Here is a 1,153,433-nt window from a genome sequence, read left to right on the forward strand (position 1 = left end):
GAGGATAAAATAGATTTGAGGTATAAAGAAAAAAGTTTAGTGGGGCAGCAGCAGGCAGAAACAATCAGTCTATCTGAACAGTCCATCCTCTTGTCATAGCACATGCCCTTCAATTCAGGCAACATCCTGCTAACCCTCTTCTGCACCACCTCCAAATCCTCGACAGCCTTCCTATAATGAGGTGACTGTAAAAACTCAATCAAGTTAGTAAGATTAACATCCTAGGACATATCCCGAGAATCCCTTCACTCTCTCTGAAGTGGAGACCTTTGTGCGCAATAATACTCTGACCTTTCCAGCTTGTCTAGTGGCTGATCAAAGTCACAGTTTTCTCTAGAAAGATGTTTTCCTTCTTCATAACCTTCCAAAATAAATGGGATTCCTGATGTGCTGCAGCAATACAATAGTTCAAATTGCTTCATTAAAGTTATGATTTAATAAATGTGGTATAAAATACAAAGTATTGAAAGTACATATGTAATGTCCAAATTAAATGCCTTTGTAAGAATGAGTTATTGGAGAAACTGGAACAGGCTTAATGGTCAATAATAGCTTATTTTGTCCTGACTTAAATTGAAATCGGTGCACCTATTTTAGAATTTGTGATCAAATAAAGTTCAAATTTTTCCTTCACTGCATTTATTTAGTCTAAATTCCACTGGTTATTTTCTACAATAAACTTGGAATCCTTCAATACAATAAAATTACATGAAATATCACAAAATATTTAAGACTTTTTAAATAGTTTTACCTGTACTGAGCAGCTGACTCTCAAAATGTTTGCTACAAATTTTTAGCTAGTTTTTCTAAATGGATGACCCATCTTAAGCTGTCCAGTGATCCCTACTATTGTAGATCCTACTTAATCAGAATGTGGCTGACAGTATTCCGATGGTATAATAATGAATTTATATCTCTTCCTACACAGATTCTGATATATACCTTAGTGTAAGCCTATTCTTCAAATTGCTAGTGGAATTTATAATAATGCAACCAAGGAAACAGAATTTATTAAGCTAATTATCTTCCCTTATGATTCCGTGGAGTGGCCAGCTATGAAAGACAGAGCAAACTGGAATCCATGGCAATTTCATGCCTCATCCTAAGACATGTTTAGCACTCGGGTTTAGGGTGAACCTTATGCTCCCCCTTTCTCAAATAAACATAAACTTGATTTTATTGTCATTACATTGGAGTTAATACAGACAAATTCCAGTGGACATGAATCCTCAGCACAAACAAGAGAACACCCACAGATGCTGGAAATCCAAGCAACATACACAAAATGCTGCAGAAACTCAGCACACCAGGCAGCATCTATGGAAAAGAGTACCACTGACGTTTCAGGCCAAGACATTCTGCCAAACGTCGACTGTACTCTTTTCAATAGATGCTGCCTGGCCTGCTGAGTTCTTCCAGCACTTTGTGAATCCCCAGCAAGTGGGTCTGTAGCATAAAGTTTCCAGTACTTTCTCACCAACACCAATACCACTCAGAGGGTGCCAATATAAGACGTGAAATAAACATACTGGTGCAGTAGGACTCTGTGCCTAAATCTGAATAAAACTGTGTTATTAGTGTATAGAAAGATAAACTTTATTCTGCAATAAACTGCATTATTATTTCCCAAATTAAGAGTTTTAACTGGCACCTGTCCTGTTAATGCATGCAACATGTACACAAATAAGAGTAGGAATTAAGAAATAATTACTTACTTTACTTGGGCCCTTAACTTACAGTGGAGTATAGCCCACAGATGACCTTCTGAAATTGATGATACCGTTGGAGTTCAATGTTTCCGTAATCAATTATATCCACTAAACTGGGGACCGGCCTGTACAGCTTTACCAGAGCCCTGCTGGCTGGCCTTGCCCATTTCCACTTCTCACGATGGGGTTGTAGGGATGCACTTTGAGAAGCAAAGAAATTATTATTAACTTTAATTAATCAGGTCTTGATTGATGTTTATATTGGAAAATAAATGGATGTCGCTTCGCTGGACTGGTGACAGAGAAAGCAAATAACATAAACAGGTTGATAAGTGAAAATGATTAAGGAAACAGGGATTTAATCACTTCAGGACAGTTTATGGCTCTTAATACTTAATGAACGACAAGAAGATCACATGGAATATATCTAAATCTCATCAGTTTTAGCCAGTGGCGATCATCTGGTTAATAACGCTATAAATTTCTTACATCTGTAACGTACTGATTTCAATTATTGGTGGATAAGAATGTCAGATGTTCTCCAATATTTCCGGCAATATGTTAATGTAGACCACTTTTAAGTGGCTACCTGTACATTTACTGTATGTGTATATGTTAATTCTTTGCAGAGGTTGACACAGACAGTGTAATGTAAGGATAAAGATGCCCTTGTGGTTAATCAACTTGTACTTTGAACATAAGACCAATACTTCATGGGATTTACTTTCAATTACAATTTTTTAAACTTGTTTGACAAAGATTAAATTCAGTTAAATTTGACATTTGAAGTATTTACCCTTGCATGTGTAAAATGGCAGGGTATATTTAATGTCAGCAAGTAATTTAGTAACTTCATTAGCTACATAGTTAACATGCAACTGAAATCATTGCTTATTGTGCCCTATTAAATTGTTAAAACTGCTCAAAATGCTGAAAACAGAAGAGAAGGCTGGATCTGCAAACATGCAGTTTGCTACTGGAATTTTCCTCTGCTTTATTGTGGCTGAAACAGACTCATTCATGTACTGCTGAATCACTCTTCAAATGCAACAACAAGTTTGTGTTTAATTTTTTCCCCTACTAAACATCTGTTTAAATTACTGTAGATACTTCCTTAAGGTTGCCATAGCCAAGGGCAGTAGTAGGGATGATCTCCCACTACCTATTAAAAGCTCCCAATAGCGCTGCCTCAAATAGCCTCTGACAAGCAAGTTCAACTCCAGGCCTCTGGAATCTCTAGGACAGTCCTACATTGAGTTAAACTCCAACAGCGCTGCTGGGGCCAAACTGGTTTGGTTTCTGCTCTTCCTCTGGATTCGTCAGCTACATGGAGAAGGGGAGCCTGCTGCAGGGGCAACAGCTTGCTCTCCATTTTGTACTGCTTTGGTTTGCATACTGGCTTGCACAGACAGCTAGGACACAACGTTTATGGTCGACCCCAATCACCAGAGGGCCCGCAAGATACTTCCATATATGTGTTACTGGCTGCTTTCTTTTAAACTGGCATATTTGTCAATCTAGTAATTCAGTTTGGAAGCTTAGATAGATCTACAATTTTCCTGATATAATACCACTCACTCAGTTTTAATGTCTTGTACCAAACGTTCCACAAAGTAGTCCTGATAGGGATGGAGGGTTGCTGGTTTCAACCAGAAGTGTTGACAATTGTTTTCCTCCCACAGATGATGCTCGATCCACCAAATTCTTCCAACATATCGTTTGCAGCTCAGATTCCAACATCTGCAGTCATTTGTAACTTCAAGCAAGCAGGTTCACTTTTAATGCGTTCCATCAGCTGTGATGAATTCCTGTCAGTAGGGTCATTATCATTATAAGCTGCATGCTTCCTTCATTGCAATGTCTGGTCACTTACATTTTGCCACATTGCCTACCTATTACTTCTGAAATGGTCATCTGCAGTTCAGACTTGACTACTCTAAGACAGTTCTTGTTGGAATTTCTAAATAAACTTACAAAATAGCTTTCAGTAGTTCATTAAAAAAAAGACATTTATGCAATCAGTAAAGTGATATTGTCAAAGGAGCCTTTATATGAAAGAATGGAGGAGCACAATATGAGGCCATTGATATTTTGTATATAACCATAAAACAATTACAGCACGGAAACAGGCCATCTTGGCCTTCTAGTCCATGCCGAACGCTTACTCTCACCTAGTCCCACCGACCTGCACTCAGCCCATAACCGTCCATTCCTCATATTCCTGTGCCTATCTAAATGTCTATTAAAAGTTCCTGCCTCTGCCACCATCCCAGACAGTGCATTCCACTATTCTCTGTAAAGCCGTACCTCGAACATCTCCTTTAGAATTGCCCTCCTCTCCTTTCCAAGTTTTTATCCAATTCCCTTTGCATAGTTTCTATTGAATCTGCTTTTGCAATCATTTCAAGCATGCAATCTAGATATTAGCAACTCACTAGATCAAAAAATAATTCTCTTTGGCTCTTTTGCCATTTAGATTAGTAGGAAATACCGAAGGATGATTTTGTCTTAATGGGAAAATATTTGGCAAACCGTTTTCTGTGTTTATAAGTAGATTTGTATCATTATATTAAACCATTAGACCAAATAACACAAACACTGATGTAGGTGGATTGGTAATTTGGAATCAAAATTCACTGATTTCCATCAGCTAAAGTTGTTAAGAGACACAGAGAAAAGGCAGTGAGGTCACAGACCAGCCAGTGTCTCACTGAATGGTAGAATAAGCTGAAGCAGCCAGATAGCCTAGTTATGCTTCTACAAAACAATGCTGGTTATTTTCAGGGTATAATAACAGTCATTACATTCACAAAGATTAGGTAAGAGTCAATTGCCAAACTAATGCATCATGTTAATAAATGCCTTCAAATTTACATGGAAAATTCTTTGTGTTTATTGTAACACAAAATTCATATTGAAGATGTTTATTTTCTAAATTGTTCATTGCAATTGAAAGTAGTGTAATAACTTATTCACAAAATACTACATTTTAACTCATTCAAATATTTTGTCCTGTTTTACTTCTTAGGCGATCTCCTGACAGTGAGGATGGCTTACTTCGATTCCACTTTTCTGGGTAGCTAATGAGGTCAATGTGGGAACCACACTATTCCACAGTTAGGGCAGGAAGTGGTTAATAGAGCACTGGGTAGGTAGCTTGGAAATTGGTCAGCTTCTTCCCCCACTTATGTAGGCCTCTGTGTGCTTCCAATGTACGGTCTTGAGATTCTCATTTCCAACCTGAAATTCGCCCATGGGCCAGAATTCCCCAAGTCTAGTGATTTAATCACATTTAAAAACTTACTAACAGAACAGGCTTACATGGACTAGGTCCACCTGCCCAAACAATTATTTTGGGTGATTATTATTTGTTGAATATTAGGTTAGGTCTAAACTTGCTTTTCTGTTAGAAACTTCATTTACTTTTACAGAATTTTATCACAAATTCATTTAAGCATTTTAAGATTACATTGCTATGTTTAGTCCAAAAATAATGCCAGAATGTCAAATTGAATATTCAGTGGTGTGACTAGTATATCCACATGTGAACTCGCTCATGATGACTTTTGTCAAGCAAAAATCTTCCACTTATCCATTTTTAGGAAGTCATACCACACAACTATCCATGATATTTTTCGTCTATACCCCATTGATTCATATCAGTTGACATCTAATACATGACTCAGGAAGGTTATTTTTAAAGTCTTTATCATGAGACTGTTAAATCCATTATTATTAGAATTTGGTGATGACATTCTACTCTGAAGATTTCTCTTTTTAGTGAATCAAGTTAGTGAACCATCTAGCAAACGGCATTAACGCCAGGACCAAAAGGCTACGGGACAGCTACTTTCTTCAAGCCATTACACTTTTAAATTCATATGTCTGTACATTGCGACAGTCATAACGCAAAGATTTTTACTCCTTCATGTTATAGGACGGATGTAAGATTTTAAATAAATCCTATTCTAAATTCTATTCAATTTCTTTTCTTTACTGTGGTCAGCTTATTTTTCCTGAAAACATATGTATCACAAACTGCGTGGATAATGGATATTATATGTTTTTAAGACCGATGTGGATATAATTCAAGAATTAATTTGTTCTTACTTGTTCAACACCAAGAGTTAGAATTTATTTAATAACTACTATCCTTCAGTAACCTTCAAATATAATCACCAGCTAAAAAATAATTAGTAACTTCCAGTGTATTTATGAGCATAATCAAGTAATTTAAGTGTTCCCGTGTTAATATAGAATGGTAAAAAAACAGAAGAGCAATAGAAAAACTAAATAAACACATCCAATTTTAAATTAATTTCCCAAAAGCTGAACTCAGCAGTTTCAACTGGCTGACTAATCAATTGCACACCAGAGTACTTCTTTTGTTTCAATAACAACTGCCCAGAAAGCATTGTTATTTTCCTTAAATATTTCAGCATTCGTCATCAATTTTGCAGACCTGATATGAAATCAAAGGCTGGTAGGGCATGTTTTCAAACTTACTTCCTTCCACTTTAACAATTGAATTAACTTTACCTTGACATAGTTAAATTGCTGTTCTTTAATTGCAGCTTCAAATAGCAATGCAAAGTGGTGAAATCCTCTGTTCCATAAATTCCAATGGTGATATCTAAGCTTGGCAAACAAAATTTAATAGACCTTTTTACATTAAAGTATTTTGTTTATCTTGTGCAGCCGAGCAGGAACAGAACAGCACCAAATAGTAATTACTTTAATTGTATGCCTTCATATTAAATGCTGCATGTGTGTACATGTTCAACTTAAAATAAATAATTCTATGAATAATGGACAAAATGAAACTCTGTTGAAAGGGCAGATGGGATGAAGCTATCTCCAAATAATACAATTATTTAACTTATTTTTGAATTTGACTTCCCATTTAACCTACCAAAGGAAGGTATCAAAAATAGTCCACAATCAGCTACCAAAATCTTTGCTAAAGTTCAGCCCTATGAGTTATTCTCAAAGCAGACATACCTATATGAATGTGGTCCAAATCATGCAATGTCAATTCCTGCACAAGCAAGTACTGGCTTGCGTCAGTATCTGATTGTATGGGACAAAATATAAATACCAGTTGAACATAGGAAATTCCCCTCTGCATTTCCAAATTTCAACCTGCAATTAAAAAACAAAACAAAATAAAAGTTATTTAACAAGAAATCCGATGACGGGTCTTGGTTTCAATCATCGACTGTTCATTTCCCTTCATAGCTGCTGCCTGACCTGTTGAGTTCCTCCAATGTTTTAGCTGAACACCAAGAAGCTGGAAACAGATGGAGAGTATTCTGCTCTCCACTCATGCACAGAGCTTTCTAAACGTGATTTCTGTAAAAGAGACATTTGTGATACCAAGGAAGTTAAAGGTGGAGACTCGAGATGGCAAATGCTGACATCTGGAGCAAAAAACAATCTGCTGGAGGCCTTGAGCTGATTAAGCAGCATCGGTAGGGGGACAAGACAGGAATTGTCGATGTTTAGGAGACTAAAAGAGCTAAACGTATTCAGCAGCTTCCAGGTTCTTCATCTAGGTTTGCTATGATGCTTGATGAAATGGAGATACAGTATATGAGATGGCACAGAATATTGTCACCAAAAAATGCAGGGTGGGATTCCAGGAATTTCAAAAACAAGAGGATCCCCAATTTCAGAAAATGTTATACTTGAGGGAGACTATATGAGCTTGCAAATAAACAGTAAACTTCATAACATAAATCCCTAGAAGTCCAGCAGCTACAACTTGAGATAAACTGTCTTTGGGCCAGGATCATAGACCCATATAACTTTGAAACAGGTTGTCCTTACCATCAATCACCTGGTTACGCTATCCTACATCCCTTTGATAGAGTGATCAAAATAATTGTAATAAAAACAGAAAATATTGCAAATGATCAGCTGGTCAAGCAGCATCATAGAGTTAATCAGGTTGAATAGAGCATGTTCCATGTATCCCATAAAGAGATAGGCATGCTAGATCCTTCAACACACCATTAAGCACATCTACAAGGAGTGCTGCTGCAGGAAAACAGCATCAAGGACCCCTACTCTCCAGGCTTTGCTCTCTTCTCACTGCTGCCATTGGGAACAGTTATTACCCCTCAACCATCTGGCTCTTAAATCAGGAGGGATGACTTAATTCATCCCAACACTGAACTGATTCCACAGTCTGTGGACTCACTCTTAAGTACTCTACAACACTTGTTCTTGATAATTATTGCTTTTCTTTTTGTGTTGTATTTGCACATTTGTTGTATTTTCTACATTGGTTACTTTTCCTTTCTTTGTCAAGTGCAGTTTTCTATTGATTCTATTGTGTGTTTTTTGTATCTGCTGTGAACGCCCACAAGAAAGTGAATCTCAGGGTAGTATACTGTCACGTATATGTACTTTGATAATACATTTACTTTGAACTTTGTAACTTAGAGGCTTTCATGATGATGCCACCACCTTTAAGGTGATGCCATCGTATCTTCCCCTTCACTTACCCATCAGTATTGCAAATGGACAATTTCCACTATGAAACCTTGGTTCATTCTTTCAACTCCACCAATACAAACTCCCCTTATCATAGCACTTTATAATGCAACTGTAAAAAAAGCAATAGTTGTCCTTTTATCATCCTTCCCATAGTCTAGAATCCCAAACACACATTGCAGGTGATAAAATGATGCACTTGCTCCTTTTCCAATTTAGTGTCTACGGTGTTATAGAGCATAGAAGCGTACAGCACCAGGAACAGGCCCTGCGGTACACAATGTTGTGCCAAGCCAGTTAAATCAGTGTGTCTCCTCTACATTGGGGAAACAAAAAATGCAAAGTTGCTCACTGTTTTGTACAGCAATCCCAAGAAATTACAGTTGCCCATTTTATCCCACTTCTACTCTGACCTTTCCATCTTTAACTTTCAACACTACACTAATGAGTTCAAAATAAGATTGAGTCATGGCACCTTATCTTCTGACTCAGTCAGTATGTTACAGCCTTCAGAATTCAACAAGAATTTAACAATCTCAGATTATCAGCCAGTCTTTTTTCAAGATTTCATTTATTTCCCTCTTCTGTTTTTCAGATTTCATTCACCTTCTCAGATTTATATTTTCTCTTGATATCTATTTTCATGGTCTGGTCCGTGAAGTCCGCGTTCCGGCTCACGGTCTGGTCCGTGGACTCCAAACTCCGGGTCTTCCAGCGTTCCCTTGTCTCATTTGGGCTTAATCGTAGACATCTGATTCTTGTCTTGGGGCAGGGAATATAAGTGGCCCTGGGTTTGCGGCTGGCTGCTGGTTTGTCTTGTCAGTATCCTGTCCTGGCCTCTGTGTGGGTTTGTCCCATTGGTATCCTGTCCTCGCCCCTGTGGGGTAAGTCAGGCCATTCTTGCTGTTACCCTATGGCGGGATCTGTCCCTCCCAGTCCTTGCCTCTGTTGGGTAAGTCAGGTTGTCATTGCTGTTACCCTGAGGCTGGACAGTTCTCTTCCTTCCCTCTGAAGCCCTGCCTGCAACCTGCGCCCGAGGCTATGCCTGCGACAGGTGCCCGAGGCCGCCACCTGCGACTGGGGCCCGAGGCCGCCGCCTGCGACCTGCGCCTGAGGCCGTGCCTGCAACCGGCACCCGAGGCTGTCGCCTGCGACCTATGCCTGAGGTCGTGAATCGCCTTGCCCCTGCCTGGAACCTTGCCCTGTTTGGAACTGTCTGTCCATGTCCATGCCTTCGCTAGGTAGGTCTGGCTGTTTTGCTGCTACCTAGTGTTGGGAACTGTCTCCTCGTGTTCAGCATTCTGTGTAATGAGTCCCAGCCCTATGTCCTGTACCCAAGGAAGGGTCCTGGCTCGGTGTTCCATGTTCCTGTCTCTCTCTCGACTCTGTGCTGCGTTCCTGTTCTCTCTCAACCAAGACTCTGTTTTCTGCGTCCCTGTTCTCCCTCGACCAGGGCTCTATGTTCTCGTCTTGTCGATGTGCCTCGCCCAGCCCAGGAGTACCTTGCCCAGCCTGGTGCTGGGGTTCCCTTGTCCTCTCCAGGAGTCTCACGTCTAGTCCTGTGCCTCTCCTCATCCTGTAACCACGTCTTGTCCTCGCCTGATTCTGGAGTCTGAGCCCGAGTCAAGACCCAGGTTCTGGGTCCTTGTCCAGTCTCTAGCTCGGAGTCCAAGCCCAGGCTCCTAGTTCCCAGTTCCATGTCCTGGTTCTGCTATCTTTGTCAAGTCCTAGCCCAGGCCTGGAATCTTTGTCTCGTCCAGGGCCTTTGTCATGTCCAACGTCCTCTCTTCCTCACTTCCCTTGCTGCCGTCTCATGCCTAGTCCTGTGTCTTGCTTTTGGGCCCACTCACTTCATCCCCCATTATGACATCTATCCCCCTATCATTCTCTTTCAGTTGGCACTATCACAACTTCTGTCACTCAATGTCTTCTAGTTTCCCCACCTTAGACCTTCCTTTTTGTTCTTTCTGCTCCTTATCTACTTTTCCTGTAATTTAAAACATGTGTCATTACTAAATGTATGAGAATAATGTAATTAGAATCCATAGACCATTACTGTTTATTGACATCAATTAGATTCTTTAGATGAACACTGAACTGTGTGATTTGATTATTTTATTTACTTTATATCTGCTGTCTCCTTGCACATTTATTTACAAATATAACACATCTGATTTGGATGAAGGTAACTCTACTTGAATTTTTAATGTGTTTTTCACCTAGGGAGTTGCAGTGGTCTGGAAATTACTCTCTGAGAAGGTGGTAAAGGCATAATCCCACACAACTTGTAAAAAAAAAGCACTTGAACATGTATTCAAAGAGCTGTGACCTGTAGTGCAATGTATCTGATGCTGAATTAGAATAAGTAGCTCTTTTTAGACTAGCATACACACGATGGGCTAAATAGCCTCTTTCTGCATTCTTGATTCTGTGAAACCATTTCAAAAACAACTAAAAGATCAAAGGAAATGGCTGCTTTTTGCCACATAAGGGCTGTTGCTCTGATTTCAACATCTTGCAAAATGAGTAACGAAATTTGTATGCCTTGTTGGTTGTCCTGATTGGAAGGCTCAGTTTACATGTTAAATGAAAATGACAGTACTCATTTCAATAGCCATGGGCTGAAGGAATTTATAGCCCCTTTTTTTTAACTGTAATTACAACTATAGATGACTAGGCAATACAATTATTTAGGGAGACAGCTGGGTATTTCACTCACACTCTGCCAATTTTTCCATAGGGGGTGACATGTTTATTTCCAATGGGAGCATAAGAGACTGCAGGTGGTGAAATCTCGAGTAACAAGCGGCTGAAAGGATTGAGTGGGTCAAGTCTGTGGAAAGAGAAGAATTGCCAATGTTTTAGGTCAAAGCCGTGCATTAGGACTATCTGGAATATGTATCTGCAATGTAATTTCAAACGCCACACACACACACACATACAAGGAAACACACTAGTGAAATTAAGTACACTTCATATATAAACAGCTGCAATTCCAAGTGCTGCATCTGTACCCAGCAATCTGAAACAGAAGTAAACATTACTCTGACGGAGCTACATATTCCTCATCACTGCAGTAGAGGGTGCTCTTTTGAAACTACTGTTGAGGTAGATTGCTAAATCAGTATAATCGAAAGCGTCGGGAAATGTGACGCGAAGGGTAGACTAACTTCGCCATGACATCGATTGACTTGTCAATCAGATTCGGAGATATTAATACAAAAAATAGGTCATGTGACACAAGGAAAGCAGCCGACATCCAAAGCTTCTTGTGTAAACTACAGTTACGACTTGAAGTAGTTAATTACTAATTGTTTGATTGAAAGGAACATTTTGTACAAAGCTGATATTAAACCCGTTTCTTTTTCTGAAAGCTGTTGCCAAATTACGCAAAACGTTAAACTGAATTTGTTTTAGACAAATAGCTGCCACTTTTTTACTTTACCTGTCAGTATTTTTTTTCCAATGTTAATGCACCCTGCTTAACATTTGATTAAAATATTAGGTGGCCCAAAGTAACAAGTGTACATTGGAACTAGTAAGTGGTGCAGCGGTGTCAATGTGGACCTCCTTACTCGAGAAGTCTAAATCCTGTCAATGGCAAGGAGTATGCATAGACAGTGAGTCGGAAATACAGAGCGCACGAAGATGAAGTTGAATCGCCTGACGATTGTTTGCTGGAGGAACCTAAGCAGTAGAGTAGCAGGCTGTAGGTGTGAGGGGATGGGTTCCTCCCCCCGAGGTGATGGAAGACTTCGCGAACGCGCAGTATGCAGCAGCGAATCCAGCGTCGGTGTGGCTGAAGACTGCACTCACTCTGTGTGGAGATCTGAGGAGGGAAAAGTGTGGTGATTTGGGAAGGAACACTTCCGGTTAGACACACACACACACACACACACGCACACACAGTGTGAGCGCTTGGCTCTCGCACTCCAGTGAGGCAGCGTCGGCGGGAGCGGCGGCAGCCAAGTAACGGGAACCACTGCTGCACTCTGATCTCTCTCCCCCGGCTCCCCTTTGGGAAGTGGGCATCATTATCATTTGCTGTCCTTTTATTTTCGTCAAGTGTTCGGTCTGTTTCCTGATATTTTATTTTGATGAAAGTAGATCGTCAGGGAGTGGAAGTGTTTGATTTTCTTCGTTGGGGGGCACAATCCAAAAAAAAATAAAAGGATTTCACTGGTCAAGTCGGCAAGTGCAAACTTGTGGCGATGGCGAGAGTGAGGAAGAGCAGCGCGTTGGGCGGCGGGTTACTTTTGCTGGTAACCTTGGCCAACCTGCCGCACCTCAGCCGGGGCCATGATCGCCGAGCGACAGACGTCGGTAAGAAACATTGAGCTTGAAACCCAGCCCCGGCGCCCTGCTTGCAACTCCCGTCCAAAACAAAGAGCCCCACTGCATGCAGTTATTAAACTTTCCCTCTCCGTTTGCGTTGAGTTAGTGCCCAGCCGCGGACAGAGCTGCGGTGTGCAAGTTTCCTTTATGTCTTGCTTGGGTCTGTTTTAATATGAGGCTGGAGCACATTTTTTTGTTGTTTTGCTTTCCTCTCCCGTACTTCCTCAGGGAGGGATCTGTGTTGCGGAATCCGCCAAAGTTAACGCTGATGCTTGAGCTGGGGAGTGTATTGGGAGCACGGTGGCTCCAACCACAACGATATGCCTGTTATCACTGCATACATTTGCACAAAAACTCTGTCTGACAATGGAAAACCAAAAGCGTTTTCTAAACATTTAAAACGCATATTCGAGCACTAAAAGGTTCGGGTGTATGAGCCCCGGCGCTGTCACTGAGGACTGTAGTATCCTGCAGTTACCGGGGCTCGGACCAGTCTGATCCCTTCTTACTCTCATTCTAACTCGTCCTCTCCCTTTACTCAGCCGTCTCTCGCTGTCTTGTTCCCCTGCCTCTTGTCTCTCCTCATTCTCCCCCATCCTTTCTCCAATCTTTCCTCGCTCTCTTTTAATGCTGGTTGTTGCAAGAAATTATTGTTTAAACTCCCGTGCCAAGTGAATGTTATTTTATAAGAAGTGCATCGTTTTCTTTTGATGCTCTCCGAATCAACGTACGCTTTGCTGCCTGTTATTGACTGATCTCGCGTAGTGGCTGGGCCGTTCCTACGCCACATGTTTAAGCAGTTTAACTACCATGAGAAACAGAACAGCGTTGACACATCCTTCTGGCTGCTGTTTTGAATACGTTTAGCCAACTTGCTGTAAATATTGACATGTAGTATTTCGCTGCAAGTGGCAACGAATGCACTGGCGTAAAACTGGCTTGGTTAACTGTACACTTGAACGCGTACGATAGACTAAGTATTTTGGAGTCTGACGTTTAATGACATGTTTTCGTTCCGGTCTGATGATTTTAGCCGAGCATTGGTTCGAGAACGGCAGTAGTGCCGGGAGTTGAGGTGAAGTTGGGAGAAGACTGCGAGTGTGGTGTCGAACTGCGCGTTGTTTCAAAGTACAGATTGTGCAGCGGTGGTTTATCACAGTCTGACAAAGACGAAATACGGGCTGGCGATGTCCTCTCTTTCCCTCTCTCTCTATCTTTCTCCCTCTCTGTCTGTTTCTCGCTCTCGCTCTCTGTCTGTCTCTCTCTCCCTCTCTCTCTCGCTCTCTCGTACACACATAAATGTGAATCATTCTAATACCGCCTATTGTTTTTGTTTTTTGTTTTGACCAATCGTCTTGGTGGGGAACGAACCGTGACAAATACACTTATTGTCCATGTAACAGCCTCTTAGAACCCCGCGGCAGCCTGGTCACACCTCTCTCGCTGCTTGTGATGAATCCACTGTTCTCAGCTGCTGTGTTGTAAGCGCCGTATACAGTATTGCAAAACTTTTAATATGGGCTGCGTGGAAAACCATTGAATGTAGGAGAGAGCGAATCTCGTTTTAGCGTATTGTTAATTCTATTTCACTTGCATCGTTGTCCAACTGCCAATTCGGACACACCGCTAAGTTTTAACAAAACATTTCATGTTTGAGGTAACCAAACTGTTTAGGGATGGTTCGTCTGAAAGTAGCGGCGAACGGGTGGCTTTTGGCCAGGACAATCGCCTAGATATTGGATTGCACTGATTTTGGTGCGTGGTAAACAAGGCTGCACTTCCTCCTCAATGCAAAGACGAATTGTGAAATTGGCCAAAATTCAGTTTGAAACATTAGGAAGGTTTATATACAGATCCAAACCCTGTGATCTTGGTTGAATGTGGCCAACAAGAAACCTCAGCGGGACACCAGACCTTAGCAACAAAAATACACACTGCGGCAGCCTTAGAGGTTAGAGTGGCTACTGGGTTTAGGGGGAGGTGGGGGAAGCAGGAATGGAAAGGATAGGACAACAGTTGCCTGAAACTTTGCACATGACATTGCAATCCTTAGAAGTGAGATACACCCAAGGAGTGAAGTTCTCTATGCTTGGGAGAGGGAGGGTGAAGGTGAAGGGCTCATAACCCATCATCAAAGACACCACCAACTAGACCATGCCCTCTTCTCACTACTACTATCAAGCAGGGGATATAGAAGATGTACAGCTCATGACCCTGGGGTCAGGAACATTTATAATCCTACAACCATCAGGTTCAAAATATTTCAGTACTTGGAACTTTGAAGTGATGCCAAGATGATTCTCATTGTGTTATGTAAGCTAATAGCCCCTTTGATATGATTCACAGTTATCATTCTTTCTGCCTTCTGACCTGTTGCGTTCACCATGAAGTTGTTTGAGTGCAGCCTACAAGTGCAGCCATCTTCTGTTTTGAATATGCATGGTACTGGGAGAGGGCCCTATTTTCTCTTTCCCCGAGATACCATCACTGTGAGACAAAGGAGCAATTGGAGCATGAAGGAGAAGTAAAGGGAGAATAAGAACGAGGAGGATAATTCAGCACTCTACAGCAACAGTGACTGGAATTGGAAGAGGTCAGCAAATTGGGATAAAGGAATAAGTGTGGCAGAGAGATACCCTGGACACTGTTGGGCCGCAGTATGCGTGGGGAATCTAGGGTAGAAGCTTGCCTAAATGTGAGGGAGAAATCCATGGACTGTCCCTGGGGAACTGGACCAGAGTCACAAATGGAAGGGCTGATGTGATACAAAGGGCATGTTTTCAGGCTTGCATGAACCAATACAGGAGATAGCTAGTAGCATAGAAGTGACCAAGGTATCAATGGAGGCTCTGCAGAGCCTGTAGACACTGATTATTTTCTCCAACCGGGATGCTATATTCATATCTATATAAAGTCTCTGCAGCAATCCTGTCATACAAGGTGGTTTCTAATGCAGTTTACAGCTGCTATGGAGGCACTGATGGCACAAAATCATTTTGCCTCGGCAGTCACACTCCATTTCAGCTGAGCAAAAGCAGACATTACAAATAATTATTTTAGATTGGCTCTCCTGGTGAAAGACGCCTGAAGTATCCCATAAGTAATAGACTTTTGGGAAGGAAGAATTTAAAACAATTGCCTTCATTCAAAACAATGTTATCTGTGAACCATGGGGCTGAAGGCTGATGTCCCGTGGACTTACATCATAAGACTTTGAAGGGAATGGCTAGAGATAGTGGATGCATTGGTGAAATCTGCCAAATTCCCTGCATTCTGAAAAGGCCCCAGAGGACTGGAAACCACATGGACTGACAATATTCAAAGAAGAGACTAAAAGCAGGAAACTGTAACATCTGTTATTGGAAAAATACTAGAATCCATTATTAAGGAGGTGATAGCAAGACATTTGGAAAAGAAAATAACACAATCAAGCAGAATCAACCTGCTTTTATGAAAGAAAATTGATGTTTGAAAAAATTGAGTTATTTCAGTATGTGACTAACAGAATGAACAAAGGGGTAATAGTAGATGTAGTATGCATGGATTTCCAGAAGGCAATGTGTAATGTGTCACACTAAACTACACACAGGTAGAATGCATGGAGTTAGGGATAGTATATTGGCATGTACAAGGAAGGTGACCAACTAATAAAGCTCAGTTTAGATAAATGAATAAATTTTCTCATCTGATTAGTTAAAGGGGCCCAAGTGCACTGTAGCCACATTTGCTATTGATGCTGAGTTGGGAAAGGTGGATACGTAGGAAGTAAAAAGTCTGTAAATGTATATAGAAAGGTTTTAAGTATCTGAGCAAATATTGGCAGTATTATGTTGACCAATGTAGCTGATCCACTTTGGAAGGAAGAATGAAAAGGCAAATTATTTAAACAGTGTGAGGCTATATGTAGTGATCTGGAGTCTGAGAACATGAAACAAAAATACATGGCAGATTAGCAGTAATTAAAGGAATATTGGCCTTTATTACAAGGGATTTTGGGCATAAACATAAGTAGGCTCTATTGAAACCACCCTGGGGCACTGTGTACTGTTTTGCTCTTCATGTTTTTGAGGTAGTATTGCATTGGAGACAGTGCTTAAGAGGTTGACTGGGTTAGTTTCTAGGATGAAGGCTTTGATGTATGAAGAATTCTTGAACAGTTGGGCATATATTAATTGGATTTTATTGAGATATATCATGTAAATCCAAGAGGTTAGATGCTGGGAAAAGGTTTCATTCAGTAATCCAAAGAAGAAAGTCAAAGTTGAGTTTATTGTTATATATGCAAGTACATGTATGCATGTCTACCGAGAGGTTGTCTGGTTTGCTCATTAAGGACATCGATGCCCTTCCTTGTATAGACACAAGTTCATCTTCCAAGATGGCATTTCAATTCCACATTTGTCTGTGCCCCTTAGTGACTCATTCTATATTGCTTCTTCTTTTGGCATTTAGTAACGGTCTTACATCAGCCTACTTATGGTAAGATCTTTTCAAAGGTAATAAGGACTTCTGTGTGGACTGGAAGTGAAAGGGAGCAGCCTTTCAGCAGCCAGATTCCAGTTGCTGTGAAGTAGGGCTATGGCATCAAAACCCAATAACTTACTTAGAAAATATGAAAAATATTGGAGTCTCTAATTTTATTTAAGTTTTATAACTTCCATTAATATATCATTTCAATTGACCTTGTTACAGATATTCTCTAGAGGAATACTTTGGTTGAAATATGATCTCATTTAGTGAAAAAAATTCTTAATTAATTCATTGTGCAGAGATAAGTTACACAGTGTGGCAACTACTGTCATCTTAACCATGCTTCACCTTGGAAGATTGCCAAAGCCATGTACACCAGATGAATGTGCTCAAGCTTAATCATGATTGTATGATGATTGATTCTTTCCCTTAAAACAACTACAGTCTTACTCAGCAGGTCTACATGAATGTGAACCATGCAGACATGACCCAGAAACTTTGTTTGCTAACGATTGTGCATGATTTTCAATGGATTCATTACCAAAACAACATAAGTTTGATGTAGCGCCTTCAGTTTAGAACCAAATGAGTATAGCAAAGTTTAATCACTGCCTGTGCTGGCCTGTGAAAAATGATTGATTTTGGTTCACTCACTCTCCAGTGAGTTTGGAGGATTTTGTTGAGAACTTTGAGGTTATGCATTGGGAGTACGTAACTGCTTGCCCATTTGTCCCATCAAGGACGTCCTGTCCATCTTGGTAGAATCAGAGGTTCCTACATTGTTAGTATCATCAGACACCATAGAACTCACAAAAGCCAAGTGAAAGCAATTTATCTCTGATCCTGAGAGTCTATATAAGAAAAGAAGGAGCTTCATGCTCTATGATCATTGTGCAAATAATTGCATCATTTGGGGATGCCAAATATTGTGAATAGAACAGTTACCTTAACGTGGATAGTGCCCAGAAGTGTCTGATAAAATTTTAAGATATAATCACTTGCAATTGATCTCCTATGTGATCGCCACAGGTGAAAGTTCAAATTGATTACACAGTGACTAAACATTTTGCAACTTTTATCCACCAAGTGCAACAAAATGTCATTTATTTTGGCCAAGAGATTATGGGTAAAATCAATACTACAAGGAATTTTTTTTTCAGTGCTCTATGTCCTAAAATTGAATTTTAAATTATTCAGAACAGCAAATCTTTCAAATTATGTTTTGGAATGTTGGAATTGATTACAGTACAAGGAGAAGCTCTGTGTGTCCTTGAATTTTACCCATAGTTAAAAACTTTGTCTACAGAAAGTTATCAGAGTTTCTGTATAGAGGTTATTACCTAATCTGAGTGATTGAGCAGTTTGTTCTGGAAACATTTATAATCAGCAACAGACAATAAACATTTATATATATCTCAGTGGTTATGTTCAGATTGTTGAGGTAATGCATATTTAATGCACTCTCCATGTGTAAAGTACATGCAGTCCTGGAGGGAGTGACATTTTGCACCTCCTGTAAAATCAACAGACACTTGAATATGAACCAAGACCCTTGTCAATGTGGAAAGATCAAAGTTCAACTTTAACAGGGCCCTCATCAGGACAGACAGCATCTATGAAAAAGAGTACAGTCGACGTTTCAGGCCAAGACCCTTCATTGGGACTAAGGAAAAAGTAAAGATTTTGTTTTCTCCAGTACTGCTGAAGTGTCTCGGCCTGAAACGTCAAGTGTACTCTTTTCCATAGGTGCTGTCTGGCTCTCTAGTCCTGATGAAGGGTTTCAGCCTGAAATGTCGACTGTACTCTTTTCCATAGATGCTGCCTGGCCTGCTGAGTGCCTCCAGCAATTTGTGTGTGTTGCTCAGATTTCCAGCATCTGCATATTTTCTCTTGTTTTTAACAGGGTCCTTTCAGGATTGTTTTCTGATGGAATGACTACGTTTTTTCCAAATTCAGGATGTATCGTAATCTCAGTAAATCAATCTAGCTTATTAAAGGAGCTTTTATTTTTTAAAATGATGTTATTGTTGAGTAAATACATTTTCCAGATGTTTGTAAACAGAGGTACATAAATGCTAATGTCATGATGCAGGGAAAGATGTTGAGCAACATTTTGTACTGTGGAAGAAGCTGCTTTGTAAACATTGGAAGCTTTGTGTGGTAAACGCGGAAATTTTGGAACTGTTTAGAAGCTCAGGCTAAAAACTGAAAGGAAGATGGTTACAGTTTGAAACCTCTGTTCCTAGATTGCTGATGTTGACACTCTAGAATCTGGTATAATTGTAGATTATATTATCTATTCTAGATCTTCATGCTACCCTTTGGGAGCATCGTTGCAGAGGGAAGAATCAGTGTACAAATTGAAGCTAATGCTAGCCACTGGTAGCTCTTTTCACTCCTCCATTATTCCTAAGTTGCCTGACTGCCAGATGTGGGTGAATTGCAGTTTCACAGAACTAAATATTGATACCTAATATAAACTCCATTCTTTCCAAGGTAAGTGAGCCAGAGCGTGGATAACCCTGAAGTCATATTTAATCTAAACTGATTTTCAAACCCACCCCCCCAAATCTATGCCATTGCCAAGATCGCATGCTTTCCAACATTCAGTTCCTATGGAAGAATGAAGTGTAACTTTATCCTGGTCCAATTTTTACAGGTCTGATTTTCATTATAGGATAAATATTAGAGCAGGACATGGACTTAATAAACAGAGTTAACAGCATGGGTTATTCTCCAAAGAGTGGATGTGGAGAGAATGTTTCCTATGGTGAGGGAGTCTAGGACCAGAGGGCACAGCCTCTGAATAGAGGGATGCCCTTTTAGAATGGAGATGAGGAGGAATTTCTTTAGCGAGAGATTGGTGAATCTCTAGAATTTGTTTCCACAGAGAGCAATGGAGGACAAGTCATTGAGTATATTTAAAGTAGAGATAGATTCTTGACTCGTCAGGACATGAAGATACAGGGAGAAGGCAGGAGACTGGAGCTGAGAGGGAAATAGATCTGTAATGGCAGAGCAGGCTTGATGGGATAAATGGTATAATTATGCTCCTGCATCTTATGGTCTTACAAAAAGAGTCAAGGAGTCACTAAAGAAAATTCACATAATTTGTCCAGCTAATTGTAGTCACATGTAGAAAATAGTGACAAAAAGTGTTGATTGTCCTGACACTGCTGAGAGCTTGAATGGAGCGAAGTATGAGGTAAATATTGCTGAGTTTGTTCATTATCTGCATTCTCGGTCTTGCCACAGAGACAAATAACCTTACAGACTCACAGCTGCTACAGTGGCACAGTAAGTTATAATGCTTCCTTACAGTTCCACAATCTGGGTTCAGTCCTGACCTCGGGTGCTATCTGTGTGGAGTTCACACACTTTTTTGTAGCTGCGCTTTTGTTTTTTCTGGTGCCCATGGTTCTTCCAAAGGGTGTGCCGATCAGTAGGTTTGTTGGCTGCTGTGAATTGCTCCCGTGCAGGTGGATGGTAGGCAAAGCAGGATGGAGTTGTGAGTGATTCAAGAAAGAAGAGGTAGCAGAGAGACATTAATGGATTGCTTCATGAGCTGGCATAGTCTCAATGGGTTGAATGACCTCCTCTGTTGTGAGGTAATGGGAAAATGATCTTTGAAGACCAAAGCTGGGACTAAGGTGCTATAGAGAAGTCTTCTTCCAGCCTGTCCTTCCGTCTAATACCCTGCGCTGGTCATCTCCATTTATGAAACACCATTGGAAAAAATGTAATCCAGTTGAAGTATAAGGACAATAAAAGCTCCAGTGATTCATCTCTGGGTAGGAGAATTGTCAATTCATAATAAATGTACTCAAACAACAGAATGACAATATCCCTGCCAAACTGGAGATCTGTAATACACTCGTCCTTTATAGCTGTGAGATATTGACCTCTGACACAGAACTCAGTGAAGAATATGTACTGAGCAGGACAGAATGAGCAATGTTGAGATCTTGGTGGAAGCATGATCACATCAAGATTGATGTGCATATCAAAAGAATGGAAGAAAGCAATCTCACAAAACAGATCTTGTCTGGGTATTTAAGGCAGGAGTAGGAAGAGTGACTGTGGAATGTTTCAAATACCTGAAGCATAGTTATCAATGAGAATTTCAACAATCCCATGCAAGTGGCTAAGTCTTGGAATCGTTGGAAGGCTATGTCAAACTAGCAGGGCATGGTTTTGAGTAAGGTCAAAAGAGTGGTTTCCAAGCTGATCACGTAAAGGGCCTCAAGACTGTAACCTCTGACTTCCCACACACCACCCCTTGGTTCATGCCCTGGTTAAAATTGGACCTGATTATTTCAAAATGTTTTGTCTGGCCTGCCTCACTTGACTTTGTAAAATCTTAAGTCATCCAAAATGCCTTACCTTGTGCCTGACTTTGCATCGTGTTATGCTCATTTGATGACACTGTTCTTGAGAACTCCAAGCTCTGGTTAAGTAGTGTTGACATTTTTATTTTGTTTACGAATCCTTGTGGTTTCACTCCTCTCTCCTTATCTCTCCTTCTCTTGCTCTCTCTCTCTCTCTCTCTCACTCACACTCACTCATTCACTCTTTCTTCCTTTCTCTCTCTCTCCCAACAACTCCTCCTCTATTTTGTCCACTTGGGCATTGTAAGATTTAAATATTCTACTGTGGGGGCTATGTTTGCAGCTGATAAGGCTCTAACCTCTGGATTTCTGAGCATTTCAGCATCATATTTCCCCCTTTAAGATACAGTTAAGATATAAGCTTTAGCCCAAGATTTTGTTTATTTGCTAATATCCCTTTACCGTATGTTACCTGCCTTAACCTTTTGTTTGATATTTTTATTAAGCTCCTCAGTATTTTTTCCACTATGTTGAAGCTCCTAATAAATGGGGCTTGAGTTTGGGTATTTATTTCAAGGTTTTGGATCTGAAGTTTGTGGATCGCTTAGTAATAATTCAACTTTAGATTTAAATTACATTTTAAAAAGTTGAACTTAATCCAAGCCACTTAGTTGAATTAGATGAAGGGATAAGAAATGAGATTGTGTTGATCTCTTCTCACTTGCTTTGTTGACTAATTCTGCAGAGCTGGTTGTAGAAGAAGTGAGGAAGTTCAACAGGATAAAAAAAAAGCTACTTCATGACAAAGCGTCAGCAGAAAACCTGGGAAGAAGTAGCTTAGCCAACATTTAAAGATTTAATTCAGAGTACAGTTTTTCTTGATTAAGAATGACCAATTGGGCAATGATTTTTTTTTCCATGTGCTAATTGTACTTTACCTTTAAAATTCCTTCAACCAATAGAACAAGCTTTGGAAGTAGTATTCAGTGACCTCACACCACTATATGTGCTGTGATCATTGCCACTGCCGGGGCATGAATTTGTTCTCAGATTTTGTTTTTTTCTGGCGTACCTACCTTATGACTGGTTACGTATGACACGATTTATGTTGCATCTCTAATCCCAGAACTTTATTTTTGCATTGATTGGCTTTGGCTGTATTATTAACAACAAAGACTGCTTCAGTTATTTAATGGTTAGCGTAATGGTTAGCTCAAAACTTTACAGTACCAGTGACCTGGGTTCAATTCCCGCTGCTGCCTGAAAGGACTTTGCATGTTCTCCCCGTGATCATGTGGTTTTCCTCCAGGTGCTCTGGTTTCCTGCCACAGTCCAAAGACCTACCAGTTGGTAGGTTAATTAGTCACTGTAAAATTTCCCATGACTATGCTAGGGTTAAATTGAGGGTTGCAAAGCGCTGTGGCTCAAAGTGCTGGAAAATCCTACTCCGCACTGTATCTTAATGAAATTAAATTTAAAAAAACTTCAGAAATGTATTTAAAACATAAACAAAGACAATGTGAAGGGAGCTTAAAAGTGTTAGATTTTAATGCCATTGATGTTCGCAGAGGGAGAGACTGGAAATCAATAGTAACTTCTACTATCAATTCTGATCAACATATTCTGCTATTTAAGTGGTAAATATCATTGTCTCTATGAGTCCTGAGTGCATAATCATTTAAAAACTGTATCGAGCTATGGCTGTAAATTGTTGCTCCAGATTCCAGCATCTGCAGTCTTTGTGTCTCCCTCGTGTAATTAAAACTAGTATGCTCAAAGGACACTGCAAGACGTAGTCTTTTGATGTGTGCATCTGATTTCTTCATAAAATGCCTGTATATTTCCCATTAATTGTAAGATACTCCTTTTACCCACGTTTCATGCTTTATATTTGCCCAGGGAGGGAGAGTGGGATAGAAATACTTGTGCAGATTCTTCTCATGTGAACGGGGACTGTGGGTTGAGGTCAGTGCTCTCCATGATGTCACAGGAACGACACTGCATGGAGTGACTGCAGGTGGTGGGAAACTCTGCAGTAGAAGCTCCTTCCCAGACCACAACTGAACAACAGGTTTGAAGAATTATAACCTTTGGACATTTAATGTTTATTAACTCCCTTTTGTAACATTTTAGCATTATGGGATGATTGAGATGAAGGTACTTTCTTTTAGTAAGATGATTAAATGTGTTCTAATAAATGGGGTCAAGTGATTGCTTCAGTTTTGCTGAAACATCTGATGTGTGGCATCTATGGAGATGAATCTACTGTGATCTGGTTTGTTATGGAAATTTGTTTTGATATATAGTAATTAATTCTAGCTTATTTATAACATTTTGCATTGTGCCACTGACAATGTTTGTAGTACCAACATGTAATGTCCTTTCTGTCAAAGATGGCATACACTGTACTTACAATTTATAAACTTAATAATGGGACAGAATATCTTGTTAAATGGTGAGATTAAAGCATTGAGGAACAAACACAAACTAGGATGAATTAGTGAGCAAATTGAATTCCAGCAGGATTAAGATTAAAAAAAGACATTCACATTCTAAACCACTGTGAGAGTTGACACCATTGTTAACAATTATCACATTAAAATGACAATGATATTGATAACTACTTGTTGTTTATGGTGTGGATAATAGGCATCTTTTTAAGTTTAAATCACTTACTTTGAAATATTTTAAAGGGTCATTGCCAACACTAAATAGCTCCCCTATTCATTTTACTCTGTGTTCCTTTTTGTTTGATGGGATTGAGTTTGTGCAGAATACGAAGTGCTAATGCAGGAGGTCATTTGGTTCAGCAGAAACTGGCTGAATAGAAACCAGTAATTGCCCATTCACATCTTTTAAAAACTCCAGACTATTTCCCTCCATTACAGACCTTATAAATAAGGGGGAAAAAAGGCCAGAATTCTTGTGATTGTTGGATCTTCTTCATGATTGTTGGGTTTTCTTCATTCTTACAAGCATTCTTCATGCCAGCTGTCACCTGCAGGTTGTTTGACTGTGGAGGTATATAAGTTTGCCAAGATCTTGTTCTTTTATGAATATTTCACATGAGATAGTAGCATGTAGGTAGAAGCACAGTATTGGAATAGGTAACTCTTGCAACATTTTCAATCTGGAACGCTAAGTCAAAATTGAAGGTCAATTATCGATGCCACACCAGTGGTCTATAATTTTGGTATACAAGCTCTATCTACATGAACTATTTGTTCTCTGCCATCAGGTAAACGTTACAGGAGCATCAAAACTAAAACCACAAGGCTACTAAACAGCTTCCTCCCACAGGCAGTCAGACTGCTAAATAGCTGCTCTACCTGACTCTGCTTTGGACACTTTTAACTTGCACTGGACACTTATAACTTGTTTTTAACTGACATGTGGCTGTTGTGTTTTACTATTTATTGTTATGTTTATTATTTAGTGTTGCATTTGTTATGTTATGATTGCACTGCTCCTGGGAAACACTATCTCATTCTGCCCTGCAGAGCTGATGTACGGTTAGAATGACAATAAAGTTTTTGAATCTTGAATCTTGAATTATGACCTAGCGTGATTCAATTACCATTAAGTAAGCAACTTTCCACGAACTTCCAAAACACAATAAAATTATAATGATTAAAGTTTGTGTTATTTAATATTATGTGACAATATGCTGACTGCATAGAGTCAAAGAGCACTGCAGCACAGAAAAAGACCTTTCAGCCCATTTGCTCTATGCTGCCCTGGTTTCCTGTCTTGTTTCATCTACCTGTACCTAGACTGTAGCTCTCCATACCACTCTCACCCAGATACCTATCTGAACTTTTCTTCAGTGTTACAGTTGTAACCCATATCTACGATTTCTGCTGACAGCTCGATTCACACTTGCTCTACCCTCTGGCTGAAGTGGTTACCCTCTGATTCAAAGATTCAAAGTATGTATGCAGTATATAACCCTGAGATTTGTCTTCCTCTTAAATATTTCACCTTTACAATAAACCTATGACCTCTAGTCTAGTCTCACCCATCCTGAGGAGAAAAAGCCTGCATGCATTCACCCTATCTATACCCCTCATAATTTTGTATATCTCAACTTTAATATAACATCACAATTCCTGTACTCCTGTGCCAAGAGTTCTTTTTATGGCTCTATCTATCTGTGACACCATGTCTAATGCAAATATGACATGATACCAGGTTATCCTGAATGGTTTTGTTAATGAAAATAATAATTCATATACTTCAAAAAGTACACCACTGCACCTTGTGAAATAAGTCATCACATGAATCATGTTTGATTTGATAGAATGATTCACTTTTCATTATTATTCACTTAAGACATGCTTACCATCTTTCCTCAATCTCAGAAGTGCTATACAGTCCATTACTTTTGATACTGGCATGGAAGTATTTTTACACTCTGCCATCTTATTTTATAAAGTTTGCAGACAGCACTAAGCTTGGCGTGAATATACTTTACGACTTTTGGCTTAATTTCATTTTCACAATAGCAACTTCTAATATCTTGTCTACATATGAATGCAGTGAGGTGCTGGTGTGATGCCACTCGATCAGACTTACATAGAAGTTAAATTCCGAGCAGCATTCACAGCTGTGTGCCTTTCATCACTGGGAAAGGCTGAAATCAAAGATTTTGTCATGAAGCAATCAAGCAAGTGCAGTATGCATTTCTGTTTCAGATTTTAAGATGCAAAATTGATGTAGGCTGCTAGGAGAGAATACTGCCTATTTTGCCTTTGTTTATCATTGAAGAATGCTGTGCACTGAAGACGGAGACAAATCCTGTTTTTGTTTCAGGTTCTTCCTTTCCAAAGTCCAAAGAAAATTTATTATCAAAGTATATATACATCACCATATACTACCCTGAGATTCTTTTTCTTGCGGTAATACATGGGAAATCCAGGAAATGCAATAGAATCAATGAAAGGCTTCACCCAACAGGATATGGAAAAGAGAAAGAAATAATAATTAATAAATAAATAAATAGATACATCGAAAGCATGCGATGAAGAGTCCTTGAAAGTCAGTCCATAGTTTGTAGAAAAAGTTCAGTGATGGGGCAAGTGAAGTTATCCCCTTTGGTTCAAGAGCCTGATAGTTGAGGAGTAATAACTGTTCCTGAACCTGGTGATGTGTGTACTGAGGCTTCTGTACCTTCTTCACGATGACAGTAGGGAGAAGAGAGCATGGCCTGGGTCGTGGGGGTCCTGGATAATGGATGCTGATTTCCTGCAGCAGCACTCCATGTAGATGTGCTCAGTTGTGGGGAGGGCTTTACCTGTGATGGACTAGGCAGTTCATGGCTCTCGTGGGTTTGATTTGTACAGTTCACCAATAGTCAAATCTTCTTTCATGTGATTTATAAAATGAAACAGTTAAAATGTGATAGTCTTCTCATAGTATTTTCAGTCTTTATGGCAATGAGAATAATGATTGTAACATGATGATATCAATCAAATGTTACAGTTTTATTTTGATGTGTGCAAAGGAATGTCAGATATTGCTGATATCTCGGTTGGTATCTTAATTCTTCCTGTTTTATGTTAGAAGCTCATAGTGACGGGCGTCACAGTCCAATGTTATTGAATAAATCAGATTCCAATGTCATTTCATGGTGTTCTGCATTTTATTTCTATTGTACTTTGGAACTGACAATCCATAACTTTTTCATTTATTTTTAGGCACTTTGGTGACAGTTCATGTCAGTTTCACATAGCCACCTACTCAGAGAACTTCTATGAATCTTACCAGTGTCTTGGGGCTGATGAACATTCAAAAATAAAATGCAAATCTTAAAAAAAGACTAATTATGGAAACTCTTAATAAAAAAGACGATTAGGCCGTTCAAGACATCATTTAATATGATCCTGACTAACCTTTACTCCCAACTCCTTTCATTCCTTGATCTATCAAACTTTATGCACCTCCATTTTAAATACTTCTAATAATCCATCTTCCACCACCTTCTAGGCTAGAGAATTCTGAGTTTCACCAATTTCTGTGGGAAGGAATTTCTATGTACCTCAATTTTAAATGACTGGAACCTTGTAATTATGTACACTTGTGCAAGAATTTCACAATAGTAAAAGCATAAAACAGAACAGTATAGCATAGGAATAGGCCCTTTGGCTACTACATCTATGCCGACCATGATACCAACCCAAACTAATTCCATTTGCTTACACACGGTTTATATCCCTTTGTTCCCCGCCTGTTTTTGTTATTGTCTAAATCATTTGGACCATTTGTTTATTTTGTAATTTGTAGGAATTCTTAAAATGTTACTATTTTACCTGCTTCTTCCATTTACATTGGCAGCACATTCTACATAAAAACAAAAACCGTCTTGTACATCTTCTGTGAACTTTCCCCCCTCTCTACTGAAAGCTCTGCCCTCTAGTATTTGACATTTCCACTCTGGGAAAAAGATTCTGGCTCACTATCTGCAAGTCAACCCTCCGGCCCAGACGGTGGAGAGCACTCTGACGGGTCCCATCACAACCTGGTATGAAGCTGCTAATGGACGGGATCCCAAGAAGCTGCAGAGGGTAGTAGATTCAGCCAGCTGCATCAAGTGCACAACCTTCCCTGCCATCAAGAACATCTTCAAGAGGCATGCTTCAAAAAGGCAGCATCCATCATTAAAGAGCCTAACCATCTGGGATAAGCCCTCTTTGCATTACTACCATCAGGGAGGAGGTACAGGTGTCTGAAAAACCACACACAATGTTTTAAAAACAGCTTCTTTCCCACCTCCTCCACCATCAGTCCATGAACTCATGAACACTACCTCATATTCATCATTTGGACTATTTGTTTATTTGTCATTTATAGGACTTTTTAAGCCTTGCACTGTACCCCTTCCGCAAACAACAAACTTTGAAACTTATTTCAGTGATATAAACTGGATTCTAATTCTTGTGTTCCAGAGAAAACAATCCAGGCTTGTGCAACTCCCTTTATAGTCAATGCTCTCGAATCCCGGCAACATCCTGATGAACCTCTTTTGCACTCAGTCCAACATCCTTCTTGTAATGGGGCAACCAGAACTGCATGTAATGCTTAAATATGGCTTGACCACGGCTGCTACATTACTTCTCAACTTTTATATTCAATGTCCCAACCAATGAAGGGGGGCATTTCTATGCCTGCTTTAGCACTCTGTCCACGCTACTTTCATGGAGGTATGGAGCTGCATCCCTCTTACATTTCACCATTTACTCTATACTTTCCTTTTAAATCACTTCACACTTATAAAATGTAGAACAATACAAAGAGGAACAGCCCTATCGTGTCTAATCAAATAATGTCAATCAAGCTGAATCTCACCATCTGCATGTGGTCTAATACCTCTATTCCCTAGGTTCCCAAGCTTTTTTTATGCCATGGACCCCCACCATTAACCGAGTGGTCCGTGGACCACAGGCTCGGAACTCCTGCTCTAGTCCCTGCCTGTTCTAGTGCCTCTTAAGCATTGTTATTTTATTGTTGGTCTTAAACTCCATCTGCCATTTCTCTGCCTAAGTTTCCAGCTGGTCCATATTCTGCTGAATTCTTTGACATCTTTCCTCACCGACTTCAACTCTGCTGATTTTTATGTCATTTGCGAGTGTAATTTGTTGAAATCATTCTGCATCTATTATGTCAAGCAGCCTTAAGATCTAATTGGTTTGAATAAGGTCATCTCTCATTCTACTAAACTTCAAGGGAGACAGGCTTAAGTTTCTTAGTCTCACTTGGTCTGGCAACCTTCTCATTCAGAAATTAGCCCAATGTACTTTCGGCAATATTAGGGTATTTTTTTAAAGAGAACTTGAACCGTACACAGTATTCCAGGTGAGGCTTCACCAACACCCTGTATAATTGCACCAAAACATCACTTTTTTAAAACTCTAACCCCTTTGTTGTGAATCCCAAAATTTGAAAACCTTACTTACCATTCCTTTCTCCCAGTCACCGATTTAAGTAGTAAACAATTCTGGGTCAATGACTGATCCCTGAGCTACTCCATTATTTATACCCTTCTGGTATGGAAAGAAACTATTTATTCTAGCTCCGTTTTCAGGGAGACAGCCTCCTCTGTGGCACCTTATCAGAAGCCTTTTGGAAATCTAAATTCACTATACTTAAACATTCCCTTCCATTAACTTTCCCTGTTGTCTTTGCAAAAAATTCAGTCAAATTTGTCAAACTTAATTTATCTTTCATAAAATCATGTTAACTAGATTTAATTGTTTTCCGTTTTCCATAATAATTAATTATTTCCTCTTTGATTATTGACTCTAGCATCTTGCCAATAATAGCTGTTAAAATAACTGGCTTGTGAATTCCCTGTCTTCTGCTTTCCTACTTTTTTGAAGATGGGAATCACTTTGACTGTTGTCTGATCTTCTGGTACCTGCCTGGTGTTTCACAAGTTACGAAAATTATCAGCTAATGGCTCAATATCTCTGCAGCCACTTCCTTTAAAACCCAAGTCAGTCCAACTGGTCCTGGAGTCTTGTTCTGCTTTAGCCCTTTGAGTCTATCCAAGACTTCTTCCCTTGTATTTGGTATTTTTCTAAGTCCTACCATGTTATTTGAATTTGGCCCTTCTGAATCTTATTAACTTAGACTTCCATGGTGAAAACCAGTGCAAACAGTGAATACTCAACATATCTATAGCTATTACTAATTCAACACCCCACTGTTGCCACTGTCTTCCTATTTATTCATTCTGAGAAACTTTTACTGTTTGCTTTTGTACTATATTTTCACAAAATCCATTTCTCCCTTTTGAGGTTTTTAGTTTTCTGCATCTGGATATTAAAAAAACTTCATAGTACTCTGGTCTACCACTACCTCTTGGCATGTTGTATGTCCTGGTTTTCAGTTCAGCATAATTCTTTATCTCCTTTGCTAACCACAAATTTTGCTTTCACTTGGCATCCCTCTGTTTGTTTAAGATAACCTCTTGTTATATCTGAACTGGAAAAGGAGAGGGAAGAAATTTGTTTATCTTCAGAGAGGGTGAGTGGGGTTGTCTCTGTTAGGGTAAACCTAGAGTGACATTGAGATAAGCTGTAACCAAAGTTAACTGGTCAATGAATGAGAAGGTTATAGAGTGAGAAAGTAGACAAAAGAACGTAGCAGTTTTGTAATGCAGAGCAGGAAGGCATTCCCATCAATACACTCAAAATGCTGGAGGAACTCAGTAGGTCAGGCAGCATCCATGAAAAATGAAAAAAACAGCTGATGTTTCAGGCCGAGAACCGCTCTTCAGGACAGACCCATCAGGTCCGGTTGTGTGTGTTGTCCACTCCCAGAGGGTGAATAAAAGGAAAAGAAAGCAGAGTGAGCTAATAACACAGATGCATGACTGGTTCAGATAGTCAAGTTACCAAAGTCATATAATTCAATATTAATTCCAGAATGCTGGAACATGCCCAGACAGATGAAATGCTGTTTAGAAATCTGCATTGAGCAGGAGATCAAAAACTCTGAGGTCGGAGTGGGATGCAGAAGTGGCAGGAAATGGGAAGCTGATGTGTGCCCTGAACTTCCTGTTGACTGTCACTTTGACTTCTATTTTTGTTATTTTGGGATTTGTGTTCAGTGATTTTCCTAATCAGTAGGTTGATTTTGTTTTTCTGAAATTGCTAATGGCTTCAGCGACTGACTCAATAGAAGGGGGACTGCTGCATTGTGATTTTTATAAATAACTTGGATGAGGAACTGGACAGGTGGGATGGTAAGTTTTCACATGACACAAAGGTTGGTGGTGTTGCGGATTGTGTAGAAGGTTGTAGTAGGTTATAACGGGATACTGATAGGTTTCAGAGCTGGGATGAGAAGTGACAGATGGAGTTTAATCTGTAGAAGTATGAAGTGATGCATTTTGGAAGGTTGACTTTGAAGGCAGAATGTAAGGTTAATGGCAGAATTATTAGCGGTGTGGAGGAAAAGAAGGATCTTGGGGTCCAGATCCATAGCTGATGCTGCACAAGTTGATAAAATGGTTGAGGAGAGAATTGATTTGTTGATTTTCATTAGTCAGGGGAATGAGTTCAAGAGCTGCGAGGCAGTACCATGGCTTCATAAAGTAATGATTAGACCACACTTGGAATATTATGTTCAGTTCTGCTTGCCTCATTAGGGGAAGGATATAGAAGCTTTAGAAAGAGTGTAGTGGAGGTTTACCAGGATGTTACATGGTTTAGAGAGCATGTCTTATGAGGATAGGTTGAATGAACTAGGGATTTTCTCTTTGGAGTCAAGGAAAATGAGAGCTGACTTGACAAGGGTGAACAAGATGATATGAGGCATAGACCAGTGGACAACCAGACTTTTTCCTATGGTGGAAATGGCTAATACCAAAAGATATAATTTTAAAGTGATTGGAAAACAGTATGGGGGGGGGGGGGGTGTGCTGTCAGAGGAAAATTTCTGGTTGTGATGGTTGAGCTGGAAATGTACTTTTTGTGGGACCTGCCTGTAAATTCAAAGCCGTACCAGTAAATTGTGCAATGAGTTGTAGTCAAAGAGTTCAATATCAGTGCTTTACTTTTCATTCAGCTTTTACACTGAAAAACTTTCAAGAATTTCTTAAGAAATAAATATTTCTTCTTTCATTGCTACTCAGTGGCGCTAGGAGCAAGCTGTGGTGCATTTTATGATTAAGCATTGGTAATGCAGAGTTTTGTCTGAGAGCATAATGGGAATTCAAGCATAGAAGACAGCCTATGCAATTTGTGGCCTGTTGGTTTTCTCATCCATTTCAGTCCAGTCAAACTATAAGCTGCACAACAATTCATTGCTTCAAACAGCTTGAATATCAGGCGAGCTCTTCACCTACATGATGGCATTCTCTTTTGAAGTTGTTTTTTTGTGCGATTGTAATATTTTTTTTAAATGATTACAGCAATAATTTGATTAGGCAAATGTAATATACAGTTTGTATTTTATGTTACTGAAGGGAGAGCCGAATGCAGGTTGCTTTGTTTTTGGAATTGAAAGAATTCTTCCAAGGGTTTTCCTTTCTTTATTTCAGATCTAACCTTCCCGTGACATTTGATAAATTAATTTAAAAAATGGTAGCACAGTTCCAGATTCTGCTGACCTATTTGACACCATATAGATTATATTGTGCAGGTAGCATTGAAAGATGCTGTTTATTTCTAATTGGCTGCAAAATTTCTAAAGCAGGTAATGTGTCCATTAGTTTATTAAAACTGGAGAAAAACATTTGAAAGTGTATTTTTATTGTACAGTACTGTGCAAAAGTCTTTGGTATGTATATATAGCTAGGGCACTGAAGACTTTTTCATGGTACTGTGTTTGTCAGTGTGGTCCAAAGAGAGAAGATTGTAAATCTGGTGGGAGCAAAGAATATTGGGAATAGTGAGAGTGGAGTGCCATAGGAGGGGTGTGGGACAGGTGCCAGAGATGGAGTGTCAGGGGTGGGGGTTGGCACGGGTGCAGACACACCCAGCCCTGAGACAGCAGGCAAGGTCATTTGATTCCAAATAATTGTTTTATTGATTATTACAGAATGTCTCTCTGGTGCTTCGTGCTCCCTCCCCTCTCCCTTCCCTTTTACCCCAAACCATGATTCACTTCTCCCAGTCACCTTTCCACTCTCAGTCCACAATAGAGACCCATATCAGAATCATGTTTATCATCACTCACATATGTCATGAAATTTGTTTCTTTTTTGCAGCAGCAGTACAGTGCAATAAAAATTACTACAGTACTGTCCAAAAGTTTTAGGCGCCCAAGCTATATTTATGTGCCTAAGACTGTTGCATAGTATTGTAGACATTGCATTACTATTTTGGTTGTGTGCTTTATCTTATATTTGCAATGAACTCTGTGGAAATTGGCTCTTTTGTACCCATGCTTTCAGGTTTCCCGATGGATAAACAGTTACTTTCCTTCCAAATTTGCTTCCTTTTGAGGAATATATTATTTGTTCTGTTTCTCTGAGACACGCTATGCGACTGAAATTGATTTTCTGAAGATGATAAAACTTTTGGGCAACTCACCGAGAATGCTGGAAGAACTCAGCATCTAATGAGACATTTCAGGATGAGGCCTTTTATTAGGATTGGAAAGTAAGGGGCAGACTGTGTGGGGAGAGGGAGGAGTACACAGTGCAAGATGACAAGAGACACTAGATGAAGAGAAAGGTGGCTGGGGGGAATTGTGAGAATCCGGGAGGTGATAGATGGAAGAAGTAAAGGACTGAAGAACAAGGAATCTGATAGAAGTGTGTCATCTCCAACCTGATGGTATGAACATTCTGGGGGCCCTCTTACTCCTTCTCTTCATCTCACCTGCCATCATAATCTACCCAGCACCTCTGTCCAGTTCCCCACCACCTTCTCTTTATTCACTGTTCTCTTCTACCTGGTTTCCCCTATCACCCTATCCCCTATCAGCTTGTACTCCTTCCCCTCCCCCACCTTCTTGTTCTGGCTTCTGTCCTTTCCTTTACAATCATGGTGAAGGGTCTCAGCCTGAAGCATCGACTGTTTACTTTCCTCCGTAGATACTGCCCGAGCTGCTGAGTTCCTCCAGCATTTTGAATGGATTGTTACTAAAATTATGTTTTTTCAGCATTATTAATTTCAGCGCAAGGATTTGTTTGATGTTGTTTATAACAGAGTTCTAATTGTAAAACAGCAGAAGCAATGCTGAACATGTAATGTATGAATCTATTTTAGATCAATGACCCCCTCCCCTTAGCACTGTGTATTGGACTGTTGTCTGCATATGTGTGTGTGTGTGTGTGTGTCTCTCTCTCTTCTTAACCACTCTCTCTTCTCCCCCCTCTCTCTCTTCACCCCCCCTCCACTCCTCTCTCCCTCTCCCTCTCCCTCTCCCTCCCCTGGTTACACCAGCTAAAGCCATCTCCCGTGTGTGGGCTTTTATTTAATATATATGTAGTTGTGCACAGACAAAACAAATTGACAGCAAGTACAAGCCTGAATGTCAGAAAATATCATGAACTGCACCCACAGTTACGGGATGAAACAATGAGAATCAAACAGCATGAGAAAGCCGAAGGACCTGTGGGTGACAGTGAAAAAGCGCACTGAATTTAAAGTGAAAATAACCTGGTGATGGCTTCAGTTGGGAAAGTTGACCAATTTGCTAGTACTAATGAAGGCTGGGAATTGTATATCGAGAGGGTCCAACTGTATTGTAACTCGAACAATGTGGAAGAGCAAAAGAAAGCCCCTACACTTCTTAGCTTAAAGGGTGCAAAAGCATAAAGGCTGTTAATGTAACCAGTAACCCCTGCAAGGCCAGCAAGTTCGATGAAATTGTTACAATTTTACAAAATCACTTAAGCCCTAAACCGCTGGCAATAGCTGAGAGATTGAGATTTTACAAAAGGAACCTGTCAAAAGATGAAAGCCTTCCTGTATCCATTGCAGAACTGTGCAAACTTTCCCAGACCTGTGACTTTAGGGATGGACTTTCTGATGCATTATGGGACAGGCTTGTATGTGGCATGCATTGTCAAAGCTCTCAAAAGAGGCAACTATCCAAAAGAGACCCAAGCTTAGAATAGGTATTGACCATTGCAATATTGTTTCAGACTGCAACAAAGGATGCAGCAGAACTACAGAAATGGACAAATGTGAAATGCGCAGAAAGTCCCTGAATGGTGCAAAAAGCCAAAAATGTTATCAATGTGGCAAATCCTCTCATGATGCAAATGACTGTTGGTTCAAAGAAAGTGTACAGGAAGTGTCACAGACAAGGTCACACAGAGAGAATGTGCAAGGCAGACAGAAAGCACAGCCAAGTGAGAAGTCCCAAACACAAAATCATGCAAATGCATGAAGTTTCCGAATGTAAAACAGAATCAGACAACATAGAGTCTGAAAAAGATGAGCTGTCATGCCTAAAACTGCATAATATAACTGAAGCAGATTACAAAATCACAATAGATGTGTCTGGTGTAAAACTGAAAATGGAGCTGGATACAGGGTCAGCTTTGTCCATAATTCCAGAGACTGACTACAACAGACTGTTTTCAGAGGTACCATTAGAGAAGACCTTAGTGATGCCAAAGACCTACACAGGTGAAAAATTGTCTCCCAAAGGCAAACTGAAGGTCAATATGATGTATGGAGGCCAAACACAGCAGTTAGAGCTTTATGTATTGAAAAGTGGAGGGCCAGCACTTTTCAGATGTGAGTGGTGGAGAAAAATCCAACTAGACTGTTACTCAATCGAAGCTCTCAGTGTGGCATCAACTGCAGTCGAAATGGTAGCACTAACCAGAGGCTCTCATAGCTGCTTAATTCTAATCAGAAGGTTTTTGAGAAGGAAATAGATAAACAGATCAAAGACTTTGCCAAGGCTGTTTGAAATGTCAAAAAATTCAAATTGCGCTCTCCATAGGCACTGTTACACCTGTGGGAGAGACTGTCTTCACCATGGGAAATAGATACTGACTGGGCCATTCATAGACTCTATGTTTCTGATTGCTTTGGAGGCTCTATCAAAGTGGCCGGAGCTTATACCAATGAAGTCCATCACATCAACAAAGGCTGTCTCCACCCTGAGGACTATCTTTGCCAGAAATGACTTACCAGATTAAATTGTGAGTAACAACGGTCCACAATACACATCAGAATAACTCAGACTAAGAAATAAATAACTCACAAAGAAAAATGGCATCAGACATTTCAAGTCAGCTCCTTACCACCCAGCAATGAATGGGTTAGCTGAAAAGTTTATCCAAAACTTCAAGCAGTCCAATAAAACAATGGAGAAGGAGGACATATATCTACAGCACAAAGTGGACAACTTCCTTTCTGTGCATCAGACTCTTTCCATGCGACGACAAATCAAACACCTGCAATGCTGTTCATAAACAGGAGTCTGAGATCTAGCATAGTCCTCCTGAAACCAGAACTCCATAGGGAAGTGCAGAATAAATAGTTCAGCCAGTTGCCATGTGAAGCAGCAAGGAGCTTCGCGATTGGACAGAAAGTCCTAGCATGTGATTACTGAGAAGACGAGTGAACACCCGAAAAGCACACCGGGGTTGACTGCATTTAACAAGACAGACACATTACAGTCACCAAACTTACCTCTCAGTGATGATGCTGCTGACAGCAAGATGACACTGGAAATTGAGAACATTGTCAGAGAGAAGACACCTAATGAACCTGTACTTCACAGGTCCACACGCGCTATCCTAAAAGAAACAAGAGTGCCACCAAAAAGACTGTTATAGACCAGTTAGCTTGACGTCGGTGGTTGGGAAGTTGTTGGAGTCAATTGTCAAGGATGAGGTTACAGAGTACCTGGAGGCATATGAAAAGATAGGCAGAACTCGGCATGGTTCCCTTAAAGGAAAATCCTGCCTGACAAACCTATTGCAATTTTTTGAGGAAATTACAAGTAGGCTAGACAAGGAAGATGCAATGGATGTTGTGTATTTGGATTTTCAGAAGGCCTTTGACAAGGTGCTGCACATGAGGCTGCTGAACAAGGTAAGAGCCCATGGAATTACGGGAAAGTTACATACGTGGATAGAGCATTGGCTGATTGGCAGAAAACAGAGAGTGGGAATAAAGGGATCCCATTCTGGTTGGCTGCCAGTTACCAGTAGTGTTCCACAGGGGTCCGTTTTGAGGCCGCTTCTTTTACGTTGTATATCAATGACTTGGATTATGGAATAGATGGCTTTGTGGCTAAGTTTGCTGTTGATACAAAGATAGGTGGAGGGACCAGTAGTGCTGAGGAAACAGAGTCTGCAGAGAGACTTGGATAGATTGGGAGAATGGGCAAAGACGTAGCAAATGAAATACAAAGTTGGAAAGTGTATGGTCATGCACTTTGGTAGAAGAAATAAACAGGCAGACTATTATTTAAATGGGGAGAGAATTCAAAGTTCTGAGATGCAACGGGACTTGGGAGTCCTCGTGCAGGATACCCTTAAGGTTAACCTCCAGGTTGAGTTGGTAGTGAAGAAGGAGAATGCCATGTTGGCATTCATTTCTAGAGGAAAAGAGTATAGGAGCAGGGATGTAATGCTGAGGCTCTATAAGGCACTGGTAAGACCTCACTTGGAGTACTGTGTGCAGTTTTGGGCTCCTTATTTAAGAAAGGATGTGCTGATGTTGGAGAGGTTCAGAGAGGATTCACTAGAATGATTCCGGGAATGAGAGGGTTAACATATGAGGAGCGTTTGACCGCTCTTGGACTGTACTCCTTGGAGTTTAGAAGAATGAGAAGGGACCTTATAGAAACATTTTGAATGTTGAAAGGCATGGACAGAGTAGATGTGGCAAAGTTTTCCCATGGTGCGGGAGTCTAGTACGAGAGGGCATGACTTAAGGATTGAAGGACGCCCATTCAGAACAGAGATACGAAGAAATCTTTTTAGCCAGAGGGTGGTGAATCTATGGAATTTGTTGTCACGGGCGGCAGTGGAGGTCAAGTCATTGGGAGTATTTAAGGCAGAGATTGATAGGCATCTGAGTAGCCAGGGCATCAAAGGTTATGATGAGAAGGCCGGGGAGTGGGACTAAATGGGAGAATGAATCAGTTCATGATAAAATGGCAGAGCAGACTCGATGGGCCGAATGGCCGACTTCTGCTCCTTTGTCTTATGGTCTTATGGACTGAATCTTTAGAACTGTGAAGTTAGTGATAGACTGTTATTGTAAAAGCGTGTTTATTTGGAATATGGGCTGTGAAAGAGAAATTGAATGTTTTGTGCATTTACCATTTTATGTTGCATTAATCTAAAGGGGGAAGGAAGAGTAATGTATAGATCGCTTTCTTTTAGAGCAATGATCTCCCACCCCCTTAGCACTATGCATGCATGTTGTTCCCTCTCTCTCTCATTCCAATGTGAATACACCAGTTAAGGTCATCTCCCATGTGCGACCTTTTATTTAATGATAGGTAGTTGTGCACAGACACAACAGGACGCTTCCCGATAAAACACCTCTATCCCCACCACCAAATGTTGTATAATTTCTTGAATGTGTTTGTGCCTCCTGAATTAATACTTCAGTAATGTTTGAAAACAAGAAATGCTTTTACAAATTAAGGTTAGGAACCTTTAATTTGGACCTGTTCATGTATGCACAGTGACTGGCATATGCAAGCTTAAACAGTGTATGCAAACATGGACAGATGGATTGATACTTTAAATATGGGGAAAATTAACAGAAAGTCTATGTTCCTATTTCTGCATTAACCGGAGTATCTTACCTTACATAGATATGAAATTGTTAGGTGTTGTACTTGATATCTATTTAATATCTTATTATTATGCAGAAATAGTCATTGGCAAATCATTTGTTTGAGGTATGAGTTGCATATTATTTAAGTTAAGATTAACTTGAACTTATGGAAATGATAACCAGGACAAACTCAGCTGCTCAATTCTATTCCATGCACTAATGCTGCGTATGAATTTTGTGATTCCCAGTCTACTGATCAACATCCATTTTATGCACAAGAGGCATAAAATAGTTTTATTATTAAGTGAAGAAAACATACTGGAAAATGTCTTCTCTTTTTTTCTTCTCTATGCATTCTCTACCTGAGGTTGATCCAGGTGAAATGCAAGAGTAAATCAATATCACACATATAAACAGCATCTGATATAATTTTATTATGATTTTTTTTCATTGCCTTTAAGAATGCCAGAGAGAAAACATGTTCTGGAAAACTGTCCATTCTTGGTAGGAATAAAATTGAAGGTGGTGAAATCAGAAACAAAAACATAGATGGAACCTAATACTGTAACCTGTTCATTAACATTTGTGAGGAGAGTCAATATCCTGACTTTGTACCTACAGACTTGAAAAATAACAACCATTAACAGAATTGGTAAAGGAATTGAGGTAAAATGGATAAATGAGGGAAGTGCTAGAGAAAGGAAATATATTAAAGAGATGACTGAAGAAATGAAACTCCATTGGGAAAGGAAATGAGGAAGCAAAAGCACAAGACATTAGATCAGGTGTAAAATATATATAAAAAGCAATATTGAAACAGACAGACGATAAGCAAAAGGGGTTAATAAGTACTAATAAGAAAAATAATACAGATTAACATTGGTGCATTGCCTTTCCCCTATTAGCATAATATTCTGAAAGTAGAACAAATCCACAAGGGTGGGGATTAAGGTTTTAATGAATTCCCCTTACATCTTTCTACAGAGTAGCTAATAGATGATCAGAAATGTATATTTCAAGATTATTGTAATATTTTGAAATTTCTTTTCTTAAAACTTTTATGTTTGCAAGTAGGAATAATTTTTTATTGTTTTTATTATGAATTAAATGTAATCTGAACACAAAAACATGAACACTTTTCAAGTAATTTTTTGTGTCAATAAATAAGATAGTTTTCTGCCACCTGAAATGTGAGTTGAAAACGACACCTATTATTTTATTCAAGCTCCTTAAGATTCGAGGTCTCAATACAGCTGCAGAGTTGAAAACTGCGTTGGTGCCTATTTTTAGGTCATGTAAGTAGGAACAACCTATATTATAGGATGAATGAGTTGAGTTTAAAAATTGTTTATGGTAATATAGTAATATATAGTTATTTTGCATGTTCCAACAAGAGTCATCTTTCTGCTTTATTTTTAAAAGATTCAATAGGCTCTTGGGTTTAAGCTTTTGCAGGTCTTTGTTTAGTGAGCTTTTGGAAGAAAGTCGTATGAATGTGATGTTTTTCTGGGAGGTTTATCAAAGGTTAAGTTTCAAAGCTTTTTCCCCTGAGATTTGAACATAGATGGCCCAGTTCTGTTTCTAGTAACTATACATCAAAAAATATTATAATGGGCTTTGAGATATTCTGAGATTATAAAAAAGGCCTATTAAATATCTTTTTCTTATTTTTGATAAGTTCACTATGGAAGCGTTGGGCTATCTTGTCTGACCCACTGTTCACAAGGTTCTTTAATGGTTCTTTGAACCAATGGCTCTTTAACCCTGACAAGCAACCAACAAAGTTTGGCATTCCCTCCTGTTGATAATTTCTGTGTTGTGTTGATCTCATTATCTTGTGAAAGGAGTCACATGCTGATGAATCACAGAAAGATATGGAAGAAGTCTAAGGCTGACCTGATTCTAAATGAGAGCAATGCAGCTTATCTCACTTTCAGCTCTATCTCAACAGTTCTGCAAGCTCTTTATTTTTAGGTATTTCTACAGTTCCTTTTCAAATTCCACAAATTTGGCATCTCCATCATACGACTGAAATGCAGACACAGAAGCCTGAGACCTCCACTCTCGACTATCCTGCTGGTGAATGTACAGTCTTCAGAAAATAAAGCTCAAGACCTCAAAGCAAGATTGCAATACCCAAGGGACATTGGGGAATGCTATGTACTTTGCTTCAAGGAAACATGGCTCATCTCCCCCATTTCAGATGCAGTGCAGCAACCCGATGGCTTTGCCATTCACTGTAACGACACCACTCTTGAGTATTTTAAAAATACAGAAGGTGGAGTATGCTTTATGGTTAACTCATCATGGTGCACAGATGGGGCAGTTCTATCTCAATCCTGCTCACCTGACTTGGAACATCTCACATTTAAATGTAATTCATTTTATCTGCCAGTGGAGTTTTCCACCATTTTGCTGGTAGCGGTGTACATTTCTCTTCAGGCCAACTTCCGGCAGGCACTAGAGGATTAGAAGGAATGAAAGAGCATGCCCAGATGCCTTCTCTATTATTGCAGCAGATTTCAACCAGGCCAACTTAAAAAAAAAATCTCTGAACAACTATCAACAACATATTACCTGTGGAACCAGAGGAGCCAGCATATTTGACCACTGTTATACCACCCTCAAGAACATTTAGCATGGCATCCCTTGCCCACACTTCGGAAAGTCCGATCACCTGGTTGTACTTCCACTCCCTGTTTATAGGCAGAGACTAAAGATCACAGCACTAATGGTGAGGACCAAGAAGGAATGGTCAAGGGAGGTGGAGGAGTGCTTGGAGGATTGCAGGGCTCATCTTTGAATCTGAATGAATACACCACAGTTGTCAAGACCTTTGTGGATGAGGCTGTGCCTTCACAAACATATGGGACATACCAAACCAAAAGCTCTGGATGAACCAGGAGATTCATAGTCTGCTGAGGGCTAGATCTGTGGCATTCAAGATCGGTGACCTAGAATTATACAAGAAGTCCAGGTATGACGTATGGATTGCTGTTTTAAAAGCAAAAAAAGCAATTGAAGTTAGAGATGGAATCAGGTGCAAATCAGAGCTAGAACTCTTTTCAGGCCATTAATTCCTCTAAGGCAAAACCTAACATCATGAATGCTGTGATGATTCACTCCCAGATGAGCTCAATACCTTTAATGCACACTTTGAAAGGGAGAATATAACTACATTGGTGTGAATCCCTGCAGCATCTGTTGACCCTGTGATCTGTGTTTCAGGTGCCGACATCAGAACATCTTTCAAGAGGGTGAACCCTTGCAAGGCATCAGGCCCTGATAGGGTACCCAGAAGGGCATCGAAAACCTGTGTCAACCAACTGGTGGGAGTGTTCAAGAACATCCTCAATATCTCACTGCTGCAATTGGAGGTTCCTACATGCCTCAGAAGGTTGACAATAATACCACTGCTCAAGAAGAGTAGAGTGAGCTGCCTCAACAACTATAATCTAAAAGCGCTCACATCTACTGTGATTAAGTGTTTTGAGAGGTTGGTCATGACTAGAATCAACTGTGCCAAGGCAGGGACCTGGAACCACTCCAATTTGCCTAATAGATCTACAGCAGATGCAATCTCACTGGCTGTCCACTCGGGCTTGGATCACCAGGGCAATAGCAATACCTACGGCAGGCTGCTACTTATTGACTACGGCTCAGCATTCAAAGCAATCATACCTGTAGTTCTCATCAAAAATTCCTAACTTGGGCTACTGAACCTCTCTCTGCAACTGGATCTTTGACCTCCTCACCAGGAGACCACATTCAGTGCAGTTCAGAAATAACACCTCCTCACAGACAACCAACACTTGCTCACCTCAAGGATGTGTGCTTAGCCCACTGCTTTACTCTCTCTACACCCATGGCTGTGTAGCTAGACACAACTTAAACACTATCTGTAAACTTGCACAACTATTGTTGGCAGAATTTCAGATGGGGAAGAGGAGGCGTACAGGAATGAGCTAGATCTGCTGGTTGAGTGGTGTCGAAACAACAATCTTACACTCAGTATCAGTAAGACCAAGGAATTCACTGTTGACTTTAATACCAGTCTTCGTCAAGGGATTAACAGCGGAAAGGGTGAGTAGTTTGAAGTTCCTGTATGTCAACATCTCTGAAGATCTATCCTGGATCCAACATGCTGTTGCAATTACAAAGAAAACATGTCAATGGCTATATTTCATTAGGAATTTGAGGAGACTTGAAATGTCACCAAAGATACTTGCAAATTTCTACAGGTGTACCATGGAGAGCATTCTAACTGGTTGTACCACTGTCTGGTATGGAGGGGCCACTGCACAGGATGGAAAAAAACTGCAGAAAGTTGTAAACTCAGCCATCTTCATCATGGGAAGGTGTCCTCCCTAATATTGAGGGCACTTTCAAACGGCAATACCTCAAAAAGGCAGCATTCATTTTTAAGAACCATATTCACCCAGGACATGCTCTCTTCTCATTGCTACCATCAAGGAAGAGGTACAGGAGCCTGAAGATACACACTCAACATTTCAAGAACAGCTTCTTCTCCTCTGTCATCAGATTTCTGAATGGACAATGCACCCATGAACACTACCTCTCTGTTTGTTTTTGCTCTCTTTTGGCATTACTTACTTAACTTAATTTTTTGTATATTTCTTATTGTTATTCATAGTTTTTTTATTATTATGTATTGCAAAGTACTGCTGCTGCCAAAACAACAAATTTCACGACATATGGTGGTGATATTAAACCTGATTCTATTCTGATTCTGATCCAGGTAAGTTCCTCCTCATTTGAATTTTTCTATGAAATCTATAGCAACCTCCCTAGAATTTTCATGTCTTTGCTAAAATGTGACACAATAATCTAATTATAGTCAAAGGTTCATTGTGATTTCTTTGCGTTTGTACTCTGTGATTCTATTTATAGTGCCCAGGCTTCTGTTTGTTGCTCCAGATTCCAGCATCTGCAGTCTCTTGTGTCTCCAGGACTCTATATGCTTTTTAAAATGCTTTCTCAGTCTGCCCTGCCAGTTGACAAGAAACTGTGCACATATGCCCCAGATCTCTCTATTTTTGTACTCCTTGTAGAATTGTGCCTTCCAGTTTATGTTGGCTCTTTTCATTCTTCCTACACAAATGTTCCATTTCATTTTCCTCAGTGTTAAATTTTACCTGCCACCTCTACACCCTTTATTACCAGTTTACCTGAAAGCCTTTTACTGTCCTATTCACAGTTCAATACACTTACAAGTTTGGTATCAGCTGCAAATCGGGTGTATTGATGTATACTGCCTGTCTGAGAAACAATCTTTCATTGCCCCAGTGCCTTCTGCTAATTAGTCAATGTTCTATCTGTGTTAACTAGAGAAGAAATGATGTTGTATCGTGAGCATCTGAAGAAATTGGGGTTGTAAGGGTGCTGTGGTAGCATAGTAGTTAGCGCAATGCTATACAGCTCGGAGTGTCGGAGATCAGAGTACAATTCCAGTGTTGTTTGTGAGCAGTTTGTATGTTCTCCCATCACTGCACGAGTTTCCTCTGGGTTCTCTAGTTTCCTTGCACACTCTACTGATTAGTAGGTTAATTGATCATTGTAAATTGTCCTGTGATTAAGCTAGTGTTCTTTAGGTGCATTGCTGGGTATTATAGCTCATTGGGCCAAAAGACCTGTTCTGCGCTGTATCTCTAAGTAAAGATAAAACGTAAAATTATTCTGAGGAATTCATAAGAAAAATGGGTGATCTTATTGAAGCATACAAGTTCTTAGGGACATGACAGCATAGATGTTGAGATTCTTTCATGAGAATGTGTCACACAGGGAGACATAAATGTATGATAAAAAGATGGTGATTTAAGACTGATGTCCATAGGAATTTCTTATCACAGAGTGTGGTAAATTTATGGAATTCTTTATCCCTGGTGGTTGTGGATGTTAGATCATGAGGTATTTAAAGTGTGGGTAGGTAGATCTTTTTCTTGACAAATCAAGGAATTCAGATCGATAGGAACCAATGCAAAATATGAGCTGCGGTTATTATTATTCATTCATGAGATGTGAGCTTGGCAGGCTATCAGCATTTAACGACCCATCCCTGTATTGAGAAGATGGTGACAATGAGCTATCTTGAGCCGCTATAGCCCTTGAGAGTTTTAACCCAGTTATGATGAAGTTATGGCATTACATTTCTAAGTCAGGATGGTGTGCCCTTGGAGGGCAGATTCTGGGAAGTAATCTTTCCACGCTTTTGCTGCCCTTGTCATAGCTGGCAGAAGTTGTGCATTTGGAAGATGTTATCTAAGGAGTCTTGTTGCATTGCTTTAATGCCTTCTGTTGATGGTACAAGCTACTGTAACTGTACACTGGTGTGGGGTGTATGGATGGTGGTGGATGGGATGCATATAAAACAGGCTGCTATATCCTTATGATTCAATCTTCCTGAATTTTGATGAAGCTGTACTCATCCAGGCATGTGAAGAGTACTGCTTCATATTTCCAGCATGGCAGATTTAAAAAATTATAATTAATCCAATGAAAGCCACCTTCATTTAAACAAATTCAGGCAAAAAGGACAGAGAGCCTTTCCTGCCTGATTTTCAAAGATTCAAAGTACATTTATTTATTGAATGTATAAAATATACATCTTGAAATTTGTATGCTTATAGTCAGCCTCAAAGCAAGAAATCCAAAATAACGCAAAATAAAATAACACAATTAATAAAAACTAAAATTAAGACCAACACCCAGTGCGCAGAGGAAGGGTAAAGAAACAGAAATCATGCAAACAATAGAAGCAAGCAACATCATTTTCTTTTCTTAATGGCAAAATAAACTATTGCCATTGCTGCTAGCCTTCAGAAGATCTACCAGATCACTGAGCCTGGCCTTGTTGTATATTGTTAAACTGTAGTACCAGAGCTCCTGCCTTGCCTTATGAATGCATGCATGGTTCACAACAGTCTGTGGGAGGAACACTTGTTCAACCACGTGCATCTGCCTGAACCTTCTGTTCTTTCCATCTGCCAGTAGCTACAAGTGGTTTTTCCAAATGGTGGACAGGCTCTGCAGAGATTGGAAGCGAATAGCTCACTGCAGAATTCTTAGCATCTGACCTGCTCTTGTAACCACATCGTGTGTATGGTTACTCCAGTTCAGTTTCTGCTCAATAGCAAGCCTCAGGATAGAATACTACGGGGTTCAGTGAAAGTAATGCCATTAAATATCAGGAGGCGATAGCTAGATTTTCCCTTCTTGTACATTGTCCTTGTATGACAGGAAAGTGACTTGTCACCTATCAGCAAAAGCTGGATATTGAGTTGGCCTTGCTGTATCTGCATATGAGCTGCTTAATTTTCTGAGGAGTTGTGAATGGCACAAGCATTGCGCAATCATCATTGAACATTCCCTCTTCTGACCTTGTGATTGAAGCAAGGTCACTGCTGAGGTAGCTGAAGGCGGGCGTGGTCGCACGTATTTTGCGACATCTATATTTGTTTGTGTTCTCACTCTCTAACTGCCTTCATTTCATGATTTTTGTTCCTTTTCTCACTCTCTCTTGTTGCCCAATTAACCCATCTACTGGATGACCTCTGCCACTTATTCATCATTAAGGTAACCTTGAACATTTTCACTCTCAGAGATATTCCCCTGGTTCTATCAGGATCAGAATCAGGTTAACTATCACTGGCATTTGTTGTGTGGCAGCAGGACAATGGAAGACATAAAGAAGTACCAGAACTTGCTATAATAAGTAAATAGTGCAAAAGAGGAATGGTGAGGTCTCTGCCTGTTCTCCATCTCCCACTGGTGCTCCCCTCCCCCTTTCTTTCTCCCTAGGCCTTCTGCCCCATGATCCTTTCCCTTCTCCAGCTCTGTATCCCTTTTGCCAATCATCTTCCCGGCTCTCAGCTTCACCCCACCCCCTCCGGTCTTCTATCATTTTGCATTTTCCCCTCCCCCACTACTTTCAAATCTCTTACTATCATTCCTTTCAGTTAGACCTGACGAACGGTCTCAGCCCGAAACATCGACAGTGCTTCTCCTTACAGATGCTGCCTGGCCTGCTGCGTCCCACCAGCATTTTGTGTGTGTTGATAGTGAAGTAGTGTTGAGAGGTTCCTGTACCATTCAGAAATCTGATGACAGAGGGGAAGAAGCTGTTTCTTAAATATTGAGGATATATCTTCAGCCACCTTTACTTCCTCCTTAATGGTAGCAATGAGAAAAGGGCACGTCCTATGTGGAGAGAATCCTTAATGATGCCTTCTTCACCAATTTTTGAAGGTATCCTTGTTGGGGAAGAGAATTATGCCCATAATGAAGCTGGCTGAGTCGACAGCCTTCTGCAGCCTCCTTCTATCCCGTGCATTGGAGCCTCCATACCAAGTGGTGATGCAACCCGTCAGAACGCTCTCCATCATACAGTACATCTGCAGAAATTTGTTTGAGTCTTTGATGAAATACCAAATCTCCTGAAACTCCTATTGAAGTTTAGCTGCCGCTGTGCCTTCTTTGTGACTGCATCAATATATTCAGCCCAGGAGAGATCCTTTGAGAGGAACTTGTAGCTGCTCACCCTTCCCACCACTCCTCCCTTGACGAGGATTGGTGTGTGTTCTCTTGACTTCCCTTCCACAATTTCTCAGCAACTGAAACTCTTGAATATCAAAACAAAATCTCCAGATATTGGAAATCTAGAATCAGGTTTTACCTGACCTGCTGATTATTTCCAGCACCTTTTGTGCTTTCCCTTCCTCTATTTCAAGAGCACTTGTGAGCTATGTTCCGGCTGGACTTAGTCCTTAAACAGCTGGAGAACAGTACGGAAAGATCAGGTGCTGTTTTCTTCCGGTAGGGATTAGTTTTCAGTTCCAAGTGCTCCTGTCACGTTTTGTCACCCTGTAACCTTATCCTTCAATCTCTCTGAATTATGGAGGACAGCATGTGTATAAATATCTCCCTCCAGCAGACTTCATCATGATCATCCAGTATTTCTATATTTTTTAATGTTTCTAAATTGTACATGTGATTTTTTTAATGTTCTATCACTGAGCAGCAGTGAACCATCAGACTGGCCGATGAGAGTTTTCTTTGGGAACTAGCTGATTTGATCAGCATTTCTGATCTGGCTATTGTTCACGATTGCATTTAATAAAAAAAAATTCCGATTGAGCTCTTGAATCTAAAGCATGAATTCTACTTCTCTTCCTCAGAAACTGTCCAACCTACTCAGGGATATTTAATAAACTTAGATAGGCACATGCATGATAGAAAAATGAAAGGTTGTGTTGGAGGGAAGGGTTAGATTGATCTTAGAGTATGTTAAAAAGTTGGTACAACATTGTGGGCTGAAGTTCCTGTTCAGCGCTGTAATGTTCTATGTATTATACTCTAGACCTGCTAACATTGGTGGCATGGAAGTCCGATTGAACATGGTCCTATTAATCTTAACAAATTCAGTGCTCAGTGTTTAATAGGAAGTTCCACTGAGACTGTGACCAATAGCAATGTCTGAAGCTTATTTAACTCTCCGTGTGTCTATATCACTTTCTTAATGTAGACAGCAGTAATGCACTGGATCACAGCTACTGTCTGCAGTCTGAAGTCCAAGACATTTCTTGCAGTGTCTGTCCCACTGGCCCAATTTACAGGCTGCAGGAGAGACAAATGTGTAGAATCCTTTATGCAGAAGTCTGCTGAGTGTACAGGGTGTGTGTGTGTGGGGGGGGGGGGGGTGTGTGGCATTGGGGGTTTTGCAGAAAGTGTTGTGCTGACTACAAGGACACTAAGTGACTACTTACAGTGCCAGCTACCTGCTGGGAAAGCATCACAATTGTTTTGAATCCAGCATCAGTGTTATGAGCCTTCACCTTGTCAATAAGAGTGTGAGATAGGAGTAGAGTTCCCTTTCACCCACCTCCCCTCACTCCAGTCCAAGTCCTAGACTGTGCCTGAGGGTTCATTCCTGGAGCTGCACTCAGCCACGCACAGCAGAATCTGGGTGGAGTGTGGACCACTGGTACTGGAGTCTTTGACAAAGATTCACCAGTCTAAAGACTCCATTGATCCAGCCACCTTCCACCTGGAAATGGAAGCCAAACTCATTGTAAAATGCACAAGTACATATATGCATAGATGCAATGAAAAACTTACTTACAGCAGCAGCGCAGACACATAGCAATTTTAACAATACCACAATTAGAACAAAAGAATGCCCATTTCAAAGTGATCAAACTAGTCTTAGTGTCACTAAAGATAGAGGAAAATGTTCCTAGATGTGGACATCACAAATAGCCTCGTCCTTGTCCAACCATGTAGTCTCCACAGCCAAGAAAGTTCACTAGCACCTCTAGTTCATCAGGAGGCTAAAGAAACTTGGCATGTCTCTGCTGACCCCCGATCAATTTTTCTTTCTGTACCATTGCAAGCACCCTATCCAGATGCACCACAACTTTGTCATCAAGCTTTGTCCACAACTCTTCTGTAAGGGAAAGCAAACAGCATAATCAAAGATCCCATCCTCCCTCGGCTTTCTCTCTTCTCCCCTCACCCATCAGACAGAAGATACAAAAGCCTGAAAGCATGTATTACTTGGATTAAAGACAGCTTCTATTCTGCTGTTATGAGACTATTGAATGATTTACTAGTATGATGTATGGGAATCTTGTTCTCACGATCTGCCTTGTTATGGTCTTGTACTTCATTGTCAAACTGCACTGCACTTTATCTGCAACTGTAAGACTTTACTCTGCATTTTTACCTTGTCTTATCTTACTACACTGTTATAATGAATTGATGTGTATGAATAGTATGCAAAACAAGTTTTTCTCTGTTCCTTGTTACACGTGGCAATAATTTACAATGCACAATGTTCTAAGCTTCATTTTGTACTTGAAACGATTATTATTTTAGGTGCTTTTTCCTAGTTTTTTTGTGCTTTGATCTGATTGAGCACTCAGTCAGCTTGATGGCATCACAGACTTTGAATGCCAGCGATTACTGCCAGTCATTGGATGCTGAGTTGGCATTCTTAACCCTTGACTTCCTGACCAACAAACAACAATCAGTCAGATTAGGTAGCAACACATCTGCCATGATTGTTCTCGACACTGGTACCCCTCAAGGCTGTGCTCCCTAGCCCCCGTTCTACACCCTATACACTCACAATAGCATGGCCAGGTTCTGCTCTAATTCCATCTACGTTAGCGGATGATACTTGCATGGGCTGTATATTAAATACTAAAGAGTACAAGAGGAGACAGAGAGCCCCATGATGTAGTGTCATGACAAGAATCTTTCCTTCAATATCAGAAAAAAAACAAAAGAGCTGGCCATTGAGTTCAGGAAGGAGGGTGGTGCGCATGCTCTTGTTTATATCAACCGTGCTGAGACTGAGAATAGCTCAGTAGGTTAAGAATAGTCCTTGTCCAATCACGTAGATGCCATGACCAAAAAACTGAGTTCACCAGCACCTCAGGAGACAGAAAGAAATCTGTCATAACCCTTTTGACCCTCACTATCTTTTATTGATGCACACTTGAATGCAAACCTTCTGGAAGCATCAGAGTTTGGTGTGACAGCTGCTTGCCATGACTGCAAAGATCTACAGGGAGTTGTGGAATCAACCACTGGCCTCCTCTCCGTGGACTCTGTCTACACTTTTACTGCCTCGGTGAAGCAGCCAACATAAAGACCCCAGTCTCCCCAGACATTCCCTCTTCTCCCTCCTCTCATCAGGCAGAAGATACAAAACCTGAATGCACGTACATCTAGGCTCAAGGATAACTTTGATCCACTGTTATAAGACTACTAAACAGTCCCCTAGTAGAAGAAGTTGAACTCTTGTCCTCGGTCTACCTCATTATTACAAATGATTACAGATTACAAATGATTACAAATACCTGGGGATACGAATGGACAATAAACTGGACTGGTCAAAGAACACTGAGGCTGTCTACATGAAGGGTCGGAGCCGTCTCTATTTCCTGAGGAGACTGAGGTCTTTTAACATCTGCCGGATGATGCTGAGGATGTTCTACGAGTCTGTGGCGGCCAGTGCTATCATGTTTGCTGTTGTGTGCTGGGGCAGCAGGCTGAGGGTAGCAGACACCAACAGAATCAACAAACTCATTTGTAAGGCCAGTGATGTTGTGCGGGTGGAACTGGACTCTCTGACGGTGGGGTCTGAAAAGAGGATGCTGTCCAAGTTGCATGCCATCTTGGACAATGACTCACATCCACTCCATAATGTACTGGTTAGGCACAGGAGTATATTCAGCCAGAGACTCATTCCACAGAGATGTAACACTGAGCATCATAAGAAGTCATTCCTACCTGTGGCCATCAAACTTTACAACTCCTCCCTCGGAGTGTCAGACACCCTGTGCCAATAGGCTGGTCCTGGACTTATTTCCACTTGGCATGATTAACTTATTATTATTTAATTATTTATGGTTTTATATTGCTATATTTCTTCACTATTCTTGGTTGGTGCGGCTGTAACGAAACCCAATTTCCCTCGGGATCAATAAAGTATGTCTGTCTGTCTGTCTTATGTCCTCACATCCTGCTTCATCTTGGCTTTCTCATCGTCTATCTGCACTTTCTTCTGCATTCTATTATTCTTTAATCTTATACATCTGTTGTATTGAAATGATCCATATCAATGGTATACATGACCAGCTTTTCACTGTACTTTGGTACATGTGCCAGTAATAAGCTAGTTTACCCATTTTCGTCTGCAGCGATTAAGGTTGTGCCAATTGGTTAAAGAACTGAATGGTTAAAGGGAAGTGGCCTTTCATAAAACCCGGGGTATAATTTTCCTTTAACTTGTCTTCCAAAGATATTTCTTCCTCTTTCTGTCTAACGCTTGCCACCGTGAGTGTACTCAGACATCCCCTATACTCTTGAAGGGATTTGTTTGGACCATACCTGACAATTGCCTCCTTTTTCCTTGCAGATACTTGGTATCTTTTGTCCGCCAGTGTTCCCTAATCTTGCCAGCTTTTTCCTTCAGTCCGACACGACCATGTTGCATTCAGTGACTCGGGATCCAGATTACCCTTGAACAACCCTGTACTTTGTTTATTTGTGACATAAGAATCTTCCTTGCTGCATTCCTTTAAATTGGACCACTTCATTTAATTTGGCTTTCCTCAGCCTCCTGCATAAACGCCCACTTAAATAACAAATTGCCTTTGCACTTTCTGTATTTAAAGGTGGACAAATGGCCTCTTGAATATTTCATTATCTTGTCTCCTGTTTCATTTCCAAGCTTTGGGACATCAACAAACTTAGAAAATGTGCCTCGAGTTTGTATAATTAAAAGCACAGAATTGTTATGCCAAGTCTCCTCAAGGTTCACCAGGTGAACATTGAGTCTTGTTTTCTGAGTCACAGGAATTTCTTATTCCATTAGAAATATAGATGAAATAATGCATTTCATATGAAAGTTAAGGATAGTAAATTCAGTAAACTCTAGATGTGAAAGGATATTGAGGATTAGATGGAGGAAGTAAAAAAAAATCATGGCGGGTATGGATGGCAAATTGGATATTAGATTGGCTGAGAATTAGCACATGATGATGGTGGAGGGTTAAATTTTGTTACTGGAAACTGTGACCTATGGTCTACCACAAGGATCAGCAATGGGAACCTTGCTGTTTGTTTTATATATATACAGTACGTATATGTATTTTTTAATGGTTAAATAATTAAAACTGGTTTGTTTTGTAATTGATGAGTTTGTATAGTCATCAATTTAGGATACAAAGTGAGTTAATAGTCAAGGCCAATGAAACATAAAATCCAAGTAAAAGTGGGACAATATGTATTGAAATGTGTTTTTTATGTATTTGAAATATATAGTAGTTTTGGTGTTAACATAAAAATTATGACAAGTATAGGATATTCAGCTCCTTTCAATCAGATCACGACTGTTCTTCTACCTCAACACTATGTTTTTGTCCTCCACCCACCCATATCCAGTATCCAAAAATCTTTCAACCTCAGTTTTTTTTAATTGAAATTAAGCCTTCACAGCTTCTCAATTCCAAAGTTCAAAATTCCAAAGGTTCATCGCCAATTGGGTGAGAAAATTTCTCCTCATTTGAGCACTAGATGAGCTACCTTATTTCTATTGATACTGTGGCCTTTAATTCTAAGGAAATACCTTCCCTATTTCTAATATATTGAACCCTCCAAGAATTTCAGTGAGGTCATTTCTCATCCTTCTGATGATAGAAGCCCAGCAGACCTCAATCTCTCCTCACATGACGGTCTTATTTTCCCGGAAATCAGTCTGGTGAACCTTCATTGAACTCCCTCTATAGCAAAAATATTTTCAATGTGAGGAGGCCAGAATTTTGCACAATGCTCTATGTGTGGTCTAACCATGGTTCTGCACCATTACGGTAAGATACTTCCATTTTATACTCAAAATCTTTAGCAATAAGGCCAAACATATTATTTCGCTTCCAAGTTGTCTGCTACACTTGTCTGTTAACTTTCAGTGGCGTGTGTACATGATATCTAGGTGTCTTTGAACTTGAATGCATGCAGTCTGGTTTTACAATTATGCTGAATTAGAAAGCATTTCCCACAGTTGGCATGGAACTGAATAATGCAGATCAAACAGTAACAGTATGAAAATTTTATTTTCACTTTGTTTACATTTTATTAGGTGGTGTTGACTAAGTAATTTAAATTGATACCATTCTGTACATTTTGCTGTCTCTAGTTCCCTTGTTTGAGGTGCACTCCCATAAAGTTCTGTAACTAATCAATGTGCTATATAAAAGGGCAAATGGATGCACTCCAATTATATAGGCCAAGCAGATCCTCCGGGAATCTGTTCATTCTTGGCACTGCTTCTGGATTTGATACACTTTAAAATGTAAAGTATTTGTCCTGAGAATTACCATATCCCTTCAAAGAATCACTGCTTCATTTCAAGAAGCATTCAGCAAACCAGTTTTGATACACAATAAAAAAAATGCTCCATTCGAAATCCATTGTTCATATCTTCATCTATTTCTTCAATTGCCCAACAAGAGATGGACATACAAAATATGAGGACAACAGTGAACTTTTAAATGATGCTGTTATTCTTGTATGTAATGTCATGTTTAGTCTTATACAATCTAGCTTGTTTAAATCATTGGAATTCATCTGGACTTTTGTAGGAAGGTGGTGGCAGGCCACATAGAAGAGCATAAGATTAGGCAAAATCAACATTGATTTAAGAAAGGAGGCTCATATTTGACCAAATATAGTGGTTGGAATTAACAGAATATGGATTGATGAGGCACATCAGGACTTTCAGAAGTTCTCAGCAAGGTGCCACAAGAGATTTATATCACAAGCTTAGATCACACTGTATTGTGGCTGTGAAGTCCTATTGTAGATTGAAAGAAAGGAAGATTAGCTTTATTTGTCACATGTACATTGAAACATACGATGAAATGCTCCACTTGTGTCATTGTTTGTGATGTGCTGGGGCAGCCCGCAAGTTTTGCTGTGCTTCCGGTGCCACCATAGCATTACTAACTTACCAACTTAACTGTACAGCCTTGGAATGTGGGCGGAAACGGGAGCTCCTGGAGGAAACCCACGTGGTCACAGAAAGAACATACAAACTCCATTCAGACAGTGGGTGGGAATTGCACCCCTACCTTTGAATACCGGTGCTGTAAAGCTACTGTGCTAAGCACTGCGCTACCTTGGTGAGTGTTAGTGGACAGAAAATAGATTTAAAACAAAAGAATAATTTTTGGATTGCTATTCAGGTGGCATAGGTGTTGATGTTGCTACTCACTCTGTACCAGTGATGTTCATCAGTGTAACATATCCAGTTTGCCGATGATGTGAAGCTCGAGGGCAGAGTAGACTGCAAGAAGAGTACAGAGTGGCTCTTGGAATATAGATGGGTAAGAACATATCAGATGGAATATAATGTTAAAAAATGTAAGATTGTGCTCTTTGATAAAATGAATAGAAAGCAGAATATTTTCTAAACCTTAGTAATTGAAAGGTTGAAAATGACCGTGTTCTTGTACAACAATCACCGAATTAATGTGAGAAATTAAGAAGATACGTTGTCAGTATGATTGTCGAGAGGTCAAGACCACATCTGGAATACTGCATCTAGGTCTGGCCTTCTTGCCTCCCCATATACCTGCTAAAGTGAGAGTGTGCTAAGTGTTCCCCAGCTTCACTCTCGGGACAGCAGATTCGTCAAATGAAGAAAGGTTAAGAAGAAGGTATTGATCTCATCCAAACATAGAAAGGTCTTGCATGTCTTGACATGGTAGATATAGGTGTGATATTTTCCTTTAATGTCAGGAGTTAGCAGCCAACTTTGAAACAGGGTTGACCATTCCTCACAGAGTCGAGAGGGAATTCCTTCACTTGGAATTCTCTGTGCAACAGGTCTATGGAGTCTTTGTCTTCAAGTATAATCCATACAGATTTCCATGGAGTTTTTGATGTTTTAGCTGGTCAAGTGATATTGGCTGGTGCAGGAAATTGGTGTTGATGCACCATCAATAACTCTCGGAGACATGAGGCGAGATATAGGCTTTTATTGGCTGGAAGAAAGAACAAGCAGCAATTGACCACCACACTACATCCTGGAGACTGAGGCCGGGGCGGTGTCGCCAATCGCCTTTATACTGGGGTCCGTGGGAGGAGCCGCAGGAGCAGTCAGCAGTGTCCAGACAGGTATATGTAGTTCACCACAGGTGTGAGGTTGAAAGATCAACTATGATCTAACAGAATGGTTAGTCAATCTCAAGGGGCTGAATTGCCAGTGCTTATTTATAATGTTCCGATAAATCTTTTACTCCTTCTCAAGAACATGTTTTATATATAATCTAGGGTGTCTACTTCATTATACCCACACTTCAAACCTCTTGAAATTCCTTTCCAATAAGCGTTTGATCATATTCTGTCATATTTTTGACAAAAAGACATTTAATATTTCTTCACACTATCAGGTGCATCAAGAAAGCAAGTTTAAGGTAATAAAACTATATTTGTAACACCAGTATTAATCAATAAGGTGAATTCAGTCAATGTGTTTTGAAACATTTGAATAATGAAATTACCAAGGGTTCATCAAATCTTTAATAAGCATTTTGCAAGTAGGTTGTTATTCTGTGAGCTGCTGTTAGTTGGGAGTGAAATGTGCTGATGAGGATTGCTGGCTTTCAGGGAGACAGGAAGTGCCGGAATGTAGCTGCTCCTCAGGAAGTCTGTCCCCTGCTGAACTTCTGCGTGCGCTGATTGATAGCTAACAGCTTCCACTTTGTTGCTGGTGTCAGATTTATTTGAAAGGATATCTGATCTGGACTGAGGGAGAAAGTTCTTTATTAATGACGTACCTCAATGGGTTTGACTATTTTTAGTAACAATGTTTATAATTAGCTTTATTTTTCCAAAAAAATAATTTGACAATCTAAATATCAGACATTTAAAGATTGTTGTGAGGCTTTGAGAGAATTGATGAGGATGTTAGTGCATCTTGAGGAAGATGGCTCTTTCACAGGACTAGAGAGACCTGTTTGTTATTGAGACCTCACCATGCCTTGCTAGTTGCCTCCTAATGCAGTGAGTCACGACAATTGGCCCTTGGAAACAAGCATAGGTGGGTAAATATGGAAACGACTGTAAGCGTTGAATTTAAGGTATGGACCAAATCCAACTCCGTTTCTCCCATGCTGACACTGTCAGATTGCCTTTTACTTCTGTTTTCAAGACAGCCCCAGTTTGCTGAGGTTACAATGGAGAAGGAGAGGAGAGTAACAAGTCATTATCTTAATTGAACGAGAATGGTGTCAGCAATATAATAGGTATGCTGGCAATGCTACAAATTGTTCAGGGCTGATTGGTTATTAAAGTGCAAGAAAATGGACTTCCTTTGCATAAATATTTGCAGTAGACTCATTTTTATCACCATTGTTCAGAAACTAACTCTGAGCCATTTTTATAAATGTATGCTGCATTGTAAAGTTATAGATTGGAATAATTGCATTTAAACTAAATATTCTACTTTGGAATAATGTACCAGTTCTTAAATGGGGTTCCAAACACATGCTGTCTCTAGATTTTGTGTGTAAAACTCCATTCTTCAGAGACATTATTTTCTGTGATTATCTGCTGATGTCTCAATAAAACTGAAATGGTGTGGTAAGGCTGATTAGTATACGCTCCATGCTGGAGTACCTTCTGCTTAATGCTCAGTAAGCTCCGTTCACAGCACAACACTAAATGTCAACATGTTGCTCAGTCAAAAAGAGATCCTGCCTCCATTTACACCCTCATACATTTTATTTTGCTCCAATACTATTGTGAGTTAGCTCAATGAAAGGAGTTCAAAGCCAACTCATCATGCTGCTCTCACATCATTTGGGAGATAGTGCTGAATGGAAAGAACAGACATGCTTGGCATATTAAAGCAGCCTTTCCAGTCTGGGAGTATCCAGCCCCACACTCCATAGGACAAGTGCATGTTGTTGGCTTTTAATTTGATTTCAAAGTGGATTTCACAGATCACCTTCACTGTTAAATGTCCTCAGACTTGGGTTGAGTTTGTGCATTAGTACTTTTTAAATATATTTAATGAAGTGCCTGTATTTTTTACCATCTTAGTGCATGACCTGTTTATAAGTATGAATATCTGTAGAATAATCTAACAGGGTGTTTAGTATTTTTTAACTTTAACAATGGGCATTTGATCAGAACGACTGAGCAGAGAAATGCATTGACCCGACTGTGGCTTGATCCTAAATGTATGTTGATCTTCCTCCCAAATGTCACATAGATTCAGTGTACAATTGTACACATTCAGAAAGGTTTTCAGGCATGTGCCCTCATTAGTGTCCCCGTAAGCATTCTGTGCCTATAGTGAGACCATGTTGTGCTACTGTTGTTAAGCTGCTTTTGTACAACTTCTGAAAGGATTGCTTCAGAATTCTCCAATGCTGCTGGATCTTAATTAAAATATTCACACCAATTATAATTGTTCAGGTACTGGAAATAATGTTTAGCCGCTCAGAATTGTGTTGCTGCTACAATGTGCTTATTTTCAGATCCTTACAGGAAACAGGAAACCCAGTTCTAGATGCTTTTACAAGAGGCACTCATTCTGGCTTGCTGATAATAGAAAGGTTGCAATGTTCATGGCTATCTTTGGCAAAGCATGTGTTCACGAGGACTGAGTTGAATGTTGAAATCTTAAGGTTGTCACAGTCTTCACTGATTGAATCTCTGTAGAAAAAATGGCCTGAATTTACTGTAAGAAGCCCTTAGCTTAATGCTAAAGATAAATGAGAAATGCCTGTCTAAATCAGGGGTAACTAAATTTTTAATTATGTAATTAGTGATAATTGGTGAAAACAACTTCTCTGCCTTTGAAAATTTCATTTTATAAACATTGAGCACCATTATCCCTCAAAAACAAATGTACTTACAGAATTTAAAGCTCTGAAGCAGGTCTTCATGTTTTTGCCAGTCAAAGGTGTCCAGCTCAATCTCATTCTCTAACTGTTGGTCTGGGGCCTTGCAGGTTATAGCACTAAAAGTTAAAACCCAGTACTTTTAAAATCTGGTATTGGTTCTGGTAATGCTTTTTTCAATCTTTCAGGAGGCAAAGTTTCAAGTCTCACCAGTCTCTGACAGGAAGAGCATTTCCTTATCTCACCTATAATCCTGCAACAAACTATTTTAATTCAATTCCTGCTGGTTAATCACTGCCACTATTCATCCTGGGTCACGTCATAATTTTAAGAAGTTCAACAAAGCCTTCATTTGGATGTTGTTTCCAATATAAAAACATCTGGCCCATCCTACTGTTCAATAAATCTTAATAGAAAAAAAATCATCTGCCCCATCAACATTCTTCATAGCTTCCTCTGTGATATCATCTAGTGCAATCTTATTATTCTTGTACAGACCAGCTAAGTACCAAGTGGCTTAACTAGTGTTCAGCCAATTTGCCGTATGAATCAAAAGGCAGTTTACTATCTAAATGTGGAGATACTGCAAACTCAGAGGGAGTTAGGTATTCTAGTGCACAAAGTACAAAAAGTAAGTGTGTAGGTCCTTCTTAAAAAGTTCCAATTTAAAAGGTAACAGGTAGAAATTCTGTAGAACTCTCTGATATTTTACCAACCTGAGGTTTAGATTCCTGAGAAGAGCCCTGGCTTTCTATCTCCTGCAGTGTTTATGGTTGTCACTGTTGTGGCAAAACTTGTGCAAGATGTACTTTAGTTGATGAAGTTGAAGGAGCAATTCTGGCTTCAATCTAATCCCAAAATTTGTTTGAATGTGTTAAAGCTTTAGTGTATCTGGAATATCGCCAGTGTGTCTGCATTTTCAATCCAATCAGAAAGGCAGTTCAAAGTATTAATTACTGTGTGAAGTACTTCCTAAAATCAATCTTGAACCTGGCAGTTTATCCTGCAGCCTTGGCTTAACGTGAAGTAGTGCTTAATATTGACCTTTTACTTTAAGCTCGGAGCCTGATTTTTAAAAATCTGTCTTACACCAATTCTACAGCAGTAATTGGTTTAGATCTGTTTTCCAGACCAATCCGCACAATGTGCTTCAGGGGCATGATAGAGTTTGGTGACCTCTCTACAGGCAGAAAATAGTGGTTCCTGGAAATGAAGCCCGAGTGTTTCCGTCACTCAGGGCTCACAAACACAGTACTAAAGAAACATTTGTGCCCACCATCTTTCACATGGAAAATGAAAACAGTAAAGCCTTATCAATTCAGTCTGTACATTCTGCAAGTGGATCCTAAAATATAACTTGAAGGAAATTGATCAGTGGAACTGAGGTAATGAGTCTGGAATAAGAGGAATCACCTTGACTGCCTTTGATTTCCATTGTGTTGACTTGAAGACAGGTAGATGGTGCAAGAATCTGCATCGCAGGTTCAGCTATCAGGGTTCAATTCTGACTGTGTAAAGTTTACACTGTTTTCCTGACTCTGTGCTTGCTCTCTGGGTGCACCAGTGTTCTCCCTCAGCCAAAAACGGTATTCTGGTTGGCAGGCCCATTGGCCACTGAACATTAGCTCAAGTATAGGTGGGTGGTAGGAGGATAGTGTATGTAAGAAAGGAGAACTTCCAGGGAAATAAGATGGGGAAGTAAGTGGAGGGTTGTCATATATTTGAGTCTTTGGGCTTGTAAAATATGTTAGTGAAATGTATGGCATCTCAGATGGGAGTACAGAAATCTAGAAAGGGAAGTAACAGAGATGGACCAGATAAATGTGAGAGCAGAGTGGGAAGCAAAAGTGATCAAATTTTCAAGTTCTATGTGGGTGCAGGCTGTGGCATCACTAAAGTCACTATTATATTGGAGAAAATAGTAAGTCTGAAGCAAAGGCTATTCCACACATCTCACAAAAAATCAGATATAAAGCTAGGGCCCATGTGAATTCCCATAGTCATGCTTTAACTCTGGCGAAACGTGGGCAAGCAACGTTCTGACAATTGAATGAATGTGCTGGTGGTGAGGATCTGGTTCGTGGCTCAGCTTGAGAAAGAAACTGAGCACCGAGTCATCTCTGATGTAAGGTGCAGGTGTAAAGTCAAGGAAAACCCTTAGGAAATCTCCCCACCATCTTGCGTCCTAACACAAAAGGGGATGGTCAGTGTCAGGATCTGAATCTGTCGTGAAGTAGACCAAACCATCTCCAGCTGCTTCAATGACCATGATAGGATCAGAATTTGAGATGTTTGCTGAGGGTTACAGAGTTTAATTCCATTTGCAGTTCCCCAGGAAATAAAGCATTGCAGAGTTGTTCAATTTTCAGGCTGGTTTTGATAAATGGCAAGTAACATCCATAACATGAGTGCTGAAAATGACCATTTTCAATAAGTGCAGATCTTGCCTCTGCTCGTGATATTCAGTAAAATTGCCACTAATAACTCAAACATCATTGAAATCCTGAGGCTCCCCACTCCTGGAGCACAAATTAACCTGCATACATATCCTCATAGTGCCTAAATCCTGGAACGTCCTACCCCATTGCATTGTGAGACAACCTTCATCACACTAACCACATTGGCTCAAAATGGTCTTTCTCTAGGACATTTGAAGCCCAAACCCGGTAAAGTAAACTAAATACTAAAATATTCTTTTCTTGCCATTGCATGAAACTGCTGACTCAAGCACTAAATGGCCATACTAAATAAAAGTTAGTGTTTATATTTTACTGAACATCATCTATTTATTACCAAATTTTATTTAATATAAAATAATGTCTGTACACATTTTCTTTTATTGTTTTCATGCAGCTTAAAATGCTATGGTATGACAATTTGCAAAAATTCGAACTGCATTTTATAGGAGTCCTGATCCTAAGCAAAATTCTGGATGAAACAGATCATTTCCAGCACAAATTCAATTTACTTGTAATGGAAGTCCACTATTGACTGCTGCAGGAGCAAACAATTGACTTCAGGGGCAAGGAACTGCGTGGGAATACGATGTCAGAAGGCAATGCCAGAAAGCATTATTACACACAGTAGGTCATTTCAGCTATCCAGGGAGCACCTAATTGTTGGCCGCAACATGAAGTTTTCAATTCTTATTCCGACTTGTTACATCAAAATGACAAAATAAGAAATTAGGCTTTTAGGCTTTTAGTTGGAGTCAGCAGCCTACTGATTATTTTATGACAGATTCAAAGGATGGTATCACTTTTACTTTGCCTTCGAAAAGCATAGTTGTCCAGTAGTATAAAATGGCAGTGAATGTTACCTAATAACCAGTAAGTGCTGCCAACTTGCAGAGCCTTCTCTTGGTACAAGATAACAGAAGATTTCAGCTGGTCCACTTGTCTCTAGGACATTTGAAAGAAGATCTTAGGTTTTAAAAGCAGTACCCCAGAACTCTTTCAGAATGTTTGTCAAGTCGGAGTTCTTGTTCTTCTTTGAACATGTGCAGCTTCCCCACTTGAAAGAGATTGAATGCGTCTACCTGAAGGTTTCTTAACTGGATTCCACTCAATGACCAAACAACTTTTCCTTTTCCCTCTTTTTATTTTTCGCAAGTGCAGCAGTTTGATAGTTCCTTTAGTTCCATCAGTCATCAGTCATTAGTCAGTAGTCCTTAGTCCTTAGTCATTAGTCATAAGGTGAAAAAACTGGCTGCCTCTTGGACTTTGTAGACGAATTCGGACCTGCGCAGTCTCCGTTTCTCTAATGGTCCGTTATGGTCTCCAAACGTTATGTCTTCAAATCGGGTGAACCCTCCTGAAGGTTCACAAGCTCTTCTTAAGCCTCGCGCCGTTTCCGAGAAGCACCTGCACGCGATGATCCCCGTGATGTAGCTAGCGCTAACCCAAACACAGTGACAGCAGTGCTCTTTTCCATGAAACAGTCTCTCAAGTTATTTAAAGTTCAGCATCTTACCGCAGATTTCAACGCTGCTCCCGGACTGCCCTGTGATGCTGCGGGACCCCCAAATATTCATGACAGAAGCAGCACTCAGGCAGTGGGTTCCATCCGGTCCATCAGTGGATTCTTGCTATTACTTTTAAATTTTATTTTCTTTTGCCTCTAGGTCCCAATACTTTCTAGAAACTCAAGTTTGACTTTACACTGTTCGTAGCCATTCAGTTATGTTAAACATTTCAGTCTAAGCTCTGAAAATTGCTACTGACATCTTTGAGTAACTTGGACAATTTGTGAAACAGGTGACATTAATTGTGATGCATAATTGTATTATGCTAAAATGTTACCATAATTTTATAAAAGCTGGATGAAAGTGGCTAGAATTTTGATAGCTTTTAAACCCCTAGCCTAGTTATCACTTCTGATACCTTATTTGTTCGTAAGGTGAAAGTTTGGGAGATGTTTTGCATTCATTGTGCTGTTGATTTCTATTTTTCTGTGTTACTTTCAGTCTGTAGGCTAAACTGCTCTCTCCCACATTGAGCCAGCTAGTTAGAAAAGCACTAAATGTGTCATCAATGCTGACTCAGCACCAGGAATAAAATTGAGAAAGCAATATTCACTGCTGCATAACTAATTATGTAGAGACAAAATTTGCTTTTTCAGATCTAATTGACTAGTTGGCAGGATAGGCCCCCTGGGCCCAATAAGCCATGCCACCCGGCAACCCACCTACTTTTAACCCTTGCCTAATCACAGGACAGTTTACAATAGACTTTTAACCTAAAGCCAGTACGTTTTTGGACTGTGAGAGGAAACCGGAGCACCCAGAGAAAACACGTGTGGTAAAGAGGAGAATGTAAAACCTCCTTAAGGATAGTGTTGGAAATGAATTCTGAACTCTGACTCCCCAAGCTGTAATAGCGTCGAGCTAGCTGCTACACTCATGTAGTGTCCCATTTGGTAACTTGGTCACAGAAATTAATACAGAGCCTCTTGCTGGGCAACTATATCTAGTATGTAGTATATGAATTTTTTTTGCAGGAAATACTGAGTAAGGTATTTCTGATCAATCTAGACAAAGGAAATACTATAAGGCAACAATGGGTCTGATGTGTTCTTTCAATTAGTAGTACAGAGAGAGCTAATTTGAAGAATGCCTATGAGATGGCTTTTTAGAGCAGCTTGTGCTTGAGCCCACTAGGGAATCAGCTATTCTGCATTGGGTGTTGTGCAATGAACTGGAATTGATAGAGAACTTAATATAAAGGAATCCTTAGGGGTTCTGCAATTTGAGAAGGAGAAGCTAAAGTCAGATGCATCAGCTAGCAAATAAAGAGGATTCCAAAAATTTCTTCAGATACATAAAGTGTAAGAGAGAGTAGATACCAGACAACTGGAAAATGATGATGGAGAGATAGTAATGGGGGACAAGGAAATGGCAGATGAACTGAATAAGTATTTTGCATCAATCTTCACTGTGGAAGACACTAGCAGTAAGCTGGAAGTTGGAGTGTCGGGGGAGTGGGGGGAGAAAGAAAACGGGGAATTCCAGAGGGAGGTGATGGGCAAGCAAGGAGATAAGGTGAGAGAAGGAAATGGGGACAGGGAATGGTGAGGGTTGAGGGGAGGCATTACCGGAATTTCGAGAAGTTGATGTTCATGCCATCAGGTTGGAGGCTCCCCAAACGGAATATAAGGTGTTGTTCCTCTAACCTGAGTGTGGCCTCATCGCGACAGTAGAGGGGGCTGTGGGATGACATATTGGAATGGGATTGGGAAGTGAAAGTAAAATGGGTGGCCACTGGGAGATCCCACTTTTTTCTAGGTGCTCGGCGAAGCGGTCTCACCAATATACTGGAAGCCACGCTTGGAGTACCGGGCACAGTGTATGACCCCAACCGACTCACAGGTGAAGTGTCACCTCACCTGGAAGGACTGTATGGGCCCTGAATGGTAGTGAGGGAGAAGGTGTAGGGACAGGTGTAGCATTTGATCCACTTACAAGGATAAGTGCCAGGAAGGAGTTCAGCGGGGAGGGACGAATGGACAATGAAATCACATAGGAAGTGATCCATGCGGAAAGCAGGAAGTCAGGGTGAGGGAAAGCTGTGCTTGGTGGTGGGATCCCGTTGGAGATGGCGGAAGTGGCGGAGAATTATGTGCTGGACGTGGAGGCAGTTGGGGCGGTAGGTGAGGACAAGGGGAACACTATCCCTGGTAGGGTGATGGGAGGATGGGGTAAGAGCAGATGTGCGTGAAATGGAAGAAATGTGGTTGAGGGCAGCATTGATGGTGGAAGAAGGTAAGCCCCTTTCTTTGAAAAAGGAAGTCATCTCCTTCATTCTAAAATAAAAAGCCTCATCCTGAGAGCAGATGCGGTGGAGATGGAGGAATTGATAGAAGTGGATGGTGCTTTTGCAAGTAACAGGGTGGGAAGAGGTAGCTGTGAGAGTTAGTGGGTTTATAGTAGACATCAGTAGAAAAGCTGTCTCCAGAGATAGAGACAGTGAGATCGAGAAAGGGGAGGGATGTGTCGGAAATGGACCAGGTAAACATGAGGGCAGGGTGGAAGTTGGAGGCAAAGTTAACGAAATCGATGAGCTCTGCATGGGTGCAGGATGCAGCACCAATGCAGTCGTTGATGTAGTCTAGGAAAAGTGGGGGACAGACACCAATGTAAGCTTGGAACATAGACTGTTCCTCATAGCTGACAAAAAGGTAGGCATAGCTGGGACCCAAGCGAGTGCCCATGGCTACATCTTTTGTTTAAAGGAAGTGGGAGAGCCAGAGGAGAAATTATTCAGAGTGAGAACAAGTTCCACTAGATGGGATAGAGAGGTGGTAGAGGGGAACTGTTTGGGCCTGCTGTCAAGAAAAAAATGGAGAGGTCTGAGGCCGTCCTGGTGGGGGGGGGGGGGGGGGGGTGTGGTGTATATCGACCGGACATCCATAGTGAAAATAAGATGACGGGGGCCATAGTGAAAATAAGAAGTCTGCTGTGTCCGGTGCTCCCAGTGTTGCCTCCTGTATATCGGAGAGGCCTGACATAGATTGGGAGACTGCTTTGTCAGGTACCTGCGCTCTGTCTGCCAGAACAAGTGGGATCTCCCAGTGGCCACCCATTTTAATTCCACTTCCACTTCCACTTCCCATTCCACATTCCATGTCAATCCACAGCCTTCTCTACTATCACAATGAGGCCACACCCAGGTTGGAGGAACAACATTTTATATTTGGTCTGGGTAGCCTCCAACCCGATGGCATGAACATCAATTTCTCCATACTTCCGGTGGAATGCCCCCCCCCTTACCATTCCCCATCCTCTTTTCCTTCTCTCCTTGCCTGCCCAATGTCTCCCTCTGGTGCTCCTCCCCCCTTTTCTTTCTTCCATGGTCTTCTGTCCTTTCCTATCAGATTCCCCCTTCTCCAGCCCTGTATCTCTTTCACAATCAACTTCCCAGTTCTTTATTTCATGTCTCCCACTCCCCGTTTCACCTACCACCTTGTGTTTCTCTCTCCCCTCCCTTAATTTTTATATCTACTCCTCATATTTTTTTCTCTAGTGGTGCCAAAGGGCCTCTGCCTGAAACATCGACTCTACTTTTTCCCCATAGATGCTGCCTGGCCTGCTGAGTGCCTCCAGTATTACGTGTGTGTTGCTTGGATTTCCAGCATCTGCAGATCTCCTCTTGTTTGTGATTGGATTAGAAGGTGGTAGCTATAAGGAGAAGTTGGACAGACTTGTTTTATTTTGGCCAGAGTGCTGAAAAATAAGGGAAAGTTTAGGTGTGGGGTGTAAGATTAGACTAGTTTGGCATGATAAGACAAAGGTTCTGTTACTGTGTTACCAGGCACAGAAGGTTGCCTTAATGAAAACTTCCAGGGAAGCAAGTCTTAGGCTGAGTTTTTTTTTGCCATCACATGTTTTAAATCCTTTCCAATCACAAGAGACATCGTTCTAAGAAAGCCACAATGTCTACTGAGATAAATAATTTACCTTTTCAAGTATTGCATCCTAACTTCATTGATGCATCTGTAAACAACTAACTGACTTGACTTAGAAGATACCTGGATCCAGGCTGGAAAAACGCTTAATCTTAAAAACCTGACCGCTTGAGCTGCAATATTGTGATTATCTGTATGGCATGCAGTGGTCTCATAGAACATAGAACATTACAGCACAGTACAGACCCTTCAGCCCATCATGTTCTGACCTTATACCACGCTCTGAGATCAGTCTAAGCTTTCTCTCCTGCATTTCATTTGCATGTCATCCTTTGCTATAATCAGTGGTCAAAGAAGTTAGAAAAACAGAGGAAGTTTCTCTCTATTAACTCTTCTTGGAAGGATTCAAAGAGGAGCAGTTTTAAAATAAGCAATTGGCTATGTAGGAGAGAGAAGATAAGAAATTTCTCCACCTACCTTGTGGCAAAGCTTCAATACAGAAGAAGACTTCAGTTTCATTTTTTTATGTTCTTTTGTATTTTTGATAGAGGGAAACATGACCATTAATGATTACATGCAGATGCTGTTCAATTTCCACTTCGTCCATGACCTCATTTGGATGTTCCCTGTAGCAGGTCTGTGTAGTACACTTACACTGCTGTGCATCCTTGTTGAATTACCACCAGCTGGACTTCTTGAGAATTCTTTCCCCTATCCCAAAGTGGCTTGAATTCTCATATCATGGACCTGGTCATAATTTTAGTTTGAAGTCCACATTTTCTGATACTGAAATAAATACTTAAATGTTTTCACACTACGATAATACCAACTTTATTCTATAGGGAAAAACTTAAAAATTAATTATTTTTTGCTCTCTGTACATCTTAATATGTTTACGTATATACTTTATATTTTCCTTAAATACTTATTTATTTGCTTTGCATCCCTTGGTCTGCAGTGCTATAATTTATAGAATTAAAGTACCTAACTATATACTTCCTAGTTGCAATGAGCGTTTGTGTCATTTTTTTCAGGTAGTATATTCCACCTGAGGTGAAATAAATTCTTCTGCTGCATCCACTAATGAGTAGTACAGTTGTTCAGCAGTTGTACACCTCCTCCCTCCTGGGTTCAATCCTGACTTGCAGTGGGCCTGTGCAAAGTTTGTATGTTCTTCCTATGACAGAGTAGATCTCCCTTGGATACTCTGGTTTCTTCCCATGTCCCAGATTGGTTGGTCCATTGGCTGTTGGCAACTTGGAGTGGCAGGTATTTGGGGGGGGGGGGGGGTGAGGAGAGGAAGAATTGACAACTATATGAGAGAGAGTGGATTATGGGGAATCAAATGGATTTGATGGAGCTGAACTGAGAGTCGTCATAGACTTTCTGGGCCAACTGTCCTCTCTTGTCATAAGCTAATATAAGTAACACTTCTGTCGAATACTGTAAACCTATAGTAATTGAGATTTCAACTTTATGTTAGTTTAGTAATTCTGTTAGGATCTTGACTTTATTGGAAAGCTAACATTTATTCCTTGTTCTTGATAACCCTCAATAAGGTGGTAGTGAGTTGCATTCCTGAATGCTGTTGGGGATGGAGTTCCAATATCTAGACTCAGCAACGCTGAAGGAGTGATGAATTACTATTGCGCCTGTGCATATGATGATAAACTTGAGTTCAATTTTTTTCAGTGACTCTATTGGTGTATTAGTGATTCAGCCATATCAATATCTTCCAGGTGAAGCAGCACTTCACCTGCAATTATGTTGGGGTCATCTACTGTATCCGGTGCTCCCGGTGCGGCCTCCTGTATCATGGTGAGAGCTGACATAAATTGGGAGACTGCTTCGCTGAGCACCTTCACTCCATCCGCCAGAAAAAGCGGGATCTCTTGGTGGCCACCCATGTCAATTCCACTTCCCATTCCCATTCAGACATGTCTGTCCGTGGACTGCTCTCCTGCTGCAATGAGGCCACAGTCAGGTTAGAGGAGTAACACCTATATTCTGCCTGAGTAGCCACCCACCTGATGGCAGGAACATAGATTTCTTGAACTTCTGGTAATTGCTTTCGCTCCCCACCATTCCTCTTTCCCTCTCTCACTTTATCGCCTTACCTTCCCATCACCTCCCTCTGGTGCTCCACCCCTTTCTCTTTCTTCCATGGTCTTGTATCCTCTCCTTTCAGAGTCCCCTTTCTCCAGCTCTGTATCTCTTTCACCCTAATGCCTTTCCCTTGGACAACATCAGTGGCGTGGAGCGAGGAGACTTGCAGCTTGGGCAACTGCCGGTCTTCCATAATAAAAAAAACCTCACCCAGGCTTACCTTGGAAACTTTCCAAGGTGCAAATCTATGGTCTATCGAGACTAACAGAGGTCTACCTATCTCTTTCACCAATCAATCTCTCAACTCTTTACTTCACCCTCTCCTCCTCTCCTGGTTTCACCCTTCACTTATCACCTTGTGCTTCTTCCTCTTCTCCCCCTACCTCCTTAATCTGACTTCTCCTCTTTCTTTCCAGTCCTGATGAAAGGTCTTGGCCCGAGACGACGACTGTTTACTCCTTTCCATAAATGCTGCCTGGCCTGTTGAGTTCCTCCAGCATTTTCTGTGTGCTGCTCAATATGTTAGTGATTGTTTAGAGTCAGGAATGCAAGGAACTTCCATCGGGAGCTTCACCTGTCTGATCTTTGCCACGCTAATGGTGCTTTAAGGATTAAAATCTGGAAATAAAAAAATTATTTGACCAGATTTTGGTTCATAAAAAGAAACACAAACAATCTGCAGAAGTTCACTCTCTGTTGTGTATTTGCTGCTCAAAAAGTTGACACCACAGTATGGATATTTGCTTTGTGGGTTGGGGTTTGCTTTGTACTGATTGTTAAGCAAATTAAGCAAAATGATGTCGGTGGACATTCTTAGATGATGTGCCAATGAAGATTCTGCACACACCCCCTTCAAATCCTTACCCTACATTCCACAGTCCACTGCTTAAGAACATGGTAAAGTGTCATTAACACATTTTACCATGACAACAAAACCTTTCTTTTCCAATATGTTTATTAGTTTCTACACAGAAGAATACAGAGTACAAGAAAGTGTATATAAAAGGTCAAAAACCCTTTCAAAATTGTCCAATCCTGTGCACGTGATGTGGCTATCTGCAAGATGCTGAAGAGCTTTCAGTGTACAGATTTTGCTTGTGTGGTGTTTGGCGATTACTCATAGATTGATTCTGTTTTGCTAGATCCCAGCTTGTTGTTGAAATGAATTTGCAGTGCTGAATCAATAACAGATTAATTTAAAGCAATATAACTGGTGGATTCTCGATCTTACCTTGTCAAATTAGTTTGCTGTAAAATGTATTGAGTCATGAAACAGAATCCATACAATTCTTAAATATTTTGCTGTCTTGCTAGAAAACATTTATTAATTAAGGACTAGTTAGCTGAATATAGGAGATATTGAAATTTTTAATAAATTCAGTTTAGTCAGTATTATGTTGGCATATAAAATTTTGGGATTGAGATACAAAGTTATAGGCTATTTTTTACTTTTGTGACCAACATCAAAAGGAATCAGGGAAGTGATGTTCGGGTGGTGAACTGGTCAACGCATTGCTAGTGACCCTGTTCCTTTGATCATCTCCTTGGTCCTGCAGACCATTGTACTCATTTAAAGGGCATTTGATCAAAATTTGGGACCAACGTGTTGCTGTGAGGAGAAAGATGAGAATGGCAGGGTTCGGGGACTTGCGGTGAAGAGAGATGTTGCAAATTCAGTCAAAAAAAAAGAGAAGTGCATACAATGTTTAGGAAGGTGAAAAGAGTCATAAAAAGCGAACAGGAAATCAGAGGGCTAAAAAGGGCCATAAAATGTCCGTAATGAGTGGGATTAAAGAGAATCCGAGGACATTTTAAACATACATTTAAAAAACAGGGAAAAATAGTATCACCAACATGAGAAAATCTGCAGATGCTGGAAATCCAAGGCAACACATGTCAAAATGCTGGAGGAACTCAGGAGGCCAGGCAGCATTTATGGAAAAGAGTAACCAGTCGATATTTTGTGACACAAGTAGGACCATTCCAGGATGAGAAAAAGGAGCTTATGCATTTATGCCTGGAGCCAGAGGTAGAGGGAAAGGTGTTAAATTAGTACAAAGTAGCTGTGTACATCAAGAAGAACAGGGAGCCTAGTGAAATCATGGGGATGTATGCTGATATTCTAGAGCATGTTGATATGAGAGGGGAGAGTGTTGGGGCTGTTTTGAAAATTTAAGGTGAATAGGTCCCCAGGTCCTGTTGGGATCTATCTCAGGTCATTGAGGTCTTGACAGATATCTTTGTATTCTCTTTAGCCACAAGTAAGATCCCAGACTACCGGAGAATAACCAGTGTTATTCCTCTGGCAAACACGCAGAAATCTGCAGATGCTGGAAATTCAAGCAACACACACGAAATGCTGGTGGAACACAGCAGGCCAGACAGCATCTATAGGAAGAAGTACAGTTGATGTTTCAGGCTGAGACCCTTTGTCAGGACTAACTGAAGGGAAAGATAGTAAGAGATTTGAAAATAGGAGGGGGAGGGGAAAATGCAAAATGATAGGAGAAGACCGGAGGGGGTGGGGTGAAGCTGAGAGCCAGAAAGGTGATTGGCAAAAGGGATACAGAGCTAGAGAAGGGAAAGGATCATGGGACGGGAGGCCTAGGGAGAAAGAAAGGGGGAGGGGAGCATCAGAGGGAGATGGAGAACAGGCAGAGTGATGGGCAGAGAGAGAGAAAAAAAAAGGGGATGGGGAAATAAAACTAAATATATCAGGGATGGGGTAAGAAGGGGAGGAGGGGCATTGTTATTCCTCTGTTTAAGAAGGACAATAGAGAGAAATGAACTTAGTGGTAGGCAAATTACTAGAGAAAATCTTTATGCATAGGATCTACTCATATCAAAAAATCCTTAGGGATAGTCACTATTGCTTTATTCCGAAGAGGTATGTCTTGCATACTTGATTAGTGTTTTGAACTTTCTGAAAGGTAGTGAGTGAATGACCTCGAAATGCACATCTGTTTATGACTTTAATTTACACTGGTGAATTACAAGATGTTATAACTACAAACATCATAACTGTTATCCAATTTAAACTCATGAACAATGCCCAACCACCTGCTATGCGTCCCTTCTGAATGTACTCAGATGTTCATGCTGTACCAGACCAAAAGTAACTTTGTCCCTTTAAGATTTTTACTTTCTAGCATGTTAAACGGAGTATACATCAAGTCTAATCGCTGATTCATTTAAAGTGACAGATGGCCTGGGCACTTGACTTGCATGTACTTTTGCACTTATCTCTCTTTCGAGCGAAGTATTATTTCTTGTAAAGAATGATGTAAAATGAACAGTACAGAATATCAAAACCATAATATTTAAACAAACTAAAATCTGAATTTACAAATAAAAAAATCTGGAAATGCTCCACACATTGGGTGAATAACTTTTGAAATCAATAACTTCTCCATTAGAGCATATAACATAACAGCAGAATGAGGCCATTTGGCTCATCGAGTCTGCTCCACCATTCCATCATGGCTGATTTATTTTCCCTCTCAACCCCATTCTCCTGCCTTTTCCCCGTAATCTTTGAAGCACTTATGAATTACTTAACAGCCTCCACTTCAAAGACACCCAATAACCTGGCCTCCACAGTTTTCTGTAGATATGAATAAATTGCTACTCATCACCCCTTGATTAAAGAAAATGCTCCTCACTTCTGGTCTGCAGGAATATCCTTTTATTCAGAGGCTGTGCACTCTGGTCCTAAACTTTCCCACTATTTGAAGCATCCTCTGCACGTGCAGTCTATTTAGACCTTTTAATACTCAGTAGATTTCCAAGAGATTTTTCTAACACTGCTTATAAGATGATATGTATCTGTGATGCAGCTGCAAGTAAGTCTTTCTTTGTACCTGTGCAGACATGTACTTGGACAGATGACTATAAACTTGACTTGAACTTTAATGATTAGCATGGATATGAGACTGGCAAGAGGCAGAATTGGTGATAATGGCATTCCGCAGGGGTCGGTATAGGGACTGCTTTTTTGACATTATAATGATTTGGATGGCCGAATTGATGGCTTTGTGACCATGTTTGAGGACGATACAAAGATAGGTGGAGGGACAGGCAGTTTTGAGGAAGCAACACTGCAGAAAATCTTGGGCACCTTGGGAGAATGGGCAAAGAAGTGGCAGATGGAACATAGGGTGTATAGTGTAGGGAAGTGCATGGTCATACACTATGGTAGAAGGAATAAAAGTGCAGATTAATTTCTAAACAGGGAGAAAAATTCAAAAATCAGAGGTGCAAAGGGACTTGGGAGTCCTGGTGCAGGATTCCCTAAAGATTAACTTGCCGTTTGAGTGGATGGTGAGGAAGGCAACAGCAATGTTAGCATTAATTTCAAAAGTCTAGAATATAAGAGCAAGGAAGTGATGCTGAGGCTTTATAAGCCATTGGTCTGCTTACTCTAGTGTTGTAAGTAGAAACATAGAAACATAGAAAATAGGTGCAGGAGTAGGCCATTCAGTATGATCATGGCTGATCATCCAACTCAGAACCCTGTACCTGCTTTCTCTCCATACCCCCGATCCCTTTAGCCACAAGGGCCATATCTAACTTCCTCTTAAATATAGCCAATGAACCGGCCTCAGCTGTTTCCTGTGGCAGAGAATTCCACAGATTCACCACTCTCTGTGTGAAGAAGTTTTTCCTCATCTCAGTCCTAAAATGCTTCCCCTTTATCTTTAAACTGTGACCCCTCGTTCTGGACTTCCCCAACATCGGAAACAATCTTCCTGCATCTAGCCTGTCCAATCCCTTTAGAATTTTATACGTTTCAATAAGATCCCCCCTCAATCTTCTAAATTCCAGTAGTTTTGGCCTCCTTATGTAAAAAAAAGATGTTGTGTCATTGGTCCAGAGGAAGTTCACGAGAATGATTCCAGGAATGAAAGGGTTAATGTGTGAGGAGTGTTTGATGGCTCTGGGACTGCATTGACTGGAGTTTAGAAGAATGGGGGGGGGGGGGGATCTCATTAAAACCTACCAATCAAGATAGAGTGGATATGCAGAGGATGTTCCCACAGTGAGGGAGTCGAGGACCACCGGGCACAGTCTCAGAATAGAGGGACATCCATTTAGAGCAGAGATGAGGAGGAATTACTTTAGCCAGAGGGTGGGGAACCTGAGGAATTCATTGCTACAGATGGCTGTGGATGCCAAGTCATTGGGTAAATTTAAAACAGAGCTTGATTGGTTCTTGGTTAGACAGGGTGTCAAAAGTTACAGAGAGAAGACAGGCCAATGGGGTTAAGAGGGATAATAAATCAACCATGATGGAATGGCAGAGCAGACTCAATGGGCCAAATGGCCTAATTCTGCTTCTATACCTTATAGCCTTAATATGGCTGCACTTTAATTAGATGTCTGGATGGTGGGAAGTGAAGGGGTGCATTTGGGTGAAAGGGATAAAATTGGGAGCTCCAGAGGAGGAACAGGGTTTGGGGAAGGGAAGTGTGAGGAATAGAGAGAGCTGCTCGAGGGAGATCCTAATGCCTACCTGTGATATATTGGGCACTGTCCACCACTCTGAAGTCATTATTAATTGAGGTTTTTGACAAGGCCAGCACCTAATAGCTCATTAAGAGAGCAAGAAATGAACCCAACTGTCTTAGGAAGTTGACGTCGGGCAGCTATCTTAATACAGTATCCTCAAAGCAAACAAGATACAGGTGGAGATTTCAAATATGAATTGCGTGAATGTAATCCAGTGACAAAACATGTGGACTATTCTTTATTTTGTAACATTCTGCTCTATATTTATACTCTTAGCTCTTCTAAAAATGCTCACAAGAGTTTAAGATCAATTCTGGGATTATGAATTGATTATGCTTATAATCAATGCTGCATTTTGTTGGGAGGGGGGAATTTATACTGTATTGTCACTGGCATATTATGACAAACAAGCAGTACCTTCCTACTTCATGCAATATAAGGCACTTCAGTTGAGTTCTCCTCTAAGTTTGTATTTAGTTAGAGGAAAACAAAAATTTAGTCAAATTTTAATTGCTAGGAAGGACAATATTGCAGAACAGGCATGAAGACTTAAGTTGCCAAGATTATGTCATGTTTAGTGATTTCACAGCTTACTGAATCTTCAACAGCATGCTTTGTTCAAATGTTTGGTGTCAAAGCTAAAGGTCAACAAGAAAAAACACAGAAAAGAAAAGCGCAAAAGTTTCCAAACATTTAGCAGGTAAGGTCACATCAGTAAGAAATAGATTTAATATTTCAAATTATAGACCCTTAATTAGATTGGAAAGGGACAGAAGTTTAGTAGAAGTTTGAAAAGTTTAAGTGGGAGGAGGTATGTCTCTGATTGGGTGAAATAAGGTGCCAGTTAGGATTAGTGGAAAAAGAAGTCATCTGGTCAATGATCAAATGTAGAATGTGGTAAAAAACAGAGGAGGAGGATATGCTTGGCAAGTCAGTCTGGACATGTCCTCCACTCCCATTGAGGAAAAAAAAGGGAAAAAATTGAAAATGAAGAAGTAGGGCCATTATTGTAGATGGATGACTGTTACAAGGAGAGAAATCAATTGATTTGAAGTTGTACAATTCAAAGGAGTCCAGAAGTGGTCAGAAAGAAAACTATTCCTCAAGCTTGCTTGTTTTTTTTGTTTTTTTTGCTCTTGAAATGAAGGGTGTGCCCTACCTGGCCCTCCTCTCTGCATTTGGCAATTGTTATGTTCTTTTGTCAATGCTCCCATCTATAATTGCTCCCATTCACCCACTGAACAAGCAACCTTGCTTCCAACTTATCTCCAGTTTTACCTGATCCAATAGCAATGCCCAAACCCCACCCATCCTTCCAGCAGTTTAATGCACTAATTTTCTCTCCTTCCCATTTTCACCTTCCACCTTCTTCCACCTTCACATCTTCCACCTGAACTGGTGACCTATTTCTCCTCTCACTGAGTGGCCTGACCTGCTGAGTATTTTCAGAACTTACTGTTTGTATTTTGCTGAACCTAGCCGATGAAGACAATGGTGTTGTAAAATATAATGATATGTACCTTATTAAACCAATTATTTTCTCATATCAAACTTAGCACACAAACGCATGGGAATTGGTGTCTATCTGATATCATAACAGAGTGCTACAAGTGCAGAATAATATTCTGTAAGAAAATTCTATCAGAAATACGTACTTACTGACTGCTCATTATGCCTGTTGGCATTTAGGGGAGCAACGAAGGTCCTCCATCTCTGTCTGTTGATATTCAGGGCAGTAGCTTCCTCACAGTTTTCACTACTGTCAGCCATGCAGTTCTCGGGTGGAGTCTCATAAATACCTTTGTACACAGATGTAGATGGATTCTGCATTGCTGTTTCCGTAACAGTTTTGTTTGACCTGTCGGAGTTGTTAGCCTTTGAGCTGTACCCCTGAACCTGGAGGACTAGTGGATCACTCTTAATCTGGCCTCTACCCTTTGACCTGTTTGACATGGATGACCCTACCAAGAGCCAACCCATAAAGCCCTGACTTCAAACAACATAGCTCTCTGAGTCATTGAGGCACAGCAAGCCTCCAAACCATGACAAGGTTGTGGTCTTCTTGGAGGATCAGAAATACATAAAATTCATAATTTTCTATGTCTTTCTGATTTGTTATATTGTACTTTTTGCACCATAATGCAATTGAACATATCAGAAATACATAGAATCCAGATATGTTTGCCTACTTTATTTAGTGTCATCATTACCAATACAATAATGTTCTTTCAACAGGTCGCTCATCCTTGTTAAGTATGATAAACCAATGGGAAGATTATTTCTGTAAAGAAGGGCAGATTAAGTGATTCATATAACTGTAAATTGTGCCCCTGACCTCTGAATCTACATTGTCTGAATGGCTAGGAAAGGGAAGAATTTAACATGCTTATAAAAGTCATCTGAAATACTCTTATTTTTTTGTTTTAAATGTGAAAATTAAACAAAAACAGGATATAGGATACTGGATATAGTACCTTTTTCAAAATGGTCTTTACTATTCTATTAGCAAGTTTTTGTTACTGATTTGAACTTAGGAAGCTAATTTAAATATACTTCCACTGTGACGGCCATGGACGATAAATCATTCACAGGAATATAAAGCAACGTTTAAATTGGTTTCCATGTATGAGGAGGTTAATTTCAAAGATAGTTTGATGCAAAGTCCAAGAAGATTCTATCAGTGTCTGATCTTTTGGATTTATTGATGTTGAATATCACAACCCAGCTTTACCCAGAACTTTCAGAAAGAAGTCTGAATGGATGCCTTTTATATGCAAGAGGCCAACTGAAATATATTGCCCGGCTACAGTTTCCTTAAATTCTTTAGCATATGATTGTGAAGGATCGAAGACGACAGTCTGAATTTTTTTCTGATGCTGGCCTTTTCCACCTTTCAATTATAATCACTTGTCCCTCAGCCTGCTAACAAAAGGGAGAACTCAGGACTGTCAGGTAGCATTCAGAGAATATTAAAGACAATCATTCCATATAATAAGGCTATTTAACTGGAGAGCTGATAGAACTCTGGGTGTAGACACAGGAAATATGGAAGATAAATAGTAAGTTTTTAAAATTCAGTTTGTAGAAAGCTTTATACTGGGTCCTGATGCAGTGTCTCACCATGAAACAGTGACTAACCCTTTGCCCTACAACTGGGTTCCTCCAGCAATCTGCTCTTTGCTCCAGATTTCAGCACTTGTAGTCCCTTGTGTCTCTATAGAAAACTTTAATGTGGCCTCAGTTACAGTACAGTATTTTTAGGTTCTGTGCTGTAACAGAGATATTAAGGGTCATTTAGAAATTTCTCTGCATAACTCCGAACAAAATATTACAGTGTGTTGATAATTGGTTTCACTCAGTTGAATAATATTATGTCCATTTCTGGCAGTCGCTGACTTGTTGGCATTATTAATCTGTCCTCACATTTCAGGTTGGAACTCTCTGATGATAACAACAATAGACCAAAACAGAAATTCATCAGCCTTGAGATATTGAGCTCATTTTCTGCAAAATGCTATTTCCTCTTTATTCATAAAATATCCAGTCTTTACCAGCCCTGTTTCCCATGAAACTGTGTGGCTTAATAGGCCAGCCTTCACCAGCTGCATTCTCGGTGCACTGGGATCTGTGACTTTCTGTGACCTTAAACACAATCTCACATATATTCCATCTCCACAATCTTGGGTTATGTTTATTGAGATCAAGGTCACTGTCAGCTTCCTGTTGCTGTGACCGATCTCTGTTTCATTACCATGGGTGTCGCCCAAATTCCATTCTCCATTAAAGAAGTCTTCGCCTGCTTAGAATTAGTTCATATTATTGTCACATAAGACCATACAACATAGGAGCAGAATTAGATCATTTGGTGCATCGAGTCTGCTCCACCATTCAATCATGGCTGATTTATAACTTATTATTTTCTTGCCTTCTTCTTACTTCTCACCCTTACTGATCAACCTCTGTTTTAAATATACCCAATGAATTGACCTCCACACCTATCTGTGGCAAGGAACTCCACAGATTAGCCACCCTCTGTCTAAAGGAATGTCATTATATCCTGGGGCTGTGTTCTCTGGTGCTAGACGCCACTGCTGTAAGAAACATCCTCTCCACATCCACTCTGTCTAGGCTTTTCAGTATTTCTTAGGTTTCAATGAGATTTCCCCCTCATTCTTCTAAACTCCAGTGAGTACAGGCCCAGACCCATCAAATGTTGGTGCAGTGAGGTACAGTGAAAAGTATTAAGATACTTTAAGCTTACTGGAGAAGATAGAGCAGTTTTAAGAATTGCTGCCATAGGCTATTCCCATGCAGCCCAGCTTATTACAGACATCTCAAACAACATCCTATCGGTAGAACATGGCTGTAGCCCTAGAGGGTTCATGTGAGATTCTTGCACAAATAACAAGCCTCCTGTGAATGCTATTCCTCACCTATGATCCCAGGGAGCACTCTTCTTTCACTGACCTTTTGCTTCTGTCTACCCTTCACGTCTGATCGCTGCAGCAGCCAATCATTAAGTAGCAACATTCTCTCACAGCTGGAATGTGTTGCTTGCATGTAGAGTGGTTCTTTTAAGAACCGGCTGCAGAGATCATGCCATTCAGGATAAATGCTGGCAGATGTGAGAACTATGCTGAAAGTAACACAACGTGCCATTACAGGGTGGAACACGGCAATACTGCTCTGTGCTGTCATCGTTGAAGATGTTGATAGGCCTTTTGCAAAATGCATTAGAATGACCCTCATACTTCATCATGCTATTGAAGTACAGTATGTAAAGCAACTTCTAGGGTGTTTACTTGATTTAATAGACACATTCATATTAGCAGGCTTTGTATGTTAAATAGAAATTCAAACAGGAAATTTATGAATTCATTAAATATTTAATTGAGCATATGTTGCATTGGAGCAAGGCAATTAGATTAGACATATATGATTACATAGAGAATAAAACTTTGGGATGATTAGATTAATGAATTATCTCTATACTCATTGTGTAAAATTGCATTTTGATCTTGATAAGCTGATGCATTTTTGCAGTTTATACAGGGGTAGGACATATACTGTAGGATGCAAGGGATTGTTGTGAACAGAGGGACCTTGGTGCTCAAGTCCATAGTTCTCTAAAAATATTAACAAAGAAGATATATATAGTGTCCTTTGTTAGTCAGGGGACAGAATATAAAACTTGGGATGTAATATTGCACCTTTACAAAGCACTGGTTAGAGTGCACTTGGAGAATTGTGTGCATCTCTGATTGCCACACTGTGGGAAGAATGTGGTTGCTCTGGAGAAAGCGCAGATGGATGTTGCCTGGATTGGAAAATTTTAGTTATGGGATAGATTGGATAGTCTGGGTTTGTTTTCCCTGGTGTAAAACAAACTGAGGATGAATTATAAGATTATGGGGCACAAATACAGTACATAATCAGAATATTTCCCCATGGAAGTGCATCAGGCACAAGAGGGAATAGGTTTAAACTGAAAGGAAGGAGTAGTACATGTTATCTGAGGGGAAAGTCTTTTACTTTTGTTGTTGATATCTGGAACTCGCTGCCAGAGGAGGTAGTAGAATCAAATACAGTCACCACGTTTAAGAAACATTTAGATAGGCATTTAAACTGGCAAGTCATGGAAGGATACCAAATTAATACAAACAAATAAAATGACAGGAGAAGAAAAATGGAATGGATGTTTTGATGAAGGGTCTCAACTTAAAATATCAACTGTCCATTTCCCTCCCCGGATGCTACTGGCTGATCGGATTCCTCTGGCATTTTGTTTGTTGTTCCAGATTCCAGCATGTGCAGTCTCCCATGTCTCAGAATGGATGTGGTGCGGTAAAGGGCCTGTTTCTGTGCTGTTTGGCTCTAAGACTTTAAAGCAGAAGAGTTCGATCCCTGTGTACCCCTGCAGAAATATGGGAGATATGGGAGAGCAATCAAATATTATTTATTTGTCTTTGGTTTACTGCTCAGTTCCATAGCCAGCTGTGGGTGGAATTCAGTTATTTGTTGTTCACAGACTGTCCACACATGGAGTGGTTTGCATGCTATGTAGTTAGGTCATTATGCCAATCAGCTTATTAAGCAAATACTGCTTAGTTGTACAGTCTTGGAATCATTCATTAGCTTGCTGTTGTTTCAGCCTTAGATTTCTCATTTGCCAGCAAATACTTGGGTCAGCAAAGTAAGAAAGGAAGGTCTTTAATGGAAGCTTCCTGTGGTGTAAACATTTTCTTATTGCTCATAACACTGGAAAATCAGAACAAATAGTCTCTTTTAAACGAGCATCCCCATTTCACAGACGGCATTACAAAATGTTTCTGACTGACAATTCCTAGATCCTTCGCAGACACATGCTAAAACTTTTAAGCAAACTTTGCTGCAGACAAGACAGCTTGTTGGATTTCCATGTGCGTAATTGCAGTCCACTCGGAATGTTCTGCTAAGCTTCCTGGAAAATATTGTTGTTTTTAATCCCACAGTTCAAAAGGTTAAAAACAGCAATAATGCAATCAGTTTGTTTTATGTCTATGTGGAGATGCTAGCACACAATAACTGCAAATGTGGATTTATTTTTAAGAGGATCACTTTACAGTATAATAACTTTTTGGCTGCCCCCATCACTTGAGCTAAATGTGGTAAAGGACATCCGTGCTGCTCTCGAATGAGATAACTAAACCTGCCAAGAAGGAGATGGTTTCTGTATGTAGAGAAGAGCAAAATTATGGAGGAGCAAACAGATATGTTTTGTCATGATGTAGGAAAAAGAGCAGAAACTAAATTCAGAATTGCAAAGATGCTCGGTTACAGAGACTCTGGGAGGTGAAACTGGAGGTAAACGTGCAGAATTTGTATAGGGAATAGGTTACCATGTTTTCCTTCTTTTGAGAAATCTTTTGGAGAAATCTACAACATGCTCAGGATTGGCTATGAGTTTACCCCCATTAAATGGGCCAACGAGGGGGCAAAAGAGCCACTGGAGATGTAGAGATTAAGGTTATCTGTGTCCTTGTGCCAACTGACCCCCTGTTATCAAAGAGACAGGTCTGACAGCCTCACTTGTAAAGGTTTGTTTTTGACAGTATGATAGAGCTAGATTGGGAAATGATTGGCTGACTGGACAGGAAAAACTGTGGGAAATACGTTGACAATCCCAATGAAGGGTCTCAACCAGAAGTGTCAACTGTCCATTTGCCCCCATAGATGCTTGCTGAACTGCTGATTTCAATCCAAGTCTTACCTTATCCGAAGGAGGAATTATGAAATTTGATCTTTGGCCAAGTCTACATTGAGGGGTAGGGCTCTCAACATATCACTTAGGATAGAGATGGGAAATTTATTTTATTTACTGAGATAGTCCAGAACAGAAGTTACCATCTGAGAGAAGGCATTTAGGCCTGAAGTAAGGGTAGTTAGTTTTGCAGAGGATAACTCTGTGTCTGGAAGAACACATTTCTCTTCCCCTAAACCCATGGATGTCTGGTCATTTAAAATGTTTCACATTGGCGTCGACGTGATCGTTAGGCACATGAGGAAACATAAACAAGGGATAAGGCACTAAAATGCGAGAATGTGGTCATGCTACGATCTAACTGAATTAAGGAACAAGCTCAGTGGTGCATCTTTAATCCCGTGATTCTGATCATAGTGAAGGTTAAAAAGGATGTGTGGTATTTTGGAGTCGTTTTTGTGAAGTACTGTTTCCTCAGAACTTCTGCTGATTTTAATGAGATAAAGATTAGCCTTAGTGACACACACAAAATGCTGGAGGAACTCTGCAGGCCAGGCAGCATCTAGGAAAAGAGTACATTTGATGTTTCGGGCCGAAACTCTTCGGCAAGACTGGAGTAGAAAGCTGAGGCATATACTTAAAAGGTGTGGGGGGGGGGAGGTGAGAGAGAAAAACAAGGTGATAGGTGAAACCTGGAGGGGGAGGGATGAAGTAAAGAGCTGGGATGTTGATTGGTGAAAGAGACAGAAGGCCATGGAAGAAAGAAAAGGGAGAGGACCACCAGAGGGAGGTGATGGTTGGACAAGGAGATAAGGTGAGGGAGGGAAAAGGGGATGGGAAATGGGGAAGGAAGAAGGGAGTGTTGGGGGGCATGACCGGAAGTTTGAGAAATCAATGTTCATATCATCAGGTTGGAGGCTGCCCAAATGGAATATAAGGTGCTGTTACTCCCACCTAAGTGTGGCCTCATCACAACAGTGGATGAGGCCAAGGATGGACATATTGGAAAGGGAATTGGAAGTGAAATTTAAATGGGCGGCAACTAGGAGATCTCACTTTTTCTGATTGATGGAGCATTGGTGCGCGCTGAAGCGGTCTCCCAATCTATGTCACGTCTCACCAATATTCTGGAGGCCACACCAGGAGCACCGAACACTGTATATGACCCCAACAGACTCACAGAGTCCTGAATGGTAGTGAGGGAGGAGGTGTAATGACAGGTGTAGCACTTGTTCCACTTGCAAGGATAAGTGCCAGGAGGGAGATTAGTGGGGAGGGATGAATGGACAAGGGAGTCACATATAGGGAGTGATCCATAGCTGGGACCCATGTGAGTGCCCATGGCTATCCCTTTTGTTTGAAGGAAGTGGGAAGAGCCAAAGGAGAAATTATTTAGAGTGAGGATAAATTCTGCTAGATGGAGTAGAGTGGTGGTGGAGGGGAACTGATTATGTCTGGTGTTCAGAAAAAAATGGAGAGCTTTGAGACCTTCCTGGTAGGGGATAAAGATTAGCCTTATTTGTCATATGTCCATTGAAACATTGAAACTTACAGTGAAATATGTTGCTTGCCTTGAGGGTGTGTAGGGGGCAGCCCACAAGTGTTACTGTGCCTCTGCTACCAACATATGTAGCAAGACCACATCCTATAACCCTTCTGCGTGTCTTTGGAATGTAGGAGGAAACCAGAGCACCTGGAGGAAACCTACATGGTCACGGGAAGAGCATATAAACTGCTTAGAGACAATGGTGGGAACTGATCGTACTGCTGGTGCTGTAATGTGTTGTGCTAACTGCTACGCTACTGGGCTGCTCCAGTGACAGAGTGAGATAAATAGCAGTCAGGATGGTGATAGCTATCTTGTAGTTTTATGTTCCGACAATGCCCTGAACATGGTAGGTCTGTTAAATCGTGAGTGACATGATGGGTGCTTTTGTACCACTTCCAACATCTCTTGCAATATTGTGTCCTATTTTTAACCATTTAACAATTACAGCATGGAAACAGGCCATCTTGGCCCTTCTAGTCCGTGCCGAACGCCTACTCTCACCGAGTCCCACTGACCTGCACTCACCTGCAATCACTTTTAACTGATTCCAAAGCAGTGCCAAAGAATGCCGACTCTTTGAGAGGTGGCTTCATCACATTCATTCATGAGATTTATTCTAATGATTTTTCTTTTACATTTCAGTTATTTTTTACAATATCAGTGTAATTGATCAGGATGGCATGCAAAACAAAAGCTTTTCACTGCATCTCGGTACATGCGACAATAACATACTGTAGTAAGACCAAAATGGCAGCCACCTGGTGTGCAGGTATTTAAACCATACAGAGACATGCAGCCTTCTTGCACTATTTTGTGGACTGATCTGTCTGTTGACAGCGATGAGTCATTCATTCCCTTGACCAACCTCTATTAAAATTTGGAAGAGACATGTTTGAGTTGGCGATTGTCATTACAGTTTTTTTAATCTACAAATGCACCTTGCTTGGTTAAAAGTACTATGAATTTCTAAGCCAAAAAGTGAACATTATAAACCCTGTTACTTAATCCCCACAGTTGAGTCTCCCAGTGCTTTGTATAGCTTAAAATTGGCCGTGTGATTGAAGACACAATCAAAATAATGGGCAGGAACTCCAATTGGAAGTGACTGATGATGTCTGGCAAGAATTTGGGGCCTAAGTGTTCTTGATGTCTGTTAACAAGCTGAGAGTGGTGACTCAAATTTCCAGATTCAAGGACAATAAAGGCAAAGGAAGAATGCATTATTCTCATCATTATATTTGTAGTATTGTGTTACAAAGTGTTTGTAAAAAATGAAATGAATGGGAAGAACTATGGCAAATGTGAGATAATATACGAAAGCATGTTTGGATTACACTATATCAATCTCTGAGCCACCACACTTGTAGAAGTCTCTGAACAACCACCACCAACATATCACCTGTGGAAGCAGAGGAACCAGAAATGCTTTTAGGCCAGGGTTTCCCAACCGGGGTCCACGGTCCCTTGCTTAACCGTATCAGTCTATGGCAGAAAAAAAGCTTGGTCATGGTCAGAATCAACTCCCATCTAAGCAAGGGCCCGTAGCCGCTGCAATTTGCCTATTACCACAATAGGTCTCAGAATCAGGATTAATATCACTGGCATATGTACATTATATATAAATGATAAATTTGTTATATATACATTAAATAAGTAGCGCAAAAAGAGAGGAAAACAATAGTGAGGTGGTGTTCATGGGTTCGTTTTCTGTTCAGAAACATGATGGCGGAGGGAAAGAAGCTGTTCCTGAAAGGTTGAGTGTGTGTCTTTGGGCTTCTGTACCTCCTCCTGGATGGTAGCACTGAGTAGGTGGCATGTCCTGAGTGATGGGATTCCTTAATGATGGTTGCCACCTTTTTGAAGCACCTCCTTTTGATGGTGTCCTCGAAGCTGGGGAGGACACTTTCCCATGATGGAAATGGCTGAGTTTACAACTTTGTTTTGTTTTGCTTCATGTAGCACCATGGTCCTGGAGGAATGTTGTTTCGTTTTTACTGTGTACTGTACCAGCAGTTATGGTTGAAATGACAATAAAAGCGATTTGACTTGACTTCAGTGGAAGGTGGTTGAGGGAAACACGTATCAGTCCTCATCAAGGAATCTTACAGTGGAAAGGGTGAACAATTTCAAAGTTCTTGGGTGTCAACATTTCAGAAGATTTTCCTGCACACAACATGATGATGCAATTAGAACAAAAGCATGGCAACAACCATATTTCATTAGGAGTTTGAGGAGATTTGATACGTCACCAAAGACTCTTGAAAATTTTTACAGATGTGTTATGGTGTGCATTCTAACTGGTTGCATCACTGCCTGATATGGTGGCTTCACTGCACAGAATTGGAAATAGCTGCAGCAAGTTATAAATCAGCCAGCCCCATCATGGGAGGGTATCCTCCCCAGCATCGAGGACATCTTCAAAAGGCGATGCCTTAAAAGGACGCTACCATCTTTAAGAACCCCATCATCCGGAACATGGCTTCTTCTCAATGCTACTATCAAGGAGGACGTACAGGAGCCTGAAGACTCACATTCAGCATTTCAGGAACAAAGTCTTCCCCTCTGCCATTAGATTTTTGAACAGACAATGAACCCATGAACATTAACTCACTATATTTTTGCACTCTTTTTGACTATTTATTTCATTTTTTTATACATATATGTACTTGAAATGTGTAGTTTTTATTATGTACTGTAATGTACTGCTGCCACAAAACTAACTTCAGTGACACATGCGGCTGATATTAAACCTGATTCTGAATCTGATTCACAACTCAGCAAGGATATGTTTGCCGTAAAGGAAAACAGTGGATTTATCAGAATAAGACCAGCAATGCAGAAACTAAATTAAGAGGTTGTTTGCAAAAGGATGGGTCGTGCCTTGAATTTAAAGGTTTCTTTGATATCTTCAAGGGAGTTAATGGGAACAGATAGGTAGATAGAGAGTAACAATTACATTAGTTTTAAAATCTAAGATTAGGGGAGAAATGGTATAAAATGCTACAGTCAATTACACCAAAATTAGGAAACCCTTTTCCAGAGAAGAAATGGTAGAGATTTTCAACTCCTTTGAAAAAATAGTAATTGATCCCAATTCATTAATCGAGATTAGTATTTTTTTAGTTAGTCAGGAGTATTGAGGGAGATATGGTGAGAGGGTTGGGGAGGCAGCAGGAAAGGGAAAGGTAAATATACGGACTCAGAGCAGCCATGATCTCATTAAATATCTGAACGGATTGAGTAGTGAACTGGCCTCTCTATGCTTGCCTACTTGTAATGCTACTTTAAGTGTCAAGCTTATCAAACACGAGTACACTTTGGTTGTGCTAACAGAACATAAATACAATGCAGACTGCTTCTATTTTGACAAAGATAAATGGAATCCAAGATCAGATTATTTGATGTCATTGGTAACTAATTCAAAATTAAATGCCACCCAGCATTACATTAGAATCAAATTGTTCATTGACAATGAATAAGTGGATTGTCCTGTAATTCTTCCCCATGTACATAAAAGCACATTTCCTTTCTTCTCCGATTGTTGCCTGTTGTATGCACTGGACTTTCTGATTATGTGCCTTATGTGAAAAGCATTATCTTTGAACTTGACACTACAAGTTCATCAGTAGCATCATTTTGTTTTCACTTCTTTGATCGTCTGTGGGTCTTAAGTTATTATTCTATAGCACTTCTAACATTCCTTGAAATATTATGCCCTATTAACAAAGCACAAGTGTCATGTCACAGAGCAGCTGAAACTTGCATAAATAGTCATAACTGTTATCTCTTCAGTGATGATTCAGTACAGTGTGAAATTAAGGAATGTGCAAGAATTTGGGAGCATGTCAGACAAAACATTTTGTGGTGACGGAGTACTTGTATTTCATTAACCGAACACATTTAAATTGTGGCCATAAGTAAATGTTTTTCCTACTTATGCTGTTAAATCAAATGTGTTTCTTATTCATGACACCTCCAATCTCCAAAAGCATAATCCAGTGGGGTAGTGTAGTGCCAGTGAGCTGAGTTCAGTTCTGCCTGTCAGGAGTTTGTCCATTCTCAGCATGATCAAGTAGGTTTCCTCTGGGCCATTTGGTTTCCTCTCACATTCCAAAGATGTACACATTAGCAGGATAATTGATCATGTAGGTATAATTGGACGGCACAGGCTCGTTGGGCTGGACGGACCTCTTATACTGTATCTCTAAATAAAAAAAACAATAAAATCATCCCACTTGCATTTCCAGTGATTGTCAGAGAAGTACATTGACTAGTAATTTGGAAAAAGGATTCTGGTCTGTGTTGTTCCAGTTTTTGAGTGGTTACAAGTTCTTCAACAAAAGATGAACTTCTCAAGGTTGAAGTCAGTGAACAAAATTGTGCTGTACCCTTCAATTCAATTGGTCTCATTCAGATTTGCCAAATCAATAGTTAGTGGACAAATTGAAATTGCAACCTGAACAATATTGCAATCTATGGGGATCCATTTATAAGAGTTGTAATGAATCATGTATTTAATAGAGAGCAGGATGTAAACTGGAGTCTAGATCTGGTATGAACATGATGCTATTTTCATGGACTGTGATATCCATTTAGTGGCCATGATGGTGGGAAGAGAACCCCCTTTTACTGTATATTAAAGATGTGCAGATAAAGCAAGCACGTCTCTTATTTCTCTAAATTACACATATTTGGACTTCTTGCAGACTGATGGTGACATTGTTAGTTGATAAACATTACCTGGCATTTGATACCATTAGTTTATAAGTGATACAATTCAACATTAAAATTTGGTAGGGACATTCTGAGAATGATATTTAATTGGAGTATTTATTATAAAATGTAATGAAGAAGGAGTTGTGATTTGCAGAAACATAATAGGATATGCAAACTGTTAACTGGGTTTAACTTGCGTTGCCTGACACAGCACATGATGAGGGGTGAGGGAAATAATTATTGCTCATTTTCTTTGTTCTTCGCTCAGTAAAAATACAATGCAGAGAACAAGGACAGTTGAATTATCAGATTCTCTGGACTGCTTATCAATTATATATTGGGCCAATGTTTTGTGACCTACCCCCTCACTATTCCCATGGCTGTCCATACTCACAGTGGTACCTGTGGACACCACTGCTTTGGCAGCCTCCACTCAACACTTCTGGTATTCCCAAAGGCATTCACACTGTTTTAATTGTCCTTGATATACATTTTTAAAGCAATTCGAATGTATTAAAAGCTTTGCACTAAACTCATTTTCATGCTTCAGTTTTTTTATCCAACAGGGATTAAACAAGTGTGGGTGACAGTGTGGCTGTTCGTGTTGTTATCTCACAGCTGCATAGACTCGGGTTCACTCATGACCTTTCGTACTTTGTAGAGTTTGCACATTCTCTCGGTAAGCACGTAGGCTGCCTCTAGACGCCAGTGGGTTCATTGTCTATCGGAGAAATCAAAGGGGAATTTGAATCTGAGCATGAATAAGGAGAGGGCATTCCTTTCCAGTTAGGACCCAATAGCTCCAAGGGATTACTGTGTGCCATCAAAATGTGAGATAAAAAGAAGTGTTTATGTTGAAGAAACTATTTGGGCACCTTTTAGAGTAAAGAATTCTCCCTTTTATTTATTAGTGTGATGGAAGCAAATTACTCTTTTGTAAAACATTTTTATTTTCTGCTGCAAGGTGCTATAAGTCAATGTAAAATAAGGAAGAGAGGCTGAGCATTTGATTGAGAAAATGGTGTCTGAGATGCCTTTGAATGGAACGAAAAGGAGATTTAAAGATGAATTCTAGAAAATAAGATTGACTGAGCACTTAGAAATTAAGTATCAGCCATGTTCAATATCTTTCAAAGATGTTCATCAGTATGATATATCCATAAGTATAATAGCACCAAGCTATGACAAAGATGCAGAAATGTTGCAAAGGGAGCCAGACAGGTTAAGGAAATGGAAAGAAGTTACTAAAAAGAAATATAATAAGAAGAAATGTGAAATTGTTTAGTTAATTTATTTAGAGATACAGCATGGAATAGGCACTTCCGGCCCAACAAGTCTCACTGCCCAGCAACACACCTATTTAACTGCAGCCTAATCATAGGATAATTCACAGTGACCAATTAACCTACTAACCAGTATGTCTTTGGACTGTGGGATGAAACCTGGAGGAAACCAACGTGCTCATGAGAAGAACTTAACCAAGTTTCACTTAGAAACATTCCCTCAGTTATGCCCCTATTTAAGTGTCATTTCCACAGGGGGGAACATGGCAGGTGAGCTACTTCTGCACCCTCTCAAAAGCATTCACATCCTTCCTGTAATGTGGTGTGCACTATACTCCAAATGTGACGTCATCGAACACAGAATCAGGTCTAATATCGCTGGTATATGTTGTGAAATTTTGTTGTCTTTCTGGCAGCAGTACAATGCAATACATGATTATAGATAAAATTGTGAATTACAGTAAGTAAATATATTTAAAAGCTAAATAGAAATAAAAAGTAGTGAGATAGTGTTCATGGGTTTGATGTCCATTCAGAAACAAGATATCAGAAGGGAGGAAGCTGTTCCTGAATCATTGAGTGTGTGTCTTCAGCCTTCTGTACCTCCTTTCTGATGGTAGCAATGAGAACATTGCATAACCTGGTTGCTAGGAAGGAGTCCTTATTTGCTGGATGCTGCCTTTTTGAGGCTTTGCTCCTTGGATACTACAGAGGCTAGTGTATTGATGCACCATCAATAACTCTGAGACGTGAGTTAAGGTAGGCTTTTATTGGCGGGAAGAAAGCACAAGCAGCAAGTGACCATTACACAACATCCTGGAGACTGAGGAAGGGTCTGTGCCTCCAATTGCCTTTATAGCGGGGTCTGAGGGAGGAGACACAGGAGCAATCAGCAGGGGGGGCGTGTCCAGACAGGTATATGTAGTTCACCACTTGTATGGAGCTAACAAAATTTACAACTCTATGAAGCTTATTTCAATCCTGTGCAATAGCCCTCCCTCATACCAGACGGTTATGCAGCCAGTTGGAATGCTCTCCAGGTACATCTGTAGACATTTGCAAGTGTCTTTGGTGACATAACAAATCACCTCAAACTTCTAATACAATATAGCTGCTGTCATGTTTTATTTGTAAACATATCGATATGTTGTGTCCAGGTTAGATCCTCAGAGATATTGACACCCAGGAACTTGAAATTGCTCACTCTTTGTACTTACATTGCCTATAAAAAGTATTCACCCCCCCCCCTTGGAAGTTTTCATGTTTTATTGTTTCACAACATTGAATCACGGTGGCTTTAATTTGGCTTTTTTGACATTGATCAACAGAAAAAAAAACTCTTTCATATCAAAATGGAATAGAATTTTTCAACAAAATGATCCAAATTAATTACAAATATAAAACACAAAATAATTGATTACATAAGCATTCCCCCACCCCTTTAATATGACACACTAAATCATCACTGGTGCAGCCAATTGGTTTTAGAAGTCACATAATTAGGTAAATGGAACAGTCAAGTTGTTTCAACTGATTGTAGTAAAAATACACCTGTATCTGGAAGGTCCAACTGCTAGTGAGGCAGTGTCCTGGCAAAAACTACAGCATGAAGACAAAAGAACACTCCAAGCAACTCTGTGAAAAGGTTATTGAAAAGCACGTCAGGATATGGATACAAGACAATTTCCAGGTCACTGAATATCCCTTGGAGTACAGTTAAGAAATGGAAAGAGTATAGCACATCTATAAATCTACCTGGAGTAGATTGTCCTCAAAAACTGATTAACTGAGCAAGAAGGGGACTAGTGACAGAGAACACCAAGAGAGCTATGACAACTCTGGAGGAGTTACAAGCTTCAGTGGCTGAGATGGGAGAGACTGCACATACAACAACTGTTGCCAGTGTTGAAAAAACCTCACATGAAATCTTGGCTCGAATTTTCCAGAATGCATGTGGGAAACTCTGAAGTCAACTGGAAAAATGCTCTATTGTCTGATGAAACCAAAATTGAGCTTTTTGGCCATCATCAGAAAAGAACCATCTCTACTGTGAAGCACGGTAGTGGCTGCATCATGCTGTGAGGATGCTTCACTGCAGCAGGCCCTGAAAAGCTTGTGAAGGCAGAGGGTAAAATGAATGCAGCAAAATACAGGGAAATCCTCGAGGAAAACCTGATGCAGTCTGCAAGAGAACTGGGACTTGCGAGATTTGTTTTCCAGCAAGACAATGATCTCAAGCATAAAGCGAAAGCTAAACAGGAGTTGTTTAAAGACAACAAAGTTAATGTTCTGGAGTGGCCAAGTCAGAGTCCAGAGCTCAATCCAATTGAGAATTTGTGGGTGGACTTGTAAAGGGCTGTTCATTCAGTCTGTGTAAATCAGTAAAAAAAAGCTCACTAACAATCAACACTTCAGGGATGTATTCTTAGCTCTCTGCTGTACTCTGTCTACCCCCATGACTGTGTGGCTAGGTACAGTTCAAACACCATCAGTAAATTCGCTGATAACACATCTATTGTTGGCAGAATTTCAGATGGTGATATGGAGGTGTACAGCAGTGAGGAAGATCACCTAGTTGAGTGGTGTCGCAGCAACAACCTTGTACTCAACACTGAGCTATAGTCAACATTCTGACATAGATATTTATATTGTCCCTCTGATCCAAGGCCGCGTAAAGAGCCAGTGAGATCGCATCCACTGTAGACCTATTGTAGTGACAGGCAAATTGCAGTGGGTCTAGGTCCTTGCTGAGACAGGAATTAATTCCCGCCAAAGCACCCTCTCAAAGCACTTCATCACCGTAGATGTGAGTGCTACTGGACGATGGTCATGAAACATGACTTCTTGATCTTTATTCCCTAAACCCGACCAGTGAAAGCAAATATGCTGTATGCTCTCTTTACCATTCAGCCTATTCATATTACCGGTTTCAGCAGTAAGGACCTGGACTCAAAAATCTTTCTTTCTACATGAAAGCTTCTAAGCTTCCTGTTATTTACCATCTAATTTCCTCTTGCATTAGTACTTACATATGCAATACCTCACGCTTGTCTTAACTGAACTCTTTCTGCCATTTCTCTGCCCTCATTTCCAATGTTGCTCCCCTGCTGAGTTATTTGGCATTGCTGCTCACTATCTGAAACTCTAATAATTTTCATAAATTTACTATTCAGCCACCTATGTTTTCATCCACATCATTTATATATCACAAACCACAGAACACTGTTCCCTGCAGAATATCACTTGTCAGAGAATTCTAGTTAGAACTACACTACTCCGACACCATCCTCCGCCTTCCATCCCTAAGCCAAGAAATTACCTGAAAGTTTATTGAGCAGCAGGATCAGTCTGAAGGCATTACACACTCTACTCTGAGTATTTAAAGCTTTCTTTGTGGGACTATTTTCTGTGTTAGTGTAGTATTTAACTCATCTGATAACTGGACTAAGTTCACAGCACAAGTTTAAATCCCTCCAAAGTGACTGGAATTTAAAATCACCTGATTATCTTGAATTTCAATAAACACTCATCTTAGAGATGATGTCTAGATTGTTATCAAAATATATGTGGTTCACTGCCCCCCTTGGGGGACCCTTTTCTGCTTGTTGTCCAAAATGTGACTACAGTCAGCAGCAATATAAGGGTCATATAACAATTACAGCATGGAAACAGACCATCTCAGCCCTTCTAGTCCATGCCGACGCTTACACTCACCTAGTCCCACTGGCCCACACTCAGCCCATAACCCTCCATTCCTTTCCTGTCCATATATCTATCCAATTTTACTTTAAATGACAATACCGAACCTGCCTCTACCACTTCTACTGGAAGCTTATTCCACACAGCTACCACTCTCTGAGTAAAGAAATTCCCCCTCGTGTTACCCTTAAAATTTTGCCCCTTAACTCTCAAATCATGTCCTCTTGTTTGAATCTCCCCTACTCTCAATGGAAAAAGCCTATCAACGTCAACTCAATCTATGCCCCTCATTATTTTAAATACCTCTATCAAGTCCCCCCCTCAACCTTCTATGCTCCAAAGAATAAAGACCTAACTTGTTCAGCCTTTCCCTGTAGCTTAGGTGCTGAAACCCAGGTAACATTCTAGTAAATCTTCTCTGTACTCTCTCTATTTTGTTGATATCTTTCCTATAATTCAGTGATCAGAACTGTACACAATACTCCAAATTTGGCCTTACCAATGCCTTGTACAATTTTAACATTACATCCCAACCCCTATACTCAATGCTCTGATTTATAAAGGCCAGCATACCAAAAGCTTTCTTCACCACCCTATCCACATGAGACTCCACCTTCAGGGAACTATGCACCATTATTCCTAGATCACTCTGTTCTACTGCATTCTTCAATGCCCTACCATTTACCATGTGTGTCCTATTTGGATTATTCCTACCAAAATGTAGCACCTCACACTTATCAGCATTAAACTCCGTCTGCCATCATTCAGCCCACTCTTCTAACTGGCCTAAATCTCTCTGCAAGTTTTGAAAACCTACTTCATTATCCACAATGCCACCTACCTTAGTATCATCTGCATACTTACTAATCCAATTTACCACCCCATCATCCAGATCATTAATGTATATGACAAACAACATTGGACCCAGTACAGATCCCTGAGGCACACCACTAGTCACTGGCCTCCAACCTGACAAACAGTTATCCACCACTACTCTCTGGCATCTCCCATCCAGCCACTGTTGAATCCATTTTACTACTTCAATATTAATACCTAACGATTGAACCTTCCTAACTAACCCTCCATGCGGAACCTTGTCAAAGGCCTTACTGAAGTCCATATAGATAACATCCACTGCTTTATCCTCGTCAACTTTCCTCGTAACCTCTTCAAAAAATTCAATAAGATTTGTCAAACGTGATCTTCCACGCACAAATCCATGCTGACTATTCCTAATCAGACCCCGTCTATCCAGTTAATTATATATACCATAAGTCGAGTCAGGAACATTCATATCATGACTCGGTTAATCCAAAAGGAAACCGATCCTGACACCACGCGCCAGACAAAAATGGCTGACTGTCTGGTGCGACACGCTAAAAAAAGCAGCAATATAGCTGTTTTTTAACTGACCTCTGAAGTTGACTGGCAAGGCATTTAGTTGTATCAAAGCTGACATGTTAAAACAAGGTTAAGAAGAACAAACAGAGCACTCAGCATCAAACAAGGCACCAAATCCAAACACGGCAAATTCAACTTTGCATATAACTGAGTACTGTTGTCAAAAGTGGGAGAGCTGCCACTAGCCAAATAATGATCGGACAGCATGTCAGGCTCCTCCATCACAATCCTTATACACGTTCTAACCCATTGGCAGAACAGGTGAAAGTAGGCCTGCGAGATTAACGTCAGTTTAAGTTCAAGTTTATTGTCATGAGCATACATACTCAGTATATAAATGCCATTAAAAAAAACTTGCAGAAGCAGCAAGGTACAGGAGGGCGAGCTGAGAGTAGGAAAAGGAATAGACAAAAATGATGAGCCAACCTGATAGAGCTACAATACAGGACAACGTATGTGCCACACAGATAAAAGTATTCAATAAACAATCTGTTGGTTAAACGAGATGAAAACTTCATTGTTCTTGTGAAAAATTGTTGACAATAACAGGAGGATGTTGCAAGAACATCCACGGTGAGAACATGCAGTACGTGTGCTGAAAACAAAACTGAAGCACTTAGAACTACGTCCAGCCAGAAGTACTGACTAGATGAGCCCTCTCAGCTCCTTCCTGAGATCACCACCATCACAGAAGTCAGTTTTCAACTAATCAATTCCATACAAGCAATATCAAAAAATAGATGAGAGGACGGAATACTGTAAAGGCTATGGAATCAGTCAGCATTTCAGGTTTGCACTGAAGATTCACACTCATATAGAGCTAATTGTATTTCTAGCCAAGGCATTTCATTGAAATTAAAATACTGATGTCCAGTTAATTGCTGCTCAGTTATCAACAAAGTAATAAGAGGTGTTGGCACCAGATCTATCAAGTAGCACAACTCACACATAACTACTCATGGATTTTTTGTCAGGATAACTCAGCTCCAGCCTTCTTCAAAGCTTTGGTCCAGACACGTTCCAAAGAGCTGACATCTAGCAGTATGTTCACAGCACTATGTATGGCATGAGGGAGTCCTGGTAAATGGGTGTCAAGGGCAAATTCTCTGTTGTTTGGAGTTATACTGCCACAAAGCTAAGAAAGATGGTTCTGCTTCTAGGGTGCCATTCTTCCCAATTAAAGGACTTAAATCCGGGCAATGCCCAGGCCCAGCCATCATCAGCTTCAGCAGTGATCTTGATTCTCTCATGGTGTAGATGTTCACAGCTTTTCAGTAAATGAAACAATCCTTCTCTACATTCAGCAAGACCTAGGGAGCAGTCAGAATTGGATTGATTGATGAAAAAGAACTCCGCAGTGGCTGTTCCTAACAAAAGAAGGTCTATCTATGCTTCACTTACAGTTGCATTACCACTGCCTTGATCCTTTTCATCACCATCTTGGAAGCCAATGTTCACCAATAGCTCAACTGGACCAGCCACAGAAATACTACGACCACGGTACACATCAGAGGCTGTGTGATCTGAGCCAAGTGACTCAATTCCTGACACTTTAAAGACTTCTCAACATCTAAAGTCATAAGTCAGGAATCTAATGGAAAAACCTCTCTTTGCCTGGGTGAATGTAATACACAACCTCAGCAGCTTAACACCATCAAGGATAAAGTAGCCCACTTGATTGGCATCCTATTCAAACGTTATTCCTTCCAATGCTGCTGTAAAGTTGCTGTAGTGAGGACCATTTATGAAATGCATTGCAGTTACATGTCTGGGCTGTTTCAAGAATATCGGTAACCTCCATCATGAAGAAGGACATCAGGTACATAGGAACATCCACACTTTCAGGTTCCCTCTTCAGGTCACATAGCATCCTGATTTGGAAATATTTTGCTGGCTTTTCATCAATATTCAAAGTCCTGAAGTTTCCAATCTAGCTGCAAGGTGCGAGTACCACCACCCAAAAGATTGTAGTTGGTCAAGAAGACAGATATGTCAAGGGCAATAAGGGATGGACAATAAATGCTGGCCTTGCCAGTGACACCAGCATTGCAAACAAATAAACAAATCTCCATTTACAGCCCAGTTAGAAAGGCAGCTATAGAGCCACACTGCTGTGATTAAGTGATGCTTTTGATTTGAACAGAAAGTTACTGAGTTAATGACTTCTGCAGATTTGAGGAATGTATCTATTTGGCATCGTACTAGTAAAGAGGAAATGTTTTCTACAAAAGCCAGAGCAATCTTTTCTCATTGTTATTGTTACTGCCAAGTATTTCAGTGAATTTCTTTTAAACTTGCTGTAGTCTGTAAGAAGAACCCATGACCATGTACAAAATAATTTACAATTACAAATGCTCTGAGGAGCTTTGATAAGACCATTTTTATTTAAACTGAAGCTGAGTTGTGTCCTGCCACCTTCACACATACAGTAACTAATAGGAAGTATTTTTTATTGTGTCTCTGAACACTCATTGACATTTAGTTGGTACAAGGATGCAAGGAGTGGGGGAGAAAGCTAATGGGTCTTGAGATAAAGTTGCTGGATAAAGCTGACTGATTATTCCAACCTATTTGTCTACTCCATTGTTTAGTATTTTAATCAAAGCATAAACATGAGCCATAAAATTTGATAAATGTGGATTTTTTTAAATGATCTAGCACACGTGAACTAATTAATTAAAAGCTGCAGTATCCCATTGATTTGAATATTGCCCTTTAATTATCTTTTAAGCTTTTGATAGCTGATTAGGGAAATGCATTAATATAAAAATCCTTCCTGCTTCAATTAATCTTGCAAGTACATCAGACAACTTAAAAGGGATCATTCAGCACTAATGGCAAGAACTCCTTATTCTTGACTAAAGTGTTCATTTAGATAAAGTTGTTTTGTCAAAAGCACTCAAGCTCAAAGTTGGATTGCCTGATGTTACTGCCTGGTGCTACAGAATGAATTTTGGCTCTACCCAGAGTCAATCAGACAAGATCATTTCTGGATAAAATCTCTTTGACCACTTCCCCACCCCCCAAACCATCAGGCAGGAGGTGCAATGGCGTTAGGACAAGAAATGTTAAGATGGGAAACAACCTCTTCCCTCAGGCTGTGAAACTACTGAAATCCCTGTTACCAGACAGGTCTCACCGTATAGGAAGAGTCAGTAGCGTTATACTGTTTACTTTTTAACTTGCGATGAAATACCCCTTATTATTTGTTAATTTACTTGTAGTAATATTACTTCATGTATTGTGTGTGAGCTATATGTACTGAGTTGTTGCCGATAGTCTGGAGGAATGTTGTTTCATTTGGCAATATACACATAAACGGTTAAAGTAACAATTAGCTCCAACTTGATCCTGCAAAATGCAAACTTGGACAGGACACTTTCATTCACTGTTTACATGAGTTGGCCTGATGTTTTCCCTATGTCCGGCAAGCCTCAAGTAACGTTAGTAACAGTTGCAGGTATGGAGAGAATGGAGCAGGAGGTTAAGCATGCAGCCCTGAGGTGCATCTGTGTTGACGGTCATTAAGGATGAGATGAGGTTTCCGATGTGTACTAATTGCAGTCTCCCAGTAAGGAAGCTGAGGATCCAATTGCAGAGGGAGTTACAGAGTCCCAGCCCTCAGCGTTTAATGTTGGGTTCTGAAGGGGTGTGGTGCAGAACCTCGAGCTGGAAACATGCCTGCAGCGTCATATACGGACAGGTGTCACAGCAGAGGACAAGACAGTATATACAAAACATCAAAGAGGTACTAAAACAGAGGTTCCCAATCTTTTTTATGCCATGAACCAATGCCATTAAGCAAGGGGTCCATGGACACCACATTGGCAACCTCTGGACTAAAAGATTAATGAGGAAGGAAAAATCAGAAAGTGATATAAAGATAATTAGGAAGACAAACAGAAATCAGAAGTTTTTTACAGGTATTAAAAAGCATTATCAAAGTGAGCATTAACCTGAAGAAGTATCTTCCAGGGAACTAATAATAGAAAACAGGGAGAAAATAGATTAATTAAACAGTTACTTTGCATTTATCTCCACTAAAAATAATACTATAGGGACAAAAAGCTACAAGCGGAATTCAGAAGGACACTTGGGGAAAACTAGTCACCAGGTATTCAGCAACCTAGAGGTGTGGATTGAAACATCCCTGAGTCCTGATGGATTTCATCCTGGCCAGTGAGACAATTGATCCTTTCCTTTTGCTTTTCCAAATTCTCAAGATCCAAATTGAAAAATTGCTTATGTAACAATTTTATTCAAAAAAGGGGGAAGACAAAAATCAATCTCAAGACTTCAATGTTAGAAACAGTGACAGATGTGGGACTCGATTTCTTATCATTTATACTGTATGAATCACTTAGAGGAAGGGACTGAAGGTATGACTACTAAAATTGCTGATCACACAAAGAAACCAGAATCAGAATTAGGTTTAATATCACTGGGGTACAGTGCCTGTAAGAAGTATTCACCACCCCCCTTAGAAGTTTTCATGTTTTATTGTTTTACAGCATTGAATCACAGTGGATTTAATTTGGCCTTTATGACACTAATCAACAGAAAAAAGACTCTTTCATGTCAAAGTGAAAACAGATCTCAACAAAGTGATTTAAAATAATTACAAATATAAAACACAAAATAATTGATTGCATCAGTATTCACCCCCCACCCCACACACACACACTTTAAAATGACACACCAAATCACCACTAGTGCAGCCAATTAGTTTTTGAAGTCACATAATTAGTTAAATGGACACCTGTTTTTGGAGACCTGTGTGTAGTCAAGGTGTTTCAATTGATTGTAGTAAAAATACACCTGTAGCTGGAAGGTCAAACTGCTGGTGAGTCAGTATCCTGGCAAAAACAACACCATGAAGACAAAAGAACACTCCAAGCAACGCTGTGGAAAGGTTATTGAAAAGCACAAGTCAGAAGATGGATACAAGAAAATTTCCAAGTCACAGAGTATCCCTTGGAGTACAGTTAAGTCAATCATCAAGAAATGGAAAGAATGTGATATAGCTGTAAATCTGCCTAAAGCAGGCGGCTGTTCTCAAAAACCGAGAGACGGTGCATGAAGGGGACTAGTGAGGCAGGCCATCATGAGACCAATGACAACTCAGGAGCAGCTACAAGCTTATGTGCCTGAGATGGAAGAGACTGCGCATACAACAACTGTTGCCCGGGTGTATCACCAGTCGCAGCTTTATGGGAGAGTGGCAAAGAGAAAGCCAGTGTTGAAAAAACTCGGATGAAATCTCAACAACATCCACGAAATGCTGGAGGAACTCAGCTGAGCGAAAAGCCAAAGCTACACAGGAATGGCTTCAAAACATGAAAGTTAATGTCCTGGAGTGTCCAAGTCCTCAGAGGCTTTTTCCCAGGGCTGAAATGGTTGCCAGAAGAGGACACAGGTTCAAGGAGCTGGGGAGTAGGTACAGAGGAGATGTCAGGGGTAAGTTTTTTACTCAAGAGAGTGGTGAGTGTGTGGAATGGGCTGCCGGCAATGGTGGTCGAGTCAGATATGATAGGGTCTTTTAAGAGACTTCTGGATAGGTACATGGAGCTTAGCAAAATAGAGGGCTATGGGTAAGCCTAGTAACTGCTAAGTTAGAGACATGTTCAGCACAACTTTGTGGGCCGAAGGGCCTGTATTGTGCTGTAGGTTTTCTATGTTTTTATGTTTCTATATTTCTAGTCAGAGTCCAGAGCTCAATCCAATTAAGAATTTGTGGCTAGACTTGAAGAGGGCTGTTCGCTCATGATTCCCTTGCAAACTGACAGAGTTTGGGCAGTTTTGTAAAGAAGAATGGGGAAAAATTGCAGTGTCCAGATATGTAAAGCTGATAGAGACCTATCAAGGCTGTAATTCCTGCCAAAGGTGCCAAAGTACTGATTTTAGTGGGGTGAATACTTATACAATCAATTATTTTGTATTTTATATTTGCAATTAATTTAGTTCACTTTGTAGAGATCTGTTTTCACTTTCACATGAAAGTCTTTTTCTATTGCTCAGTGTCAAAAAAAAGCCAAATTAAATCCACTGTGATTCAATGTTGTACAATGTTGTAAAACAATAAAACAGGAAAACTTCTTGGAGGGTGAATACTTTTTATAGGCACTGTATGTCATGGAGTTTGTTGTTTCGTATCAGCAGTACAGTGGATACATAATTTTAAAAGTTATAATTACACACACACACACCACTGCACATGTCTTAGGCACATAACACAGTAAAGGAACTTATGATTTTTACACAGTACTGTATTTGTCAATGTGGAGCAGAGAGCAAGTTTGTAAATCTGGCAGGAGCAAAGAAAGTTAGGACCGTGAAGGTGGTGCACTGCAAGAGGGGTGTGGGACATTTGGCAGAGGAGTGCCAGGGGCAGGGGGTGGGTAGGAGGATGGGTGCAGACACACCCAGCCCTGAGCCCGAGACACCAGGCAATGTCTTCTGGATGGCCATGGAGGTCAAACCACCTGACAGATTTGACAGACAGCATTCAAGGTCCAGTGGGTGTGGGATAGCCATGACAAGGAATATGCTCCTTCAGAAGGTAAGGAGGCATGAGATTCAAGGAGAGCTTGCTTTGTGGATCCAGAACGGGCTTGCCAACAGAAGGCAAAGGGCAGTTGTAGATGGTTCATTTTCTGCTTGGAGTTTGGTGACCAGTGGTGTTCCACAGGGATCTGTTCTGGGACCCCTCCTCTTTGTGATTTTTATAAATGAGCTGGATGAAGAAGGGTGGGTGAGTAAGTTTGCTGATGACACAAATGTTAGGGGTGTTGTGGATAGTCTGGAAGGTTGTCAGGGGTTACAGCACGACATCGATAGGATGCAGAATTCGGCTGAAAAGTGGCAGATGGACTTCAACCCAGATACGTGTGAAGTGGTTCATTGTGGTAGGTCAAATTTGAAAACTGAATATAATATTAATGGTAAGGCTCTTGGCAGTGTGGAGTATCTGAGAGATCTTGGGGTCCATGTCCATAGGACACCCAAAGCTGCTGTGCAGTTTGACATGTTGTTAAGAAGGCATATGGTCTGTTTGCATTTATCAACCATGGGATTGAGTTCAAGAGCTGTGAGGTAATGTTACAGCTATATAAGACCTTGGTCAGACCCCACTTGGAGTATTGTGTTCAGTTCTGGTCACCTCAATACAGGAAGGATGTGGATACTATAGAGAGAGTGCAGTGGAGATCTACAGGGATGTTGCTTGGATTGGAGGGCGTACCTTATGAGAATAGGTTGAGTGAACTTTGTTTTTTCTCCTTGGAGCGACGGAGGATGAGAGATGACCTGATAGAGGTGTATAAGATAATGAGGGGCATTGATCATGTGGATAGCTAGAGGCTTTTTCCCAGGGCTGAAATAGCTAACATGAGGGTGTATAGTTTTAAGGTGCTTGGAAATCGGTACCGGAGGATGTCAGGGGTAAGTTTTTCACACAGCGAGTGGTGGATGCGTGGAATGCACTGCTGGCGGTGGTGGTGGAAGTGGATACAGTAGGGGCTTTTAAGAGCCTCTTATAGGTACATGGGGCTTAGAGAAATAGGGGGATATGCACTAGGTTACATGGTAGGTAACATTGTCGGCACAACATTGTGGGGCAAAGGGCCTGTAATGTGCTGTAGATTTCTATGTTCTATGTTCCAATATATTGAGGCATGACTGTTTAAAACTGAAGTGGTGACCATTTTCTTTAAAGGATGATAGAAGCATTGAATTGAATATATTTAAGATAGGAGTGGATGGGTATTTGATGAGTAAGGGTAAAAAGTTGCCATAGACAAACTTTCTTGCAGGGTTGATGTAACAGCCACATCATTGTGATCTTATTCATTGGTGGAGCAATTTGGGTTAACTAATTGGCCTACTCTTCTAATGTGTATATTCTTATGAATATTCCAAGATCACAGTGGATAAGTCCTCTGGAATATCATCGACATAGGTTGATATGTGTAACTACACTCTGTTTAGTATTTATGAACGTGCCCTTTTATGTTCTCTAAACTGTGTTGTGTGTGCATTTGGATGTGCAGCAGTCTTCTCAAAAAAACTGCACTTTCTTCCAAATGAATGAGGATAACTCTGGGTCAAAGATGTTTGAAAATAATTTTGTTTTGAAGTTTAAATAAGCAATTTTGATAAATGATCTCTGCTTAGCTCCTAGTGGATGATAACATCTATTAAATAAAAAGAACTGAGTGATCAGCAGTAATTGAGAGTATTGGAATGGAAGAAATGTGAGTCATCAGAGTGGAACTGTGGCATGGTTTGAAGGTCATTGATGGAATAAAATAAAGGAGCATTGTTTCGCATTGATAATGCTATGTTATACAAAATTAAATCAAGTACATAGAAGCAAACCATTCAGTCCGGTAAGTTCACCCTAGTGTCTGTATTCTACATGGACTTCTTCCACCTTGCCTCTATCAACATTGACCTCTGTTCCCCTGAAGCTCATTCAACATCTCTAAATGTATGTGCCCTGGTTGCTTCATTCTCAGCACTCTCTCTTGTTAAGAAGTTTCTTCTCAATTTTATTTGAATCCTTATTAACCATCTTCGACTGGCTTCTAGTTTTGCTCAACCCACGAGTGAAAATGCTTTTCCCCCTAGACATTCGGACGGGTATGCTCTGTCAGAAGCACAGCTTTTACAGAAAGCATCCTACTCAAGGTCGCAAGACATTGCAGAGGATTGTGAATGCAAATGGCACTTTCTGCTCTTCCTGCTGCCTGGAGAAAGCAGCCAGCATAATCAAGGGCCCCTCCTATTCTAGGCCTTCTTTCTTCTTCCCACTCTTGTTGGGCAGAAGATAGAAAAGCCTGGAAGTACCTACCACCAGACTCAAACAGCTAATATTAGACTGTTATCAGACTTGAATGGACCTTTCATACAGGATCGTAAGACCATAAGATGTAGGAGCAGAATTAGTCCATTTGGCCAATCAGGTCTGCACTGCCATTTTATCATGGCTGATCCATTTCCCTCTCAGCCCCAACCTCCTGCCTTCTCGCCTTATCACTTCATGCCCTGTCTAATCAAGAGTCTAGCAACCCCTGTCTTGATGTACATCAGGACTCTTGTCTTTCTTTAAGAGTTCATGTCCTTCTTCATGCTCTGCAGTGGGGCATAATGTGTGAAGGGAAATCAAAATGGCTACTTCAGTAGCTTTAACAGCTTTTTAGGTACCACAGTCAATATCAGCATGCCTTGAAATAGCCTGTGCGCCAGAGAACTTATGTGTTTCCAGAGAAAATTCTTTTGTCATTTTAATGACTGCTTGGGTCAGTTTACAGCTTCTCTCTTCAAATGAAGACTCAGTCTATTCGCCTTTTCTGATGTGCATTTCTCCATCCACCTCTGTGAATCTTTTCTGCGCCACCTCCAGTGGCTCTCTGAGGATCTAAACAGGTCAACCACTGGCAACTGGTGGAAGAAAGACCTGCAGTTATCATTTAGAAAATGGATGAAGGCAGGTGAGGTGGTGTGTGGCAAAGCAAGTTGGAAAGGGGATACCTTGTGACGTGAGTGAGTCACAGTCAAAGTCGACTATTGTCATCTGCACAAGAACGTGCTTGCACAAGTGCCCTGAAAACTATTTACAGCAGCATCGCAGCAGTATCATAGGCACATAGTAACAAATAAGCTGCATTACCAAGAAAATCATAAATTAAACATGTTATATGTAGTTTTTACAAAAAAAGAACATAATTAGAACAACAAAGCAAAAAACACAAGAGATTCTGCAGATGCTGTAAATTTTCAGCTGAGTTCCTGCAGCATTTTCTGTGTGTTGGATAAAAAAAAAGCAAAGTCCATTTTACTGCAGAGTGATTATAGTGGTTGGTTATCGTGTTGTCAAATTGTAATAATTAGGGTTTTGCTGATTGGTTCAAAGCGCAAATAGTTGAAGGGAAGTAACTGTTCTTGAACTTGGTGAAGGGAATCTGACTGGGAAACATTTACATGTTTGAGAGATGGTGTGGAAAAAGCTTTGGGGTCCACTGTGATGTAAATAAGCTACTGATAATCTATCTGAATTGTGTTCTTAATACATTGGGAAGTATGCATTAAGTCATGCAGAAATTCACAGTGGACACGTTATTGGGTACATGCTGCACTTAATAAAGTGGTCACTGAGAGTGGTTTGTGGTCTTTTGTTGGTGTAGATGATCAATTTAATGAGTTGTCCATTCGGAGATCCAGAGAAGCTGCTCTGCACACCACTGTTGTAGCACATGGTCATTTGAGTTACTGTTACCTTCCTGTCTGTTTGAACCAGACTAGTGATTTTCCTCTGACCTCTCTCATTGGAAAAGTGTTTCTGCCCATAGACCTGTGACTCACTGGAATTTTATTTTTGCTTTTTTGCACCATTCTCTGTAAACTCTTGAGCAGGGGTTCCAAAACTATCTTTACCATTAAATGAGGGGTATGTGGAGCCTGTGTTGGGAACCCCTGCTCTGGAGTCTGTTGTACCTGAATACTGCAGAAGATCAGCAGTTTAGCAATGCTCAAACCGCCCCTTCTGGCACCAACAATCATTCTACAGTCAAAGCCACTTGGATCACATTTCTTCTCCGTTCTGATGTTTAGTCTGAACACCAAATGAACCTCCTGACAATGAACACATGCTTTTATGCATTGAGCTGCTGCTATATGATTGGCTGATTAGATATTTGCATTAATGAGCTGTGGTAAACTATGTATACCTGTCTGGACACGACCCCCCCCCCCCCACCCCTCTGCTGACTGCTCCTGTGGCTCCTCCCACAGACCCCTGTATAAAGGCGATTGGGGGCACTGCTCCTCCCTCAGTCTCAACATGGTCGTGGTCCCTTTCTCGCTGTTAATGAAAGCCTATCGTTCACTTCCAGTCTCCTAGAGTTATTGATGGTGTATAGATGTATGTAATAAAGTGGCCACAGACTGTATGTCTCCAGGCACAGTGAAGTCCTGCTTTTTTAAGGGTGGCTTGCAGAGTGCCCATTCTAATCATGGAATAAGCACTGCATATGTTTGGGCATCGTGCCAGGTTCCCTGACTGCAATGTAGTAGTGCTTTGAGGTACCAGGAAGGAAATTTGCAAACTTTGTGATCCACACTTTGTGACTTTCATTGACGTTGAATTTTTCACATTAATTGGTTCCTTAATCATACAAAACTTGTTATTAACTCATTTAATTTTTGGCCGCAATATCTGCTGCAGTACCTTTGCCTATTCTGCTAGGGCTTCAAAGAATTCCATGACATTGATTTAACTATGTGACATTTTTAATTATATTTTTCAGTTTCTAGGTGTATTTGAATTTTCTAGTTCTATAAGCGTGCACACTGTTTACAAATAAGCCACATCAGACCTCAGTTACTTTGACTCTGCAATCCCACTTGAAGCAATTGCTTTTTTGGTGCAGGCAATGATACCTTACCTTAGGAAAGCTTTGTCTTTGGCATTCAATTTGGATCCAGTTACAAAAATGGTAAGTAATAATATATAAATGCATGGCTGCAAGAGCAGTCAGAGGCTAGGTATCCTCCAGCAGGTGACTCATCCCCTGACACCCCAGTGTCCATATTGTCCTAGACACAAGTCAGAAGTGTGTTTGGGATACACGTACCTTGTCAGGATGAAATCAGCTCAAGCAAAACTGGACACTGTCAAGGATAAAGTAGCCCGCTTGATTGGTTCATCTCAATATTAACTCCTTCCACTGCTGACACAGAATGATGGTCTACAAAGTGCACTTCAGCAATTTACGAAGGCTTCTTTAGCAACGCCTCCTCGTGCAGTGAATGCAGCCGACTTCGACAAGAGCAGCCATTCCTGTCTAGGTCACAGACACCTCCTTCATTTCATTTTAGTCTAAGACCTGGAGCTGGCAAATCTGGGAGCACCCACATCATACACATTCAGTTAAATAGTTCCTGTTGCGACCTGAAAGGGAGTAAACAGAGACCCTATTTGCAACACCTTCATCTTGTAGAATGGATGTTAAAAATGTATTGTGGGTTATTAGCAGTCACTAAAAGTTTTACCATACAGGCATACCAACAGGAGGGTTACATATTTAAGTATATTATTACCCATGCAGTAGTTTTAAACTGAAATTTATTGGCTGGTGATTTCAGTCAATGCCTTTAAAGGGAAATTAAATGGGCACAAACAAGAATAGAAAGGACATGAAGAACATCATGGGAATGCATCTGGTGGGATTGTTGTACACGGAGCTGACATTGACTAAAGAGGTTGAGTGCCCTCCCACAATTAAATCGTACATCTGAAACCATTATCCACTTAATATTTGGTATTACTTTCACTCTAAATGAGGAATATTGTTTATTTTTTTGAGGAATTGATGAATTCCTAGCAATAAGCTGTGCAATAGGCATGTGACCTGAGATTAGTGTGCCTGTAACAGTTATAATAGCAGCAGGTAATATTAGTTTTGTACTTCGGAAACTTCATGTGTGGCCTCTGAGAGCCTTTGGAGATATGTAAAAGATGTTGCATTCTATTATCATTATCAGTGGAATGAACCAGTCTAATGTGATAAATTAGTAATATCTGATGAGGCACAGGCACAATATTAAAATAAATTGTCCTAGTTGATTTTTGTCTCTAATATAATGGAACATCGCTTTGACTAGCATTTTCTAAGTTAACCTATCATAGATCTTGATTTGTAATATAGTTTTTATCCCAAGAATGACTTCTCAGATCAAACAACAAAAACAATGTACAAAATAAATCACACTATGCGAAGTGATCTTCTGCATATTACATGCGCTGTGTGGGGAGAGGTTCAAGCCCAGCATACTGCAGTACCAGAACATCAGAATCAGGACAGCAGTAGCAAGTTTTCTTGGGATTTAGTAAGTTGCCTCCAGATTGCGTATTGACAGAATTTTATCTCGGGTCTTTTGTGGCTCTCTGTTTTACTCAGGTCATATCTCTGGTCATATACATGGGAACATTTATCTTGTCTGGTTAGACCAGAGTTTAAATTAACACATGGAGCAATATATGCAATAGTAACAACTGGCCGTTAACCTCACTGGGATTCTTAGAAGCTGCTAGAGGGACCTATTTCACGTATATTTCATGTTTTATTACCGTGTAGAGAAAAATCATTCAGCCTTTTGTGCCTATGCCGGCTCTCAAAGTAATCCCATTCCCCACTTTAGAACATAGGCAGTACAGCACAGGAAATAGCCTTCAGCCCACAATGTTGTGCCAAACCAATTAAATAAGTTAATCAAATGGTTAGCCAGACTAATCTCTTTTGTCAACACAATGCCCATATCCTTCCAGTTTCCTCATATTCATGTGTCTATCCAAACATCTCTTCAAATTATCTCATATTTCTGCCTCTGCCACCACTGCAGGCACCCACCACTCTGTAAAAAACGTGCCCTCACATCTCCTTTGAATTAACCCCCTCACCTTAAATGCATGCCCTCTGGTATTACACACTTCAACCCTTGGGAAAAGATATTGTCTGTCTGCTTATAACCTTACAATTCTCTATCAAATCAACCCTGAGCCTCCACCGCTTCAGAGAAAACAACTCAAGTTTGCCCAACTTCTTTTATAGCAATGCTCTCCAATTCAGATAATATTCTGATAAACTTTGTCTGCACTCTCTCCAAAGCCTCAACATCATTGGGGCTGTATGCTATATTCCAGATGGGGCCTAGCTAGAGTTTTATAAGCTTGCAACATAACCACCTGCCTTTGAACTCAATGCCATATTCTATCTCCTTCACCATAGCATTGGAGAGGGATAGAAACAGACAAGTTAGGAAAGCGTAGGGGAAATATGAAGCTATCAGGAAGGCACTTAAAAGCATAAATTGGGAACAGATGTTCTCAGGGAAATGTACAAATGTCAGGGAATATTTGCATGGAGTTCTGCATAGGTACATTCCAATGAGACAGGGAAAGGATGGTAGGGTACAGGAACCGTGGTGTACGAAGGCCGTAGTAAAGCTAGTCAAGAAGAAAAGAAAAGCATACAAAAGGTTCAAAAAACTTGGTAACGATAGAGATCTAGAAGATTATAAGGCATGCAGGAAGCGGCTTAAGAAAGAATTTAGGAGAGCCAGTAGGGGCCATGAGAAGGTCTTGGCAGACAGGATTAAGGAAAACCCCAAAACATTCTACAAGTATGTGAAGAGCAAGAGGATAAGACGTGAGAGAATAGGACCAATCAAGTATGTATGGAACCGGAGGAGATAGCAGAGGTACTTAATGAGTACTTTGCTTCAGTATTCGCTATGGAAAAGGATCTTGACAATTGTAAGGATGGTTTACAGCGTACTAAAAAGTTGGAGCATGTAGATATTTAGAAAGAGGATATGCTGGAGCTTTTGGAAAGCATCAAGTGAGATAAGTCACCGGGACCAGACGAGGTGTGTCCCAGGCTACTGTGGGAGGCAAGGGAGGTGATTGTTGTGCCTCTGGCGATGATCTTTGCAACATCAATGGGGACAGGAGAGGTTCCAGAGGATTGCAGGGTTGTGGATGTTGTTCCATTATTCAAGAAAGGAAGTAGAGGTAGCCCAGGAAATTATAGACCAGGGAATCTTTCTTCAGTGGTTGGAAAGTTGATGGAGAACATCTTGAGAGGCAGGATTTATGAACATTTGGAGAGGTATAATATGATTAGGAATAGCCAGTATGACTTTGTCAAAGGCAGGTCATGCCTTTCGAGCCTGATTGAAGTTTTTGAGGATGTGGCTAAACACATTGATGAAGGTAGAGCAGTCAATGTAGGGTATATGGATTTTTCATAGGCATTTGATAAAATACCCCATGAAAGGCTTATTGAGAAAGTAAGGAGGCATAGGATCAAAGGGGACATTGCTTTATGGATCCAGAACTGGCTTGCCCACAGAAGGCAAAAAGTGGTTGTAGACGGGTCATATTCCACATGGAGTTTAGTGACCAATGGTGTGCCTCAGGGATCTGTTCTGGGACCCCTACTCTTTGTGATTTTTATAAATGACCTGGATGAAGAAGCGGAGGGATGGGTTAGTAGGTTTGCTGATGACACAAAGGTTGGGGGCGTTGTGAATAGTGTGGAGGGCTGTCAGCGGTTACAGCGGGACACTGATGGGATGCAAAACTGGGCTGAGAAGTGGCAGATGGAGTTCAACCCTGATAAATGTGAGGTGGTTTATTTTGTTAGGTTAAATATGATGCCAGAATATTGTATTAAAGGTAAGACTCGTGGCAGTGTGAAGGATCAGAGGGATCTTGGGGTCCGATTCCATAGGACACTCAAAGCTGCTGTGCAGGTTGACTCTGTGGTTAAGAAAGCATACGGTTCATTGGCCTTCATCAATCATGTGATTGAGTTTAGAGCCAAGAGGTAATGTTGCAGCTGTACAGGACCCTGGTCAGACCCCACTTGGAGTACTGTGCTCAGTTCTGGTCACCTCACTACAGGAAGGATGTGGAAACAATAGAAAGGGTGCAGAGGAGATTTACCAGGATGTTGCCTGCATTGGGGAGCATGACTTATGAGAATAGGTTAAGTGAACTCGGCCTTTTCTCCTTGGAGCGACAGAGGACGAGAGGTGTAGAGGTATATAAGATAATGAGAGGCATTGATCGTGTGGATAGTCAGAGGCTTTTCCCCAGGGCTGAAATGGCTAGCATGAGAGATCAATATTTTAAGGTGCTTGGAAGTAGGTACAGAGGAGATATCAGGGGTAAGTTTTTTTTTATGCAGAGAGTGGTGAGTGCATGGAATGGTCTGTTGGTGACGGTGGTGGAGGTGGATCCGATAGGATCTTTTAAGAAACTCCTGAACAGGTACATGGAGCTCAGAAAAATAGATGGTTATGGGTAACTCTAGGTAATTTCTCAGGTAAGGACATGTTCGGCACAGCTTTGTGGGCCGAAGGGCCTGTATTGTACTGTAGGTTTTTTATGTTTCTATGTTTTTAATATGCCTTTTTGACCACCCTATCCAACCTTGTCGCCACTTTCAGGAAATTATGAACTTGGATTCCAAGTCATTCCCTTAACAGTGTACTGTCTTTTTGCATTTGACCTACCCAAGTGCAACACTTCACGTTTGGCCAGCTTAAAATTATTTTCATCATCTGGGTAGCCAGAAATGGCTAACAGGAGGGGGTATAGTTTTAAGTTGCTTGGAAGTAGGTACAAGGGGAATAGCAGGGGCAGGTTTTTCACTCAGAGAGTGCATGGAATGCTCTGCCAGTGACGACGGTGGAGGTGGATACAATAGGGATTAAGAGACTCTTAGATAGGGACATGGAGCTTGACAAAATAGAGGGCTCTATGGTAGGGAAATTCTAGGCAGTTCCTAGAGTAGTTTATGTGGTCAGAACAACATTGTGGGCTGAAAGGCCTGTAATGTGCTGTCGATTTCTATGGTTCCAAACTGCACCGGCCACTTCTCCACCAATGTCTACAACTGATCTATATCCCGTTGTATTCTTTGCCAGTCTTCTACACTATCCACAACTCCACCAATCACCACATCATTTGCAAATTTATTAACCCACCCGTCTACATTTTCATCCAGGTCATTTATATACATCACAAACAGCAGAGGTCCCTCTTAAACACCACGAATTACAGACGTCCAGTTAGAATAAATCCCTTTGAGCACAACCCTCAAGCCAGGTCTGAATTCCAGTGACCAATTTACCATTGATCCCATGCATCTTAATCTTCTGGATGTACCTGCCATGATGAAGCTTGTTGAAACACCTTACACGCAGACAACATCCATTCATCAATCACCCTCGTCATCTTGTCAAAAAATTCAATCAAATTAGTAAGACATGAATTGTTCTGCACAAAGCCACACTGGCTTTCCCTAATTAGGCTATGCTTTCCAAATGCTCATAAATCCTATCCCTAACAACTCTCTCCAGTAACTTCCCTACCACTGATGTGAGACTCACCGGATTTAAAATTTCCAGGATTATCTCTGGTTCTCTTCTTGCTGTGTACATGCATCTACTGATGACTCTAGACTCAGCTTCAGTGATATTCCTGGAATCATTGAGTGTTTCAGGTCTTTCAACATCATACACCCTCCTCCAGGTGACCCAGCCGGGGCTGATCAGACCCCAGCTTGTGTCCGGATGGCTAGCTACACATGACTCCATAGCTCCCCTCTTTTGAGCCACAGCCATCTTGAGGCCTTCTCTGCCGCATCAGTGGTACTGCAGATGGCTCTCCTCTTCCTCTCTCCTTCGATGGCCAAATTGCTGAAGGCTCTGGCTAAAGAACGGGCTGCAAATCCCCTACATCCAGCATTAGCTGCTCTCTCATCCCCAGGATCTCACCTCTGGCCAGAGAAGACATAAAGATATTGGTCAAGGCCCCAACAATCTCTTCTTTTGCCTCTTTCATCCACTTGGCATATAATGCATTAGGCCTTGGTAACTTACTGCTCTTTAAAAGACCCAACATTCCCTCCTTCTTTACCTTGAAATGCCGTAACATATTAACAGGGTCAACACTGATGTCCCTCTGCTCCACAACCTTCTCCGTGGTAAATACTGATGTAAAGTATTTATTAAGGACCTCACCCATATACTTCGCATCCAAGCAAATGTTCAATCTTTATCCTTGAGTGGTACGTATAGAATGCCTTGGGATTCTCTTTAGTCCTACTTGCCAAGGACTATTCATGGCCCCTCCTGGCTTTCCTAATTCCCTTCATCAGTTCCTTTCTGGCTTCTTTACAATCCTCAAGGGCTCTGTGTGAATCTTTAGATTTATGTACTTCCCCTTTTCCTTCTTGGCTAAATTCATCACCTCTCTTGACATCCAAGTTTCTCTTTCATAAGACATAGCAGAATTAGGCCAACTGGCCCATCGAGTCTGTTCTGCCATTCAAACACGGCTGATCCTTTTTTATCTATCTCTCCCCCAACCCTAGTTCCCAGCCTTCTGCCCATAACCTTTGATGTCGTATCCAATCAAGGACCTATCAATCTCTGCCTTAAATGCCCCCAATGACCTGGCCTCACAGCTGCATGTGGCAATGAATTCCGCAAATTCATCACCCTTTGGCTGAAGAAATTTCTCCGCATCTCTGTTTTGGAAGGATGTCTCCCTATCCTGAGGCTGTACCCTCTTGTTTAGACTGTCCCACCATGGGAAACATCCTTTCCACATCTACTCTGTCTAGGACTTTAAACATGTGAAAGGTTTCAATAAGATCCCCCCTCATCCTTCTGAAATCCAGTGAGTACAGACACAGAACTGTCAAACTTTTCTTGTATGATAATCCTTTCATTCCTGGATCATCCTTGTGAACTTCCTCTAGGTCCTCTCCAATGCCAGCACATTTTTTCTAATATGAGGATCCCAAAACTGTTCACACACTCAAGGCGAGGCTTCACCAATGCCTTATAAAGCCTCTGCATCACATCCTTGCCCTTGTATTATAGACCTTTTGAAATGAATGCTAATATGGCATTTGGCTTCCTCACCACCGACTCAACCTGCAAGTTAACCTTCAGGATGTTCTGTACAAGAACTTCCAAGTCCCTCTGCATCTTAGATTCCTGTATTTTCTCCCCATTTAGAAAATAGTCTGCACATTTACAGTATTTCTACTACCAAAGTGCATGACCAAGCATTTTCCAATATTGTATTTCATTTGCCACTTTCTTGCCCATTCTCCTAATCTGTGTAAGTCCTTCTGCATCCTACCTATTTCCTCAAAACTACTTGCCCCTTCAACAGTCTTCGTATCATCTGCAAACTTGGCAATAAAGCTATCTACTCCATCATCTAAATCATTTATATACAGCATAAAAAGAAGCAGTCCCAACACCAACCCCTGCAGAACACCACTAATGCCTGTAGCCAACCAGAAAAGGATCCTTTTATTCCCACTCGCGCCTCCTACCAATCAGCCAATAAGCCAATCCTTGCATCCTTCTCCTTTCTTCTCCCTGGAACATACCAGCCCTGTATTCTGAGCTGTTGACTTTAAACACCCTCCATATTCTGTACATGACTTGTCCAAAACCAGCTGTTTCCAATTATATCTCCCTCTCTACTGCCTGTTATACCATTGACATTCAAAGCAGCAATGAAAGTCCTCTTTCTGTGGTGGCGTTCAAGACTTTCTTCACTGTGTCAGTAGTTTGTTTCTCAGTACGGTCAGTCCTGCAAGTTCCAGGTGGAGACTCAGGAATACCAACACACTCAGATGTAGAAGGATCCTTCATTGCAGTTTCTGTAACTGTTTTGTTTTAGCAGTCAGGGTTGTTAGTCATGAGCTGAACCCCTGAACCTGGAGGACTGGTGGACCACTCTTAGTCTGGTCTCTGCCCTTTGACCTGTTTGGAATAGGTGACTCTACCAAGAGCCAAAGCATAAAGCCCTGACTCCAGCCAGCATAGCTCCCTGGGTTATTGATGCATGCAAGACTCCAAACTATGATGAGGTTGAGGTCCTCTTGAAGGTATCTCTCCATCGTTCCTACCTAATGCTCTCATAATTTGCCCTTCTCCAATTTTATACTCTCCAGCAAGGTCCCTACTTACCCTTATCTATAGCTATTGTAAAACTTACTGAGATGTGGTCACTGTTCCCTTATTATTCACCCACTGTAAGGTCAGTCATCTGGTCTGACTCATTATCCAACACCAGGTCCACTACAGCAACTCCTCTTGTTGACCTATCTGCATACTGATTTAAGAAATCCTCCTGGATGCACCTAACAAATTATGCCTTATCTAAACCACGTACACTAAGAAAGTCCAAGTATAAATCACAGAAGTTGAAGAAACCACGACAATAACCCTATTGTTTGTACACCTTTCCCTAATTCCCCTGCATATCTTTTCCAGTGGCTACTGGGGGTGTCTGTAGTACAATCCCATCAGAGTGATTGCACCATTCCTGTATTTGAGTTCTACCCATGTAGACTTAGTGGATGAGCGCGCTATCATATCTTCTCTGAGTGCAGCTATGATATTGTCCTGATTAATATTCTGTCTCCCCCACCTCTTCTGTAACCTGAAACCTTGGCCTGTATCTTGTTCTTTTGTACTGTATATGCCTGTTGATGGCCCAGTTCTAGTCCTATATCTTATGGTTTTATGTTCTAATACCTCCCATCTACTCAGGGCAGTTCACAGTAATCGGTAAGATCATGGGACGTGAGAGGAAACCAGAGCACGTGAGGAATGTGTAATTTCTACACAGACAGGTGGAGGTAAAATCAAACATGGATTACTGGATCTGTGAGCCGCCTGCGCTCCCTGCCATATCACTGTACCACCGTGACAATCTAAGTAACCATCATGCAAAAACTGAACTCCAGCCAGATTTTAAGAACATCTGCCTGGTGGCAATAGATTGTTAGTGCCCCAGAAATGATGACCATCCTGTGTCTGCTGCAACCTGCCAAAGCTGCAGCTCACTCTGGTCTGTGTGGAGGGCTTCCTAGTATAATACGGAGGTGATCAGTGAAAATCTCACAACATGTGATACTTTGTTTTTGCAAGGGATGGTGTATGGTTCTAGTAACATTAACCTCCATGTACCAAAGCAGCTTGGATCATCTCAAGAACCAATACCTCTCAGGTGACCCCACCATAGCCTGGAGCTAATGGGCTGACCCGGGGTGCTGCTGTTGAACCTGCACCCTTTGAATGTTAGCACGGTCAAGCTTTCAAATGTATAGCCGGCACTGTTACACATGCAGCAAGGCTGTGAAGGATGCTTGATAGACACCCATTCACTCCTCTACTATTATCAGTGAAACACTTTGTGAGATTCCTTACATTAAAAATGTTGTAGGATTCCATTTTCTTTCTGTTTTGATCATTCTAAGCACTTCTATAGTTTTTCCTTAACTGACATCAGTGACGGAATTGTGATTTTGTGGCATTCTGGTGGCAATATGATTATATACATATGTTAGAGTTTATTGGGACTTAATTTTCCAAATTTTATTCTGTTCACTTCACGTTTCCATGCAAAGGTCATACTGTGCTGAGGACATGCCCACAAGTGAGAGGTCAGGCTGGAGTTTGGTCCCGGTGCTCTGTCACTGAGGTTCCCTTGCTGATCGACTGCAGTTGTGTGTAAACCTTGCCATGTCTGTGGTGAATGCCCTCCCTTGACGGAGCTCAGTGCATCTGAAGTAGCAAGTACCAGCCCATGTGCCACAGCGCCTCAATGATTCAAGTCAAAGTGCCACTATGCTGACCTCTAGTGGAGGCACATTTACTTGGTTTACAAGGATGTTTGAAAATTTGGGAGCACCCACTCTGCCATTCTCACCCATGTGGATGAAGGAAATGACAACCATAAAATTATTACACTAAAACCTGAAGTTGGAGCTAACATCAAAAAACATCAAAATCTCAATAAAGCGCAAACACGAGGAAATCTGCAGATGCTGGAAATTCAAACAACACACACAAAATACTGGTAGAACACAGCAGGCCAGGCAGCATCTATAGGGAGAAGTACGAAGCGTCTCACCCCGAAACGTCGACAGTACTTCTCCTATAGATGCTGCCTAGCCTGCTGTGTTCTACCAGCATTTTGTGTGTGTTGTTGTTTAAAATCTCAATAAATGTACTTTTTTTCCTCCCATTGATTCCAAAGCTATTTGGGCTTGAAGAAAGCTCTGACAAAAAGGCTGAAGATTCTTGGCAGATAATCTAACATGTACCTGAAGGCTTAATTACCCATCATGATGCAGCAATCTGGTTAATTAGCATTAAACACCTCACTGATTTTACAATAGTTCATCCTTGGAGGAGGGCAATATGAGAAGCATTTTCATTTCCAATATAAAATTGTAATAGAAACCACCAAATTGCTATTGAAACTCATCTGGTTCACTGATAAGCTTTAGTATAGGAATTTGACTGTCCATGCTTGTCTCACCTGTGTGTGAATTCAAACCCACAGCATGGTGCCCTCCGAAATGGTATGTGGTACTCAATTGCACCACAATACCTTATAAGAATAAAATTTATATAGTTGCACTAGTTTCAGAAATACATCTGTGACTCAACATGAAACTTTTCCACTTTCCCAAAATACATTACTATTGATGTTAGATACAGGTCTTATCAGCAAGATGCAAAATATGCATTAAATTAAAATGTTTAATGCATTGACCACACATTATCACACAGTGGTAAGCATATAGTTTGGTAGAACTGTAATATGAAGTTTAAGATTCCTGGATCTGCCAGGATACCAGTGAATTTCCAGATCCTTAAGGTGTGCAGCAGATGTGGAGGTCTGGTTGATTACAGAGTGCTCCCTACCAGTCAGTGAATACATTTACAGCACAGTATCAGCGTCAAGTCTTCATCACAGGCACTTTTAAGTGGATCACGCTGGAATGAGATCTGGTTTGTGGTGGAAGGCTTCTCGTTATTAAAACGAAGCTGGACAGGGCATAGTGGCATTCCTTTCTCCGCTTTATTTAGACTCTGCTTTGTTTTTTCTTGTTATTTTTTACCAGTTCAGAGTTTTCAAACAATGTTTCATTTCTTTCTTGGGTGTGCATGATGTTTGAAGAATGAGCAAAAATGAATGTATTGACCTTTGCCTTGTGACCACACAAGTGACTATTTCCTATCAAGTGGTTTGAAAAGAAGAAAAGCTCTGCTGCCATCTGAGCTATTTGATGCAGATTACTTTTCATAATATTGTTCAACCAGATTCATGACTGCAGAATTGCATTTATATAGAGTATGGTTCACAATCTGGAGATATCTCCAGGTACTTTATTGTCATTACAGTAATACAGAGTCATACAGTAGGAATCGGGACCCTAAGCTCAGCTTGTCCATGCTGACCCATCCATCCTAATTCCTTTTGTCAGCACTTGGTCTACAGACTTTTACACCACGGTTGAATTTGTGCTCATCATGATACTTAAATGTTAATAAAGTCTCTGTCTCCGATGGCCCCTCAGGCAGGGATTTGTAGATTCCAACCCCATTTGCAAGAAAAATATTCTTATTACCTCAGATTTCATCTAAAGCTCTTCTTAGCGTAAACCAATGTCCTCCAGTTTTGGATGCCTCTATATTGGGGAAAGGTGGGGGTGGGGGAGGGTTTCAATTATCTACCCTATCTAAGCTCATAATAATTTTGTATACATTTATCAGGTCATCACTAAGCCTCTTCTGCTAGAAGGAGAACAAACCCAACATATCCATTATTTTTGATAACAGAAAGTCTCCATCCTAGACAACCTCACAGCAAACCTTCTCTGCTTTCTTTCCAGTGCCATCACATCCTTCATCTATTGTGGCAACCAGACTACTGTGACCCAAGTGATGATTTGTACAGTTGTACTACAACTTTGCTGCTCTTGTATTAATTTCTCGGTGATTGAAGGAGAATATCCTGTATACTGTACCTTCGTCACCACTCTGTGCTACCGCCTTAAAGGATCTTTCAAGGTCCCTCTGATCCTCACATTTTGCTGTATAAATAGCAAACTGTAAGAGTTCTAGCAGTGATTTGTGAGGTAACCCTTTGATCAGAGGCTCAAAATGACAAAAACAACTCCACCACCACCTCTGCCTGCTGAGACCAAGCCAAATTTGCATCTAGTTCTCCATCATATCTTAAGTGTCGCAGGCATATATTTTTAATCATTTCTCCATGTGGGACCTTGCCAAAGTCCTTTAGAAAGTCCATGAAGACCACATCATTTGCTTCGTATAAATCATTCCATTTTGTTATGTCATTGCAAAATTAATTCAAATTGATTAGACAGAAATGCCCTCCCCTTCCCCCACCCACCAGCAAAGCCATGCTAACTATCTTTGATGAATGCCTGCTTTTCCAAGTGTAGTTTATTTCTGCCCTTCTGGTTTATTTTCTTGGCAATAATTTCCCTACCAGTGATGGTCCTCCTTTATTCTAGGAAATGTGACACAGCAAAAGAAGGCTGATGTTCACTTTTCTTTTGATAGATAGCACTTTTGTAAGTGCAGTATATCCTTGATGCTGCAGTCGAGTATTAACTTAGATCCTGTACTCTCATCGCTGGAGCAGGCCCAAATCCCATTTTGCACTGAGGTAGATGTGACACTTACCAAATAGGCTCTGTTATCACACAAAGCAAAATGGCACAGATGTTGAAAAATCATGAAAATGAAATTCAGAGGTTCAGGTATCTGTGGTGATATAAAATCAGACTAAGCAAGTGCAGATATAGGATAAGCAAGCTGGGGGGTGGAGGTCTCTGTTAGACACAGATAGGGCAAGTTAATAACCAAAATGATAATAGTGCAAGATTAAAGGCAGTAGTTACGGGACAAGTACAGAAACAAATAGTCTGCATTGGGTCTGTCTAGTACAGTGGAGATAGTGAGCATTATAAATTTAGAAACAAAGAAATTGTGATTTCACTGAGCACAGTGTGGGGGCAAAGAGAAGATAAGCAGAACAAGTAAAAGAATAGGTTTTGCATCTGACATTTATATCTAAGATAGTTCACTGTGTAAAAATGAACAAAGCTGAAAAAAGTCATATTTACTGTTCACATAATCCATACTGATGAAAGCTTAATGGAGTTATGAAGACATTTTTTCAAGCTGCCATTAACTGTCTTTACCGAGGTAATGTTTTCAACAACTTTGTGCATTATTAAATAACTATTTCTTTTAACTTCAAAGCCTAATTAACCCACCCTGTCCATTTGCTTTCTACATTGACAATTACTTAAAGCTCCAGAATCATTCCTATCTGCTGAAGTCAGATCTCTGACTCAATGCACTAATCCTCTTGCATGAATTCTACACTGGCACAGGCCATGGGATTGTCCATGAATGGCAAGACCTCTACTTGTAACTTAATCCCTCAAGTCTGTATTGTCCATTGGAGACCAGCTGCACTTGCACAAGCAGCAAGATGGGACAATGTCATCCCAGGTCATTTCTGTGCACGGTGTAGCAGCTGGTCTCAATGTAGCAGCAGTGAAAGTCCCAGTATGGAAGACCTGACACCATACTATATTCTACTGATGATTCATATTGAAAATATGTGCTTTTGAAATAGGTAGCAAAGGTAATTCAAATCTTTAAAAATTTGAATTTGATGTTTTACACAACCATTCTTTAGATTTCACTCCTTAAGCTTTAAAAGTACTCTATGGCTTTTGCATTTGGTGGATGTTAATTTGAACATAACCAGATGGTAATGCACACAAGATGAGGACAGTCAGTTTGCAGGAGAGGATATAAACGGAATTTTCATTATTTGTGTAAATAAATGACAGAATGAGTTGGAAGAGTTGTGCTTACAGACCGTGAATCCTGCAGTGGAATCAGCTCTTGAATGCCACTGAGGAGTAATCTTATAGAGCTTCCCTTATTGTGTGACCTTATACAATCACAAGGGGCAAAGATATGGTGGACTGTCACAAGTTTTATCCTGGGGTAGGGGAGGCTAAAACTAGAGTTGCATGAGTTTCAGGTGGGAGGAAAAAATTCAAGGGGTCCTGAGGGGCATGATTTTCACACAGGGTATTATGAACTGAGCCGTGAGGGAATTGCGTAGGTAACTATAAATATATCATTTAAAATAAAATATTTCTATAGGTTCATGGGTAGGGAAGGGATATGGGTGCAATACAGGAAAAGGCACCTTGTTTGGTGTGGCTATGCTAGGCCAATCGGCCTGTTGCCATGCTGTACTTAACACTTCATTCACTGGACGATGTTCTGTTGAACAGATGCACTGGATGATGACCTTTGCCAGCTGTGTGCTGAGAAAGGCCATCTACCCATGTAATGTCTTTCAGTGAACTTTTGGCTGCATGACAAGGTAGTGGAAACAACACAATCTTCTAATGGTGGTTTGGCTGAAATCATGTTGTGCTAAACTATGTTGACCATTAGGTGTGAATAATCAGCAATCATCCTAGTTGGGTTGCAGTTGTAAGGTATCTGAAAGGAGAAAGTTGTAAGCTGTGGTAAGGTTGTGAGGGGAAAGTAAGAGTCGCATGTTTATGTCACCTCCAGGTATAATTTAAAGAAAGTGCAGGATGTGAAGTGGACGATTTTTACCATTACCCTCTCTGATTTCTGCACTGCCACTGGCCACTAACTTTATAATGGCGATCACAGTCAAAATGATATAGAGTGCTGTCTTCTGATTGTGAGGAATCTTGTACTGCAACAGTAAGAATATTAACAATGGGCACCATAGTCGCACAGCAAATAGCTCAATGCTATTACAGTTTGGGACGCCATAATTTGGTGTTCAATTACAGCACCATCTGTAAGGAGTTTGTACTTTCTCCCCATGACCATGTGGGTTTCCTCCAGGTGCTCTAGTTTTCTCACACAGTCCAAAGGCGTACCAATTGGTAGGATATTTGGTCTTTGTAAATTGTCCTGTGATTAGGCTAGGGTTAAATAGGTGGGTTACTGGGCAGCTGGTGAATCCCTAAATAAAAAAAAAACACCTGGGTCAGTTTGTATCCTGCATATGTAGTTATACATCTGGGAATGGAATTTTTGCTAGTGTGTGAGATTGAAAATGAATTAGCAGCCCTTGCTCAATCTGGCAATTTTTATTTCCATTAACAGTCAGAGTGCAGCAACAGTGGATTTTCTGAGCTTACAGTTTGTTCAAACTGGACAAGTTAAATTGGGTACAAGAGCCATGTTAACCAGGAATCATCTCTTCTGGGAAACAGATTTCTATGAAAATGTCAAATTTCAGTAGCATGTCAATGTTTTATGAACCTTTTCTCAATTATATTACATACTTCTAAATTTTGTATATTATTGTTCAAGGGCAAGATGACTAAATTAAGATGAAGTCACCCAGCAACAAAACATTTTATGATACTGAAGTCATCAATAGAGCAAATTCTTATGTCTTGGTTTTTAGAGTTGCTCCCATTCATAGAACTGGGACCAAATATATTTTTTTAACATTTATTTATTTCTTGTCAGCTCTGACATTATGTATTTTTTTTATATACCATTGCTTTTTGGAAGAAATTTGACTCAGTGCCCTAACAACTATTTGGGTTAAAGAATATCTCTTCCTAACATAAACCTAAATCCAAAATTTAATAGAATAACAGAAAATGCTGTTATTCAGGTCTGTGACCCTTCTTCAGAACCAATGTTTAATGACTTGACCAGTGGAAATATTGTACCTGGTCAATCTGTTATAAATGCTTGTACTTAAAATCCCCTTTGTTTGATGATCTCTCAGTTCCACCATAGTTGGATTTTCTGAAACTGTTTATCTAAATTTGGACCTTGGGAAATTGAAGTATCTTGTTCTAAAACTCACTGAGGTGGTGAATTACCACCATTAATTTAAGCTACAGCAAAAAGCTGCCCACTCTCGTCCTTCTATTGGATGTTGAAGCTATCACAAAAATAAATACCAAGTTCAAAGCACTTTGATTTAGATACCAAGAATAAATATTAATTACTTATTAATAGTTTACAACCGTTGTTCCATTTAATTGAAAGGAAAAGACCAACATAATGAAAGCATTTCTATAGAAAAGTATTGGGCTACTCCTCCTGTTTTGGTTCTTTGCCAACAAGAGATCGTTTTCAGGGTTGTCCATTTTTAGTCATCTTCCACTACACTGTCATTTCATTGGCTCTTCACTCAGCTCTGGAACACATGGTTCTGCATTGACTGCAGCTCAGCATTCAACACTATCATCCCCTCGAAACTCATAAGCAAGCTCCGGGACCTAAGTGTCAGTGCCTCCCTGTGCACCTGAACCTCCTCTGTACTCACTGGCAGACCTCAGTTAGCATGAACTGACAACAGCATTTCCTCCACACTCACTATCAGCATGCATGCACCACATGACTGTATGCTTAGCCCCCTGCTCTACTCACTTGATACCAATGAATGTGTGCCTAGGTACAACTACAATGCCCTATTTAAGTTTGTTGAAAATATCACTGTTGTTGGATGAATCAAAGGTGGTGACGAATCAGAGGAGGGAGACTGAAAATTTGACTGAGTGGAGCCACAGCAACAACCTGTGACTCATTGTCAGTAAAATCAACAGAGCTGATTATCGACTATAGAAAGAAGAAGCCAGAGGTCCTTGAGACAGTCTTCATTAGTGAAATCGAGGTGGAGAGGGTCAGTGGTTTAAATTCTTTGGTGTTCCACCAGGGTCTGTGTTGGGACTGATCCTTTTCATGTTATATGTCAATGATTTGGGTGACAAAATTGATGGCTTTGTTGCAAAGTTTGCAGATAATATGAAGAAAGGTGGAGGGACAGGTAGTTTTGAGGAAGTAAAGAGGCTTCAGAAGGACTTAGACAGATTAGGAGAATGTTTCAAAGAAGTGGCAGATGGAATACAGTGTTGCGAAGTGTATGGTCATGCATTTTGGTAGAAGAAATGAAAGGGTAGACTATTTTCTAAATGAAGAGAGAATACAAAAAAAAACTGAGGCACAAAGGGACTTGGGAGTCTGTGCAGGATTCCCTGAAGATTAATTTGCAGATTGAGTCTGTGGTGAGGAAGGCAAATGCGATGTCAGCATTAATTTCAAGAGGACTAGAATATAAAAGCAAAGATGTAATGTTGAGAATTTATAAAACACTGGTGAGGCCTCAGTTAGTTTATTGTGAGCAGTTTTGTGCTTAAGAAAGGGTGTGCTGTAATTGGAGAGGGTTCAAAGGGGGTTTGCTTAAATGATTCCAGGACTGAATGGCTTGTCATATGAAGAGAGTTTGATGGCTCTGGGCCTGTATTCACAAGAATTCAGAAGAATGAGGGGTGATCTAATTGAAATCTGTCAAATGGTGAAAGGCCTTGATAGAGTGGATGTGACAGGATATTTCCTACTGTGAGAGAGTCTAAGACCAGAGGACACAGTTTCAGAATAGAGGGGTGTCCTTTTAGAACGGAGATGAGGAGGAATTCCTTCAGCCAGGGAGCTGTGAATCTGTGGAATCTTTGCCACAGACCAAGTCTTTATGTATGTTTAAGGCAGAGGTTGATAAACTCTTGATTGGTCAGGGCATGAAGGAATACAGCGAGAAGGCAAGACTGGGGCTGAGAGAGAAATTGGACCAGACATGATGAAGTGGCAGAGCAGATTCATTGGGCCAAATGGTCTAATTCTGTTATATCTTGTGGTCTTAACGTATCAGACATTCTGTCCTGGGACCAGCATGTAAATATCATTGGACCATAAAATGTATCAGCAAAATTAAGCCATTTGATCTATCGAGTATGCCCTGCTATTTCATCAAGGCTGATCTAATTTTCACATCTCGTGCTCACTTTGAGCTGGAACATTTCAGCACTGCTCTGATCTCACCTTTACATGATCCATCTCTGACTCTTGACTTCCTTTCCTCAACTTTATTTCCACTTCAGGAGATAAGTTGTGTGTCAACTATTGCAAGCCATGAACTTTACCTTGACTATGTTTGCTCAAACTGCTTCCTGTTAAGAATTCATTCCATTCTCCCAGTTTCTCCAAACCCATTTCGCTGGCTCCAACAGTGTTATTGTTCCCACCTGAGCTTTCAGAAAGGTTTCCTTTCTCTTCAAGATTGAATCCTTCTCAGTGTAGTTGACAGGCTCTTGACTTTGCTTTATTTCCCCCACATGTCACAATGTGGGGGCAAGCATCCTGGGGGGGGGACCCAAATGCAGGACACAAACACGTTTTGTAGGGTTAACTAAATAGAGTTTATTATTAGTTACAAGGAGAACTGTGATGCAAGGATAGAACAGAGAGAAATCAAGGAGACCAAAGTGGAAGCGGGAATAGGCGTAATGGACAAGGACTCAGGCCCTGGACTAGGCTGGGACTCAGGGTCTGGGCTAGGACTTCGAGCTCGGGGATCAGAGCCAGGACTTGATACTTGAACCTCAGAGCTTGGACTTGGTACTCAAACACAGGACATAGAACACTGAGCCGGGACTCCTCCTTAGACATTGGGCATGGAGCTGGGACTCTTCTTATTCACAGGGTCAGGACCCCTTTTAGACACGGGACATGGATACGGAGACCACACAACAATGGACGGTACTATAACTGGGCACAAGTTCACTCCAAGCAGCGGTGAGCTCTTGACTCACCCTGGCGGTTTAACTTTGACAGACCCGCTCTGGCAAGGGAAGGTGGCTTGCTGGCACTTGCTTCAGGAGGAGACTTGGCTTGCTCTGGCAAGAAACTTAGTTGGCTCCGGTTAGATGACTTTGGCTTCAGTGACTTCGTTAACGCTCTCGCGCCAAACGGCTGAAGCCAGAGACTTATAAACAGCTGGTTCAGTCGAGAGTAAATTGCCTTTAATCACCAAGCCCGAGGGACATGGGAAAACAGGGAATTAAAGGGAAACAAGGAGTCAACGGTCCAGATCGTAACACAAACAAGGTAAATTTAAAGGGAACCCAATCCAGACGATGACACCGCATCTGTTATCATCCCTTTTCCCATGCCCAGAGTCATCATATGCAACCTCCCTTCTTCTCCTCATACAGAATTCTGAAAAGATAATTCTGTAGGAAATGGTTTAGTTAACTGTTCCTTCTTGCTAACACTCATTCCCCTTCCCATTGAATGTCCTGTGCAAACAGAGGAAATTTAACACCTATAGCTGAAACACCAAATCACTTGTTCTACTCCCAAATTAGAATTAAGGATTGGAGACCAAGGGACTGCAAATGCAATCTGGAGTAGCAACATCTGGAGGAACTCGGTGGGGTGACATCTATAGGGTACAAAGAACAGTGCAGCATAGAAACTGTTCAGCCATTACTGTTGTGCAAAACTAATTAAAATATTAATTTAACACCTTACTAAACTAATTGTTTCTGCCTATATAATGCCAATATCTTTCATCTCTACATATCCATGTGCTTATCTAAGAGTCTCTTTAATGCCACTATTGTTTTTGCCTCCACCACCACCCTTGAAGTGCATTCCAAGCACCCACCACTCTCTGTGTAAAATAAACTTGCCCCACACATCTCTGAACTTAACCTCTCTCACCCAGTAATTTCTCAGCCCAGCAACACCGCAGACACAAGATGGCAACATTTCTATCCAATCTGCTGCCTGTCCTGGACAGTGTATAGAGATATTCTATCACTGATTTATAAGAACCCACTTCATTGTTCAATATGACAACATGCAGCAGCAAAATTAAAGTCACAGACTGAATCTGTTGTTCGCCCTACTCTTGGATTCTGCTAGTGTTGAATACACCTCATTACATGGGGGGGGGGGGGGGCAGGTAGGACTACTTACAAACTCAAACTACTTCACAGAGGAAGCGTTCCTCTATGATGCATAAAAACAAGGACGGTCAGGATGGAAAACAGTTAGGCTTCTGAACTTACTGCTGCATCGTATTCTAAGTGTCATTGGTTAGTTTGTTCGTTACCTTACACTATATAATTTATGCACTTTATTTTGTTATTTATGGGTGATTCATCTGTAGATTTTATCCTTGCCTTTGTAGGTTATCCCGTGGTGTGTGTACTGCTGTGTTTTGCACCCTGGTTTTGGAGAAATGTCTCATTTCTATATACATTATATGGTTATAAACATTATATACATGTATATAGTTAAATGACAATAAACTTGACTTGATTTAGAGCACTGTGCTCACTGCTGCTTTGCATTTCTATGAATTATTTAAGAAAATAAATTTCATATAATTATTCCCAAGGTAAATGCTATCACTTAACATTATATATGCTGTGACTATGCTATTCCGTGATAAATGCTGTAGTCATTTACCTGAGCTATGCATATATAGATGTGTTTTAATTTAAGTGTTTCACACAATTAAATGAATGGGCTGGTTTACTACATTAATTTTCTTTGTGTTTGGGTCTGAAAATTCAATTAATTCTCAATATTGATATTAACTAAGAGCCAGTATATATGTAAGAACAATTGTAGCTTAGCACGGAAGTCAGGTAATGCCAAATAGTGTCTATTCTCTCATGTTGTCCAAGATAATTAGTACAATGTTGATGAAGCATGACAAATCATTTAGTGCTTCTTTGTCACAGCGAGAGGTCACTAGGCAGACAGAGGAAAAGATTCAAGGATACGTACATATCCCAGAACCAAGATCATTCATAATGACAACTAGGATATTCAATAGACAATAGGTGCAGAAGTAGACCGTTCAGCCCTTCGAGCCTGCACTGCCATTCTGAGATCATGGCTGATCATCTTCTATCAATACCCAGTTCCTGCCTTGTCCCCATATCCCTTGATTCCCCTAATTATAAGATACCTATCTAGCTCCTTCTTGAAAGCATCCAGAGAATTGGCCTCCACTGTCTTCTGAGGCAGTGCATTCCACACCCCTACAACTCTCTGGGAGAAGTTTTTCCTTAACTCTGTCCTAAATGACCTACCCCTTATTCTTAAACCATGCCCTCTGGTACTGGACTCTCCCAGCATCTGGAACATATTTCCTGCCTCTATCTTGTCCAATCCCTTAATAATCTTATATGTTGCAATCAGATTCCCTCTCAATCTCCTTAATTCCAGTGTGTACAAGCCCAGTCTCTATAACCTCTCTGCGTAAGACAGTCCGGATATCCCAGGAATTAACCTTGTGAATCTACGCTGCACTTCCTCTACAGCCAGGATGTCCTTCCTTAACCCTGGAGACCAAAACTGTACACAATACTCCAGGTGTGGTCTCACCCGAGCCCTGTACAAATGCAAAAGGATTTCCTTGCTCTTGTACTCAATTCACTTTGTAATAAAGGCCAACATTCCATTAGCCTTCTTCACTGCCTGCTGCACTTGCTCATTCACCTTCAGTGACTGATGAACAAAGACTCCTAGATCTCTTTGTATTTCTCCCTTACCTAACTCTACACCATTCAGATAATAATCTGCCTTCCTGTTCTTACTCCCAAAGTGGATAACCTCACACTTATTCACATTAAACGTCATCTGCCAAGTATCTGCCCACTCACCCAGCCTATCCAAGTCACTCTGAATTCTCCTAACATCCTCATCACATGTCACACTGCCACCCAGCTTAGTATCATCAGCAAACTTGCTGATGTTATTCTCAATGCCTTCATCTAAATCGTTGATGTAAATCGTAAACAGCTGTGGTCCCAATACCGAGCCTTGTGGCACCCCACTAGTCACCACCTGCCATTCCGAGAAACACCCATTCACCGCTACCCTTTGCTTTCTATCTGCCAACCAGTTTTCTATCCATGTCAATATCTCCCCCCCCCCCCAATGCCATGAGCTTTGATTTTACCCACCAATCTCCTATGTGGGACCTTATCAAATGCCTTCTGAAAATCAAGGCACACTACATCCACTGGATCTCCCTTGTCTAACTTCCTGATTACATCCTCGAAAAACTCCAATAGATTAGTCAAGCATGATTTGCCATATTCACTCTCTCTAAAGTCATTCCCTTCAAAACCCAGGGAAGCAGATCAAAAGGAGCACCTAGAAGTCCTTTGAAAGTGGTGGAAGGAGCACACCACCTTACAAGCTACCCATTTGCCTGCCAGGCACCTCCTGCTCCATCCGTGAAGGGTCTGCATTCCCACGTTGGCTTTAGTAGCCACCTCAAAGTCTATAAAATGTGGAAGCAGGTCATCTGTAAGCTGTCATGTAAGTTATGTTAATTTAAGTTCATGTGTATCATGTTTGTTATGTACTGTGCTGCAGCTGCAGAAAGCTCAATTTCATGGCATTTACACCCCCAGGGTATAAATGCCCACGACAATAAACTTGAACTTCTTTCTTCTCACAGAACGACCTAAGAGGAATAAATGTAATTTACAGTTTTCAAAAGATATGATCGCTTCTTGCCAGTGTTGCAATTTTTTAAAAAAAATAGTTTTCCGGTTTATAATCATACCCCTCACTCCTACACAGATTCCTTGGTATACCATGTGTTAGCTGAATTTTTCCCTGATTGGCCGTAGATTGCAAAACAAAAGGTATAAACATAAATTTAGAAGATTTTTTAATCCAAGAGGATACATTACATGAGCCCAATGAGGACACCTGTTTGGCGCTCTTGAGCAAAATGCTGTGTTGAATTAAAGCAAGTTGCCAAAAGGCAGGGAAATTCATGAGAACAGTAAATGTGTCAAAGAGAGGCTGTAAATAGCTTAGATTTTTTGAGACTTGTATTCCAAACCCTCCCACATCTCATCTAAATTCTGCCCCTCAGAGACCTAGCATAATGCCTGCATGCACTGTGATGACATTTATAGTATTTGTATCTTTTCATCATCCATCTTGACCTCATCGCCATTTATTTAACAGCCAGCAAGTTGAGCTTTAAATCTCTGTTCGTGGGCTTTCTGATTGCTAGAAGGTGAAATTATGATAAGCCAGTAAATGTCATTTATTTTTATGGAAAATCTAATAATATAAAGCTGGGTGCCAGTGTTATCTGTGGGTCGAGACTAAAAGGGCCTCAAGGAGATACAGGCGGCTTAAGTAAATCGGAAAAACATTGCAGGTAGAATATCAGGTGGAAACTATTAACAGTAGAAACATAGAAATAGACTATATTTTTCAAAAACCTTGGTTAAAATAACCTGCTGTTCCGCGAGACTTGTGTTCTGGACCTTTAAAATATGACATACAAATACAGCAAGAGATTTTGAAGATAAATTTTCTTTATTGTTAAAGGATTTGATTTGAGTAAAGAAGACTTACTGAGCTAATAAATATGATCCTTGAGACTGCACCTAGAATATTCTATGCGAACTGGTCTCCTTCCCTAGTACAGTTTGGTAGTTTGGCCCTTGGGATGGTAGATATTTTCTGTGAGGGGCAATTAAGCAGAGTGGCCCTGAACTTACTTGAGTTTAATGAGAATTTAGATTAATGAAAGGTAATCATATTGAAATGTATAGAGCTCTCATGGAGCTTGATGGGATCGATGCTGGGATGATATTTCCCCTGGCTTAAGTGACCAGGACCGGGATTCCCAGGACAGAGAGAAGTAGAAATTTCTTCACCTGGAGAACAGAGGATATTTGGAATGTCTATGCAAGAGGATTATGAAAATTCAGTCACTGAGCACTACAGGAAGGGTGTGGAAACTATAGAAAGGGTGAAGAGGAGATTTACAAGGATGTTGCCTGGATTGGGAAGCATGCCTTATGAGGATAGGTTGAGTGAACTCGGCCTTTTCTCCTTGGAGCGACAGAGAATGAGAGGTGACCTAATAGAGGTGTATAAAATGATGAGAGGCATTGATCGTGAGGATAGTCAGAGGCTTTTTCCCCGGGCTGAAATGGCTAAAACAAGAGGGCACAGTTTTAAGGTGCTTGGAAGTAGGTACAGAGGGGATGTCAGGAGTAAGTTTTTTTTACGCAGAGAGTGATGAGTGCGTGGAATAGGCTGCCAGTGATTGTGATGTGGAGGCAGATACAATAGAGTCTTTTAAGAGACTCTTGGAGCTTAGAAAGATAGAGTGCTATGGGTAACCCTAGGTAATTTCTAAAGTAAGTACATGTTCGGCACAGCATTGTGTGCCAAAGGACCTGTATTGTGCTGAAGGTTTTTTATGTTTTTATGTCTGATTCTTGATATTTTCGATATTTGGATATTCAGGGAATTGACAGATATGAGACTCAGGTAGGAAAGTGGAATTGGGGCTGAGTGAGACCATGAGGAAGAGTTATGGCCTGCTCCTGCTTTGATTTATCATGGTCTTACATGGTTTCTCCTGACAACACCCCATTTCTTTAGGTCCCTGGATTTAACTGTTAACTTCTCTGGCTAAGCTGTGAAAAGATTGGAGTACGAGTAATGTACGGACTATATACAGATGGCGATTGATTCTTATCTCTCCTTCTAGCCACATAACTTCCACCCTCTAGGAATTCTGGAAGTCTACATTTTTTGTATATCATACCTTCTTTCCTTTGCTGACTCTGCAAAAGCAGTTGAATTTTGCCACACTCTGCCTTTCATTAAAATACTTTGAATTCCATAGTCTTAAAACAATTTGACATTTTGCTTAGTAGGGCTGTGTCTGGTGGTCTATTACTTTGTTGGAATCTATTGCCAAGATTACTGGCTCAATAGATCTTCGAGTGGGGAATTTCAAAATATTCTTAGCCTCTCAAACAGTGGATTCCAAGATCGCAGCCTAAACTCAACTATTTTAATGAAGATGGAAGAGAAAATTTAGGTAGATATGAACATATGGAAGACTGGCTGACTGGCAGAAGACAAGGAGTGGTAATAAAGGGGTCCTTTACCAATTGGCCACAGGTATTCAGCACGAGTCAGTGTTTGGACCATTTCTTTTCAGGGTATATGTCAGTGATTTGGATGATGGTATTGATGGCATTGTAGCCAAGTCTGCAGACTCCTACATTCTAGTGAGAACCTCTGCAATATTTCCTTATCCTACAGCTCTCCTTTCTTTCCAGCACCTTGGTGAATCACTTCTGCACTCTTTCTCACCATATCCTTCGTGCAAATGCTTCACGGGCTAGCTTGGCAACTTGGTATGGGTACAGCTTAACATATCACAGGAACCAGATGTCTCATGCAGCTTCAGTAAAGCAGGCAGCATAATCAAAGATCCCATCGCAGTCATCCTCTCCTGTCCCCTCTCCCATCAGGCAGAAGATACAAAAGCCTGAAAGCACATGCCACCAGGTTTCAGGACAGCTTCTGTGATAAGACTATTGAACGGTTTCCCAGTATGACAAGGTGGACCCTTGCCCTCAATCGATCTCATTATGACCTTGCATTTTATTGTCTACCTACCCTTCACTTTCTCTGTAAATATAACACTTAATGCCATACTCTGTAAGTGCTTTACTTTGCACTACCGGAGTACACCATTGTCATGATTGATCCGTATGAATAGAGTGCAAGATTCATGGATAAAAGGAAATGAGAGGTGAGATTGAACAGATTAGGTTAAACGGTCAGCTCAACATCACGGCCGAAGGGCCTGTACTGTGCTACACTGTTCTCTATTCTAAGACAGGTTTTAACTGTACCATGGTACATGTGACAATAATAAGAATAATAATAAATAACAACAATAATAATAATATAGTCCTCTGAGATCAGATGGGAAAGTTGACCAAGGAAGGGATTAGCCGTGATCTCAAGGAATGGCAGAGCAGACTTGAGGGACAATTTGGCTTTCTCCTATCTTATATTCTTTGGACCAAACTTTGAATCAGTGTTTCATTGAATTGCCATCAACTCTTGTCAACTTTCACTTTAGGATGTTTTTTTTTCCATATTAAAGAACAAACGTAAATATAACCTGATGTTCTTAAAATTCTTTAGCAGCTGAGGGTGAGTGGGATGGAAGGGGTTGGAAGGGTTGCAGACTTGAGGAAAGAATGCTTAAATTAGTATAAAGTGCTCATTTGAACCAATGACATCAGCTTGAAATGTTGCTCTTTCCAAAGCAAGATCAGTTGGGAGTTTTCTGTTTTTATTAAAGTTTTAAGTTCAAGTTCAAATTTAATTGTCATTCAACCTTACATAAATACCCATGAACGCAGCCAATGAAAACTTCGTTCCTGCAGGGTCGTGGTGCCAAATGCAGTACCAATAGTCATAAACAGGACAAGGTACATATAGCACGTATATGAGGGTGACTTCATTGAAACTTATTTGAGTAGTGGAAGTCCTTGATAGAGTGGATGTGGAGAGAATTGTTTCCGATGGTGGGAGAGTCTAAGACCAGAGAACACAGCTTCAGAATATATGGGCATCTTTTTAGAGGAATTTCTTTAGCCAGAGAGTAGCGAATCTGTAGAATTCTTTGCCAGAGGCAGCTGTGGAGGCCAAGTTCTTATGTATATTTAAGGCAAAGGCTGATAGATTCTTGATTGCTCAGGGCATGAAAGGATATGGGGACGAGGCAAGAGATTGGAGCTGAGAGGAAAATTGGATCACACATGATGAAATAGCCGAGCAGACTCGTTGGGCCAAATGGTTTAATTCTGATCCTATATCTTATGGCCTTATAGAATCATAGAAACATAGAAAACCTACAGCACAATACAGGCCCTTCAGCCCACAAAGCTGTGTCAAACAGGTCCTTACCTTAGAACTACCCAAGCTTACCTATAGCCTTCTATTTTTCTAAGCTCCATGTGCCTATCCAGCAGCCTCTTAAAAGACCCTATCAGCTTCACCTCCACCACCGTCACTGGCAGCCCATTCCATGCACTCACCACTCTCTGCGCAAAAAACTTACCCCTGACATCTCCTCTGTACCTACTTCCAAGCTCCTTAAAACTATGCCCTGTCATGCTAGCCTATTCAGCCCTGGGAAAAAGCCTCTGACTATCCACACGAGCAGTGTCTCTCATTATCTTGGACACATCTATCAGGTCATCTCTCATCCTCCGTCGCTCCAAGGAGAAGAGGCCAAGTTCACTCAACCTATTCTCATAAAGCATGCTCCCCAATCCAGGAAACATCCTTGTAAATCTCCTCTGCACCCTTTCTATGGTTTCCATGTCCTTCCCGTAGTGAGGCGACCAGAAATGAGCACAGTACACCAAATGGGGTCTGACCAGGGTCCTATGTAGCTGCAACGTTACCTCTTGGCTTTAAACTCAATCCCATGGTTGATGAAGGCCAATACATCATACACCTTCTTAACCACAGAGTCAACCTGTGTAGCAGCTTTGAGTGTTCTATGGACTCAGACCCCAAGATCCCTCTGATCCTCCACACTGCCAGGAGCCCTACCATTAATGCTATATTCTATATTCAGCCATCATATTTAACCTACCAAAATAACCACTTCACACTTATCTGGGTTGAACTCCATCTGCCACTTCTCAGCCCAGTTTTGCATCCTATCGATGTCCCACTGTAAACTCTGACAGCCCTCCACACTATCCACAACACCCCCAACCTTTGTGTCATCAGCAAATTTACTAACCCATCCCTCCACTTCTTCATCCACATCATTTATAAAAATCACGAAGAGAAGGGATCCCAGAACAGATCCCTGAGGCACACCACTGGTCACTGACCTCCATGTAGAGTATGACCCATCTACAACCACTCTTTGCCTTCTGTGGGCAAGCCAGTTCTAGATCCACAAAGCAATGTCCCTTGGATCCCATGCCTCTTTACTTTCTCAATAAGCCTTGCATGGAGTACCTTATCAAATGCCTTGCTGAAATCCATGATTCCAGTAAACATACAGTCACACAAAAAACATATATAATATAGTCCAAGCCTCCGAGTATTGTGTCCTGTAGATTGATGATGCATGGATGTTGTCAGCAAGAACAAGTCCTAAGCAGTCTGCAGACAAATGCCATCCAGCTTGTCTTCCACTGAGCGAACAGTGGAGAGCAGTGCTGATGGTAGGGGCTAGCCCCAAACCAGCATAGACACTGCACCAGACCACTTTCTGTATCTCCTTTCCTGGGTGGGAGACCCTACGCCATGAAGCCTAGTCCACGCTTCAACTAAAGCCACTTAGCTCCCCCGCAATCAGTTTTGACAATAAACCAGTGAACCAGACCAGCAGTATTCTACAAAACAAATATCCAACAGGATCTGCTCATCACAGAAAAAACATCCAAGAAAATTACTCGCTGTTGCACTGCACACTGCCTTTGCACACGGATTCCGATGCCTTTCTGTAGAGGCAGCAGCATGGTCCACACTACGTCCAGCTTCTTCAGCTTCTCTGCTGATTTTGTAGACCTGCAGTAATTGAAGTTCTTAATAACCAGCAGTGACTTGCAATTTTAAAAAAAAGATACTTAAATAAAGCAATAACACCTTTGGTAGGACCTGGAGAGGCTGCTGTATCTGAGCATGCTGCCATTTTATTAGAACCTGCTTCATACTAAATAACACAGTGAGCAATGGACTTTAATCTTGCAATTTACTTGGTATGTTTATCAAAGAATTATTCCTAACTTTTCTTCATATCTGAAGTTAGCCAATTAAAGTTAGCTCACTTACAGTTCAAATTTCAAAATTCAAGTAAATTTTGCTATCAAAGTAGATATATGTCACCATACATAGCCCTGAGATTCATTTTCTTGTGGGCATACACAGCAAATCTACAGAATAGTAACTACAAAGCAGAGAATACAACAAGCTGTACAAATGCAAATATAAATCAATAGCAATAAATAAATGTAGGAATATTTCAATGATGAAGCAATAGAGTGTAATTATCCCCTTTTGTTCCAGAGCCTGATGGTTGAGGGGTAGTAACTGTTCTTGAACCTGGTGGTGTGAGTCCTGAGGCTCCTGCATCTTTTTCCTGATGGCAGTATCAAGAGTAGAGTATGACCAGGGGTGGAGATCTCTGATGATTAATAATGTATTGACAAAAATTATTGACCCACTAACTCCAGCATAGAATGAGGTCTAAAATTATTCAAGTTTAACTCACGTGGAGCAACAGAATTCAGCAGTCTGCAGTGACTAAGTTTCCTCTTGTTTTTTGACCTTCTGGCACTTGAATCTCATGACTTGTGGTATCTATTGTCATTTTATTTCAACTCAGCATTCATTTCTGAAAACAAGAGATTCAGCAAATGCTGGAAATCTTGAGCAACACACACAAAATACTGGATAAGCTCAGCACGCCAGGCAAGCATTTATCGAGGGGAATAAACAGACGATGTTTGATCCATCACGATGTTGTACTAATTTCCCAACACACAGATTCCATGTGGCAATTCTTTACAATGGAAGGAAGAAAGATGCACAAAGCTGTGGCTAGCACATCAGTCTGCTTGAAGGATTTGTTGAAATTCTTTCAATAGAAGAAATAAACATACCCTCATTTGCAAGTTATATAGCTTTTGAAAAAAATTCCTTTTCACACACTACATAACAGAATTGTTGCAGCATTGAATTCTTAATATGTAGCAATATCATTGTATACCCTAAACACGAGAAATTCTGCTGATGCTAAAAATCCAAATCAACACAGAGAAAATGCTAGAGGAACTCAGTGGATCAGGCAGCAACAACGGAAATGAATAAACAGGCGTCATTTCAGGCTGGGACCCTTCTTCAGGACTGCCCTGTAAATCCTGCTCTTTAATAGCATTGAATAAAACAACCCATGCATAGCAAATGACCTAACTGAATTATCGACTGGTACTAATGTTGTCCCCAGGTATTGTTGAACCAACATTTTTGTGAGGCTGAAGACGACAGACTCAGGATCAATCCGCAAACCTCTTCACCTCTAGGCATCAGTGCAGCCTGGCTTTTGCTGGACTAGGGAGCGCTGGGGTGAATTTCAAGCCAGAATAAAGTCTGAGAGCAGAAAACAAACCAGTGTTCAGCCCCACCACTCTGTGCCAACCAAGATCCCTTTCTTCGTGCTGCTTCCATCAGGCGGGAGATGCAGTAGTCCCATGCCACTAGGTTCAGGAACAGTTGTCGCCCTCCAGTCATTGAGCTGTTGGACTGGCATGGGTGGCTTCACTGAGCTCAGCGCTGAAATGACGACACAGGCTGTAGACTCACTTTCAGGGACTTTGGCTTTGTTATGTAGGGTTTTTCATGCATTCTATTCTATTTCTTTATTCTCCTGTGGGTGCCTAAGAGAAAACAAATCTCAAGGTTGTGTCTGGTACACATACTTTGTTAATAAATTTACTTTGAAACACAGGCAAATGGTATCTTAATCAGCATGGATCAGTTGAGCTGATGGGGCTTTGCACATGATGTATTACTCTAGATAGTAAGAAACTGTTTGCTTGAGCAGAAGACATAGATTTAAAGTGAGGATTACAGGGGATCTAAAGGAGAGTGTTTGTTTTTCAGACTGGAATCTGGAATGAACTGCCTGAGGGGGTTGATCGAGTCTGAAACTCACATAACTTTTAATAAGTATTGAGTTGAGTTCTTGAATCACCAAGGTCAAGTGTTCGATATTGGGATTAATATTTATGGGTATTCAGTGGCCATCAGGAAATAATGGACTGAATCCTATTTCAAATCTCTACGATTATGTATCATCACCTGTGATTGACTGTCAGAGTGGAGCCATCACCACAATCATTTATAGTTTGGCCCTAATTGACATATAACTGAATTACTGAGAAAAGATTCAAAATAAACCAGAAAGTAAGAAAGTCTCATTAATTATTTGTCATTCAGTGATTGATGAGCCCAGGAAGAGAGTCAAACATAAAGATTTATTTCATTCATTGGTGGTACTTCTTTTTTGATTTAGCAGAATGCCACTTTCATTTTGCTGTTAAGTTAGTGGCGTCTGTCATAAATGGAATGAGAAGTATAACACCAGCAAGTTTGAAATATTGATGTTGACATTGAGGCTGACTTCCATACACAGGCTTGACTCAATCACGATCTACAGCTTTGAAAATATAACTCTGCATCAGAGTAGAATTGAATATCAAACCATTCAGACTAGGAAGAGCTTGAGTTATATTCTTTTAACAGTATTGGCATTGTTGAAAACTAGGAAAATGGGAAGGGGATAACCATAGTTTCCTCTCCTTATTACTGACTATTGACTTCTGCTGGAAGGTACATATATTGATCCTTGTATTGAGAATAAAATCCAGCCTAGTTCGGTGTTGCTGTTCTATGGTCAAATTTTCTGCCACGAAGTATTATTGAGACATAAACACCAACTTTTAGACACAAGTACTCGAGGGACAGCTGCCATCCATGAAGCCATGCTCCAAACCCATGTCAGAGCCATCAAAGGAAGCAAACTGGTGGAATACACATATGTTTTTATAAATAAGAAAGCAATGATTCCTTATGTTAAACATTGAGAAATTGCATGGCATGACCATGGCATGTGAATGGCAGAGGCTTCTCTCTGTCCTTAGCCACTTCTGATCTGATTGTATCCACAATAGGGAGCAACATCAGTTCTGCAAACATTGTGTTCTTAGATTGACATGTACGAAAGGCAAGGATATCTTTCCAATATGTTTCAAACTAAAACAGTTTTTACTGTCAAGAAGGCTAATCTATTGCTATTTTGAACAATCATTTGCCAGCCAAATTAGCTTTCAGATGCAATTCCAACTCCTAAGGTTCGTATCGATTTCCTGTTGTAATTTATTTTCATTTCTGTTGAAAATGAGCTGGCTGGGAAACATATAATCTGTCGGAGCAGTCATTACAAAAACCTGTCCTCGTAATAAATTGAAAGCTCTATTCTGCTGTCCACAGATTTGTTAGTTTATAATGGAATTAAACTCTGAATTCACATAGAGTTCAGACTTCAATATTTTTTCTGTTAATATTGCATGAAATAATGACTGAATTCTCATTGAAGACAATACCCAATCACCTATGTGGAAAATAGTTATATTTTAAAGACAAAATTTGACAAAGGAATTTCATCGCTGATTAATAGACCTCTGACAACTTCCACTTGTTTCTCAGTGACACTTTATTTATTCTGCACATGGAGAACAACCCAACAGCGTTCTTTTGGGTTGTTTCTGTCTCAACTTACAAATCAAGGCACTTTATAGTTACATACAACCAATAGCCACTGAACACGATAGCTTGTACAATACTTTTAAGCCTATATTTCATCATTGAAGATGCAGGCTGCCTAGACTATAGTACCTCCCTAGTCCATAAGACATAGGAGCAGGATTAGGCCATTCAGTCCATCAAGGTTGCTCTGTCATTCCATCATTGCTGATTTATTACAAACAAAAAAAATCTCAAGATGCTCGAAATCCAAAGTAACACACACAAAAATGCTGAAGGAACTCAGCAGGTCAGGTAGCATCTATGGAAAAGTGTAAACAGTTGACATTTTGGGCCGAGACCCTTCACCAGGACTGGAAATGAAGGGGAGAAGTTAGAATATGAATGTGGGGGAAGCGGGAGAGGGGGAAGTATAAGGTGGCAGGTGATAGGTGAAACTGGGAGAGGGGTCGGGGTGAATTAAAGAGCTGGGAAGTTGATTGGTGAAAGAGATAAAGGGCTGGAGAAGGGGTAACCTGATAGGAGAGGACAGAAGACCATGAAAGAAAGGGAAAGGGGAGGAGCACCAGAGGGAGGCGATGGGCAAGCAAGAACAGAAAATGTGAGAGAGAAATAAAAATGGGGAATGGTGAAGGAAAGGGGAGGGGGTAGCTACCAGAAGTTCAAATAAATATTTATTCATGCCATCAAGTTGAAGGCTACCCAGACGGAATATAAGGTGTTGCTGCTCCAGCCTGAGTGTGGCTTCGTCGTGGCAGCAGAGGAGGCCATGTGCTGACTTGTCAGAATGAGTGTGGGAGGTAGAGTTGAAATAGGTTGCTACCAGGAAAACATGCTTTTTGTGGCAAATGGAACAAAGGTGCTCAGCAAAGCGGTCTCCCAATCTACGTCAGGACTCGCCGATATATAGGAAGCCACACCGAGAGCATCAGACACACTAAATGACCTCAGCAGACTCACAGGATTAGTGTCGCCTCACCTGGAAGGACTTTTAAGAGCCCTGAATGGTAGTAAGGGAAGGATGTAGGGGTAGGTGTGGCACTTGTTTTCCTTGCAAGGTAAGGGTCAGGAGGGAGATCAGCAGGGCAGGATAAGTGGACAAGGGAGTCACGTAAGGAGTGATCACTGCAGAAAGCGGAAAGGGGGGTGGAAAGGAAAGTGATGGGATCCTATTGGAGAATTCTCCGTAACTTCTACCATCCATGAGTCCTGTAAAGGGTTTGCCAGCCTGCAACCACCACTTATTTTCTCAAATCATTGGTGTTTCAGCCTTCCCTCTATTAAATAAACTTCAACAGATGCACAGTCGGGAGTAGACTGACTAGTTGCATCACAGCCTGGTATGGAAACACCAATCCTTTTGAACAGAAAGGACTACAAAAGGTAGTGGATATGGCCCAGTCCATCACAGGTAAAGCTCTCCCAACCATTGAGCACATCTACAAGGAGTGCTGTTGCAGGTGTTACGTTCCCCAGTAACCGGGTGACTTACCAGCAAAGATAGAGAGGTCCGCTGAAGCCTGGTGCTACTATTTTCAAACGTTTTTATTTATAAAGGGGCACAAACGTATGGTTAATACAAAACATTCAGATCATATACATCATCACGATTCAATCTAAAGCACCGGTATAGTAATAATCAATCAGAAATAAGCTCTATTGTTGTCTAGGGGTAATGTAGATATATACTGTTTGCTGGATATCTAAAAGTCTTTTGCGGTCACTGCAGTTCCACCAGCTGCCGTCGTTGTGGTGTCGCATTGGTGCACTTTTGTTAGAAAGAGAGAGATTGAATGAAACATTTACCCGACAGGTTTTCCAACCTGTAGGAGTTCGTCGGAAGTCTCGTTGGGGAATGGACTCTCATCTGTGGCCTCCCCTGTAGCTAGGCCGTTCTTCTGTGGTGAGGTTGCCAATCCCAGGCAAGGAAAAGACGCACAAGAACCCCACCACCGGCTGTCGCTATCAAAACACTGTCGCAGGATTTCTAGCGTGCCTTCTGGTGCGTCTCAGGCCCCGCCTCGGCAGCCCACCTTTTATCTGGACTGGCAGGGTTGTAGATGTCAATCAGGGTGGGGGGTGAGGCAATCTTTCCCCCATCACCCAGCCCACGTTGCCCTAGGGCTTTACACGTGGTCTTCATGAGACAATAGTCAGAGTCACTTTATTCTGCTTCTCGGGAGAACGTGGTCTTCCGCACTTCTCCCTCTCTCTCTCCCATTTCCTGTGTCTATTCAGCACGTCTCTCCCCCTCTTGGGTCAGTTGACCCCCCCTTGACTAGGGCTCTTGCGATTCTCACAAAGGAGGGGGCTGAGGTCATAACACAGGAAAGCAGCCTCCATTATCAAGGACCCCCACCATGTTCTTTTCTTGTTGTTACCATCAGGAAGGAGGTACAGGAGCCTCAGATTCCACACCACCAAGTTCAGGAACAGGTATTATCCCTCAACCATCAGACTCTTGAACCACAGGGGATAACATAATTCACCCCAGCACTGAATGATTCCACAACCTATATACTCACTTTCAAGGACCTTAAAACTCATGTTCTTGATATTATTTATTTATTTCATTATTTCATATTTTTCTCTTTTGTATTGGCATAATTTGTTGTCTTTTGCACATTGGTTGTTTGTTGTGTGCAGTTTTGATTCTGTTGTGTTTCTTTGTATTTACTGTGAACGTCCATTAGAAAATGCATATCAGGGTTGTAGATGAAAACATATAAAAACTTTACCTTGAACTTTGAAATAATAAATAATGCAATATTGAATAATTTGGAAGTTGTGTAACAGTTTGGTTTTTAATCTAATGATGCTTGGTTTCATACTGATTATTATCTAGTTTGATGAGAATGTGATTCATTGGTTTGAGTACAACATTACAAATTAAACTGGAATTTAAAACGGAGGTTGAGGAATTAGCATGTCTTTGTTTCTCAAGTTGATTGTTGCTCTGTGCTCTATTGTGCAGGCGTTTAAATAGCAGAGACAAAAGAATGTGTTCAAAGGCTCCAGCCAAGCAATAGAACTTACAACAACATGTATTCTATTTTCCCTATGTGTTTTTCTTACAATCTTAGGTCACTTTTTCTTTTCATGCTGTCTGTTAAATATTCCTTCCAAGTCAGCTACTTGAATTAATACCACACACATTCCTTTATTTATTCATTCACTGGCTGCAGACATCCTTGGCAAAGCTGGACTTTATATACTTTCCTAATTTCTCCTGGGAATCTGGCAGTGAGCTACCTTCTAATATGACCAAATCATTAAAAAAAAGGGCTGTATGGTTAATTAGGATTAGGAAGTAGTTATATGAATTTGACTGTGATAAAGAAGAATCTGTAATATATTTCCCAGTCGGGACGGCACTTGTCTTGAAGATAGCCATTTTCATACGCACTTCTTTCCCTTGTACTTCTAGGCAGTAGAGCACACAGATATTGGAAGTACTGTCAGGGAAACTTTGACAAGTTGCCGCAATGCTTCTTGTTGAAGGTTAACTCTGCAGTCACGGTTCAGCAGTGGTGAAAGGAATGGATGTTTAAGGTGGTGGTTTGATTACTAATCAGGAAGTTCTGCTTTTTCCTGGATGTTGCTGAGCATCTTGACCACCGTGTGAGAACATTAGTGACTCTGCTTAGATGCTTGCAAAAACATAATTTGTATTTGGTGGCAACACACTATTTTTAAAACCTGGAAATGAATCTAAACGGCAATCAACTTGATTTAAAAAGCAAGATTACTAATACAGTATTTGTGCTGATAAAATTTATGAATTTGGATATAGTTTTTATTTTAACTGGGGACTGGAAATGGAATGCCCATGCATAAAGGATGTTTTCTAACTAAAGCTTATTTCTTTTTATTGCTGATATCAGTAAGCAGAATAATTATATGCAGTGGTGCCCTTTATTGAGTAAAGCTCTGCAAATGCTGGAAATCCAAAGCAAAAGCAGAAAGCAAAAATCAGTTCATATGGCAGCATCGATGGTGGAAAAAGCCTTAATTAGAACAGACAAGAAGAAAAACATGCATGTTTTAAGTTGCAGAGAGGGGATGAAGTAGAGATGGAATGTCCGTGATAGGTCACAGACTAAAATTTTTAAGAGAGTAAGTACTTTGACAACTAGCTGCTGAAATAAGTTAAACCAAACGTACAGCTAAAGCCATAACAAAAAAGGAAGAGGGTTGACCTCAAATTCAATCCCAGTACCCCATGGTTATTCTGTGACAGGGAGATGGTGAGGTGCCGTTGTTCAAGACTACTTTTGGTATTATTAGAACAATGTAGAAGCAGAAGATAAGAAGAGACAGCGTGAATCTTGTTTTACCTTCAAGGACTGTTCGGGTTTCTGGATGGTGAGAAGGAATGAAGTAAAAGAGTAGGTGTTGCAAAGAGAGTGGAAGTGTTTTTGGGGCTGTAGTCCAGGGAATTAAGGATTGGTCCTTCGGAAAAGGCTGGGAAGTAGGAGTTGGACCCAGTGGTGGAACCTCATTAGACGTATCAGAAATCATGGAGGATAATTCCTGGAATAAGAAGGTTGGTGAGGTGGGAGGTGAAGACATGCAAAATCCTATGACTGGATGGAGTATAGGAGAGAGCTGAAGAGAACAAAAAGAGTGCACCTTCCTTAGTTACTGGAAAATGAATATCCTTTCACATTGTCTATCAAAGTCATCTGTTTCTGCAGTATTGGTGCAAAGCCGGTTTCCTTGTGTTGTACCTTTAAAACAGCGGAGCATCTCATGGCACTTCCCAGGAGTATAATCAGACAATGTTCAGCAGCAACCCATACATGGATATGTTACTAAAGATGATCAAACATTTAATCTGAGGGATAGGCTTAATGTTTGTGTTAACCTGAGAAATGAAGAGTTTAAGGCCTTGGCAGGCAAAGGAACAACTGTCACTGGGAGAAAGTCAGAGACGATCAAAGGATTTTCTGACCTGTAGGAGGATCTAGAGAGAGGGGAGGATTAGAGAGTGAAAGAATGTGAATGTTATTTTGGGGAAAACATTATGAAATAAGGGGATCTCTGAGATAGAAAAAATCTCCAACAGAGTCTTGTAAATGTAAATTGTGCCATGAAAATGACATTCAAATAGGTTAAAACTAGAACCATCAATTAACTGTTTTGATACACATAATATCTATTGCAATTTAGCTGTCAAACTTCTGTTAAACCACAAACAAATAATAACAATAATAAATAACAAAGAAGGCACACAACAACAGCTGTATTTCATTAGGAGTTTGAGGGGAACTGGTATTTCACAGAAGACACTTGCAAATTTCTACAGATGTACCATGGAGAGCATTCTAACTGGTTGCATCACCATCTGATATAGAGGGGCCACTGGGGCACAGAATACCAAAAAGCTGCAGAAAGCTGTAAACTCAGCACTAGCCTCCCCAGCATTGAGGACACCTTCAAAAGGCAATGCCTCAAAAAGGTGGAATCCATCATTAAAGACCCCCATCATCCACGACATGCGCTCTTCTCATTGCTATCATCAAGAAGGTACCAGAGCCTGAAGACACACACTCAACAGTTCAGGAATAGCTTCTTCTTCAGCAACAATCGGATTTCAGAATGGACAAGAAACCCATGAAACCCACCTCTGTATTTTTCCTCTCTTTTTGCTCTACTTATTTAACTTCATTTACAGCGTATGATGAGAGGCATTGATCGTGTGGATAGTCAGAGGCTTTTTCCCAGGGCTGAAATGGTTGTCGCAAGAGGACACAGGTTTAAGGTGCTGGGGAGTAGGTACAGAGGAGATGTCGGGTAAGTTTTTTACTCAAAGTGATGAGTGCGTGGAATGGGCTGCCAGCAACAGTGGTGGAGGCGGATACGATAGGGTATTTTAAGAGGTTTTTGGATAGGTACATGGAGCTTAGTAAAATAGAGGTAAGCCTAGTAATTTCTATGGTAGAGACATGTTCAGCACAACTTTGTGGGCCGAAGGGCCTGTATTGTGCTGTAGGTTTTCTATGTTTCTATATATCTATATATATAGTGGATACTGGTTAATTGGGCCATTGGTTAATTTGGGCAGCTGTTTATTTGGGACACCATGCTGCTTACTTGAGGCAGGAGGCCATTCCATTGCCAAATAGTTTCCAACTAACATCAGTTGCATGCACTTGTCTGGCCGTTAGACTCAACACCTGCTTTGCGCAAACAGTTTTCAGATAGTGCTATTCAGGCTTGGAGATGACAGAAACAGCTGGGAGAGAAAAAGATTTCAGCAAGTTAGAAAATATGGAGAATTTGAAGATACCGACAATCACCTTGAAAGTTACAATGAAAATGAAGATTTGGAGGATGCAGTCATTGACAGCATTGTGTGAAGGCATTCCATTACATGCACCAGGTGTCTGTCCTAATTTTGTCCATTTACATCAACAGAATGCAAATTGGACGAATTCCTTAGTAGATAAGTAATAGGACTAATACAGTTTTATAGAATACAGTAGTATTGCTAGTGTTCAACTTTGTTCTGTTACTCATTTAAATTTAGTTACCCAGTTTGTTGTTTTTTTTATACCTTATAAACAATTTTCATGAAACTTCAGCTATTTGGGGCAGGCACTTAATTGGACCAAAATGTCGATGTGTCCCAATTAACTTATTATAATTTATAGTTTTTATTATTATGTATTGCAATGTGCTGCTGTCACAAAACAACAGATTTCACAACATCTGCCAATGATATTAAACCTGATTCTGATTCTAGATATTTAATTCCTTTTCAAAATTATGAAATTAAATAATAAATATATTAGGAACATAGAAACATAGAAAACCTATGGCACAATACAGGCCTTTCAGCCCACAATGCTGTGCCGAACATGTATTTACTTCGGAAATTACTTAGGGTTGCCCATAGCCCTTTATTTTCCTAAGCTCCATGTACCTATCCAGGAGCCTCTTAAAAGACCCTATCGTATCCGCCTCCACCACAATTGCCGGCAGCCCATTCCACACACTCACTGTTCTCTGCATAAAAAAACTTACCCCTGACATCTCCACTGTACCTTCTTCCAAGTACCTTAAAACTGTGCCCTCGTGCTAGCCATTTCAGCCCTGGGAAAAAGCCTCTGACTATCCACATGATCAAATCCTCTCATCATCTTATACTCCTCTATCAGGTCACCTCTCATCCTCCATTGCTCCAAGGAGAAAAGGCCGAGTTCACTCAACCTATTCTCATAAGGCATGCTCCCCAATCCAGGCAACATCCTTGTAAATCTCCTCTGCACCCTTTCTATGGTTTCCACATCCTTCCTGTAGTGAGGCGGTCAGAATTGAGCACAGTACTCCAAGTGGGTACTGACCAGGGTCCTATATAGCTGCAACATTACCTCTCTGCTCCTAAACTCAATCCCAAGGTGGATGAAGGCCAATGCACTGTATACTTTCTTGATCACAGAGTTAACCTGCATAGCAGCTTTGAGTGTCCTATGGACTCAGACTCCAAGATCCCTCTCATCCTCCACACTGCCAAGAGTCTTATCATTAGTACTATATTCTGCCATCATATTAACAATATGGGGTTTTGTTGTCTTCCTGCAGTCACCCAACCATTTCTCAAAAAAGGGCAAAAATAGTGGAAGATAGAAGATATCTGGTCTCTATCCAACCTGGACTTTAATTGTGAGTGTGGCAAGTGATTTATTCTTGGCTTATATGAGGATTCTACATCAATCAAATGGCTAAAGCCTGGCCAAAGAGCCAAAGTTTGTTCTGAAGAGGAAAGAATCGTAACCCCATAGAGGGGAATTGCCACACCACTCAGTGCTATGTATAAAATGCCTCTCACCGGTTAAGTCTCAGTGGCACTTGCAAGCAATAGTTAGTTTCATGAGGAATAATCCAAACGTGTCTTTGAAAATTCAGTTCCATGAGAATGAATGTGCTCAGAGCTCAGTAAACCAGTGGCCAGTATTCCTTTGTGTGTTAGCTCTGGCTACAATGACTAATTTATCCTCCTACATAATAAATTCAGCTTATATTCCACAGCTAGTCCGTTTAGAAAGCAAAATAGAAACCAAAGTGGTTTATAAGGCGAAAAAAAAGCTAAAGTTAAAAAAAAAACATTTAAAATAAAATGGAGTCAAATACATCAAACACTGAGATAAAATTGTGATCAGGTTTGTACCTTGGAGTGGGGGAGATGGCTGCACAATAAAACTAACTGAGGAGAGTGATGGGAACAGACTAAAGTCTGAGAAAAAAGAAGTTACTAATTAGAATTGAGGAAAGGATATTTTAGTAACTAAGGTTATGACCTGCATTGATTTTTTCACATTTACTGTGTGTGCTTGGATTGTAGTTGAATTTCCACTGAGTTTAAAAGGCAGTGATTACTGTTTCACAGAAGAGTTGCCAAAGGCAGATGCTATACATATATGTATTAGGATGTGAATGGCATGAGTTTCCGTAGTTACTTATGCATTTGATAACTGGTACACAGAAAGCATTTCTGGTGCATCAAGATCATTTTTAAGGGGGGATATCAAGTAGTTACGGGTGAAAGGAGCTACTGTGAGCTATATAAACAGCAACAGATGGCTGGATGCACTGGTGTGCTTTTCATTGGGGATGTACAAACCTGTTAAACTTGAATCAAATGAAAAACAGGTGTTCAGGCTCCATTCAGAAAAATGGCATCTGTAAGTCATCAGTTGCAATAAAGATCCCAATTAACTGCAATTTGCCTGTATTACTCATAATTGTTACATCTGAAAGTGACTCCAGTTGCAACAATTATCCTTTCAAGGCTACACTGCAAAAGTAAGTTTTAATTTTTGATCAGTATGGTTTTTCATTCAGCTCTGTTACACTGATTACCTAATCTATAAGTTGGTGTATCAGCTTTATCCTGCTCTTTACCATGCTCTCCATTGATTTAAATTTTAAGCAGTTTGTACTGTTTTTCATTTGTGGGGGTGACTAGGGTACTGTGTGGTGCAAGGAAATCAGAATTGATTTCAATAATTCTTTCATTTAAATCTAAAACTGAGATTTCAAATTATCCAGCTTGTGTAATTGACCTTGATAAAATTATGTTACTTAAGTAAATCCTGTTCAGAAGTTCTTGTTTGGTTATAAAGCACTTGGAGATGTCCTAATGAGTCTTTTGTTGGCACACATTTTATTTTTTATTTTCATTCCATTATTTGACCAATATTTCCAGTCCAATTTTACAGCAATTACTAGCACACTGAATATGTAGTAATGGCATGACTGGAGAAATAATGACTAAAGTGAAATTTATTGAGTAAATGCATAGTGTCAGATAAAAATTGTGGCAATGTTTTTTAGATATTTCAGTTACGTTCATCCAGGGTGTTCAGTCCTGTGATTTTCTTTTTGAAGGCCTGTCAGTTCTCCTTCCTAAATCTTCTGGCTGTCCTAGTGCTCTCTTGGCTATGTTGATACACTCACCTCCTTCGCAACTCCCAGGGCCTCTCAATCTCTCTGTACCGATCACTGCAAATAATTTGAAATAACTAAGTTTATTGATGAAGGCAGGGTGTTAGATGCCTATGTAGACTTTATGAAGACATTTGACAAGTTCCAGCATAGTAGGCTGGTTTAGAAAATTTCTTCCTAGTTGAATCCAATATAGGAAGCAGAAGGTGATGACAGAAGGAGGGTTTCTGACAGAAAGTGTCTGAGAAACTCATTGCATAAAAGCATGCAGACATGGTCAAGAGGTCTATTGCTGTTCAGACCAAACATCAGAATGGAGAAGAAATATGATCGAAGTGACTTTGACCATTGGATAATTGTTGGTGCCAGATGGGGTGGTTTGAATATCTCAGAAACTACTGATCTTCTAAGATTTTCATGTGCAGTTGTCTCTACAGTTTACAGAGAATGATGCAAAAAACAAAAAAAAATTCTGTGAGCAGTAGTTCTTTGAACAAAAACATTTTGGTAATGAGAGAGGCCAGAGGAGAATGGCTAAACTGGTCCAAGCTGACAGTATTGCGACAGTAACTCAGTAACTTAAATATACACATATTACAGCAGTGTTGTGCAGAAGAGCATCTCTGAACGCACAACACATACGTAATCTTTGAAGTGGATGGGCTGCAGCGGCAGAAGACCCTGAGCATTCACACAGGAACCACTATATTGGTACTGTGTGCAATTTTGGTCATGACATTATAGGGAGAATGGTGTTGTGCTAAAGAGAGTGCAGGTGAGATTCACCAGGATGTCACCTGGGCTGGAGGACTTCAGCTATGGGGAGAGATTTCATAGGCTAGGCTTGTTTTACCTGGTACAAAGGAGGCAGAAAGTTGACCTGATCAATTATAAGAAGTTATAGGAAGCATAGATAGTCAAAAACTTTGTCCTGTGGTAGAGGCATAGGTTTAAGGTGAGAGGAGGAATTATCACTGGGGTTTTCAGGGGAACATTTGTAACACCAAGAGTAGCTGGTATTCACTTCCAGCAGAGATGATGGAATCAGATATGATTACTATGCTTAAGAGATATTTAAACAGACTTAAGATTTGAATAAGCAAGACTTAGAAAACCAAATGCAGCCAAATAAGTTGGCATGAACACGGAGGACCCATTGCTTTGCTGTACACTTCATGTCTCCTTGAGTCTGTGTGGCTAGCTCAAATACGATCTATAAATTTGCTGATGATACGACCATTGTTGGTAGAATCTCAGATGGTGACGAGAGGGCTTACAGGAGTGAGATATACCAACCAGTGAAGCAATCTGGACCTCCACGTCAGTAAGATGAAAGAGCTGATTGTGGTCTTCAGGAAGGGTAAGATAAAGGAACACACATACTAATCCTCAAAGAGGAATCAGAAGTGGAGAGAGGGAGCAGATTCAAGTTTCTGGGTGTCAAGATCACTGAGGACCTAACCTGGTCCCAACATATCGATGCAGTTATAAAGAAGGCAAGATGGCGACTATACTTCATTAGGAGTTTGAAGAGATTTGGTTTGCCAATAAATACAGTCAGAAACTTCTATAGATGTACTGTGGAGCGGATTCTGACTGGCTGCATCACTGTCTGGTATGGAGGGGCTACTGCAGAGGACCAAAAGAAGCTGCAGACGGTTGTAAATTTAGTGGGCCCCATCTTGGGTGCTAGCCGACAAAGTAACCAGGATATCTTCAAGGAGTGGTATCACAGAAAGGCAGCTTCCATTATTAAGGACCTCCAGCACCCTGGGCATGCCCTTATCTCACTGTTGGCATCAGGTAGGAGGTACAGAAGCCTGAAGGCACACACTCAGTGATTCGGGACCCTTCTTCCCCTCTGCCATTTGATTCCTAAATGGACATTGAATCCTTAAATACTACCTCACTTTTTTAATATATATTTCTGTTTTTTTGCATGATTTTAATGCAATAAATGTATACTGTAATTGATTTACTTATTTATTATCATTATTATTTTTCTTCTATATTTAATACATTGATCTGCTGCTGCTAAAAGTTAACAAATTTCATGACACATGAAGGTGATAATAAACCCTATTCTGATTCTGAGAGTAAATATTATTTCCCTGCTATTTCAACTGGCAGGTGTGTTTACGGACATTTTTTATCTCTCCCTCTCCCAGCGTAGAGTGCCCTCCTGCTTCAAATTATCCACCATTGTCCCTATACCAAAAATGACTAAGGTAACATGCCTGAACGACTGGCGTCCTGTTGCACTCACCTCAATAAGAAGCAAATGCTTTGAGAGGCTGGTCAAGGATTACATCTGCAGCTTGCTACCACTCAAACTGGACCCCTACAATTCGCCTACTGACACAACCAATCGACAGATGACGCAATAGCCACTGCTCTACATACCATCCTTACACATCTGGAGAAGAAGGATGCTTATGTGAGAATGCTGTTTTCAGCATTCAACACCATAGTTCCAATCAGGCTCGACAAGAAGCTCAGAGACCTGAGCCTTGACCCTGTCTTGTGCAGCTGGATCCTTGTCTTCCTGTCAGATTTCCAGCAGATTTTAAGAGTGGGTTCCCTCACATACAACTCTCTGACTCTCAATGCAGGAGCCCCTCAGGGCTGCGTACTGAGTCCCCTCCTTTACTATCTTTCTGTCTTTCCTTTCAGTTAGTCCTGTCGAAGGGTCTCAGCCCAAAACGTCGACAGCGCTTCTCCCTATAGCTGCTGCCTGGCCTGCTGTGTTCCACCAGCATTTTGTGCGTGTCCCTCCTTTACTCCCTGTATACACATGACTGTCGCCACCCACAGCTCCAATCTGCTAATTAAATTTGCCGACAACACTACATTGATTGGCCTTATCTCAAATAATAACAAGGTAGCCTACAGGGAAGAAGTCATCTCTGTGAAACAGTGGTTTCAAGAATACAACCTCTCCCTTAATGTTGCAAAAACAAAGGAGCTGGTTATGGATTACAAGAGGAATGGAGACAGGCTAACCCCTATAGACATCAATGGATCTGGGGTTGAGAGGGTGAACAGCTTCAAGTTCCTCAGCATCCACATTACCAAGGACCTCACGTGGTCTGTACACACCAGCTGTATGGTGAAAAAGGCACAACAGAGCCTCTTTCACCTCTGACAGTTGAGAAAATTTGGTATGGGCCCCCAAATCCTAAGAACTTTCTACAGGGGCACAATTGAGAGCATCCTAACTGGCTGCATCACTGCCTGGAATGGGAACTGTACCTCGCTTAATCACAGGACTCTGCAGAGAGTGGTGCGGACAGCCAGTGCATCTGTAGTTGTGAACTTCCCATGATTCAGGATGTTTACAAGGACAGGTGTGTAAAAAGGGTCTGAAGGATCATTGGGGCCCGAGTCATCCCAACCACAATCTATTCCAGCTGCTACCAACCAGGAAGTGGTACCGCAGCATAAAACCCAGGACCAACAGACTCCAGGACAGCTTCTTCCACAGACTGATGAACTCACGTTGATTTGAGTGTACTCTATATTACATTGACTGTTCTGTATTATAAATTAGTATGATTGCACATTTAGATGGGGAAGTAACAAAGATTTTTACCTCTCATGTATGTGACGGATGTAAGATATAGTCAAGTCCATTCAATTCAATTCATCTGTCTTTTCTGTAACTCAACCTTTGAAGCTCATTCCAAATTCTAAGTCGGTCTTAACAACACTGAATGAAATAAATTGATGTGAAAGATTGTGACTTTTAGCTGACAGCTATTGACTTGTGGGGGTATCGTCTTTTCCTCTGGCCAAACTCGAAATTTGGTGCAGATTCCCAACAATGTTGGATTTCAGCAGAATGATTCCATGATGCTATTTGAAGTAGAACAGGGATTTTTTTTCCCTAACATACAGGACCATTATTGTTTCCTGACCAAAACCTTCAAGATGGTACCTGGACTTTGACTCTGCCAACTATATGTAATTTACTATCACTTTAGTACAAAGATGGTGAACAAATATAACTATCTATTAGATCCTTACAATTGATTTATGTGTTCCTTTATTGGGTGGAGCAAAATGGATGTTCCCACTTGCTCATTAGTTGATCATTAGTTAATACTGCAGTCACAAAACCAGAGGCTTATCTCCCACAACAGGGAGGAAGGGCACATCAGGGAATCTCACAGGCAATGGAATTATGACTATCCAAAAAAAGATACAAAACTTTATATGAGTGATAGATAGAGAAAGAGATTATCTCAGCTTCCAGATGAAGAACATCGAGGAAGACCAAAGTTGAAGGTGTAAAAACTGAAGAATAGTGAAAAAAAGGAAGAACAATGATCTGGAGCAGCTACGGTAATTTCTTTTGTCATTCAAAGTATTTGCCACACAGTTAGTTTCTCCTTGAAGGACTTGCTTGTTGCCAAGACTGTTCAGCACTGATGAGTGAAAGAACTTCTTGGGCAATTTATTGTTTGAGACAAAGTATTACAGATGCACAAGGGACTCTACCACACACAGCCAGTCAGACTAGATAATTACACAGCAATTGAACAATACAGCTAACAGGAAAGTGAATTAGTTGCTTGACACAATGACAATGATTGGGCTTATTTAGGAACCTAATGTTTATATTTTATACATCTTCAATTGTAGTAGGGCTTTCTATCTTCATTTAATATAATTATATCAGAATTCATGCATTAGAATTACTGTGTAGTGTCTACCAAGTATGGATATAGTACCTGAATTTTACTTGACCATGTTAGACTCAGTGTCATCACTCCTACCACAATTTTAATGTTTATTTGCCTGATGAAAATTTGAGGGTTTCCTTAAATGTTTACTACAATGAACTTTCAGTTAAGATGGTGCTACCGAACATCTGTGACAGCTTCTGGTAGTCAAAAAACTGAGAAATCTGAGTAAAAACATCACTAAAGATAGCAATTTTGTGGTAAATTGTGTAAAATTATCGCTGCAAACAGTGAAGGGGTGAACGATGGCAAGGTGATTTTGGGGAATGAGCTGAGAATGGTGTGTTGTAAAATCAATGTGGATAGACCTCTGATGCTTGTTCATCTGGCTTGGGAGCAAGGTTGGATTGCTCTGTGCACCAAAAGGAGAAGTAGGGGCAGAGGAGATTCGGTGCCAGCACAACTGACCCAGATGCCAGGTTGGATTGCTCTGGGCGCCGAGCTGATTTGAAGAGCTTGAGAGTGGCTTCGGGCTGGGCGGTGAAACTTGGGCCCTGAGTGAGTCGCAGGGCAGTGTGGTCAAAGCCTGGAGCTTTCCGTAGCACCGGTGCCTGGGTCCTAGTGCGAGGTACGATTTTCTGTTCAGATCATTTAAACGCCAGCCCATCGGAAACATGAGCTGATTTTGCTCGCTCTCTGTGATCTGCACTCCTCTCTCCAGGGCACAGAGCATTTTGCTGTCCTGTTATTTGCTCAGTTTAAACGACGGCTCGGACAGACTGAGAAGACAGTGTGTCAGTCAGGACAAGAGCCAATTTCGCTGCTTCTCCGCGTTGGTCATCTCCATGCAGTTGAGGCTATGAAGACTGCTCTAACTGCTGTGCTCCATGCCAACTAGTACGATGAACTGATAGGCGAGGCTTTGGGCCTAATCTGGGTTGCTTCGCGGTTCGGATTTGAGTACTCAGTTTTGATTTGGAATGCTGTTGTTCGCTTTAATTGTTTGCATGATGTTTTTTCTTTCTCTTGTACATTGAGTGTTGGTCTTTTACTTTTAATTCTTTTTTTTTCTTTGATTGGGTTCTTTCGGATTTCCTTGCTTTGTGGCTACCTGTGAACAAGCAAATCTCAAGGTTGTATAACTTATACACTCTTTGATAATAAATTAATCTTTAATCTTTAAATCTACCTTGTTTTTATTCTCTTGGGTCCGTTCTGTGCCCATGAAAGTCAGCCGTCCTTCAATTTAGTATTTTTTTATTGGAATTGATTCCTATGTTTATCTGAGCCACATGATACTCTAATCAAATCCCTGATTCCCTGCCCTGTTGACCCATCTGATATCAACGACTACCATCTCTCCCAACAATTACCACCTCTCCCAGAACCTATCTAAATGCCTCAGGAATCTTAAATCTTCTCACACTCAGCTTTTAACCACACGTTCTTCATTTTCTGTCATGCTGTAGATTGAATTAGAAATCAGATAAAGGAAAGAAAGAGGATTGAAGTCTCTGGTGTGTAAAGGAAAGTTGTGCCACTGTTGGTTCCAGTTATGGCAGTGAGTCCATTACCTGTTCAGCATCAGAAGTAATTCATGTAATTCAAGATAAAATAAGACTAGCTTTATTGGTCACGTGTATACTGAAAGATCAAAAAGGAGCTGAAAGTGGATTACAAGAGGAACTTGACATCAATGGGATTGTATTTGGGAAGGTGAGTAGTTTCAAATTCCTCGGTGTACTCATCATGGAAGATCTCACCTGGGTTGCACATACCAGCTGTGTTGTGAAAAAAGCACAATAGCACCTCTTTCACCTCGGACTCTGAAGAAGTTTGGCATGAATCGCCAAATCCTCAGGATTTCTACAAGGGCACCTTCGAGCGCATTCTGACTGTGTCACTGCTTGGTACGAGAACCGTACTACTCTCAATCGCAGGGCACTGCAGAGAGTGGTGCAGACAGTCCAGCACATCTGTGGATGTGAACTGTCCTCTATTCAGGATATTTACAGCAATAGATACATAAAAGGATCATCAGGGACTTCAGCCACCCCAACCACAAACTGTTTTAGCTGCTTCCGTCTGGCAAATGGACAGGACTAACAGGCTCCAGGACAGCTTCTTCCACCAGGCCATCAGATTTATCAATACACATTGATCTGATTGCATATCTGACTGTATATATGGGTATACAAAACAGTCATGTATACAATCTTTGGGCAATATGCTCCCACATTTTCCTTCCTTATTGTTTGTACATGGTGACGGAGATGCAACAGAAAGGTTTTTACTCCCTCATGTTGTGAGATGGATGTAAGAAATAATAATTCTAATTGTAACATACGGTGAAATATATTGTTTGCATTAATGATGTACTGGGGACAGTCTGCAAGTGTTGCCATGCTTCTGGCACCAACATAGTGTGCCCACAATTTATTGATCCTAACCCGTACATCTTTGAAGTGTAGAAGGAAACAGGAGTAGCAGAGGAAACCCGCACAGTCACTGGGAGAATGTGCTAACTGTACAGACAGTGGTGGAAATCGAACTGAGATCTTACGGTTGGCACTGCAGAACATTATGATAACTGTTAAGTACCATACTGCCCACATTTTTAAATCATTTACCAAGCTCCCCAATATTTACCAGCAGATCATTGCTTCCTTTTCCCTATACTGTTGATTGCTGGTAACTGTCCTCTTAGTATTCACACTACTCCCCTTAGAGTTTCTGCAACTGCTCAGTGACATGTTTGACACAGACATGAGGAAAATAACCTTTACAATCATATAATTGTCTGTATTTTCCCTTATCTCATTAGTCTCCTGTAATTATTGCCCTCTCAATCTCCTTCCTTACCTGCTGCACTGGTGACCCAGCCCTGGTGCCCTGAACTTTGGTTTGGTTGTAATTTACAGAATAATCCTTGCCCTCATCAGCATTCTGAGCTCAATACTGGAGTGATGTTACCACTGTGAACTGAATACGCTCAAGCATCTTCAGTTCCTCAAGGGATGTTACATGCAGAGTATAAGTGCTTCTTCATCCCAAACCTTTTTTTCAATCCCACTCATATTCATTTTTCCAAATCCGTGATATGGGTTCGCGTCCACTGGGAATGAGAGTACCTGACTCACTGCACAGGAAGTCTTAATAACAAGCACGGAGAGGAGATTGCATCTATTAGTCTGTCCTGGCTTGGGAAGTAAAATACCACTATTAACCTCCCTCCCCCCCCCCCCAATATTTTATTTCACATTCATCCTTCTTCTGCAGAAACCTTGTGATTATTTTTACTTCTACCAATACCTGCAGAGAAAGATAATTACATATTTCGAAATCCTTTCAAGTTTGACTTTCCCCTCGCAAGGACGTTAAATGAATTGGCAGAAGAAGACCTGGCAGCAAAAGATCACATCCCATAGGATAGTGACTGGACTATTTCGGCTACTTCCATCTATCCTTTCACCTTTGAAAAATCCAGGGCCCGGGCCAGTAAGAGAAAATAATGTTTTAATGTAATCCTCCGTACTCTGAGTATGGTTCAGGCTTTTCTCTTCCCTGGCTATGAACAAAATCAGCGGGAAGTAATTCCTGGTTGACTTTGCTCTAAGTGTGTGAGGTGCAGTGATTGGAATGCAAATTAAAATGCATTTCTCTACTCTGAGGGAATGGCCTAAATGTGTCAAAATACTTCTTGCAGGATAGCACACTTACAGCAACAATCTAATTATTTCCAGTGAATGTACCAAACCCAGTGTAGTTCTGCTGCTGAGCTATTCTATAATGCATATGGTAATACTTTTTGAATTATCAGCCATAAAGGAGATGATCAAAATGGTGGGGGGTGTGCAAAGTGATCTTATTTCAGTGGAAGTGGAAATTCCAATCTCAACACCCGGGCAGAATTGACGCCAGAGCAGATTTTTCTCAAAGCTCAGCTAAAGATGGAGGCAAAGCCTTTCTGATCTGATCTGATTTGAAACAGTTTCTACAGCATACTTGATCTTGTATGGATCCCGGCAAAAAAAAACAGTAATCTGATTTGAATTTCTAAATATAAATCTAGCTGCATAGAGTCTAAAACATACTTTAGTTGAATGTTGTTAATGTTGAAGATTCCAGATCTCCCGAGGATATAATGAAGAAGTGGTGAACAATAGAACAGTAAATAATAGAATGGTCAAGTAATTCTTGCAATCTAAGTGTTTGTAGTTGAGGTAGACAAAGAGAATTGTTTTGACATAAATATAACATTTGAATATTTGAGTCCTGATGCAGGGTCTTCACCTGAAATGCTGACCATCCTTCTATCTCTGATGCTGTCTGACCAAATGTGTTATTCCTGCAGTATATTTTTGCTCCAGGTTACAGATGCCGCAATCTCGTGTCTTGAAATACTTATATCCGATCACAAAGAAGGGAAAATCTGCAGATGCTGGAAATCCAAGCAACACACACAAATTGCGTGCGGGAGGAACTCAGCAGGCCAGGCAGCATCTGTGGAAAAGGGATAGTTGACTTTTCGGGTTGAGACCCTTTATCAGGACTGGAGAGAGAAAAACAAGATGAAGAGTCGGAGTTAGAGTCAGAGTCTTCTAGCTCTCACTCCTCTTTTTCTCTCTCCAGTCCTGATGAAGGGTCTTGGCCCAAAATGTCGACTATACACTTTTCCATAGATGCTGCCTGGCCTGCTGAGTTCCTCCAGCACTTTGTGTGTGTGTGTGTTACTTAAATCCAATGATTTGTTTGATATAATCCTACATAATCCAACAGTGCATTTCAGTATTATGTGTAATGTAAAGCAGCTGCTTCTTCAGAAAGAATCCTTTGCAGTCAACACTGACTATGTTTCACTCCAGTGTAGGGTCTGAGGAGGCTGATGTGGAAAATGTAGGTTTCCAGCCAATCACAGTTGAGTCAGTAAGTGCCTAATGGATTGGGTGTGAGAGTAAAATGGGAAATAATGCACAGCTGGATTTACCACAAAGTGATTCAAGGCTCTTAATGCAAAAAAAATCTAAAGCACTCTAAGCTGCCAGTAGCACAACAGGGTGCTTTTCCTTATTGAAGTAAAAATTAGCAGCTCCTGAGAACTGAATAAGGAGTGGCATTCCTGAATTTTAGATATGTGTCAACATTCAAAGCCATGATTCACAATAATTTACTGAGCCTTATTTAAACAGAGTCCATCTTTTGTATATGCATACATATATTCAAACATTATTTTCAGTGAGTAATCTTTCCCTTTGTAAATGGTGTCATACCTTGGATCACTTGTCAGGTGGATCTCTAAAATTCAAATTAATAAGAAAGAATGTTAGGCATTTCAGAAAAGCAGCCATAATTGTTTCTTTTGGCTAGGTTGACTAGCTATTTGCAATGCAGTAGTTTAGAAGAAAAGTTACTTCTATAACAAGAATGTGAAGATCTTGTCAAAGTTCAAAGTAAATTTGTTATCAACATAGATACCTGTAAATGTCACCCTGAGATTCATTTTATTGCAGCATTCTCAATAAATCCATAGATTAATAACCATAATGGAATCAAAGAAAGAAGTAAGCATTTGGCATGGACTAGACAGTTGCCAAGATGGCCTGTTTCTGTGCTGTGTAATATGGTTATATACACCAACTTGGTATTCAACCAGTGTGCAAAAGGCAACAAACTGTGCAAATACAAAAAGAAAGAAATAATAATGATTAATAAGCAATAAGTATCAAGAATATAAGATGAAGAGTTATTAAAAGTGAGTTCACAGGTTATGGGAATATTTTACTGATGGGACAAGAGAAGTTGAGTGAAGTTATTCTCTTTGGTTAAAGAGCCTGATGGTTGAGGGGTAATGACTGTTCTCGAACCTGTTGGTGTGATTACTGAGGCTTCTGAACTTCCTTCCTGATGGCAGTAGTGAGAAGAGCACATGTCCTGGGTGGTGGGGATCCCTAATGATGGACAGTGCTTTTCTGTGGCTCCTCCCACAGACCCCTGTATAAAGGCGACTGAGGCCTGTTGCCCAGCCTCATTCCCCAGGATGTAGTGTTGTTCATTCTTCCAGTCAATAAAAGCCGATATCTCGCTTCTTACGTCTCAGAGTGAGTTATTGATGGTGCATCACGCTCCATGTAGATGTGCTCAGAGGTGGGGAGGGCTTTACCAGTGATGGACTGTGCCAAATCCACTACTTTTTGTAGGCTTTTCTGTTCAAGGGCTTTGGTGTTTCCGTGCCAGGCTGTGATGCAGCCAGTCAATACCACACATCTGTGGAAGTTTGTCAGAGTTTTAGATGTCATGCGGAATCTTCACATTCTTCTATATCATCTACAATTTAAATATGTCAAAATGTAGATTGTTGAATTGTGATACATTTATTAGCTTTTATACAAGCTTTTGGTGATGTTTAGTAATTGTTGCAAAACTGGGAAGTGGGAGGTGCGTGGTTTACAGTGGCACAGTGAGTACTGATGTTTCTTCACTGTTCCAAAAACCCAGGTTCAGTCCTGACCTTTGGTGCTGTTTGTGTGGAGTTTGCATGTTGTTTCTGTGACTGTATGGATTTCCCTAGAGGCTTCAGTTTTCTCCCACATCCCAAAGATACTCTGGATGGTAGGATAATTGGGCACTGTAATGTGGATTCAGTTGGCTATGTGAGGAAGAGTAGGCTACAGAGAAATAAATGAGGGAATAGGATTGATGGCATTGCCCTAAGAGCTGGCATGAACTCCATAGACTGAATAATTTCCTCTGTTGTAACAAGTATGAACACAAATAAATAAATGTGAAGAATATAATTGTGAAATTTATTAGTTCAGCGCAACATGGGCCCAGCAGTCTGTTCCTGTGCCTAACTGTTCAATATTCTATGGAAGGTAGGCAGATGTGAATTGTTACATGAAGTCCTACAGATGAAGCCTGAATGTCTTCTGTTTTAATTATTTTAATATCCTAGGGTACTACAACACAATTTGTTAATGTCACAGGGAATGTGGAAGCTGCAGAGTGGTAGACAACACAGCTTTCACTTGGATCACTTTAGAAACAAAAATGAACAAATTAAAATGATCTATCAAAGCTGCCTGGTATGTTAATGATCCACTAATGATGTCGACACATCCCGTTGCACACCATCGTCTATTCTACCGATTCGTGTTCATGCCCCCATCAAACAAGGAATATTTTAGGAGAAACAGAGAAAAAAATTCCAGAAGCCAGAAAGTCTGGGACATGTCCCTCTCACTACTTTATACAATCAAAACTAGAGCTAGAGGATATTTAAATCAAACTACAGGATAATGCACTTCAGTATAAGTTGTGGGCATTAGTTTGTTAGTGGATCAGATTCCCTGTATGTGAGGTATTATTTGAAGAGTGACATAAATAAATAAAGGCTTCATTGTCCTGGAGTACTCAAGAAAATGTGAGAAAGCTGATTCGCACAGACAATAGAATAAGAGGGTGCAAAGATCATGGAAATGATCAAATAAATACATAAATCTGATTTAAGTCTGGAGTAGATTGATTTATTCTTGTTATAGACCATAAGACAAAGGAGCAGATGTTGGCCATTCGGCCCATCAAGTCTGCTCCGCCATTTCATCATGAGCTGATCCAATCTCCCCTTTAGTCCCATTCCCCCGCATTCTCACCATAACCTTTGATGCCCTGACTACTCAGATACCTATCAATCTCTGCCTTAAATACACTCAATGACTTGGCCTCCACTGCCGCCCGTGGCAACAAATTCCATAGATTCACCACCCTCTGGTTAAAATTTTTTTTTTCGCATTTCTGTTCTGAATGGGCGCCCTGCAATCCTCAAGTCATGTCCTCTCGTACTAGACTCCCCCACTATTCGATTATAGGTATCGAAGCACAGAGAAAGCCTTGTATTACAAACTGTCCATACTCATCATTTGATCACAATTCTGTATTGAGGAAGTAACAACAGAATGCAGAATGAAGTGTTACAGAGAAAGTGCAGAACAGGTAGCCAATAAGGTGCAAAGCCATAACAAGGTAGATTGTGAAGTAAAATCCCGTTTGTCGTACTAGGGGACCATTCAGTAGTTTTATAACAGCAGAACAGAAGCTGCCCTTGAGTCTGGAGGTACATGCTAACAGACTTCTTTATCTCCTGTCCAATGAGATGTAAGAGGAAAAGAGAATGTTTGGTACTGAGATCAGCTCAACAATCACATAAGATACTAAGAAAATTGAAGATCAAAACTAGCTTTAAAGTTTTGGCTGTGCAGAAAAAGAAGCTAATTTTCACAGCAATAGTAAGTTCAAACACTAATATTATTTCGAACAAAGTACATTGAATGCTTAGAAAAATAGGAGAAAGTGTAGGCTATTCAGCCCTTAAAGCCAGGGTCTCGGCCCGAAACGTCAACAGCGCTTCTCCCTATAGATGCTGCCTGGTCTGCTGTGTTCTACCAGCATTTTGTGTGTGTTGTTGCCACATTTAGTATGATCATCCCTGATTTTTTTATTTTAATACCATTTTCGCACTTTTTTCCCTTGTTTCTCTTAAAAATATTCAGCAACCTGGCCCCGGCAGTCTTCTGCAAAAAGAATTCCATAGGACACCTCCCATAGGTCTGCCAGTGATCAATTTTATGAACCTTGATTGCTACTTCCTCTTTGACAAATGCTCCATGTGGGATCTTGCATAATAAATGCTAAGGTAGGAAAATAAACACAGAATATGCCAATTTAAATTCCAGAAAAGGAAACTCATTGAAGCCCTGGTTAAGAAAAGGAGGTGCATAGCAGGGACAGACAGGAACGAGTTAATGAGATACTTGAGGAGAATAAGAAAGGCAAGAGGACACTTCGAGAAGAAAATCAGGAGAGCTAAAAGAAAGCATGAGGTTTGCTTTAGCAGACAAGGTGAAGGAGAATCCTAAAGGATATTTATTAGGAGCTAAAGGAGAACAAGGGACAAAATTGGTCCTCTGGAAGAGTGGTCATTTATGCATGGAGCTGAAAGAAATCTTAAATGGACTTTTTGCATCTGGTTTTACTCTGGAGATAGTGACTGTGTCTAAAGTGAAGCAAAGCAGCGGTGAGATTATGGACCATATACAGATTCCAGAGAAGGATGTGTAAAGTAAGAGTAAGTAAAGCAATGAGCGACAGCGCACTATGGATCTGGGAATACAAATCCATAATTCCTTAAAACACAGAAAGCTTCTGGCACATTGACCTTCGTAGATCAAAGTATTGAGTACAGGAGGTAGGATGTAACTTTGGTGAGGCCTAAATAGTGAGTATCATGTGCTGATTTGGTCACCTACCTACAAGGAAGCTGTCAATGTTACTGAAAGAGAGTAGAGGAAGTTTACATGGATGTTGCCAGGACTTGAGGGCCTGAATTTTAGGGAAAGTTTGAATAGGTTAGGACTTTATTCTCTGGAGCAAGGCAGAATGAGGTATACAAATTTATGAAGGGAACGTAAGGGGGAATCTCTTTGCTCAGAGTGTGGTTGGGTTGATTAGGTGGTGGATGTGGGTTAAATTTCAAAATTTTAGAGTAATTTAGATAGGTACATGGATGGGAGAGGTATGGAGGGCTATGGTCTAGGTGCAGGTCAATGGGTCTAGGCAGATAAATAGTTCTGCACAGACTAGGTGGGCTGAAGGACCTGTTTCTGGGCTGCAGTGCTCTATGACTAGTTGCATGATGCCATCAGGCTGAGGTTAAAGTAGCTTGGTACATTTTAATAGAATAGTTATCACACTTAGTGATTTGAGATTTCAAGCTTCTGGTTCTCTCTCTCTCTCCTCGGTTTTCTTATAGTTTTATTAAGCAGCTGAGAAGGGCAGAGGAGCAGCTCAAAAACAATCAGGAGCCTGATTGTGGCTAATCCTGTGCCTCATTCATTTACCTGTTCATTCATGATTGTTAGCAATTTCCAAGGGGTCCTAAATCTTTTGTAGGATCCTTTATTTCAAACTTGAATAGAATCAGCAATAGTTAGTGCAGAGCCCTGAAGCAGTGAATTTGAAAGATTTATAAACCGCTAGATAAAGAAATTCCTCCTAATTGATTAGTTGTCTTATGATATTGCCTCTTCTAGTAGAGGTGATGGAAGAAGCTAGCAATAGGTGAATAGAGATGGTATTCATCTTAGAAGTTTTTTCACTTTGTATCTTTTAAAGGTTTCAAAGGTACATTTAATGTCAGAGAAATGTATACAATATACATCCTGAAATGATTTCTTCTTTGCAAACATCCACAAAAACAGAGGACTCCCTCGAAAGAATGAATGACTGTTAAATGTTAGAACCCCAAAGCACCCTCCAGCTCCCCCCTCCTATGCGTAAGCGGCAGCAAGCAACAAACCCCGACTTCACCACCAGCAAAAAAAAAGCTTTGGCACCCACCGACCACTCAAGCATGCAGCAAAGCACCAGCAAAGACACAGACTTGCAGTACCCCCAAGACTACTCATTCACCCGGTATTCAACATACCACAGGCTCTCTCTCTCTCTCTCCCTGATAAGGGAGAAAGAGGAGTCTCCATTTCACAGCAAGAGGGGAGACATAACAAACAACTCGCTGGTTTACGATGTTAAAAGTCTGTGGTGTCTCTTTTTCTGAGTTCTGTGCCCAAAGAACTCGGGTCTCTGGGTACACAGCTGCTTTCGATTTTCTGTCTCTCAAGATGCACCGGATTCCTGCAGAGACACCAACCCTTGATCCACCCGTCTCCAGACCCACAGAATCTCGAACCTCCGAAGGCGAGTGAAGCTCTTGGGTGTGCCCTTGGCATGTCGAATAACAGCCAGTCGTGAAACCCCAAGAGCAGGTCCCATTCCCACAAAGAACTGAAGTCAGTGTGTAACTCTGGGTCAGGGTCTTCAAAATAACCCTGAAAGGGAAAAATAGAGATATTAAAGATAGAAATAGAGCTGTTTCTGAAGATGCAAGCAAAGAAGTCGCCATTAGGTGCCATTGTCTCCTCCTAAGCTCCTCCTTTATGCCTTTGTTTATCTTCTTGTATTAACACTATAAGGTATAGGAGCAGAATTAGGCCATTTCACCCTATCAAATTTGCTCCACCATTCCATCATGGCTGATTTATTATCCCTCTCAGCCCCATTTTCCTGCCTTCTCCCCGTAACCTTTGACACCTTTACTAATCCAGAGTATGTCAATCTCTGCTTTAAATATACCCAATGACATGGCCTCCACAACCATCTCTGGCAATGAATTCTACAGATTCACCATTCTCCAGCAAAAGAAATTCCTCCATTTCTACTCTAAAGGGATGTCCTTGTATTCTGAGGCTGTGCCCCTCTAGTCCAAGATTCCCCGGCTATAGGAAACATTCTCTCAACCTCCACTCTATCTAGGCCTTTAATATTTGATAGCCTTCAATGAGATCCCCCTTATTCTTCTGAACTCCAGTGGCCATGGGCCCTGAAAATGAAATGCTCCTCATGCTTTAACACTTTCATTCCTGGGATCGTTCTCATGAACATCCCCTATACCCTCTCATTGCCAGCACCTCCTTTCTTAAATAAAGGACCTGAAACTACTCACAATACTCCAAGTGCGGTCTGACTGATGCCTTATAAAGCATCTGCATTACATCCTTACACTCTTTCCACTGCCAGAAAATCTTCAGTACTTCAAATCCTCTCTGGGTAGCTTCAGTCTTTCAGATCTTCTCTGCACTCATTGCCTTTAGCGTGCATCTTTCCATGTTCTCCTTTTATGCTAGGTTTCACTTCAACCTTGCCATGTGGGCATTTCGTTCTGAGTACCAAATAGAATGCTGCACTATTTCAAATGTGCGTTCCCAGCAGACGGTGGGATGTTGTATCATTGAAAGGAGACTTTCAGAACATCATTGAATCAAATCCTATGTATTTGTGTATCTTGTACACCAATAGAGTGTCTGTAATTGGAGTCTGATATTGAGCTTGCAGACAGCATGGCCTGCTCATCAGAAATGGTGGAGTGTAACTAGGGTCTAATTGCTGGCGACTCAACACTGCAAAACACTGTGATGTCTATTTGCTGCTTCTTCTAGTGGATTTGAATGATCTTGCGGAGGCAACATTGGTGATATCTTTTGAGCGCGTAAGATGGTCACTGTAGGAAAGTATATAGGAGTGCAGGGGGTTTAGCGTCAGGTTTGAGCTTTGCTTTTCAATCTTCCTATTCCGCAGTCCACCAAGTGTTGCAGTGGTGCATTGAATCTACCGGTGAATTGCTATTTGCATTGGTGCATATTGAGTTCTAAATCATTCTCAACTCATTCACTGTAGCCTTCAAGAGAGGGGTCTTCTACTCAAAATCCTCCGGACAAGTGTTCTCTCCCAGCTTACCTACACCATACAACACTGCTTTCTGACAATTGAGCTTTACATTGAAACCCTTGGAAATGTGACAAGCTTCCCATATCTTGGTAGCATTCTCTCTACCAAGGTGAACATTATGTTGCATTGCCTTCTGTGCATCAGCCCAACCTTTGGCTGAGTGGGGGGAAAAGGTGCTGGGAGCTCTGGACCCATCATTCCACATGGGATTGCAGTAGGAATTCACCATCAAGGAATTGTTGCAATGAAAATAACTTATCAGCAATACATCAACCAAATTGTAAATTGATTAAAACAAATGGAACTGTCTGGAGGGAGATGAGACGTGGAGGAATTTCCTCAGAAAGATGGCTGTGGATGTCAAATCATTGGGTATATTTAAAGCAGAGGTTGATAGTTTTTTGATTAGTAAGCGCATCAGTGGTTACGAGAAGGCAGAAGAATGAGGTTCAGATGGATAATAAATCAGCTGTGAGGAAATGACGGAGCAGACTTGATGGGCCAAATAGTCTAATTCTGCTCCCTTGCCTTAAGGCCTAATAGATAATAGTGTTGAATCATGGTAATAAGAGATTCCTTAGATGTGTGAAATTGGATAGCTCTGAATACTGTCTTCTCATCATTAATTCAGTCAGAGGAGGCAAACAGTTAGGCACTTGCAAGGATCAATTTGAGCTGAACTTAAATTTTTGGAGGATAAAATAACTTTTCCTTGTTTTGTACTATGATTAACATTAAGCATTTGAGTCATAAACGCAAACAGCATAGAAACAGGTTTCTTAGACCACTATACCAACCATGAATTACTCATCTGTAATCCCATTCATGAACACTTGCTTTGTAATCTCTGCCTTTGAGGTCAGGGAACTCAATTGCACTTTCTCCTGCAGGTTTTGAATTGGAATTAGTTTATTATTGGCATGTGTACCAAGGAATAGTGAAAAGCTTGTTTTAAATACAGTTTATATGCATTAGATCATTACACAGTTCATTTAGGTTGAATAAGGTAAAGCAATAGCAATGCAGAATAAAGAGGAACAGCTACAGAGAACTTGCAGTGCAAGTAACCAGTAAGGCAATAACAACAAGATTGTCAGGCCAAGAATCCATTTGTTGTACAGGGGAATTATTTAGTAGTCGTAACAGTGGAGTACAAGCTGTCCTTGAGCCTGGTGATCCATGCTTTCAGGCTTTTAGTATCTTCAGTCCATTGGAAGAGAGGAGAAGGTAGAATGTAGGGTCTCTGATTATGCTGGCTGCTTTACTGAGGTAGTGAGAAGTAGCTGGAGTTCACAGAGGTGCCAGGTAACCTTCACTTCCCCTGATATTTAAGAGTACCATTTCAACCCTAACCACAGCACATGTATGAACCCCTGAATATAATAAATTTATTATGGAATAAGTATCCATAATAAATGCCTCAAGTTGTTTTTGAGAAGAACAGTGAGCAGCTACCAGGTATGAGGAAAGACCTAACACAGAACATGAGTGCATAGAAATTTGTTAGAATTGGACCAGGTCAGCCTTTGCTCAAAGCAGAGATTGTGATGCTTTCCTATTCAAGGGCAATATACAAACACAAGGATTTTGTTAGCTATGGGTGGTGCCTATTAAAGGTGGTTAAACGATATTAAATTCTCCAAATCTGCTGGAAGGATAAGGGATCTGGGACCATTCCCAGGCTGACTACACACCACTAAGGCCCTGATTACACTCATTCAGATCCACTGAGCCAAGTGTTCCTGCTCCATTTGTGGAACAATGTACATATCTTTCATTGGCCTCATCAGTCATCTCAGAAAGCACAGAACCAAAGTGGAAGCAAGTCATCCTTGATCTTAAGAGAATGAAAAGATAAAAAATGATATTGCAACTTGGGGAGAAAGAAAAGCCACTGAAAAAGAGAAAAGTTAAGTTAATGCATGTTGTTTGAGTCCAGTTGTGATGATCACAGACCTAACCCATCATGACCATGTCTAGGATATCAGGATGCAGATGTCTTTATATGTCTTCAAGGTAAAGGCAATATCATATGTGTATAACATCCAAGTTCTCTTTAACAAAACTGTATTTTGTGGTTAGGGGAAATCTACACATTATATTTAAAATTATGAATTAGTTTGAAGAAAATTTACTGACCAAATTCAATGATTACCTACTGCTACTTATTTAAGGAACAATAACTTGCAGTGTAATGGACTCTGCAGCCTAGCGCATTGATATAATCAGAACTCATCAATCTGTAAGACCTCATCCATGGTTGCACATTGTGATAGATGTACTGCACTTTTATTGTTTCCAGAATGGCAGGTTTTGGACGGGTTGCAAAAAAAAACTGTTTAAGATAACAAAATATGTTGAGTACTGAATATAAATGAGTCAAAGGAGTGCAAACTGTCTTTCTCATAGTTAATAAATTGCCATCAACAATGCTGAAACTTGAAAATAAAACCATTGTACTACTCAAAGATCTTTGCTGAGGGAAATATAACAACACAAATCTTTTTTTCTTTTTCATGAAAAAATCGAATGCCAGAAACACACTGCAGATGCTGGAAACCTGAAAATATAAACAGATTCTAGCAGCATTTATGAAAAGGAAAAAAAAAGGCTAATGTTGATCATTCTTCGTTTTATGTTTGGTATAAGATTGAATATTGGGAAGATCATACTGAATGATGAAATTATTAAGAAAAAATAAATAGAATGAGACAGAATCCAAATTTAACTGGGTAAATAGCTTTTATAAATGGCATCCATAATATTCTTCATAATCAATTATTTTAAATATTGTAGTTATTGTTGGTAATCCACAACTTACATGGAACATAGAAATTTACAGCACTTTACAGGCCCTTCAGGCTCACAATGTTGTGCTGACCATGTAACCTACTTTAGAGATTGCCTAGAATTTCCCTAGTGCATAGCCCTCTATTTTCCTAAACTCCGTGTACCTATCTAATCTAAGAGGCTCTTAAAAGACCCTATTGTATCCGCATCCACCACTGCCCCTGGCGGTGCATTCCACGCACCCACTACTCTCTTTGTGGAAAAGCTTACCCCTGACATCCACTCTACCTATTCCAAGCACTTTAAAACTATGCCCCCTCATGTTAGCCATTTCAGCCCTGAGAAAAAGCCTCTGGCTATCAACACAATCAATGCCCCTCATCATCTGATACATCTCTATCAGGTCATCCCTCATCCTCTGTTGCTTCAAGGAGAAAAGGCTAAGTTCACTCAACCTATTCTCATAAGGTACACCCTCCAATCCAGGTTACATCCTTGTAAGTTTCCTCTGCACCATCTGTATAGTATCCACGTCCTTCCTGTAGTGGGGTGACCAGGACTGAACACAGTACTCCAAGTGGGGTCTGACCAAGGTCTTGTATAGCTGTAACATTACCTCACAGCTCCTGAACTCAATCCCAGCGTTGATGAATGCCAACACACCATTTGCCTTCTTAACAACACGTTCATCCTGCGCAGCAGCTTTGAGTGTCCTATCGACACGGACCCCCAGGATCTCTCGGACCCCAAAATGTCTTTTTGAATCAAATTCAAATGTCCATTTTTAATTTCAAGTGAAATGAAATCAGTGGATGGGGTCACATTTTAAAGTTTTATCTGGATGCCTGCAGCAACATAGTTAAATGAACAAAGTAAAATGTAAAGTCTCCAATTTAAAACATGGAACACAGAACAGTATGGCACAGGGACAGACTCTTAAGCACATCATGTCGGTGCTGATTGTGATGCCTATCAGATAAATAACCACATGATCCACATCCCTCTCGCCCTTGAATGTTCATGTGCCTGTGTAAATGTCTCCTCAGCATCTGTATTGTGTCAGCTTCCACCACCACTCCCAGCAAGATGTTCCAGACAACTTCCATTCTCTGTGCAGAAAAACCTTACACCACACCTCTCCTTTAAACTTCCCCGTTTTCACCATAAAGCTATATCCTCCCGTATTTCACATTCCTACCCTAAGAAAAAGTTTCTGACTATATATGCCTATCACAACTTTATAAACTTTTTATCGAGTCTCTCCAACATGTCACCATCCTATCTACTCGTGTTGCCACTTTCAAGGAGCAATGGTGTTGGATCCCAAGAGCCCTCCGTACTTCAGTGTTCTTAAAGGTCCTACCATTTACTATGTAATTTCCCTTGTATTTGACCTTAAAGTGCAATGTCTCACACTTGCCTGGATTAAGCTTCATCTGCCATTCTCGGGTCGTACCTGCAAATGATCCAAGTGTTTTCTTTAACAACTTTACTCACTTTCTACAACTCCACCATTTTTAATATTGTCTGCAAACTTACCAAATAGCCATTGTCATTTTGATCCAAGTCATTTATGCATACATCACAAACTGTAGGGGTCCCAGCACTGATCCACTCAAAACACCACTGACCTCAGACCTCCTGACAGAATGATACCCCTCCACCACTACCCACGGTCTTCGATGGCCAAGTCAATTTTGAATCCAATCTACCAAGTCACTGTAAACCCCATAATCTAAATTTTTTGGGTCACCATCCCATGATTGATCTTGTCAAGTGTCTTACTCAAGTCAATATAGCATGCTCCATTGTCCTACCCTCATCGATCATCTTGATTACTTCCTCAAAATTCTCAGAAAGAAGAATTAATGAATCTGACCTGCAAAAGAACCCTGAAGTAAATTGAAATTATATATCCTCACAAGCAGATTGAGTGCCTTACAAAGAATGTTGGTGCTATCTTGGTTAAGTTCACTTTTGTTTGCCCAATTCATTTTAATCATGAGGAATAAGATTAAGGGTTGTATAGTTAATATCAACAAGATTTATTAAATAATGTGCTAAACAATGGTTCTTGAACTAATGGAAATGTTATCTCAAGAAAGTTAATTAATGACTGAGAATGAGGAATGTGAAACTTGAATATCTTGTTTGCTTTACTTCAGCTTTAAAGAGAAACATTGAGGAATTTGGCTCATGATTAATTAATAGGGTTAAGTAGAGTTCATATGCAGTAGTACTGTATGTACTGACTTGGAATTCCCCAAAGAGGTTTAAAAAAGACATGTGTCTTGTAAAGTGTAGTCTCTACTATTTATAGATGAACAGGGAAATCTTAAACATTGTACACTTAAGAATGTGATGATACAGTGAAGGATAACGTAATCAATAATACAGAGTCACTGGAGGAATCTAAAAATACTCCAGTCTTTTTGTTGCTTCCATTACAGTTTGCAAACCAAGAGAATCGATCCGAGTACAGGAATGGATTGACAGGTGAATCATGAATTTCTTCCAGAGTCACTGGGGAACAAATCATAGAGGGGTGATAGATGCTGGAAGTCTGAACTAAAGACAGAAATTGCTGGAAGTTCTTAGCTGCTCAGGTAGCAGAGTGAGAAGCAGATTTACACTTCATCTCAATGACGTTTCATCTGAACTGGAAAAAGATGCAAATTTTTTAAAAAGTGTTTTGAGTGATGGTACTGGAATAGAAAAAAAGGGAAGGTGTTGCATTTTTCTGTAACTCCAAAAACATGAAAAAATTAATTGAAAGGAAAACAAGAGAGCCCAGAATATGAGTCAAATTTTGTTTTTATTCTAAGTGACGCACACATTAACTTGAGGTTTTGGAAATGTTCCTTGTCATTCTTACAAGTAACAATGATGTCAGTCCAAGTACCTGGAAAGCCTTGTAACACCTAGTCCATAGCTTTCTGCCAGAGTGCAGGTGCAGATGCTACTCCAAACATAAGCCTATTATAATGATAAATCCCTTTGAGAGTGTTTATGGTGAGAAATACTTTGGACTCTTCTTCCATCTCCATCTCTCAGTAGGCCTCGGCTAAGTCCACTTTGCTGAAGTGTTTCCCTCCAGAAAGATTTGCAAGATATCCTCTATCCTGGGAAGAGGTTATTGATCTACTGTCAGTACTAAGTTAATGGTGACCTTAAATTCACCACAGAATCCTGGCAGACCCATTTTTCTTTGCTACTGGCATCACTAGCATTGCCTGTGGGCTCCACTTAACCTTTGAAAGAATTCTGCCAGGCTCCATGCGATCTAACTCACTGGTTACTTTATCATGGATGGAATAAGAAACCAGATCGGCTTTGTGAAACTTGAGTATGGCATTTTCATTTAACACTATCTTACCCTTGATGTGTTTGAGTTTTCCAATGCCATCCTTGAACGTTGTTTTGGCATCATCCAGTACCTTTCTTAATTTGTTTTCATTTGACTTTATTGCAAAGGATGTGACTTGCAACTTGTGGATGGATCTCCAATCAAGTTGTAATTCTCTCAGCCAATCATGCTTCCACAATGCTGGCCCTCCTGCTCTTACCACTTACAAGCCCAATGTGCTTTGTTGGTTGTTGTATCTTTCTGCTGCAGGAGTTATCTTTTCTCCAGTAGAAGCTCTTAGTTGGTTAGATGCAGGCTTCAATTCAGTATCTTTAAAATGCAGTTGAAACTCGTTTTCTGGACTGACAAGCAGCCAATCCAGTGTCCAATTCCATTTTAATTTATTTGACATTCATTTCTGATGTAAACCATATTACTTGTCTTGTGTTAGTTTACACAGTGTATTCTCAAAGCTACTCAGTCCTGTGTCTCTCTCATCATTATCAGATTTCTCATCAACAGCATGCTCTTTTAGTTCTCTTTTAGAAATTCCAGATTGACTTTTTAACTCTTTCTCTTGCTCATCGCCACTGTTTTGTAACTCTGAAAACAGAAAAACTAATTGAAAGGAAAACAAGAGAGCCAGGAATACGAGTCTAATGTTGTTTTTACGAATCACATGGTGGCACGATTATGTATGCCAGTCATATACTTTTACATATAACCTGCGAGGTGTTATGTAAACAACAAAGAATGCTTAATCAAGTAATATATTTACAATATTACTCAAATATTACCGAAATTTTTAATACACAATAGCTGTCACATGGTGAAGACCAGGAGAGGCTGAATTAAATGAATCGGGGTAGTGTGGGATGAAGGAGGGTGGTGAGGTCCAGGGAATGATAAAAACACGAGGAAGGTGAAAAAAATCTGAAATTACTTGAAGAGAGACAACTCATTGTTAAATATATGAAATTCAAATTGGAATGGATGGTTAACTGAAATTCATTATTTCACTGGAAGGATGCAGTATCCCATGCTGGAAGACAAGATGCTGTTGTTGAGGTTATGCACAAGACCAAAGCCAGAAAGACCAGCATGTGGATATTGGGAAAGGTAAGTGTAGGGAGGCGGACTCTTGGGGTCTTCTGAAAATCACTTCTGACTGAGCAATAGAATTCTGGAAATCCAAACTGTTTGCCTACTTGAAGGAAATTATATTGTGATCAATGAATGCATGCAGTGCATAAAATCTGCAGAAATGCAAGTAATCCTTAGTCACACCTTAATATAGTGTCAGGAATAGCTGTAAGATGGGAGGAGTTGATTTAGCAGGAGGGTTTGTGAAAGGACAAGGTTTGGTTTGATATGGAGGGATGTATAAAAGCAGGAGATGAATGGACAGGAAAGGATGTAATAGGTCAGGAGTTAGAATGACAGCAAGGATGCAAAATAAAATGGAATTCGAATTGGGTTGGTATTGTTACATATACCGAGGTACAATGACAAGCTTCTCCTGCATGCAGATCAAATTGTTGCACGGTTCATTGTGGTAGAGCAAGGTAAAACAAAAACAATACAGAATCAAGTGTAATAGCTACAGAGAAAATGCAATGCAGATAAACAATAAGATGCAAGATGAGAACGAGGTAGTTGGTGAGGTCAAGTGTCCATCTTATCGTAGTAGGAAACTATTCAATCATTTTATAACAGCAGGGAACAAGCTTTTCTTGGGCCTGTGGAACATGTTTCCAGGTCTTTGTATTTTCGACCCATTTGCGGACAGGAAGAAGAGAGAATATCCAAGGTGGGTTCCCCTTCTGTGAACATACCCTATTTAAGTTCTTGTAAAGTGATACTATTGTATCTGCCTCAACATTCTTCTGGCAGCTTGTTCCATATACTCACGACTGTGTGAAAAACCTAACCCTCGGGATTCTTTTAAAACTTTCCCTTTGCTGTCTAGTTTTAGATACCCCTACCACGGGGTAAGGAATTGTTACCAAATGCCTTTTCTACTCCTCTCTTATTTATGTCAGTTGACTCCTCATTCTCCTTTGTTTTGAGGAATAAAGTGCTAACCTGAACAACATCGCCCTGTAACTCGGGCCTTCTAGTCCCGACAATGTTTTTGTAAGTCTGTTCTGCAGTCTTTCCAGTTTAACCCCATCTTTCCTATAACAGGGCAACCAAAGCCGTACACAGTACTCCAAGTTCAGCCTCACCAGTGACTTATCCAACGTCTGACTCCTATACTTTATACCCTGACTGCTGAAGGCCAGCATTCTATACCCTTTATTCATCTGTGGTGCCAGGTTCAATGAACTGAATAATTAATCGTGGAAATCCTGACTTTGTTGCCATTCTCTTCTGAATGTTGCCTTGCACCACTAACTCTTTAGGAAACTTGATATTGCTGTTGTGTAAGATTTGTTAAACAGACTACTCCCAGTAAACACACAGAATAGCTTAACATTAGGGAAATTATGGAAGTCAACAGCTGGAGTTGCTGGAAATCTGAAGTATAAACAAACAATGCTGGAATTATCAGATGGTCAAGCATTTGTAGAAATAGAAACAGAAAAAGATGGAAGTTATTTAATCAGATTAGAACCATGTTTCTGACGTTTTCTATTTTTTATGGTGGAATTTGAGTAAGAGTCGTACAGCACAGAAACAGGCCCCTTGGCCCAATTGGTTCATGCTGATGAAGATGTTCAAACAAGGTTACCCCATTTGTCTACATTTGTCTCTTATCACTCAAAACCTGTCCTATGCATGTGCCTGTCCAAGTGTCTTTTAAATGTTGTAAATATCCCTGCCTCACCTACTTCTTCTGGCAGGTCATTCCAAATACAGCCAACCCTCTAGTTGAGGTGAAAAGGTTGCCCCTCAGTTTCCTATTAACCCTCTCCCCTCTCATCTTAAACCTAGTTCTTGATTCCCAATGCTGGGAGAGAGTCTGTGTTTATTCACTCCAGCTATGCTCCAATATCAGATCACCCCCCCCATTCTCCTATGCTCCAATGTCAGATCACCCCCCCATTCTCCTATGCTCCAATGTCAGATCACCCCCCCCATTCTCCTATGCTCCAATGTCAGATCACCCCCCCCATTCTCCTATGCTCCAATGTCAGATCACCCCCCATTCTCCTATGCTCCAATGTCAGATCACCCCCCCATTCTCCTATGCTCCAATGTCAAATCACCCCCCCATTCTCCTATGCTCCAATGTCAGATCACCCCCCCGTTCTCCTATGCTCCAATGTCAGATCAACCCCCCATTCTCCTATGCTCCAATGTCAGATCACCCCCCCCATTCTCCTACGCTCCAATATCAGATCACCCCCCATTCTCCTATGCTCCAATATCAGATCACCCCCCCATTCTCCTATGCTCCAATATCAGATCACCCCCCCATTCTCCTATGCTCCAATATCAGATCACCCCCCCATTCTCCTATGCTCCAATGTCAGATCACCCCCCCCATTCTCCTACGCTCCAATATCAGATCACCCCCCATTCTCCTACGCTCCAATATCAGATCACCCCCCCATTCTCCTATGCTCCAATATCAGATCACCCCCCCATTCTCCTATGCTCCAATATCAGATCACCCCCCCATTCTCCTATGCTCCAATATCAGATCACCCCCCCATTCTCCTATGCTCCAATATCAGATCACCCCCCCATTCTCCTACGCTCCAATATCAGATCACCCCCCCATTCTCCTATGCTCCAATATCAGATCACCCCCCATTCTCCTATGCTCCAATATCAGATCATCCCCCCCATTCTCCTATGCTCCAATGTCAGATCACCCCCCCATTCTCCTATGCTCCAATATCAGATCACCCCCCATTCTCCTATGCTCCAATGTCAGATCACCCCCCATTCTCCTATGCTCTAATGTCAGATCACCCCCCCATTCTCCTATGCTCCAATATCATATCGCCCTCCCATTCTCCTATGCTCCAATATCAGATCACCCCGCCATTCTCCTATGCTCCAATATCAGATCACCCCCCATTCTCCTATGCTCCAATATCAGATCACCCCCCATTCTCCTATGCTCCAATATCAGATCACCCCCCCCATTCTCCTATGCTCCAATGTATACCGTCCTAGCCTGCTTAACACCCCCCAAGATTCCTTGTAAATCTTTTCTGTACTGTTTCCTGCTTAATGGCCTCTTTTCTCCAGCAGAGTGACCAAACCTCAATGCAGTATTCCAAGTGCATGCCCACCGACATCTTGTACAACTGCAACATAAAATCCTAACTTCTGTACTCTGCGATTATGAGTGATGAAAGCCAGCTTGCCAAAACTATCAGTGATGCTGCTTTCAGAGGAGCATGTTGTTCCACTAGGTCGCTTTATTCTGTACTACTCCCCAGGGCCCTGTAGTTTACTGTGAAAGTCCTATTGACTGGTCTTCCTAAAATGTAATAATTTATAATGACATTAGTCATTGCTGCTGCCAAAAAACCTCTCTGGCTTTGAAAATATTTTACAAGTGGCAGAATTTCAATCCATCAGTATTTCATTAATGTTCATTTCTTTCCCATATGTGATTTAAATCTGTTTTATTGTTCCTGGTTTCTACATCTTTATTCTCATTCTGCATGACTACATAGATTCTGCATTCCGACTGTTGATATGCCAATGGACACATGTTACTATTTCCTTGAGAGAGTGCTGTTTCAGATCAGCTGCCTGAAGAATGCATTTACTCCCAAAAGATTGCAGATAATGTTGGGCAGCTCTCAGAACAATGAATGGCAGCATTATTCCTTTGTCTATCGATGCAAGTCCAGTTATTGTCTTTGCTTTCTGCCTTTTCAATACCTTGGCTCTGATGAGGAATTTGCACAGAATATAATCTAAGGTAGGAACATGAGACTTATTGGGCCACACCAATAGATATTATATTTACGAGAAAGAATTATTATCCTGGATCTCTGCCATTCTTTATAATGTTTTTGGAAGTCAATCAATATGGTGTTACAGCTAATGTCCTAACCTACTTTTCAGCCAACAAGGATACCTAAGTCATTATTGAGTCCAGACACCACTGAGGGAGAGGATGAATTGATAATTTGATACCTGACATAATGCTCGAGGAGTGTACTTGAACTCAAGTTGTCATGTTGCTATTTCCATAACAGTTGGAAAAACTGCCTATAGCTTAAAAACATGTGTTTGTCATATTTCCGGAATTGTTTCAACACTATTTTTTCCTGATTTAAACCCTGTAAAATCCTTTTGGGAGAAAAAGTTATTATTGCCAAGAATGTAATACTTTATATTAGAATTGATAGGATATCTAATTTCCTGAACTTTGATTTGTAAGTATACAGTGTACAAGATGATTCTAAGTCAGGGGTGTCAAACTCATTTTAGGTCATGGGCCACATTGAGCAAAATGCAGCTTCATGCGGGCCGGATCAGTCGGACGCGTGTGAACGCAGCTTTCGTTGCCTCCGTTTTTTCAGCCTGCTCTCATGTGTCTCAGTCTCTGCTATAACTACAAAGTGTTTCACTTTACAAATTCCGTTTCTTATGAAGAAGACTGCCGAATAAACACTAAAAACCCTGAAAACCTGGTACCTGAATAAACTCAGCATTAGCCATATCATACGCCATAGGCGCTTCGATTACTGGGGCCAGCTTTAATAGTAATTAGATATTATCTCGCGGGCCAAAGATAATTCCACCGCGGGCCGGATTTGGCCCGCGGGCCTTGAGTTTGACATATATGTTCTAAGTGAATGGACAAAGATAAGAGGCTTTCAACTGTTACAATCTTTTTTTTAAATAACGGATTGAGCATCTTATTGCATCTGTTGAAAATATCTGAAGTAAAACAATTACTTTGAAGTACATTGTTTTGTACATCAACATAACAAGTAACTTTGTGTAGATGCTACAAAAACCAATTATATGAATGACAATTTATTAGTAGCGATAAGAATGTCAATCAAGAAGAAAGTAGAATGGCCTTTGTAATTTTTAATGTATGTGAGAGGAGTTTTCCTTTTGCTTTATTTAATTACAGTCTTGGTTAAACTTCTCATCAGCTGCATGTTGCAGACTGATATTTAAGTCAAAATTTGTTGAGGTGGAAATTCAATGCACAATTCATGGCATGGTGTTATCTAAGTGGACCTAGTATATACATGCTGACAGATTGGGAACAGACCAATCTGTTAATAGCCCATATGAATCTCACCGGTAACTGCATCTTCCTGTTCTTGCAAATTACAGTGGGAACATGGAAATAGGTAAAAGGTGGTGTTTGGCAAAAGAATACAAGTGGACAATTTTGCATGTACAGCATTTTAAGGATCTTATCCCACCCTCCAAAATGAGATAGTGGAAATAAGTAAAGTTTGCCAGTCAAGGTGTGTTTTAAATTGAAATCAACAGTGTTGAATGAATATGATGTTGAATAGTCTCTCAAATGAGTTTTTATTTAGGTCAGAGGTTCATTAGTGAATTTGGTGAAAATGAATAGTTCTACGAATGTTTAAGCATTGAACAACAAATGGACGAGTTCTCAGCTTTGGAGTATTGCTAAAGCAAGCGCTGCTCGCTGCATTTTGTAATGAAATAGAGGGGGTACCACTTCTTCCAACATTTATCCAGTAAGATGAGTGAGACTGTATACATCATTCCAAAAATCACAGGAAAGTTGCATAAGATTAGCATGTTGTACCTGCCTCCTCCCATTCTAACCGTTCAGAGTGTCCTGACCAGATGCATCGCTGTCTGGTATGGAACCACAAGACCCAATAAAGGATTATGAGGACTGCTGAGAGGATCGTCGGGGTCTCTCTTCCTCCTATCAGAGACATTTATCAGGAGTACTGATGAGTAGGGCACAGGATCGCCAATGATCCCTTCCATCCATCCAACAGTATCTTGCAACCCTACCATCAGGCATGAGGGGCTGCAGCATTAGTACAGAGCTGTGAGAATGGGAAACAGCTTCTTCACCCAAGCCATGATGCTACTGACCTGCCTGCCCTCACCCAGGTCTCAACACGTATGCAGTGCCAGTAGCATTGTACTTCTTAACTTGTGATGTTATTAGTTAATTTATTTGAGGTAATATTCTGTGTTGTATCTTAGTTGTACATACAGTGTCATGCACCTTGGTTGGAAGGAATATTGTTTTGTTTGGTGGTGTACATGTACACCTTTGAAGTGACAGTGAGCTTGAACTCAATAAATAAAATCGAGTGAAACAAAATTCATGAAGGATGCCATATCAAAGAGCAGTATGACATTGCTTTGTTCCACTTTTGCTCACCAGGGGCATTCCAGTATAACTCTACATAGGTAGCATATAACTTGAAATCTGCAGGGGCAGACTTGAGCCTACTCTTCCAGACTATCTTTGCTTGTGTTTAGGTACAGGATTTCTTAACTATGTGAGCAGATTCCCTCCCTCATCCTGTACTTAGTGGGAAAGCAGGTAAAACTGATTGATGGAATATTAGTATTTCATCAGATCACTGCAACAAATAGTGATGGAGGGGAGAGAGGATTTCCAAACATCCCTTGCCCTTTTGCACTGGAAAACTGATCACACTAAGAGTGTATGTTTAACATGTGCATATGCATTTGATCACACAGGAAAGCTTAAGCTTTAACTTATTTCCATGCAGTTCCGGATGAAACTGCAAAACTGCACTTTTTATGTTAAAATGCAGAGATAAATTATCATCGAAAAGTTGATAACTTTTGCAAAAACAAATAATATTCTTTAAGGGATTAGTGTTTTGGTATTGACGGTGTTTTGCAATCCTTTTAAGATTTAGATTTAGGAATCACATTTCCTGTTTTCCAAAGTACAATTGCTCATCACAGAAATTCATTCTGTCTGCACAGTGTAGATCTTAATCACATTCATCCAGCTCATTCATGGTGATCATCGTGGTAACTTTTGTTCTTTTTGTTATGTCTTTGGCGCCTGACACTGCAAGAAGAAATATTCCATAGTGTTTTGTAATTTTTCCTCAAATGCCCCAAATAATAAAAAATGAAGCTTGTAGTTTTTTGTTTTCTTGGCCTTGATTGATATGCAAGAGATATGCCCCTGAAGTGACTCAATACTTGCCTACTTAGAAATGGTAAATCCACCATAGGTGGCACTGAGTATTGGACTGGAGCACACCAACTAACAGTTTTATATTAGAGCATATTACACCATACTCTGACATCATTATATTTAAAGGATGTAACCACTAATAAGCAATTAATTATGGCAGTTTTGAATTTTTGTCTATAGTTTTAATTCGCATTGTCACCTGGATGTAAGTACAAGTCGGAAACAAAAAACTGCCAACCCCTTCTCTCAGTTCCTCTGTCTTCGCCACATCTGCTCTCAGAATGAGGAACTAATGAGATGCCCTCATTTCCTTAAAGAAAGGGGCTTTCCTTCACCGTCAGCACTGCCCTCACCCGCATCACTTCCACTTCCTGCACATCTGCCCTCACCCCATCCTCCCACCACCACACCAGGGATAGGGTTCCTCTTGTCCTTACCTACCACCCCAGTAGCCTCTGCGCCAGCACATAATTCTCCGTAACTTCTGTCATCTCCAACAGGATTGCACCACCTAAGATAGCTTCCCCCTCCCCCCCCCCCCCAACTTTCCACTTTCCACAGGAACTGCTCCCTGCGTGACTCCCTTGTCCATTCATCCTTTCCCCACTGATCTCCCCGCTGGTACTTATCCTTGCAAGTGGAACAGGTGCCATACCTGCCTCTACGTTTCCTCCCTCAGGGCCCCAAACTGTCCGCCAGGTGGGGCAACACTTCACCCGCAAGTCTGTTGGGGTCATTTATTGTATCTGGTGCTCCCGGTGTGGCCTCCTATGTCAGAGAGGCCTGATGTAGATTAGAACACAGCTTCTCTGAGCACCTCAGCTCCAGCCGCCAGAAAAAGCCGGATCTCCCAGTGAGCACACACCTTATTTTTACTTCACATTCTCATTGCGACGTATCAGTCCATGGCGATGAAGCCACACTCAGGTTGGAGAAGCTTCTGGAACTTCTGGTAATTGCCTCCCACATCACCGTTCCCATGCCATTTCCCTCTCTCACCTTATCTCTTTACCTGCCATCACCTCCCTCTGGTGCCCCTCCCCTTCCCATTCTTCCATGTTCTTCTACCCTCTTCTATCAGATGTCCTTTCTCCGGCTGTTTATCACTTTCACCGTTTAACTTCCCAGCTCTTTACTTCACCCTCCCCCCTCCCTGTTTCACTCTTCACCTACTGCCTTGTACTTCTTCCTCCCCTCCCCCCACCTTCTTGCTCTAACTTCTCATCAACTTTTTTCCAGTCCTGATGAAGTGTCTCGGCCCGAAACATCGACTGTACTTTTTTTCCACAGATGCTGCCTGGCCTGCTGAGTTCCTCCAGCATTCAGTGTGTGTTGCTTGGATTTCCAGAATCTGCAGATTTTCTAGTCTTCATGCTTGATTTGCATCATTCTGGCCACACGAGTTTATGTTCAGTTTAAACTAAAGCCTATGTTTGCTATTCACCTTCCCAATAAGCAAGTACATTTGCAAAAAAAGAGAACAGAAGTATTATAAAGATGCCCAGCTTCTTGAGAAGAGCAAGAATCAAGATTTCATTTTCTGTCCGTACGAGCTGAGCTAGTAAAAGAAAGGAGTTGTCCAAGTAACCTTGTGCTGCACTTCAACAGCAGACCCTAGAACAGTAATAATTGCCATAGCATTCACTCATGATTACAATGGGAACAGAACTCAGCTACTGTATTTGTAACAAGTAAGGTACACTAATCCATTTGAAAGAAAAATGGCTTTAAGTGTCTGAGTTAATGGTGCACATGGAAATTCATCCATCATGAAAGTTCTGGTAATTATGCCAAGTATCACACTTTTCAGTTACGAAATTTCTGACCTGCTAGATCATCGTGATTAAGATCTATATTGATGCATATGAATGAATTTCTGGAATGAGTAATTTTATCTTGGTCAACAGGAAATTTGATTCCCAAGTCTTTAAACCTGAGGAAAGGATCTGCAAAACACTATCAATACCAACACACTAATTTCCTGAAGAATTTTGTTTGATTTTGCAGCCATCTATTGCAGCAGATATTGAAGCAGTTTTCCTCTCAATTGTATAGCAATATTGGATGCAGTAGGTGATATAACTCACTCAATGTTTAATGAGAGTAACCTGTGAAAATGATGGATGTACAGAAAAGTTTCAGTGGAAATTATATTATCTGTATTCTTGAGAAAGGCAGTCCCCTTTGGCAGCTTCATTTGAGCAAGTGTAGGTGTGATGAATTAACTGGAGCTTGATACAAATTTCAGCAAGTCATCCTGCAGAAGGTTGTTGGTATGCTTTGTAACTCAAAAACATAAAACTAATTGGAAGAAAACTGAGAGCCAGGAATGTGTGTTTTGTATCGTTTTCGCTTTTAGTGAGACGCACACGTTATGACGTAATGGCGTTATGATGCATGCCATTCACGTAATTTTACATACTGTATAACCCATAATGAATTATTTAAAGGAACAGGAATCCTTAATCCAACAATAAATTTACAATATTACCCAAATATTACTTAAACAATAAATACACAAGCAACACACACAAAATGCTGATGGAACACAGCAGGCCAGGCAGAATCTACAGGAAGAAGCACTGTCGACATTTCAGGCCGAGACCCTTCGTCAGGACTAACTGAAAGAAAAGATAGTAAGAGATTTGAAAGTAGGAGGGGAGGGGGGAATGCTAAATGGCAGGAGGAGACCTGAGGGGGTGGGGTGAAGCTAATAAATACACAATACTCCTCTCAACTATAAATTCCAGCTCAGTATAGAATTCATCTCAAATACATACGCTGTATTCAGTTTTAGTGTAGTGTGTTCTTTAGACTTTGGACAAACCTGTTGAATTAAGTCAAATTAGACACCGTATAATTTTTATTACAACTTCATCCGGCGAGAGATCCGAGGCAAGACTCAACCTGTTACCAACCAGACCTTCTCAGGATCTCTGATAATACTACAGATACATGCGACTTAGACAAGGTTCACTCATTGTGATTATAACATCTTTAAGCATCAAGCTGAATCAGTTCCCCTCTAAGTTACTAATAAGACAATAGTTCATTGTACTAGACAGCGATTCTACCCATAAGTTAATCACACATCATAAACAAGTGTAGACAGTTCAGACAATTTCAACTACAAGTTAATTATAAAACAGGAACAAGCTTAAAGTGCTAGGACAAAATATTTCATTGTGGTTACAAGTACGTGACAAGACGTGTTATTTTGCTAATACTTAAAAAGAAACAGCAAGACATTTATTAACTCTTTAACTTCATTAATGCACTTCTTTATCTAACCTTTCTGCAAAGCCATTTACAACTGGGTGGTACGATGCAGATGCAATATGTCTTAGTTCATTCATTTTCAGGAATGACTGAAACTGTTCCACAACAAACTGTAGTCCATTGTCACTGACTAAGTGTCCTGGAACATCAGTCCTTACAACACATCAACAGTGTAGGAGGCTGTAGAAGCATTCTGGCCATTTTGTAGCTACGTCCACTACTGCCAAGAACTTTGTGCACGTGAAAGGACCAGCAAAATCTACATGAATCCTTTGCCAGGGCAATGCTGGCCATTCCCAGGGATGGAGGGGTGCTGTTCTTGGCATCTTCTGGACATATTGGCATCCCAACAGTGCATGGTGAGCTGCTCAATCTGCTGATCTATCCCAGGCTACGAGACAAAGCTTCAAGCCAGCACTTTCATTTTGACCACACCTAGATGAGCGGCATGTAGCTCCTCCAACACTTTAGCTCTCAGCTTGGATGGTACAACAGCTTTCACAAGTTCGGTCAAGAGCAAATTCATCTCGGCACTGGTAAAAATGGGGAACTGGGTTTTCTGCTGCACATTACAGCCTTTTGGGGTTGCCGTGTAGACCTGAGAGGGTGTGGGGGTTTTTTCTGGTTTCCCTTTGGATCATCTCAGTTGTAAGAGAGAAACTTTAAATTTGCTTTAGGGAGAACACATCAAAAGGAGTTTCCTCTTTTGTACATTTTTCCAGTATTTCCTTTTCTAAGGATAAATGAAACAATCCTTCAGCATTTCCATAATTAGTCATTTTCTTGCATTCCATCTAGTAACTGTATCCTCCAAGAAACAGAGCACATCTCAGCATTTGTGCTGCTACTGTTAGTGGAACACACTTCTGTGAATTGAAAATGGACACTTGTGGTTGATGATCAGTAATGAGGGTGAACTTTCTCCCATGCAAGTACTGGTTGAAACGTTTGACCCCCAAACCAGACTCAAGGTCTTTCTGTCAATCTGTGCAGCAGTAAGGGTGTGTGATACACAGGTTATGGGGTGTTCATTTCCATCACTCATAACGTGTGATATGACTACACCCATACCATAAGGGAAGGCATCACAAGCAAGCTTCACTGGACAACATGGCTTGTAATGTTTGCATACTGTGTCTGACGTCACTATTTCCTTTACCTTTTTTGAAGCCACTTCACATTGCTTGAAACATAGAACATAGAAAACCTACTGCACATTATAGGCCCTTCGGCCCACAATGTTGTGCCAAACACATACTTACTTTAGAAATTACCTAGGCTTACCTAGAGCCCTCTATTTTTCTACGCTCCATGTACCTATGCAAAAGTCTCTTAAAAGACCCTATTGTATCTGCCTCCACCACTGCTGCCGGCAGCCCATTCCACACACTCACCATTCTCTGTGTAAAAAAAAAATACTTACCCCTGATATCTCCTTTGTACCTACTTCCAAGCACCTTAAAACTGTGCCCTCTCATGTTAGCCATTTCAGCTCTGGGGAAAAAGCCTCTGACTATCCACATGATCAATGCCACTCATCATCTCACACACCGCTATCAGGTCACCTCACATCATCCGTCGCTCCAAGGAGAAAAGGCCGAGTTCACTCAATCTGCTCTCATAAGGCATGCTCCCCAATCCAGGCTTTGTCCATTTCAATTTCTTCTGGATCTACAGTAATAAGTTCAAGGGTGGAGAGCAGTAGCTAAATTTGGCAGGAAACTGTTATAGTAATTGAAAAATCCTAAAAAGAATTGTAAGTGTGACGTGTCCTTTGGCCTTAGGGTTATCCAGAACTGCTTGAATTTTCTCAGCACACTTGTGTAAATTCTTGTGCATGAATGGTGTGACCACAGTAAGCGATGTTTGGTTTAAATTCATACTTGTTGTGTTGTACTCTGATCCCATAATCTTCTGATCTTATTAACACTGTTGAGATTTGCAGATGTTCGTTGTCATCTTCTCTGTTAACAATGATGTTGCTCAGGTAACACCGAGTGCCTGGGCAGCCTTGCAGCAATGATCTATGGCTTTCTGCCAGAGTGCAGGTGCAGATGCTACTCCAAACATAAGCCTATTATAGCACAGAAGGCCTTTGAGCATGTTTATAGTCAGAAACACTTTGGATTCTTATTCCATCTCCATCTGTAGGTAGGTCTCAGCTCAGTCCAGTTTGCTGAAGTGTTTCCCTCCAGAAAAGTTGGCAAATATATTCTCTATCCTGGGCGGAGGATATTGATCTACTGTTAGTACTGGGTTGATGGTGACCTTAAAATCACCACAAATCCTGACGACCCCATTTTTCTTGGCTACTGGGATCACTGGCATTGCCCATGGACTCCACTTATCGTTGGAAAGAATTCCTTCAGCCTCCATGCAATCTAGCTCACTGGCTACTTTATCGTGGATGGCACAAGGAACCGGATGGACTTTGTAAAATTTGGTTGTGGCATTTTGATGTAACACTATTTTACCCTTGATATGTTTGAGTCTTCAAATGCCATCCTTGTACAATGCTGTGGTATCATCCACTACATTTTTAAATTTGCTTTCAGTTGACTGTATTGCTGGGATATTGCATGCAAATGGAGGATGGACAATCACGTTATAGTTGTCTTAGCCAATCGTGTCCCCAAAATGCTGGTTCTCCTGTTTTTATCACATATAAGCTTCACAGTTACAAATATCATTTGTACAGGTACTATCTTTTCTCCAGTATAAGTTCTGAATTGGATATCTGCAGCCTTCAGTTCAGTGTCTTTTGAAATGCCATTTAAACTCAATTGCGGAATGACTGAAGGTGCCGGTGTCCAATTCCATTTTAATTAATTTGCTGTTCACTTCTGGTGTAAGACATGTTGATTGTCTATTGTTAGTTTTCACACTGTAAATCCTAAGGCTACACAGTCCTGTGTCACTCGCATCATGAACAGTGTCCAGATTAGTGCTCCTTTTTGTAGCTGCAACTTTTTATCTTATTTTTTCCTTCCCTGTGCAGTGCATTTATTTTTGACTATCTGACATGCTGTTTATATGTGTGCTTTGTTGCATTTTCTGCAAGTTTCACCTTTAACCCTGCGTTGGTCTGGTGTATGCGAGCCCCTGCCACAATGGTAACACAAGTTGTTCAGTCAGCCTGGTTTCTGGTTAGAGGCTGTGGATTTTGTTCAATCCCACTTTCATTCCTGACTGCAACTCAATTTAATATCTGTCTGCTGTTTCCATTAGTACAGCAATTTTAACTGCTGTTTTAAACGTATTTTAAACTTCAGCTAGGTGCTGTTTTCTTGTAAGATTCCACGAACTAAACAATGTCTCCATGTATCATTAAGCCTATCACGGAACTAGCAATACTTAACCAACTTCTTCAATTCAGCCATGTATGCTAAATGGACTACACTTTCTTTTAATTCCACTTATGAAACCTAATGTTCTGCAGTCAACAATGGCTTTGGTGTAAGTGTTCCTGCATTACTATCACAATATCAGCAAAACCAATTTCCGCTGGTTTGGTTGGAGCTGTTAAACTTCTAAGGAAATGATATGCCTTTAAATACAATGCACTCAGCAGACTGTATGCCTTTAAACTGATAAAGCCTGCAAATGACTATTATCAGCAGGTACTCACTGTTTATGAATCTGTGAATTCATCCATTTCCTGCCTTTTTTTAAACTTGAACATCTTCTCTCACTTTCTTCTGAAAAGGCACGTGCTATTCTGTTTCTGTTTTTTAAACTCTTAACATCTCCCTGTGCTTCGGCAGGTATATAGCCATTTCCGGTTCACTTTAAAAATATCTCATCACTATTGTTATATTTTGTAACTCCAAAACATAAAACTAATTGGAAGAAAACACAAAGTTAAGAACATACCTCTTAGTCCCATTTTTACTTTTCATGAGACATGCACATATGATGTGATGGCAGATGAATATGCCATTCATATACTTTTATAAATAACCCGTAATGAATAAACAAAAGCAGATTATATATAACCCATAATGAATAAACAAACAAGAATGTTTAATCATGCAATATATTTATAATATTTCTCAAATATTACTGAAATATTAAATACGGTTGTTACTGTTGACTATGGTTTAACTTCACTATTTGCTTTGCCTGCATTTAACTTGTCATTACCTAGTAATCAGCATACGTTTCAGAGGTATTTTGTCTTTCTGTTTTCTTCAGTTAAGGAATATTGGTCCAACTAGATGTTTTCAGATTTCTATTGACCAAAAATAAAACATGATTTATTAATTAATATACAGTATTATTCCTTGTTTAATATAGATGTTTGCTGCACAGAGATTTGAACATTTGTTTCTGTACCAATTCTCAGTCAATACGAAGTGCCGCCTTTGTTTTTCATGATACCATTTATTCTTATGCTATGTGTTATGAACCACCTCTGTCATCATGTGGGAGTTGATACTCTGAAAACATCCTGAACGTTTTGCTATGAGAAGCCTGGCATCTATCAGAAAGTAGGAAATAGCATGTGCATTTTGTAGTACATCCTAATGGATGGGTGAGATTACTCAGGCTGCCTCTCAAAATTTAGGTTGTATGTTTTTTTTTCCCCTCAAGCCATTGGGTGATGTATTGGAGTTTTGTGTATTATTGTTGGGTGGGTTGGCTGCAGCAGCAATGGGAGTGTGCAATGTCATGGCAAGGGTATTTTCAGTTGCTTTGATTTGGTGGACATGATTTTCATGAACTACGTAAGGTTCCACTCAGGCTTCAGTAGCAGGACCAATGGAATGTAAAGGGTATTCTACCAGAATAAGCTTCAGGTCGAGAGGGAAAGTAGAGGATGTTGGCCACTTCAAACAAATGTACCTTTTCTTGGCGTTTAAACAACAATTATTTAATAAATTAGTTCATTGAAATATTCCCACAACCTATGAACACACTTTCAAGGACAATTCGTTTCATGGTCTCAATATTTATTGCTTATTTATTATTATTATTATTTCTGTTTTGTATTTGCACACTTTACTGACTTTTACACATTGGTTTAATACCCAGGTTGGTGCGGTCTTTTCATTGATTCTGTTGTGGTCATTATTTTATTATGAATTTATTGAGTATGTCTGCAAGAAAATAAATCTCAGGGTTGTATATGGTATATATATTTGATAATAAATTTATTTTGAACTTTGAACTTTGATCAGAGCTCTGCATATCTAGAAGAGACTGCCACCTAGTGCATTAAATTGAAGCACGCTCAAATTAGCAGGCACCAAATTGAATTTGAAGTTGAAGGTTGTAAGTTGGTGCCTTGTCGGAAAGTGATCCGGAGAAGGTCAACAGGAGTCTTCTGATGGGATATTTTTTAAAGCTAATCTGCTATTTAATAATTTGCTGCTTCTGTAATGAATATATCTTTTCACAATGTGAATTGTGCCACATGAACACCTCTGTGTTTGCTGACCAAGCATTCTTTGTGTCCCGAAGCTATTCTGTGAAAAAGTGAGAGGTTATTCAAGAGTGATATTAGAAATCCTACAGTTGAATTTCCCCATGGGGATGAATAAAGTATCTATCTATCTATCTATCACAATACAGGCCCTTTGGCCCACAAAGCTGTGCGGAACATGTCCCTACCTTAGAAATTACCAAGAGTTACATCTATTACATCTAAGAGTTACATCCATCTATTTTTCTAAGCTCCATGTACCTATCCAGAAATATCTTAAAAGACCCTATCATATCCGCCTCCACCACTGTCACCAGCAGCCCATTCCACACACTCACCACTCTCTGCGTTTATTTAAAAAAAAACTTACCCCTGACATCTCCCCTATACCTACTTCCAAGCACCTTAGAACTCTGCTCTCTTGTGCTAGCCATTTCAGCCCTGGGGAAAAGCCTCTGACTATCCACATGATCAATGCCTCTCATCATCTTGTACACCACTATCAGGTCACCTGTCATCCTCCGTCACTCCAAGGAGAAAAGGCCGAGTTCACTCAACCTACTCTCATAAGGGATGCTCCCCAATCCAGGCAACATCCTTGTAAATCTCCTCTGCACCCTTTCTATGGCTTCCACATCCTTCCTGTAGTGAGGCAACCAGAACTGAGCACAGTACTCCAAGTGGGGTCTGACCAGGATCCTACATAGCTGTGACATTACCTCTCAGCTCCTAAATTCAATTCCATGATTGATGAAGGCCAATACACCATACGCCTTCTTAACAACAGAGTCAACCTGCGCAGTGTCTGTGGACTTGACTCCAAGATCCCTCTGATCCTCCACACTGCCAAGAGTCTTACCATTTATACTGTATTCTGACATCACATTTGACCTACCAAAATGAACCACCACACACTTATCTGGGTTGAACTCCATCTGCCACTTCTCAGCCCAGTTTTGCATCCTATCAATGTCCCACTGTAACCTCTGACAACCCTCCACACTATTCACAACACCCCCAGCCTTTGTGCCATCAGCAAATTTACTAACCCATCCCTCCACTTCCTCATCCAGGTCACTTATAAAAATCACGATGAGTAGGGGTACCAGAACAGATCCCCAAGGCACACCACTGGCCACCAACCTCCATGCAGAATATTCATTTGCTATTTTAGTAAAATCATATGCACTATCATTCAAAGTTACAAAAAAAATAATTTTATGATGAGGAAGTCATTCATCCCCTGGTGTCTGTGCCAGCCTCTTCAGTCTATCTACATAAGTAAATATTGGTAAATTGATTCATTATTGTTACATGTACTGCAGTACAATGAAAAACTTTGTTTTGAATGCTTGTCATTTCATTACAATAGAGCATTGAGGTAGTATAAGAGATGACAGTAACAATGTGCAGAATAAATACTGCAGAATGCAGAGTACAGAGCTTCATGAAGTTATGAGGGTCATTGATAGCATATAGCTAGTTATTTTTCTCCTAGAGCAAAATGTCTAGAACTAAAGGGCACAGGTTTAAGGTGAGAGAGGAGAAAATTACAGAGAAAGTGCAGGAAGGCAATAAGATGCAAGGCCTTAATAAGGTAGATTGATAGGTCAAGAGTCCATCTTATATTCGAGGACTATTCAATAGTCTTAAAACAGCAGGATGGAAGCTGTCCTTGATAAAGGTGCAATGTGCTTTCAGGCTTTTGTATCTCCTGCCCAATTGATGGAGAGAGAAATGTCCAGGGTGTGGTACAGTCTGCTATCCCTCAGATCATGTAATAAAGGTGTGCTTCTGCTTTAAGACCTTCACATCCTGATGCCGGGGATGGATCAGTCCATTATGAGTTCCTCGCTTTATGTTCTCTGCCTCCATAGAAGCACAGAAACTTGTAGGAACTCTCAACATGATCTTCAATGATTTATGTACATGTAACTCCTTTAAAGTCTCATCCTCTTTTCTACATGTGAAGCTGGTGCTTATGTTGCCAAGAAATATGCAAAATCTCTCTGTACCTGGACCAAAAAGAGTTGCTCGTATTTTCTTTGATATACAATAAATGTACCAGCAGTCAAGTCAGGACATAAACTATATTATTATGTTAATACACTGTCATAGTACAGAGGAAAAATACATAATGGCCGATATTTTGCAGTTATATTAATGGTGAGAATGTCACTTCACGATGATCATACAGTGGAACTAATGGCATTTGGAGTATGCATCTGTGCAGTTAAATGTAGAGTTCTAGTTGTTGCTGTCAGTCGTTCACTGCTCCTGCACAGAATGGAGTGTTGCAGCCTTTGTCAAAAGCTTTCAATACTTGAAAATCATTCTCACTGCTAAAACACCCATAAAAAATATTATAGCTTGATCAGCGAGGTACAGCTAAGTTCATAATGGTGTTCGAGGCCACAATTACTGCTTTTAACAATGTCACACTCTGTCAAGAAACAAATACTGCAGATGATTAGTCTGTAATTCTTTCAGAAATATTCAGTTTATAATGAAGTTAAAGTACATTCTGTTTGTAACAGAAGCTCCTGGTATTTTATTCTTACCTTCACACTGTGTATTAAGTGTTTTTCAAGGTCTGTGGCAATGGTTTTTGAAGGTCTTCATCTCAGTGCCACGCAGTTCCAGAAGCCTGGGTTCAATTATGAGCTTGGGTGCTGTCTCCTTGGAGTTCCATGTTCTCTCAGTGATCATGACCTCCCTCTAGCTGTTTCGATTTCCTCCCATGTCTAACATCAGGCTAGTTGGTACACTATCTGGCTTCTGCAACTTGCTCTGAGTCAATGGGGGTATGAGAAAAATAGGATGCATGTTGATAGGTATGGACTGGTCAGTGCAGGCATAGTAGGCCAACAGACCTGTTCCTTTGGTGTTTGACTCTATGAAAAATGTTAAAGGGTTGGGTGAAATAGTGTTTTTACATCTCAATTTGTTATCTGGGTGTATTTTAAACGTAATTGAATGTTTGGTGACATCATTATTGCTGGGTAACAGGAACCTAGTTAAAGTGACGTTAGACAGTGATCAATAGATGGGGAAGACATCTCAGTAGATCACAGAATTCTGTCAGCATCTTTGCAGATTTCTGCTTTTGCTTCACAACTGATTGTACAGCTCAGGTTTTTGCAGATGTTGGGGAGATACTAGTTCAATAATTATGGTAAAAGTGTTGTCTGAGTCCAGTGGTGAATGATGGAGCAATATGGAAATTGTTAAGAGGCAACTTCTGCAAATATCATTCTTTAAATGTTTGAACGTAACCTTGGTATTGAAATTACTAATATGAATAGTAGTGGATGCCTTTACTAGGTGGTAATATGTAATTTCTGATGGTCTGAGGAAAGTATAATGATCTCCTTTTCACTTTATCTAAACCTTGACTTTCTCATCTTATGGCCATGACGATGTTGCCCACAAACCATTTTGTAAATATGCCTGACTTGTGCTCAAAGGAAGAGCAACTGTTTTCCCAGATGGTACAGTAGATGTCAGCATGTATACAGTACTAATAACACTGCTTCTGTCATTCCAGTCAAGAAGACTGGAAGCTGAGTCCAAATCTTCTACAAATAAAGGACTGTTTTCCTCAAAAGATCTTTACAAATTGCACGTCCACATGGGTGGGATCTCTTTAAAAAGAAGCAAGGAAGTAAACTTTTCCTTGTTGCAATGCACCTGCAGTGCTGCTAGCTTCAAGCTTTTGCAAGAGTTTACCCTGAAACGCAAATGAAATGACAGCTAAATACCTAACAGTTCCAAGAATCAGAGAGAAGAGGACCTGCTGATATAATTTTTCAAACGAATATTAGAATGCCCATTTCCAGTGCCATTAAAAGCCACATGAAATCATTTGGTGGGCTAACTGTTTTGACAGTTGGGACCTGAATTCATCAGACCTTGCATATAAATATTAAATAATTCTGAGCAGGAAAGGACTTTTGTAGTGGAGATCAAATATGGTAAGGCACAAGGAATTTGGGATGTGTTGGAAAAACTGGATTCAAAATTGGCTTAATGATAGGGTAGTGATGAATGGATGTTTTTCCTACTGTAAGTCTGTTAAAAGTGATGTATCACTGGGATCAATGATGTAACCTTGTTTTTATATATAGATACAAATGATTTTGATGATAATGTTGGTGGTCTGATTAATTTGGAAGACAACTCAAAAATTGCTGGAGTCATAGATAGTGAAGGAGGTTGTCTAAGGATGCAGTTGCACATAATTTATGTGGAAAGCTGGCCAAAGTGATGGCAGATGAAATTTAATCCAGATGTGTGAGATAATGTGTTTTGGGAGGGTGTTGATATAAAGAGAAGTCTTGGGATGCAATCTCAAAGCTCACTGAAAGTAGTGACACGAACAGTATAAGGAAGAAAGCTTAGACTGAGGCACTGAGTGCAACAACTGGGACATTAGGTTGCAGCAAAATAAGGCGTTTGTTAGAATGCACTTCCAGTAATGTGTACAGTTCAGACCACTACATTGAATTGAATTGAATGATCTTTATTGTCATTATACATAGGTACTATGAAACTCTGTTTGGCTTCCTCTCAGGCAATTAAATAAAGCGGTAGATAAAAACAAGACAGTAATAGAAAAACGGTATTAAATAGATAAGTAGCAGAAAATAAGTTGCAGCAGCACCAGAATATCACAGTAATGCACAAAGTGCCGTTAGTGCAAGTATTTGAGTCCTTGTGTGTGCTCACAGTTTCAGTTGTCATTGGTCTGTGGGAGTGGTGTGATGGAGGCCACAGCTCTGGGGTAGAAGCTGTTCCTCAGTCTATTTGTTCTGGCTTTTAGTGTCCTGAACCTTTTGCTGGATGGCAGCGGGTCAAACAGGGAGTGGCCGGGGTGTGTGGTGTCTCTGGTTATGTTGATTGCTGTCCTCCTGAGTCTGCAGGAATAGATGGTGTCCAGTCCCTGGAGCTCCATCCTGACAATTCGCTGGGCCACCTTCACCACGCGATGCAGGTCTTGTAGCTCAGCAGCTGTGCAGCTGGCACACCACACGGTGGCGCTGTTGGTCAGGGTGGTTTCAATTGTGCTTCTGTAGAAGTTAAGCAACAGCTTTTGTGGGAGTTTGGCCTGTTTCAGCTTTCTGAGGAAGAGATAAGACTAGAGAAAGTGCAGAAGAGATTCACCAAGAATGTTGCCAGGAATGACAGATTGGATGGGGTGAGTTAATTGTTAATGCAACATCGGAGGCTGAGGAGATGACTTACAGAGATTCAGGATATTATGAGGGTCATAGATAGGATAGCTAGGTAATATCTTCTTAGAGCAAGGCTATCTAGAACTAAAGGACATAGGTTTAAAGTGAGAGAGGAGACATTTAAAAGAGCAATACACACAAAATGTTGGAGGATTTCAACAGGTGAGGCAACAGCTATAGAAGGAAATGAACAGTGTATGTTTTGAGTGGAGACTCAAAGGGTTTTGGCCACCTTTGAGTGCGTCGCTCAAGGTTTCCGTCTGGTAGAATCTCTTGTGTCTTCGAAATTTAAAAGGAGTAAGTTTTTCACACATAGGGTAGTGAATGTCTGGTGCAAGCTGCTAGAGGAGTTAGTAAACACAGATACAATTATAATCTTCAAAAGGCATTTGGACATTACTTGTACAGGAAAGATGCAGAATAAATTGAAGCAAATGGTATTAGTGTTAGCATTGATAAGATGGGCTGTAACAACCAGTTTTTATGCTGCAAAACCTCAGAAAATTGTTTAACATATGACATCCTTTCACCTCTACCAGTTTTGCCTGTAATAGCACAAAGTAATATTTGCATAACATGTCAGTTCCGTCCTCTGTTGCTATCCTTGTAGGAGTTAATTCTTTGAATTTGCTCCTTGTTTCAGCTTTTCGCTGTCCCCAAATGCAAAAGTAGATGTATTCACTCCAGTTATTAGAACGGGTTAAACAAAATTAACATTTCATCACACTTAGATTGAAGAACTTTTTAATGGAAGTGAGTTCAGTAAGGGAAAATGGTGATTCATTATGAGTAAATGGATAATTACCTATTTTAATAGTTGTTGCATTTGACATGATATTGAAAGCAAGTTTTTGTGTTTTACTTTACACACAAATACCAATCTGATATTATCCAATTTTATAACTAACAGGCTTTTCTTTTTTGCCTTGCATTACAAAACCAACTCTGAAGGCTTTGCACTGTAAATTATAATTAGTATTCCTGAGAATGAATGGATAGTGCTTTTGTCTGGAACTCTTTCGTCCAGTAAATTAATGGATGCCTGCTTAGGGTCAATACTTCGTTCAAATAATAGGCTGATCAATGTTAAATGATGAATTAAGCATTAATAATATCATCAACTGTATTTCCAACATATTTTTATTCTATATTTTGAAATGCAACTTCCAGCATTTCTTCTCTCTCTACTCATCACCTTACAGCCCACATTTCTACCTTGACCATCCCCTGTCCCATCCCGCCACCCACTTGGCTCCATCTACTTCTGTTTTCTCTCCCTTATTTGTCCCCTCCATCAGCCACTGTCTCCTAGTACCCTCCTCCATCTGGCTCCATTTACCCAATATACCCCTCTTCATCTGTTTCCAGCTAGTCCCTGCCTCGTCCCTCCCTTTCACCTCTTTGTACTGACCATCTCTCCATTATGCTCTCAGTCCTGATTCAGGGTCTCAATTCAAATTGTTGATCATCCCTCTGTCTCTATTGTTGATACCTGAACCACTGAGCTCCACAAACAGTGTTACTCCTTGCTCCAGGTTACTGCATCTATAGTCTCTTGTGTGTATAGTTCCTTCTAATTGACCTATGGATACTGTTAGACTCTACACTTACTGTATGTTTGACCATTTTATTCAGAGATTAATACTCCTTGAGTGTTCATTCTGTTTTGCAGATCTTACAATGTTTATTAAAATAATATAATTTCCCATATGACCTAACCATTTCCCTATGTGTTTTTCCCCCAGGAGCATTCTATGCACTTAGCCAGAAGTTATCTTCAGATACCTTTGTAGATGTCAAAACCTACCATCACCGATTGAAGCGACAGCAACCCAAATCAGTGGATACAAATAGAGCAAGCCTGGAGCAGGACTTCACTGATCCAACTAAAATCTTTGATATTCAGCCGTCTGAGGACAATACCAATGATACAAAAATTGAGGTATGTTTGTTGTGTTAGTGAGGAGTTCTATTTTTTTTGAAAAGAGCTCAGAATAGCCAGATTTTGCAATCTTTTCCCTTTCCTAGGGTTATACTGTATAATTGTATCTGGTGTATATTTGTATCTGATGGTCAGTATTAGACAATATGCCATCACTTGTTAGAGTTCATTTGTATAATTTATTTTATAGATTGCAGCTTTTTGAGATTTTAATTGAAGATGTGATTTATTAACAAATTTGATTCTTTTCCTAGGAATAATAATAAGACATTGATCAAAATTGCCTTGACTCCAGTGATGATATCACAAATCAATTATGAAATTCATAGATAGTGATACAGTGCAGAAACAGGCCTTGGATAAAGTTTTGGATAAGCATTCTTTGTTTATAGAATTAATTACAAGCTGTATGTAAAAGAACATGAAAGGTAGACATCACAACAGCACCTCACTAAAGTAAAAAAAGAACCAAACGTACACGTTATCCTGGGTTCTTGTGTTCTTTTCTGAATAATTTCTGGAATTACAGAACGTAATAGTGGCATTGAGGCTGGGATTTAAAACAAAGCCAAGATGACTACTTACCTGCTGAAGGACAGCACATTTTTTCTTTGCAAGGGGGAGAGAGAAATGGTTGAGTTAAAAAAAACACACATTGTATTGTTTCTTTGTAAAAGGAGAAAGGCGATAGAGTTTTAAAAGGCAGAAAATGGATGAAATTCATGGGTTTATAAAAGTGACTGCAGGGTGAGAATTATAACAAATACAACAAAAAAGCCAGAAATAGCTTGCTACATCAGATAGACGGATGCACAAAAGACAACTTGGGGATGTTTACAGAATGAATTGAGCAGCATTTTAAAGTAAGCGGAACAGACGGCGAGAAACTAATGCCAGTTTTGCTGAGTGTAATTGTTAGAAGAGTATACAGTTTGCCTGGACCTTTGACCAGCTGAAATGAGCTTTGCTGATATCATGAAAGTTAAGCAGGAACATTTGGAACTGAAAATATTGTTGATTGCAGAATGCTTGTAGGTTTTCATAAGCGGAATCAAAAGGAAGAGGAGTCCATTTCAGCATAAGTGGCTGAATTGAAAAAATTCTGAGCCTTGCCAGTTCAGCCAAGGGCTTAGTGATGCACAGAGGAATTGTTTGGTTTGTGGAATCTTACAAGAAAGCATTCAAAAGCGGCTCATAACTGAAGTACAACTTAGATTTAAAAGAGCAGTTGAAATAGCTGTATCAATGGAAACAGTAGATATAGACACAAATGAGTTGCAGTCAGGAATGAAAGTGAGTGTGAACAAAATTGTAACATCTAAACAGAAAGCAGCCTGGTCAAACAAATTGTGTTACCATTGTGGCAGGGGGTCACATACACCAGCTACCCATGCAGTTTTAAAGTTAAAACTTGCAGAAAATGCAACAAAGTAGGACACATACAAAGAGCATGTCAGCCAGACATATATATATGGACTGCGCAGGGAAGAGAAAAAGATAAAAAGTCAAGTTGCAGTTTCAAAGCGAACACTAATCTACATGCTGCTGTGGAAAAAGCTGATACCAAAGAGCATGACACAGGATTGTGTAGCCATGAGATGTAAAATGTGAAAGCTGTGGAGACGAGCAATATGCTTGCAGCAGAAGTGAACGGAAAATTAATTAAACTGGAAATGGACCATTGGACCATTGAACACTGGCTCAGCTGTTTCAGTCATTCCCCAAAATGAGTTTGAACAGCATTTGGAGATAGTGAACTGAAGCCTGCAGATATCCAACTAGGAACCTGTACTGAAGAAAAGATAACTCTGTGAGAATGACATCTGTAAAAGAGAAATACAACCAACAAGCTGTGATAGGCTCATATGTGGTAAAATCAGGAAGGCCAGTTTTGTGGGGACATGATTGGCTGAGAGAACACAACTTGATTGGAGATTCATCTACTATTTGCATGCAACATCCGCATCAAAAGAGTCAACTGAAAGCAAATCAAGAAGGGTCCTGGATGATGCCAAAGCATTGTACAAGGATGGCATAAGAAAACTCAAACATATCAAGGGTAAAGTAGTGTTAAACGAAAATACCACATCCACATTTTAGAAAACATGTCCAGTTCCTTATACAGTCGGCCCTCCTTATCAGCGGATTCCGCATGCGCAAATTCAACCAGCCGCGAATCGCGAAAACCCGGAAGTGCTCTTCCAGCACTTGTTGTTCAAGCATGTACAGACTTTTTTTGTTGTCATTATTCCCTAAACAATGCAGTATAACAACCATTTTACATAGCATTTACATTGTATTAGGTATTTTGAGTAATCTAGAGATGATTTAAAGTATACAGGAGGATGTACGTGGGTTATCGTGCATTGTAATTGAAAAAATTCGGAAGTTCTGTTACTAAGTAAGTCAGAACAGGTACATCCGGTATTATTTAGCATCAGTTAGTCAAACATTTGTCTTAGAAAGGTAAAATATATACTATATACTATGCATATAAAACATTTAAGAATGTATGTTTCAGAGCCGGGCTCGGGAACGGAAGTTCTTGGGACTCGAGACAGATGCTCCCTAGTGCGCTCTCCACCATGCCGGGTTGATGTGGAGGATCAAAAACTCAAAACCCCAAAACCTAATAATTAAACTACTGCGTTGCTTAGTAATAATTGTAGCTTTCATCAAGGCAGAGCCTTTCTCACTTTATCCTTTAAAATTGTTCCGATCATTGACCGACCTAGCCTAACGCTTTTCCGATGACTGATGGCGTTTCACCTCTTTCCAATCGCTTTATTATTTCCACTTTATTTTCAATTACGATTGTGATATTTTCGTGAACAGAAACACTGCGCATTCAGAGCTCTGGTGCCGGGTCCTAATGTCCAGCGCTCTGAGACAGGTTAAATAAGGTCTGGAGTTCCTCTGGGTCCTAAGGTCCACCGGATTGAGACAGGTTGAATAAGGGTCTTGAGCATCCATGAATTTTGGTATCTGCGAGGGGTCCCGGAACCAATCCCCCGCGGATAAGGAGGGTCGACTGTACCATCTGTGATAAAGTAGCAGATGAGCTATTGCATGGAGGCTGAAGGAATTCTTTCCAAGGTTGAGTGGAGCCCATGGGCAAAGATAGTGTTCCTAATAGCCAAGAAGGTTTAGTCTGTTAGGATCTGTGGTGATTTTAAGGTCACCATCAACCCAGTACTGAAAGGAGATCAATACCCTCCATCCAGGATAGAAGATACCTTTCCAAACCTTTCTGCAGAAAAACGCTTAAGCAAAGTGGACTTAACTGAGCCCTACCTATAGATGGAGATGGAAGAAGAGTTTAAAATGCTTCTCACCGTAAACACTCACAAAGGACTTTATCACTATAATAGACTTATTTTTGGATTCACATCTGCACCTACACTCAGGCAGAAAGCTGTGGATCAGGTGCTGCAAGGCTGTGTAGGCAGTCATTGTTACCCACATGACATCATTGTTGCCAGAGAAGATGACAAGGAACATCTCAAGTTCAAAAGGACAACTAATCAGCCTAACCTTGGAAAATTTTACGGAAGTGAGCTCTCCTCTTGACATATTGTCCCTAATGCAAAGTGAAAGTCTGTTATGGCAGAGATGACCCAGAGAGATCATCTGGAATGTTTCCAGTTTCCTATTTTTACCAGTGCCAGAATGAACTTGCCCTTGAAGAAGGTTGCCTTATGTGGGGGTTGGGAGTTGCTGTACCATCCAAGTTGAGAACTAATGTATTGGAGGAGGTACATGCTTGTCACCTAGTCATGATGAAACTGAATGTTTTGACTCAGAGCTTTACTTGGAGACCTGGAATAGGTCAGCACAGCGAGCAGCTCATCATGCTCTGTTTAGGATGCCAAGATAGCCAGGGGAAAGGTGCCCAGAACTCTCAGAACCACTTTCTTCAGTTCCAGAGTCCACACCTTCAACTACCAAGGAGGAGGACACAGAACCTGTGATGATTTCACAGCCAGAAGTCATCCCTGTCGACCAGAGTGACCGATCTTGTCAGGAAAAACACCAGAGCAATTACATTTTTATGCCTGAATGGGACAATTTGCCTTGGAGATGAAAACCAGAGTGATAGCACTGAAGATTGGGCCATTGTTTTTCAAGCACAGGCAGTGTGTAATGAGACTGTTAGGAAGGATAGGCAGATAATAGGGCAAAACTGGAGACAGTGCGATGTGTTGCACTGTAAAAGGTGGACATAATCAAAAACGATGATGGACACAGGACTGAAGGTGCTGTATTTGAATGCATGCAGTATATGGAATAAGGTAGATGATCTTGTAGCACAGTTAAAGATGGGCAGGTATGACTTTGTGGGCATCACTGAGTCATAGCTGTAAGAAAATTATAGGTGGAAGTTTAACATCCAAGGATACACTTTGTATTGAAAGGCAGGCAGTTAGGCAGAGGAGGTGGCATGGCTCTGTTTGTCAAGGATTAAATCAAATTCTTAGGAAAAGGTGGCATAGGTTCAGAAGGTGTAGAATCCTTGTGGGTTGAGTTAAGAAAATGCAAGGGTAAAAAGACAGTGATGGGAGTTATATACAGGCCCCCAAAGAGTGACAAGGATGTGGGCTGTAAGTTAAAATGGGAGATAGAAAATGCCTGTCAAAAGGGCAATGTTACGATAGTCATGATTTCAGTGTGCAGGTAGATTCAGAAAATTATGTTGGTGCTGGATCCCAAAAGAGAGACTTTGTAGAATGCTGACAAGATGGCTTTTTAGAACAGATTGTCGTTGTGCCCACTGGGAGGTTAGCTATTCTGGATTGGGTATTGTGTAGTGAACCAGATTTGACTAGGGACTTTCAGGGAAAGGGACCCTCGGAAGACAACGATCATAATATTATGGAATTTACCCTGCAATTTTAGATGGAAAAGCCAAAGTCAGATATATCAGAATTACAGTGAAGTAAAGGGAATTACAGAGGCATGAGAGAGGCCAAAGCTGCTTGGAAGTGAACCCTATCAGGGATTTCAGCAGAGCAGCAATGACTAGAGTTTCTTGGAGGGATTTGGTAGGTGCAGGGTAGATACATCCCAAAGAAGAAGTATTCTAGAGGTCGGATGATGTAACTGTGGCTGACACGCGAAGTCAAAGCCAACATAAAAGCAAAAGAGAGGGCATATAATAGAGCAAAAATTAGTTGGAAGTTAGAGGATTGGGAAGCTTTTAAAAACCAACAGAAGACAACTAAAGTCATAAAGATGGAAAATATGGAATAAGAAATAAAGTTAATCAAATATATCAAAGAGGATACCAAAAGTTTCTTCAGATATAAAGACTAAATGAGAGGTGAAAGTAGATATTGAACCACTGGAAAATGACACTGGAGAGGTAGTAATAGGGACAAGGAAATGGCGAGGAAACTAATTAAGTATTTTGTGTCAGTTTTCTCTGCGGAAGACAATAGCAGTATGCTAGATGTTCAAGAGTGTCAGGCGGCAGAGGTGAGTGACATTACAATTACAAGGAGCTTGGGAAACAGAAGTCTGAAGTTAGATAGGACACCTGAACCAGATTGACTGCATCCCAGCAGTCTGAAAGAGGTAGCTAAAGGAATTTGTCCTCATCTCCGTTCAAAAAGGATGCCCCTCTATTCTCAGGCTGTGTCCTCTGGTATTAGACTCTCCTGCCATAGGAAATAACCTCTCCACATCCACTTTATCAAAGCTTTTCACCACGTGATAAGTTTTAACAAAATCACCCCTCATTCTTCTGAATTCTAGTGAATATAGGCCCAGAGCCATTAAACATTCTTCATATGACAAACCATTCAATCCCGGAGTCATTTCCTGAATCTCCTTTGAACACTTTGCTGTCTCAGCACACCCATTCTAAGATAAGGACCCAAACCTGCTTACAATTCTCTAAGTGAGGTCTTGCCAGTGCTCAAAAAAGTTTCAACATTGCATCCTTGCTTTTATAATCTAGTCCTCTTGAAATGAATGCTAACATTGCATTTGCCTTCCTCACCACAGACTCAACCAGCAAATAACCTTTAGGGAATTATGCACAAGAACTCCCAAGTCCCTTTGCACCTCAGTTTTTTTTTTTTGTATTTTCTCTCCATTTAGAAAAAGTCAACTTTTCATTTCTTTTACCGAATTGCATGTCAATACACTTCCCAACACTGTATTCCATCTGCTATTCTTTGCCCATTCTCCTAATCTGTCAAAGGACTTCTGTACTTCTCTACTTCCTTAAAATTCTCTGCCCTTCCACCTATCTTCGTATTGTCTATAAATTTTGCGACAAAGTAATCAATTCCATCATCCAATTACGAACAAGAGAAAACCTGCTGATGTTTGAAATCCAAAATGCTGGACGAACTCAGCAGGCCAGGCAGCAACTATGGAAAAGAGTATACTCTCCGTTTTGGGCTAAGAGCCTTTGAGTCTTGCTGACTTCTTTCAGCATTTTGTGTGTGTTAGTTCCATCATCCAAATCTTTGACATATAACAGAAAAATAGTCCGTCCCAACACAGACCTCTGTGGAACACCACTAGTCATAGGCAGCCAGCCAAAAAAAGACTTCCTTTATTCCCATTCTTTGTATCCTGCCAATCAGACACTGCTTTATCCAAGTTGAAATCTTTCCTGTAATACCATGGGCTCATGGCTTATTCAGCAGCCTCACGTGCGGCACCTTGTCAAAGACCTTCTGAAAATCCAAGTTCGCAACATCAACCCATTCTCCTTTGACTATCCTTCAAAGTACAGTACGTATATGTTACTGCATACAACACCGAGATTCGTTTTCTTTCAGGCACACTCAGTAATTCAAAATAACATAATATAATCTATGAACGCCCACACCCAACAGGATGGACAAACAACCAGTGTGCAAAAGACAACTAACTGTGCACATGCAAAAGAAAGAGAAAGAAATATTAATTATAAATAAATTAGCAATAACTATCAAGAACATGAGATGAAGCGCCCTCAAGAGTGAGTCCAGAGTTTGAGGGAACAGTTCAGTGATGGGACGCATGGCATTGAGTCGAGTTATCCCCACTGATCCTAGAGCCTGATGTTTGAGGGGTAATTACTACTCCTGAACTGGTTGCCTGGGCCCTAAGGCTTCTTTACCTTCTTCCTGAAAGTAGCAGTGAGAAGAACACATGGCCATGGTGATGAGGGGAAGTGGTTCTTGATGAAGGATAATGCTTTCCTGCAACAGCACTCCACATAAGTGTGTTCAATAGTGCAGAGGGCTTTATTCGAGATGGACTGGCCCATAAACACTAGTAGTACTAAGGATGAGGTTTTGGAGTACTTGGAGGCACATGATAAATGGAGCTAAAGTCAGTATGGTTTCCTTAAGGTGAACTCTTGCCTAACAGATCTGTTGGAATTCTTGTGGAAATAATAGCCAGGATAGACAAAGGAGAGTCAGTGGATGTTGCTTACTTTTGTTTTCAGAAGGCCTTTGACAAGGTTCTAATAAGATAATACCCCATGATATTAAAGGAAAAGTACCAGCATGGATAGAAGATTGACTGACTGGCAGAAGGAAAAGAATAGGGAAAAAGGAAGATTTTTCTGGTTGGCTGCCAGTGGCTAGCGATGTTCCACAGGGGTTGTTGTTGGAACTGCTTCACTTTACTCATATATCAATGATTTGGATGACTTGATAGCTGAGAGTTGATAGCTTTATGGCTAAGTTTGTGGACAATATGAAGATAGGCAGAAGTGCTGGTGGTGTTGAGGAGGTAGGAGTCTGCAGAAGGATTTAGACAGATTGGGAGAATAGGCAAAGTGGCAGATGGAATATAGTGTAGGGAAGTGCACTTTGGTAGAAGCAATAAAGGTGTAGGCTATTTTATAATGGGGAAAAGATTGAAAAATTAGAGATGCAAAGGCACTTGGGAGTCCTTGTGTAGGATTCCCCTGAAGGTTAAATTGCAGTTGAGTCTGTGATAAGGAAGGCAAATGCAACGTTAGCATTCATTTCGAGAAGACTATAATCTAAAATCAAGGATGTATTGCTGAGGCTTTATAAGGAATTGGCAAGGCCTCACGGAGCATTGTGAGCAGTTTTGGGCCCTTTTTCTTAGAAAAGATGTGCTGGCATTGGAACAGGTCTAGAGGAGGTTCACAAGAATGATCCTGGGATGGAAAGGGTTAACGTTGCAGTATGAGGAGAGTTTGATGGCTCTGTGTCTTTGCTTGCTGCAGTTTAGAAGAATAAGGGGGGATTGCATTGAAACCTGTCAAATATTGAAAAGCCTAAATAGAATGGATGTGCGGAGAACGTTTTCTATAGTGAGGGAATTTAGGAACAGAGGGTACAGCCTCAGGATATGGAGACGTCCAGTTAGAACAGAGATGAGCAGGAATTTGTTTAGCCAGTGGGTACAGAATCTGTTAAATGGAGACCAAGTCATTGGGTATTTTTAAAGTGGGGGTTTATGGGTTCTTGATTAGTCAGGAAGTGAAAGTTTATGGGGAACAGGCAGGAGAACAGGCTTGTCTTATTATCTTATGGTCTTACTTGCCCTTATGGGTCTGCTCCCTGTTATCTGTATGTTCTAGCTTCAGAATTCACCTTTCATAATCGTAAGAAACCATAAGTGTTGGTTCATATTACTGACAATTCAATTCTTTCTCTGGAAATTTTAAATCTCACTTGAAAACTTATAAAAGGTTGCTAATTTATTAATGCAACACCATTGCAAACCAAAGATAATGAAAAGGACTGCAATAAACTCCTTGCTGTTGGTTAATTCTTCTGATGGACTCAGCCAATTTCATGAAATTAATAGCTCCATTATTTGTAATTCATTCTTGGAAGGCAAGTCATAAAAGCTTCCTGCTTAGATTTTGGTAAATGATGGAAAAGAACAATTCTTCTTAACAGTGATAGAAGTTTCAACTACAAGTTTAAAAGTATGAACTTATGGAGATACAAGGTTTTAGATGCTCTCTTCTGGTTTTGGTTTTGTGATGTTAAATATTCTTGAAATGGACTGAACATAACCTTCATTGGACTCAATGCTCAGTGTTCACTTGTATTTGTTTTCTCCCATTCTATCACTCTTCCATCCTTCTGTTATAAGATTAATGAGCGGTTCCCTACTTCACTAAGTTCAACTTCTGACCTCACCGTCTACCTTGTTATGGTCACGTATGTTATTGTCTACCTGCACTACTGTACTGTTCTCTGTAAGTGTAAGATTTTATTCTGTTGTTGTTTTTGCTTTGTATTACTTCAATTTGCTGTTGTAATGAGGTTATTTGTATGGATGCATACAAAACCGTGTTTTTCACTGTATCAATAAAGTGCAAGGTAACAGTCTTTCCCCAGGGTAGTGGAGTGCTAAACAAGGGGGTGGGGAATAGCTATAAGTTCAGAGTGAGAGGGGAGAGATTTCAACTGCATCTGAGGGGCACCTTTTTCAAGCAGAGGATAGTGAGTATATTGAAGTGAGCTGCCAGAGGAAATGTTTGAAGCAGATATGATAATATAATTTTAGAAGCACTTGTATAATTACAGGGAATTACAGGGGCTTAGAGATATATGGACAAGACACTGGAAATTGGGACTAGTTTGATGGGCACTGTGATCAGCATGGACTAGTTGGGCTAAAGGGCCTGTATCTGTGCTGCATGCCTTTATGACTCTACGACCTTGGTACATGTGACAATAATAAAAGGTACCAATTAATAGAATTCACTGTGGGACAATATATAATTAGTACCTGCTAGCAAGTGATTAATGAAACGATGCAATAAAGTTCAATAAAGAATGCTTCCAAATCTGGTAGTATTCCATTTGATTCTACAAAATTGTGATGAGTCACTTTTTCACTAAAAATTAGTTGCTTGCTGATTTGTTCTTTGCCTTTGCTGGATGATTTATGAAAAAATTTACAACCACCCTAGGTATAGTCCCATGTAGTGGATAGAAAATGAATCATCCCTTCTTGGAGGTGATTGGTCCTAGACTGAGAAAACTTACTAATTTTCATTTAAAGATTGCATATTTGCCCAAAAGGCAATGACTCCCCAATGAACGTGGAAGCAATTAATCCATCAAGCATTCCCTTCAGCAGATTAGCAATCATTGTACAGAGCACGCACTAAATGATTTACATTAAATGGTGCAAAATTAATTGTGTTGTTATTTTTAAAAGTTCTTCACTGTGGCATTTCTTGACTGCTTGGAATTGCTGTAAAGGCAGGCTTGACACCTTTGGTACAAACATTTGCCAGTCCTTTCCTCATTGTATTATCGTGTCATTTTGATAAACGGAGAAGCCTGGTTCTTTATCTCGAGAAATAGTGTGCTGCCTCTTCATCCATCATCCTACTTGCTGCTGTTAAGGGAATTCAGTCTGCTCATGGCTGAAATGAAGAGCCATCCCCAGAGTGTACCAAAATAGACATATTCTCTGTGCAGTTACCATAATGTGTCATAAATAAATCATGATTCAACATTTAACGTTAATTTTTACTCCAGTTTTCTAAAAAAGCTCAGAATTTGTGAAACTTTTTGACTAGTTTTATTTGCCCATATTTTGCAATCTGGGTATCACTACACAAGGCCACCACATATCGACCATCTCAAATTGATGTTCAACACTTCCTTGAACTGCTAAATCCCTCAGTGGAACTCGCTTTGCAGGGCCAGAAACATATTTCCGAGTGAGGATGACGTGTAACAGAATGGAATCCACTGCAGTCATGTCCCTCTGTAGCAACTGCCCTTATTTTTCTTGTTGATAGAAACTGAGGATTTGAGGAGTGTTGTTGTAGTAGTCAGAGTGAGTAACTGAATTGCATTTTGTAGATGTTACACACTGCACCACCTGATACCCAAGCCCTTCTCACTGCACTCAAAGCACAATACTGAATGAATGCTCCCAATCAGCCATTCATTCTTAAGTGTCCACCAAAATATTGTTTTCAACCTGACAAGCTTTTAGAATCCTTGAGAGATTCATCTCTGGAACAGGCCCTGTGGCCTATCAATTCCGCAGTGACAATAAACTACCTCCAGTATTTGTAGTAATCGCACAGTCAATCAATGCCCTGTCACTCAGCTACCCACTAGGGACCAAATAAACCAGCAACTCACCAACCATCTTTGTCAGACGGGAGAAAACCAGAACACCCAACGACATGCAGACTTCACACAGCAGTTGAGGTCTTCTGGAGTCACTGGCGCTATGAGGTAGCAGCCATACTAACTCTGTCTCTTTTATTTCTACAATGATCTTCAATGTGTCAGCCTCACTGCTTCTAGAAAATTAACTATAGTGCATACATTGGTATCCCTTTCTTCACACCACTTTACTGTTTCAAATGACTCTAAGCATATACTCTATCATGATCTCCCTTGGACAAAATTGTGTTCAATATGCCTGATTACTCTAAATTTTCAAAGTATCCAATTTGAACATCCTTAATAAGACCATAAGATGTAGGAGCAGAATTAGGCCATTTGGCCCATCAGCTCTGCTCTGTCATTCCATCATGACTGATTTATTATCACTTTCAACCCCATTCTCCTGCCTTTTCCTCGTAACCTTTGACAGCCTTACTAATCAAGAGCCGATCAACTTCCTTGTTAAATGTACCCAATGACTTGGCTTCCACAGCCATCTGTCACAGTTAATTCCACTGATTCACCACCTTCCAGCTAAAGAAATTTCTCCTTATCTCTGTTGTAAAGGGATGTCCTTATTTTCTCACACTGTGCCCTCTGGTCCTAGACACTCCCACTATTGGAAACATCCTCTCCAAATCCATTCTATCTAGGAGTTTCAAAATTCAGTAGGTTTCAATGAGATCCCCTCCTCATTTTTCTAAACTCTGGTGAGTTTAGGCCCAGAGCTATCAAACACTCGTCATATGTTAACCCTTTCATTCCCAGAATAATTCTTCTGAACCTCCTTTGGACCCTTTCCAATTCCAGCACATCTTTTCTTACATGCAGGGCCCAAATCTGCTCACAATATTCCTGCTGAAGGGCCTCAACCCAAATCGTCGACTGTACTCTTTTCCCTAGATGCTGCCGGGCCTGCTGAGTTCCTCCAGCAATTTTTGTATGTTGTTTGGATTTCCAGCATCTGCAGATTTTCTCTTGTTCACAATACTCCAAGTGTGGTTTGACCAATGCCTCATAAAGCCTCAGCATTATTTCTTTGTTTTTATATTCTAGTCCTCGAATTGAATGCTAACATTCGTAGTAGTGGCCTTCTAACATTTTCCCAATGACATATGTGAAATTAAAGAACCTGTTGTTTCCTGCTCCATGTGTTTGTTATTCCTTCATTCAAGGCATATAGGTTTTGAAGGTTGATTCAGCATTTAATGCCCAATCATAATTATTCATGGACAGGGAGCTGCCCTCTTGAACCAATGCAGCCCCCCAAGGTGTGGGCATACCCACAATGCTGTTAATTTTAATTTAATTTGGAGATAACAGCACAGTAACAGGCCCTTCCAGGCCAGAGAGTCTGTGCCTTCAAGTTATACCCCTGTAACCAATTAACTTACTAAACCGTACATCTCTGGAATGTGAGGGGAAACCGGAGCACCCGGAGGAAACCCATTTGTCGCTTCTTCGCTTCTTACAACTGTGAAGGAATGTCAATAGATTTCGTTGGAATGTCAACAGATAAATGAGTATGCGAAAGTAGTTTAAAATCACAATTCTCATTGAAAATTCATTCCTTGAGAAATAAAAACTACATGGGAAAGGAGATGCTTCTTTGATTAGAAAAAAAGCTTCTAGGGTATTAGGTTAAAAGAAGAAGTTTATCACATGGACAAGAAAACTAGTATGCTTGAGGGCTGGAAAAGTTTTATAAACTAAAACGAATGATCCGTAGTAGACAAAGTGGAAGAAAATTGAATGTACCTGCAAGGAATCTAAAATCAAATTGGTAGAAGTTATATAATCTTTTTCCTAGGACTAAAAAATGGCTTACATCCAGGATGAAATGAAAAATACAATGTTGCTACTTTATAGCATTTTTAACACTACTGACCAGCAGTAAGATTGAGAAGGCTTGGCAAGGTAGATTTTCAGAGTCCAAGGTCCCTGGGTCTCTCAAGGTCCCCTGTCACTACTTGGGTCCTTACAGCCTCCATCTTCCTCACACCTTACCTCGCCAAAACACCCCAACCCTCTCCTCTCCTCTGATGCCACCAACTCTCTTCCCCCTCTCATCCCAGTTCTACTTCCTGCCACGTCTTCCCCATTCTCTCCGACATTCCCCGCTCTGTGGTGGAACATTCTGTCCTCAGCAAGGTCCTTGCCTTTGTCTCCCTTCACCTGCATCTTAGTGAGTTCCACACTCACCTTGATGCCGAGCTCTTCTTCCATTGCCTCTGTCTCTGAGCCCGCTTCTTTGGCAAAGATTCCCCACCCCACACCAAATACCCCTTCTCTCATATCCAACCCTTTCACTCTTCTTGGACACCCTGCTCTGGTTCTCTACCTTCTCTGGATCTTTACATCTCTAATTGTTGATGAGACAGCCAGTCAACCAGCTCAACTTTAGCCCTTCTCCTCTTCGAACCTTGCCCCATCAGAACACACTACCCTCCACTATCTCTACACCAATCCCAACTTCACTATCAATTCCACAGACAAACAGTCTGGTGGACTGACCTCTACTTTGCTGAGGCCAGGAAGCAACTCTCAGACACCTCCTCATAATTACCCCTTGAAAATAACCCGAGTCCAAACCTTCAGAATATTGGCACCATCAGTGACCTCATCAACTCTGAAGAATCAACTTAATATTTCCCTTACCCCACACTGCTCATTTCTACCTCCTACCCAAGAACCACAAACCTGACTGTTCGGGTAGGCCCATTGTTTCTTCCTGCTTCTGCCCCGCATATCTTGACTCCATTCAGTCCCCTTTAGTTCAGTCCATTCCTACCTACATCTGCAACATTTCATATGGTGTTGATCTCCTCAACAACTTTCAATTCCCTGGCCCTGACTGCCTTATTTTCACCATGGATGTCCAGTCCCCATACACTTCTATCCCCCATGAAGAAGGCCTGAAAACTCACAGCTTCTTTCTTGACAACACGCCCAACCAGTTCCCCTCCACAGGTGCCCTACTCCAACTGGTGGAACTGGCCTTCGCTCTCAACACTTCTCCCACTTGCTCAAAACTCAAGTTGTATCCATGGGCCCCAGTTATGCATGTGTCCTGCCAAGAGATCTCGATCCGAAACTTCGACTGTGCTTTTTTCCGTAGATGTTGCCTGGCCTGCTGAGTTCCTCCGGCATTTTGTGTGTGTTGCTTGGATTTCCAGCAGCTGTAGATTTTCTCTTGTTTGCCCAGTTATGTCGGCCTTTTTGTTGGCTATGTGGAACAGTCAAGTTCCAAGCCTTCCCTGGTTATGCACCTCAACTCTTTCTGTGCTACTTTAAAGATGGCATTGGTGCTGTTTCATGCATCTGTGCTGAGCTCTTCAATTTCATCAACGTTGCCTGAACTTCCACCCTTCCCCCTAAATTTACATTTTCCTTTTCTGACACCTCCCTTCCCTTTCGCAATCTCTCTACCTCCTTCTCTAGAGACAAACTGTCTACTAACTTTTTTATAAACCTACTGATTCATGGCTATCTTGCCTACACCTCTTCCCACACTATCTCCTGTTTTATATTAAAAAAAATGCTATCCCTTTTCTCAGTTTCTTCATCTCTGCTGTATCCGTTCCCAGGATGAGGCTTTAGAGATGCCTTTCAGGGCATTAGAGATGCCCTTCTTCCTCAGAGAATGTGGTTTCCCTCCCTCCACCATTGATGCTGCCTTCAACCACATTTCCTCTATTTCCTGGACATCAGTGCTCACTACATTTTCCTGCCACCTTAACAGTGGCAAAGTTCCTATTGTCCTCACCAATCACCCCAATGACCCTTTGCATCCAAGGCATTGTTCTACACAGCTTTCTCCATCTTCCACAGGAGCTTACCACTAAATACATCTTTATGTCCCCCTATTCTCCGCATTCAGCAGAGATCACTCCCTCCATAATTCCCTTCCCACTGATCTCCCTCCTGGCACATACCCTGCAAGCAACAGAAATACTACACCTGCCCATTCACCTCCTCCTTCATCTTCATTCAGGGCCACAAATGGTCCTTCCAATTGAGGCAGCATCTCACCTGTGAATCTGATGAGGTTGTCTACTGTGTCTGGTGCTCCCGATGCGGCCCCCTTTAAATACTGAGACCTGATGGTAATCGGGAGACTGCTTTGTTGAACACCACGGCTCCATCCACACAAAGCGCTATATCCTGGTGGCCAACCATTTTAATTTTGATCCCTATTTCTGTTCTGACATGCCAGTCCATGGCCGCCTCTTCTGCCACAATGAGGCTACTCTCAGTTTGGTGGAGCGATAACGTCTTGGTAGCCTCCAAACTGATGGCATGAATATCGATTTCTCCTTTCAGTAATTTTACCCCTCCCCCTTCCCTCTTGTTCACTGCCCCACTCTGGGCCCCCCTTACCTCTTCTCACCTTACCTCTCCCTCATGCCCATCTGCTTTCCTTTTCTCTCATGTTCCACTCTCCTCACTTATCAGATTCCTTCTTCTCTAGCCTTGCCTTTTCCAATTATCACCTCCCAGCTTCTTACTTCATCCTCCTCCCCACCTACCTGGCTTTGCCTATCACCTTATACTTGTCCGCCTTCCCCACCCCTCATCTTTTTATTCTGGCATCTTCCCTTATTCTATCCCATCCTGATGAAGCATCTCGGCCTGAAGCATCAAGGAATCGAGCATTTAGATTTGCAACTAGGTGAAATTTCTTTCAACAGAGGGTATTATCTTCTGAAATTCTGTACTCAGAAGTATTGTCGCCACTCATTCGTTGGATATCTTCATGACTGAGATGCCTATGGGCTTCAAGGGGATGAGAAGGAGTGGGGATTGAGCAGGGAAATTGAAGTATGGTCACAAACAAGTATTATTGACTGGCAAGTCAACTTGAGGAGGTACATGGCCCTTCATTTCATTATTTCACAGGATTTTTCTCTATGAGTTGGTTAGATTGTACATTGCTGAATTCTAATACTTAGCAAACTGTATAATCATAGATTGTTAACTAAATCAGTAAGTGTTGTGACTTTACTGACATTTTCATATCAAGAGAATAAATAAAGTGCACAATCCTATTTCTAAGTTAGTATCAAAGCTATCTGTCTCCTGTATCATTGAATTTATATTAGATAGCCTAGGTGGTAATCGACAATCTGATATGCGGGTGGTTTGTGGGATGGTGTAATGCCTCTTCAGCTTTCGTAGCTCTCAGTGTCCTCCCAATGCATGGCCTTGAGTACAATTCTGAATACTTCTTACCCGTTTCGAGTAGTCATTGGCAAAATATTCTCAGGGAATGTTATATTTCTTCAAGGAGGCTTTGAGGACATTTGTGAATCTTTTCCTCTCCCTGCTGAGTAATCACCTCCCAGTAAAGTATGAGATTTGTGCCAGATCTCAAACACCCTTCTTAATGGTGATCAGATACATTTTCATTCAATTCACTAAAATCTTCAAGATGATGGTTGATTATATCATCAAAGCCTTTACTAAGAAGTGGCAAGCAAGTTATGGGAAGAGGTCTGCGATTTCATGGTCTTATAGTGTATCTGTATTGTTGGGAGGGCAGTGTTATCGTGCAAATACTCCACCCATAGAATTGGAATCAGTTTTAATATTATTAGCATATGTCATGAAATTTGTTGTTTTGTGATAGGAGTACATTGTAAAGAAAATAAGAAAAATATAAAAAGAGTTAAATTAAGAAATTAGTACAGAAAGAGAGCAGAAACATATTGAAATAGTGTTCATGGCTTCATTGTCCATTCAGAAATCTCATTCTGGAGGGAAAGGGGACTCTGATGGCAGTTATGTACAGGCCTCCAAATGGTAGCTGGGATGTGGACTGCAGATTACAATGGGAAATAGAAAAGGTGTGTCAAACCGGCAATGTTATGATAGTTATGGGAGATTTTAATATACAGATAGATTGGGAAAATCAGATTGGTAATGGATCTTAAGAGAGTGAATTTGTTGAATGTCTATGAGATGGCTTTTTAGAGCAGTTTGTCATTGAGCCTACGAGGGGAATCAGCTATACTGAATTGGGTGTTATGTAATAAACCTGATATGATTAGGAAGCTTCGGGCAAAATAACCCTTAGGAAGAACTGATCACAATATGATTGAGTTCAACTTGAAATTTGATATGGAGAAAGTAAAGCCTGACATAGCAGTATTTCAGTGGAGTAAAGAAAATTACAGTGGTATGAGAGAGGATTTGGTCAAAGTAATTTGGAAGGAGATGCTGGCAGGGATGTCAAAAGAGCAGCATTGGCTTGAGTTTCTGGGGAAAATGAGGAAGTTACAGGATATACGTATTTCAAAAATGAAGAGCTACTCAAATGGCAAAATAATACAACCATAGCTGACAAGGGAACTCAAGGCTAATGTAAAAGCAAACGAGAGGACATACACCAAAACAAAAATTAGTGGGATGATAGAGAATTGGGAAGCTTTTAAAATCCTCCAGAAAGCAGATTAAAGAATCATTAGGAGGGAAAAAATGAAATATGAAAGCAAGTTAGCAAACAATATCAAGCTAGATAGAAAAAGCTTTTTCAAGGATATATAAAAAAAAACAGAGATGAGCTGTGGACATAGGACCACTAGAAAATAAGACTGGAGAAATTATTATGGGTGCTAAGGAGATGTGAGATGAACTAAATGAGTATTTTGCATCAGTCGTCACTGTGGAAGACACTAGCAATGTGCCAGATGTTGAAGGGTGTGAGGGAACAGAAATGAGTGCAGTTATTATTACAAGGCAGAAGGTGAACAAAAAGCTTAAAGACCTAAAGGTACATAAGTCACCCGGACCAGATGCACCCTCGGGTTCTGAATGAGGTAGCAGTGGAGATAGAGGAAGCATTAGTAATGATCTTTCAAGAATCAATAGACTCTGGTATGGTTCTGGAGGACTGGAAAACTGCAAATGTCACTCCACTCTTTAAGAAAGGAGGGGGCAGCAGAAAGGAAATTATTGACCAGTTAGCCTGACCTCAGTGTTTGGGAAGATGTTGGAGTCAATTGTTGTAGATGAGGCTATGGAGTGCTTGGTGACACAGGACAAGATAGGACAAAGTTGGTGTGGTTTCTTTAAAGGAAAATCTTGCTTGTTAAAGCTGTTGGATTTCTTTGAGGAGATTGCAAGTAGGATAGATAAAGGGGATGCAGTTACTGGAAAGTTAGTAGCATGGTTAGAGCACTACCTAGTTTTAGGAGGCAGCAAGTGGGAATTAAAGGATCCTTTTCTGGTTGGCTACCAGTGACTAGTGGTATTCTGCAGGAGTTGGTGTTGGGGCCGCTTCTTTTTATGCTGTATATCAATGATTTAGATAATGGAATAGATGGCTTTGTTGCCAAGTTTTCAGATGGTACAAAGACTGGTGGAGGGGCAGATAGTGTTGAGGAAAAAGGAAGGCTGCAGAGGACTTCGATTAGTGAGAATGGGCAAGAAAGTGGCAAATGAAATACAATGCTTGAAAATGCACGGTCATGCATTTTGGTAGAAGAAATAAATGTGTAGACTATTGTCTAAACAGGAAAAATCTAAAAATCTGACATGCAAAGGATCTTGGAAGTCCTTGTAGAGAACATCCTGAAGTTTAACTTGAAGGTTGTGTCAGTGGTGAGGAAGGCAAATGCCAGGTTAGCATTCATTTTAAGAGGTCTAGAATATAAAAGCAGGATTGTGATGCTGAGGCTTTATAAGGCACTGGTGAGGCCTCACCTTGAGTACAATGAACACTTCTAGGCTCCTTATCTAAGAAAAGATATGCTGGCAGTGGAGAGGGATCAGAGGAGGTTCACAAGGATCTTGTGACTTTGTAAATAATTCTGGGAATGAAAGGGTTGTCATATGAGGAATGTTTGATGGCTCTGGACTTGTACTTGCTGGAATTTAGAAGATTGAGGGGGTTTCTCATTGAAACATTTCAAATGTTGAAAGGCCTAAACAGAGTAGATGTGGAAAGGATGTTTTCCATGCTGGGGGAGTCTAGGGCGAGAGAGCACTGCCTTAGGATAGAGGGGCTTCCATTTAAAACAGAGAAGCAGAGACATTTCTTTTAGCCAGAGGGTTGTGAATTTGTGGAATTTGTTACCACAGACAGCTGTGGAAGCCAGGTTGTTGGGTATATTTCAGGCAGAGATTGATAGGTTCTTGATTGGCCTCGGCATCAAAGGTTATGGAGAGAAGGCTGGAGAGTGGGGCTGAGGAGGGGGAGGAAAACAATCAGCCATGATTGAATGGTGGAGCAGACTCGAATAGCCAAATGGCCTAATTCTGCTCCTATGTCTTTTTGCCTTATGGTATTTGGTCTTACTACAAGTCGATCACTATCAGGACTACACATCATCTCCAAAACTTCTTTCCTGTAGCTACCCAGTTTCTCATCAAAACGCATTCTGGTGTAATACCCTAATATGTTAAATGTTCTTTGCTGCTCTCCTTGTTCTATTGATAGTTATTGAGTCTTTTAATATGCTCACATTTACTTAAGCTTGATTATTGATGTTCCAGCACGTGACCATTTCGCTAATTGTTAATTGCTCATAGCTATTTCTTGTAAACTGTTGGCTGCTATTGGGTTGTCTGTTATGATGTTGTCCTGTATTTTATGCTTGGCAAATAAAACCACAATCAATTCGGAATGTTTAGCATACTGGCAATAAAGTGATTCTGAATCCTGGACGTCCTCCTTGATGTTAATAATAAGAAAAAGGGTTGACCTGTGTGATAGGGGATCCCTAATGATGGGTGCCGCCTTTTTGAGACACTGCCTTTTGCAAGTGTCCTCGAAGTTGTGGAGGCTAGTGCCCATGATGGAGCTGGCTACATTTACAAATTTCTGCAGCTGCATCAATCCTGTGCAGTGGCCCCTCCATACCAGATTGTGTTGTAACCAGTTAGAATGCTCTCCAGGTACACCTGTAGAAACTTGTGAGTCTTTGATAACATACCAGGTCTCCTCAAAGTCCTGGTGAAATATAGTCATTGTCATGCCCTCTTTGTAATTGCTTCGATATGTTGGGCCCAGGACAAATTTTCGGCCTAGACAGAGTAGATATGGAAAGGATGTTTCCCATGGTGGGGGAGTCTAGGACAAGAGAGCACAGCCTTAAGATAGAGGGGCATCCATTTAAAACAGAGAAGCATGTTGACACCCAGGAACTTGAAGCTGTGCACTCTTTCCATTGCTGATCCCTCAAAGAGGACTGGCGTGCATTTACCCAGTGTAACTTTCCTGAAGTACACAGCCAAATCCTTGGTCTCACTGACGTTGAGTGCAAGATTGTTGTTGCAACACCACCCAACCAACTGATCTATCTCACTCCTTTACATCTCCAGATCTTCATCTGAAATTCTAACAACAATAGTTGTGTCATCGGCACATTTATAGATGGCGTTTGAGCTGAGCAGGCACTGTCTGTGAGGAGGACATGTTATTTCTGATCAGTTCTGACTGTGGTTTCCCAAAGAGGAAGTCAAAGATGCAGCTGCAGGGAGAGGTACAGGGGCCCAGGTTTTGGAACTTATTGGTTAGAACTGAGGATATGAGGTACAAATGTGTTAAATGCTGAGCTGTGATCAATAAACAGCAGCCTGACGTATGTACTGTTAGTGTCTAGGTAATTCAACGTCGAGCGGAGAGTAAGTAAGATTACATCAGATGTTGTACTATTGTGGCAATTGGCAAATTTCAGCTGTTTGCTTAAAAAGGAATTAATTCTAGCCATGACCAACCTCTCACTAGGTTGGTGAGACATTACTACATTCACTAGGTTGACAGAGTTTGCCTGCTGTGTCCTATGTACATTGCCAATGATCCAATGTAATTTCCTCAGAAAGTGTAAAATGAATGCTGTTATGGGAGTAATGTTTCATTTCAGTCAATGGCAAACCAACCACTCACCTATTGTTAGATCCTAGCCAATATACATAGTTGATCTGCATATGGGATCACACAACAAGCAATAGATCCCTTCTCACTGAGACCTCTTAAATATATATTAATAATTTGGTTATGTGTAATGAGAGTGGTATAAAGCATAAAGCTATTTCATATCAGCTTCTTTAAAGATCAATTACCTTGTTTGTATTTGTGCACACAGTAGAGATTAGAATTACAACATCACTTTGACTGAATTAGTCTGCTTTTTACTCTAAAATCCTCTGGGAAGATATGGGTATGAATTTACAATTGTATGTAATACAGTGCAAGTATTTTTGAAATTAAAAGCATAGAGCTTTTTTTGCTTTTTTTCATTAATCTATTGGTTGCATCTAAAACTGATTAATCAATTATTTGGTAGATTCGTGAGATCACACCTACTGAAGCGCTTTGGGCTATCAGTGATTTTTGTCTATTTGTTCCATTTTATTCCAGTTAATTTTATCCATAGTATTTGATATTAACAGTCATTCCATCCATTTCTGTCTAAAATTCTTTTCTCTTGATTTTTCCCCTTTTTAAGATTAGAGAGTACTTTTTAAGTTTCAAAACATGGCTCTAGTTTCTTTCAGAAATGTTATGAAAATCCAAGCATAACTGCGATCAAAGATTGGATAAATTTAATCCAGAAAAGATTGCGCATGTGATCATTTTCGAGGGCTCCTATGGTTTTCAACTCAGTTTGTGGGTAATCCTAGGATGGGGAGCTGGCACCTACTATCCATGACTTTCGTTTGCCCCACCCCCACGTTCCCAGCACCTTTTCAGTTATCTTCTACGGCATGTTGGCATTAAGGGGGAAATTCATTGAGTTCATTGTTCAATTCATGGTTTTGTTTGGTTGGCGAATGAAAGAACTGCATGAATTTCAGCTCTGTTTGGAAAGAACTCATTAAAAGATACATCTATGAACTTAACAAAGGAGAAAATTGAGGACCAGATTCAGTCATTAATGATCTTACTTTTGAGGATCTCATTAAGATGCGGACATCTGTTTATTATAGTTAACACATAAATGTTATACCACATTAATTTATCATGCATTATTCATTGCTAAAGAATATTGAACTCACTGAGATTAAAAAAAGATCAATTTTCATTGCTTCTATTCAGAACAGATTTAGTTGGTTTTACAAATCTTCAAATGTCGAAGCGAGTCATTGTGTGATGCTTTTTTCCTCACTGTAAAATATCTAGGCCAACATGCAAATTTTTTCCAATTAAATTTAGTTGTCTCCAAATACATGGTAAAATCTAAAAATAGCTAGAGCAATTACAACATGCAAACAGATTGAAAATCCATAACTTCAGCAGCAGTTTTTACCTCTTTGTTTTAAATGTCTTGCCATCTCTACTAAAATGGCGGAAAAAGAAAACTAACTCAAATGCACAAAAATTGCCATGTATTTTACATTTAAGCTCCCAATTAATCTGTATTTTTGGGCATTGATTCTAAATTCCCAGTTACTAGTTCGATGACATTTTCCTTTATTTAAATTGTTCCAACTATGTAAGCCCATTAACTAGCACCCACAGCAAAATCGATTCCAGTCTGTTTTTGCCCATTTCTCTGAAGCAAACCAAATGGAAGTAATACATGTAAAATGTTTATATGAAAAATTTAGCAAGTTGCCATGTTAAACTATTGTATTTTATGTCTTATTAATATTTATGAACAGTGGCATAAATGCAGAAAGTGTATTGTAATTTAAATCAATGCAGTTAGAGGAAGTTTAATGGAATTGCAGCTTAGCTTGTATTTTGATTTGAGAACAATTAAACAAACATTTAGCTTGTGGCTGAATTCCTAAGTAATTTGTTTCATATTAAATACAGAATAAATTATTTTGTAAAATATATTACTGCCATTTTAGAAATAACAATATACTCCTGTGAAGGTACTGCATAGAAGTAATTCACTATATATATAGCTTTCTAAATATAGGAGTTATGTGAATTTATTCTGCCTGTTATGTGAGGAGTTTTAGTTTAATTTAAGCCAAAATATTTTAATCTAATGTTCTGATTAACATATAGTTCAAGGAGCAGTGGTCACGATTTGAAAATAATGGCAAACAGGTAAGGAGAAGGAAATTAAAAGCTGATGATGGAAATCTGAAATTAAATTGAGAGTGGTAGTAATGTGAGGTCAGGCAAAGAGAGTTAATGATTCAGCGCTGTAACCTTTTATCAAAACTGAGGAAATTTAGGAATGCAACCATCTTTAACTTGTAACCATTCAGGAAGGCAGAGAGGAAAAGGGGATGTCTATCACAGTGGATAGACCAGGCAGGAATAATGTACACAGCCAATGCCAGAGAATGGAACTAGGATGAAGATGTGAAAATTAATTAGAAGCTCTGGATAAGATGAGAAACTAAACGATTTTTTTGTGTAATTATTCACCAATGAGAAGTACGTAGAGGATAGTGAGATTAGCAAATTTGCTAAATTGAGAGACATTAAAGGAAGAAGTGCTGTTGGAAGTGTTGTGGAACAGAGAGACCTAGGCCTTATTAGACCGGAAGATTAGAAGATTGTGGACCAAACACTGGAAAATGAGACTATCTTGGGTGGGGGCGACATTATAACCTTAAAGATTTTTGTCTACTTGCACTGCGTTTAATTTGCACAGTGGCACTTAATTCTGCATTCTGTTGTTGTTTTACCTTGTGCTACCTCAATGCACAGTGTAATGCATTGATCTGTATGAGCTATCAATACAATGAACATCAACAGCTAAATTCGGTACCAGATTCTGAACCTGTGTCCACTAGGATCCTGATCCTCTCTCAAAACTATAGTTTTTGTCCATTTTTCCAGAACACGAAAGAAGATTGGTTAGTGATGTATAAGAAGTGTTCGCCCAGAAGTCCATTTCCAATCAGCAGCATGGGCATTGAGTGAAAGCATCATAATGTTGTACAGCTTAGAAGCAGGCCTTCCATTCCACTCTGTCCCCATGCCAACAATAATGCCCATCAAAGTTCCCTCTAATTTTTTTTTAACAGCTGTGCAGACCAACTATTGCTCCAAACAGGAAGTTTTTGTACGACCTGAGAATTGCATGGCAGTTTACTAGAGCATTATATAAAAAAAATTGCCAGCTGTGCAGCAACAAAGGCTATGTGTGCAGAAGCATTTCAGTTGCTGTGGTTGCACACCTGTATAGTTTAGAGGGAACAGTAATGCATATCTATACTAATCCCATTTACCTGTATTAATTTCATATCGCCGTATGCCTTGCTGACTCAAGTACCTGCCTTTTAAATGTTTTTACAGTCCCTGTATTCACAGCATCCACTGGGAGCTCATTCCAAATACCAACTAACTTTTGTGTGAAGAATTTACTCTGTTTAAATTTCCTCCCTCTCACTGTAAACTATACCCTCTATTTTTCAATTCTATATGGCAGAGCAACATTAACAAGAAGATCCTGACTTCTGCCTGCTGAAAAATTGAGCTGGACAGAGATATGTGAAGGGTTTGAGAAGATGATTGACTTTAGAAAACTAAAGGGAATTTATTTACATACCATTATGAAATGGATTCAAATTCAGAATCAGGTTTAATATCTCTGGCATAGTGGCGTAGTGGCATCAGCGCTGGACTTCGGAGTGGAGGCTCCCGAGTTCGAATCCAGCCGGCTCCCTTGCACACTTTCCATCTGTGCTGGGTTGTGTCGAAATAAATAAGAAATAATAAATAAAATTGTAAAAATAAGAAAGCCTTCTAAAAAAACGCCGTCACGACAGCGTCCCAATGACTCCACTCAGAGTTAAGGGCTTTCTTCTTCTTCTTCAGCATATGTTAACCTAGTGGCAAGAGTACAATGCAATACATTTATATGGAATACAGTATATGAATGTATATGAAATACTGTAAGAATATATATGTATATAAAACAATTAAATTTAAAAATAGCAGTGCAAAGACAAATAATAAAAAAAAATGAGCTAGTGTTCATGGATTCAATGTCCATTTAGAAATTGGATAGCTGAGGGGAAGAAGCTGTTCCTGAATCATTGAGTGTGTGCCTTCAGGCTTCCCAACAGTAACAATGAGAAGAGGGCATATCCTTTTAGAGTCACTGCTCCTTGAAGATTCTTGGATAATACGGATACTCATAGAGTCATATAGCACAGAAACAAGACCCCAAATCCACAATGTACACACTGACCATAGGGTATCTACGTATACTAATTCAATGTACCAGCATTTGGTTCACAGTCTTCTATACCTTGGCAACGTCTAGACATGTGTTAAATGCTTTTGAAGGTACCACTGGCAGAATCTCCTCAAGCAGTACATTCCAGGTTCCCTTCTGGGTGAAAAAGTTCTTCCACCAATCTCTTAAACTGTTATGCCTTAGTGTCCCAAAGTTTTAGATCGCTGTTTCTTACAAGCTACTCTATTCACACTCCTCATAATTTTATATCAGGTTTTCCCATTTTCCTCAAGGGAACACAACAATAGCCTATCCAGTTTCTTATGTAGGGTGTATGGTAGGGTGAGGAACACTTTTAAAAGTGTGTGCCCAAATTCACAATAATCTTCTAAATAATTCTCTCATGTGCCTTGACATTTTGAGCCTGAATAATGAATTAGTAACAATAATTCTGAAATTGTTTAACAATAAAGGATGAGTCCTTTTTTGCTTAATAATGTGTTTGACTGTTTTACTATTAATAAAAGTGTAACAGAGACAGGTAGAAATAAATGAAACATTTTAAAAGACCTGTTCAAAATTATTAATGACAATCTTTTGAAAAGACAATTGAAAATAGCAAAATTTCTGAATAATATTGCTTTTGTACCTCATTTGCAAATTCAAGTTTATTGTTATTCAACTGTATACATGTATACTGCCAGACAATGATCTTCCAGACCAAGGGTAAACAACATTGTACATATAGCTCCTGTAAAAATGGGTTGGAATGGGAGGATGGAGGGTGTGGGTTGCCTCACTCACCACAATCTCCTCAGGAAATAGAGATGCTTCTGTGCTTTTTTGACCGATGAGGTAGTGTTACAGGTGAGATTATCTATTATTAGCACTCCCAGACACTAAGTGCTCCCAAAGGAGTTGTCTGCCTTCACTTTCCTAAAGTTCACAGTCAGCCATTTAGACTCATAATAAAAGAAGAGATTGTAGGTTTTGGTGCATATTTATAAAAGATCAAGGAAAGGAAAAGAAGCACATTTTACTCTCAGTGAGACTTTGTTGTTGCACTAACAATGGCAGATATTTTATTATGTGATCTGTATTGGGTTGTTATGAGAGCTGTGCACGTAGCATTAATTTTTTCAGTGTCTACTTCTATGATTAGACTTCAAGTTCATCACTGAAGATAATTACTCATATGAATATGTTAATGAAAATACTGTTAATGTTACCATTGTAAGATTTTTCAGACAGTTAAAGGTTTCAGGAATGGAATTCCAGAATTTCAGAACTTCATAGATTGGATTTTTATGCTTCGATCTAGTCATTAACCAATCTCGTTCAATATTTTCTCATTCAGTTCTTAAAACAACAGATTTTTGTCTCCAAATTTAGCTGCTTCATAAATCAATCAATTACATTTCAGAATTATCCAATTTAATCCACTGCAACATTTTCAAGTTCAGTTTGTTCAGTGTTACACTGTCTGCATATTTAATAAATTTTGAGTTATGAATTAGGGAGTTTGGGAAATATCTAAAACTGCTTTTTTTTTTTAGCATTACAATTGAATATTTCCAGTTCAATTTCAAAGGCTTTTATATTAACAAACATGACATCAAGTATTTTGCAGGATCCCTGTAATTTGGTCTTCTAGTCATTTAAATGTGAGGAGAAATTTGCACAAAATGAATCCACGCATTGTTGTATTAATGCTTAAGAAGAATATTTTTCATTGATCAAGAACAGATGAATTTCATCAATAAATAATTTAAGGAACCTCTATTACGCCTTATTCATTCACAAGATTCATTAGCAAGGGCAAATAAAAATATGACATGGATAAGGGGACCGAGCGGCCATTGTGTGAGTGGACCGGTGTTATTCTTTTGTTAGTACATTAGTACATAGTGCAGTAAGGATGGCTATGTAGTGTTCTTAGTGTTAGATGTGGGAATTCTGGCAGAGCTCCAACCTCCCAAATAACCACACCTGCACCAGGTTCACTGAGCTATAGTTCCTCAGGGAACATGTTAAGGAACTGGGGCTGCAACTCAATGAACTTTGGCTCATAATTGTTTGAGTAACTGAGGAGGTGATAGGTTACAGGGAGGTGATCACCCCCAAGTGGTAGGAGGCAGATACATGGCTCCAAGAGAGGGAAAGGAAATGGGCAGGCAGTACAGAGTACCCCTGTGGCCATTCCCCTAAATAGTAGATGTATCACTTTGGATACTGTTGGAGTGGGAGGAAGGGGACCTACCAGGGGGAAGCCACAGCACTCATGTCTCTGACACTGAGTCTGGTAATGTGGCTCAGAAGCGAAGGCATGAGAAGAGGACTGCAGTAGTTAGATTATAGTTGGGAGCTTAACATCCGAGGATACACATTGTATCAAAAGGGCAAGCAGGTAGGTTGAGAGGCTGGTGTGGCATGTTGGTAAAAGATTAAATCAGATCCTTAGAAAGAGGTGACATAGGATCAGAAGATGTAGAACTGTTGTGGGTAGAGTTAAAGAACTGTAATGGCAAAAAGACCCTGATGGGAGTTTATATACAAGATTCCAAACAGTAACCAGGATATGGGCTACAAATTACATTGGAAGATAGAAAATGCTTGTCAAAAGGACAATGTGATGATAGTCATTGAAGATTCAAATCCACAGATAGTTTGGGAAAATCAAGATGGTGCTGATTTTGGATCTTGAGAGAGAGAATTTGCAGAATACTATTAGATGGCTTTTTAGAGTAGCTTGCAGTTGAGCCCACTAGGGGATGAATCAGTGTTACAGTGGAATAAAGGGAATTACAGTAGCATGAGGGAGGAGCTACTCAAAGTTGATTGGAAGGAGATAGCAGAGCAGCAATGGCTAGAGTTTCTGGGAACAACTGAGAAGGTGCAGGATACATGCATCTCAAAGAAGAAGTAATCTAAAGGTAGGATGACGCAATTGCTTTTACTAGGGAACAGGTGTTTGGGAAGCTGAAACGTCTGAAGCTAGATAAGTCACATGAACCAGATGGTGTACACCCCAGGGTTCTGGAAGTGGTGGCTGAAGAGATTGTGGAGGCATTGGGAATGATCTTTTAAGGATCACTAGATTCTGGCATAGGAAAACTGCAAATGTCACTCCATTCTTCAAGAATGGAGGGAGGCAGAAGAAAGGAAATTATAGGCCTGTTAGCCTGACCTCAGTGGTTGAGAAGGTGTTGGAGGCAATTATTAAGGATGACGTCTCAGGGTAGTTGAAAGCACGTGATAAAGTGGGCCAAAATCAGCATGGTTTCCTTAAGGGAAAATCTTGCCCGACAAATCTGTTGGAATTCTTTGAGAAAATGACAAGCAGGATAGACAAAGGGGAATCAGTGGGTGTTGTGCACTTAGATTTCCAGAAGGCCTTTGACAAGCAGACATAAGACTTCTTAGCAAGATAAGAGCCCATGGTATTACAGGAAAGATACTTGCATGGATAGAACATTGGCTGATTGGCAGGATGCAAAGACTTGAATAAAGGGAGCCTTTTCTGATTGGCTGCTGATGACTAGTGTTGTTCCACAGAGGTCGGTGTTGGAACCACTTCTTTTTATGTTGTATTTCAAAGATTTAGGTGACAGATTTGCTAGCGGATGATATAAAGATAGTTGGAGGGGCAAGAAGTGTTGAGAAAGCAGGGAAGCTGAGAAGGACTTGGGCAGATTAAGAGAATGGATAAAGAACTGGCAGATGGGATACAGTGTTGGGAAGTGTATGGTCATGCACTTTGGTAGAAGGAATAAAAGTATAGATTATTTTCCAAATGGGGAGAAAATTCAAATATCTGAGGTGTAAAGGCACTTGAAAGTCCTTATGCAGGACTCCCTAAAGCTTAACTTTCAGATTTGGGTCAGTGGTGACAAAGGCAGATGCAATATTAGCATTCATTTTGTGATGACTAGAGTATAAAAACAAGGATGAGGCTTTATAAGGTATTGATGTGTCCTCACTTGGAGCATTGTGAGCAGTTTTTGGCTCCCTATTTCAAAAGGATCTGCTGACATTGGAAAGGGTTCAAAGGCAGTTCACAAAAATTATTTCAGGATTCAAAGGCTTATCATATGATGACTCTGGGCCTGCATTCACTGAAATTGAGAATAATGAGGTTGGATTTCATTGAAAACTTTTGAATGTTGAAAGGCCTAGATGTGGTGTGGATGTGGAGAGAATGTTACTTATTGCGGGGCAGTCTAGTACCAAAGGCACAGCTTCAGAATAGAGGGATGTCCAATTATAAAGGAGATGAGGGAAAATTTCTTAAACCAAATGGTGGTGAATATGTGAAGTTTGTTACCACAGGCATCTGTGGAGGCCACGTCAATGAGTGTATTCACAGTGGAGGTTGATAGTTTCTTGATAGGTCAGGGCATGTATGATTACAGGGAGAAGGCAGAGGAATGGATTGAGAGGGAAATGGATCAGCCATGATCAAATGGTAGAGCAGACTCGATGGGTCAAATGGCCTAAATCTGCTCCAAAGTCTTATATTCTTATGGTCTAAGCTAACGAATATTGCTGTGCATGTGTAGTGCTGTGCAGTACACGTTTCTACTCACTGGCTTAATATACTAAACTTTTTCCCTTTTTTCAGAAAACTATCAAAAAGAAAAGGATCATACTAACCATAATTCTTTAACATATTCTCCCATCACTGAGTGGTCTTCCATGCTGAGCAATAATCTTTGAAACCTCAAAACTAGCAGCAATTAAACTGGACCTACCTGATAGAAATAATCAAAATATTTGACTGCATTTTGTTGCTGCTGATTTCTCGATAAATGTATTCTTTTTGTTCTTGCTCACTTTTATCACAAAGCCATTTATTTATGACCAGCTTCACAATGCTGCTTAACAGAGAAAATCCTGCTGTTTTTGAAACATAAGATGAATCATGCTTTTTAATCATGACACATTTTTCACTCCACCAGTTGGGAAAATCTCAGCTACTTCTCCCATCATTTGAAAGTTTTTTTTGCTTTTTTTTTGCTAGTATATCTGACATTCTAAACAAGCTGAGAAGGATGAACCTAATTTAAGAATATCTCACTGATAAATTTAAATAACAGTTTTACAAACATAAATAAATATTCATGGAGGTGGAAAACTACATACAGGTTTCCCCCGCTTTCCGAAAGTAGACCATTCCTACTAAACCTTTCGTAAGCTAAAATGGCGTAAAGCGAAGAAACAATTACCATTAATTTATATGAGAAAAGTTTTTCAGCATTCCCAGACCCAAAAAATAACCTACCAAATCATACCAAGTAGCACATAAAACCTCAAATAACGCAAACATATAGCAAAAGCAGGAATGATATGATAAATACACTGCCTATATAAAGTATTAATAATGTATGTACAGTGTAGTTTCACTTACCAGAATCGGGAAGATTTAACCAAAACCGATTTGTTGAAAAAAAAATCAGTACGTACACGCATGCGCACACACCTGCCCACGCAAGGCTTCACGGTCATGGTAGTCTTTCTCAGGGTAAACACAAGTTTAAAGCGGGCGCCATTTTTTGTAAAAGCAAAAATTCTCTTTGGATTTCTTTCGGTTAGCAAAGTCAAGTACTAATGTAAGTGTTTTGTAAAAGTGAAGTGGCGTAAAGCAGGGGTCACCTGTATAATATTTATCAGTATTAACACAGAATATCCAGTGCTCATTTAGGGAAAAGTATATAACGCCAACTGGACCAGCCATTTATTATCCAAATACTGATCTGCACACCAGGTGTGCAAAGATTGCAAAACACATCACCCAATGCCACATGTTCTCGCAACTGTTTAGCTGGTGCCAAGTCAATGGTGAGACATCTCATACGAAAGCCAATCACCACAATTGGACTGTAAAACTTCTTTTGCTGCTTCATTTGGCAGTATCATTATGTGTCTATTTATTACGAGTGGGGTTTAAAGAATCAAGTGGTGTCGCTGCATGCCTACACAATTTTTGCGAGGGCTGGTTTGGGCACGTGTATGATAGGTGCACTCTCCCCGGGGAATCTTGGTGCTCTTATGCATGAAGCACACAGTGTTTACAGGCAGATGTTATGAGTGTTTAGGAAGACAAATGGCACATTGGCCTATATTGTAAAGAGGAGGACAATTAGAAATAAAGAAATATTATTGCAATTGTACAAGGTGTTAGTGAATCTGCAATTGAAGTACTGGGCAGAATTGTGTTCCTTTTTTTGAAGAAAGGATGCACTTGTGTTGGAGGCAGATATGGAAACAATCATCAGGCAAATTCCCATGCTGAGATGACTATACTATCAAAGGGATATATGTGTTCTTTGGAGTTTAGAAGGTTGAGTGTGATCTTACTGAAACTGTTAAAATCCTATTGGCACAAAACACTATATATTGAGAAGGTTCCAAGGGTGGGGAAAATCTTGAAGGAGAGGACATAACTGCAAAATAATTTAAAACAGAAGCGCTAAGGAATTTCTTCTCACATGAAGTGATAAATCACTGGACTTTACACTTAAAAGGATTTTGGAGACCAGATCTTTGGAGATACATAGGAAGGAAGGAGATACCTTGTTGAAAGATTGGTGAATTGAAGGCTATGTGGAATAGTCTGTGTGGAAGACTGAAGAACAACTTAAGCTTGCAGCAGGTCAACGATTCCACTGTTGGACGTTGAACTGTCTGAGAGGCAGAGAGTCTATCACTGTCCCAATTTTCTCGTGTTCTTGTGATTTCGGGAGCTGGGAAGCATATGAAGATTTTAAAATTGTTTTATAATCCACAGTTATTACTCAGCTGTTTACAATGGTGTATAGATGCCAAAACACAGTGTTTGACAGATCAGCTTGGGTCATCTTTTTACTTTTCCATTGAAATGCCTTTACATTAAAAATAAATAGCCACATTTTAAAATCAAAGCCATCATGCAGGAGAGAATGACAAAAAAATTTAAGTAAGTTTAATTTCCCATTTGTAATAAGAGCATTTCTTGAAATGAAATTCTATTTTTATAGTATAACTATTGAGGAAAAAATGAGTACTAATGTTTTTGAAATACCTCATTAAATGGCTCATTTGACTTTTTTAAATTGTGAAAGTTTGTTTAAATAAAAAATTTACGTAGTTTAGATGAATGGATAATAATCTGATAGATGATAATTTTGCATCATTTGAATGCCTTTTACAAAGGTAGTTTTCAATGTTCTTCTCCTAATTTACAGCAAAATAAATGTCAGCCAGGCAATTAGTATAAACGCATTGTGGTTGAAATTTCCAGCTAACTTCCAAAGCTGCGGTTTTCAAAAGGGCTGATATATCTTTATGTTTAAAGCTCTTAGATTTAGCATGCATTGGATTTTAACTGTCCAGGTATTACAAATATGTATGCAAAGTTGATAAACTTTGATGTTTTACCTTGAGGCCATCATGTGTTGCAATATTTAAGTACATCTTCTGCACTATAGTAATACAAAATTACTGTCAAATTTGGACTTCAATCTCCAAAACCCTACCAAATCATTATATTACCAGTGCTTAATGACATGTTAGATATGAAACAGGAAGGCTTTAATAGTCATGAGTATATAAAATGCTTCATTATTTTTCAACCAACTAGACTGCAATAACTTGCTCCATGTTAATAACTAGGAAGTTAGTATTTTATATTAAAAAATATATACATGTGCAGGGCAGTTCTGCTTAAAGGCTTGTTGGATTTATTTTCATGAGGATTAGGTATTATTTTCCTGAAGAAATGTAATAAGTTGAAATGAAATTTACCCGTCTGTTGCTCCTTATTGTTAACATTTTATCACATATCTTCTAATTAGGTGGTTAATACAGCAAAAGAACCTTCATGTCATTGAATTTGCTCATGGTTTGTTTCCTTAGGAACAACTCATTATTGAAAACTACTCTGAAACATTTCCAAATAAATGAGTTTGCTGCGATGCTGTTGAATTCACTTTGACCTTGAAGTGTGCTTGAGCTGTGAATCTTTCTCATAATCAAGCCAGAACAATATAATTTGACTGTAGTTCAATTGCTTAAGTTTCAGTTTTTATATTATTTTATTAATCAATTATTTTGATTGCGGTGCCATGGTAACATAGCAAGGCACCATTACGGTTCAGGGCGTCATATTTCAGAGTTGAATTTTGGCTCATCTATAAGGAGTTGTATGTTCTCCCCCTGAACCCATGGGTGTCCTCCGGGTCCTCTAGTTTCCTCACACAATTTAAAAACATACCAGTTAGTAGGATAATTGGTCATTGTAAATTGTCCTGTGAGTAGGCTAGGGTTAAATGGGTGGAATGCTAGCTGACACGGCTCGTTGGACTGGAAGACCTGTTCTGCACTGCATATCTAAACAAATACATTTTATGTGTTAATTTGTGGTAGATGAGAAATCAGGGAAATCATACTGCATGCACTATAACATCTCTGTTGGTCCCATTTAGAGAAGGAAGGAGTATGTAAGGTTGCACACAGATCAGATCAAAAAACCTTAAAGTCATGAAACACAACATTGTTATTGATTATTGTTCAGGCCAAATATCAGAATAGGGAATAAATATGATCTAAGTGATTTTGATGATGGAATAAATTGTTGGTACCAGATTAGGTGGTTTGAGTATCTCAGAAAGTCCATGAACATGTCTGCATGTTTTTATTCATTCACTTACTGCCACGTGATTGGATGTTTAGATATTTGCATTAACGAGCAGGTATACTGCAGTACCCAATAAAGTGACCACTGAGTATATGTTCCTACCTCCAGGTCTACTCATGTTGTTTCATTTCCTCCAATCAAATTGGCACAGGGGGATGAATGGTCTCTTGATCTCATGACAGAAAACATGGAAACATTCTGCAAGTGAGGCAGCATCTGTGACGAGAGAAACAGAATAAATGTTCCAGGTCAAACACCCTGCAATAGAACATACTTTTGAACATATTTTAAATCACTTTGCATTCGTTAGATGTATAATACATGCGGCAGACTTTAAACATGTACTTATAAAAGGAATTGCTTGAAGTGAGTTACTGTTGATTAGCACACACCAACTCGTGCACACTCAGCAACTTTTCTAAATTCAGTATTTAGATTGGCTGAACCTTCGGAATCACAATTCTCATTAAATTCGATACCCTTTATGTTTTCCTTTTGCTCCTATTATATGGCAGTCAACATCTCTTCAACATCAAATAGATGGAACAAGAAAAAATGGACCCTGCATTTTTCTTTCTTGACATGCAAAATCATTCTTTCAATATGAGTTTTATTGACTACAAATTACCAAGGTACTTTATATAAACAATATATAAATAAGGGCAATTTCAAAGCACATATTGATTGGCATGTGTGATATCCACATCTTATTCTCCATTTATATATGCTCCTTATCTAATTTACACTGGAGTAAATACTGAGCCATTCCATCTACAAATAACCAAGGCCAGTGCAGTAAAACTGCAAAAGCTCATTAATTCAGTCATGGTTGCTTTGATCCCAGCTGTTACTTGGATAACTATGTTAATTATAGAACTAATGCATAAAAATCTTTGGGGATCAGAGTTTTTATTGACTGAAAATCCAGATTTACTGAATAGCTTTGGCGACTCTAGATAATCTCAGGCAGATGTACTCGGTGCTAAAGCTTGTAATCTTCATTTTACCACTTTCATACCAATGTCGTCTCGCATAATCTATCAATATGCACATGCCAGGTGCGGTTAAATTTTAAAAATGCATTGATGAATCCTTCAATTTGCAGCAACCACTTTTGAAGCCACAGCAATTTTAGGGCTTAACAAGGCACTGTTCCATCAGAGATGTTGTCAAAAGTACAGTGCCCGGTGCAGTGGAAAGCAATAGTATTAGTTATCCAAGCTCCCCTGATTATTGTGCTGTTCTGCTCCCTTCATTATCTTGCAGTGGAAAGAGAGTGTTTTCTTGAGGATGATAAGAAAAACAACAGCTAATAAAAGTGAAAACATCTGAAGCAGTATTGTTAAATCCTTTGAGAATCCATATGACCTTGACAAGTCTTGCCTAATTATGAAATTCCAGCTTACTATTCCGTGTACATGAAACCCAAGGTGAGAGCAGATTGGATATAGATCAGCTTGGTGGTGAAAGTCAGTGGGTGGCAGTGGACCGCTACCAGTAACACCACTAACACCTCTAGCTCTTCACTAATTAGTGGTGTACTGCAGGGATTAGTGCTAAATTATTTATTGTTTGTCATGTAAATGAATCACTTGGAAGAAAATCTAGATGCTACAATTCATAAATTTGCTGTTGACATCAAAATTGGTGATAAAGATTGACAGTGAGAAAGGTTGTCTAAGCTTACAATAGGATCTACAAACGTTTGTAGATCAACTAGGAAATTGGGCAAAGGAATGATTGATCAGGCAAGCATTTTGGGAAGTTAAACTCGCCCAATACTGGGTGAGGAGAGTTATTGCAAAGGAAGACCTTGGAGTATAAGTGTGTAGTTTCCTGGAAATGACAATACAGTTAGACAGAGCAATGAAGAAGCTGCTTGCTCTACTTGCATCCATTAGCCAAGGCTTTAATGTAGGAGTTGGGGCACCATGTTATAAAAATTATTTGTTATGCTCCATGTAGAGTATTGTGTGCAATTCTGGTTGTCATACAATAGGAAGAATGTGTTTAAGCTAGAGAAGGTTCATAGTAACGTTGTCTGAATAGAGGGCTTGAATTACAATGAGAGATTTAATATGCTGGGACCATTTTCTTTGGAGCATAAGAGCTGGAGGGTAACCTTAGAGATTTGTAAAACCATGAGGGGCATAGATGGTCAGTCCTTTTCCCAGGGTCAGAGGAATCTAAAGCTAGAGTTTAAGGTGAGAGGGACTAGATTTTAAAGGAAATGTGAGTGGAAATATTTAAAGGGAATTTAAGGGGCAAGTTTTTCACACAGAGAGTGGTGGATATATAGATCAAGCTGCCAGACAGGTTTGTAAAGAAAAATACAATTACAACATTTACAAGACATCTGGACAGGTACAAGAGTTCAAAGGGATATAGGCCAAATGCAGGCAAATCGAAGTAGTGTAGATAGGAATCTTGGTCGGCAAGAAGTCAGACTGAAAGGCCAAGTTCCATGCTGTATATTTTTATGAAGCCACTGTCCCTTCAGTGACAGCAGAGCAACATTGGAGCTACATATTTTGGTCTCTCGTGTCTGCAGATAAATTCAGACAGTGACACGCACAAGTTTATTGTTTTAAGTAAAAGGGACAGAGAAAGGGCATCTCCTGCAGAACTTCTCCTTCCTAACAATTGGCATTTTGCTTCCAATTACAGTTAGAATCCCAGGAGAGGCAGCGTGTTTTTCTTTCCCAATGGTCAGGGTCATCAGAGAATATGCAATTAACTTGAAATGTTATGTGTGTGGTGATGTTGGGAAAAGCAGAATTTTTCATTAAGTTCACTCATAGGGTTTTTTTTGTGTTGTAGTTGACTGTTTATCTGCATGTTACATTCTCCCATTTATTACTTAACTTTCTCAAAATGTACTATTTCAGATTTATCTGTATTAGTTTACATACCTCACCTATCAGGATTTCCTGGTCTCACGTTCCTTACAAAACACATACTGTTTTTGTTAACTATGTCCATCTAATTTATGTTATATAACTGTAAAGAGTTTATTTTTTGCTTCAGTATAGATTCAATCAAATGTGCTGACTGAAGCATCAACAACAGTTCAAAGTAAATTTATTATCGGAGCACATATATGTCACCAAATACTAACCTAAGGTTCTTTTTCCAGCGGGCATTAACAGTATGTACAAAGAAATATGAGAGAATCAAGAAAAACCACATACAACACAATGAAAAACAACCAATGTGCAAATGACTACAGACCATACAAATACATTAATAATAATAAGCAATAAATATTGAGAACAGAAAATGAAGAGTCCTTGAAAGTGAGTCTATAGGTTGGGGTGAGTGAAGTTTTGGTACAAGAGCCTGATGGTAAGGGATAAGAACTGTCCCTGAACTTGATGGTGTGGGTTCTGAGGTTTCTGTACCTCCTTCCTGATGCAGCATCAAGAAGAGAGCATGACCTAGATGGTTGGGTCTTTGATGATGGATGCTGTTTTCCTGCATTAGTGCTCCTTGTAGATGTGCCCATTGGTGGGGAAGACTTTACCCATGATGGACTGGGCTGTATCCAGTACTTATAATAGAGTTTTCTGTCAAGGGCGTTGGTGTTTCCATACCAGGTCATGATGCAACAAATCAGTATACTTTCCACCATGCATCTATAGAAAATTGTCAAAGTTTTCAATGACATGCCGAATCTTTGCAAACTTTTAAGAAAGTTGAGGTGCTGCCATGTTTTCTTTGTAATGCCATTTATGTGTTGGACTCAGGACAGATCCTCTGAAATTATAATGCCAAGAAATTTAAAGTTGCATACCCTCTCCACCTCCAATCCCCTGATGAGGACTGGTTCATGGACCTCTGGTTTTCTCCTCCTGTAGTTAATAATAAGCTCTTTGGTTTTGCTGACATTGAGTGAGAAGTTGGTATCGTGAAACCACTCATCACTCTCAATCCTATATGTTGATTCATCACTAATTTTCATTCAACCAACAACAGTGGTGTCATCATCAAACCTACATATGCATTGCAGCTGTGCTTAGCCTCATAGTCTTAAGTATATTGCGAGTAGAGCAGGGGTAAGCGCACAGCCTTGTGGTGCAATTGTGCTGATGGAGATCGTGGAAAAGACATTGTTGCCAATCTGAACTGACTGGGATCTGCAAATGAGTTAATCGAGGATGCAGCTGCACAAGAAGGTATTTATGCCTATGTCTTGGAGCTTATTGATTAGTTTTAAGGGAACGATGCTGTTGAACGCCGGGCTGCAGTCAATGAAGAGCACATGATGTATGTATTATCATTGTTCAGATTTTCCAGGTTTAAGTGAAGAGCTAATAAAATGGCATCTGCTGTTGACCTGTTGTGAGAGTTTGCAAACTGGAGCAGTTCCAAGTTGCTTCTCAGGCAGGAGTTGCTATGTTTCATCAGCAGCTTCTCAAAGCACTTCATCACAGTGGACGATAGTCATTGAGACATTCTTGTCATGTGCCTGTATCATTGAAGCCTGCTTGAACCAAATGGATACTTCAGACTTCCGAAACACAAAAGTTTGCACTAAGATCATAGAGTCAGTTATACAATATGGAAACAGGCCCATCAACCCAACTGATCTGTGCTAACCAAGATGCCCATCAAAGCTAGTCACATTTGCCCCTGCTTGAATCATGTCATTCTCAACCTTTCCTATCCACATACCTGTCCAAATAACTTTTAAGAGTTAGTAATGGTACTTCCTATGGCAGCTAATTACACCATCTGTGTTTTATTTTTAAAAAAAGTTGCTAATAAATCTCTCCCCTCTCGCTTTAAATCTATGACTTCCAGTTCTCAATTGCTTGCACTTGGGGAAAAAAAAGATTGAGAACATTCAACCCATCTATGCTCCTCATGACAGCTCATACCTCCGTAAGATCACAGCTCAACTTCCTATCTTCCAAGGAAAAAAGTCATAGCCTGTCCAACCTGTCCTGTAGCACATGAGGAAGGACAGCTGGACAATTCTTCTCAGACCTCAGTAGGCAAGCAGACCTTCCCAGGAAGCCATATTAAGGATTTATTTTTATACTAAGAGCAAAACAGGTCCAGTGTTGGCATAAGCCTTGAAAGTTGGCTAACCAGAGTTGGTCCATAGAATGTCCCCTTCCACTCACGGGTAGAATCTTTTTACCAAAATTTAGATTTCTGTCAATTAGCTCTCTGCTGCTACACTTCATCATCCAGTACCTGAAATACTTTTATAAACCTATTAGGAGTTATCTTGAAATTAGCTTCTTTACATTTGTTGCATTTCTGATATCAAATTTCTTACTTTGTGACATATAGTAATGTAAAACTGGATGGCATTTAAATTGGACTTCCAGTTTCCAGCTGAGAGGGTTATAGTAAAACTTCCCCACTTGCAATTTCACAGCAACAAATTCAGCAATGAAGAAAATTTATGACTGGTTCAAGTGTTCAAAAACACAAAACAAAAACTGTAGATGCTGGAATACTAAATTAAAAACATTAAATGTTGTAAGTTATAGTACTCTGCTATGTTATTACTCTAAGTGTAGAGATGATCTTTCAGAATTTGGTGTAAAATGTTGAGAGGAGATGCATAAATTGTGATAGTCTCACTAATCTTGTTGAAAGGCATTTTAAATAAGATACAAAAATATTAATTAATATAATATTTTATTGAGTAGAGGGTCATTTTTCAGGTTACATGATAACAAATATTCTTTGCTCCAAATCTGATGTAAACAATGATGGAGCTACAGTGAAATTTTGATTTTCTATTAATGTCCTTTGCTTCTTGCTCTGTTGAAAAATGCCAAGTATCACAAGGATAATGTGGATAATCATGAGGTTACTCTGAATGCACATTGCCCCGTTGCTAAATTACAAATGGTAATTACAGAACTTGTTGCTTACCATGGTCTTAAATGTAAACCCACTTGCTTTTTAGTACTCACTTAAAGAGCTATCAATCCAGCTTAATAAAACAAAGGTAAAGCTTTGATGTGGCAGTGTACTTCTCCATGTAACAGTGCAATTTGACTGTTTTATTAGATAACCAAGAGAGTTTGTACATTATTAGTGTTCTGAAGGGTCCACCTTTGTATGGTTTAATTGAGTTTAATAGCTATGCAATATTAAATTTTATTTGTACCAGCTCAGTTTTTAATCTTAAGATTATGGTGTACATAATGTTAATTACTGTTTAGTGCATGCATCTATAAAAAGGATGCAGTGAAAGCTGAACAACAATATTTCTTCACTACCACCACCACTGTGTTTTTTTTAACGCCCTCTAAGGAAAATGCGCACTTTATGGTGATTCATATTTCAAAACCTCAACCATTATTCATCTCATAAAACCTCTCGAACCAATCACCCTCACAAGCTACCATTCTGCCTTTCACCTATATTTCCCATCAAAGTGCCAAAAGGCATCATAAAAATAGATGATGTTGGATAGCATTTTAGGTTGATGGCTTTTCATTAGATTTGATGAACTGTCATGACAGTACTTAAGCACATATTCATCTTCCTAGCAACAAAAAATTTGAATCTCTTCAATCAGAATCTCTCCATGATGCTGAAGTAAAACACACAAAGTGCTGGAGGAACTCAGCAGATCAGGCAGTATCTATGGAGAGGAATAAACAGTCAACATTTTGGGCTGAGACCCTTCATCAGGACTGGAAAGGAAGGAGGAAGAAGCCAGATTTAAAGTCACAAACATGAACCACAGTGCTTGTGACAATTCTATTAACTCTCATGCTCACTTAAGCACTCAGTAAAATATTGTCTGCTTCCAGTGTTCCATATTGGGGTGACTGGCAATACCATTTATAATATATGCAGTAGTAACTTAAACATTTTCACTAATAACCTCTTATTTAGCTTCCAGATCATTACCTCTCGAGTCCATGGAGCTTGGCTTAGATTGAGCATTGGACTCAAAATCAGAAGGTAGTACTTTAAAATTTCATTCCAGGACTAAGTTGCTATTGAGTGTGAATTTCCTTTAAGTGAGAATTTAAACTAATTTAATTGATTCAAAATATTCTTTGGCTGAGTTTGAACAAGAGTGAGAAATGTCCAATGTCACTAAAATCATTCATCTTATTTAATCTTCAAATGAGTGTCAGCTTGTTTGACACTCAAACGTTTACTCCCTCCATAACTGGACACTATTACTTCATTATCAACTGTGATTAAAATGCACTAAAGGCATCTTTGACAAAACTTGCCAACCCTAAAAACTCTACCTTTTGAAAGGACAAAGTGTAAGGGAACCCCAGCTTTTGAAAGTTGTCTAACAAGTGACCTCAGTTCCTTCATTGTTTAAATCTTGGAACGTCCATTCCATTAGCAACATGGGACAAATTATAAACACTGTTGTTACAAGAACCATCAATATTTTGCAAAGAATTCAAAAAGCCTGCATTATCCTGTGTAAGAACCAATTCACAGGTTGTGGAGAACATTGAGGCATTTTCAGCAAATTATGTTGTTTTACATAAATACATGTCCTCTCATCAGTAAATAACCTGCATTCAAATTAATTGTAAATGTGTTTTTCCCCTTTATTTTCAGGTCGCAACAAATCCAGAAGAGAGCTAATACTTGGTTTCATGTTATTAAAAAGAACGTCATTCTTTTTCATATATTTTCAGGAAAATACAGACCATAATTACTATACATCAAGAACTTTTGGGCCAGGAGATGCTGCAATGAGGGAACTGTGGGTAAACATGGAGCAAATGGAAAAAGATAAAGTGAAAATTCATGGAATCCTATCAAACACCCACCGACAAGCTGCAGTAAGTGTAATCTATTAAATCCAAAAAAAAACAAGTTTTCAGATTTAAAAAATCTTACCACATTGCTTTAGGTTGGTGTTGGAAATGCTTCATTTCTTCAAAAAGTACTGTAAATACAAACTAATTGGCAACTGCACAAGTTGACAGATTCTAGGTAAGTAAGGACATAAACCAATGTGAGGAAGAGGAAGGTGTGTAGAGTTGGGACAATAGGTCAGCCATTGTCTTGAATGAGAGAACAAGCACATCACACTAAAAGGCCATTTTTATTATTCTGTTCATGATTACGGAATCAAGGCTAGAGACAAGGAATTAAAGCTTAGTTTAAAAAAAACATTTGAGGATAAGAAAAGATTTAACAAGTTGGCAATTTTCAAATTTGGATTAATTTATTGATAACTAGGAAATGGAGGAGGAGAGGAAATTGGTAAATAGTTTGCAGTCAAATAGTTCATAGCCACATTTTAAAGATTATTGGTTTATATTGCATCTTATTGGGTGTACTGTGACACAACTATTAGAAATGTTGTTTCACCATGCCGGAGGCACAAATTCAATCCTGACTTCAGGAAATGTCTGTATTGAGTTGGCATGTTTTTCTGTGACCACATGTGTTTCCTCTGGGTATTCTAGTTTCCTCTCATAAAGAATAATAGAGAATTATAGAGTAATACTGCACAGATACAGACCTTTCAGTCCAATAAATCCATGCCAACTATGGTACCTACCCATCTAATCCCAATTTCCTGCATTAGGCCCATATCCCTCTAAGCTCTGCCATACCGTACCTACCCAAATGCTTCTTAAAAGAAACCATTGCAGTTGCCTCAACGAGTTCCTTTGTCCTCTGCATGAAAAAGGTGCCCCTCAGGTCCTTTTTAAATCTCCCCCTACTCACTCTAAATCTATATCTCCTATTTTTGGACTCCCATACCCTGGGATAATGACTGCTACCATCTACCTTATCTAAGGCCTCATGGTTTTATAAATCTCTACAAAGTTACCCTTAATTTTCCTGCACTCCAAGGAATAAAAATCTAGCCTGGCCAATCTTTCCCTGGAGCTAGGTCCTCTAGTCCTAGCAATATCCTCATAAATCTTTTCTGCACTTCTCAAAAATGTCTGGACTGAGTGCCATTGTAATTGTCTATGGTGTCTGGTTAATAGAGACTCTGGGTAAATTTTTAAGAATATGAGAGAAAGAAAAAAGAGGTGCCTAATGGTGGATTAGCATACATTAGTGTTTAATGGTCAACATGGACTCGATGGACCAAAGGCCCTGTGTTCATTCTACATAATTATGACTCTATAAGTATTAAAATTCTCATGTTAATCAGCAAAATATATACTTGCACCTTTCATACAATAGAAAAAAATGTGAGACTTAGTGATGCTACTCTTAGAAATTTTGCATGCCATTTATTCTATTAATATAAAGTTTTTGATTGTTTCATACAGAGAGTAAATTTGTCGTTCGATTTCCCATTTTATGGCCATTTTCTGAGAGAGATTACTGTCGCTACCGGTGGTAAGTCACTAAATTTTGACTGAATATTTTGGTGTGGTAGGAATAATGTGAATGGTACTACTTGGGTTCGAGGTTGATTTTAGACACACTTGTTTTTTGTAACAATCCTCCACTCACTATATTGCTCTGGAGAAATTGCCCTTCTTTTGTATTGAGAAATACTGTTTGCGGCACATAGCCGTGAATGCAGCCATACACTGCCTGGCTTCCAGTCCTCAGCTACAATACTATCAATAGTCATTATAAGTAATATATAATTTCACTGCTGGTCATCCAGCCTCTGTGAAGTGAGCTAAAAATCTGGGTGAGTGACCTCTACCTCACCTACCCATCCCTTGCTGGTCAGTAGCGCTAAATGCACAATGTGGTTTGCTTTGGAATTTTGGAGGCAATGCAGATTACACTGCTGCTATGATGTAATGCAGTTAGGACTACAATCAGAGAGGAAATTGTGAGCAAGTATAACTAAATTGATTTATATTTTCATCCTTTTCATCTTTAAGTTTTTTAACAGATTAATTTTCTAATGTTTCTGAGGCTTCTTGGTGTGGTACACTTTCAGGCAGTGTTCCACATACTTTGCATGAAAGGGTAGTTTTGAAGACTTAAAAAAAAGTATGCACTGTTTGTGTGAAGGAAAGGGACAACAAGGATTTTTTTTTAAAGTTTCTAACTTACATTAGAGTTCTGTTCCAGAAGATATTCTCCAAGGCAAATTTATATAAGTTTGATTTCACTGGAGGCATGTGGATGTTTACTTTATTGTTGTGCTTTGATGGTAATATGTTCCTTGCTATTGTATTCTAGGTACTGCCTGAGTGAACTGCACTTAGCAATAAAGTGAAACTATATTAACTACACTCTGCAGAAATAGAAATAAATACTTTGTGGCTAATTAGGAATTAATTTACCTTTTATCTCAAATTCAAGTTCAGTTTATCATTATTCAACCATACACATGTATACCGCCAAATGAAACAGCATTCCTTAGAAACAAAGTGCATGACACAGTACATATAATTCACACATATAACAGATAAAGTAATATAACCACAATTAAACAAATAATAAGGTGCATATACAACACGTGTTAAAAAGTGAACAGTATTACACTACTGGCACTTCAGACGTGATGAAATCTGGGTGGTGACAGGGTGTTCAGTAGTCTTACGACCTAGGGGAAGCAGCTGTTTCCTTTCCTAACAGTCCTTATCCTAATGCTATGGTACCTCCTGCCTGATGGTGGGGGGGTTAAAGAGATTGTTGGATGGATGGGAGAGATAATTTGCAATGCAAAGGGCCCTGCAAACGAAGTGGGGTTGGGGGAGTCTCACTGACCTCGATCTCCTCAGGAAGTGGAGATGCTGCTGTGCTTTCTTGACCAAAGAGGTTGTGTTGAGGGACCAGGTGTGATTTCCTGTTATGTGCAGTCCCAGAAACAGTGCTCCTAACTTTCTCCATGGAGGAACTGTGTATTTGCAGTGAGGAGTGGTCAGCCTGCAGCCTCCTAAAGTGCTCGATCATCTCACGAGGTTTAATTCCTAATGTTTGCAAGTATGAATGTAAGAGAAGGTGGCTTGACAATAGTAGAACGCTAGTGTTACGAACCCCGTAACTGGGTCACTTACCAGCAAAGATGGAGAGGTATGTTGAAGTCTGATGGTACTATTTTTAACAGTATTTATTGGTAAAAATACACAAAAATAATATCAATGCAAATATACAGATAATATACGTCGTCAATACTAAATCTAAAAGTGCGGGTATAATAATAATCAATAAGGAATAAGCTCTATTGTTGTCTAGGGGATAATGTATTGTCCGATGGAAATATAAAAGTCGCTCAGTTCATGCAGGCTGCACCCTTTGGTTGGAGAGAGAGAAAGATTTGGAGAAAACTTGCCGATTCCTTTTATGATTTCGATCCGTCGGAGTCTCGTTGGTGTGGCCGTTCACTTGTGGCCTCTCCTTTAGCTAAGCCATTCTTCCGTGGTAAGCCCGCCAACCCAGGCAAGGGAGGACGCACACAAGCCCCACCGGCTTTTGCTATAAAAACGCTGTCACTGGATTTCCAGCGTTTCTCCTGGTGCGTCTAAAGGGCTTGTTCCCCAGACCCTCTTTTATCCTTACTCACGGGGTCTCAGATGTCAATCAGGTTGGGATGATGCAATCCCTCAACCAGCCCACTCTGGTCGTCCCCTGAGGGCTTCAATGAATAGTACAGTACTCAATACACAATTCCGTCTCCAAGAGACAATAGCCGTTATCAGGGGTTTTTGTTTCACTGAGGCCAGGACACATTCCAAACCTTGTGGATTCTCTCGCATTTCCTGGGTCCCAGACCCGAATTAATAGCGATCTTGTGATTCTCAAAAAGGAGGGGGCTACTTTGTACTCAGAGTTGTGGCACATTCGTAACACTAGCTAATTAAAAGAAGGACAGGGCTGAAGTTAGTTGTGTTAATCATGCTGAAGGTGAAGGTACTTCATTATAAACTTACCAAAAGGGTAAGCTATTTGTTTAATCATTGCTAGCTTAGTAGCAACAAAAATCATCTTGGAAAATCCTACTGACATTGGCAAAGAGTCTATGACCTGGCCGAGTCTTTCATTGTGGAACTTGTGGCTTCAAATAGCTAGTGTTTATGTATACCATCCATAATTAATAATGCAACCTAGAAAATATCTGCATTATGTGATACAAACCAGGTTTATTTTTCTTGTAGTTTACAATAAGTCAAGCAATGTGTAGTTTAGATAGAAAGGTGACATTGTGGTAATAATTTAGCCAAGATCTAATTGGATCAAATTGAAAAGCAGGCAGGCAGCCTACTCTCTTGGTTCTGAAGTACCACTGATGTTTAAATGATAGTTGCATTATCATCAACCTATCAAATGACATTTTAACTACCTGATATCTCCCTAGTTTTCAATTCTGCATGTTTTTGTTTTGTAGAATATGAAACCAATATCTTACATGGATGTTCTAAATATCCTGTTACATATCGCTCAAGAGTGTTATGGATTTCCAGAATTATTTTCAGTCCTGTTGTGGAAAAGATGGATCGCTTTTGTTTATACAAATAAACCACGTGTAGTGAAGGACAATGCTAACAGAAGTTAATAATACATTGAGAGAATCAGATAGCTGGAATCATTTTCCCAGTGTAGGAACATTGAATACTGGGGCATAGCTGTAAGGTGACAGGGAGACAGTTTAAAGGGGATGTGCAAGGTATCTTTTTTAGACAGAATGTGGTGTGTGTCTGGAATGCGCTGCAAGCGGTAGCTGTGGAAGCAGATGTAGTAGTCTTGTTCAAGCAGCTTTTAGACAAACAAGTGAATAAGCAAAGAATGGAGGGATGTGGATCATGTGCAGGTAGAAGTGAATTGTTTAATTTGGCATCAGGCTTTGAACAGACATCATGGTTCGAAGTGCCTGCTCGTGTGCTGTACTGTTCTATGTTCTATATTTATCCCTTTCCAGCTGGTTTATCTGAGTGAGATTATTATGCTCATGGTAAAAGAGGAAGAGTATTTGTTGTTTTATACAACTTTAGTTTAAAAAAAAAATCAGGTAGTGGAATAGATTATTGTTATTGCTTTGGTGAGCATTAAATATTGGGGCGGCACAGTAGCATAGTGGTTAGCACAGCGCTTTACAGTACCAGTGATCCGTGTTCAATTCCCGCCACCACCTGGAAGGAGTTTGTACATTCTCCCCATGACCCTGTGGGTTTCCTCTGGGTGCTCTGGTTTCCTTCCACAGACCAAAGAAGTACTGGTTGGTAGGTTAATTGGTCATTGTAAATTGTCCCGTCATTAGGCCAGGATTAAACTGGGTGATTGCTGGGCGCGGCAGTTCAAAGGGCTGGAAGGGCCCGCTCTGTGCTGTATCTCAATAAAATAAAATTTAAAAATAATTAATTAAAATAAATTTTTGGAGTTATTTTGCCAAATATTGTGTCAGAAAGTTAATATATTTTTTGTACTCGGCTGAAATGCTGACTGAGCTATTTCATTGCAGCAGCCCATTGTATAGTTGTTATAATAAGGATCTCATTAGTGCAAAACAGTAAGCTAAGCATCTTGCAGAAAGAGGCGTTAACAGATACACAATATGAGTGGGTATTTCCGTGAGCTGTAAAACGATTGCCAGTGATAAGTCCAAGTGAAATTTTAAAACGATTAACAAAAGCTATATATAAATGCTTAAACTTACTACAAAATATAGATTCAATATTTCATGTCCAGCAAAATAGTGCCCAGTGTTTCTCTTTTGAATTATATTTAATACTAAAGAATGCATACTAAAGTGAGCGAAGGCAACATATATTTTCCCATCAAGCGTTAAAGGTAATTTATCCTAGTTCTTGCAGTTTACAATATTTTCATGAAATATGAATAACTCTTCCTCTGGTGAATGAAATATCACTGAGAATTTGATGTCTGTGAAGTTCTGTAGTGGTCAGAATTTGAAGGTGAATTTTGATTGTAGGTAGGGACCTTGGAAGCAAAATGTATTTGAACAAGTTTTTGGGCTTTAATAATAATCCAAATGAAATCAATAGCAGTGATATTGTGATGAAACTTTTGTGTAGCCATGGGGGAAATTTCAGCAGCAAAACAGAAAAGAATGATTATCAGCAGCTGGCAGACAGGCTGAGTAATTCCTTAGGCCAGTTGTTTTTATTCATATATGATTATAAAAAACCTTGAAGTGACCCTGTCTTGTCAATCTTTCACATCCTAAATACAATTTATTAAGTGGAGTTGGTTTGGTCTACAGAGAATTCTCAGCAGCTGATTTTGCGGAAGAGTGTTACGGAAATGTGAGGTTATTGAATCATGTTTAACGTTCAACTATTCTCCTCCTCCTTTAACTATCTGGAACATAAATCGCATTCCATCAGATGGTCAGGAAACTGAATTTTAGAAATCAAAAACAAATTTGTGAAATTGTATATTTTTTTAAAGCATGTACTATGGATTCCGGTTAATTGGGCCATCACTCAATCGGGGCAGCCACATATTTGAGACAATACAAGAAAATGGCCAGGATCCCCTTCATTTACATGTAACACTATGCTGCTTAATTGGGACAGGAGAAAGTTGCTGAACAGTTTCTAACTAGTGTCAGTAGCATGCACTTACATGACAGTTACACACTGTACCATGTGTCAAGTGAATAGTTTTTAAACAGCATCAGTTGCATTTGTTTATGTTTGAAACACAGCGATAGTTGGTGAGAAATAAGCAGCAAAACAATTCAGAACCGTTTTGCTCACTGTGGTTTCAAGCATTCAGCCTTGGAGATGCCAGAAACATCCATGAACAAAAATGAATCAATTTCACAACTTTAACTAATTGGGAACTACAAAGAATTTAAAGGTACCAAAAATCATCTTGAATGTTACAATGAAAATTAAGATTTAGAAGATGCAATTGTCAAAAACATTCTATGAAGTTAGTCCATTACCTACACTAGGTGTCCGCGGTGATTTTGTTAATTTACAATCAATCAAACGAACACGGCAGCATGTACTGAATGAATTCCTCCCTCAATAACTGATAAGTTTTATAGTACTGTAGTTCTATACGTAATGTTCTAATTTATAATGTATTTCATTTAAATACATACTTTGTTATTCAGTTACATGGTACTTCGTTTTTTTTATACCTTTTAAACTATTTCCATGAAATCTAGAACAAGCAGTAGTAAATCAAGGCAACTGGACTTGTTGTGTTGTCTAGAAGATGTTTTGCCACTCATCTGTGAGGCTTTTTTTGTTCTGATCCATGGTGGGGTAGTTTTCTGGTTTATAAACTCTGAGGTGTTTAAAGGTATAGCAATCACATGAGGATCGTTAAGAGCTGTAGAGTTAATGAGAGGGTCAATAGTCTTTGCATGAATGGAGGTGTGAACTGTTGTGGAGATGCTGGGGTAGAGATGTTACTTCCATAAAGCATTGACTAATTGGAGCAACTACTTAATTGGGCCAAAATATACTGGTCCTGATGTGCCCCAATTAACCAGAATCCACCATATTTAATGTTCATAATATCATTTCTGTTTTGACTAGTAAGCTTGCTATTTTAAATGTAAACATTGGTTTAATTTTCGTAGTTTTCTGTAGATATGAAAACATTGTGTCTGCATAATGTGAATTATAAATCCCTAAATCATAGTTGAAGGACTCATGTAATGTTTCAAATTAAACACAATTCCCAGTAGTGTGATGAAGCAAAGCATTTTTTTTTCCAATGAGGCCAACATCTGAAGAACAGGGTTTGAGACTCTACAATTGTTAACATATTGTGAGGGTTCTCAGCAAAAACTGAAGATAAGCATCTCTATAAATATGCTTCTGGTATTTTTTAAAATTATCACTAGCAAGAACTAAAAAGCTGATTTTGAAACACATTGAAGTTTATTAATTATACACTGAGAACAATAAACCACAAATCTACGGGAAGCAATTGTTCCCGTGTTCTAAGCTGGAGAGAAGATATTACTGTCTGGGTCAGAAAGCCATGCTTGGATAAGGAAGATTGGCTGAATATTCATTGCTTTCTTGATAAGTTTCAGCATCCTGGAACATTTCCTCTTGACAAATGCACAGCATTAAGTCCACCATAAAATAAGTCAAGCCAGTCTGTTGAAGGAGGAAATTTCATTGGCTAAATTACTTACTCACTTTTTTTAATAAGTGTTTGATCAGTGGCTCATTAAATGCAATGTGGTTTTCAGTTTCCTAAAGTAGCAACATTTTGGTATTTAGTAGATGTTCCATTAAGTAAATGGTGTTGTTAGCACCTACATTATATAATTTCTACTGAATTGAACTTTGCAGTTAAATAGGGTGTCCACTGAATATATTCAAATCAGGAGGGGGGTGGAGGAAAGGAGCAGGATCTAACATTCCATGCCAAGTTGAAGCATGAGATCAGTTTGGCTTTGAGCCTGGTTTGAATGAAAATGTCAAGTCATGGGCACAAAAAATGAAGGAACACTTTGTAATTCTATCTCTGTTTTCTACCTTCTATTATTGATTTTTTTCCATTTGATGTATATATACATTTTGTTTGTAAAGATCTGACTGAGTGACATGCAAACAATGCTTTTCACTGCATCTTGGCACATGGGACAATAATAAAACAATTACTGCCAAATTGCTTAGATCCAACTCCCTGAAGGTGAGGAAGGTTAATGCGACTGCAGAGTGCAAAGGTGGGAGCAGATCTAAACGTTGCCCTGGGTTTACGTGAGCATGAGTCTCTCTTATATTTATTGCTGTTGTAAAAATGCAGGCTAACTGAAAAATTTTACATTTGTTCAAACCTTGAGGAAATAATGTGATCCTTCAGCTTGCACTGAGGCTCACGTAAATGTTAAACTCCTTGCACTCCAGTGTGCTGGCCCATTTAGATTAACAGCTAAGTATGAATCCAGAGTGATGTGGCAGGTGACAAAAGCCCAAAAGCAGGCAATTCCTCTACAGTGTCGTCCCCCTTCTACAGCTGTGCCACTATCACTGATTAGTAGTGCCACTCCTCCATTTCATGTACCTCCCTCCATGTCCCTTTTGAAACATCTCATCCACGGAATATCATCAGCCATGCCTGCCTTAGTGACAGCCAAGTCCCTGTACGTGCCATCACGTTAGAGGCTACCCTGAACGAATATAAGGTGTTGCTCCTCCAGCCTGAGTGTGGCCTGGTCCTGGCAGTGGAAGAGGTCATGGACTGGCATGGGAAGGGGAAGTAGAATTGAAATAGGTGGCCACTGGGAGATCCCACTTTTTTGCCAGACGGAGTGAAGGTGCTTAGCAAAGCAGTATCCTGATCTATGTCGGGTCTCACCGATATACCAGAGGCCACACCAGGAGCACTGGGTACATTTGATGACTCCAATGGACTTGGAGGTGAAGTGTTAACTCATCTGGAAGGACTGTTTGGAGCCCTGAATGGTAGTGAGGGAGAGTCAGGTGTGGCACTTGTTCTGCTTGCAAAGGTAAGTACCAGGAGGGAGATCAGTGGGGAGCGACAACTGGACAAGAGAGTCGCATAGGGAGCGGTCTCTGCGTAAAGCAGGAAGTCAGGGGTGGGAAAGTTGTGCTTGGTGGTGAGATCCCATTGGAAATGACAGAAGCTATGGAGATTATGTGATGGATGCAGAGGCTAATGGAGTGGAAGGTGAAGACAAGAGGAACCCAATCCCTGATGTGGCAGTGGAAGGATGGGGTGATACACAAAATGGAAGAAACTCAGGTGAGGGCAGTGTTGATGGTGGAGGAATGCACTTCTTGTAGATGTAGTAATCAGAGAGAATGGAGATCTCCCAGATTTCCCACACCTTACATGAGCAGCACACCATTAACTTGGGATACATTCTCACTACTCTAACTAGGCACTAATAGACAATAACAAAGAAACCTCGACCAAGCCTCCCCCTCTGTTTGCTGACTCCAGCTCTGTCCCACTCAAACCATGGCCACTCCACAATGACTGCTTCACCTAAACCTAACTTTGTTCGCCAAGTGCCCGATAACGCAAATGATCTCAATCTCTGCAGTAAGTCCCAACAGACCAAGTTCGTATTTCAAATTTGACACTTAAACTCCACAAGCAACTCATCTCAATCTCCATAGATAGTCACAACAGGCCTCACTTGCTTTTAAATCTGGGGCTTAAACTCCACAAGCAACTGTTTCTGTGATCGCAAGAGCACTTTTCAAGAGAATTCCAAATACTTATCATTCTAAGTGAAATTTCTTCTTTTGATACTGACAACTTGACCTCTGATTCTACACGCCAGCCTGGGAAACATCGATCCTGTATTAGCCTCACCTAGCTTTTATATGCTTTGTCATTTTTCTTAAAATTTGAATTCTTCTCAACACCTTATGGCACATCAGGCGGTAACCTTGCTGTTTCCTTAGGATTTCTCTTTTTTTTTCACAAGGCCGAGTTGCTAGCTCGAAATTTGACCCAGCATGGCTGGATAGCGTGCAAGGAGCTGGCTGGATTCAAACCCGGGACTGCTCACCTCTAAGTCCAGTGCAGTTGCCACTACACCAGCCAGTTGACTTTGTCATTGCATTCTTATAAATGTAAGTCAGTGTAGGCTTAGCCTCATATGACTAATTCAATGTCCCATGAATCAGGCAGAGGAAATTATGCAATCTCTCCATTGCAAGTATGATCTTCCTGTATAATATTTCACGCATGATCTCACCCAAGCTTTCTAACTGAGGCAAGACATCAAGGCATCTCTGTTCTTTACTCAATTCTTACTGCAGTAAATTTTAACACATGATTTTCCTTCCTAATTGCTTGCTGAACCTGCATATTATCTTTCACTAATCCGTGTACAAGGACACCTAGATTTATCTGAACACCAGCATTTTTCAGTCTAAGACTCGGAAATATATTTCTGTTCTATTAGAACTAAAGCTTGGACCTCCATGTCAACAACACAGTGAGAATATCTTCACTTGATGGATGATTTTGATTAAAATAGTAATTCAAGATCACCCCCTCAAAAGCAATTAGTATGCTCCTATTGTATTGGTGAATAAAAAGCAAAATAGGCATAGAGATGTATTTGTTGAGGGGCTAGGGTTGACCAAGGGCATGTTTAAAGATACGGATATTAAGTCCATTAAGTTCGAGCTAATTGCCATTTTAACCACATATATGAAAACCGCCAAACGAAATAATCCTCTGGAGCAACGTGCATAACACGATACATATAGCTCACACATAACACATAAAGTAATATTACCACAAAAAATTGACAAGTAATAAGGTGCAATTACAACACAGATTAAAAAGTAAACAGAATAATACTACTGGTGTGTCATATGTGTTGAGACCTGGGTGGTAGCAGGGAGTTCAATATTCTCGTGGCCTGGTCAAGAATCTGTTTTCCATCCCAACAGTCCTTGTCCTGATACTACAATCCCTCCTGCTTAGTGGTACAGAGCCAAGAGATTGTTGGACAGATGTGAGGGATCACTGACAATCCTAAGGGACCTGCATATGGAATGCTCCTGGCAAACTTCTGGAATATGTGGAAGAGAGACCCTGATGATCCTCTCAGCCATCCTCACAATCCTTTGTAAGGTCTAACGGCCAGATGCCTTGCAATTCTCACACCAGATGATGATGTAGCTGGTCAGAACACTCAATGGTGCTCCTGCAAGAATTGGTTAGAATGCTGAGGATAGGTATTGAGACCCAATGATGACTGTTTAACCACTAGCTTCTGAGCTTTGATCATATTAAACACCAAGCTGAAGTCAATAAACCGTGCCCTGATGTTTGAGGTGTCATTTTCTAAGTGTGAGAGGACATCATGGAAGGCAGAGGCTATGACTTCATTAGTGGGCTGATTTAATCTATAAGCAAACTGGAAAAGGTCCATTGTAGCAGGAAGAAGGGATTTAATGTGACCCATAACTAACTATAACCATGGATCCATAACCATTTGATTATTATTGAGGTATTAAGGTTGGTGCCACAGGATTAAGGCATGGAGGTGTGGGGGGGTGGTTACTGTATGTATACAGTCACAATCACAGTGGCAGTGAACTCCCTCAGTAACTAGAAGGCCCTGCAGTTCACTGTTTAAAAACTCTACCAGAGAGTTGACACTACGCAGTGTTTGCACTCAAGTTGGGCTGCTTAAGGGACCAGAGTTAGAGGACTCCAGAAATTCAAAAGTTATGGATTTGGGGACAAAAACACATTGAGAGAGGTGACAACAAGAACAAATAAGATTTCCTCAGTATGTTGACATTTGCTTCAAAACCACCATCACCTCCTCAAAAAACAAGCAACCTCCCCTCCTTGAATGCTACTTGTTATGTGGTCAGCAACAATAAATATAGAATTGAATCATGTTTTATAAACAAACATAAACATTTATTAAACTCTGCTCAACAATAGTGAAAAGTAAACAAACGACTAACTTAACCGGAAGTTAACTACTGTACAGCAGTTTAACAAACAGCCAAACTCTGGAATAGTCCTTAAAGCAGTAAATTCAAATGCAGTCTTAAAGTGGTAAATTCGGAAGTCCAAGTGATTTATACAGTCAGTAACGAGAGACTTCCCTGAAAACTGATTTCTTCAAAGATGTGACATTACTGCTGATCCCAGCCGGGAGATGCCTTGTCCAAGGGATTCATGATGAAGGAAATAAAAAAGCTTAAAGGAACTGACCTTTTTCTGGAGGATAAACACTGCACAAACCTTCCTGATCTTGCAGGGGTTAGCTCAGATGCAGGCCAATATTCCTGAACGAAGATTCAACAAGGTCAATCCTTTATAAAACCGCTGAATGACACCAACTTCACTCAATCCTTTGGGTTCCCGTACTTTGGTAAGGTCTTCACTCTCCAATACTAGACTGTAGAGGTAAAACAAAGGCGCAACAAACAAAAACTGGCAATGATTGGCAAAACTGTCGGCAACAACCTTTCCACCTTAAAATAGAAAGTAAAACTGCACTTTAAAATGAAACTGCATCATGAGACGAATACACAGCAAAACTAACTAATGAACTAACCGTGTGACAACAGGGGTTTCCCCTTGTATACCTGTTGGAACATGCCATCACGTGAGCTCACACCAGCGGAAATATTACATCACCCCACCATCACAAGACAATTACATCTTGGTCATAAGATACCTGCGAGGTATGTAACACACTAGATATCCAAAGTTATTTTCCATTTCAATCAACTTAATCACACTGTTAGTTCTCAGGTCCCTGTGCACTTCTCCTGGATCTTCTTGTTCAAATAGTTCCATTGAGGCTTTTGCTCTTGTACTAGCAATAGTTTTATACAATAACTAACAATGGCAATAACTTTTCCAAAGTTAAAAATAAAAGCATTCATTCCCACAAAGAAAGTTCATCTGTCTATATTCTGCTTTGTGATCTCTCTTCAGCCTTAACATAGCTGACTACATCATCTCCACCATACAGTTGGATGGGACCGTACTTCTCTGATTCAATTTGTGTTCATCTAGCCATGGAAAGAGAGTTGCCTGTTGTAACTTCTCTCTCGGCTTGAAGCCCCTCGAGTCTATCCTATTCCTCATTAAGTACTTACTTCCTCTTAGTAACATCATCTGCAAACAGATCATCTGAAGAGCACAAGAACATAAGATATTAGGACCAAGATAAACTATTAAGCTGCTCCACCTTTCAATATGATCATTGCAGACCCTCGTGCCTCAGTACAATATTCTCAATCAGCATAATTGCTACAGAGCAATAACTTTTCAATTAAAAAACATATCTTTCAAGTATATACAAACAAAATGTCTGGAGGTCAAAGAAAATATCGCTTTTATATTTTATAGTATAAATAGCTTTCAGTGTTTATTGTCATCAGACCTGAATCCATTTGAGTTCCTAATCTTACAGTTTTTAAAACCCTCCTGAGTCATTTTGTTTAAATATGAACCAGCACGTGTTATTACTTTGCTTTATTCCTCTCATAGATGCTATTTGACCTCTGTGGCAAGCATTTAGGGAAGTGGACTGTTCATCACTTCTGAACTGCTAACACCCTATGGTTGTCAGGGGATAAATATTACGACCCTACAAAAACAGAGATTAAGTGTCCTTACAGTAAACAATTTAGCAAGATATTACAATGTATCAAACCTTAACAGGTATACCTTGACTCTGAACAACATATCTTAATAGATCACGTCTTGTAAGAGCAATGAAAAGTAAATGCTTGTGTTCCTCATTTTTTGGCCTTACCTCTAGCTTCTGTACTTCTCATCTCCCCGCTCAAATGCTCCTGCTTTCCGTCTCTTCTTTCATCCCAATGCATGTCTAAATCCCAAATCCTTTTGTCCTAAATCATGTTTGTTTCCTCCAGAATCAGAATCAGGTTTATTATTATTGTTTTATATGATGTGAAATGTGTTGTTTTGTGGTTGCAGTACAGTATAATCTACTGTAAATTACGAATAAATAAATAGTGCAAAATAAGAAAGAGGTATAATGAGGTAGTGCTCATAGGTTAATGGACTGTTCAGAAATCTGATGACTGAGGGGAAGAACCTGGGCCTGAATCACTGAGTGTGGCAATTTCTATATATTTGTCAGCTTGGCTTAGTTGACAGCTCTGAAAGGACCAGGCTGGGTTCAAGCCCTGTATATGAGCACAGACTGACATCTCGGTGTGGTATTGAAGACATTTTATCTCGTGTGAACTGAACTTCAAATAAAGCACAGCCATATCTCCGATCCCAAGGTAAAGATTGGTGCATCTGTATGACTGAGTGGCTGGAAGCACAGTGCTGTTAGAATTTGCTAAACGCTAATTCAACCTTCCAGGTCAACCCTCACCACTTTGAGTTTTTTTAAACAATGTTTGCTTCTGATGTTAGTTCACCTCCTACAGAGAAATTTAAACTCCTCCCCATTTCTGAAAATCTTAGGAATATGTTTCTAAGTTTCAAATTTGTGGGGTTCTTTGCCAATTAATTTGAAGGATACTGAGGAGGAAGGTTCTATGGAATTTACAGGGATAGTGATAATGTATAAAAGCCATGAGATAGTGAAGAGAAATAACTGAAACTACTCATACAGTATATAGACTGGAATAGCAATAACATTAGGTGATTCTGAAATGTGAGAGAAGAACTTCCTTTATCAGTATATTTCTGACCCACCAGTGAAAGCAGCAGCACTACTCTTGGTTCTGAGAAATAATTTAAGTCTGTGAGCGAGTGTCTGGGACATCCATCTTAAGGTTAAAAATGTAGAAACAAGCAGATACCAGAAATTTTAAATAAATACAGAAGATGGTGAAGACGCTCAGCAAATTGGGCAGCATCTGACAAAGACAGTTAGTATTTTCATGACCTTTCACTTTGAATGGTGATGAAAAGGATACAGAACAGATTCTGGATATGGTCTGAGTAAATGGATCAGAAGTAAGTAGGTTAAACTATAACTGAAGAATGGAGGTGGAGGTATTTCAGCTATGGTTGAAGTACATTCCCATTAGGAGCAAGACGAAGGTACTCCCTTTCCTAGACCAAAGTGATAAAGAGTAAAACAAAGCCAATAAAACAGCGTTTGATGGATATAAGGTTTCTTTCACAAATGAAGACTAGGTAAAATGCAGAAACTTCAAAGGAAAGTGTAAAAGGAAGCAAGTGAGGGAAAGCAAGAACATGAGAAAAATATGCATATTTCATTGGTCATTAATAGTTCAAGGTTTTTTAGTTAACAAGTATTACTTAATTACTTTTTCCATGCTGACTTTCTCTATTTTCAGTTTAGTAATGCTATTGTTCTTGCTGTACTATTACTATTCATCAAGTATATTTCTCTTTGAGTCATTATTTTGTACCAGTAACAGATTTCACTCCAATAATTATCAATTGATTTTTGTTCTTTGAAATACATGAATCACTCTGCACTGTCACTTCCTTTTAAATTGGATTTGTTGTGATATATAGATAAGTTATTGGCTCAGAGAGACAACTAACCTAGAGTCATAGAATCATACAGCAAAGAATCAGATCTTTCAGCCCTACTGCTCCATGCTAATCAGGGACAGGATTTTTTTGGCATGCTGTACAACTCTATGACTCTGTTAGCTGTCACGCTAACCCAGTTTGACTTTAAATTAACATGCATTTCCCTATAAAGATCTTAAAAATTACATTAAGTTATATGAAGAGAAATAAATTACAGCATAGCATGAAGAAACATTAGGAAAGTCTGATTAATTCTTTCTCTGCTCTATACTGAATAAGGTTTAACAATGAATCCCAGCAAACAAAAGATGATGTTCTTTCTTCAATGGGTTTGACAATTGCCCTCCTGTTCACGCCCCCCTCAGCACACCAGTTCAGGTGCTAAGGCACCCAATGCATGCTCCGCACCAATGCCTCCCTCCTCCACCCCCCCCCCCCCGCCCAACTCGTGGATGGATGGATGGAGTTACTATCGTCTACATCCTGTCCTTGCCCTGAGCCTACCAAATCATCCCTATCTTCAACCACCCTCCCCCCTCCACCTTCCACCAACTCCCCGGTCATCATGAACCCACCTTCTCTACTGAGCAGGTGCGAGGGGCTCTGGGGGAACTCAGACACAGCAAAGCGTTGGGACCGGATGGTGTGAACCCCAGGGTCCTGAAGGAGTGTGCTGAGCAGCTGTGTGAAGTTCTCCAGCGCATTTTCAATCTGAGTCTTAGTCTGGAAAGAGTCCTGACCATGTGGGAAAACATCATGTGTGGTCCCAGTACCCAAGAAAAGCCAACTGAAAGTTTTGAATGACAACCATTCAGTGGCCCTGACCTCACACATCATGAAGATCCTGCAGAGGCTGTTCCTGGCTCACCTCCGATTCCTGATCAGTTCAGCCCTCCATCCCTTGAGTTTGCCTACCAGAGCACATTGGAGTCGATGATGCTGTCATCTACCTGCTGAACGGAGCTCACTCCCATTTGGATAAGCAGGGCAGCACTGTGAGGATCATTTTTTTTGATTCCTCGAGTGCTTTCAATAGACAGTAGGTTCAGGGGTAGGCCATTCGGCCCTTCTAGCCAGCACCGCCATTCACTGTGATCATGGCTGATCATACACAATCAGTACCCTGTTCCTGCCCTCTCCCCATATCCCTTGACCCCGCTATCTATAAGAGCTCTATCTAATTCTCTCTTGAAAGCATCCAGAGACTTGGCCTCCACTGCTTTCTGGAGCAGAGCATTCCACATATCCACCACTCTCTGGATGAAAAGGTTTTTCCGCATCTCTGTTCTAAATGGCCTACCCCTTATTCTTAAACTGTGGCCTCTAGTTCTGGACACACCCATCAGTGGGAACATGCTTCCTGCCTCCAGCATGTCCAATCCCTTAATAATCTTATATGTTTCAATCAGATCCCCTCTCATCCTTCTAAATTCCAGTGTATACAAGCCCAGTCGCTCCAATCTTTCAACATATGACAGTCCCGCCATTCCGGGAATTAACCTTATGAACCTACGCTGCACTCCCTCAATAGCAAGAATGTCCTTCCTCAAATTTGGAGACCAAAACTGCACATAATACTCCAGGTGGGGTCTCACCAGGGCCCTGTACAGCTGCAGAAGGACCTATACTCAATTCCTCTTGCTATAAAGGCCAGCATGCCATTAGCTTTCTTCACTGCCTGCTGTACCTGCATGCTTACTTTCATTGACTGATGTACAAGAACACCTAGATCTCGTTGTACTTCCCTTTTTCCTAACTAGACTCCATTTAGATAGTAATCTGCCTTCCTGTTCTTGCCACCAAAGTGGATAACCTCACATTTATCCACATTAAACTGCATCTGCCATACATTTTCCCTCTCACCTAGTCTGTCCAAGTCACCCTGCATTCTCATAACATCCTCCTGACATTTCACACTGCCACCCAGCTTTGTGTCATCGGCAAATTTGCTAATGTTACTTTTAATCCCTTCATCTAAATCGTTAATGTATATTGTAAACAGCTGCGGTCCCAGCACCGAACGTTGCGGTACCCCACTGGTCACAGCCTGCCATTCCGAAAGGGACCCATTAATCGCTACTCTTTGTTTCCTGTCAGCCAGCTAATTTTCAATCCATGTCAGTACTCTGCCCTCAATACCATTTGTCCTAATTTTGCCCACTAATCTCCTATGTGGGACTTTATCAAAAGCTTTCTGGAAATCCAGGTACACTACATCCACTGGCTCTCCCTTGTCCATTTTCATAGATACATCCTCAAAAAACTCCAGAAGATTAGTCAAGCCAGATTTTCCCTTCATAAATCCATGCTGACTCAGACTGATCCTTCTACTGCTAGCCAAATGTGTCGTAATTTCCTTTTTTATAATTGAGTCCAGCATCTTTCCCACTACTGATGTCATGCTAACCGGTCTATAATTCCCTGTTTTCTCTCTCCCTCCTTTCTTGAAAAGTGGGACAACATTAGCCACCCTCCAATCTGCAGGAACTGATCCTGAATCTATAGAACATTGGAAAATGATTATCAATGCATCCACGATTTCTAGAGCCACCTCCTTAAGTACCTTGGGATGCAGACCATCAGGTCCCAGGGACTTATCAACCTTCAGACTCAACAGTCTATCCAACACCGTTTCTTCCCTAATATAAATTTAATTCAGTTCATCCATTACCCTAATTCCTTTGGTCACTATTACATCTGGGAGATTGTTTGTGTCTTCGCTAGTGAAGACAGATCCAAAGTACCTGTTCAACTCATCTGCCATTTCCTTGTTCCCCATAATAAATTCACCTGTTTCTGTCTTCAATGGCCCAATTTTGGTCTTAACTATTTTTTTGCTTTTCACATACCTAAAGAAGCTTTTACTATCCTCCTTTATATTCTTATTACCTTCGTACCTCATTTTTTCTTGGCATATTGCCTTTTTTGTTATATTCTGTTGCTCTTTAAAAGCTTCCCAGTCCTCCGGCTTCCCGCTCATCTTTGCTATGTTATTCTTCTCTTTTATTTTTATACTGTCCTTTACTTCCCTTGTCAGCCACAGCTGCCCCTTACTCCCCTTAGGATCTTTCTTCCTCTTTGGAATGAACCGATCCTGCACCTTCTGCATTATTTCCAGAAATACCTGCCATTTTTGTTCCACTGTCTGCCCTGCTAGGGTATTGTTCCATTCAACTTTGGCCAGCTGCTCCCTCTTAGCTCCATAGTTTCCTTTGTTCAACTGTAATACTGACACATCCGAATTTCCCTTCTCCTTCTCAAATTGTAGGTTAAAACATATCATATTCTGTTCACTACCTCCTAATGGCTCCTTTACCTCGAGGTCCCTGATCAAATCCGGTTCATTGCACAACACAATCTAGAATTGCCTTCTCCCTGGTAGGCTCCAGTACAAGCTGCTCTAAGAATCCATCTTGGAGGCACTCCACAAACTCCCTTTCTTGGGGTCCAGTACCATTCTGATCCTCCCAGTCTACCTGCATGATGAAATCCCCTATGACAACTGTATCATTACCTTTGCAACATGCCAATTTTAACTCTTCATTCAACATACACCCTACATCCAGACTGCTGTTTGGGGGCCTGTAGATAACTCCCATTAGGGTCTTTCTACCCTTACAGTTTCTCAGTTCTATCCATACTGACTCTACATCCCCAAATTCTATGTCCCCCCTCGCAAGGGGCTGAATATCATTCCTCACCAACAGAGCCACCCCATCCCCTCTGCCAGTCAATCTGTCCTTTCGATAAGATGTATATCCTTGAATATTCATTTCCCAGGCCCTGTCCGCTTGAAGCCATGTCTCAGTTATTCCCACAACATCGTACTTGCCAATTTCCAGCTGAGCCTCAAGCTCATCTACTTTATTCCTTGTACTTCATGCATTCATATATAATACTTTTAATTCATTGCTCCCCTCACCTTTCATATTAATTCCTATCTCACTTGGCCATACTGTATGATCTCTTGAGCTTTCTGTTCCATTGATTCTGTTGTCCTTTTTAACTTTTCTTATTTTCACTTTCCCTTTAATATAAATCTTTATATTTCTAGTTCATCCCTCCCCCCCCCCCACTACTTAGTTTAACCACAATACAATACAGCCCTCATTGCTGGGGGAGAAGCTCCATTCAATGCAGGTTGGTACTTTCTTTGTATCCTGAATAATGGACCACTTGATTGGCAGACCACAGTTTGTTCAGTTTCAGAGCTGTGGATCACACGTGGCTATAAGCAGCACTGGGGTTCCACAGGGAACTCTATTGGCTCCCTTCCTGTTTGCTTAGTATACATCAAACTTCAGATTCACCACTAAGTCAGGTCATCTGCAGAAATTCTCTGATGACTCAGCAATAGTTCGGTGTATAAAGGGAGGACAGGAAGATGAATACACTTTGTCGAATGGTGCAAGCTGAATCATCTGCAGCTCAACATCAGTAAGACGAAAGAGATGGTCATAGACTTTAGGAAGACTAAAGGCTGATTTATACTTGTGAGTTGCATCTACGTCATAGGTACCGTGTACCCTACTCCGTACAGTGATGTGCACCTCCCCAATAAAGTAACTCACGCATCGCAGCGATGCAGAATGTAGCAACTGTGATTGGTCTGCTTGGTAGCATCGCATTTCCTCCTATGCATTTCAGGTTGCTTTTTCTCCACCACCGATGCAAAATAGATGAACCAAATCATCAAATCTACCTGCCGACAAGCGAAAATGTTTGAACTGCATTTCCTCGTCCATGTCTCTCACGAAGAAACTCGACACAGTGGCATAGAAACCCCACCACCAACTAGCATTTTGGCACACACCAACGCATGCAAGAGCCTACGCAGAAGTGAAAATCAGGGCTACGGTGTAGCCCGTCACAAGTATAAATCAGCCTTTAGCCTGCAGCGCTCCCTGTTACTATTGATGGTGAGGATATGGATGTGGTGAGGACCTACAAGTACCTGGGGGTGCAGCTGGATGATAGATTTGAGTGGAGCACCAACACAGAGGCTGTGTACAAGAAGGGCCAGAGTTGTCTCTACTTCCTGAGGAGACTGAGGTCTTTTGGAGAATGCCTCTGCTTCACACGTTCTACCAGTCTGTTGTTGCCAGTACAATCTTCAATGTGTTGGGGCAATGGCATCAACACTGGTGATGCCAACAGGCTCAAACTGATTAGAAAAGCTGGTTCTGTTTTAGGAGTCAAAACTGTACACATTAGAGGCTGTGGTAGAACAAAGAACCTTATGTAAAATCCTAGCAATTCTGGACAAGTTTCTCACCCTCTGCATACCACTTTAGCTGTACAGAGGAGCACTTTTAGTAACAGACTAAGACAAGTACACTGCTCCAAAGAATGCTATATGAGGTAATTCTTACCCTTGGCCATTAGGCTCTATAATGAGTCAACCTATAGCCAGTGAAGTGATGATTCCCCCCCCCCCCCCCTTCTGTTGGACTGTTTGAGGTAACTTTTTTTTTATTCTTTCTTTCTTCTAATATTTGTATATCAGTGCACTTGTAATGCTACTGTGACACTGTAATTTCCTTTGGGATCAATAAGGTATCCATCTATCTATCTATCTATCTTTATTCTAACAAAAATACTGTACTGTCAGCAGAAGACCAAATTGACCTTCATCCTTGGGGAGCAATTTTTCTCTCTGAATGTCAGACAGGAACACAGTCTGTCAGAAGTTCACATTTCAGTGCAAATATCCTGCTTGAAATGTGTTTCCTTCTCCAATTAGAACTGGATCTCAGACCAGGCCAAAGGCTGCAGTGCCAGTAGCTCTCAAGGACACGGAAGCCTTCAGCTCTCATTTATCAGAATGCATCTGGGCTGAAACAGGAGATGCTAACATCATTGAACAGTCTGTTGTTACTGTTCTTAAGAGATGGCTGACATTTTGCAATAAAAAAGAGCTGACTATTTTCAGTGCTGGAGCAGCAGACAGGACAAGGTTTGGTACAATGTTCTGTTGACTGCATGAGTCAGTTAATGATCACTGCATGTCAAATCACAGAGCTTGACTGAAAGGAACTTCAGACTCCTGGCACTCTGTGATGATACACAGACGTAGAGGAAAAAGGATCAGCTCCAATTCCTGCACAAGCTGTACCAGATAGTGTTGTATTTCTCCATATTCCTTAGGGCTGCATGTGAGCTTTCTGCCAAGCCTGTTCATGCATCAAAACCTTTCGTTGTGCACACTCAGCAGCTTACACTGTAGACTACTCCATCAAACCACTCGTTTATGTTTAGATTTAGATGTATTATCATTAAACGCATGTACATCAAGGCATAGAGTGAAATCGGTCATTTGTGCTAACAACCAACATAATCTGACAAAGTGCTGGGACAGCCTGTTAGTGTTGCCACCCTTTCCAGCACCAACATAGCTCACACACCATGTCCAACAGAACAGTATACAGCCAGCAACACAAGCCCCTTTCCTACCCCCCACCCACCCACACACACTGACCGGCCTCCAACCCTAGGACAGGCCACCTTCAGTCCTCTGGCCTCCAAACCATGGCCCTGGACTTGTGTGTTTACAGCAGGACTAGTGAACAACCTTGACCTCCAAGTTCAAAGTAAAATTTATTATCAGAGGACATACATGTCACTACATATAACCCTGTGATTCTTTTTCTGCCAGATTACTTAACACATCGATAGAACAGTAACTGTAAGCTGTAAACATTATGAACTGTTAACAGGAAACAAAGTGTGCAAATGCAGATATAAATAAATAACGAGCATGAAATGGCATCATAACAGAGTCCTTAAATGAGTATAGCTATCCCCTTTTGTTCAAGATCCTGATGGTTGAGGGTTAGTAACTATTCTTGAACATGGTGGTGGGAGTCGGAAGGTTCCTGATGACAGCAGTAAGAAAAGAGCATGACCTGGGTGGTGGGGATCTCTGATGATGGAAACTGCTTTTCTATGGCAACATTTCATGCAGATGTACTCAATGGTTGGGAGGATTTTACCCGTGATGTACTGGTCCTAATCCACTACCTTTTGAAGGATTTTCTGGTCAAAGGCATGGGTGTTCCTATACCAGGCTGAAATGTAGCCAGTAAGCACACTTTCCAACACACAGCAATGGAAATTTGCCAAGCTTTTCGATGACATGCCGAACCTCCAACGACTCCTGAGGAAGTAGAGGCATTGTCAGGCTTTCTTCACAGTAATATTCATATGATGGGTCCCCTGAGATAGTGACAGCCAGGAATTTAAGTTTACTGACCTTCACCTCTGATCCTCGGATGATTACTGGCTCATGGATTCTCCTCATGGTTTTTCTTTCAGCACTTTTGTATGGTGAGCTATTGGAAACACCCCCCACCTCTGAACTTTCTCTGCACTGAAACCTAAACTGTACAGTGTCTGAGCTGCTTTTTGTGAATGTCAGGTCAGGGCATTATTGCCTTCACTCTCTTATTGAAGCTTTACCAACTGGAATATAACTGGCGGCTTTTTGAAAGGAGGAGGACATTTGTACAATTCTGGTAGCAATGGAAGAGATGGCAAAGACTGTACCAGTAGCAGCTTGCAAACTTAGAGAATGTATAGGATGAGGAGGGACCATGATTGGAGATGGAATGGCTGTGAAGATATCATCATCTTTGTAGCTCTGTTCATCCCACTGACCACAGAGGACAGCAATGTGTGTCCCCTGCTGATTATCCACCACCTTACTCCCCAGAACTTACCTGTCAATGCCCCAGCTGGCTGGTCTTAGAAACATAGAAAACCTACAGCACAATAGAGGCCCTTCGGCCCACAAAGTTGTGCCGAACATGTCCCTACCTTAGAAATTACTAGGGTTACCCATAGCTCTCTATTTTTCTACGCTCCATATACCTATCCAGAAGTCTCTTAAAAGACCTTATCGTATCTGCTTCCACCACCATTGCCGGCAGCCCATTCCACGCACTCACTATTCTCTGAGTAAAAAACTTATCTCTGACAACCCCTCGGTACCAACTCCCAAGCATCTTAAACCAGTGTCCTCTTGTGGCAGCTATTTCAGCCCTGGTAAAAAGCCTCTGACTACCCACACGATCAATGCCTCTCATTTCCTTATACACCTCTATCAGGTTACCTCTCCTCCTCCGTCACTCCGAGAAGAAAAGGCCGAGTTCACTCAACCTGTTTTCATAAGGCATGCTCCCCAAACCAGGCAACATCCTTATAAATCTCCTCAGCACCCTTTCTATAGTTTCCACGTCCTTCCTGTAGTGAGTCGACCAGAACTGAGCACAGTGCTCCAAGTGGGGTCTGACCAGGGTCCTATATAGCTGCAACATTACCTCTCGGCTCCTAAATTCAATTCCATGATTAATGATGGCCAATACACCATACGCCTTCTTAACCACAGAGTCAACCCGCGCAGCTGCTTTGTGCATCCTATTCACTCGGACCCCAAGATCTCTCAGATCCACCACACTGCCAATACTATATTCTGCCATCATATTTGACCTACCAAAATGAACTACTTCACACTTACCTGGGTTGAACTCCATCTGCCACTTCTCAGCCCAGTTTTATATCCTATCAATGTCCCGCTGTAACCTCCGACAGCCCTCCACACTATCCACAACACCCCCAACTTCTGTGTCGTCAGAAAACTTACTAGCCCATCCATCCACTTCCTCATCCAGGTCATTTATAAAAATCACAAAGAGTAAGGGTCCCAGAACAGATCCCTGAGGCACACCACTGGTCACCGAACTCCATGCAGAATATGACCCGTCTACAACCACTGTTTGCCTTCTGTGGGCAAGCCAGTTTTGAATCCACAAAGCAGCGTCCCCTTGGATCCCATGCCTCCTTACTTTCTCAATAAGCCTTGCATGGGGTACCTTGTCAAATGCCTTGCTGAAATCCATATACAGTCTTCCTTCATCAATGTGTTTAGTCACATCCTCAAAAAATTCAATCAGGCTCGTAAGGCATGACCTGCCCTTGACAAAGCCATGCTGACTATTCCTAATCATATTATACCTCTCCAAATGTTCATAAATCCTGCCTCTCTGGATATTCTCCATCAACTTACCAACCACTGAAGAAAGACGCACTGGTCTATAATTTCCTGGGCCATCTCTACTCCCTTTCTTGAATAAAGGAACAACATCCGCAAACATCCAATCCTCCGGAATCTCTCCCGTCCCCATTGATGATGCAAAGATCATCACCTCCCTCACCTCCCACTGTAGCCTGGGGTACACTTCATCCGGTCCCAGCGACTTAACCAACTTGATGCTTTCCAAAAGCTCCAGCACATCCTCTTTCTTAATATCTACATGTTCAAGCTTTTCAGTCCACTGCAAGTCATCACTACAATCACCAAGATCCTTTTCCGTAGTGAATACTGAAGCAAAGTATTCATTAAGTACCTCTGCTATCTCCTCCGGTTCCATACACACTTCCCCACTGCCACACTTGACAGGTCCTATTCCTTCATGCCCTATCCTCTTACGTCCTATCCTCTTGCTCTTCACTACTTCCTGAGGTCAAAATGAAGGAAGCTGATTTATTTTGATTGTTTGGTGTTCACAACGTGCCTCAGTTAAACTAGACATAACCACCTGGCTGCTGAATGAACTTGTTTAACAGAATGTGGACAGTTATTCAAAATAGTGTCAAGGAGATTTTCTCACAAGATGAGCTACAAGAACTATTGGGCTTAATAATAGCCTGGAACAGAATGATTATACAGTGAAAGGTCCAGAACATATCAAGTCAACCAAACCACCTTAGAAATTCAGCAGAGGCTGAAACCTTGCCTGATAAGAAAGGTTTTTGTGATTGCTAACAGCCAATTCTGGCAAGGATCTCCTCTGGAATGACGGAAAGTGATGTGGGATATGACATGGAGAACTAGGTACCCAAATCCCATAATTTTCCACAGCTTCAATTCATCCAGCCGTTGTTCATACCCTCTCTATGTCTTTCAGTAGTGGTCTTCCCTCCTTCACGATATAGAGTCATACAGCTTAGAAACAGGCCCTGTGGCTCAACTCGTCCATGCCAATCAAGATGCCTGTCCGGCTGCTTCCATTTGACTACGTTTGGACCTTTTTCCTCTAGATCTTTCCAATCTATGAATGTATCTGAATGTTATTTAAACTTTGTAACTGTATCTGCATCTACAGCTTCCTCTGGAGATCATATCATGTACCCACCACCACCTCTGCATGAAAAGTTTCCCCTCAAGTCCTCTTTAAATAATTACTCTCTCACTTTGCATCCACTATTTTATACTCCCTATCCTGAGTTAAAAAAAGACCTTGACCATCCACTTTAAATGCACCCCTCACTATTTTAAAAGTCTCTCCTTGTAATTCAATTCCCAGTTTAATGTCATCTGTCCTACAATTGTGTGATTAGAACTGCGCACAGTACTTAAGTGTGGTTTTAACAAGGTCTTGAACAGTTGTAGCATGATGTTCCAGCTTCCTTACTCAGTGCCCTGACTGACAAAGCAAGCATGCTAAAAGTGCCTTCTTCACCACCCTTTCTATCTGTGTCACTGCTTTCAGGGAGCTCTCTACCTGTCCCTTGGGTCTTTCTATTCTACAACACTCCCTAGGGTTCTGCAAAACCCTCTAGGGCCCTACCATTTACTGTGCAATTCCTGCCATGATTTAGCTTACCAAAATACAATAATTTGCACTTGAATGAGTTAAATTATTCTTTGGCCTACTTCTTTCCTAGTAACCCTTTTGCTCTTAACACACTTGTGGAATCTCTTAGGATTCTTCTTCATCTTGTGTGTCAGATCTATCTCATGTCCTCTTTCTGCTCTCCTGATTGCCCTCTTAACTGTATATTCTGATTAAAGACTTCAGTGAGGATTTCAGCATTCACCAGAACCTTGATTTGTAACCAGACTACATTTAGGTCATCTAAGCACTAGAGAATCGTCACCTCAACCAATGAAAGTTATACTACCTAGGAAAAAATACAAGAGGTTCCGCAGGTTCCATAGGTGCTGGAAGTCCAGAGCAACACAAGTACAAAATGCTGGAGGAATGCAACAAGTCAAGCAGCAACTATGGAAATGAATAAACAGTTGACTTTTCAGGCCAAGACCTTTCATCAGGACTGGAAAGGAAGGGGGGAGGGGAGATGCCAGAATAAGGTGGTGGGGGAGTGTAAGGAGTACAAGCTAGAACATTTTAGGTAAAGTCAGGTGGATGGGGAAGGGGGATGAAGTGAGAAGCTGGGAGGTGATAGATGAAAAAGTAAAGGGCTGTGAAGAAGAAGGTATCTGACAAGAGAGGAGAGTTAACCATAAGCGAAAGGGTTGGAGGAGGGAAAGCAAGGGAGGTGATATGCAGAAGAGAAGAAGTTAGAGGGGGCCAGAATGGGGAATGGAAGAAGAGGGAGGGGGCAAAAATACTGGAAGTTAGAGAAATCAATGTCCATGCTATCAGTTTGGAGACCACCTGTATGAAATATAAGATGTTGGTCCTCCACCCTGAGTGTGGCTTCATCGTGCAGAAAAGGAGGCCATGAACTGACATGGGGGAATGGGAGTGGGGATAGGAATTAAAATAGTTGTCCACCAGGAAATCCTGCTTGTTATGGTTTGATCGTGGAATTCCAGTATATTTGGCCGGAGGCCATGCCTTTGAACTTCTATCACCGAGAAAGACAAGAGCTACAAAGTTATTGGAACTCCACTTCCAAGTCTTCTTTACTGTTTGATTGATATCCTTCATTACTCTATAGTATCTTGGGAATGTTGCCCAGACATAATGAATCTAAACAATAAAACACAGAGGACATCTCATTTCTGAGACTATTTGCATAGATTGAACATAGAGCAGTAGAACCACATCTGCACCAAGCATGATGACTATATAACTCATCCCATCTGCCAACACACAGTCTGTATCTCTCTACTCTGGCGTTTAAATGCACCTTAAGCACAGACAAGGCAGTGGCTCTTCACAAACAGAAGAATACTTTAGTGAAGCTGTTCATATCACATTGGTTTTCATTACTTACTAATCTCATCACTGCCGATCAATATGAGGGATTCAGTTTAAAAAAAACAGACAGCTGCAGGACTCAGTGTGCAGTCACAGTCCTGATGAAATAACAACAATTCCATTCCCCCTCACAGATGCTCCTTGACCCATTGAGTTCTTCCAGCATTTTGGTTTTTACTCCAGGTTCCAGCATATGCAGTCTCTTGAGTCTCATAGAGTCATAGTGTTGTTGAATTATACAGCACGGAAGCAGGTGCTTTGTCCCTGAATTATGCATGCACATCAAGGTGTCATTCTGGGCTAGTCTTGTTTGCCTGCATTGGGTCCATATCCTCGTAAAACCTTTCTATCCAAGAATTTCTCTGTGTCTTTTGAACATCAGAGTTGTATGCAGCTCGAGCTCTTCCTCTGGAAGCTCATTCCATATACCCAATATCCCCTGTGTGTGGGGGAAAAAAAACCTGGCTCTCAGCTGCCCTTTAAATCATTTCCTCCCACCTTAAATTTATGCCCTCTCCTGCACTAGGAAAAGCAGTGTCACCATCCTCTTTATCCTTTCCCCTCATGAATTTATAAATCCCTATATGATCACTCTTGATCTCTTCACTGCAGGAAAAACAGTCCTAGCCCATCTTGTTTCTCCTCGTAACTCAAGCACTTCAGACCTGGCAGCATCTTTAGGAAACTGTTCTGCATCCTCTTTAGCTTGATCATGTTATTCCTATAATGTGATGACCAGAATGGCCCACAGGTGTTAGAGTAGTCAGGCTTCAGTTCAACAGGCTTTGGCGAGAACTAAGTGGAGGCTAAGGGTGATGAGTTGATTGTTATCATATATTTTTTGATTGTGGAATTTAGGTTTAAGAGCCAAAGGCATAACAAGTTTAGTGAGAAGAGGCTGAGTATGTGATCCAGGGTGAGTGTGAAGCTCAAAGATTGCAGAGAGAAGGCACAGGTAATAAGAGGTAAACTTATCTTTAAGTCCTTTGTCCTTAGTTCAGAATAGGCAGGATGATTAAGGTGGTGGAATTCTCATCCTTTAAGATATGAGATTTCCGAATACCCTGATGACAACATCTGCAGGAAGTGTACCCAACTTCAGCTCCTGACTGACAAGGTGAAGAAACTGAAGCTGGAGCTGGATGTACTCGGGATCACCCGGGAGGAGGAAAACCTCATAGATGAGACTTTTACTGAGGTGGTCACACCAGGAGTGCAGGTTTCAGATAGTAGATGGGTGACCTCCAGGAGAAGTAAGGGGAGTAAGCAGTCAGTGCAGGGTTACAATGGGCCATTCCCCTCAGCAACTAGTATACCCCTTTGGATACTGCTGGGGAGGATGACCTATTAGTACACAGCATTAGCGGCCAGTGACACTGAGGCCGGCTCTGAGGCTCAGCAGTGAAAGGTGAAGTGAGATAGTGGTAGTGATAGGAGATTTGATAGTTAGGGGGACAGACAGCAGATTCTGTGGCTGCTAAGGAGAAGCCAGGATGATTGGCTGCCCTGTAGGTGCCAGAGGTGCCAGGGTCCAGGATATCTCAGAGCAGGTACAGAATATTCTCAAAGGGCAGGGTGAGCAGCCTATGTTGTGCTGCACATTGGCACCAATGACACAGGTAGAACAAGTCCTATGCAGAGAGTATAGGGAGTTAGAAAAGAGGCTAAAGAGCAGGACCTCGAAGGTAGTAATCTCTGGATTACTCCCAGTAAAAAGTGCTAGTCAAGGGAGGATTAGGATGATAGTATAAATGAATGGCTGAGGAACTGGTGCAGGGGGCAGGGTTTCAGATTCTTGGATTATTGGAACTTCTTCTGGGGCAGGGGTGACAAGTTGCACCTAAACTGAAGGGAAACTAATATGCTGGCTGGGAATTTTTCTAGTGCTACTCAGGAGGATTTAATTTAGTTTGGCAGGAGGGTTGAAACCAGAGTACCTGGTGCTTTGAAGAGGAAGGTGGATGTCAGGGCCAGTTAAAACAAGCAGCAACAAAGAAATAGATGGGTTGAATATTTTGAAGTGTCTGTATTTTAATGCTCGGATCATTATGGGTAAAGGTGCTGAACTTAGAGCATCTCAGTTGCTGGAGATATGATGTTGTGGCTATTACAGAGGCTTGGTTGAGTGAGGGACAGAAATGTGTGCTTAATGTCCTAGGGTTTTGGTGTTTTATAAAAATAGAAAGGGAGGTAAAGAGGGGAGGGTTCCACTACTAATCAGGGAAAATATCACAGCTGCATTCAGAGGGCTTGTCCACTGAGTCCATATGGGTAGAATTCAGAAATAGGAATGGTGCAATCAGTCTGACTGGATTGTACTGCAGACTCCGCAATAGCAACCGGGACACTGAGAACAGAAATGCCGGCAGATTTAGGAAAGGTGTAATTAGTAAGAATTTGTTAGGTGCATCCAGGAGGGTTTCTCAAATCAATATGTAGGTAGTTCAATTAGAGAAGAGGCTGTACTGGATCTGGTGCCAGGTAATAAGTCTGGCCAGGTAACCGACATTTCAGTTGGTGAACAGCTCGGGAACAGTGATCACAGCTCATTAAACGTTAAGGTAGCTATAGATAGGGATTAGTTATATAATATTGTCATAGCTGGGGGAGGTAGGGAGGATAAGTTCCCACTAACTATTAAATGCTCCTAAAGGCATGCATCTCAAACAGCATTTGACAACCAAGTCCAACTCCTGGCCTTCCCATGTGGCTTAGCTACTAAGCCTGGCAGAACCACTTCTACTAACAGGAGAAAGGGCAAAGGCTGTTTACTGGTACCTTAAAGCCCAACGCTCCTGGCAGATGGGGCTCACGAGCCATGGTTGGAAGTTAATCAAGGAGGAAGAAAACTCTGATCTCAAACTTCCACTGCCGTGTGGCTATATCCTCTCATGGGGAAGGCTTTGAGAGTAAACCCGGAAGAAAAATCCAGAGCTAGAGTAGCTAAGGCAATCCTACACTGAGTTCTACGCTGACTGCCAATTCCTGAAATGCCACTGGAGCTAAATTGTCTCTGTCTTTGCCATTCCTTTGGATTAATCTGCTGCCTGGAGAGTGGGAGCCTGCTGCAAGGCGACAGCTTGCTCTCTATATCTTAATTCCCTGGCTTGCATATTATGATGACTGCAAAGACACAATATCCATGGTCAACCCCAACCAGCAGAGTGCCTCCGCCGTAGATAGGGATGAATAACAAATTGTAGCAGGGCATATTACAAGAGCATTAGACAGGAACTAGGAAGAGTTTATTGGGAACTGCTATTTTTCGACAAGTCGATATCCGACATGTGGAGAGTTTTTAAGGACCAGCTTCGCAGAGTATAGGACAGGTATGTTCCAGTCGGAAGGAAGGGCAAGGATGGCAAAGTTGGAGAACCTTGGATGTTGCCAAATCGCTGTGTTCTGTGCTCACTCAGGATATGCCGGATTCATTGGTAAGATCCAAGAACTTCTTGATACATTGGACAGACCTGACTACTGATTTGGAGAAAGTAAAAAGTGGGGATATGTGTTTCAAGCAACATAGGAGATGGCAGGGTTTTGCTCCCAGATGAGCTCAATGCCTTTTATGTTCACTTTGACCAATAAAACATGGAGACACATTCATAAACTTCCACAGCCTTAGATAACCCTGTGGTTTCAGTCTCTGAGGCCAATGTGAGTGCATCATTTGGAAGCATAAACCCATAGAAAGCATCCAGTCCAGACAGGGTACCTGGTCAGGTACAGAGACCTGTGCTGATCAACTGGCTGGAACATTCACTGATATCTCTAAATTCTCACTTTGCCAGTCTGAGGCACACACCTGCTTCAAGCAGGCTTCAGTTATACTGGTGCGGAAGCAGAACATGGCGATCTGCTTCAGTGACTATCATCTGGTAGCATTTACGTCGACTATGATGAAGTGCCTTGAGAGGTTGGCGGTGAAACATAGCAACTCCTGCCTGAGAAGCAATTTGGATCCACTCCAATTTGCCTGCCGTCACAACAGGTGGACAGCAGATGTCATTTAATCGGCTCTTCACTCAAACCTGGAACATCTGCGCAGTGAAGTTGCATTCATCAGGATGCTCTTCTTTGATCACAGCTCGGCGCTCAATACTATCAATGTCTCAAAATTAATAAGCTTCAAGACCTACTCTTCAAAACCTACTTATGCAACTGGATCCTTGATTTCCTTACTTGTAGACCCCAGTCAGTCTGGATTTGCAGCATCTCCTCCACAATCTCCACAATCACCACTAGACTGTGTGCTTAATCCCATCCCTACTTGCTTTTTCTTGTGACTGTGAAGTTAAGCACAGCTCCAATATGACGACTTCACTGTTGTTGGCCAAATCAAAGATGGTGATGAATCAGCATATAGGAGGGAGATTGAAAGCCTGACTGAATGATGCCACGATAGCAATATCTCACTAAATGTCAGAAAGACCAATGTTTATTAACTTCAGGAGGAGGAAACAAGAGGTCCATGAGCCAGTCCTTATCAGGGATCAGAGGTGGAGAGACCATAATATATAGAAGCACAATTAGTCCATTTGGCCCTTTGAGTCTGCTCCACCACTTCATCAAGCTGATCCAAATTTCTTCTCAGCCCTAATCTCCTGCCTTCTCCTTGTATCCATTCATGTCCTGACCAATTAAGAATCTATCAACCTCTGCTTTAAATGTACATAAAGACTTGGACTCCACAGCTGCCTGTGGAAACGAATTCAACAGATTCAACATGCTCTGGCTAAAGAAATTCCTCCTCATCTCCATTCTAAAAGGATGCCCCTCTATCCTGAGGCTGTCTGTCTATCCTGGTCTCACTCTCCACATCCACTCTATCAAGGCCTTTCACCATTCAGTAAGTTTCAATGTGGACACCCCTCATTCCTCTGAATCCTGGTGAAGACAAGCCCAGAGCCACCAAATGCTCTTTATATGACAAGCCATTCAATCCTGGAATCATTTGCGTGAGTCTCCTTTGAACCCTATCCAGTTTCAACAAATCCTTTCTAAGAAAAAGGGCTCAAAACTGCTCACAGTACTCCAAGTGAGGCCTTACTAGTGACTTATAAAGCCTCAACATTACTGTTATAGTCTAGTCCTCTTGAAATGAATGCTAACATTGCATTTACCTTCAACCTGTAACTTAACCTTTACAGGTCCTGCATAAGGACTCCCAAGTCCATTTGCATCTTGGGTTTTTGTATTTTCTCTCCATTTAGAAAATAGTCAATGTTTCATTTCTACTATCAAAGTACATGATCATACACTTCTGGGCACTATATTCCGTTGAGGGTCAGCAACTTAGAATTCCCCGGTGTATTCATCTTTGCACTTAAGTGCCACTGTAAAGAGAGCACTCAGCAGCTCTACTTTCGTAGAAGTTTACAAAGGTTCAAAATAACATCTAAAACTTTGACAAACTTCTGTATATGTGCAGTGGAGAGTATATTGACTGGTTCAAAGCTCAAAAGTTCAAAGTAAATTTTATTGTCAAAGTCACCGTATACAACATTGAGATTCATTTTCTTGCGGGCATACTCAACAAATCTATAGAATAGTAACTATAACAGGATCAAATGCAATTTGCCTATTACCAAAATAAGTGTACAATGGTTCACCATGCAGCCTTGGATCACTTGGACAACGCAAATACCTATGTCAGGGTGCTGTGCATTGACTATAACTCAGTTTAACACCACCATTCCTACAGTCCTGATTGAAAAGCTACAGAACCTAAGCCTCTGTACCTCCCTCTGTAACAGGATCCTTAACTTCCTAACCGAAAGACCACAATCTGTGCAGGTTGGAAATAACATCTGCACCTCACTGACAGTTAACACTAGCGCTTCACAGGGACGTGTGCTTCTCCCACTGCTCTGCTGTCTCTACTCATGACTGTATGGCTAGGTGTAGCTCAAACAGAGTCTATAAATTTGCTAATGATACAGCCATCATTGGCAGAATTTCAGATGATGACAGAAGGGTGTAAAGGAGTGAGATACAAGGGGTGATTGATAAGTTCATGGCCTGAGGTAGCAGGAGTCAATTTTAGAAAACCTAGCACATTTATTTTTCAACAGAGTTCCCCTCCTACATTTACACACTTGGTCCAGTGGTCGTAGAGCATACAGATCTTGGACCTCCAGAAAGTGTCCACAGCAGGGGTGATTGATAAGTTTGTGGTCTAAGGTAGAAGGAAATTAGTTATTAACTTCAAACTTCCTGCATTTTCACTCAGAGTTGAACTGCATGTAATGAGAGCTGTAAAATTCATCTCCTTCTATCTTAGGCCATGAACTTATTAATCACCCATCTGAAGACACTTTCTGGAGGTCCAAGATCTGTATTCTCCACGACCGCTGGACTAAGTGTGTAAATGTAGGAGGGGACTATGTTGAAAAATAAATGCACTAGGTTTTCTAAAATTGACTCTGTCTACCTTTGGCCATGAACTTATCAATCACCCCTGGTATACCAGTTAGTTGAGTTGGTGTCGCAACAACAACGTTGCACTCAATGCTGGCAAGACCAAAGAGCTGATTGTGGAGTTAAGGAAGGGTAAGTGCAACTGGGCGATAATTACTGAGGCAAGCAGGTCACCACACGTTTCTTGGATACTGGTATCGTAGAAGCCTGCTTGAAGCAGGTGGGTACAACACACTGCTAAAATGAGGGATTAAAGATATCAATAAACACACCAGCCAATTGGTCAGCACAGATCTTTAGTACACGGCCAGGTACGTATCCCATCGATTGCTTCTGACTTAGTCCATCACGGGTAAATCCCTTTGAACTATTGAACTTATCTACATGGAGCACTGTTGCAGGAAAGCAACATCTATCGTCAGGGACTCCCCACCCCCCCCAACATCCAGGCCATGCTCTCTTTGTGCTGCTGCCATCAGGAAGAAGGTACAGGAGCCTCTGGACCCACACCACCAAGTTCAGGAACAGTTATTATTCCTCAACTATCAAACTTTTGAACTAGAGGGGATAACTTCACTCAACTTCACTCGTCCCATTACTGAACTGTTCCCACAAACTATTGACTGACTTTCAAGGACTCTTCACCTTGTATGCTCAGAATTTATTGCTTTTTTTAATTTGTCTCAGCCAAAGCTGGTAAAATTTGAGGTATGGGCATAGGCAAGCACACTCATTTTCAAATTGCTAAGGACTTTTAGACTATTCCTGTGGTGCTTGGTATTGTGGCTTTATGGAGACTTACAGAAATATAGCTGTGTTGGCCTAATTGTTTAATGCTATTGTGTAGTGACCTTGATCAGTTGATATCAGTTGTAGCGATTACTATTGGGACATTGTATACCCTGTTTATGTTCCACAGTCTTTCAAATTCCTCTTTTAATGCTGCATATTTCTGGGTTTTTTTTAATTATTGAATTCTGTATGTTATAAAATGTGTGTTTGGAATGACTGTTAAGTAAGTTCTTGCTTGTTTATCTTGTAATATTATATCCAGATGGTTATATCCTATCTGTAATACTGGATCGGTGGTAATATAATTGATAAAACTCTGACTCTGAGCTTGTATTTGTAGTTAGGTATGATCTTTTTTATGAGTCTATATTATAAAGCAAGGTTTTTGTGAATAATGTTTGCCACATGATTGTACCTGTGCACATGATCAGATTGAGTTAAACTGCTGCAGGATCTTGTAATATGCTGGATTGTTTCTAGTGTCTCTTGGCATTTTCTGCATTTATTTCTTAAATTTATTGGTCTTTTATCATGCATTTTTGATTTTTTTGTGTGTGCATTAAACAGCTGGTCCTGTATTGCCACAAGGAACACCTCTGCTGCTAGGAGAAATTCTTTAAGCCAGGCATTCAATGCTTCTTCGCCAACTTCTAGTCTGCTCAGAACACGGGGATGTCTTCCATGGAGGGTCATTCTCTTCCATAGCTTGACTTTTCCTTCTTCATTTTTGCAGGCTATGTTTTCATTTAAGTTTAGTGGTATGTTACTTCTTATCAGAATTGCTTATACTCGTTGGAGTGCTGAATCCTGTTTTCCTTGATTAAAGATATATCCTTAGAAGTTTTATCTGACTGTTGTGTAATATTTTTTTTTATGTCTGTTATTCCTCTTCCTTCTCCTGTCCTAGGTTGTGTAAATCTAAGTGCATTCAAGCGTACATAATGTTTTCTAAAATCTGTTATTTCAGATTTTATCTTTCTTTGTAAATTTAACCAATCAGTTTCTGACCAAGATATGACACCCAAAGAATATGTTAATGTGGGTATAGTGAAAACATCTGTTGCCTCTGTTATATTTTTTGCTATTGAGCTCTGTTTGGCAGATTTTATTAAGCCTTGAATTAAATTTTGTTGGAAGTTTTCCTTTTATCACACTATGATCTATTTTCTTTGTTGATATCCCAGATATTTGTGTCATATTCATCCGTCGGTTGTATTGTATCTTGCTGCTCTGTTTTATATTCTACAAACTCTATTGCACCTTTCTTTATGTTCAATGTTCTGCACGTATGTAGTCCAAATTTCATGTTTATATCTTTAGAAAATAGTTCTTCTATTTGAATTATTTGCTTTAGCTTTACTGATGAATGAGCATAAAAAAAATCCAGATTATCTATGTATATAAGTTGTGTCAAGGTAAAATTCATCTGGTTGTCTTTGATTTGAAACCCCATTTTCATTTGATTCAGTAAACTAGAGAACAGATTTAAAGCCAGACAAAACCAGAATGGGCTTAGAGAATTTTGCTGGAAAATGCCTGTTTATTTTGATAATGGTGGTTGTTCATTTTTGGTTGCTAATAGGGTAATTATAGTACACAAATACTTCATCAGTTGTTACAGAAATTTCACAAGTATTGAGCGTAGTTTATATATAGTTTTTTAGCCATGAGTGTGGGAAAGAATCCAGTGTTTTTTCTAGTCAATACAACAACACGAAATATTTCTGTTTCTCTACTCAGCTGGATTTAGAATTACAGAATCTATTATCAGTTGTTCTTTAAATCCTTTCATACCCTTACAGAATCCATTCTGCTCTTCTGTAAGTATATTGTGGTTATCGAAGTGAGTGGTGATGAGTTGTGCATTATTATTATTTTTATTTTTTCTCAGCTCATCCTGGTAAAACCTGAGGTATGGACACAACAAGCGCACTCATTTCTCAATTGCTAGAAAATTTTGGACTATTCCTGTTTTGTTGGATACTATGGCTTTCAGCAGATTTACATAAATATTGCTGTGTAGACCTAATTGTTTAATGCTACTGTGCAGTGACTTAGGGGATGATACCAGTTGTAAATATTACTACTGGGACAATATACGCCCTATTCTTGTTCCATAGTTGTTATTCAATGGCTCAGTGGTTCAGTTTAATATCAGAGAACGTATACAGTATACAACCTGAAATTCTTACTCTTCCCAGACATCCATGAAACTGAAGGAAAAAACCTGAAGAATGAATGACAGAGAACATTAGAAACTGAAAGATCTCCTCCCCCTCCCATGCACAATCAGCAGCAAAAGTATCAAGCCTCCCCTCCTTTCCTTCCCACAGTCCAGCAAAAGAATCAGCCCCCACCATGCAAGCAATAGCAACCCCCCCCCCCCCCCCAGAGACCATGAGCTAGAGTCCATCCCAAACAGGCTCTTTCTCTCACTAATGAGGGAGAGGGAGGTATCAATCCTGCAACAGAGGAGAGGGAGACCAACAGCTCACTACTTCGATGTTACAATCTCCAGTGTCGCTTATTCGAGTCCCTCTGACTCGAGGACCTTCTTTCAACAGTGGAGTACACTGCTGTCTGGAGGTTACAATCTCCTGCGACACTTCAGTCAGCAATACCAGCGAGAAAACAACAGGGCTGCACCCTGAAGACACACATCGTGCAAGCTACTCCCAGAGAGGCAGCTCAGAAAGTTCCAAGAGCAAGAACCCAGCCCTGAGAAGAACCACAGTTTGAGTGCAGCTGCAGATCACGGACTCTGACCGGATCCCAGCCACCTTGAAAAGTGGCATTAAATGAAAAGAAGTTAAACTGTTTCACAGATGATCTAGAAGAAGTCTGCAAAGACCTCAGGTACCATCTTTAGTTCCTCCCGCTCCATCTAGTATTATTATTATTATTTCTTTTTTTTCCTCTGCCTTTCTTTTTGAGTTTGCAAATTTTGTTGTGTTTTGCACATTGGTTGTTTGTCCGCCCTCTTGTGTGCAGTCTTTGGTTGATTTTACTATGTTTCTTGGATTTATTGTGATTGCCCACAAGAAAATTAATCTCAGGGTTGTATATGGTGATATGATGACATATATGTACTTTGATAATAAATTTCACTTTGAAATCCAAACTTTGAACTTTGAAGTAATGAATTTAGTCAGGAAGAAAAAGGAAAAGTATGTAAGTTTTAGGAAGCTAGAATCAGATCACTGGAGGATTATTAAAAAAATAAAGCCAGAAATGAACTCAAGAAGGGAATTAGAAAAGCTAGGAGGGGCCATGAAAAGTCCTTGATAAGTAATCCCAAGGCATCCTATACATAGGGAAAGGTTAGGAGCACTCAAGGATAAAGGGGAAAATATATGCCTGGATGCAGAGGATGTGGATGAGGTCCTTCATGAGTAGTTTACATCATTATTTTCCAAGGAGAAGGACGTGGAGGACAGGGAGATCAGTGCTCAGCATATTAATATACCCTAAGGCATTTTGAAGTAAAAGGGAGAGGTTGAGTTGGGTGTCTTAAAGAACATTAAGTGCCCAGGGTTTGATGGAATATACCCCAGGTTATTGAGAGACACAAGTGAAGAGATTGCTGAGACCTTGACCAATATCTTAGTGTCTCCTCTAGCCACAAATGAGGTCCCAGTAGATTGTCGAGTAGCTAATGTTGTTTCATTATTCAAGAAGGGAATCGGGGATAATCCTGGAAAATATAGTCTAATGAGTCTCACATCAGTGGTAGGGAAGATACCGGAGAGAATTCTTAGGGATAGGATTTACGACCATTTGTAAAACTATGGCCTAATTAGGGAGAGCCAACATGGCTTTGTGCCAGGCATGTTGAGTCTTACTTGATTGAGTTTTTTGATGAAGTGACAAGGGTGATTGATGAAGGTGGAGCTGTGTATGTTGTCTACATAGATTTTGGTAAGGTGTTTGACAAGGTCCCTTATGGGAGACTCCAGAAGATTAAGATGCATGGGATCAATGATGAATTAGCTGCTTGGATTCAGGACTGGCTTGCCCAGAGATAGCAGAGAGTAGGGGTCTTATTCTAGTTGGAGGTCTGTAATAAGTGGTGGTTCTACAGGGATCTGTGCTGGAACCTCTGCTGTTTGTGATGTATATAAATGACTGGGATGAAAATGTAGATAGGTGATTTAGTAAATTTGCAAATAACATGAGGATTAATGGTGTTGTGGATAGTGTAGAAGACTGGCAAAGAATGCAGTAGGATATCGAACAGTTGCAGATATGGGCAGAGAAATGACAGACGGTGTTATTCTGGCCAAATGTGAAGTGTTGAACCTTGCTTGGTCAAATGTAAAGAGACAGTTCACTGTTAGGGCAGTACCTTCAATAGTGTTGAAGAGCAGAGGGATCTTGGGGTTCAAGTTCATAACTGCCTGAATGTGGTTCCACAAGTTGATAGGATGTTAAGAGGTATATGGCATGCTTGCCTTTATTAGTCCAGGTTTTGAGTTCAAAAATCAATAAGTTATGTTGCAGCATTATAAAACTATTTGGGCCACATCTGGTGTATTGCACACAGTTCCCATTGCCCCATTATAGGAAGAATTTCAAAGCTTTAGAGAGGGTGCAAAAGAGGTTTACCAGGATGTTACTTTTTTTTAATACAGAGAGTTTCTGCATGCATGACATGTGATGCCTGGGGTGGTGGTAAAGGCAGATACATTTTAAGAGTCATTTAGATAGGCATACGAATATGAAGAAAGTTAAAGGATAAGGACGTTGTGTAGACACCATGTATCAGTTTAGTTGGCCATTTGATTACTAGTTTATTTGGTTTGGCACTAAGTTGTGGACCAAAGGGCAAGTTCCTGTGCTGTGTTGCATGCAACTGGCTAGCCCACCATGGATACTAGAGTATCTCCTCTCACTTTCCAAGTTAGTTTACCAAGCGGGAACTTTTGAAAAGCTAGGTAAGTAATATCACCTAGCCTTCATCAATCCTCCTGCTCTCCTCTGCATAAAATTCAGTAAGTAGGTACCAGACCAGAATCATAAAGCAACAAATGCACCAAAGGGATTATTTTTCAGCCCATGATAGAAAAATAGAGTTGAAGCTATTTTTATTGATTTGTTGAAGTCTTTGCAAGCAAAAGCATATTTTCTATCAGTATAAAGGTCATGCATTTTATCAGACTTGATTGAAAAGATAACAGACTGCATGGTAAAGCAATGCATTTTCCAGTTCTAAACACTGCTATCTGATGAAGGTTTGGACATTTGAGAAATATATTTTATGCTCAGTTTAGCAAAAAAAAATATAATATCAAGGAGTTTATCTGAAACATTAGGAAGGTTGACTGAGCCAAATTGGAAATTAAAGTTTGGGATGGAAACTTTTGGTAACAATTCAGATTTGTTTGTGCGTTTGCATAGTTCTCATCATAATGTTATTAGTCCATGATATTGTGTGTAAGCAGAACATGTAGTGGAATTAATTTAGAAGACAGAATAATGGGGGTAGTGAGGATCTTTTCAGTGCTGTACCTACTATAACCACCAAAGACTGTGTGCTTTGATATAGTATTAGGCAGTAACGATAGAGCTAAAACTAGCAGTCATATTTACAGTGGGAGCTTGTTAGATAAAAAGGAAACAGTGAATGATTATATTTTTAAGTGCAAAATCTTTATGTAAAACCTTCTGGAAATTTCTTTTGAAGTTTTTTTTTCTTAAATGTGAAGTTGGTTTAAAGCATTACTCATGGATGGATTCCACAATGTCTATTTTTCTAATTAGAAGTGGAGGTACCAGTATGGTAGTTTACAACTGCATCCATTGCAAGTGTACAGTGCATTTCTGATTTTTTGATCTGACACTTGCAGAAGTTCTGAATTCATATTGCCGAGTGAGAAGCTGTGAAATTAAACACAGCAAAGAGAGAAGTTCTTTCAGGACATTAAAGAAAATCTGCGGATGTTGGAAATCCAAGCAACCCACACAAAATGCTGAAGTGTCTCAGTATGAAATGTCAACTGTACTTTTTTCCACAGATGCTGCCTGGACTGCTGAGTTACTCCAGCATTTTGTGTGTGTTGTTCAGGACATTAAAGTTGACGTGCTAATATCACATAAGTAGTGCAGGATCCTGATTTATCTTGTTTTAGAAAGGGATATTTAGCTAGATAATATAACACCAATTCCAGAACGACATAATGACACTTGTGAACCAAGTGTTAGCCTGACTTTCCAACAGAACAGCGACACTATAAAGCTATTTATAAGAAAATATTTTGTAAGTACTGACATATTAACATTTCTCCTGAAGACTTAGAGCATATTCTCTAACACTTTTATTCTTCACATAACCACAAGAAAGCTTAGAGCATTAAACTGTAGAATCAACGAGAGCAGCCAAGCTTTGTACTCATTGTGCAATTGTAACATACTAACATCGGGTCATGAGCCTCAGGGGAAGATCAGGCATCACGAAGAGTCAGGTTCTGAGAAATGTAACAAAGCACTTTGCTATGGCGGCTGAAGATAATGTCCCTGGTGGTGAATTAAGGGATGGTTGTGGGGAAGAGCAGGAGTAAAATAGAATATTGAGAAGAAAAATTACAGTGTTTTGCAGGGATGGAGCATAAAACTAGAAGCAAATAACAAGCCTGTCAAGACCTCCTAGTCAGTAATAGTGTGGCACATAAAGTGACTCAAGTCTGTTCTACCTGATCTTGATGCCTTCGCATCCAAATCAATTTAAGCCACAGATATGTTCAATGACTGAGCATTCACAGCTCTCTTGGGTAGATAATTCTGAAGATTTACTACCCTCTTTATTAATAAATGTTTCCTCTGCTCAGCCATAAATGACCAACCACTTACCCTAATACAACAACACCTGATTTGAGACTTTCCAGCCAGATAGAACACTCTCTTATTAATTGTGCCTTAACCCTATGTTGAATCTTGCATATCCAAATGAGTTCACATCTGCCTAAAAGCTCCAGTGGAACACAAATTAGTCCTTCTCAATCTCTCCTCATAGGGCCACCTTCTTTTCCCAAGAATCAAACAAATCTGCACTCCTCTAAGTCCAAGACCAAAGCAAACCGAAGTATTCCAAATCACAGTGCACTTGTACTGAACCCCATACACAGTACACTTGGGCCACTTAAGACTGTTTAGGAGAATTTTACTTTGTAGATCTCTTCGAGGTTTTCTACTCCAAAGAGCATTGCTTATTGATTAATCGAGCATATTCAAGTCTGAGGAAGATTTTGGATTACAGGAGAATCAAGGTTTTATGTGGAATAAGGAGGAACGTGAAATAGAGGCTAAAGATCCAAACAAATTTGACTTAGTGAATGGTGGAGCTATTGTGAGGTGTAGTTTGGGTTACTCTGCCACCTATTTCTTGCATTCTTGTGGTGGCTGAAAGCTAATGCCAAAGAAAACAAAAATAAGGATTTTTAAATCCGCTTGCTGTTAATTGGGAAGAATGAAAATGGGATGTTCATGAGAAGTATTTAATGTGGGATAATGTTCTTTGAAGTGGATTTTCTGCAAAGTTAGAACTTATATTAGAACCACATAAACATAGAGTATTGAAAAATGCTAAAAATGCTGAAGGAACACAGCTGGATAGTCAGCATCCATAGAGGAAAATATTGGTTCTTTTCTCTTCATAGATGCTGCCTGACCTGCAGAGATCCTCCAGCTTCTTGTGTGTGAAGCACAGAAACATGCTCACCTTGTCCACACCAGCTGTGGTGCCTGTCTGCTCTAATACCATCAGGCTTCACTCTTCACCTTTCCAATCCAAGTGTATTTTAAAACTGTAAGTGTACCTGCATCTATTCCCTCCTCTGACAACTTTTTCCAGATTTACACTACATGCCCCTCACATTTCGTTTACATTTCTCACCTTAAACCTATGGCCTCTAGTTCTAGATTCTCCAAATCTTGAAAAATGAGTCTGATGACCTATCTTCTCAATGCTTTTCATAACTTTATAAACATTTATAAGATCATTAGTCATTCTTCTGTGTTCCAGTGACAATAAACCAATCTTTCCTTATCACTGCAGTCCTCTACTCCCAATAACATCCTGGTGAATCTTATTTGCACTCTCTCTATTAAACTCTGATTTAGATGGTGCTGGTGAAGCACAGCAGTGACTTGCTGGCAGCAAGTAAAACTACTAACTACTTCATTTATCACGCTTTTTCTTGAAAACAATCATTGCAATCAATTGCCTGTAACTTCCCTTTTAGAGCTGAGCTTTTGAACCGCCTGTACAACCTGGAATTTTTGCGGTGTGAACTGATGTCTTGAAGGTGCAGGATGGTTGTGACATGGCCTGTATGGGTGGCCTGAGAGTGGAGAATGAGCCAATGTTTGGCCATTGCTGGAGCAGGCTTAGAGGCAACTCAAAGCAGCCTAACTGAGGTGAGGCAGCTGGACCCGTGACCAAGAGTGAGGAACAAACCAGCTGAAGCACCGGGCCAGATTGGAAAGGTTAGATACAGAGTGAATAGAGGTGGCAGGTCCCAAGCCCAAGGCTGTATTGAAGCAAGGTCCGAGAGCAAGGAATAGAGCTGTTTAGTCAAGTTAAGCATTGGGCCAGATTGGAAAGATCAGAGTGTTGGAGCCAGGAGAGAGGGAACAACCAGTTTTCAGCTCACTGCTCGCAAGCATTACTCATCTCTGAACTGAACTGGGGCTTTGGCCTGCAACTAATGGGCTCCTGGATCAGCTGTGACTGGCTTCGTGGCTGTGCACTTACTTCTGTGAACTTCAGTACTGAACGTTATTTGCTCACTTTTATTGTTTGTCTGGTTTTTTTTCTGCACATCGGGTGTTTGATGGTCTTTTTTAATGGTTCTTCTGGGATCCTTGTTTTCATGGCTGCTTGTAAGGAGATGAATCTCCACCTTGTGTATAGTATACATACTTTGATAATAAATGTACTTTGAACTTTGATCCTTGAATTCTATTGCTACTGCACTCTTCCACTAGTGTAGTGACCCGAACGGTATGCAATGCTCTAACTGCAGCCTAATGCAACATGATGTCCCAATTCATTAGTCAATGCTTCAGCCCATGAAGGCAAACATGCCAAGTGGCTTTTTCACTACCCTATATACTTCGTTCCATTTTCAGGGAGCTGTAGATTTGTAGGAGTCCAGGAGGCAATTGAGTGCAATATTAGAACAAGTAAGCTTGTAGTGCCAAAGGACTACCTAGGCAGTATTCTGGCAAATCTCCTCTGTGCCCTCTCAATGCTTCCACCTCCTTCCTATAATGAGGTGACCAGAACTGAACACAGTACTCCAAGAATGGTCTAATTGGAGTTTTGTAGAGCTGCAACATTACCTCATGATTCTTGAATTCAGGCCCCCACGAATGAAGGCCAACACACCATGCACCTTCTCAAACAGCCTATCAATTTGTTTTGCAAGAAATGAACATTGTGTTCCTTAACACCCTTTGTAAACAATGTAGATCTGATAGATTACTGATCCAAATAACAGTTCGTATCAAATTTTACTCTGCACTTTAGGGACATCTGTAGACAGTGAAATGTAGACATGGACCCCGAGATCCCTCTGTTCCTTCATACTGCTAAGAAAAATTTTACTCTGTACTTCAAGGACATCTACAGGTAGAGAAATGTGGGCGTGGGCCCCAAGATCCCTCTGTTCCTTCGTACTTCTAAGAATCCTTGCACACTGTCTTGATGTTTGACTTCCAAAGTATCACTTCACACTTTTCCAGATTGAACTCCATCTGCCACTTCTCAGCCCAGCTCTGCATTTCATCAATGTCCTATTGTAAACTACGATAGCCTTCTACACTATCCATGACATCACCAGCCTTCATGCCTTCTACACACGTACTGACCCACCCTTCTACTTACTCATCAATGTTATTTATAAAAATCACAAAGTGCAGGGGTCCCCAGAGAGATCCCTGCAGAACACCACTGGTCTCCGACCTCCAGGTAGAATGCACTCTATCTACTATCAGCCACTGCCTTCTATGGGAGAGCCAATTCTGTATCCATACTGCCAGGTTTCTCTGGATACTATGCCTCCTCACTTTCCGTAAGAGTCTACCATGGGGAACCTTGTCAAACACCTTGCTAAAATGTATATTCACCATGTCCACTGCTCTACCTTCATCAATTTGTTTTGTCACTTCCTTAAAAGATTCAGTCAGGCTCCTGAAGCATGACCTGTCCCTCACAAAGCCATGCTGCCGATCCCTTATCAGACTATGCTTCTCCAAATGTTCATGAATCCTGCCTCTCAGAATCCTCTCCATTAGTTTCCCTCCACTGACGGAAGGCTCACTGGTCTATAATTCCCAGGATTATCCCTACTACCTTTCTAGAATTTAATAACATTTGCCACTCTCCAATGCTCTGGTGCTACTTGTGTGGCCAGTGAGGATGCAAAGACCATTGCCAAAACTGCAGCGATCTTTTCCCTCGCTTCCTGTCTGTGCAGCTCTATGTCTCAGAGATGATGGGTGATTTAGTGATCCTGAGCTACTTCTGGGGACCAACACACTGAGAAAGCTTGGAAAACGGCAGTCATACACCTGTGGTTTGCAATACGTTGGCAGATGCTGATACACTTAAGATTAATTGAAAATGTCCTCTTCTATTAGGGAGGCTGAGCTGCTGTCCATTGAAGAAGCTGAACTATTTTCCTTGGACTTGAGTTGAGCTCAATAGGCAAGCTGCTAACACATTTGTAAATGCTTATCAAACAGATAGGGCAGGAATCAGGGAAGCAGTGGGTTAGTTATGAATGAGCCACAAAACCTAAAGAGAATACTGTATATCCGCTTGAATCTATAGTCATCATTTTATTTATGAATAAAATAATTTTATGTTTCTAAACCATATGGTGTCAGTAAATCTAAACCAGGGAATAGCAGAATTGAATCATATTATGAACATACATGTAATGAACCAGAGAGGTTAAATTCCTTTTCGGTGTGTTCTTATATTGATTTGACATTGGGTAGTCCCACTGTAATTATGATTTCTAAAATACTAAGCAAACCTTGTGCAATGAAAGGTCATTGAATATTGCTGAGTTGTAGAGAGTACATCAGTAATTTAATAATCATGAAATTAATCGAAGTAAAATCAATTATTTAAATTTGTAAATGAAGTGAAGTGAACAAATTAATGATTTATTACAGTGGTAGAAAGAAGAGCAAGTAAATTACTTGTCAGTGAATTAATGTATTCATTGTGGTCAGAAGGCTAAACAGTATGATCAGTAATTAGCTGAAACACATTGTACCTTGCAGGCTTTACTCATTGTTGCTGTTATCCTGAAGGTGTGAACTGGTCCAGAACCCAAAGCAAAATAGAAAGAATTGTCATGATGTTATCTAAGAGAAGGGAGATATAGGAGGCGTGTGCCAGACTTGAAATTGTTTAAGTGACCTACACTTTAATTCTGAGAGTAATTGACTGTGCTGCTAAATCCAAGCATGACATCACGTGCAAGTATGGTAAGTCGCCCATTCATTAGTATTTGGATGTTAAAACAGAAACTACAGAGAAATTCCATAAACTGCTGGAACTGGATGCTTGCCCTGTTTCTATGGCGATTCCACCAATCTCCTGCCAGCATTTTCAAGGACGATTAAGAGAACGAGTTAGCAATTTCAAGGCCTTTGCTCAAAGATCATGTTGGATGTTTCGTAATCTAAAGGGTTGTGTACAGCAAAGGGCAGATGTGTTGAAGCCGGCAAAGAAGAGCGTTATTGTTCATACTTTATTTTTTTCTCTTGTTATGTTGTGTTGCAGAGAATTTACTGGAAGTCCAGACACTGTTTCCAGAAAAATGCCATTAAAAATTATCTGTGAAGGAACTCATTGTCTCATGAATGTAAATATGAATCCTACACCACACAGAACATTTCAATGTGCATTGATATTTATCATAAAAGAAAGCAAATTTCAATTTGGGCTAAATTTACCCTTACAATTAGAATGAAATTTTCAAATAATTAGTTCTGGCCCACTTTGAATCCTAAATGGGTTTACATTAAGATTCTAATTTGGTTTGTATTTCTCCTTTAACTACAGTGATCTAAGTGACTCAGCCTCACATCATTTTTGTAGATGAAGGAAACTATTGCAGAAAGGATAAAATTCAATCTGATTTCTGCACAGTGTGATAGCAAGGCAGTTTTCTGTCTTTCAGCATTTCTCTTTAATAGAAACAAAGCACTGGAAATGCATCAAAAATAATATAAAGGTGTTTTTTCAGATATTAAAATAAACTGCCTATAACTGCAACAGTCCTTACTTAATTGATACCTAGAGTCTTGGAGACTGATGATAACTAAGCAAGTGTTTCAAAATATAAAGGTAATTAAACCACTGAAATGAAAATCCTTTCACATAAACCTTAAAGTTGTTTCAAACAGAAAAGAAAAGACTTTCACCCTCCCTTTCTATTTTTTCCCGTGTATTTCTCAGTTATATTTATTTCCAATTCTGTTAGTTGGATTAGGCCGGACCAGTAAACAGCTCTAGAAATTTTCAATTTCAATTAGACTGGATACAATTAAAGTGATGCCTATTATGATGGCTTAAATAAATTTAGAATCAATCAGTCATTGACATAAAGATGATGTTTCAAATCCTACTTGAGGAAAAAGGTTGAAATATTTATGAATATATCTTTATAGTAAATTATGTTGAAATAAATGTTATTAAATTTCACATTAAAAAATTCTAAAAATCAGCATAAAATATTATCATAATTAGGAATTAACCTGTTGTAGTTTTACTCAAAGGATTTATGGATGCTTTGGGAATTCAAATATCTATTTAGGTTTTTGTTAGTAACATTATGAATTGAATTTGATAAATTTGATATTGATAATAAGTTGTTGTAATTTTGCACTATATTTTTATTAAAATTAACTGTTTTAACACCAAAAAGCTACGTCAAATCTTTTTACAACTGTAGTCCATGTAGGATCCAGAGAGCTTTTGTGCTTTATTTCAAATGACCAGCATTCAGGCTTTTCATCATGTTGTTGAACACTGTTTGGTAAAGCCTTACTTAATTTAGGGAAGAACACCCCAGAGAACACAAAGTCAAGAGAAAAATTGAAATTCTCTCCCAAAAATTCTCCATCTGCCCATTTACTAGAGCTTCTTCAAGGTATTCTTCATTAATGCCAATTTAACCAAACATCTCTTTTGATTTGGCTCAGATTGAAATGAAGTATCCTTATGAATTAGTTTGAGTTCTAGCAATATGGGATTACAATCGTTCCAGTTAATGAGCAGACACAAAAATGGACAACCCACACTTATCTTTTTGCCAATAACTGAACCTCATGATTTACATACCTGCTCACATGTCTATGACAAAGAACCAGGCTCCAAATAACTCGAAGCCAACTCAAAGGGAAACACTGCCAGTGGACATTGTGTACCAAACTTTTTAGTCTCTCCCTCTTTCCAAAATCTTCAGCAGAATTGACCTGTGACTGGTCACACAGCTTTGGTCAATGTTTTTAATAACAGACAATTTAATTTAATAATTCCAAGCAATTTAACTATAGTACAGTCTCTTCAATCTCATTCCATTTTTTCCCAATAACCCAGAAATATGTCCATGGTGAGCGGTTGGACCCAGAGGATGTTGTAGAATAGAAGAACCTTGGAGTTCATGTACAAAATTCCCTGAAAGTGGAGTCGCACTTCCACGGGTGATGAAGAAGGCTTTAGGCAAGCTAGCCTTTGTCAGTCATGGGATTTGGAATACTGTATCTTGAAGAAAATGAAGCAGAAGGTTGAAAGTTATGCAAGGTACCAGTGAGGCTACACTTGTCATCCTGCTGTAAAAAGGATGTTGCTAAACTAGGAACAGTGCAGAAAAGATTTGCAAGAGTGGTTCAGAACCCAAGGGACTGAGTTATTGGGAGAGATTGGACAGGCTAGGATATTTTCCTTGGAGTGTGTGAGACTGAGAGATGGTCTTAGATGTATGTAAAATCACAAGGGAAATAGATAGGGTGAATACCTTCAGTCTTTTTTTTCCAAAGTTATGGATTGCAAAACTAGAGGACAAAGATTTAAGATGGAAGAGGAAATATTTAATAAGAACTTGAAGGGCAGCTTTGTTTTACATGGAGGGTGGACTGTATGTTGCCAGAAAAAGTGATTGAGGCAGATTCTCTTCAGATCATATAAATCTTTGGCCATTTTAAAGAGTGTTGGACATATACTTGAATAGAGAAGGTTTAGAAGGTTATGGGCCAAATACTGGCAAATAGGACTAGCTTAGATGGGGGGTAACTTGGCTGGCAAAGACCAGTTGGGCAAAAGGCCTGTTTCCAAGTGGCATGCCTCAATGACTTTGTAGATAACTTATGCTCCTGTCTATCCAATCCCCTTTCAAAGGCCTTGATTGAATCATTTCCACACACTAAGTTCCAGGTCGTGCCAATTTTTGCAATTTAATTTAGGTTTATCCTCATACTTGTTTGCAATCATTTTCCATTCACTTTTAATCACACCCCCTTAGTGATCTTTTAATGAGATCATTAAAATGCTGAAGGAGCTCATCAATTCAGGCAACAACTATGAAAGGAAATGAACTGTTGATGTTTCAAGTTGAAGCCCTTCATCAGGACTGGAAAGGAAAAGGTGGATTGGTGGATATATGTCAGGAGGGGTATGATAAGCAGGTGGGGGAGGGGAGTATGAATGATATAAGAAGCTGGGAGGTAATAGGTGGAAGTTGCAAAGAAGATGGAATCTGATAGGAGAGGACCGTGTGCCTATAAAAAGCTGGGGTGGTGAGGAGGAGAATCAGATGGAGGAATGTGTGAGTGACGGACTGATCAAGAGAACGTGGGAGGGGAAAGAGAAGTGATGACGGAGCCGGTGGGATAAGGAGAAACAGGAGGAGGTCAAAGTGGAGTGGTTACCATAAGGTACTGTACCCTGTCACTGCTTCTCCCTTTGTTTCCCCTCCTCACCTCCCTTATATACCAGCTGCCTCTTCTCTTTTTCTCCAGTCTTGATAAAGGGAATCATTTAATGACAACAGCTTCTTCTAATTTTCACAATGTAAACCCTTCATGATCTTGTATGTCATGTCTTAATTCACTTCTCAACCTTCTTTGTTCAAGGAAAGCCAGCCAGCTACTGTACATGGAGGTTAAATCCTCTATCCACAGAGAACTCCAGTTTTCCTGATGGCAGAGGTTTAAGCAACTTATTGATCCAAATGAGTAGCAGTGGTTGGATTTCAGCCCTGCCACTAGTCATAAGACTTAAGTTGTTGGCAGCAGCCAGCTGATTATCAACAAGCTATTGCAATATTTTCATTATTAATAATGGCTCATGGCTGGTCTTTATTAGTATTCCCTGATTTTCCTTTAAGACTGGCCTTTCAACCCCTACGGTCTGTATGCTGAAGGGACAGAATGCTGCTAAAGTTTCAGGATTTTTATCCACCACTGACAAAGGAATGGCAATATATTTTTTGAATGGTGCACAGTGTGAAAGGAAATTTCAATAGGTGCCATTCCCTTGAACCTGCTGTTCTCATCCCCCTTGGTAACAGAGGTCATTTGTGTGGAAGTTGATATTGGAGAAGCCTTGGTGATTTGCAACTTCTCCAGCACACATTTCCACACTGTTTCAATTACTCAGCATTTCTCGCACCTCGTCATTCTGCAATGACACAATGAACATTACTTCTTCAAGCCTCATGATCCGTAATGCTGAGTTGCTGTTTGCAAATGTTCAGGAAAGACGTTCAGGCAGTGTCGGTCCACCGCTCGTGTAAGCCTGTAATTGACAGGGAAAGATATTGACTTCAGAAGGCACCTGCAGTCAGATAAAAGTTTAATAATAAAAAAATAATAATAATAATAAAAAAGTTTAATAGATATTGCAGTAAACAACTATGCAGAATTTTAAGACTGATCTTATGTGGGGGGCTATGATTCAATCTGATTCAGTCTGTTAGTGGGTGTTTTTTTTCATACAACTGTAATGCATGCTAGAGTTAAATAATTGTAAGTACACAATTAGTTGGTGATACTGTGTCTAGCACTAGGTTAAGAGCACACATACTGGCTGCAACCAGTTAGGATTTGACTCTTCCCTACAAAAGCTAAAAGAGAATCCAGGCTCTAATACTATATGTCGGTCCTAAAGATTCAATGTTGATAACTGAACGCACATTTCTCTATAATAGATGTTGTCAGCCGTCTATTTACACAGTACTTACGACCCAAGTCCGAGCTCACTTTAGTTGATGAACCAGTTGTTATCTCCTCTGATTACTAGAAAGTCGGAGGGGAATTTAAAAAAAGGACAACTGAAAAGGAAAGAGAGCAATACGCAAAGATTTGCAGTAAATTTGAATCTAAAAGTACTCTATTGTCATGTGATCCAGGACAGGGTTGAAAGTGGAAGGGTTCCTTTATGGAGTCAGAGGTCAGAATTGAAGTAGTAAATGAGACCTCTACATCAACTTTCACCAAGGAAGATGGTACTACTGAGATCTCAGCAGATGGGCCAGTTGTTGAGATTCTGGATGGGCTGAAATTTGATAAGTGGGAGATAGATCAGTTAATGCAGGTGATGGGTATCCCAGATTGTTTTTCAACTTACTCATAGGTAAATTGAGGAGACTCCAGCCAGGATGTTTCAGGCATATTTGAGATGACACATCAGATCTGTTGTGCTGTTGCTGTGGAGTTTGCATGTTCCACGAGATCACATGCACATCCCTTGAATACTCATTTACCCTGACATCCCAAAAACAGGTTGGTACTTTAATTGCCACTGGTGTGTGGTTCAACAGTAGAATTTGGGAGAAGTTGCTGAGCATATGGGGAAAATAAAATAGGATTAGTGTAAATGTGTGCTTGATATTTTACACAGATTTGATGAGCTGAAGGGATTGTTTCCTGTTGCCTATAATTCCATGACTCTTTATTTGGTCAAAACCTGTTTCAGAGATAAACAAAAGGACACCCATTTCATGATGCACCAGAGGAAATCCTGAGGCTTGGAACATTACAAATGTGATATGCTCACTCAGAAAAGGGTTTCATAGTACAGTCGGCCCTCCTTATCCGCAAGGGATTGGTTCTGGGATACCCTCCCCCCCCACGGATACCAAAAAATGTGGATGCTCAAGTCCCTTATGGCGCAATATTTGCATGTAACCTGCGCACATCCTCTCGTACACTTTAATTCATCTCTAGATTACTTAAAATACCTAATACAATGTAAATGCTATGTAAATAATTGTTACACTGACTTGTTTGGGGAATATTGACAAGAAAAAAAACTGTACATGTTCCTCTCGCTCACAACACAAGCAGCGAACGAACAAGACGCGAGGTGAACAATGATAAATCAACAAGTAAAACTTGTAACACCTGTACAGTAGTTGTTACACTGTCTTGTTTAGGGAATAAGGACCCTTTGGAGGAGGCTCAATAATACTAAAGTCAGGAACTGTGGAGGTTGAGGGCTGAGGATCTTCAAGCGTTGAATGTCGAGACTTCAGAATTGCAGATGCTTTAGTTAGAAGCATTGTTATAGGAAGCTATCTCTTTTTCTTTGCATCATCAAACATATCCTGCAGTGGTTGTAGGCATGTTGTTATCCCTCAGGTGACACAGCGGCTTTGTTCCCTCGAAGGATCAAACAAGTGCTGGAAGATCACTTCCGCGTTTTCTCGATTCACAGTTGGTTGAATTCGCGCATGCGGAACTCGCGGATAAGGAGGGCCGACTGTACACCCAATAACTACAAAACAGTCAGTTTAAACTTGATGGTTGAAAAGGATCATAGACAATAATCACAGTCAGTGTATGTAGACCTTTTGACAAGTGGTGATCGATGAGAGGAAGTTAGCATTAACTTGTTTAAGGCAAATTGTATCTAGCCAACTTGGAAAAAAAGTAAAAAATGGATTGATGATAAAACTACTGTCAAAGAAGCATTTATAATGCTGCTACCCAATAGTCTGCCATCAAGTTTGAAGGTCATAGAATAGAAGGGAAACAATTATAGAGGTTGGAAAAAGAGATAATGGTAACAAATGATTGTTTTTCAGATGGGAGGAAATGTCCAGTAAAATTCCCCAGAGGTCAAAAGCAGGACAACTACTTTTCTTAGTATAATTAGTGACTGGATGTATGGGGCACAATTTTGAAATTCATAGATGTCATCCAACTTATAAGTGTAATGAACTGTGTGAATAATAGTAAAAGGAAATGTGTAGGTCTGATGGAATGGATCATTAGGTGGCAGATCTAATTTTAATGCAGAGGAACATAAAGCATTCCATTTTAGTGGGATGAATAAGAAGCAGCAATGTAAAGAAAGGCATGACTCTTAACAAAGGATATAAAAGCAGACAGGCTGCAGCGTTACTGGCATAGTTTGTTGAAAATAGTTTAAATAACATTCAGGATATAGAGCTTTATAAATCCATGCATAGAAAACAAAAGCAAGGCAGTCATGATGTAGTTTTATAAAATACTTGTTTGGGTACAACTGGATTATGCTGTGCAGTATGCTTGCTACATTTTAGAAATACTTCAAAAACTTTAAAGAGATTTACAACCATGATTCCAGGCTTTACTTACAGAATATAGATAGATTGGAGCCAGCAAGTTTCCTCTCCTTGGGACAGCAGAGGTTGTGAGAAGATCTCATGGAGCAGAATTTAAAATTATGAAGGATTTAAGTGGAAAGGCACGGTTCTCCTTGGCAGAGTGAAGAATATTTGGAGGAACACACACAAAATGCTGGTGGAACACAGCAGGCCAGGCAGCATCTATAGGGAGAAGCGCTGTTCGACGTCTCGGGCTGAGACCCTTTGTCAGGACTAACTGAAAGGAAAGATAGTAAGAGATTTGAAAGTAGGAGTGGGTGGGGAAAATGCAAAATGATAGGAGAAGACCAGAGGGGGTGGGGTGAAGCTGAGAGCCAGAAAGGTGATTGGCAAAAGGGATACAGAACTAGAGAAGGGAAAGGATCATGGGACGGGAGGCCTAGGGAGAAAGAAAGGGGGAGGGGAGCACCAGAGGGAGATGAAGAACAGGCAGAGTGATAGGCAGAAAGAGAGAAAAAAAGAGAGAAATCTATGGCCTCCTCTACTGTCAAGATGAAGCCACACTCAGGTTGGAGGAACAACACCTTATATACCGGCTGGGTAGCCTCCAACCTGATGGCATGAACATTGACTTCTCTAACTTCCATTAATGCCCCTCCTCCCCTTCTTACCCCATCCCTAATATATTTAGTTTTTTTCTCCCTCCTCCTTTGTTTTTCTCTCTTTCTGCTCATTACTCTGCCTGTTTGCCATCTCCCTCTGGTGCTCCCCTCCCCCTTTCTTTCTCTCTCGGCCTTCCATCTCATGATCCTTTCCCTTCTCTAGCTCTGTATCCCTTTTGCCAATCATCTTTCCGGCTCTCAGCTTCACCCCGCCCCCTCCTGTCTTCTCCTATCATTTTGCATTTTCTCCTCCACCACCTACTTTCAAATCCTATCTTTCCTTTCAGTTAGTCCTGACGAAGGGTCTCGGCCCGAAACATTGACAGCGCTTCTTCCTATAGATGCTGCCTGACCTGCTGCGTTCCACCAGCATTTTGTGTGTGTTGCTTGAATTTCCAGCATCTGCAGATTTCCTCGTGTTTGAATATTTGGAGGATGTAGGTTCAAGGTGATTGGTAAGAGAGCCAAAAGTGAAATGAGGAAAATTTTACATAGTGGTTTGAGACTGGACCACACTAGTAGCATAATGGGTGAAGATTTATTTATAATGTTCAAAAGTTAGCTGAACTATATATTGAAAGGAATAATTTTCAGAGCCATGTTGAGAAAGCGGGGAGTAGTAATAGATACATTGAACAAACATTGAATGTGTATCGATTTGACTGACCAAATGTTTCCTTTTCATACCGTTGACATTCTATGATTTTATGGTAGGATTAAACTATGGCTTTGTCTGTCTGGTGTCATAAATTTATGCTCCATGAATCTATCTCTTAAAAGCTCATTATTGTAATGCTGCATATTTTGGCTTCAAAAGATATAATGCTGGAAATGTTGTTCTAAACAGTCACTGGCAGCTCATGAGGAATGTGAAAATGTCACCTGGTGCTCTGGCGAGGCTTTCTGTTCAAGCTAATTGTAATACACAGATAGGGAAGGACTGGGAATCCTTACATAAACAAAATAATTGTTAGTCAAAGGAAAAGATCCTTCATTATATACAAATTGAAACAAAAGTCTTGGGTGTTTGTGAGTAGCCATGTATCTTTCAAATATATTAAGTTAACTTAAAATTATGACACTAGCTGCATCCTTTCAATGGTAATGTTCCATAAACCTGGTCAAATGTGAAATAAAACAGAAAATACAAGAGACAACATCTGTGAAGGGAAGATGGTGAACTGCTCCAACAAATTAGAAGCAAAGAGTAAAAGTAATTTCACATTGCCTTAAGGCTAAAATAGTTCAGCATATTTGCTAACTGAAAGCATGGCAGTCTGTTACACTGGAACTGAATGATCAATTGAGGAAAAAGCAGTAGCAAATAATGTAATCCTGATAATGTAATTCTGTGTGCTCAGGGGATTCCAGAATTATCATATTATTGTTGTAAGCCTCTGATTTTCAAATATGATATTATGGCCAGAAAAGCACACTGAAATGAAGGAATGCAGAAGAATGCAATCAGCAGATACAGGTCATACCTATTATTGATTGAAGATCATCCTTTGGTGGAATCAAACTGAACCAAGTTATTAAAGGTAGACATGCACTTGAATTTCAAAGCAATGGTTTGGACTTGTGACACCCAAAAGACAAAGAACGTTCAATTATTCAGACTGGCTTTCCACCATTTAGCATTCCGTAAGCACTCCCAGCATGGCTATTGAAATGGTGAGATGATCTCGTATTGTTACCTAAAGGAAGCCCAGTTCTGAATATTTGTATTTCTTTGCCATCCATGAGCCTTTGAGCAGTGTTCTCTGGCACCACGTTCTGAGCGACCTAATCACATCCCCCACACTTCTATAAAATCCAGCTTTCACATCCATACAGTGAAAAACATTGTTTCCATGATAATTTCAATTATTATGATAACATGTTCATTACTCATTATCTCGATCAAGCCTAATATTGTGTTATTCCATCGCTCCTAGTCTCCATGATACCAAAACTCTCTGTTCTTTTTCCCCTTCCCCCATCTTCCATTCACATGACATGGCCTGCCCACACACTATCACCATCTTCCTCTTTAACCAATTCTTTAGATTATTCAAAGCATGGGGCCTATATCTCTTTTCTAAAATGCTGTCTGACTAGCTGAGGATTTTCCATTTTTATACCTCTATATTTTCTTGCACCCTGGATCAGTGTTGGGACCTGTTCTTTTCACATTATATGTCAATAATTTGAATTATGGAATTGATGGGGTTGTGGTCAAGTTTGTGGACGATACAAAGATTGGTGGAGGGACAGGAAGTGTTGAAGAAGCAGAGAGTCTGCAGAAGGACTTGGACAGATTAGGAGAATGAGCAAATAAGTGGTATATTGAATATATATATGTATTAAAATGTAATGTCATGCACTTTGGTAGAAGGAATAAATGTTTTGACTATTTTCTAAATGAGGAGCAAGTTCAGAAATCAGAGGTGCAAAGGGACTTGGGAGTCCTCATGCAGGATTCCCTGAATGTTAACTTGCAGATTGAGTTGATGGTAAGGAAAGCAAATGCAATATTAGCATTCATTTTGAGAGGACTAGAATAGAAAAGCCAGGATGTAATGTTGAGGCTTTATAAAGCATTGGTCAGACTGCACTTGGAGAATTGTGAGCAGTAAAGAAAAGATGTCCTGGTATTCAAGAAGTTCTCGAGAATGATCAGGAATGGAAGGGTAATGTATGAGGAAAGTTGCTTGGCTTTGGGCTAGTACTCACTGGAGTTTAGAACAATGAGAGAGGATCTCATTGAAGCCTATCAGGTATTGAAAGTGGATGTGGAGAGGATATTGTCAATAGTGGGGGATGAGAGGGCACAGCCTCAGAATAGAAGGATGCCAGTGAATGTGTGGAAATCATTACCACAAATGGCTGTGGACTCTGTCATTTGGTACATTTAAAGCAGAATCTGATAGGTTCCTGATTAGTAAAGGTATCAAAAATAACTGGGAGAAGGCAGGAGAATGTGATTGAGATGGATAATAAATCAGCCATTTTAAAATGTGAGAGTAGCTTCAATGAGCAGAATTGTCTAATTCTGCTCCTATTTTCTATGATATTATATTATGGATTATAAAATTTTCTGTTTTGTCCACATATTTTCAATACACTGGATTATTATAGTGATTCAAATGACAAAGGCATGAGTCAACGAAAGTTAGCTTGCAGGTATAGGAATGCAAACAGAATGTCTTTATTGATAAAAGGCTTAGAGTAAAAGAGTAGAGACATCTAAGTCTAAGAAAACCTGGTGAGACCACATCCAAAACAGAACTGTATATATGTATTCTCCTTGGAGCGAAGGAGGATCAGAGGTAACCTGATAGAGGTGTACAGGTATTGATCATGTGGATAGTCGGGCTTTTTCCCAGGGCTGAAATGGTTGCACAAGAGGACACAGGTTTAAGGTGCTGGAGAGTAGGTACAGAGGAGATGTCAGGGGTAAGTTTTTTACTCAGAGAGTGGTGAGAGCGTGGAATGAGCTGCTGGCAATGGTGGTGGAAGCGGATATGATAGGGTCTTTTAAGAGGCTTTTAGATAGGTACATGGAGTTTAGTAAAATAGAGGGCTATAGGTAAGCCTAGTAATTTGTAAGGTAGGAACATGTTCGGCACAGCTTTGTGGGCAGAAGGGCCTGTACCGTGCTGTAAGTTTTCTAAGTTTTTATATTTGTTTGTTCTCTTCCCTTAAGGAAGGTTAAACTAGTAATGGAGGTCTGCTACTCAGGACAGAGATAAGAAGTAATATCTTCACCCAGAAAATTATGAATTTTCAGAACCCCTGACCTAAAGGAGCAATGGGGGTTTATTCGCAGAGTGATCTCCAAAGCGATAAAGTTGATTTTGGATATTAAGGGAAACGAGGGTTAGGGGTTTAATAGCAAGCACGTATACCTGAGGTGCAAGGATCAGCTTTAATTCTGTTTAATGGAAAAGGAGGTATAATGATTTCAAATGGTCATTTGCCACCTTTGTTTCCTTTGCACACTCAAGGGCCACTTTATTAGGTACACTACACCTCGTTAATGCAAATATCTAATCAGCCAATCACGTTGCAACAACTCCATATGTAAAAGCATGCAGACATGGTTAAAATGTTCAGTTGTTGTTCAGAACGGGGAAGAAATGTGACCTCTGTGGTCTTGACCATGGAATGATTCTTGTTGCCAGGTTTGAGTATCTCAGACACTGCTGATCTCCTGGGATTTTCATTTCTTTAGAATTTACACAGAATGGTGCGAGAAACAAAAATACATCTAATGAGTGGCATTTCTGTGGGCAAAAATGCCCTTTTAATGAGAGAGGTCAGAGGAGAATGGCCAGAGAGGTTCAAACTGACAGAAAAGTGACAGGAACTCAAATAATCGTGTTACAACAGTGGTGTGCAGAAGAGCTTCTTTGAACACACAACATATTGAATCTCTAAACAGGCTACAACAGCAGAAGACCATGAACATACACTCAGTTGTGGCTGCTGAGTGTCTGTCTTTCTGATGAAAACTCATTAATATAAAAGGCATTACCTTTGGCCTACCTGGGGGAAGTGACAGTGGCCGTGTCTCTGGCACAGAGTCTGGCCCGGTGGCTCAGAAGGGTAGGGAAAGGAAGAGGAAGGAAGTAGTGATAGGGGACTCTATAGTCAGGGGTTCAGACAGGTGATTCTGTGGACGCAGGAAAGAAACTCAGATGGTAGTTTGCCTCCCAGGCACCAGGTTCTGGGATGTTTCGAATCGTGTCCAAGGTATCCTGTGGTGGGAGGGAGAACAGCCAGAGTTCGTGGTACATATTGGTACCAATGACATAGGTAGGAAAAGGGAAGAGGTCCTGAAAAAAAGACTACAGGAAGTTAGGAAGGAAGTTGGGAAGCAGGACCGCAAAGGCAGTAATCTCGGGATTACTGCCCGTGCCACACGACAGTGAGAATAGGAATAGAATGAGGTGGAGGATAAATGTGTGGCTGAGGGATTGGAGCAGGGGGCAGGGATTCAGATTTCTGGATCATAGGGGCCTCTTTTGGGTTGTGTGACCTGTACAAAAAGGACAGGTTGCACTTGAATCCCAGGGGGATCAATACCCTGGTGGAGAGGTTTGCTAAGGCAACAGGGGAGAGTTTAAACTAGAATTGTTGGGGGGTGGGAACCGAACTGAAGAGACTGGGGAAGAGGAGGTTGGCTCACAAATAGAGAAAGCTTGTAGACAGTGCGAGAGGGAGGATAGGCAGGTGGTAGAGAAGGGACGTGCTCAGGCCGAAGGTTTGAGATGCATCAATTTTAACGCAAGGAGTGTTGTGAACAAAGCGGATGAGCTTAGAGCATGGATAAGTACTTGGAGCTATGATGTGATGGCCATTACACAATTTGGATGGCTCAGGGACAGGAATGGTTACTTCAAGTGTCGGGTTTTAGATTTTTCAGAAAGGACAGGGAGGGAGGCAAAAGAGGTGGCAGCGTGTCACTGTTGATTAGAGATAGTGTCACGGCTGCAGCAAAGGTGGACGCCATGGAGAGATTGTCTACGGAGTCTCTGTGGGTGGAGGTTAGAAACAGGAAGGGGTCAATAACTTTACTGGGTGTTTTTTATAGGCCGCCCAATAGTAACAGGGATATCGAGGAGCAGATAGGGAAACAGATCCTGGAAAGTTGTAATAATAACAGAGTTGTCATGTTGGGAGATTTTAATTTCCCAAATATCGATTGGCATCTTCCTAGAGCAAGGGGTTTAAATGGGGTTAGAGTCTATTAGGTGTGTTCAGGAAGGTTTCTTGACACAATATGTAGATAAGCCTACAAGAGGTGAGTCTGTACTTGATTTAGTATTGGGAAACGAACCTGGTCAGGTGTCAGATCTCTCAGTGGGAGAGCATTTTGGAGATAGTGATCATAGTTCTATCTCCTTTACAAAGGCATTGGAGAGAGATAGGAACAGACAAGTTAGAAAAGCATTTAATTGGAGTAAGGGGAATTATGAGGCTATTAGGCAGGCAATTGGAAACAGATGTTCTCAGGGAAAAGTATGGAAGAAATGTGGCAAATGTTCAGGGGATATTTCTGTGGAGTTCTGCATACGTACGTTCCAATGAGATGGCAGTTATGGTAGGGTACAGGAACCATGGTGTACAATGGCTGTAATAAATCTAGTCAAGAAGAAAAGAAAAGCTTACAAAACGTTCAGAGAGCTAAGTAATGTTAGAGATCTAGAAGGTTGTAAGGATAATAGAAAGGAGCTTAAGAAAGAAATTAGGAGAGCCAGAAGGGGCCATGAGAAGGCCTTGACAGGCAGGATTAAGGAAAACCCGAAGGCATTCTACAAGTATGTGAAGGGCAAGAGGATAAGAAGTGAAAGAACAGGACCTATCAAGTGTGACAGTAGGAAAGTATGTATGGAACCCGAGGAAAATTGCTGAGCCTCTGGCGATGATCTTTGCATCATCAATGGGGACAGGAGATGTTCCGGAGGATTGGAGGGTTGCGAATGTTGTTCCTTTATTCAAGAAAGGGAGTAGAGATAGCCCAGGAATTAATAGACGAGTGAGTCTTACCTCAGTGGTTGGTAAGTTGATGGAGAAGATCCTGAGAGGCAGGACATTTGGAGAAGAATAATTTGATTAGGAATAGTCAGTATGGCTTTGTCAAGGGCAGGTCATGCCTTACGAACCTGATTGAATTTTTTGAGGATGCAACTAAACACATTGATGAAGGAAGAGCAGTAGATGTGGTGTATATGGATTCCAGCAGGGAATTTGATAAGGTACCCCATGCAAGGCTTATTAAGAAAGTAAGGAGGCATGGGATCCAGGGAACATTGCTTTGTGGATCCAGAACTGGCTTGCCCACAGAAAGCAAAGAGTGGTTGTAGGTGGGTCATATTCTACATGGAGGTCAGTCACCACTGGAGTGCCTCAGAGATCTCTTCTGGGACCCTCAATCTTCGTGATTTTTATAAATGACCTGGATGAGGAAGTGGAGGGATGGATTAGTAAGTTTTCTGATGACAAAGGTTGGAGGTGTTGTAGATAGTGTGGAGGGCTGTCAGAGGTTACAGTGGGACATTGATAGGATGCAAAACTGGGCTGAGAAGTGGCAGATGGAGTTCAACCCAGATAAGTGTCAAGTGGTTCATTTTGGCAGATCAAATATGATGGCAGAATATAGCAATAATGGTAAGACTTTTGGCTGTGTGGAGGATCAGAGGGATCTTGGGGTCTGAGTCCATAGGACACTTAAAGCTGCTACGCAGGTTGACTCTGTGGTTGGCTTTCATCAATCATGGAACTGATTTTAAGAGACGAGAGGTAATGTTGCAGCTATTCTCAGACCCTGGTCACACCCCACTTGGAGTACTGTGCTCAGTTCTGCTCACTACAGGAAGGATGTGGAAACCATTGAAAGGGTGCAGAGGAGATTTACAAAGATGTTGCCTGGATTGGGGAGCATGCCTTATGAGAAAAGGTTGAGTAAACTCGGCCTTTTCTCTTTGGAGTGACGGAGGATGAGAGGTGACCTGATAAAGATGTACAAGATAATGAGAGGTATTGATCATGTGGATAGTCAGAGCCTTTTCCCCAGAGCTGAAATGGCTCACACAAGAGGGCATAGTTTTAAGGTGCTTGGAAGTAGGTACAGAGGAGATGTCAGGGGTAAGATTTTTACACGGAGAGTGGTGAGTGTGTGGAATGGGCTGTCGGCGGCGGTGGTGGAGGCAGAAACAAGAAAAAGGGAAGACAATTTCTCATTCATTTTCTGTTCGAATTTGAACTGAAAAAATTAGGCTGTACAACTGACTCTCATGCAAATCTATTGCAGAGCTGAATGGATGAGTTCAATTAACGCTGTTATATGTTGGTCTTGTGTATGGTACTATGTATTGGATATGGGATTATTTAATTAGATCTCAGCTAAATTCTAGTTCAGTGGTGGAAATGGTGCAGTACTTCTGATATTCAGTATAAATCTGAATTGACATTTTCTTTTCTAGATGTTTTCCATCAGTCCTTCTGTGCATCTGGCAATGTGAACTTACTTCTCCATTTTCTTGACGTAATCTGCTTTCACTTTAGCCTAAAGAAATAAACTTTCTTGAGGATGTGGTTAGTGTTAACAACATCCCATAAGGTTGTACTTGTACTTTCGATGTGCAGTTAGGTAATTGAATTGGAGATAAGTTATTGACTCAGTGCAATTAGCCCAGAGAATTGAAAAAGATATCAGAACTTGGGCTGCAGCAGGAACCTTTGTTGACCTATTGGACTTGATTGAAATAAAGGTAGCTGTTATGTTATTTCAAAAGTTCATGATTTCTGGAAGGGTTATATAATGGCTCATATTTTGTGGTCATTACTAAAGGAACCGTGCTTCATTATGCTTGTCACTCTTCACAGACTTTATCTCTGACCTTTTTGTCTAGCAAATTCAGAAACTCAAAAACAATCATAATATGGCATTTTCTAAAAGGAGCCTGGGTGAACCAAAGTGTGAATAGGGGCAAGGTAGTGGATGACTCCTGGTTAAAGATCATCTTGCCCCACAATTAAATTAAAAACTTCCAAACAAGGGAAAATGATTAAGTCTATGAATTATCATATTATGTACAGAAAGCACATCAATGAATTCAAAAGAAGGCTGGTTTTAGGAAATGCTCCAGCTGGCACTTTTGGTGTGCTGATTGACGTGCATGTGCACACAGCTGCTCCCTCCCTTGTAAACCGAAATTTAAAAATGCCTGATGGGTAAAACCAATGTGACCATGGAAACAAAGTTCAGACAAGGTTACCTGGATGATGACTGAATGTGAGCAATTGGAGGGATGAGGACACAGCTAGTTCTAAACTGCAGAGCAGAAGGACGGTCCAACAGATCACGCTGGGAATATCCTCCACTCTTTGTAAGAGGAAAAGGAAGAAAATGAAAAACAAGTTGAGCTAATCTTGCAGAAGAATGACAGATACAGATTGAAAAATTAAGATACCTGATGTTATAGTATTCAGTATGACTCCTGTAGGCTGCAATATGCCAAGACAGAAGATGCTGTTCCTCAAGTTTTCACTGGGCTTCACTGTAATTGTACAGGAGGCCATAGACCAAACGAGTTTCAGTATCAGGTCTCTCAGGTTGGCACATATTTCCCACAGCTTGTGGAGGACATATCATATATCCAATTTCTAATTTTTGATTAACTGCACGAAAGTCAAGTCAAAATGACACTTTTTATGATATATTGATATATAACTGCACGAAAATCAAGTCAAAATGACACTAGTACATAGTAAAAATGAGACAATTTTCAGGACCATGGTGTTACATGACACAGTACAAAAACTAGACTGAACTACGTAAAAAACAACACAGAGAAAAAAAATCTAGAATAGACTATGGACCTACCCAGGACTGCATGAAGTGCACAAAACAGTGCAGGCATTACAGTAAATAATAAACAAGACAATAGGGCAGTAAGTTGGTGTCAGTCCAGACTCTGGGTATTGAGGAGTCTGATAGCTTGGGGGAAGAAACTGTTACATAGTCTGGTTGTGAGAGCCTGAATGCTTCGGTGGCTTTTCCCAGATGGCAGGAGGGGGAAGAGTTTGTATGAGGGGTGCATGGGGTCCTTCATAATGCTGTTTGCTTTGCTAAATGTCCGTAATGGGGGGACGTGAGACCCACACATTCAGATTATAACAACAGGCACTTTTAACCTCCTCCTTTTGCTCAGTGCAATGTTTGAGAAACTCATGTCCAGTTTAATGGTGAGCTCTTGCAGGTCATTTTGAGATCATAGTCATTGAGCCATACAGCAGGGAAACACACCCTTCAGCCATTGAACCTGTGCTATCAAACATGAATCTACACCAATTCGACACTGAACCTACCTTATTTTTCCCATATCCTATCAACTTTCCCCATGTTCTGCCACACACCTTCAATAGTGGAACATTTTACAATGACCAGTTGCCTACCACTGGATCATCTTTGGGATGGAGGAAGTCATCCAGAGGAAAGAAATGGCGTTACAGGGTAATTGTGAAAATGTCACATAGACAGCATCAGGGTTCAGGAGTGAATCAAATTTGCTGCAGTGATATGACAGCCTCTCTCTCACTACATGACTGATTGATCTTGAACATAGATACGGTAACACAAAATGTCGCCTCAAAGTGAAAGAAATACCTTCATGATAAAACAATCTTTGCTACGAGTAAAATAAAAGTACTTAAATTTTCAGTCTCATTGATCGGTTCAGCTTAGGCTCTGTTCCACTTGATTTGCTCAGATCATGTCTGGCATTTGAAGCCGTTATGTGATCCTAAATCTAACCTCCAGGTGTGTCCAGTAAAGGTAGCCACTAAAGACATGGGCTCTTTCCACTATAAGCATTAAAAGGCATTTGTCTGCTGCGTAGTAAATTCACAGCATGGATCATTTCTAGCTTGTTGGCGACAGTCAGTTGTTGATTGAGTTACTTGCATCCTGCGCTGAAGATGCAATATAAATGGAACATGAGCTGTATTTTATATAAATGTGAATCAGCTCGTGTCATCAAGAGTTGTCTGAATTGTCAGTAGAATGTAGAATTTCAAAATAAGATCATTGAGATGCATACGTAACTACGGCATAAAAACTGGGAATTGACAACAAATGTTTGTGGCAGTGCCTTCCCTTTTGCAGATATCTTGGATGGCATTCAGAAAGAAGACCAAACTGAACTTCAATCATATGTGAACAGATATTTACATGGTTTCTTTTGTCAGAAGAAAACATTAAAATTAATTAATTACCATGGTAATATTTAGAACGCAACTTACATTGGGGAAAACTATCATCACAGTTTGCATCATGTGAAGATTTGTTGCTTTGAAAGTAAATGTGGTGACAGAATGCCTGCAAGAAAATTCATGTCAGGGTTGTATATGGTGACATATATCTGCTTTGATAGTAATGCTACTTTAAACTTTGAGAAGAGTCACATCATTATGACAACTTATTTTCTTATTTAGTTAGAAATGCAGGACTGAATGTAGATAGAGATAGATAGATAGATAGATACTTTATTCATCCCCATGGGGAAATTCAACTTTTTTCCAATGTCCCATACACTTGCTGTAGCAAAACTAATTACATACAATACTTAACTCAGTAAAAAAAAATATGATATGCATCTAAATCACCGTCTCAAAAAGCATTAATAGCTTTTAAAAAGTTCTTAAGTCCTGGAGGTAGAATTGTAAAGCCTAATGGCATTGGGGAGTATTGACCTCTTCATCCTGTCTGAGGAGCATTGCATTGATAGTAACCTGTCACTGAAACTGCTTCTCTGTCTCTGGATGGTGCTATGTAGAGGATGTTCAGAGTTATCCATAATTGACCGTAGCCTACTCAGCGCCCTTCGCTCAGCTACCGATGTTAAACTCTCCAGTCCTTTGCCCACGACAGAGCCCGCCTTCCTTACCAGCTTATTAAGACGTGAGGCGTCCCTCTTCTTAATGCTTCCTCCCCAACATGCCACCACAAAGAAGAGGGCGCTCTCCACAACTGACCTATAGAACATCTTCAGCATCTCACTGCAGACATTGAATGACGCCAACCTTCTTAGGAAGTACATTCGACTCTGTGCCTTCCTGCACAAGGCATCTGTGTTGGCAGTCCAGTCAAGCTTCTCGTCTAACTGTACTCCCAGATACTTGTAGGTCTTAACCTGCTCCACACGTTCTCCATTAATGATCACTGGCTCCATATGGGGCCTAGACCTCCTAAAGTCCACCACCATCTCCTTGGTCTTGGTGATATTGTGTCCTTTGCAGCTCATGAAGCCGCGCTGTCTACCAGTAACCCACTGATTTAACCTTCACCTAATCACAGGACAATTTACAATGACCGGTTAACCAACTGACTGGTATGTGCGAGGAGATCAGAGTATCAGCAGGAAACACACATGCACACACGAAGGATGTACAAACTTTCTTACAGAGAACGTCAGAAATGAACTTCGAACTCTGATGCCCTGAGCTTTAACAGTGTTGTGCTAACTGCTAAGCTACCATGGTATGCAAGAGTTCTCTCTGTAAATGCTCACTTCAGCTACCAGCATTGGGGATAGGTGTACAAAGCATCAAAGGTTTTTATTTCAAATATTAAGCTACATAATGGGAACTGACATAATAAGCTGCACCCAAATGTGAAGAATTGATATATGTAGATCAGTCTACGTAGGTCTTGAATCTGAATATTTAACAATATACCTCTTCACGGTATATTTAATAATCTAGAGCTACAAAACTGAAAATTGTTATGATGTATGGATCCTAAGAATTGTTTTCTTCTGAAATTAGCCATGAAAGGCCTTGCGGTTGATATTAAAGTCATGGCCCTTGTTGTGGACTGTACCACCATGTGAAATGGTGTTTCCTTATAAATTCAACAACATATTTATAATAATCATTAACACGTGTTGATTCACCACTTAATCTTCTATAGCCAAAAGGAATTCAAACTTAGTCTTAACAAATAACAGTTCAGCACAGACTGGATGGGCCGAAGGGCCTGTTCCTGTGCTGTAGTGCTCTGTGACCCATACATTTGTACATCTCTAACAGCTCCTCTGGCTGCCTCCTCCACTCCAAGAAAACCAAGTCAGCATGTGCAACAGGTCCTTATATCTGAAACACTACATCTTAATCCTAAAACTAGTACACTTCCTCTGCTGTTCTACTTTTGTCAAAAGTAAGTTTTCATGTGAATAAAGTTCCATGGAGCAGGATATATGTGGCATACCTCAACCCAACACCCTCTGGTTATAGACCCCTCTACTGTGGAGAAAATTACTTTATTCCCTACCCAATCTATGCTTCTCTTAATTTCGTATTCTTTATCATGAGTCCAATCAGCCTCCCCTAACTCCAAACAACCCAGTCCATCAAGCCTCTCCTCATAAGTGAAATGCTCCAACCCAGATAATTTCCTGGTGATTCTCTTCAGAGCAATCATACCCTTGCTGTTGTGTATTGGTCTGGGATGTAGAACTGTACACTGTGCTCAGGTTCTTTCATCAGACTTTGGTGTGTGTTTCTCTTTGCTTCCATTCAAGTCATTTTAAATACAGCAGAATGGAACTGACATGATATCAATTAGTGTGCTTAATCACATCTGCTAATGCCAATCTCCTGCCTCCAAGACAAATTTCTATCCTAAGTATTAATTGCATATTGTTATATTTTTGTTAAGCCTCTTATCTGGAATCTTCTTCATTGTCTTTGGAAATACTTATAACTGAGATCCATTGATAAAATCCATTCTTAAGGCTACTTTAGTTACAACCTAGAAACCTTCATGCATTTTCGTCAAATTTATTCTTTATATTTCTAGACTATTTCTCGCTGGTCAGCTTATATTTGTCTAAATGTTTCATCACTGGCTTGTAAGAAATTTTAATAGCTTTCTTACAATGGATATTATTATGTTCTTGATAAAAGACAAACCTGGCATGGGTAAAGTAACACATTTTATTTCAGCAATGGCTTCAGCCCAAAACGAACGCATGGGACCTGTCCCCAATGTCATTTCTGGTTCCAGGTGAACTGCTGGCATTGCATACTGGGAACTGAGGTTCTTTATTATGTACACAAATACAAAAACATCTTCTCCCTTTTAAGAAAACAAATATAATACTCTGTCCTTATAAACCTGTAAGAAAAAAATAATGCTTTCCAACATAGAAATTTGCATTAACTTCAATTGTAATGACCAAATACAGTGCCTTATTCACTCATTATATCTCAATCAGTCTCTGAGATGGTTCGATGATCCTTTTTGGTCTGCTTTTTGTCTCCACAGATGCCTTTTTTTTTCATTTTCTGTATTAACATTACTGTCTTCTTTTAGAACTTTGATCAACATATTCATTTCTTTCACATCTTTCTGCCAAGATCCCACCTGTTTGTCTCTGTTCTTCTTCTTGCTGTGTGACCATAATTTGCTCCACGTGCCTCATAATGGAGCTCGGGACTGCATCCATGTGATCAGTGAATCTTTGCACAAGTTCCAACTGATTCTGTCTCAATTCACAGAGCTCCTTCTGTTGGCAGTGACAATGACATCAGTTCCCTAACCCTTCTCACAAAAAAGCAGTGATAATAACATCAAACCCCAACCCTCTTCCTCGCACACAATAAATTAACAGATCGCCCACACAGAACACCAACAAATCCAAAACTCCTCCCTCTCACAAAAAGTAATTTATTGCCCACCTACCAATTCACAAGAAGAAAGAAGACACTGAAAACTGAAGGAGACTAATATAAATTACAGTAAAATAATCACATAAATCTCAGAATTTTGAGAACGCTGTCCTGTCAGCATTCGGGGAGAGCAGCTGCACAAATTCAGTCCTTCCATGAAGAGCGACTGCCACGCTGGGTCTAAATGCTGCCGACTCAGCTACCAACCACTGTTGCCCCTGTGGCCTCCATTGAGAGTGACTGCTGATCATTTCTGCATTCATCTCAAAGCTTCAGTCTTCCTTGGTGCTTTGAAATGGAGTCATTCATGACCTCGTACCCCATCTCTGTTCTCCATGAGGTACCTCATGTTCTTGGTCCTCTTCAGACACAGCAGCACACTAGATCATTGAATCAAATTCTGAAGAGCACATCACAGGCTCCAACAGCTTCTGTAACAATAAAGGCAAAAAGAACAAGAAGAAGACATAGAGAAAGTGAAGTAATTGAAGAGATTTGCTATCTGGAAGATGTCACCCAAGGAATCATTGTTTGCTCTTGCCTTCTTGACTGGAAATCTTCATTCAAGATCAGACTTTCCTTGCTTAAAGGCATCAGTCCTTGCCTTGACAATCTAAGTGTTTCCTCAGCAATAAAGAGCTCTTCATATCAAGACTCCTTGATACTGTTCCAGAAATAAATTATCATGTGAATAAAATTTCCTGGAGCAGGAAATACATGACATCCAATGTTTATTCAACAGTTACAATAGCAAAAGTTATTTGTTATTCAGTATTAACAAATAAAATAGCCAAAGTTGTGTCATTACCTTGCATTAAGGGAAAAAAAGCAGAGATCTAATCTAATCATTGATGTGAATGTGTTATTCCCCACTATTCTGGATTGACTGAGTTGATTTCAAAAAACTAAACAAAATCTACTGGTGTATTTCCAAACCAATCTCTGTCAGTAAATGCATGTAGATTTCTTCATTGTACATGTACCTATGACATTTAAAGGCTGCAGCTGCACATTGACAAAGCCAAGAAATGAATTATAAAGTACTTACAGGAAGCAGTAAGAAAATTTTTTTAAATCTGTACAGACAAGAGTAAGTAATCTTGATCTTTCCTTTCCAGGGCAAATAATCCATCTGTTGAGGCATTCACATGAATTAGGGGCAGAGAAGGCCATTCGTCCCTTTGGATCTATTGTACAATGTAATAAGATCATTGGTGATGTGACTACAACCCCAACTCCCCATTCCCATCCACTCACAGTAACCTTTCTCCCATTGTCTGTCAAGTGACTATCTTCATCTGTCTTAAAAATATTCAAAGAATTGACCCTTTTAGGAAGAGAGTTGCAAAGACTCACAAACTTCAAAGAGAAAAATATTTCAGCTCGTCCCTGGCTTATTATTTTTAATTAGTAGTGACTCATTATTTTTAATTAGTTGTGCCTAGTTTTAGACTGCATCACAAGAGTAAATATTCTCTCTGCAACAATCTGGTCAAGAACCCTCAAGACCCTGAATGTTTCATTTGAGATCATCTCACTCTTCAAACTTCCTGCTAATACAGGGTAGCCTTGATAATCTTTTATATTAAGAAAACCTTCCTATCATGGAGGATGTTGAGAGATGACCTTATGGATGTTTATAAACTTATGAGGGATGTAGACAGGGTATATAGGATCTTACTCCCTAGGCTCAGTGTTTAGAGGCAGAGGCCACAGGTTTTATGATGAGAGGGGAGAAACTTAAAAGAGATCTGAGGGATAAGCTTTTCACACAGGATGTGATGAATATCTGAATCAAGGTGCCAGAGGAGGCGGTGTAGGCAAATATTACAAGAACATTTAAAAGGTGTTTGGACAATCACTTGTCCTAAATGCAGGCAAATGGGATTTGTGTAGATAGGCATCATAGCCTATGTGAATAAAGTGAGGTGAAAGGGCCTACTTGTGTCTTGTGCAAATCTCTGATTCAATGATTCTAATCAACCTATTTCAGGTATTAGACCTGTAAGCCTTCCAATGCCTTAACATCCTTCCTTAGGCAAGGATGTGGTCCTGTTAACAGAACTTGAGAAGTGGTCTCACATTTTAGTTTATATAAATCAAAAATAAGCTCCTGATTATTTCCAGCCTTTTCTGTTCATATTTCAGATTTCTATCGTATACTTTATTTACCCTTTTTTTTAAAGAAAGGAAAACATGAACGGGATAACACATAGGCCCAAGATATTTATGCCTCAGAGGAATAACAGTTTGTTACAAAGCTGAATTTCTGATAATTTACTTTGAGATCTTCATTCCTTTTGGTGAAGAGAAATTCTTCATTAAATATTTAATGAGCCTTGCATTATTTATGTCCTTCAAAATCAGGAATCATGATTCTTCTTGGATATTGGATCTCATTTCATATGATCTCCTCTCTTGTAGGTTTTATCTACACAGGCGAAGTTGTACACCGCATGTTAACAGCCACTCAGTATATTGCGCCACTGATGGCCAACTTTGACCCAAGTGTATCCAGGAATTCAACTGTAAGATACTTTGACAATGGTAATTACTGATTTTATCAAGACAATTTATATGATCACAAAAAATGTATTTTTATGCTTTCCTAAAATATGTTAAGAAATGCATTTTCTATGTTCTAAGTACAAGTCATTGCCAGAGTCCGGTGATTACTGTTAACATTTTGCATCAGATGTTGGTCAGCGGGCACCTCTCGGGCTAGATTAGAACAATCACTGGCAATTCCTATAAATGACTGTGCTGAATACTTGCAATCAACGATGCTGAAAATTGGCAGATCATCTCTAATGTTAATGTATAGCAGTCTTTGCAAATGCTTGTCTTTCTAAATTGCATAGCTGAGATTTCTGGAATTCATCAGGGCACAGTGGCTAATAAATCTACATCAAAGGCTATTTGCTATCATGAGTGACCCTTGGGCTGTAAAGGTTTAATGCTACTTTTGTGTTATTGTTAGTTGTGTCAATTTACAATCCTCTGACAGTGAGGCAGCACATATCAGCCTACATCTCGTTCTGTGTCATTATGGGTTGAATAGTAGAAGGTATAGTGGCCAGCTGATAAACCTTCTTAGTAATATTTGAATTAAACTATATTTGCCCATACCTGTCATTAACATGACAAGGTGACCATTGACCAGGCACATAACGAGACCAGACAAATCAACAGCACAGCTTCAGGAACAGGACAGAAGCTGGATGTGGTGACAATTTTACATTTCTTAACAGATTAAAGTCTTTCAGCCATGTAAGAGTATGAGGCACTGTATTCCACAACCAACAATGCACACCAGTTTAAGATTCAAGAATCTCCAGGGTAAAAGAGTCTGTGATTGAAGCAAAGCTGTGTCATCACTTAAGAAAAGGTTGAATAGTTGGTTCAGATAAAGGATACGGTAATTATCATTACTGCGCATTTGGAGGATACACACAAGCGCTAATGATTTGAACTGAAAAAATTGTGTTACTGATGTAGTGTATATAAGCAAATGTTTCCACTGTCACCACACCAAATGGCACGGTGCTCTGCTATCAATCACTTCACAGGCTTTAAATTTGGTGAAAAACAATAAAAAGAATGCTTTTAATCTAACTGACAAAGAAATAGAAAAGCTAGAAGCAGTACTACCATTGTCCCCAACTGCAGCCACCAGGAAAAATGATTTTTTGTTAGTTAAAAAAATCCTATTTACAAAATGTTGGGAAAATGTATGAAATAAATAGTTAACAATCTTGTTTTTCCCTGGGTAACCTGGTCTCGCTGTACAACAAGCAGTGTTGTTGAACAGATTTGCTTGAACGTGCTGCAAAGCTAAAGGGCCTTGTTTGAACTAATGTATTGTTTTATTTGGATGTACAGGTACTGCTCTGGTAGTGCAGTGGGACAATGTCCATCTGCAGGATAACTATGATTTAGGAAGCTTTACCTTCCAGGCTACCCTACACAATGATGGACGAATTGTCTTTGGTTACAAAGAGGTAAGTGTTTCAGCTCTAGGAAATACTGAGTATTGGTATATTTGAACGACTGTTCATTTTCTGTGGATGGTATTTATTAACCTCAAGAAAAATGTTTCAAAGTCAGGTAGGAATATGTGAACAGCTCTTCTAATTGCGGCCAGACATTTTAAGTAAATGAATTTTGACAAATCGGGGTTTACTATGATTGGCCTTTATTGATTTAATGGCTTGGATGTACAAACATAATGTGACTCCTAGAACTGGGTGGTGCAGAAGGTGTGGGTGGAGGAGCTGCCAGAAATTACATGCCACATTCTAGATGTGATGAAATTACATTTAATATGTGACCATTCTATTGCTGTTACATTTACTACCTGCAAAGAACATTCTGAATCTGGCAATATCTAAAGTAAGAATGACAAAGAATTTATATTAATTTTTCTCAGTGTTTTCAAGGAGGCGGAGTAAAAAGAAGACAAGAGATCAGTACTGCCACTTCATTAAAATTTGCCATTGTCTTATGAGATTTCATAGTCTAAGACATGCCAAATGATTTGTACAAAGTAAGCTGACATGTTGTTGCATCTTTCCCATCTAATGTCTCAAGGAAAATAAAAGTATATCTCCTACCAGTTGTCAAAATTCAGAAAAAAATGAAAAATTCTCATCTCTTTGTTTTGCATAGAAAGTGGCTAATCAATTTCAGCACTAACCTTTTGTAACATTTTTATCAGCTGTATTTCAATTCATTTATTTTGCTGAAATAAAGAGTTCATTTTATGAATCAATCATTCGCTGATGAGTGTAAGCTGCACATGGGCGATTATGATATTGAAGATGATCTCTGGAGATGCTATAGATCAGAATTCTAATACTTTACATATTTGCCAGAATATTACAAATGCAGTAATGGTTTCTGGAAACAATTGCAGCAGGATGACTAAAATATTTTTATGATTTAGGGTGTCTTGCATCTTGAAAAGAAAAGATACATTGTCATTAAATGTTAACCACTTGTTACCAATAGCAGTGAACAGTGAATTACTAGCATTTATTTCATAGAATTGTAAATGTATTAATTTTTTCCTCCAGATACCTGTCTCTGTGACGCAGATAAACTCTGCAAATCATCCAGTCAAAGTGGGACTCTCAGATGCGTTTGTGGTTGTCCACAAGATCCAGCAGATTCCTAGTACGTAAAATTATACTCATTCATTCAATAAACAATGTGTAGTGCCAGCCATAAAGAGGAGCTTTCAGACCATTCCCAGATGGAAGCTTGTTTCAAATTCATTTCATAACATATAAGTTCAGTAGTTACAAAAAATATTACATCAATTTGGTTTAGAATGTTGTCGTTCACTTCAATTGCTTGCATGATTGTTTTTTTTCCTTTCCCTTGCACATTCGTTGTCAGTCTTTTTTCTCTAAATTGGTTCTTTCGGGTTTCTTTTTTTGTGGCTACCTGTCAGCAAACAAATCTCAAAGTTGTGTATTTTGTACATTCTTTGATAACAAATGTACTTTGAATCTTTGAATCTAGAAGTTGAAATATAGGCTTAATTTCAGAAATATTGAATATGTAGATATACTAGTGGGATAAAGTTTATTGTTCTACAAGTAACTTATGCAGTTTTGCAGATGTATAAAAGGTGAGGCTCAGGTTGATAATGGAAATCATATATAATCAGTAATGTTAAAGAAATAAAATTCTGGTATCAGATAGCAAAGAGCCCTTTGGCCCATTATATCTGAGCGTGCTGACAATATTTTTTTCTGCTGTGTTGATTGCTTTTGCGTTTCTAGCTGACTGGTCAGGCAAGCTGCAGCTGATATGGATGCTAGACAAATGATCAGGAGATACTGAAACAGTAGTGGTCTCAGATAGTCACAGACTACATTGAGTATACACACAGAATGGAATATTAGCCCATGCAATGATGATTAAACTCTGGCTAGTCAATGCTGTTAAATACATTTGGCCTGAACAGTTCCAGTGTCAGCTGTTCTTTAAATATGAGTCTGCCTGGTGGTTTCTTTTTAGAGATGTTAAATCAACCATAACCCTAGTCAATTACTGTCAGATTGAAATTAAAGTCTAGTCACCTCAGCATATTTGTAGATTCATTGAAGTGCTGAGAGAATATCAATTGCCTTGCTTTTGTCTGATGGTAATGCGGCTTATAATTTCTATTGTCTTATTTTTTATTGATTTGATCTTGATCTTGCTGGGTATTCTCATGTGAGAAATTTTCCCAGAGAACATATCACTCTCAATAATGTATATAAACTGCCTATTTTAAATGGATGTTTTGCCAAGGAACCTCAAATTCTTTACGCATGTGTGAAAATTGAGCATGTAGCTATGATTAGCTGATAAGAAATTCTTAAAGATGTACAATTGCATAGTAGAACAATTGTAAAATTAACTTAATTAGTAAAAGAAAATGAAAGGGGATTGATAGGAGTTCATTTACTTGACCCCACTGATATTCTTGCTTTAGTTTTAATCTATTCAGTCATTGCACAACCCTAACTGTTCCCTGAACTGAATGGCCCTTTAAACCATTTCCCGAGACAGTAATGTGTCAATCATGTTGGCACTCTAGGAGCTGCATCGAAGCCAGATTGAGTGAAGATGGCAAATCTCCTTTGTAAATGATACTGGTGAATAAATAGTTCTTTTTAATGGTCATTTACTGCTCAAAGCTTTCATTTCAGTTATATTAATTACCTAAAATTAAACTCTCCAGCTGCTATGTTTGGATTCAAATTCACATCTCTGGATCAAAATCCTGACTTTGGATACCAACTTAACTACTGATGCTATCATTATTTAAATGATAGTGGTAATTTAATACCAGGTACCAAAAATGGCAATTAGCTTTATTCCTGAAGTATGTCATCAGTGCATTCATTTTCAATCATATTTCTACATTAAATGGATACTTATACAATACTTGTTTGATAAATGTCCTTGAGTGGTAGACAGATTATATCACTCTCCTCATAGAAACTTCTTTATTATCATTCAATCTGAGAACATAAGAACTGGAAAAGAGTATTTTGTGCCTTGATCCCATCCTTCCATTAATTAGATTATGATAGACTTCATCACTCTTCCACCTCTTTTGTCTGGGACTTCTTGGTTGTAGACTCAGCTGCACTCTACTATTGGAATTTTACTAGTGATGCTCCGCAGGGGTCAGTGTTGGACCTGCTTCATTTTATGCTGTATATAAATGATTTAGATGATGAAATAGATGGCTTTGTTGCCAAGTTTGAAAATGATAAGAAGATTAGTGAAGGAGCAGGTAGTGTTGAGGAAATGGGTAGGATGCAGAAGGACTTAGACAGATTAGGAGAATGGGCAATAAAGTGGCAAATGAAATATAATGTTGGAAAATGCATGCTCATGGACTTTGGTAGCAGAAATAAATGGGCTGACTATTTTCTAAACAAGGAGAAAATCCAAAAATCTGAGATGCAAAGGGATTTGGGAGTGTTTGTGCAGAACACTCTAAAGGTTAACTTTCAGGTTGTGTTGGAAGTGAGGAAGGCAAATGCAATGTTAACATTAATTTCAAGAGGTCTAGAATACAAGAGCAAGGATGTGATGCTGAGGCTTTATAAGGCACTGGTGAGGCCTCACCTTGAGCGTGTGTACTGCTTTGGGCTCCTCATCTTAGAAGAGATGTGCTGGCATTGGAGATCATCTCGAGGAGGTTCACAAGGATGAATCCAGCAATGGAAGGTTTATCATACGAGGAATGTTTGATGGCCTGCACTTGCCGGAATTGAGAAGGATGAGGAGGTATCTCATTGAAACCTTTCAAATGTTGAAAGGACTAGACAGAGTAGATGTGGAAAGGAGAGTGGGAGAGTCTAGTACAGCCTCAAGATAGAGGGGCGTCCATTTAAAACAGAGATGCAGAGAAATATCTTTAGCCAGGGAGTGGTGAATTTGTGGAGTTTGTTGCCACATGCAGCTGTGGAGGCCAGGTTATTGGGTGTATTTAAGGTAGAGATTGATAGATTCTTGATTGGACATGGCATCAAAAGTTACAGAGGGAAGGCCGGTAAATGGGGTTGAGGAAGAGCAAAAAAAGAATCAGCCATGATTGAATAGCGGAGCAGACTCAGTGGGCAAAATGGCCTAATTCTGCTCCTATATCTTAAGGTCTTATGGAACTTAGTCCTGATTCTGAATTAATCCTTGTATTTATTCCACTTCCTGATTATCATTTTATATTGTGTGCTGCACACCCTGTAGTTTCATTTCACATTGTGCACTGTACTCTGCAATTCTTGCTTAAAATATCATGTTTATCAGAACTTTAGTGTACATAAAAGAAAAGCATCTGTTTATGTTACAGCTATTAGATTCTCAGGATGTTCCAAAGCACTTTACAGATCATTGGAAAAACAAAATAAGATGTAAAGATGAAATTACATAACTTGAGCAATCCTCCTTAATTCAGACTCTCACAGGAAATGCTAATAACATGGTTAGCAGGTTGACAACAGATCCATCAGTACTTGGATTGCATGAACTAACTGAAACCTGTAAGAAAACAGGAGTAAATCCAGTTAAGTTTGCACACTTTTTTAAGAGTAAATAGATACAATTTGGAGGATTGGCAGAGGTCTCAATGGAGAAGTCCAAGCTCCTAAGAAAGTATAGTTATCTGAGAACTGTCCATGATCTCAGTAAAAACAAAACAAGGTTTAAATTGTTATTTCCATTGTGATCCTGGCACTGAACTCAAGTGTTATTTCACAGTCAAAGGAGCTATCTGTTGCTAGATTAATCTAATGAAGTCATAATACGTACCACCAGCATACTAAACATAAACATTGTGGGAATCACACGGACAAAAAATGGAACAGTTTTCCAGCAACCTACCTGTCACACATAAATAAGAATGCTTGTGCACAATTGAGCAAGAACTAGACTTTGAAAAAAACATGGAGTATTACATTGGTGATTACCTCTATTCTTTCCATCACCATGTGTAGGCTACTGGCATCAATAGGTTCGATATTGTCATTTAAAGTAAAATTGGATAGGTATATGGACAGGAAAGGAATGGAGGATTATGGGCTGAGTGCGGGTCGGTGGGATTAGGTGAGAGGCACGAACTAGAAGGGCCGAGATGGCCTGTTTCTGTGCTGTAATTGTTATATGGTTATATCAACCTTCAAACACAAATTTTCATATTGAAAATTCACATTCCCTTTCTTCAAGCTTTACATGTTGCTCATACATAATCTCCTGAATACATCCACCAAAATCACAAGATCACCTGCTTATACATTATGCAAAAGCAATAATCCATTCCCTACAAAATCTTATGGATCGTGGCCTGGAAAGTCCTGTGTGCCATTTGGGCAGACTCTCCTATCTCTGTTGACTTTGATTCTAATGCTCCAATTTTGAGAACATATTTTCCTGCAGACTCAACTTTTTTAGTCAAAGTATGCTGGTCATTTCCTCGACTTGATTTTCTGTTCTTATTTAGTCTTCACACAGACGCACTGTTCTGTCTGCCATAGGGTATGACCACCAATATCATGGGCCACTCCCTCTGGTCAGTTTTCACAAGTGCATCCTTTTATTCCAACCTGTCCAATTCCTACTCTGCTTGACTATTAGCAGTGTACAGATCTGAATTGGGCTTACAGTAGTCCAGCTTTACATCTGCTCTGTTGCAAGCATGCATATATCTTGTTATGTTAGCATAGTCTTCTAACAGTTCATTTTGATATCACAAAATATTTTGTCAATCTAGCTTGAATTGTCTCACAAAACTCACACAATGGAATAGATAGCAATGAAGTTTCACATGATTATTTCTATATTCTCCACTGGGTGGTTCAGTTGCCATCTTGGTTGTAAAACTTCATCTGGGAAAGTTTTCAATAGGACTGTTTTCCTACAATGGTACCCGTCTCGTCTTACCTTGAGTCATTATTGTTCTATCTATGATAGTATCAATTTCAATGTCAAGCCGTAGGTTATTAACCAACAGCTTTTCTTGAAAGTCTGTCTGCTTGCTGCTGTTACTGCTTCTGAGACAGATATTGTAAATATTGAATACAGACCTTGTGCTTCCCTGGCGTATATGATGGCACAGTAGTTTTGTATCATTGAATCAATTGGGCCTTTAAAAGGGCCGACGGAAAAGCCAGGAAACCTAACAGTGAGAAGGAACCCGTCGCTGCCGCTTGTCTTTCCTATATTTCCTTGGTTTCTGCAAGGACCACTGGGGTCCAGAAGAAATGCTGGTTTAAAACCATCCACATACCCATAAGGAAGCACATATCACAGCATGTGCAGGTCAAAGTGACCTGGGACTCAGAATGGCTGACGTTTACAGAATTCCCTGTGAATGTGGAGCAGCATTTATCAGCCAGGCGGGACGCAGAGTGGAAGCCCACATCATGGAGCTCAGGTGATGTATTCCTTTGGTTACCTGGAACAATCGGCGGTTGCAGAACATTGCGTTTGCAATGGCCATACAATTGACATTGACTGCATAAAACTATAGTGCTGCACCAATGGCTTTTGGGACTGCCTGGTGAAAGAACCCATTGAAATAAACCAAGAGGAAAATAATTTTAATAATGAAATATGAACTGCAATTCAATTATAAGCAAGGTGGGACAGCAGAAAACTGATCGGATGAGTACTACCAAATCATGAGGGATAGACAACGGGGGTGTAAACGCCACCGGACGAGACAAGACCAGGCATACTCCCCTGATGAAGATGGCAGAGTTTGTCATCAAAACATTGGTTAAAATTGATACCTGTCTCAGCTGGAAACTTGAGAAGATTTTACTGTAGATGTTGTATAATTCTAGTTCGTCACAGGCGGAATGAACTTCAAACAGCAAAGTTTTTTATTGTTATTATGAATTATCACTGAAATTGCCTTTATCAGTTCCTTTCTCTTGGATCTGCAGTTTCTCGAGCTATGATCATTCTGTTAACAGCTGAAGTACTTGACTGTGCTAAAGTGATCAGTGTGTGTCAGCCATTGCAATAATAGCAGAAGATTGAACTGGTTTAATCACTGTGCTGTAAGTAGTGAGTCCCCATGCATCGGACTTCTCGATCCTAACCTTCAGCTCTTTATAATGGCTTTGAATTATAAAGTAATTTTCAGTTTTTGTTAATTAAGGTATTTTGCCCCTTCATGATGTCAGAAGGTTTGTCACCATTCCATGTTTCTTTACCAATTTCTATTAGATCAACATACCAATTCCATTTCTGCCACATTAGACACTCACTAATATGCTTACTAACAGAACCGCTTTATGACAGATGCCGTTGCATCTGAGATGCATCTGGCCCTGACACACCTAGAAAACAAGGATATTTACATCAGAATGCTGTTTCTGGATTTCATTTCGCATTCAGCACAGACATTGGTTAACAAACTCCTACTCCTCGGTTTAAATACACTACTGTGCAACCGGGTGTTGAACTTTCAAATGGACAGATCTCAGACAGTCAGGATGCACAACCGCTCCTCTCTCCCCATTATCGCTAGGGCTGTGTGCTGTACATTCTGCTCACACGTGAGTGCACGGCCATACACCCAAGCAATCATAGCATCAAGTTTGCCAATGACATGACAATGGTGGGGCTAATCACCATCAACAATGAGATGGTCTATAGAGAGGAGGTGAAAGAGCTCAATCCCTGATGGCAGGCAAATAACAATTAGTGTCAACGAGACAAAGGAGATGGTTGTTGACCTCAGGAGAACCCACACGTTTCACACTGCCCACTTGATATCGATGGCACGGCATTGCAAACTGAAAGTACTTCCAAACTCGTGTGTGTGGACATCACACACAAAATCTCAAGGCCCCAGTGCACATCCTGAACAGGCAAGAAGGTTCCTCAACACCATTAATTTCTGAAGAAGCTGAAGAGAGCTGGAATTTGCACATGCATACCTATGTCCTTCGGATGGACAGTTGAGAGTATCCTAACAAGCTACGTCACTGCTTGGTACGGTAACTGCACTGCATTGGACAGGAGGACTCTACAACAGGTTGTCAAAATTGTCCAGTGCATCACCAGCACTGGCCCAACCACCATCGAGGACACGTATACAAAAAGGTGCCTGAAAAGGGCCAGTAACATCATGGAGGATTCCACCCACCCTGCTTATGGACCAGGTTTTGTCCCACTCCCTTCAGGAAGGAGTAGCATCCACACCAGGACCACCAGACTCAAAAACAGTCACTTTCTTCAAGCACTGAGGCTGATCAACACCTCCACCCACTAACTCCAGCACTACTTGATTATTTCCCATCAGTCACCTCATGTACAGCTTTGTGTCATTTTGTGGTAATCCGATCAATCTATTTATATATACAGTCGGCCCTCCTTTTCCGCGGATTCCGTATGTGTGGATTCAACCAACCGCAGATTGGGAAAACCTGGAAGTTCTCTCTCCAGCACTCATTGCGTGAGCATATATAGACTATTTTTTCTTGTCATTATTCCCTAAACAATACAGTATAACAACTATTTACATAGCATTTACATTGTATTAGGTATTATAAGTAATCTAGAAATGACTTAGAAGTACAGACCGTCCCTGGGTTATGAATTAGTTCCATTCCTGAGTCCGTCTTTAAGTCGGATTTGAAGTCGAAACAGGTACATCCGGTATTATTTAGCGTCAGTTAGTCAAACGTTTTTCTTAGTATATAGTACATATTTTACCTTTCTATGCATATAAAACACTTAAGAAACATACGTATTTCAATAATTTAACCACTGTGTTGCTTACTAATAATTGTAGCTTTCATTAGGGGTAGGGCCTTTCACATGCTCCATTAAAATTGTTCCGATTGTTGACTGACTGTAGCCTAATGCTTTTCCAATGACTGATGGCATTTCACCTCTTTCTGATCACTTTATTACTTCCACCTTATTTTCAATCGCAATCATTATTATTTTCATGAACAGAAACACTGTGGATTCAGAGCTGCACCGCCAGGTCCTAATGTCCACCGCACAGAGACATGTTAAATAAAGTCCGGGGTTCCGCTGGGTCCTAAAGACCACCTCACTGATACATGTTAAATAAAGGACTTGAGCATCCGCGAATTTTGGTACCCGCGGGGGTCCCGGAAACAATCCCCCAATAAGGAGGGCCGACTGCACTACCTTACGTATTAATATTTATTGTGGGTTTTTTTTATCATTATGCTCTTTATCTTTTATGTTTTGTATTGTGCTACATCGGATCCAGAATAACAATTTCATTCTCCTTGACCCTTGGTGTACAGGAAATGACATTAAACAATCTGGAATGAGGAATACTGCTTTTGCACACTAGCTTATCTCATTATTCTGGGCTATCATAATATCATACACTCAGAGTCGTACAGCAGAGAAACAGGCTGTTCAGCTTGCTTTGCCCTGCCAAGCATCTCTACTACTCCTATTTGACTGCATTGGGTGCATATCCTTCTATACCTTACCAAATGAATCAATTCTCTCTTTCAATATTCGCAATATTGTTCTCATTAAACAATTAATTTCGACTGGTGGCACAGTGACAGCAGTGTCGGACTCCGGAGCAGAAGTTCCTGGGTTCGAATCCAGTCGGGCCATTCCCAAGTACACTTTCCATTCGTGCCAGGTTGAGTGTTGAGCTTGCAACTCGACCTTGTAAGATAAAGAAAAATACTGCAAAATATCTGTGTGAGGAGCAGCGCACCACACAGTCTTGTAAGGCATGAAAATGCCCGACACTGGCCTCTCAGGCCTGAGTCAACGTCATCATCAAACAATTAAGATGTCTATTCATTCAATATATACACTGAAGTCCTTGTTATCCACTCCCATATCCACACATGGAGGCTTTGGATTAATGGAATTCCATGTGATTTATCACAGGAATACACATACAATACAAAAACATTTTGAATGAAACATAGTTACCTAAAAGTTTCATCTGTATCAACCAACAATTCCAAAGAAAAGCTACCTGATCCCATTTTGTATCACCCAGTTCCAGTATGTTCTGTAATAGGTACTGTAATATGGACATAGTAAGACATTTGTTTCCAAGATAGAAGATCTAATCTATATAATCGCAGTGCCTTTGTGGTTCAGCTACTGAGTGTTCTGGTCGTTGTAACATTATTACCCAGCAGTAGAACTCCTGAACCTCTTACCCAAGAGGATCACTGTATAACCTTGCATATGGATACAGTACATTGAATAAAATAGAGCAAATCCCCAATTTACCAAAGGTCACATTACAAAGAATTCCAGCGGCAAAGGGTACAAATACCATTGCGGGTTAGATTCTGTTGGGCTCAAGTTATGCCCTGTGTTCGTTTAGGAAGAGAGACAACCAACACCGGAATATTACAAAACTTGGGTTTATTGCAGAATCCGTAACTGGCACAGCGAATCGACGGAGTCGCTGGAGAAGGCGCGTTTCGACCTCCCCTTACAATCTGCTCTTATTTATATCCCTTTTCCCCCCAGCACAACCCCCCGCTACATATTAGGTAATATCGGGCACTTGTGTCCATCTTATTGGCCCGCAGCCATATGCTCACGAGTTACCTGTTTCTTTTGTTTACTGAATCGCGTGACACTAGTAGTTTCGATGTAGCGGGGTCCCCAGTTTCGCTCACCCCCTCCCTCGCATTCCGGCCTCCTACTATTACGTGAGCCACTCCTGACCTGTAATGGCGGTCTCGAATTAACCCTAACATTAATCCTAACACTTCCCACCAGATTTCTCTGTCTCTGCTTTCTGCACACGGGGGCTTATGACAACATTTCAGCTGCTGTTCCAGCTGAGATTGATTGTCTCAATGCAGAAGGTAGACTTTTAGCATCAGTGTCTCATTTTGCTTTATATTCACCTGCACTCCATGGTCACTTTATTAGGTACCTCCTGTGCCAAATAAAGGGGCTACTGGGTGTATGTTCATTGTCTTCTGCTTCTGTAGCCCATCCACTTCAAAGTTTGACATGTTCTGCATGCAGAGATGCGCTTTGCACTCCACTGTTGTAACAACTGGTTATTTGACTTCTTGTCAGTTTAAAACAGTCTGGCCATTCTCCTCTGCCTTTCTCATAAACTAGACATTTTCTCTCAGAGATCTGCCACTCAATGAATGTTTTTTTTTAATTTTTATGCCATTCTTGGTAAACTCTAGAGTCTGATGTGCATGAAAATCCCAAAAAATTAAAGTTTCTGAGATACTCAAACCACCCCTTCTGGCACCGACTGTCAGTTTACGGGGGAAGTCACTTAGAACGCATTTTTTCTCCATTCTGATGTTTGATCTGAGCAACAAATGAACCTCTTGACCATGTCTGCATAATTTTGATGCATTGAGTTATTGCCACATGATTGGCTGATCAGATATTTGCATTAACAAGTAGGTGTATCTAATAAAGTGGTCACAATGTGTATAATATCCAGCAGTCATATGTACCTGAGAAATGCATGAGTATCACAGTAATGGGAATTTGCATTCATTTAACGCCTTGCCATCTTTGTAAAGCACTTGACATACTGTGATTTACTGTAATTCATACCAGCTCTTTCACAATCCAGTGTCTTCAATGAGAAGAATGATAATCACAATTTGTTTTTGGAATGTAATCAAACTTCCTGCATTTCTTTGATGTTACTGAGGGAAGCTCAAAATTACTACAGAATGGGAAAGCAAAACCTGCCAAGAAATAGTATTGTTGATGAACACATTTTAGCACAAGTTCAAGCTGAAGCAAAATGCAGACTAATGATTTCACTTCAAACTATATTTGAAGATAAGTTGGAAGACAAAATGAATTTCAGTATAATTTTAAAAAATTACATTTTGAAAACCCTTTCATGACCTTGTGTTCTCTCAAAGAGAATCACAGCCTACAAAGTACCTTTGAAGTGTAGGTACTATTATAATACAGGTCAATCAATTTACACACTGCAAAGTCCCACAATCACAAATAAGAAAATGCCTAATAAATTATTCTAGTAATAGCAAGTGAGGGATAAATATTGACTACAATACTCTTACTTGTATTACAATTCTGTGCTAATGGAAACCAGACGTCGAATCTTGCCTGAGACGTGGGGAATTTGTGAATGTGGTCATTTCCAGTATTCCCCATTCAGATGCTAACACACGGGCTCAATAAATAATGTTGCTGTTGTAGATTTATTAGTCAAGCTAACAGAGAATAACTGGCAGGTTCAATCAAATGTAGTTTTGTGAAAGTTGGGAATTTTGTATGCATAGGAATTAAGCAAATTGTGGGGGAATACAGCTTACTTTTGAAAGTAAGTGTAATTAAACAGCATTATATGAAGAAGGAAAATGACAATTATTAGTTAATTAAAAGATTAAAGCAGCCAAGTGTTAAGTTCTGAGCTGAGAAAGCTGTAGGTTTACATAGTTAATAAAATAAATAGACCCCAACAGGCCACTGAATTTAGATCTTGTACCATCTGATCCTCAGTATTTTCATGATGGGAGACTTGTCTTTGGAAGTAACTAGACTCCCTCTTGTTGAACTGGTAGCTGGTTCCTTTATGCTCCTTGCACCCACATATCCAGGAAAAACCTTAGAGCCAGATTTTAAAATTGGGATAAAAACTGATTTCACAACATAGCATCTAAGAGCCTATGTTGTACATGAACAGCATTTTACATGCATTGGTCAGATTCAGGTTCAGAATTCTTTATCAGATATACAATGAAACACACAGTGATATGCATTGGTTGTGTAACAACCAGGACACCTACCCAAGGATGTGCTGGGGGCAGTCTGCAAGTGTCACCTACATAGTATGCCCACAGTGTTCAGCAGACAACACAAGCAGTAGCTACAAAACCAGACAGGACAGAACAACAACAGCAAAGCAAGCCCCTATCCCATCCCATCCTTCCCACCCTCACACCTAAACAGGCCTCCAAGCCCAGGTCTGGCCTCTTCCTGATCTTACTCTCTGTCCCCAGATTCTCTGACTCATAGACATCTGGCCTCCAACTTCAGATTTCATTCCAGGACTTGGTGGATCACAGGTTTGATATTTGAACTTCGACTTCTGGCTTTGCATTGACCTCTGATCCCACTGATCTAGGCCTTCAGGATTTCTTAAGGCTTCTACTTTTGGTTATCAACCTTTGGCTTTGCCCTCTGGACATCACCAGGTTTGACCTTTGGGCCTCTACTTCTGGACTTTCAAGGACCTTTGACTCTGGTGATCTGGGGGGCAGCAGTGTCACCAGCCCTCATAACTCCCTCCCATAGCTGAGACTCTGAACCAGGACTAAGTCATCCCATAGTTAAAAGACTTTTAAAATTTATTCACTTTTGACACCTGAGAATCGCAGGCAGGAGCAGTGTTTGTTGCTGGTCTGCAATTATCCTTGAGAAAGAGATGCAAAATTTGAACCTCTGCAATTCCTCTCATACTATTTTTGGATAAAGTGTTTTAGGATAACATCTCAGCATTGCTGAAGGACTGTATGTGTGTTTCCGAATCAATAGGTCATATTTAGAACATAGACCACCACAGTATAATACAGTCTCTTAAGCCCACAATTTTTAATCTTCTCTAAGATCAATCTAACACTTCCCTCCTACATAACTCTTTAGTTTTCTAATCTATGCACCTATCTAACAGGTTGTTTTTTAAATATCCTGAATGTATCTGCCTATACCAATACCCCTGACATGGACTTATTCTCTGGGTAAAAAGTGTACCTCTGGCATCCCTCCAACCCCATACTTACCTTCAAACACCTTAAAATTATACCCCCTGGTATTGGCCATTTCCACGCTGGGAAAAAGTCTCTGGCTGTCCACTTGGTGTATGCCTCTTATCATCTTGTATACCTCCATTAAGTTACCTCTCATTCTCCTTTGCTTTAAAGAGGAAAACCCTAGCTCACTCAACCTTTTGTCATAAGTCATTCCTTATAGCCTGGACAACATTTTGGTAAATCTTCTCTGCACCATCTCAAAAAAAGCCTCTACACCCTTCCTTAAGTGAGACGACCAGAACTGAACACAATATTACAAGTGTGGTCTGACTTGGTTTTATAGAGCTGCAACATTATTTCACGGCTCTTGAACTCAATCCCATGGATTAATGAAGGCCAACACACCGTACGCCTTCTTAACCACACTATTAACTTGTGTGGCAACTTTGATGGATAGGTGGATCCCTCTATTCATCCACACTTCCAAGAATTATGCCATTAACCCTGTATTCAGCCTTCAAATTTGACCTTCCAAGATTGAACTCCATCTGCCATTTCTCGGCTCAGCTTTGCACTCTGTCAATATCCCGTTGTATCCTATGACAAGATTCTACACTATCCACAACTCCATTAACCTTCATGTCATCTGCATACTTACCAACCCAGCCTTCCACTTCCTCATCCAAGTCACTTAAAAAAACAATTACAAAAAGCAGGGTTTGTGGAACAGATCCAAGTGAAGCATCTTTGGTCACTGACCTCCAGGCAGAATACATTTCAACTACAGCCACCCTCCGCCTTCTATGGGCAAGCAATTCTGAATCCACACAGCCAAGTTTCTCTGGATTCCTCCTGACTTTTGAATGAACCTACCATGGAGAACCCTATCAAAACCCATATATGTTGCATTCACTGCCCTACCTTCATCCATGTGCTTTGTCACATTTTTAAACAATTCAATCAGATTCATGAGGCATGGCTTGCCTCTCATAAAGCCATGCTAACTATCCCTAACCATGCTATGCTTCTCCAAATCATAACCACAAGAGATTCTGCAGGTGCACAAGATCCAGAATAATACATACAAAATACCGGAGGAACTCAACAGGTCAGACAGCAACCATGGAAAGGAATAGAGTCGATGTTGTTTCTTTATTCCTTTCCATAGATGCTGCCTGAGTTGCTGATTCCTCCAGCATTTTGAGTGTGATGCTTCTTCAAATGCTTGTAAGTTCTACCTCTAAGAATCTTCTCCAATAATTTGTCCACCACTGAAGTAAGACTCACTGGTTTATCATTGCTAGCATTATCCCTATGCCTGTTCTTGAACAAAGAAATTACATTTACTACCCTCCATTCACTTGGTACCTCTCCTGTGGCCAGTGAGAATGCAAAGATAATTGCAAAAGGTACAGCAATCTCTTTCCTTGCTTCCTGAAATAACCTGGGGTGTATCCCATCAGGCCCTGGGGACTTACCTATCCTAATGTTTTCATAAGTTTCAGCAATTCCTCTTTCTTAATTTCAACATATTCTAGCATATAAACCTGTTTTACACTGTCCTTGTAAAGTTCAAGTTCACTCTCACTGGTGAATACCAAAGCAAAGTATTTATTAAGGATCTCCATTTCCTCCTTCAAATTCAGGCACACTGTATGTTTCCTCTTCTATCCCTCATTGGTCTTAACCTCAATAGTCAGCATCCTAAATTTCATGTACACATAGAACACTTTGGGGTTTTTCCTCAATCCTTCTTGTTGATGCCCTCTCATGCTCGATTTTAGCTCTCATAAGTCCTTCCTGTTCTTTTGTAACTCTCTAGAGGCCTGGCTGATCCTTGCTTCCTAAAGTTTATATAAGGTTCCTTCATCATCTTGACAAGTTGTTCCATGTCTCTTGTCAACCATGCTTCCTTCGCCCTGCCATCCTTACTCAGAGAGGAGAACCTGCTTCCCTTTGTCTTATTGGTGGTACATGTTTGGGAGTTGATAACAGAGTAGCCCTGGCACTGTATTCTACTGTATTTTGTTGATGGTATACACTACAGCCACAGTGCATCAATGATGGAGTGATTGAATGTTTAATTGTTCTTCACATAGTCTGTACTGGATGGAGTTGAGCTTCTTGAGGGTTGTTGATGCTATACTTAAGTGGAAAGTATACCACCAAACTCCTTGGAGTGGCTTATAGCTAATGAAAAAGCATTGGGGTGTTTGGAAGGATATTGTGTGCCTTCGGATAGTGAACTCTGACCTAGCAGAATGGATAGTAGTTAGAAAAGTAACCTGCACTGAGAAATTTTTGCATATCTGGGATGATTGATCTCCAACAATCACGAACTCCTTCCTCTGTACCAGATCTGACTTTGTTCATTGGGGTGTTTTTTCTTGATCCTGTTGGCATCAGTTTTATAAAATCCCTTGTTGCCATTTCAAAACAAATCCAGACTTCTTGGTTCTTGGATGGAGCAATCTGGTCTGCATGGATCATTGGGCTAAAGGGCTTGTTTCTGTGCTGTAATAAAATGAAGGGCAGTGACTCTCGTCTCAACCCTGTAATTCAGTTCTGTGAGTTTTATTTGTACAGGGGACGCTAAGGATTTGAATCTGAGTGGTTCAAATGCAAATTGGGAAGTGCAAACTGGGCAACAATGAGCAGGTAATTTTTGATGATTGAGAGCAGACCAATTAGACAGTAATTAGTTGGAGTGAATTTGTCATGCTTTGTGTAAGTAAAGCATATCAGGCAAATTTCCACATTGGCACATAGATGCCAGTGTTGTAATTGCACCGGAATAGTTTGGCAGGGATGCACATAGTTCTGAAGCACAGGTCTTAACTACTTCAGCTAGGGTAGCGCTGATCCCATAGCCTTTATGTAGCCACAGACATGATACCAGAATGGTATGTTGCCTCCCAGCCGCTAGGGTCAAGGATGTCATTGCACAATCTATGAACATTTTGGAAGAGAAAGGTGAACTAATTACTTAGAGGAAAAAATAGAATAAATTTTCTATGGGTAAGACCATAAAATACAGGAGCAGAATTAGGACAGTCAGCCCATTGAGTCTACTCCACAATTACATCATAGCTGATTTATCTCAACCTCTCAACCCTACTCTCTTGCCTTCTCCCAGTAACCTAACACACCTTAACTCATCAAAAACCTATCAACCTCTGCTTTAAGTATACTCAATGAGCTGACTTTCACAGCAATATATTCCACAGATTCAGAACCAACTGGCTAAAGAAATTCCTCCTCACCTCCGTTCCAAATGGACACTTCTCTATTCTGAGTCTATACCCTCTGGTTCTGGACATCCCCACTATTAGGAACATCTTCTCCACATCCACTCTATTTAGACGTTTAAATGTTCGATAGGTTTCAACGTGATCCTCCTACCCTATTCCAGTACAGGCCCAGAACCATCAAATGTTCCTCAAATGTTAACTCTTTCATTCCCAGAATGATTCTCACGAACCTCCTCAAACCTCACCAATGCCAGCACATTTTGCTTAGATATGGGGTCCAACACTGCATACAACACTCACACTGTGGTCTGACCAATGCCTTATAAAGCCTCTCCATCACATCCTTACTTTTATATTCTAGTGTTCTCAAAATGAATGCCAACATTCCAGCACCTGAAGAATTTTTTGTATTTCTAACATTGCAATTATCTTCATTACCACTGACTCAACCTGAAAGTTAACCTTTAGGGAATCCTGCATTAGGACTCACAACACACACAAAATGCTGGTGGAACACAGCAGGTCAGGCAGCATCTATAAGGAGAAGGGCCGAGACATCGACAGTGCTTCTCCTTATAAATGCTGCCTGACCTGCTGTGTTCCACCAGCATTTAGTGTGTGTTGTTTGAATTTCCAGCATCTGCAGATTTCTTCGTGTTTGCTGTAGGACTCACAAGTCCCTTTGCACTGCTGATTTTTGAATTTGCTCCCAATTAGAAAGTAGCCTGCACCTTTATTCCTTCCACCAAACAGCATGACCTTACACTTCCCTGTACTATAATCTACCTGTCACTTCTTTGCCCACTCACCCAATCTGTCAAATTTTTCTGCAGACTCTCTCTTTCCTCAATGCTACCTTCCCCTCCACCTGTCTTAGTATCGTCTGCAAACTTGACCCAAAAACCATCCATTCTATCATCCAAATCATTGACATATAATGTGAAAAGAAGCGGTCCCAATATTGACCCCTACAGGACATCACTAATCTCCAATAGCCAACCAGAATAGGCCTCTTTTATTCCTGCTCTTTGCCTTCTACCAGTCAGCCAATCTTCTATCTATGGTAATATCTTTCCTATAATACCATGGGCTTGTATCTTGTAAAGCAGTCACATGTGTGGCACCTTGACAAAGGCCTTCTGAAATTCAGAGCCTGTGGTGTAGTCCATCTCATCCATGTGACTTTCAGCTTCCCAAGCATCTTCTCCTTAGTAATTGCAATTGCACTCATTTCTGCCCCCGACACTCTCAAACTTCTGGCATACTGCTGCTGTCTTCTATAGGGAAGAATGATGAAAATTGCTAATCAAGTTTGCATGCCATGTCTTTGTCCCCAATAATTACCTCTCCAGTGTCATTTCCCAACAGTTGAGTACTCACTTTCATCTCTCTATATAGCTGAAAATAAATTTGCTATCCTCTTTGGTATCCTTTTTAGTATTCTATCATATGATCTTTGTCTCCTAGGGGTTCCTTTACCTTAAGTTCCCTAGGTAAATCTGATTTATTACACAACGCCCAGTCCAGAATGGCCTTTCCCCTGGTAGGCTCAACTATAAGCTACGTACTCTAAAAAGCCATTGTGTAGGTATTCTACTAATTCCCTCTCCAGGATCCTGTATAGTCACTGATAATAAAAATAAAATAAGAAAATAACTACATAACTGGGCCCAGAATACATGCACTCCTATGACTTTAGTATTCTTTTTTTCACTTGTGTACAAGGTGAACGTGGGCCCCTGTCACATACGCTGTCTGAACTGAAAACTGCTATTTTTATTCAGAATTGGCTTATCAGTAATGGATATCTACCATTTGGTAAATTGTATCTGTTTGAATGGCCATTCACAATAGAAGTCTTAAAAGTCAATTGAAACTTCAAGCAATCAGCTGATGTTATTTTGAAGTTAGGAAAAGCAATTAAGGTGCTAAAAGTCAAATTGAAATTTCAAGGGGATAGCTGATGATATTTGAAGTTAGTAAAGACTATAGAGCTTTAGTTGTTGGGCATGTTTCACATCCTTCCATTAATCTTATTTTAGCTGTTCTGGCACCCCCTATTATGTAAAGGATGCTATGTTTTAGAAAGACCTTTCTGGGAAAAGTCTCACTACAGAGGCCTCACTAGTCTGGCTTGAGTACACACTACCACAGTCATCCCAGTCTGTCTCATCTATCGTAAGCAGAGGTGTGTCCGGTGGTCTCCCTTCAAAGGTCTCACTTGATTACAACTGCACCAAGCTATCCTTGCCTTGCTACAACTTCCACATTAGCACCATCCTGATTTTCTGAGTCTAGCTGCATATTGAAGCTCCCCATGACTAACACAGCATTGCTCTTATTGCTTGCCTTTTCTATCTTCCATTGTAATTTGTATCCCACACCCTGACTACTGTTCAGAGGCCTTTATATCTCCTGTCAGAGTCTTTTTACCCTTGCAGTTTCTGCTTGCAAGGGTTCTATACCTTTCGATCCTACGTCTCCTTTTTCTAAGGATTTGATTTCATTTTTTACCGAGAGTCACCTTATCCCCTCTGCCGACCTGCCTGTCTTTTCAATATAATATGTATCCTTGGATGTTAAGCTCCCAACTATGATCTTCTTTCAGCCACGACTCAGTGATGCTCACAATATCATATCTGCCAGTCTTGAACTGCGCTATAAAATCATCTACCTGATCGAGGAAATAGCAGCCATGATATTGTTCAGTTTTAATTAGCTGTGGAAAAGGATCTTCACCATTTTAAGAGAAAAAACATTCATTTGGAGAAAGGCCAGTTTCACTGAGATGAGAACGGATATGGTTCTGGTATATTGGCATTCAATTAGGCTGACAACAGAACAATTGGAGATCACAGTTGAGCTATAGTCCAAGTCCATCCCCATAGGGAGAAGAGTAAGCATGAACTCTGTAGATCAGCAAGAAGATAGTGACACAAAAAAGGAAAGCAACAGCTGAAAGCAGATTTATAGATGGCTAATTCAAGCAAGAGCCAGACTGACTGTCGGAAGTTTGGACAGTAAAGAGGTAAAGAAAATATGCAGTTAGGGAACATTGAAAGAATTGCAGAGCATGGAAACTGGTCCCTCAGCCCAATTTTTCTCTGCCAAACAAGCTGCCTTCTTGAGCTAGTCACATTTGACTGCATTTGGCTCAGATCCCCCTTGACCTTTCCTATCCATGAACCAGTCTAAATGTCTATAAAATGTAATTGTGCCTGCATTTTCGATTTTCTTTCGTTCTTTCACCTCTCATTTTAAGCCAATATCCTCCCATTTTAGACTCCCCTAATGTAGGGAAAATGTCATAAAAGCTGGAGAGTCTGGAAAGCAGAAGAGTGAAACATATCAATGTTGCCTAAAAGGAGGTAGCTGCCATGTTCAAGCACATAAAGCCTGACCAAGTGGACCTTAGGATGTTGTGGGAAGCAAAGGAAGAAATTCCAGGAACCTGCAGAGATATTTGCATCCTCTTTAGCCAGAGGTGGGGTACCAGAAGTCTGGAGGTTGGCATTTGTTGTGTCTTTATTTTAAAAAGGGTTATGAGAGCAAGTGAGATATCTTATAGGCTGGTGAAACTTATTTCAGTAGCAGGAATGCTACTGGAAGGGATTCTGAGGAACAGGATCTACAAGCATTTGGAAAGGCAATAATCAACTTATTTTTATCTATGGGAGATTGAGTCATACGATGTTGATTGAGTTTTTTTTTTGAAGAGGCCACCAAGAGAATTGGTGAACATAGAGTGTTTTTCCATCCAGTTCTTTACACTGTGGGTGTCCCAGTCCCAGCCCCAGTCAATGTTTGGAAAATTAAAATCACCTCCTATCACAAGCTTATTTTTCATGCAAACGCCTGGTATCTCTCTACACATTTGCTCATGCAAATCCTGCTAACTATTGGGTGTTTTATAATATAATCCCATTAACATGGTCATTCCTTTCTTGTTCCACAGTCCCACCTATATTGCCCCAGTAGACAAGCCCTCCAGTCTACCCTGTCTGACCAGTGCTGTGATATTTTCCCTGATGAATAATATCACATTAATATCTCCCCCTCTGCCATGTCTAAACAACAGAATACCAGAACACTGAGCTGCCATTCCTGCCTCTCCTGCAATCAAGTCTCACTAATGGCTACAATATTAGAAGAAGGCTCAGATGAGTTGGGATTGGAGGCATCAGTGAAATGTGGAGTGTAGTGATGGATCTATGGGGTTGCTATTAAGTAAATAATTAGGAAAAATACTCAGTGCTTTTAAATCTTTCACAAGCAACAGTATGGAAATCTGGTTGGCTTGCAAGTCACCAGTGATAGTGATACATTGGATGCACCTGTCCTATTTTTTTCTGATAGTCCTTTTAATAGGTCAGATCCATGTAGAAGTTCTGGCAAGCTACGGACACCAAAGTATAGAACACACTTGAGGCAGATTATTAATGCATCTCCCCTCCAGCTACATCCTGAACTCAGTACTAAGCCTAGGCAAATATTACACCAGCCTTGGATGGTGAACCCAATATAATCCCATTCATTTGATTAGGATTATATTGGATCATTAACCTTCATTAGAAATATGAAGCAAAGTAGTTTGTTGGTTCTTCATATGTTATGTGTTTTTGGATAATGCTAAAAAAATCAGTTAGCAAATGTCCATAGTAATGTCAATTATGCAGTATAAAGTCTTTGCCACAATTGTTATCTTTTTGAAGAGATAACTAAGAGGATCAATGAGGGCAGAGTGGTAAATGTTGTCTATTTGGCGTTTGGTACGGTTCTGTATGGTCCTGTCCTGTATAGAGTTCTTAAAGATAGTGGAGTCAAGGGATATGGGGAGAAGGCAGGACCGGGGTACAGATTGTGGATGATCAGCCACGATCACATTGAATCAAAGGGCCGAATGGGCCTACCCCTGCACCTATTGTCTATTGTATGGAAGCCTGGTCTGGAAGGGATCTAGGGAGAGTTAACTAACTGGATTTAGAATTGGTTTTATGTTAGAAAGCAGAGGGAGATCATGGCAGTTTGCTTCTTGGACTGTGAATATTGTGTTTATATTGTTACTTATATAAATGATTTGGATGAAAATGTACAAGATTAACAAGTTTGCAGATGATACCGAAATAGGTGACATAGGTAGTGAAGAGAATACTTTAAAATTACAGGGGATCTTGATAGGCTGGGTAAATAGGCTGAGGATTTGCAAATTGCATTCTATCCAGAGAAGTGTAAGATGTTCCATTTTGGGAGGTTAAACAAAGACAAACTTTTCACAGTGACTGATAGGGCGCTAGGGGCATTATATAACAGAGGGCCCTCAGAATACAAGTAGACAGTTTCCTGAGAGTGGCATCACAGATAAACAGGTTGTTGATGAAGGTGATTGTCACTCCGGCCTTCAGCAGCAAGGGCAGTGGGTATAGATGTTATTTTGCATTTGTACAAGATGTTAGTGAACTGAACATCTTACTTGACACGGATGAGTTGGGCTGCAGTGTCCCTTTCTGTACTGTATTGCTCTATGCCTTGGTGATCTTAGTTCAGAGTGTGTGCACATTTCTCACAACAGTGTATTCATGCTGTGCTGGTGCCACTTGCGACCTGCCATCAACCACCACAATCCTTGTTCATTTGATTTGATGCAAACAACATATTTCACTGTAAATATGAATAAAGCTCATCTTCATATATGACAAACAAAGCTAATCTTTTAATCTTTTTAGATCTATCTAGTCTGATTTAGCGTCTTGAACTAATTTTTATGGATTATTTTATACTGATTATGAACCCATTGCCACATGCAGCTGTGGAGGCCAGGTCATTGGATGTATTTAAGGCAGAGGTTCTTGATTGGACATGGCTTCAAAGGTTACGGGGAGAAGGCCGGGAACTGGAGTTGAGGAGGAGATTTTAAAAAAAGGATCAGACATGATTGGATGGCAGAGCAGACTCGATAGGCCAAATGGCTTACCTCTGCTCCTGTGTCTTACGGAACTTCTGAATACAACAAATCAGCAGAAAACCCCAAAGCAGTGTGCTAACATTTACAGTGCCTATAAAAAGTATTCAGCCCCTTGGAAGTTTTCATGTTTTATTGTTTTACAACAATTAATCACAGTGGATTTAATTTGGATTTTTTTTTTTGACACTGATCAACAGAAAAAGACTCCTTCATGTCAAGGTGAAAACAGATCTCTACAAAGTGATCTCAATTAATTGCATATATAAAACACAAAATAATTGATTGCGTAAGTATTCACCCCCATCGAGTCAGTATTTAGTGGATGCGCCATTGGCAGCAATTACAGCCTTGAGCCTGTATGGATGGGTCTCCATCAGCTTTGCACATCTGGACACTGCAATTTTGCCCATCCTTCTTTAGAAAACTGCTCAAGCTCTGTCAGATTACGCGGGGATGGTCCTTTTAAATTCCGCCCACAATTTCTCAATTGGATTGAGGTCTGACCTCTGACTTGGCCACTCCTGGACATTAACTTTGTTTTTTTCAGCCATTCCTGTGTAACTTTAGCCTTATGCTTGGGGTCATTGTCTTGCTGGAAAACAAATTTTCTCCCAAGTTGTAGTCCTCTTGCAAACTGCATCAGGTTTTTCTCAAAGATTTCTCTGTATTTTACTGCATTCATTTTACACTCTATCTTTTGTGTTGTGTAATAACCCAGACCTTATTAGAGAGCTGAACATAAAGGAACCCTTAGGAGGCAGTGATCGTATTATGATTGAATTCATACTGCAATTTGTGAGGGAGAAGCATAAATCACATGTATCTGTATTGTAATGGAATAAAAGGAATTACAGAGGCATGAGAACAGAGCTTGCCCAGGTGGATTGGAGGAGGATACTTGAGGGATTGACAGCAGAGCAGAGGTGACTGAAGTTTCTGGGAATAGTTCACAAAATGCAGGATAGATATGTCCCACAGAAGAAGTTGTTCTCAAATGACAGGAGTAGGCAACCGTGGCTGACAAGGGAAGTTAAGGAGTACATAAAAGTCAAGGAAAAGGTATGCAAAGTAACAGAAGTGAATGGGAAGTTGGATGATTGGGAGGCTTTAAAAATCCAATAAAAGACAAATAAAAAGTCTGTAAGAAGGGAAAAGATGAAATATGAGGGAAGACTAGCCAATAATATAAAGCAGGATTGCAGAAGTTTTTTTCAGTTCTATAAAAAGTAAAAGGGAGGTGAGAGTTGATATTGGACCACTGGAAAATGTTGCTGATGAGGTAGTAATGGGGAACAAAAAAATGGCAGATGAAAATTGGTACTTTGCATTTTTCTTCACCGTGGAGGACACTATCAATGTGCTAGAGGTCCGTGTTGTCAAGGGGCAGGAGTGAGTGTCATTGCAATTACAAAGGAAAATATTCTAGGCAAACTCAAAGGTGTTAAGGTGGATAAGTTACCTGGACCAGGTGGACTACATCCTAGAGTCCTGAGAGAGGTTGCTGAAGAGATAACTGATGCATTAGTCATGATCTTTCAAGAATCACTTGATTCTGGAATGCTCTTGGAGGACTGGAAAATTGCAAATGTCATGTCACTCCACTCTTTAAGAAGGGAGGAAGGCAAAAGAAAGGAAAATATAGGCCAGTTAGCACAAACTCAGTGGTTGGGGAGGTGTTGGAGTTTATTATTAAGGATGAGGTTTTGAGGTACTTGGAGACTAATGATAAAATAAGTCAAAGTCAGCATGGTTTCTGTAAAGGAAAATCTTGCCTGACAAATCTGTTGGAGTTCTTTGAGGAAGTAACAAGCAGGATGGACAAAGGAGAGACAGTGGATGTCATTTACTTGGATTTTCAGAAGGTGTTTGATAAAGTGCTACATATGAGGCTACTTAGCAAGATTAAGTCCTGTGGCATTACAGGAAAGATACTGGCATGGATACTGGAATAGCTAGCAGGTAGAAGGCAGTGAGTGGGAATAAAAAGGGGCTTTTCTGGTTAGCTATTGGTGACAAGTGATGTTCCTCAAGGGTCAGTATTGGGACTGCTGCTTTTCATATTGTTTTTCAATGATTTAGATAATGGAATTGATGGCTTTGTGGTGAAGTGTGCAGATGATACGAAGATAGGTGGAGAGGTAGGTAGGGCTGAGGAAACAATGCTATTACAGCAGGAATTAGACACATTCGAAGAATGAGCAAAAAGGTGGCAGGTGGAATACAGTGTTGGGAAATGTATGATAATGCATTTTGGAAAAAAGAACATTAGTGTGGACTCTTATCTAAATGGGGAGAAAGGTCAAATGTCAGAGGTGCTGAGGGACTTAGAAGTCCTCGTGCAAGACTCTCAGAAGGTCAACTCACAGGTTGTGTCTGTGGTAAAGAAGGTAAATGCACTGTTGGCATTTGTTTCAAGAGGAATAGAACATAAAGAAAAGGAGATAATGCTGCAGCTTTATAAGACACTAGTCAGGCTGCACTTGGAGTATTGTCAACAGTTTTGGGTTCCTTATCTCAGAAAGGATATATTGTCATTGGACAGAATCCAGAGGAGGTCCACGAGGATGATTCCAGGATGAAGGGGTTAACATAGGAGGAGCGATTGGCATTTTGGGCCTGTACTCTCTGGAATTTAGAAGAATGTGGGTGGCGGGGGGGGGGGGGCAGGAAATCTCATTGAAACTTAGCAAATGTTGAAAGGACTAGATAGGGTGGATGTGGAGACAGTATTTCCTATGTTGGGTTATCCAGAACTAGAGGGCACAGCCCCAGAATTGTAACGGGTAAGAAGGATTTTTTTTTTTAGCCAGGGAGCAGTGAATCTGTGGAATGCTGTGCCACAGACTGCGGTGGAGGCCTGGTCTGTACATATATTTAAGGTGGAAGTTGATCATTTCCTGATCAGTGAGGGCTTCAAAGGATATGGCGAGAAGGCAGGTGTATGGAGTTGAGTGGGATCCAGGATTAGCCATGATGGAATGGCAGTGCAGATTCGATGGGCTGAATGGACTATTTCTGCTCCTTTGTCTTATGATCTCATGGTCTTAGCTTTACAAGCCTTCCAGGGCTTGCTGCAGGGAAGCATCCCCATAGCATGATGCGGCCGTCACCATGCTCATGGCAGGGAAGGTGTGTTTTTGATGATGTGTGGTGTTTGGCTTACACCAAACAAAGTGTTTCGTCCGATGGTCAAAAAGCACAATTTTGGTTTCATCAGACCTTAGAACCTTCTCCCAGCTGACCAAAGTTTCCCACATGCCTTCTGGCAAACTCTAGCCAAGAATACCTGTGAGTTTTTTTCAACACTGTCTTTCTCTTTGCCACTCTCCCATAAAGCTGCGATAGGTGATGCACCAGGGCAACAATTATTGTATGCGCAGTCTCTCCCATGTCAGCCATTGAAGCTTGTAACTCCTCCAGAGTGGTCATAGATCTTTTGGTGGCCTTCCTCACTAGTCAACTTCTTACACAGTCTCTCAGTTTTTGAGGATGGCCTGCTCTAGGCGGATTTACAGCTGTGCCATATTCTTTCCATTTCTTGATGATTGACTTAACTGTATTCCAATGGATATTCAGTGACTTGGAAATTTTCTTGTATCCATCTCCTGACTTGTGCTCTTCAATAACCTTCTCACAGAGTTGCTTGGAGTGTTGATATGTCTTCATGGTGTAGTTTTTGCCAGGATAATGACTCACCAGCAGTTGGATCTTCCAGATACAGGAGTATTTTTACTAAAATCAATTGAAACACCTTGACTACACGCAGATCTCTAAAAACAGATACCCATTTAACTAATTATGTGCCTTCTAAAACCAATTGTCACCACCAGTGATGATTTGGTGTGTCATTTAAGGGGTGGGGTGGTTGAATACTTACACAATTAATTATTTTGTGTTTTATATTTGTAATTAATTTAGATCACTTTGTAGGGATCTGTTTTCACTTTGACACAAAAGTGTCTTTTTCTGTTGATAAGTGTCAAAAAAGCCAAATTAAATCCACAGTGATTCAGTGTTGTAGAACAATAAAACACCAAAACTTCCAAGGGGTGTGACTACCCCTTCACAGACGTTCTAACGTCACTTCCCACCCTTCTACTCCTTTCAGCCTTGTGTATTCAGCAACTCACATATTATGCTCCTATTTCCAGCCTTCACACATCCAAAAGAAACAGTCAGCCATGTAGTGACAGATTGGAGTTATCTACAGTAGTGTTAATGGCAACCCTTCACTAAAAGATGAATGGATGTTGGGTTGGGGGTCGAGATTGCTTTTATTGTGTTTTTCTTTGCGGTTTTAGCTTTCTTTCTGATTACTTTTTATTTTTATATTATCACCTGTTTGTAGACGTTCAGTGACTTGTGGCATACTTGCTTTAATAATTCTGTAGCTTCTTTGCCGGCAAACATGAATCAGTCACTGCTCACAGACTACTTACATGAGGTTAGTCCAATTAGTCATGCATTATAAGAGGGAAGTGTGTGTTTAGCTTCCTTTTGTTACAGTTATAGTCAGAATTACAATTCCTTTGTTACTTCTCTCTTTGCTTGCTAGTGCAGGCTGGCCCTGTCTGATTAGTACTATGATGAACATCAAATAAAACAGCTGGAACCATAAGATATGGGTCTCATTCTTAACTTCCAAAGAACCTTCATGACAACAACATTTCCAAATAGGAACTTCACAAGAAAACAGCAAATTTGTTTGCATTTTATTGCTGATGTCAAATAAATGTAAGATTCATTGAGTTCTGTTACGGAATGCAAGATTTCAATGCAATTAGATGTGAAAGAGCAGTGGAACTTGACACAAAGGTTGGGGGTGTTGCAGGACATTGCTAGGATGCAAAACTGGGCTGAGAAGTGGCAGATGGAGTTCAACCCAGATAAGTGTGAGTGGTTCATTTTGGTAGGTCAAATATGATGGCAGAATATAGTATTAATAGTAATGCTCTTGGCTGTGTGGAGGATCAGAGGGATCTTGGGGTCTGATTCCATAGGACACTTAAAGCTGCTGTGCAGATTGTCTCTGTGATTAAGAAGGCATATGCTGTATTGGCCTTCATCAATCGTAGAATTGAATTTAGGAGCCAAGAGGTAATGTTGCAGCTGTATAGGACCCTGGTCAGATCCCACTTGGAGTACTGTGCTCAGTTCTGGTCACCTCACTACAGGAAGAATGTGGAAACTATAGAAAGGGTGCAGAGGAGACTTACAAAGATGTTGCCTGGATTGGGGAGCATGCCTTATGAAAATAGGTTGAGTGAACTCAGATTTTTCTCCTTGGAGTGACGGAGGATGAGAGGTGACCTGATAGAGGTGAATAAGATGATGAGAGGCATTGATCGTGTGGATAGTCAGAGGCTTTTTCCCAGGGCTGAACTGGCTAACATGAGAGGGCACAGTTTTAAGGTGCTTGGAATTAGATACAAAGGAGATATCGGGGTAAGTTTTTTACGCAGAGAGTGGTGAGTGTGTGGAATGGGGTGGTGGTGGAGGCAGATACAATAGGGTCTTTTAATAGACTCATGGATAGGTGCATGGAGCTTAGAAAAATAGAGGGCTATGGGTAACCCTAGGTAATTTTTAAAGTAAGTATGTGTTTGGCACAACATTGTGGGCCGAAGGGCCTGTACTGTAGGTTTTCTATGTTTCTCTGTTTCTACCATCCTGACAAATACACTTCCACCGATAATACAGAATTAGATTATCCAATCCATTATTTTAAACGTAGAGATTCTGAAGATGCTGAAAATCTTGAGCAACAGCAGACAAAGACCAGCTGCTATCTGTAAGGAATTTGTACATTCTGTCTGTAACTGCATGGTTTTCTCCAAGTGCTCCGTGTTCTTCCCCCAGTCCGAAGGCATACTGTTGGTAGGTTAACTGGACATTGCAAATTCTCCAATGGTTAGGATAGGGTTAAATCGCGGGATTGCTGGGCAGCGCAGCTGGAAGGGCCAGAAAGGCCTGTTCCACGCTGTACCTCAATAAGTAAGTAATTTGTTGGAGGAACTCAGCAAATCAGGCAGCATCTATGGAGGGGAATAATCAGTCGGTGTCTAGGGCCAAGACCCTTCATCAATCCTTTAACTTATGTTGTTAACTCTTGCTTTGGGCAAATTGGCTGCCTTGTTTCCCTATGTCACCGTAATCAGAGCAGTTAGTCAGGTGGTTGAGGAGTTGGAGGGAAAGATGGGGATCTATGCTTTAGATATCCAAATTCTTCCTTTATTATAATTTGAAACATCCTGTTCGGCAGACAAATGTTAAATGAAATAACAGTTTCAGTGATCTGGTTGTTGACAGGCCTCCAGCTTTTGCATCACTGGTGTGAATACTTAACCTTTGGATTTCACCATGCTGAAAAGGGGCTGACATCTCTTCCAGTTATTCCTATGAATGATCAACTTCTGTCATAAATTGCTTTCTTGCTCAATAAGGTGGAGAATGAAAATAAGTATTTTAAACCATAAGACATAGGGGTAGAATTAGGCCATTTGGCCTACTGAGTCTTCTCTGCCACTCAATCATGGCTGATACTTTTTTTCCCCTCCTCAGCCCCACTCCCCAGCCTTCTCCCTGTAACTTTTGAAGCCCCGTCCAATCAAGAACCTATCAAGCTCTGTCTAAAATATACCCAACATCTGGTCTCTACATCTGCCTGTGGTAACAGATTCCATAAGTTCACTACCCTCTGGCAAAAGAGATTTCTCCGCATCTCTGTTTTAAATGGATGCATCTCTATCCTGAGGCTGTGCCCTCTTGTACTAGGCTCCCCCACTACAGGAAATATCCTTTCCACATCTCCTCTGTGTAGGCCTTTCAACATTCAAAAGGTTTCAATGAGATCCCCCCTCATCCTTCCGAATTCCAGCAAGTGCAGATCGCGAGCTATCAAACGTTCCTCATATGATAACCTTTTCATTCAAAGAATCATCTTTCTGAACTTTCTCTCAATCCTTACCAATGCCAGCACATCTTTTCTAAGGTGAGAATTCCAAAACTGTTCACAATACTCAAGGTGAGTTCCCACCAGTGGCTTATAAAGCCTCAGCATCACATCTCTGCTCTTGTATTCCAGACATCTTAAAATGAATGTTAACATTGCATTTGCCTTCTGCACCACTGATTTTACTTGCAAGTTAAACTTTAGATGTTCTGAATGAAGTCTCCCAAGACCCTTTACATCTCAGATAGAAACATAGAAAACCTGCAACACAATACAGGCCCGTCAGCCCACAAAGTTGTGCCGAATATGTCCTTACCTTAGAACTACCTAGGCTTACCCATATTTTTCTAAGCTCCATGTAGCCATCCAGGAGTCTCTTAAAAGACCCTATCATTTCTGCCTGCACCACCGCCGGCAGCCTATTTCACACACTCACCACTCTCTGCATAAAAAAACTTACCCCTGACAGCTCCTCTGTACCTGCTTCCAAGCACCTTAAAACTATGCCCTCTCGTGTTAGCCATTTCAGCCCTGGGAAAAAGCCTCTGACTATCAACATGATCAATGCCTCTCATTACTTGTACACCTCTATCAGGTCACCTCTCATCTTCCGTCACTCCAAGGAGAAAAGGCCGAGTTCACTCAACCTATTCTCATAAGGCATGCTCCCCAATCCAGGCAACACCCTTGTAAATCTTCTCTGCACCCTTTCAATTCTGGATCCATAAAGCAAGGTCCCCATGGATCCCATGCCTCCTTACTTTCTCTATAAGCCTTGCATGGGGTACCTTATCAAATGCCTTGCTGGAATCCATATACACTACATCTACTGCTCTAACTTCATCAACGTGTTTAGTCACATCCTCAAAAAATTTAATCAGACTTGCAAGGCACAACCTTAACTTTGGCCAACTCCTGTCTCATCACACTGTAATTTCATTTTCTTCACTGAAATACTGCTATGTAAGACTTTACTTTCTCCCTATCAAGTTTAATGTTGAACTCAATCATATTGTGATTACTGCCTGCTAAGGTTTCTTTTACTTTAAGCTCCCTAATCACCTCTGGTTCATTACCTAGCACCCAATCCAGTAAAGCTGATCCCCTGATAGGCTCAACGACAAACTGCTTTAAAAAGCCATCTCATAGGCATTCAACAAACTCACTCTCTTGAGATCCATTAACAAACTAATTTTCCCAATCGACCTGCATGTTGAAATCTCCCAGGACTTTCATTACATTGCCCTTTTGACATGGCTTTTCCGTTTCCCATTGTTATTTGTGGTCCACATCCCAGCTACAGTTGGGAGACCTGTATATAACTGGCATCAGGGTCCTGTTACCTTTGCAGTTTCTCGACTTAACCCACAAGGATTCAACATCTTCTGATCCTATGTCATATCTTCGTACTGATTTGATGCCATTCTTTACCAGCAGAGCCACGCCACACCCTCTGCCTACCGTCCTAATCCTAATACAACATGTAACTTTGGACATTCAGCTCCCAGTTTGATGCACCATCAATAACTCTCTCTGAGACGTGAAGGCGAGATATCGGCTTTTATTGACTGGAAGAAAGAACAAGCAGTAGTTGACCACCATACTACATCCTGGAGATTGAGGGCCGGGCTCAGGCCTCAATCGCCTTTATACCGGGGTCTGTGGGAGGAGCCACAGGAGCAGTCAGCAGGGGTCTGTGGGAGGAGCCATGGTCAGTGGGAGGGGCCACAGGAGCAGTCAGCAGGGGGCGTGTCCAGACAGGTATATGTTTTTCACCACACAGTTACAACCAAACTTCAGCCACGATTTTGGAGATGGCCACAACATCATACCTGATGATTTGTAATAGTGCAACAAGATCACCCACCTTCTTATACTCCGTGCATTGAGATATAACACTTTGAATACTCCATCTGCTATCCTTTTAGATTCTGCATGCCTAATGCCCTGATAATCACTCTGCTGGCTGTAACTTTGTCCTGTTATCTGCCTGCCCTTCCTGACTGTCTGACTGCACCCTATCTTTGCTTTTTACCATCTGTCCTATCCTGAGTCCCTTCACACCAGTTCCCACTCCCTGCCAGATTAGTTTAAACCCTCCCCAAAAACGTTAACGAACCTGCCCATGAGAATATTGGTCCCCCTTGGGATCAGGTGCAATAGATCACTTTTGTACAGCTCACACTTCCCCAAGAAGAGATCCCAATGATCCAAGAACCTGAAGCCTTGCCCCTGGCACAGCTTCTCAGCCACACATTTATCTGCCAAATTATACTGTTTCTATCCTCGAGGTCGTGCTTCTCAGCTTTCTGCCAAGCTCTCTAAATTCTGTCTTCCGGACCTCTTTGCTTTCCCTTCCTATGTCATTGGTGCCAATATATACCAAGATATCTGGCAGCACTCCCTCCCCTCCAACATGAGCTGAGACAGTCCTGACCCTGGTACTTGAGAGGCAACATAGCATTCAGGTGACGTGTTCACGTCCACAGAATCTCTTGTCTGTTCCTCTGATACTGAGTCCCTTATCACCTTCCCTTTTCTCCTTCCTTCCCATCTACACCATAGACCTAGGCTCAGAACCAGTAACCCGCTCTCCGTGGCATTCCCCTGGGAGGTTATCTCCCACAACAGTATTCAGAACGGTATCGAGGGAAATCCCCACAAGGGTGCTCCGCACTAACTGCTGCGTATTGTAATTTTTAGAGAGAAGTGATCTATGCAAATATCAGGCATGGTTCTTGAGTTTATTATTACATTCCACAGAGATGTATGATATTATTGTGTAGAACTTAAGGAGTTAAATCAAAGTGTCATCTGTACTTTTAGGTGAGCACAAAAGATTCAAATGCACTATTTGGAAGAAGAGTTGGAGAGTTATCTCTAATATGCTGACAGATGTTAAGAATTCTGATAAATGAGAGATTGCCTGTTTATTATCACTGTTCTTTCTGTGGGAGCTTGCTGTGTATAAATTGACCAGCGTAACAAGAAAACACGCAGTACATTTCAGAATTACTTCATTAGCTGTAAAATGCTTTGGAACATTACAAAAGGACAATGACGTTTTTGTGAAAGCCATCTTTTATTCCTTCTCATCTGAGTGGGTTTACTTCTGTAATAATATTTAATGTTTTACTGGATACAAAGTGAAACCTTAAATATACTCAGTCTTTTTCAAATATTTCTAAATTACTAGGCACTAAAATTAAATGATATAAAGATCATAGTTAAAAACAAGCTAAACAGAGCAATACAAAAGTATAACTGTTCAATGGAATGACCTTTCTTGCAGATGTTCGCAGAAGAACAATTTATGAATACCACCGAGTTGAACTTAAGATGTCAAAGGTCACTAACATGTCTGCAATTGAAATTATTCCACTTGCCAGTAAGTATTAATTTATCAGTTATCTTTTGATTTGATGTGCTGTGGAAACTTCCATACTCCAAGCATCACGGGATCAAAAAGCACAGTAGCAAGTCAGGCTTCCTCCTGTGCTTGCGATGTGCATTATGGTGGGAACATCCGATTATTACACTTCTGTTGGTAGACTCAAAGTGTTTCAGCTATTCTTTCAATAGCTTTCACACACTTAAGGGGATGTTTCAGGATTTTGACCCAATCATGCCCAGATCGATTGGCATTTTTTGTTATTTATTCTTTCAATTTTCAGTCTGTGCATCACTGGAAAGGCCACTGTTTATTGCCATCCTTAATTGCCCATTAAGAATATGTTGACCCACTGCTTAGCGACCCACCAGCTCATGAAAGGCTGTCCACCTGTACTGGGGCTGCAATCCCAGTAAGAGCAGCAGACATTAGTGAACCAGAGGTTTTTTACAATTGTGGTTTTATGGTCAGCAGTACCAAGAGCAATTAGTGTGTTTGGTGTTGATTTTAATTCAAGATTAATCTGAATTGAAATTTGGCATCTGCCATAAGTGGAATTTGAAATCAGGTGTTCAGATTGTTAGACCAAGCCTCCAGATTACTAGTCTAGTAATTCAAATGCTGTGCCACCACAATACCCATGTTCAGACCTAGGTGATGTATAATGGAGGTTTTGCTGTGCTTTCCAAACCCCATTTTCTTGGTGATAGATTATAGAATATTGAACAATACAGTATAGGAACAAACCCTTTGGCCCACAATATTGGGCCAAACTAACTAAATTAGTGATCAAAATAAACTAATTCCTTATGCCTATATAATTCCCATATCCCTCCATTTCCTTACCTGTCTAAATGTCTCTTAAAAGTCCATAGTATATCTGCCTCTACCACTGTCCCACCACTCTCTGTGAAAACACCTTGCCTCTCACATGTCCATTGAAATTACCTCTTCTCATCTTCAGTGCATATCCTCTGGTACTAGACATTTCAATCCTGGATAAAAGATGTTGTCTACCTATCTACACCTTTCATGATCTTACAAATCTTTATCGATCTTCCTCCGCCTTTGCTGTTCCAGAGAAGGCAACCCAAGTTTGTCCAGCCTCGCATTATAGTGCATGCCCTCTAATCCAGACAGCATTCTGGTAAACCTCATCTGCACCTTCCCTAAAGCCTTGACATTTGTCCGACAACAGGGCAACCAGAATGGTATGTAGTATTCCAGATACAGCCTAGCTAGAGTTTTATAAAGCTGCGACATAGCTTCCTGACCTTGGACCTCAATGCCTCAACTAATAAAAGCAAGCATGCCAAACACCTTCTTGACCACCTTCCCAACCTGGGTACCCATTTCAGGGACCTATGAACTTGGAGCCCAAGATCTCTCTGTTCATCAACATCTGTTAAGAAGCTTGCCCTTAACAATGTACTGTCTCTTTATGCAAAACACACAAAGTACTGGTGGAACGCAGCAGGCCAGGCAGCATCGAGAGGAAGAAGCACTGTCGACGTTTCGGGCCGAGACCCTTCATCAGGACTAACTAAAAGAAAAGATAGTGAGAGATTTGAAAGTAGGAGGGGGAGGGGGAAATCTGAAATGATAGGGGAAGACCAGAGGCGGTGGGGTGAAGCTAAGAGCTGGAAAGGTGATTGACAAAAGGGATACAGAGCTGGAGAAGAGAAAGGATCATGGGATGGGAGGCCTAGGGAGAAAGAAAGGAGGAGGGGAGCACCAGAGGGAGATGGAGAACAGGCAAAGAGTGATGGGCAGAGAGAAAAAAAAGGGAGGGGGAAAATAAATAAATCAGAGATGGGGTAAGAAGGGGAGGAGGGGCATTAATGGAAGTTAGAGAAATCAATGTTCATGCCATCAGGTTGGAGGCTACCCAGATGGAATATATGGTATAGTTCCTCCAACCTGAGTGTGGCTTCATCGTGACAGTAGAGGATGCCATGAATAGACATATCAGAATGGGAATGAGACATGGAATTATAATATGTGGCCACTGGGAGATCCTACTTTCTCTGGCAGACAGAGCGTAGGTGTTCAGCGAAACGGTCTCCCAGTCTGCGTCAGGGCTCACCAATATATAAAAGGCCACACCGGGAGCACCAGACTTTGACCTACCAAGGTGCAACATTTCACATTTGACCAAGTTAAACACCATCTGCCATTTCTACGCTTATATCTGCAACTGATCTGTATCTATCTGAGTATCTATACTCTTGGCACCATGCTAGTGTAGGGATTATCGCGACACTATTACAGCTCTGTTGTTCTGGAGTTCAAAGTTCAATTCCGGCACCATTCTATAAGGAGTCTCTGTACACGCTCCCTGTGGAATCCGTGGGTTTTCTCCAGGTCCTTCGGTTTCCTCCCACAGTCCAAAGACATACCGGATGAGTTAATTGGTCATTGTAAATCATCCTGTAATTATGTTACGGTTATTGAGTTTGTTAGGGGGTTGCTGGGGTGGCATGGTTAAAAGTGCCGGAAGGGCCTACTCCGCACTCTATCGCTAAATGAATAAATATCCCGCTATCTTCTTTGCCAGGCATCTACACTACCCACAACACCACCAGTCCTTGCATCATCTGCAAACTCACTAACCCCCTCATTTACATTTTCGTCCAGGTCATTTATGTACATCACAAACAGCAGAGGTCCCAGTACAGATCCCTGCAGATCACCACTAATTGCAGACCTCCAGCTAGAGTAAGTCTCTCTTCCAACTACCCTGGGACTTCTATGGGCAAGCCATTTCTGAATCCAGACGGCAAATTCATCATGGATCCCATATATCTTATTCTACTGGATGAGACTCCCATGAGAGACCTTGTCACAAGCCTTTCTAAAATCCATGTAAACAACATCCACAACACTACCTTTATCGATCAAGCCTCATCAACCCTCATCAAAAACCTCAATCAAGCTAGTAAGACATGACTTTCCTTATGCTGATTGTCCTAATCAGGACACAGTTTAATAAATGCTCATAAGTCATACCCCTAAGTGGTAGTGTAGCAGTTAGCGCAATTCTATCACAGCTCACGGTGGCAGGATTTGGAGTTCAATTCCCATGTCAGCTGTAAGGAGTCTTGTACTTTCTCCCAGTGGAATGGGTAGATATTCACAGGGTGCTCCCATTTCCTACCACAGTCCACAGTCTTGGCAGTGCGGCTCAAAGGGCCAGAAGGGCCTATTTTGCTCTGATTCTCTAAACAAGAATTCACTGCAGTAACTTCCCTACTGCTGATGTAAGATTCATTGGTCTATAGTTGACAGGATTATTCCTAGTTCCTTCTTAAATAATGGAACAACATTAGTTATGTGCTAGTCCTCTGGGACCTCGCCTTTTGCTGAAGAGGACAAAAAGGTATTGAACAAGGACCCAACAATCTCTTCTCTTGCCTCCTTCAATAACCTGGGGTATATCCTAACAGATTCTAGAGATGTATCCACAAAAATACTCTTTATGAGACCCAGCATTACATCTTCCTTTACTTCAAAATGCCTGAGCGTATTAATATGCTTGGCACGTATCTCCCCATCCTCCATGTCCTTCTCTTTGGTAAATCCTAATGTGAAGTCCTCAGTAAGGATCTCACCCGCACCAAAGCAAATATTCCCCCCTTTATCCATAAGTGGTCCTACCACCTCCCTAGGTATCCTCTTACTCTTGATGTATGTATAGAATGCCTTGGGATTCTCTTTAATCCTACTTGCCAAGGACTGTTCATAAGCTCTCCTGGCTTTCTAATTCCCTTCTTGCATTCTTTACTGGCTTCTTTATAATCCTCAAGGGCTCTGTTTGATTCTAACATCCATAATTTACCTTTTTACACTTATCTAAGTTCACCACCTTTCTCGACATTCACAGTTGTCTTACCTTGCAATTCTTGTCCTTCCTTCATTTGCACTCATCATTTGCCCTGTACCAATTTAATACTCTCATGCAAGGTCCATACTTATCTAGAGCTAGCATAATACTTAATGAGATTTGGTCACTGTCCCCTACCCGCTCACCTACTGAAAGGTTGGTTGACTGGCCAGGCTCATTACCCAAGTATAGCCCCTCTGCTTGTGGAATTATCTACTATACATATTGAGTTAAGAAACCCTCCTGGATGCACCAAATGAATCTTGCCCCATCTAAGCCTCTTGCACAAAGAAGGTCCCAATTTATATTAGTGAAGTTGAAGTTCCCATGACAACAAAACTATTGTTTTTACACCTTTCTTTAATCTGGCTGCCTATCTGTTCCATAATATCCCAGTGGCTGTTGGAGGTCCTGTAGTACAATCCCATCATTGCACCTTTCCTATTTTTGAGTTCTACCTATATATACTCAATGGACAAGCCATCCATTATGAGTACAGCTGAGATATTGTCTCTGATTAGTACTGCACCTACCCCTCTGTCTTTTAACTCCCTCTCTATCTTTTCTAAAACATCGAAACCCTGCAAAATTTAGCACTCATTCCTGTCCCTCTCTCTACCAAGTCTCTGTAATGACCACAACATCGTAGTTCCATACACTGATATGCTCTAAATTCAGCACCTTTGCCTATATAATAAAATGCAGATACTTCAAACTAGTAGTCCCATCATATTTATTACTTTGCTCCTGCCTGTTTATACTGGGCCTGACGTCAACCTTCCCTCCACTTTCTGACCTCGTGTTCTGGTTCCCATTACCTGCCAGACCAGTTTAAACCTCCTGAGTATCACTCATGACTTTGCCAGCCTGTATATTGGCTCTCCTCCAGTTCAGGTGCAACCTGTCCCTCTTGCACAGGTCTCCCCTGCCCCAGAATAAGCTCCAATAATCAAAGAATCTGAAACTTTTCCCCCTGTACTAGTTCCCCTGCCACTCATTCATCCAATTCCTGTGCTGACTAGCAAATGGCAATGGGACTAATGCAGGGATGACTAACTTGGAAGTCCTGTTCCAAGTTAGGCCTATTACCTAACTCCCTATACTCACTGCGCAGGACCTCTTCCCTGTTTCCACTCTGAGACACCCTGGATTCTGGCACCTAGGAGGCAACACACCATCCTGTCTTTTCTGTCACAGCTGCAGAATCTCCTGTCTGTTCCTCTAACTATCAAGTCCCTTCTCACTACCAGTCTGCCTGACTTTACCCTTCCCTGCTGAGCCTCAGAGCCTGCCACGGTGCCACTGGCCTGGCTGCTGCTGCTGTGCCCCGATGGATGATCTCCCCCGCAGTATCTAAGGGGTGTGCGTGTTGCTCAGGGGAATGACCACAGGGAAACTCTGCATTGACTGCTGGTAACTCATCTACTACCTGAAGCCTACCTGTGGGGTTTTCAGCCTCTCAGATGGTCCTGAGTACATCCAGCTCCAGCTCCAGCTCCAAGTCCTCGACCTGGTCGAATCAGAAGCTGAGGTCAAGTTGTAGATCTGCGAGTGAAGTCATCAGGGAGACTTCAGATAACCTGAGATCCCACATCTTACAGGAGGAGCATTCCACCACCCTAACTACACTAAGTTAAGAGCTCATGATTTACAGCCAACAAAAAAAAAGCTTTCATAGTCTTAATCATGAGAAATCTGCAGATGCTAGGAATCCAAAGCAGCTCACACAAAATGCTGGAGGAACTCAGCAGGCCAGGCAGCACAGAAGAGTAAAAAGTTGGCATTTTTGGCCCGAGATTGTTCATTTAAATGGTGAAGGACTGCAGCGTGTTATTATAGAGATAGACTTTGGAAAGCTAGGCGTGGATTCCAAAGGGTTGGTTTGCAGGTACAACCTTGCTATCAAGAAGACAAATGAAATGTTAGCCTTAGTTGGTAGAGGAACAGAATTTAAGAGCAGGGAGATTATGCTGCAACTGTACAGGGTACTGATGAGGACACACCTGGAGTGCAGCAAGCACTTCTGGTCTGCTTACTCGAGTAAAAGGTACACTGGTTTTGGAGGCAGTGCAAATGAAGTTCACCAGGTTGATTTCAGAGAGGGTGGGGTTGGCCTATAAGGAAAGAGACAATTAGTTGCCTGGGACTATACCCACTGGAATTCAGAAGAATATGAAGAGATCTTATAGAAACTTATAAAAGGGACAGAAAAGATAGAGGCGGGGAAGTTGTTTCTACTGGAATAGGAGATGAGAACTAGGGCACTTAGCCTCAACATTGGGAGAAGTAGATTCTGGATAGAGATGAGGAGGAACTGCTTTTCCCAGAGAGTACTGAATCTGTGAACATCTCTCCCTCAGCCAAGCAATAGAGTTAGCCTCGTTAGGACAGAGTTAGACAGATGTGTGCATTGTAGGGGAATCAAAGGCTGTGGGGAAAATAGCAGGTAGGTGGAGATGTGACCTTTTTCTAATGTTCTTATACTGAAGTTAAAGTAATGAACTGTAAGACTGCTCTGAACTTATCTAGTTAAAATGATTTAAGTTACCTTCACTGACTCAGTGGTGAAACCAGCATTCTCTCTGGTTGCATCAACGCCTGGTATAAAGACCTTAATCCACAGGATTGAAAGAGACTCCAGAGGACTATAGACTCTGTCATCTCCATCCCAGGCTAAGCTAAGCTTCCCCACCATTGAAGACATCTTCAAAAGGATGTTCCTCAAGAAGATGGCATCTCTCCTTAAGGACCCTCACCATCCAGGATATGCCATCTCTCATTATTGCCAGTGGGGAAGAGGTAGAGGAACTTGAAGATGCATATTTAACGTTTTAGGAGCAGCTTCTCCTCCTCCACCATCAGGTTTCTGAACAGTCCGTCAATCCATTTATTTTGTTTTACAATGACTTGCAGTATTTTTATGTTTTACACTGAATTGCTGTCATAAAACAACAAATTTCACAACTTAAGCTTAATCCTGATTCACAGTCATAATCTTGGTCATTCATAATAGGACATCTTTCATTTTAATCACCATGTTAGATTTTAACAATAATACTAAGTTACAGTATTTCCATTCTTTTGAGATTTTAAACAACTGCCCTATTTTTCCCCGTTTCCAGCTTGCCTCCAGTTGAGAAGCTGCTTTGCCTGTGTCTATGCACAGATTGGGTTTAACTGCACCTGGTGTGACAAGTTGCAAAGGTAAGGATCAAAGCATCAGGAGGACACTGCACAAACTCAAGAGATTTTACAGATGCTAGACGTCAGCAGTAACACATACAAGATGCTGGAGGAACTCAGCAGGTCAGGCAGCATCAATGGAGACAATTACATAGTCAGTGTTTCAGGCCAAGGTCCTTTATAGTGTCCTGAAGAGACGTCTCAGACCAAGAGATCGACTATTTATTCCTTTCCCCAGATGTTGCCTGACCAGCTGAGTTCCACCAGCATTTTGAATATACTACTCATGAGAGCACGGCAACAAGATGGTCATAATCCTTCAACTAAATGGTGCGGAAGTTGAAGGAAAGGATAATTTATTGTGTTCTTAACTGTTGATTCTCTTTATCACTCCTACTGGGATATGTTTTGTACCACTCAGCATTACAACCTGTTCTACATTGTTCAGCTGTGAAGCGGAGTCTGCTGTTTGTCCAATCAGGCAGGAGTACTACTTTGAAATGTTGAGTTAATGTAATTATCATAAACTTACTTAATATCATGCAAATGAGTTTCTTGAATTTACACATTTGCTGTACAATTACTTGGTATTTATATCAGACTATTATTATTAAATGTCTGAAACTACTTCGCATGGGTATAATCGGAGCACAACTGGAACAGCCAATCAAGGAACAAGTATATGATATCATGCCAAGGCATTGGAGATGTTTCACTAAGTGGCTGGTCATTTTAAAATTGGAACATTCATGGACCAGAAGTCATTCTCAGTGATCATTTGGGTCTTGGGTGAATGATTCAGTTATATCTTAAACAGAAGTTTTACATTGAAAGACAAGTCCTAGGAAAGGCTACCATCAATCAGAGTCTATCAAATCAGTAAGTAGGCAACACTTTTCTTTTTTAGTGACTGTTCACATTGTTGCAATAAATACTGAACAGCCATACTGGCAATATTATAAAGCAAACGGGCTCAAAATCGATTTCATCAATATATAATGCAATAAACATCAACTATCATTTTTAAGTGTAAATAAACATTTTGCTTCTCAGTGCTAAATACAGTGAATTAGATCTCACTGCTGTTGCACACTAAGAAGTAGGAGCTGCCGTTTCCTTCATCCTCCAGTTATTGTTCCTGGGAAATCAACCCAAAAACTTAACCCTGTTTCTTTCTCAACAGATACTGCCTGACCTATTGAGTATTTCCAGCATTTTATTGATTATTGTCTAGCAATGCTAATCCTACAAGACATCTATTTCTAAAGTTTCAGTAGGCAAATAAAACTGAAATTTTAACTTGTGAACGTGATGAAAGCGATGGTTATAACACATTGGTAGAGATATGGTTATTGCACCAGATCTCATTGAAGCATGCAAATAAGGTTGCATCCTATGTTATTAAAACCAAAAATGCCATTAATACTCAACAACTCAGAAAGAATCTAATGCAAGATCATCGACCTGAAATGTAGATTTTTCTTCACATCTGTTGCTTGATGTGGTAAATATTTCCAGAAGTTTCTGCTATTATTTCAGATTTCAAGTATCCGGAGTAGTTTTCTTTTTTATGTGCATTATTATTTTTTGAAAATTAAGGTGGATAACTCTGCAGGTTGGGTGGGGGTTGGAGGTACATCTCTACCAAAGGGGGTGTAGGTAATCCTTCCTGCCACTGACCTGCAGGTCACCCTTGGGAAAGGTTAACACCTGCTTAACCCCCCCCCCACCCAATTAGGGTCACATAAAGCCATGGAAGCAGGTGGTGTATAGTCATACAAGGAGCTGGTACATATCACAAATCATGGTTATGCGACCACTGACACCAGGCGGACAATCTCTGAGAAGTACTGATAATGACTGGGGTCACCCATCTTGTAAAGACACTGCCCGGAAGAAAGCAATAGCACTTCTGTAGAAAAATATGCCAAGAACCATTATGGTCATGGAAAGGCCATGATCACCTATATCATATGGCACGGCAAATAACGAACGAACGAATTCTGCAGGACCTGATGGCTAATTTCATAGAATATTGAAAGAAGCAAGTGAGGATACTGCTAGTGTCCTCACTAGCAACAGGTAATGTCCCAGTGGACTCGAAAGTAGCAAAGGTGCCTTTGAAAGGAAAGGAAACAGGGATAATCCAGGTGATTGTAGGCTGGTGAGGCTCTAGTTAGAAATAGGGAAGTTATTGGAGAGGATACTGAGTAATAGGATTTGTGCGTATTTGGAAAGTCATGGCTGCTTGGGGATAATCAGCCAGGATTCAGGAAAGTTTTTGTGGTGGTGGAGAAGTATGTTAATGAAAGTAAGGCAGAGGATTGGCTGACTGGCAGGAGGCAAAGTCTAGGAATAAAGGCTTCTTTTCTGTTTGGCTGCCACTGATTAGTGGTAATCCACAGTGATCAGTGTTGGGACCGATTCTTTTCACGTTAAATGTCAGTGATTTGGATGATGAATTTGATGGCTTCGTGGTCAGGTTTGCAGACGATACGAAGAGAGCTGGGGGAGCTGGTAGTGTTGAGGAAGCAGCGAGTCTGCAGAAGAAGGGCTTAGATGGATTGGGAGAATGGACAAAGAAGTGGCAGATGGAATATAGTACGGGGAAGTGTATGGTCACGGACTTGGGCAGAAGGAATACAGTCATAGACCATTTCCTAAGCAGGAAGAAAATTCAAAAAATCAGAGGTGAAAAGAAACTTTGGAGTCCTTGTGCGGGATCCTTTAGAGGTTAACTTGCAGCTGGAATCAATGGTAAGGAAGGCAAATGCAGATTAACATTAATTTCAAGAGGACCAGAATATAAAAGCAAGGATATGATGCTGAGGCTTTATAAGGGATTCGTCAGACCACACTTGGAGTATTGTGAGCAACTTTGGACCCCTTATCTAGGAAAAGATGTGCTGGCATTAGAGGGGGTACAAAGGATGCTCACAAGAATGATTCCAGGAATGAAAGGGTTAACGTATGAGGAGCAGTCAATGCATCTCGGCCTGTACTCAGTAAAACGTATAGAATATTGAAAGGCCGAGAGAGAGTGGATGTGTAGAGGATGTTTCCTATAGTGAGAGTCTAGGACCAGGCAGCACAGCCTCAATAGAGCGTTATCCATTTAAAACAGAGATGACAGGGAATTTCCTTAGCCAAAGGGTAATGAATCTGTGAAATTCATTGCCATAGGTAGCTGTAGAGGCCAGGTCACTGGGAGCATTTAAGGTGGAGTTTGATAGGTTCTTGATCAGACAGGATGTCAAAGGTTATGGGAGAAGGCAGGAAAATGGGGTTGAGAGGGAAAATAAATCAGCCAAGATGGTATGGTGGAGCAGACTCGATGGGCTGAATGGCCTATTTCTGCTCCTGTATCTTATGATCTTAATATAATTTATCTACATGAACTTTAGAAGGCACATAATAAGGTCCTTGTCAGATGATAAAGATGCAAAGGATCCAGAGGGAATTGCCCGTTTGTTGCCGGAGAAGACAGAAGCTATTATTCCGAGAGTCAGTGATCAGTGAACTAGGGTTGTTCTCCCCATAGCATCAGAGGCTGAGAGGAGACCTGACATAGCTTTTTTTTAAATTGGGAGAGGTATAGTTCAAGTTCAAGTTCAGTTTATTGTCATCCAATCATACACATGCATACCGCCAAATGAAACAATGTTCTTCCAGACCAAGGTGCACAACACAGCACATATAACTCACACACATAACAAATAAAGTAATATTACCACAAGTAAGGTCATAAATAATAAGGTGCATTTACAATATAAATTTAAAAATTAACAGCATAATACTATTGATGCTTCATATGTGATGAAACCTGGGAAAAGGGTGCTCAGTTGTCTTTCAGACTGGTGGAAAGAAGCTGTTTCCCATCCTAACCGTTCTTGTATGAATGCTGCACTACCTCCTACCTGGTGGTAGGCGGTCAAAGAGATTGTTGGATGGATGGGAGGGATCACTGACAATGCTCAAAACCTTGCGTATGCAGCACACCTGATAAATTTCTCTGATGGGTGGAGGAGAGATCCTGATGAACTTCTCAGCCTCATTTTCCTCATTCTCCTCAGGAAGAGAAGACACAACTGTGCTTTCTTGACCAATGGGGTGGTGTTGAGGGACCAAGTGAGATTGTCAGTTGTGTGCATTCCCAGAAACTTGGTGTTCCTATAGCTCTCTCCAAAGAGGAGCTGTGTGTGTACAGTGAGGAGTGGTCAGCCTGCTCCTTCCTAAAGGCAGGCAAACAGTCTGTATCTTTTCCCCATGGTAAAGATGTCAAACGCCAGAGGACATGCTTTTAACGTTAGGGAGAGGTGGGCAAGCTTTTTATGCAGAGTGTGCAAGGTGCTTGGAATAGGTTACAAGGGGTCGTAGTGGAAGCAAGTAGTTTGGTAGAATTTAAGAGGCTTTTAGATAGACAATAAAAGAAGGGACCAGAGGGATATACAGTAGATGATACACAGAAGGTAGACATCTAATATACATTGGCTTCAAGATCAACACAATATCAAGGGCTAAATGGCCTGTCCAAGGCTGTATTGTTCTGTATAGCACACCCTTTAAATTTAATCAAACTTTTGTCAAAATAACATACTGAAATTAAATGAGGAACCTGTGACTCATAAGAAAGGGACGTACAAGTCTACCTATTAATCACTTTCTAAGTGGGTAGATAGATGGCTAGGAAAGTTGCTAACATTGTTCCCTTGCCAGATTGAACAAATACACCCTCGGGAAAGAAAGATTCATCTGCTCAATGAAATCAGTCATGAAATGAGGAAGCACTCCATTGACTTCACCACACAATAGTATGAGGCCATTACCTCGGGCAAATGTAACGGATAATCAAAAAGTGCAATATCTTTAATTAAATGTTACAAGTGTGACTGCTCTTATAGACAGAAGTAACTGCTTGTTCAAAAATATCACATGACAATAGAATCACAGAAAATCCACAGCACAATGGGAAACTATTTGGTGCATCATGTCTACAATCATCTAAAGAAAGTTGCCCAGTTTAATCCCAAGTCTCAATTTGTCCATGTCACTACAGGCTACTGTTCCTCATATATACATCAGAGTACTTTTTAAATGTATTGAAGGGTCTGTCCCTTTTGATTTTTACAGCGTGTTCCAATTTCCCACTAGAAAAACACAGATGGCATGGAAGCATATGATCTAAATGAGATTCATGTTAATGGGGATAAAAGAACAAGATGGCCATAATGTGCGAAATGGTTTGCTTCAGTGCTGTATGACTCTATGACCTGTTAGGTGGATAGTTTTCCTCATTACCCCTTTAATCCTTCTAAGCTTGGGATCTTAACACAGAACTATTAATTACATTGTAGATGAAGTCTATGTTCAGAAGGTAGGAATGGAAATAGCAGAGATTGCTATCATCTTGTTCAATCTTGGAAGAAAATAAATGGATGATGATGAAGAATGAAAAAAACAATGAAGTTCAACACAAAAGCACCATTAAAGTACAATAGAAAGTGTTAAGAACTTGGGACCCTGCTGGTTTTAGACCTCTTTGAAAATAAGCAGTACTTGTGTGAATAGAATAGATAAAACAAGTGCAGAGTGAATCTGTTGAAGGCTTGCTTAGAAGTGAAAATGTGACAGAAGACTACTTGACTTATCAGGTGAGTGCAGAATAGGAGGGTGAGATCCATTAAATTATAAGGAAATTGCATTTCAGATATGAAAAACTGTTGCAGGTTTGGTGGGAATGGTAGTTGATTTTACACCACAGAGTGCGTTAATGATGAAGGATCTGAAGCCTTGATCATTACTGGCAGCTACTGATGAGTGCATACCAGGCAAAGCAGCTGCTGTACAGTTAATGTGATGTGTGACTAAACTCACATAATTTCCCAAATATCAGCAAGTTGAAATAAGGTTGTGTTTGCATTATTAATGTTGAAAAGAAAAAAAAGTTAAAGGTTTTTTTTCCCCCCTATTGTGAAATAACTATGGCAAAGATTGCTATCTTAATCTAACTTTTTCTGAATAGCTATTTCAGAAAATATTGTTTAATTTATCAGGACAGCATAATGTGGGAAAAAACAGAGAAGTGAAAATGATAAGGATGGAGAAATAAACGTGCTGCATGATTGCACTTGTTACAATACAGCATGATAAGTAAAAACATCGTAATTGCCATTTCAGAGTTACTGGTGAGGAACAGTTTAATATCTGTGTCTGTCTTGTCACTTGCTGCTATAATAAGTAACTTTAGTGAAAATGTTATGAAAGACCTGCTAGCTCCATCCAGAGGGAAATTAGTTATTTTAATCAGTGCCTCTGTATGTCAATGGGATAATGAGGCACATCTACTGAATTTTAACTCAATCTTCACACATTTGAAATGTCAGTGTTTTAGGCAAGTAAAATATTGTGTTTACAGTATTCTAATGATCTTTATACTGTATTTTAATGGTGTTCTTTGTGATTGTCTTTTGTGTTGAACTTTTTTTTTACATTCTTCATCATCATCCATTTATTTTATTCCAAGATTGTACAAGATGATAGCAATCTCTGCTATTTCCATTCCTACCTTCTGAACATAGACTTCACCTACAACGTAATTAATAGTTCTGTGTTAAGGAACTGCAGCTGGAGCTCGATGAACTCCAGAGGCTGAAGGGTTGATTGACAAGAGATGCAGGAAGGTAGTTACACCCAACGTGCAGGACATAGGTAACTGGTTGACCATAAGGAAGGGGGAAAGGCAACAAGCAGACAGTGCATGGACCCCTGTGGCCATTCCCCCCAGTAACAGGAATAACACTTTTGATACCTTTGGCAGGGATGACCTTTGGCAGAGGAAAACACAACAATCAGGTCTCTAGCACTGACTTTGCACTATGACTCAGAAGGGAAGCCGGGAGAAGAGAGAGCATTAGTTACAGAAGATTCATTGGTTAGGGGAACAGATAGGAGACTCTGTGGAAGAGAACAGGTTTCCTGGATGGTATGTTGCCTCCCTGGAGCCAGGATCGGGGCTATCTCGAATCAAGTTTATGGCATTCTTAAGTGGGAGGGTGAGCAGGTAGAAGTCGTGCTCCACGTTGATACCAGCCGTATAGACAGGAAAGGAGTTGAGACCTGCACAAAGTAAATTCAGGGAATTAGGTGCTAAGTTGAAGGAGAGGACCTCCCGACTGTGATCTCAAGATTGCTATCAATACCACGTTCTAGTACACATAGGTAGATAATACAATTTAATAATGTGGCTAAGGAGATGGTGCAGGAGGAAGGGCTTCAGATTTTTGGATCACTGGGCTCTCTTCCAGGAAAAATGGGACTTGAACAGTTGAGATGGTTTGCACCTGAACTGGAGGGGAATTGGTATCTTTGCAGGAAGGTTTATTAGTGCTGCTTCAGGTGGGTTTAAACTAGAGTTCATAGAACATAGAAATCTACAGCACATTACAGGCCCTTCGACCCACAATGATGTGCCAACCATGTAACCTACTCTAGAAACTGCCTAGAATTACCCTAGCGCATAGCCCCCTATTTTTCTAAGCTACATGTACCTATCTAAGAGTCTCTTAAAAGACCCTATTGTATCCGCCTCCACCACCATCGCTAACAATGCATTCCACGCACCCACCACTCTCTGTGTTAAAAACTTAACTCTGACATCCCCTCTGTACCTACTTCCAAGCACCTTAAAACTATGCCCCTTTGTGTTAGCTATTTCAGTCCTGGGTAAAAGCCTCTGGCTATTCACATGATCAATGCCTCTCAACATCTTAGACATTTCTATCCCGGGGATGGGGACCAGAATACAAAGGTGAATAGTGAAAAGAAATGATGTTAAGCCTACATAAAAATATAGGATCTGTCTGACTGCTCATCTTTTTTCCAGTCTTGATGAAGGTTCTCAGCCCAAAAAGTCGGCTGGTTACTCTTCTCCATGGATGCTGCCTGGCCTGTGGAGTTCCCCCTGCATTTGGTGTATATTGTTTTGATTTCCAGTATCTGCAGGTTTCCTTGTGTTAGGAACTGAATAGTTGGTCATGGTGGGAAGAGTGTTCTCAGTTGAATTCATTTCAATGCAGGGAGTACTGTAGGTACGGCAGATGAGCTTAGAACATGGATCAGCATTATAATATTGTAGCCATTAGTGAGACTTGGTTGCAGGAGGGCCAGGACAGGCAGTTCAATGTTTCAGGGTTCTGCTGTCTTCGCCATGATAGAGGGGTAGATAGTAAAGGGGAAGGGTGGCATGACTAGTCAGGGAAAATGTCATGACAGTGCTCAAATAGAGCAGACTGCAGGGCTTGACTACTAAGGCTTTATGAGTGGAAATGAGGAACAAGAAAGGGATGATCATATTAAAGGGATTATATCGTGGTGAAAATTTGGACCATGGTTTGGCTCATTTAACTCAACTGCCGTTTTTATTGCGATAAGACAGGCACAATAACTAAGGGAGAGAACCCACTCAGAGGAGGTGATTATCACACACCCTGGTTACAGTCAGGGTGACCTACAAACGCACAAGTGAATAACTGTAGAACCCAAGCTGAAATGTAACAATAAATGAACTTGAACATCCCAGCATTACCCTACAAACACATTTTATAACAAGAACAATAAACCGCGCTGGCTACCAGGAAAGCTGGGGTGAGCTGTTGACCACCACCTACCCCATGTGCCACACTGCCCCCACCTGAGGGGTGAGCCATCCCCAGCAACATCAGAGTCCAAGAGCCCCAGTGGTGGTTGACGCTGCCACCTCGGGTGCTGGGGTGGGGTGTCTGGAGCCCCCACAGGGGAGGAAGGCACTCTTTGGTGAGACAAGAGGCAGGGCTCCCTCAAGTCTCACTTCCTTACTTCAGTCTTGCTGGTTCAGTGGTGGCCCAGGACCCATTGAAACCTACCAAGTGTTGAAAGGACTAGATAGAGTGGATGTGGAGAGGATGTTTCCTATGGTGGGGGTATCTAGAACTAGAGGACACAGCCTCAAAATTGAGGGGCAACCCTTTAGAACAGAGGTAAGGAGGAATTTCTTTAGCCAGAGAGGAGTAAATCTGTGGAATGCTCTGCAACAGACTGCAGTGGAGGCCAAGTCCATGTGTAATTTAAGGTGGAAATTAATTATTTCCTGATCGGTCAGGACATCAAAGGATATGGCAAGATGGTAGGCGTATGGAATTGAATGAGATAGGTAATCAGCCCTGATAGAATGGTGGAGCCATTCACGATGGGCTGAATGGCCTAATTCTGTGTTCCTTTTCCTTATGGTCTTATGAAGGTTGGTCAAGAAAGTTCAGTTGCTCAGCTTTCAGGATAACATAATAAATTTGATTTTACAGTAGTGTTGTGGGAGAAGCCAGAGAGAGGAAGTAGACGGTTGCCGCTCTAACTGGAGGACTTCAATTAGCGGTGTGCAACAGGGATTCGTGGTGGTCCATTGTTGTTTTTGTCATCTATATCATTGATTTGGATGATAATGTAATAAACTGGATGAGCAAATTTGAGGTGACATCAAGATTAGGGGTGCAGTAGATGGTGAGGAGGACTATCAAAGCTTGCAGCATGATCTTTACCAGCTGGAAAAATTGGTTGAAAAACAGCAGATGGAAGTGAATGCAGACAAGTGTGTGGTGTTGCACTCTGGGAGGATGAAGCAGAGCTGGAGCTGCATTGTGAATGGTAGGACAATGAGAAGTGTGATAGAGCAGAGGGATCTGGGAATGCAGATAGATATTTCCTTGTAAGTGGCATCAGATGTAGACAGGGTCATAAAGAGAGCTTTTGATCTTCATATATCACAGTATTGAGTACCAGAGTTGGGATGTTCTGCTGAAGTTTTATAAGAAGTTTGTGAGACCAAATTTAGAATATTGTTTGAAGTTCTGGTCATCTGTCTGCAAGAAAGATGTAAATAAGACTGAAAGAATACAGAGGAATTTTACAAGGATGTTGGCATGATTGAGGATCTGAGTTATAGGGAAAGGATGAATAGGTTGGGACTTTATTCCCAATTGCGTAGGAGAAGGAGGAGAAGATTAATAGAGGTATACAAATTATGAGGGTATAGATTGGGTAGATACTAACAGGCTTTTTTCCACTGAGGTTGGGTGAAGCTAGAACTAGAGGTCATTGGTTAAGGGTTAAAGTTAAAATATTAATGGGAATCACGAGAGGGAGCTTCTTCACTCAGAGTGTAGAATTGTTGGATTATGTTGTGGATCTGAAAAAAATGAATGTACTCTTGAACAACACACTCAAAATGCTGTAAGAACTCAGCAAGTCATGAGAATAAACAGTCGATGTTCCAGGCCAAGACCCTTCGTTCATAAGTCCTGATGAAGGGTGTCAGCCCAAAATGTGAACTGTTTATTCAGCTCCATGGATGCTGCCTGACTTGCTGAGTTCTACCAGCATTTTATGTATGTTACTCAAGATTTCCAGCATCTGCAGAATTTCTTGTGTGTGTGAATATACTCGTCAGGATTGCCAACAAAAAAAATCTATAGTTGTATCACCTCGGCATGGCTGAGGTAAAAGTTATCCTATTCAGCTTCCATTAGAAAACCTGCACCTTCAACCTCAGTCCTTTCAGTCAGTGTACAGTCACTGACAGATTCTTTGGTGATCAGAGGTGAGCTGCAAGCACAAGATCCAGCTTAGATTCTATATAATCTACAGAGTGGTACTTCATCAAATCTGTTGCTAAGACCACTTCCACAGCCGGTATGTAACTAACTTTTGTCTGCCAGCTGACTCTGGGCATTTAAAGGTTCACCTGCACCTCAAAAATTCATTATTCCAAATGTTTTCTCACTAGTTCTGCAGATTTCACTTGCCTCACATGCACATACCAGTCTTGGCCTCAGCATTTCACTTGTCTTGAAATGCTTTCCTGACCTCACTATACTCTTGTGCGATTATAGTCCTTCACCACCTCCAGTTAGACCTTACCTTTTATTCTTCCAATCTGATGGGCCATGAAATTCCACCTTCCTGGTACTCCCCCACCCCCAAATCTACCTCAAGCCCCTTCCCAGCCACCTAAAAATTTTTAAAGATTTTATCCATTATATGATTGAAACTTCTTCTACCTTCAAACACTTAAATACATCTTTAGCGCCTATCTCTTTTACGTCCTATCTCCTCTCACCCAACAAATATCTACTGCTCCTCCAGAAAAATAGTAATGTCTCATGTTTTTTTTTGCATGAAGGATGCAATGCTTAGGTAAGTTATTTTTAACTCCTGTGACTTCAAAACCTTTCCAGATGTTATCACTGGATTTAGCACATTGATTTGTTTGTAGATCAGATGTGTTGCAATTTTTTTTTAAACTCTCCTATTCCTCTCTTCCTACTGGAAGCACACTTACCACATGACACTGGCAGTTGGTTTTGCATTCTCTCAAGCATTTCCACTTAAAGCTCATTATAGTTATAAATTACTAATCTGACTTAAATAATTTAATTCAGTTCTCACCCATGGTGGGCCAGTCCTCCCTTGAACTAAGTGCTTTACAATGGCCATCACTGAATCGTGGCTGAAGGATGGTTGTAGTTGGAAGCTGTATGTCCAATGTTACACGTTACATCAGAGGGATAGGAAGGTAGGCAGAGGGGGTGGTGTGGCACTACTGGTAAAGAATGGCATCAAATCAGTAGAAAAGTTTGACATAGGATCGGAAGATGTTGAATACTTGTGGGTTGAGTTAAGAAACTGCAAGGGTAAAAGGGCGTTGATGGCAGTTACATACAAGCCTGCCAACAGTATCTGGGAGGTGGACCGCAGATTACAACAGGAAACAGAAAAGGTGAATCAAAAGGGCAGTGCTGTGGTAGTCATGGGAGATTTTAATATGCAGGTCGATTGGGAAAATCAGGTTGGTAATGGATCTCAAGAGAGTGAGTTTGTTGAATGCCTATGAGATAGCTTTTTAGAGCAGTTTGTCCTTGAGCCTCCTAGGGGATCAGCTAACTTGGTAATCTTTGCGGTTGAAACTAAGAAGACCTCAAAAATTCTTGAAACCACGAAATACGTGGAAGAGGCAATATGGACTTGCGTTCTTTTAGATAGCTTCTTGCGATTTGTATTAGAATGGAAGAGAGAAGAAAAACTTGACAGGATCATCTCTATTATCAAAGCATTAAAACCAAATTCCCAGTTAGTTTATAACATGACCAAGAGGAGCAGAAGTACACCTGCGAAGTTTTTAAACATGTTGATGTGATGTGATGTTAAATCAACTCCATGTGATGTTAAATCAACTGTTAGGCACCTCCTGTGTTGTATTTTACTTTCCAGAATTAGATGGCAAGCATTGTGTAGCCATGACAGAAACTAATTGTTTCCTAAGCTAAATGTGATATAACCTAAATATCTCTTTAGATTTAAGTCACTACTCACATAGACTCTGATTTCCATGATTTAAGTTTTGCAAAGCAATTTTGTGCAAGTTAAATCTTTATAAGTGGGGGTTTAAAGAGATCTGTTTGAAGATTAACTTCAAAGATTCAAAGTCAAAGATTCAACTTGCATTTATTATCAAAGTACATATAAATTATGCAACCTTGAGATGTGTCTTCTCACAGGCAGCCACAAAGCAAGAAACCTATAAAAACCCAATTTAAAACAGAAGACCAACATCCAATGCGCAGAGAAAGAGAAAAAATACAGAGATGATGCAAAAAATAGAAGCAACCAACAGCATTCCAAACCAAATTGAGTCCGTAGACCCCGAATCACCAGAGCATCTAGAATAGGCCCAAAGCCTGGGTCTCAGTTCATCATGTAGTGGGGCAAATCACTGCGAAGCTTGCAGACATGAAGCGTGTCACAACAGGTGCAGTCTCAGTCTCGGGTGTGAACATCATGGGAGAGAGCAAATGAAATCTGCCAAACCCTCGCCAAGGGTACCCTCACCCTGCCTTTCCAGTCTATCTGGACCAGCATTTAAATTGTCCAACACCAGATCATGCCTCGATTAGGACCCGGGCCCCGCCACAGCGAAACGCTCCAGGCCTAGACCTTGCCACCCAGTGATTCACTCTGAGCCTAGACATTGCTACCTGTGATACACTCTAGGCCTAGACCTTGTCACCCAGTGATTTGTCTGGGCCTAGACTGCCCCCCATCCCAAAGCTGTTCCCAACCTCCAAGTCTCCTAATCACTTAGAGCAATCCAACTTTGCACTTGATTTAGGTGGACAGGCATCAAAACTCATCCACCTTGACTCCTCTCTGAATCACTCATTCCAACTCCATCTCCGACAGCAGCACCATCTCTGTCTCAAACACATTACACTTGGACGTTGCAACACACCAGCACAGCTCATCTCTCAAGTCAACTTTGCCTCCGCTCACCTCTTCGTTGTTGTGGTGATAGTTTACCACAATTTACCTCATAAAAAGTATTATTTATGATCGTTTAGTCATATTTCTTGCCTTTAGAACTATCAGTAAGCTGTCGCACAGTTTCAGTAGCGCCATCTTAAACCAGAAGTTTAACCCCACAAAAAGAAATCTTTTGCAAATTGCTTTGGTGCAAAATGTAATTTAAATATAAAGAGAATAGAACCCATAGAAATTTGTAACAACCATTAGCAATATTCTGTGCATGGCAGCCAGGTTTGGACATCTTAAAAAAAAACAACCAATTTTTAATATTGCAAAATCTTTTTTTAACCTGGAAGCAAGAATTATTTCTGGACTGTATCACAAATAAGTATTGCCATCTTAACTAGCCTGATTTACCATAAGGTAATCAGGATTTAAGTAAACATATATGTTAAGTCTAAGGGCAGACTGAAGTTGTCCCAAGGAGATTTTCCTTATCAATTGTCATTACTCCAGCAGAAGAAACATGGACTCTCTTACGGAGCTACAGAAACAAACCACTGACGTGACATTTATATAATTGTTCAATATTTTACCTCTGTTGAGCTGACAGTATGCTGAAATCCCTGCATATTTTCATCATCTAGCATTCTTAAAATTCTTTTCTATTAATCAGTGCGATTTATTTGACAATTAGATTGGTTTGCAGTATATTTCCTTGTGCAGGACTGTGAAGCTTTGGCACTGTAATAATTGAAACTGATTTCAGGATCACATGACAGAGTAACTGATTTTCTCTATGGTTGTCCTTTTGACACAGTTCTCTTCTCTCACGGTAGCTGGTGCAAAAGCCTGTAATTTTATATGTAAATTGTATTCAGAATTATTAATATCTTACAATCAATTATATTAGTATTTACAACTAGCATTAGATGTTAGGCTTTTCCCCAGCGTGAGTCAAACAACAGTGGGAGTTTCTAATAAATATATTTCTAATAAATGTGTTTCTTAAGAAGGTCTAAGAATTAAGCTGGATCTTTTGTCCACTAGGGCAGTAATTATCCATGCTATGAAACATAAATTCTTCTCTAGATTCAATTAAGCCGGAACATGATTGTATATTTGGCAAACTGTTTTACAGATTTGAAGTCATTTTCAGATACAGATGTGCGCCGCTTAACATCCATTCAGACAACGTCCGATCACATATACGTCCGTAGTCCTGACGTGACATAGCGGACGTAACCAATCTGGTGTATCGCGCATCACTTGAGTGTAGTAGTGTTATCTCTCTGTTTAACTTTCTTTCGAAAATATTACCGCAAAGTGCCTCATGGCTTCCAAACACAGCAAAACCACTCCTAGAGATAGCAGCAGCAAGAGGCAAAGGAAAAGTATTGATTTGGAAGTGAAACAAAAGGTTATTAAACAATATGAAGGCAGAAAACCAGTGAATGTTACTGCTCAGGATTTAGCCATGTCGCACTCAACAATCTCACCAACACCTCCTGAAGAAGTGGAACACTATGAAGAAGTTGAGGACAGTAATGTGGATAATCCTGATCCTCTTTGATAAATTGTGTGTGATATAGGCTAAGAAAGTGTTTACATAAAAGTTTAAGAAGTGAAAAAAATTAAAAAGTTCAAAAATGAAATTAAAAAATTATAGTGTATGTATATAGTCTACAGTATACAGTTTTATTGTAAGTTCTTGGTTATTTAGTCAATACAGGTACACTACAGTACTCCATATAGGTTTGCTAAGTATACAATATGATGTTCGCACAACGTTCAAATCACATAACGCCTGATTTCATAGAATGTATTGTGGACACTAAGTGACACATACCTGCATTTGAAAATGGTTACTAAAGGGTGGTGGATTTCCATGGGTGGCGATTTCTCAAGTTATAACTCATATATATTCTTTCATAGAAACATAGAAAACCTACAGCACAATACAGGCCCTTCAGCCCACAAGTCTGTGCCGAACATGTCCGTACCTTAGAACTACCTAGGTTTTACCCATAGCCCTCTATTTTTCTAAGCTCCATGTAGCCATTCAAGAGCCTCTTAAAAGACCCTATCGTTTCCGCCTCCACCACCACCGCTGGCAGCCCATTCCACACACTCACCACTCTCTGCATAAAAACACTTACCCCTGACATCTCCTCTGTGCCTACTGCCATGCACCTTAAAACTATGCACTCTAGTGCTAGCCATTTCAGCCCTGGGGAAAAGCCTCTGACCATCCACACGATCAATGCCTCTTACTATCTTGAACACCTCTATCAGGTTGCCCCTCATCCTCCGTTGCTCCAAGGAGAAAAGGCCGAGTTCACTCAACCTACTCTCATAAGGCATGCTCCCCAATCCAGGCAACATCCTTGTAAATCTCCTCTGCACCCTTTCTATGGTTTTCACGTCTTTCTTGTAGTGAGACAACCAGAATTGAGCACAGTACTCCAAGTGGGGTCTGACCAGGGTCCTATATAGCTGCAACATTACCACTCAACTCTTAAACTTAATCCCACGATTGATGAAGGCCAATACACCACAGAGTCAACCTGCATAGCAACTTTGAGTGTCCTATGGACTCAGACCCCAAGATCCCTCTGAACCTCTACACTGCTAAGAGTCTTACCATTAATGCTATATTCTGCCATTATATTTGATTTCCTTCATTTTTCTTTCATAGTTTTTTAGAGCACAAGGGGATTTTGTATCTGGCAATATTTGAATATGTTTCAATAGAAATATGAAACAGAGGAGTCACATTTTCCATCAAGTTTTAAGAGAAACTTCCTCCAGAAACACTCATAAAATTCAAAAGGCATTGCAATATCAATAGAAAAAATCCTGAAATGAAAATCAAATTGAAACTGCAGGTACTGGTAAACTAGAACAAAACAGAAACAATTGAAAAACTCAACAAATCAGGCAGTATCTGTGGTAGTCTTTGCCTTTGAACATTGATTATTTCTCTTCCCACAGGTGCATCCTAATTTCTATTGCTAACTGAATTGCCATCATTCCATTTTCCTGCTATTTTAGCAGTGGCATGTTTCAAATAGATTAGCAGTTAAGATATTGGACAGAGGAGCTCTCATGATTTCTCAATTTTTAAGCCACCATTTCCAAATTCGTAACTGTTCTCTTATATGCAAATTGTTTCAAAGTCAACACAAACAGATCAGTAAACATGTTCGTTGCTCTGATCACTAGCTTGATTGTGGAGCAAGTAATGGTAACCTTGATCTTCATGACAATGTATCTGCAGGAAACACCTTCTGCTGCTTTTTTGTTGAAGTAGCAATGTTTTTTGTTGAGAAAATTGACTCAAATGAGAAATAAAAACAGCTGTACTAGTATTCGCTATATACTCAAGGACTCCCATGGCCATCCTAATTTAATTTCTCCCATGCTACTTCATAAGGAGCAACACACAAAATGCTGGAGGAACTCAGCAGGCCAGGCAGCATCTATGGAAAAAAACCACTGTCAACGTTCGGGCCAGAACCCTTCAGCAGGACTGGAGAAAAAAAAGCCGAGGAGTAGATTTGAAAGTTGGGGGAAAGGAGAGAGAAACTCCAGGCGATAGGTGAAACTTGGAGGGAGGTGAAGCAAAGAGCTGACGTTGATTGGTGAAAAGGACAGAAGCCATGGAAGAAAGAAAGCGTGAGAGGGAAGAGATGGGCTGGTAAGGAGATAACATGAGAGGGGGAAAGGAGATGGGAAATGGTAAAGGCGTGGGGGGAGGCATTGCTGGAAGTTTGAGAAATCAATGTTCATGCCATCATGTTGAAGTCTACTCAAACAGAATACAACGTGTTGTTCCTAAAACCTAAGTGTGGTCTTATCATGACTAAACACATTGATGAAGGTAGAGCAGTAGATGAAGTGTATATGGATTTCAGCAAGGCATTTGATAAGGTACCTCATGCAAGGCTGATTGGAAAAAATAAGGAAGCATGGGATCCAAGGTGACATCGCTTTGTGAATCCAGAACTGGCTTGCCCACAGAAGGCAAAGATTGGTTGTAGATGGGTCATATTCTGCATGGAGGTCGGTGACCCGTGGTGTGCCTCAGGGATCTGTTCTGGGACCCTTACTCTTTGTGATTTTTATAAATGACCTGGATGAGGTAGAGGGATGAGTTAGCAAGTTTGCTGATGACACTAAAGTTGGGGGTGTTGTGGATAGTGTGGAGGCCTGCCAGAGGTTACAGTGGGACATTGATAGGATGCAAAACTGGGCTGAGAACTGGCAAATGGAGTTCAACCCAGATAAGTGTGAAGTGGTTCATTTTGGTAGGTCAAATATGATGGCAGAATATAGTATTAATGGTAAGACTCTTGGCAGTGTGAAGGATCAGAGGGATCTTGGAGTCCAAGTCCATAGGACACTCAAAATTTCTGCACAGGTTAACTCTGTGGTTAAGAAAACATATAGTGCATTGGCCTTCATCAATCATGGGATTGTATTTAGGAGCCAAGAGGTAATGTTGCAGCTACATAGGACCCTGGTCAGACCCCACCTGGAGTACTGTGCTCAGTTCTGGTCGCCTGACTATAGGAAAGATGTGGAAACCATAGAAAGGGTGCATTGGAGATTTTCAAGGATGTTGCCTGGATTGGGGAGCATGCCTTTTGAGAATAGGTTAAGTGAACTCGGCCTTTATTCCTTGGAGCAACAGAGGATGAGAGGTGTATAAGATGATGAGAGGCATTGGTCGTGTGGATAGTCAGAGATTTTTTTCTCAGGGCTGGAATGGCTAGCACAAGAGGGCTCAGTTTTACGGTGCTTGGAAGTAGGTACAGAGGAGATGTCCAGGGTTAATTTTTTTTATGCACAGCGTGATGAGTGTGTGGAATGGGCTGCCAGCGACGGTGGTGGAGATGGATACAATAGGGTCTTTTAAGAGACTCCTGGACAGGTAGATGGAGCTCAGAAAAATAGAGGGCTATGGGTAACCCTAGGTAGTTCTAAAGTAAGGACAAGTTTGGCACAGCTTTGTAGGCCAAAGGGCCTGTATTTTGCTGTAGGTTATCTCTGTTTCTTTCTTTGTTTCTGGCAGAAGAGTCCATGGATGGATATGTCAGAATAGGAATGGGAAGTGGAATTAAAATGGGTGGCTACTGGGTTATCAACTTGCCCGCTCATCACGTCCCTCTGGTGCTCCTCTCCCCCCTCTTTTCTTTCTTCTGTGCCCTTCTGTCTCTTTCACCAATCAACTTCCTACCTCTTTGTTTCATCCCTCCCCCTCCAAGTTTCACCTACCACCTGGTGTTTCTCTCTCCCTTCCCCCCGCCTTCCAAATCTACTCCTCAGCCTTTTTTCTCCAGTCCTGCCGAAAGGTTTCGGCCCAAAACGTCGACTGTGCTTTTTTCCATGGATGTTGCCTGGCCTGCTGAGTTCCTCCAGCATTTTGAGTGTGCTGCTCGGATTTCCAGCACTTGCAGATTTTCTCTTGTTTCTGCTTCATAAGGAAACCACTTCACTTTCCCAGTTTCTCTGTTTTTGTACTTTGTATTCAGACGAGGTCATCATCCATTCCAGCGTTTCCATTATATCTTCATTCCCCTTCTACCATGGTTTCTGTCCTTTTACATTTGATAGTGTTCTTAATCTATTCAGTTCTAGTTTCTATGCCACTGCTCTCACTCGTCTCCTCCCACTCTGAGTAAAGACAGGCTTTCTCACCTTCTCATCAGCCTCCACATGCAACAAGTCATCCTCTGTAATTTCCAGTACGTCCAACATATATGCTGCGTCCAGGCACGTCTTTCCCGTTGGTGCCTTTCAGCATTCTAAAGGGACCAGTCCAGCTGCAGGTGTTGCATACCCTCACTATACCCCGCAGGAAATGAGACATTGGCGGTATCAGGAACTAGAGGGCACATCCTCAAAATTGTGGGGAGACCCTTTAGAACTGAGGTAAAGAGGATCTTTTTTCACCAGAGGGTAGTAAATCTGTGGAGTACTCTGCCACAGACTGTGGTGGAGGCCAGGTACATGTGTATTTCTAAGGTGAAGGTTGATCATTTCCTGAACAGATAGGGCATCACAGGATATGGCAAGAAGGCAGATGTATAGGGTTGAGTGGGATCCAGGATCAGCCATGACGGAATGGTGGAGCAGACTCAGTGGGCTGAATGGCCTAATTCTGCTCCTATGTCTTCTGGTCCTGCGGCCTTTCTACCTGTTCTCTTACCACTAAGCTGAGCCTAAATGGTTCTTTCAAGTGGAATGGTAATTCAACTGCATTTCCAATCTTGTGCACTGCACCGAGTGCTCATAATGTTTTCTCTCTGTATCTGCGAATTCAAACTCAGGTCACTCAGATATGTCCATTCTGTCTGCAAGCATTGTACCAACGTTTCCAATTGCCCATCATTCCCCCTTTGATGGATCTATCTCTGGCCTGTTCTTGTACTCCAACAAAGACAACTTGAATCTATGGTACTTCAACCTAACCGAACAACCTTCCATCCCCCCATTTCCAGAATTCACATTTTTTTCCTGGCTTCAGGTAATGTTAGATTTTCCTGACTTCCTATTTTGCCTTTCTCTGATGTAGCTTTGTGATTAATTAGTCTTTATCAACCTCTTGAGAGCTGATTTCATTATTTTGCCTCAAATCCTGCAACTAAGCTTACCTTTTAAACTTACACTTCTTCCCAGCCCTCTCAGTAATTCGTAATTTGGATTATCTCCAGCTTTTCCCAGATCTAAGGGAAGGTATTTAGCACGAAGTATTAATTCTGTCCCCTGCATAGTCAGCTAGTATATTTAGTGGTTTCTGCTTTAACTCATCTTTCCAGCATGACCAATATTTTGCTATTAATCTCTGTTTTTGCCTTTGGAGACTGAAACTGAGGTAAATTTTATGACAGTCTAGAGCAGGGGTTCCCAACCTGGGGTCCACAGATCCCTTGGTTAATTGTCAAGGTCCATGGTATAAAAATGGCTGGGAACCCCTGGTCTAGAGCTATTTCACCTTCCCACAGAGAAGTGAAATTACTATGTCAGGGATGTAGAATACATGCCTCTCGTGCAATTAATTGGGACCTAAAAGGGGTTATTGGATACTTTGCCATTAGCTGAAACATTAACTCTTCTTTCAGTACTTAGATGCTGCCTGATATGATGAGTAATATTAGCAATGTTGTATTACTTCTGATTTGCATCATCGGCAGTGTTTGGCTTTTTCACTAATCACTGTGAGTCTTGACTGGCAATTCCAGGCCAGTGAAGTAGGAAATCTCCCACTTCCCATCTTCTCTATTTCCTGCAGTTCACTATCCCACAGCCACTGTTTGCTTGAGGAATTCTTATCGATTGTTTTCTAAACAGATGCATTATATGGAAATGATTATTTACAGTTAATACTTTCTATATAACCAGGTGTTCCAATGGATTCGATCGTCATCGACAGGATTGGGTGGATAATGGCTGTCCTGATGAGGTATGAGGGTCTGAAGTAAAGCTGAGATGAATAATAAAACAATATTAAAATTAGAATTGGATTTTCTTATATTCATTAAATCATTGTCATGAAAGCCATTGAGTGTAACATTACTAACTATATTGATGTCATTGAGGAAAAGGATGGATGGTTTTCAGCTATAAGATTAAGCTTATCTAATCCAATCAGACAGTTGTGCGCAGTGTTACATTATGATAAATGTTGTGTCCAGACAATCTTTCTATTGGTAATTTTGTAGACTTAATAATGGCTCAGAGTTGTTGGTTCATGGGTGTAATTGGTTTCTACACTGCTGGAGATGAATCGCTTTTCTTTCTGCTAGTCTAATAATAAGACCTGTAACATCTCGCCTGGGGAAATGACTCGATCTTCTTCAGCTACGACAACAACGTCAACTACAAAACCTAGAACCTCAAGCACTACATCCACAACTATAATTACATCTGGCTTTCCGACTTCCATCTTAACCACAGAAGGTATGTGGAAATCAAACATAATTGCAAATCAATCACCAGTCATGGAATACAATACAGCTGAGTATATTTGTTTTCATGAAATATTATTCGTATAGCTTAAATATCCATTTTTAAAAAACTATTATTATGCAAATTTTGCTTTTGATTAGAAATTATATCAGTTTTAATAGATGGCTAGTGGAGGTTATTGAAGTTTTCCAGTTAAATAACTATCATAATATGTGTGGTATCATGAAATGAGTCACTACAACTCACATTTCAATCAGTGAGGAAGTGTGGTTACAAAGACAAATGGGATTACATCCTCATGTTTACAACTGAGCCAATTACCTTGACAGTTCTTGGCCAGTATTCAGAGTCTGGAAGCAGGATTCTGGAAATTCATTATGAATGATAATATGCATCTACAAAGCTGTGTTTTCCATGTTCAGTGAGAATCAGCATGAAGAACATAATTCAGCTGTTAATTCATTATCAATGAAAACTTTTCATAGTTACTAAGTAGTTTAGTTTGGAACATTTGATCTGTATGAACCACTGAAGAAAAAAGAATGCATATTTTTTTGCAATTAAAGCTCTTCTTGAGCCTGCTTCTTCTCTACTTGCACTCATCTCCATGCACCTTCCAAAAAAGCTGTCGATTGTTCTAGAGAAGCCGCTACGTTAAACAATTCAGAAGGAGAACAGTCCCCTCGGTCCCATTCCCTCTCTTAGTTTCTATAAGGAAAACATATAGCATATAACTCAAGTTACACTGATTATGATTTGAATCAAGAATCAAAAATATTGAAAATAGATTTTACATAAGGTAGGCTTCTGATTTTGTAAAACTTTCATCCACAAAACCAAACAAATGCTTCAGTTTTTTAGATTTGAGATAAAGGTTTCAGATGTAGATTTAGCTATCACACGTACATGAGAACATACAGCGAAATGCAAAATTTGCATTAAGAGCCAAGATGTGTTGCCTTACATTCTGGCGCCTGAAGTGCACACCCACAGTGTTCCACAGAACACGCAACAAAAACAAAACCAGACAACAGAACAAAACAGCCCTTTCCTCACCCTCACACTCACACAGCTAGACAGGCCTTCAACACCAGGACAGGCCAACTCTAGGCCTCCGTTCCTAGTCCCCGGATTCTCAGACTCACAGATTGTAGGCCTTCATGATAGTTGACTGTAACGATTTGAATATTCAGCTGCTTGTAATTTAACTTGCTGAATTTGCAGTCAATTAAGCTGGTATATTATCAAGCTAATAAACCATTATAGTCATTATATGGCAGGAAGAGCCCTTTCACATCAATAATTTTTATGAGTTTTATTTCATCAAGTATAAATCACCCAATGGCACTCAGGTAGTACTGTTGAACATTTAGTATTGGAGTCATCTATGAGGAGGCTATCGATGTGAGGCACAGGCTATACTTAAATTAAAACTCCGTTTAACTGTACTCCAATCACAAATAACTGAGCTGCCCTTCATCTTGACACCATGCTGTTCCTTTCTGTAACTCAGCCTCACATTGTGTTCATGGATTCCCGAGCTCATGAAGATTATGTGAGATCAGAATTTTATATCCAAGGACAGTGTCTCTACAAAACTGGCAAAGATTGAGGAAAATTCTTCCTTCAGCATAATGCATTTGGTTGGAAGTATGAAGGAGAGAGGACATTGTGTAGAAAATCAAATTTGAGTTGAATTGATAAAATCGTTAATCCTTTGATGATCGGTAATGGGGCTTTGAGAGAAACAGGTAAGATAATGAAAGATTGGAGGTGGGAAAATGCTGGCCGCACTGTTACTGCACAGCAGTGGATGATTTGGGAATGTCAGATACTGGGTGGCCCCTCCATCTACAATGCACATGTGAGGAGTGTGATGGAGTTGATGAATGCAGCACCAACAACAGTGAGAATTTGGAAAACCAGCATATTTGATCAATACACCATCGTGACCAGAAAATAACTTCTCCCTCCACCATTTGCACACTGTGAAACACCTACCACAGTTAATTCATCAAGTCTGCTTCAGCAATGCCTCTAAAATCTTTTACTTTTACCCTCGAGAAGAAATGAATGGCAAAAGCCCCATCTGTAGTTTCCCTTCTAGATTTCCTAACATGAAAATATAGTCCAATTTCTTCATTGTAACTGAGTCTGACTCCTGGATCTCTCCAGCTAGCAACATTTCAGGAATAGCTTCATCGGAAGATTTGTAGTATTTCAAATCAGTTTTTTTAAGATTAATCAGAGATATAAAATGAATCGTAGTCTTTGTAACAATGTTCCTCTCTTGTTAAAGAATTTTTAAAAGATGCTTTGTTATATACTATTGACCTATCAGAAAATATTTCTTCCAAATTGAGAGTTAATACAGCATCATATTTGTCAGTAGCCATATTTAAATGGATTTTATTCTAATTAGAAACAAACTTTAATCATAAATTGTAAGTAATTTAGATGAGGTAATATTTTATTGGTTATCTTTCATTTGAAAATGTACATTGGTACCTTAGGCAAGTACTATTTGGGTTTTGATTTGTGTACCACTCAATAGGTCAATATTCTATAATCTGAGACATGTAATAACTGTTTCTAACTCTTAAAATACATCTTATTAATCCTCTTACAGATGATACAAAGATTGCTCTGCATCTGAGAGACAACGGAGGTGGGTGTTGTATTTCTATGAATGTATGTGTTCATTTTCCGGTTGAATCGATTTAACACACCCTGTGGCATTTAGCCAAGATTTCAATATGGATTTGTTAACAAAAAGGACATTGCTTGTTTGCAGGAATCACTTCTAAATAGATTGTACTTTAAGAGACATCTGTCTGTGTTTCATACTTGCCAAGACTCAGTGTGAAGCTGCAATAAAAACTGACTTCAGAATGGAGACTGATGCCCATATCTGGTGTATGGTGCCGATACATTTTATCAGAGTTACACATCAAGTGTATTGGATGTGAAAATATCAAATCAGTTTTATTGATTTTGTTTTGATTTTAGATATTTTTGTAATGCCACAGTTTCTGCAGCAATTTGTATGAGTGATTGAGAACTGAATCTGAATCTGAAGAAGGCAAATAGTATGTTGATTTCTAGTTGCTCTAAAATGTTGCTCTAATTGCACTCCTGCTGGGCTCTGAGCTGTGGTGAATCCTACCTAGGCCACAAAAGGTTGATGTTCCTGGGGTAAACATCAAAACTCTCCTGAAATTCTTCTGATGTTGTAAAGTTTAGAACATCTGGTCTCTCCTCTTTGGGGCAGTACAGTGTAGTTAGCACAAAGATGCTGCCTCCCAGCTCTAAAGACCTAGATTTATTGGTGACCTCAGGTTCTGTCCGCATGGAGTTTGACTTTATTCCCATGATCATGTGGATTCGTCTGGTTTTCAAACACATTCCAATGATGTACAGTTGGTGGGTTAATCGGCATGGTAAGTTGACCCGAGTATTCTGGAGTGGTAGGTTTGAAGAGAAATTAAGCAGTTTAGACCAATATTTTCCTGCAATTAGAAGAATGAAAGATGATTTCACTGAAATGAGGGAATTTCTCAATGGGTCTGATAGAGTCAATGCAGAATTAACATTTGCCTTGTCTTAGTTGTCCAAAACCAAGATTTTCAAGGTAAAAGGTGGGCCATTCAGAGGAAAAATTCTTTCACATACGAACTACTGAAGCTTTAGAACTCCCCCGGTGGAAGCCTGGGAGTAAAGGCAACACAGAAACCTGGTGCTTTTTAAGAAATATGGGAATCAACATACCATGAGTTAGTTATGACCTAATGTAGAAATTGTCAAACTTCAAAGGGCAGATGGAGAAGACTGAAATTTATTATAAGGAGGCCACTGTGGGGTGCTGCTAAATAGTGTAAAAAAGAATCACTTTTGTGCCAGCTACTTTAAATACTCTATTGACACAGATCTCTGACTAACTATTGCAAAGTCTGAAGGGATGAGTTCTTCCATATTTTACCCTTCATCCCCTTAAATAACACTGAGCTCTCAATGCTCTTGTTCTGTTGATCTCCCCTTAGGACTCTCACTGCATAAATAGACCAGCCTACTACGGAAACCCTTGTGAAATTATCCTTGCATGATGTCAATGAGAACTAATATCAATCTCTACTTTTCCCAGGCTAGTTGCCAGAACTGCAGAACCTATCCTGTTATGATGAAAATTTCTTGCACTTAAGTTACACTCAATTACTGTCCATAACCTAATGTCAACTTGAGTTTTCATTTAATTGATCTAGCAGTTTACCTTGTAATTCTGTTTTATTTCAAATTGGAAGCAAGTCCCATAGACTTTATGCAATTCTTATTTGTTACAGCAATATACTTACATTGAAAGTTCAGTTCTAAAAATTACCGTCTTCTTCCAGCAGAGACCCACATTAATAAATCCAGATAATCTAAGGTCATCTTTACACCAGGCTCAGGCTGGACACCTATTTGCAAATTAAAAGGAGGAGACTAATGTACATCCCTAGTATGTCTCTGAGGCTTGGTCTAACCAATCTTATAAAGTGGAGTTGCAGCTATTCTGACCAACATTCCATTAGGCTCTAAGGGAGGTGAAATAAACCATTTCACAAGTAGATGTACATTTCCTGAAAAAGTTAGTTTAATGATAGAGAGGTTATTCCAATATTTTTCATGAAATTCATTACTTATTCTGGTAAAATGGACACTTACACAAGGTTTCAACTGAAGCCTATCAAAGGCAGAAAGGAGGAATCTACCATGGAAACAAATAAGCTTCTCGGACATCTTCCTTATCTAGGTGAGTGTAGGAGAATATCCATTCAAGCCAGCCCCATCCACCACCTATATATAAAAGTCTAGAAGGTGAACCCAGTGGAAACTAGGTTCCCACCCAAATCCTCAGGCCTCTTCTTCAGAAATCCAGTTTAATCTTTCTATGGCCAGGAATTTTTGGACCCATATGTACTTACTAAAAAAGTATTTCACATCATCGCTGCAGAAAGAGATCCTCATTCATACTGTTAGATTCCCCAAAGATATTGACAATTGCCCTGCTTATTTTCATTTTAGCTTTTGAAGACAACTAAGATTGACATTTATTACGCATGCTTGCTTTCCTGAGGATGTGCTTGAAGCAATTGAATAGTGAATTAAGCCTCGAGAGCACAACCTGTTAGAGTGTAACTGGATCCTATTGATGCTAAGCAAGGCATGGATAGTGTATTTCCTTCCCTAAAGGAGATGAGTGAGTTTTTACATCTGGGCACATTGTGCATTGGAGAATCACTATTGATTTTGTTTCTTCAAAAGGGAGTATTACAGGGTTGTGCCAGTTGTGCACAGCTTCACTTTTAACAGATGCAGGTTGAGTCTGGAAACTTGTACATCTTCTTGCAGTGTGTCATATTTTAGGACCAGAAGGGGTCTGACTTCAGCATTGATTCCTTGAGCTTTTTTATTACATCTGATCCATACATGCTTGCTGAGAAACTAAAAGAAAAAATCTTCAGAAAGCCTCAAGAAATTGATATGAGAACAAATTATGTGTGCTCTGTTATGGAAGTTTTTGGTGTACAATTCCTTCTACAGCTTGCAGGAGAAAGATCAAAACTATAAATAAGGAAGGAACAAAATGGCTCTGCTTTCCCAGGAAGGTGAACTTAGAACAATAATTAAATTTTGTTTGTAATGACTTCAGGAATTCTGTTGCATTTTAACCACTCTTTCAATTAATTTATAAGATAATCAGAGAATTGCAGAGCCATAGAGCTATAAAGTGGGCTCCTCAGTCAAACTTGTCCATGCAAACTAGGTTGCCTAACAGAACTAGTCCCATTTGCCTGTTTTTAGCCCATAACTCTCTCAACCCTTCCTATCCATGTACCTGACCAAATATTGTATGTTTTAAATGTTGTGCTTCCCCATTCCATGTCCTCTGGCAGCTTGATCCATTTTTGCATCATCCTCTGTGTGAAAAAGTTGTCCCTCAAGTCTTTTTTAAACCTTTTCCCTTTCACTGTAAACCTATGCCATCAAGTTTGGCACTCTTCAATTCTGGAAATAGACTGTGACTATTCTAGATTTTCTGCTCCTATTCTAGACATTTCTAGACTATTCGGCTCCTCTCTAGATTTTATCTATAAGGTCACGCCTCAACCTGCAGTGCTTCAGGAAAAAAAAGCACTGCCTATCCAGACTCTCCTTATAACCCATTCCTAGTAGCTTTCTTGTAACTCTTATTTGCTCTCTTTCCAGATGGCGACAAATGTGCCAATCTCTTTATGTTCTTTTTCTGTTTCATATAATTTATGTACAGTATAATTGATATTCTGTGTGTTGTCTGAACCGACAGTCCTGTAAGCAGGTTGTTCATTGTATCAATATCTCACTGTTCTTGTGAACAATGCGGGGTACTCGGGTTGGCATTCTTAAGGAATTAAATATCTTCATCCTCTGTTCCACAACACTCCCCATGGCCCTACCATTTACTGATAAAGGTAAGTATGAAAATGAATGTTACTGAGCACCAGCCCTTTAGACAGAATGGATTAGTGCCTAGAATAGAGCAAGGAGAAGTACCGTATATCACTGTCATGTACAAAACATTTATATAAAATTTGTACAGTAAGTTGATACACTGGCCAATGGTGTCAAATGGCTGTGACAAGCAAACGCTGTTTTCAGTACTACACTTTGTCCTGGATTAGTTATCACTGTGGAACTTCCATGGAAAAACTTTCATTGAATATATTCCACTTCCAAATGACCCCAACAGACTATTGCATCTGGTGCTCCCAGTGCAGCCTCCTGTACATCAGCGAGACCCGACGCAGATTGAGGGACCTCTTTGTCGAGCACCTCTGCTCCGTCCGCCACAACAGACGGGGTCTTCCGGTTGCCACCCACTTCAACTCTCCTTCACGTTCCCATTCGGATATGTCTATACATGGCCTCCTCTACTGCCATAATGAGGCCAAAGTCAGGTTGGAGGAGCAACACCTCATATACCGTCTGGGTCAGGGGTTCCCAACCTGGGGTGCCCGCACCCCTAGGGGGTGCGAGATGGAATTTCAGGGGGTGCGACAAAGAGTGGCTTGTGTGCTTGAGTGACGAGTCACGAGTCATCACTCAGCCAGCTGCCAGTGTGCCTTGAGAAGTGGTAGTAACGTTTGTCCCAAGCACACTCCAGTCTCCCACTGCCCGAGTTGAGAGAGATGTAAACTCACTCCAGTCTCCCGCTGCCCGAGTCAGCGTTGAGGATTCTCATCAGTGTTACCTGGGAAGTTACACCTCAGAGTTGAGGAGTCTCATCAGTGTTACCTAGGAAGTTTTTTTTATTAAACAAAATATACTTTATTCAAAAATAAAATTATATACAATAACCATTCAAAGACTTTCAATTCTTTACAGTTGGTACCATTACTGTCTTTACATTTTCAAAGTTCAAAAGTTTTGCCACCCACGTGGCACTTTGTTCTTTCATATTTCCATTCGGGGGGTATATCCCCAACCCCCCTACCCCTCAACCCCCACGGGAGAAGAACCCTAGACTGTGGTCCTTCCCCATCAGGCCCTTGTGGTGGCTGCACCGAGTTTGAGTGCGTCCCTCAGCACGTACTCCTGCAGCCGAGAATGTGCCAGTCGGCAGCATTCCCCCACAGACATCTCCGTGTGCTGGTAGACCATCAAGTTTTGGTTCGACCAAGGAGCGTTTTTCACCGAGTTTATGATCTGCCAGCAGCACCGGATTTTGGTCTCGGTGTGCGTCCCCGGGAACAGCCCGTAGATCAGAGAGTCCTCTGTTACGCAGCTGCTGGGGATGAACCTCGACACTGCCCCTTCCATCCTCCTTTACACCTCAGAGTTGAGGAGTCTCATCAGTGTTAGCTAGAAGGTTACATCTCAGAGTTAAAAATCTTTATACATCCCGAATCAACCATCGAGTAACGACTTCGCGTTAAAACCAAACCCGCAGACAGTAGGTAAATTATTCAATTATAAAATTTTTTAAAGCCGCATTTTGATAAAAAGCTGCTGAAGTCATTCATTCGTATTTGTCTCAATGCATTAAAGAAGTTTTTGAATTTCAAAGGTTTTTTCTCTTACAAGGTTTTTTTCTTGAATCGTTGATAATTTTGAATTGTGTTAGTTGAGGCGGATCATGATTAGCACCGTGGACTTTGAGTCGTGTGATGGGAGTTCATATCTCCGGTAATCATCGGAAATAGGTGTGTAAATTCAGTAGAGAGTAGCTTAATAAGTTGCATCGCGTCTCAGTAGCATTTCCACATGACGACTTATCTTGGCGTAACCACAGATAATATCATAATATAATAGTCAAAAGCATATTTCTCGCGATACTTTGCTATAGGCGTGTCTGGTTGAGTAAAGCCATCATCCCTGACTTAGTCAGATAATTTTTCTCATATTAGCTCATATTTTTCTCTTTACCCTTAACCCTTCATCATGTCAAAAAGAAGGAAATGGAATGATGACTATGTGCTTTGGTTTCACATGCACAACAAGAAATGATGGCTTACAAAAACCTCAGTGCATTCTTTGTAGCATTGTGTTTTCCAACTCAAATCTGAAGCCATCCAAGCTTCAAGAGCACTTCAAGAACAAGCATGGCAGAGCTGATGTTGCAGGACATGATGTTGGGTCATTGAAAATCAAAAGAGCTCATTTTGATTCACAAGGAACTCTTCCAAAATTAGGTTTCATTTCTGTTGAAAAATCACTACTTCTTGCTTCATACCAGGGGGCATATAAAGTGGCCAAATCCAAGAAGCCCCATACAATCGTAGAAGATCTCATCAAGACACGTGCACTGGAAATGGCAACAATTATCCTGGGCAAAGAAGCAAGTAAAACATTTGAACGGCTGCCCCTATCAAAAAATGTCATTCACAACCGAATCAGTGATTTGAGTGAAGATATTTTGGACCAAGTCATCTCAGATGTCAGAGCTAGTCCTCTTAAAATCTCTATTCAGTTGGATGAGTCAACTGATGTCTCCAGTTGTAGTTAACCCATCACATTAGTGAGGTATGTCAATGATGGTGCTGTGAAGGAAGATTTCCTGTTTTGTAAAGATCTGAAAACAAACACAACTGCAAAGGATGTGATGCAGCTGGTGAAAGACTTCTTTGCCAAACATGATTTAGATATCAAAGTCATTGGTTCTGTGTGCACTGACGGGGCACCTGCAATGCTTGGAAATAAATCTGTCTTTTCTGCATTGATGAAAAAGGAGATTCCAGACTTGCAAGTTACCCATTGTGTTCTTCATCGGCATGCTTTGGCATCAAAAACACTGCCTCCAAATTTGAAGGAAGTCCTTGATACTTGTATGAAGATCATCAACTGGATCAAGGGGAGTGCTTTGAACCATCGCATCTTCAAATCATTTTGTGAGGATCTGGGAAGTGAGAATTCAGTTTTGCTTTTCCACACAGAAGTCCGTTGGTTGTCACGAGGACAAGCTTTAACCCGCTTATTTGAACTGCGGGAAGAAATCAAAGTTTTTCTGGAGGAGTGTGAATGTGATATGGTTGGAGCAATAGAATCACAGGAATTTGCCCAAATGCTGGCTTACTTAGCTGACATTTTCACTCGTATGAATGACCTGAGTGTTTCTCTTCAAGGAAAAGGGATAAACATATTGAAGGCTTGTGAAGAGTTGAATGCCTTCAAAGAAAAGTTACATCTTTGGCATTGAAGGATGGAAGGAGGCAGTCTCTCAAATTTTCCTTTACTAGAAGAGATGGTTAATGATGCTGGATCCATAACTCCTACTGTGTGTGAAGAAATTATGGCTCATTTGGAAATGCTGTCAGAATCGTTTGATGGATATTTTGCTGCTGGAGACCTGAAGATTTCAGAAGAATGGATCATGAATCCATTTTCCTACAATTTGGAGAAAATGTCAGATGATGAAGAGTTGAAGGAAGATCTTATTGATTTGCGGACAAATCGAGCTCTTGAAATGCAATTTGAAAGCAAGACTTTGGAGGAGTTTTGGTGTGCAGCACTGGATATGTTCCCAAGACTTGGTGGAAAAGCACTCCGTGTCCTCATTACATTTGCAACAGCATACTTGTGTGAATCTGGATTCAGTTCTCTTTTGTCAATCAAGACAAAATCTAGGAATCGCCTGAATCCACAGGCAGATCTGCGGATCACAGTCAGCAAGAAAGTTCCACGTTTTGACAAAATCATGAATGAGAAGCAGGACCAAAGAAGTCATTGAATTTTATGTTCACAATTGGGATTGATTTTACTGTTTACAATTTTTTCTGAATAAATTAGAATCTAATTGCTCAATTTATATTTGCATTTTATGCGCTGAGTTAAAAGCTTATTTTTTTAAGTTCAATTTATTCACCCGCAGTATTGTATGTTGTTCAATTTGTGGTTCAAAAATTAGAAATTAGACTTCTTCATCTTCAAATGTGATATTACTTTTGTAGGGGGTGCAAACATTAATCAAACATTTCCTAGGGGTGTGGGGCATAGAAAAGGTTGGGAACCACTGGTCTGGGTAGTCCCCAGCCCTTTGACATGCACATTGAATTCTCTAAATTCCAGTAATTCCCTCCCTCTCCCTTCCCCCATCCCAGTTTCACTCTGCCTCCTCTTGCTGCCTATCACCTCACTCATGATTCTGCCTTCTTCTACTACCCATAGTGCTTTCCCCTTAGATTCCTTCTTCACCCTTCCTGCCTATCCCCTCCCTGCTTCCCCTCCCCCACCCCTTGATCTTTCCTCTGATTGGTTTTTCACCTGGCACCCACCAGCCTTCTCCTTCCCACCATTACCCCACCTTCTTTATAGGCCCCTGCCCCCTCCCTCTTCAGTCCTGACAAAGGGTCTCAGCCCGAAACGTTGACTGTTAACTTCCACGGATGCTGCCCGACCTGCTGAGTTCCTCCAGTGTGTTGTACGTGTTGCTTTGACCCCAGCATCTGCAGTGTACTTTGTGTTTACAAATGGAATTGTGTTATTTCTTTGTCATTCCTTTTGTAGTTGTAAGATGGTGGATTCTACTTGAGGGTAATTAATTTTAATCAGATGCAATTGAGTCATTTTAGAAAAAAATCAGCCAAAAAAAGTACACAGCTCAACAGTAAATCCTTTTCTCAGCAAAGAAAATCCTACTTAAAACATGATATTAAACATATCTCCATGAACATTTTCACGAAAATGATGTTCTAGATGTGTCAGTGAGTGCTAGAAATGTTTTTGTTTGCACAGTGAGAGTACAATGTTTGCACATTGGGAATGCTAACTTTGAAGGGCTTACAAGGTATTGATAATGAAAAGCCTCAGCCTTAGTTAAAAGTGTGTATTCTGGTCTCTAAATCAGAACACTATGTATAATAACCACATATCAAAGGCTTGAGTACGTAAGCAAATGGAGTGTTGTGCTGTCGAAGGTACGTCTTTACAGACAAAATGCTGATATACAATCTTTGATGGAGAGAAAGCATCATAAAATAAAATCTAGAAAAATATGCAAATATAACCCATTAGATAGTTAACAAGACTATCCAAAGGTTAATATACAGATCGTGTCCAAATCATACATTTATTGGAGAATTGATCTTAAAAACAGCAGCAAAGTGTGTAGGAATACTGTTTTTGTAGAATTTATTCAGTTTACCTTGAGGTGTAATATAAATATTGGGTTCAAATCGCAGGTGCTGGAGATGTGAAAAAACCTGAGAATTGTGAAAATGCCTAGCAGGTCAGGAATACAGTGGAGAGAGAATCGGAGCTCAGATTCCAGGTCTGCTTGCTGCATATCATCAGGATTGCTCAGGGTAATGCTGCAAATGTGCTGTTATTCACAAAATCACCAGTTTTGAGTGGGAGTGGGTTTTGCATGAATTTGGAAGGTAAAAATAAAATAAAGATTGGCTGATATGAACAGTTTGTGGCCCAGATTATTTTTAATTCATGGGGCCTCATTTGCATCCACCTAAGCAGCGCTGTCAGAAACTGTGGGGAGGAAGAAGGCAGACAGCCAGCTTCAGACTGGTTAATAATGATGGGCTTGTAAACCACCTACTGCTATCAATATAAGATACTGCATTTAGGCAAGCAGGGGGAGACTGAGGCATTTTATGAGTAGGAAGTTGATGGAGACACTCTGTTACACACACAGACCGATTGCAAACCATTGCTTTATGCCAGTTAGATTTGAAAAAAGTATCGCTGATGGTCCAGTCTGCTCTCCAGGATCTAATTATTTAGTTCAGTGAATATGAGAAATGACTGGTGTATATAGCCATGTGGCTGGAAGGCAGTAGAATTGTTTCAGTTTATAAGAGTAGCCCATAATAGCGGTATTGAATAAAACCTCTAGGGTAATGGAAGAGCATTCTGTGTTTTCCTGTCGTAACAGGAGTTCTCATGAAATGAGCTCTATAATGAACTCCTAATAACTCTGTAATTAGTTTGGATGAATATGCAACATCTTTCCAAAGTTATTGATAAGTTGTTGGATCATGTAGAGTAATTATTCATAGACTTGAGGTAATTTAAGATTAGTTCTGTGAATCAGCTGGAATATTGATTTAGCTGCTGTGGGTCAAACATTTGGATAATAATTGTTTAGCAGGCAGTGGAACAAACTGTGTGCTGTTTATTCTGCTGACTGTTTACATGATGAAATTCTGTCATCTTTTGCCATGCAGATCTTCCATGCTCAAGCATCCCAATCTCTGGTGTCCAGATCACCTCACCTCACTCATGGGAGTCTTGAACAATGGAACATAGTTATAAGACAAGGGGCTGGTCATCCAAAACTGAAATTGCTCATGTCAGAAGGTGGAATCTCTGCCACTAAGCATGGTGAGACCAGATCATTAGAAGTTTTTTAAGGTGGAGATAGATAAATATTTGGAGGATTGAGGCACTGGAGGTAATGGGAAACTGGAACTGAAGAGGAGATGAATGCCAGCACATATCAGCCATGATTTCATTGAATGGCAAGGCAGTCGAGCGTCCTGGTGGCCTTGTGTTCTTTCCAACTTTCAGCATGTTGAATTTCATGCAACGGATACTGGAACACCTTGCTCTTACTTCTCCAATGGCAACTGTCACTTACCCTCCAGCAGGCCCATGTTTGATTGTGTTGTTTCCTTGGTAACATCACTATTTAAAGGATCACTCACAACCTCTGCAGGCTGCTGCTCAAAACCCTGACCTCAAACTCCACTCAATCACCTCCACTGCCTCACAGTGTCTGCACCGTCCATGACTGAGCGCTTGGATGACATTGCCCATACACAAGGAATTTGCTTCTACTAGAATTTCCACATCTCTATCTGAGAGCCTGACTCTTTCTGTATTACATTATAAAGCACAAAACACCCGCTGTGTTTGCTTGTTGGACAATGTGTCAATAGAGTGGGAATGAATTTGATGATGTTGCTCACTCACGTGCCTCCTCTGTGTAGTAAGGGGTTTTAACAAATGAACAACACTTGCTATTCAAACATAATTTGATGAGTTTTAACTACTACCAATTTAATATAATGCTAGACCCACTGCCTCTGGACTCAACATGCTTCACTGTCCTCTCATCTGCAATATCAGAGTGCATGTAAAACCTAACATTTTCACAAATCCTTAAATTTTATGTGGAAAGTTGTGTATAATGAAGCAATATAGTGAAAGCAATACGGTGAAGCTTGGAATTGATACTAAGGCAAAAATGTTTTAAATCAGATTTTATGCAGCACAATATACTGTTAATACTTGTCAAAAGCCTTTCACACTTACAATGAAAGGCAATGTACTTCCACTAAACACTGCAGTGTATTTGCTTTGCTAATTGTAAGACTCAGACTCAGCAACCAAGTCTGAAACAAATCCAGAATTAGAAACAGTGCTCTCTGTATTGATGTTGTTAAGGTACTGTAATTAAGTAAACTGGTGAAATGTTACTCTTACATGTGTAAAGAAATGATATATAGTGTTTGTCACGATGACTATGAATACTTATTCCTTTTTTCACTATATTGTGCCCTCATTCTATACACTGACATGTTGGCTGCACACGGATGCAGCATGAATTCTGCTCCCATTGCAATGTACACATCACCGTCAAGATGCTAAAATATTTAAGGTCTCATCGTGTGAAGCTTAGAGGATTTGATGTAATCATGTCAGTACATGGCACTCAGACCATAATTTTTCCGGCATTGCGTTTCAATAACCAGTGAAGTGCTGCATCCCTATCTCCCTGCTAACAACACCTTCTAGTTGACCGAGTAGAAGTCATTGATTTCAAAGAAAAAAAATGTAGAATCAGATTAGAATCATTCCTGCTGTTGTCCAAGTGATGACTTTGAATTCCAGCAGGAATATCACTGCTTGGAAGACCATGGGGAGCCACACATGTTAGAATGTGGGAGAGTGGAAGAGTGAAAGTGTTGAAGCTGGCCAAGTGAGCAGCAGTTTGTGTTGATGAAGAGCTAAGTACCTGCTGAGTTTCAGCTGCTTCCTTTAAACTTGTATTGATGTGACGCTGTGGGATATACAGTAGGCAGTTTCATATATCATCTTATTTATGCTGGAGGGGTAAGAGGTTCATTTCTAAACATGTACCATGGAGCTGAGATTTATTTTTAATGGTTTTTTTGTGGCTTACTGATGCAATCACCAGTAAAAAGTTATTTGTGTATAATGGGTCGACTTTTCTTCATATTGTTTGCCGTTAGCTCATTACCCTGGTGGATGGTAAGTTCCTTGTCTTGCTATCAATCAGGAGTTTCTGCTAGTTGCAGTATAGAGGAGCAGCTTTGGGTTGCAGCTGTTTCTGGGATTGAATTTTCCAGTGAATCATGCATGCTTCAATCTTGCCTGAGATATTGGATCACCAGCGACTGCATAAAACCACAGAGTCACAGCAGGCTTATAACGTTTGACTTCTATGCTCTGTACCAGCTCTATGCGGGAACAATCCAGCTAGCCCCACAAACGCCTCCTTCTCACCATGGCCTTCAAAATACTTTCCTTTCAAAGTTCGAAGTAAATTTATCATCAAAGTACATATACGCCACCCTATACTGAGATTCATTTTCTTGCAGGCATTCACAGTAGACACGAAGAAGCACAATAGATGTGGTGGCCATTACAGAGACTTGAATGGTTCAAGGACAGGATTGGTTACTTCAAATGCCAGGTTTTAGATATTCAGAAAGGACAGGGAGGGGGGACAAAAGAGGTGGGGGTGTGGCACTGTTGATCAGAGATAGTGTCACAGCTGCAGTATAGGTGAACGCCATGAAGGGATTGTCTACGGAGTCTCTGTGGGTGGAGGTTCGGAACAGGAAGGGGTCAATAACTTTACTGGGTGTCTTTTATAAGCCACCCAATAGTAACGGGTATCGAGGAGCAGATAGGGAAACAGATCCTGGAAATGTGTAATAATAACAGAGTTGTCACGATGGGAGATTTTAATTTCCCAAATATCGATTGGCATCTCCCTAGAGCAAGGGATTTAGATGGGTTGGAGTTTGTTAGGTGTGTGCAGGAAGGTTTCTTGACACAATATGTAGATAACCTACAAGAGGAGAGACTGTACTTGATTTGGAATTAGAAATGAACCTGGTCATGTGTCAGATCTCTCAGTGGGAGAGCATTTTGGAGATAGTGAATGTGGCAAATATTCAGGGGATACTTGTGTAAAGTTCTGTATAGGTACGTTCCAATGAGACAGGGATGTTGTGGTAGAGTACAGGAACAGGTGTACAAAAAGACTGTAATAAATCTAGTCAAGAAGAAAAGAAAAGCTTACAAAAGGTTCAGAGAGCTAGGTAATGTTAGAGATCGAGAAAATTATGAGGCTAAGAGAAAGGAGCTTAAGAAGGAAATTAGGAGAGCCTGTTACACGGGGGCGACGGAGGAGAACCCAAGTGCAGGACACTGGCACGTCGACTCAGTTGGAGAGGCTGACGTAGACCTGAACGTAAAGCAGGAAACCAGAGGGATCTTGACAAGGTTTCGGGATTCACAGGGACTCTCTAGAAACTAGAGCGGAACTTAGAACTAATCGGAACAGCGAACGAAGTATCACACGAGAATTGACCAACAAACTGGCAACCTGTGATAGAGTCGCCATCGTATTTATTTCCCAGTCTCTGATGAAAGCCAGGTGTATGATTATTGGGTAACTGGTAGCAATTGACTGAAATTGGGGCATGATCAGGGAGAAAGAAGTGTTAAAGGGGAACGGCCAACCGGAACCATGACAGAGCCAGAAGGGGCCATGAGAAAGCCTTGGCTTGCAGGATTAAGGAAAACCACAAGGAATTCTGCAAGTATGTGAAGAGCAAGAGGATAAGACGTGAAAGAATAGGACCTATCAAGTGTGACAGTGGGAAAGTGTGTATGGAAGTGGAGGAAATAGCTGAGGTGCTTAATGTATACTTTACTTCAGTATTCACTATGAAAAAGGATTCTGGTAATTGTAGTGATGACGTGCAGTGGACTGAAATGATTGAGCATATAGATATTAAGAAAGATGATGTGCTGGAGCTTTTGGAAACCATCAAGTTGGATAAATCGCCAGGACAGGATGAGGTGTACCCCAGGCTACTGTGGGAGGTGAGGGAGGAGATTGCTGAGCCTCTGGCAATGATCTTTGCATCATCAATGGGGACGGGAGAGGTTGAGGAGGATGGGAGGGTTGCGAATGTTGTTCCTTTATTCAAGAAAGGAAGTAGAGATGGCCCAGGAAATTATAGACCAGTGAGTCTTACTTCAGTGGTTGGTAAGTTGATGGAGAAGATCATGAGAGGCAGGATTTATGAACATTTGGAGAGGTAAAATAGTCAGCATGGCTTTGTCAAGGGCAGGTCGTGCCTTACGAACCTGATTGAATTTTTTGAGGATGTGACTAAACATATTGATGAAGGAAGAGAAGTAGATGTATTGTATATGGATTTCAGTAAGGTATTTGATAAGGTACCCCATGCAAGGCTTATTGAGAAAGTAAGGAGGCATGGGATCCAAGTGGACATCTCTTTGTGGATCCAGAACTGGCTTGCCCACAGAAGGCAAAGTGTGGTTGTAGACGGGTCATATTCTGCATGGAGGTTGGTGACCAGTGGAGTGCCTCCAGGGATCTGTTCTGTGACCCCTACTCTTTGTGATTTTTATAAATGACCTGAATGAGAAAGTGGAGGGATGGGTTAGTAAGTTTGCTGATGACACAAAGGTTGGATTTGTTGTGGATAGTGTGGAGGGCTGTCAGAGGTTACAGTGGGACATTGATAGGATGCACAACTGGGCTGAGAAGTGGCAGATGGAATTCAACCCTGATAAGTGAGAAGTGGTTCATTTTGGTAGGTCAAGTATGATGGCAGAATATAGTATTAATGGTAAGACTCTTGACAGTGTGGAAGATCAGAGGGAATTTGGGGTCCGAGTCCATAGGACACTCAAAGCACCTGCGCAGGTTGACTCTGTGGTTAAGAAGGCATACGGTGTATTGGCCTTCATCAATCATAGAATTGAATTTAGGAGCCAAGAGGTAATGTTGCAGCTATATAGGACCCTGGTCAGACACCACTTGGAGAACTGTGTTCAGTTCTGGTCACCTCACTACAGGAAGGATGTGGAAACTATAGAAAGGGTGAAGAGGAGATTTACAAGGATGTTGCCTGCATTGGGGAGCATCCCTTATGAGGAACTTGGCCTTTTCTCCTTGGAGCGACAGAGGATGAGATGTGATCTAATAGAGGTGTATAAGATGATGAGAGGCATTGATTGTTTGGATAGTCAGAGGCTTTTTCCCAGGCCTGAAATGGTTGCCGCAAGAGGACACAGGTTTAAGGTGCTGGGGAGTAGGTACAGAGAAGATGTCAGGGGTAAGTTTTTTTACTCAGAATGGTGAGTGTGTGGAATGGGCTGCCGGCAGCAGTGGTGAAGGCAGGTACAACAGGGTCTTTTAAGTGACTTTTGGATAGGTACATGGAGCTTAGAAAAATAGAGGGTTATATGTAAGCCTAGTAATTTCTAAGGTAGGGATATGTTCGACACAGCTTTGTGGGCCAAAGGGCCTGTATTGTGCTCTAGGTTTTCTTTCTTTTCAAATCTTTCTATTATTATTATTATTCAAAAATAACACAGGTACATCAAAGTAACAACACTTACAATGCCTCAAAAAAAAGAAATTATCTTAAAGATTGAAAATTTTTGAGATTAAAAATATCCCTACTAAGCAAAAAAAGTGAGGGAAAAAAAGAATACAACCCCAGAGCCATGCGTCATACTGAAAGCTTCTAAAAATAAACATCAAACCGCCAACAAGAAAGAAAGATATATAAAAAAAAAATTTACACTTATATCGTTGAGGAAATCTATCAGTTAACTGAAATGATAATAATGAGCAAATGAGCCCCAACTCTTCTCAAAATCAAATAAAGGCTCAAAGGTTCGACTTCTAATTTTCTCCAAACTAAGACACAGCATCACTTGAGAGAACCATTGTGACAAAGTAGGAGCGGATATATCCTTCCATTTCAACAAGATGGCCCTCCTAGCTATCAATGTAACAAATGCAATAGCATGTTGGTCAGACACAGAAATACCATGGATATTTTGAGGAATTATTCCAAAAAGCACAATCAATTTATTAGGTTGTAAGTTGATTCTGAGTGCTTTAGAAATTGTCGAAAAGACTGACTTCCAAAATTGTTTTAATATAGAACATGATCAGAACATATGTGTCAGTGTAGCTATTTCAGATTTACATCTATCACCATACTTGTCAACATTGGGAAATATTTTAAAAAGTCTCTCCTTCGTCAAATCGTAATGATGTACAATTTTAAATTGAGTTCATTCACCTAATCCTGTTTAATCATAAGTAAAGGACGCTTATCCCATTGTAATAATAAATTATAAATTATTCCAATAGAACCTTTCATCGAAGGGTTCATATTCATAATAGTATCTAACAAGTCAGCCTCCAATATGTAAGGAAAATTACTTAAATCTTTTTGTAAAAAATGTCTAACTTGAAGATATTGTAAAATGTGTGAATATGAGAGAGAATATTTATCAAATAATTGTTCAAAAGACATTAATCTGCCTTCTTTAAATAAATCCAAAACAGAATTAATACCTTTATTTTTCCATAGTAAAAAAATTGGATCAGTAAGTTTTCACATCACCTTGGTCAGAAGTTTTCAACTCAACCTTCCTGACATGTCCATCCCTACCAGGGAATGTGACAGTGATTCTGGCCATTGGCCAGCAGTTGCAGGCGATCTGCTTGTCCCTGAGCAGGACTAAATCTCCAACTTGAAGATTCCTGCGAGGTTCTGTCCACTTTTGTCTGTGTTGCAACAAAGGTAGATACTCATGTCTTCAACGAGACCAGAACTGATTTGCGAGAGCCTGAACCTGTCTCCATTGCTTTGTGTACAAATCCTTATCTGAGAAGTCCCCAGGTGAAGGGGGAGCTCCTGTCTTCTGCGTAAGGAGCATTGATGGTGAGAGGAAGAAGGGGCTTTCCAGGCCAGAAGAGACAGGTAGGAGTGGTCGTGCATTTATAATGGCTGTGACCTCTGCCATTGGTGTGCGCAGTACTTCGTGGGTCAGTCGGGTGCTTTGCTGCAGAAACATTGAATCAAGGATCCTTCTGACGATACCAATCATCCGCTCCCATGAGCCTCCCATGTGAGAGGCGTGTGGTGTGTTGAATTCCCAGTTGCATCCCTGCTCACTGAGGTACCTTTGCAACGTCTTGTCCATCCCGAGCTCCTTGGACGCTCCAACAAAGTTCGTGCTGCAATCAGATCTTAACTGTTTTGCAGGCCTCTTAGTGTAAAGAAGCACCTGAGAGCATTAATGCAGCGGATGTATCCAAAGATTCGATGACTTCAATGTGTACCGCTCTCGAACTCATGCAGCTAAACATGATGGCCCACCGTTTGCTCTTTGCTTGTCCTCTTCTAGTGCGTCTAGTGGTGATAGTCCAGGAACCAAATACATCGAGCCCCACATATGTAAAAGGAGGGCAGGCTTCGAGGCGTTCTGGTGGGAGGTCCACCATATGTTGAGCTTCCATCTTCCCTCGCAGTTTCCTGCAGGTTACACATTTGTGGAGTACTGAATTGATCAGTGTTTTGCCTCCCAAGATCCACAGTCCCACTGCCCTGATTGCTCCTTCCGTCAGGTGACGGCCCTGATGCCTTACCTGTTCATGGTGATGGCGTGTGAGCAGTAAGGACACATGGCTGTCTTTGGGCAGGATTACTGGGCTCTTTTCTGCAGCTGAAAGGCGAGAGTGTATTAACCGGCCTCCAATGCAAATGAGATCGTTCTTCAGGATCGGGTTGAGTTTCCTCAAAGGGCTGTCCTTTGGTATTGGTTTATTAACTTGGAGGGCCGAAAATTCCCTTGCAAAAGCTGCTCCTTGAGTTGCTTTAAGGATGACGTCCTTTGCCTGGGCCAATTCGTCCGCAGTGTACCAACGTGGGATATGAAGCTGTTTTAGATCTTGAAGTGAATCTCTCCAAGCCTCCCATCTGTTTAGCTTGTCTTCTGGTAGGGGAGTATCCCAGTCGGAGAGCTCAGAGGTAAGTTCTCTGAGAAGGACTCTTCCCTGGATCGTAACTGGCGCCAGTAGACCCAAGGGATCGAAAACATTGTTGACAGTGGAGAGAACTCCACGGCGGGTAAATGGCTTGATCACGGTCGGCACGGAGAACGTGAATGTGTCAGTCGTAATCTCCCAAAGGAGGCCCAAATTCCTTTGCGTGGGTATGGTTTCTCCATCTAGATCTAGGTCTTTGATTGCCGGAGCACAGTCATCGTGTGGAAAGGCCTCCATTACTGCCTGACAGTTTGATGCGAATTTGTGCAAGCGGAGGTTTGACTTAGCGAGTGAGGCTTGTGTACGAAAGAGCAGATCGATTGCTTCGTCTTCTTTCTGTAGTGATATCATGCCATCATAGACATAGAAGTGCCTTTCTACAAACTTAACGGTGTCATCGCCGTGCTCCTGTGCGCCCTCTCTGATGGCTCTTCGCAGCCCATAGATGGCCACGGCTGGTGATGGACTATTGCCGAAAACATGGATTTTCATCCGGTACTCAATGACTTCCTTGTTAATGTAATTGTCCTTGTGCCATAAGAAACGGAGGAAATTGCGATGTCTTCCTGTACTAAGAAGCAATGGAACATCTGCTGGATGTCCACTAGGATTGCGACCTTCTCCTTCCAGAAGCGCAGCAGGACCCCGAGAAGAGTAGTGTTGAGGTCAGGGCCTGTGAGGAGCACGTCATTAAGGGAGACACCAGAGCACTGAGCACTGGAGTCGAAGACCACCCTGATCTGATTGGGCTTTTGTGGGTGGTAAACCCCAAACGTTGGGAGGTACCAGCACTCCTCACCTTCTCTCAGTGGCGGTGCTACTTCAGCATGTCCATTAGCGAAGATCTTCTCCATGAATGCTACGTATTGTTGCTGCATCTTAGGTTTCCTTTTCAGGATTTTTTGCAAAGACATGAACTGCTTAACTGCCTGCTCTTTGTTGTTTGGCAAGTACTGGTATGGTTCTCTGAAAGGTAGTGGGGCGACCCAGTTATTTGCTTTGTCTCTGAAGACCTTGGTGTCCATTATTTTTAAGAAGATGGCGTCTTGTGCTGATGGAGCAAGTTTATTATCATGCTCAGTTTGAGCGAAGACTGACTGTCCCAGTGTCTTGTCAGTTACTTTACTACACTTGTTTAAAGCCCTGTCGTGCTTCCTTGATACACATGAAGCTTGTGCAGGGTTGAAAAATTGAATGGCGGCCACTCTCTAGCACATAGGTGTCAAACACAAGGCCCGCGGGCCATATCCGGCCCGGTGTACAATTATATCCGGCCCACGAGATCATTTTAGATAGATCTATTATTTTAATTATTAATGGCCCGGCGATATGAAGCGCTGATAACACACAAACTACAGATCCCATAATGCAGCGCAACAGCTGCCGATAGGCTACCCGGGAACATTCCTGCGTCAAGCGTCTGTTGCTGTATACAACGCTATTCTGAAGTCAAAGCTAACCCCTAACAATGGCGAAGAGAAAAGTTGATTCTGAAAAAAGAGTCTTTCAAAACCGATGGGTTGCTGAGTATATGTTTACTGACATTGCCGGTAAACCCATGTGTCTTATTTGTGGAGCTAATGTGGCTGTAATTAAGGAATGATGTTCCCAAATGCGCACTTTGCTGATAAACTGAGCGCACTGAGTTCGCACGGTGCTTTGGTGACTTTGAAGCACAAAAAATTAATTTTGAGCTGCTTCGCAACCCATTTGCCGTCGACGTGGAAACTGCACCTGTACAGATTCAGATGGAGCTGATAGAGCTGCAGTGTAATGGGACACTAAAGGCAAAGTACGACACTGCAGGGCCCGTACAGTTTATTCGCTCCATTCCTGAAGCAATGCCTCAGCTCCGTCTACATGCGGCTCAAACCTTGTGCATGTTTGGTAGCACATATCTGTGTGAGAAGCTTTTCTCAGTGATGAAGATTAACAAAACATCACACAGGAGTTGTCTCACTGATGACCACCTGCAGTCCATCCTGAGAATCTCCACAACACAGAACCTTACACCAAACCTAAACGAACTTATTGCCAAGAAAAGATGCCAAGCATCCAGCTCTGACAAAACAGAGCAAAGAAAACTGAGTGTTTTAATTTGTTGTTGTTTTAACTTTTGCTGAAAAGCACACATTTTATTTATATTTTCAGGGTTTTTTTGCAGCATGCTCATATTTCTAACTTGTATAATACTGACAGGAGATATTTTTATGGAGAGCAAAATATTTAAGTTATTTAAAGTTTTAGTTTATTTTTTCTGGAATAATATTCCTGTCTGTTTTTATTCATATTTATGTTCAAAAAATATTTAGTTTTAGTGTGTTCAATAAATGTTTATCCTGTTTGGCCCGTGACCTAAAGTGTGCTTTGAGTTATGGCCCCATGTGCAATTGAGTTTGATACCTCTGCTCTAGCACATTGGTCTTGAGTATGTTAACTGTCGGTTTGCCTACATTGCCAAGGTACGCCTCTCCTATCACCACCCAGCCCAGATCCAGGCATTGGGCAAAGGGGGCGTTGTGTGGTCCATTGACCTGCTGCCTTACCTTGTGCACCTGGAGAATGTCTCTTCCAAGTAGCAGGAGTATTTCTGCTTTTGGGTCCAGTTCTGGGATGTGCTTGGCAATGTGGTGGAGATGCGGCTGGTGTCACACAGCGCTTGGCGTCGGGATCTTGGTGCAGTTATTCAAAATTTCATTGCACTCTAAGAGCGGAGGGAGACAGATGACAACTTTACCATCCAGCGACTCGAGCTGAAAGCCTTCTGCCTTCCTTCCATATGTTTCTACGCTGCCTGAGCAAGTTCTAAGGTAGTATGGGAACTGATTACTCTCTACGTTGAACAAGTCAAAGAACTCTGGTCTGACTAGTGAGCGATTGCTCTGGTCGTCCAGGATTACATAGGCTTTGATGGCCTTGTCTTTGGCTCCCTTAGGGTACACCTTAGTGAGGCAGATCTTTGAACAAGAATGGCTTGACTGACCTTGACTGCAAACTTCTGTACAGCTCGAGCTGACAACAGTTGTCCTGGAGTGATCCTCTCCCTCCCCGCCATCCTCTTGTGAGGGTGAAGGAGCTTTGTCGGTTTGCGGTAACGGGCCGGAGTGCATGGCCCATCGTGATTAGTGCTATTACATTCCGAGCACTTGACGGGGATCGTACATGCTCTAGCAAGGTGAGAGGTCGAGGAACAGCATTTAAAACATATTTTTTCTCCTTGAGCAGGGCCATTCTTTCGTCAAAGGGTTTTTTCCTGAACGTTCTGCATTTTTGAGGGGGTGGGGTTTGTTGTGCAATGGACAATTCTTGCTAGGGTCATTGTTAGTTGTAGAGACTTCAGTTTTACTCACTGAGACAGGTTTATTGATGTTGGAATTATTCGAAGTGGATTTACCTGGCTTGGTGTAAATTGTACTGCTACCTTGTCTCATGAAGCTAGAGTCGTTTCAATTCTTCACCTCCTTGCACACAAACCTAGTGAAATACTCAAAGGGAGGAAATCGACCATTGTTCTTTTCCTTGTACTCTGAGCCAACAGACACCCACCTTTCCTGCAGCCCAAATGGAAGATTGTCCACAATTGGTCTAATTCCGTATGAAGTATCTAAATATGACAGACCAGTTAAATACCCGTCTTCTTTAGCACCTTCAATCTCCATGAGTAGATCTCCGAGCTCTCTTAGATTAGTGTGGTCCTTGGCTGACACCTTAGGAAAATTTTCCAGACGTCGAAATAGTGCCATTTCAATAATTTCAGGGGCCGCATAGCACTCCCGAAGTCTCTCCTGTGCTTTGCGTAAGGCTAGCTTGGGGTTGTTGATGTACACTGAACGTATTCGTCTCACCTATTCGCATGATTCTTTTCCCAGCCATTTCGCCATAAGATCCAACTCTTGGGTTGCTCCGAGCTGGACTCCGTGGATAGCATTGGTGAATGAGGAGTACCATGCACGGTAATTTTCAGGCTTATCGTCAAACTGGTATAGTCCTGAAGTGATGAGATCTCGTCGTGCTAAATACTGTGCCATGGGTTCAACTGCAAGTGGCATGCTGGCTGGGGGAATATGTTGGCAGGTATATGACTGAGGGTGTACATTTGTTATGGGATTTGCTGTTCTGAATTCAGCCTTTGCCTCTCCTCTCGCCAAATCTGGTAAGTTTGGTGTCGAGAAGTATTTGTCATCAGCCCTTTCATTCTTGAATTTGTCGCGAAGTAGCAAGGGTAAATTGTCTTCCTCAGATGGATGTGATGCAATTGGGCCTCTCTTTGACTCCTCATGAAATGGAATGTTAGCATATAAGTATGGAGAGGAAGAACGAATCTTCAAGTCCATTTGAGATCGGACGTAGTCGCTTGCACGTTCCAATCTGGTCCTTTCTGAAGTAGATTTTACTTCTTCCAGAACATGCATTTCTTCAGCTTTTTCTAATATTTCTGCTTCCACCCTGGCAGCTTCAGCTACTCGGTGTAGCGTCAGCACTTCTAACTCTGACTCTATCCTTACCCTTTCCAACTGGTTTTTGGCTTCTCTGGCAGCCGCTTCCTTTTTCAGTTTTGCTACCTGTTCAGCATGTGACGCTCGCACCTTAGTGATTTCTGCTTTAGCTCTTGCATGGGCAGTCTTATTTGTTGAAGCCCTACTGCTCCTGGCACTGGATGGCAACAACTTGATGCTGGATCGCGATGCCAGCGTAGCCCTTGAAACACCTGGTAATGCCGCCTTTTCACTGTAGTGTTCTCGCACAGGTGTAAAAACTCTGAACTAAACACCTAGTATAAACTGGGGTCAATGAGGCGCAATCCCAGTAAGATTAACCGTTTACTGTTCACTCTTCCACATTAACGTATGGTGAAAACTGTTGATAAAATAATACAAAATATATACAGTATTTGTTTCCTTCTTGGCATCACATTTACATCATAAATACTTGCAAAAGTAAAACTACAAACTATATTACATTAAAGTACAACATACAGTCAGAATCTACCTACGCCATCGACTGGCTTTAAATACACTTCAACACAAACTATCCGCAACTCTTTAAATAACAAAGAACATAAACTTTATCAACCATCATTACTTTTAACAGAATCAGTGTTAACATTTTTACTTCAACATATCGATTATCTTATGAACTTACGGCGTTGCTTCTATGATGTTTCTAGTGCGTAGAAAGAAAACTTTTCTCGCGCTGATCCTGCACACACAAGCTCCCTCCTTCCCGTTTCTCCAAATTGGTATTTTCCCACAAGACGCAGCGAAACCGGGTGTGACGTCATCGCATGCCACGATACATCACAGACAACGACTTTACTTTCAACAACCTTAACTTTAACTAGAAAACAATTACAAACAAATTACTAAAGCGAAAATATAATAAACTAAACGAATGCCTTAAGGGCAACACAATCACATCCAACAGGACAGACAATTATCCAATCTGCAAAAGACAACAAAGTGTGCAAATACAAAAGAAAAAATAAGAATAAATACAAGCCATAAATATTGAGAATATGAGATGAAAGTGAATCCATAGTTTGTGGAAACCATTCACTGGTGGGGCAAATGAAGTCGAGTGTAGTTATCCACACTGGTTCAAGAGCCTGGTGGCTAAGGGGTAGTAACTGTTTCTAAACCTGGTGGTGTGAGTCCTGAGGCTCCTGTACCTTCTGCCTGCTGGCAGCAGCAAGAAGACTATGTCCTGGATGATGGTTTACATCTACACGGAATGCTGCTTTTCTGCAACAGCACTCCAGTAGTTGTAGTTATGAGTGGAGAGGACTTTCCCCTTCATGGACTGGGTGATATCCACTAACTGTTCCTGAACTTGGTGCTGTGGGTCCTGAGGCTCCTATATCTCCGTTCTGATGGCCAGCTCCTATCTGAAAGTTACAATTGAATCAGCAAGTTCAAGTTTATTGTTCTCATAGGCATAAATACGCTACACAGGATATAATTCCATGAAAATTGGCTTTTTGCAACAGCAGCACAGTACCTTACAAGGACAAATGTAAGTTAAGTTAAACTTAATATATATTATACATAATTTATACCTATCTGAACTACTAGTTTAAAATTGAAATGACACTCATGCAAGATTGTGAGGGGAAAAAACTGGTAATTTAAATTGTTAAATCAGTTTATAATTGCCACGTGTACTGAGGTACAGTAAACATCTTTATTTCGCATGCCATCCATACAGATTATTTCATTACAACAGTGCATTGAGATTGTACAAGGAAAAGTAACAACAGAATGCAGAATAAAGTACAGCAGCTACAGTGAATGTGCAGTACAGGGAGAAAATAAAGTACAATGCCATAACAAAGTAAAGTGTGAGGGCAAGAGTCTATCTCTTCATGTAACATTGTCCAAGATAATATTGAAGATTTTCAAGTCATTTCAAGAAACCGTTGGCAGTGAGGAACAAGCTGTTGTTGAACCTCGACGTGTGGATAATGGCTGCTGCTTTCCTGAGCATTGCCTCTTCTAGATGTTCTCAGTGGTAGGGAAAGCTCTAACTGGGATGGAACTGGCTGAATCCTCCATTCTCTATATTCTCTTTGGTTCCTCTGCATTGGAATTTCTCTGCCAGGCTATGATGCAACCAGTCAGAATTATTTCCACTTTACATCTGCAGAAGTCAGAGTATTCAACGATAATGTCAAAACTGCTTCAAACTCTAAGAAAGAAGAGGCCATCAATATATCTTCTTCATGGTTACAGTGTTGGACCCAGGATACCCTGAGATGTTGACACCCAGAAACTTGAAGCTGCTCATCCTTACCACTGCAGGCCATTGATGACCAGTGTATCTTTACCTGATTTCCCCTTCTTAAGGTCCACAATCTCGCCGACATTGAGCACAAGGTTGTTGTTACGACCAGCTAACCTATCTCACTCCTGTACACTGCCTCATCCCCATTACACTTCCATTATCAGCAACATACAAAATGCTGAAGGAACTCAGTAGGCCAAGCAGCACCTATGAAATAGTGTAAACAGTCAATGTTTCAGTTCAGGACTAGAAACAAAGGAGAGAAGTCAGAGTCAGAAGGTGAGGGGGGGGGGGAGGAGAGGAAGAAGTATAAGGTGGCAGGTAAAAGTGAAACAAGGAGATGGGGAGTGGTGACTTAAAGAGCTATAAAGTTGATTTGGTGAAAGAGATAAAGGGCTGAAGGAAGAGGAATATGATAAGAGGGGGTAGAAGTGTTACCAGGTTCGGATATTGCCCAAATGCGGAGTGAGAGACACTGAAGCAGGTTGATAGTTCACAGACTTTAACGCGAACAGTGTTAAAGGGAAAGTAAAGCAATAAATGTTAGGCCAAATAGGGCTGTTAACTAAAACTCTGAAATGGGAAATGAAGCCGACACTGCAGCTGAAAAGAACAACTAAGCATTAAACAATTACTGCTAGTCTTCAGAGTCAGTTGACTCGAAAGTCCAATTTCTCAGGGAAGACGGAATGCAAAAAGGCAGCAAAGCATTGCTGTGCTCCATCCAAGTCTCAACAAGCACAATGATGACAATACTTGTTAAATACCATCACGGTTAAATAATAATTAGCTGACGTGCAAATTCACAAGCGCAATTGGTGTATCTACTGTGCTGCTGAATCCGTCGCTATGACAAGAAGGCCATGGAAGAAAGGTCTCCATTATGACCAGTTCCAGATCCTGAAAATATATAGTGCAAAGAAACATACACAAAATGCTGGAGGAACTCAACAGGTCTGGCAACAAATGCGGAAAGGAATAAAGAGTTGACATTTTGGGCTGAGGCTCTTCATCAGGACTGGAATGGACGGGGGTAAAAGCCAGAATAAGGTGGGGAAGGGAAAAGGGTACAAACTAGAAGTTGATAGGTGAAGCCAGGTGAGCGTGAACATAGGTGGGTGTGGAAGAGATGAAGTGAGAAGCTAGGAAGTGGAAGAGGTAATTGGCTGAAGAAGAAATAATCTGATAGGAGAGGAGAGTGGATCATAGGAGAAAGGGAAGGAAATTAAAAAGGTTAACTCCCATTCCCATTCCCTTATGTTGGTCCATGGCCTTCTCTTCTGCTACAATAAGACCACTGTCAGGTTGGAGGAGCAGCGCCAGAATTTCTACCTGGGTAGCCTCTAACCTAACAGCATGAATATTTCCCTGACTCTCCCCTTCTCTCTTTTTCCATTCCCACAACTATCTCCTCTCTTCTCTTCACCTGCCTATCACCTCTTTCTGGTGCCTCTCCTTCTAGGTACAGTTATTGAATTCACCGCCAAGCAGTTGTCACTGATGTCAGCTGGACACATTGCTTATTTGACTATCTTTCAAAAATAAGAAAATCCTTCACTGAAAATGATCGGCTGAAGAGGCATCTAAGAACAATTGGTGTGGGTTATGTTGTTCCTTGCCCTTCTATCAACACTTAAATTTGTGCATTCCATACACCCATTGTCACCTTGTGGGTCTTGCATGATTACTGAAGATAATAACATTTAGACGTATTCTGATTGCCTGTTTAGTCGTATGTGAGTTGAACTTGTGAGTAAACATGTGAATGCTTCTGAGTATTCTAAAATAACAAGAAATAGTAAGCTCTCAACTAAAGTATAATTGCAGCAAACTTGACAAAGTTGTAGATAGTACTTTGTTTTATTACATCCAGAAGAAAATACACAGTATTTACTGGAAATGTATGTATAGCAGAAACATTTATTTCTCGATTTTAGCTGTCAATCCTTGTAAACTGCTGACATTTAAAGTTCACTCCTCTTCTTTCTAGGATCTTTCTGATCCTCACCACAAGAGAACCCAGTAATTTTCAATGTCGGAGATTCACTTGCATTTGCTTGATATCCTGCTATAATAACTGATTTCCACCTCAATTATCTTTTTCACGACATTAAATTGTATTTCAAATGTCACTGCATCCAGTCTAATTTCTGAAATTATATATATATATGTGTGTGTGTGTTTGGAAAATTGGTGCAGATAATGCTACTGTTTTCTTGAAGTCATAATTGCCTTTTGATACATTTCCTTTTACCCTTTTATAAATGGCATACTGTGCCACATATTCTTTGGGTCATTTTACATAATTAACTTTAATATATCTTCATGGTGTTTTGAATCCCTGTTATAGATTTATTGCCCATCCTTAGTTGCCCTGAAGTGTTGACACAAGGGACTGCAGATATTGGAGTCTGGAGCATTGCTTATTACCTTGAAGTGTTGATAGGATTTCCGTAGCCACTGCAGCCTTTCTCCAATGCTATTTGATTTGAAATCTCAGGGAATTGTCTTCTTACTTGATTCTTTGATATCATTTGCAATAATCAGGCAACTTTCTTGGTTCTTGGTCCAGAAAAAGTCATCATTACAATACTTAGATCTGTGGATCTCATGCTCGTACTTTAGGTAAATGCCTTGGCCTGACGGTCACAAAAGATGTCAAGTGAAGGGTGGGCAGTTTGTTGATTTACTGTAAAAACTCTACAGTAGGAGGAAAGGTAGGAGGAAATTCACTTCTTGACGTTCATAGGCAAGGCTTTCATCCAGTTCGTTTGATTGGAATGTGAGTGAATCAACAAAGATGTGGGACCTGAAAATCAGGCTGCAATAGGACTTACTCAATGGAAACCCAGCTCAATCAAGTTCTCAAGGACCCAGCATCATATAAAGTGTCTAACAAGAAGGACCAATGGAGCTTCAGGGAGGATGCAGACCCATTTCTCCAGGACATGGAGTTTTGCTCTTCCATTCACCAGAATATACCCAACAACCTTGTGGACATATCGAGGGGATGCTGGTCAATGACAGTTCCCTGCTCAGTAGGATGGATGAATACAGTCTCAGTGCTTGTAGTGTTTGTGTTGTGGATCCAACTAGGGAGGATGGATATAGAGTGTGTGAAAGGAGTCTATGTCTCCAGTGTAAGTCCATGCAATTGATGTGTCCTCCATCTGCTTAAGAGAAATCCCCAGCATTAGATGTGCTGACATTCACACCCCAGAGAGAAATCTGGAATACAGTCCAAGGGGATATGCTTTTTGACATCTTCTGGCCTAGATACTAAATGCATTTGCTCCTCAGTACTGTTCATATATGGCTGTTAAAAGAGTCACCACATGTGACTGTATTAAAGGCATTCACATAGGTTCAAATTACATTCAAGTGATGAACTGGAATGACCTCATGGACCTATCAAGTTTTAAGAGGTAAGAGCAACAGTGACCATGCCGAAGTTCAAACCTGCAGGTATCCAAGCAATGTCTTCCTTCTGTGGGATAAATGCAGCAGTTCTTGTTTGGTCCCACATGAATCCTTTCCTTTATCGTTAGCTGATACATTGAAACTGCTTTGATGCAACTCTTCCCTTCCTACCATCCATGGACCCAAATGACTTTCCAATCAAAACAAAGGGTGCTCAGAATATGGTCTCTTCTGCAACGAAGAATGATAGCTTTGCCAGACACGTGTCCAGAGGAGTGATCCTGCATTTCCAGTTGCCTGCCACTTTAATTCCATGTCCCATTCCTCCTCTGACTTACCAGTCTATGGTTTAATCACTATTACACCAAAACATAAAGGAGACTTGAGGACCAGCACCTAATCTTCTGTCAAAACACATTGCAGCTTTGCAGATCAGTGCTGAACTCTCCATCTTTAGATAATCCACTCTTTCTTTCTGCCTGCACCAGAACTGGCTTGTTATCATCTGGTTCTCTTTGTCTTATTCTATTGATATAGTTTGGCATGCTGGTCAAGTCACATATGTTTGCTATTGTCAATGTATTTATCAGACAAGAAAGCACAATAGGCTTTTGTCACTTTAGGTTATTCACTCTCTATCAGGAAATTCCCTTTGTTCTACCCATCCTCAAACCCCTTGCCCTTCCCTACCTTCTCTGAAAACTAATTTGATTTATGTCTTTTCGTCCTGGCAGAGGGATCCAGCTGCTAAACATTAACTGCTTCTCTTTCTTTTTCCAGCATTTTCTGTTTTTCTTAAATTTCCAATATCTGTACTTTTTAAAAAAAAATTCATCTGGAGCTTCTTCAGGCTCTTGTATAGAACTTGGAAGTTATCAAGTGGAGCCCAATACAATTAAATTCACAAGCAGTGGAGCCAATATTTTATTCAGTTACAGAAAGACAATATGTTTATTGTTAGACATAATCCAGGTTGCAATACTGAGGGGCAGATATGTTGTCAGATACTATCTGCATCTGTGGAGAGGGAAAAAAGGAATAAGGTTTCAGGCAAAAAATATTTAGTTTTGAGATGAAGAAATGTGAAGAAGAAGAAGAAGAAGAAGAAGAAAGGACAGGGTAAGCTCCATGCTAAGATAAGAGGCAGGAGTGTTTAAAGACAATGTGATAAAGCATGATAATTAGGGAATAGCAAAAGGTTGGTGTGAAAGAGTTGCAAATGAGTGAAGCAAAATAATTTTCTGAAATCATCAATAGAAAAAGATCACAAATACTAACACCTGCAAAATAAACATTTTGGAAATGGTCATCATCTGGAAATTTTGACATAAAATTTGTCCAGATATGCTACTTTGGAATATGAAGCATTGCTCTTTGAGTTCACACTAGACTCCTTGTTGCAGTCCAAGGACAGAGAAGTGTAGTGACATAGATATGATGTTCTATTTTGTATATAAAAACTAAAGTGCTGGAAACACTAAACACTGAGTTACAGAGATAGGAGAGATTGTAAAGGCCAGAATTTGGAGCAACACACAAGGTGCTGGAGGAACTCAGCAGGCTAGGCAAAATCTGTGGAATGAAAATTGGGCAGAAACTCGTCATCTGGATTAATGGATAGAGATGAAGGGTAGGGGTGGAGCAAGAGCTAGAAATTATTATGGATCCAGGTGAAAGGGGCGGGGGAGAGACTGGAAATAGTGACAGGTGCTAATTGGGAATTGTAAGTTTACAATTGCTGGAAACCCGAAAAAAACAAATCCGGTCATGTATCCTCAATTCAGAATAATTTACAAAAACAACCTTGCCATAGTTGACCAATGCTTGGTTAATCATTGACTTTCATTGAGGCCTCCGTTGGTTGGGGTCACCCATGGGTATTGCATCCTCACTGTCTATGTGATAAGCAAGCCAATGCAGTATGATTTGGAGACCAAGCTGTTGCCCGTGCAGCAGGCCCCCCTCTTCATGCAGCCGACGAATCCAAAGGAACGGCAGACCGATACATTTTCAAAGTTCAGAGTAAAATTTATTATCCGCGTATATACATGTCACCACCTACAACTCTGAGATTTATTTTCCTGCGAGCATTCTCAGCAAACCTGCAGAGTAGTAACTGTAATCAAGATCAATGAAAGATCAAGTATAGCATAAAAGACAACAAACTGTGCAAATGCAAATATAAATTAACAGCAATAAATAACGAGATAAGGAGTCCTTAAAGTGAGATTGTTGTTTGTGGGAACATCTCAATAGCTGAGTGTAGTTATCCTCTTTTGTTCAAGAGCCTGATGGTTGAGGGGTGGTAATTGTTCTCAAACCTGCTGGTGTGATCCTGAGGCACTTGAACCTTCTACCTGATGGCAGCAGTGAGAAAAGTGAGCGTCCTTGATGACATACTGCTTTCTTACGACAGCACTTCATGTAGATGTGCTCAATGGTTGGGAGGGCTCTGTGATGTACTAGGCCGAATTTAGTACCTTTCATAGGATTTTCTGCTCAATGGCATTAGTCTTCCCATACCTGGCCATTATGCAACCCATCAATATACTTTCCACTACACATCTATAGCAGTTTGTCAAGGTTTTAGATGTCCTGTTGAATCTCTGCAGACTCCTAAGGAAGTAGAGGTGCTGTTGTGCTTTCTTTGCAATTGTATTTATATGATGGGCCCAGGACTGGTCCTCTGAGATAGGAATTTAAAGTTACTGACTCTCCACCTCTGATCCTCGATGAGAGGATCTAAAGTCTTACAATCAGTTCCTTAGTCTTGTGAAGATTGAGTGAAAGGTTGTTGTTATGACACCACTCAGCCAAGTTTTCAATCTCCCTCCTATGTGCTGATTCATCTCCACTTTTAATAAGGCCCATAACAGTAACGTGAATTTGTTGTTGGAGCTGTACTTAGCCACACTGTCATAGGTGTAAAATGAGTAGCGTAGGAGGCTAAGCATGCAGCCCTGTGCAGATGGAGATTGTGGAGGAGATTTTTTTTTGCCAATCCAAACTGACCGGTTTTGGCTGCAGTGGTGTCGCAGGAGTTGTCAGTCAGTGTTGAACTTAACGTAGGATTACCTTAGGGACTCCAGCTACAGATTTCCCCTCAGGGTTTACTCCCAAAGCCTTCCCCGTGAATGCCAATGGAGGGAGATTTCAGATCAGTTTTCCTTCTGTTAGACGAGCTGCCAACTATGGCTGTTGAGCCCCATCTGTCTGAAGCAACTGTTTTGAAATGCTAGCAACTTGCCTTTGTCCCTTCTCCTGTCAGTAGAAATAGTTCTGCTGGGCTTAGTAGCTGAGCCACACGTGAAGGCCAGGAGCTGGACTTGGTTCTCAGAAGCTATTTGACACGCACACCATTGGAAACATTTATTAGGTCGTGGGAGCTTATCCCCACTATCTCCCCTGGCTATGACAAACTTAAGGAACCTTGCATTTATTATAAACCTGTCACTTGTCAGTGCAGGAGCATTAATATTATTGCGCTGCTTGTGGGTACCTGCAAATAGCTTGTCAAATACTTAACTTAAGAAGGCTTCATTGGATTTCAACAAACTTCTCCATTGTACAGCACATTATGGATATTACTACAACCTCTCAGGCATGCAACATAATATGGCAAAAATAGTACATAACATATTTTACCCAAGGCTGTTATCAACTTTCCAGTCATTTGACAAAGCCAGTTTCCTGTGAGGAAAAATAAATGATGTATCACAGCATTTTTTCCTTTGGGTTGATCAGATCTGGTCAGACTAGGTTACTGTCGTTTCAGTCCTATTCCACGTTAATTAGGTAATCTTCAACTTATTTATGCAAAAGAGAAAAAGGATTTTGTTTTTCAAATTTAACACATATAAATTTAACACATAAGCCTCAGAATTCAGGGATGTCCATTTAGAGCAGCAATGAGAAGAAATTTATTTAGCCAGAGGGTAGTGAATCTGTGGAATTCATTGCCACAGATGGCTGTGCAGGCCAAGTAATCAGGCATATTTAAGGCAGAGGTTGAAAGGTTCTTGATAAATCAGGATCAGGGCATCAAAGTTTATGGGGTGAAGGCGGAAGAATGGGGTTTATAGGGATAATAAATCAGTCTTGATGGAATAGTGGAGCAGACTTGATGGGTCAAATTGCCTAATTCTACTCCTTTGTCTCATCTTCTCCTACAGAAGCATAGTTTGAGGTGTTTCATGAGATACTTATTGAATAAGCTCCAGTATGATCAAAGTTTAAATGTCAAGTTACATCTTGTTTACAATTTTGTGAATATCGTGTTAATTCCCCTTTACCCATATTCTAAGTTCTCTTTCTTGTAATGCATTAAATGTACATTCTTGTGCTTATTCACAAGCACCTTGATAGTCCTGTCCACCTTATTTCTGCAATTTTTCCTGTGATGTTATCCACCTTTTCCACATCCTTCTCTAAACCTTGAGCTCCCTGACCAAATATGCCACTCCTATGGGATGCTATAATTTATCCATTTACATATTACTATTTGCAGCCACCCCACAGTTCCAACAGACCGTTCACAATCTTTGGTTGTCCTTTTATACACAACAACATCCAAAACACTCATTGATTTGATCTAATTTTCAAATAGCCTTATCTTATTTTACTGCTTCTTCCTGCATGTTTATGAAGCACTCTTTACATCAAGTGTTCTTTGTCATACTTCATCCTGTTATGTACAGGTGAGATGATCCAAGACAGCCTCCAAGTCCATCAAAGTTGCTCGGGTGTCCCAGACATTTGTTTATTTCTTTGACTCCAAGCCTAACTTTAAATATTTCAACACACTCTTGACCTTTTTCACATTTCTGACTTCTATCGTCGGTGACATTTTCAGTGGTACTCTTACCTCGAGCAGCAAGCTTAGTCAGAATGTCATAAAATCAATTCTACTCATTCTAAAGATTTCAAAATTGTAGAGTTATTTTCTTTGCTCAATGGTACAACCACCTGCAATCATCAAAACATAATATTTTTTTCTTCTATCTGCTTTGCTGATATCTTGCATTATGGACATTGGCACTTTATTAATATTAAATAAACCCAGGTAAAGCAATGACAATGCCATACTCATTATTAATATGTAATCAATTGGGAATCATCAGACGGGGAGTATTATTTGTATGTTCTATGCCAGGAGTGCCCAGTCTAGGGTTCACAGACCCCTATACTAATGGCATTGGTTCTTGGCATAAAATATGGTTGGAAACCCCTGTTATATGCATATGCTAGAATTATATATGCTGCATAATTGTCATAGCACATAGGACAGTACAGCATAGGAATAGGCCCCTTAATTCACCATGCCTGCACCAACCATTATGCCAATCTAACTAATTCCATCTGCCTGCACATGATCTGTAACTCTCTGTTCCCTGGTAGTTCATGTGTCTGCCTAAATGCCTCTTAACGTTGTCAATGTATCTGCTTCTCCCACCTCACTTGACTGCATGTTCCAAGCACTTACCACTCTTTGTAAAAGAAAAAAACTATCCTCACAAATTTTCTTTAAACTTTCACCCTCTCACCTATGCCCTCTGGTTTTTGACATTTCCAGCCTGGGTAAAATGACTCTCTTTATGCCTCTCATAATTTTATGAACTTCTGTAAGATCACTCCTCAGCCTACAAGGCTCCAAATAAAACAATCCAAGGTTCTCAAACTTATCCCAGCCACTACTCTCTAAGCCAGGCAACATCCCAATGAACAACTTCTGTGTCCTCTCCAAAGCCTCCAGATCTTTCCTGTAGTTAGCAACAGAAGAACAGATCTACACTAACCAAATATGACCTAATTAAAGTTTTATACATCTGCAGCATGACCTCCCAATTTTTAAATCAGTGTCTTGAGTGATGCAATCAAGTACATTTTGGTGTCACTTTCAGGGAGCTTACAATCCAAGATCCTTCTGATCATCGGTGTTCTTAAGGATCCTGCCACTTTCTAAATACTTTTTCCTTGTGTTTGACCTTCCAAAATACAACACCTTGAACTTGACCAGATTAAACTTCATCTGCCTTTTCTCTGACCAAAATTAAAATAGACCTACTGTATATCCAGCTGTATTCTTTTATAATCTTCCTCACCATCCACAACTCCACCAATTTATCTTTCAGCTTCAACTTACTATTTATACTATCTACATCTTCATCTAGATAATGTATTTATTTCACAAGCAACGGGTCCCTGCACTGATCCTGGTCACAGACAGCTGTCTTCCATGACCAAGTCAACTTTGTACACAGTTTACCAATTCACAGTGTATCTCATGTGAATAATCGTGTGTACTAGGCTACCTAGAGGGACAGTATCAAAATGCTTTAATGAAGTACAGGTAAATATCATACACTGCCCAACCCTTGTCAATCATCTCCATCATTGGAAGGTACAGTATGACCTGTACAAAAAGGATGGTTTACACTTGAACCTGAGGGGGACCAATATCCTTGTGGGCAGGTTTGCTACAGCTGTTGGGGAGGGTTTAAACTAATTTGGCAGGGGAATGGGAGCCAGAGTGATAGGGCTAAAGGTGGGGCAGTTGTTGTACAACTAGATGTGGTGTGTAGTGAGGCTGTGAGGAAGGACAGGCAGATGATAGGGCAAAATTGTGGTCAGTGGGATGAGTTAAAGTGTAACGGGGGAAGGGGGAATCAAAAAGGGGAATGAATACAGGACAGAAGGTGTTATATTTCAATTCATGCAGTATATGCAAAATAAGGTTAAACAATATTGTGGCACTTTTAGAGATTGGTAGGTATGATGTTGTGGGCATCTCTGAGTCGGGTCTAAAAGAAGATCATAATTGAGAGCTTAACATTGTATCAAAACGGGGGTGGTAGGCAAAGGGTGGCTCTGTTGGTAAAAAAATGAAATCAAATCCTTGGAACATGGTCACATAGGATTGGAAGGTATAGAATGCTTATGGGTAGAGTTAAGAAATTGCAAGGGTAGAAGGAGCCTGGTGGGATTTTTATACTGTTCATAGGTCTCTGAACAGTAGCCAGGATGTGGGCTACAAATTACAAAGGGACATAAAATGGGCATACCAAAAGGGCAATGTTGCAATAGTCATGGGGAATTTCAATATCGGGTAGACTGGGAAAATTAGGTTAGCACTGGATCCCAAGAGAGAGAATATGTAGAATGCCTACTAGATGGCTTTTTATAGCAACTTATGGTCAAGCCCACTAGGTGATCAGCTATTCTGGATTTGGGTGTTGTGTAATAAACAGGATTTGATTAGGGAGCTTAAGATAAAGGAACCTTTAGGAGGCAGTGATCAGAAAACAATAGAATTCACCCTGTAGTTTGAGAAGAAGCTAAAATCGGAGGTATCAGTATTACAGTGGGGTAAAGGGAATTACAGAGGCATACTAGAAGGGATGATGACAGAACAACAACGGTTGATGTTTCTGGAGAAAATTTGGAAGGCACATGATAGATACATCCCAAAGGTGAACAAGTATCCTAAAGGGAGGATGAGGTAAACGTGGTTGACAAGGAAAGACAAAGGCAGCATAAAAGCAAAAATTAGTAGGAAGGAAGAGGATTGGGATGCATTTAGAAACCAACAGAATGTAAACAAAAGAAAAGCCATAAAGAGAGAAAAGATAATATATCAAGGTAAGCTAGTCAATAATATAAAAGAAAATACAGGAAGTTTCTTCAGGTATATAAAGAGTAAAAGAGAGATAAGAGTGGATATCGGACCACTGGAGAGATAGTAATGGGGGACAAAGAAATAGCACAGGAACTTAATTAGTATTTTGCATCAGTCTTCACTGTACAAAACACTAGCAGTACACCAGGAATTCAAGAGTGTCAGAGGCAGCAGTGAGTGTAGTTGCTATTACAATGGAGAGGTGCTTGGAAAGCTAAAAAGCCTGAAGGTACAATAGATAAGTCACCTGAACCAGATGAACTAACCCCAGGGATCTGAAGGAGGTAGCTAAAGACATTGTGGAAGCATTAGTAATTATCTATCAAGAATCACTAGATTCTGGAATGGTTCTGGAGAACTCCGGGAAATTATAGGCCAGTAAGTTTGACGTTGGTAATATTTGGATAGACAGGGAGAGTCAACATGGCTTTGTGCGTGGTAGGTCATGTTTAACAAATCTATTAGAGTTTTTTGAGAAGGTTACCAGGAAAGTGGATGAAGGGAAGGCAGTGGATGTTGTCTACATGGACTTCAGTAAGGCTGTTGACAAGGTCCCACATGGGAGTTTAGTTAGGAAGATTCAGTCACTAGGTATATGTGGTGAGGTAGTAAATTGGATTAGACATCGGCTCAATGGGAGAAGCCAGAGAGTGGTAGTGGAGGGTTGCTTCTCTGAGTGGAGGCCTGTGACTAGTGGTGTACCACAGGGATCAGTGCTGAGTCCATTGTTATTTGTCATCTATATCAATGATCTGGATGATAATGTGGTAAATTGGATCAGCAAATTTGCTGATGATACAAAGATTAGAGATGTAGTGGACAGTGAGAAAGGTTTTCAAAGCTTTCAAAGGGATTTGGACCAGCTGGAAAAATGGGCTGAAAAATGGCAGATGGAGTTTAATACAGACAAGTGTGAGGTATTGCACTTTGGAAGGATGAACCAAGGTAGAACATACAAGGTAAATGGTAGGACACTGAGGAGTGCAGCAGAACAGAGGGATCTGGGAATACAGATACAAAATTCCCTAAAAGTGGTGTGGCAGGTAGATAGGGTCATAAAGAGAGCTTTTAGTACATTGGCCTTTATAAATCAAAGTATTGAGTATAAGAGTTGGAATGTTATGGTGAGGTTGTATAAGGCATTGGTGAGACCAAATTTAGAGTATCGTTTGCAGTTTTGGTCACCAAATTACAGGAAAGATATTAATAAGGTTGAAAGAGTGCAGAGAAGCTTTACAAGGATGTTGCTGGGACTTGAAAAACTGAGTTACAGAGAAAGGTTGAATGGGTTAGGACTTTATTCCCTGGAGCGTAGAAGAATGAGGGGAGATTTTATAGAGGTATATAAAATTATGATGGGTATAGATAGAGTGAATGCAGGCAGGCTTTTTTCACTGAGGCTAGGGGAGAATAAAACCAGAGGACATGGGTTAAGGGTGAAGGGGGATGTTTAAAGGGAACATTAGGGGGGGCTTCTTCACACAGAGAGTGGTGGGAGTGTGGAATGAGCTGCCAGATTAAGTGGTGAATGCAAGCTCACTTTTAACATTTAAGAAAAACTTGGACATGAATTAGAGGTGTATGGGGGGATATGGTCCAGATGCAGATCAGTGAGACTAGGCAGAAAAATAGTTCAGCACAGCCAAGAAGGGCCGGAAGGCCTGTTTCTGTGCTGTAATATTCTATGGTTCTAACTAGAACATTGCAAATGTCATTCCACACTTTAAAAAGGGAGGGAAGCTGAAGAAAGGAAATTGCAGGCCAGTTAGCCTGACTTCAGTGTTTGGAAAGATGTCCATTACTAAAGGTGAGGTTTTGAGGTGTCTGAAGGTACAGTACGTTATAAAATAGGCCAAGTCAGCATGGTTTTCTAAAGAGGGAAATCATACCTGACAAACCTGTTGAAGTTCCTTGAGGAAATAACAGACCGGATAGACAAAGAAGTGTCAGTGGATGTTGTTTGTTTGGATTTTCAGAAGTCCTTTGACAAGGTGCTGCACATAAGGCTACTTAACAAGATCGGAGGCCATGAATACAAAAGCAAGGATGTAATGCTGAGGCTTTATAAAGCATTGTTCGCACTGCACTTAGAGTATTGCAAGCAGTTTTGGGAGCCGAATCTAAGAAAAGATGTGCTGGCATTGGAGAGGGTCCAGAGGAGATTCACAGGAATAATCCCAGGAATAAAAGGGTTAACATATGAGGAGCGTTTGATAGCTCTGGGCCCACACTCGCTGGAGTTTAGAAGAATAAGGTGAGGGGGAGGGTATCTCATTGCAACCTATGGAATATTGAAAGGACTGGATAATGTGGATGTGGAGATAATGTTTCCTATTGTGGGGGAGTCTAGGATCTAGTATTTGTTGCCACATAAGGTTGTGCAGACCAAGTCATTGGGTAATAGCTTCTTGATTAATTAGAGCACCAGAATTTATGGGGAGAAAGCAGGAGAATGGGATTGAGAGGAATAATGAATCACCAGGATGGAAAAGTGGAACAGATTTGATGGGCCAAATGGCCAATTTCTGCTCCTATGCCTTATGGTCTTATAGACTTATGGTTGAGAAATAGCATCTGTATACATAACCATGCTGACTTCTCCAAAGAGGTTAAAGCAAATAAATTCTGTCCCTACACTTCTGCACAAATTTTACTCCCACTGATGTAAGATCGCCTCCAGTTCACCTCTTAAGCTATGTTTCAGTCAGTGATTTACTTCTCTATTGGTTCCAGCAAGCAGACTAGTTAAGTTGTAAATTACTGATAGTGAAAATAGGTTGTTCTGAACCAAACACATGGTATCATTTTCATATTCTATGCTTCTGAGATTAAACATAAATTATGCAAGTCTCCAATAAGTAGTTTATGAAGTTAGGTAATTCATGCAGAGGTTTCAGGTTCCAGAAAAAGCCAGCATTATATCTTAAGAGAAATTTCACCCTTCAAATTGCATTTCTGAAGTTTAACTGAAAATTAATGCATTAGCATCAGAATTTGTTATAAGTAAGTGCTTAGCCAAACAATAAATTTCTACTTTTTGATTTCTGCAGTGTTCATAAATCCCAGTCTTCTTGCGGCACACAAAGACAAATGCATTGCTAAATGCCCTTGAAATGTGCTATCTGCAGCAATAATAAATCTCCCTATTTAATTAAATAATAATCCTTTGCACTTGGCAATAATTTCCTGTCTCAAACTAATATCTGAAAGGAGCATTCGCAAGTTATAATAAAAAATATCTTTGAGTCCCAGTGCAGTATTGGATCCTTTCATTTACAGAAACTTTTATTTTGAATCTTGCCCTTGTCTAATACTTAAACATATTCAACACATTATGAAGCAACAAGTTGTCATTGATCCCTTTCAAAAATAACTGAGGGAAATTGTCGTAGAAATATTAATTGGTTTTATTATATAACTTCAGTTTGTAATTATCTTAAACAAGCATGAGGTACCCATGATAGCCTGAGGTAATCTGCAGGATAGAGTATTGACCAGCGGGACATCGGAAGATTGAAAGGAGGGGACTTCAATCGAGTCCAATGCCCAAGTAGAAAGCAGGTCATAACAGTGAAATAGAGCATTGACTAGCAACCAATCCACACCTGTGATTGATTAACAGGAGCAAATTAAAGGAAGGCAGGGGCAGGCGCAGTGACCATATTTCGCCTGAGTAGACAGAGTCAGAATGGTGATCTTGAGGCTTTAGTTCTTAGAGTTCTTCAGTCAAAGCAAAAGAAATGAAAAACTCTAGGTTAAGTTTCTTTTCCTTCCCTTCTTTATATCTGCTCAGTTAGGACAGTAGAGATGCCAGACAGGATAATGGAATGTTCCTCTTGCAGGATGTGGAAAGGCAGGGAGACTTCCAGTGTCCCTGAGGACTACAACTGTGAGAAGTGCATCCAGCTGCAGCTTCTAACGATCTGTGTTAAGGAGTTGGAGTTGAAACTGGATCATTTGGGAGTCTGAAGGGCGGATGGATAGGATATAAAGAGAGGTAGTTACACCAGGCTGCAGGACACAGGAAGCTGGATGACAGTCAGGAAGGGGAAAGGGGTTAAGGAGCCATTGGTTAAGTACCCTTGTGGCCATTCCCCTCAACAACAGGCTTATCATTTTGGATAGTGTTGGGGGGGGGGGGGGTTGACCTAACAGAGGAAGGTCACAGTGACTCGGTCTCCGGCACTGAGTCTGCCTCTGTGACTCAGAATGGAAGCGGGGAGAAGAAGCATTCTGTGGAGAGAAGGGATTTGTTAGAGGAATGGATAAAAGTTTCTGTGGGCAAGAACAAGATTCTCAGATGGTATGTTGCCTGCCAAGTACCAGGACCCAGGACATCATAGTCCTCGGCATTCTTAAGTGGAAGAGTGAACAGCCAGAGGTCATGGTTAATGTAGGTACAATTGACATGGGTAGGACGAGTGACAAGGTTCTACATAGGGAGTTCAGAGAATTAGGTGCTAAGTTAAAAGGCAAGAACTCCAGGGTTGTGATCTCAGGATTGCTTCCCATGCCATGTGCTAGTGAAGCCAGAATTGGTAAGATTATACAGTTTACAGTGTGGCTAAGGAGTTGGTGCAGGAGGGAGAGCATAAGATTTTTGGATCATTGAGCTCTCTTCCAGGGAAGGTGGGACCTGTACGGAAGGGATGGTTTGCACCTGAACTGTAGGGAGACAAATATAACACTGAGAAGGTTTGTTAATGCTGTAAGGTGAGGTTTAAACTGGAGTTGCAGGGGGATGGAATTAGAGATAAAGTTAGGAATCAAAAGGTTGAGCATGGTGCAACTGGTGTCCTGAACTGCCTATATTTGAAAGCAATTAGTATTGTAGTAGAGGCGGAAGATAGTAATGAAGATAAGGTTGTTGATGTACAAGCAGAGGCTGATGATAGGGGAAAACTGCAGTCAACAGGATGAATTGCAATGTAAAAGTTGGACAAAATCGAAAAGGGTGAATACAGGACTGAAGGTGTTGTATTCAAATGTGCACAGTATATAGAAGAAGTAGATGAACTTGTAGCACAGTCACAGATTGGCGTGTATGATGTTGTAGGCATCACTGAATCATGGCAGAAAGAAGTTTATAGCTGTGAATTTAATGTCCAAAGATACACGTTGTATCTGTTACGTACCCTGTAACTGGGTCACTTACCAGCAAAGATAGAGAGGTCCATTGAAGTCTGATGGTACTATTTTTAAAAGTATTTATTGATAAAGGGGCACAAAAATAAGATTAATGCAAACATACAGATAATATACGTCGTCAATACTAAATCTAAAAGCGCGGGCATAATAATAATCAATGAGAAATAACTATCGCTGTCTAAGGGATAATGTATTGTCCGATGGAAATATAACAGTCACTGTTAGTTCATTCAAGCTGCAGCGTTTTGGGTTTAAGACAGACGGTTTAACTTGCCCGGGTCTTTTATGATGCCAATCCGTTTGAGTCGGGGGAGTTGGTTTCCCCGTTGTTAGCTAAAAGCTGTTTTCCGTGGTACCAGCCACCAATCCCAGGCAACGGAACTGAACGCACGTGGCCTCCTTCAAATGGCTTCCTGCTATTACGGGATCGCTAGCGTTTTTTCTGGTGCGTCTGAGGGGCTGTTCCTACAGACCCTCTTTTATCCTGACTCGCAGGGTCGTAGATGTCAATCAGGTTGGGGTGATGCAATCTCTCCCTCAACCAGCCCACTTTGCCTGAGGGCGTTCACGTAGCATAGCATCTCAATCCACAAATTTGTCTCCAAGAGACAATGGCCATGTCCCGTAGCTTTACATCGCCGGGGAACGAGACATTCCGCACATCTCTCTCTCAATTTCCTGGGCCCCCTGACCCAACCCAACAGTGATCTTGTGATTCTCACAAAGGAGGGGGCTGCAGGCATAACATATCAAAAGGACAGTCAGGAAGGCAGAGGAGGCGTCATTGTTTGTTGGTAAAAAAATGAAATCAAATCTTTAGAAAGAGGTAACATACAGTCAGAGGATATTGAATCATTGTGGATAGAACTAAGGAACAGCAAGGGTAACAAGACCCTGATGGGAGTTGTTTACAGATCCCCAAACAGTAGTGCAGATGTGGTTTACAAATTACATAGGGAGATAGAAAATGCATGCCAAACGGGCAATGTTACAATAGTCTTAGGAGATTTAAAAATGCAGGTTGATTGGGAAAATCAGATTGGGGCCGGATTCCAAGAATGGGAATTTCTAGAATGCCTACAAGATGACTTTTTAGAGCAGCTCATGGTTGAGCCCACTAGGAGATCAGATATTCTGGATTGACAATAGACAGTAGGTGCAGGAGTAGGCCATTCAGCCCTTCTAGCCAGCACCACCATTCACTGTGATCATGGCTGATCATACACAATCAGTACCCTGTTCCTGCCCTCTGCCCATATCCCTTGACCCCGCTATCTATAAGAGCTCTATCTAACTCTCTCTTGAATGCATCCAGAGACTTGGCCTCCACTGCCTTCTGGGGCAGAGCATTCCACATATCCACCACTCTCTGGGTGAAAAAGTTTTTCCGCATCTCTGTTCTAAATGGCCTACCCCTTACTCTTAAATGGTGGCCTCTAGTTCTGGACTTACCCATCAGCGGGAACATGCTTCCTGCCTCCAGTGTGTCCAATCCCTTAATAATCTTATATGTTTCAATCAGATCCCCTCTCATCCTTCTAAATTCCAGTGTATACAAGCCCAGTCACTCCAATCTTTCAACATATGACAGTCCCGCCATTCTGGGAATTAACCTTGTGAACCTACGCTGCACTCCCTCAATAGGAAGAATGTCCTTCTTTGGAGACCAAAACTGCACACAATACTCCAGGTGGGGTCTCACCAGGGCCCTGTACAGCTGCAGAAGGACCTCTTTACTCGTATACTCAATTCCTCTTGTTATAAAAGCCAGCATGCCATTAGCTTTCTTCACTGCCTGCTGTACCTGCATGCTTGCTTTCATTGACTGATGTACAAGAACACCTAGATCTCGTTGTACTTCCCCTTTTCCTAACTTGACTCCATTTAGATAGTAATCTGCCTTCCTGTTCTTGCCACCAAAGTGGATAACCTCACATTTATCCACATTAAACTGCATCTGCCATGCATTTGCCCACTCACCCAACCTGTCCAAGTCACCCTGCATTCTCATAACATCCTCCTGACATTTCACACTGCCACCCAGCTTTGTGTCATCAGCAAATTTGCTAATGTTACTTTTAATCCCTTCATCTAAATCATTAATGTATATTGTAAACAACTGCTGTCCCAGCACCGGACCTTGCGGTACCCCACTGGTCACAGCCTGCCATTCCGAAAGGGGCCCATTAATCGCTACTCTTTGTTTACTGTCAGCCAGCCAATTTTCAATCCATGTCAGTACTATGCCCCCAATACCATGTGCCCTAATTTTGTCCACTAATCTCCTATGTGGGACTTTATCAAAAGCTTTCTGGAAGTCCAGGTACACTACATCCACTGGCTCTCCCTTGTCCATTGGGTGTTGAGCAATGAACCACAATTGACTGGAGAGCTTAAGGTAGAAGAACCCTTAGGGGAAGTGATCATATATTTGAGAAGGAGAAGCTAAAGTCAGATAGATCAGTATTATAGTGGAGTAAAGGAAATTACAGAGGCATGTGAGAGGAGTTGGACAGAATTCATTAGAAAGAACACTGGCAGGGATGATGGCAGAGTAGCAATGGCTGATATTTATGGAAGAAATTCAGAGAGCACAGGATATATATGTCCCAAAGAGTAAGAAGTATTTTACAGGCAAGATGACATAACCGTGGCGAAAGTGGATATTGGACCACTAGAAAATGATGCTGGAGAGGGAGTAATAGGAGACCAGGAAATGGTGGACGAACTGAGTAAGTACTTTGCATCAGTCTTCACTGTAGAAAACACTAGCAGAATGGTGGAAGTTCCAGGTGTCAGGGGTCATGAAGTGTTGTGAAGTTACCATTTCTAGAGAGAAGGTTCTCGGGAAACTGAAAGGTCTAAGGATAGATAAGTTACCTGGAACAGATGATGTACACCCCAGGGTTCTGAGAATGGTAGCTGAAGAGATTGGGGAAGCATTAGTAATGATCCTTCAAGAGTCACTAATTTCTGGAATGGTTCTGGATGACTGGAAAATTGTAAATGTTACTCTACTTTTCAAGAAGGAAGAGAGGCAGAAGAAAGGAAACTTTATGCCAGTTAGCCTGATCTGAGTGGTTGGGAAACTGTTGGAGTCAATTGTAAAGGATGTGGTCTCGGGGTACTTGGAGGCACAGGATAAAATAGGCCATAGTCAACATGGTTTGCTCAAGGGTAAATCTTGTCTGACAAATATGATACCCAAGACGTTGTATCTAAATGCGCGTAGTATAAGGAATGAGGTGGATGATCTTGTTGCAATAATACAGGTTGCGAGGTATGTTATTGTGGCCATCACTGAATCGTGGCTGAAGGATGGTTGTAGTTGGGAGTTGAATGTCCAAGGTTACACATTATATCAGAGGAATAGGAAGCTAGGCAGAGGGGGTGGTATGGCTGTACTGGTAAAGAATGACATCAAATCAGTAGAAAAATGTGGCATAGAATCGGAAGATGTTGAACCTTTGCAGGTTAAGTTAAGAAATGCAAGGGTAAAAGGATGTTGATAGCAGTTATATACAAGCCTCCCAACAGTGGCTGGGAGGTGGACTACAGGTTTGTTGGGCTTGAAATTCTGCCCTGTGTTCGTTTAGGAAGAGAGACAACCAACACCGGAATATTACAAAACTTGGGTTTATTGCAGAATCCGTAACTGGCACAGCGAATCGACGGAGTCGCTGGAGAAGGCGCATTCCGACTTCCCCTTACAATCTGCTCTTATTTATATCCCTTTTCCCCCCAGCACAACCCCCCGCTACATATTAGGTAATATCGGGCACTTGTGTCCATCTTATTGGCCCGATGCCATACACTCACGAGTTACCTGTTTCTTTTGTTTACTGAATCGCGTGACACTGGTAGTTTCGGTGTAGCGGAATCCCCAGTTTCGCTCCCCCCTCCCTCGCATTCCGGCCTCCTAATATTACGTGAGCCACTCCTGACCTGTAATGGCAATCTCGAGTTAACCCTAACATTAACCCTAACAGGTTACAACAGAAAATAGAAAAGTTGAGTCAAAAGGGCAACGCTATGGTAGTCATGGGAGATTTTAACATGCAGGTCAATTGGGAAAATCGGGTTGGTAATGGATCTCAAGAGAATGAGTTTGTTGAACGCCCAAGAGATGCCTTTTAAGAGCAGTTTGTCCTTGAGCCTACTAGGGGATCAGCTGTACTGGATTGGCTGTGATGTAATGAACCAGAGGCGATTAGGGAGCTTAAGGTAAAAGAACCCTTAGGAACCAGTGATCACAATATGATTGTGTTCAACTTGAAATTTGATAGGGAGAAAGTAGTCTGCTGTAGCAGTATTTCAGTAGAGTAAAGGAAATTACAGTGGTATGAGAGAGGAGTTGGCCAAAGTAAATTGGAAGGAGCTGCTGGCAGGGATGTCAGCAGAGCAGCAATGACGTGCATTTCTGGGAGAAATGAGGAAGGTGCAGGACATGGGTATTCCAAAAATGAAGAAATACTCAAAAGGTAAAATAGTACAACTGTGTCTGACAAGAGAAGTCAAAGCTATTGAAAAAGCAAAAGAAAGGGCATTCAACAACAGAAAAGTTAGTGGGAAGATAGAGGATTGGGAAGTTGTTTAAAAACCTACAGAGAGCAACTAAAAAAATCATTAGAAGGGAAAAGATGAAATATGAAAGCAAGCTAGCAAATAATATCAAAGTGGATAAAGTGGATAATAAAAGTTTTTTTCCAGTATGTTAAAAATACAAGAGAAATGAGAGTGGATATAGGAGCGGTAGAAAATGAGGCCAGAGAAATAATAATGGGGGACAAGGAGATGGCAGATGAACTAAATGAGTATTTGGTATCAGTCTTCACTGTGGAAAACACTAGCAGTAGGCTTGATGTTGTAGCATGTGAAGGAAGAGAAGTGGGTGCAGTTACTAAAAACATAGAAAACCTACAGCACAATACAGGTCCTTTGGTCCACAGAGCTGTGCTGAACATGTTCTTACCTGAGAAATTACCTAGGGTTACCCATAGCCCTCTATTTTTCTGAGCTCCATATACCTGTCCCAGGGGTCTCTTAAAAGACCCTATTGTATCTGCCTCCACCACCGTCCCATTCCACGCACTCACCACTCTCTGTGTTTTAAAAAAAACTTACCTCTGATATCTCCTGTTACAAGAGAGAAGGTGCTCAAAAAGCTGAAAGACCTAAAGGTATCCCACATCCCACAGACATCCCATTTCTCCCGGAAGTTCTGGGAGTCTCCACCATATTGATCAGTGGCTCCCTGATGCCTGCAAATTATATACAATATCCTGGAAATCAATTTTTTTGGAGAGGGAGAGGAAAAGGAAGAGTGAGAGCAAGAGGGAGCATCCTGATTGGTCTCTCTTCATGCTAAGTAGACCTATCAGTTTTCTCTGTGGGCGGGCTTTACAGTCGACCTCAAAAATAATGACAGTGTTGCTCACTGCACTGTTTGCAACAGTGACTTTTCTATTGCCCATGGTGGGCTAAAATGTAAAGGACATGTTGAGGTGAGTTTAACAGGTATTATTCTTTCATTAGCATAGCTAATGTTATTTAAGCTAGCTGGCTAGCTGCAAAGGAGTTACTCTATTGATGTCCTGCGTGATGAGGCCAAACTCCCTGTAGACCTGCTTAAAGTTGTAATAGAATTTAAAAAATGACTCCATGTTAGTATAATATAATATAAGTACATATTTTAATGTCACATTTTCCGCATATACCCAACTTGGTTTACAGATTAGACAAAATCACTAAACAAAGTTTTACATACACCTTTGGAGGTCGACCAGGGGCGGGGGGGCAGTGGGATATGGGGTTGCAAGGGGTGGGGGTGCTACCTCCCCTGAAATGAGTTTTTGCAGGGTGGGATGTCTGGGTACATAAGTCACCCAGACCAGAGGAACTGCACCCTCAGGTTCTGAAAGAGGTAGTGTTAAGGATTGCAACGGCATGAGAAATGATCTTTCAAAAATCATTGTACTCTGGCATGGTGCCAGAAGACAGGAACATTGAAAATGTTATTGCAGTCTTTAAGAAAAGAGGAAGGCAGCAGAAAGGAAATTATAGACCAGTTAGCCTGACCTCAGTGGTTGGTAGGATGTGAGAGTCAATTGTTAAGGATGAAGTGATGGAGTACTTGGTGACACAGGACAAGATAGCACAAATTCAGCATGGTTTCCTTCAGGGAAAATCCTGCCTGACGAACCCATTGGAATTCTTTGAGGAGATTACAAGTAAGATAGATAAAGGGGATCCAGTGGATGTTGCAGGTTGAGTTGATGGTGAGGAAGGCAAATGCCATGTTAGCATTCATTTCAAGAGGTCTAGAATACAAGAACAAGGATCTGATGCTGAGGCTTTATAAGGCACTGGTGAGGCCTCACCTTGAGTACTGTGAACAGTTTTGGGCCCCTTATCTTAGGAAAGATGTGCTGGCATTGGAGAGGGTCCAGAGGAGGATCACAAGGATGATTTCAGCAATAAAAGGTTATCATATGAGGAACGTTAGATTGCTCTGGGTCAGTATTCTCTGGAATTCAGAAGGATGAGGGAGGATCTCATTGAAACCTTTCAAATTTTGAAAGGCCTAGACAGAGTACATGTGGAATGGATGTTTCCCATGGTGGGAAAGTCTAGGACAAGAGAACACAGCCTCAGGATAGAGGGGCGCCCTTTCAAAACAGAGATGCGGAGAAATTTCTTTAGCCAAAGGGTGGTGAATCTGTGGAATTTGTTGCCACATGCAGCTGTGGACGTTAGGTCGTTGGGTATATTTAAGGCAGAGATTGATAAGTTCTTGATTGGACATGACATCAAAGGTTACAGGGAGAAGGCCGAGAACTGGGGTTGAGAAGGAGATTAAAAAAAAGAATCAGCTATGATTGAATGGCAGAGAAGACTCGATGGGCCTAATGGCCGAATTCTGCTCCCATGTCTCATGGTCTTATGGTCTAAATCTGATGGAATTCTTTGAAGAAATAACAAGCAGGATAGACAAGAGAGAATTGGTTGATGTTGTATACTTGGATTTTCATATGGCCAAGGTCCACATATGAGGCTGCTTAGCAAGCTATGAGTCCATGGTATTCTAGCATGGATAAAGCAGTGGCTGATTGGCAGGTTGCAAAGTATGGAAGGAAAGGAGGCCTTTTCTGGTTGGCTGCTGGTAACTAGTGGTTTTCCAAAGGGGTCTGTGTTGAGACCAATTCTTTTTATGTTATATTTCAATGTTTTAGATGATGGAATTGATGGCTTTGTTGCAAAGTTTGCAGATGATATGAAGATAGGTGGAGGGGCAGGTAGTTTTGAGTAAGTGGAGAGGCTACAGAAGGACTTGGACAGACTAGGAGAATGGGCAGAGAAGTGGCAGATAGAATACAGTGTTGGGAAGTGTATGGTCATGCACTTTGGTAGAATAAATGAATGGGTTGACTATTTTCTAACCGGAAAGAAAACACAAAAACCTGAAGTGCAGTGTTCACTAAAGGTTAATTTGCAGGTTGAGTCTGTGGTGAGGAAGGGAAATGCAATGTTAGCATTCATTTCAAGAGGACTAGAATATAAAAGCAAGGATGTAATGTTGAGACTTTATAAAGCACTAGTGAGGCCTCAGCTGGAGTATTGTGAGCAGTTTTGTGCTCTTCATCTTAGAAAGGATGTGCTGAAATTGGAGAAAGTTCAAAGGAGGGGGACGAAAATTATTCCAGGATTGAATGGGTTGTCATAAAAAGAGCATTTGATGGCTCTGGGGCTGGCGTCACCAGAATTCAGAAGATCTAATTGAAACATATCTATGGTGAAAGGCCTTAATGAAGTGTATGTGGAAAGGATGTTTCCTATGGTGGGAGACTCTAAGATTAGAATAGGTAACCTCAGAATAGAGGGGTGTCCTTTTAAAATGAAGATGAGGAGAGATTTATTTTAGCTGAAGAGTGGTGCATCTGTGGAATTCTTTGCCACTCACAGCCTTGGAGGCCAAGACTTTTTGTATATTTAAGGCAGAGGTTGATATATTCTTGATTGATCAGGACACGAAGGGTTACGGAGCGAAGGCAGGAGATTGGGGCTGAAAGAAAAATTGGATCAGCCATGATGAAATAGCGGAAAAGACTCAGTGGGCCAAATGGCCTAATTCTGCTCTTATGGTCTCAGGTACCTACCTGCCTCAAGCAGACTTCCCTTATACTGGTACCTAAGAGGAACATGATAACCTGTTTCAGCAGTTGTGCATTCTGACTATCTTAGGTCTGTTCATTAGGAAGTTCAACAGCCAGTTGCACAGTGGTGTATTTAGACTGAGGAGTAGGAGTTTGTTCATAGAACAGTACAGCCCAGGAACAGGCCATTCAGCCCACATGTAGTGCTGAACCAGCTAAAAAAACAAATCAAAGACACCCAAACACCAATCCTTCCTACCTACAAAACGTACATATCCATACATCTTCCTTACATCCATGTGCCTATCTACATATCTCTTAAAAGCCTCTAATATATTTGCCTCTCCACCATACCAGGCAGCGCATTCCAGGCATCCACTACTCTATGAGTGAAAAAATTTGCCTCACACCCACCTTTGAATCTGTCCCCTCTCACCTTCAATGCATGCCCTTTGGTACTGGATGTTTCAACCCTGGTAAACAGATACACCCTATCTACTCTATCAAAGCCTCTCATAATCTTATAAACCTCTGTCAGATCTCCCCTCAGCATCCAGCACTCCAGAGAAAATAACTCAAGTTTATCCAGCCTCTCCTGACAGCACATGCTCTCTCAGCAGGTGGCATCCTGGTAAATCACTTCTGCAGTCTCTCCAATGTCTCAAAGTGTGCAGTACTCCAGATGTGGCCTGACCAGAGTTTTATAGAGTTGCAACATAACCTCTTGACTTTTGAATTCAATGCCTCAACTAATAAAAGCAAGTATTCCATAAGCCTTCTTAACCACTTATTGATCTGTGTAGCCACTTTCAAGGAGCTATGAACGTGGATCCCAAAGTCTCTCTGCTCAGCAGCACTGTTAAGGATCTTCCCCTTAACACTGTACAGTCTCCTTGCATTTGCCCTTCCAAGGTGCAACACCTCACACTTATCTCAGTTAAACTCCATCTGCTGTTTTTCCGCCCATATTTGCAACGGATCTATATCGCACTGAATTCTTTGTCAGATTTCTACACAGTCCACAACCGCACCAATCTTGGTATCATGCACAATATTACTAACCCACCCATCTACATTCTCATCCAGATCATTAATGTACATACAGCGGAGGTCCCAGCGCAGAGCTTTGTGGAATACCGCTGATTATAGACCTCCAGCTCAAAGAAGTCTCTTCAACCTCTACCCGCTGTCTTCTATGCACAAGCCAGTTCCGAATCCAAACAGCCAATTCTCTGTGGACCCCATGCACCTTAATCTTCTGGATTAGCCCCTATGAGTGACTTTGTCAAATGCCTTACTAAATTCCATGTAGATAACATCCGCTGCCCTACCCTCATCAATCTCTCTTGTCACCTTGTCAAAAAACTCAATCAACTTATTAAGACACGACCTGCCCCGCACAAAGCGATTATGGTTCTCTCTAGTTAGGCCATGGGTTTCTAAATGCTCATTAGTCCTATCCCTAAGAATTTTCTCCAGAAATTTTTCTACAACCGACACAAGACTCACCATTTTATAGTGCCCAATATTTTCCCTTGTTTCCTTCTTAAACGGAGGTATAACATTAGCCACTCTCCATTCCTCTGGGATCTCACCTGTGGCTAGAGAGGCCACGAAGATACTGGTCAAGTCCCCAGCAATCTCTTCTCTTGCCTCCTTCAATAACTTGGGGTAAATCCCATCAGGCCCTGTGGACATCCACTCTAATACTCATTAGGAGGTGAGTGCTTCCTCCTCTAAATGTCCTAACATACGTATACACTCAGCACTGATCTCCTGGTCCTCTATATCCTTTTCCTGAAACAAAGTACTCATTAACCACCTCACTCACATTCTCTGTAACCAAACAAAAGTAAATTTTCCCCTCTTTATTCTTGAGTGGTCTTATTCTCTCTCTAGTTATCAGATTGCTCTTGATGTAGGTATAGAATGCCTTGGGAATAATCACCTTAATCCTAGTTGCCAAGGACTTTTCATGGCCCGTCCTGGCTTTCCTAATTCCCTTCTATAGTTCTTTTCCAGCTTCTTCATACTGCTCATGTGCTTTGCTTGTTCCCGACTTCTGAAGCTTAACATACTTTTCCTTTTTCTTTTTGACTAAATTCATCACATCTCTGGACATCCAAGGTTCTCTCATCTTTTCATTCCTGTCCTTCCTTCTAACAGGAACATACCTCTCCTGTACTCTGTGCAATTGATCTTTAAACACCTTCCACATGTCTGATATGGACTTCCAGAAAAAAGGTGTTCCCAATTAACTCTTCTTAGTTCCTGCCTGATGCCCTCGTAATTAGCCCTACTCCAATTTAAAACTCTCCTGCAAGGACCCTACCTATCCTTATCTGTAGCTATCCTGAAAGTTAAGGAGTTGTGATCACTGTTCCCTAACTGCTGATCCACTGAAAGGTCAGTCACCTGGCCAGGTTCTTTACCCAACATTAGGTCCAGTGCAGCCCCTCCTCTCATTAGACCATCCACATATTGATTTCGGAAACCATCCTGGATACACTTAACAAATTCTGCCCCATCTAAACCCCACCTTACACTAAGGAGGTCCCGGTTTATCTTCAGGAAGTTGAAATCTCCCATGACAACAACCCTATTATTTTTACACATTTCCTTAATCTGATTAAACATCTGTTCCTCAATGTCCTGGTGGCTGTTAAGGGATCTGTAGTACAATCCCGTCAGTGTGATTGCACCCTTCCTATTCCTGAGCTCCAACCAAATGGATCAGTGTCTGATTCCCCATTATGTCTCCCCTGAGTGCAGCTGTCATATTGTAACTAATTAGTCATGCAACTCACTGAACTTTTTTTTTTACCACCTCCTCTATTTTTTTCTAAAACTTCAAAAACCTGGTACACTAATCACCCATTCCTACCCCTCTCTCAACCAGGTTTCAGTAATGGCTTCAACATCATAGTTTTGTGTACTGATCCATGCTCTAATATCATCACCCTTACCATAATGCTTTTAGCATTAAAATAGACACACTTCAAACTATTCGATCTATCATATATGTTATTTCGCTTTGAACCTTCCCTTTTGACCTTGCGCTCTGGTTCCCAGCCCCTACAAAACTGGTTTAAACTCTCCTGGGTAGCATTAGCAAACCTTCTGGCTGGGATATTGGCTACCCTCCAGTCCAGGGGCAACCTGTCCCTCTTGTACAGGTCACCAGAAACGGTTCCAATGATCCAATAACTTGAAACCCTGCCCCCTGCACCATCTCCTCAGCCACTCATTCATCCATGCTATTAACCCATTCTTAGCTGCACTGGGAGTAATCCAGAGATTACAACCTTGGAGGTCCTTCTCTTCAACCTCTTTTCTAATTCTGTATACTCACTGCACAGGGCCTCTTCCCCTTTTTTGCCTATGTCATTGGTGCCAATACTCTGGCTGTTTAACGGTTCAAAGGTTTAAAGGTTCATTTTATTATCAAATTATACTGAAGTGTACTGAATATTTCATCCCTGACTACTCACCCTCCCCCTTGAGAATATTCTGCAGCCGGTCCAATACATCCTGCACCCTCACATCCGGGAGGGAACACATCATCCTGGCCTCTCTTTTGCAGCCACAGAATCTCCTTTCTGTCCCCCTATCAAGTTCCCTATAACTAACGCACTCCCTGATTTTACCCTTCCCTGTTGCTGCCATGCCCCAATGGGCCATTCCCCCCCCCCCCACAAGCAGTATCCTGTTGCTGAGGGGAATGGCCCCAGGGGAAACCTACATTGTCTTCCTTATCCCCTTACCTCTCCTGGTGGTCATCCATCTGTCCAAAGCCTGTACTCTGTGACATCTCTTCAAAAGTCTCACCCAGAATATCTTCAGCCTCCCAAATGATCCTGAGTACATCCAGCTCCTTGACCCAGTCAGTCAGGCACTTCCCACAGATGTAATCATCAAGGATTGAGGTATCCTGAATTCCCACATCTGATAGAAGGAGCATTCCATCCTGACTACTCTGTACTAAAAACAAAAGGCTTCTTAACTGTGCCTCCACCTTTTCACGCTGATGCTTGTTTAGCCAAAGCCTTCCCACTCTGTCATTGGCACATTCAAACAATTGCCCTTCCAGCAGTGCTTCAGCTGAACTTTCATTTGCAGCTGACTTCAGGCTTCTGACACTTATTGCGCCAGTATAGCTGAAAAAAACTGGCCTTACCCGAATCTGCTCCATTTATACTCTCTCTCTCTCTCTCCCCCAACTTCAGTAGGGTTCTGACACTGACACTCACACTCCCCATGCCAGAACTGCTGATTTAAGATCAGATTTACCAGAACCTGCCCTTTCTTATATTCTCACTTCAACTTTTGGTAGGCCTCCGTGAATCCAGAAAAGACCAGCCTTACTCTAAACTCCTTTTCTACTCTTTCTGTCCCGACTTCTGTAGGGTTCTTACACCAACACTCCCAATCACACTCCTTGAACTTGAGCCACCAATGTACAGTGCGTCTGCATGGGGGCTAAAAAAGAACAGAAGTTCAAGCCAAGGAAATGACCAGCATACATTGACAAAATAAAGTTAAATTAGCAGGAAAAAATATGTCCTCAAAATTGGTACCTTACAATTGAAGTCTACAAAGATAGAAGTAGCTACCCAAATGGCACACAAATATGATTCCACTAACACATATTTTTCTCTTGGGTTGTCAGACATTTGCCCAAGACTTTGATCCATAAGATTTTGTAGGAAATCGATTATTATTTTTGTAACCTAGCTGATCTGTTGATCTCTAGGTGCATATAATTAGATGATCTTGTGATTTTGGTGGATGTGTTCAAGAGATTATATATGAGCAAGATATAAAACTTGAAGAAAGGGAATGTTCATTTTCAATACTGAAATTAGTGCAGCTTAGTTTGAAGGCTGATGCCAATGGCCTACAAACAGTGAAGGAAGAGATCATCGCCAATGTGGTACTCCACATTTTTGCAAACTTTAGTCCTTGCTCAATTGTGTACAAGAATTCCTATTTAGGTGGGGCAGGTTATTTAGGTTGCTGCAAATCTGCTCTCTGTTGGCTTTGTGCAATTTCTAAAAATATTTATGTTTATTATGTAGGTAGTCCATATTACAGCTTAATTAGATTGGAGCGAAAGACTAACTCAGCAACAGGCATCTTCATAGATTGATGAATTAACACTTGACTTCAATGCCAGGATCACAGTGGAAATAACTATTGAAACCTTTGTCTTTCTGAACATGTGACAAATATTTGGTCATTCAATTTAAATTGGTACATGGATTGGTTTTGGATTGCACAAAATTTCCAGGAAAGTTGCCCCATAGCAGTGATGTATTCACATCATAAAGAACAGCAAAAATCCAAGGATATCATAAGCAGTTTTTAGATAACTCTATACTTTCTTGAAAGCTTGGACTTCTTTGAGTGAGTCTAAATTAAGGAGGATTGTTCAAGTTATGTAACTTCATTTTTACATCTTTCTTTGCTTTTCCAATGATCTGTAAAGTGCTTTGGAATGTCCCGAGAATCTAATACCTGTAACATAGACAGATGCCTTTCTTTTACTTACACTAAGGTGCTGATATTATGAACAGATATTTTAAGCATGAATCATACAGAGTACAGTGCACAATGTGAAATGAAACTGTACAATATTAAATGATAATGAATCTGCATCAGGAAGGGGAACAAATCAAGGATTGGTTCAGGATCAGGACTAAGTTCCAACAGCAGAGTGGAGCTGAGTCTACATCTGAGAAGTCACAGGCAAAAGAGGTGGGCGGTAATGGAATCTGGAAGAGCTAGAAAATCCATCATAATCTAATTATTGGATGGATGGGATCAAGGCTCTTTTCCATTCTTATGTTTTCCGATCGAATGACAATAAAGAAGTTTCTATAATATGAATAGTGATATAATCTGTCCACCACTCAAGGACATGTATCAAACTAGTACTGTATAAGTATCCGTTTAATGTAGAACTATGATTGAAAATGAAAGCACTGGGTGATGACATGAGGACACACTTCAGGAATAAAGCTAATTGCCATTTTTGGTGCCCAGTAATAAATTATTATTATTGTTTAGATAACGATAGCATCAGTAGTTAAGTTATGGGATTGGTATCTAAAGTTAGGATTTAGATCCAGAGATGTGAATTTGAATCCCAACACAGCAGCTGGGGAGTTTAATTTTAGGTAATTAATATAACTGGAATGAAAAGCTTTGAACGGCAAGTGACCATTAAAAAGAACTATTTATTCCCCAGTAGCATTTACAAAGGAGATTTGCCATCTTCACTCAATCTGGCTTCGATGCAGCTCCTAGAGTGCTAACATGATTGACACATTACTGTCTCAGGAAACAGTATAAAGGGCCATTCAGTTCAGGAAACAGTTAGTGAATGTGCAATGATTGAATAGATTAAAACTAAAGCAAAATAACCAGTGGGGTCAAGTAAGTGAACTCCTATCAATCTCTGTTCACTTTCTTTTACTAATTAACTTAATTTTACAATTGTTCCACTATGTAATTGTACATCCTTGATTGTTTTGTATTGGCCAGTCATAGCCACATCCTCACTTTCCACACATGCATAAAGAAATTGAGATTTCTTGGCAAAGCATCCAGGATGTAAGTGCAATTAGAAAGAAAGCACAGCAGCGCCTCCACTTTCTATGCACTGTTGTAGCTGCAAGAGGTGGTTCAAGTAAGTACTTAGCAAAGGGGAAGAGCACTTTTTGAACTGCTGATATTAGAGTTTTTGAGCTTTTAGTTTTTCATGCTTTACAATTTTCCCTGTTTTTGTTGGGGATAGGAGTATGTGATTCCTAAATAAAGATTCTCAGTTAAATTGATCAAAATCTCTGGTTATAATACTTATTTATGTGAACAAAGGGTTCGGGGCCGAATACTTTTTCAATGCATTATATTCATAAAAGATGAAGGAAAGGAAAATCAACTTAATGAGACTTGGTGCTGCAATAACGGTGACAAATAGTTTATATCCAGCTTATATTTGCCAGAGTTTTGCTAGTAAATGAACTCCTCTAATTAGACGTGATGAAGTTTATTACTGGAAACAGTGACTATTTTGAAGAAATTATAGTTCATATTGAAATGTACAAAAAGTGTGTAAAGATTTCAAAACATATCATCTAAAGTAATGTGTTCTTGGAGCCATTTAGCTGGTGACAAGCCAATGTGAGACACTGCTAGTGAAAACGTCTCACTGGTCTCGGGTTGTAAACAATCATTGGCTGCTTCACTTGGCAGTAAAGATGATCATGATGTATCTTTTTATTATGGGTGGGATTTGAAGAATAGAGTGGGACTCTGGATGCTACATGCCAACAAAATTATTGTGCATGCTGGCTTGGGCAAGTCTGCCATACGTTCACCATCCCTGTGTCTAGGCTTTTACTTTTGTATAGCTTGAAGGAAGTATAGAATAATTGTCCTAAATGGGGCTATAAATTAGCAGTGATTCAGTCTTATCCTGCCATTCATATTGTCTGCAAAATGTTAATATTCCCATAAAATGGATGAGACCAAAATGTATTTGATTCGCTATCACATTCATTTGAGGGCCCTGAGCACAAGCAATATGAATGTTGTATATACAGTAGTTAGCCCTGTGTGACTGATAATGTCTGTATCCACAAAGCATGAATTATCTTTTTTTAAGTTATTGGTAGGGATCCCCTTGTGCAGGATAAGAAATTGACAAAAATTATCTTCTGGAGAGTTAGCTTCCCTTGGCAATTGCTGCTTCCGCGGGGATTAAGAGTATGGAAGAAACAGGAGATGTTAAAACCCTAGAAATGCTGGGCATTCCAAATAAACTTTGAATAATTTTGGGCCATTTACTAAAGACGTTTTATCATCAAATTTCAATTACTGTTACACACTTAAACTTATCATAAGAATACACAGTTGGTCTTTAACTTTACTCGTTGCACACCACCAATGTTGGTGGAGGTTTGTCCAAAATAAGAAGTGTGTGAAAAATCATAGTAATAGTTTAATTGCTTTGCTTCATTTACTGCTGTTCCCAGTTGGTTTGCTGTCCTGGTAGAAATAATGTATTTTTTCCATGGCTTTTGTGCAGTCATTAATGATGTGCCTTGTGTATATTCTTTAAGGATTTTCTGCAGTTATTAACAATGTGTCACTTGATGTTCTTAAACACCAAAAATGAGAAAAAGATGTGAAGGTTCATTCAGGCAATTAATAGTAGTTCTGAGAACAGATTGCCAACAGCTTTCATATATTTTTTCTTTGAAAGGAGTGAATCAGATACTGATCCAGGTTGGAAGCTAATTAACACACCCAAGATATTTCTTACATGATCTGACACACATTATGCCTCTAACTTCATGACATAGTAAATTTCAATTTGTGGAAGCAAAAAAAGATAAAACAAAAAATAAACAGAAGATCTCACAATAAAACTAAACTTATTGGTGTATATCAGAGGTGTGACACCTGCAAAAGATTAATTATATTTTGGGTACACATAAGAGGTTCTGTAAGCTCCAGAAAGATGGCAGTTGCTTAGACACAGAAACCTCTTTATGTCCAAACTAAGGTGAAATTGTACATCTTTTACATCCTTTTTACATTTGTAAGACACTGCTGGGTATTAGGAACATAAGTACTGCAGGTTGACCCCATTAGCAAGTTGCTGGATAGTGATGGAGCTGGACTTGTCGCGCATCAACTGCAGCCTGCTTCAGCCAGCCATCGAAGAGACGGTACACAAAGGCAGTGCACAATGAACTAGTGGTGGAAATGATTGGCTTGGATGTTTCTCTTGCGATCACAAGACCATGTAGGACACTGGTAATGTAGAAGCCTGTGAGTCTGATTCACTGGTTCATTGGCGAGACCGATGGCGGAAGAGCTGTGTTGCCCTGATTGTAGCGTGGGCAAGGCCCTTATGCCTTGGGGTCACCTGTTGCAGCCACCTGCAAAAGAGACACTGGAGCCTGCTGTGTGCTGCTGGATTCTGTACTGGGTTGGGGCTAGCCCTTCTCATTGGTGCTGCCCTCCAGATTTCACAACCGGGAAGGCAAGTTGGACCTCGTATGTCTGCAGCAGCACTTGTGCAAAGTGAGGAACTGCCGCGTCTTGTTCTTGCAGAAATATGGCTCAAGGATATTATACACCATCAATCTACAGGCCATGACACTCAGGGACTTGGGCTATATTATTTTACATATTTTTTGTAACTGTAGGTTTTCCTTCTGTCATAACTGTATGATATATATGTGCTGTGTGACTGTCAGTGCTATGCTTTGCAACTTGGCCCCAAAGGGGAATTTCTGTGTATGGGTGAATGACTACTAAACTTGAACTTGGACTTAAGATGCTGGAAATCTTGAGCACCACACTAAAAATACTTGAGGAATTCAGCAAGTCAGAAAGCATCTGACACTTCAGGCTGAGACATTTCATCAGGACTGGAAAGAGTTGGGGGGGACAGGAGCCAGAATGAGCAGTTGTGGGCTTGGGGAAGGAGGACAAACTGGCAGGGTGATAGATGGGCCCACACAAAAGGAAGGTAGGTGGGTGGGAGTGGAGAGATGATGTAAGAAGCTGGGAGATGATTGATGAGAGAGGTTAATGAGCTGTAGAAAAAGGAATCTAATAGGAGAGGACAGTGGACCGTCAAAGAAAGGGAAGCAGAAGGGCGGGGGAGGTGGAGAGCGAAGAGATAGTAAACCGGATGGGGAATGGAAAAGGGAGAGACGGGAGAAGGAAGGAGGAATAGAAGTTTATGCAATCAGGTTGGAGGCTACTCAAACAGAATTTGAGGTATATAAAACAGGATATGAATATAGGACCCCGATGCAGATTGGGAGTCTGCTTTGTCAAGCACCTTTGCTTTGTCCATCACAAAAGGCAAGATTACCCAGTGGCTACCGATTTCAATTCACCTTCCCATTCCCATTCTGACATGTCGGTCTATGGCCTCCTCTGGCACCACATTGAGGCCAAACTCAGGTTGGAAGATTAGGTTTAATTGATCTCGGGTAATGGGCAACTCTACTCTCCAGCACTAACTTCACATTCCAATATTCTCCTATAATCCAAAAATCTATCAATCTCCATCTTAGCTATATGCAGTGGATCAACATCGACAGCACGACCAGGTTGATAATTCCAATAATTCACTATGTCAAGTGAAAAAATCAGAATCAGAGACCCCATGAAGTGTAATACATGATAATAGAGAAAGAAAAATATCAACCAATTACAGTAAGTGTATATATGTATATTGTATAGATTAAAATAGTGCAAAGAACAAAGTAATATATATTTTTTAAAAAGTGATGTACTGGGTTCAATATCCATTTAGGAATCATCTGGCAAAGGGGACAGAGCTACATCTTGTCTGAGTTCTGAATGACCAACCTTTTTTTTTCTAAAAGTGTCTGACCTTTGGTTTGAAACCCAGCTGACAAGGGAAGTATCTTCCCTGCATCAAGAACTCCATATGCTTCAATGAAAATGCTTCTCGTTCTTCTAAAATCTAAAGAGTAAAGGTCTAATCTGCTTAACCTGCCCTCATATAATAAGCATTCTAACCTGCCCCTTTCCCACCCAACAATCCCAGAATCAATAAAGTTTTGTTTTACTCCACCTATATCCTTCATGATGTAAGGAAACCAGACCTGCACAGATGTTCCAATGCAGCCTTATATATTGGCAGTAAGGCATCTTTTCTCTAGTACTCAAGTCCTCTTGTGGTAAAGGAGAACATAGCATATACCTGTGAATGCAATGTTCTGCTACTGCCGATTTCTCTGGGTAACCCAGACGGACGGATACACCTCCTGTGCTCCTTGATGTGGCTTTCCACCATGCATTCCATCTGGCCGATATACACTGCTCCGCTTTCACGGGGAATCTTGTAAACACCAGCCGACCTAAGTCCCAGATCATCTTTGACCCTCATAGGCTATGACTTGATCTTTCTTACGGGTTTGTGGATGGTATTTCTTCAGGATCCTGGCAATTCTTTCAGAAACTGTGGAATATAGGGAAGATAAACGGTAGCAATGGGTTCCTCCTTGTTGAAATCAGCAGAGCATTGTATTTGCAATGGCCACAGGATTGACTTCAGCAGTACAACACTACTGGGCTGTGCCATTGGCTTTTGGGACCGCCTTTGAAGCCATTTACTCCAAAGCCATTGAAGTAAAACAGAGGAAAAGAATTTTAACAAAGATGAAGGTCTTACTCTAAATAAGAAATGGAATTCAATTGTAACCAAAATGGGAGACCAGAAACATGATTGGATGAGGATTAACCAATCAGGAGGGATGGACACATGGGTATAAATACCACTGGATTAGACATGCTCAGGCATCATTCCTGAAGACGATGGTAGAGTTTGTCATCGAAATGTGGATTAAAATCGATACCAGTACCCAGCTGGAAGCCTGAGAAAAGTTTATGCATCATATACGCTGGGAAAGCACTAGTTACTTTTTCACATTATATACCTGCCTAATTGCTTGCTGAATAATAACAATATATTTCTCTGACTTTGTATAATGAAGATTAGGGCCCTCTGAACATCAGGAGTTTTCAAACTTACACCATTTAAAATACCCTCCTTTTCTATTTTATCCTTGTTGTCCATTTTTCCACATTATATTTCACCTGCCAACTCCTCTCCATTCATTTAATTTGTATACATCACCCAGAAGACTTAATACATCCTCCTGATATCCCATGTTGCCATCCAGCTTTGCATTATCTGCAGAGTCGATATGTTACACGTTTCCTCATCAAAATCATCAATGTACATTTGGGAAGCTGGGACATCATTTCCAATCTCTGTGGAGCCCAATTGGTCACAGCTTCGCAAATTGAACACGGCCCATGTTCTCATGCTCTGTTCTTTTTTCTGTCAACCAATCCATAATTCAGGCCTGTTAATCCATTCCCTCCTGCTGTGATATCGTAGAATAACCTCTTGTGTGGCGTCAGAGTGATGATTTTCTGAAAAAAAAACCAGACACACCACAAGCACTGATTCATCATTATCTACTCTGTAAGTCACAACCTCAAAACACTCTTTCAGATTTGTTAAGCAGCTTTCCCTTCTACAATCAGTTCTATTCCTTTTCTGGAGTTATGACTCATCATCAAAAGCAGAATTTATTACCCAGGTTAAATTGCACTCGAGAAGGTAGTAGTGAGTTAGCTTCTTGAGCCACGGCATTCTTCAAAGTGAAGATGCTTCTATAGTTCTGTTAGTTAAGGAACTCAAGAGCTTAGCCCCTGTGACAGTAAAGGACAGGCGATTTCCAAGTCATGAAGGCACGTGGGTCAGAAAGGAAGCTTTAGATGGTAGTATTCTTGTCCTCCAGAGTCGTGGCTATGGCTCTGGGAGGACCTGTCCAGGTAATAGCAGTGCTTGTTGTAGATTGTACACATCATCTATCATGGTTTAGACTGTAGATAGGGTGCTGTTAAGTTGGAACTTTGTGGATAGTGTCAACATTATGCAGTCCACAGACCAATTCCCCCACACTCTTGACTTTTGTAGATTCCAGAAAGTCTGTGAAGGGATCAAGAGGCAAGTCACTCATCATAGGACAGCCAACCTTTAACTGCTCATATAGTCATGATATTTTATATAATTGGTCCATCTGAGTTTTATTTCTGTACAGTGGAAACCCCTAGATATTGATGGTGCAAGACCCTGTAGTGATAATGCCATTGAATGTAAAGGATAGGTAGTTAAATTCTTTACTTTTCAACTCTGTCCTATCATACTATTATTTTTTACATCACCTGTTACATTGCTTTCATAATAAACAAGCACTTCAAGCATTAGTGTGAGGGGAAATACTAAAATTTATTGTGAGTGGCAATCTTGTCTGTACATCCGAAGTATCCTTCTCCTTCCTTACATTCACCTCATTCACTCTAGACCTGTTACTCCCCACTATTTCAGTCTTCTGTGAAGGCTGTCTCTAAATATTCCCCAGTGTAATTCCTTCTATCTCTCACTATGGGGATCCCTATTTTTTCATATCCCCTTACAGCGAAGAAGGAAGCTATTTCAGCCCAGGGAATCTTTAATGGATCACAGGGCATTCATTGCCTTTCATCAATAATTTTCCCTATAACCTCTAACCCCACCAGCTTCCTCCCAATTCTACCAGACAGCCAGTCTGAGTTTCCAGCACTGAAGAGGGTCCTTCATCTTGGTGCAGGGTCAGATGAGTAGATTATGGGAGAGCTTTCATTGCCAGTTTTGTGCACTAGATCCATTTCCCTCAGGAAGCCTTTTGCTATGTTGCATTGAATTATTAGGTTATGTCCAGTACTCCTCCTTGAGATTGTGGCTGGATTGTTTTTTAGTTTGTTTTTTCATCTGTCTATAAATGAAAATAAATGACGTGATAAGCCATTTCAGATGTCACTGACGGTGGGTCTGGAAATCATCCTTGTAAGTGCCGAGAACAGTACCTAACTTCTTAGCTGCCTCCAGTCGTAATTTACATTCCTTCTTCTTGTTACTATGTTTTCCATTTTGGGTTTCTTGTCATATTCTTTTTTGTGCATGCTTGTTTAAATTGCACCATTTCATTCCACAAATCTAACATGCATTTTGTGCAATGTACTGCTTGAACCAATTACATCAGGCTGATGGGGCGTAACAAAACCAAAATAAAAATAACTCTTATTTGGTGACTTCTTACATCTCTCAAAAACTCTTCGCTGCATCCATATATCAAAAGATGATTTGCAATGTGATGACTTGTTAGTTAAATAACTGAAAGCTGTGATATTGCCAATTGACAGATCCCACAAAGAGCAAGGAAATAAACGGGAAGCTCTGAAGCCACAGATGCATAAGAAATAGAGGCATGAGGAGGTCATTTGACCACTTGTCTTAGTTTCTCTAGTCAATAAAATTTTAACAGATCTTGCACTGCCACATTCATTCACCAACCCCATATCCCTTTAGAAACCTTGCACAGTAGTGGTGTATTGAATTATTAGATTATAGGCTTATTCCAGAGATTATGGATGGGCCAGATTATTTTTCTATTTATGCATTTATTAACCTTGAACTGAGTGGCATGCTCTGCATTTCAGAGTGCCCTGAGGGTCCACCTCATTAGCAGCTCAGGAGCCACATAAGGATTATGCAGAATATAGTTCCCAGCCAATTCTCTTCCCTCAACACCATTAGTGAAGAAGATGGCTTTTCAAAAATCAAAAAGTTGTACAGTCCTCACTAATAGTGATGTGTATCTGTTAAAAAAAATCGTCAGGATTTTTAACAGAATTTAAATTCCACAAGTGATATACTGAGATTTGAACACTTTCCAGTGCCAGACCTAGATTCAATGTTGCCCCACTTATTGTCTTTGTGAAGTTTGCATGTTCTCCCTGTGAGCACTTAAATTCTCTGATTCCAAACACTGCATTCCTTCCCAATTACATGCAGGTTGGTAAATTAATGGGTGAGTGAAAATTGCCCCTGGTGTGCAGTTCAGTGGTAGAATTTGGGAGAGTCAGTGAGAATGTGAGGATGTGTGATCAATATAGGATACATGGGTGAAGTACATGGGTTGGCAAGTGTGAACCGTTTCAATGCTGTGTGTCTGTATAACTCTGTTACTCTCTTATTGCTCTAGTAAATTAACCATCACGTCAGCATATTAATGAGATAATGACAATGAGTAAATCCTTGAATTATATGCTGTCAGATCATCAAACAATGGAAGCTTCAAAACTCAGAATTTTCCATCCAAGCTACAGATCTTGCAGCACTCCATTGCTGACCTTGAGATGTCAGACTAGGATACATCCATTGGTCCTGGTGGATTATTTGAATCAAGTGACCTACAGAAAAGAAAGACAAGCAATTGGGCCAGATGAAACTTTTGGAGCACAATACTGAGCAGAAATATGATTCATAGGGATTCATCTAAAACAGGACATTGTAAGTTAAATTATTTCCATTGCAATCAAATTCTGTTAAAAACAGAAGTAGAAGTACGTACCTGGTGGCTTTAACTCAATTCAGTCTTTTGGCAACCTCACTTTGAAGACTGCTTGCAGACTAAAGAAAGAAAATCGGCATCCTTTTTGTATGACAGTGATATTTTGCCCCAAATATTTCAGTCACAGGCAAATGGGCATCAAAGAAACCTCCCAATAATGATTAAGTAGTCTTCAGCACAAAACCATGCAGTTTACCCAGGTTGCCTTCTAGTATCTGTAGTGAATGCTTTGTATACTCTGACAACTTAGTATTGAAGTAGTGCCTTTGACATAGAAAAATGTTCGAAAACATTTCACACATTCCCATGCAAAGGTTATAAGTCTGTGTCAGCGCCCAAGAAGATATTTGGATAGTGGTTAGGGAACAGAATTTGTAATGGGGCATTGGAGAAAGGAGGGATGAGATGCTGGTGATGGGATGATCAGGGATGGGATGATCAGCAGGGGATGGGATGATCAATAGTGTCAAAGGAAATGACTTTGGTTTTCCGCATGTACGATGGTGCTAGGAAGTTGTGAACCCTGCAGAATTTTCTCTATTTCTGTGTAAATGTGACCTAAAATGTGATGAAATCTTTACATCAGTCCTAAACCTAAATAGAGAACCCAATTAAATAAATAACTCAATGAAACATTATACTTATTCATTTATTTATTGAGAAAAATATCCAATGGTTTAAAAAGAAGAAAATTCGTGTTTTGGAATGGCCCAGCCAAAGTCCTATAGAAATTTTATGGAAGGACCTGAAGCAAGCAGTTCATGCAAGGAAGCCCACCAACATCCCAGACTGGAAGCAGTTTTGTAAGGAGAAATGGCCTAAGGTTCCTCCAAGCTGATGTGCAGGACTGATCAGCAGTTACCAGAAATGTTAGGTTGAAATTATTGCTGTACAAGGGGGTCACACCAGTTACTGAAAGCAAAAGTTCACATACTTTTCCAACTAATGCATGTAATATTGGATCATTTTCTCAATAAATAAATGAACAAGTAGAATGTTTTTTGTGTTATTTATTTAATTGGGTTCTCTTTGTCTAGTTTTAGGACTTAGGTGAAAATCTCATTGTGTTTTAGGTCACATTCATGCAGAAATAGAGAAAATTCCACAGGGTTCACAAACTTTTTAGCACTACTGTACAACAACAGGGACTTCTAAATGCACACATGTACAATGGCATGCTCCTGACTTCATGTCTGTCAGCTTCGCTATGATTCGCCCCTCTGTGTGATGAACGGAGAATGTGGTTACAGACCCACTTCAGCTGCTCTGGGCTTCTGGGCTATGAACTCACTTTTGTTCTGAATGCTGCTGTTTGCATGATTTGTGTGTATTTTTTTCTCTCTGCGTATTGGGTGTTAATCTCTTTTTTTTAAATTGGGTTCCCATTGGGTTTCTTGTTTTCTGACAGCCTGTAAGCAGACAAATCTCAAGGTTGTATAATTTATACATACTTTGATAATAAATATACTTTGGACTTTGAGTTCATAGTTTAGCTCCACAGCTCCACTTTTTAAAATGATTTCTCACTTATGGTGACAATAAGATTCAGGTTTATTATCACTGGCATACTGTATGCCATGGAATTTTGTTGGTTTGTGGTAGCAGTACAGTTCAGGATGTAAACAAGTTCTGTAAGTTATAATCATAATAAATAAATAAATAGTGCAAAACAGGAATAGTCAGGTAGTTTTCTTGGCTTCATGGACCATTCAGAATCTGATGGCGAATGGAAAGAAGCTGTTCCTAAAACCTTTAAGTGTAGGTCTTAAGGCTCCGTACCTCCTCCTTGATGGTACAAATGAGATGAGGACATGTGACAGGTAGCGAGGGTCTTTAAAAAGCCCATAGGACTTAGAAGCAGAATTAGTTCACGCAGCCCATCGAGCCAGCTCCACCATTATATCACAGCTGATTTATCATCCCTCTCAACCCCGTTCTCATGCGATCTTAGTCACCCTGAATAATCAAGAACCTATCAACCTCCACTCTTAATATACCCAATGATTACCTCCACAACTATCTATGGCAATGAATTCCACAGATTCATCACGCTCTGGCCAAAGAATTTCCTCCTCATCTCTAATCTAAAAGGACATCCATGTGTTCTGAGGCTGTACCCTGTGGTCCTAGACTCCCAGACTATAGGAAACATCCTCTCCAAGTTCACTTTATCTAAGCCTTTCAGTATTTGATAGGTTTCAATGAGATCCCCCCTCATTCTTCTAAACTCCAGTGAGTAGTATCTCCAGATGTGCCATGTATCTCATGACATATCTTCATTACAAACTGCCGCTGCTGCTGCTTGTAAGTCACTAGTCAAGGTAGCTGATGGCTTGATCTTTTCCCCAGGTTTTCTAGTATGTTTTTGAAAGAACACAAATGAATTGTGTTATCATGATTTGTTCAGCTGGAACAATGATTATCTGCTACAACGTTCCAAATTCCTAGGCACAGTTCTTTGTAAAGGCATTCATAATTTTATTCCAAGTAAGTGATCAAAGGAAAACTCACTGTGAGAGTAAAATTTATTCTCCACATTTTGCAAAATGCATAGAGTGAGCTATTAGTTTAATAGAAGCATAGAAAACCTACAGCACAATACAGGTCCTTCGGCCCTCAAAGCTGTGCCAAACATATCCCTACCTGAGAAATTACTAGGCTTACCTATAGCCTTCTATTTTTCTAAGCTCCATGTAACTATCCAAAAGTCTCTTAAAGACCCTATCGTATCTGCCTCCACCACCGCTGTCGGCAGCTCATTCCACGCACTCACCACTATCTGAGTAATAAACTTACCCGACATCTCCTCTGTACCTACTCCCCAGCACCTTAAACCTGTGTCCTCTTGTGGCAACCATTTCAGCCCTGGGAAAAGGCCTCTGGCTATTCATACAATCAATGCCTCTCATCATTTTATGCACCTCTATCAGGTCACCTCTCATCCTCTGTCGCTCCAAGGATAAAAGGCCGAGTTCGCACAACATATTCTTATAAAGCATGCTCCCCAATCCAGGCAACATCTTTGTAAACCTCCTCTCCACCCTTTCAATAGCTTCCACATGCTTCCTGTAGTCAGGTGACCAGAACTGGGCACAGTACTCCAAATGGGGTCTGACCAGGATCCTATTATCTCTCAGCTCCTAAATTCAATTCTACGATTGATGAAGGCCAATACACTGTATGCCTTCTGAACCACAGAGTCAATCTACGCAGATGCTTTGAAAGTCCTACAGACTTGGACCCCAAGATCCCTCTGATCCTCCACACTGCCAAGAGTCTTGCCATTAATTCTATATACTGCCATCATACTTGATCTACCAAAATGAACCAGCTCACACTTATCAGGGTTGAATTCCATCTGCCACTTCTCAGCCCAGTTTTGCATCCTATCAATGTCCCGCTGTAACTCTGACAGCCCTCCAAACTATCCACAACACCTCCAACCTTTGTGTCATCAGCAAACTTACTAACCCATCCCTCCACTTCCTCATCCAGGTCATTTATAAACATCACGAAGAGTAAGGGTCCCAGAATAGATCCCTGAGGCACTCCACTGGTGACCAATGTCCATGCAGAATATAACCTGTCTACATCCACTTTTTGCCTTCTGTGGGCAAGCCAGTTCTGGATCCACAAAGCAATGTCTCTTTGGATCCCATGCCTCCTTACTTTCTCAATAAGCCTTGCATGGGGTACCTTATCAAATGCCTTGCTGAAATCCATATACACTACGTCTACTTCTCTTCCTTCATCAATGTGTTTAGTCACATCCTCAAAAAATTCAATCAGGCTCGTAAGGCATGACCTGCCCTTGTCAAAACCATGCTGACTATTCCTAATCATATTATACTTCTACAAATGTTCATTAGTCCTGCCTCTCAGGATCTTCTCCATCAACTTACCAACCACTGAGGTAAGACTCACTGGTCTATAATTTCCTCCCTTTCTTGAATAATGGAACAACATCTGCAACCTTCCAATCCTCCAGAACCTCTCCTGTCCCCATTGATGATGCAAAGACCATCGCCAGAGGCTCTGCAATCTCCTTCCTCACCTCCCACAGTAGCCTGGGGTACATCTCATCTGGTCCCGGTGACTTATCCAACTTGATGCTTTTCCAAAAGCTCCAGCACATCCTCTTTCTTAATATCTACATGATCAAGCTTTTCAGTCCACTGCAAGTCATCACCACAATCACCAAGATCCTTTTATATAGTGAATACTGAAGTAAAGTATTCATTAACTAACTCTGCTATTTCCTCCAGTTCCATACACACTTTCCCACTGTCACACTTGATAGGTCCTATTCTTTCACGTCTTATCCTCTTGCTCTTCACATACTTGCAGAATTCCTTGGGGTTTTCCTTAATCCTGCAAGCCAAGGCTTTCTCATGGCCCCTTCTGGCTCTGTCATGGTTCCGGTTGGCCGTTCCCCTTTAACACTTCTTTCTCCCTGATCATGCCCCAATTTCAGTCCATTGCTACCAGTTACCCAATAATCATACACCTGGCTTTCATCAGAGACTGGGAAATAAATACGATGGCGACTCTATCACAGGTTGCCAGTTTGTTGGTCAATTCTTGTGTGATACATCGTTCCCTGTTCCGATTAGTTCTAAGTTCCGCTCTAGTTTCTAGAGAGTCCCTGTGAATCCCGTCTCCTTGTCAAGATCCCTCTGGTTTCCTGCTCTACGTTCAGGTCTATGCCAGCCTCCCCAACTGAGTTGACGTGCCAGTGTCCTGCACTTGGGTTCTCCTCTGTCGCCCTCATGTAACAGGCTCTCCTAATTTCCTTCTTAAGCTCCTTTCTCTTAGCCTCATAATTTTCTCGATCTCTAACATTACCTAGCTCTCTGAACCTTTTGTAAGCTTTTCTTTTCTTCTTGACTAGATTTATTACAGTCTTTTTGTACACCTCTTCCTGTACTCTACCACAACATCCCTGTCTCATTGGAACGTACCTATACAGAACTTTACACAAGTATCCCCTGAATATCTGCCACATTCACTATCTCCAAAATGCTCTCCCACTGAGAGATCTGACACATGACCAGGTTCATTTCCCAATTCCAAATCAAGTACAGTCTCTCCTCTTGCAGGTTATCTACATATTGTGTCAAGAAACCTTCCTGCACACACCTAACAAACTCCACCCCATCTAAATCCCTTGCTCTAGGGAGATGCCAATCGATATTTGGGAAATTAAAATCTCCCATCGTGACAACTCTGTTATTATTACACATTTCCAGGATCTGTTTCCCTATCTGCTCGTCGATACCCGTTACTTGTCACACTTGATAGGTCCTACTCTTTCACATCTTATCCTCTTGCTTTTCACATACTTGTAGAATGCCTTGGGGTTTTCATTAATCCTGCCTGCCAAGGCCTTCTCATAGCCCCTTCTTGTTCTATTTTCCTTCTTAAGCTCCTTCCTCTTAGCCTTATAATCTTCTAGATCTCTAACATAACCTAGCTCTCTGAACTTTTTGCAAGTTTTTCTTTTGTTCTTGAGTAGATTTATTACAGATTTTGTACACCACAGTTCCTGTACCCTGCCATAATTTCCCTGTCTCATTGGAACGTACCTATGCAGAACTCCACACAAATATCCCCTAAACATTTGCCACATTTCTTCCATACTTTTCCCTGAGAACATCTATTTCCAATTTAAGCACTCAATTTCCTGCCTCATAGCCTCATAATTTCCCTTACTCCAATTAAACGCGTTTCTAACTTGTCTGTTCCTATCTCTCTCCAATGCTATTGTAAAGGGGATACAATTATGATCACTATCTCCAAAATGCTCTCCCACTGAGAGATCTGACACCTGACCAGGTTCATTTCCCAATTCCAAATCAAGTACAGTCTCTCCTCTTGTAGGCTTATCTACATATTGTGTCAAGAAGCCTTCCTGAACACACCTAACAAACTCAACCCCATCTAAACCCTTTACTCTAGGGAGATGCCATTTGATATTTGGGAAATTAAATTCTCCTAACATGACAACTCTTATTATTATGCCTTTCCAGGATCTGTTCCCCTATCTGCTCCTCGATATCCCTGTTACTATCGGGCGGCCTATAAAAAACACCCAGTAAACTTAGTGACCCCTTCCTGTTCCTAACCTCCACCCACAGAGACTCCATAGACAATCCCTCCATGATGTTCACCTTTTCTTCAGCCATGACATTACCTCTGATCAACAGTGCCATGCCCCCACCTCTTTTGCCTCCCTCCCTGTCCTTTCTGTAACATCTAAAACCTGGCACATGAAGTAACCATTCCTGTCCCTAAGCCATCCAAGTCTCTGTAATGGCTACCACATCATAACTCCAAGTACTGATCCATGCTCCAAGCTCATCCGCTTTGTTGACAACACTTCTTGCGTTAAAATAGACACTTCTCAAACTTTCGGTCTGAGTGCATCCCTTCTCTATCATCTGCCTATCCTCCCTCTCGCACTGTCTACAAGCTTTCTCTATTTGTGAGCCAACCTCCTCTTCCCCAGTCTCTTCAGTTCAGTTCCCACCCCCCCAAAATTCTAGTTTAAACTCTCCCCAGTAACCTTAGCAAATCTCCCCACCAGGATATTGGTCCCCCTGGGATTCAAGAGCAAGCTATCCTTTTAGTACAGGTCACTTTCTTAACTTTATCAAGATACTTTGGCACATTAGCCATAAAAAGAATTGCCCAGAGGTTTTCCTGAAGCTGATGTATTTCCACGGCTGGTACCTTGACATAAATGTGTCAGATATGTATTCTAACTATGCTTCCAGCAAAAAAAGAAGGTTTAGCACCAAGTAGACTCCAAGGCATATTATTATTTCATGCATCACACATCCAGGTACCTGGATGATTACTTGATTTTGTGGGCCAAGGTAGGCATAGCATAATGACTCTTATTTTTAGGCAGCATGACAGAATGGTCTTCATTTCTTTGATTCTTGAAATTGATGGTCAATGGTGAAGTTTCTGATCTCAATAAAAGCTCTAAACCAGGATCTTGCAATATTTGTGGAATGGATTCTGCTTTTCCCTATGCCTGCTCCTTTAGATATCAATGCAAGGAGGAACTGTAGCATGCAGCAGCAATGATGGCAATACATTTGGCTGAGAGCTGATTACAGTAAAGAATTTTCACTTCTCCAGTTTATTTAACCTGAAGTATTAACTGCTTTTTTCTCTTTACTCATGTTGCCTGATATGCTGAGTATATATAGCATTTCTGTTTTTATTTCAGATTGCCAACGTTAGCAGTTTTATTTGGGATTTTCAAGGAAATTCACATGGTTGAATTGAATTTACTTTATTTCTTCCATCCTTCACATACATGAGGAGTAAAAATCTTTACATTACATCTCTGTCTAAATGTGCAATGTGCAATCATAGTGATTCATAATAATTTATTATAAATAGAACAGTCAATGTAACATAGAAATGCACTCAAATCAGTGTGAGTTAATCAGTCTGATGGCCTGGTGGAAGAAGCTGTCCCAGAGCCTGTTGGTCCTGGCTTTTATGCTGCTGTACCATTTCCCAGATGGTAGCAACTGGAATAAACTGTGGTTGGGGTGACTCGGGTCCCCAATGATCCTTTGGGCCCTTTCCTCACACCTGTCTTTGTAAATGTCCTGAATCATAGGAAGTTCACTACTACAGATGCACTGGGCTGTCCACATCACTCTCTGCAGGATCCTGCGATTGAGGGAAGTACAGTTCCCATACCAGGCAGTGATGCAGCCAGTCAGGATACTCTCAATTATGCCCCTGTAGGAAGTCCTTAGGACCTGGGGCCCATACTAAACTTCTTCAACTGTCTGAGGTGAAAGAGGTGCTGTTGTGCCTTTATCACCACACAGCCAGTGTGTACAGACCACGTGAGGTCCTCGGTGATGTGGATGCTGAAGAATTTAAGCTGTTTACCCTCTCAACCCCAGATCCAGTGATGTCAATAGGAGTTAGCCCGTCTCCATTCCTCCTGTAATCCACAAACAGCTCCATTGTTTTTGCGACTTTGAGGGAGAGGTTGTTTTCTTGACACTGCTGTGTCAGAGAGATGACTTCTTCCCTGTGGTCCACCTCGTTATTGTTTGAGATTAGGCCAATCAATGTAGTGCTGTCTGCAAATTTAATTAGTAGATTAGAGCTGTGGGTGGCGACACAGTCATGGGTGTACAGGGATTAAAGGAGGCATACCATAAACAGGAAGTACAATTGCAATTAACCATTTAAACACTACACTGGTAAATAAAGTTAGGAGCACATACAGAAAAGTAAGGCAAGAGATAAAAGATAACCATTTTCTAAAGAAAACAACTGCATTTTATTATTTATAAAATTTGGAATATTTATCTTATGGAATTAAATATGTATGAGCATGAAATTAATTTTGGCATCTCTATAGTTTACAAAACAGTAATAATAGATGAGTAGGAGTTTAACAATTGCACTTTATGCTGTGAAGCATAACATTTACAGGGTACTGGAACAGCAGAACCTGGTCATAAGTGTCCTGGTTTCATATCAGTTTGTGATTTATCTGGGTTCTGGCAAAGCATGTTTCAGAAAGTCTAGCACTTGAAGCACTAGCACTGGATTGCTGGTAGCAATGCACTAGACCTGGACAGAGTTTAGAGAAGCTGTAAATGGTCTGAAGTAATAATGCAACCAGACATGGTAATTTCAGGTTTCATTCTTGAATGGTAAAACTTTTAACATGAGTGATCATTGCTTTTAAATCATCCATTGGGATTTTGGGATACAGATTGTCACTGGTTTCAGGCATGCTTTTTAACAGCAGGTTTTTGTAAAGGCAAGAGGTGCTCTAAGCAGCCATCGGCACTTTAAAAGATTACCTATTTGCCAAAGTTTGACTGATCGACCTGCCTGATGAAGATTAGTTATTGTCAAGTATATCTGTGGTAGCTGACTATGAAATGTATGCAGGTGTATCTGACTCTGCACTATATTCAAATTACATTTCTATATTTACTATACCTAGTGCTGATGGCTTAAGCAACAGGTGAAATATGGACAAGGGAACCTTGTCTTGATGCCATATAATGTCCTCCCTCAGCTGATGTGCTCCTCCAGGCCGAACAACACGTGAAGAAAGTGCTGATAGTAGAAAGGACACAGAATATAGTCAAGGTAGTGGGCCTCGTTGTCCATCACCAAGAATGGTGCAAGAACTCTGTGCTGGTTTCCAGATACTGCTCATCGCCAGTGGAGTTTGTGACTGTTAGATGCAGACCATTTTATTTACCACAGGAGTTCACCACTGTCCCTATAGTCGGTGTCTACATTCCCCCCAGCACTAATGCTAAGGAGGCGCTCTGTGCACTGTACGGGGCTATTAGCAAACTGCAGAACGCACACCCTGATGGACTGTTTATTGTCACTGGAGATTTTAACGACGCAAACCTGAAGTCAGTGCTCCCCAAATTCCATCAGTATGTGGGCTTTGCACAGAGAGGGGAGAACATGTTGGACCTTGTTTACACAAACATCCCTGATGCGTACCGGGCGGAGCCCTGCCCCCACCTCAGTTACTCAGACCACATCTCTGTTATGCTAATCCCAGCATACAGACCGCTCGTCAGGCGCTCCAGACCAGTTCAGAAGCAGGTGAAAACCTGGCCAGCAGGAGCCATCTCTGCTCTTCAAGACTGCTTTGAGCACACTGACTGGCACATGTTCAGGGAGGCTGCAACCGATGGCAACTCTACCAACTTAGAGGAGTACACAGCATCAGTGACCAGCTGGAAAAAGGCACCAAAGCATTCAGGCTCTCACAACCAGACTATGTAACAGTTTCTTCCCCCAAGCCATCAGACTGCTCAATACCAGAGCCTGGACTGACACCAACTTACTGCCCTCTACTGTGCCTATTGTCTTGCTTATTATTTATTGTATTACCTGCACTGTTTTGTGCACTTTATGCAGTCCTGGGTAGGTCTGTAGTCTAGTGTAGTTTTTTTTCTGTGATGTTTTTTATGTAGTTCAGTGTAGTTTTTGTACTGTTTCATGTAGCACCATGGTACTGAAAAACGTCTCATTTTTACTGTGTACTCTACCAGCAATTATGGTCGAAATGACAATAAAAGTGACTTGACTTGTCTATTCAGGATACCTTTCTGAGACGCCGCTTCCTAAAGATGTCCTGGGTACTTTGTAGGCTAGTACCCAAGATGGAGCCGACTAGATTTACAACCTTCTGCAGCTTCTTTCTGTCCTGTGCAGTAGCCCCTCTATATCAGACAGTGATGCAGCCTGTCAGAATGCTCTCCACGGTACAACTACAGAAGTTTTTGAGCGTATTTGTTGACGTGCCAAATCGCTTCAAACTCCTAATAAAGCATAGCTGCTGTCATGCCTTCTTTATAACTACATCAATATGTTGGGACCAGGTTAGATACTCAGAGATCTTGACACCTAGGAACTTGAAGCTGCTCACTCTCTCCACATCTGATCCCTCTATGAGGATTGGTATGTGTTCCTTCATCTTACCCTTCCTGAAGTCCACAATCAGTTTTATCGTCTTACTGACGTTGAGTGCCAGGTTGTTGCTGCGGCACCATTCCACTAGTTGGCATATCTCCCTCCCGTACGCCCTCTTGTCACCACCTGAGATTCTACCAACAATTGTTGTATATTCTCCAGAAGTTCAGGCTTTTTCCTCCCATATCATTACAAAACCAAACCAGCCAACTTTATTCATGCTACATGATATCAAGAAATGGCTGAGAGCACTGGAAACAGCAGAGTTGTTGGACCAGGCATCATGCCTGTGCTCCAGCACCAGCTGCACCTCCAGTCAACATGTGAGATGTTGGAGAAACTCAGCAGGTTAGGCAGCATCTATGGAAATGAATAAACAGTCGATGTTTTGTGTCGAGATACTTCTGCAAGACTAGAAATGATGGGGGAAGACACCAGAGCAAAAATGTGAGGGAGGCAAAGGAGGATAGCAAGAAGGTGATAGCTGAAGTCAGGTGGGTGGGAAAGGTAAAAGGCGGGAGAGGAAGGAATTTGATAGAAGAGGAGAGTGGACCATGGGAGAATGCGAAGAGGGGCACCAGGGGGAGGTGATAGGCAGATAAGAAGAGACAAGAGGCCAGCATGAGGAATAGTAGAAGAGGGAGGGGGGAAGGATTTTTTTTTAACTGGACAGAGAAATTGATGTTTATGCCATCAATTTGGATGCTATCCAGACGGGATATGAGTTGTTGCTCCTCCACTCTAAGAGTGACCTCATCATGGCAGAAGAGAAGGCCACAGACTGACATGTTAGAAAGGGAATAGGAATTAAAATGTTTGGCCACCAGGAAATTCTACTTTTGGTGGATGAAGCGGAGAAGCTTGACAATTGTTCTTTCAGTCCAGATGAAAGGTCTTAACCCGATACATTGACCACCAATTTTTCTCCCTATGCTTTCAGTCCAGGAGAAGGGTCTCAACCTTAAACTTTGACAGTCCCTTTTCCTCCTTCAAAACGGAGTCCAGCAAAGAGCATTGATGAGCAGGAGACAGGATTTAATCGGTGTTCGTACCCAGCCCCTGAGCTGCCTCTCTGGAAGATGTGTGTGGCAGACCCAGTGGAGAAAACCTAAGTTCAGATAAAGGATTAAGTTATTTTACTTTAAAGTAGTAAAATAATGTATGCATTTATCTGAAAATTTGAAACAATTTTTATAAGTACTGTATTTATTAGCATTTTGAGGTACTTTTTAAAATGTTCACATTTTTCAGTTATTTAAATTTATTTGAATAATTATCAAAGCTATTTAAAAACTCTTCAAAACCTTTTGTCGAAGAGTGTGCTCGGAGAAGGGCCTCAGTGGAGCGATGCTTGACAGCAAGTGGCTTATGGGCACTCACAATGCATCATGGGGACTTTTTAGATGTGGGAAGTCAGGCCGTTCAGCCCTCAGTCTCTGGAAAACCATGGGTGGGTGAGCATGCATTGTGGGGGCAAACAGAGGCGGCATGAAGTCTGTGTTTTCTCCCACAGCGCCTGCCCACCCATGTATATTTTTTCCCAGATACTGAGGGCTGAATATGACCAAGTGCAGTCTGCAGCATGGAAATATATTGAAATGTAGCATGGGGCTGTTTGTGAGAGATGTCTCCTCCTTATGATGCATCTAACAGAACAAACAAAACAATATCTGATAGTTCTAGACATGCAGCTTTCTCTGAGTCCTGTGCTAATCCAGATAAGACCCCAAACCTACAGAGTTCTAACTCTGAAGTGATATTGTTATCATGTAGTACTTTAAGAACTTATCAACTTGTCAGAGCTTTTCAGCCATTAAGGATAGAATTAGTCATTGGTCTGCAAAAGATAAGACTTAATTCATAAGCAAAATTCAAGATACAACACATTTGCAATATAAATTTCATGTCTTATTGCCAAGTTATTTTCCTGCAATAATATTCAAAAATGGTTAGCATATTTTATGCTAGTCTTTACATAATTTCTTTAAAAGTTAATGATGCTATAAAAATTATACACTCAGAATGTGTTTCATGTAATTTGAAAAAAATTATTTCGCTTGACATTAATTTTTGAAAACATTGTCAGTCATTAACAAAGGCCTTGAACAATGTGGAGCTGGATATGGGTTGCCGCTCACCCACCCACACTTACCTAGGCCGGTTACAGGGAACCACATGAACAGCCCACCCACACAGGACGTTTCTGGAAAGACAAGAGTCAGGTTTTAGTGGCAAACAAGCCTCCAGCAGCAGCGTGCTGAAACATCACCCCCAGAGGCTATGACTTGGGGCGGCAGAGGGAAGTTTTATTTCCCATTAAAACTGTCAGCAATGCATTTTAAAAAATGCTTCTGCAGCTTTTTCTGACTAATTTTTCTGTTATCTATAAGCAACCACGATGGCCTTAAATGATTAAAAATTACCTAAAAGTAAATTAAAGACACATTAGATCATTCAGAGATAATTGGAAGCTTTAAAATAAAATGAAAATATAACTGAAGGTTCTTTTCCCCGTCTCTCCTACAGGCCAAATAATTCATTTTATCTTAGTTGCCACTCCTATGCCAGGCCTTTATGGCCGATAATAAGAAGGACACATTCCACAACACAATTGTGCTCCACTGCTGAATTACGTATGACTACCAGCACCACACAGAGTGACAGAATGATGTCATTTTGCACACAGATGATGACACCTGTCACTCTGCACATCTTGGATCTATCAACGATCCAAGTCTCACATTGCCTTTGGAACTGCCTGATTCAGCGCCCTATAATGGTATACAAAATACTGGATTTAGTTGTCTAGTCAGACAGTATCTCAAAAGAAGGGAGAAGGGCAATACTTCAAGTCACTGCCATTTATCACTAACTTTATCCTGTTATGACAGAAGTCTTTGACTTGAAACATTGACTTAAAACATCAGGGCTCTACAAGGCCTTAGTGGTGTACCTAGTAGGACACTGAAAACCTGTGCCAACCAACTGGCAGGAGTGTTCAAGGACATATATTGAATCTCTCACTGCTGTAGTCAAAGGTTCCCACCTACTTCAAGAGGGCACCTATCATACCAGGGCAAGAAGAGCAGGGGCAGCTGCCTGAATGACTGTCGCACAGTTGCACTCTGTGACGAAGTGCTCTGAGGGTTTGATAATGACCAGAATCAACTTCTGCCTACACAAGGACCAGGACTCACTGCAATTTGCCTGTAGTCACAATAGGTTTACAGTGGGTGCAATTTTACTAGCTGTCCACTCAGCCTTGGATCACCTGGACAATAGCAATACCTGTCTTGGGCTGCTGTTTATTGATCAATACACACAGTGTGCTGGATGCATAGCTCACCAGGTCAGACAGCATCTATGGATGTGAATAAACAGTCGACGTTTCGAGCTGAGACCCTTCATCAGGACTGTTTTACATTATGTGTACTGCTCTAGATTTCCAGCATCTGCAGTACCTCTTGTGTCTATGCTGTTTATTGATTACAGCTCAGCCTTCAACACAATCATACCCTCAGTTTTTGTGCTTCCCTGTGCAATTGGATCCTTGACTTCCTCATCAGGAGACTGCAGTCAGTGTGGATGGGATATAACATCTCCTCACTGACAATCAGTACTGGTACACCTTTGTGATGCTGTACTCTCTCTATGCCACGACAGTGTGGCACGACAGTGTGGCACGACAGTGTGGCACGACAGTTCAAATGCCATCTATAAATCTTCTGATGGCACAACTACTGTTGGCCAAATTCAGAATGTGACAAGGAGGCATGCAAGTTAATGTCCTGGAGTGTGCAAATCAGAGTCGAGACCTCAATCCAATGGAGAATTTATGGCTGAACTTGAAAAGGACCACTCATGATTCCCATACAATCTGACAGAGCTAGAGCAGTTTTGTAAAGAAGAATGGGGGGAAATTGCAGTGTCCAGATGTGCAAAGCTGATAGAGACCTATCCACACAGACTCAAGGCTGTAATTGCTGCCAAAGGTGCATCTACTAAATACTGACCTGAAGGGAGTGAATACTTATGCAATCAATTATTTTGTGCTTTATATTTGTAATTAATTTAGATCATGTTGCAGAGATCTGTTTTCATTTTGACATGTAAGAGTTTTTTTTGTTCACGAGTGTCGAAAAAAGCCAAATTAATTCCAATATGATTCAATGTTGTAAAACAATAAAACATTAAAACTTCCAAGGGGCAGCCACTTATTTGGACAAACCTTAAGGAACTATGAAGAATCTATTAAGGAACTATAAAAGGTATCGACAATCATCTTGAATGTTGCAATGAAAATAAAGATTTGGAGGATGTAATTGTTGATAGCATTGTATGACAGCAATCCATTACACGCATCAGGTGTCTGTGCTGATTTTATTTGTTGCATATACAGGATGGATTCCTCCATAGATAACTATTAGGAACTAATAAACAGTTCTATAGTACTGTTAGCAGTGTTCTAATTTGTTATGTATTTCATCTAAATACATAATTTGTTACTCAGTTTGGCTTTTTTTATACCTTTTTAACTATTTCCATGAAACTTTGGCTAATTTGGGCAGCTGCTTCATTGGGTCAAAATATATGTACAGTGGATTCTAGTTAATTCAAGATGATTGTTGATACCTTCAAGTTCTTCATAGTTTCTAAATTATTGAAGTAGTGAAATAATTTCATTTTCAGTCCCGGCTGTTTTGGGTATCTGCAAGCTTGAATGCTTTGAACCGCAAACAGTTCAGAATTGTCACACTGATTATTGCTTGCCAGCTGTCAGTGACAAAAATTACTGCTTCTCAAACACAAACACATGCAACTGACACAGTATGTAAAAACTCCACTCTGTGTACAGTGTAGCATCTAATGGCTACATAAGTGTGTACAATTGACGCTAGTTAGAATCTGTTTGGCAACAGTCTGCTGGTCCAATTAAGTGGCACAGTGTCCCAATTAAACAAAGCGAATCCCAGCAATTTTTTCAATTAGTGTTTATTCTTTAAGATTTATCCCAAATAAGTGGATGCCCTAATTAACTAATGGCCCAATTACCCAGAATACATTGTATTTCTTATTGTAATTAATATTTTTTATTATTATGTATTGCAATGTTCTACTGCCACAAAACAACAAATTTCGTGATGTATACCAGTGATATTGAAGCTGATTCTGATTCTGATGTTGATATTCCCTCTTCACAATGATGCTGCCTAAACTATTGAGCATTCTCAACATCATCTATTTTCAACATTTTCAACACCCTCACTATTTTGATTTTTATAATACCTAGAAGGAACAGAGGTTCAACAATGGCTTCAATACTTAACCAAATTTGCTAATGGGACTTAAATTGTGTAAATATTATCATTGATATTTAAGTTCAGATCAACACAGAGTTGTATCAGACTTGTCAGCCTGAATTTATAATTACTCAAGTTCCCAGGATGCGGTCCATTTTTAAACCTATTTTTGCCACAACCTGGTCACACATACTCATGGAAGTTGATTTTTTTCTTTTTTTTTTGGCCTTCCAGCTTCTACAGCAGACAGCACTGCAGAGAAGAAGGGAGACTCAGTCCACACGGGCTTAATTGTGGGGATCCTCCTGGTGATCATCGTTGCTATAGCGGCTGTCCTCGTGACAGTTTACATGTACCATCATCCAACATCAGCACCAAGTCTCTTCTTTATTGAGGTATACTTGTTTAACATCCAGGAATGAAATTAATGCCTTTAATTTGCATCAAGCCAGTTTTTACTTGCTTGCTTTGATAAAATGCTGGCGGGAATTTCAAATTCCTTTTATACTTTAGCTCTACTTATGGGTAACATTTGATGAAGAAACCACTTCTGATGACTAAGCACTTATCCAGTCATAAAAGTTGTAGCAAAATGCCCTCAAGCTCCTGGATAAAAGGAGGACAGATTTTACAGCCACTGTCACCTGTGAGGACCACATCAATGGTAAAGAAGCCAACAGAGAAGATTCTTAGCGAAAGAGTTCATGAGCATTTGGAAAGTTGTTGCCTGGTTAGGGAAATCAGCTTGGTTTTGTGTGGGGCGGTTCATGACTTATTAACTTGTTGAGTTTTGAAAGAAGTGACAGGAGGTGATCGATGAAGATGGATGTTATCTCCATGAACTTTAGTAGGCATTCAAGAGCATCCCTCATGGTAGATTTATCCAGAAGATTAAAATGCATAGGATCAACAGTGACTACTTTCTGTCTTCTATGAGCAAGTCATTTTGATTCAGCATAGTTTGCTGTAGAAGATAGAGGGTAGTAGTTGACGGGACTTATTCCATTTGGAGGTGCATGACAGCCGGAGTTGAGCAAGGATCTGTACTGGGACCTCTGATATCCCACAAGATATCACAGGATATGGTGGGATATAGATCAGTTGCAGATATGGGCAGAGAAACAGCAAATGGAGCTTAATCAAGGCAAATGTGTTGCACTTTAGAGATCAAACATAAAGGGGAAGTACATAGCTGATGGCCAGATGCATAAAGGCATTGATGTACAGAAGGATCTTGATCCTAAGTCTGTATTTCCCTAGAAGTGGCAGCACTAGTTGAGTTAACAATAAAGAAGGCAAATGACAAGCTTGTCTTCTTTACTCAAGGGCACTGAGTTCAAAAGTCAATGGAAATTATGCTGCAGCTTTATAAAGATCTGGTTAGGCAAATCAGGAGTATTATATTCAGTCTGGTTACCCCCATTGAAGGAAATACGTGGAAGCTTTGAAGAAGGTACTGAAGAAACTAACAAGGACCCTGCCTGGATTAGAGGGCATGTGCTACAAGAAGAGGTTGGACAAATGTGGGTTGTTTTCTCTGGTGCAATGGAGACTGGGGGTGTTGACCTGATGGAAGTTTATAAAATTATAAGAGGTATAGATGGAGTAGACAGACAGTATCCTACCTGATGTGTCAAAATGCATTTATACTTGGGGGAAAAATCCAATGGAGATGTGCATGCAAGATTTTACACAGAATGGTGAGTACTTGGAATACACTGCCAGAGGCGATACTGGAGGTAGATACAGTATTATGGTGGTATTTAAGAGGCACATGAATGTGCAGAGTGTTGAGCGATATGGACCACGTGCAGGCAGAAGGGGTTAGTGCAACCAGGCATCATTGGTGTAATTAGTTCAGTATTACACTGTGGGCGGAAGGCTCTACAGTTCTGTGTTCTATGTTTTTTTCTCTAACAATAACTACTTTCAGAAACATCTTTAATTTTAGGATTTACATGGGTAGAAAAGATTCTCTTTCATGCACTCCATTTCCACCCAGAAACATTGTTTTAGAAGTGTGCAGCTCCAATTCAGAATCAAGATTACCAGCACCCTTAGAGTTCTGTAACTGTATGCAAACACAGTGCAAGATTGCCTTTGGAAAGGCCACCATACACACAGGCTATGCGGAAAAGTTCTGTCTTGCAGCTGGGCATTTGTGTGATTAAGATCCTGTGCTTGCCAATATAGATTTATGGGATTCTAAAAACCAGTAAGTTCTACATTGATCTGATAATCCACATGGGATGCAGATGAGAGGGTGGAAGAATTCCACAGAAGGGTTGTCTGTACCATCCAGTGCTTTCCTGCAGTGTTGCTCAGACAATGCAATTAGGTGACATTGTCTCTACCTGATAATCTGCATCATTTGGTCTGCAATCACTGTAGATACAGGCATAGGTCCATATCCAGGTATATTTCAGTATCAGGCTTAATATCACTGGCTTGTGTCATGAAATTTGTTGCTTTATGGCAGCAGTGCATTGAAATACATAATAGAACATAGAAATCTACAGCACATTACAGGCCCTTTGGCCCACAACGTTGTGCTGACCATGTAACCTACTCTAGAAATTGCCTAGAATTTCTAGAAATTGCTTAGAATAGTCCTCTATTTTTCTAAGCTCTAAATACCTATCTAAGAGGCTCTTAAGAGACCCTATTGTATCTGCTTCCACCACTGTCGTCGGCAGTGCATTCCACGCACTCACCACTCTCTGTGTTGGAAAAACTTACCCCTGACATCCCCTCAGTACCTACTTACAAGCACCTTTAATCTATACCCCCTCGTGTTAGCCTTTTTCAGCCCAGGGAAAAAGCCTCTAGCTATCGACGCAATCAATGCCCCTCATCATCTTATACTCCTCCACCAGGTTACCTCTCATCCTCTGTCACTCCAAGAAGAAAAGGCCAAGTTCACTCAACCAATAATAAAGCCAACTATAAATTACATTAAGAAATATATATACATATTAAATGTAATAAATTAATTGGTATTGCAACAAGGGATTTGCATATAAAATTTACAGCTCTGCGCTTTCATTTCTGATAAGTTAAGCAATACAAAGAAATCATTACAAGTCAGGCTGGGACTATTTCAGACATCTCATATTTGCATGACATCAGAAGCATGCCTTGAATTAAAGCACCATGGAAGGTTCCAAGTTCACAGTGAACACCTTCTGTTCAAGATGTGCACTGATAAGGCTTAAATAAAGTACTATTTAAAAACACGTCTGTACAGTCAACTCTGATTAAACTGCAATCAATCAAATGCAAATATTAGTTGTAGCTTCAGAAATATAAGCATTCCAATTAACTAATCCATTCATTATGTTTCACAAGAAACAGTTGGGAAACCAAAGAGATGAAGCTATTACATATTAATCAACTGAAATATTAAACTGTAATGACTGAAAACAGTTCATTTAACATTCTTGTGTATCCTGTCATCATGCACATTGTAACAGTTCGCTCTATTTAAACAATTTCCTTGGAAAAGTAAATAGTAAGCATATCCCGCAAAAAAACATTACACATGGAGTGAAGGGAAAGGCCTTTAACATTTTGGCTGAGGGCTCAGCCATGAAAAAGGAAGAGAAATATGTCAGGTATAGGCAGCAGGGATCAAAGTCAAAGTCATGTTTATTGTCATAAGGACTAGTGCAGATATGCACGGGTGCAATGACAAACTTACTTGCAGTAGTGTCACAGACACTGAAAATCTTTATAATAAAACAAATAATAAACATAGATTATACACAATTTTTACAAGAACAAACAATATGGGATTTTATAAAATGTTAATTCTAGTGGAAAATGCTCAAAGTGCTCATAGTACGGTAAACTGTAGTGGTTAGGGTTTTTCCAGTCGTTTTATGAATCTAATGGTTGAAGGGAAGTCACTGTTCTTGAATCTGGAGTTATAAGACCTCAGACTTCTTGAACTCCTGCCTAGTCTAGCTGCAAGTATATGGCATGACCCTGATGATGGGAATCTTTGCTGCTAGATGATGCTGAAACAGCAACTCCTGTAGATTCTACCAGTCAAGGGCAGGGATGTGCGCATAATATATTTGGCAGAGTCCATTACACAAAATGGAGTAAAGGGAGTTACAGAGGCGTGATCGAGGAGTTGGCCAGAATTGATTGGAAAAGAACACTGGCAGGGATGATGGCAGAACAACATTGGCTGGAATTTCTGGAAGCAATTCAGAATGCACAGGTTATATACATCCCAAAGAGGAAGAAATATTCTAAAGGCAAGTTGGCACAAGAAAAGTCAAAGCCAACATAAAAGCCAAAGAGAGGGCATATAACAGAGCAACAATTAGTGGGAAGTTAGAGGATTGGGAAGCTTTTAAAAACCAAAAGAGGGCAACTAAAAAGTCATTAAGATAGTACCGACTAGAGAATGGGCAGTGTTGGATCTGCTCTTAGGGAATGAGATAGGTCAGGTGATGGACGTATGTGTTAGGGAGCACTTCGGGTCCAGTGATCACAATACCATTAGTTTCAATATAATTATGGAGAAGGATAGGACTGGACCCAGGGTTCAGATTTTTGATTGGAGAAAGGCTAACTTTGAGGAGATGGGAAAGGATTTAGAAGGAGTGGATTGGGACAATTTGTTTTAAGGGAAGGATGTAATAGAGAAATGGAGGTCATTTAAAGGTGAAATTTTGAGGGTACAGAATCTTTATGTTCCTGTTAGGTTGAAAGGAAAGGTTAAAAGTTTGAGAGCACCATGGTTTTCAAGGGATATTGGAAACTTTGTTCAGAAAAAGAGGGAGATCTACAATAAATATAGGCAGCATGGAGTAAATGAGGTGCTCGAGGAATATAAAGAATGTAAAAAGAATCTTAAGAAAGAAATTAGAAAAGCTAAAAGAAGATATGAGGCTGCTTTGGCAAGTAAGGTAAAAATAAATCCGAAGGGTTTCTACAGTTATTTTAATAGCAAAGGATAGTGAGGGATAAAATTGGTCCCTTAGAGAATCAGAGTGGACAGCTATGTGTGGAGCCGAAAGAGATGGGGGAGATTTTGAACAATTTCTTTTCTTCAGTATTCACTAAGGAGAAGGAAATTGAATTGCATAAGGTAAGGGAAACAAGTAGGGAAGTTATGGAAACTATGACAATTAAAGAGGAGGAAGTACTGGCACTTTTAAGGAATATAAAAGTGGATAAATCACGGGTCCTGACAGGATATTCCCTAGGATCTTGAGGGAAGTTGGTGTAGAAATAGCAGGGGCTCTGACAGAAATATTTCAAATGTCATTAGAAACGGGGATGGTGCCGGACGATTGGCGTATTGCTTATGTGGTTCTATTGTTTAAAAAGGGTTCTAAGAGCAAACCTAGCAATTATAGGCCTGTCAGTTTGACGTCAGTGGTGGGTAAATTAATGGAAAGTATTCTTAGAGATGGTATATATAATTATCTGGATAGACAGGGTCTGATTAGGAATAGTCAGCATGCATTTGTGCATGGAAGGTCATGTTTGACAAATCTTATTGAATTTTTTGAAGAGGTTACGAAGAAAGTTGACAAGGGTAAAGCAGTGGATGTTGTCTATATGGACTTCAGTAAGGCCTTTGACAAGGTTCCACACAGAGGGTTAGTTAGGAAGGTTCAATCATTAGGTATTAATATTGAAGTAGTAAAATGGATTCAACAGTGGCTAGATGGGAGTGTCCAGAGAGTAGCGGTGGATAACTGTTTGTCTGGTTGGAGGCCGGTGACTAGTGGTGTGCCTCAGGGATCTGTACTGGGTCCAATGTTGTTTGTCATATACATTAATGATCTGGATGATGGGGTGGTAAATTGGATTAGTAAGTATGCAGATGATACTAAGGTAGGTGGCGTTGTGGATAATGAAGTAGGTTTTCAAAGCTTGCAGAGAGGTTTAGGCCAGTTAGAAGAGTGGGCTGAATGATGGCAGATGGAGTTTAATGCTGATAAGAGAGAGAGAGTACAGAGAAAATTTACTAGAATGTTACCTAGGTTTCAGCACCTAAGTTACAGGGAAAGGCTGAACAAGTTAGGTCTTTATTCTTTGGAGCATAGAAGGTTGAGGGGGGACTTGATAGAGGTATTTAAAATAATGAGGGGGATAGATCAAGTTGACATGGATAGGCTTTTTCCATTTTCAGTAGCGGAGATTCAAACAAGAGGACATGATTTGAGAGTTAGGGGGCAAAAGTTTAAGGGTAACACAAGGGGGAATTTCTTTACTTAGAGAGTGGTAGCTGTGTGGAATGAGCTTCCTGTAGAAGTGGTAGAGGCAGGTTCGGTATTGTCATTTAAAGTAAAATTGGATAAGTATATAGACAGGAAAGGAATGGAGGGTTATGGGCCGAGTGCAGGCCAGTGGGACTAGGTGAGAGTAAGCGTCGACACAGACTAGAAGGGCCGAGATGGCCTGTTTCCATGCTGTAATTGTTATATGGTTATATATGGTTATATTGTAAAGATGGAATACGAAAGTAAGTTAGCCAGTAATATTAAAGATACCAAAAGTTTCTTCTGTTAAACTGTATAAAGTGTAAAGGAGAGATGAGAGTCGATATCACAACGCTAAAAAATTATGCTGGAGAAGTAATAAGGGGGGACAAGGAATTAATGGACGAATTGAATAAGTATTTTACATCATTCACTGTTGATACTAATAATACGTTCCAGGTGTCAGTGGTCATGAAGTGCCTGAAGTTATCATTACTAGAGAGAAGGTTCTTGGGAAACTGAAAGGTCTGAAAGTAGATAAGACACCTGGCCCAGATGGATCACACCCCAGGGGTCTAAAAGAGGTGGCCTAAGATATCATGCAGGCATAAGTAATGATATTTCAAGAATCACTAGGTTCAGGAGTGGTTCTGGAAGACTGGAAAATAACAAATGTCACTCCACTCTTCAAGAAGGGAGAGAGGCAGAAGAAAAGAAACTAAAGGCCAGTTAGCCTGACCTCAGTGGTTGAGAAGCTGTCAATTGTTAAGGGTGAGGTCTCAAGGTAGTTGGAGGCACATGATAAAATAGGCAACAGTCAGCATGGTTTCCTAAAGGGAAAATCTTGCCTGACAAATCTGTTGGAATTCTTTGAAGAAATAACATGCAGGATAGACAAAGGAGAATTAGTGGATGTTGTCTACTTGGATTTCCAGAAGGCCTTTGACAAGGTGCCACACATGAGGCTGCTTAACAAGCTATGAGTCCATGGTATTACAGGAAAGATTTTAGCATGGATAAAGCAGTAGCTGATTGGCAGGAAGCAAAGAGTAAGAATAAAAGGAGCCTTTTCTGGTTGGCTGCTGGTGGCTAGTGGTGCTCCACAGGGGTCTGTGTTGGGGCCAATTCTTTTTACATTTTATGTCAATGATTTGGATGATGGAATTGGTAATTTTGTTGCAAAATTTTCAGATGATATGAAGATAGATGGTGGGGCAGGTTGTTTCGAGGAAGTAGAGAGGCTACAGAAGGACATAGACAGATTAGGAGAATAAGCAAAGAAATGGCAGATGGAATACAGTGTCAGTGAGTGTATGGTCATGCACTTTGGTAGAAGAAATGAAAGGGTTGACTATTTTCTAAATGGAGAGAAAATATAAAAGGCTGAAGTGCAAAGTGACTTGGGAGTCATTGTGCAGGATTCCTCAAAGATTAATTTGCAGGTTGAGTCTGTAGTGAGGAAGGCAAATGCAATGTTAGCATTCATTTCAAGAGGACTACAATGTAAAAGCAAGGATATAATTTTGAGACTTTGTAAAACACTGTTGAGGCCTTGTTTGGAGTATTGTGAAGAGTTTTGTGCCCCTTATCTTAGAAAGGATGTGCTGAAGCTGGGAGTGGTGAATCTGTGGAATTCTTTGCCACAGGCAGATGTGGAAGCCATGTCTCTATGTATATATAAGGCAGAGGTTGATAGATTGCTGACTGGACAGGGCATGAAGGGATAGTGGAAGAAGGCAGGAGATTGGGGCAGGAGAGGAAAATTGGATCAGCCATGATGAAATGACAGAGCAGACTCGATGGGCAAAATGACCTACTTCTCCTATATCTTACTGTCTTTTTAACTTCATGACGCATGCAATTGCCATACCAGACTAGTTTACCTGAGTTTTCTGTGTAAACCTCCTGATCCTCCTAAAAAATGGAAAAACATTGGCACACTTTCCTTTTGATTGCTCCTATGTGCTGGGCGCAGGACAGGTCATCCAATATGATAACACACCGGAATCTGAAGCTGCTGACCCTCAGTGATCCCCCTATATAGATTGGTGCCTGTTCACCCACCTTCCCTTCTCTGAGATCAACAGCTGCTTTTTAACTTTGTTGACATTGAGCGAGAGAATGTTATTGATACCCCACTCAACCTGGTGGCCTATTTCAACCAGCAAGTCAATTGTGAAGCATAAATGATGTAGGCATATACTTAAGAAGGAAATTAGAAGGGTGAAAATGTCCAATCAGATACCTTTGACAGACAAGTTAAAAGGGGAATCCTGTAAGGTTCTGTAAGTGTTCTGAGAGCAAAAGCTAGCTCGAGAGTAAGCCTCATTAAGAATCAGGGTAGTGTTCTAGATACTTTACCACAGGAAATAGGAAATATCCTCAATGAATACTCCTGTTTATATTTACTGTGGAGTAGAACATGGAAGTTAGTGAAAGAAGAAACCAATGATATCCTGGAGCATATCAATTTTACAAAATAGATACTGAAGATTTTGATAAATCTTGAACATCTGACCAAGATGCTATGGGATGCAAGAGAGGAGAATGCTTAGGCCTTGGCAGAGATGTCTGTATTCTCATTAGTTAGGGGTGAGGCAGCGGAAGTCTGGATGACAGCTAATATTGTGCTTTTATTTAAAAAGAGCAACAGAGATAAAGTAGTGAAATACAGGCCACTGAGCCTAAAATCAGTAGGGGAAAGTTCTTGGTAGCGATTCTGCGAATAAGATTTAGGTTCATTTGGAAAGCCAAGGATTAATCAGGGATAGCATGGTTTTCAGTGTGGAAGATCATGAACTTGAGTTTGTTGTAGAGGTGAACAAGAAGACTGAAGGGGGTACAGTGTTAGACATTATCTACATGGGTTTTACCATGGTGTTTGACTTTCATTCAATCAGCTGATTCTTGGGATGAAGGGATTGTACTATTACCAAACGCTAACAAAACTGAATTGATATTATTTGGAGTTTCAGAGAATGTGGAGTAATATTAATAAAACAGACAAGATCCTGAATGAGCATAATAGGAAAGATGTCAAGATGTTATCTCTCGGGGAATCTGAAACACAAAGTCACAATTTCAAGATGGGGACTGTCATTTAAAACTGAGGTGCATTAGGAATTTCTCACAGAGGGTGGTGAATCTTTGCGTCTCTTGTTTTTAAGTTTTTATTTTGAATTCTTTGAGGGGGCAAATGTTGGCATAGAGTGGAGCCCGTGAATGTAATATATTTAGATTTACATAGGTCATTTATTAAGCTGCCTCACAGAAGGTTACTATAAAAGTAAAGGGCTCACGGAATTATGTGTACTGAATTACTATAATTAAGGCTTGGCTTCCTGACAAAAGGCAAAGTATTATATTACAGTTCAGAAACTGTAACTCATGAGGTTCCTCAGTAATCATTGCTATTTACAACCTGTAATGTTGACTTAGGCGAAAGAACCAAGTTGTAATTAAAGGTTAAATGAATACAAAATGAATTGCTTTGTGACTAGGATGCCATCCACAGCAGTTCAGCATCATAAAGTCTCTTCTTCCATCACATCACATTGAAATAACCTGTTCTGAGCAGCACACAGAGATGGACGGAACTCAGCAGGTTAGGCAGCATCTATGGACTGTCAATATTTCTGGTTAAGATCCTTCATCTGTTGCTATTCTGTTTGTCAGTACAGGAGAAAGCTGGTTAAAAAGGTAGTCATACAAGTTCACTCAAAAGTATCCCCTGGGACTAGGCATAAAATACAAGGTTTCCATGGAAACATGAAAAAATAAATAATTATCAATCTTCTATTGCTGAAGTAATAAGATACTTATCTATATTCGTTAACTTTATTTTAAACATAGACTATTCAGCTCACTTTCTGCTGTACACCTGGATTTCTATGAATTTCTATATGCAGTCATATGCATTTTGTCACAATGTCTGTGCTAATTCATTTCTGTTTTCTTTTAGCGTCGCCCCAGTAGATGGCCTGCAATGAAGTTCAGACGTGGCTCTGGACATCCAGCTTATGCTGAAGTGGAACCAATTGGGCAGGAAAAAGAAGGTTTTATTGTATCTGAACAGTGCTGAAACTGAGAAACAAACAGTGCACCAGTGCTGGCCTATGGATGTGGGGTTATGCTTTGAGGTGGATAAAGAAATGAGCAGAAGCCCACTATCCACAAAAATAACTACTTAAGGATCAGTTCAAAGTAAGAAAGACAAACATTTTCATCTACAAAATCATCACCATAGTCTTCCCTGCAGACTTCACCAGAGTTTCAAAAGAATGACATAGCATTCCTATTTGGCAATTGTGGAATTGGATGAGCATTAGTGACACAAACAAACTGCAAACGTGAAGAACGAAATTCACTCCATCTTTACTTGTTCAAGTAAACCCCAATAAATTACTTCCATGGAAAAGGAAAACAATTTCACTTATCCATGTTGCAAATTTAGCTACAAGCATGTGTTTAACCAATCATCAATCAGAAAAAGTCATGAATAGAGTCACTGACTTCAGCATTTATTGTGATTCGTAAAATGTATGTACATTAAGAATGGACTGACATCAGGTGGTGGCAATGTGGTTAATGTGTGCATTTTCTTCATGATATTTTCTAATGGATTATTTGGTTTCAGTATCAATCGCTATTGTGGGATTTCTTTTCCTGTAGATGAAATAATGTACAATGTGTGGAATGTCGTGTCCCATTCACAAAGCTCAGCTGGAAAAGGGTTAGGAGATAATTTAGACAGAATGATGCATTTAACATTTTGCAAAATGTAAATCTAACATTTTTTTCTTGAATTTAGTTTGTTTTCCTTAGTAACTTTATACATTTCTAATGTACACTTAAGTTATCGACAATATCAACAGTATCTCCAAAGTATTATACACAACAAGTTAACACTGGTTTCAGATTTCTAAGCAATTTGTAAGATTTGTGTTGCTTACTTTGCTCCAAATGTGCAATGTGTCAACTTTTGGCTGAAATTGTAGTGAAACTGATGAGATTTAAGCAGCCTACAGGAAGCCAAATTCTGGGTAATTTTGCACATCCCACTGGTTCTGTTGTGTAGTGTATGCATTAGTTAAATAGATGAATATATTTTGTTTCTTGATAGTTTACACAAGACAGGTTCTTGTGCACCAGATTGTGAAAAAAATATTATAGTGTATTTTGTTTTCCATCCTGAAGAAGAGTGTAACATGAGCTACCCTCTACTTAAAATGGAGTTTAAAATGAAGTTTGAGATTAGAGAGCTGTTTCATTGACAACAAAGAAAAATCACTTTTAACTGGCTTTACTGAAAAGGACTGTTTGCTTATTTTGGGGAATTTTTGTGCTGTAAGAGTAGGCTGTTATGAATATCTCCAGGTAAGTATTCCTAAATAAAATCTTTATTAATAAACTTTTTTCATTCTTCCAAGTAAAGGCACCTGCAGTTATTAATGTATTGAAACCAGCAGATTCAGATCTAATTATGGATAATTGATTACGTTCAGCTTGCCAATACCCCAACGAATAAACAATAAACATTTCACTTCAATTAATAAGTGTTGTTAGTGAACCAAAATGGATTTATTTTTCAATAAACATTTTATGTAAAAGCATAAGGTAGGGGAACCCTTGTCCAGTTGGATTTAGTTTAGTACTATCATGGAAAACTACTCCAAAATATGCTTCTGAGGTTTATAACATTGATAAACACAAAAGATTCTGCAGATGGTGGAAATCCAGAACAACACACAAAATGCTGGGTGAAGTCCTTCCCAGTCCCGATGAAGGGTCTTGGCCTGAAATGTCAACTATGTATTCCCCTCCATAGATGTTGCCTGACCTTCTAAGTATCTCCAGCATTCTGTGTGTGGCTCATTATCACATTTACACCATTAAAGAGGGTGGTGGTTTTATTTTAATCATTTTCTAATGAGAAGAGCTCCTGGAATGGAAATATTTGTAGTTACATACTTAATAAAGGAAGCAGATTATCACAAGCAATTAATTTTCAAAGTTCAAAGCAAATTTATTATTGAAGTACATATATGTTACATATACAACCCTGAGATTTATTTTGTTGTGGCATTCATAATTTTGATTCAATATTCAGTAGTTGCAAAGTTCTGTTGTGCAGCATACTTTCTGAGTACAGCTAGTACAGGTTTGTATCTAATATGACAACAAATAACTGAATGAACATTTTAATGGGTTATGTACTTGCCTCATGAGGAAAGGCTTTGGCTTTAACATGCGCACTGGGTGACAGATTGAAGGTCCGTTTTTACACAAGAATTATTTGCTACCACTGCTGCTAAATTAGACATCAACAATGCAGAAAGTGTTTGACTTTGCACAGCTAAAGATATACACAATCATGGGAGAAGTTCTGGCAACATCTCAATGTCTGAGGTTTCCATTGGGAAGAACAAAACTCATAAAGGCAGGGGTTTTTTAACTGAGAACAAAGAATTACACCAAGCACAAATTTTACCAAGATTTTTGTGTCACTGAGTACAAGTCCATTTGGATATTAGTCATAATAGCTGTTGGAGCATCATCTGAGATATTATGAAGTAATAAGATAAGGTAATCAATACAGAAGAAATATATTTTACTGTAATATGCAAGCTTTATAAACAAGATTAAAGAATGAAGCCATAAAGGATTTAAAACTGTTAAACAATTAAAGAGATAAGTTAAAATTCCAGCAAAGAAAGGTTTGCATCTGCCCAAATTAGTTCCAGTCATATGAGCCTCATTACATCAGTATCATAAACACGAGGGATTTTGCAGATTAATCTAGAGTAACACACACCAAGCGCTGGAGGAACTCAGCAGGTCAGGCAGCATCCATGGAGAGAAATAAACAGTCGACATTTTGGGCCAAGACCCTTCATCGGGACTTGAAAGGAAGGGGAAGAAGCCAGAATGAAAAGGTGAGAGGAAGGGAAGCAGTACAAGCTGGAAGGTGATGAGTGAAGCCAGGCGAGGTGTTCCGTCCCCAACAGGGATGATTTCCCAGTGGCCAACCATTTTAATCCCTATTCTAACATGTTGGTCCATAACCTTCTCGCCTGCTAAAATGAGGCTGCTCTTGAGCTGGACGATCATGTTTTGCCTGGGTAGTGTCCAATCTGATGGCATGGCCATTGATTTCTCCAACCTCTGTAATTACTGCCTCCTCCCCCTTCTCTCCTTTTTCATTTCCTCTTCTGGTTCCCCTCTTACCTTTTTTCTTCTCCTCACCCGCCTATCATCTCCTTCTGGTGGCCCTCTTCCTTCCCTTTCTCCTACGGTCCAATTTCCTCCTATCAGATTCCTTCTTCTTTAGCTCTTTTACTTTTTCACCTGTCACCATCCAGGTTCTTACCTTATTAAACCTTTTTCCCACCCACCTACTTTCCCCATCACCTGGCTTGACCAATCACCTTCCAGCTTGTACTCTCCTCTCCCCCGACCTCCTTATTCTCTTAGTCCCCCTTCCTTTACAGTACTGATGAAAGGTTTCTGCCTGAAACATCGACTGTTTATTCCTCTCCGTAGATGCTGCCTGATTTGCTGAGTTCCTCCACCATAATGTGCATGCTTATGCCAGAATGTAAAGAAACTTGCTGAAATATGCATCAGTGTTTCATGTACAAGACTACATCCTCAGCATTGTTTATTCACGTTCAATTCACCCAAGGAATGCATCTATACTCAGTTGTCATTATATTAGGTACTTCCAATACCTACTAAAGTGGCCACGGAGTATATGTTCATGGTCTTCTACTGCTGTATCCCTTCTACTTCAAGGTTTGACATGCTGTGCATTCAGAGGTGCTCCTCTGACCTCTCACATTAACAAGGCATTTTCACCCATGAAACTGGGTTTTCCGTTTCTCATACCATTCTCTGTAAACTCTTAAAAGATTGTTTTGTGTGAAAATTCCAGGAGATCAGCACTTTCTGAGATACCCAAACCAGCCAATATGACACCAACAATCACTCCACAGTCAAAGTCACTTAGATCACATTTCTTCCCCATTCTGATGTTTTGCCTGAACAACTGAACCTCTTGACCATGCTTTAATGCAGTGAGTTGCTGTCGCATGATTGGCTGATCAGATATTTGCAGTAACGAGCAGATGTACAGGTGGACACCTCACAAAGTGGCCACTGAGTGTACATATAGATTAGATTTCAGGAAAAGAGCATTATAAACTCCAATATGCACATACTGCCAGTCAAATTAATTTCAAATATTGTCATTCTGAAAGCAAATTAAATTAATACCTTCATGCTTCATATACATCCGTTTGTGGAATTCCAAATTCCTCGATCCCTCATTTTTAAATTATATTTTTGATTCTCGGGGAATTCTTAGGTCCATGTCTTGTTTTTTTTCATTTATATTATTCTGATCTTTCCAGATTTTTATTTACTAGCATCATAGAATTCCATTTTTCATTTATAGATATTCTAATGATGGCATTTTAAGATTTGGCAAAGTTTGATATCAATTCCACTGATAATCTGAATTTCTAGCTTGGGGATACAAAGGCCTTTATCCCTAGCATTTAATTCTAGTAATATATCAGCAATCTTATCTAGTAAGTGCAACATTTCTGATCCTCTTCTTGATGAATCAATATAAATTGATAAAAATAATTCATGGGCTCTAACTGAAATTAATCATTAATAAAATCTTGGAATCATAAGGTTTTAATATTTTCCATCATTTGGGTTGGTTTGGGACCCAATTTTCTTAAATCAGAACACTAGTACTACATTAGGAATAAGCTGTTGATGAAGTAATCAGGTCAATCATCAATTTGAACAAATATGAACAAAGGAACAAAAGAGCTGCAAAATATAGAAATTGTTAATCATCCGTCCGTACTGGTGGAGAAAAGCTGAGCCAGTTTTACTGATGGATAACCGATTTTGATACAACAAAACAAGTGGGATACCTAAAGCTGTTGAATTCAGTACTGCTCAGGTTCTCTCTCACTGGAATTGGTCATGGTTGCGGCACAGATGTGACCTGCCACTTATCAAACCATGCCCAGGGGAGCTTGGTCTTGCTGCATGTAGGCTTGCGCTGCTGAGCTTGTCAAGGCACGAACGGAACTGAGCATTTCACGTTCATCAGCAACCTTCCCGGTTTCCAATGTTTTGCTAGAAGGAAGATCATCGGTAGAATAGACAGAAGCAATGTGTTTTTTTTTAAATGCTGAGAGATTGGGAAACATCAGTGTTGAAAGGGTGTTCTCAAAGATTAGTCAATAAAATCTAACTTTCCAGTGCAGCGTCTATTTAGGAATGTAAAGGGTAAACTAAGCATCATTACTTGAGGTTCTCATTCCAGTTATGTAGGATACTGGTGACACCATGTCTTGAGTAATGTACATATACAATTTTGATCTGCTTATCTGTGTTGTCGGTACCTGAATAAGTGGCTGGACTGGTTAACCTGAGTAATAGATTTCACTCCCTTCAGGCCAGCTAGCATTTCTCAGCTGCCTGAAAGAAGAGAAATGCAAGTTAAGGCTACATGCAAGATGATTGTGGATTTGAGGAGATTATAAGATAAGGGACAAGGAGGACATGAGATAAAGGATGAGAATGAGGATGCCGATATCTTTCAGTCACTCCTTAACACCCTACATCACCTCCCTCTGCCCCACCCATAGACTCAGTCATGACTCCTCAAGTTATAACACAGTGCTGTGCATTCCATAGGAGTAAGATAGTGGCAGATCGTCTATCCCCTGGTTCACTGATACTGCAGGAAATCATTGTCCTGTGATAGCAGGAAGTGTGACAATACCATACAAACTGTCATGATTGAGGGAATGACCGGCAATGAAACGTGGGAACAGTAGGAGAAGTATGGAAGGGTGTAGAGCGGAACATGGATGTTGGAGACATGAGACATATTGATTGATGTTGATAGAGATGGGTGATGAGGATCGGTGCATTTGGCAGTAGGTGTGAGTTTCATGCAGTTGGTGGGTTGTAGCATTTGAAGGGGGCATGAGAGGTCATTGACTGATATGCACCACTACATCCAGGTCCTCGGTGCTTGGTTCTAGGATGCAAGTCCTAATTCTCCCAAAGTGACTACCTAAAGAACGATCTGCCCTTATCATCTTGTGACAAGAGTACAGCATTAGAAGAAGGTAGAACCCTTTCTCTCTTTATGGTTTCTCTGGCTGCTTGAACGATTCCCTTTTGTCAACACTTTTTATTCCCTCAATTCTGAAACCATACATAATCTTGGCTAATCTCTTTAAACTCTTGAACAGGAGTCTATCAAGTATTCTCCAGCAATCAATAAAGAAAACATCAATTGTTGACACGTATCCACTGTACTAAAAAAAGAAAGCAGTTATCGCACAATGTTACAATTCACAAAATCCATGCTAGCTTTTACAAGTTAGTTGGTACTTATTAGTGCGTGTTTGATAATTGATTCAGAAACTTCCATTGATAATGTTTGACTTGCAAATTTGAAGTTACATAGATTCTCACTCCTCCTCCTCCATATTTTGAAATAACCAAACCCCGTATTCAACATGAATAACAATTTACATGTACAAAACACCTTTAATATAGTAAAACATCTCTGAATGTTTTGTAAGCGTGTTATCAAGAAAAATGTGACACCAACATGAGAGAGTGAATATGATAAAATTTGATTGAAAAGGCAGGTTTTAAAAACTTCTAACATTTTAATGCAGGGGAGGGGCAAACTAATGTTGTAGAAAGCCTTGGAGAAGAAATTCCAGTTTAGGCAGCTAGACAAATGAAGTACAGACATCAGTGGAGGATCTATTAAAGGAAAGTGTCAGCACAAAGGACTTCAAAGTAAAGGATGAGAACATTAAACTTGAAACATTCGACCAGGAGCTAAGCAAGGGTTAGTAAGCATGGTGGAGTCTCACTTCAGCAGTGAACAATAGAATTTCGAACAGCGCAGCACAGGAGGATCAGGCTCGTTACCCTATCATTTCTGAGCAGACCATGATGCTAAGTTAAACGAAACCAATATATCTGCATGTGATCCATATCTCTGCATTCACTACAGTGAACAAAAACGCAGAATGCTGGAAGAACTCAGTGGGTCAAGCAGCATCTGTGGAGGCAAAAGGTGCAAGTCAATATTTCGGTTGAGACCCAGCAATCAGGGCTAAGAGGAAAGAGGAAGGATTGCCAGTACATGGCAGTACAAGATGGGTGGAGCAGAAAGGTGCGATAGAGAGTGGTAGATGATGAGTGCAAATAAATGGAAAGGCAATAATAAGCTGATTGAACCACTGGTTGGAATGGAGGGGATATGAGTGAACAAAGAGGGAAGAAAACTATATGGGCTGGTGAGTGTATATGGGAGTGGAACACTGGCAGTGTGGGTTACCTGAAAAAAGAAACACAGTATTAATGCCATTGTTTTTCTTCTAACTTACATTTTTCCTCCCTGTTGCAATGGAAAACATAGAACATAGAAATCTACAGCACATTACAGGCCCTTCAGCCCATAATGTTATGCCGACCATGTAACCTGCTCTGGAAACTGCCTAGAATTTCCCAGCCACATAGCCCTCTATTTTTCTAAGCTCCATGTACCTATCTAAAAGAATAGAACATAGAAGTCTGAGGACACATTGTTTGGTGTGGGAATGGGAAGGAGAGTTAAAATGATATGCACTCAGAATCTCCAGTGGCCGCTGCAGGCAGACTGCAATGTGTTCTGCAAAATGGTTAAAATGGTTGCCAAGTCTACATTTAGTTTAACCAATGTTCAGGAGGCCAAATCACAAATACCAAATGCAGGAGAAACACAGGTTGGAAAAGATAAAGTTGTCTTCTGTTACTCCTGGAAGGTCCCGGAATGATAGTAATGGAGAAGGTGAAAGACAATTATGAGTGAAGCAACCAGTGGTGATATTGCTTACCCTGCAGTTGGCAGTATGATCCATGCAGGCGAATCTTAGCGCTCAAATGTTATCAAATTACTTCACTCTATATTAAAGATTTGAGGATGCCCAATAAATTGAAGACAAAATGTAGGCCATCCAAAGTTGGCCAAATTGTAAAAATCTGCCTTTATTCTATCCACCTCATAAAATGTTATTAGAATTCCTGACTGGATATCTATGAATCAAGCACATTCAAGAAAAAGTTGCCGACATCAAGGGCTGATTGAAAAAAGCATGACAGTGGGCAGATTAACCATTTAATCATGTTATGGTGCCATTATTCAGTGACCAGTTAGATGAGAGTGTGAGTACTTAAAGGTCTACAAATCAGTCTTAAAATGGATTCATTCATCATATATCAGTAACACAATTGGTGTTTACACTTCCGAGAGATTAAAAAAATTGAAAACCAACTAAAACTGGCAAATAATGGTAGAAATTACCTCTCAGCAGCTTCTAAATGCTGCTGTTTCATATAGGGCAAAAATGGTCAAAATATGTTGGAGTGTTGAAGCTTCCAATTGTACCACAATGTCCCAGACAATCCTCCCCATGTGACAGCTGCTATCTCTAGTTCACCTCTGCACAGGTGTCTGTCTGCATTTCACTGTGCTCTGACATCTTTTTCCCTGAGGCCATCATTCATTGACTGCATCCCCAGCATCTGTCTGCAGTTTCACTGTCTCCCACACACAAACATACGTTAAAGTAAATGCATTTCAGTTTCAAGAATTATCAGTACTTCTTGTTGACAGCTTTGACAAATACACACACATATATTCATCATCTCATCACTATTTTTAAGAAAGTTATTTTGGAAGTCATTTTCCTATTTAAATTCCAGTAATTTCATTGATCTATGGTAGAAATTTAGCAAAGCAAATACTTACTGCTTCTCTCGCCCGTTCTATTGTTTGTATGAATATGAATAATAATATAGTTTCTAATAAAAGAAATAATAAGCTTCACAAAAATATATTGAAATGCATATTTGATAAATTAATCCCTGCACTATTCTTTAAATGATTTTAAATTACTGTAGCTAAAGTAATATGACTTTACACTAACTTTTCTAAACATTTCTGAAGTATTATGCAAGATGGTAATAATAATAATAATCATAATAAAATCATAATGATCAAATGCCTGGCTCAGAATTGGAGACCTCTTCCCAGAAATAAAGGGGTTCCTTATTGCAATACAGGACCAGGTGGTTAACATATACAGACATAAGTACTAGACTAAACAGTATTCATATACTGTTTTATTGTTTCTTTGTAGTAATTTTATTATATGTAAACTTCACAATGTTTGAAGTGAAGTCATTCTCACAATTCATCATACATGGTCAATACCATTATCCTAAGATTTGAATTAAACTTTAAAATATTACTGCAATTGAACCATTCAGTGCTTATCCCACAGATGTATAGACATATTATGGAAGAATCAAGAATGAATGGATTTCAGTGTGACCCAATGTTTCTTTGGCCAAACTCTCTTCTAGCAGGTTTATTACTCCTTATTTAACTTTTTGCCTTGCAATTCTTACTATATTGAATTCTGGTTCTCATATTCTTATTTGATATTTATTGAGCACTCCAGATTAGCACATGTCCCGATGACTTTTTTTCAATGATTGACATAGATGCCTTTCAATATTGGATAGTTTACTACGTATTTTTTTCTAAAAGATTATTTTTGTATATGCCTGGTCAACATGACATAGCATAGTGCCATGCATTATATATGATTACTGAAGCCAAAAGTTGAACAGTACATTTTATACTGGCCTATATGTTAAATATGCATGATTGTCTTGTAAGTACAACAACCTACTTAAAAGGGTTTATATTGTCGGTAATTCACATTTGGTCCAACTGTCCAGAACATTTTTCAGTTAATCTATTTTTTATTTTAGAACAAAGATACATAGACCTGTTGCACCTTTTAAAGAAGGTAATGATAATGATGAAGAAATGATAGCTGTTGAGATATTGTTACTTGCAACAAATCAGCTTATATGGGTCAGCAAAATTAATTTCTGTTCATGAGGCACTTTTCATAATGAAAGGGAAAAAAAGCTCATCTCCGTGAATTATATTTTGGGATTTCACTGCCCATAGTGTGTGGGAAAGGGTAGAACCAGGATCAGTGCTTTGAGTGGGAAAATGGTATTTAGTAGAACAGGAAAATTGCCTTCTCCTGCTGTCTTTCTCAGCGGTGACATTTAACATGAAGAATATTAAAGGTCTCATGAGTGGAAATGAAATCAACATAGTCTCCCCAGTGTGCCACATATTGATTTGAATGAATGATGTAGTTCAACCCAAGGAAGAGTTGAAAAAGCTTTATTTCATTTCCATATAACCCAAAGGTTACATGCTTACATTCTTTTCTACAATAAATTGTCGTTTTTATAATTTTGATCTTCTGTGTCAGCTGAATTTTTAACATTGTCTGTTCAATAATTAGTTACTAATCTATGGATCTTGCACAGATTTCCAGTTATAAATTCCTAAGCATTTAAAAGAAAAAAACAAAGGAATTGGACATAATGTTTATTAAATATCTGTATCCCTTTACATTCTCAATATTTGCAATTTCCAAAAGACTGTAAATGTGATTGTACTTTTAACAGAAAATAATCCTGTCCAGTCCAGAGTGAATATGTGATCAGCTTCCACAGAAGGAACTATCATAACATGGTTTGAAACTTACTACTAAAATGGTAACTTCCACCAGTTTCATGGATTATTCACATAATTTTATTAATGTCAGATCAATTCTGAATAACCGTTTTAATATAATGATCTTGAAGAAGAGATAATGATGTGGAGCCATTTTGCTTATTTGAAATTCAAAATTTCATTCCAGTTGTATTACATTAAACATTTTTGCCCCCAAAGTCAAGTGTGGTCTGTATTATGGTGTGTAATACATCATAAAATTAATCAAACTAAAAGCAAACTTAAGGGATGTAATTTTATTTCCCCCACTGCCCCACTGCAAAGATTTAGGTCAGTGCCAGTTTCCTTTTAATAATCTCCAATAACCAACAGAAATACATTCTTCATTCTGACATTATTATTCTATTGAAAATTGCACCAAAGGTCTCTCTCTTCTAGGTAGTCCTTTGGGGCTAAGAAGGATTTGCTTCCACTCCAGTTCTGTGGGTTTTGAAGAGACTGATGGAGACACTCAAACTCTTGTATGGGGTGGGGGGGGGGGGTTGCGAAGTGGTGACTTCCTTCTGTACTTTCCACTGGGATTTCTGTGCCTCCTGATGAAAGGACTTGAGGTTCTTGATGACATCCTGAAAGCACTATATTCCATAATGAGCTGCTGTATATTCCCATGTGTTGATTGGGATGCCTCACTTTTCCAAAAAGGCTCTTAGAAGACTGTTGAATCTTTTCCTAGGTGCCCCTGGTAAATCTCCATAGAACATGGAAATCTACAGCATGTTACAGGGCCTTCAGCCCACAATGTTGTGCTGACCCTGGAACCTGCCTGTGACAGTACTTGAAATAGAGTGTCTGTTTCAGAATTCTGATCTGGGCCATTACATGTAAAGGGGGCTCAAATATTGGCTATTGTGATTTGAGGGACAACACTGGCATTACAGCACTTGTCCTGTTTAGAGAATTTTCCGGGAGACATTTTTGTCACATCTTTGCTGTTATGAAGTCCTATAGGGGGGCAGAAATCAGTGCTGTATGAGTTGGGATGAGCTGTATTTGAGGTCTTGAGAACTTCACATTCCCCTCCTCAGAAGGCAAAGGCTTCTCTGGCATACTGACAGCAACGGTAATTTTATCCATTGATTAAATGCCTGCATGACAGGTGACTCCTGAGAAGCAAGAAGCAATCATGATGTTCAGGGACTTGCTATGAAACTTCATTATAGAAGAGTGTTCAGTGTAGGAAGGACAATTTGTGGAGGATCTCCATTCTGTATATATTAAGTGAAAGGTCCATTCTGAAATAGTTTGCTGAAAAAGTCGATGAAATGTGCATAGCATAATTATTTTTAAGTGCAGAGTCTCTCTGGGTTACAAATGATCTGAGTAGAGAAATAGGACTTTACACAAACTTTTCCAAACATTTCTGAAGCATTATATAACATGATGATAATATTAATCATCATCATAATGATCAAATGACTCAGAGTCGGAGGTCTCTTCCCAGGAACAGAGGGGTTCCTTGTTGCAATACAGGATCAGGTGGTTAACACAAAAATGATCAAAAATACATAATAAAGGATCAACAAATTCAAGGCAATAAGTGTAGAAAATGCCAAGAGAAACCAGAAGCAATCCAGCACATTACAGGATCCTGCAGCAGTTTAACTCAATCTGTTCGCTTTCACAGTCTCAATCAAGTAGCAAATACCATTCACCAAAATCTTGTTTTAAAATGCAAACTCATAAGAGACACTATACCTTATTATAAATACAAGCCTGATCTAGTTTTAGAGTCACAGTCCTACAAATTATATCATAACCGATCCATTATTACAATCTATAATAACTGTCTGTATATAATATTACAGGATAAACAAGCAAGAACAATTTACTTAATTGATATCTCCATTCCAAACACACAGAACATACAGAAATCAGTAAGTGAAAACACCAGAAATATGCTGAATTAAACAAGGAAATTTAAAGACTATGGAACATGAAAAGGGTATAAATTGTCCAGATATTAATACTGTATCTACAACAGGTGTCATCCCAAAGTCACTACAAGTTAAACAATTCAGCCTACACAGTAATATTTATGTAAAACTTCAGAAAACCTCAATACTAAACACCATTAGAACAGTCCAAAAGTTGTTAGCAATTGAGGAATGGGCAGTGATAGAGTGAACATTGGATAAAATGAAATTACATTTAAAAACTACAGCAAATGTAGAGCAATATAATAAGAGAAACTGGCTTATGGACTGTTCTCAGGAACAGAACAATGGCACAACCTGGGGGCTACCTATAATTATAAGAATTCCTTAATTTTATTTATTCTCCAAATGTTAAAAACTATCTGTACAATGTGTATTATCAATATTAAGCTTCATTCTTCAAAGTTGGTGTTGTAGTCGGCAGATGACACATTTAATATAAATGCATTTTGAATGTGCAGTGATTATCCATTCTCATAACCCAGGAATTTTGAAACGTGAGATTCATTTCTGAGGTATTTATAAAAAGCAGAATGGGAATATGGTCATTCAAAATGATAGTAGTTATCACTGAGGATCGGATGTTACCTAGTTATCTGTGATTGCAAAAGTTATGGTAAAAAATCTGGTACAGCTTACTCTAACACCCTCAGTATATTAAGCCAAGTGAAAAGCCACCAGGTATTAACTTCAAAGCAATGTGGTTCTAAATGTTATTATAATTGAATAACTACATACACATTCACTAAATAGTTAGATATTTACATTCTCTTTCTGCAGACCAAAGAATCATAATGTCTATAACTTAAACATTCATAAAGATGTGAGAAATTATAGTTTTGAAACTATGTTAGGAAAAATCACCCTAGATATGGCAAGTTGAAAACTGTTGACTAGGAGCTGGAACACAGGCTTTGTAGCACTTATTGACCACCCCTAATTTCCTTTGAGAAGGTATTGGTGTGGCCATTTAAACTACTGTGTTCAGTATTTTGAAAGAGCTCCAACAAAAAGAGATATTTTCAGGATTTTAACACTGAAAATGATTGAGTACAACTTTTTAATATGGGGTGGTGCTAGACTTGGTAAGGGACTTAAATAGTGGAAATGAATCCAAACTGTTGTAATAATGAGGGGTTCTTGGCTTGAAACATTAACTCTGTTTCTCTTTCCCTGGATTCTGCTGAGTGCTTCCAACAATTTTATTTTTATTGCTGTTCTAGTTCTGTGAGGTAGAGATTGCAGATTAAGGAGGAGCTGGTGAAAAGGTCAGCAAATTGCTATTGTTCTTTCTGTAATTGGAATGCACTGTCCCAAGGGACTCCTGAAGCAACATCCCACAGCTGTATTGATTGGTATTCAACAACCTTCCTTTAACTCTAGCAGAAAGTGAGTGGACTGAGTGGATGAAACGTCTTTCCAGTAGCCTTTCATATAAAAAATATTTTCTATAGCAGTGATTTTCAGAAATTTGTAAGAATTTGTAATCTGTAAATTCCGATGAATGTTTATCTACGCAAAAGATACCAGCCTCTTCTGCCTCCTCACACACACCGGAACTGTAGGATTCGCTGTTGCAAATCCACGTACCCATTCCGGTGGTGAATGAAAATGGCATCAGCATGGCTTTATGTCTGGGGAATCAAGTCTCACAAATTTGCTTGAGTTTTTTTGAGGAGGTGAACTGGAGATTTGTGAAGGGCCTGGTTCTATGTTATGCAACCACAGACTAAACATCAGGAATGCCAAACAGTTCAATATATAGCAGAATAACAATAGGTTTAAGTTGCAGAAAACAAGATTTCCGCAGTACAGTTCCACCAAAAGGACAACATTGGAGATAAATTTGGAAGAATTATAGTGGATGATTTAGATATATTAATTTATATGCAGTTTGGCAGTTTTAATGAAAACTATAGTAAAGATACAAGAAACCAGCACTGATGATACATTCTAGACTATTGAATGTTATTCCTTAATAATATCCAAACACTTTTTTTAATCATTTTACCTCTTACAGGATGGTAGAATAAACTTCACAGTAAACCCAAAGGAGTGGGAAACCTGCCCACCTGTCATATCTCTGGTTCCGAATTTCAGATCCGGCCACATACTCTGCCCACAATTCATACCCTACACCCGAGTGTACTCTGAAGCCTCTGGCTTACGTCCTGCTCCAATGAGTGAGCCAGATGGCAGACAATCTGTATTTCCAAACCATCAGAGGATGCACTGACAGGGAAACACCACTGCAGGTTTAAATAAGAAATTTTGAGGCATATTTATTGGTAGTCAGTTTTAATCGATTATGTCCATCCTATTTATGCCTCAACATATCTTTTAATAAAGAAATAAATCAAGCCCACATTTACTGCTTCATAGTTATAAATACAAGTAAATAGTTCGGTACTAAGAATTCAGTGTTATGCATGAAACATACAGTAAATCACAATCTAATTTTGTGCTCCTACTATGTCTCCTTTCTAAGTAAATCAAAATGTATGACTTCATCTTAAACTTAATTTTCAAGTGAAGATCTCATGCCCACAGGACTTTGATCATGATTACATGTCATGTTACATCAGTTTATGAACCTCGCAATGTAAGGTCAGAACTTAATTTTGCAGAGATCCATTTTCATGATGTCACTTTTCCATGACATCAACGGGATATGGAGTATCATATCAAATTATTAATTAACTTTTGTTCTGTTGGCGGAGGTGGTCAATTTTTAAGCAAGGAGCCAATATAACACTGAAATACCAATTTAATAGAAATAATAAGACTAAAGATTTAATTTCATTTTGATTATATTTAAGTGGCAATAGTTTAAGTGGGTGACCTTGAAATGCAGATCAATCACATCTTCAAAGTGGTACTCAATATTAATTACACACACAAGCTCCATCTGTCAGGTGAATTTCTTATCCAAATCATGGATCTAACTAACCTGCCCCATAGTTGCTGGGGCAGCTGCTCCACATTATTTAAACTTCTCTGTTGTCATTAAAACAACCAAGCTATGACTTCTAGCAACTGCAGAACTGACTGCAAAATCACCTATTGGATGTCCTATGGAAAATAATCTGGCACACTGCATCATGAAGAATAGTGAATTTGCAATGACATAAAATCAAAAATGGGAGGTAAAAGATTTTGCCGCTGTACCTGGATTCCAGATTTTGTACCAGTGCAAGAAGCTGATGAAAGGATCATTTCTGCTTGCATCATTGATAGCAAAATCACAGCTTTGCTATGGCATGTTACTGTAGTCTCCATACAATGTAACAGCAGCATTATGATGTCTTCCCACTTCTCTCTTTTCTATTTGTCTATTTTCCCTCATCACATCTCTTGTGATTCTATGCTGTAATCCATTTTGTTTAATGTTTTCTCTCTTCATTTAGTGGAATCATCAAAGATGAAGTTAACTTAGACTGTTGCAAAGAACGGGCGAACCCAAATGCAGGACACCAGCATGGAGATAGAGTTAGGTGCAGACGAATGTGTGAGCGTGTCTGGAGCTGAATGGCAAACAAGAGGGTGAACAGAAAAACAGACAGGCGGCAGGCAAAACTGATCTTGACACAGGGTGTTGCTGGAGCTGAACGGCAAACAGGAGACAGGTGGCAGGCAAAACTAATCTTGACACAGGGTGTTGCTGGAGCTGAACGGCAAATAGGAGACAGGCGGCAGGCAAAACTGATCTTGAGACAGAGCGTTACAGGAGCTAAACGACAAATGGAAAGGCAAGCAGCAGGCAACGCTTATCTTGACATGGAGAGACAGAGTTACACAGGTAAACCTTGGTACTGAAGTAAAACATAGCATACACAATCCTAAGTGGCCAGGAACATGAATTACCACACTGGCTAAAACAACAATCTGGCGATGAGTGGATGCAAAGCCGGGGTTACTTATGCTGCAGGTCTAGATGAGAATCAGGTGTTCCGCAATCAAAGGGAATTAGGAGAATATTGGGAATTAACGGTCAGGATCATGACATAAACATCTTTCCACATTCTCTGTATCACCCTCCAGCTGGCATTTTAGCCTCTATATGAAAAACTTGCTTGTAATTCCTTGAAATCTTACAAAAAGCTAAGTTTTTGGGTATAGCGGATAAAGGGACAGAATAAGTGTCTTGACCTGTACATGTGAACATAGGGTAGAACACGGATCACAGAAAAGTACAATATAGTAGCGGGCTGCTCCGCCTGCCATGTCTGCTTCGGCCATTGTGTCAGAGTAAATGCCTTTTGAATATTGTTATCACTTCTGCTCCTAACACCTCCCTGGCACACATTCCAGGAACTCACCACTCTCAGTGTGAAAAATAACTTGCCTTGCACATCTCCTTTAAACATTCCCCTTCTTACTTGGAACCTATTACCCTGTACAGAAGGTAACTAAAAAGAAGAGCCACAAGGAGAGGAAAAATGAAATATGAAGGTTAACTAGCCTATTATATAAAAGAGGATACAAAATGTTTTTTGTCCCAGATATATAAAGAGTAAAAGAGAGGTGAGAGTGGATATTGAACTGCTGGAAATTTTCACTGGAGAGGTAATAATGGGGACAAAGAAATGATGGACAAATTGTATAAATATTTTGAATCCTTCTTCACTGTGGAAGACACTTGCAGTATGCTAGAAATTCAAGAGGTTAAGGGGGCAGAAGTGAGTGTAGATGCTATTACTAAGGAGAAGGTGATTGGGAAGCTGAAAGGCCTGAAGGTAGATACGTCACCTGGGCCAGATGAACTGTACCCAGGGTTCTGAAAGAGGTGGCTGAAGAGATTATGGAGGCATAGGTAATGATCTTCCAAGAGCCACTAGGTTCTGGAATGGTTCCAGTAGAATGGAGAATTGCAAATGTCACTCCAATCTTTAAGCAGGGAGGGAGACAGACGAAAGGAGATTATAGGTCAGTTAGCTTGACTTCAGTGGTTTAGAAGATGTTAGAGTCTATTATTAAGGATGAAGTTTCAGGGTACTTGGAGGCACAAGATAAAATAGACACAATTCAGCATAATTTCCTTAAGGGAAAATCTTCATGGAAATAACAGGCAGGATGGACAAAGGAGAGTCAGTGGATGTTGTTTACTTGGATTTTCAAAAGGCCTTTGACAAGGTGCAATACATGAGGCTGCTTACATGCACAACACGCTGGAGGAACTCAGCAGGTCAGGCAGCATCCATGGAAAGGAACAGTCAACGTTTCTGGTCGAGACCCTTCGTCAGGACTGTTCATTTCCACAGATGCTGCCCGACCTGCTGAGTTCCTCCAGTGTGTTGTGCATGTTGCTTTGACCCCAGCATCTGCAGAGTATTTTGTGTTTATGAGGCTGCTTAACAAGTTAAGAGCCTATGGTATTACAGGAAATATACGAGCATGGATAGAAAATTGGCTGACTGCCAGTAGGCAAAGAGTGGGAATAAAGAAGATCTTTTCTGATTAGCTGCCAATGAACAGTGGTGTGCCACAGGGGTCAGTGTTAGGGCCACTTCTTTTGACATTACATGCCCATGGTTTGGATGACAGAATTGTGCCCAAGTTTGGAAATGATATATAGATAGATGGAGGGGCAGGTAGGTAGAGGGGCATTAGACCCATGAAACTAATGGCACGGTAGCAATAAAGGCAGGAAAGTAGACCATTGTAATAAATGTTTGTTTGTCAGATAGAGAATGTGGTCAATAGGTGTCAATGTTGAGACTGACAAGAACCTGAATTTTCAGGGTAAGTTTTTCAAACTTGCGGATGACACAAAGCTTAGAAGCACAGAAAACAGTAAAAAGAGCATAAAATTTGACAAGAGAAAATCAGCTGTGTAGGTGGTGGGGGAGGATGTGGAGTGGGTAGACAAGTGGTAAATGAATTTGGGCACTGAAAAGTGTAAAATGTTAAAATTTAGCAGAAGGAAGGAGAGATAATATTGACCAAGTGGCACCATTCTGAAGAGTGTTTCACAACAGAGGGACTTATGCACACCTATCTAAAGTGTCAGGGCATGCTGAGAGAGTGGTTTGTTCCTGGATTCACAAAGAGTGACACAGAGAATAAAAAGAGATATATTTTGAACACTGTATAAAATAGTGTTAAGGCCACTCCTTGACATCTAGTTGTGGTCACCAAAATTTTAGTTTGTGGATGTTCTAGGGAAGATGAAGAAAAGATTTACTAGGATGAGGAGCATCAGCCATAAGTTAAGCTAGAGTATTAGTGGGTGCCTTCTTTGGAATAGACCCGGTTGGAAAAAAAGATAGTCAGAAATCATCCACTAGTTGAGGATTCAAGGACTGGGAGCTACAGATGGAATATTTTGGGGAAATAGTCAAAGGAGGATATAGAATCATAGAGTTTTACAATATGGAAATAGGTACTTCAGCTCAAATCATCCATGCAGACCAAGTTGCTTTCCTGAAGCCAGTTTCATTTTTTTGCATTTCCTTCATATTCTAATTAGATGCCTCATTATTTCATACTGTTTAATTAGTCTCCATTCAGCTTGCTGCACTCCGATGAATACAGTTCCATTTTATCCAATCTTTCCTTGCCATAGTTTTCCAATCTTGACAGTATTCTTGTTAATCTCCAAAGCATCTACTCCAGTGCCATAAGGTAGTCAGAACAGTAGGCACTATTCACGCTGTAATCTGTCATGTATTGGATATAATTCTAATATCATCTTCCTTGTCGTATATTCATTGTATTTATCTTGCCTTGTCATTCCTTCTCAAGTGATTCTGGATTAAATGCTATTTTATATTTTGCTGAGCAGATCATTTCCATTTTCCTTCAATATAAAGGTTTCCTCCTCATTGTCAACCAAGTGATCTATTTTTTGCAGTATCTGATTTCTTCTACCTGCATAGTGGCCCCAGCTCTAACTTAAATGCTTCAATATTCTCCTTAGATCCAATCTGCCGCCTCGAAGATTGCAGACCCTTTGGCAATGGCCACTTGTGCCAGCATGTTTTCTTGGCTCCCATACATTGGATCAAGGAGAATATGATTCAGACTTCTATGGGAACCAGCAGAAATCTTCTCATATTCTGCAGCATCCCCCAGGTTCAAGGATGACTAGATTTCTACAGGTGGAATACAAGGTGTTCAACGGGGCAGTGAAATGGCTGGTTTTGGAAGTGGTGTGCATCATTTGCTGCTCCCGTTGAGTTCCAGTATGGTCCCAACAAATAGACCAGATTTCATGGTTTTCCCAGTGTTCCTTCTTAACTGAATGAGTTATTCAGTTATGGAATCATAAATTTGTGCAGGCCCTTATACTCACCACATGCATGCTGACCTTTCTGTCCCTTTACAGTGATTCCTTTCTGCCTGCATTAGGACTGAATCCTTCAATATCTTGCTTGTTTAATTGTTTAAATGCCACTTAAATGTAGTAATTGTATCTGATTCTATCATCTCCTCTTGCACATCAGCTACACTCTATGTAAAACCTTTCTCCTCAGAGACCTTTTAAAACTCTTTCATTGTACTTCAAACCTATGTGCTCATGTTTTCTTTATATCCCTGCCATGAGAAAAAGAGAAGCAGGAGAATATCCGCAGGTGTGGAAATCCAAGCAACACAGGTAAAGTGCTACAGAACTAAGTCAGCATCTGTGGAAGAAAGTACAGTCAACGTTTCAGGCAGAGGAAAAGAGATTTTGATTATCTACCCTATCTATACCTCTTATAAACTGATATACTTCTACTAGGTCATCCCTTAGTCTCCTACACCAGGAAAACTAGCCCAACCTATCCCATCAGAATCAGCTTTATTATCACTGAATTATATGATGGAAGATTTGTTTCACAGCAATAGTGCAGTGCAAAGACATAAAAGTTACCATACATTACAAAAGTAAATACTTTAAGTGGGAATAAAGGAATGACAAGGTAGTGATGGTGTGTTCATGACTCATTCAGAAATCTAATGGCAGAGGGGAAGAATCTCTTCCTAAATCATTGAGTTTGGGTCTTCAGGTTCCTATACCTCCTTCTTGCTGGTAGTACCGAGAACTGAGCCTGGTGATGGATACTGCCTTCTTGAACCATCACACCTTGAACATATCCTCCAGGGTGAGGAGGGTTGTGCCAAAGATAGGACTGGGTGAGTTTACAACCCTCTGTGTTCTCTTATCATCTTGTGCATTGAAGCATCCATTCCAAGTTGTGATGCTAATAGTCAGAATGCTCTCCACCCTACATCAACAGAAATTTCGAAGAAACACATCCCATCTCCTCAAAGTCCTAACAAATTAGAGCCATAAACGTGCTTTCTACACAATTTCATCGATGTGTTGGACCTAGGAGGACCTTGAGAATATCCTTAAATTATTACCTCTGCCCTCCTGATAATTTTGCTTCAAGGTTCAACAACAGGTTCTTCCCCATTGCCATCAAATTCTTGACCTGACCTGGAAAACCAAATAGTACCTCAAACTATATTTTGCTCAACGTACACTAAAGTCATTATGTTTACTTTGTTGTGTAAAAAGTGTATAATTTATGTTCATTTAAGTTTCTGTAATTTATGTTTATCATGTTTGTAATGAACTGGGCTGCTGCTTGCAATAACATAACTTTCATAACACTTACACCCTGCATATGTATGCCCATGACAAGAAACTTAGTTGCATACCTCATAAATGAACTCAGAGCTGAGTGCTTCCTTTGGGAGTTTGGAGTCTGGAATACAAATAACTGGCCTGCCCAACAGAGCCAACAATTTCAGGATTAGATCTTCAAACATCCAGAAACAATAACATGGGTTGACAAGGGAAATGCTAACATGATGAGAAATTAGTTCAATTTATTTGGGTTTATCTGCTGCAATGGGTGATCATAGCTGGCCTCTGACTTTTGCCTGGAAAATACGCACAAGGAGGATACTAGGATATTGCCAGCAGTTCTGAAAGAGTTGGTAGCCACATGTGACCACAACTTTTACATATTCAGTGGTTTCTGCTTAATTGGGACACATTGAAACCTGTACATGCTGGCCCAAATAAGAGGCTGCCCCAATTAACTAAAGTTATATGGAAATAGTTAAAAAGGAAAGAAAGACAAACTGAGTAACAAATTATGCATTGAAGTGAAACAGAACATATTAGAGCACAAGCAATACTCTATATTAGTTCCTAAGTGTTATTAACAGAGGAATTCATCCAGTGTATGCAATTAACACAGAAACCTAGTGCAGATAATGACTGCCTTCATACAAGGCTTTCAACACTTTCATTCTCTGAATCTTTGTTTTCATTTTAACATTCAAGATGGTTGCTAATACCCTCAAATTCTCTTTAGTTTCCTCAGTTGTTGAAGTAGCAAAACCATTTCCTTTTCTCTCCCAGCAGTCTCTAGTTTCTCCAAATCTGAATGCTTAAAACTTTAATGAGAAGAACAGTTCAGCATTGTCTTGCTGCATATTTCTTGCCAACTATCAGTGACAGAAATTGTTGCTTCTTGAACACAGACATACACAACTGATGTTATTTAAAAGCTTGAAACACAATGTAGAGTCTAGCGGCCACAGAAGTGCATACTGCTGACACAAGCTAGAACCCCTTTGGCAGCAATCTCCTGCCCCAAATAAGTGGCATGGTGTCCTAAATAAATGAAGATTTGTCCCAAAATATCAGCTGCCCTGACTAATCGATGGCCCAGTTAACTGGAATCCACTGTATATGTCTCCCTTCATTCTTTTTTCAGTGGATACATTAGTTGAGCACCTTAAAAAGGAAACACCTAAATTGAGTAATGGCTTCCTTGTCAGGACACTGGATGAGCCCTGTTCTCTCTATAAATGTCCTTGGGAAAAATCACCACACCTGTGATAAAACTTCACCGAAACTCAAAAACCGGAAACTTTCCGAGAGGATAAAGCAAGAGAAAGTGAGAGTCTAAGTGGCACGGAGGTACTGATGCCAGGCTGTATTAGGATAAACAGCAGGAAACATTTCAAAGTTCAAAGTATAGTTATTATCAAAGCACATATGTTTTACCATATACGACCTTGAGATTAATTTTCTTGTGGGCATTCTCAATAAATGCATAATAGCCATAATAAAATAAATGAAAGAGTTCACCAACTGTGTGTTCAACCAATGTGCAAAAGACATCAATCTGTACAAATACAAAAAGATAGAAATAATAATCATAATTAAGTAATCTATAAATATCAAGAACATGCGATGAAGTGTCCTTCAAAGTGAGTCCATAGGTTGTGGGAACATTTCAGGGATGGGGCAAGTGAAGTTATCCCTTTTGGTTCAAGAGCCTGATGGTTTAGGGGTAACTACTGTTCCTGAACCTGGTGGTGTGAGTCCTGAGGCAGCGGTGAGAAGAGAGCATGTCCTGGCTGGAGGGGCCCATGATAATGAATGCTGTTTTCCTGCGACAACGTTTCATATAGATGTGCTCAATGATTCATTGTGTCACAAGAGACCCATTGTATCACAATACTTTTAGGTCTCACACCACTGAGCACCATATTGGAGATAGATAACACTGGAGGGCATAGATTTAGAGTAGGAGATAAAGAGATTCAAAGAGAATCTAAAGTGGACTGTTTCACTGTGACAGTGGTGAGCACTTGGTATCTTTTGCTTGAGAAAGTGGTAGAAGGAGAGTCATTGATGGCTCTATGACAATTTATTGGACTAGTTATAGATATAAAACAAGAAAAACAAAAAGCGAGTCAGGTGCAAGGAAAACCAGATAGGAAAGTCGGTTAAGTGCAATGAATTCAATGAAGGTTGCAGGATTTGAGAGGTGAGGAGGTAATATGGTATAAAACATATAAGTGCAGTTGACAATAACATACCAGAGGATCTGTCCTGGGACCAGCACTTAAGAGTCAAGTGAGAAAAGGTATGACAGCACAAATACAAATACTTTATTGTCACCAAGCAATTGATACTAGAGCGTACAATCATCACAGTGATATTTGTTCCTGCACTTTGCGCTCCCTGAAGTACAAATCGAAGTAAATATAATAAAAATTTAAATTATAAATCATGATTAGAAAATAGAAAAGCGAAAGTACAGTAGTGCAAGTCAGGTCCAGATATTTGGAAAGTATGGCTCAGATCCAGGTCAGGATCTGTTCAGCAGTCTTATCACAGTTGGAAAGAAGCTGTTCCCAAATCTGGCCGTATGTATCTTCATGCTCCTGAACCTTCTCCCGGAGGGAAGTGGGACAAAAAGTGTGTTGGCTGGGTGGGACTTATCCTTGATTATCCTGGCAGCACTGCTCCGACACCGTGCGGTGTAAAGTGAGTCCAAGGATGGAAGATTGGTTTGTGTGATGTGCTGGGCTATGTTCACGATCTTCTGCAGCTTCTTCCGGTCTTGGACAGGACAACTTCCATACCAGGTTGTGATGCACCCTAGAAAAATGCTTTCTACAGTGCACGTATAAAAATTAGTGAGGGTTTTAGGGGACAGGCCAAATTTCTTCAGCTTTCTCAGGAAGTAAAGGCGCTGGTGAGCCCTCTTGGCAGTGGACTCTGCTTGGTTAGACCAAGTCAGGTCATTTGTGATATTCACCCCGAGGAACTTAAAGCTTTTGACCTGTTCCACCGGCGCACCACCGATGTAGATGGGATCATGCGGTCCGCTACTCCTTCTGAAGTCAACAACCAATTCCTTTGTCTTGCTGACATTGAGGGATAGGTTATTGTCTTCGCACCATGCCACCAGGTTCTTAATTTCCTCTCCGTACTCAGACTCATCATTACCCAAGATACGGCCTACAATTGTGGTGTCATCAGCAAACTTATATATTGAGTTCGATGGAAACTTGGCTACACAATCATGGGTGTACAGTGAGTACAGCAGGGGCTGAGTACACAGCCTCGTGGGGCACCGGTGCTCAGAGTGATTGTAGAGGAGAGCTTGTCCCCTATTTTTACAGCCTGGGTCCTGTCTGTGAGGAAGCTGAAGATCCAGCTGCAGATCTGAGTGCTAAGACCCAGCACCTCTACTTTCTTTGAAGTTTGCTTAGATTCAGCATGTCAACAAAAAGTATGACAAACTTTTATAAATACTCAGTGGATCCTAACTGGTTGCATCACAGCTGGTATGGGAATACAGCCCAGGAATGGAAAAAGCTACAAGAACTGATGGATACAGCCCTTTCACCACAGACGAAGCTCTCCCCACCATTGCAAACATTTACATGTGGTGCTGCTACAGGAAAGAAGTATGTGTCATAGAATCATGAGCACAGCAGCACAGAAACAGGTCCTTGGGTTCATCTGGTCCACGCTAACCTAGATCCACACCATCCAGAATATGCCCCCTTATCGCCACTGCCACTAGGCAAGGGAAACATTGCCTAGTTCAGGAACAGGAACAGTTATTACCTTACAACCAAAAGGCTCCTGAACCAGCATGTTTGTTTATGTAGCTTTTTAGTAAAATTCTACTGTATTACTTTTTCCCTGTAAATGCCTGCAAGAAAGTAAAACCAAAGGTAGTACTTCGATAATAAACTTACTTTGAGCTTTGAATGTTGAACCTGCTATAAACAAGCAATGGACAGGCGAGCAGCTTTAAATGGAATCTTCCAATGGGGTAACAAGGTTGTTGTTCCCTGGAGAACCCTTTGAATGCCTGATCAGATCTACTATGATGCATTTTATGTAGGTAATGTTATAAAGATTACAATTGGCCTAAGGGATAGGATTCAAGCTCTGATAGCAAAGCTAGGATAACAGTGCACAGTAGATAGTAATTTCTTTGAATCATTGCTTCAAGGCAAGGAGTAATTGACCTTCACTCTGTATAATATATGTGGCATACATATATTGCATTTTGTAGATCATTTGATATCCTTTGATTTGAGAACGCTGCAATGAGCAACTGCACCTCCAGAGCAGTTTTCAAAGTTGTGCACAAAACCCACTACCAAATATCAGAGACTGTGAGATTCTAAAGAGCATGAAACCAAAAAATACAGGGTTACATGAGATAAAGGATGGAGGAGCAATGTGTTGGCCAAAAGTTTGTTTCAGCTGCAATGCGAAAGATTGGGAAAAAAGCCTGAGCATATGTGGGTAGAGTATCCAATTGTCTTGACTGCTAACCCAAAAGGAATTACAAACAGCCTAAGCATCCAAATGTCCTCAGATTCCCCAGTGAGATAGTCTGGGGCTTGCAATATACCACAAATACCCAGTGGGATTAATGGAAAGGGAATTCTACATGCTTGATTGCAGAGCTAGGGGACTAGATCAAAATGCAATAGAAAGCAAGAGCACAGCAACAGCTAACTGACAGTACTGGTGGAGAGAAATTTTACAGGAGATGCAAAGTACCATAAAAGACCAAATAAACAGAAAATATACTTAAACAGACTGTTAAGAAAAAAATGAATAATCCCAGCACATGGAAAATATAGAATGAAAATTATTGCTGTAACTATGCGATGTGCAACGTATAACTCTTTCTTGTTTTAAACTGTACTCAAGGTCTTTCTCATTTTGGAATTCAGAACTCCCCTAAATGAATAGATTAGTACAAAAATAACATTATCCAAATTACTGAACAGAACAATGCTAAAATTTATGTTTCAGGGTTCTATAGAATTAGATAGGTGAATAAACTAATAACAGTAGAAAACAATAATGACAATAAATAAAATAATTAAGTCTTTTAATTCACTAATGACCTTTTATTCTGGATAGAATTCAATAAGCTTCCTCTTTGAATGTATGTTAACTATTGTTGTTTAAGTGATGTTCATTCCAGATACTGGCAACAGAAAGAAGAATCACATCAGCATCTATGTTTACCAGTGCATCTTTATAGGGATTTAAATGAGTAACAGCAGGAATAGGCTGTCTGCTGCTTTAAATCGGCTCTGCCATTCAGCAAAACGTTGGCTGATCTTTTACCTTAGCTGCATTTCTTTTATCTGCTCGCCTGTGCTTTGATTTCTTTATTATCCAGAAATCTATCAATCAGTGTGTTTTGCATTTAATGACTGAACCTCCACTGGATGCTCGGGGAAAGAATTCGGAAGATTCGCCACCCTGTGAGCGAAGTAATTGCTCCTTATCTGAGTCCTAATTGGCCACTCACTTATCTTGAGACTGCACCCCCACTTTCTTGCCAGTGCGACAATCCTCCTTGAAACCAGCCTGTTGAGCCCTTTCAGTTCAGTGAGATCTCCACTCATTCTTCTTGAAAATACAGATACAGCCTCTACTCAGTCTCTTCTGGTAATACTGTTCCAGCAGCCAGTCTGTTAATCATTTGTTATTCATCCTCACTGCTAAGCATATCTTTGTTTAGGCAAGGACACCAACACTCCACAGAACCCTCACTGAACACTGACGCACCTCGGGGTGTGTGCTTAGCCCACTGCTCTACTCTCTGTATACACATGACTGTGTGGGTAGGCATAGCTCAAATACCATCTATAAATTTGGTGACGATACAACAGTTGTTGGTAGAATCTCAGGTGGTGATGAGAGGGCGTACGGGAGGGAGATATGCCAACTAGTGGAGTGGTGTCTCAGCAACAACCTGGCACTCAACATCAGTAAGATGAAAGAGCTGATTGTGGGCTTCAGGAAGGGTAAGATGAAGGAACACATGCCAATCCTCATAGAGGGATCAGTAGAGAGATTGAGCAGTTTCAAGTTCCTGGGTGTCAAGATCTCTGAGGAACACACCTGGGCCCAACATATTGATGTAGCTATAAAGAAAGCAAGATGGTGACTGGGAGTTTGAAGAGATTTGGCATGTCAAGAAATACACTCAAAAGGGGAGCTACTGCACAGGACCAAAAGAAATGCAGAGGGTTGTAAATCTAGTCATCTCCATCTTGGATAGTAGTCTACAAGTTACCCAGGACATCTTCAGAGAGCGGTGTCTCAGAAAGGCAGTGTCCATTATTAAGAACCTCCAGCACCCAGGGCATGCCCTTTTCTCAGTGTTACCATCAGGTAGGAGGCACAGAATCTGAAGGCACACACTCAGCAATTCAGGAACAGCTTCTTCCCCTCTGCCATCCAATTCCTCAATGGGCATTGAACCCTTGGACACTACCTCACTCTTTTTTTTAATATACAGTATCTCTAATTTTTGCATGTTTTAAATCTATTCAATATACATACACTGTAATTGATTTACTTATTTATTTTTAAATATTTTTTTTTCCTCTCTGCTAGATTATGTATTGCATTGAACAGCTGCTGCGAAGTTAACAAATTTCACATCACATGCCAGTGATAATAAACCTGATTCTGATATAATTGCCAGAAGACAGGTTTATTCCCAAACTCAAATCCTCTTCCAAAATCTTATTTACTTTCCTGTTTGATCGGAAGGAAGTTCTAGTGGCACTAAGCAGCGATTCCTTTGCTTGCATCTTTGGAAACAGCTCTATTTCGATCTTTGATATCTCTTTTTTTCCTTTTAAAGGTTCTTTTGAGGACCCTTACCTGGGGTTACACTCTGACTTTGGTTCTTTGTGGGAATGGGACCCGCTCTCAGGGCCTCACGACCGGCCACTTTTCGATATCCCAAGGAGGAACAGTGCACCTTCAAGATGTCGGATTTTCATGGCTCTGGAGACATGCTGACTCTAGGCCAGTGCTCCTGACTAAGGCGTTGTGGGAGAACACGGAACATCAGGAGCAGCAGGTTAGCTGCTGGGAGTTGTGGGTCCAGAGAACTGCACTCTGGTGCTGACTCTCTGGGTGCAGAGCTCGGACTATAGACTTCCAACATCGTAAATCAGCCAGTTGTTTGGTGTGTCTTCCCTCTTGCTGTGAAATGGGGACACGTCTTTTTCCCTTATTGTGGAGAAAGAGAGCCTGTGGTATGTCGAATTGTCAGGGGAACGAGTAGTCTTTGGGGTACTGCAAGTCTGTGTCTTTATTGATGCTTTGCTGCACACTTGAGTGCTCGGTGGGGGCGCTGATGTTTTTTTGCTGGTGGGGGTGGGGGAAGTTGTTGGCATGCTGCTGCTTGTGTGTGGGAGGGGGGCCAGGGGGGCTTTGGGGTTCTAATATTTTAACTTTTGTTCATTCTTTGGGGCACTCCTCTGTTTTCGTGGATGTTTGCAAAAAAGAAGAATTTCATGATGTATGTTGTATACATATCTCTGACAATAAATGTACCTGTTGAACCTATTGATTACTCTACCGTATGTTACCTTTCAATGACCTGTGTACCTGTCAACAGGTATCATAGTACCTGTTAACATCTACTTCTTAAATTTTCACCATTTCAAAGCTTTTCTCCTTTTCTGCTTTGTGCACTGCTTCTGTATGTTCATCATTACAATTTAAATGGTATTTAACTTCATATTCAACACTCTGCAGTTCTGCCATATCTTAATTAATGGTGAACAATTCTCTTCCTACAGGGAAGACAAAGCTACTTCAGCATCTGCACCCTCAACTGTGGTGGGAACCAGCATGCCAATGCAATAGGTTGGCTCATGCTTTTAAAACTTTGTTCAGCCAGAATTACCTTGTGAATGATCTACCTTGGCTTCCTTTGATATCTCCAAGACAGTCTTCAGCCAATTAGAATCAACCTCATTGGAGAGAGTCCAGAAACGGTTCACAAGGATTATTCTGGGAATTAAGGGGTTAACATATGAGGAACATTTGGCAGCTTTGGGCACTGGAATTTAGCAGAATGCATGGGGATTTAATTGAAACCTACTAAATGTTGAAAGGACTAGTTAGGATGAATGTGGAGAGGCTGTTTCCTTTGGTGGGGACACCCAGAACTAGAGGGCACAGCCTCAAAATTGAGGGGTGATCTTTTAGAACAGAGGAAATGCAGAATTTTTTTAGCCAGAGAGTAGTGAATCTGTGGAATGCTCTGCCACAGTCTGTGGTAGAGGCTGAATCCGTGGGTATATTTAAGGCAGAAGTTGATAGTTTCCTGACTGGTCAGGGCATCAAAGGATATGGTGAGAAGGCAGGTGTGTGGGGTTGAGTGGGATCCGAAATCAGCCATGATGGAATGGCAGAGCAGACTCAATGGGCTGAATGGCCTAATTCTGCTCCTATGTCTTATGGTCTTAGGTCTTATAATACCAATTAAAGCTAGGCTAGCTGTATGCAACTAAGGCCATGAGATCAAACATCCCTCCCCCCACGTTGTAGATTTACACTCTAGAATGAGCTCACTTGTACTCATTCTGCACTAACAGCATCTACTCAACCATGTGAAAAAGTACCAAGGTATGTCTTGTCCACAGAAACAATGAAAAACCAAATGGCTTATCCAATCAATCTGCTTTCATTAAGCAAGGTGTGGGCAGGTGTCCTCAATAGTGGTATTACACATCACATATTCAACAACAATTCAATGAGGTGTAGTTTGGGTGTATGAGGACCACCTTATCATAGCCTTGGAAGATCTGAATCCCAGAGGTGAGGTGCTATTATAATTGAGGCAGAATTTAGCCAAGGGATGTTAAAGAACCCTGGTAAAAGCATCAAGTGGAAGATTGTAAGTGCATTTGGACATGGCCCAAGTGCAGAGAGAGAGACACTGAAGCGGATTGATAGTTCACAGACTTTAATACAAACAGCATTTTAAGGGAAAAGAAAACAATAAATGTTCAGCCATACAGGGCCATTAACTAAAATTCTCAAACTGAAAGCTAAATGCCAACACACCGGCTGAAAGGAATATCTAAATATAAAACAAATACTGCTAGTCTTCAACATCAGTCATCTTGATAGTCTACAGTCACAGGCAAGGCCAAACGCAGACACAGTCTCGACAAGATCTACAATAAGAAGGGAGTTAAATACCACAATAATTAGTTGATATGTGGATATTCACAAGCGCAGTTCCAAATCTGCCGCACCGCTGTGTCTGTGGTTGTGACAGAAACACTGGCTGAAGTCATACCTCAGAAAATAGGTTAACAGTGGTTAGAAGTTGCAAAGTCATCGGTATTTCAAGACATCATTGCAGTCCATTTACAAACCCCTCAAGGCAGTGACTGAAGTCCTAAGTACTGCATCAATAGTCAATGTGGGGATATTCACTGATGAAACAGCTCTGTTCATGACTACTCAACAAATAAAGCAGTCATCAAGACCTAAACAGTGTTCAGGCATGGACTGTAAGTGCAGGTAACATTTGCACTGAGAGGATAGACAATGACCATCTTTAACAAAAGCAAGTCCATTTACAAACCCTTAATGGTATTACTATCACTAAGTCATCCAGCATTAACAGTCTGAAAGTCACCATTGATCAGAGTCTTAAGCGGATCAGCCACATCTATAATTAATAAGTTGGGAGTGTGATGAAGCACTTGCCTCTCAAGTCCAACCCTACATACCCATTGTGAGAGGTTTGAAATGTTTAAAGTTGCCTGACAGAGCTCTGGTGAAGCTGTATAGACCAATCTCCCGTACAGTGGATACAATGGATTACAGAAACGTGAAGAACTCTCGAATTTGGATGATGGAAATGGGCGGTCATCAATGGCCTATGTTCTACTTGGGAGCTAAGGGCCCAAGAAGAAGTTGCCTGCCTGGATGTGTGTGACTGCAACTTAATACTATCAGTTTGGCACCCCACAAAGCATTCATTTGAAATCCCTTTTTACCAGGCATCTCTAGAAACATGTTGGTAACAAGCCAATGGACTCTGTGGAGAGAAATCCACCTTTCTCGAACACTGTACATCTAGAGTCAATATGGCTTGGGTCGCACCAAACTGGGAGAGCTGGGATGTTTCGACCACCTGCACCCCAGTCTGAGTGAATACTGCGTAAGTGCTGCGTAAGGCGGCTCAAAATAACAGATCGTACACTACATACAATTATGAAAGAAATATATTTACAGATTTCAGCTTTATTGAACAGTTAGTAGGAAAAAGAAAAGAAAAAATAAGGTTCATTACAATTTACACAGTCCAAATGTGCACAGAAGTTAGAGACTTTCTTGAAGTTGTTTTTAACTCACACACTGGACCCACAGTCTGCATGAAAGCACACATCTCCTTCAAGTGTTGCTCAAAATCAATCTCAAGCAAATGGGCTCCCCTACAGGAGTATCGGTTCTTCCTCCTTGAAGCCATTCCTCTGCACAAAGCACCTTGTGCACCAGGGATGGTGTCCTCAGCCATCTTCCCTCTTGACTTCTCTCTGCTCATTCCAAAAAAGCCCTTGATCCATATCAGTATCCGTCACAAAAACCTCTCCACCCAGCGTTCTCTGGAGCCTTCTCCCAATTCCACCATCCTGATCGGATGATACAACATTCCTAAGTTGAACAACATAGCCATTTATCATTAGCTCAGACACAAACACACTAAAGTCAGAACAGACTGCTCTTTCAGAACTGCTAAAATGTAATAACTACAGCAAACCAGAAAAGAAATCTTAACCAGGGCATTACACATTCTTTCTGCCAATGACACTGTTGGGCTTAAAGCTTTCTACTGACAAAATACACAATGGATTCTTACCTGGCCTTCTCCAACGTCACCTTCCCTGACCTTGACTACTAGAAGGACAATGACAGCCAGTAAGGTAGCTCCAGCACCTCTGGGTTCCCCTCCATTTCGTATACAGTATAGTCCTGATTTGGCAGTATCTTGTTGGTCCTTCATCCAAGTAATTCCAGCCCCACAACACTCTAGGAGCACATTCACCAGAAGAACCACAGCTGTTCAAGAAAGTGGCTAGTCACCACCTTCTCATAATCATTTAGGCATGGACTATAAAAGCTGGCTTTACCTGTGAAACTCAGTTCCCAAAATATAAAGGAGAAAAACAACATTCATTATTTAATTTGTTATTTCTGTTCATTCATTTCAGCCTTTATAAGGTTTAATACCCATCTGCTGATTACAAGTAATTTTGACTAGCAGCTCATGTTCAAATGTAATATACATGGTGGTGCCTCTAGGGGTATTAGGCCTTCCATATTATGTACAATCCAGGATCATTAATTAAACTGGATTAAGATGAACATTGTTTCTTTTGGTTTTCCTGATGTTTCTTTGATAGCTTCTTAATGCAATAGCCAGGTGGAAGGTGTAATAAGACAGGATTAAGTAATACTCTCATGGTAAATTATCCCGGAGGAAAGAATGATCACACTAAGATAGAATTTCAAATTCAATTTAAGCCTGAGAAAGCTGGGTTTGAAACTAGTGTGCTGAATTTAAATGCAGATAATTGTAATGGTATGAATATAATGGTATCGTTCCGGCAAGATGGCAGTGCACTCTGACTCAAAGGCTTCTACAAGATCAACCAAAGACGTTGATGTCTTTTTTTTAATGTATTTTTTTCCTAATGGCAAGACCCTGCTGAACATTAAGTACTTAAAGTGCTGCAGGTTGACCCCATCAGTGAGTTGCTCACTAGCAGAGAATCTGAAGGAGCTGGACTTGGTACAGACCATGATGCTGCCAGCAACAGAGAGAGGCAAAGGAGGTGTGCAATCTAACAGCAAGTGATCACCTTACTCACTTTTCTTGTGATGCAAGACCCTGTTAGAATGTTGCAAGTCCAATTCATTGGTTTATGGGTGAATGGTGAGGGATGAACAGTGGGGGAGCGTATGGCGGGGGGGAGCTGCGTGGCCTCAGTCGTAACGAGGACCAGGCCTCAGCAGACAGACAGACAGACATACTTTATTGATCCCGATGGAAATTGGGTTTCGTTACAGTCGCACCAACCAAGAATAGTGTAGAAATATAGAAATATAAAACCATAAATAATTAAATAATAATAAGTAAATTATTCCGAGTGGAATTAAGTCCAGGACCAGCCTATTGGCTCAGGGTGTCTGACATTCCAAGGGAGGAGTTGTAAAGTTTGATGGCCACAGGTAGGAATGACTTCCTATGACGCTCAGTGTTGCATCTCGGTGGAATGAGATTCTGGCTGAACGTACTCCTGTGCCTAACCAGTACATTATGGAGTGGATGAGAGATATTGTCCAAGATGGCATGCAACTTGGACAGCATCCTCTTTTCAGACACCACTGTCAGAGAGTCCAGTTCCACCCCCACAACATCACTGGCCTTACAAATGAGTTTGTTGATTCCGTTGGTGTCTGCTACCCTCAGCCTGCTGCCCCAGCACACAACAGCAAACATGATAGCACAGACTCGTAGAACATCCTCAGCATCGTCCGGCAGATGTTAAAGGACCTCAGTATCCTCAGGAAGTAGAGACGGCACTGACCCTTCTGATAGACAGCCTCAGTGTTCCTTGACCAGTCCGGTTTATTGTCAATTCATATCCCCAGGTATTTGTAATTCTCCAATATGTCCACACTGACCCCTTGGATGGAAACAGGAGTCACCAGTGCCTTAGCCCTCCTCAGGTCCACCACCAGCTCCTTAGTCTTTTTCACATTAAGCTGCAGATGATTCTGCTCACACCATGTGACAAAGTTTCCCACCGTAGCCCTGTACTCAGCCTCATCTCCCTTGCTGATGCATCCAACTGTGGCAGAGTCATCAGAAAACTTCTGAAGATGGCAAGACTCTGTGCAGTAGTTGAAGTCCGAGGTGTAGAGGGTGAAGAGAAAGGGAGACAGGACAGTCCCCTGTGGAGCCCCAGTGCTGCTGACCACTCTGTCTGACACAGTGTTGCAAGTGCACGTACTGTGGTCTGCCAGTCAGGTAATCAATAATCCATGACACCAGGGAAGCATCCACCTGCATCACTGTCAGCTTCTCACCCAGCAGAGGAGGGCGGATGGTGTTCAAGCCATGGTGACATTAGTTTGCAGCTGTCCAAGGGCAGGCGTTGGAGTCGGGCACTCCGCCGGAGTGCCAGAGGTGGTGTTGTACAGCATCCATGCCGGAGTTGGTGCTGCTCCCAGTGCTTGCTTGGGAGAAGACAAGCTGTGTTGTGTTCATTTGCAGAGTGCTGCAACATTCATGGACTCAGGGACTTGGATAAATAAAAATAAATACATTAATAACTTCAATGAAGAGTGCATTATAGCCATTTTTGCTAATCAGAAAAACTTGATGGGTTACTAAGTTGTGAGGAGGCACAAAGAACATGAAAAGGGATGTTGGAAAATTAAGTGAATGGGCAATATAGAACATAGCACATTATAGCACTGGCCTGGCGATTCACCCATGACATTGATGCCAACTTATACTAAATAATCCCGTCCTATGTATCATCCATTTCCCTCCCTTCCCTTCATATTCGTATGTCTATCTGAAAGCTTTTTAATCTTCACCAAACTGCCTGGTTTCACTGCCATATCGGGCAGCTACCATTGTCTAAGTAAAAAACTTGTCCCTCACATCACCTTTAAACCTTTCTCCTCTAGCCTTAAGAGCATGTCAGCCGGTGTTTGATATTTCCACTCTGGAGCACAGATTCTGACTGTCTACCCTCTATCAGCCTTGATTGCTGTAGGGAGGACAACTAAAGTTTGTCTAACCATATATACATTGCAAGGAAGAATGTAAAATCCATTTATAACTTAAATGGTGAGAGGGTAAAAAGCATTGTGGTACAATAAACCATTGATCACATCTACATGAAGCGTTGTTGCAGGAAAGCAGCATCCCTCATCAGGGCCCCCACCGGCCAGGCCTTGCTCTCTTCTGGCTGCCACCATCAGGGAGAAGGTACAGGAGCCTCAGAACTCACAGACCCAGGTTCAGGAACAGTTATTACCCCTCAACCATTAGGGTCTTGAACAAAAAGGGGTAATTTCAGTCAACTTCAGTAACCCCACCACTGAATATTCCCACAACCAATGGATTCACTTTCAAGAAAGCTTCATCTTATGTCCTCAATATCTATTGATTAGTTATTTTTTATTATTATTTCTTCTTTTTGCATTTGCACAGTTTGTCTTCTGCACTCTTGTTGAATGCCCTGGTTGGGCGATATTTCATTGATTCTGTATGGTTGTTATTTGATAGAGTTATTGAGTATGCCCACAAGAAAATGAATCTCACAGCTGTAAATGGTGATGTATTTGTCATTTGAAAATAAAATTTAGTTTGTACTTTTTGAAGTTTGGAGCACCTGCCACATGAAATACGAAAAAGGCAGAATGCAGGGACAGAAGATTAAGAAGGTAGAGTTTAGGAGGGTTAATGGCGTCTAACAACGACTCCTTCACTTGCATATTCAGAAACAGCTCTATTTCCATCTTTAATCTCTATTTTTCCCTTTCAGGGTTCTTTTGAAGACCCTGACTTGGAGTTACACACTGACTATGGTTCTTTACGGGAATGGGACCCATTCTCGGGGTTCGATAACTGGCCGTGGTTCAGCATGCCAAAGGCTCGGCCCAAGAGTCCAGCTCGAATTCAGAAGCCTAGGATCCCAGGGCTCTGGAGACGGGCGGATCGAGGGTCAGTGTCATGACAGGAGACCCGTGTGTCGTCAGGGGAGTCGGGATATCTGTGGTGTGCCTGGAGACCCAGGATCTTCTCAACCTTTAGGCACAGAACTTGAGAAAAGCAATGTAATGGACTTTTAACATCGTAAACCAGTGAGTTGTTTGTTATGTCTCCCAGATGGCTGGAAAATGGAGACATCTCTTTCTCCCTTATTAGGGGGAGAGAGAGAAGCTGTGGTATGTCGAATACAGGTGAATCATGAAGTCTTTGGAGTAACTGTAAGTCTGTATCTTTACCATTGCTTTGCTTGGTGGCGGTGCTGATGCTTGCTTTTTTTTCCTGGTGGGGGGAGGGGGAATTGTTCCTTATGCGCAGGAGGGGGGAGGGGGAAGCGGGACTTCGGGGTTTTAACATTTAACCGTCGTTCATTCTTTGGGGCACTCCTCTGCTTTCGTGGATGGTTGCAAAGACAAAGCATTTCAGGATGTATATCGTACACATTTCTCTGACATTAAATTGAACCTTTGAATCTTTGAACCTTGAACCTTAACAGGATGATATAGTTAATGCAAAGGTTGAGCAGAATTAAGTAGGGAAACCATCATGCAACTTTACAAGGCACTTGGCGATTTTGGTTTCTATATATTAGAAATGATACAGTATCTTCAACATGCATGCTGAGTAGGTTTATTAGGTTGAGTCCTGGGATATCAGCTGAAATATGAAGGAAGGTTGAGCAGGATGATCTATAGTCATGGATTTTAAAGGAATTCTTCGAGTACAAGCTTTGAGAATTCAAGAGCATATTTTTAGAATAAGTGGGTGCTATTGTCGGATCCTGATGCTTTTGCAATCCAAAGGTTTTTCAGAAGTCAAGAATAAGACATAAAATTTGATGCTTATGACTGTTTTATTCTGTATCACAAGGACAAAGAAGAACAGGAGAATAAAGAAAAGACTGACTAAAATGTGGTTGTGGTATTCTCATAGGCAGACGAGAGATAGCAAAATTACACTGATAACAATTAAGCTATAAAATAGTCAGCTTCACATGGCATGACACCTGCTACTGAAAACTAAGAAGCTTCCATAAAAATACAGAGGCAACAGTACCAGATCTACTGGAAGATGCATTGAACAATCCATACTGTATATGTAGGTGCTAGATATTAAAATACAAACAAGCATAGGCAAATTAACAACAATCCTACACTCCAATCCAACACAATTTAAGGTAATAAGGAGGAGGAATTTATTCTCACAGAGGATCGTAAATGTTTGGACTTCTCTAGTCTAAAAATCTGAGTGATTTAATATATTCAGGATGGGGAGTGACAGATATTTGATCAAAGCAAACAGGAGGCTTGGGGCAACATAGGATATGGTGTTATGGCCAAAACTGACACCAAAGACATAACTTTTCTTTGAAAGCATTCAACCTTTCACAAGCTTTAAATATGTTTGTCCCTTTTCCTTGAAGAGAAACACTCAGGTCATTCATACGAGTGAAAATGTCAGCTAAGTAAGCCAGCATTTGGGCGAATTCCTGTGATTCCATTGCCCCAACCAGATCCCAGATCACATTCACGCTCCTCCAGGAAAAATTTGATTTCTTCCCGCAGTTCAAAGAAGCGGGTTAAAGTTAGTCCCCGTGACAACCAATGGACTTCTGTGTGGAAAAGCAAAACTGAATGCTCACTTCGCAGATCATCACAAAATGATTTGAAGATGCGATGGTTCAAAGCATGCCCCCTGATCCAGTTGATGATCTTCCCACAAGTATCAAGGACTTTCTTCAAATTTGGAGGCAATGTTTTTGATGACAAAGCATGCTGATGAAGAAAACAATGGGTATCTTGCAAGTCTGAATCTCCTTTTTCATCAATGCAAAAAAGCCAAATTTACTTCCAAGCATTGCAGGTGCCCCGTCAGTGCACACAGAACCAATGACTTTGATATCTAAATCATGTTTGGCAAAGAAGTCTTTCACCAGCTGCATCACATCCTTTGCAGTTGTGTTTGTTTTCAGATCTTTACAAAACAGGAAATCTTCCTTCACAGCACCGTCATTGACATACCTCACTAATGTGATGAGTTGACTACAACTGGAGGCATCAGTTGACTCATCCAACTGAATAGAGATTTTAAGAGGACTAGCTCTGACATCTGAGATGACTTGGTTCAAAATATCTTCACTCAAATCACTGATTCGGTTGTGAATGACATTTTTTGATAGGGGCAGCCGTTCAAATGTTTTACTTGCTTCTTTGCCCAGGATAATTGTTGCCATTTCCAGTGCACGTGTCTTGATGAGATCTTCCGCAATTGTATGGGGCTTCTTAGATTTGGCCACTTTATATGCCACTTGGTATGAAGCAAGAAGTAGTGGTTTTTCAACAGAAACAAAACCTAATTTTGGAAGAGTTCCTTGTGAATCAAAACAAGCTCTTTTGATTCTCAATGACCCAACATCATGTCCTTCAACATCAGCTCTGCCATGCTTGTTCTTGAAGTGCTCTTGAAGCTTGGATGGCTTCAGATTTCAGTTGGAAAACACAACGCTACAAAGAATGCACTGGGGTTTTTGCAAGCCATCATTTCCTGTTGTGCAAGTGAAACCAAAGCACACATAGTCATCATTCCATTTCCTTCTTTTTGACATGATGAAGGGTTAATGAAGGGTTAAGGGTAAAGAGAAAAATATGAGCTAATATGAGAAAAACTATCTGACTAAGTCAGGGATGACTGCTTTACTCAACCAGACACGCCTACAGCAAAGTATTGCAAGAAATATGCTTTTGTATATTATATTACAATATTATCTGTGGTTACGCCAAGATAAATCATCAGGTGGAAATGCTATGGGGACGTGACGTGACTTATTAGGCTACTCTCTACTGAATTTACACACCAATATCCAATGATTACCAGAGATATGAACTCTCATCACACGATTCAAAGTCCTTGGTGCTAACCATGATACCTCCTCAACTAACACAATTCAAAATTATCAACAATTCAAGAAAAAAACCTTTTAAGAGAAAAAAAACCTTTGAAATTCAAAACCTTCTTTAATGCATAGAGATAAATATGAATGAATGATTTCAACTGCTTTTTATCAAAATGCGGCTTTTTAAAATTTTATAATTGAATAATTTACATACTGTCTGCGGGTTTGGTTTTAATGCGAAGTCGTTACTCGACGGTTGATTCGGGACGTATAAAGATTTTGACATTATGAGATGATTTTTAACTCTGAGATGTAATATTCTAGCTAACATTGAATTAACCTCAACTCTGAGGTGTAACTCCCAGGTAACACTGATGAGAATCCTCAATGCTGACTTGGGCAGCGGGAGACTGGAGTGAGCTTGGGACAAACGTTACTACCACTTCTCAAGGCACACTGGCAGCTGGCTGAGTGATGACTCGTGACTTGTCACTCAAGGACACAAGCCACTCTTTGTCGCACCCCCGAAATTCCATCTCGCACCCCCTGGGGGTGTGGGCACCCCAGGTTGGAAACCCCTGTTCTAGGTCCATGCAGAGTAAAAAAGATATTAACCATATACCTCAACTCCACAGCAATAAAGTCTTTTCACTCTCACCTTTAATGCTGTACACATGATTCCAATCTTTCAATGTCTGGTTAATCCTCTATACTAAATTCTCAATGGCACAACAGATTGCTCGACAGAGCAATACTGCAATGGCATATCATAACTACAAATAACTAGCCCTGGAAATTCCACCCCAGTTTACCACTGAAGTAATGTGAATTTTGCAATTACACTGGCATTCTCCTGATAATGCTAGTGTGGTGGTAATTAATGATGAATTATTGTTCAGGAGAGGAGCAACTAGACTGTGGTTTAATTGTGGATCCTTGCAGCTGCTGGTGTATGGATAATATGTGGAGATTGCCAGCCCATCAACTGAGGATGGCTTTGAACACATGGCCCCAAGATAAATAGAAACTGTTTCTACCCGCATTGATTTATGGTCCCTGGTAATTACATCACACTTCTGTGACTTGGCAGGATTAGAAACTTACATAAAGAATATGATTTCAGTTTAAATAAATGCCATTTAAAATCATTTATGCAAAGTCCCATATTCAGTATCTATTATAATTGAGTTGGTAAATCTTCATGTGGCTTTTTAGGATTCTGTGCTGCAAAGGCAACTCAAATCTTGGCACTGCCAGTGTGTGATGCCCATTGCAAAGTTTGTGAATTCTGCCAAACTTTAAGCATTAGATACAGGAGGGTATGTTTTATTTATCTGCACTGCAATGTGGTTGGAATGTTTCTTGGAAAAAAAATCTGAGGGATGGGACTAATATACACTTGGAAAGGTAAGGATTACTTAAAGATTGTGAGCATGGTTTTGTTAGGAGGAGATCCTATCTGATCAATTTGATTGTTTTGTTTAAGTGATTACAAAATATACTGATGAAGGCAGTGCAATTGATGTAATGTACATTGACTTCAATAAAAAGGTTCCATATGGGAATCTGTCCAAAGGTCAGAGCAAAATCCAAGCCAAGTTGGCAAATTTAGTCCAAATTGACTTAGTAATGAAAAGCAGAGGAGAATGATAAAGAACTGTTTTTTTTGTGATTGAAAGCTTGATAAACTACAGAGATAGTACTGGGACCCTGTTTGTAGAATACAATAACAATTTGGATGTGAATGTAAAATGCAATGGGCAGATAACACAAAGCTTGACTGTGCTGTCGATAATGAGATAGTTTCAGGCTACAGGATGAAATTGATCATTTGATAAGATGACCTGGGTTATGGTAGAAGGAATTTAATCCTGATCAATGCCAGGTGAGGCATTTTGGGATCTAGTAAGGCTGGGCCATAAGCAAGTAGTGGCAGAGCCAGGGTGTACTGCGGAATAGAGTGACATTGGTCCTAAGATTCCTAAGGATGGGAGCACCGTTATTAAGGTGGAAAGTAGGCAATTGGGATACTTGCCATCCACAGCTAGAGTATAGAATATAAGTGCCAAGCAAGTATGGTCCAACTTTATAAAACTTTGTTTAAGAGACTGCCAGAGTATTGTGTGCATTTCTGCTTGCCATACTGTAGGAAGGATGTCATTGGACTGCTGTGGGATATTGCCTAGTAACAAGTGTTTCAGATATGAGGAAAAACTGAATAAGCTGTGTTTGTTTTCCTTGGAACACAGGTGGCTGAGGGATCATCATAGCAGCATGTAACATTAAGAATAACATTAATGCCATCGATAATAGGAAACTTATCTTGACAGGAGATGTCTAAAATTAGTGGGCATAACTTTACAGTAAGGGGTAAAAGGATTAGATGGAGCCTTTCAGAGAATGACTAGAGTCTGAAATGAACTACCTGAGTGGGCAGTGAAGATATTTAAGTATATAGACAAGCACCAGATTCACCAAGACATAGAAGGCTATGGACCAACAGCTAGTAAATGGCTTTAGTACAGATTGGTTCAGGATGGACTGTGACGCTGAATGGCCTATTATTCCAGGACTCTTTATGTTGTTCTAAATTCCAATGAGATTTTAGATCAAGATTTCTGCTTAGAAATTTTCTGGAAAGAGATACCATCACATCTTGCTTTGACGATTTCATTTTCAGGTAAATAGGTGCTTAGAAATGGAATGCTTATTGATTCTTGTAAGGTCTTTGTCATAGTCTTTCAAATAAACCAGTAGTTTGTGGACTGAGCACAACAATCACAGTCATTACTGGTTCAGTGAGGGAAAAAGAATCATTTCAGTTAAACCACATGAACAGGATTACAACGGGATATATGGTACAGAACAGACCATGCTGTACCCTGAGTTTCCTCACAGTTTTCCTCATCTCAATTAACTGCATGTCCAGCCTCCAGTTAGACATGTTTATTTTATTCACATTCGTTGTGTATTTAATATTTCAGTAATGTTCGAGTAATCCTGTATATATATTGGTTGACTAAGCATTCTTGTTAATTTAAATAATTAATTACTGATTATATGCATAAATACATGAATGGCATACGTCTTCATGCCTTGATTAAAGGAAAGTTGAATACACCCATATTTCTGAACTCCCAAATCTTCTCTTGAATTAGTTCAGTGTTTTGAAGTTACCAAGTATAACATAGGTGATGAGGTATACTTAAATCAAACCCAACATGACTACTGACCTATTAAAGTGCAGCAAGAGGCTCAGAATAAAATAAAACACATTGAGGACTGGGCCAGATACAAAAAGCACATGTTCTTTGGAAGGAAAGAATGATATTTTGAAACAAATGGAATAGTCAGTGAGAAGCAAGTGCCAATTTCGCTGAGTGTATTGGGTTAAAGGCATACAGTTTGCTTCAAAGTTTGACTGCTTCAATCAAACCATCCCAAATGAGCTTTGCTGATATTGTTAAAGTGATGCAGGACCGAAGCCATTGTTGATTGCAGAACGTATTAGGTTTCATAAGCAGAATTAAAAGGATTGGGGGGTCCGTTTCAGCTGATGTGGCTGAATTGAAGAGATAGTCTGAGCATTGTCAGTTTGTTAGTGGGCTTAATGATACACTGAGAGATCATTTAGTTGGTGGAATATTTTTTAAAAAAGCATTCAAGTATGACTCCAAACTGAAGCACAGTTTACATTTAAAGGTGCAGTGGAAATCACTGTTTCGATGGAAAGTGCAGACAGAGGCACAATTGATTTGCAGCCAGGAATGATAGTGAGCTTGAATAAAACTGCAATGTCCAAACAGAAACCAGCCTGGCCAAACAGATTGTGTTATCGTGTGGCAGGGGATCACATACACCAAGCAATGCAGGTTTAAAAGTGAAACTTGCAGAAAATGCAACAAAATAGGACACGTACAAACAGCACATTGAGCAGACAAAAATAAATGGACTGCTCAGGGAAGAGAAGCAGATAAAAAGTCAAGCTGCAGTTTCAAAAAGAGCTCTAATCTGCATGCTGTTGATGAAAGAATCTGATAATGATGAGAGTGACACAAGACTGTGTAGCTATAATGTTTACAGTGTGAAAATTAACAACGGACAACCAATTTCATTTGTGCCAAAAGTGAACGGCAAATTAATTAAAATGGAATTGGATACTGGCTCAGCTGTTCAATCATTCCTCAGAATGAGTTTGAATTGCATTTCAAAGATACCAAATTTAAGTCTGCAGATATCCCACTAAGAACTTTTACTGGAGAAAAGATAATCCCTTGGGAACGACATCCATAGCAGTGAAGTACAACAATCAACAAGCCACATTGAGCTTGTAGGTGGTAAAAACAGAAGGACCAGCATTGGTGGGGTGTGGTTGGCTGAGACAACTACAACTTGATTGGAGATCCATCCACAATTTACATGCCACATCATGTGTAATGAAGCCAACTGAAAGCTAATTTAAAAAGGTACTGGGTGATCCCACAAATGTCATCATGCCAAATGCCATGGACCATTGCTGAACAGAGGACAAGCAGGTATTGGTGCCAACCTCCGTGCCTCTGATTGGAAAGCATATTGGGCCAAGGAAGGACAATGCTGCTCAGAAGGAATCAGGAAAGTGACAAAAGCAGTGGACCAACTACAACAATTTCTGTAGGCAACATATCTGAGAAAGCTTCTGATATTTTAATCAGGCAGTTACTTGCAAAATGTGGCTTGCTTTTAATCTAAAAGAGAGTTCAAGGAGCTTCAGGAACGTTGCAAACATTTGGCTTTTGTGAATCTGCTCTGTGTGCATTGAGATTATTGCAATAACGTCATGTGGGAGCCAAAAAGCTGCTTATAAAAGTAGATGCAAAGACCAAAGTCCTGCAGGACATAGAGAAGGCCAGAAAGACAGGGGTCAATGGAGATAAGAAAGCAGATGATGTTGTGGATGAGAAAACCAAGAGGAGTGATCAAATAAAAGTAGAGTAGAAGGATTAATGAAAGTATACTCCAGTGAACTAAATGCACATTCCCAGGATCACGATCCACAAACTAGAAAAAGAAAAAGGAAGGAAAAGGTGGAGAGAAAGAATGTGAACGAGAAAGAGAAGAAACATGAGTAAGAAAAAGAAATGGATCTAAGCAGATCCAGAGAGAGAAAAGGAGAAGAAAGGTGTCCAGAACTCTCAAAACCACTTCCTACAGTATCAGAGTGCAGTCCTACAAACAGCATGGAGGGGACCTCAGAACCTGAGATTCCTTCACAACCACAAGTCTCACCTGTGATCCACTTGTCAGGAAAGACATTATCCCACAAGAATAAGAAATCCTCCACATTGATTAAATCTGTAGGCCTGAATGGGGCATTTTAAAATTTGCTATGGTGTGGATGTCTGTATATAGTAACTGTATTCTATAATATACTGTGCATATAGTTGAGATACATTCTACATTGAGTTGAAGTTTATAGCTAAGCAGGAAGGAGTGTTCTGTACTTAATATCTCAGTAATGTTTGAGTAATCTTGTATATATTTTGGTTGATTAAGCACTCTTGTTCACTGAAGTAATCAATTACCAGCTATATATATATATAAATATGTTACCTGCATGGATCATCACGCTACCACTTGATACTTAAAGTAAAGTCGAAGTATACCCATATTCCCAGACTCCTGAATCTTCTCCTGAATTAGTTTAATGTTTTGAAGTTACAAATCATAACAACATCAATCCCTATGATAATGAGCTCCATATGCTCACCAACTTTTGTATAAGGGCATTTCTTCTGAATTTCATTTTGGATTTCTTGGTATCTCTGCATGATAGAACATAGAACAATACAGCACAGTAAGGCCCTTCGGCCCACAATGTTGTGCCGACCCTTAAATCCTGCTTCCCATATAACCCCACACCTTAAATTCCTCCGTATATCTCCATGATGGTGGTATATGGATTCCTCCATGATGGTGACCTCAGAACCTACACTTCCCCACAAAATGGAAAAATACCCTCTGCATTCACTTTGCCAAAGCCATTAATTGCAGTAAGTGTCTCCAATTAACCTCATCAGCACCCTTTCCTCATCGAATGTGATCTATGGGGAAAAGACATCAATAACAGTTTTTCATTGCCAATCTGGTTTACAACTGGATTTTTCTAATATTTTGTTGCTAAGTTGGCTGCTTGATCTCATGACCTTGCAAACTTCCTCATTATGCTGGCAGATAGAAAGGGAAAAGGAAAGAAGTCTGGCTTCATTGTGACTTGAATAGCCAATGAATTATGGACACAGGATGGAGTAACCAGTCTCAGTACAAAACACTCTACAACAAAAGAAATCAATTTTCACAAGAGAACAGCCTAATTAAAGAGCAAAGGATATAGTCATTGCAGCCAAAATAGATGATTTGACTGTTGCTTGTTCCAGCAAAAGCAAGGTAACTTCTCCAGTAAAGTGAAGTTAAAGGAAAAAAGTTATATAAAAGTTATGTGCATAGCATCATTTTCAGTCACTTATAGCATTGACTGGTAACAGATTACCTCAGCTTCTCACTCTGGGGAAAGCTGTACAATTAAATATTGACTTTCTCCTCAAAACTGCCTAACTGACGTTCTAAGTTAGATCTGCTGTCAGACACAGAGGCATTTGCTCCTTCAATCTGTTCTCCAATTTAAAATGTATTATTGGCTTAGCATTAACTGCTAGCTTCTGAAAAGAACTCCAATATACAGTCTCGAAAACAAAAAAAATATTGCAAATTATATAAATCAGATATACAAACAGGAGGTGGTAAAAATACTCAGCCAGTCAGGAAGCATTCAGAGAATGAAATGGAGTTTATGTTTCAGGTTGAAAACCCCTTCATCAGAACCAGGGAAACTGACTCTTCAGATCAATGATCTTCCATTAAGAACTGGAGTCACTCTGTGATTTGTTGATTTGCTCTTCTATTGCCATCACTTCCACATGCAACTGAGGAAGACATAGTTTTCATCTAATCTCTTTGCATAATTTGTGCATCTAAACAAACCTTCCAGGTGAAGCAACAACTCACTTGCACTTTTACCAGACCAGTGCATTTCATTTGGTTTTCATGATGTGAAATAAAATCAGAGAAATAAAATGCAGTTTAGTGACTATTCTGCAGAACATCTCCATTCAGTTTGCAAGGATAACCCTGAGCTTCTAATTGTCTGTTAAACCACTCTCATACTGATAACTCTGTCTTTGGCCTCCTATGCTGTCCCAATAAGGCCCCATCTATATTCATTTAAATGTGTCTCATTTTCTATCCAGACAAGATTGCAGCTGTTGGGATTCACAACTTCAACAGCTCCAGATAACCAACCTTTCCTGTTTGTTTCATAATTGCCTATTTCTAATGTAAAGTCATCTATATACAACAGTACTTTTTTTTTATTTTCTCCACAGATATTGTTGGATCTATTAGGAGTTTCAAAATACAAGAACATAAAAATTAGGAAGAGTTGCAACTGGATTTCCATGGTCCACCATACCACAGAAACTCCCTTTGCTCTCACCTCCACTCTATGATTTCGAACACCATTGCTTACTCACTTTTTCACATCTTATGAAGGGTTTTTGATCTGAAATGTTGACGTTGTTTCTCTCTCCCTAGATGCTGCCTGACTTGCTGAGTATTCTCAGTTCTGTTTCATATGCAAACCACTTCGCGTGCAGAAATATTTCCTAGCTTCATTCTTCAAAGGCTTTGCTCTTAAACTTTGGCCATGTTCCCTCGTGTTAGAACATAATTAAGCAGCTGTAGTTAACTGACATTCTAAATTTCAAACCTTTTTTTGTGCTGAAACTCTATGACACTGGAAATGTACCAGCAGTGTTATACGGCCAGATTTGAATTTGCAGCAAGGATTTTAATGTTTTTATCAGAAGGTGAGAAAGCATTTTTTGCAAGAACATGCTTCCAGGTGCTCTTTATTAAAAATGTTGGGATAATTAGGATGGCAGTACCCAACATTACTCTTACATTAAGTCAAAATGTAGACGATGCAGGAAGAAACTTAGTATGCTTGAAAAGCAAGCATAACAGACCACATGAAAATAGGAGGAGTAGATAATCTCGCCTCTCAGGCTGCACCAAGTTAAATATGACCATAGTTGATCAATCCTAGGCTTCAGATTCTTCTCTATACATCAACCACAATCTTACAAAAAATATCTACCTCCACTTTAAACACATCTAATGAACTAGCCTTTACAAGGCTCCAGGGCAGAGAACTCCAGAATTCATTGCCCTCAGTGCAGAGAAATCTATACACATCTCAATTTTGAATGACCTGCCCCTCAACTTCAATCTACGTCCCTTGGTTCAACCAAGTATGAACCTACAAATTGCTTCCTCAGACAATTTCTGGTTGACTTCACAATACTGTGTCAGGATATCAAACCTTGTCACTACCTCCACTTGAGTGGAGGTATAAATGCCTCTACTTAACTTGAGTGGCCAATCAAGTTCTGCTTAAAATGGCAATGCCGTCACTCATTATATGAAAACACCCAGATCACTGTCCTCAGAATTTGGAATATGACCTGAATAGCATTTATTATTTGAGTGGAAGTCGGACTTCATCCCTGAAATGCCCCAAATGACTCTCCAAATAGATTTAACTTTTAATATCAGAAAAAATACACTGTTTTTTAAAAAATCATGTAAAATATGGAATAGGAGATTATTATTTTTACTTACAGCATGGAATAGGCACTTTCAGCTCTTTGAGCCCCTCTGTATAAGGTGATGACAGGCATTGATCTTGTGGAGGCTTTTTTCCAGGGCTGAAATGGTTAACATGAGGGGCATTGTTTTAAGGTGCTTGGAAGTAAGTACAGAGGGGATGTCAGGGGTAGGTTTTTCACACAGGGAGAGGTGGGTGCATGGAATGCACTGCCAGCAACGGTGGTGGAGGCGGATACAATAGGGTCTTTTAAGAGACGCTTAGGTAGGTATGTTGAGCTTAGAAAAAACAGAGGGCTATATGGCAGGGAAATTGTAGGCAGTTTCTAGAGTAGCTTACATGGTCAGCACAACATTGTGGGCCGAAGGGCCTGTAATGTGCTGTAGATGTCTATGTTCTATGTTCTAACCCTAGCCTAATCACAGTACAATTTACAATGCCTACTAACTGGTACCCTTTGGATTGTGTGAAGAAACCAGAGCTCCCAGAAGAAATCTGCGCATTCACGAGGAGGATGTACAAACTCCTTACAGGTGACATCAGAATTGAACTCAAACTCCGGTTGCAATAGAGTAGCATTAGCCACTACCCTACCATGGTTTATATACGGAATGTAATCAGAATGCTGGAAGAACTTAACCATTGAAGCTGCATCTGCGGAGCAAAAGCTGTCAGATGACATTTCAGGTCTAGACTGCGTCAGGAGTATTGACGCTTTTATTCAGAGATCACAAGAGAGAAAGATGCATTTACAATTCCAGACTGCCTCTCAGTTTCTCAGGTGGTTGAATCATTGTCATGGTTCTCAGGTAAATATCACTGGATTGATGTTTAGTATGATGTTTATTCTCATTAGACTATCTCAGCTTGCAGTGGGAGTGGAATGAGGACACTCAGGGATGTTTGAAATCCCAAAAATGTGAATTGGGTTAAGAAGGAAATAACAATGGAAAACAGCTAAATCTAGATCTGCCTTGAAGAATGTGAAAGGGGTGATAGGGTCTCCAGATAACCAACCCATTTGGGAAACGTGTTCCTGAGTTAAGTTGAGTTAATTTGATGTCTTTCTTGCTGACACAAAGGTAATCTTTCTGATAGAATCCACCTGAATTTCCTGGCCCTCAGGAAGCCCAGTAAATAAAGGAGACAACTGTTGATTGTGGAAGTCACCGACTCACAGTTAGACACCACAAAAAATAGGCTCTTCAGCCCAACTCATCCATTCTGAGCAAGAAGCTGATCTCTATGAATCCCATTTGCCTGCGTTTGGCCCCACAACAGGTGTGTGCTTTTACAGCAATAAACAATCTGCTGGAAAAATTCAGCATCTGCAACTGTGGGAGGGAAGGAACTCTTGATGTTTTGCGTCAAATCCCTGCATCAGGACTGGTGAAGTAGCAGCGGTTCATTTCCCCAACTCACCCACTCATCCCCCACCCCTATGCAACCAGTTAATAATGGCCAAACAGAAGAACACAAGTCTTTGCCTCTGCAGTCCTTCTAATGAAATCCAGGATGTGCCATTATGTCCTGCATCTGTCTCCCAATGAACTCCTCTCTCAACATTATTTCTGAAGCCTCTTGCAATTTTTCCATCGGAGTACCAATCAGACTCTGTCATATCTCACTTTCCAGTAAATATCTTGGCCTCAATATATAAATTAAAATAACAATCAAGAACTGACTGTCTTTGACCATTCTAAATGCCATACCCCCATTGCTTCTGGTCCAGGTGGTGCCTACGTACAACACTCCCTTGGTTAACATCCTGTGGATAGATCATGAAACAATATATTTCACTTCTTTTATGGCTTTATCATTTGTTTTTCATCTTGAATGTGATACAGGAGCTGTTGCAGCCTGTGATTTGCGGTTTGGGTGTTTCGGTACTCCACAGTCTCCGAGGGGATTCCGGGAGGCAGAGGCAGCATGTGGGAACCAGCCGACATTTGACTCCATTTCACCGATTAAAGCTCCCATTGTTCGCTCATTGAAGCGACGAGGGAGTTTCAAACGCCGGCTGTTTTTTTATTGCTGGGAGATTGCTCTACTGCCAGAGAAGGGAGACTGTTCTTTATCACTGATGTGATTGTTCTGCTACAGAGATGGGAGACTACCTTTTTATTGCTGGTGAGATCACTCTACTATGGAGAGGGAGAATGTTGCCCAGGTTTTCTGTGTTTTGGATCTGGACCCGGACTGTGGACTTTTTTTTAGTCTTATGACTTTTTCTGTACTTTGTGTTTTTTGCCCAATCTGTCTTGTTTCTTGTGTGGGGGGAGGGGAATTTGGGGGTCAACGTGCCTGTTCCATTTTTGTTCATTTTTTTTGTGTGGGTATAAGGGATTGGTGGTGGGGGGTTGGGGGGGTTGATGATCGTGCAGCCATTCTTTTCTTGCTTGGTTTTGTGGCTACCTGGAGAAGAAGAATGTCAAAGTTGTATACTTTGATATTAAATGCATCTTTGAAATGCTACATTCCATATAACTGATTCAAGCAAGTGTTTCCTTTTTAGCAATTTGATAAAAGCTGCTAAGGACCTGCTTTACTTTCCTGACAACAAAATGCTGATTTGATTTGCACTTGTAGGGAATAATTATCTGCACACAAGTGCTGGGAAATTAAATGGCTAATTAGCACATGGGAGCACTGAATTGGGACACCCGTCCTGCGCTAACTGCTTTCAACTCGCAATCACTCTGCTTTCTGTTTTTCAGAGATTAAAGCTTTTGTGACCTTTTCCCACCCAAGCCCAATCCAAGCCTGAGACTGAATGCTAAACTGTTTAAATAGAGGATGTCAGAATCCAATGCTATTGATGGAAATTGTAGTCAGAGTAGTTGTGGGTGTCTGGGTTTAAAATTATGTTTTTATGTTAGATACTGCTGCTATTTTTCTAATTTTCCCAATAATATATATGAAAATATTATTAATAAATGACTTAATATAAATGTTTATAGATAACATTTAAAAATATATATTTATTTACCTATTCATTCAAGGAATGTACGCTTTTCAGGCTGAAGTGGCATTTACAGCAGAAATGCAAACAAAATTTCAGTGGTGACTCTTCTAAAAGCATCCCTTCGGAATATAGAAGCAATCCATAAAAGTTCCAGAAATGCATCCTCAAAGAAACAAATTTGAGGAAGAATTTCTCTTTGGTATTTTGACTTTTCTGTCTTCTTCCTTATTTTTGGGTCTATTAATGTAACCAGTCTATTTGTTTCCATCTCATCTGGACAAAACTTCTGAAAATCTGATTGGGAAAAGTGAAGGTTCCATGTTGATTGTTTAAGGTAGTTTGAAGCTAAGAATTTAGACCATATGACCATATAAGAGCAAAATTAGGCCATTTGGCCCATCAAGTCTGCACCACCATTAAATCATGGCTGATCCTTTCCTTCCCCCTCCTCAGTCCCTTTCCCCTGGCCTTCTCCCCATAACCTTTGATGCCATGTCCAATCAAGAACCTATCAAATTCTGCCTTAAAAACACCCAATGACCTGACCTCCACAGCTGCATGTGACAACAAATTCCACAAATTCACCACCCTCGGGCTAAAGAAAGTACTCCTCTGAACCCTGTCCAGCAGATTATTTCTTAAATAGGGATCCCAAAACTGTTCATAAGACAGAAGGTGAGGCCTCACCATTGACTTATAAAGCCTTAGCATCACATCCCCTGCTCTTACATTCTAGACCTCTTGAAAAGAATGCTAACATTGCATTTGCCTCTTCACCACCAACTCAACCTGCATGTTCACCTTTAGGGTGTTCTGCACAAGGACTCCCAAGTCCCTTTACATCTCAGATTTTTCAATTTTCTTTCCCTTTTAGAAAATAGTTTGCACATTTATTTCTTCTACCAAAGTGCATGACCAAGCATTTTCCAACATTGTATTTCATTTGCCAGTTTCTTAATCATTCCCTTTTTCTGCTAAGTCCTTCTGCAGCCTTCCTGTTTCCTCAATACTACAGGCCCTTCCACCAATCTTCATATCATCTGTAAACTTGGCAACTAAGCCATCATCTAAGTCATTAATATACAGCATAAAAAGAAACAGTCTCAACCAACCCTGCAGAACACCACTAGTCACTAGCAGGCAACCAGAAAAGGATCCTCTTATCTCCACTCACTCTCCTACCAATCAGCCAATGCTCTAATCATGCTAGTAACTTTCCAGTAATACCATGGGCTCTTAATTTGATAAGCAGTCTCATGTGTGGCACCTTATCAAAGGCCTTCTGAAAATCCAAATATACAACATCCACTCCATCTCCTTTAACTATCCTACTAGTAATGTCCTCAAAGAATACCAGCAGGTCCATCAGGCAAAATTTTCCTGTAAGGAAACCATGCTGAATCTGTCCTATCTTGTCCCATGTCACCAAGTGCTGCATAACCTCATCCTTAACAATTGACTCCAACATCTTCCCAACCATTAAGGTCAGGCTAACCAGTCCATAGTTTCCTTTATGCTGCCTCCCTACTTTCTCTAAAGAGTGGAGTGATATTTGCAATTTTCAAGTCTTCCAGAACCATGTCAGAGTCAAATGATTCTTGAAAGATCATTACTAATGCCTCCACAATCTCTACCACCATCTCTTTCAGAACCCTAGGGTGCAGTTCATCTGGTCCGGATGACTTATACATCTTCAAGTCTTTCAGCTTTTTGAACACCTTCTCCCTTGTAATAGTAACTGCACTCACTTCTCTTTCCTCACACACTGCAATATCTGGCACACTGCTAGTGTCTTCCACTGTAAAGACTGATGCAAAATACTCATTTAGTTCATCTGCTGATTCCTTGGCCCCATTATTATTTTTCTGACCTCATTTTCTAGCGGTCCTATATCCACTATCATCTTTCTTTTATGTTTTATATACTTAAAAAAGTTTTTTCTATTCACCTTGATATTGATTGCTAGCTTGCTTTGAGCTAGGTGGCTCTGCGCTCAATGAAGCAGCCCCCCCAATCCATCGACCATAAGAGCAGAAACCACCAAGACTGGTTTGACGATAGCTCAGATACCATCCACAACTTGCTTAAGGACATGCACAAAGCAAACCTGGCAACTTTAGATAATCCTTCATCCATCAGCATCAGGCAGCTCGGAGATAAGTGCAAAAGGCAATACAGGCCATACAATGTGAGTGGTGGACTGAAAAGGCACATGAAATCCAATCCTTTGCTGATAATAATGACATGCATAATTTTTACAATGCTGTCAAAACCATCTACGGCCCAATAAACCGATGCGTTACTCCCCTGAAAACAGCAGATGGTCTAACACCTCTGAAGAATCAGAATACCATTCTGCTGAGGTGGGCCGAGCATTTTAACACCCTGCTGAATCAGGACTCTGACGCAGACCCCACTATCCTGGACGAACTGCCTGAACTTCCTCCTATCCACAACCTCAGTCTACCACCAACCTTCCAGGAAGTTCTATCAGCTGTCCATTCCCTTAAGAACAATAAGTCCCCTGGCACTGATAATATCCCTGCTGAGTTATTGAAGAACGGAGGGTACATGTGTATGCGCACCCTCTACCAGTACATCACCAACACCTGGACTGACAAGAACATCCCACAGCAATGGAGAAATGCAAACATCGTTGTCATTTCTTAGAACAAGGGTGACAAGTCCATCTGTGGCAATAATAGGGGCATATCGCTCCTTTCTGTTGCTGGAAAGGTCCTGGCTAAGGTGATGCTTCAGAGGCTCATCAGCAACATCACCAAGTCAATGCTGCCTGAATCACAGTGTGGATTTAGGAAGAACAGGAGCACGATCGACATGATCTTCACAGCCCAGCAGCTTCAGGAAAAGTGCCGGGAGCAACATCAGGACCTGTTTATGGCCTTTGTCGACCTCTCCAAAGCATTTGACACTGTGCAAAGAGAGCTCTTATGGGATGTCTTCCTCAGGTTTGGCTGTCCCAATAAATTTGTTAACATCCTCCGCCAGTTCCATGATGGGATGACTGCTCGGGGACAAGAGTGAGGCAGGGGTATGTGCTAGCGCCAGTGCTCTTTAACATCTTCCTCTTGTGTTTTACCAAGCCTCTCCACAACAAGATTGAGGGTAGCAGCGGTGTGGCAGAGGACATCAGATTAGATAGCAACCTCTTTAACATCAGGAGGCTCTACGCAACCACCAAACTCCATAGAGAGTGGGTCCTGGAGCTGCAGTGTGCAGATGACTGTGCTCTCGTGGCCCATACCCCAGAGGACCTTCAGACTGTCCTCACTGTGGCAGTGAGAGCGTACGGCAGGACCGTCAATACCACCAAGACAGAAGTGGTTTGCCAATGGAGTACTAGTGTCCCACCCACCCTACCTGTCTTCACTGTTGGTGATGAAAAGCTGTCAGTAGTGCCATCTTCAAATATCTGGGGAGCATTCTCTCTGAGGATAGCGGCATTGATAACGACATCCAGAGCAGCATTAAACAGGCATCAGCTGCCTTTGGGAGACTTCGGCGTAGACTCTTTCAGAACAGGAGCCTTCATCCCTCCACAAAGGTCGCCGTATACCAAGCGGTCTGTGTCACCACCCTCCTTTATGGCTGTGAAGCTTGGGTAACCTACAGCCACCACATCCCTGGAAGTCCCTGGAGCGCTTCCACATGAGCTGCCTTCAGCGCATCCTGGGAATTACCTGGCGTGAGCGGGTGCCTCACACTGAAATACTTATAAAAACAAACTGCAGAAGTATTGAGGCCATGATCACCCAGTGTCAGTTGCAGTGGCTGGGGCACGTGATAAGGATGCCCCCGTGTCGGCTACCCCACAGAGTGTTATACGGCCAGCTACATCACGGTCGACACTCAGCTGGAGGGCCGAAAAAGTGCTATAAGGATCAGATGAAGAACGCTTTAAGGAAATGCAAGGTCAGACCTGAGGACCTGGAGGATGATGCTGCTGACCGTAACACTTGGCGACAGCTGTGTAGGGATGGGGTTTTCATTCTGGAGATGGAAAGAACAACCAGAAGACAGCAGAAGAGAGCCAGGGGAAACGCAGCCATGGTTGCTATCACTACCACCACTACCACAGATGTCCCACCTGCAAAAGAGCTTGTGGGTCCAGGATAGGACTGTATAGTCATCAAAGATCTCACCGTTAAAGGAGTGGATGTCGTCATCTGATTCTGATGGACAACCGAAGAAGAAGAAGAAAGTTACAGTAAATAGTGGTTGATGAAGTGCATATCAATCCAGAGGCAACCTATCCTATTAATCCTCCCTCTTATATAAAGTCCATCAATTTCAGTTGTAGGTTTCTGTTCTGCATCAATCAGCTTTTGGTGCTGTCTCTCAGAGGGTGGTGATACTCTAGCTTTATGTTTGTCATCTTGCAATCACTCAACCTCAAAATATTTATTGAGGAGATCAGCCCTTAGATGACAATTAGAAGCATCAAGTAACACCGCGAGGTTACATCAAAGTGTAATACAGGAAATCTGAAATGAAGTCAAAAACTGCTCAACAAGCTTAAAATTTCAGCTTTGTATTCTGTATTCAGAGCTCACAGTCTCAGATCCTCCATGTTATGGAAGTTACGGTGATCTCCTTTGGGAAGCATAGAGTTAAGCATCTTGGAAACAGGCCCTTCACCTATGCAGATTAAGCTAGTCCCATTTGCCTACATTTGGCCCATATTTCTCAAACCTTTCCTATCCATATACCTGTCCAGATTTCTTCTAATCATTGTGCATGCCTCTGTCACTTCCTCTGGCAGCTCAATCCATATCTGCTATCCTCTCTGTGAAAATCTTGCCCTTCAGGTCCCTTTTAAATCTTTCTCCTCTCACCTTCAACCCAAGCCTTCCAGTTTTAGACTGCCCTATCTTGGGAAAAGTACTGTAAGAGTCTATTTTATCCACCTTCCTCATAATTTTATAAATATCCGTAAAGTTCCTTTGCTCCAAAAGAAAGCATCACAGCCTGTCCAGGCACTCCTTAAAACTCCAGTGTTTCCAACATGCTTGTGAATATTTCTTTCATCCTTTCTAGCTTAATCTCATATGGTCAGATGACCAGAATGCTACACAACATTTTAGGAGTAGGCTCACCTATTTCCTGCACAACTGTAACACAATGTGCCAGCTTTTGTACTCAATGTACACCTGGTGAAGGTAGTCATTCTACTTGCCTTCTTCACCATTTTGTCTATCTGTGTCACTGCTTTCCGAGAACTACATCTTTGGACCCCTAAGCCTCTCTACTCTACAATATTCCCATGGCCCTGTCACTCACTCAGACCATGCCCTGGTTTAACTTCCCAAGATGTATCACTTTGCACCTGTATGAGTTAAACTCACGCTGTCCGCCACACCACCAGTTTTGGTGTCATCCAGAAACTTGTTAATCTTGTCCACCATATTGGCATCCAAATCATTAATACATATAACAAGCAATAGAGGCGCACCTTTATTCAGTCCGCAATTGTGACCCTCGCCTTCTCATTGCCTATCCCATTAATTGTCAATTTAACTCCCACTCTACTCTCTCTGCTTTTGTTTTCTAACATGGTTCTGGAGAAGTACAGCATAAGTTAAAGGTATAGATCTATCTCATCTGACATTCAGATTCAGCTTTATTAATCACACGTACATCAAAAATGTACGGTGAAATCTGTCGTTTGTGTTAACAACCAACTCAATCTAGGGATGTGTTCGTGGTATCCCACAAGTGTTACCACACATTCCCACATCAACACAGAATGCCCACAGTGCTCACCAGGACAACAGAGAACACAACACAACACAATACAACAAGCAGCTTTCAAAACAGACAAGGCAGGTTACAGTTCCAGACACTGCAGATTCAATATTTTCAAATACAATCATGCTTCTCTCATTTACTCTTCCTCATTCCTTTCTGCTGAGCAAACAAGTTACCTGGAGACAGTTATTGTGACCATTGTGGTATATATTGATCACATGAATGTAAATATATTAGGCATGATTATTAAATATGCAGATGGCACAAATGTTGGTGATGTTGTGGATGGTGAGGAAGGTTGCTTAAGGCTACAGAAGGATCTAATGGAAAGTTGGGCAGAGTATTGGCTGACAGACAATCGTAGGATTGCTGCACTTTGGGAATTCGAATAGGGGTAGGATATGTACAATAAATGATGCCGAGCTGAGAAATGTTAATAGGTTTTAAGTCCTTAGTTCCATAAAAGTAGTCGTAGATAAGGTAGTGAAGAAGGCTTATTTCATGCTTGTATTCATGGGTTGGGGCATAAGATATAAAAGTTAGAATATATATAGTAGCTTTGTAAAAAACAGTTTAGGCTGCCCTTGGAATATTATGTGAAATTCTAGACACCACAATGTATGAAAAATGTTGTTGTGCTGAAGAGAGCGCAGAATTTATTAATCAGGATGCTGGAGGACTTTAGTTATGGGAAGAGAAATGTAGGCTAGGTTTGTTTTCCTTGGAGTGAAAGAGGCTAGTAGGAGTGATCAGATAGAAATATAAGAAATTAACTTTTTTCCATTGTATAAGGTATCAAAAACAAGAGAGCGATAGTTCACCATGAGAAGAAGGAGATTTAAAGGGGATTTGAGTGGATACCATGTTTACACAGGTTGATAAGCGGAAGTCACTTCCAGTGGAGGTGATGAAATTAGTTACAATCACTACTTTCGAGAGACATTTTAAAAGGCACTTAATTAGGCAAAATGTAGAAGATACTACTTAAAACAGGGCAAATATGATAAAATGTTGTCATGAAAGTGGTGAACTGAAGGACCCGTTTCTGTGCTATGACTGAAAGATTTGTGATTGAGAGCTTGTTGACAGTGAAAGGTTCTGAGCAAATACATTGAGCAACACACACAAAATGCTGGTGGAACACAGCAGGCCAGACAGCATCTATAGGGAGAAGTACAGATGACATTTCAGGATGAGAGCCTTCGTCAGGACTGAGCATAAGGTGTGAGATAGCTGACAGTATATAGAGCAGGATATTGCTCTACCTAGTGTAGGGAGGAGATCACTGAGCCAGTGTATAGGGTGCAAGATAGTTGACAGTATATGGAGCAGAATAATGCTCTACCTATTCTAGGAGATCGCTGAGCAAGTATATAGAGTGTAAACAGTGAGAGATTTCTGAGTGAATATAATGAGCTGAATACTGCTGGCAGTATATAGAGCAGAGAATTGATTAGAGAATTATAGAGCAAGAGTTTACTGAGAAAAAAGTGAAAGACTGCTGATTGAGAAAACAGAGCGAGATAAATGAGTATAATAATGTGATTTTACTCTGTGAGTAGAAAATATAATAAATTTTCATTAAGAATTAAGAACAACTGGAAGTTGTAATTATAAACTAATTTACATTATGGCAAATATGAAATGTCAGATGCACCTTTTACACTAAATTTTTAAAATCATGTTCATTTTACATTCTTACCCTACCATCATGGCTGTACTTCAAAATTATGCTATGGGTTGTAAAATAGTTTTGGATGTCCCTTGTTGAATAAGAAGCTGTATAATAGCAAGCTGAATGTGACCCTTACTCTGCAGTAAAGGATGCCCATTAGAGGAAAACAGTATACATTGCTTCTCAATTTCCAAGCAAATGATCACTCCCGTCTGTCAAAGCAGGAAATCACTATGTTGAGAAGACAATAGAAAATGAAAAACTCCAAAGGAAATTTCATGTTGAAAAGAAGCAGAATTCACAGTTTTAGAAACACGCAAACTTCAAAAACTTTGTACATTTAACAATTCAATTGAATGCCACTTTAAAAGAAATCCTGTACACTAATGGAGAATAATACAATGTTAAAGATTTACAGTGCCTATAAAAAGTATTTACCCTCCCTTGGAAGTTTTCATGTTTTATTGTTTTACAATATTAAATCACAGTGGACTTAATTTGCTTCTTTTGACACTAATGAACATAAAAAGACTCTTTCATGTCAAAGTGAAAACAGATCTCTACAAAGTGATCTAAATCAATTGCAAATATAAAACAGAAAATAATTGATAAGGGATAATTAATTCATCCCCTTTAATATGACACACCAAATCCTCACTGGTGCAGTCAATTGGTCTTAGAAGTCACAATCAGTTAAATAAAGATCACCGTGTGCAGTCAAGTGTTCCAATTGATTGTTGTAAAAGTACACCTGTATCTGGAAGGTCCAACTTGGTGAGTCAGTATCCTGGCAAAAACTACACCATGAAGACAAAAGAACACTCTAAGCCACTCTGCGAAAAGGTTATTGAAAAGCACAAGTTAGGAGATGGATACAAGAAAATTTCCAAGTCATTGAATATCCCTTGGAGTACAGTTGTCAGTCATCAAGAAATGGAAAGCATATGGCACAGCTGTAAATCTGCCCTGAGCAGAACATCCTCAAAAACTGGGAGACTGTGCAAGAAGGGGACTAGTGAGGAGGCCACCAAGAGACCTATGACAACTCTGGAGGAGTTACAAGCTTCAATGGCTGAGATGGAAGAGACTGTGCATACAACAACTTTTGCCCACGTGCTTCACCAATTGCAGATTTATGAGAGAGTGGCAAAGAGAAAGCCATTGTTGAAAAAAAACTCACAAGTAATCTCAGCTAAGGAGCATGTTGGAGGCTCTGAAGTCAGCTAGAAAAAGGTTCTATGGTCTGATGAAACCAAAATTGGGCTTTTTGGCCATCACACTAAATGCCAGGTTTGGTGTAAGCCAAACACCACACATCATCAAAAACACACCTTCCCTACGGTGAAGCATGATGGTGGCTGCATCATGCTGTGGGGATGTTTCACTGCAGCAGGCCCTGGAAGACTTGTGAAGGTAGAGAGTAAAATGAATGCAGCAACATACAGAGAAATCCTGGAATAAAATGCAATCTGCAGTAGAACTGCGACTTGGGGGAAGATTTGTGTTCCAGCAAGACAATGACCCTAACCATAAAACCAAAGCTACACAGGAATGGCTTAAAAACAAGAAGGTTAATGTCCTGAAGTCAGAGTCCAGACCTCAATCCAATTGGGAATTTGTGGCTGGACTTGAAAAGGGCTGTTCACTCACGATCCCCCTGCAATCTGACAGAGCCTAAGCAGTTTTGTAAAGAAGAATGGGGAAGAATTACAATGTCCAGATATGCAATGTTGATAGAGACCTATCCACACAGACTCAAGGCTGTAATTGCTGCCAAAGGTGCATCTGCTAAATATGGGCTTGAAAAGAGTGAGTAATTATGCAATCAATTATTTTGTGTTTAGTAATTGTAATGAATTTAGACCAATGGGAGGAAATTTGTTTTCTCTTTGACACTGAAGTTTCTTTTTTGTTGATCGGTGTCAAAAAAAAGCAAAATTAAATCCAATATGACTCAATGTTGTAAAACAATAAAACATGAAAATTTCTTGGGGGTGAATACTTTTTGTAGGCACTGTATCTTTTAAAATGAGCCACAACCTTAAAATCTCACCATCTAACCAGAATCTTTTACTATCTCCTATTTAAATACTGTACAATTTAATGATATTGCACATTGTAAAACTTTTTAATTTATCAAAGATATTCTGGAGCTTTGGACTGTATTTTGCTTGGTATAGACTACAAGATTTCCCCCACTAGTGATCTCCATGAACATACTAACGGATCCAAAAACTCACATCTGGATTTTTGAGCCAGCAACAATGAAGGAACAACAATATATTTCAAAGTCAAGATGGTGCGTGGCTTGGAGAGTAACTTCTAGTTGCTGGTGTTCCATGCTTTTGCTTCTAGCTGTCGGTGCCGTGGGTCTGGAAAGGTCAGACTGAGAAGTCCTGGTGAGGTACTACAATGCATCCTGGAGTTGCTACAGTCTGCCACTACAGTGCATCAGTGGTTCAGTGAGTAAACAGTGGAGGATGGGGTGCCTACCAAGCATGCTGCTATATCTTGAATGTTGTTGAAGATGCATTTATTCAGGCACTTTCTGAGGCTATATTCTTAGGTTGTCCCAATATCCTTCTGAAAGCTGCCAAAGGTTATTTCAACTATAAGAAACATGTGATTTGGCTGAGAAAAATGTAGAAGAGGTTCAACATGATGTTTCCTGGATTGGTGAACTTTAGTTTTGGGTAGATTGGATATACTGGGCTTGCTTTCCCTGTAGCAATGGGTGTTGAGGGGGTAACCTGATAGAGCTATATAAATTTATTAGAGGGTAGATGGTCAAAATATTTTTCCCAGCATAGGGGTATAGGTTTAAGGTAAGAGCAAGGAGTTTTAAAGAGGGGTGTGTGAGAGGAAAGTTGTTTACACCGAGAGTAGTTGTTAACTGGAATTCGTTGCCAAAATCAGAAGCCATTACTATATTTTAAAGGAATTTAGACAGACAAATTATGGAAGGAAGCAGTCCGAATGCAGACAAATAGTAGGAGTGTAGTGAAGCAAAAAGGTCAGCATGGATGTGGTGAGCTAAATGGACCAGGTCTGTGCTTCTACAACTACATGGTCCTTTGACTTTATGCTTCTAAATTCCCCTAATCAACAGCGACATTAAAATAATTCAAATAAATGTAAATAATGTCTAAATATTAAAGATATTTAAAAATCTAAAATATAAATTCAATCAGAAATCTATTCATCTCATGCAAAATTGTTTTTTTTTAATATTTATGTCTGTAATAAAAAAAAACACATTGCTTTTCCATTGAGGTCAGCAATCCTATTCAAACTGGGAACTGGACAGAAAAATCTGCAATGCCTGATTAAAAAGCTGGTCTGATAAAAAGACTCTTTTGAAATTCAAGGGGTAAAATTGTCTTTAATGTTGAGCACTATTTTGAAATTGGTATTCAATTTCACCTCCATTATGAGTTGATTATGTAAAATCAAATTATATTTAATGTAATAGTATTTACATTTTGAAAAAAATAAAAGAATACAGTTGGATGTACAATTGGATTAGCAATGAAAATGTAAACACCAATACACCACTGTGGCAGTGAATAAGAATCCGAATGAGAAATTCAGTTTTAATATCAATCCATTGTTTCCACAGATAGCATGGTGACACAGCAAATGTAATAAATCAGTGATACATTCAAAATAATAACCTTTGACCTTAAAGGTGATTCTTATTTAAACATCTCTTATCAGAAGACATCACTTTAGGAATAATTTAATTCCCTACAGAGCAAAATATTCAGTAGACTTAGATTAAATGGAGAGAATAAGTCTCAGAACAGCAGACAGATTTACATTAAGATGAAAGCTGAACAGTTAGATCAAACACACATGACAGTTTTTGGGTTGAAGCCCCTCCACACCTTCCATCTGATTAAGTGCCTTTGACCTGAAATGTTAAACTGTTTCTCTTTTCAGACACTACTTGACAGAGTTCTTCCATTATTCCATAAATGACTTGGATGAGGAAGTGGAAGGAATGTTTAATGTAGTTGCAGTTGACTCGAATGTTGGTGGAGTTGTCAACAGTGTAAAAAAAGCTGCCATAGGTTACAATTGATAGGATGTAGAGTTGGGCTGAGACGAGGCAGATGGAGTTCAATTTGAAAAGTTATGAAGTGATACTTTGGGAAAGACGAACTTGAAGGCCAGGATAATGGCAGAATTCTTAGCAGCGTGAAGGAACTACGTCCTGAGGGATCTATGTCCATAGATCCCTCAAAGTTACTACACAAGTTGATGGGGTGGTTAATAATGCGTGGGGCCTGATTAGTCAAGGGATTCATTCAAGAGCCACCAGGTAATGTTACAGATCACAAAACTCTGATCAAACCACACATGGATTATTGTGTTCACTTCTAGTCCCCTCAGTATTGGAAAAGTGTGGAAGCTTTAGAGATGGTGCAGAGGAGATTTATCAGGACGCTGCCTGGATTAGAGAGTGTGTCTTATGAGGAAAGGGTGAGTGAACTAGGGCTTTTCTCTTTGAAGCAATCAAGGATGAAAAGTAACTTGATAGAGTCATATAAGACTCTGAGATGCATAGAGAGAGTGCACAGCCAGCACCTTCAGAAATGGCTAATACAAGAGGGCACAATTTTGGAGGGAATTATAGGAAGGTGTAAGAGTAGGATTTTAAATGGAGAGTTGTGGGTGTGTGGGATGTGCTGCTAGGAGTGGTGGTAGTCGCAGAAACCTCGGGGTCATTAAGAGACTCATAAATAGGAACATAGATGAAGGAAAGTAGAGGACTGTGCAGAAGGAAAGTGCTGATCTCAGAGTAGTTTAAAGGTCAGCACCACATTATAAGCCAAAGAGCCAGTAGTGTGCTGTACTGTTCTATGTTCATTTTAATTTTTGTTTAATATTTCAGCATCTTTACTTTTTGTTTCTTAATTCAGTTGATTGAGAGATATAGAAAACAAATGGAGATGTTTTGAAGGACATTCATATAACCAGAGAGGGGGTATTTGCAGCTTTAATGAAGATGTATAAATCCCTAGTGCACGACCAAGTGCATTCTTGTACCTTGTGGGAGGCTAGAGAGGAAATTGCAGAGATATTTGCTTCACCATTAGCCACCGGTGAAGCTTCCAAAGGTTGGAGGGTGATTAATGGTGTATGTTAGTTATGAAAGGTAGCAAGGACAAGCTAGGGAATCAGAGGCCAGTCAGACTAACTGCAGGGGTGAGGAAAACCTGAATCATTTCTATAGAGGATGTCTGATTAGACAGAGTCAGCATGGCATTGTGAGTGGAAAGTCTCACTTGAAAAATCTTTTATCATGTTTTGAAGAGGTAAATAAAAGGGTAGATGAGGGTAGAGCAGTGTATGTGTCTATTTGGACCTTAGCAAAGTCTTCTAAAAGAGCCTGCATGGTAGGCTGATCTAGAAGTAGAAGATGGTGGTAGAAGGTTGTTCCTTGGAACAGAGACTGGTGACTAATAGTGTGCCACAAAAGTCAGTGTTGAGACCCTTGTTATTCATTATTTATATCAATGATTTGGATATGAAAGCTCAATGTTTAATCAGTCATTTTGAAGATGATGCAAAATTGATGGTGTTGTTGATAGTGAAGAAGGTTATCATAGGTTACAGGGTGATATTGATCAGTTAGGGAAGAGGGCTGAAGAACAGCAAATACAGATAACTGTGAGGTGATGCATTTTGGAAAGTCAAACTAGCATAGGACATACTATAAAGGTTGGGGCACCAGGGAAAGTGATGGAACAGAGGAGCTTAAGTGTACCGGTGCATAGATCATTGAAAGCACCATCACAGGTAGACCGCATAGTGAAAGAAATGTTTAGCACACTGACAATCACTAGCCAGAGCATTAGGGATTAGGGCAGAGACCTTAGCTTGCAGTTCTATAAATTGTTGGTGTGGTCACACTTGGTGAACCGAACAGTTTTATCACCCTGTTGTAGAAAAGACATGGCTAAAGTGGAACAAGTGCAGAAAAGATTTATGATGATGTTGCAGGACTAGAGAACCTCAGTTATAGGGAAAGGTTGGCCAGGCAACACTTAATGCCTGGGAAGATAGGAGAATGAGGGTGACTTTATAGAAGTGTTTAAAATTATGAGAGACATACAGAAGGTAATTAGAATGGGAGGGAAAAGATTTAAAAGGTACCCAAGAAGCAACTTTTTCACACAGAGTGTGGTGCATATATGGAATGAGGAAGTGGTTACAGCAGGTGCAATATTATCATTTAAGAAGTAGTTGGAGAGGTACTTGGAGGGGTGGGACTTAGAGGTATATGTATTGAACAAGGGAAACTGGGATTGGCTGGCTGAGCACTGTGGTTGGCATTGATTAGTTGGGCTGAAAGACCTACATCCATGCTGTATGACCCTATGATGATAAGATTATCCTCAACTACAAATGATTACTGTAAAATTAAATTATCACCAGATGCCACAAGTTCAAAATTTGAGACATGAGACTGCAAATGCTAGAACCTGGAGCAAAAAATACACTGCTGCAGAACGTCAGCAGTCAGGCAGCATCTGTGGATGAAAAGGAATGGTTGATGTTGGGGTCGACATCCTGCATCAGCACTGAGAACACAGAGAGTTTTCCAATTTCTCCTCTCCCCCTTCTCCATCTGGCTGCATCTGTCCAACATCCTGTGCTCCACCTAGATCAGTGGCTCCCAAAGTGGGCGGTATCGCCACTCCTCAGGGAAGGAGGGAGTTTCTAAAGTGATAAAGATTAAGGGTGTGGTGGGGGTACTTGCTAGCAAGGGGAGCAGCAGGGATTACAGGGTGAATTACTTATTATAAGCATTTGATCTTCAGTGCCTCATGATAACATAATCACCTCGTCATTTGCTAACTGACCTAGACTTTGCTCGAAGTGCATTACAGTTGCTGAAATGCAATGTGACACTTCCGTATCTGGCCCATCATGAGAAATCCGGACTGAAGAAATTAAATTATTTCAAGTCCTGGCCCATGCATTATTGCCATTCACTACTGTAGTACAGTGTTCACTTGTATGATTCCCACACAGTGACGCAATTCCTCTGAATTAGGTGTGGAATTCAAAGGGATAAAGTTCAAAATCTGCCCTTTCGGATGGACTTGATCGCATTTCTCTAGCCCATGCCCAAATTGAGATATTGCTTCTCCACTTTAAGTACCTTCAAGCAGAGAGTTGGGTTTTGTCTGAGATATGATGACAGCACTTGAAGGTGGACATAAACAATAGGTGATTGACCATGGTCAGTAATCCATAATGAAAATAGTAGAAGTAGACCAAATGAAAAAGAAATATAGACAGTATAATGTGGAGCATCTGAAATATGGATTTATACCAGCATCAAACAACCAACAGCCCCCAATATGTCTGCTGTGTGAAAAAGTTTTTTTTTTCAAATGAGGCAATGAAACTGTCCAGGCTCCTTGAACATTTGAAGAAAATTCACTGTTAAAGAAAACAAGAACTTGGCTAATCGTCTGTCATTTTATGAAAACTTTCAGAAAATGAAAACACTTCTGAACATGTTTGCCAGCACTTCACATCAAAACAGAGATGATTTGTGTACTACGTACATTTAATTGCTCTTTGCTAAATCGGGAAAGCCCTTTACCACCAATTCTGCCAGCAGTAATGGAGGTTCTAAGTACAATTTTACATAAGTCACCAGGCCAAAAAAATTAAATTGATACCGTTCAGTGACAACTCTGTTTAAAGATGAATAGCAACATACTTGGGACAACAGAATTTGCTCGGCAGTTGGATGAATTAACTTTGCCAGACAATGAATCTTTGGTTCTTGGTTACATTTGCTTCATAAAAGATGAAAACATGGTTCAAGAGTTGATATTTGCAAGGGAACTAGAAACAGATATGAAGGGGGCGTCAATATTTCAGGTTGTTGAGCAGCTCTTCAAAGAGAAGGACATTCCACTCACCAACATTCTTGCTTGTGCAATAGATGGGTATCATTAATGACAGGACACTACAGTGGGTTTGTTACCTTCTTGAGAAAAGCAGAACCTAGCATATTTACCATTCACTGTGTAATTCACAGATACCTTGTTGCAAAAAAACCCCAAGTGATCAGCTGCTCAAATCATTAAACACTGTCATCACAGCAGTAAATAAAATCAAGTCTGGTATTCTCAGTTCTCGACCATTTCAAGAGCTTTGTATTGAGAATGATGAACAGGTTGAACACGATGTTGCTCTCAGACGTCAGATGGCTTTTAAAAGGGAACTGCCTTAGACACTTTTATGCACTCTTTGAAACTCTGATAAAATTCTTTGAAGATTCAAATGCTTCTTTCAGTAATCAACTCAAAAATATTAAGAATAACATTGCTTATTTGTCAGAACTTTTCACAAAGTTTAATGAAATCAATCTTAATTACAAGGAAATGAAGTGAATCATATCAAAGTCAATTCAGCCATCTCCACATTTCTGTACAAGTTAACCCTGTGTAAGTGCAACATTTGCCCAGCCTCTCTGAGGAGGAAGACAAAGAAAGAATACCAGATGATAATCTTCAATTATACTGTACCCACTTGGGTGAGCTGCATGTCAGAGAGATTTCAGGATCTTCTCTCAATCCAAATTCCAGATTGGTTAAAAATCCATTCTTGAACATTTGTATTTGGAAATTTGCAAGACCGATAGAGACGAGAACTGGTCTTGCTACAAAATGACTTTGAGCTGGATCTGAGGCTCAAAAAATTAAATCAAGACTTTTGGTTGTAGAAAGAATGCTCTGAATGTTATCCGGCACTGTTGAAAAAAGATCAAGATGTTCTTTATTGCCTTTCCAACATCATACTTAGTGGAGCATGGTTTCAGTTCAGTTGCCGGACTTCGTTCAAAGCAACGAAACAGACTGCAAATTACTGAACGTGGGGATCTGAGACTCCTTCTGGGTGACATTCAGCCTGATGTTGAGAAGCTGATATCACTGCACCAAACCCATCCGTCTCATTGAAAGACAAATAATTGGACTACTAATGTGCGTTCTAAAATTGTTGATGAAAATTGTTTTTACTGTAATTAAATAAAGAATTTGATTTGTAGCTTTAAGTAGGTTTGAATAATTTTTGCAAGTATTTGTCACTGTTTTGAAGGTGCAGTTCCTATTTTCTTTCATTGTTCATTGTACATCACAATTCTTTAAAGTTTCTGTATATTGGGACTGTGGTTTGGGTGCCAAGGACATGTTTGGGAACCACTGATCTAGATTTCCCACCTATCAGACCATGCCTCGCCTTTAGCTATTGTCCCTCTACATTCTCAGTCTTGATACAGGGTCTCAATCCAAAGTGTTAACCATTCCTTTTCCTTGACAGATCCTGACTGATCTGCTGAGCTTCTACAGCAGTTTGGCTTTTTTTTTGTAATGACAATGGGATGCCAGTTTGCACTGTGGGACATTTTTGAAAAAGATAGTGAAATATCTTCCCTTTTCTTTATTTTTGCCTAGTTTAAACAACACTCTTGGCAGGAAAGAACTTCAAAGGTTTTTTAGCACAAGCAATTGACATTCTTGGTAATTGAGAATGTGGGCTTCTTTGGCAATGAAGAAGAAACTGCAGCATTCGATGATCTTCAGCCATGGTCCAGATGGAGCTATGGGTGTGCATGCCATAACTAGGCTATTCCTGAGCACTAGCTGTGGTGCAGTAGACAGCCAGAGTTGGACACTTGCACTGCACTAAAGGACCCACATAGTAACAGTCTGAAATAACTAAATATAATATTTCTAAATTTATCGATGACATAAAACTCTGTGAAATTGTGAGCTGTGAGAAGTCTGCTAAGGGACTTCACAGTAACTTAGACAAGATGATTGAGCAAACACATGGTCAGTGCAGTATAACATGGATTAATACAGAGTTGTTCTCTTTTGTACAAAAAGCAGAAATGCAGAGTGCGAAATAGATTATTGTGGGTTTGGAAATGTTGATACACCAAAGGAGCTGGATATATCTGTAGCTCAAAGCAACCGAACAGGTGCAGTGAGCAATTAAGATTAATTGCAGACATGTTTATTGCAAATTTTTTGAATTTGAAGTAAAATACAAACAGATGAAGGAACTCAGCAGGTCAGGCAGCATCTACACAGGGAAATGGACAATCAACACATTGGGCTGAGACCCTTCATTTGGAAAAAAGATGGGCGGCGCAGTAGTGTAGTGGTTAGCGCAACGCTGCACAGTACCAGTAACCCGGTTCTATTCCCGATGCTGGTATGTTCTCCACGTGCCTGCGTGTGTTTCCTCCGGGTACTCCAGTTTGCACTGACAGTTCAAAGATTGGTAGGTTAATTGGTCATTGTAAATGGTTCTGTGATTAGGCTAGGATTAAATTAGGGGATTACTGGACAGAGTGGCTCGAAGGGCCAAAGGGCCCATCCCACACAATCTCAATAAAATAAATAAAAATAAAATTTGTATGGAGGCTTTCATTCCATGAAGTTTTCAGTGCAAGAGTAAGGATGCTTCAATACAATTATGCAATTGTTTAGTGAGACCAACCTGGATTATTGCACACAGTTTTTTTGTCTCTTTGCCAAAATAAAGGATGTAATTACAACAGGGTAAATGTAACAAAGTTTCACTCGACTAATTTCTAGAATGGAAGACTGTTCTATTACAGTCGGGTCCCTGTGAGTTCAAAAGAATGAAGGAAGATATAATTGTAAGGACGCGATTCTTACAGAATTCAACTGACTGGATAGAGGGAGGATCTTTCTCCAGCTTGGAGATCCAGAACCGCAGATGATAACCTAATGATACTGAGAGGAGCACAAACCTGTGGAATTTCCTACCACACAATATAATAATGATCAAGTCCCTGAATGTATTTAAGAAGGATGTTGAGACCTAATAAGAATCAGTAGTTATGCTGACAGGAACAGGATGTAGTGTTTAGAAAAAAAGATCAGCAATAAACATGTTGAATAGTGGAGAGGGCTCAAATGCTGAATGGCCTCCTTCTGTTCCTATGTACTTATGTTCTTCTTTCTAGCATTGACATCCATTGGGAGAGAAATCATCCACTGAACCGAGTCTAAGTTAACTTGATGCAACCACAAAGATCACATCAGAAAGACGGGAGGAAATTGGTCGCCAGGAGAAAGGTAAGAAAACTTTTTTTTATTTGACTCAATTGAGTTTCTTTAAATATTTTTAATTGTGTGTTTATTATTAATTCCTTAGCTTGAAATAACTTGTCAGTTTCTGAGTGGTTTTGAATGTTTATGAATGAATGTAACTTACTGATTCTATTTAAATGGAATTTTTTAGAAGCCAGTGGTCCCAGGGGCAGTTATCAAAGCCATTCTATGAGCACAAATTATTCTTGTGCTGAGAGCCAGGGGCCTTGGCAATGAACCAGGAGCTGGAATCAGTATGCCAGAACGTGACCCTGGGCTATGCCAGTGGGAACATTGGGGTCCAAGGCTATAGAAACCAATGGCCTCCTGGCAGTGTCTCTTTACTCTCAATGGCCACTTTATTAGGTACAGATGCACATCTGCTCATTAATGTAAATATCAAATCAGCCAATCATATGGCAGCAACTCAATGCGTAAAAGCATGCAGGCATGATCAAGAAATTTGGTTATTGTTCAGACCAAACATCAGAATGGGGAAGAAATGTGATCTAAGTGATTTTGACCGTGGAATGATTGTTGGTGCCTGACAGGGTGGATTGAGTATCTCAGAAACTGCTGATCTCCTGGGACTTTCACACACAATGGTCTCTAGAGTTTACAGAGAATAGTGCGAGAAACAAAAGTGTCCAGTGAGTGGCAGTTCTGTGGGAGAAAATGCCTTGATAATAAGAGCGGTCAGAGGAGAACTGTCAGGTTGGTTCAAGCTGACAGGAAAGCAACAGTAACTCAAATACCCACACGTTTCAAAAGTGGTGTGCAGAAGATCATCTCTAAATGCACAACACGTCAAACCTAGAAGTGGATGGGCTACAACGTACACTCACAAACATACGCAGTGGACACTTTATTATGTACAGGAGGTATCTAATAAAATAGCTACTGACTGTATATGAGTTAGACAAATGCTTCAAAATTATTTGCAGATCTTAAAAAAGTTTGGGTTTGGAATTTTGTCTATGGCTTTTAAATTTTCAAGAGGCACTAACCTGAGATCAATGGGAAATAGACTGTATTGTTTGTATATTTTCAAAAGCATCAAGAGAAATTCAACTTGTTGCAGATGCAGTTTGATCTAGAAGAATGTAAATGTAAAGTTCCAAGACTCGCACTTGAATTACTAGATCAATCATGCGACCTTGGATGGTTAAAGACTAATGTGTTTAAAGATGCAGAGGCAGGAGAATAGAGAGAAGAATAAAAAGCAAAGGCCTGTAATAGGGCAGATGTAGACTTGCAAGTGGAATTAAAAGCAAGATATCCTCAGTATTTTATAGATGTACAAGTCTTTGATGAAACTACACTTACAGTATTGTGTTCCCATCACCCTGCTATAAGAAGGATGTCATTGAGATAGAACGATTACAGAACAGGTTAATGAAGATATAACCAATACTGGAAGGCTTGAATTGTAAGACAAGGCTGGATAAATTGAGACATGTTCCCTGGAGTGAAAGAGAATGAGGGTTGTCCATATAGAGGTATAGATAAGGTGAAAGGTCACCATCTATATCCCAGGATAGAGTGGTCTAAATTGAGAAGATATAGATTTAAAGTGAGAGGGAAGCAGTTCAAAAGGGACCTGAGGGTCAATTTTTTCACATAAACAATGGTGAGTATATGGAAGAAACTCCTAGAGGAAGTTATAGTGATGGGTACAACTACTTTGTTTAAGAGTCAGAGCCAGAATCAGACAAATGGGCCTAGCTCAGATAGATACCTTAGTCGGCATGGACCAGTTGGGTTAAAGGACCTTCTTTATAACTATAAATTGATGACTATCACTCTGTGATGCCATTGGGTTGGCTGACCACAAAGTATAAAACTTAAATGAAGACCTTAAACCCTATTGCATGTAAGTAGTCAAGAGTACTTTCACTAAATGTAGATGATACTGTAACTACCCAATCTTCAAAGACTAGTCACTTCCTTGTTTATTCTCCATGGTGACTTTAGCTTCCAATACCCACTATTTGAGTGGTGGGTCCCCTCTCCCTACTGAGAAGTTACTTGCTGCCAACAAAGTAGTTTAAAACACAGTTCATTTATTTTAATGATACACATTTAAATCCAAACAACATTCTTAAAACACATTTAAAACTCACGGAGGATTTCTATCTCAAGCATTTCCAAATTACAAACCATTTCTAAAACAAAAAACATTTCTCAAACACAAATCACAGAGGATTAAGGATTTCCAAAACTCACATACCAAACTATAAATGGAAAAGACATACAGTGCCCACAAGTCTCAGATGAACAAAATGTTCATTGCAGAAATTTAAGCTAGAGGAATGGATTCTAGTTCAGTCTATGTTTCTTTCATAGCATCTTGATGTTCCCTATCCCATTCCTAATAGGACTGAACTGCTCTCTACATTTATACCCAATCTCTCGCACATGACATTCCTCAGGTAACCTTTTAATATAAAAGGTATAAAAGCATCTTGGAAACTTAGATTTCTGCTCCTACCATCAATACTGTAAAGCTAACTTCTTTGAGTACACAAAACTCCCAACATTAATAGATTCATTATTTGATATGCTAAATGATATTATCCATCAGATCTGCAAGCTTCCTTGAAATAAGACAACTTAGTCAATTTTGTCTGTTTGGAACAATCAAAATTAAATAACCCATTGTCTTATGTTGCATCTTTCAAGCAGTAATAAACCAGATGCAGTGAGCTACATCCTACTTCTCACAGAGTGTCTGCTATAAACACAGCTTGTTTGTAAAACCAATCTTTAGACAGTACTTTGTTTTAACTTTGTGCTGGTTACTGCTTTCCATTTACATTTTAAGTACAAAAGACTGACTTCCATTTATGACCAGAAGTCAAACAAAGCAATGTTAGTTGGAAGTTTATTTACATCTGTTTGCTATTATAATTGGAGCTGCTGTGTTTAGAAAGCAAAGTTAGCAAACAGCCAAGAAGTGAAAGTCCATCACAGCTTTAGAGCAGGAAGAGGCCATTTAGCCCCTTGTGCCTGCCCACTATTCAATATGACATGGTTGGCTAATATTTTAGCCCAGCACCATTTCCATTCCACATGCCTTGATTTCCTTAACTTCTAAAATCTATTCCATAGAACATAAAACTATACAAAACAGGAACAGACTCTTCAGCCAACACTGTCTTTACCAACCCTGATGCCATGTTAAACCTGTCTGTCTGCAAGTGATCTATTTCCTTTCCATCTCTGCTGTTGATATTGTTTAGATTGAACCTCTGCAGCTCTCTTGGATAGTAAATTCCAAAGGGTTACCACTCTCTGTGTGACAATTGTTATCATCTCTATCCTGAATGGCTGACTATATTGAGACTATGATCCTGCTTCTAGATACCCTGGCTATAGAAAGCAACAAACTCCACACCCATCCCTTCATGCCTCTTTGGAATTTTGTACATATCAATGTGATCATCTCCTGTACTTCTAAACTCAGAGAGCATATACCCAATCTGTTTAATCTCCTCACTTCCCACTCACACACAATGCCAGGAAAAACCCTGGTGAATATTCACTTCAGAGGATCTATCAGAAATAGAAAGCAAAACTCTGAGATAAAAAAGAGAATGAACTTGAATTTGTGTAACACCTATAGTTTCAAAAAACATAAAGTGCTTTACATACTCCTTGAAGTATGTACTTTGAAGTATAGTCACTACTGCAAAGTAGAAAACATAAAAGGTTCATTAAATTGTGCACAACAAGTTCCAAACAACAAAAGATTAAGTCATTTATTCAAGTCAATGACTTGTAACTAGTATTGTGGACTCTGGATTAACCCTTTGGCCATCTGTCAGAACATTTTGTGGAATCTTGTACATCCATTTGTGAATACTGTCAGACATAATGACTCCTCTGTAAGGTTCTGGGATCATCAGTACAATCCAATGTGTGAGCCTCGATAGTGTCACTCTGGAGGTGGGCTTGAGCCCAAACACTTGGGTAAGAAGGGTTCGAAGGATTCTGGGCCAAAAGCAGGCTGATGAGACTAGTTCACTGGACGACACAGTTGGCGTGGACAAGTTAGCTTGAAGGACCTGGTTGTATGCTGTATGATTCTATGACTTCTGACTCACAGCCAGCAGTGCTGACACCAAGCCAAACTTGCAACATCCTGAGTTCAGCAATTTCAAAATGAAAACATTGGTTATTTAAACATTAAACATAATAAAATCTCAACCATCAATACTATCCAGACAACTCATTTGGGGTTTGGGCTAATATATATTTCAAGAGTGCCTAGTCATTTCTTTTTCTGACCTGAACTTTTAACCCCTCATGTACCAATTCTCTCAATAAATGATTTTAAATGATAATCGCACTGACAGAAGTAACTGTTTGTTACAATAACCTCATTGTCATGAATATTGTGATTAATTAACGAATAAAGTTAAAACACAATTGAAAAATTGTTCTTAAAAATAAAAAAAACAGATGCTAGAAATCTCAAACAAAAACAGAGCACTTTGCTGACACTTGGCAAGTCAAAAAAGAGAAATAGCTAACATTGCAAGTTGCAGACTCTCCTCAGAATGGGAATCAGAGAAAATAAGCTATTTTTAATAGCAGAGTGGAGTCATTGGAGGGAGGATAGAAAGGACAAACAGAAGATTCCTGATAGGGTGAAGGCTAAGTATCATGGGAAGAAACCGTTAACAATCCATCTAGTTGATAAGTTAATGAGTTTAGATGCAGAGAAAGAATAATCAGACTATACAAGCTTGCCCAGGTCTGCCTAGGTCCCTCTGATCTCTGTCATTTGCTTGCCGAAGCTCAATGTAATCACGTTGATCAACATGGCATTTTCCATTTGCACTTCCAGACAATATTGAGGCCAACCTCAACAGTTTCAGATAAATCACTTTCTCCTTCTGGCAAGCTCTTCTGTATGTTACTAGTCTGTAATACGAACTCATTTTCCCCTCTCCATAACAGTGTTACCTGCTAGACACCTGCATTTTACAGCTTTTACATATCCTTTGTTTTTATGCATCTCTTTTACTGGCCACTCTAACTTATTAACCAGATGGTTTCATTGACAATTAATCACTATGGAAACCTTGGCCTCACTCTGTCTAATATCACAGTCCATCCTCCTCTACACTTTTTGTGACTTAGAAGAAACTTGTTCTGTTTCTTACCGAGTTTTAACAATGGGTCTTAAAACTGAAATGTTATCTCTGTTATTCTTTCCACAGAAGACAACTGACCTGCTGAAGTTTCCAGCGTTTTCTGTTTTATTTTAGATGGAAAATTGTAATATTTAAAGCATTGCTGTATTTCTGAGTATTTCTGTGGCATCAAATTTATTTTTGGTTTATTGAATTGACTTTCTATATTGGAATGAAGAATAATTTCATTCTCCAGTGGAATGATAAATTATGCTAGAGAAAAATAAAAACACATTAAACCATGTAAATGTTTTATGTTCTCCATTTCACTAAAGAATAAATCTAAAGACCATAGTCAAATAAGAGGGACTGCTACATTCAAAATTCAATAAGCATAATATATGTTTTGAAGCACATGAAAAAGTCACTAAATATGTGTGTGTAAGTGAAGCTTCCAAGTTGAACCTAATATCTGGAGGTAAATTAAAGGTGGTTTTGGCAGTTTTCATATCTCCTACTGTGATATCCATAACCATCCAATTGAGACTCTTTGAAAGTGGAATTTAAGCCGGTTGGGATTGTGTATTATTGGAGACATTTATGATATTTATTCTATATCTAACAGAGAGAACGTGATGCTTTGCCAATTGAGTGCTGCCTTCAAATTAAGAGAATATTTGTCAAGCCACATTCAGTACTTAAGGCATTTCATAAATTTAAGAGTTAGGATACCAGTCTTTTGTCTTTGGAAGGTCTTCCCTACCTCCTCCTCAGTGAGTGATCATTGTGAGAGCCCCATCAGACCAGCCTTCAAGGGCACTGAAATGGTAATAATCTTGTCCACTTTGGGCAGTACTGTAAAATTGAACACCTTTTGTGCCATCTGATTCCTGCTTTGTAATTTATTTCATCCTTCTTATGTGCTCTGAATCTAACAAAGAAAACACCCTTTTCGTACAGTATTAGGCTTAAAGTGCTGCATTAAAGAAAAGCTTTCACTGATAACAGGCCAGCTAATGTGGTTCACAGAAAGCCAGCAATGCATAACCTGCAGAATGCTGAGGACAGCAAAAAGTGCAGGATTAACACTAGGAAAAATACGAAGGAGATCATTTGTAAAATAATCCTTATTTCCTTAGTGAGAAAGTCACCTTCTTGTTGTTCTGAAAACCTTAAATGTTTTAAAAACTGGAGGAGAAACTATGCTGAATGAATGAACAGAAGAATGTTACGTGAATGCATTAAAAACAGCATTATAGGCATTACACTGCAGAATTTCAGCTTTATGTTTACTAGATATTATTACGAGTTATTATTACGAATTACAAATTACGAATTATTACAAATCCAGGAGAAAGGAGAATTTTCTGAACTCCAAAGTGAACATGGCAGATTTCTTACAAAAAAAATCCTCTTGCTTCATCCATAAAGTGATTCAGAATGAAGTCATTTTAAATAATTCCTTAATGCTGACTCAAAAGACAGCTGCTCCATATTTTTGTCCTCCTGTCCTTTCATTTTTTTCTTGCTTCCTGCCAGGATGTTTATCATTGCCAAGTGTTCTTGTTTTTGTATTTTAGGCAGTACTCAAGAGGAAAAAGTACCTTAAAGACCTTACTTCTCAGCGTTGTCTTCTATACTGAGTCACATGGAGTGCCGGAGATCTCCCCAACCTGTGAACTGGTTGTAAAGTGTTGCTTGTTCATTCATGAAAATAAGATGAAAGCAAAGTTCACAAAGCTTCATTAAAATTGGCCAGAGAGACACAATCCCCCAGTGTGTCTTTGCAGATAAACACTACAGGCAAAGCTCTCCAAGTATTATCTACAGAAGATCAGGAGAAGTGTAGCAATAGCCAGAACAATGTCCAAAAACATGTTTAATTAAGAACAAAATATGATTTTCTTGAAGTGATGCCCCTCCTTGAGAAGTAACACACACAAAATGCTGGACAAACTCAGCAGGCCAGGCAGCATCTATGGAAAAGAGTAAACAGTTGACATTTTGGGCCAAGACCCTTCACCAGTCCTGATGAAGGTTCTCAGCCCAAAACATTGACTCTTTACTCCTTCCCAGAGGTGCTGCCTGACCTGCTGAGTTCCTTCAGCATTTTGTGAGTATTACTTTGATTTTTTTCTTGTTTGTGATGTGATCCCTCGTTGTAAAATTCGATTCACATGCAGTGGATTCTGGTTAATTGGGCCATCGGTTAACCAGGGCAGCCATTTATTTCGGACAAGCCTTAAAGAGCAAAAAATAATCGAGAAAATAGCTAAGATTCCCATTGTTTATTTGGAACACCATGCTGCTTAATTGGGACAGAAGACTGTTGCTGAACAGTTTCTAACTAGCATCAGTCGTATGTACTTGTTTGGCCTTTAGACTCTACCGTAGACCGTGCTTAGAGCGAACAGCTTTTAAATAGCGTCAGTTGCGTATGTTTGCTTTCAAAAGCCAGTGATTTTTGTCAGTGATACTTTGCCCAGAAATAAGTAGCAAATACAATTCGGAATTGTTTTGTTCACTATAGTTTCAAGCATTCAGGTTTGGAGGTGGCAGAAATGGCCTTTAGACATTACGAAGCGAACAGTTTTTAAATAGTGTCAGGTGCATGGTCTTGTTATGTTATCCATTTGGGCTGACAGACACTGATTCAAAAAGCAGTGACCTTTGATCATTTTGTCTTGTTTTTATTTTGACTTTATGCCGGACAGCAAAGAAGATAGTCCATTACCTGCACCAGTTATCTGTGCTGGGTTTGTTAAATTACAGTCAATCAAAAGAACATAGCAGCAATGAATTCTCTCATCGATAACTATCAGGAGCTATTACATATTTTTATAGTACTGTAATAGTATTGGTAGTGGTCTAATTTGTTTTGTATTTAATTTAAATGCATAATTTGTTATTCAGTTAAATGGTAGTTTATCGTTGTTACGCCTTTTAATTATTTCCATAAAAATTCAGGTAAATGGGACAGCTGTTTAAATGGGCCAAAGTATATTGGTCCTGATGTGTCTCAGTTAACCAGAATCCAGTGTTTTTAAGTCTCCTGGGAGGTACAATATAATGCAAATAAAATTCTGTACTGATTATTATTGCAAGTGAGGCATATAAAACAAGTTCTAACAAGCAATTTAACAATGATAGCAGGGTTACATTTTGATATATTTAACTGGTAGACTCCTGTTCTCCATACATGCAGGGCTGAACCCTACCTGGCAACACTGAAGAAAATGGATGACTTAACTTTGAAAGCAGTGCTAAAACTAAGATGGTTAACTTTCAACGTAAATAATCTCTGCCCCATTTGCATGTCTGACCAGTTTGTAGAACTAATTTCCCATCTGTGAGTTCCTCTGTTGACCATTTTGCCTTCTGACATTGCAGTTAAAGAGATATTTTACATTATATTCCTTTCCCTAAAACAGAAGCATGATCTAAATAATACTTTAACATATTATAATCTCCAAAAGATCATCCCCACTTGCTTCTCACTCTCTCTAATGACCAGCATAGAGTGATAGATCTTCAGCACAAATAAAAATCATGTAATCCACTTACTGCATTTCTGAATCCACGGGAATATAAACAGCAGCAGGAACACAGGAAAAATGGCTAGATTTTCATCAGAATGAAAATCACCCAATAAACATCATGAAAAATGTAACTAAAATCCTGTGTGTGTGATTCTTGATCAGTTCTGAGAAATTTTAGCTGATAATTCAAACTCACAGAAGCTTTACAAAATCTAGGTTGGGTAAATTAGATTCTCCAGAGTTCAAAAGGTCCAACCAGAAGAGGGTGAAATCGGATGGCATTTTGGCATGATGTCAGTGAACTGTACAGTAAACTTTAGAAGTTTAATTTAGAAAAATTAGAAGTTTGGAAACAGATGTAAACCACTCACCATCAGTATCCTCCTCCATATCAATAAACAATTATAATCACATGGACCTGGCCCATTCCAGTGTCCCTGACGACTATGTGTGCAGGAAGTGTGTCCAGCTGCAGCTTCTGGCAGACCGCATTGAGCGTCTGGAGCTGCGATTGGATTCATACTGGAGCATCCGCAATGCTGAGAAAGTCGTGAATAGCACGTTCAGTGAGTTGGCCACACCGTAGGTAAAGGTTACACAGGCAGAAAGGGAAGGGGTGGCCACTAGACAGCGTAGCAGTAGGCAGGTAGTGCAGGAGTCCCCTGAGATCATCTCCCTCCTAAACAGATATACTGTTTTGGATACTGTTGGGGGAGATGTCTCATCAGGGGAAGGCAGCAGCAGCCGAGTTCATGGCACCATGGGTGGCTCTGCGGCACAGGAGGGAAGGAAAAGGAGTAGGAGAGCTATAGTGATAGGGGATTTGATTGTAAGGGGAATAGATAGGCATTTCTGCGGCCGCAAACGAGACTCCAGGATGGTATGTTGCCTCCCTGGTGTAAGGGTCAAGGATGTCTCTGAGCGGCTGCAGGACATTCTGGAATGGGAGGGTGACCAGCCAGTGGTCGTGGTGCACATGGGTACAAACGATATAGGTAAAAAAAAAATGGGGTGAGGTCCTACAAGGTGAATTTAGGGAGTTAGGAGATAAACTAAAAAGTAGGACCGCAAAGGTAATAATCTCTGGATTACTACCAGTGCCACGTGCTAGTCAGAGTAGAAATAGGAGGATATTTCAGATGAATACGTGGCTTGAAAAATGATGCAAGGGAGAGGGATTCAAATTTCTGGGGCATTGGAACCAGTTCTGGGGGAGGTGGGACCGGTATAAACAGGACGGTCTGCACCTGGGCTGGACTGGAACCAATGTCCTAGGGGGAGCATTTGCTACTGCTGTTCAGGAGGCTTTAAACTAATGTGGCAGGGGGATGGGAACAAGTGCAGAGAGACAGAGGGGTGTAAAATGAGGGTAGAAGCAAAAAGTAGTAAGGTGAAAAGTAAAAGTGGCAGGCAGGCAAATCCAGGGCAAAAAGCAAAAAGGGCCACTTTTCAACATAATTGTATAAGGGCTAAGAGTGTTGTAAAAACAAGCCTGAAGGCTTTTTGTGTCAATGTGAGGAGCATTCGTAACAAGGTGGATGAATTGAATGTGCAGATAGTTATGGATGAATACGATATAGTTGGGATCACAGAGACATGGCTCCAGGGTGACCAAGGATGTGAGCTCAACATTCAGGGATATTCAATATTCAAGAGGGATAGACAGGAAAGAAAAGGAGGTGGGGTAGCATTGCTGGTTAGAGAGAAGATTAATGCAATAGAAAGGAAGGACATTAGCCTGGAGGATGTGGAATCGATATGGGTAGAGCTGCATAATACTAAGGGGCAGAAAACGCTGGTGGGAGTTGTTTACAGACCACCTAACAGTAGTAGTGAGGTTGGGGATGGCATTAAACAGGAAGTTAGAAATGCGTGCAATAAAGGAACAGTAGTTATAATGGGTGACTTCAATCTACATATAGATTGGGTGAACCAAATTGGAAGAGGATTTCTTGGAATGTATGCAGGATGGTTTTCTGAACCAACATGTCGAGGAACCAACTAGAGTGCAGGCCATTCTAGATTGGGTATTGAGCAATGAGGAAGGGTTAGTTAGCAATCTTGTCATGCGAGGCCCCTTGGGTAAGAGTGACCATAATATGGTGGAATTCTTCATTAAGATGGAGAGTGACATAGTTAATTCAGAAACAAAGGTTCTGAACTTAAAGAAGGGTAACTTTGAAGGTATGAGATGTGAATTAGATAAGATAGACTGGCAAATGATACTTCAAGGGTTGACGGTGGATATGCAATGGCAAGCATTTAAAGATCGCATGGATGAACTACAATAATTGTTCATCGCAGTTCGGCAAAAGAATAAACCAGGGAAGGTAGTGCACCTGTGGCTGACAAGGGAAATTGGGGATAGTATCAAGTCCAAAGAAGAAACATATAAATTAGCAAAAAAAAGTGGCACACCTGAGGACTGGGAGAAATGCAGAGACCAGCAAAGGAGGACAAAGGGCTTAATTAGGAAAGGGAAAAAAGATTATGAGAGAAAGCTGGCAGGGAACATAAAAGCTAACTGTAAAAGCTTTTATAGATATGTGAAAAGAAAAAGATTGGTCAAGACAAATGTAGGTCCCTTACAGTCAGAAACAGGTGAACTGATCATAGGGAACAAAGACATGGCAGACCAATTGAATAACTACTTTGGTTCTGTCTTCACTAAGGAGGACATAAATAACCTTCCGGAAATAGTAAGGGACCGAGGGTCTAGTGAGATGGAGGAACTGAGGGAAATACATGTTAGTAGGGAATTGGTGTTAGGTAAATTGAAGGGATAAAAGGCAGATAAATCCCCAGGGCCAGATGGTCTGCATCCCAGAGTGCTTAAGGAAGTAGCCCAAGAAATAGTGGAAGCATTAGGGATAATTTTTCAAAACTCTTCAGATTCTGGATTAGGTCCTGAGGATTGGAGGGTGGCTAATGTAACCCCACTTTTTAAAAAAGGAGGGAGAGAGAAACCGGGGAATTATAGACCAGGTAGCCTGACATCAGTGATGGGGAAAATGCTAGAGTCGGTTATCAAAGATGTGATAACAGCACATTTGGAAAGAGGTGAAATCATCGGACAAAGTCAGCATGGATTTGTGAAAGGAAAATCGTGTCTGGCGAATCTTATAGAATCCTTTGAAGATGTAACTGGTAGAGTGGATAGGGGAGAGCCAGTGGATGTGGTATATTTAGATTTTCAAAAGGCTTTTGACAAGGTCCCACACAGGAGATTAGTGTGCAAACTTAAAGCACATGGTATTGGGGGTATGGTATTGATGTGGATAGAGAATTGGTTGGCAGACAGGAAGCAAAGAGTGGGAGTAAACGGGACCTTTTCAGAATGGCAGGCAGAGACTAGTGGGGTACCGCAAGGCTCAGTGCTGGGACCCCAGTTGTTTACAATATATATTAATGATTTAGACGAGGGAATTAAATGCAGCATCTCCAAGTTTGTGGATGACACAAAGCTGGGCGGCGGTGTTAGCTATGAGGAGGATGCTAAGAGGATGCAGGGTGACTTGGATAGGTTAGGTGAGTGGGCAAATTCATGGCAGATGCAATTTAATATGGATAAATGTGAGGTTATCCACTTTGGTTGCAAGAACAGGAAAACAGATTATTATCTGAATGGTGGCCGATTAGGAAAAGGGGAGGTGCAATGAAACCTGGGTGTCATTGTACACCAGTCATTGAAGGTGGGCATGCAGGTACAGCAGGTGGTGAAAAAGGCAAATGGTATGTTGGCATTCATAGCAAAAGGATTTGAGTACAGGAGCAGGGAAGTTCTACTGCAGTTGTACAAGGCCTTGGTGAGACCGCACCTAGAGTATTGTGTGCAGTTTTGGTCCCCTAATCTGAGGAAAGACATTCTTGCCATCAAGGGAGTACAAAGAAGGTTCACCAGATTGATTCCTGGGATGGCAGGACTTTCATATGAAGAAAGACTGGATCGACTAGGCTTATACTCACTAGAATTTAGAAGATTGAGGGGGGATCTTATTGAAACATATAAAATTCTAAAGGGATTGGACAGGCTAGATGCAGGAAGATTGTTTCCAATGTTGGGGAAGTCCAGAACAAGGGGTCACAGTTTAAGGATAAAGGGGAAGCCTTTTAGGACCGAGATGAGGAAAAACTTCTTCACACAGAGAGTGGTGAATCTGTGGAATTCTCTGCCACAGGAAACAGTTGAGGCCGGTTCATTGGTTATATTTAAGAGGAAGTTAGATATGGCCCTTGTGGCTAAAGGGATCAGGGGGTATGGAGAGAAAGCAGGTACAGGGTTTTGAGTCGGATGATACTGATCATACTGAATGGCGGTTCAGGCTTGAAGGGCCGAATGGCCTACTCCTGCACCTATTTTCTATGTTTCTATGTTTCCCATCTCTTTTCCTCATCTTTATTTTCAACCATCTTTACTGTTGACCTATGTGATTGACTCTGGAAGTTCCACAGCCTCACAAGTTACATAGAACATAAAATGGTCGAGCACAGGAACAAGACATTTAGCCTGCAAAATTGCACAAACTAATTAAATCAATCAAGTGCTCAACTCAGCTAATCCCTTCTGCCTACATCATGTCAATATCCTTCCATTTCCAACACAGCCATGTGCTGATCTAAGAGACTATTGGACACCTCCACCACCGGGAACAATCCAGGCACTTACCTCTCACCTTAAACACATGCCCTCTCGTAGCTGACGTTTCAACCCTAAGAAAAAGAACCAGCTGATTTCCCATCAGCCTCCACTGTTCCTTCGAAAACAGCCCAAGTTTGTCAAACCACTGTAGCGAAGTAGTATCCTGGTAAACCTCTTCTTCACCCTCCCCAAAGCTTCAGCATTATTCCTATAATGTGGTAACCAGAGTTGAATGCAATACTCCAGACCTGGCCCAGCTAGTGTAAAAAGCTGCAACATAGCTTCCCAACTGTTCATCTAATTTCCTTGAATGATGTAGGTAAGTATACTATATGCCTTCATTACTGTCCTATCAATCCAAATAGGCATTTTGAGGGGCTATGGACTTGGTCTTCAAGATCCCTTTGTACATCAACACTGTTAGGGCCTCTTTACATTTTATTCCTAAAGTGCAACATTTCATATTTGACCAGGTTAAATTCCATTTGCCAGTTCCCTGCCCACATTGTAATTGATCCCTATTCTCTTATATCCTTTGGCAGTCTTCTGTGCTCTCCATAACATCATCAATCTGAAAACTTACTAACCCACTCATCGATGTTTTCATCCAGGTCACTTACATATGTATATACGGCAGAAGTCCCAATACGAACCCCTGTACAACACCACTAATCACAGACCTCTAGCCAGATTAAGTCCATTGACTACCATCTATGTATCTTCCAAGGGCAGGCTAGTTCTAAATCACATCAGCCAATTCAGCATGGCTTCCATGCATTTTAATCTTCTAGATGAGCCTCCCACAAGGGTGCCTGTTAAACAGTTTACTAAATTCAATGTAGCCAACATCCAGAGTTCTACATTATTCATTCAGTTAATGAAATTATTGTGCAACAGAATTCATTTTGCACTGTGATCCCAAGTTGTTGAAATAATAGTTCCATTCCTATCTCTGATACAACTTCTGTTAATGGTCATACATATTATGTTGAAAAAGAAAATATGGCAATTGTTCTTTATTAATTATTCCTCATTTAAGAGACCTTGTATGGGTACATGGTTAGGAAAGATTTGGGGGGCATGGGTCAAGTGCAGGCATTGGGACTAGCTTAGATGGGAATCTTGGTCAGCCTGGACAATTTGGGCCAAAAAGCCTGCTTCCATACTCTATGAATCAATGACTCTATCTCGAGGAGCTGGTTTAAATAACTGTCATTTAAACTAAACACCTACAGCCGATTATCACTGGATTTTTCTCTCAATAGAAGATTGCATGCATCAACAAATTGTACTCTGACACCAAAATTCAATTCCATTCACTCCAATTTCAAAGGTAAGATATCAAGTGCTGTTGCAGTTCAATGGTGTGTGTCACCCTATGGACAAGGAGGTAGAGTATAACTTGTTGATGCATTTAACTATCCAGTGAGGGATAACTTCCTGGCAATTGTGTGTTGTTAATCTATTGCACAGCACAGTAGAGAGCTTCAGTCCATCTGTGAGTATCAGTCTACAGACTAGAGCTGACCTTTCTGTATCACAACCCTGTTATCTTACTCTTCTCTGTTCACTTCATGCTGATGCTTGTCTCCACTCTAACAGACACTGGAATTTATCCAAAGCTCCTCTTTCAGCACAGTTCAGCATGCTTTTCCGCTTCCTAATTCATACTTATTCTTTTCTTCATCTCTCACTTCACAGTAGTATCTCCTTTCCTCAACCCCCTGTTTCGGCTCAATACCCCCCATTTCGTTCACGCATGAATTTTGCATTTACTGCTCCTTTATTAAAAGCAATCATCATACTTTTTCACAATGACATTTTTAATCTCTCTCCTCTCTCACAACTTGATGGCAATAGTTTCTGTTCGCTCTATTAAGTTCCCTTCCCTCCCTCTACCAAGGAACAGGAGGAAAAGACCAATTACTCCCAAGGTTGTTCTGCCACTCAGTAAGATCACTGCTGCTCCAAACCTGGCCTAAACACCACTTTCACATATTTTTTATTTCACCTTTCTCAGACGTCATGAACCCCTTCAACTTCAACCCGGAGAAGTGTGAGGTGGTACACTTTGGAAGGACAAACTCCAAGCAGAGTACAAAGTAAATGGCAGGATATTTGGTAGTGTGGAGGAGCAGAGGGATCTGGGGGTACATGTCCACAGATCCCTGAAAGTTGCCTCACAGATAGATAGGATAGTTAAGAAAGCTTATGGGGTGTTAGCTTTCATAAGTCGAGGGATAGAGTTTAAGAGTCACGATGTAATGATGCCGCTCTATAAAACTCTAGTTAGGCCACACTTTAAGAGTACTGTGTCCAGTTCTGGTCACCTCACTATAGGAAGGATGTGGAAGCATTGGAAAGGGTACAGAGGAGATTTACCAGGATGCTGCCTGGTTTAGAGAGTATGGATTATGATCAGAGTTTAAGGGAGCTAGGGCTTTACTCTTTGGAGAGAAGGAGGATCAGAGGAGACATGATAGAGGTGTACAAGATATTAAGAAGAATAGACAGAGTGGACAGCCAGCGCCTCTTCCCCAGGGCACCACTGCTCAGTACAAGAGGACATGGCTTTAAGATAAGGGGAGGGAAGTTCAAGGGGGATATTAGAGGAAGGTTTTTCACTCAGAGAGTGGTTGGTGCGTGAAATGCACTGCCTGAGTCAGTGGTGGAGGCAGATACACTAGTGAAGTTTAAGAGACTACTAGACAGGTATATGGAGGAACTTAAGGTGGGGGGTTATATGGGAGGCAGGGTTTGAGGGTCGGCACAACATTGTGGGCCGAAGGGCCTGTAATGTGCTGTACTATTCTATGTTCTATGTTCTATGCTAGAGAATTGTAGAGGCAGAGTTCCTGAATGCAATGAAGGCAGAAAGAGACAGACATTTAACTTGCGACTGCCTTGCAGTTAAAGGTCTGTCAGTCGCTGCCTTCAAAGACTCTGCCTCTACAGTTCTCAGGGGTAGAAGCTGAAGAGATTCGTGAATGCCTGAGAAAATAAACTCCTCTTCATTTTCATCTAAACCTGTCAACACCCTTAATATGAAGCTATGCCTCCTATTTTTGATGCCCCTTGTGGAGGAAATATCCTCCTAGCCTCATAGGGAGACCTACCAGTCTCCCTCAAAATCCTGCATGTTCTATAAAAGCATCTCTAATTCTTCTAAACTCCAGAGATAATATCTCAGCCCATTGAAACTATCTTCAAATTTCAAACTTTATTCATGTAAACCAGAAATCAACTTAGTGAACCTCATATGTCCTGTCTCCTATACAAACATATGCTTATTTAAATATCAAGAACAAAAATATACACAATTCTCCACAGGAAATCTCATCAGCACTTTGTAAATTTGGATGAAAATTTCCTTACTTTTGTATTCCATGGTCTTGCTATAAAGATGCATATTCCGATAGCTTTCTTACAGAACACGTGGTCCCTTCATCCAAGACATCTTAAATAACTATAAGTATCCGAGGTCCTGCATCATTCCCTGCTAACTCATTTGCTAATCCAAAAATGATCCATTTATCCAAACACTCTAATTTCATTTAGCCGCTCAACTACCCATGCCAATATATTACCCACAATCCTGTGGGCTCTTACCTTCCTCACCTGGAAGGACTGTTTGGGGCCTTAAATGGTGGAGAGGGAGAATGTGAATGGACAGGGAATCTTCCATTTGCAGGGATAACCATTTTAATTCCAATCCCCATTCCGATTCCATGGTCCATGGGTCATGGCCTCCTCTACTGCCACGATGAGGCCACACTGAGGTTAGAAGAGCAACACTCATATTCTGTCTTGGGAAGCCTCTAACTGACGGCATGAGTGTTGATTTCTCTCATTTCCGGTGATTTCTCTACACCTCCCTCCCCACTCTGTGTTTTTCAATTCCTTATTCTGGATTCCCTTTACATCTTCTCTTCTCCTTGCTTGCCTATTACCTCCCTCTAGTGCCTCTCCTCCTTACCTTTCTCCTGTAGTCCACTCTCCCTTCTTATTATATTCCTTCTTCTTCATTCCTTTACCTTTTCCACTTATCACCTCCCACCATTCCCCCTCCCCACCCACCTACCTTCCCCTTTACAGCTTCTGGCTTGTATTCCTTCCCCTGGCCCACCCTCTTATTCTGATTTCTTCCCCCTTCTTCTCCAGTCCTGATGAATGGTCTCAGCCCAAAAGGATTGACTCTTTATTCCTTTCCATGGACGCTGACTGCCCTGCCGAGCTCCTACAGATTTTTATGTATGTTGCTCTGGACTTCAAGCATCTGCAGAATCTCTTGTTTTTATGATTTTGCTTCATAATTTTCAAAAGACCCTTCTACTGCTTCCTGATTAAAGGATTCCAAAAGTTCCCAATGTAATGTCTTAGGCCAATTGACCTATGATTTCCTGTTTCCTGCTTTCCTCATTTCTTGAATAGTGCTATTACATTTACAATTTCCTGATCTCCAGAATAAAGAGCAGGTTAATGCTAATACATTCACCATTTCTCTGGCAATTTCTTTAAGATTTTAAGGTGTTGCATTTCTGAACTCTCCTGAATCAAATTTGGAATGTTTGAAGCGTAGAATATAAGATCAGAAAAGCTCTGGTGTAGCTGCACAAGACATCAGCTAAGTCACAGCTTGAGTACTGCATACAGTTCTGGTAATCACATTACAAGGAAGATGTGATTGTACCGGAGAGGAATATTAGAGCTATGAGATGTTTTGGATAGACCAAGACTGTTTGCTTTGTAACAGAAGATACTGCAGGGAGACTTAAAATTATGATTGTTCTGCATAGAGTAAATAGAAAGGAGCTATTTCCCTTGGCAGAGGGTCAAAAGCCAAATTGAAAGTTATTGGGAGGAACATTGGAAGGAAAATGAGGAGAAACACTACCTATCAGATAGTAGTTAGGATCTGGAGCTCTGACCTGATAGGAAAATAGAGGTAAGAAAAATAGCCATGTGCTTGGCCTGAGGCAAGAAGGGCCATCAACTGAGAGCCCGGGAGACAGGATTAGATTAGTGGCCCTTTTTCAACCAGCACAAAAAGATGGTCTGAATGGCCTTCTTCATTGTTGTATATTTTCTCTGATTTCTGTGATGTTGTTGTGGGTTGCAAGTCTCATATATTTTCTGTGATGCGACCAGTTTTTCTCTCCCAAAGTACCTGCAGTCCAAAAAGAGACCAGCACTGAACAATGGAGTTTACCTTCCCCAGAATAATAATATATAGAAAGTGCCCGATGAATGAGTCCAGTTCTCTTCAACTGAAACTCCATTACTGACTGTAGGAAATGTCAAAAGGCATTATCTCGGCCTCTGAACTGCCATTGCTTACCCTGCATTAAGTTAGAGTCCTGTTGAGAAGGTAGAAGGAGTCATTTGTTTCCATGGCACCAAAAATAAGAATTTCATTGTTAGGTGACTTGACGTTAGCAGAATTTCCTAAGAGCCTATGAACATACAGACCTGTTCTTCAGAATGTCAGCACTAAAGCCAAATTTTCTGGTTTTGATTTCTCTTTTGTATTTTAATAGGTTTAAGGAATTTGTGTAAAGATTTAGCATATGGAGCACTCTCTCAGTCAGTTCAATATCCCAATTCAAAGCAATAACAAGTGCACTTTGAAAGTTACTGCATGTTCTCCAACTATAATTTGAATTTCAGTGTGTTGCATGCTGGGTGGAGAAAATAGATGTCGCAGTGATTTTGTGCAAATGAATAGATCTCTAAGTACTGACACTCCATTTCCGAGTCAAGCACAGCCAGATACATTCACTGCATTGACAGCTGTGCTTCAGTATGGTAGTGGAGTCAATTATGAGACCGAAGACTTGTCTTCAAGCCACATTCCAGAGACTTGAGCAAAATTCTGGACTGATTTTTCAATGCTGAGAAGTGTGGCAATCTGCCACCTCTGTCTGACAGAACTGGTCCTCATACTCAACATTTTCTTCCAGTTTCTCCAAGCTCAAGGAGTAGCCACATCCACCCCCATGGGCCCCGGCTAATTCTGCCTTTATGATGGCTATGTAGAATAGTCCATGTTCCAAGCATCCTTCATAATGCTCCCTAACTCTCTCTGCACTACGCTGATGACTGCATTGGTGCTACTTCATACACACACGCTGAGCTCATCAATTTCATCAACTTTGCCTCCAACTACCGCCCTGCCCTTTAACTCATTTTATTTAGAGAGGTATAGCGTGGATTAGGCCCTTCCAGCCCTTTGAGCCCTGCTGCCCAGCAATCCCCCAATTTAATTCTAGCCTAATCAAGGTTCTTACAGATGGGAGTGGTAATAAGAACAAGCTCCCACTACCTATTAGGTGCTCCCAAAGGCGTGTGCCTCAAATAGTCTCTGACAACCAAGTCCAGCTCCTGGCCTTCATGTGTGGCTTAGCTACTAATCCCAGTGGAACCATTTCTACTGACAGGAGAAAGGGCAAAGATGAGTTACTGGTGCCTTAAAACCAATTGCTTTGGGCAAATGGGGCCCATCAGCCATGATTGACAACGAATCTAGGAGAAGAAAAACTCTGATCTGAAACCTCTACTGCCTTGTGGCTACACCCACTCATGGGGAATAACCCCAAGGGAAAAATTAGGAGCTGGAGTCCATAGGGCAGTTCCACATCGAGTTCAATGCTGACTGGCAACTCCTGCAATGCTGCTGGTACCAAACTGTATCGGTCTCTGCCATTCCTTTGGGTTCATCAGATGCATGGACAGGGGGAGCTTTCTACATGGGCAACAGCTTGCTCTCCATATCGTACTGCCCAGGATTACATATATGGACAGTTACAATATCCATGGTCAATTCCCACCCTGTCTCCTGTAAAACTGCGATTCCCTTTTCTCAGTACCTTCATCTCTCAGGATGAGGCTTTCCTTTCCATAACATCAGAGATATCCTCCTTCTTCAAAGAATAGGGTTTCCCTTCCTCCACCATTGATTCAGCCCTCACCTGCAATTCCTCAGTTTCCTGGACCTCTATGCTCACCCCATCTTCCTGCTGCCTTAACAGGCATAGAGCTCCTCTTATTCTCACTTCCCACCTCATGTGTCGCCGCATCCAACATATCATTCTATATAACTTCCACCATCTTCAATGGTATTCTACCACCAATTACATCTTTACTTACCCAAACCCTCTCTCCACTTTCCTTTGGGATCACTTCTTCCATGATTCCCTTTTCCATTCATCCCTCCCGGCACATATCCCTGCAAGCAACAGAAAAGCTACACCTGCCCATTCACTTCCTCCCTCACTTCCATTCAGGGCCCCAAAACTGTCCTTCTAGGTGAGGCAACACTTCTTCTGCGAATCTGTTGGGGTCACCTATGGTACCTGGTGCTCCTAGTGCAGCCTCCTTTACAATGGCGAGACCCAAAGTAAACCGAGAGTACACTTTGGTAAGCACCTTCACTCCATCCACCAAAAGGGGAATTTCCCAGTGTTCAGTCATTTTAATTCCTCTGCACATTCCCATTCCAACATGTTAGTCCATGGCCTCTTTTGTGTCTTGATGAGGCCACTCTCAAGGTGAAGAAACATTTAGATCAGGGGTGTCAAACTCATTTTAGGTCATGGGCCGGATTGAGCAAAATGCAGCTTCATGCGGGCCAGATCAGTCGGACGCGTGCGAACGCAGCTTTCGTTGCCTCCGTTTTTTCAGCCTGCTCTCATGTGTCTCAGTCTCTGCTATAACTACGAAGTGTTTCACTTTACAAATTCCATTTCTTATGAAGAAGACTGCCGAGCAAGACTGCCGAATAAACACTAAAAACCCTGAAAACCTGATACCTGAATAAACTCAGCATTAGCCATATCATACGCCATAGGCGCTTCGATTACTGGGGCCAGCTTTAATAGTAATTAGATATTATCTTGCGGGCCAAAGATAATTCCACCGCGGGCCGGATTTGGCCCACGGGCCTTGAGTTTGACATATATGATTTAGATAGTCCCTGTCCTGATGGCATGAACACTGATTTCTCCCTCTGGTAATTTATTTCCCTCTTCTTCTATTCCCCAATCTATCCTCTTCTCACCTGCCTAGCACTTCCTTCTGGGTTCCTTTCTCCTCCCCTTTCTCCTATGGTGTCCCTCTTTCTTCCCTTTCTCCCATGATCTACTCTCCTCTCCTATCAGATTCTATCCTCTCCAGCCCTTTTCCTTGCTCATCCTCTTGGCATCACTTATCACCTTCCAGCTATCCTCCTTTCCCTCCCCTCACCTTTTTATTCTGGTGTCCTCCCCACTTTCTTTCCATTCCTGAAGAAGGGTCTCAGCTCCAAAATGCCAATAGTTTATTCATTTCCATAGATACTGCCTGACCTGCTGGGTTCCTCCAGCATTTTTTGTATGGCTCTCTGGATGTCCCGCATCTGCAGAATCTCTGGTGTTCCTCATTGTTGATAATGCCGCCATTTGGTTAAACTGGAGCTGCATTTGCTCTTTCAAAGAGATGTAAAAGATCCCATGCCCAATTCCGAAGGACAAATACACGTCCTAGTCATATGCATACCTAAATTAACATTCATAATGAAATAACGTTAGTGCGTTATTTTCAAAGTGCTATTTATGAAAACTGATAATTAATTTGCTACATTAGCACAATGACTATAGAAATGCTTTAATAGTTATAAAATGCTTTGGGGTGTTCTGGAAGGGTTATGTAAGGCTTAATTAAACACAATCAAGTTTCCTCAGTTTTGCTGATAAACTAGTGGAGATAGCATGATTGGCAGCTCTCAATAGTTTATCTGAAATGGCAAATCAATAAAGATTGATTTGTTTGTAAATGGTTGCTTTTGCAATGATCTACCAATCCAACAACAGGGAATTAAATGTAAGACTGCCTTGTTACTTACTCACTTAATTGATTTAGTAGTTGTTTTTACCATAGTTAGAATGTAAAAAGAGAAAGAATAGTATAAATTCAGCCATGCACATCTGTGCTGTTATTCAATAAAATTGTGGATAATTTTGTACCTAGGCAGCACTTGCTGTATGAAGCACATATCCTTTAATTTCTTTTAGCATCTATCAAAGAATGTATCAATTGCTGATTTAAGTACATTCAATATCTGAGCCTCTATGGCCCACTTAAGTGGAGAATTCCAAATATTTTCATCTCTTGAGTGGCCTGGAGAACTTAATTCCACATAGATAGATAGATAGATAGATAGATAGATAGATAGATAGATAGATAGATAGATAGATAGATAGATAGATAGATAGATAGATAGATAGATAGATACTTTATTCATCCCCATGGGGAAATTCAACTTTTTTTTCAATGTCCCATACACTTGTTGTAGCAAAACTAATTACATACAATACTTAACTCAGTAAAAAAATATGATATGCATCTAAATCACCATCTCAAAAAGCATTAATAATAGCTTTTAAAAAGTTCTTAAGTCCTGGCGGTAGAATTGTAAAGCCTAATGGCATTGGGGAGTATTGACCTCTTCATCCTGTCTGAGGAGCATTGCATCGATAGTAACCTGTCACTGAAACTGCTTCTCTGTCTCTGGATGGTGCTATGTAGAGGATGTTCAGAGTTATCCATAATTGACCGTAGCCTACTCAGCGCCCTTCGCTCAGCTACCGATGTTAAACTCTCCAGTACTTTGCCCACGACAGAGCCCGCCTTCCTTACCAGCTTATTAAGACGTGAGGCGTCCCTCTTCTTAATGCTTCCTCCCCAACACGCCACCACAAAGAAGAGGGCGCTCTCCACAACTGACCTATAGAACATCTTCAGCATCTCACTACAGACATTGAATGACGCCAACCTTCTTAGGAAGTACATTCGACTCCATCCATAGCAAACACTTCTGCGTCTACCCTTTCAAACTCCATTTTTTTGTCCATTTCGATATGATCGCCTCTTATTCTTCTGAATGCCAAAGACTATAGGCATAATCTATATAACTTCTCCTGATATGACAAATACACCCTCCCGGAATTCAGTATGACAAACCTTAACTGCAGACTCTCAATCTCAAGTACTGTCTATCATTTCTTTGGTCGAGAAGCAAGATCCATACACGATACTGCAGGTGCAATCTCATCAAAGCCTTTTGTATTTAGAGTAGAAGTTTTTCCATTCTTGTACACAGATCTTGCAGTGAAGGTCAAAGTACTGCCTGCACTCTCAATTACTAGCTATACCTGTGAATTAGCTTTGACTGATTTGTATACAAAGACACCAGGTCACCCTGCAAGCCTTCTACTCTCTCACATTAGAAGGTACTCCACAGTTCTATTCTTGTTTCAGTAGTTCGGCCTGCTGTTTCAGAATATGCTGCCATTCATCTAGAAGGGAAGCTACTTCACAGTATTGCCACCCATTGATATACTGCACAGATGTCTAATCTGCCTTATAGGGCAATTTAAAGACCTTTTACAGAAAATGTTTGGAAGATTCAATTAATCATTATTTATAGATGCCAAAAATGATAATGACGCCTGACAATTTCCCATCTGCTTGAATTGGGATCACATTGATGCAAAACAGATGATAATAAAAGTTCTGCATTCAATGGCTCTCATGAAGTAAGATGTTACTGTGTTTTTATTTTATAATCTTTCTGGTATATTTTCAGTTTTTTTTACTATTTTTTTCTTGCTTTTTCCTAATCAGTATTTTTCTTGAACATTGCCCTTTAAGCAGAGCAATCCAGAGCAGATATTCATATTTTTAGGTTGCATATTTCTTTCAATTCATCATCACTGTATAGCTCCAGAGTTAGGCCATGTGTCACTGTAGAGCTGTGTGTACCTTGACCTGGTAAATGTATCTGCGTACTTTTTATGAGACCCAGTGATGGCATAGAATATTTGTGCAACTGCATTGCTGTTGACTGAAATATTTTGCATTACAGGATGAACTCTTTAACCTTGAAAGTCAAAGAAATGTAAACACTTCTCACACAGTTCATTTTAAAGTGCTTTATAAGCTACGATGTGCTGCTCCAATATAGCTACTATTGTAATGTAGGGGGTTAAAACTTGTCCTCTTAGAGGATAAAAAAAATGTGTCAAATACTTAATTGTCAGAAGCAGAATTCAAGGTCTGCACATTCACACATGCACCAGAGAACATTTCTATTGCAACGCTTCACAACTGTAGTGTTTAAATTTCATAAGTGGCTGAGCTGAGGTGTGTTACAGAATTTTAATGGGTTTTGTGAGATATCTGGATATTAGCCCAAACCTGATGAAACTATCTTGTCCATCTGGCTACACATTTATCTGATTCATATCTGGACAGCTGAATTTGCTGGGAAACATCATCCAGCCAAGGTTATAGATCATTACATGTCCAGCACACATGTTTATTGCTTATTTTTTTTTTGTATTTGCACAGTTTGCTCTCTCTTGCACATTGTCTGTCCTGTTGGATGCGGGCTTTCATTGATTCTATTGTGTTTCTTGAATTTCTGTGTATGCCCATAAGAAAACGAATCTCAGAGTTGTATATGGTGGCGTATATGCATGTTATAATAAATTTAATTATAAATACACCAGCTCCCTTTGACATTTATGAGTGATAGATGTTATTGACTTGAGAGGTACTAGTAAAATAGTGTAGATAAGCATTTTCCAGATGGCATACACTGAACCATGGAGCCGCAGTGGTGGAGGATTGTACGTTTAGGGTAGTAGGTGGAATGCTAATCAAGCTTGTGTCTGTCCCAAGTTGTGTCAAACTTTGTGTATATTGGAACTGTTCCTGCACAGACAACTGTATTCCATCACATTCCTGATTTGTACTGTGTAGATGGTGGAACCTTTGAGGCTGTGCCCTTGAGCCTCAAGTCAATTGTATTCCCAAGATGTTGATTGTGGAGAAATATAATATTGAATGTCAGGAGTAACTGATTAAACAGCAGCTTGTTTGAAATGGATATGGACAAGCACCTAGCTGATGCAAATGTTACATTATTATGGCAATATCAGGGTTTGTGAAGGACAGTGGGTAGTACAGTGCCAGATGTAAACTCTGGGTTTGATTCCCTCAGCTGTCCATTAGGAGTTTGCACGTTCTTCCCATGACCAAGTGGGTTTCTTCTGGATGTCCGAGTTTCCTCCCATGTTCCAAAGGTGTACAGATTAGGGTTAATAAGTTGTGGGCTTGCTATGTGGTGACACTGCTGTTCAGCACAATCCTTGCTAATCTGATTTGATGCAAACGATGCATTTCACAGTATGTTTTGATGTACAGGTGACAAATAAAGCTAATCTTGGTTTGTCTTATCATAATGAAACAATTGAAAATAGTCCGATGCCAAAGCCCAGAAGAACTCCTGCAAGAATATCTCGAGGCTCAGATTATTGGCCCCCAACAAACACAAACCTTTTCTTTGGTGTTGGATATCTAATAGCCTGCACAAATACAATGGGCTAATGTGCTTCCCTCCGTGGTGTATGATTTAATTATTCTAACACCCCTGCAGATCAAATGAGAATCTCTGCACATAAATTATTGACTTGGTATGTTTGTTTCATAGCAAGAAAATAGCAACAAGGTATTGAATTTAGTCATATTACTGATTATGAGGAAAGAAACTTTCAGACTGGTTAGGGAAAAGCAAATAAATGGAGATATTGGAAATATGAAATAAAAACAGAAAATACTGGAATGACTGAACCGATCAGGAAGCAACTGTAGAGTGAGAAACAAGAGTTGAAGTTTTAGACTGATAACCTTATATTGATGCTGCCTAGCCAGGTGAGTGTATCCAGCATTTTCTGTTCTTATTCCACATTTATTGAATCAGGAAATACTGATGGACACCTCTCTGATGGACAATTCTCTGCCTTCAGTTTATCAAGATTGTTATAGCCCCTGTAATCCAAATTAGCCTAACTAGCCAACCATCCTACTAGTAACACAAGTCACTTAAAAAAATGTTTTCTTCATAACATTTTTGAAAGAAATTGATATTTCCATGCCTGATATAAAAAGATATCCTACAAAGCGAAACCCAATAGCGTGAATGGCAGCGATGCTTCACTACCAGATGAACTCAACATGTTCTATGCCCGCTTTGAAAGGGAGAACACAACTACAGCTGCGAAGATCCCTGCTGCACCCAGTGACCCTGTAAGCTCTGTCTCAAAGGCTGACGTTAGGGCATATTTAAAGAGGGTGAACCCTCGCAAGACCTGGCAAGACCCTGAAAATTTGTGCAAACCAACTGGCAGGAGTATTCAAGAACATTTTCAACCTCTCACTGCTATGGGCAGAAGTTCCCACTTGCATCAAAAAGGCAACAATTATACCAGTCCCTAAGAAGAATAGCCTTAATGACTGTCGCTCGGTAGCACTCACATCGACAGTGATGAAATGTTTTGAGAGGTTGGTCATGACTAGACTGAACTCCTGTCTCAGCAAGGACCTGGACCCATTGCAATTTGCCTACGCCATAATAGGTCAATAGCAGATGCAATCTCAATGGCTCTTCACACAGCCTTTGACCACCTAGACAATACAAACACCTATGTCAGGATGCTGTTCATCGACTATAGAACAGCATTTAATACCATCATACCCACAATCCTAATTGAGAAGTTACAGAACCTGAACCTCTGTACCTTTCTCTGCAATTAGATCCTTGACCACAATCTGTGCAGATTGGTGATAATATCTCCTCCTCGCTGATGATCAACATTGGCACACCTCAGGGTCGTGTGCTTAGCCCACTGTACTACTCTCTCTATACCCATAACTGTGTGGCTAGGCATAACTCAAATACCATCTATAAATTTACTGATGATACAACCATTGTTGGTACAATCTCAGATGGAGACAAGAGGGCTTACAGGAGTGAGATATGCCAACTACTGGAATGGTATCACAGCAATAACCTGGCACTCAATGTCAGTAAGACGGAACAGCTGATTGTGGGCTTCAGGAAGGGTAAGATGAAGGAACACATACCAATCCTCATAGAGGGATCAGAAGCGGAGAGAGTGAGCAGCTTCACGTTCCTGGGTGTCAAGATCTCTGAGGATCTAACCTCGTCCCAACATATTGATGCAGCTATAAAGAAGGCAAGACAGCATCTATACTTCATTAGGAGTTTGAAGAGATTTGGTAAGTCAACAAAAACACTCAAAAACTTCTATAGATATACTGTGGAGAGCATTCTGACAAGCTGCATCACTGTCTGGTATGGAGGAGCTACTGCACAGGGCCGAAAGAAGCTGCAAAGGGTCATAAATCTAGTCAACTCCATCTTGGGCACTAGCCTACGAAGTCCCCAGGATATCTTCAAGGAGTGGTGACTGACAAATGCAGCATCCATTATTAAGGACCTCCAGCACCCAGGGCATGTCCTTTTCTCACTGTTACCATCAGGTAGGAGATACAGAAGCCTGAAGGCACACACTCAGCGATTCAGGAACAGCTTCTTCCCCTTTGCCATTTGATTCCTAAATGGACATTGAACCATGAATGCTAGATCACTTTTTAAATATATATTATTTCTGTTTTTACACTTTTTTAATCTATTAAATATATGCATACTGTAATCGCTTTATTTATTTATTTAGTTTTAATCTTCTTCTTCTTTATCTATATTATGTATTGCATTGAACTGCTGCTGCTAAGTTAACAAATTTCACAAATCCTGCCAGTGATAATAAACCCAATTCTGATTCTGATTAAATCCCAGTAAATGGATATAAGGACAAATATAACCCACAGTTTACCTACTGTACTTCACTTTTAACAAGATACGTGGTGAGTTAATTTAACATAATTATAAAGCATAAGATGAGGGATAAAAGAAAGAGAAAGGTTTTGAGAAGGATCTACTGTGTGCAGTAAATGTACATCTTGGAACCATAACCGAATAAACATTTCCTCACAGGTCTGGAGAACACATCATAATACACAAACTGGATGATTCCTCTCCACACCACATGGTTCAATGTAAAAGAGGCACTAATTGCAGGGAACTGACAGCAGTGCAGCACAAAGAAAATCACTGACAGGAAGAAATTTGTGACATGATTTTTAGGTGAGAAGGCATTCAGAATAATAAGTACTCGAAGACCACAAGGGTGCAGTTGCTCAGGAAGGCAGTTCGCCAACCACCTTCTCAATAACAATTAGGGATGAGTGTTATATTCGTGGCCGTGTCAGCAACTCCCACATCCCATGTATGAATTTAAATAAGACACTGAAAAAGCTCAATGTGGTTAGATGAATTCCATTAATATTACTCAGTAAAAATAAATTGACTTCAGCTCATGTGATTTTTTGTGCTGTGCACATATATTATATTTTATTATTTGGCTAGACATATCAAACTTGCAGTATATTGATATGGGGAGGGTAGAATATTACCAAGCTGTTCAAAGCATTAGCGTTGGCATTATACTGAATATTATTCAGTACATTTGCCAAAACATCATCATATAGAGTACGTCAGGTAGCAGAGTGCAATATGTGCACATATAAGGTTGTCTAATTTTGCCAAAATAGAGGGGTTTTTTATTGTACAAAACTGCAGCTGCTGTCCATTTCACATAGGAAATGACAGTTATATTCCTCCAGTCCGAAGCATCCTTACATTCCTTACAACAATTTGTTGCCATTATCACATTACGTGAAATGTAGAAATTATTGGATATTTCACTCCGTAAAAAGATATTTCCTATCAGTAGCTTGATAAAAGTGCTGAATATCGCAGCATTCACATATCAACAAGAACAAGAAGTGAAAGCAGGAGGGTCATTCAGCCCTACTGACCTCCTTCACAAATGAGCAAAGTCAAGCTTGATCATTAAACTACAATTTCACCTTGCTACACTCTCCTCCGTGTTGATAAGTCTCCTCAGTATCCAATAATAATCCTCCTTGCTGTGCATCCTGACATAGAGAATCCCAAGAATTCACAATTCCCTAAGTCAAAATTTTCTCCTCATCTTGCTCTGAAATGATTGACAGTTCATTCTTAAACTACCCCCCACCCCTTAGTTCTTGTCTTCCCACACAGGAATGAAAATAACCCCTCAGCCTCAAGCCAGTTAAAAGTCGAGTGTTTCTGTGAGATATTCTCTCATTTTCCTAAAACCCAAATAGTATTACCCAGTCTACTCAATTTTGCACCATTGGAACATCAACATCCAGGAGTATCAAAGTTAATTATTTTTTTTAATTATAAATGCTGGAAACTTGGAATAACAACTGAAAGTACAGCAAATACTGAGCAGGTTGAATAGCATCTATAGTCAGCTGAAGACGGTTGATGTTTCAGGTCCAAGATTGTCCATTAGAATCAGAGGACTGAAACCTTGCCATACTCCTAAGGCAAGTTTATCCTTTCTTGGTTCATCATTCTGCTGATAGCTGGAACAACATTTATAAATTGAACTTGAGGTACATGAGCTACTGTAAGGGGCTGTGAAAGAACTGGACTCAATTCTATTGAAATTATATCAGAGGCAAAACATAGTCCATTGTTTGATCCGGTGCACTAGCTGGAAGTTAATGGTTTTCCTCTGACTCATCCTGTTAAGTGAGGTTCCACTTAATCCCACAACTAATGTCATCATTTTTGGGTATTAGAGTAACTTAACTGGTTATTTCCTTTGGTAAGAAGATCAACCATACATAATGCTACTGGTGTGGTGCTGCCAGGACCCAGTGTAACTGCAGTTAACATCGCCAATCTTTTTTATATAAAAAAAGGATAACATACTATAGAATAGAATAGGCAGCCATCATTCCCAGGGGATCATGGGTTTGTGCCTCTGCTGGACTGGGTCAAGCAGAGTCTGCTATGACTGTAGAGTTCAATGCAGGAGTGACAGTCCTTGCCACACTGTGTACAGCAGAACACGGAGGCAGCTCTGAGTCTCGGGCACAGAGCTTTTGGCGGGCTCTCTTTTCCTCTGCTTGTTGAATCAGAGTGGTCTTATACCTCAACAGACCCATTTTTCACCTCCTGCTTCCAGGCGCACCTGTCTGAGGCAAGTGACTGCCACATGTTGGTGCTAATACCAAGGGCCTTGAGGTCATTCTTGCAGGTGCCCTTGTAGTGCAGCTGGGGTCTTCCTGGTGGCCTCTTTCCAGACTCCAGCTCCCCAAAGAGAAGGTCCTTCAGTATGCGCCCATCTGCCATGCGTAAGACGTGACCTAGCCAGCGCACATGCCTCTGTTTGAGGAAAGTGAATGTGGAGGTGGTGCCTGCTTTCTTCAGCATCGTGTTGTTGGTAACCTCGTCTTTCAGCATTGAGTCGTAGCTCTTGTTTTGTGCGCAGGGTCCAAGTTTCGCCGGTGTAGGGCAAAGTGCTCAGCACACAGGTTGTGTACACCTGGACTTTGGTGTTCATGGTGAGTCTGTTGTTGGCCCAGACTCTCTTCGTCAACCTTGAGAAGGTTGTGGCTGCTTTTCTGATGTGCTTGTTGATCTCGCTTTCGAGTGACTGGTTATCTGAGATTGTGGAGCCCAGGTATGTAAATTCCTGGAAGATTTCCAGCTCATAGTTGACATTGTTAATGGATGGCTTGTAGTCAACATCTTGCCCCATCACTAGTGTCTTCTTCGGGCTGATGGTCAGGCCGAACTCTCCGCGGGCTTCCGCAAAGCGGCTCATGAGACCGTGTAGCTCCTGCTGTGAGTGTGTTGCGACAGCTGTGTCATCGACAAACAGGAAGTCTCTGAAGAGCCTTATCTGCACTTTGGTCCTCGCTCTGAGTCTTGACAGTCTGAAGAGGTTTCCATCTGATATTAAACAAAGATAAATGCCCTCAGAGGCCTTCCCCAAAGGCAGACTTGAGCAGGACTGCAAAGAAGATGCCGAACAGTGTCGGAGCGCGGACGCGCCTCTGTTTTACCCCGCTGAGGATGTTAAAGGACTCTGATGTGGAGCCGTTGAATGCAATGGTCCCCTTGATGTCGTCATGAAATGACCTAATGATACTGAGTAGGATTGGGGGACAGCCAATCTAGGCAAGGATCTCAAAGATGCCCTTTCTGCTCACAAGGTCGAATGCCTTAGCAAGATCGATGAAGGTGATGTAGAGTGGTTTCTGCTGTTCCCTGCACTTTTCTTGCAGTTGCCTGAGGGAGAAGGTCATGTCGAAGGTGGACCGCTCAGCTCTGAACCCACACTGAGACTCGGGTTAGACCCTTTCCACGAGCAGCTCCTAAGGTTGTCATAGCCGGGGTGGTAGTCGGGATAAACTCTCACTACCCATAAAGTCCTCCAAATGGCGTGCGTCTCTGCTTTGGGCAGGTGGGGCCCATCAGCCTTGGATGGCTGCCTGCCTAGGAGAAGGAAAACTCTGATTTTAAATCTCTGCTGCCTTGAGGCCATACCAATCCGTGGGAAAGGCTTTGGGAGAAAACCTCAAGGAAGAAATCTGGAGCCGGGGTCCCTAAGGCAGTTTGACATTGTCGACAACGTCACTCTGGCAACCTCTGTGACAACACTGGTGCCAAGCTATATCAGCGCTTGCCCTTCCCTTGGACTACATCAGTGACGTGGAGAGGGGGAACCCGGTGCATGGGCAACAGCCGGTTCTTCAAATCTTCCCGCCCAGGCTGGCGCCCCGAGAGGACACTCCAGCATCAAAACTCAGCATTAACTCAACATGGGAATCAGCAGTTACCGGTGAACCACTGCACGTAGAGTGAGGAGCTATTGGGCAGCTACTGTCCGCCTCAAGCTGGGCAGTCCCCAGTCAAATAGGTGCTGCCTTGTCATGGTCTACTTGCTCCACTGGGTGTGTGAGGCTCAGGGGACCCCTGACAGGTGGATCGATAACCTTACACCTGGATAACATACTATTACGTAGTTCTAATACTTTGCATGGCAAATTTATTGATCTACATACAGTGGCATTTAGATTCATCGGCATACAGGGGAATTGACTTGCATGTTACTTTGTGTGTCAAGGTGCCCCATTTTGTTCCACAGTAATCTTCAATTTGCTTCTTTATGACTTTGTTGCCATGCTGCAGGCTTCCAAAGAGCTCAATCACATACTTTTAAGCCCAATATAAGCTGCGCACATTAGGACTGGGGTGCAGCCTCTCAACCACTGACCCAGGTTCAGTCCTGAGCTCTGGAGCTATCCTTGTGGAGTTTGTACTCACTCCAGTTGTGTCCCACCCCCAAAAGGCTTGCAGGCTGGTCAATTAGATGGCCACTGTAAATGATCGCGAGTGTGTAGCTGAAAAGTAAAATCTGGACATTTTGATCTGAGTTTGAGGAGAATTAAATGAGATTGATGCAGAATTAGTGTAAATGGATGCTTGATGGTTATGAAGTCCATATGGGCCACTGGACCTGTTTCAATGCTAAGCAACTATGAATCAATTAGGAAATTAATTGATCGTACTCTGCAATTTAAATTCCTGCAAAAGCCAATTTTATGTTCAGTAGTGTAAATGCCTTAAATAATATTTGTATAATGTTTCCTGTTATTTTACTGAACCCATTTGTTTTGACATACTGAAATCTTAGAATCAACCTTTCAAATATTCAACACTTCTCGAAAAGGTTATGATTGAGAAGTTAAGTTCTCCAATATATCAGAATATCAAGATTTAAAAAACAATAGAAACTGAAGTGCTGAAGTACAAAGCTGTTATGAATCGGAACGCCGAGGAGCATGACTCCCCAGCTTATTCCCAGAGATTAATCTCACACCTCAGCACTCATGTAACTTCCAAATTCATCATTGGTCCAAACTTGTTTTTAAGTACTTCCGGGATTTCCCCCTATGATAAACATGAAGCAACTGCACCTTATGACATCACACAGCACATCCACCCGACCCTGAGGGCAAGTGTTATATGCAAATGCTGTAGCACTCTATTTAGGGCTACTCTTGCAGTACCAGTATTCCTGGGCCATTGCAGTCTCCTTTTAAATGGCTTGTACGCATAGTTACTTGTATTTCATTCATAGATTCAATGAAACTCCCACTTTGTACAATATTTTTTGTCCAAGATCTCATATTATGTTGTAGATACGGGAAGGAGATCAGTTTTATTTTAGTCATTTGATTCTATTATCTCCACTTGCCTTCTCTGCTCACAATTGTGACATGAATATTCAACCTTAAACAATTAATTACATTGAAAACATATAGCACCAAATCATTTCCCATTCAAATGTAAATCAATTTACCTGTTAGAACATGAGAGATGTCACGCTATAAAACCAATGTTGGCAGAATGTCAATAGCATCCGGTGAATTAATATTGTCGTACAGTGCCTATAAAAAGTTAACCCCCCTCCTTGGAAGTTTTACAACGTTGAATCCCAGTAGATTTAATTTGACTTTTTTGACATTTATCAATAGAAAAAGACTTGTGTCAAAGTGGAAACAGATCTCTACAAAGTGAACTAAATTAATTACAAATATAAAACACAAAGTAATTGATTGCATTAGTATTTACTCCCCCCCCCCCCCATTTAATATGACACACCAAACCATTACTGGTGCAGCCAAATGGTTTTAGAAATCACATAATTAGTTAAATGGAGACCTGTAGCAGTCAAGGTGTTTCAATTGATTGTAGTAAAACTACACCGGTATCTGGAAGGTCCAACTACTGGTGAGTCAGTACCCTGGCAAAATCTACACCATGAAGACAAAACAATACTCCAAGCAACACCATGAAAAGGTTATTGAAAAGTACAAGTCAGGAGAGGGATACAAGAAAATTTCCAAGTCACTGAATATCCCTTGGAGTGCAGTTAAATCAATCATCAAGAAATGGAAAGAATATGGCACAGCTGTAAAACTGCCTAGAGCAGGCCGTCCTCAAAAACTGAGTGACCATGCAAGAAGGGGACAAGTGAGGGAGGACACCAAGAGACACCAAGACAACTTTGGAGGAGTTACAAGCTTCAGTGGCTGAGATGGGAGAGACCGAGTTTAGCAGAAGGCATGTAGGAGATTCTGAAGTCAGCTGGAAGAAGGTTTTATGGTCTGATGAAACCAAAATTGAGTTTTCTGGCCATCAGACTAAACACTATGCTTAGCATAAGCCAAACACTGCACATCGTGAAAAGCACACCATTCCTACTGTGAAGCATGGTGGTGGCTGCATCATACTGTGGAGATGCTTCACTGCAGCAGGCCCTGGAGGGCTTGTGAAGTTAGAGGGTAAAATGAATGCAGCAAAATACAGGGAAATCCTGGAGGAAAACCTGATGCAGTATGCAAGAGAACTGCAACTTGGTGAGAGATTTGTTTTCCAGCAAGACAATGACCCCAACCATAAAGCCAAATCTACACAGGAATGGCTTAAAAACAACAAGCTTAATTTCCTGGAGTGGTCAAGTCAGAGTCTAGACCTCAATCCAGTTGAGAATTTGTGGCTGGACTTGAAAAGGGCTGTTCACTCATGATCCCTATACAATCTGACAGAACTTGAGCAGATTTGTAAAGAAGAATGGGAAGAATTGCAGTATCCAGATGTGCAAAGCAGATATCCACACTGACTCAAGGCTGTAATTGCTGGCAAAGGCACATCTACTAAATACTGACTTGAAGTGGGTGAATTCCTATGCAGTCAATTATTTTGTGCTTTATTATTTGTAATTAATTTAGGTCACTTTGTAGAGGTCTGTTTTCACTTTGACATGAGAGAGTCTTTTTCTGTTGATCAGTGTCAGAAAAGCCGAATTAAATCCACTGTGATTCATGTTATAAAACATGAAAACTTCCAAGGGGGATGGAGTGAATACTTTTTATAGGCACTGTAACAATTATATTCTTGAAAGTTTTTAGAAATTTTGTATGTATAATGAAGAACTTTTTATTCAAGGTAACGCACACAAAATGCTGGAGGAACTCAGCAGGCCATGCAGCATCTACAGAAAAGAGTGAACAGTCAAAGTTTCGGGTAGAGACCCTTCATTAGGACCCGTCTTGATGAAAGGTCTCAGCCCAAATTGGCGACTGTTCACTCTTTTCCATAGATGTTGCCTAGCCTACTGAGTTCTTCTCGCATTCTTTGTGTATTACTTTGATTTCCAGCATCTGCAGATTTTCTCTTGTTTGTGATTTTTCATTCAAACTTTGTTTAACCTATGAAAATTAAAAATATCTTCAGATGCTGGAAATCTGAAATAAAAATGTTGTATACCTTCTGCAAGTTAGGCAGCAGCTGAGGAAAGAGAAAGAAAGTTTGTTTCATTTAAACCTTCATCAGAACTGAGAAAGAGAAAAAATTTGGTTCTAAGTGCCAACCAGTCCAGTGGATGGGTGAATGGGGCAAAGGAAGTGTCGTTGATTGACTGAGGTCAAGGTTGTCGTTCAGATAAATTGAAGATAACATCATCTTGTCAATGGATTAATAGGGCTGTGAGAGAGAGAAAACTTAGCAAAAGCAATGAAATAAAAGAAATAAGCAAGACAACATACCTATGGTGGAAAATTTAAAATTAAGCAATGCAGATTTGCGGAAAATATTCAGTATTTTATCATGAAGAAAGTGGTTTTCAGAAATTATTGAACTCAAAATTGAGTCCACAGTACTGAAACATACCCAGGTGAAAATCAAATACCACTCCTCAAGCCTGGGTTGATTTTTATTATAACAGTGTAGGACGCAGCAGATGGGTCAAAGTGAAAATATCTTCAGGTGATTGAAATTTCATAAAAAATGCTTGAAAACTTCAGCAGGTCATGCAGAGGAAAAAACATAGTTCATGTTTCAGATCCAAGATCCTTCCTCAGAACTGACGCATCGGAGTGGGAATGGATTGTAGAATTAAAGTAGCACACAACTTTTGAGTCATCTCTGTGGACTGAACACAGCTGTTCAGCAAACCAACTGTTCAATCTGCATTTTCTTTTTCCAATATGCAGGCAACTTCATTGGGAAGATTGAATGCGATAAATTAAGTTTGACCTACATTGCCGCATTGTCTTTCTGAAGTCAAGGAAATACTATTCTGCAGTTGTTACAGTTAGTCAACGTTTGTCATTAAATCCTCAAAAACCAAATGCAATTCTTCAACATGTACAAAGTGCTGGAGGAACTCAGCAGGTCAGACAGCATATATGGAGTAGAATAAACAGTCAACATTTCAGGCCTAAGCCCTTCATCAAGACTGAAAAGGACTTCATCCTAATCCTGTGTTCTCACGCCATGAACTTCCACAGTCAGGCTGTTTTTGACTGTTTACATTCAAAAACATTGAATTTCAGTGACAGCTTTGATTTCAATGAAGCTGAGGTAAGTGGCCTCACTGACTGTCAAATAATTAATTGAATACAGGCAATTTCTCTTCATACCGGGTCCTAGCGCTTTCAGCATGGTTCAATGACAGAGAACGGGCATTTTTAGAATAGAAATATCTTTGGTTCATTCTATTAGAAATCAATAATGGTGAGAAAAAAATCATTTTTAACTATTTTCTTAGTGTTTTTAACAAGGTTGTGATATTGCCTTTTTACATTCAATAAATATAAAGCAAATTCCTTATGGAACTGCAGATGAACACATAGGTGCACTTGGTCATTTTGTTAACCTAAAACTCATTTTGAAGAAACATTCCATCTTTAATATTAGGTAAGCTATTATAACACACACTTTAAGCAATATCATTAACTGTGTAATTATAACTGTGGTACATTCAAATTATGTATTCAGTTTGTCATGCAAAATTGGATTTAATTGGGTTAACATTATAGCCTTTGTTAGCTTCATTAAACACATTAGAAGTAGGTATAACAATCTACACATAAATATTGACTGAAATAGTTTTTGCCATGTAAACCTGCTGTTATTTCCATAAACATAAAGGTGTCCTCTTTATGTGAAAAATTGTCAAATGTGAATGTGAGAGCTAGCATTAATTTAAACTTAGAAAAACTTACAATCAGCAAATTGCACATCCTCCTATTATCTCTGACAATTGAGAATCCAGAAGGACGATATATTCTGTGATGAGTGGTTCATATCCTGGCCTTAAAAGCCTATTTAGAACCAATAAGCCCCAGCTAGAAAAATGTTGAAATAACCTCCAATTCCCTAGATGGTTGCAAGCCCAACTTCATCCAAGGAGCTCAGCAACATCAGTGTAATCCCATCTGTTTAGGCAGCACTTTAAACATTCCTTCCACAATTAAGGTACTGTCACCATGTTTGTGCATTGTACAGATTATACTGCAGCAGACTGCTGTGAATCTTTCGACCACATCTCCAAAGGCCATGGTCCACACGGCCTAGAATGATGATGGCAAAAGCCAGGGCAAAACACCATCATGACTTGGGCATATATCTTCATTTCTTATTGATTCTAGCATGAAATTACTGGCGCTGTCTACTTACCTGCATTGTCTGTGCCTTCCCCACACAAGCTGCAGTGGTTCATGAAGACAAGTTGTCCCTAGTTACTCCAGGGCAGTTAGAATGCAAACGATCAACATTAAACAGTGCATCCCACAATGTCTGTGCTGACCAAGTGACAATTGAGCTGCATGTAGTGTGTATCTCCCAATCCTATAACTGTTCACCTATCTGCCCAAATGCTTCTTAAACTTTGCTATCATATTTGCTTCCACTGGCAGCACATTTTCATCTTGCAGTTCACGTCTTAATAAGCTGATAAGGAAGGCGGGCTCTGTCGTGGGCAAAGTACTGGAGAGTTTAACATCGGTAGCTGAGCGAAGGGCGCTGAGTAGGCTACGGTCAATTATGGAAAACCCTGAACATCCTCTACATAGCACCATCCAGAGACAGAGAAGCAGTTTCAGCGACAGGTTACTGTCGATGCAATGCTCCTCAGACAGGATGAAGAGGTCAATACTCCCCAATGCCATTAGGCTTTACAATTCAACTGCCAGGACTTAAGAACTTTTTTTTTTAAAGCTATTATTAATGCTTTTTGAGTTAGTGATTTAGATGCATATCATATTATTACTGAGTTAAGTATTGTATGTAATGAGTTTTTGCTACAACAAGTGTATGGGACATTGGAAAAAATGTTGAATTTCCCCATGGGGATGAATAAAGTATCTATCTATCTATCTATCTATCTATCATTCCAGGTGCCTACCACTATTTGTGTAAAAAAACTTGTTAGATAAGTTTTTAAACCTCCCTCTCTCATTTTAAAGCTACGTGCTCTATATTTGACAATTCCATCGGGGGAAAAAGACTACCTCCAAACTAGAGAAAATCTGTGGATGCCGGAATCAATGTAACACACGCAAAATGCTGGAGGAAATCAACAGGCCAGGCAGCACCTACGGAAAAGAGTAAACAGTCAAGGTTTCAGTCCAAGATCCTTCATCAAGACTAACTACTGTATCTATGCATCTCATAAATTTCTAGACCTCTATTAGATCACCCCCAGCCTCTGACACTCCAGAGAAAGCAATCGAAGCTTGTCAGACCACAAATAGGAGTCTCGAGATGCTGGAAATCCAAGTAATAAACACACAATGCTGGAGGAACTCAACAGGCCAGGCAGCATTAAAAAAATTCATATTTTAACTATTTTCCTAGTGATTTTCTTAACAAGGTTGTGACATTGCCTTTTTATACTCAATAAGTATAAAGCAAGTTTCTAGCAGGAGCATTTCTTGTAATACCCCCCTTCACCATTTCCCTCTCTCACCTTATCTCCTTAACTGCCATTACCTCCCTTGGTGCTCCTCCCCATTTTCATTCTTCCACGGTCTTCTGTCCTCTCCTATCAGATTCCCCTTTACCATCCCTGTATCTCTTTCACCAGTCTACTTCACAGCTCGTTACTTCACCCTTCCCCCCTCCTGGTTTCACCTTGTGCCTTCCTCCCCTCTCCCCACCTTCTTACTCTGACTCCTCTTCGTTTTTTCTCCAGCCCTGTTGAAGGTCTCAGCCCAATACATCAACTGTTTCCTCTTTTCCATAGATGCTGCCTGTCCTGTTGAGTTCCTCCAGCACTATGTGCGGGAAACTTGTCAAACCTCTCCTTATACAGTAGCTAAGGTTCCCTAACAAAGGCAACATCCAGGTAAACCTTTGCATCACCTCCCAAGCCGTTACATCCTCATGTAAGGTAACAATGTGAAATGCACAAAATGCTCCAACTGTGGCCTAAGCTAAGTTTTATACTGCTGCAACATGCCTTCCTGACTTTTATACTCAATACCCCAACTGGTAAAAGTAATATGCAAAATGTCTTCTTCACCACCTTACCTACTGGTGTTGCCACTTTCAGTGAGCTATGGACTGGTATCAAATATCCCTCTGTACACCAATGCTCCTAATAGTCCTGCCATTTACTGCACACTTTCTTCTTGCATTTGATCTCCAATTTGCAACTCCTCATACTTGTCAGGATGAAACTCCATCTCCCAATTTTCTGTGCACATTTCCAACTTTAATATCCTTCTGAATCCATTGACAACCTTTTTCACTATCCACAACTCTATCAATTCTTGTGCAAATTAACTCAACAGCTTGCCTACATTTTAATCCAATATATGATCATGCATAGAACCATGTGATTAAGCCACAGATTCTATCTGCCTTAATCTTTTGGATAGCTTACTGTAAGGAATTTTGTCAAACGCTTTATTAAAGTCCATGTATACAACATTAACAATCCTACAGACAGACATACTTTATTGATCCTAAGGGAAATTGGGTTTGGTTACAGTTGCACCAACCAAGAATAGTGTAGAAATATAGCAATATAAAACCATAAATAATTAAATAATAATAGGTAAATTATGCCAAGTGGAAATAAGTCCAGGACCAGCCTATTGGCTCAGGGTGTCTGACACTCCGAAGGAGGAATTGTAAAGTTTGATGGCCACAGGCAGGAATGACTTCCTATGACACTCAGTGTTGCATCTCGGTGGAATGAGTATCTGGCTGAATGTACTCCTGTGCCTAACCAGTACATTATGGAGTGGATGAGAGATATTGTCCAAGATGGCATTCAACTTGGACAGCATCCTCTTTTCAGACACCGCCGTCAGAGAGTCCAGTTCCACTCCAACAACATCACTGGCCTTACGAATGAGTTTGTTGATTTTATTGGTGTCTGCTACCCTCAGCCTGCTGCCCTAGCACACAACAGCAAACAGCAAAATAGCACTGGCCACCACAGACTCATAGAACATCCTCAGCATCGTCCGGCAGATGTTAAAGGACCTCAGTCTCCTCAGGAAGTAGAGACAGCTCTGACCCTTCTTGTAGACAGCCTCAATGTTCTTTGACCAGTCCAGCTTATTGTCAATTCGTATCCCCGGGTATTTGTAATCCTCCACCATGTCCACACTGACCCCTTGGATGGAAAAAGGGGTCACCGGTGACTTAGCCCTCCTCAGGTCCACCACTAGCTCCTATTAGTCTTTTTCACATTAAGCTGCAGAGGATTCTACTCACACCATGTGACAAAGTTTCCCACTATAGCCCTGTACTCAGCCTCATCTCCCTTGCTGATGCATCCAACTATGGCAGAGTCATCAGAAAACTTCTGAAGATGGCAAGACTTTGTGCAGTAGTTGAAGTCCGAGGTGTAGATGGTGAAGAGAAAGGGAGACAGGACAATCCCCTGTGGAGCCCCAGTGCTGCTGACCACTCTGTCTGACACACAGTGTTGCAAGCGCACGTACTGTGGTCTGCCAGTCAGGTAATCAATAATCCATGACACCAGGGAAGCATCCACCTGCATCACTGTCAGCTTCTCACCCAGCAGAGCAGGGCGGATGGTGTTGAACGCACTGGAGAAGTCAAAAAACATGACCCTCACAGTGCTCGCTGGCTTGTCCAGGTGGGCGTAGACATGGTTCAGCAGGTAGATGATGGCATCCTCAACTCCTAGTTGGGGCTGGTAGGCAAACTGGAGGGGGTCTAAGTGTGGCCTAACCATAGGTCGGAGCTGCTCTAGAACAAGTCTCTCCAGGGTCTTCATGATGTGGGAGGTCAATGCCACCAGTCTGTAGTCATTGGAACCACTGGGGCGCGGCGTCTTCGGTACAGGAACGAGGCAGGACGTCTTCCACTGCACAGGAACCCTCTGGAGATTCAGGCTCAGGTTGAAGACATGGTGAAGTACTCCACATAGCTGGGGGGCACAGGCTTTGAGCACCCTGGGGCTGACACCATCCAGGCCTGCAGCCTTGCTTGGGTGGAGACGTCATCAATCATCTTTCCCACCTTCTCAAAAACTACTTCTTTAAAAACTGCAACTCTCTTGTCCACTCATCCCTCCCCACCAATCCGACTCCAGGTTTCCCTGTATCCACACTTAGTGTTACACCTGCCCTACACCTTCTTTCTCACCATCATTCAGGCCTTAAATTGGCCTTCTAGGTGATACAGCACCTTGCATGTAAATCCTTTGGGGATGTTTATTTTATCTGGTGCTCCCGGTGCAGCCTCCTCTACATCAGTGAAACCCAACACAGACTGGGGGTGTTTGCTTCATTAAGCATCCTCGTTCCACCTATTGTAATAGTCAGGGTCTCCTGGTATCCAGCCATTTTAATTCCACTTGCCGTTCTCATACTGACTTGTCTGTCCACAGCTTCCTCTACTGCCAGTTGAGGCCAGACACAGACTGGAGGAGTGGCACTTCACATTCCGTCTTGGTAGTCTCCAAACTGATGGATTACTCTAACTTCAGGTAACCATTCTCCTCTATTTCCCCTCCCCCATATACACCATTGTTTTCCCTTATCTCTCTGGCCCCTACATTCCTTCTCTTTCCCCTTCCCACCCTAAAAACTTGCCAATCACTTACACCTTCCTCCCTCTGGTTCCTGACCTCCTTTCCTTCATTCAGATTCCTTCTATTTCAGCCTTTTGCCTCTCTACCTATCATCTCCCAGCTTCTCACTTAATTCCTTTTCATCCCCCTTCTCCCACCTTCCTGCCCTGACCTGGATTCACCTATCATCCACCAACTCATCCTCCTCAAGGTGCAAAACACGGTACATATACCACATACAGCACATAAAATAAAAAGCGCATGAAGTAAAAAGCAGTTAACCAGCCTAGCAGGCCATATTCTTATACCGTGGTATCTTTTGCCTGATGGTAAGAGGTCAAAAAGATTGTGGGATGATGGGTGGGGTCCTTGACAATACTGAGGTCTCTGTGCATGTAGAGCTTCTGGTACGTGTCCTGGAGAGTGGGAAGAGAGTCTGATGATCCTCTCAGCAGTCCTCGTAATCTGTTGCAGTGTCTTGTGGTCAGATGCCTTCCAATTCAGCTGATCAGGACACTTTTGATAGTGCTCCAGTAGAGCATGGATAGAATGGGGGCCTCATTCTCCTCAGGAAGTACAGACATGGCTGGGTGTTCCTGTCTAAAGAGGTGATGTCAAGGGGGCAGGTGGGATCATCCACAATGTGCACTCCAAGAAGCTTTTGCTGCATAGTGAAAAGAGGGATTCATAATGCCAGTTCAGGAATTTAATGAAAATATCACAGCCTGAGATAAAGTACAACGTGATGGTGTCAGATATTTGGCACACATTTAAAATTGGATCAAAATAACAAATGGATCAATAAGAGATCAGGCAACCTACAATTGTATTTGACTAATGATCTACAGTATAAACATAATTATACTCATACTGCCCCATAGAATGGATTCAAATTACCTTAATAATTTAGTTTTATGCTTTAAAACAGGGCAATTTTCTTATCTGAATTTCACCATAGCCACATCAATGAAAATGAACATTAAAGAGAAGCTAATTATAAACTGTCCTTAAAATCCAGTTCTTTGGACTGGCATAGCTATCAGGAAACATCAGTTCCATTTTCTGGAGAAAAATAGTTAAATCTCCACCTCATTGCCCAACATCTATCTCTGCTTCCACACTCCCCTTCCTTCACCCGGTTCCATCAGTTTTTGTTTTATAATTATCGTTGTGATTTATTTTATGATTGCTCTTTTATAATTCTCATGTTTGATCACAGAAAAAAGTGGTGCCTTTTCTCCACTTCATATTTAGAAAACAATACGAAACAATAAGAGGCAATTCAGCTCCAACATTCATAGTTGGTATTTTACCTCAAGCTCTTTCATTCCAATAATATCAAACAATCAATGTTCCCTATGCTTATAAACCTTACCCAATATTCACAAAAGCGACTGTGCTGGTAGGTCCATGGTTTCTGGCTGATCTTCTGTCACTGAACTTTTTCTCATATTTTGACTCTACTCTGGCTTCAATTGTTCAGTCCTTTCTCACCTACATCCAGGACACATTGCATGCTCCCCACCATTACCACAGCTTCCAATTTCCTGGTCCCCACTGCCTCATTTTCGCCATAAATATCAAGTCTTTATACACCTCTAACTGCCACCAGAAAGGTCTTAAGGGCTCACCACTGGAACAAAGATACAAGCAGTGTCCCTACACCAACACTCTCCTCACTCTAAATTTCTCCTTGAGCAGACTTGATGGGCCGAGTGGCCTAATTCTGCTCCTATGTCTTATGTTGTTTTGATTCCTCACACTTTCTACAAATCAAACTTAAAGCCACAGTCTCTTGCATGAGAATAAGCTACAACTGCCGTTTCATTGGATACTTGGAGCAGTGATTCTCTGTCACCCTTCTCCAACTCCTTCTCAGCTGCACTGATGACACCATGGATGTTGCCTCTTGCACCTCTGTTTTATTGCCTTTGATTGGAAATTCCATCCCACACTCAAATGCACATGGACCATTTCTGGCACTTCCCATTCCCTGGGTCTCTCTGCCTCCATTTCTGGAAAAAGGCTTTCTAATTACCTTTATTATAAATCCAGTGACCACCCCCCCCCCCACCCCACAGAGCGGCATGAATTAAGCTCCTCAGACTTCTCTCAGTTTCTCCACCTCCACAATATATGTTTTCAAGAAGAAGCTTTCTACTCCTAGACATCTGAAATGTCTCCTTTTGTCTGGAAATGGGCTTTTTCTCTGATGTAGTAGTTGGAAGTCTCACTCACATTTCCTCCATTTCCTGGATTTATACTCTCTTGCCTCCTGCCCCTAGTCAGAACAGAGACAGCTTCACTCAGTGTTACCTTTCATCCTACCAGTCTCTGCAAACAGCATGTGATCCCTCATCATTTCCACGAGCTGCAATGACATCCCACCACTAGTCACATCTTTCCCTCTGCATCCCTTTCTACTTTCCACAGGGACAACCCTCCCCTTGGCTCATTGGTTTGCTTATCCCTCTCCATACATCCACCGCTCCCTGTCCCCTTGGACTTAGCCTAAAGTCATATAAGATGCAAAACCTGTCTTTAACCTCCTCCCTCTCCACCATCCAGGGACCTAAACAGATCTTCCAGGTGAGGCAAAGTTTCAGGTACATCCTCCAACCTTGTCTACTGCACCCGATGAGGACTCTTCTATATTAGCAAGACCGGGTCTACACTATGCAACAATTTTGTTGACCTCGTGTGCTCTGTCTGCAAAGGCCTCTCTGAATTCCTAGTGTATTCTATTTCAACTCCCCTTCTCATTCACACACCAGTCTATTGCCCAACGTTGGGTGAGGTGCAAGGCAAATTAAAGGAATAGCACCTCACGTTTCACCTGGGTACTCTAAATCGCAATGTTATAAACACTGAGTTTTCTCACTATAGGCATCCCACAGCCCCTGTGCTTCTTTTCCTCTCCTTCTAATCCTTACAGGTTCTCTCAACACACAACCCCTACCCTACCCCTTGCCCCGTTTCATTCCCCTGCACTACGCATCCCTCCTATTACCTATCAAGAAGATCCTGAAGAAGGGTCTCAGCAGAAAACATCGACTATCTATTCATTTTCTGGCCTGCTGGGTTCCTCCAGCATTTTGTGTGTGTTACTTTGGATTTCTAGCATCTGCACACTTTTTCGCATTTATGCCTCCATTATTCAGCTCCACATCACCCAATTCTTTCTTTCATCTGGATCCATCTGCCCAAAACCATCCCCCACCTTATCTAGCTCCACTTATCACATTTCTTACTTAATAGAATCCAGCATCTGCAACCTTTGTCTCTACATCCATATTTCCCTCCCCTCACCCTGCTCCATCTGCCCTTTATTCTTTTTTCCTTCGTCTCCTCATCCCCCCACCTCACCTGGGTCCACCTATCGCCTACCAGCTTCTGCCGCACTCTTCCTTCTCACCTCTTTATACTGGCTATCTCCTCTCAGTCCCTGTGCAGGGTTTCAACCCATAACCTTAACAACCCCTCTTTCTCCACACCTGATGCTTGATCTGCTGTGTCCTCCAGCAAAGAAACAACTTCTACAGAACAACAAGCACCTGAGGGGGTTGCAGAAGGGAGTTTCTTTAGCAATTTGCTGACTGTGTCAGTCTTTGTGTGTAGTTTTTTATTGATTCTAATGTATTTCTTTGCACTACTGTGAATGCCAGCAAGAACATGAATCCCAGGGTAGTTTATAGTGACAAATGTATTTCAATAATAAATTTATTTTTCAACTTTTGACTGTCCTTATTAATTAGCAACTGGAAGAAGAAAACTGGATCCGGCATCACTTGATCATTTAATGTCAATGTACAGTATCTTGATTACGGTTGCTATTCTTGATATTTTATGGAGTATTATGATACATGAAGCCGAGGGCCTTGTTAGCTCACCTCATTCATTTAGCAACAGACACAAGATAAATTTGCATTCGACAAATTGCAGGCCCAAGTTGAACTATGGGTATAAAGGGAACTATTCATTGAAACAGTTGCTCAATTTTTTTGAGATATTTGTCAGTTAAGACATTTTGTTAATTTTCAGTAATCTTATAATCTGTGACAAACCCTTCATGTGCCATTTGTTAAATTATGGGTTAAAATTAGTGTGCTGAATTTATTCAGCTGCAAGCAGCTATATCACATTTTGATTTAATAAGATCATTGGCTACATCTAATTCCATCAGTAGTAAGACCGTTTTAAAGATCATAACTGAAAAATTAAAGTCAGACTTCTCTTGCTGAACTATATTTTAATGTAGCTATTTTTGTCATTTGTCAGATGCAGATTAACTGTATCTTTCCTTATAAAATACTATTTTTACTCCAGCTAAAACTGGCCTTGCAAACAAAGGTAGCCATGACCATTTGTCAATGTGACCATACTCAGACTGCATGAAGAATTGGTCAAAAATGAACATAACTCTCTCCGTGTGATCATTCTACATTTTACATACAAGATAGAATATTGCAGCACAGTACAGTTATTTCGGCCCTCTATGTTCTGCTAATGTTTCAATCCACTTGAATAGCAATCTAACCCTTCTCTCCCACATAGCCCTCTATTTTTCTTTCAACCACATGCCTAGCTAAGAATATCTTAAATGTCCCTAATTTATCTGCCTTTACTACTACCCTGGCAGCACCTTCTATGCACCCATCACTCTCTGTGTAAAACCCATTTCTAACATCCCCTCTTTTCTTTCCTCCCAATATCTAAAACTATGCCACCTTGTATCAGCCATTTTGACGCTGGCAATAAGTCTCTGACTGTCCATTCTGTCCATACCTTTTATGAGCTTATGCACCTCTTCCAAGTCACCTCTCATGCTCCTTTGTTCCAAAGAGAAAAGGTCAAGTTCACTCAAGCTATTCTCATTAGGCGTTTTCTCTAATTCAGGCAGCATTATGGTAAATCTCCTCTGCACCCTCTCTAAAGCTTCTACATCCTCCCTATAATGAAGTGACAAGAACTGAACTCGTATTCCAAGTATGGTCTAACTAGCATTTTATAGATCTGTAAAATGAACTTACAGTTCTTGAAATCAATTCCCTGACTGATGAAGGCCTATCAACTTACACAAGAATTTTAAGAGATCTATGGACATGGATCAAAGATCCCTATGTACTTCCATTCTGCTAAGAATCCTGCCATTTACCCTGTACTCTGCCTTCAAGTTCAGAATCAGAATCAGGTTTATTATCATCAGCGTGTATTGTAAAATTTGTTAACTTAGCAGCAGCAGTTCAATGCAATACATAATATAAAATAAATAAATAAATTGCAGTATACCTATATTGAATAGATTAAAAATCATGCAAAAAATAGAAATTATATATGTTAAAAAAGTGAGGTGGTGTTCAAGGGTTCAATGTCCATTTAGGAATTGGATGGTAGAGGGGAAGAAGCTTTTCCTAAATCGCTGAGTGTTTGCCTTCAGTCTTCTGTGCCTCCTACCTGATGGTAACAGTGAGAAAAGGGCATGCCCTGTGCGCTGGAGGTCCTTAATAATGGACGCTCCCTTTCTGAGACACCGCTCCCTATGTTCTGGATACTTTGTAAGCTAGTACCCAAGATGGAGCTGACTCTCTGCAGCTTCTTTCGGCCCTGTACAGTAGCTCCCACATACCAGACAGTGATGCAGCCTGTCAAAATGCTCCCCACACTACAACTTCCCTTTGGACTTAGAGGCAATTCGATGTGACAGGACTGAGGCAAGGCGAAGTGGCAGGCCCATGAAAGATCGGGCACTGGCTGAATCGAAGCCACAGGTTCCAGGCGCCAGACGCGTCCGAGCATGACGTGCAGAGGCTTACAGGCTGAACCAAAGCGGAGAACTCCAGCGTATCCAAGTGGCAGAACCTGTTGTTCAGACGGAGAGTTAAGATTGAACAGGTCAGGGTGCTTGTGGTTACTGTTTGCATGATGTTTTTTTTGTCATTGCACATTGGATGTTTGTCAGTCCTTTTTTGGGTTATTTTATTCTTTCTTTTCTTATGGACATGATGTGTTTTTTTATTCGCTGCACATTGGGTGTTAGACAGTCTTTTCTCATATTATGGGGTTTGTTTGTAGGTTTCTTTGTTTCGTGGCTGCCTGTAAGGAGATAAATCTGAAGGTTGTAAAATGTATGCACATTTTGATAATAAATATGAGGTTGCAAAAATGATCAAAGCACACCAATTTCTTCCCTCACTTCCTGTAACAGCCTGGGTATATCCTGTCCAGCACCAATGACTTACATTTTTCAAAAGTTCAAACACAATCATCTTTTTAATATCAACATTTCCCAGTATCTCAGCCTGTTAATGCTGTCCTTACATTCATCAATGTCCTTCTCACTGGTGAATACTCGAATTTTCATTAAGGACCTTCATTTCCTCCTCCAACTCCACCATATGTTTCCTCTTTTACCCATGAACAGCCCTGCCCTCCTGTCCCTCACATATATGTTAAATGCCTTGGAGTTTTCCTTAATTCTTCTTGCTTCTTATATCCCCCTTCTAGCTCTCCTAAGTCCAACCTTAAGCTCCTTCCCGGCTACCTTGGAACTTTCTAGAGCCCTATCTGATCTTTGCTCCATTAACCCTAAGAATGCTTCTTTCTTCCTCTTGACTGGATATTTCACATCTCTTGTCAGCCGTGGTTCCTTCATCCTACCATCTTTATCCTGCTTCAGTGGGACAAACCTATCCAGGATCCCATGCAAGTGTTACAAACCTGTCTGGAACCACATGCAAGTTCCTTCAGAACTTAGAGGCAATTTAGTGAGGTAATGAGCCTACAGCTGATGTTGCATTTTAGCCAGTTAAGATATGGCAATCTTCCTACTTCATTGTTTGGAGAGACACAGGGTATTTATTTCTCAGAACTGTAGCTTCAAAGTTGAAAGCACATTTATTACCAAATGTGTATGCAGTACACAACCCTGAGATTCGTCTTCCCACAGAGTCATGAAACAAGGAAAACCATAGAACACTTTCAAAGAAAGACCTCAAACCCCCAACGTCCAAAAAAAAGAACAAGCCACACAAACTGCAAAAAAATGAATGAGTAACATAGAATACAAAACACCAAATCACAAAGTCCAGGCATACTCAATTCTGCTCAGATTAGTTCAGTCCAGCACCTCATTGCTCACTATCTGCAGGCCGCTACATCAGACCAGCCTGATCGAAATCACACAAACAGCAACTGAAAAAGGAGCGAGCAGAAACCAGGATGCGGACGACGCAGTCCAATCCAGAAACTGCATTGATTAAACCTTGACCAAGACCCAGAACTGCAGCAACATAGAGTGCCGGGGAAAGAGGGACTGTTCACGCATTCCTCCAGGAGCAGTGGGCAGTAGAGGAGGGAAATCAGACACACGCAGTTAAAGAGGCCAAACACCTGTCTGCCTCCTGCTCTTGTCTTCGTCGATCTATCTCTATCTTCCTTGGCGCCTTAATCGGCAGGATTGGTGAGAAATGGAGTTGATCATGGGCTCATGCCCTGTCTCCAGGCTTCCCAGCCTCCAGGCTGCACACGCCACTCGAAACCCCACCGAACCCCCTCAGAGATAGCAAAGCGTCAGATTGCTCAATTGGCCTGAAAGCACACTACCAAAAGGTAGATCACAGACTCCAACAGAAGCAGAACCACATTTGAAAGGAAATGATTAAATAAGCGAAGTAAAAGAGGAGGTTCGTGAACCATCTGAGGATATCACCCTTGGTCATGTTGTTCACTGGCACCATCTTCTTCTGGAGTGGGAGATTGCAAAGCTATGAGAGCCAACGAGAAAATCTCAACCAAAATAATGTCCAGACCTCCAGGTCTCATTAGTTAGTCTGTGTGGCTAATGAAATGTTACCCTTACAGCATTGGGTTAGTTATTACTTTGCGACAGAGGGTGACATGATTATGGACAAAATTATTGTCAATATGTACCAATATTTCTTTGCTATTTAATCTCTCCAGTCTGCTAATATCACAGATCCTAACTTTCATTATTCTCCTCTACTTCTGTTGAATGATCGATGACATGAGATGTCAACTCTTTTCAACCTGCACCCCTGTGTTAGAAAAGTCAATTCATACACGGCAGTATTTATTGTACATTTCTTGTTTCTTGTTACACCTGAATGGAAGAGATATTCAAAGGTCAATAATATCAAAAGGGCTGAAGTCACATAAAATCTGGTACAGGTAAGGATGATAGGTCTCCTCTCCTGAAGGTACATTACGGATCCAGATGGGCTTTTACAATCAGTTTGTTGTTACAGTTACTCAGACAAGTTTTTACTTTTGAATTCATAATTATTATTTATTTATGACCTTAAATTCTCCAGTTGCCATGGTAGCATTTGAACCATGTCACAGAATCATTGGTCTAGGACTCTGGTTACCAGTCTCATAACTTAACCACTTGCAATCATATCCATACCTGCAGAACTTACCCAGTTATTTTGCTTGGCATCTGCAGATGCAAGAAACCTTGAGTAAAATACACAGAATGCTGAAGGAACTCAGAAAGTCAGGTAGCATCTATGAAGGGAAATAAACAGTCACCATTTTGGGTCGAGACTGTTGATCAGGATCCGTTATCCTGATGAATGGTCTTGGCACGATTTGTTGACTGTCGATTTTCCTCAGTAGATGCTGCCTGACTTGCTGAGTTCCTTCAGCATTTTGTGTGTGTTACAGCAGTTTTGCTGTTTGTTTCTGCCTGGAAGGAAGCCAACCAGCTCATTATATTTTTGCAGGCTCATAATTCAACTCCTCCATAGCCAGGAGACCTTCTCCACAACAAAAATGACAAACTATCTCCAAGCTGTCTTGGTCCATTAGTCCCATTTCATACTTCATACACGGTACTCTAACAAAAATCAAACTCTTTCCTATTTCCTAGTCAAAGATTGCAATTTTCAGAAGCTCTGATTTTGTTTTAAATACGTATCTAATTGCCTTCTAACAATTCCTGTTCAAACAACATCCAGTTCATTTTCATAAGTGTAGTCAATTAGGCAGCAGAAATTATTTACAGTGGTTAGTGAACATTATTCAAAGGGATAAATATGAAAAGCTGATTTTTCTTCTAAATATTTATAAAGTAGGTGAAAGGAAATATATATGTACTGTGTGTCAATCCTTCTCTTTTTCCTTAGATCATGCCTCAGAACCAAGCATGATTCCATTCCACTCCATTCCTCTGGGTTCTGAGGTGACCAATAGGAGATCTCAGATTTTTCATAAGTGGCATTGGAGATTCGTGATTGGAGAATGAGAGGAATCTGACGGGTGGCTAGCTTGAAATGTGTGCTCCTTCCATCATTTGGTATGACCTTCATGTACCTAGTGCCTTTCCAGAAACATTGCTTGAGAACTCTTGGGATAGGAAATCCTATACTTTGGAAAAGGAGTTTTGTTTTCAAGGAGATTTTGATAGTATCCATGAAGCATTTTCTTTGTTCCCTGGTATGATTGAACTCAGAGTAGATTGACTGTTGTAGGGAAGTGGTGTCTTGGCATGTGGAAAATATGGTCAACCCACCCGAGCTGGCTGAGTGTGATCAGAGCCTCAAAGCCTGGGATGGCAGCCTGGTAGAAGATCCTGAGATTGTCTATCTTGCCAATGGATTTGGAGGATTTTCTGGAGATTCTTCCAATGCTTTAAATTGTCTACTGGAAGGTATCCATATCTTTGAAGCATTCAAAGATACTTTGATATTATTGTATTTATATTGATCGGTTCATCATTACAAATCAAAATTAGAAGTTTGCATGAGAATACTGAGATATTGTATTGAATATAAAGTAGAAACCAGGTACTTTTTTCCCAGCTGTAAAATATCAGCTTTAGTTTTTTTTCTTCTACAGGTTGATAACTGGAATTCTTCAGGTGCTGAAAATTAGAAGTTATTTGTTATTTCCAATACAAGAGGATGAGTAACAGTCTAATATATTTTTATCTTGTGGAAGCAGCACATGAGCTAACATCACCTTTAAATACCAAGAGCAAATGCATTCACTGGAAACATGGAAAACATGACAGCCTCAGCTATAAAGTGGGCATGAATAAATTTCTAAAGGTGCACTGTTGGCTCTGAAAGAATTGTCAAAAATTACGTCAGATTCTCAATTACGAGGAGTTTCCAGTTTTCCATCCAGAATGTCTGTTGCTCATTGCACTTTCCTTTGAAGAAAATCACTCCTATCTATAGAGCCATTTTTCCCTAAGCTCTAGGATTCTCTCCCTAAATCTCTTCTCCCCATTTCACTTCCTTCTGGAGGCTACTCCAGACAAAGGCTTTGACCATCTCTCCTGGTACCTCTTTAAGTGACTTAGGTGGCAACCTTTATTTCATACTGCTTCTGAGAAAGGTCCTGTGAAATTTTGTAATATTGATAGAGCATGGTATCTATTAACATAGAAACATAGAAAACCTACAGCAAAATACAGGCCCTTTGGCCCACAAGGCTGTGCCAAACAAGTCCCTAGGGTTACCCATAGCCCTCTATTTTTCTGAGCTCCATATACTTGTCCAGGAGTCTCTTAAAAGACCCTACCGTATCCGCCTCCACCACTGTCACCAGCAGACCATTCCACGCACTCACCACTCTCTGTGTAAAAAACTTACCCCTGATATCTCCTCTGTACCTACTCCCCAGCACCTTAAAACTGTGCCATCTCATGCTAGCCATTTCTGCCCTGGGAAAAGGCCTCTGACTATCCACACGATCAATGTACCTGTGCCACGTGCGAATGAGGCAAGGAACAGGAGGATTATAAAGATTAATACGTGGCTGAGAGGATGGTGCAGGAGGGAGGGCTTCAGGTTTGTAGATAATTGGACCTTGTTCCAGGGAAGGTGGGATCTGTTCCGAAGGGACAGTTTACACCTGAACTGGAGCGGTACTAACATTCTTGCAGGGAAGTTTGCTAGAGCTTCTTGGGGGGGGGCTTAAACTAAATTTGCAGGGGGCGGGGATCCAGAATGTGAGAGAGGATAGCGAGAGGAAGAATAAAGGACAGGTGGGGACTACACGGTTCCGGAATATTAAGTGTGTAGTAGAGGAAGGTGGGGCGGAACAAGTGATAAGGAGGACTCATGTTCAGAGGGATGGTCTGATGGAACATGGAGTTAAATGTGTTGAAAGAATAAGTAAATGTAGGAAGGACAACAAAATTCTAGGGGCGTATAGCCCGATGGGAGTTCGGGGAGCTGGGTTAAGCACAATAGGCAGCGATTCAAACAGAGAGAGGAGAAATGGGTTAAAAATTCTATATCTGAATGCACGAAGTGTCAGGAATAAGGCAGATGAGCTTGAAGCCCAGGTGCGAATGGGTAACTATGATGTTGTTGGGATAACGGAGACATGGCTGCAGGGAGATCAGACCTGGGAAATGAATGTACAAGGGTATACGTGCTATCGTAGGGACAGAAATGTGGGCAGAGGGGGTGGGGTGGCCCTGTTGGTGAGGAATGAGATTCAGTCCTTTGCAAGGGGGCACATAGGGTCAGGAGAAGTAGAGTCTGTGTGGATAGAACTGAGGAACAGTAAGGGCAAAAGGACCCAATTGGGTGTTGTCTACAGGCCACCAAACAGTAGCATGGATATTGGGTGCAAGTTGAATAGGGAGTTAACATTGGCATGTGGCAAAGGTAATGTCGCAGTAGTTATGGGGGATTTCAACATGCAGGTGAACTGGGAGAATCAGGTTGGTGCTGGACCATAGGATAGGGAGTTTGTAGAGTGCCTACGGGTTGCATTCTTGGAACAACTTGTACGAGAGCCGACCAGGGACAAGACTATTCTGGATTTAGTGTTATGTAATGAACAGGATTTGATAAGCGATCTCACAGTAAAGGAGCCATTAGGAGGTAGTGATCACAATATGATAAGCTTTTATCTGCAATTTGAGAAGGATAAGGGCAGCTCGGAGGTGTCAGTGTTACAGATGAACAGGGGAAACTATGGAATCATGAGGGAGGAGCTGGCCAAAGTTGACTGGACGGATAGCCTAGCAGAAAAGACAGTGGAACAGCAATGGCAGGTATTCTTGGGAATAATGCACAAGGTGCAAAATCAGTTCATCCCCCAGAGAAGGAAGGATTCAAAGGGGGGAAAGGGGCCTCAGTGGTTGACAAAGGAAGTCAGAGACTGCATAGCATTAAAAAAAAGGAAATATGACAGAGCTAAGGTGAGTGGGAGGACAGATGATTGGGAAGTTCTTAAGGAACAACAGAACTTAACTAAAAAGACAATACGGGGAGAAAAAATGAGGTACGAACGCAAGCTAGCCGGGAATATAAAGGAAGATAGCAAAAGCTTTTCTAGGTATGTGAAGAGAAAGAAGATAGTTAAGAACAATGTTGGGCCCTTGAAGAATGAATTGGGTGAAATTGTTATGGGAAACAGAGAAATGGCAGAAGAATTTAATGAGTACTTTAGATCTGTTTTCACTAAGGAAGACACAAGCAATCTCCCAGATGTATGGATGGGCCAAGGACATAGGGTAACAGAGGAAATGAAACAGATTGACATTCGGAAGGAAACGGTGATGAGAAGACTGATGGGACTGAAGGCTGACAAATCCCCAGGTCCAGATGGTCTGCACCCTAGGGTACTAAAGGAGGTGGCCCTGGAAATTGCGGATGCATTGGTAATCATTTTCCAATGTTCCTTAGATTCAGGATCAGTTCCTGAGGATTGGAGAATGGCTAATGTTATCCCACTTTTTAAGAAAGGAGGGAGGGAGAAAACAGAGAACTATCGACCTGTCAGCCTGACATCAGTGGTGGGAAAGATGCTAGAGTCCATTATTAAGGATGAAATAGTGGCATATCTAGATAGCAGTGATAGGATTGAGCCGAGCCAGCATGGATTTACCAAGGGTAAATCATGCTTGACTAATCTGTTGGAGTTTTTTGAGGATGTAACCAGGAAGTTAGACGGGGGAGATCCAGTGGATGTAGTGTACCTCGATTTTCAGAAGGCATTTGATAAAGTCCCACATAGAAGATTGGTGGGTAAAATCAAAGCTCAGGGCATCGGGGGGAAGGCATTGACATGGATAGAAAACTGGTTGGCAGATAGAAAGCAAAGGGTAGCGGTGAATGGGTGTTTCTTGGAATGGCAGGTGGTGACTAGTGGGGTGCCACAGGGCTCAGTATTGGGACCACAGCTGTTTACCATTTACGTTAACGATTTGGATGAAGGCATAGAAAATAACATCAGCAAATTTGCTGATGATACTAAGCTGGGTGGCAGTGTGACATGTGATGAGGATGTTAGGAGAATTCAGGGTGACTTAGATAGGCTGGGTGAGTGGGCAGATACTTGGCAGATGGCGTTTAATGTGAATAAGTGTGAGGTTATCCACTTTGGGAGTAAGAACAGGAAGGCAGATTATTATCTGAACGGTGTAGAGTTGAGTAAGGGAGTAATACAAAGCGATCTCGGAGTCCTTGTTCATCAGTCACTGAAGGTGAATGAGCAAGTGCAGCAGGCAGTGAAGAAGGCTAATGGAATGTTGGCCTTTATTACAAAGGGAATTGAGTACAAGAGCAAGGAAATCCCCTTGCATTTGTACAGAGCCCTGGTGAGACCACACCTGGAGTATTGTGTACAGTTTTGGTCTCCAGGGTTAAGGAAGGACATCCTGGCTGTAGAGGAAGTGCAGAGTAGATTCACGAGGTTAATTCCTGGGATGTCTGGACTGTCTTACGCAGAGAGGTTAGAGAGACTGGGCTTGTACACGCTGGAATTAAGGAGATTGAGAGGGGATCTTATTGAAACATATAAGATTATTAAGGGATTGGACAAGATAGAAGCAGGAAATATGTTCCAGATGCTGGGAGAGTCCAGTACCAGAGGGCATGGTTTGAGAATAAGGGGTAGGTCATTTAGGACAGAGTTAAGGAAAAACTTCTTCTCCCAGAGAGTTGTGGGGGTCTGGAATGCACTGCCTCGGAAGGTAGTGGAGGCCAATTCTCTGGATGCTTTCAAGAAGGAGCTAGATAGGTATCTTATGGATAGGGGAATCAAGGGATATGAGGACAAGGCAGGAACCGGGTATTGATAGGAATTGATCAGCCATGATCTCAAAATGGCAGTGCAGGCTCGAAGGGCCGAATGGTCTACTTCTGCACCTATTGTCTATTGTCAATGCCTCTCATCATCTTATACTCCTCTATCAGGTCAGCTCTCATCCTCCGTCGCTCCAAGGAGAAAATGCCAAGTTCACTCAACCTATTCTCATAAGGCATGCTCCCCAATCCAGGCAACATCCTTGTAAATCTCCTCTGGACCCTTTCTATGGTTTCCACATCCTTCCTGTAGTGAGGCGGTCAGAATTGAGCACAGTACTCCAAGTGGGGTCTGACCAGGGTCCTATATAGCTGATTACCTCTCGCCTTCTAAACTCAATCCCATGATTGATGAAGGCCAATGCACCGTATGCTTTCTTAACCACAGAGCAGCCTTGAGTGTCCTATGGACTCAGACCCCAAGATCCCTCTGATCCTCCACACTGCCAAGAGTCTTACCATTAATACTATATTCTGTCATCATATTTGACCTACCAAAATGAACCACCTCACACTTATCTGGGGTGAACTCCGTTTACCACTACTCAGCCTATTTTTACATTCTATCAATGTTCCATTGTAACATCTGACAGCCCTCCACACTATCCACAACACCTCCAACCTTTGTGTCATCAGGAAATTTACTAACCCATCCCTGAACTTCTTCATCCAGGTCATTTATAAAAATCACGAAGAGTAGGGGTCCCAGAACAGATCCCTGAGGCACACCACTGGTCACCGACTTCCATGCAAAATATGACCCATCTACAACAACTCTTTGCCTTCTGTGGGCAAGCCAGTTCTGGATCCACAAAGAAATTTCCCTTGGATTCCATGTCTCCTTACTTTCTCAATAAGCCTTGCATGGGGTACCTTGTCAAATGCCTTGCTGAAATCCATAAACACTACATCTACTACTCTACCATCATCAATGTGTTTAGTCATATCCTCAAAATATTCATTCAGGCTCATAAGGCTTGACCTGCCTTTCACAAAGCCATACTGACTATTCCTGATCATATTATGCCTCTCCAAATGTTCATAAATCCTGCTTCTCAGGATCTTCTCCATCAACTTACCAATCACTGAAGTAAGATCACCGCTCTATAATTTCTTGTGCTATTTCTACTCCCTTTCTTGAATAATGGAACAACATCCACAACCCTCCAATCCTCCGGAACCTCTCCCGTCCCCAATGATGATACAAAGATCATTGCCACATGCTCAGCAATCTCCTCCCTTGCTTCCCACAGTAGCCTGGGGTACATCTCGTCCTGTCCGGGTGACTTATTCAACTTGATGCTTTCCAAAAGCTTCTGCACATCCACTTTCTTAATATCTACATGGTTAAGCTTTTCAGTCCACTGTAAGTCATCCCTACAATTGCCAAGATCCTTTTCCGTAGTGAATACTGAAGCAAAGTATTCATTAAGTACCTCTGCTATCTCCACTGGTTACATACACACTTTTCCACTGTCACACTTGATTGGTCCTATTCTCTGACATCTTATCCTCTTGCTCTTCACATACTTGTAGAATGCTTTGGGGTTTTCCTTAATCCTGTCTGTCAAGGCCTTCTCATGGCCCCTTCTGGTTCTCCTAATTTCTTTCTTGACCTCCTTCCTGCTAGCCTTATAATCTTCTAGCTCTTTATCATTACCTAGCTTTTTGAACCTTTCATAAGCTCTTTTTTTCTTCCTGACTAGATTTACAACAACCTTTGTACACCACGGTTCCTGTACCCTACCATCCTTTCCCTGTCTCATTGGAACATACCTATGCAGAACCCCATGCAAATGTCCCCTGAATATTTCCTGCATTTCTTCCATACGTTTCCCTGAGAACATCTGTTTTCAATTTATGCTTCCAAGTTCCTGCCTGATAGCCTCATATTTCCCCTTACTCCAATTAAACACTCCTAACTTGTCTGTTCCTATCCCTCTCCAATGCTATGGTAAAGGAGATAGAGTTGCGATCACTATCTCCAAAATGCTCTCCCACTGAGAGATCTAACACCTGACCAGGTTCATTTCCCAATACCAGATCAAGTACAGCATCTCTTGTAGGCTTATCTGCATGTTGTGTCAAGAAACCTTCTTGAACACACCTAACGAACTCCAGCCTATCTAATCCACTAGCTCTAGGGACATGCCAATCGATATTTGGAAAGTTAAAATTACCCACCTCGACAACCCTGTTATTATTACACCTTTCCAGAATCTGTCTCCTTATCTGCTCCTCGATGTTCCTTTTCCTATTGGGTGGTCTATAAAAAACACCCAGTAGAGTTATTGACCCCTTCCTGTTCCTAACTTCCACCCACAGAGACTCTGTAGTCATTCCCTCCATGTCTTCCTCCTTTTTTGGAGCCGTGACACTATCTCTGATCAACAGTGTCACGCCCCCACCTCTTTTGCCTTCCTCCCTGTCCTTTCTGAAACATCTAAAGCCAGGCACTCAAAATAACCATTCCTTCCCCTGAGCCTCCAAGTCTCTGTAATGGCCACAACGTCCATTGATATTATCTGGTGAAACAAAATTAAAGCAATAACTGTCATAGTAAAATTTTTAACAGACAAAAAAAAATCAGTTCCCAGGCAGAATTATTTAATGCATCATCATTAATGGTGTCTAGGCATGATGCACATGTAATTGTTTGAAATTATTGCTCATGTGACGTGTGATTTATTCATCCACTTCGCCTTAATTCATCAGCAACATTTAAAGAATGCAATGGAACCCAAGCTATAATCATGCAAATCACTGACTTTAACAGCAGGAACTAAATCACTTGGCAGATGATAAGAGGTCAGTGTTTTCTGACGCTGAAGAGGTTGAACCTTTCTTTTATCAAGATGAAAGATACAGTTGCTAGGAAACCAAAGACTACTGCTGCCTTTAGGCACTTTCTACTTGGATGTAAGAGACAGAGCTTGCAGCAAGGGTCCTTGTGCTGACACCTGGGTTCCTCTTACCCACGATTGCTCAAGTGGAGAAGGACATTGTATTAAGTACATTGAGGTGCAGCATTAGCGGCAGCAACACACCAGTCAGCCCCACCATTCCCCTCCTGCCTCCTTCTCTGGATGAGGCCGCAGTTACCACACAGGCTTCCTCAGAGGAGTGAAGACAATTCATCCTCAGTCAGAAAGGATGAAGAGACAATTCTGAACGAGGTTGGAGGCGACATCGGATGCACGGCAACTCTGGACATTACTTCCGACAAAGCGAAACCCTATATCATGAATGGCAGCGATGCTTCACTACCAGATGAACTCAATGCCGTTTATGCATGCTTTGAAAGGGAGAACACGACTACAGGTGCACCTAATCACCCTGTGATCTCTGTCCCAGAGGCTGATATTAGGCTGTCTTTAAAGAGAGTGAACCCTCGTAAGGCAAAAGTTCCCGATGGAGTATCTGGTAAGGCTCTGAAAACCTGTGCCAACCAACTAGCATGAGTATTTAAGAACATTTTTCAACCTCTCACTGGTATAGGCGGAAGTTCCCACTTGCTTTAAAAAAGCAACAATACCAGCGCTAAGAAGAATAATGTGGGCTGCCTTAATCACTACTGCCCGGTAGCACTCACATCAACAGTGAAGAAATGCTTTGAGAGGTTGGTCATGACTAGACTGAACTCCTGCCTCAGCAAGGACCTGGACCCATTGCAATTTGCCTATCGCCACAATAGGTCAATGGCAGATGCAATCTCAATGGCTCTCCACACGGCTTTAGACCACCTGGACAACACAAAAACCTATATCAGGATGCTGTTCATCGATTATAACTCATTCCATCATTCCATCATTCCCACAATCCTGATGAGAAGTTGCAGAACCTGGGCCTCTGTGCCTCCCTCGACTTTCTAACTGGAAGACCACAATCTGTGTGGATTGGTGATAACATATCCTCTTTGCTGACGATCAACACCGGCACACCTCAGGGGTGTGTGCTTAGCCCACTGTACTACTTTCTATATACACATGATGGTGTGGCTAGGCATAGTTCAAATACCATCTATAAATCTGCTGATGATACAACCATTGTTGGTAAAATCTCAGGTGGTGACAAGAGGGCGTACAAGAGTGAGATATGCCAACTAGTGGAATGGTGCTGCAGCAACAACCTGGCACTCAACGTCAGTAAGACGAAAGAGTTGATTGTGGGCTTCAGGAAGGGTAAGACGAAGGAAATCATACCAATCCTCATAAAGGGATCAGAAGTGGAGAGGGAGCAGCTTCAAGTTACTGGTTGTCAAGATTTCTGAAGATCTAACCTGTCCCAACATATCGATGTAGTTTATAAAGAAGGCAAGACAGTGGCTATACTTCATTAGGAGTTTGAAGAGATTTGGCATGTCAACAAATACGCTCAAAAACTTCTATAGTTGCACCATGGAGAGCATTCTGACAGGCTGCATCACTGTCTGGTATGGAGGGGCTACTGCACAGGACCGAAAGAAGCTGTAGAAGGTTGTAAATCTAGTCAGCTCCATCTTGGGCACTAGCCTACAAAGTACCCAGGACATCTTCAAAGAGCGGTGTCTCAGAAAGGCTTCGTCCATTATTAAGGACCTCCAGCTCCAAGGGAATGCCTTTTTCTCACTGTTACCATCAGATAGAAGGTACAGAAGCCTGAAGGGACACACTCAGCGATTGAGGAACAGCTTCTTCCCCTCTGTCATCCGATTCCTAAATGGACATTGAATCGTTGGACACTATCTCACTTTTTTAAAATATACAGTATTTCTGTTTTTGCACTTTTTTTAATGTATTGAACATACATAATAGATTGACGCTTATTTATTATTATCTTTTTAAATTTTATTTATTTTTTTCTCTCTGCTAGATTATGTATTGCATTGAACTGCTGCTGCTAAGTTAACAAATTTCACGACACATGCCGGTGATAATAAACCTGATTCTGATTCCTGTACACCTCCTCGTCACCATCTGAAATTCTAGTCAACAATAGTGCCATCAGCAAATTTATTCATAGTGTTTGAGTTGTTCCTAGCCACACAGTCGTGGATGTAGAGAGAGTAAGGCGGTGGGCTAAGCACACATCCTAGAGTGTGCTAGTGCTGATTGTCAGTGAAGGTGAAATGTTATTTTTGATCGTCACTACCTGTAGTCTCCCAGTGAGGAAGTCGAGGAAGCAGTTGCAGAGTGAGGTACAGAGGCCCAGGTTATGGATCTTGTTGGTTAGAACTGAGTGTGCAGCTGTGTTGAATACTGAGCTGTAATCGATAAACAGCAGCCTGACAAAGGTACTGTTATTGTCTGGGTGATACAAAATCAAGTGGAGAGTCAGTGAGATTGCATCTGCTGTACAGCGATTGTGACAATAGGCAAATTGTGTGGGTCCAGCTCTTTGCTTAGGCAGAAGTTGATTCTGGCCAAGACCAACCTCTCAATGCACTTCATCACAGCAGCTGTGAGTGCTCACTATGAAACGGACTGAATGCAAATGCTTATTTTTCCACTATTCATAAGTCATTCATGATTTCAACTTACTTCCTTTTGTGTCCCTTAATAAAATGATTTTAAGTAATTAATTTGTTATGAAGCATGCTGGGATTTAATGAGACTTTGGAATACGCTCAACATAATGGAATTGTTGTTTCTTCTTTCCTTCAAAACTAGTAGACCTTGATACAATGACCTTATTCAGGAGATCATCTATCAAGTCTGATTCTAAACAATAAGTGTTTGTCCAGAAGATACAGACACCAAATTATCATTCTGTATCTGCAAAGCTATCTTCACATTTACACAGGAATATCTACTATATGTTTACTGATATTATCGAATAAACTTAAGGTGATTTTTTTGGTACTGAGGCTATGGTGGAAAGTGATCTGAGGTAGGCGTATTTTGCTTCTCATTACCTTTTGGAATAGAAGAGAATGTGAGAGCCCACCTTTCAAAGTTAACACAAGTATTTACTATCATCTATGTACACTGTAGCAAAACTTTCGCCAGCATTGTTACAGTAAATGTGGAGATTTTAATAATCATATAGTTTGGCAATCAAATTCAGAAAGCTAGTTTGGAGGAGTTAGTCATAGAATGCATTCAGGACAGTATAAAGGGTAGTTTTAATAATTTATGGAACAAATATCAAATTGGTTATGTTAGTTACTTATGGCAAAAATAATTGCCCACTGATTTTTATTATTAGTTCTAGGCAGCAAATTTCAGTAGAAATTTAAAAACTTGAAGTTAAATAAAACTACTGGCAAAGTAAATTGTGAATTTATACTAAATGACTGTTGAGTAGATAAATAATGAAAAACAGTTAAATGCAGACTTTAAAATGCTCATGTACGTACATTTCATTGAAAAATAACTTCTCGAGGTAAATGAGATACTAGTTCTTCAAGGCTCATTTGTTTTCAAGCAGACTACTAATCCTAAACCTTGGGAATGTCTTAGAAACCAGTAGCAGATGAACAAAACATTGATAAATAGAGAGAAGAGTGAATATAAATTAACATTATTTTAAGTCAAGACCATCCACAATTATTTAAAATGCCTTGAAGGTAATAGCAGGAGAAATGATAATGAGAATAAGAAAATAAATGAGACATTAAACAAATATTTTGCATCACTCTTCATTATAGAAGACAGAATAAATGTACCAGAAATGGTGGATAATTAAGCATCTAATGAAGAATTTATATTAATTAATATTACCAAAGTTAAAGTTTTTGCAAAATTTTTAGAGAACTCCCCTGGCATGAGACATTGTGCCCTTGAATTCTAAAATAAAAGTGGTTGCAGAGACAATGGAGCTTCTTGTGATGACCTTCCAAAATATACAAGATACTGCAACAATCCCAGCAGAATGGAAATAGAAAATGTAACACTACCTTTAAAAAAATCAAGAAACTGAAAACACCATACAGCCACAGCATGATTAGTATGTCGCACAATATTTGCTCCCCATATCTTCTGCTGGTTGATCCCCATGTCTTCTGGTTTCCTCAGTGTCCTAGATAACTCCTTAAATTATTCGTTTAAATGGTGAGGGGATGACTGGCTCTGATCAATTTGCATTGCATTCAGGTAGTGTATGGGACTTCTAGAATTACACTTGTTGCTGACATTAATGTGAAAAGCAGAGTGTTTGGTACTGGTCAAACATTGCACAAAATATACCCAGATATTTGAGCAAGCAGCAAAAGATCAATGGATATTCGGAGCATGGAACAGTTGGGCCGAAAGGCCTGTTTCCATACTGAGTGACCCTGTGTTTATCTTCATTCCATTTTCCAGCACATTCAGATTTCTGGGCCATTAATAATTACTTCAGCTTTACAGTGTGAGAACAGATATATTCAGAAAGGTCTCCTTTCCCTGCAGCTAATGCCAGTTCAAAGGAAAATGCTGCACAGAGCAATTGTATTTTAAAGTATTTGTTCTTCATTTCTTTGTTTAAACAATGCAGTATTTATCATTGTGCTTTGATTATAAGAGTAAGAAACATTGTTAATGCGGACAATTACTCATTATCTTATGAAATCGTGGCTGGTAACTCCTAGCTTTATTTTCTGTGTTACTTTGTTCTGCCTTTTTTATTTCTTAATCAGATGTAGACATAGCAAATTTTAACACTGACAATGTCAGGATATGTGAAGTGTTTACACAGAGAGTGTCTAACTGTCTTCTCATCTAAAAGAGAACATCTGCTTGACAATTAGTTTCCTATCCTCTCGTCTTCAACGGTAGCTACTCACAGTGTGACTGCGGAAATTGAAAACTCCATACAGCCACAGCATGATTAGTATTTTGTACTATAATGGAGTCCAATTGTTAAAGTGACTGTTAAGCGTGGCAACTATTTCTTTTCATATTTCACTACTCTATCCTGATAAAAGCTATCCATTGCAAATGGAATAGTGGGAAGGGTTTTCTCCATGCCTAACACTTTTTATGTTATCTCGAGACTGGGAGAAAAGACTAACAATTAAAATTCCTTGTATGAGTAACATGGTGAAGAGATTTTCATTCTTTGCGTTTCAATATTTTGATATTTGCCCCACCGATTATCTGGAATCAATTATTCCAGTTCTCTTGCTCTTTTTCTTTTCACCACCATCGTTCCAATCATTCTATGTTTCACCACCATTCCTTCAGATGGCCCCAAAGTGTTGTTTTGGAACCACAGAAAACATAGAAAACCTATAGCACAATACAGGCCCTTTGGCCCACAAAGTTGTGCCGAACATATCTCTACCTGAGAAATTACTAGGCTTACCTATAGCCCTCTATTTTTCTAAGCTCCATGTACCTATCCAAAAGTCTCTTAAAAGGCCCTAACGTATCCATCTCCACCACCATTGCCAGCAGCCATTCCACACACTCTGAGTAAAAAACTTACCCCTGATATCTCCTCTGTACCTACTCCCCAGCACCTTAAACCTATGTCCTCTTGCGGCAGCCATTTCAGCCCTCAGAAAAAGCCTCTGACTATCCATACAATCAATGCCTCTCATCATCTTATACACCTCTATCAGGTCACCTCTCATCCTTCGTCGCTCCAAGGAGAAAGGGCTGAGTTCACTCAACCTGTTTTCATAAGGCATGCTCCCCAATCCAGGTAACATCCTTGTAAATCTCCTCTGCACCCTTTCTATGGTTTCCACATCCTTCCTGTAGTGAGGCAACCAGAACTGAGCACAGTACTCTAAGTGGTGTCTGACCAGGGTCCTATATAGCTGCAACATTACCTCTCGGCTCCTAAATTCAGTTTGACGATTAATGAAGACCAATACACCATATGCCTTCTTAACCACAGCGACAACCTGTGCAGCTGCTTTGAGCATCCTATGGACTCAGACCCTGAGATCCCTCTGATCCTCCACACTGCCAAGAGTCTTACCATTAATACTATATTCTGCCATCATATTTGACCTACCAAAATGAACCACTTCACACTTATCTGGGTTGAACTCCATCTGCCACTTCTCAGCCCAGTTTTGCATCCTATCAATGTCTCGCTGTAACCTTTGACAGCCTCCACACTATCGACATCACCTCCAAACTTTGTGTCATCAACAAACTTACTAACCCATCCCTCCACTTCCTCATTCAGGTCATTTATAAAAATCACAAAGAGTAAGGGTCCCAGAACAGATCCCAGAGGTGCACCACTGGTCACCGACCTCCATGCAGAATATGATCCATCTACAACCACTCTTTGCCTTCTGTGGGCAAGCCAGTTCTGGATCCACAAAGCAATGTCCATCCTATACTTTCTCAAATGCCTTACTGAAATCCATATATACTACATCTACTACTCTTCCTTTATCAATGTGTTTAGTCACATCCTCAAAAAATTCAATCAGGCTCGTAAGGCACGACCTGCCCTTGACAAAGCCATGCCCACTATTCCTAATCATATTATACCTCTCCAAATGTTCATAAATCCTGCTTCTCAGGATCTTCTCCATCAACTTTCCAACCACTGAAGTAAGACTCACTGGTCTATAATTTTCTGGGCTATCTCTATTCCCTTTCTTGAATAAAGGAACAATATACGCAACCCTCCAATCCTCCGGAACCTCTCCCGTCCCCATTGATGATGCAAAGATCATCACCAGAGGCTCAGTAATCTCCTCCCTCACCTCCCACAGTAGCCTGGGGTACATCTCATCCAGTCTCGGCGACTTATTCAACTTGATGCTTTCCAAAAGCTCCAGCACAACCTCTTTCTTAATATCTACATGCTCTAGCTTATCAGTCTGCTGCAAGTCTGCACTACAATCACCAAGATCCTTTTCCATAATGAATACTGAAGTAAAGTATTCATTAAGTACCCCTGCTATTTCCTCCAGTTCCATACACAATTTTCCATTCTCACACTTGATTAGTCCTATTCTCTCACATCGTATCCTCTTGCTCTTCACATACTTATATAATGCTCAATTCTGCCCACCAAGGCCTTCTCATGGCCCCTTCTGGCTCTCCTAATTTCCTTCTTAAGCTCCTTCCTGTTAACCTTATAAGCTTCTAGATCCCTAACATTACCTAACTCTCTGAACCTTTTGTAAGCTTTTCTTTTCTTCTTGACTAGATGCCATTAATTTTGCCATAATGTTGGTTATAAATAAGTTTTATTTACTCTCGGCCTGATGGCAGCAATAATCCACCATGTGCAAATTTAGTGTTGATCTATTGTCGCATAGGTATTGCCTACTCCAACACTAAAAAATATAGCCGGGCAGTAGTAAAGCTGGTTTGTGTTTTATGATGCACTTTCAAAAAAGCACTAACATTTTATTGGCAAACATTGAAGGGTGAGTAGAATGCGACAATGTTATCCAGGCTCAGAATCACAGGTTCAACTGCAGTTCCAAATCTTGCTCAGATCAAGTTAACTTAGTGCTGCAGCTGGGTAGGCAAATATTTTTATCAGCTAATATGTTTCACGGAGAGTGAATTTTCTCTCCTTTTGCATATAGAGAAATCATACATCAAAACAAGTGGGTGTAAAATTCAATGTTGACTGATTAAATAGCAACATTTCACACAGTAGTAGTGTTAGAGCAGCTAAAAATACATTCTTTTTTGAAGGTGAACAAGCTTCAGCTGTAAGAGTGGCATAGCTAGTAGAGCTACCGTCACATAGCTCCAGCGACCTGCATTTATCAGTGGGCTGCAATCATTGTGATAAGTCATTTGTTGGTGAGGAAGTGCAAGGTTTAAAAAGAGCTTGGGGGTCTTTCAGAACATTTTGGTAGGCTGCAATCATTGCAATGTAATTAAATTGTTGTTGAGGCAGTACAAGGTTTAAAATGAGCTTGGGGCCTTTGGGTCCGCAGGTCAATCATAATGATCATAAAAATCTCGTATGCATTCGGCAAGGGCCAATAAAAAGAAGTGAAGAGTACGCAGAGCGGCCATTGCTAGAGTAGACAGTGTTAGAGTGGACAGGCTTTGGCTCAACAGGCACAGACTCCCCCCACATTTTTATTATGGCTTCTTCCCCCTTCCTTTTCGGTCCTGAAGATGGGTCTCAGTCCGAAATGCTGGGTATTGATCCATTTCCATAGATGCCACAAGACCTGCTGAGTTTCTCCAGTATTTTATGTGCGTTGCAGCCTAGAACTTAAAGCTTGTGAAGTTAGAGGTATAACAAGTGTAGGCAGGATGGTAGTTAAGGAGTGGAATGCTCCTTCTCTGAGATCTGGGATTTCACGGTACCAAACAGCCTCCCTGATGAGTACATCTGCAGGAAGTGTACTCAACTTCAGCCGCTGACTGACAAGGTTAAGGAACCGGGGCTGGAGCTGAATGTACTCAGGACCATCTGGGAGGCTGAAAATCTCATTGATGAGACTTTTACTGAAGTGGTCACGCCCAACGTGTAAGCTTCAGATTGTAGATAGGTTTCCTCCAGGAAAAGTAAGGATGTAGGCAGTCAGTGTAGGGTTCGCTGTGGCCATTCCCCTCAGCAACAAATATGCCCCTTTGGATATTACTGTGGGTGGGGAGAGAGATGACCAATAGGGGTACAGCAGCAGCAGCCACCAGGACAGTGGTACTGAGGACAGCTCTAAATCAACAGGGAAGAGTAAAGTCAGACAGTTCGATAGTGATAGGAGACTCAAGAGTTTTGGGAATGGACAGGAGATTCTGTGGCCATGAAAGAGATGCCAGGAAGATGCCAGCTGCTAGTGTCCAAGATATCTTTGAGCAGCTGCAGGAGATTCTCAAGAGGGAGGGTAAGCAGCTAGAGGCTGTGGTGCACATTGGCACCTATTACAAAGATAGGAAGGGAGAGGAAGTCCTGCGTAGTTACACAAGAGACTGAAGAGCAGGGCCTCCAAGGTAGTAGTCTCTGAATTACTCCCAGTAGCACATGTTAGTCAAGGCCGGACTAGAATAATTTTGCAGAAGTATGAGTGGCTGAGAAAGTGGTGCAGTGAGCAGGGTTTCAGATTTCTGGGTCATTGGGACCTCTTCTGGAGAAGTATTTGACCTGTACAAGAGGATGGGTTATATCTGAATCTAAGGGGGCCCAATATCCTTGTGGGCAGGTTTTCTAGAGCTGTTGGGGAGGGTTTAAAGTGATTTCACAGGAAAGGTGAGAACGAGTGTGAACGAACTGATGTTGGGGAATTTGGTATACAAGTAGATGACGTGTTTAGTGAGACTGTGAGGTAGGACAGACAGATGATAGGGCAAAATTTCAGCCAGTGAGATGAGCTGACTTGCGACATGGGGGCCAAATCAAAAAGTGTGATGAATACAGGACTGAAGGTGTTATGTTTGAATGCGTGCTGAAAACGGAATAAGGTAGATGATCTTGTAGCACAGGTAGAGATTGGCAGTTATGATGTTGTGCACAACACTGAGCTGTGCCTGAAAGCAGGTCATAGTTGGGAGCTTAACCTCCAAGTACACATTGTATCAAAAGAACAGGCACATAGGCAGAGAGAGTGGTGTGGCTCTATTGGTAAAAATATAAATTAAATCCTTAGAAAGATATGACATATTGCAGGTTCAGAAGATATAGAATCCTTTTAGATAGAGTCAAGAAACTGCATGTTAAGAAAAAGACCATGATGGGAGTTATATACAGGCCTCCTGAACAATAGCAAGGATGTGGGATATAAATTACAATGGGAGATAGAAAAGGCTTGTAAAAAGAGCAATGATATAAGGGATAAGGGATTTCAATATGCAGGTAGACTGGGAAAGTCAGGTTGGTACTTGATCCCAAGAGAGTGAATGTAGAATATCTATAATGTGGGTATTTAGAGCAGCTTGTTGCTGAGCCCACTAGGGGTAAGTCAATTCTGGATTGGGTGTTGTGTAATGAACAAGGTTTGAGTAGTGAGATTGAGGTAAAGGAACCTTTAGTAGGCAGTGATCATAATAGGATAGAATTCACCCTGTAGTATGAGAGAGAGAAGATAAAGTCAGATGTATCAGTATTACAGTGGAGTAAATCAAATTGCAGGGGCATGAGAGAGAAGCTGGCCAAAGACCTTAAGAAAGATACACTCCCAGGAATGGCGGCAGAACAGCAATGGCTGGAGTTTCTGAGGGCAATTCAGATGCTGCAGAATAGATGCATTCCAAGCATGAAGAAGTATTCCAAAGGGAGGGTGAAGTAATTGTGTCTAACAAGAAGAGGCAAAGACAGCATAAAAGCAAAACAGAGGACACATAGCAAAAATTTGTCAGAAGTTAGATTCTTAAATTTTCAGAAACCAACAGAAGGCAACTAAAAACCCATAAGGAGGGAAGAGAAGAAATATGAAGGTCAGCTAGCAAATGATATCAAAGAGGATATCGGAAGTTTTTTTCAGATGTATAAAGAGTAAAAGTGAGGCAAGAGTGGATATTGGACCATTGTAAAATGACATTGGAGAGGTAGTAATCAGGAACAAAGAAATGACGGATGATCTTGATCAGTATTTGTGTCAGTCTTCACTGCAGAAAACACTAGCAGTATGCTAGATATTCCAAAGTGTCAGGGGGCATAAGTCAGTGTAGTTGCTCTTTCTAAGGAGAAAGTGCTTGGGCATCGGAAAGGTTTGAAGGTAGATAAGACCTGAACCAGATGGATTACACCCCAGGGTTCTTAAAGAGGTAGCTGAAGAGATTGAGGAGGGATTAGTAATGATCTTTCAAGAATCACTAGATTCCAGAATGGTTTTGGAGAACTTGAAAATTGCAAATATATTCTCTATTCTTTAAGAAAAGTGGGAGGGGGAAGAAAGGAAATTATAGGCCAGATATCCTGACTTTAGTGATTGGTAAGATGTTGGATTCCAATATTAGCAATGAGGTTTCAGGATACTTGGAGGTGACTGATAAAGTAGGCCAAAGTCAGCATGGTTTCCTTCAGGGAAAATCTTACCTGAAGAATCTGTTGGAATCCTTTGAGGAAATAACAGGCAGGATAGACAGCCAGTGGATGTTGTTTACTTGGATTTTCAGAAGGCCTTTGACAAGGTGCCACACGTGAGGCTGCTTAATATGATTAGAGCTCATGGTATTACAAAAAAGATAAAAGCATGAAAAGAAGATTGGCTGACTGACAGGAGGCAAAGAGTAGGAATAAAGGGGGCCTATTCTGGTTGTGTGTCAGTGACTAGTGATGTTCTATAAGGGCTGGTATTGGGACCCCTTCTTTTCAAATTATATATTAATAATTTCAATGATAGAGTTGATGGCTTTGTGTAAAAGTTTCCAGGTAATACAAAGATGGATAGATGGGCAGCTAGTGTTGAGGAAGCAAGGAGACTGCAGGGCAGATCGGGAGAATGGGTGAAGGAGTGGCAGATGGAATATAGTGTAGTGAAGTGTATGGCGATGCGCTTTGATAAAAGGAATAAAAGTGAAGCCTATTTTCTAAACAAGGTGAAACTTTGAATATCAGAAGTGCAAAGGGACTTGAGAGTCATTGTGCAGGATTCCCTAAATATTAACTTGAAGGTTGAGTCAATGGCAAGGAAGCCAAAGGCAATGTTACAATTCATTTAGGCAGGACTAGAAGATAAGAGCAAGGATATAATGCTGAGGTTTTATATGCCATTGGTCAGACTGCACGTGGAGTATTGTAAGCAGTTTTGGGCCCCTTATCTAAGAAAAAATGTGCTGGCTTTGGAGAGGGTCCAGAGGAGGACCATGAGAATGATTCTAGGAATGAAGGGGTTAATATATGAGGTGAATTTGATGGCTTTGGGGCTGTACTCACTGGAGTTCAGTGGAATGGGGGTGGGGGGGGGATCTCATTGAAACCTACTGAACATTGAAAGACCTAGATAGAATGGCTGTGGAGAGGATGGTTCCTAAAGTGGGTGAGTGTAGGACAAGATGCCACTGCCTCAAAATAGAGCAACATCCATTTAGAACAGAGATAAGGAGGAATTTCTTTAACCAGAGGGTGGTGAATCTGAGGAATTCATTGTCTTGGAAGGATGTGGAGGCCAAGTCAGTGAGTATATTTAAAGTGGAGGTTGATAGGTTCTTAATTAGTTAGGGTACCAAAGTTTGCGGGGAGAAGGCATGAGAAATGGGTTGAGAGAGCTAATAAATCAGCCATGTAAGAATGGTGGGGCAGATTCAATGGGCTGAATGGCTTAACCCTGCTCCTATTGTATGTCTTATGGTCTTATTTAATCTTGACTTTCAGTGCTCTCTGTGTGGAGTTTGCATGTCAACAAATACGCTCAAAAACTTCTATAGTTGTACCATGGAGAGCATTCTGACAGGCTGCATCACTACCTGATACGGAAAGGCTACTGCACAGGATCAAAAGAAGCTGCAGAAGGTTGTAAATCTAGTCAGCCCTATCTTGGGTACTAGCCTACAAAGTATCCATGACATCTTTAGGAAACGGTGTGTCAGAAAGGCAGGGCCCATTATTAAAGACCTCCAGCACCCAGGGTATACCCTTTTCTCACTGTTACCATCAGGTAGGAGGTACAGAAGCCTGAAGGCACACATCTCAGCGATTCAGGAACAGCTTCTTCCCCTCTTTCATCCAATTCCTAAATGGACATTGAAGCTTTGGACACTATCTCACTTTTTTAAATTACAGTAATTCTGTCTTTGCACATTTTTAAAAATCTAATCAATATACATAATTGATTTACTTGTTTATTATTATGTTTTATTTAATTATTATTATTTTCTCTCTGTCTGCTAGATTATTTATTACGTTGAACTGTTGCTGCTAAGTTAACAAATTTCACGTCACATGCCAGTGATAATAAACCTGATTCTGATTCTTATAGTAGGTAAAATACCAGAATCTATTATAAAGGATGTGATAACAGCACATTAGAAAATATCAATAGGATTCAACAAACTCAGCAATGATTTATGAAAATCATGTTGACAAACCTCCTGGAGCTTTTTATGGATGGCACTAATTAAGTAAGCAAGAGTGAACCAGCAGATGTAGACTATTTGAATATTATTAACATATAATTAGATTAGTACAGGGTGGTATGGGGCTTTTGGCCCACAATGTTGTGTTGACTTACATAAAATTACTCCACAATCAATCAAACCCTTCCCTTAACTCTCCATTTTTTTACATCCGTGTACCTACCTAACAACCTCTACTGTATCAGCCTCTTAAACCAATCCCAGCAGTGCATTCCAAGCACCTACTATCTATCCTCTGTGTAAAATAGCCTACCTCTGACACCTTGCCCTAAACTTTCCTCCACTCACCTTAAAGTGGATGTCCTGTGGTCTTGGCTATCACAGTACTGGGGAAAATGTGCTGGATGCCCACTCTGTGTACGCCTCTCAGAATCTCCTACACCTCTATCAAGTTACCTCTCATCCTCCTTTAATCAAATCAGAAAAGCCAAAGCTTGCTTAATCATGTTCTCTAATCCAGGCTGAATGCTGGTAAATCTCCTCTACACTACCTCTAAAGCTTCTGTGTCATTCCTATAATGAGGCAACCAGAACTGAACACATTACTCCAAGTGTGGTCAACCAGAGTTCTATAGAGCTGCAACATTTCCTTGCAGCACTTGAACTCAATTCCCCTGGCTAATGAAAGCCAGCACACCATAAATATAGGTGTATGCACACCACCCTATCAACTTGGGCAGCAACTTTGAGGGATTTATGGTCATGGACTTCAAGATCCCTGTTTCTCCACATTACTAGGAATCCTGCCATTAACCTTGTAGTCTGCCTTCACGTTCGATCTTCAGAAATGTATCACTTCATACTTCCCCAGATTAAACTCTATCTGCCACTTCTCAGCCTACCTCTGCATCCTATCAATATCCCATTGTAATTTACAACAATTTTCTACACTATCTACAACACCTCCAACTTCTGCATCATCTCCAAACTTCTAACCTACTCCTCCCATACTCATCACATAGAGTAGGGATCACAAAGAGGAAGGGTGGCAATATTTCTAACCATTACAAGTGGCCAACCACAAACAAAAAGTTTTTGATTCCAGATAAACAAAGTCAATGTATTCATTCGAAGGGAGGCATCAGGAAACTGCATTCAGGCTGGAGAAGTAAGCAACTACTGGCTGCAGTCCTGAGCAGGAATTCATCTGATCACCAAGCCTAAATTTTCAGAGATAATCTCATCCATTCTGTTTTGCATACATCAAGATATTTGAGGTACTAGATTAAAAAGTTGCTTCATCAATTTCCTCATAAGAGACGTCATCCATTATTTGAGGTATCTTTAAAGATTAAAGATTAAAATATTAAAGATTAGCTTCATTTGTCACATCTACATCGAAACATACAGTGAAATGCATTGTTTGCGTCGAATCAGATCCGTGAGGACTGTGCTGGGCAACCCACAAGAGAGGCCATGCTTCCAGCACAAATATAGCATGCCCACAACTCACTAACCCTTACCAATGCATCTTTAGAATGTGGGAGGAAACCAAAGCACCCAGAGAAAACCCATGTGGTCATCAGGCGAATGTATAGTCTCCTTACAGGCAGCAGTGGGAATTGAACCCTGATCTTACAACAGATGTGGTAATAGCATTACACTAACGGCTAAACTACTGTACTGCCCAGTAGTGTTCCATGTGAAGTCATAGAGTTGTATGGCATAGAAACAGGTCCTTCAGCTCATAATATCCATGCTCCAATGTCTACTTACGTTGATCCCACTTTACCACATTAGAATAGTATCCTTCTCTGCCTTGCATATTGAAGTATCTGTCTACATGTCATTGTAATTGTATATGATTCTACCACTTCTTTTGGTAGCATGTTCCAGATATCAACCACTGTCTGTGTAAAAAATTTACCCTTAATATCCCCTTTAAAATTCATATCACTCTTCTTAAATCTATACCATCCAGTTTTTGATTCCTGACCCATGGAAAGAAAAAAATTGACTATCCACCCGATGCCTCTCATAATCTTATGAATTTCCATTAGGTCTTCCATTAGCCTCCTTTGCTCCAGAGAAAAGACCAGCCTATTCGATCTCCCCAAAGCTGAAGTTCTCCAATTCAAGCCACATCTTGGTGAAGAGACGGGTGGCTGCAGATGCTGGAACCTGGAGCTATATACAACTCGGTGGAAGAATTGAGTGAAGATGAAGGGTTTTGGCCCAAAGCGTCGACAGTTTACTCACTTCCATAGATGCTGCTTGAACTGCTGATTTCCTCCAGCATTTTGTAGCAACCTCATTTTTTTAATGTTAATCTGGATTCCCAGCATCGGCAGAATCTCTTGAAGAATTTAGCAGCATTGAACAGCATCTGAGGGTGGGAGGCAGGAATTGTCAATGTTTTAGATGCAAACCTTATTTCAAGACCAAAAGTAGAAGGGAGCTGGAAACTATAAAGAGCAGGGGAGTGTGGAAAGAGAGTGAATGATGGACTGCAGTTAGATTTAGATGTGGGAGTGGTGGAGTTAGCAGATAAAGGTAGGCAGATTGCTGATGGAGCAGACAAAAACAGAATCAGGTAGAGACAGTTGAGTGAAAGTGGAGACAGCTGCTGGAGGTTGATAAGCAGGAGCACAAAGTGTCAGATAAATACAAGAGGTAATAATGAAGACCGTTAGGGGAGAGGTGAAAGGCAAATGTATTGGTGAACCTCTTCTGCCATCTCAGCATTCCAATTACTATTAATAGCATTGCCTTCCTTTTTCTATCTCCTGTTCATATTGCTGTGTTCTGTGTCCTGTTCCAGGATGTTGATGATGTCCTTGACTCAGATAGCTGCAACCTCTTATATTTTTCCAGCTCACCAACATATCCAGCACATTGGTGCCTGGCATGATTGTCATTCTATGCAGAAAATACTATTCTGTTTCTCATGTGGTTACTCCTTGGCTGTTTCTTCAAGCAGCAATATCAAACTTACAATCTAAATATGATTAGGCAAACCTGAAGTGTATGATCAAGTATGCTTGCTGACAGCCAGAGCATTACGAGATGATAGGCACACATCAAGAATCACATGCCACTGGTTTCCCTTGCTGAACATATGCCGGTTTTATTTAAGCATCCTCTTCCACCTGTGGTCACTTTGAGCTCCAGTGACCCAGGTTCAGTCCTGAGTCCAGGTGCTCTCTTGGCAGACTTTGCACCTTCACCATGTTTTCTCCATTTATTCTGTGAGCTTCATGCAAACCAAGTATTTCACTGCACCCCAATATAAGTAACAACAATTTATCTAATCCATTACTGCCTGGGTTTCCTCCAGGTGCTTTGGTTTCGTTCTGAACTTCACAGATATGCTGGAAGGTTAATTGCCGACTGCAAATTGCCCTTCAGCAGATGAATAGCAGGCAAACTGGGGATTTGATGGTCATGTGAGAGAGAACAGGTGACGGAGAATGAAGTGAGCAGTAGGACTGATGGAAATGCTCCGGAAGTTTCAAAGGAAAATTAAAATATAAAAAGTACAACTGAATTTCAGTCTCCATTTTATGGGGGGAATGAAGAAAGGACTGCCTCTCTTCCATAGTAGCAGAATTCATGAGTGCAGCACCATTATCACCAGGGCCACAGTGAGAGTCTTCGATCAGTCAACTCAAGTACATGGCCACAGACCTTTTCTAAAACCATTTCTTGCTTCTTTGTTGTGACTCTTCACTTCTTTTCAGTTGCATCTTTATACTTAGGCTGAAGCATTCAAAACACGTTTCTCTGCATTGGCTCCAGACTTAAGTGATCAGCTTCAGTGAATGCTTTTCTGGCACTCTAGGGAATCTACTTGGGGACATACACTAGGTTAAGACTGCACTGCCAACATGCAGCCAGCAATACCTTTAGCAGGAATTATTCTCTCCAGATTGGGAGAGAGGAAGCTAGAACATAGAACAGTGCAGCACAGTACAGGCCCTACAATCCATGATATTGTGCTGACCTCTATAAATGTTCACCTATATAAATTCTTTAAATTATTTCAAATTAACATAGCTCATCAAGTCTATGCCAATTTTTAAAGCAACTCTTTCAATCCCATTGTCTTACATTTCCCAGTAACTATCCTCTCTCAAATGTCCATCACCCCCTGCTTCCAGTCAGTATAACTTATAGTAACCTACCAGTTACGAACAATTTGCTGGAGGAACGCAACGGGTCATGCTCCATCTGTGGGACGAAAGGCCTTATTGACCTTTCCGCTCAAAACCCTGCATCATAGCCTACCAGTATATCTTTGTGTAGAAGAATGGAAAATCCAAAAGAAACCCAGATGGTCACAATGAGTATTTGAAAACTTCACAGAGGCGTCAGGATCAGCTGCAGTCGGAACTACAAGGCAGCAGCTATCCCTCTTGTGCAGATACTCCACTATATAATAAATATTCAAACCCTAGTTCTCTGCAAAACATTTTACCTCCCACTACTAATTCAAAATAAGAGCTGATTGATTGAATTGCTTTTCAGAACCAAATTTAATTAACTAATCTTAATAACCCATGAACGCAGTCTACTTGCACACCTTGGAAGCATTTTCACCTCAAGGAATAAGCCAATTCAAAAGTGATCTTACTACCAAATTCTCAAAAGATGAGCAGGGTGAGATCTCGTGGTCAAATAAATGTCCATTACTGGTTTTAGGTTTCTCTACTGGCTGAGATGGCATGTGGTATCTCGCCATTATTAGTCTTCAACTGACTTTATTCCCTGGAGCATAGAAGAATGAGGGGAGATTTGATAGAGGTATACAAAATTATGATGGGTATAGATAGGGTGAATGCAAGCAGGCTTTTTCCACTAAGGCTAGGGAAGGAAAAAACCAGAGGACATAGGTTAAGGGTGAAAAGGGAAAAGCTTAAAGGGAACATTTGGGGGGGGGGGGGGGAGCTTCCTCACACAGAGGGTAGTGGGAGTGTGAAATGAGCTGCCTGTTGAAGTGGTGAATGCAGGCTCACTTTTAACATTTAAGAAAAACTTGGACAGGTACATGGATGAGAGGTGTATGGAGGGATATGGTCTACGTGCAGGTCAGTGGGACTAGGCAGAAAGATGGTTCGGCACAGCCAAGAAGGGCCAAAAAGCCTGTTTCTGTGCTGTAATGTTCTATGGTTCTAACTGCTCTAACTCAGGGTTTCCCAACTTAGAATCCACTGAACCCTTGCTTAATGGTATTGGTCCATGGCATAAAAAAAGGTTGGGAACCCCTGCTCTAACTTAATGTGAAGCAGTGAAGATCTACACAGAAAGGTCCCCAGAGTAGTTATGATATTTGTATTTATCTCAAAAATAAATTGTATTCTCTTCATATGTTTATATCTTTAGGAAATACAGTGCAATTAGATCAGTGCATTCATTGTGTTATTAAGTCAGCATGAAACCAATTACTTTTGCTAGTATTTGGCATATGATCTTCTAAACCTTTCCAATCCATGTAAATCAATCATTCTACTTGCAAAGCATCAATGCCATTCATGCAGCCTTGTTGAACAATATGTTCACCAAGTGTTTCAGAGACTCTTGGACTGCATTTAACCTTACAGCACCAAGTTTCAGTTAGTCCCTTAACACATATTCCTGAAGCCGGTCAGCAGCATTGACTTACAAACACTTCATTGCACAGGAAGACAAGCAAGTTTCATGCGGAGCAAAGTCTGCTTTTCACAAAATTGATGAATGTCCAGCAGCACTTTGTCTCAGAACGTTTCCTGGGGAACATCCATAGATCAAAGAGCCTTCCTTTATGTGACTGCTCAGGATGAAGCTGAATAAGGACCACTGCATATTTCTCCAAATGTTTTTAGCAGACATACAATCAACAGAAGTAGATGACCATCTCATTCTGGTTGCAGCCATCTCAAGGACGCCATGCTTTCAGAGCGAGATTCCAGCCGCTACAGGAAGGAACAGTGGAGATGCCAGGATTCCCTGAGAAGCAAGTGTGTGTGTCCTCAGGGAGTGATGGGTGGTAGCAGAAGGATATGCCCATCAGGCAGAAGATGAATTTTACAAGTGAGAAATATCAGCTGTGAGCTAATGTAAAACTGAAGGATGAGCACAATACATGAAGTTGAAGATTTTGTGGAACTGTCAGTTCTTTCAATATCACACTGTGATTTAGAAATATCCTGAAAGAGACTATCATTATTTTCAGTTTGGCTGTGTCAAACATCAAATTGCCTCACCACAGAAGTTAACATTAATGCTTAATTAAGAAGATTGAGAGTTCCTGAACATTTAACCTAAACTTCCATTCTGCTCCGTGAAAGTGCTGCTCTTCTGAAAGCTTTCTTTGTCATATTCAACAGTAAAATGAGGGTCCTAGTGTCACCTGAGGAGACTGTAAGCTGCAATTTGCCTTATTTGATCCACTTCAAAGACTGATTGAAGGCAATGTCAGGAATGGAGAGTGATTTTTAACAAGTGGGAAAAGAGTAAGCTCTGAACAGCAGCCCGGAAGCCTTGGGAAAGAAAAGATTCTGCTGCCAATTAAGAGGTAAATGGAGAAAGTTCAGGGCAATTCACAGCTGGGAAAAATATAAGGTTTCAGGAAATGGAGGCTGAAAGGTATTCAAAGGTGAGAATGAGGATTTTAATCCCAAGTATTGTGGAGAAGTTCAAGAGGGGATGTGGAAGAATCAGGAAACTGCAAAAGTCCAACTGGATGTGATATGAGTGTTAGATAAAATGATAGTAATAGAGGCCAGGAAGGGGACCTAACCAGCACAAAAGAGGAAGGATAGGTGAAGTCCAGCAACTCCATCAATAATAAATGAAACAATACATACTTTCTGCACATGGTCCACACCACTCAGCTCAGCCATTGGATCCCCGTGGAGACACAAATCAGAGCACGGCAAGTTAAATTATGCCAGAATGGGGCAAAAACCTACACAGAAATCCAACCCTAACAAGAGTCAGCTAAATGTCAAGAACTTGAATGGTATGTTGTTCAATGTCTCTCCTACCTCCCTTCTAAATTTAAATACATGCACCATTCTCGGGAACTCACCCAGCTCCCAAACCTGCTGAGCTAGCACTAGAAGATGATGGATCTTTATTAGCAAAAAGAGCTCTTTTCAAAATTAGCTAAAGATATCAGAAGTTGACCTAGCTACCAAACTAAATATTGTTGTGTTTCTAAATTCCTGGAGAAAGTTTTTGCTTCAGAGTAGATTGTTAAACTTGATGGATGGTTCCAACCATACATAGAATGACAATGGAAACAGCTACAGACTTATCATGACTGTGCCAATGAATAGGACCTGTGCACATTTTTATTGATCCCGGTCATTGGTACTTTACAGAAGAATTGCAAGTGGGAGAAGTAGGCTCTCCACTCCTGTTACTGCCCCACCACTCCTAGCATCATGCGACCTAAATCTGCTGTACCACTTGTAGCTGCAGTTCCACTGGGAAATATCACTCAAAGGGTCCCAAGCATGGTGGTTATACAGATAAAACAGTGCTGCTTATCCATAGTGATGTGCAGGAACTAGTTAACACTTGGCTTTTGCATCTTTTACAAACATAATAATTTACCCTATGCATGCATAAGAAAATCTTGTCCCCCCCCCCCCCCCCGTTGAACAGGTGAGGGTGCCCTGTCACTATTTCCACTTAAAATTTCTAACCCATAATCTAAACATATAAGTCGTGTAAAATTCTACCATGGCAGGAAAAATAATGCATCAATTTAAATAAATGCATAAAATTAATTTGACATTTTGACAACTTCAAGCAATTCTACCCACCACTCTATCATCTTAGAATTTAAGAATTCCCAATCTTCTAATGAATTAATCAATTATTTATTGTTATCTGTGTGTTGGAACAGCTGCTCCTTGTCATATTTCTAAAATTATTATAAGGATCGGGTACAAATGAATGTAGCTCATTAAATATTAAATGCAATAAATAATCAGTTAACATTTTGGTAAGTAAATGACTTTTGCCAATCAATAACATAATTTATATTCATGCAGAAAATAGATGAAGTGCTCTAAAATAGGACCAGACAGCAAAGACCTTTGATGACATCTTTATATTTGTTTCCTGGGTATCTCATCTGTTTTAATGCTGTGTTCATGCCACAACAATAAAATGAAATCGCAATAGCATTGTTCTCATTAGCAGCAGGTATTTAAAATGATCCACTACCTTAATTTTTCAACAGTAATAGCTACTTATTGGATGCAAGAAAACAGCTCGAGTCTGATAATATTTTAGATCCTCCTTTAAGATTAGGTGATGGATTTTTTTTGTGCAGTTACATTTTACTATGTGACAAAATTATCTTCAGCTGCTCCTAATATTTCTATCAAGTTGTATATTTCATTAATGTGAAGGGAATATATTCGATTTAATATAATTTAGTGAACTCGCTGAGCAGATTCCCATGCAGAGATCTAAATAAAGATATTGGTTAAGCAATGTGAGCAAACAAGATTTTTCTGATGATATTAAGATCCTCAGGAGAAACTGCAAAATGAAGATTTTATGTCTGAGGGCAGAATTTCCACTTTGTACCCAAGTAATGAAATTGGTGCAAATTGCAGTTAGAATTTTTCTACTTCTGAAGTTATTCCCTGAGTTCCTGCATAAACTCAACTGCATGTCAGAACATATACGCTTCTATGATCCAGCACAATTGGACAATGATTCACAGAAACATAGTGACTAGAAATACATTGCAGAAGCAAGCCCTTCAGCCCATTATGTCAATCCTGACTAAGTTCCATGATTACCTATCAGTAACATAGAAGTCCCAAATGGAGAGAGTGTGATTCTGGGTCTCCTATTGGGGAATGACATAGTGGAAGGTGACAGAAGTGTGTGCAGGTGTATATTTGGATCTAGAGATCATAATTCCATTAGTTTCAAGATAATTATGGAGAAGGATGTCTGATCCTTGAGTTGAGATTCTAAATGGGAGAACTTCGATGACATCAGAAGGGATTTGGCAGGCTGGATTGGGATAGACTGTTTTGTGGCAGAGGTATGCTTGGTAATTGTGAGGCCTTTAAAAGTGAAACAGTTAGAATACAGAATCTATACGTCCCTGTTAGAACAAAAGGCGAGGATCGCAGTTTTATGGAACCTTGATTATCAAGGGATATTGAGGACTGGCTAAAGCAAAAGGAGAAGCATAGGCAGTTAGGGTCAAGTGAGGACCTTGAGGAGTTTGAATGCAAAAGACAGCATTTAAGAAAGAAGTACAGAGGGTTAAACAAGGACATGAGGTTGCTTTAGCAGACTAGACGAAAAAGAATTCCAAGAGTGTCTATAACTATATTAAGTCCAAAAGAATAACAAGGGATAAAATCAGTCCTCTTCAAGATCAGAGTGGTCACCTATGCAAGGTGTTAAAAGAAATGAGGGAAATTTTAAATGGATTGTTGGAGCCAGTGTTTACTCAGTAGGCAAACTCTGGGGCTACGGAGCTGAGGTAAAAGATTAGTGAGGTCATGGACCACATCCAGATTACAGATGAAGAGGTGCTGCCTATCTTGAGGCAAATTAGGGTAGATAAGTCACCAGGACTTTACAAGGTTTCTGTCCCCTCATACCTGTGGGAGTTTAGTGCAGGAATTTACAATGGTCTTAGGCATGGGTAAGATGCCAGATGACTGGAGGACAGCTCATGCTATTCCATTGTTCAAGAAAGAAGGTTATTGGAGTACGTATATCACCATATACAGCACTGAAATTCACTTCTTGTAGGCATATGTAATAAATGTATAGAATAATAGCCATAACAGAATCAATGAAAGACTGCCCAACTAGGGATTTCAACCAGAGGGCAGAAGGCAATACACTGTGCAAATAAAAAAGAAGAAATAATTAAAAAACAAACAAACAAACAAACAAGCAATAAATATCAAAAACATAGATGACAAGTCCTTGAAAGTGAGTCCATTGGTTATGAATGCATTTTAATGATGGGGCAAGTGAAGTTGAGTGAAGTTATCCCCTTTTGTTCAAGAGCCTGATAGTTGAAGGTTAGTAACTTCCTGAACCTGTGGTGTGAGTCCTGGGGCTCCTCTACCTTCTTCCAGCAAGATGAGAGCATGTCCTAGGTGGTGGGGGTCTCTGATGATGGATGCTGCTTTCCTGCGACAGTGTTCCATGTAGATGTGCTCACTTGTGGAAAGGATGTAACCCGTGATGGACTAGGCCGTATCCCCTACTTTTTGTAGTATTTTCCAATCAAGGGCATTGGTGTTTCCATACCAGGCTGTGATGCTGCTAGTCAACATACTCTCCACTGCACATCTGTAGTAGTTTGTCGAAGTTTTAGATGTCCAGCAGAATCACTTCAAACAGCTGAGGAAGAAAATGCGCTACCATGCTTTCTCCGAAATAGTAACTCCTCAGAATTTAAAGTTGCTAACTCTCTCCACCTCTGATTCTCTCAAGAAGACTTGCTCCTGGACCTCTGGTTTCCTTTTCCTGAAGTCTATGATCAGCGCCTTGGTCTCATTGACATTGAGCAAGAGGTTGTTATTAATACACCACTCAGCCAGATTTTCAATGTCCCTCCTATATGCTGATTCATCACCACCTTTGATATAGCCTACTGCAGGGGTAGCATCAGCTAAGCCGAATATAACATTGGAGCTGTGCTTAGCCACAGTCATGACTGTGAAGAGAGTAGAGGAAGGAACTAAGCACACAGCCTCGTGGTGCACCTGCACTTAGAGCAAAAGTTGGTGGGTATGCTGAACAGGACTTGCGATTGAAATTCAGCAACTCTTTATGGTACATTATAAATAGAAGCACATATGGATCCTCAAATCTACTCTAACATTCAATTTCATAGTTGAACTCCACTTTACTAACATATCATTTTTATCCTTGATTCCCACAGTGTCAAAGATCTATCAGTATGAGTCGAATATTTTTGTATACTGAGCCTCAGATGATTCCAAATTAGGAAATGACAGGTGGCACAATAGCGTAGTAGTTAGCACAATGCTTTATAGTACCAGCCACCAGGGTTCAATTCCCACTGCTGCCTGTAAGGAGTTTGTTCATTCTCCCTGTGACCGTGGTTACAAACTGAAAGGAGTTTGTACATTCTCCCCGTTACTGCGTGGGTTTCACCTGGGTGCTCCGATTTTCTCCCACAGCCCAAAAGACCTACTAGTTGGCAGGTTAATTGGTGTTTGTAAATTGTCCGGTGATTAGGTTAGGATTAAATTGGGGGGTTGCTGGCTACAGGAAGAGCTGGAAAAGCCTATTCTGAACTGTATCTCAATAAATAATCAATCAGTTAATCAATGAAATACCAAATACTGAGCACAAGGAAAACCTTCATTCTGGGGACAAATGTTGACCTTTCTCAGCCATTAATTTGGAGCACTTTACAAAGGGAGTCAATGGAGCAACACTCCTGTTTCGGAGGCATGCATAGTCAAGCAGACAAGAAAGTAGGGATCACAACTGCACATTCACCAACAGCAGATCCATTCGCGACTTCCTCCTTACTCATTTTGAGATAGAAATTAATCCTGTACATATAACAGGAACCCCATTAAGTTAGCAACTTTAACTACCATTTCCACTGAAAACTCCCATAATTGTCATTTTACGTTATTTAATTATTTCTCTTATCGCTTGGTGTGTTTCTCCGCTTCCTTTTCTGGATAGTTGCAGAAACTAATTAAACCAGAATTACTCTTCTGATTGCTTGCTTATGTATGTGTTAAATTACAGTGACTCAAAATAAGTCACCTAAATCCCCTTGAAATCCAACATTAATTAGTTTCTGACCTTTTAAGAATATTTGTTTTCACATTCCTCCTATTAAGGACAATAATTTTGGTTTTTCATGCTCCAAACCACTTGCCACATCTTGGGCATAAACTTAACTGTCAGTGGACCTTCTGGATCCTCCTCAAAGCTGACCTTCCCACTTCCTGGTTATGGACCACACAGATTAAACAAGAATGTTCTTTACTCCAGATCATAGTAAATAAATTAAGGTATTTTATATAAACATGAGAAATACTATAGATGCTGGAAAAACTTGAGAAACAGAGAAAATGCTGGAAAAACTCAGAAGGCAGTGCAGCATTTATGGATGGGAATGAGCTGAGACCCTTCATCAGGACCAGAAAAGTGGGGAGAAGGGAGGGAATGCAAGCTGGCAATTGAGGAGGAAGGAGGCTGGGTGCAGGAATAGGGATGAATGAAGAAGCTGGGAGGTGTTAGGTAGAAGAGTTAAACGGCTGAAGAACCCCACAAAACCATAAGTCATAGGAGCAGAATTAGACCATTCAGACCATTGAGCCTACTCCACCATTCCATCATGGCTGATTCACTATACCTCTCAATTCCACTCTCTTGCCTTCTCCCTATAGTCTTTGATACCCTGATTAATCAAGAACCTATCAAACTCTGCCGTAAATATAACCAATGACTTGGCCTGCACAGCAGTCTGTGGCAATGAATTTCGTAGGTTTGACACACTCTGGCTAAAGAAATGTCTCCTCATCTCTGTTTAAATGGATGTTTCTTTATTCTGAAGCTGTGCCTTCTGGTCCTAGAATACCCCACTATAGGGCATATCCTGTCCATGTCTGTTCTGTCTAGGCTTTTCAAAATTTGATAGGTTTCAATGAGATTCCCCCTCAATCTTTTAAACTCCAGCAAATACAGACCCAGAGCCATCAAACACTCCTCTTATTTTAACCCTTTCATTCCTTGAGTATTTTTTGTGAACCACCTCTCAGTCCTCTCTGGCACCAGCACATCTTTTCTTAGATAAGGTGCCCAAAACTGCTTATAATACTCCAAGTGTGGTCTGACCAATGACGTATAAAGCCTCAGCATTTCATCCTTGCTTTTGTATTCTAATCCTCTTGTAATGAATGCTAACATTGTATTTGCCTTCCTTACCACTGACTCAGCCTTCAAGTTAAATTTCAACCAATATGAAATCCCCTAGATCCTTTGCACTTCTTTGATTTCTTGATTCTAAACCTCTCCAAGCTCCTTTGATTTCAGAATTTTCTCCCCATTTAGAAAATAGTTCACATCTTTATTCCTTCTACAGAAGTGCATGACCATGCACTTTCCTACAATATATTGCGTCTGCTACTTCTTTGTCCATTCTCCAAATCTAAGTTCTTCTGCAGACACTCTGCTTCATCACCACTACCTGCCCCTCCACCTTCCTTCATATTGTCCACAAGCTTGTCCACAAAGCCGTCAATTCCTTCATCTAAATCGTTGACATATAACATGAAAAGAAGCAGCACCATAAACCCCTGCAGCATGTCACTGGTCACCATCAGCTAACCAGAAAAGATCTCCTTTATTTCCACTCTTTGCCTCCTGCCCTTCAGCCAATTTTCTTTTCATACTAATATCTTTCCTCAAATATCATGGGCTCTTAGTTTGTTAAGCAGCCTCATATGTGGCACCTTGTCAAAGGCCTTCTGAAAATTTAAATAAACAACAGCCTCTGACTCTCCTTTGTCTATTCTGTTATTTCCTCAAAGAATTTCAATGGATTTGTCAGACAAGATTTCCCCTTAAGGAAACATGCTGATTTTGGCTGATTTTTTCATGTGCCTAAATGGACCCTGAAACCCAATCCTTAATAATAGATTACAGCATCTTTCCAGCCACTGAGTACAGACTAACTGGCCTATAATTTTCTTTCTCCTGCCTCCGTCTCTTCTTAAACAGTGGAATGGCATTTTTGATTCTCTTGTCCTCCAAAACTGTTCTAGAATCTAGTGATCCCTGAAAGGTCATTACTAATGTCTCCAGAATCTCGTCGGCTAACTCTTTCAGAAACTGGATGTCAATGCACCCAAAATGGTCATATTCTTCTTCCACCAGTCATCTTTAATGTAGCAATTGGTCAGTTTCAAAATTCTCATCCTTATTTTCAAATACTTCCATCCCGCATCCTTCATCAACTCTATAATGCAGTGCAACTGTCTGAGATCTTGAACATATCTCTTCCTGTCCCTGATTGACTGCATTTAACTACAGTTGGCCATGTCTTTAGATGCCAAGATCTGTAGCTGTAAATCCTTAAATTTTATGGGGCCTTTCTTTTAAGACACTCTATAAAATGGTTAACCTACCTTAATATCTCTTTATATGACTTGTTATCAAGTTCATTTCAATAACACTCTACTGCAGCACATTCTGGATTTCTACTACTTCAATAAGAGCAAGGTATTTTTTGATTCAATGCCAAACATACATATACTTTAGATACTCCCACTTCCCTCACCAGATCTGATTCATACTTTCCCTGTAACTGATGTGGTTGACTCCATTGATGACTGCTGGACCCAGATCATTCAAAGGACATGGAAGAAATATAAGCAGAATTTTCATGAACTGTGAATGTGGCTAAAGAATGGCAGATAAAATGTACCTTAGACAAGTGTGAGGTCTTGCATTTTGGTGAGTAAACCTAGAACAGGACTTACATAATGAATGGTAATGCCCTGGTGAGTATTGTAGAAGTGACTACAGATAGAGATACATAATCCTGAAAGCAGTGACAAGGGTAGACAATATGGTGAAGAAAGAGTTCAGAATGTTCTGTTACAACCGTACAAGTCATTTGAGAGACCACATTTGGAGTATTGTGTGCAGTTCTAGTCCCCCAGCTGTAGAAAGGATGTCATTAACATGCAGAAGTGCAGCAAAGATGCACAAGAATGCTACCAGGAGCAGAGATGCTGGATTATAAGAACTGGCTGGATGAGCTGGGGCTTCGTTCCCTAGTGTGTAGGAGGTTGAAGGATGACCTTGTAGTTATAAAGTCATGAGGGAAACAGATAAGCTGAACTACACAGTCTTTTTCCCAGGGTAGGCGAGTCTAAAGCTGGAGAGCATAAATTTCAGATGAGGGGACATTTTTAAAAAGAAATCTAGTTCGCAATTTTTTCCCCACGTGTCAAGTAAATAGCGCAAGATGCCAGAGACAGCTGTAGAGGTGGGTACTATTACAGTTGAAACACTCTGGTTTCATCGGCTAGCAAAGACAATCTCTGGCCCCGCCAAACGTGTGAGCCCACCCCAAACCCCGTTTGTCTGGTTGCTGCGTGATTTGTTACCCTGTTACAAATAGGTACCACGACAATACACTGCATACAATTAAAAGATTTAGCTTTAGAATTCTTAATTTGACTAAAAGGTTAGTAATGAAAAAACAAAAAAAAAAGAAAAGGGCCCATTTTAATGAAGCAGTCCAACGTGCACAAATTGGAGCTCACAGTTTCCCCTTCGCGGATCCTCCTTCGATCTCCCCGGGCTTTGTCGGATCACGGCCCTGCTCCAGGTTGAGTCCTACAACCTCTTCTCTCCGGCATCTTCTCCCTTCATCTCCCACCGAACAAAAAGCCCAGCTCACCCCAGTGACAGGCACACACCACGAAAACACACTCCCTTTATTGGATGGCTCACATTCCAAAGTACCCATTATCTCTAACCACAACTCAGACACTGCTTCCACAGAAAGACCATTACGTTAGCAGTGGAACCTTTCCCAAGGTGTGACACAGTGCTTAGAAGACATTTGGACCTTTAATTTTCATAAAGGTGTAATGAAATTGGTATGTGCACAAAAGTGGTACACTAGCAATATACAATCATTAGCATGTACCAACTGAAGTTCAGCAAAAAGGAGGAGCAAATGTAATTTTTCTTTCATCTTGAAACAATTAAACACTTTTCTCATTTACAGTTAGGTACACAAGCCTTCCTCATTATTTGCAGTAGGGGTCTATGCTTCTACTACAATGGGAGATTTAAACATTCAAAGTTCAAGGTTCAAAGTAAATTTATTATGGAAGTATGTTACTAAATGCTACCTTGGCATTTATTTTCTTGCAGGCATTTGTCGATTCGTATGGCATGACCCAAGGGGGGCAGACGCGAATCTGCCGTTCGGAAGCTGGGGTTGGATCAATCTTCAGCTGGTATTTCATCCACAGCCATTCCAACCTGAGTGGTCCTGACTTGGCATTACCTAATGAAGTCCCTGAAGCACATAAACCTCCACATGATATCAACATGTTGATCCCGGCATTTACCGGCAAATAAAGAAATACAACAGAATTTACAAAAAAACTGTACATGAACGAAGACTACCAATCAACCCAATGTGCAAAATGCTGCGAACATGGGTTGTAAAGGGTCCTTGAAAGTGAGTCTGTAGATCATAGAATCAGCTCAGAGTTGTGGTGAGTGAAGTTATCCACGGCATTGTAGGGTAATAACTGTTCCTCAACTTGGTGGTGTAGGAGCTAAGGCTTCTGTATCTCCTGCCTGATGGTAAAGGTGACAAAAAGTTTCCTTGGCTCTCCTCATGCTCCGGGGTATCTCAGCGTCATTGTTAGCCATATGTCTTTTGCGTGCCATGCTTAGCAATTAGTCAGCTTTATTGTTACCATGGCAACTCCACTGACAAACCACTTTTCTTACGCAGAATTCCAGACGGCAAGTGGAAGTCAAATTAACCACTGCATACACATTATATTCCATGAACTATCATCCTTCTCTGGACAAATTGTATAATAGACTGAGTAACCTAAAGAGAATTATCATTTTCTTGTAAATAATAAGTTTAGGGAGGAGACCCAGTTGTGAACCATCCCTTGCATGTTGCATCTGATACAAATGTGCCCTCGTAGTGGGCCAAAGGAAAGTTTACCTGTCAAGTGCCTGCATGCCACCTTGTGCAGCTGGATCCTAGTCTTCCTATCAGATCACCGACAGGTGGTAAGGATGGGCTCCCTCACCTCTGATGTTTTAAATTATTTTTAAATACAACATCAGAGGTTGGCCATAGATTTATCAGAATCAGGTTTAATCTCACTGACATATGTCATGAACTTTGTTGCTTTGCGGCAGCAGTACAATGCAATACATAATAATAAAAAACTATAAATAACACTAAGTAGTTAAATATATGGTGAGGTAGTGTTCCTGGTAAAATTATCCATTCAGAAATCTGATGGTGAAGGAGAAGAAGCTGTTCCTGAAATGTTGAATGTTTGCTTTCAGGTTCCTTCAGAAGGGGGCATATCCTTGATGACAGGGGAGAGGGTCCTTAATGATGGATGCCACCTTTTCTGACGCTATACCTTTTGATGTTGTCCTCGATGCAGGGGAGGCTGGTGCCCACAATGGAGCTGGCTGAGTTTACAACTTCCTGCAGCTTTTTCCAATCCTGTGCAGTGCTCCCTCCATACTAGATGGTGATGCAACCAGTTAGAATCTGTATATCTGTAGGAATTTGCGAGTTTCTTTGAGGTCATTCCAATTCTTCTCAAGCTCCTAATGAAATGCAGCCACTGTCATGCCTTCTCTGCAATTGCATCAATATGATCTTCAGAAATGTTGACACCCAGGAACTTGGCAATGTTCACCCTTTCTGCTGCTGATCTCTCAATGAGGACTAGTTTGTTCCCTCGACTTCCCTTTCCTGAAGTCTACATTCAAGTCCTTGGTCTTACTGACTTTGAGAGGAAGGTTGTTGCTGCAACGTCATTCAACTAGTTGATCTGTCTCGCTCCTTTACGCCTCCTCATGACCTTCTGAAGTTCTTTCAAGTGAAGTTGTGTCAACAGCAAATTTGTAGAAGGCACTTGAGCTTTGCCTAACCACACAACCATGGGTGCACAGAAAGTAAAGCAGTGGGCTAAGCACTCCTCCTTGAGGTGCACCCCTGTTGATTGTCAGCGAGGAAGAGATGTTATTCCTGATCTGCACAGACTGTGATCTCCTGAAGAGGAAGTCAAAGATACAGTTGCAGAAGGAGGTACTTAAGCCCAGGATTTGGAGTTTGCTGATTAAAATTGAGGGTATGATTGTGTTGAACTCTAAGCTTTAATCAGCTTTAAGCAGATGAAGGTTCACTGCCATGGCTGGAAACAAGGCGGGGTGTGGGGACTCCAAGCCAGGCTGAAACACACAGGAATGAGACCTCCTCTACCCAGCATCTTGTTAGCAAATGTGCAGTCACTGGACCTAATGGCAAGACTGGGGTATAATAAGAAATTGTGTTCTGTGTTTTACCAGGAGGTGGGTTACCAAGATACGGTGATCAGACTCCAAGATTTCTCAATACACAAGATGGACCAAACTGCTGATTTGGAAAAGGCAAAAGGTGGAGATGTATGCTTCATGATAAACGCTCAATGGTGCTCCAAGTTCCAGGTTTGTTCTACTTATGTCTTCCTGACCTTGAGCACCTAGCAATCAAATGCTGATTATTTTACTTACCTAGAGAATTCTCCAGAATCCTGTCTGCAGTTTATATACACCCAGTAGTCAACTAAAGTCAAGCGCTTGAGATATTGAATGACGCCATCACCAAACAAGAAACAGTCCACCCCGAGGCATTTCATATCATAACTTGGGTTTTCAATCAGGCTTGTTGGAAGAAATCCTTACCCAATTACTATCAGTATATAACTGATAGCATCAAAGGTCTCAATACATTAAACTACTGTTGTACTAAGATAAGGAATCTCTACCATTCCATGCCCTAACTGCATTTCAGAAAGTCTGAATGCTTGGCTGTCCTTTTACCCTCACACAGGCAGAAGCTAAAGAGTAAGGCTCCAGAGATTAGGACAACAAAGAAGTGGTCGCAGGAGGCAAAGGAGCAGCTGTGGGATTGCTTCGAGTTCGTGGACTGGGCCATATTCAATGACTCATCTGTGGATCGGATTGTTTTTATAAAGTCACGGACTTTATAAAAACAGTTGTAGACAAGTGTGTCCACACAAAATCATTCAGGCTTCCCCAACCATAAGCCCTGGTTGAACCATGAGATCCACAATCTGCTGAGGGCCGGATCAGAGGCATTCAGGTCTGGCAAACAAGAAAGTTATGAGGTCCAGGTATGATCTCCGGAAAGCCACCTCATTGGTGAAGTGGCAATTTGGACTAAACTTGAATCAATGAAGGATGTTTAACAGCTGTGGCAGGGCTTGAATGTTAATACCTTTTACAAAGTCAAATCAAATAACATCAGTGACAATAGGGCTTCACTTCTAGATGAGCTGGCTTTGACCATCAAAAGATGGAGGAACCATCACAAACATCCACAGCCCCCAGTGATCTAGTGATTTCAGTCTCTGAGGCCAACATGTGAACAGCCTTCAGGAGGGTGGAAACACAGAAAGCATCCAGCCCAGATAGGGACTGTACTTACCAAGTACTAAAGATCTTTGCTGATAATCTGGCTGAAGTGTTCTCACTTTGACAGTCTGAATTTCCCAGCTGCTTCAAGCAGGCTTCATTTATAGCAGTGCCTAAGAAGAACATGGTAACCTGCCTCAATGGCTACCATCCAGTATCACTTACATCCACTGTGATGAAGAGTTTTGAGAGGCTGGTGATGAAACAAATCAACTCCTGCCTGAGAAGCGGCTTAGATCTGCTCCAACCAGATGAATCAGCATTAAAGAAGGAGATTGAAATTCCGGCTGAGTGGTGCCACAGCAAGAACCTCTCTGTCAACATCAGCAAGACCAAGGAGCTGATTATTGACTTCAGGAAGAGGAAACTGGGTGTCCATGAGCCAATCCTCATTGGAGGATTGGAAGTGGACAGGAGCAGCAATTTTAAAATTCTCAGTGTTATCATTTCAGAGGACCTCTCCTAGGCCCAGCATGTAATTGCAAGTACGAAGAACGCATGGCAGCATCTCTACTTCCTTAGGAGCTTGTGAAGATTCGGCATGACATCTAAAATATTGACAAACTTCTATAGGTGTGTAATGCATAGTATATTTCTGATTGGCTGCATTACAGCCTGGTACGGAAGCACCAATGCCCTTTAACAGAAAATCCTACGGAAAGTCTGGATACTTTACCTCACAGGTAGAGTCTTCCCCACAAGTGAGCACAACTACACCAGCGAGCGTTGCCGCAAGAATGCAGAAAGCAGATAAAATGGACGACGTTTGTCCTCTAGATGTTTCAAGTCAGGTAGGCAGATCCGAGGCAGAATTATCACATTTGTGCATCACAATTAGGTAATTATAAAGCATACTCCTCCTCCCCTACCTTTAAAAGACTGAGCTATCCTGTCCTGGAAGAGAATGGCAAAGCCATTGGGCTGATGTCCCTCTGGTACAGCAGTCTTGCTATGAGATCTTCAATTTTACTTTCACCAGCAGGATAGTCAGGAGTGGAAGTCTAAGGCACCTGCTTTTCAATAATCCCTGTAGGCTGATGTGACGTCCCCACTCCATTTCCTTAAAAGAAATTGCACTTGTGAACCAAGTCTGCCATCCGAGTTTCACTGATTTTGAGTATCAATAGATTTTGTTTAACATCTTAAAACAGTGCTGCTCACTGAAGTACCCTTTGCTGTGACTGTGGATTTCAGATGTAGGTCCTAAATGGGAATATTTCATGATTCCTATTGGCGCTGCATGCAAGGAGTCACTACCTAATGGCGCCATCTTTCTGGAAATTGCCAAGTGGGCTAGTTTAGAGTAACAATCACTTGAATGATAAGTTTAGCAGCAGATAAGACAAGAAATGAGTGCGTCAGATAGTGTTACAAAAATGAAAATGGGTGACCTTGATGACATATGTCATCAGTTTCTGGTCTAAGGTCATACCCAGTACCAAGTCTGTGTAGATTTTTGTTCTTCCTCAGAGAGTTATCAGGTGAGGGATAAAGTGAATCATGAGGAAACATTGTCTCTGCTAGGGAATGAGTGACAGAACGGAATTTGATTGATTGACTGCCCCATATTCAAATGCTTTATGGTTTGATTTTCATGTCAATAAGCGAGTGACGGTATATTAGCTGTTTAATAAAGACTTATTAATACTTTAACATTCTGAATTGTGAACATTGCTCAAAACAATTCATCCAGTTAATGGATTTTTCTTTAATTTTGCATACGTTAATTAAATTATTGTATTTAATTATGAGTGTTAATTAAATGAAGAAAACTTGAAGCCCAAGTTGAAATGTTGATACCAGGGTTAGAGGTGTAGTCTGAGACGACAGGGGCCAGAATTGTGGCAGTTTATACACTGGAGGTGACCATGCGAACAGGACGTCAGGAATCCTGCATTATTGGGAAGATGTGAAGGCTTGGAGAGGATGTAGAAGAGGCTCAAAAGAATGCTAGAGTCACAGAGTCTGGAACCTGTGGAAATATTCCGGATTTAAGACAACGTGGTCTTTCTTTTTATAAACCTTCATATCATCAGGTGGCTTTCTGTTAGTTAGAAAGATTAAGAAGAAAGATAAGCTGTTAATTGTATGATCATTAATTTGGTGGAAACAAGGGGTGTATGAGCAATTGTTCAAGGCAGACTTCCATACAATACAGAACAATGGATTGGTAACAGGGTGTGAATGTGGCTTCCGGAGAGGAGAAATATTTAAACAAGAGACTGAAGATACTGAACTCTGGGGCTACTGTGGCCAGCAAGGAATTGTCAACACCTTCAGTCAAAACCCTGCAGCAGGATGGAGAGACAAGATGGGCAGTACAAAGAGAACAAAGGGTGTGGGAAGACAGAAGTCCAAGGTGACTAAGGAACAGTGACAGACAGGTAGGAGTGAGGAGTTGGGGGAGGAATTGGGAAATTGGAACACAGTGGCAGGTAAATGATTAATGAGACAGACAAGAAAGAACCATAGAACCAGAGAACATTACAGCACAGAAACAGGCCTTTTGGCCCTTCTTGGCTGTGCCGAACCATTTTTCTGCCTAGTCCCACTGACCTGCACCTAGACCATATCCCTCCATACCCTCTCATCGATGTACCTGTCCAAGTTTTTCTTAAATGTTAAAAGTGAGCCCGCATTTACCACTTCATCTGGCAGCTCATTCCACACTCCCACCACTCTGTGTGAAGAAGCCACCCCTAATGTTCCCGTTAAACTTTTCCTCCTTCACCCTTAACCCATGTCCTCTGGTTTTTTTTCTCCCCTGGCCTCAATGGAAAAAGCCTGCTTGCATTCACTATACCCATCATAATTTTATATACCTCTATCAAATCTCCCTTCATTCTTCTATGCTTCAGGGAATAAAGTCCTAACCTATTCAACCTTTCTCTGTAATTCAGTTTCTCAAGTCCCAGCAACATCCTTGTAAACCTTCTCTGCACTTTTTCAAACAACAACACATACAAAATGCTGGTGGAACACAGCAGGCCAGGCAGCGTCAGGACGAATGGTCTCGGCCCAAAACGTCAACAGCGCTTCTCCTATAGATGCTGCCTGGCCTGCTGTGTTCCACCAGCATTTTGTGTGTGTTGTTGTTTGGATTTCCAGCATCTGCAGGTTTCCTCATGTCTGCACTTTTTCAACCTTATTAATATCTTTCCTGTAATTTGGTGACCAAAACTGCACACAATACTCCAAATTTGGCCTCACCAATGCCTTAAATGACTTTACCATAACATTCCAACTCTTATACTCAATACTTTGATTTATAAAGGCCAATGTACCAAAAGCTCTCTTTATGACCCTATCTACCTGTGACACCATGTTTAGGGAATTTTGTATCTGTATTCCCAGATCTACTGCACTCCTCAGTGCCCTACCATTTACATTGTGTGTTCTACCTTGGTTTGTCCTTCCAAAGTGCAACACCTCACACTTGCCTGTATTAAACTCCATCTGCTATTTTCGATTCCCGGTCAGGGAACCATTTCTTTCTCTTTTATTTCCTATAATTCTCCACCTTCCCCCTAGCCCATTTCCCTCCAGCCTATCACTTCCTAGCTCTCTACTTTATCCCTCCCCCCACTTCTTATCCCACCTCGACCATCCCATGTTACTTCACTCCTGATGAAGGGTTTCAGCCCGAAACGTCGTCACTACCTCCTCCCATAGATGCTGTCTGGCCTGCTGAGTTCTGCCAGCATTTTGTGTTTTTATTTATTTTCAGCATCTACAGATTCACTCGTGTTGCTATTTTTCAGCCCTTTTTTCCAGCTGGTCCAAATCCCTCTGCAAGCTTTGAAAACCCTCCTCACTGTCCACTACACCTCCAACCTTGGTATTACCAGCAAATCTGCTGATCCAATTTACCACATTATCATCCAGATCATCGATATAGATGACAAATAACAATGGACCTATCACTGATCCCTGTGGCACACCACTAGTCTCAGGCCTCCACTGAGAGAAGCAATCTTCCACTAACACTCTCTAGCTTCTCCCATTGAGCCAATGTCTAATCCAATTTACTACCTCCCCATGTGTACCTAGCGACTGAATCTTCCTAACTAACTTCCCATGCGGGACCTTGTCAAAGGCCTTACCGAAGTCCATGTAGACAACATCCACTGCCTTCCCTTCATCCACTTTCCTGGTAACCTCCTCAAAAAACTCTAATAGATTTGTTAAACATGACCTACCACGCACAAAGCCATGTTGACTCTCCCTAATAAGTCCCTGACTATCCAAATACTTGTAGATCCTATCTCTTAGTACTCCTTCCAATAATTTACCTACTACCGACGTCAAACTTACCGTCCTATAATTTCCCAGATTACTTTTAGAGCCTTTATTAAACAATGGAACAACATGAGCTATCCTCCAGTCCTCTGGAACCTCACCCATAGATACCGGCATTTTAAATATATCGGCCAGGGCCCCTGCAATTTCAACACTAGTTTCCTTCAAGATCCGAGGGAATACCCTGTCAGATCCTGGGGATTTATCTACTCTGATTTGCCTCAAGATAGCAAGCACCTCCTCCTCTTCAATCTGTATAGGTTCCATGACCTCTCTACTTGTTTGCCTTATTTCTATTGACTCCATGTCAGTTTCCTTAGTAAATACAGATGCAAAAAACCCATTTAAGATCTCCCCCATTTCTTTTGGTTCCATACATAGTCAACCACTCTGATCTTCAAGAGGACCAATTTTATCCCTTACTATCCTTTTGCTCTTAATATACCTGTAGAAGTTCTTTGGATTATCCTTCACCTTGACTGCTAAAGCAATCTCATGTCTTCTTTTAGCCCTCTTGATTTCTTACTTAAGTAATTTTTGCACTTTTTATACTCCTCAAGCACCTTATTTGCTCCCTGTTTCCCACACATGTTATACATCTTTCTCTTTATCGGAGTTCCAATATCCCTTGAGAATCAAGGTTCCTTATTCTTATTCACTTTGCCATTAATCCTGACAGGAACATACAAACTCTGCACTCTCAAAGTTTCTCCTTTGAAAGCCTCCCACTTACCAATCACATCCTTGCCAGAGAACAACCTGTCCCAATCCACACTTTTTAGATCCTTTCTCATTTCTTTAAATTTGGCCTTTTTCCAGTTTAGAACCTTAACCCGAGGACAGATCTATCTTTATCCATGATCAAATTGAAACTAATGGTGTTATGATCACTGGAACTTAAGTGTTCCCCTACACACACCTCTGTCACCTGTCCTAACTCATTTCCGAATATGAGATCTAATATTGCATCCTCTCTAGTTGGTACTTCTATATGTGGATTTGGAAAATTTCGCTGAACACATTTTACAAACTCTAACCCGTCTAGACCTTTAACAGTATGGGAGTCCCAATCAATATGCGGAAAATTAAAATCCCCTACTATCACAACTTTATGTGTCCTGCATTTGTCTGCTATCTCTCTGCAGATTTGCTCCTCCAATTCTTGCTGACTATTGGGTAGTCTATAATACAACCCTATTAATGTGGTCATATCTTTCCTGTTTCTCAGCTCCACCCATATGGCCTCAGTAGACAAGCCCTCTAATCTGTCCTGCCCGAGCACTGCTGTAAGATTTTCCCTGACTAGCAATGCCACCACCCCCACCACCTTTCATTCCTCTGCCTCTATCACGTCTGAAACATCGGAACCCTGGAACATTGAGCTGCCAGTCCTGCCCCTCCTGTAGCCAAGTTTCACTAATGGCCATAATGTCATAATTCCACGTGTCAATCCATGCCCTCAGCTCGTCAGCCTTCCCCACAATACTCCTCATATTGAAATAGACACACTCAGAAGATTATTACCACCACACACAACCCTTCTATTTCTGACTTTGCATGAACTTTTAACATCACTTATTTTCACCCCCGCTCCACTATCTGCTCTGTCACTCTGGTTCCCATCCCCCTGCAAATCTAGTTTAAACCCTCCCCAATAGCACTAGCAAACCTCCCTGCAAGGATATTGGTCCCCTTGTAGTTCAGGTCTAACCCGTCTTTCTTGTACAGGTCCCACCTGCCCCAGAAGAGGTCCCAATGATCCTGAAATCTGAAACACTGCCCCCTACACCAGTTCCTCAGCCACGTGTTCATCCTCCAGAGCATCCTATTACCCTCACTGGCATGTGGCACAAGTAGCAATCCTGAGATTACCGCCCTTGAAGTCCTGCTTTTTAACTTCCTACCAAGCTCTCTATGCTCACTCTTCAGAACCTCCTCACCCTTTCTTCCTACGTCATTGGTACCGATGTGTACCATGACATCTGGCTGCTCACCCCCCCATTTCAGAATTCTGTGCACACGATCAGAGACATCCCTGACCCTGGCACCTGCGAGGCAACAAACCATCTGGGAGTCTCTGTCACAACCACAGAACCTCCTGTGTGTACCTCTAACTATCGAGTCCCTTATTACTACCATTCTCCTCTTCTTCCACCCTCTCTTCTGCACTGCAGAACCAGATTAAATGCCAGAGATCCTGCTGCCGCAGCTTGTCCCAGGAAGTCATTCCCCCCAACAGTATCCAAATCGGAATACTTTTTGTTGAGGGGAATGGCCACAGGGGAGACCTGCTCTGCCTGCCCTTCCCCTTCCCTCGCCTGACGTTAACCCAATTACATATGCGCTGCTCCTTTGGCGTAACTACCTCCCTGTAGCTACTATCTATAAACTCCTCATTCTCCTGAATGATCCAGAGGTCACCCAGCTCCTGCTCCAGTTCCCTAATGCAGTTTGTTAGGAGCTGCAGCTGGATGCACTTCCTGCAGGTGTCGTCAGGGAGACAAGAGATCTCCCTGACTTCCCACATCCAGCAAGAGGAGCATTCCAACATCCTGCCTGGCATTCTCTCTACTCTAAACAAACAAAACAAAACATACAGGAACCCACCCTCGCCTCTGCCTGTTCACGCGGAAGCCTGTTGAACCAAATCCATCCCACTCTGCTCCCTCTCACTGCGCTGCCCGCTGTATATGGTGGTCTTTTTTTTTAAAACCTTTTGCGCTCTACGTCACGCGACTGCACAGCCTAGCCTCTTTTCCCCGAGCAGTGTAAAAAAAAGACTTCTCTCTGAAATTCACACAAGGAAATCTGCAGATGCTGGAAATTCAAGCAACACACACAAAATGCTGATGGAACACAGCAGGCCAGGCAGCATCTATAGGGAGAAGCGCTGTCAACGTTTCAGGCCGAGACCCTTCGTCAGGACTAACTGAAAGGAAATATAGTAAGAGATTTGAAAGTAGGAGGGGGAGGGGGAAATGCAAAATGATAGGAGAAGACCAGAGGGGATGGGATGAAACTGAGAGCCGGAAAGGTGATTGGCAAAAGGGATACAGAGCTAGAGAAGGGAAAGGATTATGGGACGGGAGGCCTAGGGAGTAAGAAAGGGGGAGGGGAGCACCAGAGGGAGATGGAGAACAGGCAGAGTGATGGGCAGAGAGGGAGAAAAAAAGATGAAGCCACACTCAGGTTGGACGAACAACACCTTATATACCGGCTGGGTAGCTTCCAACCTGATGGCATGAACATTGACTTCTCTAACTTCCATTAATGCCCCTCCTCCCCTTACCCCATCCCTGATATATTTAGTTCTTTTTTCTCTCTGCCCATCACTCTGCCTGTTCTCCATCTCCCTCTGGTGCTCCCCTCCCCCTTTCTTTCTCCCTAGGCCTCCCGTCCCATGATCCTTTCCCTTCTCTAGCTCTGTATCCCTTTTACCAATCACCTTTCTGGCTCTCGGCTTCACCCCACCCACTGCAGTCTTCTCCTATAATTTTGCATTTTCCCCTCCCCTTCCTACTTTCAAATCTCTTACGATCTTTCCTTTCAGTTAGTCCTGACGAAGGGTCTCGGCCCGAAACATCGACAGCGCTTCTCCCTGTAGATGCTGCCTGGCCTGCTGTGTTCCACCAGCATTTTGTGTGTGTCTCTCTGAGATTCCTTTACTCCCTCCCTCTCAGCCTCTTTCTTCGATTTAAAAGTACCGCTGAAAATTCCTCTCCTTTTTAAACCTTTTGCGTTCTACGTCACATGCCTGCACAATCTAACCTCTTTTCCCCGAGCAGTGTAAAAAAAATGACTTCTCTCCGAGATTCCTTTACTTCTTCACTTTCAGCCTCTTGCTTCAATTTTGAGAGAGAGAGAGAGAAAAGAAACAGAAAGGCAGATGGCGAGAGGGAAGTGTGATGGCTGGAGACAGCTGGGGGGCACAAAGAGCCACCAGACCTAGAATCTGATAAGTAAAGGAGGTAGTTATGGGAACCATTCAGGAAGAGGTGAATGACAGACAACCAGAACTGGATAGGGGATGGGGAAGCTTAAGCCATTGGGTGAACTGTATATATACTGGGTGGATTGAACCAGTAGGGAGAGGCTGACAAAGATTGGTGATGGTGGAAGGAAGCTGGGGATGGTGCATTTGCTTGTGAGAAAGGGGAGAACAATGAGAGGATCATGGAAGGATCAGAAAGAGGGGCAGATGGGAAAAGGGCAAAGAGTCCACTGTAGGGGACGGTTACCTAAATCTGGAAAACTCGATGTTCATGCCACTGGGGTATGGACTACCATTGTTGGAATATGAAGTGTTGTTCTCTACTTTGTGTACTTAAACAATGATTGGGGATTGCTTATAATTCTGAACTGTCATACAAATTCTATATGAAGACAGAAGAATGGTAAATAAAAGAAATGCAATCTTACTGAAATCGGAATATATCTATGTGCATTTTCTGATTTACTTCTTTATGATATTGGAGGCTATTTAGCCCATTGAGTCTAGGCCAGTTCTCAGAACTTTCCTGTCAAGTAAATCCCCCCCCCCCCCCCCACAAAAATTAGGAGAAACCTGTGTGGTCACAGAGGAAATGTACGAATGCACACAACCAGCATGGAAGGTTGGGATCAAACCCCTACCACTCGGGCTGTGGGGCAGCTGCACCACTGACAGTACTACAGCTCTGCATCTGAGAAGACAATGCAGGCAAGTGATCACAGTATATAGATGATGCACCATCAATAACTCACGCTGAGACTTAGGAAGTGAGATATCGGCTTTTATTGACTAAAGAACAACACTACATCCTGGGAAAATGAGGGAGAGCAGCAGACCACAGTCGCCTTTATACAGGGGTCTGTGGGAGGAGCCACAGGAGCAGTCAGCAGGGGTCTGTGGGAGGAGCCACAGGAGCAGTCAGACAGGTATATCTAGTTCACCACAATAGAAATAAAGCAATGGCCATAGGAGTGTGGGAGCACAGGACCCTGCAATGAACCCTGCAGCAAAAGAATACGTAATTGATAGCTGAAGGGTCTAGGCCCGAAACGTTGACTGTACTTTTTTTCCATAGATGCTGCCTGGTCTTCTGAGTTCCTCCAGCATTTTGTGTGTGTTGCTTGGATTTCCAGCATCTGCAGATTTTCTCTTGTTTGAAATTGATGGCTATTTACTTGCATATATTATAGAGAACCTTAACAAGCCTCACCTTCAATATGAAACTTAAGTCTCTATCAAGCCCCCATTTGGGTTTAAGTCACCAAACACCCATTTGTTTGCGTAAGGTCCAGAAAATGGTCTTTATCCCCAAAGGAAGTTATGATGTTCTGCAATCTTACATGAGATTGGCCAGCCTTGTACTGTGGCTCTCCCTCCTGTTACAGGTACAATTTAGAAAATGGAAAATGAAAGAGAAACACTGCGCAGATCACCAGAATAATTGCAAAGGGTCTCGGCCTGAAACATTGACTGCTCGTTTCCACGGATGCTGCCTGACCTGCTGAGTTCCTCCAGTGTGTTGTACGTGTTGCTTTGACCCCAGCATCTGCAGTGCACTTTGTGTTTACCAGAATGATTCCAGGGCTTAAAGGGTAAAAAATGAAAGAGATGATAAACTGCTGCATTCCAGCTTTCACTAAAATGTGGCTAAACAACAACGTGCTCAACTTGGCCTTTCATTTTGACGGGATGAGTCTGTTCTGCGCCGACTGGAACTCCCTGTCACTGGGGAAATCCACAGGAGGCAGACTGTGTGTACATGAACAAAGGTTGGTGCACAAACTCATCTGTAGTTAGCAGTCACTGTTCTGGGGAAATTGAACATCTTACAATTAAATACTGGCCACGCTACTGTTGTGTTCATCACTGCTGTCTATCCCCTCCCCCCCCCCCAAGCATGAACACCAAGGGTGCACTGAGGGAGCTTTACAGTATCATCAGCTCTCTACACAATAAGCATCTGAACAGTCTCTTCATAAATGCTGGACACTTCAGTCATGTTAACCTGCAAGATATTTTACCAAAATTACACAAACATGTCACCATAGTCAAATAGGGGAACAAACTGACTGGACCATGTTTATGCAAACAGATGTAATACTTACAAAGTCACCCCATGCCCTCATCTTGGCTTCTCTGACTACATCTCCATAATGCTAATCCCAGTATACCGCCTGTGCTGAAAGTGGAGAAACTAGTCAAGGTGGCCATCACCATATCTCTATGCTTCAGGATGGTTTTCAATAAACGGGCAGATGTTCAAGGAGGCTGCCACAAATGGAGAAGGCACAGGCCTCCAGGAATCTGCCTCAGCTGTCATTGGCCACATCTGTAAATGTGTAGATGACATTGGTAGCTCAAGAACGGCTATCTCAGAAGCCCGGCTGAACACAGGGATCCACTCCCTACTAAAAGCCCTAAAAAGTCCTTTAAGTCCGGTGACAGAACAGCATTCGGAACAGCCAGGAGGAGCCTCATTTCGGGTAGTAAGAGGGCAAAGACTGCCTATGCACAAAGAAATTCAGGAATAACTGTCTGATAACGAACCCCAGGGTCTGTGGCTGAGCATCAAGAGGGTTACTGGTAATGCAAGGAAAACAGCATCTGTGTCAGGGAAACCTCCCTTCATGTTGATTTAAACAACTTTTATGCACGCTTTAAGGCATTCGACACAACCCCAGCCGTGAAAGCTAACGCCTCCCAGGTGAGCAGCCACCGTCAGTAACAGCAGCAGACATGAGAATGACTCTGCAGATAGACAACCCCCATAAGACAACAGGCCTGACAACATCCCAGACTGCGTGCTCAGGGAGAGTGCACACCAGCTCACCGACATCTCCGATGCTTCACTCATTCAGGCAGCTGTCCCCACGTAATTCAGGTAAGCCACCATCTGTCATGCACCTGGCCCTGACACACCTAGAAAACAAGGACTCTTATGTCAGAATGCTGTGTCTGGATTTCAGTTTGGCATTCAACACTATTGTCCCACAGACCTTGCTGAACAAACTCCTACTCCTCGGTCTAAATTCACCGCTCTACAACTGAGTGCTGCACTTGCTAACCAACAGACCTCAGACAGTCAGGATGCAGAACAGCTCCACCCGCTCCATCATCCTCAGCACGGGTACCCCCCCACCCCCAGAGCTGTGTGTTCAGCCCATTGCTCACATGTGGCTGCACAGCCAGACATCTGAGTAATCACATGGTCAAAATCGCTGATGACACAACAGTGGTGGGGCTCATCACCAACGATGATGAGACGGCCTATAGAGAGGAAGTGGAAGAGCTGGAGGCCTGGTGCCAGGCAAATAACCTCTTCCTCAAAGTTAATAGAACATAGAATAGTACAGCACATTACAGGCCTTTGGCCCACGGTGTTGTCCAACCCTCAAACCCTGCCTCCCATATAACCCCCACCTTAAATTCCTCCATATACCTGTCTAGTAGTCTCTTAAACTTCACTAGTGTATCTGCCTCCACCACTAACTCAGGCAGTGCATTCCACGCACCAACCACTCTCTGAGTGAAAAACCTTCCTCTAATATCCCCCTTGAACTTCCCTCCCCTTACCTTAAAGCCATGCCTTCTTGTACTGAGCAGTGGTGCCCTGGGGAAGTGGCGCTTGCTGTCCACTCTGTCTATTCCTCCTAATATCTTGTACACCTCTATCATGTCTCCTCTCATCTTCTCTCCAAAGAGTAAAGTCCTAGCTCCCTTAATCTCTGATCATAATCCATACTCTCTAAACCAGGCAGCATCCTGGTAAATCTCCTCTGTACCCTTTCCAATGCTTCCACATCCTTCCTATACTGAGGCGACCAGAACTGGACACAGTACTCCAAGTGTGGCCTAACTAGAGTTTTATAGAGTTGCATCATTACATCACAACTTTTAAACACTATCCCTCGACTTATGAAAGCTAACCCCCCATAAGCTTTCTTAACTACCCTATCTACCTGTGAGGCAACTTTCACGGATCTGTGGACATGTACCCCCAGATCCCTCTGCTCCTCCACACTACCAAATATCTTACTATTTACTTTATACTCTGCCTTGGAGTTTGTCCTTCCAAAGTGTACCACCTCTCACTTCTCCGGGTTAAACTCCATCTGCCACTTCTCAGCCCACTTCTGCATCCTATCAATGTCTCTCTGCAATCTTTGACAATCCTCTACACTATCTACAACACCACCAACCTTTGTGCTGTCTGCAAACTTGCCAACCCACCCTTCTACCCCCACATCCAGGTTGTTAATAAAAATCACGAAAAGCAGAGGTCCCAGAACAGATTCTTGTGGGACACCACTAGTCATAACCCTCCAATCTGAATGTACTCCCTCCACCACAACCCTCTGCCTTCTGCAGGCAAGCCAATTCTGAATCCACCTAGCCAAACTTCCCTGGATCCCATGCCTTCTGACTTTCTGAATAAGCCTATCGTGTGGAACCTTGTCAAATGCCTTACTAAAATCCATGTAGATCACATCTACTACACTACCCTCATCTATATGCCTGGTCACCTCCTCAAAGAACTCTATCAGGATTGTTAGACACGATCTTCCCTTCACAAAGCCATACTGACTGTCCCCGACCAGACCATGATTCTCTAAATGCCCATAGATCCTATCTCTAAGAATCTTTTCCAACAGCTTTCCCACCACAGACGTAAGGCTCACTGGTCTATAATTACCTGGACTATCCCTACTACCTTTGAACAAGGGGACAACATTTGTCTTCCTCCAATCCTCTGGTACTATCCCTGTGGACAACGAGGACATAAAGATCCTAGCCAGAGGCTCAGCAATCTTTTCCCTCACCTCGTGGAGCAGATTGGGGAATATTCTGTCAGGCCCCGGGGACTTATCCGTCCTAATGTATTTTAACAACTCCAACCTCACTCATATTGTCCTCACCATCATCAAGTTTCCTCTCATTGGTGAAAACCAAGGAGAAGTATTCATTGAGGACCTTGCTCACTTCCACAGCCTCCAGGCACATCTTCCCACTTTTATCTCTAATCGGTCCTACCTTCACTCCTGTCATCATTTTGTTCTTCACATAACTGAAGGATGCCTTGGGGTTTTCCTTTACCCTACTTGCCAAGGCCTTCTCATGCCCCCTTCTTGCTCTTCTCAACCCCTTCTTAAGCTCCTTTCTTGCTACCCTATATTCCTCAATAGACCCATCTGATCCTTGCTTCCTAAACCTTGTGTATGCTGCCTTCTTCCACCTGATTAGATTTTCCACTTCACTTGTGGTTCCTTCACCCTACCATTCTTTATCTTCCTCACCGGGACAAATTAATATTATAAATATTAATAATAATACTTGGACAAATTAAGGGACAGTTAATATTACAAAGAGGGTGATTATCGACTTCAGGAGAACTCGGATCACTAATGTACCCATCTTAACATTGGTGGCACAGCAGTGGAAACCGTGAGCACATTCAAACCCCTGTGAGTGCACACCTCACACAAACTCTTCTGGTCACAGAACGCATCCTACACAATCAGGATAGTTCACCACCACCTCTACATTCTGAGTCGAGCTGGACTTTGCACATCTATACCCAGATCCTTCTACAGATGTGCAGTACAGAGCAACCTAACATGCATGCACTGCAGTGCAGTGGACAGCAAGGCTGTGCAACGGGTAGTCAAAACTGCCCAGCACCAGCCTACCTGCCATCAAGGAGCTATATACAGAATTGTGTCAGAAAACTTCCAACAATATCATTGAAGGATCTCACCCATCCTGCTCATGGACTGTTTGAACCATTACCATCAGGGAGGAGGCTATGCAGTGTCTATGCCAGGACCACCAGACTTAAAACAGTGACTTTCCCCAAGCAGTAAGGCTGATCAAAACCTCCAACCATTAACCCACCCCACCACCACTACTTTATCATTTCCTGTCAGTCACCTTATCTACAGACACTCCTGTACCTAGTGTCACTTTATGCACATATAATCAATCTACCTATATAAGCTATCTTATGTATATATATTTAATGTGTTGCTATTATTGTGCTCTTTATCTTATTGTGTTTTCCCTGTGCTGCATTGGATCTGGAGTAACAATTATTTTGTTCTCTTTTAAACTTGTGTACTGGAAATAACATTAAATATTCAACGAATCTTGAACTTATTGTACTTATCTTCAGAAGATCCAGGAAGATGTTAATCAGACAGTTGAAATCATTGAAGATGCTGCTTCCTCCAGTTGTAGTAGTACCTATCACTTTGAATGGTGGTGCTTGGCCATTCAGTAGTGAAATTAAGAAAGATTTCTGCTTCTGTGAGGATAATGAAGAATGGCATCCTCACATCAAAATGATCCCAGATACTGGGCCAAATTTTTAAGATTAAATTCATCATATTTTGTTTAGACAGTAACGTGAGACAGTAAAACAAGAGAAAATGAGAACATCTGCAGATGCTGGAGAACTGAGCAACACACACGAAATACAGGAGGAGCTCAGCTGGCCAGGCAGCATCTATGGGAAAGAGTACAGTCGACGGTTCGGGCCGACACCCTTCAGCAGGACTGGAGAAAAAAGAAAGCTGAGGAATGGGAATGGGATGTGGAATTAAAATGGGTGGCCACTGGGGCATCCCGCTTTTTCTGGTGGGTGGAGTGTAGGTGTTCAATAAAACAGTTACCCAATCTACATCAGATCTCATTAGAGGAAGCCACACCAGGAGCATCGGATACAGTAAATGACCCCAACAGACTCACAGGTGAAGTGTCGCCTCTCTGAGAAGCAACACACACAAAATGCTGGAGGAACTCAGCAGTCCAGGCAGCATCTAAGGAAAAAGGTACAGTTGGCATTTCAGGCAAAACCCCTACGGCAGGTCTCTTTTAGGGATGCTTACCCTGAAGAAGTTTGACGGGAATTCAGTGAAACTCTCTCTCACTGCTCCCCTCCTGTGATCCCTGCTGTTCTCCAACTCTTTGACCACAAACCCAATACTACAGCCACGTATCCTTTCTGGGAACACATCTTCACTGCAAGAGTCCTGTCGAAGGGTTTCAGCCCAAAACGTCGACTGTATTTTTTCCCACAGATGCTGCCTAGCCTGCAGACCTCTCCCAGCATTTTGTGTGTGTTGTTCAGTTTTCCAGCATCTGCAGATTGTCTGTTGTTTGTGGCCTTACCTAGAAGGAATGTAAGGCCATTCAGAAAAAGCCCCAAGAAAAGCATTGATTTCTCGAACTTCTGGTAATTGCCTCCCCCTTCAACATTCCCTTTCCCATTCCCACTTTCCTCTCTCATCTCATCTCTTTACCTGCCCATCTCCTCCCTCTGGTGTTCCTCCTCTTTCCCATTGATCCATGATCTTGTACCCTTTCCCATCAAATTCCCCCCTTCTCCAACCTTTATTTTTATCACCTATCAGCTTCCTAGTGCTTTACTTCACCCCGTCCCCTCTCCAGGTTTCACCTATGACCTACAACCTTGTACTTCTTCCTTCTCTCCCCCCACCTTCTTGCTCTAACTTTTATTTTTTTCCCCAGTCCTGATGAAGGATCTCAGCTCAAAACATTGACTGTTTACTCTTTTCCAGAGATGCCGCCAGGCCTGCTGAGTTCCTCTGGCATTTTGTGTCTGTTGCTTGGATTTCCATCATCTGCCGATTTTCTTGACTTTTTGCTACAGTATATATATACTTAATGTAATTCAGTTTTTTTTCTTCTATATTTATTTATCATGTATTCCATTGTACTGCTGCCATAAAGTTAACAAATTACACGACATATGCCAGTGATATTAAACCTGATCCTGAAGAGTTTGAGAAGAAACATTGTTAAGTGTTGGTGAGGGGAGAATCCTTCTGTTGCTTGTTTTCCTTTGTAGTAGTGACATGCACAAGAAAAAAAATAATCTTAGCTTCCAGCTGAATAAAGCAGCTAACAGTAAAATTCCTTGCAATCCTGTATTTTTTGATTGGATGTGGATGAAATTCCTTGCAAGACTGACTGCAGGGGGAGAAATCTGTTGAAAATATTGTGAAACAGCCATCCAGATAACGGTGCCACTATGTCCAGCCGTATTCTGTTTTAACCAGCTCTCCATGCCATGCAAATTAACTCCATAATTTTTGGCCTTTCTGTCAGCTCTGTTCATGTCTTGTCACCACTCTTATTACTCTGTCCAATTCATACACTTCCGTTAACGTTTATTTCACATGGTCACCTGTTCCCCTATTGCCCCTAACCTTTATCTCCCTTGTTCACTTTCTAGTCTTTAAGTATCTTGCAGCTTGTGAAGATGGGGGATGTCTTGAATGGATCATAAATGTCAGCATCGTTAAGTTGGGCTGAGAGGCTAGTTCGCTGCAGTATTTTATAAACACAAGAGATTCTGCAGATGCTGGAAATTCAGAGAAATACATAAATTGCTGAAGGAATTTATCAGCTCAGGCATTGCCTATGGAAATGAATAAACAATCAACGTTTTGGGCTGAGACCCTTCATCAAGACTCTTGATGTTTGTGTTACTCTGCAGTAATTTCTATGCCATTCTAAATAATTATGATAACAAACACAATAAGATGAAAGTTTTTGATGAGTGTTATACAGTCTATAATTTATGTGGAGATGATCAATACAAAATAATGAAGTGCAGGATAAGAGCCTTTGCTATACATTGATAAAAGGGCATCCTACTGGGTAAAGATGATTGCTGGAAGAGAGAACAAAAATGTTGTGACGGCAAAATAAAATTCTCACAGCGGTACAGTAAAGAATTGCTAGCTGAAGAAAAAATAGATTTGATCCAGATGAATGATGAGTTTTGTATAAACTAAGACACTGACATAGTAGAACTAATGATAAATGGATTGAGGAAGAGTCAGTGAGGAAAGTGCACGTGAGAGGGAATATATTATAATGATGCCAGGAACACCTCCGTGGGTCACGTCAACAAGGAGAAATCATGATGTACTATTTCTCATTAAGTAACAGAAATTCAATGAAATGATTCAGACCAGTCTGAATTATTTTATCAAATATATAAAGTCTAAAACTTGGCATCATAGATGAACTTACTAAAGATCTTTGATTTTGTTATATTTTCCTAAGTAAATAACGATGATAACTCTCTAACTATTGCCTCTGCAATGAGAGTGAGCCACTATCCAAATCAATGAGGATCTATGGTTAAGGAGATTCTCTCTGTGGTCAATAGTGAGGAGTCCAAGGTCATCCAGCAATTAGACCCCAGAACCCATTAGTATTGTGTTTGCAAGCCAATCCAGCTCTCAGTAGCCTTACATTGCAAATATTGAACTTTACATCATATTGCCAGTTATGTTCTCATTTTATACCTGGGAAATAAATGCGACAGGGATTCAAATTCTGCCTTTGTCCCAACGCAGTTTCAGGCACTGTGATAGCCACAATGGTGCAATCGAGTCAGAGCAAAATATTCTAGTGTAATATTTCAATCATTTTGAAAAGGACAGATTTCTAAAATGTTACTGGGCAAGAAATAGAAGATTGAATGCAGAGCACTTCAGCACAGTAAGTGGACTTCTGCCCACAATGTTTTGCTGATCTATATAAACCTACTCCATGATCAGTCTAACCCTTCTCTCCATCACAGCCCATAACTCTATTTTAATGTCCCTATAGTATCAGCCCCTATCACCAAACTTGGCAGTGTGTTCCGGGCACCTATCACTCACTCTGCCCCTGACATCTCCCCTAAACACTTTTCCACTCACCTTATATAGATGTCCTCTAATATTGGACTAGTTACCCTTGAAAAAAGGTACTGGCTGCCTGCTCTATCCATACCCCTCATAATCTTACACACCTCTATCAAGTTGCTCCTCATCCTCCATCATCCCAAAAACACCTCAGACAGTCAGGATACACAACCGCTCCTCAATCCACATCACCCTCAGGTGCCCCCAGGGCTGTGTGCTGAGCCCATTGCCATATGCTCTGCTCACACACGACTGCACTGCCAAACACCCGAGCAATTATATCGTCAACTTCGCCAATGACTCGACAGTGGTGTGGCTCATCGCCAACAAGGATGAGACAGCCTATAGAAAGGAGGTGGAGGAGCTCAAGGCCTGATACAGGCAAATAACCTCTTCCTTCACGTCAACAAATTGAAGGAGACGGTTATTGACTTTCAGAAGAACTCACACCACTCACAAAGGCAGCACGGCATTAGAAACTGCGAGCAGTTTTCAAACCCCTGGGAGTGCACATCACACACAACCCAGAATACAACCTACACAGTCAAGCAAGCTCACCAATGCCTTCACTTTCTGAGAAGGATGAAGGCAGCTGGATTTTCAGCATCCATACTCATGTCATTCTACAGACACATAGTAGACAGCATCCTGACGAGCTATATTACTTATTGGTACAGAAACTGCTCCCCGGCAGGTTGCAAGGCTCTACACGGGTAATCAAAACTAACCAACACATTACCAGCACCAGTCTACTCACCATATATACAGACAGGATCTATAAAAGGGTCTCTGACACTATGAAGGATCCCACCCATCTACCCTGTGTTTGTCCCACTGTCCTCAGGGAGGATCGACACAGCACAACCAGACTCAGAAATAGTTCCTTTCCCCAAGCAGTAAGGCTGATCACCCACTAACTCCACCACCACTTCATTATTTCCTGTCAGTTATCTTTTGTACAGCCCAGTGCCACTTTATGGACATGCAATTCATCTATGTATATAAGGTATCGTACATATTTATATTTACTGTGTATTTTTTAAATTATTGTGTTCTTTATCTTTCATGTTTTTTTTTGTGCTGGGTCAATCCAGAGTGACAATTATTTCATTCTCCTTTGCACTTGTGTACAGGAAATGACATCAAACAATAGACAAATAGATTTTATTATACTACATTATGTAGACCTTGAGTGGGGTGCCATTATTAAAAGTAATTCTATCAGACTTTGCTTTTTAAGGTAGTTGAATGAAAGGGACTGATGGAGTACCCGATACTGTTTATTTGCTTTACTGTGGAAATTTTCACTTAAGTGCTCCAGTTTGAAAGAGGCTCATTTCAATCACAGCAGAAACTATCTTCTCTGTACAATGAGCCAATTATTCTATTGAATAATTTCAGATATTTTAATAAGCTAAACCACATACCATTGATTCAGCAGCTGTTCCTGAAATCTAGGCTAGGGTTTTTCTGACCACGGTGCCAATGTACTGCACACTGAAAGCTTTAGAACTTATAAGCTGCCAAACTATGATGAGAACTGCCTAGATGGACCAACCTGCCTGGATTTACAACCATTAAACTCTTGACATATGCACAGGTCAAAACTCTAACCAAAAACAATCCCACATCTTTTCCTTGTTTTATTGAAGGTATTGTTGCAATGTTCCTCTCACAATGCATCAATGAGCTAAAATTATCCAGCACAAATTGGTAACAAAATCATTCTTAGTATAACACATGATCTGCCATCAAACAAAGGGATTAACTTCAGAGTTCAAAATTCCAAGTAAATTTATCATCAAAGTTGTCGGTACCTCCAGTTGAACTCTGTCTTTTTGTGTGTTTCCCCCCGCTGTCAGTCTGTGGTTTTGTATTGCCATGTGCTCCTGTCCCCTGTATCACTGAGTACTCTGTCTCTCACCTGTTTCTCATTATTACCTGTATTGCTGCCACCTGTGTCTCATTGTGCTCCACCTATTACCTGCCTCTCTGTTTATTGCTCAGTGTATTTCAGTCCTGTGTTTTCAACTGTTTGTTGCCAGATTGTGCTAGTGAATTTTCCTGAGCTTTTCCAGTATTCTATCTGTACCCTGTCTGTCTGAATATCGACTCTGCCTGTTTCTCGAATCTGGTTTTTGGATTTCTCTGGATGTTTTGATCTTTGCCTGAACTTTGACGTTAACTATGTTTGCACCTCTGGATTTGTTACTCAATTAATATCACTGTGTGCACGGTACTGGGTCTGCGATTGGATCCCTGCTCCAGCACCCTGACAAAAGTATACATATGCCACCATAATACTACCCTGGGATTCATTTTCCTGCAGCCATACTCAAAAAGTCCATAATAGAATCAATAATAGACCACAGCAACTTGGACATTCAACCAATGTGCAAAATACAACAAACTGTGCAAAGATAAAAATAGGAAATAAAATAATAATAAATAAATAAGCAATAAATATTGAGAATATGTGATGAAGAGTCCTTGAAAGTGAGTTCATAGGTTATAGGAACATTTCAATGATGGGGCAAGTCAAGTTGAGTCCCTTTGGTTCAAGAGACTGATGTTTGAGTGGGAGTAACTGTCCTTGAACCTGGTGGTGTGAGTCCTGAGGCTTCTGTTTCTTCGTCCTAATGGCAGCAGCAAGAAGAGAGCATGTTTAAAGTAGCTTATTACTTTAGATGAGTAAACACTGACATCAGAAGAGCAAGAAGTCCGATACGATTTAAACAAGTACTGTATATCCCACTATATCACTATACTAATACTGTATATCACACTGTACAATCAGATAATGTGTCTCTGTGACGCAGGGGAATTTGGAAGCTGACTAATACTGTCTAAAGTGGTGGTTTAAAAAGATGTTCTTGAAATGTTCATTTATGCATTGTCACTGCTCTAAGAAATTGCACTGAATTTTAGTATGCCGGAATGACAAAAGTATTTAATGAACGTCTGAGCCGAAATTTATCAAAGCATTTTCTTGGTGGAATAAAAAATATCATGTTCTTCACAGAAGGTATCTCCTTCAAAAAACAATTAACTGTTAACTTCTACAGTTTCCATGTACTGGAATCCCTCTTTTAATGCATATATGACAAACTGGTTTTAGTAGATTTGTAGATCCTACAGTTTAATAGTCAAATTGTTACATTTTCATAGCAGATATGCACCTGTTTGCTGGTTTTAGTAGAAATCAAAACATCTGCTTGATAGGTGTCATAAATTTTGTTGGAGGGTATAGCTCAGTGGCATTGCAACATGGATTACTGCTTAGAGCTTTCACAGGAGCAGGGTTAGTAGATTTATTGAAAAAAAGTCAACAAGAGGCTTCAAGCTGGAGCAATTCAGTTGCCAGATGCTTTTCCCATTTGCTAGCTCCACGTCAATCAGAATACTCACAGGAATAAGTGAGAAAGAAATCTCTCCTACTTGCATGCCACCTTTTGACTCAATGCACACCGTGGGCAATGTGAAATTTTTGAAATATAGTTCCTTCAGTAAATTAGACCAAAATAGATCCGCAGTCTTTATTGCTGGAAGTCTGATAACATATAGATCAATACAAAAGGCTCTACTGGTCAAGCTGTCTTCTGAATAAAAATATAGGATTCTACCTACCCTGGTAATCATATTGAGATACCATGATCTGATTCAGTTAAAGAGTAGAGCTAAAGATGTTACATCTCATATCTGAGGAAAATATTTAGATCAGTCATTGTTGCCTTTTCGTTTTCAAGGACTCTTTATCTTGTTTTCTTGATATTTATTGCTTACTTATTTATTATTATTATTCTGCTTTTTTTCCTTTCTGATATGCACAGTTTGTTGTCTTTTTCACGTTAGTTGTTTAACCATCTTTCTGTGTACATTTTTTCTTTGATTCTATTGTATTCCTTCCCACAAGAAAATGAATCTCAGGGAAGTATATCCACTTTGTTAATAAATTTAAACATAGAAACTTAGAAAACCTACAGCATAATACAGGCCCTACAGCTCACAATGCTGTCCCACAGTGCTGTGTTTAAACTGTTATGACCCCAGCCCCCTCCTTTGTGAGATTCGCAAGAGCCCTAGTCAAGGGGGGGTCAAATGACCCAAGAGAGAGAGGGAGACGTGCTGAAGACCACGTTCCCCAGGGAAGCAGAATAAAGCGACTCTTTGACTATTGTCTCATGAAGACCACGTGTAAAGCCCTCGGGCAAAGTGGGCTGGTCGCTCAACAAGACAAAAGCCTCGGACATAGCCATTGTCTTGGGAGACACCTTTGTGGGATAAGGAACTGGCCTACGTGCAAAATCTCAGGGCAATGTGAGATGGGTGATGGGGGAAGGATTGCCTTGCCCCCCTACCCTGATGGACATCTACAACCCTGCCAGTCCAGATAAAAGGTGGGCTGCCGAGGTGGGGCGCCAGACGCACCAGAAGATACGCGAGAATTCCTGCGACTGCGTTTTAATAGTGACAGCCGGTGGTGGGGTTCGTGTGCGTCCTTCCCTTGCCTGGGATTGGCGACTTCACCACGGAAGAACGGCCTAGCTACAGGGGAAGCCACGGATGAGAGTCCATTCCCCAACGAGACTTCCGACTACCTCCTACAGGTTGGAAAACCTGTCGGGTAAATGTTTCATTCTCTCTCTCTCTTTCTAACAAAAGTGCACCAACGCGACACCACAACCGACGGCGGCTGGTGGAACTGCAGTGACCGCAAAAAGACTTTTAAATATCCAGTAAACAATATATATCTACATTACCCCTAGACAACTGTAGAGCTTATTTCTGATTGATTATTACTATACCTGTGCTTTAGATTGAGTTGTGACGACGTATATGATCTGAATGTTTTGTATTAACCATACGTTTGTGCCCCTTTATAAATAAAAACCTTTGAAAATAGTAGCATCAGGCTTCGGTGGATCCATCTATCTTTGCTGGAAAACTATCTGGTTACTGGGGAACGTAACAAAACTAAGCAGTGAGGGGGAGGGAATGAACTGGAAATATAAGGATGGAGTTAAAGGGAAAGTGAAAATAAGAAAAGTTAAAAAGGACAACAGAATCAATGGAGTAGAAAACTCAAGAAGAGATCATACAGTATGGCCAAGTGAAATAGGAATTGATATGAAAGGAGAGGGGAGTACCGAATTAAAAGTATTATATATGAATGCACGAAGTATAAGGAATAAAGTATATGAGCTTGAGGCTCAGTTGGAAATTGGCAAGTACGATGTTGTGGGAATAACTGAAACATAGCTTCAAGCGGACAGGGCCTGGGAAATGAATATTCAAGGATATACATCTTATCGAAAGGACAGATTGACTGGCAGAGGGGATGGGGTGGCTCTGTTGGTGAGGAATGATATTCAGCCCCTTGCGAGGGGGGACATAGAATTTGGGGATGTAGAGTCAGTATGGATAGAACTGAGAAACTGTAAGGGTAGAAAGACCCTAATGGGAGTTATCTACAGGCCCCCAAACAGCAGTCTGGATGTAGGGTGTATGTTGAATGAAGAGTTAAAATTGGCATGTCGCAAAGGTAATGATACAGTTGTCATGGGGGATTTCAACATGCAGGTAGACTGGGAGAATCAGAATGGTACTGGACCCCAAGAAAGGGAGTTTGTAGAGTGCCTCTGAAATGGATCCTTAGAACAGCTTCTACTGGAGACTACCAGGGAGAAGGCAATTCTAGATTTAGTGTTGTGCAATGAACTGGATTTGATCAGGGACCTCGAAGTAAAGGAACCATTAGGAGGTAGTGACCATAATATGATATGTTTTAACCTACAATATGAGAAGGAGAAAGTAAAATCGGATGTGTCAGTATTACAGTTGAACAAAGGGAACTATGGAGCTATGAGGGAGGAGCTGGCCAAAGTTCAATGGAACAATACCCTAGCAGGGAAGACAGTGGAACAAAAATGGCAGGTATTTCTGGAAATAATGCAGAAGGTGCAGGATCGGTTCATTCCAAAGAGGAAGAAAGATCCTAAGGGGAGTAAGGGGCGGCCGTGGCTGACGAGGGAAGTAAAGGGCAGTATAAAAATAAAAGAGAAGAAGTATAACATAGCAAAGATGAGCAGGAAACCAGAGGAGTGGGGAGCTTTTAAAGAGCAACAGAAGATAACAAAAAAGGCAATACACCAAGAAAAAATGAGGTACGAAGGTAAACTAACCAAGAATATAAAGGAGGATAGTAAAAGCTTCTTTAGGTATGTGAATAGCAAAAAAATAGTTAAGACCAAAATTGGGCCATTGAAGACAGAAACGGGTGAATTTATTATGGGGAACAAGGAAATGGCAGATGAGTTGAACAGGTACTTTGGATCTGTCTTCACTAGGGAAGACACAAACAATCTCCCAGATGTAATAGTGGCCAAAAAACTAGGGTAAAGGATGAACTGAAGGAAATTTATATTAGGCAAGAAACGGTGTTGGATAGACTGTTGAGTCTGAAGGCTGATAAGTCCCTGGGACCTGATGGTCTGCATCCCAGGGTACTTAAAGAGGTGGCTCTAGAAACCGTGGACGCATTGGTAATCATTTTCCAATGTTCTATAGATTCAGGAACAGTTCCTGCTGATTGGAGGGTGGCTAATGTTGTCCCACTTTTCAAGAAAGGAGGGAGAGAGAAAACAGGGAATTATAGACCGGTTAGCCTGACGTCAGTGGTGGGAAAGGTGCTGGAGTCAATTATAAAAGAGGAAATTACGACACATTTGGATAGCAGTAGAAGGATCAGTCCGAGTCAGCATGGATTTATGAAGGGAAAATCATGCTTGACTAATCTTCTGGTTTTTTGAGGATGTAACTATGAAAATGGACAAGGGAGAGCCAGTGGATGTAGTGTACCTGGACTTCCAGAAAGCTTTTGATAAAGTCCCACATAGGAGATTAGTGGGCAAAATCAGGGCACATGGTATTGGGGGCAGAGTACTGACATGGATTGAAAATTGGCTGGCTGACAGGAAACAAAGAGTAGTGATTAACGGTTCCCTTTCGGAATGGCAGGCTGTGACCAGTGGGGTACCGCAAAGTTTGGTGCTGGGACCGCAGCTGTTTAGAATATACATTAATGATTTAGATGAAGGGATTAAAAGTAACATTAGCAAATTTGCTGATGACATAAAGCTGGGTGGCAGTGTGAAATGTCAGGAGGATGTTATGAGAATGCAGGGTGACTTGGACAGGTTGAGTGAATGGGCAAATGTATGGCAGATGCAGTTTAATGTGGATAAATGTGAGGTTATCCACTTTGGTGGCAAGAACAGGAAGGCAGATTACTATCTAAATGGAGTCAAGTTAGGAAAAGGGGAAGTACAACGAGATCTAGGTGTTCTTGTACATCAGTCAATGAAAGCAAGCATGCAGGTACAGCAGGCAGTGAAGAAAGCTAATGGCACACTGGCCTTTATAACAAAAGGAATTGAGTATAGGAGTAAAGAGGTCCTTCTGCAGCTGTACAGGGCCCTGGTGAGACCCCACCTGGACTATTGTGTGCAGTTTTGGTCTCCAAATTTGAGGAAAGACATTCTTGCTATTGAGGGAGTGCAGCGTAGGTTCACAAGGTTAATTCCCAGAATGGCGGGACTGTCATATGTTGAAAGATTGAAGCGACTGGGCTTGTATACACTGGAATTTAGAAGGATGAGAGGGGATCTGATTGAAACATATAAGATTATTAAGGGATTGGACATGCTGGAGGCAGGAAGCATGTTCCGCTGATGGGTGAGTCCAGAACTAGAGGCCACAGTTTAAGAATAAGGGGTAAGCCATTTAGAACAGAGATGCAGAAAAACTTTTTCACCCATAGAGTGGTGGATATGTGGAATGCTCTGCCCCAGAAGGCAGTGGAGGCCAAGTCTCTGGATGCATTCAAGAGAGAGTTAGATAGAGCTCTTATAGATAGTGGGGTCAAGGGATATGGGGAGAGGGCAGGAACGGGGTACTGATTGTGTATGATCAGCCATGATCACAGTGAATGGCGGTGCTGGCTAGAAGGGCCGAATGGCCTACTCCTGAACCTACTGTCTATTGTCTATTGTCCATCGAACATGTACTTACTTTAGAAATTACCCTGGGTTACCATAGCCCTCTATTTTTCCAAGTTCCATGTACCTGTCCAGGAGTCTCTTAAAAGACCCTATCGTTTTTGCCTCCACCACCATCGCCGGCAGCCCACTCACCACTCTCTGTGCAAAAAAACTTACCCCTGACATCTCCTCTGTACCTACTTCCAAGCACCCTTAAAACTGTGCCCTCTCGTGTTAGCCATAAATTTACTTTGAAGTTTTATTTTTAACGTCTGAGCCAGTTCCTGATTTCCCCAAACAAAACAAATTTATACAAATCTCTGTGTAACTTATAAAAAAAATTATAATACTTGACCTTGGCACAACCAGATATGTCTAGATTTCTAGACACTAGGACTTCCTGATCCAACATACTGGAAAGATATTATAATAATGTCAGTGGAAATATGTTTTCATTTCTATAACTCTTGCCAAGCAGTTTAAAAATATAACAAAACTTAAGTTTACTCTCTGTTTTCAGAGTTAATGTTTCAATTGGCAGGCAACAATACATTTTAGATAATTACCTGGCAAGAAATACAATAATTTACCTCAATCACCAGTAACAATTGCAAGGTAATATAGTTGATCAGAATTTAGATGCAAATGTTCTGAACTTTTATCTATTGTATGGGACACTGTTGATTCAGGTTATTTAGTAATAAATGCAAATGAATGTGACACCACCTGCTGGTGATAAAATTTGCAAAATGGGAGTTCAGATATAAAAGAAGACTCTGTCTTTCTGCAGATTACTAACAGTATTTGAGAAGAGTTGGTCATAAAACATATTCCACCTCAAAAACACCAATGCAACATTGTGCCCAGATTATTCTGAAATAAAAACTGGTCCTCTTGATGGCCCACAGGAGAATACTGATGATGGAACTGGTTAATCGTTCCGAAACACTCCCTCCAAAATAAAAAAAACAAATGCTTGAAATACTCAGCTATAGGTCAGCATTTGAGGAGAGAGGGAATGATTAACGTTAACATTAGATTAATTGTAGGGATTGTAATGGGGCAGTTTGATAGAGGTGGCATAATAGATAACAGTGACATGTCTAACACAGTACTTTGCAGTGCACCAGCTGTAAGATTGGGGTTTAATACCCATTGACGTTTGTATGGAGTTTGCTCTCCCTGTGAATGCATGGGTTTCCTCTAGTTGCTCCAGTTTCCTCACACATTCCAAAGACATACAAAGTTCAAAATTCAAAGTGAATTCATTATCAAAGTACCATATTACCATATGCAGCCCTGAGATTCATTTTCTTGCAGGAATACATAGTAAATCCAAGCAACACAATAGAATCAATGAAAGACTGCATCCAACAGCATACACAAACTACAAATATGCAAAAGACAACAAACTGTGAAAATACAAAAGAGAAAGAATAATAATAATAAATAAATAAGCAATAAATATCAAGAATATGAAATGAAGAGTCCTTGAAATTGAGACCGTAGATTGTGGGAACAGTTCAGTGTTGGGGCAAATGAAATTAAGGAAACTTATCCCCTCTGGTTCAAGGAACAGATGGTTGAAGGGTAATCACTGTTCCTAAACCCGGTGGCTCCTGTATCTTCTTCTGGGCGGCAGTAGTGAGAAGCGAACATGGCCTGTGGTGGGGGTCTTTGATGATGGATGCTGCTTTCCTGCGACAGTGTTCGGTGTAGATGTGGGGAGGGTTTTCTCAGTGAATAGACTGGGCTATATCCACAACTTTGTGAAGGTGATCTCAGTCAAGGGTATTGCTGTTTCCCTGCCAGGCTGTGACACAGCCAGTCAATACCACACATCTGTGGAAGTTTGTCAGAGTTTTAGGTGCCATGTGGAATCTTCACAAACTCCTAAGGAATTAGAGACTCTGCTGTGCTTTCTTTGTAATTGCACTTGTGCATTGGCTCAGGACAGATCCTTTGAAATGATAATGTTGAGGAATTTAAGGTTGCTGACCCTCTCCACCTCTGATGCCCCCACTGAGTACTGGTTCATGGACCTCTGGTTCCCTCTTCCTGAAGTCAATAATTAGCTGCAACACACAGAGAATCTTGGAGGAATTCAGCAAGTCAGGCAGTATCTATAGAAAAGAGGTAAACAATTGCTTGGTCTCGCTGACATTGAGTGAGAGATTGTTGTTGTGGCACCACTCAGGCAGATTTTCAATTTCCCTCCTATATGCTAATTATCTCCACCTTTGATTCGGCCAGTGACAGTGGTGTCATCAGCAAACTTAAAAATGGCATTGTGGCTCTGCTTAGCCTCACAGTCATGTGTAAAGCGAGTAGAGCAGGGGGCTAGGTACACCTGTGCTGATGAGATTATGGAGGAGATGTTGTTGCCAATCTAAACTGACTGGGGTCTGCAGCTGAGGAAATCAATGACCCAATTGCACAAGAAGGAATTGAGGCTGAGGCCTTGAAGCTTATAGAGTAGTTTTCAGGGGATGAGAGTAGTGAATGTCAAGCTGTAGTCAATAAAGGACATTCTGGTGTGTGCATTTTTGCTGTAGGGTTGAGTGAAGAGCCAAGGAAATGGCATATACTGTGGATTTGTTGTGATGATAGGCAAATTGGAGAGGATCCAAGTAAGCTGTGGGCATGCTGTGCTGGCATCGGAAGCATGCCAATACTTGTGGGCTACCCCCAGCTCATCTCGGATTCTGTTGGCCGTTGATGTAAATGACACACTTCACAATATGTGTTGAAGTACATGTGACAAATAAAGACAACCTTAAAATAATCTTACTTGTTTCATAATCTTACTTGTGCACTGCTAACCTTTGCAGGCCATGGACCTTCTTGAACTGCTGCACTCCATGTGGTGGAAGTGCTATCACACCGGACAGAAGACATAACAAAGAATTATATAAGTGTAAGTAGCAACATTAGGTCAGCTACAGTCATCCTCAGGTATCATTTTATACGGCAAGGTAAAATTGAGCAATGGAGTCCAGTGAGAAATTCCAGAGTCATGAATGTTAACGGCACAATAGTAATGTCACATTGAAGAACCATCTGCTGCTACCAAAAGAGGAAGCTAGGTAAGAAGGTCCACTCTCCTTACTACGTCAGCAGAGTAAAGAGGAAGGGATAGTCAACAACCACAGCTTGAGCAAAGACATTATAAATTATAGCTCCAGGAGTTAATTTTATATTTCAAAGAGTTAATAGTTGTCTTGCTGCATCAGCTTACGTTGCATCTAGATGATCTTTAAAAATCCTTCATTATCCAAGAAAAGTATTTAACAACTTTTGTCTGTAGATAGTAATGTGCTATCACTTTCCTGCCATAACTTGTAAATCTATTCTGTAATATTTGTTTTGTATACTTTTCTATAATATTCATACAAAGTTAAATTAGTCATTCAATTTAATTTTAACTATTGCTTAATATTACTTTATTTGTTGTAGTTTCTAATTTTCTAGTTCTACAAGAAAGTCAAAGTTCAGTTACTTTGAACTTTTGATTGCTGAGATGAAGGTTCGGGACCTGATTTAACTCAGTAAAACTCTGTATGGTGCTTCAGACAAACCAGTTCCTTCTGAACTTTTTGATTGATTTCAGCCACTAGTTTTTTTTTAATCATAATAATGTTCCCAAAGCTGGAATCAACTGAACTCGAGGTAGATCAATTGCAACACACAGATGCTTTGCTAAGAGACTGTGAGAGAAGCTTTTGCATCAACCTAATCAGGTTATCCAGTGGCACACTGGCAACAGACCCATATGGTCAAAATACATCAAATCATGCAATTTATTAGGCACTGACAATAGAGCAGATTGGCTCCTAAATCTCATCTCACTGATGGAAAACTCATGATCATCCTTCAAGCTGTGCAGGAATTTTTCTTTGAAACCTGTGTGAAGTTTTCACCATTTACTTTTCTGGCTATATGGGGCCAATTACTGACATGCTGACTGATCTGCAAAAGTAGCTAAAAAGCTTCATAAATACTAAGCCCCTCAGCGTAGGTGTAATTAAGGAAAGTACTGTATCTCACAACATTGAAGTTTAATTTATTTATCATGTGGGTTTGGGAGCAGTGAGTGAGGTTATGGTCACTGAACGAGTTTTGGATTGGGAAGCACTGTACAATCTGGCAATTCTAACCTTTAACTTGAACACGTCAGGTTGTGAGGGGTGGCAACACCTCAGAGAGGCAAGCTGTCGCTTTGAAGGAAAAGTTACTATAACAGAAAAAGGAAGATGGAAGAGAAGGTCAGAATGGTTTTAACTCAGAGCTCTAGGTTTGTGCATCTACAAGAGTTCGCAGACTTCCTAGAAATCACGTGTGAAAGCAAGAAATTGGAGAAGGCTAAAGAACTGGCAGGAAAATCTGTTGTGCAACCTCACAGCTGTTTTGTTTTGTAACTCTGGGAAGGTTCCTTGTTGAAGAAAAACATGCTAGCTTTGTAAACATTGGAGCTAGCACTGTAAATGCTGGAGTGGAGTTTCCAACATCTGTATTTATTCTGTGTTCTGACCTTTAAGGTGGTACAAAGAAGCAGCCAGTGGAGCTGCTGCCTCATAACTCCAGTGACAAGGTTCAATCCTGGAATTTGCCCTGTGAATGTTAAACACCAGCACAAAACCTATTCATTTAACCTTGCTTTTAACTAACAACATTTTGTCTTTTATTTTCATGGTTTTTTAAATTTTATTTTTATGTTTGCACTTTATCCCACTGTAAAACAGTTTGGACTACATATTCTGTATAAAAATTGCACTATAAATAAGTTATTATTTTATTTTTATTCTTTCTCAACCCAAGCTGGTAAAACCCGAGGTAAGGGAAATAACCAAACACACTTATTTCTCAATTGCTAGGAACTTTTGAACTATTCTAATGGTGTTTAGTATTGTGGCTTTCTTGAGAATTACATAGATATTGCTGTGTAGGCCTATTTGTTTAATGCTATTGTATAGTGACTTCGTAATGTTCCCAGTTGTAGGTTTTACTATTGGGACAATGTATACACTGTTCATGTTCCATAGTCTATTATGATTATTATAGGACACAGAATATAGAACAGTAGACCACAGCATAGACCCTTTGGCCCACAATGTTTCTGGGCAAATTAAGTCAATTACTCCTAAATCATCTAATCTCTTTTGCCTGGACACTGACCACATTCCTCCCTTCCCTTTTCTGAAGTGATGAAATAGGTTCCCATTTCCTCCCGTATCTCAAAGTCATGCAGGTTGGAAGGTTAACTGGGCACTGTAAATTGCCCCTTTGTGACAGGTGAATAATAAAATCTGGAGAGGAGCTGTTGAAATGTAGGGAGAATAGGTTGCAAGGGAAGTTAGTGGGGTGGTATGGTGGCATATGGGTTGCATACCATTATTATAGTGTCAGCTGTATGATCCGAGTTCAATGTTGCACTGTCTGTGAGGAGTTTGTGTATTCTCCCTGTGATCGCGTAGGTTTCCTCCAAGTGTTCTGGTTTCCTCCCACATTACAAAAATGCACAATCAGGGTTAGTGAGTCGCGGGCGTGCTATGCTGGTGCCAGAAGCGTGACCACACTTGCGGGATGCTCAGCATCCTCGCTGATCTGATTTGATGTAGATGACGCATTTTGCTGTATACTTTAAGATTCAAGATTGCTTGTGCCATTGCCAGCATACAAGTTTAAAGGAGAACAAAATAACTGTTATTCTGGATGCAATGCAGCACAAAAATAAAACACAATAAGATAAAGAACACAATAAATATAAATACTTAAGATAGCTGATACACATAGATTGATTGAATGTGCATAAAGTGAAACTAGGCACAGGAGTGGCTGTACATAAGGTGACTGACAAAAATTATGACATCGTGATAGTGGGGGCTGTGGAAGGATGGGGTAGTGGGCGAAGGTGTTGATCAGATTACTGCTTGAAAAAATAACTCTTTTTAAGTCTGGTGGTCCTGGCATGGATGCTACCTAGCCTCCTCCCTGATGGGAATTGGACAAACAGCAGGGTGTGTGGGATCCTTTTTGATGTTACCAGTTGTTTCTGTATATATGTCCTTGATGGTAAGTTAGCTGATGCCGGTGATACATTGGGCAGTTTTGACTACCCATTTTAAAGCCTTCCTGTCTGCCACAGTGCAGTTTCTGTACCATTCAGTGATGCTGCATGTTAGGATGCTCTCTACTGCATGTCCGAGAAGGACTTGAGTAAGGATGTGCATAGTCCAGCTACATTTAGCCTCCACAGAAAGCTGAGGTATTGCTTGTGTAGGATATGTTTTGGGACCATGAGAGGTTATGTGAGAAGTGCTCTCTCAGGAATTTGAAACTGCTCACAGGTTCCACTGCCGTGCTGCTGAAACAAAGACAAGTATAAGTGGTGTAGGCTGAAGTCAACAACCATCTCCTTTGTCTTATTGACATCCAGGACGAGGATATTTGTCTGGAACTAGGCCTCAAACTCTTCCATCTTTCAATGTATAAGTGACAAATAAAGCTAATATCTTTAAGTCTCTTTAGAATGTTTTTTCCTTCTAATCTGACATGGAAATAGCCCTCCTTGCATGCCATAATGAAATTATTCAGATTCAGTTTATTGTCATTTAGAAACCACAAATGCAATTTAGTTAAAAAATGTGACAACGTTCCTCCAGAATGATATCACAAAAGCACATGACAAAACAGACTACACCAGAAAATCCACATAACGTTTGGCAATCCCCAATCCAGAGTCCGGAGAGGCTGCTGCGTATTAATATCGCGCTACCATCTTAGCGCGTTCCTCGGAAAGGAGCTCCAATCGCACCAGACAAAACAAGACCAAAAACTAATGCTACAAGACCGCACAAAACCACATAGTTACAACAGTGCAAACAATAGTATAATTGATTAAAAAAAAGACCATGGGCACAGTAAAAATAGTCCAAAGATATTAAAAGACTATAAGTTCAAAAGAAACCACCACACAGTTTCCACAAGTCCCCAGGGTCCCGACAGACTCGCCATCCCACACAAGCGGCAGAAGGGAATACCCCCACTATGGACATCCACAGCGCTGCCTGACTCAGCCCCGCAGACACAGCACACAGTGAAAGCGCCCCAACTGCAGCAGACTCCAAGTCCATCGAACCTCCGAGCCTCCGACCATCCCCTCCAGCACAGCTTCTCCAAGCACCATCCTCTGCCGAGCGTATTAAGATGTCCCCGCCATTGGCCAATGGCAACGCGACCCTGAGGACTGGGGGCCTGTTCTTCCCAGCAGAGCCCCGGACCTCACAGCAGCAGCAGTAATGAAGCAGGTGTTCCTGGAGATTTCCCGATGTTCCTCCACGCTCCCACATCCATTTTTCATCAGATTAGGATTGCGCATGGCACCCCGCTTAACAAATAACATATCAGCTCCAAAGTGGCCGCTGCAAGCTGCGTCATGCCGCCATCTTGAAATTATGATGAAATGTGAGTATAAAGCATGGCACAACACACACAAAATACTGGAGGAGCTCAGCAAGTCAGGTAGCACCTATGGAAATTAACTCCAGACCAAAAGCCTTCTTCAAGACTGGAAAGAAAAAGGGAAGACAGCAGAATGAAAAGGTGGGGAGTGGGGAAGGAGGATAGCTAGAAGGTGATAGGTGAAGCCAGGTGGATAGGAAAGGTAAAGGGCTGGAGAAGAAGACATCTAATAGGAGAGGAGGGTAGGGAAAGGGAAGGAGGAAGGAACCCAGGGGGAGATAAATTCAGGTGAGAAGAAGAGGGAAGGGGGAGGGAAAAAAATTATTGGAAGGAGAAATCAATGTTCATGCCATCATATTGGAGGCTATCCAGGCAGAATATGAAGTGTTGCTCCTCCAGCAACATGTCAGAACAGGAATGGGAATCAGAATTAAAATCCTTGGCCACCAGGAAATTCTGCTTTTGGCAGATGGAGCAGAGGTGGTCTCCCCAATTTATGAAGGGTCTCACCAGTGAAAAAGGATGCTCCATCATGAGCTCTGGATGCAATAGACGACCCCAACAGATTCACAGGTGAAGTGCTGCCTCACCTACAAGGACTGTTTGGGGCCCTGAATTTTGGTGAGGGAGGAGGTGAATGGGCGGGTGTAGCACGTTGGCCGCTTGCGGGGTTAAGTACCAGGAGGGAGATAAGTGAGGAAGGACACGTGGACAAGACAATCACAGAGGGAGCAATTCCTGCAGAAAGCGGAGGGTGAGGTATGTAAAGATGTGTTTGGTAGTGGGATCTCTTTGGAGATGGCAGAAGTTGCAGGAAATTTATACTTCTTGACAATATTTTAAAGTCATTAAAAAGGTGAAACTATATAAATATAGAATTGCAGACATGAGAAAGTCTGCAGATGCCGGAAATCCAAAGCAGCACGCACGCACGCACGCACACACGCACACACCACCACCACCACCACCCTCAGCAGGTCAGGCAGCATCTATAGAAATGAATAGATAGCCAACCTTTCAGGCCAAGACTCTCCTTCACGACTGAGAAGGACAGGGGAAGATGACAGAATAAAAAGAAGGAGAAGAACGTGGCTCGCTGGAAGGGGTTGTGAAGCCAGGTGGGTGTCAAAGGTCAAGGACTGGAGACAAAAGAATCTGATAGGAGAGGAGAGTGGACAATAGGAGAAAGAAAAGGAGGAGGCGACCCGGGAGAGGTAATAGGCAAGTCAGAAGAAGTGAAAGGTCAGAGTGGGGAATAGAGGAGGTGGGGGCAGAATTTGTTCACCAAAAGGAAAAATCAACATTCATGCCATCAAGTTGGAGGGTACCCAGACGGAACCCAAGGTGCTGCACTTCCACCCTGAGAGTGACCTCATCTTGGCACAGGAGAAGGCCATAGATCAACACGTCAGAACGGGATTGGGAATCGGAATTAAAGTGTTTCATGGCCAGGAAGTACCGTTTCAGGCAGATGGTGCAGAAGTGCTCAATGAAGTGGTGCCCCAATTTACAATGAGTCTCACCGATGTAAAAGGAGGCCACATTGGGATCACTGGACAGAATAGATGACCCCAGCAGATTCGCAGGTGACGTGCTGCTTCACCTGGAAGGAATGCTGGGGCCCTGAATGGAGGTGAGGAAGGAGGTGTATGGGCAGGTGTATCATTTAGGCCACTTGCAGTGATAAGTGCCTGGAGAAGGTTTAACAGGGAGGGACAAATTGTGGAGGGAATGGAATTGTGGAGGGAGTGATCTGTGTGGAAACCAGAGAGCTGGAGTGTAGGGGGAGGTAAAGATATGTTTGGTGGTAGGGTCCCTTTGGAGAAGGCGGAAGTTGCAGAGGTTAACGTGTTGGGTGTGGAGGCTGATGGGATGGTAGGTAAGGCTGAGAGTGACTCTATCACTATTACATTGGCAGGAAGATGGATGTATGAGAAATGGAGGAGGTGCGGGTGAGAGCAGCATCAACATTAAAGGGAGGGAACCCCGTTCTTTAAAAAAGGTGGAAGATCTCTGATGTCATGGAATGGACCTATTGTAGCTTGCAATATGAATTTTTCTGGAATCCATCAGAAAATACTGAGAATGGGTTCCACAGGTCTCCCCTAATACTGCAAAGTCTTGTTATTTCCATCCATTACACTACCACGGCTGTCAAAAAGACATAATTCGTGCTTGGTTAACTAAACGTCTGCTCAGCACTGTCAATTCTGATGTTTACAGCCAATTATGTTGAATCAGTAATTACTGTAATCATTTTATTGGTGATTGCATCTCAACACACTGATAAATATCTTGCGTCTGAAATGAATCACACACTTGCAGTTAGGACATGTTTTTGAACTTTCAGGAGAGCAATCAGCGGCTCCATTAACAATAGGATGTGGGGAGAGGGTGCAGGGGAGTGAGGGGAAACCCAGTGATGGAAGAGAAGATCCACCATCTTTAACAAAAATGAAAAGGAACAATGAACTTCCCTACTGAGGTCCATCAGGTCAGCTCAAACAGGTTATGCTTGACAATCAAGACACTCTGAAACTATCGTCCCCGATAATAAAATAACTAAAGTGACTGAGCCCAGAACACGTGCACTCTTACAACTCAAGCATTCTTTTTATTGCACTTGAGCGCAAGGAGATCAGCATGGGCCCTTGTCATCCACATTCAGCTCTGAAGAAAACTGAAGTGAAAACTGAAGTGAAGTTTTCAGTTTTCTGTTCTTAAGTTTGAACATTAAGCTGCTATTTTGTACAGAATTCACTTATTAGTTATGTATATTGTCCAGTTGGTAAATACTGTATATGTTTGAATTCCTTACTTGCAGGGTCAATCGCATTTACAATAGAGGTGTTAAAAGTTAATCGAAAGTTGAAGTTGAGAATCGAAGGTATTATGAAATTAGTAAAGCAATTGTCTCTTAGTTGTTGGGCGTTTTTCACATCCTTCCATTATTCCTATTTTGTCTGTCTCTGGCACTCCCTGTTGTGTAAAGGGGTGCTATGTTTTAGGAAACTCCTTCTAGAAAAGTCTCTCTACAGAGGCCTTACTTGCCTGGTTTGAGTCCACACTGCCACAGTCACCCCAGCCTATCTCGTCTGTAGTGAGTTCGTTGGTCTCACTTCAAAGGTGTTGCTTAACCACAGCTGCCCCAGGATAATCTTGCCTGGACAACATAAATAGCAGAGTCTCTGAAACTCTGTGACAGTTTCATCAGAAACTGTTGGCTATTGATAGCAGGGATATACATGCAAAACGCCTGGCACAAGTACCACCACTCTTAGACAACAGGAAGTCTAGTGCTAGTCAGTTTTGAAGGACCATGGTGTGAATTGCCAGCATTTTGGCAGTAATGTCATTGATAGCCTGACACACGTACTGTAATGCTAAGGCTGTGTTAGTAGCCAGTTTCTCCAGCATTGCTGCGGCCATGTTAATGCCTTCACGAACCAGTTCTGACAGCTTCCCAGAACAGGAACACCGCAATCCAGCCACACTCAGTCTCCGTAGTCCTTCGATGTCATCCCCACACAGTAGGATGTAGGAGGAGAGTAAGCAGGTGGTACACATTTGGTACTGTGTGGACCAGGTAACTATGTTGCTTTGGTTCAGCCAAAGATCCCATTTCAGAAGGGGTTCCCCCGGCAGCCAATGATAAGCCTAGTGGCCACATACTCATTAGGTAATGTTACCAGGATCCAGAGAGTCACCGGTAGTATAGGCATTGCATGTACTGTTACCCAAGCTTAGCCTGGTCCCTTGATAGACAGTAACATACTTCACCCTATTCCAATGAAGCAGCTTTGGAGCAGGGAGGGTTATGTAATTGTTTGAAACTGTCCCCCATAACCATTGCATTGATAAGAGCCAGTCCTATGCGCATTGCAGTCCCATGCTCCCTTACAGTTCTAGTTTTGTTATCAAAGTGAAATGTAGAATCAAACTCACTATGATTCAGGGAATAGGTTTGGCAACCCACCTTCTGAATGTATGGACCCTCTCTCGGACACATCCAACAACATGACTGGTAACGCAATGTATATAACAAAAATGAGGAAAAAGTGTTAATAGCTTTAGTGTTGTGAGATGCCTCTGCACTTAGGTGGAAAATAGACGTCCAGATTACAGAAAACTTGTAATGCACAGTGGTGACTTATGGTGGCAAAAAAAGATGAAGAGTCCAGCCCATCAGCCTTTATCAACATTCTCCTGGCCATCGGTTAGCTGATCCAGTGGCACCACTGACTCAATGTACGAGGCATGCTCCTTGGAGCTTGACACTGGTATATGTTGTCAGCAGCACTTGGAGTAGACGTTCCTAGGGGGGCTCGAGGCAGTTCTTTCATTGGTAGGCTCCTACTAGTACCTATTCTCCCAGCCAGTAAATGTGGCTCTCCTCTTGATAGAAACCTTTAAAAGTTTATGTTCGTGCTATACAATAATGCAACATGTTTCTGCTCATAATATGAATGACCATCTGTTTCATAAAAAAGGGAGGGGTGACTAGCCAGAACATGGGACTTACCACAGTTGATAGGTGAGACTAGAGCTAGAGGACATAGCCTCAATCTTTGAGGGAGTAGATCTAGGATAAAAACATAGAAACATAGAAAATCCACAGCACAATACAGGCCCTTCATCCCACAAAGCTGTGTCAGGCTGAACATGTCCTTACCTTAGAACTACCTAGGCTTAACCATAGCCCTCTATTATTCTAAGCTCCATGTACCCATCCAGGAGTCTCTTAAACGACCCTATCATTTCCGCCTGCACCACCACCACCGGCAGCCCATTCCACGCAGTCACCACTCTCCGCATAAAAAGCTTACCCCTGACATTTCCTCTGTACGTAGTCCAAGCACCTTAAAACTATGCCCTCTCGTGCTAGCCATTTCAGCCCTGGAAAAAAGGCTCTGACTATCCACACGATCGATGCTTCTCATTATCTTGTACACCTCTATTAGGGTCACCTCTCATCCTCTGTCATTCCAAGAAGAAAAGGCCGAGTTCACTCAACCTATTCTCATAAGGCATGCTCCCCAACCCAGGCAACATCCTTGTAAATCTCCTCTGCACCCTTTCTATAGTTTCCACATCCTTCCAGTAGTGAGGTGACCAGAACTGAGCACAGTACTCCAAGTGGGGTCTGACCAGGGTCCTATATAGCTGTAACATTACCTCTCAGATCTTAAACACAATCTCACAATTGATGAAGGCCAATGCACCATATGCCTTCTTAACCACAGAGTCAACCTGCATAACAGCTTTGAGTGTCCTATGGACTCAGACCCCAAGATCCCTCTGGTCCTCCACACTGCCAAGAGTCTTATCATTAGTACTATATTCTGCCATCATATTTGACCTACCAAAATGAACCACCTCACACTTATCTGGGTTGAACTCCATCTGCCACTTCTCAGCCCAGTTTTGTATCCTAGCAATGTCCCGCTGTAACTTCTGACAGCTCTCCACACTATCCACAAAATCCCCAACCTTTGTGTCATCAGCCAGTTTACTAACCCATCCCTCCACTTCCTCATCCAGGTCCCTTATAAAAATCATGAAGAGCAGGGGTCCCAGAACAGATCCCTGAGGCACACCACTGGTGACTGACCTCCATGACCTGTCCACAACCATTCTTTGCTTTCTGTGGGCAAGCCAGTTCTGGATCCACAAAGCAATGTCCCCTTGAATCCCAAGCAATGGGGCAACTTATCAAATGCCTTGTTAGAATCCATATACACTAAATGGATGGAGATGAGGAGGAACTGCTTTTCCCAGACAGTGGTGGATCTGTAGAATTCTCTGCCCAATGAAGCAGTGGAGGCTACCTCAGTAAATATATTTAAGACAAGATTGGATAGATTTTTGCATAGTAGGGGAATTAAAGGTTCTGGGGAAAAGGCAGGAGGGTGGAGATGAGTCCAAGGCCAGATCAGCCATGACCTTATTGCCCCATAAGATTGAGGTGGAAAGGGCAGCTGAAATGATGTTTACACTACAAGACTTTTGTCAACTCCTATATAACATTACCTGTAAAATGAGGACCATTAGCACTTAAGAATTTCTCAGGGATCTCACACCTAGGAATACATTTTCATAATAAAAATAACCACCAGATATGGCATCATTTCCCTGAGTTGGATAAGCTTTTACTCATGGAGGCAACAACCAAAATCACAATCCATACATTTAGTAACTACATAAAGTCCATTTGGAGATGTACAAACAACCTGCTGGGCGAGTGCCCAGTAGCAGCAGATACCAGCAGTGTCTTTCGGGATTATGTGTCTGGCAAATCATACAGTTGCTGCTACTTTTCTTTCTATGCATGAGAACTTCTCATTTTTGATTATACCCATCATCCTTTATAGTCTAGCATATAGTGTGTTTTAGTCCATAAAGTCTGATTCAGCCTCTGACACATTATGCTACATTTGCACAAATTCATCAAAAGCATTTGGAAAGTATTGGCAGTCTGATCACACTGGAGTGCTACGTGGTGACAAAGTTCTGTACTTGCTGCCTTATCAAAGCAGTCAGCTTGTTTGTTCCCTCCAGTTATTTCATCTTTCCCATTAGTATAAGCTGCATAGTTTATAACAGCAATTGCAGTAAGTAATTGAAAAGCAGGAAGAGGTTCATAGTAAGTTCACCATGTTTTATTGGAGTTCTGAAGAGGTGAGAAGCCCACGTAGTTTCCATAATTGTCCATTGCCATGTGCCGCTCCTAAGGCGTAATGAGAATCGGTGCTGCGGCTGCTAGGCTGCAGGTTTTTATTAATGCATAAAGGTTCAGCTCCTTGAGCAGAGCAGGCAGGAGGATAGCTCAGATGTTACATGATGTGCACACACCACATATCCACTAAAATTTTCCATTTATTTTTTCACTATCAGATCAGGAGGGAAAGCTGCCTATTACACGTGGAGTTACAACTGGTGAGATTTTACAACTTGCAGAATTAAGTACAGTTTTGGGACAGATTATTTAAAATAAACTGTGTGGTCTGTGGTGCTGGTGGTGGCAGACATGGAAACTATTATCAATGTTGCCTTGTCCCAAAGGCATCTCCCAGCCCAGCAGCCAGGCTAGCCACAAACAAAAATACACCCCTTGCTGAAATCCCCATGTTTACCCCTGATATATCCACTGTCCCATTACCATGTTTGCCAGATCAAAGAACTGAAAAATCCATATATTTAGAATAGTATTACCTGAACAAGTTGTCAGTACCTCCAGTTGAACTCTGTCTTTTTGTGTGTTTCCCCCCAGCTGTCAGTCTGTGGTTTTGTATTGCCATGTGCTCCTGTCCACACTCCTGCTCTACTCCGGCCCCTGTATTACTGAGTACTCCATCTCTCTTCTGTTTCTCAATATTGCCTGTATTGCTGCCACCCGTGTCTCATTGTGCTCCACCTATCACCTGCCTCTCTGTTTATTGCTCAGTGTATTTCAGTCCTGTGTTTTCACCTGTTTGTTGCCAGATTGCGCCAGTGAATTTTCCAGCATTTGTGTCCATACTCTGTCCGTCTGAATATTGACTCTGCCTGTTTTCTGATTCTGGTTTTTGGATTTCTCTGGATGTTTTGATCTCTGCCTGAACTTTGACATTGACTTTGTTTGCACCTCGGGATTTGTTACTCAATTAATATTACTGTGTGCACGGTACTGGGTCTGTGATTGGATCCCTGCTCCAGCACCCTGACAAAAGTACACTGTTCAAAACTAAATTCACCAGTTACAAATGAGTCACTTGTGTATAAAGCAGGTAAAGTTAAAACATGAGATTTAGAGTGAAATATTAAACAGCAGAAATTAATTTGGAAATGGCCAACCAAAATTTGATCATTTCATTGAGTATAAAACAAAGCTATAAGTTAAAATAACATTCCAAGTGTATGGGACAGCCATCACAGTCCTTGCTCCCTCACCTCTATTCATTGACCCAAACCATCTCCATTTGTAGGTGAGGCAACACTTCACCTCCAAATCTGCTGGGGTTGTCTATTGCGCCCAATGCACCCAATACAGCCTCCTCTACATTGGTAAGACACGTCATAAGTTGGGGAACTGTTCCATCCACCACAAGCAGGACTTCCTGATGGCTAAACATTTTAATTCCTGTTCCCAATTCCTGTTCCAATATGTTAATCCATGGTCACTCTTGTGCCAAGATGAGGCCACCCTCAGGGTGGAGGAACAACACCTTTTATTCTGTCTGGGTACTCTCCAACCTGACGGCATTAACATCAATTTCTCCTTCTAGTGAACGAATTCTGCCCCCCTTTCCTCTATTCCCCACTTTGAACTTTCACGTCTCACCTGCCTATTACTTCCCCTGGTTCCCCTCCTCCTTCTCTTTCTCCTATTGTCCACTCTCCTCTCCTATCAGATTATTTCTTCTCCAGTCCTTGACCTTTCCCACCCATCTGGCTTCACCTAATACCTTCCAGCTGACCTCTTACCTCTCCCCCCCCTCCTTTTTATTCTGGCGTCTTCCCCCTTCCTTCTCAGTCCTGAAAAAGGGTCTCAGCCCAAAATGTCAACTGTTCACTCTTTTCCATAGATGCTACCTGGTCTGCTATGTTCCTCCAGCATTTTGTAACAATGTATAATATTGTCCAGAGGCTGTAGTGGAGCATCTGGGAAGTCTCTCATGAGTATTGTCCTCATTCCCTGGACAGCTTTAATCATTCGATGTTGTACTTACTTTTAGTAATATTGTAAAATACTCACAATTTTACTCAATCTGTCAGATCCTGGACTTCCAGTCAGATCAGCACCAGGTGGGAAGAGTGGGCTCCCTCATCTCTGCCTCCTAACCCTCAACACAGGTGTGTACTAAGCCCCCTCCTTTACTGTCTGTATACCCAGGACTGTGTCGCCACCCACAGCTCCAATATACTAATTAAATTTGCTGACAACACTACACTGATTTGCCTAATCTCAAATAATAATGAGGCAGCCTACAGAGTAGAGGTCATCGCTCTGACCAGTTGTGTCAAGAAAACAACTCTCCCTCAATGTCAAAAAAACAAAGGAGCTGGTTGTGGATTACAGGAGGAATGGAGACAGGCTAACCCCTATAGACATCAGTGGATCTGGGGTTGAGAGGGTGAACAGTTTAAGTTCCGTCTGCACATACCAGCTGTGTAGTGAAAAGCACAACAGCACTTCTTTCCCCACAGACGGTTGAGGAAGTTTGGTATGGGCTCCCATATCCTAAGAGCTTTCTACAGGGACACAACTGAGAGCATCCTGACTGGCTGCATCACTGCCTGGTATGGGAGCTGTAGCTCCCTCAATCGCAGGACTCTGCAGAGAGTGGTGCGGACAGCCCAGCACATCTGTAGATCCCATGACCACTATCTCACTCTTTTAATATACATTATTTCTGTTTTTGCACAATTTTTAATCTATTCATTATAGGTGTACTGTAATTGATTTATATATTTATTTATTTATTATTTTTTCTCTTCTTCTATACTATGTATTGCATTGAACTGCTGTTGCTAAGTTAACAAATTTCATGACACATGCCGGTGATAATAAAACTGAGTCTGATTCTGATCTGGCTTGACTACACACAGCCGCAGTCACCCCAGCCTCTCTCGTCTGTAGTAAGCAGAAGTGTCTCCAGTGGTCTTTCTTCAAAGGTCTCACTTGACCATAACTGCCCCGGCTATGCTCACCTGAATGCTGTATTTAACCTTTGCCTCACCACAATTTCCACAGACCCCTTTAAACCCCATCCTCCTCCCTCCAATCCTCAACACTCAATGTCTCACTCAACTTTCTTCTTAAAACTGTAACATTAGGCATGATACCCAGATTTAAAACAATTCACTGCTCACCTCTTCAAAGGGCAGGGTTGTGATTGAAGCGTGAAAGAAGTAGACATAAAGTAAATGACCAGCATGATTTTAACTACTCAATCCATTATTCCTCTTCATAGTTACCCATCCTAATCTGGGATATTTATTTGCTTTTGTATATTTAAATATACAGTGATATTTAAATCTTGCATTGTACTGCTGCTGCAGAACATCAAATTTTACTACATACCATATATCAGTGACAATAAACCTGATTTTGATTCTGAGTTCTGCTTCTGACCTCAACCAAGTTTCCTCATGAGAGGTATATCGTTAACAGCCAGCAATGTGGATTGTCATGATGAAAGGCAAATTGAAATTCAGGCAGAAGATTGAGAGGACCACTGGAGAAATACTCGGTGTCAAAAATTGGCTGCTTGCATCTTTTCTCAGTGGTTTTGTTGATCTCCCATCAAGCAGAGTGAGATAATGCACACAGAAACTCAAAATCTACATTGCATCTTTTTATTCTTTCATTTAGTCTTGTGCAGATTTTTGCACATTCTTCCTATTTAAGATATCTTGCTCAAATGCTTATTAAGGGATAATTGCACTTTCTTAACCTTCTCTTGCCTCCTTTTTTTGCAGAAGCTATATATGGAATATTCTGCATTGGAAAACTGTCTAACCAAAATTCAAAATACATGAAGGACTTAAGAAATCACACTGAACCCAGTGGCCACTTTTTTTGGTGCACCTGCTCATTAATGCAAATACTTGATCAGCCAATCATGTGGCAGCAACTCAACGCATAAAAGCACGCAGACATGGTCAAGAGGTTCAGTTGTTGTTCAGCCCAAACATCAGAATGGGAAAGAAATGTGATCTTAAATGACTTTGACTGTGAAATGATTGTTGGTGCCAGATGGGATGGTTTGAGTATCTCAGAAACTGCTGATCTCCTGGGATTTTCATGCACAACACTCTCTAGAGTTTACAAAGAACGGTGTGAAAAACGAAAAGCATCCAGTGAGTGCCAGTTCTGTGAGCAAAAATGCCTCGTCGAATGAGCAGTCAGGGAAAATTGTCAGATTGGTTCAAACTGGCAGGAAGGCTACAGTAAATCAACTAACAGTGGTTTGCAGAACACGTCGCACCTTGAAGTGGATGGACTACAGCAGCAGAAGGCCACACTGGCTTCCTCACCTGTACCTGAAAAAGTGGCCACTGAGTGTAGATTCTGAATGGATGTGGCAAAGTCAAACACAGCAGCACATTATTCTTCATCTGATGTGTGCACAATGGTAAAGTATATTGTCACAGACGCTTGACAGTTATTCACCAAAGCCACTTGCACAGTCCATTCAAGTTCTCACATACCTTGCGTTAATTCATCAATTACCAAGCTCAGGTTTGAAGAACCATCCAATATAATTATAATGTGCCAATTGCTGATTAATATCTGCAATAATGTGAGATGTAAAGTGTTTTCAATGTATTATGTGATTCTATCAAACAAGATTGATTTAAATCAGTGATTCCCAACTAGGGCGGTTACATGTCCTAAGGGGGCATTAGGGGAAATGGAAGTTGTCAGGGGGTGTTCAGGATTCCTGGCGGAAGGGAATGGTAAGCAGCACCCTAACTTGAGGCACGAGATCTGAACGACCATTAGAACAGCAGGCACTTCCAAAAAAAAAGGTTGAGGCACTGGAACACAGGAAGAAGCACAGCTTTGCAGGCAGTGAGAATGCATCATTACAATGTGTCTGAAACTCGGCTGTCTCATCCAACCCTAGCAGCCAAACAGACTCTTCTGGGGATGTATAAATTAGCAATCAGACTGTCCAACAGTTCTCCTTGACTCGTGACATGGAATAAGTTCATGCAATTTAACAATTGGTAAGTCAAGTACACCCTCTCAACTTTCTCTACAGACCTACAGAAAACAGGTTGCATAATGATAGAGTGCTGGCCGGAACCAAATGGTGAAATAAAGACAATCAGTAAACCTGCTGACCCCAAGGATTCCTCTTGAGGTGTTCAAAGAGATTCTCTTTTGTAAAAAACCTCAGCCATCAACTTTTTCAAACATGACTCTTGTAATACCTGTTATCAACAAAATTAAAGTTCCTCCATTAAACACCAGAATATTTCACCAGTTATTCCAAGATAATAATGAAGAGTTTGAATGCTTGCTTCTTCACACTGAAGTGCATTGGCTGTCAAAAGGCCGCTGCTTGAAACGTTTCTTTGATCTTTTTGACACTGTGGTTGAATTTTTGCTGGGAAACTTTTACGTGCAGCTGTGGCATAACTAGCCAATCTGTGTGACAAAATGAACATTCTAAATATGAAGCTGCTGCGTGAGAATTTCAATTTAATCCAAGCAAAAAGTGCAATGTTCTCGTTTATTGGAAAATTAGAAATATATAAGCAAAACACTGGGAGAAGAATGTTCTCACAGTTTCCCTGCATGGCACTTGCTTTCACAGACAGTGATTTGCAAGAGTACTGCTTAGACCTACAGTCACTGAAGAAGGATTTTCAAATTTGATTCAAGGATTTGAACAGTTTGGAAATGTGGGACTGGGTATTTAACCTATTTCTTTGCAAGGTAGAAGAACAGGAAGAGAGCTTGCAAGAAAAAATTATTGAAATTCAGAATGATGAAGAAGCAAAAATACTTTTCAAAAATGTTGGCTTTTGTGGTACATAGCTACACTGTCATACAAAATTTCCTGGTCTTTGGAGATGAGCCAAACTGTTCTTCTTTGCACTTCCATCCACCTACCTTGTTGAAAGAGGCTTCAGTGCAGTGAACCACATACCCACAAAAAGCAGAAACCACTTGGACATCGTTATATATGGGGACTTAACACTTTTGCTAAAAACCATCAGGCTCCAGGATTACATTGACATCAAAGCTGCTGTACATCGCACAGGTAATGTATAAACTAAGTTTAAAGACAAAAAAAATTAAAGCAGAATCAGTTTTCTCATGTTAGCAAATGGTAGACATCTTTTTACACTATGGATAGTGTATTTTGCCTAAGAGGGGCATTGGTAAGTCTGAAAGTGCTTTAGGGGGCTGTTGGGCTAAAAAAAAAAGTTGGGAAGCTCTGATTTACATGTTTCACCTTAGCTACTAGTGAAAAAAAGGAGCTTACAGCTCGAAATTTGACGCATATCTTAATGATACTTTTTTGGGGAAAAATATGCTTCTGTATAAGAAGCATATTGCCATGATGAACTTGGCCTCACCTTTTACAGGATATTTCCTTTGTCCCATCCATCCCTACCCACCCTCTCTCTGTCTTACTAATTAGTTTTCTAACCTTTGCCAATTCTTGTCCTGTACTGCTAACTCTGATTCTCTTTCCACAGACATTGCCTGATCTGCTGAGTGTTTACCCATTTTATGTTTATTTCAGATTTCTGGCAGCTGATATATTTTTATTTTGAGTTATTAAGTCTTTCAATATGTTGTACAATTCTTAAATAGGACATTGAAGCATTGATAGCTTTGCTGGATATGAAATTTCATACATTTATAATGCATCATAGATATTCAATCTACTATCAGAATCCATTCCAGGATGTTTACTGGAATATTTGTTGCAACTATGTCTGAATATCACAACAACTTGCTTTTTGGAGACTGCAATTTCAGACTATTCTTTTTCCTTTCAATATACATCTCCTGCCAGACCTCTCAAACATTTTACTGATGACTTTTCTACCTGTAATATATCTAATTCTGAACCAATTATTGTTTTTTTTTAAATTTTATTTATCAAGGTACAGCATGGAATAGGTCCTTCTGGGCTGCCAGTAATCCCTGAATTAATCCTAGCCTAATCAAAGGCAGTTTACAATGACCAATTAACCTACAATTGGTTCATCTTTGGACAGTGGGAGTAAACGGAAGCACCTGGAGGAAACCCATGTGGTCATGGGGAGAAAATCCAAACACATACAGACAGAGGTGGGAATGGAACCTGTGTCACTGGTACTGTAAAGCATTGAGCAAACCATTGTTACTGTGCCACCCTGAATTGTAATGGTGCTCTACAGTTGTCACCTCTACAAATGTTGTTGAAGCTCAGTAACATCTCCTCTGGACTGCAGTAATACTTATAGAAAGTTCCAGAAGAGGTCAGTAGAAATCCCTTATTGTCTTGCATACATGTGCCTCCATACTCTTTCAATGAACCTCATCAGAGTTGCAGAACTCGTTCAAAATTCAAAGTTCAAAGTAAATTTATTATCAAAGCACGTATATGTCACCAAATACAACCCTGACATTCATTTCTTGTGGCATACTCATTAAATCTATAGAATGATAACCATACCAGAATCAATGAAAGACCGCCCAACTGGTGTATTCAGCCAGAGGGCAGAAGACAACAAACTGTGCAAATACAAAAAGAAGAAATGATAATAAATAATCAATAAGCAATAAATATTGACAATGTGGGATGAAGAGTTCTTGAAGGTGAATCCATTTCTTGTGGGATCATTCCAATAATGGGACAAATGAAGTTGAGTGAATTTATCCCCTTTAGTTCAAGAGCCTGATGGTTGAGGGGTAGTAACTGTTCCTGAACCCAGGGGTGTGAGTCCTGAGGCTCTTGTATCTTCTTCCTGACAGCAGCAGTAAGATGAGAGCATGTCCTGGGTGACTGATGCTGCTTTCCTGTGACTGTGTTTCATGTAGATGTACTCAATGGTTGTAAAGGCTTTCCCCGTGATGGACTGGGCTGTGTCCATTGCTTTTGATAGGATTTTCTGTTCAAGGGCATTAGAGTTTCTATACCAGGCTGTGATGCAGCCAGTTAATCTACTTTCCACTATGCATCTATAGAAGTTTGTCGAAGTTTTAGATGTCATGCTGAATCTCCGCAAACTCCTAAGGCACTGCTGTGCCTTCTTCATAATTCCATTTACGTGCTTGACCCAGGACAGGTCCTTCAAAATAATAACACCTAAGAACTTAAGATTGCTAATACTCTCTACCTCTGACCCTCCAATGAGGACTGGCTCTTGGACCTCTGGTTTCCTTCTCCTGAAGTTTATAATCAGCTCTTTGATCATGCTAACTCTGAGGAAGAGGTTGTTGTTATGACACCACTTTGCCAGATTTTCATTCTCCCTCCTGTTGCTCTGGTAGGCAAGCTGGAGCACATCTAAGTCTGCACACTGCCAAAGTGAAAGATTAAAGATCTCACACACACCACATATTCAGAACCCTTTCATCTTCTACACAACTTTTATATTAATCTCTGCTTCCTCTCTTGTATTGTAGTCTTTCCTTGGTATTGTCTACCCACCTCCCTTCCCTGCATCTTTAAGCTTGCTTTATATTTAACTTTTCACAGTCCCATTGAAAGTTTATTGACCTGCCCTCTTGTAGCTATCATTTGTGGAAGAGGGTTATCTTGGACTAGAAACATAATTGGATCAATTACATAAATTCAGTGGCTACAAAAGAAGTCTGGAAGTTGACTCACCCCAACTCTACAGAACCTTTGCATTGACTATTAATGAGCTTGGGATATTTGTACATTCAGTCTTGGATGTAGGAGAATGTTGAAGAGAAGGACACCCTACTTTAAGTTCTATTATAATCAGAGTTCGCCATATTTATATCTTTTTAAGCACTTATTCTTGGCAAATCTATTAATTAGCTTCTTTTGCCATGGTTTTCAGCTGTTAAAAGGAACAGATAACCTACTGTGTTAGGTCTCTTTCTGTGCATTGCCTTTCAATGTTTGATGCTTTTTATGGATTGTGGAGCATGAATTCTCCAGTACAGTCATCATTTTTTTTCATCTTTATGGTGAGAATGGCTACTTTTGAAAGATATCTTCCAAAGCTTTCAAACTGCAGGCCAGAATATCAAAACTTGCATTTCATGCCTTTAACTTGTGTTCATCCATGAGATGTTTGAGTTAGTGGAACTTTTAGTGGTAACCATCGCAACAAAGTATTGTTAATCCAACCGCCATAAATCAGCTTATGATTCACACACAAGTGGCTTTACTAATAACACCCTTTATCACATTGACTTATAATAACATTAGATGTTATATAATGGTTCTGCATGGTTATATTAAATTACAAGATGCCATGCAGATAACAAAATTGGTTTGTCAGACTCAGAGCCTTATACTTTCAAATATTCAATTCATTTGCCTCAGTTTTGCCTGCAAGATATCATCAAACTGAGCCAAGCCAACAACTTTGATATGCAGCTCCCTATCAGTTAACTTAAACAAGAGAACACAAAAAAATAGAAGCAGGAGGAGGTCACCTGCCCCACCATTCAGTATGATAATGACTGATCTGCTTCAAGTTTCATTTCCTCTACTCTCCCAGTTCCTCATAATCCTCAGTTCCCAGATCCTTAAATACTCCCCAATGATCTAGTTTCTAGAAATCTCTGAGATAGAGAATTCCAGAAAATCATGAGGATCTGTGGGAGAAATTCTCATGCATCTTGGTTTTTAATGACTGTCTCCTTATTCAAGGCCCTCCCACTAGCTGATACATCTCAACATCTTCCCTGTCGAGCCTCTATAGGATCTTACATGTTTGAATAAGATCATACCTCTATTGTTATTTTTTATAGTGCAAAACAGCATGGAATAGGGCCTGAGGGCCCATCAAGCCACGCTGGCTAGCAACCCCGATTTAACCCTAGCCTAATCATAGGGCAATTTACAAATTAACCGGCATGTTTTTGCACTGTGGGAGGAAGTCAGAGCACCCAGAGAAAACCAATGCATTCCAATGGGAGGTCATACAGACACATTTCAGATGAATTGAACTCTGAACTCCGACACCCTGAGGTGTAATAGAGTGACGCTAACTGCTACGCTACTGAGGCTTCACTCTTAAGAGCAGCAGAGAATACAGATTCAAATTTGTTGGCCTCTCACTTCCTTCTAATGCCAGGAATAAGTCTGATGATGTAGGCGGCGCAGCACACAGCAGCAGCGGCCTTTCGGATCTGGTGCTGCTTTAATTTAGTTTTTCAATTTAATTTTAAGGCACAATTAGGGTTTAGGCCAGTTGGTAACAGAGCGACTATCTACCATCGCCAGATACTGCTACAATACAGAGATCGCCCAAAAACAAACCTTCATGAAAATCTGCTGGTTAGATTGTGCGACCTCGGCTTGCTGAGGGAATTGGGCCTGCAGTCCTCGGAGTCGCCTGATGCCGGTGGCCAGAGGTGGGGACGTCGTAAGCGGTGTGCAAAGAAACAGAAGTGAGGCAAGCAGGCAGGAGTCCGTGCTAGGAAAAAAGCAAGCCCTAATCGGCCACCTCTCCCGTCCATTCTGTTCTCCAATGGACATTAAACTGGACTACATCTGCGGCTACGAAATACTCGGCAGGAGTACAGAATTGGACGGAATCTCGGACACCGCCATTCAGCTGTTTATTTATGTAACAGATTTTTCCCCCAAGCCACCGGACTACCAACCTACTGCCCTCTGCTGTGCCTATTGTCTTGTTTATTATTTATTGTAATGCCTGCACTGTTCTGTGTACTTTATGCAGTCCTGGGTAGGTCTGTAGTCTAGTGTAGTTTGTGTGTTGGTTTACGTAGTTCAGTGTAGTTTTTGTATTGTTGGTGTAGCACCATGGTCCTAAAAAAAATTGTCTCATTTTTACTGTGTACTGTACCAGCAGTTATGGTCAAAATGACAATAAAAAGTGACTTGACTTGACTTTTGGACTACCTTCAATGCCGTTATGTCCTTTCTCAAATAGGAGGAGTGGCTTCAGAAACTTCTATATCCCAGAGAGTTGTGTAGACTATGTCACCAGATCTATTTAAGATTGAGACAGACTAATTTTTGGACGATAGGAAAGGTGAGGATTATGGGGATTGAGATAGAAACTGAAGTAGAGGCTTAGATTGGGTCAGTCATAAACTTACTGAATGGTGGACCAGATAACGGAATATATACTTGCTCCAGCTCCAGTTACTTATACTCATGATTTTTGTTATTAATAATGTGAATAGATGCAGCCACAACATAGATTTTTAAGTAATACACACTCCTCACTTCACAAATGAGAGTCCTGCTAAATAGCCACTCTCCATCTCTTGTTCCTCAGTCAGTCTTTTGGTCAGACCATCAATTTGACCCCACTTCCATGAGTTCAACTCTAGCCAACAGTTCCTTAAGGGGGACTTTATTAAAGACCTTTGAAAGTCCATACTAATAGATCAAAGAATGTTCCCCTGTGGACGACACTACACACTTCTTCAAATATTCTGTGGCATCCATTACAGATCCAAGCCTTCTTTGTCAAGTAATTAACTCTTTAAAAGTAATCTCCATTAATTTCCCAGCAGTTGTTAAGACAATCAAAAATTGAATGCTTTCCATCTTTGCATTTGTGTATTTTAGGAATGATTCCTGAATGCTGAGAACTTTGGAAAAGAATTCTGAGATTATTTCCAACTTCTTTTAAATCTAAGATGAACGCTCTAACAAGCAACCATTTATCTCTTTAGTCATAATATTTTCATCATGTTTAATTTACATGTATTTATTATGATGATCCCGGTTTCTGGTTCAGTATTTCTTTCCTTGGGGTACCTGGCATTTTATCCTTCGCTGTGCCATCAGAATTTGGAACAGACTTCCAGATGCTGTGGTTGGAAACATCTGCGACGATGGGGTCCAAGCCTTCAAGAGTCGAGTGCACAAACACCTATCATCTCTGGGAGGGAAGTCACATACTTCTTCATAAGCTATGAAGGGGACCAGGACGGCAATGCTTGGTTGTTGGTAGGTAGGGTTAATACCTGTCTTTCAAGAGCACTTGTGAGTTATGTTCCTGCCGGACTTAGTCCTTAAACTGCTGGAGAACAGTGCGGAACGATCAGGGGCTGTTTTCTCCCGGTAGGGATTAGTTTTTAGTTCCAAGTGCTCCTGCCACATTTTGTCACCCTGCAACCTTATCCTTCAATCTCTCTGAATTATGGAGGCAAGCATGTGTATCAATATGTCCCTCCAGCAGACTTCATCATGATCATCATGACTCCAGTACCTCTACTATTTTTTAATGTTTCTTAATTGTACATATGATTTTGTTTGTGTTCGATCGCTGCGCAGCAGTGAACCATCTGATTGGTCTTCAGAGTTCTCTTTGGGAACTAGTTGACTAGATCAGCATTTCTGATCTGGCTATTGTTCACGATTGCATTTAATAAAAAAAATACTACAGGACAAAGCATTTGTTTAATAATTCAAATATTTCTTACATCCTTTGGTATTATCATCACTATCAATTTTTTTAAACTTCCTAGAATTTTTCTTACCACCTGCTCTGTTACTTTATTTTATCCTTTCAAAGTTTCTTTTCAGTTGCATGTTAAGCCTCACTCTTTCTATTTTGCCTCCCTTTGTTATTCTTTCTCAAGCAAGGACTCTAGTTCTTACATTCTTTTAGTTAATGTTGCCTGTTTCGACTGTCCAATTTTTTTTGACAAGTAGTCCTTTTATCTGTTAGGCTGTGCATTGTGCTGTAATTTTTTTAACACTACCATTAATATTCTGGATTTGAGCAAATACAGATTTGGCCATTTTAATGGTGATAGTCTCAACTTCATCTAATTGAAATCGACCTTACCTGATCTAGAGATTTAGCAGTTGCTTTGTGTTTTCCCTTTCAGACACTTCACATAAAATTCTTTTTGATCATCCACTATGCAACTGCTGCTTACATTAGGTTCATTACACAGAGCTAAATCCAAAATGGTTTTACATTATTTCTTTTATTCTGTAATGTATGTTTGCAGAAAGCTAAAGTGAACTTTCAAGAAAATACCTCTCAAATTAGTTTCAAACTTTCAAACAAGCTTTCACGCAGAAATTTGTTTACATATCCGAATTTATTTGGAAATCTTTTGATTGGAGAAAGGTTAACTTTGAGGAGATGTGAAAGGATTTGGAAGGAGTGGATTGGGACAATTTGTTTTATGGGAAGGATGTAATAGAGAACTGGAGGTCATTTAAAGGAGAAATTTTGAGGGTACAGAATCTTTATGTTCCTGTTAGGTTGAAAGGAAAGGTTAAAAGTTTGAGAGAGCCATGGTTTTCAAGGGATATTGGAAACTCGGTTCAGAAAAAGAGAGATATCTACAGTAAATATGGGCAGCATGGAGTAAATGAGATGTTCGAGGAATATAAAGAACGTAAAAAGAATCTTAAGAAAGAAATTAGAAAAGCTGAAAGAAGATATGTGATTGCTTTGGCAAGTAAGGTGAAAATAAATCCAAAGTGTTTCTACAGTTATATTAATAACAAAAGGATAGTGTGAGATAAAATTGGTCCTTTATAGAATCAGAGTGGACAGTCAAAAGAGATGGGGGAGATTTTGAACAATTTCTTTTCTTCGGTATTCACTAAGGAGAATGAAATTGAATTGTGTAAGGTAAGGGAAACAAGTAGGGAAGTTATGGAAACTATGACGATTAAAGAAGAGGAAGTACTGGTACTTTTAAGGAATATAAAAGTGGATAAATCTCCAGGTCCTGACAGGATATTTCCCAGGACTTTGAGGGAAGTTAGTGTGGAAATAGCAGGGGCACTGACAGAAATATTTCAAATGTCATTAGAAATGGGGATGGTGCCGGAGGATTGGCATATTGCTCATGTTGTTCCATTGTTTAAAAAGGGTTCTAAGAGTAAACCTAGCAATTATAGGCCTGTAAGTTTGACGTCAGTGGTGGGTACGTTAATGGAAAGTATTCTTAGAGATGGTATATATAATTATCTGGATGGACAGGGTCTGATTAGGAGCAGTCAACATGGATTTGTGCGTGGAAGGTCATGTTTGACAAATCTTATTGAATTTTTTGAAGTTACAAGGAATGTTGACAAGGGTAAAGCAGTGGATGTTGTCTATATGGACTTCAGTAAGGCCTTTGACAAGGTTCCGCACGGAGGGTTAGTTAGAAAGGTTCAATCTTTAGGTATTAATATTGAAGTAGTAAAATGGATTCAACAGTGGCTGGATGGGAGATGCCAGAGAGTAGTGATGGATAATTGTTTGTAAGGTTGGAGGCCAGTGACTGGTGGTGTGCCTCAGTGATCTCTACTGGGTCCAATGTTGTCATATACATTAATGATCTGGATGATGGGGTGGTAAATTGGATTAGTAAGTATGCAGATGATACTAAGATAGGTGGTGGTGTGGATAATGAAGTAGGTCTTCAAAGCTTGCAGAGAGGTTTAGGCCAGTTAGAAGAGTGGGCTGAATGATGGCAGATGGAGTTTAATGCTGATAAGTGTGAGGTGCTATATTTTGGTAGGAATAATCAAAATAGGACATACATGGTAAATGATAGGGCATTGAGGAATGCAGTAGAACAAAGTGATCTAGGAATAATGGTGCATAGTTCCCTGAAGGTGGAATCTCATGTGGATAGGGTGGTGAAGAAAGCTTTTGGTATGCTGGCCTTTATAAGTCAGAGCATTGAGTAAAGGAGTTGGGATGTAATATTATAATTGTACAAGGCATTGGTAAGGCCAAATTTGGAGTATTGTGTACAGTTCTGGTCACTGAATTATAGGAAAGATGTCAACAAAATCGAGAGAGTACAGAGAAGACTTACTAGAATGTTACCTGGGTTTCAGCACCTAAGCTACAGAGAAAGGTTGAACAAGTTAGGTCTTTATTCTTTGGATCATAGAAGGTTGAGGGGAGACTTGATAGAGGTATTTAAAATAATGAGGGGGATAGATAGCGATGACGTGGATAGGCTTTTTCCATTGCGAGTAGGGCAGATTCAAACAAGAGGACACGAGTTGAGAGTTAGGGGGCAAAAGTTTCGGGGTAACACAAGGAGGTATTTCTTTACTGAGAGAGTGGTAGCTGTGTGGAATGAGCTTCCAGTAGAAGTGGTAGAGGCAGCTTCGATATTGTTATTTAAAGTAAAATTGGATAGGTATATGGACAGGAAAGGAATGGAGGGTTATGGGCGGAGGGCTGGTCAGTGGGACTAGGTGAGAGTAAGCATTCAGCAATGACTAGAAGGGCTGAGATGGCCTGTTTCCTTGCTGTAATTGTTATATGGCTATAAATTTGTAAGTGTCAGCTCCAATGTAGTTGACTTGTATAAAGAAGAAATCCAAAGACTGATACACTCAAGTACTTGCTTTTAGATTCATTATATTCAGTTTTCGGTAGCCAGTGAAAATTTCCATTTATATAGTACCTTTAGAATATCATAAACATCTTGAGCAGCTTCACAGGAGAGATTTTAAAGTTCGTGTCATTAGGACAGATGACCAATAGGTTCACCAAAGAGTTTGATTTTGTGAAATGTTGTGAAGGAAGAGAAGCAGAGAGGTAAAAGGTTTAGGGAGGGGTTGAGAATGTGGGGTCTGGCTATCTGACTTTGGATAGAAAGATGAAGTTCAGGAATGAACAAGAAGTAGACGAGAGCATACGTGTTGGAGAGGTGTAGGGATGGAGAAAGCAGTTGAATCTGGTAGAGGTAAACTACAAAGGCGGTTGAAGCAAAGATGATAATTTGAAGATCACATTGCTGCTAAAATGAGATCAGCAAACAGAACAGTGATGTGACAGTTTGAGTTCAGGCGTTAGAAATGGATTGAGTGAGTGGGGAGGGCATGTTTCCTTTGGTAAGAGAGTCGAAGATCAAAGGATACAGACTCAGAATAAAGAGAGATGAGGGGAGATTTTTTAGGTCAGTGTGGTAAATCTGTGGAGTTCATTGTCATTGATGGCTCTGGAGGCCAAGTCATTGTGGGTATATTATTTAAGGTCAAGTTCGTTAAGTCCTTGTCTGGTAAGGGGTTAAGGGCTAGAGGGAGAAGGCAAGAGAGTGGAGTGAACAAAATAAAATAAGCAATAATTGAAAGGTAGAACAGACTCAAATGGCTGAATAGCCTAATTTGCCTTCTATACCTTATGATCTCATGGTTTTAGATCATGATGAGTAGGAAGAAGGAAAACAGCCAAGAATATATTTCAAAAGTCATGTGGTGACAAAGCTTTCAGATTTCAGCAGCACATGGGACAGGAGCAGTGATCTTTCTCTCACACTTGGCCAGGAAACCCATGCAGTCAATAACTCTGTGTTCTTCAACATCATCGCACAACACCCTTGCTTAATATTTGTGTCATGTCCCTCATTGTTGGGTTCCTGAGGTGCTATGGCTCTCATTTTTTAATTGCTGGTTGGAATTCACATCCCTAACATTCTGGATAGAGCTTTACAATGCATAGATATAGTTCTTATAATTTTCGAGACTGGAGCTGTGTAATATTGTGTTAAACAGCACATTCACCTAAAAGACTTCGCTGATTCAGGAAAGTGTTTAGAACTACCTCCCAGGAGCATAAAAATATGGGCAATAAATTCTGGTTTATCAGTGATAGCCAATCCTAAAAATAAATACAAAACAAAACTTGCGTCAACACAATTCATCCAAGAGCACTGAGATCAATTAATCCTTGATTTTCCTATTTTAATCATTCTGCTTCTCACTTTAATTTGAAACTAATTTTCCATTGGCATCCCTTCCCTCATTTCTCCACCAGATGTTTGTGTGTTGAGGTGCTGCTGGGAAGGGCCGTTCTTCTTGCCTCTATAACAAGACTTTTCACAGTTACAGCATAGGAAGAGATTAGCATTGCTACTTCCTAACTTGCCTGCATTTTCATTTGATTACTGCAATGCTGTATGGAAGAACAGGAGCAGTGTGGCTTGGCAGATGTTCCTCTTCGAATCCTACTCATGTCTGCACTCTGAGGCAGATTGTTGTTAACCTTGCTCTGATCGCAGATGACAATCCAGAATTGATGAAGGAAACTGAGTGTGCGTGGTAGTATGTTAATGCATACTTGAAAGCATGTCCAATTTATCAAAAGATTCAATATATTATTGAAGTTAACTAATAACAACTGCATAATATTCTTTACACTGGGAGAATGCAACCAGATGTTGCAGTCATTTCTATGTGGCAAAAATCTCAAGAGATTAAAATTACTCTACTCTAATTATTCTTCTGCAAATAAATGTAGCTCCAAGTCTATTATTCACCATGTGTTTGACTTAGTTTAACCTTTAGGTATAAATATCAAAACAGTGTTCAACAATAATAAGAAATTATTCAAACTCCCTCCAGGTTCAGCATTTAACTATTTTTCCACATGAAAATGAAATACAGGAAAAGATCTACCGGCCTTTCTGATGTGTTTGAGCAGCTGATGTCTTTTGTAACACAACACAATTATACTTAGAAACAGAAAGAGTCCTTTCAGACCCTCAAGGCTAGTTTGCCAGTCACGCTGATTTGTATCTTCACTTATTCTCCTAGATTCTGTATCCACAAATGCTCTACCCTTATCAAAGTCTATAAATAAGTATCAAAATTTCCATTTGATCTTACCTCACCAACATTTTTAAGAGAAGGTTTCAGGTTCTCCCTGCTCTTAGGGTGAAGTAGTCTTTTCTCTCATCACTAGTGAAATGCCTGGCCATTATTTTTAAGATGATGTGTTCTTATATAAGTCTCTTCTACCAAATCCTTAATTATAATACAGTATTTTTGGAAACTCAATAGATCACCTGTTAATCTTCTGTAGTCCAGAACAAAATATTTTACCTTATAAGATATTGGTTCTTCCAACATCTTTGGCAACTCAATAGATCTCCTTTTAATCTTCACTCATGCAGAAAAAAATGTTTCTCTTTGGTTCTTTACAGATTTTTGTCTTCATTTTTCTTCAATTAACACATTTACAGGGAGTTCCTAGATGAGACATACATCATGTTTATGAGGAACACTATGAACGTTATTTCCATAGCTCTCCTTAAAAGCACAATGCAGCTTTCCTCTATGGTAAAAGTTTAACATTGTCCTTTGACAGCCAAGTCACAACCACACAAGCATCTCTTGCAGTCTAACAAATGAGTACTTTCAGTGTACATAGGAGTGAAATGAAACAAAACATAAGGGTAGGAAGTAACTATGGAATCTTGATTGAAACCTCCAGCACTTTTAAATGTTATTACTATGTAGAATATGGACACAATGTAGAATATAAAACAGAGCAGCATAGGAACAGGCAATGATCTCCGCACTGACCATGATGCCAATTTAAACTGCACATCTGCCTGCATAGGGTTTGTATTCACAGCAAGTTCATGAGTCTGTCTAAATTCCTTAGATATTGGTGAGTGATGAGAGATATACCAGTAGCTAAGAAGAACATGATAACCTGCCTCAATGACTATTGTCCAGTAGCACTTACATCCACTATGATGAATTGCTTTGAGAGGTCGGTCATGAAACATGTCATCTCCTGCCTGAGAAGCATCTTGGGTCTGCTCCATTTTGCTACCTTCACAACAGGTCAACAGCAGATATCATCTCATTGGTTCTTCATTCAACCCTAGAATATCAGGACCATGAAGGTGCATACATCAGGATGCCCTTCGTTGACTACAGCTCAGCATTCAGCACCATCATCCCCTCAAAACTAATCAATAAGGTTCAAGACCTAGGCCTCAATACCTCCTTGTGCAACTGGACCCTCGTCTTCCTCACTTGTAGACCCCAGTCAGTCTGGATTGGCAAAAATATTTCCTCCCCAATCTCCATCTTCACAGGCACTAAACACAAAACTGTGTGTTTAGCGCTCTGGGTGGAAAAGCCTCTACTTTCTTTGAAGTTTTTGAAGATTCAGCAAGTCCCTAAAACTTCAGCCTGCTTCTATAGATGTGTGGTGGAGAGTATATTGACTAGTTGCATCAGGACCTGGTATGAAAGCATAATGCCTAGGAATGAAAAGCCTTCAAAAAGTAGGATATACAGCCCAGTCCATCATGGGTAAAGCCATCCCCACCATTCGGCACGTTTACATGGAGTGCTGTCACAGGAAAGCAGCATCCATTGTCGAGGACATCCACTATCTAGCACATGCTCTCTTCTTGCTGCTGCCATCAGGAATGAAGTAAAGGAGCATCAGAACCCACACCACTAGGTTCAGAAACAGTCACTACCCCTCATCTGTCAGGCTCTTGAACCAGAGGGGGTAGCTTCACTCAACTTTACTCATCCCATCACTGAATTGTTTCCACAGCCTATGGACTCACTTTTAAGAAATCTTCATCATTTGTTCTCAATATTTATTACTTATGTATTATTATTATTATTATTATTATTATTATTATTTTATTTGCATATTTTGTTGTCTTTTGTACATTTGTTGCTCGTCCATCCTATCGGGTGCGGTTGATTCATTGATTCTATTGTGTTTCTTTGTAGTTACAGTGAATTCCTGCAAGAAAATGAATCTAAATGTTGTATATTTTGATACAAGTGTACTTTGGTAATAAATATACTTTGAACTTTGAGCTGAACATTTCTGCCCACACCGAGTCAATAGCTAACATAAATTAATGTAAATCGTGGAGACTTAAGTTGTTGTCAGAATGAAAATTATTACAATGATCTTTGCCCTAACCAACTTTCCCTCCAAGAGAGTTTATTATCCTTTGAAATTGTTATGAAGTAAAATAATTATAAAAATCGTAGACTGAAAGATTATTAAGTCATGCATGAGTACAATATGTCTCTATTAGGAATGATAAGAGCATCTACAAATAATAATATCTTGAATTATTCATTCCTATCAGAACATTCTTTTTTATTATAAATATATCTGGTTTCAAGCTACTGAATACTGCTTTTAAGAATAAAAAGAAACTACATACAATAAACTGCAGTTTTCTGACCTACATTTAACAAGCCCAAAAACATTTATGTGAAGCAAAGCAGAACTATTAGCCAAAAGCATAGGTATTTTCAAAAGTATTATAAATATGTTCAAATGCTAATAGAAACAATTTGCATATTATTGGCTGTGGGAAGGAGAATTATGGTAAATTTAAAGTTAAAATCCTGTTTTCCTCTGATTAAAAATATTTCACCACTCCACCAAAATTCACTCAGTGGCAATCTACAACATGGAAGAGACAGCAATAAGCTGATTACCTTGAGCTTTGCAGCAGTGAGATTTGAGCTGTGTGTGTATTGCAAATTCAATTTGCATATATCAGCATTTTATTTTTGCTCTCTTGCATACAAACCAGCAAAAGGGAAGGATTCATTTTTTCTTCTTTACACTAGAGTGACCAATGTGAAAGTCCTAGCATGTTTGTAAGAGTAACCTTAATATCATCATCACACTTCAGCTGCTGGCAGACCCAACTCATGGGTCATGCATGAAGACTTATTCAGTATCTCCACATTTATTTATTTTACTCAGAGATGCAGGTCAGAACAGACCTTTATAGCCCAACGAGCCTCACCACCCAGCAACCCACCTGTTTAATCCTCGTACAATTAATTGGTAGTCCTTTGGACTATGGTGGGAGCTGGAGCACCCAGAGCAAATCCACGCGTTTACGGAGTGGATGTACAAACTCCTTACAGAGGACATCGGAACTGGACTCTGAACTCGAATGCCCCAAGCTACGCTACCAAGGCACCCAGGATTGGTGTAATATCTTATAATGTTAAGATGTTTTGCCATAAAAGTTAAATATAAAATTTATTATCAGAGTACCTACATGTCACGATTCTTTTTCCTTCAATAGATGAGTGTAATTATCCTCTTTTGTTCAAGAGCCGGATGGTTGAGGGGTGGTAACTGTTCATGAACCTTGTGGCACAAGACCTGAGGCACTTGAATCTTCTACCTGGTCGCAGCTTTGAGCAAAGAGCATGGCCTGGGTGCTGAGGATCTTTGATGATGGCTGCTGCTTTCCTACAGTAGCGTTTCATATAGATGTACTCCATGGTTGGGAGGGGTTTACACTTGATGAACTGGGCCGAATCCACTACCTTCTGTATGATTTTCCACTCAAAGGCATTGCTGTTCCCATGCCAGGCTGCAGTGCAGCCAGTCAACGCATTTTCCACTACACACTTATTGAAGTTTGTCGGGTTTTATGATGACATGCCGAGTCTCCACAGAGACCTAAGGAAGTAAAGGCACTGTCATGTTTTCCTTGCAATTTATATGATTGGCCAGGCCAGGTCCTGCTTGAATTTAAAGTCACTAACCCTCTCCACCTCTGATCCTCTGATGAGTACTGGCTCATGGACCTCTGGTTTCCCTCTCCTGAAGACTACTATCTGTTGGCTTTGTGGACATTGAATGAGGGGTCGTTGTTATTTCACCACTCAGCCAAATTTTCAATCTCCCTCCTGTATGCTGATTCATCACCCCCATTGATAAAGCCCTCCACAGTGGTGTCATCAGCAAACGTGCATATGGTGTTAGAGCTGTATTTACCAAACACAGATACGGTGTAAATAAAACCAGTACAGCAGGGGGCTAAATACACAGCCCTCTGCTGCACCTGTGCTCATGGAGATTGAGGAGGAGATCTTTATGCCAATCCTAAATGACTGAGGTCTACAAGTGAGGAAATCCAGCATCCAATTGCACAAGGGGGTATTGAGGCCCAGGTCTTGGAGTTTACTGATTCATTTTATAATGGTATTAAATGTTGAGCTGTAATCTTTGTTGTCCAGATATTCCAGAGTCATGTGAAGAGTTAACGAGATAGCGTTTGCCGTGGACATGTTGCTCTGGCAGGCAAATAGGAGCGGATCCAAGTCACCACTCAGAGAGGCACTGAATTCTTCAACACCAGCCTCTCAAACCACTTCATCACCGTGGATCTAAGTGCCACTGGGCAATAGCCACTGAGGCAGGATACCATGCTTTTTTGGACAGCGGTATGATTGAAGCCTGCTTGAAGCAGGTGGGTACCACACACTGCTGGAGAAAAAGGTTGAAGATATCTGCAAACACAGCAGCCAGTTGGTCGGCACAGGTCCTTCGCCAGGTACTCCACCTGGACCAGAAGCTTTCCTCGGATTCACCCCCTTGAAGGCAGCCTGCACGTCACCTTCAGATGCTGAGACCAAAGGATCATTAGGAGATGTGGGGAGCATGATGGTTTCTCCCTCTTCTGGTAGTCAAAGCGAGGATAGAGGGCACTGAGCTCATCTGGAAGCTAAGCTCTGCTGTCCCCAGTGCTGCAAGACTTAACTTTGTAGGAGGTTACGGCATTCAAACCCTGCCACAGCTGTTGAGCATCCCTCATTGATTCCAGTCTAGTCTGGAATCTCCATTTGAGATAGTTTTCCAGAGATCATAAACACAAAGTACACTGCAGATGCTGTGGTAAAATCAACACATATAAACAAGCTGGATGAACTCAGCAGGTCGGGCAGCATCCGTTGAAATGAGCAGTCAACGGATGCTGCCCAACCTGCTGAGTTTTTCCAGAGATCATACCTGCACCTCTTGTAGCATTCTCGATCTCCAGACTTGAATGCCTTCAATCTGGCCCTCAGCTGGTCCCGAATTTCATGGCTTCAGAGTTTCTGATGGGGAAGACCTTAAATGATTTTGTGGGACACACTCATCTGTAGCCGTTTTAATAATGCCATTCCTCAGCCTCCTGCAACCACTTCTAAGTTGTCTTCATCTCTGGAGCCTTGCTTGTTAGGCTCAGTCTGTATGCAGGTAGCAGGAGTACAGCCAAATGGTCCAACTTGCCAAAATGCAGTTTAGAAAGGGAATGATAGGCATTCCTTATCATAGTGTAGCAGTGGTCTAGTGTGTTGAGACCTCTGTTGCAACAGGTTACACACTGGTGATAATTGGGCAGGGTTATCTTCAAACAGGCCAGTAAGTACAAAAAAAAGATCTAGGAAAATAAGAAAACCAAAAAGCATTAGTGCTGTTACTTAGAGTAATTTAGAAGAGCATTGGAAGACCATATGTTTCAGTTTGAAGTCTGTATTTCTCATTATTTTGTTTTGTGCATCAAATGTATCCTTTGCATTCCATTGTGAATTTAATAATGAATCATAATACCTCCTGGATGTTGCTCCAATGTTCAGAAGCTGTCATTTATATTCAGTCTCTGGTTGTCCAACTGACAGGGAAGAGGAAAATTTACTGTAGCATGATGACAGCATTCAGCAGTGGAGCTGACATGGATTTCATTAGGCAATTAGAAGCTGCACTTTCACATCAGTGGAAATCATAAAGATAAATACATTTTTACTGAAGTCCTACTTAACTTTCAAAGAGGTTGAGGGTGAATTAGAGAAAACTGACAAAATTTTGTATATCTATTCTCCACCACCAACTTCTCCACCAAATATGCGGTAGCAGGTGGTCTTATTAAAACGCTAAATACACAGGGTAAAAATAATTCAGAATCAGATTTATTTATCACACGTACATTGGCACATACAGTGAGATGTGTTGTTTGCATTAACAACCAAGGATGTGCTGGGCATGGCCCTCACGTGTTGCCACACGTTCCTGGGCCAACATAGTACATCCACAATGTTCAGCAAAACAACACAAGCAGCAACAACAACAACAGAACAAAACAAAACAACAAGCCCCTATCCCAATCTCCCACCCACCTCCTCATACACACGCAGATAGGCTCCAAGCCCAGGAGAGGCCATCTCCGGGCCTCTAGTCCTTGGCCACATAGACTTGCAGACAACAGGCCTGGCACAGACCTCAATCTTTAGCTTTGTCCTCTAGACTTCAACTTTGTCCTCTGGTATTGACCCCAGGACTTGGTGATTGTAGGTTTGACTTCTGGATTCATATGAACCTCCAAACCTGGTGACCTGGGGGGCAAGGGGGTTCACAGGCCCACATGACTCCTGCCGGTATGGACCTTCTACTCTAGAATCACTAACCGTTCGTCTCATTAGCTCATGCCAACCTAATCTCCATGATCACTTACCTTCAATTGTAGATCACTTCAAGCCTTGACTTCCGGACTCACATGGACCTCTGAACGCGGTGACTAGGGTTGTCATTGATACTCCTGACTCCCACCCATATGGACCTCCATCTCCAGACTCGCCAATCTGGGGCTCACTGGTCTTCTCATCGCCTGCCACTCAACCTCTGGGATCACTGAACTTTGACCTTCAATCTGTACTCCAAACACCACTCTGCCCCGACTCTTCATTCTCCCTTACCCTGGTCCCTAAATCCTAACCTGACCACTAAGTTACTACGCATTCCCCGAAATCATCACTGAAAACTTTAAAAAATTACAATTAAGTCTAAGCCATGACATCATTGGACACCACAGATTGGCACCATCGTGACCCAAGCTCTTCATTTACTGCCCTGACTTCTAACTTTCCCTCATCCCTGTCCATAAACATTAACCAGACACCTAACTCCACACACTGCGCACAAGGGATTATTCAAATACAATTGCACAAGGGATTATTCAAATACAATCGCCTGGTGTTTGGAGTGGCATCTAGCCCCGCCATTTTCCAAAGGACAATGGACTCTTTGCTGCAGGGGATTCCGCACGTAGCAGTGCATCTTGATGATATTTTGATCACGGGAGCCACGGAGGGGGAGCATCTGGCTAATTTAGAACAGGTGCTGAAGAGACTCTCAGATGCAGGGCTGCAGTTGAAATGCGGAAAATGTGTGTTCCTGGCTCTGAGTGTGACCTACCTGGGACACAAGATTACAGCTGAGGGGCTTTGCCCAGTGGAAGGAAAAGTGAGAGCTATTAAGGAGGCCCCAAGCCCCAAGAGCATCACTGAACTCAGATCATTTTTGGACATGGTGAATTATTGTGGCAAGTTTCTTCCAGACCTCTCAAAGGTTTTGGCCCCACTGTATAAGCTGCTTCACAATGACACTAAGTGGCGCAGGAGGAAGCTTTCAAGAAAGTGAAAGAACTCCTCCACTCAGCAAAGCTGCTCGTTCACTATGACCCAGACAAGGAGATTACCCTTTCATGCGACGCTTCGCCCTATGGAGTCGGGGCAGTTCTCTCACACGTAATGGAGGACCGTTCAGAGAAGCTTATTGGTTTTGCTTCACGTACCCTGACGGCTGCTGAGAAGGGATATTCACAGCTAGACAAAGAAGGTCTGGCCATTGTTTTTGCCGTCAAATGTTTTCATTAGTACCTCTGTGGACGTGCATTCACAATTTATACGGACCATAAACCACTGATGAGCCCTTTTAGGGAGACCAGATGCATCCCACCACTAGCCTCAGCCAGGATACAGCGTTGGGCTCTCACATTGTCAGCAACCACTATACTATTGTGTACAGAACGGGTGGGGATAATGCAAACGCCAATGCGCTGAGTCGACTCCCTTTACCTGAGACGCCTGTTACTACATATGTGCCTCCAGTGACTGTGTTTTCATTGGAGAGGCTGTCGGAGACACCTGTAAAGGCGACCCAGATCAAGCAATGGACAGAGAGGGACCCAGTCCTGTCTCAAGTCAAGACTTTCCTTTTACAAGGTTGACCCAGAGTTGTGGAAGGAGAGGAACTGAGGCCTTATGCCAAACGCAAGACCGAACTGAGACTGCAGGATGGTTGCATTTTCTGGGGGGCGAGGGTCATCGTGCCTCCCCGGCCGTTCACAGATTGTGGAGGAAATTCAAGAGACTCACCCAGGGGTGTCTCGAATGAAAAGCCTTGCAAGATCCTACGTCTGGTGGCCAAGAATGGATCAGGATCTGGAGAACAAGGTAAAATCATGCACGCAATGTCAGACCAGTCAGAACATGCCACCACCAGCTCCTTTGCACCCATGAGAGTGGCCAGTCTACCCCTGGCCTAGGCTACATTTGGACTTTGCTGGCCCCTTTATGGGACAGATGTTTCTTGTAATGGTAGTTGTGCATTCCAAATGGATCCAAGCTCACATCATGAGCAACATCACAGCCCCCTCAACCATAGACAAACTCAGGCAAGTGTTTGCAGTCCACGGGTTGCCTGACACTCTGGTCACTGATAATGGCCTGACATTCACCAGTGAGCTGTTCGGTGAGTTCATACGGCAGAATGGCATTCATCACATTCGGACGGCCCCTTTCCCCCCAGCCTCAAATGGTTTGGCTGAGTGGGCTGTTCAGACAGTGAAGGAAGGCCTGAAGTGGATGACGGGACCCTCTTAGTACCCGGCTTTCACGTTTCCTGTTTAAATACCACCTCACTCTACAGACTATGACTGCCCGCACTCCAGCAGAGATGCTGATGGGGCGTAGGCCTAAGTCAAGATTGGACCTGCTGCGCCTGGACATGAAGGCAAAAGTGGAGAGAAAGCAGGAAAAGCAGGAGGAGGGACATGATCAACATGCACGAGGCAGACAGTTAGAACCGGATGACAATGTCTATGTGAGAAACAATTAGCAATGGCTACCTGGTGTTATTCTTAAGCAGAGTGGTCCAGTCTCCTATGTTGTTAAGTTGACTGATGGGCATGTTTTCCGCAGACATCAGGACATCAGGGGGTAGTGCGTAGATCGCAGCGCCCTCGCAAACCTCCTGACAGATTGAATCTTTGATTGGATAGTTGGATAGTTTCTTTTGTTGTTAGATTGAATGTTGAATTTGCCATGTTTTTTTTAGGTCTTTTTGTATTGGTAACCTGTTCCTAATGATACCACTGTGGTGAACTACATATACCTGTCTGGACAGCACCCCCCCCCCCCTCACTGCTCCTGTGGCTCCTCCCACAGACCCCGGTATAAAGGCGATTAAGGCCTGAGCTCTGCCCTCAGTCTTCAGGATATAGCATGGTGGTCAATTGCTGCTTGTTCTTTCTTCCAGTCAATAAAAGCCGATATCTCACCTCACGTCTCAGAGAGTTATTGATGGTGCATCAACCACTGTTTTTATTTCCCAGTTCTTCTATATTTGGGGAATGTTGGATTTTAAAGGGGGAGAAGTGTTGTAATGTGAGTATTATTAAAAGTAAGTTAATACTACTGGGGTTGGCGGGGTCTTTACTTCCGCTCTTTTTACTCCCAGTATGCATTGTATATAGTTCCTCCACCCAGGCCGCACGAGGTACCTGGAAGCCTCTGTATTGTAAATACCATTTGCCGTCCCAGATAAAGATGCTCTTTTGGCCATCAAGTTGCCGAGTGGTCTGTTTGTAAAGTAGAAGTTACCACAGGATTAGCCTGTCTCCATTCCTCCTGTAGTCTACAACCAGCTCCTTTGTATTGGCAACATTGAGGGAGAGTTTGTTTTCTTGACACCACTGTGTTAGGGTGATGACTTCTCTGTAGCTGCCTCATTATTATTTGAGATAAGGCTGATCAATATAGTGTTGTCAGCAAATTTAATTAGCAGATTGGAGCTGTGGGTGGCGACACAGTCATGGGTATACAGGGAGCAAAGGAGGGGTCTTAGGACACAGCCCTGAGGGGCAACTGTGTTGAGGGTCAGAGCGGCAGAGGTGAGGGAGCCAACTCTTGCCACCTGCTGGTGATCTGACAGGAAGTCCAGGATCCAGCTGCACAAGGCAGGGTGAAGGCCGAGATGCCAAACAAGAGAAAATCTGCAGATGCTGGAAATCCAAGCAACCACACAAAATGCTGGAGGAACTCAGCAGGCCTGGCAGCATCTATGGCCAAAACCTTTCAGCAGGACCCTTCTAAACCTTCAAGTATACTTAGAAAGACATTTTAACAGTTAAAAAAAAGAAGTGTATATATGGACCATCATTTGCTTTGTCACTTTTCAGCAAGCAACTAAGTGTAAAGGGGGTTTCTTCTTTTTCTTTGTTACTGTGTAGGTTAATCAAAATGGCTTCTTTGTTTTGTTAAAAGTAGGAATGCTTCTTTGTTGGGAGAGAGTGCTGGAAGCTTGTTTGGGTTAAAATTTACTGATAACGAGAATTGTATTCCTTTGTAAACCAATTGAGATTAATGTTGTTCTTTCTTCTGAGTCTGTAAGCTATTGTTGGCGGGCTTTTGGGCAGATCAGCGCGAGGGGATGAGAGAGAGGACGCGATGCTGTAAACTGGGCGAGAAACGGACCCCAAGGGGGGGTCCAAGGTCAGGAGGTACCCCGAGGAGAGGAGACGAAGATAGATGTGCTTGGTTGACCACTTCGGGTGGTCCTGAGCTGCGAGTCAAGGAGTTCAGAGGGGTTCGAATGGTGGCCAGAAGACTTTAGTAATTGAGCTCCAACAGTTGTGCACGAAGTGGTTTGGACTTTGATAAGTTTGGTGCCTTTTCTTTATTTTTTTTCCTTCATGTATACTGTATCGTTATTAATCACTTAGTTATAGTAACCTTTATAAATTGTACTCATTTAATCGCATATGGTGTCCTGTCTGTTCTTTGGTGAGGCGGAGACATCACACAGCATCCACACCAGCTGATTACCCAGTTTGGCGGGGCCGAAGGCTGCTCCCCCTAGACGAGAACGAGCTGAGCGAGCCTGAGGCGACCCAGGGGGTTACATAAGAATTAACAAGCCGAATGAGCCGTCATTCAGGAATGTCCAACCTGTGCACAAATCAAATCTCTTAGTTCCTGGGGCACTCTCATGTTTGAGCATCAGGCGTCCAGGGCTGACCCCCATCTAAAGCCAGTCTGTGCTGTTATTCACAATGTGCTTTGAAGAGGAATAGTTTGATCTTGCCGGACCTGGAAAGATGGAAAGGACATGAGAAGGTAGGGTTGGATGGTGCTCCAATAAGCAAACTGACAGCATGATGAACAAGACACATTTCCAGTACTTGCTTCTTTGGACTGAAATATCCAAAACTGGGAAAACTTGAAGACAGAAATAGAAAAATGCTTATTACTACATTGGTTACAGGACCAGTCTTCTGGAGAAAATTGATACTACTATCAACAGCTTACAAATAAAACTGGTCTACTGCCAGTCCTACATTTGTAATTCCAATTTCTATTAAGCAGAGTCTGAAATTGTCAGTAAATAATTCCCAATTTTCTATCTTCCAATTTCCCATTGTGCATTTTGTTGTTAAAATAAACATAATGCTGGCTATGAGTTAGGCATGCTTTGCATTCTGTAATGTGATTCAAGAACTGGTGGATGAATTGAACGCTACATGTCTACCGGATTCATATAGCGGACATTTGGTGAATAATATAAAGCATTTACAGTTCACAGTGATGGCCCCTTATTCCAGGTTCAGGGTTAATTTATTTGTAACTCAGATTTTCTACTAACAACTTGTACTAAAACGGTTGTGCACAACTTCTCTATGTTTTTGCTCAAAGGAACTTCGACATATCAACAGCTCATGTTGGCATTGTTTATTGCAATCACACTGAAAATTTCTATGTGAATATAAAAATATATTCCCCTTCAAGTTTTCTGAATAGTTTCATGTAACTCTTAGATTTATTTAATCTTTGACATTTCTTTCAGTTTGCTGTTACTGAGAAAGTCTTTGGGCTGTTTTAACAATCAGGAATATGAAGTTGTTGGGCTGGAAATTTACAGGAGCAGTCTACACACCAGTCAGTCCATATTCTCATACTTAAATTTATCAATTCATTCAGAGATATAACATAAAAACAGCCCATTCAGTCCACTGCATCCAAATCAATCATCGGGCACCCATTTACACTAACTAATTCATCTTATTGTGTTATTATTGCCAATACAATCCCATCAACTCTCTCTTGAGAGGAAAATCTTCAAAGGTGATTCAAGGGGAAAGTATTTTACAGAGCGTGGTTGGCATTTAGAACCTGCAGCCGGAGAAGATGGTGAAGTCAGATACAATTCTTGTGGCTCATTAGCTACTGCAAGCTTTCCTTAGTGTGTAGGTGAGCAGCTGAATTCAGGAGGAGTTGATGGATGTGTGGGGGAAAATGAAATGAGATTAGTGTAAAATGAGTGTAAATGGGTGATAGATGATCAGCCTGCTCTTGGTGGATCAAAGAGCCCGTTTCCGTGCTGTATAACTGAGACTCTCTGTTACTGTGACAATCACTACATTTAGCAGACACTAAAATTCGCACTAGTTTATTCTAATCCCATTTTATTTATCCCGCCCCCTTCATATCAGTCCTCTCAGATTCCACTACTTACCTACACAATAGGGGCAACTTATAATGATCAATGAACCCACCAATCCGCATAGCTCTGATGCAAACTCCACATGATCAGCACCAGAGGTGGGGAGTGAATGCTCAAAGCCAGAGCTTTGAAGAGGCTGCGCAGGGCCACCCATCTCTACTGCAGTTATGTTCATTGTTGAATTCTGCTTGGAGGCTGGCAGTACATCGCAAGGCTGTGACAATACTCCAACACACAGTGAAATAAGTTCAGTTCATTTCTATTTCTGAATTATTCCAATTCATTTCATTGTTTTTCTTGCAGCCTAATGCATTCAAACATCCAGTTTGCTCATTTTTATTGCTAAATTTTTGAAACCAATTGAACATTTTAGATGTTCTTAACTGATTCTGAACGTTACTAAATAATCGCTTGTATATGAATATCACTACAATCATTCTCCTTTTCATTTGCGTGTCCGCACTAGGACAACTGCTGGCTTCTAATCACCCCCTTGCAGTCTTCCTTCCCCACTGATGATGCTCCAGATTGGATAAATCCCTCAGTGTCGATGAGTTTCCTGGAGGTGCAGCCGTTCTCCTGGGATAAAAAGGTGGCCATGTTTGGAGACTGCAGCTTGGCCACCTCTGGCAATTTTAATGTCCATAAACTGGCACATATGAACTATCTCATCCATGTTTGATGCTTCCACTGCAGTGCTGTTGAAGACAGATGTGGAACGGAATTCAAGTGTATTTTATGCAATTGAACTTGAGGGGTGTTCTGTATCCTCCCCTGTCATCTGTAAAATGCAGATAAAATAGTTATCTCCTCCAAGAGCAAGGCAGTAGCTGATTTATTTTTAACTCATTTCCCACTGGCCCACTTTTTTAATTCTCTGTTTATGTCTGTACAGTCAGCTCATATGTGAGCTTTAATTTATATCATTTAGCATCACACATCTGCAACATATTTTTGTTGAAATAGAGTTAATCCCTCCTGCTCTGTCATGTCCAAAACAACAAAACCCTGGAACACTGAGCTGCCAGTCCTGTCCCTCCTGCCAGCAAGTCTCACTATTAGCTACAATGTCATAATTCCACATGCTGATCCATGCCTGAAGCTCATCTGCCTTTCCTACAAGACTCCTTACGTTGAAAGATACGCAACTCAAAACATTAGTCCCACCATGCTCAATTTTTCAACTCCTGAATTTGTATGTTGGCTTAACAACATCTTTCCCCACTTCCCCTCAAAACCTCTCCACTATCTGTTTAGGCGCATCGGTTCCAATCCTCCTGCAAAATCCCCCTTTCCACCCCCGACCCCCCACCTCGTGCAGCACCAGCAAACCTTCCTACAAGGAAGGTATTAGTTCCTCAACCAGTTCAGGTGCAAACCGTCCTGTCCGTCCAGGTCCCACCTTCCCTGGAAGAGAGTCCAAAACCTGAAACACTCCCTCCTGTACCAACTCCTGAGCTACATGTTGAACCAAGTCGAACTCCTTCAGCTTCTCCATCAACGAGCAACTCGCTGAAAGGGTAGTACTTTAATTTCTTAATGTTTAGCAGGGTCTTATGATCATAAAAAACATGTTCATAAAAGACAATAACACCTCTGGTTGGCCCCAAAGAAGCCACCTTACCAGAAATCACATGATACAATGAAAAGCTCAACTTGCACATTGCTCAGACAGTAAATCATTACACAGTGCATTAAGGTAGAACATGGTAAAACAAGAAAAATGCATGTTAAGTGTAAAAACTACAGAGAAAGTACAGTGCAGAATTATAATAAGGTAAATGGTAAAGTCAAGAGACCATCTTATCATACTGGGGAACCATTCAGTAGTCTTATAAGCTGCCCTTGAGCCTGTAGTATGTGCTTTCAGGCTTTTGTATCTTCTGTTTCATGGAAGACAGAAGGAGAGAATTTATAGGGTGAGTCTGGCTGCCTTACTAAGGTAGTGAGTATAGACAGAGCTCATAGAGGTGAGGCTGTTTCTGTGCCCACAGCTTTCTGCAGTTTCTTGTGGTCACTGCAAACAGACAGCTGTTATGTATCCAGATAGTTCGCTTTCTATGGTGCATCAATAAAAACAGGTAAGGTGTTTTTGCCTTCAAGAGTTTAATAATTAAAAACATAGTAAATTGTATCAACCCAAAACATCAGTGACTTCTCTCTCCACAGATATGACTGATAGTTTTGCAATTTCTGCATTTTCAGCTTCCAATGAAAATATGCTAGCCTCTATATTTTATATTGTAAACTGCTTGCAGGCTAAATAGATAGATAGATAGATAGATAGATAGATAGATAGATAGATAGATAGATAGATAGATAGATAGATAGATAGATAGATAGATAGATAGATAGATAGATAGATAGATAGATAGATAGATAGATAGATAGATAGATACTTTATTCATCCCCATGGGGAAATTCAACTTTTTTTCCAATGTCCCATACACTTGTTGTAGCAAAACTAATTACATACAATACTTAACTCAGTAAAAAATATGATATGCATCTAAATCACTATCTCAAAAAGCATTAATAAAAGCTTTTAAAAAGTTCTTAAGTCCTGGCGGTAGAATTGTAAAGCCTAATGGCATTGGGGAGTATTGACCTCTTCATCCTGTCTGAGGAGCATTGCATCGATAGTAACCTGTCGCTGAAACTGCTTCTCTGTCTCTGGATGGTGCTATGTAGAGGATGTTCAGAGTTATCCATAATTGACCGTAGCCTACTCAGCGCCCTTCGCTCAGCTACCGATGTTAAACTCTCCAGTACTTTGCCCACGACAGAGCCCGCCTTCCTTACCAGCTTATTAAGACGTGAGGCGTCCCTCTTCTTAATGCTTCCTCCCCAACACGCCACCACAAAGAAGAGGGCGCTCTCCACAACTGACCTATAGAACATCTTCAGCATCTCACTACAGACATTGAATGACGCCAACCTTCTTAGGAAGTACAGTAAAGACAAGAAAATAAAAATTGATTGCAGTTGTTCCAAGTTCATTCTCATTAGAGATGGGATGATTAACATTTATTGTATTTGAATCACTGTTCTTGGGAAGTGGTGGAAGAAGCTGGCTCTGATCAAACTAATGTTGATGTGCAAAAAAAGTCTCCAATATGTGCGTACAAATATAATGTCAAAAGAACAAAAAATTAACACACAAATGCTGGGGTAGCTCAACAGGTCAGGCTGCATTTATGGAGGAAAATGAACAGTTGACATTTTGGGCTAAGACCTTTCATCAGGACAAGGATCATCAAAGATCTTAGCCTAGAACATTGACTGCTCATTTCACTCCAAAGATGCTGCCTGACCTTCTGTGTTCTCCCAGCATTTGATCAAGATTTCTAGCATCTCTGGCAGCACAAAAAATTAACAAACGTTGGAGAATGCAACACATGCCATCTTCTGGCTGAACTGTGCACTACAAGCTGCTGGAAAAAAAAGGCAATCTGCATTAACATTTTATTTTTGTTATTTAGAGACAGAACACAGTAACAGGCCCTTCTGGTCCATCCAATCACACCCGTGACCAATTAATCTACTAAGCCATACATACCTGAAAACTATGAGGAAACTGGAGCACACTGAGGACAGCACTGGGGCTACAAGAAGAATGTATAAACTCCTTACAGACAACAGTGGAATGGAACCCAGGTTGCTGGCACTATAATTGTGTTATGCTAACCACTATGCTACAAACAGAAATAGACCAATCTGTTAACTTCCCAAAAACAACTTGTTTCACTAGTTAAAGTGAAAATTTTAAAGATTACTATAATGTTTTGATCCTTGTGTCTGAGTGCTTCAAGAACAATTAAATCAATCATTATATCCAATAGCACAGTGATTGAGCCAGCTGAGCTGCTGCCTCACAATTGGCATTCAGTCTTGATGGCCTGTGCTACTTGCATGGAATTTGCATGTTCTCCATGCTCCAGTTGTTCTAGTTCTCTCCCACATCTCAAAAGATGTGCTTTTTAGTTATGTATTGCACTGTGGTGATGATGATGATGATGGCTGGTTCTTCGTTTCTGAAGATCAAGAAGTCCTCAGGAGCAATGACATGGTCATTGGTGACTGTAGAGGCCAATTCTGTCAAGGTAGATTTTTGATTTTCTAAGCCAAGGACATGTTTGGTTTAAACCAGTTTAAACCAGTTTAACCAGTTATAACCAGTATAAACTGGTTTAAACCAGTTTTTACTAATATAAACCTGTTTTAACTGGTTTTTACCTGAATATACCGGTTTAAACCAGTTTTAGCCTGTATAAATCAGTTTAACCCAGTTTTTACCAGTATAAACCGGTTTTAACCAGTTTTAGCCAGTATAAACCAGTTTTAACAGCTATCTAGTTTATACCAGTTTTATCCAGTATAAAACCAGTTTTTACCAGTTTTAAACAGTATAAAACCGGTTTTAACCGTTATAAACCAGTTTTAGCCAGTTTTAATGTATAAACCAGTTTTAACCTGCTATAAACGGTTTTAATGTATAGATAGATAGATGGATAGATACTTTATTCATCCCCATGGGGAAATTCAACTTTTTTTCCACTGTCCCATACACTTGCTGTAGCAAAACTAATTACATACAATACTTAACTCAGTAAAAAAAAAATATGATATGCATCTAAATCACCGTCTCAAAAAGCATTAATAGCTTTAAAAAGTTCTTAAGTCCTGGCGGTAGAATTGTAAAGCCTAATGGCGTTGGGGAGTATTGACCTCTTCATCCTGTCTGAGGAGCATTGCCTCAAAACCGGTTATTTCCGATATAAACCTGTTTAAACCAGTTTTTACCAGTATAAACTGGTTTTAAACAGTATAAACCAGTTTTAACCAGTTTTAGTCAGTTGTAGTTTTTACATTCTTTTAGTTAATGTTGCCTGTTTAGACTGTCCAATTTTTTTTGACAAGTTGTCCTTTTATCTGTTAGGCTGTGCATTGTGCTGTAATTTTTTAACCCTATCCATTAATATTCTGGATTTGAGCAAATACAGATTTGGCCATTTTAATGGTGATAATCTCAACTTCATCTTATTGAAATCTACCTTACCTTATCAGGAGATTTAGCAGTTGCTTTGTGTTTTCCCTTTCAGACACTTCACATAAAATTCTTTTTGATCATCCACTATGCAACTGCTGCTTACATTAGGTTCATTACACAGAGCTAAATCCAAAATGGTTTTACATTATTTCTTTTATTCTGTAATGTATGTTTGCAGAAAGCTAAAGGAACTTTCAAGAAAATACCTCTCAAATTAGTTTCAAACTTTCAAACAAGCTTTCACGCAGAAATTTGTTTACATATCCGAATTTATTTGGAAATCTTTTGATTGGAGAAAGGTTAACTTTGAGGAGATGTGAAAGGATTTGGAAGGAGTGGATTGGGACAATTTGTTTTATGGGAAGGATGTAATAGAGAACTGGAGATCATTTAAAGGAGAAATTTTGAGGGTACAGAATCTTTATGTTCCTGTTAGGTTGAAAGGAAAGGTTAAAAGTTTGAGAGAGCCATGGTTTTCAAGGGTGGACAGACCTTGAAAACCAAGATAGATAGATAGATAGATACTTTATTCATCCCCATGGGGAAATTCAACTTTTTTTCCAATGTCCCATACACTTGTTGTAGCAAAACTAATTACATACAATACTTAACTCAGTAAAAAATATGATATGCATCTAAATCACTATCTCAAAAAGCATTAATAATAGCTTTTAAAAAGTTCTTAAGTCCTGGCGGTAGAATTGTAAAGCCTAATGGCATTGGGGAGTATTGACCTCTTCATCCTGTCTGAGGAGCATTGCATCGATAGTAACCTGTCGCTGAAACTGCTTCTCTGTCTCTGGATGGTGCTATGTAGAGGATGTTCAGAGTTATCCATAATTGACCGTAGCCTACTCAGCGCCCTTCGCTCAGCTACCGATGTTAAACTCTCCAGTACTTTGCCCACGACAGAGCCCGCCTTCCTTACCAGCTTATTAAGACGTGAGGCGTCCCTCTTCTTAATGCTTCCTCCCCAACACGCCACCACAAAGAAGAGGGCGCTCTCCACAACTGACCTATAGAACATCTTCAGCATCTCACTACAGACATTGAATGACGCCAACCTTCTTAGGAAGTACAGTCGACTCTGTGCCTTCCTGCACAAGGCATCTGTGTTGGCAGTCCAGTCTAGCTTCTTGTCTAACTGTACTCCCAGATACTTGTAGGTCTTAACCTGCTCCACACATTCTCCATTAATGATCACTGGCTCCATATGAGGCCTAGATCTCCTAAAGTCCACCACCATCTCCTTGGTCTTGGTGATATTGAGACGCAGGTAGTTTGAGTTGCACCATATCACAAAGTCCTGTATCAGTTTCCTATACTCCTCCTCCTGTCCATTCCTGACACACCCCACTATGGCCGTGTCATCAGCGAACTTCTGCACATGGCAGGACTCCGAGTTATATTGGAAGTCTGATGTGTACATGGTGAACAGGACCGGAGAGAGTACGGTTCCCTGCGGTGCCCCTGTGCTGCTGACCACCGTGTCAGACCTACAGTCTCCCAACCGCACATACTGAGGTCTATCTGTCAAGTAGTCCACTATCCAATCCACCATGTGAGAGTCTACTCCCATCTCCGTTAGTTTGTGCCTTAAGATCTTGGGCTGGATGGTGTTAAAGGCACTAGAGAAGTCAAGGAATGTAATCCTCACAGCACAACTGACCCCCTCTAGGTGAGAGAGTGATTTGTGCAGCAAATACGTGATAGCATCCTCCACTCCCACCTTCTCCTTATACGCAAATTGAAGAGGATCCTGGGCGTGCCTGGAAAGAGAAACAGAGTGGACAGCCAGAAGAGATGTGGGAGATTTGAACAATTTCTTTTCTTTGGTATTCACTAAGGAGAAGGAAATTGAATTGTGTAAGGTAAGGGAAACAAGTAGGGAAGTTATGGAAACTATGACGATTAAAGAAGAGGAAGTACTGGTGCTTTTAAGGAATATAAAAGTGGATAAATCTCCAGGTCCTGACAGGATATTCCCCAGGACTTTGAGGGAAGTTAGTGTGGAAATAGCAGGGGCTCTGACAGAAATATTTCAAATGTGATTAGAAATGGGGATTCTATTACTGGGCAATCAATATAAGGAATATCACATTCTGGTCATATTATATCAAGAGGGACGACTGTCTACCATGGACTCTACTAGAAGCTCAATCGGTTAAAAATGCCTCAATTATTTCTCTTCTTGGATCTTCTCTTCCTTTACCCTTCAGTAAAATTACTGATAGCCCAGTTCTTAAACATACTTTGAGAATCTGGTCGCAATTTAGGAAGTTTTTTGGTTTGTCTCATTTTTCCCTTTCTAGTCCCATTCTTTGTAATTATTTTTTTCTACCCTCTACTACTGATAAAGTTTTTATAGAATGGAATAGATTGGGTATTCGACAATTTTTGGATTTATTTGTTGATGGGAACTTAGCATAATTTGAGCAGCTGTCCATCAAATTTGATTTACCCCACACTCATTTTTATGGTTACCTTCAAATTAGAGATTTCCTGCGTTCTCAATTGGCTACCTTTCCTTCAAGTTCAGATAAGAATCTCTTAGATGATATTTTAAATTTGAAACCTTTTTTTGATGGATCGATCTCTATTATCTATAATAAACTGCTTATGTTTAAGCAGCTTTCTTTACATAATATTAGGCAAGCTTGGGAGCATGATCTGAATATGCAAACCTCTGATGAAGATTGGAATGCCATTTTGAAATTAGTGAATAAGTCATCTTTGTGCGCTCGCCATTCTTTGGTACAATGTAAACTGGTACATAGAGCCTATTTGTCTAAAGAGAAATTATCCCATTTTTATTCTGATATTTCTCCAACTTGTGACAAATGTAATTCAGCCAATGCTTCATTAATTCATATGTTTTGGTTATGTCCCAGCTTAGAAAAATTTTGGAAAGATGTATTTTCTACTTTTTCTCAACTTTTTAACACTAACTTTGAACCTAATCCTCTTACTGCTCTCTTTGGTATTCTCGGAACTCAAGATATAACTTTAACTCCCTCATACGTGTATGTTCTAGCTTTTAACTCACTTATGGCGAGAAGACGGGTTTTGCTTAAATGGAAAGAAGCAGTCTCTCCTACTCATATACAGTGGTTAGGAGACATTATGACTCATCTTAGTTTGGAGAAGATTCAGTGTTCTATTTCTAATTCAGTACAGTACTTTTATATGACATGGGGTCCTTTTATGAACTACTACTCTAACTTGTGAGGTTTTTTTCTATTTAGATGTTATTAATTATGTTATTCTTTGTTAACAACTTAGCGACACTTTTTTTTAAGATATTTTTTTCCTTGTTCTTACCCATTGGCTTTCTTGGTAGGGGATAGATTTTTTTTATATATATAAAATTCCTAATGTATACTGTGGCGACCCACTTTCTGCGCAGGCGAACCGGCTCACAAATAGCCAGCGCGTGGGGAGAGACTTTGGTAATGCACCTCTGACGTCATTTTCGCCCGGAGAGGGCGGGCGCTAGGGATTGAAATACCAGCACCGCGAAGTTCGAATAAACTAGTCTCGAAATGACATACCGACTGTGTGTCGTTATTTCAGCGCTGTGTGTAGCACATCGCTACATTGGTGACCCCGACGGTCCAAACGAGATTTGGACCAAAGATGACTGACTCTTCATCTGTTCACGCAGTTTCGCTAAAACTGCCGACTTTCTGGTCGCTGCGACCATGCGTGTGGTTTAGCCAAGCAGAAGCCCAGTTCCAGATTCGGCAGATATCCTCTGATTCCACGCGTTACTACCACGTGGTGAGCGCCCTTGAGCAGGAGACGGCTGCCCAGGTTGAGGATTTCATATAGTCACCCCCGAAAGAAGGCAAATATGAAGCATTCAAAGCGCTGCTCATTGGGACCTTTGGCCTCTCACGGCGTGAGCGGGGTGCCCGTCTGCTTCACCTGGACGGTTTGGGAGACAGAATGCCATCAGCATTGATGAACGAGATGCTGTCCCTGGCTGACGGACACAAGCCCTGCCTCATTTTCGAGCAAACATTCCTGGAGCAACTGCCTGAGGACATACATCTGCTGCTGGCCGACGCAGATTTCAGTGACCCCCGGAAGGTGGCGGCTCAGGCAGACGTGCTGTGGAAAGCCAAGAGGGAGAGCGTGGCGTCCGTCGGTCAGATTACCAGGCCAAGCGCCCTACAGCGGACCAGACAGGGCCCGACAGGGGGGCGCACACAACACAGAGACAGGAGTGAGGAGGACAGTGAACAGTGGTGTTTCTACCACCAGCGGTGGGGCACAAAAGCCCGCCGTTGTCGCCCGCCCTGCAAGGGCCAGGGCCAGGGCCAGCTGCCGCTAATGACTATGGCGGCTGACCACCAGGACAGCCTCTTGTACATCTGGGACAAACAGTTGGGACGCCGCTTCTTGGTCGACACCAGAGCGGAAATCAGCGTCTTGCCCCCGACGGGGTACGACACCCGCAACAGGAAGCCAGGACCCACCCTGAGGGCCGCAAACGGCAGCACGATACGGACCTACGGCACCCGCACAGTGCAGCTGCAGTTCGGCGCCAGCCGGTTCACGTGGGACTTCACACTGGCCACGGTGGTCCAACCACTCCTGGGGGCGGACCTCTTGCGAGCTCACAGCCTGCTGGTCGACTTGCAAGGGAAAAGACTGGTACATGCCGAGACTTTCCAGACGTTCTCCCTGGGTGAAGCCAAGTTGCCGGCCCCACACCTGGACTCCATCACACTGTCGGACAACGAATTCACCAGACTCCTGGCGGGCTTCCCATCGATTCTGACACCGCAGTTCACGGCAGCCATGCCCAGACACGGGGTACAGCACCACATTCCGACCCAGGGACTACCCCTCCACGCCCGCGCACGAAGGCTCCCCCCGGAAAAGCTCCGCCTGGTGAAGGAGGAATTCAAGCGGATGGAGGAATTGGGGATCATACGGCGGTCCGACAGCCCATGGGCCTCCCCCCTGCACATGGTGCCCAAAGCAACAGGGGGTTGGAGACCATGCGGCAACTACCGCAGGCTGAACGAGGCTATGACACCGGACCACTACCCTGTGCCGCACATTCAGGATTTTGCAGCAAACCTGCACAGTGCACGGATCTTCTCCAAGGTGGACCTCGTCTGGGGATACCATCAAATCCCGATGCATCCGGATGACGTCCCCAAAATGGCACTTATCACCCCTTTCGGCCTTTTCGAGTTCCTCCGCATGCCGTTCGGCCTGAAGAATGCCGCACAGACGTTCCAGCGGTTAATGGATGCGGTGGGACGTGACCTGGACTTCGCTTTCATCTATTTGGATGACATCCTCATAGCCAGCAGCAGTCGTCAGGAGCATCTGTCCCACCTCCGTCAACTCTACGCCCGACTGAGTGAATACAGCCTGACAATCAACCCGGCCAAATGCCAGTTCAGGCTCGACACCATCGACTTCCTGGGCCACAGGATTACTAAAGATGGGGCAACCCCTCTGCCCGCTAAGGTAGAAGCAGTCCGCCATTTCCCCCGACCCAACACAATCAAAGGCCTTCAGGAATTCGTGGGTATGGTAAATTTCTACCACCGTTTCCTCCCTTCAGCTGCCCGAATCATGCGCCCCCTGTTCACCCTGATGTCGGGTAAGGGCAAGGACATTACCTGGGAGGAGGAGTCCACCGCCGCTTTCGTTAAAACAAAAGAAGCCTTGGCGAACGCCGCGATGCTAGTGCATCCCAGAATGGACATCCCTACCGGCCTCACAGTGGACGCATCTAACACGGCAGTCGGTGGGGTGCTGGAACAACTCATCGAGGGTCACTGGCAACCCCTGGCATTTTTCAGCAAACACCTGCGACCACCCGAGCTCAAATACAGAGCTTTTGACCGGGAACTGTTGGTGCTATACCTGGCAATCCGGCATTTCAGGTACTTCTTAGAAGGCAGGCCGTTCGCCGCGTTCACGGACCACAAACTGTTGACCTTCGCCTTCACGAAGGTGTCCGATCCCTGGTCGGCTCGCCAGCAACGACATCTGTCCTACATCTCGGAGTACACGACGGACATCCAGCATGTCTCGGGAAAGGACAACGTCGTGGCGGACGCACTCTCCAGACCAGATATCCAGGCCCTGTCCCTGGGGGTGGACTATGCAGCACTGGCAGAGGCGCAGCAGGCAGACGACGAGATGCCCAGCTACAGGACCGCAGTCTCGGGTTTGCAGCTGCAGGACTTTCTTGTAGGCCCAGGTGATAGAACCCTCCTGTGCAACGTGGCTACCGGCCAACCTCGCCCCATCGTCCCGGCAGCCTGGAGGCGGCGAGTTTTCGACTCCATACATGGTTTGGTGCACCCATCTATCAGGACAACCGTCCGGCTGGTCTCCAGCAAGTTCGCGTGGCACGGACTTCGCAAGCAGGTCAGTGAATGGGCCAGAACGTGCGCACAGTGCCAAACAGCCAAGGGGCAGCGGCACACTAAAGCCCTGCCGCAGCAGTTCGACCACATTCACGTGGATATCGTGGGCCCCCTACCAGTGTCCCAAGGAGCGCGGTACCTCCTAACGGTGATAGACTGGTTCACGAGGTGGCCAGAGGCGGTCCCGCTCACTGACACATCTGCCGATTCCTGCGCCCGAGCACTGATCGCAACCTGGGTAGCACGCTTCGGGGTACCGGCCCACATTACCTCTGACAGAGGCGCCCAGTTCACCTCCAGCCTGTGGTCGACAGTGGCCAGCCTGTTGGGAATGCAGCTACACCACACAACTGCCTATCACCCACAGTCGAACGGACTAGTGGAACGCTTCCACCATCACTTGAAGTCAGCTCTCATGGCCCGCCTGAGAGGACCTAACTGGGTGGACAAGCTTCCCTGGGTCCTGCTTGGAATTCGCACAGCGCCCAAAGAGGATCTGCACGCCTCGTCGGCCGAGTTGGTGTACGGCGCAACCCTGGCCGTCCCGGGAGAGTTCATACCAGCCCCAAGGGGGCAAGAGGAAGAACCCGCAGCAGTCCTGGACAGGCTATGTGAAAGGCTCGGCAACCTGGCCCCCGTACCAACTTCACAGCACGGACGGACCCCGACCCCTGTACCCAAAGACCTACAGAACTGTAAGTTTGTGTTTGTACGAAGGGGCGGACACCGGGCACCGCTACAGCGGCCGTACGAGGGGCCGATCAGGCTGATCAACAACAACGGGTCCACGTACGTTCTGGACATTGGGGGGAAAGAGGAGGTTTTCACGGTGGACCGACTCAAACCAGCCCATGTGGACTCGGCGCAGCTGGTCGCGGTTCAGGCACCGCGGCGCAGAGGCAGACCTCCCAAACAGAGTCCGACCCAGACTGTGGACATTGGGGGGTGTATCGCCGGTTCTGGGGGGGGGGGGGTTATGTGGCGACCCACTTTCTGTGCAGGCGAACCGGCTCACAAATAGCCAGCGCACAAGGAGAGACTTCGGTAATGCACCTCTGACGTCATTTCCGCCCGGAGAGGGCGGGCGCTAGGGATTGAAATACCAGCACCGCGAAGTTTGAATAAACTAGTCTCGAAACGACTTACCAACTGCGTGTCATTATTTCAGCGCTGTGTGTAGCACATCGCTACAATACTCTTTATAAATTTGAAGTATTAGTAATCACTTCCGGAGTACTATATACATGTATGTCACTCAGTCCTGTACAGTTCAATTTTTCTGTTGTCTGTATTCTGTTAGTAATTGATATATATATATATATACTCTGTATTTGTTATCTATTCTTGTATACATTAATAAAAATATTGAAAGAGAAATGGGGATGGTGCCGGAGGATTGGCATATTGTTCATGTTGTTCCATTGTTTAAAAAGGGTTCTAAGAGTAAACCTAGCAATTATAGGCCTGTGTTTGATGTCAGTGGTGGGTAAATTAATGGAAAGTATTCTTAGAGATGGTATATATAATTAGCTGGATGGACAGGGTCTGATTAGGAGCAGTCAACATGGATTTGTGTGTGGAAGGTCATGTTTGACAAATCTTACTGAATTTTTTGAAGAGGTTACAAGGAAAGTTGATGAGGGTAAAGCAGTGGATGTTGTCTATATGGACTTCAGTAAGGCCTTTGACAAGGTTCCACATGGAGGGTTAGTTAGGAAGGTTCAATCTTTAGGTATTAATATTGAAGTAGTAAAATGGATTCAACAGTGGCTGGATGGGAGATACCAGTGAGTAGTAGTGGATAACTGTTTGTCAGGTTGGAGGCCGGTGACTAGTGGTGTGCCTCAAGGATCTGTATTGGGTCCAGTGTTGTTTGTCATATACATTAATGATCTGGATGATGGGGTGGTAAATTGGATTAGTAAGTATGCAGATGATACTAAGATGGGTGGTGGTGTGGATAATGAAGTAGGTTTTCAAAGCTTGCAGAGAGATTTAGGCCAGTTAGAAGAGTGGGCTGAATGATGGCAGATGGAGTTTAATGCTGATAAGTGTGAGGTGCTACATTTTGGTAGGAATAATCAAAATAGGACATACATGGTAAATGATAGGGCATTGAGGAATGCAGTAGAACAGAGTGATCTAGGAATAATGGTGCATAGTTCCCTGAAGGTGGAATCTCATGTGGATAGGGTGGTGAAGAAAGCTTTTGGTATGCTGGCCTTTATAAATCAGAGCATTGAGTAAAGGAGTTGGGATGTAATGTTATAATTGTACAAGGCATTGGTAAGGCCAAATTTGGAGTATTGTGTACAATTCTGGCCACTGAATTATAGGAAAAATGTCAACAAAATCGAGAGAGTACAGAGAAGACTTACTAGAATGTTACCTGGCATTCAGCACCTAAGCTACAGAGAAAGGTTGAACAAGTTAGGTCCTTATTCTTTGGAGCATAGAAGATTGAGGGGAGACTTGATAGAGGTATTTAAAATAATGAGGGGGATAGATAGCAATGACGTGGATAGGCTTTTTCCATTGAGAGTAGGGCAGATTCAAACAAGAGGACATGAGTTGAGAGTTAGGGGCTGAAAGTTTAGGGGTAATACAAGGGGGAATTTCTTTACTCAGAGAGTGGTAGCTGTGTGGAATGAGCTTCCAGTAGAAGTGGTAGAGGCAGCTTCGATATTGTCATTTAAAGTAAAATTGGATAGGTATATGGACAGGAAAGGAATGGAGGGTTATGGGCGGAGGGCTGGTCAGTGGGACTAGGTGAGAGTAAGCATTCAGCATGGACTAGAAGGGCTGAGATGGCCTGTTTCCTTGCTGTAATTGTTATATGGCTATAAATTTGTAAGCGTCAGCTCCAATGTAGTTGACTTAAGTATAAAGAAGAAATCCAAAGACTGATATACTCAAGTGCTTGCTTTTAGATTCATTATATTCAGTGTTCAGTAGCCAGTGAAAATTTCCATTTATATAGTACCTTTAGCATATCATAAGCATCTTGAGCAGCTTCACAGGAGAGATTTTAAAGTTCGTGTCATTAGGACAGATGACCAATAGGTTCACCAAAGAGTTTGATTTTGTGAAATGTTGTAAAGGAATAGAAGCAGAGAGGTAAAAGGTTTAGGGAGGGGTTGAGAATGTGGGGTCTGGCTATCTGACTTTGGATAGAAAGATGAAGTTCAGGAATGAACAAGAAGTAGACGAGAGCATACGTGTTGGAGAGGTGTAGGGATGGAGAAAGCAGTTGAATCTGGTAGAGGTAAACTACAAAGGCGGTTGAAGCAAAGATGATAATTTGAAGATCACATTGCTGCTAAAATGAGATCAGCAAACAGAACAGTGATGTGACAGTTTGAGTTCAGGCGTTAGAAATGGATTGAGTGAGTGGGGAGGGCATGTTTCCTTTGGTAAGAGAGTCGAAGATCAAAGGATACAGACTCAGAATAAAGAGAGATGAGGGGAGATTTTTTAGGTCAGTGTGGTAAATCTGTGGAGTTCATTGTCATTGATGGCTCTGGAGGCCAAGTCATTGTGAGTACACTATTTAAGGTCGAGTTTGATAAGTTCTTGTCTGGTAAGGGGTTAAGGGCTAGAGGGAGAAGGCAGGAGAGTGGAGTGAACAAAATAAAATAAACAATAATTGAATGGTAGAGCAGACTCGATGGGCTGAATAGCCTAATTTGCCTTCTATACCTTATGATCTCATGGTTTTAAATCATGATGAGTAGGAAGAAGGAAAACAGCCAAGAATATATTTCAAAAGTCATGTGGTGACAAAGCTTTCAGATTTCAGCAGCACATGGGACAGGAGCAGTGATCTTTCTCTCACACTTGGCCAGGAAACCCATGCAGTCAATAACTCTGTGTTCTTCAACATCATCACACAACACCCTTGCTTAATATTTGTGTCATGTCCCTCATTGTTGGGTTCCTGAGGTGCTATGGCTCTCATTTTTTAATTGCTGGTTGGAATTCACATCCCTAACATTCTGGATAGAGCTTTACAATGCATAGATATAGTTCTTATAATTTTCGAGACTGGAGCTGTGTAATATTGTGTTAAACAGCACATTCACCTAAAAGACTTCGCTGATTCAGGAAAGTGTTTAGAACTACCTCCCAGGAGCATAAAAATATGGGCAATAAATTCTGGTTTATCAGCGATAGCCAATCCTAAAAATAAAGACAAAACAAAACTTGCGTCAACACAATTCATCCAAGAGCACTGAGATCAATTAATCCTTGATTTTCCTATTTTAATCATTCTGCTTCTCACTTTAATTTGAAACTAATTTTCCATTGGCATCCCTTCCCTCATTTCTCCACCAGATGTTTGTGTGTTGAGGTGCTGCTGGGAAGGGCCGTTCTTCTTGCCTCTATAACAAGACTTTTCACAGTTACAGCATAGGAAGAGATTAGCATTGCTACTTCCTAACTTGCCTGCATTTTCATGTTCCTCCTTTCATTAAAACTAATATAAAAGGCAAATGTGATCAATTGTTTGATTACTGCATTGCTGTATGGAAGAACAGGAGCAGTGTGGCTTGGCAGATGTTCCTCTTCGAATCCTACTCATGTCTGCACTCTGAGGCAGATTGTTGTTAACCTTGCTCTGATCGCAGATGACAATCCAGAATTGATGAAGGAAACTGAATGTGCGTGGTAGTATGTTAATGCATACTTGAAAGCATGTCCAATTTATCAAAAGATTCAATATACTATTGAAGTTAACTAATAACAACTGCATAATATTCTTTACACTGGGAGAATGCAACCAGATGTTGCAGTCATTTCTATGTGGCAAAAATTTCAAGAGATTAAAATTACTCTACTCTAATTATTCTTCTGCAAATAAATGTAGCTCCAAGTCTATTATTCACCATGTGTTTGACTTAGTTTAACCTTTAGGTATAAATATCAAAACAGTGTTCAACAATAATAAGAAATTATTCAAACTCCCTCCAGGTTCAGCATTTAACTATTTTTCCACATGAAAATGAAATACAGGAAAAGATCTACCGGCCTTTCTGATGTGTTTGAGCAGCTGATGTCTTTTGTAACACAACACAATTATACTTAGAAACAGAAAGAGTCCTTTCAGACCCTCAAGGCTAGTTTGCCAGTCACGCTGATTTGTATCTTCACTTATTCTCCTAGATTCTGTATCCACAAATGCTCTACCCTTATCAAAGTCTATAAATAAGTATCAAAATTTCCATTTGATCTTACCTCACCAACATTTTTAAGAGAAGGTTTCAGGTTCTCCCTGCTCTTAGGGTGAAGTAGTCTTTTCTCTCATCACTAGTGAAATGCCTGGCCGTTATTTTTAAGATTATGTGTTCTTATACAAGTCTCTTCTACCAAATCCTTAATTATAATACAGTATTTTTGGAAACTCAGTAGATCACCTGTTAATCTTCTGTAGTCCAGAACAAAATATTTTACCTTATAAGATATTGGTTCTTCCAACATCTTTGGCAACTCAATAGATCTCCTTTTAATCTTCACTCATGCAGAAAAAAATGTTTCTCTTTGGTTCTTTACAGATTTTTGTCTTCATTTTTCTTCAATTAACACATTTACAGGGAGTTCCTAGATGAGACATACATCATGTTTATGAGGAACACTATGAACGTTATTTCCATAGCTCTCCTTAAAAGCACAATGCAGCTTTCCTCTATGGTAAAAGTTTAACATCGTCCTTTGACAGCCAAGTCACAACCACACAAGCATCTCCTGGAGTCTAACAAATAAGAACTTTCAGTGTACATAGGAGTGAAATAAAACAAAACATAAGGGTAGGAAGTAACTATGGAATCTTGATTGAAACCTCCAGCACTTTTAAATGTTATTACTATGTAGAATATGGACACAATGTAGAATATAAAACAGAACAGCATAGGAACAGGCAATGATCTCCGCACTGACCCTGATGCCAATTTAAACTGCACATCTGCCTGCATAGGGTTTGTATTCACAGCAAGTTCATGAGTCTGTCTAAATTCCTTAGATATTGGTGAGTGATGAGAGATATAAAGGAGGGAAGGAGGGAAGATATAAAAAGGGGAGAAAGAGTGAGGTAGTTCTCTTTTGGAAGAAGACAGCGAGGCTTTGAGAGGAAGTGCGGCGGCGGCCATTTTCAAATTGCTTCTCAGATCGGAGTTCTGAGAGGCGGGACTGCGCAGGCGCGTGAAGGAGGCCTGGGAAGGAGGGAAGATATAAAAAGAACGCAGCCTTAAGTAGCGGGCAGCTTTGTTTGCGGGCAGCGGAGTGAGCCGGGAGCAGAGTGTAGGGCTTGGGCTCAGAGGGCTTAGGCGGAAGAGGGCACAGTAGGCTTATCTTTTAGTTCTCCTTGTTATTTTCAGTTATTCGGGAAGTATGAGTGTGAGGGCAGCTTGTTGTTCTCGGTGTCGGATGTGGGAGATCCTGGAGTCTCCGAGCCTCCCGGACGTCCACATCTGCGCCAGGTGCGCCGAATTGCAGCTCCTGAGGGACCGAGTTAGGGAACTGGAGCTGCAGCTCGATGACCTTCGCCTGGTCAGGGAAAGTGAGGAGGTGATAGAGAGGAGTTACAGGCAGGTGGTCACTCCGGGGTCACGGGAGGCAGATAGGTGGGTCACGGTCAGGAAGGGGAAGAGGCAGGTACTAGAGAGTACCCCAGTGGCTGTACCCCTTGACAATAAGTACTCATGTTTGAGTACTGTTGGGGGGGACAGCCTACCTGGAGGAAGTGACAGTGGCCGGGCCTCCGGCACAGAGGACAGCCCTGTAGCTCAGAAGGGTAGGGATAGAAGAAAGAGGATCATAGTAATAGGGGACTCGATAGTCAGGGGTTCAGACAGGCGGTTCTGTGGAGGTGATCGGGAGTCCCGGATGGTAGTTTGCCTCCCTGGTGCCAGGGTTCAGGACGTTTCTGATCACGTCCAAGATATCCTGAAGTGGGAGGGTGAGGAGCCAGAGGTCGTGGTACATGTAGGTACCAATGACATAGGTAGGAAAGGGGAAGAGCTCCTGAAACGAGAGTATAGGGAGTTAGAAAGGCAGTTAAGAAGAAGGACCGCAAAGGTAGTAATCTCGGGATTACTGCCTGTGCCACGCGACAGTGAGAGTAGGAATGGAATTAGGTGGAGGATGAATGCGCGGCTGAGGAATTGGAGCAGGGGGCAGGGATTCAAGTTTCTGGATCATTGGGACTTCTTCTGGGGCAGGCGTGACCTGTTCAAGAAGGACGGGTTACACTTGAATCCTGGGGGGACCAATATCCTAGCGAAGAGGTTTGCTAGGGCTACAGGGCAGACTTTAAACTAGTAAGATGGGGGGGCGGAAATCAATTTGAGGAAACTATGGGAGAGGAGGTTAGTTCACCAGTAGAGCAAGTAAGTAGACAGTGTGTGAGGGAGGAAAGGCAGGTGATGGAGAAGGGATGCACTCAGCCGAAAGATGTAGGGGAGAAGAAAGAAAAGGATAATAAATTTGAATGCATTGTTAGGGATGAAAAGAGAGGAGGAGGTGGAGAGTATCTTAAATGTATCTATTTTAATGCTAGGAGCATTGTAAGAAAGGTGGATGAGCTTAAAGCGTGGATTGATACCTGGAATTATGATGTTGTAGCTATTAGTGAAACATGGTTGCAGGAAGGGTGTGATTGGCAACTAAATATTCCTGGATTTAGTTGCTTCAGGTGTGATAGAGTAGGAGGGGCCAGAGGAGGAGGTGTTGCATTGCTTGTCCGAGAAAATCTTATGGCGGTGCTTTGGAAGGATCGATTAGAGAGCTCCTCTAGGGAGGCTATTTGGGTGGAATTGAGGAATGGGAAAGGTGTAGTAACACTGATAGGAGTGTATTATAGGCCACCTAATGGGGAGCGTGAGTTGGAAGAGCAAATGTGTAAGGAGATAGCAGATATTTGTAGTAAACACAAGGTGGTGATTGTGGGAGATTTTAATTTTCCACACATAGATTGGGAAGCTCATTCTGTAAAAGGGCTGGATGGTTTAGAGTTTGTGAAATGTGTGCAGGATAGTTTTTTGCAACAATACATAGAAGTACCGACTAGAGATGGGGCAGTGTTGGATCTCCTGTTAGGGAATGCAATAGGTCAGCTGACAGATGTATGTGTTGGGGAGCACTTTGGGTCCAGTGATCACAATAGCATTAGCTTCAATATAATTATGGAGAAGGACAGGACTGGACCTAGAGTTGAGATTTTTGATTGGAGAAAGGCTAACTTTGAGGAGATGTGCAGGGATTTAGAGAGAGTGGATTGGGTCAAGTTGTTTTATGGGAAGGATGTAATAGAGAAATGGGGGTCATTTAAGGGTGAAATTATGAGGGTACAGAATCTTTATGTTCCTGTTAGGTTGAAAGGAAAGGTTAAAGGTTTGAAAGCGCCATGGTTTTCAAGGGATATCAGAAACTTGGTTCGGAAAAAGAGGGATGTCTACAATAGATATAGGCAGCATGGAGTAAAGGAATTGCTCGAGGAATATAAAGAATGTAAAAGGGATCTTAAGAAAGAGATTAGAAAAGCTAAAAGAAGATACGAGTTTGGTTTGGCAAATAAGGTGGAAGTAAATCCAAAAGGTTTCTACAGTTATATTAAAAGCAAGAGGATAGTGAGGGATAAAATTGGTCCCTTAGAGAATCAGGGTGGTCAGCTATGTGTGGAGCTGAGGGAGATGGGAGAGATTTTGAACGATTTCTTCTCTTCGGTATTCACTAAGGAGAAGGATATTGAATTGTGTAAGGTGTGGGAAACAAGTAAGGAAGTTATGGAACCTATGACAATTAAAGAGGTGGAAGTACTGGCGCTTTTAAGAAATTTAAAAGTGGATAAATCTCCGGGTTCTGACAGGATATTCCCCAGGACCTTGAGGGAAGTTTGTGTAGAGATAGTAGGAGCTCTGATGGAGATCTTTCAGATGTCATTAGAAACGGGGATTGTGCCGGAGGATTGGCGTATTGCTCATGTGGTTCCATTGTTTAAAAAGGGGTCTAGAAGTAAGCCTAGCAATTATAGACCTGTCAGTTTGACATCAGTGGTGGGTAAATTAATGGAAAGTATTCTTAGAGATAGTATTTATAATTATCTGGATAGACAGGATCTGATTAGGAGTAGCCAGCATGGATTTGTGCGTGGAAGGTCATGTTTGACAAACCTTATTGAATTTTTTGAAGAAGTTACGAGGAATGTTGACGAGGGTAAGGCAGTGGATGTAGTCTATATGGACTTTAGCAAGGCCTTTGACAAAGTTCCACATGGAAGGTTAGTTAAGAAGGTTCAGTCGTTAGGTATTAATGCTGGAGTAATAAAATGGATTCAACAGTGGCTAGATGGGAGATGCCAGAGAGTAGTGGTGGATAATTGTTTATCGGGATGGAGGCCGTTGACTAGCGGGGTGCCTCAGGGATCTGTTTTGGGCCCAATGTTGTTTGTAATATATATAAATGATCTGGATGATGGGATGGTAAATTGGATTAGTAAGTATGCCGATGATACTAAGGTAGGAGGTGTTGTGGATAATGAGGTGGGTTTTCAAAGCTTGCAGGGAGATTTATGCCAGTTAGAAGAATGGGCTGAACGTTGGCAGATGGAGTTTAATGCTGAGAAGTGTGAGGTTCTACATTTTGGCAGGAATAATCCAAATAGAACATACAGGGTAAATGGTAGGGCATTGAGGAATGCAGTGGAACAGAGAGATCTAGGAATAACAGTGCATAGTTCCCTGAAGGTGGAGTCTCATGTAGATAGGGTGGTGAAGAAGGCTTTTGGAACGCTGGCCTTTATAAATCAGAGCATTGAGTACAGAAGTTGGGATGTGATGTTAAAATTGTACAAGGCATTGGTAAGGCCAAATTTGGAATATTGTGTACAGTTCTGGTCACCGAATTATAGGAAAGATATCAATAAATTAGAGAGAGTGCAGAGACGATTTACTAGGATGTTACCTGGGTTTCAGCACTTAAGTTACAGAGAAAGGTTGAACAAGTTGGGTCTCTATTCATTGGAGCGTAGAAGGTTGAGGGGGGATTTGATCGAGGTATTTAAAATTTTGAGAGGGATAGATAGAGTTGACGTGAATAGGCTGTTTCCATTGAGAGTAGGGGAGATTCAAACGAGAGGACATGATTTGAGAGTTAGGGGGCAAAAGTTTAAGGGAAACACGAGGGGGTATTTCTTTACTCGGAGAGTGATAGCTGTGTGGAATGAGCTTCCTGTAGAAGTAGTAGAGGCCAGTTCAGTTGTGTCATTTAAGGTAAAATTGGATAGGTATGTGGACAGGAAAGGAGTGGAGGGTTATGGGCTGAGCTCTTCATTTACTGCCCTGACCTCTAACTTCCCCTCATCCCTGTCCATAAACATTAACCTAACTCCACACACTGCCCCCAAAACCATCCCCACCGACCCTGTAATAGCACTGTAGGAAATCCTTTAGAGATATTATAGCTATTGTACACACGAGGTCATGAAATAATGACATTCTATAGAGATAAAATTGTTAATCATACTGTAATTCTCTTCTTAGTATTTCCAAGATATAATACAATGCAAATCAAGGTATTTCTATTCCCTTGATGTTATTGACTGTATGGAATCTGAGCAGACAGTATATCTTTAGGTCATGCTGAATGACCATATCTAACAAGAGCGGGCTGTATCTAACACAGTGGCCAGAAAGGAAGAACATGAACTTCGTCACACCCACATTAATCGTCATTTCTCATTGAAATTAAGTAGAATAGCATGCAACATCATGGTGTACTGGGATTTTTTTGTGTTGTTCTCCATTCCACAACTCTGATCCGTGGATGAGCTGAGTGAAAAATGCCTCTGTCACTAATATATTTAGAATTGATTTGAATTGACCTTATTTCTTACTTCCTTCACATACATGAGGAGTAAAAATCTTTGCGTTATGTCTCCATCTAAGTGTGCAATGTGCAATTTATAGTAACTTGCAATAAATAGTATACACAATCAATATAGCATAGAAATGCAATTGTTTCAGCGTGAATTAATCAGTCTGATGGCCTGGTGGAAGAAGCTGTCCTGGAGCCTGTTGGTCCTGGCTTTTATGCTGCGGTACCATCCAGTCCCGGATGGTAGCGACTGGAACAGTTTGTATTTGGAATAGACTGTGGTTGGGGTTACTCAGGTGATCATTTCCAATGATCCTTTGGCCCCTTTATATACACCTGTCTCTGTAAATGTCCTGAATAGTGGGAAGTTCACATCTACAGATGTGCTGGGCTGTCTGCACCACTCTCTGCAGAGTCCTGTGATTGAGGGAAGTACAGTTCCCATACCAGGCAGTGATGCAGCCAGTCAGGATGCTCTCAGTTGTGCCCCTGTAGAAAGTTCTTGAGATTTGGGGACTCAAGCCAAACTTCTTCAACCACCTGAGGTGAAAGTGGTGCTGTTGTGCTTGTTCCACCATACAGACCATGTGAGATCATCGGTGATGTGTACACCAAGGAGCTTAGAGCTGCTCATCTTCTCAATCCCAGATCCATTGATGTCAATAGGGGTTTGTTGTAATGTGAGTATTATTAAAAGTAAATTAATACTACCGGGGTTGGCGGGGTCTTTACTTCCGCTCTTTTTACTCCCGGTATGCATTGTATATAGTTCCTCCACCCAGGCCGCATGAGGTACCTGGAAGCCTTTGTATTGTAAATATCATTTGCCGTCCCAGATAAAGATGCTCTTTTGGCCATCAAGTTTTGTCAAGTGGTCTCTTTGTAAAGTAGAAGTTACCACATATTTTTGGCAACTAGGTAAACTGGTTTTGTGGACAGGTCAGCCCCGTTTTTGATCAGGAGCTGTGAGCGGGCGAGAAGCCTCGTGTTCGGATGGCTACATTCAGAACGGTCGGTGTGTTCGACGAGCATATCGAGGAGTGGCCGTAGTACGAGGAAGGAAAAGTTGGGCCACTTTTTCGTTGCTAATGGAATTACTGAGGAGGCTAAGAAGCGCTCTATTCTCCTGAGTGTGCGTGGGGCAAAGACGTACAAGCTGATACGGAACTTAGCTACACTGCAGAAACCGGGAGAAATTCCATACGACAAACTGGACAAGCTCGTGGAGAACCACCACAATCCAAAGCCCTTGGTGATAGTCCAACGGTTCAAGTTTCACAGCCCTGTCCGGAAGCCAAGTCAGTCTGTGGCCGATTTTGTGGCTGAGCTTCGGCAGCTATTGGAGCATTGCGATTTCGGAGCCATATTGGATGACATGTTCCGTGATAGGTTAGTATGCAGCATTAATAATGACGCCGTACAACGCAGCTTGTTGGGGGAACCCCACTGTTGTCTTTCAAGACAGCCCTAGAGATTGCTCAAGGCATGGAGATGGCAGCTAATAATGCCAAGGATATACAGAAAGGATATGGGGGGGGAGGGGGGTCGCAGTCGGCGGCAGTGCTCCAAGTCAGGAGGGAGAATGGTAGACAGGAACAGCGGGTGGAATGTTTTCGGTGTGGAGGAACGCACTATGCAAATGTTTGTAAATTCAAAGATACTGTCTGCCATGCTTGTAGCAAAAAGGGCCACTTAGCTAAAAAGTGCAGGAGTATAAAGGGTGAGGTTAAGCCTGGGCAGGGGAAAGCTCAACAGACTCAGGCAGCCACACACCACCTAGGAGAAGCAGACGAAGAGGCAGCGTGTGCCTACAACATGTTTGGGGTGGAAACGGATGAGGGACCACTTGAACCATATTATGCCACAGTCACTGTCAGGGAAAAGGACATTAAGCTTGAGATTGATTCAGAGGCTACTGCATCGGTCATTAGTGAAGAGACCTACAGGAGGACATAGGGATCCAACCTGCCTCCCATCAGACCATCTAAGCTCCAACTCAGGACCTATATGGGGCAGCCCATACCTCATTTAGGGGTGTTATATGTGGATATTTCGACCGGGGGCCTGAAGGCTGAAGCCAGGCTGGTGATAGCTAAGGGCAGTGGGTCCAGTCTTTTGGTCCACGATTGGCTTTGCAAAATCCGGCTCAACTGGCATGAAATTAAGTATGCACGCTCGACGGATGACATTCTGCAGCGGTATAGTGACGTTTTCAGGGGCGAGCTGGGTACACTGAAACTCTATGTCGACCCTGAGGCCACACCACGTTTTTTTAAGCCCAGGTCAGTGCCCTATGCCATGAAAGGCAAAGTCGAGGTGGAGCTGGAATGTTTACAGGGGCTGGGCATCATTGAGCCACTCCAGTTTTCAAGGTGGGCGGCTCCTATTGTTCCAGTTTTGAAGGCAGATAAAACGGTGAGGATATGTGGGGACTACAAGCTTACGGTGAATCAGGTCTCTAAGCTGGAGGAGTACCCATTGCCACGGGTGAATGACCTGTTTGTGACCCTGTCAGGGGGTAAGCTGTTCATAACGCTGGACATAAGCCATGCCTACCAACAGCTGCTGCTCGACGAGGATTCAAAGGAGTACATCACCATCAATATGCACAAGGGAGTATTCAAATACAATTGGCTGGTGTTTGGAGTGGCGTCTAGCCCCGGCATTTTCCAAAGGACAATGGACTCTTTGCTCCAGGGGATTCCGCACGTAGCAGTGTATCTTGATGATATTTTGATCACGGGAGCCACGGAGGGGGAGCATCTGGCTAATTTAGAACAGGTACTGAAGAGACTCTCAGATGCAGGGCTGCAGTTGAAACGCGGAAAATGTGTGTTCCTGGCTCCGAGTGTGACCTACCTGGGACACAAGATTACAGCTGAGGGGCTTTGCCCAGTGGAGGACAAAGTGAGAGCCATTAAGGAGGCCCCAAGCCCCAAGAGCATCACTGAACTCAGATCATTTTTGGACATGGTGAATTATTGTGGCAAGTTTCTTCCAGACCTCTCAAAGGTTTTGGCCCCACTGTATAAGCTGCTTCACAATGACACTAAGTGGCGGTGGGGTGAAGAGCAGGAGGAAGCTTTCAAGAAAGTGAAAGAACTCCTCCACTCAGCGAAGCTGCTCGTTCACTATGACCCAGACAAGGAGATCACCCTTTCATGCGACGCTTCACCCTATGGAGTCGGGGCAGTTCTCTCACACGTAATGGAGGACCGTTCAGAGAAGCTTATTGGTTTTGCTTCACGTACCCTGATGGCTACTGAGAAGGGATATTCCCAGCTAGACAAAGAAGGTCTGGCCATTGTTTTTGCAGTCCAGCGTTTTCATCAGTACCTCTATGGACATGCATTCACAATTTATACGGACCATAAACCACTGATGAGCCTTTTTAGGGAGACCAGATGCATCCCACCGCTGGCCTCAGCCGGGACACAGCGTTGAGCTCTCACATTGTCAGCCTAACAGTGTACTATCGTTTTTAGAGCGGGTGGGGATAATGCAAACACCAATGCGCTGAGTCGACTCCCTTTACCTGAGACGTCTGTTACTACATATGTGCCTCCAGTGACTGTTTTCATTGGAGAGGCTATCGGAGACACCTGTAAAGGCGACCCAGATCAAGCAATGGACAGAGAGGGACCCAGTCCTGTCTCAATCAAGACTTTCCTTTTACAAGGTTGGCCCAGAGTTGTGGAAGGAGAGGAACTGAGGCCTTATGCCAAATGCAAGACCGAACTGAGACTGCAGGATGGTTGCATTTTCTGGGGGGCGAGGGTCATCGTGCCTCCCCGGCCGTTCACAGATTGTGGAGGAAATTTAAGAGACTCACCCAGGGGTGTCTCGAATGAAAAGCCTTGCAAGATCCTACGTCTGGTGGCCAAGAATGGATCAGGATCTGGAGAACAAGGTAAAATCATGCACGCAATGTCAGACCAATCAGAACATGCCACCACCAGCTCCTTTGCACCCATGAGAGTGGCCAGTCTACCCCTGGCCTAGGATAAATTTGGACTTTGCTGGCCCCTTTATGGGCAGATGTTTCTTGTAATGGTAGATGCACATTCCTTTCTTTTTCAATCTTTTTATTATTATTATTAATATCAACAAAATAAAATTGATACATAGATAATGGGATTACAAACATACACATTTCAACTGAACATGAAAGAATACATAAGCAATAGTTACAGTATAAATGAGTATTCCCAAATCACGGACGATACAAGTAACAAATAAACAAGGCAAACCTAGGTATATCATAATATATATTTTAAAAAAACAGAAAAAAGAAAAAGAAAAAAAAACCTAATCTAACAATCTAACAACTAATAAGGAAAAAAACAAAAAAAAAGAGAAAAATAAAAAATGAAAAAAAAGGGCTGTTTATAATATCTAACAAAAATACAAAATCATCAGTGTCGTCAACTCCGATCCTCTCAACATATATAAAATCGAAACTGGAAAAGCAAATAGGCTTGGAACAGGGTCATATTACATCATATGAAAGTATTGAATAAATGGTCTCCATATCTTTTCAAATTTAATAGAAGTATCAAATACAACACTTCTAATTTTTTCTAAATTTAGACATAACATAGTTTGAGAAAACCAATGAAATATGGTAGGAGGATTAATTTCTTTCCAATTCAACAAAATAGATCTTCTAGCCATTAATGTAAGAAATGCAATCATTCGACAAGCAGAAGAGGATAAATGGAGTGAGTGCATCATTGGTAAACCAAAAATTGCAGTTATAGGATGAGGTTGTAAATCAATGTTCAATACTGTAGAAATAATATCAAAAATGTCTTTCCAATATTTTTTCAAAAGCGAACACGACCAGAACATATGAGTTAAAGACGCTATCTCAGAATGACATCTGTCACAAATAGGATTTATATAGGAATAAAAATGAGCCAATTTATCCTTGGACATATGAGCCCTAAGCACAACCTTAAATTGTATTAATGAATGTTTAGCACATATAGATGATGTATTAACTAATTGAAGAATTTTATCCCAATTCTCAATAGGGATAGTAAGGTTAAGTTCTCTTTCCCAATCATTTTTAATCTTATAGAAGGGCTCTGAACGTATCTTCATAATTATGTTGTAAAGTTTTGATATTAGCCCTTTCTGAGAAGGATTTAGTTCAAACAAATTCTCCAAAATACCTGAAGACACAAGATTTGGAAAAGTAGGAAGTACAGTATTTAAGAAATTCCTAATCTGTAAATATCGAAAAAAATGAAATCTAGGCAAATTATATTTATTAGATAATTGTTCAAAAGACATAAAACAATTATCCAAAAATAAATCGGAAAATCGTAGTAATCATTTAGTCTTCCAAGCTGAATAAGCTTGGTCTATAATAGAAGGATAAAAAAAGCAATTGGATACAATAGGAATATTTAAAACAAACTGAGTCAACCCAAAAAATTTCCGAAATTGAAACCATATACGTAAAGTATGTTTAACTATCGGATTGTCAATTCGTTTCTGCAATTTAGAAAGAGCAAAGGGAAGAGAAGACCCTAAAATAGAACCCAATGCAAATCCTTGTACAGATTTAATTTCCAGGTTCACCCAATGAGGGCTAAAAGATAAATCCCAATCCTTTAACCAACATATCAAATATCGGATATTAACTGCCCAATAATAAAATCTAAAATTAGGCAATGCCAATCCACCTTCCTTCCTTGCCTTCTGTAAATATTTTTTACCTAATCTAGGATTTTTATTCTGCCATATATATGAGGAAATTTTTGAATCAACATTAGCAAAAAAAGATTTCGGAATAAAAATTGGTACCGCTTGAAATATATATAAAAACTTGGGTAAAATAACCATCTTAATAGCATTAATCCGACCTATCAGAGATAAAGATACTGGTGACCATTTAGTAAACAAACATTTAATCTGATCGATTAGGGGTAAAAAATTAACCTTAAATAAGTCCTTATAGTTTTTTGTGTTTTTAATCCCTAAGTAAATAAAAGAGTCATTAACTAATTTAAAAGGTAAATTTCCATAAATTGGAACCTGTCTATTTAAAGGAAACAATTCACTCTTATTAAGATTTAATTTATACCCAGAAAAATTACTAAATTGAGCCAACAATGATATAACTGCAGGAATGGATTTCTCAGGATCAGAAATAAATAATAATAAATCATCTGCATATAATGATAGCTTATGCATATCCATCCCACGAGTAATGCCAAAAACGTTCTGTGATTCTCTGATAGCAATTGCCAAGGGTTCTAAAGCAATATCAAATAATAATGGACTAAGAGGACAGCCTTGTCTAGTACCCCGAAATAAACGAAAAAAGGGAGATCTTTGATTGTTAGTAAAAACCGAGGCTACTGGAGTATGATATATCAGTTTAATCCAGGAAATGAATGTCGGTCTAAAATTAAACTTCTCAAGCACAGTAAATAAGTATGGCCATTCAACTCTATCAAATGCTTTCTCCGCATCTAATGAAATGACACATTCTGAAATGCTATGTGAAGGAGTATAAACAATATTCAATAATCTCCTAACATTGAAAAAGGAATAGCGATTTTTAATAAAACCAGTTTGATCTTCCGAGATAATTTGAGGTAATACCTTCTCCAGCCTGGATGCCAGTAACTTGGAAAAGATCTTGGAATCTACATTCAATAAAGATATTGGTCTATAGGATGCACAGTCAGTAGGGTCTTTATCTTTCTTCAATATTAAAGAAATGGAAGCTCTATAAAAAGATTGTGGCAGATTACCCAATCTAATTGCTTCTTCAAAATCCCTGCATAACCAAGGAGAAAGAGTAGTGGAAAAACATTTTAAAAATTCTACTGTATACCCATCTGGACCTGGTGCCTTCCCAGAATTCATAGAGGAAAAACCCCTTTAATTTCTGCATCCGTAATAGGAGTTTCTAATATTAAAAGATCATCTGATGATAATTTTGGAAAATTCAATTTCCCAAGAAAATCACATCATGAGGGAATTCAGAATGATACAGGGAGGTATAAAAATCTTGAAAAGATTTGTTTATCTCATCATGGTTAACTGTGAGATCCCCATTCTGCTGACGAATCTTAGTAATTTGACATTTAACCAAAGCATTCTTCAATTGACTAGCTAACAGTTTACCCGCTTTATCACTATGTATATAAAAATCAGATCTGGTTTTCATTAATTGATTTTCAATCGAAGATGTAAGTAATAAACTATGTTCCATTTGAAGTTCAACCCTTTGTCTGTAAAGCTCCTTACTAGGAGTAGTCGAATATTTCTTGTCAATCTCTTTAATTTTATCAACCAATAAAAGAGTTTCCTTCTTAATGCGTTTTCTCAGACCAACGGAGTAGGAGATAATCTGTCCACGTATATATGCTTTAAGAGTGTCCCAAAGTGTTCCGCAAGAAATATCATCCGTGGAATTAGTTGAAAAGAAGAAATCGATCTGTTCCTTCATAAATTTAATAAAATCAGGATCTTGCAGTAAGGTAGAATCAAATCGCCATTGTCTAGCACTAGAAGCTGTATCCGTAAATTTAATAGAAAGTTTTAATGGAGCATGGTCAGAGATGGCTATAATATCATAATTACAACCAATTACTGATGGAATAAAACAAGAGTCAATAAAAAATAATCAATTCTCGAGTAGGAATGATAAACATGTGAGAAAAATGAAAACTCTTTGTCCTTAGAATGCCGAAATCTCCAAATATCAAAAATTCCATTATCAGTCAAAAAAGAGTTAATACAAGTGGCCGACTTATTAGGTAAAGTCTGAGTAGATATAGATCTGTCCAACAAAGGATTTAAACAACTATTAAAGTCACCACCCATTATTAACTTATATTCATTTAGATTAGGTAGAGAAGTAAATAAGGACTTTAAAAAATCGGGATAATCCACATTTGGAGCATAAACATTAACCATAGCAACCTTTTTGTTAAAAAGTAAGCCAGTAATTAACAAAAATCTACCATTCAGATCCGAAAAGATATCGTGTTGGACAAATGCATAGAGGAGTCAATAAAAATTGAATCTCCCTTTACTTTAGCATTCGAATTCAAATGGTACTGTTGATCTCTCCAAAACCGAAAAAAGCGATAATTATCCTCTTTCCTCACATGAGTTTCTTGTACAAAAATAATATGTGCATTGAGTCTTTGGAATACTTTTTTTCCATTTAATCGGATGGTTTAAGCCATTAGTATTCCAAGAGACAAAATTAATGGTCTGAGCCATATTTCTGAAATCAACCCTTTGGTATATAAAGGGTTAACCAAATTATGAGCTCATGCACCCGGAAGAGGAACAAAAATAAGGGGCGGACCCGGAAGTGACGACATCGCAGACATTTTAGTAGTTTAAAATCAGCCCAAATGAAGAAATTTTAAAAAACTGATGTAAAGAACATAAGATTTAGAAAAATACCCCCCACCCCCCACCCAAGAGGAGAAAAGATTTCCCCAGCCAGGAAAAGGCTGGGAAAAAAGAGAAATGAAACTAAATCTACCCCCATATCAGCAGAAGGCAACTCCGTATATAAAGGATAAAAAAGATCCACCCAAACTCTAAAGAAATAATAATCACTATACTAAAACCAAACTTCTTAATATAATTGCTAGTAAAAAAAAAACAAAAAGAATATAATCACTAGTAACTTATAAATCGGGTCAAAACCCAAACAAACCAAAAAAAAAATTTAAACTGTGATAAGAAATGCATTATAGGAAGAAGACAAGAGGGAAAAAAATGGTGAAATCAAAAAAAAAGCCAAAAATATTTTAGAGAAGAAACCGCCATCTTAGTAAAAAAAATTCACCTCCGAAGGATTAATAAAAATGACCAAAGCTAAAGTACAGTGATTGAAGTAAGTAAAATAAAAAGATTAGTACATCAAATTTACAAAAGACAGGATTAAGTATATAGGTGCTCCGAAGATGAAATAATTGGTTATTTGGGGAAATAAATAAGTATATATACTAAAGTTATTATGAACTCCATGGAGCATGTGGGGATCTTCCGATATCCAGGCACTCTTTCTTTTTTTTCTTTCTTTCTTTTTTTTCTATAGGGATGTTAGGGGGGAGGGGTTAAGGGGAGGGGGGAAGGGTATATATATATTTTTTCATATATTTTCTTTTATTTCTGTAATTATTTGAAAACTCAATAAAAAAAAGTTTTAAAAAAAAACAAAAAAAACTTTAACTAGAGTATAAAATATAGAGTAAACCTACACCAATAGCCAGAAACAAAATCTGGTTTTGGAAACAAAAACCATCTTGCAACGATCAAAATCACTCATTTATTAGAGATGAAAATCCGCAGCAGTAGGGAAGTTCTCATTCAGAAAGCTTCTCGCTTCAGATGTAGAAAAAAAGACACGCCGTGATACATTGGGAGGCGAGATTCTGAGCTTTGCAGGGTATAAGAGCGCAGGTTTTAGATTTTTCTCATAACATTCGGACATCAGAGGTTTAAAAAGAAGCCTTGCCTTCATTACTTCTGGACTAAAATCCTCCACTAATTGAAAATTGAATTCTTGAAATTTGACCATCCCTACACGCCGAGCCACACAAATAAGTTGCTCTTTAACATGCACATAATGAAATCGGACAATCACAACCGGTGGTTTAGCTGAAGCACTTGATGATCGACGCATAATTCTGTGAGTGCGATCGAGTAACGGAGGACTGTCTGGGAAAACAGAAGGGAACGCATCCTTTAAAAGTTGAGCAAAGTACTTCGAGGGGTCCCCTTGTTCAATATCTTCCGGGAGACCAAGTATACATAAGTTCTGTCTTCTGGACCGATTCTCAAAGTCGACACTCTTGGCTTTAAGTGTTTCCACCTGTTTAATCATCGAAGATAATTTCTGCTCCAGTTTTTCGATTATCAAGTCTCGCTTCCGAGCGTCCTCTTGCAAAGTTGCGATAAAAGCTTGCTGCTGGTTAACTACTGAATCTGTCTTATCCATAAAATCCTGAAAGACTTTTATATCTTGTTTGAAAATTTGTCGTTGTTCTTCAAATTTTTCATTTAAAACCTCCAATAACATTTCATAAGTCAATTCAGTGCACTTAGGATCAGTCTTTTTCTTCTTCCCGTTCCCGTCAGAGTCTTTCCCAGGTTCTTGCCCTTTAGATCTAAGAGCCATTTCTGTATTAATTTCTTCAAAATTCACAATAAACTCTTAAAGATAAGTCCAAAAAAGTAGCAAGAATCTTTTGGTGTAGGTAAAAGTAAGTTAAATAAGGGTGATCATAGGTTAAAAAAAAGTAAAGGTTATGGAGCGAATCTGAAACAGTGCTCACTCCATGAGCATCTCCTGCTGACTCCCAGATACACATTCCAAATGGATCCAAGCTCACATCATAAGCAACATCACAGCCCCCTCAACCATAGACAAACTCAGGCAAGTGTTTGCAGTCCACAGGTTGCCTGACACTCTGGTCACTGATAATGGCCCGACGTTCACCAGTGAGCTGTTCAGTGAGTTCATGCAGCAGAATGGCATTCATCACATTCGGACGGCCCCTTTCCACCCAGCCTCAAATGGTTTGGCTGAGTGGGCTGTTCAGACAGTGAAGGAAGGCCTGAAGCGGATGACGGGACTCTCTTAGTACCCGGCTTTCACGTTTCCTGTTTAAATACCGCCTCACTCTACAGACTACAACTGCACGCACTCCAGCAGAGATGCTGATGGGGCGTAGGCCTAAGTCAAGATTGGACCTGCTGCGCCCGGACATGAAGGCAAAAGTGGAGAGAAAGCAGGAAAAGCAGAAGGAGGGACATGATCAACATGTGTAAGAGAGATAGTTAAAACCGGATGACAATGTGTGTGTGAGAAACTTCAACAGTAGCAACAATCAGCAATGGCTACCTGGGGTTATTCTTAAGCAGAGTGGTCCAGTCTCCTATGTTGTTAAGCTGACTAGTGGGCGTGTTTTCCGCAGACATCAGGACCACGTGCGCCTGCGTCATGAGTCCGACTCAGAGGTAGGCAGTTCCGTGGAGTTTCCAATGGTGAGACAGACTACTGGGGAAGCATGTCCACCAGTGACTTTGCTAGAGGGAGACACACTGGCAGAGGGGGCAGAGTCCCCCGAAGAGGATGGACATTCTCTCGCGGACACACAGACCCCTCTCGTGTCCCCAACACTAGATCCACCCAAAACATCCTCACCAGCAGTGCCTTCTGGGTCACCGGGGGTAGTGCGTAGATCGCAGCACCCTCGCAAACCTCCTGACAGACTGAATCTTTGATTGGATAGTTTCTTTTGTTGTTAGATTGAATGTTGAATTTGCCATTTTTTTTTTGGTGTTTTTGTATTGGTAACCTGTTCCTAATGATACCACTGTTTTCATTTCCCAGTTCTTCTATATTTGGGGAATGTTGGATTTTAAAGGGGGAGAAGTGTTGTAATGTGAGTATTATTAAAAGTAAGTTAATACTAATCGGGAAGCAGTCGGTAGCAAGAAGCGGGGTCCGGGGTTGGCGGGGGTCTTTACTTCCGCTCTGGAATATCTGGACAACAAAGATTACAGCTCAACATTTAATACCATTATAAAATGAATCAGTAAACTCCAAGACCTGGGCCTCAATACCCCCTTGTGCAATTGGATACTGGATTTCCTCACTTGTAGACCTCAGTCATTTAATAAAGATCTCCTCCACAAACTCCATGAGCACAGGTGCAGCAGAGGGCTGTGTATTTAGCCCCCGGCTGTACTGGTTTTATTTACACCGTATCTGTGTTTGGTAAATACAGCTCTAACACCATATGCACGTTTGCTGATGACACCACTGTGGAGGGCTTTATCAATGGGGGTGATGAATCAGCATACAGGAGGGAGATTGAAAATTTGGCTGAGTGGTGAAATAACAACGACCCCTCATTCAATGTCCACAAAGCCAAGGAACAGATAGTAGTCTTCAGGAGAGGGAAACCAGAGGTCCATGAGCCAGTACTCATCAGAGGATCAGAGGTGGAGAGGGTCAGTGACTTTAAAATCCTGAAGGACCTGGCCTGGCCAATCATAAAAATTGCAAGGAAAACATGACAGCGCCTTTACTTCCTTAGGTCTCTGTGGAGACTCGGCATGTCATCATAAAACCCGACAAACTTCAATAAATGTGTAGTGGAAAATGCGTTGACTGGCTGCACTGCAGCCTGGCATGGGAACAGCAATGCCTTTGAGTGGAAAATCATACAGAAGGTAGTGGCAGCATCTATGGCCAAAACCCTTCGGCAGGACCCTTCTAAACCTTCAAATATACTTAGATAGACATTTTAACAGTAAAAAAAAAGAAGTGTATATATGGACCGTCATTTGCTTTGTCACTTTTGAGCAAGCAACTAAGAATTAACAAGCCTAATGAGCCATCATTCAGGAATGTCCAACCTGTGCACAAATCAAATCTCTTAGTTCCTGGGGCACTCTCATGTTTGAGCATCAGGCGTCCAGGGCTGGCCCCCATCTAAAGCCAGTCTGTGCTGTTATTCACAATGTGCTTTGAAGAGGAATAGTTTGATCTTGCCGGACCTGGAAAGATGGAAAGGACATGAGAAGGTAGGGTTGGATGGTGCTCCAATAAGCAAACTGACAGCATGATGAACAAGACACATTTCCAGTACTTGCTTCTTTGTACTGAAATATACAAAACTGGGAAAACTTGAAGACAGAAATAGAAAAATGCTTATTACTACATTGGTTACAGGACCAGTCTTCTGGAGAAAATTGATACTACTATCAACAGCTTACAAATAAAACTGGTCTACTGCCAGTCCTACATTTGTAATTCCAATTTCTATTAAGCAGAGTCTGAAATTGTCAGTAAATAATTCCCAATTTTCTATCTTCCAATTTCCCATTGTGCATTTTGTTGTTAAAATAAACATAATGCTGGCTATGAGTTAGGCATGCTTTGCATTCTGTAATGTGATTCAAGAACTGGTGGATGAATTGAACGCTACATGTCTACCGGATTCATATAGTGGACATTTGGTGAATAATATAAAGCATTTACAGTTCACAGTGATGGCCCCCTATTCCAGGTTCAAGGTTAATTTATTTGTAACTCAGATTTTCTACTAACAACTTGTACTAAAACGGTTGTGTACAACTTCTCTATGTTTTTGCTCAAAGGAACTTCGACATATCAACAGCTCATGTTGGCATTGTTTATTGCAATCACACTGAAAATTTCTATGTGAATATAAAAATATATTCCCCTTCAAGTTTTCTGAATAGTTTCATGTAACTCTTAGATTTATTTAATCTTTGACATTTCTTTCGGTTTGCTGTTACTGAGAAAGTCTTTGGGCTGTTTTAACAATCAGGAATATGAAGTTGTTGGGCTGGAAATTTACAGGAGCAGTCTACTCACCAGTCAGTCCATATTCTCATACTTAAATTTATCAATTCATTCAGAGATATAACATAAAAACAGCCCATTCAGTCCACCACATCCAAATCAATCATCGGGCACCCATTTACACTAACTAATTCATCTTATTGTGTTATTATTGCCAATACAATCCCATCAACTCTCTCTTGAGAGGAAGAAACTTCAAAGGTGATTCAAGGGGAAAGTATTTTACAGAGCGTGGTTGGCATTTAGAACCTGCAGCCGGAGAAGATGGTGAAGTCAGATACAATTCTTGTGGCTCATTAGCTACTGCAAGCTTTCCTTAGTGTGTAGGTGAGCAGCTGAATTCAGGAGGAGTTGATGGATGTGTGGGGGAAAATGAAATGAGTTTAGTGTAAAATGAGTGTAAATGGGTGATAGATGATCAGCCTGCTCTTGGTGGATCAAAGAGCCCGTTTCCGTGCTGTATAACTGAGACTCTCTGTTACTGTGACAATCACTACGTTTAGCAGACACTAAAATTTGCACTAGTTTATTCTAATCCCATTTTATTTCTCCCGCCCCCTTCATATCAGTCCTCTCAGATTCCACTACTTACCTACACAATAGGGGCAACTTATAATGATCAATGAACCCACCAATCCGCATAGCTCTGATGCAAACTCCACATGATCAGCACCAGAGGTGGGGAGTGAATGCTCAAAGCCAGAGCTTTGAAGAGGCTGCGCAGGGCCACCCATCTCTACTGCAGTTATGTTCATTGTTGAATTCTGCTTGGAGGCTGGCAGTACATCGCAAGGCTGTGACAATACTCCAACACACAGTGAAATAAGTTCAGTTCATTTCTATTTCTGAATTATTCCAATTCATTTCATTGTTTTCCTTGCAGCCTAATGCATTCAAACGTCCAATTTGCTCATTTTTATTGCTAAACTTTTGAAACCAATTGAACATTTTAGATGTTCTTAACTGATTCTGAACGTTACTAAATAATCGTTTGTATATGAATATCGCTACAATCATTCTCCTTTTCATTTGCGTGTCCGCACTAGGACAACTGCTGGCTTCTAATCATCCCCTTGCAGTCTTCCCTCCCCACTGATGATGCTCCAGATTGGATAAATCCCTCAGTGTTGATGAGCTTCCTGGAGGTGCAGCCGTTCTCCTGGGATAAAAAGGTGGCCATGTTTGGAGACTGCAGCTTGGCCACTTCTGGCAATTTTAATGTCCATAAACTGGCACATATGAACTATCTCATCCATGTTTGATGCTTCCACTGCAGTGCTGTTGAAGACAGATGTGGAACGGAATTCAAGTGTATTTTATGCAATTGAACTTGAGTGGTGTTCTGTATCCTCCCCTGTCATCTGTAAAATGCAGATAAAATAGTTATCTCCTCCAAGAGCAAGGCAGTAACTGATTTATTTTTAACTCATTTCCCACTGGCCCACTTTTTTAATTCTCTTTTTATGTTTGTACAGTCAGCTCATATGTGAGCTTTAATTTATATCATTTAGCATCACACATCTGCATCATATTTTTGTTGAAATAGAGTTAATCCCTCCTGCTCTGTCATGTCCAAAACAACAAAACCCTGGAACACTGAGCTGCCAGTCCTGTCCCTCCTGCCACCAAGTCTCACTATTAGCTACAATGTCATAATTCCACATGCTGATCCATGCCTGAAGCTCATCTGCCTTTCCTACAAGACTCCTTACGTTGAAAGATACGCAACTCAAAACATTAGTCCCACCATGCTCAATCTTTCGACTCCTGAATTTGTATGTTGGCTTAACAACATCTCTCCCCACTTCCCCTCAAAACCTCTCCACTATCTGTTTAGGCGCATCGGTTCCTATCCTCCTGCAAAATCCCCCTTTCCACCCCCGACCCCCCACCTCGTGCAGCACCAGCAAACCTTCCTACTGTGGTGAACTACATATACCTGTCTGGACTGCTCCTGTGGCTCCTCCCACAGACCCCTGTATAAAGGCGATTGAGGCCTGAGCCCGGCCTCATTCTCCAGGATGTAGTGTTGTTCATTCTTCCAGTCAATAAAAGCCGATATCTCGCTTCTTACGTCTCAGAGTGAGTTATTGATGGTGCATCACCTACAAGGAAGGTATTAGTTCCTCAACCAGTTCAGGTGCAAACCGTCCTGTCCGTCCAGGTCCCACCTTCCCTGGAAGAGAGTCCAAAACCTGAAACACTCCCTCCTGTACCAACTCCTGAGCTACATGTTAAACTGCATGACCATGTTATTTCTGACCTCACTTGCATGTGGCACAGGCAACAAACCTGAGATCACAACCCTGGAGGGCCTATCCTTTAACTTAACACCTAACTCCCTGAACAAACTTTGCAGGACCTTGTCACACTTCCTGCCAATGCCACTGGTACCAATGCGGACCACGGCCTCCAGATGCCTTCCCTTCCACTTAAGAATGCTGTGAACTTAATCTGAGATGTCCCTGACCCTGGCCCCCGAAGGCAACGTATCATTTGAAAACCTTGTCCTTGTCCACAGAACCTCCTGTCTGGTCCCCTGATAAGTTAATGCCTTGTCACTACAGCTCACCTCTCCTCCCCTGACCCCCCCCCCACTCCCTTTCTGAGCCACACAGCCAAACGCATCACCAGAGACCTGACTGCAGTGGCTTTCCTCGGCTAGGCCATTCCCCCTCCCCCAACAATATTTAAAAGTGGTATACTTGTGTGGTGAACTACATATACCTGTCTGGACTGCTCCTGTGGCTCCTCCCACAGACCCCTGTATAAAGGCGATTGAGGCCTGAGCCCGTCTCAGAGTGAGTTATTGATGGTGCATCAACTTGTTATTGAGGGGAATGGTCACAGGAGTACTCTACACTGACTGCTTATCTCCTGACAGTCACCCAGCTACCTGTGTCCTGCACTTTATTTGTAACTATCTCCTCATATCTCCTGTTGATCAACCCATCAGCCTCCTGAATGATCCAGAGTTCATGCAGCTCCAGCTCCAATTCCTGAACATGCTCTGAATAAAAGCTGCAGCTGGATGCACATCTTGCAGGTATAGTCACCAAGGCCACTGGGGATCTCCATGATATCTATGAGCCTAAACTCTCCACTCTAACATTAGCTCACTCACACAATGGCTGCTTCACTTAAACCTAACTTCTTTTTATTGGCCCTTGCCAGGTGCCTAACTATGTGCAATCCAATGTCTCCAAGAGAACTGTGACACGCGGAATGTCCCGACTGTCCTTGCTCCCTTCTTTTGAAATCGTTTTCCTGCTACGCGATCCGCATCTCCAAGGGAAATGTGGTGCGCAGAATGTCCAGACTGCCCTCCGTTCACTTCTTTTGATGTCTCTCTCTCTACATAATCCAATATCTCCAAGGGAACTCTGGTGTGCAGAATAATTTGAACATTCAATATTTGAATAATTGAAACCTACTCTGTAATTTTCTTCAGTCAGTGCTTTCTCTGGAATGTTTAGACCTAAATTATGGTATAATAATTGATTATAACACAATTGGTTTTGTAAGTAATATATTTCAAGATAATTTTAATTGTTTGTATCTCTGAAAGTTCATATTACATTTTTGCTTCATAGTAATTATTCAGAATATAGATATGTATTAACATGGAAATTATATAAGATAATAAAGGTAGAGTAGTAACTTAAACCCCAAATATTGGATCAGGAAAAACAATTCAAGATAAAGGTGATTGACTGAAGTTGAGTGAATTTCAGTGAAATGAAATGGACAACTCAGCTTAATAACAAATTAAATAGTAAGTCAAGGGTTATATTTACATGCTATATAAATATCTTATAGCTTACATATATTGTGACTAGTAGTTACAGCTTTGCTTCAAATTAACTTGCTTTATGAATAAATAGAAAGATTAGCAAAAATGCTGTGAAGTACTTCAGTCTGTAGGAAATATAACAGTACCTTGAGGATCAGATAGTGTCAGTGGAGGAAGAAAAACTGAGTTAATATTACTGATGAGCTGACCAGTTGTGACAGAGACACTAAGGTTTCCTGATGAAAGATCTTGGCCCAAAGCACCAGCTGTTAATTTTCCTCCATAGATATTGCCTGAGCTGCTGAGTTCCTCCAGCATTTTGTGTCAGTTGTGACAGAACCCTGAATGTTCTCTGCTTAATTACCATGATAAAATTCCATTCCTCTTAACTTTTTCTTTTATCTTCTTCATGGTGAATTTCCAAATTTATTTTAGCTCCCTGTCATTCGGCTATTAGCAACAGTTGGACAATATGGAGTTGAATTTCATACTGAATCCAGCATGTTCTCAGATAGAAGGAAAACAAGGTGTTGGGTTCTGTCAGGGTTACTTACGGCTCAATAGGAAGCTTAGGTTTCTCTATCATTTTATTTTTTTTTATCACTAATTTGGACAGAGAAGGACAATGGTTTAGTGAGCTATCTCACAGATCCAGTGATCCATTTTGATCCTATCCTTGTACACTGTCCAAGTAGACTGTACATATTTTCCTTATGGACCATGTAGATTTTGGGCATGAGAGGGAATATGTTGTAGGACTGCAAGGAGATGAAACGAGAGGGAATGGGCTTGCTCTGAAGCGAGCCAGCATAGACCTAATAGGGCAAATGGCTTCCTATGTTGTAATAAGTAAATTATTATTTTAGCATTAGTTAGCTACCAGTAACCATAGGAGAAACTTGTAAAGTCTAATGTTACCATTACTTAATTGATTCAAAACTTTATGGAGCCCCCCCCCCACATAGAAATAGTAACTGAACTTAAGAGGTAGCTGTCAATGATTTTGATATCAGGAAATAGAAATATGAAATGAAACATGTAAGATATGAGAGGGTACAAAAACTGTCCAAAACTAAGAAGCATGCACATTGATAAAGTTACTAATCTGAAGCTGCCCAACTATTGAAATAAGTGTGCTTAATCAAGATAAGATAAAATACCTTTTTACAATAATTTATCAAGATGCAAGATTAAAAGCAAACAGCTCATGAAAACTGTTCCTCATCTATCTACAAAATTGTCACCCCAAGCCACAGTCACCTTCCAAGCAATTAGTTTCAAATTTGACCTTTAAGACCAGTTGCAATTGAATATATATGAATTTTATTGCATTTAAGGAATTTTATTGCAAAACTTTCCATCATGTTAAATCAAAATGCCAAGCAAAGTATGCTTTATAAGGAATAGATATATTTAAGATTAATCAACATCTGATGTTTCAAAGAGTAAATGATTCAATATTTCCCACTATATAGTAGGTAAATGGATCAGTTATGGTTTAATGAAGGAAGAATATGTTCTTAGGATGAATAGTTGTCTTCAGATTTAAATTGAAGAATAGGCAAAGAAAAATATATTTGCACAGAAGAGCTATTTGTTGCTAATAGTTTGTTGATGGGGTGCTATAACATTTTGGGATTTTCAAAATGAAGGTAAAAGAAAAAGTTAAGAGAAATGGGATTAGATCATGGTGGTTAAGCAGAGAGCATTTTTAGTTGAGTATAGACTGTAAATTCTTCATTTCCAGATTTACTATGTGCCTGGGACCAATACCATTATTTTAGATGAAATTTTAGTATTTTTCCCAATCTGGGCATAGATAAAACATTTAAACCCCTATTATTTTCGATCTGTTCCTGTACCTACTGTGAGATTCACCTGTCACAGCAGAGGAGGCAAACTGAAACTTCTAGCAACTTTAGTTATCTTCTGGACCAGTAGCATCCAGTAGCTGACTGCTGAATTTCTTTATAAAAGTCCTGGAATCAGATGAATTGCTCACTGTTTGGGAAACAAGGAAGCACACGTTCATTGACTGAAACAACGGAAAATAAAAATCCTTAGCATTAGTAAAATACAAACCTAAGAACGAGCATAATGTATGCTTTATTTCACATTGTTCCTTCAGATTACATTCCAGTAAACCACAAGAGGCTGCAATCATAAAAGTAAAACTCTCTGGACAAACAGTTGGGACAAGACAATATATAATGTAGCATTAGGCTGCCCATATACTCACACAAAATGTATCAGTGTAAGACCATAAAGTATAACACGTGTAAAACACATAAATAAAGTAGATAAGCAGAATTACTGTTCTAGTTAAAGTTTTATACTCCTCAGTTTTATCCAGACTCAATGGTTATGTCCTTCCAATCTGGCTTCTCTCTCTACCATTTACTGAAATAGCTCTGATTAAACTCACTAACAACATTCTATGTGACCATGACAAAATTAATCTCTCTCTACATTGCCTTCTCAAAGTCTTTCATTTTGTTAATTATAATGTCTTGCTCCCATCCTATGGAGAAGGAAAGGACTGGTCCTGGGTTGAGATTCGAAATGGGAGTAAGGCCAGTTTTGATGGCAGCAGAGATCTGGCAGGTGTGGATTGGGGTAGCTTGTTTTCCACCAAAGAGATGCTTGGTAAGTGGGAGGGCTTCAAAAGTGAAGCATTGAGAGTGCAGAATTTCAATCTTTTAGAATGAAATGCAAGACTAACATAGTTAAGGAACCATGGTTTTAAAGGGATTTTCAGGTCCTGGTTAAGAAGAAGGAGGCACATAACAGGTATATGCAATTAGGATCAAATGAGGTGCTTCAGGAATATAAAAATGCAAGAGAACACAAGAGAAAAGTAAGGAGGACTAAAAGAGGACATGAAGCTGTTCTGGCAGACAAGGTGAACCCGAATCAGTTTTGATATCACTACCGTATGCCATGAATTTTACTGTTTTGCAATAAGAAGAGGGAAAAAGAGAAACCCAAGGGCTTCTATAAGGGCAAAACGATAGCAAGGGACAGAATCGGTCCTCTTGAAGATCAGCTTGGTTACCTATGCATGAAGCAAAAAAAGATAAGGGAAGATCTCAATTTTTATGTAGTTATATTTACTCTCAGAATGGACACAGAGTTTCTAGAACAGATGTAATAGAGTAATGAGGTTATGGGCCATAGCTGGATGACAGAAAATGAGGTGCTCAATAAGGTGTCCCCTCAGACCTTGCAGAAGGTTAGTGCAGAAACTGCAGGGCTGTGGAAGAGATACTTAAAATGTCCTTTGTCATGGGTGAAATTTTAGAGAACTGGAGGATAGCAAATGGTGTTCCATTGTTCAAGAAACATCTAAGAATAAGTCATCAAATTATTGAGCCCAGCATCAATCACATAACCTTCAAGATTCAAGATTTTTTTAAGATTCAAGATTGTTTAATGACATTTACAGTACACAAGTCCCTTATCCAAGGGTTCCACATGCGCGGATTCAACCAACCACGGATCAGGAAAACCTAGAAGTTCTCTCTCCAGCACTCGTTGATTGAGCATGTACAGACTATTTTTTTCTTGTCATTTTTCCCTAAACAATACAGTATAACAACTATTTCCATAGCATTTACATTGTATTAGGTATTATAAGTAATCTAGAAATGACTTAAAAGTACAGGCAGTCCCTGGGTTATGAACGAGTTCCATTCCTGAGTCCGTCTTTAAGTTGGATTTGAAGTCGGAACAGGTACATCTGGTATTATTTAGCATCAATTAGTCAAGCATTTTTCTTAGTATATAGTACATATTTTACCTTTCTATGCATATAAAACACTTAAGAAACATACGTATTTCAATAATTAAACCACTGCATTGCTTAGTAATAATTGTAGCTTTCATCGGGGCAGGGCCTTTCACATGCTCCATTAAAATTGTTCTGATCATTGACCAACTGTAGCCTAAAGCATTTCACTTCTTTCCGGTTGCTTTATCACTTCCACCTTATTTTCAATCGCGATCGTGATTATTTTCATGAACAGAAACACTGCATGGCCGAGTCCTAATGTCCACCCCACTGAGATCGGTTAAATAAGGGACTTGAGCATCCGTGTTTTTTGGTATCCACAGGGGGTCTCGGAACTGATCCCCCGTGGATAAGGAGGGCCAACTGTATTTAAAGGACATTATTATGAATCCTGGGGTCCATATTCTTGCGGGTAGATTTACTAGAGCTGTTGGGAGTAGTTTAAACAAGGGGATGGGAACCAGCATGGTACAGCTCAGGATGAGCCAGCAGGCTTACAAGTTGATGATGAATGTAAGGAAGGACAAGCCAATGATTGGGTACAAGTGCAGAGAGAGCAAAGTGTTAAATTGTACCACAGAGGCAAAATTCAAAAGAGCAAAGAATGCAGGACTGAAGGTGTTGTATCTAAATGCGCATAGCATTTGGAATAAGGTGGATGAACTTGTGACACAATTACAGATTGGTCGGTATGATGTTGTGGGCATCACTGAGTCGTGGCCGAAAGAAGGCCATAGTTGGGAGCTTAACATCAAAGGATATACTTTGTATTGAAAGGACAGGCTGGAAGGCATAGGTGATGGTGTGGCTGTGGTGAACTACATATACCTGTCTGGACTGCTCCTGTGGCTCCTCCCACAAACCCCTGCTGACTGCTCCTGTGGCTCCTCCCACTGACCCCTGCTGACTGCTCCTGTGGCTCCTCCCACTGACCCCTGCTGACTGCTCCTGTGGCTCCTCCCACTGACCCCTGCTGACTGCTTCTGTGGCTCCTCCCACAGACCCCTGCTGACTGCTCCTGTGGCTCCTCCCACAGACCCTGCTGACTGCTCCTGTGGCTCCTCCCACAGACCCCTGCTGACTGCTCCTGTGGCTCCTCCCACAGACCCCTGTCTGACTGCTCCTGTGGCTCCTCCCACTGACCCCTGCTGACTGCTCCTGTGGCTCCTCCCACTGACCCCTGCTGACTGCTCCTGTGGCTCCTCCCACAGACCCACTGCTCCTGTGGCTCCTCCCACAGACCCCTGCTGACTGCTCCTGTGGCTCCTCCCACAGACCCCTGTCTGGACTGCTCCTGTGGCTCCTCCCACAGACCCCTGCTGACTGCTCCTGTGGCTCCTCCCACAGACCCCTGCTGACTGCTCCTGTGGCTCCTCCCACAGACCCCTGCTGACTGCTCCTGTGGCTCCTCCCACAGACCCACTGCTCCTGTGGCCCCTCCCACAGACCCCTGCCGACTGCTCCTGTGGCTCCTCCCACTGACCCCTGCTGACTGCTCCTGTGACTCCTCCCACAGACCCCTGCTGACTGCTCCTGTGGCTCCTCCGACAGACCCCTGCCGACTGCTCCTGTGGCTCCTCCCACAGACCCCTGCCGACTGCTCCTGTGGCTCCTCCCACAGACCCTGCTGACTGCTCCTGTGGCTCCTCCCACAGACCCCTGCTGACTGCTCCTGTGGCTCCTCCAACAGACCCCTGCTGACTGCTCCTGTGGCTCCTCCCACAGACCCCTGCTGACATCTCCTGTGGCTCCTCCCACAGACCCCCCCCCGCTGACTGCTCCTGTGGCTTCTCCCACAGACCCCCTGCTGACTGCTCCTGTGGCTCCTCCCACAGACCCCTGCTGACTGCTCCTGTGGCTCCTCCCACAGACCCCCCCCCCCCGCTGACTGCTCCTGTGGCTTCTCCCACAGACCCCAGCTGACTCCTCCCACAGACCCCTGCTGACTGCTCCTGTGGCTCCTCCCACAGACCCCAGCTGACTCCTCCCACAGACCCCTGCTGACTGCTCCTGTGGCTCCTCCCACAGACCCCTGCTGACTGCTCCTGTGGCTCCTCCCACAGACCCCAGCTGACTCCTCCCACAGACCCCTGCTGACTGCTCCTGTGGCTCCTCCCACAGACCCCTGTCTGGACTGCTCCTGTGGCTCCTCCCACAGACCCCTGCTGACTGCTCCTGTGGCTCCTCCCACAGACCCCAGCTGACTCCTCCCACAGACCCCTGCTGACTGCTCCTGTGGCTCCTCCCACAGACCCCTGTCTGGACTGCTCCTGTGGCTCCTCCCACAGACCCCAGCTGACTCCTCCCACAGACCCCTGCTGACTGCTCCTGTGGCTCCTCCCACAGACCCCTGTCTGGACTGCTCCTGTGGCTCCTCCCACAGACCCCAGCTGACTCCTCCCACAGACCCCTGCTGACTGCTCCTGTGGCTCCTCCCACAGACCCCGCTGACTGCTCCTGTGGCTCCTCCCACAGACCCCCGCTGACTGCTCCTGTGGCTCCTCCCACAGACCCCTGCTGACTGCTCCTGTGGCTCCTCCCACAGACCCCTGTCTGGACTGCTCCTGTGGCTCCTCCCACAGACCCCAGCTGACTCCTCCCACAGACCCCTGCTGACTGCTCCTGTGGCTCCTCCCACAGACCCCTGTCTGGACTGCTCCTGTGGCTCCTCCCACAGACCCCAGCTGACTCCTCCCACAGACCCCTGCTGACTGCTCCTGTGGCTCCTCCCACAGACCCCGCTGACTGCTCCTGTGGCTCCTCCCACAGACCCCCGCTGACTGCTCCTGTGGCTCCTCCCACAGACCCCGCTGACTGCTCCTGTGGCTCCTCCCACAGACCCCGCTGACTGCTCCTGTGGCTCCTCCCACAGACCCCTGCTGACTGCTCCTGTGGCTCCTCCCACAGACCCCTGTCTGGACTGCTCCTGTGGCTCCTCCCACAGACCCCCCCCCGCTGACTGCTCCTGTGGCTCCTCCCACAGACCCCGCTGACTGCTCCTGTGGCTCCTCCCACAGACCCCGCTGACTGCTCCTGTGGCTCCTCCCACAGACCCCTGTCTGGACTGCTCCTGAGGCTCCTCCCACAGACCCCCTGCTGACTGCTCCTGTGGCTCCTCCCACTGACCCCTGTATAAAGGCGATTGAGGCCGGAGCCCGGCCCTCATTCTGCAGGATGTAGTGTTGTTCATTCTTCCAGTCAATAAAAGCCGATATCTCACTTCTTACGTCTCAGAGTGAGTTATTGATGGTGCATCAGTGGCTCTGTTGGTAAGAGATGGAATTACATCTTGAGAAAGAGGAGAGATGGGGTCAGAGAATGTCGAATCATTGTGGGTGGAGTTAAGAAGTTGCAAGGGTAAAAAAACGATTATGGGAATCATATATAGGCCTCCAAATAGTAGCCAAGATGTAGGGTTGAGATTACAAAGGAAGCTGAAAAAGGCATGTAATAAGAGCAACAGAGGACACTCAAGCCTGCTGTTCAGGTTGGCAGAGTAGTTAAGAACGCTTATGCTGTGTTAGCCTTTATCACCCATGGGATTGGGTTCAAGAGCCATGAGGTAATGTTACAGCTATATAAGACCTTGGCCAGACCCCATTTGTTCAGTTCTGGTCACCTCACTACAGGAAGGATGTGGATATTATAGACAGTGCAGAGGAGATTTACAAGGATGTTGCCTGGATTTGAGAGTGTACCTTATGAGAATAGGTTGAGTGAACTGGGCCTTTTCTCTTTGGAGCAACAGAGGATGAGAGCTGACCTGATAGAGGTATATTAGATAATGAGAGGCATTGATCGTGTGACTAGCCAGAGGCTTTTTCCCAAGGCTGAAATGGCTAACACAAGGGGCCATAGTTTTAAGTTGCTTGGAAGTAAGTACAAAGAGGATATCAGAGGTAAGTTTTTCCACACAGAGTGGTGGGTGCACTGCCATCGGAGGTGGAAGAGATGGATACAATAGGGTCTTTTCAGAGACTCTTAGATAGGTAAATGGAGCTTAGAAAAATAGAGGGCTATGTGTTAGGGTAGCTCTAGGCAGTTTCTACAGTAGGTTACATGGTTGGCATAACATTGTAGGTCGAAGGGTCTGTAATGTGCTGTAGATTTCTTTCTTCAATGTTCTATGTTAGAATTTTAATCCCTGGAGATTAGAAAAATGAGGGGAGATCTTGTAGAACTGTACAAAATTATGAGGGGTATAGATTGGGAGAATGCAGGCTTTTTCATCTCAAGTTGAGTTAGACTATAAATAAAGATCATAGGTTTAGGGCAAAAGGTGAAATATTCAGAGAGAAACTGAGCAGGAACTTCTTCACTCAGAGAGCAATGTGAGTATGGTACAAGTTACCAGTGGAAGTGGTGGATGGGGGGTTCTATTGCAACATTAAATAGAAGTTTGGGTAGGAACATGGATGAGAGGGGTATGCAGTGCTACAGTCTGATTGCGGATAGTTAGGTCTAGGCAAGCGAGCAGTTTGGGCTGGAACTGATGGGCTGAAGGGCCTGTTTATCTAATGTAGTTCTCGATTACTCTAACACTTATCCACCATTGTCTAAGTGGATGGTATCATGTTCAACTGCTTCCACTTTCAACACCCAGTCATAGCCAATTACCTGTCATAGCTTCTCTTCCCATGAGGCAAAAATACTCTTGGTGATCCCAGAGATCAATTTTATCGCCACCTTCTTCTTCTCATCTCTATGCTGTCCTTCAGTAATGACATTAAAAATTAAGTGTTTGTTTCCTCATATTACCTGGTGATCTTTAGTTCTAACTTACCACAGCCCCTCCTAATCCTGCACCACACCTAAGTTTTCCAGCGTTCAACATCAAATAGAGAGAATTTATTTCTAATTAAACATAAGGTGTGGAAACAATTATTTTTGATTCCCTTTAGTAACTATTTCCAAATGACTGACTCACCCTTCTCCCTAGTACATATCTAAAACTGAAACTACCTGTTCAGATACCTGAAGTTGAATTTGAAAACTCATATATATGTCATAACTAACATTGCCTCTTTTCACAACAAAACCAGATCACTTCCGTCTTTTGTTCAACTCATCTGTTGCTGAAATTCTCTTCCATGCCTTTGTGAACTCTATACTATACAGATTATATAAATCTGTTTTTTATTATTTTGCATGTATCTGGAAGACTGAAACATTACACTGATATACAATCATTGGCCACTTTATTAAGTACACCTGAACACCTGCTTATTAATCCAAATCTCTAATTAGCCAATCGTGTGGCAGCAACTCAATGCATAAAAGCATGCAGACATGACCAAGAGGTTTAGTTGTGTTCAGACCAATAATCAGAAAGGGAGAGAGCCTTTGACTGTGAAATGATTGCTGGTGCCAGATGGGGTGGTTTGAGTATCACAGAAACTGGTGATCCCCTAGAATTTTCACACACAACAGTCTGTAGAGTGTACAGAGAATGGTGCAGAAAACAAAGCATCCAGGGAGTTGTAGTTCAGTGGGCAAAAACATCTTGTTAATGAAAGAGGTCAGAAGGGAATGGCTGGACTGGTTCAAGCTGATAGGAAGGTTACATTAACTCAAGTAATGATACTTTACAGAAGGTACCTAATAAAATGTAATTTTTTGATTTATTGAGTTGGGTCTGCAAGAACATCTCAGTAAAATCAATTGAAATAAAGGATGAATGGGCAAAGACAATGTACTAATCATTAATCACATTGAGGAGGGGAGGAATATAAGGATAGGTGGAGGGAATTAAAGGACTTGAGTAAATCTGTGAAACACCAGGAAATCAATGACAGATTTATTTGTCAGTAAAATGAGGGTAAAAATCATACTTATTATTTACTCAAAAGGAGTAATGTCTCTGGCACACAATTGATAGCAGATAGTTCTATTTAAATATACAAACTATATTATTTTGATAAGGCCAAGTCATTCATTACATTCAGACAACTAGATTTCATCAAATCTGAGCCATAACAGTGTAATTAATTGACTTACTGGCTTATCATATATCAGCTTCCAAACTTGTATACGTTTGTTCATATAAAACAACACATTGGACAGAGGGATACTAAATCACAGGAGTAATTGCTTAATTCATCACTGTGTCAGGTGCGCTGATGATAAACAACGCTGAAAGACTTTCAGGGATTTATGTTATATTAGCGATAATGCAATTAATTGATACCTTAGCACTAACATGAAAGAGCTAATCAGCATTCCACTTTGTGCTGGGAGAAAAACTATTTGTACAGCAGTATAAACTTCTCCAAAGAGTTAGGCAAACATTACAGAACAATCATTCCACTTTCCATATTGGCCTAAACAGATGCTTAAGCTTAGACAGGTATTTTCATTTATATATCAACCACAATGTGTCATTTGTCTGGTATTTGCTTGTGAGGTACATAATGTTCAATTCATTCCTTTTCCCAACAACTTTAAATTTAATAATATAAACTACAAAACAATTGACCTCGAAGGCAAGGTATGGTAGTTTAACAGCAGATTTTACAGTTAATATAGGGAATCATTAAAATTAATGTAATGTCAGAACATGCTGCTGGTAAAGCCAATTAATTATAGACAACTAGACAATTGAAACCAATATTTCAATCTGACATTCGGGCTGCCCAATCTGCGGCAGGAGCAGCGCACAGCGAGGATGTTACTCGCATGTCAGTGACAGTCATTTAAAAAAGGAGCTTTGTGGGCATTCGGTGTCATACTGGCAACCAATCGTTGGTGGGAGCAGCGCAGAGAGGAGTCAATAAGAATGCAGAAGGGACAAGTGGGCCAGTGGTGAGAGTGGGAGTGTCAGGACTTGTCTCAATGGCGGCTTCAGCTCAGAAGGGGCGTTGGCTCTGGGTGAGTTGTCCGGGTAAGTTTCTGTTAAGTTTCCCTTTTCCCTTTCTGTGTCAGGGGTACTTACTCAATGGCCATTGTGTGTTCTTCATACCAGATCTTGGAGTCCGGTGGGAGGGGAGAACTACATCTTCACGGTGCATCCAGCTGCAGCTCCTTGGAAGACTGTGTTAGGGATCTGGAGAAGCAGCTGGATGACCTTCAGCTTGCATGGGAGAGTGAATTGTAGGGAAATAGTCACCCCTGAGTTGCAGGAGGTGGGTAGCTGGGTGACTGTCAAGAGAAGGAATGGTTCGGTGAATCAGCAAGTTAGTGCAGAGCAACTCCCCTCAAAAATAAACACACCATTTTGGATACTGTTGTGGTGGATTACCACCCCCCCCCCCCACCCCCGGGAATGCCATACAGAACAGGTTACTGGCACTGAGTTTGGGTCCATGGTGCAGACAGAAATGAGGGAGCAGAGGGGAGCAGTAGTGATATGGGACTTAATAGTCAGAGGAACAGACAGGAGATTCTGTGGACATGAACGGGACACCTGGATGGTATGTTGCCTCCAAGGTACCAGGGTCAGCTGTGTCTCGGATAGCATCCACAGCATTTTGGAGGGGGAGGGAGAACTGCCAGATATCTTGGTACATATTGGTTCCAATGACATAGAAAAGGGGTCCTGAAGAAAGAATTTAGAGAGCTAGGCAGAAAGCTGAGAAGCAGGACCACTAGGGTAGTAATTTCTGGATTGCTACCTGTGCCATGCACCAGTGAGGGTAGAAACAGGATGATTTGGCAGATTAATGCGTGGCTGAGAAGCTGACGCAGGGCTTCAGGTTCTTGGATCTTTGGGATATCTTCTGGGGGAGCTATGACCTATACAAAAGGGATGGGTTGCACCTGAACTAAAGGGGACCAATATTCTCACAGGCAGGCTTGTTAGAGCTGTTGGGGAGGATTTAAACTAATTTGGCGGTGGGGGGGGTGGGAATCGGAGTGAAGGGACTCAGACTAGGATGGATGGTGAAAATGCAAAGATAGCGTGCAGTCAGACTGTCAGGAAGGGCAGGTAGACAATTGGACAAAATTGCAGTAAGCAGGGTGAGTATCAGTGCATTAGGGATGCAGAATCAAGAAGGGTAGCAAATACAGTACTCCAAGTGTTATATCTCAGCGCACGGAGTATAAGAATTAAGGTGGATGATCTTGTTGCACTATTACAAATTGTCAGGTATGATGTTGTAGCCAACACTGAATTGTGGCTGAAGGATGGTTGTAGTTAGAAGCTGAATGTCCAAGGTTACATGTTGTATCAGAGATTTAGGAAGGTAGGCAGAGGGGGTGGTGTGGCTCTACTGGTAAAGAATGGCATCAAATCAGTAGAAAGCTGTGAGAATAGAATCAAAGATGTTGAATTCTTGTGAGTTGAGATAAGATACTGCAAGGTTAAAAGGACCCTGATGGCAGTATTTACAGGCCTCCTAACAGTAACTGGGATGTGGACTACATATTACAATGGGCAATAGAAAAAGCATATCAAAAGGGCAATGTTATGACAGTCATGGGAGATTTTAACATGCAGATAGTTTGGGAAAATCAGGTTGGTAAGTGGATCTCCAGAGAGTGAATTTGTTGAATGCCTACGAGGTGGCTTTCTAGAGGAGTTTGTTGTCAAACCTACTAGGGGATCTGCTATGCTGGATTGGGTATTATGTAGTGAAGCGGAGGTGATAAGGGAACTTAAGAGAAAGGAACCCTTTGGAAGCAGTGTTCAGAATATGATTGAGTTCAACTTGAAATTTGATAGTGAGAAAGTGAAGTCTGATGTAGCAGTATTTCAGTGGAGTAAATTAATTACAGTGGTATGAGAGAGGAATTGGCCAAAGTACATTGGAAGGAAATGCTGGCAAGGATGACAGCAAAGCATCAATGGCTTGAGTTTCTGGGGAAAAAAGAGGAAGTTACAAGATAGATGTACTGTGTTCCAAAAACAATGAAATATTCAAATGGCAAAATGGTACAACTGTGGATGACAAGGGATGTCAAAGTAATGTAAATACAAAAGAGAGGGCATACAACAAAGCAAAAGTTAGCAGGAGAACAGAGGGCTGGGAAGCTTTAAATACCTACAGAGAACAACTAAAAGAATCATTAGGAGGGAAAATGTGAAATATGAAAATAAGCTGGCAAACAGTATCAAGGTGGATAGAAAAGGTATTTTTAAGTATATAAAAGACAAAGGAGAGATGAGAGTGAATAGAGGACCGCTAGAAAATGAGGCCAGAGAAAAATAATAATAGGAGACAAGGAGATGGCAGACGAACCAAATGAGTATTTTGCAACTTTTCTTACTGTGAAAGACATTAGCAGTGTGCTAAATGTTGAAGGGTGTGAGGAAAGAGAAGGGAGTGCAGTTACTATAACAACGGAGAAGGTGCTCAGAAAGCTGAAAGACCTAAAGGTATATAAATCACCTGGACCAGATGAACTGCACTCTAGGGTTCTGAAAGAAGTAGCGGTAGAGATTATGGAGGCATCAGTAATGATCTTTCCAAATCATTGGACTCTGGCATGGTTCCACAGGACTGGAAAATTGCAAATAACCACCCACTCTTTAAGAAAGGAGAGAGGCAGCAGAAAGGAAATTATAGCCTAGTTAGCCTGATGTCAGTTGTTGGGAAGATCAATTGTTACGGATGAGGTAATGGAGTACTTGATGACACAGGACAAGATTGGACAAAGTCAGCAAGGTTTCCTTAAGGAAAAATCTTGCCTGATGAACCTGCTGGAATTCTTTGAGGAGATTACAAGTAGGATAGATAAAGAGGATGCAGTGGATGTTGTATATTTGGATTTTCAGAAGGCCTTTGTCAAGGCACCACAATGAGGCTGCTTACCAAGTTACGAGCCCATGGTATTACAGGAAAGTTACTGGCATGGTTAGAACATTGGCTGATTGGTAGGAGTCAGTGAGTGGGAATCAAAGGATCCTTTTCTGGTTGGTTGCAAGTGACTAGTGGTGTTCCACAGGGGTCGGTTTGGGACCACTTCTTTTTATATTGTATATCAATAAATTAGATGATGGAATAGATGGTTTTGTTGCCAAGTTTGCAGATCATATGAAGATTGGTGGAGGGGCAGGTAGTGTTGAGGAAACAGGAGGGCTGCAGAAGGACTTAGACAGATTAGGAGAAAGGTCAAGAAAGTGGCAAATGAAATACAATGTTGGAAAATGCATGATCATGCACTTTGGTAGAAGAAATAAGTTTGCAGACTATTTTACAAACAGGGAGAAAATCCAGAAATCTGAGATGCAAGTGGACTTGGGAGTTCTTGTGCAGAACACCCTAAAGGTTAACTTGCAGGTTGTGTCAATGGTGAGGAAGGCAAATGCAATATTAGCATTCATTTCAAGAAGTCTATAATATAAGAGCGGGGATATGATTCTTATGCTTTTTAAGGCACTGGTGAGACCTCAGCTTGAGTATTGTGAACAGTTTTGGACTCCTTATCTAAGAAAAGTTGTGCTGGCATTGGAGAGGGTCCAGAGGAGGATCACAAGGATGATTCCAGGAATAATAGGGTTATCACACGAGGAATGTTTGATGGCTCTGGGCCTGTACACGCTGGAATTTAGAAGGATTGGGGGGTGGGGGGGAATCTCATTAAAACTTTTGAATGTTGAAAGGCTTAGACAAAGTAGATGCGAAAAGGATGTTTTCCATGGTGGGGGAGTCTAGGACAAGAGGTCACCGCCTCAGGATAGAGGAGTGTCCAATTTCTGTTGCCAGAAGGTGGTGAATTTGTTACCACATGCAGCTATGGAAGCCCAGTCATTGGGTGTATTTAAGGTGGAGGTTGATGGGTTCTCGATTAGCCATGGCATCAAAAGCTACAGGAAGTGGGGCAGAGGAGAGGAAAGAAAGGATTGAATGGCAGACCAGGCTTGATGGGCCAATTGGCCTATTTCTGCTCCTATGTCTTACGGTCTTAACTTAGCAAAGGCATCCCAAGAAAGATAAAAATTGAGACATAAAAAACAGATCTAACAGATCTTTCGTCGGTATATAAAAACAAAAAGTTCAGAAAAGACAGTAAAGATTCTGGAAGCTCTGATTACAAAATTCTATAAATTCTGAAGGAGTTCCTGCAGGCTGGGGGAGTAAATGTGGCCCATTATTTGAAAAAGGAGAAAGAAAAACAGAGAATCATCTTTCTGGGTTCGATGTAAACATAGCTTTTCATTTTATTTCTGTGTGTTTGACAGTAATAAAACTCATCCTAGTACCAATTTAAAAAGGTACTTAGATTTTTGATAGGGTTCTCAAAATAATCCAGATCTAAGGATGGACAACAATTTTACAGCACATGAAACTGGAGAAAGTATACTAGTGTGGATTGAAAACTGGTTAATGGACAAAAAGCAAAGAATGAGAAATAATAGACCTTTCTCCAGCTGGCGTGTTGATGAGTGAATTTCCTCAGGGAATGGACACTCGGACTCTAACCATTCACAGTCTACGTTAACAATTTGGATGAAGGGTCCAAATGTCACACTTCCAAGTTTCCAATGATACAAAACTAGGTGGAAATGTGAGTAAGGGGGAGGATGTAAAGAGACTCAAGATGATGGAGACAAGCTCATTCAGTGGATAAGATGTTGCTGGAACAGCACGAGGCTATCCAAAGCCATGCAGTGGATGGTGAATCACTGGAATTTTCTGCTCTGGAAGGCTCAGTCATTGAGTTCATTCAGAACAAAGACTGATAGTCATCTGAGTATTTAGAAGATCAAGGAATGTGGTAATTGTGCAGGAAAATTATGCTGCGGTAGATGATGAGACATGATCTTGGTGAATAGAGCAGCTTGAAGAGCCAGATGGCCTACTCCTTGCCCCAGATTTGCTGGAATCTGGGGCAAGGCACAAAGCACTGGAAGTGCTCAGCAGATCTATTGTAGGGTATTGACCCAGAACATCGACCATCTATTTCTCTCCAAAGATGCAGCCTGAATAACTGAGTTTCTCCAACACTTTTTGTGATCCTCCTGCTCTTGATAGTTAGAAAAATACATAAAACATTGAGGGATTAAGAATTATAGGTGTCTGTTACTCAGGAAGAGTTAAGGCCAGCATAGATCAGCCATGATCATATTGTGTGGTGGGGAAGGCTTCAGCAGCTAGCTAGCTTCTTCCTGCTCTTACTTTCTTGTTTTCGTGTTTATTGTTGTAATTCTCATATGTGTGTCTCACAGGTGGAAACAAACCTGCAGAGAAAACTCAGTATGGTGTCTTAAAGTATGAGAAAATATGGAAGAGTGGTTACCAAGTGGCATTTAGTGATGGAGGAGCAGTAAATTTGAAACTGCCATTAAAAAAAATGATCAGCATATTGTAATGAATATTGATGCAACACAGATCGCTCAGCAATGGGGTGAGATACCTAAAGGAATAATTTTATTCAAATCCTGCTCCAAGCAATATCCAATTGAGCATACTCTTGCGAAGTACTGAGAATGATAAAAGGTCAAGATGACAGGGATGTGCAGACTACACCATGGTACTGATAGTGTTGGATGGGTACCAGGCGGTAGCACTTAGGACTCGCACATTATGTTGAAACAAAAGAACAAAACACTTACAAACACAAGAAACAGGAACAAGAGTAGGCCATGCAGCTCCTTGTTCCTACCCCACCATTTGATAAAACTATGGCTGATCTTTTATCTCAATGTCATTTCTCAGCACCAACTCCATATTTGTTTAATGTCCAGAAATAAATTAAATTCTGCCTTGAATATAATCTTCTGGTTGAAAACAAAATCTTCATATCTCAGTCCTACATGGCCAATCTCTAACTCTGAGATTATAGTTTCTGGGTCTAAACACCACAGCCAGAGGAAACTTCATCCCTTTGTCTACCTTAAGAAGCCCTGTAAAAAATGTGCATATTTCAGTGAGATTACTTTTTATTCTTCTAAATACATCAGATAATGGATCATTATGCTTAATCGTTTTTCACAAACCAATCTTTCCTTCGAAGGATTCAACCCAGTGAACCTTCATTCCCCCTATATCATTCCATGAGTAACAAGATCACACTCACATGTAATAGTCCAGTTGCAATTGCCTCAGAGCCTTATATAATTGCAGTTATAAACCTTTATTCATGCACTGAAATCCTCTTATAAGAAAAGTATCCATTCCATCAGCAGAAGAAAACTTTAAAAAAAGATTAAGAAGGATAAAAGAGGCCATGAAATGTACCTGGCAAATAAGATTAAGGAAATTGCATACATTAAATACAAGAGATAAATAGGGAGTGGACAGGTTCTCTAGCACAATGGACAGAATTTGCGCCTGGAGTCAGATGAGTACTTTGCATCACTATTCACCAAGGAGGACATAGAGATTAAGGAAAAGGGAGCAGGATACACTGCTATTCTAGGGTACTGACATCAAGAAAATGTGTTGGAGCTCTTGAAAACGTTAAGATCCATTTGTCCCCAAGACCTGAAGGATCTACCCAAGGATTCTGAGAGAGGAAACAGAAGAGATTGTAGGGGCCTTAACAGAGATCCTTCTATCCTCTTTAGCCACATCCGAGGTCACAGAAGACTGGAGAATAGCCAGTGCTGTTGTTTTGTTTAATAAGAGAGACAAATGAGGAAATTATAGGTCACTGACCTTTACATCAGTGGTAGGGAAATTATTGGAAAAGGTTCTTAGAGATAGGACCTACCTGTAATTGGAAAAGCATAAATATTAGGAATAGTCAGCATAGCTTTGTGCAGGGCAGGTCATGACCTAAAAGCTTGAATGTTTTTTTTTTGACAAAGATGATTGATGAGGATTGTATTGCTGTATACAATACAGCAGATATTGTATACATGGACTTCAGTAAAGCTTTCAGCAAGGTCCCTCATAGTAGACTAATGCAGAAGATTAAGGCATATCAGATCTATGGATTTATGGAAAATAGAACATATGGCACACAGCTTGCTTGCCTTTATTAATTGAGGCATTGAGATCAAAAGTCAGGAAGCTATGTTGCAGCTTTAAAAACCTTTAGTTAGGCCACATCTGGAGTATTACATACCATTCTGATTGTCCCATTATAGAAAGGATGCCTGAGGCTTTGGAGAGGGTGCAGAAGAGGTTTACCAGGATGCTGCCTGGTTGCGAGGACAAGTGGTATAACAAGAAGTTGGACAAACTTGGTTTGTTTTCTCTGGAGTGATGGGGACTGAGGGGAAATCTGATTGAGGTTTAAAAGATAATGGGAGGCATAGATAGAGTAGACAGACAGTAGCTTTTTCCCAAGGTTGAAATACATGATACCAGAGGGCATGGATTCAAGGTGAAAGGGGGTAAGTTCAAAGGAAATGTGAGAGGCCAGATTTACACAGAGAGTGGGGGAACAGTGCCTGGAATGTGCTGCCTGAGGTGGTGGAAGAGGCAAAAACATTAGGGACTTTCAAGAGATGTTTAAATAGGCACATGCACGTGAGCGAAATGGACATTGTATAGGCAGAAAGAATTAGTTTAGTTAGCCATTGGATTACTAATTTAGTAGTTTTGGCACAACATTAATGCCAAAGGGCCTGTTCTTCTGGTGCACTGTTCTATATGCTATGATTTGAAGAGGGTGGAGAAGAGGCTCCTCAAGCCTGTTGCTGTAGCTTTAAAGAGAGGTTGAAACAACAGATTGTTTTCTATGGAGCGTCAGAGGCTGAGAGATAATCTGAATGATTTCCATAAAATTATGCGAGGCATTGATAGGGTAGCGAGTCAGTACCATCTTCCCAGTGTGGAAATGTCAAATAGTAGAGGGAATAATTATAGAGTAAGATGGGGGAAACTGAAAGGAGATTTATGAGGCAAATTGTTTTCAACAGAGAATAGTACACACCTGGAACGTGCTGGCAAGGAAAGTGGAGGAAGCAGATATGATTGTAATATTACAGAAGCATTATGGCAGGCACAAGCAGGGAATGGACAGACATAGACCATGTGTAGCAGATGGGATTAGTTAACATGTGGTCATCACAGAAGTAATGGGCCTTTTCTATGTTCTATTAGCCTTTAGCATCCCCTCATTGAAGGTCACCTGGAAGTCCAAACATGCCAAATCATTAGTTACCTCAACAATTCTGTTGATCAAATCAAAGAACTTATCTGATTGATTTAGAGTCATAGAGAACTACAGCACATAAACAGGCCTTTCAGCCCACCTAATACTTATCCAAACTTCTCTTAAATATTGGAATCGAACCCAAATCCACCTCTTCCGCTGGCAGCTCATTCCATCTATTCTGAGCCACACTATTAGTCTGCCTACTGCCATCAACCTCCACATGGACCATAGTCTTCCATACCCCTCCCATCCATGTACCTATCCAAATTTCTCTTAAATATTGAAATCAAATCCTCGTTCACCACTTCTGCTGGAAGCTCGTTTCACACTCTCTTCAACCTCTAAGTGAAATAGTTCCCCATCACGTTCCCCTTAAACATTTCACCTTTCACCCTTAACCCATGATGTCTAGTTCTAGCCTCAACTGACCTCAGTGGAAAATGCCTGCTTGCATTTGCCCAATCCATAGCCCTCATAATTTTGTATACCCTGATCAAATCTCGACTCAGTCTTCTATCCTTCAGAGAATAAAGTCCTGACCTATTCAACCTTTCCTTATAACTCAGGTCTGCAAGACCCGACATGTAAGAAGGTCTTTTTTCACTCACATACCCACCTAGTTTTGTATCAGCTGCAAACTGGAAAATGCACCAATTGGTCCCCTCATCTAAATTGTTGGCATAGACCGTGAATGTCTGGGGCTCAAGCACTCAGTCCCTGAGGTACACCACTCGTCACAACACACCAACAGGAGAAAGGTCAATTGGTTCCCTTTCTTTGCTTTCTATCCATTAACTGATTTTCAATCCACACTAATAAATTTTCTCCATTTCCAAGTGCTGTAACACATCTTGTCCATCCTTAGGTGTGGATTATTTTGAGAACCCTGGCCAAAAATTTAAATACTTTTCTTTTAAGTTAGTATTGGTATGAGATTTATTATTTCTGTCACATGAACAGAAATACAGTGAGAAACTAAGTTTGCATCTCACCCATATTGAGGTACATCAAGGTAGTCAGAGGGAAAACAGAATGCAAAGTACAGTTTAACAGTTACAGAGAAATTACAGTGCAGGTTGTCAAAGTGCACACAATACCTTGTCCTAATCTATTCTACTCTTCACATCCTTTAGCTCCCCTTTAAACCTCTGCTCCAATACCTTCTACTTAGATTCCTCTGTTGGTAGGAAAAACTGTTTCTTGCTATCTGCCCTGTATGTGCCACTCATCACTTTCCACGCCTCCCCTTGGGCTCCAAGGAAAGTCAATCCAGCCTATCCAGTCTCTCCTCATAATTTTAATGCTCCAGCTCAGGCAAAATCCTGGGTGATAGGGAAGCCGTCCATGTTATTAGGGGCTCAGTGTTTGACTGACTTAATGTTTTCATGAGGTAGGAGAGAAGACAGAAGAAGCCATGTGTACATAGATTCTCAGATTCTCATTTTGATGAAATGCCATTTGTTCGGATTCTTAGCAGAATTATCACCCATGAGATATAAGGAAAACAGCAAAATACATTTCAAGTTGGCAATAGGATAGAAAAGTTTTTCTAGACTGGAACTATACATTGAAGATTAAAACCATAAGACATAGGAACAGAATTATGCTATTCAGTCAATCGTGTCTGCTCTGCATCTGATAATAACTGATTTATTTTCCCTCTCAAACCCATTCGCCAATCTTCTCACCAGAACCTTTAACACCTTTACTAATCAGGAACCAATCAACCTCAGCTTCAAATATACTGTACAGCCATTTGTGGCAATGAATTCTACAGATTCACCACCATTTGGCTAAATAAATTCCTCCTCATCTCCTTCAGTTCTGAGGCTGTGTCCTCTGCCCCTGGATTCTCCTACTATTGGAATTATCCTCAAAATGTCCATTGTATGTAGATGTTTCAATCTTCTGTGATTTTCAACTAGATCACCCCCTCATTCTTCTAAACTGCAATGAGTACAGGCCAAGAGCCATCAACTTCTCCTCATTTGCTAACCCTATCATTCCCAGGGTCATTCTCGTAAACCTCTCTAATGCCGAAACATCCTTTCTTAGAAATGGAGCCCAAAACAGTTTATAATACTCCAAATGTGCTCTGACCAGTGCCTTATAAAGGCTCAGCCTTTACCTTTGCCTTTATATTTTAGTCCTCTCAAAATGAAAGCTAACATTGCATTTGCCTTGCTCACCACCGACTCAACCTTTAAGAAAACCTGCATTAGGACCCAAGTCCCTTTGCACCTCCAATTTTTGAAAGTGCTCCCCATTTAAAAAGGTATTTTCCTTACCTACACCTTTATTCCTTCTACCAATGTGTGTGACCATCTTGTATTCCATCTGCCACAACTTTGCCCATTCTCCTTCTCTTTCCTTGTCCTTCTGCAGCCATCCCGTTTCCTCAACATCACCTGCTGCAAACTTAGACAGAAGACCATGAATTCCATCTTCAAATCATTAACATATAATGTCAAAAGTAGCAGACCCAACACCCACCCCATGGAACATCTCTAGTCACTGGCAGCCAACCAGAAAAGGATTCCCAGATTTCAACACTAGGCCTATTGCTATTTCTGAAATAAATAAATAGCTTGGTCTTGAGAAATTCAGATCATGTGCTTCAATATAGACACATTAATCTATGAAAGGAACAACACAGTTGGAGTCATAGAGTCATAAAATAGTACAGCACAGGTGCAGGCCCTTTGGCCCATCTAGTCCATGTTGATCCATTTAAACTACCTATGCCCAATGGCCTGCACCTGGACCATAGCCCTCCATACCTCTACCATCGATGTACATCTCCAAATTTCTCTTAATTGCATTCACCACTTGCACAGGCAGCTCATTCCACACTCTCAGGACCCTCTGAGTGAAGAAGTTTTCCCTCACGTTCCCCTTAAACTTTTCGCCTTACACCCTGAACCCATGACCTCTTGTTGTGGTCCTACCCAACCTGAATGGAAAAAGGCCTGTTTGCATTTACCCTATCTACTGTATACCCCACATAATTTTGTATACCTCTTTTAAATCTTCCCTCAGTCTCATATGTTCCAAGGAATAAAGTCCTAACTGATTCAACCTTTCCTCATAACCCAGTCCTCCATTCTCAGTAATATCTTTGTAAACATTCTCTGTTAAAGCAGGTCCATGTGGATTAAATGGGTAAATAATGTTAGAAGCAATAGAAGGTGGACAAAAATGTGAAGACATAATATTCTTCATCAAGCTGTAATTTTGTTACTAGTTCCGCGGTTCTTTGAGACAATCCTAACCAGCCAATGACATCATCAGATGGTTGTGGAAGAGGAGTGGGTTGCTCATTCTACTGAACATGAACAAGGTACCTTTCATTCAAAGTAATTTGCTCTAGATGATAAAAAGCATGTAAGTACAGTTGGTAATAAAAAATTGAAGAGGGCACAGAGCAGCTGCTAGAAAGGGTAAGTATGGGGCAGATAGCCTTCAATGTAGAAATGTACGAAGGGATAGATTTTCATATAAAGAGTGGAGAGAGGCAAACATGGTAAATGGTACAAAAATGTAATCTGAAGTCTGTGTTTGTTTTTCTTTTTGAATGTGGCAGGACAAAATATCTAAAAAGTTAACAATTGTTGTGGAGTTTCTAAACAGAGGCACAGAGCTAAAAAGGTCAGAAAGTAACGTTAACTACAACCCCAATTCGGGGCCAGATAATTAACTGGCATCAAAATGAACTCCATACAAAATATTCCTGAAAGCAGATTTAGAGAAGAGTGATTAATGTCATGTGAACTGACTAGGTGTCTTCCTAAAGGAGAGATGCCTCGGCAGGATAGTCATAGCACAGTTCAATATCATGGAAGGTGAAGGCAGAGAAATTGGCTCCAGTTGCTGAAGCATCAATAATCAAAAAAATTAGTTAAAATTGCCAAAACAAGCAGCTGCCTTGCTTGGTGGTGTAGTATGTTAGACTCAATGACAGCTTTTAAAGGAGATGTGAATAAATGCCTCAAGGGAAAAAAACCAGCCTGTTATGGGGGAAATCCAGAGAATGGTACAAACTTTGAAGGAGTCAGCAGGGACCAGAATGGCCAAAATGAGCACCATCTGTGCCGTGCTGTTCCATTCCTCCACATGTAAACAATGTGCACTTTGTGTTGGGATTAGCTGCACTCTAGGGAAGCCAAGGCTTTACCATGGGCAGTTCAGGTCAGTCTCTGATGAATAATAACATGAGTGAAATGAAAGGGAGGGCAAAATCTGCTCTATAGTTTGAAGCTTGATCGCCATTATAATTGGAAAAGTCCCAGATCAAGCAAGGCCACAGGTCAGGAGTCACCTATTCACACACACAGCAACAAAATGAACAGAAAGCACAATAGTTAATAATTTGCTGTTTAACCCTTTACCTAAATAGCTACTCCAAATATAACTGTGGCAGAGATGGGAAAGAGCTTAATGATAAGGCATAATGAGCCTGTGGTAATGGAGGTGACATTGGGGCAAGCATCAAGTGGATTACATTTGTTTTAAGGTCACAGAATCATAGAAACCCATGGCACAGAGGCCACTAAGCCTGTCACATCCATGATGACCAAAAGAAGCTGCACAGCCTAACCTCACCCCAGTTCTCAGTCCAAAACAACTTTGCAAAAGTACTGTTTTCTCCCACCAACAGCCTCTCAGGCAGTGAGTGTCAGACTCCTACTACCCATCCCTCCATTCCTCATCCTAATTAACTTAATTACCTCTCATCACCGACCTCTCTGCCTAAGCAAGTAAGTCTTTCCTCCCCACATTCTATAGAACTCTTAGAATCATATAAACCTCAGTAAAGACTCCATTCAGCCTCCTCTGTTCCTAAGTAAACAACCCCATCCAATTAATTTGTTGCCATGACTAAACTTTCCCAGGTAAATATTACAGACCTTGTTATCAACACATCTTCTCTCTGATGTGGTGACCAACCAGCTGTACCTGTGGCCTAACTCAGGATTTATTGGTTAATTCCCTTCAACAAGCAGGGAATGATTTTCTTTACCTTACTTTGAGGATGAAGAGACCATAAGACATAGGAGAAGAATTAGGCCATGCAACCCATTGAGACTGCTTTGCCATTCCATCATGGCTGATCCCAGATCCCACACACCTACCTTCTCGTCATATCCTTTGATGCTCTGACCGATCAGTAAACTATCTCTTTTTGCTTTAAATATACCCACAGTGTTGGCCTCCACAGCTCTCTGTGACAGAGCATTCCACAGATTCACTCTCTCTGGCTAAAAAAAAATCCTCCTTACCTCTAATTAAAAAGGTCACCTCTCAATTTTGAGGCTATACCCTCTAGTTCTGGACACCCCCAGCATAGGAAACATATTCTCCACATCCACCTTATCAAGTCCTTTCAACATTCGATAGGTTTCAGTGAGATCTCCCCCACATTCTTCTAAATTCTTGCCCAAAACTACAGGCCCAATGCTGCCCAATGCTCCTCGTATGTTAACCCCTTCATTCCTGGAATCATTCTTGTGAACCTTCTTGGACTCTTTCCAATGACAACACATCCTTTCTGAGATATGGGGACCAAAACTTTTGACAATGCTCCTTGTGGCCTGACTAGTGTCTTATAAAGCCTCAACATTATCTCCATGTTTTTAATTTCTATTCCCCTTCAAGTGAATGGCAATATTACATTTGCCTTCTTTACCACAGTCTCAATCTGTAAATTAACCTTCTGGGAGTCTAGCATGAGGACTTTTAGGTCCCTCTGTATCTCTGATGTTTGAATTTTCTCCCCATTTAGATAATAGTCTGCCCTTTTGTTCCTTTTACCAAAATGCATTATCATACATTTCCCAACACTGTATTTCATCTGCCACCATTTTGCCTTTACTTCCAATTTGTCTAAGTCCTTCTGCAATCACTTTGCTTCCTCAGCACTACCTACCCGTCCACCTCTCTTCATATCATTCACAAACTTTGCCACAAAGTCATCAATTCCACTATCTGAATCACTGACAAACAATGTGAAAAGTAGTGGTCCAAATACTGACCCCAAAGAACACCACTAGTCACTGGCAGCCAATTAAAAAAGGCCCCCATTATTCCCACTCACAGCCCCCAGCTTGTCAGCTATTCTTTCATCCATGCCAGTATCTTTCCTGCAATGCCATGGGATTTTATCTTGTTAAGCAGCCTCATGTGTGGCAGCTTATCAAATACCTTATGAAAATCCAAATAAGTGGCATCCACTGCTTCTCCTTTGTCCACTCTGATTGTTCAGTGGCAATCAGAGCTATAAACTAACAACATGGCCTTGAAAATCTCCAGAAACCTTCTTCTCATTTCGTACATTCTCACATAATACTCTAACAGAAACACCACAGAGCTTTCAGCCAATCATATTCAAACTTCAAAGTAAATTTATTAGCAAAGTTCATATATGTCACCATGTACAACACTGAGATTCATTTTCTTGTGGGCATACTCAATAAACCATAATAGAATCAATGAAAGACCATACCAACAGAATGGATAGCCAGACTGCAAAGGGCAACAAACTGAAAATACAAAAATAAAGTCAAAAAAAAGAAATAACAATCATAGCAATAGATATGGAGAACATGAGATGCAGAATACTTGAAAGTGAGTCTATGGGTCGGTGGGACCGGTTCAGTGATGGGGCAAGTGAAGTTATCCCTTGTGGTTCAGGGTCCTTATGGTTGAGGGGTAATAATTGTTCCTGAACCTGGTGGTGTGAGTCCTGAGGCTCCTGTACCTTCTTCCTGATGGCAGCACTAAGAAGAGAGCATGGCCTGGGTGGTGGGGATCCCTGATGATAGATACCGAGTTCCTGCGACAGAGCTCCATGTAGATGTGCTGAATTTTGGGGAGGGCTTTACGCATGATGGACTGGGCCATATCTACTACTTTTTGGAGCATTTTCTATTCAAGTGCATTTGAGTTTCAGGCTGTGATATACGTCAGTATACTCTCCACCACACATCTATAGAAGTTTGTCAAAGTTTTAAATGTCATGCCAAATCTCCACAAACTTCTAAAGAAGTAGAGGTGCCACCATGCTTCCTTCATAATTGCACTTCTCAGGATAGGTCTTCTGAAATTTTAACAACAAGGAATTTAAAGTTGCTGACCCTCTTCTCCTCTGATCCCCCAATGAGGACTGGCTCTTGGACCTCTGCTTTCCTCGTCCTGAAGTCAATAATCAACTCCTTGGTCTTGCTGACATTGAGTAAGAGGTTGTTGTTGTGGCATCACTTAGTAGAGCAGGGGGCTGAGCACAAAGCCTTGTGATGCACCTGTGCTGATGGAGATCATGGGGGAGATGTTGTTGCCAATCCAAACTGACTGGCGTCTGCAAGTGAGGAAATCGAGGACCCAATTAAACAAGGTCTTGAAGCTTATAGATCAGCTTTGAGGATATGATAGTATTGAGTGCTGAGCTGTAGTCAATAAAGATTATCCAGATGTTCCAGTGTTGAGTGAAGAGCCAATGAAGTGGCATCAGCCGTGAGCTGATGGAGCAGATCCGAGTTGCTTCTCGGGCAGGAGTTGCTAGGTTTCATCATCAACATCTCAAATCACTTCATCGCAGTGGATGTAGTGCTACATGCACGCGTATGTCAATATGTTTGCCTACCTATTGTAATTCCATTTGCCCATATTAGGACTATATCCTTCTGTGCTTTATATATTCATTTTTCTATCTAAATACCTCTTAAATATATTGATTATATCACCTCATCTGGCAACAAGTTCCCTATATGAAACACTCACACTTACTCCCAATTCTCCTTAAAAACACCTTCCTTATGTTCTATGTTCTCTTATTTATGATATTATAACCACAGGAAAAAGATCTTGACTATCTATGTCTCTTTTCATCTTATATCTGACTATCAGTCACCACTCAGGTTCATCTACTCCAGGGAAAACAAGCTTAGCCTATCCAGTCTCTCCTCATAACTAAAGTCCTTCAATGCAGGTAATATCACAGTGAAATCAGAAGGCTATTGACAAGATGCTACACATGGAGGCTGCTTAACAAGATAAGAGCCCATGGTATTGCAGGAAAGATAATAGAATGGATAGAGGATTGGCTGGTTGCAGGAGGCAAAGAGTGGAGATAAAGGAAGCATTTTCTGTAGGCTGCCAGTGACTAGTGGTGTTCTTCAGGGGTCAGTGTTGGGATCTGAGACACAAAGGGGCTTGGGGGTCCTTGTAAAGGACTCCCAAAAGGTTAGTTGCAAGTTGAGTCAGTCATGAAGAAAGGTGGTGTTTTTCCAGAGCTCTGAGGTGTCTGTTGTAGCTAGTGTAAGTCTCAGAAGCACGTAGGAAGGCATAATCACTGCTGCCCAGATGACAATGATCATTGTGCCAGATCTAAAGTGTCGCTGTTCATATTCACTTCTCAGTACAGATGCATTGAAGGCTGTGCAAATGTCAACATCAACTTTGTGATAAAATATATTGGCAATACCCAAAACTAATTACACTTCAAATTGTTCTTGAAACAAACGTATTTTACCTCTTTTAACAATTCCAAAATACATTATTAATAGTATTGAGCTTCCCAAACTTGCAAATTAGTATCTTTTGAAAAAGGATTCTGGTTAAAGCAACTTTGATTAAATTTAATATAAACAAACTCATGGGATGTGAAATGTGCAATCAATGGTCCTTTCCTGCCACCTAGTGGTAATAATAAAAATTTGAGGGGGAAAAAATGCCATTCTGTTCAAAAGTGAACCAGCGTCAAAATGCCAATGGAAGGAACTCATTTTCAGTCCTTCAGTGACAATCAACACAAAGGTTAAAGCTTTGGCCTCAGCAATGGAACATGCAGGAAGTGATGTTCCATTGGGATTACTGGTGTTGCTATTTAGCACTTACATTAATGATTGAACTTAGGAATTGCAGGTATTCAAAACTGATGAACAGAACAGCCTAACGTTTGAAGAGGGGTTTAGTTATTGCAAAGTAAAAATGTAAACGATACCAAAAGAAACGTTAAAATATTCAGCTGGATAAATTGCAAAAAAAATATATTGGTGTACAGTAAGAAGGGGTGTAAGTTCATTTCAGGATCAGTAAAATTGAAACATCAGAGTAGTTTGATTACAGTACATGGAACAATTCTGGTCTCCGACTCATATTGTGATTTAGTGGCTTGGATGGTGTTCATTCAGGTAAAAAAAAACATTTGCTACAAAGAGAGTGGACAAATGTTTAATTTGTGATTTGAAACAAGACCAGCAGGTGCATGTAAAAGAATGACTAATAAATCTAGTATTGAATTTACCCAGTCAGTGAAATTGCTACAGTCAGAAGTGTTGAGGCAAATAGGACAGTTGTAGTTAAGAGAAAAAAATATTGTCTTGAGGGAAAAATGACTTAAAAATGGCAACAAGTTGTTATAGAACAGAAAAACTTGTATATATTTTGAACAGGTTACTTTCTAAAAACTATTTAATGACTATAAATTGGAGCAAGGGAATTTTTGGGTTGGGACCCTGCATTCAGACTGATTGTGGTGAGGTAGGACAGCCAGTACAAAGATATGAGAGGGGAGGTTGAGGCAGTGGCTGGCATGTGATAGGTGGAACCAGGTGAGAAGAAGGTTGATGGGCAGAAGGAACTGATGTGGGAGGGAAAGGCATCGGGATATGAGGCAATGGCTGTTTGGTAAGAGGGAGAGACAGATAAGGAGAGAGAAGGAGGTGCAGATGGACAAAGGTGGGGCAAGTAGAGACAGAGGCTACAAGGTTATAATTGGAGACACAAGAGGCTATAAATACTGGATCTAAGATGATTGGTACAGCCAGATAAGTGGAGAGGTCTCTGTCTCCAATCCAAAGGGATCGTACTACCAAACATATCATTACCTCCTCCCCCCCCCCACTTTCCGCAGAGATTACTCCTCCGTAATTCCCTCGTCTGTTCATCCCTCCCTATTAATTTTCCTCCCAGCAAGTGGCCAAAGTGCTATGCCTGCCCATTCACCTCCTCCCTCACCTCCATTCAGGGCTCTAGACAGTCCTTTCAGGTGAGGAAATAATTCACCTGCTGGGGTTGTCTATTGTGTCCAGTGCTCCCAATGCAGCCTCCTCCACCTTGGTGGAACTTCACTGCTTAATTAGGGGACCACTTTGTCAATCATCTCTCCATCCACCAAAGGCAGAGCTTACCGGTGGCCAAACATTTCAATTCCAATTCCCATTCTCATTCTGACATGTCAGGCCATGGCCTCCTCTTGTGCCACCCTCAGGGCGGAGGAGGAGCAATGCCATATATTCCATTGGGGTAGCTCCAACCTGATGGCATGAATATTGATTTCTCCTCCTGGTTAAAAAAAATCCCCCCCCCCCTTCTTCTTCTGTTCCCCACTCTTCTCACCTGCCTATCACAGGGAGTGTGAGTTAACTGAAGCTGGAAACTCGTATCACATTGGGTTGTAGGTCAACCTATTCTACCCAGGTGGAATATGAGATGACACCAATGTTCATATTTAGACTTACAGTTAGAAGATGTAAGAATAAGACTGGCTCTTAAGCAATCTGCTAGATCCACGCAATTCCTTAGTTCACAAAACTATATCCATTACTGGACTTCACCATGTATAAGTTAATCCCTTTGTGTGTGTTTATATATTTCAGCTAGTAGGAAAATGATCTTCCACAAGTCTAAGACAATTGTTTTATTCACTGTTGGTTTGAGCTCATGGAAGACTTGAGTTAAATGAAATGCACAAAGACCCAATCAATTTTCCCTCTTGGATAGAAATTCCATTAAAAATGCAATACAATTCACAGATACAATCCATTACTGACAGTGGTCTAGAGGGAGTACAACTGACCACTGGAAGACGGGTAGCAGAAGGAAGGAATTAATTAAGCTCAGTATCTGGGAGATGGAAACATGGAAACACTTTCACCCACTGACATTATCTGTTAAGGGTCAGAAATGAGGCAATTCTTCTTTTCAAAGCGCACCTTCTCAGGAAATCCTTCAAAGTTTACTTCATAGTAAATATCTATTTTGCTGCTAGAACATAGAATATTACAGCACAGTACAGGCCCCTTGGCCCATGATGTTGTGCTGCTGAAAACCTATTTTAAGCTCACTTTTCCTTCCCACATAGACCTCCATTTTTCTTTCATCCCTTCTCCTAAATGTCCTTAATGTACCTGCCTTTACCATCACCCCGTCAGTGTGTTCCACCCACCTACCACTCTGTGTAAAATAACTTAGTTCTGACGTCCCCTGTATTTCCCTCCAATCACCTTAAATTTTGCAGCCTCCTGTTAGCTGTTCCGCCCTGGGAAGAAGATCACTGGCTGGTCATTCTATCTAAGTATCTTATTATCTTATACACCTCCATCAAGTCACCTCTAATCCTCCTTCAAGCCCTAGCTCACTCAACCTATCCTCATAAAAGATGCTCACCTGGTAAATCTCCTCTGCACCTTCTCTGAAGCTTCCACGTCCTTCCTAATGCAGGATCCAGCAATAAGCACAATATTCCAAGTGTGGTCTAACCGGAGTTGCACAGTGCTGCAACATAACCTCGTGCCTCTTGAACTCATTATGCTTAAACCTCAATCTCCACACAATAAGGCCGATGTAGCATTTCCTTCTTCACTACTTGTAGCACCAGCGTGCAAATTGTTTGAATCATCCACAAGAATACCTACAATAGAACCCGCTGAGCTCCACTTATTTTCTCTAAGCAATAGTTTACCTTTTGATTTGTCCTATAAAATTACGTGGCCTCCATATTAAACAGTCCCATGCCGAGCAGTTGCCAAGTTTTTATTCAGTTCACTCATCTAATTTATATTCTTCTAGGGAGTTTGAATATCCTCATTGGAGCATACACTATCATTTACTTTCAAGTAATCAGTGAACTTGAATAACTCACTCTTTGTCATCTCCTCCAGGTCATTAATATTGAAGAGTAAAGGATTAAAGGTCCTTGGGACACACTATTATTTATGTACTTCCAGCCTGAAAAATTCTGACTCTGTCTTCCATGTGATGAGCTCAAAGAGTCCTTGAAAACCTGGAGAGAGAACAACAATAAAAAGATGAGGACTAAACAAATACCGAAGGAAACTATGTCCATGTCTCATGGAGGAATGTGAAGCTGGATTGCATCTACTTTACACAGGAGTCTGACAAATAAGACAGGTTGGCTTGGTATATGTTTATTATAGTCATGTGTACCAAGATACAGTGAAAAGCCTGTCTTGCAAACTGTTCTGACAGATCAAGTTATTAAACAGTGGATTGAGTTTGAACAAATAACAATAACAATGCAGAACAGAGTGTAAAAGCTACCAAAAATGTACAGTGCAAGAAAACAATAAAGAGTCAGATCATAAAAGGATAGATTGTAAGGCCAAGTGTCCATTTTATCACACAAGTGGTCCACTCAAGTCTGATAAGAGTGGGAAAGAAGCCATCATTGAGCCTGGTAATATATGATATCAGGCTTTTGCATTTTCTGCCCGATAGGAGAGAGGAGAAGCGGGAATGTCTGGGGTGGATAAGGTCTTTGATTAAGAGGGTTGTTTTACTGAGGCAATAGGGAAATACAGTCTGATTCCATAGAGGGGATGCTGGTTTCCGTAAAGTGCTGAACTGTGTCCACAACACTCTACGGTTTCTTGAACATAGCATTAGACCGTAAGACATAAGAGCAGAATTAGGCCAGTCGGTCTATTAAGTCTTATTTAGCACCTTATCTAATAAAAGATAAGACCATAAGACATAGGGGCAGATTAGCCCATTCAGCCCATCGAGTCTGTTCTCCCACTCCATCATGGCTGATCCCGGATCCCACTTGACCCCATACACTTGCCTTCTTACCATATCCTTTGATGCCCTGACCGATCAGGAAACTATCCATTTCTGCCTTAAATAAAGATGTATTTGCATTGGAGAGGGTCCAGAGGGAGTGCACAAGAATGATTCTGGAAAAGAAAAATCAAATAAAAACAAAGCAGGGGCATCGTTGGAATGGAGCAGTGTTAGAGTGGATTTGGCTCTTCAGGCTTGGTCGATAACGGGTGTGAGTGACATCCGTATCTGGTAAGCTTTCTTTTGCTCATCCTTTATCTGTAAGTGTACAGTTAAAGCAGTAAGATTGGCTCCAGGGGCTGTGCTGTGCTCTTTGTGTGAGATGAGGGAATTTTGGGAGATCTCCAGCCTCCCGGATAACCACATCTGCACCGGGTGCACCAAGCTGCGGCTCCTCAGAGAATGTGTTAAAGAACTGAGGCTGAAGCTCAATGACCTTCAGCTCAAAAGGGAAACTGAGGGGGTGATAGATAGGAGCTACATGAAGGTAGTCATCACTAGGTTGCAGGAAGCATGTGTATGGGTGACTGTCAGGAAAGAGAAGGGATATAAGCAACTGGTACAGAGTACCCCTGGGGCAGTTCTCCTTAATAACAAGTATACCCTTTTGGATACTGTTGGGGGGGTGGTGAACGTACCGGGGGGATCTACAGCGACCGGGTCTCTGGCGCTGTGGCATAGAATGAAAGAGGACAGAGGAGAAATGCAGTGTCGATAGGAGGTTCCATTGTTTGAGAAATAGATAGGAGAGTCTATGGATACGAGAGAGATTGGGAGTATGTTGGCTCCCAAGTGCCAGCCAGGGTCAGGGATGTCTCAGATCACATCCATGACATTAAAAGGGGGGAGAATGAGCAGCCAGATGTCTTTGTACATATTGATACCAAAGACATATGAAGGAAAAGAGAGGAGGTCCTAAAGAGAGAATTTAGAGAGTTATGTAGAAAGCTGAAAAGCAGGACCTCCAGTGTAACAATCTCTGGATGCTACCTGTGCCACGTGCCAATGAAGGCAAGCACAGGATGATTTGGCAGATAAACGCATGGCCGAGAAACTGGTGCAGGAGGGAAGGTTGTAGATTTATGGATCATTGGGAACTCTTCTGTGGAAGGTATGACCTGTACAAAAGGGGTAGGCTACACCCAGACCCGAGGAGAACCAATATCATTGTGGGAAGGTTTAATCTAATTTGGCTGGGGAATGGGAACTGGATTGATGGGATTGAAATAGGGATGTTCATTTACAAACGGAGGTAGAGTATAATGAGACTGTCAGGAAGGATAGGCAGATGACTGGGCAAAGTTGCTGTCAGTGGAATGGGATGCGGTGTAAAAAGAAGCTCAAAGTTGAAAAGAGTGATAAACACAAGACTGGAGGTATTCTATTTGAATGCACACAGTGTACGAAATAACATAGGTGAATTTGTAGCAGAGTTAGAGATTGGCAGGTATAACATTATGGATATCACGGAGTCATGGCTGAAAGATGATTGTCATTGGAAGATTAATATCCAAGGATACACAATCTATCAAAAGGACAGGCAAGTAGGCAGAGGAGGAGGAGTGGCTCTGCTGGTAAAAAAAATGAAATCTTTAGAAGGAGGTGACATAAGATCAGAAGATGCAAAATCTTTGTGGGTAGAGTTGAGAAACTGCAAGAGTAATAAAAAGCTGATGAGAGTTATTTACAGGCCTCCGAATAGTAGACAGTAACAGGTCTACAAACTACAGCAGGAGATAGAAAAGAAAATTGGCGCCCTTATTTACAAAAGATAGGATTAAATACATAGGTGCTCTGAAGATGAAATAATTGGTTACTTGGGGAAAGAAATAAATATATATACTAAAGTTATTACGAACTCCATGGAGCATGTGGGGATCTTCCAATATCCAGGCATTCCTTTTTTTTTTCTTTCTTTCTTTCTTTCTTCTTTTTTTCTATAGGGATGTTAGGGGGGAGGGTTTAAGGGGAGGGGGGATGGGTAACACATATTTTCTTTTTCACACACTTTTATTCTGTAACTATTTGAAAACACAATTTAAAAAGATTTTTTTTAAAAAAAGACAAAAAGGCAATGTTATGGGAGATTTCAATATGCAGATGGATAGGGAAAATCAGTCTGGTGCTGAACCCAAGGGGGGATCTTGTAGAATGGCTACATGACGACTTTTTCGGAATAGCTTGTGGTTGAGCTCACTAGGGGATCAGCAATTCTGATTGGGTGTTGTGTAATGAGCCAACTATGATCAGGGTATCAATGATCATAATATGATAGGATTCATCCTGTAGTTTGAAAGGGAGAAGCTAAAGTCAGATGTATTAGTATTACAGTGGAGTAAAGGGAATTACAGAGGCATGAGAGTGGAGCTGCCAAAGTTGATTGGAAGGGGAACTAGCAGGGGTGACGGCAGAACGGCAAAGACTGGAGTTTCTGGGGAAAATTTGGAAGGCACAAGATAGATAAATCCTACAGAAGAGGAAGTATTCTAAAGGGAGGAGGACACAACTGTGGCTGACAAGGGAAGTCAAAGCCAACATAAAAACAAAAGAGAGGGCATATAATAGAGCAAAAATTAGTAGGAATTTAGACTGGGAACTTTTTATAAACCAACAGAAGGCAACAAAAAAACCATAAAAGGGGAAAAGAGGAAATATAAAGGTAAGAACCCAAAAGTATCAAAAATAATACCAAAAGTTTTCTTCATATAAATAAAAAAGAGTTGAGAGCAGACATTGGACTGCTGAAAAATGATACTGGAGAGATATTAATGGGGGACAAGAAAATGGCAGACAAACTGAACCACTTTGTTTTACATTCTATGTCAACAATTTGGATGATGAAATTGATGGCTTTGTTGCCAAGTTTACAGATTACAAACATGGGTGGAGGGGCAGGTAGTATTGAGGAAGTAGAAAGGCTACAGATAGAATTAAACAGATTAGAAAAATGAGCAAAGATGTGGCAAAAGAAATACAATGTCAGAAAGTGTAACGCACTTTGGTAGAAGGATAAAAGCATAGGCTATTTTCTGAATGATGAGAAAATCCAAAACTCCAAGGTGCAGAGGGATTCGTGCAGAATTCTGTAAGTGTTAATTTGCAGGTTGAGTCAGTGGTGAGGAAAGTGAATGCAGTGTTTGCATTCCTTTCAAAAGGACTAGAATATAAAAGGAATAATGTAATGCTGAGGCTGTATGAGGAACTGATGATGCCTCACTTCAAGAATGTGAACAGTTTGGGTCCCTTATTTAAAGAAGTCTGTGCTGTCATTGGAAAAGTTCAGAGGAGGATCTGGAGATATCTCACTGAAACCTATCAAATGTTGAGAAGCCTAATTAGAGTGGATGCGAAGAGGATGCTTCCTTTGGTGAAGTAGTCTAGGACCAGAGGACATAGCATCAAAATATGAAATTCATTGCACAGATAAAATGGCATAGCAGACTTGATGGGCCAAATGGCCTAATTCTGCTCCTATGTCTTAGGGTCTTACAGTTAACATATGAGAAGTGTTTGATAGCTCTGGGCCTGTACTCACTGGAGATTAGAAAAATGAGGGGGGTCTTCACTGAAACTGATTAAACATTAAAAGACCAAGATAGGGTGGATATGGAGAGGATGCTCCTGTAGTGGTGGAGTCTTAAAACGGGGGCACAGATTCACATTAGAGGAATGTCCATTTAAAATAGAGATGAGAAGGAATTTCTTTAGCCAGAAGGTGGTGAATCTGTGGAATTCATTGCTACAGATAGCTGTTGAGCCCAGCTTACTGAATATATTCAAAGCAGAGGTTGATAGGTTCTTAATTAGTCAAGGTGTCAAAGGTTATGGGGAGAAGGAAAAGAATGGGATTGAGAGGGGTAATAAATCAGCCATGGTGGAATGACAGAGCAGAGCTGATGGGCCAAATGGTCTAACTTTGTTCCTTTGTCTTATAGTCACATCCTGACTACTGCTCTGACACCTGTATATAACTCCCATCAAAGTCTTTTTACCCTTGCAGTTTTCTAACTCTACCCACAAGGATTCTATAACTTCCAATCTTATGTCACCTCTTTCAAGCAATTAAGCATCTAGATAACATGCTTTCTATGGTGCATTGTTAAAAATTTAGTTAATGCTAAATTTAGTTAATGCTAAAGTAGAAGCATTCATGAATTTTCTTGGCCATGACATTAATGTGGTTAGACCAGGGCAGGCTATAGTTGATATTTACTCCCAAGAATCTGAAGCTTTCAACCCACTCAACCTCAACACTGTTGTTTGTAGACTGGAACATGTGTGCAGCCACCCTTTCTGAAGTCCATCAGCAAATCTTTGAAGTGAGATCTGTGATGAGCATTTGGCAAAAAGATATTGTAGCTATCACAAAAATTGAGTCAAAAGGAGGGCAGGAACTGACACTCAACATTTCAGGCATAAAATTTCCAGGGCCTTATGAAATGTATCCCAGTCTACTACAGAGTCATAGAGTAGTACCACAGAGAAACAGGCTTTTTGGCCCATCTAGTCTGTGTTGTATTCTTACTCTGCCTAGTTGCATCAATCTGCACCCGGACCAAAGCACGCCTATACCCCTCTCCTCCATGTACCTCTCCAAATATCTCTTAAATGTTGAAATTGAATACGCATCCACCACTTCGGCAGGCAACTCGTTCCACACTCTCACCACCCTCTAAGTGAAAAAGTTCCTTTTCAAGTTCCTCTTTAAAATTTCATCCTTAATAGATGACCCCTAATTCTACTATAGGAGGAGGTTGCTGGAACTCTGACTGAGATGTTTAAAGCCTCACTGTCTGTAGTTGGAGGATAGCAAATATGTGTCTCAAAAAGGAAAGGAGTAATTACAGGCTCTTGAGTCCAATATTGACCTCTCAAAGTCCAACCTCACTGAGAGAGGTGGAAACGGGTAAGACCGGCCAACAGAACTCTGGTGAAACTCTATACGGCAATCTCCTGTACAGTGGATACAATGGATTACAGAACTCCAAACATACCTTCAACTTTGGACAATGAAGATGTGAGATCCACTGGGAGCTAAGGGCCAAGAAACAGAAGAGTCTAATATCTAAAGGTAGGGAAATTAGTGAAAACCAGTTCTGAAGACAACAATTAACCTACACTTGAAGAAAGAAGGATTGATCAGCGATAGTCAGTATGAATTTGTTAAGTGTGGATTACCTCTGCTGAATTTCACAGTCAGGTGACAAAGTTGATGAAGATAGTGCAGCTAATGTAGTCTATACGGTCTGCCCAGGGAAGCATAGCACCACGGGTGAAGGAGCTTGTTGTGTTCATTATATAACCATATAACAATTACAGCATGGAAACAGGCCATCTTGGCACTTCTAGTCTGTGCCAAACGCTTACTCTAACCTAGTCCCACCGACCTGCACTCAGCCCATAGCCCTCCATTCCTTTCCTGTCCATATACCTAACCAATTTTACTTTAAATGACAATATCAAACCTGCCTCTACCACTTCTACTGGAAGCTCGTTCCACACAGCTATCACTCTCTGAGTAAAGAAGTTCCCCCTCGTGTTACCCCTAAACTTTTGCCCCTTAACTCTCAACTCATGTCTTCTTGTTTGAATCTCCCCTACTCTCAATGGAAAAAGCCTATCCATGTCAACTCTATCTATCCCCCTCATAATTTTAAATACTTCTATCAAGTCCCCCCTCAACCTTCTATACTCCGAAGAATAAAGACCTAACTTGTTCAACCATTCTCTGTAACTTGAGTGCTGAAACCCAGGTAACATTCTAGTAAATCTCCTCTGTACTCTCTCTATTTTGTTGACATCTTTCCTATAATTCGGTGACCAGAACTGTACACAACACTCCAAATTTGGCCTTACCAATGCCTTGTACAATTTTAACATTACATCCCAACTACTATTCTCAATGCTCTGATTTATAAAGGCCAACATACCAAAAGCTTTCTTCACCATCCTATCCACATGAGATTCCACCTTCAGGGAACTATGCACCGTTATTCCTAGATCACTCTGTTCTACTGGGGCAGCTCACTCACCGTTGGTCCCCCACCACTCAGCTCTCACCAGTGGCTTTAATTTGCTGTTTGCTTGTGACAGCGACCACACTACAACACACCATCTCGATGGGCAGGCTAAACCAGGTGAGGTTAGTGGGCAGGTCTCATGCCCTGGCATGCTAGGGACATACCTGTCCTAGAATGTAAAGTCAGCTCCAGCGGTCTAGGCAGATGTCATCTATGGCAAGATTCAATGGCTAGGAAGGTGGTTCTGCAACACTTCGTGAGGAGCAATCGGCATGATGAGACACACAAGGAGACAGGTCATCCACTGCAACCAAGGAAGACCCCAGTTGTAATGACCACTTGTACCACTGGACCACTGGACCTGGAATTCCAACGTAGAGTGCGTGGAAGTGCCCCAGTGCAATAGCTTTTCCACTTTAAAAATTCTCCGGCACAAGTCCACTGCCATCGTTGGATAAGATGGACAACTACCTTACAGGCTACAGGACCAGTGTAGGGTTCTTCTCCTAATGAAGAGGGAGGAGCCGGGATGGGAGAGTAAGCTCTCAATTATTATTGTAGCAGCGTGCCACCCCAGAGTGGCACATGCATGGCAGCAGTGTTATCATTGTGTATAAATACAACAGAACAGCACAGAAAGCATTGACTATGAAGGTAAAGGATGAAAAGGCATTAAGCAGTTTATTCTAGTAAATAATTTTTATTATGAATAAAGTTTAATTTGTAAAAAAAAAACAAGCTCAGTAAGCTTACTGACAAGGTCCCACTTGGAAAGATGATCCAACAAGTAAGAACTCATGAATCCAGGCAATTTAGCAAGTGAGATCCAAAAGTGGTTTAGTGAAGGGAGACACCAGGTGGTGGAATGTTGTTCTTGCATTGAGAAGCTTGAGACCAGTGGTATCGTGCAGGAGTTGGTGGTAGGACCATACTGGTCATTGTGCACACTAATGATTTGGTTATAAATGGAGGAAGGATAATTAAAAAGTTTGTGTATGGTACAAAAATTCGTGATGTTAGGCTGCAGGATCATATTTATCAATTGATAAGTTGAGCAAAGGAAAAACAAGGGAGTATTAATTCTCAATTTTAATTCCATGTCCCAGTTCCATTCCGATATGTCAATCCATGGCCTCCTCTACTGTCGAGATGAAGCCACACTCAGGTTGGAGGGAAAACACCTTATATTCCATCTGGGTAGCCTCCAACCTGATGGCATAAACATCGATTTCTCTAACTTCCGTTAATGCCCCTCCTCCCCTTCTTACTCCATCTCTAATTTTTTTTCTCTCTTTCACTCTCACAATAACTCCTTGCCTGTTCTCCATCTTCCTCTGGTGCTCCCCTCCCCCTTTCTTTCTTCCAACGCCTTCCGTCCTATGATACTCCCCCTTCTCCAGCTCTGTATCCCTTTTGCCAATCAACTTCCCAGCTCTTAGCTTCATCCCTCCTCCTCCTGTCTTCTCCTATCATTTCGGGTTCCCCCCCCCCCCCCAAATCTCTTACTATCTCTTTTTTCCATTAGTCCTGACAAAGGGTCTCAACCCGAAACGTCGACTGTACTTCTTCCTATAGATGCTGACTGGCCTGCTGTGTTCCACCAGCATTTTGTGTGTATTGCTTGAATTTCCACCATCTGCAGATTTTCTCGTGTGTGAGTATTTAATTCTGATGGGTGTGAGGTAATTCATTTTGGGAGGATTAATAACAGCAGGACATACATAATGAATAGTAAGGAATTAAATAGTATTGATGAACCAGGGGAACATGGGAAATAGGCCATCTGATCCATCAAACTAGCTGCACCATTCAATAAGATCATGGTTGATCTGATTGTGGGCTCAGTTCCACCTACCTGTCTTTCCCCCAAATAACCCCCTACTAACAAAAATCTATCCTGGGAAACAGCAACTGCTTCCCTGTGCAGAGAATTCCACAGATTCACTATTTTCTGGCAAATCTAGTTCCTCCTCATCACCATCCAAAATCTAATCCCCCGAATCTTGAGGCTAATGTTCTCTAGTTCTAGTTTTATCTACCAAAATAAACAAAGTTTCCGCCTCTATCTTGTCTATCCCTTTCATAATTTTATGTTTCTATAAGATCCTTTCTCATTCTTCTGAATTCTTAGTCCCGGTAACTCAATCTCTCCTCATAGCCTAACTCCCTCATCTCCGAAATCAACTGGTGAACCTCCACTGCACTGCCTCCAAAGCCAGTCTATCCTTCCTCAAGTAATGAGGCCATAGGTGCACGCAGTACTCCAGGTGCAGCCTCATCAGTACCCTGTACAATTGCAGCATAATCTCCCTCCTTTTAGATTCAATCCCTTTAGTAATGAAGGGATTCTTAAAGAGTAGTGTGACATTCACTGTCTTCCAATCCTCCAGCATCTGCACAGAGTCTAAAGAATTTAGGAAATTTATCACATGAGCCTCCTCTCTAACATCCATGATTTCCCAGTACTCTGGGATGCATTCCATCAGGACCAGCTGCTTTAACTCTCTTTAGACCTACTAGTTTGCTCATCTAGTGGGTCCTTTCCTCCCAATGCATCCATAATCTCTCTCTTTGGTATGCTAGACATGTCATCCATTATGAAGACTGACAGAAAATAGTTATTTTGAGCCACGCCCATTTCTGCATTACCCAATATTAATTCCCTACTCTCATCTTCCAAGGGATATTTGTTCACTTTATCAACCTTTTTCTGCTTTATTTGATTATGAAAACTTCTACCATCTGGGTTTTTTTGCTAATTTGCTTTCATAAACTATCTCTTCTTTCCTTACTTCTTGCTCAATGGGTTTTTTTTTTGCATTTTAAAAATTTTCCAATCTTCCAGTTTCCCACTATTCTTGGTCACTTTGTATGCAGGAGCATTTAGTTTGATGTCTTTATTTCCTCCGTTATCTAAGGCTAGCTCTCCTTACCCTACTGTTCTTGCTGTTAACTGAAATATATTTTTGTTGAACACTAAAAAAAACTTTAAAAGTCTCCTGTTGTCCCTCAACTGACCTACCACATAGTCAGTGTTCCCAATCTATGCTAGCCAGCCACACCCTCATCCCATTATAGTGTCTCTTGTTTAGGCACAATACACAGATTTTAGATGAAATTTGCCCCCTCCACTTGCATGAGAAATTCAATCATACTGTGATCGCTCTTTCCAAGCGTATTCCTAACTACAAAATAGTTCATTTTATCCATGTCATTGCACAAGACCACATCTAAGGCTGCATTTTCTGTGGTAAATTGAGTAAGATACTGTTCAAGGAAGCCATCATAGGTACTTTTATTGAGCAGAGGGACTGTAGTGAAACCTGAAGATGGCAGCACAAGTAGATAAAGAGAGCACAAGGAAGTCTGCAAATCCAAAGTAACATACACAAAATGCTGGAGGAACTCAGCAGATTAGGCGACAAGAATGGAAATGAATGAACAATTGATGTTTTGGTCAAGTCCCTTCTTCAGGACTAGAAAGGAAGAGGGATGATGCCAGAATAAAAAAGTGGGTGGTGGGGGTGGAGGGGAAGAAGAGTAGTGAGAAGGTGATAAGTGAAGACAGTTGCATAGGAAAGGTAAAGGGCTGGTGAGGAGAGTGGACAATAAAAGAAAGGGTAGGAGAAGGGACACACAGGAAATGATAGGCAAGTGAAAAGAGGTAAGAGGCCAGAGTGAGGAATAAAAGAAGAGGGGAGGAGGTAGGAATTTTTTCTCCCACAGAAGGAAAAATTGATATTCATACCATCAGTTTGGAGGCAGCCCAGATGGAATACAAGGTGTTGCCTCATAGCATAAGAGGAGGCCATAGATCAACATGTGGGAACAAGAATGGGAATGGGAACCAGAATTAAAGTCTTTGGCCACTGGGATGCCTCACTTTTGGCAGATGGAGCAGAGGTGCTCAATAAAGCAGTCCAACAAATTATGATGGGTCTCAACAATGTAGAGGATGCCGTATCAGGAGCACCAGACACAATAGATAACACCGGCAGATTCACAAGTGAAGTGTTGCCGCACCTGGAAGGACTGTTTGGGTCTCTGAATGGAGGTGGGAGAGGAAATGAGTTGGCAGAGATCGTTGCTTTCATTCTTCGGCAGTATAAAGTATATGGTAAAACATTATAAAACATAAGTTAGGGCACAGCAGGAGTATTGTGCACAGTTTTGGTCACAAGACTATAGAAATGGTGTCATTACATTGGAGAGGGATGTTATAAAAACAAAGAGAGAAACTTTGCCCTTTGCAGGGATGTCTACAACCCATTGGTTTAAGGTAAGGTTAGGAAACCTTCTGAGGAATAATTCTCAGAATCAAAACCAGGTTTAACATCACCATAATATGTAATGAAATTTGCTGTAATGTGGCAGCAGTATATTGCAATAAATAATAATAATAAACTATAAATTACAATAAGTAGATAGATTATATATACATAAAGTTAAATATTTAGTGCAAAAGTAGTGAGGTAGTGTTCATGGGTCCAATGTCCATTCAGATACCTGATGACAGAAGGGAAGAATCTGTTCCTGAATCATTGAATGTTGCCTTTAGGCTCTTGTACCCTTCTCCCTGATGGTAGCAATGAGAACAAGGCATGTCCTGGGTGATGGGGGTTCTTAATGATGGATGCCACCCTTTTGAGGCATGGCTCCATGAAGATGTCCTGGATACTACCGAGGCTAATGCCTATGATGGAGCTGACTGAATTTACAACTCACTGCAGCTGATTTTGATCCTGTACAGTGCCCACCTCCCCCCATAACAGACAGTGCTGCAATGAGTTAGAATGTTCTCCAACCTGCATCTGTAGAAATCAGTGAGAATCTTATTTGTCAGAGTGTAGGTGAAACCTGGAGCTCCCTACCAGAGGAGACAGAACTCTCATAACACTTAAATAAAGATGCAAGAGACTTCAGATACGGAAGCTGGAGCAAGAAACAAGAGTTAAGCTGCCTCCGTGGAGTAAAGAAGCCCTGAAGGAGATATTCCAGTTCAAAACATTGACAACTCTTTCCTCTCATAGATGCTGCTCAACCCATTAAATCTCTCCAGCATATTCTTTATTAAAAAGTATCTAAGTGAACTCTTGAATCACAAATTCCATGACAGTCCACAGGTCAAGTGCTGGCAAATGGGACTTCTATAGACAGAAGCTTGATGACTGGTACAGAGAGAATGGGCTGAAGAACCCATTTCCTGGTTTGTATAACTCAAAGACACACCAACTTTAAAAAATACAGCCTCTCCACCGACTCCTGGGTATCCCAGTCCATAACCGCTAAAAGTGGAGGAGCATGTGAATAGCAGTGATCCATGCTTTGAGAGCACACTGAAACCCAGTTTAAACTCTTTATGAATTACCCACTCGCCTGCCCCATCACACAGCAGTTGCTGCCTAATCTGTGCGAAAGTATATGGCTCACACATTGGCCTTGTGAGTCACCTAAGAACCCACCAAAAAAGAGAGGGAGCAGGTCATTCTTCATCCTGAGGGACTACCTAAGGAGAAAAAGAATCATGAAGTAATAACTTATCCCAGCAGCAACTGTAAAATTGAATGATAGAACTTTAATTTCCAAAATTGACATGCAATATGCATGACATCCACTTCATGATAGATTGATAGAAAATCACAGAGCTCATATCCTGCAGTTTTATAATTGTTCATTTACAGACTGCAGGAATTTATTCATGCTTGCCTGGACAGTATACACTCAGCCAACAGAAAGCATTTTCATTATTTGTCTTTCACGTGAAATGTAAAACCAAAACTCTCTCTGCTCCCAAATGGGTAAAAAGATCCAATGATATTATTTTGAGGAAAGGCAAGTGAGTTCCACCCACTAATCTGGTTATTGTCAATGTCACTGAATGAACAGAATGTCAGGTCAATGTCACACTGACATTTGAGAGGGCTTTCTGCATGCAAGTTGTCTGTTGTATTTCCTACAATAGAATAGAGGTCAATACATAAAGCAAAACAAATTGCACAGTTTGGGAAGTTCTGGAAGACATTAGACAGTTGCAATATACACTTAGTGCCCATTTTATTAAGTACAGCTGTTCTTTAATAATAATATCTAATCAGCCAATCATGTGGCAGCAACTCAATGCATAAAAGCATGCAGACATGGTCAAGAGGGTCATTTGTTGTTCAGACCAAATATCAGCATGGGGAAGAAATGTGATCTAAGTGACTTTGACTTTGGAATGATTGTTGGTGCCAAACGGGGTAGTTTGAGTATCTCAGGAACTGTTGATCTCCTGGGATTTTCATGCACAATGGTCGCCAATTTACAGAGAATTGCACGATAAGCAAAACAAAAAAATCCGGTGAACTGCAGTTCTGTGGGTGAAAAATGCCTTGTTAATGAGAGAGGGCAGAGGGGAATGGCCAGGCTGGTTCAAGCTGAGAGGAAGGTGACAGTAACTCAATTAACCACATGCTACAGCAGTGCTGTGCGGGAGAGTATCTCCGAATGCACGACATGTCAAACCTTGAAGTGGATGGGCTACAGTAGCAGAAGACCACGAACATACATTCAGTGGCCACTTTATTAGATACAGAAGGTACCTAAAAAAAAAGTAGCCACAAAGTGTAATAGAGATCTTTCTTCCTTGTTTCCATTGAATATGCATCCATCTGCTTGTTTCATATAGCCAAATTCCTGTAGACTGCTGCAGAGATTGTTCAATGCTCTGAGAACTTACGTTCAAAAATGGAAACAAAACTCATTATAAAAATATAACAAAAATATTCATTACATTGTTGATTCATAACTTTTCTGTAAACATTTTAAAAATTCTGAAACTACCTTCTAGTAAATATAATAGACTATTATAAAGCTAGATTGGAATACAGTGGTTTGTAAAATAAAACAATAAACATATACTAAAGTTTTAACACTCACTTTTAATGTTCTAATACCTGTTACATCCATAGCCCCCTCCTTTTTGAGAATCGCAAGATCACTATTAAGTCAGTTCAGGAGACCCAGGAAATGAGAGAAAGACATGCAGAATCCACAAAGAGTTTGGAATGTGTCCTGGCCTCCGAAAGGCGGAACCATGGATAACGGCTATTGTCTCTTGGAGACGGACTTGTGTATTGAATCCTGTACGATGCATCGAAGCCCCCAGGCAATGAACCGAGGGGGGGGGGGGGGGGGTTGGTGGAGGGATTGCATCATCCCACCCTGATTGACATCTGAGACCCTGTGAGTCAGGATAAAAGAGGGTCTGTAGGCACAGCCCCTCAGACGCACCAGAAGAAATGCTAGAACTCCTGTAACAGCGAAAGCCAGTGGAACCAGCCCACGTGCATCCTTTTCCATTTGCCTCGGAATTGGTGGGTCTTGCCACGGAAGCACGGCTTTAGCTAACCTCGAAGGGGAAATCAGTCCCCCAACGACTCTCAAAGGATTGACATCATAAAAGGAATGGGCAAGTTAAACCTCCGTCTTTCTCTCCAACCAAAAAGGCTGCAGCCTACAGCTTGGCTGAACTAAAGTGACTTTTATATTTCCATCGGACAATACATTATCCCCTAGACAACGATAGAGCTATTTCTTATTGATTATTATTATACCCGCGCTTTTAGATTTAGTATTGACAACGTATATTATCTGTATGTTTGCATTGATATTATTTTTGTGTATTTTATCAATAAATACTGTTAGAAATAGTACCATCAGACTTCAACGGACCTCTCTATCTTTGCTGGTAAGTGACCCAGTTACGGGGTACGTAACATACCAAAACTGAGTGGATGGTTTAATTCTTACTTGAGCAAACTTGAAGGTTTGCAAAAGAACACAGCAAGCAGAAGTTCCCAGTGGTGGTAAATTCACGATGAGATCATGGGTAATATAGTGGTCAAGGTTACATTTCAGTGGAACATTATAAAACTGGGCTAAATTATTGAAGAACTAGATGTGAATATGAATGTATATTACACTTAAAATTCCACAATATTTTGCAACTGTCAAAGCTGATTTTAACTGAAGAAAACCAGTGCAAAACATAAATACCCATAATCGTTTATTCAATTGTGCATATCCTGAATTTTGTTTTCACTTATGTGACATCATTCACATTTTGTATTATCTTACAAAGCACAAACTGAAAAGCTGAAATTAGTCGTCTGCATCAACACTAGGGCCTGATAATATAAAATATATTAATAATAGAAAGTAATCATGAAGAAAGTTAAGAATCTCATATTGCCTCCAGTGTCACATAACAAGGAACACTACACTCATGAACTGAACTCACTTCACAACTGTTAGCCCATGACATAGTCAACACTAATGTTACCTGCTTTTTCTTTCTTCAGTTTGGCTTTGCTGATTAGAAGTGCAAAGCCCCTTAGCCTCGCTAACTGCGCCAGATTTATTCCAAATGCAGACTGCCTGCTTGAGAGAATCGCACAAAACCTCATCCTCTGGCTTTTCTCTCTGTTCTCTTTTAAAGACTGAGCTGCAAATCCAAGCCAGCCATTTGAATGAGAAAGCTCCCCTCTACATATGCTTAGCTGAGCCATTGCTGGTCCCTCTGCCAGCATTGTAGGCTAGACATTTCAGGGTGATCTCTTTTCATTCATGTGAGAAACTGCATAAACATCATAATTCAAATTAATGCAAAATCTCTTCTAATAATTAATATCAATCCTAAATCTCCCAAGGAGGTTTCCATCTCCAATGGAACAGTATCAATGCAATAAATTTACTTAAATGCTGTAAGAATGCAAGACTTTCATTTCTGCTCATGGTTATAATTTCCCATCCCTGGTTATTGTGACCTGAAGCTTCTAATTGTTTTATAATCCTTTCTATCAGAGAATAAAAACTAAACAATAGCCAGTGACTAATGCCCATTTTCTAGCTGCCTTGCTGTACAATTTCACTTGTCTATTTAAAAAATCCAAAACAGCACTTCTTTTCAAAACTTTATTTCTCAGTTTTGCCATTGCCTCTGGTATGATAATAGATTTATATCCTTGTTCCCATTTTCCTCTCAAAATACACCAGTTTACATTATTCTGCATCAACCAACTGTTTATTAACCTGTCCTCAGAGCAGACCATTCCTTGGCTTTACCTAGATGTTTGAGATCAATGGACTCCCATCTGCGGCAGCTGCTATGTCCTACTGATCAAAGTTGAGGATTAGATTACTGCTCATATGCAGAGCTTTTCCAATGCAGTGATAATGTCCTTAATTGGTTCCAAAGCTACTTGAGACATCCGAAGACTAATAACAATTCAATTTGAAAGTATCATGGAGCACAAAGGCACAGGAACAAGCCCTCCAGCTCATCTAGTCCATACCAACCTGTAATTTTGCCTAGTCTCATCAACCTTCATCCAAACCATTGCCCCCAAACCCTTCCCATGCATGTACCTATCCAAATTTCTCTTAAATGTTGAAATCAAATCCATATCTACCACACCATTGGCAACTCGTTCCACCCTCTGAGTGGAGAAGCACCCCCTTGTTTTCTCTGTAACATTTTACCTTTCACCCTTAATCCATGACCTCTAATTCTAGTTTCATCCAACCCAACCTCAGTGGAAAACTTCTGTGACCTTCAAATTATTACTGGCATGTCCCATGATTACTGCAGTTATAACATTGTCTAATGACCCTTGGAAGGTAATGTCTGAAAACTTCCACTTCTTCAACTGTGCTTTTTTCTTCTCAGTAGAGAAATACCTGGAACTGAGGAAATGGAATGCAAAAATTGTAGCAAAGTGCACCCGGCAGCTTAACACACCATGCACATTTGTTTCATATGCAAGATTATGTGTTTTCTTTAAGACCTAGAAGTTGCTTCCAATATTATTCAAGGTAAGTTCTGTGTAAGGAGATTGACCTAATAGCTGAAGGCTTTGATCAAACAGCACCTGTTTTATTGAACCCATCTACAGCTCTATTCTTCAAACTCCAAAAGTGCTGTACATTATTGCCTTACATGCAATCCCCATTTTATGTTGTCAAAATTTCTTTCAGATGAAGGTCACACATGAAAATTCATAAACTGATTATTATTTTTAAATAAATTAACTACATAATCCTATCCTTCCATAATATCAATTGACATTAAAAGGAAACACATTATTTTGCAATAAATGCAATTCCATTTTAAGCAAAATTTCTTATAAAAGATTTTACCACCATTTTAATATAAATGGGTTCCCTAGTACGTATGTTGATTGCTTCAGAGCCATGGTCCTGACGCCATTTGTACTCTTTATAGCCCTACGGGCTTGCTTTCGATCCCACAAGCTAGCCTGGAGTTCCCAAATTCCTCCCATAACCTTGGCAAAATTCAAGGCACCCAGTTCAGGCTGAAGAAGTCCAATGAATTATGAGCAGGCAATGGGAAGAGAGTGGAAGCAAATTCTTCGTGTATGAATGACAGCATAGTCCAGTTCACCAACACTATACGTACTCGCACTGAACTTCCAACTCCCTTAATGTACACGTAGCCACTCTTCCACGCTAACAACACGATCCGCAACTAACTTCTGGTTAATGTGAACCACAACCAATATCTCAGGTCCCACTTCTCAGTGAGGAAGATGAAATTCATCTGGAGAAGAATACCCTCACAGCTTCTGTGAGAAGTGTAGCACCCTTATGAACATCCCTGGCCTGTGAGCAATTAAACTGGTGAACACAAAGGCACCAAGTGCTTCAAGCTTCTCAAAAGAAAACATGGTGGTCAAGTGCAAACAAAAGAAAGAGCATAGAACAATCCAAACAACTCAGCCAGCCACCCTGTCAGCTTCACATCTATAATGGAGTCTATGGATCACTAGAAGCAAGTCATGCTCAAACTTAAAAGTAAGGGGCTGTGCCTCAGAAAATATGAAGACATGGGTCAGAAAAAATTACTTTAGATCCTGTTGTATCTTATATTTTTGGCACACATTGTGAGGTACTGACATAAATAAAGTTACATGTAAATTTTCTGGGAATAAAATTGTAATGGCACACACGTCATATTATGCTGTAGCTTCCCAAGAAATTCCATTTCAATATCCACAATTTCTACCTTGGTTCAAGTCATTGAAAAGAAGCATATTAATAGGTTTGTGTGTGTCTGTGTGAGATAAAATGGTATCTTCAACTATTTTATAGATGAATGATTCTCTTAAAAGTGCATCCAGCTAAACAACTTCCATTACTAAGTAAACCTAAACATTGTAATGCAGACAGCGTATCATATTATTAAGTTACTGGAATAAAAAAAAAGAATTCTTGATGTTTTAGAATTCATTCTCAATTTAAGAATCTACTAATTAGAAGCCCAACCACCAAAAGTTCAAGAGTAGAGAACTTAAAAATTCAGTATCCTCTTCATGAAAGAATTTCTTTTCAATTCTCTCTTGAACAATTATTTCTTTATTTTTGAATCTGTGACCCCTGGTTCTGGACACACAATCAAAGGGAATATTACCTTCGTCCATCTTATGAAACCCTGTAAGAATGTTGTATGCTCCGATTAGATCACCTCTCATTCTGCTAGACTGAGTTAGAATATATAGCTCCAGCTTCCTGACACAAAGAAACCTCCAGATTTATCAGCCAACCTAGTGAACATTCATTTCTCTTCCTTACTTACAAAGACATCCTTTCTTAGGTAAGGAGGCCAGGGGCAACTATGCAAGTTTCATAAATAATTAGAGTAATTTTCAGAGAAGGCCAGCATACTATTTGCCTTTCTAACTACATATATGCTTGCTTGCTCTGTGTAAAAAATTTTGTCTCCTCTGAACACAATCAACATACAAACTCTCATTATTTAAAAATATAATCCTCTTTACTATTTTTCTACCAAAGTTTTTCTACCTTAGACTTTTTCACATTGTAATCTATTTGCCTTGCAATGACCCTCCAATGACCTTGCAATTTGCCCTCCATTCAATTAATCTGTTTTCATTTTTCTGCAAAATCCTTATCTCCTTCACAGTAACCCAAATTTCAGCAAATCAGCAAACTTTTACATAATGTACTTGATCATTCCAACTAGATCATTGATATCGATTTTGAACAACGGCACTCTAGACATAGTGTTTAATATTTAGATGAGCTCTTGAAACACTGAGCGCTGTCCAATAGAAATGCTATAGTTGGCACTTATAACCATATAACAATTACAACACGGAAACAGGCCATCTCAGCCCTTCTAGTCCATGTCAAACACTTATTCTCACCTAGTCCCACCTACCTGCACTCAGCCCATAACCCTCCATTCCTTTCCTGTCCATATACCTATCCAATTTTTTTAAATGACAAAATCGAACCTGCCTCTACCACTTCTACTGGAAGCTCGTTCCACACAGCTACCACTCTCTGAGTCAAGAAGTTCCCCATCGTGTTACCCCTAAACTTTTGCCCCTTAACTTTCAACTCATATCCTCTTATTTGAATCTCCCCTATCCTCAATGGAAAAAGCCTATCCACGTCAGCTCTATCTATCCCCCTCATAATTTTAAATTCCTCTATCAAGTCCCCCCTCAACCTTCTATTCTCCAAAGAATAAAGACCTAACTTGTTCAACCTTTCTCTGTAACTTAGGTGCTGAAACCCAGGTAACATTCTAGTAAGTCTCCTCTGTACTCTCTCTATTTCTTCATGGACACGTTAGCCAAAAAAGAACTCTTTTTCTGTGCAGCAAGCAGAATCTCCTGCTATCCCATCATAAATCCATGCAATCTTATCATTCCCAATTCCACATGCTCCAATTTGGTTCAGTAACCCCCTATACACAATGGTTCACCCGTTACCTGATCTCAGAACAAAAAGACTTGTCAAGCCTGATTTTCTTTCCTAATCCATTTTGCCCCAGCCATTTGTGCTGTTTCCAAACTAAAATATCACAAGCTCCTTTAATAACTTTCACATATTTTTTCCAATTCACCTCACAATTTTGGAGGCCATATGAATGTATGTTGGCTCTCAGAACACTCCTATTAATCTTATTCTCCACTTACTTCCACTTATCCTGTCCTCTCTCATACATTCATTCACACATCCTCAGATTGCTGAAAAATGGCAGATGGAATTTAATGTAGAAAGTGTGAGGTGTTGCACCTTAGTAGGACCCACCAAGGTATGTCTTACACACTGAATGGTAGGGCACTGAGGAGTGCATTAGAACAAAGGGACTTGGGAAACACCAGTCCATAATTCATTGAAAGTAGCGTCATTGGTAGGTAGGGTCGTAAAGAAAGCTTTTGGCTCATTGGCCTTCATAAATCAAAGTATTTAGTACAGGAGATGGGATATTATGTTGAAGTTGTACAAGACATTGGTGAAGGCTGATCTGGATTATTATATGCAGTTTTGGTCACCTACCTACAGGAAAGATGTAAATAAGATTGAAAGAGTACTGAGAAAGTATACAAGGATGTTGCCAGATCAGGAGAACCTGAATTTACATCTCAGGTGTAATTACAACTAATTAAACAGGTTAAAATAGAGAAGATTGAGAGGAGATTTTTTAGAGGTATACAGAATTATGAGGGGTATAGGTTGGGTAAATGCAAGGAGGCTTTTTCCACTGAGGTTGTGTGGGATTACAACTAGAGGTCATGGGTTAAGATTGAAAGGTGAAAATTTTAAGGGGAACGTGAGGGGAGACATCTTCATTCAGAGGGTTATGAGAGTGTGGAGTGAGCAGCCAGAATGAGTGGTGCATGCAAGCCTGATTTCAACATTTCAGAGAAGTTTAGATAGATACATGGTTGGTAGGGATGTGTAAGATTACGATCCCAGTGTAGATTGAAGGGAGTTCAGCACAGACTAGATGGGCCAAATGACCTGTTTGGGCTGACTTTTCTATGACTATTATTAAGTTACTGGAATAAACAAATATTTTGCTGTTCTAGAGTTCATTCCCAATTTAACAATCTACTAATTAGAAGCCTAAACACCAAATGTTCAAGCGAAAGATGTCGAATTTAATATAATAAGAACACTCAAATTCTAAAAGACAAAACCTGCCTGTGGAATGGGTTTCCAAGACATCCTAAAATGGCCGTTTTAGTGGTGCTAGATGAAGAAAACTATATCATTCTCATCAGATAAATTTGGCACCTTCTGCTTGAACGTTCAGTGTTTTCCGAGCCAGAAGCTCTTCTGATTGCCAGTCATCAGACTGTGATAGTATACCTGGCCAGGTACTGAAAGTATGTGCCCACCAAGCGGTTGGAGTGTTCAAAAAGATCAACAACCTCGCACCACCGCACCTTGAGGATCCCACCTGCTTTAAAAGGACAACAGTTATTGCAGTGCTCAAGAAGAATGGGATAAGCTGCCTCAATGATTTTTGTGCAGTAACTCTTACATTTATGATAAAGAAGTGATTTGAGACGTAGGTCACGGCTAGAATGAACTCCAGTCTGAGCAAGGGCCCGGACCTGCTGCAATTTGCCTACCACTGCAGTGGTACAGCGGTACAATTCTACTTTGGAGCAAGACTGCTTTGTCCAAGGTTACATGTTATATCAGAGGAATAGGAAGGTAGGCAGAGGGGCTGGTGTAGCTCTACTGGTAAAGAATGGCATCAAATCAGTAGAAAGACGTGACATAGGATCGGAAGATGTTGAATCCTTGTGGGTTGAGTTAATAAACTGCAAGGGTAAAAGAAAGTTGAAGACAGTTATATACAGGCCTCCCAACAGTGGTTGGGAGCTGGACCACAGATTACAACAGGAAATAGAAAAGGTGAGTCAAAAGGGTAATGTTATGGTAGTCATGGGAGATTTTAACGTGCAAATCAATTGGGAAAATTGGGTTGGTAATTGATCTCAATAGAGTGAGTTCGTTGAATGCCAAAGAGGTAGCTTTTTAGAGCAGTTTGTCATTGAGCCCACTAGGGGATCAGCTATACTGGATTGGGTATTACATAATGAACTGGAAGCACGTTGGGAGCTGAAGGTAATAGATCACTTAGGAACCAGTGATCACAATACGATTATGTTCAATTTGAAATTTGATAGGAAGTAAAGTCTGATGTAGCAGTATTTCAGTGGAGTAAGGGAAATTACAGTGGTATGAGAGAGGAGTTGGCCAAAGTAAATTAGAAGGAGCAGCAATGGCGTGTGTTTCTGGGAAAATGAGGAAGGCGAAGGACATGTGTATTCCAAAAATGAAGAAATACTCAAATGGTAAAATAGTAAAACCATGGCTGACAAGGGAAGTCAAAGGTATTGAAAAAGCAAAAGAAAGGGCATACAACAAAGCAAAAATTAGTGGGAAGACAGAAGATAGGGAAGTTTTTAAAAACATACAGAGAGCAACTAAAAAATAATTAGAAGGGAAAAGATGAAATATGAAAGCAAGCTAGCAAATAATATCAAAGTGGACAGTAAAAGTTTTTCAAGTATGTTAAAAATAAAAGGGAAATGAAAGTGAATATAGGACAGCTAGAAAACCAGGCAGGAGAAATAATAACGAGATAACGAGAGACAAGGAGATGGCTGATGAATTCAGTGAGTATTTTGTATTAGTCTTTACTGTGGAAGACACTAGCAGTGTACCTGCTGTTGTAGTGTGTGAAGGAAGAGAAGTGGGTGCAGTTACTGTTACAAGAGAGAAGGTGCTCAAAAAGCTGAAAGACCTAAAGGTACATAAGTCACCCGGACCAGAGGAACTGCACCCTAGGGTTCTGAAAGATGTAATGTTAGAGAATATGGTGCATTAGAAATGATCTTTCAAAAATCATTGGAATCTGGCATGGTGCCAGAGGACTGGAAAATTGCATATGTTACTCCACACTTTAAGAAAGGAGGAAGGCAGCAGAAAGGAAATTATAGACCAGTTGGCCTGACCTCATTAGAGTCAATTGTTAAGGTGATGGAGTACTTGGTGACACAGGACAAGATAGTATAAAGTCAGCATGCTTTCCTTCAGGGAAAATCCTGCCTGATGAACCTGTTAGAATTCTTTGAGGAGATTACAAGTAGGATGGATAAAGGGGATGCAGTGGATGTTGTATATTTGGACTTTCAGAAGGACTTTGACAAGGTGCCACACATAAGGCTACTTAGCAAATTAAGAGCGCATGGTATTACAGGAAAGTTACTGGCATGGTTAGAGCATTGGCTGATTGGTAGGAGGCGGCAAGTGGGAATGAAAGGATCCTTTTCTGGTTGGCTGCCAGTGACTAGTGGTGTTCTGCAAGGGTCAGTGTTGGGACTGCTTCATTTTATGCTGTATCTAAGTGATTTAGATGATGGAATAGATGGCTTTGTTGCCAAGTTTGCAGATGATATGAAGATTGGTGGAGGAGCAGGTAGTGTTGTGGAAACAGATAGGATGCAGAAGGACTTAGACAGATTAGGAGAATGGACAAGAAAGTGGCAAATGAAATACAATGTTGGAAAATGCATGATCATGCACTTTGGTAGTAGAAATAAATGTGCAGACTATTTTCTAAACAGGGAGACAATCCAGGAATCTGAGATGCAGAGGGACTTGTGAGTCCTTGTGCAGAACATCCTGAAGTTAGACTTGCAGGTTGAGTCGGTGGTGAGGAAGACAAATGAAATGTTAGCATTCATTTCAAGAGGTCTGGAATACAAGAGCAAGGATGTGATGTTGAGGCTTTATAAGGCACTGGTGAGGCCTCACCTTGAGTATTGTGAACAGTTTTGGGCCCTTCAACTTAGAAAATATGTGCTGGCATTGGAGAGGGTCCAGAGGGGGTTCACAATGATGATTCCAGGAATGAAAGGATTAAATCTGAGGAACATTTGATGGTTCTGGGTCTGTACTCATTGGAATTCAGAAGGATGAGGGGTTATCTCATTGAAACCTTTCGAATGTTGAAAGGCCTAGACAGAGTAGATATGGAAAGGATGTTTCCCATGGTGGAAGAGTCTAGGACAAGAGGGCACAGCTTCAGGATAGAGGGGCGCCCTTTCAAAATAAAGATGCTGAGAAATTTCTTTGGGCAAAGGGTGGTGAATTTGTGGAATTTGTTGCCACATGCAGCTGTGAAGGCCAGATCGTTGGGTGTATTTAAGGCAGAGATTGATAGGTTCTTGATTGGACATGGCATTAAAGGTTACGGAGAGAAAGTCAGGAACTGGGGTTGAGGAGAAGATTAATATAAGGATCAGCCATGATTGAATGGTGGAGTAGGCTCGATGGGCCAGATGGCCTAACTCTGCTCTGATATCTTATGGTCTAAGACATAGGTCAGGTTACTGTTTATCGATTACAGTTCAGCATTCAACACTTCATTCCCTCAGTATGAATAAAGAAGCATCAAAACTTGGGCCTCTGTACCTCCTTCTGGAACTGGATGCTCAGGTTCCTCACCTGGGAGTTCACAGTCAGTGAGGAGCGGCAATAATATCTCCATCTTGCTAACCATCAGTACAGGTGCATATCAAGGATGAGTGTTTAACCCACTGTTCTACTCTCCCTACAGTAATGACTGTGTAACTAAATACAGCTCATATGCCATCTGTAAATTCACCAATCGCACTACTGTTGTTGGCAGAGTCTCAGATGGTACAGGAGTATAATAGATCAGTGGATCGAGAGGTGCCATAACAACAACAATCTTGTACTCAACATCAGCAGTACCAAGAAATTGAATGTAGATTTCAGGAAGGAGAAGTCGGGAGAACACACTCCAGTCCTCATTGAAGGGTCAGCAGTAGAAAGTGCGAGCAGTTTCAAGTTCTAGGGTCTCAGAGAAACTAACCTGGGCTAATACATTGATGCAGTCATGAAGAAGCAACACCAGTAGTTCTACTTCATTAAGAGTTTGAGGAAATTTGGTTTGTCATCAAAAATTCCTACAGATTCCTATAGATTTACGGTGAAAAGCATTCTGACAGATTGCACCAGAGTCTGGAATGGTGGTTTCAATCCCTAGGACCACAAGAGGCAGCAGGGGATTATAGACTCAGCTAGCTTAATTACAGGTACAACCCTCATCAAGAAGATCTTCAGGAGCCAGTGTCTCAAGAAGGCAGCACCAACCATTAAGAATCCTCATCATTCAGGGTGAGTCCTTGTCTTGTCACTACAATCAAGGAGGTGGTTCAGGAGCCTGACAACTCACTTTCAACATTTTAGCAACAGCTTCTTCTATTAGCATTCTGAATGGTCCATGAACACCACCTCATTACTCCTTTAATTCTGCACTATTTATTTTTTATAATTTATTGATTTTTCTGTCTTTGCACTACAAAACAACCAATTTCACATCATATGTTATTGATAATAAATCTGATTCTAATCCTGAGCTTTGCAATGGTAGTTGTAGAACATAGATCCTGATTCTTTAAAGGCTTCTCTATATCTCTCCAATCAAAACCCATGACTTTAGGCTTCTTTGTTAGAAGAAAACTACCAAGTTCTCCAATTATCCATATTTCAATTGTTGATGGAGCTGTACAAGCTGATCTCTTCTTCACCCTCTGTCAAGCCTTGGAGACAATAGAGTCTGCAGGTGTTGAAATATGAGGGAGAAAAACTGGAGTAGCTCAGTGCATCAGTCCACATCTGTAAAGGGAAATCAATAGTCAATGTTTTGGTGTGAGACCTTTCATCTGTAAAGCTTTTATCATCTTCCATAATGTGGCTGTCAAAACAACAATTGATCAGTATTTTTATCAGGGTTCACCATAACTTTGTTTTTTCACTCCTGAGCAAAAAACATTTAAACACATAGCCTTTTTTTCCAGTAATACACAATATAATTTCTGAGTGCTCTATTTCCACTTGGCATCTTTGGCTGCAATCTGTGTTTGTGTCTGACCGTTTCCTGGTGTCAGGGGCCACACCCATTCTTGCCACTCCCTAAAATAATTGGAGCTCAACATTCAACACTGTAAGTGTTATGAATCACTTTAAATTGAACCAGGATGCCTGTTGCTTTTCTTGCTTCTTAAAGGAACACTTTGGGAATCAAGGGAGTTAGTGCCAGGAAGCAGCGCTGAGGTAGAATAAAATCAACCATGATCCTCGTGAATGGTGAAGCAGGTATAAGAAGCTGAAAGGCCTAATCCAGCTTCTTTTACTCATGCCCTCTGCCGTTAACAGGGGACTTGACTGGGCAGCTCCAAGGGTCATATTCAAACACCATCCACAATGTCCCACAACTAAGAGAGAGTGCTTTTTGCAGTATTTACTTTGAGATTTGCAATGATAGCCTCAGTAGTGACACCTCTTGCAACTTTCCACCGCTCACAAATCTGGGTGGCTCAGGAATCCTGACAGAGGAGGTAGAGGTAACTTTAAATAGCCTAATCTCACAGAGATACCACATGAAGAGTAATATATTTCTAGGCTTAGGTTTCCTAAGTCCATAATCAGTGAGATACGTGGCATCCTACAGGAAGATCTTCAGTCATGCTCCTTTTCCTGGACTGTTCTCGCCATGAAGCTAAACTAATTGCCATGAATACTTTGAATAAAGGCAGGTAAAAGGCCCATAAAGAGGAAAATGAACATCAGAAACAGATGGAAGAACACATACACAATGCTGGAGGAACTCAGCAGATCAGGCAGTACCTGTGGTGGGAAAAAAATACTCAATGTTTCAGTCTCGGTTGAGACATTGGCAGTTTGCTTCCCTCCATATATGCTACTTAAGATGCTGAGCTAGTCTAGCTTTTTGTATGTGTTGCTCAAGATTTCCAGCATCTGCAGAATCTCTTGTATCAAACACATGGAGAAGTATGTCAGCCACTTGTATCTGCTCCATTATTCAAAAAGTTCATTGCCTGAGCTTTTACTTTAACACTACACTCCTATATTACCCCTATATAACTTTGATTCCCTTAATAGGCAAAAAACCTATTGATGTGTCCTGAATTTACTTATTCCTCTTGGGCAGAGATTTAAAGAAAATCAGTATCCTCCTCATGAATTTCACTTCACTGCTGAATAATCAACTTCCCATTTTGAATCTGTAACCCCTGGTCCTGGTCACCTGAGTCATGGGAACATTACCTTCATCCATCCTGTCAGATGTTGTAAGAAGGTTATGTATTCCAGTTAGATTACCTATCAATTTGCTAAACTCAGGTATATAATTCTAGCTACCTGATGCAAACAAAAACCCTGATTTATCAGTCAACCTGGTGAACATATACTTCTCTTCCTTACTTACAAGGACACCCCTCCTTAGGTAAGGGGATCAGAAGTGTACACAATACACCAGATGCAATTATGCAAGTTTCATTAAGTATTTGGACAAATTTCCAGTGAAGACCAGTATACCATTTGCCTTTCTAACTGCTTGCTGTACATGTACATTTGCTTTCACTGCTGTGTAAAAAATTTTGTTTCCTCTGAACACAAAAAACATACGAACACTCATCATTTAAAAATATAATCCTCCATACTATTTTTCTACCAAAGTGGATGTCCTTAGATTTTTTTACATTATATTCTATTTGCCATGCCCTTGCCCATTTGATTAATCTGCTTGCATTTTTCTACAAAATCATTATCTTCTTCACAGCAACCCAGCTTTGTGTCATCAGCAAACTTTTACATAATGTGATTGATCACTTCAACCAAATCATTGATTTTAACGAACTGCACTCTAGACATAGTGTTTAAGTATTTAGATGAGCTCTTGAAACACTGAGTGCTGTAGGATAGAAATGGTATAGTTAGTACTTAATGTCCTGCATAGACACATTGAGCCAAAGAGCCTTTTCCTGTGTTATGAATCTACAACTTCCTCCCAAACAGAAAAGGCCTGTTTATTCCTTACCTGTTTTCATCAATCATCAATCCATGCCAATTTGTCATCCCCAATTCCATGTGCTCCAATTTGGTTCCGTAACTCCCTAAACACAAAGGATCACCCTTTACCCGATCTCAAAAGACTTGTCAAGCCTGATTTTCCTTCCTAAATCCATGTTGCCCCAGTCAATTGTATTATTTCCTAAGGAATATATCACCACCTCCTTTAATATCTTTCACATATTTTTTCCATTTTACCTCACAATTTTAGAGGCCATATGAATCTATACTGGTTCACAGAACAATCCTATTAATCTTATTTTCCACTTATTTCCTCTTAACCTGTTCTCTCTCACATGTTCTTAACACACCCCAGAATTGCTGAAAAATGACAGATGGGATTTAATGTAGACAAGTGTGAGGTGTTGCACTTCGGCAGGACAAACCAGGGTAGGGCTTACATAATTTGCGATAGAACAAGAGGTTCTGGGAATACAGGTCCGTAATTCCTTGGAAGCGACATCACAGGTAGATAGAGTAGTAAAGAGAACTTTTGGCACATTGGCCTTTATAAATCAGAGCACTGAGTACAGATGTTAAGCTGAAGTTGTAAAAGATGTTGGTGAGGCTGTATTTGGAGTACTGTGTGCAATTCTGGTCACCTATCTTCCAGAAAGATATAAATAAGCTTGAAAGAATGCAGAGAGAATTTACAAGAATGGTGCTGGTTCTTGAAGACATGAATTATAGGGAAAGGTTGCATAGATTAGAATTTTATTTCCTGGAGCATAGGAGAATGAAGGGAGTTCTTATTGAGAGATACAAAATTTTGAGAAATATAGACACAGAAAATACATAAAAGGTTTTTCTACCTGAGGTTGGATGAGGCTAGAACTAGAGGTCATGGGTTTAGGGTGAAAGGAGAAATAATTAAGGGAAACTTGAGGGTGTACTTCTTTAATCAGAGGGTGGTGATACTGTGGAAGTGGCAGATGCAAGTTCAGTTGCAACATTTAAGAGAAGTTTGGGTAGGTGCATGCACAAGAGGTGTCTGGAGGGCTATGGTCCGGGTGCAAGTGGATGGGACTAGGCAGAGAAACAGGTTGGCATGCAGTAGATGGGCAAAAGAGCTTGTTTCTGTAGTGTAGTGCTCTATAACCTCTGACTATATACGTTCCTCATATCACTCCCTCACCTTTGCCAGATACATGGAAGAAGATAGTGCCAGCAAATGTGACCAAGGACAACATCCTCCAGATGGTTCACGAAACTACTTCTTTCACATCTTTTTCTTTCAGCTGTGGTTCTGCTACTGTTGAAGCCTGTGATCTACATTTTGGTGGTCTGCTTTTTAGGTTGATTGAGCGATCTCTTGCTTTGCTGTCTCCCAGGGTGTTTGGTGAGGTTTCGAGCGAAATATGCGGACTCAAGACTAAGAAGCCTGAAGATGGCCCATGATTGATTCCATTTCTCACCAATATTGCCAATTAAAGCAAAGAGTGAAATCATCGAGGCGAATACAGAAGGTGAGCGGGTGTTCAACGCCATCTACCAGCTTCTTGCTCAATGCTGCCTAAGCAATGTGTCTGTGTGTGAAGGTCTCCTTCCCCCTCGATGCTGCCAGAGTTCTGTGTCTTCGGCAAGTTTAATCAGTGTGGCTTATGGATTGGATTCTAGTTCATGTTATGATGTGTTTCTGGTCACTCATTTTTGGTTGCTATTTTGAGTGATTTTGATCAGGAAGGGCAGCCTGAAGGCAACGAATGACACAGCACCAGACCGAACTGAGCTGAGCTGAACTGCCTATACCTGGACTTTTTCAATTTGTGTTTTATATTCTGTGCTCATCATTCATTTTCTACACCATTTGCGCGATCTTTTTGTGCGTGGGAGGGTTGATACTTTGAAGAGATTCATGGCTTTCTTTGTTTCGTGGCTGTCTGTGAGGAAGATGAATCTGAGGATTGTACACTGCACTCATACTTTGATAATAAATGTACTTTGAATCTTTGAAGTAGCGCAGTAATAGTTATAAATTACTAAGTTTACATTGTGGAGTTCTTCAAAAAAGACTTTAATATTTATGATGTGTGTATGTGAAGGACAATAGCTATATTGCTTTGAAAGAAATACTGACCATTAGTCAAGAGAATGAACATACTATGGTATCTTTATTTAATCCTTTGTGGCACTAGTCACAGTATTGTTGTGCTAGTAATACACAATTTTTCATTCATCAGGATAAAATTAATGAGAACTACTTTATAAACAATTCAATAAACTGGATTATTGACTATCAAGACACTGCAGACCGAGCATGCATAACCAATAACCAAATCAAGCAAAGCTAAACAAACCCAGATGACACTCATCCAATGGAATCTCAGTTTCTAATAACCCAAAATACTCCAAAATCTAAAAAGCAAAAAAAAAAAAAAATCCTCTGAAATAAAACATTATCAAGCAAACTATTCAGGGTCAATTCATAGTCCGAAGAAAGTGCTTGAGAAATCCACAGTGCACGGGAAGACAGACAAAGTCCCACTAAGGAAATACTTCATGTTATACAGTTGACATTAGTAACCTTTGTGCATCTCACAGGCAAAGTACAAATGTGCACAAGTTAGTATTAAATCTCTCCAGAATTAGCCCACATTCATTTGTAACACATATGATTATCATGACGGACCTCTTGAACTTAAAACACTTTGCAAAAACAAGAATCTTCAAATACTACAGAAGCACCTAAAGTAAAGCTTCACACAGCCATTATTATATTTGTGGTACAGTGAGTTATGATCAAAGCAGATCATAACCTGCAACACAAACAGAACAGCTGAAAGTTTCTGTATAACTGTTAAAGACTAGCATTATCAATGTTGATATGTCAACATTGTTAAAAGCCTTACTGACTGCAGGAAATCGGAGTAATGACAGTTTTCCTTCTGAACAATATGATTAGTCAGTAGGAAGAAGAATTTTTTAGAAAGTCTCAAGAGAACATCATTAATACAATAATGAAAAGCTATTTAGATAGTAAATAGGATTTTAATATACTTAAGAGTTATCTTTTCCTTTCAATATTTTAATTACCATTTAGTGTAATAAAAATAAAGGCTTAAGCACAAACGGTGAGAAACAGGATTCAGTGAAGAGGTTCAACATAGTTAGCTGGAAGCATTCCAGTTTTTCCAGTTCTCTGGACAGTGCCATACATCCAACCCTCATCAATTGCTTGCACATTGATGATATAATCGCCATCCTTGAAGGAAACCTCATCCTCATCTGCAGCAGTGTAATCATACATTGCTCGGTATGTCCTCTGTAAGGAAAAGACAAGTCATTAATGTCGTGAGTATTTGCCAAATGAAGGTTCTATCATTGATACAAATTGGCAATGAAGCTAGACCCAGCTATCATAGGTTACTCACAGCAAAATAATTTAAGCTGATGTGAAGCAGCTTACCCATCAAATGATAGAAATAATGACTACTGTGAACTTGACAGCATCAAACTGGGCAAGACTGTGAGAGCATCACTTGTATAGTGGAGCAATGGCATGTAAAGATATAGATAATAGTTTTAAGAAGAGTGCTTTACTTCATATAACTACATTCACAGGTATGTGTATTATAGTTAATATTTGAGTATGATTGCAAATAGTTTGTTTGATTCAGTACTTTTTGTTTAAATAATTGATTACAGGTTAGACGTAAGAAATACAGTATGTGAATGGCCCGGATCATTACGCCATCATGTCATATGTGCCTGCCTCACTAAAGCAAAACAAATTAGACAAGTTATCATGGGCTCCCCTGTGATTTTCTTTCAATTAGTTTCTGGAGTTACCAAACATAACACCACTGACAAGTACATTTTAAAACAAACCTGGGAAGATGACCTACCTGTTGAAGCACAATATAATTTTTCTTTGCAAGAGGACAGAGATGCTCTATTGTTTAAAAAAAACACAGCACGTGCTGCTTTGGAAGGGGAGAGATGGTTGAGTTCACAAAATAGGAAGAAAACTGATGAAATTTATAGGTTCATGAACAGTGAGTACAGGAGATAATACATTTGAAAAAGAAGAATTGGTTGGCTACATTGGAAGGATAGTCACATTAGATTGCACAATGGATTGATGGATAATGTATACTGAATGAACTGAGGAGTATTTTGAAGCAAGTGAAAGAGCCAATGAAAAGCGAGTGACAGTGTTACTGAGTATAATAGGTGGGAAAGCATACAGTTTGCTTAGAATTTTAACTGCTCCAACCAAACCAGCCAAAATATTGTGAAAGTAATGCAGGAACATTTAGAACCAAAATCATTGTTGACTGCAGAATGCTTTAGGTTTCATGAGTGGAATCAAAAGGAAGGGGAGTCTATTTCAGTTTACGTGGCTGAATTGAAGTGTCCAAGAATTGTCAGTTCAGTGATGGGCTTAATGATACACTGAGAATCATTTAATTTCTGGAATCTTACAAGAAAGCATTCAAAACTGGCTCCTAACTGAAATACAACTCACATTTAAAAGAGTAGTTGAAATCTCTGTATCAATGGAAACAACAGAGTGATGCAATTGAGATGGAGTCAGGAACAAATGCAAGCATGAACAAAATTGTAACGTCTAAACAGAAGCCTGCCTGGATGATCAAATTGTGTTATCACTGCAGCAAGGACTCACATACACGAGAACAATGAAGGTTTAAAGGTGAAGTTTGCAGAAAATGCAACAAAATAGGACACATACTGAGAGCATGTAAGGCAGACAAAAATAAATGGACTCCACAGGGACAAGAAAAGGCTAAAGAGTCAAGTTGCAGTTCAAGAAGAGCACTAATTTGCATGCTGTTAACAAAATATCTGATAATTCTGAGAGACACACAAAGCTAAGTAGCCTTAAGATTTATATTGTGAAAACTAATGAGAGACCAGCAATATAACTAACACCAAAAGGGAATGGCAAATTAATTAAAATGGAATTGGACACTGGTTCAGCTGTTTCAGACATCCCACAAAGTGAGTTTGAATATCATTTCAAAGATACTGAACTGAAGGCTGCAGATATCCAATTCAGAACTTATACTGGAGACAAGATTAACTCCTGTGGGAATGGCACTGATAATAATTAATTACAACAACCAACAAGCCACATTGGCTTGTATGTGGTAAAAACAGAAGGGCCAGCATTGTGGGGCCATGACTGGCTGAGACAAATACAACTTGATTGGAGATCAATGAACAATTTGCATGCTACATCCCCTGCAATAAAGTCAACTGAAAGCAAATTAAGTAAGGTACTAGATGATGTCACAGCAGTGTTCAAAGATGGCATTGAAAAACTCAAACAAATCAAGGGTAAAATAGTGTTAAATAAAAAGGACACACACAAATTTTACAAATCCTGTCAGTTCCTTACTACATCTGTGATAAAGTAGCCAGTGAGCTAGATCACATGGAGGCTGAAGGAATCCTTTCCAAGATTGAGTGGCACCCACGGGCCACACCTGTAGTCCCCGTAGCCAAGAAGAATGGGTCTTTCAGGATCTGTGGTGACTTTAAGGTCACCATCAACCAACTGCTGAAAGTAGATCAATACCTTCTGCCCAGGACGTCTTTGCAAACCTTTTCTGGAGAAAAACACTTCAGAAAAGTGGACTGAGGCCTACCTACAGATAGAGATGGAAGAAGAGTCAAAGTGTTTTCCACCATAAACACTTTCAAAGTGCTTTATTGCTAATAGGTTTATTTTTGGAGTAATATCTTCACCTGTTCTCTGTCAAAAAGCTATGGGCCAGGGAATACAAGAATGCCCAGGCACTCAGTGTTACCTAGATAACATCGCCACCAGCGACAAGGAACATGTCCAAAATCTCACGACAAGGAACATGTCCAAAATCTCAAGACAGTATTGAATAGATGAGAAAAATATAGTTTCAGATCATGATGCAACAAGAGTGAAGTCTTTAAACAAAGCATCACGTACTGTGGCCGCACCATTGATGCACAAGCATTACACAAATAAGCTGAGAAAATTCAAGCAGTGGTGGATACCCCACGTCCAATAGCCATGTAAAGTTGCAGTCCTTTTGAGGATTTGTAAATAACTCTAACAGGCTCCTGCCAAACCTGGTAACTGTGCCTCACCCTTGGAACTCATTACTACATATCAGTTAGAAATAGCAATGGACAAATCAGTTAGAAGTAGCTTTCCAAATGGTAAAGGAAATGGTGACTTCATACACTGCATTCACACATCATGATCCACATTGTCCAGTGAAACTTGCCTGTGATACCTCACCTTATGGTATAAGTGCACTCATATCACATGTTATGAGTTATAGAAGTGAATGCCTAATAACCTTTACATTATATTCCCTTACCACTGCAGAGAAAAATTACACACAGGTTGTTAGAAGGGCCTTGAGTACATTTGGAGTATAAAGCATTTCAACCAGTATTTGTATGGGACAGAGTTTACCCTCATTACTGATCGTCAGTCACTGGAGTCCATTTTCAATCAACAGAAAGGAGTTTCACTAACAGCAGCAACATGAATAGGTTCTGTTGCTTGGAGAATACAATTACAAGATCTAATTCAAGAGAACAATTAATCATGGAAATGCAGATGGATTGTCCAGTTTACCCTCGGAAAAGGAAATAACTGAAAAATTTACAAAAGAGGACACTCCCCTTGATGTTTTGTCTCCAATGCAAATTGAAAATCTCCCTATTACGGCAGAGATGATCCAAAGGGAAAGCAGGAAAGAACCTACACTGCCTCAGGTCTACCTGGCAACCCAAAATGGCTGGAATATGCAGCAGAAGTTCAATTGTTAGAGACAAAAGCTGTCTAGACCTGTCGGAATCACTTCCTGCAGTCCCAGAGTCATTACCGACAGCCACCACAGAGGAGGGCCCAGAACCCGAGATTGTTTCACAGACACAAGTCCCACCTGCTAAAGACGTTGTCCCACAAGAATAAGAAATCCTCCACAGCAATCAAATCTTTAGGCCTGAATGGGACAATTTAACGCTTACTAGGTTGTGCATATCTAATCTATATAGTAGTTGTATTATCATTAAAGAGCATATGTTACATTATTTGAGTCGAGATGCATTCTTTTTTAAGTTAGAGTTTATAGCTATGTAGGGAGAAGTGTAATTTCAGTATTATTTCAGTAATATTCTAAATGTATTGTTTGATTAAGTATTCTTTGGTTACATAATTCATTTGCCAGTTATATGTAAGAAGTACGTGAATGGCATGTCATTACATCACCATGTCATGTGTGCGTGCCTTACTAAAGAAAAACTAAGTAAACTATTTATCCTATCAGTGTTTTTCTTTTGATTAGTCCCTGGAGTTACAAAACATAACAGTATGGGTGAAACTGGTACAGAAAAACCTTATGTTAGTAATTATAGTTTTATGTTGCTAGTCTCATAGAATTTTACTTACAGGGAGTTTTTTTTTCTTTAAGTTTCATATGAAAGTATTCCAAATGAAATCCATTAGATATTTTATTCAATTGGAATGCTGCTGCATCAACTTCTTGCTAATCTGATAAAGGTAACTGGCATTTGGAAAGTGGTAACCCCTACTGTTTGTTATTTTTATTAATGATTTGGATAGTGGGAAACTGCCCCATATGGAGATGTATAAAAGCAGAGATCGTAGGTTTAAGGGAAGGATTAAGTGGGTTAGAGGGGATTAGGAAAATAATTTTTTCACCTGTTGGTTGTTGCAATCCAGAATACACAATGCCTGGGAAGGCAGTAGAGGCAGGTAATCTCACAACATTCAAAAATGAAGACCACTTGAATCACTAAGACGCAGAAGGCTACAGACCAGGTGCTGGTAAATGGGATTAAGATAGCTATATTCTTGATAACCTGTTGGGCCAAAGGACCTGGTTCTGTGCTATATGGCTAGATGAGTCAATGATACTAAGATTTATTGAAGAGGGAAAAACTGAGCCAATAAAACCCATGGATAAAATGAAAACAGCACTAGTCAGTTTAATTTGTAAATGAGAATTCATGTTCCTAAAATTGTAGGACTTGATATCAAATCCAAAAGACTGCTACATAGAGCATTATGGCATGGAAAAAGGCCCTGACAATCAATTCCACATGTCCACATTTGGCACAAATTCTTCAAAACCTCTCCTACCCATGTACCTGTCCAACTATCTCTTTAAAATGTTACTGCACCTGTCTCAACCACTTTTTTCATCAGTTGATTCCATATATGTAACTTACTCTATGTAAAAAATGCTGCACCTCAAATCCTAATTAAGTCTTTCCCCTCTCAATTTAAAACCATGTCCTCCAGTTCTGTATTCCCCAACCCTGTGCATTCATCCTATCCATGTCCCTCATGATTTTATAAGATCACTTCTCAGTCTCCCACACTCCAAGGACAAAAAGTCTTAATCTGTCCAATCTCTCAGATAACTCAGTTCATCAAGTCCTGGCAACATCTTCATAAATCTATTATGCACGATCCAGTCAGATATTTTTTATTCCTTTATCTAGATGATCAGAACAGAACACAATATTCTAAGTGCAGTCTCACCAGTGCCTTGAGCAAAACAATATACCTTCCAATTTCTATACTTATTGCACTGACTGATAAAGGTGAAGGTGCCTAGAGTCTTGTTCACTGTGGAAGTCCTACTTGGATTTGACTTTCCAAAAGTTAACAGCTCATACTTATGAGAACTAAACTTCACAACAATGCAAAGAGTTCCTACAATTTCTTCTCTGGCTCTCGTGGTACTCTTGAATGTATCTGGTCAGATCCCAGAGATTTGTTTAACATTATATCATCTAAGGCATTCTCTCCTCTACTGTAATGTAGACTATCAACACGATATCCCCATTAACTATCCCTAGTTCCCAACTCTTCAAGTCTATCTCTATGGGTAATAACAGAGGATTATGAACCTTGCCCATCTCATACAGCCCAACACAAAGATGTCCGATTTTGTCTCTGAAGGGCCCTATTCTATCTGTAGTTACTATTTTTCCCTTAATCTCTTTGGACTCTCCTTAATCTTCTCTGCCAAAGTTATCTCGTGTCCCCATCCTGTTTTCCTTAATATATTCTTACATTGTTGATACTCTTTCAGATATTCACTTGGCCCCAGCTGCCTCCATCTTAGTTCTGGCCAGGGCCCCAATATTTCTTGTCCTCCAAGATTCCCTACTCCTATCAGTATTGCCCTTCACTCTAACAGCAACATGTAGACCTTTAGCTCTTGTTATCTTGCATTTAAAAGCCTCCCAATTGCTGGAGGTCCCTTTGCTTGCAAACTCTTGACTAATACCATTAAAATTCACCTTGTTCCAATTTAGAAGTTGAACATTCACCTCAGCGACTTGCCCTGCACCATTGCCCAAGAGTAGGTTGAGTTTTGCTTTCTTCCCAGTAGCACCCTCTACATAATTTCTGAACATGCAACAAATTCCCCCACATCTAAGCCCTTAACACCATGGCAACATTGATCCATGTTAGGAATGTTAAAATCCCTTACTATGACAACCCTATTATTCTTGCAACTCTCCACAATTCTCCTGCATTTTTGTTCTAATTCCCACTGACTATTTCGAGGGCCTATAGTATAATCCCAACAATGTGATTATTCCCTTCTTAATTCTCAGCTCCACCTATAAAGCCTCACGAATGACCCTTCACTGATTTCATCTGACTTCCACCATGATATCCCCATAAACAAATCTGCACTCCTCTTCATCTCTTCCCACCACCTCTATCCTGCCTGAAGCACTTGTACCCTGGAACATTAAAGTTCAAAGTAAATTTATTATCAAAGTTCTTATATGACACCATATACAATCCTTTTTCAATTTCATTTGCTTGCGGGCATACTCAATAAATGTATAGATGAATAACAGTAACAGAATCAATGGAAGGCCCCACCAACTTGGACAACCAGTGCCCAAAAGAGAAGAAAATGTACAAAGACAAAAAGAAAGAAATAATAATAATGATAAATAAATAAGCAATAAGTATCAAGAAAATGAGATGAAGCGTCCTTGAAAGAGAGTGTTGCGGCTGAGTTGACATGGAGTGAAGTTATCCCCTTCGGTTCAAAAGCCTAATGATTGAGGGGTAATAACTGTTCCTGAACCTGCTGATGGAGTTCTCAGTCTCCTGCACCTTTTTCCTGCTGGCAGCAGCAAGAAGAGCAGATAGCTAGGACTTCAATCAGTCACTATTTATTAGCAGTAAATGACATAGTAAATGAGGTCAGAATGCTGCAGCAAAATTCTCTGACAACACAACGTGTTATGGATGGATTTAAATGTCATCCCCAACCCTGAGGGACTGCCAGTGAAGGTGGTGGCTGATTGAGCGGCCGAAATTTGGCAGGTGCAGTACAATGCAGAGAACTGAGAGGCTATCCATGAAAGAAGGGAAAAGTATTTCATTGCTTAAATGAACGCTGCATCCAGTGTCGATGGAACAAAGTCAGTATTCAGGTTCAGTCTTGGTGAGCTTACTTAGGAAGGGAGTGCACTTGAATTCAGAGTACTTGAACTCTGATTTTAGAAAAAGCTCATTAAATTGATTTCTGAGATGAAAACACAACTTTTTGAGGAGGCTTTACTAAGTAGATGCTGATGAGATCTCAGGAATGGACACTGAATCAATTAACATACCCAATTCGGAGAGAACTGAACTTTGGTTGTTAGGGAATCAAAGTAGAGCGAAGCCAACATCAGTTTAACTGTTGTCTTTCTGAATGGCAGAGCAGATATGAGAAGACATACATGGCATACCATTGACTCTATTGCAGTTTCTCATAGCCATCCAGACACTCAAAGCATTTCAAAGTCAATTAAACATTTTTGAAATGTTGGCTCTGATGTGCATTCCCGAAATTCAGCAGTCATTTTTTGCACGTGACAATTGCTAACAAACAGCAAGTGATAATTAAGCTGCTGATTCACTTTAGGTGGCATTGTGCAATCTTTTAATCGACTTGAGAGGGGAAACTGTTGACTATTATCTCATCTGAAGGGTATTAGCATGCCTATCAAAACGAAGTACCATTCTGTATTGTCAACCCAAATTAGGTCACCAGCATCGAGTCTGAACTGTTGACCTTCTAGCTCAGAGGCAAATGTCCTGATTTATACAAAACTGCACAAGATTAGGTACCAAAGAATCCAAAATAATTTTTAAAATTGCAAAACCTTTTATAGGGAAATGTAGGCCTACAATTGTGAAATTTCTGCATATCTTGTCATTCAAAAGATTTTATAAAAGCTATCAAAACTGCTGAAAAGAATCCAAACACTCACTTGGCTAATAGTGACTGACTTCTAAAGGTAAATACATGACATTAAAAAATCTATGTATCTACATAGAGAACAGCATAAAGCCAGTCACTTCCTCAAATGTAGGAAAGTAAACTGGTTACTTAGTAAATTCCCATGAAATATGATTTAAAAGCGGCATTGCCACATACAGAAGTAGCAACAGTTTCATTATATTTGTAAATTTTATTGAATAAACTGAAGGTTTATTATTGAATAAACCAAGGTCAGCAAATACTTATCACAACATCATAGAAAATTTGTGGCATTGTACAAGGCCTCTGAGCCCATGGTAACTGGGTCAGTTGTAAATGAGCTATCTAACCTAATCTCACTATCCCACATTAAGTCCCTAACTCTGCAGTTATGTTAAGAGCAAAAGGATTACAAGGGACAAAAGTAGTCCTCTGGAAGCCCAAAATGGTAATCCATGTGTCGAGCAAAAACAAATGACAGAGCTCTTAAATTAATTCTTTGCATCTGTATTTACTCAGGAAACAGACACAGAGTCAGACAAAGCAGCATCAACTTCATGGACCCTATACAGATTACACAGGAGGAGGTGTTTGCTACCTTGAGGCCAATCAGGGTGAATAAATCCCCAGGGCCTGACAAAAGTGTTCCCTTGGACCCTAGAGGATGCAAATGCAGAAATTACCAGAGGTACCAGAGGATTAGAGGATGTTACACTATTTAGAAAAGGCTCTAACATAAACCAGGAAATTATAGACTAGTGAACCTAAAGTCAATTGTAAGAAAGCTATTGGAAGGTAATGTAAGACATACATTATTTGGATAGACATGGACTGATTAAGAATAGTCAGCATGGCTTTGTGTGTGGTATGTCATATCCAACCAAGCTTATAGAGTTTTTTGTGGAAGTTACCAGGAAAGTGGATGAAGGCAAGGCAGTGAATGCTGTCTACATGGACTTTAGTACGGCATTTGACAAGGTCCCACATAGGAGGCTGGTGAAGAAATTGCAGTCGCTTGGCATTCAGGATGAGATAGTAAATTGGATTAGACATTGGCTTTGTGGGAGAAGCGAGAGAATGGTAGTAGAGGGTTGCTCCACTGACTGAAGGCCTCTGAATGGTGGTGTGCTGCAGGGATCAGTGCTGGGTCCTTTGTTGTTTTGATATACATCTACTGTATGTATATCAATGATCTGGATGATAATGTGGTTAACTAGATTAGTAAATTTGCAGATGACACCAAGATTCAGGGGTGTAGTGGACAGTGACAAAAGCTATCATGTCTTGCAGAGAGATCTGCATCAGCTGGGAAAATGGGCTGAAAAATGGCAGATGGAAGTTGATGCAGACAAGTGCAAGATTTTGCATTTCAGTAGTATCAACCATGGTAGATCTTACACAGTGAGCGACAGGGCACTGAGGAGTGTGGTAGAACAAAGAGATCTGGGAATACACATTCACAATTTCTTGAAAGTGGCATCACAGGTAAATAGGGTCGTAAAGAAAGTTTTTGGCATATTGGCCTTCATAAATCAAAGTACTGAGTACAGGAGATGAGCTGTTATGTTGAAGTCATATAAGACGTTGGTGGGGCCTAAATTGGACTATTGTGTGCAGTTTTGGTCACCTACCTACAGGAAAGATGTAAACTACGCTGGAAGAGCAATGAGAAAATTTACAAGAATGTTGCAGAGTCTCAAGGACCCGAGTTATAAGGAAAGATTGAATAGATTAGGTTTGTATTCTTTAGAACATAGAAGACTGAGAGATTTGATAGAGGTATACAAAATTATGAGTAGTACAGATACTGTAAATGCATGCAGGCTTTTTCCAGAGGTTAGGTGGGTAAGAGCCACCTACAACCAGAGGTCATGGGTTAAGGGTGAAAGGTGAGAAGTTTAAGGAGAGCTCGAGGGGAAATTTCTCCACCCAGAGGGTCATGAGAGTCTGGAATGAGCTGTCAGCACAAGTGGGCTCAATTTCAACATTTAAGAGAAGTTTGAATTGGTATGCGGATAGTAGGGATATGGAGGGCTATGGTCCCGGAGCAGGTCAATGTGAGCAGGCAGTCTAAGTGGTTTTGGCATGGCTTAGATGGGCTGAAGGCCCTGTTTCTGTGTTCTACTTTTCTATGTGTCTATGACTCTACACACCCAAGTATTTGTTCGGTATTCTCTCTCAATGAAAGATCTTTTCCTCATCTACTGTAACCTGTCTATTACTTTCAATCACTTTAAACCTATGTTTCTTGGTCTTGACCTTCCTTTTGAGGGAAAATAGTTTTGCATGGTATAGCAGCTAGTGGCCACTGCTGCCTAACAGCCCCAGCAAGCTGGATTAAATCCTGAATTCCACTGCTGTCTGTGTGGAGATTGCATGTGCTCCCTGTGGCCATGTGGGTTTCCTCCAGCTAATCCAGTTTCCTCACACATCCCAAAGGTATGTTGTTAGTGTATCTGGTAAAAATCTAGGAGGGGTTGTGGCAGGGGGAAGTTGATGGAGATGACAGGAGAATAAAGTGGGTTATGGTAGAATTAGCCTAAAAATATGGTTTTGGTATTCAAAGGGGAGTTGGTGGGCCATAGGGGCCGCTTCTGTTTTCTGTGAATCTGTACCTGAAGGTCCTTCCTTTTAACTCTATACAGGTCGCCATTATTTTAAACACCTCATTTAAGTTACCCCTCAGCCTCCTCTGTTCTGAAGAAAACAACTCTAACTTATCCAATCTTTCCCACAATTTTCCAGTCCTGATAATATGCTGTAAAAGCATTATACCTCCTCTTTGATATGTCACCAATGACTCTTACATATAGAGAGGTATAGAGTTGAGAGCATTCTGATGGGCCATCACACAGCCAGGCATAGAAGTTCTACTGCACAGGACTGCAAGAGGATGCAGAGGGTTGTAAGACTCAGCCAGCTCCATTATGGGTAGACTCCTCTCCACCATGGATGACATCTTTAAGAGATGATGCCTCAAGAAGGTGGCATCCATCACAAATGGCATTCACCATCTGGGACACACCCTCTGCTCACTACCACCATCAAGGAGGATGTACTGGAGCCTGAAGACCCACACTCAGTGAATCAAAAACAACTCCTTTCTGTCTACCAGTAGATTTCTGGTAGAAACCTACTTTATTCTTGCTTTTTTTTTGTACTATTTATTTTTAAAATATTCATATATTTTAAATGTCTTTTTATGTTTTTGCATTACACTGCTGCCACAAAACAACAAATTTCACATCACATCATAGACGTCAGTGATAATAAATCTGATTCTGATTATCTTTCTTGTAACATGGTAACCAAAACTTTTTGCATTACTCAAGTTATGGCCTTGGTGGTGTGCAATTCTAGCTTGATCTCACTGCTCCTAAATCCTATGTTTTAGTTAAAACATACCAAATTATTTTAACTACCTTATTGATGGAAAAAAAACATCAATGTCTCTGTGCTCCCCCACATGACTAATATTTTGCTAATTATTTTATATCCCCTTACCTTAACTCAACTTATTCACTTGCACCTCCTTAATATATTTCCTTACACTTCTCTGGATTAGCTTCCACAATAATTCTGTCCAAGCATATTTTTGATACCCAAATATGGATTTTAGAATATGTAAATATTTTTAATATTTGGTATATTTATTTTGTAACTTAATCTTTAAATAATATGCTCCAAAAATATGTACTTCCCTTTAAAAGTGCAAACAAGGGTTGCTTTTTGTTCCATATTCTCCAGCAATTTATGCACTAAAACTGAATAGCTACCAATCATTTTTTTGTTTGATTTGTTCTGGTACTGGTGGCCAGGCAAAATGCTGCCTTACTCCATGCTTCACATCAATGAGTTAGGCTTACAATTGAAAACACGTGGCTCAAATTGAGAACAAGCTTGAGGATCATGGCACCTGAAGACTTATTGTTAGGCAAGTAAGCAACTTGACTCTCTTGAAGCCTACGGCTTCTTACGAATTCTCAAGCTGCACTAAAGTAGTGTCCCTACTGTTTTAATGAAGCCATTCTGAGAGACTCCACATTAATAATATCATGGGGTAGAACTGGAGACAAGTAGCCTAGATTCACCTGACTTCAAAGAGCAGTGTCTCAAAAACATAAATGATTACTTTTCTTCATAAAATGGGAAAAATCTTCATGAAAATAAAATTCTTCATAAATGAGAGTAATATACCTTAAATATGGAATAAAAGATTCTTGAAAATGCTTTCAATCCTAGTGTTAGTCTTCAAAAAGATTACATCTAAAGCTTGAGATGAGATACAGCTTTGAAATCACAATAGTATTTCTATTATAACATAAATTACATACTATGCTGATTACCTGGGTCATTTTGGCTTAATTTTCTTGCACTTGCAAGCATGAATTTGATAAGAGAACAAACACCAACCATTATTAAAGAATCCTTTTGATGGAATAACAATATAAGTTCAGAGCTGCACTTACGCTGATATTAGATAACTTCATGGATAGCTTCAGATAACTTTTTTAAAAATGAATCTCTACTGGTACATTACTTCATAAATCCAGGAAACTCACTTGAGGTGGCCATTTTATGTAGCAAAGTGGCCATGTAAATGAATGGAGAAGAGTGTTAACATATTCTGAATAGAGATTTAAGGCACAACCCATATAAACAAAATATGTCTCGGTTCTGTGAGGGTTTCAATTAACCTAGGAATTTTTGGACACTCTCTAGAAAATGCATTTCTAACACATTAAAGTATGAATGTTATCATATGAAATTTTATTTCAATCAGCTCAGATACAGTAATCTCTACAATAAATTCAAAATATTATCATAACAAATTAATCAAAATTGGTTCGCTTAAAAAATATTATACATGTATGCAATTTCAGCTGAGATGCAGAACTAAATTAATTGATATAGATACATGGTGAATTGTGTTGGTAATAATGCTATTTTTGGTGTTCAACATCACATAATAAATTTAACGTGGTATAATCAAAGTGAGAGGTGAGGTAAAAGTATGGCATAATGGTGTTACCTTATTTAAATAAATTGCTTACCGATGCTTATGCTTTCAATACATGTGTAGCTTTTAAATACTCCTCCACCTACTCATTTTTCAGATTTAATTTGTCAATGAGTGGTCATTTCTACTCAAAGCCCTATCACTTTACCTTTTAGTAGAACAGTTGGGAGGCGTTTACTCATGGTTGGAAAACAAGGTAAAGAGGATCCAAGTAGCCAGTCAAAGATTAACATTTTAAGTAGAACGTTAATAATCAATGCAGTGAAAATAAAGTAGAAGAAAGATCAGCTTTTAATTAGTGAAGACACTTACCATACTGATTTGATGAGGAAGAGAATGCTGTGGCCTTACGGAGGATACATTGGACTGATGCATATAACCATATCCAGGAGAATGAGGAGAATGCATCTGCTGGTAAGCTCCAGGAAGCACTGCAGCTAATCAATAATACAAACAATGTCAACATTGAAAATAAGGTATTACCATTTCAGCACAAGTTTTAACATTGCTCAATTTTGCATTTGTATGTATTCAGGTAAAAATTCAAATCAATTGTTCTGAGTAAACTCCAAAGGTCCTGCACTAAATGTTGGTCAGCTCTTGGGGTAATATTCACAGGATTCATCTGCACTATGGATTGTAAGTTTAAAAGCATAAAATAATTACAAAAGGATTGATGAGAAGATGAGAAATTAATTTTCACCCAGAAAGAGATGGGAGTGTAGGAACCAAAAGCCAGAACAGACAGGAGAGGTAAAAACTCTGAAAAGACTTCAAAAGCACTTTGATACGTACCTGGAGTCATGACTTGCAGGGCAATGGTCCTAATGCTAAATGGAAGAACAGCACAATGGTCTGAATGGTCTTCTATGTCATAGATCTTGTATAACTCTTTATCAATACTGCCCAAACTCAGAGAGCCAGGCAATCAATGTGGTAAACATCTTTATACAGTACATTCAATTAAGATCAAAATCCTGGTGCTAGTTTCCTTTGTCAGTCACAGAGTTCCATCACTGTTGCACTTAAGGACTCAGATGGCCATGCAGAGTGAATATTAGCAGAAGCTCAGGCTGCACATGGTTGTCAGCTTCCCATTGTTCTATCACCAAACCTGGCAGCAAGGGTAACTGACTGATGGGCCATCATCTAACATGGCAGTGGTAGGAGCAAGAATTTAGTCACCTTGAGAGAAAACAGCAGATTTGTACTTTACAGAGCCAATAATATTCACAGTTAGGCTCGGAATATGCTGCAGGACAGACTGCTTAACACCACACTGAAGTCCTGACCAAGAGCTATTATGGCTGAAGATTGAGCTTGGATGGTAGTCAGCTGAGCAGCATGAGAGATGTCAGAGTTTGCCCTGCAGCCCTCATACAGCAGGTGGTTTCCCCCCAACCTGCATCCACCACCTTCAGAAACTGCAATGTGATCAGGACAATAAGACTTGATGCAGAGTTGGTCACCATTTCCATGTTGAAAGGGATGAGTTCCTGGCTCCACAAAAATACCGCCTGCAAGATTGAGAATGGATCTGTCCACGTACTTAGATAACTTAGAAGCTTTCAGATGCTTACATGCAGAAAGATCTAAACAATATTCAAGCATGTGGTAAGTAGGAAGTAATATTCATCCACAATAGAGCAAGGCAATGACCATTCCCAGTAAAATAGAGAGTCTAAACACTTGCCCTCAATTTACAAAAGCATTACCAAAGCTTACCTGAATAAACTTCCTAAATACTGTGGCCCAAGGTGAAAGCTTTCAGTTTCTTTGATAACATGCAAGAAACTTGATCCCACTCAAGACAAAGCAGCCCAGTTGATTGGTCCTCCATCCACCATCCTCAACATCAATTTCATTCACCAGTGCTGATGAGCAAAATGACCATGGGGGGTGGGGGGAGGGTCCATGCTTATAGTTCCATGAATCTAATAACACAATTCATTGGAGTATTGAAGGAGGCTTTCATTGGTCATTACCTTCACTGGTGGCAACTGCTCTGTCTACGGCCATGACCACACGAAACTCCAGAAAGTTGTAGACCCAGCTCAGCACAGCAAGGAAACCAGCTGCTTCTCTGTGGTCTCTGCCCATATTTCTTGCTGCCTCAATAAAGCAGCCAGATAATCAAAGACCCCACCAAACATAGCCATCCTCTCTTCTCCCCAATCCAATCAGGCAGAAGACTCAAAAGTGTGAAAGAACATACTACCAGGCTCAAGGAGTTTCTGTCCTTCTTTCATAAAACTTTTAAATGGTGCCCTAGGATGATAAAATGGATTGTTAACCACACAATCTATCTGATTGTAATCTTGTCTATCCACAATGTCTTTTCTCTGTAGCTGTTAAGACTTTACCTGCATACTGTTACTCTTTTACCTTGTACTACCTCAATTCACTGTGCAATGAATTGATCTGTATAAACATTATGCAGAAGAAGCCTTTCACTGTACCTTGGTACATGTGACACCAATTCCAAGTGAAACATAGGAGTTCTAAAGGAAGTCTGAGGGTAAGGTTTCTTTTTTAATATAGTGATTGCTATCTGGAACTCACTGGCAGAGGAGGTAGTGAAGTCGGATACATTTAAGAGACATTCAGAGGGGTACAAATAGATAAGGCATAGAAGGGCACATAACTAATACAGGCAAATGGGATTAGTGCACACCATTTAAAAACTGCACCACATTCACTTCCCTAGACTATTCTAATTCAGTCCTTTCCAGGTCTTCCTGAGCAAAACTAGTATAAGGTCACTTTCTCAAGAAGCTACCCTATGAGTTGTACTCCTCTTCAAGTTCAAGTTTATTGTCATCTGACTGTACATAAATACAACCAAACGAACCAACATCGCTTGTGACCACGATGCACTCACAATACATGTATTACACACAGCACATCTAACACATTACCACAAAAAGGTTGATATAATTCAAAATGCATGTGAAGTGCACAGCATGGGTAAAAAAGTGAACAGTAAACAGTTCAAGTCCTAGTTATGAGACCTCGATTGTGACAGGGTATTTATCAGTCTCTGAGCCTGGGAGAAGCTGCTGTTACCCACTTTGGCAGTCATAGTCCTGATGCTCCTGTACCTCCTTCCTGATGGTAGTAGGTCAAAGCAAGTGTGTGTGAGCTCGCAGGTGCTAGGGTCCAGGGTGTCTCATAGTGGCTGCAGAATTTTATTGAGAGAGAGGATGAGCAGCTAGAGGTTGTAGTACACAATAGCACCAATGACAGGTAGAAAGGGGGAAGAGGTCCTGCACAGTGAGTAGGGAAAGTTAGAAGAGGCTGAAGAGCAGGACCTCAATGGTAGTATTCTCTTGATCACTCTCAGTGCCACATACAAGTCAGATAGATGAACGAGTGGCTAAGGGCAGGGGGGCAGGGTTTCAGGTTCTTAGATAATTGAAACCTTTTTTGGGGCAGGAGTGACCTGTACAAGAGAGATGGATTGCACCTAAACTGGAGTGGAATGAATATCCTGGCTAGGATGTTCACTACTCATGAGGGCTTAGACTGCTACGGTAGGGGTTTGGTACCAGAGCATCAGATCAGAAAGCTGAGGAAGATAGATGTCAGGACCAGTGAAAACGGGCAGGAGCAATGTAATAGATACGATGGGAATAGATAGCTTGAAGTGAGTGTATTTTAATGATAGGAGTATTATGGGTAAAAGTGATGAACTTTGAGCATGGATCAATACTTGGAACTATGATGTTGTGGCCATTATACAGACTAAGTTGACAGAGGGACAAGAGTGGGTGTTTAACGTCCTAGGGTTTCAATGTTTTAGAAAAGATAAAGAGGAATATAACAAATGTGAGGGAATTGCACTATAAATCAGGGACAGTATCACAGCTGCATTCAGTGGGAACATAATGGAGGGTTTGTGCACTGAGTCTTTTTAGGAAGGGTGTAATCACTCTGATGGGACTTTACTACAGTTCCCCCCCCACCCCCGCACCACCAACAGCCATATGAATGTTGAGAAATAGATATGTAGGCAGATAAAGGAAAGGTAAAGAAAAACAACAGGGTTCTTGTCATGGAGGACTTCAACTTCTCTAAAATAAGCTGAGACCTTCTGAGTGCAAGAGGTTTAGGTAGGGCAGAATTTGTTAGGTGCATCCAGGAGAGTTTCTTAAATTAATATGTAGACAGTCCAACTGGAGGAGTTGCTGTATTGGAACTGTTCTTCATTAACGAGCCTGGCACGGTGACCAACCTTTCAGTGGGTGAACAATTAGGGAACAGAGACCACAACTCTAATTTTTGAGATAGCTACAGATAAGGTTAAGTATGGTCTTTGTGGGAAAATATTAAAATGGAGCAGGGCAAATTATGAGAGTATTAGGCCGGAATTAAGGAGAGTTATCTGGGAATAGTTGTTTTTGGGCAAGTCCACACCTGACAAGCAGGTGGTGTTTAAAGACCAACTGCACAGAGTACAAGACATGTATGTTCCAGTCAGAAGGAAGGACAAGGACGGCAAGGTAAGAGAACCTTAGATATCACGGATATCAAGGTGATAAATTTAGTCAAGAAGAAAAAGAAAAAGTAGGTAAAGCTTGGGAATGTGAAGTCAAACAGAGCCCTTGAGGATCATAAAGAAGCCAATAAATAACTTAATAAGGGAATTAGGAAAGCCAGGAGGGGCCAAGAAAAGTCCGTGGCAAATAGGATTAAAGAGAATCCGAAGGCGTTCTATATACATGCTAAGAGCAACAGGATAATTAGGGAGAGTGTAGGACCACTCAAGGACAAAGGAGGGAACATTTGTTTGAATTCGGAGGATGTGGTTGATGTCATTAATGAGTATTTTACATCACTATTTACCATGAAGGATGAGGGAAATCGGGAGATCAATGCCAAGCATACTGTTATGTTTGTGCATTTCTAGGTAATGGAGGAAGTAGTGTTGGGTCTCTCAAAGAGCATTAAGGTGGATAAGACCCTTGGGCCTGAAGGGATATACCAAAGGTTATTGAGAGAGGCAAGAGAAGAGGTTTCCGGGGACCTGATCAGTATCTTCATATCCTCTCTAGCCACAGGTCAGGTCCCGGAGGACTGGCGATGAGCTGATGTTATTCCATTATTCAAGAAGGAAACCAGGGATAATCCTGGAAACCACAGACAGGTCAGAATTCTTACGGATTTATGAGCATTTGGAAAACCATGGCCAAAGGGAAAGCCAGCATGACTTTCTGCAGGGCAAGTCAAGCCTTACGCATGCGATCGAGTTTTTTGAAGAAGTGACGAGAGTGATTGATGAAGGTAGAACTGTGGATGTTGCCTACATAGATTTTAGTAAGACATTTGACAAGGTCTATCATGACAGGCTCATCTAGAAGATTAAGATGCATAGGATCCATGATGAATTAGCCACTTTGATTCAGAACTAGCTCGCCCATAGAAAGCAGAGTGTAGTGGTCGAAGGGACTTCTTTGAGCTGGAGGTCTGTGATCAGTGGTGCTCCGCAGAGATCTGTACAGGGATCTCTGCTGTTTGGGATGTATATAAATGACCTGGATGAAAATGAAGATGAATGGGTTAGTAAGTTTGCTTATGATAAGAAGATTAGTGATGTTGTGGATAGCATAGAAGACTGGCAAAGAATACAACAGTTACAAATATTGGTGGAAAAATAGTAGATGGAGTTTAATCTGACCAAATGTGAAGTGTTGCACCTTCATAGGTCAAATGTAAAGAGACAACACACTGTTAAGAGATGTTTAGATAGGAACATGAATGTGAGGGAAATGGAAGGATATGGAATCAGAATCAGGTTTATTATCACCGGCATGTGATGTGAAATTTGTTAACTTAGCAGCAGCAGTAGTCCAATTCAATACATAATATAGAAGAGAAAAAAGTTATAACAAATAAAATGAAAATAATAAGTAAATCAATTCCAATATACATATATTAAATAGATTTTAAAAAACATACAAAAAAACAGAAATACTGTTTATTTAAAAAAAAGTGAGGTAGTGTCCATGGGTTCAATGTCCATTTAGGAATCGGATGGCAGAGGCGAATAAGTTGTTCCTGAATCACTGAGTGTGTGTCTTCAGGCTCCTGCCTGATGGTAGCAGTGAGAAAAGGGCATGCCCTGGGTGCTGAGGGTCCTTAATAATGGATGCTGCCTTTCTGAGACACTGCTGCTTGAAGATGTCCTGGGTACTTTGTAGGATAGTACTCAAGATGGAGATGACTAGATTCACAACCCTCTGCAGCTTCTTTCAGTCCTGTGCATTAGCACCCCCACCCCCCACCAATACCAGACAGTGATGCAGCCTGTCAGAATGCTCTCCACAGTACATCTATAGAAGTTTTTGAGTGTACTTGTTGACATGCCAAATCTCTTCAAACTCCTAATGAAGTATAGCTGCTGTCTTGCTTTTTTTTTATAACTACATCGATAGGCTGGGACAGGTTACATCCTTAGAGATCTTGACACCCAGGAACTTGAAGTTGCTCACTCTCTCCACTTCTGATCCCTCTTTGAGGATTGGTATGTGTTCCTTCATCTTACCCTTCCGGAAGTCCACAGTCAACTCTTCCGTCTTACTAAAGTTGAGTGCCAGGTTGTTGCTGTGGCAACATTCCACTAGTTGGCATATCTCACTCCTGTACGCCCTCTTGTCACTATCTGAGATTCTACCAACAATGATTGTATCGTCAGCAAATTTATAGATGGTATTTGAGCTATGTCTAGCCACACAGTCATGTGTATACAGAGAGTAGAGCAATGGGTTAAGCACACACCCCAGAGGTGCACCAATGTTGATCGTCAGCAAGGAGGATATGTTATCAACAATCCGCAGATTGTGGTCTTCCTATTAGGAAATCGAGGATCCAACTGCAGAGGGAGATACAGAGGCCCAGATTCTGTAACTTCTCAATCAGGATTGTGGGAATGATGGTATTAAATGTTGAGCTATAGTCGATGAACAGCATCCTGACACAGGTATTTGTGTTGTACAGGTGGAGAGCCATTGAGATTGCATCTGCCATTGACCTATTGTGGTGATAGGCAGGTTGCAATGGGTCCAGGTCCTTGCTGAGGCAAGAGTTCAGTCTAGTCATGACCAACCTCTCAAAGCATTTCATCACTGTCAATGTGACTGCTACTGGGCGATAATCATTAAGGCAGCTCACACTATTCTTCTTAGGCACTGGTATAACTGTTGCCTTTTTGAAGCAAGTGGGAACTTCTACTCATAGCAGTGAAGTTGAAAATGTCCTTGAATACTCCTGCTAGTTGGTCGGCACAGGTTTTAAGAGCCTTACCAGGTACTCCATCGGGACCTTCTGCCAGGGTCATCAGGTGCAGCAGGGATCTTCATAGCTGTAGTTGTGTTCTCCCTATCAAAGTGGGCATAGAAGGTGTTGAGTTCATCTGGTAGTGAAGCATTTCTGCCATTCATGCTATTGGGTTTTGCTTTGTAGGAAGTAATGTCTTGCAAATCCTGCCAGAGTTGCTGTGCATCCGATGTCACTTCCCACCTCATTTGAAATTGTCTCTTTGCCCTTGAACTAGCTGGTTTTCTGGTACAGGCCTGGGTCACCAGACTTGAATGCCACAGATCTAGCCTTCAGCAGACGATGTTCCTCCTGGTTCATCCATGGCTTTTGGTTTGGGAATGTGCAGTAAGTCTTTGTAGGCACACACTCATCCACACAGGTTTTAAAGAAGTCAGTAACAACTGCAACATACTCATCCAGGTTTGAAGATGAATCCCTAAATACAGTCCAGTCCACCGATTCAAAGCAGTCCTGTAGGTGCTCCTGTGCTTCCCTTGTCCATACCTTCTTGGTCCTCACTCCTGGTGCTGTAGTCTTCAGTCTTTGCCTATACTCAGGGAGTAGAAATACAGCCAGGTGATCAGACTTTCCAAAGTGAGGGCGTGGAATAGCACAGTAGGCATTGTTGATGGTGGTGTAGCAATGGTCCAGTGAATTGTTTCCTTTGGTATTGCAAGTGATCTGTTGATGGTAGTTGCTTAGTGATTTTGTCAGACTAGCCTGGTTAAAATCTCCCAAAACGATGGTGAAGGGGTTAGGGTGGGCTGTTTTATGCAAGTTGATGCAGATCATCTAAAACCTGCTTGACATTGGCTGGAGGTGGAATGTATCCTGCTACCAAAATGACCCCAGAGAATTGGTAAAAATTGGTAGGTAAAAAGGACGACACTTAACTGCTAGATATTCCAGGTTTGGTGAGCAGAATTGGGACAGCACTGATATATTTGTGCACCAAGAAGAGTTGATCATGAGGCATACTCCTCCACCTCTGCTTTTGGGAGACTCTATAGATCTATCATGACAGTGTATAGTAAACTCGTCGATCTGAGTCGCTGCATCCGGTATGGAAGGGGTTAACCAGGATTCCATGAAACAAAGGACACATGTGGTCCTAATGTCCCTCTGATTCAGCACCTTCGCTCTGAGATCATCGATGTTATTCACCAGAGACTGCATGTTTGCCAGCAAGATAGTCAGTACAGGGACTTTAAAACCCCATTTCCTTAAATACACTTGTAACCCTGCTCTGCGCCCGCACTTCCTCTGAGGTATCCTACATGGGCACTTGCAACCTCAGTTGGTGTTGTTATCGTCAGTTTTAAGCAGTGATAGTTTGTTTAAATGCATTAAGACATCTTTGTTGACTGTACTGACCTGAGAGGCAGCTGTGCTTTTTAGTTGCATCAGGCTGAAACGGGAATATTTAATCATATCCATTGAGAGTACTGCTGCTACTCAAATCGCCCCTAGGCATCCCGGACATTGTACAGACAGCAGATATTAGTTTAGTTAGCCTTTTGATTACTAATATAATTGTTTTGGCACAACATCGTGAGCCAAAGGACCTCCTCCTGTGCTGTACTGTTCTATGTTCAATGTTCTAAAGAGATGGAGGGATGGCTACTAGGGATTCCTCAACAATGTTTTGGATCCTTCGTATACAACATTCCCGGTAAATGTTCCAAGTCAGTGGCAGAGAGACCCCGGTGACCCTCTTGGCAGTTTTTACTACCCTCTGTAGGGTTTTGCTGTCCAATACCTTGTAGCTTTTGTATCACACAATGATGCAGCCAGACAGGATACTCTCGATGGTGCTCCTGTAGAAAGATGTTAGAATGGGGGTTTGGGAGCCTTGTATGCCTAAGTCTCCTCAGAAAGTGTAGACACTGTTGTGGCTTTTTGATTAATAAGGTCCAGACTAGATCATCTGTTATGTGCAAACCTAGGAACTTTGTTATCTTCACTCTCTTCATGGCAGAGCATTAATGTGCAGTGGAGAGTGATCAACTGGTGCATTCGTGGAGTGAATATGGGTGGGGGAAGGGGTGAGTGGAGATAGGGGAGAGGGGATTGGAGGGAGGGGATGGGGTCACCTCTCAGGAAAAGTTCTTTTCCATACTAAGACAGCTTCTACAGGCTTCATGCTGCCATCATGATCTATTGTTAGTTCATTTCAGTCAATGGTGTCTTCTTGGCCCTAGAGTATTCAGAAACTTGGCCCAGATGTCTATCTACATTTCCAACCCAGCATCAGTCGATCAATATGCCTGTTCCTGTCTGTTAGTGGTCATTCTCTCATCAGTGCTCCCCAGGCTGCGCAATGACTTTCACCAACAGACCACCAGTTAATAACTCCTTCACACAGCAAAGTTCTTTTTTCAAATGGAATAATCAACCATGCTGCTTTTCAGGTATTTGATGAGCCATTTACATCATGCTTAGAGCTAAAGGCAATACTCCTATTCTTTTGGGAAATAAGTGTTTTAAGATTATGGAGAAATGGCAAAAGCTGGCAATTAACATTTTGGAAAGGTATGATTAAAGATGTTGCAACTAACCATGAAGGTATGCAGAATAACCCACTTCAGTACCAACTGAGATGGTACTGTTACATACCCCGTGGGTATCTTGTGACTGTCACATGACCATGATGTAATTGAGTCTCTGCTGAGCATGATGTAATGGTCTTGTGATGGTGGGGTGACATAATTTTCTACCAATGAGAGATCGTGTGATGGCCTGTTTCAACAGGTATAAAAGGGGAAAGCCTTGCTGTGACGTAGGTCAGTTCATGGTTTAATTCATCAGTGACTCCATTCTGCTGCAGATTCATCTCATGACGCAGTTTTAAAGTGGAGTTTTACTTTCTGCCTTAAGTCTCAAAGGTTATTGCCGGCAGTTTTGCTACAATACTGCCAGTCTAGTCCAGTCGGAGAGCGAAGATTTTTGGAAGTACGGAGACCCAAAGGATCGAGTAAAGTTGGTGTTGTCAGCGGTAATACAGAATCGACCTTATTTAATCTTCGTTCAAAGAAAAGGTAACCTGCATCCAAGATAGTCCCTGCTACAAGAGCAGAAAGGAGTGAAGCAGGGTTATTCACCAAGGGGAAGGTCAGTGCCTTTAAGCCGTTTTTATTTCCTTCGTCGTAAATCCTTCGGGCAAGGCATATTTCGGCTGGGATCAGCAGTAACGTCACGTCATCAAGGAATTCATTACTTCAGGAAAGACTCTCCTTACTGACTGTGTTAATTATTTGGACTTTTTCATTTATCGCTTTAAGAACTGTTCGAGTTGCCGTAGAGCTGTTAACTTCCTGTTAAGTTAGTCGTTTGTTTATTTTTGGTTTCTTTATTGAGCAGCGTTTAGTAAATGTTTTATTTGTTTATAAAAAACCCGTCTCAATTCTATATTCATTGTTGTTGTATAACAGTATGAATTCCATTGATCAATACAGATCATGCAATTTTCTATATTTGTGCAAAACACCCATGAGTTTTGGAGCAGTGAGGGGAAGAGGATGGTAACAATACGTACCAATAACACTGAACACCATTAATGGGATGGAATTGTTTTCAAGTCAGATCCCCTTTAAATGTCACTAACATGCCACAGTTGTAAAGTACTAGTTTTGGAGAAGATAGAAGGGGACAGGTTAATGATAAACTGGCTGATTCCCATTGAGAGGTTTTCATTCATGTCTAGAAGATGGAGAGAGCTGATCCTAAGGAGAGGGGACTACACAGGCCACCATCAAGCAACAGTTTCTTTTGCAGACCTAGGCAATGTCCATAGCTCCTCCTCACTCTGCAATCTACATTATTTCCCTCTAAGGATCTCTGATCAGCCATTCAATTTGTGGTTCAAATATATACAAATTGCTTCTTGCAGAAAACAAGTGGCATGCTGCACACTCATTTACAGCCCTAGCTAAAAATTGTATTAGTGGACATTAGTAACTCAACAACAAAGTGTCCTTTATCCACTCAAACCCACCCATCCAATTTTCAACGGGCAGACAAATCAAAACAGGGCAAAAGGTAATTAAGAATTGTCATTATTGCCTACATCTAAGCACCCTTACAACTGTTGTCAAAACGTATTGATCTAAATGAAACTACTCAATTGTTGAATTAAAATGGCTGACAGAATCATGTTCTAAAGTATATGGAGCAAATCAGAAACACAGTTTTACATCCTTAGTCATATGGTTAATAAATCCCTAATGTATGGTTTTGCACCTGAACAAAAACATTCCTTACTTTTCTTACTCACAGCAGTGACAGTCCTATCAATTGCCACAAATGACACATGGACTAGCCATGAGGTAAATTGTATTTACATTACTTTGACAATTAAACGTGACTGTAAAAGGAGGGGGAGAAAATCCCTACAATTTAAATACATTCCAGATGGTGCCAATTCCTTTTTCCTGTTCAGAATTCTCACAGCTTTTATAAGTGTACGTACTAAGTTGTCCAAACATGGAAGTAATTTTCCTTTCATCTTTATTCGCATTTCATTGTTGTCCTTGTCTCCAATTTAGCAGTACTAATCTTTCTACATTGGGTTCTTTCATAATGACCATTTAATCATCAGCCTTCTGATCATAGAAGAGTTCAAGTCCTCTTCTACTCTGCCCGCAATCATTTAACACCTATGATTCATTAGTGGGTATTTCGTGAAGTACAAAAAGTGGTGTTGTTTTATTGTTTAGTCCTTGGTTACAATGTGCGATTTGGGCTAGTCTTGATGCAGAAAGACTAACAAACCCAAAAAAAAATAGTAAGTTGAGAATGACAGCATCAAGCACATAGCCAGAGGTAATGTAAGGTCAGCATTTATTGCCTACTTCTGCCCACATTCCTGGAACCATTCTTACACAGAGTACACTGTGCTTTTCTTAAGCTTATTCCACACATGTTCCCAATTGACAGGGATACTTGATGAGTAATTTGAGAAAGCAAACATCAAAATCAATACTAAACTTTGACATTACTACCAAAAACATTGCTACTTATTTCAGTATATGTTAGTTAAAATGTAACTACTGTGCATCAAACAAAAACTGGCTGTTTTTTTAAATTAATTTATACTGAAATCAAAAAGCACTTTAGTGTAACTTCAAGCAAACCTGCCCAGTAAGCAAGTGGTAGAGTCAGATGAACTGTTTGTTGTACATTTCCCTGGGTTTACTTTTCACTAAAGTTAATGGGGGAAAAAATCATAAGAGTACAAAGTAAGTTTCCAATCCAAAGTAAATACATGTGTTAGAAATACTCAAGAGATCTGGCCGTATGTGTGCAAGGAAGAAAAGAATTAACATTTCAATGAGTTTTCATTTGAACTACCTAATCCAATCCAGACATCTTCTCGCTGGGCAAATTACGCCAGAAGTATACTAATGTTTAATAACAGAATCCATCCCAGTGTTTTACATGCAATGGTGTGCAATGTTAGTTAGTATGTACTGAAATTGCCACTCATGTACCTCCTTCCTCGGATAATTCCAGGGTATTTTCACTGTAGCTGGAGAAGGTTGGATTAAGCTCTGTCATCTCTGACCTTTCATCTCCAGCACTCATGCTACCCACACCTGTGGACTGAGACTGTTTACTATAACGTTTTGCCTTTTCTACAGCAAGGAAAGCATAAAAAGGAAATCTGATGTACAAAAGAGTAATAGCAAAAACAATCAACTTCAACAACTTAAAATAATAAATACAAATTTCCCCAAAGTTCGGAAAAAATAATATTCCCTATAGCTCTTGTCAAAAACTAATCATTACTTTATTACTAATGCCAATACAGGAATTTATCTACAACTTTTGATATATTTACAAAGATTATTCTGGCTGCATCTTCTAACAGCAATGTTGCCTGGATTGGGGAGCATACCTTATGAGAATAGGTTGAGTGAACTCGGCCTTTTCTCCTTGAATTGTCAGAGGGATGAGAGGTAACCTGATAGAGGTGAATAAGATGATGAGAGGCATTGATCGTGTGGATAGTCAGAGGTTTTTTCCCAGGGCTGAAATGTTTGCCACAAGAGGACACAGGTTTAAGGTGCTGGGCAGTAGGTACAGAGGAGATATCAGGGGTAAGTTTTTTACTCAGAGAGTGGTGAGTGTGTAGAATGGGCTGCCAGCAATGGTGGTGGAGGCGAATAAGATAGGGTCTTTTAAGAGGCTTTTAGATTGGTACATGGAGCTTAGTAAAATAGAGGGCTATAGGTAAACATTGTAATTTCAAAGGTAAGGACATGTTCGACACAACTTTGTGGGCCGAAGGGCCTGTATTGTGCTGTAGGTTTTCTATGTTTCTGTATTTTAATAGCACTATACAAATCATTGGAAACCCTTGGCCCCTGTAATCTTTGTGGTGTCAACTTCAAATTTACATGGCAATTTCTCTGCCATAAGGAATTAATAGCTCACAAGCTACTCCTTACAAGCCAGCACCACATTCCTTTGTAAATAAAATGATACAACTTCACTGGTTGCAGAAAATGAAACATTAATTGCCTTGCAATGTTCTCAGCCAGTAACTTGCAGTAACATCTATTCATACACAAATGGACCTCAAAGTAGCATTAAGTAAGAAAGGGTACATATGTTGTGCTTGCTTTAGATTAGTTCCTGAGGAGTCTTCTGCAGACTCAGCGTGAAGCCGAGATAAGTGAAAATTAAGAATCCTGTTAACGTCTCTAATTAATACTACTACCTACTGCTATGAGAGATTATGTGTGGAAAGTGAAAGCCCAATTTCCCTGATATACAGTACAAAACAATCAAAAGTTACTATGCCGGGATCTTCTAATATATCTTTATGAGTGTAGCAGCAGGGTGCCAACAATTTCAAATCAATAGGGCAGCAGATTACAGATTCAAGTGGATGATCAGCGCAGAGTCGGTTGAGAAAGTTGTTAGATGACAAGCATCTAATTGATTAGATGAAAGAGATCTTGTTTCATCATTTTACCCCATGGAGCAGAATAAACATCATGCAAATTAATTTCTAGGCAGTAAATGTATACACTTTTAATTTCCTTGTTTCATAAGAATAAAATGGAATTGCCTATTATTGCCCTAAGTACATTCCAGATTTTTGGACTAGAGATACCGGCTTCAGTATTTGTTTCTAAGTATAAGATGATAGTGTGGTTGGCCTGATAGTCAAAAGCCGCAAGAATGCTTTGGTTGGGACTGAAGTCTGAAGTAGAAAGATTAATGGTGGGAGGGAATGGGAAAGCAAGGAATAGGAGTGGCAAGAGGAGTTGTGGAAGATTGTAGCTGGATGAATGAGGATCTCTGTGGCTCATGGAAGTAGAGGTGGAAGCTAAAGGAGGTTAGTTACCTCAGCTGGGAGGCTGAAGGACATAATTGAATGTTAGTTCCAGTAGTCCTCCATCTTGTGTTTGCATGACATGATTGAAATTGAAGTAGTGATCAAATCTCCACAATCTACCTTCAATGTAATATTTAACTGAGGAACCCTATACCTGGGAGTGCTTTGGTCACCTGTCTCCCCCACCTCACCTCACCTCTATGTAAAGCTGAAGTGCATAGGCTCAAGGTGAGCTGAGTTCACATTTAAAGTATTTATTATCCCACTCAACCCAAACCCCTAAATGTAGGAGCATTAATATTTTCCTTAATATGCCTGTTGATGTACAATTTTTCAAAGTTTATGTCATTTATGTTATCAGAAGATGCATCTATTATTGTCTGCATATTGAGGAGTATCATCCATTGTTGCAACTGTTGGTGAAAACTACCTTACACAATTAATGCTTGAGAATATTTGCACATTATACTAACACTGCTTACGCTTGCCCTGCTGTTTAGTTAACTATGAACCAATCACTTAGGAATCCTTTTCACAACATTTTCAGATGTCCGATTGAACAAAGCTAAACATTTCATTCCACTGAACTCAGATGTGCATTCTACAGGATATTTGACTTGTTTGGGAAGATTAAACTTCACAAAATCATACACAAATTACTGCATAAAATCGTGCTTTAAAAGGTTTCAAAGTGAATCCCCTGCTCTCAGTAAAAGGTCCCAGTGTGACACAGATGAACTCTAGAGCTGGGAGTTACTGAGTGATAAAAGTCACTACATCTGCCACTATACTCCATCGCCAGTTAATCCATTCTCTGATCTTCCACTGGCTAGGTGCAGAGAAGGATTAGAAATCCATTCAATTCAATAGGATTTCCAGCCTGGAGAACAGGGGAAGTGATGATTTTGTTTTAGAGTAGATCTATGTCTTTATTGATTTTTGTGTGTCTTAATTAACTTTATTTTTAACAATTACTATTTTAAATCATTGACATTATGTTAAATAAATACAAAAACAGCATAAATAAATTGTAAAGCTCTAACTACAGGCTTCTGTCAAAGGTTGTGAGTGCAAGGACTCAAGACTATGCTGTTTGAGCCTTAGTTGCTAGGTGTGAATGATCAGCATCCCTCCATATCTGGCTCAGGTTGGGAAATGAGCTGCTGATTCCAGTTTAAGAGGCCTAAGTATGTTGGTGAAGCTTGGTTCAGGATATTAACTATTTTGTTCTTACTATAATTCAACTTGTAATCAAAAAAAAGATTGCAACTCAATGACACTAATTCAAGACAGAGGGTTGTTATTCCTTATTAAATTGGTGGGTAACAACCAACATAATTCTGCCAATGTTCAGTGGTTTCCAAATTGAATGTTAACTTGGCCTAAAATTTATAGCGAACCCATAAGCTGAATTTAGTGGAATTGCCCTTAGCATCTAAACAAAATGCCTTTTAAAATTTATTAAATAGAAGTAAATAATAAAGAATAAAACTTAAAAGCAAACAGGATTTATACCAGAGAGCAAGTGTAGACTTCTGCTTTGGATGTTGTCTTCAAGAGGATCAAAGTCAAAGATGGAACCAGGATCAGTGCGCCATACTTTAAGTTCTTTCAGCAGAAAGGGAAAGGACAAGAAACATGTAACAGCCTTGATAGCACAGCTGACTCTATAAGCAATTCATCATGGGCCCATTCCTTCCCACCGTCAGTAGTTTCTACAGGAGGTGTTATCTCAAGAAGGCATCCATTATCAAAGACCCTCACCATCCGAGCCATGCTAGTTTCTTGCAGCACTGGTCCTGCAGATGCTACAGAAATGTAAAGTCCTACACTACCAGGTTAAAGAACAGCGACTTCTCTTCAACTATTCACTTCTTGATTCAACCAGCACAGCTCTAATCACTATCTCAGTAAGCAATACTATGACTGCTTTGTATTAAAATTAACTGCTGCTATTTGTTCTAATTAAATTTTGAATTATACAACTTGCATATAGTTTATGCTTTTCTTGTGGATTCTGCTTAGAATATTGCTCTGTGCCTGAGTTGCTGCTGCAAGTGAATTCTTCATCACACCTGTGCATATATGCACTTGTGCATGTGACAATAAACTCAACAATAAGGTTTAAGAAGCATTGTCTGATTAAACATTTCTACAGTCTTCCTTCAGTTTTGTATATGCCAAACAACTTTTGCTATCTTACTATAGCAAGCCATTATCCAGTTGTAGTTGGGAAGCAGGCGGGAGTTTTGTTTTTAAATATCCATTCACAGAAGTAGGCACATTTGTGAACTCAGCATTAAATTAATTGCACAGCCCAAATGAATGAGCGGTTTATTTGCCTATTCTGTCAGACAGTGAAGAGCTAACCACTTTGCTTTTGGTCTGAAATCATATATGTACACCTCTCCAATATGAATAGTATTTTTCCATCCCAATTGGAAGCATCAAAGTCAGTTGAAAACTTAAGGAGTTGGAACAGGAGTAGGGTATAAGAATCCTCAAGACTATTGCACCATTAAGTTTTTGACCTTAACTCCAATTTTTTTTTTACCTATTTCCTATAACATATGAGGTCCTTCATCCAAAAATCTGTCTACTGTGGCCTCATATATTCGGAAATTCAGTGTGCGCAATCTCCTGGGGTAAGAATGCTAAAGATTCACAAGTTTCTTAGAGAAGAAACTCCGTGGCCAAGTTAAATATAAACTGTGTTCCCTACTTTTAGAATCGAACCATCCTTCCACCCCTGAGAAAACACATACTCACATCAACCCTGTCAAAACCTAATGTTTCAATAAGATCACCTTCTATTCTAGTAATCTTCAATGATCAGAGGCCAAACAGATGAGCTGTTACTTATGAGCACTTCCCTTCATTCCGAGCAGCATCCTAGTGAATCTTCTTTGAACTACAAGTCCTTCTGAGAGACCAAGTGTACCCATGCTATTCCAGGTATGATTTCACTAACACCCAATATAGTAAAGCAATAGATGTCTACTTTTGTAATCAATGCTCCATTTGGCTTTAAGTACTTGTTGTACCTGTATGGTAATTCTCTGCAGTTCATGCTCAAGGACCACCCAAAGTTCAAAGTACATTTATCATTGAAGTACGTATACTATATACCCAACGTTGAGATTCCCCTCCTTTTAGGCAACCACAAAACAAAGAAACCCAATAAAACTCATTTAAAAAGACAGTCAAACACACAATGTGCAAAAAAATAACAAATCATGGAAACAATAAAAGTAAGCAAATAAAATGAAAGTGAGTTCATAGCCACAAAGCCAGTCATCGCTGCAGGTGGTCTAGGGACCCATTAGTTTCAGGCAACAGCCTCAGTTCAATGCAGAGATGAGTAAACCTCACCAAGCAGCAAGATAAACACCAGCCTGTCCCTCTCCTCCAGACCCGATGCCCAGACATTTTTAATCTGGCTGGCGCTTAAATCAGCACAACATCAGCTCATTCCTCACTCTCAGAGCCATGCCCTGCTGTTTTGAAACGCTCTCGGGCTTGGACCCTGCCACCACAATTCAGTCAAAAATCAACCTTTCCAATCTGGCCCCGTGCTTAAATTGGCCAAACATTGGCTCACTCCTCATTCTCGAGTCTGGACACCACCGCCTCAACTCGCCTCGGATCTACCATTTTAAATCAGCTCCAAGTCCGCTCTAGCAATGGCCAAACATTGGCCCATTACCTGCTCTCGTGCCCAAGCCCCACCACCTCAATTAAACCCATACGTGCCACGCCGCAACCATCCTGCACCTTCAAGACTTCAGTTCACATTGCAAAAGTGCCACGTTGCACAGGTGGTTCAAATCCTCAACACCAAAAAGGAAGTTACAGACTATAGATTGCAGTGTTTGTTATCCAGAAAAAGTGTGATTAATAGAGCAGCCAGTAGTTTAGTTTGCTGCCAATAAATCATCATTGTGTTTCACTAGCACCATCTTAAACCGAGATCCACTGTATAGCAGGATTTTCGTGTACCTCTCCGATTTAAACAATATTCTTCTTTTTGAGTTTCCTCACAAAGTAGGTAACCTTATATTTCCCTATACTGTGTACTAGCAGCCAAATTGGCTGCAGGACACTCAATCTTGTCATCCAAATCATTAGTATAGATTTATAGTAGTTGACTTCCCAATAATAAACTACTTGCAGCATCTTGCCAACATAAAACAGTCCACTCATCCCAATGATTTCCATTGGTAAGCTAATCCTCACACTATAGTAGTGCTCCAACAGCATCCTGCCATAATTAGACAACACAATACAATCGAGAAGTCTCGCTGAAACTTTAAACTGAAAAATCAGATAGTTGGAGCTTTTTTTTAATTACACACTTTTCAAGAACTCACTTTCAATCATCCAGGAAAGTGTCAGTTAGCTTGCTTGAAGAACCTGCCTTCTCCAATTTCAACAGGATTCCTCCACCAGTTTTACTCATCTTACAACATTTTAAAGGAATTGTTTCTTATGCAAACTCCTGGATCGACCCTTCCAACCTCTCCCTGCCTTTTGGCACTTTCCCATGCAACCACAAAAGATACAACACCTGGCATTTCACCTCTGCCCTTCCTACCACAGAGAAACTCCAGCATTCCTTCAAAGTGAAGCAAAGATTCATTGGCACTAATGTACTGAATTTAGTGTTCCTATTGTAGTTTCTTCTACATTAGAGAAATCCAACACAGACTTTGCTAGGTGATTGCTTTACCAAGCACCTACTACAGTACACATTCAATCCACAAGAATGAACTTGACCTACCAGTTGCCTGACCATTTCATTTTTCAACCCACTCTGACCTTTCTGTGATCTCCTACACTGCCTTGTAATTCTTTGTAATTGAAGCTAGCTTGCGTTCTCTTTTTTTCTGGTGTATATTAACTCTGTTCCTCTTGCAGCAGATAGACCTGACTTGCATTTTCAACATTTTCTGTTTTTATCCAAGAAAAACTCGTTTATTTTTGACAAAACCGCCCTGAATTCTAACACTCACGCACATATCAAGAGCAATTTACAGCAACCAATTGATGCACCACACACTTTCTTTGGGACATTCAGGGAACCAGAGGACTAGAAGAAGACATATTGTCATCGTAAAAATATGTAAATTCCACACAGACAACGACAGGATTCAAACAGGCCACTAAGAGACAGCTGCTCTACCAGCTGTGCTGCTGCACTGTCAGATCTGGAGTCGATTGTTAAGGATGAGGTTTCAGGGTACTTGAAGGCACATGATAAAATAGGCTGTAGTCAGCATGGTTTCCTCAATGGAAAATCTTGCCTGGCAAATCTGTTGGAATTCTTTGAAGAAATTACAAGTAGCAGGATAGACAAAGGAGAATCGGTTGATGTTGTATACATAGATTTTCAGAAGGCCTTTGACAAGGTGCCACACTTGAGGCTGCTTAACAAGCTACAAGCCCATGGCATTAAAGGGAAGATTCAAGCATAGATAAAGCAGTGGCTGACTGGCAGGAGGCAAAGAGTGGGAATAAAGGGATCCTTTTCTGGTTGGCTATTGGTGACTAGTGTGTTTCATAGGAGTCTCTGTTGGAACGGATTCTTTTTATGTTATATGTTAATGATTTGGATGATGGAATTAAAGGCTTTGTTGCTAAGTTTGCAAACGATATGAAGGTAGGTGGAAGGGCAGGTAGTTGTGAGGAAATAAAAGAAGCTACAGAAGGACTTGGACAGATTAGGAGAATGGGCAAAGAAATGGCAGCTGGAATACAGTGTTAGGAAGTGTTTGGTCGTGCACTTTGGTAGAAGAAATGAAAAAGTTGACTATTTTCAAAATGGAGAGAAAATACTGAGGCACAAAGGGACTTGGGAGTGCTTACACATGATTCCCTAAAGGTTAATTTACAGATTGAGTCTGTGGTGAGGAAGGCAAATGCAATATTAGCATTCATTTCAGGAGGACTGGAAAATAAAAGCAAGGATATAATCTCGAGACTTTATAAAGCACTGGTGAGGCCTCACTTGGAGTATTGTGAGCAGTTTTGGACCACTTATCTTAGAAAGGATGGGCTGAAACTGGAGCGGGTTCAAAGGAGGTTCATGTAAATGATTCCAGGTTTGAATGGCTTGGCATTTGAAGATCGTTTGATAGCTTTGAACCTATATTCACTGGAATTCAGAAGAATGAGGGGTAACTATCAAATGTTGAAAGGCCTTGATAGAGTGGATGTGGAGAGGATGTTTCCTATGGTGGGAGACTCTAAAACCAAAAGGCATAGCCTCAGAATAGAGGGCATCCTTTTCAAATGGAGATGAGGAGGAATTTCTTAAGTCAGAGTGGTGAATCAGTAGAATTCTTTGCCACAGGCAGGTTTGGAGGCCAAGTCTTTATGTATATTTAAGGCAGATGCTGATAAATTCTTAATTGGTCAGGACAAGAAGGGTTATGGGGAGGAGATTTGGGCTGAGAGGAAAAATGGATCAACCATGACTAAAATGGCAGAGCAGATTTGATGGACCAAATGGCCTAATTCTGCTCCTAGGCTTTATGGTCTTAAGGTTTTATGATCTCAGCAAGTTCTATCATAGGAGAAGTAAAATTAGCTTTGGGGAGAAATGGAAATGCTTTTGCTTCACTGTTTCTGGGCCAAGTTAACCTACAAACGTACATTAACCCACTAGGCTATCTTCTTTATACCCTGCTGCACCGCTCTGTCCTGGTGATACCTCTCTCTTAACCACATTCACAGGATAGACTCATGTCTCAGATATGACTTCATCCCAAGATCAGGTATCAGCCCTCAACTCCCAGTAACGCAGCAATAGATTCCTCACCCATTTTTGCATTTAAGGACGTCAGAAAGCTTCCAGCCCAACAAGGAGCCAAGTCTGTCATTCCAACTGGCTTCTGTGTCAGCAGATAGTTGACATGCTGGGAAACTGGATGAGATCCTTTTCCACTTGCATAGTCAATTCTTCACATGAGAGACTCAGAAAGTTATTAATGGAAGCATCATTCTATCATTCCTAAACAATTGCATATAATGTGTAAAATACTAGCTTGTAATTCCAGGTTTAATTTATGTTACTGCATAAATAGAATTTGAAATAATTGAATATTTTCTCTACATCTTCCTATCAGTTATATCAAATGATTACTTGTGTCAATGTGATTTTTTTTCTCATTTGTTTCACTGAAGATAGACCATTTGAACTGACCTAGGATATTATTGCTGTTTTAAAAGTAATAAAGGGGAGTTTACATAGCCCTTCACTTGTACTTGCATAAAGTTACTCCACATTTGGCTATAGTTTCCTCTCAGTGGAAGAACACAGAGTGCAGTGCCCAGATCTGATTATTTCTCTTCATGGTATTACTATGTGTAAATACAGTGGATTCCAGTTAACTGGGACACACTGGCACCAATAAATTTTGCCCCAATTAAGTGACTGCCCAAATTAGCCAAAAATCTAATGGAAATAGTTTAAAAGGTGTAAAAAAAAAAGGACAAAATATAATTTAACTGAAGAATAAATTATGCATTTAAATTAAATACAGAACAAGTTAGTACACTAACAATACTACTACAGTACTATAAAACTGTAGTTCATAATAGTTATCAACTGAGAAGTTCATCCAGTGCACACTGCCATGTTCTTTTGATTGAATATGAATGAACAAAATCAGTGGAGACATTTAGTGCAGATAATGGACTGCCTTCAACAATTGCATCCTCCAAATCTTCATTTTCATTGTTACATTCAAGACGATTGTCAGTACCTTCAAATTCTTTCTAGTTCCTAACTTGTAGAAGTAGTGAAATTGTTTAATTTTCACTCCCAGTTGTTACTGACATTTCCAAACCTGAATGCTTGAAACTGCAGTGAGCAAAACAGTTCCAAATTATCTTATTGCTATTTCTCGCCAATTATCAGTGACAAAAAAATCACTGCTTGTGAACATAAACACATGCAATGGAACAATGCAACTATTTAAAAACTGTTTGCCCTAAGCACATTGTAGTGTTTAAAGTCCACACAATTGCATTTGAGTGATGCTAGTTAGAAGCTTCAGTATCAGTCTCCTGTCCTAGTTAAGCAGCATAGTGTCCCAAATAAATTAAGGGAATCCTGGCTATTTTCCTGATTAGTTTTTGTTCATTAAGAGTTGGCTCAAATAAGCAGCTGCTCCAATTAACCGATGGCCTAATTAACTAGAATCCACTGTGCTCTAAAAACAAACAGTGAATACCTATGAAAGCTGCTATTTTCTAGTAAATAAAGACATCAATTGATACTATTTTTGGGAAAGAAAAGCACATATGAATGAAAAAATATTTGCTTTCCAGAATTTACTACAGACACTTGATAACAGATAAGCAAAAAAAATTCTTATTTTCTGAAAGCTGGTTTTTGAAATACCATTTGATGTATATTATTAGTCCTAAAGAGTTTATATCATTTCACTGACTTAGGAAGCAATATTTGATGGTGACAGACAAGATCAACTATTATCCAACTCAAGTATTTATAATAATACTAGAAATAGATAATCAGGCAGCAGACTAGTAATATTTCTAATTCTCATCTAACAAAAGACAAGTTTTAGCAGAGCCCAAACAAAACTAATTCCACTCATTTGGGTGAAACTGGTTGTTATTCAAAGAAAAAATATCAGCTACTGCTAACAGCAGTTGTACACTCTCTAAGTTATGGCTTCCGATATTTCAATCACCATTTAAATTAACTAATCAAAATTATGAAGCGTATTCACAATGAAATATTCTATAACAGTTCTAACTCTATTAAGCAAAGAGAAAGCAAACAGAAAATAAAATCCTTTCTCATTGGTTTAGTATGAGTATGCTAATGTTCCAGATTCAAACAATCACCTGCTGCAGTTAACGTCAAAATTCTCTACATGTCCTCTCAGAAGCTTGTAGCAAGCAGAAAAGGCTAGCACATTAAAAAAAACACACCAGGGTTTAAAGTTTTCCAGAACTGCGTTAAGACATTAACTTTAATAAAGGATACCGGTAAGACAGCATTTGAAACCACCAAATCAACCAATTTAATGCATAAGAATAGAATTGATCAGCATTCAAACAGTACGGGTAAAACTCATTATTTACAGATGCTGACATAACATTCTATATAATCATAATCTTTGAGAAATATAGCCTTCAATTTGTAATCCATGTGTTTGCCTATCAAGTGTGGCATTTTGCTGAAAATAAAAGTTGGAAGAAGTAGTTTTAAAGAATGTAAAATACCTCCCATAATGCCCGTTCTGTTTTTCTCCATCTCCACCACATGGGGCTGCACTCCTTTGTACATTGCATCACTTACAAACTGAGTGTTCTTCCTAGCTCGCTCTGTTACCAGGTCATCAGCTACTGAAGTGAAACCCTTTCCCTTTGTCTTTTCAAAGTCTTCATGGTATTTAATCTGTCAACAAAGCAAATTGTAAATGGTTATTTGCACATTTTGTTGGAGTATTAACCAGTTAGTAGTTCAGATTAAGATCATCTCAGTAATATTCTAAAGTTTCTTTTTTGAAATTCTATTCTCACACTCAGAGGCAACCATGCAATCACGTATGTCAATACTCAGCCATACAACATGCACTACCCACACACACAGTGATCAAATTGCTTCAGGCATAAAATCATTCAAACTGTGTGCAGTGGATCAGGTATGTGAATGTTACACAAGCAATGATTGTGCCACAGAATAGACACAAGCAGGAAGGTTCTCAGTTACAATTTTTATTAAGACAAATTCATTTGAGTACATATCCATCACTTCAAATACAGATTAGTGCCAAGTGTGCTCACTTTCCGGTGTAAATTTAGTACGTCATTTCCATTAGTTTTTTTTTATGAAGTTCCTCATAAGTTATCAAACACGGTTGGTAGTTGATTTGAAACATCAATCTCTCTACACAATGTTAGTAGAAAACTAGTTCAGCTATACCATAGAGATATTATTTTGTGTTTCACGAACACGTCTCATTTCTGGAGTGTCAAAAAGCTGAATCGGTCTGCCTTGCATTTCCTTCAAGTCAGTATTGTAGAGCACCTACCAACCAAATTAACATAAAAATGTTCACATTCCACAATATGAAATATTGTACACCAAGCAAAACCAATATAACAAAATTTAAGTAGTTATGTCTAATCATTACTGTCCATTTTAAAAAATGCTTGCAACAATTATTTTCTAAATATTAAACACTATTGAACAGACAAGCCAACAGATTTTGTACATTGCATTATGCTTGGTACAATCACAGAAGAAAATGACAACCAACGAAGGGTGTAAAAACTTGCCGAACTTATATTTGATTGATTTTTCTTGGCCCGCTCTGTCTCTAGAGTAACACAGACTGCTGTACCTGTGCCAACCTTTTCTTTATATTGGACCTTGAATGGAAATATATACATATATATGATGAAATGCCAAATAATTAACTAAAAGATGTGTGCAATTTAAAATGCACTCTTAAAAATCAACTATTTTATTTAACAAACCGAGCTGATGTTCTTCTGATTCTCCTTGACACGTTTTAAATCATAAAGATCTGGAATTGCTGTTCCTTGTCCAATTTCATCTTTGTAATTCACCTACATAAAATATAAATGATATAACGTCTACTTCAATTGACAAAAAGCAAGTCAAGCCCATTAGTTTCAACTTAACAATATTAATGTCAAGAAGCTATTTAATTTGATCAGTAACTGCTCACTTTTCTGGAAAATATAAAGTGCACTGACAACAACTCTGTAAGACATTATTCTGCATTGGAAGTAAGAAAAAAGTACAGAGAGCAATGATTGGTCAGCCAGCAGCTAAGCAGAGAGAAACTGTTGGTAAATGACAGAAGTTCAGTGTAGAACTGCCAGGAATTAACACAATAAATTCCAGCAAGTTCAGAAATTGGTGTGTGCATGATGGTCCTGAACACTTTGATAGATTTGACAGCTGGAATCTGCTCTTACACTCCGCTTCTGGATTCCACATGCATCTGGCATAGAATCCACTAGCCCATTTGCTTCAGTGGAGTTTTACAGCTATGTAAACCTCAGGATTAGGCAAATTATGTTTCTTTAATTATTACCATGAGAAATTCTGCAGTTAATGGAAATCCAGAGCAACACACACAAAATGCTGGAGGAATGCAGCAGGTCAGACAGCGTCTATGGAAATGAATAAATAGTTGATATTTCATGCTGAGACTTGTCTTCAGGACTGGAAAGGAAGGGGGGAGATGCCAGAATAAATAGGTGGAGGAAGGGAAAGGTTAACTAGAAGGTGATAGGTGAAGCTGGGAAGATATAAAAGGTAAAGGGCTAGAGGGGCACCCAGGGGAGCTGATAAGTAGGTGCGAAAAGGGCAAGAGGACAGAATGGTGAATAGAAGGAAGGAAGGAAGGGAAGAGATTTTTTTAAACCAGAAGGAGAAATCAATATAGAAGAGCAACACCTTATAGTCTGGGTAGCCTGCTACCTGTTGGCCTGAATATCAATTTCCTCTTCTAATAAAAAAAAATCGGTCTTCCCCCTCCTCCTCTCTACTTCTATTCCCCACTCTGGCCCTTACCTCTTCTAACCGATAAATGTAGTCTAAATGTCACATCAAATCTGCACCAAAGGTTCAAATCAAATACTTCCCCTCAAGACCGATTCCCTTTCTCTGTTCACCCTCGTTTCCTTCATTGGATCTTCAGATTTCTTTTATATATGAAAAGGGTTCAGAAATGTTATGGAAGGAGCAGATTGGAAAACAATCATTTAATAAAACTCCTTGATTCAGGAAGGAGAGCTCCACTCAGAAAGAGGGATAATAGACATCTTAGAGTAAATGTACCGCTTCACAACTATTATTTAAAGGCACTAATTCCCATCAATCAGAAAAAAACTTAGTAAGCAGTGACTGCAGGTGTTACAAATAAATTCAGTGGTGCTGCAATGGAGACACTAGCGAGGGTGGATTTGTGGTTCTTCAGAACAGAGAAGGCAAAGGGAAAAGCATATTGAGCTATACAATTTGTGAAGAGTGTAGAAAAGGTAACTGGTAAGAAGCAGAGATGATTGTAACTAGAAGACATGGGCTTAAAGTAAGAGAAGGCGATCCGGAGGGAATTTGAGAAAAAGTTTTTTCTCCCGGAGGATGGTTGACAGCTGGAACAAATTACCCAAGTGAGTGGAGGAGGCAGGTACTCGGACATTTTAACAGTAACACTATGAGCTCTTAAACTGCAGACTCCGGGCCTAGCACTGGAAAATTGGGTTGGCATACATAATTACGTGATAGCCAATATGGACATGGTGAATTGAAGGCCTTATTTCTGTTATGCAAAGCTCATTACTCCACTGACGAACTACATCTGACTGTTCATAATTTCCTCCCACTTCACAAATCAAAATTAAACAAGGTTCTAAAGAATCCATTTCTGAAGCAGCAAGCCAGAAATTTCTGGATTGAGTTAACATATCAGAAATTAGATTAAAAAATGACTACAAGAAAACTGAAAGTGTGCCATGAGTATTTTCTCACTAAGATAAACTTCTCTAATTGTTAAAACAGATCTATACCTCGTAGCACAGCACACATTTATGAATAGGAGTTTATTTTGACTTCTTACTGGATGGGACAGTGTTTCTTCAGACCTACTTTTGACAAGCTAGCAATTCAAGAAGCAGTATCATTTAAAATATTAACTCACGATCTCTACCACAGCATGGAATTGACCAGCAGTAACTGTAGACTGTGCATTTAATCCCTTCAGTATTTGGTATGTTGTCCAGACAAAAAAGTGATTTCTAGGAAAAGTATTTTCTCTCCAGAGCCAATGGCATGCATTCTCCTCCACCCAACTAAAGAGCAGTTCCCCTCCCCCAATCTCACCCACCCTTCAGTCAGACAACATTGTCCAAATGAAATCTGAATCTCAAAATAGACCAGGCATCCCCATAAAGCTATCTGTATTCCAACCTGAACAAAATCCAACTCCAGGTATGATTTTTCTTTCAGTAATGCCCACATTTTATGTACTAGAGTGAAATGACAGGTGCCAACTAATATTCAGTTTCCCAAAACTCTGAAGCGGTTACAGAAAGAATGGGTGACAATTATATCAATCTGACAGTCTATTCCCAATTTGCCTTTTTTCCTCTTGCAGAACTACCAGTCTTGTCATGGAAGATAACAGCAGCTCCCTGGGCATTTACATGCATGGTTACAGTCTGGTGTTCAGACAGGAATCCAGCTGTGGATGACAGAATATTTTGACAGTCCCATAACAAAGCACTTACTGAGTGGCAGCCTGATGATACACTAACAAGAAACACAGCACTTCAATGTATGAAAAACTTTGACAAATAATTTGCTATGCATGTTTAAAATGCCTGATTTATCCAACATGCTATTTAGAATTTCTGTTTATGTGTTTCCATGCATTTTGCGGCTTGATTAAAAAAAATTGATCCACTGATCTTTGAGAAGTCTGATTTTTTTAAATGATTAGAATAAAGTTTAAAACATTAAGACTCTGCCTGTGATACAAAGATAGAATGAAATGCTTTCACTTTGTCTCAAGTGGCCATAATTGTCTGAGCAGGTGAGAGAACCAGTAAAACCAGAGGAGAACATGTAATGAAAAAGTTTAATAGCACTGATAACCAGAAGAGAGGATGCTCTGTGAATAACATATGTGCCTGCTGATGTTATTCCCAACAGGCAAGAGATCATGGGCCAGATCTTGTGACATGTGTCATCAGTTAGAATTCTTCCTGCAGCCGTCAGCATGTTTTTGAAATGTAACTTGCTGGAAGTGCAAGCTAATTAACAGCGCAGTAAAAGTAAATAGAGCATCTGGAATACAAATGATTGGCAGATTCAACAGTAACCAATGTGCCGAACCAATGAGATTAAAGGGGTGAGAAAGGAAAAAAACTATTGACAGGAAAAAAGGGTTAGCTGAATTAATTCAGGTCAAAAAGCAATAGGAAGACATGACCAAAGGGTAAAAAAATAACATTTTAGTTTTTTATATCTCTATGGTGATTTATTCCATGCAGGAGGGAGGGTAATCAGTTAAAATCACTTTTTTATGGATCAGAGAAATGGATGCTGTTACATTAACAATTAACATGTCTTCTAGTCTCAGTTCTATAGTTAAGGAGTGAATGTGAAAAGCAAAGCTTAAAAAAATAACATGGAGGGTGGGAAAAAATGCTGTTTAAAGACACATCATTGCAACACTATTTATATGACGGACAAGTTTTAGATCCTCACAATTTGTAGTGCTTTACATTTTTCAATCCAATATAACAAACCAATTGAACAGTAAATGCTGCTAAGTTGGTGTCATTGTCCAGCAAGATGTAATCCATTATTTTTCATACCCTTATGTTCCATGCACACAAATAATTATAGTTAATGCTTAGCATGGCACTGTATCTGCATGCAACCCCACTTGTTTCGTTAAATTAGGGACACAGCATGAAACCCAGGAAAGGGAAAGGCAACTCACCATACTAATATTTTGCTGATTTTCTTTAACTCGTTTCAATTCTGGAGTTTCTTTTACTGCTGTACCAGCACCAATCTCTTCTTTATAAAGCACCTTTAATAAGAAGTACTTTTTTTCAGAAAAGACAAGATAATTACCACAAGAAGGTAGCTTGTGTACACTCTCAGAGGATTTCTGAATGTGTATGGATGGCTTGATGTGCCAAGCAGAACTTGTACAGCATGTGTACTAATTGAGCTCTAATTAGACCTCCAAATGCCGACCTTCTCTCACCCTCAACTCCCCAGACCCTGCCCCAGTTTTAGACACTACATTTTCTTTGTGTGTTGCAGAGTACTTGAAGAAAAGTGTCCAATGGCAGCTCTCGGTACTTGATGCATTCAGCCTCAGGTACAACTGATGTTTGTAGTGGCAAGTTCATAACTGAAATGCTTGTTACCAGACCACATTATCAACCAATATTTTTATTTCTATGCCAGGCACCACCAAGCCAGCCATAGTTTGTGAAACTGGAGAAGGCTGAGTGAAAAGGGGCTAACATAAGTGTGGGTGGGCTAAAATTAACTTGCTTTGTAAAATTTACAACGGATGGATCTCAGGTGTTTCATTTATAGTTATTAACTTGTCTTTAAGTAACTGTTAAGCTGCTGTGTATTACAAAAACAGAGAGAAATGCCAGAAAAAAAAATTGGGGGATGGAGTTTGCATCACAGCATTTTGAGTCATAGTGTGTGGAAACTGGCCCTTCGTGTTTAAGTGACCATCAGACACAGATTTACCCAAACCCTACATTTATTTCATTTGTTTCATTATCCTGACATTGTCATCAGATTCTTCCACTCCGCTTCACGCTAGGGGCAATTTAGAGTGGCCAGTTAACCTAGCAACTCACATAATCACTGGGAGAATATGTTAGTTCCACTTACAGTAGATGTAACTGTGGCTAAGACTGTATCTGAGTCTCTGGTGCTCCACTTGCTGCACCAGTGCATTTTAAAATTCCAACAAGAATCATGACACAACTAAGAAACAAATTAAGGATGATTTGTTTGTAATCTAATGGCATAGCAACAGATAGGAAAGTAATTGGTGAAGGGGGTATAAGAAGGCGACAGAGGGAAATGTACAGGTGGATTGACTATAAAAAAACCTCGCTAATGTAGTCTAAGTGGGGAAAAGCAAAACAGGTAATTTTCACATGAGAAGTAAAAAAAACTAAAATAAAAATTATATTTTACATAAATACTGAAAGATTGCAGTGGTCTGAGGCAGGTATGTATTTAATGTCCAAAGGCTTTACGTGCTAGCCTTGCTTGCAAGACCCAGATCCTAAAAATGAATGCTAAAAGACAGTATGCAGGTGCAGCAAGTAATCAGGAAAATTAATACATGTTATTTCTTATTGTTAGAAGAATCTAATACAAAAAGTAGGGAGGTTATCCTTCAATTATGATAAAGAACAGTTTGGTCTACTTCTGAACAAGAGAAAATCTGCAGATGCTGGAAATACAAGTAACATTCACAAGATGCTGAAGGAACTCAGCAGACCAGGCAGCATCGATGGAAAAGAGTATACTTGATGTTTCAGGCTGAGATCCTTCAGCAGTCCTTAATTATCTCAGCCCAAAACGTCCACTATACTCTTTTCCATAGATGCTGCTTTTTCTGCAGAGTTCATCCAGGATTTTGTGTGTGTTGCTAGTCTATTTCTGGAGAACTTTGTACAATTTGGTTTCCTTGCTAAAGAAAGTATTTGTCAGAAGCAGTTTAGAAAAAGTTTGCTGAACTAATGCCTTCATTGACATGCTGCCTTTATGATTCAGAAACCCTTTCTTCCCTTCCACCATCGGATTTCTGAATAGTTCATAAGCCCGTGCACACTATCTCACTATGCCTTTCTTTTTTGTACTATTTATTTTTGGAATTTGTTGTAACCTTGTGTCTTACAGTGCACTACTGCTGCAAAAGAACACATTTTACACTGCATAGGTCAGCGATAATAAATCTGATTCTGGAAAATTGGACAAAATAGGCTTGTGTTTGATAGAATTCAGAAGATTAAGAGGCAACTTCATGAAATATATTTTGTGTCATCATAACATTGATATGATGTCATGATAGCTCCTTGCAAGAGAATCTATAACTAAGAGTCATTTTTTAAATGTAACTATTCACCCTTTTAAAACAGATGAGGTGAAATGTTTTCTGTCTGTGGATTGTGACTATTTAAAACTCTATTCATCAAATATTTTAAGGCAAAAACGATGGTGATTTGGGTGAAAGACTACAGTGTAAACAGGAATGCAGAGTGAAGTTTCAAATCTGATCAGCTATCTCATTAAATGTGGAGCAGAGTGGAAGAGGGCGAGTGACCTACTCTTGCCCCTAATTTGTATGAAATTAATTACTTGAAATGAGTGAGTCAAAGGGATAGTGTAAAAATAATCATCTGGAAATATTTAATGGCGTATCAAGTTAATGGTAGCTTATTAAAATCTTTGGGGATTATTCAGTCTGATGGCTTATTGCATCTACTAAATTGTGTGCTCCTTGACACACACATTATTTAAAGAGTACGTTAATATTGCAACTATGATACTGGGCCAGAGAGCATAAAGTTATGAGTTAAATCTCACCATAGCATTTAGGAAACTGAATTCAACTCAGCTCTGAATTCTAACCACTAAAGAAACCACGTAAAAATATTGGATTACTGGAAAAACTCAGCAGGATCAATGATACTCTTCAAAGAAACAGTTCCATTTCAGAGAGAGAAGCCATTCTACTCTATCTTCTTCAGCTAGGTTTTGATATCAGTGTTGAACCGTGGTTGATTCTAAAGATACTAAGAACAGTTCAGGGTGAGCTGGGGCTGGGTCTTATCTTGCCTTGGAGAACAGCTGAAGAGCAGGAGACTGCAAAGCAGGCAAAAGATTACAGCTACTGTGTCACAAACTCACTTGAAAGCTTAAGCAATTAATGCAATACAACAGCCTCAAAACTATTCATTACAGTCATGGTTTGGTCCCAATGCAAAAGGTACAATAAGATAATGTTTCCAAACCAAATGACATATGGGTTTATTCTATATTAGATGCAGAAGAACAACTTACAACCTTTATTGATTCCTTAATTGGGTGTCTTCCATATGTCCCTATCTGTCCTGTGAGCCAATGCCAATGTAGTGCTACTCCACTGTGGATAACAAGGGCTAAAGACTTCCACTGATGCCGAGAGAATAGCTCTGAGCTGTACTAGAGAGTTTGCAGTGAGAGGCAGTAACCAAGGCTGGCTGCCAGGTAACAGCAGACAGATGTTATCAACCTGAGAGAGGGCAGTAGATTTGTGTCCCACAACTGACAGAGTGATCCACTCTGGAAAGGAGACTTTGGATTTCAAGTAATATATTGGAGAATAAATCATTAAAATGTTGTGACACACTGCAAACTGTATTCAACAGTCAAGATGGCAGCAGTCTGACCTTGCAAAAGAAACTGGCACCTTCACTATCCTTACTTGAAGTTATCCTGTAACCACTGTCTCTCCACGGACACATCCTTCTTCTAAATTATAAGCTCGGAGCGTGATCCCCATTATATTTTGAAATATATATCTGAAGGAATTAAAAGCTACACATAAAATGGTAGTTTTCATGGGCCAGAGAGGTTACTTAGCAGTAATTAAAAACACATGGACTTCATCTAAACAAAAAGGTTTATCGACAGGAATAGTCTTTAATTTGTTTTATTCCTTTATTCACATATGGATGCATTTGGCAATGACCACATTTATTGCAACATTAGTTAATCTGGAGTTACATAAGGGCCAGACTGGGTAAGATTGACTGATTTCCTTCCATGAAAAACATTAGCGAACCAGATGAAATTTAATGACGATTCAGCCATTCCATGGTTATTGTTACTAAGACTACTTGTATTAACTCTGGATTTATTTAAATGTTTGAATTAAATTCCCCAGTTGCCATGAGTTTGAAAGTTGCATCTCTGACTAGTAACTTACATGTAATGCTGTCATATCCACTAAAACAATATTTAACTTCTCAACAATCACAGATTTTTCCACATTATATTGTTGGAGCCTGTCTCGAGGATCAGTGGGGGGAAATTAGAGCAATTTCAGATCTCTGGGTGTGACTGCAAGGGTGGATGCTCCAGCAGTTAGTGCTGGTTTCAATGTGTAATGATGACACTGGTGAGGGTCTCACCATCAATTACAATCACAAAATCAGGCGATTGCGTTTCACTTCCACTTTATCTACAGCAGGAAGGGAAGAGAAAAGAACTATTTGAAGGACAAGACAATATACATAACAGTCTAAGACTAAGCACATCAGGTATCTGTGACAGACTTGGTTATCTTTCACCTGAATCAGGCAGACCTTTGGTATGACAAATCACTACCAGCCAACTTGTGCTGATTTACATTATCTGGAGTGATACACGCATCCCTAATGCCTGACATTTATCCTATTTCAGCTCAGATAATTCTAAAATTAACCAAGGCAAGACTTATATAGTGAATGACTGGGCTCTGGGGAAGTGCTGTTGAGCAGAAAGACCTTGAGATACAAGTATATTTTTCCAGAAAGTGGCAAAGCAGATAAACAGCATGGTGATGAAAGCGTATGGTGTGCTTTCCTTGTATGCTGACGCATTCAGTATGGGTGCTTGGATGTCACGGTAGAATTGTACAAATTCTTGGTTGGGCTGCAGCTGCAGTGCTGATCACCACGCTGTAGGAAGAATGCAGTCATGCTATATAAGGATGCAGAGAAGCACATTGCCAGGACTGAAATGTTCAGAACAAATATACAGCACAGTAATGGGCTCTTTGGACCATAATGTCTGCACTGACCATGATGTCAATTTAAACTAATCTCATCTCCCTGCCTGGTCTTGTGCTTGTCTAAATGTCTGTTAAACATTGCTATTGTACCAGTTTACCCCACCCTTCCTGCAATGCATTCCAGGCTTTGACTGCTTTCTGGGTAACAAACATAACTCATAAATCTCCTTTAAGCTTGGCCCTTCTCACCTTAAAGTCGTGTTTTCTAGTCTTTAAAATTTCCACTTTGGGAAGAAGACTAACACAATCTACCTTATTTATGCCTCTGGATACTTTACAACCTTAAATTGCAAGGAGAGAAAAGATAGGATGGGACTGCTTTCTTGGAAGCAAAGGAGGCTGAGTGATAATCTTATAGAGGTTTATAAAATCATGAGAAGCAGAGAGAGGCGGATAGACTAAGATTATTCGATGCTACAGGACTCAGAAAGATTTTAAAGGGACCTAAAAAGTAACTTTTTTTCCTTGAGAAGGTGGTGGATATATACAGGACACAGCAGCACAGGAACAGACCCCTTAGCTCCAAACTAATTAAGCTAATAACACTTAATTAAACTAATCCCTTCTGCCTGCAGATAGTCCACATGCAAGAAATATTGCAGGAAAGACGGATAATAGTGCTGAAGACGAGGTAGCTGGTTTACCAACAGAACATTGTAGTGAGGAGAGGCTATTAATAGGGCAAATTATCAGTCAACAGGACGAGTTGCAATATAAAAGGCGGACAAAATCAAGAACGGTGAATACAGGACTGGAAGTGTTATATTTGAGCGTGCTCAGTCTGCGGAATTTGTAGCGCAGTTGCAGATTGGCAGGTATCATGTAGATATCAATCAATCATAGCTAAAAGCAAATTACAGCTAGGAGCTTAATGCCCAAGGATACACATTGTATTGAAAGGACAGGCAGGAAGGCAGAGGGTTAGCATTGTTCTGCTGTTAAAAATTGACATCAAATCATTAGAAAGAGGTGACAGAGAGTCAAAAGGTGTTGAGTCATTGAGGATTGAGCTATGGAACTGCAAGTGTAAAAAGACCCTGATGGGAGTTAGATACAGACACCCAAACAGTAGTTTGGATGTGGTCTACAAATTACAACAAAAGATAGAAAACGCATGCCAAAAGGGCAATGTTACAATAGTCAAGGGGAATTTCAATATGCAGATCCCAGGTTTGAATAGCTTGTCATATGAAGAGCGTTTGATGGCTCTGGGCCTATTTTCACTAGAATTCAAAGAATGAGAGGTGACCTCATTGAAAAGTATCAAATGATGAAAGACCTTGATAGAGTGGATGTGGAGAGGATGTTTCCTATGGAGGGAGAGTCTAAGACCAGTGGACACAGCTTTAGAATAGAGGAGCATCCTATTAGAATGGAGATGAGGAATTTCTTTAGGTAGTTGTGGAAGTCAAATCTTTATGTACACGTATTTAAGATAGAAGTTAATAGATTCTTGATTGGTCAGGGAATGAAGTTTCCGTGCTTAGACTGTTTCCGTGCTGTGACTGTTATATGGTTATATGGAAGTAAAACAGGGAGAAGGCAGGAGATTGGGGTTGAAAGAAAAATTGAATCAGCCATGATGAAATGCCAGAGCAGACTCGATGAGCCAAATGGCCTAATTCTCCTGCAATATCTTAATTCCCTGCATACTCATGTGTCTAAGAGCCTCTCTATCATATCCTCATCCACCACCACCCCTGGCAGAGCATTCCACACACCCATCACCTTCTATGTAAACATACTTACTCTGCACACCTCTTTTGAACTTTACCTCACTCAATTTAAATGCATGACCTCTAGCGTTAAGAGATTTTGGCCCTGGAAGAAAGATACTGGATACCTACTTCACCTACCCCTCATAACCTTATCTACCAGGTATCAATCAGCCTCCGTTGCTCCAGAGGGAACAATCCTAGTTTGTCTGACCTCTCCTTATAGCACATGCCCTTCAATCTAGGCAGCATCCTGCACCCTCTGCAAACCCTCCACATCCCTCACACAGTCACAATTAGTCTAATACTCCGGACGTGGTTTGCTGACAAATTGCTGTCTGCCTGCCCCTGTGCCATGCCATTTGTTCCAGGTTGCAGTGTTCCATTGGATGCTCAGATTCAAAGGTCAAAGTAAATTCATTACTCATTGTCACTTAGTGCAACACAGCAATCTCTCCAGAATCTGGTGAATCTCTCCAGCTGCCAAGAAATATAGGCTGACTAGATGGTCAGCAAGAGAGTGGCCTCATCCTGATACATGACAAAACTATTTTTCTTTTTTGTGCCTGGGGTGGGGGGGGGGAGTCAATGTCTTTTCTTACATCAACACCCGTGATCTTTCTGTATTTAATGGCTACCTGGATTAGACAAATATCAGAGTTGTATTGTACATGCATACTTTGACAATAAAATGCACTTATCTTTCTTTCAGCAGCCAATTACCACCACAGGCTAGGCTGCAAGAAAGCTTATGGAAAACTAGAGTGCTCCACTAGATTTCATGAGGAGTCCACCAGAGCTGTACAGGTGACAGCCACAGTGAGGGAGCCAGGACTTCAATGGGGTCACTTGGGTATTCCTGGTGTAAGCACTAACGTAGTACCGAAAGACCTATGCCAATCTGATAAACTTGGCAAGGAGGGCAGATTTCCTTCCTTGAACAACGTCAATGAACCAAAATATTTTTTTAACAATAATCTGAGACTTTTACTGATATTTGTTTCTGATTGGTAATCTTATTTTAATTCCAAATATTAAATTAATTAAAATTCTAAAGCTCCAATAGTGAGATTATTAATAGCAGCGAGCTCAGGTCTCTCAACCAGTATTCTAGGCTTCTGGATTACTGGTACAGTAACTTTACCACTACAACTACATTATACATCAAACACATTGCGGTCAAGATATAAATACGTCAATTAAACCAGAGCTAATAAATACCTACCGAGCTAAGATTTTGTTGGTTTATCTTAATTCTTTCTATTTCTGGAGAGTCTGCAATTGCAGTGCATGTCCTCAACGTCTTCTCTGCTTCACTTTTGTATTTTTTCTGTGGAATAACCAGATAATGATAGATTATCTATTACCCTTCAGTATGATAAAAAGGCATGTATCTGAATCGTACAGAGTTTAAATTAAAATGTTGCACATTTCTGATATTATCTGCTTTAAATACAGTTCCTAGCAATTGCCTTTATTATGTTGTAAATCAACCTGTTATAGTTTGAAAACGTATTTCCACAAGCAGACTTTTTGTGAACTATTACCCACCTGACTGTACATGTCCTTTACATGTGCAGCATGTATCATCTCTGGCGTGTCTGTTACAGTTCCATATTTGTTTTGTCCCAAGTCCGATGTCTGTTTATACATTGCCTGTACAGAGAATCAAACAGGCCAAAATGAATTAACTGAGATTTATTTTCATGGTCTACCTTAGTTTATGAAGAACTTGTAATTAGAGTATAGTAGGCAAACTGGCAGGATGTCACAAAGAGTAATTAGTTACCTGTGGGACAGGTGGTAGAAACGGAGTACCAGGGCCTGGGTGGGGGGGGGGGGGTGCAGCCCTGAGACACCAGACAAGGTCATTTGATTCAAAACAACTGGTTTATTGATCAATACAGATGTCTCTCTGGTCTTCCAACTCTCAGCCCTCTCCCTTCCCCTTTTTCCCAACGATGATTCCCCTCAACCTACCCCCCCCCTCCCTGCCCCCTTCCCACTCAGTCCACAATAAAGACACGTATCAGAATCAGGTTCATCATCACTCACAATATGTCATGAAATTTGTTTTTTGCAGCAGCAGTAGTAGAGTGCAATGCATAAAATTACCACTGTACTCTGAGAAGGTCTTATGTATCCTAGCTATACACATTTGCCGAAGACTTTTGCACAGTACTGTCTTTTTGGGTGCAAGTCCTTAACTCCCTGAAAGTGCCAGTATGTGCAAAGACCTTTCAACCACTTGTGTCAGAAAATGAACCAAGGATTAAAGTGTTCAGAGTACATTCTTGATCATTTGAAATATTAGATTTAATTTGAGCATATACTTCTAAAGCCTGTCACATGCACTGTGCTATGTTTCAATTTGAACATACAGTATGTTATTAGCTAATAATGCAATTTAGTTTTTGCTTGAGTAACAACAATTTAGGATGACGTGAAAAAAGTGAATGAAAATTCTGGAGAATGCATCTCACAATTATATTAATAATTAAAGGAGAAAACAGAACAGAATAGTCAGGCATGTGCCATCATTAAAACAGCTGCTTTGACCGAAAATGCAATTAAACTACCATTTGTATTTACCTGACTGGCAATTTCTGATGCATTCTTGGCACGTTTAACATCAAGTACGTCTGAAGTCAATTGCATCCCTCTGCCTTTGATTTTGACTTCAAGATCTTTCCTGTATTCTTTCTGTAGTAACGAACAGTAAATATTTATAAATATTTTCCATTAAGCAATATAATCTTTCAGTAAATTAAGGAGAATATTTGTAAACTACATATTGAATTTGATAACGATGAAATAAGAACCATAAAAATTACCTCATTTAATATTTGGGTTGCATTTTTCACTCTAATCATGTTTGGTGTATCTTCCAGCAGACTGAGACCCTTTCCCTTTACATCTTCTTCCAAGTCTCTTCTATATTCTTTCTGAAGAAAATATTAGTTTAAGTTATCATTTAAAATAAATATTTTATTTATTAACTATCAGCTGAGTTCTCAGGTCTGCTCCTGAATACTCTTTGTAATATGAATAATTCGCAAATCAGAAATGTAGCTGGCCAGAAATATATTTTAATAAAAAACAAGTCAATCAAGGGAAATGAGTATACAAAGCAGGGTGTTTAATTCAACCATCCACGTTGCCCTGCAAGACGCAATGGCACTGCAGCAAACTGTGTTCCCACAATATACCTTAAAATTGTCAGGTAATCATAACCTGGGGGAGGGGGGGACCTATACATATTCAATTCAAAAGGAAGGAAGAAGGGAAGGAGGGTGAAGATGGAAAGGTAAGGAGGATGGAAGGAAGGACAGAAAGAAGGCTTAATGAAAAGAATGAAGGAAGTGGGGGAGGGAGGGAGGGCGAATTACCCAATGATATATTTGTGAAACAAGAAAATGAATCTCAAGGTTGCATGTGCTAATATATACATATTTAGACAATAAATTTACTTTGAACTATATTTAAGTGTAGTACTAACTGAATTAAATGAAGCAAAATTCTCATTTACCCTTTTGTCAGAATACATTAACAACTAAATCAAAATGTTTCTATTTCATTTCTTGTCAGATTCAAGCAGATGTACTGAGGATTTCTATCATTTCTGTCACAATTACCTCATTTAATATCTGGGACGCATGTTTGACACGAATCATGTCAGGGGTGTCTTCTATCAAAGTGAGCCCTTTTCCTTTGATGTTTTCCTCCCAATCTTTTATATATTCCTTCTGAAAAAAATAATTGCAAGAGATTGTTTGTTGTCTTTTTAAAATACTTTTGGATTTTCTGCATTTGATGAAAAATTACCTGACCTTCTTCAATCGTCCTTTGAGTTAAATTCATTGACAAAAATAAGAACAGATGAGCATGCTAACATTTATATTTTGTTGCAACCATTTCCTATTTTTTCCTTGTCTAAATGAGAAATCTACAATTATCTTCCCTCAAAGTCACAAACCACCTTGACCTGGGAATACACTCAGTGGCCAGTTTATTAGGCATGCCTGTTAGGTAGACCAACATAATCTGCTGCTGTAGCCAATCCACTTTAAGGTTCAGCATGGAGTGCATTTAGAGATGTTCTTCTGCACACCACCTTGGTAGCATGTGGTTACTTGAGTTACTATCACCTTCCTGTCAGCTTGAACTAGTTTGGCCATTTCCTCTGATCTCGCTTATTAATCACAGACCCACAGGTTTTCAACCACAGAACTGCCACTCAGTTTTTCATTTTTCGCATCATTCTCTGTAAACTTCAGAGAGTGCTGTGCATGAAAATCCCAGGAGATCAGCAGTTTCTGAGATAATCAAACCACTTTGTCTGGCACCAACAATCCACTTCTTCCCTATTCTGATGTTTGGCAGTCTGAACAACAACTGAACCTCTTGACCACAATGCTTTTATGCATTCAGTTGCTGCCACATGATTGGCTGATTAGATATTTACATTAACAAGCAACTGTATAGGTGTACCTTATAAAATGGCCGGTGAGTGTACATTGGAATTCTTTCATCATTTCTAGGTTTACGTCTAATGAAGTTTAGAAGAATGAGAGGCAACGATTGAAACAAACAAGATATTTAGGGGCATAATAGGATGAATGTGGAAAGGATGTTTTCTACTATGAGAGAATCTAGAACTAGGCTTTACAAGTGTACAACAAATATGAAGCAAAATATTTTCTCAGAAAGCTGCTGGTCTTTGAAATTCTCTTCCTTCAAAGATAGGTGGAAGCAGAGTCTGTGAAATTTTCTAAGCCATAAGTAAATAGATTCTCATAACTAATGGGGTGAAAGGTTACTAGGGCAGACAGAAATTGCAGGTGAGATTACAGTCTTGATCTTTTTGAACGGCACGGCAAGTTGACGAGCTGAATGATTGATTCCGGCTCCTAATTTGAATGTTCCTATACATGTTCATAGAACACAAATACATTATAGAAACAGGACCTTCAGCTAATCATGATGCCAGTCTCACTACCCTACCTGCCTGAACAGGATCCCTATCCCTCTAGATGCCTCTTAAACATTGCTACCACTCCTGCTTCTACCACCTCCCAGGGCAGAGGGTTCCAGACATCTACCACTCTCTATCATAATGTTTGCTTTAAACATCTCCTCTAAACTTTCCCTTTCTCACATAACCCTATGCCCTCTAGTTTTTGATATTCCCTCCCTGGGAAAATGACTCTGATCATCCACCACATGTACGTCTCTCATTATTTTACATACTTTTAGCAGATAACCCCTTTGTCTCCAATACTCCAGTTAAAACATCAAAGCTAGTGTGATCTCTCATTACAACTAAAACACTCTAATCCAAATGACATCTTCTGCACCCTCTCAGAAGCCTCTCTAGTATGGTGACCAGAACTGCACACAGTACTTCATATGCAGCCTAACCGAAGTTGTAACAACTTGCCAACTTTTATACTCAACGCCCCAACTGATGATGACAAGCATGTCATACATTTTCTTTACGTCCCTATCCCCTTGTGTTGCAACTTGCAGAAAGTTTTGGACTTGTACACCCCAATCCCACTATGCCAATGCTCCTAGGGACCCTGCCATTTACTGTAAGCATTTCTCTTGCATTTGACCTGCCACAATGCACCATTTCATACTTGTCCAGGTGAAACACCATCTGCCCATTTTCCCAGTTGATCTCTATCCTGCCATTTGCTTTGATACCCTTCTTGCAAATCTACAACTCTAACAATTTAATGCTGTCTGCAAACAGATCACCTATATTTCCATCTAAATCATTTATATCTATGATCAAAAAAACTGTAAAACAGAAAATTCTAGGAAGTTTAAAGATTCAGTGGTAACCTGAGATTAAAGGATCGGGATCACCATTTTTCAAAACAGGTTTCAGAATTCGTACTACAATAGCTGATGATTCTATTCCTAAGGATCCATTATGTCACAGACAGAATTGCTGCATGAAACTACAATTTCCAACAAAAAGATGGGAATGTTGGAACAGTTAAAGTGCCGCAGGGATCTGTCCTGGGACCCCTGCTATTTGTGATTTTTATAAATGACCTGGATGTAGAGGCGGAAGGATGGGTGAGTAAGTTTGCGGATGACATGAAGATTGGAGGAGTTGTGGATGGAGCTGCAGGTTGTCGAAGGTTACAAGAGGATACAGACAGGCTGCAGAGTTGGGCAGAAAAATGGCAGATGGAGTTCAATCCGGACAAGCGTGAGGTGATGCATTTTGGAAGGATAAACCAGAAGACTGAGTACAGGATTAATGGTCAGTTACTTAAGAGTGTGGATGAACAAAGGGACCTTGGGGTTCAAATCCATACGTCCCTCAAGGTCGCTGCGCAGGTTGATAGGGTGGTTAAGAAGGCCTATGGGATGCTAGGCTTCATTAACAGGGGGATTGAGTTCAAGAGTAGAGAGGTCATGTTGCAACTCTACAAACCTCTGGAGAGACTGCACTTAGAATATTGTGTTCAATTCTGGTCACCACATTATAGGAAGGATGTGGAAGCTATGGAGAGGGTGCAGAGGAGATTTACCAGGATGTTGCCTGGTTTGGAGAACAAGTCATATGAAGCAAGGTTAGCAGAGCTGGGACTTTTCTCTTTGGAGTGTAGAAGAATGAGAGGGGACTTGATAGAAGTCTACAAGATTATGAGAGGCATAGATAGGGTGGATAGACAGTACCTGTTTCCCAGGGCACCAATAGCAAACACCAGAGGGCATATGTACAAAGTTAAGGGAGGGAAGTCTAGGGGAGACATCAGGGTTAAGTTTTTTTTACACAGAGGGTTGTGAGTGCCTGGAATGACTTGCCGGGGATGGTGATGGAGGCTAAAACATTGGGGGTATTTAAGAGCCTCTTGGACAGGCACATGGATGAAAGAAAAATAGAGGGTTATGGGGTAGTGTGGCTTTAGAACTTTCTTTAAAGGATTATATGGGTCAGCACAACATGGAGGACTGAAGGGCCTGTACTGTGCTGTAATGTTCTATGGTTCTATGGTCACTTTACCCATTGAGCCACTATCAACAAGATGACTGGAATTTAGAAGGATGTGAGGGGATCTGATTGAAACATAAGATTATTAAGGGATTGGACACGCTGGAGGCAGGAAGCATGTTCCCGCTGATGGGTGAGTCCAGAACTAGAGGCCACAGTTTAAGAATAAGGGGTAGGCCATTTAGAACTGAGATGCTGAAAAAAATTTTCACCCAGAGAGTGGTGGATATGTAGAATGCTCTGCCCCAGAAGGCAGTGGAGGCCAGGTCTCTGGATGCATTCAAGAGAGAGTTAGATAGAGCTCTTATAGATAACAGGGTCAAGGGATATGGGGAGAGGGCAGGAACGGGGTACTGATTGTGGATGATCAGCCATGATCACAGTAAATGGCAGTGTTGGCTAGAAGGGCTGAATGGCCTACTCCTGCACCTACTGTCTATTGTCTACCTTAGCATGTTTACCTCTTCTCTTTCAATAAGTTTGAGTTAATTAAAAGCAGTGATCTAAAAATTTCAAATCATCTACCCACCAGCAATAATTACCATTTGCAGGAAAGGGCTTAAACGTTCCTCTGTCTTCTCATGTATTGGCATTTTGAGCTTTGCTCCTAAAGGGCCTAGCACAAAGGCTCACCCTATGCCTCTTTTCAAGGACTCACCAACAGCACAAGTACAGTAGATTCTCAGTTCCCTGTAGTATCATAATAAATCAAATCATCTAAGACTTTTAGATTCCAGGAAATAGAATGCTAGTTGTGAACAATCTCAAGTTAACAAGAGATTGCAGATGCTTGAACTTAGAGTAAAAAAAAAGCTAAATGCTGGGGAACTTAGTGACTCAAGCAGCTCCTGTGGAGACAAAGGTATCTGGTGATTTGGGTTAAGATACTGCATCAGGTCTAAGAATGTAGAGGGAAGATAGCCAATATATATAATTTCAAAATGAGAGTGCGGTGTGACAGGCGCTGGAAGATGATCGGTAGAAGCAGGCTAGTTGGAACTGGGCGGGGAAGGAGGAAATTATGGTTTAGAGTCAGAGACTGGTGGGTGATAAGTGGAACCAGACAAGGAAAACAAATGGGCCGATGGAACCAGATGCGGGAGAGGATGGAAAGGTGAAGCAAGGAGGAAGAACCCCAGAGAGATAGGTATGTGGCTGATGGGCAGATGGAAATGGGCAAAAAGAAAGGCCATCCAGGTGGACCAGTAAGAGTGAGAAAGGAACACGTGGGTTTAAATTGTAGAATTCAATGCTCCTAGTTGGAGCTGGCTTGATTCAGAGAATCAAGGGTACGTGTCACAGAAAATAAGACTGCCATGAGTAAGTGATTGATAAGATTGCTTTGGCAGCTGGAATAGACTCCATGGATCAAAAGATCTCCTTCAACAGTGTAAAGAAATATGAAAAAAATTCCTTATCTTTAACATTTCATGCATTATTATTTTCGTTAGTGTAGTTTGTACCCTCCAGGATATGCTTTTATAGCATTCAAAACTCAGAAATTCTCTTTTATTAAGAAGTATAGAATATTTCCATTGTATAAATGTAATAACATGCTGAAACATTATGAAACCCAACAATGTCATTGTTTCTTCCTATTTTGCACTCATATTTTCTTTAGATTTACATTTTATTTTAGGCTGCTGAAGGTTTTACTATAGTCCTTCAAGAATTAACAAATATGAAAAATGTGAAAGTTCAATAATCCCAGTCTCCTATTTGGAAGATCCAGCTCTCACTCATGAACTCAAATGTCACTGCATCTTGTCAGCACTGTGCCGTTTCTATCCATTCCTTTTAATAGAGTAGCTCGTATTGTGTGTGGAAGAGGGAAAAAATAAAGCTGAAAGAGCACAGTGTTAGGCAAAGTACAGCTGCTGCCAGCTTGGATAGAAAAGCATGTCAGGCACAAGAATCCTGAGGAGGACAAATCATCCGGTCAGCACTGTTCACTGAAGACAATGAAAGAAAATCATGGCACATAACAATGAAATTGTTTAATAAATATATATTTTTTGACAAATTGTGCAAAAAACTGTTTCTCATCTTATAACTTACAGCATCCACACACTGCAGTGCGGTACTTCTCAGTTATTAATGAGAAATCCTTGTGAACACATCCACAATAAACACTGCTATATATAGATAACATGAATGAGAATTACCTTATTAAGGAGACTGGTGACATGTTTGGCATGCAAGTAACTTGGGGTCAAATCAAGATCCACAGATACGCTGCTTTTGATCAATTCATCAAAATCTTTCCTGTATTCCTTCTATTGATTGGCACAAGATTAAATGTGTCAGAATTTTCACAATCAGCATGCACACTTTTGTTAAGAAAATAATACTGTATTATTTGTCAGAAGAATACTTGACAATACTTAACTAAGATATATTTATATTCTGAATTTATGACAATAAACCAAGATCATTTAAAGCCCATTAGTCTATGAGAAAACAATGAATTTACATAATCTATTCATGCAGAGACATCTTTTCAGTATTAACACGGATGTGAGGAACAAAATTATATGAACCATTTTTTTTAAATATGAAAGAATTTATCTTTACCTCATTCTGGATGAACTGTGCGTGTTTTGCTGTCACGTAACCTGGAGTCTCAGTAAATTCTAGCATTGACTTTCCTTTAGATTTTTCATAGTCCTCCCTGTATTTGTTCTGTGATAGGCAAGGGAATTTTGACAAAACACATGAGGGAAAATAACACATTGGGGTACTGATTTACTAACAAGTCTGTCTATAATACCTGACTTTGGATTATTGCGTTCTCCTTATGATGAAGCTGTTCGGACGTATCAAGAGCCAAGTGATAATGACCTTTGGTTTTTTCAAACTCTTTCTTGTATTCATGCTAGAAACAAAATTAGTCAAACAAAATTAAAATTTAACTGTGCTTTCACATATAAATTACAGCTTAATTTTTCACAACATAGAAACATAGAAAACCTGCAGCACTATACAGGCCCTTCGGCCCACAAAGTTGTGCCGAACATGTTCTTACCTTAGAACTATCTAGGCTTACCTGTAGCCCTCTATTTTTCTAGGAGTCTCTTAAAAGACCCTATCGTTTCCGCCTCCATCACCGCTGCCAGCAGCCCTCACGCATTCACCACTCTCTGCATAAAATCTTACCCCTGACATCTCCACTGTATTTACTTCCAAGCACCTTAAAAATATGCCCTTTTGTGTTAGCCATTTCAGCCCTAGGAAAAAGCCTTTGACTATCCACACGATCAATGCCTCTCATTATCTTGTACACCTCTATCAGGTCACCTCTCATCCTCCATTGCTCCAAGGAGAAAAGGCTGAGTTCACTCAACCTGTTCTCATAAGGCATGCTCCCCAATCCAGGCAACATCCTTGTAAATCTCCTCTGTACCCTCTCTATGGTTTCCACGTCCTTCCTGTAGTGAGGCGACCAGAATTGAGCCAAGTAGGGTCTGACCAGGGTCCTATATAGCTACAACATTTACAACATTACCTCTCAGCTCTTAAACTCAATCCCACAATCGATGAAGGCCAATTGATGTATGCCTTCTTAACCACAGAGTCAACCTGTGTAGCAGCTTTGACTGTCCTATGGACTCAGACCGCAAGATCCCTCTGATCCTCCACACTGCCAAGAGTCTTGCCATTAATGCTATATTCTGCCATCATATTTTACCTACCAAAATGAACCTCCTCACACTTATCTGGGTTGAACTTCATCTGCCACATCTCAGCCCAGTTTTGCATCCTATCAATGTCCCACTGTAACTTCTGACAGCCCTCCACACTATCCACAACACCCTCAACCTTTGCGTCATCAGCAAATTTACTAACCCATCTCTCCACTTCCTCATCCAGGTCACTTATAAAAATCACTAAGAGTAGGGGCCCCAGAACAGATCCCTGATGCACACCACTGGTCACCAGCCTCCATGCAGAATATGACCCATCTGCAACTACTCTGCCTTCTGTGGGCAAGCTAGTTCTAGATCCACAAAGCAAGCTCTCCTTGGATCCCACGCCTCCTTACTTTCTCAATAAGCCTTGCATGGGGTACCTTATCAAATGCCTTGCTAAAATCCATATACACTCCATCTACAGCTCTACCTTCATCAATGTGTTTAGTCACATCCTCAAAAATTCAATCAAGCTCGTAAGGCACAACCTGCCTTTCACAAATCCATGCTGACTATTCCTAATCATATGATGCCTCTCCAAATGTTCATAAATCCTGCCTCTCAGGATCTTCTCCATCAACTTACCAACCACTGAAGTAAAACTCACTGGTCTATAATTTCCCAGGCTATCCCTGCTCCCTTTCTTGAATAAGGGAACAACATCCACAACCCTCCAGAACCTCTCCCATCCCCATTGATGATGCAAAGATCATCGCCAGAGGCTCAGCAACCTCCTCCCTCACTTCCCGCAGTAGCCTGGGGAACATTCTATCCGGTCCCAGCGACTTATCCAACTTCATGCTTTCCAAAAGTTCCAGCACATCTTCTTCCTTAATATCTACATGCTCAAGCTTTTCAGTCTGCTGCAAGTCATTCCTACAATCACCAAAATCCTTTTCCATAGTGAATACTGAAGCAAAGTATTCAATTAAGTACCCCTGCCATCTCCTCTGGTTCCATACACACTTTTCCACTGTCACACTTGATTGGTCCTATTCTCTCATGTCTTATCCCCTTGCTCTTCACATACTTGTAGAATGCCTTGGGGTTTTCCCAAGAGATGTGAACAAATATTTCTGGAAGATGCTGCAAAAATCTTTGATGCTGTTCCTCCCTTCAAAAAATATTGTAAGTAGAATGTATGGAAGAATCCCCTTTCTGAAGGCTACGCTATGTAGCTTGCTAGCCTTTGGCTTTCACGTACCAAATAGACATTCTTAGCCATGACACCATAGATGCTATAAACCATTCCAGTGGGAATAAGAAAACAAATGTCAGACAAATAGCAAACAATATATGTGACTTATTCAAGATTATTCTCCATTATCATCTAAAAATGAAAAGTGACTGAACTTGTTGGTAAGGGCATCTAAGGGTATGGGGAGAAGGCAGGGAAGTGGGGATGCCTGAAAAGAATTGGATCAGCTCTTGAATGAATGGCAGAGCAGACTCGATGGGCCAAATAGTCTACTTCTGCTCCTATATCTTATGGTCTTATAATCGGAAATACAAGGTCAAGCTGAGGTCAAGCAGCTTGTGTGCAATCAGAATGGAAGATCCTTTGTTAGAACTAAGAAAGTGAGAAATCTGTAAAGTGCAGGGAAAATTGTGAAGGGCTGGATTGAACAAGGAGTACATCCTGCCATGTGCAGAAGTTCGCTGATGACACGGCCATAGTGGGGTGTGTCAGGAATGGACAGGAGGAGGAGTATAGGAAACTGATACAGGACTTTGTGATATGGTGCAACTCAAACTACCTGCGTCTCAATGTCACCAAGACCAAGGAGATGGTGGTGGACTTTAGGAGATCTAGGCCTCATATGGAGCCAGTGATCATTAATGGAGAATGTGTGGAGCAGGTTAAGACCTACAAGTATCTGGGAGTACAGTTGGACGAGAAGCTAGACTGGACTGCCAACACAGATGCCTTGTGCAGGAAGGCACAGAGTCGACTGTACTTCCTTAGAAGGTTAGCGTCATTCAATGTCTGCAGTGAGATGCTGAAGATGTTCTATAGGTCAGTTGTTGAGAGCGCCCTCTTCTTTGTGGTGGCGTGTTGGGGAGGAAGCATTAAGAAGAAGGACGCCTCATGTCTTAATAAGCTGATAAGGAAGGCGGGCTCTGTCGTGGGCAAAGTACTGGAGAGTTTAACATCGGTAGCTGAGCGAAGGGCGCTGAGTAGGCTACGGTCAATTATGGAAAACCCTGAACATCATCTACATAGCACCATCCAGAGACAGAGAAGCAGTTTCAGCGACAGGTTACTGTCGATGCAATGCTCCTCAGACAGGATGAAGAGGTCAATACTCCCCAATGCCATTAGGCTTTACAATTCAACTGCCAGGACTTAAGAACTTTTTTTAAAGCTATTATTAATGCTTTTTGAGTTAGTGATTTAGATGCATATCATATTATTACTGAGTTAAGTATTGTATGTAATGAGTTTTTGCTACAACAAGTGTATGGGACATTGGAAAAAAATGTTGAATTTCCCCATGGGGATGAATAAAGTATCTATCTATCTATCTATCTCTAATAAGGCCAGGATTACTGTGATTATAAACTGTTGATGAAGCTATCTGATTATACAATCTTACAGCAATACAGCACAGCTACAGGCTTTTCTGCCCAATGACTCCATGCCGATCACAACGTTCCCCTAGCTGGTCCCAATTTCCTCAGCTTACCCAATATCCCCACAGGCCCATCCCCTCCATACACTGATCCATGTGCTTTTTCAATTATATTGTACCTGTCTCAACTACTTCCTCATTCCATACTCACCACCCTCTGCAAATTATCCCTCCTATCTATTTTTAAATTTTCTCATCTCACCCTAATCTATGCCCTCTAACTTTGAAGTCTTCTACCCTGGATAAAAATCTAGGCCTCTGATCATTTTAAACAATTCTATCAATTTGCCTCTCATTCTTCTGTGTACCAAGGACAAAGACCTAGCCTATTAACTCAGGTCCTCTAGTCCTGGCAACATCCTTCTCAATCTTTTCTCCATTCTTTCCAATTTAACCATATCTGTAATAGTACTTCAAGTGGAGCCAAGTGGCATCACCAATGACTTTTACAGCTACAACAATGTCGCAACTCTTGCACTTAATGATCTGACTGACGAATGGCAGAGTGCTGAATGCCTTTTTTCACCACACTGTCTGTGACACCACGTTCAATGAACTAAGTACTTGCACTCTTTCCCTCTATCCTATTATTCTCCTAGTGCACCAGCCTTCATAGTATAAAGTCATATCTAGTTCAACTTTCCAAAATGTATTACTTCAACTTCAACAAATAACAAGGATGCCAAAACGGACCCCTGTGGCACACCACTAGTCACTGGCCTACAACCTTCAGCTACCATCCTTTCAAACCTACCTCAGAACCAATTTTGAATCCACCTAACTAGCTCTACTTGGATTCCACGTGACTTAACCTTCCAGAGTACCTCGCCATGCGGGAACTTCCTGAAGGCCTTCTTAAAGTCCAAATGGACAACGTCCACTGCCTCCTCTCATTTACCCTTTTGGTGATCACTTCAAAGAACTCTAAAAGATTTCTCAAACTTGGCTTCCCACACACAAAGCCATACAGACTCCTCCTAATCAAACTCTTGTCTATCCAAATGCTGGTAGATCCTGTCCCTTGGAATTCCTTGGTAATTCTTTTCCCTTAATAGACTGCTGGAATGCCTTTGGATTTACCATAATCCTGCCCACCAATGAAAATTTTGTTACACCTCTTACCCTTTCCAATTTCCTTGGTTTGCTGCAGATTTCCCCTCTGTATCATTACTCCATTCTTCTTCCTTCTGCCCAATCTGCTGGTCACTTCCTTCAGCTCTTAGTTGTGTTTTACAACTCTTACATCACTTCACGGCTTTGTTTTTTTTTATTTTTCTACCTTGCTCTCCCTGTACCTTGCCTCCTTAACCTATCAACAAGATGGTTGCCATGGCAGTCTTTGCTTCAACCTATCAGAGATGTTCACTTTATTCTATCCGTCCATCCCTCTCCCATAATTTATTTGACTTGAAAATAACTTGCCTTTTCCTTTTCAGTTCTGACAAATAGCCCTCATCCTGAAAATGTAAGTTTCTCTTTCCTCACCTGATGCTCTACATAAAATAGAAGAGTTGACAACATTTTTTCTTTTTTATCTCATGTCATGGAGTTTGACTTCAGCATTACATTGAATGAGCATTTAAAATCAGGGCACTCATCCTCTCCACCGGTTTTTCTACAGGGTATAAAATGACAGAGGTCTAGCCTACAACTGGCATAATCTCTGAATTTCCCTGCATTACAAAACAGCTATTAACCACACTCAAATAGATTTACACTCTAACAGTTATCACTGTAAATATTGTTCTGTATGTTACTGTGTCCCAGCTTGCCCAGAGAAGCTATTCCCGATACGACAGCAGTTATAAGTTAGGGTGATGGAAGAAAATTTGTCCAGTACTTCAGTGACATTCTTAAACAGCGACAAAGCACCAATATGGATCCTTTTGGCCCAATGAGTCTGTGCTATCCGTGAAGCACCCATTTACACTAATCCCATTTTACTCTTCCCACATTCTCATCAATTCCTTGTTTCCACCAGGGGCAATTTATTGTGGCTAGGTGACCTTGACCGATCTGCACAACTCTGGGATGTACAAAGAGACTGGAGTACATGGGGGAAGGCCCTATGCATTCACAAGAGAAGGCGTAAACTCCACATAGACTGGATATCAGAATTGAAACCAGATCACTGGAGCTGAAAAGGCAGCATCTCTACCGGCAGCTGTGTTTTATCATTCCTGAAATACACACCCTAGAGTCCCCTTGGATAATGCATCTGTGTGCTTAATATTGTAGATTATCTCAGTCTAGTGTTCTATACACTTCTTATACACAGGGAAACAATGCATAGCAACATAAGAAATAGAAGCAGTAGGCTATCCGGCCCCTGCCCCGCCATTCAATAAGATCATGGCTGATCTGTCCGCAAACTCAGTTCCATCAGCCTGCCTTTTCCCCATAACCCTTAATTCCACTACTATGTAAAAATCTATCTATCTAAATATATTTAGTGAAAAGCCTCAACTGCTTCCCTGGGCAGAGAATTCCACAGATTTACCACTCTCTGGGAAAAACAGTTTCTCCTCATTTCCGTCCTAAATCTTCACCCCTGAATCTTGAGGCAATGTCCCCTAGTTCCGGTCTCACCTACCAATGGAAACAACTTTCCTACTTCTATCTTATCTATCCCTTTCAAAATTGTGTATGTTGCTATAAGATCCCCTCTCATTCTTCTGAATTCCAGAGAGTATGGTCCCAGGCGACTCAATCTCTCCTCATAGGTTAACCCCATCAACTCTGGAATCAACCTGGTGAACCTCCTCTGCACTGCCTCCAAAGCCAGTATATCCTTCCTCAAGTATGGAGACCAGAACACACAGTACTCCAGGTGCAGCCTCACCAGTACCCTGTATAGTTACAGCATGACCTCCCTGCTCTTGAATTCAATCCCACTAGCAATGAAGGCCAACATTCCGTTTGCCTTCTTAATAATCTGTTGTACCTGCAAGCCAACTTTTTGCGATTCATGAGCAAGCACTCCCAAGTCCCTCTGCACAACAGCATGCTGCAGTCTTTCACCATTTAAATAATAATCTGTTCTTCTATTATTCCTTCCAAAGTGGATGATCTCACATTTACCAACATTGTATTCCATCTGCCAGACCTTGGCCCACTCACTTAACCTATCTATATCCCTCTGTAGACTCTCCACATCCTCTGTACAATTTGCTTTTCCATTCAGTTTAGTGTTATCAGTAAATTTTATTATACTACACTCAGTCCCCTCTTGCAAATCATCAATGTAAATGGTAAACATCTGCGGGCACCCCACTCACCACTGACTGCCAACCGGAGAAATACCCATTTATACCAACTTTCTGCCTTCTATTGGTTAACCAATCTACTATCCATGCCAATACATTTCCTCCGACTCCACGCATCTGTATCTTATTTTTAAGTCTCTTGTGCGGCACCTTTTCGAACGCCTTCTGGAAATCCAAGTATACGACATCCACCTGTTCCCCTTTATCCACTGCACTCACTATATCCTCAAAGAATTCCAGTGAGTTTGTCAAACAGGACCTGCTCTTTCTGAATCCATGCTACATCTATCTAATGGTACCACTCCTTTCTAAATGTTTCACTATTTCTTTCTTAATCACAGTTTCAAGCATTTTCCCGACTACAGATGTTAAGCTAACTGGCCTATGGTTATCCACCTTTTGTCTACATCCTTTTTTAAAAAGTGGTGTGACATTTTCTGTCTTCCAATCCACCGGGACCTGCCCAAAGTCTAGAGAATTTTGGTAAATGATTACCGACGCGTCTACTATACCCTCCAACAATGCCCTCTGCACCCTGGGATGCATCCCATCAGGACCAGGGGACTTATCTACCTTCAGGCCTTCCAGTTTGCTCATCACTATCTCTTTACTGACAGTGATTTTATCGAGGTCCTCACCTCCCATTTCACCCATAACATCATTCTTTGGCATATTAGACATGTCCTCCACCGTGAAGACGGACACAAAATAGTCGGTCAGTGCCTCTGCCATTTCCTTATCACCCAATATCAATTTCCCCTTCTCGTCTTCCAAAGGACCTACGTTGACTTTAGCCACCCTCTTCCGCTTTATATACTTATAAAAACTTTTGCTATCTGTTTTTATATTTTGTGCTAATTTACTTTCATACTCTATCTTCCCTTTCCTTATTTCTTGTTTAGTTTTTTTTTGTCGCTTTTTAAAGTTTTCCCATTCCTCCAGTCTCCCATTACTCTTTGCAACTTTGTACACATGAGCTTTTAATTTGATACTATCTTTTACTTCCTTAGTTATCCAAGGCTGGCTCTCCCCACACTTACTGTCCTTACTTTTTACTGAAATATACTTTTGTTGAGCACTGTGAAAAATCTCTTTGAAAGTATTCCACTGTTCCTCAACTGTCCTACCAGATAGCCTGTGCTCCCAATCCACATTAGCCAACTTCTCCCTCATCCTGTTGTAGTCTCCCTTGTTCAAGCATAGTTTTAGCACTAGTTTTAGATCTATTTCATCCTCCATCTGTATGTAAAATTCAATCATACTATGATCACTCTTTCCAAGACGATCCCTAACTACAATATCGTTAATCTTACCTGTCTCATTGCACAGGACTAGATCTAAGATAGCATTTTCCCTTGTAGGTTCACTAACATGCTGCTCAAGAAAGCCATCACGGACGCATTCTATGAAGTCCTCCTCAATACTTCCTTGGCCAACCCTATTCACCCAATCTATGTGGAAGTTAAAATCCCCCATGACAACTGCCGTTCCGTTCTTACAAGCCTCAGTTATTTCTTAGTTAATCACCTCTGCCACTGCAGTATTTTTATTAGGCGGCCTATAGACAACTCCCACCAGTGATTTTTTTCCCCTTATTATTCTTAATCTCTACCCAGATGGACTCAACATTTTGCTCCATAGATCTTATATCGTCTCTCACAATTGCCCTGATCTCATCCTTAATTAAGTGTGCCACTCCATCTCCTTTGCCTTCCTGCCTATCTTTCCGTATTGCCTGATACCCTTGGATATTTAATTCCCAGCCATCTCCACCTCGCAACCAGCTTCTGTAACAGCCACTAAATCATATGCCTTGGTACTGATCTGTGTCACAAGTTCACTAACCTTGTTTCTAATACTATGCACATTTAGATAAAGTGCCCTTATACTCATTGTCCTTTTAGAATCTAGTGACCTATGCGATTTTTGCTTTTTACTTTTATGCACTCTACTCTTACTTTTTTCTTCACTAACTCTAGCTTTGGTCTCTGCATCACTTCCCTCTTCTTTTCTGTGTGGGCTCCCATCCCCTGCCATATTAGTTTAAAACCTCCCCAACAGCACTAGCAAACAATCTCCCTAGGACATTGATCAGAAATCTTCCAGACTACTTTGTAATTCAGAATGTTTCACATAAAGCTGATTCTTCCAATACATATTGTCCAATTGTATTAAGTTACTAGACAACGTTACGAACATTCTTGAGGGTACCATTTGAAAAGTTGATATTATACTTATGCTTTCTATTTGTTAACTGAACATTTTGAAACTTCCACTTGCTGGTATTGAGTTCTATCCACTGCTAATCAAAAACAAATCTTACATTACTTCAAGTAAAAGCACTATCCATTAAATAGTTTTGAATTAGCAACATATTTTACTTTATTTAGAGATACAACATGGTAACAGCCCTTCTGGCTCAACGAGCCCACGCCACCCAATTACACCCATGTGAGCAACTAGCCTACTAACCCATATGTCTTTGGTACATAGGAGGAAACTGGAGCACACAGGGGAAACCCACATGGTCACCAGGAGAACTTACAAACAGCAGCAGAATTGAACCTGGGTTGCTGGCACTGTAGTAGTGCTCTGCTAACTGCTACACTATCATGTCACCCCAATCATCTATTACTAGTTTTTAATGCATTTTCATCATACGAGAGTTGCAAGCACTGACAATAAAAGATTTTCATACCTATGTATTAAATAAAGTTCATTAAACACATGCTAAGCTTTTCACCCAACTTACATTAAATTATTTATATTGTTACAACCATCTGAGAAGGTAACTCTCCATTTTAAGCAAACAAAACTCACACCACTTTGCAATTTGCTGACTGCCAATACATGTTCCAGGTGCAACAGATTGGGCAAATTTGATGATGTCCGGTTCAGTTTTTGAAGATCATCCTTGTATTTCACCTGAAAATAGAAAGCAGAAGTAAACTCTGTATTTGGTTTCGAGTACCTACAGCTCAACTTTTAAAAGAAATGATAAAAATAGAAACATTGCCAATGGTGAATCACTGAATTAAAAACAAAAAAATGCTGATAATACTCATGTAGTACTGAAATAGAGTGACAAGTGTTGAAAGGTTACCATGCAAAATAACTTACAGTGGAGTTGCACTGTGATTTAAAAAAAGAATTTGAATAATTGAAGCAGTGAAGCTTCAAGCCAGATGACTTGTCTTTATAGAAATCATGAAACAATGTTTTCAACTTTCAGATGCTAAAATGGCTGTTGTACATTTCCAGTATTTTCTGTTTTTATTTAATCCAGATTTCTAGCCTCCATCATTTTATCTATGTTTTTAGACATTATTTTCAAAATCTACTGAATGATACAGTTTTGTTAACATCAACAGAATTACTTCTAAATTTCATAATGATAGATTTACCACAATTATAATTCAAGTATTACTGTAAATGGAAATTTGGAGGAAAGGAAATACCATAGTAAGGCCTGCCAATAATGAGTACACAGCAAGATGACACAAAAAATGTTGCATAATAACAAGGTATGAAGGTCAATAATTTTCTTGGGGATCAAATAAACTAACACTTGAGACACATCTGTGGAGAGGATGAACCAACATCATGGGTTTCTAGCACATACACATTACCAGCTACATTGCTGAGCTTTATGAAGGATCCCATAATCCCATTTTATATATATACACACACACACACTTCAGAGTCATTATCTTAAAAGTTCAGACTACAGAGTTATAAAACATTTAACTAGAAGTGACAATGATTTAGATTCTGATGAATTGGACCCCCCATTTACACTCAGGAACCCCCAGCAAATTCCCTTTGCTGATAACTCTATAAAGAGCCCAACAGGAGTCAGGAGCCAGGAAATTCATCAGTAAAGTTAGGCCTGTAAACTTAGGACTTCCATATGCTGTCCTGAACCTAATAACACTTTATATGCCCAACTATCAAGATCAAGATGGCGGCGCGACGACGCAGGGCGCAGCGGCCACTCCAGTAAGGAATATCCGTTATCTGTAAGTAGGGGCCGTGCACAATCCTGATTTGATTGAGACGGATGTGTGAAGCACGGAGGAACATCTGGCGAAACTTCTGACATGCCTGTGCTGCTGACGCTGCTACTGAGCGATCGGAGAGATCTCCAGAGAGGAAGGCCCCGAATCCTCGGCTTTGCCTGTTGCTTGGTGGCCGGAGCCGGGGTTGAAGCACTCGGCAGAGATGGTGCTCGGTGCTCGGTGTCGGAGGGCTGGTCGGAGGCACGAAGTTGTCGGAAGTTTTCGGACGGACTCACAGTTGGCTGTGCTCGGGTGCTTCCAGAGGCTGCATTGGGAAGTTTTGCCACGTTGGAGGTTTCTTCCTTCTGCCATCTGCGTGAGATGATGGGCTATCTGGGACTTTGAGACTTTTTTTTTACCGTGCCCATGGTCTGCTCTTATCAAATTATGGTATTGCTTTGCACTGTTGTAACTGTATGTTATAATTATGTGGTTTTTTGGTCAGTTAGTCTTGGTCTGTCTTGTGTTTATGTGATATCATACTGGAGGAACATTGAATTTCCCCTTGGGGATGAATAAAGTATCTATCTATCTATCTATCTATCTATCTATCGGCAAAACAAAGCAAAATCCAAGCCTATAGAATAACCAAGAAAAAAGCACAAATGAATACTGGTAAAAGTTTTTTTATAAAACTGTTGTGCCAAGTTATTTCATTATTTGTTACAAAGTCTGCTTACATTACTTGCAAGAACAGATGCTGCCTGCAATTGTCTGAAGGAAGCACTCTGCTGGGGATTGAATCCGTGTCTCCTTCCTTTTATCTCCTTCTTAAAGTTGTCTTTATAGTGAACCTGGAGCAAAAACAATAATGAGGTTGCAAATTCGATGACATTCAGATCAAATCTAATTTGCCAAAAATGCAAAACCCAGACACAAAACATGCAATTGAGCTGAGGCACTGAGCAGCACACATGCCACATACAGTGTAGATCATTGTGCAACATGTCCTCAACTTCGCAGCACTTCATTATGGATCTGTAACAGTGATTCAGCTTGGGCCTCTAACATGGGAACATGCCTTAATGGGAGTAACAGGGCCTGTTTCGGTGCCGCTTAAAAGGGGAAATTCTCGACAAGTCCACCAATGATCATTTTTTCTCCATACACAAATGTATCCTACTGAAGAGGTTTGCTGTCTATGAGAGCAAGGGATACACAACATGGTTGTTTGAACTGGAAGAGAAATTTTCTTTTGAAAATTTAAACAGAGTTAGAGTGAATTAGATCCTTGCCCCTACAAGTTTAAGAATTGAAATACAAGAGCTCCCAGTTCCATATGGTTCCACCCCAGCACTGGATTCTATTGTGAGCCACCAGTGTGAAGAGCTCCAATTACAGCAGGCAAGTTCACTCTTCGTGCACTGTTCTGAAACTACGTGCAGCCAACACATTTATTATTGTTGCGGCCCAGGAATATGCATTACCTCTATCTCTACACCATGACCCCAGGCCCACTGTGCAGAACCACTTCACAATTAAATTTCTGGACCAATTTTAATACTTCATTGAAAAAGACTTAGTGAAAATGTATATCTCGTATATGTATATCTGCAATGCTTTAGCATCAGGGCACTTACTGAGAGCTCATATTTCAATCTTAAACTTGCAGGAACAAGGTTCTAACTCAAATCTATTTTGTTTGGAAAGAAAATTTCTCTTTCTATTCAAACAACCATGCAAAGGGACAAGAATTTATTTGACCAATATGCATCTGATAGAATTGTCACATGTTAAATCATATTAGTAATTACTATTCCAATGAAAGGTGCAAAGACAAATCATTATGAGCTCAGCTTTTTCTTAAACTATCCTGACTTTCTAAGTATATGTGCTCTCCATTTTGTGACTTAATAGTAATTTCACTATTACTTCATCAAATTTTTGACCACAAAATTCCTTATATAAACTTCCATCACTGATGTTAATTATTAGATTTGGTAAAAAATATTTTACTGAATTAAGAAATGTCCTGGATTATTTTTATTACTTATAAGGCTCATAGTTGAGAATTAAGACTAACTTAAATATTTTAAAATGAGTAACTATTATTATGAGAAGAAAATTTCTCAGGTTCCTATATTAAGTGTTCCTGTGAGGTTAGGTGTTCTTAAATCTAATAAATTAAACAGAGGCTATGCAATAAAATGAATGATTTGTTTTCCTCTTCGGAAATACATTAAATTGAACAGACTTACTTGGCTGGTAATTTTTGAGACTGCCTTTGCATGTTCTATGTCTGGTCTACCAAGAACAGATGTTTTCATAGAGACTTCCGTTTTAGCTTGGTTTTTATAAGCAAACTGAAAAAAAATAATTTAAGTATTCAATTAATAAAGCAATTCAGTAATAAATATATTTACTACCAGGGGGCCAAACACACTTGACCATTGCTATACAGCCATCAAAGATGGCTATCCCTCATTCACACTTCGGTTACTTAGACAACTGGGCTGTGCTCCTACTCCTAGCTTACAAACAGAAGCTAAAATAGGAGAATCCAGAACAGCATGTCATACAATGCGGACCTGAGGAAACAGATGAGATTCTGCATGACTGCTCCACTCTCTTCTGAAGTCTAGGTCCGTAGACAAACCATAACCTTCATAAAACTAAGAGATGATACCAGTCCACAATTGAGTCTCAGTCCAGCCACTAACTATGGCAGGGCTGACATACTATAAATGGTTATGAAACAAAGACAAACAGTACATCCTTTCCTGGTGAGTTTACACACATTCTATGCACAACTTTGACCAGAAGGGAACTGGTATACCACCACCCACCCAGAGGGTCTCCAATGTACCTGAATCTATAATCACTATCATGGATACAAGGTCAGTCTTCTGGAAGGCCAACCCATGGAAAGCATCAAACCCCTGGCTACGTTCTTGGATCCTGTGTGGATTAGCTGGCAGATATATTTGCAGATATTTTAACCTCTCCCTGCTCTAGGCTATGGTTCCCTCATGTATGGTTAGGAAGACCACTTTCCTTCCTGTGCCACAGGAAAACAAGATAATGCGCCTTAAAGACTACTTCCAGTGACTCTAACATCTACTATCATGAAGTGCTTTGAGAGGCTAGTCACGGCCCACATCAACACAAGCTAACAACTCCTACCAATTTTTATTGATGCACCATAAAAAGCATTCTGTTTGGATGCATATTGTCTTAGTTTGGTAATTGATCAATCTGCATGTGACTGCAAGAAATTATGGAAAATTGTAGTGACACAACTCAGATCATCACAGAAATCAGCCCACGTCACCCCCCACCCCCCGAACCCTTCTATGGATCTTTTCTGCCTCAGTACAGCAGCCAGCCTAGTCAAACAAAAAAATCATCCCAGGCATTCTTTCTTCTCTTCTCTCCCATAATGCAGGAGATACAAACGCATGAAAGCATGTGCCACCAGGTTCAAAGACAGCTTCTACCCCACTGTTATCAGATTCCTGAGCGAGCCTCTTGAATGATAAGATAGATTCTTGGCCTCACCAAATATCTCATTAGAGAACGGCAGATGCTGGCAGATGCAGATGTTTCCTCATGCACTACGAGGAAACAGAAACATGGCAAAGGAGCCGGGGCATTAGCTAAGCAGAGAGCTAACTTAATCAGGCTGGCAGTACCATCACTTTTCTTGGCCAACCTCTGCTCTCTAGAAAATAAAATAGATTCTCTGACACTGAGAATGAACGCACAGAAAGAGATAAGAAACTGTTGCATTCTGCTTTTCACTGAAACGTGGCTAAACAACAACATCCCTCACTCAGCATTTCAACTCAACAGGATGAGTCTATACCATGCAGACAGAAACTCCCTGTTAGGTAAGTCCAAAGGAGGTGGAATCGGTGTGTATATTCACAAAGGTTGGTGCACAAACGCATGTGTAGTTAACAGTCACTGTTCTGGGCAACTGAGCCTCTTATGATTAAATGCCAGAAACATAACCAGCTCAGGGAGTTTACTGTTGAGTGTTTATCACTTACATCCTCCCAAGCACAAACACCACGGACACACTGAGGGAGCTTTACAGTATCATCTACTCTCTACAAAACAAGCATCCGGATAGTCTCTATATAGCTGCATAGACTTCAGTCATGTTAATGTGCAGGATATTTTACCAAAATACTACCAACATGTCAGCATAGCCAATAGGGGAACAAACTGACTGGACCATGTTTACACAAACAGATGCACTGCCCATAACCTCATTTTGGCCTCTCTGACCACATCTTCATAACGTGAATCCCAACATACTGACCACTGCTGAAAATGAAGAAACTAGTCAAGGGGGTCATAACCATATAGCCTAATGAGGTAATTTCTATGCTTCAGTGCTGTTTTGAACTAACTAACTGGCAGACATTCAAGGAGGCTGCCACAAATGGAGAAGACACAGGCCTCAAGGAATATGCCTCAACTGTTACTGGCCACATCTGTAAGCATGTAGCTGACATCAGTACCTCAAGAATGGTCATCTCATGGCCCAAACAGAAGCCTGGCTGAATACAGGGATCCACTCCCTACTAAAAGCCCAGGACGCTGCCTTCAAGTCTGGTGACGGAACAGCATTGGGAGCAGCAGGGAGAAACCTCATATTAGGTATCAAGAGGGTAAGAAATGCCAGTGCACAAAGAAATTCAAGAAGAACTGTCCAATAATGAACCCCAGCATATGTGGCTGGCCATCTGGGGCATTGTTGATTATAAAAGGAAAATAGTGTTGACTGTACCAGTGATAGCTCCCTCTCTGTTGTTCTAAACAACTTTTGTGCACACTTCAGGGCATGCAACACAACGCCAACCATGGAAGCTAACCCCTCCAGTTTGAGCAGACGCAAGAAGGACTCCACAGTTAGCTCCCAGAAGATGGCCGGACCAGACAACATCCTAGGTTGAGTACTCAGGGAGTGTGAACTTTAGCTCACTGATGTCTTCACGGGCATCATCAAAGCTTCATTCATCCAAGCTACTGTCATCCAGGCCACATGTTTCAAATAAGCCACCTTCGCCCCTGGACCAAATAACTCCACACCTTCAAAACTAAATGACTATTTCCCAGTGGCACTGATATCAATCATGAAGTGTTTTGAACAGCTGGTAATATGAAGAACTTCATTCCTGCTACATTGGACAGTCACTGATATGCTTACTAACAGAACCACTCTACAACAGATGCCATAGCATCTGGTCTTCACACACCTAGAAAACAAGGACATACTTATCAGAATGCTGTTTCTGGATTTCCATTTGACACTCAACACTACTGTCCCATAGAACTTGATAAACAAACTTTTCAGTTTAAATACACTACTGTGTAACTGGGTATTGGACTCCCTAATCAACAGAGCTCAGACAGTCACTTTGCACAACTGCTCCACCTTCCCCATCATCCTCAACACAGATGCTCCCCAGGGCTGTGTGCTGAGCCCATTGCTGTACACTCTGCTCACACACGACTGCATGGTCAAACAACTGAGTAATCATTGTCATGTTCGCCAATAACATGACAGTGCTGGGGCTCATCACCAGCAATGATGAGTAGGCTTACAGAGAGTAGGTAGAAGCGTTTGAGGCCTAGTGCAAGGTAAATAACCTCTTCCTCAGTGTCAACAAGACAAAGGAGATGGTTAGCATCTTCAGGGGAACTCACACCATTCACACCCCTCTTTACATAGGCACACAGCAATGAAAACTGCAAGCAGTTTCAAGCTCCTTGGGAGTGCACATCTCTGTGCAACATCTCATGGTCCCAGAACACATTCTACACCATCAAGAAAGTTCACCAATGCCTCTACTTTCTGAGGAGGCTGAAGAGAGCTGGACTATTCACATCTATACTCACATCCTTCTACAGATGTGAAGTACAGAGTGTCCTAACATGCTGCATCACTGCATGGTGCGTAAACTGCACCGCGGCTGACAGCAAAGCTCAACAACACGTTGTTAAAAACTGTTCAAACGCATCACTGGCACCAGCCTACCCACCATCAAAGACATACAATATATAGAGAAAGGTGCCAGAAAAGATCCAGTAACATCATGAAGGATTCTGGATTCAAAATTCTTTTATGTCATTTCCAATACGCAAGTATAAAGGAGAACAAAATCTTTGTTATTCTGTTCTGACGAACCACACTAAAACACAATAAGTATACAATAGTAAGAAGAAATGCAATAAATGTAAATACCTAAAATAGCTTACATATGTAGATTGATCCAACCTTAATACATAGGACCAGAATTAGGCCGTTCAGCCCTAGAAGTCTGCTCTGCCATTCCTCATGGCTGACTTATTATCCCTCTCAACCCCATTCTCCGTAATTGTTGATGCACTAATTAATATAGAATCCATCCACCTCTGCCTTAAATGTACCCAATGACTTGGTTTGCACAGCCATTTGTGGCAATGAATTCCACAAATTCACAGCCCTCTAAATAATCTGCTCTAAATGGATTTTGAGGCAGTTCCCTCTGTTCCTACACTTTCCCACTATAGGAAACATCCTCTCCACATCCACTCTATCCAGGCCTTTTAAAATTCAATAGGGTTCAATGAGATCCCCCTCATTCTTCTAAGCTCTAGCGAGTACAGGCCCAGAGCCATCAAAAGCTCCTCATGCAGTATGTGAACTCCTTCTTGCCCAGAATCATCTTGTGAACCTTCTCTGATGCCAGCACATCTTTTCTTAGATAAGGGGCCCAAAACTGCTCACAATATTCCAAGTGCAGTCTGACCAATACCTTAAAAAGCCTCAGCATTACACTCATGCTTTTGTATTCTAATCCTCTCAAAGTGAACGCTGACATTCATTTTTATTGTATTGTGTATCCATAAATGATGCCAGTGAACTGATCCTGTGGGTAGGATCCTTCATGATGTTTCTGGTCCTTTCCTATTCACCCACCCTGCACATGGACTGCTTGTTCCACTTCCGTCAGGGGGACGCTACATAATATCCAAGCCAAGACCACCAGACTTAAAAACAGTTAGTTTCCCTAAGCCGTAAGGCTCATCAACACCTCCACCCAGCCCTGCACTGCTGCCACAACCACAGCTTTATCATTTCCTGTCAGTCACCTTATGTACAGACACTCCTGTGCCTTAGAGTCACTTTGTGAACAATCAATACTGTATATCTATGTAAGCTATCTTATCTATTTATATTTGTTGTGTTTTTTTTATTATGTTCTTTACCGTATTGTGTTTTTTTACACTGCGTTGGATCCAGAGTAACAATTATTTTGTCTTCCTTTACACTTGTGTACTGGAAATGACATTATGCAATATTGAATGACTTGTTATGATCGTGCACTTCACCGCATAACTTGCACTGCACTTTTCCAGTAACTTTTACACTTTAATCTGCATTGTTACTGTTTTACCTTCATGCACTGTGTAGTGATCTAAATAAACACTATGCAAGACAAGCCTTTCACTACATCTGGTATATGTGACAATAATTTACCAACATCAATATTTTGATTTGGAAGATTACACTTAAACACTAGCAGAATTTACCAATCATTATGTAGTCATTCCCATAGGTAATTAGTTGGAATTACCAAGCAATGTAATGATAGGTTTAAGAATGTCTTCCCAAACTGCAGAAAGGGATAAGCTCCATGCAATGCAATGATGTTAAAGCACAGTTAAAGTTTGAATTTAATGTCTCTCCTTTTCCATTTCCCTATCAGCTGCACTGTTAGTCTTTCCACTTCTGAGGAAGATATATAGTTCTTGTGAAATGGTATTTCAACCATCCACATAGTGAATATACAGGAAGGCACGACAGTTGATTGGCCTCACAATTTACCTTGTATAGCCCTCGCACCTTACTGTCTACCCACAGTGCACTTCCTCTGTAATTCTAACACTATTCTGCATTCCCTTATTGCTTTTCTCTTGTACTACCTCAAATGATCCGTGTGGATGGTTTGCAAAACTATGTTTTTAAATTGTATCTTAAATCATATGTCAACATTAAATCAATTTCAATTTAACATCCTTTTCACCATAGACGATTTGCTGTAAATTCAATTGTACTGAAATGAAAATCTATGTTACTGGTTGAGGTAAAGAAGGTGTAGTACATGTTTCTGATTATCAATTAAAAAAAGCCTTGCTGCTGTTTGTATTAAGACCTGATAACACTCTAATAAGATGGTTTTAACTTTGTGCCAAATCAAAGTATGTACTGGCTTTCAGTTCTGAAGTTATATTGTATCTTATGCCTGCAGCAATGGTTTTTAGAGAAATCCAAAAGCAAAAATTCAAATCAAAATTCAAATTGAAAATCAAAATAGCACAACTCATATAGAATGAATGTTCCTATAACTATGTTTTTGTAGTTGATTTTCACCCCAACCACCCCCAAGCTCCACAACAAACTAACATATTCAGTAAATACAAATATTAGAGCAAACACATACAGATCTGAATATTGATCAAAAATGATTGCTTACATTGCTAACCAGCTTGGTAGCTTGTGTTGCTTTTTTGATATCTGGTCTATCAACGATCTCTGTATAACTGTGAATGGTATCTGCATCCTTCTTGTACAATACCTGTTCATGAGGAAAATAAACGTCTTATTCACACCAGAATCTATACTTTTGTTTCAAAGTTTAATTCAGACTGAAAACAAATTGATTGGACATTATGCACATTTTATATATGACATCATTAAGAACAGTGTGAATGTGCCACTGAATACATAAGTCCCAAATTGCACCGTTGATGAAGATGTGTAAGTATTCAAATTTAAATTTGATCTACAGGAGTAATTTTCACATACATCTTCCAGGAAAACTTCAAGTACGTGCATATTAATACATATTGCATTAGGATGCATACATTCCAAACCCAAAGTAGAACATAAAATACATCTTCTGTAGATGCATCTACATAAACTTCATCATTTGTGATTCTGAACATCAACAAATATCAGAGCACCTGAGATCTGAGAAGGCAGCATTCTCTTTCTGGCATTACTTGCTTTCTGATAAACCAATCAAAGGGGTTGTGTAATCTCAAATTAGGGGCAGTTTAAGCACAACAATATGTCTCAATTTCTACAATGACAAGTATAGAACTCCTGTTTTTACCCCCATCTGCTTTATCATTCATTTCAATTTCCACCAGCTTGTGACAACACACTGTGTGCTCTCACCTCTACCTAAAAGACATGATGTTGGGGTAAATTCTGGTAGTCTAATAAAAGTGAATTTACTCTATTTCTTCTCCGTCTTTAAAAATACTTCTACTAATCTGTGTGTAATTGGAGCCTGTAATTCACATTATGATAATGTGATTTTGGGTTGACTAAGTGATCTGGCGCTTCTTGCTGTCTCCAAGGAAATTCAGTGGTTGAGAGCGAGGTTGAGAATGGAGGGTGCAAAAGCAAGACTCCATGATTGGCCCCAATTCTTGACGATCCCGCTGATTAAAGCGTCGAGCAAGACTGAAATCAATGAGGATGAGAGCAGAAAGTGAGCAGATGTTCAATGCGGTCTGAAACTTTGAACATCTGGTGCCTGTGTTTGACTGGTCTCCCCTTCCCTCACACTCAATACTGCCGGAGGAAGGTACAGGAGTCTTGGGTCTTGGGCAAGGTTTAATTGGCACAGTTTGTGGATTTGACTCATTTTTAGAGGGCTCTGCAGTTTATGTTATATGTATTTCTGATTTCTACTTTTTTTAATTGCTATTGTACATGATTTTTGATCTGGGCGGAGTGGCTCTGTGGCCTGCGGTCAATGAATGACACAGTGCTAAATTGAATTGAACTGAACTAAACTCAACATTCCTAGACTGTTTCAGGGACTCCTCGCTTTGTTGTTTAATATTCTATATGTCATTTGCTCTTTCTTGACGTTTATGTGATTTGTTTTTTTGTGCATCTGCTATTTGATGTTTTCTCTGAACAGCTTTCATGATGTTTCTTTGTTTCACGGCTGTCTGCTTTAAGAATAATCTCGGGGTTGCATATTGTATGCACACTTTGCTAATAAATGCACTTTGAATCTTTGAATTGTGATTAGCTTTAATTTACACATGGACAATGGATGTAGATATATGTAGATCATGTCCAGCTGTGCAGAATCACATTGTAGCGATGTGCTACACACAGAGCTAGAAATAACGACACGCAGTCTAGAAGTTCAGATTCAGATTCAGTTTATTGTCATTTAGAAACCACAAATGCAATGCTGTTAAAAAATGAGACAACGTTCCTCCAGAATGATATCACAAAAGTACATGACAAAACAGACTACACTAGAAAATCCACATAACGTTTGGCAATCCCCAATCCAGAGTCCGGAGAGACTGCTGCATTTTAATATCACGCTACCATCTTAGCCCATTCCCTGGAAAGGAGCTCCAACCCATCAGACAAAACAAAACCAAAATCTAAAGCTACAAGACCTACACAAAACCACATAGTTACAACAGTGCAAACAATAGCATAATTGATTAAAAACAGACCATGTGCACAGTAAAAATAGTCCAAAGATGTTAAAAGACTATAAGTTCAAAAGAAATCACCACACAGTTTCCACAAGTCCCCAGGGTCCTGACAGACTCGCCATCCCACGCAGGCGGCAGAAGGGAATACCCCCACTATGGACTTCCACGGCGCCGCCCGACTCAGCCTCGCAGATGCAGCACACAATGAAAGCACTCCAGACTAGTTTATTCAAACTTCACGGCACTGGCTTTTATGCAGTTCCGTTCCCACCCTCTCCGGGTGGAAATGACGTCAGAGGTGCATTACAAAAGTCTCTTCCCGCGTGCAGGCTTTCTCCCGTTGCTGGTGAAGAAAAAAGGCCCAGCGCCATTTTGTGAGCTGGTTCGCCTGTGTAGAAAGTGGGTCACCACATAACCCCCCCCCCTCAGAACCGGCGATACAACCCCCAATGTCCACAGTCTGGATCAGTCTCTGGTTAGGCGGTCTGCCTCTGCGTCGCGGTGCCTGAACCTCGACCGGCTGCGCCAAGTCCACATGGGCCAGTTTGAGTCGGTCCACCGTGAAAACCTTCTCTTTCCCCCCAATGTCCAGAACGTACGTGGACCCGTAGTTCCTGATCACCTTGAACGGCCCCTTGTACAGCCGCTGTAGCGGTGCCCAGTGTCTGCCCCTTCGTACAAATACAAACATACGGTTCTGCAGGTCTTTGGGTACGCAGGTCAGGATCTGTCCATGCTGTGAAGTCGGTACGAGGGTCAGGTTGCCGAGCCTTTCATGTAGTCTGTCCAGGACTGCTGCGGGTTCTTCCTCTTACCCCCTTGGGGCTGGTATGAACTCTCCTGGCATGAACAGGGGCGCACCATACACAAGTTTGGCCGACGAGGTGTGCAGATCCTCTTTTGGCGCCGTGTGGATTCCAAGCAGGATCCATGGAGGCTCGTCCACCCAGTTAGGCCCTTTCAGGCGGGCCATGAGAGCCGACTTCAAGTGACAGTGGAAGCGTTCCACCAGGCCATTCGACTGTGGGTGGTAGGCAGTTGTGTGGTGTAGCTGTGTTCCCAACAGGTTGGCCACAGCTGACCACAGGTTGGAGGTGAACTGAGCGCCTCTGTCGGAGGTAATGTGGGCTGGTATCCCAAAGCGTGCTACCAAGGTTGCAATCAGCGCTCGGGCGCAGGAATCGGCGGTGGTGTCAGTGAGCGGGACCGCCTCTGGCCATCTCGTGAACCAGTCTACCATACTTAGGAGGTACCACACTCCCCACAACACTGGCAGGGGCCCCACGATATCCACATGGATGTGGTCCAGCGGGTGGGTTCGAACTACTGCGGCGGGGCTTTGATGTGCCACTGCACCTTGGCTGTTTGGCACTGTGCGCACGTTTTGGCCCATTCACTGACCTGTTTGCGAAGTCCGTGCCACACGAACTTGCTGGAGACCATCCGGACAGTTGTCCTGATGAATGGGTGCGCCAAGCCGTGTATGGAGTTGAAAACTCGCCACCACCAAGCTGCCGGGACGATGGGGCGAGGTTGGCCGGTAGCCACGTCACACAGGAGGGTCCTCTCACCTGGGCCTACGAGAAAGTCCTGCAGCTGCAAACCCGAGACTGCAGTCCTGTAGCTGGGCATTTCGTTGTCTCCCTGCTGCGCCTCTACCAGTGCTGCATAGTCCACCCCCAGGGACAGGGCCTGGATAGCTGATCTGGAGAGTTCATCCACCGCGACATTGTTCTTTCCCAAAACATGCTGGATGTCCATCGTGTACTCGGAGATGTAGGACAGATGTCGCTGCTGGTGAGCCGACCAGGGATCGGACACCTTTGTGAATGCGAAGGTCAACGGTTTGTGGTCCGTGAATGCGGCGAACGGCCTGCCTGCTAAGAAGTACCTGAAATGCTGGATTGCCAGATATAGTACCAACAGCTCCTGGTTGAAGGCACTGTACTTGAGTTTGGGTGGCCGTAGGTGCCTGCTGAAGAACGCCAGGGGTTGCCAGCGCCCCTTGATGAGTTGTTCCAGCACCCCACTGACTGCTGTGTTGGATGCGTCCACTGTGAGGGCAATTGGAACGTCCATTCTGGGGTGCACCAGCATCGCGGCGTCTGCCAAGGCTTCCCTGGCTTTAACAAAAGCAGCCGCGGCCTCTTCGTCCCAAGTAATGTCCTAGCCTTTACCCGACATCAGGGCAAACAAAGGGTGCATGATACGGGCTGCTGAGGGGAGGAAACGGTGGTAGAAGTTCACCATACCAAGGAACTTCTGTAGGCCTTTGACCGTGTTGGGCTGGGCAAAGTGGTGGATCGCGTCTATCCTGGCAGGCAGAGGTGTTGCCCCGTCTTTAGTAATCCTGTGGCCCAGGAAGTCGATGGTGTCGAGTCCAAACTGGCAATTGGCCGGGTTGATCGTGAGGCCGAAAGCACCCAGGCGGGAGTAGAGCTGGCAGAGTTGGGACAGATGCTCCTGACGACTACTGCTGGCTATGAGGATATCGTCCAAATAGATGAACGCAAAGTCCAGGTAGCGTCCCACTGCATCCATTAGCTGCTGGAACATCTGTGTGGCATTCTTCAGGCCAAAAGGCATTCGGAGGAATTTGAACAGGTTGAATGGGGTGATGAGTACTGTTTTGGGGATGTCTTCAGGGTATACTGGGATTTGATGGTATCCCCAGTCAAGGTCTACTTTGGAAAAGATGCTTTCCCTGTGCAGGTTTGCTGCAAAGTCCTGTATGTGCGGCACGGGGTAGTGGTCTGGAGTTGTAGCCTTGTTCAGTCTGCGGTAGTTGCCGCATGGTCTCCAGCCCCCCGGCTGCTTTGGGCACCATGTGCAGAGGGGAGGCCCATGGGCTGTCGGACCGCAGTACAATCCCTAATTCCTCCATCCTCTTGAACTCCTCCTTCACCAGGCGGAGTTTGTCCAGGGGGGATCCTTCATAGGCGGGTGTGGAGGGATGGTCCCTGGGTCAGATGTGGTGCTGTACTCTGTGTCTGGGCATGGCTGCCATGAACTGCGGTGCCAGAATCGATGGAAAGTCCGCCAGGATTCTGGTGAATTCGTTGTCAGACTGCGTGATGGAGTCCAGGTGTGGGGCCAGCACCTTGGCTTCACCCAGGGAGAACATCTGGAAAGTCTTGGCATGGACCAGTCTTTTCCCTTGCAAGTCGACCAGCAGGCTGTGAGCTCGCAAGAAGTCCACCCCCACGAGTGGTTGGGCCACGGCGGCCAGTGTGAAGTCCCACGTGAACCGGCTGGCGCCAAACTGCAGCTGCACTGTGTAGATGCCGTAGGTCTGTATCGTGCTGCCGTTTGCGGCCCTCAGGGTGGGTCCTGGCTTCCTGTTGCGGGTGTCATACCCCGTCGGGGGCAAGACGCTGATTTCCGCTCCGGTGTCGACCAAGAAGCGGCATCCTGTGTGTTTGCTGACTGTTTGTCCCAGACGTACAAGAGGCTGTCCTGGTGGCCAGCCGCCATAGTCATTAGCGGCAGCTGGCCCTGGCCCTTGCACGGCGGGCTTTTGTGCCCCACCGCTGGCGGTAGAAACACCACTGTTCATTGGCCTCCTCACTCCTGCCTCTGGGTTGTGTGCGCTCCTTTGCCGGGCCTGGTCTGGTCTGCTGTTGGGCGCATGGCTTGGTAATCTGACCGATGGACGCCACGCTCTCCCTCTTGGCTTTCCACAGCACGTCTGCCCGGGCCGCCATCTTCCAGGGGTCACTGAAATCTGCATCAACCAGCAGCAGGCGTATGTCCTCGGGCAGTTGCTCTAGGAACGCCTGCTCAAACATAAGGCAGGGCTTGTGTCCTTCAGCCAGGGCCAGCATCTCGTTCATTAATGCTGATGAAGGCCTGTCTCCCAAACTGTCCAGCTGCAGCAAGCGGGTACCTCGCTCACGCCGTGAGAGGCCAAAGGTCCCTATGAGCAGCGCTCTGAATGCTGCATATTTGCCTTCTTCCAGGGGTGACTGTATGAAATCCTCAACCTGGGCGAGCTATCTCCTGGTCAAGGGAACTCACCACGTAATAGTAACGCGTGGAATCAGAAGATATCTGCAACTGGGCTTCTGCTTGGTCAAACCACACGCGTGGTCGCAGCATCCAGAAAGTTGGTAGTTTTAGCAAAACTGCATGAACAGATGAAGAGTCGATCATCTTTGGTCCAACTCCCGTTTGGACCGTCGGGGTCACCAATGTAGCGATATGCAGATCACTACATGATCACTTTTGCAGATCATGTCCAGCTGTGCAGAATCACATTGTAGCAATGTGCTACACGCAGAGCTAGAAATAATGACACGCAGTCTGTAAGTTGCACTCCAGACTAGTTTATTCAAACTTCGCAGCACTGGATTTTACACAGTTCCATTCCCACCCTCTCCAGGAGGAAATGCCGTCAGAGGTGCATTACAAAAGTCTCTTCCCGCACGCGGGCTTTCTCTCCTTGCTGGTGAAGAAGAAGGCCCAGCGCCATTTTGGGGCTGGCCTCTCTGCCAACACACACGCCATTTTGTGAGCCGGTTCGCCTGCGTAGAAAGTGGATTGCCACAACATAATGAAAATTCAAACCAGATTGAAATAAGAAGTTGAGATTTAAATGATTACTCCATGATCTGATGCAGAATGAGATGACAACAGGATGAATATTCAGATGCCAAAATTCAACTGTCTCCATCATGCAGGAATTGTGGGAATGAAAACACAAAGACTTAAACAATTTGTTACTCCTCTCTGTACCTTGTGGTGCATCGGGTGGCAACCTTGCCATTTCTTTAGCATTTTTATGAGGCCGAGTTGCTAGCTCAGTGCTCAACCCAGCACGGATGGAAACTGCGCAAGGAGCTAACGGATTTGAACCCGGGACCTCTCGCCTCAAACTCTGGTGCTGATGCCACTACACCACTGGCTGGCTTTAAACAATGAAGCGGGATAAAAATGTGAATTGGAATAGCAAAATATGAACAAGATGGGGAATGAGACAGGGAGTGTTATATAGGTGGCAGAAGATGTTAAGACATTGAGTTGGAAGCTACATGGACTTTGAACTGAGTAGACTGATGAGATCAATGGTTCTTCTTTAGCATGCATTCATAGGTGGGTTAGCTAATTGTGAGGAGGACAAGAAACATGCAAGGGGACATACATAAGTGGGCAAAAAGTTTTCAGATAGAGTATAATAGGGAAATATGAGATTATGGATACAGAAAAGGTGAATAAGAAAGTTAATTATTATTTAATGGGGTGAGACTACAACACATTGTGGTACAAAGAGAGCTGGAAGTCCTTGCACATGAAACATCAAGAGAAGAGCATGCACACAGAGCAAGTAACGAAGAAGGCAAATGGAATGTTAGCCATTAGTGCAAAAGGTATAGAGGATAACAAGTTGATACAAGATTACAAGGACCTGTTGAGACTATATGTGGAGTACTGCACACAATTTATGTCTGCATATTTATGAAAGGATGGACTTGCATTGGAGGCAGCAGAGATACTTTACCAGGATGATACTTGGGCCAAAGAGGCTTTTTAAGATGGAGAAAAGACAATTCTTCTCTCAGAGTCATAAATCTTCAGAATTTTCTAATCAGACAGCTGTGGAGTCACTGAATTTATTCAAGGCTGTGATTGGCAGTAACTTGATGGGGTATTGGAGACCGAGAGAAAATTAAGGTACTGAGGTCATGATCGGATCAGCCACGATCTTATTGAATGTCAGAATGCGCTTGAGGGTCAATTAGCTTACCTCTTTTCCTAGTTTTTATATCCTTTTGTTGAATCGCAGGCTTTGTGTGAAGAACAAAGGAATTTACCCAGCTTTCCTGTTCAAAAGCACCATCACTCAAGCATTGCTTAATGGTATATATGCAACACAAACCTAAATATAATTATTTTCAAAAAGTAAATAGTTTGATTTGGAATTCCATAGCTGTTTATTGTGTAGACAACTCTTTTAAAAAATATAATAACTAAAGTTAACAATTACTGCTTCATTACCCTGTGTATTGTGATAATTCCTCACATATATACCATATATGCAATGAGAAAATGGAATAAAAAGAAAATAGAAAATTCTCTGGTCAACACCATGTTAAAAAATGCTTTACATATAAAATAACAGTTGTAGATGATATATTTCATGTTAGGTTTGCAGCAACTCTTTAGGGAGAATATTTTTACCTTAAAGAAATTAGGGCAGATTTGCCATAGAAAAATGGGGAAGAAGATACCAGATTCTGAGGACGACCTTTTTAAATTTAGTTTATATTCTTTTGAGGTTATCTAAAGTTAAATGATGTATTTAAATGATAAATCAGATGGGACTAGCTCACTAAGCAACTCAGTCAGCATGGATAAGTTGGACTAAAGGACCGAATTTCATTGTGTAAGACTAATACAAAAAGTTATACAGTACAAGAGACTGGCTTGTTAGATGAATTCAGTAAAAAAAAAGAGCCAAAATCTTAAGTAATAGCTTTGCCAATTAAAAGCAAATTGTGTACCCTTTTTCCCCCACACATATAAGACCCTAGTGAATCAAATGACTGCTTCAAAATGGAAATCAATGGTTTTCTGACTACAAACTTATTAGCAATTAGAATTGCTAATAGATTGCTATAGTTATATAGGACAGATTTTAAATAGAAGTCACCACTAACAAACATTATATAAAAAAGTCTCAGTGGGCATTGTTGCAGTTAGGATTTTAGTCACAGAATAATGTAGCATAGCAGACCACATGTCCAACACGTCTTTGGAAGAGTTATCCAGTTAAGCTCTGTGTTCCTCATAGAATTGCAATATTTTCCAATGCCTCCTTTACTGAGAAGGCTAACAGAAAAGAGAGGAGACAATGCAGGAGTTGACACAAATGTAACATCATCAACTTTATGGAATGCTATTCCTTCTAAGTTTAGAGCAATTACAATCTATAAATACATCTATTTGGTCAATAATGCTTGGGGCTCAAGGGAAAGAGGCATCAGTGAATAGAAGCTTTTTCTTGTAGTCTGTATGCTACATAGAATGATACACACTCTAAAAATTCAATTGCATAACACCGATGTTTTAAACATTATGTAATTGAAAGTCAAAATTTTCCACAAGTGAAGCATAAAGCAACAACTTTCTCATCATTTTGCATCTATTGGAAAAATTGACTGGACAATCCTTGACATGAGACAGGGACACACCTAATTAGGTCAGTGCCTGTGCAATATTCATTTGGAAGACCAACATCTCAGTCTCAAGAAAGCCTCCTGAAACACCAAACAGCAATTCCCCAACACCTCTTTCCAAATAGTCTCCTGGCTTCCAGTCCCTCCTATCACTGCACAACAGAACCAGTTCCCACAATTTTCCCCCATCAGTGCTGTAAATCCGTCAGTTACTCCATTCCCCTAACAGTGTTACAGAAGTCACAGTCCTTCCCTACCCACCCTCAATACCATCAAAACAAAACAGTGCTGATGAACAACACACACAAAATGCTGGTGGAACACAGCAGGCCAGGCAGCATCTATAAGGAGAAGCACTGTCGACGTTTTGGGTCGAGACCCTTCGTCAGGACTTGTAGACTTGTAGTACTGACGAAGGGTCTCGGCCCGAAACGCCAACAGTGCTTCTCCTTATACATGCTGCCTAGCCTGCTGTGTTCCACCAGCATTTTGTCTACGTTGTTTGAATTTCCAGCATCTGCAGATTTCCTCATGAGTGCTGATGAAGATTCTAACTCCTCCCTCTCCCCAGCTTAGAGTCTTGGAGAATTCTTAAATATTATTAACACACATTGTAACATCTTCTACCCATCTTGCTGTAGACCACACACCGACCAATTTAGCCCTCTGGCTGACCTCTCACAGTACCCAATTTATTGCCCCACCTCTTCTATATTATCCTAGAATTTCTATTCTATGAGGTCTGTTCCAGTGGAGCCTTTAATTAGAAATTTATTTATGTTGTACATTTGGTTCAGTTGCATACATGTTCAAACATCAACAATCAATATTCTGCCAGGTAAGTCATATTAAGCTTCTTTGCTGTGTGATGTATTGCTAATGTACAATCTGTGTAATATGGTACAGTGCCTGTAATGTACTGTTCCCCAGTTCTAATTATGAGTCTGAGAACAAAAACATTCATTGTTTCTCTTAGTCTAGCTTAAGTTTTTAAAACATCTTGCTTTTTTATTTAAAATCTTCAGTATCTGCTTTTTTATTTTAATTTTTTTCTGAAAGTGAGTACATAAAATCGACTGTAATAGCTATATCTGTATGTTACGTTCCATTTGTGAATAATCAGGAAAGCTGACAGAAGACGTGTTTATCCACTTCATCTTTCATCACTGGAAGCAGCTGCAACATGCATTACAATTTGTCTCTCAAGTGCAGGATTATTGCATTGTGGAGGATCTAAAACTGGAATTATTAAAATAAACTGAAGGTTAACTTAATTAATATAGAAGTGTGAATAGCAAACATCTAGCAAACAATCAAAAGCCTTCAGCTGTCCCACCAACCATAACACCCACATAATGAATGGATTTATTACCTTAAATAATCATATTGGATTGCTTAGTCCCAATGCTAAGCAGAAGAAAATCTGGCTCAGTATAAACTTTCATCCAGATGTACTAATAAGAAAAATGTGAAGGTGACATTTTGGTATTATTGATTCTGAGCACATTAAGCCTCTGAACTTAAAGGCCAATGTTCATGACATGAACTATTTATCAGACTTCAGCATTCCTTAAATAATCAGCGTGAAACAGTCAGTGAGTTATAGTGAGCCATAAAAGCAAGACTGTAAGCAAGATCTCATCTACATACTGGGTCTTTTTGACGTTTGTAAACTACCTTCTGATTAGATTCAAAAAACATTGTTTTATTGATATCCACAACCTCATCGCCATTATGAGAAGTTCCAATGCACAAAATGGCCAATTACATTATAGCAAAATTAATTCATTAGATGTGAGATGCTTTCAGTTAAAATTGGCCTAAAAATTTGGGTGTGCAGCATTCTTTCCGAAAACCATGCATATGAAAAATCCACCTTTGCTGAGTGGAACATGATGAGCAGTGAACTGCTCCAGGAATCCAACCACATGAAGGTGGTGAATTCACTGTCACACATCCAACAAGATTTATGTTAAACATGCACCAACTAATATAATTCCACTTACAGCCTTTGAAACATTGCCAAGGAAATTATTTCTTTCCTTGGATGGGATATTAAAAATTGAACACCAACTATTCTGAAAGTTCTGAATGGTGCTGAAGATTCCTCCCTAGAAATTCACCTTTGATCAACAGTGTAACATGTGCTATCTTATGAATAGCACAATTTACTTTGTCTGAAATTCAGTACTATGAATTCTCATAAAAGTTCATTTCAGAGATAGATTGCTATTGAAGTATTTCACAAGTACAGCACATATAATGAACTTCTTCTAACAATTAAGCACAAAAATATACCACCAGCTTAACCAACGTTCTTCCCATAACCAATTTCATCATCCAAAACAGATTGTGTGCAACTTTTCTATAAAACAAGTGTGCAAGGAAACATGCAACAAGGTACAGATGCAATGACACAGCCTCAATGTCAATCATCACTTGGTCACTACAAATGCAGCTTGGCCCATTGAGCTCATCCAGCGGTTAATTTTGTTCCAGATTTCAGCATCTGCAGTCTCCTGTATCTTCAGATATAACTTCTAATTTTTGTAACTAAGAAACTGGAACTACTCCTGTTTATGATGAAATAATGCTGGAGAAACATATGAACATTCCTTAACAGCGATAAAAACAGACATATAACTTACATCACTTTGACGTTTATGGACTTCCATTGCATGTTTAACATCTGGCAGCACCTTCATATTGGAATAATCTGATTTTCCCTTCTCTGCATCATATTTTTGCTTATATTGCTTCTAATAAAATGAAAAATAAAGACTATATTAACATTTTAGATATTTATAACACAGCAATCATGATTGCATTAAAATCATTTATTTCCATTTCATGTATTTTAAGATCACATTCAGCATGCAACCAAGTTGCAGATACATCATAGGTCAACAGCTGGAGAGACTGAGAAAGTGAAGATCAGGACATGCAAGTCTAATAGTAAGAACAGGCAGGGCTAACTTAACTAACATGAACATTAAATACATCATACTAGACCTTGTACTGGGAAATGAGCCTAGCTAGCTGAAGTTTGAATTGGCAAGCATCTTGGGAACAGTGATCATAATTCCAAAAACTTTGAGATATTATGCATAAAGTAAGACAGATCCATGGTGAAAGTGCAAAATTGCAGAAAGCTAATTACAACAGCATCAGGCAGGAAATGGAAAGGGTAGATTGGAATCAGCTACTTTAGGTCAACCTACCTACGACAGTTCATTAGAGTTCAGAGCCAATCTGCTCTTGTGCGGGTGAAGCACAAGGATAACACGGTTTGGGAACCTTGGATGACAAGGTTTACTCAAAACAAAAAGGAGAGCAAATGTAAGATATCAGAAGCTAAGACTGAAGGACCATTTTGGAAGCAGGAAAAAAAGTACACAAGAAACTAGCAGGATTAAAAGGGTTCATGTCATGTCCTTGGCAAGTAGAGGAATCTTGGCTGAGAACTTTGTATCTTCTTTAGCCAGAGGTGCAGTGTCAGAAGACTGGAGAATAACCGATTTTGTTAATTTATTTAAGTAGGGTAGTAAGGACAAATCAGGAACTACCAGCTGGTGAGCTTTACATCAGTAGTAGGGAAATTATTAGATAAAACTCTTAAGGACAGGATATACTCCCATTTTGAAAAAAACACATGAACTTATTAAGTAATATCAGCATAGCTTTGTGTGGGGGAGGTCCTGTTTCACAAATTCAAGTGAATGCTTTGAGGGAGTAACAAAGATGACTGACAAGAGTAGAGCAGTGAATGTTGTCTACATGGATTTCAAAATAAACATTTGACAAGGTCCCTCATGGGAGGCTGATCCAAAAGACTAAAGTTGGTTACAATCTGTCTTGGCTGTAGAAGACAGAGGGTAGTAGTGGACCTCTATAACCTATGGAGTTTCACAAGAATCAGTGCTGACACCTAATTATTTGTGATCTATATAAATGATCTGGATCAAAATGTAGGTGATCTGACTAGCAAGTTTGCAGACAACGTGAAAGCTGAAGAAGTTGTGGGAAAATTGTTAAAGGATAAGCAGGGTACAGTTTGGATGGAAATATCATCAGAGAAATGGTGGCTGGAGATTAATCTAGACAAGTGTGAGGTGTTACATTTTCAGAAGAAAGTTTACAATAAATGGCTGGGACTGCTGGCAGGGAAGATACTAGATGCAGAGACAATAACAGCATTTGGATAGACCCATTAACTGGCAAGGCCCACGTGCAGGAAAATAGGAGTACCGTAGATGCCAGATTATAAGCCGCTACTTTTTTCCCACGCTTTGAACAGCTTTGAACACTGCGGCCTTTACTACGGTGTGGCTAATGCATGGTTTTTTTTCATGCCGCCAAAAACATTTTGCCTCGTAACAGTAGACCAATAAAATTGATGAGTAGTTCACAGAGGTCCAATGAAATTGTACGATAAATCAAGCGCACTTTCACAATTAAATTATTGTAAATCAGTCATTTGTACTCACCCTCATCAACATGGAAAACACTCGAAGAAAAGCATTGTGCTGCCTTTATGGCAGTTATTTAGTTTATAATATTTTCGCTTAGTAATTCATTTGTTAGTATTTTCTAGTTAAAGTTAGAAATGTTTTAAGAATATTTGTTTTCTGTACTACATCCCGGGATGCTATGACATCACATCCGGTTTCGCCGCGTCTTGTGGGGAAATACTGGTTTGCGATCAACGGAAAGGAGGGGGGCGAGCGCATTAGACCCGCGCGAGAATGCTGCTTTTAAGTTAAAGGCGATCAATAACTTTTCCTGGTAGGCTGCAGTATATATTTTTTTACCAGTCGTTAGGAGATATTGGAATGTTGTTCGTGCACTGTTCAGTAAAAAAGTATACGCAACGTAATTTGTGTGTTACCGATATGTATGTATATTTAAAAAGTATGTATGTATGTATATATAAAAAAGTAGCCGTGTTACAGGCACGGTTCGAAAAAAAGCATTTGCAATATGTATTTGTTTATGTTACCATACGGATTTAATTAAAAGTTAAAAAATCCTCACGTGTAATATCTTTCTGTGTAAATATCTCATATTACAACGTGGGACACCTGCGGCTTAAAATCCGGTGCGGCTTGTACAAGTACAAAATTGATTTTCTTTCTAAAATTAGAGCCTGCGGCTTTTAATCAGGTGCGCTCTGTAGTACGGAATCTACGGTAGTTAGATTGGCATCATGATTGGTGCTGACGTGGTAGGCTTTTGGGCCTGACCCTGTGCTGTACTTTCCCATGTCCTGTGTCTGAAATATTAACTTTGTCTCACTGCCAGTGCTGCTTGAGCTGCTTGGTACTGTATTTCCTGCATTTTCCTGTTTATCTTTTACATTTCTGGTACCTGTAATATAATGCTTTGATGCAAAGGCATATGCCCTGTTTGTTAAGATCCAAGATGCATCACTTCCAGCTCACATTTTCAACAGATTGCAAAACAAAATATATTAAATAGGTAAAGGGCATGTTATTATTATACGAACATTTGTTAAAAAGCAGCTCCTGAAATAACCTGATGTGAGGATTTCCTCTACATTCCTCTTATCTGAATGTTTACCTATCACATAAATCTTAATTTTGAAATGTAGAAAAATTAAGTTTTTCTTCTGCCTTTTGAATATTGTAACTTGAAGGTTTTCTACAGTGTTCCAATCTTAGATTCTTCACTGTTTAATATTTATCTTTGGCTTGTCAAACTGCAGAAAACAACCCTCCCAAATTGACAGAACCCATGACCTCACAGCAGTACCATGTCTTAGTGAGAGTTTATAAACTTGGGTCTTCGAACGCACCTTCAATTTTGAATTTTTGCTCCTACATCCCCCCCCCCATATTCCCCCCCTCCCCACCCCAACTCAGTTACTGCATTGCTGTACATTTACTCCATGCTGTACATGGAGATGTTACTGCAATTCTTATTCCCTTACACCATGTGGGGATGCTATTTGGCTTGTCCAGTCTATGTTCATGTATAGTAAGCATCTCTTACTATCTTTCCTTTCAGTTAGTCCTGACAAAGGGTCTCGGCCCGAAACGTCGACAGCGCTTCTCCTTATAGATGCTGCCTGACCTGCTGTGTTCCACCAGCATTTTGTGTGTGTTTCTCCTATTCTCTACCAGCCAATCAAATTAACCTAACAAATGTTTCTTTTCCCAGAAAAACGCCGGTAAAATTTTTATGAATGATACAATGTGAAAATCACAATGATGATTTTTTAACAGTTTTCACTAATTTCATTTATTTTGGGCACCAGTTCCTACTCAACCACCAAGAAAAAGTTTAAATCTATTCTTCAAGAATATATCAGGAAAATTTTGGTTAAGTCCTTGTTTCTCTCTGCAGATGTATTGCAAAGTTACCAAGTATTTCTAATGTTTTTTCTTTTTCTTTCTATTATCTCACCCCAATTATTGTTACTCTCGGGAATTTTAACCCATAAAGTACTAGAAACAGTTTGCACAATGGTGCTTTCTGTATACAATGCCATAAGGATGGCAAGTGGCTACCGATTTCAATTCACCTGCAAATTTCCATTCTGACATGTCTATCCATGACCTCCGCTTGTGCTACAATGAGGCCACTCTCAGGGTAGAGGAGCAACACCTCATATTCTGACTAAATAGCCTCCAACCTAATTGCATGAACATTGATTTCTCTACTTCTGACAATTTCTTCCCCTTCCTTCCTTTTCTTTTCCCATTCCCCATTCCGGTTACCCGCTCTCCCTTCTCTGGTCCTCACCTGCCACTCTCTTCCCTCTGGTTCTCCTCCTTCCCTTTCGTCCGTGGTCCAGAGTCCTCTCCTATCAAATTCCTTCTTCTTTAGCCCTTTACCTCTTCCACCTATCACCTCTTAGCTTTTTAGTCCACCCTGCCTGACCCACTCATCCACTCTCACCTATCACCTGCCAGCTTGGACTCCTTCCCTTCCCCTATCTTCTTATTCTGACTTCTGCCCCTTCAGTTCTAGTCCTGATGAAGGGTCTTGGCCTGAAACATTGACTATTTAATTCCCCTGACCTGCTGAGTTCCTCCAACGTTTTGTGTGTCCTCCTCATGCTGAATCTATTGTGAAGGCACATTTCCTTAAGGCAATTGGAACATATTTCTGTTACGTTACGATTTCCAAAATGATGCAAGACAATTTAGGTTTAGATAACACAAAATGGGTATGCACAACCTGTATTTCAATCAGAAATAAGAAGGATTTTTCCTTTGGCTATTGTTGCTTAAAGCACACCAAAATACTGACCAACAATTATATTCAACATCCATATTCAGTGTCATTAATCAATTACAATGCACAGTGGCTGAAACAAGCAGCTGATAATCATGAATGAGGCCAACGTTTCTAGCAAGTATTTTGAATTACAATGGTGAGAGCAACCATAGATATAAAGGATTTGTTTTACGATTCTGATGATGGTTTAGACATTAGTATTAGTACATCTCCACTTCTCGTGACGTTGAATTAAGATTTTTTTAAAAGATAAAATGAGTACTTCGCAAGGGACTATTATCATCGTACCTTACTCTGAACCTGAGAAACTTCTTTAGCAAATACAGTTTCGATAGTGGCGGGCATCTGAGCATACAAACACTTAGAACTTTCCTTTTTCACACGTTCCTTGTATTTGGTCTGCAAGTACAAAACAGACTGTTGTGCAACTGAAAACAAAGTTTAATACCGATCAACCCAAATGTAAAGAATCAGAGGGAAATTAACAAACAGAATTATTTCTAGAAAACTGTTTTCAGAAATTTTGAGTGAATGAATTTATTTTCATGGAATTCTCTCATACGACAGAAACCGAATAATTTCATTAGAGCAGAAACAATGCTTTTTTCATCAAAATTATTAATTTTATCAAAGTTTGTATTTTTTGAAAATGATTTTTGCTTTTCCAGCTTATCATCCTTTTTCAAAAATGATTTTACATCCATACATATTTCAAGTGTTATTTGGAAATTATATTTCCACAGCATGGCAACATAGCAGTTAGCATAATGCTTTACAGCACCAGTAATCGAGGTTCAATTCTGTGACAAAGCTAATTTTTAAGTCTTTAACCCAAAGGAAGCATTCTTAAATACTCCACATGTAGGTGAACCATTTCAGGGTTTGAACAGCAAGTTCGATGTTTAAGGGTTGCTTGTGAATCACTTTTCCAACTAGACCGTCAAGCCAGTGGGCAGATTGGCCACTTTTCTCAATAGCCAGAAACACAGATTGTTAATCCAAATTCCTCTGGATCAAAAGTCAAATTTCCATGGATATATGATAGGTAGGTGCCACTGTCATATGCTTCTGTAGTGAGACTGGTCAATCTCACGCAAATTAGCTCCTTCTCACTGCCCACAAACTGTAACAGGATCACCATTAGAAGGTATCACATACTGGAATCCCATATCATGCATGTGTTTTCCTTAATCCAGCGTAAATCTATTAAGTTACCTTAAGTACCAGCAATTTAAACATACATGTCATTATCTTGCATTAATTTATAATGAAATATCACATGGCTTACCTCTGACATAAGAATATTTGCATTTTTCATACATTGTTGATGAGGTGTATCTGGCACAAATGTATACTTTCCTTTTGACTTTATGTAGTGTTCTTTGTATTTAATCTAAAAAGAAATATGTCAATAGAATCTCCGAAGTCACTCACAGCCTTTACAGAGATCTATTTTAACAGATGCACGATTCCATTCACCTTGCAAATTATTCCACTTGTTACATTTACTATTAATAAAATCTAAGATTGAAAATTTTATACAGAATATTAAAAGTTATCTAAATAATGTGAAACCATTTCAATAACCATCTTGGCTTTTGTTATACAAAGTGGAAGTCGGATGCTCGAGGTTAAGACTAATATCATGTCTAATTAACAATGTTAATTCTGTGTACTAACTCAAGACAGTGCTTCAATGTTAGTTACTTACATCACTTATCTGGTCACTACATTTCTGGGCAAATTCAATACTCCTGTCTTTCACAATAGGTCTACTAAGTGCCTGAGGAAAACAAACAAAACATTTTAGTTTTCTTTTCCTTGAATAATTATTAAAATCTAATAGAACATATCTTAAAATATTTTCAACCTCTTCAAGTTGCTCCTCTTTGCCTTCATCAGTGGAGTTAAGAACTCTCATTTTTTTAAAAAAATAACTGAATTAAAAAGAACAAAACTCTTCCACAAATGCTTCAGTAGCTGCAACTGTTTTTCAACTTCTATTCCAACATCCACTACATGGAGGATGTTTTAAGAGCACATCCTAATTTAGCAAGCACTTGATGCGTTCATGGTCTTTATCTCAAGAATTTAACAGAGTGATTACAAAAGCTTGCCATATAGCTACAGTGTCATATTCCTCTTTGGAAATAATAACCTTAAAAAGTTTAACTTACATTTTCATCTTGTACTTATACACTACAGGCATAACATAAAAAAATAATTTGCAAGATTTAATTAAGTTTGCAAAGATGGAATAAAAGTTATAATTTATTTCTTGCTTACAAAGTAAAACTGCGAAGGAATTTCATTACTTTGGTACAAGTGTTGTTCTGTGCAGAGCTTTATCCACAGTGGGTCTGATAATGCGTCCAAAGTGGAAGACAGAAGTATGCTCACCCTGTTTATCAGCATTACAATAATAAGTCTCCAAGCTTCTCCCTTATTCAACTTGCCATGGACACTAAACTGAAGAACTCTGAATGCATTGTCAAAATTTATAGGCCAGAAGTTGCTCCATGGCAGCAAAGGCACAGAAAATTGGTGATACACAACAGGCTAACATCCTTTGTGCAAGCAGCCCTTATTGCAACATTTTATTGTACAAGGCCCAAGGCAACAAGACTAGCCTTGAACACTGCCAGCAGCCTACAGCCTTTTCTCTGCTTACTCCCCTGCTGCAGGACAAGCACAGAAATTTAGGAGGCGACAAGGTGTGAAGGGAGTGGTTCCTTACGATGCTGTGTTAGGAATGGGAAGGGTGACATGGAACCTCGGGTGAGACATCGAAGGAAACTAAAGAAAGCCAAGACCTTCATTCTTTCCAGGTCCACAGGATCTTGAATAGTAATTTATGTGAATAAAGATCTATAAAACAAAAGCTAATTCAATGTTGAGTTCAAAGGATGTGCCACTGATCATGAAAGTCAAGATGTAATGGATGACATCTACTGTATATACTGGCATATACTGTACAGTTTAACCTCCAAATTTAAGAAAGACCACTGAGATGACTGGAAGTGCCCAATAGTGAGTGACCTTAATTCTGCTAGCTCTAGGGAAACACAAATAAGAACTTAAAAATCTAGCTGATCTTGCTAGGAAAAAAATATGAAGAAATTGCTTCAGATATTAAAATTCTGAAAGAGTAGGCACAGTGGATAAAAACAGACAATTTCTACAGAATAAAGGCCCTCCAATAAGGGATAAAGAAGTAAAATTAAATGCAAAATGTTAAGGACAAATAAAAGGAATTTTTTTTAATCCTCAGCAGGCTGTGAGCTTGCTGAAAGCCTAGGTAAATGCAATAGTGTTTATAACAGAGATACAGTCCAGATTTAATAAGTTAGCCAGATAGCTAAAGAAATTAAGGATAAAGGGATTGGAACAGAATGGTTAGATGGTACTTAACATTTTCATAAGATGAAAACCTCATCCTAAATCACTGTTTGGGGTGAAGCTCATTGCAACATCCTCTTTTCTAAGTATCTGTATTTACATATTGTTTATTTCGATTCACACGGACATTTTAGATAACTATATTTGTAACACTCTCAGGAAACATAATCCAGATAATATACTATTACCCCAAATTCTACATTAAAAACTGCAATTGCAATAGAGAAGGTGATCAAAATTATCACATGAACAGTGCAAAACTGATGGGAAAGTTCAAATGCCTGAAAGGGAAAGAACTGACTACACTGTAAATATAATAGAACAAAACCTCTTTGAAATGCTGTCCAACCAGAATTAGCTGGCAGAAAAAGATAAATGATTTTCAGAAACCTTCTAAAATACACACCATCTGGGACAAACTGAGACAAAAATCTGAATCATCTTTTTTCCCTTAAAATTTCACCTTTTCCTCCATGAAAGTGGTGCTGGTTTAAATAAGCTATAAAAAGAAATTGGTTAAAAGGAAAAGGTTGAAAATGCAGGCCATTAAAAATTAATAGCAACAGACTCTGAGAATAAAAGACAGTTTAGTGACTTTATGAAAGGTAAAGAGCACTCACGGTTTTCAAGTGGAATGAAGAAGATTGCTCAGTATTCCCATCTTTCAACTAGCTTCTAAAGTTGACAAGTCAGCTTATGTATTACATTCAAGCAGGTTTTTTTCTGTACAAAGAACATTTTTGGTACCTGTTATAGTAAATTGATTGTGTTCATATTGGCAAAACACCTCAAAGTGATAACAATTCATTTGAGAGTGCAAGCAAAAATGTTAGCTAGAGCCCAAACATAACTCAGTTCTGAAATGAAACATAGTTTAGCATCTAAAATCTCAGTCACAATCATGCTGAAATCTTACCTTGCTTGTATATCTATCAGTGTCACCATGGTAATGTATTGCCATTTCTAAATGTTGGCATTCATCACAAACAGCTCATTCGTTTGATATTGCTTCCTTCCTGTTGAATTCTGCTTCTGACCCCAAGCCTGCTCTTTTCATTTTCATTCACAAAAAGATGAATTCAGAAGGGTTCTTAAGTACCAGAAGACCAGCTATTGCATAACAAATTATATTAACAATTTATTTGGATCAATGAAGATAAATAGGATGCATTTCATGGCCAGAGGTTAGTCACATCATCAAGCATCTCAATTATATGACAAGCATGCTAATTTGGTTGTTTGAACTAACTTGGTGCCAATTCCATTTTCCTCTGTAACTTTCTTCAGTTTTCAAAGTTATTGCTGACTTAATGGACACTTAAATCCAATTAAAATTGTGGATAAATGTCACTTATAAAAACAGCTGAGACGGAAGCCTGATTCGTCATTGCTCTGGTTATTATGAGCAGGGAGGATAACCGAGACCACTGCAGTGTCTTTATTTCGCACTAGGCTCCACATATCTTTGTGCCTTTTTATAATTTAAAAAGTCAAATACCAAATGTCAATAGCACATTTGAGGAAACACTGTACTTTAACCACTCTCGAGACAATTATTAATATGCTCTGTGCCACTTCCACAGTTGTGTGGTTTTTGCTGTGCGATTAAGGGCTTCATACACCAAGTAATTTTAAAGCTGCATGCTCAGTTTGCAAAACAACCCTGTAATATGTTTTACAATGACTCGCTCGCTGATGGGCCAGCTGATCAACAAGATAAAATATCTACAGGATGCAAGAAGCTTCAAAACAAAGGAGTGCATACTTATCTGCCGGGCACACCAACTGGTGGTGCTTACATCACGCATGCATATCGTGATAAATTTAAATGAAGTTATGCTTGATGATGAATCTACTCCTTATGTTGACAATGAATCAACTACTTTGAAAAGTCACATAACAGGAATGAGTCAAGCTCTGCAGCACAGGGAATTCATTAAGGCAAAGATTCAAAGACTATTTATTATCAAAGTATGCATGCAGTATAGAACCCTAAGATTCGTCTTCACAGTCAACCTATTTACATGCAGTACATAAAGCACACCACTTTCTCATTGAAAATGGCTGAAAATGCTTCACCTTCATGATAGATCCAGGGTGCTGATTAGCATCATCTGCTAGTGAGATACACTGGCTGGGTGAGTGGTGTTGCAACAACCTCACTCAACAAGAACAAGGAACTAATTGTGGACTTCAGGAAGGGGAAATCAGGAGAAGACACGGAAGTCTTCATTGAGGGGTCAGCAGTGGAAAGGTGGAGCAGCTTCAAGCTCCTCAGCATCAACACTTTAGAGGATCTATCTATCTAGTTCAGTGACCTAGCTCACTGATGTAATAAGAAAGAAAGCACACCTGAAGCTCTACTTCGTTAGGAGTTTGATGAGATTCGGTGTCACCACAGATCCTTACAAATTTATATACTGTAGATATAAATTCTGACTGGCTGCATCACAGCCTGGTACGGAAGCTCCAACACACAAGATTACAAGAGGTCGCAGAGGGTTGTAGTCTTTGCCAGCTTCATCCTGAGCACAAGCCTCCCCAATATCAAGGACATCTTCAAGAGGCAATGCCTCAATGTTGCATACATCATTAAGGATCCTCACCATCCAGGCCTTGCCTTCTTTTCATTACTGCCATCAGGGGGCTGAAGACCTATACTCAATGATTCAGAAACAACTTCTTGCCCTCTGCTATCAGATTTCTGAATGCCCCATGAAAATATAAACACTACTTGCTACACACACATAAAATGCTGGAGGAACTCAGCTGGCCAGGCAGCAAATATCAACTGTACTATTTTCCATAGATGCTGCCTGGCCTGCTGAGTTCCTCCAACATTTTGTGTGTGTTCCTTGGATTTTCTGCATCTTTAGGTTTTGTCTTGTTTGTGATTGGAACACTACTTGTTATTCCTTTTCCCTCTCTCTAAGTTATAGATGTTTATATCTTTACACTATACTGCTGCCTCAAAACAACAAATTTCACGTTGTACATTAGTGACAATAAATCCGATTCTGAAACTCCTCAGCTGGTCTACGGCTTTTTATTGACGTGTTGGAGAACATGAATTTTCTTGGCTTGTGTCACCACTGTTTTGTACCCCTCAAAGCAGTTGATTCATTATCACAATCAGGAATAGATTCACCATCAGACATCACTTCATAATCTTCAACTCTGTCCCTGCTGTGATTACCTCATCAACACAGACACTTACTTAAAATAACTTCCCAGACTACAGACCAGGGTGATTGCACTTGGACTTATTGGGCTGCTGATTTAGACTGATTTTATTTAGTTGGAATCACTTTAAATCTAATCACTGTTTTTCATTTAATTGTTGCCTCCTTGCTTTCTCCACTATGTTAGATGGTAAGTCCACACTGGAAAATTTGCCCAAACTGGCCCACCCTCTGGAGATGTGTTCACAGATTCTCTTGCTGCATCAACTCAGCAACCTCCGTGGCAATGACATGGAAATTCTAACCTACAGGTTACTGTGTGAACATCTTGCCTCCACTGTCTAGTGCAGATGATTTATGTGGAGGTCTCAGCAAAGCACCAACATCTTTTTTAATGAGAGAACTGACTCGTTTTTTGGATTATGAAACAGCACCTATATATGTTGCCTTATGTCTATAATTGAAAGTTTTGCTGTTTGAACTTTCTTCTAGCATGTGCAGCATCTGGTCGCTTCAAGAGGAAAGCATCGGAAATCTACAATACCGACCAAGTCTCTTGCAATCACATGATGCTGTTCTTATTTAGAGAGTCATGAGGTCTGGAATTCTTAGGCCTTTTCAGTTGCCTGCTCTGTGAGGTTGTAACCCTACAAACCAAATCAAATTTGAAGCTTTTTGCACTTAACAGCCTATATAAAATCTTTTTTGTTGTCTCTTACACCATGTGAACTTCTTTCAGCAAGTGGTCTACAAACAATCTAGAGGTGTGATGGTTCGATAATTATTTCAACACTACATTGCAGTTATTCTTTAAAAGAAATAGAAAATACTCAGCAGATCAAGCAGCATCAGTGGAAAAGGAAACAAGGCTAAATTTTCAGGTCAATGGATTTCAATCTGTTACGAATGTGCCACAGCTCTGAGGGGCCAAAGGGTGCGGGGTAGCCCCCTCCTTTGTGAGAATCGCAAGATCACTATTAAGTCAGTTCAGGAGACACAGGAAATGAGAGAAAGACATGCAGAATCCACAAAAGGGTTGGAATGTGTCCTGGCCTCCGAAAGGCGGACCCATTGATACCGGCTATTGTCTCTTGGAGACGGACGTGTATTGCATCCTGGACGATGCAATCAAAGCCCCAGGCAATGAACCAAGGAGGAGGTTGGTGGAGGGATTGCATCATTCCAACCTGATTGACACCTGAGACCCTGTGAGTCAGGATAAAAAGAGGGTCTGTGAGAACAGCCCCTCAAATGCACCAGAAGAAACGCTAGCGATCCCGTAATAGCAAAAACCAGTGGAAGGCCACGTGTGTCCGTTTCCATTTGCCCCGGAATCGGTGGCCTTTACCACGGAAGAACGGTTTTTAGCTAACAACGGGGAAATCAACTCCCAACAACTCTCGAAGGATTGACATCATAAAAGGAATGGGCAAGTTTTAACCCGTCTTTCTCTCCAACCAAAGGCTGCAGCCTACAGCTTGACTGAACTAAAGTGACTTTTATATTTCCATCGGACAATACATTATCCCCTAGACAACGATAGAGCTATTTCTTATTGATTATTATTATACCCGCGCTTTTAGATTTAGTATTGACGACGTATATTATCCGTGTGTTTGCATTGATATTATTTCTGTGTATTTCTATCAATAAATACTGTTAAAAATATTACCATCAGACTTCAACGGACCGCTCTATCTTTGCTGGTAAGTGACCCAGTTACGGGGTACGTAACAAATCGTTCTGAAGGTCACTGACCTGAAGTGTTAACTCATTTCCTCTCTCCACAGATGCCACATGACAAGTTATACAATTTTGTGGTTTTGCTTCACATTTCCAGTTCTTCGTTCTTCCATGCAAAAACTCAATTTCTCTAAGTTACTGGCCATGCCAAATTTGCAGCTCTTCTCTGGGGTCTGAAATATCCTTTCACTTCTATACTACTCATGCACATGGGACATCTTTACTTCTAAGGAAGCATTAAATTAATGACAGTGTGATAACACTGCAAAGTCAATGCCACTTTCTTCTTTTCTTGCAATAGTGGCTGCTACTTCAAGGATATTATTGATAATATAAAACATCCCCATCCATTCCTTGCAGCTTATGAACAATTTACAAGCAGCTTTTGAATCACTGGTGATCTCTAAGCACAATAATATCTGCAAGAAATGAGGAGCATCAAAAACATATCTCCACATTATGAAGGACTGACAACTAGGCACACCGACACAGAGTGCTGACATCATCACTTCTCTTCGTGGCCAGTCGCTCAGGATTGAGGATGACCTGCTTCCACTCCACATCCGTGGGTTCCACGGTGGTTGATGAGATCAGAGGGGGAACCACAAACTGCCAGAGGTGGGATAGGGTGCGCTTGATGTGACAGTTACATTGATAATTTTGAAGAGGATAGCATCTTTCTACCAGTTTCTCAAGGAGGCTTCAAAAACATCCCTGAAATAATTGTTCTGTCCTCCTGGTAATCTCAGGCCATTAAAGTTTAGATTCAAGTGCCTGTTTAAGGATATTGGTCTTGGGCATGTGAACAATACAGTCCATCCATCAGAAATGACTTAGTGCAACCAAGTCAATATACGTACATATGGGATACCATTAAGTTCAATGTTGTACAGTGTGACTTACATATTGTACACAAGTATACTATAATCCCTTATTAAATTCCATTAAAAGATGAGCATGGTATTCTCTTTTAAAGTGGGAAATCGTCGCCTCAATGCCATATAATTCAAATAAAAAAATCTGGAGATGCATGTGTTGTAATAGAAAGTGCAATTCATAGTCCAAAATTCATTTCATAAGAATCCAAATGCCTTAGGTTGCCCCTGGTGATACTTCACTTGGACTAATGTCAATAACAAGAAGTTAAAACCCGCAATAAATATTCACAGAGTGCTCCCGCTGTTTTGTATTTGCCAACAGTAGGGTAAAGAATAACAAGGTTTAAATAACCTATACAACTTATTTATGTTTACTATACAGTACAACTAAAGTTCACTACTAACATGTAAATTATCCACCTCAAGATGTTTCATCTTCCCTTGGAAGTAATAATTCAGCAAAATGCATATTGTCAAACAGCAAGCTGTTTCCAGACAGCACTGGACACATTTTAGCAGTTAACATTTGGCAAGCAACCAAAATTCCATGAGGAAATAAAGAGGTCTTTTAAGATTAGAAGCAGCATACCTCTGATCTGTCACAGAAATTAAATTTACAATTCAAAAGGAAATGGTGAATCTCTTTACACTCCAGCGATTATTATTTAAGGAACTTTTTAATCAGACTGCTGCAGAATAGAGCTGAAAGCTGCCAAACTCAATATGCAGGCCAGGCAGGAGAAATTGATTAATATACAGAAACAAAGTTTAACGAGATCTGAAACACTAGTGATATTTATTCTAGAGAATGGCAAATTGACCATCAATTTAACAGAAACAACGGACTAAAACAAAAATAGAGGGGAGCCGTTTCCAAAACTGAAATAGCAGGAAGCAGTTAAGGAAAATGTTTGCACTTTAAGGGACCTCATGGAATTAAATTGATGCCCAAATTGGAAATATATTTGACTAGGAAGTGGTACTGAATACAGAGCCCATTTACATTATCCTCCAACATTTATCCAACCTCTTTGTATGATCCGAGAGGTATAGTGAAACAGAGCTCGAAAATGGCTGGAGCTAACTGATAAAAACAAAGCAGCATCATCTCAGATTGCATTTTTTAAAATGGACGATATGTGTGAGACTCTGCAGGACATTAGTTCTGATAAAGGCTATAAATAGGGTGACAAAGCTCTCGGCAATCACACACTCATTAGCTGGTCTAAAAGCCGATGGAAACAATAAACAGGAACAAAACTTAACTTCTCAAAGGGAAACTTACTTAGCTGAAGCAACTGGCGCATTTCAGTGGCAATGTCCTTATTGAAACACAGATGTCTCAGACATCTCATTTCTCTGAGGTTCTGATAGAAAAGTGTTCCCTGAATATCAGAACATAATACAGTACAGCACAAGGACAGGTCCTTTAGTCCATGTTGTTGTGCCAAACTAATTAAACGAGTAATTAAACATCATTCTAAATGCTGACATAAGAAGATAGTGCTGGCAAACAATGCGACCAAATGCAATGTCCTTTAGACAGTTCACAAACCTACTTCTTTCACTTCTTCCTCTTCTCTGCTACTATCTGTGTCTCACTCGATGCTGCCAGAGGATGATACCAGAGTCTTGAGCCTTGGGCAAGGTTTAATTGGCACGGTTTATGGATTGTACTCTGTAACCCATGATGTGCTTCTGATTTCTGGTTACTACTTTTTATTGCTACGTTGTGTGATTTTGATCTGGGTGGACATAGCACTAAGTTGAACTAAAATGAACTAAATTGAACCTCCCTAGACTGCTTCAATGACTTTGTGATTTGAGGTTTTATATTCTCTGTTTTTTTGCTGGCTTTTTGCGTTTGCTCGATTTGATTTTTGTTTGTGCGTTGGGTGTTTGATGCTTTTTTTTGAGTGGGTTCAATTATGTTTCTTTACTCCTTGGCTGTCTGTGGGAAGACAAATCATTACATACGTACTTTGATAATAAATGTATTCTGAATCTTTGCATCTTTAGTATTATACATTTCAACTCTGGGGGAAAAAGATACCAGATATCCAAAATCAAATCCTGGAAGAATGTGAATACTTGATGAGAACTCTTCTTCACACCCAGTCCTTTCTCTCCCATCTTCTTCTAGCAAGCTATCCTGCTCTGTATGCCCCTTACTCGCTCTCCCAGTGGGTAGGGGAACTTTACAAGCATACGTACATGGTGAACATGTAATTTGTAGAGAAGCCCTAAAAGTCAAAACAAAGTCCAAATGGATTTGACATGTGGACTTCAAATTTCAATAGTTCTACGAAGTATCAACCACTTCTGGAAGTACAGAAAGAGATAGTGAAAATCAATCACCAAATACCTTGAAAGTAACAGTCATGTTGAGTGCTCTTTGATAATGCATGATCAAAGCAGATTATCGAGATCCAAAATGGCAGAACTGGTAACAACTCAACTCTTCACAATAACTGACATCATGGCGTTTTTAATGTGACTGTGACCCCCACTCAGTGCCAACATTCTCAACTCTGCCACATACAACCCCTCACACCTCTACTTGCTGCCACCTACACTCAGAATAACCCCCACCAACCACAGACCCCAATTCTGCATACGTTCTGCAACTGCAAAGACACACCAGTGCCCAGGTATGACAGCAAAGGATCTGAATTTTGTACTGCAGAATTCAGAGATTGGGGTGGAGGGCAGTGCAGCAAGTGTAGTTACTAACAATTAAAGAATAACTATGAAGGAATTCACATTGGAAGAAATTTATCCATGAAATGCACAGCACAGTATTGTAATATGTACTGTATTCTAAGTGAGTTTTGCTGGAGTCAAAGAAAAACTATTTCAGAGGCAGAGGTCAATGCTACAAATTTGTATTTCTGGAAGTCTAAATTTCAATATCATAAGGAAAGCAGGGATTGAACAGAAGAACAGCAGACAACCATTTAGGTCTGTTCCACATATGACTAATTACACTGCAAGAAGCTAAAGAGTTGTTAACACCGCTGAGCACATCCCATGAACCAGTCTTCCCTTTATGGACTCTGTCTATACTTCGCACTACCTCAGTAAAGTAGCCAGCATAATCAGACTCCTATCCATCCCTTACATTTGCTCTTCTTCCCTCTCCCAAAAGTCTGGAAGCACATAACAGCAGGCTCAAGGACAGCTTCTATCCCACTGTTACAGACTCTTCACTGGACATCTTGAACGATAAAATGGACTCTTCCTCCTCAAAATCTGCCTCATTATGATCTTGCCCTTCATCAGTTACCTGCACTGCACTTCTTCCAGTAGCATTTGCACTTTATTCTCCATGTTTACTGTCTTACCTTATTCTAGCTCAATGCACTATGTAATGATTTGATCTGTGCGAACAGTAAGCAAGACATTTTCACTGTACGTTGGTAGATGAAAATTAATGAACCAATACCAATATTAATCTGCAATAAAACTCCCAATGTTTCTTTTTCTCTCCTTTTTCTCCATTTTGCCTAATAGATTTACTAAAGAAAAATGTATTAGCTTTAACCTGACCACTTCAACTGACCCAGCATGCAAAGAAATGTCATTATTCCTTTCTTTTAGTATAATTTATTTTTGTCAGCTATAGTAATCTTACGATTTTGCACTGTACTGCTGCTGCAAAACAACAAACTTCACATCATCTAACTGACAATAAATCTGACTCTGAGATTCTGAGAAGCCTTAAGGAAATAAAATTCCAGATTACCTCCCTTTATTTGAAAACAGACTTCCTGATATGAATCCTAAGCAGCTGAGCTCTAATTTTAAGAGAATGACCATTGTTCTAGATACTCCATCATAGCTAATACTTTATTTATGATACCCTATCATAACCTTTTATTTCATTTTAAACTCCTCAATTAAATCACCCGACAATCTTGTAACTCAAGGGACTATAAAACTTAGTTTATTCAAACTGCACTATCATTTAACCTTTGAAAGCCAGTGAACTGGCACTGCAGTGTACGAGCATCCTTCCTGAAAATATACTGTTCATAAAGGAATCCAGACTCAAGAGGCTCTGTACTACTGCAGTATCACAATCTCACTTTTGCAATTTGATATCTTTCAAAAACAAATCCAAACTCAATGCACTAAATAAACTGGACATGTACTTTCCAGTAGAACAATGAAAGATGATCTCATCAAAAATATGTATTTTCTCAGTAAGAATATCTGGAAGATTAGGTGACACTGCTTCAGGATTATGCCTTGCCTATTTAAGACAGTCATGAGGAGGGTTCAGAAAGAGATAAATTATTATCAACTCTTCTTTTTATGATACCCTTTAGGAACATCCACCCATCTTACGATCCTATCAGCTATCAACCCTTGTATTCTACAAACGTTTTTAAGCAAGTGTCAATTCCTTCACCCAGTTAGTAATTACCTTCTTGCAATTTTATTTTTTCTTTCTGGGTAAAGTTGCTTCAAAATGAAAAGTTAATAGTTATATTCAATATACATTACAGATTTCAGGCAGATGTGGCTCATCAGCCGTGGCTGACAGCTCATCTAGGAGGAGGAAACTCTGATCTCAAACCTCCATTGCTTTGCGGCTATGTACACTCATGCGGAAGAATTTGGGAGTAAACCCCGAGGAAATATCTGGAGCTAGAATCCCTAAGGCAGTTCAATGGACACCACTGGTGCCAAACTGTATCCGTTTCTGCTATTCCTTTGGATTCATCAGCTGCCTGGAGAGGGGGAGACTGCTGCCTAGGCAACAGCTTGCCCTCCATATCATACTGCCAGGGCTTGCGTATGACAGCTAGGCCATAACATCCATGGTCAACCCCAACCAATGGAGCATCTCACATTACAAATACTAAAACTCCTTCATCTTTCACCTCTTCAATACAAAAATATCTAGAAATTTCTACATAATTAAGTGCCAGATATGTCGTGACCAACAGGGGCTGATTAACTAAAGTAATATATTCACCGATGAAGCACATTAACTAAATCTTTCTTCAGGATGACATTTTCAATTGCTTGATTTTTCTATATAGAGAGTATAGAACAGTGATCAAAACCAGTCATCTAATCAAGCTGTTCAGATGTCACCACAGAGAGATTTATAACCATCTTCTATGCCCTGATTGCAACTTCCACTTTTAATAAACCTGCTCATATTGTTTTAAAATATTACTATGTTTATAGACTTTCCCTATAGAGATTTAGTTTTCTTTCCACCAGCAAATATATCTTAGTACAGTTACCAGAGCACTTGCTATGTGATGTTTAGAATGAGGAGTTTCTCTAAAATGTGTACAATAATTTTCAGAAGATAGCTGTGCAAAAAATTGTTATTTATAGGCCAGCTGCCTCCAACTGCCTGCCAAACCAAGAACTAATTTCTTTCCCCAGTCATTTAGGGCAAAGGAACCTTACTTCCAACATGCTCATTATTGCAGATCAGAATCAGAATTGGCTTTATTATCACTGACATATACCATGACATTTGTTGTCTTGTGGCAGCATTACAGTGAAGACATAAATATTACTGGAAGTTATAAAAATAAATGAATAGTCCAGAAGAGGAATAATGAGGCAGAGTAGATGGGCTCATGAACTGTTTAGAAATCTAACAGCAGAGGGGAAGAAGTTGTTCCTAAAATGCTGACTGAGGGTCGTCATGCTCTTCTGCGATGGTAATAACAAGAAGATATGTAATGGATGGTGAGGCTCTTTATTGATGGATGCTGCCTTATAGAGATGCCACATCTTGAGGATGTCCTTGATAGTGGGGTGGGTTGTACATGTGATGGAGCTGGTAAAGTCCCTCAGTAGCCTCTTGCGATTCTATACTGGAGTCTCCATCATACAAGCATAGAAATTTGCAGGTCTTTGCATATATACCAAATCTTCACATACTCCTAACAAACTATGGCTGCTCGTGCCCCTTTTTCGTGATTGCATCAATGTGTTAGGCCCAGAACAGATCCTCAGAGATCTATCTAAGGAGTCTGAAACTGCTCATCATTTCCAGGAATGACTCCATGAGGGCTGGTGCATGTTTCCCAACTTCCTCTCCCTGAAGTTCATACTCAATTCCTTGGCCTTGCTGACATTGAGTTTGAGGTTGTTGTTGTTGCAATGCTCATCAATCAGCCAGTCTATCTTGCTCCTGTACGCCTCCTTGTAGCTGAATGAGATTCTGCCAACAACAGTGGTGTCATTGCCAAATGTACAAACGTTTGTACATGTGGTTTTTGAACTAGCCACACAGTCATGGAAATGCACTTGTGTTGATTGTCAGCAAGGCAGAAATGTTATTATCGAGCTGCACCGAATGCAGTTTCCTGATGAGTATGCCAAGGGTCCAGCTGCAGATTAACTGGATCTGTTGATCCAGGTTTCGAAGCTTGTTGATTAGAGTTGAGGGGACAATGCTGAACTGTAATCAATAAACAGCACCCTGAAGTATGTTTTGCAGTTGTCTAAGTACTCCAATGCTAAGTGAAGAGCTGCTGAGACTGAATCCACTGTAGACCTGTTACGCTGTTAGGTAAATTGCAGTGGGCCGAGTCCTTGCTCAGGTTGGGGTTAACTTTAGCCTTGACCAACATCTTTGTGATCTACTAGCAAGAATAATGAGGAGAGCGAGTATGAAAGACAGGAAAGAGAGACGCTCATGGAGAAATAGAGTTATACAGCATAAAAGCATGCCCTTCAGCCTAACTTACCCATGCTGACCAAAATGCCATCCTCAACTAGTCCCATTTGCCTGAATTTGGTCCATATCCCGCTAAATGTCCAAATCCACGAATCTGTCTAAATGCCTTTTACATGTTCTAACTGTATTCACTTCAAACCACTTCCACTGATGGCTCATATACCCACAACCCTCATGGAAAATCATGCCCATGAGGTCTCCTTTAAATCTTTCCCCTTTCACCTTAAATCTTTGCCCTTTAGTTACAGAATCCACCACCCTAGGAAAAAGACTGACTGTTCACCTTATTTAAGCCACTCATATAAACCTATTTAATGCTACACCTCAGCCTCCAATGCTTCAGGGAAAACAGACCCAACCTATCCAGTCTCTCCTCATAATTTAGCTCTCCAGTTCCAGCAACATCTTTGTGATTATTTTCCGCACCACCCTTTATTGATGTCGAATGGGACTGGATATAGTGGGATTCGAGGAGGAAAGAGGCAGAAGGTTAACTGCATAAATTACAAAGTAAATAAACCACCATCATAACATCATGAAATGAACGAACAGTCAACGCTTCAGGCCGAGACCCTTCTTTAGTCCTGAAGAAGGGTCTCAGCCCAAAATGTTGACTGTTGTTTATTTCCATGGATGCTGCCTGGCCTGCTGAGTTCCTCCAGCATTTCATGTATGTTGCTTTGGATTTGGCGCATCTGCAGAACTCTTTGCATTTATGATTTTCTGCACCACAATATTTATGGTGGCCTGGCAGGGGCACCCTATGGGCTCCTTAATATAAAGGAAAAACCGTTTTTACATTCTGCACACACTTAAAGTTCATGCTTGTTTCCTGCACATAATTTGCAAGATAGCCATGGTGCACTATATACAAGAACACAGATACTGAACAGAAATTAGGATGCAAGCCAAATAGTCTGAGACACATTTGAAAATGGTTCTTGGGAAAATGAATAATGCAGTGATAGCAGTCAAACCTCACTGCTGCCAGCAAATGTTGAGAGAAATATGGGAAGATTCTCCTGGGCTTGGTGGAACATTTATAGAAATAAATTAGCAGCTAGTAGGAGCTCTTCTAGTCTGTTATTTGGTGAAGTGACTAAGGGGCATCTATCACGAAGGACCTTCATCATCCAGGACACACCCTCTTCTCATTACTAACCAGGGGAGATATATAGGACCCTGGAAACCTACACTCAATGATTCAGTCACAGCTTCTTTCCCTCTGCCATCAGATTTCTGAATGGTCCATGAAATTACCTTATTCCTTTTTGTTTTTGCACTATTTATATTCATAATTCATAACAATTTTACATCTCTGCAATGCACTGTTGTCATAAAACAACAAATTTCACACCATCTAATTCAGTGATAATAAACATGATCCAGAAATGTGCTTTCCAGTTTTAAAGGAATATATTTGTCAATATTTCAATATTTATAATACCCCCGTCTGAGTGAGAGGGGCGATGTCAGTGCTACTGACGGCAGGAACCAACAGCTGCAGAAGGCACGACTGTTGTGCCAATACAATAGCAAACACTCACCCACCAAAGTCTTGTTTAGGAGAGGAGGAATGAAGTCTGGATTTATAAAGTATATGTCAAAATAAATATCAAAAGGGTGAGGGTTATCAGTGCTTCCTTCTCAATTTGAATATAATACCCTGGATTACCGAAAGATGTTACGCACTTAATTTTTCCATTTACTTACATATTCATTGGAAGTACTTTTTGGAAGTTTTAGAGTTTCCTATATTTTAGGACTCTGCAAAGTATAATAAACTTGATATATTTACCTGCTACACCTAGGTCATGCTGTACAATGTTTATACACCTGGTTCCAATTTCTCTTGTTTAACTTCAATTACTGCTGGCAACATGAAGCGTTTGATACAAATTCAATTATGCAACACCGTCACTGGCGTCAGCTATGCCATTTGAATGGTATAGGAGCGCACACTTTAAGACTAAAAGAATTATGCATGGATTAGAATAAGGAAAGTCATGATATTATACATCACAGATTTCAGATTGCAATTTGCTGAAATAACTAGATTATATTTCCATGATAATATGAGTGCAAGTAGCTACGTTCAGAGTCCTTGCAGTCCTGTGACACTAGATTTTTCAGCCATGTTTAAAAAATGCGTAGCAACGCTGCTGAAACTATGTTGCATATATTTAAGTCATAAATAATAATATTCATGATGACATAATTACACATGTAATGAAAAGTATTTCTAATCACAGACAGGAAAGCAAAATTTCAGCAAATATAATAAACAGTTTCAATATTATATTAGGCAGCCAGATTATGAAATTAAACTTTCATTGGAAAGTGAGGGTCTTTTTATGACTTAGATTCAAACTGGTCAAATGCTTTTAATACAGACTTACAATAGAATAGTAATCAATACATAGGCATCAACACCAATCAACAGTAATGGCATACCAAATCTGATGAAGTTTGATATCAATATATGCAAAAAGAATAAAAAATTATTTAAATTATCTCATTAAAAACAATACTCAGATCTTGATTCTATGACTCTAATCTCATTTTACATAAGTAAAGCCAGTTAATGTCATTTTACACTATGCTAGCACTGATTATTCACTGAGGCAATCCACCAAAGATCAATTAACAAGTGCTGAAGTAATCCAAATTGCAAAGATTTTCTAAGATTTAATGGTACACAGATGTAAGTTTATTCAGATGATGGATCACTTTACTACATCCACGTACCACTCTAAGTACATGTTAAATCACTTTAAGGGTGTATTTCACAAATTGTGCCTTCAGGGCTTGATTTCAATGACTGCAGCATATCTGCAATAAATCAGAAAATAAAATTAAGTTCTTACACATGAAGAAAAATATTTTATTAAGTTACTGATTATTTCCTGATCAAAATAATTCAAGCCTGCAAAATTTTAAGAAAACCCCTACCTTATTTTCTGATACTCTTCAATATCCATTAGCCACTGTAGATGCACTTTAACATGTGAAGCTTAAGACCTTCAGTTCAAAATGATGAATTGTGCAGTCAGTGTGTCTTAATGTTCCTTATAGTTGTGTAAAAACATTTCTTGGTAATAACAAACACCAGAAAAAAATCCATTGTGCTCAGCCAAACATTGCCAATTTAATGTTAGTTCATGCAGCTTAAGATAAGTGATCCACTGCATTTACACGATTCTTAAAGACCACAAGAATTCTGATCTAATTAAATAGTTACTGGAATAATTACTTTGAAAAAGAAATCAGATTTTTAAAAGGCATATTCAATATTCGGAAGAAAAATTTTGATAATATCAATATCCAATTATTCATGTGGTCTTCAATAGACAATGCACAGACAGAGGAACAGATTGTGGGTCGGTACCTTTACTTAACATAAGATGTACTGAACTTGAATTAATTCAGGTAGTGGAAGATCAAGAAAGCCTAACATCCCTTCAGTCTGCACAGACCTTCAGAGATTAAGAAATGGGAAAACAAGTAAATACAATTTTTTAGAAAGGCACGATAATTGCAAATTTAAACATTTTCTTTCTGAATCAAGAGGTGATGGCTACATTCATAACTGACATATGGTGTATTTTGTGCATATATGTCCATGTGTATGTCACAACACTCTCACAGCCTCACATGCACTTCCAGAATCCATATGAAACAAAACAATTTTCATCATCTGAGAAGAAAAACTGTAAGAAAAATAATAGAATGTTTCTTTTGGATTGGATGCATTTCACATTACAAAGTACATCAGGAAATAGTTAGGAGAATTATCTGGACTTGCCGTATCATTCCACATTTCACACCCAGGCATTCCATTTCCATCACATGCATTTGCATTCTCTCCTAACACTGCAATTCAATCTGCATTTCACTTAATTTAGCAAAACAATACAAGAATAGAGAAAACACAGTTCTCATGCATGTTCTCACACAGAACATTACATACATTACTGATCTGCTCTTGGGTTCTTTTTAATCTTTGCAGTTCAGGAGTGTCAGTAACAATGCTAAATCCTCTTCCTCGGTTCCTTTCAAAGTCTTCTTTGTATTTGGCCTGGAAGAAAAAGAAAATGGTGTTTAATTAATATTTTTTTCATAGAATCATGAAATGGCACATCTTCAGAGAAGGCTATTTGACCGACAAGGTCCCTACAAGCTCTAGAAACTACGCTCCACTGACATCTTTTCTCATAATCCTGCGCATTATTCCTTTTAAATCTTTACCCAAGTATGTTTTTTAAATGATCAGAGAATTAGCTTCTAAAATACATACATGCAGTGTAATTCAGATCAAAATTATGCTGAGTAAAAAAGATAATTTTCTAATGCCACCTCTAATTCTTTTGTAAATCTTACAAGTCAGTGCCAACTAGTCGCTACTAATTCTGGAACTGGACAGTTCCTCAGTTGGTACATCAAAACTGATATTTTGAACTGCTGTTAAATCTTCTCTAAACTCCTTCAAGAATCCAACTTCTCCAATCTTACCAAACAACTGGTCTTTCCTTCATGATATCTTCCTAATAAATTTCTTAATATTAATCTTAAATGGCAAGGTTCGGAATGGCTATAACACTCTAAGTGAGGCCTATATAGATTCAGCATTAATTCTTCATTTATTTACTTTATTAAAAAATGCTTCTAAACAACCTTCTCAACCTTTTTTGTACATGCACCCCCCCCCCCCACCAAATCATTCTGTTTCTGAACCTTGTCTTTAACAATTGAGCTATATGGTCTATATTCCCTCTCCACTTTCTATCACCAAAATGAATTACTTCATGCTTCTCTAAATGAAGCAGATACATAGTTAATGAAGCTATGTATAGACATAGGTCTATATCCTCTAAAAATCTCAGGAACATACATGTACAAGCGAGAGATGCAAAAGTAGGCTATTCTGCTTCTCATATCTGTTCTGCCATTCAATAAAATTGTCAGAGATCTTTGACCCAGGGCAACAGTGCACTAATCAACATCCTTTACTCTAAAAATCAATTATCTGCCTTGAAAATATTTCACAGACTTCCTTGATACTGAATCATTAGAATTCTCTACTTTCTGGTTGAAGGTGGTTCTCTTCATTGCTGTCCTAAATGACCAACCTCGTATTCTGCAATCACAACTACTAGCTTTAGATGTACCAAATAGGGGAAACATAAACGCTGCATTTATCCTTTCAAGATCCTTAAGAGTTGTCTATATTTCAGCGGCAGCACTTCTCATTCATCTAAACTTGGAAGAGCACAAGCCCAATATACTCACAAACAACTAATATCCCAGGAATCAATCTGATGAACTGTAACTGGTCTCCCTCAACTGCAGGTCCATACCAGATACCAGATCTATAAACAAATTTTCAGATGCAATCTTACCACGGCTCTTTACAATTAGTACCCTTGTACTTAAATCCTCTTGCAATAAAGGCCAATATACCACTTGCCCTCCTGATTGCTTCCTGAACCTGCACATTAACATTCAGTGATTCATGCACAAAACACTCTGGTATCTCTTCACACATTTCAAGCACTCATCATTTTAAAAACACACTCTGCCTTTTTATTATTTCCTATGAAAGTGATCATCTCACATTATCATCTGATTTTCCATCTGCCACGTCCTTTCCCATTGTCTATACCCGGCTGAATCTACAATGTCCTCACAGCCCACACCACCGCCCAGTTTTCTATCATTAGCAAACTTCAGTGTACTATATTTGATCCTCTTACTTGACTCACTGGATTATGAACAACTGGGGGACTGGGATCAGCCCCTGTAGAACTTCACTAGCCACAGGCTTTCAATCTGAAAATTACTCATTTATTCCCATTCTCTATTTTCTGCCCACTTACCAATTCTCAATCCACACAAGAATCCACTCTAAATTTGTTTAATAATATTTTGTTCAAAGGGCTGCTTACAGGCGAAATACACATCAGCCAGCTCATCCTCATCTTTCCTACAGGTACAAACTCCAGTCATTTCCTCAGAGTTATCAAACACAATTTCTTTTTTGTAAATGCCTGTTGATTCTGCCCAGTCCTTTTATTTATTTCCATGTGATCTATTCTCACTTCCTTAATAAAAGATACCAGCACTTTTTCCACCGCACTAATTTATCCATAGTTCCCTGCTTTCTCTATCCCTCCTGAACTACTGTACATCGTTTATTACTTTTCTAGGTTTCAGCTCATTTTGAATCTTGAAATTATACCCTCAATATCTAAATCTGGGCATTTAGCACATGGCAAAGAGAAGCTGAAGTTCTAATCTCAATTCTGGGTGAAAGCACAGTCTGCAGTCAGAGGGAAGAATCCTTCAACACTACTCTATGCTTTTTACCTCTTCTGCGATTACTTACCCAGACTGACACGACTCCTTTAACTCAAACAGCTATCGTTTTGCTAACAAATAAATTAAGTGCTGCTTCACAAAGTGTTTTTGAAAGTACATTTTTATATCAACAGTTTAATATCTGGACATAGAAATCATTTTGAGATTTCTGGAGAACAAAATAATCCATGTGCTTACATTTTGAAAATTTATTTACATTCCTCTGTGGAAACACTCATATTGTAATTTCTTCACACAAAGGTAATGGCAAGCCTTGTGTTTTGTTCTACCGTAACACAAGGCTCAGCAAACACAGATTTGCTAATAGCATTCAAGACTTCATGCAGCAGCTCCTATTAAAGAAATTCTAAACGAGGAAGTGGCTAGACCAGAGTTTGAAGTCAATATCGAAACTGCAGCACTGCACAGATTTTTTTTAATACAGTCTGCCAAGATCCTTCCTTTTGTTGATACCTGCTGCTGAGTATCGTTGGTAACCAGTAGCCATGAAGTCATTAAACTGTCTAAGCCAATTATAATAAAGCATTCTCCATGTCTAGGAACCTGAAAGCATTTCTAAATACAAACAAGAGAAAATCTGCAGATGCTGGAGATCCAAGAAACACACACAAAATGCTGGTGAAACTCAGCAGGCCAGGCAGCATTTATGGAAAAGAGTATAGTCAATGTTTCAGGCCGAGACCCTTCTTCTGGACTGGAAAGAAAGAAGTCGGAGTAAGAAGGTGGGGGGAGAGGAGAAGAAGTACAAGGTAGTAGGTGATAAGTGAAATCAGGAAAAGGACAGGGGTTGTAAAGAGCTGAGAAGTCGATTGGTGAAAGAGATAAAGGGCTTAAGAAGGGGGAATCTGATAGGAGAGACAGCTATCGAAGAAGTGGAAGGGAGGGGGACCACCTGAGGGAGGTGATAGGCAGGCAAGAAGATCAGGTGAGAGAGGGAAATGGAAATGGGGAATGGTAAAGGAGAGGAAGGGGGTCCATTACCAGAAGTTCAAGAAATCAATGTTCATGTCATCAGGATGGAGGCTCCCCAGACAAAATATAAGGTGTTGCTCCTCCAACCTGAGCACGGTCTCATCCTGTCAGCAGAAGAGGCCATGCACTGACATGTTGCCCATCCGCCAGAAGACTAGGAGACCACTTCACTGAGCACCGCCAGGTGCTACCTGGTGGTCACGCTGTCTGCCAGAGAAAGCAAGATCTCACAGCGACCACCCATTTTAATTATACTTCCCATTCCCATTGCTACTCAGCATTTTGCGTGTGTTGCTAGCATTTGGATTTATTTTTTTTTAAAACAGTATACAATGCAATAAAAATTTGGGATGTATATTTATCACTAAATTATAAGTTGAATTACAAGAAACAAATTTTACGAGGAAAGTATCTTTCCATTTTCCAGATGCTTTTAAAACTTTAAGGAAGAAAGTCACAATCTACATACATAAAATTAGGTTTTTTAGGTGTCATTAAGTTTCCAATCAAATAACTGATGGGGTACTGTATTATCAAGATCTCATTTATATCTTGCATAAATAATCATTAGCTTTTCAGGAAGTTTTGTATTTCAAATATATGAAATTCACATTATTTCAAGCGATTTCAGGAGGATTGCACAGGAAAAGGAAATGGAGACTGGACCACGAACATCAACACAAAATTACACAAAAACACAAAGATAGTGAACACTGGTTGTTCTCAATGCCATCACCACTGAAAAATGTAGACACTCATTATCTAAAGGGGACACCCAAATGAAAAGAAAATCAATACTTCTTCATTACATTACTTCATTGATGCTTCTGATTACCATTTTATATGTTTCACTGCCATCTATGTCAGGATAAGACATTTAAAAAATAGTCTTTCCAGGGCTGAGAGCGTTTTGGCATAGAATTCAAATTTTTAGACACCACTTATCATACTTGAAAACCGAACCAAGTGATGAATGGGTTCTTATTCACTCCGAAAAAGAGGTATGCAAAGTTTCAAAACATTCACGCCAGCTCCCACTAAATTGAACACTACTGGTCAAAAATTTAATCCGCTTTCCAGAAGAATGTCAGAATTACATATTGGTTCTATTGAATCTATCACTTTGGAACGCTAATGTTCTAAGATCCAGCTGGATTTAAGCTGATGCACCATCAATAACTCACGCCGAGACTTAGGAAGTGAGATATCGGCTTTTATTGACTGAAGGACAACACTACATCCTGGGGAAAATGAGGGAGAGCAGCAGGCCACAGTCGCCTTTATACAGGGGTCTGTGGGAGGAGCCACAGGGGTAGTCAGCAGGGTCTTGGGAGGAGCCACAGGAGCAGTCAGACAGGTATATCTAGTTCACCACATTCACCCCCCCTTTGTTTAAAAAAATTCCCAAGCATATTTACAGGTTAAGTCGATCAGGTGGTCGAATCGTTCGCTGCGATCTACGTAGCTCCAGCTGCAATTGCACAGGAGCCGGAGGTGATGACGGCACAGGTGCCGGAGGTGGTGTGTGCTCCGAAGGCGGAGAGTGGGTTAATTCTGTCCCAACAGGAGGTGTCAGGGACCCCTCGCGTGTGAGCGAGGGCCCTGGAACAGACGCATACGGAGTCTGTGTGGGGCACGGGGCGTGCGGAGTCACCTCGGGTACAGGGTGCATAGTTACCGTGGAGTGCTCGGGGTAGTGGTCTGCTGCTCCGGCGGGCGCCAGGTCGCGGACAGAGACCGTGTCCTCCCGCCCATCAGGCAAGACCACGTAGGCATACTGGGGATTAGCATGCAGGAGGTGAACCTTCTCGACCAGTGGTGAGTACTTATTACTCCTCGCATGTTTACGCAGCAGCACTGGCCCCGGGGACGTCAGCCAAATTGGCAGGGTGGTCCCAGTGACAGACTTCCTGGGAAAAGAGAATAAGCGTTCGTGAGGGGTGGCATTAGTGGACGTACACAACAGGGAGCGGATAGAGTGGAGTGCCTCAGGGAGGACCTCCTGCCATCGGGAGACCGGCAACCCTTGTGACTTAAGGGCTAAAAGTATGGCCTTCCACACTGTGGCATTCTCCCTCTCCACCTGGCCATTCCCCCGGGGATTATAACTCGTGGTGCGACTAGTAGCTATGCCCCTAGCAAGCAGGAACCGGCGCAACTCGTCACTCATAAAGGAGGACCCTCTATCACTGTGGACATAGCAGGGATATCCGAACAGTGTGAAGAGCTGGCGCAGGACTTTGATGACCGACGTGGTAGTAGTGTCGGGGCAGGGAACGGCAAAGGGGAATCGCGAGTACTCGTCAATAATACTGAGAAAGTAGACATTGTGGTCGGTGGAGGGAAGGGGGCCCTTAAAGTCAATACTCAGTCGCTCAAAAGGGCGGGTGGCCTTGACAAGCTGCGCAGTGTCAGGACGGTAGAAGTGCGGTTTGCACTCAGCGCAGATCTGGCAGTCCCTGGTCATCGTCCTGATGTCCTCCAGGGAGTACGGCAGGTTCCGGGCTTTAATGAAGTGATAAAACCGGGTGACCCCCGGGTGGCAAAGTTGGGCATGAAGGGCATACAGCTGGTCGAGCTGGGCACTAGCACACGGTCCCCGGGATAGGGCATCAGACGGTTCATTGAGCCTGCCAGGCCGGTACAGGATATCGTAAGTATAGGTGGAGAGTTCTATTCTCCATCGCAAAATTTTATCATTTTTGATTTTGCCCCGCTGTTGGCTGCTGAACATGAACGCAACCGAGCGCTGGTCGGTCAGCAAGGTGAACCTTCTGCCGGCGAGATAGTGCCTCCAGTGCCGAATAGCTTCCACTATGGCTTGGGCTTCTTTCTCCACCATGGAGTGCCGAAGTTCAGAGCCTTGAAGGGTACGAGAAAAAAACGCCACTGGCCTGCCTTCTTGATTGAGGGTAGCAGCCAGCGCGACGTCAGACTGAAAGTTACAACATGGAAACCGCTTTACGCCCAGAACGTCTAGACTTGGACCCCCGAGACCCTGGAGCAGCTCTTGCCTTTGAACACTGGCTGGTGTGCTTCCAATCGTACTTAGAGGAGGTTCGTGCCACCGATTCAGTCAATAAAATTGATGCACCATCAATAACTCACGCCGAGACTTAGGAAGTGAGATATCGGCTTTTATTGACTGAAGGACAACACTACATCCTGGGGAAAATGAGGGAGAGCAGCAGGCCACAGTCGCCTTTATACAGGGGTCTGTGGGAGGAGCCACAGGGGAAGTCAGCAGGGTCTTGGGAGGAGCCACAGGAGCAGTCAGACAGGTATATCTAGTTCACCACATAAGCAGAAGGATAAGGATTCTAAATAGGAGCCACTAGAATACATTGAATCATTGTAACTCAGGAGGTACAGTGAAGCCATGGTATGAGAGAAGATGCAGAACCCAAAGCTTTCAGTAACTTAAAGATGACAGATTACAGAAAAGAATCGTAATCAGGCTTATCATCACTGACACATCATGAAATTTTTTGTTTTGCAGCAGCAGTACAGTGCAATACATTTAAAAAATTACGATAAAACAATAATACAAAAAGAGGGCTTTAATGGTGAATACTGCTTTTCCGAGGCAGCAACTTTTGTAATGTCCTCGATAATGGGGAGGTTAGTGCCCATGATGGAGCTGGTAGAGACTACAGCCCTCTGCAGCTTGAAGCTGGTCATCCATTGTACTGCTGGCCCCTCGATGAGGACAGGCGTGTGTTCTCCCGACTTCCCCTTCTTGAAGTCCACAATCAATTCCTTGACATTGAATGGAATGTTGTTGTTGTGACACCACCCAACCAGCAGATCTATCTCCGTCCAGTACGCCACCCGATCAGCATCTAAGATTCTGTCAACAGTTATGTCATTGGCAAATTTATAAACGGTGTTTGACCTGAGCCTATCCACACAGTCACGAGTGCAGAGTAGAGCGGTGGAGTAACCCAGTCAAGGCTAGAGATGGCACAGCAATTATGAGAACTTTACCGATAAACTGTTCAAACAAATGGAACAAAGTTATGCAACCAGAAGGCTATTTTCTGAAACATGGAGGACATGGAGAGTAAATCCAGCCTAGCACAAAATGGGGAAACAAGACAGTTTAAAAAAAATTCTCTGAGAAAAATAGAACTGATCAAAAGACAGAGTTTGTGGCCACTGTCAGAAGTAATGGCTTTAAAACATTTTAAATGGAAGGAATTATGAGCCACATGAACATATGTACCTTGTGTTCCCTTAAAAATAGGCACTTGAAAATGATTATGCTGTCATGTTTTTAAACTCAAGAATATTCCCAAGGTCAAATTCCACATTGAAATTATTTGAAAAGCCAATTCAATTACTGTTGCAGTAATTTAGTTGAGTGATAATTACAGGCACCCTTCTCAACAACCAATAGGATGGATCTTGTCAGAAGAACATGGCTATAATCCTACATTTTACAGCAACTTCAAGAATCCCACGTCAAAATTTATTAAAAACAAAAATGCAAACAACAATTATTACAATGCATCAATTTTCATATCCTTATTATGTGACAAATGTCATTTGACAATTACTTAACCCTAAGTATGATATTCTGGTTGAAGTACATAATAGAAATTGAAAATAAGTATTTGAATAAGCATTGCATTTTACCTAACAGTAACATGAGAGGAAATGGGGTGGCAAAACAATTGGATGAATAAGGAATACCATTGGATCTTGGGACATACATAGGGGCATTAAAGTGCACAGGCAGTATTGCAGATGGAAGATCAAGGGCTTGTTGGAATTAGAAAGTGATGAAAATGTTTCCTCACTTGCTCACAAATATTAACAAAACATAACATGTTAACTTAGTTGTTGCCTGATCATTAATTCACTTTACATCTCCAAATTCTGAGAACTCTACAGAATTTCTCAAGCCCATTCAACACAGTTCTAATCCCTCACCAAGTCAGGATAATTCAAACAGAATTGCTCAAGACCAACCGGTACAGCTCTAATCCTAAAAATGAAGAAGTAGAAGGGTAGGTTAGTAAGTTTGCTGATGACACAGAAGTTGGGGGTGTTGTGGATTGTCTGGAAGGTTGTCAGAGTTACAATGTGACATCGATAGGATGCAGAACTGGGCTGAGTAGTGACAGATAAGTGAAAAGTGGTTCATTTTGGTAGGTCAAATTTGAAGACAAAATATATTAATGGTAAGATTCTTGGCAGTATGGAGGATCAGAGAGATCTTGGCGTCCGTGACCATAGGATACTCAAAGCTGCTGGACAGGTTGACAGTATTGTTAAGAAGGTGTATGGTGTGATACCATTCATCAATCATGGGACTGAGTTCAAGAGCTGTGAGGTAATGTTACACCTATACAAGACCTTGGTCAGACCCCACTTGGAGTACCGTGTTCAGCTCTGATCAGCTCACTACAAGAAGATGTGGATACTATAGAAAGAGCACACAGGAGATTTACAAGGATGTTCCTTGGATTGGAGAGCATGCTATATGAGATTAGCCTGACTGAACCTGGCCTTTTCTTCTTAGAGTGACGAAGGATGAGAGGCGACCTGATAGAGCTATATAAGATGATGAAAGACATAGATTGTGTGGATAGCCGGAGGCTTTTTCCCAGGGTTGAAATGGCTAACACAAGGGGGCATAGTTTTAAGGTGCTTGGAAGGAGGTACAGAGGGGATGTCAGGCGTAAGGTTTTTTCCTTACGCAGAGAGTGGTGGGTGTATGGAATGCACTGCGACCAACAGTGGTGAATGCGGATTAAATAGGGACTTTTAAGAGACTCTTGGACAGGTACATGGAGTTCAGAAAAATAGAGAGCTATGTGGTAGGGAAATGCTAAACAGTTTCTAGAGTAGGTTACATGGTTGGCACAACATTATGGGTCGAAGGGCCTGTAAAGTGCTGTAGATTTCTATGTTCTATGTTCTAATCCCTCACTACGTCAGGAGGAAATGTATCTGAATAAAGGTTGAAAATAGTTTAATTCCTGCATTGATTTTCTTTCCCGAAATTAAATCAGATTCAAACACAATCCCAGAGGAATACAACTTGCACAGAAAATCAGAGCATACAAAATTTATTGTGCACATAAAACCTCATGAATAATTTTTCGAAAGCAGTACATGTATTCCCTTCATGGTAATCAAGAAAACTACCAAACAGCAACCAGCAACTTCAAACAAAGCTGTCATCTTCAGTAGAGAACACTGAACCAAACAGTTATAAGGAAAGTTGAGGGGAACAAAATTTAGCCATAGGCATATACAAAATTCAATCATTCATATCAAAGGAGAAAATAACATAAATACCTAAAAGCTTTAAAAGGTGTGCTGCATTATATTCTAGTAGATCAAAGCAGAAATACATTCGATTAAATTTTGATATTTGGTGCATTTCTCCATTATACAAAACAAAGCAGACAGAATCGATTCAACGTACAATCCCTGTGGAAAGCAGAGTTGGGGGGGGGGGGGGGGGGAGGGTTGATAAAGATATGTTTAGTGGTAGGATCCCTTTGGAGATGGCAAAATTGCGGAGGATGGCATACAGAGGGAGAAACATTGCTAGTTTGCTATTGAGGGCATCTTAATCAATGCAAAAACATACTTTAAATTCTACTTATGAACAATGAACAAAGTACCTTTAGCTTTAATATCCTAGGAATATGTAAATATGTTAAAGTAAATTCAAAGCTTGATGAATAAAAGCAATGTACTGTACAAACGGTTACTATGACAACATTATCTTACAATTTGATCACTGAAACAGTAAAGGTGTGAACTGTGGGCTTATGGGATCCCTCAGAACTGGAAATAATTCAATGGCATCAAATCATTGTTCAACAACACAACAAATCTATGATGACTACCAAATAAGCAACAAAGGAAATAGGCACATCAAAACACCATCACCTCCAAATTCTCCTTTGAATCACATATCATCCTGGCTTGGACAAATATTCTTATTCTTACATCCTGGATCAAAATCTGTGACCTTAACAAAGGTACTAGAGAAATAGAACCGAGAGATTTTATTTGTCAATTCAGATAGTTCCCTGCACTCATTTTAACAGACATTCATAAAAAAGAACTCCCAAGTAAACTTAAACTGACAATGTGAAAAATCAGGGCTAAAGAAGCATAACCCAAAGAATTACGAAACAACTCCAAGATGCCAGAAGGCAAAATATCAGACTAAATTATTTGTCATGACAGAATAGTCATGTATTCCAAAAACTGCAAGGCTGGAAATAAAATTCTGAGCAGAAAGACATTACAAATGCAACTTAACATCTCCATTTCTCCCCCCGCCCCCCCCAAATTCTTTTTTAAATTTACAAGGATGTTGTTAGGACTTGAGTTACAGGGAAATAGGCAAGGACTTTATTCCCTGGAGCGCAGTAGAATGAGGGAGGATTTGATAGAGGTATACAAAACAAGGAGGGGTGTACATTGGGTAAACGCAAGCAGACTTTTTCCACTGAGGTTGGATGAGACTAAAGCTTAGAGGTCAAGGGTTAAGGGTGAAAAGTGAAATGTTTAAGGGGAACATGAAGGGGAATTTCTTCACTCAGAGGACCGTGGGAGTGTAGAACAAGTTGCCAGTGAAAGTGGTGGATGCAGGCTTGATTTCAACATTTAAGAGAAATTTGGATAGATACATAGATGAGAGAGGTATAGAAAGCTATAAGAAAGGCATAGGTCAATCGAACTAGGCAGAATAATTTTGCATGGACTTGATGGGCCAAAGAGCCTATTTCTGAATGATTAGTATGGAAACAAGGTGTTGTTCTAATTTGCCAGATTGGAAGCAACACAATGTAGTATTGTGTAGTAGGACTGAAGTCAGCATGAGAGTTAAAGCTACTAAGTATGAGTATGAAGCAGAAGGATGGTTCCTATGTACAGACAATAAGTTCCTGAAAGATCAAAATAACTATAGAAATACAAAAAAAATTGCGAGAAGAGCAAGATGAAGATGAACACAAAAGTCACTACAATCATTATGGAATACTGTTGCATTATAAAATATAATGGAACAGCCACACCGCACACCGAAAGAACCTGCAAACAGCAGTGTAACTCGGCTATGACATCTATTTGAGGCATTATGATTTAAAGGATAGAGATTTGCAAGGTAACAGTGGTAACCACCAGTCATTCTTTAGAATTGCATCTTAGGACCTTTAAAATGTCCATGGTGTAAAAAGGCCTCACTTTACTGCCTCATCAAATAACAGCATATTTGATGATGCAGCATCAGCTTGGAGTGATGCTCAAGACTCTGAGGGAGAATATGATCTCACAACCTATTAAGAAAGTTATGAATACAATATAAGAGATAAAAGAATGAGTAGATTACTTGGTCCCTCATTATCGCACTATCATTCAACATGAACACAACTACTTTCATCTCATCTCTTCTTCTGTGGCAGTTCACTATAGCCCTCAACTCCGTAATCATTCAAAAAGATATCTATTTTCTCTCAGTAACCCACGTACCCCACGAGCTTCCATATTCCAGTAAGGTAAAGAAATCCAGAGATTCACCATCTTCTACAAAAACTTGTTACTCAGACCACATCTTTGTTAATGTAATCCCAGCACACAGACCGCCACTGTGTCCAAGACCATCACTACACACTCTAACCAGAAGCTATGGATGCAGCGGAGGTGCGCACACTGCTGAGGAACCGTGACTCCGCCTTCAGAGCAGGCGACAAGGCAGCCCTAACAACAGCAAGGGCCAAACTGTCCCGGGCCATCAGAGAGGCAAAGCATGCACACGCCCAGCGAATCCACAGCCACTTCCAGGACAGCGGTGACACGCGGCGCATGTGGAAGGGCATCCAGGACATCACCAATTACAGGACAACATCACCTGACTGTGCAGGTGATGACTCCCTCCGTGATGCACTGAACAACTTCTACGCCCGGTTTGAGGCGGAAAATGACGAGGCGGCGAGGAAGTCCACCCCTCCTACAAATGACCAGGTGCTGTGTCTCACCATGGCCAACGTGAGAAGAACCCTGTGCAGGGTCAACCCACGGAAGGCTGCTGGACCAGACAATATTCCTGGTAGAGTGCTCAGAGGATGCGCAGACCAGCTAGTAGATGTTCTCTTACTGACATCTTCAACATTTCCCTGAGCAGCACCATCGTTCCAACGTGCTTCAAGGCCGCCACCATCGTCCCCATGCCCAAGAAGACTTCAGTGTCCTGCCTCAATGACTACCGTCCCATTGCACTCACATCCATCATCATGAAGTGTTTCGAGAGGCTCGTCATGAGGCACATCAAGACCCTGCTGCCCCCCTCACTGGACCCCCTGCAGTTTGCATACCATCCCAACCATTCAACAGACGACGCCATTACCATCACCCTCCACCTGGCCCTAACCCACCTGGACAAAAAAGACACGTACGTTTGAATGCTGTTCATAGACTTCAGTTCAGCATTCAACACAATCATTCCTCAGAAACTGATTGGAAAGCTGAGCCTACTTGGCCTGAACACCTCCCTCTGCAACTGGAAACTAGACTTCCTGACTGGGAGACCTGAGTCAGTCTGGATCGGAAGCAGCATCTCCAACACCATCACACTGAGCACGGGGGGGCCCCCAGGGCTGTGTGCTCAGTTCACTGCTGTTCACTCTGCTGACCCATGACTGTGCACGAACCACATCATCAAGTTCGCTGATGACACTTCCGTGGTGGGTCTCATCAGCAAGAACGGCGAGTCAGCATACAGAGAAGAGGTGCAGAGCCAATGATCTGTAGCTGAATGTGAATAAAACAAAAGAGATGGCTGTTGACTTCAGGAGGGCACAGAGCGACCACCCTCCGCTGAACATCGACGGCTCCTCAGTAGAGATCGTTAAAAGCACCAAATCTCTTGGTGTTCACCTGACGGAGAATCTCACCTGGTCCCTCAACACCAGCTCCATAGCAAAGAGAGCCCAGCAGCATCTCTACTTTTTGCAAAGGCTGAGGAAAGTCCATCTCCCACCCCCCATCCTCATCACATTCTACAGATGTTGTATTGAGAGCATCCTGAGCAGCTGCATCACTGCCTGGTTCAGAAAGTGCACCATCTCGGATCGCAAGACCCTGCAGCAGATAGTGAGGTCAGCTGAGAAGATCATTGGGGTTTCTCTTCCCGCCATTACAGACATTTACACTACACGCTGCATCTGCAAAGCAAACAGCATTATGAAGGACCCCACGCACCCCTCATACATATTCTTCTCCCTCCTGCCGTCTGGGAAAAGGCACCGAAGCACTCGGGCTCTCACGACCAGACTATGAAACAGTTTCTTCCTCCAAGCTATCAGACTCCTCAATACCCAGAGTCTGGACTAACACCAACTTACCGCCCTCCACTGTGCCCATTGTCTTGTTTATTATTTATTGTAATGCCTGCACTATTTTGTGCACTTTATGCAGTTCTGGGTAGGTCTGTAGCCTAGTGTAGTTTTTTTGTGTTGTTTTACGTAGTTCAGTGTAGCTTTTGTATTATTTCATGTAGCGCCATGGTCCTGAAAAACATTGTCTCGTTTTTACTGTGTACTGTGCCAGCAGTTATGGTCAAAATGACAATAAAAAAATGACTTGAACTATGCACCTCGATTTCAAATGACAGCTCCAATCTTGGTCTCCTCAATCAATATTCTCTGAATAACAGGAATATTCCGATATCTAATCGGCCATACCCTCTTAGGGTCTTTGTATATTTCAATTAGATCACTCCTCATTCTTCTGAGCTTCAAAAAGTATGGACTCAAGCTCATTATCAAGTCTTCTATGATGTAAAATGTATTGCTCTATGGCAGCAGTACAGTGCAAAAACATAGAATTATTGTAAATTTTAAAAATAGAGTGCAAAAAAATGAAAAAGGAGGTGGTGCTCATTGGTTCATAGACCAGTCATAAATATGATGAAGCTGTAATTCAGTTGCTGAGTGTGGGTATTCGGATCGGGCCTTGTCATCCTAAGAATCAACAATGTCAACATATCTTTTCTTAAGCAAGGTTACTGAAACAACACAAAGTGTCACCTCGCTAGTGTTCTGTATAGTAACAATATTACATTATTAACACTGGGACAGGTACAAGAAGTCAAAAGGATTAAAAGGTTATGGACCAAACACTGGCAAATGGGACTACACCCTATCCTCGTTTTATGCAGGGGATACGTCCCTCACAGCCGACGCATAGTATGAAAACGCATAATGTGAATAATTATTTAAATGGAGAAAACCGGAATGCGTTTGACAGGGCTTCCTGAATGTGCTTTATCAGTAATTTATTCACATTTTCATACCAATATGACACAAAAGCAGTAGCACAAGGCAACATTCGTATGATATTTCATCAATTTAAGGTAATATTCAACGTAATAAATCATAGAAAGTTAACATACTAGGGGGTACAGTACTGACCAACAGTGGCAGGTGTGTTCGCTCTGGGGGATGAGTGGTTGTTGTGGTGTCGGGAAGGTTTACATGGATGAGGTGGATAGTTGTGGGTCGTCAGGATCATCAAGCACAGCAAAGGGTGAAGGAAGACTCACAGAACTCTCAGAACTGCCAGCAGCAGGAGATGACACCGGTTTGAAGAAAGTGGTGAGGGTTGTTTGCTGGGCAGCATTTTGTTTTTCAGCATAAATTTGCTTGTAGGGAAGAAGGGTTGACTGCAGGGAACGACTGAAATGCTGACTCCGTTCTAAACTTGGATCCATGTCCATCGCCATTTGCACCAAGTGTTCCGACTTCCACCATTCCCTCACCGTTGGTAAACTCCCGGGATTTTCAAAATCGTCTGTTGCTTGCAGCATCTGAGAGATAGTTCACCTTGAATGTAGATCACACCTTGGTCGACTGGTTGCATCAGCGACATTGTTAGGCAGCAGGAAACACACTGTTATGTTAAGATGAATGCTGTCCAAATGTTTAGGATGGGCTGGCACATTGTCAAGCAACAAAAGAACTTTAAAGGCAAGATTCTGTTCCCAGCAATAGTGTCCCAGAACAGTGTTACCTTCACCTAACGCCACCCTGTCAATAATTTCCAACTTTTTTTTAAGTGCTAAAGAGCTTCTCTGCCGCTCGGCTGATGGCCCAGGACATGACATTGGACGCTTCGGAGGCACAGTTAAATATTTCATGCACAAAATCACTGCACCGTAGGTACAAACTCAAAAGTTTAAGAGCACAAGATCCTACATCCACATCTTGCCAAAACCAATGCGAGACTGGCGGGAGCAAGACTGTGAGGCGCACGCACCTGACTTGTATTGGCGGGAAAGCAATGCTCCTCGCGTAACTGTGAATTTTGGACACATATAAGGAGACGTTGGTAGAAATAGGTTCCTCGCGTAACTGTGAATCCACATTGTCTGAAGATGCATATAACGAGGATAGGGTGTACTTTGGATGGGGCATTTTGGGCAGCATGGATCAGATGGGCTGAAAGACCTGCTTCCATGCTGTATGACACTGTGTCAGTATTTCAACCCTCCTGAAATAAAGGTCAATATGCCATTTACCTTTCCAACTACTTGTTGCAACTGCCTGCTATCTTTATGAGATTCATGTACCGTAACACCTAGATCCCACTGTGCTTCACTCAACTGCAATCTCTGGGCTACTTCAGAGCCACGCTCAAAAGCAACATGGACAGAAAAGAGCTCTGAGCATAAAGTTGTGCGTAAAAAAAGGCAATTAATCAGTTGCAATAGATTATTTCTGGGCCATAATAATACTGTAGTCTGAATAGTGAAGGCAGAGATTGTTCTTTGCTGAATGTTAAACATTCTGCCAGAAGATAGAACAGCCACATAACACTCAGGGCATTCCTCAAGATGGTGAGATGGGATGAGGGTATCTATCCGAGGATTTCAACATTGCTCTGAAACATCAAGAAACCACTTCAAAAAAAAAATCAAGGAGGAACTTTTACAATCATAGCACTGAAAACAGCCCGATTACAACCACAGCAATTAAAAATCAGTTTACTGCTGCTGTTCGCAGTGATTACAGGAACAACTAAACTGCACACACGAGATGCCTCCCACTCTCCCATGTGAAGCACAATCACTGATGCATTTGCTCCCAGGTCTCCATCCTCCCACAGCCTATACTCAATTCTGCATACTTTACTATCTCTCTAAAGTCCCTATTCCCAATATACACTTCTTAAAAGGTTGCCCAGAATTTCAGACATTGTGCCAGAAAACTAGATTATTTAAAGACCTTATGATGTAATTATCCACTAAAAGATCTAATTGCTTTAAATTGCTAGTGGCAACAAACAATTCTGCAGAGACCCTCCCTAAGAAAGCACCCTTATTAGTACATCATAAACACAGGAGGTTCTGCACATGCTGGAAATCCAAAGCAATGCACACAAAACGCTGGAGGAACTCAGTGGGTCAGGTATTGTCTATGGAAAGGAATAAATAGTCGAGGTTACGGGCAGAGACCTTTCATCGGGAGTGGAAGGGAAGGGGAAAAGCCAGGATAAGGTGGTGTGGGGAGGGGAATGAGGTTGATAGGTGAAGTCAGGTGAGGGGGAAGGTAGGTGCGACTGAAGTGAGAAACGGGGAGGTAATAGGTGGAAAAAGGTAAAGGGCTGAGACAGAAACTGATAGGTAGGAGAGAGGATCATGGGAGAAAGGGAAGGAAGACAGGCACCAAAGTAAATTCATTCACTTAATTGTTGTGATAAGCCCTTCCAACCCTTCCAGATGCTCGGCCCAGCAGTCCTCCAAATTAACCCTAGCCTAATCAGGGGACAATTTACAATGACCAACCAGTACATCTTTGGACTGTTGGAGGAAAGGGGGGCGCCCAAAGGGAAATCCTAGGGTCACGGGGAGAATGTACAAACACCTTACAGGCAGTGGAGAGAATTGAACCCAGGTGGCTGCTACAGCAAAGCATTGGGCTAATCACTACACTACCTTGCCACCCCATTATCAAAGTCATATAATAAAATAATTTATTATCAGACTACATATACGTCACCTTATACTACCCTGAGATTCATGTATTGAGGGCATTACTCAATCAATCCAGTAACTAACTGTAACTGAATTAATGAAAGACCACACCAACAGGGCAGACAGTAAGTGTGCTGGAGATAACTATTGAAAGAAATAAGACCAAGAGAGGGAGAGAGGGGCAGGGGAGAGGTGGGGGAGAGGTGAGAGAGGGGTGGGCGAGAGGGGGAGAGAGGGAGAGGGGAAGAGGGGGGTGGTTGTGTGAGAGAGAGGGTAGAAGGGGTTAGAGAGGGGAGAGGGAGTGGAGGTGGGGGGGAGAGGGAGTGGGAGGATGAGCCTTGAAAGTTAGTCCATACATTGTGGGCACATTTCAGTGATGGGCAATTGAATCTGAGTGAAATTATCCCCTCTAGTTCAAGAGCCTGAATGTTAAGGGGTAATAACTCTTCCTGAGCCTGGTGGTGTGAGTCCTGAGGCTGCTGTACCACATTCCTGATGGTGCAAACAAGAAGAGAGAATTTCCTGGGTGATGGGATCCCTGATGGTGGATGCTGCTTTCCTGCAACAATGCAGATGTGTTCAAAGATGAGGAGGGATTTACCCGAGACTGGGCTGCATACACTATTTTTTGCAGGATTTTCCATTCAAGGGCATTGGTGTTTCCGTACCAGGCTGCGATGCAGCCAGTCAGTGTACTCTTCATGTCACATGTTTAGAAGTTTATCAAAGTTTTGGATGTCATGCCAAATCTTTGTGAACTCTTAAGCAAGTAGAGGTGCTGCCGTGCTTCCTTCGTAATTGCACTTCCACGCTGGGCCCAGGACAGGTCCTCTGAAATGATAACATCAAAGAATTTAAAGTTGCTGACTCTCTCCACCTCTTATCCCTCGATGAGGACTGGTTCATAAACCTCTGGTTTCGTCTTCCTGAAGTCAATAATCAGCTCCTTGGTCTTGCTGACATTGAGCGAGAGGTTGTTGTTGCGGCACCACTCAGCCAGATTTTCAATCTCCCTCCTTTATGTTGATTCCATTTCCAGGGGGAGGTGATAGGCAAGTGAAGAGAAGAGAAGAGGTAAGTGGGCAGAGAGTGCGGAATGGAAGAAGAGGGAAGTACATTTAGTACTTATTAGTACTTGTTAGTACAGTTTCAGTCTTGATGCAGGACTTAGCTTTAAGTGCAATTTTGCCTGAAAAGTCTGAGCAAATCTCTTAAAGGAATTGAAAACAAGCATTAGGTTACGCCCATGAAAACAAAGCCATTGCAGTCTTTGGGGAAGTGTCCTCAATATAAGAATGCAAGATATTTGGAGATGACTCAACAATGTAATGGGTAAAAAGAATAATTTCAAACAGGAGGCCCAACCTGTTTCAACATTCACTTTATTTGGAGGAGATAAAGCAGGCAAAAGTTTAATTATCACAGAAGTGGGAAAAATGCTTTAAGAAAGTAAAGTGCTGGCAATTATTCAATGTCTTAGCTTTGCCCTCTCCATCAAGGCAATAAAGCAAGTCAGACAGTGATGGAAAGAAACTATTTTTTTCTGGTGTGAATAGAAAATAGAGACAAGCACGAGGAAGTGTGGTGAGAAGACCTTACACAGTTGGGTGTAAGTTAATAGTGTGGGCCAGATTGAAGAGGGAAGGGTGGAACAGATCTTCAAATCAGATGAGGAGATGCCTCATCAGCAAGAAGGCATTGGACGGAAGAGCAGGGAAATCAACAGGAGGGAAGCAGGCAAAGAATTTCCTAAGGAACTGGGCAGATACGAGTAGTTCTTAGGAAAGGAACAGAAAAACAAGGTGGGGTAATGTAATGGTGGAATTGATGAGAAATACTACAGCTATACAAGACCTTGGTCAGACCCCACGGAGTACTGGTGTTCAATTCTGGTCACCTCACTACAGGAAGATATGGATACTATAGAGCGTGTATTGGAGATTTACAACGATGTTGCCTGGATTGGAGAGCATGCATTATGAGAATAGGTTGAGTCAACTTGGCCTTTTTTCCTTGGAACGATGGAGGATGAGAGGCGACCTGATAGAGGTGTATCAAGATCATGAGGGGCATTGATTGTGTGGATAGTCAGAGGCTTTTTCCCAGGGCTGAAATGGCTAACACAAGGGGGCATAGCTTTAAGGTGCTTGGAAGAAGGTACAGAGAGGATGTCAGGGGTAAGTTTTTCACACAGAGAGTGGTGGGTGCATGGAATGCACTGCCAGTTACAGTGGTAGAGGCGGATACAATAGGGTCTTTTAAGAGACTCTAAGATAGGTACATGGAGCTTAGAAAAAAGAGAGGGCTATGCGCTAGGGAAATTCTAGGCAGTTTCTAGAGTAGGTTACATGGTTGGCACATCATTGTGGGCCAAAGGGCCTGTAATGTGCTGTAGGTTTCTATGTTCTAATGTACTAGGAGAAAATTATATATGTAAACAAGTTCAAAGTAAATTTATTATCGAAGTATGTATATCTCACCAGATTCATTTCTTGCAGGCATTCACAGTAGAACAGAGAAATACAATAGAATCAGTGGAAAAAAATGCAAAGATTGACAAGCAACCAATGTGCAAAAGACAAACTGTACAAATAACTAAAAACAAATCAGTTAATACTGAGAACATGAGTTGTACAGCCCTTGATAGCATAGGTTGTGAAATCAGTTCAGTGTTGAGTGAAGTTATCCACGTAGGTCAGGAGCCTGACGACTGAAAGGGAAAACTGTTCCCAAACAGGTTAGTGTGGGATCCAAGGCTCCTGAACCACCTTCTCCATGGCAGTGGCAAGAAGAGAGCGATGGCTGCACCTGGACAGTGGGGATCCATGCCACTTTCCTGTGGCAGTATTCTTTATAGATGTGCTCAATGGTGGGAAGGTCTTTTCCTGTGACGGACTGGGCTGTATCCATTACAGTTTCAGGCTTTTCCATTCAAGGGCATTGGGGTTTCCACACCAGAGCACAATGCAACCAGTCAGGATTCCCTCCACTGTGCATACACAGACATTCTTCCAAGGTTTCAGATGACATGCTGAATCTGTGCAAACTTCTAAGGCAGAGGTGCTGCCGAGCCTTCTTTGTAATGGCACTTACTTGCTGGACCCAGGACAGATCTACTGAAATGATAACACCAAGGAATTCAAAGTTACCGACACTCTCCACTCTCCTCCCATTGAGGACTGGCTCAGGTACCTTCCGCTTCTTCCTCCAGTAAAGGATAATCAGATCTCTGGTTTTGCTCACGTTGAGTGAGAGGCTGTTACTGTGGTACCATTCCACCAGATTTTTAATCTCCCTTCTATATGCTGATTTGTCACCACCTTTGATCAGGCCAAAAACAGTCGTGCCATCAGCAAATTTAAAAATGACACGGAACTACACTTAGCCTTACAGCAAGTATAAAGCAAGTAGAGTGGGGAGGGGTGCTAAACACACAGCCTTGTGGGTCACCTGTGCTGAGGGAGATTGTGGAGGAAATATTGTTGCAGGTCGACACTGACAGGGTCTGCAAGTGAGGCAATCGAGGATTCAGCTACATGAGGTGGGATCAAGGCTCAGGTCTTGCTCTAACACCCAGACAAAGATAGCAAACAAGGTGCACAGTCATATGAAGTTTGGCCTGTCATTCAATATTAATCTAACAGATTATTGCAAAACTATGCAACAAATCATGTCTGTTCTGATTTTAATCTATGCCTCTGTCCTCCACAACCTGTCCAGTCCTTGACATAGGCAACCACGCCAACTCATTCTAGTGTCTTCCACCTGAGTGGAAGATTCCCCACTTCCACTTCAGTTTGATCTAAACATAGTCAAGAGACTCTCCAAAACAGTTTTATTTCCGGCTTCATCTCACAACCATCCATCTTCGGGCAACCCCATCATTCCTCATCAAATTCGATGACAACACACCGTCATGATCTACTTGCTAATCATATTGCTGTCACTCCATTTTATTTCATCCCCTCTCTTGACCCATCTGCTCTCACTGCTCGGTCAGACTATTTGTAAATTTCACAACTAGTACTGAACTGAATAAAGCGAAAGCTTTCAATTCCTTTTAAAACACAAACCCCCTAACCATCAATTCCAGCCTCTCCCCAGCATCTTCCAAATTTGTATCCCACGCTTGCCTTCATTAGTCGAAGCACTGAATTCAAGAGCCAGCAAGTGTCAAATAAAGAGGCCACTGAGTGTATGCTGCAGCTTTATAAAGCTGTAGGTGCTCCACACCCATTTCTGGTCAACCCATTACAGGAAGGATGTGAAGGTGTTGAGAGGGTGCAGAAGGGGTTCACCAGGATGCTGCCTATAGGATATGTGCTGTAAGCAGAGGTTGGACTAATTTGGATTGTTTTCGCTAGAGCCGCAGAAGCTGAGGGGAGATCTGACAGAAGTTTGTAAGACCATGAGAGGTGTAGATAGGGCAGATAGCCAATAACTTCCCCCCCCACCCCCCAAAGTCTAATACTGGAGATCATGCACTAAAGACGAAAGGGAGTAGAATCCAAAGGAGTATCTGGGAAGATCTTTCGCGTTACAGAGCGTGTGGTCGATGCCTGAAGTGCAGTGGCGGGGGAGGTAGTGGAGGCAAATACAATAGAAGCATTTAAAAAGCTCTTAGGTAGGCAGAAAACAGAGGACATTGCTTAGGCAGATGGGATTAGTTAGCATTTGATTGCTAGTTTCATTAGCTCAACATAACATCGTGGGCTGAAGGGCCTGTTCCTGTGCTGTATTGATGAGGTTCCGTATCCCAAGTACAGCCAAGGTACACACTACCTGCTCCTGAAAGACACATCCGTGCTGTTGTTGTCTTCAGAAGTTTCCATTCCAAGACATTTCTGCCTAATATTATCCACAGATATAATCATACAAAACTTTTCTGTTCATGTTGAATGAATGTATTACTTCAGTGCTCGTTTCTCCTCAGTGTCTGACGGTTAAACAAAGCTTCACTTTTAAAATCTATATTCTTGTTTAAAATCCCTCCCCAAGATCTAGCCCCTGCAACTTCTATAATCTCTTCCAACACGAAAATTCATATTTTGATAGATATGCTTAAATTGCCAAGAGTCTAAACTCTGTAATTCTCTTCCTAAGCCTCTTCACCTTATTAACCTCTCTTAAGATATTCTTTAAAAATCCACATCAATGCCCAAGCTTTTGGTCACCTGCTGCAATCTCCTTACGTAAACTTACAATCAGTTTTATTTTGAAATGATTCTGTGAAGTGTCTACAAATGTGTTGCAACATTGAGTCAGACTCAAAATGTTGACTGTCCATTTCCCTCCATTGATGCTGCCTGACACACTGAGTTCCTCCAACATTTTGTGTTGCGCCATACTTTCAGAATCAACAGTCTCGCATGTCTACATATAAACTGAGATTCTTGTGATAGTGGAATGTGCCATCGCCCAGGCTGTCTGCAGTTTCAGACCATCACCACCGGGTGGAGCATGAAAGCACAAAACTGATAAGTTTGTGCCAGTTTGGCCACCATCTTATTCCCCAGTTTCATGATTTTCACAATTATTTTCCACAGCAGCTTTAATAGATCAGCTGTGATACTAAAGAAAATAGCACAAACACCTGTTTATACTTTTCCTTTGAGGTTTTCGTGCAAAGTGATATGCACTTGTAATAACTGTACAAAATAAATGAGACACCGTCACTCTTTGCATCACAAAATTGTAAATAGTTCACCAAGATTCCAATAATCCAAATAATTTACAATAAACCATCACATACTCCCAGATAGTGACCATTATTTTTCAGTCCATCAAAAAAAGACGAACACATAACACATACCATTAATTCCAGCAGTTGATGGAAATTTAATTTACAATTCTATTCGCACCATTAACACAGGCAGACAGGGTCAGCGAGGGTGGGGTTAAGGAACATAAGAGTGAGGGAAGTACTGCAGGCGATCCAGAGACGATAATGCCCAGAATCATTTGCTGCTGTAGCACTAATTACTGAGAGTAATTAAATTATTAAATTCACCAAGGTAGCTAACACATTACCACAAGAGACAAGTCATAAAAGACCTGGCTTTGCAGATATATAATCAATATTGATTTGAAAAGATAATTTTACACAGTATGTTTTTTAATCTCAAAAATGTACCATCATTGCAAAAAGAACAAAGAAATCAGTCAACTTTTGTTTACAACTTCTGTATCAGTAAAACAATTTTACCTGCCAAAACTGAGATGTATTTATGATAAATAAGAGTCAATGCTCATGTGATTCATTATCCTCAGTTAATTCTTACTAAGAAAATATAATTAACTAAATCGCATGACCAATTGATCAAAACATGGACAAAGAAAGGCCTGGGGCGATGTGTAATAATCAGTCAAAAAGTACAAAGAACAAAGTAAATTTATTATTGAAGTATGTATATGTCAGCATGAGATTCAGTTTCTTGTGGGCATTCACACTAGAACAAAGTAGTACAACAGAATCAATGAAAAATTACATATAAAGCCTGGCAAACAACCAATGTGCAAAAGACAGATGTGTGAATACGAGAAAAAAAGTAAATAAATAATACGGAGAAAATGAGATACATGGTCCTTGAGGTTGAGGTTATTCTCACTAGTTCAGGAGCTGATGATTGAAGAGTAATAACCGTTCCTGAACCTGGTGCCGTGGGACCCAAGGCTCCTGGGCCTCCATCCCAACAGCAGAAGTGGAAAAGGGTGTGGCCGGGATGGTGGGGGTCATTGATGATGGATACTGCTTTCTTGTAACAGCCTCCTTGTAGGTATGCTCCATGTTTGGGAGGGCTTTGTCTGTGATGGACCGGGCTACGTTCATCACTTTAGACTTTTCCATTCTTGGGCACACAAGGCCATTATGCAACCAGTCAGGATTCTCTCCACCGTACACCAATGAAGCTTGTCAAAGTTGTTGATAGCATACCAAAGCTGCACAAACTGCTAAGAAAGTAAAGGCATTTTCATGGCTTCATTGTAATGACGCGTACATGCTTATTTCTATATGCTGATTCACCACCACTAGCATAGTGACCCCACTAGAAAACTGCCCCGTTCACACTGGCGTACATGGCAAACACTGAAAATTAATGCTGTTTTACCCCTCACACCTGCTCCACTGTTCAACATGATCATGTTTGATCCTCTGTCTCAGAACTATATTGCTACTCTGTCACCATATATCCTGATGCCTTCTGTAAAGACAGAATTTGCAGATTTACCATGGGAGTTATTGAAGAAGCCATCCTGACCAAAATAATGAAGACGAGCAAGGCCAGAACAAGATCAGCTTGTGAAGAGCCACAGATGGCCAGCACACCAGGCCCTGTAAACTGTAAAGTCATCAGGAATATTGAATGCTTCTGAGTATCCCAGACACACAATAACATGCAAATATATACTTTTTGTGAAAAAAAATCAACAAAATAATTAAGTATTAAACCTTTAACAAGTCCAAAATATTTTAATCTTTCCAAAATCCTTTAAACATTTTTAAAAATTTAAGTAAATTCAATTAATTCAAAAATATAAATAACTTTGCGTTGTGCAGAAAGTGATTAGGAAGGCAAATGGTATGTTAGCCTACATTATGATAGGATTTGAATAAAGATGGCTTACAGCAACTATGTAGTTTATGGTTAGACTGCACTTAGAGTAGTCCAAGCAGTTTTGGTCTCTTTACCTAAAAGCAAACAAACTTGCTATTGGGTGTGTAGCAATAATTCACTAAAATGGTTCCAGGGATGGTGGGATTACCAAAGGCTCACTAAACGGGTTCCAGGGATGGAGCGATAACCAATGATTCACTAAACTGTTTCCAGGGATGGTGATTCACTAAACTGGTTACAAAGCTTGACAGTATGAATGTTAGTACTGTAAAAAGTTTCCCTTCATTGAAGAGTAGATGGTCAGTAAGGAAATACACTAGCTGTTACCAAACTATTATAATCTAGTTACTCTCAAACTACAATGATCTGAATATAATGGTGGAATTTATACAACTCGTTGAGAATCTAAGAATAGATAGAACATAAAACAGTACAGCAAAGAAACAGGTCCTTTTGGCCCACCATGTCTGAACTGACCACAATGTAAATTTAAACCAATCCCATTTGCCTGCACATTGTCTATATCCCTCCATTCCTTGTCTGTCCAATTGCCTCTTCCACCACCTGCTCCGGCAACATTGTCAAAACATCTACCATTCTCCATGTAAAACAAAATTGCCTTGAAATCTCCTATAAATATTCCTCATTAAAGCTATATATACCCTTTCATATTCCAGATCTCCACCCTGGGAAAAAAATTATCGACTCCACTTATGCCAATCATATTTTACATATTTCTCTCAAGTCCACACCCCACCTCCCCCTCAGCCTCTGACTCGCCAGAGAAAATAACTCATGTTTGTTCAACCTCCTATTAATCTCTCTTATCTATAATCCAGGCAATAACCTGGAAAATCTCTGCTGTCCCCTCTCCAAACCCTCCTTGTCCTTCCTGTAAAGTGGCAACCAGGAATGCACACAATTCTCCAAATGTGACCAAGCCCCAGATTTAAATAGCTGCAAGATAATTGCATTTATCTATTGAGATGTTCCCTTAACTAATGATCCCACTTTAAGGACTCTTTATCTTTTTATTTCATGCTGACGTTATAGTTGCATTTCAACAGTATGTTGTCTTCTATGCTCTTGCTCTTTTATTGAATTTTACTTTGAATTTAGAACTTTGACTTCTTTACCTGCATGCTCAACACCACAAAAGATAAAGGAACATTCCCTACATCATCTTTGTCACTTTTGCTACTTAGAGAATTTTTTTTTGAAATGTTAAAAACCAGGACAGCCAGTCAAAAGTGAACCATATCCATGTCCCTCAGATTTACTTACTGCCTATTACACCACTGGCGTTTAGAGCAGCAATGAAGGTCTCCAATCTCTCGTGGTGTTCAGGACCTCCCTCATCAAGTCAGTAGCTTAGTCTCGGTTTTTACTACTGTCAGTCACACAAGTCCTGAATGGACACTCAGGAATACGGTCACACTCAGGTGTAGAAGGATTCTCCAGTCCTGTTTCCATAAAAATTTTGTTTTATCAGTTGGAGTTGTTAGGCCTGAGCCGAACCCCAGAATCTGGAGGACTAGTGGATCACTCTAGGTCTGACCTCTACCCGTTGACCTGTTTGGCATGGGTAATCCTACCCAGAGCCAAAGCATAGAGCCCTGACTCCTGCCAATGTAGCTCTCCAGGTCAATAAGGCAGGCAAGCCTCCAAACCCAACAACAAGTTTGTGGTTCATTTAGGGAACATCCCTCATAGATCAGGCCTAATTGTGACTACAAGCAGGACTTTGTTCAGATTAGGAGTGGTACACGCAAATTTTTAGTGAGATCATCTTGATTGACAAAGGGAAGCAGTCGAGAAGAAAATACATTCCCAACTTATCCCAAGTACTACAGGAAAGCAGATATCTTTGGACAAGATGCTAAACCTGCTCCACCAGGTCAGGTCCCACTGAGGAAGTGTGATTCCTGGTTAATGTTTATTCCTTACTCAAATTCATGTATCGAGGAAGCACATCATGGCAACAGTTAAACAAACCTGTGCAGACTAAGGAACTTACAGCCATTGTGTTATCCCAGCTCATCTCTATCCTAGTACAGTCATCCACAATCCCAGATGTAGGACCAATGCTTCCACAACTACTTCATCAGTGCCACAAAGACAGGAGATTCTGCAAAAGCTGGAAATCTTGAGCAATGCACACAAAATGCTTGAGAAACTCAGCAAGCATAGGTCCTGACCTCAAACGTCAACTTTTTATTTCCCCCTCCACCACAGATGCTGCCTGACTCGCTGAGTTCTGCTAGCATTTTCTATGTGTTCATCAGGACTATTCTATTTTTTTGTTTAATGAATTCATTAAAGGCATATGGACCTCACTGGCAGTACCAGCATTTCTTGTCCATCCGTAATCTCCCAGAGGAGGCACGTATGCCTCTGTGATATTGGTGGATCACGTGTTGGTTAGACTGGCTAAGGACAGAGAGAGGGATGGTGTAAGAGGCTATGGAATGGAGTCTATAATGGAAAGCCAAACACTGGACTTTTATCTCCTCAATACTGGAGGACATAAAGGTATTTCTGACACAATTGTTACAAGTTCAATACATCAGAGAACTAAGGAGTGCTAATGAGTCACAGAAACAATGATGAAAGTACTGGTGTCCCTGCTTTACGAAAGTTCGCTTTACGCCACTTCGCTTTTACGAAAGACTTACATTAGTACCTGTTTTCGCCAATCGAAAGAAATCCGAAGAGGATTTTCACTTTTATGAAAAAAGCCGCCTGCTTTAAACTTGTGTTTACCCCGAGAAAAACTACCATGACCGTGAAGCCTTGCACGAGCTAGTGTGTGCACATTCGTGTACGTGCCGATTTTTTTCTATAAATCGGTTTTGGCTAAATCTTCCTGATTCTGGTAAGTGAAACTACACTGTACATATATTATTTCTACTTTATATAGGCAGTGTATTTATCATATCATTCCTGCTTTTACTATACGTTAGTGTTATTTCAGGCTTTATGTGCTATTTGATATGATTTGGTAGGTTATTTTTGGGGTCTGGGAACACTCAAAAATTTTCCCATATAAATTAATGGTAATTGCTTTTTCATTTTACACCATTTCGGCTTACGAAAGGTTTCACAGGAACACTCTGCTTTCAGATAGCGGGGGAAACCTGTAACAAGAACAGGTGCGTCCTAGATGCTAATACATACAAAATGCTGGAGGAACTCAGCAGGCAATGCTTCATCTTTGAAAAGGAATTTAGAGTCATCCATTCGGGTGAGACCTTTCATCAGACCCGGCCTGAAATCCCAGCTCTTTATTCCTTTTCATAAATGCTGCCTGACCTGCTGAGTTCCTCCAGCATTGTGTGTGTATTACTCTGGATTTCCTGCATCTACAGCACCTCTTGTGTCAGATCCAAAATCCACTTATTGAAAAAGATTCCCATACTGTAAAAGGTCTGGGTAGAATAGAGCTTGTCAAGTGTTTAAAGTTCAAAGTAAATTTGTTATGAATGTACATACGTGTTACCATATACAACCCTGAGTTTTGTTTTCTTGTACACATACACCGCAAGTCCAAGAAACACAATAGAATCAATGAAAGGCAGCACCCAACAGGACAAACAAACTGTGCAAATACAAAAGAGGAAAAAACATAATAAATACATAGCAATAAATATCAAAAACATCAGATGAAGAATCCTTGAGAGTCCAAAAGTTGTGAGAACAGTTCAGTGATATGGGTGAGTGAAACTGAGTGACGTTATTCCCTCTGGTTCAAGAACCAGATAGTTGAGGGGTAATAACCGTTCCTAAGCCTGGTGGTATGGGTCCTGAGGCTACTGTATATTCAGAGGTCTGTGAGAAGTGGTGTATCTCGGGGATCGTTGCTGGGTCCATTGTTGTTTGCCATCTACAGCAATGACCTGGATGATAACATGGTAAACTGGATCAACAAATTTGTGGATGGCACCAAGAATAGGGGTGTAGTGCACCGACGGGAAGACATCAAAGCTTGCAGCAAGACCTGGACCAGCCAGAAAAGTGGGCTGAAAAATGGCAGATGGAACTTAATGCAGGAACTTTTGAGGGGTTTCACTTTGAGAGGACAAACCAGGATAGGTCTTGCACAGTGAATGGTAGGACACTGAGGGGTGTGGTAGATCAGAGTGATATGTGAATACAGACCCATAATCCCTTAGAAGTGGTGTCACACCAGATAGGGTTGTGAAGAAAACTTTTGACATATTGGCCTTCATAATTCAATGTTTAGAGTGCAGGAGTTGGGATGTTATGTTGAAATTGTATAAGACAATGTTGACGCCGAATTTGGAGTACTGTCTGCAGTTTTGGCCAACCACCTGGAGGAAAGATGTCAATAAGATTGGAAGTGTGCAGAGAAAATTTACAAGGATGTTGCCAGGACTTGAGGAGTTACAGGGAAATGTTGAGTAGATTAGAACTTTATTTACTAGAGCATAGGAGAATGAGGGGAGATTTGATAGAGATAGACAAAATTATGAGGGGTATAGATAGGGTAAATACATGAGGTTGTGTGAGACTAGAACTAGAAGTCATGGGTTAAGGGTGAAAGGTGAAAAGATTAAGGGCAACACAAGGGGAAACTTTCACTCAGAGGATGGTGAGCGTGGAACAAGCTGCCAACATAAGTGGTTTAATTTCAACATTGAAGAAAAATTTGGATAGGTACATGGATGGGTGGTGTATGGAGGGCTGTGGTCAGGTTGTAGACAGATTAATAGCTCAGCATGGACTAGATGGGCTGCAGGGCCTGTTTCTGTACTATAGCTTTCCCCTAAGAATGGAAAGAGGTATTTGTGTTGGCCAGATTACAACATCATATATGGCCCCCATGAGGAAATCTGCAGATGCTGGAAATTCAAGCAACACACACAAAATGCTGGTGGAACACAGCAGGTCTGGCAGCATCTATAGGGAGACGCACTGTCGATGTTTCAGGCCTGATGAAGGGTCTCGACGTTTTGGGCCTGACGCAGAGTCTCGGCCCAAAACGTCGACAGCGCTTCTCCCTATAGATGCTGCCTGACCTGCTGTGTTCCACCAGCATTTTGTGTATGTTGCTCATATATGGCCCTGTTGCAATCCTAATTTTGAGTGCTGTCTGTATGGAGTTTGCACATTCTTCATGACTATATGTATTTCCAATAGGTGTAAAAAGGTACCTGAAAAAGTAACACATGTATGTGAAGTCACCCAAGCTGCAAAGAAACAGTATAAATGAAGAGAACAGACCAGGTTTCTTAGGAAAGGTTCAGGAACTTCAAGAAGAATGACATAAAGATGGGACACTAAAATCCATTCCTCCACCTTCGATTTCTGCAACAGATGAGTGATTAATCCACGGCTCCTAGGTATGCCTTTCTAGTTTATAGGAATTGTACCTATGATTTGGAAATCCTTTTTCTTTTAGAAGTTCTTTGTGATTTAGAAATCTTTTATAAGATGGAAAACCTCAGAGTTTTAACTGTGTTTTAACAATGTTGTTTGGAATTAAACATGAATCACTAAAAATAACTGAATTGTGACTAAACTACTTTATTAGATGAAAGTACCTCCTCCTTGGTAGGGAGGAGGACCCGCTGCTCAAATAGTGGGCATTGGCAGCTAAACTCACCCTGGAGGATAAACAAGGAAGTGGAGTAGTTTTTGAAAAGTAGGTAGTTACAGGATAACCTCCGTTTAGCGAGGGGTACCCATAGCTATCTATATCAGATAGGGTTAAGACCTTTATTCGAGTTCAGAACTTCACATTCAACAAACCCAATACCATCACTGAGTATAATGGAAATTATTTGAATATTGATGTGATGCAGGACAGTGCTGGAGGCAAGCAAGAAATGCTCAGCAGCTGTGTACATTACTGCATGGATTATGCTTCACAAATCTAACAAATAAAAATGAATATATAGAAGAACAATTTAAATATATGTCAATTTTACAATCACCTTTCTGAAATGTAATTGTTTAGTACAGCTCTCAATGCCCAGGCTATGCAAGGTTAACATTTTCAAAGCCAATTATATAACTGAGATACAGAATTGTTATGATGTGTATGCACCACTTGTAAGGAAATGAGATTTTCATTGGGGAGGTTGATACATTCACCAAGGACTCTACTGTTTATCCCACTGAGAAATCAATTCATGGGACTATTTAACTTCCTTAAAATAGCATTGTACTGAGCAGCTATTCTTAAACAACACTGTTCATGATTTTATTGTCATATTTACCCCTGAATATGTTCCAGCCACATACCTGTGACATCCATAAAGTCATCCATCTGTTTCAGAACCATGCCTTGCATCAACGTACTTGCTGCCAAATTTACCAACTTTTGCTATTTTTACACGTGACCAACCCACCATTCCTCCTCCCCGCCTGCAAGCTTCCTATCTTAATACAAACCAAGGACCATTCACTCTGTCATCCCACACTGACTAACTTCAATTGCGTCACTTCAATTTTTAAATTCAAATGTTATTTTCAAAGCATTCCATGGCCTTGATCTCCCTATTTCAATTCTTCTTCCGTTGTCAATCTGAATCCGATGACGACATCCACTCCTTTAACGGTGAGATCCTTGATGACTATACAGTCCTATCCTGGACCCACAAGTTCTATTGCAGGTGGGACATGTATATGAGGCAGTGGTGGCAACCATGGCTGCATTTCTCCTGGCTCTCTTCTGCTGTCTTCTGGTTGTTCTTTCCATCTCCAGAATACAAACCCCATCCCTACACAGTTGTCGACATCAGATTAGATGGCAACCTCTTTAACATCAGGAGGGTCTACGCAACCACCAAACTCCATAGAGAACAGGTCCTGGAGCTGCAGTGTGCAGATGACTGTGCTCTTGTGGCCCATACCCCAGAGGACCTTCAGACTGTCCTTGCTCTGGTGGTGAGAGCGTACAGCAGGATGGGGCTGGTTGTCAATACCACCAAGACAGAAGTGGCTTGCTGATGGAGTGCTAGTGTCCCACCCACCCTACCTGCTTTCACTTGGTGATGAAAAGCTGTCAGTAGTGCCATCTTCAAATATCTGGGGAGCGTTCTCTCTGAGGATAGCGGCATTGACAACGACATCCAGAGCCACATTAAACAGGTATCAGCTGCCTTTAGGATACTTCGGCATAGAGTCTTTCAGAACAGGAGCCTTCATCCCTCCACAAAGGTTGCTGTATACCAAGCGGTCTGTGTCACCACCCTCCTTTATGGCTGTGAAGCTTGGGTAACCTACAGCCGTCACATCAAGTCCTTGGAGCGCTTCCACATAAGCTGCCTTCAGCGCATCCTGGGAATTACCTGGCGTGAGCGGGTGCCTCACACTGAAATACTTGTAAAGACCAACTGCAGAAGTATTGAGGCCACTATCACCCAGCGTCAGCTGCAGTGGCTGGGGCACGTGATAAGGATGCCCCCATGTCGGCTACCCCGCAGAGTGTTATACAGCCAGCTACATCATGGTCGACGCTCAAGCTGGCGGGCTGAAGAAGCGCTATAAGGATCAGATGAAGAATGCTTTAAGGAAGTACAGGATCAAACCTGAGGACCTGGAGGATGTTGCTGCTGACTATTTCAATACACTTCCTACCACCCCAACAATTCACTGAGGTATGTCCACATCTGGCCTCTTGATCACCTCTGAAATTTGTTAGCAGGCACACTTCAGCTGCCAGTGCTCTATGTTCTTTTAATTCCTTATCTTAACTGTTCCATAAGATGCTCCTTACAACCTACCATTTTCACCAAGACTTTGGCTATCTCTCCCAATACACCTTACATACATTGAAATATTTTTAATGTCATCTTGGATTTTTTTTAAACTTTATTGAAGGGTTATTGCATTATAGTTTAATTTTGGGTGGCAGGGTGGAGACACGTCTCTACCAAAGGAGGTGCAAGATGCTCTTTCCCTCTGCTAGCCTGCGGGTCACACTTGAGCAAGGTGTAACTCAGCTCTCCGATCAGGGTCACGTGAAGCCAAGGGAGCACAGGTGGTGGATGGTCGTACGAGCAGCTGGTGCACATCACAAGTCCCGGTTTTGTGACAACTGACGCCAGGTCGACAATCTCTGAGTAGCATTGATCATGGCTGGGGGTCACCCACCTTGTATAGGCACTGCCCAAGAGAAGACAGTGGCAAACCACTTCTGTAGAAAATTCTGCTCAGTACAATCATAGTCAAAGACCACAATCACCCACATCATACAACATTGAACATTATGATGACTGTTATTATAACTATGTTTGCCTTTCATTCACACACTACAGATAACTAGCTAATAAACATTTTTTTCCATTAGTATCCATGCTCCCTGTGGTCACACTCACAAAGGAATCTTTTATCTCCAAAACACATTATAGAATAACTCTCCTGTCTTCAATTTATTTTGAGCTAAAATACATGTTATGATTATGTTGACTACTAGTAAACAAAGGAAATGCCTAGTGACAAAACACAAAATGCTGGAAATAGTAGCATTAGAGAGAAACACTGCATTTGGTACCCATGATTTGGCACCTGCTTCATTAGAGAAATCAAATCCATATAAACCCAAACCATTTGCAGAATTTCTAGATTTTGTAAGGGTTACCCAGGGTTTCCAGCTCCCTGCCACTTTAATTTCTTACTCCAGCCCAGTCTGGCCTCTCTGGCATTGACCACCCACATCAAAGAACATCTCACCTTCAGTCTGAGCACACTTCAGCTTGAAGCACAACAAATACAACAATTTTGAATAACCAGCCATTCCAGTCAGTGACTAAATTGGAATTTCTGGTGTAAGAACCTGTGGGCAGGTTGGGCAGCGTTTGGTGAGGATAGGGGGCAGAGTTGGCATTTTAAGTCAACGACCTCACAGTGGGTTCATGGTGATGTCTGCAACCTCAGGTGTCAGTTTTGTTTCTCTTTCATGAATGCTGCCAATATTTCCATCATTGCCAGCTCTTTGCTTTTCAGCCCTTGTCCCATTCTGATGTAGCTCAGGCTTCTCTTGACAGATGCAGCTTTACGGTGGTGAGGAGGAATTCCTTGAGCCAGAGAGTAGTAAATCTGGAATTCTTTGCCACAGGCAGCATGGAGGCCAAGTCTTTATGTATATTTAAGGCAGAGTTTGATAGAGTCTAGATTGGTCAGGGCATGAAGGGATATGGGAAAAAGGAAGGAGATTGGGGCTGAGAGGAAAATTGGGTCAGCCATGATGAAATGGCGGAGCAGACTCGATGGGACAAACGGCGAAATTCTGCTCCTACAGTGCCTATAAAAAGTGTTCACCCCCCCCCCCCCCAAGAAGTTCTCGTGTTTTATTGTCTCATTGAATCACAGTGGATCTAATTCAGCTTTTTTGACACTGATCAACAGAAAAAGAATCTTTCATGTCAAAGTGAAAACAGATCTCTCCAAAATGATCTAAATTAATTACAAATATAAAACACAAAATAATTGCACAAAATTCACCACCCCCCCCCCCCTTTAGTGTGACACACCAAAGCATCACTGGTGCAGCCAATTGGTTTTAGATGTCATGTAATTAATTAAATGGAGATCTGTTTTTGGACAAGTATTGTAGTAAAAATGCAGAGGTATCTGGAAGGCCCAACTGGTGACGTGTCAGTATCCCGACAAAAACTACACCCAGATGACAAAAGAACACGGCAAGCAATGCTGCTAAAAAGGTTATTGAAAAGCACAAGCCAGGAGATGGATACAAGAAAGTTTCTAAGTTACTGAATATCTCTTAACTGAGTACAGTTAAGTCAGTCATCAAGAAATGGAAAGAATATGACACAGCTGTAAATCTGCTCGAAGCAAGCCTTCTTTGAAAACTGAGTGGCCTTGCAAGAAGCAGACTAGTGAGGGAAGCCACCAAGTGACCTAGGACTCTCAAAGAATTACAGGCATTAGTGGCTGAGATGGGAGAGACAGTGTATGCAACAATTGCTGCCTGGGAGCTTCACCAGTCACAGCTTTATGGGAGAGTGGCAAACAGAAAGCCACTGTTGAAAAAACTCACATGAAATCTCAACTAGAGTTTGCCAGAAGACATGTGGGAGATTCTGAAGTCAGCTGGAAGAAGGTTCTATGGTCTGATGAAACCAAAATTGAGCTTTTAGGCCATCAGAATAAACCGCACATCATCAAAAACACACCATCCCTATTGTGAAGCATTGTGGTGGCTGCATCATGCTGTGGGGATGTTTCACTGCAGCAGGCCCTGGAAGGCTTGTGAAGGTAGAGAGTAAAATGAATGCAGCAACATACAGAGAAATCCTGGAGGAAAACCTGATGCAGTCTGCAAGAGAACTGCAACTTGGGAGAAGATTTATTTTCCAGCAAGACAATGACCACAAACTAAAGCCAAAACTACACAGGAATGGCTTAAAAACAAAGTTAATGTCCTGAATTGGCCAAGTTGGAGTCTAGACCTCAATCCAATTGAGAATTTTTTGGCTATACTTGAAAAGGACTGTTCATTCACAATCCCCATGCAATCTGACAGAGCTTGAGCAGTTTTGTAAAGAAGAATGGGAAAATATTCAAAGCTGACAGAGACTATTCACACAGACTCAAGGCTGTAATTGCTGCCAAAAGTGCATCTACTAAATACTGATTTGAAGATGAATACTTATGCAAACAGTTATTTTATGTTTTATATTTATAATTAATTTAGATCACTTTGTAAAGATCTGTTTTCACTTTGACACAAAAGAGTCTTTTTCTGTTGATCAGTGTCAAAAATGCCAAATTAAATCCACTGTAATTCAATGTTATAAAGCAATAAAACATGAAAATTTCCAAGGGTGGTGAATACTTTTTATAGGCACTGTATTTCTTATGGTATTATGGTCTTAACCTTCTAGGCTTTCCCAACATTCTTCTTCCTTTTGGGTATCCAGCAGTTGTACTCCGTATTTAATTGTTCCAGAATGTACTTCTCTCTTGTCATCTGTTTATTAACACCTCTTCCAGAAATGTTAGTTGTTCTTTAATTCTCATAATCACTATCACATTCTTTTAGTCAACACTAAACCACGTCATCCATCATCTCTTAGCTTACACTCTTTTTATTCTCCCCATTCTCTCACTTTGCAAGTTTAAGATTTCCCAGTTCGGTTGAAAGGTCACCTCCCTCCACAGATGCTTTCCAGCTTTTTCTGGATTTATTTTGGATTTATATCAGCATTTTTTTTCTTTAGCTTAGATAAATACTTAGAATTCAGATGGAGTTCTTTGTCTTCTTTCTCTTCTCCCTTACCCATCTCCTGGGATTGAGGATGACTTGCTTCCAGTATGACTTTGTGGATTCTGAAGTGCTTCAGATAGCCAGTGAGTCCAGGATTGAGATCAGTCTAAGCCAAGGGGCAAACCACATGGAGAGGCACTTTCCATGTTTGCATGGTTTCTAAATGAATAATACAGCCTTAATGAGTTTAGCTTATGGAACATGGTAAAAATTCATTTGCAAATTTGGCAAGTTCAAGGAAATCTAATTCTTCACAGGTTTCAGAATTGGCTTGAGCTGAAACAAAATGCTTAATAGAAATTTTACAGCTTTTACCCCAGCTGTTGTTAAAACTACAAATCATTTTACACACACTGCTGCCTATCATTTCCTAAAATGCATCAAAAAAATTAAAGTAATCTCATATTTAATTCTTGATCTATGCTAAATTAGTAGCTTTAAAATGGGGGTATTAGCAATTCAAAGTAAATTTATTATCTAAGTATATATATGTTACCATATGCAACCCTGAGATTCAATTTCTTTTGAGCATACCTAGCCATCTGAGAACCGTAATGGACTCAATGAAAGACCGCACCCAACAGGATAGACCAACAACCAATGTGCAAAAGACACCCAACTGAGCAAATACAAAAGAGGAAATAATAATAATAAATAAGCAATAAATATTGAGAACATGAGATGAAGGGTCCTTGAAAGTGAGTCCATAAGTTGTGCAAATAGTTCCATGATGGGACAAGTAAGGTTGACTGAAGTTATCCCCACTGGTTCAAGAGCCTGTTAATTCAGCAGTAATAACTGTTCCTGAACCTGGTAGTGTGAGTCCTGAGGCTCCTGTGCCTTCTTCCTGATGGCAACAGCAGGAAGAGAGCATGACCTGGGTGCTTTGGGTCCCTGATGATGGATGCTGTTTTCCGTGACGGTGCTCTGTGTAGATGTGCTCAGTGATGGGGAGGGCTTTAGCCATGATGGCCTGGGCTGTATCCACGGAGATAAGTAAGAGTATGGCAATGGCTTCAGTGTCCAACAAGCATAGAGGGAAAATTATGTCCATTTCCCCACTATATGGTATACCACAAGATAATGTTTCATGGTGCAAAATTAGGCCATTATTAATATGAAACTGGAATACTTTGGTGCATTCTAACATACCATATACATATGCAGCACAAATTACTTATTTTGGGCTCAAGAAGAATTAACCATTCACTGCAAAGTTCAAGGCAGGGTCTAATACTAACAAGCCAACAAGTTAAAGCAGCTTCGAGAATCAAATGGACAAATATTGTTTGGCCAAAGTGGCAAAACATGGATTCTTAAAAATATTGGGTAGAAAATCTCCGATCATTTGCATTTAATCCACTATGTCATGGCAACTGTACAAATCACATGAAAATGGCCAAATTTTGAGAACTGCCACTACTTTGTTCCATCTTAAGTGCCAAGAACAAATTTCCTCTCTCAGATTTTAATTACCAACATGGCAAAATGATAATACTATCTTGAACTTGAACTTTTGTGAGAATGTTGCTACTTCATGTGGTTTCATCCATATCAGCATCAATTCCAGCTGATGTTGTAATGAGTATCCTTCCCAGGTTCCACCTCCAACCCCTATTGTGACAACCAGGATAATCTTTGAAATATATAGGCAATCCTAATAATGGCAAAATTATTTTCTATTTTCATCTCTGAAATCCTTTGCCTCAGTCTCATTTGATTCTCACTTGATTCCAATTAATGCAAGAATTTCCAACTTCTTCCAATGTTTTGCTCTCCCTGTTCTGTGATCTCCATTACAATTCAGAAGTCTTCTAAAATATCACACTTCCTCAAATCCTGACCACCTTATCACTGTCAAGTAAAATTTCTCTTCCAACAGCAGCCATGCCTTCTACTGGCAAGCTGCAAAGCTCTGGGATTCCCTGTCTAAATCTGCATCCTTCTCACTGTCACACCTCTCTCCTTTGCATCTTTTGAGACCTCTCTATTTGATGAAACCTTTGGCCATCAATCTCAATGCAACCTTACATGGTTTGTGTGAAAAAATGTTCAATTGTGCTCTTCCAAGGTACACACAGGAAACTCAGCTATGTTTGAGGAATGACATAAATAAAAGATGTTGTAATTGGAGAGAACAGACAAAGGAGCAGGTAAGGAGAAAAGGAAAACGAGCTCTGACGCCAGGATATAAACTGAAAGTATTTGCCAGGTGAGATACGAATTGATATGGAGCACGAGTGAGGATTAAACCAACAAGCTGTGAGCAGCTGTCACAGACGGGACTGAGAGCAAACTGTGTAACAAAATAAAGGGGAAGCTCCCGGCAATGAAACAAAATAAATAGGAAAGTTGAAACAGGGAAATATTACCTATTTTTCACTATAAATGCACTTTTGTAAAAAGCCACTTTAGTTAGCTCCAGAGGTAACATTATTTTGCTGTTTAGTGTACCACTGTATTGAATGTTTTGGCAATAATTGAGACATACTGGAGTGTTTCAGCAATGAAACTGATTAGCACTATTAAATCACAAAGGAAATCGGTGTGGGAAGCACAATCTGGCACCTTGCATTGTTTCTGCTCAGTATGAAGAATGGATTTCAGCAATGTGTTACACATGCTGTTTAAGAGTACAAACACCACAAATGTTTTCAATGAAAGGTTAATGGAGAAATTTGGGTGGTTAATAAATAAATTAAGCCAGAGTTTTAAACTACCCTAGTTGGGTGAATAAATACCGTCAGATTCCACTAATCTGAAGCAATCAAGTCATGTACTCAGCTCTCACTAATGCATTCTCCATCCCCTTATTGAACTGGCATTTAATGCACAAGATCATCTTTCACAAGAGCCAACACTTCCACTTACACAGGTACACACACAAAGGAAGAGAATATATACAAAAAGAAACGAAACAAAGTCAATATAGGCACATTCATTGTGGTGTTTTATTTTTGCTGCTTTTGTCATTCTTCCTTCCTTTCCCCTTATGGTAGTTAATAAGCGAAAATACGCTTGTGGTTGAAGTCACTTTCACTGCCTCGCATTGTCCCAATATTTTTGACAATCAACGCACTTTACTAAAGAGTTGTCATTGCTGTGATGCAGAAAATAATTTATGTACAGTATACTCCAGAAAGAAACAATAAACAACTAACTTGTTTTGTGCCAATGATAAATATTAGCCCAGGAACAAAAGTAATTTCCGTTCTCATCAAAACACTGCCCACTAAATCTTTCACAGCTGAAAGGGCACTGGGGGTCTCAATTTAGATTCAGTACTGACTACAGTACAGTGCTGAAGTGTCACCTCTGCTACCGTGCTCCAATATCAGGAGAACAACTTGAAACCATCACCTTTTGACAGAGTAATGAATGTAATCAAATGAAACTCAACTGACAAAGACAAAGAAGAAAAAAAATCAAAAAACAATAAAACTATTATTTTTCATAATGAGCTACTTTATGTATAAGCTGGATATTGTTTAAATCATCTTACAATATGCAAAAATATTAAACAAGAGATTCTGCAGCTGCTGGAAATCACCTATATTGTAACCTTATCACTGTTTCAACTGACTATATGACGCAAGTAAACATAGTAAGAACCCAAAATCTCACAGTCTTGTGATACAAGGATCATGTGGTTGTAAATACAGCAAATCCCTAACAAATTAAGGTGCTTCCCAAATAGGCATAATAACTTCAATTAAAAATCAAGTTGGGACTGAGAGGGACTATTAATAACATGTTTTGAAAGAAATTATTTCCAAAATATTGGAAAAAGCCCAAAGGAGGCAAAGAGGAAGGGAGGCGCGCACAGAGAGAGGGGGAGGGGAGAGGCAGGGGGTAGGGGGTGAGGGTGGGTGGGGTGGCAGTGGCAGGGAGAGCTTTGAGACGAGCAGAAATAGAAATAGTCAACCTAGTTTTGGATACCCTCACCAGAGGAAACATCCTCTCCACATCCACCGTATCTAGTCCTTTCAAAACTTGGCAGGTTTCAGTGAGATCCCCACGCTTTCCTCTGAATCCCAGTGAACATAGGCCCCAAACTGCCAGACGTTCCTCATATGTTAACCCCTTAATACCCAAAATTATGCTCATGAACCTCCTCTGGACTCTCTCCAATGACAATACATCCTTTCTGAGATATGGGTCCCAAAACTGTTGGCAATTTTCCAAGTGCAAGTCTATTTTACCACACATGAGCTCCGTTCATTATAACAGCAGGATAGTAGCTTTACTGCTTTTGGGTCTGGTGGTTCTGGCATGGATTCTACTTAGTCTTCTCCCAACAGTCCATCAACAGGGTGGGTGGGATCCTTCAAGATATTACCCACCCTTTTCCAGCACCTTTCAAAGTTCAAAATTCAAAGTAAATTTATTATCAATGTACATACTGAATGGTATTAACTTTATACTTGCATCCTTCATATACATGAGTAAAAATCTTTACATTACATCTCCATCTAAATGTGCATGTGTAATTTATAATAATTTGTATGTACAACAATATAACATAAAAATATAATTGCGTCAGCATGAGTTACTCAGTCTGATGGCCTGGTGGAAGAAGCTGTTCCAGAGACAGTTGAGTCTTGGCTTTTATGCTGAGGTACCGTTTCCCAGATGGTAGCAGCTGGAAGAGTTTGTGGCTGGGGTGAGTCGGGTCTCCAATGATTCTTCGAGCTTTTTTTTTCCACACACCTGTTTTTGTATATGTCACCAGATACAACACTGAGCATCATATTCTTGTGATCAATCACAGTAAGTACAAGGGATGCAATAAAATCAATGGAAGACTGCATCTAACAGGCCGAAAATAATCAATGAACAATGAACAAACTGTGCAAATGCAAAAATAAAGAGAAATAAATAAATAAACAATAAATATCGAGAACATGAGATGAAAAAACCTTGAAAGTGAGTCTGTAAGTTGTAGGAGCAGTTCAGTGATGGGGAAAGTGAAGTTATTCCCACTGGCTCAAGTGCCTAATGGCTGAGGACTAAGAACTGTGCCTGAGCTTGGCGGTGTGTCTTGAGGTTCTTGTACCTTCTTCCTGATGGCAACAGTGAGAAGTAAAAATGGTCTAGATGCAGAGGGCCCTTGATGATGGACGCTGCTTTCCTGCAACAGCACTGTGTAGATATGCTCAATGATGGGGAGGGCTTTACCTATGATGGACTAGGCCTTATCCACTACTTTGTGTAGATGTATTCAAACAAGGAAGGGCACTGGTGTTTCCATACCAGGCCATGATCCAACTAGTCGATATACTGTCTACCACACATCTATAGGAGCTTGTCAAAGTTTTAGATGACATGCTGCAAACTTCTAAGGAAGTAGAGGGATATTGAGTGACAGATATGACTTAAGTATGACATCACCTTGAAGCAGTAATGACAAAAATCCTCCTGAAGCAACTCCACTATAAACTCAGTGGTGTTAAGTGAATCCAATGCTTTGATGTGATTACCATAAGTAATCAATTTTTCCAAAGCATATTACGATAATCACTGCTGACCAGAAGACTGCAAGCTTTATGTCTAGTTTGAAATCTTGATCTTCAAATATTCTTTTCCTCGGGCAACTCGGACTATGATTACCCATGGGGGATAGTGAATATTATAATCAATGTTGGCCTCATGTTGGCTCATTTGAAATGAATCAGTGAATTCATTAAGTATCTTTTTAAAATCTGTCAGTAATTCACTCAGTAAATTTATGGTAACTATTTCATGAACTTTAAAGGTATGAGGCATCAGATGACTACACTGATTGGGAAACTGCGTTAAAAGATATGAAAGTGAACAAGCAATGTCTAACACTTAAAGAATAAATATATGGTTTGCATCCATTTAACAAAACAAAAACAGAAAAAGTGACTAACAAGAGAAGTTCAAAGAATCATTAAATCAACAGACAAGGCTTATAATGCTACCAAAAAAGCAGTTAAGCCAATGAACTCAAAAGGGGACAATGGCATTTAAAAGGAAAAGTAGAATATCACACTGGCCTTGCAAGAAACATGAATACAGACTGCAATAGCCTCTTAACATGCAGGGAAGAAATGATCAGTTAAAGCTAATGCTGGTGTCCTATGGATAAAGTAGGGAATAAGGATAGGGAATAAGGAAAGGTTAGAGGAATCAACAGATAAATTATATCCATCTTGATAGAAGATAGAGAAGATATCCGGGAAATAGTAGAGAACTCTGTCTATCTACCTGCTGAAGTGCAGTGAGACATTCAAGTTTAAAAAAGGCAGTGAAAGACAGCTGATGTAGGATCTCGACCAGAAACATCAACAATTTCCTGCTCCCTAGAGATTCTGCTCAACCTGTTGAGCTTGACTTTGCATTTGCAGTCTCTTGTGTCATCATTGGCTTTGCAAGGGCAATTTGAGTGTTAGCAAATCAGAGATACAGGAGATTCTGCAGATGCTGGAAGTCTTGAGTACCATGCACAAAGTTCTGGAGGAACTCAGCACATCGGACAGCATCCATGGAGGGCATCAAACAGGCGACATTTAGAGCTGAGATCCTTCATCAGAACTGTAAAGGAAAAGAGCATAAGACAGAATAAGGTGGGGGGTGGAGAGGGGAAGAAATATAAGCTGGCAGGTGATAGGTGAGACGAGGTGAAAGGAAAAGTAGGTAGAGGTAGGGGAGGAGGGATGATGTTAGAAGCCATTCCCGTGGCACTCTCACCCCATCTCTTCTCCTACCCCACCCTCATGACTTGCCCATCCCCTTTCCCTAGTTCCCCACCTCCTTCCCTTTAATTCTTTCTTCTCTCCCATCAAATTCCTTCTTCTTCAGCATTTCTTCTCCACCTTCCACTCCCAGTTTCTCACATTACCCTCCCTTCCCATAGCCACTAACCCTCTCCCTCACCTGGTCTCACCTATCACCAACCAAAGTGCTCCTTCCCCTTCACCACCTTCCTACTCTGGCTTCTGCCTCCTTCCTTTCCAGTCCTGATGAAAGGTCTCAGCCCAGAACATCAACTATTTATTTCCCTCCATAGAAGCTGTCTGATCTGCTGGGTTCCTCCAGTAGTTTGAGTGTTGGCAATGATGTTCACATCCAGCAAATGAAGAAAATGCAGAGACTTTGGAGGATTATTGCAAGTAAAACAAAGATGTAAAATAAAAGCTATTAAGGGAAATTGTTCTGGCTCGAAACATGTGGGAATTCAAATAAGGCTTTCCTTCATTACCTACGGCAGATAATGAAGGGAAATCTCTGGGGAAGGCAGTACTTAGAAAATGGTAAAACTAAGAAAGGTAAAGTACCATTACTCCAGAAAACTTAACTTTCATTGGAACCATTTTGAGGGGAAAAAAAACAGAAAATGATAATTTCAAGGGTAATGTAAGAAACATGGACAGAATTTTTGGAGGTAACCTCAATGTTAAGAAGTGCAAGAGGGAGAGTAAGGTAGAGATGAGATCACAGTTTGAAAGCAGAGTGAGAGCACATACAGAGTGTTTTTAGAACACATGCATCAAACACTGCTGTCTGAAATGAACCTATGACTTCAAAGCTGAGAGTAGCTGTTATTTCACAAACAACAGAAAATCTGCAGATGCTGGCAATCCAACACACACACACACACACACACACACACACACACACACACACACACACACACACACACACACACACACACACACACACACACACACACACACACACACACACACACACACACACACACACACACACACACACACACACACACACACACACACACACACACACACACACACACACACACACACCTCAGCAAGTCAGTCAGCATCAATGGAAATTAGCATGGTCGACGTTTCTGGCCGAAACATTTCATCAGGACTGGAGGAAATAAGACACCATCTTTTCTCCAGTCCTGAAGAAGGGTCTCAGCCCAAAATATCATCTGTACTCTTCCATAGATACAGCCTGACCTGCTGAGTTCCTCCAGCATTGTGTGAGAGTAACTGTTATTTCCATAGTCTCAATTGTTGTTGTTTCGTACGGAAGGATTTTTCTCTTCACACTTCTAATTGGTTTTTGTCCAGCCACTCCTCCTATTGAAAAGTCAGCTTACTTCATGATGAAGTGTGGCCTGGGAGGGGCAGACGCACGTCTGTCCATTCAGGAGTCGGGGTTGGAACACCATGGTCCTGAAAAACGTTCTCATTTTTACTGTGTACTGTACCAGCAGTTATGGTTGAAATGACAATAAAAGTGACTTGACTTGACTTGAATATTCATCTGGCATCTCATCCACAGCCATTCCAACATGGGTGGCCAAACTGGCATTGCCTGCTGGAGTCCTTGAAGCATGCAAGCCTCCATATGACATTAACGTATTGATCCAGGTTGTGGAGGACAGTCTCAGTAAAATAACAACACACACAAAATGCTGGTGGAACACAGCAGGCCAGGCAGCATCTATAGGGAGAAGCGCTGTCGATGTTTCGGGCCGAGACCCTTCGTCAGGACTAACGAAGTCCTGATGAAGGGTCTCGGCCCGAAACGTCAACAGCGCTTCTCCTTATAGATGCTGCCTGGCCTGCTGTGTTCCACCAGCATTTTGTGTGTGTTGTTGTTTGAATTTCCAGCATCTGCAGATTTCTTCGTGTTTAGTCTCAGTAAAAGTTGGCTGCAGGTCTTCAAGTAACAACTTAGTAAGCTTTTCTTGCAAAGATCTTTATGGATCAGTATAGCCTGCAAGTTTATTAATGACACAAGTTCAGCCTCACTTTCTTCCCTCCTACCAGCTTCAGGGCTGCTTAATTTCCCTTCCTTCAAGCACTAAAATTTTTCTTGAATGTGTAATTTTAAGCTGTTACTCATAATTGATAAATCTCACTTGAACCTTTCCAAGTTACCACTGCAAGCTCAGTTTCTGGGAACCTGGCCAATGCCATGGGTATTCATTTTACCACATATCAATGCTCCCCATAAGGGCTCAGCGGGCAGATAGTGGAGAGTCTCAAACAAAGAGCAGAAACTTAACGGCAGTGAATTTTGGATAGAAAACTAGTTGGAACAGTTGCCATCTCAAACTGCAAAGACAGTTTCCCCCTTGTGCAAATATTATGATTTCAAAATTACCAAAAATTCTTTAAAAATATGAAGCAGATGAATAACTGGAGTTACCTTTTGAAATTCTTCTACAGTTACCGTAATACATTTTAAAATGCAATGAATATATCACGGGGAGTAGTTTCTATTCTGAACTGTGAATGAAGAAGGGAAGTGTTTTAGTCCTGTACTGTTGATACAAAGTTTCTTCAAAGAATTGTATTTGCAAAGTTTTATGCTCTGATTAAATATGTTTGCCTTCATTCTGATTGTTATTGCATTAATTCAGTATTTTACCAGTCCTAACTAATGAAAGTAGAATTCAACCAATTTGGAACAGGCAAGTAGCAAGAGCAGTTCAGAGGCTATGAACCCTGCAGCAAGTAACTCATTTCCTAACTCCCCAAAGCCTATTCACCATCTACAAGGCTCAAATCAGGAGTGTGAAGGAATATTGTCCAGTTGCCTAGATGAGTGAAGCTTCTACGTCGCTCAGGAAGCTCAACCACCATAAATCCTGCTTCTGTGGCAGCTTTTCCAGCACCATTAACCATTCACCACCAACACATAGTAGCACCAATTGTACCAAGAATGGACAACAAATCACCAAAATTCCTTAAAAAGAACATTCCAAATCCAGTTAGAATGACAAGGACGGCACAACAATGGGCACACAACCACATGGAGGTGTGACTCCACTTGGAAATATATCACTGTGCCTTCACCAGTGCTGGTTCAAAATCCCGGAACTCCCTCATAACAGCATTGTAGCTACTCCCACACCTCAAGGATTGCCGTTAAAGAAGGCAGCACACACCACCACCCTCTCAAAGGATTGGCAATTATAGGTTTAGTCAGCCTGTGACGCCTACATCCCTTGAATGATTAAAACTGAAAGTTAGACCACACAATTATTCATTATTTCAAAGTCAATTTATAGTTTCACCTCATTCAATTCAGCCAAATTAAAAGCATCAATATTGGTGTTCTTGCAGATTTTTATAATCTTTTAATGATTATCCTTTGATGCTCCACACATCACTTATTCAGTTTTTTTAAATCTGCTTAATTATTTTCTGTTGGTCCTTGTTGCCCCAAAGTTTTGACTACGATCAAACATTGATCAAACATTGTGGGCAGGACTACTGAAGTAGATTAAATAGCTGAGAAATGTGGAGCGAGAAAGAACTAAATGCACAAATCAAGACTGGAAACTAAATAGTTCCAGATGAAAATAAAACCGCCTTTAAAAAAAAAAGGCACCGAAAAAAAGGATTTCTGTTTCCTGATTTAAAAATGAGTAGTGTAGTAGATAGATATCTTGCGCTTCTCTTCACAAATGAACTGGAAGTGAAATCAAAGCAGTTTCACAAGAAAAAAAAAGCTGATGTGAAAATTTTAAGATGATCAGTTATATGGTAAAAGTACAGTATTCTAACTTATTTGCACACTGCATCAAACAAATCATAGCTTAACTGGAAGACAATTAATTTCATTCCACAATGAAAACAATTTGTCCAATCTTACAAAACAATTAACTTCTTTAATCAATAAGAGATCTGTCTTATTCAATGATAAGATTGTACAGTGTTCTTTACAATCAGTACATAACCTATATATTTCAAAGTTGATGATTAAATAAGGAAAGTGGTGAATGAATGAGAGATCAACTTATACTCTACCATTTGCAGTACTTTGCTGCAAGAACTGCAAGGAACTTTTGGGGAAATTAGACAATGCATTTCTTTCCAACCTAGTTATCAGACGGAAGCAAATGATTTACAGAGTTCTGGGAAGAGATAATTGAAAGATAAATTAATTTAAAATAAGAAAACAAAAGAAATTGATCTTACAGAACACATAGTTTTAAATAAGCTTGATGAGAGTTACTAATGCAAAATAAGATGGAAGCCCTTTAACATCATATCATTTTGTTATATGAAATGTGGATTTCAATTCATAGTGATAATCTGTTCTCTGGTTGTTTCAGTCCGATACTGTGAGTTGATTAGTTTCAGTTAATAGCCACAGGCCTAAAAAAAATTGATCTAACATAACACATACAATTTTAAATAAGTTCGATGACGGTTACTGATGTAAAATAAGATGGTAGCCTTTTAACATCATACCATTTTGTTATATCATATGTGGATTTCAATTCATAGTGATAATCTGTTCTCTGGTTATTTCAGTCTGATAGTGTGAGTTGGTTAGTTTCAGTTAATAGCCACAGGCTTAAATTACTCTCTACACAAAATAAATGTGCAGCAAATGGTTCTCTTATGGTTTCAAATACATAGCACAGGAATATTTGCTCCAAATGTGGCATGTATCAACCCTACAACCGATTTATACTGAGATAATATCAGTGATAACATCATTTCAATTGATAGAAAAATCAGCAAATGAAAAAACTGAAGGGAAGAAAATCAATTTGCATTTACAGCTCATCTTTGAACATACTGTAAATGGGAGAAATGGAATTTTAAATACATGACTTCTGATCTAACAAACAATTGGGAATTGCCACACCAGAGACAATAGTTTACCATGACAAGCTTACCTGACTTTGCAGTTCACTCTGTTGCTTCAAACGGAGGTTTTCTGGTGTATCAGCAACTATGGTGAATTGCTGCTTTGGGTAATGGCTGAAACAATAAGACAGAGTAGCAATCAAAAATTAATAAAATATGTTATGCACAAAAAGAACATGTACATCATTTCTGCAGAATAAAATTATGCCTGTGGATTGAAATCAGAATGGGAATGGGAAGTAGAATTAAAATGGGTGGCCACTGAGAGATCCCGCATCTTCTGGTGGACAGAGTGTAGGTGCTAGGTGAAATAGTCTCCTATTCTATGTTGGGTCTCACTGATGTACAGGAGGCCACTCCGGGAGCACCTCATCCCTCCCCCTCCCAGCGCCACCTATCACCTTGTGTTTCTCTCCCCCCTCCCTCACCTTTTAAATCTACTCATCTGTTTCTCTCCAGTCCTGCTGAAGGGTCTCGGCCTGAAACGTCGGCTGTGTTTTTTTCCATAGATGCTGCCTGGCCTGCTGAGTTCCTCCATGAGTAGATTTGAAAGGTGGGGTGTTGCTTGTCTCCATTCAACATCATTAAAAAAAAAAATCTGATCATTTACTTACTCACAATTGCCCCACTTCTGTTGTGCATTATTTGGCTATCCAATCTCTCCACAGCAGTGGTGCATAAATTGGATCACATGGCACATTTCATTAAGCACAACTTAGTCATAAATCAACTTCCTCAAGAGCATGACAAACCAAGTGATTACTCCTGGGTGAAATAGTGCATGATAGGACCAAGACCAGGAACCTCCGCCTGCTCGATACGTAAGCATTTGTTACAGTCGCAGTGTTGTAGATCAATACAGCACAGAAACAGGCCACTTGGCCCCTGCAGACTGTGACAAATTGTAATTGTTTCATCACATTGACCCATACTTGGGCCACACCCCTCTTATCGACGTACTTATCCAAATTTCTCTTAAATGTTAAAATGAAACCCACCCCCCACCATTTCCTCTGGCAGCTCATTCCACACTCTCACCCCTCTGAGGGAAGAAAATCCCCCTCAGATTCCCCTTCACCATTTAATCTTTCACCCTTAGCTTATGACCTCTGGTTCTAATTCCTTTTTTTTTCCCAAATCTGATTCAAATTTATCACATATACATTGAAACAGAGTGAAATTCGTTGTTTACATTAACAACAACACACTGAAAGATGCACTGGGGGCAGCCCGAGTGTCGCCACACATTCCTACACTGTTCAGCAGCACAACACAAGCAGTGACACCACCAACAACAGAACAAACACCTTCCTCATCTCAACAAACCCACTCACAAACACAGACGGTCCTCTAACTTCAAGTCAGGGCGCCTCCAGGCCTCTAGTACTGGGCACCGTACTCTCTGAAACCGGGCTTCCATACTTCAGTCCTATGCCTGGACATGCAGAAATTGAGTCTCTGCCCTCCAGAGGAGCCATTCCCGACCTTCAGGCCTCTACCTTCGTACTTCAAGCCTCGGGCTTTTACCTCCAGACTTGCCGAGGACTGGACTTCAGCCTTCAGCTTTGCCCTCTGGATGCCGAGGTCTGAACTTTAACCTCCAGACTTCGCCAAATTCTGGGCATCGATCCGAGGATTCAATCAGAGTTACAGTGAAGTAGTCACCCCGAAGGTGCAGGAGGCGAGTAGCTGGATGACCGTCAGGAGAAATGGAAATGTAAATAGGCAGTTAGCGCAGTGCACCCCTGCAGCCATTTCCTTCAATAATAAGTATACCATTTTTGATACTGTTGTGGGGGAATGACCTCCCAGGGGAATGTCATGGAGACTGTGTTACTGGCACTGAGCACATGTCCGTGGTGAAGAGGGGAGCAGTAGTGATATGGGACTCAATAGTCAGGGGAACAGCTAAGAGATTCTGTGGACATGAATGGGACACCCAGATGGTATGTTGCCTCCCAAGTGCCAGGGACGTGTCAGATCGTGTCGACAGCACTTTGGAGGGGGAAGAAGAGCAGCCAGATGACTTTGTACATATCGGTACCAATGATATAGGGAGAGCAAGCAAAGAGGTCCTGATGAGAGAATTTAGAGTGCTAGGCAGAAAGATGAGAAACAGAGCCTCTGGGTGGTAATCTCTGGATTGCTGCTTGTGCCACACGTCAGTGACAGTAGAAACAGGATGATTTGGCAGATAAATGCGTGGTTGAGAAGCTGATTCAAGGGGCACAGCTTCAGGTTTTTGTATCATTGGGATCTCTACTGGGGGATGTATGACCAGTTCAAAACCGATGGGTTGCACCTAAACCTAAGGGGGACCAATATTCTCACGGGCAGGTTTGTTAGAGCTGCTGGGCAGGGTTTAAACTAATTTGGCAGGGGAATGGGAACCAGACTGTCAGGAAGGGCAGACAGATGATATGACTTAGTTGCAGCCAATAAGCTGACTATCAGTGCATTAGGGATGCAGAATCAAAAAGGGTAGCAAATACAGTACTTAAAGTGTTATAGCTCAATGCATGGAGTATAAGGAATAAGGTGGATGAACTTGCTGCATTCTTACAGACTGTCAGGTATGATGTTGTAGCCATCACTGAATCATGGCTGAAAGATGGTTGTAGTTAGGAGTTGAATATCCAAGAATTACATGTTGTATCGGAGGGACAGGAGGGTAGGCAGAGGGGGAAACGTGGCTCTACTGGTAAAGAATGGCATCAAATCAGTAGAAAGATGTGACATAGGATCTGAAGATGTTGAATCCTTGCTGGTTGGTTTAAGAAGCTGCAAGGGTAAAATGACCCTGGTGGCTGTTATATGCAGGTCTCCCCAACAGTGGCTGGGCCATGGACAACAGATTACAATGAGAAATAGAAAAGACACGTCAAAAGGACAATATTATCATAGTCATAGGAGATTTCAACATGCAGGTCAATTGGGAAAATCAAGTTGGAAATGGATCTCGAAAGAGTGAGTTTGTTGAATGCCTACAAGATGGCTTTTTAGAGCAGTTTGTCGTTTAGCCTACTAGAGGATCCACTATACTGGATTGAGTGTTATGTAGTGAACTGGAGGTGATTAGAGAGCTTAAGGTAAAAGAACCCTGAGGAGGCAGAGATCACAATATGATTGTTCAACTTTAAATATGATATGGAGAAAGTAAAGTCTGACATAGCAGTATTTCAGTGGAGTAAGGGAAATTACAGTGTAATAAGAGAGGAACTGACCAAAGTAAATTGGAAGGAGATGCTGGCAGGGATGTCAGCAGAACATCAATGGAGCGAGTTTCTGGGGGGATAAAAATGAGGAAAGTGCAGGATAGATGCATTCCAAAACCAAAGAAATACTCAAATGGCACAATAGTACAACCATGGCTGACAAGGGAAGTCAAAGCCAATGTAAAAGCAAAAGAGAGGGCACACAAAGCAAAAATTAGCAGAAAGTCAGAGGTTTGGGAAGCTTTTAAAAACCTACAGAGAGCAACTAAAAGAGTCATTAGGAGGGAAAAGATGAAATATGAAAGCAAGCTAGCAAACAATATCAAAGTGAATAGTAAAAGCTTTCTCAGGTATGTAAAAAATAAAAAGGGTGAAAATGGATATAGGGCCGCTAGAAAATAAGGCTGGACAAATAATAATGGGGGACAAGGAGATGGCAGATGAACTAAATGAGTATTTTGAATCAGTCTTCATTATCAGTGTGCCAGGTGTTGAAGGGTGTGAGGGAAGAGAAGTGAGTGCAGTTACTATTACAAGGGAGAAGGAGCTTAAAAAACTGAAAGACCCAAGGGTATACAAGTCACCCGGACCAGATGAACTGCACCCTAGAGTTCTGAAAGATGTAGTGATGGAGATTGTTGAGGTATTGGGAAAGATCTTTCAAAGATCATTGGACTCTGGCATGGTGCCAGGGGACTGGAAAATTGCAAATGTCACCCCACTCTTAAAGAAAGGAGGTAGGCAGCAGAAAGGAAATTATAGGCCAGTTAGCCTGACCTCAGTGGTTGGGAAGATGTTGAAGCTAATTGTTAAGGATGAGGTTATGGAGTACTTGGTGATACAGGACAAGATAGGACAAAGTCAGCATTGTTTCCTTAAAGGAAACTCTTGCCTGATGAACCTGCTGGAATTCTGAGGAGAGTACACATAGGATAGATAAAAGTGAGGCAGTGGATGTTGTATATTTGTACTTTCAGAAGGCCTTTGACAAGGTGCCATGGATGAGGCTGCTTAGCAAGTTAAGAGCCCATGGTATTACAGGAAAGTTATTGGCGTGGTTAGAGCATTGGCTGATTGGTAGGAGGCAGTTCCTTTGAGTGAACATAATTATTAGCCTTTACTAGTCCAGTCACATTGACTCCATTGACAAAGTGCTACAACACTTCTATTTCCTTAGAAGGCTAAATAAATTTGGCATATCCCCTTTGACCTCAGTGATCTTTATAATGCACCAACCTATCCAGGTATATCACAGAGCAACTACACTGCCTGCAACCACAAGAATTTGCAGAGTTGTGAACACATCCCCCTTCCATGGACTCTGTCTGCAAGTCTCACTATTTTTGTAAAGCAGCCAGCATAATCAAAAACCCCACCCACTGCAGGAATTTGCTCTTCTCCTCCCTCTCATTGAGCAGAAGATACAAAAGCCTGATATTACTAGGCTCAAGGACAGCTTATACATCACAGTTATAAGACTATTAGATAGTCTCCTTGTATGATCAGATGGACTCTTGACCTCACAATTTACCACATTATGACATTGCACTGAATTGTCTGTCTACACTTTCTTTATAGCTGTAACACAAATTCTGCATTCTGTTATTGTTCTTTTTTCTCCTTTTTACTGCCTTGATGTGCCAACATGGTGAAATGATCTGAATGGAAGGCTTGGAAATCGGTTTTTCACTGTACCTTGTTAAATGTGACAATAATAAACCAATTCAATTTATCAATTTAGCTCATGCCTCAGTAATGTCACTGGCAGTACTCCAATACCATAGGAGGGTTATGGACCAACAGAACAGAGGCAAACCTGTGCCCATCTGCAAGGAGCCTATTCCCACAAAAGAAAACAGAGCAACCATTTACTACCTGGACCACTCTGACATATTTGCAGCCTCTGGGTATTTCAAGGCCATGCCAAATGATTTCCTAGCACAGCGGAGGGAGGAGATATTGGCTGTGCATACAATAAAAAAACCTATTTGATGTTTTCTATCAGAATGCAAACAAATAATTGTCCCCATCACACTTCGATCCTTAACACCAATGTGTTTCACCAATTATAAATTGAGAAAGCCGAGAGAGAGCAACAAACCCCTTCAGAGCTTGCAAGTGGCCATAATGGATCATCAAAAGATTTACTAAAATAGCTCACTGCTGCTGTTTAGAATAGTATGCACATCAAGACATTAAGTTTATTTTTGCATTTCCCAAATGAGTAGTGAATATCACACCTGAGAAACAACTTGTTTACAGATTTCCATTTTTTTCTCTCAGTACTTCTATCAAATCATCCCAGATTCTACCACTCACCACACACTCAAGACAATTTATAGCAGTATAGTAACATACTAACCTACATGTTGAAGGATGTGGGAGCAACCCCATGGAATTGGAATATTATTGTCACAAGTCCATATTTTGCATGCTCTACAGACAGATCATTCCAAAAACACGTATTGTACATTCAGACAGTACAAAAGGGAAATCAACAGAATTTAGGTTTAAATGTGCAGAACAATTATAATAGATATAAAGAATAGATCTGCTGAAGGCAGCTTGAAATCACAGTGGACCATGCACACAGACAGCATTGGAGGTCATGGTTGAATCAGGGTGCTGGTGCTGTGAGGCAGAAGTTCTACTATATGTGCACTATGTCGCCCTGGGTCTTCCTCGGCGGCTCTATCTGAAAACGTGCAAGTCTCATTTTAATAAGTTTCTAAAAGTAAACGACTCAGTGCAATGTCAAATGCCATTTTTAGTCAGTTTTGTGAGTGCTTGCAGGAAAACTGAATGGACTTTTTCAGTGCTCAAAAAAAAAATTGGAATCCAATTTTTGGACAATGCTTTCCTCTACTCTGGGATATATGGAGTCGTGAAAAGAGACATAAAATTACAATTGTTTTTTTCCACTTAACTCTGCAACATTTGACTACTGAAAAGACAGTACTCACATTAAATTCGAGGAATTATTCTGTGCTGATTTGACTGTGACATTACATATTTAATTATTTATTGTTAAGCATATTTATTTATTACTATTAGTTGAAGCAGTAGAAAGTGAAGATTATTCTAGTTCAAAGGTGCTGAGATGGCAAGCAATAACGATTAATGGTGCGTTTTTTCACTCTAATACATTCTTCCTTTGTTTCTGCCTTCCTTAAATAGAAGGCAGTAAGGAGCACACATTCTCCAACATCATGAGTTGGAATCATCGCCATGGCACCCACCATAAACCAGCATATGCAAATTTGAGTAACATGCCAGACATTAAAACAGAGCATGAATACCAATAAGTAAATCATTTGCAAATTAACTGAGATCATAGCTTCTTATATTCCAAGGAATTATTCCACAGAAAAATATGAATAAAAATATTAAAAGGCAAGTTGACAAACACAAATCAGAGTTTGGACACAGACAGTTACAGACTCTAAACAAATAGATACTAAATTTTCCGTCTAATGTATCAGTTTCCTCGTCCTTTTTTTTTAATATTGTGTAACTATAAAGTTGGCATCACTGGCAACATTTATCACCCATTCCAGTTGGCACAAAAGGAGATGGTGAGGAGCCACCCTTTTGAAGAAATGCAGCCTTGGAGAACATAGTCTTACAACATTGATGGGTAGGTGGTTCCAGGATTTAGACCCATCATAAAGAACAATGTATCAGAATCAGATTTATTATCACTAACATTCATGTCACAAAATGTGTTGGTTTGCAGTAGCAGCCAGTGCAATACAAAAAAAATTACTATAAACAATAAGAAGAATATATTAAAAAGAGTGCAAAAGATGAGCACAATAATAAGATAGTATTCATGGGTTCATAGACCATTCAGAAATCTGGTGGCAGGGGGAAAAAAGCTGTTCCTTAAATATTGAGTGTGCATCTTCAGGTTCTTGTACCTCCTCCTTGATGGTAGCAATGAGGAAAAGGGCACGTCCTGTGTCCTGAGTGATGGGGGCGGGGGTAATGGTCTTTAAAGATAGATGCAGCCTTTTTGAGGCATCACTTTTTGAGGATATCCTTGATGTTGGGAGGTTAATGCCAATGACAGAGCTAGTACAAGTTTATAACTCTCTGCTGCTTTTTCGAATCCTCTGCCTCCATACCAGACTATGATGCAACTGATCAGAATGCTCTCCATGGTACGTCTATAGAAATTTGTTAGCCTTTGGTAACACCAAATCTCCTCAAACTCCTAATGATCTCCCAATGAAGAAGTCAACATTCCAGTTGCAGAGGGCAATACAAAAACCCAAGTACTGAGGAATTGCACAAACAATTCAACATTGTGTAACAGCCAAACATCCTAATTTCTGTCATTACAATAGAAGGGAGAATCATTGATTAACCAGCTGAAGATTACTGGGCCCAGGACAGTTCTGAGGAAGTCCTGCAGGATGACTGAGCACTAGGATATCTGCTCCTGCCCAACAAACATAACCATCATCCTTTCTGCCAGGTATAACTTCAACCATTGAGAGTGTTGACCAAAAGAGGGTAGATGCTGGAAATCTAAAATAAAAACAGAGAACACTAGAAATACTCAGCAGATCAGGAATCACCATGCAATAAAAGTCCAGACAGAGCTCTGGCTGCCAACCTGGTCTACTGCTCCTGATGTGATTTCCATTACATCAGCAAAACCAAGCACAGATTGGACAATTATTTTGCAAAGTACCTATGCTCACTCTCCAAGTGGCCATCTCAAGTTCCCAGTTGTACGTCATTTCAATTTCCCTTTCCACTCCCACAATGACCTGTCAATCCTTGACATTTCCACTGTCGAGGTAAGGACCAACACCTCGTATTCTGCCTTGGTAGTCTACAACCCAATGGTATGAACATTGAACTTGACAATTTCAGGTCATCTTCCCCTCCAGCAGGCTCTTTCCACCTTCTCTCTTCCTCCTCCCATTCCCCATTTTTGTTCCCTTTTCCTCAAACCAGCCCATCCCCACCACCATCACCTCTCATCCCAGTCCATCTCCTAGTAATATTCACCTACTACACTCACAGTTCACCCAAAGGTTTCCCTCTAGCCCACAACACTCCCTCTTCACCACCTGCTTCTGGTTCTGGTATTTGCCATTCAACTCTCCCGTACAATGGTTCCCATTATCACCTCTACTTATCAGAATCCAGCACTGGTAGTTCCTTGTGTTCCTGCTTCTCTCCCTCCAGCTGCTGTCTCCAACCTTCACATTCTCCTACCACACCTCATTCTACTTGCTTCTACGTTTTGCCCACTCTCTCTAAATCATAACCACCATTGCTATGTCACTATCTCCCATCTCCACCCGGTTTCCCTCCCCTACCTAACACATCCTGCCTGTCATCTTACTTAGTCCACCAATCCCTGGAGTCATGTCTTACCACTCCCCTTCTCCATATTACACTGGCCATTTTGACTCTTCACGCTTGGTCCTCGTGCAGGATTTCAACCTGAAACCTTGACAATTAATCGCTCCCCACAAATGTTACTTGACCTACCGAGTTTCTCCAGCAGATTGCTTATTGCCTAATGAATAAATATTCTTAGAATAACTTCTTTACAAACATATTAATAAAATACAGGATCCTCTACTTGGTTGTATTATTTTTCTTTTCAGGATTTGTTACTTTGTCCTGCTGTTCTCATTTTTAACTTGTTTATGCCAAACAGAAACAAAGTTAAATTGACAAGGTGCAGCCAGACACTAACGTTCTGTAATTTATATCCAACTCTAATATGACAGCTTAACCTGCACTATATGCTGATGAGTGAGAAACTCACACCAAGGTAATATGTGCCTTCTTTAAAAATGCAAAAGGAATCTGAGAGAGAAAAAAAATCACTGGGACCTGAGCTACAATTTCAGTCACCTAACAGCAAGGGACTGTTCCCATCTGTAACGTGCGGCCAATGAATTCACTTTCCTGCCTGTCAAGAATATTGATCAGCAGGGAACAATGGAGAAATACATATGCTCAAAAGCCATTTACAAACCTTAGCTTAATTCCTACAATGCCAGTCTTCAGATCTTAACCACTCTTGGAGCCAGATGACAGGCTCTCACCATAAGTAAAATGTTCAGTTATTCAATTATTCAAGATTCATCTAGAAAATTACTAAGCGTGCAATCAAAGCTGTGGATATAGCATATTTTGACTGTCAAAATGCATTTGATAAATTGTCAAATAATTGTTTTTGTGAGGCTCATGATAGTAAAGTACTGGCATGGCTACAGAAATAGCATAAGGATGAAGCTAAACACTTCTACACTTTCCCAATTGGCAAGATACAGTATGCTTGCCTGAATGCCAACAGTTGAGATGAGCTTTTTCTTTTATTCACTTCAGTATTGTTAATTTCACAAAATACTTTACACTTTAATCAAGATTTTCATACATTACTTTCAGAAGCTCCAAAGAATAATCATATAAACTTAAGGTACAGTATATGAAAGCACCTGGAAAACAATTGGGGCCAGAAATTTTTCATCGTGCTGCTGTGCAATGCCATATATGTGCAACTGGACCATAAAGGTCATTCCTCCACCATCTCTACTCTCCAGAATGGAGAGGACACGAAATGGGAGCTAAAAGTTGATTGTGAATCCGTGTGAGGCAATGACACTTGAGTGATAGGAAGTGTGATCATGGGACAGATACTGAGTGGATCGTTATGGTAAGAGATGATTGTAAGGTGGGGATGAGGAGATTTTTGTGACTGGGTTGCGAAGATGACAATTTTGGTGGTGCTGGGGAAATTATCACACTGGGTACAGATGAGGAGCTTATTGTGAGGGAGCACTGAGTTGGCATTTAAGGGATAGCGTAAGAGTTGATCATTTGCTGAGCACCCAATGAGATTGTGGTTGGGAATGAAGAAAGGAACTGTAATGGTGCTGAGATGAATGTGGGAGGCAGAATTGAGATGATTTTAACAAGGAGCTCTGAGGAGATAATTATAAAGAAAGCCTAAGCAAAAGACCATATCCAGAGACTGGAGAAAAGAACTGAAGGCTGTGTGCCAAGAGGAAATAAAAAAGATCATTGTGAGGGCTAAAGACATGATTGCAGGGGTGGGGATTAAGGTTTTATATTCACATTTCAGTTTGACGTCAAGCCACTCAGAACATTTGAGAAAATAAAACACTTGAAGAGCAATTGTAGTGAATACAGCAAGTACCTAACACTTCTTATAAGATATAGAAATAGAATTACGTCATTCAGCCCATCAAACCTGCTTTGCCATTTGACCATGACTAATTTATTTTCCCTCCCAACCCCAGTCTCCTGCCTTATCCCTGTAACCTTTGACTCCCTTACTAATCAAGAACCTATTCAACCACTGCTTTAAATATTCCTAATGACTTGGGCTCCACGGCTATCGTTAGCAATGAATTCTACAGATTCACTGCCCTCCAGCTAAATTCCTCCTCATCTTTGTTCAAAAGGGATGCCCTTCTATTCTCAGGCTCTGCCCCTTGGTCCTAGATGCTCCCACTATTGGAAACATCCTCTACACATCCACTCTATCTCGGCCTTTCAATATTCAATAATTTTCAGTGAGATCCTTCTTATTCTTCTAAACTCTAGCGAGTACAGGCTCAGAGCTATCAAACGTTTTTCATACATTAACCCTTTCATTCTTGTAAACCTCATCTGGACCATCCCCAATGCCAGTACATTCTTTCTTAGATATGGGGCTCAAAACGGCTCACAATACTCCAAATGTAGTCTGACAACACCTCATAATACTTCAGCATTACAGCCTAGTTTTTATATTCTAGACCTCTCAAAATGACTGTTAATATTGCATCTGTCTTCCTGACTACCAACTCAACCTGCAAGTTAACCTTAAGGGAATCCTGTTATAGGACTCCCAAGTCCTCTTGCACCTCAGATGTCTGAATTTATTCACTGTTTGGGAAATAGTTCACAGCTTTATTCCTTCTACCAAAGAACATGACCATACATTTCCCTGCAATGTGTTCCATCTCCACTTCTCTTCTCATAATCTGAGGAAGCAGGGAGTCCGCAGTCCTTCTGCAGAGTCCCTCCTTCCTCAACACTATCTGCCCCTCCAGCTGTCTTTGAATCATCTTCTGACTTAGCTACACGGTCATCAGTTCCATCATCCTGATCATTAACAGTAGCTAAAAATAGTGGGCCCAACATGACCTCTACAGACTGTAAATAGTCATTAGCAACCAATCAGAAAAGGCCTCCTTTAATCCCACACTTTGTCTTCTGCAAGTGGATAATTTTGTCAATGCTGGTATCTTTCCTTTGATATCATGGGCTCCTATCTTGTTTTTTGCAGCTATACCCTGACAAAGGCTTTCTGAAATCGACACAAAACAACATCCACTCACTCTCCTTCAGCTATCCTGCCTATTATTTCCTCAAAGTATTCCAACAGATTTGTTAGGCAACATTTCTCCTTAAGGAACTTTGCTGACTTTGGCTATTTTAGTGTCTCCCTCCATGTACCCTGAAACCTCATCCACAATAATTGCTTCTAACATCTTGCCACCACTGAAGTCAGGATAACTGGACTATAATTTTGTGTCTTTTGTCTCCCTCCCTTCTTAACGAGTGGAGTAACTTTTAAGTTTTTCTAATCCTCCAGAACCATTCCAGAATCCAGTGATTCTTGGAGATCACTACTAATACCTCCACAATTTCATGAGTTACCTGAGGTGTAGTCTGTCTGGTCCAGGTGACTTATCTACCCTCAGCCCATTCAACTTCCCAAGTAATAGTGACAAAACTCACTTTTGCTCCCTAACACTCTCTAGTATCTGACATGCTGCTGGTGTTTTGTACAGTGAAGAATTATGCAAAATACTTATCGAAGTTTGTGAGCCACTTCTTTGATCCTCATTACTACCACTGCAGCACTATTTTCCAGTGACCCAATATCCACTCTCACCTCTCTTTTATTCTTTATATATCTGAAAAAAAACTTTTGGTATCCTCTTTATTGGCTAGCTTACTTTCATCATTCATCTTATCTCTCAATCTTTTTTTTAAGTTGCTTTCTGTTGGTTTTTTAAAAGCTTCATAATCCCCTAGCTTGCCACTCATTTTTGCTAAACTGTAATGCCCTCTTTTGCATTTATGCTGTCTTTGACTTCCGTTGTCAGCCAAGGTTGCCCCATCCTCCCTCTAAAATGTTTCTTTGACTTTGGGATGAAACAATTCTGCGTCTTCTGAATGACTGCCAGAAACTCCATTTTTGCTCACTGTCATCCCTGCTAGTGTCCCCTTCCAATTAACTTTGGCCAGCTCTTCTCTCATACCTCTGTAGTTACCTTTATAACAGTTGAATATCAATGTATCCGATTTTAGCTTTTCCCTTTAAAACAGCGAGGTGACTTCTATGATACTGTGATCACTACCACCTGAGCTGTCATTACCTTAAGCTCCCTAATCAAATTTGGTTCAATACGTAACACTCAATCCAAAGTTGCCTTTCCCTAGTGTTCCTTATCACAAGCTGCTCTAAAAAGACTTTGTAGGCATTCTACAAATTCCTTCTCTTTGTATCCACACCAACCTGATTTTTCCAATCTACCTTGACCATTGTAACACTGTCCATTTTACATGTCTTTGTACCCCACAGTCTGGCTACTGTTCAGATGCTTCTGTACAACTCCAACAGGGTCTCATTACTGTTGCATTTCCTTAACTTTACCTTCGAGGATTCTGCATTTTCAGATCCTATGCCATTTCTTTCTGAGGATTTGACTTAGTTTTTTAACCAACAAAGCTACACCACTCCTTCTGCCCACCTGCTTTCCCTTTCCATATGATGTGTATCCTATTAAGGTATAGATAATAAGCTCCAAGTTGTGATCATTCTTCAAAACAACCATAAGACATAAGAGCAGAATCTGGTCATTTGGTCAAACGAGTCTGATTCACCGTTTCATCGTGGCTGATCCAATTTTTCCTCTCAACCAAAATCTAATGTGTTCTCCACATATGGCTCATCCCCTGACCAATCAAGAACATACCACCACTACCTTAAATATACATAAAGTCTTGGCCTCCACAGTCGCCTGTGGCAAAGAATTTCACAGATTCATCATTCTCTGGCTAAAGAAATTCCTCATCTCCGCCCTTCTATTCTGGGGTTGTGTTCTCTCATCTTATATTTTTCCACCATAAGAAACATCCTCTCCATATCCACTCTATCAAAGCCTTTCACCATTCAATAGGTTTCAATAAGGTTTCACTGAGAATGACTTCATTCTTCTCAATTCCAGTGAATACAGGTCCAGAGCCAGACACTCTTTCATATGACGAGCCATTCAATCCTGGAATCATTTTTGTGAACCTCCTTTGAACCCTTTCCAGTTTCAGCACATGCTTTCTAACATAAGGGGCCCAAAACTGCTCACAATTGATGCCTCACCATTATATCCTTGCTTTTATATTCCAGCTAATTATTAATGCTAACATCACATTTGCCTTCCTCACCAGAGACTCAACCTGCAAATGAACCTTCAGAGAATCCTGCACAAGTCTCTTTGCACCTTACTTTTTTTTTGTATTTTTCCTCCTTTAGAATACAGCCAACCCTTACATTTCTTCTACCAAAGTGCATGACCATACACTTCCAGACACTGAAAATGGCCAGTTCTTTGTCCATTTTCCTAATCTACATCTTTCTGTAGCCTCTCTGCTTCCTCAGAACTATCTGCCATTTCACCTATCTTCATATCGTCCTCAATTTTCACAACAAAGTCATCAAATCCATCTTCCAAATCACTGACATATACTTTATGGAATAAGAATCGGTCGCAACACAGACCCCTGTGAAACACAACTCGTCACCAGCAGTCAACTAGGAAAGGCTCCCTTTATTCCCACTCTTTGCCTCCTGCCAATCAGCCACTGCTTTATCCATGCTGAAATATTTCCTGTAATACCATGGGCTCATAGCTTGTTAAGCAGCCTCATGTGTGGCACCTTGTCAAAGGCCTTCTGAAAATCCAAATACACAACATCAACTGATTCTCCTTTGTCTATATTGCTTGCTGTTTCTTCAAAGAATATTAACAGGTTTGTCAGAGAAGACAGTCCCTTCATGAAACAATGCTGACTGTAGCCCATTTTATCATGGGCCTCCAACTACCCTGAGACCTCATCTTTAATAATCGACTCCAACATCTTCCCAATCACTGAGGTCAGGCGAACTGGCCTGTTGCTTCCTTTCTTCTGCCTCTCTCCCTTCTTGAAGAGTGGAGTGACATTTGCAATTTTCCAGTCCTCCAGAACCATTCCTGAATCTAGTGATTCTAGAAATATTATTACTAATGCACCACAATCTCTTCAGCCACCTTTTTCAGAATTTTGTGGTGTACACAATCTGATCCAAGTGACTTATCTACCTTCACACCTTTCAGTTTCCCAAGAACCTTCCCTCTATTAATGGTAACTTCATACATTTCATGACCCCTGACACTACTGTTATACTGCTAGTGTCTTCCACATTGAAGACTGATGCAAAATGCTTAATCAGTTTGTCCACCACTTTCTTGTCCCCCATTACTACCTGTCCAGCAGTCTGTAATCCACTCTCTAGTGGACCTAGTGTAATCTAGTGTTGGCACGTGGCCAAGTGGTTAAGGCATTTATCTAGTTATCTGAAGGTCGCTAGTTCGAGCCTTGGCGGAGGCTTGTGTCCTTGAGCAAGGCACTTAACCACATATTGCTCTGCGATGACACTGGTGCCAAGCTATATGGGTCCTAATGCCCTTCCCTTGGACAACATCAGTGGCATGGGGAGGGGAGATTTGTAGCTTGGGCAACTGCCAGTCTTCCATTAAAAAAAAACCTTGCCCAGGCTTGCGCCCTGGAAACTTTCCAAGGTGAAAATCCATGGTCTATTGAGACTAACGGAGGCCTACACACTACATACAATCCACTCTCACTTCTCTTTTACACTTATGGAACTGAAGAACCTTTTGGTCTCCTCTTTAATATTACTGGCTAACATGCTTTCGTATTCCATCTTTAACTTCTTAATGACTTCTTTAGTTGCCTTGTGTTGGATTTTAAAAGTTTCTTAATCATCTAATTTCCCACAAATTTTTGCTCTATTATATGCCCTCTCTTTGGCCTTTATGTGGGCTTTGCCTTCTCTTGTTAGCCGCAATTACGTCATCTTTCCTTCAGAATACTTCTTCCTGTTTGGGATGTATATACCGTGTGCCTTCCAAATTGTTTCCTGAAATTTCAGCCTTTGCTACTCTGCCGTCATCCCTGCCAGTGTTCTTTTCCAATCAATTCTGGCCAACTCCTCGCTCAGGCCGCTGTAATCCTTTACTTCACTGTAATACTGATACAGGCTGAAATCAATCATATTATAATTACTTTCCTCAAAGGGTTCTTTTACCTTAAGCTCTCTAATCAATTCTGGCTCATTGCACAACACCCAGTCCAGAATAGTTGATATCCTAGTGGGCTCAACCATGAGCTGCTCTAAAAAGCCATCTCATAAGCAGTCTAGAAATTCATCCTCCTGGAATCCAGCACCAACCTGATTTTCCCAATCTACCTGCATATTGAAATCCCGAATGACTGTTGTAACATTGCCCTTTGGTATGCATTTTCTAGCTCTCATTGTAATCTGTAGGCCACATTCTTACTACAATTTGGGAGTCTGTATACAACTCCTATCAGAGTCTTTTTATACTTGCAGTTCCTTTAGTTCTATCCACAATGACTCAAATACCTTCAACCCTATGTCACCCCTTTCAAATGATTTGATTTCACTTTTTACCAACAGAGTAGCATCACCTCCTCTGCCTTCCTGCCTGTCCTCTCGATACAAAGTGTACTCTTGGACATTGAACTCCCAGCTATAATCTTCTTTCAGTTATGATTCAGCCTTTCACATTGCAATTCATCCTGTTGACTGCAATTCTGCCCTATCAACATCCTCTCCTCATGCCACATTTCCTCTGTTTGTAAACCAGATACCTCGTCTCTGGCACTATCATCTGCTTTTCCTATGATGCTTCTTGCATTGAAATATACGCAGCTCAGGACATTGGTCACACCATGCTCAATATTTTGTTTCCTAACTTTGTCTGAGGTCTTACCAACCTCTGCCTCCACAACCTCTCCGCTAACTGTTCTGGGACTCTGGTTCCCATCCCCCTGCAACTCTAGTTTAAATCTCACCATGCAGCATTAACAAACTTTCCTGCTAAGATATTAGTCCCCTCCAGTTCAGGTGCAAACCATCCCTTTTGTACAGATCCCACCTCCCTGGAAGAGAGCCTAATGATCCAAAAAGCTTGTGCCCTCCCTCCTACACCAACTCCTTAGCCACGTATTAAACTGTATAATCTTCCAAATTCTGGCCTCACTAGCACACCGCACAAGTAGCAATCAATCCTGAGATCACAACCCTGGAGGTTTCACCCTTTAACTTAGCACTTAACTCCCTAAACTCCCTACGCAGAACCTCGTCACTCATCCTACTCACGTCATTGGTACCTTCATAGACCATGACTTCTGGCTCCCACTTCACCCTCCCACTTTAGAATGCTGAGGACTTGATCCAAGATATTCCACACCTTGGCACCCGGGAGGCAAGAGAATCTCATTCTCCTCCACAGAACCTCCTGTCCATTCCCCTAACTAACGAGTCCACTAGTACTACAGCATGCCTCTTCTCTCCCCTTCCCTTCTGAGTCACAGAGGCAGACTCAGTGCCAAAGACCCGACCACTGACTTTCCTCTGCTACGTCAACCTCCCCCCAAAAGTATCCAAAGTGAGGAAGATGACCACAAGGGTACTCTGCTCTGGCTCCTTAACCCCTTTCTGACTGTCACCCAGTTTCCTGTGTCCTGCACCTCGAGTATAACTACCTCTCTATACATCCCACCTATCACCCCCAGAGCTTCCTGAATGATCCAGAATTCATCCAACTCCAGCTCCAACTCCTTAACGCGGATTGTTAGAAGCTGCAGCTGGATGGACTCCTCACAGATATAGTTGTCAGGTACACTGGAGGTCTCCCTGCCTTCCCACCTCAATCAAGAGGAGCATTCCATATCCTGCCTGACATCTCTACTGTCCTAGCTGAGCAGATATAAAGAGCTGAAGCCTCAAAGAGCTGAAGCCTGTAGATCACCACCCTGACTCCATCCACTCAAATGACAGTTGCTGCAACCATCATGTTGTGATGCCCATAAATCACATCAGCCAATTTCTAACTGTGCTACAAAATCATCAAGCTTATTTCGTTAACTGTGTGTATTCAAATATAACACCCTCAGCTCTGCGTTCACCACCCTTCTTTTCAACTTTGTCTCTGTGGTGTCTGGAGTTAAATTCTTATCCCTTTCTGAACTTTTTGCCCTATTCTTTATTTGGCTTCTCTGGCACTCTCTTTCCAATTTACTTTATTCGTACTTTTCCAAGCTGTTGAACCCGTGCCCCCCCCCCCCCCCCCCACCAGCCCACCATTTAGTTTAAAGCCATTCCAGAGCCCTAGATATGCAACTTGCCTGGACCATGGACTCTGGTCTTAATGGGTGTGATTGCCTCCCTAATGGGTCACAGTTTGCGAAGCTCAGATTTTGAGGGATCAACTTAGAGTTTGAGTTTCTCAAGCAGTATCAACACTTGTATGTGCAGTCATCAGGAACCAGAATAGGGTCCACCAGCTACCACATCATGCAGCTAGAATACAGCACCTGATCCTGCACCCCTATCTTATTTAATTGATTGAGAAAAATACTTACCTATTCTTGCCCGCTACTCCCCTGTGCCCCCCCTTGCCGAACCCTCCTGAGCCACACCCTCAGATTCCTACACTACCCCACTCACATAATAGTCACTCCGAAATAGCCTCCAGCTCTTCTCACCAAAATCTCAGTTCCCCACTCAAACTCTGTCCACTCCAATAATGGCCACTCCCATAATGGCTGCTATGCTTAAACCCAACTTCTTTTTATTGGCCCTTGCCAATTGCCTAATAATCTAATCAATCTCAAACACAGCAGGAAAATCCCAATAAGCCCACTTTCAAATGTGGCCCTACTCACAACAAGTAATGCCATCTCAAACTCAGTAACAAGTCAGCGTGAAGAAAATGTTTACAGTTCATTTGACACAATCAAGGTATTAGATATAAACATATCAAATTAATGTCTGTTATAAGTAAATACACTGTTCTTGCATTCTCACTTTATTTAATTGTCATGTTATAACTGCAGACGACAAGAGTACAGAATGGATCATAAAACAATCTATCTCATCAGTTTTACCCAAAATGCAGCAATTTATTCCCTATATGAAAGGTGTATCCTCAAAGTTCAAGATAAATTTATTATGTAAGTACATTTATGTCACAGCATATACTACCCTGCAATTAATTTTCTTGGGGGCATTCACAGCAGATACAAAAAAAACACAAGAAAATTAATGGAAAGTCACTGTGCAAATACAAAAATTAAAATAATTAATAAATAAATAAGGAATAAATATCAAGAACATGAGTTCTACAGTCCTTGAAAGTGAATCTATGAATCCACTTCAGATTCATAGATTCATAAATTCTGTTTCAGGTTGCATAATTAAATACAAAGTTATCATAATCACATAGCTAATATTCATACAAGAAAACTGCAGAATATTTTTGCACACAAAACAGTCATTTTGTTTTAGGAACATGGCTAACAATTGAATCTTTAATGTCAGCACCTATAATTTATTCCAAATTCTAACAGAAGGAAAAAAAATCATAAGTATGGTGAATGTTGTTATTTTTCAAAACGTTGCTGAAAACGCTGAGTGAAATGTAAATCTAAAATCCTTAAGATCATTACTGATACACATTTCAACCATATCTTCCTCCAAGGGACTGGATAATTTTTTTTATGCAGGTGAAGGATTAATGCATTGCTGTTTCATGCTGGTCGTGCTGCTAGTTCTTATGCAACAAGAGCTTTAATCAGTAGTTACAGATTAAAAATCATTACAGATCATTTACAAAAACACCAGCAACTAGCGAGTAATCAGAAGCTGTATGGCCCATTGTGATAGCAATGCTAAACTACCAGTAAGAACCTCCAGTAATTTCTGAAAATCCTACAAAATTCATGTTCAACTATTTGAGCCTTGGATAGTTATTTGTGTTCAAAAAGGTTCAAAGGTTCATTTATTATCAAAGTATACAACTCTGAAATTCTTCAATTCTCCAGGTAGCCATGAAACCAAGAAAAAAAACAGTAAAGAAATGTAGCACAATCATCAATCCCAAATCCCACCTCCATACAAAAAAAAACAATGAACAAAAACAGAACAGGCACATCCACCCCCAAATCCCCATCGCTGCAAAAAAGTAAACAAAACAGAGCAGGAACGTGACCCCCAAATCTGTTCTCGGGAAGATGAATTTTGTGGATAATGTTTACAAGATAATTTGTTTTGCAATGGACGGGTCAAAGTTCAAAGTAAATTTATTATGAAAGTACATATATGTCACCATATACATCCTTGAAATTTGCTCACTTGCCAGCATACACAAGACATCTAATTGTCCCGTGATTAGATTAGGGTTAATTGGAGTGGTGTGGCTAGAAGGGCTGGTATGTCTACTCAGCGCTATATCGCGAAATAATAATTTTTAACAGTGTAGAACAAGAGTTCTTTATTGTTTAGAATCTTTAGCCGTGCAAATTTGATGCAAGGGATCAGTAAACCTAGTTTGGTCATCTCAGCAAAAGTCGGACTGAAGCAGCGAAATTATTGTTGAAATCCTATCTGTGTTTACCACGAATCAAGAGACAGGACATCCTTTCAGAACTAAGTACACAGGAAAAGCTTATTTATTTACAATTATGATGACACATTACTTCAAAAAATTTGCTACCATTCCCTTTGCTTTAAAGTTTTTGAAGTAATAATAAATGTTTGCCTTTAATAAAACACAGAGGTTGATCAGTGAAATGAAGAGGGCTTCAAAGGAGTAACTGTGGAATTTTAGGCTTCTGAACTTATGCTGTTCCCTGCTGTGGCTGCTCAGATACTGCTTCATTCTTGTCATCTAACCTGCCTCCTCCTGCTACTCCTTCATCATATTTCAGTACTTCGTAAAAATAGGCTTCAGCTCCCTCCCTACCCTCCGCTCCAAATCATTAGTTACTTTAAAAAAAACTACAATTATTCTTATTCTCTCCAAGTAGCATTGCAAAAACCACCAGTAGTTTATACCAGCTTCTTAGCTAGAGAGCACATAGTTAGGGGATACAAACGAAGGTTATAATTCACATTTTGAGCATGTAGCACACATCTCCAAGGAACCTACCATTCTAACTTGTGGAATACTATTAGCTATAGATAACAGCATTTGGTATTCAAATTCATGAATCATGTATTTGCCTGCATAATTTCTCAGCAGTAGGGTTTTGATGGCAGTCTGATGCTGATAATCTGAAGCAAAGTGTTGGAAACACAGAACACGTCAGGCATCAGGTGGAGAGAAAAAGAGTCTCCATGGTCAAAGACTCTTGGTTGCATTCTTCCAAAATTCCACAGATTCAATTGAGAGAAAGAACATAGTAACAGGCCCCTCTGGCACAACAAGGTTGTGTCTCCCAATTATACACCATGTGACCATCTAACCTACAAACCTGGACATCTTTGGAATGCCGAGGTAACACCTGGAGGAGCCCCCGCAGTCACGGAGCGAACGCACAAACTCCTGAGAGACAGCAGCGGGAAATGAACACAGGTCACTTGAACTATAAAGAGACGCATTATAAAATATGGACTTTAGATAGGTATATGGAGGGCTACAGTCCAGTTGCAGGTTGATGGGAAGTAGGCAGTTAAAATGGTTTCAGCATAGACTAGATGGACCGAAGGGCCTGCTTCGGGTCTGTACTTCTCTATGACTCACTGAACGCTACACGACTGTGCCATCCCTACAGATTGGTCATTCCTTCTGAAGAAAGCCAACCAGCCTGAAATGTTAACCCAGCTGCTCTCTCCTAATTTTCAGTTTTAGCTCCGATCTGCAGCATCTGCAGATTCTTCAGAATCAAAGGAGCAGTCAGCGGGTCAAAGAACAGACTAAGAACATGTCAGTTTTGGGATGCGAGTGTTTGCCAGAAGGATTAGAACCGAAGCCCCAGTTGTTCATAATCCAGATCAATAACTTGGTTGAGAGGGATCAAGTTTAATATACAAATGTTTGCTGCTGACTCAAAGCCAAGTGGTAGCGAGAGTTTTGTGCAGGATACAGAGCGCCTTCAGGGGCATACAGATTGGCTCAGCCAATGACAGTAGAATATAATGCAGAAAAATGTGAAGTCATCCACTTCAGTGGAAAAAGTAGAACTGCAGTGTATTTTTAATAGTGAAGGATGTTCAGAAGGACCCGAGCAATCTCATACACAGAATCATCGAAAGTTAATATCAACTTCAGCATGCAATTAGGAAAGTTGACCTTTCGTGCTGGAAACATCTTGCTCCAATTACAGCGTCATAGTAAGACACGTTTAAAACATTGTATGTAGGACTGGTCCCCTAGCCTATGAAAGGAAATACTAGCATAGCAAAAGTTCACCTCATGGTTTCTGGATTCCTGGGATAGTAGTTTTGTCCTCTAGGAAGAGGTTACTTATTCTGAGCCTTGTACTTGAGTTTAAACGATTGAGAGGTGACCTCACTGAAACGAAAAAAAAATATCCTGAAGTGGATTGACAGGGTAGAGCTTCCCCTGCCTAGTATGTCAAGAACCAGAGACACAGCTCCTAAATAAGGCTCAGCCACTAAGTACAGGGATGAAAATTTCTTCATACAAAGCAAAACATTTTTAGAAGTCACTATTCAAAACAGCAGTGGAGGATCAATCACCAAATATATTCAAAACTGAAAATAACAAAATTGTGCGTATTAAGGGAATCAAACAAGATTTTCAATATTTGCATCTTTTGTAATGTAGTTTTTTTTAATACTCAACAACAGGCATCATTCATGATCTTCTTACAAAAATTTGGTCATATTGTTCTCTGTCACTGATAGCTACTATAAATGAAACACAAACCAAAATACAAAATTCACCTTTACCTTTGAACTTTTAGACATTCCAGTCAGAACAACCTAACATAAGCAGCACTAAAGTCTGCATTGCAAGCATGTATCGACCTGTCATGTTAAAAACTATTATTTGCATCCATTTTCAAGTGTGGCTCCTGTTACTCAAATCCTTCCTCGACCAAATGCTCAGGGCGCTTGCAGAGAACAAATTGCAAGGTTAATAAACAAATGAAACATGGCTCTATTTCTAACTAATATGTGCAATTAAAGAGTTGTGTTTTTTAAGTGACCAGAAGGACAGGCGAATAACCTCAAGTTAGACCGGATTGTTCTGGAAGAAGGATTAACATAAATATAGTAGATCATTAGAAAGTTTTTGACAGAACAGGTCACTCAGCCTAACAAAGCTTCTCAAATTCCTATTCACATAGAGTTTTGAAATAACAATCGAGTTTAGATTTGAAATCTTTGTTGTTGATGGTTCATGTCCTTGTTCAGCCTGCAGGTGTGACCCCTAGCTTCCCATTGCTTGCAACTTTAATTCTGCACTCGATGCCCACCTGATCTATCAGTCTGTCGACACCTATATTGTTATGGTGAGAAGCAATATGATCACGGGGAACAGCATCTCATTCTCCAACTGAGCATATCACTCCCTTCTGAACTCAGCACCAAATTCTACAGCCTCAAGTAACTTGATTTCTCCCTTTGTATCATTCATCATCTGTAATTAGCTCCGCATGTTTCTATTTTCACCTTTCCTTATCTTTTATCCCGTCTTTATTAATGCAGAGCACACCAAGCCTGACCTGAGCTAAAATTCAGCCCTACCATCATTGCTTTCTGAACTTTGGGAGTGCTATGGTAATGTAGCAGCTAGCATGATGCTATTACAGCTCAGAGCATCAAAGTTCAGAGTTCAATTCCAGCCTCCTCTGTAAAGTTTCATTTACATTCTATACATGAGCACATGGGTTTCCTCCGGGTGCTCCGGTTTACTCCCATAGTCCAAAGATATTCTGGTTAGTAGGTTGATTGGTCATTGTAAATTGTCCAGTGATCAGACTGGGGTTAAATGGATGGATATGAGCAGTGTGACTCATTGGGCTGGAAAGGCCTTTTACATGATGTATTTCTAAATCAAACTAACATAATTTTGAGATTTTCTGTTAGGATCTAATGTAAATGAAGAAGCTTTTTCTATAGGACAGAAATCCCAAAGTTATCAGTGAGCTGGAATATCTCCCTCAAGCTTTGCCATTGTCTCCAAGACACAGGAAGGTGATGGAATACCATCCAGTTAGATCCACACATGCAGGTCCAGCTCCTCCCAAGCAGCTTAGCCTAAATCAACCATCACATCTCACCTAATCTGATATCCCATCTATTATTCTAAAAATTCATTACCTCCATGTATGTAATACAGTATGTACAACCCCTAAAATATTTATATTATGGATTTCCAGCATCTGCAGATTTTTTTTTCACCTGGGAAAGTAATTGGATTGACTGGAACTGGAGACCAACAATATGATATCCTTTTTCCCAGAGCACTGAAGTAGTTAATTGTTTCAAACAAACCAGATGTGTGAAATTACAGGGTTTTTTTTATTGTAGACCTCAACATCAGAAGTGCGAAAGGGACAGAAAATCTACACCAGATACCAGAACTTTAATAGACATAAAATAATTTTAATTACCAATCAATTTCTGTCTTCTTTGAACTGGCTTACTGTAGCATATCCTTTGAGACTCACTTCTGTACCCATGTTTCCAATGTCAAAAACTAGTTTCAATGGGGAAAAAATAACCTCCAATGTTAATAAAGATTGTACAGTTTACAAAAGTCAGCCCCTTTTTAAGGAATTAAATCAGAAAGCAAAAATGATGCAGAAAACCAGAAACAATTTCTTCTAAAAGACTACAGATGCTAGATGCATTTAAATACTAAAAACCAAGGTAATTGTCTGAAACAGATTGGCAATTAACTAAAAGAATGGTCAAAGAAGCTCAATGCCTAATTTATTTTCTGTTCCAGAGGAAGGAACAACACAAGGATGCACTTGATATAATGGTTCATGTTGATAAAAACTGGCCTAATTTTGGGTGAAATCTATTGACTAGTTTTTTTTTAAATACTGAAAGATAAATCTTCGACTAACAAGTGTCTCTGACACTGACTTTTATTACATAGGAAGTTTAAGGTAACAACAGGACGATGTTGCTCTGGGAATTTTTAAAACTTTTTTAAAATCAAAAATAGAATTATTTTCTTCATCATAAGTTTACTGCTGTGACATACGTATCAAAGAGTTTCACTCTATCCTATCCATCCCCCTTATCTTCTCAGCAACTTAAACTTGTTTTCTCTTTCCCAGATTTGATGTAGGGGTAAGCCTGTTCCTTGTTCCATAGATGATGCCTTACCCACAAAATGCTTCTAGAATTTTCTGCCATTACTTCAGAATTCAAGCGTTAACAATCTACGAGAGGTGATTGATAAGTTTGTGGCCTAAGGTAGAAGGAGTCAATTTTAGAAAACCTAGCACATTTATTTTTCAACATAGTCCCCTCCTACATGTACACACTTAGTCCAGCGGTCGTGGAGCATACGGATCCCTTCTTTGTAGAAGTGGTCCACAGCAGGGGTGATTGATAAGTCTGTGGCCGAAGGTAGAAGGAGATGAGTTATACAGCTCTCGTTATATGCACGTACACTCCAACTCTTTAAGTGATAATGCAGGAGGTTTGAAGTTAATCTCATCTCCTTCTACCTTAGGCCACAGACTTATCAATCACCCCTGCTGTGGACCACTTCTACAAAGAAGGGATCCATATGCTCCACGACCGCTGGACTAAGTGTGTAAATGTAGGAGGGGACTATGTTGGAAAATAAATGTGCTGGGTTTTCTAAAACTGACTCCTTCTACCTTAGGCCACCAACTTATCAATCACCCCTCATATTTTTGATTTTCAGTGACAAGATGACAAAGCTAGCATGATGAGACAAACATATACGTTGTATGTAAGGATCTCGAAGGTTTGGAAGAACATTACTTATAATGTCTTCAATGTCCTGCAGTGACTGAAAAGAAAGTAACATTTCATTGCTGACATTCTTTATCTCTAACTTTCTAGGTGTCAAAGCTTAGATTCTTTATGGAAGATAACTCATATAAAAAAATCATGGCCCCCATTTAAGTCAAATTTCAAAGATGTTCTTTTAACACTCATGGCATTTCTCCATGGGTTGTTAATTCTTAAGTTTTATTATTCCTAATGAGTCCCATCTGTCCCTTTTATTATTCCTTCAAACTTTTCTTGGTGTGTTCTGCTGTTGCCTTACACTGATCATACAGAAAGTACTCTTTCTAAAATGCACACTGTTGTTCAGTGAGAAAGGAATTACCTGTAAAACTACAAATTGTGGGCCATAAGCTGCAACTTTTCTCAGAGGGTCCCTTCTGAATTATGGCTACATGTTTCCATGTAAAGTTTCTGCAAACCTGATTCGATTCATATCTGTTCACTGCGACAAATGGAAAAAGGATTAAATGAATTCTCTACCTTTAAAATCCTGAATTGCAAAAGTAACATCACTGGTAGAAAATTGAATTTTTGTTCTACAAGTCAACCAGTTGGGAAATCTAAATTCATGATCTATGTGCTTGAATTACAGTGCATGGCAAAGGTTAGCCACCAGTGTTGGAGGTCAGATCCCAGATTAGTCAGTAGAGGTGGTTTAGATCATTTTCCGTTATATTTCAATTCATCATGTTGCCGCTCGAATTTTGGCGGCTCTGGGGATGGATAACATCTGGGCCCATCTATTCTGTTCTTTATTCTGTCAAAGAAAGTGTTGTTCCTTTAAATTTCTTGCTCTTGATGCCACAAATTATCACTGATAATTCTGCATTATTTTTAAGGCTAAAGCAGGTTTTACTATCAGTACATCAATTAAAACAATCAGTCACTGTAGAAATAATTATGTTTTGATATAATTTTAACTTCCTTCCCAATTCAGTATTTGATAATATTTACCAGTTTATATGTGAAAAATCTGTGCTTATGAAAATTTAGATTTGCTGTCAATACCTTTCAATTAAAGTGCAGCATGTACAATCCTGAAAGGACTATTGGGAGTTTTGACAAGCATATATTGATTTATATCATACACTGCATTCTGAACAAACAGAATATTTTGCTTTTAACTTTGCTCAGACTGGTTCTTGTGCTTGGCTGTCATATCAGCAAACAATATCCCATCTGAGCAAAATTATAATTCACAAACAGAAAATGAATGTGATGATCAATTAATTCTTTTGGTGGAATTGATTGAGGGATAAATATTTGCCAGTAAAGAACACCCCTGGTCCTTTTCAAGTACCATGGAATAGTTTATCTCTACTTCAACAGGTAGAATTGGATCTTCACTTGACATTTTAAATCGAAGCAAGAGGCGGAGAGTGAAGAAGTAAAGGCATCTCGGAGAGAAGCCGTTTTTTAAAAACTTATCGGGTAAAAGGGGCTAGACTGCACAGGCGCGTGATGTAGCGTGCTAAAGGTTTTTTAAAAAAATCACCATGTAGAGCAGCCATCATCAGAGTGGACTGAGTCAGAGTGGGACGGCTTTGGCTCAACAGGCTTCGGTGTGAACAGGCAGAGGCGAGGTTTGAACGGGGCACAACTGCAGAAGTGCACTGAGGTTGGCCTGTGAGGCAGCGGGACAATTTAAAAAGCAAGCAGATTAACGGAGTGGGCGACCTGGTAGAGGGAGACAGAGTAGGAAGGCTTTGGCTCAAGAGGCTTCGGCAAGCAGAGGCTGAGGACGAGCTTCACTCCAAGTGAGGTAAGGCCGGGTAAGTTTCTTTAATTAATTTAATAATCTTAGGAGTAGTTAATGGAGTTAGGGCAGTCGAGTGCTCTGTATGCAGTATGTGGGAAGTCAGGGACAGCACAATTGTCCCTGATGGCTACACCTGTAAAAGGTGCATCCAGCTGCAGCTCCTGACAAACCGTGTTAGGGAACTGAAGCTGGAGCTGGATGAACTTTGGAGTATTCGGGAGGCAGAGGCAGAAATAGACAGGAGTTACAGGGAGATAGTCACCCCTAAAAGTCAGGAGACAGGTAGCTGGGTGACTGTCAGGAGAGGGAAGGGGAATAGACAGAATGAGCAGAGCACCCCTGTGGACGTTCCCATCAACAATAAGTACACTGTTTTGGATACTGTTGGTGGGGATGACCTACCAGGGATAAGTTGCAGTGGTTGCATCTCTGGCACTGAAATTGGACCCTCAGCTCAGAAGGGAAGGAGGGAAAAGAGGAGAGCAGTAGTGATAGGGGATTTGATAGTTAGGGGGGCAGATAGGAGGTTCTGTGGAAGAGATTGAGAATCCTGGATGGTCTGTTGCCTGCCTGGTGCCAGGGTCTGTGATATCTCGTATCAAGTTCTCAGCATTCTCAAGAGGGAGGGTGAGCAGCCGGATGTCGTGGTCCATGTAGGGACCAATGATGTGAGTAGGAAGAGTGAGGAAATCCTGGAAGGTGAGTTTAGGGAGTTAGGCGCCAAGTTAAAGGACAGGACCTCTGGGATAACAATCTCAGGATTGCTACCAGTGCCACGTGCAGGCGGGTTTAGAAATAGTAAGATAGCGCAGATCAACACATGGCTGAAGACATGATGCAGGAGGGAGGGCTTCAGATTTATAGATAATTGGGCAGTTTTCCAGGGAAGGTGGGACCTGTTCCGGTGGGATGGTTTACATCTGAACTGGAGTGGGACAAATATTCTTGCAGGTAGGTTTGCTAAAGAGGCTCCAGTGGATTTAAACTAGATGTGAGGGGGAAGGGGAACCAGAGTGCAGGAACAGATGTATGAGAGAAGGAAGAAAAAGAAGATAGTAAAGTTGTTTGCACCGTTAGTGATAAACAGAAAGGAAGAGGTGGAAAATTTCTAAAATGCATTTATTTTAATGCTCGGAGCATTGTAAGAAAGGTGGATGAGCTTAGAGCATGGATTGATACCTGGAAATATGATGTTGTAACTATTAGTGAAACATGGTTGCAGGAGGGGTGTGATTGGCAACTAAATATTCCTGGATTTCGTTGCTTCGGGTGTGATAGAATCACACTGAGGCTGAGGGTAGCAGACACCAACAGAATCAACAAACTCATTCGTAAGGCCAGTGATGTTGTGGGGGTGGAACTGGACTCTCTGACGGTGATGTCTGAAAAGAGGATGCTGTCCAAGTTGCATGCCATCTTGGACAATGACTCCCATCCACTCCATAATGTACTGGTTAGGCACAGGAGTACATTCAGCCAGAGACTCATTCCACTGAGATGTAACACTGACTGTCGTAGGAAGTCATTCCTACTTGTGGCCATCAAACTTTACAACTCCTCCCTCAGAGTGTCAGACACCCTGTGCCAATAGGCTGGTCCTGGACTTATTTCCACTTGGCGTGATTAGCTTATTATTTAATTATTTATGGTTTTATATTGCTATATTTCTTCACTATTCTTGGTTGGTGCGGCTGTAACGAAACCCAATTTCCCTTGGGATCAACAAAGTATGTCTGTCTGTCTGACTGTCTGAATCAGAGGGACAAGAAGGGATGGGGTTGCAATGCTTGTCAGAGAAAATATTACAGCGGTGCTCTGGCAGGATAGATTACAGGGCTCGTCTAGTGAGGCTATTTGGGTGGAATTGAGGAATGGGAAAGGTGTAGTAACACTTATAGGGGTGTATTATAGACCACCTAATGGGGAGCGAGAATTGGAGGAGCAAATTGTAAGGAGATAGCAGATATTTGTAGTAAGCACAGGGTTGAGATTGTGGGAGATTTTAATTTTCCACACATAGACTGGGAAGCCCATACTGTAAAAGGGATGCATGGTTTGGAGTTTGTAAAATGTGTGCAGGACAGTTTTTTGCAGCAATACATAGACGTACCAGCTAGAGAAGGGGCAGTGTTGGATCTCCTGTTAGGGAATGAGATAGGTCAGGTGACAGAGGTATGTGTTGGGGAGCACTAGGGTTTAGTGATCACAATGCCATTAGTTTCAATATAATTATGGAGAAGGATAGGACTGGACCCAGGGTTGAGATTTTTGATTGGAGAAAGGCCAACTTTGAGGAGATGCAAAAGGATTTAGAAGGAGTGGATTGGGACAATTTGTTTTATGGGAAGGATGTAATAGAGAACTGGAGGTCATTTAAAGGTGAAATTTTGAGGGTACAGAATCTTTATGTTCCTGTTAGGTTGAAAGGAAAGGTTAAAAGTTTGAGAGAGCCATGGTTTTCAAGGGATATTGGAAACTTGGTTAGGAAAAAGAAAGATATCTACAATAAATATCGGCAGCATGGAGTAAATGAGGTGCTCGAGAAATATAAAGAATGTAAGAAGAATCTTAAGAAAGAAATTAGAAAAGCTGAAAGAAGATATGAGGTCGCTTTGGCAACTAAGGTGAAAATAAATCCAAAGAGTTTCTACAGTTATATTAATAGCAAAAGAATAGTGAGGGATAAAATTGATCCCTTAGAGAATCAGAGTGGACAGCTATGTGTGGAGCCAAAAGAGATGGGGGAGATTTTGAACAATTTCTTTTCTTTGGTATTCACTAAGGAGAAGGATTTTGAATTGTGTAAGGTAAGGGAAACAAGTAGGGAAGTTATGGAAACTATGATGATTAAAGAGGAGGAAGTACCGGCACTTTTAAGGAATATAAAAGTGGATAAATCTCCAGGTCCTGACAGGATATTCCCTAGGACCTTGAGGGAAGTTAGTGTAGAAATAGCAGGGGTTCTGACAGAAATATTTCAAATGTCATTAGAAACGGATGGTGCTGGAGGATTGATGTATTACTCATGTTGTTCCATTGTTTAAAAAGGGTTCTAAGAGTAAACCTAGCAATTACAGGCCTGTAAGTTTGACATCAGTGGTGGGTAAATTAACAGAATGTATTCTTAGAGATGTTATATATAATTATCTAGATAGACAGGGTCTGATTAGGAACAGTAGAACATAGAACATAGAATAGTACAGCACATTACAGGCCCTTCAGCCCACAATGTCATGCCAACCCTCAAACCCTGCCTCCCATATAACCCCCCACCTTAAATTCCTACATATACCTGTCTAGTAGTCTCTTAAACTTCACTAGTGTATCTACCTCCACCACTGACTCAGGCAGTGCATTCCACGCACCAACCACTCTCTGAGTAAAAAACTTTCCTCTAATATCCCCCTTGAACTTCCCTCCCCTTACCTCAAAGCCATGTCCTCTTGTACTGAGCAGTGGTGCCCTGGGGAAGAGGCGCTGGCTGTCCACTCTGTCTATTCCTCGTAATATCTTGTACACCTCTATCATGTCTCCTCTCATCCTCCATCTCTCCAAAGAGTAAAGCCCTAGCTCCCTTAATCTCTGATCATAATCCATTCTCTCTAAATCAGGCAGCATCCTGGTAACTCTCCTCTGTACCCTTTCCAATGCTTCCACATCCTTCCTATACTGAGGCGACCAGAACTGGACACAGTACTCCAAGTGTGGCCTAACCAGAGTTTTATAGAGCTGCATCATTACATCACGTCTCTTAAACTCTATCCCTCGACTTATGAAAGCTAACACCCCATAAGCTTTCTTAACTACCCTATCTACCTGTGAGGCAACTTTCAGAGATCTGTGGACATGTACCCCCAGATCCCTCTGCTCCTCCACACTACCAAGTATCCTGCCATTTACTTTGTACTCTGCCTTGGAGTGTGTCCTTCCAAAGTGTACCACCTCACACTTCTCCGGTTTGAACTCCATCTGCCACTTCTCAGCCCACTTCTGCATCCTATCAATGTCCCTCTGCAATCTTCAACAATCCTCTACGATATCTACAACACCACCAACCTTTGTGTCATCTGCAAACTTGCCAACCCGCCCTTCTACCCCCACATCCAGGTCGTTAATAAAAATCGCAAAAAGTAGAGGTCCCAGAACAGATCCTTGTGGGACACCACTAGTCACAACCCTCCAATCTGAATGTACTCCCTCCACCATGACCCTCTGCCTTCTGCAGACAAGCCAATTCTGAATCCACCTGGCCAAACTTCCCTGGATCCCATGCCTTCTGACTTTCTGAATAAGCCTACCGTGTGGAACCTTGTCAAATACCTTACTAAAATCCATGTAGATCACATCCAATGCACAGTCAACATGGATTTGTGCGTGGAAGGTCATGTTTGACAAATCTTATTGAATTTTTTGAAGAGGTTACAAGGAAAGTTGACGAGGGTAAAGCGGTGGATGTTGTCTATATGGACTTCAGTAAGGCCTTTGACAAGGTTCCGCACGGAGGGTTAGTTAGGAAGGTTCAATCTTTAGGTATTAATATTGAAGTAGTAAAATGGATTCAACAGTGGCTGGATGGGAGATGCCAGAGAGTAGTGGTGGATAACTGTTTGTCAGGTTGGAGGCCAGTGCCTAGTGGTGTGCCTTAGGGATCGGTACTGGGTCCAATGTTGTTTGTCATATACATTAATGATCTGGATGATGGGGTGGTAAATTGGATTAGTAAGTATGCAGATGATAGGTGGCGTTGTGGATAATGAAGTAGGTTTTCAAAGCTTGCAGAGAGATTTAGGCCAGTTAGAAGAGTGGGCTGAATGATGGTAGATGGAGTTTAATGCTGATAAGTGTGAGGTGCTACATTTTGGTAGGAATAATCCATATAGGACATACATGGTAAATGGTAGGGCATTGAAGGATGCAGTAGAACAGAGTGATCTAGGAATAATGGTGCATAGTTCCCTGAAGGTGGAATCTCATGTGGATAGGGTGGTGAAGAAAGCTTTTAGTATGCTGGTCTTTATAAATCAGAGCATTGAGTATGGGAGTTAAAATTGTTCAAGGCATTGGTAAGGCCAAATTTGGAGTACTGTGTACAGTTCTGGTCACCGAATTATAGGAAAGATGTCAAAATAGAGAGCGTACAGAGAGATTTACTAGAATGTTACCTGGGTTTCAGCACCTAAGTTACTGAGAAAGGTTGAACAAGTTAGGTCTTTATTCTTTGGAGCGTAGAAGGTTGAGGGGGGACTTGATAGAGGTATTTAAGATTATGAGGGGGAATAGATAGAGTTGACATGGATAGGCTTTTTCCATTGAGAGTAGGTGAGATTCAAACAAGAGGGCATGAGTTGAGAGTTAGGGGGCAAAGGTTTAGGGGGAACATGAGCGAGGAACCTCTTTACTCAGAGACTGGTGGCTGTGTGGAACGAGCTTCCAGTAGAAGTGGTAGAGGCAGGTTCGATATTGTCATTTAAAGTAAAATGGGATAGGTATATGGACAGGAAAGGAATGGAGGGTTATGGGCTGAGTGCAGGTCGGTGGGACTAGGTGAGAGTAAGCGTTCGGCACGGACTAGAAGGGCCGAGATGGCATGTTTCCATGCTGTAATTGTTATATGGTTATATTTGATCCAAAAGATGGCAGCTTTGTCCAAGTGCATTAAGATGCCACCGTATATTTCTATAAAAATCATATCAAACTTACAACCTGATGCTCAAAGCCAAGCATGCCATTCTATGCAAAGTTGAAACTATGACAACATGAGCAGAAATAATATAAAGGTGACTTTTATTATGCTTCCTCAAACATGTCCAATCAATAAATTGCTGCTTTATTACACAAAAAATTGTAAGATAAAGTTGGAAATTCCTTCTCGTCATTTTCTGCTCTGAGGGAGCTACTACATTACCATTCAACATTTCACATTAGTCTATACATAAATAATTAAACTACAGCAGAAATTCAATATCAACCAATGCCATTGTGATATGTGCACCTTAAGGTCTTTTTGTCAAGTACACTTTGTAGCTTCATTAGTTACACAGATTTACCACATTGTAGTCAGGCTGACATTTAACATCACACAACATACACTCACAACAGCAATCTGCATAACATCAATACTGAAAAACAGATTTTTAGCATTTCTTTAATGTTTACTCAATACAAGCTTTACATCAATCATTCTCTTTTTAATTCATCGACTCCACACATACCTGTAAAATATTTCTATTGACTACTGAATTTCCTGATATTTGCTCAAAATAACAAATGTATTTAAGCAATGATTAATATACACACTTATAAGTTATGTCACCAATTATCAATGGAAATCTGTTTTAGGCCATGAACTACAAGCTTATACATGAAACAAAGTAATTTTTGAATCATTTTCCATTTCAGGAAAATTTCCGAAACAGTTTACAAAAGACTTCTCCAATAAACTACTATTTATAGTTATCTATTATTATTTATCAAAACAATCACAAATACAACTATGTAAACTTTATTACTCAAATCTGTCACTTCAATACCAAAATTCCATTATGAGAAAAATGCACAATGCACAAGAATAATTAAATCAAATTTCAATTATATTTAGAATTTTACTCAAAAATATATTCTTCCTATTCACGTTATTAACCAAATGTGAATCTTCAGAACAAACTCATATTAGAGATTTAATATCTTAAATTAATATTTCTGGATAAAACATTTTCAAGGCCCCGGCACCATGACAAGCATTGTGGTATAAATTTCAGGCCACAATGAGCAGAGTAATCTGAACACATGCCTGCTGTCAACAGTGAGAAGCCCAAACTGTAAAGGTGCATTTGTTTGGAACTGGCAAGCTGCCTACAATAAGCAACACACTGATAAGCAACTTACTAAATCATGGAAGGATCATAGACGCTATCCATTCCACAGATCTGCAATGGTTTCGAACTGTTCAAAGCATTTAAGGAGGGGGGTGGGGGTGGGGTGTCCTCTTAATGGGAAGAATTTTAAAAAATGGTAGGAGATGGCTTTAAGCTACAAAGTTATAAAGCACTTATTCCAAGCCTTCATGGTGAAAGTGGGATTCAAAAATATTTCTTGTGGCAAAATCATGGTGGTGCAAAACTGCAGATAGATTTTCAGTGTGATTTGTCTAAAAAGTTATTTTAAACTGATCTGATTGGACATAGCTGTAAGCCCCAAAGCATAGCAAGAATATCTTCATAATCAGTAAGCAGGGGAAAATGAAATTGTTCAAAAGAGATAATGGTAACTAACCAGAAGAGTGATTAGAAGGGACTATCTCAAAAAAAAATGTATAATAATCTTAATGCACTATTGATTGAAATGCAGGCAGCATGCCATCTTCAAACAGCTGGCATGATAGGGATGTACAGTTACTACTAATGACTTTTCACTAACATTTCAGAATTATAACTTCCAAGCAGCACTTAAGCATAGCCTACATCTTGCAGAGCAGAGTTGCACTGTGACTTGATTGTATGCAGACAGTCAAGGATTAAGTGAATGTAATGTGTAAAAGAGTGAAGGACGAAATAATTTAGGTACAGACTCCAGCATTTTCAACGTTACCATGGAGGCCTTGGTAGAGGAGGAGAACAAAATGTCCTGAATCTGGAGTAGCCAGGAGTCTCTACAGGCACACGTTCAAAAGCCAACATTGGTTTCTGCTAAGAAATGCCTGGATGCACTAACTCAACAATATCCAATGACATCACAGAAGTTCTCAAGATATGGCATTCTCAAATGCCATTTCCTATCAACATTAAAATTTAAGAAAATGCTCAATTCGTCTCTCCTCTATCTCTCATCCACCTATCATTTACAGTAAATCAGTCAGCACACATGAGCATTAAAATGATCCACTATACCCTCTCAGTTTTGCTCTGCTTAAAGTTTGCAATGTCACCACCGAAATAGGTGGGAAGGTATGCTGTAATGAGAATATTTGGATTTTGCAACAAGATATACTGCACATAGGTTGAATGAGTCAATGAGAACTTGTTGGCACTGTTTCATGTGTCAAGTATTACACTTTAGCATGAGAAATCAACATGGAAATTACCAAATAACATATAACCATATAACAATTACAGCACGGAAACAGGCCATCTCGGCCCTTCTAGCCCGTGCCAACGCTTACACTCACCTAGTCCCACTGGCCCGCACTCAGCCCATAACCCTCCATTCCTTTCCTGTCCATATCCCTATCCAGTTTTACTTTGAATGACAATACCGAACCTGCCTCTACTACTTCTACTGGAAGCTCATTCCACACAGCTACCTCTCTCTGAGTAAAGAAATTCCCCCTTGTGTTACCCTTAAACTTTTGCCCCCTAACTCTCAAATCATGCCCTCTTGTTTGAATCTCACCTACTCTCAATGTAAAAAGCCTATCCATGTCAACTCTATCTATTCCCCCTCATAATCTTAAATACCTCTATCAAGTCCCCCCTCAACCTTCTACGCTCCAAAGAATAAAGACCTAACTTGTTCAACCTTTCTCAGTAACTTAGGTGCTGAAACCCAGGTAACATTCTAGTAAATCTCTCTGTACTCTCTCTATTTTGACATCTTTCCTATAATTCGGTGACCAGAACTGTACACAGTACTCCAAATTTGGCCTTACCAATGCCTTGAACAATTTGAACTCCCATACTCAATGCTCTGATTTATAAAGACCAGCATACCAAAAGCTTTCTTCACCACCCTATCCACATGAGATTCCACCTTCAGGGAACTATGCATCATTATTCCTAGATCACTCTGTTCTACTGCATCCTTCAATGCCCTACCATTTACCATGTATGTCCTATTTGGATTATTCCTACCAAAATGTAGCACCTCACACTTATCAGCATTAAACTCCATCTACCATCATTCAGCCCACTTTTCTAACTGGCCTAAATCTCTCTGCAAGCTTTGAAAACCTACTTCATTATCCACAACGCCACCTATCATCTGCATACTTACTAATCCAATTTACCACCCCATCATCCAGATCATTAATGTATATGACAAGCAACATTGGACCCAGTACAGATCCCTGAGGCACACCACTAGTCACTGGCCTCCAACCTAACAAACAGTTATCCACCACTACTCTCTGGCATCTCCCATCTAGCCAACGTTGAATCCATTTTACTACTTCAATATTAATAACTGATGATTGAACCTTCCTAACTAACCTTCCATGCGGAACCTTGTCAAAGGCCTTACTGAAGTCCATATAGACAACATCCACTGCTTTACCTTCGTCAACTTTCCTCGTAACCTCTTCAAAAAATTCAATAAGATTTGCCAAACATGACCTTCCATGCACAAATCCATGCTGACTATTCCTAATCAGACCCTGACTATCCAGATAATTATATATACCATCTCTAAGAATACTTTCCATTAATTTACCCACCGCTGATGTCAAACTGACAGGCCTATAATTGCTAGGTTTACTCTTAGAACCCTTTTTAAACAATAGGACCACATAAGCAATACGCCAATCCTCTGGCACCATCCCCGTTTCTAATGACATTTGAAATATTTCTGTCAGAACCCCTGCTATTTCTACACTAACTTCCCTCAAGGTCCTAGGGAATATCCTGTCAGGACCCAGAGATTTATCCACTTTTATGTTCCTTAAAAGCGCCAGTACTTCCTCCTCTTTAATTGTCATAGTTTCCATAACTTCCCTACTTGTTACCCTTACCTTAAACAATTCAATATCCTTCTCCTTAGTCAATACCGAAGAAAAGAAATTGTTCAAAATCTCCCCCGTCTCTTTTGGCTCCACACATAGCTGTCCACTCTGATTCTCTAAGGGACCAATTTTATCCTTCACTATCCTTTTGCTATTAATATAACTGTAGAAACCCTTCGGATTTATTTTCATCTTACTTGCCAAAGCAACCTCGTATCTTCTTTTAGCTTTTCTAATTTCTTTCTTAAGATTCTTCTTACATTCTTTATATTCCTCGAGCACCTCATTTACTCCATGCTGCCTATATTTATTGTAGAACTCCCTCTTTTTCTGAAACAAGTTTCCAATATCCCTTGAAAACCATGGCACTCTCAAAATGGAGAGACTGCAAATGAGTGCAGAAAGATCTTGGCATACTTGTGCATGAATCCAAAAAAGGCTAGCAAGCACCTGCAGCTGTATAGTTCAGCAGGCTGATGGCATATTGGGGTTGAAGCTAAGAAATAGCTAAGTATTGTTACAACTGTACTGGGTGTTTTTGCAGTCACACCTGGACTATAATGCATAGTTTTAGACATTTTATTTAAGGATGGATGTACAGGCAATCTGAAAGATGTTCACTGAGCTAATTCCTGGGATAAGAATGTTGTTTTACCATGATCAACAAAAAACATTTTCTGTGTTCTTTGATGTTCAGGAGAACAAGGGATGATCCTATTGAAAGATAAGATTATAAGAGGGCATCACAGGTTACATGTGAAACCTCCTGCAATGGAAGAAGAATCTCCAACAAGAGAACAAATGAGAAGTATGAAAGGAACCTCATTCCTTTCAAGAGGACTAGAATATAAGAGTAAAGATGTAATGCTTGATAAGGCATTGGTCAAACTGCACTGGGAGTACTGTGAGCAGTTTTGGGCCCCTTATATAAGGTGTGCAGAGGTGGTGCATGAGTATAATTCTGGGAATGAAAGGGTTAATGTATGAGGAGCGTTTGATAGGTCTAGACCTGTACTCCCTGGAGCATAGAAGAATGGAGTATGAAACCTGTGGAACACTGAAAGGCCGAGATGGAGTAGATAGGGAGAGGATGTTTCCTGTAGTGCAGAGGTGTCGAACTCAATTGCACATGGGGCCAAAACTCAAAGCACACTTTAGGTCGCGGGCCGAACAGGATAAACATTTATTGAACACACTAAAACTAAACATTTTTTGAACATAAATATGAATAAAAACAGACAGGAATATTATTCCAGAAAAAATAAACTAAAACTTTAAATAACTTAAATATTTTGCTCTCCATAAAAATATCTCCTGTCAGTATTATACAAGTTAGAAATATGAGCATGCTGCAAAAAAACCCTGAAAATATAAATAAAATGTGTGCTTTTCAGCAAAAGTTAAAACTACAACAAATCAAAACACTCAGTTTTCTTTGCTCTGTTTTGTCAGAGCTGGATGCTTGGCATCTTTTCTTGGCAATAAGTTCGTTTAGGTTTGGTGTAAGGTTCTGTGTTGTGTAGATTCTCAGGATGGACTGCAGGTGTTCATCAGTGAGACGACTCCTGTGTGATGTTTTGTTAATCTTCATCACTGAGAAAAGCTTCTCACACAGATATGTGCTACCAAACATGCACAAGGTTCGAGCCGCATGTAGACGGAGCTGAGGCATTGCTTCAGGAATGGAGCGAATAAACTGTACGGGCTCTGCAGTGTCGTACTTTGCCTTTAGTGTCCCATTACACTGCAGCTCTATCAGCTCCATCTGAATCTGTACAGGTGCAGTTTCCACGTCGACGGCAAATGGGTTGCGAAGCAGCTCGAAATTATTTTTTTGTGCTTCAAAGTCCCCAAAGCGCCGTGCGAACTCAGTGCGAAGTGCGCTCAGTTTATCAGCAAAGTGTGCATTTGGGAACATCATTGCGCCGACCTGGTTCAACATTACTTGGCAACAGGGAAAATGAGGCAAGTTGCACTGGTGCATTTGTGTCTCCCATAACAGCAGCTTCACTTGAAATGCCTTCACTGCATCATACATGTCAGCGATCATGCGGTCACGTCCCTGGAGCTGAAGGTTTAAGACGCTGAGATGTGTTGTTATGTCAGCCAGAAACGCCAACTCACATTTCCACTTTTCATCCCGCAAAACTGTGGAGTCTTTTCCTTTACTGTCCATGAACTGACAGATTTCCTTGTTGAGCTTAAAAACTCTATTGAGAACTTTTCCCCGACTCAGCCAACGCACCTCTGTATGATAAGGAATGTCGGCAAACTCTGAATCACGGGTTTACCAGCAACGTCAGTAAACATATACTCAGCAACCCATCGGTTTTGAAAGACTCTTTTTTCAGAATCAACTTTTCTCTTCGCCATTGTTAGGGGTTAGCTTTGACTTCAGAATAGCGTTGTATACAGCAACAGACGCTTGACGCGGGAATGTTCCCGGGTAGCCTATTGGCAGCTGTTGCGCTGCATTATGGGATCTGTAGTTTGTGTGTTATCAGCACTTCATATTGCCAGGCCATTAATAATTAAAATAATAGATCTATCTAAAATGATCTCGCCGGCCGGATATAATTGTACACCGGGCCGGATATGGCCCGCGGGCCTTGTGTTTGACACCTGTGCTGTAGTGGGTGAGTCTTAGGCCAGAGGACACAGCCTCAGAATAGAGGGATGCAGATTTCAAAGAGAGATAAGGAGGAATTTCTTTAGCCAGAGGGTGGTGAATCTGGGAAATTCATTGCCAGTGACAGCTGTGGAGGTCAAAGCATTGAGTATATTTAAATGTAATTGACTCCTTAAACCCAGTTGCTTCCGGCAGATGGGGTTCATCAGCTCTCCTTGGAGAAGAAGAAAGACTCTGATCTCAAGCCTCCACTGCCTTGCGGCTATACCCACTCACGGGGAAGGCTTTGGGAGTTAACCTCGTGGGAAAAATCCAGAGCCCGGGTCCCAAAGGCAGTCCTACATTGAGTTAAGTGCTGACTGGCAACTCCTGTGATGCTGCTGGTACCGAACTGTATCAGTCTCTGCTGTTCCTTTGGGCTCATCAGATGCATGGAGAGGGGAGGCTTGCAACATGACCAACAGCTTGCTCCCCATATCGTACTGCTCAGGCTTGTGTATCTAGACAGCTAGGATGCAATACCCATGGTCAACTCTGACGAACAGAAGCCTCAGATAATTGAGGTTGACAGGATCTTGATTAATCAGGGTGTCAAAGGTTACATGAAGAAGATCAGGAGAATGGGTTTGAGAGGGATAATAAATCAACCATGATGAAATGGCGAGGCAGGCTCGATGGGCCGAATGGCCGAAGTCTGCTTCTTCCTCTTATGATCTTTTAGTCAAAGGTGGCGATTAGTGGAATTCCCTTTCCTAGTGCATTGGTTCTAGAGGCTAGACTCAGTGGGGTAATTCAAAAAGGTAACTTTTTTTGAAATATCAGAGAACTCTGGGATTTTGGGAACTGGGACAGAAGAGCAGTTGACCTAGGGACAATCACTCTGAATCATATTGGTTACTGGGGCAAATGAGAAACTCACTCATGTCTCCTTCCTGCATCCTTGCCTGTGTGTGTCATATCCATGTGTCATATCCATGTGTCATATCCATGTGTCACAGCTTGCACAAACTGCCTGATATTCAACCATGATAGCCTTTGAAACACACCGTCCTTCAAATGTGTTCTGGCATTCTATTATGGCTGATTTAATTTTTGGTCTCAAATCTGTTCTTCCTATTTGATCTTCATAACCCATATTGTTTTCTAACCCTTGATTCTTCCAATTCCTAGAAACTGAATTCAGCCTTGGATGCAACTAATGTTCAGAAAACATAGCTCCAAGGAAGAATTACAAAATTTCATCATTGCAATTAAAGAAATTCCTCCTGATTTCACACTCTTACCCTGATTCACGGTTCAAGACAAAGGTACTCTTTGCAGTGTCTGCTTCTCCCGAACACAGAGGAGAGATTGAATACTCTCAAGAAAACTTCACTCTGAAGAAAACCTCACCTAGTGCAAAACATACAATTCCCACAATTTTGCAGGACATGACAACATGTAACAGGAGGCAAATGGTTGGGAACAAGGATGTCCTTACCCCCAGTGAAACATCAATGCCAAGCCCTTCCTCTTTCAGATACCCCAGTAAACAGTCAGGCATCTTGAGAAATGAGAAGAGATCCACAGTTTGCACACTTAAAAATGACACAGCACACATCTCAGAAGCTAGAAGTAAGTGGAATGTCTACGCAGTGAGGCTCCAGCATGAAGGATCAGTAACTAGAGGGGAGCACACAGACAGTGTAATGGTAAAGGTAATTAACCTATCAACCAACACATCTTTGTACCATGGGAAGAAATCAAAACAGCCAGCGAAAAACCCCGTGTGTTACACAGGGAGGACGTACAGACCCCTTACAGATGATGTTGAAACTGAACTCCAATGCCCCGAGCGGTAATAATTGTGCTAACCACTACACTACCATGGTGCCCAAGGGGTAAACAAATAATGAAACTGAACATTTTCTTTTATCTATTCCTGCTTAATCACTGAAAAAGATTGTTAAATTTGCTTTAAGAAACTGCAGTCAAGAGTTATTTTTACCCGTTTGGGCACCATGGTAGTGTGATGGTTAGTGTGACACTATTACAGTCTCTGTACGTTTTCCCTATGGAATCCATGGGTTTTCGGCAGGTTCTCCATTTTTTCCCCATGGTCCAAAGGACGCAATGGGATCATTGTAAATTGTCCCATGATTAGATTAGGGTTTATTGGGGTTCAGGGTTGCTGGGGCAGTGTGGCATCACTAGATAACTAAAAGCATCAGAAGATGACTTTCTTAGATGAAAGTTCCTGCATGGGCTTTAAGTAAAACTGATGGGAAGGACTAAAAACAAAAGAGAGATGACGGAAGTGTTTAACCTGCACATTTTGGGGTCAGAAACCCCCATTCCACTCCACCAATGCAAATCCAGTCAATTTAAATCAAGTCAGTGAAAATCAACCCAATGCCACAGCTGGGATCCTTAAATTCACTTATAATTCTTTGCTTTATATGAGGCAATCTTCATGTACTGTGTTTGACTACATCAACATGTGTTTTAAATACAACAGGAAAGTTACAAAGTGTGAATAGAGAAAGGAAGTGCCCAGCTTGGTTTCTCAAAGGTTGGAATTCCCACTGGTGTTCCCATTCCCAAATAAAGAATATTGCAATCAGATTTTGTGCATGTGCCCAAAATCTCAATATGTGTAGATATATTTTTTTCATCTCCTTCTGGCATTTTGTTCCAGATCTCCACCCAGTCCAGGCATTGGTTTTGAAGAATTTCCAACCAAGCCTTCAGTGATAAATTATGCCCAAGAAATCAGTTGAGATATAATCAATAGAAAGAGACATTCTACACACTTGTGGTCTGTGTATTTATAGATAAACTTTGCAATGGATAGCAATTCCCATGTTGTTCACAAATGTCCTCAGGAACTACACTCAGTGGCCACTTTATTAGGAACATCTGCTTAATAATGCAAATATGTCAACACCCAATCATGGGGCAGCAACTCAATGCATAAAAGCATGCAGACATGGTCAAGAGATTCCGTTGTTGTTCAGACCAAACATCAGAATGGAGAAGAAATGTGATCTGACTGACTTTGATCATGGAATGATTGTTGGTGCCAGACAGAGTGGTTTGAGTATCTCAGAAACAACTCATCTTCTGGTATCTTCATGCACAACAGTCACTAGATTATAGAGAATGGCACGAAAAACAAAAAAAGTCCAGTGAGCGACAGTTCTGTGGGTGAAAATGTCTTATTAATGAGAGAGGTCAGAGGAGAATGGCCAGACTGGTTCAAGCTGATAGGATGGCAACAGTAACTCAAATAACTACATTTTCCAACAGTGGTGTGCAGAGCAGCATTTCTGAATGCACAGCATGTTGAACTTTGAAGTGGATGGGCTTTAGCAGTAGAAAACCTGGATTCCAGTCCTGTCCTGTTCCAGTCCTGTACCTAATAAAGTGGCCACTGTGTGTATATATCAATGATTGGCCTCCATACTGATCTAGCAAAGCTTGGACCTGTATCCGTCCTTTGTAAAATATTTTTAAATCCACATCATCTTAAGACCAAACACTTAGTTCGCTTCCAATTCCTTTTCCAAAAGAATAACAACATAAACTTCTACTGCAGCTGATTTTCAACTGAAGGAATTTTATTCATTTTTTTTAAACTAACTGGGTATCTGGGGAAGTAAACAGAAGCAGTTGTAACCCGAAGAGTATTTAAGTAGGTTGGAGATTTGAAATTTTGAAGTGAATGTTGCTTTCTTTGTGCTCTCCTGCTTGCTGGTGAATGATGAATGTGACTATTTGGAGGGGGGGTGTTGAAGGTGGAGTACTGGGAAAGTTATTCTATTTACTATAGACTTATTTTTGGCTTCTGTCATTTCAGTCCACACTAACAATTGATCCCTTGTTCTCAATAGGATTACACATGAAGTGGCATTTATGCATATGAAAGCATGCCTAAAGCACTGAATGCATCATGTAACCACAAGATTTCCCTGCTTGTTCACACAACAGTTAAAATGATATTTCAGCAGGTCTTATTTCACATTTTATTTGCTAATAAAATCTGTTAACAAAACCAGAAACTTTTTAGAAAAATATACTAATGAGTCAGATGCCCATGGAAGTAAAAATAATGTACTGTCCTGTCTTGCCAAATGATGAGTGCCTGTGACAGAGTAAAGACGATAGGCAGCGAAGAGGTCCCGCAGCACTTCGTCGTACTTATTGATGACTAGATCATCAGGATAGAAGTTCATATATCTAAGTTTGCTAATATCAAAAACATGACTGCTTTTTTGAGAACAGTATAGACAGCAATATAAAAAGGAGCCAAGAACAGGTCAAATGAATGAGCAAATTGTGCCAATGATTCAGACTGCATTAGTGGAAAAGGAAACAAGAGTTACCATCTCAGGTAAAGGAATCAGTCACATGAAACCCTGCTAAGTATTTCCTGTTTTATTTCTGAACGGTGGTAAGTTCTTTAACCACATGCCCAAAAGGGTAAATATTATAGAAGATATGCGGCAAAGATTTAGCAGAATTATCAAATTCAAGATCAAACAGCTAATGTGGACACTTAATTCCCATCCCAAAAGTTTCACGATACTATTCATATAACCCTGGTTAACCATTGTCTACAAAATATAAACTGTGAAGCTCATGTTTTGGTAGGACTGAAGGCAAAACATGCACTATTCCATCATTAGTTACTTCACCTGCCCAGGATACAAGAACCTACCAATCCAACTATGGCATCCTTTAGTAATACTCAGTAAATGCCACAGTGACAGAACTTCCTCTATGGGTCTTCCCAAGTTATATGGATCAGGATGGTTATTTTTCTTTGCCAACAGGAGAGTGGTTATTTTTTCATCACAGCTACTTTTCAAAAACAAATAATTATGGTATGATCAGGCTATGAAAACCACCATCATTTTAAGAATGCTAGAAATGTTTCAATTTTTAACCATGTTGGTATTCTTAATAAATGCAAACAATAATTCTGGATAAATAAATATTTTAATTCTGTAAAATGCTTCAGAAGATCTTATCCTCTAGATTCTTCATGGAACACATCAAATTCCTTTCTTCACCAATACTAATTTGTTGATGTATTTGTAACAGGAAAGTGAGGAATTTGGTACAGAAGCATTAAACGCAAGGCATAGAAATGAGATGCACACTGCTGTCTCTTTCACTTCTACACAAAGAAAAGATCATTTTCAGGGACATTTCCAGATGCTGCAAAAATAAATTCAATATATTTCAAAGAATATTTGTTGTTGGAATTCCCTGGTCTTGGGACGCTATCCATAGAGTGTCATTACTCACCTCTTCTTTAAGCCACTCTTCTCAGCAATTTCACACAACCCTCCACCACCCAGAAATGCCTTTTCTGTCATATCCTGAATGGCATCCCATCAACGTTCCAATCCACACAAACTATAAATGTCATAAGATCCCAATCTATTAATGCTATCACCTTCCACTCCTGAATCGGACCTTCACTGCCAGCCTGCCCTCACACCCAGTGCTCTAAGCCCACGTCTGTCTCAGGCATCATGTTTTATTTTACAAAAAAAACTCACACAATAATGGTTGAGTAGCCTTGGGTAATCATCGTACACCATGTATTTTTAATATCTCTTCACCACTGAGCTTCTCAGACCATTTTAATCAAAATCTACATTTGGAAAAAAAGTTGCAGCGCCTTGAGGACATAATGATAAGGATGACATGTGCATTCATTCATGTCACTTTTCTTCAAGTTCTTCTCATGTTTTTTTTGTGTCCAGGCATACACTCCTCTATCACTGCCTGCCTATTAACTCCTGCCTGAGCAAGGACCTGGACCCACTGCAATTTGCCTACCACTCCAATAGGTCTACAGCAATCTCATTGTTTGCTGTTTCCTTAACTATTTTATTTTGCTTTTTCCAGTAAGGGTCATTAGCCCAGAGCTGAACCACCAATCTTGGAGGACTGGTGGATGGAATGATGACAGAAGTCCTGAACACCGCTCAAGATAGAGGACTTTTACTGCTGCCCTAAATGCCAGCGGTTTAGCAAGCGGTAGGTATGCAAGTACGATGCAATCTGATTGGCCTTGGGCCACCTGGACAACAGCAATAACTACATCAAGCTCCCGTTTACTGATTACAGCTCAGTGTTTAACACCATCTTCCCCTCAGTACTAATCAACAAGGGCTTCTGTACTTCTCTCTGCAACCAGATCCTTGACTCCCCCACAGTCAGTGCAGATCAGAAATAACATCTCTTCCTCAATGACAGTAACACAGGCACACCTCAAGTGTGCATGCTTTGCCCACTGCTCTATTCTCTCTGCATTAATGTGTACCAAGGTGCAGCTTAAAAGCCATCTATAAATTTACCAGTGATAGAATTGTTACTGGCAGAAACCCTGATGGTGATGACAAGGCATGCAGGACTATGAGAGATTAGTTGGTTGAGTGGTATTGCAACAACAACCTGGCACTCAGCGTCCATAAGACCAAAGAATTGATTGCGGACTTCAGGAAGGGGAAATCAATGAAACACACCAGCCCTCATCAAAGGGTCAGCCATGAAAAAAGAAAGCAGCTTCAAGTTCCTGGGTGTCTATATCTCTGAAGATCTATCCTAGGCCCAGCATATTGATACAGTTACAAAGAGGGCCTGCCAGTAGCTACACTTCATTAGGCTCAGAGGGGAATTTGGTCTGTCTCACAATTTTCTACAGATATACCTTGGAGAACATTCTGACTGGTTGCATCACCGTCTGGTATTGGGGTGCCAACGCACAGGATTGAAAGAAGCTGCAGAGGGTTGTAAACTCACCCAGCTCCATCATATACACTAGCCTCCCCACCATCAAGGCCCCTTCAAAAGGCAATGCTTCAAGAATCAAGTATCTATCATTAAGAACCTTCACCATCCAGTCATGCGCTCTCATGAGGGAGGTACTACCACGTGGAAGGAAGTACAAAAGTCTTAAGACACACACTCAACAACTTCCCCTACGCCATCATATACCTCACGGTTTTGCTCCCTTTGCACTACTTGTTTTTTTTCCATATTCCTTATTGTAACTTATAGTATCTTTTATGCACTGCACTGCTGCCACAAAACAATAAACTCCATGACTTGGCTGTGATAATAAACCAAATACTGATTAGTTAGTCCTGACGAAGGGTCTCGGCCCGAAACGTGACAGTGCTTCTCCTTATAGATGTTGCCTGGCCTGTTGTGTTCCACCAGCATTTTGTGTATGTTGTCTGATGACTTAACCTTCTTTTGGTGAATAATGCAGTTTGTATATTTTTATCATTTATATTTTGTGAATGATTACTCCTAGAATACATTCACTCTAAGGTATTTCAGATCACCAACGTGTTGTTCTCCATAGCTGTGAGAGCAAGAGACTCATCATTCCTTTCTTTCAAACACTTTCTCCTAATGGTGTCCTCCTCAGAAATTGTGTCCTTGATATTCTCATGCTTATTTTCCAGTCCTGGTTATCCGTCCTCAAACACTTCTTTAACAAAATTGATCTGTGGAAAAATCCCTCAGTTACAATGCTAAGTATTGTAATTTGATCTAAGCGTCAGTCTTCATAATTGCCTGCAGTTCATGTCTATGGACACCCATGAAATATATGGCTTTCACTGGGGAAAAGGACAAAAGAAAGCCTCCTTGTCACAACTCCCAACTTTTCCACCATTAGCAGCAGTGGTAAAAAGTGGCAAATTGAACAGTCCAAAATTGGGGCCAAGAGCCTTTCAAAGAATCACTGGGTGGGTGAACTGAGGGAAGCCAGGGCAATTCAATCCATAGACTTCCCCTGTTCTCCAAAATCTCTTTCTGACTCCCTTCATTGAACACCAAGGAAAAAAATTACATTCTTCATAGAAGTCAATGCTAGTGATTAGAAAAGCAAGGAGTTTTGATAGTGCTGTTAATTTTGCTGTGCATTTGAGCTTACACTTCAAAAATCACAAAATACATGATTAACAAAAATATTCTTTTGGCAAATTGCATTAAAAAATCCTACAGAAGCTGAACCCAAATCCTATGTACAGGAAAAAGCCAGTGAAAGGAAATTAAGCCACTTCCTGGTGCAATACAAAAGAACACTGCTTATTTAAACATCATGGAAACAAAGAAATCAAACATCTATTTCCTACAGCCAAGATAAACAGCTGGGAAGGGTGTTTCTCTGTCCATATAACACAAATTGAAAGCAGCAATCAATTTGAAAAATCATTGTGAAATGGGTTCAAACCCAAAGCAGCCACTTTACAGCGCGTTGGTAAAAATAAATTTACTGATTAACTATCCCAAAAGATATTCTAACAATCTCTTTAAAACAGCAAGTAATAAATGTTACTTTTGTCAATACACTATTAGATCAAGTACCAGTAATACATGTTTTTCAAATGTTAAAATATACCAAACTTACATACTAAATCTAAACTGTCAATAGTACAATTCAAGCCACAAATTGTTAGTGTTCAACTGCAGCACAAATATTTGGCCAATTACCAAAACAAAGCAATTTATTTGCATGTCAATTAGCCCTTCATTCCACTTTACTCCACTTTTTTTCTTATTTAAAAGTATAGATGCTATCAAAACAGTTGTTATCCATTTGTTAACATCCATCTGTACATATTTCTAGAAAGTCTAATCCAATCTTAAAACAAGGTGTACATAACATTCAAACAGCAACAACAGCAGCTGCTGGAAACCTGAAATAAAATCAGAAAATACTGCATGTAGGGTCAGGTAGCATCAGCGGAGAGAGTTAAATCAACTCATTTAAGCTCATCCACTTGAAACATTAACTCTTATCTTCATGAATGCTGCCTGTTCTGCGTATGTCTTCCAGCATTTTCTAATTTTATTCAGATTTCCAGTATCTGCATTTTCATTTATAGCTACAGGAAAAGAGCAACATAAAATGGTTAGATGTCACATATTCAATGAATTGAGTATACAGGCAAAATTGTTACAGTGCAAAAGTCGGATCTGCCTATTCAGAATCAGATTTATTATCACTGGCATCTGTCATGAAATTAGTCGTGAAATCGGTGCTGATGAAGGAGCTTGGCCTCAAACATCAACTCTTTATTCCTTTTCATGTCTGCTGAGTTCCTCCAGCATAATTTTGTGTGTTGCTCTGGATGTCCAGCATCTGCAGAATCTCTTGTGTTTATGTCATTGATTTTGTGGCAGCGGTATAGTACAAAACATAACAACTACTACAAGTTATAATAAAAAGTAAAATAAATAAGTAGTAGAAAAAGAGGAAAAATTATGTTGTGGTGAGTCAAACCATGTGTTTGTTAGTCAGTACCTGAAGTTTGGAGATGAACTTCAGACTATGCTCATTTGGTTTTCAAACGTCTGAATGTCTCAGAAAGTACTCTTCTTCCTTCTTTAAACTCTTGCTCATAGGATATGGATAACACAAACAAAATCATTATCTAATGATCACCATTAACTAATTTTGAGAGGGCTTGGCTTTCTAACTACAGTCGGCCCTCCTTATCCGCGAATTCCGCATGCGCGAATTCAACCAACCGTGGATCAGGAAAACCCGGAAGTGCTCTTCCAGCACTTGCTGTTCGAGCATGTACAGACTTCTTTTTTCTTGTCACTACTCCTAAACAATGCATGTAACAACTATTTTACATAGCATTTACATTGTATTAGATATTATAAGTAATCTATTGGTGATTTAAAGTATACGGGAGGATGTGCGTGGGTTATCGTGGATCGGGATCGAAAAAAATCGGAAGTTCTAAGTAAGTTCGAACAGGTATATCCAGTATTATTTAGCGTCAGTTAGTCAAACGTTTGTCTTAGTATATAGTATTTATTTTACCTTTCCATGCATATAAAACGCTTAAGAACGTATGTTTCAGCGCCGGGATCGGGAGTTCGATCCAGTGATAGACTGCTCCCAAGTGCACACTTCACCGTACCAGATTGATGTGGAGGATCAAAAACCCAAAAATTAAACCACTGCGTTGCTTAGTAATAATTGTAGCCTTCATCAGGTCAGAACCTTTCTCACTTTATCCTTTAAAATTGTTCGCATCGTTGACCGACGTAGCCTAACGTTTTTCCAATGGCCGATGGCGTTTCACCTCTTTCCGATCGCTTTATCATTTCCACTTTATTTTCAATAGTGATCATGATTATTTTTGTGAACAAAAACACTGCGGATTCAGAGTTCTGCCGCCGGGTCCTAATGTCCACTGCACTGAGTCAGGTTAAATAAAGTCTGAGGTTCCGCTTGGTCCTATGATCCACCACATTGAAACAGGTTGAATAAGGGACTCAAGCATCTGCGAATTTTGGTATCCGCGAGGGGTCCCGGTCCCAATCCCTCGCAGATAAGGAGGGCCGACTGTAATGTGTTTTTTGACTGAAGGTGCCCCCACCTATCTTTCAGGCAATAATTTCCAGGATTGTAAACCAGTTAGATATATTTTCAAGTTGGGATGACATGCAACTTAGAAGGGAACGGATGTAAAATTTTCCTGTGACAACATCAGGTAGCATCTCACCATCTGCCTCCACAGATGCTCCTTGACCTACTGGTTATAGTTTGATTTTTGCTAAGGAATCATGGAGGTACACTGGAATAAGCTTAAGAAAATATAAAGAGGGGGTACCAATAGAAGAAAGTAGATGGCCCATAGAAGGTTTTATTAGCATGAGAGTTTTTGAACATACAGTGACTGAGAAGTTTGCAAAATCGAGGCAAAAACTGACTTTTCCTGGATGAAGGGGCAATTTATGTATCCTTATGAAATGCAATCCTTCTCAGCAAAGAGAGCTTGATCTGCGTTTGTAAAGGAAAATTATAAGATAAACTTAAGGCTATTCAACCTTTTACCATAGTGTCACCATTCAATAACACAGATGTTGGAATGTTTCCACTCTTGAGAAAGTCTTGAACAAGAGGACATAGCTACAAGGGGGCCAGATATTTGAGGTATATAAAAACTTATCGCAGAGACTGCTGAATCTCTGAAATTCTCTGCTCTGATGGGTGGTTAGAACTAACCATTAAAACTATATGAAGTGAAGGTGGAGAAATATTTGTGGAAGAATATACGGGAATGGAGAATTAGCACTGAAGAGGAGTTCAGACCATCATTGATGAGCTATAGTCAATAAATGTTGGGCAGCCTACTCCTGCTCCTAGTATTTTCTGGTGTTCCTTTTTACCACTAAACTTCTCAGAACAATTTACACTTCAATTCAGCACAATGCTCCCAACAAAGAGTTCAGACAACTTCTTGGCCTGACAATAGGTACCTAATTAGCTATAGCCTGGATCAACTCTAGCATTAAATCTAGTACTTAAATAACCATTCCCCTCTAACTCTTTGAGTAAGCACATTTAATGATAGGTGACATTATTTGGTGGTAATTTTATTCATAAGTTAAGTGTTACCATCAATCATCACATCTGTCTCAAGGCTGAGTCCAAGTTTAACATTTGCCAGACATTTCCAGAACTCTCAGCTCTTCAGTTCTCCCCTTGGGTCAAAGAGGCAAAAGGCCAAAACACTGGTAACCATGGATATAATAAATATGAATAAAGTACTTGTTACCAAGTGAATTTAGTAAACCACACCGTTATTGTGTTATTTAGATATGGTTGCTTCAGTTTAAGGGCTAATGTGAAAGCTCTTAGGAATGGAAATTCATTCTTTCTCTTGAGATAAAAGCACAGTGCAGTTGTATTTGCATATTGTATCATCTCGAAAACCTTTGCTTCCGTTTCACCAAGGATGAATTTCTAACTTTTTGCAATTTTTCTCTAAAACAAATGTTACCACACCAAAGCATTTAGAAAAATCTAAAAAGTACTGCTTAAAAAAAACGTCAGAAAATCACTTTAATTCACAATTAAGACATGGAGATCCCTCCACAGTTGAAAGCATCAAGTTGAAGCCATAATAAAACAAATGAAAGATACTGCAAATGTTAGAAATCAGAAATAAACATGGGCATGCTGGAAATATTCATCAGTTCAGCCAACAACCATGAAGTGAGAAACCAAACAAAGTCTACATTTCAGTTCAAAGTGTTTTTAAAATCAGGAAGGAGAAAATGTTTTTAACTGCAGAGAAAGGGAGGAGTTAGACAGAATCCAGAAAAACTGTTTATGCTAGAGAGCAGGAGATACTGACAATTATGGTGGAACCAGTTGAAGTACAGAAGTGGAGATGAGTAAACTACAAAAGGTTTATCTAGGAAAGGCACATCTAAGAGGTGACAAATGACATCTGAATTTTCTTCATTGTTGCTGGGTTTAAATCCTGCAACTCCTTTCCCAACAGCACTGTGAGAGTACCTTCACCAGAAAGATCATAAGAGATAGATGCAGAATTGGGCCATTTGGCTCATCAAGTGTATTCAGTCATTCAACCATGGCTGATTTTTCTAAACAGCTTTCTCCTGCCTTCTCCCTATAACCCTTGACCAATCAAGAAACTATCAATCTCTGTGTTAAATACATTCAATGGCTTGGCATCCACAGTCTTTTGTGGTATTGAATTCCACAGATTTGCCACCCTAAAGAAATTTCTCCTAGAGGTTAGGGAATGTGGCTCACCACCATCTTCTCAAAGGTCACCTGTTATAGGCTCTTCCCACATCCTGAATGAATTAAAATTCACTGAATTAAAAAGCAAGAGGGAGAACACCAGAAATCCGAGATAAGGTTGAGATGGCTGATTATATGAGATTGTTGAACTCAATATGAGTTTACGAGGTACCAGAGGCTCAACGTCATCCATGTGGACTGGATATCTAGATAATGGTCAAAAAGGTTGCATGTCCTTTGCCCAAAACAAGGAAGAACTTTGTTAGCAACATGTACAATATTTTTAATCAAAGTAAATACAAGTTCACTGTATAACCTACAAAGGGTGCTTGAGTTCCAAGGTTGCAGGAGAGGAAGAAGGCCAGCAACCAGAAGTGAAATGAAGAGATTATCTTGTAACAAGAGCTGCATCCAGCTTGCCAATATTAGACTGCACCCAAGAGGTCTTTCCAAGTTATCAGTAATACCCAAACTTCAATAAAAACACGAATCGGTACACGTGTGAAACATTATTACATCTGGGAAAATATGGCATCACTTTGCAGAAGGCTCAAAAGATAAAATAATTCTTTATTCACAAAGATTTGAGACTGCCAGACAAACAGTACAGACCTCACTGACCTGCAGTTTGTTAATTTAATTTACAACTTTTTTAAAATTCAACAATTTTTTTTTTTTTTTTTACAGATGTTGACCTTCACAGTTGCTGACAAAGATCTTCCACTCATATTGATCAAGTGAAAATGGCAATTGAATCTTATTATATCACAATCAATGCATGACAAGGAAGCAGAACCACTGAGATTCTCCTCAAAAAGTAACCAAGATGACAAAATATCACCAACAATGGTTTATAGCTGGAGTTGAGGCAGGTCCACTCATATTTTGAAGCACCATTTTGCATGATGAGACTTCCAAAATTAAGAATGCAACTCTGACAAACAACATATTTTGAATGCATTCAATGTACATGTAAGATTTTGTTACATGATAATGTTAAGAATAGTCTTTATATTTGGGAATGAACTGTAGGATAAAAAGAAGATCCTCTCTACTTCAGATAGCAAATAGAACTGCATGCACCAATCTAGTTAACATCTGCTTTGCCAAAACAAGTCACAGGCATGGTGACTGGGATTTCGGAGGCAAGGACAATCAAAGCAATGAGAGGCCTTGGCCATCTGCAGCTAGCATATTGCTTCTTTCTCAAGTTAGTTTTTCTGGTCCTTTTACAGTGTTCCCAAAATACATTCACAATTGGCACCGTTAAAAACAGAGTCACAGAATGATTACAGCACAGGAAGATGGCCATTCAGCCCATTGGGTAACTCTCTATTTTCATCCACAAGTTCCTTTTCTGTAACTCCCCTTACACCCCCATCAAACTATAAATTTAGCTGGTTTCTACTTGAAGGCCACCATGGAACCTGCCTCCACCGTATCTACAGGCAGCAAGGTCCAGATTTCACCCATATTCTGCATAAAATATGTTTTCCTCATGTCATCTTGAGTTTACTTCACCAGTGACATCTAATCCTCAAGCCCATTACCAGAGGAAGCAGCCTCCCACCATACTGTACATCCTCACTTTGATCATGACCACACAAAGGAGCACCAGGCCACTGTCTCCCATACCATCACCAACCTTATCAGCTCTGGGGATCTCCCATTCACTGCCACCAACCTCATAGTTGCCACACCCCGCACTTTCCGTTTCTACCTCCTACCCAAGATCCACAAACCTGCCTGTCCAGGTAGACCCATTGTCTCAGCTTGGCTCCTGTCCCATCGAACTCATTTCTGCATACCTTGACACTGTTTTATCCCCCCTTGTCCATTCCCTTCCCACCTATGTTCGTGACACTTCTCACGCTTTGAATTTTTTCAATGATTTTAAGATTCCTGGCCCCCACCGCCCTATTTTCACCATGGACGTCCAGTCCCTATATACCTCCATCCCCCACCAGGAAAGTCTCAAAGCTCTCTGCTTCTTTTTGGATTCCCGACCTAACCAATTCCCCTCTACCACCACTCTCCTCCGTCTAGCAGAATTAGTTCTTACTCTCAATAATTTCTCCTTTGGCTCCTCCCACTTCCTCCAAACCAAAGGTATAGCCATGGGCACCCGCATGGGTCCCAGTTATGCCTGCCTTTTTGTTGGCTTTGTGGAACAGTCCATGTTCCAAGACTATACGGGTATCCGTCCCCCTCTTTTCCTTCGCTACATCGACAACTGTATTGGCGCTGCCTCCTGCACGCATACTGAGTTTGCTGACTTCATTAACTTTGCCTCCAACTTTCACCCTGCCCTCAAATTTACCTGGTCCATTTCCGACACCTCCCCCCCCTTTCTTGATTTTTCTGTCTCCATCTCTGGAGACGGCTTATCTACTGATATCTACTATAAGTCTACAGACTCGCACAGCTACCTGGACTATTCCTCTTCCCACCCTGTCTCTTGCAAAAATGCTATCCCCTTCTCGCAATTCCTCCGTCTCCGCCGCATCTGCTCTCAGGATGAGGCTTTTCATTCCAGGACGAAGGAGATGTCTTCCTTTTTTAAACAAAGGGGCTTCCCTTCTTCCACCATCAACTCTGCTCTCAAACGCATCTCTCCCATTTCCCGCACATCTGCCCTCACCCCATCCGCCCGCCACCCCACTCGGGATAGGGTTCCCCTTGTCCTCACCTACCACCCCACCAGCCTCCAGGTCCAAAGTATAATTCTCCGTAACTTCCACCACCTCCAACGGGATCCCACTACGAAGCACATCTTTCCCTCCCTCCCCCTTTCTGCTTTCCGCAGGGATTGCTCCCTAAGCGACTCCCTTGTCCATTTGTTCCCCCCCATCCCTTCCCACCAATCTCCCTCTTGGCACTTATCCTTATAAGCAGAACAAGTGCTATACCTGCCCTTATACTTCCTCCCTCACCACCATTCAGGGCCCCAGACAGTCCTCCCAGGTGAGGTGACACTTCACCTGTGAGTCGGCTGGTGTGGTATACTGCGTCCGGTGCTCCCGGTGTGGCCTTTTATATATTGGTGAGACCCGACGCAAACTGAGAGACCATTTCACTGAACACCTACGCTGTCCGCCAGAGAAAGCAGGATCTCCCAGTGGCCACCCATTTTAATTCCACGTCCCATTCCCATTCTGATATGTCTATCTATGGCCTCCTCTACTGTCAAGATGAAGACACACTCAGGTTGGAGGAACAACACCTTATATACCGTCTGGGTAGCCTCCAACCTGATGGCATGAACATTGACTTCTCTAACTTTTGCTAATGCCCCTCCTCCCCTTCTTACCCCATCACTGATATATTTAGCTTTTTCCCCCCTCCTCTTTTTTTCTCTCTCTGCCCATCACTCTGCCTGTTCTCCAACTCCCTCTAGTGCTCCCCTCCCCCTTTCTTTCTCCCAAGGCCTCCCATCCCATGATCCTTTCCCTTCTCCAGCTCTGTATCCCTTTTGCCAATCATCTTTCCAGCTCTCAGCTTCACCCCACCCCCTCTGGTCTTCTCCTATCATTTCACATTTCCCCCTCCCTCCTACATTCAAATCTCTTACTATCTTTCCTTTCAGTTGGCTCTGACGAAGGGTCTCGGCACGAAACATCGACAGTGCTTCTCCCTATAGATGCTGTCTGGCCTGCTGCGTTCCACCAGCATTTTGTGTGTGATACTGTACATCCTGTTCAGAGCGTCGTCAATTCTATCAGATCTCTCATCAGCCTTTCCAGCCAAACACTCCAGCCTCTCTAATTTGTAGTCCATTGTCTCTGGGACCATTTACATCGATCTTTTCTGGACCTTCTCTGATGCCCTAATATCCTTCCAAATTTTGGCAACCAGAATTGAACAATACTCCTTTTGAAAACAGACCAGCATTTTATATTACAAAGTTTCAGCACAATTTCCCTGAAGTCTCTATTGATAAAAGCCAGAATTAAGTATAAATATAATTTTCCCTGTCACATTCAATGAATTGTGCACCAATACCCCTAGACCCTCTGCCCCTTATTCTACCAGAAGGTATCATCTTACATTCCTCTACGTTATCTTCACCTGGCATGAAACTGCAACGCTTTACATCCTGCTGCAATGTCATTACAGGAATGGGAGATTTGGTGGGGTGGGAGGGGGAAGAGGAAAAAAGGGGATTGCATTCCTAAAAAACAGTGTATTGTGACATTCCATAATGCAAAGCCATGTCATTTGTGTAGACCTCAAGAAACAAGTTGAAGAAAAACATATTTGTATTTATTTATTTACCTTTTTTACACCCCACATAATCTCCATAACAACAATCTCAAATCTTTGTGTAGCAAGTTGTAAATTTCATAAGGGTGAACTTCTGTTAACCAAACAGAATTTAACCTGTACTTTCTTTGTAGTTGACAATACTGACAAATTTTGTGCCATCTGCAATTGAGAAGTGGTGGCTTGCACCATCAATTCTAGTCATTAAAGTGGATCCAAAAATAACATTGGCTTGCATCAATTCTTGGGAAATGCCACCATTCACCTTCCTCCAGTCCAAAATTATTCACATTTCGTTGGCTGTCACCTAGCCAACTTCCTACCAGTTCTAATAATATTCCGTTTATGCCTTGTGAATTTATCAAGTCCATACACACCACATCAACTACATTGAGCTCAGCAACACCATTTGCCACATTCTCAAAATAAAATCAATTAGTTAAATATAACTTGCTCTTACCAAATCTATGCTGGCTTGTCTCACTCAATTTCTTCCTTCCAGGTGACCACCAATTCTGTCCAGATCAATGTTTCTTAAAGCTGGACTTATCCTTAATATCTATATTGAACAAGGGTGTAACATTTCCTATTATCTGGTCTCCTGGAATCATCCTGGTATCCAAAGAGCATTGAAAGGTGATCATCAGTGCTTTTGTGATTTTGTTCTGTAATACTCTCAAAATCCTAGGATATATCACATCTGCTCCTGGTATCAAGAACATTAAACTCAAACATATGAAATCTAAATTTACTACTTCCACATTAAAATCCATGTATCAGGACCATAACAAAGAGGGATCTCAGAAAGGTATCAGGAGAAACTGGCCAACTAACTCAGCCCTTTTCCTCTGTGTGTTGCCTTTTGAGTGTGACATAATGGCATTGGGGAAAGAACGTGGAAAAGCTACTGGAAGCAGTGAAGCTATATAAACTTTTATCATAGCTGAACAGAGAATTCTCTCAAATTCAAATGACATACTATAACTTCAGACACCAAAATATATCTGAATGCTTACATGAAAAATTATCACTTTTAAGCACTCCATCACAACACTCGCATTTCATTTCACATATGAACGTGAGCATTTTTTTTTATATAGGTATGGACTTCCAGATACATTTGATAAAGTCCCTCACAATAGATGATTCATTTAAAGTTTAAAGCTAGTGGAATTGAAGACATAGTACTGAACTAGTTAGGAAATTGAGTGAGGGCCAGGAAGTAAGAACAGAGAGTGATCATTCACAAGGACATGCACTGGGGTCACAACTATCCAGTGTATTATATACTGTTCAGATGGGAGACACAAGCCATCTTTTCAAGTTTGCCTTTTACACAAAGATACATAGCACTGGAAGCATTGTGGATAGATTAATTTACTAAGGGATATAAACAGATTAAATAAATGGGCAAAGCTGTGGGCAAATGGATTTCGGCGTAAGAAAATACGAGTTCATCCAGGTTAGAGTTTAAAAAAGATAGAACAGATGACTGTTTAAATGGTGAAAAATCAGAAGCTTTGGAGTTTCGAAGAGGATAATGGAATGATGACCTATATTTCCAGATAATAAGAGTTCCTATTATATTACAACTCTACAGCATCATGGTTTGACAAAACCGGGATAAATGTAAGCATTTATCAAGACTGAGTCAAGATTCACAATGAATAGCACATGTAACTTGTGACGAGGGTTGCATACCATCGCTGACTTCAAAGCCAAACATAATGGTGCCGCCAACATCGCGGCCCTTCTCCCAGATGAGCTCAATCGCTTTTACGCTCGGTTCAATGTCACTAACCCTGAGCCTCCAGGAAAAGCCACCACTACAACCTGCAAAATGGTCATCTCTGAGGCTGAGGTACGTAGATGTTTCCAACGGGTGGACAGTCGCAAGACTGCGGGACCGGACAGCATCCCAGTACAAGTACTCGGGATGTGCGCAGCACAACTGGCAGGTGTGTTTACAGACATTTTTATCTCTCCCTCTCCCAGTGTAGAGTGCCATGCTGCTTCAAATTATCCACCACTGTCCTTGTACCAAAAATGACCAAGGTAACAATTGGCATCCTGTCGCACTCACCTCAATAATAAACAAATGCTTTGAGAGGTTGGTCAAAGACAAGCACCCAAACTGGACCCCCTACAATTCACCTACCAACAGCTGAGTTTCTCCAGCAGATTACTTTATCAGGATAATATCTGGACTCCAGAGACTAAATGAGAGATTATAAATATGAGAGTTATACTTCTCAAAATTTGGAAGGATAATAGATAATAGATAGTTCTGAAATGTTATATTGTTTGGAAAGTCTAGAGCCAGGGAGTCTAATCTAAAAATAAGAGACATACCTTTCAGATGTGAAGAAATACATGCAGGGGACAGCTCAGCTATAAAAACTAAAATAGTGGATATGGGTCAAAGGGCTAGATGGCTTATTCCTATTTCGATATTCTTAATACCCAAATTATTTATAACTATTATAATCATAGTCATAATGATTAATTCTTATTTTACCTACAAAGGAGTATAAAAGTGCAAAAGCAACACACACAAAACTCAGAGTAGGGAACAGAGGAAGAGGGGAGCGGAAGGGATTTTTTTTTACCAGAAGTAGAAATCGACATTCATGCCATCAGGTTGGAGGCTACCCAGACACAGAATGTGAGGTGTTGCTCCTCCACCCTGAGGGTGGCCTCATCATGGCACAAGAGGAGGCCATGGACCAACATGTCTGAACAGGAATGAGAATCAGAATTAAAATGTTTGGCCACCAGGAAGTTCTGCTTTTGACAGATGGAGAGGTGGTGCTCGATGAAGTGGCCCCCCCAATTTACGATGGGTCTTACCAATGTAGACAAGGTCACATTGGGAGCACCGGGCACAATAGATAACGCCAGCAGATATGGGTGTGAAGAGTAGCCTCACCTGGAAGAACAGCTTGGGGACCTGAATGGACGGAAGGGAGGAGGTAAAGGGCAGCTCTAGCACTTTGACCACTTGCAAGAATAAGTGACAGGAGGCAGATTAGTGGTGAAGGACGAATGGACATAGTGATCTCTGCAGAAATGGGAAGTAAAGATAGGATCCCTTTGGAAAGGGCAGAAGTTGCAGAGAATGACATGTTGGATGTGGAGGCTCACGTGGTGGTAGGTGAGGACAAGAGGAACTCTATCAGTGTTAAGGCGACGGGAAGTTAAGATGTTTGGAAAATGGAGGAGCTGTGGGTGAGGCAGCATCAATGGTGCTTCAGGTGTTATTAATTTCCATTTGTTTGGGAATAGCATCTTCATAAATAATTAAAGCAAAGCATAAAATCAGGAACCAAGGAAACCAAATTTCAAATATGAAATACTTTGATTTTAAGAATTTAATAACTTTCATTTATTTTGTGGTTTTATCATGGATAATCAGCCTAAAACTCTTTATAGATGTAATCAGAAAGAAATGAATAATCGAAGATTAATTGGTGGAATAAGCCACAGCTTCACCAGTTGGTTTTAAGGCACCTCCTAAAATAAAGAAAGAAGAGGGATTGTTTTTTGCATCGAGTTCATATCAGGGCAAAGAGGCACACAAAATGGCTTGAATCTGAGGGCTGGTGCATTTGGGGGGAGAAGTGTAGGGTTGCTGGATGCTAGGAAAATAAAGGTGGATGGGAATTAAAAATCAGGATGACAATTTTAACTCAGAAGTACTGCTGGGAACCAAGGGTCAGGGTAAATCAACAAGGACAGAATAAGATGTGAGCAAAATCTGTAGACAACTGGATACAGACATTGGAGCTGTGCCTGAGGCAAATTTAACAGAAAATGGAGGTAGGGAACCCAACAGAAAGCACTGGAGATTCTGTTTGTAACAATAATTTGGCTAAGAATTTCATAGCAGATGGTTGAAGGAAAAGGCCATAATAAGAAAACTATCTTGAGACTGCAGCTCAGAACTGAAGAGATTGCCAAGATTACAGTTTGAGGAAATGGCTAGAAAGAGGTTGAAATTGGTGCCTATGGAATGGGAGTTTTATAGTGAAGACTAAAAACAATGAACCAGATTGTGCCTTCTGTTCACCCTGTTTGATCCCTACAATTAGCATCAAAACTGAGCTCCTGGCCTTGTTACTGCAGCAAAGCAATCCAGGAGTAGCAGAGGCACAGATTAGCAAACAAAGGCACTGCTCCAGGCAAACCTCTTGGCTTGCACAGTCAAAGGCCTTTTCAACTGTTCATAAATATCTGCAACATATTTAAATGCAACCTAACTGTATTTTAATTTATTTATTTTTAAACACCTTTAAAATTAATAACAGGTTTGTTTGTAAACACCAATAAGTGAAATTAAGCAATACTAGATATTTTCCCAGTAGTAGTGCAAGAAAAGAGGCGTGACAGGTACTGACCTCCAGTGCTTTCCACACTTCTAACTACTATGTGCAAGTGCAGAATTCAGCAGAAATCCACTTTGGACAATGCTAGTTTACATCCAAATCAATGGGTTGGAGCAGCTTTGGTTTAATGGCTCACCTTGTCAATGGGGTAATCACTATTAAAACTGAAGAAAGAGCCTTTTATATTAAAGAGACAATAAACTGCTATGTATTCTTACTCCAAGCAGCTGCTTAAAGTAATTCACAATTGCAGGATATGCTTAAACATATGAACTACAGAGTCAACTGGATTAAAATAGACACCTGAAAGTGGGACAAGAGCAGAACAAATTGCACTATTACAAGGCTGTTTATCTCTGCATTTGGTTTCTTCACTAAAAATATATCAAAACCGACACAAAAGAGAAAATAAAACTAAAATCAATGAATATAGAGAACTGTGGATAAAGGAAAAATATATTAACATTTATTCATTTCATGACTTCAATTCCTAGACCCACATGCTAACTTGGCAGATATACAGTACATTGCAATTCACGGCATCTATTCTTATAGGTCAAAGCAGATTCACAACAAATCAAAAACACAGCACTTGACCAATTTAGCTGAGTATTCATAGGCTTCAACCATTTAAACAAAAATATCCATACTTTTGATAAGGGTCATGTCCAATCCAGCTGCTAGCATACACCTGAAAACATAATCATTAGCCAAATACCTCAGAAGGAAACCATTTTTACAACAACGAGATGTAGTTTTAAAAAATATGGAATCCAATTAAAACATTGCTACTGAATATTGAAAGGCAAAGATAGATAGGATGGACATGGATAGTCTAGTAGCTGAGGGCACAGTCACAAAATAGAAGGATGAGGAGGAATTTCTTTAGTGGGTAGTGGATCTGTGGAATTCATTGCCACAGATGGCTGTGGAGGCCAAGTCACGGGATATATTTAAAGCCGAGGTTGACAGGTTCTTGAATAATAAGGCATCAGAGATTATGGAGAGAAGGCAGGAGAATGGAGTTGAGAGGGATAATAAATCAGCCATGATCGAATGGTGGAGCAGATTTGATGGACAAGATGGCCTAATTCTGCTCCTATCACTTATGGTTTTACACAGAATTTTAAGCAGTATCAAGGAAATCGTGCCATTACTGAGAAGTGCAGTACCACACTATTTGTGGATACAGTCTCAGGAAAATGGGAATGTGTAGTAGGATCATGTTATACTAGTCTGACATTGTAAAATACGTTTTGCAAAATTCTTGCTGTGACCTCATTAATACAAGTTTGGGTATCGATTAGAGTTAACAGCGCTCCTGAAATTGTAGTGCGGTAATATAGGTACACAATACTACTGAGCTGGTATTACAAATTAACTCTGGTTATTATGAGGTGTCCAATGGATATGTGCATGAAACAGAGGCCTGGTCCAGAAGAGGTCTGTGCAAGAGAGACAACATGGACTGGAGCAGAGACATAACAAAGCAATCAGAGTTACAGCAACGTGTTGGGGATTGGTGAAAATGACAAGATGTTGAGATCTGTGTCTCCCTCAGAGTCAAACAACATTGAATAATTTGGGTATGAACAACCAGGGTCAAGAAGCAAGACTGCTGACTGGGAAAGGTAACATTGGTATTCCCACTTCAACACATAGTGAGTTCAGGGCCAACCTGGTCTCATAATGAAGTTTTAAAGTATCCCGAATGTCAATGAACATCAAGCGGTAGATAACAGGCAAGGTCTTACAGCAGGAGATGTGTGACTGTGTGTTAGCTGTTGGGGGTGGGGGGGGCTTACTTTTTAAATAATAATTAGCAGAGCAAAATGCAGACACATAATAGTTAAGTGGTACTTTGGAGCTAGCAGGCAAAATTAAGGAAAATCTTAAAGCATTTTATCAGGATATCAAATACAAGAGGGTAACCAGAAGAGCAGGCCCCGTCAAAGTGGCAATTTGTGCATAGAGACAAAAACATTACCTGAAGGAAAACAAAGATTCATCTACTTTCACTATGAACACAGATGTTAGAGAATCCAGGGAGGATCAGAATGGAATTATAGTACAAGTTATCACTGAAAAGAACAAGGTACAAAATACTTTAAAATTGTTAAAGGAAGTTTACGGATGACAGAAAGGTTGATGGTGTGGTGGGTAGTGCAAAACGTTGTAGGCTACAGTAGGACATTGACAGGATGAAAAGCTGGCCTGAGAAAACTACTCATCACCAATATTGAAATGACTGGGCTATAGTTACTAAGGATGCCTTTTATATGATTTTTGGAATAAAGGTGACATATTTGCCAATTTCTTTACTCAGCGAAGGTTTAGAGATTATAGCAAGTCCTTCTGCTATCTCACTTTCCCTTGGTGGAACATAAAACAGTGCAGCACAGTACAGGTTCTGAGGCCCATAGCGTTGTGCCAACCTTATTGTTTATTTATTTATGTGATGACATATAGTGCAGAATAGGCCATTCCAGACCTTCGAGCCCCACCACCCAGCAATTCCCCAATTTAATCCTGGCCTAATCACAGGACAATTTACAATGACCAATAAACCTATCAACCAGTACTTCTTTGGAACATGGGAGGAAACCGGAGGAAACCCACACAGTCATGGGAGAACGTACAAACTCCTTACAGATCCACTGCCTTCTCAGGGATAGAGTTCCTCTTGTCCTCACCTACCACCCCACCAGCCTCTGCAACTACCACATCATTCTCCACAACCTTCGCCATCTTCAACATTTTCTTTCACCAAGCGCATCTTTACCTCCTCCCCCCCCCCCCACTCTTCCCAGTGATCACCCCCTCTGTGATTCCCTTGTCCATTCATCCCAATCCACTGATCTCCTTTCTGGCACATATCCCAGCAAGCAATAGGAATGCTACATCTGTCCATTCAGCTTCTCCCTCACCTTCACTCAGGGCCCAAACAGTCCTTCCAGTTGAGGCAACACTTCACCTGTGAATCTGTTAAGGTTGTGTATTGTATCCAGTGTTCCCAAAGCAGCCTCTCCTACATTGGTGTGAACTGATGAAAACTGAGGGACTACTTTATTGGAGCACCTCTGCACCTTCCACCAAAAGCAGAGTTTCCCAGTGTCCAGCCATTTTAATTCCAATCCCCATTCCTGCTCCAATGTACCAGTCCATGGCCTTCTCTTTTGCCATGATGAGGCCACTCTCGGCATGGAGAAGCAACACCTAATATTCCATCTAGGCAGCCTCCAACCTGATGGGATGAAAATTGATTTCTCCTTCCAGTAATGTTTTCCTCTCCTTCCCTCTTCTTCTAATTCCCCACATTGGCTACTTACCTCTTCTTCTCACCGGCCTATCACCTCCCCTGGTGCCCTTGCTTTTTCCCTTTTCCACTCTTCTTTCCTATTAGACTCCTTCCATTCCAGCTCTTTACCTTACCCACCTGACTTCACCTTTCACCCTCTAGTCCTCATTCCCCTCTCCCCACCTTTTTATCTAATGTCTTCCCCCCTTCCTTTCCAGTCCTGAAGAAGAATTTCAGCCAAAAAATCAACTGTCTACTTGTTTCCATAGATGCTGCCCGACCTGCTGAGTTCCTCCTGTATTTTGAGAATGTGTCATGGTAAATTACTTTTTCAGGTAAAGGGATATCAAAGCAAGGTATTCCCTAAGGTCCAATGATAAGGACACTGTTTACGTTATAGATGCATGTGACCAAGACATTGGAAGACCAAGCAGAAACTTGTAATTTACCAGAGACACCAAACTTGAATATATGGCAAACAGTGAGAATCATACGGAACAAAAACTACAGGACACAGACAGACCAGCAGAAAGAACAAATATAGAACAAACTAAATGTAATACAGTACAGAAAACTGTGAGAGGATGCATTTTGGCAGAAGGAAGCGATATATTTGCAACGAATACGACAAATACAATCCAGCTAACTACCTTCCATTCGGGTATTTTTTCAGTCAAAAGAAAAGTGACGGATTCTGTCATTGATAGTGCTATCAAATGGTTCCTATTTAATAATAATTTATTCACCAACGCCCAGCTTGGGTTTTGTGTGAACTTTTCCATACCAAATTTCATCAAAGTCAACCGCTAAACATGTATAGACACTAGAAGTATGCTGATGTTGTAATGTATATTAAAGAGGAGAAGTGGGTGCAGTTACTGCTACAAGAGAGAAGGTGCTCAAAAAGCTGAAAGACCTAAAGGTACATAAGTCACCCGGACCAAATGAACTGCATCCTAGTGTTAGAAATTGTGGTGGCACTAGAAATTATCTTTCAAAAATCATTGGAATCTGGCATAGTGCCAGAAGACTGGAAAAGTGCAAATGTCACTCCACCTTTTAAGAAAGGAGGAAGGCAGCTGAAAGGAAATTATAGACCAGTTAGCCTGACCTCAGTAATCGGGAAGACGTTAGAATCAATTGTTAAGGATGAGGTGATGGAGTACTTGGTGACACAGGACAAGATAGTACGAAGTCAGCATGGTTTCCTTCAGGGAAAATCTTGCCTGATGAACCTGGAATTCCTTGAGGAGATTACAAATAGGATAGATAAACGGGATGCAGTGGACGTTGTATATTTGGATATTCGGAAGGCCTTTGACAAGGTGCCACACACACGAGGCTGCTTACCAAGTTAAGAGCTCATGGTATTACAGGAAAGTTACTAAGATGGTTAGAGCATTGGGTGATTGGTAGGAGGCAGCCAGTGCAAATAAAAGGATCCTTTTATGGTTGGCTACCAGTGACCAGTGGTGTTCCGCAGGGGTAAGTGTTGGGACCACTTCTTTTTATACTGTATATAAATGATTTAGATGATGGAATAGATGGCTTTATTGCCAAGTCTGCAGATGATACGAAGATTGGTGGAAGGGAAGGTAATGTTGAGGAAACAGGTAATATGCAGAAGGACTTAGACAGATTAGGAGAATGAGCAAGAAAGTGGCAAATGAAATACAACGTTGAAAAATGCATGGTCATGCACTTTGGTAGTAGAAATAAATGTGTAGACTATTTTCTAAATGGGGATAAAATCCAAAAATCTGAGATGCAAAGAGACTTGGGATTCTTTGTGCAGAACGCCCTGAAGGTTAACTTGCAGGTTGAGTTGGTGGTGAGGAAGACAAATGCCATGTTAGCATTGTTATGATTCCAGCCCCCTCCTTCTTGAGAATCGCAAGATCGCTATTAATTCGGGTCTTGGACCCAGGAAATGAGAGAGAATCCTCAGCCAGACAAAGCATCGGATTTGGCCATTGTTTCTTGGAGACACCTTTGTGGATTGCGATCCTATGCTACGTGCCAGCTCTCAGGGCAACGTGAACTGGGCTACGTGCACACCCTCGGGGAAATGTGGGCTGGGGATTGCATCACCCCACCCTGATTGACAACTACAACCCTGCAAGTCAAGATAAAAGAGGGGCTGCAGGGGGCAGTCCCCTAGCGACGCACCAGAAGGAGACACCATTGCTCATCGCTCCCGTGATAACGGGAAGCTATTCGGAAGCCACGTGTGGTCCGTTTCCCCTGGCCTGGGGAACGGGTGGCTGATAACACCAAAAAGGACTTCGAACTAACAACGGGGAACCCACGTTCCCAATTCAACGGTTTGCATCCTAAAAGATTGGGCAAGTTTCTTTTCTCACCAAAATCTCTCTCTCTCTCCAACAAGTGAAACCCAGCAGTCCCCAAAAGGCTAAAAGCCTGCATGAACTTGAAAGACTTTTATATTTCCATCGGACAATATTTTTACCCCTAGACAAAACGATAGAGCTACTTCTTATTGATGATTATTACTATACCCGCGCTTTAGATTGAGTATTGACGACGTATATTATCTGAATGTTTGTATTAACCTTACTTTTGTGCCCCTTTATAAATAAAAACATTTAAAAATAGTACCATCAGACTTCAACGGACCTCTCTATCTTTGCTGGCAAGTGACCCAGTTACGGGGTTCGTAACAGCATTCAATTCAAGAGGTCTAGAATACAAGAGAAAGGATGTGATGCTAAGGTTTTATAAGGCATTGGTGAGGCCTCATGTTGTGTATTGTGAATAGTTTTGGGCCCCTCATCTTAAAAAAAGATGTACTGGCATTGGACAGAGTCCAGACGATGTTCATAACAATGATTTCAGGAATGAAAAGGTTATCATACAAGGGACGTTTGATGGTTCTGGGTCTGTACTCACTAGAATTCAGAAGGATGAGGGGTATCTCACTGAAACCTTTCAAATGTTGAAAGGCCTAGACAGAGTAGATGTGGAAAGGATGTTTCCCATGGTGGGAGAGTCTCGGACAAAAGGGCACAGCCTCAGAATAGAGGGGCGCCCTTTTAAAACAGAGATGCAGAGAAATTTCTTTAGCCAGAGGGTGGTGATTTTGTAGAATTTATTGCCACATGCAGCTGTGGAGGCCAAGTCGTTTAAGGCAGAGATTGATGGGCTCTTGATTGGACATAGCATCAAAGGTTACAGGGAGAAGGATGGAAACTGGGGTTGAGGAGGAGATAGAAAATAAAAGGATCAACCATGATTGAATGGCAGAGCTGACTTGATGGGCCAGATGGCCTAATTCTGCTCCTTTGTCTTCTGGTCTTATGGTCCATTGACCACAAATTTCCTCTGGTGGGGGTGCTCTTGTTTCTTCCCACATCCCAAAGACATGTGGGGCTGGTAGGTTAGCTAGCCAGCAATATCATTTTCAAAGTGTGGGTGAGTGGTAGAATTTGGATGTGGGGAAAAGTGTGGGTGAGTGGTAGAATTTGGATGTGGGGAAAATATAATGAAGTTCATATAAAAGGCCATTTGATATTCAATGCAGTAGGCTGAAAGGTCTATTTCTATACTGCATGACTGCACGGATCAAAAAGCTGAATTGCAAAGGCAGTCTGAGTGCCTAAGTAACATCAAAGTATTCCAGTGTTAGTTCATTGGCATGGGCATACAAACACAAGGTATGAATAGTTTCTGCTGCAGCAGCACATTATAAACATGACGAAGGGTCTCGGCCCGAAACGTCGACAGTGCTTCTCCCTATAGATGCTGCCTGGCCTGCTGTGTTCCACCAGCATTTTGTGTGTGTTGTTTGAATTTCTAGCATCTGCAGATTTCCTCGTATTTGCACATTATAAACATGACAAGACAAACATAAATTATATATACATTAAATCATTCAACAAAATAAACAGATCAATATTAGTCCAAATTGGGTATTTTCCCCAGGCCAGTTCAAGAACCAGATGGCAATGGGGAAAAAGCTGTTGTTGAACATCCATGTGTGGGCCCTCGGGCTCCTGTACCTGCTCCCTGATGGCAGCAATAGGAAGAGGGGCATATCCCAGGTGATGCAGGGTCCTTAATGATGGTTTTCACCGTCCTAAGAGATCACCTCTTGTAGACGTCCTCGATAGTGGTGGGAGCTGTACCCGTGATAGTAACAGCACCAGGCGAGCAGCTGGTGAGGTTGCAGAGGACTGGACGTAGCAAACGCTGTGCCCTTGTTCAAGAGGGAGTTAGGGATAATTTGGGTAATTATAAGACAGTAAGCTTTGTGTCAATGGTAGGGAAATAGAGAGATGGAGTTATTGGAAAGGAAGCGGAGAGATAGGACTTATACATATTTGGAAAGGCATGGCCTGTTTAGGGACAGTCAGCAAGACTGTGTGAGGAAGGTCATGCCTTACAAACTTGATTGGGCTTCTTTCTGAGATGACAAAAGGTGCTAGATGAGGGAAAGTTAGCAGACGATATCTACATGAATTTTAGTAAGGCATTTGACAAGTCCCCTCACTGTAGGTTGATAAAGATCAATTGCAAGTTTGGATTTGGAGCTGGCTTACCCATAAAAAAACAGAGAGCAAGGGTGGAAGGCTGTTATTCTGGCTGTAAGTCCAAGCCTAGTGGTGTTCTGCAAGAAACAGTGCTGGGACCTCCACGGTCTGTGACATACATCAATGATCTGGATAAAAATGTGGAAGACTGGATTAGCAGATGACAAAGATTAGTGAAGCTGTAGATAGTGTAAAAGACTATCAAAGAATACAGAGGAATATAGATCCATCACAGATATGGCCAGGAAAGTTTGAAGCCTGTTCTTCAGTTTTTAATCCAGTGCCTGAAGTCATACCAAAGGAAAATAGTTGTGTTGTCAGACATCAGTGATCCCAGTCACAGTACATCACTACAGGAGTGCTTCAGAAGATGGTCCAAGAATCTTCAGCTATTTTATCAATGCCCTTCTTCCCCCCCGCCCCATCACAAGATTAGAATTACAATCAGATTTATTATCATCAAATTACATGATTTATTATCATCAAAAAAATGTGTTGTTTTAAGCAGCAGTACTGTGTACAGTCATAAAATAACAATAAATTACAAATATAATTAAATACTGCAAAAGAGTAGTGACAAGCAGTGCTCATGGACCACCCTGACATCTGACGGTGGAGGGAAAGAAGCTGTTTCTGAGTTGTTGTACGTGGGCCTTCAAGCTGCTGTGCCTCCTGCCTGAAGGAGATCATGAGAGGAGAGCATGCGCCTAATGGTGAGAGTCCTTAGTGCCACCTTCCTGAGGTGCCCTTTGTTGATATCCTCAATGGTGGAGTTGGTCGAGCCCATGAAGGAGCTGTCCGAGTCAACAACCTGCTGCAGCCCAGCCTCTTGTGATCCTGTACACTGGTACCTCCAAACTAGGCTGTGATGCAATTAGTCAAAATGCTCTCCACTGTACTTCTGTAGAAAATTTTAAGGATCTTTGGTAACTTACCAAATTTCCTCCAATTCCTAACAAAGTAGAACCACTGGTGTGCCTTCTTTATGACTGCATCAATGTGTTGGGCCCAAGAAAAATCATCTGTAGAAGTGAGATGTTTACTGATGTTTGCACAATGTTCAGTTCTATCTGCAACTCCTCATCAAATGAAGCAGTCTATGCCTACAGGAGACAAAGCCCATACAGCATTCAGGCATGGGATGATAAGGGGTGAGTAGATTTGAACCACCTACCCTTCATATGCAATGCCATTAACAGTGCAGTAACCTCCACCATCAACATTGTTGGGTTGCTATTACCATATACCAGCCACACAAATACCATGGATACAAAAGTATGTCAGACACTGGGGTATCCCAAAACAAATGACTCACCTCCTAACACCCAAATTACAGGTACTTCTATTACAGGCACAAGTTAAGAATGCAATGAACCTGACTTGTCATCTCAAAGTTCAAAATCATTTTATTATCGAAGTACATACACGTCACCTTATGCAATCCCGAGATTTTATTTTTCTTGCGGCCATTTACAGGAAATAAAAATGAAATACAGTAGAACTTATGAAAAACCATACATAAACAGACAGACGTGAACAATGAGCAGAGGAGAGTAGCTGTAACTAAATATCTCTCGAGCAGCTCAATGCCATCCAGGGAAATGATCAATTAGTAATCCAAGAGACAGAATTAAACCAAAAGTTTGCAAATTTACTGTAAGATACAGATCAATAATTATTATAATGCTTACAAAAATAGAATGGATTTTTTATTACTTCTGATATTTGAATGGGGTAAAGGGTTAAATTTAATTTTTAAAATTAGGTTAAATAAACATGAACTTTTTTCAGAACTTTCATATAATTTCTTGATTCTAGTTTCAGATCTACACAAGACAGAGTTCTAGTGCAATAGAATTGGGAATTTGGAGACCCTTTCGAAGTGGTTCAGAGTGCATGACACATAACGACACAATATCATCTCAAACAAAACAAAGTCTGAACTCTTGCATTGTAGAGAATAACAACAGTCATCTCAAAAATAATGTACTCACTTATGACTTTTTTTTTTAAATCAGAATCACCATTAAAAAACATTGTCTGTATACCTTACAACTTCACCTGTCAATTGCTCAGCCCCAGACAACCAGAAAACAAGCAATTCCAGAGAGCTGTGAACGGAGCCAACTCCGCCATGCAAACCAGGCTCACCGCCATCAATTCTACCCATACTTCCTGCTATTTCAGAAGAGTAACCAATATAATCAAGGACCTCTCCCATCCTGATTAATATTTCTCCCCTCCATTGGGCAGAAAATATAAAAGCCTGACAGCACATGCTATCAAACTCAAGAACAGCTTCTGCCCCACAATTATCAAAGTCGTAAAGAGACCATTCATATGCCAAAAGATGAACTTTCAATCTCTCAGTCGTGGCTCTTGCATTTTATCTGCCTACCTGTACTGTACTTTCTCTAACTGCAGTACAGGTACTATATTCTGCATTGTTTTTCTTTCTATTTTACTATTTCAGTGCAATTATGTACAGCATGATCTGTCTGACTGGCATGCAAAAGCTTTTCACTGTCTCAATATATGCTACAGTAATACACCAATGCCAATTACAATTTCACACCTACATTAACATTAATGTTTTTATCCTACAAAACCTGCTCCACAATATTTGACATTTTAGAGTATGATATGCTACAAGAGCATTGTGATTGTTTAATCGAAGGGGGGGGTGCAGAAATACTCAATGATCCTCTGTGTGTCTGAATCATGGAAACCTATTGCAAAAAGGGAGGCCATTTACAAATAAACACACACCTTAGGCAACATCAATATAGAAGAAAATGAACAGTCAATGTTTCGATGCTGCCTGTCTCACTGAGTTCCTCCAGGATTTTGTGTGTGATAACCCAAATTTCCAGCATCTGCAATCTCTCTTCTGTGGGCATTTACAAAGTTGCAGCTTATAAACTTTAGTAGAGGAATTCAATTAACACCATTTTCATGTTCTTCCCCTATAAATCTATTTCATTTTTCAAATCAAGTATTTATTCATTTTTTTTACCCAGTAGAACGTAGAATCTGCTAGCATCATTTTTTTTCTGGAATATATTCAAGATCACAGTACCTTGTTAAATAAGCAAAATAGTCCACTCTCTGCACATATTCAAGCTTCCCAATACCTGATATAATCCTAGCCTCTTCTGCATACCGTCCAAAGCCTAAAAAAGTGTCCAGAACTGAACATCATGTTACAGCTGAGACTTAATAGTGCTTTGTAAGGATTTATGAAAACTAAGCAGAAAACTGTAAAAATTCAGGTCAGGCAGCATCTGGGGAAAAAGAAACCATCAAAATTTCAGTTCTGTAATTCTTCATCAAATTCCTTCCTAGTATTGACAAAGGCTCCACTTGCTGTGCCACCACGCTACATCAGAAATGTTTGCTTTTTTTGAAAGATGGCTTCCAAGATGGAGGAAGTAGACCACCTTTCCCGAGGCTCACGAATTTTTTATTGTCAGATTACACCGTGGCACAGCAGGCTTCCAAACAGAGTCCTGATGAGCCGTTAGGTAGCAATGCAATCTCTAGACTGCACTTCATTCACCAAATTAAATACAGCTTTCTCCTTCACTCAAGAGCAGGGGCTTCCAACCTGGAGTCCATGGACCTCTCGGTTAATGGTAGGGGGTGTATGGCATAAAAGAGGTTGGGAACCCCTAACTTACAGCTTCTTTACATTAACAATGAACATGGATGAGTTGTGATTTGTCTTGAGAAGTCACCTTGTCTTCAGAACGGTCTTATTTGCATTGTTCCTTAGCTACAGATCCTTTTCAGCCATTATTAACTGTTAAGTCATGTTTAGTATTATAAACTAATCACAGACATTAAGCATCATCATGCAAGAGGAAAACATTCCATTTAAACAGTAAGATCATGATTTTTCACCATCTTCCTTTTGTTAAATGTGCACAGGAAAATCAGCAGCATTTGTTGTGGCAGCAGTACATTGCAAGACATAAAAATTACTATAAATTACAATTAAGAAAAAAACTAAGGAGTTAGTGTTTGTGGACATCTGACTGCAGAAGGATAGAAGCTGCTTCTAAAAACACTGAGTGTGGGTCCTTTAGACCCCTGTACCTCCTTCCTGATAGTAGTAATGAGAAGAGGGCATATGCTGGAAGATGAGGATTCTCAATGATAGATACTACCTTCCCGAGGGTTTGGCCTCCTTGCCCAAACCACACATCCTCCCAGCCCCCGAAGCATTTCACTCCACCCCTCCCTCCCCTCTGGAGAGGGCTTGTGTTCCAAACCCCCCCCCCAACTTTAGAGTATCCTGCCTCCATGGGCATGACCACCCTGCCCCGCCCAACTGTGACTGCAAGTCAGGTTAAGAGACAACTGGGGAGACCACATCAAGGCAAGACTCCTGGACCGGATGGTACCAGCCCCAGGGTACTGAAGGCCTGTGTGAGCCAGCAGTCTGGTATTTTGCAGCACCTTTACAATCCAAGTCTGAGTCAAGAAAACACACTAGTGCTATGGAAGACTTCCTTCTTGGTTCCTGTAGCCAAGAAGGCGACTCCATCTGAACTTAATTATTACAGACCAATTGTCCGGACATCCCATGTGATGAAGCTGTTGGAGAGGCTGGCCCCGACTTTCCTTGGGCCACAGATGAGATCTTCTTTGGACCCTCTACTGTTTGCCTACCAACCTCATGTGGGAATGGATGATGCCATCGCCTACTTGTTGCAGAGAGCTCACTCCCACCTGGATGATGCTGGTGGCATTGTGAGAATCACATTTTTTAATTTCTCTAGAGCCTTCAATACAATCCAGCCACTTCTTCTGAGTGAGAAGCTGCCAAGGATGGGTGTAGATAAATCCACTATCTCCTGGATTACTGAATAGCTGTCAGACAGACCCCAGTTTGTACGGCTGGGTAATTCTCTGTCTGAGACAAGCTTCCACATGCTCTGTCACTTGACAGATTCTGAATCAGCCTGCCAGCAAGCCATCAGTAAGTTCCAGACCCAATAGCTTCAAGAAACATCCATGTTAAACTAGTCACAAGAATACTGATCAAACCTTCTCTAGGTAGCCACCAATCACAATAAAACTTTCCTCCACCACCATCACCTCTCCTACAGCTCAGAGTGCCTCTCAATATAGAATTTAACAGTTATCTGAGGTTGCTGAACCAGTTAGTTTAGAGAAAACTGGAAGCCCAACTTCAGATCTGTCTTGGATGTTGCTGTTAAACATTAACAAATTTTCAGCTCAGCCACTCCCAATTCGCAGCAGTCATTTGGTTGTGATCTGGAAGGCTTCTATTTTCTTTGGTACATAAAAACTACAAATTTAATTAGCAACATGAATACATCTGCTGAAGCTGGAAATCCAAAGCCACACAAACACAAAATGCTGGAGGAACTCAGCGGGTCAGGCAGCATCTATGGAAAAGAGTAAACAGTCAATGTTTCAAGCTGAGACCCTTCTTACCGGCAGCATCTATGGAAAAGAGCACACAGTGGGTGTTTCAGGCTGAGACCCTTCTTCAGCCTGACCTGCTGAGTTCCTCCAGCATTTTGTGTGAGAAATCTAATTAGCAGCTGAACTGTATTTATTTCTAGCAGAATTGTGCCACCAAAATACCAAACCTAAGCCAAGAGTAAAATGTGTGTGAAAATTCAAGATAAGAATAATGACTCCATCACACACACTCAGTTGCATCAAAATTGAATATACTTTACAAGATCTACCACAATTTTTTAAACTATAGATTTCCTGACACAAATGCAAGTGGAAGCAACAAGAGATGGATTTCTACAATCATTAAATGAATGAACTGAGATTACTCAACTTGGTGCAAAAATGTTAGATGATAACAGCTCTGTAGGGGCAAAGACTATGAACCTCCCTGCAATTTCTAAATAACTCCCAAAACCCAGCACAATGATGTGACAGAAAGTCAAAATTTTAACTGTTATGTTGGTATATTTGAACTGTAAAGATTCATTCACAAAATAACTAGTGGTAATTCCTATCATAACCTAAATTACCTCAGTATCTTTCTCACTTAACCTCAACTTAATCATCAGGCTGCCCACTCTCTCAAACTGTAATAATTAGAAACACAACACCTGTTTTTCTCTTTCATAATGTCACATATGACCATTGCCTCAGCTACAATCAGACTTCATGAAAAATAATTAAACTTTGATTCTAATTCTATGCTATAAAATGTGAGGAGTAATCTAAAGTGAAACCAATGCAAACCAACACAAATAATTCTGTTTCATCCCTAAATCCTGCCCATAATTAACTTTGGATATGCCATTCTCTTGTAATTTCTATGTCAGTAGCTGCCACAGTTATAATGCTAATCTCCACATACCTAAAATTGAAGGAATAGTGAAATATCTTTTTAATTGACCACTTAGAAAACTTTCACAATTCTACATTTATTATACCATTTCAATTTAAAGGCCATCAATTCAGACACATGCGTATCAGGTTCTTGAATGGATCTCTTGTACAATATTGTTTACTTGAACATGTTTTTGGTAGCTTTTGCACTTTATTCTGCATTGTTACTGTTTCTTCTTATTCTAGCTCAAAGCACTCCATTGATCTACATAAACAGTATGCAAAACAAGCTTTTGACTGCATCTTGGTGCATGTGATTAAAAACAATACTAATACCAATATAATTAAAATATTGGAGACAATTCTCTTTCAATCTATTAATCTATTTTTCCACAAGATTATGATTAATTGCCATGTCTACTTGCCTGGATTGTGACAAGTGAGCTGCCTAAGGCAGCATTAACAGATAGTGATAGCAAGATTTCTTCACTAAAATGAAAGTAGCTTTGTTCTGTTTTTATGTTTGGATTTTTCCAGCTACTTTCATTATTTGATTTTTGGAGATTACTGAACTCAGGTTCATAACTCACCAAGTCAGGATATGAATTCCTAATCACAACTGAAAATTAAATAACTACAGATGCCGAAACTCTGAAGTAAAAACAGAAAATATTGGAAGCACAGTCTGTTCAGGAAGCACTTCTGCAAAGAGAAGCAGTTAACATTTTAGTTTGAAGACCCTTCTTAGGAATTGAGGCAAAGAGAAAAAAAGTTAGCAGCAAATTATGGGGCGAATCAAGAGAAAAGACTGCACAAACTGACCTTGTACCCAATGGGATTGAGAAGAGTGAGGGGGGATTCGCTGAAATATACAACCTGCTGGGAGCCCTTGATTTGATAAATCCTCTTGCAGAGGAATCTAGATTGAAACTTCAAAGCGGAGTTAAAATCGAAGGGTTTCCCATTTAAGATAAAGATGGGTTAAAATATATGAGGCCATGGGTCTTTGAATTCTCTTCCTCAAAGAGTGGTCCAAGAGTGTCTTTGAATATTTTTAAGCAGAAGTGCATAGATACTTGACGAGTGAGAGAGCGAAAGCTAAACATGAATAGACAGAAAAACAGAGTTGGGGGTTACGATCACCTATGAACTCCGTAAATGGCAAAGTAAGCTTGAGCAACCAAGTGGCCACTTTCACTGTAAATTGTATGTTCGTATCTAAGCAGACATGATCGAACCTTGGGAGCTCAAATTGGCTTGTGTGTTCTAGAAATATTTTGTTTGTAGTGTCATACAGCACACAGTCAGTCCCATCAGGCAAACTAGTCCATGCCAACCAAGATGCCCATCTCGCTAACCCCATCTGGTCCATAGATGTCTAAACATTATCCATCCGTGTCTCTGTCAAAGAGCCTTTTAAATGTTGTTAATGTGTCTACCTCTACTACTCTGGCCGCTCATTCCTATTCGCACCAGGTAATCACATCTTTCAATGAAAAGAACACAATATGACTGCATACCACAGAACCTCAGGTTCATCCCCAACTTGTTATGTATGTTGAATGAAATATCTTAACTCATATGAGTACTTTATTTACTTAGCTCTGTACTTTGTAAAAAGTCAATAATCAAGTCATTTTATAGATTGGTTAAAATATACCTCTCTGGTTTTGACATATTGTTCCGTACTGACTTTCATATCCATCCACATTAATATTCAATTTCTATTCCATGATTCAAAAATAAAATCACTCTAGATTCCTTGATATGATACTAATCTCTGGCTATGCTTAGAATTACTCAGAAAAGAATTTAACTTATGTCATTCATTAACAGTAGGATTAGCAAATACAGTGTAATGCATCACAGTAAAATTTAACTGATTTATTCTATACCTGCTGCTTTCTGTGCATGAAAAATTATTCCAGAAGCATAGTCTGATACAGCTTCAGCTAAATAGTGGAAACAGCAACAACATCTATATACAAAACATTAATAATGATGCAAAACATTTCAAGGTATTTTACATATGCATTAGAAAACAAGATTTGACACCAAGCCAGGTATTAGTGTGGCTGACCAAAATATTGATAAAGCAATTGGAGTGCAAGAAGATCGATAGAGAAATTGTGGTTCAAGGTGGGAGTAAATTTCATAGCCTGTATTTTTCCACAGCTTGAATGATTAAGCTTTGGATGACCATGGCAGAGAACTCGGAGGAGCACTGCCGTGTGATACAGTAGAAGTCTATTCAGCCTATCAAGTCTATCAAGAGAAAGCAAAGCCATGAAAGGATTTGGAAACAAGGTACAACTTGACCAAGTGCCAGTAAAAACTTCAGTTGTAGGTAAATGGAAAATAGTGGAGTTAAGGTCAGTACGAGAAGTTTTGGATAACCTCTGGTTAATAGGTGAATGCAGAACCAGGAAATTTAGCAGAATATGAGCAGATAAGAACGGAGCTTGGTGAGAGTGATGTGGAAGAACAAACGTGTAGCAGAATCAACAAAGGCAGAATAGTGAGCGAGAAACTTACAGACCTCCCATTGAACAGAGTGGCAGAGATTCAGCACATTTGGTATTCTTGTACAGAATTTGTAGTGAAGTAATAAAACGGAGACACAAGATCTGGCAGATGCTAGAATCTGGAACTTGACTTACAGAGAACCTCTACTGTTTTTTTTCTTGCTCCAGATTAGTCTCTGCAGTCTTTGGATTTGAATGGAACTGGGCAATGCACAACTGCAGAAAGCCACAGTGGAAAGACAAGATAATGTGTGAAAATACTACATACAAATTGGAGGGTACGGAGGAAGAGGAAAAGAATTGGATTACCTTCATCACAGTGCCATAAGCTGCTGCAAGATTTCAGTAATTATTCGGGCCAAAAACTCAACTGTAAGCATTGAAATAAGGAGTTCTAAGACTGGCAGTCATAATTTTGGCATTGGAGAGGGGAGAAACGAGTTTAAGAGCTTTGGAAAGGAATGAAATGCTAAAAAGGAATGATAGTGTGCCAAGATAGACAGTCAAAGCATCATAGAACACCACAGCAGGCTAACAGGCCATTTGGCCCATCTAGTCCATGGCAGATATTAATCTGTCTCATCCCATTGACCCACTCCAGGACCACAGACCTTCCAAACCCCTCCCATCCATGTATCTGTCCAAATTTCTCTTAAACGTTGAAATCAAGTTCTGAATCCACCACTTCCATTGACCCCCTTCTGAGCGAAGAAGTTCCCCCCATGCAAGCTGCTTACTACGTCCCTAGTCTTGGTGTCATTCACAAATTTGATGATCCAATTTATTATCATCCAGATCATTGATATAGATGACAAACAACAATGCTCACCCAGCATCTTTCCCTGCAGCACACCACTTATTACAGGCCCCCATTCAGAGAGGCAACCACCTACTTCCACTCCCTGGCTTCTCCTGTAAAGCCAATGTCTAATCGAATTTACAACCTCATCCTGAATGCCAAGCAACTGAACATTCCTAACCAACCTCCCATGCGGAATCTTGCCCATGTAGACAACACCCACTGCCTCTCCTTCATTAATTTTCCTGGTAACCTCTTTAAAATATGCATAAAATTGGTTAGACACAACCTATCATGCACAAAGCCAAGCTGACTAGCCTTAATCAGTCCCCAATGAAGCGTCTCACCCCAAAACGTTAAATCTTTTCCATAGATGCTGCCTGACCTGCTGAGTTTCTCCAGGATTTTGTGTGTAATGCTTGGATTTCCAACATCTGCAAACTTTCTCTTGTTCCTAATCAGTCCATGACCATCCAAATACAGTACTTATACTATCTGGTCTCTTAGAATACCTTCCAATAATTTACCCACTAATGATGCTCGGTTCACCGGCCTATAATTTCCTGGCTTATTTTTAGATCCTTTCTTAAATAACAGAGTAACATTAACTATCCTCCAACCCACCAGCACCTTACCCGTTGATAAAGATATTTTAAATATCTCTTCTAGGGCCCCTGCAAGTTCTGTACTAGCCTCCCAAAAGTTCTGAGGGAAATCCTTGTCAGGCCCTGGGGAATTATCCACCCTGATTTGCCTCAAGATAGCAAACAGCTCCCCCTCTGTAATCTGTATAGGGTCCATGGCCTCTCTGGTGTTTTACCTCATTTCTATAGAACCATATCAGCATGGGGACCAGACGCAAATCTGAATAGCCAGACGTTCAAATGAAATAAGATCAAAGAGGCTTCACACATAAGTTCCAAACACCAATAAATTGCACCAACTGCAGTAGGGCAGCAGCAGAATTTAACTGGGTGACTTGCATATGCAAAAAACATGTTACTTGAAAGTAAGGGGGGGGGGGAATAAAATCAAATTAGTGGGAATGCTCTAAAGACAAAGCCTTAATGGGCCAAATAACAATCAACACCCCAAGTCAGGAGGCTGTGAAATCAAGCCTCATTCGAGAAAGATAATCACATCATCTAAGTTGATACTTCAATATGGTTTTTAGTGAATGCCACATTCTCCAGATGTTTCATTAAACTATAGTACTTTGCCCTCTTCGGTGGATGTAGCAATATACAAGCAAGAGCGATTGTGTTCTACAAATGTTATAGACAATATACATGTCTTAATTAACATCACTAAAATAGATTTGCCTACTCATTGCCCAACTATTTGACAAAATCTTGTGTATAAAAAGGTCACTACATTTCATTGGCCTTAATGCAATGACATGCACTGAGGTCATCTGGTACTCTGTTAGTAGAATCTCTTCCAAAATTAACAGTGACATGCAGTTTCGGTGCAGATGTACAGGGGTTGGTTCATGTCAAACAATGTGCCATCATTAAAATTAAAGAAGCACAAATATGTTGACTTCCACGCGTTAATTTCTAAATGCATACTTCCACTCCACATGCAAAAATCACAAAATATGTGCTATACAGTTGCTTTCCCAAAGAATTCCAATGATTTATGGAAAAATCAATCTACTCTGCTAAATCGATGATGGCAGATCCCTGCTGTCTGAGTGTTCTTTTGGTAAGTATTAATAGCATGCTGCAAAACAGATCATGAGTTATAGTGTTGGTCTATAACTCGTGCTCACGTTCATTTCCTTCTATATATCACAACAGCATTTTTCCCCAGTTTGTAGGCAAAACACCTTTAATATGTGTCTTTTAATATAATACTGAGCCTTTTTAATACCTCCTATTCCTTGGACATTGAGGAGTAAGCCAGCTGGTTCAAATATCCTCTATATAATACATTCCTGGACGCCAGTCATAACACACCCTTCATTAATTGCCACTGACTGAAAGTATCTACATCATTTGTTACGTCTGATATCAAGCCTACTTCAGCTATTTCCCAGCCCTCTCTCCTTTAGATTATCCCTATCTTTAATTGTTAGTTTTCCGTCTGAATCATTCATTTACCATGGCTATAAATTCAATGGCACGAATATTTGTTTATATCCTTAAATATTTTATATTGCTATTTATTTTAGTTCTATTTTCAACTAGATTATCACCAGACTTTTTACTACAGCTGTAAATTTTGCATTAATATTCCATATGTTTACATGGCTAATGTGAATTAATTAATACATCAACATTAACAGCTTGTCATCATTTTCATGATTAACTTATTAAGCCAGAATTACCTCATAATGTCAATTTGACTGCACATACCACTGAGTTTCAAAGGTACTGCAAATTTAGTTTGGAATAATCTAACAGCTTCAACACACAGAAGTTGAAGGTAAGTTAAGTGAAAGTAACACAATCGTATTATTGAGGAATGGGCAGAAGCAGGTGAAACTTTAACAGCTAAGTAAGTCACTGCCCTGGCCTATGCAGCACTGTCATATTTCCAAATATTTTTGAATGTGCGAAACATTCAAATTCCTCCAAAACTAATGTTAAGCTTAGTAACTTCAGGAATCTTTAAACTCAATTTTGAATATAACTTGCACCTGAACAGCAATTCTGCTCCAATGGAACAACATATATGCCTCTACAAATTCCCCATTTTAAATAAACCAACCCATGAAGACATGGGAAAATCAGGTTGGTGTTGGATTACAAGAGAGGAAATTTGGTCAATGCTTATGAAATGGTTTTTTAGAGCAGCTTATGCTTGAGCCTACTCGGGGAAAGGCCGTCTTAGATTGGGTGTTGTGTGATAACCCAGATCTCATTAGGGAGCTTAATGTAAAGGAACCCTTAGGGGAAACAGTGATCATAATATGATTCAATTCATACTCAATTTGAGAGAGAGAAGCATAAGCCACATATATCAATATTGCAATGTAATAAAGAAAATCACACAGGCAATAGAGAGGAGCTTGCCCAGGTGGATTGGGGGCGAATACTGGTGGGGATGATGACAGAGCAGAGATGGCTGAAGTTTCTGGGAATAGTTCACAAGGCACAGGATAGATATGTTCCACAGAGGAAGAAGTTCTCAAATGGCAAGGGTAGGCAACTGTGGCTGACAAAGGAAGTCAAGGACTGCGTGAAAGCCTAGAAAAAGGCATATAATGTAACAAAAGTGAGTGGGAAATTGGATGATTGGAAGCTTTTAAAATCCAACAAAAGGCAACTATAAAAAACTATAAAAGGGGAAAAGATGAAATACGAGGGCAAACCAGCCAATAATATAAAGCAGCATGCCAAACGTTTTTTTCAGTTATAAAAGAGTAAAAGGGAAAGTGAGAGTTGATATTGGACCACTGGAAAATGATGCTGGTGAGGCAGTGATGTAGAACAAAGAAATGGCAGAAGAACTTAATGGACACTTTGCATCAGTCTTCACTGTGGAGGATACCAGCTGTATGCCAGAGGTCCATAAATGTAAGGGAGCGGGAGTGAGTGCCATTGCTATTACAAAGGAAAAAGAGCTGGAATGTAAAGGGATTGAATCACCCTGTTAAAAGGAGGAAGGTATTCTCACATATCAAACAATCAAAGCTGACATTGCTTTCCTTCAAGAAACTCATATTCGTTGTTTTGATAACTCCCGGCTTCTGTCAAAGTGGGCGGGTCAGCATTTTCATTCATCCTTTGCCGCTAAAGCTAGGGGAGTTTCCATTCTTATTAACTCAAATATTCCTTTTGAACTCCATAATAAAATATCTGATACAAATGGCCATTTTATTATTGTTTCTGGTAAACTATATAACACTAAAGTTGCACTAGCAAACCTGTATGCTCCCAACTTTGAAGATGTTAACTTTTTTGAATGGTTTTTTTCCTCACTACCAGACTTAAACTCATACTCTCTTATACTGGATGGTGACTTCAACTGTTGGTTGGATCCTAAACTGGATCGATCGTCCTCTGTTACCAGATCACCTACTAAATCTGCCTTAGCTATCCAATCGTTTCTCTCTAATTTTGGTATCTCTGATATATGGCGTTTCCTCCATCCTACGGAGAGAGATTATTCTTTTTTCTCACATGTTCACCATACCTTCACTAGAATTGACTATTTCTTACTCGATAACCAACTTATCCCATTTTCCCACTCTTGTGACTATCAGAGTATACTGATTTCTGACCATGCCCCAATTACCCTCTCTCTGAACTTTCCTGGTCTCCCTCAGAGGAATAAACACTGGCGGTTTGATTCAACTTTATTATCGGATAATGATTTCGTAAAATTTATTAAGGATCAGATAACCTTTTATTTTAACACTAATACATCACCTGAAGTGCCATCCCAGATTGTCTGGGATGCCATGAAAGCATATCTGAGGGGTCAAATAATCTCTTACACAGCAAATCTCAACAGAAGATCCCGTGCAGATCGATCAGACCTCATTAACCAGATTAAAGATTTGGATCAAATATATGCCCAAATTAAGAACCCTGAAATATACAAGAAGCGCGTTGAACTCCAAACTAAATTTAACCTTCTGTCCACTCATCCTGTCGAACGCCAACTTCTCGAAAGCAAGAGACGCTTTTACATTCATGGGGATAAGTCTGGTAAATTCCTAGCCAATCAGCTGAGGCGCTTCAAAGCCAAACAACATATTACAAAGATCCGGAAGGAGAACGGAGACTTTACATCGGATCATTTAGAAATTAATGACGCATTTAAAAATTTTTATTCTCGGCTTTATTCCTCTGAATCTCTGAATGACAATATCTCTGTTGATCAATTTTTACATAATCTGAATATCCCCTCACTCTCATCTGATTTCAAAGCCAAACTCAATGCGCCTATATCATCAGAAGAAATATCTTCTGCAATTTCTGCACTGTCCTCAGGGAAATCTCCTGGACCTGATGGGTTCCCTGTAGAATTTTATAAATGATTTTCCTCACTTCTTTCTCCTCAGTTACTTTCAGTATTATCTGACTCGTTTAAGTATGGCAAATTGCCACCCTCTTTCAATGAGGCATCTATTATTCTTCTTTTAAAAAAGGGCAAAGACCCAACAGAGTGTTCCTCGTACAGGCCGATCTCTCTGCTCAATGTTGATGTAAAGATCTTAGCTAAAGGAAAAAGTGTTAGACAAACTGAAAGGTCTTAAGGTGAGTAAGTCACCTGGACCAGATGGACTACATCCCAGAGTCCTGAGAGAGGTTGCTAAAGAGCTAACAGATGCTTTGGTCGTGATCTTTCATGATCTGGCATGATCCCGGAGGACTGAAAATTACAAATGTCACTCCACCCTTTATGAAGGGAGGAAGGCAAAAGAAAGGAAATTATAGGCAAGCTAGCCTAACCTCAGTGGTTGAGAACGTGTTGGAGTTGATTATTGAGGAAGAGGTTTCCGGGTACTTGGAGACTAATGACAAGTCAAAGTCAGCATGGTTCCTGTAAAGGGAAACCTTGCCTGTCAAACCTGCTAGAGTTCTTTAAAGAAGAAACAAACAAGGTGGACAAAGGAGAGGCAGTGATATCATTTACTTGGATTTTCAGAAGGCATTTGATAAGGTGCCACACAAGAGGCTGCTTAACAAGATAAATTCCAATGGTGTTACAGGAAAGAAACTGGCATGGACAGAGGAGGCAGTAAGTAGAAATAAAGGAGGCCTTTTCTGGTTGGCTGGCAGTGACTAGAGGTGTTCCTCAGGGAGTCAGCATTGGGACCGCTGCTTTTCACATTGTTTGTCAATGATTTAGATAATGGAAATGATGGCTTTATGGCAAAGTTTGCAGATGAAATGAAGATAGGTGGAGGGGTAGGTAGTGCTGAGGAAGCAATGCAGGAGTTATAATGGGCAAAAACATGGTCAATGGAATATAGTGTTGGGAAATGTATGATAATGCATTTTGGTATAAGGAACAATAGTGAGGACTGTTATCTAAATGGGGAGAAGGTTCAAACATTGGAGGTGCAGAATCCTTATGCAAGACTCCCAGAAGGTTAACTTACAGGTTGATTCTGTGGGTAAAGGTGGTAAATACAATGTCGGCATTTATTTCAAGGGGAACAGAATACAAAAGCAAGGAGATAATATTGAGCCTTTACAGGATACTAGTCAGGCCGCACTTGGAGTTCTGTCAATAGTTTTGGGCCCCATACCTCAGAAAGAATGTGTTGTCATTGAAGAAAGTCCAGAAGAGGTTTGTGAGGATGATTCTGGGAATGAAGGGGTTAACATATGAGGACTACTTGGCAGCTTTGGGCCTGTACTCACCGGAATTTATAAGAATGCGGGGGATCTCATTGAAACCTACTGAATGTTAAAAGGACTAGATAAGCTGGATGTGGAGAGTAAGTTTCCTATGTGTGGGTATCCAGAACTAGAGGGCTCAGCCTCAAAATTGAGGGGTGACCTTTTAGAATAGAGGTAAGGAGAATTTTTTTTTAAGCCAGGGAGTAGTGAATCTGTTGAATGCTCTGCCACAGGCTGCGGTGGAGACCAAGTCCATGGGCCTTTATAAAGCAGAAGCTGATAGTTTCCTGATTGGTCAGGGCATGAAAGGATATAGCGAGAAGGCAGGTGTATGGAGTTGAATGGGAATCCATAATCAGCCATGGAGTGGAGCAGACTCGACCGACTGAATGGCCTAATTCTTTTCCTTTGTCTTATGGTCTAACACTTTGATCATTCATTATGTACCATGTCATATGACGTGGGCGACCATGGCCTTTCCACGATCATGACTGTTCTTGGCAAATTTTTCTCAAGTAATATTTTTGTGGAGTTTGCTATTGTCTTCTTCTGGGCACAGTATTTATGAAATAGATGACCCCAGCCATGATCAATACTCTTCAGATATTGTCTGCCTGGCATTAGTGGTCACATAACCAAGACTTCTGATATGCACCTGCTGCTCATACGACCATCAGCACCTGCTCCCATGGCTTCAGGTGACCATGATCAAGTGGGGTGGGGAGGGGACACTAAGCAGATGCTACACTTTACTCAAAGGTAACCTACAGGCTAGTGGAGAGGAGGAGCACCTTACACCTCCTTTAGTACAGACAGTTGCACCCATCCCCCACACCCAACATAAAAGTTATACAGTACACAGTGAAGTCCAGTTAATTGAGCCATCAGTTAACCGGGACAGTGGCTTATTTGGGACAACTCTTAAAGAACAAAAACTAATTGACAAAATAGGTGGGATTCCTTTTGTTTATTTGGGACACTGTTGACAAACAGTTTCTAGCATTAGATACGTGTATTTGTGTGACTGTTACACTGCACAGTGTTTATAGCAGTTTTAAATAGTGTCATTTATGTGTGCTTTTGTTCAAAAAGGAGTGGTTTTCGTCAGTAATTTTGGTGACTAATAAGACATAAAAAAGCTCAAAACTGTTTTGCTCACTGCAGTTTCAAGCTTTCAGGCTTGGGAATACCAGAAATGGCTGAGTGTGAAAATTAAACAATTTGAATACTTCAACAAGTTAGGAACTACAAAGAATTTGAAGGTATTGACAATCATCTCTTAATATCACAAAGAATATTTGAAGGATACAACCACTGAAAACACTGTATGTAGGCAGTCAATTATCCACACAAGGTGTCTATGCTGTATTGTATCTGCTCTATGATATGCTGTGCTGCTTTGTAAAATAAGAATAAATAATAATAACAATTTGAATTACAAATAAATCAAAAGAATGTGTACACTGAATGAATTCCTCCATCAATAACTATTTATAACTAATACAGTTTTACCATACTGTGGTAGTATTGGTAGTTTGCTCTGTATTCTATTTTGCTCTGTATTTCATTTAAATACATATTGTTAATCAATTAAATGCTAGTTTGTCTTTTTTAAATCTTTTTTACTATTTCCATGAAATTTCAGCTAATTGGGACAGCCGTTTAATTGAAACAAAATGTACTGGCCCCAAAATGTCCCAATTAATGGCAATCCACTACATATATATTTCTTACTGCAATTTAAAGCTTATTTTTTGCAGTGCACTGTAATTTTGCTGCAAAGCAACACCTTTCATGACACATGTCAAGCGATATTAAACCTGATTCTGATTCTAAATAGTTGGGAATTCCCAAAGTTGGGAACTTTGAACTTCCACTGAAATGCAGCGGAATTCCAAAACTGGAGGAACTGTGAAAAGGAAAACAACTGTGATTGCATACAGAAATCCCAAAGATGGCGACAATTGCACAAGGATAGTTTGCCAATTTCAATGTCAATTCTCTACAAAATAATTTTAAATATTATTAAATTCTTATAATTGCCACCTGACAACTAACATATAACCGGAAAAGTTGCACCAATAATAGCAGAAGGTCTGCATGCCATCATCAAGACAAAGACTTTTACTTTCTGTCTCCTAAATATTTTTTCTAACTCCACCCCTGCTGATGTCTTGGTTAACTCCAGCTGACTATTCCAATAAACTTCTGGAGACCTACCCCATCCATCCTCCACAAAATGAAGGCGGCTAATACATGTGTACTTCTCCTATCACCCTGTCTTAGTTGACATATTGGCTCTCTGTTAAACATCTACCCGATTTTGAAATACTCCTTCTTGATTTCAAATCTTCCATGCTCCTCACAGTAGCCACCTCTATCCCTTTTAATGTTTATGTTCCTTTAGCTCTGGCCTATTCAACATTTTAGCCATTTCATGTGACCTTTTCCTCCCAGAATGAGGTGACTAAGCCTAATCCAAATTTCTCACCATCTCTCTACCTCTCTTTCCTCAAGACACTCATTAACCAAGCATTTTGCCATTCATCTCAACATCTAATTCGGTTTTTGTAAATATATTCTTTGAAAATGCTTGTGAAGCATAGGATATTTAAGACAGCAAACAAAATATATTTTTTGCTGTTGCCTTTTTCCACAGTGTGTCACCAACATATCACCACAGAATAATAAAGGGCTTGCAAAGCAACAATCTAGATATCTCAGACAGTATATCCAAGGATGATGTACAGTGTAACTGAGATGAGATACTTCCCTGTTGGAAGTAAGAGATAAACAGAGAGTGGGCTAGAGTCAGTGTAGGCTAATATAAGGATGCTTCACATTTATTCAGAATACATGTAAAACATTCTTCTGAATCTGAGAACAGAGACATAAAAGTAACGCACAAACAATCAAATCCCATTTCATTGGAACATACCACTGGTTGTAAACATGTTTTCTCTGTTTCATTTAGCAGCTGAGGCCTCAACGCATTCTGCACAATTTCACAGCACCACTGGGATCATGGTTCATGTGGGTATGCTATATTGTCAGGCAATAAAAATCTAAGGTTGATCTTGTCATCAGATCAAAGAAATAAATGTTATTTTGATAGATACATTTAACAGAAACAAATAGTATGAATACCCATTTAAAATAAGAGTCAAGGCTCTATATATAGACATGAACGTTCAAATGACCTGGAGCATGGAAATGCCATCCATCAAATGTAATTTGTACTGTTGGATTGACAAAGTGTTCTTGGCAGTTTACTTTTCAGGTCAAGGAGAAAAGTCAGAGTTTTTGTTGAGTGGCCAGTGTTGTATATGGTGACATATATGCACTTTGATAACAAATTTTACTTTGAACTTTGAGAGTTTATTTGGGTGTAGCTATTCAGTTTTTGCATTATTCAAATTCCCGCAAACATCTCATGCCACTGTAAAGTGCAAAAGGAAGGCAGGTCTCTCAGTCCAATAATTTCTTTCTTAACTTCTTAAATTGTGGAATTTAACACTGCGGAGCAGCTGAATCAGCTTTGCTTTAATGACATCACAACAATGTCTTCATTCTCCACAGCTGGTTGAGGAGGAAATACCAGCAGGTACAAGTTACTACAGAGAGGCTTGTAGTGAATTGGGCGTTACCTGTTAGGGTAATTTTATCATGGTTTGTGTCAAGCTTCTTTAAGTTCCTGACATCATTCTCTTCTAGGCAAATGAAAAGAGTGAAAAGGCTTTGGGATGTCACCACCCTTTAATCTATAACAGTGTCTGAATGGCTGGTCCAGTAGAATTTCTTGTTCGATGGTGGGGAACAGGAAAAGGCAATACCGATTTATGCAAAAGGGATATAGCTATAGTCATTTTTGTTGGAGGTAGTCATTTCCTATCACTTCAGTAACATGAATGTTACTTGCTACTTGTCAGCCCATGCCCAAATGCCATTGATCCTACTGTCATAGCCTGCTTCATTTTTTGAGAAGTTGTGAGAGGTTTTAACATTGAGCAACCATCCCTATTTGTGACCTTTTGAAGAAAGGAAGATCACTGATCAAGCAGATGAAAATAGTTGGCCTAGGACATTGGCCTGATGGACTCCTACACACAAGTCCTGGGCCTGCAATTATTAACCCAAGTCAATCATTTTGATTTGGCTACAATTCCAGCTGTTCAGGTATTTTCCATATAATGCCCATTGACCAGTTTTATCAATGCAGTAGGATGCCACACTCTGTTAAATGATACTTTGATATCAAGCGTAGTCATTCTCACTTCATCACTGGAATTCAGCTCTTTGGTCCATGTTTGGACCAAAGGAGTGATGATGAGGTCTGGATGCCAGTAGACATATTGATGAATAATTTCCACTTGATAACACTGCTGAAAATGGCTTCCAACATTTTACTGATATTTGAGTGGTTATTTGCAGAACTTGATTTGTCCTGCTTTTTCTCAAGATGAGTACTGGTTACACTGTCAGGTAGATGCCAGTGTTGTTGCAACTATATTCATAAAGTTTAGTTAAAGTTCAAATTAAGTTAATTGTCATCTGATTGTACATATACAACCGAATGAAATAACTTTTCTCTGGGCCACAGTGCGCCCACAAAATATATAACACACACAGCACATAAACCAAAATATTACCATAAACAAGTTAATAAATGCATGGCAAACATTTACAGTACCACACTGACCTAGTGACAAGACCTCAGAGGTGGCAGGCAATTAATTAGTATCATAGCCTGAGGGAAGAAGCTGTTACACAGTTTGACAGTCCTAATCCTGATGCTCCTGTATCTCCTTCCCGACAGTAGTGGGTCAAAAAAATTGTGGGATGGGTGATGGGAATCCTCAAAAATGCTTTAGCCCTTCCTGTAACACTCGTGGTAAATGTCACAAATGGGGGAGGGGGGAGGGAGAGCCCGGTGATCCCTTCGGTAGTTTTTACTATCCTCTGTAGGGTCTTGTGGTCCAATGCCTTGCAGCTTCTGTACCCTCACAATGATGGACCCAGACAGGACATTCTCAATGGTGCTCCTGCAGAAAGGTGTTGGAATGGGAGCGGAGAGACATGCACGCCTCAATCTCCTCAGGAAGTGAAGATGTTGCTGTTCCTTCTTGACTAGTGTTAGTTCATCTCGTAAGTGTACACCAAGGAACTTTGTGCTCTTCACTCTCTCCACAGCACAGCCATTGATGTGCAATGGAGACTGGTTGACCTGTGTCTTCCTCAAGTCCACAAAAACCTGTTTTTTCCTGTCCACGTTGTAGTTCTCACACCATGGCTAGCACCTCATCCTCCTCTTTGATGCCAACTGATAGGGCCAGCCACTATAGTATGATCAGTGAACTTGATGTGATCTGAGCTGAATCTGGCAGCCCTGGAGGCATCAGCGCTCAATGAAGATATAGCTGCCAATTCGAACTGGCTGGAAGGGGTGTTATTAGTTCTTCAGCCCTGATCTCTGGTTTTACAGCTGGTCCTATAGCCTTTGCACTGTCCACTGCTTTTGTCTGATTTTTGGTATTACACAGAATGAATTAAAATTAGCTAGTGGCTAGCTTCTATGATGGAGAAGATTTGAAGAGAAAGCAGAGATGCATCATCCATTGAGCACTTGCATCTCAACAAGGCTGCAAATGCTTCAACCTCTTCTTTTGCACTCACATGTTGGATCGGCCCATGGTCATTAAAGATGAGAATTTTCTTAAGTCTCATCTTCCCTCTGCCATTATATTACTTATCTTAAATAATCAGCTGTGTGAAACAGAAAGCAAATTGGAATACTGCCTAGACTTATCACATGCTGCTGATCTACCTAACCTCAGGCCATCATCAGATACTCAGAACCTGAAAATCAGTCTTCTCTATCTGATAAAACCAAATCACAGACTTGCTACTAAAAGTATTGACAGACCTCAAAGTTGCAGCACAGACTGTGTGCTTAGCCCTTTGCTCTCTTCACTTTTATACCTGTGATTCAGTGGCTAAATACAGCTCCTGTGCTGTATTTAAATTTGCTGAATTTTGTTTTGTTGTTTGTCAAAAGACAGTGACAAATTGGCATATAGGAGGAAGATAAAAATCCGGCTGAGTGGTGCCACAACAACAACTTCTCACTCAACGTCAGCAAGACCAAAGAGCAGGTTATCAATTACAGGAGGAAGAAGCCAGAGATCTATGAGTCAATGCTTATTAGCAGAATGGAGATAGAGGGACAGCAGCTTTAAATTCCCTGGTGCTAACATATCAGAGGATCTTTCCTATAGCAACACGCAAATGCCGTTAAAAAGTAGCACGACAACATCTCTTCTTTCTTATAAGTTTTTGTACATTTGGCATGTCACCAAAAACTGACAAACCTCTACACATGCAGAGTGGAGAGTATCCTATCTCCTAGCATCATATCCAAGTGTGGAAACACTAATGCTCAGGAAGGGAAAAGTTTATGGATGCAGTCCATCACAGGCAAAGTCCTCCCACCATCGTGTACACTTACCTGGAGCACTGTCACAAGAAAGCAGCATCCATTAAAGATCCCCAACATCTAGGTGATGCCCTCCTCTTGCTTCTACCATCAGCAGGAGGTACAGAAGCTTTGTATCCCATGCCATCGTGTCCAGGAATAGCTATTACCCAACAACCATCAGGCTCCTGAACAGGCATGGATGACTTTATTCACCACTTCTCTGAACAGATACTATGACTTTCCCTACCCTCCCACCTTCTGACCCGTCCCCCAACTGGTTTTAATGATCACCTGCCAGCCTCCACTTCTTCCCCTCTCCCCACCTTCTTATTCTGGCTTCTTCTTCTTTCTCTTCAATCCTAATTAAGGATCTTGACCCAAATCGTCAACTGTTTATTCCTCTCCATTCTGCCTGGTCTGCTGAGTTCTTCTAGCACTCTGTCTGTTCCTCAAAATTTCCAGCTTCTGCAGAACCTCATGTTTATGATTGCACGACCTACAGACTCACGTTGAAGGACTCTTTGCAACTCAAGTTCTCAGTATTATTTTTTGTCTTCTTTCCCACATTGGTTGTAGGTCAGTGTTTGTCTATGTAGTTTTTCATAAAATACTATTGCATTTTTCCCCTGTAAATGCCTGCAAGAGAATGGATCTCAAGGTAGTATAGGTAACATACACATACCTAGATAATAAATTAACTTCCAACTTTTGAAGTTATCTCAACTCCACCCACCCCCACTCCCCAGGCCCAACCCCGTTACTTCCATTATTTTTCAGGGGCAAAAACATTTCTCCACTTGGAATCTCAAGCTATAGACCACCTGCAAGCAGATGTACAATTTAAGCTAGCGCCATAGTGAGCACAACCATTGTGATCAAAAGGGATACTGTTTTTTCTGCTACAGTTCTTTTACTCTACTTTTCTATGTTCTAAGTTTAAATGCTTCCTACAATTTCTCTGATTTTCAGAAACAGAGAATTTTAAGATCTACATTTCTGCAATTACTAAGCCGATTAAAATGAATTAACTAGAAAGAAACATGTTACATTTATCCAAGTCCTGCATATATCTGCCAAATGCCAAGTTTTGTGTGTAAATCTCACAGCTTAAGAAAAGCATGGGCTCTTGTGCAATTTCTGTTTAACATGAAGTCACACCAGCAGTATATGAAAACTTGTTTGACATTAGTGTGAGGATAGGACCTGTGAATTTGTTTATTTCCTTATGGTGCTGTGAAAACTTGTAAACAAGGCTGCGGCCAGGCACAAGCCAGGAGGCATGGGTACTTCATAGAATCAGATTACTGTGGATGCAGAAGAGATTGATACTGGAACCATGATTTGATTTTGTGAAGCCAAGTCTAGACTCACATTTCTTAACTCAGAATCCATTCCCCATCATCTTTCCTGAGTGGACCTAATGGACCACATTCCATCATATTACATGGCCAGAAACTTAAGACTGAGTGACTGATAAGAGGCTTTCTTTTTCAGACAATGAAACATGGCACCACCAGATTACTGGAGGTCTAGCAGAATTGTTGAAACAGCATTCTGGAATTGTACAGCTGCAACGTAAACTCTTCCTCATTGATTTTTTCATGAGATGTGACAGGTCTCCTGAGAGGTCACCTGAGAGAAATAAGGTGCTTCCTGCAACAGATCATAACGGACAAGGTGATGTAATATGTTGCAACAGAGAAGATGAACAGTAGATCTGGTAGCATCTATGGTGAGTGACACAAGAGAGTGGAAATTCTGGAGCCACATGCAAAGCTCAGGAAGGACGCAGTAGGTCAGGTAGCACATATGGAGAGAAGTGGGCAGTCAATATTTCAAGCTAGGCCCTTTGATCTGAACTGAAAAATAGATGTGAGAAAGCCACTATAAAAAGGTAGAGTAAGTGTTAGCAAGTGATGTGAGGGTCTGGGTGAGGAGGGGTAATAGGCAAATGGGATAGACAGAGAGAAAAAGAGAGAGAGACACACAGAGACAGAGACAGAAGCTGTGAAGTGATAGGCTGAAGCAAAAGCAAGCTGAAGACAAAGGAATCCGATGGAGAGAAAGATGAAGCATTGAATCAAGTGATGGAGGCAGCTACGGTAGAGTTTATGTATCACGGACAGATAGATGGGTGGAGGAAGGGAAAAAATTTCCTGAGATGAGTGTATGAAGAAGAAGAAATAGAAAGAAATTGCCTTTCAACTCACGAGAGAGCATAGGCCATCAACTTTTTTGCTGTTGATGTTTCTGTAGCAGGCAACTTCTTTTTTATGAGGTCGATGCTCAACCCAGCATGGATGGAAAGTGTGCACGGGAGCCAGCTGGATTCGAAGTTGGGACCTTCCGCCCCAAAGTCCAGCACTGATGCCACTACACCACCAGCCAGCGAGTGTATGAAGAACTGGGTAGAATATGGAGAGAGTGAAATAGGACAGAGTGGCAGAGCAGTTTATTGGAACTTGACAAATTTAATGTTCATGGGACCAGATTGCAGACTACCCAAGTGCTGTCCCTCAGTTTACAGAGAGATACCGATAGATTAACTGAGTGAGCAAAATAGTTGTCAAATGGAGTATAGTATGAGAAAATGGGAAACAGTTCACTTTGGAAAGAAGAATGATGAAAGAGGTCATCACTTTAATGGAGAAAGACTACACTACCATGAGTGTCATGGTGGCAGAGTTAGCACGATGCTTTTACAGCCCAGGGTGTACCATAGTTCGGAGTTGAATTCCCGCACAATCTGTAAGGAGTCTGTATATCCCACACCAAACCCCGCGGAATGCATAGGTTTTCCCAGGGTGCTCCAGTTTCCTCCCACAGTCCAAAGATGTACTGGGTAGGTTAACTGGTCATTGTAAATCGGGTTTGTCGAGGGGTTGCTGGGGCAACATAGATCAAAGGGCCAGAAGGGCCTACTCCACACTGTATTGCAAAATAGAATTTTTTTTTAAACTGCAGCAAAATTTGGTTTTATACTAAATAACTGCATTTATTTCAAGGGTTTGGAGTATAAAAGAGGAAAGTCGAGATAGCGCATATAGAACATTGTGAACAATTTTAGTCCCTTATTTTAAAAAAAAAAGGCCCATCCTCACAGAGGACAACTCAGAGAGGGTTCACTAGGATGATGTCAGACCATAAGTCATAGAAGCCGAATTAGGCTGTTTGGTCCATCAAATCAGCTCCACCATTCAATCACGGCTGATTTCTTTTTCCTCTTGTGGTAAACCATGTATACCTGTCTGAAAACACCCCTCTGCTGACTGCTCCTGTGGCTCCTCCCACAGACCCCTGTATAAAGGTGATTGGGGCATTGCTCCTCCCACAGTCTTCAACATGGTCGTGCCTGTTTTTGCTGTTAATAAAAGCCTATCATTTTGTACTCTACTTCCAGTCTCCTAGAGTTATTGATAGCGCATTAACTCTCAACCTCATTTTCCTGCCTCCTCCCTGTAACCTTTGAAGCCCTTACTAATCAAGAACCTAACAACTCCACTTTAAATACATCCAATGACTTGGCCTTCACTGCCATCTGTGGCAATAAATTTCACAGATTCACCAACTGGCTGTAGAAGTTCTTTCTCATCTCTTTTCTATATTCAGTAGGTTTCAAAGAGATCCCCTCCCTCCTCATTTTTCTAAACTCCTGTTGGTAAAGGTCCACAGCCATCAAACACTCCTCACAGTTACACCTTTCATTCCTGGATCATTCTTGTAAATCCCCTCTGGAGCCTCTCCAATGTCAGCACATCATTTTTTAGATATGGGGCCCAAAACTGCTCACAATATTCCACATATGGTTTGACCTTACAGAAAAGTCCTATCCCCAAGCTCCCAACTTATTTTTGCTATATTTTATACCCTTTATTTATGCCATCTTTGACTTCACTTGTCAGACACAATTCCTTCATCCTCCCTTTAGAAAGCTTCTTTGTGATCCGGCACCTTCCAAATTACTCCCAGAAACTCTGCTGTACTTTCTGCTAATGTACCCTACCAATCAACTTCAGTCAGGAACTCTCTCATGCCTCTGTAGTTAACTTCATTCAACTTTAAAGCCAATAGATCCAATTTTTAGCTGCTTGTCCTCAAACTACAGGGTGAATACCATTATATTATGACCACTGTCTCCTAAAAGTTCCTTTACCTTAAGCTCCATAATGAAACCTGGCTCATTACTCAGCACCCAATCCCTGAATGCCTTTTCCATAGTGGGACTGACTACAAGCTACTCTAAAAAGCCATCTCATAGGCATTCTACAAATTCCTACTCATGGGATCGATCACCAACCTAATTTTCCCAATCTACCTACATATTTAAATGCCCCATGACCCTCTAAACATTACCATTTTATATACCTTTTCTATCTCCCCTTGTAATTTTTACCCCACTTCCTGGTTACTGTTTGAAAGCCTATGTAGCTCCCATCAAGGTCTGTTCACCTTTGCAGTTTCTAAATTCTACTCAGAGTTCTACATCCTATCTTACTTTTTTTTATATATAAAGATTTGATTTCAGTTTTACCAACAAAGCCACTCCACCCCATTGTCGGTCCTTTCGATACAAACTGTCACAGGTCCCAGCTGTGGTCTTCATTCAACCACAACTCAGTGATGCTCACCATGTCATATCTGCCAATTTCAACTGGATGAAAGATTATCTACCTTATCTTGTGCATTCAAGTAAACACCTTCAATCATGTATTCATCACCATTCTTTTCCATTTTGCCTCCATATTGCTTGGTTAATTTTTTACCCTTTTTTTTGTCTTATTCTCTATTTTGTACATTTCAGTATTCTTCCCAGCACTCTCCTTCCTTTTCACTTTATCCATACTTTTCCAAGCTGTTGAACCCATCCCCTATATGGAGGGATTTTCCTGTGATGAAAGGGTAAACAGGTCTCATTGGGTTAAAACGGGATAAAAAGAGGTGATCATACTGAAACATGCAAATTTCTTAAGGGTCTTGAGAGATTAAGTACTGACAAAATGATACACCTAGTACCATAGTCTAGGACAAGAGAGTCCAAGGTATTGGTTGTGAGGTTTTTCCGAGTCCTTATCTTGGAAAAATATGTAAGCTGAAACTTTAAATATATTGAAAACTGAGGTAGATGTTTAATTTGTAAGGGAATGCTATCATGAGCCAGTAAAAGTTTTGGGGAAAATGTGAAAGTCTGGAATTGAGGGAAGTTGGATGCAACAACATCTACAATATCTTACTGCAGCGCAGGCTACATAAGCTGAGCAGTCAACTCTTGTTCCTGTTTCCTATAGTTTTATGTCTGTGTCATAACCATCTGGTTCCCTAAAATACTGGCACATTCTTTGCAGTGCTCAGACTCAATCTCAATACTGCCCTAGCTCAGGCAGACAAAAATCATCTGATAATCTTTGAAATACATTTTCTTAGCTCTAGTGTGGACAATGGCACTATAGGGAGATAACTCCTCAGTTGCTACAACTGGCTCTGTTTTCATACATTCTGGGTATCAACCTACCCATCACCATGATACTACAGATTTGAATGATTCTGATTTGAATTTGCACAGCCAGTGATCACAGCGTCAACACCGAAATCAATGACACAGTTGTTAATGTTCTTGGACTAAATAACTAGAGTACTGTATTATTGTTCCAGAGAGAGGAATTCAAATCCCAATGTGGCAATACAAGTATTAAGTAACCTTTTTAAAGCAGCTGGTCTCAATAACGCTAACTATGAAATCACTGGATTGGTCCAATAGTACTTTTCATGGAAGGAGATTTGATACATTCCCAGTCTGCCCTAAAAATGATTCCAAATCCACTAATGTGGTTGATTATTAATTGCCTTCCACCTGATGAAACAGTAAAGGGTACAAAACAACTACCAACATTGCCAACAATGTCCACTTTCACTTCCTGTGATGTAACCAATAAAAATACCACCCTCAATCAAATCAAATTCTGGAACAGATCTAGAAATGGGAAGAATCTGAATGGGGAATTAATGTTTTTAACCAACAGTGCAAGCTTTATTGCCTCAGTCTCAATCAGAGCATCTGCCAATGAAAGGAAGTTTCCCAGCATGGTAAATCCAAAACCAAAACATCAAGTCAGCAGTAATAACAAAGTTTGCATTGTGTTAGTTTCTGGCCCTAGGAAGGCAAATATAACTCAAAGCAAAGGGAAGCAAAGCTGAAGTCAGCGGGAACCACCAGAACAGTCAAAGTGATTAGCTCTGACTCTCACTTGGACTGTAGCCCACACAGCGTTGGCATGGAACCTGAAATTAGAAAACGGAAGGCCACTTATGGCACAATAAATAATAAATTTCTCAGTAATAAATTTCTCAACTACAATTTCCAAGTGAGGTATCAAAAATAGAAATACTGTTACACACAGATGAAAAGTAGCAATAAAAACACTGAGAGTATTAGCTTAGAAAAGTATTCCAAAGAAACTTTACAAATTGACTAGATACATAGCAGCCAGAAGGGAACAATAATCAAATGAATAAGCAAAAGGCAAATAAGCTGGAAGTGAACAGGCCTCATCTTCTGCGGACATTGAACCAGTCAAACTATTAAAAGTCTTACATATTCAACTGAAAGGTATCAGCTTGGTCCATAATCTAAAGTTAATAGAAAGATAACTACTGGTACTGCTATTACATTCATGGGCCAGTTTACATTTTTGTCAAGGTACCTAGAGAAAACAAGAAATCACAGCTTGGCTCAGATGTGAAAGCATTCCAAATGAGTCCCACCAACACCATTTGAAGACGTTTTAACAGTGTCAAAACATTACTTAACAAGGAGTGAACAGCCAACCAGCATACTACCAGCTATTGTCCAGGCCATTCAGAACAAAGTTGATGAACTGAGAAAAAGCCCAACCTACCAAAAAGAACTATGTGTCATATCTCACCAAAATATGGCTTACGTACACCTGCTTCACATGACTGCACCATTCAACCCAAGAGCTTCTCAATCCTCTGGTAAAATTAGATATGGAGGGGTCTGCTTCCTAATCTATACCCTGTGTGCTCAGCCATGATGGTTCTGGTCATGAAGCTTGGATTATCTAACAGTGAAGTGTTGCCCATACTACCTGCCTTGGGAGCTCACTTCAGCTATCTTGATGGTAGTCTACGTCCCACCATTGGCAGATATGAAGCTTGCACTCAATGCACTATATTCTGTGGCCAACAGCCCTTAAGTGAGATAGCCTAAGACACACTACATCATTGCTGGTAACTTCATCCAGGCCAAATTCAAATGTATGCTACCAAAATACGAGCAGCACATCTCCTGCTCATTGGGGATTGAAACATCACAGAACATTGCTACATAGCAACCAAAGATACCTATGAAGCCACAGTATCTGCCACAGACGATGTCCCTAACCATGTCCTTAGATGCTGCATAGATCAGCTGGTGGGGATACTTGTAAACTCTCTCTGCTTCAATCTGAGATTTGCACCCGATTTAACTCGGCGACTATCATCCCAGTATACAAGACAAACCACCTGGTACCTCTGACATCTACAATCATAAAGTGCTTTCAAAGTCTGGTCATGGCACGCCCTAACTCCAGCATCCCAGACAACCTCAACTCATTGTAATTAACCTACTGCCAAATCAAATCTATGGTAGATGAAATCTCCCCGCCCTACATTCATCGCTGCAGCATAAAACCATAAGACCACAGACATAGGGGCAAAATTGTGCCAGTCCACTGGATCTTCTCCAACATTGCATCATGGCTAAATCTTAATCCCTCTCAATCCCAGACTCCGGCCTTCACCCCATAACCTTTTACGCTCTAATCAAGACCTATGAATCTCAACTTTAAATATACCCAATTACTTGACCTCCACAGCCATCTGTGGCAATGAATTCCACAGATTCACCACCCTCTGGCTAAGAAAATTTCCTCCTCATATCTGTTATAAATGGACATCCCTCTATTCTGAGGTCCTGCTCTCTGGTCCTAGACTCCTCCACCATAAGAAGCATCCTTTCCACATTCACTCTATTTTGGCCGTTCAATATTTGACAGGTTTCAGTGAGATCCGCCTCCTTAATCTTCTGAACTCCAGTGAGTACAGGCCCAGAACCATCAAATGCTCGGCACTCTTTCATTCCTAGAATCACTCTCATGAACTTAATAATAGACTCCAATTTCTTCCAAGCTACTGAAGTCAGGCTAGCTTGCCTATAATTTCCTTTTTTATTTCTCCCTCCCTTCTGAAAGAGTGGAGTGATGTTTGCAATTTTCCAGTCCCCTAGAACAATTCCAGAATCTAGTGATTCCAGAAAGGTCATTACTAATGCCTCCACAATTTCTTCAGCTACCTCTTTCAGAACCCTGGATTTGGTCCATCTGGTCCTGGTACCTTCAGACCTTTCAGCTTCCCAAGCACCTTCTCCTTAGTAAAAAACAACTGTACACACTTCTGGCCCCTGACACTCTCACTTTTCTGGAATATTGCTAGTGTCTTCCACAGTGAAGACTGATGCAAAATACTTATAAAGTTCATCTGCTATTTCTTTGTCCCTCATTATTAACTTTCCAGCATCATTCTCCAATATTCACTCACCTCTCTTTTGCATTTTAATAAACTTTTTACTGAAATAAACATTTTGTATCCTCTTTTATATCATTAGCTCCCATACCTTCATATTGCATCCTTTTTTTCCCTTATGGCTCTTTTAATTACCTTTAAAGGGCAGGGTGAATATTATCATTTTATAATCGGTGTCTCCTAAGGGTTTCTTCACCTTAAGCTCCCAAATCAAATCCAGTTCATTACACAACACCCAATCCAGAAATGTCTTTTCCCTGGTGGACTGAACCACAAACTGCTCCAAAAAGCCATCTCATAGACCTTTTAGAAATTCCTTCTCTTGGTATCCAGCATAAACCTGATTTCCCAATTTACCTGCATATTGAAATTTCCCATGACTATTTTAACACTGTCATTTTTACATGCCTTTTCTACATCCAGCTGCTATTTGTACCCCACATCCTAGCTACTATTTGGAGGCCTGTATACAACTCCCATCAGCGCTTTTTACATATGCAGTTCCTTAACTCTACCCACCAGGATTCTACATCTTTTGATCCTATAGTACGCCATCTTTTTCTAAGGATTTTATATCATTTTTAACCAACAGAGCCACCCCACCCCCTCTGCCTACCTGCCTGTGCTTTCAAAACCTTTATATATATCCTTGGATATTACACTCTCAACTACAATCTTCTTTCAGCTATGACTCAGTGATCCCCAGCAACATCATGCCTGCCAATCTCTAAGTGTGCCACAAGTTCATCTACCTTATTCTGTATACAACTTACACTCAAACACATCCCATCCTGTTTTCATCACCCTTTTCAATATTTCCCCCCATGTTACACTTCAACTCATCCCACTGACTGTAATTTTGCCTTGCTGTCTACTTGGCCTTCCTCAGTCTCACCACGCACTGCGGATGCCTCAACCTGTAGCCCAACAACTCACTCTACAACTGGACCCTTGATTCCCTGACCATCAGCCCACAATCAATAAGGAAATGGAATTGGTTTATTATTGTCACAGATACCAAGGTACAGTGAAATGTTCTTAAATATGTTCATACAGATCGAATCATTACACAATGCCAGAGGTAGTAGAAGGTAAAGCAATAACAGAATGCATGAAGTGCCAAAGCTACAGAGTTTTCAGATGATACCATCATCATAAACTATATCTCAAGCAGTGATAAACCAGAGTACATGAAGGAGATGGAGATGGTGTTATGACAGCAATGTTTTCCACAATGTTAACAAACCAAAAGAGCTGTTCATTGACTTCAGAAAAGGGAGACAGTGCACATGCTCCTGTCTACACCAATGTGCTGAGGTCAAAGGGGTTGACAACTTCAAGTTCCTAGGATTGAACACCATCAGTAGTCTGCCCTGGCCCAACCACATAGATAACATGGTCAAGAAACCTCACTAGTCCCTCTACTTCCTCAGGAGGCTTAAGAAATTTGGCAAGAACAATCAGTACTTGCCAATTTTTAAATGATGCACAATTGAAAGCATCCTATTCAGATGAACTGTTGTTTGGTATGAAAACTGCTCTACCCATGACCACAAGAAACTGTAGAGAATTGTGGACACATCTCAGCAGATCAGAGAAACCTGCCTCCCCTCCATGGACTCTGTCTACACATTTGGCTGCCTCAATAAAGCAGACAGAATAATCAAAGATGCAACCTACTCCACATAATCTCACTTCTTCCCTTTCCCCACCCCTCCTATTGGATAGAAGATCTAAAAACCTGAAAGCATGTACCTCTAGGCTCAAGGACAGCTTCTATCCTGCTGTTATAAGTCTGTTGAATAGTTCCCTAGTATAAGATGATGAACAATTAACTCACAGTCTACCTCATGATTACTTTGCACCCAATTGTTTACCTGTACTGCACTTTTACTATTACTGTAATACTTTATTTTGCACTCATCGTTTTACCTTGTACTATTTCAATGAATTGTTGTAATGAATTGATTTATATGAACATATGCAAGACGTGTTTTCACTATACCTCAGCATATGTGACAAAAATAAGCAATTTATCAATTTACCAGAAACAAAGTCCTAAGCAAAATTTCTTATGTTTAAAGTTTGGAGTAGGAACGGTTTGCAATTAAAAATCTGCAAATCCCACTGCAATTATCTTGAGTTAAGAAATAAGTTCCAAAGACAAAGTTAAAAATAAATATGAAAAGCATAAAAAATGTGATCCCTAGATTCCTGAAGGAATAAGAAAAGATATATCTATTTTCGGGGGAAAAGTATGACACTTTATCCTGAAAATTAAGACACCATAGAGGTCCACAAGAAATTAATCATTTTCCAAAGTGTTTTTGTGTTTTGTGCAAACATTTAAATACAACAAAAACATGATAAATAACCACTTCATCTCCTTTTAAGCAAAGCAGTGACTCCGCACTTTAAATAGCACCCAGATAAACAACGAAGACAGGGTGTCTCACAAACTAAAGCCGAGAAACTCAATGGGCCACATTTTTGGCATTATTATGGTGTTGCTCGTCTCCCCAAGGCTTTTTGTAAAACGTCTTAAAAGACTGCTTTATTTGATGATATCATTTAGAAACCAAATGTTGCTCTCTCTCTCTTGTCAAACTATTGCACAAATAGTGGACAGTACAAACAAAACCTAACTGCATATGCCAGTGCATAGAAGCAACCATCAACAACCAACCCATTAAGGCACACACGCACAATAACATCAGCACATTTGCAGATGCTGGAAAATACTGATAGCTTCGCCATTCCTATCCAATGATTCCTGAGTGTGGGAAACATGCTTCCAGGTTTCCAGGAAGGACTTAGAAAAGGGAAGTATTGTGAAACAGCACACCATCCAGACCAACAAATAGGCAACAACAGAAGACCGGCATCAAAGGTGCCTTTGTGACACTGGTGACCAATATCAACAAAAAATTCATGACTTCACAAAATTTGTAAAAGTTCTCCCTTAAGACTTCATTCTATCCACAACTCTTGCCTTCACCTCCATTCAAACTCTAACACTTTCCCTTTTACACTCTCTCTCACAGACGTTCTTCTGCTTTTATCCCTTTCCTTTTGCCTTCCTGTCTGTCATGTCATTAATGCTCTGCTTCTCTGACCCTGCTTCATCCCTCCTTTTTGGGAGAGACGAGGCACAATCTCTGCTTTTCCCACTCCCTCCACAAACCCCCACCATGTGATGATCCCCATGTCTTCCTCTCTCTGTCTCTCCCCTCCCCAGTGTGCATATGCTCTGTCTCATTATTTGTTCTTGGATTGCTGCTACTTTTGTGTTCTCAGGATCCAACACCTACATATGCTGACAATTCCGGTGTGGTGTAGAGGTGGTGGTGGTGGGGGAGTGTTCTGGGAAATGATGGACAAGACACACGTGTGAACTTGTGTCTGAGGTTTTGAGGTCACAAATTTCAATGGTGATCATCTTGTGGATACACAATTCGTATGGACTTTGTTCTTCCATTTGGTTCACTAAAAACTTACATGAATAACATCTTTGGTAATGCTCCCCTCTCTGTCTCCCACGATGCATTCTCTACAGGTGCCTATTCTTCCTGGAAAATGCTTGCTAGAGGTTCATGTTATCGATCAAGGAAGTCAGCTGGGAAAAATACCCACTGGAAGTCAGATGTGTTTGCAGAGTGGTTCAAGATAAAAGGATGACTCAGTCTTCAGTATGAGCAGTGTGTACAGTCAGCTGTCAGTGTGCAGGATAGAAGGTAATACAAAGCCAAGTGTTATAAACAGGACTTACTTTGATTTTGAAAAGTTACAGTAAGGCAATTTTTGAAATGCTTATTCATTTGTCATACCTCTGAAATATTATGCAAATAAACTGTTAGACTTATTAACACCCTGCTGCCATGCAGTACAGATTCACCATGTACACCTTGTGAATCTGCTACCTATCCCTCCCACCCTCCACATCATGAGTACACTCTCATCTTGCACTGGGCACTTCTCAACTTTTATAGCTGTTGGTTCACACATTTACATTGTAGCCTGTTGCTTTGAGCAGGAGGGAAAATAGCATGGGACCTCACCAGATGGCCTTAAAAGTGTGCTCCCACATGTGCTTGGGCCAGGGTCGAGCCCACAGGGGGAGCTAAGTGGCAGCATTGCTGATCCTTCTGGTTGACTTTGTCTAGTGATCATGTGTATTCCTTCTGTACAGTGCAGGAGGGTGTAGGTCTTTGTGTGAGTCACTGCTTTAGCCTTCTATTTAATGCCATTTGCTTAATGAGTCTGTGGTGTTTGTATAGTTAGTTTTAAATCTCCATGTGAACCTGAGGCATTGATGCGTTTTATTATACTGGTGTATTAACTTTACCTACACACTTTATTGCACTTTATTTGGTCTGATGATAACTCAGGAGCTGCATTTTATGTGAAATCTGACTTGCCCCTGTATACACAATGTTTTTAACAAAACTGCACTTTGTTAATAAAAATTTGTGAAACATTAAACTACCTGGTCGGATTGCCTGCCTTAAAAAGGTCCTGAACCTGCCTGTTCTACTGGCTCAGTAGTTACAAAATTGCTGCTTGTTTCATTATAATAGTGCCAGTGACGTTAACCGTCTTACATAAACATGCACCTCGCACTTTGTCAACCTGTCAGTCTTCAGGCAGTGCCACTCAGGGACTTGTGTTAATATTATTCTGTGGGTGTATGTGCTGGATTGTAATTACTGTATATATGATATGTGTGACTATATGTTTTGTACCTTGGCCCCAGAGGAACAATGTTTCATTTAGCTATATACATGTGTATGTTTGAATGACAATTATTAGAGTATTTGTAAAGAATTGTAGACAAACCCAATTCAAAAACAGAACAAAGAAATACAAAGACCCAGAAAGTCAATTGCATACTTACGTACATTGCAAACTCAAATCCTTTTTTAAAAAAGATTGTTGACTTAATGTGACCCAGGAGTTGCTACAATCACAACATCCATAATTTTCTTTCTGCTTCCTCCATACCTACTCATGCTAAAGCAGAGAGGCATGCTGATATACCGCCCCACGAATGCCAGCTATGTCTGGACGCCACTCACATAGATATCATTTGGTGTTTGCTTTCTGCCCTGTGGAGGGACAACTATTCATGACTCCACCTGCAAAGTGCCAAGAGTAATCTACCCCCCCCCCCCATGCAGAGTCCAAACTTCCATCTCCCACCCCACCCAACCTTCATGTGCCTCTCCCACACACCAGGCACCTAGCCTACCCAACTTCCTTCACTTGTTCTACACAAGTGTCATGCACATTAGAATTTCAAAGTGGTTGTCCCTCACTGAAAATATTCATAAGTCTTCTGTCACAAATGCCAATTTAATGCATCTTTCTAGCTGCTGAGAAATTTTTAGACATTTATCTGAGCAAATGCTGAATAACACCAGTCACATCTAATTGAGACTTTTGAATGCAAATTTAATGAAATACACAAAATACAACTTCCTCAATTAGCAAATGAAAATAATTTCCCCTTTCATTGACAGTGGATATACCCAGCCCAGTAAAAATGGTCAATATGTTAAGCCAGTGCAAGTTTTTTAAAAAACTCTTCGCAAATATTTGTCCACAAAAAGTGCCAAGGGCATAATACTTTAAATGATAAATCCTGATGGAGGATTTCTTTCGTAACTAAAAAAATCTATAACAAGGAGATTCTCATCTCAATCCAGAAAGCTGTGGCAGAAGTTGTCTTTTCTTGATCGCACTCTCAGATAAGGTTTAATTATTAAAAGAAAGGTCGAAGGCAAAAGCTGGAACAAGATTCTTCAGCATGACATAGAATACAAGAGCTGAGACATCATGTACAACTTTATAAAATATTAGGTGGGCCACACCTGGAGTACTGTGTACAATTCTGGTCACCTTATAGGAAGGATGCTGTTGTGTTCTTGCCACCATAGACGCAGCTTGATTCCAGTGTTATTTGCACCAGATTCCAGCATGTAGAGCTCATTTTGTGTTGATTTCTTTAGAGACAGCCAAGAAGCAACCTGATAGAGGTATATAAAGTTAAGAGGGTATCCTTACGTTTGTGGTACTGGAAAGTTGGGTGGCTGTGAATACGACGAGAGATGGAGAGGTGAGAAACAAGAATGCAGCTATTTATTTTGGTTTGTAAGTCATCTACCCAGAATTCCCTCTCATTACCCAACACGCAGTTAAGTTTGACAGCAACCCAAAACATACATGAATACGTAACAGGGATAGGTAAGGTAGGTAGCATTTCCCTTGGTGCCAGTGACGATGGCAAGAGGGCATGGGTTTAAATTGACAAATAAGAGGTTCAGAAGAAATCTGAGGGAAAATTTCCTTCCCTCCCCAGCAGAGAGGGAATCTGGAGTGCACTACCTTAAGCAGTGGAATCAGATATTCTCATGATACTTAAGTAGCATCCAGACTTGTACACAGGTGTCCCCGCTTTACGAATGCCTGCTTTACACCACTTCGCTTTTACAAAAGACCTACATTAATAACCTGTTTTCACATTACAAAGAGGATTTTCATTTTTACAAAAATTTTTCCCATATAAATTAATGGTTCTTTGCTTTACGCCATTTCGGCTTAAGAAAGGTTTCATAAGAATGTTCTACCTTTGTCGGGGGGGGGGGGGTGGAGACACCTGGTACTTGGATCACTAAAGCTTAGAAGTCTGGGGACTTATTGTAAGTAAATGGAATTTGTGTAGATAGGGCAGTATGAAAATCTTCATACGAATTGTTTCTATCTTGTCCTTATTCATGAAGCATAGAGTTGACATCAGCAGGTATGCAGACAGTTTTTCCCCACTTCAAACTTAATATATTATCAGTTTTGAACAATTTTGTTTTTAAGTCAGTTGCAAACCAATAAGGTGATACAATTTTGAGATACTGAGCATTCATTTGTTTCTATAAATGAGGAATAAAATGCCAAAAGGAAAACAATGCACAAGGAATTGTCAAGTTCCCCATTTCACATTGTGACACAATGTGGAGGTGATTTGGCAACTCAGAACTTCCACCTCACACACTTTGCATTAACATTCTCCTGCTGCAAGCCAAACAACACAGACTGCTGAGCCCTTCTATGCACACAACAACAGACAGCACATCCCGTGATCCTATTATCATAGAATAGGTTCAGTAATTTAAAACTTTGAATAACAATGGTACAAACTTTGATGTTTACGGTTTACCCATTCCACCTTAACCTTGCATATCAATAATTAATTTGTATAGTTTACCATATGGTGTCACCGTCCTGTTGTGGAGATTCAAGATTGTTTAGTGTTATTTCCAGTACACAAGAGTAAAGGAGAACAAAATCATTGTAACTCCCAGTCCAATGCAGCATAAGAAAAAGAACATGCTAAGATAAAGAACACAATAATAAAAAGCACAACAAATATAAATAAATAACTTGTGTGCATAGATTGATTACAGGTCTATAAAGTAACAGTGGGAACACAGTCTGTATACAATATAAGGTGACTGACAGGCAATAATACACATGGGCTACACGTGATGAATAAATATGGAGGCAGGATATCAGGGCTAATAACTGGCTTTGAACTATTTTCTGGTGTTAAGAGCCTTGCAGGTCACCCTCATGCTGTTTGTGAAAGTCACATTAATGGTAAAATCTTCAAGTATTAGATTCAAGAACAAAGCTCTTGGGTTTTCCAGTGAAACGTCACACCAAAACTTCCATTACCAAATTCTGTATGGATTACTTCATGCCAGATTGTATGCCTTTGATAGCACACCATTCCCAAATGACAGACAGAAAATTCTCATGACTGTGACAATGCAACACAACTAGTAGTTTAAAAAGGGCACAAGGAAAATACTAATGAAAGAATGAATGTCACAGTGATGGGAGGGAGTGCTTCCAACTGATTATAAGGACCTGAAGAGTTTGGTGAAGAACAATGCCCTGAGGAGACACAATCTTTATGATGGTGAGGAGGAAGGAGAGGCCAGAGATACCATTCATGCATACAGTTAATTCCAGTGTCATCCTTGCCTGCTTCCGCAAGGATAAAAAGTGGATAAAGTTTCCTTTCCTTAAAAATGAAATTTGATGACTTCCCAACATCATTCGTACCAGGGCCAGCAGAAGGTCAAAAGGCTATGAGCTCCAAGAATGAGAAGAAAAAGGAAGTAGGTAGTTCACCTTTTATGTCTGTATTAGAACTGTATATTCCTATGCTACACTGTTTCGTGCACCCAAGCAAAGCTCGCCAATTCCATCAACTTTGCCATCCAACATCCACTCTGCCCATAAATTCACTTGGCCCACTTCTGACACCACCCTCCCCTTTCTTGATCTGTTTCCAAGTCTGGAGATCAACATCTATTGTATACTGATACCTACGGTTATCTTAACTATACCTCTTCATGCACTGTCTCATGTAAAAATGAGATTTTCTTCCCTCAAGTCCTTCGTCTCTACCCCATCTGTTCCCAGGATGAGGCTTGCTCTTCCAGGACATTAGAGATGTCCTCCTTCTTCAAAGAATAGAGTTCCTGTTCCTCCACTTTTGATGCTACCCTCACCCACATCTTCTCCATTTCCTGGACATTCACGCTCACTTCATCTTCTCACCACCTCAGTAGGGATAGAGTTCCTCTTGTCCTCACCTACCATGAGTCTCCATATCTGACACATTTTCCACAACTTCCGCCGTCTTCAACGGGATCCTACCATCAAACATGTTTACCTTCCTCCCACTCCCCACTTTCTGCAGGGATCACTCCCTCCATGATTCCCTTGTCCATTTGTCCCTCCCCACTCATCTCCCCCCTGGCACAGATCCCTGCAAGAAACAGGAATGCCCGTTCACTTCCTCACTCTCCTCCATTTGGGGCCTCATACAGTATTTTCAAGTGAGGCGCCACATCACCTGCGAATCTATTGGGGTTAACTATTGTATCCAATGTTGCTGATGCATCCTTCTCTACATTGCTGAGACACGTAGATCCACGGCCTCCTCTTCTGGCACAATGGGGCCATGCTCAGGTTGGAGGAGCAACCTCATATTCCATCCTGCAGCCTCTAACCTAATTGCATGAACATTGATTTTACCTTCCAGTATTTTTCCCTACTCTCCCTTCCCTCTTCTTCTATTAACCAATCTGGCCTCCTACCTCTTCTCCTCACCCACCTATCACCTCGCACTGCTGCCCCTCCCTCAGAATCAGAAAAAATTCAGGTTTAATATCACCAGCATATGTTATAAAATTTGTTGTCTTTGCAACAGCAGTACAATGCAATACATAATAATAGAAAAAAACAATGAATTACAGTAAGTATATTAGTTAAATTAAATATGTAAGTAGCACAAAAGTAGTGAGGTAGTGTTCATAGGTTCAATGTCCATTCAGAAATCTGATGGCAGAGGGGAAAAAGCTGTTCCTGAATTGTGGAGTGTGTGCCTTCAGGCTTCTGTACCTCCTTCCTGATGGTAGCAATGAGAACAAGGCAGACCTGGGTGATGAGGATCCTTAATGAGATGGATGCCATCTTTTTCAGGCATCGATCCTTGAAGATGTCCTGGATACTGCGGAGGTTAGTGCCCTTGATGGAGCTGACTAAGTTTTCAACTCTCTGCAGCTTATTTCAATCCTGTACAGTAGCACCCCCTACCAGAGGGTGAGGCTTCCAGGTACAGTGCTTTCCACAGTACATCTGTAGATATTTGCAAATGTCTTTGGTGACATACCAAATCTCCTCAAACTCTAATGAAATATAGCCACTGTCACATCTTCTTTGTAGCTGCATTGATCTGTTGGGTCCAAGCTAAACCCTCAGAGACACTTGACAGCTAAGAATTTGATATTGTTCACCCTTTCCACTTCTGATCTCTCTGAGGAGTGGTGTGTGATCCCTCGGCTTACTCCTTCTGAAGTCCACACTCAGTTCTTTGGTCTTACTGGTGTTAAGTGCAAGGTTGTTGCAGCGACACACTCTCATCTAGCTGATATCTCTCACGCCTGTCCACCCTCTCATCACCATCGCAAATTCTGCCAACAATAGCTGTATCATCATTCTTCCTTTTCTCTCATGGTCCACTCTCCTCTCCTATCAAATTCCTTCTCCACCTATCACCTTCTAGCTAATCCTCCCTCCTCTTCCCTCATAATTCTGGCATCTTCCCCTCCCTTCCCAAGTCCTAAAGAAGGGTCTCCGCTGAAACGTCAACTATTTATTTATTTCCAGGGATGCTGCCTGGCCTGCTGAGTTGCTCCAGCACCTTGTGTGTGTTACTCTGGCTATTTCTGCCTCTCCTTATGGCAGCTTTGCTTCTCTGGTTCTACACATATAGTTTGGCCTTTTGTACACATCCATCAGCCTTGCCAGTCACAACATGTTGCACAAAGTAGTTTGGTGTACCGGTAACTGTCTCCATGAACCCATCTGCCAGGGTAAATACCCTGTCAGAGATATCCCCTTGCTTCTACCCATCCATCCCCCACCTTCCCTCTTGTGCAAAATTATTTGTCCCTTCCCCAAATCTGATGGAAGTTCAAAGTAAACTTATCATCAAAATACATATACATCACCAAATACAACCCTGAGATTCATTTTCTTACTGGCATACTCAATAAATCTATAATAGAATAACCACCATAATATAATCAATAAAAGACCACACCAGCTTGGGCTTTCGGCCGGTGTGCAAAAGACAACAAACTGTGCAAATACAAAAAGAAAGAGACAGAGAGAGAAAATAAGATGAAGAGTTCTTGAAAGTGAGTCCATAGTTTGTGGGAACGTCTCAGTGTCTGAGCAGTTGAAGATGAGTGAAGTTATCCACTTTGGTTCAAGAGCCTGAGGATTGAGGGGTAATTACTGATCCTGAACCTGGCGGTGTGAACCATACAGCTCCTGTACTTTCTTTCTAGTGGCAGCAGTGAGAACGAGCATGTCCTGGGTGGTGGGGGTCCCTGATGATGGGTGCTGCTTTCCGTCGACAGTGCTTCATGTGGATGTGCTCAGTGGTGCTGAAGGGGTCTGGACCAGTAACATTAACTTTACCTCTATCAACAGATGTTGACCGGCTTGTTGGGTGTTTGTTTCAGTTTTCCAGCATCTGCAGTTTTTTTTTGAAATATAAATTTTCTCCAACTGGGTTATGGTGACACTAAACCCTACACCTCAGGGATAAAGCTGCCATGGCACACAAGGTTTAATCTGAGGACAGAGTAATGGCAAGGAATACAAATTGGATGTTGGCTCCTGGCTCCAGTCAAAACAAGCATTAGTTAAACCAGACTGTTCTGTGAGTAAATAAGTAATGTTACATTTCAGATCACTGAGGTTGAAAACTTCACTAGAGGCATTATTTTTACTTAACACTAGAGTTAATTTTATTTGGAGAATCATAAAATTACTCAGAAAATTGAAAAGCTTGCCAAAAATGTGGGGAGAGAAATTCCCTGATGATTGCCAAAGTCCCCAGAAATGTAGAAGAATTTTGTGTACTCTAGAATAATCTAATTCTTAACTTTTTTTGAAGTTTCTTAACATCTGGGAATATAAACTCTTTTCTATAAACAGATGTTAAAAATCATGACAGGGGCAGTTTGCTGTGAAGCGTCCTCTTGATTTCCTTCACATTTAAATGCATACAGAGTACAACTATTAAAAAGCTGAGTTAACACATTATCACTGATCGATGATAATATGCTTAACATCTGATTTCAAACCACTCCATTAGGCAGCAAAATCACATCACACCTGCAATGAAGTCATCCTTTCAGAATGAAATCTGAACCAAACAATACTGCTGGTTAAATAGTCTTCATTTGTGGAGTGTCGCTATCATGTGATGCAGAAAAGTGACCCATTTCCTGTAGTTGTTTATCTTAAAAATATTTTGGGTGGGGGATGCAATTCCAAATCCATCAAATTTACGCAGTACGTTCCAAGGAAAAACACTGTTTTTCTGCAGTTAGAACCATTTCCAAACAATGCTTCCAGGAGTGGTGAATGTTTGTTCTATATAGCTCTTGCAATTCCAATAAAAACTTGGAGCAAACACTAAGTGCTGTAATGCAGCAATTTGAAAGATGAGGTGCAGTTCTTCAAACTTGTATTGAGGTTCATTGGAACACTGGTAGAGGCAAATAACAGTCTGACTTTTCCATCATCAGTCTCCGACTGTTTTCACAAAGCTCAGCACAAATTCAAGGAGCAACACTTCATCTTCCAACCAGGTTTGAAAATCCTGTTCAACACGTTCAGGTAATCTGCCATTCAATCTTTGTATCTCATATTTACTGCATTGCTTTCCTTTTAGAATTCATTCCTTAGCTTCTAAGTACATATCCTCCAGCTGTAACTTCACACCATCGATCAGCTGGCACTTGTGTCTTTGAAACTCTCTTGGTCTCCACCCTATCACAGACATCCCTTATTTGCTGCACTTTACGTCACTCTCTACAAATTGTCTCATATTTTCCCAGACCCAACCTGAAACATTAAATATTGCTCTCTACACAAGATTCTACCCGACCTGCTGAGTTTTCCCAGTATTTTCTGAGGGGGGTGGGTGGGCAGGAGAGTCCAAAATCTAACAGATTCTGCAGAATTTTGATATTGGATTATTTCACCCGCCACCTCGAAGCTTTCTTCCTCTCTGCAACAGAATTTCTATTTGTCCCTTTAAAGGTCTCCAATTTTTGATAGGCATTGACAAAAACTTATTTCTATTGCCATTTCTCTTTCCTTGGGGAATCCCTCTAGCTCTGACGTATCAAATTTGACCCCTCATATTTCTGATCCCCAATTAAATATGTAAGTAGTGCAAAAATAGAAATAAAGAAGTAGTGAGGTAGTGTTCATGGGTTCAATGCCCATTTAGAAATCAGATGGCAGAGGGGAAGAAGCTGTTCCTGAGTCGTAGAGTGTGGCTTCTGTACCTCCTTCTTGATGGTAGCAATGAGAAACAAGGCATACCCGAGTGATGAGGGTCCTTAATGAGATGGATGCCATCTTTTTGAGGCATCAGTCCTTGAAGATTCCTCGTTACAGCAGAGGCTAGTGCCCATGATGGAGCTAACTAAATCTCTGCAGCTTATTTCGATCTTGTACAGTTGACCCCCCCACCATACCAGAGGGTGATGCAACATGAATCACTGTACCCGTCACATGAATCACCATCATCACATGAAACCCACATTTACTACACTGTATTGGCACGTGTCAATGCTTGAACTTTTTTTTCTAACATCACTAATTTACTCTTCCAAAGCTGTGCTAATTCCACATTTACCCTTCACCACAATAATTGCTTTTACAGAAGACAAAATGAAAGTGGGAGCAAGAGAAGCTTGGGTTGCCAGTCAGTAAGATCACAGCTGCTCTGGCCAAGGCCTCATTTCCAATTCTGTGTCAATGCCATTATCTTTCAAAAACGTATCTACCACTTTTTAAACTACCCCTAATGTCTAGTTTCCCTCTACCCTTCAGTGTAGGGAATTCCAGATTCACCATCCCTTGCAAAAAAAACCTACACATTTTAGTTTTAAAATATTGCTCCCTAATTTTATAACTATCTGCTCTTTAGAGATTCTCACACTGGCACAAGCATGTCATCTACCTTGTGGTATTCTGTATTTCATAAGATCATGCCTTGTTCTTGTAAACTTCAAAGATTTTTTTTTACAAAGTATTTAGTGCTTTCCCAGCATATATGACAAATAAATTCTTTTCAGGCTTCCAGCCAGGTACAGATACTGATTTTAACCAACGTTTTGATTATAAGCTTTGCCATCTTCATCCAGGATGACACTGGGTATGTCTGGTCCGATGGTATTTATATCCCATCATCTATCCCTCTTGATTGGTTAGTCCCAGTCCAATCAGGTTTCTGCTGTCCCACCTTGTTTACAATCAAATTCCAGTTCTCACTTAGAGTGAGACCTTCATCTTTATTAAAATTCCTTAAACTTTATGAAAGTTTATAGGAGTCCCTGTGAATGTGAAACAGCATATATCAGCCAGATGGGACACACAGTGGAAACCCACATCAAGGAGCACAGAACGTGTATCCATTTGGGTAACCCAGATAAGTCTGCAGTACAGAACATTACATTCACAGTGGTCATAGGATTGTCTTTGGCACAAAACTAGTGTGCTGTGCCAATGGCTTTTGGGACTGCCCAGTGAAGGAATAGAGCAGTAAGTTTCTATATAGCAGTGTGTAGAGAGGTTGCCTAGAAGGCTTGGTGGGTAGGGCCATACAGTACTCACTGGGAGATAGGGTGCATGGCTGCACCTTGGCCAGTGAAGTGACACTGGCTATTGCTGGGAATTTGCATTGATTGACCCTCAAACCAAAGGTCTCCCTCTTCAAATCTTGTTGTAGATATGAAGGTAGCTGCTGTCTCACCCGCTCTTACTTGGATACATAGCTGACCCCCGCCTGGAGAGTTAGTCATGGTAGCCATGGTAACAAGCTCAACTGAGAGGAGGAGACACCAAATTACATCACATTGAACAAGAAGCAGAGAGTGGCTGCAGAGTCTGACAACACAGCAGGTTCTGTCATTCACCAGCAATGGCCACATTCACCTTGCTGTCCTGAACCTCACTTCACAATGCTGAGCCACCACAGCACTCACTCCTGTCAGCCCAACATCACACAGATTTTCTCACATCAAGCAGTAGACTAATTCATTGTTGGACAATAGTTCAACAGCTGGGATGAACAGACAGGGGTACAAAACAGATCCCCGCACAGCAATGCATATCTCCACCAGCTATTTTAAAGTTCAAGGGAGAATATAACCATTCAGATGTGGAATGGGGGACCCAGAGCACTGAAAAATCAATGGCTGTGAGGCATCACTAAACAGAGTACAAATGTGCAAATATCTCTGGAAACTCGAATCAGCTTCCTTAAAAGACAGAAGAAATGAGCGTATACTTATCTCATTTAATTCAAAATAGAATCCAAATACTTTACAAAATATAATGTGGACAACAAAAAAAAAATCAAAATTATATGGATTTTAAAAGGCATTATTCCAGCATCAAGTTTTCATCTGCTGCTATTCTGTGACAAAGACATTTTGGATCATAAGACACAGGAGCAGAATTAGGCTATTTGGACCAACGCGTCTGCTCTGCCATTCAACCATGGCTGATACTTTTTTCCCCTTTTCGCCCCACTTCCCAGCTTTCTCCCTGTGACCTTTGATGTCATGTCCAATCAAGAACCTATCAAGCTCTGCCTTAAATACACCCAAAGGCCTGGCCTCCACATCTGCCTGGGGCAATAAATTCCACAAAGTCACCACCCTCTGGCTAGAGAAATTTCTCCACATCTCTGTTTTAAATGGACGCCCCTCTATCCTGAGACTGTGCCCTCTTTTTAGTGGATCTAAGCAATCTAAAAATCCAAGTTTTCCGGTATTCACTTTCTTCCTCATTTTTAAACATCAATTATTTGATTATCTGCTTCTTAATGGACTTCAACATACATTTTTAAGCTTTTGATTATCAATTTCACCAAACCTGCTTATCTTAAAAAGATCTTAACATGCTCCATGGCAACCACAGGCAACCAGAACAATCAGAAAGCCAACAACAGAAAACGAAGCATGAGGTAACCAGATGGAGTATAATAAGGAAAGATTTAAGCCAATCAACTATTTAAATTATTTTAAAATAAATATTATTATTCTTATGGCATTTTTAATTGATCCTGATTTTCAACAATTCAGGTTGTTCTTTTAGAAGAAGCTTTTAAGAAAGTTAACATTTGCTGAGAATTGATAGCCACACTTTAGGGGAAAAACACCATAAGAGTGAGAAAACTGGTTGCACAGCAGCAGTTGCCTTGGCAACAAGATGCCATTCTGTTTTCATATGATATTACTACAGCGATGCTCAGGATCAGTGTTATGTATTTCTCAGAAATGTTCAAAAGAGGACCCTGATATATATAAATATAATTCCTATGTACCAATATTTGTTGCAGCCATATTTACATAGCATTTCCAACACTTTAGAAGATACATGACTTCAGGATATACAACACAAGAACGCACAAGTAACAGAAAATTTCTCAAGCCTGCTCTGCTGTTCAGAAAAAACACGGCTAATCTATTCCTTGGCTTCAACTTCATATTCCTGCCAGATCTCCATTTCCCTGTGGCGCAAAGATCCATTCCTGCCTTAAATATACTTAATGGCTCAGCATCCAAAGTTCTCTGTGGTACAGAATTTCAAAGATTCAAAATGCTTGAGAAAAGAAATTCCTTCTAACTTGTCTTAATGTTTGACCCCCTGAGATGATGCCTTCAGTTTTAGATTTGCAGACCAAGTGAAACATTCTCACAGCATTGAACCTCTTGAACCCTCATCAAATCTTACATGTCTCAATGTGGTCACTTGTCATTCTTCTAACCACTAGAAAACGTGGTCCACTGTGTTCAATCTCTCCTCAAGAGACCATTTCCTCCCCCTACAAATCAATCTAATGGTCTTTTGATGCACAGCGTTTGAGGCAATTTTCTCTTTTTGTAAATAAATGGCCCAAATATGAACACAGGGCTCTAGCTATGGTCTCACAAAGACCCTGCAAGATGGAGCAATGATTTTTTTTTAATACAGTAGTAATTGGGGTTGGACAATTCTTCTAATTTAAGGATACTAGTAACAAAAAAAATACAGTTCTATGCCAACCATTTATTTATTTAGATTATTTTCTCCATCAAATTTTCCTCCTATCATCATATCTCTAATCAAAGAGATTCAGCAGACGCTGTAACCACGATTCCCTCTCTCAGCTCCTCTGCCTCGACATTTGTTCTCAATATGAGAACAAGGACATTGAGATGTCCTCTTTCTTCAAAGAAAAGTGGGTCCCTTCCACCACCATCGATGCTGCCTTCACCCTCATTGCCTCCATTTCGTGCACATCTGCCCTTACCCCATCCTCACACCATCATAACAGGGGTAGGGTTCCCCTAGTCCTAACTGACCATTCCATGAGCCATATCCAGCACATCACTCTCTATCAGTTCTGCCATATCCTACCAATAAGCACATCTTTCCCTCAGGCACCTACCCCCATCCACATTCTGTAGGGATTGGTCTGAGTGTGAATCCCTTGTCCACCTCCCCTAGTGATCTCCCCCTGGAACTTACCCCTGCAAGCAGAACAAGTGCAACACCTGCCCCTTCACTTCCTCCCTAACAGAATGAAGGCCCAAAACAGTCATTTGAGGTGAGGCGACACTTCACCTGCGTGTCTGTCAGGGTCATCTAATGTGTCCAGTGCTCCTGGTGTGGCCTCCTCTACATGGAGGAGACCTGACACATGCTGGAGGATTGCTTTGTCGAGCACCGTCAGTCTGCCCACCACAAAATCTCCTGGTGGCGAATCACTTCAATTCAAATTCCATTCCCATTCTGACATGTCTGTCCTTGGCATATTCTACTGCCATAATCAGGCCAAACTCAGGTTGGAAGAGCAACACCTCATATTCCATCTAGGTAGCCTCCAACCTGATGGGATGAACGTTGATTTTTCTAACTTTTGGCAATTTCACCCCCTTCTCTCCCCCTTTTTTTTTTCAATTCCCCATTCCAGTTACCCTTCAGCATTTCTCATCTCCTCACCAACACATCACTTTTCTCTGGTTACCCTCCTCCTTTCCCTTTCTTTCATGGTCACTGTCCACTTCTAGGACAGTTACTTCTTCCATCCTTAGCTTCTTACTTCATCCTCCCACCCCCACCCATAACCTTCCCCCCCACCTAGTCTCACCTATCATCTGCTAGTTTGTAATCCCTCTCCTACCACCATCTTCCCCCTTTCTTTCCAGTACTGATGAAAGTCCTCAGCCAAATGCTGCCTGATTATTCCCCTCTAGATACTGCCTTGTTTTCCCCAGCTGTGCCCTCCTTCTAAACTAAAAGCTAGCCAGATAGTTCCCGAATAAGAGAGTGCAACAATGAAGGTGCTCAATCACTCTGTCACTAGCTCAGAAACATTATACACTGTGGAGACTAGCTTAGAGACAATATCTGCCTGTGGCAAGTCATCCGGCACAAGCAGACCATTTCCTGGGTAGGAGATGCTGTTGGGAGGTGAGTAAATATTCAGTCCCAGTTTCCCCAGAGATATTCATGCACGTGTTTTGCTCCAGAGGACTGACAAGGAATTCATTCATCAAAGGATCATCACTGGCTTTGCTCAAATTTGGGAAGCACAAGTGCTTCCTAAATAAAGGCATCAGAATTCTTCGGATGGCCCTGTTCAGAGGGTGGAATCCCTTGCAGTTAATGCACATTTGCAGGTTCACATGTCATGTCCTTGACATTACTAAGACTAGCCAAAGGTACCATGCACCACACAGCAACCCGGTACTTGCACATATACACCTCAAATCGCCCTCTAATTCTCTCAAATTATAAATGCTGACTGGCTTAATGCATCCATAGCTGGAAAATGCGAAGTGCTTCAGATTTCCCTTGCTCAACACTGGAAAGAGTTAGAAATTTAAAACTGGTAGTCACCACGATGTCCGCTGCCAATAAAAACAATGTTCTGGCCAGCAATGCCAACATTACATTCAAACAGTGACTGTGCCTTTCACAGAAGGGTTTGTGGCCAGGCAGGCTGAAGGGTTGAACAGAACTTAAGGAAAAGCTTTAGGCTCATATGTTAAATCCACTCCTATAAGGAACAGGCTATATGAAAAGATAGTTAAATGAATGAAAGGTGGCAAGAAAATATACCACAGAATCCACCAGGCTAATCGTTTTAGATTAATTTAATCAGAAAGCATACAGAATGGATACAGGCCCAATGACCCCATGCCCATCACTGTACCCACCCAGTTAATTCCAATTTCCTGAGTTTGGCCCATAGCCCTCCATGCCCTGCCCCTCCACGTACCCGTACAAGTGTTAAGCCCCATATACTCACCAAGCTCTGCATGAAAATGTTTCCCTTCATGTCCTTCTAAATCTTTCCCCTCTTACCCTAAATCTATGCCCCATAGTTTTTGACTCCCTTACCCTGTGAAGCAGACTGTCGCCTTCCACCTTACCTATGTCTCTCCTAATTTTAAACATTTTGCTGAGGTCACTCCCAATTTCCAAAGAGTAAAGACTAGGCAAGCTAACTTCTCTCTATAGCGCTGCCACTCTAGTGCTGGCAACATCCTCATGTCTTCCCAGTTTAACCACATCTTTCCTTTCCTATAACTGATGGAATAAAACTGCACATAGTTCTCCAAGTGTGTTCTCATCAAACACTGGGCCACAGCAACATAATGTCCCAGCCCTATACTCAGTGCCCTGACTGATGATGGCCAGAGTGTCAAATACTTTTCCCCACTACCTTGTCTACCTGTGACATAGATTTCAACAAACTATACACTATACTTCCAAGTCCCTCTATTCTATAATATTCCCTGGTGCTTTACCATTCATGGTAGAAGTCCATTGCTCTATCACCTCACACTTTCCTGCACTGAAATCCATTTGCCACTCCTCAGCCCTCTTTCCTAACTGATCAAGATCCCCTTATAATCTACAATAATCTTTTGCGCTATCAACAACACCCTCTAGTTTCATGTCATCCACAAATTTACTGATCAAGCTTAGTGCATCCAAGTCATTATGTAAATAATGCATCTAAATCATTTAAATGATTTTTAAATTAATCATATAAATAACAAATATCAAGGATCCCAACACCAACACCACTAGTTACTGCCCTCCATTCTGAAAAACAACCTTTAACCACCACCTTCTGCTTTCTACCTCCAAACCAATTTTGAATTCACCCAGTTAGTTCTAACTGGATTCCATGGGACCCAACCTTCCAGATTGGCTCCTATGCAGGATATTGTTGAAGGCCTTGCTAAACTCCAAAAGTACAACATCCATTGTGCTGCTTTCATCTACCTTTTTGGTTACCACTTCAGAAAATCTCTCAAAGGTTCATCAATCATCACTTCTCCATGCAAAATTCATTCTGATTCCTCCTAATCAGAATCTATGTAATCAAATTCAGGTAGATGCTGTCCCTCAGAATTTCCTCCGGTAACCTCTCTGCCAATGATATCAAACTGACAGGCCCAATAGTTTCCTGGCTTCTCCTTACACCCATGTGACCAATTAACCTTTTAACCTTACACTTGTACAGTCCCTGGCAATTTATCTAAAGATGAACTTGAGTCATGGAGAGATACAACAGAGATACAGGCCCTTCAGACCACTCCAGCTGTCAACTATCCAGTTACACCAATTCAACGTTGATAATTTTTAAAAATTCTCCCCACAGTTCCTAACTGAACCCTACCATTTATCTTTGCACCAGAGGCAATTTACAGTAGAAAATTAACCTCCCAACCTGCACATCTTTGGAATGCAAGAGAAAACCAGAACACCTGCAGTTACAGGGAAGAATGGGCAATCTTGCTACACATGGTGTCCAAGGTCTGAACTGAGTCTCTGGTACTGTGAGACAGCAACTATACTGGATGCCCCACTGTGTTGCCTTAAAACATAAAAACTCATCAATCACATCTTCTATTCCCACTACCCTAAGTTGCAAAGTTGGTCACATTTTGTCCCTATTTACACTCAAGATCCTTTGGTCCTTGCAAAGAAGGCATGACAGCTGCTATATTTCATTAGGAGTTTTCAGAGACTTGATATGTCACTACCAAAGTCTCTCACAAATTTCTACAGTGGTACCATGGAGCGAATTCTAACTGGTATAGAAAAGCACAGGACCAGTAAAAGCTGTAGAAAGTTGTAACCTCAGCCAGCTCCATCATGGGCACTAGCCTTGCTAGCATCAATGACACCTTCAAAAGGTGATGCCTCAACAAAGCAGCATCCATCCTTAAGGACTCGCGGCAGCCAAGACATGCTCTCTTCACAATGCTTCCATCAAGGAGGTGGTACAAGAACCTAAAGACACGTACTCAGGAACTGCTTTTTCCCCTTTGCCATCAGATTTCTGAATGAAGAATCAACTGATAAACACTTTTTTTCCCCTTCCTTTTGCACTACAAAATTTATTTTTATATATACTTACTGTAATTCTTAGTTTTTTATTATTTTTATGTATTGCAATGTGTTGCTACCACAAAGTAACAAATTTCACAACATAGACCAATTATGTTAAACTTGATTCTGTTAAGACGGGCTATAGCATTGGTGGAATTCTCATGGGCACTCATGGTTGCTAGTTCATCAAACCTTTTGGACAAGTCTAACGCAAATAATGGTCATAGATTCCTACTTTTACTGGTGCTGAATGGGAATGAAAGAGGGGAAATACAGTCCTTGTAACAGCAGAGCAACTGAAAATGCAAATCATCCTTACTAAAATATAGTGATTTTTCATCAATTGATTCCATAAATGAAAAGAAACTGTTTACATTTTACTTGACTTTGTTACTTGCCATAGCAACATTTGATTTCATCACCCATCCTTGCCTACAGTATCACTTGGCAAGTGGTGAGATACACTGACATTATTTTCACTAGGCTGCCACTTCATTTTGGTAAATATATTTCTGAGGAATATCCATAAATACTGACTATTCACATTAACAGTTATTCTATCAATTATAGATTTAATATTGTTGCATTTATAGACCTGCATAATTGTTGCATTTATAGACCTGCATAATTTTCATAGATAAATTATTCATACATAATTTTTTTATACCTTTTGCAATAAAGTGATCAACCAGGATTTACTGCGCAGTTAAATTGTTAACAGGCAGAAGATCATAGTTTTTTTAAACACCTAACCGAAGTCAGTCTGAATGCAAACAAAATGGCAATGGTAGATTCTCACTTGGAGTATTGTGTTCAGTTCTGGTTGCCTCATTAAAAGGATGTGGAAGCTTTAAAGGTGGTTTAGAGGACATTTACCAGACACTGTCTGGATGATAGAGCATGTCTTGTGAGGTAAGACTGAATGAGCTAGGCCTATTCTTTTGGGAGCAATGGAGGACGAGAGGTTACTTAATAGAGGTGCATAAGGTTTTGAGAGGGATACTGTAGATAGAATGGACAACCAGTACCATTTTCCCAGGATGATCAATGACAATACCACAGAACATCTATTTAACATGACTAGAGGGGAATTTAAGGGTGATATCAGTTGCAGTATTTATTTTGTATACAAACAACAGTGATAGGTGCCTCGAACACATTACCAGGATTGTGGTAGAGGCTGAAACAATAGGGACAGATAAAAGATTCCTGGATAAGCATACAGATGTAAGGAAAATGGAAGGTTACGGAGAGGGAAGAGTTGGATTGCTCATGCAGTAAGTTTATATGGGTCAGCACAAGATCATAGGACAAAGGGCCAGTACTACCCTGCATTGTTCCATGTTCAAAGTCTGCACTCAATATGAGAAGAGATCACCTTGTCACTTGAATTCTCCACGTCATTCCCACTATAATACCTCTGTGTACAGCCTCTGTCAGTATTCCAACAAAGCTCACTAGAAAATTAAAGGACTGAAACTTATTTAAATTAGTCCATAGGGTAATTATCATCACATGTACTGAGGTACAGTGAAATACCTTGTTTTGCATTCTAACCATTTCATTACAACAGTGCATGAAGCAGCACAAGAGAAAACAATAACAGAATGTAGAATACAGTGCAATTGGACAATAAGGTGCAAGGTCACAACAGGTAGACTGTGAGGAACACTCCATCTTATTGTACTCAGAGGGCCTTTTATAGTCTTGGCAACAAGTAGATGGGAGAGCTTGGTGGTACATACATTTCAACTTTTGCAACTGCCCAATGGGAGAGGGGAGAATCAGATTTATTATCACTTCTAATACAAGGCCACAAGACATAGAAGCAGAAATAGGGCCATTCAGCATATTAAGTCTGCTCCACTATTCAATCAACCTCTTCAGTTACCTCTTACAGAACCATAGTCCATCTGGTCCAGGTAATGCATCAACCTTTAGACCTTTCTGCTTCCCAAGCATCTTCTCCTTGGCGACAGCAACTACACTCACTTATGCCCCCTTACATTCTTGAATTTCTGGCACACTGCTGGTGTCTTCCACAGTGACGACTGATGTAAAATACTTATTGAGATCATCAGCTATTTCTTTGTCCCCCATTACTACCTCTCCAGCATAATTTTTCAGCAGTCCAATATTAACTCTCATCTCTCTTTTATTCTTTATATATCTGAAATAATTTTGTATACTCTATTATATTATTGGATAGTTTACCTTCATATTCATCTTTTATCTCCTAATTGCTTTTTCAGTTGCCTTCTGTTCTTTTTAAAGCTTCCCACTAATTTTTGAAAAATTCTATTACCTCTCTTTTGCTTTGATGTTGTCTTTGACTTCATTTGTCAGCTACAGTTGCCCCATCCTCCCTTTAGAATACTTCTTTGGGATGTATCTATCCTGCACTTTCTGACTTACTTCCAAAAACTCCAGTAATTGTTCTTCAGCCCTGGTATTGTTACCTTCCAATCAACTTTTGCCAGCTCCTCGTGCTTCTGTAATTCCCTATACTCCACAGTAACATTGATACATCTGACTTTATCTTCTCCCTCTCAAACTGCAAGGTAAATTCTATCATATTATGATCACTGCCTCTTAAAGGTTCCTTTACCCAAAACTCCCTCATCAAATCTGCTTCATTACACTATACTCAATCCAGAATTACCTCTTCCCTAGTGGGCTCAACCATAAACTGGCCTTAAAAATATATTCTACATTCCACAAATTCCTTCTCCTAGGATCCAGTACCAATCTGATTTTTCCAATCTAACTGCATACTGAAATCTCCTGTGACAATCATAACATGTCTTTTTTATATGCCTTTTCTATCTCCCATTGTATTGTAATTTGTACCCTATATCCTGGCTACTGTTCGGAGGCCCGTAGATATCTCCCATCAAAGTCCTTTTCCCCTTGCAGTTTCATAACTCTATTAAAGGATTCAACATCTTGCAAGCCCAGTCACCTCTTTCGAAAGATTTAATTTCTTTTTTTTTTACCAACAGAGCCACCCCACCCTCTCTGCCTACCTGCCTGTCCTTTCAAAATAATGTCTATCGTTGGATATTTAGCTCCCAACTATGGTCTTTTTTTCAGCCACAACTCAGTTATTACTACAACATCATATCTGCAAATCTCTAACTGCACCACAAGATCATCTACCATATACTGTGGTGTGCAATCAAACACAATACTCTCAGCACTATTCATCAGCCTTTTCAATTTTATGCTCATGTTAGTAGAAGTTACGCTCTTTTGACCTTCTGAACTATACACATTGCATCTACTTGAATACCAATGCCCCATCCTCTGCTCCATCATTCTAGTTCCCATCCTCCTGCCAATTTAGCTTAAACCATCCACAATAGCTCTAGCAAACCCGCCTGCAGGATATTGGTCCCCTTCGAGGTCTGGTGTATCCCATCCTTTTTGTGCAGGTCGTACCATTTCCAGAAGAGATCCCAATGATGCATAAATCTGAAACCCTGCCCTGTGCAGCAACTCCTCAGCTACTCATCTGCCACATTGTCCTGTTCTTATTCTCACTATTGGGTGGCACAGGCAGCAATCCAGAGATTACTACCTTTGCGATCCAGTTTTTCAGCTTTCTATCTAACTCCCTATATTCTCTCTTCAGGACCTCATCCATTTCCTTATCTATGTTGTTGGCATCAATACATACCACAATTTCTGGCTGCTCCCATTCCCCACTTAGAAAACTGTGGAGCCAATGAGGGACATTTCTGACCCTGGCACCTGGGAGGCAACAAAGCATCTGGGTGTCTCTTACATTTCCACAGAATCTCCTGTCTGTTCCTCCGTGAAATTCCCTATCACTGTTGCACCCCTCTTTGTCCACAACCACCCCCCCCCCCTTGAGATGGCAACACGTTTGGAAATAGCAGCCTCACGGGGGCAACCAAAGCTTATGTCTTTCTTTGTTAAATGTGCTTTTTTTTTCATGATCACAATTCTGAACTCCAAGAACCTTGGGTAGGCAGGAGTACCCCGGCATTGACCTGCTTGTTGATCGGAGGAGGTGCCGGCAGATGTGTCGGAGGAGGAGCCAGATTGCGTTCTGGGTGTAGACTGTGTTGCTGCCTGCTAATCTAACCCATCAGAGTTAGTGTGTGAAGTTGCCATGCAAAGTAACAGTGGGTGATTGTCTCGAATGGTTCTCTTGCAATCGCAAGACACTGTTGATAATGTACGATGCTGCATGCCTGCTTCCATTGTTTCATGGCAGGAAAGACGACATGGGAGCTTCGAAGCCTTGGATGTAGTGAGGATGATGTAGCGGGTTTGCCTGGTGCAGTCTAGGTGAGGAGAAGCCGGAGGCAGAGCAGCAGGCCGTCCGATGCTCGGTTGGGGGCTGTCCTCCCCATCAGTGTGTATCTCCTGTGTTTGATCGGTGGAATGATAGGCTGAATTACATGCATCTACAAACAGCCAGGAGACTGAACCATCAACTTGTGGCACATGTCACTCAGGGTCTTGGATTATTTATATTTTTTTTTGCTCACTACTTTGAATGTGCTGTGCAAGTTTTGCACTTTGGCCCAGAGGAATGCTTTTATGTTTGGCTATATCTATGGGTGGTTGAATGATAATTAAACTTGATATGATGTCTCCCCTCTTCTCTTCTGAACCACATAGCCATTCTCAGTGCCAGAGACCTAGTCACTGCAGCTTTCCAATAGTAGGTCATCTCCCATCACAAGAGTAACCAAAGCAATACACTTTCTATTAAGAGGACAGCCATCGGGGTACTCAGTACTACCAACCTGTTCCCTTTCCCTCACCTGACAGTCACCCAGCTACCTGCAACTGACTATTTCCCTGTAGCTCCCATCTATCACGTATGACGTGAAAGTTCTTGCTTTGCAGCAGTAGCAGTATAGTACAAAATAAATAAACAGTGCATCAAGAACAAAAGGAATAATGAGATAGTGTTCACAGGTTTGTAGACTGCAGAAACATGATAGCGAATAGGAAGAAACAGTTCTGAATTATCGTACACTGGTCTTCAGACAGGTGTGATCTATGATATTGTTGGCTGCTTTACCATGGAAGAAGGGTAGTCAGTGATGTGCTAAGCAGTGTCTACGACACTGCAGTTTCTCACTGTCTCAGTCAAAGCACCTATGATGCATCCAGACAGGGTGCTTTCTATGATTCATTGATAAAAATCAATGAGGATTAAAGGGGACATGGCTAGACTAGGACATCAGGACAGGCTATTGGTGATGTTCACCCATAGGAAATTGAAGCTTTCTATTCTCTCACATTCAGTGCCTTTAATTAAACAGGTGCAACTGCACCACCCCCTTCCTGAAGTCAATAACCAGCTCTTTTGCTTGGCTGATATTGACACCATACCCTGATTTCAAGGAACTGGAATTAGTTTATTATTGTCATGTGAACTGAGGTTCAGTGAAGAGTTTGTCTTGCATACTGTTCATACATATCAAATCGTTTCACTGTGCATTGAGGTAGTACAAGGTTCAACTACAACAGAATGCAGAATAAAGTGCAAAAACTGCAGAGAAATGATCTGCAATATCATAATGTGATAGTTTGTGAGATCAGGAGTCCATCTTTTCATACTAGGTAACCATAGCCCGATAACAACAGGGAAGCAGCTGTCCTTGAGCATGGTAGTACATGTTTTGAGGCTTTTATATCATTTGACTAATGGGAGAGGGGAGTAGTGAGGCGGGTGTGGTCTTTGATTATGCTGGCTGCTTCACTGAGGCAATACGTATAGTCAGAGTCCATGGAGGAGAAGCTGGTTTGTTGCAGGTATGGATAGAGCAGCTGTAACACCAAGACGTGATGAACCCAGATGGTATGCTTTCTGTTGTGCAGTGATAGAGTGATCAATGGGGACATACTATACTATAGAGACTGCCTGATTCCGACTCTAGGTGAGGAACGATGATGTCCTCTACTCAGAGCACACGCTGTATCTGCAGCATTTTCAGTGTTTCTTCAAAGTGCTGTTCAACTCAAAGGATTATTGATTGATCAGCTAAAGAAAGACAGCGGTCAGAAAACAGAAGAAGCTTTCATGCCCAAGTCAGGCCTGATGCCTGAGACCGTGCGATATGAAGACAATACTGACGGTTTCCAGAACTACTCCTTCCTTCGTATATACCACTATTCCAAGTCTTAAGTGTTTTATAATGATTTAACAAACCTCCCTGCTTTTGTAAGGAAATATAAAAGCCATTTGATTAGCTTTATAGAGTATTAAGAGATCCATCATTTTGCTGGGTTATATTAAAAGGCCTCGCTTCAGTGCTGGAAGCTATATATGGACTAATTTCAGAAAATTACAGGAACAAGGTTCTATAATCATGTACAATAACAATTAGCTAAACATATACAGGATTAGGAGTAACTTTGTTGATAACAAAGGGGAAATTACTTTAACAATGTAGTCAGTTTTGGCAAGGAACACGTATGTCAGACAATGGGTGGAATGTCTACTCTGCCCACCCATTATCAGAGAAAGTCCCAACAACTTATGTGGTTGGGATTGATTTACGTTGGTTAAGCCACAATGACCTTGACTGCATAACACGATACCAGATGAGCTGTGGCATTCGGTTACAGGTCTCGCTGCAGATGGTGATACAAGTACATGATAGCCTCCTATTAGAAGCTGCCAGGAGCTGGGCTTGAAAACCCTAGGCATATTACGTTATAGCAAATCTTCTGCTCTCCCTGTCGCTACAGTAGCTTGTCCGCTCCCTTTCCTCTTCTGCTCAATGGGAAATTAAGAACAGGAAAATATATTGACAGATGCCCCCTAAATTTTGGTTACTTTATAGTCACTCTACTCACCGAAAATAATTAAGAATCAACAAAATGCAATGAATACAATGAAAAGACTGTCCTCCACAAACATGAATGACTAATATTTAGAAGGTGCACAATTTTACCATGCAAAAATTTGAGTGCAGGCGAATGCAATGCAAGTAATTATGAAAATAATATCAAAAAACTCATTTTTCAATTTGCTATAAAGTACTGCCATTTCAGGAGGGAATATAGATTACATAAATGAAGAGCAACACAGAAAGCTGGAGGTACTCAGCAAGTAAGGCAGAATCTGCAGAGCAAAATGGACAGTTAACATTTCAGGTCAAGACCCTTTATCTGGACAGAAAAAGAAGGGAGATGGCCAGTATAAAAAGGTTGAGGGAAGGGGTAGAATCAGTAATTGGTGGAGTCAGGTAAGGAGGGAAGTGATAGGGCAATGAGGGAGTGTTGAGAGTGAGAACGATGTCAGAAGTTGAGTGTTGACAGGTGGCAGTGACCAAGGGATGGTAGAATCTGATGAGAGGAAAGTGTTCAAGGAAGAAAATTGGAAGGTAATCAGTGGGAGGGGTGTGTGGGTGATGGACAAATGCAGTGGGAGAGAAAGGGAAAGACAGGGTAGTGGGGAGCCAGTTGGATTAGCAATTGCAGTCTCTTCCATCTACACAAATGAAAATTACCCCAAAATAGGAATGAGGACCTCAAAAAGTAGTTAGCAAAATGGTTTCTTTCTTGATTATCTAACTACCACCAAGTTTTTGACTTACACAAGAAACATCCAATTTGCTATTTTATCAGTCCAAAAAAAGGAACATTACTAAAATGAATTAGGACATTGAATTAGAGAACCAGGGAATTAAACAGCAGGAAAACTGATGGCTTTAACACATTTTGTCTATGCTAACCATAACTGTCATCCTACAATAATCCCATTTTCCTGCGTAGGCCTATATCTCCAAATGCCTTTCACATCTAAGCAACTGTCTCAATGCCTTTAGAACATCTTAACTGTATTCACCTTTAATCTCTTTTGGAAACTCATTCATGATATTCATCTACCCTCTGTGTGAAGAACTTAACTCCTAGATCCCTTTTACATTTCTATCCTCTCACCTTAAACTTGTTCCCTCTAGTTCTAGGCTCCCTTGCCCAGCTAAAAAGTTCTGACTAACTATCTGATTTACCCTCTTCTTAACCTGGTCACCTCCCAGCCTCCTACATTCCAGCAAGAATAAACCCAGCAAACCCAACCTTTCCTATAACTATAGCCTTCCATCTGATGAGACGATGCTATGTTCTATTGTTATAACATCCTTTCAGTAACATGGTGAACCAGAATAGCATTCATACTCTGCTAACAGATATAGAGAAATACCTTGAAATCAGTTACCAAGGTTTTACATGAAAACCTGTGGGAGATCAATGACACATCATATGAACTTCCATGAACAAAGAAAGAAACTAGTAGAATAATTATAAAAAATAACAGAGATTATCTTATTGAACTTGTATTCCATAAGACTGAACAAATAATTCACGGATACATGCGTAAATTTCATCAAGGTAATGTGAACTGGAATTACATTATCGTGAATAGATCAGGAATAATAAGTTACTCAGACTATTTAACCATTCTCTTGCATCGTCTTAAAATCCATCTTGCTCACTAACGTCTTCAGGGAAGAAAATCTGTTATATCTTTTTGTAATATGGCTGATTTCTAACTCCAGATTCACAGTCATATTATGACCCTTAATGTTCTTCTGAATTAGCCCAGAAAAGCGTCATCAAACCACTTGAAGGAAATGCAATCTCATTGAACACACAGTACTAACAAGGCACCCAAATGCAGGACAGGCACACAACCCAGCTGATGCTGCAAAGTTCTCTTCATTAAGATCCAAGGGATGTACCAAAATTGGAAATGTCTCCTCAAGAGTGCCTATTATATTCTGTGAATGCACAAGACAGTATCTACAATTTATTGGACTATTTTAGACAAAGTGTAAATAATTACAATAGCAATCCAACCAGCCTGCAATCCATTTTGCAAAAGAAACCATTTTCAGTGGAATATGAACTGGGTATTTCCAGGTACTATTCACCTCAGCACATAACACAAACAAGGCTAACCCATCCATGGGAATAAATCTATCCAGTATGTTTTACAGACTTTCTCAATCATGCATACTTGCCAGCCCCACCTTAAAAAAAACTGTGAAAAGAGCGGCAAAAGAAAAAATGAGCCTGTGCATTGCAGGACAAGGCCACTCTGACTAAAGAATCAATTCCATGGATATGATCTGGGGTGTTTGGGGGGGGGAAGAGGGGTTATGGGAAAGAAATGATGTCATGGTTGAGCCAAAAAAAACTTCCTGGGTTATGCTGTGCTATGCTACATATAACTGAGGACATTCCTTCTCTCTGCCATACTTCCTCATCTTCATAGCAGTATTTCACCTGGCTGCCATGACAATCCTTGGGAACTGCAACCCACTTCCCATGACCCATGATAGCAAAAGCAAGGCAGCTGTAAACTATATTAGCAGTTCCATTAGGAATCACATTTCTGCACAGTATACTTAGAGGAAACTTCCTCAACACTTTCTTAAAGATACATATTCCAATTTGTGTCAATTTTTTTTTTGCCACAAGTCTCCTGGTTGAATACTAGTGGTCATACACAGTTCACATTACATTTCACATTTGGCGTGATTTGTGGGTTTTTTTTGTACAGGGGTGGTTGGAGTATGATGATCTCACTGTTTGCATGATTTGTTTTTCTACATGGGGAGGGTGTTGTCATTTCCACGATCTTGAGTAGGGGGGCTGATGATTATGATGCTGTTTGGCACGATTTTTATGCGGGAGAGGTTTGGGGTTTGATGTTCTTGCCACTTGCAAGATTTGTTTTTCATGCATGGGTGGGGCTGATGCTGCCGTTTGCACAATTTGTTTGTTTTTGTGTGGAGGGTTGATGTTTTTCTTTGTTTTGTGGCTATCTGGAGAGATAAATCTCAGATATAGCATATATAGTTTAAACCTTTAAAGGTGAAATCTAAATGCCAGGCATACGTGTTCCTCCTAATTCTCATCCATTTCAGAGACATACTCTGCAGGATTTGCAACAGACCATAAATTATAGGAGCAGAGTTAGACTATTCAGCCCATTGAGTCTGCTGCACCATTCAACCATGGCTGATACTTTTCCCAACCCATTACCAGCCACTTCTTTTAAGAATAATCCTTTCCAGAATAAGTCCTTGGTAAATTCCAGGAATGAACATTGCAACAGCATTGGCAAATGTCCAGTTCTGTTGAAAGACTATTTGAAATGTTAACTCAGCGCCTTTCTCCACAGATGCTGAATGTTTCTGAGAGCAATGTCACGTCTATCCACTTAAGTTACGTTAAAATTGGCATATGCATGGCGTTCATTCCCAAGCACCTTGCCACAGTTAGAAGAAAATGAGACTTGATAAATTAGCCACAAAATGCCTTGCATAATGAGCACCAGCAGGCATTTGAAGTGGCAAGTGACTGTTTAATGAGCCACTGGATAGCTATACAATGCGCTTACATCAAGATGAGACTTTGCAACTGGTTCCTAGTCTCCTGGAGTTATCTTGTCCACCTCAGCAGGCTGTTAATCCCATGAAGAATTAAGCAATATTCACCCTTCGAATTTTTCACCTTTCTATAGACACCAAGATCATACAAAAGAATCCTCACCTTTCACACGTTGTCCAGCAAAACATGCAACTTTACATTTTGGACATGGCACCTACACATTTTCCCCATACCATTAACTGGGAAACTTAAATTACATTCCTGCTTATGTCCCCATTAGCCATATAACATCTTGACTATTTCTGGGATCTTTCGCTTTTGTTTTGGGTTTCCAACAATTTGCTTTTGCTTCCAGATCAGGAAAAAAAACAGCAGGTAACATGATGGATTCTCAAGTAGTAACTCATTGGGGCAATCAATGAACATCAGAGATACAAACTCAGTTCTTCAACTTCAGCCAATGGTAGTGCAAATTAAAGTGAAAAAGAGAAGTTACATGAAATAATTAGCACTCAGAAAAAAAGGTTGATAATGAAAATATAAAGAGCAGTATATCCTATGGTGTACATTCTTGAATGTGATGAGATAAGAATCAGATTTAATATCTCTGGCATATGTCATGAAATTTGTTGTTTTGCAGCAGTACATTGCAATGAATAAAAAACCTAAATTACAGTAAGAAATGTGTATTAAAAATTAAATTAAATATCATGCAAAGAGAGCCAAAAGAAAAAAAAATGAGGTAGTGTTCATGGGTTCTTTGTTCATTCAGAAACGTGATGGCAGAGGGAAGAAGTTGTTCCTGAAACATTGAGTATGTGTCTTCAGGCTCCTGTGCTTCCTCTCCGACAGTAGCAATGAGAAGAGCGCATGTCCTGAGTGATGCTCCATTTTAGGAAGTTAGCATATAGGATATGAAATCAGCACTCTATGTCGGTTGTGACTAGTGGAAAAATGAGACTAATGATGACAGTGGCCCTGAGTACAGATACATCACCAGGATGATCATAGTTGACATCAGTTCTGTCAAAGTGATGTCAACTATGATCATCCTGGTGATGTCAAAGTGACAGAACTGTACATCACCCAAAATCATTAGCTAAAAACATCTCCAGCTGTACCTATGTGGCAGACTTGTCTTTCTAGAATCAACTTAAGTCATCAACGAAAATATGCTGAATGACATGAGCTCACCAAAGATTGAACTATTATCTATTATCTCTGAGATGGAGCCAACTATGCAAATGTTACTCCACTATATAAGAAGGGAGGGAGGCAGCAGAAAGGAAACTATAGACCTGTTAGCCTGAAATCAGTGATAGGGAAGTTATTGGAATTGATTGGTAGAGATGAGATTAAGGAGTACCTGGAGGCATATGACAAGATAGGCCAAAGCCAGCATGGTTTCCTGAAAGGAAAATTCTACCTGACTAACTTATTGCAATTTTTTTTTGAGGAAATTACAAGCAGGGAAGACAAAGGAGAAACAGTAGATGTGGTGTACTTGAATTTTCAGAAGGCCTTTGACAAAGTGTCACACATGAGGCTGCTTAGCAAGATAAGAGCCCATGGAATTATAGGGAAGTTACTAGCATGTGTGGAGCATTGGCTGATTGGCAGAAAACAGAGAGTGGGAATAAAGGGATCCTATTCTAGCTGGCTACCAGTTACCAGTGGAGTTCCACAGGGGTCAGTGTAGGAACCACTGCTTTTTATGATGTATGTCAATGATTTGGACTATGGGATTAATGGATTTGTGGCTAAATTTGCCGATGATACAAAGATAGGTAGAGGAGTGGATAGAGTTGAAGAAACAGAGAGCCTGAAGAGAGACTTAGATAGCTTAGGGGAATTTGGCAAAGAAGTGGCAAATGAAATATAATGTTGGAAAGTGTATGGTCATGCACTTTGGTGGAAGAAATAAACAGGCAGACTATTGTTTAAATGGGGAGAGAATTCAAAATGCAGAGATGCAAAGGGACTTGGGAGTCATTGTGCAAGATACCCTCAAGGTTAACCTCCACGTTGAGTCGGTGGTGAAGGCGGCAAATGCAATGTTGGCATTCATTTCTAGAGGTATTGAATATAAGAGCAAGGATGTGATATTGAAGCTCTATAAGGTACTCGTGAGACCACACTTGAAGTATTGTGTGCAGTTTTGGGCTCCTTATTTTAGAAAGGATATACTGACATTGGAGAGGGTTCAGAGAAGATTCACGAGAATGATTCCAGGAATTAAAGGGTTACCGTATGAGAAACGTCTGGCAGCTCCTGGGCTGTATTCCCTGGAGTTCAGGAGAATGGGGGGGGGCGGAGGCATCTCACTGGAACATTCCGAATGTTAAAAGGCCTGAACAGAACAGATATAACAGATATGGCAAAGTTATTCCCATGGTAGAGTAGTCTAGGACAAGAGGGCACCACTTCAGGGTTGAAGGACGTCCACTTCGAACAGAGATGCAGAAAAATTAATTTAGTCAGCGTGTGGTAAATCTGTGGAATTTGTTGCCACGAGCGACTGTGGAGGCCAAGTCATTGGCTGCATTTAAGGCAGAGATAAATAGGCTCTTGATAAGCCAGGGCATCAAATGGTATGGGGAGAAGGCAGGGGAGTGGAGATGACTGGAAGAATTGGATCAGCCCATGATTGAATGGCAGAGCAGATTTAATAGGCCAAATGGCCTACTTCTGCTCCTATATCTTATGGTCTTAACTACAATCTCAAATTCAACTATGCATAAAATATCCCATTTAAGCCTCAACTAGACTTACTGATTTCACAACAGTGGTTAACAACTGAATATAAGGTAAAAATGCCTTGAGTGTTGGTTCATAAAGTGTATGGCACACATATAGGGACAAATCACAACAGGTGTATATCATGTATTTTGACAAAATTTCAATGACTTATGTAACTTAGAATTTTATTTCATGAGCAGCAATAAGGAAATGCAGCTGTACAAATTTTCAGTTTTCACAAAACTGTTAAGTTTCAATCCAAAGCAGCATCAATTAGACATCAGCCAATTCCATTCTTGGGCTTCCACTCCATGCTGGTCAAATTCAATGGCATAAAACTAGGAACAAATCTCAAGCTAAATACAAGGACGCGCTACTAGCAGAAAAAGGCAGAAATTATACTAGACTTCTTGGTTAGCATGTCTGAACGTTGTAATACCAATGAAACAAGAGCATTTTTTGCTTCCATTTTATAATACTTTAGAGTTTTGGTTGCATCAATGCAACGATGCTCTGAGAGTATTCCTCCAAATCACATTAAAGGTAGCATATTAAACCAAATGGATGACCATTCCTTAAAATTAAATTGTGTTAAATAAATCATAATATAATTGATATTTCATTTTTATTCAGGAATGTTTTTGGAAGTCTTTGTATGTTCAAAAATAAATTGTGAAATAGCTGCTTGGAGCTTAATGGATGTTTCCATCATTAACATGCAAAATTAGCACATTTTAAATAGACAAACAAAAGAAGTTGTGATTTCTGGGTGTAAGTAGGTTATATACACAATTTCGGCTCCAATGCCATCTTCAAATTCTCCAATTACACTACTGTATCAAATGAATCACAAGTAGTAATGAATCAGCTTAGCAGAGCAAATGGGTCACCTGGTTGAGTAGTGATGCAAAAGCAATCTCTTGCTCAATGTCAGTAAAACTAAAGAGCTGATTCTGGTCTTAAGGAAGGGCAGGAGGATGAACATGTGTCAGTCTACATTGGGGGAAAATAGGCAGCGGAATACGCCAGTAGCTTTAAATTCCTGTATATATTAGCATATTTGGTTATTTGTCCTGGGCACAGCACATAAATGCAATAAGGAAAGGGCACGAGTAACTTACTTTTTAGGAGGTTCTGCTTTGTCATTGAACATCTAACAAACTTGTACAGATATATTGTTCAAAGAATCCTGGCTGGTTTGCATTATGACCTGGTGGCAATTGGAATGCACAGGAACATAGAAGCAGCACAGAGCAGTAGACTATGCACAATATATAACAGCTACATCCCTCCATACCATTGGTAATATCTACAGTAGGCACCATCTCAAGGCAGCAGCATCTATCACCAAAAATCCCCACCATCCCAGCCATGACATTTGCGGCTATCAGTAGACAAACAGTACAGCAGTCTGAAATCTCAAACCAAGTTGAAGGACAACAACCACTCAACCAGCAACACCAAAATCACTACAGTTTAGCAACTCTATGATCCCCTTTGACCAGCATGCATTAAAATTGACTTTTTATTCTAATTATTTTCTTGTAAAAATTGTGCATACTTTATGCTTCATTTATGTTTTTCATACGATTCCTGCTAAGTGCTTGTGATGCTGCTGCAAGTAAAGTTTTGTTGCATTGGTATATACATATACTTCCGCATATAGTATGACAATAAACTCAACTTTCACCTTGACTTGAATCTCTTTGATGTTAAGTAATTGTCTATCAATACCTAAGGTGGAATGCATTGCCACCCAACAACCCCATCCCTAAATATACATGACAAATTCCTGATTTGCATTTGTTAAGGAACACTCTTCAAATTACAAACAGATTTTCAGTAAGAAAAACATGCTTATCCTGGGCTTTATTCCAACTTTATGACTTAAAATACTAAAATTAACTGAAACTTGCTCTGTGTGCTGGAACATGATGTTAGTACAGAGGAAATGTGATGAACATCATGGACATAGTACACCATGGGGCCTGTTTCTGTGCAACGAGAATCTATGCCTCTGCGTTTCCAATTTCTTACTCCTATGTTCTAGTATCAGTACAAAACATCAAAGACTGAAAGGTTTCCTCATTTTAACTTTTTAAGTATCCAGGAATTATTACATTATTGCTATACTAAGCATGCAGTTAAAATAGCTTTATTTCAGCTTTTCATTTCTTAAGTGGAATATTGCCTTTATTAGTTGAGACGTTGAGTTCAAGAGTCAAGAAGTTTATGTTGCAGTATTAGAAAACTCTGGTTAGTGCGCAATTAGAGTATTGTAATCAATTCCCTCCTCCCCTGTCGAGGGAGGATGTGGAGGCTTTGGAGAGGGTAGAGAAGATTAGCAGGATGCTGCCTGGATTAGAGAACATGGGCTATAAGGAGAGATTGGAAAACTTGGGTGTTTTCTCTGGGGCAGCAGAGGCTGAGGGGAGATCTGATAGAAGTTTATAAGATTATGGGAAGCATAGATAAGCAGCCAAGATCTGTTTCCAAACGTCCAAACGTCTAATACTAGGAGGATTGTTGTTCCTTACCATGCCACATGGTGCATCCGGTGGGAAACTTGCCATTTCCTTAGCATTTTTTGTCTTTTTTTTAAAACAAGGCCAAGTCGCTAGTACAATGCTCAACCCAGCCTGGATGGAAGGCATGCAAAGAGCCAGCTGGATTTGAACCTGAGACTATTCGCCTTGAAAACTGGTTCAGATGCCACTACTTTTCAAAGGTGAATGAGTAAATTTTTTTTTGTACTTTTTGAAAATGCTGAGTGATGCAGATGCTTGGAATACATTGCCAAGGATGGGAGTGGAGGCAAATACAATCAAAGTGTTTAAGAGGCTCCTGATTAGACACATGAAATTGCAGAGGAATGAGGGACATGGACATTGTATAGGTAGAAGGGGTTAATTTAGTTAGGCATTTAATTACTTGTTTAATTAGTTCTGCATATCCAAGGGCTAAAGTGCGGTACTGTTCTATGTTCTAAATGGCACAAGTTTTCCACTTTCATTATACTCTGTTTATATCACACATTGCCTATTTATTTTTTCATTTATCTGCAGTACAATGAAATTTGTAGGAAATTTGAGCTAAATGGGCATAAAAATTAAGAATATGTTCTGATCCAATTCCTGGATTGCAATTACTATAAAAAATGTGCACCAATATTTGAAATTCAATGACATCATATTGGCCATCACAATACAGTGGATTCCAGTAGATTTGGGGCAGCCATTTATTGAAAATAACTCTTAAGGAACAAAAATTAATGAAGAAAATAGCCAGGATTGCCTTCATTTATTTGGGACACTGTGCCACTTAAGTGGGACAGGAGACTGTTACCAGTTTCTAACAAGTGTTAGTCGCATGCACTTGTGTGGCCACTAAACACAGAATGAGGTTTAATATCACTGGTTTATGTCATGAAAATAGTTAACTTTGCAGCAGTACTACAAGGAAATAAGTGATAAATATAGAAATACAACAAGTATAGATCTGCATACTAAATAGTTAAATTAAAATAAGTAGTGCAAAAATAGAAATAAAACAATATTAGTGAGGTAGTGCTCATGGGTTCTATGCTCATTTAGAAAGAGGATGGTTGAAGGAAAGAAGCTGTTCCTGAATTACTGAGTGTGTGTCTTCAGGTTTCTGTCCCTACTTCCTGATGGTAACAATGAGAAAAGAGCACAATGCCTTAGGTAGTGGGAATCCTTGATGATAGACACTGCCTTTCAGAGGCACCACTCCTTGAAAGTGCCTTGGATACTTCAAAGGATAGTACCCATGATGGAGCTAATTTTACATCTTTCCATAGTTTACTTCGTTTCTGTGCAGTAGTTCCTCCCCCCCCCCAAATACTAGACAGTGATGCAGCCAGTCAGAATGCTCTCCACAGTACATCTGTATAAGTTTAAGTGTTTTAGGTGATAAACCAAATCTCCTCAAACTCTTAAGAAAATATGGCCACTGTCTTGCCTTTTTTATAGCCGCATCAATATGTTGATACCAGGTTAGATCCTCAGAGATACTGACACCCAGAAACTTGAAATTACTCACTCTCTCCATTTCTGATCCTTCTATGAGGATGGTGAATAAGGCCATGCTTCAAGCAAACAGTTTTAAAATAGGGTCAGTTGCACGTGTGTGTGTTCAAAAAGCAGTGATTTTTTTTCCACTGATAGCCAGCAAGAAATAAGTAGTACATTAATTCAGAACTGTTTTGTTCACTATGGTTTCAAGCATTCAGGCTCGGAAATGCGAGAAATGGTCGGGAGTGAAAATGAAATTATTTCATTATTTCATGTTAGAAACCATGAAGAATTTGAAGATATCAACAATCTTGAATGTTACAATGAAACTAAAGATTGATGATGCAATCATCAAAAGCTTTGTATGAAGGCAGTCCATTATCTGCACTAGGTGTCTGCACTGATTTTGGTCATTTACTGTCAATCAAAAGAACACAGCAGTGTGCCATGGATGAATTCTGTTGAAAACTATTAGGAACAAATACAATTTTATACCACTGTAGTAGTATTGGCAATGTTCTAGTTTGCTCTGTGTTCATTTAAATACATTTTTTTATTCAGTTAAACAGTAGTTTTGTCTTTAGTTTTATATACCTTTTTAACTATTTCCATGAAACTTCAGCTAACTGGGACAGCATCTTAATTGTACAAAAATGCACTGGTCCCAATGCATCCCAGTTAACCAGATTCCACTGTGTTTAAACTATATTAATAAGACGATTTTTCTTTCTGTTGCGGTAGCACCAGAGACTCTCTTTTTTTGGCAACTACCAAAGCCCCACCCTTCTCCTGAAGCAACACACAGACACACAATTCTGCAGGATCTCGGCAGGTCAGGCAGCATCTATAGAGGGAAATAAACAGTTGTCCTTTCATCAAGGAAAGAGGGCTGAAACCAAAGTAAGAGGGGAGGGGAAGAACACAAGCCGGCAGGTGATAAATGAATCCAGGAGAGAGGAGGAAGGTGGATAGGGCCATGTGGTAGCACTGAGGTTAGCATAATGCTTTACAGTGCCAGTGATTGGAAGACCAGGGTTCAATATCTGCCACATTCTCCCAGTGGCAATGTGGGTTTCCTCCAGCTGCTCCAGTTCACTCCTACATTGCAAAGGTTATACCGGTTAGGGTTAGTAAGTTGTGGGCATATTATGTTGACAAGGGAAGCATGGTAACATTTGCGGGCGGTCCCCAGCACGTCCACAGACTGACACAAACAATGCATTTCACTGTATGTCTTGATGTACACGTGACAACCTCATATTGAAAAAGGAAATGATGCGAGAAGCTGGAAAGCAATAAAGGATTGAACAAGAGAGAATTTGATAGGAGAAGAGAGTAGACCATGTTATAAAGGGAAGGATGGGGATGAGAGGGAGGAAGGTGTCAGTGTGCAGGGGAGAGTAAAGAGAAAGGAGTAATGGAAAACAAAATGTAAGGGGGTGTAGAAACAGTGGACGGTGATTACAGATGTTACAGCAAATCATGTTTACGTCTTCAAATTGGAGACTACATTACCAAGATGGGATAATTAGTTGGTTCACTAATCTGTGACAAGCCTCAATTTAGCAGTCAGGGAGGCCGTGGACTGACGTGTCATTGTAGAAATGAGAAGTGGCCACTGGAAGATTCTGGATATTATGAAGGACAAGCAAAAGAACTTGATGAGGCCACGCCCCAATCTGTGTCAGGTCTCACCAAAGTACAGGCCACACTGGGAGCAATGGATGCAATAAATGACACTGATGGATTCACATGCATACTGCTCCCTCTCCTTAAGGATTGCTTAAGGGCCTGAATGATGATGAGGAGGAACTGCTGGGGCAGGCTGAACGCAGCATAGTTGCAGGGTTAAGGCCCTGGAGGGAGATCAGTGGGGAGGAACAAATGGATAAGGCAGTCACAGAGAGTGATCCCTGTAGGAAGAGGAGAGGGGAAAAGTTCCTGGTGGAGGGAGCCCATTGGAAATGGCAGAGGTTGCAGAGAATGACATGATGGATGTGGATGCTTATGGGCTAGTCAGCGAGGACAAATGGAACCCGTCTCTGGAGAAGAGCGAACGATCTATGTTTTGGGCCAAGATCCTACATCAGGACTGGAAAGGAAGGGGGAAGGGATCAGACTAAAAAGGTGAGGAGGGACAGCAGGAAGGGGTATATCTCGGCCCATAACATTCACTGTTTACTCTTTTCTATAGATGCTGCCTGGCCTGCTGAGTTCCTTCACATTGTGTGTGTGTTGCTTTGGATTTCCAGCTTCTGCAAACTTTCTCATTTGTGAAACCCTACCTCTGTTATGTCAGCAAGGGTGGGGGTGGGGGGGTGAGGGCAAACACACAGAAATGGAAGAGATGCTGGTGAGGGTTGCCATGATAGCAGTGGAGCAGGAGCCTAATTTTCTCAAAAAAAGGACACCCTGGATGTCCTGGACTGGAAAGTTGAATCATGAAGACAGATGCAGAACAGGGAAGGAAAAAGCATCCTTTCAAGTGACAGAGTGGAAAGAGCTGCAGTCAATGTAACTACAAATTCACCGACTCCCACAGCTGCCTTGGCTACACCTCTTCCCACCAAATCACTTGAAAGGATACTACTCCCTATTCTCAGTTCTCATGATGCAAATTTCCACTGCAGCACATCAGAGGTGTATTTTTTTTGCAGAAATTGGCTATCCATGCATAGGGCTCCCCCAATCCTAACCTACCACCACCCAAGCATCCACATCCATAGTGTCATTCTGCACAATTACTGCCATCTCCAATAGGATCTCACCACCAGGCACATCCTCCCCTCTCCTCCCTGCTTTCTGTAGAGTTTATTCTCTCCATGACTGCCTTGTCTACTCATCCCTCCCCACCGATCTCCCTCCAGGCACTTGCCATGCAAATATGCTATTACATCTGCCCCTACAGCCCCTCCCTCACCACTATTCAGGGCCCTAAATGGTCCTTCCTTGGGAGGCACCACCTCTCATACCAATGCATCGGGGTTGCTTATTGTATGCAGAGCTCCCAATGAAGCCCCCTTTTAATGAACACAACCTGACACAGACTGGGGAACAGAGGAATTACTTTGTTCACCACCTCCGCTCCATTCATCACAATAGTCACATCTCCCAGTGCCCAGCCATTTTAATTCTACTTCCCATTCCCACACTGACATATCTGTCCACTGCAGCCTCTACTGCCAAATTGAGGCCAAATGCAGATTAGAGGAACAACCCATCATGGTCCTTTTGGGTAGGCTCCAACCTGACAGCATCATCACTGATTTCTCTAACTTTCAGTAACTTATCCCCTCTGCTTCCACCTATCCATTTTGTTTTCCCTAATCCTTTTGGCCCCTTTCCTCTCCCTTGCCCTCACAACCTGCTATCGCCAAGACCTTCCTCCCTCTTCTTACCCACCTCTATCTCTATCCCTTTATTCCACTGCCTACTGTCATCTCCTAATCCATCTTGTTCAGTCCTTAGTCTCTTCCACTTATCTCCCAGCTTCTCACACCAGTCCCATGCACCATCTACTAACCTTCCACCTCTCATCTGGATTTACCCAATACCCCCAGATTGTACTCTTCCCCCTCCCTCAACCCTTCTATTCTGGCTTTTGCCTTTTTCCTTTCTCGTCCTGATGAAGGACCTCCGCCTGAAACAGAAACTGTTCATTTCTTCCGTGGATGCTGCCTGACCTGCTGAGTTCCTCCACCATTTTGTGTGTGTTGATCAAGACTTCCACTATCTGCAATCTTTTTTGTGTCACCCTTCTTCTGCAATAATATACCAAAAATCATTCTTTCCTAAGAAATGTCAAATTGAACAGGAGCCAGCCTTACACTACAGTTCCTGCACAACCTCATTTATTTTTTCTAGCCATGAAGGGATGGCTGGGCTGACACTCCACACTTGTCAGACACTCTGGGAGACAGAGCCCACTCCAAGAAATTAGCAGATGTCATGTATTTGACTTGGAGCCGTAGTAACATCTTTTGAAAAGTCTGACATTTAATAAGTTCAAAAGATACAGCCTTTAGAGAATAACTGTTTGAAAATTCCAGTTTAAAATACATTAGATAAAGAAAAATAAGTTAAGCAAGTTACCTGCTCTATAACAAATGAGCTTGCTGTTTGTATGGCAGACCTCCCTAACACACAGATGAGGATCAGATTGGAAGGTATACCTAGACCCTGAATTCAACATATCACTGGTCTATCACTGTGCTCCATAAGAAGTCCAGAGAAGGATCAGTCAATCAGATAAAACAGCATCTAGCAGCCAGCTTTTCTCAGACAGTATCTTTCACTGGCTACATTTGGAAATCCTAGGCAAACACAGGTGTAACCAACTGACAGATAGCAATTCTATTCTGTTACACCAGCTTACAACCAGCAATATTCAGGCTGTTGGCTTATTTTGTTATCTTTGAACTTGTGCTGTACTTTTCTCTGTGGCTATTAGCTAACAGAATTGATTGAACAGACACGAGGAAATCTGCAGATGCTGGAAATTCAAACAACACACACAAAATGCTGGTGGAACACAGCAGGCCAGGCAGCATCTATAGGGAGAAGCGCTGTCGACATTTCGGGCCGAGACCCTTCATCGGCACTAACTGAAAGGAAAAATACTAAGAGATTTGAAAGTAGGAGGGGGAGGGGGAGGGGGAAATGCGAAATGATAGGAGAAGACCGGAGGAGGTGGGATGAAGCTAAGAGCTGGAAAGGTGATTGGCAAAAGTGATACAGAGCTGGAGAAGGGAAAGGATCATGGGACGGGAGGCCTCCGGAGAAAGAAAGGGGGAGGGGAGCACCAGAGGGAGATGGAGAACAGGCAGAGTGATGGGCAGAGAGAGAGAAAAAAACAAACAACTAAATATGTCAGGGATTTGGTAAGAAGGGGAGGAGGGGCATTAACGGAAGTTAGAGAAGTCAATGTTCATGCCATCAGGTTGGAGGCTACCCAGCTGGTATATAAGGTGTTGTTCCTCCAACCTGAGTGTGGCTTCATCTTGACAGTAGAGGAGGCCATGGATAGACATATCAGAATGGGAATGGGACGTGGAATTAAAATGTGTGGCCACTGGGAGATCCTGCTTTCTCTGGCGGACCAAGCGTAGGTGTTCAGCGAAACGGTCTCCCAGTCTGCGTTGGTCGGACGCAGTATACCACACCAGCCGACTCACCTGGAAGGACTGTCTGGGGCCCTGAATGGTGAATGAATTGATTGAAATAGCTTTAGGCTCTTGAAATCCAACTTTAAATCTAGGTGTCTCCTGGCACTACTATTCTGGCAAAATTATCAGGGTTCACAGTAGTCTTTTAATGAAAGCACTTGGGGAAAAAAAAGATCCAAAATAATTCATCACTTGATGAGGAGCACTTATGTGTTAAGAATTAATATCTCCTCTTTCCTATCCCCATCTCTGGCTATGATGCAGTCTTTCAGATGAGATGTATATCAAAGTGATCTGTTGAATAGCAAAAAATATCCCATGATCCTATTCTGAGGAAGAACTGAGAAGATAATTCCTGTGCCCCTTCTGACATTTATCCTTTAAGTCAACATCAAGAGAAGAAACGAGAGAAGGTCTGCAGATACTGGAAATCCGAGCAACAGACACAAAACGCTGGAGGAATTCAGCAGGCCAGGCAGCATCTATGAAAAAAAGTACAGCAGACTTTTCAGCCCGAAACATTGACTGTACTTTTTTCCATAGATGCTGCCTGGCCTGCTGAGTTCCTCCAGTATTTTGTGTGTGTATCAAGGGAAGAAGTTGTCTGATTATTATTATCATATTGCTATTGCATTATACAAATTATTTCAATGAAGTGAATGAGTGACTGCAAAAGTGATCGCACTTCTAAAGGTGGTTAATTGTTGGCCAAAGGATACTTTGGTTAACACTGAGAATATTATCTTTTGTTATTAATCTTCTCATTTGGGATCTCTACAGCAAAAATAAAAGAGACAATGGAATAATATTGTAACCAAGCACATTTTTTGTAATTTCGTTTCAGTAAGGATAATTAGAAATAAACTGTTGCATACAGTAATGCAACAAGGTACTGAAACTGTAAATTGATAAGCCAGTGTTTGCTATTTGGACACATATTAGTCAGAAAACCCAGATATGTTTTGTTCAGAGAACTATACTGTATGTAGTTTTTTTTTAATTCATTCAGAGGTAATGACAATGTGGAGAACATACACGTCTTATTTGTATACAAAGGAAACACAATTTCTAACAATTTGTCGATGTTTATATATGACACCTCAAGTCTTCCCTCTCATAATACTCAGGGCCAGAATTAGGCCATTTGGCCCATTAGATTTGCACCGCCATTCAGTCAGGGTTGACTTATTTTCCCTGAAGTTGCTACCTTCTCCCTGTAACCTTTGAAGTCCTTACAAATCCAAACCTATCAACCTTTGCTTTAAATATAACCAATAACTTGGCCTCCACAGCCATCTGTGGCAATGAATTCCACAGATTCACAACCATCTAGTTAACAAAATTCCTCTTTGTCATTGTTTTAAAGGGACGTCCTTTTATTCTGAGGCTGGTCTTAGACTCTCCCACTACAGTAAACATGCTCTGCACATACAATCTCATCTTGGCATTTCAATTTATTTGGTATGTTTCAATGAGGTTCCCCTCATTCTTCTAGTGAGTACAGCCTCAGAGCCATCAAACACTCCTTTAATTCTCAAGATTATTCTCGTAAATCTTCTCTGAACTCACTCCAATACCAGCACATCTTTTCTTATATGTGGAGCCCAAAATTGCACCCAACACTCCAAACATAGTCTAAGCCTCACAAAAGCCTCATCCTTGCTTTTATAATCTAGTCCTCTTGAAATGAATGCTAACATTGCATTTGCCTTTTTTCTGTACTAAACCAACCTGTAAATTAACTTTCAGGGAGTCCTAGTGCAGGACTCCCAATTCTTTTGCACTTCCATTTTCTGAACTCGCTTCTTGTTCAGAAAATAGTATAAGCCTTTATTCCTTCTATCAAAATGCATGACTAGAAACTTCTCCACACTTTATTCCATCTGCCTCTTCTTTGCACAATTTCCTAATCGAAGTCCATCTGCAGACTCCCTGCTTCCCCAACACAACCTGCCCCTCCACTTATCTTTATATCATCCACAAATATGGCCACAAAGCCATCAATTCCCACATCCAGATCACTGACATATGCAAAAAAAAACCAGACCTAACAGCAATCCCTGTGGAACACTGCCTATCACTGGCAGCCAACCCTTTATTCCCACACTTTGCCTTCTGCCATTCAACCATTCTCCTGTTCAAGGTAGTACCTTCCCTATAATACCATGGGTTTTTATCTTGTTAAGGAGCCTCATGCATGCACCTTGTGAAAGGCTTTGGAAAATCCACTTAAACAACAGCAACCGGCTCTCCTTTGTCTATCCGGTGCATTATTTCATCAAGGAATTCCAAGGGATTTGTCAGGCAAGATTTTCCCCTTAAGGAAACCAAGCTGACTTCAGGCTATATATCATATTCCTCATGATTATCATTCATTAATATTATGGCTTACCTTGAAACCCACCCACCCCCGCCCCAGTTCAAGAATGCAAGGCAGAGGAAGCAATCTCTCAGCATCCACCCTAAAACGTGCAAGATTTTCACTGGGATTGAGATCAACAGTGAGATCACCTCTCTGTTTCTGACCTCCAGTCAGTAGAACTAATTTACTCTCTTAAATATGTAGATATGTAGTTTATGTTGATGAGCTCATATTTTAATTGGCTATTGTAAATTGCCATTTGTTTAGGTGGAATACAGGAGAGTTAGGCAAGAGATAAGCATATGATAGAGAATGAGAACAGGTTCCTTAGAAATAAGTGGGGGAAGTAGAAGAATGTGACTAGTGGGAGTTCTCTAAAAGCCACCATAGACTCGATGTGCCAACTGCACTCCTCTATCTAAATAAGAGAAAAGACTGAGAAATATGAAATACGTTGTTTAAAACTGTTTACAATTGCAGCAAGCCGGCCTAGCCTTGTACTGCAATACCTTTTTGATTAAAGCAAATTACTATGTGGTTTCCTAATTGCATGCTTGGCTTGCCTATTTAATTTCTGCTTTACTTAAAGGAGCATTTCTCTGTACATCACTGATTTTTGAAAGCTGAACAAATATCTCCCTATTCTTCCTACCAAAGTGAAGAACCTCATACTTTTCCAATAGTATGTCCTACCTGCCATCTTTTTGACCCAACTCAATCTGTTTTCTATGCCATACACTTTGGGTTCTCCTGATATGGCAAAGCTAAGCGGCAAGTGACATATCAGGAAGTTTTAAAATTCAGTAAAATTGCCCAACCCAACAAAATAGAAGAGAAGCAAAAGAAAATTTGTATTAAATAAAAGGAATAAGATTGCATAGGCAATATTTATTGGTCATCTTTTTAAAAAATTAACAGAATTGGCAGGTCACCAATAGTATTCACACTGTTCACTGGCCACTTGCCAGGGGAGGGGGGTGCGGGGTATCAGTATCATATTTGACTGGTGCCATCTGAAAACAATAGAGCACTGCATAAGCCTGATACGTTACAGGATTCAGTAACAAAACCTATTGTCAACTCAAGACTTGAAGCAAAATATTTGTTCAGTTGTTGTCTTCCACATTCATCCTGATGTAACAGGTGTAGTATGGAAATGGTGGGAGTTAACAATGTGACAAATTGGAGTGGACATTGTTAGTAGTTTGGAGGGATGCTTCACATGCCTCTCTGCTCAATAAATTACTGACTTCCAGCTTAGCAGTTTGCTGCAAGTCTACTCCTTTTTGACTGCAGCATTGTAGACAATGCAGCAAATAATTCTGAAGAGCTCCAGTAAGCTATGCAGATAGAATATTGTTTCATAGCAGTAACTGTTGCTCAACCAGAACACTTATTGGATTCTGCCTCTCACTTTTTTTCCCAGAAAACTAGAATTACTCAATCTCTTCGGTCATCAACACCCACGAGTCTGTGTGGAACTGAACAGGTAGTAACAACAGATACAGTGCAGAAGAGCCTATAAAAAATTATACATAATATGCATTTCCCTAAGCCTGAAGAGGCTATTCAATCATTCACAGTACATGGATGTCATGCTAAGGCTGGCATTTATTGTCCATATTTAATTGCCCCCTGAACTAAGCTGCTTGCCAGATACTATTAGAAGGCTATTACGAGACACTAAGTTAATAGATTTGGAATCACATAAAGCCAAGTAAGGATGACATTTTTCCTCCCTAAAGAGCATCTGTAAACCAGTGGTATTGGACAATCCTGTAGTTTCAAGGTCATTATTATTGAGACTAGCATTTTATTTAAAAAGTCTAATTGCTATGGTGGGATTTAAACTCTTGCCTTCAAATTAATAACTTAGACATCCAGATAATAGTTTGTTAACGTAACCACTATGCTACCTTAGCCAGTTGAACAAGTTCAAGATTCAAGATCAAATTGAACATTAAGCACATGGAAGTTATTGCTAAACAGTGTGTTTGTGTAATAGGAAGCACACACTTATGTGCAAACAGTTTATCATGCACGTCATCAGTGAAGAACTACCAGTCAGATCAAAGTGACCATTCCTTACTGCTTTGCAGTCTCGAGAATAAACATATTCTGGTATTTCACAAATAATAAAGTACAAATCCTATCAACTTTTTGCCTTGCACTGACTATGCAAGGATAAGTCATCAGAGAAGAACTTACCACTATAAACATTTTATAAGCCTTTATGTAATACAGGAAAGCCACCCAGTAACTTTTGTTATGGGAAGATTAAAACGTGAAATTTCAGAATCATCCATTTAATAAGAAGATGCTTACTACAGCAGAGGAGAACCTAAATCCTACTGGTGTCCAGTTCTCATGTTGTAATATTCATTTGGGCCTTTAGCTAACCACAGAAAAAAAATGATTTTGATGACATCAGCTATTATTAATTTTATATTCTCAAGATGAGGCCTCTGACTGTAGGACTTCTGAAACGTTCTCTTTCCAGAAACAATAACTCTTCCAATCCACTTCTACCATACTCCACAGATTCCACACATACATCTCTTCCATTCCCTGAAGATATGGACACAACCAACCTCTCTCCAGAAGGAACAGCAAATGGCTTCCACTTTGTCCTCACCTTTCAGCCCCACCAGCCACTGCATCATCATCTGCCATTACTGCCAGCTCTGTGATCGCATCAGTCACATCTTCCCTGGAGGGACCATTCTCTTCATTACTCTCAGTTTGCTCACCACTCCCAACCTACCCCTCCCTGACCCTTGGCACTTCTTTCCTACAATTACATGAGACCTAACACCTGTCCCTTAATCTCCTCCTTCACCTGAAATCCTAAACTGCCCTTCTTGGCAAGGTGGAGGTTCACCTGCACAACTTCCAAACTGGTCTACTGGATTCAGCCTTCTCTAGTTGGTGAAACTGAGCATAAACTAGTTAAAATCTTTGCAAAGTTTACGCAACCTGGCCACAATAAACATCCTGGGCTTCCAACTGCATGCCAGTTTAATCTCCCACTCCTCATCAGCCTTCTCCATTGCAAAGAGAGACTAAATACAATTCAGTAGAATAACATTTTGCATTCCTTTTGGGGAGCTTACAACCCAAGGGTACGAACACAGAAGTTTCCAATTCCTGGTAACCCACACCTCAGGAAGTTACCTACCACAAAGCCACCTGCCTACTTTTTATCTTTCTTGGTTCATCTCTCCCTTTGCTCTTTCACTCACCTGATCAATCTGCATAACTTCTCCTTTCCATCTCCTATCATCTACCCATTTCTAGTCCACCCTCCTCTCCTCTCTTCATATTGCTATACAGTGGCAATCCATCTTCCCTCTCAATCCTAATGCAGGTCTTACTCCGGATTAAATTTATATCTCCACAGATGCTCTTTGACCCACTGAGTTCTTCCAGCATTCTGGTTTTGATTCCCTATTCCAGCATTTGCAGTCTCCATCATCTTCATTTTAATGTCTCTTTTGAAAAAAATGCTAAATATTTTTGAAGGCTCTGTTTGTTTGAACCAACAAAATAGTTCTGCATACAAGGTCATTAGACAAAAGTACTCTGTATAACTTTAGCAATTAATGAGGGGAAACGACTTACATCACAATAAGGCAATTTTCCAAATATGTAAATGATGGAAAATAAACACTTTGTTCAGAACTGCCACACCTCAGGTTTCCAAACTTGTTTTATGGTACGGATTAAAGCAAATTTCAGTGAGGCTTCTCATTATCAACGCATGAAAAACAAATTAAAACATTTACTCACGCATTACAATAAGGTTTCTTTTCATATCCTTTGTACGTTTTCATATTGAGGGTCATTCTGCAGATCTCACAGTGGAAACATGCTTTATGCCAATACTGTAAAAAGAAAAGGCATTTATCTTCTGGTTTGCCCAATACTTGGTCAACACGAAAATAAAATCCCAGAATAATGTGTTACTCATTCCATACATGTCGTTCCTACGCTGAAAACATAAATAAATAATAGTTTGTCGGAAATAAAACTATTTTGCTTTATTCCATAATCCCCTCTACAATATATTCTGCGTCAAAGTGTGGATCGCTGGTTTCGTAAATGCAGAATGTTTAATGCATGCACAAAAATAGCAACTCGAGCAATATTCAGAATTAGACATTCAGGTACGTTGCGATTCCTATTTTAAAATGAACATCTAACCCAGATGGCTTCAGGTACAACAACGCTCTCTGACAGGTTTCTTAGTGCCATCAGGCTCCAGTCAAACGCTTCGCACCATTCAGCAATGCGTCACATATCGAACAAGTAAATTACATCTATTGCCAGCATTTCAGTCACTGGAATCGACACTTTTCGCCCAGTTCCGACAGCCCCATTTTAATACACCGGCTGCTCTGATCTTGAGCCTTTCGCCAAATCACCATCACCTCACATTGCCCACAACACCTACTTTATTCCCATTTTGTTCCCAATTTAACTCCGAGAGAAGTGATGCGCCGCCGACATGAACCAACCTTCCGCTTATGGAGAGAGAAAAAAAAATCAAATTACCTTATCCAAGCAATTCACTTTTTCCGTGGGATAAACAATCTTCCCACACCGTGCACACTGTGGATTCATCTTGCCAGGGTTGGAGAGCGAAGATGCGCCACTCTCTCTCTCACTCACTCACTCCACACACTCTCCCGCAGTTGCTTCAGCCTCCCTTCCAACTCCGCCCCCGGCGCGAGCGCCCGCTCGCCGCACAGCCGCCACTCGGGAGCGCGCCGCGTCGCAGAACGCACATCCTCAGCCCCGCTGAAGGAGCACGTCAGCCTGGGCGCGCTCCCGTCCACGCAAACGTCAATCATTATGTTGAGGGACGCACGGTAAATGCAATGATGCTGTGACACCTGTGTCTGGTTTTTTATACGTTTGTTAGAAATGCTTACTGAGCATAAGTCTTTGTAGCTTTACCAACATCTGTTGCCACTTCATAGGACATAGACATGTCCGTATTTACAGATCTCTGTACTTTTCTATTTTTCTGGTGCATTTGTATTTACGACCTAAAGGTCAATGTCACACTTCATTACATTTGACTTGTAATTTTCCTCCATCTGCAACGCTGGATTTTCCCTAAATTTTGACATGTTTCTTTATTCAACAATTTGCTGCAGCTTTGACCTTCAGTTTCTGTTTTGTACAGCTATAAATTACTTCGAACAAAAGTGATCACAGCAGTATACTCTGCCAGTCATAACTTCCCTCTTTCTGGAATCCGAGAAATTTTCTACTGGGTTTACCCTGTTTTGATTCCTGATGCCCTGAACCTTTGCTTATATGATGCCCTATGGAGGTCACTTCTTGCGGATGGAGTTTAATACTGCGCTGGATAATTTATTTAATTGATAGCATTAATACAAAATTGGCAACTGTGGGTTGTGGTGAATGGTTGTCTTACAGACTGGAGGATGCTGAATAATGGTGTTCTCCAGGGAATGGTATTAAAGCTATTTTTTTATATATAATGGCACAGACCTATGACTGTAAGTCACAATTTCTAAAATTGCAGAAGAACACAAAATTTGACAGTATTGTGCACAGTGACATGTGATAAACTGGAGCAGAATATGAACTAGCCAGATGGAATGGACAAAGGTATGGCAAATTAAATTTAAAGTGGAAAATGTGAGGTGATGCATTTTGGTAGGAAGAGTGATGAAGAGAATGTAAAATGAAAGGGTGTGCACCATTGAAAGTGCCAGATCAGGCTGAGAAACCATGCACAGTTCTGGGATTTGTCAACAGAGCTGTGGAATATAAAAGTGAGGGAGTCTTTCCAAATATTTTAAAGATTACAGGCCCAGCCTCAGCTGAGGTGCTGTGTTCATTTCTGGTTGCCTTGTTATAGAACAGATATGGAGGTCCAGCAGAGATTTACAAGAATGCTTCTTGGGGTGAGGCACTGCAGTTACAAGAATGGATTAATGAGGCTGACACGTTTTCATTTGGTGAAAAGAAGGTGCAGGGGAAATTTTAAGTCTTATATCGGGGCTCCAGGTGGTAGATGGTGCTTCCCATTAATGAAATGGTTGTGAATTGGAGATAAGGGGAATTAAAAAAAGAGAAAGAATTAAATCCAGCATGCGGAAAAACTTTTTGTGAAGCATTTGCTTGGAATTTGGAATGCACTCCTTGCTAAAGTGGTGGCAGCAGGTTCTGATGTAGCCAGGCAGGAAATGGGTAAGTATTCAGTGAAGAAACAGAAATGAGACAGGGTGTAGAGCAACTATGGAGCGGCAGCAGGGAGCTGGTGCAGGCACAATGTGGCCACAAGCCCTTGCTCTATACCATAACCATTCTGCAATTCTACTTTGAACTAAAACACAACATGTAATAATGGAACCAAATAACTTCTACTGTTTGAGTATTGGTTTTGACCAGCAGCCAGCCTAAGATAAATTAAATAGAAGGATCCAACTAGATTAAAGGTCAATGGCATAACTAGCATGAGAACACTTACAATTTTCTCTGTTTTTATTAAAGGTTTGTTGAGAAGTTATCACCTTAGTTAAGGCAATAGTACACAGCTCAGAACAGCAGTGAATAACTCAAAGGAAAGCCTCATGCAGCTTCTTTCATTTAGGATTGGCAACAGTCATCGGAATGCAGTGTATCCTTGGAGAGATATATCTATAGAATAAATTACATAAGGGCAGACAGGAGCTTCAATGGACCGTTGTTGGCCAATGGGAACACTTACTACCACCCATTGTACTAACTGGAGTTCCATCTGAGGGAATTGGTTACTTCACTATTCACTGATGGGGTATTTAAACAGTCAATCTAAACACAATACTCTGATCAAAGGTTGAATCTTCAGAATCAGGTTTAATATCACTGGCATATGTCGAGAACTTTTTCTGTTTTGTGGCACTAGTACATTGCAAGATAGAATAATAAAATAAACTATAAATTACAATAAGAAATATATATATATAATTAAATTAAGCAAGTAGTGGTAATAGAGAGCAAAAAAAAGTAAGGTGGTGTTTATGGTCCCATTATCTATTCAGGAGTCTTATGGCAGAGGGGAAGAAGCTGTTCCTGAAACATTGAATCTGAGTCTTCAATTCCTATACCTCTTTCTCGATGGTAGCAATAAGAAGAGGTCACATCCTGGGTGATGGATGCATTGCCTTTTGAAGGTGTCCTCTATGCTGGGGAGGCTATTGCCCATGATGGAGCTGCCTGCGTTTACAACTTTCTGCAGCTTTTTTTCTGATCCTGTGCAGTGCTCCCTCCATACCAGATGGTGATGCAACCAGTTAGAGTGCTCTCCATGGTACACTGTAGAACTTTGCAAGTCTTTGGTGACATATCAGTTCTCAGTCTCCAAATGAAATATAGCTGCTATCGTGCCTTCTTTGTAATTGCATCTAAATGTTGGACCCAGTATAGATTTTCAACAATATTGATACTGTGGTAAACTCTGTGTACCCGTCTGGACACGCTCCTCTGCTGACTGCTCCTGTGGCTCCTCCCACAGACCCCTGTATAAAGGCAATTGGGGCACTGCTCCTCCCTCAGTCTCCCGGATGTCGTGCTCCCTTTTCGCTGTTAATAAAAGCCTATCGTTCACTTCCAGTCTCCTAGAGTTATTGATGGTGCATCAGATACCCAGGAACTTGAACAGCTCATCCTTTCCAATGCTGATCCCTCAATGAAGACTGGTGTGTGTTCCCTCATTTCCCCCTTTACTGAAATCCACAATCAATTCCTTGGTCTTACTGATGTTGAGTGCAAGGCTGTTGTTTCAACACCACCCAACCAGCCGATCTATCTCACTCCTGTACACTCTTGGTAAACAAACAAGTGAATGTAGACTCACTGGAGAGAATGGGATAAAATGAAGTTAAGATTTCACCATGTTAGACAATTCAGTAATTTTCAAAAATCTCAGAATACTTTGAAGTTTTAACAAAGTGTATTTGCTTATATTTTTGTGGTGGGAATCTGCAAGCTTTTGTTTTATTTCCTTCCTTCTCATGTCACGTTTTAGACTAACTTTATTTGTATCCCTTCTTTACTGTATTCAATAAGGGAAATTAAGAATAATGGGTGGACCATTCAGCCCAAAAGCTGTTTTTTCACTTCATCTTGCAGTTTCGAGTTTCTGTTAATGTGTGACAATAGGCTCCCTAATTTCTTACCTGAATTTCATAGATATAATTTTCAGATTATGCCATTGGTTATGGATTCTTCCATCACAGGAATTAATTTCTCATCATCTATGTTATTGAGATCACTTATCACCTCTCAACATTATAAACTTACAAAACCAAAAACCATGTTTAAAAAATCTGACTTCATAAATTAATCCTTTAAATCCTGATGAAGTGTTATTATTAGTCAATGCAGTAAACTTACCAAGATCAATACCTTTCCTAATGTACTCTAAATAGGGTATAACACAGGACCTGCACAAACATTAATTCTTTCCCCTCAGTTATGAACATCAGAGGAGAATGGTTAGGATTCAGTGAGATTTTTTGATTAGTTTATGTATCTGTGCTTTGATTTAAAGAAGTACGAAGTAGTTAACTCCAGGGTCCTGGCCAGTACTTTTCAACGTTCTCTCGGTATTATTCAATTTAATGAAGGCTGGTTGTTAGCCAACTGGTTTAGGAGATTGCAGTGTGAAAATACACTACATCACCAATCTAAACTGGGTGGAAAGGAGGCTCTCAAGAGAAGACCTCAGTAGCGCGAGAGTAGGACGGAGTGACTATGCTATATACTGTGCCCTTTGAAAAGGGAATCTGTAATATTACCAAAGTATGGGTTAAGCAATAACAAAAGCAGAGTAGGAAGGTCAAGTAGTAATGTAGTGATAGAATCGGGAGGACAGAATATCTAAAGGTAGGGGAAAGAGTTGCTGAGAAAGGGTGGTTGAATGAGTCAAAAGATATGATGACAGTGGAAAGTTTTAGTAGAGATTAAAAACAGATATCTAAAAGAAGAGTAAACTCTCCGAAACAGAAATTACTGTCTAACGTCCGGAACAGCAAAGCATGCAAAGATCGATGAACTATGAACAAAAGTTTTCATACCCTAATATCCCTCACCTTAAAAAAATGCTGCTTATTCACTCTTTCTCCCAAACCAGACAATTTTAATCTTTTCCATATTAAACTGCAACTATCATCCTTTTCCCAATCACTTAAACATTTTGTAATTATGTCTTTGTATATTCATTCCAACTTACTTTTCCAACCACCATTTCTATTCCCACCAAAGCTGTATATATTATATTTGTTCTTCTCTTCTCAGACATTGAACTTAATTATGTTTCAGTGCAATTCTAGCACTGACCATTATCCGTCAGTCCTGAAATGAATGAGTAGCTACTCTTTATTTTCTATTTATCAATCAATCATTATACATTATCAAATATTAACCACAATACTATGAATCTTGTCTAGAAACCTTTTATGAATTACTTTATAAAATGCCTTTTGAAAATCCAAATAATCTATGATTAATAGACCCCTGGCACCAAAAGAATTCTTAAATCATCATTTTTCTTTCACGAAAACTTGGGTGATTCTGTCCAATCATAATGTAATCATTCCTAGCAACGTATATCTCCTAGACAGAGAAAAAGTCCTTGCAAAACAACTTTGGAAAAATAAACTGGAAATGCTGATGTCCACCAGACTGAATACTGTGGGAAAGGCAGTTTGACTGTTGAAGCCACTTGTTGCTGTGAAATTTTCTTCTTGTGGGTTTTTTCTCAATTAAAGTCACTAACATGGATGAACTGGTTGTGAACTCACTGCAGCATCCATAAACCACTGGATGTAAAATGGTTTTATATTTACATAAATGACCATATATGGTTGTTCTCTGTAACATGCAAATTATGTTCATGGAAGGCACTGTTCATATGTAAAGATAAAAATTGACATACCCTTGTGATAAACTCATTGAAAACAAAACAGAAATATCAATTCACCAAAACTTCATCATTTATAATTTTAAAATTCTCCTTAAATCAGATAATATAAATAGGTACATTTTATATACAGTACAATGTATAAAGAAGTCTTAAGCTCATGTAAAAAGAATCTGTAAAGTGAAGATGCTTTCAAAAATAATGAAATGAGAAGTTACTAAATATAAAAAAAACTATCAAGAGCAGTAAGCAGTAAAAAAAAACTAAATCTAATCAATATTTGGTGTAACCACCCTGTGCCTTTAAAACTGCATCAATTCTGCTGGGTACGCTGTCATGCACTTTTATAATAAAATTAGCTGGTAGGTTATTCCAAGCATCTTGGAGCTGTTGCCACAGCTCTTCTGCACACCTCGGCTGTTTCCCTTGCTTCTGTCTCTCCAACCGATCCCAAACAGCCTAAATGATGTTGAGCTCAGGGCTCTTATGGAGGTCATACTATCTCAAATCATATAAAAAATATAGAGTGCCTGAGGTTTTTGCTAAATACCATGCATATTATCTGTTGGACTTCTCTTTGACTCCATAGAGCCTGCAAACCTGGTTTTGACTGCTTTCCATCCTTCCTGTGGTGTTGTATTGAATTTATAGTGCCATTAATCTGCAAGCTACCATATGCTAACTTAAAACTCAATAGATTCTTTCTTTTCTTTCTTCCAACATTCTCCTGACGTATTAAGAGTTCAACTTGCTTTTCTGCCAGATATTCTACCTGTCCTTTTATATGCTCCTGCGTTCATTTTTCTTGTTTAGGTTTCTGCTGCCCACAGAGCTTCTTTCTACAAAAGAGCTGATATGAACAAAGCAGTTCATCAAATTTGTGTTGAAAAGTCAGAGATAAAACATATTATTTGCATTTAAGATTAAATAAATGGTCTGGAGCTCTTAAGAAATACCTAAATCAAAAGGCAAGATCCAAATAATTACCTCAAATACCAAAAGCACTAACATTTTACTTCAGAGTTGCATCAGGTAATTTCTCAGACTATGATTAAAATGTTTCAAAGCTCTTATGTCCTTTTAAAGTACCAATTAAGTTAATTTCACCTGAGTAACATTAATCTGAACTCCCTCATTTGTTTAAATTTATACATTTAAGATGCTCAGTTTTTTTGTTTGTAGTATGAAGTTCAAAACACATAGCAAGCAGATGAGTGACATGTTTTCTGAAGACTTCCAAATATGTCCAGTATTTATTGTTTGTGGGCATCAAAAGGACAAATAAGTAACTATAGGAAGAATTACTACAGTATTAAAGTCCAGATTAGGACCTATAAACAAATGCATAAAGCACTATTGAAATGTTAGACTTACTGTATCAGTACTAGTAACATTCAAGATTCTAGACTAGAAGGTTAAATCCCATTCCATTTCTGAGGAAAAGGAGTTTCTCTAAAAGTTAACGGTTTCTCTTCCCACAGATGTAGACTGGCCTGTTAGGTATTCCAGGCCTATGGCTGGTCACTGTTGGTGTTTGCTGACTGTTCTTGCTGGAAGCATGTGATAGCTGATTGGCTGTAATCTGGTGTCTCTAGATGAATCACTCCATCACATAAGAGCTGCTGTTTAAATATTTTAAGTTACTAGTTTGTTTTCACAGATTACAAAGAACTATGTGGCCAAGTGGCTTTGGGCTGGTGATCTAAAGGTCGTTAGTTCGAGCCTCAGCCAAGGCAGCGTGTGTGTCCTTGAGCAAGGCACTGAACCACATACTGCTCCTGCACGTTTATACCCAGTGGTGGCGGTTGGTGCAGGATGGACAAGACAAAGCATAGCCCAAAATGAAACAAACTAATACACAAACACGAGAAAATCTGCAGATGCTAGAAATCCAAGCAACACACACAAAATGATGGAGGAACTCAACACGCCAGGTAGCATCTATGGAAAAGAGTACAGCCTACATTTTGGGTCGAGACCCTTCAGCAAGACTTACACATACTAATACACGTATTTCTTTTTCTGAGGAGTCATTAATAAACTTTTCCAGGGCAAATTTAATAAAATACCCCAGGTATTTCACAAAATTGATTAACTTTCATAAAGAATACATTTGGACAAGATTAGTTAAGGAGCAATTTAAAGAACTGCAAGATATTAAAGGTTCAAAAAAGGGTCAAAGGTTAATTTTATTGTCAAAGTAGACATGTACAACACAACTCTGATATTTGTCTACTCCAGATAGTCACTATATACAGAAATACCGTGGGTGCTGATGAAAGAACAGTCATCAACTCCCCCCAACCAGTATGAAAAAGAGAAAAAACAAAACTCGCAGATCCCAAAATCCCTCCTCCTCCACGGCAAAAAAGCAGCCACAATAACAATCAATGACCCCCCCCCCTACACATAGCAATTCCCGACCTCCTCACTCGCAGAAAAGAACAGCCACAGTAGCACAAAAGCATCAAGCTCCCCTCCCACAAAAAAATTATCAGATCACCCTCCCACCAATCGTCCACTAAGAAAGAAAACTGAAAAACTGAAGAAAACGAATATAAATTACAGTCAGCCAATAATCACATAACTCTCAGAATATGGGAAAGCAGCCACACGAACTAAGTCCTTTCATAAAGAGTGACTGCCAACCTTGGTCTGAACTGCTGATCCGTGGCCAAACACACTGATCTAGCTGCTGACCGTCTCTGCTGGGAGCCATCACTGACCCCTCCACATTCATCTCAATGCTTCAATCTTCCTCGCTGCTTCAAGTCATTCACTGAGACAGAAATGTTCATTATGGTATATAGGAGGAGGCCAATAGGGGTGATCAATTGGAGACTGGAGATAATAGAAAAGGATCTCTGGCTACCGACAGGTAGATGACAATAGAACCCAAAGGGAATTGTCTCACCTCGTAGAGTATGAACTTAACCATGGACATGTCTGGCTGCAAAAGAAGGAGGACTGGCCATGGAGCTGGCAGCCCCATCCCACAAAGACCTAGGGCTGCAGAAACACCACCAGATCTACAATCTACACATTTGCAGATGACACCATCATGGTAGGCCATATCTCAAGTAACAATGAGTCAGAGTACAGGAAGAAGACTAGGATCATTATGACATGATGTCATGACAACAATCTTTCTTTCAAAATCAGAGAAACACAAGAGCTGACCATTGACTTCAGGAAGGGGGGTGTTGCACGTGCTCTTTTTACATCAATAGTGCTGAGGTCGAGAAGGGTGAGAGCTTCAGGTTCCGAGCAGTGAGCATCACCAATAGCCTTTGCTGCTCTGACCCCATTAAGGCCACGGCCAAGAAAGCTCAGCAGCACCTCTACTTCCTCGGGAGGCTAAAGAGGTGCTCCCTCTTCCTTCACCAACTTTTATCGGTGCATCATCTTATCCCAATGCATCACTGCTTGGTATGGAAACAGCCCTGCCAGTTCCTGCAAGATACTGTAGGATTATAGGCACAGCTCAGCGCAAACGGGAAACCAAAGTGCAATCTGTGGGCTCCTTGCTGCCTCAGTAAAGCACCCAGTATAATGAGAAACACCACCCACCACAGACATTCCCTCTTCTCCCCTCTCCCATCAGGCAGAAGATATAAAAGCCTCAAAGCTCAAAGACGATTTCCATCATGCTGGTTTAACACTTCTGAATGTTTCCCTTGTATTGCAATAAGGTAGGCTCTTGATCTCACAGTCTACTTCTTTATGACCCTGTACCTTATTATCTGCCTACACTGCAATTCCTCTGTAACCTTAGCTGGGAAAACAGACCAAGGGGCCTGTTCTGGGTTATAATACTGCAAACTCTACAACTATACAACACTTTATTCTGATTTCTGTTACTATTTTACCTTGTATTTCTTCAATACACTGATATCATGAATTGATCTGTAAAAACAGTATGTAAGACAAGGTTTTCAACATATTCCAGTATGGTTGATAATAACAAAGCAATTTACCATTTTGCCAAATCCACCTATTTCTTTTCAGAGGTTTTTTCATGGAGCTGGTAGGATTGTTTCATTTCAATATTTTCATCCTGCTAGTATTTGTACTACGGTCTATGTTACACCTGACCTGGAAGGACCTTCAGGTGAAGAGGTCCCGGGGAAGGGCACAACACATGTGGGAATGTGAATCTGTAAATTGCTGGCACTCAGCTCATGACTTTGCAGGTTAATTTAATTGGATCTTCTGCGATAAAATCACAATGGGAATTCAGGTTGTTTCATATATGGAAATTCAGAATGTGCCAGATAAAATGCTGCACACTAGAATGAAAGAAAAAATTAATGAAATGGAATTAATGACAATATAACTATCTGGCCTACTTGATGACTAAAAACAATTTAAGGACAGATAAATATTTTTTTTTAACTTTTAGCATTTCTTATGAATCGGTACTATGAAATATTTTGTTATTCACGTCAGCCCAGGAAGTTTTAATGATGAACTTGTTGATAGCAAGTTAGTGTGTGCCAGATTATTAAGATAACAGATAGGTTAAGACCACATAGAACGATACATAGTAGGTTCAACTAACTGCAGAACCAGTGTGAGTCACTGGAATTTCAGAAATCCTCTTTGCTCTTAATGCAACAAGAACAAACCAACCAAGCCATTCAGCTCTCAGGCCCGCTCTGACCCTCCATGAGATCATGACCAATAAGTGCAATAATTCATCTTCTGCTTTGATCCATATTCTGTGTGATCCTAATCCAATGCAAATCAGTCATTATCACTTTTGAAAACTTAAATTGAACAGAAATCTATAATCTTGCAAGAAGAGGTTCAAATTACCACTTCTTGGAGGACAAAAATGGTTCTCAATTTCAAACCTGAAAGGCCACAGTCCTATTTTGATGTTGTGCTTTGATGCTACGGAATCCCCTGCCAAAGGAAGTAGATTTATCCTAAACATCCAGTTATATCCTTCAGAAAACAAAAGCAGATCTTGGATATACTTGGCTTTTCTGTGGAGAAAAAAGGACATCATGTTTTATGTTAGTGACTTACCATCAAAGTAGGTAGAACAAAGAACATAGAAACCTACAGCATATTACAGGCCCTTCGACCCACAATGCTGTGCAAAGGGCAACTTCATTAAAACCTGTGTGGATGTGTGTGTGCCCACAAAGACTTACTGTACATTCCCAAACCAAAACCCGTGGATGAACCAGGAGTTACGTCATCTGCTGAAGGCTAGATCTGTGGCATTCAAGTCTGGCGACCCAGGTCTGTACCAGAAAATCAGGTATGATTTGCGGAGGGCTATTTCAAGGGCAAAGAGACAATTCTGAACGAGGTTGGAGGCGACATCAGATGCACGGCAACTCTGGCAGGGTCTGCAAGACATTACTTACTACAAAGTGAAACCCAATAGCATGAACGGCAGCAATGCTTCACTACCAGATGAACTCAACACCTTCTATTCACGCTTTGAAAGGCAGAACACAACTACAGCTATGAAGAGCCCATCTGCACCTGATGATCATGTGATCTCTGTCTCAGAAGCCGATATTAGGCTGTCTTTAAAGAGAGCGAATCCGCATAAGGTGGAAGGTCCCGATGGAGTACCTGGTAAGGCTCTGAAAACCTGTGCCAACCAACTAGCAGGAGTATTCAAGGACATTTTCAACCTCTCACTGTTATGGGCGGAAGTTCCCACTTGCTTCAAAAAGGCAACAATCACACCAGTGCCTAAGAAGAGTAATGTGGGCTGCCTTAATGACTATCGCCCAGTAGCAGTCACATCGACAGTGATGAAATGCTTTGAGAGGTTGGTCATGACTAGACTGAACTCCTGTCTCAGCAAGGACCCACTGCAATTTGCCTATCGCCACAATAGGTCAACAGCAGACGCAATCTCTATGGCTCTCCACATGGCTTTAGACCACCTGGACAACACAAACACCTACATCAGGGTGCTGTTCATCGACTATAGCTCAGCATTTAATACCATTATTCCCACAATCCTGATTGAGAAGTTGCAGAACCTGAGCCTCTGTACCTCCCTCTGCAATTGGATCCTCGACTTCCTAACCAGAAGACCACAATCTGTGCACATTGGTGATAACATATCCTCCTTACTGACGATCAACACTGGCGCACCTCAGGGGTGTGTGCTTAGCCCACTGCTCTACTCTCTACATACACATGACTGTGTGGCTAGGTATAGCTCAAATACCATCTATAAATTTGCTGATGATACAACCATTGTTGGTAGAATCTCACGTGGTGACGAGAGGGCGTACAGGAGTGAGATATGCCAACTAGTGGGGTGATGTCGCAGCAACAACCTGGCACTCAACGCCAGTAAGATGAATGAGGTGACTGTGGACTTCAGGAAGGGTAAGATGAAGGAACACATACCAATCCTCATAGAGAGATCAGAAATGGAGAGAGTGAGCAGCTTCAAGTTCCTGGGTGTCAAGATCTCTCAGGATCTAACCTGGTCCCAACATATCGATGTAGTTATAAAGAAGGCAAGACAGCAGCTATACTTTATTAGGAGTTTGAAGAGATTTGGCATGTCAACAAATACACCTAGAAACTTCTATAGTTGTACCGTGAAGAGCATTCTGACAGGCTGCATCACTGTCTGTTATTGGGGGACAACTGCACAGGACTGAAAGAAGCTGCAGAAGGTTGTAAATCTAGTCAGCTCCATCTCGGGCACTAGCCTACAAAGTACCCAGGACATAGGGAGCGGTGTCTCAGCAAGGCTGCGTCCATTATTAAGGAACTCTAGCACCCAGGACATGCCCTTTTCTCACTATTACCATCAGGTAGGAGGTACAGAAGCCTGAAGACACACACTCAGCGATTCAGGAATAGCTTCTTCCCCTCTGCCATCTGATTCCTGAATGGACATTGAATCTTTGGACACTACCTCACTTCTTTTAATGTACAGTATTTCTGTTTTTGCACGGTTTTCTAATCTCTTCAATATAAGTAATTGATTTACTTGTTTATTTATTATTATCATTATTTTTATTTTATTTACTATTATTTTTTCTCTCTGCCAGATTATGTTTTGCATCCAGCTGCTGCTGCTAAGTTAACAAATTTCACATCACATGGTGGTGATAATAAACCTGATTCTGATTCTTATTATGATTATGATTGTGCCGACCATGTAAACTATTCTAGAAGCTGCCTAGAATTACTCTGCCGCATAGCCCTCTATTTTTCTAAGCTCTATGTACCTAACTAAGAGTCTATTAAAATACCCTATTGTATCCACCTCCACCACCATCGTCGGCAGTGCATTCCACGCACTCACCACTCTCTGTGTGAAAAACTTACCCCGACATCCCTTCTGTACCTACCTCCAAGCACCTTAAAATTATGCCCCCTCATGTTTGCCACTTCAGCCCTGGGAAAAAACCTCCAGCAATTGACACGATCAATGCCTCTCATCATCTCATACACTTCTATCAGGTCCCCTCTCATCCTTTGTCGCTCCAAGGAGCAAAGTCCAAGTTCACCCAACCTATTCTCATAAGGCACGCTCTCGAATCCAGGCAACATCCTTGTAAACCTCCTCTGCACTCTCTCTATAGTGAAAGTAACTTACCTCTTTACCTCGCCTAGGCCCGTCCTCGCTGAAGCCCCGATGAGCCAAAGTCCTACTACTCTGACTCGCACTACACCGGTGACCGCTCCTTCGATGACCACTCTGCTAGGCAGTGTCTACCATTTATCCTAGAACCTTCTCAGAGGCCTTGCACAATGTTGAGCTACTACAACTTTGCACTTCTCCGAATCAAATCTCCTGCTGAAAGAAACTCCTCACATTTTAAATCTTCTTAGTGGCCTTGTGCGATGACAAGCTACTACATCTGCGCATTTCTCCCAATTGAATCAGTTCCTATAATCAGATAAAACAGTTCCAATGATAAGTCATTGACCTTAAATGTTAGCCCACCTTGATCAATTCTGCTGAGCTTCTGGTATACTCACATTTCTCTTTCATTTCAGATTTTGAGGATTCGTAGTATTTTACTTCCGTATCTTCTGTTGTTTTTCTAAATATTTTTTATCCTTAGATGAGGGTTAGCCATCAATTTTCTAAGCTCAAGGTTTACAAAACCATATTTGTAAACACTTTTGTTCTTTCAACAATTTAAAACAAGTAAAATCCTGGTAAGTTAGTTCTGTATTTTCTCCCAGGCCATTCTTCTTCTTCTTCTTCTTCGGCAGTCCCTCAGGGATGACTTTCTTTGAATCCAGTCCTGTGAGTTCTATGATGAGTCATGAATCAAAATGGGATCCACAGGTAGTAGAAGTATGGCTCGAGGAGGCCAGAGGTGAGTTGGTTTGATTTGTGTGCAGTCCTTTGGCAGTTTGAACTGGTCTTCATATGCATGCTTCTGAAAACTCAAAGTGCTTAATTCCTTTCTGGATACTTCACTACTACTTGGATGAACTCAGGCCAGGGATTCCCAGGACTCATTGTTTATGTTACAATATAAAGATAAAGAGATTGATTTTATTTGTCACATGTCTGTCGAAACATGCAGTGAAATCTGTCATTTGCATCAATGACCAATGCAGTCTAAGAATGTGCTGGGGACGATCTGCAAGTGTAACGATGCTTCTGGCACCAACATAGCATGCTCACAACTTGCTAACCCTAACTTGCACGTCTTCGGACTGTGGGAGGAAACCGAAGTACCTGGAGGAAACACACACAGTCATGGGAAGAACATACAACTCCTTACAGGCAGTGGAGGGAATTAAACCCCAATCACTGAATGTTGGCACAGTAAAGCAATGCACTAACCATGCAGCCCAGAAGCATTCTGACAATAGCCTTGAAATGCTTTCTTTGTATTTATAAATTGCTTGCCATAATGGAACTCATGTTAGAATGCTTGCTGCAGGAATCTGATGTCAGGCTTGCCAACAATGTGGCCCACTGTTCTGAACTGGTTGAATGTGAAGCGAATCTTAATGCTGAGGATGGTAAAGGACACTGACATTGGTTAATCTCCCCTACCAGTGTATATGGAGGATTTTGCAGATACAACTGTTCCAAGAATATTATATTTTTCCTGATATTCAAAGCACAAAACTGAATACTGTCCACTGGATGGTTTCTAACCAAAGCTACAATATCTACAAGTGAACCATAATTTGTTGTACCAGTTTGGAATTATTCTGGAGTCACAAAGTTATGGATTGCAGATACTAATTAAAATGAAAACAATTCTTCAGAAAAGAAAGCCTGCTCACAATTTAAATTCAACTGATACTTTGATCCATCGAAACCATTCATTCGGTGTTATACATTCTGATACTGTACTGCTGAAGCTTCAAGGGAAACGATAATAGTTGAACATTCATGTTGATAGATGGTAATTGTAAGACTCAGGATGAGATCAGAGAAGGCATAAGTGGACATCTCCTGTATTGGAACATTGATAAAGGTATATCCCTGCCACTTAATGAGGTGTTCACGATAGGTCTATTTGGTCACTGAACATTCTAGCTAGGGTACCATCTCGCAATACTGCAACAGTAGGGGTATCAGAGTCAGGTTTAATATCACAGGCATATGTCATAAGATGTGTTAACTTTGCAGCTGTAGTACAATGCAATACATGATAAATATAGGAAAAAATGAATTACAGTAAATATATGTTTGTGTATATTAAATAGTTAAGTTAAAATAGGTAGTGCAAGAATGGAAATAAATGTTTAAAAAGTAATGAGCTAGTGTTCATGGGTTCAATATCCGTTCAGAAATCAGATGGTGGAGGGGAAGAAGCTGTTCCTGAATCACTGAGTGTGTGCCTTCAGGCGTCTGTACCTTCTTCATGATGGTAGCAATGAGAATGTTTGTTTTGAGTGCCTGGAGTCTGCAGTCAGAAATTTTCAGACCAGCTACCGGTATTTGAATATTTAAAGCCGTTCTGCAAGTTGTGCTGTGTTTCCTTTGTAGGTATGTAATTGTGCAAAATTACCTGTCTATGTTCAAAATGATAACATTAACTGGTAATTATACCCACTGAAACCGGAGTTAATCATTTTTTTTTCCCTTGTGTTCAAAAAGTACAAAACATTGTGTCAGGAGAGGAGAACTATATTCTCTTCTGAAGATCTATGAGATGAATAATGGCTTTATATACTGTAACTCACAGCTTTTAACTTCTGTATGTTGCATTTCAGTCAGTCACAGGTATGTCCGTCTTCTTCATAGATTTATAGATTCATTGAGCAGTACAGCACAGATGAAGATCCTTCAGCCCCATTAGTCCCTTCTAACCTCTCAGCTCGTTCCAATTTCCTACATTCATCATGTATCGCTCCAAGCCACACCCCTCCAACTACTTCTTAAATAACTCTTTTGTTCCTGGCTCAACCTCTTCCTCTGCAGATCATTCCATATTTTCATGACTCTGCATCAAAAAGTTACTCCTTCTGTCCTTATAAATCTTTCACCACTTACCCTGAACCTATACTCCTGGCTTTGGGCTCCTCTACCCTGTGGAAAAGACTGTTAACATCGCCTTTATGCAGTCCTCTCATAATTTTTAACAGTTTAACAAGGTCACCTCTTACGCTCTACATTGCAAGGAATAAGCATCCAACCTGGCCAACCTCCCTGTAACTCCAATCCTGGCATCATCTTGCAAATCCCTACATTCTACTTCAGCTTAGATGAGTGCAATAGCTTTTAACAGTTGAATTTTTGTACATGGACTTCTAAATCAAATTTTCCCTTACAGCTCCTGGAACCTTAAAATTAAAAAAACACTTTCTGGGATACGCTGTTTTAATATCATCAGCATTTACCGCACTAAACACCATCTGCCACAGTTTTGTCCATTCTTTTAAGGGGGTATACTTTGCCTTTTGAAGATATGAATGGTGGCATGCACTCAAGAGACCCCTACATTTTAGAACATAGAACATAAAATATAGAACGGTACAGCACAGGAACAGAACCTTCAGTCCAAAGTAGAACATTGTGCCAAACCAATCAAATTAGTAATCAAATGGCCAACTAAACTAATCTCTTCTGCCTACCCAAAGCCTATAATCACTCGATTTTCCTCACAATCATGTGCCTATGTAAATCCCTAATGTATCTGCCTCCACCACCAGCTCAGATAGTGCATTCCAGGCACCCACAACTCTGCTAAAAACTTCCCCTTCACATCGCCTTTGAAAAGCTCCCCTTTCACCTTGAATGCAAGCCCTCTGGTATGAGACATTTCAAACTTGGGGAAAAGTCTGTCTATTGCATCTATGCCTTTCATAGTCCTATAAATCTCTATCAGATCTCCCCTCAGCCACTGCGGTACAACACATCTCATTAAATAACACGCCCTCTAATCCAGGCAGCATCCTGGAGAACCTCTCTGCACTCTCTCCAAAGCCTCAACATCATTCCAACCAGAACTGTATGCAATACTTTAAATTCGACCCAACTAGAGTTTTATAAATCTGCAACGTAATTTTGTGAGTTTTGAACTCAGTGCCTTGACTAATAAAAGCAAGCATTTCATAAGCCTTCTTAACTTCCTTATCAACCTGTGCAGCCACTTTCAGGGAACTGTGAATTTGGGCATCAAGATTCCTCTGCTTATCAACACTGTTAAGGGTCTTGCCCTTAACAGCGTACTGTCTCTTTACATTTGACCTACCAAGGTGCAACACTTCACATTTAGTCGAGTGAAACTCCTACCATTTCTCCGCCCATATCTGCAACTGATCTATATCCTGCTGTATTCTTTGCCAGTCTTCTACACTATCTACAACACCACCAATCTTCATATCATCTGCAAACTCACTAAACCACTTATCTGCATTTTTATCCAGGTCATTTATATACATCAGAAACAGCAGAAATCTCAGTACAGATCCATACCTAATCATTAATTGGACACTCCCAGCTGGAATATTCTTTCAACAACTACCATCAGTTTTCTGAATTCACCTTAATCATCCATATAAGCCTCCCATGAGAGACCTTGACAAATACCTTACTAAAATCCATGTAGACAACATCTACAATTCTACCTGACAACATCTACAGCTCCACCTAGACACATCTTTAGCTCGACCTGACAACATCTACAGCTCTACCTGACAACATCCACAATCCTGCCTGACAATATCTACAGCTTTACCTGACAACATAGACAGTTCTACCTGACAACATCTACAGTTAGATATAAGATGGAGCCACCTACAGCAGCCATGTTGTGAGCTCCATTCCAACTTTACAGTATACTTTTAATTTCTGCGATTTCCTTTGCATTTCCTGTTCAAGTAGCTGATAGTCACATCAAATATGATAGACTGGATCTCCTGAACATTGGAAAGATGGCATTTACCCACTATGTGCCTCCTTTTCTACACTGGGATCCCCTGGTTGCGTGACCAATGGGAGACTCATCTACTACACTGCTGTCACCTCAGAAGCAGCGTCAGAGGTGAGGGAGAAGGGCTGGCATCCTGGTGAGGTTGAGACTAATCGGGCACCACTTCCTAACATACTCCTGGCTAACATTCAGTCCCTGGGCAACAAGCTGTGCGAACTGAGAGCCAGAATCTCCCACCGGTGGGAAATAATGGAATGTAACATCTGTGCTTCATGGGGACCTGGCTGATGCAGGAGATACCAGACCTCGCTATCAAGCCCTCTGGGTTCTCCCTGTTCTGGGCAAACAGATCAAATAACCTCTCTGGGAAGAGTAAAGAAGGTGGGGTATGCTTCATGGGTAATAATGCCTGGTGTGACCCCTGGAATGTGCATGCCCTGGAATCCATTTTGTTCCCCAGATCTGGAGTACTTGGTGCTGCTGTGTAGATCTTTCTGGCTACCCAGGGAGTTCATTGCTGTTATTCTGCCACAGGCTGATACTGACCTGGATTTCAAAAAAGTGTACGAGACCATCAGCAGCCTTGGAATACCGCACAGCTGGAGGCTGCCTGCATCGTCGCTGGTGACTTTAATAGAGAGTCCCTAACTAAAGTCTCTCTGAAGTTCTGCCAACACATCCAGGTGAGCACACGGGGAGATAGCACACTCAACCACTGCTACTCTCCCTTCCGCAATGCTCCTCTGCCCTCCATTTGGAAAGTCAGATCACTCCTCCATTTTGCTGCTGCTAAAGTACAGGCGGAAGCTGAAACAGGAAGCGGCCATAGTTAAAGCCATTCACTGTGGTCCGACCAATCGGCCTCCATCCAGCAGGACTGCTTTGATGACGTTGTCTAGAATGTCTTCCATGATGAGGATGTCTCTGAGTTCACGGGTCAAGAGTTTCATCTGGAAGTGCATCAAGGATGTTCTCCCCCAGAAATCGGTCAGGGTCTTTCCAAACCAGAAACCCTGTTCCGTGTGAGAAGCACTTACCACGCAAGGCAGAGCTTACAGAGCAAGAGCTCAAGAAACGTGGCTAGGATCTGCACACAGTCATCAAGGCAGCGAAACCACAATACAGAGACAAGATTCAGACTCAGCTTTCCAGCAACAACACACGCAGCGTTTGGCAAGGTCTGCACACCATCACAGACTTCAAAGCTGAACGCAGTGGAGCTTCCAGCACCGATACCGCTCTCCCAGACCAGCTAAATCTTTTCTATGCTCGATTCAATGTCACTGAGGAGACCTGCAGATGGTGTGACTGGCAACTTGGTCATCTCTGAGGCCGAAGTACGCAGGCGTTTCTAACGGGTGGACAGTCGCAAGGCTGCGGGACCGGACGGCATCCCAGGGTGGGTACTCAGGATGTGCGCAGCACAACTGGCAGGTGTGTTTACGGACATTTTTAATCCCTCCCTCCCCCAGTGTAGAGTGCCCTCCTGCTTCAAAACATCCACCACTGTCCCTGTACTTAAAAGGGCCAAGGTAACATGCCTGAACGACTGGCGTCCTGTCGCACTCACCTCAATAATAAGCAAATACTTTGAGAGGCTGGTCACGGATTACATCTGCAGCATGCTGCCACCCACACTGAACCCCCTACAATTCACCTACCGACACAACTGATTGACAGATGACGCAATAGCCACAGCTCTACACACCGTCCTTACACATCTGGAGAAGAGCGTTGTTCTTGAACTACAGTTCAGCATTCACACCATAATTCCCTCCAGGCTGGACAAGAAGGTCAGAGACCTCGGCTTTCACCCTGCCCTGTGCAGCTGGATCCTGGACATCCTGTCAGATCGGTGGCAGGTGGTAAGAGTGAGCTCCCTCACCTCTGCCCCTCTGACCCACCACACAGGTGCCCCTCAGGGCTGTGTCTTAAGCCCCCTCCTTTACTCTCTGTATACCCATAACTGTATCAGCACCCACAGCTCCAATCTGCTAGTCAAATTTGCTGACCACACTCCACTGATTACCCTAATCTCTAATAATAATAAGGCAGCTTACAGAGATGAAGTCATCACCCTGACACAGTGGTGTCAAGAAAACAACCTCTCCCTCAATGTCACAAAAACGAAGGAGCAGGTTGTGAACTACAGGAGGAATGTAACAGGCTCACCCCTATAGACATCAGTGGATCTCAGGTTGAGAGGGTGAACAGTTTGAAGTTCCTTGGCATACACATCACTGAGGATCTCACGTGGTCTGTACATTCTGGCTGTGCGGTGAAGAAGGCACATCAGACAGTTAAGGAAGTTTGGTATGGCCCTCCAAATTCTAAGAACTTTCTACAGGGGCATGATTGAGAGCATCCTGACTGGCTGCATCACTGCCTGGTATGGGAGCTGTACTTCCCTCAATCACAGGACTCTGCAGAGAGTGGTGCAGACAGCCCAGCACATCTGTAGATGTGAACTTCCCACTCTTCAGGACATTTACAAAGGCAGTTGTGTAAAAAGAGCCCAAAGAATTGTTGGAGTCCCGAGTCACCCCAACCACAATCTATTCCAGCTGCTACCATCCGGGAAACGGTACATCAGCATAAAAGCCAGGACCAACAGGCTCCGGGACAGCTTCTTCCACCAGGCCTTCAGACTGATTAATTCATGCTCACACATTTCTATGTTATACTGACTATCCTATTGTACATAATATTTATTGTAAATTACTATAATTGCATATTGCACATTTACACGGAGATGTAACATAAAGATTTTTACTTATGTATATGGAAGATGTAAGTAATAAAGTCAATTTAATTCTACCTAGACACATCTGCATTTCTACCTGACAACATCCACAGCTTTACCTATCTTCAATACCTTGGCCGAATTTAACTCAGACAGGCACCAAACAGGCCTTGCAATCATGGTGCATCTTAAATGACTGAGGCACAAGATTAAGCTGGACAAAACACCACTTAATATTTATCTTGGCCATAGCATTGGTTCTAATTAGATTGAAATGTGTTTTAACCAAAAACTAATAATTGATTACCTGCTAAGTATTTGTTCATTTTAATATGCTCAGTTTGTCTTCTTTTGCACAGGGGTTCTCTGTCGGTCTTTGTGTGTGATTTTTCATATTACTGAATACCAATACTCAGTAATATTCTTTAAAATTCTTTAAAATAGGAAGGTGGTTGGGAAACAGAAATAAGAGTGCTTAGCTTTGAATTAGTTGAGTAGCATTAACTGTAATTTAGTAACTGGAAACTCATAATGAACAGTCTGTGCAAAAGCCTTAGGCACCCTGGCTATATGCATGTTTCTAAGACTTTTGCACAACACTGTATGTACTTTGATAATAAGTTTACTTTGAAATGCGAACTTTGAACTTTGCTTAGATTATCAGCTGACTTTATGGAAATTGAGATCCTATCTCTTGAAACAGGCAAATGCTTCCCTTCAAAATGTTGATATGGTGTACTTATTCATCTATAGGGGCTCGCACCTGCAGCCTACTGACAGCAGAGTCAAAAACAGATATCAATTGTACACGAGTGCATGAAACAACTTGACTGGAGCTCTGCAGCACCTTCGCAATGAAATATAACCTCAGCAACGTCTTCATCATCCCCACAGTGAGCATGGAGAGTGAAGGAGTTTTGGTAGCAGAGGACTGAGGCTCAAAGGAAAGCATGCAAGCAACCGAACTTGCCTGAGTCATGGTTCCAGCAACAGACTGCAAGATCAGCACTATTGGTGGCAAGTTGCTCTGGGAGTGCCCAGTGACAGGTACATTTCAGAACAATGTGGCCTAATTTTCCGGGCAATATTCCAGAGGAATATTACTTAGGAAATTATATCATTTCATGTATAGTTAAAACAAATATATATTGTGATCAAATTTCCTGAGTGCCATCATTCAAAAGAAAAAATGTCTTAACTAATTTCCACTCAGAACTAATTGTCAAAAGAAACATAGTTTTCTAGGCATAGAGTTTGTCCTGAGAGTGTGGAAGGTGTATCAGCAAAAGACAGTCTTATTTTTTTTAGTTGTGCATTTGCCCACTCTCGTCATGTGCATCACTATTACAGGTCATTTCATTTCATTCAGTTATGTTTATTTTATCTTGCATGTTCAATACTTCCAATACTCTAAGAGAAATTGTAATTACTATTTTAATAGTATGTTGTTAAGCCAAGTTGCAAGCATTTTTAGAGAAAATTACATTACATGAAACTTGCTATGTAATACTTAACAGTATTTTCATTTAACCATATCATAGAGAACTACAGAACAGAAACAGGCACCTCAGACCACCTAGTCCATGCCAAACTAATATTCTGCCTAATCCCATCAACCTGGACTTGTTCTATAGCCCACCATACCCCTCCCATCCATGTACTTATCCAAATTCCTCTTAAATACCGAAATCAAGTCTGCATCCACCATTTCAACTGGTATATCGTTCCACACTCTCACCACCCTCTGAATGAAGAAGTTCCCCGTCATGTTCCTTTCACCATTAACTCATGGCCTCTAGTTCTAATCTCACCCAACCTTAATGGAAAAAGCTTTGTTGCCTTTACCCTATCTATACTCCTCCCAATTTTGTATACCTCTATCAAATCTCCCCTCATTCTCCCACACTCCAGGTAATAAAGTCTTAACCTAATCAGCCTTTCCCTATAACTCAGCTCATCAAGCTCCAGCAAAATCTTTGCAGCTGCAGTTTTTCTATTATCAAATTGGTGAGTGCTCCTGTACGCACAAGTATTCTGAAAGCAAGAGAAAAACGGATGAGAATCAAAAACTTACACTAAATAAGTACCAATCTCATGAGATTTTGCCATTGATTATTATTGACCAGAAGCTGAACTGGACAGGCCACATGAATACAGCGGCTACAAGAGCAAGTCAGGAATTGGATATCATGAGGTGAGTGACTCATTCCCAGACATGTCAGAACCTTCCCACCATCTACAAGAACACGAGGGAGCATCTCAACTTGTCTGGCTGGGTATATTTCTTATGGGTTAATATATCTAGAACAAAGCAGACTGCTGTATTTGTACCATTTCATCACCATAAATATTAATTTCCTTCTCTACCAGTGTACAATGACCGTAGTGTATAAATCTACAAAATACATCTTCATGCTACACTGGACCCTACTCAGTTCACTTATCACTCAAATCGGTCCATTGATGATGACACAGCATCTGCACTTCATTCCGTCCTGTCCTGTCCCACCTGGAAAATGTGCCTCATACACCAGGATGCTCTTTATCGACTTCGGTTTGGCATTTAATAGAATCACCCCTCAGAAGCTGGTGGGTAAACTTTCCTCACTGGGTTTCAACACCTCTCTCTGTGACTGGATCCTGCACTTCTTGACAGAAAGACCATTATCAGTCCATGTAGTCAGTGACACCTCTAGCTCCACCACTGAGCACAGATGAATTGAATCGTGAAGTTTGCTGATGACACAACAGTGGTTGACCTCATCAACAACGGCGACAAGGTGGCAGGCTGAGAGGAAGTAGAGTAGCTGGTAGAATGGTGTGAGCGCAATAACTCGAGTCTCAACATGGGAAAGGCTAAAGAGATGATTGTGGACTTCAGGAAAGTGTAGGTTGACCACTCCTCACTACACATAAAAGCACCTCCATGGAGAGAGTTAGGAGCACCAAGTTTCTGCGAGTGCCTATAGCGGACAATCTCACCTGGTCCTTCAAGACCACCAAGAAAGCACAGCAGCCTCTCTACTTCCTGAGAAGACTGAGGTGTATGAGGCTCCCCCAACCTCCTCCCTCATTCTAACCAACTTTTACAAGAACACCATTGAGAGCGTGCTGATCACTGTCTGGTATGGGAATTGCAAGAATCTGACCACAAGACCCTACAAGGGATTGCAACAACTGTTGAGAGGATCATCTGGGTCTCTCTTCCACCTATCCAAGGTATTTATCAGAAGTGTCTCATATGCAGGGCCTTTAGAATTGTCAGTGATCCCTCCCATCCATCCAACAATCTCTTTGACCCCCCCTAAAATCAGGCAGGAGGTATCATAGCATTAGGACAGGCACTGTTAGGAAGGAAAACAGTTTCTTCATCCAGGCTGAAACTCCCTAGCACCACCCAGGTCTCATCATGAATGAAACAGCAGTAACATTATACTGTTTACTTTTTAACTTGTGTCGTAAAGGCACCTTGTTACTTGTGGTAATATTACTTTCTGTGTTGTGGGTGAGTTATATGTACTGTGTTGTCCACCTTGGTCCAAAGGAACGTCGTTTCATTTGGCAATATACATGTGTATGGCTGAATGACAATAAACTGCAGCTTGAACTTGTTACTCACCTTGACTCCTCCAACAGCAACCTAAATGCATAATCTCTTCAACAAGCAACTCGGGGGGAGGAGAAGCATGGGAACAGCACTGTTTGCAGTTTCCATTCCAAGTGCACACTACTCTGACTTGAAAATACAATATATCACCAGACCTTTTTTTCCATTTCTAAATCCTAGTATTCTCTATCTAATGGGACTGGGAGTGCCTCCTCTGGAAGGATTTTGGTGTTTCAAGAAGGCAGTTCACCACTTTTCAAGGGAAATACAGGATGCAATAAATGCTTGCCAAAGACACACAGATTTTGAAAAAAATGAATAAATAAGTCATCACACAAAAGTAATTAAAAAAACATTTGTTTTGGAATAAAGGAACTGAGTTTACTATGGTCATTGGACAAGTAACTTATTCCAGTTATCACTCTAGTACACTTCATTAATTTGCTTCCAAAACATTTAAATTAAAGTGACCAATAGTGTACACAGAACTTCTGATGTGATTTTACCTATGCCCTATTACACAACCAAAATATAACTTTTTATGTTGAATTCCTTCATTAGCTTTGCTAATTATAATTAGCAAACTTACTGAACCTGCACATTATCCTTTTGTGAAACATGCACTAAGATACCCAGATCTCTTGTATATCAGAGCTCTACAGTTTCTCATCATTTAGCTATTACTTTTCTTTTTTTAATCACTAATTTTTATTGCAACACCAACAAATTACATTCAATACAACCAGTTGCTGATTACATTTTGACTGTTTAACTCAGCCACCCCCAACCCTCATCCCTTTTCCCCTCTCCATCCTTCTCTCTCACCCCCACCCCTCTCCCCTCCACCAACCAACTGAATAGTAGTGCATACACAGACAGATCATTCCTATTTTAACAGAAGATCTTTTAAGTTAGATATTAAATTTGTCCACATTAAGATTGTGTTTGGTCGTGCATCATCTGCTCTTGCTGATGATAATTCCAGGTAAGAAATGTCCAGAGAGCTCTGAAGCCAGTGAGTATTTGAAATATCATGGGGAGGTTCCCAACGCTGGACTACAATCTTCTTAGCTGCAGTCAGGCCTGCCAGCCAGATTTTGCGTGTTTTTTCCATAAGGGAAAGGTGGGAGTCATCATTTAGAAGATGTACAGCGGGGTCCATTGGTAATTGTACCCCCATTAGTTCTGTAAGAGTACTGATAACCCCCCACAAACCAAAAACCCCTGGACATTCCCATACAACATGTATAAAAGAGCCAACGGTTCTGTGGGGGCAAAATGAGCAATATGGGTCAGGAACCAATCCCATTTGATGTCTAATTCTCAGTGTTAAGTATGCTCTATGACAAAATTTCAAGTGCATATACCAATGATTTGGGTTTTTCGAAGCACTGACAGCATTATCCTAAATCGCATCCCAGTCTCTAAGTCTTGTCCCAATTCAGATATGTCCCTATCCCAGGCTTTCATTCCTGATGTGGGCATATAACATTTGTAAATTGCGTAGGATTGTAGGATATAATGAACAAAGGGAATGACTGTGAAAGGGTGGAGCTTTCTGCTACCTGTCCCTTTTACTTCCAATCCCTCTCACACTCTAACCTTAGTCTTTGGCCTCCTATACCTGTCCAACAAAGCCCAATGTGAGCTAAAGGAATAACAGCTCATCCATCTGCAACAGCAACTCAGTTCTTCTGTCTTTAACAGATAATGTCTGGTCTGCTAAGTATTCCCAACACTTCCTTTCAATTTCACATTTCCAGCACCATTGTATTCTGCTCTCACAGTTCCAGCGTGTGCTTGTTATTCCCTCTCTCCCTCACTGTTGTAATTCATCTCCTTTTATTTGCATTTCCCCCAGATGGATCAGCTGTGATTAACCAGTGGCACAAAAGCCCTTTGTCACCTTGACAACCTCAGTCTCCATCCTATCGTAAACAGCATCTCTCTGATCTCCTCTGTGCAATTTAAAATAGGTTTGTTTTTCCCCACTTTTCCATATTTAAGCCCAAATGCTGACTGGCCTCCTGTACTGCCTGTTTTTATTTCAGATTTCCAGCATCTGCAGTTTTGTTTTTGCTTTTCATGCTAAAGTATTATTCCAATTCCCTTGTGCAACTGCATGGGTAATTTTCGATTTGGAATATGTTCATCCTTGTTTTGGTCTTTATAGTCCACTGTACTTGTGCAATTTATGTTTCATAAAAGAATCTGTACAAGAAAAGCATAGTAAGAACAATAGTAAATTACTGCAAGATTTATACCTAAATTCCTTTTCATATTTATCAGTCTGAAAATAGCTTCTATTTTACACAATAAATTGCTTAGTAATTTAATCAAATATATACCAGAAAGTTTGTTTTAACTTTAAACTTGAACTGAAAAAACATCTACAAATTTGGTTGTGGCATTTAAGTCGGAATTCAGAATAAGGTTTAATATCATTGGCATATGTTGCGAAATTTGTTAACTTTACTACAGCAATACAATGAAATACATGATAAATATAGAGACAAAAAATCTGAATTACATTAGGTATAGATAAGTGTGTGTGTGTGTGTGTGTGTGTGTGTGTGTGTGTGTGTGTGTGTGTGTGTGTGTGTGTGTGTGTGTGTGTGTGTGTGTGTGTGTGTGTGTGTGTGTGTGTGTGTGTGTGTGTGTGTACATATGTAGTAGTGAGGTAGTGTTCATGGGTTCAGTGTCCATTTAGAAATCAGATGGCAGATGGGAAGAAGCTGTTCCTGAATCATTGAGTGTGTGTCTTCAGGCTTCTGTACCTCCTTCCAGACGGTAACAATGAGAAAAGGACATATCCTGGGTGGTGATTATCTGTTTTTCTGAAAATAAGACAATGTGCCCTTAAAGACAACTTTTACTGCAATTTTTGCAAAATTCCTGTGGAATTACAGCAGAGCCTTAATTCAGGGTTATTTCATTTTGGAGGTTGAAAATTGCAGTTAGCACAAATATGAGGCTGAATAGTGTTTACCTGCAGCAGGTAGCTATGCATGAAACCACCAGTAATCAGCCAGGAAGTCCAGAATGTCTCAGATTACCACCCATGGATATTAAAAGACAGAAGTCCAAAAATCTTCTATGGTAACATAGCTGAGCTTCTGCCCCTACTACTACCTTGGGCCTAGTGGCAGAGCATTGGCTTGATGAAGAGAGTTCACATTCACCCCAAATCTGTCCCTCAACTTTAGGCCAGAGACAACTCATTCTCTTGTATGAAATTCTGAGCCTGTGGAAAAAGGTAAGTGCTTGAGTTATTTATTTTTATTTGGCTTAATTTGATTTATGAAATTAATAGTTTTTTTTTATTTTTCTTACAGGCCCTCCTGGCCCAATGAGCCGGCACCGCCCAGTTACACCCATGTGATCAATTGACCAATTAACCCATATGTTGGAGGAAACCAGAGTACCCGGAAGAAACCCATGTGGTCACAGGGAGAACATACAAACCTCTTACTGGCGGTGACAGAATTTAAGCCAGATCACTGGTGCTGTAATAGTGTTGCACTAACCACTACACTACTCTGCTGCTCCTAATGTATTTCTAGTTAAGTATAATCTTTTGACATCCTAACAGTTTTTTTTCTATTCCTGTCTATCTGAATCCTTTTTGAGTGTACAGTACATCTCAGATAAAAAGATTTCTACGTCCCTGGCAGTGGTAAGCTGACAAAGGGCATCTCAGCATTCTAGGGCAGGGTCTTTGTGATATATCACTCAAAGCTTGGTAGCTGCTCAGAATTATTCTACTGCCAGGACATATCACAGTTGCAGAGGGTCAGGGGAGATACCGATCTGAGAGGACAAAGGCTCTAGATATTGAGCCCATGCAGATTACCAAGTCCAAAGGTATTTCAACCCAAAGCCCTTTTTGCTGGCTACTGATGCAATTTATTGATGCAACATTGTCTCGTTTGGCAACATATGTATGTATGATTGAATGACAGTAAACTTGAAGTTTAGATTGGCAGGTTTTGCCATCGATTTTATTTATTCTGGAACATCTCAATAAACTTGCAGCAACAGAATGTAAATAAACTGAATCAAAAAGTGCTTTAAAAAGTTTGAATATTTTTATTGTGGCTGTTTTTCAATAAATCTTTGAGTGTCTGTGACTCGGTTATATTATTTGGATACAAAGGGACTGCCTCCAAAGAGCGCCATCTGGTGGAGGTGCTGAAGCTTCATGTTCCAAAGAGACACAAGAAAAGAAACAAGATATGGCAGCTTGATCTGTTGGGAAAAGCTTAAGTGTTGAATAAAGTCACACAGAATTTTATGCTTCAGTATTTTAAAATTATGTAAACTTTAAACTGTAATGGGAAAATGTTTTTCAACTCTTAAATCCTTATATTCTATCTTCTGTTGAGTTAGAATAATTAAAATTGTAAAAATGAACAGCAATGCCTTACGAGTGGAAACATTGCCACGGCTCACAGTTCCGAATCGGAAGGTAGTTGCCAGAAACCTCAATCTGGAGACTCAACATTAAAGAAAAGATTGATATGTCTGTGAATTAGTGAGAGAAAGCTGCACGCTCAGATCTGTGTTCCTTCACGACATCTGTTCTTGCGAATGAGGGCAAAATATCTGAAGACCCGGCTTTAACAATGGACGTTCACCTGGTTTCCAAGCCAGTGTTTCTTTGTCAACCAATGAGATTAAATTAAATTAGCACGTTGCTGTTTGTCAGACACACTGTGTACAAATAGGCTAGTTTGTTTCCTGCATTGTCACTGTGTCTGCATTCAAAAGAATTTCATTTGTTGTGGAATGTGCTTCACTTCATTCTAAAGACATCACTTACTTTCTGCCCGTTACGCCTGCTGGCACTTAGGGCAGCAATAAAGGTTCTCCATCTCTGTCTGTCACTGGCCCGTCACACCAGGCTGTTTCTGTAACAGTTTTGTTTTACCAGTCAGGGTCGTTAGCCCGGAGATGAACCCCCGAATCTGGAGAACCAGTGGACCACTCTTAGTCTGACCTCTGCTCTTTGACCTGTTTAACATGGGTGACCCTACCAAGAGCCAAAGCATAAGGTGTTGACTCCAGCCAGCATAGTTCACAGAGTCATTGAGGCAGACAAGCCTCCAAACCACGACAAGGTTGTGGTCCACTCGGAGGAAAGTCATAAAGATTCTTTAAAAAGTCAAAAGCTCAAAACATTCACTCGGGAGATTTAACACAGGAAAAGGTACCACTCTGACCGGAAGAGGCAAAGTGAATGACTAACCAAACGGGAGGGATTTTCTGCAAAGGAGAAGTAGGGACGTATTGAGCTGCCAGCCAAGCAACTCACATTGTAACCAAAATATTGAATGAAACAAGATTAGAGATGCTCAGGAACAGAGAATTGAGGGGGCACGTACAGTAATAGCATGGATATGGCAAAAGGAAAAGATGACGCAGAGCTTTGAAAATATTTAAACTGATAGTCATAGAGCAATAGAACGTGGACACCTGTCCTTTGGGCCAACCGATCCATGTCAACCACGGTGCCCACTCATCTGGTCCCAATTTCCCGCATTCAGCCCACATCCGTCCAAGCACTCCCCTGTATGTACCAGTCCAAGTGCTTCTTCAATGATACTGTGGTTGCCAGCTCGCCCCGGTGTTCCGGCGGCCAGCGCTACTTGCTGTTCTTGTTTTAAAATGTGGTCGTGGAATTATGGTGGGATGTTCAAGATGATGGGACACCGACCCAGAGGGAGGACCTGGGAACTGAGCATCGTGCCTTCCCAGGGGATCCCAATAGGGGCAAGCGTACCAAGGCTCCCCAACCTGGGGGACATGGTGGAGCACATCACCCGCCTCCATCGCGCCCCGCACCAGCAATCCCAAGGCACCGCAGCCATGGGGAGAACGGGCAACATGGCAGGCACCACTGACGCCGCTGGAGCAAAAGGAAGACCAAAGGGCCTCAGCAATTCACCCCGAAGCACCCCAGATACAACGGTACCAGCTGCCTGGAGCCTCACCTGGCACAAGTCAAACTTGCCACCTGGCACAACAGGTACTGCGGTACACCTCGCCTTGTGGGCCATCCTCGACCGAACACCAGCAGAGCAGCGTGACTACAGGACCCTCAGCAGTGCTGGAGCGGCGCTTCAGGCAGAGGCCATTGGAGGAAGCAACGAGAGAAAAACTGGGCAGCAGGTGGTGCCGTGTGGGAGAAAGTCGGGCGGGGGGGGGTTCACAGCAGATCTCCTCCACTGTGCTGGGCATGGCTACCCCCCAGTTCCTTCCCGCGGCCCAGGAGGAGCTTGTGCTTCACACCATTGAACAGGTGCCAATGCAGAGCGCCTTCAGAGCATGTTCACCTGACAACACCATGGCAGAGGGGGAGAGGGCAGAAGCAATTTTAGCCCCCACACACAGCAAGCTCAAGCACGTGTCAGGAGGAAACTGACGAGGAGGAGCCCATGAGTCAGGCCCGACCAGCTCCGCGCCGGCCCCGCCATGTTCCATTTCTGCTAGCAGTTGGGTGAGGCAGGCCATTTGGTGCGGGACTAGCCCACACTGGCACCACGCTACAGCTCAGCACAGCCATCAGGAAACACTGAGTGGGTGGTGCTGACCAAGGCCTCCAGCAGAACCCCTCCATTGTCACCTCTCCAGGTGGGCCATTTGGGTGAAGAGCAAGGCTTATACGTGGACTGTGTGGTGGAGGAAATCAGATGCCGTGTGCTGGTGGACACAGGGTCAACCATCACTATCATCCATCCCAGTGTTCTCCCCAATACAGACTAGACATCCCTGCCTGGGTGGACAACAAAGGCAATCCAGCTGGCTACAGTCACCGGCAGCTGCGACGATGGAAGGAAAGAGAGGGCTGTACATCGCAGTGGGGGAGAAGCAGAGTGGAGCACAAGGTATGGCCAGCCAGCATCCGGGAGTCCTGCATCATTGACTTGGACATGCTGTCCTTGGATGTGCCAAGGGGAACACTCTGCCTCGGTGCTGAAGCCGTGGCTCTCCAGCAGGGCAGCTCCAGAAAGCCATCCAGGTGGGCAGAGGGAGTGCAGGGGCCCAACGCAACACAGCGGAAACAGGGTCAAATGGTGGAGGTGGTGCTTCAGGTGGCAGCGAGTTAGGACTCCCCGCCACTGACCACCAGCAGCTGGGCAGCGAGCAGAACGATCCCGTGCTGGCCCGGGTGAGGGGATGGCTGAACGTGGGATGGTGGCCGAGGTGGTGGGAGGTCTCCGTCCCGGATCTGGAGGCCAGTGCCCCATACTCTCAGCGGGAGGCGTGCGACGGTTTGCTGTTCCGGCAAGGGCAGTTCCCCAATGGTGACAGACATTTCCTGCAGCTGGTGATCCCCCCCAAGGCTCCGCGCCACAGTGCTGTGGTCGGTGCGTGGGCTGGTAAGGGGGCTGGCCGTTTCAGGGTCGCAAAGACATTGGGCAAGCTGTGTGAACGTTTCTATTGGCCTGGGTGCAGGTGGGATGTGGAACTGTTCATGCACTGCTGTGATGCTTTCAGGTCCCAGAAGGGGCCAGGGCGCCAGTGCAGCAGTACCTGGTGGAGGCCCCGATGGAGTGCCTAGCAGCATCCTGGGCCTCTTCCCCCACACTGAAGCTGGGAACCGCGGTGTTCCCGTGGCCACGGATTACTTCACAAAGTGCCCAGAGGCGTATGCTGTCCCGGACGAGAGCACAACCACATCCGTGGAGGAGTTTTTATGCCGTTTCTACACACCTGAGGAATTCCACAGTGACCAGGGGAGCAACTTTGAGGCTTGGGGAAGTCTGCAAGCGTCTGGGAGTCACCAAAACGCAGACCACTCCCTTCACCCACAAAGTGATGGTCTGGTGGAGCGTTTTAACTGCACCCTGGCTACGCTGTCTGTCACCCTTGCCAACCGGCCCCAGCACGACTGGGATAGCCGCCATCCCCTGGTATTGTGGGCATACTGGACAGCGGTTCAGGAGAAGCACCAGGTGTAGGCGGGCTGTGCACGCCGGTGTTTGCCCCCCTCCTCCCGAGCCAGAGGTTCCGGGGGAGGCCTGGTTGAAATACCTGCAGCACCTCGGGGGTGCCTGCTGGATCTTCGCGGTGAGGTTCGGCAGACCCAAAACACAGCCAGCAGCTGCCAAAAATGGGCTTATGATGCCCGCAGCCGGGACAGGACTGCTCTGGGGAGGACCGAGTATGGGTCCGCTGCCCCTCCTGGAAGAAGGGGCGGTCCCCCAAGCTGGGAAGCCACTGATGGGGCTGGGAGAAGTGCTCGGCCACACCTCCGATCTGGTATTTCAAGTGCTGTTCCCAGTTGTGCTGCACTGGGATCAGCTGACACCGTATCGGCCCTTGGCTACCACCGACTCAGCAAAGCTGAGGGAACGAAGTGCCATTCCAGGTGCCCTGCCTCTTCCCTGGCGGCAGTGTCGACTGGCACCGGGACTCTGGGTTGCCGAGGATGGCTGACCCCGTCAGGCGGGGGCAGTGTGGTGCCGGTACCGGGGCACGGTCAACCGCTCGTCCCAGCATTCCCGGCGGCCAGCTCTACTTATCCTGCTTCTTTTCAAATGGGTTTGTGGAGTTACGGTGAGATGTTCAGCTTCATTTATTGTTACATTTGATCTCAGCTTACGCAGTTATTCACGTGTGTGTCTTTGTGGGTCACGCTGACTGTAACCGAGGTGTGTAATAATCACCTCCCCCATCTGTATGTGACTGAGTGGGTTCTCACCGAGTGAGGGCGTTCTCTCTGTTATTGTGCTTGTCGCAATAAAACTGGCTGCTGAGATAAACAAGCTCTTCTCGTCTGTCACCATGGACTGAAAACTCACAACAATGCTATTGTACTTACTGCAGCTACTTCTGGCAGCTCATTCCATGTTCTCTCCACCTTCTGCATGAAAAAGTTGCCTGCCATGACCTTTTTAACGTTTTCCCCTCTCACCCTAGAATTTTAAATCAGAGACAATAGGACAATATTTAATATTAAATCACTTTAGGTTGTCATTTATGTGTGATTCATCTGTAGAATTTATCCTTAGCTTCATAAGTTATCTTGTGTTATGTGTACTACAGTGCTTTATACCCTGGTTCAGAGAAACATTGCCTTGATTCTATATACATTATATGGTTATGTACATTATATACATGTATATACTTAAATGACAATAAACTTGACTTGATGGGGGATGGAATTAACATAATTGGATTAAATATGAGTTTGGCTGAATGACATTATAGAGAATATAGCAGGTTCAATTTGATAATGGTTTTGTGATTAAATTAAATCAAATAGTTCTATGCTTCCCACAATTTAATTCTGTTATTTAGTATTCCCTGGGATGAATTGCTGCTAAATATTTGAGTTTTGATATGCTAGCTATAGCACATGTCAATTCAGGCTAAAGTTGAAGAACAGTTCCCATTCAACATCTGTATTCAGAGGACTCTGACTAAAATTTAACATTTATTCATAATGAGCTTCAAAGACAAGAGAGTGAGCCACAGATCAGTGAGCCTAACATGAGTGTGGTGGGATAGTCACTGCTAGGGATCCTGAGAGATAGTTCGGATAGCTTTGTGCAGGGGAAAGCTTGTCTCACACATTTGAGTGAGATTTTTGAGGAAGATTAATGGGCCCTAGGTAGTAGACATTACATACATGAACTTTGACAAGGTACTACAGGTAGACTGGCCTGGAGGGTGAGATGACATGGTATCCAGGATGAGCCAGCCAAAATTGGCTTAGTGGAGGATTGTTTCATACTGGAGACCTGAGGCCAGTGGTGTGCCACAAGGTTCAGTGCTGGGCCTTCTGTTGTTTGTCACATATATTAAAGATCTGGATGAGAATGTAGGTTGAATGGTTGTACGTATGTGTGTATGACGCCAAAATTGGCAGTGTGTTGGGTTGTCTAAAGGTTGTCTAGGGTTACTACCGGATGTACAGTAAATCAACTGGGAAAGTGGGTAAAGGAGTAACAGATGGAATTTAGCACAGACAAGTGTGACGTGATACATTTTAGGAAGTTAACCCAGAGCAGGGCCCTGGTGAGTGTTGAAGAACAGAGGACTAAGTATATAATTCCCTAAAAGTGATGACACATGTAGCCAAGGTAGGGAAGAAGGCGAATGACACATTTGTTTTTGTTGGGGTGTTTTGTGACATTTGCCATGAAAATTGTATACCAAGGGCCCAAAGCTTTGTAGAGTATCCCTGCCCTAGAGTTACATGCAGACTTCGGCTCTTTGCGAGAATGGGACCCATTCTCGGGTTTCAGGACCGGCCGTTGTTGTTCAGCACGTCAAGGGTTCGGCCTGAGAGTCCGGCTCGTATTTGGAAGCCTAAGATCCCGGGGTTCTGGAGACGGACGGATCGAGGGTCAGTGTCACGGTAGAGTGTGTCGTCGGGGAGTCCAGATAATCTTTCGCTGTGGCCCTGAAAACCCGAGATCTTTGCGATCTTCAGGCACAGAGCTCGAGAAAAGTAACAAGACGGACTTTTTAACATCGTAAACCAGCGGGCTGCTGTTTTGTCTCCCGCTCGCTGTGAAAATGGGGAACACCTCCCTTTCCCTTATTAGGGAGAGAGAGAGCCTGTGGGTTGCCGAATGCCGGATGAAATGCGATAGTCTTTGGGGTAACTGCAAGATCTGTGTCTTTGCTATCGCCTAGCTCACGCTTGTGCTCGGTAGCGGGGGCACTTTTTTTTGCTGGGGAGGAGGGGGGATTGTTGCTTGCTGGTGCTTATGCACGGGGGAGCTGGGGTGGACTTTGGGGTTCTCAAATTTAACTGTCATTCATTCTTTGGGGCACTTCTGTTTTCATGGATGTTTGCGAAGAAAAAGCATTTCAGGGTGTATATGGTATACATTTCTCTGACATTAAATTGGACCTTTGAACTTCCCATCCCACTAACTACCATCAGGAAGGAGGTACAGGAGCCTCAGAACTAGTACTGACAACAGATTGGGTAATAGCTTTCTCACCCAGGCTGTGGAACTAATGAATACCCTATCACCACTATCACTACCTGTTCTGCGCACTTCATATGCATTTTAAATTATATTTTATAAATTTATTTGTGGTGATATTTTGTTTTAGGTGCTGTGTATGACGTATATATTGTGGGTACACTGTGTTCCAGAGGAACGTTGTTACATTGGGTTGTATATATGTTCTGTCAGATGATATTAAACTTGAAGTTCAAGTTCAGTTTATTGTCATTTCAACTGTATTCGTGTATACCACCAAACAAGACAATGTTCCTCCGGACCACAGTGCACAACACAGTACATAAAACATACACACAACACATGCAGGAATATTACAACAAATAAGTTTATAAATAGTAAGATGCACTTATGACACAAGTTAAAAAATAAGCAGTATAACGCTACTGGCACTTCTATGTGATAAAACCTAGGAGGTGGCAGGGTGTTCAGTAGCCTTACGGGGGGGGGGGGGGGGAGAAGCTGTTGCCCATCCTAACAGAGGTACGGGACCCCCTGCCTGATGGCTGGGGGTCAAACAGATTGTTGGGCGGATGGGAGGGTTCACTGACAATGCCACAGGTCCTGCGTATGCAACACTCCAGATAAATATCTCTGATGGGTGGAAGAGAGACCCCGATGATCTTCTCAGCAGACCTCGCAATCCCGTTGTAGGGACTTGTGGTCAGATACCTTGCAATTCCTGTACCAGATGGTGATATCAGGAGGCTGTTGATGGTGCTCCTGTAAAAATTGGTTAGAATGGGGGGGGCTTTCAAGAAGTCCAAGATCCAGTAGCAGGGAGGGGTGTTGAGATCCAATGAGGACAATTTGCCCTCCAGCTTCTGAGGGATGAAATCAATTATCAGCAACCTGGCGTATGAGGCACCATTTTCCCGGTGGAACAGGGTGGAGTGGAGTGCAGAGGCTGCGGCGTCATCAGTGGACGGATTTGTGTGATAAGCAAACTGGAAAAGGTCCAATGTAGCGGGAAGATGGGGTTTAATGTGATCCATAACCAGCTGCTCAAAGCCCTTCAGTATTGTTGAGGTTAGTGTCTCTAGACAGTAGTTGTTGAGGAAGGTTACTGTCTCCCTCTTGGGTGCTAGGACAATGTCGGTACCTTGAAGCCTGAGGAGACAGTGGACTGTTTCAGAGAGCTGTTGAAGATATCTGTTAGAACTTCTGGTGATTAGGCTACAAAGTCTCTCAGCACCTGGCCAGGTATTTTATCAGCTCTGCAGCTGTTTACACTGGCTAAGGTCTTCCTCACATGAGCTGTGGCCAGCAGAGTGCCTGCTCCTCAGGGGCAAGGGGAGCCTTCCTCACCGGCACATTGATCTGTGTGTCAAACCGAAAGTCCAAGATAATCAGTCTATCAGGAAGAGAGGTGTCACTGTCCTTGACACACAGGGTAGACTTCTAACCCGTTATAGTCTGAATGCCCTGCCCATGCACCTCATGCCTCTGGTGTCACTGAAATGCTTGTATAATTCTTTGTGAATGATCCCATTTTGCCTTCCTGATGCCAGGGGAAAGCACAGCTCTTACTGACATGAGAGTCGTCCTATCCCCTAATCTGAAGGCAGCATCCCAAACTCTCAGCCAAGCCTGCACCTCTGCTGTCAGCCATGGTCTCAGACTAGCCCTCATGCAGATGTATTTAATAGTAGTGATATTCTCAATGCACTTCTCTTTGTAGCCAGGCACAGACCTGGCATATTCACCAATGTTAAAGTGATGGTCGTAGGTAGCAGCCTCTCTGAACATGTTCTAGTCCGTGTTTTCATAACAGTCCCACATTGCTGAGGTTGCTCCTTCCAGCCAGGCCTTTACCTCCCTTTGAACAGATAGATGGTCAGAGATTTCGAGGTGGGGGCAGGGAGCAGCTTTGAATGCACCAGAGATGTTGGTATAAACCAGGTCTAATGAGTTCTCACCTCTGGTAGCATAAGTCAACGTGCTGATAGAACCTAGGCAGGACTGTTTTTAAGTTAGCATGGTTGAAGTCACCAGCAACAACAAAGAAACCATTGGGGTGCGTGGTTTACTGTGGAGCTCACCCAGTGTTTCCCCATAATGCATACGTAGAGCACTAGGACAGGGAAGGATGTACCCTCAATCACAACAGCAGTAACCTCCCTCAGTAAATAAAAGGTCCTGCACTTCACAATTAAGAACCCTACCAGAGGTGAACGGTGGGCCATCACTACCAAAGTAGTCACACACCAGTTCTTATTAACCTAGTTACAAGCACATCCACCGCGGGTCTTGCCAGAGATTGCAGAAACTCTATCAACCCAAAAACAGATGAACCCTCAAATTGGATGGCTAACTCAGGGATGGTATCCTGGAGCCGTGTTTCTTTCAGGATCACCGATTCGGTTTCAGGTGCAGGTAATCGAGTTTATCTTTTGATAACCAAGCGTTTGAAAGCAGAATTGATGGGAGAACTGGCCTGTGGGTTTCACCTTTAGACTCACACGAATACCAGCATACTTTCTGCACGTCTGTCTCCTTGGCCACGCTTTCTAGCCTTGGTGGCTGTGGCAGGTGACAAAACAGTACACAATAAGTCCATGCTGCAGCGCTCATCTGCCACCCAACAACTCAGGAGTGAGGTAGGGCTGCAGCACTTGGCATCGTTAATATCCAACAGTGCCTTGTGATCACAAGAAAAGCATAAAGGATGAACAACTGTACCGCCAGCTGGAGTTAGAGTGGTTGCTGCCGCTAGGCAGGCCACCATCTTAAACATTCATCTGGTCACCATGTTATAGGAAGGATGTGATTAAGCCAGAGAGAGTGCAGAATTAGTTCACAAGAATGTTATCGCAACTAGAGGGCTTGAATTCTGTGGAGCAACTGGATCGTCCGGTACCATGCTTTCCCTAGAGTGAAGAAAGCCGAAGGGTGGCACAATAGAGATTTATAAAATCTTGAGGGGTATAGATAAGGCAAGTGATCACAGCCTCTTTTCCAGGATAGGGGCAACTAAAATTAGAGGGCATTGGATGAAGGTAAGAGTGAAAAGACAGGACAGGAGTCTGAGGAGCTGTTCTTTCACAGGCTGGTGAGCATATGGAATGAGCTGCCAGAGGAAGTGGCTGAGCTGGGTGTAGTCACTAAGTTTAAAAGATAGGTGTGTGGATAGGAAAGATGTAGAAGGGTATGGGCCCAATGACTAGCTTGAGAAGACACATGAGTCAACGTGGATGAGTTGAGCTGACATAATGTACAGGTCCATGACTCTATAAATTCTAATCTGTTAACAAGAACGGGCTAGGCATGAAGTATCCTAGAAGGCAGACTATTGTCCATGCGCTCAATTTATTACTGGATGAAGTTGTGGCAATTTTTGGGCTTCCTGTGTGGAACCCCGATCTTTGAGGCTGCACGTTGGAAATACAGTTTGAATACCCTTTATCCAAAGTTTCAAAATCTGAAAATTTTCAAAATCAAAGATTTTTTGAATGCTGACATGGCATCACAAATGGAAAATTCCACAAGGTTCACAGGCAGTATGCAGGTCTCTGAACATCAAAGACAGTTTTAAGAAGTGATGTCATATGTGTAATGAACAGAAGTTAATGAAAAATAGAAAAACACTGAATAAAGCAAAAAAAATGAAGATTTTGATTGTGCATTGAAAGAACTAATTCATCAGTGTCACTGTGAGCATATGTCACTTAATAGTATCCTGATCATGAAACAAGCAAAGATCTATTATGATGAACTGAAAATTGAAGGTAATTGTGAAAATTCAACAGGGTGGTTGCAGAAATTTAAGAAAAGGCATGGCATTAAATTTTTAATGATTTAAAAAACTTTAGAGGTAAAGCTCCTGCTGATCACAAAGCATTCATTGATAAGTTTGTAAAGGCCATCACTGATGAAAATCTACACCAGAACAAGTCTACCATGCTGATTGTTTTTGTACCTTACATGGGATCTAAAAAAAATTAAAATACAAATGAAGTATACCATAACCTTTGAAGCAAAACGCGGCTTCATAGCTGGAGACTGAAAGTTTGTTGTTGATTCAGGTTTTCTCCCGATACTGCTGAGCCGCTTTTGTTACCCTGCACACATTGTATTTCCATTCTATTAATGGTATGTAATAATTTTTACTGTTAAGTACATATGTGTGATGATCAAGTGTAAGTCAAAGGCTGTTTATCAGTAGTATATAAATACAGTGTTGGAAATGATGAATCCCAAACATTATGAATTCCAAATGCCAAAAAATCCGACATCCAAAACATTTCCGACCCCAAGCATTCCGGATAAGAGGTACCCAATCTGTACTTATGTGATGCAAATTTTTCCAGCATTTAAAGTATTATGATGTAGAATGTCACAGTTTGTCAATATGACATTGCATATTCAATATTACATCAATGAAGATATTTTAATGTTATATCTATAAAGTTTTATTCTGTCCTTAATCTAAACAATGTGCTAAATCATAATATCTCAATCATGATGATTCATTTAGATAAAGAAGCATGAAGCATTATATTTAATTGGAAGAAGTTTTGAAGTGAAACAAGCAATAAGCATGTGGAGATTAAATGTGTTATTCAATAAACCAGTTGTTTTAATTTAAGCAAATGAAGGTGAATGTCTAACATACTACCTTTGGCACTGTGCCTTTGAGATGAATCTTGAATTGTGCAGTACACAGAAGTTGAGATTTGAATGATGGAGAACATTTGCTTTTAATATATTTCTTGTGGGAATCTGACCATAACTCACAAATAGAAAGTAATGAGAGAATTCTAATGGCTTGCATTGCACAAGAAGTAGAACTAAAATGGAAAATTAAAACATGATTGTTTTAAGTTTTATACTTGGCAGAGTTATTTCAGGGCAATTTTCTTTATTTCAATATTTACACAGCACTCTCTGTCCCTGCATCTTCCATCCTCACATTGCAATTTGATTGGCTGTATAAATACTGCTGAAACCCGAGCACAGCCCTGAGAGAGGAAAGTTTGTGACATGCAGTGTATTGGTTAAGGTTTTGGAAGCCTGGACCTATATCTTCTTCTGATACAAATAGAACAAGTGAAACAGTGATAGCTGGACTAAAAGAGCAATAGTTTAAACCAAAGATGGGAATTGAGAGAGAGTTAAACTGCTGTTTCTTCAAAGAAAAAATTATGGGTCTGAGCCCAAACTTTACAATTAATAAATTAAAGTTAGTAGTGATTGGACTCAGAGTAATGGTGAATAACAAGGACACTAGAGACGTGACATGGAAAAATTAGGCCAATTGTCCCGAATGAGGCAAGAATTTGCACAAGAATCAGAGCAGGACTTAGAAATGAAGGGTTTAAGTCTGGGCTTACTGGGAGATTTGGGAACCATATCTGCTCATGAATTCCCTTCCTGGTCTCCACAAGGAGTCTAACGATGAAGATCAGTCATGCTAGAGTATCATTACCACATGTCTCCTCTGCTAGCTCTGACCAAATCTAAGATACAAAAGCCCATTGATCTCAATGGGGATTCTCAGCCTGCTGATTGTGAAGCAAGAGGTAAGTTGCTTTTAATCATTTTACTTCAGTTTAATGTTTAGAATCATTTCTGTTTCATGTATCATAAATTGATTTCTTTGATTTTTTTAAAAGTTTCAATATTATTAAATGTTTTAACTGTCTCTGTGCATCAAATATTTAAAGACTATTAAATTTAATAATAGCTGAAGCACTGCCCCAAGAGCCATCAGAAGCATGTTAGGAGAGAGAACTTCCACATTGTCTATGGGCAGTGCATTCCATCCTCACAACATTTCCCACGTGTGGTAGGCCTCTGCACCAGCCCAGCTCGCTGAGGCTGCACGTGCGGATGTTCGGTACAGCCAGGTCCAAGTATTAACTTTTAGCAATCATGTCAGTACTGTCTGGAACACACTGCAGTACTCAAAAATTTGGTGGAAGCAGATTCAGTAGCAATTGAAAAGAAGATTGGATACATTCCTGATAGAAAGAGTACTTGAAGGGTCAGTGGCTGAGTGTAAATTAGATCAGATTTAATTCCAGCCAAAACCATTACCATTATGTCCAGTAATCTGCACACTTCCTGGAATTTCAAACCACAGCTCCCATTTCAGATTATTGCACTAGCTTATGCAATTCTTCCCCGTGTGTAACAGTGAATTTTCCGTTACGACTTGCTCAAAGATACGTAATTTTAGTTGCAACCAAATCTAATCACAAACCAATGCCCTAACATACAAAAATATTGAAGTTATAATTTACAAATCAGCACAAAAACTCCAATTTGTTGTCTGAAGATATTTTCTGCTGTTTTGATGAATTTAATAGGAGATAGGAAGCCGCTGAGTGAAGTTTTTTAAAAATAGATTACATTTCATGTGTTAGCATGATATGTCATAATCAGACCATTTATAGATAGTTAATTTATACATAAAATGCAAGTTTGATTCCAACAGTATGGTAGTTCTTTGTTCTACTGTGAATGCCTGTAAGAAAATTAATCTCAGAGTTGTATATGGTGACATGTACATGTTTTGATAAAAAATTTACTTAACTTTATTTGGTCTCCTTGGATTTGCAATATTTGGAAATTGTCAGATTTTCTAACTTGGGACTGGTAATCATTAATTTAATAATTACCTATCAAAATATTATGTAGCATTATCATACAATGATGATATTTCACAAGTCACCAGCAAAAGGCCACATCAAAAGTGGAAGGCAACACACAAAATGCTGGAGGAACTGAGCAGGCCGGGTAGCATCTATAGAAAAGAGTAAACAGTCAATGTGTTGGACCGAGACTCTATCAGGACCTTTCTTCATGACTCCTGATGAAGGATCTCGGCCCAAAACACCAACCGTTTTCTCTTTTCCGTAGATGTTGCCCAGCCTGCTGAGTTCCTCCAGCTTTTTGTGTGTGCTGCTTTGGATCTCCAGCTTCTGCAGATTTTCTCGTGTTTGTGATCCAAGGTGTAAGAATGGCTGAAGTAAGACTGAGAAAGGTTTAGTGGAATATGGGTGTGGTTTAACCATTAACTACCATCCTCATTATGGTGCTCTGCTTGCAGGCCTCGAGTGCTTACAATTATCAGGAACTAACCAGGAAAGGAAGTGAAGCAACTGTGCTATAGGAGCCCACACCAAATACAGTCAGGCCAAAAACTGCTTGTGAAATTTAGGCAATTGTTCAGAGGAGGTTAACGAGAATGATCGGAAGGATGAGGAGCATTTGATGGTTCTCGAACTGTACTCACTGGAGTTTAGATGGATAAGTTGAATCTCATTGAAATGGACTGGATATTAAAAGGCCTGGACAGAGAGGACATAGAGAGGATGTTTCCAGGAATGGGAGACTCTAGGAGAAGCAGTTTCACATGGTGGGAGAGTCTAAGACTAGAAGACACAGCCTCAGAATAGAGGGGTGTCCTTTTAGAACGGAGATGAGGAGGAATTTCTTTAGCCAAAGATTGGTGAATCTGTGGAATTCTTTGTCACAGGCAGCTGTGGAGGACAAGTCTTTATGTATATTTAAGGCAGAGATTGGTCAGGGCACGAAGGGATATGGGGAGAAGGCATATCGGGGCTGAGAGGAAAATGGGATCTGCCACGATGAAATGCTGGACCTGATGGGCCAAATGGCCTAACTCTGCTTCTATATCTTATGGTCTTATGGAAGCAAGCACAATTGCAAAGTATGGGTGACAGAAAGTGTGGGTACCCTCATGCGACGGTTTCCTCACCACAAGCGTCCCCACAGGTCAGTCAATGATCAGACAGTGCAGCCTGCATTGTGGGTGTGACCTGTATGAAGACGCTGTGGATGAGGAAGCAACAACCAGCTCGACAGTTCTCACTCATGTAAACTGATCTGTCTGTGTGAAAAAGATTGTCAATACCACAATGCAGACCACTTCACTGACATTTCACTCTGATTGAGGAACAGTTAATACCCTTCAACTATTAGTGTCCTGAACCAATGTGGGTAACTTCACTCAACTCAACACTGAACTGATTCCACAACTCACTTTCAAGGATTCTATAACTTATGCACTCATAATTTACTTATTTACTTATAATTTTTTTATTTGCGCAGTTTGTCTTCTTTTGCACATTTGTTGTTTGTTAGTCTTTGTGTGTAATTTTTCTGTTGAAGTCCTTTGTTCTACTGTGAATACCCACAAGAAAATGAATGTCAGGGTAGTACATAGTGACATATATGTACTTGGATAATAAATTTACTTTGAGCTTTGTATGTTGAATCATTGATTCACAAGCAGAGACAACAGGCCTGTCAGCCCAATTCACCTGAAATGACTAAGTGGCCAAGCTGAGCTGGTGCCTAACTGCCTAACTTGTGACATCATTCTGATGCTGGTAAGATGTTTGACAGGCTAAATGTTAATTGTACATAAGTGTCTGAATAACTTTCACCTGGATAATATGCCCTGTGCAACTAACCCAAATAAAATCATGTTTGTGTTTTTTTAGGTTCAAGATACTCAAAGATCCAGTTTCAAGGCTTGTATATTTTTCTGCTCGAAGTATACAATGTTGTTCAAAAATCTTAGGCGCATATATGTAGCTAGGGTACCTACGACTTTTGTACAGTACTGAATTGGCAATGTGAAGAGAGCGAGTTTGTAAATCTGGTGGAAGCAAAGGATGTTGGGAATGGTGAGGGTGGAGTGCTGCGGGAGGAGTGTGGGGCAGGTGGCAGAGAAGGAGTGCTGGGGTGGGAGTGGCGCGGGTGCAGATAAACCCAGTCTTGAGGTACCAGGCAAGATCATTTGATTCCAAAGAATTGGTTTATTGATCATTACAGACCGTCTCTCTGGTGCTTCCTGGTTCCCCCCCGCCCCCCTTCCCACTCTCAGTCCACAATAGAAAGCCATATTAGAATCAGCTTTATCATCATTCACATCTGTTGTGGAATTTGTTTTTTGTGCAGCAGTTCAGTACAGTGCAAAAGTCTTAGGCACCCTAGCTCTATACTGTATATAATACTTCTGCTCTATACGGTATATAATACTTCTGCTCTATACGGTATATAATACTTCTGCTCTATACTGTATATCCAGTTAGGTTGTCTCCAAACATCTCTATTCAATTTAACTTTTTTCATCTGATTTCTCAAGTTTCACTGGGGAACCGTTTCAAATGCTTTGAAATATACCACATCATACTAGCTCTTCTGGAAATCAAAAAGAACTGCGGATGCCAGAAATCTAAACCAGAAACAGAGAATGCTGGAGACACTCAGCAGGTCAGACCACATCTGTGAGAAGAGAAACAGAGTCGATGTTTCAGGTCGAAGAGCCCTCCGCCGGAACTGCAAAGGAGACAAAAGAAGCCTGTAAAGCTGCAGGGAGGGAGGTGGAGGGGGACGTCTCTGAAATGCAGATCAAGAGGTCAGGCTGGGCAGCTCCTCCTGCTCTACAGTTCCCAACTCTCCATTCTTCTGTCCCCACTCTCACCCTGTACCTGCCTCTGCTCACACATTGACCAGAAAACCTCGTCTACAGATTATCCCCACTCTCACCCAGTTTACCCAGAGATAGGGCAATCAGACCCGAAGGCTTCTCCATTCACAGGATGAGCTGAAGTGCGGATTCAGAAACAGCAAAAGGTGGTGGTGTGTGTTCCGACGCAGCGGATTTGTCATACTCATGTTCCCCCAACCTTCAACACCCAACTGTCAAATGCCAACTATTCTATCTGCCAAGAGAGTTCTCCTCTGTAATCCTGTCCACTGTTTACATACCACCAGCAGCCAACTATAATCAAGTTCTTGAGATACTGCATGATGCCGTCACCAAACAAGAAACAGCCCACTCCAATGCATTTCATATCATAGTCGGGTATTTCAGTCAGGCTTCAGGAGGTCCCAACACACTAGACCATTCCTTATACTAAGATAAGTAATGCCTACCGTTCCAAGCCGAGACCGCATTACGGGGAATCTGATCACTTGGCTGTCCATCTCCTACCTGCATACAGGCAGAGGCTAAAGAGCAAGGCTCCAGAGATGAGGACAACAAAGAGGTGGTAGTGGGAGGCAGAGGAATGGCTATGGGATTGCTTTGAGTTGGCGGACTGGGCCGTGGTCAAGGATGAGTGTGTCTTCTCGAGTCTTCCCCAACCAGAAGCCCTGGATGAACCATGAGATTCCCAACCTGCTGAGGGCCAGATCAGAAGCATTCAAGACCGGTGACCAAGAAAGTTACAAGAGGCCCAGGTACAATCTCCGGAAAGCCATTTCACAGGTGAAGTGGCAATTCCAACTAAACTGGAATCAATGAAGAATGCTTGACAGCTGTGGCCGGGCTTGAATGCCAACACCTCTTACAAAGTGAAATCAAGCAATGTAGGTGACAACAGGGATTCACTTCCAGATGAGCTCAATGCCTTCCACGCTCGCTCTGAGCATCAAAACATGGAGGAACATTCATGAATGCCCACAGCTCTCGATGATCCTGTGATTGCAGTCTCGGAGGCCAACGTGAGAGCGTCCTTCAGGAGGGTGAACCCACCAAAAGCATCCAGCCCAGATAAGGTACCTGACCGATTACTAAAGACCTATGCTGATCAACTGGCCGAAGTGTTCACTAAGATCTTTAACCTCTCATTTAGGCAGTCTGAGGTACCATCTGATTTCAATTATATTGGAGCCTAAGAAGAACGTGGTGACCTGCCTCAGTGACTATCATCCACTAGCACTTACATCCACGGTGATGAAGTGTTTTGAGAGGCTGGTGATGAAACTTATTAACTCCTGCCTGAGAAGCATCCAGGATCTGCTCCAGTTTTCCTACGTGCAACACAGGTCCACAGTAGATGCCATTTTCTTGGCTCTTCACTCAATAGTGGAGCATCTGGGCAGCCAAGATGCATACATCAGGATGCTCTTTATCGATTACAGCTCGGCGTTCAATATTCTCAAAACAAATCAATGAGCTCCAAGACCTTGGCAATACCTCCTTGTGCAATCGGATCCTCGATTTCCTCGCTTGTAGACCCCAGTAAGTTCGGAGACGCAACAAGATGTCTCCCACAGTCTCCATCAGTGGAAGTGCACCTCAAGGCTGTGTGCTTATCTCCATAGTCAGCTCACCTTACACTTATGACTGTGTGGCCAGACACAGCTCCAATGCCATATTTAAATTTGCTGATGTCGTTGGCTGAATCAAAGGTGGTAATAAATAAGTATACAGGGGAATATTGAAAATCAGGCTGAGTGGTGCCAAAACAACAACTCAATGTCAGCAACACCAGGAAATTATTATTGACTTCAGGAGAAGGAAACCAGAGGTCTATGAGCCATAAGACCATAAGTCATAGGAGTAGAATTAGGCCATTCAGCCCATCGAGTCTGCTGTGCCATTCCATCATGGCTGATCCTGGATCCCAATCAACCCCACACACCTGCCTTCTTGCCATATCCTTTGATGCCCTGTCCAATCAGGAAATGATCAGCTTCCACTTTAAAAATACCCATGGACTTGGCCTCCACTGCAGTCTGTGGCAGAACATTCCACAGATTTACTACTCTCTGGCTAAAAAAAAATTCCTCCTTACTCTGTTCTAAAGGGTTGCCCCTCTATTTTGACGCAGTGCCCTTTAGTTCTGGATATCCCCACCATAGGAAACATCCTGTCCACACCCACCTTATCTAGTCCTTCAAATTTCAATGACCCCCCCCACCCTCACATTCTTCTAAACTCAACAAGCCCAAGCTGCCAAACACTTCTTGTATATTAACCCCTTCATTCCCAGAATCATCCTCGTGAACCATCTCTGGACTCTCTCCAATGACAATAGATCCTTCCTAATATCTGGGGCCCAAAACTGTTAATAATACTCCAAGTGCAGCCTGACTAGTGTGTTATTAGGGCTCAACATTACCTTCTTGCTTTTATATTCTATTCCCTTTGAAATAAATGCCAACATTGC

General features: G+C 40.8%; 2 protein-coding genes and 1 pseudogene across 9 annotated transcripts; 2 read left to right on the forward strand and 1 right to left on the reverse strand.

Annotated features, from left to right (window-relative positions):
• The first annotated feature begins 11,973 nt into the window (after positions 1 to 11,973).
• plxdc2b (plexin domain containing 2b) lies at positions 11,974 to 472,847 on the forward strand. Of its 3 annotated transcripts, XM_073054623.1 has the most exons (14): positions 11,982 to 12,530; positions 193,282 to 193,478; positions 235,033 to 235,179; positions 236,638 to 236,707; positions 306,365 to 306,487; positions 307,823 to 307,941; positions 309,016 to 309,115; positions 341,154 to 341,249; positions 348,258 to 348,339; positions 369,055 to 369,115; positions 369,459 to 369,612; positions 372,251 to 372,289; positions 452,466 to 452,626; positions 462,420 to 472,847. In XM_073054623.1, the coding sequence occupies exons 1-14, from the start codon at positions 12,419 to 12,421 to the stop codon at positions 462,537 to 462,539; spliced, it is 1,581 nt and encodes a 526-aa protein (XP_072910724.1). In that variant the 5' UTR covers positions 11,982 to 12,418; the 3' UTR covers positions 462,540 to 472,847. The 3 variants fall into 3 exon arrangements, with proteins under 3 accessions (XP_072910725.1, XP_072910726.1, XP_072910724.1); XM_073054624.1 differs by lacking the exons at positions 452,466 to 452,626; positions 462,420 to 472,847 and adding an exon at positions 381,315 to 381,412 and having other exon boundaries at positions 11,974 to 12,530; XM_073054625.1 differs by lacking the exon at positions 452,466 to 452,626 and having other exon boundaries at positions 11,975 to 12,530.
• Positions 472,848 to 478,630: 5,783 nt separating this feature from the next.
• Positions 478,631 to 528,499, forward strand: LOC140732539 (zinc finger MYM-type protein 6-like; annotated as a pseudogene).
• Positions 528,500 to 793,228: 264,729 nt separating this feature from the next.
• nebl (nebulette) lies at positions 793,229 to 1,106,617 on the reverse strand. Of its 6 annotated transcripts, none has more exons than XM_073054629.1 (27): positions 893,079 to 894,088; positions 892,783 to 892,885; positions 890,475 to 890,546; positions 890,052 to 890,156; positions 889,052 to 889,162; positions 884,149 to 884,259; positions 872,321 to 872,422; positions 866,048 to 866,152; positions 864,530 to 864,643; positions 862,612 to 862,716; positions 852,974 to 853,078; positions 852,778 to 852,885; positions 852,369 to 852,479; positions 846,824 to 846,934; positions 846,023 to 846,133; positions 845,781 to 845,891; positions 844,740 to 844,844; positions 844,414 to 844,518; positions 836,608 to 836,700; positions 832,604 to 832,696; positions 832,403 to 832,495; positions 832,047 to 832,151; positions 831,344 to 831,518; positions 823,601 to 823,693; positions 820,230 to 820,373; positions 807,736 to 807,860; positions 793,229 to 794,398 (listed from the first exon to the last, which is right to left on the reverse strand). In XM_073054629.1, exons 4-27 carry the CDS (start codon positions 890,079 to 890,081, stop codon positions 794,222 to 794,224), a joined length of 2,643 nt encoding a protein of 880 aa, XP_072910730.1. In that variant the 5' UTR covers positions 890,082 to 890,156; positions 890,475 to 890,546; positions 892,783 to 892,885; positions 893,079 to 894,088; the 3' UTR covers positions 793,229 to 794,221. The 6 variants fall into 6 exon arrangements, with proteins under 6 accessions (XP_072910730.1, XP_072910729.1, XP_072910728.1 ...); XM_073054628.1 differs by having other exon boundaries at positions 892,783 to 892,909; XM_073054627.1 differs by lacking the exons at positions 892,783 to 892,885; positions 893,079 to 894,088 and adding an exon at positions 890,634 to 890,774.
• Between the last annotated feature and the right edge of the window lie 46,816 nt (positions 1,106,618 to 1,153,433).

Source organism: Hemitrygon akajei, chromosome 8 (assembly GCF_048418815.1).
Source record: "Hemitrygon akajei chromosome 8, sHemAka1.3, whole genome shotgun sequence".
NCBI classification, from domain to species: domain Eukaryota; kingdom Metazoa; phylum Chordata; class Chondrichthyes; order Myliobatiformes; family Dasyatidae; genus Hemitrygon; species Hemitrygon akajei.

Excerpts from the sequence above, each read along its gene's own strand:
- plxdc2b (XM_073054623.1), top strand. The coding sequence starts at position 12,419 with ATGGCGAGAGTGAGGAAGAGCAGCGCGTTGGGCGGCGGGTTACTTTTG. Across the intron at positions 12,531-193,281 it reads TCGCCGAGCGACAGACGTCG|GAGCATTCTATGCACTTAGC; the intron begins GTAAGAAACATT and ends TTTTTCCCCCAG. Across the intron at positions 369,116-369,458 it reads ATAATGGCTGTCCTGATGAG|TCTAATAATAAGACCTGTAA; the intron begins GTATGAGGGTCT and ends TCTTTCTGCTAG.
- nebl (XM_073054627.1), bottom strand. The coding sequence starts at position 890,684 with ATGAGAGTTCTTAACTCCACTGATGAAGGCAAAGAGGAGCAACTTGAA. Across the intron at positions 852,480-852,777 it reads CACAGTTCATCCAGAATGAG|AAGGAATACAGGAAAGATTT; the intron begins GTAAAGATAAAT and ends GCCAATCAATAG. Across the intron at positions 794,399-807,735 it reads TTCCTCATCAAATCAGTATG|AGGACATACCGAGCAATGTA; the intron begins GTAAGTGTCTTC and ends TTTTCCTTACAG.